We start from the raw sequence: 1153433 nt of genomic DNA, 5'->3' as shown, positions 1-1153433 counted from the left end.
CTGCATCTGCCATGCATTTGCCCACTCCGTCAGCTTGTCCAAATCACACTAAAGCATCTCTGCATTCTTCCACCTAGCTCTGTGTCACCTGCAAATGTGGAGATATTGTATTTAGTTCCCTCATCTAAAACATTAATATATATTGTGAATAGCTGGAGTCCCAGCACCGATCCCTGTAGTCGATTGCAATGGCTTGAAAACTGGAGAAAATGTCAGCCCAGTGTATTGCATTGTCTTGCTATTGATCAATATCTGACAGTTATGTGAATTTTATTAATTTTTTAACCCTTCTGCTGTTTTCCTAGTCCCACCTCTGATTACTCGACTGTGCAGAGTGCCTGGTCGGCAGTTTGGGTGAAGATCTCCTCGAGCTGGATTGGACTCCTGTTGTACTTGTGGACTCTGGTTGCTCCTCTCGTACTGTCGAATCGTGACTTCAGCTAAGCAGTAATTGACACTGCTTGCATACACTTGCCTTTTTTTTAATATACTCCTATAGGCTAAATGTTTCCAATCCCTTGACTATAAATAAAGTTATCGACGAATATTAATAACTAGGAATCGTCAACTATACTTGCAAAAATGCGACACCACATGATTTTGGAGCTAGTTGTTCCTATTAGGATGTCTTTTGATGCGTTCCATTCTAACATTTTGTCACACATTTTCCCCATTGTTCTGAAATGGAATGCCTTATTTTACATGAAATCATTTTTTCACATCCTATCTGACAGCAGTACGGTTTGAAACTGCCATTTTAAATCATCTATAAATGGGTCACAAAGTCTTGCAGCTCTGTGCACTTATGGCCGGTCAACCTTATCATGATCAATTCCTGTGCTTGCATTTTATATAATGGCAACTGCCGTTTGCAAATGGTCATGCTGTGATTAACCCTTACTGTCAGTGGAGGTGCTGTAATGCTACTAGGAGCAGTAAGAGGTTAACAATAATTGTTACATATCTACTTTGTTTCTGATATGAGCATATAAGCAATTTTAATGGAAATATAAGGGTGGATGCTATTACTTTGAAAGGGGAGCTGAAGTATGACCCCGTGCTCTTGTTCAATTATCTCGTGCCCCCTATCTCTGCTTCATTTAAAGGCCACATGAGGCCTTCATCCCTATGCGCGGTGCATTGAGGTGTCTTTGTTTCTAAAAGGCAAAACGAAATCTAGCTGAGACTGCTGCCAGCTGGCAAAAACAATTGTAATCACAAAACCAAATGTATACATCGTTGTTGATTTTAAAAAGGTGAAAGATTTTTGGTGTCCTTTCAGTATTTATTTAAGGACTTCACTGAACAAGTTTGAGGTTGTAGGTGGGACTGTGACCTGGGATTAGCAAAGGGTGTTTATTGCTTTTGTGGGACTGAGGATTCAAAGTTCATGTTTACAAATAAATCCGAAGAATGAAACATTAATGCAAAATGCTGAAGTGATTGTGTGTTTTAAAGGAAACAATTGAAATAATGTAGGACAGAATGCCTTTGAAGGTTTTTTTTTATTAGTTAAAGACATGCTTGAGAGTTCTGTTTGTAAAACACGAGATGTGAAAAGGACATTAAACTGTTCTCGGAGGATGTTGGCTTTTATCTCTAGTAGAAGCTGCTTTTCTGCTAATGCCTTGTTCCTTGCTGCCAATGTGAGCACCGAGATGACCAGATTCTGCTAGGCTGATGCTTGGGCTGTCCCAAAAAAAACAGGACAGCAGAATGATGACATATGGCATTTTCCATTGATACTTCTTCCCAGATTGATTCCTTTAAGCAAAACAAGGAGATAACATTTAAATTGAAATGGATGTGTTTCCCGTATGACATTTACTTTTTCTCTTTATCTTGGGTGTCCTGGAAAGTAGGAAATTTAAATAGTGTTGCCTACGTGGGTGCATAGAAACTGAAACAATCAGGAAGCGACTGGGGTCGGTTGCAATTTAATTTTGAAGTGAAACGCCCCAGAAAAGGAATTATTTTCAAAACAGTGAATTTCTTATATATTTTTTATCAAGCATTATGAAATGGAAAACCTCCGTGGCAGTGATATAGCCAGTGTTTGAGCAATAATTGTCTATCTAGTGATCTAGAAATTCGCTGTGACATGATACAGTATGTTTAAATCAGGAGAGATTTGTAGCATCTGCTAATACTTTATTGAACTATCTTTTGTAAACCTCCCTTCTCATGAAAAAGTGGAAGGTAACTAAAAGCCTTTTTTTATAAAATGGTAATATCAAACATTGTACCTATATAGTTGCATAATTTCTCTGTTTGAAATCCTTGATTTTTTTTCAGTCACAAAGAATGTTAAGCTTAAAATCGCCAATTGTGCCTGTTTCAGAAGATGTTGTGCTTAGTGATTTTCAATTGTTAACAAAGACACATCATTCTGAAAGTTTAGAAAATGATTATTTTCAGTGCCTCCCTCAAACTGATCTTTTATGAAATATTTAGGTACCAAATCCTGCAACCATAGAAGTCAACGCTACAATTGTACAAATGTTCACTATTTGTCACAAGACGTTACACCACTCAGAAGCACTTACACAAATAACATTGTAATTTCTTTGTGCTGAAACCAACAAGAGTGATCTGGTGGCATTGTAGTTGCACATTTCTCAAAGACCTGTGTTCCTGTACATTACTGCTGACTGCTGAAGTAGGTCGCTCCTCAGAAGCAGTCACGAAGAATAATGATTTAATGTTTATGAATTTTTCTTGGAAATAGGATCAATGATTAGGAAATTTTAAACCTATGTATTTAACCTGTTGTAGGCCTGATCAATCACTGCTTAGTGGAAAGTTTTATTTAGAACCTATGTATCATTATAAATATTGGGACTTTATCAATAAAGACCTTTTTTCTTTTCACTGAGTTTAACGAATGATTTTGTTTTCCCTGTTTGGTGAAGGTGAGAACTCTAATCGGGCAATAAGAAGAGAAACACAAAATCCTGTTCAAATTGATCAACTGGTGTTGAATCATAAAGACATTGGTCATTTTGAGTTAATACTGGCAGTTATGACTAAGCCATCAGACGACTAGTCTACCCTCTTCAGATGTTAAGTGAACTTATTGTGTACTTGTATGGAAGACTGAAATTAAATATTTTTTCCTTCCAATCTTGTGAAATCTTTGCCATATTAACCCAAAAATACAAAGCAGGCGCTTTTAAATTTCTTGGAATCTGACGATGTCAAAAAATTGGGGCTGTATTTAATGTTCTCACAGTGAGAACCACTGGGAAATCTGCCTAGCTTTGGTAGTGAAGACCCAACTAAATGAAGTGCCTCTTGGGCACTTAACCGACCCCTGGCTGAAAGCTGCTGGCCAATCAGAGGCTGGTAGCTCTCCACTGTCTTCACTCAGTGGGGCAGCTGTTGCTAGTACAGTGAGCTCTTCAGAGATTGTAGGATCCCAACAGCACTGAGCATGCCTTGAACACATGGCCTGCAGTGGTTCAAGAGGGTAGTCACAACCACCTTCTCGGGGACAATTAGTGATGGGCAATAAATGCTTGTCTAGTTAGCAGCGCACACGGCGCATAAAAACCCTGGAGAGAAGTGAGTAGAGCGGGTTAGGGGTCATGAATGGGGGGGGGGGGGGGTGGGGGCGCGGTGTGTGTGGGGATCCCATTCCTGACACCTGGTTCCTCAGTGATGTGGCTAGGTGGCCTTCATGAGACTTTGGAAATCCATGTGCGTTTGGGAGAATCCCCCTCGCCACCATTAAATTTTGATGTGTTCGGCAATTGACCTTTAATTGGCTCAGTAATGAGCCTAATTAGCTAGTAAGCAGGTTCCCCATGTCAGTCCATTCATGTCCTTGACATAATTGTGTCGGTTTTTCTGCTGGCAGGAATGGGATGAGTGAGTATGTCACCTAACCCCCTGCAGCAACTGGCCAAATCCAGTATCTGGGGCAGGATTCTTTCTTCTGGGGACTAAATCCCCATTCCCGCCGGAAAACGGGCGAGAATCACTCCGGACTTTTTCCTAGAAAGTCCGGGGTGATCCTCCGTCTTCAAAGGGAATAGCAGAGCCTCGGCGTGCGTCTCGCAGCTCCGGCTGCCAGCAGGAACTGTGGTTATGCCTGCGCATGCGCACAGTGGCCGGCCCCGGATCCGTGCATACGCGCGGCGGCCGTCTTACCGCCGGCCCCTGTGCAACACGGCGGAGCCCTACAGGGGCCTGGCACAAAGGAACATAGTCCACCCCCATCCTGGAATGAGCGCGTCCGCCGACCGGTAGCCACTGATCGCAGGCCTGTCCACCGTGGAGGCCCCCCCCCCCCCCCCCCGGAGTCGGTTTCCCCCGCCCCTCCACCAGGACGGCCCCCACAGCCGGAAGGCCGAGGTCCTGCCGTGTGGGACCACATGTGAACCACGCCGGCAGAACTCGGTGGGCACTCGGCCCGTCGTGCGGGGAGAATCGCCACAGGGGCCGCTTTCAACGGCCTCCGACCGACGCCGCGTCGATCTCCGCGCCGGAGAATCGCGTGCCGGCGTGGGAGCCTATTTTGGGTAATTCTCCACCCCCATGCCCAGCGTGATTTTGGTGCGGAGGATCAGAGAATCCCACCCCCTGGTGTTTAATTTTACCTCCTAAGCTTGGCAAACCTGTCTTTTGGTATACATTTTGTGGTGGCATTACAGAAAAACATTTTTTTTAAAAAATCTAAGTTTTTAACATTTTATACAAAATTACAAAACATACAAACAACGACCAATAAAACATCAACCCCATATAAATCTGCCACACAACGTACTAACAAAACAGAAAAAGGCAAGCAATCCTCCCCAACTACCTATCCCGTCCCCAACAGCTAACTGTAACCAATTCTCTGAAATACATATAAATGACTGCCATCTTCAATAAGTTCTTCAATCGACCCCCCTCACGGTGTATTTGACCTTGAGATGCAAAAGCTCCATCAAATCTTCTAGCCAAGCCAAAGCACTTAGTAGTGTTTCCAACCTCCAGCCCAACAAAATCCGCCTCTGCCCCACCAACGAGGGCGCCCCATCTGTCCGCTGCCTTGACACATCTGAAACCCCCCAAAATAGGGAGCAGAGTTCTAGCTCTATATTTAGGATCGCCAACATGCTATCAAATTTGAAAAAGAACTTCCAGAAGCCCACCACCTTAGAACAGGACCGGAACAGTGTGTGGGGGGTGAGGGCCACATTGAACAGCCCTCTCACCTATCCTCCGCCCCTCAAAAAAAAAGGCTCATCCTCGTCTTTGTGAGGTGGGCTCAAAACATTAAGTAAACCATGAAGTGTTGGCTAGTGTAGACTTGAGAGATGAACAGACACTTCCAACACTGATGAAGGTTCAACTCAATTTTATTAACTACTTGTAACTAACACACGATGACTGTGGGTCTAAATGATGCCAACTTAAACTAGAGACCTAAGCCTTGTCCAAACCAGTTGATTCTCTCCGCACGTGTTGTAAGTCTCTGCTGGGCTGGATGAGTTCTTGTTACACTCGTTACCTTTAACTGAGTAAGACTCCGTCTTGCACGTGACGACCTAGCATTCATCCTCCGCAGTACCTCACGTCACACTCCCTCCTCCAGTATTGGCTCCAATTCTTCCACTAATTTCACTTTCATCCCTTCCACCGAACACCACTCTTCCCCCGCTATCTGTGTATACATGTCGGATGTACTGCCCTCTTCTGACCCCGAACATGAGAGAATCCGCTCCAATAAGGTAGGTGGCTGCACCACTGAGAAAGCCGAAAGAAACCTCTTTCCAAAGCTCCACACCTGGAAGTACCTAAACATGTCTGAGCCTAACAGTCAAATTTCTCCTTCAGCTTCTCCAAGCTGGCAAACCACCTCTCCAAAATAAATCTCCACTCTCTCCAGCCCTCTCTCCACTAAGCCGCCTCGCCCCTGCCTGTCTCTCCCTCTGAAGAACTCCCCTCCAAATCTTCGGGGCTTTACCTGCCCAAATAAAACCGGAAACAAACAGCTCGACAGTTTGGGAAAACGACTTGGGCAGGAACACCTGGAGACACTGAAATAAAAATAGAAATCTCGGCAAGACGTTCATCTTAACCTATTAGACCTGGCCCTCCAACGATTAGGAGACTATCCCAACCATGCAAGTCCGCCTTATCTCTACCCACCAGGTTTGTATAGTTCAAGCTCTGAGGTTGCTCCCAATCCCCTGCCACCTGGACCGCATGGTATCAAAAACTAGTCCCCGCCAACAGAAATGGCAATTCTATCCAATATGGCCTTGATGCCCCAACCACAAAATATTTACTCATACCTACGTTCAACTTTTAACCGGAGAAGGTCCTGATGCGATACAAAATACCCATAATATTCCCAAAGGACAACCCCGGGGTCCCTAATGTACAGCAGCCAAATATCTGCATATAACGACACCCTATGTTCCACCCCACCTCTAACGTTCCCACTCCAAACATTTAAGGCCTTTAACGCAATGGTCAACAGCTCAATCGCCAACGCAAGCAACAAAGGAGACATTGGAAAAGCTGCCTCGTACCCCGATACAACCAAAAAGACCCCGGAGCTCATGGTTTTGGTTCAAACACCAGCAAATGGGGCTGCATACAGCAACTACACCCACGACACAACCCCAGGACCAAACCCAAACTTCTCCAACACCGCAAAAATGTACCCCCACTCCTCTGGTCACGTCCAAAGATACAATGGTCTCCTGAACTAGCCCGGCCGCAGGGATAAGCACCATATTCAACAACGGACGCACATTTGGCGACAATCTCCGCCCCTTCACGAACTCCATTTGGTCCTCCCTTACTACCTCCGGGAGGCAAGGCTCCAACCATAATGCCAATAGTTTGGCCAATAACTTGTGTTATGGGCCAGGGCTTAGAAACTCCAAAGTATATTGTGAAGTTCACCTGACCTACAACCTTTATGTTGAATTTGGCTAGGATGAGCACAAAAGCCTTCACTGCATAGAACATAGAACATAGAACAGTACAGCACAGAACAGGCCCTTCGGCCCTCGATGTTGTGCCGAGCAATGATCACCCTACTCAAACCCACGTATCCACCCTATACCCGTAACCCAACAACCCCCCCCTTAACCTTACTTTTTAGGACACTACGGGCAATTTAGCATGGCCAATCCACCTAACCCGCACATCTTTGGACTGTGGGAGGAAACCGGAGCACCCGGAGGAAACCCACGCACACACGGGGAGGACGTGCAGACTCCGCACAGACAGTGACCCAGCCGGGAATCGAACCTAGGACCCTGGAGCTGTGAAGCATTTATGCTGACCACCATGCTACCGTGCTGCCCCACGGTTTTGGTGTGATTCATCAGATTTCCTAGAGACTTTAATCAAAGCAAGGGTTATTCTAAGAATGTAGTTAACATATATAGATATAAAATTAACATGGCAAGAATTTTTATCAAATACAACCATAAAGACACCACACAGCTACTGTAATCTATGTATAATACTTTACGAATTCCCACTTAGCTGCTCCAATTCAATAACGAAATCCAATTAAACTAAAGCCCCTTTTTAAGGGCTTGGCCCAGCACACTGTATTCTCACTTGAATGGAACTGGTCCTTTACCTGAAATTCTGATCCAGTTGCAACCAGCAGATTCAAACTCCTTCCGGAAAGCAACTATACCAAGGCGGTTAGCGACAACCAACATGCTTTTTACTGGAACAGCTTTTAAAATGAAAACAGAAAACAGGGAAAACACTTCTTTATCCTTCTGCAGTCCAAAGCAGTCAAATTGAAACTGAAGCCTAAAACAAAAACCCCTCTCACCCGACAGCCACAGCCCAATGTGCTACAAGTCACATGATAAGAGACTAAACCTTTCTTAAAGAGACACTCACATGACACTTGGCATCATGTTTAACAGGGAGATTGGGTAATATGACCCACACTCTGTGGGGTCCCGGTCCTTCTTCAGAAGCTCAGAAGCAGCAAGATGGAAGCCTGCCGCAGTGTTTCTAAAAGGGTGCCTGTGCAAAGGAGTCTCTGAACGTACCCACAACAACGGACACAACTGATTTGATTCCACTGGGAACCTGATGCCTTCCCTGCCTGCATTTGCTTCAAAACTGCCTGAATCTCCTCCAGGGACAATGGCGATTCAAGCTCCTTCTGCAACTAATAATAATCCCTTATTGTCTCTAGTAGGCTTCAATGAAGTTACTGTGAAAAGCCCCTCGTCGCCACATTCCAGCGCCTGTTCGGGGAGGCCGGTACGGGATTGAACCTGCGCTGCTTGCCTTGTTCTGCATTACAAGCCAGCTATTTAGCCCACTGTGCTAAACCAGCCCCTAAACTCCAGAGCTGACAGAAACTCAGTCATCCCTCATTCATCTTCTGGCGGCTCTGACTTATCCAACCTCTCATGGAAGGCTCTAAACACTCCATTCATATTCTCCAGGGCGGAGACCAACCTACCCTCCAGGTCCCTAACCTGAACACTCTCCCTGGCTGCCTCCTGCTGCCTCAGTTGGTGATCCAAGAGCCGACTGGCCTCCTCCCCATACTCTTACACGATCCCCTTTTGCCCGCTTCAGTTGCCACCCCGCCCTATAAAGAGAGAGGGGGTTTTTGCTGACTTAAAAAGCAAGTGAGCCAACGCGGTGTTTTTACAAGAGACAAACATGAAGGAACGGGATAAGACCAGGTTCCTGAAAGCCTGGGTGAGCCAGATGTTTCACTCGGGCTTTGATAGTAGTGCCCAGGGGGTGGCGATTCTAATTAATAATTTGGTTCTGGGAGGAGAGGGTTCCAGCAAATCCGGGTGGACAATATGTGATGGTAGTAGGGACACGAGAGGGGGGGATGGTGCTTCTAGTGAAGCAAGTCAAACTGCATTTGCAGTTTTTTACTGCACACCAAAAGCTTTGGGGTTCGGACCTTGGCATACCGACAATCCATCCTTAGAATCTCATCCACCAATTTCTATCTCTCCTCCCTTGGCTCTGCATCCACAGGTGCCTTAACGCTAACTTCTCTCCCATGATCACCATCTTCATTGCCTCCCACAAAACCGAGGATGAAACCTCCTTGTTATAATTATTTTCAACGTATTCTGTATGGTCCTCGAAATCTTCATGCAAAACCCAAGTCCGATAGTAATCCGATGTCTAACCACCACTCCCTACAGCGCTCCCGACAGACCTCCAGCACCAAGTCCGCCCAACGTGGGGCATAATTGAAAATAGCTGCCGAGTACTCAGCCTTCTTCCCCCCAGCATGAAGTGTCTGACTCATAATAAAATAATCAATGCTCAAATACTATTATGTATGATTGCCAATGCAAACAACAAGGGGGACAGGGGCAACCCTGCCTGGTCCCTCGGTAAAGCCGGAAGTACTCCGACCTCCCATTCGTGGCCACACACGCCATCGGGTCCTCATATAGCAGCCTCACCCATCTAATAAACCCTTCACCATATCCAAACCTCGCCAATACCTCCCATAAGTACCCCCACTCCACTCTATCGAAGGCCTTCTCCGCATCCAGCGCCACCACTATCTCAGCCTCCCCCTCAATCAAGGCGTTTGCTAGGCGACAGGTGGAGGAATTTCCTTTGCTGCCCTCACGGGGGGCGTTGGACAGAGTGCTTTCGGGGGTGTGGGTCAGAGAGGGGAAGGTGTCTGATATTTATAAGGTAATGCAGGAGGTAGAGGAGTCGTCAGTGGAGGAGCTGAAGGCTAAATGGGAGGGGGAACTAGGGGAGCAGATAGAGGATGGGACTTGGGCAGATGCCTTGGAGAGGGTCAACTCTTCCTCTTCATGTGCGAGGCTTAGCCTCATCCAATTTAAGGTGCTGCATCGGGCCCATATGTCTGTGACTCGGATGAGTAGGTTCTTTGGGGGCGAGGACAGGTGCACCAGGTGTTTGGGGAGCCCAGCGAATCATGCCCATTTGTTCTGGGCATGCCCGGCACTGGAAGAATTCTGGAAGGGGGTGGCGGGGACGGTGTCGAGGGTGGTTGGATCCAGGGACAAACCAGGTTGGGGACTCGCGATTTTTGGAGTTGCGGCGGAGCCGGGAGTGCAGGAGGCGAAAGAGGCCAGTGTCCTGGCCTTTGCGTCCCTAGTAGCCCGGCGGAGGATCTTGATGCAGTGGAAAGATGCGAGGCCCCCAAGTGTGGAGATCTGGATCAGTGAAATGGCGGGATTTATAAAATTGGAGAGGGTCAAATTTGCCCTGTGAGGATCAGTACAAGGGTTCTATAAATGGTGGCAGCCTTTTCTGGACTTTCTGGCTCAAAGATAGGTATCTTGGTCAATAGCAGCAGCAACCCGGGGGAGAGGAGAGGGAGAGGAGGCGGGGGGGGGGGGGAGGGGGGGGGGGGAAATGGGGGTGTTTTATTGTTTCTATTTTTTCTATGGTTATTTAGCTTAATATTGTGTTAATTTAAGTTGTTGTTAATATGTTTTGTTGTTCATTGAGGATGGGCGAATGTTTATGACTGTTTATTGCGGTTCATTCTTGTTATATAAATACAAAATTTTTCAATAAAAATTATTTAAAAATAAAATACTATTATGTACCGAAGAAAAAACGAGAACTCTTTCCCTCTGCGATGCATAAACCACCATGGATCTGCCTCTCCCGTCTCTCCATAAACTCAGACAGTATCTTCGCCATCCCAACGATTTGACCTAGAGTGATCCACCTTGGGGTCCAACACACAGTTCATATCACCATCCAAAACCAATTGGTGGATGTCCAAATCCGGCACCGTAGCTAACAACCATTTCATAAATGATACATCCTCCCTATTCGGGGCATACACATTCACTAGAAGCACCATCCCCCCTCTCGTGTCCCTACTACCATCACATATTGTCCACCCGAATTTGCTGGAACCCTCTCCTCCCAGAACCAAATTATTAATTAGAATTGTGGCAGCCGTTCATCGACTTCTTTGCGGAAAATTAATCGTCACCAGAAGGGGGGGGTTAGTTTAGTTTAGAGTAGGGGGGTTAATAAAGGTGGGACCTGTAAAGGAGGGAGACGGCTTTTGCACTATGTTTATAGTTTCATGTACATTGTTTATTTTGTTGTTACAATACCAAAAATACCTCCATAAAATGTTAATGAAAAAAACGAAATACTGCTGCATTAAATGAAAACAAAATACTGTGGATGCTGGAAATTCTGAAATAAAAACAGAAAATGTTGGGAAAAAGCTCAGCTCCTGACAGCATCTGTTAATTCTGCTTCTCTCTCCACCGATGCTGCCAGACATGTTGGGTTTTTCCAGCATTTTCTGTTTGTAATACTGCCAGTTCTATTGCCCAGCATGCTTTCATTAAACTATTCTTCCTGCTGTTATGTTGCAGATGTTTAAGGGTGAACCTTGTGTCACGTCTACCCAGCTACTTGTAATAGTGGCCCTTGAGTGCAGGACACCAGCCTTGGTTCTCTGGAAAGGTCAAATCAAATACAGTGTAAAGCTTTCTTCTTGCTCTGCTGTTGGTAAATTGCTGCACTGGGGTTTGCCAGCTGGTGTCACTGTTGTCTATATAATTCAGTCTTTTGCTTTTAATAAGCTGCAGTTGCTTTTATGGTTAACATAACTGTCTTTTATTTCATGTCTTTTATTGTATAAGAATGCTTATATAGAATTACGTTGCACAGAATTTTACAGAGTAGAAACAGGCCATTTGGCCCAAATAGTGATGTCAATGTATGTTGTCATGGACAATTTTAAGGTGTTACCTTTTACAGCCCGTGATCATTTAAATTTCTTTGTGAGCACGTACGTATTTCTAGTCCTGGAGTGAACTGAACTTACATACATATGAATTAGGAGAAGCAAATAACCCAGCAACAAGTCTTTTGTATTTAGAAAGGAAAAAGGTTAGTTTATTTTCACATCTTTGCCCTTGACGTTACTGAATTACGCCATGTCTCACTCACTCTCTCTGCGCACACCAAATTGCAGAGATTCTTCAGCAGTTGTGATGACTCCCGTAGTTGACCTGCAGGAGGTTGGTCTTATCAGACCAGCTGGAATATGAAACCAGGTTGGGTGGCGGGGGGTGGGGGCTGGAGGGTTGGGGGTGTGCGAGAAGAGGTTCTTTATTTCTCTGTCAAGGAACTGTGGTGTGGCCCTTTTTTAGTCTGGTTGATTACAATAGTTTGATGGTTGTTCTTGTTGGTCCCTCTCTCCATGTGATGGGGTTCTGTCAATGGAGCACTGTCCACTGATGGCATTTCGCTGTATTTTTAACAGGGAGTAAAGAGGGCCACTGTATCATGTGACCTTGTAACATGCCAAGTCATCTTCTAAATAAGGCATTGTGATCATTTTTGTTAAAGTCTGAATCCTCCTCCTGTCTGCTGCACCTTAAAGTTTCTCATCTCTCAAGGTCTTTGTGAAGGGAAACCATCAAAGTCAAAAGGTGTCTCTTTACTCATTGAATTTCAAATGTCTTTCATGTCTGAATGCATTGTCTTGTTTCCGTGAGATAAGGGGTAAATGGTTGATATCCAAAAGAGAAGAGTTCATTTTCAATTAGTCCATTTTAGAAAAAAGTAACCTTTCAAATAAAATTTCCACGGTTTGTAAATTTAAAAAAAATATTAATTTAGTGTTTCCAATTCTTATTTTCCCCAATTAAGGGACAATTTAGCGTGGTCAATTCACCTACCTTGCACATATTTGGGTTGTGGAGGTCAGACCCGCACAGACATGGGGAGAATGTGCAAACTCCACACAGTGACTCAGGGCTGGGATCGAACCCGGATCCTCGGTGCCATGAGGCAGCAGTGCGACCCACTGTGCCGCCAAATTGTCATGACAGTATGCTCCAGGCAAGCCACCTTTTACTTTATCTCACTCTATCAACATAGCCTTCTTTTTCTTTCTCCTCAATGTACTTATCTAGCTTCCCTTCAAATGCATCTTTGCTTTTCACCTCAACCATTCCAAGGGGTAGCGAATTCCACATTGGCCTGTAACCTCTGAGTATCAGCAGAAAGCCACAACCCGTCGATACTAGGAGAGAAACGTGCGTACTAACCTGCACGCAAAAAGTGCGGCAAACTTTCTAGCTTCAGTGGCAGTCTCGGGCCTCCAACGCGACGCAGTTCCAATGTAGCCATGCCCCCTTGTGACGCAGCAGCCACTGGAAAGCCCATTGAGGGAAGACATTTAAACTTCAGGATTATATTGAAGACAACAGGCAACAAGTTTAATAAGTGTTGTAAAGCCACATTGAAGTTTTTTTTAACAGTTTTATTTGTTCTTTCTTTTATACAGGCATTGCTGTTGTTTTTGGTTCTTTTAAAGTAATTTTTAAATTTGATTCTTTATGATTAAAAGTTTATTTAATATTTATAAGTGAACATAGGTTTTGTTTTAAATCTGTGAAAATAGTTCAATCTGTTCTACATTATTATATAATTTTACGTATGGCATGTTTAAAAGTGCTTGTAGGTTTTAATTTAGATTTTGAAAACGGAAAATTTAGTTGGAAAAAGAAGAGAAGTCAGAACTTCTCAGGCCACGGACAATGGAGATTTTTGGAGCAGGACCAAATATAAATAGCACCGTCTCCTTACAGACCTGCAGAAGGGGGTCAGAAAATGCTGTTCGAACATGCTTCTGACCTGGTCGTAAGATTTTAAAAGTGCCCCCCCCCCTGAATTTTGCTTTTAGATGTCACTGTCCTCGTAACACCTGAATTTTTTATTTGATTTGTGTTTATCATTATTTAAGAGGATACTACCAGGACTTGATGGTCTGAGTTATAAGGAGAGGCTGGATAGACTGGGACATTTTTCCCTGGAGCGTAGGAGGCTTAGAGGTGATCTTGTAGGGGTCTATAAAATAATGTAAGAAGTCTTACAACAGCAGGTTAATGTCTGACAGGTTTGTTTCAAATCATTAGCTTTCACAGCACTGCTTCTTCCTCAGGTGAATGAAGAGGTATGTTCCAGAAACATATAGACACAGTCAAAGATGCAAGACGATACTTTGAATGCGAGCATTTGCAGGTAATTAAGATCCAAAGAGAGGGATAATCACAGGTTAAAGAGGTGTGAATTGTCTCAAGCCAGGGCAGTTGGTAGGATTTTGCAAGCCCAGGCTAGATGGTGGGGAATGAATGTAATGCTACATGAATCCAAGGTTCCGGTTGAGGCCGTATTCATGTGTGCGGAACTTGGCTGTAAGTTTTTGCTCAGCGATTCTGCGTTGTCGCGCGTCCTGAAGGCCGCCTTGGAGAACGCTTACCCGGAGATCAGAGGCTGAATGCCCTTGACTGCTGAAGTGTTCCCCGACTGCTATGATTCCTGTCTGGCGATTGTCGCGCAATGTCCGTTCATCCATTGTTGCAGCGTCTGCATGATTTCGCCAATGTACCACGCTTCGGGACATCCTTTTCTGCAACGTATGAAGTAGACATCGTTAGCCGAGTCGCACGAGTATGTACCAAGTACCTGGTGGGTGGTGTTCTCACGTGTAATGGTGGTACCCATGTCGATGATCTGGCACGTCATGGCAGGGTTGTGTGGTGTTGTGGTCGCTGTTCTGAACGCTGGGTAGTTTGCTGCAAACAATGGTTTGTTTGAGATTGCACGGTTGTTTGAAGGCAAGTAATGGGGGTGTGGGGTGACCTTGACAAGATGTTCACCTTCATCGATGACGTGTTGAACGCTGCGAATAAGTGTCGTAATTTCTCCGCTCTGGGGAAATACTGGATGACGACGAAGAGTACCCTGTTGGTTGTGTCCCGTGTTTGTCTTCTGAGGAGGTCGCTGCGGTTTTTTGCTGTGGCGCATTGGAACTGTCGATCGATAAGTCAAGAGCCATATCCCGTTCGTACGAGGGAATCTTTCAGCGTCTGTAGATGTCTGTTACGCTCCTCCTCGTCTGAGCAGATCCTGTGTATACGGAGGGTTTACTCTCCAACATTGGTTGCATTCTTGGACACACACATCTCCATCAAGGACGGTCACCTCAGCCCTTCGCTTTACCGCAAGCCCACGGATAACCTCTCGATGCTCCACTTCTCCACTTCTCCAGCTTCCACCCTAAACACATGAAAGAAGCCATCCCCTATGGACGAGCCCCCCTTATACACAGGATCTGCTTTTTCACACAGAGGGTGGTAAGCATCTGGAACGAGCATCTGGAATGAGCTGCCAGAGGCAGTGGTAGAGGCAGGAATAATTATATTCTTTAAAAAACAGTTGGACAGTTACATGGGCAGGGTGGGTATAGAGGGATAAAAGCAAATTACTGCAGATGCTGGAATCTGAAATGAAACAGAAAATGCTGGAAAATCTCAGCACGTCTGGCAGCATCTGTAGAGAGAGAAAAGAGCTAACGTTTCAAGTCTGATGAGTCTTTGTCAAAGCTAACAGACAGAGAAAGTGGGAAATATTTATACTGTGGAGTGAGAATGAAAGATGAGTCATAGCCACAGAAATCCAGGGAAACCGGGTGCTAATGGCCACAGAAACCAAGGGAATGAGTGCTAATGGCAGTCCGCAGAGAGGATAAAAGGTGTGAAAGGCCAAACAGCAGAGAAACTAACATCAGAGGGTGAACTGTAAATGTGGGGGGAGGGAAATGGGGAAGTAAAGAACAGAAAGGGTAAGGAAAGATGGATAGGATGGGAGGGGGAGTTTAAATATATATTAAGAAGACAAGAAAGAAAGAAATGGTAAAAGACAGTTAAAATGAAATGGGATGAAAACAAATGGGTCGAGGTGGAGTAGAGCTAATCATCTGAATTCGATGTTGAGACCGGAAGGCTGTAGCGTGCCTAACCGGAAGATGAGATGTTGTTCCTCCAGTTTGCGTTGGGCTTCACTGGAACATTGCAGCAGGCCAAGAGCAGGGTTGTGTGTTAAAATAGCAAGCAACGGGAAGGTCAGGGTCCTGAATGCGAACAGACCGAAGATGCTCAGCAAAGCGATCACCCAGTTTGCGTTTGGTCTCTCCGATATAGAGGAGACCACATTGGGAGCAGCGAATGCAATAGACCAAATTGGAAGAGATGCAAGTGAAACGCTGCTTAACCTGGAATGAGTGTTTTGGGCCTGGGATGTTAAGCATGGAAGAGGTAAAGGGACAGGTGTTACACCTTCTGCGATTGCATGGGAAGGTGCCATGGGTGATGGGAGAGGTACTGGATATGGTGGAGGAGTGGACTAGATTGTCTCGGAGGGAACGGTTTCTGCGGAATGCTGACAGAGGGAGTGAAGGGAAGATGTGTTTGGTGGTGGCATTACGCTGGAGTTGGTGAAAATGGCGGAGGATTATGCTTTGCATACGGAGGTTGGTGGGATGAAATGTGAGAACGAGGGGGACTCTATCCTTGTTCTGGGATGGAGGGGAAGGGGCGAGGGTAGTGGTTGCGGTAATGGACCGCAAACTGTTGAGGGCCCTGTCAAAAACTGAAGGTGGGAAATCACAGTTGAGGAAGAAGGAACACATTTTCGAAGCACCGTTTTGGAAAGTGACATAATTGGAACAAATGCGACGGAGGCGAAGGAGTTGAGAGAAAGGGATGGAGTCTTTACAGGCTGTAGGGTGCGAACAGATACCTGTGGGAGTCAGTGGGCTTGTAGTGGATATTAGTAGATAGTCTATTTCCGGAAATGGAGACAGAAAGATCAAGGAAGGGAAGGGAGGGGCCTGAGATGGACCAGGTGAAGTGATGAAGGGGTGGAAAATGTAAGCGAAGTTGATGAATTTTTCCAGGTCCGGACGAGAGCATGAAGCGGCACCAAAATGTCATCAATGTATTGCTAAAGGAGTTGTGGGAGGGCACCCGTTAGGCACGGAACAAGGAATGTGCTACAGAACCCATAAAAACGCAAGCAGAGCTAGGACCCATGCGGGTATCCATTGCTGCACCTTTGATTTGGAGAAAGTGGGATGAGTTAAAGGAGAAGTAGTTGAGAGATAGCGGGATATGGGCCAAATGCAAGCACGTGGGACTAGCTTAGTGAGAGAAACTGGGCAGCATGGATAAGCTGGGCCAAAGAGCCTGTTGCCATGCTGTAAACATCTATGACTCTATTATTTTTCTGGGAACCATGGTGTCGCAGTGGTTAGCATTGGTGTCTCACGGCGCCGAGGTCCCAGGTTCAATCCCGGCTCTGGGTCACTGTCCGTGTGGAGTTTGCACATTCTCCCCGTGTCGCCCCCACAACCCAAAGATGTTGGAGCATGGTACCGTGGAGTACCATGCTACAGCATGGTAGCATTGTGGATAGCACAATTGCTTCACAGCTCCAGGGTCCCAGGTTCGATTCGCGGATTGGGTCACTGTGCGGAGTCTGCACATCCTCCCCGTGTGTGCGTGGGTTTCCTCCGGGTGCTCCGGTTTCCTCCCACAGTCCAAAGATGTGCAGGTTAAGTGGATCGGCCATGATAAATTGCCCTTGGTGTCCAAAATTGCCCTTAGTGTTGGGTGGGGTTATTGGGTTATGGGGATAGGGTGGAGGTGTTGACCTTGGGTAGGGTGCTCTTTCTAAGAGCCGGTGCAGACTCGATGGGCCGAATGGCCTCCTTCTGCACTGTAAATTCTATGATGTGCAGGATAGGTGAATTGGCCACGCTAAATTGCCCCTTAATTGGAAAAAATGAATTGGGTACATCTAAATTTATATTTAAAAAATTATTATTTTTCTGCCTTGTCTCCATCAGCTATGTTACTAAGTTTAAATGATCTCACATTTAAATGCTGTGCTTTGAGGTTTGAACAAAACATTTGCAGAAGTTTGTATAGTTTAATGCAAAACATTTATTAACAAAATCATTTTGGAATCACGAAGCTTTGAAACATAATTTAACTTAATGCTTAACTTTATCAACTGAACAATTACATTTTGTGTAATAATAACAACCTCAACTTTTACAAATTTCTTGGAATAAAATATATCGTTTCACTTAAATGGCATGGTAGCACAGTGGGTAGCACTATTGCTTCACTGCTCCAGGGTTCCAGGTTCGATTCCCGGTTTGGGTCACTGTCTGTGCTGAGTCTGCACGTTCTTCCCGTGTGTGCGTGGGTTTCCTCCGGGTGCTCCGGTTTCCTCCCACAGTCCAAAGATGTGCAGGTTAAGTGGATCGGCCATGATAAATTGCCCTTGGTGTCCAAAATTGCCCTTAGTGTTGGGTGGGGTTATTGGGTTATGGGGATAGGGTGGAGGTGTTGACCTTGGGTAGGGTGCTCTTTCTAAGAGCCGGTGCAGACTCGATGGGCCGAATGGCCTCCTTCTGCACTGTAAATTCTATGATGTGCAGGATAGGTGAATTGGCCACGCTAAATTGCCCCTTAATTGGAAAAAATGAATTGGGTACATCTAAATTTATATTTTAAAAATTATTATTTTTCTGCCTTGTCTCCATCAGCTATGTTACTAAGTTTAAATGATCTCACATTTAAATGCTGTGCTTTGAGGTTTGAACAAAACATTTGCAGAAGTTTGTATAGTTTAATGCAAAACATTTATTAACAAAATCATTTTGGAATCACAAAGCTTTGAAACATAATTTAACTTAATGCTTAACTTTATCAACTGAACAATGACATTTTGTGTAATAATAACAACCTCAACTTTTACAAATTTCTTGGAATAAAATATATCGTTTCACTTAAATGGCATGGTAGCACAGTGGGTAGCACTATTGCTTCACTGCTCCAGGGTTCCAGGTTCGATTCCCGGTTTGGGTCACTGTCTGTGCTGAGTCTGCACGTTCTTCCTGTATCTGCTTGGGTTTCCTCCGGGTGCTCCAGTTTCTACCCACAAGTCCCAAAAGACGTACTGTTAGGTAATTTGGACATTCTGAATTCTCCCTCTGTGTGCCCGAACAGGAGCCAGAATGCGGCGACTAGGGGCTTTTCACAGTAACTTCATTGCAGTGTTAATGTAAGCCTACTTATGGCACCTGCTTGAGTGCAGCACGGCCGGGGATGCCTCCAGTGAGCCTCCTGGGAGTCTCCGAACTACTGGAGAACCCAAATGGGCGTGACCGAATGACACTCGCAGAAGTTGGTTGTAAACCTACTTATGACCTACCTGCCTAGGATCCATCGGCCTCCCTCGATTCTCCGGCTCCCCAGGCAACCTGCAGCTGGATGCCAATCAATGCTGGTCCGCCCAAACGTGGACCAAGCGGAACGGCACCCGGGGGATCTCCCAGGCCATCGGAGACACCTGGGTGGCCAGGGTAAGTGCAAGGTGGCACTGCCAAAGTGCCTGGGTGGCACTGCCGTGTCAGGAGGAGCACGTCCTGGGTGCCAGGGTGGCAGTGCAAGGGTGCCTGAGTATCAAGCACTGCCAAGGGTCAAGGGTCAAGGGAGCCATGCCCATGAAATGAGGGTGGATGGGGGGTTTGAAAGGTGGGGAGTGCAGGGCAGGGAAGTAGGGGCCTCCGTTCGGGAGGTTGGCTGGTGATGGGTGGGGGGCCTAGAAGGAAGGGGGTGCTGCAAGGAGGCTTGAGGGGGCCTGAAGAGGGGCGCCATATAAATTGGCCAGAAAAAGCAGCAAGCCTGAGGACTGGGAGAAATTTAAAATTTAGCAGAGGAGGACAAAGGGTTTAATTCAGAAGGGAAATATAGAATATAAGATTAGACTTCCAAAAAACATCAAAACACACTGCAAATGTTTCTCCAGACATGTAATAGAATATAAATAGAATATACAGTGCAAAAGGAGGACATTCGGCCCATCGAGTCTGTACCGACCCACATTAAACCCTCACTTCCACCCTATCCCCGTAACCCAATTACCCTTCCTAACCTTTTTTAGTTTTTGGTCACTAAGGGCAATTTAGCACGGCCGATCCACCTAACCTGCACGTCTTTGTACTGTGGGAAGAAACCGGAGCACCCGGAGGAAACCCACGCAGACACGGGGAGAACGTGCAGACTCCGCACAGACAGTGACCCAGCGGGGAATCGAACCTGGGACCCTGGCGCTGTGAAGCCACAGTGCTTGCCACTTGTGCTACCGTGCTGCCCACAATGTGCCCACATGTGAAGAGAAAAAGACTGGTGAAGACAAATGTAGGTCCCTTACAGTTAGAATCAAGTAAATTCATAATGGGCAACAAAGAGATGGCAGACCAGTTGAACAAATACTTTGGATCTGTCTTCACTAAGGAGAACACAAATAACCTTCTGGAAATACGAGGGGACAGAGGGTCTAGCATGAAGGAGGAAGTGAAGGAAATCCTTATTAGTCAGGAAATTGATAAAAAGCTCTCATTTCTTTTTGTTCATTTCCTCATCCAAAGGTGGATAAAAGGGTGGGTTCTCCTCTGAAGAGGAAGGGAGGACAGGAGGGAGATGAGGCAAGGTGAACGCAGGCATGTATCCCAGGCAGAGACCTGTCAGAGGAGAGGCACGGGCTCAGTTTGTGCAGGGCTAACAGGGAGATATTATAGGTCAGAAATTGCCTCTGTCTGTATGTAGGGGAGAGGGTTGCTGCAGAGGTCACCCCATGCCAGTGGTATTGAAGGTCACAGTTTTCCTCAATGTCTACACTTCTGCTTCAGTTCAGGGCTCAGTGTGGAATCTGTGTGGTGTCTCGCAATCAGCCGCACACAGTTGTGTCAAGTTAGTGACCAATGTCATCTTCAGACATGCTCACACTTTCATCAATTACCAGACAGACAAAGGTAGCCAGGTGGAGAGATCGTGAGGGTTTGTGGCACTGGCTTGGTTCCCCCACACCCAGAGTGCTATAAACTACACACATGTGGCCATCAGAGCACCAGCAGGAGAGTCAGGAACTTTCAACAACAGGAAAGCGTACCACTCGATGAATGTGCAGATTGTCTGTGACTACAGAATACAGATTCTACAAGTCTGTGCCCGTTACCCAGGGAGTTCACATGATTCACACATCTTGCGGAACTTCAAGTTAACAAGGCGGTTTGGGGCTCCCGCAAGATTGGATTGTTAGCTCTTGTTTCACATGGTCTCCTCAATAACGGATAACATGGTATACAGACCCTCATGGATCTCTGCCAGATCTCCTCATGCATCTTGCGAGACATACAGCATCTGCTGCCTGGAGGGCACCTCCGGGAACTTGTCATCTGCCTTAGACTCAGCACGGTCCTGATCTCCAGCAGTACTCTCACTGTCGACGTCCTGGGACCTCGCTGCCTGTGCCACCTCCTCCTGAGTGTGATGTGCCCTCACTGCTGAGCAGCAGAGATGAAGACCTAATGCCCATGGACGTGTAAGTATCTGTGCTGCTGCCTGGTACCGAGAGACAGCGTGACACAGGTGCAATGTCCTCCTGGGTGGCTAACAGGGGGTCCTCAGGGTTGTCTGCAGCTGGTACAATTGGCTCATCCGCAGAAGGAAGGCACAACATCAGTGAATTCAACCATTAACATCATGACACATGCTCAATGGCCTGCTGAGACATAAGAACATAAGAACATAAGAACTAGGAGCAGGAGTAGGCCATCTGGCCCCTCGAGCCTGCTCCGCCATTCAATGAGATCATGGCTGATCTTTTGTGGACTCAGCTCCACTTTCCGGCCCGAACACCATAACCCTTAATCCCGTTATTCTTCAAAAAACTATCTATCTTTACCTTAAAAACATGTAATGAAGGAGCCTCAACTGCTTCACTGGGCAAGGAATTCCATAGATTCACAACCCTTTGGGTGAAGAAGTTCCTCCTAAACTCAGTTCTAAATCTACTTCCCCTTATTTTGAGGCTATGCCCCCTAGTTCTGCTGTCACCCGCCAGTGGAAACAACCTGCCCGCATCTATCCTATCTATTCCCTTCATAATTTTAAATGTTTCTATAAGATCCCCCCTCATCCTTCTAAATTCCAACGAGTACAGTCCCAGTCTACTCAACCTCTCCTCATAATCCAACCCCTTCAGCTCTGGGATTAACCTAGTGAATCTCCTCTGCACACCCTCCAGCGCCAGTACGTCCTTTCTCAAGTAAGGAGACCAAAACTGAACACAATACTCCAGGTGTGGCCGCACTAACACCTTATACAATTGCAACATAACCTCCCTAGTCTTAAACTCCATCCCTCTAGCAATGAAGGACAAATTTCCATTTGCCTTCTTAATCACCTGTTGCACTTGTAAACCAACCTTCTGTGACTCATGCACTAGCACACCCAAGTCTCTCTGAACAGCGGCATGCTTTAATATTTTATCGTTTAAATAATAATCCCGTTTGCTGTTATTCCTACCAAAATGGATAACCTCACATTTGTCAACATTGTATTCCATCTGCCAGACCCGAGCCCATTCACTTAACCTATCCAAATCCCTCTGCAGACTTCCAGTATCCTCTGCACTTTTCGCTTTACCACTCATCTTAGTGTCATCTGCAAACTTGGACACATTGCCCTTGGTCCCCAACTCCAAATCATCAATGTAAATTGTGAACAATTGTGGGCCCAACACGGATCCCTGAGGGACACCACTAGCTACTGATTGCCAACCAGAGAAACACCCATTTATCCCAACTCTTTGCTTTCTATTAATTAACCAATGGAGAGATGCTGCATTGTACCATCTACATTGGAGCTTCAATGGGCAATTTGGCTCGGACAGCTCACTTTCAGATCAGAGGGGCATGTGAATTCTTCCGTACCCATGGCATTTGCATTTGCATCTGCGACCTATACATTTGTTAACATTCTGAGTCCGTATGACTCTTTTATCAGAGCTAAAGACAAGGAGAAAAATGGTGGATTATTTACAGTATAAGAAGGGGTGAAGCAACTGGAGTAGAGTAGAAGCTCAATGGCTGGTGGGAGCTGGGAGAGATTGCAACAGAGATGTGCAGATCATGAGATAGAAGAAACATTAGTGGCCGAAGAAGGTGCTTGTCGTTGTATTAAGGTAAGATGTCAGAATGTGTACATGGGAGAATAAAGATCAGTGCTCAGTGGAAGAAAAACTAAAGAACAAGTGATAGATGGTCCTGTGGGGAGGGAGAAGGGGTTAGGTAGTTTGCATTGGGACAAAAAATGATTTGGATGTATAAAGAAAAGAGAGAATGTCTTCACTCTCTTTGAAATGGCTCAAATAGAGAATCCACTGGGTGGGGTTTGAAAACGGTGATAGTGACATAGAATGCAGGGAAGGTGGTTTATTGGGCAATGTTTAATGTTGACAACATCGAGGATCTAAAGCTGAGTTAATGGAATTTCCTGACTGTACAAATGTGCTGTCATACTAATCAAAGCAAATATCTGTCTAGCGATAAAACAAAAGACAACAGTTGGGGAATTTTTGGGTGATGAATGTTTGAAAAAAATGTTGCTGCTTACTTGAAATCTGAATGCCACAGAGTCAGTGACCGAAAGGTCCTGCCCTTCTGTTTGACTAAGAGGAAGTCGCGAAGCAATAGTTGATTGATGAACAATGCCTCCCTGAGATAAAAGTGGCATAATGTCATCAGGGTTTCAATGGAGCCAGTCTCTTTACTTCTTGGTGCATTTTCTTCTCAGCCTCCAGAGACCACTGGTATGTAATCATTGTACTGATATCATAGCAAGTAACTGAGTCAGCCCGCTATCATCCCTCTGATGGGTTAACTGTTTAGGACTAAAAATATTTTTCTCCATTTTCCCTCCTCTCCACTTCTGAAGGCTTTGATTTGTGCTACAAGGGCAGTTACGTGGGCACCAGGCAGCCTCTAACCACGGTTTCCGACTTTGGGTGGGTGCATTCCTGAAGGTTTCATCACATGATCTCCTGTCTCCCACTACCCTGTAACACCAACTGCCATTGGCCGCCTGACTCATCCACCTACGCATTGTCCTGCCTTACAACAGTCAACCAAAAGCTGAAAAGCAAACAGCGTTTTGAGTTTTCATGACGCTGGAGAGCCTCAGAAACTCACTGCAGGAGGTCCAGATCTGGAAGTATTGCCCCCAAACACAGTATATTTCATTTTCATGGTGAGGGCGGGGTTGGGGGGGAGTGTGGTGGAATGAGTGGGGGTACTAAATTGCACATCCATGGTTCATGGACGTATTTGTCCATATAAAACAGCAACTGCTACCATTCATGTCAATTTTTCATCAATCAGGAATGGGAAACAAGATGGGTGGCACAGTAGCACAGTGGTTAGCACTGCTACCTCACAGCTCCAGGGTCCCAGCTTCAATTCCGGCCTTGGGTGGCTGTCTGTGTGGAGTTTGCCCTTTCTCCTCATGTCTGCATGGGTTTCCTCCAGATGCTCCGGTTTCCTCCCGCGGTCCAAAGATGTGCAGGTTAGGTGGATTGGCTATGTTAATTGTCCCTTAGTGTCCAAAAGGTTAGGTGGGGTTACTGGGTACAGGGATAGGATGGAGACATGGACTTAAGTAGGGTGCTTTTTCCAAGGGCCGGTTAGACCCGATGGGCTGAATGGCCTCCTTCTGCACTGAAAATTCTATGATTCTATGTGTGTAGATTAGACCTTGGAAGGCTGCTTGGATAGGTGAGGTATGCTTTGGGAGAGATCAGGTAACCTTTCGGATATGGTCCTGGGATGCCATTGGGAGAGGTGAGGTGCCCTTTGGGATTGTTAAAATCAGACACAGTAAATGTGTGTAAAAAAAAAAGTGCTTAGATTTATGGGCACTATTGAAAGAAACTGTTAAGTTGACAAGGCATTTAAACCTCCTGCCTCTTATAAATTTGAATAAAAAAATGTCTGCAATGATGAATGGAAGAAGTTGCTGTTTTATATGGAACAATGGGTGTGCAATTTGGAACTACAATCTGACTTTCCGGGGCACATGTTCCTAGGTTGGGTTTGTGGAACCATAGGTTTTCCCGACTCTGTACTCCTGGGAGCGAAAATTCAGGCCAGATCTTTGTTAACCAATTGGATAATCCTCAACTTGCGCAAGTCATCCTTTTCCCCCTTTTTCAAACTATGTTGTAACTAATAAGGGGGAAATTTTTCAAATAAGTTGTTGAATACCATACAATTCTTGCCATTTTTTCTCGTGGCAGTGACCTGGAGATTCATTTTCAATTCTTGGGAACTCCAGGGAAATCCTGGAGGATTGGCAGCACTACCTCTGACACCACATTCAAGTTAACCTGTGTGAATGTTGGCAGATTAAACAGTTATCACTCTTGTAATCTCGTGCATGCCAGTGGCGTATGAAAGACGTTTTTGGCGGGGAAGAGGGAGAGAAGGGATGTGTTTGCCAGATCAAACAAAACTATTGCAGGAAGTCTGATTTTGAAAGAGAAAATCACAATCAGGTCCAAAAACATGATTGTTTCCATTAATCTAACAATTCAATTGATCAATTGCAAACAAAAATCTGTCTTGTCCCACAATAACTCCAAAGTATGAAGTTTAAGTGTGTGTTGCTCGTCCGTCAATAGTGTTACAATTGTTCACTTTCAATAAGCCAGTGAACATTTAGAAATGCAAACCTGAACCATTTCATTGGAGTTTCACTGATTGAGCAGAGATACAAATCAGCTCTCGAATAACATTACTTTCTTCTGTATTTCTACCAAGTGGCGTACGCGGGTGGTCTGGTCTGATTTATAAAACGGAACTGAATTTTTGGGTGCTTTCTGATACAAGAAATAACTTGCATTTATTTACATCCCCAGTTAGTTCCAAATATCACACTGGCAGTAAATTAACAAAGATCAATCTTGCGCTGTCAGCAAAATGTGGGCAAACAATGTACCCCAAATTGCAAATCAGATGAACAGTTAATCAGTCAAGAAAAATGAGCCAGGAGGAAACCCTGGGCGGGATTCTTTGATCCTGAGGAGCAGTGTTGACACCGTCGTAAACGCCATTGCGTTTCACGGCGGCATCAATATGCCCTCAGGAGCAGTGATTCTGACCCTTACAGGGGTCCAGCATGGCACTGGGGCAACCCATGCCGCTCCAGCTGCCGATGCCGGCATCAAATGGGTGCTGCAGGTCTGCGCATGCGCAGTGCGGCCGGCGCCAATGCGCACATGTGCAGTGGCTCCCTTCTCCTCGCTGGCCCCGATGCAATATGGCATAGGGCTACAGGGGCCGGCGCGGAGCAAAAGAGGCCCCCAGCCCGAGAGGCCGGCCCACCGATCAGTAGGCCCCGATCACATGTCCAGGCCAAAGCGGAGGCCCCCACCAGGGTTGGGCCCCCCCCCCCCCCCCCCCCCCCCCCCCTTGGCCAGGCCATCCCCGGATGCATGCACGCCGAGATCCCGCCGGGTAAGACCACATGTGGATGGCACCGGTGGCCCATCCCGGGCAGAGAATCACCGGGGGGCCACTCGGTACTGTGCCAACTGCGCCGGCGCCAATTCTCCACTCTCCAGAGAATCAGCGGACCGTCGTCAGGGCGGCGTTGAGCGAATCGCGCCCGGCCCGGCGATTCTCCGACCCAGCCTGGGCTGAGAGAATCCTGGCCCCTGTTCTTTGAAGAATGTCAAATGCATTATCTAAGCAATGGCCTTTGCCAATCTGTGACCTCAGTACTGCCCTGAATTTTCAGCCTAGATTAGGTGGTCAATACACATATGTCCCCATTTGGACATGGACTGCTTCGATATATGAGGAGTCGCGAGTGGTGCTGAATATTGTGCAGTCATCTGCGAACATTCACACTTCTGACATTATATGATGGAAAAGGGGGTCATTGATGAAGCAACTGCAGATGGTTGGGCCGAGGACACTACCCTGAGGAACTCCAGCAGAGGTGTCCTGGAGCTGAAATTATTGACCTCCAATCACCACAACCACCTCCCTTTGTGCCAGGTATGATTCCAACCAGTGGAGAATATTCCCCTTGATTCTCATTCACTCCAACTTTGCTAGGGCTCCTCGGTCAAATGCTACCTTGATGTCAAGGGCAGTCACTGACACCTCACCCCATTTTCAACGTCCTGGGGATTACCATTGACCAGTAACTGAACTGGGCCAGCCATATAAATACTCTGGACACAAGAGCAGGTCAGAGGCTGTGAATTGTGTGGGGAGCAACTCAACTCCTGAGTTCCCAAAGCTTGTCCACCATCTATAAGGCATAAGTCAGGTGTGTAATGGAATACTCTCCACTTGCTTGGATGAAGGTTGGTTACAAGGGAGCAGTTTTTGGCATACGCGGTTGGCGCCATGTTGCATGGTGCGGCCACCGCAGGCTGCCAATGGTGCAGCCACCGCAGGCCGCCGCCGTGCACATGCGCAGCCACTGACCAGGCTATTCTCTGGCCGTATCTGCTGGTAAAGCTTGGGGCTATAGGCTGTGTGGCTGCTAGCACCCCACCGGTCGGAAGATTGGTGCTTGGGCGGCGCTGATGTTCTGGTCGTAAGACCAGATGGATCCTGCGGATATAGCCGTAGGCAGGGCCGGCTCAAGGCACCGGCAACTCGGGCAGTCGCCCGGGGCGCCATGTGTTAGGGGGCGCCAGAGACTCGGGTCCCGCGCATGCGCAGTTGGGCAGGTGCCAACCAGCGCATGCGCGGTGGCCGCCCTCCCCCAGGGTGGCTCCCCCAGGGTGCCCCCCCCCGCTCGGTCCGGCCCCCCCCCGCTCGGTCCGCCCCCCCCCTCGGTCCGCCCCCCTGCCCCCGGGTCCGCCCCCCCCTCGGGTCCGCCCCCCCCGCTCGGTCCGCCCCCCCCCTCGGGTCCGCCCCCCCCCTCGGGTCCGCCCCCCCCCTCGGTGGCCCCCCCCCTCGGTTGCCCCCCGCCCCCCCCCCGGGTCCGTCCCCCCCTCGGCCCCTCGCCCCCCCTCGGCCCCTCGCCCCCCCCCTCGGCCCCTCGCCCCCCCCCTCGGCCCCGCCCCCCCTCGCCCCCCCCCCCCCCCCAAGGGCGCCGAAGTTCAGCTTGCCCGGAGCGCCAGCAACCCTAGGGCCGGCGCTGGCCGTAGGATCGGAGAATCCAGATGTTTTCACTGCTGGCAGGGGAGATCAGGCCAAGAGGTGAGAACCACAAGATAGTCACTAATAAATCCAACAGGGAATCTGGAGCCAGCTACCATAGAGAGTAATTGAGATGAAGAGCATAGATGCATTTGATTCCTAACTGCCCTTTGAATTGGCCACGCAAGCCATTCAGTTCAAGGGCAATTAGGGATGGGCAATGAATGCGGGTTCAGCCAGCGACCCGCACATCTTATGAATAAATAAAAAGATAAATGCGTGATGGAGAATGGAGTAAGGCTATAAGAAAAGTGGGAGGGGACCTGTGCAAAATACCAACATGAAATTATTGGGCCAAATGGCCTTTTTTCTGAGCTGTAAATATTAGATAACATTTTGAATATCTGTTGTAGTAAAATAAGAAAATGGTGTTGATACATCATCAGAGAATAGCACGCGTAGGTTAACATTTTATTTTAAAATCCTCTCATTCCGGCTTTTATTTCACATTTTTAGCATTCCTTTGTTGAGTTTTTTTTTAAAAAAGAGGCCGCAGCCCTTCCATCAAATAATTTCTCCTCAAATGTTCCGACTCTGTAGCTCAATGAGCAGATTGACGAGAGAGTGGTGTTCCCTATGCCCACTGCACTGTACGGTAAGAAGTCTTACAAAACCTGGTTAAAGTCCAACAGGTTTGTTTCAAACACTAGCTTTTGGAGCACTGCTCCTTCCTCAGGTGAATCTTTTTCTGAGCTGAATCCTTTTCATTCACCTGAGGAAGGTGCTCCGAAAGCTAGTGTTTGAAACAAACCTGTTGGACTTTAACCAGGTGTTTTAAGACTTCTTACTGTGCTCACCCCAGTCCAATGCCTGCATCTCCACATCATCACTGCACTGTAGAACTTGTATTTTAGCACAGGTTAGTTTAATCATTTTGTGTGATCTGTGAGTGACAGCCTACGTCTTTTGGAGACGATGAAGGATGAAACATGTATACTCTGAAGATCAAATTCCTAAGCGGCATTAATAAAAATAAGTTTGTATGAGTTTTTGAATCAAACTTTAAGAAATTAATTTTGCCTTGTGTAGTCTGACTTTTGTTTTCTTCCATTCAACTTGCGGAAATGCCTTAACTCTGACAGGTCTTTGCACTCGGGCGCATTGTCACAGGCAATCCATCACCAGCACAAACCTTTCCTGCCCTTCCCAGATGTTAATCTGATGAGACAGCAGTTTACTTTGATTTGCGGCAACCACATTCCTCCCATCAGATCCCCATTGAGATACAAACCTGTGGATAGATTGTGGTGTTGCAATCTCAGATGCTCAAGTCACAAACCTTTAAAGGTATTGCTCTGAATCCAGATTCATTTTGGACCCCAGTCTGAAATCAGCCTTCCCAGCCCGACATGAAACTGAGAGGTGGAGAGTGAGAGCCGATGCATCCATTTTGTTTGGGTGCATGTTGAGGGCATGATTAAGACGTTTGCAGGTGACACAACAATGGGTTTAGTGGCTAATGGTGAGGAAGAGAACTGGAGATTGCTGATATCAATGGATTGACAGTGACATGGAAAAATCATTCAATTCAAAGAAGAGTAAGATAATGCATTCAGGGAAGGCAAACAAGTTAAAGAATGCACAATAAATTATAGGGCATTCAGAAATGTAAAGGAACAGGAGGCCATTGGGTGGCATGGTAACACTTGGTTAGCATTGCTGCCTCACAGCGCCAGGGACAGACGTTCGATTCCGATCTCAGGTAACTGTCTGCATGGAGTTTCCACATTCTCTTCATATCTGTGTGGGTTTCCTCCGGGTGCTCTGATTTCCTCCCACAGTCCAAAGATGCGCAAGTTAGGTGTATTGTCCATGCTAAAATGAACTTTAGTGTCAAAAACGTTAGGTCGGGTTATGGGGTTCCGGGCCATAGGGTGGGGGAATAGGCCTAGGTGGGTGCTCTTTCGGAGGGTGCAGCCCTGATGGGCCAAATTGCCTCTTTATGCACTGTAGGGATTCTCTGATTCTATGACATTGCAGTTGGAAGGAGGAAGGAGGAAGGAGCAGTGCTCCGAAAGCTAGTGTTTGAAACAAACATATTGGAGTTTAACCTGGTGTTGTAAGACTTCTTACATTGCAGTTGAAGATTGCACTTTCTCCAAATGTCAGCATGGGCTTTCAGGCTGGTACCTAGGTGGCACTGCCAAGGTGCCCATGTGTCAGCAGCAGTGCCAGGGCACCCCCCTGCCCAAAGGGTATGCAGCTGGAGGCTTCCGATCCCCCAGGAGAGCCCCATGAGTGCCATTCTGTCTGGTCCCTTTTGTGAGTACCAGTGTTGAACAGCGCTTGCCCAGGATCTCCAAGGTGAAGAGGTGGAATCCCAAAGCCTCAGGTACCTCGGGAACCTGCACATTAGCTGCCTCACTCTAATATGCAGATTTGCCAAAGAGTCTTGCAACGTTTTGTGAGATCCTATTGGATCTTGCGAGGTGTGATGAGCTGGGTGAATCCAGGGATGGGGTCCTCTGGCTTTCATCAGCCACGCTGCGCTACGGTGAGCTGATTATCTGGCACAGCGTGGCCGTTAGATCACGCCCAATGATTCTATGATAATTCTATGATGAAAGAATGGAGGAGGGAGACAAGTTGGAGAGCTCTTACCAAGAGCCAATGCGGGCGGGCTGGATCAAGTGGCTTCTCTTTGTGCTGTATTCTCTGTGATTCTCATCCACAACCTCTGCTTCTGAAGACTTTGTCCTTCGAAAGGTGTGTGCGTGTATTTAGGAAAGCAAGACTTTCAATCTGAGTTGAGGATGATTTGCTCAATCTTCGTGAATGACTGGATAACAAATCATTTTTCTGTTACATTATAATTATGACTTCTTCTTAATTGGGAGGATATGATAGAGATCCAAGCCTAAATGTAGGACAAAACTCAATGACGATAATGAAACAAATCATAAGCATGATTATGTGGTTTGAATTTTGGATTTTAATGGCCTTATATTTAAGGAGGACTGGGGAAGTGAAAAAGGCAATGGATGTCACAGTTTGAAGGTCCTGTAAAAAAGGTGAGTTAGAGTGGGTCAGATTTTCAAAAGTGCAAATGCTGAATATCTGAAATAGAAACATAAAACACTGGAAATACGTAGCAGACCCATCAAGATATGGGAAAGGAAATGTCAGATGAATGATTCAGGGAGTGAGATTGGCCTTGCTAATGCAGAAAACGGAATTATAGCGAATCAGCTTTATCCTATGTTTGAATGTTCTCTCCATTGCCAAGGTGTGAAACAAGCTGCCGATTCGCATTGAAACCCATTTCACCCCCTTTGTTAGAACAGGAATAGTAAGCTGGGCAAGACACTTTGGCGGAGCGATCAAAACAAGTAAATCTGTGCGAGATGCTACTTTCGAGTTCCTTGATGTGGCTGAAATTAAATTAATAAAACTGGGAAGAGACAGAACTAAACAATCTTAATTTCGACAGCATAAACGCTGCTGGAGTGATTCATGAACCTCAAGCTAATGGCTTTAGCAGCAGAGGACATTATTTCATGTGATTCATTGCCGAATACGGAGAAAGTGGAACAAGCACAGTCATGAGCAAGGTCTGTCCTGTCACACATTATACATTGGAGGAGGATGAGTAGTTACACTGATTCATTACCTTGGTTTAAATTCCTTATCTGTTTTGATTAGCTACATGTTGAATTCTCTGTGGTTGGCCAACTTTAGAAACAATTCAGGAGCTCTAGACTGCTGGCACCATATTTTGACAGATCATCTGCCTAGAGCCACACTCTGTCAGCAATGTGGTCAGCAGGAATCTCAGGAACTTCACAAGTTCAAATATTACAGCATTCTTAGAATCAGAATCATTCAGCCCATCGTATTTGTGCTGGATTTTTGAAAGAGCTTCCTCATCATGCCCAACCACCTTGCTTTTTCCTCATAGCCCGGCAATGTTTTTCTCCTTATCGGTACCTATCCTTTCTATTCTTAAACCAGGACGAGGTGCAGAAAGTGGTGAAGGGGTCTCTTTAGATAATGTTGGTTATGCATTATTGTTGTGCCAAAATCTGCTCTCTTGCTTTTTGTCATTTTCACTCACTATTGATTTATTGATTCAAAATAAGCCTTAAAAATCTCCTTCTTTTCATTCCTATCGAAGCACAGTTGTGTGTGTGTGTATGTGTGTGTGTGTGTGTGTAGCAATATATCCTGTTATTTTCTCCAATGTAGAACACATACTGGAATTTTTTAAAAACACTTGCATTTATAAAGTGCCTTTCACACCTCAAAATAACCCAAAGGGCTTCAAAATTAGTGAAGTACTTTCAAAGTCTAGTCACTGCTGGAATGTAGGAAACACAGTAGCCAACTTGCATATGGCAAGGTACCATCAATGTGGTCAGGGCAAAATGCACCCCTCTGTATTTCTGAAATCACAGTTCCATATGCCTGCTACTTTCAACATACCTTTTGTTTCCTTACAATTGTGAATATGGATATGGATCATGGGTGGTGAAGGTAATCAACTATTTTCTGATAAATTTGATAGGTAAAAAGGCTATTTTAATGTAAATATTAAAGCCCAGTTTTAATACCCATTTTAAATTAAGGATTTCAGTACTCATAACCTTAGACCATGACAAAACACATAACTTGAACAGAAGCACAAAAGCTTGACACATGCACAAACTAATTGTAGATCAAAACAACATTTTTGTTGCGAAAATAAACAAGCTATTGTTCAGATGAACATATTTTCAAAGTCAGTTTGACAATAAGAAATAAGCTGTACCAGTAAGATTAAGTAAGCACCATAGCAATATGAAGGCACCATTGTCCAGAATGGGGATAAAGCAAAGTCAGCAGAAAACCAGTAAAAAACAGTCTTGATAATAGCACAGAATCGCATTCCATAGCATACAGAAATATTCAAACATGAAACATTAAAAACCTATGTTGCACATTAAGGATTGACAGTTAACCACTGAATCAAATGTATTTGATTCTCACCCAAACCAATTAGGACGCATAGAGGTGTAGACAGATGGCTTCATACTGATAAAATTCTCTTTAAACATGATGGTCCGCACGGCAACCTTTATTCCTGGATCATTTTATACTTTGATCTAACTATTCGCTATCTCTATTTTGTAGCCATCTAAGATGGCCACTAACGAACACAAAATGGAAGAATGCAAAGAGTGCAGAGAAAACGGACATGTTAAAGAGCAAACAGCTTGCAGAGCAATTATGCATTGAGACAATTACAGAAACCGGTTTCCCGATAGCTGCAGAGATCAGGCAGCGTTGTAAACGAAAAGCCGTTAGCATATTAATGAGGTGATACCGGGCCAGTCCCAGGTACGATGGACACAAATTAAGTATCAATCGATACATTCAATAGCAGACCAGACACGGTGGAGCCAAAGAAGCCCAGGATAATAAGTCCTAAGAACCGCCCCAGCGATCAAGGAACGGCCCTAGGATTGGGGGGTTCAAACTATATCGATTGGGAAGAGGCCCAATCGATCCCCAGCAGGTGAGGGAGCCCGCCCAAAGGGGCGCGGACCCCCTGGGACCTATAAAAGAGAGGTCCCACACATGGTTCAGTCTCCTGTCTCCGGCCTCCGACTCCAGCCTCCAGACCCCTGTCTTCTACATCAGCCGTTGAGCAGCAGCCGCCAATAAGTAAGTGCCAAACAACGACCGCTACCTGAAACCGGCATTACTTACACCCTTGCCGACTGATAGTGATCCGAAGCCTGCAGACCAGACCAGAACAAAGGCCTTGTTCCCTGACCTTGCAGTTTCTTCTTAGCTAAGTATTAGTTGTTTAGTGGTAGAAGTAAGTTTAATCTTTAGCGTGTGCATGAGTGTTATTATAATTGTGTTATAATAAACTCTAATTGTTTTGGACTTACTAATTGGTGTACAGCTTTATTGCTTTGAACTTGACCTTGAGACTTGTGACGGTGTCTTTACGGCACCTGGCGACTCCAGAGCTTAGAACGAGAAACAGAGCCAAGTGAGTGTTAAGCACACTCACCCAAAACGAGCAACAATTTTCAAATTTTCACTTTTCCACTCTAACTCTTGAAGTAAATGCATGCTGTTTTGCCGTAGAAAGCAAGAAACCATTTCTGTATTATTTTGAAAGTTAAATTGTGTGTAAGTTACTTCTCTTTAAGTCCTTTGCTAGCTGGACTTTATTGAGAATAGATTTAAGTTTCTCTCAATTGTAATCAAGTAGAGGCAATAAAAGACTCTTATTTGCATCCAAGACGTTTAACTCAAATTTCTACTGAGTTTTAGTGTTGCAAGACTTCACTAGATCCGCATGGTAGATCTCTTCAATTTGGCGTAGTTTGGCAAAAGGGGAGGAGCGCAGAGTCAGACGAAATCGGAAGACCGAAGAAAGACCAGAAGGACGGAAGATCCAAAGGCATCTATCCGAAAAATGGCTAAGACTGGGGTAAGAAAACATCTTTTTCACCAATTAAAACTCTTAAAGCTGCATCAAGTAGTGCTCCGACCCCTTAGAAAGGACCTTTTTTCAGACTGAGTTATTCAATCGGGTGCCGGTCGTTTAAACTCAAAATAACACGTGGCTGAAAGGTAAATAGTCGCGGTTGTGTACCAAGGTTACACATAATGTGGTTGGCGACCAAAAAATTGGGCTTAAGACTGAGTTTATGGCGGACATGACTCCTAAAATAGATTCAGAACCTTCAAATGGTAGAGAACTACTTCCCACAACTTCCAAGAGAGGTCGCGCTGTACCGGATGTCTCTGTTGACATATATTGGGAGATCTTAGATCTTTGATTTATAGACATTTTGGCCTGTCTGAAGTAGCCACAAAAATTGAATCAAAATATGAAATCCCCAAAAGTCCCTTGACAACATAAAGAGGGCATGGGGGAAAACCACACACTTAAATAGAGGAAAACGTATGAAATGGTCTTTTGCTGTAATGGCACAGCTCCACAAACAGCAAGAGACAATCGCAAAAACTAAAAACGATCATGACCTTAAGTCCACTAAAGACCAACTAGCCGCAGTTGTTGAAGAATTACGAGATGCAAAATCTAAACTTGAACAATGTGATCAGATTAAAACATTATTGGAAAATGAAACCTTTAATGTTCAACAACAAACTGATGATTTCAAATTGGTGAATTGCAACGTAAAAATACTGACTCAGAATCCAGACTTCAACAGTTAATATCAGAAAATTATGGTCTTAAAAGTCAAAATTGCCAGCTACTTGAGAAAAAATGTATTTTGGAAAGTGACATGGACACCATGAAATTTCATAACAAATTACCCACAGACAAATTAACAGCCTTCAAATCGGTCTTTAAAAACTCAGCTGAACTCTCCAAAGCAAACGGCGCCACCAACGGCAAGAGTTGAAATTATTTTAACTCAGGCCCAAGATGTACCAGTGACATCTAAATCAAATCCTGCATTATTGCAAGCTGCTACTGACATGAAAACAATGAATACACTGATTGAAGTTTCACAGGGGGAGTCTAGCCAAATGGACTATCTGTCCGTTCCGGGTTCAAGGACACTTTTACCCCAGAACAAACCGTAATCTTACTCTGAGGTCCGACCACGACATGCTGCTGGTCTCGATCCAAAAGCCTCACATGGCAGCTTTAATAGACTGTGAGATTTTTAAACAAGAAAAGCCTGTTCGGTTGAGCAATGAGCCTAGTGGCAAACAACGTGTAATACAACTTAACCCATTCAGCACCAAACAGCTTGGAGTTGAAGTGATAAAGACAACAGCCTGGGTTTAAAACCACTTAAAAGATCTATCATCGAAAACCCATTTTGTCACTGGTTTAAAATCAGAACTGTCAGCAGCTTTAAACCTTTTGCCTTTAACTCACTGAGGAATAAACAGAAATCAGAGGAATCAAAATCCGGGTTTTTTTATCGTGGATGGATGGTCCAGACTGCCATCTACCTCAGGACAAGCTCCGAGGACAAAATCCAAAGCATTGTATTATTCTTCCTCATATTACGCCAATCAAATCAAAACATGGCAGCGTTGCTTTGCGTTGGTGGAGAAACTGACAATGAGTAGAATAATATACCAGTGCCAGGACTTATTTGAAATTGGCTTCAGCCAGAAATAAAACCCTTTGCAGATGCCACAGCCGAGTGAATGGCACAAGGCAAAGACCCTAATATTGCAAGAGGGAGATATTATTGTACGAAAGCTTAATGCGTTTGTCTAAAATTCATCCCTTCAATTTTAGTAAATTGGCATAATGAGGGGGCTAACGATTCAATTGAATCGTGGAAAGAGATATTCAATGAAAAATTTCAGAACCAGATCAAAATCCAGAAAACACTGGAGGAAAGAATAAGAAATGGTGAAGAAAAAAATATCAAGACATTATATTCATTATTAGCCACCACTGAAAGTGGACAAAGGAAATGATTTTGCAACCTGTTAGTCTGTTTGTCTGCAAAATATAATCTCAAAAACTAATGCACGGTGAAGGAAGGAAATGCGGATCCGGATCCTAGGGGTGGGATTCTCCGTTTCAGAGACTATTGATGCTGGGACAGAATCGGTGGACTTCTACAACATCAGAATTGCGCCACTCCCAGATCAATCCATCAACCATTAATGGGCTAGTACTGGTGCCACATGGAACACCTTTCATTGATTCCAATGAAAAATGGCGTTGGGACGGCGCTGATGTCCCAGGTTCGATCCCGGCTCTGGGTCACTGTCCGTGTTTGCGTGGGTTTCACCCCCACAACCCGAAGATGTGCAGGGTAGGTGGAATGGCCACACTAAATTGCCCCTTAATTGGAAAAAATGAATTGGGCACTCTAAATTTATTTTAAAAAAGAAAAATGGTGTTGAATTCACCAGGTCCGGGTTGACACTTAAAAGGCTGAAAAGTTGCAGCCACATACTAGCACTCCACTCCCTACACACACTCATCCTAGCCAACAAGATGGCCGCACTGAGAGCAGCACCCCAGTTCGGGGTCACTGAGCTGGAGACCCTGCTAGACGCCGTGTATGAGAGATGGGCTTCCCTTTTCCCAGGGGTGGGAAGGCGGTTGCCACCTGCTGCAAGTGGCAGAGGTCTTGAGCGCTGTTGGCCCCACCGCCAGGACCAGACAGCAGTGCCGCAAAAAACGATCTCCTCAGTGTGGCCAGGGTGAGGAGGCAGCACTGCGTCCCTGGCACTAACCCCCGTCCCACATACCCATAACCCATCCCCCACCCGGGAGGTGACTGAGCCCACACCATGCACCACATGCCAGCACCAATACCGGCCGCCACAGGTGCCCTGTCCACGAAGGCCGCCAGCTACTCACCCACTGTGCTGCATGTGTCCAATTGTCTAACACTGCTGTGCGTTTTCTGTCTTCCACCCGCTCCCAGGAAAAGGCAGCCCACAACTGCCGGGAGAGGGATAAGACTGGAGGGTGATGGTCAGTTGGGAGGGGGAATTGGTGGGGTGGGGGCACCCATATGGCCGGTGCCACTCTGCGCAACCACGGGCAACAGTGGGCGTTCAGGGGGGGTGCGCAGCGGCCTTACCTGGATGCGTTGGTCCCATGGAAGGTTCACCACGACACCATTGCCCATCCCCTGGTCACACCCCATCACCCCTCTGCCTTCCAGCCTGGCAGATGTCCACCCCCCCGCCCCAACCAACCCTACCAATGGAAGGTTTGGCAGCCCACAGTCATGCCTCTGCATGACCTAACTCCTCACTCTCCTTCATATCCAGGGGATATAAAATGCTTTGGGTAAACTAAGAAAGCGATAATTAATGCGTATTCGTTTTTTTTCACAAGTTCTTGGCTGAACCCTCTGGCCCAGAAGACAGATGGAGCTTGTCACAATCAACCATGTTTATTGGTACCAATAAATGGCTCAAATACATTGTCAATGAATGAGAAATCTTTCCTCAAATGTCATCCATTTTATCTCAAGTAGAAGAAAGTTGCAGATGCAGCGTCACATCTCTCCATTCTCACGTCCGACACAAAGAGAAATGAGAACAACATGAACTAGATGGGACAATTTGAAAGGAAATGCAGCAACAGAGGATTGTCAATTTCAGAGACTCCCCCACCCTGCTCCCCTTGCAGACCAGGCCCTCCTTTTAGCCCGGTGGACCGGGACGGGCACCGGGGCACACACCATGCCAGCATGTTTGCTTCTCAATCCTTGCAGACAATGGCTATCGGAATCCAACCAAGAATGGTGGCCGCAATCCTGGCCACTGCAACTCTGGGCTGTGCACTCAGCTGTATGAGCTGAGGCGGACCCTCCAGCGTTAGAGCTTGCCCCAGAGGAACAGGAGCCAATGAGGATGGAGAACCAGCCACCCAACAGATTGAAGAGGAGATGGGAGGCCTCGTGTGTACCAGCAGCGTCTGCCATTCAAGAACCTGCCGGGCCGGGCATGCTGTCGCAGACTCCGGATGAGCAGGGGGACAGTCAGTCATATCTGCTGGATCATGGCGCACTTGGCACCGTGGGGATATGGGGGAGGACACCCGCTCCTGTTTGCCCTGAACCTTGATGCCACAAGGTAATTCCAGGCGCCGGGTGGGGACCTGTCTGGGATCTCGCAGACCTCGGTGCACTGGTGTACCCATGTCGTCACAGAGGCTCTGTAGGCCCAGTCAGTGCAATACATTTAATTCAATATGGACCGAGCCCATCAGGATGCCCGGGTAGTCCGCCATCATTGTCGAGGTGCCTCGGGTCCAGGGGTGATTGATGGGATGCATGCAGCCCAATGACAGGATGGTATTCAGATAGTGAAGGGATTACACTCGATGAATGTGCAGATGGTGTGTGACCAAGAATTGCACATCATGCACGTCTGCGCCCGATACCCAGGCAGTGTGCCCAACGCCTTCAATCTGGCACACTCGACGGTTCCTGATATCTTCGCGGTACACCCCTGGTTGAGGGGTTGGCTTTTGGGTGACAGTGGCTATCCGCTTCAGTCATGGCTGATGACGCCTATCAGGAAGCCGCAGCCCGACATGGTGACCTACTCCATTGATGCCCATGCCGCAGCCAGAGGTGCGATCGATCGGTGCTTCGGAATCCTGAAGATGCGGTTCAGGTACCTGGACCGCTCTGAAAGGCCCTCCAGTATAGCGCTAGGAGAGTCTCCCACATTGTGGTGCCCTGTTGCATTCTCCGCAACCTCGCACAGCAGAGGGGCAACGTGCTGGAGGAGGAGGGTGAACGCCAGGCCTCGTCTGACAAGGAGGATGAGGATGGGCAGGACATGGGGCGCGGTCAGGCACAGGAGACCGCACAACATGTGCACCTGGGCCGGCATGCACTGGACGCTCTAATTGCCTCCAGGTTCACTGACTATGGGGTCTGGCCAGAGGCACGGGTGCCCTGTCCCACTCCCACACAGCCCACCTACCGACCACCCCCTCCCATGCCCACCCTTCCTTTGCCACCCTTGCAACCTCCTCCATGATTCCTACCTACCTCACTACGGGGTGCGGACCCTGGGTTGGCAGTAACACGGGCCTGATGCATGAGATGGAGGATGATGATGACCTGCTCTGCGATAAGCTCAGATGCTCTACATCGTTTGACAATGTCTGACTCCTGCCCATGGTAGCACTTCCCACTGTGAGTTGGCCATTCCATCACATGGTCCCATTGAACCCCTGGGGTGGTGGAGGTGTGGACGGTGAGAGAGGTGGGGGAGGCAGGGTTGGTATGGGATGGAGAGGAATGGGGATGGTGAGTGTTGGCTGAACTGGGGTTCAATGTCTGCCCTTCTCCCTCACACCCTCCTGACAGAGCATCAAGGCAGGTTGAATTGTTGTGAACAGGTTTTTATTGTGAAACTGTGAAGAAGAATATACAGGTTTGTGCCCTAGCCCCTAATGCTATTCTGCATGCTGCACGCGTGCCAACTTAATTGGTGTCAACCTTTTTGGCCTTTTGGTGGTACATCAGAAGTGGAAGCAGCCTGCTGCAGTTCCCACCCTGTGACCTGGATCCCCTTTGGCAGCCATATTCCGGAGTGATCAGGCCTGGATGGGCTTCACTCGGGTGTCCCAGCTGCCGCTGTCCTGTTCCGCCAGCTGGCCATAAGGTGTGCCAGGGCAGCACGGCTGCACAGTGGCTAGCACAGTTGCTTAACTGCTCCAGGGTCCCAGGTTCGATTCCCCACTGTGTCACTGTCTGTGTGGGTTTCCTCCGGGCGCTCTGGTTTCCTCCCACAGTCCAAAGATGTGCAGGGTAGGTGGATTGGCCATGATACATTGCCCTTACTGTCCAAAAGAAAAAAAAGATTAGGTGGGGTTACTGGGATAGGGTGGATGCATGGGCTTAAGTAGGATGTTCTTTCCAAGGGCCGGTGCAGACTCGATGGGCCTCCTTCTGTAAATTTTATGATTCTATGATTCTATGACAGGAGGGGGAGAGTCCGAGGTGCTGTGGTATTCCGACACAACCCCTGCAGGAGTCACCGGCACAGGCCACATCGCCTCCTGCTCCCTCAGGGTGCCCGAAGGCCCCCAGGCTACTGCTTGGGATAGGGGTTCAAGCAGAGCTACCCCCAAGGCCCCCCGCCACCTGGTACTGCCAGTCCTAGAGGCACGCTCCCATCTATACCAGGGTCTCAATGCTTATGGCCATGGAGCACAGGGAGTGGACCACCTCCCCTTGGGACTGTGCCACATCAGCCAGTGTCTTTACCACCACTCTCTGGGTCTATGCCACATCAGCCAGTGACTGTGCCACCTCCCACTGAGCTGGTTCAGGTTAGCCAGCGCTGAGGCAATGCTGCCGACCCCCTCAGCCGTGACCCGCTGTGACTGGGCCATGCTCTGGAGCGCTGCTGCAATGTCCAACTGGCGCTGGCATGTATCTGCCTTTGACTGGGCAGCCCTATCCCGACAGAATGCCCCAGGCCTTGGACATCCTGACCCATGGTCGATACCTTCTCCCCCAAGGCCTCCACTGCACCTGCAGGCGCTGGATGGTTGCTGACAACCCCTCATGTTGTCCCCGGCTCTGTGACTGCATCTCCACTATCGATGGGACTGCCCTTCCCAGAAGCCCGAGACCTGTCCGCACGGCAGATAGTCCCTGCTGTTGGGCTGCTCTCCCAATGTCCTCCCCTTGGGGATTCCTACTTCTGCACCACATGTGTTGTATGCACCAGAGAGTGCCTCAGGAGCCTCTTCGCTAAGGTGCCCAACCGAGGTGAGTATTGCTGGGATGGTAGAGGGTGTTGGAGACAGCTGTGTCGGGAAGTCAGTCGTCCCCGAACTGGTGTTCCGGGGTGTCGCAGGCTGTGGTTCAAGGGCTCTTGTCGCTGTCTGTTTCCTCTTCCTCGCTGCTATCTACTTGGGTTTGGGTCAGGGTCAGGGGACACCAGAAGCTCCATCACCAGGTGATTCTGCAAAACACAAGACATGATGAATAGTTGGATCATGCGTTGGGGTGGTGGGTTGTGTTTGTGCGTGGTGGTGGTGGTTGGTGGGGGTGGTGGGATGTGTGGGGGTGGGGTTTGTGAGGGTGGTGGTGAGGCATGGTGCAGGGGTTGTTGATGGTGGCGGGGGAGGGTGCAGGTGGTGTGGGGGGTTGTGCCTCACGTGCCATGGGGAAACGCAATTCAGTGGGGTCTCATTTTTCACCCGATTGCCGACTTCCGACTGTGTGACTGCCCTCTTTCCGTGCCCACCGACCAGGCCCAGTGCATATTGCTCTACTGCAGTGGGGTGGCGCATGTCCGGAGGTCCCCCTACAGTCATTTCTCTCTCCCAGCGGTTATATGCTGCCTTCTCCTGGGGTGGGTATGGACAGAGGGTGCACAGAGGTTAGGCAATCAGACGCATGCCAGCTGGTGGCCTCCGTGGCCAGGGCACATAGCCATGGCAGCCGGTATGGGTGCTGGCATGTGGTGCAGGGTGTGGAGCGCGCGCACTGCTGGCGAGTGGGGTATTGTCGCCCTCCAGGTCGGGCGGCGGGGTTACGGCTGTGTGGGGTGGGGGTTGGTGAGAGGGGCACAGTGTTCCCCACTCACCCAGGGTCGCCCTGAGGAGGTCATGTAGCTTGTTTCTGCACTGCTGTCCAGTCCTGGCGATGGGGCCCAAAGTGCTCACAGTGTCTGACCCCTGCGCCCAGGCCCAATGTACCCTGGCAGGTGGCAGCCCCCTTCCCACCCCGGGGTACAGGGTGTCCCACCTCTTTTCCACTGTGTCCAGTAGGGTCTCAAGTTCTGCGTCCACGATGGGGGTGCAAGCAGAGATACTCCTGAGACCCGCCCCTCCACCTGGTACAGCATTGCAAGGATTAATGTAGTGTTGACAGTAGCCACTAGAGGGAGCTACAGTTACAACTATATAAGGCAGTGCTGCTAGACGTTGGGGGAGGAGGGGCAGGAGTTAGCTAGTTAAGGTCAGAAGGGCAGATAGTGCAAGTACGGTTAGATTATAGTTTATACCAGTAGTGAGATTAGCAGTAGATGAGTGTGGATAGATGTTATTGATCAATTGTGTATTCTTAAGGACTACGTGTCGAATCCAAGTTTAGTATTGCAAATAAAATCATAGTTTAAGTTAGAGCTACTTTGTGATCTTTGTGAACACTACACCAACCATCCTGAAATAAGCAACACAAAGAACACCACAATCTGTACCTTCGCCTACAAGACTACTTCATCTCCGCATGGCTATCTCAGTGTGTGAAGTCAACACCACCGGCAAAGTGAATTATACAGCATTGTTTTTTTGTGTCATTGCTTACGTCCTTAGTCTACTTCTCACATGAGACCCCCACAGGGCAGTGGGATTACTGACCCAAAGTTGGAGGTCTGATTTGTGAGCACTAGGGCGAAACACACTGATGATCCTGAATCGAGGAGTGGGGGTGGGGGCGGCATGAGGTGGTTAGACCCCCTACAAGCCCAATGTAGTTTAGCCTGGGTCCATGTGTCGCCACAGGTAGGCACAACATAATGTGTGCTGATGGCGAAGCTATTTACTGGTGGGAAAGGCTTATACACTCAGTTCTATTTTCATAATAATTACACCGCTAGCCAGCAGTTGAGAGTTGAAAGCCAGAGGGAACGGACGGTATGGTAGTACAGTGGTTAGCACTGTTGCTTCACAGCACCAGGATCCCAGGTTCAATTCCTGGCTTGGGTCACTGTCTGTGTGGCATCTGCTCCTTCTCCCCGTGTCTGCGTGAGTTTCCTCCGGGTGCTCCGGTTTACTCCCACAAGTCCCGAAAGACGTGCTTGTTAGGTAATTTGGTCATTCTGAATTCTCCCTCAGTGTACCTGAACAGGCGCCGGAATCTGGCGACTAGGGGCTTTTCACTGTAACTTCATTTCAGTGTTAATGTAAGCCTACTTGTGACAATAAAGATTATTATTATTACAAGCGGACTGGTCTCTGTGCACCAATCACTCGACTCACATGCTTGACTTGCAGACAAACACTTTTCTTCTACTTAAGATAAAGCAGACTATATTTATTATTTAATTTAAACTTGAACTTTGTCAGACAGTAGTTCTTATTTGGACAAAATCCCAGTATTCTGACAATGTTAAATTTGTTCTGATTAAGAAGTCACATTGTAATACTTTAGGAATTTGGTCTAATATAGGCTAGCAAGACTGATAAAATGCAGTGCAGAATCTGATTCTCCTTTTTTTTAAATAAACATTTTATTGAGGTATTTTTGGTATTGTAACAACAAAATAAACAATGTACATGAAACTATAAACAGAGTGCAAAAGCCGTCTCCATTCCTTACAAGTCCCACCTTTATTAACCCCCTACTCTAAGCTAAACTAACCCTTCTGCTGACGATTAATTTTCCGCGAATAAATCAACGAACGGTTGCCACCTCCGGGCGAACCCGAACATTGACCCTCTCAAGGAGAACTTGATTTTCTCCAAACAGAGAAAGCTAGCCATTTCCAGGGCTTTGAGTCCCTCCACGCTAATAGTAACAGGGAAGCAAAAGCTAGAACATCTGCCTCGTTCTCCTCCTGGATCCGCGGGTCTTCTGACAGCCCGAAAATCGCCACCTCTGGACTCAGTACCACCCTTGTTTTTAACACCGTGGACATGACATCTGCAAACCCCTGCCAAAATCCCCTAAGCTTCGGACATGTCCAGAACATGTGGACATGGTTCGCTGATCCTCCTGCACACCTGTCTTCCACCCCAAAGAATCTGCTCATCCAGGCCACTGTCATGTGAGCCCGATGAACGACCTTGAATTGTATCAGGCTGAGCCTGGCACAGGTTGCGGACGTGTTGACTCTACTCAACGCGTCTGTCCATAGACCATCCTCTATCTCTCCTCCCAGCTCCTCCCCCCACCTGCGCTTCAGCTTCTCGGTCTGCGTCTCCTCTGACCCCATAAGTTCCTTGTAAATGTCAGAGACACTTCCTACTCCTACCCACCCACTGGAAATTACCCTGTCCTGAATCCCCCTGAGCGGGAAGGTTGACACCTGTCTACGTAGGGAGTCCCGCACCTGCAGATACCTGAATTAATTTCCCCTCGCCAAACCAAACTTCTCCTCCAGCGCCCTCATACTCGGAAATCTCCCACCATACCCCCATCCTCTCAATCCCTGCTCTCCACCATATCCGGAACCTCCCATCCATACTTCCCGGGGCAAACTGGTGATTATTACAGATTGGGGACCAGACCGATGCTCCCTCTGCTCCCAAATGTCTCCTCCATTGTCCCCACACTCTCAGGGCCGCCACCACCACGGGGCTGGTGGAGAACCGTGCTGGCAGGAATGGCAGAGGCGCTGTTACCAACGCCCCCTGACTGATGCCTTTGCATGAAGCCACCTCCATATGCTCCAATGCCGACTCCTCCCCCACCACCCACTTCCTGATCATGGCTATATTCGCTGCCCAGTAATAGTTACTAAAATTTGGCAGTGCCAGCCCGCCCTCTCCCCGACTCTGCTCAAGCATTACCTTCCTTACTCGCGGGGTCTTGCCCGCCCAAACAAAGCCAGTGATCACTTTGTTGACCCATTTTAAAAAGGAATGCGGAATGAAGATGAGGAAACACTGAAATACAAACAGGAATCTTGAGAGGACCGTCATCTTCACTGTCTGCACCCTTCCAACCAGTGACAACGGAAGCGCGTCCCACGTCCGGAAATCGTCCTTCATTTGGTCTACTAGCCGGTCCAGATTTAATTGATGCACCCGGTCCCATTCCCGCGCCACTTGAATGCCTAGGTACCTAAAGCTTCCCCCTACTAATCTAAACGGTAGCTCCCCCAATCGCCTCGCCTGTCCCCTCACCTGGATTGCAAACATCTCACTTTTCCCCATATTTAGCTTATACCCCGAATACCGGCCAAATTCCCCAGAACCCTCATGATCTCTTCCATCCCCTTGATTGGGTCCGATACATACAGAAGCAGGTCGTCTGCATAGAGCGAGACTCTGTGCTCCACCCCCCCCCCCCCACCCCGGACCAGCCCCTTCCGGCCCCTTGAGGCTCTCAGAGCAATTGCCAACGGCTCTATAGCTAGCGCGAACAACAGTGGGGAGAGGGGGCATCCCTGTCCCATCCCCCGGTGCAGTCTAAAATAGTCCAATGTTGTCCTATTCATCCGTAGGCTTGCCACAGGACCCAGCCAATAAAGCCCCGCCTAAATCCGAACCGTCCCAGTATCTCCCACAGATGATCCTATTCTACCCGGTCAAAAGCCTTTTCTGCATCCATTGCGATCACTACCTCCGCCTCCCTACCTTCCGGGGGCACCATGATCACTTTTAACAACCTTCTTACATTGGCTACCAACTGCCTACCCTTAACAAACCCCGTCTGGTCCTCCCCAATATTGTCCGGAACACAATCCTCAATCCTGGAGGACAAAATTTTGGCCAACAAATTGGCATCGACATTAAACAGGGATATGGCCTGTAGGACCCACACAGCTCCGGGTTCTTGTCCTGCTTCAGAATCAGCGAAATCGTGGCTGTGACATCGTCGGGAGCAGCACTCCTCTTTCCCTTGCCTCATTGAACATCCTCATGAACACTGGCCCCAATATCCCAGAAAACCTTTTATAAAACTCCACTGGGTACCCGTCTGGTCCTGGGGCTTTACCCGACTGCATGGCCTTCAGACCCTCCACAATCTCTTCCGACCCGATCAGGCCCCCCAGCCCTTCTACCAGCTACCCGTCCACCTTTGGGAAATTCAGGCCCTCCAAGAAGTGCCTCATCCCCTCCGTCCCCGTTGGGGGTTCCGACCTGCACAGCCTACTGGAGAAAACCCTAGCGCCTTATTCACCCCTGCTGAATCTCCAACTGGGTTTCCAGCTACGTTATTTACTTTCCCTATCTCCCTGGCTGCCTCCCTCTTTCTAAGCTGCTGTGCAAGCCTTCAGCTGACCGTCTCTCCATGCTCATAGATCATACCCCTCGCCTTTCTTAGCTGCTCCACCGCCCTCCCTGTGGTTATTAAACCGAACTCCGCCTGGAGCCTCCGCCGCTGCCTTAAAAGCCCTGTCTCTGGGGTCTCCGCATACCTCCTATCGATCTGTAGTATCTCCTTTACCAATCGGTCCGTCTCTGCTCTGTGCACCTTCTCCCTCTGGGCCCGTATCGAGAGCAGCTCCCCGCTGACCACCGCCTTCAGTGCTTCCCAGACTTCCGCTGCTGAAATTTCCCTCGTGTCGTTATCCTGCAGGTAGTTCTGAATACATTTCCTCAGCTGCTCGCACACCCCTTCGTCAGAAAAAGTCCCACATCTAACCTCCAGTGCGGGCGCTGGTTAGTGTCCTTACTCACCTGCAGGTCAAACCAGTGCGGAGCATGGCCTGAGATTGTAATCGCCGAGTACCCGATGCCCACCACCCCAGCCAGCAAGGCCCTGCTCAAAATAAAGAAATCAATCCGGGAGTGCACATTATGCATGTGTGAGTAGCAGGAGAACTCCTTCACCCTCGGCTGCCCAAATCTCCATAGATCCCCCCCCCCCCCCCCCCCCCCCCCCACCCCACCCCCCAATCTGCTCCATTAATCTTTTTAGTTCCTTTGCCACTGCTGCCACCCTGTCCATTTTTGAGCTTGACCGGTCCAAGCCAGGGTCAATAACTGTGTTGAAGTCCCCTCCCAACTTGTGCGAGTCCAGGACCGGTATCTTCCCAAGCATCCTCTTTATAAACTCCACATCATTCCAATTTGGCGCATACACATTTATAATTCCACCTGCACCCCCTCCAGTTTCCCACTGACCATAATGTATCGACCTCCCACATCCGAGACTATTCTACCTGCCTCAAACACTAACAGCTTATTGATCAGGATCGCGACCCCTCTAGTCTAGTCCTGAGTGAAAGACCTGACTGACCCAGCCTTTCCTCAATCTAAGCTCGTCAGCTACTCTAAGGTTCATCTCCTGCAACATTACTACGTCCGCCTTCAGTCCCTTAAGATGAGCGAACACACATGCCCTCTTGACCGGCCCATTTAACCCTCAAACATTCCAGGTGATCAGCCTCGTGGGGGGGGGGGGGCTCATTGCCCCCCACCCCCATTCGCCGATCAGCCATCCCCTTTTGTGGGCACGCATCCAGCCCATGCCCCGTGCCTCCACTGCCCCCCCCCCCACCCCGGCAGCCTTCAACGCCAACCTCCTCTCTGTCCCTTAGCCCAAGTCCCTCCCTCGTCAGCAGAAAATCCCCCCCCCCCCCCCCCCCCCCCCCCCGAGTAACAACACTCTGCAACTCAAACTCTTTCATAAACCAAACATATGCACACCCTACTGCGCGTCCGTGAGCTAGCCCGCCCAGCTAGCTTGGTGGCCCCCATCCCTGGCGCCGGATAGTCTCCCACCTATTGTTACCTCCCCACCCTCCCCCCCGCTCAAACATACTCCAACATCAAACAATCCTCACACAATTGCACGACAGAAAAACACCAACACCTAAACAAGCACACCTCCATCCCCCAACAGTGCAAATGAAAACCTTGGCCAGGATTCTCCCCTACCCGGCGGGGCGGGGGGTCCCGTCGTGTTGGAGTGGCGAGAACCACTCTGGTGTCGGGCCGCCCCAAAGGTGCGGACGTCTCCGCACCTTTAGGGGCCAAGCACTCACATAGAGGGGCTAGGCCCACGCCGGAATGGTTCCGGCTCCGCCGGCTGGCATGAACGGTGAACGGCCTTTGGCTCCATGCCAGCCGGGGCCGAAAGGACTTCGCCGGCCGGCGTACGTCCGCTGCTGACATCATACCGCTGCATGCGCAGAGCGCATGATGAAGACCATGATGAAGGCGCATGATGAAGACCATGGCGGAGGTGGAAGAAAAAGAGTGCCCCCACGGCACAGCCCCCCTGCCGATCGGTGGGCCCTGATCGCGGGCCAGGCGCCCCGGCGCCCGCCTGCGCCTCCTGCTCCAGCCGGTAAGGTAGGTGGTTTAATCCACGCCGGCGGGAGAGGCTTGTCAGCGGCAGGACTTCGGCCCATCGCGGGCCGGAGAATCGCCGCGGGGGCCCGCCGACCACCGCGGGGGTCCTGCCGACCAGCGCGGTGAGGTTCCCGCCCCCGCCAAATCCCGGGGGGCGGAGAATTCGGGACACGGCGGGGGCGGGATAGACGCCGGCCCTGGGCAAATCTCTGACCCCCCGCCGGGTCGGAGAATCCTACCCCTTAACTCACTCAGATCTACCGCTGGTCCGAAATCAATGCAAAAGGTATTACAAACAGCTTCCACAAAATGAAAAACGAGAAACTTTTTTTACAAGAACAGAAAAACAAAACAGAACAAAAACAAAAAACATGAATGTTGCAGCAAAGTTCAAAAGTTCTCAGTCCACCACCAGTCCTTCCTTTTTCGCGAAGTCCAGCGCATCCTCAGGCGACTCGAAATAAAAGTGCTGTTCCTCGTGCGTGACCCAGAGACGGGCTGGACACAACAGTCTGAACTTCACCTTTTTCTTAAAAAGTGTCGACCTGATTTGGTTGAAGCCTACTCTTCTCCTGGCCACCTCTGCACTCAGGTCTTGGTAGATCCGCAGGATACTGTTGTCCCATTTACAGCTCCTTGTCTGCTTGGCCGACTGTAGAATGCACTCCTTATCCAAGTACCTGTGGAATCTCACCATCATTACCCTAGGGGGTTCTCCCATTCGCGGCTTTCTCGCGAGTGCTCTGTGAGCCCTGTCCACCTCCAAGGGCCGGGAGAATGCATCATCCCCCAGCAGCTTCTCAAACATGTCTGCGATGTATGCCCCAGTGTCCGCTACTTCGGATCCTTCGGAGGCCAACGATTCTCAAGTTCTGCTCGCGGGACCTATTCTCTCAGTCCTCCACCTTCTCCAGGAGCTTCTGCTGCTGGTCTCTCAGCATCCCCACCTCCAACTCCACCGCAGTTTGATGTTCCTCCTGCTCAGCCAGCGCCTTCTCTACCTTCTGGATTGCCCGATCTTGGGCGTCCAATCAGCTGCTCAATTGACTCTTTTATCGGGTCCAAGCAGTCTCGTTTCCACTTCGCAAAGCTTTCCTGAATAACTTGCATCAGCTGCTCCATTAACCATACTGTCTCCTGCTGCAGCTTCAGTCCAAGCCTTCTCTGTCTTTCTGTTTCTGCCTTTACGAGCGCTTCTAGTCCTTCTCTCCATGCACCGATGTGGAATTCCGTTCACAATTGCCTCTGTCATCAATTTTTCAATTCAAGTCCGGTAGAAAATCGGGGGAAAAAAGTCCAACCAGAGCGGGAGCCACCTACTTACTCCTTCATAGCCGCCACCGGAAGTCGAATCTGATTCTCCTCAATGCTAACTTTGCGATACTTAAAGACTGTGTGGAGCCTGATGATAAATGCTGTTTTAATTCAGTCTGAAAGGAACATTAGATAAGGAATCTCTTGATTTGAGATAGTCTTTGTGCCACCAGATGGCAGTCGTGATCCAGTAGTCCAGCAGATTGGCATCAAGACAGACAGCCAGAATGCAAATATTAATCATTGAATTCATGCAACTACAAGGGCATTTTTCTTGCTCACATTGTCCATGGAAGATAAATGTGGCATAACATAGACCCAGCAATGATTGCAATGAAAATTTTAACATCAATGCAATTGCATTATGTCTGAAAGCGTTGTGACCCATTGATCGCACATAGATGGAACTTAGGACTTGTGGGAACTTTGGGGTAGATGTTCAAATTAATGCCAGGCCCTGACTGTCTGTTTTTTCATTCCCATTGCTATCAGCCGTGGCTCAGTGTGGGTCGAGTTCTGTCCTCTAAATCAGGACCTTGTGAGTTCAAGTCCCACTCCAGAGTCTTGAGCACCTAATCTTGAATAACATTCCTACAGACCGAAGGGAGCCCCGCATTGTTAAATAGTGGTCTCTTGGCTAAGACGTTAAACAGAGTTTCACTGTTGGATGTGAAAGAGTTTAAATATTCATATAAGAGCAGTGGAGTTTTCTGCAAAGTCCTGGCGAGAATTGAACTTTTCATCAATGTCACTGAAACAGATTATCTAATTGCTGCATGTGGGAACTTGCTGTGTGCAAATAGGATGCAGAGTTTCCTATATCACATCAATTACTACGTTTCAAAAGTACCTCATCTGCTGAAAATGCCTTTGGGACCTTCTAAGATGATGAAGGACACTATATAAATGAAAGTCTTTTAAAAAAAAACTTATTTCACATGGTCCTTGTTACTTCGGAAGACAGCAAAATGGCACAACATTAGACATTGATTTAGGATACAAAGATTATTGTTCTGTCGAAGAACCTGTGAAAGAACAAATGAATAGTATAACAAGATATTTGTTAGAGTAATTTTAAGCTTAGCTGTCCAGTTGAAAATAATGATTAGTTAACAACTCTAAAAATCTGTGATGGGTGGTATTGTAATGGAGTGATTCTTCGACAGAAGCTATTTACCTTGGCTAGCTCTCTTTGAAGATGTCAAAAATCTCCAAAATTTGAAAGAGAAAAAGAGGCTGATAAATGCATTCAAAAAGGCTCCAGGGATAAGCAAATGCCAATGATTGTCTGTTAACTTTAACAAAACTTGCTAAACTGACAGGCATTTGGAGCAATTTTGATTTGCAGCAATGGTGCATCAAAATGGGATCTCCAATTTTTTGTTTCCAATGGGAATGCACTACAATTCACAACAACATTTCATTTATATAACACCTCAGACCCGCTACGAATATCCCACGGCATCTCTTAAAAGTAATTATCAAAGATAATTTGACTCTGAGCCACACGAGGCGATATTAGAACATATAACTAAAATGTGGTCAGAGGTACGTTATAAGGAGCATCTTAAAGGATGTGAGAAAGAGAGGGAGATAAAGAAGTGGAAAGGTTTAAGGAGGGAATTCCAGATCTTATGGCATAGGTGGCTGGAGACACGGTTGCCAAATAGTAATATTAATATTAATTAGTGTCACAAGTAGGCTTACATCAACCTGCAATTAAGTTACTGTGAAAACCCCTTAGTCGCCACATTTCAGCACCTGTTCAGGTTCATGGAGGGAGAATTCAGACTGTCCAATTCACCTAACAAGCATGTCTGTCAGGACTTGTGAGAGGAAACCGGAGCGCCTGGAGGAAATTCCCGCAAACACGGGGTGAACGTGCAGACTCCACACAGAGAGTGACCCAAGCCGGGAATCGAACCTGGGACCCAAGTTCTATGAAGCAACAGCGGTCACCATTGTGTTAGGTTGCTGTCCTTGTGGTGTATGAAAATCGGGTATGTGCCAAAGGCTAGAATTAGAACATTGCAGTGATCTCAGACACTGTAAGCTGAATGAAGTTTACATAGAATTTACAGTGCAGAAGGAGGCCATTTGGCCCATCGAGTCTGCACCGGCTCTTGGAAAGAGCACCCCACCCAAGGTTAACACCTCCACCCTATCCCCCATAACCCAGTAACCCCACCCAACTCTAAGGGCAATTTTGGACACTAAGGGCAATTTATCATGGCCAATCCACCTAACCTGCACATCTTTGGACTGTGGGAGGAAACCGGAGCACCCGGAGGAAACCCACGCACACACGGGGAGGATGTGCAGACTCCGCGCAGACAGTGACCCAAGCCGGAATCGAGCCTGGGACCCTGGAGCTGTGAAGCGATTGTGCTATCCACAATTCTACCGTGCTGCCCCTATTTTTTAACATTTTTCCCCAAAGACAAAACAGACAAACATTTCTCCTTCCACGTTGAAAGGCCGGTCCTGATGAATCAAGGGACTCTGCCAGATCTCAACATAATGTTTGCATCTGCAAATATTCCGAGCGGTATCTGACCCGAGTTCTCGAGATATGGGGCGCATGGCCATGAAGGGATTTGAAAACAAGGATGAGAATTTTAAAATTGGAAATTAGGTGGACTGGGAGCCAATGTGAGTCAGCGAAAAGAGAGACGATGGGCGATGAAACATGTGTGAGGTAGAATGTGGGGAGCATATATCGAATGCCAATTTGTGACATTGGGTCACAAATGTTCTGGGCTTCCCCAGAGAGGAATGAACTCAAACACTCAAATTCCTGGATTCAATGAAACATCTTCAGCAGATAACCTAACACGATGCTATATGCCCATCAGGATCAGAGCTAATATATGGAACGCTGATGTGGGACACTTGATTGCTCCACGATAACCAGCGGAGTAGAAAAATAAACTTCGAATCAGACTGATGAATCCATATGCTCCTCAGCTAATACTAAACCAGCATCAGGCCATTAAATATTTTTGTTTGGAATGAAGATTGGAGATAATTAATTTACCATTTATGCTTTACATTATAATAGCAAACAGCTGTAAATTTGGCAGGAATGCCAATTGGCAGCTGAGGTCAGCTGAGGCTTCAGTCTCCCTGAGGAAGTAAACAGTCATTTAGATGCCTGCAGCTGTGCAAGATGAAGAGGAGGCAAAGGAATGACAAAACGCAACAAGCTGAACCATATAACAGCAAGAGGCATTGCCAACTTTTGAGAAGGCTTGGGGCATGGTTCATAATGAGTATCAGGATGGTGTATCTAACATTTTGTATGATTACCAGTTGGTAAATGCCATTTCCCTCTGAAGGTTTCATGGGGCAGAATTGTATCTCCCCTCTTGCTGACAGGATCTTCCGCTCCCGCCGAAGTCATTGGGCTTTTGAACAGCTGGCGCCATTTTATGACCCTCCCCCCACTGAAAAAGGTCTGTAACGTTCCTCCATGAAGTTGTCTGTGAGTGACATCTGTCATGATATGCAGACATGCAGATAATAATATACAGACAGGCAGCTAATGAACACAGAGAACAGGACATGACCAATGAGCTGGCAGGACGCTCAGGGGTGGTATCTCACTATAAAAGGCACGCGGCACTCACACTCCGCCTCTTTCCACTGATGAACATCTACAGAGTGAGTCAGGGTGTATGTACAGTATCGCACCTCCAGCACGTGGCTAAGAGCTAGTCTGGTTCAGTCAGGCAGAGTAACCACACTTAGGTTAGCAGAGAGTCGACTCAGAGAGAATTGTGCTAACTGTGCTACTGGTTCAATAAATCAGATTGAACTAACTTCAAGGTCTGGAGTATCTTTTGGTTAAAGCTGCATCCATTTGCAGCCTGTGTTATCCCAGAGCACATAACACAACAACATCTATTCTGGGAGAATGTAATATTGTTTGATTAAACTCTATCCCTTATCGAATGGTCACGGGCGATTCTTGACTCCACTACGAAACATGGATACTTTCCGTTTCTCAAAGTTTTGTACTTATTTCTGAATTGGATTTCAAGTTGGTTGCACACACTAGCCATAGTCCCAGATGACCATAGGCTGCTTTCCCCTTTGAGGGGGAGAGCTGACTGGTGGTGATTTAAAACAAAAATGTTTTTATTGGTTTTCACAGTTTATTTTTCACCTTTCAGTTCGTAAGTTAAATTTCAAGTTGCATAATGGCTCATAATACATGGCAAAAACAACCCAGGAAAAAATAAAATTGCAGAAGAGAAAAACCACAGAGAGAGAAAGAAAACAGAAACAAAGTCCATTATCTATATTTACATAAATTTGTCTTTCCTCCCCCTGTGGCTATGGCCCCCTTTGATGGATCCGCTTCTGCTGTACTCCCCAGTGTGGCCCAAACATAAATTAACCGGTGTGTTCTTGTTCACTCTGGTTTTCCACCTGTCCTGCGGCTTTGTCTCTTGTCCCTCGCACTCTTTTTTGTAGGGTGTAGATCGAGAGGGATCTGAACAGCAAGAGGAACCTGGGCAGTACCTTCATTTTGATCATCTGCACTCTCCCTGCCATGGAGAGTGGGAGTGAGCCCCACCTCTGCAAGTCCCTTTTGACTTCCTCCACAAGACTCGGCAGGTTCCATTTGTTGACCCATGTCCAGTTGTGGGCTATTTGAATCCCCAGATAGCGGATTTTAGTGTCGGCTTGTTTGATCAGTAGTCCCTCCAGCTCTGTCCCTCTTCCTTGCGGGTTCACCGGGAAGATTTCACTTTTGCCCAGGTTGAGTTTGTAGCCTGAGAATGCTCTGAACCCCTTTAGGAGCTTCATAATCCTTTCCATGCTGGCCAGGGGATTTGAGTTGTAGAGGAGCAGATCATCCGCAGAGAGTGAAACTCCTCCTCTCTGTCCCTTCTCTGGATACCTCTCCAGCCCTTCGCCATTCTGAGGGTGCTCACTCGTGGTTCGATTGCCAGAGCGAGCAGCAGCAGGGAACGTGGCCATCTCTGCCTCGTGCCTTTGTGCAGCTGGGCGTATTTAGTGGTGGTGTTAGTCCGTATGTTCATCATGGGAGCGCTGTATAGTAGTTTCAGCCAGGAGGTGAACCCTGGCCCAAGCCAAACCAGTCCAGGAATTCTATGAGATAATCCCACTTGACCCTGTCGAAGGCCTTTTCTGCATTCAGGGAGATGATCACTTCTGGTTCTCTCTCCCCGGCTGTGATCATTATCACGTTCAGCAGGCACCTGATGTTCAATGTTAGCTGCCCGCCCTTGACAAAGTCTGTCTGGTCCTCCACTGCCACCTCAGGCACACAACTCTCCAGCTGCTTAGCCAGGGTTTTTGCCAGCATTTTTACATCTACATTGAGCAGCGAGATGGACCTGGCGGACACATACTCAGTCATGCCTTTGCCTTCTTTTGGTATCAGTGATATTGAGCTTTGTGCTAGTGTTGGCGGCAGGGAGCCCCTGACCAGCAAGTCTGTGAACAGCTCCCGCAAGTGTGGGGCAAGTGCAGTCGCAAATTGTTATAGAAGTCCACTGCAAATCCATGTGGCCCCAGCGCCTTCGCAGCCTGCATTGAGTTGATATTCTCCATGACCTCTTCCAGTTCTAATGGTGCTTTCAGGCCCAGTCTCCAATCTTCCCCCATGACCAGTCTGTTGAACTGCTTCATTCCCGAGTCCCCCTCAGCGGGCTCAGAGGTGTACAGCACCAGCGAAAGGTGTCGAAGGCCTCATTGACCTTTTTCAGTGCGGCAAGCAGCCTGTCATTCCTTTCTCTAACCTGAGTTATTTCCCTCGTGGCTGCCTACTTTCTCAACTGCTGAGCCAGCAGGAGGCTGGCTTTATCTCCATGTTCGTAAAAGGTCCCTTGTGTCTGGCACAGCTGATTCACTGCTTTCCTCTTGGAGAGCAGGTCAAAGTCCATTTGTAGCTTCTTCCTCTCTGTCAGTAGCTCTACAGTCGGGACTGTGGAGCACTGCTGGTCCACCTTCGGCATGGAGTCGACCAATTGCTGCCAGGCTGTTCTCTCCTTCCTATGACTGGTGGTGATTTAACCGGAGGGTCACTACATCTAAGGCGAGGGGCAAGGTTGAGAAGGCGGAGCCTTCATGAATAACCTCAACCGGTACGGCAATTCAACCCATGTTGTTGGCCTCATCTTGCTTCATGAACCAGCTCTCCAGCCAACTGAGCTAAACGCACTAGCAATACAACAGGAGCTGCAGATCCACATAAGAAGGCCAAGTGCTGAACTGAATTAATGAAAGCTCAGTCAGAATGGATCAGACTCATCTAAAATTCTCTTCCCTCTCATGGAAAAGACTAGAACACGGAGACACAGATTAAAAATAAGAAGTCTCCCTCTCAAGATGGAGATGTGGGGAAACTTTTTCCCTCAGAGGGTCATTAGTATGTGGTGTTCTCTTCCCCAGAATGCAGTGGTGGTTGGGTCATTGACTCAATTTTTTCCATGCTGGATTAGATAGAATTTCGATAGACAAGGGAGTCAAGGGTTATGGGCGACAGACAGGAAAGTGGAATTGAGACCACAATCCAATGAACCATGATCTTATTGAATGGTAGAGCAGACGCCAAAGAGAAAATGCTGGAAAATCTCAGCAGGTCTGGCAGCATCTGTAGGGAGATAAAAGAGCTAATGTTTCGAGTCCAGATGACCCTTTGTCAAAGAGCAGACTGAAAGGGCCAAATGGTCTACTTCTGCTCTTAATTCCGATGTTCCTAAAAAATTGCTCTGGGAATGTCAATGGTACTGAAAAAGCTGCCCTGCTCTTGTCCTTCCTGAGTCTCCCTGAGGTGGTGATGGACTTTTCCCCATGAGCCACTGCAATCTTTGTGCTCATGGTGCTCCCTCACTGACGCTATATAGAGAATTCCATTATATTGAGCCAGTGATGGTGCAGGGCCAATGATGAATGTCCAAGTTAGGATTGAGTGCAGGACTTGGGAGGTGATGGCTTCCCTATGATTTTGTTGCTCATTGCCTTGATTGATGTCATTCATGGGCTTGTTGAGTTGTCACAGTGAATCTTGCAGATCCTGTATAATGCAGCCACATTTCACCAGTGATGGACTAACCATTGGGCCCCAAACTTTGTTTGACCGTGGACACATCACAGTAGAGTCTACTGTCAGCTCCTCACCTGGGGCTGATAACTTTGCAGGCTAAGAATTTTCATTCATGTTATTCCTGAAGTTACAGAGTGAAATCAGGAGTACCTCATCAGAATTCTGGGTCTTGACATCTGTACACATATACCTTGTTATAAAGTCAATGATGCTAACTGAAAAATAGCTGCCCTTATTGCTGTTACAGCTAGAATCATCTAACTCAACACAGGCTAAGCATTGAAGCACTGAATATACAACACTGAAGGAGGCAGTTCTCCGGGCCGTTTGACAGCTACAGCCGGGTGCTCTACGCTGCCGGCATGCTAGCCCCCAGCCAAACGGAGGATCGGTGGCCGGTTTGCGCCGAATGTTCAGTCATAAAATGCCACCGTTCCCATGCCGGCGTCAGGGCATAGCCTCAAAATCGGAGAATCCAGTCCATCATCGTTTTAGACCAACAAAAAAACTTTAGGGTGGGATTCTGGGAAATTTGGCTGAGCGCCAAATTCCCCATCCTCGCTTGCAATGGTAGCAGGTTGGACTCGCAACGGTGAATCCCAGCCTAAGTACCAATTGGTTGATGCTCGACTATCAGCCAAATAGCCTTTCCCTTTCTTCCCCATTTTCAATATTTTCATATCTGGTAAAGAGAATTGTTCTGGGAAAATGAGAAAAAAAACCCCAATTTTTATGAATGGAGAGTTGGCAATCCTAACATAACACCATGGTCCATTCTGCATCGGTGTCTCCTGCTTTATCACTTCAGTCATCAGATCCTGATAGCATTTTCAGGAAATAGGATACCATTTGATGATTCGGTTTATTGAGGTTTGCATTCCTCCATAGCTCCTGCATGTCAATGATTCATTTCAGTTTTGGTAAAGTGATGCTATCTCCCACAACAACGATCCAAAGCTAGAAATGTTCTTTACTTCTAAAGTTGAGTTTAAACCAAAAATCACCCTTTAAATGACAGCAGTATGTCATAGGTCAGCAATTCACCCAGCACTTGCTGAGAAGTATTTCCTTTTTCGTGTCACATGTGGAAATATTTTTTTTGTTGAATGGCAATGATGTCTGTTGCCTTGGGAACAAAATTCACAACATCTACATAAACATCAGATAAATGTTGGAAAGAATGGAAAAGTCATCAAGAAATTATTTCCAAAAAGACTATGGAGAGTACTGCATAGCAACAAGTAAACTTCAGTAGCTAGGATTACTTAAACAAGTAGGCGATGACATGGTAATAGATGAGGTGAAGTGAAATTAATGAGTTTAACTGGCAACCTTTAACTCCTCCCGCCCTCCCCCTCTAAGGAATTGGCACCAGATTTCAGGAGAATCACGCGTTTATTAATTGCCTGTACAAGGCATCCTGTGATGTTCGCTTTCTCCTTCCTGCAGTGCTTAAAAACTATTCATTTTGAAACAAAATTAAGTTCCGTGCACCTTGAATAGCTGGTGAAAATTATCGTCTCTGCTTTTGACTCGAGTGGACTGTGAGTTCCTCTCTACAAGGGCTAGATAGCATTCGCTTCAAGATGAGGATCACGTTTTACTCAGTATTTATCTTTAAATTCCCCTGATAGCTTCCCCTTCATACTCTTTAAAACAGATATGAGGAGGAATTTCTTCAGCCAGAGGGTGGTGAATCTGTGGAACTCTTTGCCGCAGAAGGCCGTGGTGGCCAATTCACTGAGTGCCTTTAAGACAGAGATAGATAGGTTCTTGATTAATAAGGGGATCAGGGGTTATGGGGAGAAGGCAGGTGATTGGGGATGAGAAAATATCAGCCATGATTGAATGGCGGAGCAGACTCGATGGACCAAGAGGCCTAATTCTGCCCTGATGTCTTTTGGTCATACTCATTATTGAATACCAGAATAGCAGTAATAATAGAAACAATGAGAAGATGAAGCTTCACAACACCAATAATTCTTCGGGTGTGACACTTTGATGTGTGTGGAGATTTCAATTTGACACTTGATGTGTGTGTAGATTTAAGTGTCAAACCTCATGTGTCTGGATATTTCAATGTTACACTTTAATATATGTGGATATTTCAGTATGACACTTTAATGTATGTGGATATTTCAGTGTTACACTTTAATGTATGTGGATATTTCAGTGTTACACTTTAATATATGCAGATATTTCAGTATGGCACTTTGATGTGCATGGAGATTCAGTGTGACACTTTGGTGTGTGGAGATTTCAGTGTGACAGTTTGATGTATGTGGAGATTCAGAGTGACACTTTGTGTGCAGATTTCAGTGTGACACTTTGATGCTCGTTTCATTGTGAGCGTTGTGGGTGCAGATTTCAGTGTGACAATCCGATGTGTATACAGATTTCAAAGCGACCCTTTGATGTATTTAGATATTTCAGTGTGACACTTTGATGTGTGTGTAGACTTCAGAGTGACACTTTGATCTGTGTATATTTTTCAGTGTGACACTTTGTGGGCACAGATTTCAGTATGACACTTTGATGATTGTGCAGATTTAATTGTGAACGTTGTGGGTGCAGATTCCTGTGTCACACTTTGAAGTGTGTGAAAATTTCAGTGTGACATTTTAATGAGGTTTAGAGATTTTGGTGTGGCACTTTGATGTGTGTGCAGATTTCAGTGTGACCTTTTTAAAAAATAAATCTAGAGTGCCCAGTTCATTTTTTCTAATTAACGGGCAATTTTATGTGGCCAATCCACCTACCCTGCACATCTTAGGGTTGTGGGGGTGAAACCCACGCAAACACGGGGAGAATGTGCAAACTCCACATGGACTGTGACCTAGAGCCGGGATTGAACCTGGGAACTTGGCACTGTGAGGCAATTCTGTTAACCACTGCGCCAACGTGCTGCACCACTGTGACACTGATGTTTTTGGAGATTTCAGTGCGACACTTTGTGAGTGCCGATTTCAGTGTGACACTTTGATGTACGTGAAGATTTCAGTGTGACATTTTAATGTGTGTGGAGATTTCAATGTGACACTTTGCGTGTGCAGGTTTTGGTGTGACACTTTGATGTGTGTAGAGATTTCAGTGACACTTTGATGTGTGTGTAGATTTCAGGTGACACTTTGATGTGTGTTCAGATTTCAGTGTGACACTTTGATGTGTGTAGAGATTTCAGTGACACTTTGATGTGTGTAGAGATTTCAGTGACACTTTGATGTGTGTAGAGATTTCAGTGACACTTTGATGTGTGTGTAGATTTCAGGTGACACTTTGATATGTGTTCAGATTTCAGTAGTGACACTTTATGGGTGCAGATTTCAGTGTGACTTTCCGATGTGTGTCCAGATTTCAGTGTGGCCCTTTGATGTGTGCAGATTTCAGTGTGAAACTTACTGGGTGCAGATTTCAATGACACTTTTATGTATGTAGAGATTTCAGTATGACCCTTCGATGTGTGTAGAGATTTAAGTGTCACAATTTGATGTGTGCAGATTTCAGTGTGACAGTTTTATGTGTGTGCTGGTTTCAGTATGACACTTTGATGTGTGTGGAGATTCAGTGTGACATTTTAATGTGTGTGGAGATTTAAGTGTCACTCTTTGATGTGTGTGTAGATTTCAGTGTGACACTTTGATGTGTATAGATTTCAATGTGACACATTCATGTGTGTGGAGAGTTCAATGTGACACTCTATGGGTGCAGATTGCAGTGTGACTTTCCGATGCGTGTCCATATTTCAGTATGGCCCTTTGATGTGTGTAGAGATTTCAGTGTGATATTTTGATGTGCATGCAGATTTCAGTGTGGCCCTTTGATGTGTGCTGTCAATTTCAGGGGTGACACTTTCTGTGTGTAGATTTCAGTGTGACATTCCAATGTGTGTCCAGATTTCAGTGTGACCCTTGGATGTGTGTAGAGATTTCAGTATGACACTTTGATGTGTGTGGTGATTTCAGTGTCCCAATTTGATGTGTGCAGATTTCAGTGTGCCACTTTGATGTATGTGAAGATTTCAGTGTGACATTTTAATGTGTGTGAAAAATTCAGTGTGACACTTTGCGTGTGCAGGTTTTGGTGTGACACTTTGATGTGTGTAGAGACTTCAGTGTGACACTTTGATGTGTGTAGAGATTTCAGTGTAATACTTTGATGTGTGTAGGTATTTCAGTGATACTTTGATGTGTGTTTAGATTTCAGGTGACACCTTGATGCGTGTTCAGATTTCAGTGGTGACGCTTTATGGGTGCAGATTTCAGTGTGACTTTCCGATGTGTGTCCAGATTTCAGTGTGGCCCTTTGATGTGTGTTCAGATTTCAGTGGTGACGCTTTATGGGTGCAGATTTCAGTGTGACTTTCCGATGTGTGTCCAGATTTCAGTGTGGCCCTTTGATGTGTGTGCAGATTTCAGTGTGGCCCTTTGATGTGTGTGCAGATTTCAGTGTGGCCCTTTGATGTGTGTGCAGATTTCAGTGTAATACTTTGCGTGTGCAGATTTCAGTGGGACACTTTGATGTGTGTGGAGATTTCAGTGGTGAAATGTACTGGATGCAGATTTCAATGACACTTTGATGTATGTAGAGATTTCAGTATGACCCATTGATGTGTGTAGAGATTTAAGTGTCACAATTTGATGTGTGCAGATTTCAGTGTGACACTTTGACGTGTGTGAAGATTTCAGTGTGACAGTTTTATGTGTGTGCTGGTTTCAGTATGACACTTTGATGTGTGTGGAGATTCAGTGTGACATTTTAATGTGTGTGGAGATTTAAGTGTCACTCTTTGATGTGTGTGTGGATTTCAGTGTGACACTTTGATGTGTATAGATTTCAATATGACACATTCATGTGTGTGGAGAGTTCAATGTGACACTCTATGGGTGCAGATTTCAGTGTGACTTTCCGATGTGTGTCCATATTTCAGTATGGCCCTTTGATGTGTGTAGAGATTTCAGTGTGATATTTTGATGTGCATGCAGATTTCAGTGTGGCCCTTTGATGTGTGCTGTCAATTTCAGGGGTGACACTTTCTGTGTGTAGATTTCAGTGTGACATTCCAATGTGTGTCCAGATTTCAGTGTGACCCTTGGATGTGTGTAGAGATTTCAGTATGACACTTTGATGTGTGTGGTGATTTCAGTGTCCCAATTTGATGTGTGCAGATTTCAGTGTGCCACTTTGATGTACGTGAAGATTTCAGTGTGACATTTTAATGTGTGTGGAAATTTCAGTGTGACACTTTGCGTGTGCAGGTTTTGGTGTGACACTTTGATGTGTGTAGAGATTTCAGTGTGACACTTTGATGTGTGTAGAGATTTCAGTGTAATACTTTGATGTGCGTAGGTATTTCAGTGATACTTTGATGTGTGTGTAGATTTCAGGTGACACTTTGATGTGTGTTCAGATTTCAGTGGTGATGCTTTATGGGTGCAGATTTCAGTGTGACTTTCCGATGTGTGTCCAGATTTCAGTGTGGCCCTTTGATGTGTGTGCAGAATTCAGTGTGACACCTTGATGTGTGTGGAGATTTCAGTGGTGAAACGTACTGGATGCAGATTTCAATTACACTTTGATGTATGTAGAGATTTCAGTATGACCCATTGATGTGTGTAGAGATTTAAGTGTCACAATTTGATGTGTGCAGATTTCATTGTGACACTTTGATGTGTGTGGAGATTCAGTGTGACATTTTAATGTGCGTGGAGATTTAAGTGTGACACTTTGATGTGTGTGGAGATTTAAGTGTGACACTTTGATGTGTGTGTGTATTTCAGTGTGACACTTCGATGTGTATAGATTTCAATTTGACACATTCATGTATATGGAGAGTTCAAGTGTGTGAAAATTTCAGCGTGACATTTTATGGGTGTGGAGATTTCAGTGTGACAATCCGATGTGTGTGCAGATTTCAGAGTGACCTTTTAATGAGGTTTAGAGATTTCGGTGTGGCACTTTGATGTGTGTGCAGATTTCAGTGTGACCCTTTTAAAAAATAAATTTAGAGTGCCCAGTTCATTTTTTCTAATTAACGGGCAATTTTATGTGGCCAATCCACCTACCCTGCACATCTTAGGGTTGTGGGGGCGAAACTCACGCAAACACGGGGAGAATATGCAAGGGCAATTGAGAAGTATGTCAATGAGCAATATTTGAGCATTACTGCACTGAAGACGACTTAATTTAGGGTGTGGACCTGGGGTAGGTTATGCAAAAATTTGTATTTACTGTAGCTTAAAGCTGATACGATGGAAGTCTTTTCAGTACATGCTGCCAGAACTGATTTTCAGACATTTTAATCCTGCTGGAGCCGAGTGTGGCAACAATTCAGCACAAACTGATTCTAAATAATTCGTCTGGTTTAGAGTGGCTACCGATAAAAAAGTGCATCTACAGATAAAAAAGTGCATCTATGTAGCATTGAACATACATGTCACAGGTTGGTTCATAAGGAGATGTTTAGATCAGGTGACCAAAGAGGAAGACTATTAAGACACATTGTGTCGGAAGAAGGATGATTTAGGGAGGGAATCCCAAGAGCACATGAGTCTAGGCAGCTGACGGAACAACCATCAATGGTGGAGCGATTAAAATCAGAGATGTGCAAGAGGCCAGTTAGAGGACTACTTGTAAGGTAGGAGAAGATGGTTGTTGCAGAAAATAGGCATTGGGGACATTTCTGTGTGACTTTAGGGAACACAATAATAATCTTTATTAGTGTCACAAGCAGGCTTACATCATAATAATAATCACTTATTGTCACACGTTGGCTTCAATGATGTTCCTGTGAAAAGCCCCTAGTCACCACATTCCGGCGGCGCCTGTTCGGGGAGGCCGGTACAGTAATTGAACCCGCACTGCTGCCTTGTTCTGCATTATAAGCCAGCTGTTTAGCCCACTATGCTAAACCAGCCCCTAACATTAACACTGCAATAAAGTTTCTGTGCAAATCATTGAAGCAGAGTAGGACGGCTTCCATGGGGCATATTCGGTGATACTGCATTTCCAGGTCAAGGTTCTGTGATAGGGCAACAGCATTATGGGCGCAGTCCAAACCAGAATTTAGCACAGTGTCAGGCTCACACAGAAAACTGGTCTGTAACTCTCCAGTAGCACATGTTGTGTTCTCTGATATAACCGTTGTAATGATGTACTCAGAACATATAGTTGTTTAACTATAAAGATAATTTGTTAACAAACAAGTGGAAAGATAATGGAAAAACTATAATACAGATGATGGCTACTAAACAAATTCAGTGAATTCTTCTGGAGCTACTCTGAGTGCGACTATCTTCTTGTGTGGCTTACTACCAACTAACGAGTGTCTTGAGTCACGTGATAAATCCCTTTCGCTACCAGCTGGTTGGAGGTCGCATTGCTAACTACATACAGAACTGTGCTCAGGCATATCACCACATCCCCCTTCCTCTGGAACTAACATTTATATTCAAATATAACTGTGTCTTACAAAACATGATAAGGATAAACAGGGTCATCCATGTACGGATCCACAATGGATGGAAGAGTTCCTAAATTAATATTTCTCATCAGTATTTACTGTTGAGAAAGGCACAAATGTTAGGGGAATTGGGGAAATAAAAAGTGAAGTCTTGAGGAGTGTACACATTACAGAAAGGAGGTGCTGGAGGTATTAAAGCAGATCAAGATAAACAAATCCCCGGGACCTGATTAAATGTATCCCAGGACGTTGTGGGATGCGAGGGAGGAAATTGCCAGCCCCCGAGCTGAGATATTTAAATCATCTACAGGCACAGGAGAGGTACCTGGAGATTGGAGGGTAGCAAATGTTGTGCCCTTGTTTAAGAAGGGCTGTAGGGATAAGCCTGGGAACTACTGACCGGTGAGCCTTACTTCTGTAGTGGGTAAATTGTTCAAAGGTATTCTGAGAGACAGGATCTACAGGCATTTAGACAGGCAAGGGCTAATCAGGGAAAGTCAGCATGGCTTTGTAAGGGGAAAGTCAGGTCCCATGAATTTGATTGAGTTTTTTGAAGGGATAACCAAAAAGGTAGATGAGGGCAGTGCGGATGACATTGTCTACATGGACTTTAGCAAGGTAGTGCATGGTAGGTTGTTGCAAAAGGTTAACTCTCACGGAATCCAGGGTGAGGTCGCCAATTGGATACAAAATTGGCTTGGTGACAGAAGCGAAAGGGTGGTTGTGGAGGGTTGTTTTTCAAACTGGAGGCCTGTGACCAGCGGTGTGCCTCAGGGATTGGTGCTGGGTCCACTGTTATTTGTGATATATATTAATGATTTGGATGAGAATGTAGGAGGCATAGTTAGTAAGATTGCAGATGACACCAAGATTGGTGGCATAGTGGATAGTGAAGGAGGTTATACAAGTTTGCAACAAGATCTTGACCAATTGGGCCAGTGGGCCAATAAATGGCAGATGGTGTTTAATTTGAATAAATGTGAGGTGATGCATTTTGGTAAATCAAATCAGGGAAAGACCTAATGGTAGGGTATTGGGGAGAGTTACAGAACAACGAGATCTAGGGGTACAGGTTCATAGCTCCTTGAAGGTGGAGTCACAGGTGGACAGGGTGGTGAAGAAGGCATTCAGCACGCGAGGTTTTATTGGTCAGAATATTGAATACAGGAGTTGGGACATCTTGTTGAAGTTGTGCAAGACATTGGTAAGACCACACATGGAATACTGTGTTCAGTTCTGGTCACCCTATTATAGGAAGGATATTGTTAAACTAGAAAGAGTGCAGAAGAGATTTACGAGAATGTCACCAGGACTTGATGTTCTGAGTTATAAGGAGAGGCTGGAGAGGCTGGGACTTTTTTCCTTGGAGCATAGGAGGCTTTGGGGTGATCTGATAGAGGTCTATAAAATAATGAGGAGCATCGATTAGATAGTCAACATCTTTACCCAAAGGTAGAGGAGTCTTGTACTGAAGGGCATAGGTTTAAAGTGAGACGAGAGAGATACAAGAGAAACCAGAGAGGAAATGTCTTCATACAGTGGGTGGTGAGCATTTGAAACAGGCTGCCAGAGGCAGTGGTAGAGGCGGGTACAATTTTTTCCTTTATAAAGCAGTTAGACAGTTACATGGGCAGGGTGGGTATAGAGGGATATGGGCCAAGTGGGACTAGCTTAGTGATAGAAATTGGGCAGCATGGACCAGCTGGGCCGAAGGGCCTGTTTCCATGCTGTAAACATCTATGACTCTATGACATCTATGATATACATTATCTTTTTACACATGTCGTATATACAGATGCAACTGTGCTTCACACAACATGATATGCCTGATTAACGTGGCCCTGATGCACAGCTTATTGGACATTGTATTCTGAACTTTTATAGGCTGCTCGATGTCGCTTTCACTTCCGGAAAACCGGTTTTCTTTGCGTCACCAGATTAAAAAATTTTCTGACATGCTGCTTCTTGCTGTGTCGTGGTGTACTTTCTTGCCTGTCGGCCACGTTGCTGATACTTTCTTCTTCAGTACTGCGGGATGGACCCACAGTATTCTCCACTCTCTTTTCCTTCCCCTTCCTTCTCATGGGAAGGATCCTCTGACTGCTCCTCTCTCTTTTTTTGCTTTGGTGGCACCCAATAATAAATAAATCATCTTTATTGTCACAAGTAGGCTCACATTAACACTGCAATGAAGTTACTGTGAAAAGCCCCTAGTCGCCACATTCCGGCGCCTGTTCAGGTACACAGAGGGAGAATTCAGAACTCTCACCTGGTATGGGAATTGAACCCACGCTGCTGGCCTTGTTCTGCATCACAAACTAGCTGTCTAGCCCACTGAGCTAAACCAGCTGCTGGATTGTGCCATGCGACTGGGTGCTTGCAGTGCTTTTGCCACCATAGCTGGTTTCACCTTAGCTGAGCCGATGAGTTTTGGTTGATCCATAGTTGTGTCCCTTCGCTGAGTTGCATGCCCATCACCTGATGAAACCCCGAGTGTCGGCATACTTACTGAGGATTGTGCAGTCGCAGTCAAATCTACAACTTCAGGAGCAGTCGGCAAAACCTTGCACTCTGGTGTCTGGGTTGGATCAATGTCTCCAATATTAGGTGCTGATCCTTCATTTTACGTTTGAGCCCCAATTGGTGGCTCATTCTCACTTGAAATGCCGATGTATGGGTTGTCTTTTGCTGAAGAGCCAATTAGTGGCCCCTCCTGATTGGGTGATATATATTTTGTCTTGTGTTGTAGAACTGCATTCAGATACAACCATCTGCTCTTCCAACACGTCTCTCAGTGGAGTGGCCTCGAGTACTGGGGGGTCCACTGCAAGAACCATTTTGTGTGGATGAGATGATTCACCATATGCCCCTGGAGCCAGTTTCTCCAGAATGGGGACTATTTCTTCAGTTATCAGTCTGTTCGTAGTTGAGTTGCTGTCATCTGATGTGTCTGCTACTGCAATCTCACTTTCAGCCTGTGCATCTGCCATCTTAGAGCTTTCACACTTATCGGTGCGCTGCACAGACAGGGCGTCCCTTGTGATCAGCTCGTCATTCCCGCCAAACCACCTGAATAGCGTTTCATAGTCGTACTCATATAGCTCATCATATGAATCTCCATTTTCCTCATCGGAATCATGGTTTTCATAATTATCATCTTCGGGGTCACTATCATCTGCAATGGCTTCTCTTGTGGAGTACGGCATTGCACATGGACTTATGTGTTCACGCAGGCGATGACCAATTTTGAAGTCAGCAGTGCATCTTGCTGTAGGACTTTCATTTAGCTCTCCATGCTCTGGAACTTCAGGAGGACGGAAGGAATTAAAGAAAGAGTCATTTGGTACTTTTTGTAACTGTTTTCTGAGTAGCCCTTATGCTTCAGCTTCATTTTAATGGTTTTCACTGTGACATTTTTTCCTTTCTTCCAGTTGATCTGGCACCCTGTCCATCCCGTGATTTCTGGTACGTCAAAGAATAAAAAGTCGAACTTGTCAGGTCGTGGCTCCAGCTGCTATACGTTTGTGACTACCTAATTGGTGAAATACTCATTTGGCTCAAACTTAAAACTCCAGAGTTAAACTCATTGGCTGTTCATGCTTTGAACATTTTATGTTTACATCTTGTAGATGTTTTAGGATAGGCTCATCCTGCTCCTGTATCATGCCACTGAGCAAATTCACATTGTTGAAGATTGTTAACCAGAATTCTGGAATTCCCTTTGGCTCCTCCATCTCTTCATCTGGTTTGCCGTCCTCCACTTTAACTTTCACTTGTATCTCATCAGATAACAGTGCCATTATATCTCCTAGCCAGTCACAATGATTCTCCGTCACAGCGTTGCCTGGAATGTACAGCCGCGCAACTAGGTTCAGGGCCTCACACACACCCGCTCCTTTGATAGACTCGCGTTTCATGTCTACAATGGAAAATGGTATGATGGGACTTTTGTTGCGTACCGACGCTTTGAGTTCATATGCAGCCAGCGTCTCAATCCATTCCCACTCCAGTCCGTCAGTAGTCTTGTTTGTTTGCCAACTATCAGTTTAACCCAGAGCCCGTGTAAATTGGACAGACTGAGGAGGTTGGCCCTCACTCCGGTGTCGAGCTTGCATTTTATCAATATGTCATTCAGCATCACTGGAATTGCCCATCTGTCTTCAATGGTATCAGCTTCACCATCAATATTGTCACAACGGGCCAGTAAGAGTTCTTCACTTTTCATAGCCAGACACATTGTGTCCTTGGTTGAAATCAGATCAATGAAAATCTGTTCTTCAAGGGACATCTCATCAACTGTAAAACGAAAAACATTGCTTTGCAAAATGATTTTTACAGCCACAGTTGGAACAAACTTTCCAAAATGTTGGACATTGCCGTGGCTCATGACAATTGCCGCATCGCTGGCATAAGATGGCGGACCAGATCGGCTGATTAAAATGGCCGCCCACACTGAAACCACGTTTTATATTGAACTGTGTCACAGTGCAAATGGCACTGGCGTCTTCTAGATTGGTGCCAAAATTGTTTAGGTTGAGCGTCCTGATCTGTTGTGCAGCTAGCTCACTTGCAAGGCAGATCTTGATAGCATTTTCTAATTTGAGGTCTTGTTCTCATAATAATCTCTCACCTACTTTATCATTCGATATCCCAAACACTATCTGGTCGCGGATCATCAACTACTTCAGAGTACTAAAATTGCACGTTTGTGCCTTCAACCGCAAGTCGGCTACAGAGCTATCAAAAGACTTGCCTCTTTTTCAGTATGTGCACAAAATATGTACAAAAGTCACTGATAGGAGTAGTCTATCGGCCACCAAATAGGAACATTATGGTGGGGCAGGCAATAAACAAAGAGATAACTGATGCATGTAGAAATGGTATAGCAGTTATCATGGGGGATTTTAATCTACATGTCAACTGGTTTAACCAGGTCGGTCAAGGCAACCTTGAGGAGGAGTTTATAGAATGTATCCGCGATAGTTTCCTAGAACAGTATGTAATGGAACCTACAAGGGAACAAGTGGTCCTAGATCTTGTCCTGTGTAATGAAACAGGATTGATTCATGATCTCATAGTTAGGGATCCTCTCGGAAGGAGCGATCACAATATGGTGGAATTTAAAATACAGATGGAGGGTGAGAAGGTAAAATCAAATACTAGTGTTTTGTGTTTAAACAAAGGGATGAGAGAAGAACTAGCTAAGGTAGACTGGGAGCAAAGACTTTATGGTGGAACAGTTGAGGAACAGTGGAGAACCTTCCAAGCGATTTTTCACAGTGCTCAGCAAAGGTTTATACTCACAAAAAGGAAGGACGGTAGAAAGAGGGAAAATCGACCGTGGATATCTAAGGAAATAAGGGAGAGTATCAAATTGAAGGAAAGAGCATACAAAGTGGCAAAGATTGGTGGGAGACTAGAGGACTGGGAAATATTTAAGGGGCAACAGAAAGCTACTAAAAAAGCTATAAAGAAGAGTAAGATAGAGTATGAGAGTAAACTTGCTCAGAATATAAAAACAGACAGCAAAAGTTTCTACAAATATATAAAGCAAAAAAGAGTGGCTAAGGTAAATATTGGTCCTTTAGAGGATGAGAAGGGAGTTTTAATAATGGGAGATGAGGAAATGGCTGAGGAACTGAACAGGTTTTTTGGATCGGTCTTCACAGTGGAAGACACAAATAACATTCCAGCGACTGATAGAAATGAGACTATGACAGGTGAGGACCTTGAGAGGATTGTTATCACTAAGGAGGTAGTGATGGTCAAGCTAATGGGGCTAAAGGTAGACAAGTCTCCTGTCCCTGATGGAATGCATCCCAGAGTGCTAAAAGTGATGGCTAGGGAAATTGCAGATGCACTAGTGATGATTTACCAAAATTCACTAGACTCTGGGGTGGACCCGGTGGATTGGAAATTAGCAAACGTGACACCACAGTTTAAAAAAGGAAGTAGGCAGAGAGCAGGAAATTATAGGCCAGTGAGCTTAACATCGGTAGTAGGGAAGATGTTGGAATCTATCAGCAAGGAAAAAATAGCGAGGCATCTGGATAGAAACTGTCCCATTGGGCAGACGCAGCATGGGTTCATAAAGGGCAGGTCGTGTCTAACTAATTTAGTGGAATTTTTTGAGGACATTACCAGTGCAGTAGATAACGGGGAGCCAATGGATGTGGTATATCTGGATTTCCAGAAAGCTTTTGACAAGGTGCCACACAAGGTCCCCGAACAGGCGCCGGAATGTGGCGACTAGGGGCTTTTCACAGTAACTTCATTTGAAGCCTACTCGTGACAATAAGCGATTTTCACAAAAGGCTGCTGCATAAGATAAAGATGCATGGCATTAAGGGTAAAGTAGTAGCATGGATAGAGGATTGGTTAATTAATAGAAAGCAAAGAGTGGGGATTAATGGGTGCTTCTCTGGTTGGTGATCAGTAGCTACTGGTGTCCCTCAGGGATCCGTGTTGGGCCCACAATTGTTCACAATCTACATAGATGATTTAGAGTTGGGCACCAAGGGCAATGTGTCCAAGTTTGCAGATGACACTAAGATGAGTGGTAAAGCGAAAAGTACAGAGGATACTGGAAGTCTGCGGAGGGATTTGGATAGGTTAAATGAATGGGCTAGGATCTGGCAGATGGAATACAATGTTGACAAATGTGAGGTTATCCATTTTGGTAGGAATAACAGCAAACGGGATTATTATTTAAACAATAAAATATTAAAGCATGCTGCTGTGCTGAGAGACCTGGGTGTGCTAGTGCATGAGTCACAGAAAGCTGGTTTACAGGTGCAACAGGTGATTAAGAAGGCAAATGGAATGTTGTCCTTCATTGCTAGAGGGATACCGTTTAAGACTAGGGAGGTTATGCTGCAATTGTATAAGGTGTTAGTGAGGCCACACCTGGAGTATTGTGTTCAGTTTTGGTCTCCTTCCTTGAGAAAGGACGTACTGGCACTGGAGGGTGTGCAGAGGAGATTCACTAGGTTAATCCCAGAGCTGAAGGGGTTGGATTACGAGGAGAGGTTGAGTAGACTGGGACTGTACTCGTTGGAATTTAGAAGGATGAGGGGGGATCTTATCGAAACATTTAAAATTATGAAGGGAATAGATAGGATAGATGCGGGCAGGTTGTTTCCACTGGCGGGTGAAAGCAGACTTAGGGGGCATAGCCTCAAAATAAGGGGAAGTAGATTTAGGACTGAGTTTAGGAGGAACTTCTTCACCCAAATGTGAATCTATGGAATTCCTTGTCCAGTGAAGCAGTTGAGGCTCCTTCATTAAATGTTTTTAAGGTAAAGATAGATCGTTTTTTAAAGAAGAAGGGATTAAGGGCTATGGTGTTCGGGCCGGAAAGTGGAGCTGAGTCCACAAAAGATCAGCCATGATCTCATTGAATAGCGGAGCAGGCTCGAGGGGCCAGATGGCCTACTCCTGCTCCTAGTTCTTATGTTCTTGTTCTTATGTTCATATGTCTAGTCTTTCTTCGGAGAGCAATGCCAATTGAAGTACTTTATCATCTCATCATAGCTCTTGCTTTCCTCTTTGTTGTCGATCGCGAAGGTATTATAATCTTCTTGTGGTGAATGTAACTCCGTAATTCACACTGTATTGTATATACATGAGACCATGCATTTGTAAGCGCAGTTGCGTTGCCCGACCACTAGGGGGAGTAGCGCTGGGAATGCTTAGGAGTTTGTACAGGGCTCCACCCTTGGCTCCGCCCACGACTCCTCCCCCTGGACTGCTGTATAAATACCAATGCTCAGAGCCAGTCATTCAGTTCATCGAGAGTTCAACGCGGAACAGGCTGGCTCTGTTGTAAGTAGATTAAAACCACTATTCATATCTTAAAGCACGTGTCTAGTGAATTGATGGTTCCATCACTTCTATTGCTTGAGGACCTGCTACCGTGAGCAACAACGCAATACCCCTCTCGTCATGCAGTGCCTGCAGGACAAGGTCTGAAACATAGAGGCTAAATTGTTGCTTGAAAATACGTTACCTGAGACTTGAAGCTGGTGTGGTGCCTTCATACCTTCCATCTCAATCTTCACAGTATTTTGTTGCATTGAGTTGTAGATGGCAGTAGTTTTCCAGGTCAGCGCCGTCTTCTCCTTTGTTATCATTTAGTGTTCTGCATTCCTGCTATCATATTGATTCTGTGATATAACTGTGGTAATGATGTACACAGATATATAGTTGTTTAACTATAAAGATGATTTATTTACAAACACGTGGAAAGATAACTAATGAACTAGAATACAGATGATGGCTACTGAGTGAATTCAGTGATTTCTCCTGGAGTTACTCCAAGTGAGACTATCTTCTTGTACAACTTACTACCAATTGGCAGGTGTCTTGAGTCACGTGATTGATCTCTATCGCCACCAGCTGGTTGGAGATTGTATTGCCAACTATATACAGAACTGTGCGCAGGCATATCACCACAGGATATACCACCTGACAACTCTCGCCAGTAAACCTCATCCCTCCCACCTGACATTAATCGCCGCCAAAACCCTCCCTTCCTGACATTCTTCGTCAGCATTCCCCCTGTTTCAGATTCTGCTCCCCCTCCCCCCCCCCCCCAACCCCCGCAACCCCACATCAATGCATGCCTGTCACCGTGGGGCTCACACTAGGGTCAACCCCAGGCACTTCCCCGGCACAGATTGGTACTGCCAGCTTGGTGGTACCAGCTTGGTGATGCCAACCTGGGCAGTGCTAACCTGGCAATGCCGACCTGTGGCCTACAGCACTAAAATAAGAGAAGAGAATGCTGGAATGCTCTATGTTCGAGATTCCAGAACCTCTACAACCCTCCATCTGTTGGGCTTGATCTTCATCTACGGGCATCGCAGGCTGCCCTTGAAGGGGCAGTTAAGAGTCAACCACATTGCTGTGGGTTTGGAGTCACATGTAAGCCAGACCAGGTAAGGATGGCAGATTTCCTTCCCTGAAGGACATTAGTGAACCAGATGGGTTTTTCCAACAATCGGCTATGGTTTCTTCGTCGTCATTAGACTTTTAATTCAGATGTTTTATTGAGTTTTAATTCTATCACCTGCTGTGGTGGGATTCAAACACAAATCGTTATCTTGGGTTTCCGGATTACTAGTCCAGCGACAATACCACTATGCCATCGCCTCCGCTGATGAAAACATTTAAATTGCCAACACCACTGTCCCTCTCACTGAGGAGCAACAAAATCCTTCGAAATATTCAGTGAAAAATGTGACGTAATTCAATTTATAAATAAAATAAATTGTAAATTGTGGAGTTTTCACATTCTCCCCGTGTCTGCGTGGGTCTCACCCCCAACACTCAAAGATGTGCAGTGTAGGTGGATTGGCCACACTAAAATTGCCCCTAAATTGGAAAAAATAATTGGGTACTCTAAATTTTTTTTTTAATTGCATGGTTAAGGAGAGAGACTCACATCTGGGACCCGCTCCCAGCGCCAGGAGAGACCAGTCACGATCTCCGCTGGTTGGAGCACTTTAATATTTTGATGAGGAAATGGAGGCCATTCGAGGTTTTCGGAGGCCATGAGAGGTTCTTGCTTGTGAGGAGTGGAACGTTTAGCTCACGGTGGTTCAATAACAGGCCATTTGGGAGTGATAAAAATGTATGATCGAATTTTGAAAATTTTTTTGGCCAGGATTAAAGCATGATGTGGCAGAGTACTGCAGGTCTCGTCATATCTGCCAAATGGCAGACAAGCTGATTCAAAAGATTCCAGTAGGCCCATTGCAGCCAATTCCTGCCTTTGATGAACATTTTAGTAGGGTTATTGTGGATTGTGTGGGTCCTCTGCCAAGAACTAAGAGTGGAAACCAATAAATATTAACAGTCATGTGTGCATCCACCTGGTTTCCTGAGGCTTTTCCTCTCAGGAAAATAACTGTCCAGGTGGTTGTTAAGGCATTAATTATGTTATATTCTCTTTTTGGACTTCCAAGTCTATTCAATCAGACCAAGGTTCTAATTTTATGTCTAGGATCTTTAGACAGGCTATGCAGCTGCTTGGTGTTAAACAATGTCATTCATGTGCATAGCATCCAGTATCTCTGGGGCACTGGGGTATTTTCATCAGACTTCAATGTCTATGTTAAGAATTTAGTGCTGTGAATTTGAATGCGACTGGGATGAAGGTATCATAGAATTTACATTGCAGGAGGAGGCCATTCGGCCCATCGAGTCTGCGCCAGCTCTTGGAAAGAGCACCCTACTTAAACCCACATCTCTACTCTATCCCTGTAACCCAGTAACCCTATCTAATCTAAGGGCAATTTAACGTGGCCAATCCACCTAACCTGCACATCTGTGGACTGTGGGAGGAAACCAGAGCAGTCGGAGGAAACTCACGCAGACACAGGGAGAACGTGCAGACTCCACACAGACAGTGACCCAAGCTATTCAACTTATCCAAATGAAAGTTATTCACTACCATCTTTGAAAGATGTGAACCCTGGCAATGTGGCACTCCATCAGTGCTGGATTGAATCAGGCATGGAATATGCGCTTAAATTCCTGGTGGGGTTTGAACCCTGTCTTACAGATGCAAAAACTCTGATAAATGTGAGCCAACCTGACACAGAATAACACCAAATGGATTAACTGATCACTCATCTGATTGTCCTGACTTGGACATACACCTGCCCTATTTGCCTAAAGGGCAAACAGCACAGTCCAAATGTTTATTGTGTGCCATCTGTTCATCTGTCATGTTGGCACACGTCAATATACATATTGTGAAATTATTATGCAATGTTTAGAAACATGTAGGACTTATTCATTGTTTAGAAACATCTGGGAGTTAGGTGCTTTCACTTCATCGTTTGCTCAGCAGAAAGCACTTAACTGCATTTTATGTGGTCATGAGCTGCCAATCATAGCTAGATTGTTTTGAACATTGTGGTTAGTTTCAGAGCAGGGTTCTTGAGACCCAGTCAAGCGTCGAGAAAAATTAAATGAAACAATTCAGACATCTGGCTGTCTGGGAGCTGTCAATTACAGCCTAGTAAAAGCGTTTTCTCTCTGACGTGAATAGGTGCCTTGCAGATAAAAGGATCTGAGGAGGTTAAACCCTGGGGAGATGGTTTTCACTTTTGATGAAGTTACAGCTGCTGATTTCTCTGGCTGAGACAGCAGCTGTTTGGGACAGGTGAGCTTTAAAGCAGTGATGTTTTGATTTTTTTCTCACTGTTTCTGATTGCTCTGCGCTTTATCTTCCAGGCAGGGGTGAATGATTGGGGGGGGGGGGGGGGGGAGCTCTGATATTGTGAGGTTTTGATCTTCCTAAGATAGGTAAAAGGCAATTAAAGAAAAGTTTACAGAATTGCAGATCAGAAAAGAGTAAAACTATTATCAATATCAACTTAGGCAACCGAAGCGTAAGAGTAAGGCTATTGAGGCCACCTGCTTCAACTCCTCCATAAACCAATCTACGGATTCCACCCTGATCACTCCTGTGCTTGCTGACATACATTTTCTCCCAGTCATCATACCAATGTCTTGATTTTATCATTTTCATTTTCTTTTCAAATCCATGGCCTCGCTCCTTCTTATCTCTGCAATATCCTCCAGTCTTACAATCCTCTGAGATATTGCACTCCTCTAATTCTGGCCTCTCGGGCATCCTAATTTGAACCGCTCCACTAATGGAGGCAACACCATCAGTTGCTAGGCCCCAAACTCTGGAATATCCTCTCTACACTACTTTGCTTCTCTACCTCGCTTTCTTTCTTCAAGACACTCCTTAAAATCAACCTCTTTAACCAAGCTTTTGGTCAGCTGACCATATATATCCTCTGTGGCTCAATGTCATACTCTGTTTGAAGTGCCTTGGGAAGTTTTTTTTTAAATTGAGAGTGCCTAATTTTTTTTTTCCAATTAAGGGGCAATTTAGCGAGGCCAATCCACCTACTCTGCACATTTTTGCGTTGTGGGGGTGAAACCCACGCAGACATGGGGAGATGTGAAAACTCCACACAGACCAAGACCTAAGGCCGGGTTTCGAACCCGGGTCCTCAGAGCCACATTCCCAGTGCTAACCACGGCGCCACATGCCGCCCGTGCCTTGGGACGTTTTAAGATGTTCAAGGCACTATATACAGATATGTTGTTGCTGAATCCAATGCAAACACTTGGTCTACTGAAGAAAGCAGAATTTCCCCTGTAGTTTTCCAAAGACAAGTCAAACAAGACAATTTGACCTAATTTCAGTGCAGGCCTGCAAAATTACCTTTGAAAAATAACATCTTCACGGGCAAGGGTGGTGGGACAGCTGAAAAAGGTGAGGGGGCGGTGTACGAGTACGGGGAAAAAGCGATCAGGATGCTGGTGCATCAGTTCAGGAAGCAGGAGGTGGCAAGAGAGATCAGGAAAGTGAGGGGATACAGGTGGGAAGGTGATCTTGGATCCGGCGGGGGTGAATGGAGTGTTTCTAAATTTCTACAGCAAGCTGTACAAATCGGAACCCCCAGCCGGAGAAGAGGGGATGAGGCGATTTTTGGGAGGGCTGGAGTTTCCGAAGGTGGATGGGGAACTGGTAGAGGGCCTGGGGGCTGTAATTGGGCTTGGGGAGGTAATAGAGGGGCTCAAGGCAATGCAATCGGATAAGGCCCCAGGACCGGACGGATACCTGATGGAATTTTATAAGAAGTTTTCTGGGATGCTGGGGTCGCTGTTGGTAAGGGCCTTCAACGAAGCAAAGATTTGGGAGTGCTACCCCCTACATTGTCCCAAGTGATGATCTCTCTCATTTTGAAGTGGGACCAAGACCTGGAAAACTGCAGTCATATAGACCAATCTCCCTATTGAATGTTTTGCCAAACTGCTGGCAAAGATCCTGGCCACACAGATCGAGGATTGTGTCCCAGGGGTAATGGGGAAGATCAAACAGGGTTTGTTAAGGGGTGGCACCTGGCGATGAATGTTAGGAGGTTCTTGAACATTATCATGATGCCTACAGAGGGGAGCGAGGTTGAGGTGGTGGTGGCTATGGACGCAGAGAAGGCCTTCAATCAGGTGGAATGGGGATACTTATAGGAGGTCCTGGGACAGTTCAGGTTTGGGCAGGGATTTGTGGATTGGGTCCGGTTGCTTTATCAGGCACCGGTGGAAAATGTCCGCACGAATCGGGTGAGTTCGGAGTATTTTAGGATGTACTGGGGAACGAGGCACGGATGTCCACTCTCCCCACTGCTGTTTGCCCTGGGCATAGAGCCTTTGGCAATGGCACTGCGAGCTTCGAAGGTCTGGCAGGCGATAGTACGATGGGGGGTGGAGCATAGAGCTCGCTCTATGCAGACGATATGCTCTTATCAGACCCTTTGGGAGGGATTGGAGGGATTATGGGGGTACTAGAGGAATTTGGCCGATTCTCAGGGTATAGGCAAAAGTGAGGTTTTTGCGATCCAGGCAAGGGGGCAGGAGAGGAGATTGGTGGGAGGGAGCTTTAGGTACTTAGGTATCCAGGTGGCATGGGAATGGGGTCAGCTCCACAAATTAAATCTGATCAGGTTAGTAGAGCAGATGAAGGGGGACTTCAGGAGATGGGGCACGCTCCTGCTGTCTCTGGCGGGGAGGGTACAGGCTGTGGAAAATGACAGTCCTCTGAGGTTGATGTTTGTTTTTCAGTTTCAGTCTCCCAATTTTTTATCCCCAAGGCGGTTTTTTCGGAGGATGAATGCAGTAATTTCGGGATTTATTTGGGCCAGTAAAACCCCACGGGTGAGGAAGGTGCTGCTGGAGCAGGGGCGTGAGGAGGGGGGGCTGGCACTTCCAAACTTTATTAGCTATTACTGGGGGGCGAATATATCGATGGTCAAGAAGTGGGTGATGGGGGAGGGGTCAGCGTGGGAGTGAGGGGAGGGCATGAGTTTGAGGGCATGGTTAATGGCACTTCTGCCGTTCTCACCAGCTCGTACTCCACAAACCAGGTAGTAGTGGCAGCCCTGAGGGTGTAGGGACAGTGGCGGCAGCACAGAGGTTTGGAGGGAGCATTAGTGTGGGCGCTGATATGTGATAACCATCGGTTCGCTCCGGGCTGGACAGGGATTTCGGAGGTGGCAGAGGGCAGGGATCGAGAGATTTGGGGATTAATTATTGATGACGGTTTTCCGAGTTTGGAAGAGCTGGAGGAGGAGTTTGAGTTGCCAGGTGGGAATGGGTTCCAGTTCCTGAAAGTGAGGGATTTTGTACGGAGGCAGGTCTCAAGCTTTCCACGCCTCCCGCAAAGGGGGTTACAGGGTAAGATGATGTCGAGAACAAGAGTTGGCGAAGGGTCTCGGAGATCTATATTTGTTTTCCATAATTTTTTTTATTTCCAATTAAGGGGCAATTTAGCATGGCCAATCTATCCAACTTGCGCATCTTTGGGCTGTGGGGGTGATACCCACGCAGACACAGGGAGAATGTGCAAACTCCACATGGACTATGACCCAGGGCCGGGATTCGAACCTGGGTCCTCAGCGCCGCAGTCCCAGTGCTAACCACGGTGCCACATGCCGCCCTGGTTTCGGAGATATAGAAGGAGCTTATGGGGTGGGAGGGAGTCCCAATAGGGGAGGTGAAGAGAAAGTGGGAAGAAGAGTGGAGGGAATGGGGAGTTGGTGGCTGGGTTATGGGAGGCGGCCCTACGGAGAGTTCATGCATCCTTGCCATGTGCCAGGCTCAGCCTGACCCAATTCAAGGTGGTCCACAGGGCACACATGACTGCGGCCCAGATGAACAGGTTCTTCGAGGACGAAAGAGAAAATGCTGGAAAGTCTCAGCAGGTCTGGCAGCATCTGCAGGGAGAGAAAAGAGCTAATGTTTCGAGGTAGATGACTCCATGTGATCGGACTCGAAACGTTAGCTCTTTTCTTTCCCCACAGATGCTGCCAGGCCTGCTGAGGTTTTCCAGCATTTTCTCTTTCGTTTCAGATTCCCGCATCCGCAGTAATTTGCTTTTATCCAGGTTCTTCGAGGAGATGGAGGACAGATGTGGGCGATGTGGGGGATGCCCTGCGAATTATGTACACATGTTTTGGGCATGTCCGAAGCTTTGGACTTTTGGCAGAGATTTGCAGATGTCATTTCAGAGGTCCTGCAAGGGGGCGTGGCTCCAAATCCAGAGGTGCTGATCCTTGGAGTGTCGGAAGACCCGAGAGCCCGGGGGGAGCTGGGCGGGAAGAGAGGCCGGTCTTTTTGGCCTTTGCTTCCCTGCTGGCCCGGAGACGGATTTTACCGGGGTGGAGGGACTCAGATCCCCCAAGTCGGGGGGGGTTGGTTTAGTGACATGGCGGGGCTTCTCAGGCTGGAGAAAATGAAATTTGCCTTGAGAGGTTCGTTACAAGGATTCGCTCGGAGGCGGCAGCCGTTCATCGACTTCTTCGAGAAAAATTAGATTGTCAGCGGGGGGGGGGGGGGGGGGGGGGGGGGGGGGGGGATAGGGGGAGGGGGGGAAAGGGGAGGCATGGAAGTGACGAATAAGGGTAGGAAAACCAATAGCGGGAGGGCCGCGAAGGACTGGCCGTGTGCTTTAATCAGCCATGTTGGTTAGGGTTTATGTTTGGGGGAGAACAATGGGTATTTCGTTGTGTGTTCTGTGGATCTTATTGTTGAAAAGTGTTAAAATTATAAATGCCTCAATAAAATATTTTCCAAAATAAAATAACATCTTCATAAAAGGCAAGAGACTAAATAGTGATGATGTACTCTAGGAACTGAAATGCTACAAGAACATGGTGACAGTGCCTTCCCTGATCTTATCGATGGATAAAGAACTGGCGTGGCCACAGGTGACAGAGAGTTACAGTGGAAGGAAGTTTTTCTGAATGGAGATCTGTAACTAGTGGTGTTCCACGGGAATCAGTGCTGACCACTGTTGTTTGTAATATATATAAATGATGTGGAGGAAAATGTAGATGGCCTGATTAGCAAGTTTGCAGATCACACTGAGATAGGTGGAGTTGCAGATAGTGAAGGGGGCTGTCAGAGAATGCAGCAGAATTTAGATAGATTGGGGAGGTGGGCAGAGAAATAGCAGATGGAGCTCAATCCCGACAAGTGTGAAGTGATGCATTTTAGAAGATCAAATTCAGGTGTGGATTATACAGTAAATGGCAGAACATTTAGGAGCATTGACATACAGAGGGATCTGGACGTTTAGTTCCATGAAAGTGGCAATGCAAGTGGATAAGTTGGTCAAGAAGGCATACGGCATGCTTGCCTTCATCTAACAGTTGTATAAAACTTTAGTTGGGCCACATTTGGAATATTGCGTGTAGTTCTGGTCACCACACTACCAGAAGGACGTGGATGCTTTGGAGAGAGAGCAAAGAAGGTTTGCCAAGATGTTGCCTCGTCTGGAGGGTGTTAGCGATCCGAAGAGGTTGAATAAACTGGGATTATTTTTGTTGGTAAGACGGAGGCTGAGGTCTACAAAATGATGAGAGGTATAGACAGGGTGAATAGTCAGAAGCTTTGACCCAGGGTGGAAGACTCAATTACAGGGGGCACAGGTACAAGGGGAGAGGGGAACGTTTAGCGGAGATGTGCGGGGAAGGTTTTTCACGCAGAGGATGGTGGGTGCCTGGAACGCCTGGTGGTGGAGGCAGGCACGATAGTCATGTTTAAGATGTATCTTGATAGACACATAAGTAGTAATTTTAAATAAGAAATCGGGATTGGCGTCGGCTAGGTGGTCCGAAAGGCCTGTTCCTGTGCTGTATTGTTCTTTGATCTTAATCTATAAATAACCTGCAGTGTCTATTGCCTTTTCACATCCACACCAAATTTGACCTCAATCTCTCACATCAGTCTCCAACCTCCAGACACCTTCACAGAATGCAGTTAACCCCACTAAAAAAACATTTGCGATGTTTCATCACTGGAAAAGATAAAACTTACTTGCGAAAACCAATGGCCGCTATCAAATTTCCTTCTGTACCGTAGGGAGTCCATGATGAGAGCCACTTGGCTGATAGACACTGCAATTGTGTACTTGCCGTGGGTCAGTTGGTAGCACTCTTCCCTCTAAAATCAAAGGTTGTGGGTTCGAATTGAACTACAGCTACTTAAGTACAAAAATTTAGGTTGATGTTCCAAGGGATTGCTCTAGATGCTGCTCTTTTGATAAGATGTTGAAAGATCGAATGATATTACTTGGAGTTATTCCACTGGCTAATTTTTCTTCCTCAATCAACATCCCTAAACTAGATCCTTTAATAGTTCCACAATGATGTTGATAGGAGCTTGGGGGCTGGTTTATCTCGGTGGGCTAGACAGCTGGTTTGTGATGCAGAACAAGGCTTGCAGCATGTGTTCAATTCCTGTACCAGCTGAGGTTATTCATTAAGGCCTGCCTTCTCAACCTTACCCTGCACCTGTGTGGTGATCCTTAGGTTAATCACCACCAGTCAGCTATTGTTTGCAAGTCTTTCTTGCAAAGAAAGTCCATCAACATATGATGGGCTTCGTGAGCTTGTCATCCCAAATAGCTGCATTGCTGGGAGTCAGCAAGGGTCACTGTTCATTGACAAATTCCGTCGCAGTTATACCTGACTAGAATTCTACAGTGCCTCTGTTCACCAGACTAATAGAGCAGCCCCACTATAGAGCCCACTTCAGAAGTCAATGTCATCAAGAACAAAGATCACTTCCAGTGGCGGCCATGGTGTGAGTGGTCACACATTTGGCAGCTCCTGCTTGATACGGTTTTTTCGGTCCTTTTCCCCGGTTGCCGGGTGGATGTTTTGGAGGAAAAAGGTTCAAAGATGGTGGAGGAAAGCTATACTCCACTGGTGAGGTCAGTGGATGGATCCACGGACCAGAAGTGGGTTTGGAAGAAAGGAGTTGCAGGAACAAGAAACTCTTTGTGCGACACAGGGAAAGGTGGCGGAGAGCAAGGGGTCGGCCCTACTAACCCAATGGTCGACGGAGCAGATGGTGGACTTTGTGAACGAAAGGTTCAGTCAGCAGAGGAGGGAGGCTCAGGAGAGCCTGGCGAAGGTGGTAGGCCCGCTGAAAACGGGGATCGGCCGTGTGGAACTGAGGATGTAGACCCAGAGCCAGCCGATCCAGAAGATGGAGGAGGCGGTGGGGGAGAACGAGGAGCAGCTTACCTCGTTGGTGGTCAAAATGAGGTTGTTGAGAGAGACCCAGAAGCAGCTGAAGGAGAAAGTGGAAGATTTGAAGAACCGCTCCAGGAGGAAAAATTTGAGAATAGTGGGGATGGCAGAGGGAACCGAGGGAGTGGACTCTGGCTCTTATGTAGTTAAAATGTTGGAGCAACTAAATGAGGGAGGGGGCCTTTGACCAGCCCCTGGAGGTTGATCGGGCGCATAGGGCGCTGATGAGGAAGCCGCAGGCAAATGAGCCACCGAGGGCAATGGAGGTGAGGCTACATCGGTACGTACTTGGATTAAGATTTTGCGGTCAGCCAGACTGACTAAGAGATGTACCTGGGAAGACAATGAGCTCCAGGTATATCAGGACTTGAGTGCGGAATTGGCTGAGAGGATGGCTGGAGTCAACTGTGTCAATGCTGCCCTCTTTATGAAAGGGGTGAAGTTTGGGAAGTTGAACCCAGCACGCCTGTGTGTGACCCACAACAGCCGCGACTATTATTCTGGAACACCAAAGGGGGCAATGGAGTTTTTGAGAGACAATGAACTGGCAAGAGCGGGAAGACATTGAACTTTGCAGGAAGTGTGAGGAGATGTTGGTTTTATTGTGTCCTTTGGTTTTTTGTTTGGCAAAAAGCATTAAACATAAAGCATAAGAAAAGTATAAATAATTAAAAAATAAGAAATTATTTTTAAACAAAAGTAAAAATCGATAGATGGTTCAAGGATTCAGGAAGGCATAAATTTGGAATGAACCCTTGACCACGAGGTCGTACTTTTATGGGAATCCTTATCGATGGATTGGTTTCTCTCTCATTGGTTTTTAATTCTCAGCTGAGACCTCCTGATTTGTTCAAATAGATGCTTGTTATTTCGAGGATGATATATTAATTGAACATTGGCCATTACTTAAGATTTACTGATGCCCATCAAAGGTAATTCAGTGTCAGTGTGTACCACCTTACAAGAATGGGATTCTCACGCCATGGCTAGCCATCAACATTGCTGTAACTAATTATTTGATACATTCTTACTACTAAATGCGCTGGAATACAATGGTCTATTTATTATATGAAACATTTGTTGAAACAATGTCTGAATTTCAGTAGACATGACCCTAAAGTTCAATAGTTTATTCATTATCTGAAACCATGACATCTTTTTACAGTCATGGGGCGTGATTCACCGAAGCCGCGCCGGAGCGACCTCGCCGTCGTGAACTCTGTCGAGTTTCACGAAGGCGCGAAACGGCCCCGATCGCGACCGATTTTGGCCCCGGAAATGGGCTGGCATCGGGGCCGCGGGGAACACGGGGAGGCGTGGCATGAAATGCGCGGCGTCAGCGCACGACGCCTGAATAACGCCGCGCCCGTCTTAAAAGGCGCGATCCGCACGGAAGGACCCGGAGCAGAAGAGGGAGGAAGATGACAGAGCCACGGAGGGCCGCCCCGAGGTTCTGTGACACGGACCTGGAGACCCTCCTCGATGAGGTGGAGCAGTGCAGGGGCATCCTCTGCCCAAGGTGAGGGCATCGCCACCCGTCTAGCGCAGTGCGATGGGCCTGGTGTGAGGTGGGCACGGCAGTGAGTGCTGTGGGGCAGACCCATCGGTCCAGGGAGCAGTGCCGAAAGAAGCTCCATGACCTCACCAGGCTGCCAGGGTAAGTGCCACGAGGGTGCCCCCGGGTCACAACCATCCCCTCCCCACCCATGTCCCTTAACACCCACCTCCCCCCGGGCATGAGGGGGAGGGGGGGCGAGAGAGAGTGGAGGGGGGTGAACAACGTCGTAACATGAGTGCTGCGACCCTCTGGAGAGATGCCATGGTGTGGCTCCAACTTTGCCCCCACGCAGCATTAATGTAGCCTATATCTGAACGCCCTGATGATACCCGCCGAATTGTGATGCTCTATCCATGCACCCCCCCCCCCAAAAAAAAACAGGACAAGATTTCTCACAACAACCGGGAGCGTAATAGAACCGGAGGGGGTTCACCAGTGCTGCACCCCCTAACAGTCTTTGAACAGAGGGCACTGGACCTTGCTGGGGGACCCGACACCCGGCAGGTCACGCAATGCGAGGTTGGAGGCGCAGAAGCAAGTGAGACAACCCTGCATGCCCTCCCCCACCACCCCACCCCAGCCCATCCTCTCTCCCCTCACACTCTGCCCACTGGGCCACCCATCCTCTCTCCCCTCACACTCTGCCCACTGGACCACCCATCCTCTGTCCCCTCACACTCTGCACACTGGACCCCCCATCCTCTCTCCCCTCACACTCTGCCCACTGGACCACCCATCCTCTCTCCCCTCACAGTCTGCCAACTGGACCACCGTACACCCGGCTGAGCGTGTCTAACGAACCCCGTATCATTCTGTTCCCCAGGGCCAGCTATCGAACGTCGAGGGCCGTCTTGTACAACGCAGAGCTGACCATCCGCAACGACACCCGTACCTAGGGTCGCACACCAGAGGGTGGCAGGAGGTCGGCCAGGCGGGCCATCTTCTAAATCCGGGACTCTGGAGGGGGACGTACAGAGGACGGACAGTGACGACAATCATGGCTGTGCATTGTCCGAATGTCGGGCCATGAGACAACACAGTGACGGGGGTCTGTGGACCTAGACACACAGAGGACGGAAACGCAGTCAACGGACTCTCAAGTCTACACTAGCCAACTCTTCACCACTACGTCTAGGTGAATCCCCAGATGGTACAGCGGGAGCTGAGAATCACGCCCCAGACTCACCTTCTGCGGAACTTTACATGGGCCGCGCCGGGCCATGACTGGGACCAGGACACAACAGACATACTGTCGGACGAAGACCTAGAGCTTGCGGCACTGCTGTCTCCCACACCATCCACCATCCAAGAGACACTCACCTCAGTTGAGCAAATAAGTGATGAGGCTCCTGGGTCACGGTCTGGTGTGCACCACGCAGTTGAGCCGCTACAGTAGGTGGAGTTCGGCGCAGCCGAGGGGCTGGACGGTTGGAGGACAGCCCAGGCCCAGCATCCAGCTGCCGCCCAGACGGTTCCAGGGTTTCTGGGTTTACTCGACCCACCCGGACACCCGATGCATTTGGAAACCCAGGGACTCAATGGCGGGATAAGGGCCATCTTCCAGCAGCTGCAAACACAGTTGGAGGAGTCCATCTGCGTCCAGGAGCAGGGAGTGGTGCCGCAAATGGCAGCCAGCCAGGCAGACACCGCACGGGTGGCGTCCGCGGTCGAGGCAATGGGTGAAACGGTTTCGGCCATGGGTCAGGTTCTGCAAGACGTTGGGCTTCACATGCACGTGTCATCCATGGCCCAGGAGAGGGCTGCCCTCTCACAGGCAGCAATGCGCCAGAGCCAAAACGACATTGCCGCCGTGCTCCGGGCCCTGGCCGAGTCTCACCAAGTCATGGCCCAGTCCCAGCAGGCCATGGCACAGTCCCAGCAGTCAGTCGCGGAGAGCATCGACCGCCTGACGCACGTGCTGGATGGCGTCGCGCACTCACAGGTTGAGGTCGCACAGTCCCTGGCGGGAATGTCTCACTCCCTGAACTCCGTCTCTGCGAACATTCAGACCCTGGTCGATACCGTTGCATGCCTCCAAGACTGCAGCGTCAGGTGTCGGTGGGGCGACGGGGCACGTCTCTGATCACACCTCCGTCCCACAGTGAGGCCCGGGGGCCACCGGGCTCCCCGACGGAGGAGGAGGTTCCGGGGCCCGTCCCATTAAATCCATCACGGGAGTCCCTGAATGCTCAGCCTCCCCCGCCCCGTCCCTGACGCATCTGGTGGGCAGCGGGCAGAGAAGAGTGGCACCACGTCATCCAGCACGCCCACCGAGCAGCCTGGCCCATCAAGGCCGGGTCGCCCCAGGAAACGAGTGCCGACGGGGAGCCATGTCGCGGGGCGTGATTCTCAGCAGTCCGCCTCCACTCCCGCTGTACCATCTGGGGGATCACTAGGACGTAGTGGTGAAGTGTTGGCTAGTGTAGACTCTGTGCTATCTCCGGTGCCACAGGGCTCCTGATGGTGACCGACTGTCGCTGGGGTTGACGAGCGGTTAAACGTCGGTGCCGGGTGTGCAGTCCCTTCCCCCCCCCCCCACAGTCGGACACCGTAGTCCTCGGCACTCCGATGCCAGCTACCCCACACGGGCACGTGATGGAGTGTCCCTGACGAACTCTGCGAACACCGAGATGGATGGTTCAGCTATTGCCATGAGTCAGACTTTGTCTAACGATTCTGAGCTCACAGCTCATCGCAGATCGGACTGTCATCATTCCACATGGCACTGATCACACCCGCTGATACAGTCACCAATGTAGTGCTATACCGTAGTGCTGCAGTGGTAAGGTGATGTCGAATTGGAGCAGTGTACGCGGAGCGGGGGTGCTGGGGTGGTGGGAGTTGTATGCTGTCCGTGTACACGACTGGCAATGCAGGTGGTAGTGGTAGTGTTTAGCGATCCCCTCCCACGCGATGCGTGAACCTTACGGACACCAACGCGTCACGTGCCCGCTGTCCTTGACGGTGCCGTCGTGCAGCGTCCTGGACATTACCAGCACCGGGTCGTGTCTGTGTCCTGCGCCCCACGCCCCACACTGCTGCACGCCATCTTCCTCCACCTCCTCCACCTCCTCCTCCTCTTTGTTAGCGTTAGCACCGCTGCCATCGGCTTCTCCCTCCGACTCCTCCACCAGGGCATCTCCCCTCTGCATAGCAATGTTGTGCAGCGCACAACATACCACAACTATGCGACTGACCCTGTCGGGCCGGTACTGCAGGGCCCCTCCGGAGCGGTCCAGGCATCTGAATCTCATCTTCAGCAGGCCAAAGCACCGCTCCACCACCACCCTGGTTGCTGCATGGGCCTTGTTGTATAGGGTCTCCGTGTTGGTCTGAGGCCTCCGTATCGGCGTCATCAGCCATGACGTCAACGGGTCGCCCAGCAACCAGCCCCTCAGCCGGGGGGGGGGTGTCCCTCGAACATTGTGGGGATGAACGAGAATGTAGGCGTCATGCACACTCCCGGGGAATCTTGCGCACACGCTCATGATCCTCATGTGGGGGTCACAGACCACCTGGATGTTCATGGAGTGTGGGCCCTTCCTGTTAGTGAACACTTCCCTGTTGTCTGCAGGCAGGCGCATGGGGACTGTGATGAATGGTATCTGTAGCTGCTGTAACGGTACCTTACCTTTAATGCATTGGCCCTTTAAGGCCGGGCTTGGAACTCTGGGGGACTCCGCCTCTGGCTCCGCCCCCAGGAAACGGTATATAAGATGAGGCTCACTCGGCAGCATGGTGTGACCACACTTCTCGGCTGCTGTACAGTTCTCAGATGATTAAAGCCTTTGAATCACCTATCTTGTCTCCTGTGTTGTGATTGAGGGTATCTCAATTTAATCATCTGACGCATCAAGATGGACAGCGCTCTAAAGCCGGAGAAACTCAACCTGGACGCTCGGTCGCCGGAAGACCTGGAAATTTTTAAATATTGGCTCTGGTGTTTTGAGGACTATATTGACTCCTCAGCGACTGATGACGACGGCGCTCGCAAGCTGCGTTTGCTACATGCCCGGGTGGGCCACCGACTCTCCTCCGCGATTGAGAACGCTACAAATTACGAAGCTGCGGTTGAGATACTGACGAAACGCTTTGTGAAGCCGATTAATGATGTACACGCCAGACATTTGCTCTCAACCTGCAGCCAGCGTTCCGGGGAAACTCTGGACGAGTACGTGGAGTGACTCACTGCGCTCGCGAGGAACTGCAACCATAAAGCAGTGACGGCAGAAACCCACATGAACTTGCATATTCGCGATGCCTTTGTGTCCGGTATCAGGTCCTCGTACATCCGGCAGCGGCTCCTAGAAGACAGGGCAAAGGATCTCCAAGGCACGTTAACGCTTGCCTCTTCTCTAGAAACGGCCCACCGTAACCTCCGTACATACTCCGCGGACCTTGCAAACCCCTCTCGATCCCCTCCAGACTCGGCCATGCTACAGGCCTGCGCCGCGCGGTGATCCACTCACTCCGGGGGTTCCCCGTGCTATTTCTGTGGGCAAGGTCAGCACCCATGGCAACGTTGCCCGGCCCGCGCCGCGATCTGCAACGACTGCGGGAAGAAAGGGCACTTCGCTAATGTCTGCCTGGCTGGGCACAAAGGCCACAAACAAAATCCTCACCAGGCCCAGAAATCAAGCTCCCGGTCTCACAGGCCCCGCAACGTGGCCACGCAGCGGCCGAACACGCCCACTTCCGACGCGTCATCGACCTCATGCGAGTCATGGGAGTGGCCATCTTGGCGGTGGCCATCTTCGAACCCGACACGTGCGACCGACGACGGTGGCCATTTTGTGACTCCAGGTGGCCATTTTGTGAGTCCAACTTAACCGAGGACTCTGACTACCCGCAACTAGGAGCGATCACGCTCGATCAATTGCGGCCGAAACACCTGCTGAACTCAATGATGCGGGTGCGAATCAACGGCCACGACACTCCCTGCCTATCCGACTCCGGGAGCACGGAGAGCTTTATCCATCCAGACACGGTAAGGCGCTGCTCTCTGCGCACCCACCTCGCCTCCCAAACTATCGCCCTCGCCTCTGGGTCCCATTCGGTACAAATCACGGGGTATTGTGTTGCTGACCTCGCAATTCAAGGCGCTGAATACACCGCTGAATAAACTTTACATCTTCCCTCAACTCTGCGCCCCCCTGCTGCTCGGTCTGGACTTTCAGTGCAGCCACCGGAGCCTGACACTGAAGTTCGGCGGACCCCTGCCCCCGCTCACGGTATGCAGCCTGGCGACACTCAAAGTTGCGCCACCCCCCTCTTCGCGAACCTCACTCCCGACTGTAAGCCCGTCGCCACCAGGAGTCGCCGGTACAGTACCCAAGACATGACTTTTATCAAGTCAGAGGTTCAGCGGGTACTAAAAGAGGAGGTCATAGAGGCCAGCAACAGCCCTTGGAGGGCTCAAGTATTGTTAGTCCGCTCCGGGGAAAAGCAACGAATGGTAGTGGATTATAGCCAGACCATAAACCGCTTTACGCAACTCGATGCTTACCCACTTCCCCGCATAGCAGAAATGGTGACTCACATCACCCAGTATCGGGTATTCTCCACGTCCGACCTAAAATTGGCCTATCATCAACTCCCTATCCGCCCAGAGGACCGCCCCTACACGGCTTTTGAAGCAGCCAGTTGGCTGTTTCACTTCCTCAGGGTCCCTTTTGGTGTCACAAACGGAGTCTCCATTTTCCAGAGGGCGATGGATGGTGGACCAGTACGGCTTACGGGCTACCTTCCCGTACTTGGACAACGTCACAATCTGCGGCCATGACCAGCTGGACCACGGCGCAAACCTGAGGAATTTCCTCCAGACTGCCCGAGCCCTCAATCTCACGTACAACAAAGAGAAATGCGTGTTCCACACAACCCGGCTAGCAGTCCTCAGCTACGTCGTGGAAAACGGGGTCCTAGGCCCAGACCCCGACCGCATGCGTCCCCTGAAGGAACTCCCCCTCCCCCGTAGCCTCAAGGCACTCAAACAGTGCTTGGGGCTTTTCTCCTATTACGCCCAGTGGGTCCCCAGATATGCGGACAAAGCCCGACCACTCATTAAGACCACGGTTTTTCCCCTGACGGCTGAGGCCCAGTTGGCTTTCAGCCGTATCAAGGCCGGCATCACCAAGGCCGCCATGCATGCGGAGGACGAAGCCATTCCCTTCCAAGTAGAAAGCGACGCATCAGACGTCGTCCTGGCTGCTACCCTCAACCAGGCGGGCAGACCAGTAGCGTTCTTCTCCCGAACCCTCACCGCCTCGGAAATTCGGCACTCTGCAGTCGAGAAGGAGGCACAAGCCATAGTGGAGGCCGTGCGGCACTGGAGGCACTGCCTAGCTGGTAGGAGGTTCACCCTCGTCACCGACCAACGGTCGGTCGCCTTTATGTTCGATAACGCACAACGGGGCAAAATAAAGAATGACAAAATTCTGAGGTGGAGGATAGAGCTCTCCACCTATACGTACGATATTAAATATCACCTGGGGAAGCTCAACGAGCCCCCAGATGCCCTGTCCCGCGGCACGTGCGCCAACGCGCAAAAAGACCACCTGAGAGCCATCCACGATGACCTCTGCCACCCGGGGGTCACCCGGCTTGCCCACTTCTTTAAGTCCCGCTACCTACCCTACTCCACAGGGGAGGTGAAGGCCAGGACTAAGGCATGCCAGATCTGTGCGGAATGCAAACCGCAATTCTATCGACCAGACAGGGCCCGCCTGATAAAGGCCTCTGGGCCCTTTGAGCGACTAAGTGTGGACTTCAAACGCCAGGCGGTCATCCATTTTATTGTAGACAACCGCAGGGCTAAGTTCTAGCTTATTAAAGCCTAACTTTTGTGTAGCAACTCGTCTCTCGTACAATTGATGGCTCATCAATTGACAAGGGTACGAGTAATCCAAATCCAGGCTATGCTCTTCGGACCGTGATCCGAATCCCACCTTGATAGATAGTGAAATTTGAATTCCATTAAAATCTGGAATTTAAAAAAAAAATTTAATGATGACCATGAAACTTTTGTTGTAAAAACCCATCCAATTCACTAGTGCCCCATCCTTACCTGGTTTGGCCTGGTCTACACATGACTACAGATCCACAGCAATGTGATGACTCTTAAATGTCTTCTGAAATGGTGTAGCAAGTAACTCAGTTCAAAGGCAATTATTTATGGATGTGCAACAAATGTTGGCCCAGTCAGCGATGCCCACATCCCACGAATGAATAAATAAAGATTACTCAAATGGGCAAGTGAAAGTGGAGATTGTCCATGTTGTGAGCTGGGTTTTGGAGCCGCAACACTCTATGAACAGAAGCAGACTGAATGGGGAAGTGTTCCAGGGTGTAATGACAAGGGGATGTAATCAAAGAGATGACATGGAGGTATGCAGGCAAATCGTGAACCCCACCAAAAGAGCAACAGAGGGTGGGAACACCACCACCTGTAAGTCACTCCCCAAGCCACTTGTCATCCTGATTTGGAACTATATATCCATTTCTTTACTGGCATTGGATCAAAAACCTGGAATGTGCTCTGTAACAGCACTGTAACTACAACAGACGGATTGCAGAAGTACAAGAAACAAGGGCATTTAGAGATGGGCAACAAGTGAAAATGAAATGAAAATCGCTTATTGTCACAAGTAGGCTTCAATGAAGTTACTGTGAAAAGCCCCTAGTCGCCACATTCCGGCGCCTGTCCTGGGAGGCTGGTACGGGAATCGAACCGTGCTGCTGGCCTGCTTGGGCTGCTTTAAAAGCCAGCGATTTAGCTCAGTGAGCTAAACCAGCCCCTAAAAAATGAAAATCACATTGTCACGAGTAGGCTTCAATGAAGTTACTGTGAAAAGCCCCTAGTCGCCACATTCCGGCGCCTGTCCGGGGAGGCTGGTATGGGAATCGAACCGTGCTGCTGGCCTGCTTGGTCTGCTTGAAAAGCCAGTGATTTAGCTCAGTGAGCTAAACCAGCCCCTTGCCAACCAAGCAAGCCAACCAGCTGGCCTTGTCAATGATATGCATATCCCATGAAAGAATCTGTATTAAAAAATTGAATTTGAGTATAAGTACAGAACTGTTGGCTGCAGATTGAAATGAACAAGCTTCAACTTGAACTGGAGACAGCCGTAGTTTGAACCACATGTTGAGATATTTGCAAGGCAAACTCATTGGGTAAAGGATCTGGATAAAAATGTGCTTGCGAATAAGATTTGATGAACAATAAAGCTAAGTAGAGATGGAGCTGATGTTCCTTGGGTGATAGAGTTGGAGGAAGGAAAGTTTCAGAAAGCTCTGGAGGAGAGAAGGCCAGTGTTAAATAATGGAGATGAGGGCTGAACATTCCGGATGCTTGCTAGACAACATTTACGGATCAGGAAATTTTTATGCAGCACTGTGCACCAAGGCATAGTGCACATTCAATGGAAGGAGTAACCTCCACGGTTGAATGTCCCTTTCTCATTCTATGCTGTCTTACTATTGCAGCGGCAAAGAGCAGTATGATCCCTCACACCACTGGGCTTGTGTGTTACTGTGGGGAAGCTGTGTCTATATCCTGTGCAGAATCTTGGCACAAATTGCATATGTTTATATTATCAGCCGCCTGCAAACAGGAACATGAAACCAACTTGATCATTGTAAATAGTTTCACTCCAAGATGCCCTACAGGGAGGTTATTAATGATGCCTTCTTCCGGAACTGTGTAAATTAAACCACTTTCTCCAAGAAGAACAATTTCAAAAACATTTAGAATACCAGGAGGGTTGGGTAGTGAAGGAATGAATTTACTCCATCAATTAGAAGCAATGTGGCCAGGCTCTGTTCACATTTAATTGTGTTCACATTCACTGTGGGAGGTGCTGCCTATTTACAGAAACTGAGGGCCTGGTTCGTTACCATGGCTTCCAGGATATGTTAGCCTTATCATTCAGAACTGTGAAGCCAGGTCTAGACATTAGAATAATAGGATGTCTAAAAATAGGACATGCAGTCATTAGTGAGGAATTTACGCCATACCAAAAGATAGTTCCAGTTTAATATTGCATTATTGTTTTTGGCTGTAATTCAGAATAATAAATTCTATAAACACATTTTTACATATCGTGTCAAATTAAGAGAATGAAAGATAAATATCTGAGAGTTCATTTCTTCAATTAACTCTATTCCAACACTTATTTTTCAGTGAGGCTCGAAAGAGCTCACTAACGCAATGTTCCTGGGTACAGTTCTCTGGCTTCCTCTGTTTAAAAAAAATTCAGTGGCTCATATCAAACGTACGCACTAGGAACGGGAGTAGGCCATTCAGCCCTTTGAGCCTGCTCCACTATTCCATATGATCATGGTCAATCTGATTTTGCCTCAAGTCTACTTTCCTGTTTACTCATCATGACCTTTGACTCCTTTGTCAAACAAGAATCTATCAAACTCAGCCTTGAAAATATTCACCCGCTTCCACTGCTTTCTGGGGAATAGAATTGCACAGACCAACGACTCAGACAAAATGTACATACAGACATCCAAATTTGGATCAGGGGTAGACCATTCGAGGCCACTCTGACGTTCAATAAGATCATGGCTGATCTGATTGTGGCCTCAACTCCACACTCTACCTGCCCCTGATAACCTTTGACTCCCTTGTTAGTCAAGAATCTATCTATCTGTGACTTAAAGATATTTGGGGCCTCACGGTAGCATGGTGGTTAGCATCAATGCTTCACAGCTCCAGGGTCCCAGGTTCGATTCCCGGCTGGGTCACTGTCTGTGTGGAGTCTCCACGTCCTCCATGTCCTCCCCGTGTGTGTGTGGGTTTCCTCCGGGTGCTCCGGTTTCCTCCCACAGTCCAAAGATGTGCGGGTTAGGTGCATTGGCCATGCTAAATTGCCTGTAGTGTAAGGTTAATGGGGGGATTGTTGGGTTACAGGTATACGGGTTACGTGGGTTTAAGTAGGGTGATCATTGCTCGGCACAACATGAAGGGCCTGTTCTGTGCTGTACTGTTCTTTGTTCTATATTCACTGACTCTACCTCCAGCACTCTCTAGGGAAGAGGGTTGCAAAGTTTCTTGACCCTCTGACAGAAAAAACCCTTGGCCAGGATTCTCCGTTTGATTCGCCATCGGCGATCGTCCGGAAAATCCATTTTTACGAAGATATTGGGGTGGCGCCGTTTTTCCGATGCTCCACCCACCCAAAAATGGCGTACTCCTCGGAATGGCCCCTCATTCCAACTAAGGTTTTGTCACTACGAAGAACCCCCTGTGCTGCCTGTGTCCGAGTGTCTCATGCTGTGCATTGTCTGACCCCAGCCCCTGGAGAAGGCAGCCCACAATTGGAGGGAGAGAAAGAAGATTGGAGGGGGCCTGCTAGACCTGTGGCCCCTCACCGCCGTAAAGCAGAGGGCATTGGACCTGGTCGGTGGGGCCAGAGAGTGGGGAGTTACAGAGGTGGATGTCGGCATCGGGGAAGTAAGTGAGCCTCCAATGGGTTTTGGTGTCTCTATGGTACATGTGGAACCTCCCCCTCCACGCCCCCACCCCAATCACAATGGGCCATGGCTGTGGGTGCCGACGGCATTGGCCTGCCGCTGGTTGACCTGAACCAGACACAGAGGGACCCGGCAGGGTCAGTCACTGTGCTCCATGGCCGCGAGCATGGAGACACTGGTGGATATGAGAGTGATCCTCCAGGACTGGACCCCACTGAGCCCACCACATCCCGTCCCAAGGATTAGCCCGGGAGCCATCAGGCACCCTGAAGGAGGAGGTGATGGGGCCATGCCAGTGACTCCCACAGGGGTGGTTGTGGGACACATCAGCACCTCTGAATCTCCCCCTACCACCTCTCTCTGGGACATCCGATCGACAGTGGGCAGATCCGGGTGGCACCTCTCCAAATGTGACACCATGTAGGCCCGGTTGCTCCAGAGGATGGCCACCAAAGGGGACCCAGGTCACAGGGCGGGAATTGCAGCAGGGCTTGTTAGGCCAGAAAGGTAGACCCCAGTTAAGTTGGCATGGGTGCAGCACATAGGTTAGCGATAGGGGCCAGGGCAGAATACCTGTAAATACTGCAATAAATAAAGGGTGTTCATGGTGGGGGAGGGAGGTTTGGGGGCCTGCTGGTTTGGGACGCAGGTGTTGGAGGTGGACATGGGTCAGGGCCCCCAGGGTGGCCACAGCAGAATGCCCTGTTACCCTGTCCCCACCCTGCCACCCCATATCCCATCCCCACCCTCAGCACTCCAGTGGTTCGATGGGACCATGAAATGGAAAGGCCAGCATGCGTGCAGGGATCATCTGGGCGGATGGTGGAGAGTGCTGCCAAGGCAAGAGTCAGACTGACTGCTTCCAACGATGCAGAGCACCAGGGCTCATCATAGAGAGGATTGTCATCATCCCATGGACCAGACCTGCTGATCCTGACCCCAGGGTCTGCACCCTGTTGTTCGAGAGGTATAAAGCATGGAGGGAGGTTAGTGATATCATTGTTGTGATGTAATTCACCGACTGACCACTAGGTGTCTCACTAGTATATAAGTGAATATTAAAGTCAGCTGACCTCAGACAGGCTGGAAAAAGTTGGAGAGGTTGCTTGGCATAGTTTTACTGTTTTTTCATCAGTTGTCTTGTATATAGTTTGCCCACAGTTAATGTTAATACATCGTTTATAGCTTTAGCTACAAGTGTTCTTGTATTAAATCAGATCATTTGACAAGAACATTACAGGGGGTCCAGGTGCCGAGGCAGAGGGGGTAAATGGGTGCAGGGAGGGTTCACAGGGGAGGACGTTATTGGACGATGGGGGGGAAAGCAGTGGTTGTGTGAGGGTGGGACAGGATGGCCAAGCCACTTATCGGCAGGCACCCTAGTCAGTGGACCTGGTGGCGATGAGAGCATCCTGCACATGGCAGGCCAGGTGCACACATTATGCAGCCTCCAATGGCTGCCCGGGGCCCATGCCCTGTCCACCCTGGCCCTCCTCTGCATCCTCCTTGTCGGATGAAGCCTGGTGTTCATCCTCCTCCTCCAGCACATCGCCCCTCAGCCGCGCAATGTTGTGGACGATGCAGCAGGCCACCACGCATGCTCATTCATATTTCCCACATTATCCATCTACTAATGTTTTGCCCACTCACTTAATCTATTTATGTCACTTTGCAGATTTATTTTTCGACCTATCTTTGTGTCGGGAGTAAATTTAGCAACCATACATTCAGTCCCCTCATCCAAGTCATCAACATGAATTGTAAATAGTTGAGGCCCCAGCCCTGATCCCTGTGAGACCCCATTCATTACATCTTGCCAACCCAAATAGACCCATTCAGCCATACTCTCTGCTTCCTTCAGCTCAACAATTATCTATCAATGCTAATATATTACCCCCTACTAAACCATGCATAGCAACCTTTATGTGGCACCTTGTCTAAAATAGGACATTCCTTATTTTTAAACTGTATAGTTCCAATCTCTCTCACAAGCGAAAACATTTTTTTCTGCCGATCCCTACTTGCTCTTGAGAAGGTGGTGGTATGGCATCTTCTTGAACCATTGCAGTCTATGTTTTTAAAAATTAATTCTTGGGATATTGGCATTACTGGCAAGGACAGCATTTATTCTCCATTCCTAGTTGCCCTTGGGAAGTCACCTGCTGTTATACATTTGAGCAATAATTTAACTTAGATCAACAAACCTTATCACTGCCACTGCACTCCTTTTGAAAAAAGATTAAAATAACTTTTTACTGTGAAAAATTAACTTCAACCTTCTCCTTATTGTTGTCACTTCTCTTCCATTGGCAGCCATTTTGTTTCTTTTCACGTCTCGAGTGAGCTTACTGGAACTGTTGTAACATCAGCGGGTGCTATCCGGAACTGAGAGAAAAGATGCTTACAAAAATTCAAAAAAACCAAGAAATTGTTTTTAAAGTAATAGTTTTTGAGTGGGTGGGGGCAAGGAACCTGAAGGAGGGAATGTTTATGCTTTTCTGGTTAGCGATGCCACAACAGTATGCAGGAAATTTGCATCAAAAGTTTGAAACAGTTTCTGTATTGTACCTGCAGTATTGTAGCAAATGGGTGTATGAACTCTCAAAACGAATTTTCCTTTTTAATGCTGCATGTTAACCCCAATCAAAAGGCTAATGGACAACTACTCCCAGGTCCAGTTACCTGAAACTATCTGCTGCTAGATACTTAAGTAGAGTTGCCAACTTAACAGGAAAAGGGTTAAGATCATACAAGGCACAGCAATGCTCACTAAAAATTTCATTTGAACAAGGAATGCCTCTAATATCATAAACAGTAGTGGTTAAATCAACACACTTATTGAAAGATAACAAACTTTGAATGTACAACTAGAGTTTTACAAGTCGTGTTGCAGCCCATTCCCGAAATGGTTCAAAATTAAACAGATGGTGACCGAATGAATGAGAACATCCCAGGATGTTGTTGCCTCCCACTCTGCAAGCAAGAACCTAACCTATGGTTACCGCTTGTCAACAGACAAGTGACTAAGATCTTAATTGCATAGGGTTGAACATATTAAACTCGGTCTGAGGAATTTGTGGCTCATTCAGTCTTCTTTACTACTGTTGAGTTCCTCAATTCTCATATTTATTTGAGACAGTATAGGGTGCAGATGGGGTTCTCATTCTGGAGCCTGTGTGTGCAGTTTGTCGCATGGGGTACAGGTGGGGTTCAGAGCCTGCCCTCCAAAAGGACGTAGCAGCAGCTTATCTCAGTGTGGAAATCCTTGCAAGGCTGCAGAGTTCATTCCATTGTGTGGCTCCATAGCAATGCCTCTGACATTCTAAAACTAGCCCACTTGTGTACTATGACAGAGAACAAAATAATCAAACTCCATGACAAATAAATACGGTTAAGAACCATACTGATGTTAAATATGAGGGTATCCCAAAACCCAGAAGGGTAACTTGGAACACAAGTTCTTAGTGGTGTATGTGATTTTTTTTTTGGTACAATGTGAGGAATAATGTACAACCCAGTGAGGAACAGTCCAGTCTGAACAATTAATAAATAATATTTATTAACTTAAAAGAAAGACAAAAGTATGAATAATAAGAAGGACTATAATACGCTATGATGCGTCGCCCGAAAAAGCCGCCGGCGGAGTATAGGGCAGCCGGCGGCGGGACGGGATTCGCACCTCCCCCGGGGATTCCAACAAATGGGAGTGCGAGGGACCGAAGAGATGGCAGAAGCGGCGAAAAGAAACACGAGCAGCAGGTGGACGAGACTGCGGACCCACAAGGCGAATGGGCTCCGGCCACCGAGGAGAGAAGGTGGCCGACGACCCGAGCATCAGCCTCCCCCACACCCCACCACTTGGGGACGGATGGAAGAGCTTCCTTATGAAAGAGCTGACCGCCATGAAGGAGGCGATCGGAATAGAAATCCAGGTGGTGGCGGCAGAGGCGATGGCCACCATGTAGAAGACAATCGATAGGCTGAGGAAGAAAGCAGAGACTAAGGAGAGGACGATCCTCGACCTGGAAAAGGCCTCATTGGACCAGAGCGGCAGAATCGTCATCCTGGAGGCAGGAGTGAAAAGGTTGGTGGCGGCCTAGGGGAACTGTGGTGAATGTAATATATATGATATGATAATTCACACTGTCTTTGTAAGCACAGTAGGATATCCAACCACTAGGTGGAGTAGCTCTGGGAGTACTCAGGAACTTGCACTGGGCTCCACCCTTGGCTCCGCCCACGACTCCTCCCCTGAGTGCTGCTGTATAAATACCCTTGTCCAGAGTTAGCCTGAGTTCACTAAGAGTTCATCAATTGGTAACAGGCTGGCTCTGAAGTAAGTCGATTAAAGCCTAGATTCATATCGGAAACACGTGTCTGGTGAATTGATGGTTCCATCAATTTAATTGACTTAAGAACAGTAAAGATCGATTATGGAATCGGCACTCAAGCCTGGATGTCTGGAACTCGACCCGCAGGATGCAGAGGCTAAAGAAATCTTTTCCCACTGGCTGCGGTGTTTTAAGGCCTACCTGACAGAAGCGAGCACACCCAAAATGACAGAGGAACAGAAGCTAAGTCTACTGCACGCGAGGGTGAGCCACAGAATCTCTACGCAACTAAACTCGGCCAGTTCATATACTGCAGCGCTAGCAGTTCTCGATAAAATTTATGTAAAGCCTATTAATGAAGTTTATGCTCGCCATGTGTTCACGACTCGCCGCCAGCGGCCTACAGAATCACTCGCCAAATTCCTAAGGGAACTCAATAATTTGTCCAATGACTGGAATTATCAAGCGGTTACCGCGGCTGAACACAGGGAACTTGCTGTACGCGATGTTTTTGTAGCGGGCCTCAGGTCTAACTATGTGCGCCAACGACTGCTGGAAAAGGGGGCCCAGGACTTAGAAACGACTGTGGAAGCTGCTACCACGATGGAGGTCTCCTTCGGCAGCCTTAACTCGTTCCCCGCGGACCCCAAGACCCAATCATGGGCCCCCGACCAGCGACTCCCCCAAGCCTGTGCTACGCAGCCGCCCAGCCACCATGCTGCCCCAGCCAGCCACTATGCTGCTCCAGCCTGCCATTTCTGCGGCCAGAACCGGCCCGCAACGCGACCTGCAGCAGCTGCGGGCGAAAAGGCCATTACGCAAGAGTATGCCTCGCTAAAAGGGCCCCAGCTTCTAACTCCCCAGCGACTCAAAGTAATCGCTCCCCTCACTCGCAGCCCCGCGGGGCCAGAAACGCTGCGGCCTATGCCCCGACTCCGCCCCCTCCAGCCACGTGCGATCCATGGGGGCCGCCATCTTGGAAAACCTCCACCACGCGGCCGGCCATGTGCGAGTCATGGGGGCCACTATCTTGGATGCCATCTTCCTTGCCGCCCGCCACATGCGATCCACGGGCCCGATCGGCATCTCTGCGCTCGGACAACTCAGCGGAAGAATACGACTATGAACTCAGAGGGCAGTCATCACGGGGCCACTCCAGCACAGCTGATCAAGCCGCCGACTACCCGCAACTCAGCGCGGTCACCCTGGACCAATCACGACCAAAGAATCTACGAAACTCGATGGCAGAGGTCCATATCAACGGGTACAGAACGCCATCCCTCTTCGACTTCGGGAGCACTGAGAACTTCATACATCCAGACCTGGTAAGACGCTGTTCGCTCCCCATTTTCCCCGTGCAGCAAACTATCTCGCTCGCTTCAGGCTCCCATTTGGTCCAGATCCAGGGGCGCACCGCCACGACACTCACAATCCGAGGCGCTATCTACTCGAAATTCAAACTCTATGTTTTGCCCGAACTCTGCGCGCCACTCTTATTAGGCCTAGGCTTCCAATGTAACCTCAAGAGCCTCACCCTCAGCTTCGGAGGGCCCCTGCCCCCACTCACGATCTGCAGCCTCGCTACGCTGCGAATTCCCCCCCCCCCCACTTTGCCAATCTCACAAAGGACTGTAAACCCGTAGCCACTCGTAGCAGGCGGTAAAGCCTGCAGGATAGGGTATTTATCAGAGCAGAGGTCCGATGGCTACTCAGTGAGGGGGTTATAGAGGCCAGCAATAGTCCCTGGAGAGCTCAGGTGATGGTCGTTAAGGCCGGGGAAAAATTCCATATGGTGGTCGACTACAGTCAGACCATAAATAGATTTACGCTCCTCGACGCATATCCCCTCCCCAGGATTGCAGACATGGTAAACCAGATCGCCCAGTACCGGCTCTTTTCCACGGTGGATCTGAAGTCTGTATACCACCAGCTCCCAATCCGCCCGGAGGAGCGCCACTACATGGCATTCGAGGCCGATGGCCGCCTCTTCCATTTCCTCCGGGTCCCTTTCGGCGTCACTAATGGGGTCTCGGTGTTCCAACGAGCAATGGACTGAATGGTGCACCAGTACGGGCTGCAGGCCATGTTTCTGTACTTGGACAATGTCACCATCTGCGGCTATGACCAGCAGGACCACGACGCCAACCTCCACCGTTTTCTCCAGACGGCACAGAAACTGAATCTCACGTACAACAAGGAGAAATGCGTTTTCCGCACAACCAGACTAGCCATCCTCGGCTATGTCGTGGAAAACGGAGTCCTGGGCCCAGACCCGGACCGTATGCGCCCCCTCTTAGAACTCCCCCTCCCCCATTGCCCCAAGGCCCTCAAACGGTGCTTGGGCTTCTTCTCCTACTACGCCCAGTGGGTCCCTCAATATGCGGACAAAGCCCGCCCACTCTTTAGGGCCACACGATTTCCCCTGTCAGCCAAGGCACACCAGGCCTTCGACGGCATCAAGAAGGACATCGCCAAAGCAGTCATGCGGGTGGTGGATGAATCCACCCCCTTTCAGGTAGAGAGCGACGCCTCAGAGGTAGCTCTTGCAGTCACGTTAAATCAGGCAGGGAGACCAGTCGCATTTTTCTCCCGTACCCTCTCCGCTTCAGAACTCCGACACTCCTCAGTCGAGAAAGAAGCACAAGCCATTGTGGAGGCTATTCGTCACTGGAGGCACTACCTCGCAGGTAGGAGGTTCACTCTCATCACCGACCAAAGATCGGTTGCCTTCATGTTCGACAACTCGCAAAGGGGCAAAATTAAAAATGACAAAATTCTGAGGTGGAGGATCGAACTCTCCACCTACAATTATGATATTAAATATCGACCCGGGAAGCTCAACGAGCCTCCGGATGCTCTATCCCTGGGGCATGCGGCAGCGCGCAGTTCGACCGATTAAAAGTCATCCACAATGACCTCTTCCACCCGGGGGTCACCCGGCTCACTCACTACATCAGGGCCCAAAACCTGCCTTTCTCCAACGAGGAGGTAAAAGCGGTCACCAGGGACTGCCCGATCTGTGCGGAGTGCAAACCGCACTTCTATAGACCAGACAGGGCCCACCTGGTCAAGGCTTCTAGGCCCTTTGAACGCCTCGTGATTGATTTCAAAGGGCCACTCCCCTCAACTAACAAGAACGTTTACTTTTTAAACGTCGTTCTCCCGTTTCCCATTCGCTATCCCGTGCCCCGACATAATCTCCCACACAGTCATTAGGGCCCTGCATAGCATCTTCACCCTGTTTGGTTTCCCCAGCTACGTACACAGCGACCGGGGTTCATCCTTCATGAGCGACGAGCTGCGGAGTGCAGGGGCGTGTCCACTGGGTAAGTATGGCTGATCCCGCAGGACTGGGGCGGACAAATCCCCCCACCAGGATTGTCACTAGAATGTCAGGATACTTAACGACCCAGTGCAAAGATCCAGAGTCTTCACCCACCGAAGAACTCTGAAAGCCGACATACTCTTCCTGCAGGAAATACACCTGAGGGAGAAGGCCCGACTGTGGGAAAGAAAGGGCTGGGTGGGACAGACGCATCATTCATGTTACGGGACGAGGGTTAGGGGGGTAGCCATATTGATTAGTAAGAGGACGAGGTTTACTACGACAAGGAGGTTTATGGACCAAGAGGGACAATGTGATATGGTCAGCGGTGTCCTCGACAGGGCACCGGTAGTGCTGGGAAATGTGTATGTACCCAACTGGGATGACACAAGCTCCAGGAAAAAAAAGACCATGGTGGAAATCCCCGACATTGACGCACACCGACTGATCATGGAGGACGAATTCAACTGTGTACAGTACCCACTGGCAGACCGATCGAACTCCAGATTGGGGAAAAGTACCGGCATGGTGGGAACTGGGAACATTCATGGAGCAGATGGGGGCGGTGGACACATAATGGTTCCTACACCCTGGTGAGAGGGAATTCTCATTCGTTTCGCTGGTCCATAAAGCATAATCGAGGATAGACGTCTTTGCAGTGGGGAAAGCGGTGCTTGCATTATTGTAAGAACAGTGCTTCCAGGAATATTCCGCAATTGTTATCTCTGACCACGCTCCACATTACATGGATGTGAGGTTGGAGACGGCCTGTGCCCAATGCCCGGCGTGGAATTTGGACACGGACTGCTGGTCAATAAGGTCTTCTGCCAGAAAATATCACAGGCCATAGGCGAGTATGTTGCAAATAACCAGTATGGGGAAGTCTCACCTTCCACGTTCTGGGAAGCACTGAAGACTGTAATCAGGGGAGAGGTTATAGCTTTGAGGCACGAAGAGACAGGGAAGACAGGGTGGCCAGGCGACAACTGATCAACTCCATCCTGGAGGTCGACAGAAAATACTCTGATGCCCCGACCGTAGAGCTGCAGGCGGAGCAAAAAAAGCTACAAATGGACCTTAACCTGCTACCAACCAGGAAATCAGTGCACCAGCTTCGCCAGACATGGGGGACCTTCTACGAACACGGGGAAAAGGCTGGCCAAGTACTGGCTCACCAGCTAAGAAAGCAGGCAGCCACGAGGGAGATAGCGTAAGTGAAGAATAACAGAGGCGGACTGGTAATCGAGCAAAAAGAGGTCAACCGCGCGTTTGAGACCTTCTACCAGGGGCTATACACCTCCGAACCCCCTAACGGGGATGCAGGGACAAAATGGTTCCTCCATGGACTGGACATGCCAGTCGTGGGGGACGATTCATGGGGAGAGCTGGAAGTACCTATGGGACTGAGAAGAGATCATGGAGAGCATCAGCTCCATGCAGGTGGGGAAGGCGCCGGGACCCGGTGGGTTCACAGCGGACTTCTATAAGAGATTCACACTAGCCCTGGCCCTACACCTATGGGATATGTTCACAAACCCGCTAGCTAGGGGCACCCTGCCTCCTACGCTAACACAGGCCGCAATATTGATGATAACCAAAAAAAGACAAGGACCTGATGGAATGCGAAACATATAGACCCAATTTTCTGCTTAATGTAGACGCGAAGATACTCACGACAGTCCTGGCCAAGTGACTGGAAAACTGTGTACTGGAAATGATCACAGAGGACAGACCTTGTCAAGGGTAGGCAGCTAACTGCGAATATCAGGCAGCTGCTGAATGTAATAATGACCCCATCCGGGGCGAGACCATCAGAGGTAATCGTCTCCCTGGATACAGAAAAAATCTTTGACCGAGTCGAATGGAAGTACTTCATTGAGTAGTGGAGCGGTTTGGGCTAGGGATGAGGTTTATCTCGTGGGTAAAACCCCTGTACAACGCCCCCAAGGCGAGTGTAAGGATGAACACCATCAGCTCTGAATACATCCAGCTGCACAGAGGCACAAGGTAGGGATGTCCGCTGTCCCCTTATGGGTGGCAAGGTAGCACAGTGGTTAGCACTGTTGTTTCAGAGCACCAGGGTCCCAGGTTCGATTCCCGGTTTGGGTCACTGTCTGTGTGGAATCTGCATGTTCTCCCTGTGTCTGCGTGGGTTTCCTCCGGGTGTTCCAGTTTCCTCCCACAAGACCTGAAAGACGTGCTGTTAGGTAAATTGGACATTCTGAATTTTGCCTCCGTGTACCCGAACAGGTGCCGGAATGTGGCGACTAGGAGCTTTTCACAGTATCTTCATGCAGTGTAAATTTAAGTCTACTTGTGACAATAAGGATTATTATTATGATTGTTCGCTCTGGCAATCGAACCACTGGCGATCGTTCTGCGAGACGCATAAAACTGGAAGGATATACAAAGAGAAGGCAGAGAGCACAGAGTCTCACTTTCTGCGGGTGACATGCTCCTTTACGTCTCCGACCCACAGAACGGCTTTAAAGCAATCATACAATTTCTGGCAGAGTTTGGAGTAGTTCTCGGGCTAAAAACTCAACCTGGGCAAGAGTGAGGCATTCCCAGTGAACCCAAATGGGGGAGGGACAACCATTCAAACTAGCCCAAAGCAAATTTCACTACCTAGGGATCCAGATAGCCCATGACTGGACAGAGATGCAGAAGTGGAATCTCACCAGTCTGATGGAGGAAGTAAGGAAGGACCTACAGACATGGGATGCACTCCCGCTTTCCCTGGCTAGGAGATGCAGGCAATCAAAATGAACGCGCTGCCGAGGTTCCTATTCCTGTTTAGATCCATTCTAATCTTCATCTCCAAGGCCTAGTTTCACAAAGTGGACAAAATGATTTTGGCGTTTGTATGGGGGGGTTAAGAACCAGAGGGTCCCTAAGTTGACGCTGCAAAGGAGGAAAAAGCTTGGGTGGTCTGGCCTTGCCAAATCTACAGTACGCCCTCCGAGAGTCTGAGGGGATGAATACGAGAACCAAACATGGAATGAGTGAGGCTGGGGGAGCCCCCCTGCAAGAGCATGACCCTCCAAGCCCTCGCCACGGCAATGCTCCCAACCCCGCATCAAAGCACATCCAGCCCAGTGGTGGCAGCCACACTGAAGACGTGGAACCAAATGAGGCAGCATTTCGGTCGAACCCAGATGTCCTCCATGGCCCTCATCTGCGATAACCACAAATTCCCGCCAGTCATGCTGACGCAACCTTTAAAAAATGGAGACAGGACGGGGAGGCGCCAGCAGTTATGGATGTTTACATTGGGAACAGCCTCATGACCTTGGGCGAGCTGACGGAGGACTTGAACCTGCCGATGGGACAGGAGCTCAGGCAGCTCCAAACTACACACTTTCTCCGCAAGGAGATGGCAAGATACACCAGGGTCCCAAGAGACACTCTCCTAGAGGAACTAATCAACATGAACAGGAAATAAGGGGGGGAAACTGAGGAGAACATATATGTATGGTTGCTGGAAAGGGCAAGACTACTACTGGACTAAGGAAATGGGAGGACGAATTGGGGATGGATATGGGTTGGGGACTTTGGAGCGAAGCACTGGGCAGGCCAACTCCATCTCCTCCATGCAGTTTAAAGTGGTGCACAGAGCCCACCTGACTAGAACCCGAATGAGCTGGTTCTCCCCAGAGGTGGAGGCCAAATGTGAACGGTGCCAGGGAGGCCTGGCCAACCACGCATCACCCACAGCTGCAGACATACTGGCAGATTTTCCCCACCTGGAGAAGATCAAATACACCATCCGAGAGTCAGACGAGGACTTCCGCAAAGCATCGGTGCAATTCATCAGCCTTTTCCAAGACCTATTTGAGGGCAACAGTGACTAGGAAGGGGGAGTGGGTGGAGAAGAGAGGGAGGAAAACAAGGAAAGGCACACACAAGATAATTGGGTGGAGAATAACCTCCGGCGCCAAATCGCGATTCTCCGGCATTTGTCTGACTCCAATTTGCAGAGTTGCCAAAAGTTGATCTGCCCACAAAGGCGAAAGGTTTTTTTGGGTTCAGCATTTCTCTTCTTTAGAATGGAAGTACCTTTAGTGAAAAGCTTCAAACTTAGATGAGGTTATGTGCTGAAGTCATGAATGGGGCAACCTCCTGGCTTAGACGTAAGGAGTCCTAACAACTAGGCCACACAAACATACGTTCGATGAGTGTTCTATCTGCATCTACAGTGTTCTAGGTAGAACGTTTTTCAACTTTCTTGACCATCCAGTCTACAAGGTGAGGGATGTTGGTGATGGGAAATAGAACATTTTCCATTGAAAAGTTACATTTACTTGCGATTATACAACCACATTGTCGTTATAAGGCTGCTATGTAAACTCCTGGACCTTGGCTGCCACAGGTTTCCGCTTCATATTTGATGTTGTCTAAATGGAACAGTCCTGAAGCAGTCACCTTTTACTATGCACCCAAGGTTTAGATAGTCATAAGGATGAGGGTAAAGTGCACTCAAACAATACAAATCACAAATAATTTCAACTGCGCTCACAGCATGTACGATTGCCAATTCATGGTGATGAGTTGCGAATGCACAATGCCACTGAAGGTCTGTTAGAATGTTCTGAAATGAATGGAAACCACAACTTCAAGGCTATTGTGCCATCTTGTGGGGTGGGGTGGGCGGGGGGGGGGGGGGGGGGGGGGGGTTGCTGGTTTTGTTTTAAGCAATGATGTAATGTATAGTTCCTATTTATCGATATGCCATCTGGAAGCACTTGAAAGAGGGTTACTCCAACACCGACAATTCTCAGTAACTGAACTCAGTAGTTGAAAATTAACACTGCAGAAAACTTTCTCAAGGGAAGTGAATAGGGGTGAGGTAAGTGGGAGGGGGGGGGGGGGGGGGGGGTAAACTAAGGGAGAATAATCAGGAGATAGTAGCAACTTAGAAAATAATGAAAACAGTTTGCACAAGCTGATGCCGTGGGTGGTGAAATTCTTTGCAAAATTACTCCTACTCCCATATACACCAAATTTAACTTTTTTTCTTGTTGATATTTCTCAAACATGTTTAAAAAAAAAAGATTTTCATTCTAATTTCCGTCTGGTTTATACTTTGTTTTGGAGAATTTTGTGGGCTGCTTGCTTTAAAAAAAATCCATTTATGGGACGTGGACATTACTGGCAAGACCGCCATTCATTATCCATCCCAAATTTCCCTTCAGAAGGTGGTGGCGAGCTGCCTTCTTGAACCGCTGCAGTCCACCTGGTGTATGTACACCCTCAGTGCTGTTAGGGAGGGAGGTCCAGGTTTTTGATCCAGCAACAGTGAATGACTGGCGATATATTTCCAAGTCAGGATGGTGTGTGGCTTGGAGGGGAACTTGCAGGTGGTGGTGTTCTAATTCATCTGCTGCCCTTTTCCTACCAGGTGGTAGCAACCATAGGTTTGTAATGCCCATTACATCTTGTAGATGGCACACATTGCTGCTACTATGTGTTGGCAGTGGTGGGAGTGAATGCTTGTTGGAAGGGGTGCCAATCAAGTGTGCGGCTTAGTCCTGAATGGTGTCAAGCTTCTTGGGTGTTGGAGCTGCACTCATCCAGTCACTCCTTACTTGAGCCTTGTAGGTTGTAGACAGGTTTTGGGGAGTCAGGAGGTGAGTTACTCACCACAGGATTCCTCATCTCTGACCTGCTCTTTGAGTCACAGTATTTATATGGCTAGTCTAGTTGAGCTTCTGGTCAATAGTAACTTCCAGGATGTTGATTGTGGGGGCTTCAATGATGGTAATGCCACTGAAATCACAGAGCGATGGTTAGATTCTCTCTTGTTGGAGATGGTCAGTACTTGGCACTTGTGCGGTGTAAATGTTACTTGTCACTTGCCAGCCCAAGCCTGGATACTATCCAAGTCTTGCTGCATTTAGGCATGGACTACTTCAGTATCTGAAGAGACACGAATGGCGCTGAACATCATGCAGTCGACAGTAAACATCCCCATTTCTGACCTTATGATGGAAGGAAGGACAATGATAAAGCAGCTGAAGATGGCGGAGCCTAGAACACTCCTCTGACGAACTCCTGCAGTGATGTCCTGGAAATGAGATGACTGACCTCCAACATTGTGCCACTTATGACTCTAACCAGTGGATAGTTTCCCCCCAATTCTAACTGACTCCAGTTTTGCTGGGGCTCCTTGATGCCACACTCAGTCAAATGTGGTTTTGATATCAAGGGTAGTCATTCTTACTTACCTCTGGAGCTTAGATCTTTTGTCCATGTTTGAACCAAGGCTGTAGTGAGGTCTGGAGATATGTGTCCCCAGCAGAATTCAAGCTTGAGTGTCAGTGAGCAGGTTATTGCCAAGTGGCACTTGATTGCACAGTCGATGACCACTTCCATCATTTTACCGATAATCGAGGGTATACTGAAGGGACGGTAATTGGCCGGGTTGGATTTGTCCTGCTTATTGTAAACAGGATATGCTGGGCAATTTTCCACAATGCCAGTTGAGATACCCTCAATCACGACACAGGAGAGAAGATAGGTGATTCAAAGGCTTTAATCATCTGAGAATTGAACAGCAGCCGAGAAGTGTGCTCATCACATGTTGCCTGAGAGAGCCTCATCTTATATACCTTTTTGTGGGGGCGGAGCCAGAGGCGGAGTCCCCCAGGGTTCCAAGCCCGTTCTTAAAGGGCCAATGCATTAAAGGGAAGGTACCGTTACAGCAGCTACTGATAACATTCATCACATTCCCCTGTTTAAAAAAAACACATAGTCCCTCGAGGGTGAAGTGGAGTTATAAGTTCACTCTTGTGGGTGGTTTGACCGTCCGTGCTGACTTTCTCTGCTCCGGTGGTGGTGCCGTGGATACGGTTGGTATTGATGGTGATATATCCGGGAGCACAGTTGACTGAGCCTTTGCCCGCCTTGGAGCGGGGAGGTATTCGGGGTGACTCGGGTGATCGGTGCCAGCGCTGGCTGGGGGGCAGGGGGTGCTATGGGGGGGTGCGCTGTCGAGGTCGGCAGTCGGTGCGGGGAGGGGAGCATCGGTAGGAGGGGGGGGGGGGTCGGTGGCGAAAGCGTCGGGGTCGGTGGGCGAGCCAGAGGGTGCCAGGTCTCGCAGGGAGACGGGATCCTGCCTGCCGTCGGGGTGCTTGTCGTAGGCGTATTGAGGGTTCATGTGTAGCAGTTGAACCCTCTCAACTATGGGATCTGTTTTATGGCTCCTCACGTGTACCCCGGTCGCTGTGGATATAAGCAGGGAAACCAGACAGTGTGAAGATGCTGTGCAGTGCCTTGATCACGGAGGCCAAGGTCATATCGGGGCAGGGGACAGCAAAAGGGAAGCGGGAGAACTCTTCGATCACAGTGAGGAAATAGATGTTGCGGTTGGTGGACGGGAGGGGCCCTTTGAAGTTCACACTTAGTTGCTCAAAGGGCCCAGAGGCCTTCATCAGGCGGGCCCTGTCTGGTCGACAGAATTGCGGTTTCTTAGTCATGGCCTTGGACTCCTCTGTGGAGTAGGGTACGTTGCGGGACTTGATGAAGTGGGCAAGCCGGGTGACCCCCGGGTGGCAGAGGTCATCGTGGATGGCTCTCAGGTGGTCTTTTTGCGCGTTGGCGCACGTGCCGCGGGACAGGGCATCTGGGGGCTCGTTGAGCTTCCCCGGGTGATATTTAATATCGTACGTATAGGTGGAGAGCTCTATCCTCCACCTCAGAATTTTGTCATTCTTTATTTTGCCCCGTAGTGCGTTATCGAACATAAAGGTGACCGACCGTTGGTCGGTGACGAGGGTGAACCTCCTACCGGCTTGGTAGTGCCTCCAGTGCCGCACGGCCTCCACTATGGCTTGTGCCTCCTTCTCGACTGCAGAGTGCCGAATTTCCGAGGCGGTGAGGGTTCGGGAGAAGAACGCTACTGGTCTGCCCGTCCGGTTGAGGGTAGCAGCCAGGGCGACGTCTGATGCGTCGTTTTCTACTTGGAAGGGAATGGCTTTGTCCACCGCGTGCATGGCGGCCTTGGTGATGTCGGCCTTGGTACGGCTGAAAGCCGACTGGGCCTCAGCCTTCAGAGGAAAAACCGTGGTCTTAATGAGTGGCCGGGCTTTGTCTGCATATCTGGGGACCCACTGGGCGTAATAGGAGAAAAGCCCCAAGCACCGTTTGAGTGCCTTGAGGCTACGGGGGAGGGGGAACTCCTTAAGGGGACGCATGTGGTCGGGGTCTGGGCCTAGGACCCCGTTTTCCACGACGCAGCCGAGGATGGCTATGCGGGTTGTGTGTAACACGCATTTCTCTTTGTTGTACGTGAGATTGAGGGCCCGGGCAGTCTGGAGGAACTTCCTCAGGTTTGCTTCGTGGTCCTGCTGGTCATGGCCGCAGGTGGTGACGTTGTCCAAGTACGGGAAGGTCGCCCGTAAGCCGTACTGGTCCACCATTTGATCCATCGCTCTTTGGAAAATGGAGACTCCGTTTGTGACACCAAAAGGGAGCCTGAAAAAGTGAAACAGCCGACCGGCTGCTTCAAAAGCTGTGTAGGGGCGGTCCTCTGGGCGGATAGGGAGTTGATGATTGGCCAATTTTAGGTCGACATTGGAGAATACCCGATACTGGGCGAAGTGAGTCATCATTTCTGCTATGTGGGGAAGTGGGTAAGCATCGAGTTGCGTAAAGAGGTTTATGGTCTGGCTATAATCCACTACCATTCGTTGCTTTTCCCCGGAGCGGACTACCAATACTTGAGCCCTCCAAGGGCTGTTGCTGGCCTCTATGACCCCCTCTTTTAGTAGCCGCTGAACCTCTGACTTGATAAAAGTCATGTCTTGGGTACTGTACCGGCGACTCCTGGTGGCGACGGGCTTACAGTCGGGAGTGAGGTTCGCGAAGAGGGTGGTTGGCGCAACTTTGAGTGTCGCCAGGCTGCATACCGTGAGTGGGGGTAGGGGTCCGCCGAACTTCAGTATCAGGCTCCGTTGGCTGCACTGAAAGTCCAGACCGAGCAGCAGGGGGGGCGCAGAGTTGAGGAAAGATGTAAAGTTTAAAACTGGTGTATTCAGCGCCTTGAATTGCGAGGTCAGCGACACAATACCCCGTAATTTGAACTGAATGGGACCCAGAGGCGAGGACGATAGTTTGGGAGGCGGGGTGGGTGCGCAGAGAGCAGCGCCTTACCGTGTCTGGATGGATAAAGCTCTCCGTGCTCCCGGAATCGAATAGGCAGGGAGTTTCGTGGCCGTTGATTCGCACCTGCATCATTGAGTTCCGCAGGTGTTTCGGCCGCGATTGATCGAGTGTGATCGCTCCTAGTTGCGGGTAGTCAGAGTCCTCGGTTAAGTCGGACTTACAAAATGGCCACCTGGAGTCACAAAATGGCCGCCGCCGTCGGACGCACGTGTCGGGGTTCGAAGATGGCCACCGCCAAGATGGCCGCTCCCTTGACTCGCACGAGGTCGATGACGCGTCGGAAGTGGGTCAAAGGGAAACTCCTGAGTGCAGGGGCGCATTGACCAGGTAAGTATGGTTGATCCCACAGGATCGGGGGGTCAGAAACCCCCCCACCAGGATTGTTACCTGGAATGTAAGCGGACTCAATGGCCCAGTGAAAAGATCCAGAGTGTTTGCCCACCTAAGAAGCCTAAAAGCCGACATAATCTACCTACAAGAGACACGCCTGAGGGAGAAGGATCGACTGCTGGTAAGGAAGAGCTGGGTGGGACAGACATACCACTCATGCTGCGGGACCAGGGCTAGGGGGGGTGGGGGGGTAGCAATAATAATTAGCAAGAGGGCAAGGTTTATGGGAACCAAGACAGTTACGGACCCAGGGGGAAGGTACGTCATGGTCAGTGGTGTGCTGGACGGGGCACCTGTCGTACTGGTAAATGTGTATGCCCCCAAGTGGGACGACTCAGAATTCATAAAGAAGATCATGGCAGAAATCCCTGACCTTGACACACACCAACTGATTATGGGGGAGCGACTTTAACTGCGAGCTGGACTCACTGACCGACCGATCAAACCCCAGAATGGGGAAAACATCTGGCCTGGCTAGGGGGCTAGGGGCCTTCATGGAACAGATGGGGGTGGTGGACATAGGCAATTATGTAAGTAACACTAAAAACGGGGAGGTCTCAGGTGAAGACTGTGATCAGAGGAGAGATCATAGCCTACAAGGCAAGTGGAGATATGGAAGAGAGGGGTGTGGTGATCACAAGTTAACCAGATGCAACACAACTGAGCGACCACTAGAGGGAGCACGGGAGAGCCATATAAATAGATCAGGACAGGAAGTGAGGACACACTCTTCACAGCAGGGGGGCTGGTAAGCAGGACACACAGCAAGCAAAGCTGGTAGTTAGCACTGGAAGGTAGTTCTAGGTCGAGCTCTGGAAACTGAACGAACCCACAATAAAGCATCTTCTCCACACTTGAGACTGCGAGCTTTATTAAGACACGAGGAACAACACATGGTACCAGCAGTGATTTCAGACGCTTACTACAGGACAACTCAGCTGCAGATACAGAAAGCACAAAATGGCATGGAAATCTCCTACTGGACATTTGACTGGGGAAGACATCGCTAATTCGAGGATGTGGCATGGATACCCACCTCAGCTGGACACGACTGGTAATGTAAGAAATGTCTGGAAAAGGTTTAAACAAATGTTCGATTTTTATCTCATAGCTAATGATGTAGCAGACGCCTCAGACAAAATTAAAATAGCAATTCTCATCGAAGGGCCTGTCAATAGGAAAGTGTATAATGGATTTAAACACTCAAAAGGTGAAGACAGGAACAGCTTACAAACGTTACTAAACAAATTTGAAGAGTACTGTGAGAAATTTGAACAGCAAGGCATGCTCACAGTCCAACCTGCACAGAGACTGAGTGATGCAAGACTTAAAAAAATCACAAAAAGATCAGGAAAACGCGAATGCACAGTACAGATCAAAAAGAAGAAATAACATGAATTTTTCACAAAGCCAAAACGCTGAAATCCAGTCCAGATCGGAAAGAAAAGGTAACTTACAACTTTTAGAAAGAAAAAACGCTGAAATCCGCGATAAAATGGCGTCGGAGCACATTTTGCAGTCTCTGGTAAGCAAAGAACTACAAATCGCGTCTGCGCATGCGCCGGAACCGGAAGTCGCGCATGCGCCGGAACCGGAAGTCGCGCATGCGCCGGAACCGGAAGTCGCGCATGCGCAGTTTACAAAAGATCGCGGCGCCGATCGTTATGCGCATGCGCAAGCCGCGCATGCGCAGTCAAAAAAAGTCTTCGTCGCGGACCGTCATGCGCAAGCCGCGCATGCGCAATGGACACCGAACCGCACAAGGAAAGAAAGCCGATTTGCGCATGTGCAAGTCGTTCCTACGCGTGACGTCATGACGTCTGAGAATCCTGACCACGCCCACTTAAAAGGGAAATGCCCGAAAATTGAAACCAAGACACTTAAAGTGGTAAAACCAAATTTTCTTGCCTCAGAACACAGAAAAACGCCTGAACTTAAACCAACAGTGAAAAACAACTTGCACAAAACCTTGGAAAAAGCTGCCTTCACCACACACAGTGAAGCGAACAAAAAGAATTCCGAAACAACAAAAGATGATTTGTTTTTCGACGATTACCTCTCAGACCTGACTGGGTCAGTCGGATATGCTTATCACAGCATCAGCGACACGGTCGCAAAGTACAACACGAACCAACTCGTGGTAGATGAATCCAACCAAAATGCTTTGGTTTTCGAAGAATACTACTCAGACATGGCTGAGTCAGTCGGATATGCTTATCACAGCATCAGCGACACGGTCGCAAAGCACAACACGAACCAACTCGTGGTAGATGAATCCAACCAAAATGCTTTGGTTTTCAAAGAATACTACTCAGACATGGCTGAGTCAGTCGGATATGCTTATCACAGCATCAGCGACACGGTCGCAAAGTTCAACACGAATCAACTCGTGGTAGAAGAAGCCAACCAAGATGAAATGGCTTTCAAAGAATACTACTCAGACATGGAGGAGTTATTTGGACATGCTGATCACAGCATCAGCGACACCGTTGCAAAGCTCAACACGAATCTACTCATGGTGGATGAATCCAACACCATGGTGCCATGGCAGCTCGTCGATACATTGGATGACAGCAATACCCAAGACGAAGACGACGCCACACAGAGAGCACAGGAAGACTCCACGGAGCGAGCGATGACAGGCTCCACAGTGCGAGTGATGAAAGACGCCAACAGGGATGCAAGCAAACACTCCCGGGCGGACACCAAGCATGAACAAGACCATGAAGGTAAACCCGCTGTACCTGAGCAACCGCAAGCAGACTATGAAAGTCTACCAAGCTCACAGGAACAAGAAGAAAGAGCGGACTATGAAAGTCCAACACGCTCACAGGAACAAGAAGAAAAAGCAGACTATGAAAGTCCAACACGCTCACAGGAACAAGAAGAAAGCGCAGACTATGAAAGTCCAACACGCTCACAGGAACAAGAAGAAAGAGCGGACTATGAAAGTCCAACACGCTCACAGGAACAAGAAGAAGACAATGCACCTCTGCCCACTGCATGCGAAGACAGTGACAAGGTGATCACACTCAACGTACAGGATCACAGTGAGACTGACAGTTCTCAGCTTGTCTGTACCGAAGCACAGAGCGAAAACAGTGACAAGGTGCTCGCACTCGACGTACAGGATCACAGTGAGACTGACAGTTCTCAGCTTGTCTGTACAGAAGCACAGAGTCGGGCCACCCAACAGTCCAGAGAGACGATGCCGAAAGAAAACATGCAGATTTTGACTCCAGAAGAGGAGCATCTGGAGCCCAGAGAGACAACGCCAAAAGAAAACATGCAGATTTTGACTCCAGAAGAGGAGCACCTGGAGTCCAGAGACATCAAACAAAAAGAAACCATGCAGATTTTGACTCCAGAAAAGGAGCACCTGGAGTCCAGTGAGATAACATCAACAGAAATCATGAAGATTTTAACTCCAGAAGAGGAGCACCAAGAGTCTAGAGAAACCACGTCAACTGAAATCATGCAGATTTGGACTCCAGAAGAGGAGCGCCGAGAGTCCACAGACACCGCGTCAAGTGTAATCAAGAAGACTTTGACTCCGGAAGACGAGCACCAAGAAAGCAAAGATGCGGAATCCAATTCTCCACAACTGATTGATGTCACCTGCACCGATGCAACATCAGATCATTCGCACCACTCGCGAGAAGACGAGCACCAAGAAAGCAAAGATGCGGAATCCAATTCTCCACAACTGATTGATGTCACCTGCACCGATGCAACATCAGATCATTCGCACCACTCGCGAGACGGAATGCTCAATGACTCAAATTATCCACTCGGGACACTCATAGAGTATAACAAGAAAAACAAAAGTCAAAAGAAACACAGCAAGAACAAAAACAACATGAAGCGCGACAAGACCAACAACAATAGCAAGAAGCACAGCAGAAACGAGAACGACAACAGCAAGAATAAAAGCAACATGAAGCGCAACAAGACAAACAACAACGTCAGGCACAAAGATAGCGACAACGACAGAGGCAGAAACAACAAGAATGGCAACAAACACAACAAAGTCAGGAGCAAAGATAGCGACAACAACAAAGACGGAAACGACAAAAACAGCGACAAGTACGGCAACGGAAACAACAAAAACAGGAACGACAGAAACAACAGCAATGAAACAACGACTTGTACACAATGGCACTACTTGGCACATGATGGACGATGCCACAGCACACTGCAAAACCATAACAAGACTACAAACATGTCATGGGATGACAAAGAATCGCACAAACTCACGTCTGCTCCAGAACAAGCAAGCACACCAGCATCCAAGGCGGATGAGACAATAAATCAACACCACAAGCACAAAAAAAAAAAAGTCCATGCCAGTCAACATCAGTGATGTGACCATGCAAACACCTCGGGATGACGCATTGGGTACTTAAGATAACAAGGAACACCAACAACATTCACAGCGGACTTGCAATATCAATATCACCACGTCATCAACAACAAAAAGAAAAAAAAAAAAAAGCTCTGAACAAATTCATCAAGTTTGGACTCATAAATGTGTTTATTAAGTTTGGACATATAAATACATTGGCTTTGTTAACCAAGGCAATAGCATCATCACTTGTATAGATACGCATATCATAAGTTACTGTTTTGTATAATTTTCCTTAATGATGTACAGAAACTATGTAATGAAAAAGAGGGGGATGTGGTGATCGTAGATTGACCAGATACAAAAACAACAGAGCAAACACGAGCGGGAGAGCTATATATACACTGGGACAGGATGTACAATTTTCTTTAACGATGTTCAGAAAATATGTTAAGAGAAAAAGGGGGATGTGGTGATCACAAGTTAACCAGATGCAACACAACTGAGCGACCACTAGAGGGAGCACGGGAGAGCCATATAAATAGATCAGGACAGGAAGTGAGGACACACTCTTCACAGCAGGGGGGCTGGTAAGCAGGACACACAGCAAGCAAAGCTGGTAGTTAGCACTGGAAGGTAGTTCTAGGTCGAGCTCTGGAAACTGAACGAACCCACAATAAAGCATCTTCTCCACACTTGAGACTGCGAGCTTTATTAAGACACGAGGAACAACACAAGGAGAGATCATAGCCTACAAGGCAAGTGGAGATATGGAAGAGAGGGGGGCCAGGCAACAGCTAGTGGACTCCATTCTGTAAGTTGATAGAAAGTACTCTGAGGCCCCAACCATAGAGCTGCTGGCGGAGGGGAAAAAGCTGCAAATGGACTTTAACCTGTTATCCACTGGGAAAGCAGTGCACCAACTCCACCAGACACGGGGTACCTTCTACGAACATGGAGACAAGGCTGGCTTCTTATTGGCTCACCAGCTGAGAAAGCAGGCAGCCACAAGGGAAATAGCGCAGGTAAAGGATAGCAGAGGCAGACTGGTAACAGAGCCAAAGGAGGCCAATCAGGCATTCGAGACCTTCTACTGGAGACTGTACATCTCCGAGCCCCCCGACAGGGATGCGGGAATGAAACAGTTCCTGGACAGACTGGAACTACCAGTTGTGGGGGAAGACAGACGGGGGGAGCTGGAAGCACCAATAGACCTGGGAGAAATCATGGAGAGCATCCGCTCCATGCAGGCGGGGAAGGCACCAGGACCCGACGGGTTCCCGGCAGACTTTACAAAAAATTTGCATCAGTCCTGGCCCCACACCTAAGGGACATGTTCGCGGACTCACTGGCAAGGGGCATCCTGCCCCCCACGCAAGCGCAGGCCACAATCTCACTGATACCCAAAAAATATAAAGACCTGACGGAATGTGGATCATACAGACCCATTTCACTGCTGAACGTGGATGCGAAAATACTCGCAAAGGTCGTGGCTATAAGGCTGGAGGGCTGTGTACCAGAGGTGGTCACAGTGGACCAAACGGGCTTTGTCAAGGGTAGGCAGTTCACAGTGAACATCAGGCGGCTGCTGAATGTGATAATGACCCCCCTGGGGAGAGAACACTGGAGGTGATCGTCTTCCTGGACGCAGAAAAGGCCTTTGACAGAGTCGAATGGAGCTACCTCCTCGAGGTCCTGGAACGGTTTGGGCTAGGAGCGGGATTCACCGCCTGGGTGAGGCTCCTGTACAACGCTCCCAAAGCGAGTGTCCGAACTAACACCACCAGCTCTGAATACTTCCAGCTGCAGAGAGGAACAAGACAGGGCTGCCCCCTGTCCCCAATCTTGTTTGCGCTCACGATCGAACCCCTGGCGATAGCCCTGCGGGACGCAAAAAGCTGGAAGGGAATCCGGAGAGGAGACAGAGAGTCTCACTCTATGCAGATGACCTGCTCCTCTATGTCTCGAAGCCACAGGAGGGACTGATGGCAATACTACAAATACTGAAAGAATTTGGAACCTTCTCGGGCTACAAACGCAGCCTGGGCAAAAGCGATACATTCCCAGTGAACCCAAATGGGGCAGGGAGAGAGCTGGAGGGGGTCCCATTCACAACGGCCCAGAACAGATTCCGCTACCTGGGGATCCAGATAGCCAGAGACTGGACACAGATCCAGAAGTGGAACCTGACCAGCCTGGTGGAGGAAGTAAGAAGAGACTTTCAAAGGTGGGGCTCACTCCCACTCTCTCTGGCGGGGAGAGTGCAGACGATCAAGATGAACGTACTGCCAAGGTTCCTCTTCCTGTTTAGATCCGTCCCGATCTTCATCCCCAAGGCCTTTTTCCAAAACATAGACAGACTAATCATGGCGTTTGTGTGGGGGGAGCAAGAACCCGAGAATTCCCAAACCGACACTGCAAAGAGGGAAAGTCTAAGGGGGGCCTGGCTCTACCGAACCTACAATACTACCACTGGGCAGCAACGGCAGTAATAGTGAGGGGATGGGTACAAGAACCCGACACGGATTGGGTACAAATGGAGGAGGCATCCTGCAAAGGAACAACCCTCCGGGCCCTGGTCACAGCAGTACTCCCATCCTTCTCAACAAGACACACTACGAGCCCAGTGGCAGCGGCCACGCTGAGAACGTGGACCCAGTTGAGACAGCACTTCGGGATTAAAAAAATGTCCCTGTGACCCCAATCTGTGGCAATCACAGATTCCCCCCCAGCCATGCTAGATACCACCTTCAAAAGGTGGAGGTGGGACGGAGGCACATTGACGGTCAGGGACTTCTACGTAGGGTGCAGACTGGCGACACTGGATGAACTGACGAGGAAGTGGAAACTAACAAGAGGACAGGAATTGAGACACCTTCAAATAAAACACTTCCTCCGCAAAGAGACAGTAGGGTACCCCGGGGCCCCAGAAAGCACACTACCAGAGGACCTGATAGGCACAAGCAACGAGAAGGGGGGGCTATGTGGGAAAATATTCGGACAGCTACTGGACAGAGCCCAAACACCACTGGACTGGACCAGACAGAAATGGGAGGATGAACTGGGGACAGAGGTAGGATTGGGACTCTGGAGTGAAGCACTGAGCAGGGTGAGCACCGCCTCCTCCTGCACAAGGCTAAGCCTAATGCAGCTCAAAGTAGTGCACAGAGCGCACCTGACCAGAACCCGAATGAGCAGGTTCTTCCCGGAGGTGGAGGACAAATGTGAACGGTGCGTGGGCAAGAAAAATGTAATGTATATAAGCAGCAACTGTTTATAAATAGGAGAAAAGCCAATAAAAATATATTTTTTTAAAATAAAAACTATTGTATCTTTGGATGAACTGTACAAAAGAAATACATTGTTGATGCACATGGGTTGAATGCAAGATCACCAGAGGCTTATTAAATAGGTCTACCAAGGGTTGGTACTGGACTAAGGGCAAAAGCCTGCAAAGTAGCCAATGACATCACTCATTGACAGTGACATTGGACACAACTACACTAACCCACATACTTAACAAAGGTACTATTGCCAGCATTTGTTGCCCATCTCTTATTGGTCTTAGGAAACTGGTGGTGAACCGCCTTCTTGGGCTACTGCAGTCCGTATGATGTGGGTTTACTAATAGTGCTGTGAGGCAGGAAGTTTGACCTAGTGACAGTGAAAGAACAGTGATGTTCCAAGTTCAGATAATATGTGGCTTGGAGGAGAATGTTCCCATGCATCTATTGACCTGATGCAGCACAGTAGCCTAGTGGTTAGCACTGTAGCTTCACAGCACCAGAGCCCCAGGTTCGATTCCCGCTTGGGTCACTGTCTGTGTGGAGTCTGCACGTTCTCCTTGTGTCTGTGTGGGTTTCCTCCGGGTGCTCCGGTTTCCTCCCACAGTCCAAAGATGTGCAGGTTAGGTGGTTGGCCATGCTAAATTGCCCTTAGGTTAGATGAGGTTGCTAGGTTACGGGGATAGGGTGGAAGTGTGGGCTTAAGTAGGGTGCTCTTTCCAAGAGCCGGTGAAGACTTTATGGGTCGAATGGCCTCCTTCTGCACTGTAAATTCTATGATTCTATCATCCTTTAAGGTGGTAGAAGTCGTGTGTTTGGAAGATGTCATCAAAGGGATCTTGGTGATCGTTGGATGCATTTTGTAGATGGTACAGATTGTGTGCCAATACTGGAGAGAGTGAATGTTTACATTGATGGTTGTAATGCTGATCAAGCAGGCTGCTTTGTCTTGGATGGGGCCGAGCTTCTTGATTTTTGTTGGAGCTGCACTCGTTGAGGCAAGTGGAGAGTATTCTATCACATTGCTAACTCATGCCTTGTCGATGGTGGATAGGATTTAGCGAGAGTTGGTAGGTGAGTTTCACACTGCAGAATTCCAAGCCTCTGAACTGCTTCAAGTAGCGACAGTATTTTCTATGGTGGTCCAGTTCAGTTTCTGCAGAGGTTAAAGTAGGTTCTACTTTAGAATAAGTGGTGGTGTGGAGAGAGGGCTCATGAGACTGTAAGGTCTGGATGGTGTTATTGCCATGTCTCCTGCCTTTTAGAAACCTTTACAGCACAAAAACACGCAATTCAGCCCACATGTTCCACGCTGGTTTCTGTTCCACATGAGCATCCTTTCATCTGTCTTTATCTCATTCTCTCAGCATTGTGTGCTATTCCTTTCTCTCTCAATTAGCTTCCTCTTAAATGCATCTACTTCTATTCACCTCAACCACTCTATTTCGCAGCAGATTCTATATTCAACCATTTTCTGAGCAAAAAGAAGTTTCCACGAAATTCCTTAATGTGTTTTTCAGTGAATATTTATATTTATGGGGTGGCAGTGGTGTAGTGATATTGTCACTGGACTAATAATTCTAACACCCAGGGTAATACTCTGGGGATCCAGATTTGAATCCCAACATAGCAGAAGGTGGAATTTAGACTCAAAATCTCTGGAATTAAACCATGAAACCATTGTTGATTGGTGTAAAATCCCAATATGTTCACTAATGACCTTTAGGGAAGGAAATCTGCTGTTTTTACCTGGTCTGGCCTACGTGTGACTCCAGACCCACAGAAATATTGTTGTCTTTTAAATTCCCTCTGAAATGGCCCAGCAAGCCACTCAGTTATATTCAACTGCTATAAAACGTTGCTCATACAGTCAAGATGGTACAGTAAGAAGTCTTACAACACCAGGCAAATACTCGCATTTTAAGCATTGTCTGGCATCTTTGAATTTGTCTGTATATATGTTTCTGGAACATACCTCTTCATCCGCCTGAGGAAGGAGCAGTGCTCCGAAAGCTAGTATTTGAAACAAACATGTTGGACTTTAACCTGTGACTTCTTACTGTGCTCACTGCAGACCAACGCCGGCATCTTCACATCATGGGCGTCAAGATGGTGATCTGCTCAAAGCCTGTGCAAACACTCTGCTGCACATCATGTGGCACAAAACCGTCAGGAATGTATTCCCACAAAAATAACGCAGTGGAATGAAACCACACAGACCACCTGACATTGGAAATGACAATGGCAAAACCAGCCCTGTCGACCTTGCAAAAGCCTCCATTCTAACATCTAGGGACTTGTGCCAAAATTGAGAGAGCTCTCTCACAAACTAGTCGAGTAACAGCCTGACATAGTCATACTCACAGAATCGCAAGGGCGGCACGCGGCACAGTGGTTAGCACTGGGACTACGACGCTGAGCACCCGGGTTTGAATCTTGGGACTACGGCGCTGAGGATCTGGGTTCGAATCACGGCCCTGGGTCACTGTCCGTGTGGAGTTTGCACATTCTCCCCATGTCTGCGTGGAGTTCACCTCCACAACCCAAAGATGTGCAGGTTAGGTGGATTGGTCATGCTAAATTGCCCCTTAATTGGAAAAATAAATACTTGGGTACTCTACATTTATTTTTTAAAATACTTACAGAATCATATCTGACATAATTTCCCAGACACCACTATCATTATTCCTGTGTATGTCCTGTCTCACTAGCAGAACAGACCCAGCAGAGGTGGCCACACAGTAGCATACATTCGAGAGGAAGAGATGCTCTGGGAGTCCTCAACATTGACTCTGGACCTCATGGAATCTCATGGCACCAAGTCAAACACCAGGCAAGGAAACCTCCTGCTGATTATCATATACGTCCTCCCCTCAGTTCCTGAATCAGTACTCCTCCATGTTAAACACCATTTGGAGGAAGCACAGAGGCTGACAAGGCTGCAGAATATACTCGGGGTGGGGGACTTCAATGTCCATCACCAATAGTGTCTAAAAAAAAAGGTTTGGAGGGTTTATTGGATTAGGGAGATAGGGTGGAAGTGAGGGTTTAAGTGGGTCGGTGCAGACTCGATGGGGCGAATGGCTTCCTTCTGCACTGTATGTTCTATGTTCTATTAGTAGCACCACAGACCAAGCTGGCCGGGTCCTAAAGGACATAGCTGCTGACTGGGACTGCAGCAGATGGTGAGGGAACCAACAAGAGGAAAATACATACTTGACCTTATCCCCGCCAAACTGCTTGCTGCAGATGCAGCTGCCCATTACATTATTGGTTGGAGTGACCATCACACAGTCCTTGTAGAGACAAAGTCCCGAATTCACTTTGAGGATACCCTCCATTGTGTTGTGTGGCACTACCAACGTACTAAATGAGATAGACTTTGAACAGATCTAGCAACTCAAGACTGGGCATCCATGAGGTGCTGTGGGCCATCAGCAGCAGCAGAGTTGTATACAACCACAATCTACAACCTCATGATTTGGCATATCCCCATATTACCATTATCACCAAGCCAGGGATCAACCCGGGTTCAATGAAGTGTGCAGGAGAGCATTCCAGGAACAACATGAGGAATACTGAAAAATGTGGTGTTAGCCTGGTGAAGCTACAAAACAGAACTACTTGTGTGCCAAACAGCAAAAGTAGCAAGTGATAGACAGAGCTAAGCGATTCTACAACCAATGGACCAGATCTAAGATCTGCAGTCCTGCCACATCTGGCTGTGAATGGTGGTGGACAATTAAACAACTCATTGGAGGGGCAGGCTCCACACAAATATCCCAATCCTCAATGATGGAGGAGCCCAGTACATCTATGCAAAAGATTAAATTAAAACATTCTCAAATCTCTTCAGCCAGATGTGCATGAGATACCTCGGTGTCCTCTGGAGGTCCCGAGCATCACAGGTGTAAGTCTTCAGTCAATTTGATTCATTCCACATGATACAGTATCAAGATAAAGGCAAATTTACTGTGGATGCTGGAACCTGAAACCAAAAGAGAAAATGCTGGAAAATCTCAGCAAGTCTGGCAGCATCTGTAGGGAGAGAAAAGAGCTAACGTTTCAAGTCCGATGACTCTTTGTCAAAGCTAACAGACAGGGAAAGTTGGAAATATTTATACTGTGGAGTAGGAATAAAGGATGAGTCATAGCCACAGAAGCCCAGGGAAACCAGGTGCGAATGGCCACAGATACCAAGGGGAAAGAGTGTTAATGGCAGTCCCCAGAGAGGACAAAAGATGTGAAAGGTCAAACAGCAGGGAAACTAACATCAGAGGACGAACTGTAGGTGTGGGGGGAGGGGAAGGGGGAAGCAAAGAGGACAAAAGTGCAGGAAAGGTGGATAAGGTTGGGGAGGGGAAATTAAATGTATATTAAGAAGGATTGAAATGGTAAAAGACAGTTAAAATGAAATGAAAACAAATGGGTCAAGGTGGGGCTGATCATCTGAAGTTGTTGAATTCGATATTCAGGCCGGAAGGCTGTAGCGTTTCTAACCGAAAGATGAGATGTTGTTCCTCCAGTTTGCGTTGCGCTTCACTGGAACATTGCAGCAGGCCAAGAACAGACATGTGGGCATGGGAGCAGGGTCTTTTGTTAAAATGGCAAGCAATGGGAAGGTCAGGGTCCTGAATGCGCACGGATCGCAGATGCTCAGCAAAGCGATCACCTAGTCTGCGTTTGGTCTCTCCGATACAGAGGAGGCCACATTGGGAGCAGCGAATGCAGTAGTCCAAATTGGAAGAGATGCAAGTGAAACGCTGCTTAACCTGGAATGAGTGTTTTGGGCCTGGGATGTTAAGCACGGAAGAGGTAAAGGGGGCAGGTGTTACACCATCTGCAATTGCATGGGAAGGTGCCATGGGTGCTGGGAGAGGTACTGGGTATGGTGGAGGAGTGGACTAGATTGTCTCGGAGGGAACGGTCTCTGCGGAATGCTGACAGAGGGAGTGAAGGGAAGATGTGTTTGGTGGTGGCATCACGCCGGAGTTGGCAAAAATGGCGGAGGATTATGCTTTGCATACGGAGGCTGGTGCGATGAAATGTGAGAATGGGGGGGGGGGCTCTATCCTTGTTCTGGGAGGGAGTGGAGGGTAGTGGCGCGGAAGATGGACCGCACACTGTTGAGGGCCCTGTCCACAACTGTAGGTGGGAAATCGCGGTCGAGGAAGAAGGAACACATTTTTGAAGCACCATTTTGGAAAGTGGCATTGTCGGAACAAATGTGACGGAGGCAAAGGAGTTGAGAGAAAGGGATGGAGTCCTTACAGGGTGTAGGGTGCGAAGAGCTACAATTGATCTTGATATCAAGATATATTAAATGTAGTGGATATTGCAACGACTATGGACCCTGACAATATTCTAGCAATAGTCCCAAAGACTTGTGCTCCCAAATTTGCCGCACCCCTAGCCAACCTGTTCCTGTGCACCTACAACACTGGAATCTAGCCAGCAATGTGGAAAAATGCCCAGGTATGTCCTGTACACAAGAACAGGACAAATCCAATTTCCACCCCATCAATCTATGCTTGATCTTCGGTAAAGTGATGGAAGAGGTCATAAGTTCTATCAAGCGGCACTTACTTAGCAATAACCTGCTCATGACTGTCAGTTTAGGTTCCACCATAATCACTCAGCTCCTAAACGCGTTACAGCCTGATGTGACCATCAATTCACTAGAGACACGATTGGAAGTAAACTGTGGTTTTAATAGTCTTACCACTGAGTCTGCCTGTGACCAGAGGAACTGAGAGCAGGCTTACGGCTGCAGCACTTTATACTTTCGGTAGTGGGAGGGGCCATGGGCGGTGCCATGGGCGGAGCCAAGAGTGGAGCCCTGTACAAGCTCCTCATCTCCCCCTATGGGCAGAGCCGTGCAACAGCTCACATATAGAGCCCACAAGGACATAATACAATGCAATGCAATACAGTGTGAATTACAATACAGTATGAATTCACCACACAGCCTTGGTTCAAACATGGTCAAAAGAGCTGAATGCCAGAGGTGAGAGTGACTGCCCTTGACATCAGGGCAGCATTTGATCGAGTACGACATCAAGGATCCCTAGCTGAACTAGAGTCCATGGGTATCAGGAGAAAACGCTCCACTAATTGGAGTCCTACCTAGCACAAAGGGCAGATGTAGGAGTTCCTCAGGGTAGTGTCCTTGGCCCAAATATCTTCAGCTGCTTCATCAATTACCTTCCTTCCATCATGAGGTCAGAAGTGAGGATGTTTGTGGATGACTGCACAATGTTCAGCACCATTTGTGACTCCTCAGATACTGAAGCAGTTCATGTCCAAATGCAGTAAGAGAAGGGCTTGGGTTGACAAGTGGCAAGTTACATTCGCTTCACACAAGTGCCAGACAATGGTCATCTCCAACAGAAGAGGATCCAACCATTGCCCCTTGATATTCAATGGCATTAGCATTGGTGAATCCCCCACTATCAACATGCTAGGAGTTACCGTTGATCAGAAACTGAACTGGACTAGCCATATTATTACAATGACTACCAGGGCAGGTCAAAGGCGATGAATCCTACAATGAGTGACTCACCTCCTGAATCACCAAAGCCTGTACCCCATTTACAAGGCACAAGTCAGGAGTGTAATGGAATACTCTCCACTTGCCTGAATGAATGCAGCTCCAATAGCACCCAGGAAGCTTGACATCATCCAGGAAAAAGCAGCCCTCTTGATTTACATAGAACATAGAACATCCAATGCAGAAGGAGGCGATTCGGCCCATCGAGTCTGCGCCAACCCACTTAAGCCCTCACTTCAACCCTATCCCCTTAACCCAATAAATCCTCCTAACCCTCCTTGACTGGCCAGAAAGATGTGTTATCCAAATCCTGAGAGATGCATCGCTGTTTTGCCAGGAGACATTTCTACCTTTTCCACAAACATTTAATACCTCCACCATTGATGTACATTGGCAGCCGGGTGTACCATCTACACAACCACTACCATCTAGAACAACAAGGGCAGCAGATACCTGGGAGCCCCACTACCTCGAGATTTCCCTCCAAGCCCCTCACTCCCCCATCTTGGAAATTTTTCCCCGTTCCTTTGCTTTTACTGGGTCAAAATCCTGGCATTCCCTCCCTAACAGCACTGTGGGTGTACCTACACCTCAGGGACTGCAGTGGTCAAGAAGCTAGTTCATCACCACTTTCTGAAGGACAACTAGAGATGGGCAATAAATGCTGGCTTAGGCAGCGACACGAGAGATCCTGTAAATTAATTTTTAAAAATCAGTTGTCCTTTAGTTACGCTGACCTGACAATGCATCTCAGTCCTGACCTCAAGAGATTGCTCCTTGACTGGCCAGAAAGATGTGTTGTCTGAATCCTGACAGATGCATCGCTGTTTTGCCAGGAGATATTTTGCTTAGATCTGGACTTCTGCAAATTGGGAATAAAAACAGCAAGTTGGCGTGTTCTCATACTGTAACCCATTCATTAATTCATTCAGTCAACAACTCAGTCGAAGCAAAAACGATGAAAAAAAAAACACTTCGATCTTAAGTTCCCAAAATATGTTGCTGCGCTGCACTGAGATTTAGCAATGCCAAATAATTATTGTGCCAAATGAGTTGAAAGGAGAAAATTGTATCAGAGTTCTGGATTGAATTATACCAGAATTAAGATATGTGAGAAGACAGCGAGTGAAATACCACATCTGGATCTGGGGTGGATTAATCTGGAGTGGGTCCATGTCCATTATGAAAGAAATAATTCAGAAGTGGCACCAACATGTCCCTGAATCGCCCCCCACCACCCTCCTCTTCTGCCCCTTGCCCCCCCCCCCCCCCTCAAGCAAATGAAAAATGATTAATATAGTTGACCTCATACATGTCAGGAATGAAGGCCAAGTTTAGTCTTTGGGTCAATTAAGGTTAAAGGGGTTTGGGGGGGGACAGGGACGGTGTGGGTAAGTGACCCCAGGCAGGGGAAAAGGGGGGGAGGCAAGCAGTCAGAGAAGAGGCACTGGGCAGAAGGGGAATGCTGCAGGAGACTGCTCTTCCCTATGGGGTAGGGTGGATACCATCACCCCTTTTTTCCTGTAGAATCCAATCTCAGTTTGGGTGGGATGTCAATGGCGAGTTTTCCATTATCTTTCCGTGGATCCTAGAATATAGAGGAGCGTGGTCAGGTGGAGGTGGGTGGGATTGAAACTCAGCTTCCTCCAAACAGGCAACGATTGTCATCCAAGCAGAATACAGTATGGTGTTGCATTACTGGGGTTTCTGTGTGTAAATTAGAAAGTGCAGTTTGGTTTTGTAGGCCCCTGAGAGACTTTGAACTTGTTTTTGGATTAAAGGATGGAATTGCATTGATATGTACCTCATGATTTGAGCTTGACATCCTGTGACCACTATTTCCTCACTATCTCATCCCCTTTTTTCGAGGTTGTCCACGTTTTGATAGTTTTATTTGTATTTTTCAATTAAAAACAAAACCCTGAGTTTCAGCTGAAAAGTATTTAAATCTGTCCTGACTGCATCAGGGTGACTGAAATGATCCCCACCCCATGAGACTCATTCAATACACTTAGCACTGAATTTGGATGTCAGTGTTCTAGCCCACTGAGCAATGAAGCTTTTCACATGGATTAGATTTTTCTTTCTCTGAAAGTAAAATTAATTTCTCTTGAAACAGTTTAGACCAGACACAGCATCCTATTCCCAGCTCATTTAAACAACAAATAAAAAAAAAGGACTTCCAGTTGGAACAGTGCCTTTCATGTCAAAGCAACTGTGTGTCTCGCACAAAGAATTACTTAAACATGCAGTGACTGCCACTTAAGCAAGGACGAGCAAGTCACTAACAATTTTATTGGAAGATATTTTTCACAGCTGCTATGAAGACTGTTTGAAAAAAAAAAACTGTTTGTCAGATGCAGTTAATTTTCCCTGACTGAGGGCAGCACGGTGGCACAGTGGTAGCACTGCAGTCTCACGGCGCCGAGGTCCCAGGTTCGATCCCGGCTCTGGATCACTGTCCATGTGGAGTTTGCACATTCTCCTTGTGTTTGCATGGGTTTTTCCCCCACAACTCAAAGATGTGGAAGAGAGGTGGATTGAACATACTAAATTGCCCCTTAATTGGAAAAAAATGAATTGGGTACTCTAAATTTTTAAAAAATTTCCCTGACTCGCTCTGTCCAAAAGGAAGACGGGTTCAAAATCTGCAATGGGCGAAAGCAGGTACGTGCCAATTTACACATAAACTGTCTGCCTTTACAGGTGTATGTAAAAGATCCCATGACACAGTTTCAAAGAAGATCAGGGTATTATAAAAACGGACAGTAAGAGCTTATTTAACAAAAAGGAAGAGAGAGACCAAAATGAACATAGGCAACTTAGAGAATGAGATTCGGAAATAATAATGGGGAACCAGGAGATGGCAGAGGAGTTAAATAATTGCTTTTAAGTGCGAGACGCAACTAACATTCCAAAAATACTAAATAATCAAGAGACAAAAGGTGGGGGAGGAAACAAAGTCAGTAACTATCACGAGAGAAAAAGTACTTGGGAAACTAATACAGCTGAAGGCCGGTCAGTCCCCTGGGCTTGATAGGTTACATCCTAGGATATTAAAGGCAGTAGCTACAGAGATAATGGATGCACTGGTGGTAACCTTCCAAGAATCATTAAATTCTGGAATTATGTCAGAGGAGTAGAAATGTCAATGTAACACTCTTATTGAAAAAGGGAGGGAGACAAAAAACAGATAACTAAATGCCAGTGAGCCTAACATCTGTCATTGGGCAAATGTTAGAATTGTTATAAAGGATTGTGAGAGTCCTTCCTGTTTATTTCCTTTTTCCCAACTATTTTATTTTTAGTATTTTGGTCCATAGACTCATAACTGGTATGTGCCTTGAAGCAGAAGACTCAAAGTTGACGCAGCCTGCTTGGAAACTGGAGGTGGGCGATTTCGTACTTGGATGATGGAACTGACAAATGATGCCATTGTTCATGTAATACATTCTTCAACCAAGGAGGCTGAGGATCCTGAAGAGCCCAATAAATACCCATCGACTTGCCTGCCTTTTTCCACAGCCAATGCTGCAAAGGCCATCAGGACATCCTGGATTTTGCACTGCCACATGACAACATTGAAAAGATGTTTGACTGCATTGGTGACATGGCGGACCATATTGCACATGTCCGAGAACAGCACGTAAGCAGAAAATGGTTAGGATATTTTTCCAGAGCTGATGCCTGAAATTGTTCAATATAAGGCCATTCATTGTACGGTATGAATAAAGGGAATAGCAATTTTTTTCACACGTTTACTGCTTTATTATGTTTGGACGTGGTCCTCCGGAAAGATTTCAAAGTGTGGTAGCGAGCGGGAACTGCCGCAAGTTTCCCAACGTTCGGCTCATCAAGGCCAGCAACACTATTCAATGTTAATTGGTCTACTTAATGAGGCCCCATGGCCAACCGATTTGCCGGGACTGTGCTCGCCAGCCTCCCGCTAACAAGGTTGAGTAACACTTAAACAGCGGTTGCACAGCCAACCCCACTCAGCTCGTAGCCATGGCGCTGAGGTGACTGGTCCCAAGATTTGGGGATGCAGACCCGGGGAATCTCCTGGAAGTGGTGAAGGCCAGAAGGGATGTCCTGTTCCCCCGAATGGCCCAGAAGGTGAGCTACAGGGCAGCCTGTACCACTTGGGATGAAGCGGCAGCGGCCATCAGCTCAGGCATCGTGTCCAGGAGGACTGGCCTCCAATGCCACAAGATGATCAATGACCTACACCAGACAGCATGGGTGAGTTGAAACCAACTCTTCCTTCACACCCTCCCACCATTGTGAACCATGCCTGTGGCTAACGATGCCCTCTCTGTGTCTCCTCAGGAGAAGCTCTCCCACAATCACCGGGAGAGGGCCCAGATTCGTGGAGTGGTGTCGGACATAAGAATCCTCATGACCTTCGAGGAAAGAGCTCTAGAGGTGACAGGGATGGCCGAGGTCAGAGCGGTCACCAATGCAGAGGTTGGCACATGCCACAGAGGTGAGGATCCACTGGGCCCCACCTGGAGGACCTGTCACACGTGAATTGTTAATGCCATACACATTGATCCATCCTTCCCACCGACCGCAAGTCCATTCTCCCACAGGTCTTTCAGCCGAGGGTGTCGGCCCATCTGGAGTGGGTCCCTTCCCTGCCTCCCATGAAATCACCTTGGAGGAGAGCTCCGAGGATGTCACAATTGATGTGGAACAGCTGTCATCCCCACCTCCAGCAGCGCAGATACACCACCTCTGTGGGAAACGTTAATTGCCAGGTTTCTGGGGCACAATCTGATGAGAACCACACAGTTGCTGATGCACATCAGCTGGAGGCAGTAACGCCCAGGCAAGACAGTAGTCGGAGGTCTGCTGGTTCCCAGGACCCAGCTGGATCCCAGTCTGATGCTGTGCCTATGGAACAGGTTTACCTGGAGCTGATGGAGATGTTAGGGAGCAGTGTGAACATTCATAAGGAGATGTCAGCGATGCTCTAGCAGGTCCATAGCTGACTGGAGAAATCTTGGAGGCTAGGGATTCAGGAGATGTCGCCAGCAATGCGTGGCACTGAGGCCAACACTGCTAGGGTTGCGACTGCAGTAGAGAGCCTCATGCACAAAGTCAGCAGAATTAGTGGAGGTGTCCAAGGCGTTGGGCCGTCGGTGATGGCCATGGCTGCGGGCCTTGGTAGATTGTCCGACACACTGGGGATGTGACCCAGTACAAGGCTGACCTTGATGAGGTGCTGTGGCAAATGTCCACTCGAAGATGGGAATGGTTGAGGCTCTGCACAGCATTTCCCAGTCACTGAGGAGCATTGCCGAGGGTGCCAACACCATGGTGCCGATATCGGGGAACCCCAGGACTGGCAGAGCCAGATGACGCAAGGGCAGCCGGGGTTTGAACCAGTCCCATGGTGAACCCAGGGACCCATGGGCACCGAGCGGGTGGGGAGAGTGCTGAGTGCCAACCTAGACCCGTCCTATGGAATGGGGATGGTGGCCACCAGCTCCCCCGGTTTCCACCCCTCTGAAGAGGCCACTTCACAGGGTGGCACAGGTGTGCACGTGCCTTTGACAAGTGCACCGGTACCCTCCAGCCCCAGAGCCCCCAGAGGACACACGCCAGGGGCATCGAAGGCCACGGGAAGTGGTAAACAGCTGGCTGTCTCTACCTCTGATGTGCATCCTGGGGACACACCTAGACATACCGATAATGCCAGGAAGGGTAAGCAGGTTAAGGATGGGGAGGACGGGTGCAGGAGAGAGGGAGTAGTAGGAGCTTGGGGGTGAGGGGGGTGGTGGGACATTACTTTCTCGTCCTTCACATCCTGTGTGATGAGAATATCATCCCTACAGTCACCCATCGTATATAACAGCATACTGACCTGCTCATTGCTTGTCTCTACAGCCAGACTACATGTGGTGTGATATCTGGCAAATCTCTGATACCATTTTGGTGATGCTTCTGTTCAGTTGAGGCCTGTGACCTTCCCTAAGTTTTAAAGCAATGATCGAGACTTCTCCATCACTACTTTTCACATTCTCTCACCAAACAATATTCTTGGTACGTTAGATGAATACAAAATGCTTAATGAGACTGCGGACATATGAAGCAGTGTTTTATTGGATCATGTCTCACAACTCTGGCTTACATCTTCTTCAAGGTTGTACAAGAGACAAAAATCATGTAATGTATCATGATTAACACAGTATATGATTAGCATATGAAATTGTTAGAAAGGGGCATCACAGTGGCACAGTGGTTAGCACTGCTGCCTCACGGCGCCGAGGTCCCAGGTTCGATCCCGGCTCTGGGTCACCGTCTGTGTGGAGTTTGCACATTCTCCCTGTGTTTGCGTGGGTTTCGCCCCCACAACCCAAAAGATGTGCAGGGTAGGTGGATTGGCCGCGCTAAATTGCCCCTTAATTGAAAAAAATGAATTGGGTACTCTAAATTTATTTTTAAAAATTATTAGAATTAACCAATTACCACCCCTGTATCCAATACCATACATCACATTACAAGAATTATTCTCCTACCTGCGCAGTTTCCCATAAATGTGACATGTGATTTATAGCCTTCACTACGTTGAGAGTTTTATATTGTCTGCTTACTGATGATGAAGAGACATGAGTTTCTATTTACTTAGTTGGAGTGCATTGACAAGGATTTTCTGTTTGATGCCTTTGGTCACCAGACAGGTCAGGGTCAGCAAAGGGTCTGCTGGGTCTGCCTATGGGAGTGGCCAGTAATTTTTAAATTCCCATCCTTGTGTTTAAATAACCTCCTTGCCCCTCTCTGATCCTGTGATCTCTTCCAGCCTCACAACCCTTCAAGATACCTCTGCTCCTCCAATTGAGCAATGCTGATTTTAAACACACCACCATTGCTGGCTGTACTTTCAGCTGCCTAGGCCCCAGGCTCTGGTATTTCCTTCCTAAACTTTTTAACCTCACTTTCCTCCTATAAGATACTCCTTAAAATCTACCTCTTGAACCAAGAATTTGCTCATTCCAACTCATATTTCCTTAAGTGACTTGATATCATGCTTTGTTTTATAATGCTTCTGTCAAGTGTTTTGCGACATTTTGTTACATGTAAAGGTACTATATAAATGCAAGTTGTTGTTATTGTTGTGGTATGGGGCTGAAGTTAAAAAAAATGAAGTAACCGCAGAGCCACAATCTCAAGGACAATCCCTTCAAAATCCATCAATATATGTGAATTAATGAAATTATTCTCACCTGTTGTGGCCATGGCTATCCTGTGTGCATGAAATGAGATGGAAAGTTCTAATTACATGAAGCAGGAACAGTGACAGCTTATGGTGAATATGTTAATATTTACAATCGATTCACAACACAACTGAGATGAGAAAATGAATTAGGTTGACTCATGGTCAGACTATGATTGGACAAGATGCAGGTACAGATTGTTGAATGAGTCTTCGCCAGCTGCATAATCTGCATGATATTTCAAAGCATGGTGAGATTGTGTGAAGAGGAAGTAATAACTATTATCTGCTAGACACACTTCACAAACCAACTTCATGCAAGGTAATAGTGGAAAGTATTATTTGGCTAATCTAACAAAGTTGCTTAACTCTTTCCTCTGTTGCACCTATTTCCTCTTGGTTTCGTCTTGAGCACTTATATGCTCTTGCCATGCACTTTGTGACACCCCTCTTGTTAGACTTTTGACCAAGTCTGCCAAAGGTGGCCATCATCCTCTGCCTCTCTTGCTCCAGTAATATATTCACTGAAGCATCAGGAGAAGGCTCACTTGCCTCACCTCTCAAAGGCTCACCTTTAAGTCTTGCCACATCCCAAGAACCAAAAATGAAGGGCGGAATTCTCCGCACTCACGACGGGGCGGAGAATAGCGGGCGGCGTAAATTTTTACGACCACGCTGGTCCGACGCCCTCCCGCTATTCTCCCCCCCCACGCCCACCTCCTGACACAAATCGCTGCCCGCCGTTTTTTTACGGCGAGCAGCGATTCTCCCCTGGCCGATGGGCCGATTTCCAAGGCCTTTACGACCGTTTTTATGAACGTAAACCACACCTGGTCTGACCATTCGTAAAAACGGCCGTAAAGTCCCGATCTGGGGAACCATGGCACCGATTGGCACAGCAGTAGCACGGCCGTGCCAAGGGTGCCATGGGCCCGCGATCGGTGGGCACCGATCGCGGGCAGCGGGTACTTACCCCACGCACTCTTTCTCCTTCCGCCGCCCCGCTGTATCCATTCGCGGGGCGGCTGAGGGGCATACCGGCCCGCGCATGCGCGGGTTTCACGCATATGCGTGATGACGTCATCCGCGCATACGCGGGTTGGAGTCGTCCAATCCAAAAACAAAACTTCCCCTCTTAAGATGCTGCTACAGATCTTTAAATCCTGAGGCAGGATTTGAGAATCAGGAAGTATCCAATGGGAGGTATTTTTTGTCCTATTCCAGAAAGTCATTTGGTGAAGGATAGAACTGGAGCAAATCAAAGAACAATGAACAAAGAAAAGTACTGCACAGGAACAGGCCCTTCGGCCCTCCAAGCCTGCGCCAACCATGCTGCCCGTATAAACTAAAATCTTCTACACTTCCGGGGCCGTATCCCTCTATTCCATAAGACCATAAGACCATAAGACATAGGAGTGGAAGTAAGGCCATTTGGCCCATCGAGTCCACTCCACCATTCAATCATGGTTGATTTCAACTCCATTTACCCGCTCTCTCCCCATAGCCCTTAATTCCTCGAGAAATCAAGAATTTATCAATTTCTGTCTTAAAGACACTCAATGTCCCGGCCTCCACCACCCTCTGTGGCAATGAATTCCACAGACCTACCACTCTCTGGCTGAAGAAATTTCTCCTCATCTCTGTTCTAAAGTGACTCCCTTTTATTCTAAGGCTGTGCCCCCGCGTCCTAGTCTCCCCTGCTAATGGAAACAACTTCCCTACATCCATCCTATCCAAGCCATTCATTATCTTGTACGTTTCTATTAGATCTCCCCTCAACCTCCTAAACTCCAATGAATATAATCCCACGATCCTCAGACGTTCATCGTATGTTAGGCCTACCATTCCTGGGATCATCCGTGTGAATCTCCGCTGGACCCGCTCCAGTGCCAGTATGTCCTTCCTGAGGTATGGGGCCCAAAATTGCTCACAGTATTCTAAATGGGGCCTAACTAGTGCTTTATAAAGCCTCAGAAGTACATCCCTGCTTTTATATTCCAAGCCTCTTGAGATAAATGACAACATTACATTTGCTTTCTTAACTACGGACTCAACCTGCAAGTTTACCTTTAGAGAATCCCATCCTATTCATGTATTTGTCAAGATGCCCCTTAAACGTCACTATCGTCCCTACTTCCACCACCTCCTCCGGCAGCGGGTTCCAGGCACCCACTACCCTCTGTGTGAAAAACTTGCCTCATGCATCTCCTCTAAACCTTGCCCCTTGCACCTTAAACCTACGCCCCTATTAATTGACCCCTCTACCCTGGGAAAAAGTCTCTGACTATCCACTCTGTCTATGCCCCTTATAATTTTGGAGACCTCTATCAGGTCGCCCCTCAACCTCCATCATTCCAGTGAGAACAAACTAAGTTTATTCAACCTCTCCTCGCAGCTAATGCCCTCCATACCAGGCAACATCCTGGTAAATCTCTTCTGCACCCTCTCCAAAGCCTCCATATTCTTCTGGTAGTGTGGCGACCAGAATTGAACACTGTACTCCAAGTGTGGCCTAACTAAGGTTCTATACACCTGCAACATGACTTGCCAATTTTTATATTCAATGCCCCGGCCATTGAAGGCAAGCATGCCGTATGTCTTCTTGATTACCTTCTCCACCTGTGTTGCCCGTTTCAGTGACCTGTGGACCAGTACATGTATAAATCTTTATAATTTTGTATATTTGTATTTATTTACAGAATTACACATTACAAGTATACACCTCCTAGTTCAATAACCAGAGTCTTAATAGGGTTCAGTTAATGCCTATCATACAATTAAAACACAATTAATAAACAATTAACATTGTTTAGCCCGGGGGCTCATTGGAAATAACATAATGAGGATCCAACAATCTGTAAATCAGTTAACATGAAATCTGACATATCCACCTCCTTCCGACCTGTTGCACATCTGCCACTGTGATAAGTTATGTTACTATCTCGTTAGTGACCGTTAAGGTTTACCTGGATAGACACATGAACAGATGGGGTATAAATGGATAGGCGGTTTGTCTAGATGAGATTCAGACTTGTGGGGTTGAACAGCCTGTTCCTGTGCTGTATTGTTCTTTGTTCTTCTTTGTTCTTTGTTCATCTCCTTTTCTGACAGGGAAATCTAATAACTATTATTTTTCGCCAATAACCCTCTTCTATTCAGGGGTGCAAGTAGTTTACCATGTGGCCATTGACAATATCTGGCTGTCGAATGCATTGCCTCTAAAGTTAATTCAAGTTAATTTCATCCTATTTGATGTTGCATCCAGAACAGATTGAAGTGTCTGGTATGTTTGTGGTTCGTCTGGGATGTCAGTGACAAAAGACGTCTGACATGCATAAACTACTTTTGGGAATATGTGGAGATGCTGCCGGAGAAGGGGATTAACTCTTAAAGGAACAGTCCAAGGTAAAGCCTACCATGCCTTTATCTCATTCATTAAAGAACAAAGCATCACGAGTGTCATGTAAGGGCTATGCCACCCTTGTAATTGCACGGGATTCAGAGCAGCTTCAGAAAACAGGCACTGTCAGAGTGCAGGGCTGCCAACTTTGGATTCATTCCTGGAGGGCTTATCACGTGATCTCCTGCCACCATCCGCCCCCATATACCTACCATTGGTGACCGCCAACCTTTTAACTGCCTGTGCACCTCCTTCCAATCCAATACACCTGTTTTGAAACTGGCTATTTAATGACAGTTGAAATATGGGCACTTTTAGATTGTAGCACCGGTCACAGGAGGATGAATCTTTACCAACCACCCTTCAAAAATTCTGTCTAATGTAATTTACCATTTAGCTTCTTTCTCCACCAACAACTGGACAGATGTTGAGCTTGAAAATCTGGGGCTGGATTCTCCCAAATGAGACTATGTCCCCACGCCGGTGTATAAACGTTAGAGTTTTACTCCTGAAATTCCGAGAAAAAGTTGAACTAATTCAATGCCCTGCAAGGGACGAGCAGGGACCCGGAGTGAATCTCGCAGCTTTAGCTGCGGATATGGGCTCCCGCGCTTCCGGTTTGGAGTCCGCGCATGCACACGGCGGCGGCCTCCAGCGGCTGCGCCGTGCTCCATAGCGGACTCGGACTGCGGAGCCACACCAAAAAAAGAGACCACCCAGCTCAGCCGCGCGCCTGAGCCTCAAACCCCGCGTCTTCAATCACCGGCCGCCTATAAGGCCCCTCATCTCCGATTTACCTGCCCCCGACCAGGGCAGCCGCGGTCTGAGTCCGCAGCCGCCACACCAGCATGCCGACCGGCATTAGTGGTTAGTTCCACGCTGTCGGGAATTCAGCCAGTCGGGAGTGGAGGATGGCTGGGCGGGCCTCTGGCAATGGGTCCCCGGCGGCACGGCGTACTCCCCGGTCACGCCGATTTCCGGGGCCCAGAGATTTGCCGAACCGACGTCGGGCCCAATTACAGTGTGAAAGTGGATTCTCTACCCCTGCGCCGGCCATGATTATGGCATGGGGCTACAGAGAATCTAGCCCCTGCTGTCAGTTCACAAGATACAAAGTGGTCAACATTGCTGATTAAATTCCGAAGCCCAGCCCAAAGTGAGAGCTGCACTTTGATTATTCTTTCTTTTTTTAAAATAAATTTAGAGTACTCAATAATTTTTTCCAATTAAGGGACAATTTAGAGTGGCCAATCTACCTATCCTGCACATCTTTTGGATTGTGGGGGCGAAACCCACGCAGACACGGGGAGAATGTGCAAACTCCCCACACGGACAGTGACCCAGGGCCGGGATTCGAACCCGGGTCCTCAGCGCCGTAGGCAGCAATGCTAACCACTGTGCCACCGTGCTGCCCCACTTTGATTATTCTTGACCAAGGTATTACGTTTAATGATATGCTTCAGCCCTGCACACACCAATACAAATTCACTGTTAAATATTTAACCGTGTTGTGACATAGTTTAGCCCATAATATTGAATTGTGTCATCTTGAACGATCTGCATTACTTTGTGTCATACTAAGCTACGAATTAGGAGCAGGAGGAGGCCAATTGGCCCCTTGAGCCTTCTCTGTTATTCAATAAGATTGTTGCTTTTTCAAAATAAATTTAAAGTACCCAATTCTTTTTTTTCTAATTAAGGGACAATTTAGCGTAGCCAATACAATTAACCTGCACATCTTTGGGTTGTGGGGGTGAGACCCACACAGACACGGGGAGAATGTGAAAAAACCACACGGACAGTGACCCAGGGCCAGGATCGAACCCGGATCCTAATAAGATCGTTGCTGATCTGATTGTAACCTCAAACCCTACATTCCCGTCTATCTCCAATAACCTTGCACCCCCTTGTTAATCAAGAATCTATCTCGCTCAGGCTTAAAAATATTAAAAGACTCTGCTTCCACTGCCTTTTACGGAAGAGAGTTCCAAAGACTAAAAACCCTCTGAGAGAAAAAAATTCTCTTCATCTCTGTCTCAAATGGGGGACCCCCTTATTTTTAAACAGTGACCCCCTAATTCGAGATTCTCCCACAAGAGGAAACATCCGCTCCACATTTGCCCTGTCAGTACCCCTCAGGATCTTAAATATTTCAATCAGGTTGTCTCTTAAACTCTTAAGTGGATACAAGCCTAACCTGTCCAAACTTTCCTCATAAGTCAACCCGCCCATTCCAGGTAGACGTTCTCTGAACTGCTTCTAACGTATTTATATATTTCCTGAAGTAAGGAGACCAATACTGTACACGGTATTCCAGATGTGATCTCACCAGTGCCCTGTACAACTGAAGCATAACCTCATTTCTTTTGTAATTAATTCACACTTTCCTAATTACTTGCTGTAACTGCATACTAGCCATTTGTGATTTGTGCATTAGGATACCAAGATCCCTCTGAATCCCAGAGCTGTGCAATCTCTCACCATTTAGATAATATGCTTATTTTTAATTCTTCCTGCCTAAATGGACAATTTCACATTTGCCTACATTAATCGGAAGTTGCCAGTTCTTTGCCCACTCACTTAAACTATCTATGTTCTTTTGTAGCCTCTTTAAGTCAGAGAATCACAGAATTATTACAGTGCAGAATTCAGCCCATCGTGTCTGCACCAGCTCTCCAAATGAGCAATTAATTTAGTGTCATTCTCCTGCCCCCCCCCCCCCCCCCTCCGCGCCCCCATATCCCTGCACATTCTTCCGATTCAGATTCTCTGTTGAATGCTTTTATTGAACCCGCCTCCACAAGCATTCAATGCTCAATCGTGCATTCCAGGCCTCAACCACTCACTGAGTAAAAATGTTTTTTTCTCAGATCTCTAATACTTCTTTTTCCAATTATTTTAAATATGTGCCCTCTCATTCTGTGACACTTTCATGACTCGGGCCAGTTTTTCCCTGTATACTCTGCCCAGACCTCTCATGATTTTGAATACTTTTATCAAATTTCTTCATCCCATATTCTCAAGGCCGACTACAATATGTTGGTTTGATTCAATAATACCTTACTGAGAGATAAGTTACTTTTACAACTTATTTATAGTAATAATAAAGTTAATAATTAATGTTTTCAAAATAAATACTCTGCAGTGAAACTAGTGTAATGGCAAGGAAGGCAAATTACGGTACAAGGGCCAACAAAAGGTAAGGTCCCAGCATTTTATATTTTAAAAATATTAAGTAGACTCCTTCCTCCCATTTTCTTGCTCTTCATTCTGGGTTGAAAAGCATACATTCCGGAACAGGTACTCAGGAACATATCCACATTATGTACGCAGGAACACAAATGTATATGCGCGCTGTCTACATGTTCCTGGGTATGCTGTGGATGAACTTGTTTGGATTAATTCATGCTACATTGTGTTGTTTTTGTACTGTAACTGGATTGGATTTGACTTTGACCAACGTTGCTCAATTTGATCCACTGCTGGTGACACATATCTGCTCATCAGGTCACTCTACCTGGCTACCTTTTGCACACCTACCACCTTCACTTCTTTGTGAAATTCTGTCCCTCTCTGTATTCTCAATCCTGCATCTTCACCTGGTTTCAGCACCTCAACCTTTTCCATCTCTCCTGCCTTTTTAAAGTCCTCAGACCGCACAGTAATTCCTTCGCCATCTTCTCCTTCATATTCTCCTTGCTTTGGATGCTTTTTTGTGACTCCTCTGCCTTGGTGACTTCAATCAAAGTTCCCTGGCTCTTCTCTGTCCTGCTGTAGCTTACTTAATCTCAACCTATTCGTTAGGTTTCTCAGTCGCACCTCCAGCCATTCGCTTGCCTCTGTTTTGAGTTGAAGCCTTTCTGACTCTAAATTTCTAATCACTGATACCTTCTCTGGTCACTTTCTCATCTTCTTTAACATTCTGTTTACCTCCATCCACTCCATTAGAGTGTCCGCTGTGACTCAGTGGGAAGCAACCTTGCGTCTGGGGTGCAAGGTTCTGAGTCCAAGTGAGCTCTCCAGAGCTTGAGCAGAAAAATCAAGGCTGACATTCTAGTGCAGTACTGAGGGAGTGTTGCGCTGTTGCAGGCGTTGTCTTTCAGATGGGACATTAAACTGAGGCCCTATTTAATGGCTTGGTTGGATGCACTGTTTCGAAGAAGAAGAGAGAAGTCATCCTAGCCAATATTTATCCCTCAATCAACATCACAAAAGAAAAGATTACCTGGCCGTTATCACATTGCTGCTTGTGGGCATTTTCTTTTCTTTATTTTTTGTTATGTAATATACCCAATTCCCTCTGTATAATATGTCACATGATTACGTGGTGACATCATAAGAGGCACTTGGGAGATCTTCCCTATTCTTCCATCTTGGGCTGTGAGCAAGCAACACCTCTGCAATAAACTCTGACAACTGGTTAAGCAACCTACAGTGCGGCAACCTGGTTATCTGTTTGTGGTGAATGTAATATAGATATATATGTTAATTCACACTGTCTTTGTAAGCGCAGTAGCGCTATCCTACCACTAGGGGGAGTAGCACTTGGAGCACTCAGGAACTTGTACTGGGATCCACCCTTGGCTCCGCCCACGATTCCACCCCCTAATGCAGCTGTATAAATACCCGTGTCCAGAGTCAGCTTGAGTTCACTACGAGTTCATCGACAGGTAACAGGCTGGCTCTGAAATAAGTCGATTAAAGCCTAGATTCACATCGGAAACACGTGTCTGGTGAATTGATGGTTCCATCACTGTTGTTTGTACTATGTAAAAGTAAAACACCCCACAACATGACAGTATTAAAAAACAAAGCTGGCAACGTGAATGTTCTTCTAGTGTAAAAGAGAAAGCCAGAAAATAAGGGGGTAGACTGTAAAAAACAAATTATTTATCGAGCTGGGGAGTTTTGCCTGCTGTGTTTCTTCACACTATGCTGCAGCATTGGATCTGCAAATTAGGAGAGAGAGAGAGATGCTTTTGGGAAAAGCAACTGTTCAAAAAGGAAAAATAATGTGATATTAACCAGCATTAAGCAGAATTACAGTTGAAATCTTTTGTTTCTGATACAGTTTGGGGTTTGCAAAAACAAAATGTTCTTAAAGACACCGTCCAACTAAGAAAAGAAAAAAATTAAAGAGACAACAAAGGAAATAACACAAATTAAATTCGAAGAGAAAGAAATTAGAGGGGAGGAAAAGTTAAAGAAAGTACTACAACTTAAGAACAGGTAACTGCAATGCTGGGGAAAGGTGGAACCATTCCAGGAGAATATGGAATCATGGAGCCCCTATGAAGAGAGATTCCAATGCTACCTTGCTGCAAACTGGATTATAGATTAAATCAAAGCAGTAACTTTCTTAAGTGTCATAAGATTGAAAACCTTCACTTTATTGGGGGAGCATGGTAGCACAAGTGGTTAGCACTATGGCTCCACAGCGCCAGGATCCCAGGTTTGTTTCCCCGCTGGGTCACTGTCTGTGCGGAGTCTGCACGTTCCCCCATGTCTGCGCGGGTTTCCTCCGGGTGCTCCGGTTTCCTTCCACAGTCCAAAGACGTGCAGGTTCGGTGGATTGGCAATGATAAATTGCCCTTAGTGTCCAAAAAGCTTAGGAGTAGTGGGCTGCTCATTTCATTGAGTGGTCCTAATCTTTAATAAAGACAGATAAAAAATCACCTTTCCCCCTTAACATTGCTATTAATTTCTGTTGAAACTACTTGCCTCTATTCTGCTTCAATTTTACCTGCTCTGTTGCTATGGAAACTATTCTGTCATTATTATCATTTACTATTTTTACCTCCCATTAAAGTTGGCTTTTCTCCAATTGCTGTCTCACTCTTGCTGTTCTAAAATGTGCTTCTCTCGGGTAATTGTTATTCTGACAGCTCAGGGCATCAGTGCAAGAGAAAAAAAAATAGACTTGCATTTATATAGCACCTTTCATGACCTCAGGACGTCACAAAATGCTTTATAGTCAATTAAGTGCCTTTTGAAGTATAGTCACTCTGTTATAATGTTGGAAATGTGTGGCTAAATAACACACACAGCAAGATCCAACAAAGGCCAATGTCACAATGACCAGATAATGTTCAGAGTGGCATGTGCCCAGTGGTGTACTGTGTTTCTGGGAAAATTAGAGCACCCGAGTACATTTGTATGCTGTGTAATTCTGTGTTTACAGTCAGTGTATCTTACCTTCATGAATCTAGCAACTGTCAACTGTGGTTCACTGGGTAACACTCTGACCAACGTACCAAGTTATGTGTTTATAGTTCCACACCAGGAACTTGAGCATGTAATCTATGCTGGCATTCCCAGTGCATTTAGCACAGGGGTAAATTGCTGGCTTTGAAAGCAGACCAAGGCAGGCCAGCAGCACGGTTCGATTCCCGTATCAGCCTCCCTGAACAGGTGCCGGAATGTGGCGACTAGGGGCTTTTCACAGTAACTTCATTTGAAGCCTACTTGTGACAATAAGCAATTTTCATTTCATTTCATTTCAATACTGAAGGAGGGCTGCACTGTCGGAGGTGCTTTTTTTCAGATGAGATGTTAAATCGAGACTCTAATGGCCTCTTAGGGAGATGTTTAAAAAGTCCCATGGTAATATTTTGAAGAGCTAAGGAGTTTTTTCCAGGTGTCTCAGGAGGACTTTCCCTCACCCTACACCACAAATAAATTTCCACTCAGTATCTTGCCCACATGTTCATCCTTGGCCTGCTGTAATGCTCCAGTGAAGCCCAGCGCAAACCAGAAGAACAACACTTCATCTTCTAATTAGGCATGTTATAGCCTTCTGGACTCAACATTAAGTTCAACAATTTTAGACTGTGAACTTTCCCCTCCATCTTGACTCCCCTGCTGTGTTTTCTGTTATTTGGTTCCCTTGGCATGTCCCAACACAACCCCACCCCTCCTTACATGGCCACTGTCCTTTTTGTTCAGTTTGCTCCCACTGAGCTGTGATCATTGTTCACCTAGTAATACATTCGCTTATCCCGTCTTTGCCAGTATTAACATCCTTCAGTGCCTAATGGCACCATTAACAGCCCTTTGTCTCATGTCCGTGACAACTTTGTCAATCTCTCCTTAACTCCGACCCATTAATGACTTTCCATTCCCGTCTCCAAGTGTATAATTAATCAGATTTCTGTGCCTTTTCAGTTCAGTAGAAGGGTCATATGGACTCGAAACGGTAACTCCGGGCGGAATTTTCCGCAGGGGGCTGAATTCGTGAAGGCCGTCATGAACTCGGCCGAGGTTCACGACGGCCTCGGAGCCCGCTCCCCGCACCTAATTCACCCCCACCCGGGGGGCTAGGAGCGGGCCTCCGTCTTTCCCGGCCGCGACCTCGTCGCGCCGAGAATGTGAAGTCATCCGCGCATGCGCGGGTTGCCGGTTCCAATCCGTGCATGCGCGGATGACTTCATCGCGCAGATGGCACGAACCCGCGCATGCGCGGTGTCGTCTTTCTCCACCGCCGCCCGGCAAGACGTGGCGGCTTGACCTTGCCGGGCGGCGGAGGGGAAAGAGTGCGTCCGTTTTGGACGCTGGCCCGACGATCGGTGGGCACCAATCGCGGGCCTGTCCCCTCCCGAGCACAGTCGCGGTGCTCCCGTCCAAATCGGGCCCCTAGATGCCCCAAACGGGGCAGCGACCAGGTGTGGTTGCTGCCGTGGTGAAACGGGCGTGAAGGGCCGGCCACTCGGCCCATCGGGCTCGGAGAATCGCCGTTCGCCGTGGAAAACGGCGAGCGGCGATTGTTCCAAGCCCGGGGGTGGGGGGGGGGGGGGGGGGGGGGGGAAAGAATCACTGGTGGCGCCAGGCGGGCGTAAAAAATGTCGGGAGGCCCTCCCACGATTCTCCCACGCCATGTGGGGAGCAGAGAATTCCGCCTCCGTTTCTCCTTTCACAGATGCTGCCAGACCTGATGCGTTTATCCAACACTTTCTGTTTTTATTATCTAAAATAAATGACCTGGTCATTTATCCCATTGGTGTTTTTGCTGTCTACAGATTGGCTGCAGCATTTTCTACTTTGCAACAATGACTACAATTCAAAGGTAGTTCATTGGTTGTAACGTTATGTAAGATGCACCATGAGATGCAAGTTGTTTTTCATTATTTCTAATTTCCCAGTTTACAAAGAGACACTGAACATGTAATGTTCCATTAAAATATAATCACATGTTGAACTATTTTAGTCATTGCTCATTAAGTTTTCTGAGGAAAGAGCAAAAAAACCTTCAGTCAAGTGAAGTGCTGGCATCACCTTGAGTCTGTGAGATAATACAGTCTGTGTGTATAGAGAACTCGCTGTAAGAATTATTCACACAGATGGGAAAGCAAATCCTTGTCCCAATTAATAGTTTCTTGCGAACCTCCGGCTTCATTGCCGCGCATTGTTATAACCCAAAACACCAATTATTTAGAATGGTAGGAACAGCAGGAGGCCATTCAACCCCTTGAGCTTGTTATATCATTCGACTAAATCATACCTGATCTGAATCTTAAATCCTAGCTCTAATTTTGTTCTAATAATGAAGTTTACCCCAGTTCTGGATTCCACCCTATCTGAGATAATAGTTTCCAACTACCCCATCGAATTCTTCAATCATCTTCAACACGTCAAATAGGCCCGGCCCAGCCCCAACCCCCATTTTCAATTCGCTGGTGAATGCAAGCCAAGTCTATAGAATCATAGAAGTTACAGTGGAGAAGGAGGCCATTTGGCCCACCGCGTCTGCACCAGCCCTTGGAAAGGGCACCTTACCTAAGACCACACCTCCTCCCTATCCCCATAACCCAGTAACCCACCTAACCTTTTTGGACATGAAGGACAATTTAGCATGGTCAATCTACCTAACCTGCACATCTTTGGACTGTGGGAGGAAACCAGAGCACACAGAGGAAGCCCACGCAGACACGGGGAGAACGTGCAGACTCCGCACAGGCAGTGACCCAAATGGGAATCAAACTTGGGGCCCTGGCGCTGTGAAGCAACAGTGCTAACCACTGTGCTACCGTGCCACCCTATGAGAAACAAACCCTCATAGTTTCACTCTTTGAGCCCAGGTATCACTCAATGAACTTTGCATTTTTTCATGCCAAGCTTCCCAGATGTGAGGGCGATTCTGTAAATCAGAATTCAATGAGCATGTTTTTGTGAGCTACTTCAGTCCTTTGGTCACTGCGTGGGTGGAAAATCAGTTCACTAAGTGCTGGTGTGCAGCACTTACTGTCAGTTTAGAAATGACACTGCAATATATTAGTCTGACATACCCATCAAGGCCATTGACTTAGCATGAAGGGGATCTAAAAATAGTGCACTGTGTTATCCACAACTCTTGGCAGCCTCTGGCCATATTGAATCTGAACAAGGTAATTTTATTTTCTACTGAATAATTTGCTTTCTAATTAATGCTCGCTCAACTGCACCGTCTTTACTGCTTATTAAAGTAATTCCTTAATGGGATTGGCTGGGAATTATAGATAAAGGATAAAGGAACAGAAAGGCTGGGGCTGATTTTAAAAAAAAAATCAATCTGCTATCAAGATTGTTTCATTATTTAGCAGCTTGTCCATTAGTTGTCAGATAGTAGTAACTGGAGGTGGACATTCAGCCCATTGAAGCTGTTCAGCCATTCAACTCAATCACAATTGATCCATCTCTTAACTTAATTCACATTGCCTTGATTCCATAACCTTTAATACCATCAGCAATATCTTTGAATGTTTCAATTGACCACCCGTCTCACCAGCTATTTGGGGAAGGTAATGTCCCAGATTTCCACTACCCATGTAGTGATCTCTGTATATGTTAATACATGATAAGTTAATGTGCAGTCAGTACAGACAGATGATCACTAGGTGGCAACACTAACAGGAGCTATATAACGGGCGGGATTCTTCGGAAACCGGCCGGGCGGGCAACTCCGGCGCAAAGGTGTGGCGTGAACCACTCTGGCGTCGGGCCACCCCGAAGGTGCAGATTCCTCCGCACCTTTAGTGGCTAGGCCAGCGCCGGAGTGGTTTGCGCCAAGCCAGCCGGCGCGGAAGGGGCTTGGCGTCGGCCGGCTGAATTTGCGCATGCGCAGGAGCGCCAGCGTGTGGGGTCCACCTCCGCGCCGGCAATCGCGGACTGTTACACCAACCGGTGCATAGGAATAGTGTGCCACTACGGCACAGGCCCGCCCGTGGATCAGTGGGCTCTGATCGCAGGCCAGGCCACCATGGTTGCACCTCCCGGGGCCAGATCTCCTCGTGTACCCCCAAGGACTCCGGAGGCCGCCCGCGGAGCCAGGTCTCGTCGGTAAGTACCTGTCGTAACATACGCCAGCGGGACTGGCCGAAAACAGGCGGCCACTCGGCCAATCGCGGGCCGGAGAATCACCAGAGGGGGGGCCGCTGCCAACGGTCCCTGACCGGTGCGGCGCGATTCCCGTCCCCGCCAAATCCCTGGCGACGGAGAATTCGGCAGCAGGCATGGGCGGGATTCATGCCGTTGCCCGGCGATTCTCCGACCCAGCAGGGGGGTTGGAGAATCTGCCCAAGGAGTTTCCCGCTCTTTTTGTAGGGTAGTGTGCGTGAGCTGCAGCTAGAATAAAGACGTGACAGCTCAGAGTGTAGTGTATTATCATAATTGTTAGTTTAATCTAATCTTAGTTAATTATATTTCTAGTCAAAGTATTGAAATGAAAGTACTCACAAGTATATTATTTTGTTTCTCAATAAATAATTTTACATCAACTGGAAGACTTTGACTGTTTATCATCAAGTTAAATACAACACGGCAAGACAAATGAGTAATATTTATATTACATTTCAGTAATATAACACCCATGAACTTCCACATAGGATAACATGATTTTTGACGTCAACTCTGAATGGCCAAGCTCTGATTTGAAGGTTGTTCTGGACTCCCGTACCAGAGGAAATTTTTCTCTCCACCTACACTATCATGTTCCTAATCTGCTTAAACACTTGACTGGGATCACCCTTGATCTTCTATGTGCAAGGGAATACAAGGTGAGTCTGTGCAACCTGCCCTTATAATTTAACCCCCTGGGCAGCACGGTGGCGCAGTGGGTTAACCCTGCTGCCTCACGGCGCTGAGGTCCCAGGTTTGATCCCGGCTCTGGGTCGCTGTCCGTGTGGAGTTTGCACATTCTCCCCGTGTTTGCGTGGGTTTTGCTCCCACAACCCAAAGATGTGCAGGGTAGGTGGATTGAACACTCTAAATTGCCCCTTAATTGGAAAAAATGAATTGGCTACTCTAAATTTAAACAAAATAATAATAATTTAACCACCTTAGCCCACTCACGGACCAGTTAATCTACCAGCATTGATATTAAGCCATTTTTCCTTCTTTCTTGCTGAAACAAGGTGATCCACTGAGCTTGGCAAAATTGAGTTCCATTTTATTTCTTTTCTCCCAAACTTTATGCACATTTTTTCTCTTGAATCCCAAGACCTCAATACTTTGCTGAGGTATGCTTGCACTGGTGTTCAGTATCCCCAGCATTTAAATCGATGCAGTCATTACTCGCATTAAATCTTGTTTTAAACGATGGCACAATTCACATTCCCCACCGTATTTGCAGCTGCGCATAATCATTCCCAAACTGGATGTTTGGTTAAGATCAAGCGTCTGATCAAGATCAGGTGCAATAACTCTTATCAGCTTGGATCTAGTATTTCTTTCTTATGCTGCCCATGAATTGGATTCAATTTGAATTGTTTGTTGGAGCAAGCAGGGAGATGGATCAATGACTTGCCCCATCCACTCTGACACTGGCTTTGTAACTTTAAGAAAGGAATAAAATAAAAAATTCTTCAAGGGGACAGTCAGGCTGTATCACACTAACCAATGCTCTCCAATAGTGACTCCACAGGAGTTCCATAAGGTGCATGGGAGGGGATCTTCCCTGCATGAAGCAGGCAGACATCAGCACATATTTGATACCCAACTGCTCCACATGAGTGAAAATCCTGTCCTGGACCTAATCAGTGAGACACGCATATGTTCCTGACTCGTCCAACCTGGTAGAGCTGCCACTTGAGTGCCTCTATTGTGTTAAAAGACTCCATTGGTTTTGCTGGAAATGGGTAACCAGTTGTCATTCATTGATCACCAATTTTCCCTGATGTCACATTCAAGTTCAGTCCACTGCAGTAAGAGATGGAGCCATGGAGAAGTGGGGAAGCTGCCTTTGACAGCAGAGCATTACTGCTTCACAATGTCCACTATAGATTATGTCATAAAATTGGCAAATTTGAGTCTGATGATTATATACAAAATGTAAGCAAGAAAAATAGTGCAGAGCTACCAGTGGTGTGCTGACTTTGAAAGGATACATTCTGAGATTATCATTGTGTGTCACAGAATCTGTCAATTGCCCCCAAAAGGATATCTCACACTCTCACCTTTAAAGAGCTTGCAACATAGAGCCCAATGCAATCGCTGGAGGTCAAACTTCTCAACTCGGCAAATTTGACCTCCTGGGATTCCATTTCACTTTGTTTGTCTTCGCTCTCTCATTCGAAATGTGCCTGAGGATGATAGCTTCAAGGTGCATAGTTGGTAGTGTGCAGACAAGGAAACATGATTAGCAACGTGAATTGATTTACAGAATTCACCAAGTAATTTTCTGTGTGTCTGTCCCTCGGCATTGATGCTGTCATAAATGCAGTCATTTTCACAATCAGTGTTGATGAGCTTCTCTTCGCTGTTTCTTCAGCTTCGACCTGAATGACTTCTGTTTCTTCACCACAAATGAGAGGATAAACTTTCTTTTGGGTTTAACATGAGTTCCACTAATTCAAGAAGTTCACTATTTTATGTAGTTTTGACCCTTTTTTCCAGATGTGGCTGGTGGTGGTTCAGTAGTATGCAACTGAAGCAAACAGGTGAGGGGAATGTTGGGCTTGAGTCCTGGTTTGTCCAAGTGACAGCAGAGGTCCAGTGAAGACAGGATCTGGCTCAGGCCATAAAGGCTCCCATGTTAAATAGACTGCCAAACTTTTGCAAAGAACAAGGCTCTCTTGGAGTGAAATAGAAGTTTACGTGTACCTGAAGAAATGTACACAATTACAATAATGTCAGCTGTTTGTCAGTAGTGGTGATGCTCTCACCTCTGAGACAATAGATTGTGGGTTCAATTCCTGCTCCAGTGTATTGAATATATAATCCAGGCCAATTTAAAGAGTTGTGGAGAACAGGCGGCAAAGTGGCAATGAGGCCAAAATGAGAACAGCTATGATCGTATCGAATGGCGGAGCAGGCTCGAGGGGCTGAATTGCCTGCTCCAGTTCCTAGTTCTTAGTTTGTATGTTCTTGGGAGCAATCTACCGGTCGCGTTGCATCCAAAAGGCAGCATGGCGCGGTGCGACGTGGCCAGTAGATGGCGGTAGTTCCCTCTTCCGGGATCTACCTGCTCGCCATGCCTCGCGAAATCGCTTTGGGAGGTGATTTCTGCCTATTGTGGCACTTTTTGGCAAATCTGCACGTTAGAGCGAGACAGCTAATCTCACTGTAATATATACTCCCACGATCTACCCAGGGCGATGGGACCTAACCCCCTAGCCTTGGAGACCTTCAGCAAGCGCCATTCAGTCTTGGTCTCCACAAATGGGGACCAGACGGAATGGACTCGTGGGGGTCTTCCAGGGGATCAGAAGCCCCCAAGTGCTTTCCCTCTGGGCAGGGTGGCACCCTGGCACTGCTGGTTCCACGTGCCCCTGACACTGCCAGCTTGGCACCCTGCGCTCCATTCACGAGGAAACACCTGGCTAAATGCCATCCGAGGACTCTATTTCCATTTAGGTAGATCGCGCCTCTTATCTATTTATTGCAGGGATCTCTAAAGACAGGAAAACTTCCAGAATTTATTTATTATCTGTCATAACTGGAAATACATTATTAATCTTCCAATAGATAATTAAAATAAATGCCTTTGTGGAAGTTGAAATCAATTATTTATTAATTTGTTGTGGGAATTTGCATAATTGACACCAAAAGTGTAAGACATTGTGATTTTGTGAATTATGAATGAGCAACATGTTGATTACATTTTATCACAGGCTCTTGCTGCAGGTACAATGGTAGAAGTTCCTCATGATCCCATTTCGTGTCATTCTAAAGAAGAACAGCCAAACCAAATATTCTCACGATTCCAGACATAAATTATTCAACTCGAGAGTAAAACCTGATGTACTTTTGCAGGGCCCCCAGGTTTGCATTGGAAGAATGAGGAATGGAAGTTTCTCTTTCAATTCAAAAATATCTCCAGTAAAACCTGCAAAACTACACAAAAATGAATTAACATTTACAGCACAGAAATAGGTCATTCAGTCCATTTTGCCTCTGTTCACAATCACGCTCTGCCTAAGTATGACCCCACCGTACTTGATCTAACCCTATTCTATCAGCATTCTGTTCGTTTCTCCTCACCCACAGATACATTTATGCTATTTGACTTCACTATGCCATGTGGTAGCTTGTTCGAAGCTCTAACTACTCACTTGATAAAGACTATGGCCGGGATTCTCCCCTACCCGGCGGGGTAGGGGGTCCTGGCGTGATGGAGTGGCGTGAACCACTCCGGCGTCGGGCCGCCCCAAGGGGCGGAAGTCTCCGCACATTTAGGGGCCAAGCCCTCACCTTGAGGGGCTAAGCCCGCACCGGAGTGGTTGGCGCTCCGCCGGCTGGCGTGGACGGCCTTTGGCGCCACGCCAGCCGGAGCCGAAAGGACTTCGCCGGCCGGCGTAAGTACACACATGCGCCGGAGTATCAGCGGCTGCTGATATCATCCCCGCGCATGCGCAGGGGAGGGGGTCACTTCCGCCTCCGCCACGGTGAAGACCATGGCAAAGGTGGAAGGAAAAGAGTGATTCCACGGCACAGGCCCGCCTGCCGATCGGTGGGTCCTGATTACGGGCCAGACCACCGTGGCTGCACCATCGGGGCCAGATCGCCCCAAGACCCGGGAGCCCGCCCGCGCCACCTGCTCCCGCCGGTCAGGTAGGTGGTTTGATCCACGCAGGCGGGAGAGGGATGACAGCGGCGGGACTTTGGCCCATCGCGGGTCGGTGAATCGGAGGGGGGGGGGGGCCGCCGATAGGCGCGGCGGGATTCCCGCCCCCGCCGAATCTCTGGTGGCGGAGAATTCGGGACACGGCAGAGGCGGGATTGACGCCGGCCCCCGCCGATTCTCCGACCCCGCTAACACTAATAAAGATTATTACTATCTAAATCATTTTATAAACCACAGACAGCACCTTTATCTGGTCATCGCTCAAGTCCTTTCAAGAGAAAAATGCCCTAGCGTGTTCAATCTTTCCTGATAACATCTCTTCACTGAAGCTGCCTGACTTGCTGAGTGTTTCATGCGTTTTCTATTTTTATTTTAAATTGGACCCAATTTGGGGTTCCCCATTCAAGGCCATTTGGAATTTTATCTTTTATTCCAATTTTACCCCTGACACCTGGCACATTAAATATTTCTCCCATGAGTCTCAATTTAATGAATATATTGTTATAGTTGATTGTAGAGTGGTGATTTTAATATAGACTCAAGGGAGTGTAATCAGGTATGGATACTAGTCTATAAAATTGGTCATTTTTAGTGGTTCTGAATTAATCCAGTGCCACTAATTATATATTTTTCAGCTGTTTTAGATACAGGACATTGAATTTCACAGTAATCCACCAATCTTTGTAACAGGGAGGGCACAAACAGTAAGCACCATCATCGGCAACTGCTAACTATGCAAAAATGCAGCAAGCGGGTTGGAAATTATAGCTGTATTCTGAGGCGGATTTACGTTTTGTGGAGCCCCGCGCTTTTAATAAAACACAGAAAGTCCACACCGAGTAAAATAAAGAAACATAGTTTCATTGACAGACGATGGCCGCAATTCTCCCAAAAGGGAATGAAGTCCCCTAGTGAGCACATTGAGCTGTGTGTTTCCCGGCACTCCCAATGCCGAGAAACACATGGCTATTCAACATTACTTTGATTGAATAAGGGGCCTGAATGGAGAATGTGTGACCGAGGTCGCACACAGCCCCATTTTGCACAGCGGGGAGCTCCGCTCGCCGGAAATCCCCATTGTAGCAAAAGATCGGGACCCATTTGTAAATGGCATCCAGATATCTGAGGCCCCTGAAACAATCCCTGACCTCCTGCCCAATCGGAACACAATATGGGAGAGTCGCCCAGCTCACCTCCCTGCACCCCCCAAACCCCGATGCTTGGCAACCCTGGCCCAATCACACATGGGCAAAAAATGTCACCTGGGCATCTTGGCAGTGCCAGGCTGGAACCCAGGTGGCACTGCCAGAGCGCCAGGCTGGCACTATCAGGTTACCCAGGTGTCACCAGAAGTGCCAGGATACCACCCTGCCCAAAGGGCATGCAGTTGGGGGCCTCCGATCTCCTGGGAGACCCCCACGAGTGCCATTCCGTCTTATCCTCATTTGTGGTGACCAGTGCTGAGTGGCACTGGTCCGAAGTCTCTGAGGTGATGGGGTTGAATCAAAAAGCCTCTGATACCTCGGGAATCTGCACATTAGAGTCAGGCTTACTGCCTCACTCTAATATGCAGATTTTCTAAAAAATGATTCACATCGCATCGTCTGACAAGATTGCGTTGAATCTCACGAGGCATTGCGATGAGGGTAGATCCCGGGAGCGGTGTCCCTCGGCTTTCAATGGTAATGCTGCGCCGCAGCAAGCTGCTTTTCTCGCGCAGTGTGACCGTTGGATCGCGCCTGATATTTACACTGCCCAGTAGATCTCTACAGGGTTCCTGTTCTGGTTGGTGCCTTACTGGTCAACCTTTTATACAGAGCCCCTGCCCCGGATGGGGGAACTCGTACTCAGCAAGGACCACGGGGAAGATAATCATTCCCAACACGTAGGCATTGTGCAAGCTATTACAGTGCTCACCTTCATTTGTCTTCATTATTAGGCTCACTTGTGTTGAGCTTTTGTTGAGGCTATCAGAAAATGCAGTTTTCAGGCTCTGATCGTTGCCCACAGACATCAACCGACAGTGCCACGCTCCCCTCCCCCATTGATCGGGGCCCTGTGTCTTGGCACGGTGTGATTCATTGTCAATCGCCTCTGGCTGTATTAGGTATTTTAAAAAGCGAGCAAGAAGAAACTTGAGGTTCACTCAATCATTAAATGGTACAAGAGTGACATCTTTTCCCAGCTGAAACTCTTTTCAGCATCTTCCAGACTTCAGGCTTAAGAGTATCAGTCCCAGGGCAGCACGGTGGCACAGTGGTTAGCATTGCTGCCTACGGCACTGAGGACCCGGGTTCGAATCCCGGCCCTGGGTCACTGTTCGTGTGGAGTTGGCACATTCTCCCCATGTCTGCGTGGGTTTCGCCCCCACAACCCAAAGATGTGCAGGTTAGGTGAATTGGCCACGCTAAATTGCCTCTTAATTGGAAAAAATAATTGGGTACTCTAAATTTATTTTAATAAAGAAAAAAAAAAGAGTATCAGTCCCTCACGGTGTAACTGTCTTGCTCTGTTATGACATGATCTGTCCTGGCCACCATCCTCTCACCTGATAGGTGTTGATCAGCCAATGCCATCATTAGTCACGAAGAGGCAGTGCCAACCCCAGGCTTTTTATTGAACTTCACATGGTCTCTCATGCTTCAGTGTGAAGGAAGGCAGCCAGAGTTTGTAAAATAACAAAGTGAAAGGAATGTGAGTTATTTTCATTATTTTTTGCATTTTCAAATAATTTTAATCTGGCAGCATGCACTGCAGAACACATTTTAAACTAATTTATCCATCTCACTGCTTTAAGTATGAATGATTCTTTGATCAGAAATCCACAGGGCATTTTACTTGCCTGAAATTGTCTCCAGCAAACTCTAACCGGTTCCTGTGCCAAATGCTGACAGAGGATTTGCGCCAACAACTGAAGAATCTGAAGTGTAGAAAGAATGAAAAATATAGCAGTCAAAGAAACCACAATTTGAACAAATTGGTTCAAATTCCAGTAATAAGCCAACCCTCTCTACCATTATGTTTTTTTATATGTTTTAATGTAGCCAAAATTGGCCTGTAATTAACCCCGAGTGCCATGTTTTCTCCCTGTCTTCTGGAATGGTTAAAAAAAGACTTTCATTTACATAACGCATTCCATAACCACCAGACATCTCAGCCAATGAGGGACTTTTGATGCAGGATTCTCCGTCGACGGGATCTTCCGCCCCGCCGGCAGCGCACCCACGCCCGCGTATTTCCCGATGGCATAGGGTGGCCCACAATGGGAAACCCCATTGGCCGGCTGCGGGAATAGAGAATCCCGCTGTTGACGGGGGCGATCCGTGCCGCAAAACAAGGCTGGCGGGATGAAGAATCCCGCTCTTGGGAGTGTAATAGCATTGTCACTATTGCAATGTTGGAAATGCCTCAGAAAACTCCCACAAGCAGCAACATGATAGCAACCAGATTATTTTTGTGATACTGACTGAGAGATAAAAATTATAAAAGGACACCTCCCTTGCTCCTCTTCACAATCATACCACATGATTTTTTTCCCCTCCACACAGAACAGACAGGTGGGGATCTCAGTTTGGCGCCTCATTTGACACCTCCAGCAGTGCAGGGCTCCCTCAGTATCGCACTCAGCCTTCATTGTCGGGCTCACGGAGCAGGTCTCGAACCTGGAACCTTGTGACTCAGAGGCAATGGTACTACCAACTGATTCAGTCGGTTGTCTACTCACGCTGAAATAAGATTTTACATAGAATTTACAGTGCAGAAGGAGGCCATTCAGTCCATCGAGTCTGCACCGGCTCTTGGAATGAGCACCCTACCCCCTATCCAAGGTCAACACCTCCACCCTATCCCCATAACTCAGTAACCCCACCCAACACTAAGGGCAATTTTGGACACTAAGGGCAATTAATCATGGCCAATCCACCTAACCCGCACATCTTTGGACTGTGGGAGGAAACCGGAGCACCTGGAGGAAACCCACGCACACACGGGGAGGATGTGCAGACTCCGCACAGACAGTGACCCAAGCCGGAATCGAACCTGGGACCCTGGAGCTGTGAAGCGATTGTGCTATCCACAATGCTACCGTGCTGCCCCAAATGCAAGTAGCCTTCCAACGTGACCAATATGCAAACTTAATTAGTGAGTATTGATGGACGACCTATCAACAGAGGGACTCGCACTCAAGTCTAGCACTGCCCTTATCTTATATCAAGGCAGATATAGGCTTGATTAATGGATAAAGATCATGCAAGACAAAATGACTGTTTTTCTCTCCCCTGAAGCCCAGAACGCTGAAGCAAATTACACTTCCCAACCCGAGCCCAGTAACTCTGCACAACTTTTGATTAAAACTGTAGCCTTGCCATGAGTTAGTCTAGCATTCTTGGGAGGAAAAGGTGATTTTTCAAGCTGACCACCACTATGTTTTCCTCATGCCATTGCTGGGTCAGTTGTAGGCTAAGAAAGCACTTGCATTTGTTAAGGGCCCTTCACTGCCTGTAGACATCCCAAAGTGCTTCATGTAGTCAGGGGACGTGTAGTCATTGCTGAAATTTAGAAACACAACAACTCATTTGCGCACTACAAACTGATAAAAGGCAATGCGATCGTGAGCAGAACATTTGTTTTTAGTGGTACTGGGGAGGGATCAATATTGCAGAACTCCCCCAACCTTCTTCAAACAGCACCACTGGATCTCTTACATATCCACTAGAAATGGCAGAGGGGATCTTGGATTCTCGATGGCATGACCGACAGTGCAGCACTTCCAGGTGATGAGCTCAAATCATAGAATCATGGAATCATGGGAAAGTTACAATAAAGAGGGAGGTCATTCGGACCATTTTGTCCATGCCAGCCCGAGGACACCCAGGTGGCCCTTTTTAATCCCACCTTCCTGCATCTGGTCCATAGCCCTATAGCTTACACCACTTAAGGTGCAGATCCAGGTATCTTTTAAAAGAGTTTAGGGTCTCTGCCTCCACCTCCAACTCGGCCAGCGAATTCCAAACTCCCACTACCCTCTGTATAAAAATGCTTTTCCTCATGTCCCCTCTACACCTGCCACTTATCTTGAATCTATGTCCCTGGTTCTAGAATTCTTCATCAAGTGAAACTTGTGCCTTGAGTCCGAGGAGATGGGGGAGGCACGAAATGAATATTTTGCTTCAGTATTCACTAGAGAGAGGGACCTGGTTGCTCATGAGATGAGTGTGAACCAGCTTAATAGACTCAAACAGGTTGATATTAAGAAGGAGGATGTGCTGGAAATTTTGAAAAGCGACAGGATAGATAAGTCCCCTGGGCCTGATGGGATATACCCAAGGTTACTATGGGAAGCGAGGGAGGAGATTGCTGCGCCGTTGGTGATGATCTTTGCCTCCTCACTCTCCACTGGAGTAGTTCCAGATGATTGGAGGGAAGTGACTGTTATTCCCTGTTCAAGAAAGGGAATAGGGAAATTCCTGGGAATTACAGACCAGTCAGTCTTACGTCTGTGGTGAGCAAAATATTGGAAAGGATTCTGAGAGGTAGAATTTATGATTATTTAGAAAAACATAGTTTGATTAAAGATAGTCAGCATGGCTTTGTGAGGGGCAGGTCATGCCTCCCAAGCCTCATTGAATTATTTGAGGATGTGATGAGACACATTCATGAAGGTCGGGCAGTGGATGTGGTGTATATGGATTTCAGTAAGGCATTTGATAAGGTTCCCCATGGCAGGTTCATTCAGAAAGTTAGGGGGCATGTGAAATTTGATGGTCTGGATACAGAATTGGCTGGCCGAAAGAAGACAGTGAGTGGTCGTGGATGGAAAGTATTCCGCCTGGAGGTCAGTGACCAGTGGTGTCCTGCAAAGATCTGTTCTCGGACCTCTTTGTGGTTTTTATAAGTGACTTATAAAAGGAAGTGGAAGGGTGGGTTAGTAAGTTTGCTGATGACACGGAGGTTGGGGGAGTTGTAGATAGTGTTGAGAGTTGTTGCAGGTTACAACAGGACATTGACAGGATGCAGAGCTGGGCTGAGAAGTGGCAGATGGAGTTCAACCTTGATAAATGTGAAGTGATTCATTTTGGAAGGTCGAATTTGAATGCTGAATACAGGGTTAAAGGCAGGATTCTTGGAAGTGTGGAGGAACAGAGGGATCTTGGGGTCCACATCCATAGATCCCTCAAAGTTGCCACCCAAGTTGATAGGGTTGTTAAGAAGGCATATGGTGTTTTGGCTTTCAATAACAGGGGGATTGAATTTAAGAGCCGCGAGGTTTTGCTGCAGCTTTATAAAACCCTAGTTAGACCACACGTGGAATATTGTGTCCAGTTCTGGTTGCCTCATTATAGGAAGGATGTGGATGCTTTGGAGAGGGTACAGAGGAGACTTACCAGGATGCTGCCTGGACTGGAGGGCATGTCTTATGAAGAAAGGTTGAGGGAGCTAGGGCTTTTCTCACTGGAGCAAAGAAGGCAGAAAGGTGACTTGATAAGAGGCGTGGATAGAGTGGATAGCCAGAGACTTCTCCCCAGGGTGGAAATGGCTGTCACAAGGGGACATAATTTTCAGGTGATTGGAGGAAGGTATAGGGGAGATGTCAGAGGTAGGTTCTTTACACAGAGAGTGATGGGTGTGTGGAATGCACTGCCAGCAGAGGTGGTGGAGTCAGTCATTAGGGACATTTAAGCAACGCTTAGACAGGCACATGGACAGCAGTAAATTGAAGGGGTCTGGATTAGGTTGATCTTAGATTAGGATAAATGGTCGACACAGCATGGTGGGCTGAAGGGCCTGTACTGCGCTGTACTGTTCTATGTTCTATGTTCTATGAAACCATTTTATCCAGTCCACCCTATCTGTTCCCCTCATAATTTTGTATACATCAATTAAGTTACCCTCAGCTTTATTTGTTCCAAGGAAAATAACCCCAACCTATCCAATCTCTCCTTGTAGCTACACTTTTCCAGACCTGGGAACATTCTTGTAAACCTCCTCTACACTCTCTCCAGAGCAACAACGTCCTTCCTGTAATGTGGCGACCAGAACTGCACACAATATTCCATTTGTGGCCAATTCCAACATTATATCCTTACTTTTATATTCTGTGCGTCTGCCAATGAAGGAGAGCATTCCATATGCTTTCTTTACAATCTTGTCTACTTGAATTGCTGGGACCTATGCACCTGTGTGCCAAGATCTCTCACTTCATCTACCCCTCTTAGTATATTCCCATATACCGAAACGTTAGCTCTTTTCTCTCCCAACAGATGTGCCGGACCTGCTGAGATTTTCCAGCATTTTCTCTTTCATCTCATATACTGTGTACTCCCTACAAATGTTCAATCTCCGTAAATGCATGACCTCACAGTTCTCTGTGTTAAATTCCATCTGCACAACCTTTTGACTCGGAGACAAGGGCGCTGCCACTGAGTCCAGAATGGCACAACGATGGAAATCAATTTGTCTAGTGCTTCTCGCGTATTTGACTTTCCTGCTCTGTTTGGCTTATTATCATAGCAAACAGTTCATAGACCACATAAATGGATTAGTGAGATCCTCACCTCCATTTATTTTCCTCCATTAAAATGACGACATGTTCAAGCGACAAATGTTAACGTTTAGCGTAGGCATGATTAACATTAGAGCTGAGCGACAGGAGACATTTTGGCAGGCTTGGAATGGTGTATTTTGTTTACTGAACACAGAATTTACCATCAAACAACCAAATACACAAGCTTTCATTAAATTCTTTAATTAACCAGCTGATCCCCCAAACAAAGAAAACAGGAACACAGACGGAACACATCTTTCAGCTGCGAGGTTAAATGAACCATCTGCTCTCTCAGGCAGACATAAAATAGCCCACAGCACTGTTTCAAAGATGAGCAGGGAAGTTCACCCCACCATCCTAGTCAGTATTTATCCCTCACCAATATCACTGTTTTGAATTTAAGTAATTGATCCCTGCTGGTGGAGTGTCACGTGACCTGTAGTGACGTCAGCAGAGTGTTTGCACGGGCTTTAGTTCCCCATCTTCGTGTTGCATGAGCAACATCTCCTGAATAAACCTTGCATCGTGCTTGGAAGAAACCCAAGTGTGTGGCACCTTCCTGCCTTTTCCCATTGTGACACATTGAGAACATCATAATCACACAAACAGATTATCCCATGATTAAGACATAGCTGTTTGTGGGACCTTGCTGTACGCAATGTGGCTCCCTTTTTTCCTTCAATGGCATTTCATTGGCTGTAATTCATTCTTGGATGCCCTGAAGTCATAAAAGATGCTCTGTCAGTTCAACTCTTTTCTTTAACACATGTGACTGCAAATACACAGCACATAGATCAATTGGAAAAATAATGAAATAACTAATTGATTTTATTCAGAAAATTATATTCCAAATTAATTCCTAGAGAGAATGGGTAGCATAAGAGATTTACACTGATGATGAATGGTATTTAATGAACACTGCTGAGAAACAATGGAATTCTCTGTTGTACTCACTCATTCACTCACAGACTGAAGATACTGGAAGCAATAAGAGATTTCTTCTGTTCCTGTTTTACTGCCAATTTAGTCTCCTTTGAAAAAGGAACCAAGAAGAAAAATGTTGTTTAATGTTTTGGGCTAAATGCTGATAACTTTATTGCCTTTATTTTCAGTTTAATATGTTTAAAGGTGTATTCTTTCACTAATTTATTCCCTCAATGTCGAGGGTTAAATGGCACCACAGTTGTGCCATTGAAGTGAAGCACTGAGGGTGGGAAACAGAAGTCAGGATTGTTTCCAGGTCCTGAACTCACTCCCTAGGGGTATTGACGCACTCACCAGGATATCAAATTGGCAATTATGGGCATTGCCTTCAATTGGCAATTATGGGCATTGAGTGGGCTCTCAAAACTGGACAACCAATTAGAAGCCTTCCCAGTCTGATGACAGCAGCAGGCTGTGATGGCAAGGGTGCTTGTGAATATGCCTTCTCACCAACCTTTTTTAAACTTGAATTAAAAACTGTTTTTTTCAGCCAAGCCTGCACCATTGCAAGAGGACATGTGACTATTCTTGCACCATGGAGGATGCCTAGACCTGCCTGGAGTGCTGATCCCCTGGCCTGCTGCTGCATGCCCATGTCCAATCACCAGTACTGATCTCCCCAGTGCAGGAAACTGGAGTTGGACTTTAATTGGGCTTAGCAACAGTCTTAATGAGCCCAGTCCTTTGTGTGTGGGTGGGTAGCCGGTCCCACTTCTGCTGAAATAACCAAAGCAGGAATAGTGTTGTGAAATGCTGGCCAGCGCTGGTACGTTTGATCCTGGTCCACCTCCGTGGGGGTTGTAAAGGTTCATTTGGAGCCTCACTAGGAGGTCTAGAGACTTGTATAGTTGAACATGAACTGTTTATTGTATCACATAACTATATACATCTGTAAGTACTGCCATATGCCTCGGTGCTGTCCCTATGCGAGCTCCTCCCCAGGCTCTACCCACACAGTCTACCATCATGTGACTCTATACATCATGCTGTGGGTAGTACCGTTGTCCCGTCCCACATTAACCCTTGCTCTGCCAAACAACATACAATGGCATACTGCATGCTATCCCTTAAAAGCAATGTTACAACAGGCGGGGCCCGAAGATTCAAGCCTCTGATTCTGTGAGCCTCAAATGACTTTTTAGCCTGGAGTCGGATCAGACTTTAACTCTCAATTTATACAATGTAAGTTTGCAAAGCTAAAATCACTTCACATTGGCACTGACCGTTGAAGCAACTATTCAGCTTAAAAGATGTACTTGGCCATGCAATGACACCTCCAATGGAGTGCACCCATATCTGATGGGATAAAAGTTTAGAAATCTTACCGCAATAAGAGGAAAGGAAGTGTGTGAGGATCTGCAATCTATGGCTCTGGAGCCACATTCAGCTCTTTGGCATTTTATTCGCGGCTCCCAACCTTTTCCCTATTGGATTGTATTTATCTTGAACAAAGTCTAAGAAAAATGCAGTGAAGGAAAGTAAGATCTGTGTTTTTATTGTGGGGATAAAAGGCTAATGATCATGCTGCTGTTTACAATTCAAATGATTAATTTAATAAAAACATTGTGGTCTAAATAAACCCGTTTGATTGGCACATAGATTTCAATAATGCTTTGATAACAGGCTTTATGGTTGTTTCCATTATTATATCTGGTATAGCTGAGCTGATAATTATTCTGAATATGCTGTCAGAATCTATATTTTTTATCAAGTGGAAATGCGTTGTTCTTCCATTAAATTAATCTGGTTCAATACGTGTATTTTGTTTATTAAATATGCAAATTATGCATTCTACCAGAGACACTTGGCAATTTGCCAAGTTTAGAAATGCCGAATTTTCATTTTGCGGCTCCCAATAATTTATAATTCAAGAAATTTTTAAAAAGAGTCTCTTCAGTAAACAACAGAGTGGATTTAATGGAGCCCATCTAATATAATAATAATCTTTATTGTCACAAGTAGGCTTACATTAACACTGCAATGAAGTTACTGTGAAAAGCCCCAAGTCGGCACGTTCCGGCGCTGTTTAAGTACACAGGGAGAATTCAAAATGTCCAAATTTCCTAACAGCACTTCTTTCAGGACTTGTGGGAGAAAGCTGGAGCACCCGGAGGAAACTCACTCAGACACGGGGAGAACGTGCAGACTCCACACAGACAGTGACCCAAGCCAGGAATCGGAATCGAATCTGGGTCTCTGGAGCTGTGAGACTACAGTGCTAATCACTGTGCTACCATGCATGCCATATGGCATGCTGACCGGGGTTGTGTGTGTGTGTGGGGGGGGGGGGGGGGGGGGGGCGGGGGGGGGGGGCGGAAAGGGGCCAGGAGAATCAGGCGGAAATACCCACATCCAATTGCCAAAGTCACGAAAACGGTCGCAAATTAAGTTGAGGTCGGGGGAGGAGGGGGCACAGTGCAGGAGCGGCCCCCTTCCTCCCCTACCAGCCACAAGAAGGCAATTGAGCTCGTCTATGAGCCACTATAAGGCAATTATCCTTGGAGAATTTAATGATGGCTCAGGGATACCCCCAGATTCACTTGGCTTTGCCTCTTTGAAAGATGTCCAGCAAAGCCTTCTGGTGTTAGCCTGTGGCTTCAAGTGGGGGTTGGGGGTTGTGGAGGGGTTCCTTGTTCATAGCCACTTAACTGCATTGGGATTCTCCCTCGAATGCGATGCTGAGTTCCCACTGGATTTCCAACAAATGGCGGGGCGGAGGGTTTGGGGGGGGGGGGGGGGGTGGGGGGGAGATCCCGGTGGCTGGAACAAATCCCAGTCCACATTTCTGACCCAGGGTCTAGTCCAAGTAATTTTGTTCAGAGTACTCCCCCAATCTGTGTTTTAAAAGCCATTTTTTAAATTAAAAAATACTTGAATTTCTTGCCTCACCGGAAATTGGCCATTTTTGGTTCCCCTTGACTGACATCATTGATGAGGAGGTGCTAATGTGCAGTGACCCTCTGAAAATTGCAAACTACTTTACCATGGGAAAAACGCAAACAAGGAAGTATGCAAAGCACATCAAAGCATGCATTAAAAATCCTTTGAAACTTAAAAGGAACCCTTTTGGCCCAATTTTAGAATCGATAGTTTACCAAATAATTATTTGCAATGATACATACATCAACTGTTCCTTCATATTCATTGGTCAATAATCATCGACCTCCCCATCTAACTGCACCATGGGAGTATCTACACCAAAGGTTGAAGAAGACCCACCAGCAGATTCTCTCATGATGGGCAATGCATGCCAGTGCCAACTACAGCTTGAGAATTAATCCTAAAGAAACCCAGGAGTAGTCGGAAGAGTCTTAGTTTTGGGTACAGCATACATATTCTCAGAGAGGTTTTATTATCAGGACATGTTTGATGGGGTAGATGGAAAGAAAATCATTCCACTTGAAGTGGAGACCGAAATTTGGGACATGAATATAACATAGTCACGAATACATCCCAGGAGGAATCCGGACGAAACTCCATAACCCAGGAAACAGTTAGTCTAATGCCCCTTGTAATGATATGCATAGTCCAAGAAGAATCAAAGGTTAACAAGATGATATTCATGTATATCAACACTACTGTGAAGTTGAGTTTGAGTGTAGGTTATATATATTAGAGAGGTTATTGATTACTGTATCACAGGTTCAGTACTAGTGTTTTGTTAACTGTAACTCAGTAGAGTGTGCAAACCAAATCAAGTTTGGTTACCTTGGAGAACAAAACAAAGAACATAACACCCCTCACCAGACCCAATTGATCTCCCTGTGGGGACTTGTGGAATATGATCTTCCTCTCTAGTGGGCAGAGGCCGGGTTGTAAATCCACCTAATAAAATCCTGCTCAGACTGGGACCAGTGTGATTAACAGTAAGCCTTTGTGTTGGTTTATTAAATACTGGGCACAATCTGCTGGCCACGTAGCACAAGACGGGACTGCGATGTGGCTTGTAGATGCTGGGTGAGGCCTCCGGCAGCTTTCCTGGCAGCCACAATGCCTTGTGGGATCTACCCAAGTCCTGTAAGGTAGCGCAAACAGAATCCTGCCCACAAAGACCAGCCCGCGAACGCTTAGGCTTTAAACCTGCTTACCCGCAAACTACTGGCCTGCCGGGATCTACCAGCCTCCTCTGCAAGGTCTCAGCTGGGCGCTAGGAGGTCTCCAAGGCCATCGGAGGCACTGAGTGATCAGAAACAGGACAGAGTGATACCCTGACCCTTCACCTGGAATGTGGGCACCTTGGCACTGCCTGGCTGGCACCTTGGCACTTCCAAGGTGCGCATCTGGCACTGCAAAGCCAGCAGGAGTATTCACAGGGTTCCCAGAAGATAACACTGCCAAGGGTCAGAGCTTGAGGGGGCCTTGCCTGTGAAAAGAGGGTGGAGGGGTGTATGATTGGCAGAGGGTGCTGGTCACATAAGTAGGGGCACGCAAGCTGATGACACCCCCCCTCTGAATCTGTTAGCCATACCCTGTTGATTGCATCAACTCTGGGTAAACCTGGTCCAGAGGCTGAGCATTTGACAGGGACCCAGCTGTGTCCTGGGATCCAGCAGACCTACGACTGTTGTCTCGCCTGTGTGTTCCTGCCTCCACCTGATGTGCATCAGTAACTATGTGGTGCTTACCAGAATGTGTCCCAGAGGCCGGTCCACTACTGTTGCCCACCGAGGTGTGTGTCTCTGCACTGGTGGAGGGTGGGGATGATAGCTATGCCGAGAATATTATGGTGACATCCTCGGAGCTCACACCAATGCTGTTCTCTTGAGAGGCATGGGTAAGGGATCACTCAAGATGGACCAGCGCCATCTGGACATGTGGCCAGTTGGGGGCAGGATCAACTCACAAGTGACAGGTCCTCTGGTTGGGGGCCAGTGGTTACCCACCTCTGGGACGCAGGGCAATGTCGTCGTCGGTGACCGCTCTGTACCCGGTAACCCCCACAATCTCCAGGGCCCATTCCATGTAGCGGGTGAGGACGCTGATGTCCAGTCCTCTTCTGTCTGTTATGGGGAAGCTTCTCCTGGGGGCTTGGGAGACACAGAGGGCATTATGTTAGCTAGGGCAACCTTGGACCTGAAAAGGGTCACCGAGCTGTCACTTTCCTGCACGAATGTGGTATAGTAGCTTCAGGGTTTCATGGATTATGGCATTCACAGCATTGGCCGGCCTCCATTCCGAAGGGTGATGTGCCCGAAGGGTAGGGCACATGTAACCTAGTCACCACCAACAGGACATGTCCCCGGAGGACGATGAGGAGTATCCACCACAGCGCTCCACTTGCGATCGCAGGAACCGTGGCAGTTGAGGCTACCAAAATCGACAGTGAACATATCGCCCTGGCCAGCTGAAACAAACGCCCTAAGTCAGGGCTTTGCACATTGACATCCAAGGAAGAAGATATAATGCAGTTAAACTACATCATATCCCTCAATCCCAGGTGCAGGATACCCATTAATCACAGTCCCCTGTGATATTCGCAGTTAAGAAATTCCACCAGTACATATATAGGTCTCGGTGATCGCAGACCATCAGCCCTTTCTTGTTTTTTTTAAAGTAAGACAAGATGCTATCACCAATAGTCTCAGCCAGAATTCAATGCTTGACACCTTTGAACATCATCCAGGAGCACAGATTGCACATGAGAATGCCCTCAGCTGACTCCCATTGCCTGTAAGCAACCCTGTCCCCGCCACTAGCGGATAAAGTTGCATTGACAATGCATTTCCCAGACACCCTATCTGTAGTGGCCGCACAAATCTGCACGTGGGCCCAAAGGTACCCTCTGTTGGAGGAATTGCAACATGTCATCCTACTTGGCAGGTTACAAGGGAAACCACCAGAGGAATTGTAGGCCAATTTGGCAAAGGAGCAGGAGCTCAGTTTGGAGCTTGGCATCCTCCTGTGGGATCTCCTGTGGTCATCCCGCAGCCAGGCCAGCGCACGATCGTGCAAGATTTGCATAGCAGACATCCGGGTGTTTCTAAAATGAAGATGCTCTCAAGGAGCTACGTATGGTCACCAGGACTCGATGGTGACATTGAATGAATGTTGTAGCAATGTGCGGCTTGCCAGGAGCACCAGAAGCTTCCTCTGTCAGCCTCACGCCACTCCTGGGAGTGGCTGGGACACCCCTTGGAGTTGTTGCAACTGACTTTAATGGCCTTCATGGGGTCAATTTTTCTGCTTCTTTTTGACACTCACTCAAAGTGGATGGATGTGTACTGAATGTCTTCCATCAACTTGGGAATCACCGTTGGGAAGTTGCGCCAATCCTTCAGCCCCTATGGGATCCCAAAGGTGCTTGTAACGGTCAATGGTATCCACTTTACCCATGAGGAATTCCAGGTGTTTATGAGCACCATTGGGGTGAAACACGTCCAAACCGCCCATACCACCCACCCTTAAACGATCTGGCTGAGTGTGCAACCCAGACATTTAAAAAGGGCATGAAGAAACAGATTACACGGTCCATTGAAACAAAGCTGGCGCGGTGTTTGCTAAACTATCGAATGGCAGCACACATCATGACTGGGGTAACGTAGACAGAATTACTGATAGGCCAATACCTCCACACCGCCTGGGTTTAACTTTCCCGAGCCTTGGCGGGAAGGTAGAAATGAAGCTGGGCCTCATGATCATTGAATGCGTGATGGAGGTTTTAAACAAAGCAACGATGTTAACGTTTGGAATTTTGTGGGCCCCGGGGACTATAGTGGAGAAAATGGGGTCAATTCCTTACACGGTCAGGACTGGAGAGCGGACCATGCCAAAACACATGGCCCACCCCCAGGACAGGGAGCCCGCCCCAGAGGAAGTCGCACCAGATAGATCTCAAGCACCCTGGCTGCCGTCCTTTAGCCAAGAAGCACTTTGCACCATGGACTGAAGCACAGGCCAACAGGATGCGGATGACTCAGCCCAGGATATGGGCACAGGATCCTCAATGCGCTTGGAGAACGTGGAAATCAGAGACGGGCCCCTGCCATGGCCCCTTTGCCATTCTGTGCCTAAAAGGCGCTCTCTGACATGATACACACCCCCAAACCAGTCCCACAGCTGGTAAAAGCACAGCCATGAGCAAAACGGTGAAGGAGACTCCCCTCGGTAATCTGTTGTAGAGGAACATTCGAACATTGTAATAACCCTCAGGAGACCATGGGAAACCTTGATTAACCTCCTCGGGAGACTCGTGGAATATGAGCTCCCTTGCTAGTGGACAGAGGCTCGTTCTGCTGGGGCTTGTAAATTCACCGAATAAAAGCCGGGACAGACTGGGACCGAGGTGATCAGTAGTCCCAGTTGGGACTATATTATTTCTTATGTCTGAATAAAGCTCGTAGTCTTCCAGTTCAAGTAAATGCTTTATTGAGTAAATTTGTTCTCTCTCCTGAGCTTCTACTAGATGTTACATGAGAGCTGTCTGTCTGTGCCCTGCTCACTAGCTGCCGTTCCTGTGAAGAGTGACTTCCTGGATCCTGTCCATCTATTTTGTACCTCTCCAGTGCTCCCTCTAGTGATCACTTAGTTGTAGTGTATTTACAGGAACCCCTTGTGTATATATAGTGATGCAGATCACTGCAGGGACCTTTGAACTGTAAGCCGTGTTGTGTCCTTTTCTTTATGTTAGTTATTAAATACTGCTTAACGTATCTCCTCAGGCCTCCTGAGCTTTTAGAATTAGAACGTGGAATTCACTACCCCAATTGTTGTGGCAAATAGCAGAGCTGTATTCAAGAGGAAACTAAATAAGCACATGAAAGAGAAAGGAATGGGAGAGTTTGATGGAGTGGTGGAAGGAAGCTCACCTGGAGCACAAACACGGCAGAGACCTTGTACATTCTATGGAATTATTCCGTTTCCGGTATTATGGAACATTAATGCACTGTATCTGAAGTTTACTTGCACATTTTGAGCATCCAGAGCTGGTTGCTTTGTCTCGAAGCTTTCAATCTCACTTGTCATGGAATGGCAGTGACTGTTACATACTAACAGTGCTGTGGTGTAACAGCTGATTACAAGTGCAACCTTCAGGATGAAAATATATTCTCAAACTTCTATTGAATTAAGTAGCAAGACACATGCAGCATTCAAGAAATATTGAATAATTCATATTTACTTTTAAAATCATTACAGTCCAGCCGCTCCATGTTTCAAACAAATACTTCAGTCTAAGTAGGATTTTAATAATAGTCCTTTGGTCAAGAGTGTCTTTTGCAATTTCTGTTAAACTACAAAGTAAATCCTTTGCCTAATGCATAACTGCGGGATTCAATCCAAAATTTAATTCTCTTCTTTCGAATTGAAAAACTATTGTGAGTGTTTAAGTGCCAGTGCAGGTTGCCACAAGGAGGAGGTAAGCAGTAATGATTGCTTGACAAGCAACTTGGGTGTAAAAAATCTGGAGATTGTTGGAGGATTGGAAAATAAAAAAAGTACCAGAGCTTTGAAATTTGTGAGTTGGTTGAATCCAAGAGTAAGGGGCGGCATGTGGCACCGTGGTTAGCACTGGGACTGTGGCGCTGAGGACCCGGGTTCAAATCCCGGCCCTGGGTCACTGTCCGTGTGGAGTTTGCACATTCTCCCCATGTCAGCGTGGGTTTCACCCCCACAACCCAAAGATGTGCGGGTTAGGTGGATTGGCCACGCTTAATTGCCCTTTAATTGGAGAAAAAATAATTGGCTACTCTAAATTTATTTTTTCTAAAAGGATTGCAAGAGTAACAGGTTGTCGGGCGGTACAGTTGGAACTTAAAATAAATAAGAGAGGATTTGCCATGCAAATATTGACAAAATGGAGAAAGATTATGGTGGAAGAAAAGAGGACTTAAGTGTGAAAGGATTATCTGTGTCCTGCTTCACACAAGAGGTTCGCCAGGGACATCTGAGCTGGATTCCAAAGTTGCATAGGCTTTGTTGTTGAGGAGAGATGTGTTTGCCACGTGAGATGAAGCTCTGCTTCCTTGATGGAGTTTTACTGCAAGATTTGATTGTGAGGCGGGAGAAAGGAGCAATCTTAAAAAAAATGCAGACTGCAAATTGCACCTGTTGCTTGACTCCCAGTCATGGACAATTTGAGCCATCGCCAATTGTTTGAAATTTCCAGCATCTGCTCATCAAGCTAATTGGCTGCCAGAATTGTGTTTTATCTTTTACTATTCGCTCTTCAGGCCTAATCCAAACAAGATATAAAGACCCCACAGATAGGGTTTGACCAGAGAGATTTCTCAACCAAACAAGGTCATTTAAATTACAATTCAGTGGACGACACAGCACTGTTAGTATGAAACAGCCACTGCCATTCCATGGCAAGTGAGATTGAAAGCTTCAAGACAAAGCAGCCAACTTTGGGTGCTCAAACTTTTCCAATAAACTTCAGATACTGTACGGTAATGTTCTATAATATTTGTAACGGAATAATTCAATGGGATTTATCAATCAACACTTATATGAATATTTTGTAATAATAAGAATGTTTCAGTGGTAGCACTTGTAATGTATCAGTAAGGGTCAAACCAATCTCAATTAATTACCATCAGTTATGTAATTGGAAGAATTGGTCCGTCAATAAGTGGATGGTTGAACGCCTTTTTGACCAATAGATTAAACATCACCTTCTGTTCATCAAATAATAAACCTCATGGGTGAACAACATCAATTCTTTTCCATGGCGATCACTGCAGCCGATATTTCACTTTGCTTTGCACGATCAGTGCTGTGAGATTTGCGTAAACCTGCATGGATAGGACGCATCAGTTGAAATCCCTATTCTTCACTAGCTTCCCTTAATTTCACAATTAAGTCTGGGTCAGGAAGGCTTGTGGACAGCCGATACCTCCCCATTGCCAATTGAGGTCCTTAAGTGGGTAATTGAATTGGCTGTGGGACTAGTCATGTGGGAATCTGAAAAGCAAATCCTGTTGGGCTGTTTGTGGGCTCCCGGGGGACCGACTGAGGTCCATTTTCCCGCCCTTTCTGCTGACCGTCTTACTCACTACCCCCAATACCAAGACCTCCATCACTCAACTGTGGCCTGAGCTGCTTGACAATCCTGGGTTAGGTACTGGCAGCATCACTGGCTGTTCCCCAGGTGGCATTTGTTGGGAGGGTGTAGGTTACAGAAGTGTCTTGAAGAAGTCCCCATACTTTTCAATATGTTAACTGTGAATATTAAGAAGTAGAACAATTCCAGAAAAGAAGTGACACTGGCTCTCCAGTCAATTGGTGAAACCTGGGTCGCTTACATTAAATACTGCCCACATTGTGCTTATGTGGCAATAGTGATTGAAGTTCAAAATGAATTAATACGAACATATGAGCTAGGAGCAGAAATAGGCTACTTGGCCACTCCAGTCTGCTCTGCCATTCAATAAGTCCATGGCTGATCTGTACGTGTTGAGTTCTACATTCTCCTTCTAACCCCAATAACCTTTGACTCCCTTGACTAACAAGAATCTACCTACTTCCACCTTAAAAATATTCAGTGATCCCGCTTTCACCATCATCGGAGGCAGAGAGTTCCAAAGATACACAACTTTCTGAGAAAAAAAGTCCTCATTTTTCAAAAATTCATTTATGGGTTGTGGGCGTCACTGGTTAGGCCAGTATTATTGCCCATCCCTAGTTGCCCTTCAGAACGTGGTGGTGAGTTGCCTTCTTGAACCGCTGCAGTCCTTCAAGTGTAGGTACACCCACAGTGCTGTCAGGGAGGGAATGCCAGGATTTTGTCCCAGCGACAGTGAAGGAACAACGATATATTTCCAATTTCTCTATCCTGTAAGGGTGACTCTTAATTTTAATACAGTGCCCCCTAGTTTTGGACTCATCCACAAGTGGAAACATCCTTTCCATGTTCAATACTGTTCAGCGTCTTACATATTTCAATCAAATCACCTCTCACTCTTCTAAACTCCAGGAAACAAGCCCAGCCTTTTCAACCTATCCTCCTATGACTATCGGCTCATTCCAGGTATCGATTTAGTAAACCTCCTCTGAATCTGTCCACCGCATTTAAATGCTTCCTTAAATAAGGAGACCAAAACTGCACACAGTATTTGCAATGTGGTCTCATCAATGTCCTGTATAACTGAAGCATAACATCCTTACTTTTATGTTCAATTCCTCTTGTAATAAAGGATATAATTCCATTGGGGTTCTTGATTATCTGTTGTACCTGCATCTACATGACCCATGCATTCAAACACCTTTGCATCTCAGCATTCTGCAGTCATTCCTCGCTAAAGTAATACTTTGCTTTTGTATTCTTCATGCCAAACCGAACAACTTTCCATGTTTTCACATTACTCCTTCACATGATTTCCCTTTCATAAAACCATGCTGACTCTTCCCAAATTACCTTGAGGTTGTCTATGTGCCCAGCTATAACACCTTTGATGATCGATTCTAACGCCTCACCCACAACAGAGATCAAAGTAACTGTCCTGTAACTTTCTGTTTTCATAAATAATGGCACACTATGGATATCTTGAGGTCATGGGAGATGTTCTAAAATGCAAGATATTCCTTTGAATTAACTTGAAGCTCTCAAAATCAGGACCATGCCTACTCAGTCACACGATATAAGGACACATTTTTGTTAGTGGGTAATCTGCTAGCATGCCTCATTAGTTACACTTACAACAAAAGGTTTAAGTTTTAAAATCTTTTGCCCGCAGAATTGCTGCAAGTCATAGTTTATCACAGTATGGCGAGGGTTGGGCATCTGCGAACTTCGTGATTAGTGGAAGAAAGTTCATGAACCAATGAGATTAAAGGACAGAGGAAGGACTGAGGAGAAGGATGAACTGGAGTAGGTATGTCAAATTAGATAAAGAGAGGGAAAATGGTTGGACTAATAGAGAGAGGACAAATTAGAGGAATCAATGCTAAATTTAAAAACGTGGCATTTAATATTTTTAATTATTCATTCATGGGATGTGAGCATTATTGGCTAGGACAGCCATTATTGCCCATCCCTTATTTCCCGTGAAAAGGTGTTTGTGAGCTGCCTTTCTGAACTGCTGCTGTCCATCGGTTGTAGGTACACCCACAATGCAGTTAGGGAGGAAGTTCAAGGATTTTGACCCCGAATGGTAATATTTGTCCAAGATTGTGAGTGATGTGAAGAGGAACTTCCAAGTGGTGGGATTCCCATGTGTCTGCTGCCCTTGTCCTTCTAGATGGTAATGGTTGTGAGTTTGGAAGGTGCTGTCTAAAAAGTGGGGTGAGTTTCTGCAGTGCACCTTGTAGATGGTACACACTGCTGCCACTGTCCGTTGGTGGCAGAGGGAGTGAATGTTTGTGGATGGAGTACCAATCAAGTGGGCTGCTTTGTCCTGGATGATGTTGAGCTTCTTGAGTGTTCTCAGAGCTGCATTGATGCAGGTAAGGGGAGCGTTTCCCATCACACTCCTGACTTGTGCCTTGTAGATGGTGGACAGGGAGTCAGGAGGTAAATTATTCACCACAGGATTTCTCATCTGACCTTGTAGAGGTCTTGTAGCCACAGTATTTATATGGCTAGTCTAGTTGATTTTTTGGTCAATGATAACCCTCAGGATGTTGATAATGGGGAATTGAGTGATGGTAATGCCATTGAATGTCAAGGGGTGATTGTTAGTTCCTCTCCGGTCAGAAGTTGAAAGTGCCCTAAAATAATTCACAACCTAAAGGAATGGGACTTAATTTTAATTGTTCGCTTCATGGGAAAGAGAAGTTGATTGGTGTTCATTCATTAACAATTATCATGTCGTTAAAATGGTTCTTTCCATGTTATTTATGAGACTGAACTGTCTGACTAATGGATAGTTAATTAACAGATGCAGCAACTTCATCAAAGTTATGGGCAATTAAGGGCGAGATGGCATTTCTGTAAACCTTACAATGGAGCAGTGCACCTCAGCCAGTAAATAACCTGGCATTCACAATTCACCGGGCCCCTCAAGTTGTTGGTGATTTGCCCATTAATAACTGTGTGCTTCGTTCAAATGCTGTTATTTTTCTGTAAAATCTGGCCAATAATCTGCAGTCCAGAAATTACTCAACACTTTTGTCTTTGTGGACACAACACATACACACACAGAACCAGAGCCTCAGGCGCCACTTGGAAAAAATAAATCAGTGGTGTCATTAGTTTTTATTTTACTTTGCGGAGACTAACAGATCTTGGTGTCACCCAAGGCTCAGTCAACTGAATCACAGAAGGAGGCTCAGCACTAGCTCTCTGAATCAGCAATTCCCTTAGTGCCTTTCCCCACCTTTGGAGAAACTAGAGTAACCCAAATAAGCTTTCTATTCCTGAACGGTGTGATGTCAAATTAGCCAACCTCAACCAGGGTGGCCTATAATTGGCCTCAGCATCCTTGGGCCGAGAAGGCTGGGATTACCAGTGGCGGCAGGGGGTTTGGTGTGGTGGTGGCAGTGATGGTGTGAAAGGACCGTTTCCGCTACTGCCAGGGTTTGCTTTCCTGATTGTACCTTAGTGACTTTGACCACCCCCCCCCCCCGCCCCCCCCCCCCCCCCCCCCCCCCCCCCCGCCACCACCACTCCCTACTCTCGTCGCACTGCAGGGAAATGTGGCTGATGAAAGTCAGGTAAAGACAAAATTGAACATGGCAGTGGTGCATATAGGGTAGCTCAGTACAGTCACAAGGAACATGTGTTTAAAAAAAGAAGAGTGCCATGGAGGAAGGGGTGAAGGAGGGAGATGGGAAAGGAAAGAGGAGAAGGGGAAGGAAGAAGCAGTGATAGAGAAGTAAAGGGGAGGACATGGATGGGTATAATGGAAAAAGGGAGGGAAAAACAGATTTCCACAGATTTATTTTTAAGATAAAGGATTATGCCAGTGCAGGAGCCGCAACAGCAACAACTGCTATTATTTATATAGCACCTTTAACAAAATAACATTAATTAAGACACTTCACAGGAGCATTTTAAAACAAAATTTAATACCGAGCCACATAAGGAGATATTGGGGAAGATCGGCATTACCGTGATCGACCTTTTGTTTCAAGATAGAAGTTTGTGGGGGTCATATCCCACTCCTGAGTCTTGAGCACAAAATCTAAGTTGACACTCCAGTCCTGTACTGAGGGAGTGCTGCACTGTTAGAGTTGCTGTTTTTCGTGTGGGACATTAAACTGAGATCTTGTCTGCTTTGTAAGGCAGACATAAAAGCAAGTTGACAAACTCCTGGCGAGGGTGGGGAGGAATCCAGACTGTGGGAGTGGAGTCGGGTGTTGTTTATGACCACGGGAGGTGAGGGGGGGGGGGGGGGGGGGGGGGGAGGGGGGGAATAAAGACCACAAGAGCAGGGTAGTGGGCCAGAGAATTGGAAGGGGCAAGGGCCACATAACATTTTTAATTTTCTGCAGAGATCCAAATGCACAACAATTGTATGGCATATATGGGAACATTATATTCATGGGGAGGTCATTGGAAATCCCAGGGATTCCTGATTTGCTTTCCTGTTCTGAGAAGAGGCGGAGTGATAATAGCTGGAGCTTATTATTCCTCCAAGCACCAGTTGCACGTCTGTCATCCCATTTGAGCAGACTGACTAGTAATGTTTCACCTCCAGTTTTCAACCACTTACAAAGTACTGGCATTAAAGCTAAATTACTTAAATTAGTTTTTTGCAACAGGTCACTGGGAGGTGCACAAATCAAGGATCACGGTAGCTTTAAAAGTGTAAAACATAGGCCGTCCCAACAGCTAACAACTCAGGACACAGGATTACTGTCTCAATTATCAGCACACTCCTGTAAAGTCTGGGTAGGATGGTCACACTGCGCCAATCCCACTGTATTATTTGAAGAACAGCAGGGACGTGCCCCCTAATATCTTGGCCAACATTCTGTCAATGGAGTGTCCCTTTAAGAAATGATTTTGTTTTATCACATGGCTTCAGCGATGTCATTGTGTGGGTGGAGCTGGGCTGCGCTCTGAGTTTTACTTTCGCTTTGAGTTTGGACTGGTGTTGAACTGCACAGGTTGAAAGAAGTGTTTCACTATCTTCATTTTAAAAGCTGTTTCCAGACTGATTGATAACTTAAAAGAGTTAATTGTTTTTTGGAAGGAATTCAAACCTGCTGTTTGGAAAGGGGAACTAGAGTATCACTAACAAGTCTTATACCAGTGAGAATGCTGTCTGCTGGGCCACACCTTTGAAAAGAGGTTTCTGGTTTTACTTGGATTTTGTTATTGAATTGGAACAGTTAAGAGGGAATTCATTAAGGGTTATACATAGCTTACTGTAGCTGTGTGGGGTCTTTATGTTTGCAGTTGATAAAAATTCTTACTGTGTGTGTTTATACGAATATTAACTACATTTTTAGAATAAAGTTTGTTTTTTGATTAAAATCGCCTAAGCACTCCGTTAATAACACCTGAAAGGCAGGCCCTTGTGCTCATCATAACCAAAATCAATAAACAGTTGTAGGTCAGGTGAACTCCATGATATATTTTGTCGTTTTCTAAACCCTAGCCCAGAACAATTCATCCCTCGATCAACATGAAAGAAGCAGATGACTTTCTTAACAATATTTGTGGGGCCTTGCTGTGGATAAATTGTCTGCTGATTCTCCTGAATCACAACAGTTCAAAGGTATTTCATAAGATTTCAAGTGCTTTGGGATGCCCTAAAGTTGTGAATTGTGCTATAGCAATGCAAAACTTTCTTTCTTCTTTCTGGTGTATTCATCATCATCAAAGCCAACAGTGCTCTGAGCAAAAAAACGAAAATGCTGGATAAACTCTGCAGGTGCAGCAGCATCTGTGAGGAGAAACACAGTTAACATTTTGATACCACTCTGACCCTTCTGCAGAACTGAAAAGGGATAGAAACGTGACCAATTATATACATGGAGAGGGGAGAGGTTGGGCATAATAACAAGTCAGTGATAGGTCGGAGTTAAGGAGAGATTGACAAGGAAGTCATAGACCTGAGACAAAGGGGGGAGTTAATAGTACCATTAGGGACCAAAGAGTGTTAATAATGGCAAAGGTAGTGTAGCCTGATGGGCATTCATAAAGACACCAGCAAAATAAAGGCACCAACAAAGACTGTGGAAGCAGCAAAATTGAGGTGTAAGAACAGGCACAGGAGCTGATTGGACAGTGGCTGTTGTTATACCTTGAAAAGACAGTGATTGAACACCTATCCCTGTGTCATGCTCCTGAGAGAAATATGACCTCTGAGAGAGTCACTATTCCTTGAGCATTTATGACCAAAAGTACAGTGATTTGTTAGTGCCTGTCCTGTGAATATATGACTGGAAGCATTCATGCCAGAATATGAAGGAGAGGCAAAGGAAGTTCTGGAGTTATAACCCGCAAGGGTAATCATCTTCAGAAGCAGCACCCTGGGTCTGGGACTCAGAGAGAACATCAGAATCCAGCAAGAGGGAAACTGATCTCTTTGCTTCTTCACAGGTGGCATTTAAGTCCAAGCCGACAGTTTGGATACCTTTTGTCGAACAGAGATTTGATAATTTGTGTAATAGAGCTATTGATATCCTTTATAGAGGAGTTCTGATACTTTTAGTAAAGTAGAATAAAAGAGACCCTGTATTTGAGTGTTTTGTCTGGAATGTTAGTTGACCCAAATTTGAGGTGCAGTAATCCTGTCAAACACCAAAAGTGAAATGGAAAGCAATGAGGGTGAATATGGTAAAAGTGAAAAATGGAAATCCTGTCAAAGAGAGGAGCAGTACTTCTTCAAGGAAGGTATTCCTGGAAGTGAATTACTCTGATCAGCCCACTCCAAACCTCCAGCCCAATTAAATTCAAACAAATAAGAAATATGAATGAGAATATGTTTTGGTCGACCAGGCTTCAAGGCCGCATGTCACCTTGTCTGCAGTTTGCTGCTTTGGTTAACGATTCAGATTAAAGTGTTTTTGTTTTAAGACTCACCTCTCCAATCTCTCCCCGTGGAGTAAATATGAACTGACTCTTGCACTACTGTTTTCAATGTTGAAGTGTATTGGCCCCTAACATGACTTAGTGAATTCGATACAACCAATGTAAGCTCAGCTATTATGCAACCATGGACTAATGAACCACAATATTTAATTCTTCTTGCTCCCTTACAAGACTGCAGCTAAACATTTAGAGATGGATGGTTTTAAATTATCTTGCATGCCTTTATCACAGAGCTGAGAGCTACCTCTCCACCCCCCCCCCCCCCCCGCCCTAACCAGAATTTCTTAAATTGGAACACTTCCATGAAAAACTAGTCGCGCATTTATAACTTGATCATCTGCTGTCATTTGTTTTTTTTGCCTGCAGCACATGAACTATTACGCCTTTCCTGATTTTTGTTCGAGGGAACTCTCTAGGGAGCAGCAGCCACTGTGGCATGCATTTAGCTCAATGCTAAAACATTTTCCCTTGCTGATCCAACCAACTGAGTTCGTAGCATTCTGCTACCTAAGGCACTTTCCCAGACAGATTTGTGGAGGAGAAACAGCAGGAAAAAAATTCTCTTCCCGTTTGCGTTTGTAGAGAGCTTCTCAGCATAAGCAATGTCTTACCAACATGAACCTTTTGACTGTTTGCATGAAAGCAAATGGCCGGTGATGGGACATCAGTAAGATTTCAAAGTCACTGGGGTTGCTTAAAATCTCCCATTAATATGTGCGGCGCTTCCACAGTCCAGCTGTGAGGGGTTAACTCCATGCACAATGAATTATAGAATTATAGAAGAAGCAAAAAGTTAAGAAAAAGCTTAGATTTTACTTTATCACATCTCTGAGAGGCATCTCACAGTCCTTCCCAGATATAGTGAATTACCCCAGATACAGTGAATTACTTTACCATACAATGTTTCTCAGTGTTTTGGCAAAAGCAACAGCCCCATAATAGGCAACAGGAACCTATAATGAAATGACTGGCAAGTTAGGAACATTGGAACTTTGGAACAGGGAGTGGGATGTTTATCTCCTCAAGCCTGTTTTGCTATTCAATGTGGTTGTGGCTGATCTGTAGTTTACCTTCATATACCCACCGTTGCCCCATATCCTTTAATACCATTGGTTAACAAAAATCGCACAATCTCTGAGTTACTGTTAGCAAATTGACTGAGCATCAATTGGCATTTGTGGAAACTTTCTACCGCCCTTGGTGTAAAGTGTTCCCTAGGTTTGCTCCCGAAAGGTCTGGCTCTAATTTTTAGACTATGCCACCTAGTCCTAGACTTCTCAACTCACCTGTTAATCTCCTTCCGATGGTTTGGGTTGAAGGAAGTATTTTTATCAGCACAGGAGACAAATTCTTTGCTTGTCTTTGAATTGTAAAGTATCAGCCTTATCCCACAAAACCTAGAAAGTACTGAGGGAATGTTGCACTGCTGGCGATGCTGCCTTTTGGAAGATGCATGAAATTAAAGTGCCAACAGCTCTCTCAGGAGGATGTAAAATATCTCACGGCACCATTCGAAGAAGAGCAGGGGCATTCTCTCCAGTGTCTTGGACCAAAATTTATATCCCTTAACCAACTTCAATAAAACAGATTATCTGGTAAGCGGCACTGTGGTACAGTGGTTAGCACTGCTGCCTCACAGTGCCAGGGACCCGGGTTCGATTCCAGCCTTGGAATGGTGGATGATTGTCTGTGTGGAGTTTACGTGTGTTCACCGTGCCTGTGTGGGTTTCCTCCGGGTGCTCCAGTTTCCTCCCAGAGTCCAAAGATGTGCAGGTTAGGTGGATTGGCTGTGGTAAATTGACGCCCAGTGTCCAAAGATATACAGGTCAGATGGAATTATGCGGATAGGGCAGGGGAGTGGGCCTGGGTAGGGTGCTCTTGCAGAGGGTCGGTGCAGCCTCGATGGGCCTCCTTCTGCACTGTAGGAATTCTATCCTTATTATCGCATTGCTTTTTGTGGAACCTTGTGGACCTATTGGATGCCTTGTTTCCTGCACTGCAACTGTGATTGTGCCTCACGGTCACTTCATTGGCTGTGAACCGCTCAAAGATGTCTGCATTCCCTTACGGTCCAAAATAAGGGAAAATAGCTTTAAAAATTAGATCATTAAGGGATGATATCAAAAAGACTTTTTCATGCAAAGGGTCATGGAAATTTACAACTCACTCTCCCCCAAAATACTGTTAAATTTGGGAGTTAATTGAAAATTTAAAAATTGGGATTTTTGTTTATCAAGTGTATTGAGGTTATGGAAAAGGGTGGAGGTAAGGTGCAGGTCAACCATGATTTAACCGATTGGCAGAACAAGTTTGAAGGCTGAACGGCCTTGTTGCACTCTGAAATTCCTATGGAAAGCGGCATGTCAACGCAAGTTCTTCTTTTCTTTGGGATATTTTATTTAATTTGAACCAGTCGGGAAGGACTGAGATTAAAATCTCATTCTAAGGACTATAGAAATACATTGGCTTTGATCAAGTATAGCAATCTCTGAACTGGCAGATTTGACTGAACACAGAAAGAACCTAACTGTAATGATATGTATAATCAAAGGAGAGTAAAAGGTTAACAAGATGATGTTCATGCATATCAACACGAGATGTCTTATAAAGGGCTGCATCTCTGGGCATTCTGGGAGAAGCTGTTGGAGAAGTCGATGTAGGATATTGTGAAGTTGAGTTAGAGTGTAGGTTATATATAAGCGAGACTATTAATTACAGTATCACAGAGTCAATTTTGTTAACTATTAATCAGTAGAGTGTGCAAACCATTTTAAGTAGTGTAAAATAAGTTAGTTTTGATTTAAACGTGTAGCTTTATGTTCTTTGTCAACACTACATCTTTGGCAATCTTGGAGAACAATATAAGGAACATAACATGATACCAGTAGTGGAAATTTCTAACATAGCACTAACTTCGGCAAGGGTTCCTTTAGATTCTGCCTTGACTCTACTGGGAGACGAACAAAACCCCATTGGGAATCGAAGGTTTAAAAATTGTCACATTTCTTGAGGTGTGCGTAAAGGTTTCTGCCATCTCTTACTGGAGCAATGTCACAGGAAAAAGTCTTACAACACCAGGTTAAAGTCCAGCAGGTTTGTTTCAAATCATTAGCTTCCGGAGCACAGCTCCTTCCTCAGTTAAATCAGCATTCGCCTGAGGAAGAAGCAGTGCTCCGAATGCTAGTGAATCGAAACAAACCTGTTGGACTTTAACCTGGTGTTGTAAGACTTCTTACTGTGCTCACCCCAGTCCAACGCCGGCATCACCACATCACGGAGCAATGTCAGCAAGGCAGCCAGGCCCAATTTGATTTCAGCGCTGGGATCTTTAGTGTCATTACTTAAATCATCCTAATAGCAATTTCTTATCGGTTGGATGACCTTTCTCCTAACCACATTGTGGTGAATGTATAAGCACTAGTAATTCACCAGTATACTGTGTTGCATTATGCCATGCCATGGGCTCCATCTATGGGCCACCGTGTGGCTTCACCCACAGGGGGAGATGTGGAGCATGTACGGGCTCCGCCCATGACTCCGCCCCTTATAGGAAGTATAAGAGCAGCTGACCTGCGGGACCGCCTTCAGTAATGTACCAGTCGCAGGCAGGCAAAGTTGTAAGCTGATTAAAACCACTGTTTACTTCGACTCGAGTCTCCGAGTGAATTGATGGTCGCATCACACATTATCTTGGTTGAAAAGTTCAACTTGCGTCTGTCTGGAATACAGTTACAATGGAGTTCTGGCCAATCCTCTATCTTATACTTTCCATTAACTTGAGCTCATCCAAAAACCTGCTAATAAAGCAAAATACTGCAGATGCTGTAAATCTGGAAAAGAAACATAAAATGCAGGTTTCATGCAGCTGGTCTGGCAGCATCTGTGGAGAGACAAACAAAGTTAATGTGTTGGATTTAAATGACCCTTCTACAGAACTGAAGATAGAAATGTATGGAATTGTATAGTGGGAAAGGGGGCAGAGGAGGGCAGAATAAGGATGGGGGCAAAGGAGATATTGACAAATTTGTCATGGGCAGAAGGCAAAGGGGAGTGTTAATGATGCCATTAAGGGATGGAGAGTTCTAATAGTTCTAAAAAGTAAGATAGCAGAATGTGTTAATGGGAGCAACTGAACAGAACTGAACAGGTGATGAGGTGGGGGAAGGGTGGGGTTGTGTTGGGGCAGGGCTAGGAGCTGCTACCCATTTTTTAGCTTACAACAAACCCCCTTCACCATCACCTCAGTGATCATGGAGCTACATTGTCTCCTAGCCCAGCAACAGCTGTATTCTAAAACCCCCACCTGGATTTTCAAATTGTTCCTTGGCCTTCCCCTCTCTATCTCTGTAACCTCTTCCAGCCTTACTACCTCCCCCCCCCCCCCCCCCCCCAACCAAGATCTCTGCACTCCTCCAAATTTGGCCTCTTGTTCACCCTCGATTTTAATCCCTCCACAGCTGGTGACGATGCCTCCTGCTGCCTGGACCCAAAGCTCTTGAATTCTCCCTCTGCCTCTCTAAGTTTTCCTCCTGTAAGACTCTCTTGAAAACTAACCCTCTGAGCATGCTAAAGGTCACATGTCCTAATACATTCTTATGGGTGTCAGTGTCAATTGTTTGTTTGATAATTGCTCCTGTGCAGTGCCTTGGACTGTTGCTTCATTTTGTTTAGGATCCCTACAGTGCAGAAGGAGGCAATTCAGCCCATACCCAGACTCTGCACCCTACCCAGGCCCATTCTCCTGCCCCATCTCTTTAACCCCAACTAACCTCCACGTCCCTAGCCACTAAGGGGCAATTTAGCATGGCCAATCTACCTAATCTGCAAATCGTTGGAGTGTGGGAGGAAACTAGAGCACCCGGAGGAAACCCGTGCAGGTAAGGGGATAACTGTAAACTCCACACAGACAGTTGCACAAGGCCGGAATTGAGCCCGGGAGCCTGGTGGTGTGAGGCAGCAGTGCGTTGTATGAATTCAACTTTCAAGAAATGACTGCAGGGCCATTCTACAACTTTAGGTAGATCTCAAATACTCATTCTAAATTACACCAATTGATGTCAAATCAACACTGAACGCTGAGAACTTATATAAATGCTGAAGAACATCAGCTTTTTACCGGTAGGAAGGTATCCCTGAGACCTGAGCCGGGATTCTCCGATTCTCCAATCGCGCCGGTGCGGCAGCCGTGGTGCCGGTCGGGGGCCATTGAAAGCGCCCCCCCCCCACCCCAGTGATTCTCCGCGCTCAACGGGCCGAGTGCCCGCTGAGTTATGCTGAGTCCCACCAGCGTCATTTGCGTATGGTCCTACCCGGCAGGACCTCGTCGTTCTGGCTGCAGGGGCCTTCCTGGTGGTGGAAGGGTGGGGGGGGGGGGGGGGGGGGGGGGCTCCACGGTTGCCAGGCCTGCAATCAGGGGCAACCGATCGGCGGGCGGGCTCATTCCAGGGGGGGGTGGGGGCTATGTTCCTCCGCGCCGGGCTCCTGTAGGGCTCTGCCATATTGCCCGAAGGCCGGCGTGGAGAAGGCCATGGCGCGCATGCGCGGACCCGCACCGGCCATCACGGGCCAGCTTTCGGCACCGGAGCAGCACACAGCACTCCAGCGCCATTCTAGCCCTCTAGGAAGGGGTGAATGCCTGGAGGCCCGTTGAAGCCGGCGTTGCTTACGCCGGTTTTGACGCTGGCGTCACCATTTGGTCAGGATTTCAGAGAATCCCAGCTCTGATCTTCCCTCAGACTGGGGGAAGTACACCAACAGTAACATTTAAAACAAAAATATTTTTTAGCCTCTTTCAGATGTCTGGGCCACTTCCATGGCTGAGACCTATCTGTGCCCATCTGGCGGGTTTCACAGGAATGCCAGTTTCCAGATAAATGCGGAGCCTCTGACAGGCCTGAGGCAAGGAAACCCTACGGCCTGACCATAAACCTGGCGACACCTCTTACAAAGCTGAGCAGGTTTCCCAGTGTAAGCCAGGGGCTCTTGAATACGTGTTCCTGCCAAATTCTCATGTCCTTCCACTGGATTCCCAGGGTAGTTGCACCATGATGTGCCAGAAGAGATGAAGAGTATTAGCCGCAGAGCAACAACAGCTGCTGAATGCTGCAGTATGTGAAGTTATGTATAAGAACGTAAGCAATGGAAGCAGGGGTAAGTCACAAGGCCCTTTGAGCCTGCTCTGCCATTCAAAAATATATGGGCTGATCATTTACTTTCTCACCTTACCCCCAATTCCCTTGATTCCATGAATGTATAAAAAAGCTATAAATCTCAGTTTTGAATACACCTAATGATTGGGCATCCATGGCCCTCAAACATCCATATTTCAAAAGATTTTCAACAATCCAGGTGAAGACATTTCCCTTCATCTCAGTCCTGATTGACCAGCCGCTTATTCTTGTCTCAACATCTAGTTTCAAGTGATTTTTTAACATTTAATAATCCATTTATGGGAACCCTAATTTAAGAATAATAATTGATGATAAATGCCTGGTTAATGTCTGGTTATTCCGAAGGATAATCCCATCAGACGGGGCTGTTTAGCACACTGGGCTAAATCGCTGGCTTTGAAAGCAGACCAAGGCAGGCCAGCAGCATGGTTCGATTCCCGTAACAGCCTCCCCGAACAGGCGCCGGAATGTGGCGACTAGGGGCTTTTCACAGTAACTTAATTGAAGCCTACTCGTGACAATAAGCGATTTTCATTTTTTTTCATCAGCTGGATCTTCCAGCCCCCCCCCCCCCCCCCCACGGCTTTGGGCCGCCCAGCAGCGGAGGGTGTGACCAACAGGAAACTCCGTTAACAGTGGAAGGACTGGAAGATCCTGCTGCCAGTTTATAGTAGGCCGTCTCCCCCATCACTAAACATGCCCAAGGGACTGTTCCCATCAAGGAAGATAATCAAGATAAGGTTGTTAACATTGATAGTGGCGTAATTACAAACAAAAGATACAGTTATGTCCTATTAGCATTAATTTAGCAAAGCCAGAAAGTCATGAATTGAAGTTCCAATCTAGAGACTTGAACACAAAATCTAAGCTGATGCTGCAGTGCAGTACTGAGGCACTGTCAAAACTGCTGGCTTTCAGGTGAGAAGTTTATTTCTTTGCTATTTGTGACACACTGCTGTGCATAAATTGGCTGCTGCATTTCCTGCATTATTACAACATTGGTTATACTTCAAAAGTATTTCATTGGTTGAAAAGCACTTTGGGATATCCAGAGGTGTTGGAGTAATGTAAGTCTTTCCCCCGCCAGCCTCAATCCCCACAAAAGTAGGCATCTAATGTGCCTACGGTGAACCTCTTTGATGGTGTGGCAACTTGTATAGAAAACAGTCATCTAGTTTGTGAAAATCCTTATGAGGACTAGGAAGGATCGCTCATTGATCTCCCCATGGGGCTCGTGGTGTACAAGTTGGCATGCCAACGGGCAGAGGCACTTCCAGCTGGGGCCCGTTATCGAGCCTTTCAAATATCTGCCCAGATCCGGATTGGGAGTTCCTGTTAGTCCTGAGCTGGGACATTAGTGTTGTATGCCAGTGGTGCAGCTTTACTTCTGAGTTTAACTTTTAATACTTTTTAACTTTTATCTTTATGTTTCCTGGATTACTACAGAGTTCAAGGATAACATATTTCAGTGGAGAGGTGAAAAGAAAGATTTGTCCTCCCATTTAATATGTAACATCTTCTGCAGGCAGCTTTGATGGTGTGTCTCCAGTGCTTTGAGATGCCACTTATACACTATCCATGTTCCAGCCCTGTACAGTAAGGAAGGGATAAACCACAATATAATTCAGGAACAAGTAACATTGACTAACTGGTAACCATTTTACTTTGAATTTACAATTCAAAAAAGGTAATTCAGGCCAACAGGTCTGTGCTGGGAATTAAGCTCCACATGTGCACCGTCCACTTCATCTAACCCTTTCAGTATAACTTTCTATTCCTTTCTCCCTTATGCACTTATCTAGTTCACCTTTAAATACATCTGTAGTATTCTCCTGAGCCATTCCATTGTGAAGATGTTGAGGTTTTTACATTTAGTTTTGACCAAAATGTAGCAGTCAATTTTTATTCATGTCAGCTCTGGTCATGCACATAACTGTCCATTCTAATTTTATGTGAAGAGTAAGAGCAATTATTGCAATTCAGATATCAAAAAAATAGTGCATACAATTTTGCAGAGTTTTGTGACTTGCAATGAAAATTAATTTAAAAAATCAGGCATGTTAAGAAATATTATTTTGTTAAGAAGTTTAGCTCCATTTGACTTATATTGAAATCCTTAGATTTGCCATGATACTTATTTATTGAGGAGGGTGTGTTCAGGATAATAATAATCGTTATTGTCACAAGTAGGCTTACATTAACACTGCAATGAGGACACTGTGAAAATGCACTAGTTGCCACATTCTGGTGCTTGCTCGGGTACACCGAGGGAGAATTCAGAATGTCCAATTCACCTAACAGCACGTCTTTTGGGACCTGTGGGAGGAAACCGGAGCACTCGGAGGAAACCCACGCAGACGCAAGGAGAACGTGCAGACTCCGCACAGACAGTGACCAAGCCGGGAATCAAATTTGGGACCCTGGTGCTGTGAAGCAACAGTGTTAACCATAGAAACAGCAATAGATGATTCAGTCCTTTGAGTCTTGTGGTGAATATAAGAAATTGATATGTAATATATTTATATTTGTGGCAGTGATGCATTAAAAACCCCTGTTTCAAATGCATGCAGGCAATATGTCTGCTAAAGCTGTAATTAAGATGTCATAAAAGACTGTGATAATTATTCATTCCAAACACTCAATTGGTTACAAATAAAGGGCTAATGGAACATTTTTTATGTTTTGGATGGTTCCCTGGAGTGTAGATAATTTATCAGTTATTGTATTTAGTCCTAGCTAAATAAATCATGGAACTTAGTGGATACAGATGATGTAATTTCATGTTTAAATTAATTTACAGGATGTGGGTGTTGCTGGTTAGGCCAGCATTTATTGCACATCCCTAGTTGCCCTTTAGAAGGTGGTGGTGAGTTCCTTCTTGAACTGCTGCAGTTGTGGGTACACCCACTCTGTTGTTAGAGAGGGCGTTCCAGGATTTTAACCCAATTAATGGAAAGAGCCCACAGTATAGAATGTCTGTAGTTTTGCAATCTGTTATCAGATTTTAAGTTGAACATCAGTTTTGTCAAATGCTGTTAGGTTGAGCAGAAGTCAAATGGATCTGCTCTGGAAAGGGGGTCCCTCTAAAAGTATCTACACAGATAAGCAAGTAACCTGTTTTGTTAACTTTATTTATAAGTCGCATTTGAACCATATTGGGTTGTTTAATTGGAATTAATATCAGGTACAGATAGTAAGTGTAAGTTTTTCCTTTTATTTAAGAACTGTTTAACTGATAATTGTAAAGCTATTTCTTTGATGTTAACATGGTTAATTCTGTGTTTAAATCAAAGTTTGTTTTAACATAAAAGATATATATTGGTCAGAGTCATCACTCCTGGGGTGAAGTATTCTTTCCTCACAATTTTACCATTAAAAACAATTGTTTGGCACTCTCGTCTGGTATCTTAACAAAAGTTGGGGTCTGGTCCGGTATCCTAACAGTCTGTTCCACCATTCAACTTTCCTTTTCCTGGTATTAGCCTAGTTTCTAATGCATTTAGGTCTTTCCTTAAATAAGGAGACCATTATTGTACACAATATTCCAGATGTGGTCTCACCAGTGGTCTACATAACTGAATCAAAACCTCCCTACTTTTGTAATCAATTCCCCTCAGAATAAATAATAATATTCTTTTAACTTTCTTAATTACTTGCTGTACCTGTATACTCTCCTTTTGAGAATCATGCACGAGGACACCTAGATCCCTCTGCACATCAGAGCTTTGCAATCTTTCACCATTCAGATAATAGGCTTTCTTTCTTCTTCCTGCCAAAATGTACAATTTCACATTTGCCCACAATATATGCCATTTTCTAGAGTTTTGCCCATCCACTTAATCTATCTATGTCTCTTTGTAGTCTCCTTATACCCTCTTCACAATTTACTTTTCTACCTATCTTTGTATCATCAGCAAATTTAGCAACCGTACCTTCATCCAAGTAATTTATATTGTAAAATGTTAAGGTCCCAGCACTGATCCCCGTGGCATACCACTGGTCACATCCTGCCAACCAAAAAAAGACAAATTGATGCCACTACTTCCTGTTAGCCAGCCAATCTTCGGTACATGCTAATATGTTATAGCTACGTCATGAACTTTTATTCAATACAATAATCTTCGATGTGGCACTTTCATGCCCTCATAATTGCCCTTTAAAGTTTAAAATTCTAGTCTAGGTTGCATTCTTCTCTCCCTGAAACTAAAGGTACAATTCAAACATGTTATGATCACTGCTACCTCGGGATGTATTCACTATGAGGTTATCAATTAATCCTACCTCATTGCACAATACCAGGTCTAGTATAGCTTACCCTTTCGATGGCTCCGGAACGTGCGTTCTAAGAAACTACCTCAAATACATTCTATGAACTCCTCATCTACGCTGCCTTTTAAAAAAAAAAATTTTTTTATTCTCCTCCTTTTTCACATTTTCTCCCGAACTTACACCCACCAACAATAAACAATAGTCAGCAACAGATATGTCAAACCCCATAACAATAACAATGATCCCATCCTCCCATCAACCCCCAAACATCAGCCCACATGTTTACATAAACAAATGACAAAAAGGAATCAGGGATTACCAAAAGTCACTCTTAATATACACAGGCCTGTGATTACCCCTCTCTCTGGATCTGTAAAGACTTAATTACTTGCAACGGCTCGCATTCCAAGTATCGTCTTGCATCTTTGACTTTATCTATATAAACATGTTTCTGGAACCTACCTCTTCATTCACCTGAGGAAGGAGCAGTTCTCCGAAAGTCAGTGATTCAAAACAAACCTGTTGGACTTTAACCTGGTATTGTAAGAATTCTTACTGTGCTCACTCCAGTCCAATGCCAGCATCGCCACATCTTGATTTGGATTTGGATTTGTTTATTGCCATGTGTACCAAGGTACAATGAAAAGTATTTTTCTGCAAGCAGCTCAAACAGATCATTTATTTCATGAAAATAAAATAAAATAAAATAAAAATAAAATACATAAAAGGGCAACATAAGGTCCACAATGTAAATACATAGACACCAGCATTGGGTGAAGCATACAAGAGTATGCATCAAGTATTAATCAGGTCAGTCTATAAGAGGGCTGTTTAGGAGTCTGGTAACAGCAGAGAAAAAGCTGTTTTTGCATCTGTTAATGAGTGTTCTCAGATTTTTGTATCTCGTGCCTGATGGGAGAAGTTGGAAGAGTGAGTACGCTGGGTGGGAAGGGTCTGTGATTATGCGCCCACTTTCCCCAGGCAGCGGGAGGTGTAGATGGAGTCAATGGATGGGAGGCAGGTTCGTATCATGGACTGGGCTGTGTTCACGACTCTCTGAAGTTTCTTGTGGTCTTGGGCTGGGCAGTTGCCATACCAAGCTGTGGTGCAGCCAGATAGGATGCTTTCTATGGTACATCTGTAAAAGTTGGTCAGAGTCAGTGTGGACATGCCGAATTTCCTTAGTTTCCTGAGGAAGTATAGGCGCTGTTGTGCTTTCTTGGTGGTAGCGTCGACGTGGATGAACCAGGACAGATTTTTTTGGTGATGTGCATGTCTGGGAAGTTGAAGCTGTCAAGCATCTCCACCTCGGCTCCGTTGATGCAGACAGGGGTGTGTACAGTACGTTGCTTCCTGAAGTCAATGACCAGCTCTTTAGTTTTGCTGGCATTGAGGGATAGATTGTTGTTGCACCACTCCACTAGGTTCTCTATCTCCCTCCTGTATTTTGACTCATCGTTATTCGAGATCCCACCCACTATGGTAGTGTCGTCAACAAACTTATAGATGGAGTTGGAACCAAATTTTGCCATGCACTCATGAGCATAGTAGGCGGCTAAGTACACAGCCTTGTGGGTATTGAGGATTATTGTGGAGGAGGTGTTGTTGTTTATTCTTACTGATTGTGGTCTGTGGGTCAGAAAGTTGAGGATTCAGTTGCAGAGTGAGGAGCCAAGCCCGAGGTTTTGGAGCTTTGCTATGAGCTTGGCTGGGATTATGTTGAAGGCGGAGCTGTAGTCAATAAATAGGAGTCTGATGTAGGAGCCCTTTTTGTTGAGATGCTCTAGGGTTGAGTGTAGGACCAGGGAGATGGGGGTCTTCTGTGGATTGGTTGTGGCAGTATGCGAATTGCAGTCGATATTGGCGTTCTGGGAGTGTGGAGTTGATGCGCTTCATGACCAACCTCTCAAAGAATGTAGGGCCAGGGAGATAGCATCTGCTGTGGACTGGTTGCTGTGGTATACGAATTGCAGTGGATCTAGATGTTCTGGGAGTATGGAGTTGATGCGCTTCATGACCAACCTCTCGAAGCACCTCATTACGATTGATGTCAGGGCCATCGGACAGTAGTCATTGAGACACGTGATGTCATTGGTATCTAGAAATCTTTGATCTCTGTCTTGAACATAATCAACAATTGAGCTTCCATAGCCCTCTGGGAGAATTCCAAAGGTTCCCCACCCTCTCAGTGAAGAAATATACCCCCTCAACACAAGGCTAATTGCATTACCCTTATTCTATGTCCACTAGTTCTAGACCCAGCCAGAGGAAATAACTTTATCAGTAAGAGCTTTGAAAGTTTCAGTGAAATCGTCTCTCATTCTTTTAAACTTCCCCTAAATATTGACATTCTTCTAAATGTTGACAATCTTGCCTGTGTCCTGAGGCTGGAATTTTTCAGCTTCCCCATGTGGGTTTTCCCATGATAAAGGTGGCTCACCATTGGGCTGCCAGTGGGATCTTCCAGTGCCCTGATGTCAATGGCCATTTGCATGGCTCGCCCATCCTGGCGCCAGGGAACTCGAGGTTGACTTCGGCGGAAATGGACGATCCTGCCGGTGGGAAGGATCGGAGGATCCCGCCCTGAGTTTCCATTTGCATTTTCTAATGTTCTTATCTCTTCCCTGCCTCTTGTTATTGTAGTGGTTAGTGAAATAATTTTTGCTGTTCTGCTTTCGTCTTTCTAACTATTCTCTCTTTTTCCAGGGGTGTGATTCACCCGGAAGTAAACGGAGTCTGGTTTCAGACGCGTTGAATGGGGTATTTCTCGGCATTGCAGTGTCAAGAAAGACTCTGCTATTCAACGGCACTTTTTTTTTTGCCCTCGGTGAGGAACGCCCCTTCTGAGCTCTCCTGTGTAGGAAGACTACTCGCAGTTTGGGGCACTGATTTAAAGGCAGCCCCGATCTTTCGACCCCTCTCAGGGATCTCACTGTGGCCTCTGCCGCTTTCCCCCACTGCACACAACATACCTCTTCCAGGGTCCTCATGCCCTCCCTTCCCCCCACCTCTTGTGTGCAAGCCCCCTCCCCCCCCCCCACCCAGGCCCAGTTCCTGGCATGGGCAACCTGGCACCTGGGCACCTTGGCACTGCCAGCCTGGAATCCTGGAAATGCCACCTGGGCACATTGGCCGTGTCAGGGTGGCACTGCCATGGTGCCAGGTCGGCAGTTCAAAGGTGCCTGGGTTCCAGCGGAAGTGCCAGGGTACCACCCTGCCCAGACCCTGCCAACCCTTGGATCCCTAATGGCCTGGAGAACCCCCAGGTGCCATTACGCATGGTCCGCTTTGGTAGAAACCGGAGCTAAATGGCGCCCTGGTGAGGTATCCCATGCAAGGCCATTAGGTCCTGGACACTGGGAAAATCTGGTGCAGCCATATTTAAATTAGCCAAGTGGCTTGTTTAAATATGCATATCTGGATCTCACCCAGTGAGGGCGAGTTCCAGATCACAACGTCTTGAGAGGTTCGTTTGAATCTCACCTCTTGCGAGGCCTCTCGCGAGATTCAATGGCCTCGTCACATCACCAAGTTGGGCGTAACAAGGCCGGTAAACCGCATCTTAGGTCACTCTTGTATTTCTTGACATGTTTCTGCATAGTCTAATTTTCATCACAATGAACTCCCGTCCCCTTTATTCCTGTGAGGCTTCTGAGGCTTATGTTTCTTTTATTTAAGTTTGTGTGCCATTCCATTTTGGGTCACAATTATTTAGATTGAACTTCTTGACCTTAGGTAAGTACTTGTCCTGTTTGCTCAGCAGTATTCCTTTAAGGGTGTTCCATTCATCTTCTATTGTCCATGGGAACATAGGAACAGGAGTCGGCCAGTAAAACCTTTGAGCCTGTTCAGTCATTCAATTCTTAGCTGATCTGCGTCTTAACTCCATTTACCTGCCTTGGTTCTGTAACCGTTAATACACTTGCCCAACAAAATTCTATATTTTCTATTCTATTTTTAATTAAGTAGCTGCATAGATTTTTGGGGAGAGAGTTGCAGATTTCCATACCCTTTTGTGTGAATAAGTGCTGTAATTTGATGATTACGCTCCCTTGATCTGGACTCGCCTACCAGAGAAAATGTTGAATAAGATCTTACTTCAATTAAATATTCCTTCATTTCTTTGAATGCGCCCCCGTCGAAGTTAGAAACCTGGCCCACGTCTGTTGCTTTGAGTGGAACCCGTGTTAAACTTGATTATTCCATAGTCACTATCCTCCAGGGGTGCCACAACTTCCATTTTCCATTTGCTGTCTGGGGCAGTTCCGAATACAAGGTCAAGTGCCTTATGCTTTGAATCACGAAGCAATCATGCATTACATTTGCCAACTCTGAATCTAAACTTCTCGATTTTTCCCATTTTAAAATATTTATCCATTCCAGCATTTATTTTTCATTCTAATTATCTTTGAGACGGTGGTGGTGAAACATTGTAGTCTATTTGGTAAACACATTTCCACTGTACTGTTCAGGAGACAGTTCTAACAATAGAGGAATGGTGACATATTTCCAAGTCAGGATGGTGTGTGGCTTGGAGTGAAACTTGGATGTGCTGGTATTCCAGGCTGCCTGTTGCCCTGGGTGGCAGAGGTTGCAGGTCGACGTCTCCCATTGAACTAACATTCCTGTTGCCACACAAGCTTCTTATCCTGTCTGAATCAAGCTGTCTTCGTCCCCCTATGTATATCCCAAGGGTCTGTTGAACCTTTTTCTTTTTGCTTGGAGGACCCCTAATTCCTTGGTGGCCTAAAGAGGCTTTATCCACCAACCAAATTCATTGCTTTGTTCTTCTTCAATCTTTAGTTTCTATTAGAGGACATGCAAATTTTGGCTGGGTCCATTGCTTCAAACTTCAGAATCAGCCTCCACATTCCCATGTTGAGGTGCAAGTTTAGGATAATCCGTTTGGAATGCTTTTCTAAATAACCTACCAGGCCCAGGGAAGCGATGGATAGTGCAATGCAAATGTTTATTTTGTCACTTTTGTAACCTTTGCCTCTTTACCCTCTTCAGTGGTTACTAATACTTCTAAATAAAATAAAATTGTTCAGTTTAATCCAATTTCCACTGGACAGGAATATACAATAACATCAGTTCCATTTGGAAAAGTTTTAGCGCGGTACATGAGAAAATAAGTAATATTGATAGAGCACTGACACTCTTTGAGTATAGTCTAGTTTCTGTTTTTAGTTGAGCAACCATGACAGTCAAATTGTCCACAGCAGTTTCAGCTGTAATGGAAAGTGGACATATTTACACTGGAGCAAAAGAGTGGGTAGGCATTCATCTGATATTAAAATTAAGGTATGTTTGTAAAGGATATCTGTGCCATATTGCACCTGACTAGTAATTGCATCCCCATGAGGTCAGTTGCCAAGATTGGATGACATTTTTGTTCCCTCAACACAGGCACTGTGGCACAATGGTTAGCACTGCAGTCTCGCAGTGCCAGGGACCCGATTAGATTCCAGCCTTGGGTGACTGTGTGCATTTTACACGCTCTTCCCATGTCTGCGTGGTATCCTTCGGATGCTCTGGTTTCCTCCCACTGTCCAAAGATGTACACATTAGGTAGAGTGGCCACGCTAAATTATCCCTTGGTGTCCAGAGATGTGCGGGTTAGATGGGGTTATGGGGACTGGGTGGAGGAGTGAGTCTAGGTGGATGCTCTTTCGGAGGGGCAAATGGCCTCCTTCTTACACATTCTAAAGCTCCCTTTATAAACCTACCTTAAGAGTGGTTCTCCCGGGGTGGCATGTGGCGCAGTGGTTAGCACTGGGACTGCGGCGCTGAGGACCCGGGTTCGAATCCCGGCCCTGGGTCACTGTCCGTGTGGAGCTTGCACATTCCCCCCATGTCTGTGTGAGTTTCACCCCCACAACCCAAAGATGTCCACAACCAAAGATGTACAGATTAGGTGGATTAGCCATGCTAAATTGCCCCTTAATTGGAAAAAAATAATACTAATTGGGTACTCTAAATTTAAAAAAAAACTAAATTACTTTTTGTAGGGATTCTATGTTCTATTCTATTAGCATGTTTTGCTCTAATTACTGGGACATTCATCATTAAAAACTAATGATAAACTCATAGCATTGAGAATGCCCCCTTTTATTTACTGTGCTGACTGCAAGAATGTTCCCCCAACTCTAATGATGATCAGAACATAAGACCATAAGACAGGAGCATAATTAAGCCACTCGGCCCATCAAGCCTGCTCCACCTTTCAATTATGGCTGCTATGTTTCTCATCCCCATTCTCCTGCCTTCTCCCCATAACCTTTGAATCTCTTATTAATCAAGAACCTATCTATCTCTGTCTTAAAGACACTCAGTTACTTGGCCTCCAAAGCCATCTCGGCAAAGAGTTCCACAGTTTCACCACCATCTGTCTGAAATAATTCCTCCTTGCATCAGTTTTATAGAATCAACCCTTCAGTCTGAGGCTGTGGCCTTGGGTTCTAGTTTTTGACAAAGGCCTTCTCGAAATCTAAATAGATCACGCCCACTGGTTCTCCTTTGTCTAACCTCTTGTTACCTCCTCAAAGTACTCTAACAAATTTGTCAGACATCACCTCCCGTTGATGAAGCCGTGTTAATTCAGTCCTATTTTATCATTCACTTCCAAGTACTCCGCAATCTCATCTTTAATAATGGACTCTAACATCTTACCAATGACCAAAGTCAGGTTAACCAGCCTATAATTTCCCGTCTTCCACCTCCCTCCCTACTTAAACAGGAGTGTTACATTAGCCATTTTCCAGTCATCTGGGACCCTCCCTGCCTTCAGTGATTCCTGAAAGATCACCACCAATACCTGCACAGTCTCCTCAGCAATCTCCTTCAGAATCTGGGGTGTATTCCATCCGGTCCAGGTGATTTATCCACCTTCCGACCTTTCATTTTCCCAAAACCTTCTCCTTAGTGATGGCCACTACACTCACATCTGGCCCCTGATTCTCCTGAAGTTCTGCTATGGCACTGATGTCTTCCACCATGAAGACTGATGTAAAATGACTATTCAGTTCCTCTGCCATTTATTTGTTTCCTATTACTACATCTCCAGCCTCATTTTCCAGTGGTCCAATGTCTATGCTTGCCTCTCTCTTACCTTTTATATATTGAAAAAAAAACTCTGCTAACTTCTATTATATTACTAGCTAGCTTGCAGTCATATTTCATCTTCTCCCCCCTTATTGCTTTTTTAGTTATCCTCTGCTCACTTTTAAAAGCTTCCTAATTCTCCGGTTTCCCACAAATACTCATCACATTGTATGCTTTTTCTTTTGCTTTTATGCTGTCCTTCACTTCCCTCATCAGCCATGGATGCCTCCTCGTCATCTTAGTATATTTCCTCCTCCTTGGGATGAATTTCTGTGGTGCCTCCCAAATAACCCCCAAAACTCCTGCCATTGTTGTTCCACTGTTTTCCCTGCTAGGTTCCCCTTCCAATCAATGCTGGCCAGCTCCTCCCTCATGTCTTTGTAGTTACCCTTATTTAATTGTAATACCGTTACGTCTGCTTTAACTTCTCCCTTTCAAACTGCAGGGTAAGTTCTATCATATTATGGTCACTTCCCCCCTTCACCTTAAGTTCCCTAATAAAGTCTGCCTCATTACACATCACCAAATCCAGAATTCTTGTTCCCTTGTGGGCTCTACCACAAGCTGCTCCAAAAAAACCATCTCTGAGACATTCCACAAATTTGTTTGCTTAGGATCCCCCGCCAACCTAATTTTCCCAGTACATCTGCATATTGAAGTGCCCATGATTATTGTAATATTGTCTTTCTTATGTGCCTTTGCTATTTCCTGATTTATTTTCTGTCCCACATCCTGACTACTGCTAGGGGACCTGTACATAACCCCCATTAGAGTTTTTTTCCTTTGCGATTCCGCAGCCCTAACCACACAGATTCTATGCCCTTCGATTCTATATTGCTTCTTGCTATTGATTTAGTTTCATTGCTTTGTTTATGCTTATGTACATGCATGTCTATGTCTAGACGTTTACATGTCTAAACATGTCTATGTTTAGATTCAAATATTTTCCCTTTGAAGTCTGGATGTTTTAAATCAACTGGAATTTCATCTTTGGCAGGTAATGACAGTAACTGACTTTTGGGAGTTGGTGCAAACATATGATTTTGGCTCAACCGACACCTCTCCACATTCACATCTGAAACTAAAATTGGGAGATATGTTCAACAGGTGGCCAAGCTTTCATCACACATTTTTAAAACTATCACTCAGCGTCAACATTAGCATGTAAATTGAGCAGGTTATTCTCTCAAAAGCAGTACATGCAACTAAATCTCTCGGGAATGGGATTTCATGACAACAATAAACTTTGGAAGGTGCATGGCGCAGTGGCACAATGGTAGCACTGCTGCCTCACAGTTCCAGGGACCGAGTTCAATTCCCGGCTTGGGTGACTGTCTCTGTGGAGTTTGCACTTTCTCCTCGTGTGTGCGTGGGTTTCCTCCGGGTGCTCTGGTTTCCTCCCACAGTCCAAAGATGTGCAGGTTAGGTGGATTGGCCATGCTAAATTGGCCCTTAATGTCCAATGGTTAGGTGGGGTTATGGGGATGGGGCAAGAGAGTGGGCCTGAGTAGGGTGCTCCTTCAGAGGGTCGGTGCAGACTCAATAGGCCGAATGGCCTCCTTCTGCACTGTTGAAATTCTATGACTCTTCATTCCCAGGAAAGTTGGGAGACGGTATTCGGATTCTCGTGTTTTGTTTCATGGACCTGTGGATTATATCTGCCCCATATATATAAAACAAGTGTTAGTTTCAAAAGAAATCTGGCATGTGATAAATGGAACTGCGCCCATCTCTCATTGAAATTGCAGCCTAATAATATCACTATTGTGTGCGCTCAGCAACATTATCTTCTCCAGAAACACATAATTACCAGAGAGTTAGTTTGTTAAGATGTCATTGTATGGAGATGCCTCTTGCAACTGAGCTTCACATCTCCTGGGAATACAAAATTGCAAGCTGGAGAAAGTAGATTTTATTGCTGCCTCTTAGAATAAAATTGTGCCTGTTTTTTTTAACCAGTGTTTGTCCTGCGCAATTACACCATCCTTAAGACTTGTTTTCCACGACATTGTACTCTGGAATTGATTTTCCACAGGTTTTTATGTAGCAGTTGATTTCCCATGCCATGGTTCATGCAGGTGGCTATTTATACCCCACCACGTCCTTGGGCTGCCAAGTGAGTCGGCATGTAAAATCAGGTGGGTTGGCAGAGAGTGGCGTGCCCATCCCCTATGTGCCTCTGTTGGTATTTTATCAGTGGCGAGATAGGTGGTGGATTGCTTGCCCACCCTTGGGTCAACTGAGGCCCTTAAGTGGCCAATTGCCAGTGGTAGGGGAAGGTGCCCATGTTACATGGAAAACCACCAGGACACCCTGGCATCCTGCCTATAGGTTTGGGATGGGTTCCTTCTGATCGGGCACTCTATACTCCACAGAGATTGACACCACTAGCAAGTACCACCTTGAATATCCCCCCCCCCCTCCCCGCCTCCTATATCTCTTGAACAAGCTTTCTCTCTTCACCAGGGCCTCCCGGACTGGCCCCTCCTTGCCTTCCCCACTCACCTGGCTTCTGGGCCTCCAGCAGTGCTTCTGAACAAGACTGTTGCTCACCTTCCAAATTCCATTTCACCAGAATCACAGTGGGCCTTTTCTGCTGAAGAAGGAATGGTGCACATGATTTTCGCAGTGCATCAACTTCAAGAAAAGTTCCGTAAACAGAACAAGGATCTTGGCGTGGTCATCTTTGACCTAACCACAGCATTTGACACAGTAAACCATGAAGTCATGGCTGTCCATTCATCTCACAAAGAGATGATGGTCAGTGTAATGCAGAAGGTTGCCGTATCATATGCTTGTCCTGCATCAATGTTACGAAGGAAAGTTGCGTTATGGGTCCAGCTTTGTTTGTCATCTGCGTTTCAGTCATTTTCTTGTGTGTACTCAAAAATCTCAACAGAGGAGCATACATTCAGCTCAGGGCTCATGGCAAACTCTTCAACTTGTAAAGGCCCAAGGATTGCACAACAATCATGAAACAGCTACTCAATGAACTGTTAGTTCAATGAACTCAATGGAACAGTTACTCAATGAACAATGACAATTGTGTACCCATTCTGGAAGACATCCAGCTGCTTGTTGACCCCTTTTCCCAAACTTCAGAATGCTTTGGTCTTACAATAAGTCTAAAGAACCCCAGAAATGTTGTATCAACTATCCCATAGTCACAAGCTCCAAGTCACAATCAACAATATACCCCTCTTCTCTGTTCAGATGCTCTGCTATCTTGGGAGCATCCTTTCTTAACAAAATCACATTGAATGATAGCAAAACACATTTGGCCCAACTCACCCACAGGCTTAGGAGAGAGCATGGAGTTTGTCTCAATACAATGATCAAAGTCTACCAGGTTCTTGTATCATTTTCCTATGGTTGTGGGGTGGTGGCACAGTGCTATTGTCACTGGACTAGTAAACCAGGGACCCAGAGTACTGCTCTGGGGACCAGGGTTCAAATACCGCCACTACCAAATGGTGAAATATGAATTCAGTAATAATTTGGAAATGATGACCATGAAACCATTATCAATTGTCGTAAAATCTCATCTGGTTCAGGGAAGGAAATCTGCCATTTTTACCCAGTCTGGCCTACATGTGACTCCAGATCTACAGCAATATGGTTAACTCTTAACTGCCCCAAGGGCAATTAGGGGTGGGTAATGAATGCTGAATTTAATGAATGCTGACCCAGCCTGCGATGACCACGTCCCAACGAATAAAAAAATAAATTAAAAAAATGGACAACCTACCTGTGCCACATTTTTAAAAAGTAATTTGCAGGATGTTGGTGTCACTGACTGGGCCAGCATTTGTTGCAAATCCATAATTGCCCATGAACTGAATGGCTTGCCATTTCAGTGGGGGCAGTTAAGAGTCAACACATTGCTGTGTGGGTCTGGAGTCACATGTCGGCCAGATGGGTCATGATGGCAGACATTCTTCCCTGAAGGACATTAGTGAACCAGATGGGTTTTTACGACAATCGACAATGGATTTATGGTCACCATTAGACTTTTAATTCCAGATTTTTTATGGAATTCAAATTTCACCATCTGCTATGGTGGGATTCGAATCCAGGACCCCAGAGTATTACCCCGGATTGCTGGATTACTAGTCCAGTGACAATACCACTATGCCACTGCCTCCCATAAAGTGACCATAGTTTATTTCTGCATTCTATTAAGATTTATCTGCATCCTCAAGTGACAGGACATAATCCCTAACACTGGTGCTACAAACATGCTTATTTGAGCTCTGCTCCAATGGGTTGACACAATGGTTTGGATAGGGGAATTCCCACCTATCAAAGGCAGTATTTGAAAGCCAGCTGAGCATGGGAAGCCACACCATAGGACTTCCTGAACTGAGATACAGAGTGGTATGGCACCTTATGCTATGGCGCTGTCAATTCCAGCCCCCCTTGACCTGGAGACCTCCACTTTAACTTGCCCCCCACCCTCTACACAAAGACTCACACACACACACACAAGACAAACAAATCCAGAGGGGAAGAGAGGGGAGAAAATAATAAGTAAAAGGATGAAAAGTCTTTGCTTCAGATGGTTGTCTTTAGGTACACTTGTCTTCATACCAGGCTTTCAAGTCGAGATCTCTAGTTCCAATCTGCAATGGTTTTCACTGTAGATTCATTCATTCAGGCTCTCTGTAGATTCAGAAATATAGCAGTTCTCAGCATTTCTAGAGAGTGGGCGAGAGAGAAAGCACGCCCTTGTCGCTCAGCATCCAGGTCTTCAAACTCTGCTTTTCTTAGGTCTCTGGAAATCATTCCATTCAACAAAGAAAAGTACAGCACGGGAACAGGCCCTTCAGCCCTCCAAGCCTGTGCCGACCATGCTGCCCGTCTAAACTAAAATCTTCTACACTTCCTGGGTCCATACCCCTCTATTCCCATCCTATTCATGTATTTGTCAAGATGCCCCTTAAACATCACTATTGTCCCTGCTTCCACCACCTCCTCCCGCAGCGAGTTCCAGGTACCCACTACCCTCTGTGTAAAAGACTTGCCTCGTACATCTCCTCTAAACCTTGCCCCTCGCATCTTAAACCTATGCCCCCAAGTAATTGACCCCTCTACCCTGGGAAAAAGCCTCTGACTATCCACTCTGTCTATGCCCCTCATAATTTTGTGGATCTCTATCAGGTTGCCCCTCAACCTCCGTCGTTCCAGTGAGAACAAACCGAGTTTATTCAAACACTCCTCATCGCTAATGCCCTCCATTCCAGGCAACATCCTGGTAAATGTCTTCTGCACCCTCTCTAAGTCCTCCACATCCTTCTGGTAGTGTGGCGACCAGAATTGAACACTATACTCCAAGTGTGGCCTAACTAAGGTTCTGTATAGCTGCAACATGACTTGTCAATTCTTATACTCAATGCCCCGGCCAATGAAGGCAAGCATGCCGTATGAGTTCTTGATTACCTTCTCCACCTGTGTTGCACCTTTCAGTGACCTGTGGATCTGTACACCTAGATCTCTCTGACTTTCAATACTCTTTAGTATTCTACCATTCAGTGTATATTCCCTACCTGCATTAGACCTTCCAAAATGCATTACCTCACATTTGTCCGGAGACCTTCCAAAATGCATTACCTCACATTTGTCCTACTTGGAGGAACCTCCTTACTGAAGGGACAAAATTCTTCGAGAACACCAGGTGGCAAGGAAGGGGCCTGGAAAAGGAGCCCGAGAAAGGAATACCCGCAACCTAGAGTTTAAGGAAGGATCCCACCTCTTGGAAACTCCTGCCAAGTGAGTGATTGAAGATGGGGCTCTAGTATCGGACTCATCAGCCACGCATGAACCCATCATCAGTAACACGGAGTACCTTAGGTGGACAATCATGCTGGTTAGCGAGTGATCGCCAAAGATTACACACACTCCAATCCCATTCTACCCATTATAGTTCCTTTAATGGAATTAACATCCTCATGTCAAACCAAAGTTTAAAAAAAATAAAAATATATCTTCCTTTCATTTTATTTGCATTTTAAATATATTTATATCGGTAAACACTAATACTATAAAACATTAACCTACCAAAAAAATGTCTCCCGGTGTCTGTCTCGATTATCCCAGACTGAGAAATAAAATTACAAATAAAAACTTGCAAAAAACTTACCTAACATTGGGGCAAGTCGTCCAAGTTAGCACTATACCTTCATTTTTCATTCAGCAGCTCAAGGTCAGTGCATGGCTTCAAGCAGGGGAAAAAATGTTTGAACGCTTCTAGTGCGCATGCCCATAAGCCTGCAACTCTGGGTCATCGTGCCGTGCATGCAGTGGACCAGCAACTTAGGTCATTGACCCGAGAAGAAATTATGGGCCAATTTATTTTTCAGCTTGCGGAGATGAAGTCATTGCTGGGTGGAGCTCAGAATGGTAGAGAGGCAGTGAGTTTGGAGAAGCTTTGAGAGAGTGAGGAGCTGAGTTCTGATCTGCCTGACTCTTAGGCCACAATTCTTTCCAAGTGGAATAGTTAAAAGAGTAATAATATTTTAAAGCAGAGCAGTCTTGTCTAAAAACAAGGAAGAGGCTGAAACCACCGAGTTGAAGCATCTATTTGTAGTCATTCAACCAGTCTGAAGGAGTTCCAACCGGAGCCAAACCTATTTTATAAAGCAGGTATTACTCTATGCCCTGCTAATTTTAAACTGGATTAAGAGCTGTATGTTTGTTTTCTTGTTGGTTAATATGAAATTGTATAGTTGCATTCAGGGGTAATTGTAAGCTGTTCTTTTTGGGCGTGAAGTTAAAAATGTAATACTTTGTATTCAGGGCAGCACGGTGGCACAGTGGTTAGCATTGCTGCCTCACGGCGCTGAGGTCCCAGGTTCGATCCCGGCTTTGGGTCACTGTCCGTGTGGAGTTTGCACATTCTCCCTGGGTTTGCATGTGTTTCGCCCCCACAACTCAAAGATGTGCAGGATAGTTGGATTGGCCATGCTAAATTGCCCCTTAATTGGAAAAAAAAATTGGATACTCTAAATTTATATTTAAAAAAATACTTTGTATTCATATTAAGTTTTGTTTGAGAAACAACAAAGCTCTATTTCTTCATGCAATCACTCCTGGAGCGAATCATTCTTTCCGTACAGTCTTACAAATTGGGGTTTCAGTCTAGTACCCTATTTTGCACAATGTTATTTTTCACATTTACACTGACAATAACCAGCTCAACCTCACCAACACCTCTCTTGACTTCACTGTTGTTAAATTATTAGACAGCTTATGCAACATTCCATACTGGAGAGTAGAACGTTTCTCCAATTAAATATTGGGAAGATTGAAGTCATTGTTTTCGGTCCCCACTCCACTCCATTCCCTAACTACCAACTTCTTTGATCTCCCCAGCAACAGTCTGAGATTAACCTCAGCTGTTTGGTGTCACATTCAAGCACAAGATGCGTTTTCAACCTCATATCCTTGCCATTGATAATACAGCCAATTTTCATTTCTGCTTCAGCTCACCCTCTGCTGAAATCGTCATTTATGCCATCGCTACTTTTTGACTAGATTCCAATGCACTCCTGATTTGTCTCCCACATTCTCCTTAAGCTTGAGGTCAACCAAAAACCCTGCTTAATGCACACCAAGTCCTATTTCCCTTCCCCTCCTTTGCTTGTTGGCCTCCATGGCTCCTGGTAATCTCCTTCAGCCCTACAACCCTCTGAGAGATCTGCGTTTATCTAATTCTGGTCTCTTCTGCGTCCCCAATTTTAATCGCTCCACCATTTGTTGCCACGCCTTCAGTTACCTCAGTTCCAAGGTCTGGATTACCCTCCATATACATTTCTCAGCACAGTGGTTAGCACTGTTGCTTCACTGCGCAAGAGTCCCAGGTTCGATTCCCAGCTTGGGTGACTGTCTGTCCGGAATCTGCACGTTTTCTCCGTGTCTGCGTGGCTTTTCTCCGGGTGCTCTGGTTTCCTCCAACAAGTCCCATAAAATGTGCAGTTAGGTGAATTGGACATTCTGAATTCTCCCTCTGTGTACCCGAACAGGCGTCGGAATGTGGAGATTGGGGCTTTTCACAGCATTGCAGTGTTAATGTGAGCCTACTTGTGACAATAAACATTATTATTATTATTATTCTCTGCCTTTCTACCGTCTTCTCCACCTTTGTGATACTCCTTAAAACCTAACTCTTTGATCAAGCTTTGGTCATCTTATCTAATGTCTCTTTAAGTGTTTCATTGTTATACTTTGATTTATAATTCTCCTGTAAAGTGCCAAATTGTTTTTTGTATTTACAGATACTTCACCTATAAAATCTTTGTCGTTGTTGGGATCTTAGATTGCCTGACTTGCCCTTGTATAATTTGGGATTTACACAGGCTGTCTCTATCTGTTTAAAAACTCTGTAGAACTGAAAGTATGTAAGAGGCAATGAAAGGGAAATCCACACAGTGGCAAAGAAAAAGACTGAAACAAAACAGAAAAGGAGGAGGAGCATGAGGACTAGCTGAACTTCCTGTTGGCTGATCACAGACTCAAGACAGCTATCAGGCAGGAGTTTAGACATTGCTACCTGAATAATGAAGCCCATGGTGGGTTCCTTATTTTCTAATCCGCAAGTGCCTCCTTCGGACATCTAAGGATGAAGGTCTTTCACAACAGCAACACCCGTACTGACACTAAGATCCTTGCATACAAGGTTGTCCTCTTAATCTTCTACAGGGCTCAGAAATTTGGACTACATGCAGACGTTACCTTAACATCCTGGTGAGGTATCATCAACAATGTCTGAGATGGATTCTCTGCATCAGCTGGGAGGGCAGGTGTATAAACATCAGTGTCCTAGAAGGAGCCAAGATCGAGACCATAATCATCTGAAAACTACTCCACTGGGCCACCCAAGTGCTTAGAATGTCAGAGCCTTGACTGCCAAAGCAAATCTTCAAAGGAAACACTTCAAAGACACCCTGAAGGCTTAATCAAGAAATGCAATCTCGACGTCAGAGCTTGGAAGAACCTTTCTCAGTATGACCTGCTTGGAGGAACCTCCTGATTGAAGGGGCCCAATTCTTTGAGGATACCCGATAGCAAGCGGAGGCCTGGAAAATGATCCTGAGAGAGGAATACCAGCGAGCTAGAGTTTAAAGGCCAACCCCACCTCCCGGAAACACCTGCCAAGTGTGCGGTCAAAGATGCGGCTCTGGGATCGGGCTCATTAGCCATGCAAGGACCCACAGAACCCATGACCAGTAACACGGAGTTTCTTAGATGATCATACTCGTTAGTGATCACTGAAGAATATATATACATATATATCCTTCAAGGAATTTCCTACTTTATTGCAGTGACTATATTCCAAATATATTTTAGTGGCTGTAAATTAATTTGGGACAATCTGAGGATATTACAGGTGCTATGTAGGTGCAAGCCTTTATTTCCTCCTATCACCCCAAAATGGGGCACTGAGAAGATGAAAAGTAACCCAACAGTTTGTCCATGTGTCTCAGAAATCGTCATTCTTATCATCTATTACCTTTGGAGGCTGAAGATTTGATGACCTGAGATCTGCATTCTTGGCCTTGTGAATTTCTCTGATCTCAAGTTGACTGTCCTTTGCTAAAGTGACCTCCAGATTTCTGTTTTATGCTAAACTATTATTCTCCACCCAACAATTCACCTCACCACAAAGTTGAAGATGATTGATTACTTATATGTGACTTCTTCATCTGCGGAAGGGCTTCCAGCACTTCTAAATTTCTGAACAGGATTCCAGAGAGAAAATAAACTGCCAGGTCGGCAAATTCTCTCTGATCTCTAGTCCCTCTTTCTGTAGCAATATACTTGTTGCCTTATTTCCTCATTAGTGCTGTAGCCATTGATCCCTAACTTTCCCCCAGGTTACAAATAGGCCACCCAAAAGACTCTGAAACCTAACTCTTGCAATCAAGACACATCGTTCCCCCCCTCCCTCCATAATCTCACCCTTCCCTATCTCTGTAACCTCCTGCTTACAGCTGCCAATTCCTCCGCATGCCCCAATTTTAATCACTTAATCATTGGCCGCCACATCAACTCGTCCTCAGTTCTGCAATTCCTTTGAACTGCTCCACTTCCTAATTTTCTCTCTTCATTTAAGACGCTCCTTAAAATCTATGTCTTCAACAAAGCTTTTGGTCACCTGTCCTAATTTATGGTTTAGTTTCAAATTTTGATTCATGATGCTCCTATTAAGCACCTTGGGATGTCTTACTATGTTAAACGTGTTAATGGATGCATGCTGCTGATGCTCCAATCTTCCTTCCCAACATCTCAAAAATATGAAGTTTATTACTGTTCAAAACTTCACAGGTCTTATGGGTAGGAGTGATCCACTAGCCTTGGAGACCCGTGCGGGATATAACAATTACCTTTCTGCCAGAGATGGGTTAGGTGAAGCTGATCTCTTTTTCAATTTATCTTTTGTGCTAACCCTTTTTCAATATTGGTGGTGTTCAGTGTTATAGGTCTTGGGATTCATAATGACGTAAAACAGTCTCACCAAGATAGGAACTTCACACATTAAAAATACATCTTATTAATGCCCAGTGAAACTTGCTGGCACACATTAATTTAGGTCGGTGTCTGAATAGTATATTTATGTTGAAGTTCTGGGCTTCCGCTGTTTAACAACAAGTTGAGAGCCCAAATAAAAATGATTATGATAACTGTGGAAAAGCAGAATCCATTAAAATGGTAATGCCTCTGAAAATTAATTATTAGTGCTTGGCCTCTTGTGAATTCAAGTTAAATGAAATAGTTATATTCGCAAAAAGTTAAGAAAAAAATCTCTGACTATATTTGGGTCATTACCCCCTTGAGATTGAATCATAAAAATTAATTTAATCCCATGATATCCAAAATGCTTCTTTCGTTTATCACTTATCTCTGTAGCAAACAAAGGTTAATCTTAATTTTTTTTTAAACTAAGGACTGTACTTGATATAACTGTGCTCCACCAGACAGAGAACATTTAATCGTCAGATGAGGGATTCCAATTTTTAATGCCTTAGTTAGGAAGGTGAAGAAGTTTAGCAAGGAATTCCAGAGCCGAGGGAACAGTTGAAAACATGGCTGCCAGTGCTAAAGTGATTAAAATCTGAGATGTGCAAGAGTCAGAACTGGAGCTACACAGTGATCTTGGACAGCTGCAGGGTGGAGGTTACAAAGATGGGGAAAGATGAGGGAATGGAAAGTGGGAGGGAACAACGAGCCTTGATTTCCAGAGTTAGGTTGCCGAGTGCATTGGTGACCTATACGTTTGACATCAAGGGATATGGAGGTAGTGGGAAAAATGGCCTAAGAGGTAGATGATTAGCCACGATTTGTTTGAATGGCAGAACAGATTCGATGGCCCGAATGGTCTATTCCTGCTCCTACTTCCTGTGGTCCTATGTTCCTATTTTGGGAACAGCAGGAAGATTAAAATTATCTTTTGGCCATGAATTTTTATGAGCTGAAATCCACCACCTGGGATGATTCAATAGTAACTTTTAAAAGAGAGTTGGTCACATAATTTTAAAGGGAAAAATTGGTGGAGCTCTGGAGAAGGAGTGGGGGATTAATTGGATAGCTCATGAAAGATTCCATTCAGGTGTGATAGGTCAAATGACTTCCTTGTGAGCTGTATCATTTTATGATTAATATCCATAAGTTGCTACTTGAGAATTGCATTCTAAAGGACCCTGTCTATTTGAGTTTCAATTGATAGAAGGAGGTCATTTGTCCCATCATGTATGAGCAGGAGGAAAGATCTTCCCAATTAGGGGCTGGTTTTGCACAGGGCTAAATAGCTGGCTTTTAAAGCAGACCAAGGCAGGCCAGCAGCGCAGGTTCAATTCTCATACCAGCCTCCCTGAATAGGTGCTGGAATGTGGCGACTAGGGGCTTTTCACAGTAACTTCATTTGAAGCCTACTTGTGACAATAAGTGATATTCAATTCATTTCATTTTCAAAATCCCCTAGTCGCCACATTGCAACGCAATTTCGGGTACACTGAGGGAGAATTCAGAATGTCCAATTCACCGAACAAGCACGTCTTTCGGAGCACCCGACGGAAACCCACGCAGACATGAGTTCCCATGGTAACAGACAGAGGCCCATCCGACTGGGACTCATTATCAAACCTTGTAAGTACCATCCCAGACCCGGATATAGGGATCCTGCTTGTCCTGGGCTGGGACACTCGTGTTGTACCCCAACTGTGAAGCTTTACTTTTGAGTTAAAATAAATTTGGTCTAACCTGTATCTTCGTGTCTCCTGGATTACTACAAACTCCCTCCCTAAAAGCACAGTGCGTAAATCTGCACCACACGGAGTGCAGCATTTCAAGTAGGCAGCCCACCAGCACTTTCTTGTGGGCAATTAAGGATGAGCAACAAATACTGGTCTCGCCAGTGAAGCTCGCATCCCATTAAAAGAACTTTAATAAACATTTTTGCGGCAAGCTTAATTCTATGGCAGGAACTATCTGCCATATGTCAATGATGAGGCAGAGAGCGGGATGGCTTTCTCAAGAAATTAATGGTAGGGTGGCACACCTTGACACAATGTCCCAGTTTTCATCTTTAACCATGCATCTGTCCTCACCAGAAGTTGTTGAGCAATTTGTGCATTAAAAACAGAGATCACTATTAGCCTCACCATTACCTTGAAAATAGATCCCTGGCCTTGGATCATTATTTGGCCTAGTCTCAGTTTTTGTCTAATTACAGTCCTGTAATTATACTTTTTACTTCAATAAAGGTACTATTTCATTGCAGGCTGTTTTGTTTGGTGATCTATTATCTCTGATTGGTTACTTTGAAACAGCATGAGACTATTAGGGCGGTAATTGATGGGATTGCATTTGTCTTGCTTTTTGGGTACAGGACATACCTGGAAATTTTTCACTTTTCCGGGTAGTGTTGTAGCTGTACTGGTACAGCTTGGCTTGGGGCATGGCAAGTTCTGGAGCACAATTTTTCAGTACTATTGTTGGAATATTGTCAGGGCCCATAGCCTTTGCAGTATCCAGTGCCTTCAGGCTTTTCTTGATATCATGTGGAGTGAATCAAATTGGCTGAAGACTGGCATCTGTGGTGCTGGGGACCTCCAGTGGAGACCGAGATGGATCATTCACTCGGTCTGTGGTGGTACTACTGTCATGGGAATGTCCCTTTAGGAAATGTTTTTGCCTTATAACATCAGTGATGTCATTGTGTGGGTGGAGCTGGGCTGTGGCTCTGTGAGTTTTTACTTTCGTTTTTGGGTTGGGAGCTGGGCTGTGGCTCTGAGTTTTACTTTCATTTTAAGTTTATTGCAAATGCTTCAGCCTTGTATTTTGCACAGATGTGCTGGGTTCCTGCATCATTAAAGATGGGGATATTTGTCGAGCCACTGAGTTGTTTAATTGTCCATCACCATTCACAAGAGGACTGCAGAGCTTAGATCCATTGGTTGTGGGATTGCTTACTCTGTCTATCACTTGCTGCTTATGCTGTTTGGCACACAAGTAGTCCTGTGGTGTAGCTTCACCAGGTTGACACCTAACTTTTTGGTATTCCTGGTTCTGCTCCGAACATGCCATCCTGCACTCTTCATTGAATCAGGCTTGATCCTTGGCTTTTTGGTAATGGAAAAGTGGGGGATCTGCCGGGCCATAAGGTTACAGATTGTTTCTGAGTCCAATTCTGCTGTTGCTGATGGAGCGTCTCATGGATGCCAAGTCTTGAGTTACTAGATCTGTTCTGAGCCTATCCTATATAGCACGATGGTAGTGATACACAACACAATGGAGGGTATCCTCAGTATGAAGATGGGACTTTGTCTTCACAAGGACTGTGCGGTGGTCAATCCTACCGATACTGTCCTGGACAGTTGCATCTACAGTAAGTAGATTGGTGAGGATGAGGTCAAGTATGTTTTTCCCACTTGTTATTTCCCTTACCACCTGTCACAGATGCAGTCTAGCAACTATGTCCTTTAGGACGCGGCCAGCTCGGTCTGTGGTGGTACTACTGTCATGGGAGTGTCCCTTTAGGAAATGTTTTTGCCTTATAACATCAGTGATGTCATTGTGTGGGTGGAGCTGGGCTGTGGCCCTGTGAGTTTTTACTTTCGTTTTTGGGTTGGGAGCTGGGCTGTGGCTCTGAGTTTTACTTTCGTTTTAAGTTTGAACTGGTTTTGTACTGCACGGGTTGAAAAGAAGTGTCTCTCTATCTTCATTTTAAAAGCTATTTCCAGACTACTTGATAACTTAAACAAGATAACTGCTTTCCAGAAGGAATTCAAACCTGCTGTTTGAAAAGGGAACCAGAGTGTCACTAACAAGTCTTAAAGACAGGAGGAGTGCCGTATACTGGGCCACATCTTTGAAAAGGGTTTTTTGGTTTATAGGATCTTGTTATTGAATTGGAACAGTAAAAGTGGTAATTTATTAAGAGTTATACATAGGTTACTGTAGCTGGGTGGGTTATTTTTGCTTGCAGTTGATAAAAATGTTTACTGTGTGAGTTTATCAAAAATTTAACTAACTTTGTAGAATAAAGCTTATTTTTTGATTAAAAGCACCTAATAACTCTGTTGAATAACACCTGAAAGGCAGGCTCTTCTGCTCATCATAACCAAAATCAATAAATAGTTGTAGGTCAGGTGAACTCCATGATTACTTTGGAGCTTTCTAAACCCTGGCCCATAACACTACCAAGCCTTTCTTGGTGATGGACATTGAAGTCCCCCACCCAGAGTGCATTCTGTGCCCTTGCCACCCTCAGTGCTTCCTCCATGGCAATCACAACTTGAAGGAGTACTGATTCATCAGCTGAGGGTAGACAGTACATGGTAATCATCAGAACATTTCCTTGCCCATGTTTGAACTGTAGCCATGAGACTTCATGAGGTCCGTAGTCAATGCTGAGGAAACCCAGGGCAACTCCATCCCAACTGTGCACCACTGTGCCGGTGAGATGGGACATACTTAAGAATGGTGGTTGTGGTATCTAGGACATTATCTGTAAGGTATGATTCTGTGAGTATTACTCACAATAATAATAATTATTATTATTATTGGATTCAGTTTCCACCATCTGCCATGGCGAGGTTCTAACACGGATCCCCAGAGTATTACCCTCGGTCTCTGAATCACCAGTCCCATGACGATACCACAATGCCACCACCTCCCCTGAGTTAAAGCTTATCAGTTTGAGCCTATATTATTGGTGTGATTGGTTTTGATACCTGTCAACTCTCTGGCACTGAAAATTAACTAGTTCAAGTGCGGATGATCAGTCCTTCAACTTTTAATTGCTGCTGGAGATTTTTTTTAAAATTTATATCTTGTCTTTTCTCTTTCTCCTTTAAGCCTTATAGAATTCATTGAGCCTTTCGGACATGTGCTGGTTCAGGTGATTTGCTGGCCAATCCTTAATGCTTCAATCTGATTGGTTAAGGAGAAACATCAACAGAACATTGAACAGAAACTGAAATGGAATAGCCATATAAATATTGTGGCTACAAGAGCAAGCCAGAGCCAAGAATATTGAGACGAGTAACTGACCTCCACTCCCCAAAGCCTGCCCACAATTTACAAGTCACAAGTAAGGAGTGCAATGGAATACTCTCCCCTTGCCTGGATGAGTGCAGCTGCAACAACACTCAAGACATTCAACACCATCCAGGACAAAGCAGCCCGCTTGATTGGCACCCCATCCACAAACATTCACTCCCTCCCCCACAGTAGCATCAGTGACTACCGTATACAAGATGCTCCGCAGGAATTCATCAAGACTCCTTGGATAGCACCTTCCAAACCCATCATTATCCAGAAGGAGAAGAGTGGCGGATACATGGGAACACCACCACCTGCAGGTTTCCCTAGACACCACTCACCAGTCTGACTTGGAAACATGTGGTAGTCACCACTAGCAGTATTATATGTATTACTGTAAGACACGTATAATAGAGGTACATGGGTAAATCCCTGCCTGCTGGCTCCGCCCAGTAGGCGGCATATAAATGTGTGTGCTCGCCGGTGCTGCAGCCATTCTGGTTCCAGCTACAGGAGGCACAACATCTTTGCTCAATAAAGCCTCAATTATTTCACTACTCTCGTCTTTGTGGTAATTGATAGTGCATCAAAACATATCGCCCTTCCTTCAGTGTCGCTGGGTAAAAATCCTGGAATTCCCTCCCTAACAGCATGATGGGAGTAACTACATCATATGGACTTCAGCAGTTTTATAATAATAATCTTTATTGTCACAAGTAGGCATACATTAACACTGCAATAAAGTTACTGTGAAATCCCCTAGTCGCCACATTCCAGCACCTGTTCAGGTACACAGAGGGCGAATTCAGAATGTCCAAATTACCTAATAGCACGTCTCTTGGGACTTGTGGGAGGAAACTGGAGCATCCGGAGGAAACCCACGCAGACACGGGGAGAACGTGCAGACTCCATACAGACAGAGACATAAACCGGGAATCGATACTGGGACCCTGTCGCTGTGGAACCATAGTGCTAACCACTTTGCTACCGTGCTGCCCCCCCCAAGTTCAAGAAGGCAGCTGACCACCATCTTCTCAAGGGCAATTAGGGATGGGTAATAATTGCTGGCCTCACCAGTGACACTCACGTAAAAAATAATAATGAAAGCGTTGCTTGCCCTCTTCACAGAGGTTCCAGATTCTCTGTAGAGATCACCAGGCTGTTTTGATCTCTAACTTACAGCAGTTTCTGTTTCATGGGTGGTAAGATTGTAGGGCTGGAGGAGTTTGCAGAGGCAGGAAGTGGTTAAGATTCACAGAGCAAGGCATTGCTAAGCCAGGAGTTAAAGTAAACCAGGGAGCACAGGGTAATGGGTGATGGAGACTTTGTACAAATTGTGATACAGAGTGCAGATTTCTGGATAGGGTCAATTTTACAGTGGGTGGAAGATGGAAGTAATGTGCTGTAATGGTAAACTTACCCTATACTTATGCAGGGAATGGTGGGCGGATGTGATTTCCTGTTTATTCTTCCACTTTGGCCTTTTATGGCATTTCTCCAAGGATGAGGCTGATCTCCCATGAAAATGATGTAAGAGATTGTGAGGTCACTCATTAAAGAAGAGAGAGTGCATTATGTGAAGGAGAGACGCATGGGGTGGAATTTTCCCAAAATTGTTTGATCAGGCAAGAAAAGCAATGTGAAACTCAAACAACAAGAGTAGAATCCTTCATCAGAGGTCTGTGTTCTTTGTAAGTCCAACTTTTTGCCCCAGATCAAACTGCGTTCTGTGCAATTCCAAATGCTGACAAGGATCACAGAGCCATATGTTGGGAGGGGTGATAGGGGATTAGGGAGAGGGGCTAAATTCACCACCAAAGCTTTTTAAAGGGTGCTCTGATCTCAAAGTATAGTGAAAGACCCCCCTCCTCCACCCACAGCTGGAATTTCCGGCGAACATGGGGAATACCCCTGACATCTCATCCGCAGTAAGCAACCCTACCACTGGGAGATCAGGGCTGCCCCCCACACCAGGCAAACATCAGGGTGACCTGACCCCCCCCCCCCCCCCCCCCCAACCCCACAGCCTGAATTGAGGCATCCCACACACAGTCTAAACTGTTACCCCGACTCGTAATGCAGACACAAGTCCGACATTCTGAAATCTCCCTCAGTGTACCCGAACTGGTGCCGGAATGTGGTGACTAGGGTTTTTTTTTCAGTAACTTCATTGCAAGGTTAATGTATGATGTGGAGATGTCGGCGTTGGACTGGGGTGAGCACAGTAAGAAGTCTTACAACACCAGGTTAAAGTCCAACAGGTTTGTTTCGAATCACTAGCTTTCGGAGCACAGCTCCTTCCTCAGGTGAATGAAGAGGTGGGTTCCAGAAACATATATATACAAAAAGTCAAAGATGCAAGACGATACTATGAATGCGAGTCTTTGCAGGTAATTAAATCTTTACAGATCCAGAGAGAGGGGTAATCACAGGTTAAAGAGGTGTGAATTGTCTCAAGCCAGGACAATTGATAGGCTCCGCGAATCTACGTTGTCGCGCGTCCTGAAGGCCGCCTTGGAGAATGCTTACCTGAAGATCAGAGGCTGAATGCCCTTGACTGCTGAAATGTTCCCTGACTGGAAGGGAACATTCCTGTCTGCTGGTTGTCGCGCGATGTCTATCCGTTGTCGCAGCGTCTGCATAGTCTCACCAATGTCCCACTCTTCGGGACATCCTTTCCTGCAGTGTATGAGGTAGACAATATTGGCCATGTCGCACGAGTATGTACCATGTACCTGGTAGGTGGTGTTCTCACTTGTAATGGTGGTACCCATGTCGATGATCTGGCATGTCTTGCAGAGATTGCCATGGCATGTTTGTGCGGTGTCGTGGTTGCTGTTCTGAAGGCCGGGTAGTTTGCTGCAAACAATGGTTAGTTTGAGATTGCACAGTTGTTTGATGGCAAGTAGTGGGGGTGTGGGGGAGCACTTGGCAAGATGTTCGTCTTCATCAATGACATGTTGATAGCTGCGAAAAAGATGTCATAGTTTCTCCGCTCCGGGGAAGTACTGGATGACAAAAGGTGCTCAGCCGGTTGCGTCCCGTGTTTGTCTTCTGAGGTGGTCGGTGTGGTTTTTTGCTGCGATGCGTTGGAACTGTCGATCGATGAGTCGAGCGCCATATCCCGTTCGTACGAGGGCATCTTTCAGTGAGAGATCCTTTTTGATGCAAACCAATATAAAGTTCTGCACAATTCCTGGAGTCATAGGCTGGACCAAACTCCCCTTTTATCTCTATTCATGAAAGCCCCCTGGCTGGTTTAGCACACTGGGCTAAATCGCTGGCTTTTAAAGCAGACCAAGGCAGGCCAGTAGCACGGTTCAATTCCGTACCAGCCTCCCCGAACAGGTGCCGGAATGTGGCGACTAGGGGCTTTTCACAGTAACATAATTGAAGCCTACTCGTGACAATAAGCGATTTTGATTTCAACATGGGCAATGTTTTGCTGTATAAGCACGTCCATTGGTAAACTATAGTTCATCTTTCTAATGTAGAACTATAAAATTTGAGCCAAAGTATTCATGTGAAGCAACTGTGAAACCAAACAATCTTACTGGGCTGGATTCCCGGTGAGATAACGCCCAAACGCGATCAGCCGGAAAATCGGCTCAGACACCAAAACCGGGCGAGACACCAGTTTCCCATCAAATCGGCTTTCTCCAGGCCCCCAAAAATGAGGGAGCCGAGGCGCCCGCCACGTGGCCCGGAAATACAGTATGATTCTCAGAATCGGTCGTGACGCCGATCCTTTGGGGCCTCGTCAATTATGCACCTTGGATGGGCCAAATTCCCGACGGCATGCTTCTAATGTAGTATAAAAAATTGTGAAGATGGCGTGCCGGATGAGATGGCTGGGAGAGGAGGTAGGAGGTGTCGTGTGGAAACTGCGGGCTCCCGGATCGGACAACGGCCGTGCTTCCTGCGTTGGGGGGGGGGGGGGTGGGATGGGTGGCATGGGAGCAGGGCCGGCTCAAAGTACCGGCAACTCGGGCAGTCGCCCGGGGCGCCATGTGCTAGGGGGCGCCATCAACGAGTGCGTGACCGGCAGGGCCGGCTCAAGGCACCGGCAACTCGGGCTGTCGCCCGGGGCGCCATGTGCTAGGGGGCGCCAGACTCGGGTCCCGCGCATGCGCAGTTGGGCCGGCGCCAACCAGCGCATGCGCGGTGGCCGCACTCCCCCAGGGCGGCCCCCCCCCGGTCCGTCCCCTCGGTCCGCCCCCCCGCTCGGGTCCGCTCCCCCCCCCCCCCGCCTCGGGTCCGTCCCCCCCGCCCCCCCCTCGGGTCCGCCCACCCCGTCCCCCCTCGGGTCCGCCGCCCTGCCCCGCCCCCCCTTGGGTCCGCTCCCCCCGCCCTCCCCTCGGGTCCCCCCCCCCGGGTCCGCCCCCCCTCGGCCCCACCCCCGCCCCCCCTCAGCCCGCCCCCCCTCGTCCCCGCCCCCCCCTCGTCCCCGCCTCCCCTCTCGGCCCCGCCCCCCCCCTCGCCCCCCCCCTCGCCCCCCCCTCATCCCCGCCCCCCCTCTCGGCCCCGCCCCCCCTCGCCCCCCCCCCCTCGGCCGGCTCCCCCCCCTCGGCCGCCCCCCCCTCGCCCCCCCTCGGCCCCGCCCCCCCCTCGGCCCTGCCCCGCCCCCCTCAGCCCCGCCCCCGCCCCCCTCGGCCCCCCCCCAAGGGCGCCGAAGTTCAGCTTGCCCGGGGCGCCAGCAGCCCTAGGGCCGGCGCTGGTGACCGGCGTCAGAGACCTGCCGACAGAGAGACCGGCCCGCCGATCGGTGAGTCCCGATCATATACCAGATCACTCCAGCCCCCCCGACCCAACCCGCCCCCGCCCCCGACCCCGACCCGCCCCCGACACGCCCCCGACCCGTTTCCCCGCCCCCGACCCGACCCCCCCCGCCCCCGACCCCGATCCCCCCCGCCCCCGACCCGACCCCCCCCGACCCGACCCCCCCGACCCGAACCCGACCCCCCCCAACCCGACCGACCCCCCCCGACCCGACCCCACCCGACCCGACCCGACCCCCCCCGACCCGACCCGACCCCCCCCGACCCGACCCGACCCCGACCCACCCCGACCCGACCCGACCCGACCCCCCCCGACCCGACCCCCCCCTGATCCGCCCCCCCCGACCCGACCCCCCCCGACCCGACCCGACCCCGACCCCCCGACCCGACCCGACCCCCCCCGACCCGACCCAACCCCCCCGACCCGACCCGACGCCCCCCGACCCGACCCGACCCGACCCCCCCCGACCCGAGCCGACCCCCCCGACCCGACCCGACCCCCCCCCCGACCCGACCCGACCCCCCCCGACCCGACCCGACCCCCCCGACACGACCCCCCCCCGAACCGACCCGACCCGACCCACCCGACCCGACCCGACCCCCCCCGACCCGACCCGACCCCCCCCGACCCGACCCGACCCGACCCCCCCCGACCCCGACCCGACCCCCCCCGACCCGACCCGACCCCCCCCCCCCCGACCCGACCCGACCCCCCGAAGGGCGCCAAAGTTCAGCTTGCCCGGGGCGCCAGCAACCCTAGGGCCGGCGCTGCATGGGAGGGGGGGGGGGGGGGGAACAGACCGAGTGGCTGGGAAGCCCCCGACAGGACAGGGGCGGTGCCCATGCACTGAGCACCATTATGGCAGCCATCTTTCTGGCCACCCACCCCGGTTCCTGGGTGGACGCAGAGAAAACGGCCGTAAGGGTGGTTGCCCCCGACCCCCCCTCCCAACCACCCCACCCAACCGACGACACCCACTTGGGGACCATCCAGGGGCTCGCTGACGGCTGCCCTCAGTGAGGGCAGTGCCATAAAACGGTGCCCCATGGCAGCAGGGATGGACACCAGGACTGGAGGTAGCGACAGGGCCAGGTTGCGGGTGTGGGGGCACGTGTGGTTGGGGTGCGCGGTAACAACCGGGCCACCATGTAGCCCATGGTACATGGTTGGGCACGGGTGTATGTGCCATGGTTACATGTTTTCCTTCCATCCCCTGCAGATAAATCTGGCATTGGTCATCAACCTGCGATGTTGGCCGCCGTGGTGATGGCCGCTGCCCTGCTGATGTGCCATCAATTAAGACGGAGAACGCAGAGTGAATTAACTATGGCTTTAATTGACTTACAACAGAGCTGGCAGCGTGCCCCAGAATGAGGCAGTGTGAGAGGTCGCAGCTTATATACCCAGGCCCTCGGAGGAGGAGCCACGGGCAGAGCCAAAACTGTACAACATGCAATACAGTGGCAATACTGTGCAACACGTAATACCGTGGCAGCACAATACAACACAGTGGTTTCACCACCCCTGCATGCAGCCCTGTGGCAGTGTGAGTGGGGGCGGCTCAGAGAAGAAACGGAGGCTGCAGCAGAGAAGCGGGCTGCAGATGGGCAGGTGGTAGGCGCTCAGGCTGGTGGGCTGGCCGCCCAACAGGACGCGAAGGAGGAGTAGGTGGTGCCAAGGAGGCGCTGGATGAGGCCACGCGTTTACCGCGACTGCATGTCCTTTGAGGACCTTCCAGACGGGGCATGCAGGGGGAGACTTCGGATAAACGGTCCTCCTCTGACCCAAACTCTGGGGTTTCCTGGGTCTCGGGAAGAGGGCTGGCGTTCCTGCTGCTCTCTCCGTCGGTGCTCGGCTGTCTAGGGGACACCGGCTCTGGCACTGGCTGGGGGGGCGGGGCTCTGGATGGGCCGGGCTCATCTCTCGCAGTTCCTGTAAGACACAAGGCAGTATGTATGGTTTGAAAGCGGGACGGGGGTAAGTCGTGATGTGGTGAGGGCTGAGGTGAGAGTGTGAGGAGTGTGGGGTGAGGTGGCTTGGGGTGTGGGGTGACGGGGGTCGGGGTGTGGGGGGTTGGGGTGGGCACACATTTGTTGTGAGGAACCGCAACCAGGCAGCGGGTCTCACTTTGTCACGTGCCGCCAACCTCCGCCTCAGCGACCGCTCTCTTCTCTGGGCCACAGACCACGTTCAGTGCCCTCTGCTCTGCCATGATTAGGGGTCGCAGGTCTGTATGGGTTTCCTCTGGGTGGATTGGCCATGTTAATTCCCCCCTTAGTGTCCAAAGATGTGAACTTTAGGTGAGGTTATGGGGTTAAAGGGATAGGATGGGGAGTGTGCCTAAGTATGGTGCTCTTTTGGAGGGTTGATGCTTTTTTGGAACAGTCGCTGCAGACTCAATGGGCTCAATGGCCTTCATAGAACATACAGAACATTGAACATACAGGGCAGAAGGAGGCCATTCGGCCCATCGAATTTGCACCGACCCACTTAAGCCCTCACTTCCACCCTATCCCCGTAACCCAATAACCCCTTCTAACCTTGTTTTTTTGGTCAGTGTGGGCAATTTATCAAGGCTAATCTACCTAACCTGCACATCTTTGGGCTGTGGGAGGAAACCGGAGCACCCGGCGGAAACGCACGCAGACACGGGGAGAATGTGCAGACCGTCCGCACAGACAGTGACCCAGCGGGGAATCAAACCTGGGAGCCTGGCGCTGTGAAGCCACAGTGATATCCACTTGTGTTACTGTGCTGCCCAAGGGAAGGGAGGTGGGTAGCACTTAATTTGCTAGGAGGCCTCTTTCTGCATTGTAGGCATTCTATGGAGAATATGAGTTTGCAAAGGTCTCTTACACAATACTGCAACTGTCAGAGCTGATAAACAGGCATAGGAGTCATACATAGCCTTAGTCTGAAACAGTCCTGGTTTTCCCTTCATAGCTTACACCCTCATCTTCCTTCCCATCAGCAACACTCAGTGAAGCATGGTGGGTGGAATGGAATGTTTCTGATCAGCAGCCAGATGAGAAACTACCGCATACACAGTTACCATCAATAGCTCATTTTACTGCAAATTTACAGTAATGTTCAAATGTAAAATTTGAACGAACAGCAAAGGATTTTTGTTCTTTGCGAAGGGCACTGTTGTGTTTGACTGGTTGAGCCTCGTAAATACTTGAAAAGGAGAGGTCGAGGAGTGAAAACAAGTCGGACAAATTGAATAGCCTTTTCAGTCAGTGCAAGCACACTGGGCCAAATGGTCTCCTTCTTTGCTGCATAATTCTAGAATTCTAAACTTTCTGCACCATGCATCACATAATTCCGGGGAGATTTGCATACATGCAGTGCGGTCAGCCTAATTTGAAGGTGTACCTGCGAAAGAGACCCGAGGAGTTCGAGTGCAAGCAAGCATCCAGCAGAGGGCAGCAGAGCGGAGCTACTGATTGGCTGTTCCGGGGAGATTTGCATACGTGCAGTGCGGTCAGCCTAATTTGAAGGTGGTTTGTGAAGGGGCTGTTGTCAAGTGACAATTAAACCGAAAACACTTCCTCAGTGTTTCCCACCCTACCCCCTCCTCTAACCAAAAAAAAAACAACCGTGGTTGTCAGAAGGTAAGTTTCTCTCTTTAAAAACTTACCTTGAAGGGTGACATCACAGCAAAGCAGTGACCTGATTGACTGGCAAGGAAAGTGCTCCAATTAGCAGTTGCTGGGAGAAATTTAACTCTTCGTGTGTTGGTGAGTATTTTGATTGGTAAGTAAAATCTTTATTGCTTTCACTTATTTATTATTTGATACAATATTTGTAATCAGTTAAGGTAAAGGGTAAAAATGGCAGGAGATCCCAGACCCGTGTTATGCTCCTCGTGCAGAATGTGGGAGTTCAGGGACGCGGCCGATGCCCCTGACTTCTTCATGTGCAGGAAGTGTGTCCAGCTGCAGTTCCTGTTAGACCGCATGATGGCTCTGGAGCTGTGGATGGACTCACTTTGGAGCATCCGCGATGCTGAGGATGGTCGTGGATAGCACGTTCAGTGAGTTGGTCACACCGCAGATTAGGATTGGTGACGAAGACAGGCAATGGGTGACCAAAAGGCAGAGAAAGAGCAGGAAGGCAGTGAAGGTGTCCCCTGCGGTCATCTCCCTCCAAAACAGGTATACCGCTTTGGATACTGTTGGGGGAGATGTCTCACCAGGGGAAGGCAGTAGTAGCCAGGCTCATGGCACCATGGCTAGCTCTGCTGCACAGAAGGGCAGGAAACAGACTGGCAGGGCTATAGTCATGGGGATTCAATTGTGAGGGGAGTAGACAGGCGTTTCTGTGGTCAAATACGAGACTCCCGAATGGTATGTTGCCTCCGGGTGCACGGGTCAGGGATATCTCCGATCGGCTGCAGGACATACTGAAGGGGGAGGGTGAACAGCCAGTTGTCATGGTGCATGTAGGCACCAACGTTATAGGTAAAAAAAGGGATGAGGTCCTACAATCAGAATTTAGGGAGTTAGGAGATAAGTTAAAAAGTAGGACCTCAAAGGTAGTAATCTCAGGATTGCTACCAGTGCCACGGGACAGTCAGAGTAGAAATTCAAGAATAGTCAGAATGAATACGTGTCTTGAGAGATGGTGCAGGAGGGAGGGGTTCAGATTTTTGGGACATTGGAACAGGTTCTGGAGGCAGTGGGACCATTACAAACCGGATGGTCTACACCTGGGCAGGACTGGAACCAATGTCCTAGGGGGTGCTTTTGCTAACACTGTTGGGGAGGTTTTAAACTAATGTGGCAGGGGGGTGGGAACCAGATTAGGAAGTTAGAGGTCAGTAAAGAAGCAGCAACTAAAGCCAGTAAGGTACGAGACAATAAACTCAATGTGACTAAGGGGAAGAGTAGACAGGGAAGAGATGATGAACGCAAAGGTGGTCTGAGGTGCATTTGTTTTAATGCGACAAGTGTAGCAGGTAAGGCAGATGAAATTAGGGCTTGGATCAGTACCTGGGAATATGATGTTATTGGTATTACTGAGACTTGGTTGAGGGAAGGGCAGGACTGGCAACTGAATATCCCAGGGTATAGATGCTTCAGGAGGGATAGAGAGGGAGGTAGAAGGGGTGGAGGAGTTGCATTACTCGTCAGAGATGATATCACAGCTGTGATTAAGGAGGGCACGATGGAGGATTCGAGCACTGAGGCAATATGGGTGGAGCTGAGAAATAGGAAGGGTGCAGTAACATTGTTGGGACTTTACTACAGGCTTCCCAAAAGCGAGCGTGAAGTAGAAGTACAAATATGCAGACAGATTATAGAAAAATGTAGGAGCAAAAGGGTGGTTGTGATGGGAGATTTTAACTTCCCCAACATTGAATGGGATTCGTGTAGTGTTGGAGGCGTAGATGGAGCAGAGTTTGTAAGGAGCATCCAGGAGAGTATTTTTAGAGCATTATGTAAATAGTCCAACTCGGGAAGGGGCCATACTGGACCTGGTATTGGGGAATGATCCCGGCCAGGTGGTTGATGTTTCAGTCGGTGATTACTTTGGGAATAGCGATCACAATTCCGTAAGTTTTAGAATACTCATGGACAAGGACAGGAGGGGTCCGAAAGGAAGAGTGCTAAATTGGGGAAAGGCAGAGTATAACAAAATTCGGCAGGAGCTAGGGAATGTGGATTGGGAGCAGCTGTTTAAGGGTAAATCCACATTTAAAATGTGGAAGTCTTTTAAGGAAAGGTCGATTAGAGTGCAGGACAGACATGTTCCTGTGAAAATGAAAGATAGAAATGGCAAGATTAGGGAACCATGGATGACGGGTGAAATTGTGAGACTAGCTAAGATGAAAAAGGAAGCATACATAGGATCGAGGCAACTCAAAACTGATGAAGCTTTGGAGGAATATCGGGAAAGTAGGACGAATCTCAAACGCGCAATAAAGAGGGCTAAAAGGGGTCATGAAATATCTTTGGCTAACAGGGTTAAGGAAAATCCCAAAGCATTTTATTCGTATGTAAGGAGCAAGAGGGTAACTAGAGAAAGGATTGGCCCACTTAAAGACAAAAGAGGAAATTTATGCGTGGACTCAGAGGAAACGGGTAAGATTCTTAATGAGTACTTTGCATTGGTATTCACAAAGGAGAGGGACAAGATGGATGTTGAGGCTAGGGATGGATGTATAAATACTCTCGGTCAAGTTGTCATACGGAAGGGGGAAGTTTTGGGTATTCTAAAAGACATTAAGGTGGACAAGTCCCCAGGACCGGATGGGATCTATCCCAGGTTAACCGAGGGAAGTGAGGGACAAAATAGCTGGGGCCTTAACAGATATCTTTGCAGCATCCTTGAGCACGGGTGAGGTCCCGGAGGACTGGAGAATTGCTAATGTTGTCCCTTTGTTTAAGAAGGGTAGCAGGGATAATCCAGGGAATTATAAACCTCTGAGCTTGACGTCAGTGGAAGGCAAACTGTTGGAGAAGATACTGAGGGATAGGATCTATTCACATCTGGAAGAAAATACTTATCAGTGATAGGCAGCATGGTTTTGTGCAGGGACGGTCATGTCTTACAAACCTAATAGAATTCTTTGAGGAAGTGACAAAGTTAATTGATGAAGGAAGGGCTGTAGATGTCGTATACATGGACTTTAGTTAGGCGTTTGATAAGGTTTCCCATGGCAGGTTCATGGAAAAAGTGAAGTAGTATGGGGTTCAGGGTGTACTAGCTACATGGATAAAGAACTGGCTGGGCAACAGGAGACAGAGAGTAGTGGTGGAAGGGAGTGTCTCAAAATGGAGAAGGGTGACTAGTGGTGTTCCACAGGGATCTGTGCTCGGACCACTGATGTTTGTGATCTACATAAATGACCTGGAGGAAGGTATAGGTGGTCTGATTAGCAAGTTTGCAGATGATACTAAGATTGGTGGAGTTGCAGATAGCGAGGAGGACTGTCAAAGAATACAACAAAATATAGATAGATTGGAGAGTTGGGCAGAGAAATGGCAGATGGAGTTCAATTCAGGCAAATGCGAGGTGATGCATTTTCGAAGATCAAATCCAAGAGCGGACTATATGGTCAATGGAAGGGTCTTGGGGAAAATTGATGTGCAGAGAGATCTGGGAGTTTAGGTCCATTGTACCCTGAAGGTGGCAACGCAGGTCGATAGAGTGGTCAAGAAGGCATACAGCATGCTTGCCTTCATTGGACGGGGTATTGAGTACAAGAGTTGGCAGGTCATGTTACAGTTGTATAGGACTTTGGTTCGGCCACATTTGGAATACTGCGTGCAGTTCTGGTCGCCACATTACCAGAAGAATGTGGCTGCCTTGGAGAGGGTGCAGAGGAGGTTCACCAAGATGTTGCCTGGTATGGAAGCTATGAAGAAAGGTTGCGTAGATTAGGATTGTTTTCGTTGGAAAGACGGAGGTTGAGGGGGGACCTGATTGAGGTCTACAAAATTATGAGAGGTATGGACAGGGTGGATAGCAACAAGCTTTTCCCAAGAGTGGGGGTGTCAGTTACAAGGGGTCACGATTTCAAAGTGAGAGGGGGAAAGTTTAAGGGAGATGTGCGTGGATTGTTTTTTACGCAGAGGGTGGTGGGTGCCTGGAACGCTTTACCAGCGGAGGTGGTAGAAGCGGGCACGATAGCATCATTTAAGAAGCATCTAGACAGGTATATGAATGGGCGGGAACAGAGGGAAGTAGACCTTGGAAAATAGGAGACAGGTTTAGATAAAGGATCTGGATCGGCGCAGGCTGGGAGGGCCGAAGGGCCTGTTCCTGTGCTGTAATTTTCTTTGTTCTTTGTAATGGACAAAATCCTCTGGGCCTTCCAGCAGGAGGAACTGTTCTGGGGTAAGGGGAGATCAGGGGGGATCGGGTAGTGGGGGGGAGGAGGGTAGCACTTAATTTGGTAGGAGGCAAAAAATAATTTTCTAACGGCAAGAATTTTGTTGCAATTTTGTTCTTCTGACTTTCACGGGCGGGTTAAAGGGGGAGGGGTGTGGTCAAGCGTTCTGATGAGAAATATAGGGAAATCGATTTGCATTCGTTAACACCTCACACATGCTTATTTAAAAAATCACCTCAGCGGAATTACGTTAACCTTCCCAATTATATGTTCCCCGTCAGCTTCATCTCTTCCACGACTTTGAGGTCTGTAAATGCTGCTTTTGTCTTCTTGGGGATCTCGCATAACTTCACCAATGTCCAGCGCCATTACAAAAACTGCACCAAGGCTACATAATACAGGAGGCAGACTAGGGGGGGGGGGGGGGGGGGGGGCGCGAGATTGTCCAGAGAAAGCAGGGAGAGTGTGTCTGGGGAAAGGGCTGGGGAGTGGAAGGGTATCCTGGGAAGGGCAGGCAGAGAATATTTTAGAGGGCGGAATTGGTGATGTCGATGGTTGAGTTCTTGGGGATGACCTCAGGGCACTAGTGACAGGAGAGAACAGTCAGGGGGCAGGGGGTTGGAGTGTGGTAGGTTCAAGGTGAGAGTTTTTGCATGAAGGTCTCATGGGGAGGGGCCAAGGAAGGTGACCAGACAGGTGGCTTGGATAACGAAAGGGGGCAGGGTCATATGGGCATGGTGTTGGTAACGGGTGTCAGTTCTGAGGGGAGGGAAGGCATGTGAAGGTAGATCATAATAAGGTGGCGAGTAATGGGGGGAGATGCACGGGAGAGTGATGGTGATATCGAGTGGGTCAATGGCTGATGGGGGGGGGGGGGGGAGTTGGTGGGAGACAGAGGGGAGTGAGTCTAGAATGTGAGGCACACCATAGTTAAAATCTGACCATTACCACACGGTTAGTCAGTCAGTAAGATCCCCCAAAGTGGGAGGAAGGTCTTGAGAGTGGAGTTTGATGCACGATCAATTGCACAAAGACTAAGGTTGGGTACAACTGTGGCTTTACTGCAGTCAGATGTGTGGCCTCCTGCTGCAGCTGGTGAAATGGCAGATCAATGGAGGACACACATATTTATACTCCTCCTACTGGGCGGAGCCAGCCGGCAGGGGCTACCGGCGAACCTGTAATACAGGTCCTACCTTACATCCCCTAATACAGGTGCACAGTGGTTCATCACAGAGTTCAAGGTCAGCACAAGTGACTAAAGGGACACCTGAATAATTATTAGGCAACTGGATGTCAACCTTGCTCATTTGTGTTCTCTTTTCTATGATGAGGCCCGCAAGGTAGCAGGTTTGTTCCCAACTCATGGGTCTCAAACATTGAGATCCCAGCAAGTTGCGGAGTTGCCGTTCATTCTGTGCTATTTGCCAGCTGCTGCAGTAAGAGGCAAGGATGAAATGAGGGAGGAAGGTGGAGGCCTCCATGGGGCATGGCTGATGAGTAGCAGCCAATTCCTAAACCTCCATCCTCCTGGATGAATGGTCACGTAGTTAGTCATTCTCTGCTGCCAAGGGCAATAGCGTCTGTAGAATCTCAAGGGCAGTGGAGGTAAGCAGAATAGTGTCAGAGGGAGGCTTCTTGCTCATGAGTCTCATCACTCTGGCCAAAGAGCACTTTCCCCATGTGCATATATGTATGAACAGGAGGAACACACACCCTTGGTCCGACAGGACGTCCATCACTTGGAAGGGTTGGAATGGAATGCCATTTTTAGATGGAGGCCAGGCGAAGGGCTTAGCATTAGCCTGTTGACTTTGAGATGGAAGGAATCCTATAAAGGACATGCTCACTAAATTTATCACTTCAGTTTGATGACAGACCCACTGAGGTGACAATGATGCAGGCTGCTGGCAACCCTGCCATGGTAATGGCTCTCATCCAGATGAGGAGAAGGAGGGCCCATCGCTGGTTAGCACAGGGCCAGGCAAAGTAAGAAGCAGCGGGACTCTCAAGAAGATCAGGTTGCTGGCAAACAGGGTACACTGCAACAGCAAGCATTGGGCCAAGCATAGGTGTATTGCTGGCGGTGTTCTTATCTAGAAATGAGTGATAGTCAATGCCGGAGGCACCTTCATATGTTCTGGATTGTAGCTGCTAACATCTTACAGCTTCTCCGGTAAGCGTTGTGGCCACAAGGACCCGTGAGAAGTAATGTGGAGCTCCTGCTCTGCATTGAATGGCTGTCTGGGTGCTGCCTAAATGTGGTCTCAGGTGACTTTCTGCCTGCTACACCATGAGATTCACTGTGCTTCTCGCAGATGCATCCATTGATGCGCCACTACCTCTTCCAGTTGCTCTGCTAGGCTGCTGGTCTTCTGATTGGCTGGCAACTCTTAAGGACAGGTAGCCATCCTTACTTGGCTGTCTCTGATGAGATGAGGCCCCAAGTCCCGCAGACCACCGAAAGGGGGTCACCGCCATCCTCCACTACTTTCAGGTCCATTGGTGGAACCCTGCAGAGGTACGGAGCAGGCTCGAAGGGCCAAAAGGCCTCCTCCTGTTCCTATCTTCCATGTATAATGTCACAAAATTGGAACAGGAAAATGACTAGTCTTCAGTGACTTTCTATTTTCCGTTATAAGTCGAATCCAAAGGATAGTTTCATGATAGATTCCCGTTCCCATGGAGATTCAGAATGAACCTGCTTCGACTGACATCACATAAGACCCATAACAGCTGTCACAGAAACAAGACGTTTATCCCATTTGTCTGGGATGAATTCAATCCCCTCTTTCTTTCAGGTTTAATCTGTGATGAGCATTTTGCTTTTTATGATCTGATGCTAATAATATGAAAATCCTGAAATTAAATTTTAAAACATTGTCAACATTCGATGATCCAATGTTAAGAGATCACAATATTAAGAGTGAGAAAAGTCTGAACAACAAAACAAAACAAACACAGATGCTGTTATAATCCTGCTCAGGATGAAAGACTTCTGATTCAATATTACTGAGAAAATTCTTCTGGAATTTGACATGGTTTTCTTTCCCTATTAAGAAGTTACACTGCATTAGTCTCAAATCTTTGGTCTTCATGGAGGATTGTCCACACACAGATCAAGCCTGTGGTCACTTGAGGTACAGGGCTTCAGCAGATTTCCCACAGAAATTTAGACTGTGAATTTTCTCCTACATTACCGTTTAAAAAAATATCCCAACATTTTCTGCCCGAACACAAAAAACGCCTTTCCCCCACCAGGCCATCTGCCACTTGTTCTTAAGGTTTGCTGTCACATAGCACTGACCTTTATTCTCCCATTAACACATTCTGACAACTTTGTTGCAATCTCTCCTAGCTCCCACAAATCACTGACCTTTCATCCTGTTCCAGCTGTTCCCCACCCCCTCTACAGTATATTATCCAATGTATTTCCCCCTCTCTTCAGCTCTGAGGAAGAACTGCACAGATTCAAAATTTTAACTCTGCGTTCCCTCCCTACAGATGCTGCCAGATCTGCTGTGTTTTCCCAGCACTTTTTGTTTTTGGTTCCAATTCCAGCATCCACAGTACCTTGCTTTTGTATTTTTGCGTTGGGTTAAATGCTCCACATCAGCATTTCCCGGCGAGATCATAATATGACACACTGGTTGAAAGTAACAATTATGATGACGACTATTACTTCATGTTATGCTATTTAATGTGAGTGGCTATTTTCCCCATTTTTGTTCCAGTAATTTACTTATAGAATGCAGGTATGCGTTTATTATTTTGCAGAACAATTACGCTGTTTCAGAAATTACAATGAGATTTACATACAAATTCTTAGACTTTTACAGCATACAAATGTGGACCAGGCAAAACAGCACCCCGGGGGTCTCCTGGGTGATAGGAGGCCCTTGGGGGGGTCAGGCGCAGTCAGGGTGATTCCCCCTGGCCCTCCCCCTGGAATGTGGGCACATTGCACTGCCAGGCTGGCACCTTGGCACTGCCACCCTTACACTGCCAAGGTGTCCGGGTGGCTTTGCAAAGCCAACAACGGCACTGATGGATGTTCCAGGGTGGCATTTCCAGGTTGCCTGGGTGCTAGGATGGCACTGCCAAGGGCCAAGGCTTGGAGGTGTCATGCCCATGAAAGGAGGGTCGAGGGGGATATAAAGGGTGGGTGGAGGGTGGGTATGAAGTGGCATCTGGAAGGTTGGGGGTGTTGAGGGTGGGGGTACTGGAAGCGGGGGGGGGGGGGGTGGCCTGATAGGGGTCGTGGGAAGGCCTGAAAATGGGGGTCCTCAGCAACACCATAGCAGGGTGTCATCACTTGGGGATGGTGTGGGGTAATGCCCACGTATGTGGGGGGGGGGGGGGGTGACATTGCCCATGGGTGGGGGTGAAAGTGTGAAGTTCAACAATTTTGCTGCTGAACTCACTTCACGCCTGCAACAAAATAAAACACAAACATAGCACCAATTGTCTCCAGAAGACTGTGAGGGCTGAGGATGAGGTCACTGCATTCTGTAATACTGTTGAAGTTCACTTTGGAAGCATGGTCATTCTGAATTGATTCTTGCAGTCCTGGACATGAAGGCCTTTTGAGATCCAGATCATACTGGAATTGGTTTTCTCACTGGATCTTTGCTTTTATGCTGGACCATGCAACAGGAAGTATGTCTACAATCCCAGGAAAGGTGTGAAGACCTTGGAGAATATATAGGATTTAATCATAGAATTTACAGTGCAGAAGGAGGCCGTTCAGCCCATCGAGTCTACACCGGCTCTTGGAAAGAGCACCCTACCCAAGTCTACACCTCCACTCTATCCCCATAACCCAGCAACCCCACCCAACACTAAGGGCAATTTTAGACACTAAGGGCAATTTAGCATGGCCAATCCACCTAACCTGCACATCTTTGGACTGTGGGAGGAAACCGGAGCACCCGGAGGAAACCCACGCACACACAGGGAGAACGTGCAGACTCCTCACCGACAGTGACCCAAGACGGGAATCGAACCTTGGACCCTGGAGCTGTGAAGCAATTCTGCTAACCACTGTGCTACCGTGCTGCCCACAATTTATTAAAATCAATCCAAGGCTGAGGGTTATAGTTACACAGATAGATCGGAGAAGTTGGGATTGTCTTTCTTGGAGCAGAGAAGGCGAAGAGGAGATTTGGTAGAGGTGTTTGAAATCATGACAGATCTATAGAGAGCAACCAAAGTGTTTCCAGTGGTTAAAGAATCAATAACACAAAGGCATAGGTGGAAATATATTAAATAGTAGCTTTCAACAAAGCTGTTCTTGAAAGAGAATTGGGGAAGAGGGGGGATTGGAACCAACTGAATTTCTCTTCAAAACAGCTGCCACAGACTTGGCTGAATGGCCTCCTTCTGTACTGTCATATTCAATGATTCAATGCACCTCTGTTGGCAATGTTGATTTCACGCTGGGGTACAGTTGCCACTTTCTTTTTGGTAACTGTTCTAAATTGCCACTTGTCATGTGTGAGCATGATGGTAATTTCTCAATGGAAACCCCCCAGCATCATGAGGTTTATTTTACAGTGCAGAAGGAGGCCATTCAGCCTATCAAGTCTGCATCAGCCCTTGGAAAGAGCATCCCACTTAAACTCACACCTCCACCTTACCCCCGTAACCCAGTAACCCCACCTAACTTTTTTTGGTCACTAAGGGCAATTTAGAATGGCCAATCCACCTCACCTGCACATCTTTGGACTGTGGGAGGAAACCGGAGCACCCGGAGGAAACCCACGCAGACACGGGGAGAACATGCAGACTCTGCACAGACAGTGACTCAAGCAATCGAATCTGGGACTCTGGAGTTGTGAAGCAACAGTGCTAATCATTGTGCTACCGTGCAGCCCCCACTCAAACCGGCTTTGCAGTAATGACGCCATCAGGGTCTGTTAGTGTCTGTATCTTCCTCGGTATCGGGGCTCATACTGCTAGATTTTAGTGTGAGCTGAATTGTATCTTTATAGCTGTTCCTCATGTGTGACGATATTCAGTGAGCATTGGTAGATTAAGCTATAACTGAGAGGAGAGCTGGCAGCTTGATATTACGTTTATTCTCCTGCAGTTCACACATCTGGGCAGCAGGATAGCACAGTGGGTAGCACTGTTGCTTCACAGCTCCAGGGTCCCAGGTTCGATTCCCGACTGGGGGCTTTTAACAGTAACTTCATTGCAGTGTTAATGTAAGTCTATTTGTCACAGTAAAGATTATTATTATTATTATCTCCCTTCTTCCAGAGGTCATTCAATAGTGTGAACTCTGGCCAGAATTCTCCGGCTGTTGAGGTTCACTATTCCTGGCGCCAGCGCGCCCCTGTCCGTGTGTTTCCCGCTGGTGTGGGGTGGCTGTAATGGGAAATCCCATTGACATGCGCCAGGAGTATAGAATTCCACCTCCAGTGAACGACACCCCACCGAGAAACACACAGTTAGGGAACTGAGAATCCAGCCCATCGTTGTGCTCTTTCCTTCCCTTTCCCACCCTTCTCCCCAAGCCCCAAATTCTCCCCCTTGCTGAGATAAATTAACTTAATCTGAAACCAAGAAGACCTTGGCCTATTTGACTCAGTACCTGTGGCCTTTTCCAACGAATCCATTGAGTTGGGTTAGAGCAGCGTTTTTAAAACTGCGGCCGTGACCCACAGGTGGGTCGCTGGCGGGTGTAGGGAGGGTTGCGGAGCGATCGATCACGGTGGTTCCCAATCATGGGAGAAGAGCCCAAGGCCGCAACCAGCTTTTAAATTGAATGGTGCAGTCTTCCGCCGGAAGCGGAGGCAGAGAGCAGGTCACACACCTGGCACGTACACTGTCCTCAAGCGCCCTGTACGTCCAAGCTATTGGTGCAAAATCAGGAACAGGATGAAAGGTCAGTGATTTGCTCGTTGTGAGCAAGCAAGGCTGTGACAAACTAAAGATGGATCATTTTAATCAAGAAAAAAATGAAATCATGTACAAAAGAATATAACGATGATTTCTTGAAGTATAGAACATAGAACATAGAACAGTACAGCACAGAACAGGCCCTTCGGCCCTCGATGTTGTGCCGAGCAATGATCACCCTACTCAAACCCACGTATCCACCCTATACCCGTAACCCAACAACCCCCCCTTTAACCTTACTTTTTAGGACACTACGGGCAATTTAGCATGGCCAATCCACCTAACCCGCACATCTTTGGACTGTGGGAGGAAACCGGAGCACCCGGAGGAAACCCACGCACACACGGGGAGGACGTGCAGACTCCGCACAGACAGTGACCCAGCCGGGAATCGAACCTGGGACCCTGGAGCTGTGAAGCATTTATGCTAACCACCATGCTACCGCGCTGCCCAAAGTATGACTTTGTTAATTGTGCCAGCGTAAATCAGGACAAAAAGCCCATGTGTGATATATGCAGAGAAGTACTGGCGAATGAGAGTTTAAAACCCTCAAAATTTCAAAGGCATTTGAAGACTAAGCATGGCAAGCTTGAGGACAAATCTCTTGATTTTTTCAAAGGATGCCACGAGAACTTAAATCATCAGCTGAAGTCCTTAGCAAAAATGTAACATTAAATGACAAAGCAAGTGAGATCATTCGGGCCACGCAGGCTCAGCTGTCGCATTAAAGGTAAGCAAAAATGGTATATTGCGAAGGTCAGCCAGCGTGGGTCCCGAAGGTCAGTAGAAGTGGGTCCCAGAAAAAAAGTTTGAAAAACACTGGGTTAGAGAGTGCATATGGACCTTATAGAATTAAACACATGGAATATTATTGTTTCAGTGCTTACTTTATATTGACCCTCCTCAATCATTGGGTAAAAATCAGTTTCCAAAAATTTGCAACTGGTTCAATGACCTGTATTCATTTTAGATTGAACTGCCTACTACAAATAAAAGAAAGAAACTGCAGGGCTAACAATTCTGATACTGAACCCATCATAAAAAAACATAGTTAAAATGTTCATTGCAATTCTGAATTCCCAGACTTTATTAAACCCAATTAACAGTAGCAGGGGTGCTTTGTTCTACATTTGCATGGATCAAGTCACCATCTTATTAGCTCAGTGTAGATATGGTCGGTGTGCCTCTCATCTCTCGAACAGGAATTCAGATTAATTCTAGAATACGGCAACTATTCCCCTTCGACCAGCTAACATTACCTACTTTTTGACTGTTCAGTTTGAGTTGTCTGAACTACTTGCAAATTTCTAAAAGATGTATTACCATCGCTGAATCCTCCATCATTAACATTCTGGAGGTTACCATTGACCAAGGATTTTACTGGACCAGTCACATAAACACTGTAACTACAAGAGCGCATCAGAGTCTGGGAATCCTGTTGTGAATAACTCACCTCCTGACTCCCCAAACCCTGTCCACCATCTACAGGGCACAAATCGGGAGTGTGATGGAATCCTCTCCACTTGCCAGGGTAATCGCACATCCAACAACACTCAGGAAGTCTGATACCACCCACAAGTCAGCCTGGCACCCCCATTGACAATCTTACACATTTACTCCCTCTACCACACGTGGAAGCAATGTTTACCAACTTCAAGATATGTTGAAGCATCTAAGCAAGACTACTTTAGCAGTTCCTTCCAAACCTGCAATCTCTATTACCCATAAGATAAGGACGGTAGGTGCAAGGGAACCCCAACAACTGCAAGTTCCAAGTCACACATCATCCTGGCTTGGAAGTATATTGCCGTTCCCTCACTGCTGCTGGGTTAAAGGTCAGGAACTCCCTTCCTAACGGCACTGTGGATGAAATTCACCACACGGAGTGCAGTGATTCAGGAAAGTGGCTCTTCAACATCTTTTCAAGGGCAAATAGGAATGGGCAACAAATGCTGGCCTCTCCAGCGATGCCCACACCCCATGTACAAATAAAAAAAACAGGAATAAAGAATCTATTTTATTAAAATAACAGTGGGTGGGATTCTCCGACCCCCTGACGGGTCAGAGAATCGGCGGGGGGAGGTGTGAATCCCGCACCCGCCGGCCGGCTAATTCTGCGGCGCCCGAGAATTGGCGGAGGCGGGAATCGCGCCGCTCGCAGCGCCCCCCCGGCGATTCTCCGATCTGCGATGGGCAGAAGTCCCGCTCATTCTATGCAGGTCCCGCCGGCGTAAATTGGACTAGGTCCCTTACTGGCGGGATCTGGTGGTGCGGGTCGGCTCTGGGGTCCTGGGGGGGCGCGGGGCGATCTGGCCCTGGGGGGTGCCCCCATAGTGGCCTGGCCCGTGATCGGGGCCCACCGATCCGCGGGCGGGCCTGTGCCATGGGGGCACTCTATTCCTCCGCACCGGCCGTGTAGGCCTCCGTGATGGCCGGCGCGAAGGTGAACCCCCCCCCACCGTGCATGCGCGGGGATGACGTCAGCAGCCGCTGATGCTCCCGCGTCATGTGTGGACCCGCGCCGGCCAGCGGAGTCCCTTCAGCCCCGGCTGACGCGGCGCCAAAGGCCTTCCACGCCAGCCGGCGGGGCGCAAACCATTCTGCACCTTTGGGGCAGCCCGATGCCGGAGTGTGTCACGCCACTCCGTCCCGCCGGGACCCCCCGCCGGGTATGGGAGAATCCCGCCCAGTATATTTCTTCCTCACTTTGTATATTTGCACCTCATGAGTCAGGGGCACCAATTATTGAGGTCATGACACTGGAGAAATCTTCATCATCAGCAAAGTAAAACTTTCACTCCATCCCACTTTTGCCCCTTGTCCACTTTTGGACTTGGCAAAAAGTGACCATCCTATCCAGAGTGGACAATTTTCATCCTTCAGTCATGTATTCCGAAGATTTTTGTCATCCCTTCCCAAACGTATTGATTGAGTTGGTGCCTTTCCTAGTTTAGCTAACCCAAATCTGTTCATTCTGAACATTCACTCAGTCAAAGTACAAGCAATGGCTCCACACTCAATTGCTTTTTCAACCCTTTTGTGCAATATCCATCACACAAGAAACCAGATGAATTCCACAAGAACCTACTGGGCAAGGTTACTGGGCCTTCTTAATGCGTCTTTGAAGCAAATCATTTTTTCATCCCATTAAGGGGCAATTTACCGTGTCCTACCCTGCACATCTTTGGGTTGCGGAGGTGAGACCCACGTGGACGTGGGGAGAATGTGCAAACTCCACATGGACAGTGAACTGGAAGGAGTTATAACCTCTGACTTCAGAATAGTCCTCAGTTAACCTCAGGAGTGTGTTTTTTTCTGCATTGTTCCACAAGGAAAAAAATTGTGTTGTGTTAATTGTTGAAATAAACTTGCAAGAGGTGGGGAAAAATATTTAAAGGCTATTATTGAAAACCTCAACAAATTGCTGAATCTTGAACCCTGAGTAGAAATCAATGGCATAAGAAACATCAAGAAAATACAATTTAGACCATTTAAGTTGTATCTGTAACCTAACAGTCCCATTGCTTCCTATTTAAATACACTAATTACACCACAGTAACATCCATTTACAACTCTAACTTCCCCATTCCTCTTTACTCTAGTACCCAAACCCATTCATTATAATATCCTTTTAGTACCCCAAGTCCTGAATTCTCCTCTCTTTAATACCCTGACTCCCCATTGCCCTTTGCTCTATTATGCTAACTGCCCCATTATAATATACTGTTCATACCCAACTCCTCGTTGTTTCCCTCTCCAATACCCTAATCCCCACTGTCCCTCTCTAACACGCTGGGCACGATTCTCACATGCCGTGATGTATGGGAGAATCGCCGTTTGCGCCATGTTTTTCCCGTGGCGCTGGTCCGACGCCGGCAGGCGATTCTCCGGCCTTGATGGGCCGAGCGGCCGCGCAGAAACGGCAGACACCCGCCGGCGCTGTTCACACCTGCTCGCAGCCAGCGGGAACTCTGCGCGTAGGGTCGGGGGGGGCGCCTGTGGGGTGGGGAAAAGCGCTCCTTCACCGGGGGCGGCCTCAGATGGGGCCTGGCCCGCAATCGGGGCCTACCGATTGACGGGCTGAACTCTCCAGCCCCGGCCCTATTTTATTAAACGGCCGGCCCCTGAACCCCCACGCCATGTTGCATCGGGGCTGGCATGCTGAGGAAGTCCCCCGCGCATTCGCGGGTTGGCGCAGCCCAACTGCACATGCGTGGGTTGGCGCGGCCCAACTGCACATGCGTGGGTTGGCGCGGCGCCCATTTATGCTGGGAAGGGAGGCTGGAGCGTCTTGAACTGCTCCAGTGCTGTGGTGGTGCCCTGTGGGGGCCAGAATCAGTAGTGCCCGCGCCTGTTTTGCGCCGTCGTGAAACGCGATGGCGTTCACGCCGGCGCGAACACTCTGTGTCCATTTCGGAGAATCGCGCCCGCTAAGTCCCCCATTGCCCCTTGTTCGTGTCATGACAATGGAGAAAAAAACACAGAATTTTACATTTTAAACAGGACACAAACCCAAAGGGTGGTGGAATGGGCAGCACGGTAGCACAGTGGTTAGCACTATGGTTTCACAGCACCAGGGTCTCAGGTTCGATTTTCAGCTTCGGTCACTGTTTGTGCGGAGTCTGCACGTTCTCCCCCTGTCTGCGTGGGTTTCCTCCGGGTGCTCCGGTGTCCTCCCACAAGTCCCAAAAGACATGCTAGTAGGTAATTTGGACATTTTGAATTCTCCCTCTGTGTACCCGAACAGGGGCCGGAATGTGGCGCCAAAGGGCTTTTCACAGTAACTTCCTTGCAGTGTTAATGTAAGCCTACTTGTGACAAGAAAGATTATTATTATTATTATTATTAACATGTACAATCAGACACTGACAGTTTTTGCTGCAGGGGGCTTCTATAAGGGCCAATGGAATCCTTCCCTGTTTCCAGACAAAAGCATCCAGAGACTGATTACCATCTCCAGGAAAGGCAAAGTGACATAATGACCATCGCATCTCAAAAGGTCCTGAGTAATGCCTAGACGGACTAATGGATTCCATTTCTCACTTTGCTTTTAATCCTTTCTCTGTAAGTTCTATCTGAAAGAGCTACCCCAGAGTCTGTCTGTGCATACTTTGTGAGGACAATGAGCGGTTAGTTTCACCACACTCAAGGTGTGTGATGCAGTAACAGAAGCAACAGGTGTGCTCCTACAAAAGTAGCCATTTTTTGCAGGTATATGTCCAATCTTTCTGTCTGACTGAGGAAGTCAGCCCAGCCAGCAAAAGGGTCACAGCTAAAAAGAGAGCTGAAATTTCTCTGCCAAACCACAGAACGCTGTAGTCAAAGAATGAACTATTCGCCTGCAGAAATCATCTCTATTGGAACCAAATCATGACAACCGCACACTTCATTATCTATTCCTCATGAATCAAGAACTGCTCCATATACCTTTTTCTTTTTATTTGCTTACGATGGGACTCAATTCTCACTTCGAATGTAGATGAGTGTGTTTTGCCGTCTCTTCTTATCTTTTTAGAGGTTAATAAAATAACTCTGACTTTAACTGAAGAAAGACTGGTTACATTGCCTCCTTTTTAAACATAACTATTGGGTCTGGGATAACTATCCATTGGGAAGGGTATCTTGTTATATTAAAACCGTGTTGAGACTTCTGGTAGCATTATGTAGCGAGGAAGACCTGCTAGTGTACTACGTTTTTTGCCCTTTTCGCTTAGTTTCTGGGTTTTTTTTCAATTTAAAACCCACATATTTAATGGGATCAGAAAACTACATAGGTGAGATGCCCAGAGGCAAAAAGAATGATAGTTTATCGACAGAGCCAGAGGTCTCTGGTCTCGTCGGTGGACAAAATGGTGGTGGCAACCTTTGTTACCTTTTCGCCTTGCCAGATTTTTCTTTTGTTTTCTGGGAATCTGGGTGACACATGATTGGACCTCGCTTCATAAATTAAATCATACTAGTCTGGTTAATGGTGTCAAATCTGACTTACAGAAGTGGGACAACCTCCCACTATCCTTGGCGGGCACAGTTCAAACTATTAAAATGAATGTACTACCAAGACTTTTATTTATTTTTTAGTATCTGCTGACTTTTCTCCCCAAGTCCTTCTTTGTCAAAGTTAATAAATTAGTGTCCTCATTTATTTGGGCGGGTAAGACCCCAAGGATCTGTAGGTTGCTGCGTCAGAGAGATAGGCAATCAGAAAGCTTGGCTTTATCAATTTATTATTTTACTATTGGGCAGCTGATATTGAGAAGGTGCTGGGTAGTTTAGTAATCCTTGTTCCATCTGGGGGCAAATGGAGGCAAATTCCTGCAAGGGTTCTACCCTTGGTGTAATAATAACCACATGGCTGCCATTCTCTCCGGCATGATTTTCCAGTAGTGCTGTCCACTCTGAGAAGCTGGAAACATTTCAGACAGCATTTTAAACTCAGTTCCATGTCTTTGCTGGCCCCTATCTTCAACAATCACCTTTGTTTTTTACAGTGAATTTGGACTTGATGTTTTGGTCATGGGCGGGAAAGGATTTGGGGACGTTTCATGAATGGAAGGTTTGCCAGCTTTAAGGAGCTGTCGGAGAAACTCCCTGGTTCCAGTCTTTTCAGATACCTACAGATTCATGATTTTTCACGCAAGACTTTTCTCTCTTTACCCTTGACACCACCCTCCTCCGTGTTGAAGAGGATTTTGCCTTTGGCCGGACTTGGTGGGGGAATTTAGTGCTTATGCAGCCAGATCCTAGCAGTGGAGTAGGCTCCATTGAATGAGGTAAAGGTTAAATGGGAGGGTGAATTGGGTCATATTGTGGATGATCACTCCTCTCTCTAATAATAATAATGTGGTGGAGGAAGGGTCAATTGAGGCTTTCAAAAGGAACATTTGGAGATCCGTGGGAAAAAGGCTTTGCAGTGGTACTTGCTAAATTGTTCCGTCAGAATGCCAGCACAGACAATATGGACCAAATAGCCTCCTTTGGTACCTTGATCATTCTATGATTCTAGCTCTCATTGTCCCCTTCTCTAATGCCCTAACTCCCCATTGCCCTTCTCTTATTATTAGCCTAACTCCCATTGTCCCCTCTCCAATACTTAACTCCCCATTGCCACTCTCTCACTAATAGCTTAACTCCCCTTTGCCCCCTCTCTCTAAATAACTCCCCATTGTCACCTCTCTCACTCATAACCTAACTCCCCTTTACCCCCTCTCTCTAAATAACTCCCCATTGCCACTCTCTCACTAATAGCCTAACTCCCCTTTGCCCCCTCTCTCTAAATAACTCCCCATTGTCACCTCTCTCACTAATAACCTAACTCGACATTGTCCCTCTCCCATTATTCACCTTACTCCCCATTGCCCCCTCTTTTTTTATACCCTAACTCCCCAATTGTCACACCACAACTGCACAGCTCTAATGTATTCACATTCACTTGGTAAATTATTGCAAACAAATTATATTAAAAGTGTTTAAAACTTCAGGCTCAAACATTCTGAATTATTTAAGTGCCCTTTTTTTTCTGATTGCTTTGGGAGATTGGTTATTTAATTAATAATTTGTGGAATTGAAAATAAATTTTTGCTGAGCGTGTTCAAACTGCTTGTGAGGCACAATTCTCTGACTGAGCAGGATTTTGCAAAGGGCAATCAATTCAAAGCCCTTGAGACAGCTGATTCTCATAGACGTTTGCAACAGGCCCATCATAAGTCTTGCACCAGGCACAAAATTCATGCAGATTAAATTGCAAGTATAAATTTATACACCAAATTATGCATTTTTAAAATAAGGAGATTAGCACAGGAAGTGGGAAGGGCAAAAGTGATGGTAACTGTGCAAGATACCTGACAATTAGGATGCCTCTTTAACTTTCAAATATCATGTTCACCTCCCTGGAGGATATATTTTCATAATTAGTCAGGATCAAGCACTGCTTCCAATGTGTCTTCCTTCAAAACCAATAGGTTTGCTTATTATATTTTAAGCTTCACTAAATTGAAATTATACCCCAATATTCTGTTAATGTCATTTAGCCCAATCTCACATTGTTATTTTATCAATTCATGGGATGCGAGAATTATTGGCTGGGATCCTAACTGCCCTTGGAACTGAATAGCTGGCTAGCTGCATGTGGGTCTGGAGTCACATAAAGACCGGACCAAGTGAGAATGGCAGTTTTCCTTCCCTAAAGGACATAAGTGCAGTGTTTTTCAAACTTTTTTTTCCTGAGACCCACTTTTCCCAACCGGCCGCTCTTCCGGACCCACACTGGCCGACCTTCGTGACCCACTGCAGCCGACCTTCGCAACACACCATTTTCGCTTACCTTTAATGTGGCAAGTGATCCTGCTTGGTCCTCATTATCTTATTCCAATCAGGCCCACAGGAGGAGAGGGCATTGTGCATATCAGGTGAAGAGTTTAGCCGGTTCCTTGTGGCTGGCTTAGTCTTTGTGAGGATGAAAATTCCAACCTAACACATGTAGGTCATGTGAAGGACAACAACAAAATGTTGTTTAACTCAGCACTGGATACTCCTCGGAGATACTACTCCAGAATGCTGGCAGCCTCATGGACTTGTTGCATATTTTTAATGTGCTGTCACAGGCGAGGTGCAGAAGTTCAGTCTCTTCATTTTGAGTCAGCTATAAATTAATAATTGACTCTGGCATCGGTCCCAAATTCAAAAGGATTTTTCACCCACCTCTTCTCTTTCAAAATCTGAAACTTCTCCATTGGAAAGTAACGACTGACTGTTGCACATCGCAGCCGGATGTGACTGAAAAAAGCATGTCAGTCTATTGACAGTTAGTCCCCGTCCTAACTTGTTTTATTTGATGTGGCTTAGCAATGTGTAGTAGTTTTGGCTTTGCATTCGTACTTGCCAACCTTTTAATAACTTTTGGAAAACATCTATCTCTTCACAGTGCCAAAAGCAATCATCACCAGTATTTCTCTGCATCCTGATTTGCATTGGCACAATTAACAAAGCCATACCTCCAGAAATCATCTTTATACTGCTTTGTTCCTGATTTCAGTGACAACACCACGATGTCTAGTGTCACATTTTTCCATTCTATGTCCTTTTTAACTGAGATAATGAGATGGTGATGGGGACAGAGGAGAAGGTGAAATGCATGCTGGAGAGCTGATTGACATTGCCCAAACTATTTAAAGCTATCAGAAAGTGAAGATTTTTGTGCCCAATTTGACTCCATGCATCAGAGGGAAAGAAAATCTTTTATAGAATGCTAGAAAACTCAAAGTTAGAACTAGGTCAGTCAACAATGAAACAGGAAATATTTTTTCACATGAAGTGGAGTGGAATTCTGGAACTCTCCCTTGAAGGACTGATATCAACAATGTTCTATCAGCTTAAAATAACAAGAGATATTGGTCAAAAGGTGTTGAGATTGGAATTGGCCATGATCTAATTGAATGGCAGAATAGGTGTGAGAGGCTGAATGGCCTCCTCCTGATCCCATGTTGCTAAAATGGAGCACAGGAGGACTTTCAATACAGCTTCATTATATTAAATTATATTTAATTTACAGCTTGCGCAGAACCGGAATGTTTTCACTTTCCTTGGATCGTGGAACATTCATTTGCAGTTGTGTGAACATTAATGGACCTTTTAAAATTATTTCATGGGATGTGGACATCACTGGCTAGGCCAGCATTTAGCTGCCCATCCCTAATTGGCCTTGAAACGGTGGTGGTGAGATGTCTTCCAGAACTCTTGCAGGTCATGTGGTGTAGATACAGCCACAGTGCTGTCCAAGAAGGAGGTCAAGGAATTTGATCCAGGGACAGTGAAGGAATCGTGATATATTTCCAAGTCAGGATGGTGAGTGGCTTGGAGGAGAAGCTGCTGTTGGTGTTGTTCCCACGCATCGGCTGCCTTTGTCCTTCAAAGTGGCAGAGGTCACAGGTTTGGGAGTTGCTGCAGTGTATTTTGTAGTACACAGCTGCTAGTGTATGTGGTGGTGGAGGGAGTGAATATTAAAGGCGATGAATGGAGTGTTGATCAAGAGGCTCCTTGTCCCAGAAGGTGTTCAGCTTGAGTGTTGTTGTTGGAGCTAAACTCATAAGGCAAGTAGAGAAAATTCTATCTGACTCCAAATGTATGCCTTGTTGATGGTGGACAGGGGAGACATGAGGTAAGTTAGTCACCATGGAATTCCCAGTCACTGGTCTGCTCTTCTAGCCACTGAATTTGGGTGGTCCAATTCAATGATAACCCCCATTGGGATGTTGATATTGGGGGATTCAGCAATGGCAATGTCATTGAGTGTTAAGGGGAGATGGTTGGATTTTCTCTTATTAGAGATGACCGTTGCCTCATACTTGTGTGGCATGAATGTTAGTTGCCACTCATCAGCCAAGCAGGAATATTGTCCAGATCTTGCTGCAAGTGGACACAGAAGGCTTTAGTACCAGAGGAGTCATGAATGTTACTGAATGTTGCACAATCATCAGTGAATCTTCCCACTTCTGACCATATGATGGAGGGAAGGACATTGATGAAGCAGCTGAAGATGATTGGGCCTACTCATGTACACTACCCTAAGGAATTATTACAGCAATGTCCCAGAGACTGAGATGACTGGCTTCCAACAACTACAACCATATTCCTTTATGTTAGGTATGACTCCAATCAGTGGAAAGCTTTTCCCCTTATTCCCATTGACTTCAATTTTGCCAGCGTACCCCGTTATCACATTCAGTCACATGCTGCTTTGATGTCTAAGGCTATGATTTTCATTGTGCACTTGTGTTACTTTACCAACAAGAGCTGAGTTGTTTGAGAAGTGCTAGGGGAGGAACAAAGATCAAAGAACCACACAAGGCAACGTATTTTGATAATTCTAATGTTTGATGGTCATTTTTGAAGCAATATTCACAGTAAATTCAAAGTACATAATTGTAGCATATAGCTGCAAAATAGTACACTGTGGTATTAGAGATTTAACTTTTGAACAGCAGAACTGAGACTTTCTGGCACCTGGATGATTGGACAAATTCGGTTTGATTGGTTGGCTGGTGGCCAATGAATTGGCCGAAGGCCATATTCCACCCAGTGACAGGTGGTGATTAGGTCCTACTCATGTGGGATGGTTTTTGGAGAACCTAGGAAGGGACAGTCAGGTCCTGGACGCTGAGAGAAGGAGCTGCTGTCTTTCTCACTCTCCAGAAATGCTGCCCGCTGTTTTCTGAACCTGCAGAGAGGTTTTGAGACCTGGATGAATCTACAGTGAAAACCATTACAGACTGAAAGCAGAAACCTCCAACTGAAGAAAGGTGTACTGGAAGACACACATCTGAAAAGATCTTTTTTACTTATTATTTTTCTTATGCCCCTCTTCCCCTCTGTGTCTTGTGTGTGTGTGTGTGTGTTTGTGTGTGTGTGTAACGGGTGGAGCAAGTTAAAGAGGGGGAGTTAGGAGTTAGATAGCAGTTAACCAGTTGTATTTGCTGCCCATTTTACTGACAGTTATTGTTATTAATAAAAATTAACTGTGTTTAAATTTACAAACGTGGTGACCCTAGTTATTGGGCAGTCAAAGAGCAAAGACTTTGGGGATTTTCTGAGAATTAACTGTTAATTTCAATTGTGTTGTGACTTCAGGTCAAGTGGGACTGGAAATGACCACTCACTGGCCCAGGGTGTTGCAATGTAATTTGGGGGCTCGGTTCCGTGGTCTTTGGAACGGGAGACAGCAACGTTCGGATTACAGTATGAATTAAAAAGAAGCACCAGATTTGAAGTAGTAAAACAGGATGGCGCTGGAAGCTGCTAAGGTTTTTCTTCAAGTCGAGGATTTGCTTTTGGTTTATTTAAAAGGGCTTTGAAAAGACAAACTAATTGAATTAGCAAGTGAATTAAAATTAGAGGTACCAGGTAAAGCTAGGAAGGCAGAGATAATTGAATCACTCAACATTTCAATTTGAAACAGATGCCAGGAACACAGCCTGGGCCGTGGAAAAATAATGGAATTAGCGAAGGTCCAATTACATATGAAACAATTGGAGATGCAGCAAAAAGAAAAAAAAAAATAGCGATGCAGAAAAAAGAAAGAGATAGTTTTTCAAATGGAAATTTAAATGAGGAGGTTGGAATTAGAGAGAGAGGATAGAGCAAAAGAGAAAGAGTAAAAAACAAAAAGAGAGTTCCAGTTTAAGGTACTGAAAATTAAAAGGGAGCTACCAGGAGCTCGAGGAGAGCTTAATCCTCGAACAGAATCAGTGGATATATGTTTAAGTTTATACAGGCCCTCCCAAAATAAGAAAAGAAAGTGGAAACATTTTTAGGGCATTTGAGAATATCGAAATGAAGTGGCTGAAAGAAAAGTGGATATTACCCATGCAAAGTAAATTGGTGGAGTGAGCGCAGGAAGTTTATGCTTCCCTGTCAGAGAGGGTGTGTAAGGATTATGATGAGGTAAAAAAGACTATTCTAGGTGCATACGAATTAGTTCACAAGGCATATAGTTAAGTTTTGGAATTTAAGGAGATAGCCTGGACAGGACTTATAGAACATAGAACAGTACAGCACAGAACAGGCCCTTCGGCCCTCGATGTTGTGCCGAGCATTGTCCGAAGCTATCCCACTCCCTGTCATTCTGGTGTGCTCCATGTGCCTATCCAATAACCGCTTGAAAGTTCCTAAAGTGTCCGACTCCACTATCACAGCAGGCATTCCATTCCACACCCTAACCACACTCTGAGTAAAGAACCTACCTCGGACATCCCTCCTATATCTCCCACCCTGAATCTTATAGTTATGCCCCCTTGTAACAGCTACATCCACCCGAGGAAATAGTCTCTGAACGTCCACTCTATCTAACCCCCTCATCATCTTATAAACCTTTATTAAGTCGCCTCTCATCCTCCTCCGCTCCAAAGAGAAAAGCCCCAGCTCCCTCAACCTTTCCTCATAAGACCTATCCTGCAAACCAGGCAACATCCTGGTAAATCCCCTTTGCACGCTTTCCATTGCTTCCATATCCTTCCTATAATGAGGTGACCAGAACTGCACACAATACTCCAAATGTGGTCTCATCAGGGTCATGTATAGTTGCAGCATAACCCCGCGGCTCTTGAACTCAAGCCCCTGTTAATAAACGCTAACACACTATAAGCCTTCTTCATGGCTCTATCCACTTGAGTGGCAACCTTCAGAGATCTGTGGACATGAACCCCAAGATCTCTCTGTTCCTCCACATTCCTCAGAACCCTGCCGTTGACCCTGTAGTATGTGGAATTCGAAATGTTTAAGCAGAACAATTTAAGAATTCACCTATGAACTACTGTGACAAGAAGCCATATTGAAGACCAAACGGTGACGACTGCCAGACAAGCAGCAATAATGGCTGACGATTATGAGCTGCTCCATAAATTTAAACATTTGTTCCGATATCCCCATAATTTTGAAAATGATAGGAAGTGGGAGAGTGAAAGGAAGGCAGGTAGCCAAGGTAAGGAATGGGTAGCTGTGAATGCTCCGAGATCCCCTCATCAGACCAGGAAGGAAGGTTCTGAGGGTGAAGGTGAGACTTGAAGGACTAGGTGTTACCATTGTAATAAAATGGGACATGTTCATTCAGCAGGTCGGGAGTTGCAATAATGTCCAAGGGACCTGTTGGAGTTCATAAAGAGGATTCTGAGAAGGGAACAATAGTGGAGAATACTACAGGGCAGACTGTCGCTCTGCCTAGACTGAGGAGAGCTGAGGTAAACACTTCTATGGGATCAGGTATGATAAATGAGGTATTAAGGATTTTTGTCTCAGGGGACGATCACCCCATTTTCATCAACTGATGTACCCAAACCCATAATTATTTTAAGGGTTACAGGGGCGACACAAACTCTCTTCCTGGAGAGAGATTTGGTTTTCTCTCCAGAGAGTGCAATGAAACCTGAGGTATTGGTTAATGGGGTAAGTGGAGATTATATCCCAGTTCCATTTTATAAAGTACAATTGGAGTGTGATTTATTGTCAGGGTCCAGTAGCTCAGGGTTTTTCAAACTGAGGGCAGGTCACAGGCAGGTGCCGGGAGGGTCGCGGAATGATCGGTTGCGGCATTCCTGATTGTGGGAGAAACGCCCAATGGCTACGAGCGTTTATTAATGATTTCGGTCGCGGCCAGCTTTTTAAGTTGAGAATGCTGGCCACGACTAACTTTTGAATACCAATGGTGGAGTCTTCCCGCCAAAAGCGGTGACAGAGAGCACGGCACACACCCTGTATATCCTTGCTTTGAGGTATTCCTCCATTTTGTAGCAATACAACAGGACTGTGAAGAACTGAACATTTTGTAATAAGGAAGAGAGGGCCAGAGACACAAACAGGCCAGAATCTCACAACTGAATCTGCTGGAGAAGCTGCTCAGGAGGGTCCACCGCAGGACAAAGCATAATTGGTGTGATCGGCATACAGAGCTCCAGGGCCTCTGGTGAACAACGCATTAAGAAGAAACTGAAATTCGGAACAAGGCAGTATAAAGATGATTTCTTGAACTATGGCATTGTCAATTGTGCAATGCAAATTAGCATGCAAAGCTCATGTGTATTATATCCAGGGAAGTATTGACAAATGAAAGTTTAAAACCCTCAAAACTTCAAAAAAATGTGAAAGGCGGGATTCTCCCATTCGGAGGCAGAGTGTTCACGCCGTCGGAAACGCCATCGCGTTTCACGACGGCGTGAATGAGCTGCTGGGAGTACCAATTCTGGCCCCTACAGAGGGACAGCACGCCGCTGGAATGGTTCATGCTGCTCCAGCCTCCCATTGCAGCGTGAACTGTGCGCCGTGGGATCCGCGTATGCGCAGTGGCGCAGGTGTCAATGAAAACATGCGCCGTGGCGCCGGCATCAACCCACGCATACGCGGTGGCCTCCCTCAATGCGCCGGCCCCAACGCAACATGGCGCAGGAGTTTAGAGGGCCGGCACTTAAGAAAATAGGCCCGGGGAGCGAGAGGCCAACCCGCCGAATGGTGGGCCCCGATTGTGGGCCAGGCCCCATCGGAGGCGCCCCCCAAGGTCGGAGCTCCCCTCCCGCCCCCCACAGGCCGCCCCCCCCCCCCCCCCCGACCCTGCGCACAGAGTTCCCGCTGGCTTCGACCAGGTGTGGACAGTACCGGTGGGACTCTGCCTTTTTAGAGCGGCCGCTCGGCCCACCCGGTCCGAAGAATCGGCGGCCCGGCTGCGTAGAGCGGCCCGCGACCAGCGCCATGCCAAATGCGGCGGCGCCAATGGCGCCGATTCTTCGCTCCGCGGAGATTCGCTTGCCAGCGTTGGGGCGGCATGGAGCGGTTGCGGGGATTCTCCGGCCTGGCCCGGGGCTGGGAGAATCCCGCCTGAAGACTATGCATAGTGAGTTCGAGGACAAACCCCTTGATTTTTTTCAAAGGATGAAGTGAAAACTTAAATCATCGGGTGAAGTCCTCAGCAGAAACGTAACATTGAATAATAAAGCAAGTGAGATCATGAGGACTAAGCAGACTCACCTGTCGCATTACCGGTAAGCAATAATGGTGGGTCGCCAAGTTCGGTTGGCGTAAATCCTGAAGGTTGGCCGCATGGGTGCCAAAGGTCAGCCGGTTGGTAAAAGTAAATCCCAGAAAAAAGGTTTGAAAAACACCGCAGCAGAAGTTACTAATGGATGGAGTAGACATACTTTGGACGAATGATTTAGCAGGAGTGAAGGTTGTATCTTCACCCATGATTACAGAAAGTTCAAGGAAAGATAACAGGAACAATTTCCAGATATATTCCGTCATTTGCGGTGACCAGGGCAATGGCTAAACAAAGTTCATCAGCAGAGATTAAAGTCACACAACAATCACCGTACTTGGGGCAGCACGGTGGCCTAGTGGTTAGCACAACCGCCTCACGGCGCTGAGGTCCCAGGTTCGATCCCGGCTCTGGGTCACTGTCCGTGTGGAGTTTGCACATTCTCCCCGTGTCTGCGTGGGTTTCGCCCCCACAACCCAAAAATGTGCAGAGTAGGTGGATTGGCCACGCTAAATTGCCCCTTAATTGGAAAAAATAATTGGGTAATCTAAATTTATTAAAAAAAAAAACAATCACCGTACTACCTCACACTACAATACTGTTCTAACCTATTAAAACTTAATTCTAACACTGAGACTATCTCTAACCTCCAATGCCCAATGACCCGACACAACCTAACCCGGCAGGACTCCTCCGGTGACCCAATCCTCCGGCGACCCGACCATTTTGGAAGGCCTAATGCAGGTAGGGAACATACAGTGAATGGTAGAAACCTCAAGAGTATTGAAAGTCAGAGAGATCTAGGTGTACAGGTCCACAGGTCACTGAAAGGGACAACACAGGTGGAGAAGGTAGTCAAGAGGGCATACGGCATGCTTCCCTTCATTGGCTGGGGCATTGAGTATAAGAATTGGCAAGTCATGTTGCAGCTGTATAGAACCTTAGTTAGGCCACACTTAGAGTATAGTGTTCGATTCTGGTCGCTACACTACCAGGAGGATGTGGAGGCTTTAGAGAGGGTGCAGAAGAGATTTACCAGAATTTTGTCTGGTATGGAGGGCATTAGCAACGGGGAGCGGTTGAATAAACTCGGTTTGTTCTCACTGGAACGACGGAGGTTGAGGGGCGACCTGACAGAGATCTACAAAATTATGAGAGGCATAGACAGAGTGGATAGTCAGAGGCTTTTCCCCAGGGTTGAGGGCTCAATTACTAGTGGGCACAGGTTTAAGGTGCGAGGGACAAGGTTCAGAGGAGATGTATGAGGCAAGTATTTTACACAGAGGGTAGTGGGTGCCTGGAACTCGCTGCCGGAGGAGGTGGTGGAAGCAGGGACGATGGTGACATTTAATGAGGGGCATCTTGACAAATACATGAATAGGATGGTTAAAGAGGGATATGGACCCAGGAAGTGTAGAAGATTTTAGTTTAGACGGGCAGCATGGTCGGCACGGGCTTGGAGGGCCGAAGGGGCCTGTTCCTGTGCTGTACTTTACTTTGTTCTTTGTTGTGGAAAATGACCCGGCTCCCGGAGCGCCAAATCAGGCTTAGGAAGCGACCCCGGCCACCGGAGCACCGGACCTGATCCCCGACTACGAGACCCGACCCGACCTGGAGTGGCCCGCCCAGCCCCCCAACCTACCAGCAGATGGAGAAGAGGAGAATCAATGTGGAGGCCCAACCAGACCTACTTCAAGGCCCGATTGTAGGACGGGCCAACCAAACCACCAACGCTGGAACCGACACGTGACCCAGCCCAACCTGACCCAGGAAGACCCTGCCAGCGACCCAAACACCCCCAAACAGCGAGGACGCAACATGAGGACCTGAACACGCTGAAAGGTAGACCCATCCCACATGGAACCCCGGGGCCTGACCGGATCGCGAACATACCTCCCTCGTGACACCAAATCCCGCAACCAGTGCCCAAAACCATGCCAGATCCAACCACTTACCTTCCACAAGATCAGACTTCTCCCATTGGATCCTGGGACCATCCAGAACCAGCCACCGACCGAGGAAACAAGGGAAACATGGCGGTCTGCAGGTGAGACTAAAACATAAGAACATAAGAACTAGGAGCAGGAGTAGGCCATCTAGCCCTTCGAGCCTGCTCCCCATTCAATGAGATCATGGCAGATCTTTTGTGGACTCAGCTCCGACCAAATACCATGGGCGCGATTCTCCGCAAATGCGGCGAGTCGTAAAGGCTTCCGTGAAACTGTCCGTGTTTCACGGCAGCCTCCGCGCCCCCTTCCGGGACCCGATTTTCCCCCCTGGGCTGGGCTAGCAGCGGGGCCCCATGAAGCACGGCATCGCGGCCTTTGCGACAGTCGCTAAGTCCGCGCGCCAAGCGTCACGCCGGCTGACGCGCACGATGACGTCAGCCGCCCATGCGCGAGTTGGACGGCTCCAACCCGCGCATGCGCAGGGCCATCATCTCCCTCGGCCGCCCCGCGGACTGATCCTGCGGGGCGGCGGAGGGAGAAAGAGTGCGTTCGTTACGGACAGAGTGGGCACCGATCGCGGGCCCATGCCCCCCATGGCACGGCCGTGCCAATCGGGGCCCTAGATTCCCAGAACAGGCATGTTGCGGCCGATTTTATGACGGCAGCAAGCAGGTGGGTTTGCTGCCGTAAAAACGGCCGTAAAGGCCTGGGAACTCAGCCCATCGGCCTGGGGAGAATCGCTGTTCGCCATAAAAAACGGCGAGCAGCAATTCGTGTCGTGGGGCGGCCGTTGGGGGGGGGGGGGGGGGGGGGGGGAGAATAGCGGGAGGGCGTGAAAAATGTCGGGGACGCCCTCCCGCTATTCTCCGACCTGTCGTGGGCAGCGGAGAATTGCGCCCCATAACCCTTAATTCCTTTATTCTGCAAAAAACGATCTATCTTTATCTTCAAATCTTTTAATGAAGGAGCCCCAACTGCTTCACTGGGCAGGGAATTCCATAGATTCACAACACTTTGGGCGAAGAAGTTCCTCCTAAGCTCAGTCCTAAATCTACTTCCCCTTATTTTGATGCCATGCACCCTAGTTCTGCTTTCACCTGCCAGTGGAAACAACCTGCCCGCATCTATCCTATCTATTTCCTTCATAATTTTATATGTTTCTATATGATCCCCCCCGCATCCTTCTAAATTACGAGTACAGTCCCAGTCTACTCAACCTCTCCTCATAATCCAACCCCCTCAGGTCTGGGATTAACCTAGTGAATCTCCTCTGCACACCCTCCAGTGCCAGTATGTCCTTTCTCACGTAACGAGACCAAAACCGAACACAATACTCCAGGTGTGGCCTCACTTATAGTTGTAGCATAACCTCCCTAGTCTTAAACTCCATCCCTCTAGCAGTGAAGGCCAAAACTCCATTCGCCTTCTTAATCACCTGTTGCACCTGTAAACCAACTTTTTGTGACTCATGCACTAGGATCCCCAGGTCCCTCTACACAGCAACATGTTTTAATATTTTATGATTTAAATAATAATCCCTTTTGCTGTTATTTGTATCAAAATGGATAACCTCACATTTGTCAACATTGTATTCCATCTGCCAGACCCTAGCCTATTTACTTAACCTATCCAAATCCCTCTGCAGACTTCCAGTATCCTCTGCACTTTTTGCTTCACCACTCATCTTAATGTCGTCTGCAAACTTGGACACATTGCACTTGGTCCCCAACTCCAAATCATCTATGTAAATTGTGAACAATTGTGGGCCCAACACTGATCCCTGAGGGACACCACTAGCTACTGATTGCCAACCAGAGAAACACCCATTATTCTTCACTATTTGCTTTCTATTAATTAACCAATCCTCTATGCAATACAGTTTCATGTCTCCTCTCCCCAGCATATCTCTGGTAAACATCCAAGCAATCAAAAACAAGCTGGATGAGCCTAACGCGAGACTTTAACTCACAGAGGGAAGTAAGAGACTGCTGTGTGCTCTATTTCACAGAGACATGGCTCACTGTTCCCTCACCGGACTGTGCCATACAACCTGATGGCTTCTCAATACACCGCATGCAACGCACGGCGTCATCGGGACAAGGGATTTGCCTCCTCATCAACTCATGGTGCTCAGGTTTAGTGACCCTAATACTCAGTGTACCTGGACTATCTGATGGTGCAGTGCTGTCCACAGAACCTTCCACGGGAGTTCACTTCTGCCATTATCATGGCGGTCTATATCCCACCCCAGGTGGAAGTGAAGAAGGCACTTGAATTGTACACCGCTATAAATAACAGTGAAACAGAATACCCAGAGGCCTTGTTCATCGTGGCAGGGGACTTCTACCAGGCCAACCTCAAAAGTGTACTGCCAAAATTCCACCAACGCATCTCTTGTCCCACCAGGGGCCCCAACATCCTTGACCACTACTACACAACCATCAAGGGCACCTACTGATCCATCAACCGACTGCACTTTGGAAAATCGGACCACAAGACAGTGCTCCTTCTCCTGTCATACAAACAGAAACTTAAGCGGGAGGATCCGGTTAAGAAGGTAGTGCAATGCTGGTCTGAGACAAGAGAAGAGCTCCTACAAGACTACTTGGGAGTCAGTGGACTAGGGTCCATATTCAAGAACATATTGGCCAGCCTAAATGAGTATGCCACCACCACAGAGTTCATCAAGAAGTTTGTAGAAAATGCGTGCCAAAGAAGGTAGTACATGCGTTCCCCAACCGGAAACCATGGTTTAACTGGAGGATTCACTCCCTACTGAAGGCCAGGTCTGAGGTGTTCAAGACAGACGATCCTGACCTATACAAGAAATCTAGATAGAAACTCTGAAAAGCCATCAGGGACACCAAGAGACAATACCAGACTAAACTAGAGTCATAGACGAACAACACGGCTCTAGTGGATTGTGGCATGGCTTAAATAGCATCACGGGCTACAATGCAAAGTCGAGTAAAATCTCCGACAACAGAGAACTGTTTCCCAATGAACTCAATGTATTCTACGCTTGTTTCGAGCAGGAAACCAACAAACCATTGTCTACTGCTCCAACAGCCTCGGACACACCCATACTTACTATCACAGATCGGCCTTCTTGAAAGTGAACCCTCGGAAAGCAATGGTTCCTGACGGAGTCCCTGGTCATGGACTCAGATCCTGCGTGGACCAATTGCCGGGATTGCTCATGGACATCTTCAGCCTCTCCCTACTCCATTCCGAGGTTCCCATCTTCTTCAAGAAGACCACCATCATACCAGTGCCAACGAAGAAGCAGGCAACGTGCCTCAATGGCTACCGTCCAGTGGCCTTGACATCTATCATTATGAAGTGCTTCGAGAGGTTGGTCATGAGACACATCAACTCCACACTCCCAGAATACCTTGATCCACAGTAAATCACATGCCGCCACAACTGGTCCAGATCAGATGCTATCGTCCAGCCCTTACACCCATCACTGGAGCATCTCGACAACAAGGACTCCTACGTCAGACTCCTATTCATTGACTACAGCTCAGCCTTCAACACTATAATCCCAGCCAAGCTCATATCAAAACTCCAAAACCTAGGACTTGGCTCCTCCCTCTGCAACTGGATCCTCGACATCCTGACCCATAGACCACAATCAGTAAGGATAAACAACAACACCTCCTCCACAATAATCCTCAATACTGGAGCCTCGCAAGGCTGCTTACTTAGCTTCCTACTATACTGCCTATATGCACATGACTGTGTGACAAATTTTGGCTCCAACTCCATCTACAAGTTTGCTGATGACACAACTGTAGTGGATCGGATCTCAAACAACTATGAGTCAGAGTACAGGAGGGAGATGGAAAACCTAGTGGAGTGGTGCAATGACAACAATCTATCCCTCAATGCCAGAAAAACTAAGGAGCTGGTCATTGACTTCAGGAAGCAAAGTATCATACACACTTTTGTCTGCATCAATGGTGCCGAGGTGGAGATGGTTGACAGCTTCAAATTCCTAGGTGTGCACATCACCAAAAATCTGTCCTGGTCCACTCACGTCGACGCTATGACCAAGAAATCAACAACAGCACCTATACGTCCTCAGGAAACTAAGGAAATTCAGCATGTCCACACTGACTCTTACCAATTTTAACAGATGCACCATAGAAAGCATCCAATCTGGCTGCATCGCTACTTGGGATGGCAACTGCTCGGCCCAAGACAATTAGAAATTACAGAGAATTGTGAACACTGCCCAGTCCATCACGCAAACCTGCCTCCCATCCATTGACTCTGTCTACATCTTCTGCTGCCCTGGGACAGTGGGCAGTGTAATCAAAGACCCCTCCCACTGGGTTATTCTCTCTTCTAATATCTTCCATCGGGCAGGAGATACAAATGTCTGAGAACACGCACTAACTGGCTCAAAAACAACTTCTTCCCCACTGCTACCAGACTCCTGAATGACCCTCTTCTGGACTGAACTGATCTCTTCACGCATCTTCTCTACTAAGTAGCATTACACTCTGTATGCTTCACTCGATGCCTATGTCCATGTATTTACTTTGTGTATCTATTGTATGTCCTATGTTTGCCATGAATGGAATTATCTGTCTGGACTGTACACAGAACAATACTTTTTACTGTACCTCGGTACACGTGACAATAAATCCAAATCCAATGCAATCAGATGGTAGAGTAGTTGAAACTATCCTTGAAGTGTTTGTTGGCCTTCACTGGTTGAGGCCGAAGAAGCAGTTCCAGAGAAACATAGATTAGCACAGTCAGGTCTCACAGATGTTGAGGCTAGCAGGGTTCCAGAATGCTATTACATTAAGAATGGAGTTCTGATGAGGAAGAGGAGATATCCTCCTAGACCTGTGGACGAGGAGTGGGTAGATCTTCATCAGATAGTGGTATCGTCCAAATATTGTATTGTACTGTGGGTAGTCCATGAGATACGAACGACAGGACATGTGGGAATTCGGAAAACTCAGGCATCAGTCAATAGGCATTTTTCCTGACCAGGATTGCATAAGGATGTAGTGCAATTTTTCAAAATCTGTCATACCTGTCAGGTAACAAATAAATCACAACATGTAATTAATCCTGCTTCTTTAATATCCACACCACTGTTTAAAGAACCATTTAGTCAGGTATGGGTAGATTGTGTAGGACCATTGCCTAAAACAAAGACAGGAGATTAGCACATTCTTACTGTCATGGATATGACTATCCGATTTCTGGAAGCTATACCATTGAGAACAATTACAGCTAAGGCAAAAGTTGAAAGTTTTTCACACGCCATGGCCTACCCTTTGAGGTACAATCTGACTAGGGTTCTAATTTTATGTTGAATATTTTCTCGGACATAATTTGTAGTTTAGGTATCAAATAACTGAAATCTACTGCCTATCACCCACAAACTCATGGACCTTGGCAGAGATATCATCAGATGCTCAAAACTATGATTACGGCCAATTGCTATGAATATCCATATCCAAAGCAAAATTCAGTGGTCCCTATAAGGTAGTTAGGAGAGTTAGTAATGTGACTTACCTAAAATATATTCCAGACCAGAGGAAGAAGGACCGATTATGCCACATAAATGTGTTAATAGAATCATAGAATCCCTCCAGTGAAAAGGAGGCCATTAATCCCATGAGGTCTGCATTGACCCTCTAGAAGAGTACTTCACCCAAACTCACGCACCCCGGCCCTATCCCACGAACACCTCAATCGAGCCTACACATATATTGGTCACTAAGGGGCAATTTAGCATTGCCAATCCACCTAACTTGCACATCTTTGGACTGTGGAAGGAAACCGGAGCACCCAGAAGAAACACATGCAGACACAGGGAGAATGTGCAAGCTCCACACAGACAGTGACCCAAAGCCGGAATTGAACCCGGGTCCCTGGCGCTGTGAGGCAGCATTGCTAACCACTGTGCCACCATGTAACTGCATCTTCTGTTAAAGTGATATCTTTGGGAAGAGGATAGGAAGGTACAAGTGTGTCAGGTGGTAGAAGTAGTAAAAGAGAACATAAATGGGAAGAGTGAAGTAGGAGAAAGGGTCAACAGTTCATAGAATGACCCGGCTGTGGTAGGACTAACAAATACAGACATCCGAGGACAATTAGAGGCCCAGTTGCCGAATTAGAAGAACAGCGGAAAGATCTAAAAAAGATACTGAAAAAATATAAGCAGATTTGTAGGGACACACCAGGATGCACCATGTTAATTAATCATGATGTAGACATAGGCATCTCTGAACCAATAGAGCAACATCCATCTCGACTAAACCCACAGAGATTGGCTCAGTTAGAGACTGAAATGCAGTGCATGTTGGATATGGTGCAGAACAAGCAAAAACGGTTTGGTCCACAGAGCACCAAGTAGAGTTTGGGAGATTGAGGGTAATGTTGGTGGGCAAACTGGTGCTGGCCATCCCTAATTTTTCCAGACCTTTAAAATGGTCATGGATGAGAGCAACCTGTGAGTGGGGGCAGATCTACTACTAGACAACGATGCAGGAATAGAGAGACCAGTAAGACCATGCTAAAGAAAGTATTGAAAATAAAGCTACTAATAATTGCTCCTAGGCCTTCAGCACTTTGAAGTATAGGTCCAACATGACAATAAACAAAGTTCAGTTTATGCAGTGCATAATCAGCTTGTGTTTATAGAAAGGTTTCAAACCCAGAACACAACATTATTCCATTGGAGTTTATTATTAAAATAGTTCAATGTTAACATCCCCGGAAGGGATAATATGATAGTGGATGCTTTGTCGCAGGTTTAAGGTCTGATTAGTTACCAATTTAGGAACTGGGGAAGGGAACTTAAATAATAAGGATGGATGAATGGATATATCTTTATGATGCATGTCTTGCATATCTCATAATGAAACATCCATGTCATGGCATTTTATTCCTTTTAGGGAGGGAAGTATGCAAGGGCATTTCCTGTTAGTTCCCTTATTTCACATTTCTTTTACTTTACTGTCATCATTTTGGATATTGAATTGACATACACCTTTAAGTCAAGCAGTGGAACTGAGGAACTCAAAAATTGTAAAATTGTATATTGTAGATTTAGCTTTGGAACAGCAGAACTCAGACTTTCTGGCACCCGAGAGATTCAGTTTGCTTAGTTGGCTGGTGGCCAATGAATTGGCCAAAGGCCGTATTCTCCCCGGCAACAGGTGGTGATTGGATCCTATCCATGTGGGATAGTTTCCAGGGAACCCAGAAGTGACAGTCGGGTCCTGAATGTTGAGAGAAGCTGTAAGCTGCTGCACCCCCCGCCCCCCCACCCCCCCCCCCTCTCTCTTTCTGACTCCAGAAATGCTGCCGGCCTGCTGTTTTCTAAACCTGCAGAGTACTTTTGAGGCTTGGAAGAATCTACAGTGAAAACCATTACAGACTGAAAGCAAAAACCTCTAACTGAAGGTCTAGACTATTTTTGTGACATAAATTGAAGGATAAATATCAGTCAGGACACTGAGGAAGACTCTTCAGCCCTTCTTCAAAACAGTGAGAACTTGCGTACCGATCTGAAAGAACATATGAGACCTTGGTTTAATTATTCAACTGAAAGAACACAGCACCCCTACTCAGTGTTCCATTGGAGGGTCAGTCTATATTTTTTGCTCTCCAGTCTCTGGAATGCAAGTTCAGCCGACAACCTTCTCACCCTGTTGGGAATGCTACCAACTGAAATATGGCTGACAATAAGAATCCTAAATTGTTGGATTGCAGAGTTCGAAGTAGACTGGCGAACACAGATAATAACAACACTGGTTGTTTTTGCCTTGGGACCTGGGTTTGAATGAAGTCCAGACTGCTGTGGTTCAAGAGTTTCTGCATCAAATTCCCAGTCCGCAGTTAAATGAATTTGGGCTATATCAAATCTGGCTCCTAATGGACTTAGTTCACTGTCTGAAACAAAGCATTGTTGAGGAATATTACTCATTGAGGTCAAAAAATGTATAGGAAATGGAAAATAGCACAACAATAAGGAAAAGTAAAATTAATTAAGTTTGGAGACAAATCCTCAAAGGACAAGTTCAGCAAATGGCGCCAGGGAGATACTATATTATACAAACAGAAAAGAATGCACTGTTTGTGCCCAAATTATAATAATGACAAAATCTTTCTCGCAATTTTAGGAGGGTCAGATAACAAGCAAAGTGCAATTTGGTGCCAACTTTGACTCTAGCTATGCAATCAACATCCTGGGGGTTACCATTGATCAGAAACTGAGCTGGACTAGCTACATCAATACTGTGGATACCAGGGCAGGTCAAAGGCTAGGAATCCTACGGTGAGTAACTCACCTCCTGACCCCCCCAAAGCCTGTCCACCATCTGCAAGGCATATGTCAGGATTGTAATGGAATACTCTCCACTTGTCTGGATGAATGCAGCTCCAACAATACCCAAGATGCTTGACACCATCCAGGAGAAAGCAGCTGCTTGGTTGCTCCGCCTTCCACAAACATTAAAACCCTCCACCACTGACGAACAGTGGCAGCCGTGTGTGCCATCTACAAGATGCACTGCAGTAACTCACCAAGGTTCCTTAGACAGCACTTTCCAAACTTACGACCATTACCATCTAGAAGGACAAGAGCAGCAGATACCTGGGAACCCCAACACCTGGAGGTTCCCCTCCAAGTCACTCACCACCCTGACTTGGAAATATATCGCCGTTCCTTTGCTGTGTCTGGGGCAACATCCTGGAATCCCCCTCCCGAATAGCATAGTGGGTGTACCTACACGTGAAGGACTTCAGTGGTTCATCACCACCTTCTGAAGGGCAATTGGGGATGGGCAATAAATGCTGGTCTAACCAGCGACGTCCACATCCCATAACTGAATTTTTAAAAAATGGGCACCAGGCAGATGGGCAGTTAAAATCACCTATGTTATTTACCCACCCTAGATGTCATTTTCATCTGCTCTTTAAAACAGGTAGCCTGGGGCATCCGTCCAAAGTGAGTTGGGCCCTAAAGCTGAGCCTTGATGATGTCATTGGGATCAGACTGCAATTTCCACCAGATCCTGAGCAGGAATCGGCAGCGGGTTTCCTGACAGACCAACCAATAGCGAGATGGATAGGATACGGGAGATGCATAAATATGTTAAATTTACCACTTTCCTTGTGGAACCCTAAGCAAGAGAAGTAAAGCTCAGGCCACCCCCAGTGATGGACCCATGGGCACAAGTCGCGGGACACTCTCTTCCCTCCCCCCCCCCCCCCCCCCCCCGTCCCCCCCGTCCCCCACCCCCGGGCTTCACCCTCTTTAGCGGGGACATTCCTGGCAGCAGGCCTTGCTGCCTACCTGATGTTGGTGGATAGGTAGCCCCTGGAACATTCCAATTTTCTCTCTTCTCTCTAGTTGAGCCCCCAACATCCTGGGTAGTTTGACTGGTGGTTGGGGCGGGAGAGGGGCAGCAAATTTAAGAAAATCCTGGAAGTGAAATGTCCCGAGCCTCAGCTGGAGCAAGTGAAGTCTCATGGAGGCACCAAATTCCGGCCCAGAAAATCAGACCTATTACTTGTAAAGGTTCTGTTACCAAATGCCTCACCATGGATTTTCACAATGTCCATTTCTTAAGTGCATAACCTCACAATTCCTATGCTAAGTAAATGTCGTCATTTTATTCCCATTAAGAAAATGTGTGATTCTTTTTGCTTGAGGTTTCACAGAATTCTTTCAATATCCAAACTATATTGATTTTCAATCAGACTCTGACATTTTCTATTGTTCCACATTATTTACATTAGAGCCGATGAAACAAATAGGAGAAAATGCTGGAAACGTCCGCTCTCAGTTCAAATCTAACAATTTGAGTACTGACAAGCTCCTTTGCTGCCACGAAGCAACCACAAGGAAATCATATTTTCCTTCATTAAATGTTTTTAAGGTAAAGACAGATAGTTTTTTGAAGAATAAAGGGATTAAGGATTATGGTGTTCGGGCCGGAAAGTGGAGCTGAGTCCACAAAAGATCAGCCATGATCTAATTGAATGGCGGAGCAGGCTCGAGGGGCCAGATGGCCTACTCCTGCTCCAAGTTCTTATGTTCTTATATTGATACAGTGATGTAAAATTACTTTTGTACATAAGTGTGTATTTTCGAGAATGCTTTTTCACCCAACCACGGTTTGGCCCATGCTCAACTTCGGCCTTGAATTTGTTGGTGTGCTGTTTTAAAGTTTGGTTCCATGTGTTTACTGTCCTTGGGAAATGTGCCACCTTGCCATGATACACATGTGAACCCAAACAGTCTTTGCAGAGCTATTAGAGCTGATTCTGTCCTTGCTTGAAGTGCATGCGGACACACTTTCAGCAAAAGGCTGCTGAACACCATTGAAGAGCAGGAATTGTAGCCAACATTCAGCCTTCAACAGAGATGTCCGAAAGCCACTTATGCAGCTCCCACTGTTGTCTTGGATGGAATTTGGTAATTAGCCAGGAACTGAAACCAAAGATCTCTGTGGTCTCTTGTGTTCAGTTTTGGAAAGTAAGACACTGATGGTCTTCTCCTTGGTGCCGACATTCCGCCACCAATTGCTCCTCATAAAAAAAATCCTTGCCCTCAGGAGATATTGAATGAGGATTCAATATTGAATGCATCATTATGTGGAGATGCCGGCGTTGGACTGGGGTGAGCACAGTAAGAAGTCTTACAACACCAGGTTAAAGTCCAACAGGTTTGTTTCAAACACGAGCTTTCGGAGCACGGCTCCTTCTTCAGGTGAATGGAAAGGCTTGTTCCAGAAATGTTTATATAGACACAGTCAGAGATGCCCGGAATGCGAGCACCTGCAGGCAATCAAATCATCAAAGATGCAGAGAGAGAGGTAACTCCAGGTTAAAGAGGTGTGAATTGTCCCAAGCCAGTTCAGTCGGTAGGCCTCTGCAAGTCCAGGCTTGTTGGTGGGGGCCGAATGTAATGCGACATGAGTCCCAGATCCCGGTTGAGTCCGCATTCATGCGTGCGGAACTTAGCTATAAGTTTTTGCTCAGCAATTTTGCGTTGTCGCGTCTCCTGAAGGCCTCCTTGTAGAATGCTGACCCGGAGATCAGAGGCTGAATGTCCTTGACTGCTGAAGTGTTCCCCAACTGGAAGGGAACAGTCCTGCCTGTTGATAGTCGCACGATGCCCGTTTATTCGTTGTCGCTTTTTTTTTTTTATTTTTTTATTTATTTTTTTTTTCCTGTTCTTGGTGTGCATGTAGGTGGCATAGTATTGCTGTCTCATCTGTTTGGCGGTGTTCCGCAGCTGGTCTGCTGTGTCCTGTGCGCAAGTTGAGAATATGGCCTCTCTCTTGGTTTCCAGGTTGCGTCGACTGCTGTAGAGTTGGTGTACGAGGTGTTTGAGGAGTGTGACAGAGGTGCGGTGGCAGAGTCTTTCAGCGTAGTCTGTGTTGTAAGTCGACTTGAGTGGGTTTTTGATCTGTAGTCCTTTCGGGATCTTGTCTTAGAATGCATCATTGGAATGGATAACCCTGAGACACAAACCTGAGTCAGAGTGGTACAATGCTCATGTTCAGTGCACCCTCGAAGTGGCAACCTGCACCTTCTATGTACCAGGCAATGTATTCTTACTGATCCGAGTACTGGATCCACATTGCTTTGGATGATTGGTTCCAGTTTAAGTTAAGATTCACAGGTATTTGGGTATTGATCTCAATATACATGGATCATTTGTTCTTAAAGACTCCCTTAAAACAGATAGGGGAGCTGACAGTCAACCATGGGCAGAGACAATTAACTTCAAAAGATAGTGATACACCAGTGCTCAAAGCCATTGTCCATGGTTAGAGACAGGCACAAATTTTCCTTTTGACAGTTGCTGAATCCAAACATCATCAAGGAATATTAGAAGAGGAAATATTTGATGCGTGACTTTGTCTGCAGTGCCTTCTCACAGTGACTGGGAGCAAACTATTCAATTCCCTCACCCACACTTGGTGCTGCGGGCAGCAGCTCAAACAAGGAAGAGGTGAATGGAAACAAATAAATTGATCTTAACTCAATTTTTTTTGTTGATTCTTTCACAGGATGTGGGCATCATTGGCTAGGCCAGCATTTATCGTCCATCCCTAATGACCCTTCAGAAGGTGGTGGTGAGTGACATTCTTGAACTGCTGCAGTCTATTTGGTGAAGGTCACCCACAGTGCTGATAGCAATTGAGAGCATTCCAGGATTTTGATCCAGCAACAATGAAAGAGCAATGATATAGCTTGAGGTCAGGGAGGTGCGTGGCTTGGAGGAGAACTGGCGGGTGGTGATGTTCCCTTATGAAGATAGTGCTCTTGATTCATTCCCTATTGGAATAAGTTCCCTTTTAGCTCAGATCAGCAGTTCATTGAAGAAGGAAAGGCTTGCATTATATCACATCTTTCATTACCTCATGAAGCTCCAAAATGCTCTTTGAAGGTAAAATAACTGTTATACTGTCAGAAATATATACCCAATGAGTTTGCATACAATGAAGTCCCACGAACAATGAGATAAATAGTGACCAAATAATTTTGATTTTTCTTTTGTGATGTTAGTTAAAACATGAAATACATTGTGATGCCCCACTGCCTCAATTCAAAAAGTAAAGGAGACAAACAGTGCTGTGACTGCTACATGTTGGCAAAGCAGGGGTTTTGCTAGAACTGTTTTGTTATTGTTATCGGCTGTTCCTCAAAACAAGAATGCATCTACTCAGGGCTGCAAGCTTCTGCCCTTGCTTTTCATGTGGCTGAATAGGCCGATTCTCAACCTCCAGACCTTTGCACATAAGGGGCAGGATGTCCCATGGAGTAAGGGGGATCTGGAGTGTAGGATTTGCTTCCTTTACTTTCCTTCTCTTCTGCCGCTCCACCACATCATTGAGACATTGTGGCTGGCATTGTACAGCCGCGTTGTGCCTGACTTGGAGGCATGACGAGGCCGTTAAATCCCGCGAGAGTCCTCTCACGAGATTTACGATGCTCGGGAGGCCTCGCAAGATCTAGAGATGTTGTGAGCTGTTGCGATCTGGATCTTGCCCTCACTGGGCAGGATTCAGGTTTACATGTTTAAGTGAGCAGTTAGCTTCACTTAAATATGTCTATGACAGAGTCTCCCAAGGCCCGGAAATGATTGAATGCCCACTCCTGAGAGTCTAGGCAGGGCACAATTTTAGCACTGGTCGCTACAAATGTGCAACAGGCGTAACAGCATTTGAGAGGTCTCCCAAGTTATCGGAGACTCTGGGTTGTAGGGCTCTGAGCAGAGTGGTACCCTGGCACCCCTAATGCCACCCTAGCACTTTGGCAGTGCCACACAGGGGCACTATCAGGGTGCTAGGTTGGCAGTGCCAAGATGCCTGGGCGGCACATTAACCGTGCCATGGATGGGGCTAGAGGGTCCCCCAGTGGGAGGAATCCCACTGCAGGTGCCGAGAAACACCCTGCTAAACACGCCCAAAATGGGACTCTCTTTTTTTTCCTGTTAAATCGTACCCTGCGACGCAACGCGTAATGCAGTTTGATGATCAAATTGTTGCCATTTTGAACAATTGGTAGCAAGCTCCAGTCATAAAAGAGGCTTTGAAGAGTTTTCTTTGGCCTCCCTGAAAACGTTGACTATTTGTGAGTTGTGAAAACAGGACTTGGCAGTGAATGCAGCTTTTAGCCACCTGGACACAGTGCCTCGTCTATCAACATTGATTTTGCAGGAGGTTTGTCTGCATTCCTGTGGAGCTCTCTTCGTGGAACTCTTGCCATAGTCTTTGGAGCTTCGCGGATTTCAAGGACCCCTGGTTTGTTGAAGCAATATCCCCATATCATCTGGCGGTTTAGTGTTGCATAAGTGCTCTCTCCTTTCTCTGCTAGTATTCGAGATTGGTCAAATGCACTTGTCCAAGGAGAGATGGATATCCAGGGGCACCAAAACAATGACTAAATGTTATTTTGGACGGGATTGGTAGGGTGTTTCACGTTGGCTGTAATGGCAGGATTGCAACCTATATTCACCAGCACTTAATGCAAAAAATGAATCCCATGTGAATCTTACCCTGCCTGACTTCCTTGCCGTCTGATTCATCTGACTCACGCCTCAGCTGCTCACTGCAAACAAGAGTGGGCTGCTTTTAAACGCTCCCTCACCACTCACTCCCAGTCAACACACAAGGCTGGCAGCGTGCAGACCTGCTCCTCGCTTCGGGGGTGCCGACCTTGCCTGGCTTCTCAGCACAGGGGATGAGAGGCGGAGCACCCTGTTCTCCTGAGGGGGTTCAAGAACCAGCAGCAGGGTCAGCTGTGTCACCTGGGAGGCAGTGGCAGCTGCAGCGAGTGCGGGCAGCATGACCAGGAAGACCGTCAGCCAGTGTAGGAAGAAGATGAACCACCTTCTAAGAGCTGCAAAGATAAGTTGCCACCTCTCAACTGGCATTAGCTCTGCCTGCCACCCTTCAATATCCCAACCCCACCCTCCCAACACACACACACACACACAATCTATTGCCTGACACCTCGCACACTTCTAACATCTGATATTCAAGCTTCTTCCTCAGAACCTCCTGGCACCCACCAGCACAGGGTCTGGGTGCATGCCACCTGCTGTAAGCCCCCAGACCTATCAAGCTTGCGGTTCACAATGTCCTCTCCTTGCTCCAACAGGAAAAGATAGCCCATAATAAGAGGGAATGGGCGAGGATGGTGGGCAGGGTGCCAGATACCCACATCCTCAACCCTTATGAGGAAGGGGCGCTCGAGATCCCGGGATTTCCCAAGGAGAGAGCAGTGACTGACAGCGAGGTTGGCCTGCACCAACTGTCCATTCATTCAGCTGACCTGTCTCAAGTGAGTTGTTAATGTCCCACAAAATTACCCTTCCCTCTCATTGACCGGGGCTGAATTCTCTGAAAATGGGGCTATGTCCCCGCGCCTGCGAGAAAACGGGCGCGAATCACTCTGGACTTTCCTGAAGAGAGTCTAGAGTGATTCTACTTTTTGCAAAGGGCGAGCAGGGCCCCAGAGTGCTCCGCGCAGCTCTGGCTGCCGATACGGGGCCCTGAACTTCAGGCCGCGGGTCCGCGCATGCATGCGGAGGCCCCGCGCAACATGGCGGATCCACATCGCAGGCCGGCCCTGTCAGTATAGGTCTCCCTGAAATCATGCACACCCACCGATCGGTGGTCCCTGATCGCAAGCCTGGCCGTCCTGGAGCAACCCCCCGGTGATGGGGGGGCCCTGCCCCCACCAGGGCGGCCACGGACTGAGTTTGCAGTGGCCACTCCAAGCTCCCGCCGGGTGAAACCATGCGTGAACCACGGCAGTGAGAACCCGGCCAGCTGTCGGCCCCAACTGGCGCCGTATCGACCGCGCACGAGTTATTGGTGCCGATTCTCCGGGGACCGGAGAATCGCAGGAGCGGCGTCGGAGCCGATTGCGGGTCTGACGTCCATTCTCAATTCCCCGGGCCGAGCGCGATTGCGGCACGAAGGCTCGGAGAATCCCGGCCCACATTTCCATTGTCTTGCATGATCACCATCTGATGAGGCCGGACCATCACCAACGCAGAAGCACGCACCTCGATGAGCGACATTAGTAGATAGGTTTTGGGGGCACTAACTGAGAGCAGCACAAAGCTGCTGATGTACATCAGATGGAGGCTGGAACATCCAAGTTGGATGTCTGCTGGCTCTGAGGGCTCAGCTGGGCCCCAGCCAAATGTCGTGCCTCTGGATAAGGTTCTCCAAGAGCTGATGCAAACGATAAGAACCAGCCTTGACATTCAGGAAGGGATGACAATGAGATTACAGTGTATGCAAGGTCAATTGGAGCAGTCCAAAAAAACTTCAGGAACAGGGGATGGTGCTGACAATGTGTGGCATTGAGGCCAACACAGCTAGGGTGACGGCTGCAGTGGAAGACTGGTGCACAACGCCTGTCCCTTGAGTAGTGGCATCAGCCATGACCTCAGCGGGTATCCCTTGACCCCATGAGACAACCTGTCATCTTGCGGTGGTCCCCAAACACACCGGGGATCTTGAAGTGCCCCAGGATGTAGATATCATGCACAATCCCAGGATAGCGGGCACACATGACCTGGGGCATCCTGGTGATGGCGGCGAATCCTGCAGCCTATGCATCTTAGTGGACCCATCCAGGTCAAAGGTGATATCGTCCGATGTCCAGGCATACACAATATCCGTCACCTCCCTGATTCACCTGTGGTTAGAAGGTTGAGAAATGTTACACAGATCCCCACTTGAACCCTGGAACGAACATGTGGCATAAAACTGTTGTGCTGCAGTGACTGTCACAACCATCAGAAGTAGGTGTCCTCCTCCATGGGATGCCATAATCGCAGGATCAGGCACAATCCCAATGCCTGGGATCTGACCCCTGTGGGGTCCCACGGTGGCCGGGCCTGCGATCGGGGCCCACCGATCTGCGGGAGGGCTTGTTCTGTGGGGGCACTCCTTTCTTCCGCGCCGGCCCCTGTAGGGCTCCGTCATGGCCGGCGCAAAGAAGAGAATTCCCCGTGCATTGGCCAAAATACAGCGGCCGGATTGCGGTACCATGCCGGTGGTTCCACGCATGCGCGAGATCACGCTGGTCCTTCGCCTCATGTGCAAACATGCGCCATCCCTTCGGCGCCGGCTGGAGTGGTACCAACCCCTCCGCCATCCACCTCGCCCCTGAAAGGGCAGAGAATTCCACACTTTCAGGAGTCTGTTGATGCCGGAGTTGTTGGCACCGGTTCTCCCGCCTGCATGGGGACTTAGTTCCCGGCCCAGATCTTTGCAGGAACATTAGGGAGCTCATGCTCAGCTGTCCTCTGCTCAGCCAGAACTTACTCTTTGGTCGCAAGTGTCCTCAGTGGTAAAATCCTGCTCTTCAATGTTCAATGGTACTGACACTCCTAGAGTTCAGGCACACTGTTCAGGCATCAAAGGTTGTAGGACATCTCGTCTACAAATCATCCTCTCAGACAGGCCATCTGTTCCTTTGAGGAGGCATTTCAAAGTTGAGGAGCATGAAGTGCTAAAAAAGCTAAAACCTTCTTTGAACTAATCTTCAGCTGTGAAGCTAGAGGCTGCTCACAGCCAAAGGGGGTAGAATTAACTTTCAGGAGAGAAGCCGCAGCATGGTTTTGTTCTGGAAGTGTTTGGTAGGACACTGGTAGGACATAAGGCTGCATCTGTGGTTGCCTCTGTTATGGGTCTCCACGGTATTTAAAGGTAACTTGAAGGCCTCACAGATGCAAAGCCATTCACTCCCTGCCACACCCCCTCTCCTCCACCCAGGGGCGACCGCAGACTCGGAATCCTCCAGCCCCCTCTACAACCTCAACCCCCCTGTACAACCCCAACCCCCCACACCTCCTCCCCCGAGCATTCGGGCAGCAGCTCCAGTGCCCCTTGAACTGCATGCCGTTAAATGGAGATGGCTCCTCACCTCCGTACTTCCCCCGTAACCATTATGCCAGCTTCCTGCTTTTCTTCAAGAATACTAAACAACGTCCGCGTGACTACTGCTTGAGATCGGGTGACTCCCGGGAGGCCGCTGCATTTGACTTCAATCTTGCTAACAAGATTGAAATGAATGCAAATTAGTCTTCATTTTTTCTTTTAATTCATTAATGGGACGTGGTTGGCTTGGCTTGGCTTGGCCAGCATTTATTGCCCATCCCTAATTGCCCTCGAAGGGGAAGTTAAGAGTCAACCACATTGCTGTGGATCTGGGGACACATGTAGGCCAGACCAGGTAAGGATGGCAGATTTCCTTCCCTAAGGACATTCATGAACCAGGTGGGTTTTATGACAATCGACAATGGTTTTATGGTCATTATTCGACTTTTAATTCCAGATTTTTACTGAGTTCAAATTTCACCATCTACAGTGGCGACATTTGAACTCAGAACCTCAGAGCATTACTCTGAATGTCTGGATTACTAGTCCAGTGACAATATCACAATGCCACCACCTCCTATAGTGAGCTTCTCGCCATGTTTGGGCGAGGTACGGATCTCGCCATCAGGAACGAGCCAGGTGAATTGCAAAATGATTCCCGCCCGGCACTAACCTTGGTGTGACTTCTCCTACAATTCATACAGCGCAGTTCATTGTGTCTGTTCCAGCTGTTTGCAGCAGTTATCCAGTGAGTCCCTCTCACTATTCTTTCCCCATAGTCCTGGAAATGATTCATGTTCAAGAAGGTGCCTATTCTTCTTTTGAAAGTTACTGTTGAATCCACATTCTCCCCCGCTTTCACGCTATACTTTCCAGGTCATAACATTAGTATCCTTGAGTTTAAAGGTTTCATCAGAAGAGATTGTCCCTTTCAGCATGACAATGATTTAGTAAACAAAAATATCCCACGTGAGTGAGCCAATAATTGGTTTACATGAGGAATTCACCCTCACATCTGTTTGTTTTTAATCTGCAATTTATTGCATACATAAAACAGCTGTTTGGGCAGTTACTTCAGGGCAAAGGATTGTGATTATAATGCCTGCATGTCCAGATGCGGAATTGTCTCACGATGCAGTCATCTCTGTTGTGGCAGATTAGTGTTAATCGCTATCGTATAAAGTTCCAGATACATGTTCTATCAAGTTGAAGTCCTGCATTAAGCCAAAACAAACAGCTTTAAACCTCCTAACCCATGGATGTTTATTGCTTCATCCAGGCATACTCGATCTGTTTTGTCACTTCCAGGTGTAATTCGTGTGCCCTCGATACGTCTGCAAAGGTTATAAATTTCATGGTTATTCAAAAATGATGCTGTTTCAGTGGATGGAAAAATAGTTGTGAAGAGCAAACGGGGAATGAATTTTCGATATTTGATTGTAAGTTATGTTCCCAGGCTGGATGCATTCCAGGAACATTCAGGAATAGCCTGACTCCTCTGAAAGTCAGTCATATTGGCCACAGGTGAAAGTTCATGGTTCAACACATGCAAGATTTGTTGCTCCATAACTTTTGCAAAGATTCCACACTTACACAACCCCACCCACCTTACTGTGGGCTTCACGCTTTAAAAGTAGTACGCTGAGCTCTGAATAAATGATGGTGTGGACCGCTGAGTCAATGCCTGTGATTTAATGGCCGCGTTGCGCTTAAGCAAGAGCGCAACAAGGCCATCAAATTGCGGAAGAGACCAAAATTGAGAACCCCACCAGGTGCCGATCTGTTTCCAATGTAACCGGCTTGCCCTATTGACGAAATCAGGATCCCACCTTATCATGGCGAGAAACCAGTCATCTCCACTTAAGCCCGATTTTTGTACAATTAACAGGCGTGACCCCCCCTCCCCACCACCTAAAACCGTCTGCGATCTAACTGCGTCCCAGCAGGTGGTTCATGTGGCCACCGATTAGTCCTCCTTTTGAAAAACATGAATCAGGCAGAGGAGCTGCTGTGGAGACCTCAGGAGGTTAGTAGCCATCTTTGCTCCAGGGCAACGAGTCCAGAGGCACCAGAGTTGTTGCTCCGCTGCTCGGAGGGAGGTGGGAGAACCGCAGAGGGTCAACATTGGTCGGGGTGGGCCGCCATCGGGGGGGCGGTTGCGGAGCAGGGGTTAGACTGGTGGGCTGTGGGGGAGGAGATGGGTGCCTCAGTTCCTGTGGGTCCTCCATGCCACCCCCTCGATCATGTGGTCCTGTTCCATGAGCAACCCCAGCCCTGACCTGCCTGTTCCACCTATCACCCATAACTCCCACTGACTGCGGAAGCCTCTGGCTGCCCGGCTGAAGGTTAATGCTCATTAGGAATTGGCAATCGTAGTTAAGTGAGCACTTCACAGCCCCCAAGTGGATCCCCATGGGTAGGCATGCCATGTAGCATGTGGGACATATTGCCGAGCATCACAATCAGACCGTTATGCCTAGACACTATGCCTGAACACTGCAGAGGCAACATCATGGGCGTAGCAGCCAACATTCAAGCACCTAGGGGCTGGGCCCCCGCACCAGGGACATTTCGGCGACCAGAGGGTGCGCGTGTGCACTGAGGAGGCCACCAGCATCTGGTCCAGGTAACGTTACGTACTGGTGTCTGGGGTACAGGGTTTGGGGTCCAGAGTTTGGGGTCCGGTGAGCAGGGGCCCCCATTGCGGCTGGGGGTGCGTGGGCAGGGCATGTCGGGTGGCAGGGGATGTGAGAAGCAAGCAGCAAGCAATAGAGAAATGGGGGAATGGTGTAATTGGGGAGTGGGAGGAAGGGGGGACAATGGGGGAATGGGAGAGAGGCGGGAGAAATGGGGAATGGAGGGTTCTGGGATAGAAGAGACCGCTGGTTGTCAGCCTCACATCTTCTCCTTATTCCTTACAGATATTACACGCAATGGAAGATATTTTGAACCGTTGTGGCGGTGCTGGCAGGCCAGGTGGCAGCGGCAGCAGCGTCGACAGAGACTCGAGGGTGGTCGATGTGCAGGGCCCACTACACTCTGAGGATCCAACCGGACAACAGGCTAGGGCTGGGCCCAGAAGGGGAAGTCAACTATGGCCTAGGGTATACAGACATCGCTGATCTTTCGAACAGATGACGAACAGTATGTGCCGTGGGAGGCTCCGCCTCAACAAGGGGATGCCATGCCTGTGCGGACTTGACACCATGTGGAAGAGGAGGATACCCACTCACGGTGGCCGTCAAAGCCACCTCAGCCCTTAATGTTTACATTCCAGGAATATTCCGGGTCTTGAATGGGGACTTGTGTGGCATCTCACAAACTACAGCCCACAAGTGCATCCGTGAGGTCATGGAAGCCCTGTTTGCACAGGTATAAAACTTTATAAACTTTGACATGCACCAGGCCTAACAAGATGTCTGGGCAGCAGGATTCTCTGCCAGCAATGGAATGCCTCATGTCCAGGAGTTAATAGATGGCATGCATGTTGCCGAATGTTCACCTGTCTGGGAGTGCCCTACTAAACAGGAAGGAGTTTCACTCCCTCAACATCCAGCTCATGTGCGACCACCACCATCTTTCTTATATTGTGGATCCTGAGACTGCTGCCGCTTTCAAAGTGGATATAAAGTATTAATATGCGAGTGACTTTATATCATGCCATGCCAATGTATACTTTGTGTGTGTTGTGTGCGCACATAGCTAAAATTATCCTGATTCACGTGTCCTTTCCAAGTTCATTTGCGTTAGATTTTATTGCTACAATTAATCAACAAGTTCATCATTGTTGTATTGTGTGGCTACCAGGATGATAGAAAGTGAACTAACGTTCTTCTCACAATTCTGACAAAACATGAAGATATCCAAGTTGTTTATTTGCAGTATCCTGACAGCCTTAACAAAGGGATGGATCAGTATCATGAGAAGGGATTAAGGGTTTTAGAGCAGTCTTCAGCATTAACAAATCGGTGGCTCATTTTACACATTTTGTCTCCCTGATTCCCATGCTTCAAGCTATGAATATATTTCAAACTTTTGATGTTGATTGTGCTTTGATTATTTGAAGGCTCTCGGACAGGATTGACGGTTCTTCAAGTGATTCTCTGACCTCCACCGTAGCAAATGAAGTATCAAATAAATTTCTGTATCCTCTGGACCAATGATTGTTTGGGTGCAATTTCATTAGCACTGACCAGCAGCAGGACTGATTTCTGTTTTTCTAATAGTTGAACAATAACTGCAACTCATTTGAACTGCAAAGTATCTAAACATCCTGGTTTAGTCAGAGCAGGCCTGACATCTCAACTCACTGTCACAGTTTATGTTCGAATTTTCCATTTGTTTCCCTCTCCCGCACTGAGAGTTTAAAATTTGCACACATAGCGCATGAGCCAACCCCTAAAAGGTTATTTCAAGGACTATTTTCAGCTGCTCGATTATCAGGCAGAAGCAACAGTAAGTGGAAGACACTCACAAGCATTGTCAGGATGGTAATGATGCTCTCACTGTTAACTTGGAGTTAATACCCCACAATGACATTTGACAGTGGCTGAATTTGTTTCTTCACAAGTAAACATTTCTGAATGGTCCTTTATCAATTTTTAATTCATTGCCACAGTTTCTGATGAATCTGCTAATTTTCCCCGCTACTGCCTTTAGTCTCTGCTGATGCTGTCTTGTCATTTCTGGTTTTTCCAATGGTGTCAATTCTAAGCCCTCATGTCTTCCTTTTATTTCCCCTTTAATTGCTACTTTCACCAATTACAAAGTCTCACTCTGCTTTTTTTTAATGATCTGACTAGCAGTCTCACAGACAAGGAGCTGTGGCCCAGGTTGGACACCTGGCCCCATCTACTGCATCTGCTAGAAATTCTGCATCATTACCTAAAAGACTGATTTGTCTCTGCGTGCCTGTCTCACCACGTGAAGTCAACACCACAGGAAAAGTGAATTGTACGGCATTCAGTTTCAACCTGACAACCTTTGTGAAGGATTATCCCATTGGACTTTGATTCTGGACTCTGGAATCCATGTGAAACAATATTTCTTTTCTCTGTGGTCTCTGTACTGTAAATCTTTCCTCAATCCCTTTCTCTGCTATCTGAGTGTGGAGGCGATGTTGTGATCCTTTCTTCACGTTTTGAGAGTGCGCAAACAAACTAACCCTTTGAGTTCACCCTTCTGTTTGCTATGGGGTTATCAGTAGAAAATTGGATCACAGCAAAATCAAGGGGTTGGCAAGTACACCATTGCTGAAGAAATTCATGCTGTTCAAATTAACCCTCCTCCTGTCAATAACACAATGGGTGGGGGCCAGGAGAACAGATTGAGAGGGCTACCGTTTAGGCTGGTTGAGGAAAATTTCCGGTATCTGGGAATCCAGGTGGCACGAGACTGGGGCAGGCTGCATAAGTTAAATTTGGCCAGGGTGGTGGAGCAAATGAAGGGAGAGTTTCGGAGATGGGATGCACTCCCGCTGTCGCTGGCAGGGAGGGTGCAGACTGTAAAGATGACAATCTTCCTTCGATTTTTGTTTATTTTTCAGTGCCTCCCGATCTTTATCCCACAGTCCTTCTTCAAAAGAGTTAACGGGCTGATCATGAGCTTTGTCTGGGCGGGAAAATCCCCGCGGGTGAAGAAGGCGATGCTGGAGAGGAACCGCAGCGAGGGAGGGCTGGCTTTGCCGAGTCTGATCAATTATTACTGGGCGGCCAACATCGCTATGATAAGGAAGTGGATGGTGGGTACGGGGTCTATTTGGGAGCGGGTGGAGGCGGCTTCGTGCAGGGGCTCCAGCTTGGAAGCCCTGGTCACGGCTCCTCTACCGCTGCCGCCGGCCAAGTACACCACCAGCCCGGTAGTGGCGGCGACCCTGCGGATATGGGGCCAGTGGAGGAGGCATGTGGGGGAGATGGTGGCGTCTGTCTGGGCGCCAATCTGCGACAACCATCAGTTTGCCCCTGGGAGTATGGATGGGGGGTTCCAAGTATGGCGGCGAGCGGGGGCGGGAAGGGTGGGTGATATGTTCCTGGAAGGGAGCTTCGCGAGTTTGAGGAGCTTGGAGGAGAAATTTGGGTTGGTAAGGGGAAATGATTTTAGATACCTACAGTTGCTGGACTTTGTTCGTAGACAGGTCCCATCTTTCCCACTCCTCCTGCCAACGGGGATCCTCGACAGAATAGTCTCTAGGAGGGAAGAAGGGGAGGGCAGAGTCTTGGGTATATACAAGGTGCTCATGAGGGAGGAAGGGTCCCAGACAGAGGAACTGAAACTTAAATGGGAGGAGGAGCTAGGCGGGGAAATGGAGGATGGGCTGTGGGCAGAGGCCCTGAGTAGGGTAAATTCGACCGCGACATGTGCTAGGCTCGGGCTGATCCAATTTAAGGTCGTTCACCGGGCTCATATGGCGGTGGCTCGGATGAGCAAATTTTCCGGGATAGAGGACAAATGCGCTGGGTGCGCGGGAGGACCAGCGAACCATGTTCACATGTTTTGGGCATGCCCTAAGCTGAGGGGGTACTGGGAGGGGTTTGCGGGGGTCATGTCCCAGGTGCTAAAAACAAGGGTGGTGATGAGTCCAGGGGTGGCAATTTTTGGGGTTTCGGAAGACCCGGGAGTCCAGGGTGAGAAAGAGGCCGATGTTTTGGCCTTTGCTTCCCTGATAGCCCGGCGACGAATATTATTGGCGTGGAGGGACTCAAAGCCCCCGAAGACTGAGTGGTGGCTTGCGGACATGTTGAGTTTCTTGGGGATGGAAAAAATTAAGTTCGCCTTGAGGGGATCTGTGCAGGGGTTCACCCGGAGGTGGCAACCATTTATTGACTTCTTTGCGGGAGAGTGAGCGTCAGCAGAGGGGGGGAGGGGGGAGGGGGGGGGGGGGGGGGTAGAGTAGAGTAGGAGGGAAAATATGGCGGGTAGTACCGGTGGGAGGGGAGCGGGCTTGTGCAATATGTTACGATGGAAGTATTGAAAGTACATGGATGTTTGCATATTTTTGCCTTTTTTGCTTTCTTTCTGATGATGTCTGTAACTGTTTATAAAGCCAAAAACTACCTCAATAAAATTGTTTATTAAAAAAAAATAACACAATGGGTGAGATTTTCTGGATCCCCCACGTGTATTCTGGCGGCGGAGGCGGCCGGCCATTGGCTGATGGCGGGTCCTTCCAGTCCCGTCGATGTCTATGCCATTTTGCATTTCTCACCTGTCCTGTTGCCGGAGAAGCCACCAAGGGGGGTCGCCTTCGGTGGGATTGAAAGATCCTGCCGGCAGGATGTGCCAGAACATTCCGCCCAATGTTTCTGCTCCATTCCTATTGTGCCTCAAGTTTTTGGTATCTTTGCTACCGTTTGTCTCTTCATTTCTATTCTCTCAAGTATCTTCCTCAGTTGGACAATTTTCATGTCACCCTGTAAATTTTATAAATGTTTCTTTTGGTTTGCTTTTGTACTGATCAGCGTTTCAGTGATGAGAATAGTCCCTGTTAAATGTTAGTTGTGGCGCACCCTCACCTCAGAAGACTTGTGGGTTCAAGCCACACTCCAGGGCATGATCACAAACATCACGGTTGACACTCCAGCGCAGTAATAAAGCAGCACTGCACTGTCAGAGGTTCTTTCTTTCAGATGAGCCCTTGAAGCAAGCCTCCATCTGCCTGTTCAGGTGGATGTTCAAGATCCTATGGCACTATATTGAAAAAAAGTAAGGAAGTTATCCAGTGTCCTGGTCAATATTTATACTTGATCTCTCGAACTATCTGACAAAAGACAGATTATCTGGTCAGAGTTTTATTGCTGTTTGTGGGTGATTTCTGTGCTGTTGTTTCCCAAGTTACAATCGTGACTATGATTCATAAGGACTTAATGAGCTAAAAAGCACTTTGGGATGTCTGGTGGTCATAAAAGATGCTATATAAATTCTAATCTTTCCTATTTCTGTTCCATTTTAATATCAACATCAAGCACCAATTGCAGACAGGATAAATTAATATACAAGCTCCTACTCCATTCCAATAATATACCTGAGTTACATTTTTGGAAGTGTGCCTCCACTCCCCATTGCATTCGCCTGCTACTTCTTTGTGCCGAATTTTACCAGCTGCGTGCAACTTCGATGTCAGGGTGAAAAGTGAGTTCCAAGCTTGCACTTGCCAGCAGCGTGGCCTGCTTGCCGATTTTACCACAGGCAGTTTTACCAATCAGAAGTGCCTCTGAAGCCTCAGCAGTGCCACAGGCAAAAGTGGTCACTGCTGAGCAATGCAGGATAAAGAGCAGATAAATGAAATCTTTTTAAAAAGTATTCACAGGGCTGAGAGTCAGAGGGAAGTACCCTCTGGTGAGCCTGTTGGACGTGCAGGTGTTGCCTTCCGTGCCCACAGCCTCTCCTTTGACCCATGAGGCCATTCCCCTCCTCCAGCCTTCTCTGGGAGATCACCTCCGTTTGGGTGGCGACCTCCCACAAAGCTGGAAGTTGCCGACAGGACAGGAAAAAGGCCTTAATAAGGTTGCTAATTATGAAAATTGGCTGCTCTATCCATTTTGTCATCCTGTTGTATTTTGGGCTAAATTAGTCATCTTCTGTTGATACTTGATTATTCATGCTCTTCAGGCCTGTCTTCTCTTCCACTATGCCAATCGTTTCATTTGTTCTTCCTTCAACACTTTCTTCATTATTACCCTACTAATTTCTCTCAACCTATTCCCCAGTGTAAATCTCTTATCCTTTTTTTCTGCACTGCATGTCGGGGCCAGGATTCTTCGATCCCGCACCAGGTTGGCAAATCGCCGGGGTGGGGGGGGGGGGGGGGGCGCAAATCCTGCCACGCTGCTCTGACGCCGGGCCGCCGATTCTCCGGTCACTGGAGAATTGGCGCCAATCGCGCGGCGCGGTTGCAGGTCGGGTCCATTGTAAGTATCCCCCCCAGGCGATTCTCTGTGCTCAACGGGCTGAGTGCCCGCCAAGTCACGCCGGTGTCGTTTGCGTATGGTCCTACCCGGCGGGACCTCGCCATTGTGGCTGCGGGTACCGTCCTGGTGGGGGGCGGGGAGAGCCGACTCCGGGGGAGGCCTCCACGGTGGCCAGGCCTGTGATCGGGTGCATGCAACCGATTGGCGGGTGGGCTCATTCCGGGGGTACCTATGATCCTCCACGCCGGGCCCCTGTACGGCTCCGCCATATTGACTGGGGACCAGTACAGAGACGGCCGTGGCACGCATGCGCGGACCTGCGCCGGCCATCGTGGGCCGGCGTTCGGCGCCGGAGCAGCGCACAGCACTCCGGCACCATTCTAGTCCCTGATGAAGGGGTGAATGCCTGGGCCTGGAGGCCCGTTGATGGCAGCAGCCCTCGCGCTGATTTTTACGCCGGTGTCAACATTTGGCCGGGATTTCAGAGAATCCCGGCCCTGATCTCTCCAACATTCCGTTGTGTTGTCATGCCAATTAATTTCTCTCATTTCCCTCCTTTTGGTTCTCATTGACTTTCAATAACTGTTCTAAGTTTAATTTTCCAGAAATTATATTGTAGTCCACGTTTAACTTTTCAAAAAGTACTTTTTTTCAGGAATGCCATAAGCATTGCAAACCTAGATTTAAATCAGAAATTGTGAAAACTGTTTAAAATACCCTCATCTAAGGTGAAACTTAGAACTTAGTGGGAGAGTTAAGATATGGGATAAGCTTCACCTTAAACGCATCCATATTATTCACCTCAACTACCCCATGTGATAGCAAGTTTCACATTCTAGCCACTGTCTGAGGAAAGAAGTTTCTTTTGAAATGTTTATTGGATTTATTGGCAACTACCTTCTGTTTATGGCTGCAACATTTGGACACCCCACAAATGGAACCATCTGCTCAATGGTCTGAGCTTTTCAACTGAGGACTCCCTTTCTGCCATCCAAAAAGTCAACTCTGAGTTCCCCACACGAATGTCACGCTCAAATGAGCGTTAAACGGCCACAGGCAGGACTCTGGGCGTGATTCTCCGCCCCCCACGACGGGTCGGAGAATAGCGGGAGGGCCTTCCCGACATTTTTCCCGCCCTCCCGCTATTCTCCCCCCCCCCCCCCCCCCCCCCCGCCCAACTCCCGACACGAATCGCTGCCGCCGTTTTTTTACGGCCGGCAGAGATTCACAGCTGATAGATGGGCCGAAGTCCCAGCCCTTTACGCTGTTTTTACGAACGGCAAACACACCTGGTCTGGCCGTTCGTAAAAACGGCGGGAACAACTCGCTTTTTATAACCATGGCACCGATTGGCACGGCAGTACCACGGCCGTGCCAAGGGTGCCATGGGCCCGCGATCGGTGCCCGATGCCCGCGCACTATTTCTCCTTCTGCCGCCCCGCAGTATCCATTCGCGGGGCGGCTGAGGGGCATCCCTGCCCGTGCAAGCGCGGGTTTCGCGCAAATACGCGATGACGTCAGCCGCGCATGCGCGGGTTGGAGTCTTCCAATCCGCGCGTGCGCGGCTGACGTCATATGACGCGTCAGCCGGCGCTAACTCCGGCAAGCGGGCTTAACGAAATTCGTTAAGCCCGTGATGCCGGAGCTTACGGCGTCGGGCTGTTAGCCCCGACCGGGGACCAGAATCGGTTCCCGGTCGGGAAGGGGCGGGTTTGACGCCAGCCTTACGATTTCTCCCGTTTTGGGAGAATCGCGCCCTCTGTTCCTCACTTGGGAGGCGGTCCCGCCTTAGAGTGATGCCGGTCAATCTAATTGGCCGGCAGCTCTCCAGTCTCTGCAGTTACAAGAGCTGCTGTGAACTAATGAGGAATTGCATGAGGGCACCTGAGACTAAGTCTGACCATTGGTGGCCAAGGTAGGTTCAAGGGGTCACAGGGTGGGGAGGACAGGGATGGCTTGGGAAGGGGACAATCAGGATCTAGGGGAGAATCAGGGGAAGAGGAAAGTCTGAACGCCACAGAGCCTTAAGGGGCTGGGCGGGGAGTTGGGGGGGGGGGGAGAGTGCTTGACTTCAGAAGGATGCTTCTGATGGAGGCGCCCCTCCCCTATCTACCCTACCCCCATCTACCCTTCCTATTGGCGATCTAAGTCAGTTGATATTCATGCTTCCTTCATGAAAAGTCAATCCTCCCAATAGCCTAAATATTGAGCCTGAGGGGAAAATAGCCCTTAAGTGGCCACTAATTGGCCACTTGAAGGCTGCAACTGGGGCAAGGACGGGCTTCCCACCCTGGGCCTTGCCTGCCCCGATGTAAAATTGCTGTTTGGTCAGGGCAGGCGGGAATCCAGAGGGAATACTATTCCTTACGTTTCATGCTCTCCCACCCCAACTAAAAGCTCATCGGCAGGGGAAGTGAAATTCTGGCCGATGTCTTCCTGATCAAAACCGTTCAAAAGCTTAAAGATCTAAGTGTTGACGGCGACGACAAAACCGGTGCGAGCAACGCCGGTGTCAACGGGCCTCCAGGACCAGTCTTTCTCCCCTTCCTCGGGGGCATTAACGGCGCCGGAGTTCTGTGCGCTGCTCAGGCTGAAGGACGGCCCAACACGGCTGGCGCAGGTCCGCGCATGCGCGCCATGGCCGGCACGGGTCCGCGCATGCGCGCCATGGCCTTCTCGGCGCCGGCCTCCGGGCAACATGGCGGAGCCCTACAGGGGCCCAGTGTGGAGAAACATAGGCTCCCCCCGAAACGAGCGCGCCCGCCGATCGGTAGCCCCCGGCAACCGTGGAGGCCCCCCCCGGAGTCAGAATCCACGCCCCTGCACCCCCCCACCCCCCACCAGGACGGTCCCCGCAGCCAGAAAGCCGAGGTCCTGCCAGGTGAGACCATATGTGAACCACACCGGCGGGACTCGGCAGGCACTCGTCCCGTCGAACGCGGAGAATCGCCGCGGGAGCCACTTTCAACACCCCCCATCGGCACCATAGCGACCACACAATTGGCGCAGATTCTCTGGTCGCTGGAGAATGAGTGGCCCAGCGTCGGAGCGACGTGGCGGGATTCTTGTGCCCCTCTGGCAATTCTCCGACCCAGCGTGGGCTTGGAGAATCCCGGCCCTTAAATCTGAAAGTGCGGCATGGTAGCACAGCGGTTAGCATTGTTACTTCACAGTGCCAGGGTCCCAGGTTCAATTCCCACTTTGGGTCACTGTCTGTGTGGACTCTGCATGTTCTCCCTGTGCCTACGAGAGTTTCCTCCGGTTGCTCTGGTTTCCTCCCACAAGTCCCGAAAGGTAATTTGGACATTCTGAATTCTCCCTCTGTGTACCCAAACAGGCGCCGGAATGTGGCGGCTCGGGACCTTTCACAGTATCTTCATTGCAGTGTTAATGTAAGCCTACTTGTGACAATAAAGATTATTATTATTATTTATTTAAAGATCTCTAATCAGTCACCTCTCACTCTTCTCTTTTCACTAGCCTAAGCCTGTCAGTCTTTCCTGATAGCCATGACCTCTCTATTCTGGTATAATCCTTGTACATCTGTTTTGTACTTTCTCCATTGCCTCGTTATCCTTTGGGGTTGTGCTGTCTTCTATCTCCTGCTGTGCTCCTGGGGTTTTTTACAACAGGAATGCCATTCAATCGACTCTGAGGCTTATAACTCACTCTCAACCATATATATTAAGTTATTTTGAACCTTTCATTTGAAGCTGGTATCAAATAACATTGTGTTTCTCACAACCACATTTTGCAGTCAGCAGAATTTAAGGTAGTCATCAGCCAGACATTGAACTAAAATGTGATTTTTTTTTCCCCCCGATGTAGTTTATCCTTCCTTGTAGTTTACTCTGCCAGTTCACAAGAAAATAATCAAACCCACCACCTGAATCAGAGGGGAATTCCTCAGAGATTTTATTTTGATGGATCCATGGATTTCTGCTTAATTTATGAACTGTTGGGGTTTGTGGACAGTCACATGAGGATCTGCTTTGAGCCAGATTCACAAACTAAATTATTTATGACCTGTACAATAAGCAATAAAATAGATAGCAAAACGTGCTCACGGTTTGGTTTTACAACAAAGCCGTGATTTGCTTTTGCTTTCAAAATTAAATTTGTTCAAATCATATGGCGTTGAGTTTATTACTGTTAAGCCCAATTAAAACAATATTGGAAATAGAGCTTGCATTAAATAAACCTATGGAAGGTGTAATATGTTCTGTGGTGTTGGTCTCATTGTTTTTACTTTAATCGTAAAAGCAAAAGTGATTGTGTTTCTTCCATTATCAACGAGAAATAAATAACTTTGTTACCATTTATATATTACCGTTCATGACATCTCAAAGCCAATGAAGTACTTTTGAAATGTAGCCACTGATGTCATTTAGGAAACATGTCAATCAAATGGTACACAGTAAGAGGTCAGAAGCCATAATGAAATAAACGCCCCCAAAATTTGTTTTTAGTGATGTTGGCTGAGGGATAAACATGCTAACCACCGGACAGAACGCCTCTGCTCTTTTCGAATTATGCATGCAATCCTTGAAACCTAGAAATCTAAGTCATATTTGCATTTCTTATTTGCATGAATTTTAACGGCATGGAGGTTAGGGAAGGTCTGTTTATAGTACTCTTTACCTCATTGCTGACCACTTCAGAAAGGTAGAGAGAAAGACTTGCATTTTTATCATCCTTTTCACAACATGCAGACGTCCCAATGTGCTTTACAGCCAATTATGCTCATCTGAAGTGTCGTCAATATTGTAATGCAGAAAGATCCAACAAATGTTGATCAAGAAACAGGGAAGAATCCCTTGCTCTTCGTCAAATAGTGCCAGGAGAGCAGTTCCTGCCCTCACTTTAAAATCGTACAAAATTCTGTAAGTGTTTCAGACAGAAACATGTGTCAGGAAAGAGGAATGCTCGAGGAGGATTCTTCCCATGATAACATCAGCTGTGCAGAAAGCCTCCTCCAGGGTAACAATAACCGTTTCATTGACCCACATTAAAACAATCTTGGAATGAAAAGTGATCACGCCAACACAACTTTCTTTCCAATATACGCTAGTCTTGTTGGAGTGTCTCAAATATTTAAAGTAAGTGTAGACCAAACAAGGGGACTATGATACCACTGGAACCATTTCCGGCTGTACTTACGTGTTATAAAATATCTTTGGTGGTTGCTCTTTCTTCTCAAAGATCTTGTCATTTTCAGCCTTTGACATTAATAAAGGCTCTGTCTCATTTTTCAGGCTGTGCTATTATTTTCCTCCCTTGTTGCAGTATTACAAAAGCGATTTGTAAAATAGAGATCAAAATTAGGACATCTCTTGTCTCCATGACTGAGGTGTCAGCCAATGGCTCGGTGGGTAGCAGTCTCCCCTCTGAGGCAGCAAGTTATGGGATGAAATCCATTCCAGTTTGGAAAATTCAGGCAGAAAAATACTGAGGGAGTGCAACACTATCAGATGAGATTAGATTGGGGGAAGGCTGATTTTATTAAAATAAGGCAGGATCTGGCCAAAGTAGTCTGGGAACAGCTACTTCTGGGTAAATCTATAGTACTGTAGAACAGTGGGGTGGGGGGAGGGGAGTGTTCAAAATGGAATTGGCAAGAGTACAGGTCCAACATGTTCAATTTAGGGTGAAATGTTGGAGCAACAAGTCCAGATATCTAGGAATATTCAAGACTGGATAGGAAAGAAAAGAGGGACTTTTAACAGGTACAAAGGAAGCAAATCTACAGAGGTCCTTGTGGAGGATAGAACATGTAGGGTGTCTCAAAAAAGCAATTAAGAGAGCAAAGAGGCGGCATGGAAAAGCACTGGTGGTAAGATTAGGAAATATCCCAAGATATTCCAAAAGTATATCAAGGGGAAGAGGGTAACCGGGGAAAGAGTAGGACCCATTAGGGACCAAGGAGGTAATCTGTGCATCAAGGATGTTAAATGAGTACTTCTCATCTGCCTTCACTTTGGAGAAGGAAGGTGCAAGTGTAGAATCTAGAAACGGGAATTGTGAGGTTCTTGAACAGTGTGACATATGGGGTGGGATTCTCCATCGGCTGATGCCAGAATCGGGGAAATGGTGGCGAATCGGTTCTGATGCCAAAATCGCGGCGGGCGCCGATTTCACGCCAAATCGCAATTCTCCATCGCCTTGATGCGTTCCAGAACGCAGGTACATTGAATGCTGCTGGCATACCATTAGCGGGCCTGACCAGATACTCTCCAGGGCCTCCAATGGCGAGGTTCACTTGTGCTTTTAAAAGTCGTGAAAAAGGCGCGATGGCTACTGACGGAAAGAGGTGGGGTACTGGAATTGTCAAACATCGGCATAGTTTGCTGACAGTTGTGCCGCTGTCCGGGGGGCTTCTGCAGGGCTGGGGGGAGTATCAGGGGGGTGGCCAGAAGGTGAGCTGTAAGATCAGGGTGGATGGGCACAGAACACCATTGCCGCAGCCCGCAAGGCAGTTGTGCAGCTGCGCACGCCATTGACTTCCTACTGTGAACTTCGGGCCACAGGTTGTATGGGTGTCCTTCCAGGGCATCCCCCTTGGTGCCCTCTGGCCCCAGCTGACTCATCAGCCGTATGAGCGTGCTCCAGCGCAACCAGTGCCATCTTGTTGGCTGGGATGGTGTGTGTGGGGAGTGAAGTGTGTATATGCGGCTGCAGCTTGTCAGCCTCCTGAGTGTCAATTGCAAATCCGACACCGTTTCTCATTGGAATCGATTGCATTCCATGTGGCGCTGGTGCCGGTGCTAGCCCCTTAACAGTCGCTGAATTGATCCAGGTGCGCACCAGTTTTGCTGTCATGGAAGTCCAGTGTGATTGATGGAGTATATATGGATTTCAGCAAAGCAGTTGACAAGGTCCCACATGGGCAACTGATGGGCAGCACAGTAGCACAGTGGTTAGCACTGTTGCTTCATAGCACCAGGTCCCAGGTTCGATTCCGGCTTGGGTCACTTACTGTGTGGAGTCTGTACATTCTCCCCGTGTCTGCATGGGTTTCCTCTGGGAGCTCCGATTTGCTCGCACATTTCCTGAAATATGTGCTTGTTAGGTAATTTGGACGTTCTAAATTCTCCCTCAGTGTACCCGAACAGGCGTCAGAATGTGGCGACTAGAGAATTTCCACAGTGACTTAATTGCAGTGTTAATGTCAGCCTACTTGTGACAATAATATAGATTATTATTAATTATCACTGTTAATAATGTTAAGAACACATGGGATCGGGGGTATCATGGCAATTTGGATCTAAAATTGTCATAGTGATAGGAGACAGAGGGTGGTGGCAGAAGGCTGTTTGTGTGACTGAAGGCCTGTGTCCAGTGGCGTACCACAGGGATCAGTACTGGAAATTTCTTGTTTGTGATATATATAAATGATACAGAAGAAATTGTGTGTTGGGGGGGTTGATAAGTAAATTTGCAGATCACACAAAGAGTGACTGGGTGATTGACAGTGCAGAAGGCTTTAGGTTACAAGAGGATATAGACGGATTGGTCAGATGGGCAGATCAATAGCAGATGGAATGCAACCCTGAAAAGTTTGAGGTGATGCACTTTGGAAGGAGTAACACAACACAAAAGTATTTAATGAAGGGCAGAACGGTCAGAGGCCTTCAAAGGAACAGAGAGACCTTAGGTGCTTGTCCATAGATCCGTGAAGGCGGTAGGAAAGGAGAATAGGTTAGGTGAAGGACAGATGAAGGAATACAGGACACTTGCCTTTATCAGTTGTGGCATAGATTGTAAGAGCAGGGAGGTTATGTTGGAGCTGTACAGAACTTTGGTTCGGCCACAGCTGGAGCACTGTGTTCACTTCAGGTCACTTCACTATAGGAAGTATGTGATTGCACTGGAGAGGGTGCAGATGAGATTCACTAGGATATTGCCTGGGATGGAGCATTTTAGCTATGAAGAGAGGCCGGATAAGCTTGGGTTGTGTTCTTTGGAGCTGAGAGATCTGATTGAGGCATATAAGTTTATAAGGGGCCTGGACAGAAAGCAGTTGTTCCCTTTAGTTGCAAGGTCAATAACAAGGAGGCATAGATTTAAGGAAAAGTTTTTTCTGGTAGTGGGAATCTAGAATGCACTGCCTGGGAAGGTGGTTGAGGCAGGAAACCTCACAATCTTTAAAATATACTCGGATGAGCACTTGAAATGTCATAACATTCAAGGCTATGGGCCAAGTGCTGCAAAGTGTGGATTAGAATAGTTCTTTTGTCAGTGCAGGCTTTATGTACCATATGATTTGATGACTGTAGGTAGTCTGACAATTTGGAGACAATGGAGTGGTCAAGGGGAGTGAATGAGGTAAAGTTAAGTGTCATCAGTGTACATATGAAAACTGGTACTATTTTTGGATGCTGTTACCGAGGGACACCATGTAGGTGAGAAATAGGAGGTCACCAAGGATAGATTCTTGAGGGGCACTAGAGGTAACAACGTGAGAGTGGGAAGAGTTGCCATTGAAGGTAATCCTCTGGCTATTACTGGACAGATAATGATGGAATCAGGGCCTCTTCTGTGCTGTATGTTTCTCTGATTCTATGAGATATTAAACATCTGTCCTCTCAGTTGGCTATGAAAGATTCCATGGTGTCATTCTGTAGAAGCCCCTTTGGCGAAGTGCTGCACTGTTGGGGGTGAGATTGTTTTGGATGAGACATTAAACTGAAGCCCCATCTGCCTGCTCACATGGATGTAAAAGATCCCATGACACTCTTCAGAAGAAGAGGAGAGACCCCTGGTGTCCTGGTCAATATTTATTCCTCAATCAACATCACAGAAACAGATTATCTGGTTGTTATCGCATTACAGTTGATGGGAGATTGCTGGGCACAAATTAGCCGCCATCTTTCCTACATTACAACAGTGACTACACTTCAAAAAGGTAACGCATTGGCTCTGAAGCACTGTGAGAGGTTGGTCTTTCTTTTTACATTCTCTTCCTTGCTAATATGCATCCCTCAACTAATCTCACTAACTTGGATTATCTGGTCATAACCGCATTGCTATTGGTGATGTGAGGTGGGGGAAGGCCCTAATTCACTGTAAGAGGCTCTGGAGCATTTTGAGCTCATGGGAGGCACCATATAATTACACGTCCTTTCTTTCCTTATAAGAGCCCCTTCGGACACCCCTTGTGCCCCAGTCCCCCAGGGTAGTAATTCCCCTCTGCAGTTTGTGAGCCAAGTAGTACTGCTGCCGATTGTTCCTCAAATTAACATGCCAACTGTTACTATTCACAGATTTCCCGGTAGGATATGTTTTCCCGAGGATGGACAATGAGTGCTGTGGTATTGTCCTGCAGCTGGTTTTTATTAGCGGTTGGAGTTACAGTCTGAGTCTATGGAAAATATTTAGGTTGCTAGCTTTTATGATCACAGGCGTCTGAATAATAGATGACTGTACATTCAGAAATTTACATTCTTTCAGTAACCCTACCTCTTGTCACAATTTTATTTTGTGCTTTATGTGTTTGTACAGTTTTCTCATCTTGATCACTCAATCTCAACCCCTAATCCCTCTGCTATGTAGTTCAGCATCAAAGTCAGTCGAGCTCATCCACTATTGCACCATTGTGATCTCCCCATTGCCTCGACCGACTGTCGTCTCTGACTGATGATGCCAATTTACTTCCAATTAATACCTAATGAGAGGGTGTTTTGGCCGTGAGTTCATGCCCGCAAGCATCTAGCTTGACACTGTCCAAACACATTTCAAGTGAAGCCATTAACTTTCACAAAAATGGAATACTGCGCCTGCTGAAACCTGAGGTACAAAAGACTTAAAATGCTGGAAACACTCAGCAAGTTAGGCAGCATCTGCAGAGAAAGAAACAAAATTACAATTCAGGTCAATGACTTTTCATTAGAGCTGGCAAAAGTTTGAGGTGCAACTGGTTTTAAGCAAGGAAGAGGCACGGAAAGGGAAGGGGAGAGTGGAAAGAACAATGATGGAAGGCGGGAGAGATTAAATGACAAAAGGGGCGATGGTGCAAGGCGGAAATGCTAGTCAACGGACAAGTAAAGAAAGAATTACACACAATTCTGGTCACACACTACCAGAAGGATGTGGAGGCTTTGAAGAGGGTGCAGAGGAGGTTTATCAGGACGTTACCTGGTCTGGAGGGTTGTGGTAGTATGACTAGAGAGATTACGGTACCTTAGAACCATGCTGCCATTGGTGCAGAAGACTCGCTGCCCATTGGCTCAGGCAAGTCATGTGCCTCTCTGCCAATTGGCTGAGGCTAGTCATGTGACTACCCGCTGATTGGCTGAGATGTTGGTAGCTCCGCCTACGAGGCAGCGTATAAGAATCCGTACCGGCTGGCAGTCGACCTTTTTCTGTACGTCTACTGCCGGGTACACATCTAGTGTATTAAAGCCTGTTGTTTGAAATTACTTCACGACTCGAGTCCAATTGATGGTGCAACAAGGGTGTTAGCTATGTTTAATAATAATAATAATATTTATTGCCACAAGTTGGCTTACATTAACAATGCAATGAAGTTACTGTGAAAAGCCCCTAGTCGCCACATTGTGGCACTTGTTCCGGTACATGGAGAGAGAATTTAGAATGTCCAATTCACCTAACAGCACGTCTTTTGGAACTTGTGGGAGGAAAGCAGAGCACCCGGAGGAAGCCCACGCAGACACGGGGAGAACGTGCTGACTCTGCACAGACAGTGACCCAAGCCAGGAATCGAACCTGAAACCCTGGTGCTGTGAAGTAACAGTGCTAACCACTGTGCTACCATGCTGCCCTGTGCTACCGTGTGGACAGTCTGAATAGACTCAGACTGTTTTCATTAGAAAGACAGAGGTTGAGGGGTGGCCTGATTGAGGTCTACAAGATTATAAGGGGCTTGGATAGAGTGGATGGGCAGGCACTCTTTCCCAGAGTGGAGGGGTCAATCACCAGGGGACATAGGTTTAAGGTCCGTGGGGCAAAGTTTAGAGGAGATATGCGAGGCAGGTCTTTTATGCAGAGGGTGGCGAGTGCATGGAATGCCTTGCCAGGGGAGGTTGTGGAAGCAGATACATTAACGGCATTCAGAAGGCATTTCGACAAATACATGGATAGGATGGGTATAGAGGGATACGGCACAAGGATGTGCTGAGGGTTTTGGCCAAAGTTGGTGACATGACCGGTACAGGCTTGGAGGGCCGAAGGACATGTTCCTGTGCAGTATTGTTCTTTGTTCTAAAACAAAAACAGAAAATACCGGACAATCTCAGCAGGTCTGACAGCATCTGTCAAGAGAAAAGGGAGCTAAATTTTTCGAGTCTGGATGACTCTTTGTCAAAGTCATCCAGACTCGAAACGTCAGCTCCCCTTTCTCTCCACAGATGCTGTCAGACCTGCTGAGATTGTGCAGTATTTTGTGTTTTTGTTCCCGATTCCAGCAGGAATTTTCTTTTATAAAGAAACCAAAGGTGTTAGAAGGTTTTTAAATGCCAATCACCACAAACAGCTGCTGTCCAAAACGAAGGGGCCGGTGTTTGTGATCTGAAATCTTTGAACTTGATGTTATGCCCAGAAGTCACTTTAGAATGCCTAATAAAAAGGAAGCTGAGGGCAAAGGAGTGAGAGCAGTAAGCACATCAGAAGACTGGGGTAAAGCTTGCAGACTAAGTAGAGGTATTCCACAAAGTGTCACCCGATACATGTTTGGTCTCCCCAGCTTACAGGGACCACAGTGTGACGAGTAAATAGGTTATGCTAAATTGAATGAAGTGCAAGTAGAGTCACACAGCACAGAATCAGTAAAGTACTTTTTCACCTGGAAGGAGCGTTTGCGGGCCCTGGGGAGGAGATAAAAGTACAGGTGCTGTATCCCCTGTGCTTGCAAGGGAAGGTGGGTCAGGTTGGGCCTTAAGGTGAAAGGCATTTGGCGCTTGCTCAGGTTGATCAGAAAAGAGTGACGTGGATGCTGACCCACCCCCGCAAGCACTTTGCTAAAAGCTGTTCTCTTGACACAGTAGCAGAATCAAATACTCAGATTTTCCTGGCACTGTGATTGCACTTTCAGTATAATGGACCTGGCTTTGGACAACTTGGCACGCACATGACACTGTCCTGTCATCTGAACTAAACAAGCAGAAAATGCAAAAACCACCTCGACCCATTCTCCTCGCTGGGATCCGACTGAAATGCGTTTTGGAAAATGATTTGTATTTGGCCAACCACTGCTCTCTAATGAGGGACAAAAAATCCATCAAATGCAGTAATAAAACAATTCCATGAATAGAACAATATGTCACCTCAACAGAGCAGCCACAGTTCTGTTCTTACTTCCTGCCCTCAAAATAGGTGTATTATTGCCATAAAACCAAGCTGGAAAATCTAGAGAGAACATTGTTTAACAAAAGGCATCTTGAAGAATGGTTACACCAGAATTAGGGGTTGATGGAAGGTAATAAACCCATGCGCACTTGCAACTAGTGAAAAGTTGACCAATTTCATTTCAAGTGAGCCCTTAAAATCAACATACCTCCCACAATCACTCCGCCCTATATTTAAACCTGGCCCAGAGATCAAATAATGCCGTACAGAAGGCAGTTTTTAGTACTTGTTCAATTTGATCAGTGATGGGCCAAGTCTCGGTGCCGGTTCCCATGTACATGTGATTGCATAAATCCACATCAATGAAAAACCTTTTGATTAATGCATTATTTATGCAAGTTACATTTGTTCCAAACAATGACAATCTCCTATAAGAGAGACTCTGACCATTGCCCCTTGACGTTCAATAGCATTACCATCGCTCAATCCCCCACAATCAACATGCTGGGGGTTATCATTGATCAGACGCTGAACTGGACTGGGCATATTAATACTGTGGCTACCAGGGCAGGTCAAAGGCTAGGAATCCTATAGCGAGTAACTCGCCTCCTGACCCTGAAAGCCTGTCCACCATCTGTGGTGTTCTTGTGTTGCTTATTCAGGGTGGATTGCGTAGTGTTCCACAAAGACCACAGTATAGCTTTTACTTAAACAAAGCTATGGTTTACACGACTGAACTGGGTTTCGACATGTCGTGCTTTTAGAATACAGAACTGACCACAAGCATCTAACTACACTCACCTACTGATAATCTCATTTACTAGTATAACTATAATCTAACCTTCTCACACTAACTGCTCTGATGATCTTTCTCTAGCTGTCTCCTACTTACTCCTCCCCTAAGGTCGAGCATCACTGCTTTGTATAGTAGTATCTGCAGCTCCCTCTAGTAGCTATTCATGGTACTACATTAAGCCTTGTAATGCAAATAGTCATGATAATACCACACAAGGCACAAGTGAGGAGTGTAAAGGAATACCTTCCACTTGCCTGGATGAATGCAGCTCCAACAACACTCAAGAAGCTCGACACTATCCAGGACAAAGAAGCCCGCTTGATTGCTCCTCCTTCCACAAACATTCAAACCCTCCACCACCGATGAACAGTGGCAGCCATGTGTACCATCTACAAGATGCACTGCAGTAACTCACCAAGGTTCCTTAGTCAGCACCATCCAAACCCACGACCACTACCGCCGAGAAAGACAAGAGCTGCAGATACCTGGGAACTCCACTACCTGGAGGTTCCCCGCCAAGTCACACACCACTCTGACTTGGAAATATATTGCCACTCCTTCACTGTCACTGGGCCAAAAACCTGGAACTCCCTACCAAACAGCACAGTGGGTGTACCTACACTTGAAGGACTGCAGCGGTTCAAGAAGGCAACTCGCCACTACCTTCTGAAGGGCAACTAGGGATGGGCAGTAAATGCTGGCCTAACCAGTAATGCCCACATCCCTTAAATTAATTTTAAAAAAATTATCACTTAAGTTAAGATTCTTTATCTACTGTACGAACTTTGATATCGCCAATGGACACTTATCCCTCCTCATCAGGTCCAACAGCAACACGGGAGGGACAATCTTAACTGCTTTTCCCCCCTTTCTTTCCTTCATACTAAGATGATAGACCCATACCAGCTGGGGTTAATGGACTCACAAAATGAACCTGGGGTCTCCTTGCTCTTTATGGTTTAGTAAAAAGAGTACTAAACTGTCTCAGAACCTCTGCTCAGAACGTTCTGCAGAACAGATTGATTACATGCAGTCAGCAGAATTCTCGATAGATGAAAGCAGTAGCTCTCATTTGTATCGCACCTTTTAACATAGTAAAACATCCCAAGGCGATTCACAGGATCGAATGCCTTCAAACAAAATTTAACACCCGGGCCTCATAAGGGAGATATTAAGACAAGTGTGTAAAGGCTTGGTCAAAGGAGCAAGTTTTAAGAAGCATCTTAAAAGAGAAGAGGGAGGTAGAGAGGTTTAGAGAAGGAATTCCAGAGTTTAGGACCAAGGCAGCTGAAGGCATGGTTGGCAATAGTAGAGTAATGAAAATCAGGGATGTGCCAAGAGGACAAAGCTCATGGATTGCCAAAGTCTTGTGGGCTGTAAGGCAGGACGAGGTAACAGAGATAGAGAGACTTGAGGCCATGGAGCGATTTGAAAAATCAAGACATTGCCAAACTGGGAGCCAATGTAGGTCAGACCAGAACATGGTAATAAAACACATATAAAGTATTTTATTTCAGCACTCGGACTTTCCCCCAGTTTATGAATGGCAATAGAGCCATTCACTTGACTTAGAGAATTAAGTAGCTTCGTGTTTTGTGTGTCAATTTGACTGGCAGCAGTACAAGGATTTTCTGATCCAGGGCGTCCAGAGCTAACAGCCTCCCAAGTTTGCAATGTAGTTAATATAATAGAAACAGGATGCTCTATAAAATGTTTATTGAGCAGAGTTATTTTGTCAATAAACTCCAGATGTAGTTTAATCTTCCAAAATCCCGCAAGAAGCAGAGGAATCTGCTCCGATTTCCATTTCACTGCACTCTAATGGTATGCATTTAATGACAGGCTTAGCAAGAGCGTGGAATGAATTTACTGGTTACTGGTAGATTGAAAGCTCTTCTCACATTATCCTGAACCTTGGGCAACCAGAAAATATTTTAGCTTAAAAATGGGTCATAATCTGTGGTAAGAATACTAGTGAGGCTGACAGTGTTCATTATAACATAGTAAATCAGACAGCAACTCTTGTGTCCACACATGCACATGCCTCACTCCTCATCTTCACAGACTGTGCAATTGCAGTGCTTGCATTGAAGGCATTGGGATGTAACATTTGACCATTTCTGTTTGTTTTACGACTTAAATTCCATCTGCCTAATAATAATAATTGCTTATTGCCACAAGTAGATTTCAATGAAGTGACTGTGAAAAACCCCTAGTCACCACATTCCGGCGCCTGTTCAGGTAGGCCGGTACGGGAACTGAACACGCGCTGCTGGCCTTGTTCTGCATTCCAAGCCAGCTGTTTAGCCAATTGTGCTAAACCGGCATAGGAAATGAAAGAAAATGTAATGCAGGGAATTTTACAGTGTTTACCATATCACAGTGTCATCTGCAGCTCACTCTTACCTTTGATTCAATAGGTTGTGGGTTCCAGTCCTAATCTGGAGATCTCTATCCAAAACTCTAGGCTGATGCTCGATTGCATTACTGAAGGAGTATTCCTCTGTCAGACATGCTATCTTTCAGACATGAAATGTAAAACCAAACCCCGTTCTATCATCTCGAGTGGATGCAAAATATCCCAGGGCACTATTTTGTAGAAGAGAGGGGAGTTATTTCCTATGTCCCAATCAACTTCACACAGAAAAATTATTTGTTTGCATTGCTGTTTCTGGGACCTTGTTGGGCACAAATTGATTGTTGTGTTTCCCTACCTCACAACAGTAAGTACACTTCAAATGCATTTAATTGGCACTAAAGTGCTCGGGGACATTTTGATGTTGCGGAAAGGGCTATATCAATGTAAATTTTTCTTTTGTATCATAATCGAGTTGGCATGACGGCAGTGAGGGGATGAGAGGGTGGCAGGTCTGCTCTCATTTTTCATTCGGCAACTCCTCTCGTGAAAGTTGATTTTCTGTGTTAATCAGGTTTCTCTTTCATTGTTTGTTATCTGCAGTAAATGTCTCATTTTTGTCCATTGTAGTTTTTAAAAGTTTGTTAATATCGTTTTCAACTGCCTTTTGCAATACAATTGTCATCATATTACTGTCTCCTAAAGCCAAATTATTACCGAGAATGAAATCTATTCCTCCAATTGGGAATTTAGGAATAAATCCCACTTTAACAACCCAATTCACAAAATTATTTCTTAAATTAACTTTACACAATAAAATAGGTTCATTACTTCCATTTATATCTCTTACTAATACTTTTGCCTTTATAAAACCTATTGGAAAACAAATTGTTTCAGAAGCTATCATTAATGATTGATCAGCTCCTGTATCTCTTAAAATTTTAAATTGTTTACTTTTTTTGTTAGACGAGTAACTTTGTCTCTTTGAAACAAAACATCAAATAGCCTGACTTTCTTCACCAGTACTGAAATAATTCCCTGAACTATCTTGTGACCTGTCTCCTTTCTCATTGATTCCGAAAGAGCACAGTTCACCTGTACCACTGCTGCAGTTATAATAGCTATTTCCTTTTCAGATTATTCCTTTCCTACCACTGCAACTTGTCTAAAATTTAATTTCCAACAATCTGACCTAATATGTTCTACTTTGTTACAATGGAAACATCGACCTCCGAATGTCACTTCCACGCTCAGCGCCTTCCTTTTTGATTTGAGGTGAAATTTCCTGACCATTCCTAACTGTTCCATCTATTCCTTGACTACCTGTTTTCTTTTCTCCTTCCCGCTTTCTACCCTTTTCATGTTTAAAAGGATGATGGGAAAAAGTCTGATTCTGTGGACCAATTAATAATAATTAGCTAGTCCTGCTGCCTGTCCAGCAATTTTAACTTTTTGTTCTCAACATGGGTTCTAATAACCAAAGGAAGTGAATCTTTAAATACTTCTGAAAGAATCACTATCAAAGGACTTCGTCGGTTCTCTACATCTTTAATGCCCATATCCAATGGTCAAAAGTATTTTGGTTTACCCTCTCAAATTCAATGAGTTGGTTCAGGCTCTTTCCTTATATTTCAAAATGTCTGTGTAGTAATCCACGGGAGGCAGGAGTTCCGTCACCACACCAATATTTATTTACAATAACGATATTATAGGAGCAGCTACAAACAGTGCTGCTAGCAGTCCAGTCAACTTAAGACTGGCTCACAAAGCCTACAGAGGTGATTATATGGGCCCCCTCAATGAGCTATCATTGAGGGAGCTCATACTCCAATTGGCCAACCAATAAAGCCAATTGGAGTTCATTACACCCCCCCCCCCCCCCCAAGGTCCGAGGAATTCCTGCCAGCTGGCATTCCTCTGAGCTTCTTCCTGCTCCTCATGTCTGGGTCTGTCACCTCTGTGTCGTCCGCCGGGTCGTTCTCCGAAGTGGGCGGGGTGTACCTTATAGGTGCCCGTCTTTTCCTTGATGACCTCCTTGGAAGTTGTTCTTCCTCCTCCTCGGGGAGAGGTGTCGCGGCGGCCTTGTCGAGTGTGTCCATCTCCGACTCTGATGACTGGATGACGGGGTCTGGAGAAATTGCTCGGGGCTGGGGTGTGGGTATCCTTTCCGTCTGGGCTATCCAGGCTTGAGGCGGTCGTGCTTCGCCTGCCTCCAGGTGTGGTTCCGCTGCCCTTATTTGGTCTAGGTGTTTCTTCAGCACATTACCTCCTATTGAAACCTCATAGGATATGGGCCCTGTTTGGGACTCTACCGTGCCTTTGACCCACGTTGGTCCATTCCCATAATTCTTGACCCAAACCGGTGCCCCCACCTGGAAATGTCTCTGCTGCCGACTATTATCATGTCCCCTGCGTTGGGCCTCCTGTTGTTTCTCCACTTTCCCCGTTAAATTTGGGAAAAGGAGACTCAGCCTCATTCGCAGCGCCTTCCCATTAAGAGTTCAGCTGGCGGTATGCCCGTTGTGGAATGCGGTGTGGTCCTGTAATCAAACAGCCAGCGGGAGAGCTTTGTGTCTATTGACGCTGCCGGCTGCTTCTTGAGTCCCGCTTTAAGTGTCTGGACCGCTCTCTCTGCCAGGCCGTTGGTCGCTGGATGGTAAGGGGCCGTTTTGATGTGACGGACTCCATTTTCCTTCAGGAATTTTCCAAATTCCCCACTTGTGAATGCCGTTCCGTTGTCCGACACCAATACCTCCGAAAGTCCATGTGTTGCAAACGAGTCCCTGAGCTTTTCAATTGTCGATGCTCTGCATGCGTGGGTTCATATCCCATCCTCGTCGCCACTGTAGTAATCCACGGGAGGCAGGAGTTCCGTCACCACACCAATATTTATTTACAATAACGATATTACAGGAGCAGGTACAAACAGTGCTGCTAGCAGTCCAGTCAACTTAAGACTGGCTCACAAAGCCTACACAGGTGATTATATGGGCCCCCTCAATGAGCTATCATTGAGGGAGCTCATACTCCAATTGGCCAACCAATAAAGCCAATTGGAGTTCATTACAGTCTGCCTGTGCGCCTTGGGAACCAACTCATATGAACTAAGAATAGCTTTCTTTGCTGCACCATAATCTACAGATACCTCTTCCGACAATGATGCATTCACCTCACTAGCTCTACCTGCCAGTCTATTTTGTAAAAGTAATGTTCAAATTTATTTTGGCCATTTCATCTGTTTAGCAACCTTTTCAAAAGAAATAAACAATGCTTCAGCATCTTTTTCCTCAAAGTATGGAAGAGCTTGTATAAATTTAAACATTTCCCCATTACATTACTTCCTTCCTCAACCTGCTCTACTGTCTCAGCATTAACCTCCTGCATTTAAGCTGATACACTCTCTCCTCCCCCTTTTCCCTTTCTATCATTGCAAACTTCTCCATTTACAATTTCCTTTGAAAACCTCTGTTTATTTCTTTTCCTTTCTTTTTGATTTTCCTGAATTTCAAATGTCTTCAGTTCCAGTACTTTCTCTTTCTCCTTTGCCTTTAATGCAGTTTCTTAATTTATATTTTTTCTTTTTTTTTTCTCCATTTCTAATTGTTTCATTTATAATTGAATTTTAGTTAATTGCTCATTTTTCGAAATAATTTTTCTATCTGACATTTGCAATCTCAATATTTCCTCTTTCTTAAGGATTCACAAATCCCATCATTTGACAATAAATCCCATAAGTTTTACCATCCAACATCCCATAATTTGCTTTCCATGAAGTACTACTGATCAGCATTCAGTAGCCCTTTCTCCACGTTTTGAAATTTTGCCAGAGCCCCCACTTTTGTTACCATCTGAGTTGATGTTATAACTGGCAGGTAAGTGAATGGGTGGAGATGGGGATGATTTTGATTTTGATATGCTACGATCCATGTTGATGTTATAACTGGATGAGAAGATTCCAGAATGGAACCCTGGTTCAAAAGACTAACTTTTATTTTTTATAAAACATGGAGGAACAGAATCATAGAACCACTAATTAGCTATGACAACAAGAAAAAACATTTCTTAAACATGAAAAAATAGATTATGATACAATGTGCCTTTACTGCGCCCTTAGCTTAAAGATTGCACGCAGGTTTTAGAATTAACATGGGTTACAAAGTACATCTTAATTTACAATGGTCTCATTAACGCAAAGTCCCTTTTAAGAACACAAGGGACGCGATTCTCCAATGTCACGGCAGTTGGGAGAATAGCGGGCCACGCCAGTTTTTCACGTGACGCCGGTCCGACGCGCTCCCGCAATTCTCCGAAACGGCGAAATCGGTTCCGTCGTGTTCCGCGCACCAAAACCCGAAGAATCGCCTGAGGCACCCAAAATGGCAATTCTCCGGAACCCCCGTTATTCTCTGGCCCGGATGGGCCGAAGTCCCGACGGCGTGGCCCCAGTTCACGCCATCGCCGTCAACACCTGCTTTTTAAAGTCGTCAGCCAGTCGTGCTGGCTGACGTGAGCAGTGAGGAGGTGAACGGACCGTCCTGGAGTCTCGGCAAACTGGGGAAGGCATCCCCAAGAACGCAGCGGCCAGTGGGAGGGGGGGAGAGGGAGCGAGTAGTGGAGGGGGGGGAGAGAGGGAGCGAGTCGTGGGAGGACACACAGATATCCCATGGCAGATGGCTGCCGAGGTGTCGAATAACCTCCGTCTAACATGTCGTTTCTCTGCCCCCCACCACCCTTCTGTATTTGAACTGAACGGCGATGTTCACCACAGTGGTTGGGGCCACTGCACTGCAGTTGGACATCCAGCAGCGTCCACAGCAACATTCCACAGTGGATACAGGGGCAGCTGCAGCAGCAGAGGGAATGGCCGCGGAGTGGCCCGTCGTCTCCGTACAGGCCACAGGCACTCATGGCCGGTATGTCCAGGGGGATGCCGAGGGGAACATTGACCCCCAAACGCTGAGGAAGGCACAGGATGCAGGCACTGATGTCGAGTAGCATGGGGGGGGAGGAGGAGGAGGAGACGCTGATGGTGGAGCCAGAGGCGACAATCGCGTCTGGCGACAATAGCTGAACCATCCATCTCGGTGGTCGCTGAGTTAGTCAGGGACACTCCATCACGTGCCCGCGTGGGGTAGCTGGCGTCGGAGTGCCGAGGACTATGGTGTCCGACTGTGGGAGGGGGGGGGGGGGGGGGGGGGAGGGACTGCACACCCGGCACCGAAGTTTCACCGCTCGTCAACCCCAGCGACACTCGGTCACCATCACGATCCCCGTGGCAACGGAAAAATCACACAGTCTTACAAGTTAGGTGCAACAGTGAGTTTAATGGTGAATATTATGTGCAGATGCCCTAGCCCCTACAACTAAACTGTGCCCTTCACCCATGCCAACTTACTATGTGTCCCTCTTCATTGCCTTACGGGCCCTACCACTACGTCTAAGTGAATCCCCAGATGGTACAACAGGAGTGGAGGCGGACTGCTGAGAATCACGCCCCGCAACATGTCTCCCCATCGGCACTCGTTTCCTGGGGCGACCCGGCCTTGTTGGGCCAGGCTGCTCCACGGGTGTTTCGGATGACGTGGTGCCACCCTGCTCTGCCCGCTGCCCACCCGATGCACCAGGGATGGGACGGGGGGAGGCCGAACGTTCAGGGACATCCCGTGATGGAATTAATGGGATGGGCCCCAGAACTTCCTCCTCCCTCGGGGAGCCCGGTGGCCCCCGGGCCTCACTGTGGGACGGAGGTGCGATCGGGAAGGTGCCATGTCGTCCCACCGACACCTGGCGCTGCCAGTCCTGGAGGCCTGCGACGGTATCGACCAGGGTCCGAACGTTCGCTGAGACGGAGTCCAGGGAGTGAGACATTCCCGCCAGGGACTGTGCGACCGCAACCTGTGAGTGCGTGACGCCATCCAGCACGTGCGCAGGCGGCCAATGCTCTCTGTGACTGACTGCAGGGACTGTGCCATGGCCTGGTGAGACTCGGCCAGGGCCCGTAGCGCGCCGGCAATGTCATGTTGGCTCTGGTGCATTGCTGCCTGTGAGGGAGCAGCCCTCTCCTGGGCCATGGATGCACATGCACATGAAGCCCTACGCCGTGCAGAACCTGACCCATGGCCGATACCGTTTCACCCATTGCCTCGACCCCCGACGCCACCCGTGCGGTGTCGGCCTGGGTGGCTGCCATGAGCGGCACCAATCCCTGCTCCTGGACGCAGTTTGACTCCTCTAACTGCGTCTGCAGCTGCTGGAAGACAGCCCTCATCCTGTCATTGTGTCCCTGGGTTTCAAAATGCATCGGCTGTCCAGGTGGGTCGAGTAAATCCAGGAACCCGGGAAACATCTGGGCGCCAGCAGGATGCTGGGCCTGGGCTGCCTTCCGAATGTCCAGCCCCTCGGCTGCTCCGACCTCCACCTGCTGTACTGGCTCAGCTGTGTGGTGCACACCAGACCGTCCGTGACCCAGGAGCCTCATCACTTAATTGCCCAACCGAGGTGAGTATTTCTGGGATGGTGGATGGTGTGGGAAACAGCAGTGCCGCAAGCTCTAGGTCCTCGTCCGTCAGAAATTCAGGAGTGTCCTGGTCCCACTCATGTCCCGGCACAGGGCGCACGCGGCCCATGTACGGTTCAGCGTCAGGTGAGACCGTTGACTGCGTCGCCGTCCTCTGTGCGTCTGGGTCCACTGACCCCGTCCTGTCCTGCCTCGCGGCCCGACCTTCGGGCAACGCACAGCCATGAAAGTTGTCACTGTCCGTCCTCTGTACGTCCCGCTCGAGAGTCCTGGATTTGGAGGATGGCACTTCTGGCCGACCTCCTGCCACCCTCTGGCGTGCGATCCTGGGTGCGGTGGTCGTCGCGGATGGTCGCCTGTGTGTGGCACCAGATGGCCCTGGACGTTCGTCAGCTGGCCCTGGGGAACAGAACAATACGGGGGTTAGTTGGACACGCTCGGCTGGGCGTAGGATGGTCCAGTGGGCAGAGTGTGAGGGGAGAGAGGATGGGGGGTCCAGTGGGTAGAGTGTGAGAGGACAGAGGATGGGGAGTCCAGTGGGCAGAGTGTGAGGGGACAGAGTATGGGTGGTCCAGTGGGTAGAGTGTGAGGGGAGAGAGGATGGGGGGTCCAGTGTGCAGAGTGTGAGGGGAGAGAGGATGGGAGGTCCAGTGGGTAGAGTGTGAGGGGACAGAGGATGGGCTAGGGGCGGGGGGTTGTCATGCAGGGCTGTCTCACTTGGTTCTGCACCTCCAACCTCGCATTGCGCGACCTCCCGGGTGGCAGATCCCCCAGCAAGGTCCAGTGCCCTCTGCTCGAACACTGTCAGGGGGTGCAGCACGGGCGAATCCCCTCCGGTTCTGTTGCGCTCCCAGTTGTTGTGAGCAGCCTTGTCCTGTTGGGGGAGGGCATAGATAGATCATGACAATTCGGCAGGTATCATCTGGCCGTTCAGTTATTGGCACAGGTTGGGGGGAAAGTTGCAGCTGCACCATGGCATCATTCCAGGGGGTTGCAGCGCTCATGTGGGCCTGTGACAACTTTGTTAACCACCCTCCACTCGCTCTCGCCCCCCCTCCCCCTCGTGCCCGCGGGGGGGGGGGGGGGGGGTGTTGATGAGGGACATGGGGGGGGTGGTTGTGACCCGGGGGCACCCTCGTGGCACTTACCCTGGCAGCCCTGGTGAGGTCGTGGAGCTTCTTGCGGCACTGCCCCCCGGACCGAGGGGTCTGCCCCACAGCACTGACTGCCGTGCCCACCTCACACCAGGCCCGTCGCACAACGCTGGAAGGATGGCGATGCCCTCGTCTTGGGCAGAGGATGCCCCTGCGCTGCTCCACCTCAACGAGGAGGGTCTCCAGGTCCTTATCACGGAACCTCGGGGCGGCCCTCCGTGGCTCCGACATTTCCCTCCCTCCTTTCCGTGCGTTGGTCGCGCCCTTTTACGACACGGAGCGGCGTCATTCGGGCGTCGCGTGCTGATGACGCACATTCGATGTCACGCCCCCCGTGTTCCTCGCGGCCCCGATGCTAGCCCATTCCCGGGGCCAGAATCGATCGCGATCGAGGCCGTTTCGCGCCGTCGTTGAACTCAACCGAGTTCACGACGGCTTTCTCGATGCGGCGCGACATCGGAGAATCGTGCCCCAGGTGACTGTGGAGAAATACACTCTCCACTTTGAATACCAAGTGACTGTTTTGGCGATGTCGCCTGTTATGACACCCTGGGCTCATGTGCGGTCAATTCCAGCTCCACTTGACTGAGAGTCGCAACACAATTGAAATTAACTCTCAATTCTTGGAAAATATCCAAAGTCTTTGGTACTTGGCTGCCCAATAAATACAGTCACCAGCTTTGTAAATTTAAACACAATTAATGTTTATCAATACAAAAACTATAATTAAATAGGCAACAAATACAACCAGTTAACGATTATCTAATTAATCGATTATCTAACCTACCACCCCCTCTTTAACCCATCCCACCCTCTACCCACACACAAGACAGACAAACACAGAGGGGAAGCTAGAGGTGTAAAATAAAAGAATAATACGCAAAATGAAAGCTTAAAAGTCTTTTCTTCAGATGAGCATCATCCAGTACACCTTTCTTCAGCCCAATTAGATTAGGTCTTTACTCTCAGTCTGTAATAGTTTTCACTGTCAGTCATTGAGCAGAATATGATCTTTGGCCAATCTATTGGGCACCAGCCAACCAATCGAATCGTATCCCTCCGATCTCTCAGGCGCCAGAAAATCTGAGTTCTTTTGTTCAAAATCTAAATCTTCATAGCACAGTGTACTATTTTGCAACTTTTGAGTTCCTCACTTCCTCTGCTTGACTTAAAGATATATGTCTATTAAATATCCATGGATCAAAAGTAAAAGAATTGGGAAATAAGGGAATCAACAGGAACAACCTTTACATGCCTCAGAATCCCCCTAGATAATTGTCAGGTAGACGTTTACTAACCCCATTCACAAAAACACACTTTAAAATCTTTTCTCATACATATGCTTTCCCTTAGTGATTTGCATTCCGAAATCCAGAGCATGTTTTCTAAATGACACTTTTAAACAAAGCTTCCACTCCACTTTTAACAGAGAATCCAGTCCATAACTTTACACCATCCCATTTAGGATTTCTTTGTCTTGACTGCTGCGCAAACTGCTCACAATTGCTTTAACTTTCGATTCCTAGACTGTATTGAAACAACATCAACATGTTCCACTTATCTCTGAAGCCTGCAGTCTCGTTTTAAATCTAGTTACTGCAATTATCTCTTTAATTCAGAAAATTTTGTTTACTCTTCCTTGAATTCTTCTGAACAGTACCTTGGTCTCTGTTCTCTTAGCTTCAGTCACCTTAATAAATTTGCTCTGTCCCAATTCTTTGGTTATCTAGATTATATTGCGTTCCTGAGGAAACCTGCATCTTTGCAACTCCCTTGTCCTGTCCAGCTCCTCCTGGCAGAGTTGAGAGTTCACTCCCCAGTGTCCTGTCTCTAATTTCTCACAAATTAATTCAACTAAAACTTAAAAACTTCTCCACCTTACAAGGCCCCAGTTACGAAGCAGCATCCACATGCTTATGCTTTTTATTTAACCTTCACACTGTAGCCCTCTTCAAGCACAATAGAAACAAAGTTGCAACTTAACCAACCCACACATATAACAAAAACCTTTGTCCAGCACAAATTTAACAATAGGTTTTACCCTCACAGACACAGAAATATTAAATTAAAAACACACTGAAACTGTTCCTTATTTCTAATGTTTACCAATTCAAATACAAGTCCCTTAAAACTGCCTTTGTTTTCCTAACAGATGGAATGTTGTGCAGCACAATAGAAAATGTACCTGAATGCTGCTGACTGCAAAAGGAGTGGCCTCATGTTTGAGTGATGGCTAAATTGCAGTAATGCTGAAACATTTGGGAGTCTGGATGATCACAATTGTTGAGCTTGCAACAATCTGCTGATTCTTGAATTGATTTGTCATATAGAACATGCAGTGCAGAAAGAAGCTATTCGGCCCATCGAGTCTGCAATGACCCACTTATGCCCTCACTTCAACCCTATTCCCGTAACCCAATAACTCCGCCGAAACCTTTTGGACACTAAGGGCAATTTAGCATGGCCAATCCACCTAACCTGCACGTCTTTGGACTGTGGGAGGAAAACGGAGCACCCGGAGGAAACCCACGCAGACACGGGGAGAACGTGCAGACTCCGCACAGACTGTGACCCAGCAGGGAATCAAACCTGGGACCCTGGCGCTGTGAAGCCACAGTGTTAACCACTGTGCTACCATGCAGCAGTAAGAGGCTGCTTGACAACCTAGCAGTTAATGTGCCTGTCATGTGGCACAAAGGCTCCCGAGTTCAATCTGCCTAGCCAGGGCTGCAACTGCGGCGCGACCATTAACTTCACCAAACCTGAGCTCTGGAGGGTGAAACAAACAGTCATTCTGTCTTGTAAAAGGGGTCTAATTCTTAATTTCCTCCATGATGTCCAACACTGCGCTTCCCGTATCCTAACTCCACATCCCGTTCACTCATCACTCTTGTGTTTGCTGGCCTACATTGCCTTCCGGTCCAAGAACACCTCAATCCAGGCACTTGGGCACAAAGCCTAAGGTGAAATAGGATTACAGAGGATATTGGGCACAAAAATAGGGCATTCAGCCCAAACAATCCATATTGTTGTTTATGCTCCACTTGAACCTTCTCCAACTTTCCTCATCTATTATTGTAACCCTCTAGTCACTTTTCCCTCATATATCTTTCAAATTCCGCTTAAATGGATCTATACTATTTGCTTTTAATACATACAGAGGGCAGAATTTAATCCAGGTGAGGGAGAGCTCGCCCACCACTGGCGAGCCAACAAGAGTTCTGTGTTGCCTCCTTTGAGGAAGGTCTGCCGGATTAAGTGCCTCTGAGGCTCACAGGTGGCCAGGACAGGCATTCCCTGGGATCACGGATCATGGGGGTAGAAATACCACCCCAACTGATAGCTTCTGGCAAATCAGAGCCTGGCACCTCTCCATTGCAGCCATAATCGGGCAGAGGCAGGAAGGGGTTGGAATCCTGCCCTGCACCCTCGAACCTGTTTAAATGAACCCACACTTCCAAACTCACCTCAGGCAAAGGCTTTAAATTCTGGCCACTGTCTGTGTTTTTCTGTCAGAGCAACAGATGCGATGATAAACCGAGGCCCCTTTGACCCTCTCAGGTTGATAAAAAAGATTTCACGGAACTATTTGGAGCACACAGAAATTCTCTCTCGCGCACTGATCGGCATTTATCCCTAAACCCACATCTTTAAAAACAGATTATCTGATTATTATCACATCATTATTTGTGGGACCATGCTAAATAGTTGCCACATTTGCTAAATTATAATAGTGACTGCATGTCAAAAATACTTGATTTGCTGTAATGTGCTTTGGGGAAACTTGTGTTGAGGCAACTTGTTTCAGCTGTGCCTTTTTGATACCACTCTACAATCTGCACAAATGCCGAGGAAGCAGTTGGTTCCTTGATAGATGTATGCACCAAGGAACAAGACAGTTTTGATTTTGTGAGAGACATGAAACCCTTCCAGGTAAGATGGGTGGCACACATCGCCAGGGACCCAGGTTCAATTCCCAGCCTTGGGTCTGGATGGAGTCTGTACATTCTCCCCCGATTTGCTTGGGTGCCTCCGGGTGCTCCAGTTTCCTCCCACAGTCCAAAGATGTGCAAGTTAGGTGGATTTACCATGATAAATTGCTCCATTGTGTCTAAGATGTACAGGTTAAAATATGGGGTTACGGGATAGGGCGGGGTGGATAGGGAGTGGGCATGTGTGCAGTGCTCATTTGAAGCGTCAGTGCTGACTTGATGGGCCGAATGATCTTTCTCTTCACTGTATGGATTCTATGTAGAATGGCTATATGTAAAATAAACAATGGGCATCTTTTCCAGCCTCAGAAATGAGCCACATGCTCACTACACAAGTGTTGCATCTTTGAATTTCCTACAATGGCCATGCTATGGTCTCTGACTGTCATTTCCAATCTATTTAATTGCAGTTTAGTATTGTCGGCACCTGCTTACCAGGAAGTGGATTTTTTCAACACATCAGAGCGATCCTCATAGAGAGTAGAAGTGACTTTCATCCCTTCCGTCTGATTTGGATTTGAACCCAGATACTAAACCCACCATCAAAATACAACCGTTGCTTTGATGAGCAGACTATTTTATTTTAGTCAAAAAAACAATCTTCTTTTGACAGGATGAAACATTTTAATTGCACATTTAAAATGGGTGGGTTTGACATGAAAATTGGAAGCAAGAACTTACAGAGAAACTGCGAGGATTATGGGCTAAATTAATTTCACAGGAAAACAAACATCTTTTGACAAACAGCACAGCAGGAAACAAGCTATTTTTTAAATGAAGTATATAACATTATTGTGGTGTAGAAAATTAGTCCTTCCCTAAGAGGAGGTACTCTTTCAGGAGGAATAAAACATATTAGATATTGTGATGTGAGCTATTTTCCAGTAAATGGTTCTGAGGGTGAGTCCTAGCTAAACCATGAAACAAACTCTATTCTATCAGCTGCTGTATTGTCTTTATAACATACTCCACCATTTTCTGTCTTCCGAGATGCTAATAAGCCAATCAAGTGGTGAGGCAACTCAACCACTATCATGAAGTCATACTGTCATGTGAGAGTACCTTTAAGAAATGTGTGTTTAAGAAATGTGCCTTTAAGAAATGTGTGTTTAAGAAATGTACCTTTAAGAAATGGGTGTTTATCAGTGATGTCAGAGTGTAGGTGGACCTGGGCTGTCTGTCAGCTTTTTACTTTTGTTTTTGGCTGTTTGCTGCAGGGTCTGTTTTAGTTTTGTTTTCAGTGTTGGAGCTGAAGCCAGACAGAGCAGGTGCACTGTTGATCTCTCTGCCATGAAAAGACTATCTCTTGATCATTTGGTGAATTCAGAATTACAAATGTTCTCAGTGGTGAATGTAAACCTAATGTGCTTCTGTTAAAGGTATTTCTTTTGTCTTCTGGATGTTGTTTGGGAAATTATTAAGGATTACTTAGTGTTATATTCTTTGTGGGTTGTATTTGAATTGATGGTTGCTAAGATGTTCACTGTATGTTAAAAACGTTAACTTGAGTTCCGAGAATAAACATTGTTTTGCTTTAACAAATACTTTTCCATTTCTGCTGTACCACACCTGTAGAGTGGGCCGTGTGCTCCCCATACCACAATTTATTAAAAGTTGTGGGTCAGATGAACTCCATGATACACTTTGGGGTTCTCTAAACCCTGGCCCATAACAATACTCTTAGAATAAGAGGTAGTAAATTTAAAACAGATTTCAGAAAAAACTACTTCTCGCAAAGGGTTATGAATCTGCGGAATTCACTACCCCAGAGTGTGGTGGAGGCAGAGACAGTGAGCAAATTAAAGGAGGAGTTAGACAGATTTTTAATTGGTCATGGGTTTAAGGGTTATGGGGAATGGGAAGAACGGTGGATTTCAGGCCAGGATGGGATCAGCCATGATCACATTGAGGGTATTTAGGCCCGGGAGGTTAAATTGCCTACTCCTGCGCCTAGGTCATGTGTTTTTGCAATCCAGCTCTTGGTCTGTAACATTGTAGGTAGCAGATGAGGAACATATCAGCCATGATAGAATGGCAGAGCAGACTTGATGGGCCAAGTGACCTAATTCTGCTCCTCTATCTTATGAACTTATGAGGCGTCAGTCACTGAAGTACAAGTTTGTGTAACTTAACAAAGAAACAATTCATCTTGGCAGGAAAGCTGCCCATTATGGGTTGGAACCAGTCTGTTTTTGGCACAGAGACTACCAATCCTCGAATAGGAAGCCACTTACCACGCCAGGGCTGTAATCAACTGCGGTATGAATCTACAATTTGAAAATAAACCATTCTCTCGTTCTGGTAAGGCTCTGATCCGCGTCGAGAGTAACGTAATTCATTTTGTAGCTCACCAATTTCATCAGCAGAACTACATGCTTCTGAAAAACGATACATGGTGATGAAAATGGTGATGAGGCAGTGCTTTTGCATTAATGTTTTCTGTTTCAAATGCCTACTGGAGAGGAGGCAGGACTCCCAATGCAGTGCCAAAGTCACAGGTTCAATCCTTGGTCTGTGCTGTATTAGCTCATTTCAGCCAGTCAAAAACTGGCATGCTACCATAACCTCCGTGTCTTTAAGATTGGAAACCTTGGTGTGGCGTTACGTGGAATCAGGCACAGTTCTAGCTTTTTCCCAGTGACTACTATTGTAAAGTGCATGCATTGGGATATTGAGGACAAATAGAACAGGCCTTGGTGCTTCTCAGTCCAATAGGTAAAGAATGAAGCACCACCAGTTTCCTGGCACCCCTTGGAACTGTACCCCTGTAGATATGTGAAGGTGAGTAATGGCAATAGACAAAAAATACACAAAGAAAATGGCCTTTAGCTTCAAAAAGGACCCGCACCCGACAGGGTTAAGCTTTTCAAATTTGAAAATTGTTGAGCCAAGAAGTGACACATTTTGAGGGCAGCATTATGCTGTGAACTTGAGCCCATTGGGAATTTCATGATGAAAATTCTGTTGAATGCCCTTCATCCCAAATGCTCCACTGGCATGTACTCTAAGTGAACTCAAGTTGACAGGTAGAAGACAAGGCTGCTGACTAATTGCTTTCTGTATTTTACTCTACAGGTACAAGCAAGTCAGATATTTTTCAAGGCGAGATAAGTTCTCCCTTCAGGAAAATAGATTACCTTGTATGAGAAGCTGCCTGTGTCTTTTCTCATGGAAGGAATTTTATTTATTGACTCAAGTGTTATCTTTAGAGGCACAGAGTTGCTAAATCCTTCTTCAGCATGAGCCCGCGTGAGTTATTCAAAGTGCTGTAAATTGACATGTATATATATTATGAATAATGGCTCAGAGCTCCTTGAGTCATGGAGTATGATTTCCTTTATTTTACTGGAAAGGATTTGAGCAAAAATGCAAGGAAGTTGTGCTTAACCACTATGAATTGCTGGTTAGAACTCAGCTGGAATGATGTGTCCAGTTGTGGGCACCACACTTTAGGAATGATGAAAGGATCCATGGGAGATTTACCAGAATGGTACCAATGATGAGGGACTTAAGTTATGTGGTGAGATTGGCAAAACTGGCATTGCTGTAAGACATGTGTGCAAATTGATGATCGTGTTTTCTGCACTGCAGTGACTATGGGTGCGATTCAGCAACCGCTCTTGGTGTGGATATGAGTGCAACGGGTGAATCATATGAGAGCCCCAAATTGGGCTTCGCACCGAGCAGATCACGAGTCACCCGACTCGCTCTGCCTAGAACAATCTGCATCTGACACTGTATCAAAAAGAGCAATTAGGCTCATTTAAATACCCGGATGCTGTATGCACCTGGCACCCGGGAGTCAACAGCCGCACCTGAGAGGTCAGGCCAAGGCACCATTTAGACCAGTGTTTTTCAAACCTTTTTTCCGGGGACCCATTTTTACCAACCACCAACGTTCGGGACTCAACCCAGCCGATATTCGCGACCCACGCTGGTCGACCTTCCTGACCCACGCCACCCGACCTTCACGGCCCATGCCGGCCGACCTTCATGACCCATGCCGCCCGACCTTTGCGACCCATGCCGGCTGACATTCACGGCCCATGCCGGCTGACCTTCGCGACCCTCCATTTTCTCTTACCTTGTTTGCGGCTGACATAATGGAGGAATCACAATCACGGCCAAAGCACATGATGTCAATGTTTGGAGTGCGTGACCTGCTCTCTGCCTCCCTTCAGGCAGGAAGATTACATATAATTTGTTTTTAAATCTTCTGCGTCTCCAATTGCGCAAATTCGCAGACTACAGCCGTAGCAGCCGACTTTTTCTTTTTACATGTTCAGGAATGAGTTTTATTTGATAAACTTTAACAAGAAAAAAATGCAGAAATTGGAAATGTTTTCATCCTCTAGAAATTGGAGGTTCACCACATTTCACCTAAACATTACAATTAAAAATGTAAAAAAATAAAAGACAATTAAAAATCAATTAATTGATAAAGCTTCCAAATCCGACCTGCAGCGCTTTGTTTTGGAATGTTTAATAATCAAGATTTAAAAAGTTGACATCTCTTGGTTGAAGTTACAGTTGTGGTGAAACCATCGCAGGATCACTCACCATTCTTGGAGTAAGAGACTTCCATTTCATCAGCATCAAGTTCAGAAAGCAACCAATCACATCATTCTCCCCGGACTTTTAGCAGCCGACTTTTAACAATGCCGGCTGTGAAGGCTGCAGTCGGATTTTTAAAAATGCAGCAGCACTGCGCATGCGTTCCCGCTCATCAGTGCGCATGCACAAAACTCTGCACAGGCACGCATGCGCAGTGCGGCTGCATTTTTTATAGGATTGTGGCCATTTTGAAGGTCACTTGCAGCCAGCATTATTAAAAGCCGGCTGCTGCAGCTGTTGTGCGTGGATTTGTGCAATCGGGAGCGCCGCGACGGACGGCACCGCGACCTTCCTGACACCCGCCCGTGACCCACCCGTAGGTCACGCCCCCGACCTTCACAATGCCTGATTTAGACTGGTCTTCACAAACATGGACCAGGCATAACAGCACCTTGGGTGGGGGGAGGGGGAAATTATACTCCAAGTGGCATTGCTAGGGTGCCAGGCTGGCAGTGCCAGTGTTCAGGCCCGGGAAGGGCTTTGCCCACTGGAGGGAGATGAGGGGTGGTTCCCAGGGGCCTCAATAAGGTTTGGCGCATAAAGGGGGATGGGTCCAGAAAGCAGTGGATGGTAGGGGAGGGGTGTGTGGTGGTTCGGACAGAAAGTAGAGATAGGAGGGCTGTCGTCCAAAATGAGGCCTCGGCATTTACTCACAGTAATGTCCCACAGACAATAGTGAGATAAACCTGTTTTTCTTAGAAGTAGAAATGCCAGCCAAGAAACTAAAGGGTACCATCAGATCTTTATTTCCTACCTAAGTTGGCAGAGGAAACCTGGTTTAATGTCTCTTCTGAAGGATGGGCATCTCTGAAATGCAGCACTCTCTCAGTACAGCACTGGATTGTCAACCTAGATTCACTGCTTAAGTCCTGTTAAGGAGCTTGAACTCATAACCTTCTAGGCAAGAGCCAAGCTGACAAAATAAGTATGCATGCAAACTTTTATCCAACCAGCACCCTTTGATAGTGTGTACTGCCTGACTAATTAATGTTAATGATACGGGTTCTCCAATGTCTGATATATTAACAACTGATGTGGGAGCACCCACCTCTGGGGTTGGGAATGGGAAAGCAATTGCAACAATACGAAAGTAAATTTTTGGCAAATTACATTACGTTCCTTGTTAGTAGCATGGATTGCTGTGGTTTGACTCCCAAATTGGTTCAAATTTCTACAGCTCTTTAAACCGAAAGGACATGTGTCTCCTTACTGTCAATTACGTCGCCAGAATGTCACAGAGGCAGGAAGGGGGAAGGGGTCACTCAAGGGGAGGAAATTTACCAATGAAAAACATGACAGATAAATTGTCAAATTGTGATGTCCCAGTCCCATCTCCGGGCATTAATGTTGATGGAAACTTTGACCCGTCAAATTGGCAAATTTATCTTGGAGTCCTAAAAAGCATTTAAAGCTTATGTCGCTTACCACTTATGTCAACAAGTAGCCTCTACTGCTCCTTCTTGCCATTCCTAGATTCAGGATGATATGGCCGGTTCATCAACAATCCAAAAGTGAGTTGTTTTTCCTTTCTGCTAAGTTCTCCACACTTGTAAATTTTGTTTATCCTACCGAGGGCTGAATGAGTCAAATTGGATACAGCTGAATGGGTTTCCATTTGAGGGGCAGTTAATAGTCAACCATATTGATGTAGATCTGTAGTCACATGTTGGCCAGGTCAGGTAGGTCAGCAGATTTCTTCCCCCGAAAGACATTTGCTGCCAGATGGTTTTTCCAAGAATCCAGCGGTTTCATGATTAACGAGAAGTGCATTTTTCCATTTATTCCTGCTGCCATAATACCACTTGTGTCTCCAGAGTATTAGTCCAGTATCTGAATTACCAGTCTAGCAACATTACCACTAGTCTACTGTTCCCTTAGTATCCATCTTGACTTGATGAACACAATAATCTGGTCCCATTGTTCTTTTTGCACATGCATTCAACAGGAGAACGAAGAAGTAATGCCAATAGGAAGGGCATGGGGAATGCTACATTTTGATTTTGAACATTGTAGATTGGAGATGGTTGAGAACAAGTATGCAAGGATGTGGGGTGAGGAATGTTCTGTGGGTATGCTTGTGTACAGCTTTGGATGATGAAGAGAGGTAAGTTCATTGGCTTTATGCAACATTTTGTCACATCACCAAAGGGCTTCACATCTAAGGAATTGATGGCGCAAATCATTGTGAATGACTATGATTTAGTGGCCATTACTGAAACACGGTTAAAGGATGATCACGACTGGAAGTTAAATATCCAAGGGTATCAAACTATATGGAAGGACAGAGTGGATGGTAATTGAGGTGGTGTAGCTCTGTTATTTAAGGATGACATCCAGGCAATAGTAAGGGATGACATCGGTGCTTTGGAGGATAAGGGTGAATCGATTTGGGTGGAAATCAGGAATAGTAAGGTGAAAAAGTCACTGATAGGAGTAGTCTATAGACCACCAAATAGTAATATTATGGTGGGGCAGGCAATAAACAAAGAAATAACAGATTTAAGTAGAAATGGTACAGCAGTCATCATGGGGGATTTTCATCTACATGTCGATTGGTCTAACCAGGTCGGTCAAGGCAGCCTTGAGGAGGAGTTTATAGAATGTATCCGCGATAATTTCCAAGACCAGTATGTAATGGAACCTACGAGGGAACAAGTGGTCTTAGATCTGGTCCTGTGTAATGAGACAGGATTGATTAATGACCTCATAGTTAGGGATCCTTTCGGAAGGAGCGATCATAAAATGGTGGAATTTAAAATACAGATGGAGGGTGAGAAGGTAAAATCAAACACTAGTGTTTTGTGCTTAAACAAAGGCGATTACAATGTGATGAGAGAAGAGCTAGCTAAAGTAGACTTGGAGCAAAGACTTTATGGTCAAACAGTTGAGGAACAGTAGAGAGCCTTCCAAGTGATTTTTCACAGTGCTCAGCAAAGGTTTATACCAACAAAAAGGAAGGACGGTAGAAAGAGGGAAAATCAACCGTGGATATCTAAAGAAATAAGGGAGAGCATCAAATTGAAGGAAAAAGCATACAAAGTGGCAAAGATTAGTGGGAGACTAGAGGACTGGGAAATCTTTGGGGGGCAACAGAAAGCTATGAAAAAAGCTATAAAGAAGAGTAAGATAGATTGTGAGAGTAAACTTGCTCAGAATATAAAAACAGATAGTAAAAGTTTCTACAAATATATAAAACAAAAAAAGAGTGGCTAAGGTAAATATTGGTCCTTTAGAGTATAAGAAGGGAGATTTAATAATGAGAGATGCTCAAATGGCTGAGGAACTGAACAGGTTTTTTGGGTCGGTCTTCACAGTGGAAGACACAAATAACATGCTAGTGTCTGATGGAAATGAGGTTATGACAGGTGAGGACCTTGAGAGGATTGTTATCACTAAGGAGGCAGTGATGGGCAAGCTAATGGGGCTAACTATAAACAAGTCTCCTGCACCTGATGGAATTCATCCCAGAATGCTAAAAGAGATGGCTAGGGAAATTGAAAATGCACTAGTGATAATTTACCAAAATTCACTAGACTCTGGTGTGGTCCCGGCAGATTGGAAATTAACCAATATAACACTACTGTTTAAAAAAGGAGGTAGGCAGAAAGCGGGTAATTATAGGCCAGTGAGCTTAACTTCGGTAGTAGTGAAGATGCTGGAATCTATCATCAAGGAAGAAATAGTGAAGCATCTGGTGTAGCGGGATCCCCCTTTCTCACTTCACCCAACGGGCTTATATTGGGCTTGACACCCCTTTGTCCAAGCACCACCACTACACGGGTGATCCTCTCTCTCTTACCGGTGGACTCACAACCACCTTGCGCCTACTCCACTTGAGCAGCGCCCCCAGGAGAGAGAAGAAAGGAAAGTCTCTGCCCACCTTTATCTGGCAGTCTTTCCTGAGTGGGCGGTTTCGAGGCGCCCAGGGTACCCCTCGGTCCTAGACACCGGAATTATGGTAAGGGATATTTACTGTTGTGACTTGGTCAGAGATCGTTGGTGAGGACTTGAAAACTGAAAACGGACTCCAATTGAAAGCCGAATATAGGTATTTATTAAACGTTCAAGGTCAATATCACCAAATGCTAGAAAACACCACAAAATGCCTTATGCTTTACAAAACTATGACTATGGAAGGAATACTAAACGGGCACCATGTAAAAGCTTACTTTACATAATTTTAGCAGTGTCTTAAAACTATGATAGATGCGTGCAACCCCCTTTCCCCAAAAGCCTCATCCACTATAGTAATCTTGGGAAATTCGCGAACTTCCAGAGGATACTCACAATCCAAGTTCAAACTTAAACTGCTCAGTGGGTCTCAGGCTGCGTGCTGCTACGGCCTTATCTGCTACTGTGATCTTCAGCCCCCATTGAAGCATACGTGGGCTTAACCTCGTTATCTTCGGTATCAGGTGGGCTTAATTGCACCCTATTGTCCCTCCAGAGGTTGCTGAATGCTATCCCATTAAGGAAATGGGTTCTATCTTCCCTCTGGGCCAGGGCCATCAGCGCCTGTATTGAAACTATCCCAAGTGCATTGTTCTTCTGCCGGTCTAGTCTGGTGATGTCACAAACTCCTTTATCTTGCAGATAAACTAATCACCGGCCTGTCTGGGTTTCTGCTGCTTGTGTTCGAGAGTTGCCTCTCTAAACACACACACAGGGCTGAGGCTGCTGGGAAGTTTAGTCAAGGTCCTGCAGCCCCAAACATGGCTGTTTTTTACTGCTTTAAATTTCAAAGTCCTTTTCCTAGCTCGTAAAAGACTCGAATCTTGCCCGGAAAACCTACACTGGATAGAAATTGTCCCATTGGGCAGACGCAGCATGGGTTCATAAAGGGCAGGTCGTGCTTAACGAATTTAGTGAAATTTTTTGATGACATTACCAGTGCGGTAGATATCGGGGAGCCAATGGATGTGGTATATCTGGATTTCCAGAAAGCGTTTGGCAAGGTGCCACACAAAAGGTTGCTGCAAAAGATAAAGATGCATGGCATTAAGGGTAAAGCATGGGTAGAGGATTGGTTAATTAATAGAAAACAAATGGGGGGATTAATGGGTGTTTCTCTGGTTGGCAATCAGTAGCTAGTGGTGTCCCTCAGGGATCAGTGTTGGGCCCACAATTGTTCACAATTTACACAGATGATTTGGAGTTGGGGACCAAGTGCAATGTGTTCAAGTTTGCAGACGACACTAAGATGAGTGGTGAAGCAAAAAGTGCAGAGGATACCGGAAGTCTGCAGAGGGTTTTGGATAGGTTAAGTGAATGGGCTAGGGTCTGGCAGATGGAATACAATGTTGACAAACGTGACGTTATCCATTTTGGTAGGAATAACAGCAAAAGAGATTATTATTTAAATGATAAAATATTACAACATGCTACTTTGCAGAGAGACCTGGGTGTGCTAGTGTATGAGTCGCAAAAAGTTGGCTTACAGGTGCAACAGGTGATTAAGAAGGAAAATGGAATTTTGTCCTTCATTGCTAGAGGGATGGAGTTTAAGACTAGGGAGGTTATGCTGCAATTGTATAAGGTGTTAGTGTGGCCACACCTGGAGTATTGTGTTCAGTTTTGGTCTCCTTACCTGAGAAAGGACGTACTGGCACTGGAGGGTATGCAGAGGAGATTCACTAGGTTAATCCCAGAGCTGAAGGGGTTGGATTATGAGGAGAGGTTGAGTAGACTGGAACTGTACTCGGAATTTAGAAGAATGCGGGGGGAATCTTCTCGAAACATAGAAAATTATGAAGGGAATAGATAGGATAGATGCAGACAGGTTGTTTCCACTGGCGGGTGACAGCAGAACTATGGGGCATAGCCTCAAAATAAGGGGAAGTAGATTTCGGGCTGAGTTTAAGAGGAACTTCTTCACCCAAAGGGTTGTGAATCTATGGAATTCCCTGCCCAGTGAAGCAGTTGGGGCTCCTTCATTAAAAGATTTGAAGATAAAGATAGACCATTTTTTGAAGAATAAAGGGATTAAGGGTTTTGGTGTTCAGGCCGGAAAGTGGAGCTGAGTCCACAAAAGATCAGCCATGAGCTCATTGAATGGTGGAGCAGGCTCGAGGGTCCAGATGGCCTACTCCTGCTCCTAGTTCTTATGTTCTTATGAATGACAATTGATATGAAAAGTAGAGAGACAGTGACAGAGGGGTAAATTTCCAGTCCCGCCCACTGCAGGAATTGTTGTGAGCGGGTTGGACCACATAAACGTCCATTGATCTAGGGCAGGAATTTGCGGCCTCGGGGCAGACACGACCGGAAAATCCCAACCTCTGAAACAGAGTTAAGGAAGTTTGTAACAGATGAAAAGAGAAAGGGCGATTGCAATTAAGGACTTCCTTTTACTTGTACCCTGTCCAGGTCTGTGAGGGAAGTGTTAGAGGAGGTTTTCCCGATGTAGGAAAGAATATGCCTTGGGTTTTATAGAGAGTTAAAAGCTGTTGAGGCGGGAAAGGAGTGTTTGTGGCCTACAAAGTCAATTTATTAATCTCCTGTCAGGCTGAATGGACACACACTACGTTTCTTTCTCTCAATTCCTCCCCTGTGTCCTCCCCTGTGGACACTAATCCTCATTTGGCATGTGCCTCTCTGCTGCTGTCATGTTGGAAACAGGGACTGCCTAACTTCTACCAAGAACAGCCTTCAGTTACAATACCAGAATACTACCTTAGTTAAGTTTAGCTACAGTTCAGATGAATTATGCGCAAAATTATATTTATTTTCAAATTATCCATGAGTTTCAAATGAATGGTTGAAAATGGCATTTTAGAATCAGAATCACAGTATCCTCCAGCGCCAAATTAGCCATTTGGCCCATCCACCCTGTGAAAGAGCAGCCCACCGAGGCCCAATCCCCTGTAACCTCAACTAACCTTTTGACACCAAGGGGAAGTTTAGCATGGCCAATCGACCATATGGACCTGCATATCTTTGGACTTATTTTACTGCTATCTGTGCATTCATTTCAAAGCTACATATATAGTGCCATCAAAGGCAGGATTTTCAGTCTCATATGGGGGTTCACAGACCTGGAAATCTGTGCCGCTGGCTGGTGTAGCAGTTTCCTGGCTCCTTCCCACCTCCAAGCCATTTTCTGCAAGGCGGGATTAGAGTTGGCAGTGCTGCCTGACTACAAGTGGTGATAGCCAATTAAGGATAGTAAAAGGTCTATTGTCAGAGGCCTCTCTCACTCTCCTGACCTGAAGCCTGCTGTTTCTTCCACACTGGAGGGTTTCCTGTTGACCCTCCAGCTGCAAAAGCCATCCATCCCCCCAACACCATCCTTAATTGGATGGTAAAGTCCACGGGCGGGATTTTCCATGAATCGGCACGATGGCCCGAACCCGGCGGCAAAAGCGGCGTAAATCACTCTGGCGTCGGGCCCCCCGAAATGTTGCGAATTCTCCGGCGGGAATGGGCTAGTAGCGGCGTGACGCCATTCACGATGGCATCACCTGTCATGGACGCACGTGCCGATTCCCCCCCCCCCCGGAGACCCGGCAAAATGTCCGCCAGCCGCGCAGCGCCAAATGAAAAAGTGAAACCCCCCAATGCCTTCCCCTCCTTTCCCCCTTCCCCATCCCCCCTTCCCCCATATCCCCTTCCCCAGATCCCCCATATCCTCTTCCCGATATCCTCTTTCCCCCATATCCCCTTTCCCCCATATCGCCCCTTCCTCTATATCCCCGTTTCCCCATATCCCCGTTCCCCCTAATCCCCCATATCCCCTTCCCCCATATCCCCCTTCCCCCATATCCCCCCTCCCCCAATACCCCCTTTCTCCCTCCCCCAATATCCCCATATCCCCTTCTCCCATATCCCCTCTTCCCCCCTATCCCCCTTCCCCATGTCCCAGGAGGGATATGGGGGAGGGGGTATTAGGGGGAAGGGGGGACAGATCCGGCCCATCAGGCATACGACGCCCCAGGACGTTCCAGGGCGGCCACGAGTCAGGGACAGACCCGGAGCACCAGGCAGACGCCGCCCACGTCTAATACGAGTGTGGCGACGCCGGCGGGCCACACGCAACGACGAGGAGGGCAGCCAAAGCAACAGGACCCCGTCGCAGCCAACCCAGGCGCACAGGACACTGACACACAGGGCCCTAACACACAGGACCCTAACCCACAGGGCCCTAACACACAGGACCCTAACACACAGGACCCTAACCCACAGGACCCTAACACACAGGACCCTAACACACAGGACCCTGACACACAGGACCCTAACACACAGGACCCTGACACACAGGACCCTGACACACAGGACCCTGACACACAGGACCCTAACACACAGGACCCTGACACACAGGACCCTAACAGACAAGACACCGACGCCCAGGACACAGTTGAACACAACACCCACACATAGGGGACGGATGGACAGGAATCACCCTCCAGAGGACCCCGGACTTCGGGTCGGATGAGGAGCACACCATTCCGCCACTGCTATCTCCTACACCCTCCACCAACGCAGAGACACTCACCTCGGTTGGGCACTTAACGATGAGGCATCTGGGACACTAACTGGTGCGCACAACGCAGCCGTCCCGGTACAGCAGATCGAGGCAGGAGCAGCCGAGGGGCTGGGCGGTCGGGGGGCAGCGTGGCGCAGGAAACCATCTGCCGCCCAGAAGGGTCCCGGGTTCCTGGAGTTACCACACCCACCCAGAGATCCGATGCAGTCACGGACCAGGGGACGATCGAAAGGGGTGATGGCCGACTTGCGGCAGCTGCAGACGAAGGTGGGGGAGTCTACCCGTGTGCAGGAGCAGGTAGTGGTGCCGGTCGTGAGTGCCACCCAGGCTGACACCGCATGGGTGGCATCCGCGGTGGAGGCAATGGGTGCGCCGGTGTCAGACATGGGTCGCAGTATGCAAGGTGTGGGGCTTTCCATGCAGGTGGTGTCCGTGGCCCAGGACATAGCTGCCCTCTCACAGGCAGCCATGAGCCAGAACCAGCAGCAGATCGCAGAGGTGCTCAATGCCGTGGCTCAATCTCGACAGGTAGTGGCCCAGTCTCTGCAGGCCATCGCTGAGAGCATCAGCACCATTGCCCAGGTGCTGGCCGGCGTCACCCAGACACAGACAGGGATGGCCAACTCCCTGAGCTCCATGGCTGCAAACCTGCAGACCCTTGTTGATACCAGGGCGGGCCTCCAGGACTGGCAGCGCCAGGTGTCGGGGGGGCGTTGGGTGTTTGGTCCGTTCGCATCCCCGACCCATGTAGAGGACCGGGGGCCATCAGGCATCCCGAGGGAGGAGGAGGGCCTGGGGCCGGTACCGGGTCCCTCTGTAGGAGAGATCCCGGAACACCACAACACCTCGGACTCCACCCCCCCCGCTCCTTCCGTCCCAGGTGCATATGGTGGGCAACGAGCAGGACAGGTTGGCAGCACATCTTCCCAGTCGCCCTAGTCGCAGCCTGGCCCATTTAGGCTGGGGGCAGCCCTAGGAAACGGCCGCCAAAGGGATCCCTAGTCACAGGGCAGGAATCACAGGAGTTCACTTCCAGTTCTGCTGTACCGTCTGGGGAACCACCTAGACGTAGTCAAAGGGCCCGTATGGGCGACGGTTTCCAGGCTCATCCGAAGTCCCCTCCTGCATGCCCGGTCCGTGAGGACCGGGTACGACGAGCGGGGCCGGTACACACGAGGCCTCATTGGACATCACCGTCACCGTGGCACTACCACCACCTCCTCCTCCTCCTCCTCGTCCTGTCGTGCCGGCGCCCCACCAGCCTGGGTGGCTGCCACCTGCCTCCCTGCGGCACACTCCTGCTCCAGCTCCCCCAGGGCAACATGTAGAAGTGCGGCTCCCGCCACGGCGGCCAATACCGCTGGGTGATGACCTAACATAACGGCCTGCAGGGGGTGGGGGGGATAGACGGCAAGATGTCACTGCCCATATACCCCCCCCCCCCCCCCCCCCATGGGCTGCATGGCCGCGACTGTTGCCAGCTGGTGCATGGCCAGGCGGACACCTCCCACCCCTCCCCGGCCCCCCCCCCTCTCCTCCCTGGCACGCACCCTCCCCCAGCTCCCACCTCTACTCCCCCCTCCCCACCTGTTCCTCAACCCCCCCCTGCCCCTCCCCCCTCCCCACCCCTCCACCCCCAGCTCCTGCCCCCCAAGCTCCTCCCCCCACCCCGTCCCTCTCCTCCCCGGCACGAACTGTCCCCAACCCCCAAACCCCTCCTCCCTGCACGCACCCTCCCTAACCCCCCCCCCCCTCCCTCTCCGGCACGCACCCTCTCCATCACATGCCCTCCCCAGCCACCCCTCTCCTCCCCGGCACACACCCTCCCCAACCCCCCACCGCTACTCCCCCTCCACCCTACTCAAACCCCCTGCTCCTCCCCCCTCCCCCCGCTTCCCCCTCCTCTCCCCCTCGCCCCAGCTCCTCACCCCCAGCTTCCCCAGCTTCTCCCCCTCAGCTCCTCCCCCACCAGCTTCTCCCCACCAGCTCCTCCCCCCAGCACCTACACCCCCCAGCTCCTCCCTCCGCGCTCCCCCCTCCAGATCGTGCCCCCCCCAGCTCTCCCCGCCAGCTCCTCCCCCCAGCTCCTCCCCCTCTTGGCACACACACTCCCAACGCCTCCTGCGACCCCCCTCCCCAACCACCTGCAGCCGTGCCGTGACTTCCCCGGCAGCAGCCCCACGCCGACCCCTACCTCCGTGCTGGCAGGTGTCAACCAGCACGACTGGTTGACGCGTTTAAATAGGTGGTTTGATTTACGCCGGCGTGACCCGTGGTCAGTCACGTCGGCGGATCATCGACCCATCCGGCCCGGAGAATTGGGGCGGCCCCGGGGCCCATTGCGTCACGCCAGTCGTCGACATTCTCCGAGGTGCGCTGCGCGATTCACGTCAACGGGATTTTTGGGGGGCCGGAGAATATCACGTGGCGGCGGGTGGGATTTACGCCGCCCCTACTGGCGATTCTCCAACCCGCCAGAGGGTTGGAGAATCCCGCCCCACACTCTGACCACTAATTGGCCAGTTCTGGGGAAAATCCCTGCTAGGTGGCTATCTCCCATTCATTGTGGAATTGTGGCCCCCTGTTTGACAGCCAGAATGGAGATGGTTGGGTAATTGTGCTGCCCATCACACCTGGAGACATACTGCTGTAAGTGAGTGTGGTTGATGTTACCCCCATAATATATATTATGCAATTATCCTCCACTGCCTGCATTTTTCTGGAGAAATTATCCAGCTCTACTCAGAAGATTGCGTTTGCTAGAGTTTTAGTCATTAGATCATAGGCTCTGTAAATTAAACTCACAAAAGCCCCATCAAATCATTGGCTGACATGGTAGCGTCAATATTCAGGCAATAATTTTGTAAGTTCGTTCTCAAAATGTTTTTCAATAGCCGACCCCTTCTTCCGCTTTGGATCAGTGTCATGAATAGAGCAGTAACTTTGTTGTTGTTCCAGTCGAGTCAGAAGCCACCAGTTCTAGAACTTTTTATTACAATACCTGGGATGGCTGCCTCACTCACCAATGAGTGTAGAAATCTACAGGATTTGTTGTGGCAAGTTACTTTGCACCAAATCAGATGACCCAAGCAATAATATTGAGTTTTTTAGTAAAGGGTGATCGTGAATTTGCATCACTGGTTTTACATTGCCTGAAATGGATGCAAAAGTTGCGAGAAATTTTCTACTGCCTGGCTTTACCCAATCGCTCAAAGTCAAAATAAACCCCTTTAACCTGGATGGAAAGGTCCCAGCGATTGACATTATCTGACTTCAGGTTGTGAATCCCTGCCCCATACCCCACCTTCCCACCCACAGCCTACCTCACCCCTCCCCCAACTCCTTTTCCCTCTTCTCTTCCACGTTATGTACTTGGATAAAAACAGCAACACCATGGGGATAATTTGTGGCGTTGAGTTGCGGGCGCAGGTGGAACACAGAAAACTGACTGCTAATTATACAATCCACTCAAATAGCCTTTCCCTTGTGTCAAGTAGAGTGTTTAATCGGAAGTGGACCAGGCACAGCCAAGTCTTTGCACCCCCACCAATGTTACAAGTGTAGACATACCTCATGTGGGCCATCGTTACACTAGTGCACATTTTTGAGCGGCAATGCCTTCGCTTTGGAATTTTAGTAATGCAGAAAGTACACAGAGTTCTTGGCTGAGAATATCCGCACAATATTTACTCAGCCAAGGACTGTAACAAAATACAGGAATCAAACAGCACAAATTGCAGCTCAGTCTAGACGAGTCATTCTGTGATCCCATGCTCACAGCAGGAGACCACGTTTATAGGGAGTGTGGGCAGGAGAATCAGATAATCAATATTACGGGCGGGATTCTACCTTTGGGGGACTAAGTCCCCAGGCTCGCGGAAAACGGGCGAGAATCACTCCGGACTTTTAGATAGGTCGCTCCCAGATCGCAATGGCCCACTGATCGGTGGCCCCCGATCGGGGGGGGCTCCGACCACGGAGGGGCCTGCGATGCGGCCTGGCCCGCAATTGGGACTCACCGATCGGCGGGCGGCCTCTCTGGCTGGGGATCATTTTCTACATGCGGGCCCCTGTCGTCCTGCGCCAAGTTGCGTCGGGGCCGGCGCGTTGAAGGAAGCAACTGCGCATGCGCGCATTGGCACCGGCGCCACTGCGCATGCGCGGATCCTGTGGCGCCCAGTTCACGCCGGGATCGGCAGCTGGAGCGGCGTAAACCACTCCAGCACCGTGCTGGCCCCCTGTAGGGGCCAGAATTAGCCCTGGGAGTGGCCCGCTCACGCCGTCGTAAAACGCGATGGCATTTACGGCAGCGTGGACACTCTGCCGCGGGATGAGAAAATCCCTCCCAGCGTTCAAAGTGGAGCCAGAAAAGCTCAGAGAAAACATTTGTCTTTGACCTTTTTCAATGTTTACATGGAGGCTCTTCTTGACTTGTCATCAGTTGAACGTCTGCAATCCAGTGTATGAAGGGATTTTTGTGTCCTCTTACTGAAGTAAATGTACAGAGCTGTAAAGTATAATGGTTATTGTTTACAGAATGTCTGACGATACAAGATGATAGAAATATTCAAGTGATGGATAAATAGCATTTATCAAAAGATAAATACTGAGAAGAACATGATTCGATAGGAGCCATATTGCACTTGCACTGAGCATAACATTGTTCCAGAATTTTGCTGGAGATTGGCATCACGCTGCACACTCAATAGTTAGACATATTCATTCATCCTTCAGCTCAAAGGATTTTGTGCACTGTAATGTTATACAAGTGTTATTTAATATCAAGGCACCAGGTTACTCACCATTAGATGCCCCAGGCCTCCACTCCAGCAAATTCTGGATATTTTTAATCAAAATGACTTGAGATACTTTTAGATTTTGTAATTGAGTTTTTCTTTACTGTTTTCTTCAGAGCCTTCTACAAGCTCGAATTAAAGGCAAAGATGCTGGCAATACAGAGCAGGCCCATTGGCATCTGAAAATAATGGGTTAATGATTTAAATAGGACACCCTTCACCTTAACAGACCTGTCGTCTCCGGTGACTGCAACATTTTCTTTATTTTGTCATTCCAGTTGCTAACATTCACAAACTTATTCTTTTTTATTACCTTTTCTGAAGTCAATGCAAGTGTCATCAATTGCATAGAATTTACAGTATAGAAACAGGCCCATGTGATCATATAGCATATGTTTCTATCTGTATATTACTGGAATGGACGTTTTCTGTGGCTTCTATAAGTTCTTCAGTTGGAAGAGCAGATCACAACCAACATGAATGTTCTCTCTTCAGTCAGAAGGTGGTGCTCTGGGCTATGGGCTTCACTGTGGGTAAGTAACTTGTAGAGGCAAATGATCTGTCATCATTCAGTTCACCACATTTTCACTACCTCCAGAACTTCCTAATCCAAGCTGCAGCACTTACACATCACGTTGTGCAATGTCTTGGTCAGTGTAGAAATCCCCACTTGTCAAACTGTTTGTCCCAGTTGTATTCTTCTGTGATCCCAAGCTTCAATAATCCTTCGGAGGGAAACTCATCTCTGGCCATTACAAACGAGTTTGAGTTCACAGGATAACTATTTGCTCTGACTTCTAGGTAGAAGGTAAATTCTCCCTCAGCCTTATCGTTACTCCACCCTGTACATTACAATGCAGCAAATTATAATTGAGAACGAAAGCAACAACTGGTGTATATTTGGCACCTTTAATTAAATAAAACATCCTTTGGAACTTCACAAGGCATTATAAAACACAATAGTATTAGGAGCCAGGGTTTAGAGAACCCCAAAGTGTATCATGGAGTTCACCTGACCCACAACTTTTAATAGATTGTGGTATGGGGAGCACACGGCCCACTCCACAGGTGTGGTACAGCAGAAATGTAAAAGTATTTTTTAAAGCAAAACAATGTTTATGCTATGAACTCAAGTTAACCTTTTTAAAACATACAGTGAACATCTTAGCAAACCATTAATTCAAATACAAACCTCAAAGAATACAACACTAAGTAATCATTTAAGCTTTCCTTTTAACATCCATAAGACTTGAAACACTTTTTACCAGAAGCACATTAGATTAAAGTGACTACTGTTATTAGTTTTAAATCACCAGGATCGAAATAGTCTTTAGATTACAGAGAGAGATTCATACACCTTCTGGCTGTGAATGCAGCTATCCAGCTCTGAAAATGCAACTAAAAACACATCCTGCAGCAAACAGCCTAAAACGAAAGTAAAAAGCTGACAGACAGCCCAGCTCCATCCATACTCTGACATCACCCATTTCTTCAAGGCACATTTCTTAAACACCCATTTCTTAAAGGTACTCTCACATGACAACTTCCCCCAAGAAAAAAAAATAAACCATCAACTTCAAGATGGTTTCATTTCTCACCTTTTCACCATCCTTTAAGAAATGCACACAGTAAATATACTTTTTCGTTTAAAACAAAACACATGTAATCATATAGTCCATTTTTGTTCTTCTTCCTCCAACTGAAATCCTTCTCGATTGACAGTCTTTTTGAACAAGAAGGTATCTGCACGATCCATCCATTTCTCTATGCCTCGGCGTTTCTCTTTAAAGTCAGATACTTGAGTTCAATCTGATCACAGAGTCCCTTGTAATTCTCCAACACATAAGCATTGGTAATCACAGCTTTCAGGCAGTCAAATGCCTGTTGAAAGTCCGCTATCCACTGAAATTTTTGACATGTCTTCAGCAAGTCCATCAGTGGAGCAAGCACGCTACAAAGAATTTTCACCAATGTTCGATCAAATCCACTCATGCTAAGAAATCACATTATTTCCCTTCGTTTTGAGGTTATTGAAAACTCCTCAATAACTGTTGGTTTCACATTCCGTGTGACCATTCAACCTTGTCCGATTGTTTGGCCAAGGAAAGTGACTTGGGCTTTTCCAAATTAATTTTTGCCTAGGTTTACCACCAAACCCACCTCCTGAAGTTGATCGAATAACTCCATCAGATGTTTTAAATGCTCTTTCCATATCTGGCTGAAAATTACCAGATCATCGATGCATGCAGCACAATTGGGTAATCCTGAAACGACTTTGTTCGTTAACCGTTGAAATGTGGCTGCGCCGTTTTTCATGCCAAATGGCATAACTTTGAATTGGTATATACCATCCGGAGTCACGAAAGCTGAAATCTCCTTCGTCCTTTCGGATAAAGGTACCTGCCAGTAACCTTTAAGTAAATCCAGTTTGGAAATAAAAGCTGATTGTCCCACTTTCGAAATGCAATCCTCCAAACATGGGATAGGATAAGAGTCCATTCTTGTAACTGCATTAACCTTTCTATAGTCCACACACAACCGTTGGGTACCGTCTGGTTTAGGTACCATCACTATGGGTGAGCTCCATTGGCTGCAACCCACTTCAATTAAGCCATTTTTAAGCATACTCGCAATCTCTTTCTTAACCTGTGGCAATTTAAAAGGTTAAATCTGTATGGATATTGTTTGATTGGAACAGCATTTCCCACATCTACATCATGTATAGCCATTTTAGTACTTCCCAATTTATCTCCACAAACTTGCCCATGTGATATCAATAACTCTTTCAGGTCAGTCCGTTTTTCCTCTGGAACGTAACTCAACAATTTATCCCAATTTTTAAGAACATCCTCGTTTTCCAATTTAATTTGAGGTATGTCAAATTCACAGTCATCTGGATTTGGTTCGTCACTTTGAGTTAGAATTATTAAAACCTCCTCCTTTTTCTCTCCTTCCCTTTCAAAGTACCTTTTAAGCATATTCACATGACACACTCGGTGAGCCTTCCTTCTATCTGGTGTTTTTACCACATAATTCACCTCACTTAATTTCCTTTCAATCTGATAAGGTCCACTAAACCTTGCTTTTAAAGGTTTACCTACCACCGGTAACAATACGAAAACTTTATCTCCACAGGCAAAACTACGAACTTTGGATTTCTTGTCCGCTACCCGCTTCATCACATGCTGTGCAACTTTTAAATGTTGTTTAGCCAATTCACCTGCACTATTTAATTGTTCCCTAAAAATTGCCACGTAATCCAATAATGTAAGTTCCGATTTCTCACTCACCAATTTTTCCTGAATCAATTTAAGTGGTTCTCTTACCTCATGTTCAAAAATTAGTTCAAAAGGACTGAATTTGGATGACTCATTAGGTGCATCCCTAATTGCAAACAGTACGAATGGAATTCCTTTCTCCCAATCCTCTGGATAATCATGACAATAAGCCCTCAACATTGTCTTTAATGTCTGATGCCACATTTCTAACGCTCCTGCGATTCTGGATGGTACTCAGTTGATTTAAATTGTTTTATTCCTAAACTATCCATAACTTCTTTGATCCGATTGTATTTCTGTGGGTAGTCCATATCTAGTAAAGAATTTAAGTAACTCCTCCACAATCTTTTTAGCTGTAATATTATGTACTGGAATGGCCTCTGGAAACCTAGAAGACACATCAATTATCGTCAAAAGATATCGATTCCCACTTTTCGTTTTTGGAAGCGGTCCTACGCAATCAATTATGATCCTTGTAAAAGATTCCTCAAATGCTGGAATGAGTATTAAGGGCGCTGGTATTAACACTGCTTGAGGTTTCCCTATCACTTGACATGTGTGACATGATTGACAAAATTTAACTTTTCATCTGCCTGCATATGTAAAGGTCTCCATTTTCTCATCAAGACATCACTTTTACAGTAATAACATTCTGTTATCCACTCAGATTCCTCGGCCGTATATGCTTTCTGATACATCCATTTTATTTCTGTATCTTTCTGTTGTAACTCCGCCAATTTTCCTGAACTAAAAATATCCGCCTCATCCTCCACCTGTTCTTGTTCTTTTTCAACCATCTGATCAAAGATCATTTCTGATAATTGCACTGCATCTTCACTCTTTGATTTCTCCTCTTGTCTTACTGTGACTTTGCGACCTTGTTACTACGTAATCCAGAAAAATTCCAGGATATTCATCCTTCTACACTTCAGTTGTCTGATTCTCCACTGGCTTATCAACCACAGTAGGCATCACTCCCACCTACGATCCAGCTGTATCATTACCCAAGATAAACTGTATTCCTGGACAAGATAGTTTCTCTATTACTCCTACGACCACTTCACCACTCTTCACTTGACTTTCCAACCTTACCTTATATAATGGAACACTACTCCTCTCACCCTGAATTCCACATATTACCACCTTTTCTGGCAACATTCTTCCTAATCTACAAAACTCCTCATCTCTTACCATTAAAGATTGACTAGCTCCCGTATCTCTTAAAATTGTGACTTCTTTACCTACTCCTCCTGATACACATGAGTAAACTTTACCCACACAAGTAAATTCTTTAAAGAGATCTGGCACCTTCTTATCAATCACCTCTTGATCAGGCTGTACAATCTTTTGAACCTCCTTCGCTTCACTTGGGCTTTCCTTTACCACTTTAACAAACCCCACTGTCTTATCCTGTTTTACCACATCAGCCTTCCCAATGCTTTTCTTCAACCACCAACACTGTGACTTTACATGGCCTAGTTTATAACAGTGAAAACATTTGAAACTTTTCATTTCTTTTCCACCCTCCTGGATTTAAAAAAAAATCTGAGGCGCACTCTCCTTATTATCTCCCAGCTGATCACCTTTACGTTTACCACTTGAGTATTTCTCATGTCCCCAGTTTCTGTCCCTCACAGGCTGAAACTGATGTCAGATACCAAGCTTTGATTTAGGAACTAATTCATAATCATCTGCCATTTCTGCTGCAAACCTCGCAGTTTTGCCCCTCTGCTCTTCCACATAAGTTCTCACTACATCAGGAATTGAACTTTTAAACTCCTCCAAAACTATAATTTCTCTGAGAGCTTCATACGTTTGGTCTATTTTCAAAGCCTTTAGCCCCCTTATTTTTCACCTCCTCATACGTCTCAGGTACCTCCTCCGGTAGTGATGCAAACACTTCAATAGCCCTACCTACTAGCTTTGTTTGAATCAGTCACTTTGTTTGAATCAACCCACATGTCCTGTGGCCCTTTCATTTGTTTAGTCACATTCTCAAATGAAATGAAAAAGGCTTCTACCTCCTTCTCATCAAACCTTGGCACTGCTTCGACATATTTAAATAGATCCCCACCAAGCCTTCGACTATGATTCTCTTTCTCTCTATCCTCATCACGATCAACCAACTGTACGTTTCCCTTTACGTCTGACAATTTTAACTGACTGTTATGTTTCATGGCCATTTTCTGAAGTTCAAACTCTCTCTCTTTATCTTTTCCCTGATCTGTGTCTCCCTTTCTCTTTCTTTTTCCTCGTTCTCTCCTTCTTTTTCCTCTCTATCTTTTTCATATTGAAGCTGCTTTAATTCTTTCTCATGTTCCATTTGTTTAATTTGTAACTGAATTTTTGCCATTTCCAATGAGTTAAACTGTATCTCAGGCAACTTTAAATGCTTAGCCACTACCATAATTACCTCACCTTTTCGCATTTTGTCAGGTAATGTTAACTGCAATGTTTTTGCCAAATCTAACAGTCTACTTTTAGTCTCTGTCCGTAAGGTACTGCGTGTGGTCATCTTCACCCCCAAAAACTTCAGAGTCTCTGAAAGAGCCATTGTCCACAACATACTCCCCACTTAAACTAGAATACCACACCTGAAAAGCAACCACAATATGCTCACCCCTCACTGTCTTTAAGTTCACTAAGCCAATCCAATAGATAGGCTTTTATCCCGGACGAGCCCCCAATTTGTTGTCGGCCAGGGTTTAGAGAACGCCAAAGTGTATCATGGAGTTCACCTGAGCCACAACTTTTAATAAATTGTGGTATGGGGAGCACACGGCCCACTCTACAGGTATGGTACAGCAGAAATGGAAAAGTATTTTTTAAAGCAAAACAATGTTTATTCTATGAACTCAAGTTAATCTTTTTAAAACATACATTAAACATCTTAGCAACCATTAAATCAAATACAACCCCCAAAGAATACAGCACTAAGTAATCCTTTAATCTTTCCTTTTAACATCCCTAAGACTTAAAACACCTATTTACAAGAAGCACATTAGGTTAAAGTCACTACTATTATTAATTTTAAATCACCAGGATCGATTTGCAGTCTTTAGATTACAGAGAGAGATTCACACATCTTCTGGCTGTGACTGCAGCTATCCAGCTCTGAAAACAAAACTAAAACTCACCCCGCAGCAAACAGTGTAAAACAAAAGTAAGGAGCTGACAGACAGCCCAACTCCACCCACACTCTGACATCACTCATAAACACCCATTTCATGAAGGTACATTTCTTAAATACCATGGGCGCGATTCTCCGCACCCGCGAAAAATCGCGAAACTGTCGTAAAAAACGGGCGCGTTTTACGACGGTCGGGAAGGGTCCATTTCCCGACGTATTCACTTCCGGGAAATGGGCTAGTAACGCGGCCGCGTCAGTCACGTGCGCGCTGACGACGAAACGCAGCGACGACACGATCACGCCCACGTGACGCCGCCCGACGCCGTAAAAAGGCGCGGGCGAGCACAGAATCTGTAGGCCATGATGTCGGAGTCCAGGAGAGCTGCACCTCGTTTTGTGGAGGCCGATGTGGATACGCTGCTCGATGCTGTCGAGCAGAGGAGGGGCATCATCCGCCCGCGGAGAGGGCATCGCCAACCTGCCAGCGTGGTACGCCAGGCCTGGCGTGAGGTGGCCGCTGCCGTCAGTGCTGTGGGGCAGAACCCTCGCTCTGCAGAGCAATGCCGGAAAAAGCTACACGACCTCACCAGGGCTGCCAGGGTAAGTGCCAAGAAGGTGCCCCCTGGTCACAACCATCCCTCCCCCCCCCTTTACCTAATCACCCACCTCCCCCCCCGGCACGGGGGGTGGAGGGGGATTGGGCCAGAGTTATTTGAGGATGGTTCACAAAGTTGTCACAGACCCAGCGCTCTGGTCCCGTGGAGAGATGCAATCGTCTTATGACAACTTGACCCCCAAACTGTGCCAGCATCTGAACGGACTGCTGGTACCTGCCATATTGTAATGATCTACCTATGTACCCTCCCCCAACAGGCCAAGTCCGCTCACAACAACCGTGAGCGGCACAAGACTGGAGGGGGTTCGCCCAACCTGCACCCCCTCACCACCTTTGAGCAGAGGGCACTGGACCTTGTTGGGGGGTCTGGCACCCGGGATGTCGCGCTATGCGAGGTTGGCGGAGCTGCAACAAGTGAGACAACCCTCCTTGACAAACACCCACCCCTCCCCCATCCTCTGTCCCATCAAACACCCTGCCCACTGGGATACCTCCCCCATCCTCTGTCCCGTCACACGCTGCCCACTGGGACCGTCCAGCGGCCTGCCGAGCAAATCTAAATAACCCATCTCATTCTCTTCCCTAGGACGTGATGCCGAACGACCAGGGCCGTCTGGCTGCAGACGGACACAGGCATCTGCCGCCACCTCACCCGGGGCCGCACGACAGAGAGTGCCCGATCAGCGGGGAGCCCCATCCTCCCCAACCCAATCTGCGGATCAGGACGCCCAGAGGGTGGCGAAACCACAAGCCACGGAAATGGCCAGGGATAACCCTCCGGACTCTGAGCGGCCCCACACCATTGAGGAGGGGCTAAATTGCGAAAACATCGGGCTTGCGGCACTGCTATCTCCCACAACATCCATCATCCCAGAGACACTCACCCCGGCGGGCCTATTTAGTGATGAGTCTCCTGGGTCACAGTCTGGTTTGCATATCACAGCTGAGCAGGTACAGCAGGTGGAGGTCGGAGCAACCGAGGGCCCGGACTCGCGGAGGCCAGACCAGGCCCAGGATGCAGCTGGCTCCCAGACGTTTTCGGAGTTCCTGGAGTTTCTCAACCCACCCGCACAGCCGATGCCTCAAGAAACCCAGGGAGACAACGACGGGATGAGGGCTTCCTTCCAGACTCTGCAGACGCTGTTAGAGGAGTCGAACCGCGTCCACGAGCAGGGAGTGGTGCCGCTCTTGGCAGTGACCCAGTCCGACACCGCACGGATGGCATCCGCGGTGGAGGCAATGGGTCAGGTGATGCAAGGCATTGGGGTTCATATGTACGCGTCATCCTCGGCCCTGGACAGGGTTGCCCTCTCACAGGCAGCAATGTGCCAGAGCCAAAACGACATTGCCGGCGCCCTGCGGGCCTTGGCCGAGTCTCAGCAGGTCATTGGCCAGTCGCAGCAGTCAGTCGCCGAGAGCATCAACCGCCTGACACATGTGCTGGATGGCGTCGTGCACTCACAGGTTGAGATCGCACAGTCCCTGGCGGGAATGTCTAACTCCCTGGACTCCGTGTCTGCAAACCTTCGGATCCTGGTGGATACCGTTGCAGGCCTCCAGGACTGGCAGCGCCAGGTGTCGGTGGTGCGACGGGGCACCTCCCCGCTCGCACCTCTGTCCCAAAGTGAGGCCCGGGGGCCACCGGACTCCCCGAGGGAGGAGGAGGTTTCGGGGCCTGTCCCATTAAGTCCATCACGGGACGTCCCGGAATTCTCGGCCTCCCCCCGTCCCATCCCTGGTGCATCGGGTGGGCAGCAGGCAGAGCAGGGTGGCACAATGTCACCCGAGACGCCCGCAGAGCAGCCTGGCCCATCAAGGCCGGGTCGCCCCAGGAAACGCTTGGCCAAGGAGAAACGAGTCGAGGGGGGCGATTCGCAGCAATCCTCCTCCACTCCTGCTGTATCATCTGGGGAGTCACTTAGACGTAGTGGTAGGGCCCGTAAGGCAACTAAGATAGACACTGAGTAAGTTGGCACGGGTGAAGGGCACAGTTTAGTTGTAGGGGCTAGGGCACCTGTAAATAATTGTTAACATTAAACGCACTGTTCCACCTTACTTGTAATACCGTGTGATTGTTCCACAGCCACAGGATTTGTGATGGTGACCGAGTGTCCCTGGGGTTGACGAGTGGTGAAACTTCGGTGCCGGGTGTGCAGTCCCTGCCCCTCCCCCCCCCCCCCCCAACCCCTCCCACAGCTAGCCCACGCGGGCACGTGATGGAGTGTCAGTGACGATCTCAGCGGCCACCAAGGTGGATGGTTCAGCTATTGCCGTGGGTCAGACTCTCTCTAACGATTCTGAGCTCACAGCTCATCGCAGAGCGGGCTGTCATCATTCCACATGGCACTGATCACACCCGCTGACACAGCCATCAATGTTGTGCCATACCGTCTGGACCCACTGGTAAGGGTGATGTCGAAGTGGAGCAGGGTACACTGAGAGCGGGTGGGGGGGGTTTGTGGTGGTGGCAGTTGTGTGTTGACCCTCTGCACGACTAGCGATGCAGGTGGTGGTTTGGTGTTCAGCGGGACGTCACATGCGATGCGTGAACCGTGCTGCCACCAAGGCGTCGCGTGCCCGCCGTCCTCGCCGGGTCTGTCGTGCCGCCTCCTGGACATCACCAGCACCTGGGTCGTGTCTGCGTGCTGCGCCCGCCACTCCACCAGCCTCCTCCTCCTCCCTCTCCTCCTCCTCCTCCTCCTCCTCCTCTGTGCTGGAACCACTGCCACTGGCTTCTCCCTCCGCCTCCTGCAACAGGTAATCTCCCCTCTGCAACGCGATGTTGTGCAGCGCACAGCAGACCACAACAATGCGAGCGACCCTGTCGGCCTGGTACTGCAGGGCCCCTCCGGAGCATTCCAGGCACCTGAATCTCATCTTCAGGAGGCCAAGGCAGCGCTCCACCACACCCCTGGTTGCTGCATGGGCCTCGTTGTATCGTGTTTCCGCATTGGTCTGAGGCCTCCGTATAGGCGTCATCAGCCAAGACCTCAGCGGATAACCCCTGTCGCCTAGCAACCAGCCCCTCAGCCGGGGGGGACGTCCCTCAAACATCGCAGGGATGAACGACTGCGCCAGTATGTAGGAGTCATGCACACTCCCTGGGAACCTTGCACAGACGTTCATGAACGTCATGTGGGGGTCGCATACCACCTGGATATTCATGGAGTATGTCCCCCTTCTGTTTGTGAACACATCCCTGTCCCCTGCAGGCGGGCGCATGGGGACGTGAACACAATCGATTGCCCCCTGCACCCTCGGTATCCCGGCCATGCTGGCAAATCCACGAGCTCGTGAGTCTTGACTTGCTTGGTCCTCGGGAAAGGTGATGTAGCGGTCCGCGATGGCATAGAGGGCGTCGGTCACATCCCGGATACACCTGTGGACCGATGACTGGGAGATCCCGGAGAGGTCCCCGCTCGGAGACTGGAAGGAGCCGGGAACATAGAAGTTAAGAGCGACCGTCACCTTGATGGCAACCGGGATCGCGTGTCCTCCCCCCGTTCCACGTGGGGCGAGGTGCGACAGGAGTTGGCAGATATGTATCACCTTCTGCCTACTCAGCCGGAGTCTCCTCCTGCAGATGATGTCCGTCATTGTTAGGAAAGAGACCCGGACACGGTACACCCTCGGCTTTGGTCGTCGCCTCTGGCGCCGTGGCTGCACCCTCACTCTCTCCTCTTCCTCTTCCTCCTCCTCCTCCTCCTCCCCATGCTGCTCGACGACTGGCAACTCCTCGGCCCTTCCCTCTGCTGCTGCACCTGTCCCTGCATCCACTGCGGGTTGTGGCTGTGGATGCTGCTGCATCTCCAAATGCAGTGCAGCAGCCCCAACCACTGCGCAGAACATAGCCGTTCTGTTCCCATACATTGTGCTAACCTACAGAAGGGTGGTGGGGGGCAGAGAAACGGGACATGTTAGACGGAGGTTAGTCGACACCTCGGCAGCCGCCTGCCACGGGATACCTGTGTGTCCCGGTGGCCTGGTCGCGCTGCTGACACGCGGGCAGCCTAACCCCTGGTCACTTTCTGCATCCAATGGCCAGTAAACTATGTCCTCCTCACGGGTGCGTCAGTGGCCTGTGGCCGTAAGCCACAGGGGAACCAGCGGCCGTGTCCTCGTGACCGGCACGCCATGGCATGGTGGCAGACATTTTGTTACGGGGTTGGACGGCTCACTCGCTCACTCTCTACCTAACCCCCCCCACTCCCACTTCCCCCCCATCTCCCCCGCTCCCCCCCGTCTCCCCCACTCCCCCACTCCCCCCGTCCTCCCCGTCTCCCCCACTGCCCCCCCGTCTCCCCCACTGCCCCCTCCGTCTCCCCCACTGCCCCCCCCGTCCCCCCCACTGCCCCCCCGTCCCCCCCACTGCCCCCTCCGTCTCCCCCACTGCCCCCTCCGTCTCCCCCACTGACCCCTCCGTCTCCCCCACTGACCCCGCTCTGGACCCCCCTCCCGTTCTCAGGGATGCCTTCTCCGTTGTGGCCAGACTCGAGCGGTGCGCTGAGCGGTGCGCTGAGCGGTGCGCTGAGCGGTGCGCTCACCTCCTCCAAGCTGTCGTCAGCCAGCACGACTGGTTGACGAACTTAAATAGCAGGTGTGTTTCACGCCGTGCAAACAGCGATGATGTCGAGAATTCGGCCCATCCGGGACGGTGAATAGCGGGGGTGGGCTATTAGTGGCGAATCTGGTCGTGTCGGGGGCGTGAAGGAGGCGTTTGTCGGGAATGGCGACTCCGAGATTTTGCGGGGTTCGGAGAATAGCGGGAGGGCGTCGGAACAGCGTCGCCGTAAAAATGTACGACCCCCGCTATTCTCCGCACCGTCGTGAGTGCGGAGAATCGCGCCCCCATTTCTTAAAGGTACTCTCACATGACAATATGACATTGAGTCACATAAGGAGATATTACTCAAATTACCAAAAGCTTAGTCAAAGAGGCAAGCTTTAAAGAGAGCCTTAAAGGAGTAAAGTAAGTCAGAAATGTGAAATGGTTTTGGGGAGTTGGGGGGGGGGGGGGGGGGGGGGGGGGGGGGCTGGAATTCCAGTGTTTCGGGCCTCGTCAGCTGAAGGCACAGTGGGACGGTTGAAACCAAGAATGCTTTTGAGTCCGGATTTAAAGGAGCATAAACATCCTCGAGAGTTGCAGGGCTGGAGGAGTTTACGGAGAAAGGGTGAGGGAATGACATGGAGTAATTTGAAAAACACGATGAGAATTTTAAACTTGAGCTGTTATCTAACCGGGAACCAATGTCGGCCAGCAGGCACAAGTCTGATGGGTAAATGGCATATAGCTTGAATTAGGATCCAGGCAGTGGAGTTTTAGATGATCTCAAGTTTGTAGAGGTATTATGATCCCAGACCTGACCCCAACAGTTGCTCGGATATTGGACAGAATCCCCAATATATTTAATTTGTAAGACAATAAGGAAAGGATACTTTCCAGGGGTCATTCCACATACAAATAGAGATATAGTATATTTTTAAAAACGTTACTGTCAAAACGATATTAAAATAACAAACATCATACAAGAAAATAGCTTAGAATTACCCATTAAACAATACTTATAATGACAATGAAACACCTGTGCTATATTTTTCTTCCCTCAAACAAAACTCATCTCAGGTCAAAATCCACTTTTAAATACAGTTAGCCAACCCAAGAATACTTGCTGCAAAGAAATGTCTTAGATAAAATGCTTTAAAAGAGAGAGAGAGAAAGATCCTCCAGGAACCAGCTTGCAGATTCTTGCCTGTGTCAATCTACTGTTTAACCTGCCAGCCTTTCAGAAACTGCTGTTCTGTTCACAGGCAATATCTTTTTAACTAAACTGCTGTGAGAGAAACTGCTAGTCTGTCGACATTGAAATCTTTAACTGAACTCCAAAGCTCAATATCTGACTGTTTCAGTCCCTGTATCCTTCCATTAACTACATCACCTTATGAAAGCTAAACACAATGGGCTGGGTTCTCCATCGGCGAGATCCTCCGTTTCGCCAGCAGCCCACTCACGCCCACGGATTTCTCGACGGTGTGGGGGTGCCCACAATGAGAAAACCCATTGGCCGGCTGCTGGGATAGAGAATCGTGCTGCCTCCCAGGGAAAATTCTTTATAAACAAAATTCCATCAGCCAAATTTTTACAATGCTTTAATTATCCCTTGTAGCTAAAGTGTCTGCTGTCTTGCAAACCAGGATTTTTTTTTTTTAAACTTTACTGCAGCAGTTGTACATGCGCTAACCCAGGCTTTTAACCCTTACTGCACCAAACAAACATAATACAATGGGTGGGATTCTCCCTCACTTGGCGGGTGGCCCGACACCAGCTCCAAGAGCGGCGTGAACCACTCCGGCGTCAGGCCACCTGGAAGTTGCGGAAGCCTCCGCACTTCCGGGAGCGAGGCCAGTGCTGGAGGGGTTGGCACCGCGCCAACCGGCGTCGAAGGGCCGGCACGAGTTGGCGCATGCGCAGGACTGCCGGCGTGTTCTGGCACATGCGCAGAACCGCCGGCATGTTTCTTCCGCATGCACAGGGGGTTTCTTCTCCGCGCCGGCCATGGCGGAGCCTTAGAGAGGCCACGCGGAGGGAAAGAGTGCCCCAACGGCAGAGGCCCGCCTGCAGATCAGTGGGCCCTGATTGTGCCCCCCCCCCCCCGCCCCGGGGCTGCCCTCCAAGCCAGGTCCGGCCGGGATGGACCATGTTTATTTCACGCCGACGGGACTGGCCAAAAACGGGTGGCCTCTTGGCCTATCAGGGCCCCGAGAATTGCCGCGGGGGTTGTGGGGGGGGGGGTTGCGCTGTCAACGGCCCCCGACCAGCGGGCGTGATCCCCGCCCCCGCCCGAAGACTGGCGCTGGAGAATTTGGCAGCCGGCTACGGAGCGGCGGGGCGGGATTCATCCCGCCCCCTCGGCGATTCACCGACCCAGCGGGGGGTCGGATAATCCCGTCCAAAATCTCTGAAATTCACACATTCATCACAGAGGGTAGAATATGGAAGACTAGCCAGTACTCTGGAATAGTCAAGTCTTGAGGTGACAAAAGTACGGATGCAGGTTTCAGTTGCAGAAGAGCTGAGTCAGAGGCGTAAGCAGGCAAAATTACGGAAATGGAACTGCAGACTCTTAGTAACAGGGTGGATATATGGTTGAAAGCTTATCCCGGATGCAATTATGCAATCCCACCTTCAATGATGCCCACTAGCGTTGGGCCGTAAATCCTGGCTTTTGTTAGGGATACTAAAATCATGAACTAAAGGAAAGGCTTATGTGGCGTATCTCATATCTCAGAATGAAAATGCTTCTAGCATAATTTATTTGATTAAGCAATAGCCATTTGCACACAGAAAGATCAAACAAACAGCAAGAAGATGAATGGCCAGTGAACTAATTTGGTTGAGGTTCAGGGAGGAATGTTGGCTGAGATACTGAAGGAAAATCCCCAGTTCTTCTACAAATGGATTTTTAATGTCAACCAGATCATGTCAGACAGCTTTTGATTTACCATTTCATCCAAGGGATGGCATCACTCCCTCTGAACTTCACTGTCAGCCTATGTGCGTGCTCAAATCTTGGAGCAGCTCATGAACTGGCAACAGTCTGACTTAGAGGCAAATGTGGAACCAACTGAGCCGAGCTGACTCCCATTAGATACTGAATAAAACTATTGAACAAGTTGAAAACAGTAAGGGAAAGATACGCATTTTAAAAGACATGATGGGGTCAAATTTCCTGCCAGAATATTGGTGACTCTCATGGGGCTCTCTGTTATTAATGTGTGAATCGGCCAGCAATTTGTAATGAGGAAATGAGACCATATGAATTACAGATGGCCACAATTGTTGCTGGATGATGTGCACTGCCATCGGCCTCACAAAAACTGCAGCTTACACTTAACTTTCATGAAGTTATTGTGGGCTAGTAACCAATTAAACTTGCTGCAGAAAGTTAGTGCTTGTTTTTAATGCGTAAGTATATTTTTAATGAGCAGATTTATGCTCCTGTAATGTCAAGCAACCTCTCGAGGACAGAAAGGGAACACTTTAAACTGTGGCATTCTATTCAAGAGACTTTTATTAATGTTTTAATGTTAAAATTAAAAGTTTTGATTTCTTACTTTTCCTTTCTAATCCTTTTTCCTCTCTCTTTTCTTGATTCAAATGTCCTTTCGACCTAATTCTTGCTATTTCTTCTCCATCAGTCCTCTGTCTCATTCTGAAACCTGAAATCTCATTGGTTAAGGATATAGGCTCTTGGTTGATCATTCACTGGGATCCCAGATGCCCCAGCACCCTTGCCATGCCGTTATCTGATCCTACTTTCAGAAAGTCTCAGCACAACAACTTTGAGTTAAGGAGCAGGTTATGAAATACTCAGCTCCAGCCCAATGACTTGTATTCAGGAGTACTTGGCCTAACATGCAGACATGAGCAAAGTAGAGAACAAAAATGGACAATGGGCATAGTGGGAATGTGCTGGAATGTGGCGACGAGGGCTTTTTCACAGTAACTTCATTGCAGTGTTAATGTAATGACTAAAGATTATTATTATTAGTGTAAGAATGATCTTAAACTAGCTAAGCAAGTTGAAAACGTTAAATCAGGCACCTTGGAAACATTGAATAACTTCACATGGAAGTAGGTGAGTTGAAAATGTCAGCTTGTTGTCTCTGATCCATCCACTAAAATTTCCCAAGTACGTCCCTCCAAATTCCACATAGGTGAAGTCCCACACTGTCACAGACAATGGGTGGGACTTTCCGATCCCCGCGCCGGGCCGGAGAATCGGTGCAACTGCACTACGCTGCCCCGACGCCGGCACGCGATTCTCCGAGCAGCGGAGAATTGGCGCCATTTGTGGCCCATTCTCCGGCCTTGATGGGTCGAGCGGCCGAGCAGAAATGGCAGAGTCCCGCCGGCACCATCCACACCTGCTTGCAGCCGGCAGGAACTCTGCGTGCAGGGTCGGGGGGGGGGGTGCGGCCTGTGGGGGGTGGGGGGGGGGGGTAAGGGGGCTCCTTCACTGGGGGGGGGGGGGCCTCCGATGGGGTCTGGCCTGCGATCAGGGACTACCGATCGGCAGGCTGGCCTCTCCAGCCCCAGCCCTCTTTTGTTACACGGCCGGCCCCTGAACCCCCGCGCCATGTTGCGTCGGGGCCAACGTGTTGAGGAAGTCCCCCGCGCATGTGCGACCCATGGTGCCCAATTGGTGTGAACCGCTCCAGTGCCGTGCTGGCCCCCTGTGGGGGCCAGAATCGTTAGTGCCCTCGCCCGTTTCGTGCCACTGTGAAACGCAACAGCATTCACGACGGAGCGGACAATCTGCCTCCATTTCAGAGAATCCAGCCCCACGTATCTCACATGACATTATTGTACATCTAAATGAATCAGAATTGTAAACAAACTGCCCCACAGTTAGTAAACTATAATAGTAACTTGACTTCTGCTCTACTGATGAATTTAACATTTAGCACAAATAAAGTTGCATATCATATGGGAATTTCAACATATAGCATATACGCGATTGAAATTGCTCTGGAAATGTAATGACATTTTCTTAGAATCATAGACTCTTACAAAACACAAGAGGCCCTTTGGTCCTTTATACCTATGGCAGCTCTTGTAAAAAGCTGTCCAACTACCAAACTTTTCCCTCCCCCATAGCCCCACAAATAGTATCCTTTTTATGTGTATAACCAAATACCTTTTGATGGTTATTGTTGAATCTGCTTCCAACATCCTAGGCAATGAATTCCAGGTCACAATAACTTGCTAAAAATATTCTCCTCATCTCTCTTCTTCATTGCCTTTCTATTCCAATTTAAATAAAGGTCTTGCGTTTATATGAAGGTTCATCAGTTTTCAAAAACACCTTACCCTTCTTCACTCATAAATTATTTTGAAGTCTGGTGATGGCTCCTCTGTAGAGAATTGTAGAAGTCATTTTGCTTACCGTAAGATCCCATGGTTGGCAGAATTGAATGAAAACTTAAAATCTCAATTCCTTTCCCGCACCCAGTGGTGCACCAAGACAGACTTTTGTCCGTTTCCATAGCCCGCAATTCCCAGAACAGGTCACGAGTCTGTTGCCAATGGCTTGTCATTTTGGAAGCACCACTCTGCATCAAACCTGGCTGACCAAGACGCTCGTCCATTCTTACTGCCAAGTATTGGCATGTTCAGACCGATTTGTAGGTTGATGTTTGGCCTGTTTGGCCATGTTATGAACGCACCTTCCTTGGCCATCAAGTCCTGGAGTGGGGCTTGAACCTGAGAACTTCAGACTCAGAGGTAGGGACACTACCCTGTGCGCTACAAGACCTCCAGTCGTTAATATAAATGACTATTATATTCTTGCCTTTGGTGGTAATGGCTAAAGGAGGAATGATGGCCAGGAAACCCAAGAAAACGTTATTGGCTTTAAATTGTGTAATTGCTCCTTCACAGGAAATTGGGGGTTTAGTTTAATGTTGCATACCATTGACACTGGCACTCCATTTGAGATCTTGCATCAATTATACACACAAAGATTATCCTGCCAGCTGAGCCATGGTGACATTTTACCTCTGTTTAGACCTAAAACAGTTCTGGATGTCCGGTGGTGACTGGTGGGAGAAGGTAAGTCCCACCATGGTCTTTGTTTTCTCACTTTTAACCCAGTTCCTGGGGATTTTGAGTACCAAAACGGGCCTATCGTATCAGATACGCAGTTTGTCAGTGAAAATATGTTGAAATTTATGAAGCAGGTTGGTGGCGAGAAGATTACAGGGTTTAATCATTCGACAAAGCCAGAAAGCCCGTAATGCTCAGCGGGAGGGAAGGTGGTGGTTGCTCATATCACGGAGGAAATGCTGACTGAGGTGATGGCGTAGGAGTTTGAAAAACAGTTTGCGAAGCGTTTTGAGGTGCAGGGTAGGGTGATGATGGAAACCCTCAAGCGGTCAACTGAGGAGGCACTTGGGCCAATCCGGGAGAGGCTCGTTGGAAGCTGATATTTTACGAGTGGCAGAGAGGAACAAGATTCTGAGAGCAAAGGTAGGCTGACTTGGAGCACAGGTTGAAAGACCATTTTGTCAATACTTCAGAGGAGAATGGAGGCTTTTGTCCAGGAGCATGGATTTGGTCTTGATTAAATGGATTTGATTAGGATTTTAATGAGGACGGTTGGGAGGGGTTGGTTGGAGTGAAGTTGCAGTTTGTATCTGTTGAATGTTTGGGATTGAGGGGGCTACGGTTGTCGGGGTGAAGTAACCAGGGCAACGGAATGGGGAATATATGGTCTCCTGGGGAGTTTAAGTATTGTAAGGGTGTTGGGTTTTGGTTGCTTATCCATTGGGACACGTCATTTTCTTTGTTCTTTGAACGTACACCCTGGGTGGGGGGTTACATTTGCTGGCTGTAAAGTTTCAGCTGGTGAAAGGGAGCGTGATGGGGGGAGGAGTTGCGGCTTGTTGGACCTGCCTGAGCAATGTTCAATGAGCCTAGCTTATTTGTTTGGTGGGGTTAGGGAGGAGAGAGGAGGGAGTTGTTTTTCTGGAAAGCTTTTTTTTGGGGGGGAGGGGTGTTGGGGGGGTATGACTCGGACTAAGGGCCTGTAAGTGTCTCGTTCTAGGGGCGGGGTTGTTGGCGGTCTTGGGGGGGTTCTGGGTCCGGGTCGTTCGCAGGTGGTGACCTTTTTTTTAATCTTTAGGGATTGATCACAGTCAGTGGATTGGGGGCAGAGTTGTGTTTGTTTTCCTCAAGGGGAGGGATTTGTAGATGGTATTTTGTGTGAAGAATTTACCGGTTGCTCACGCCGGGTGGATATTCCGGTCCCACCGATGATACACAGGCTTCCCGGCGACGAGGGGTGCAGTCAATGGGAAATCCCTTTGACAAGGGCGGGACCAGAAACTCCCGTGGCCGGGCTGCCATCGCCGCTGAAAAACGCGCGACGGGTTGCTCGGTAAATCCCGCCCTGTTTGTATGAATTTGTTTATTTTGTGTTTTATAAAATGAACACTTTAATGAAGATATTTTCAAAAAGAAAGACCTAAAACAGATCCGGTTGTTTCTTTCACTGCTGATTATGAGAGCTTGCTGTGTGCAAATTGACTTCCGCATTTCCTATATTACAACAGTAACGACGCTTCTAAGTACTTCATTAGCTGTAAAGCGCTTTAAGGTTTCCTGAATCCTAAAAATGTCCGATGGAAATCCAAGCCTTTCCTTATTTTACAGGAATTTCCTTCTATAAAAATGAAAATATGTCAATTGAATAAAATAAGATTACATTTCTCCACCTAGAGAAGACAAATACGCCATCGCGAGTGTCGGAGGAAGGCTTGCTCACTGCATGGGGGCAATTTGTCGGTCTGTTCCAAAACCTGTTCGAGGCTAACAGCAGCCAATAGAGAGGGATACTGGAAGGATTAGAAATGGAAATGAAAAAGCAAAAGACAAGGGGCGGAATTATCCGCAAGGCCCGACGCCGTTTCTCCCCTACCCGGGGGGATAGGCGGGCCGTACCCAGAAACTCGGTGGCTGGGCCTTGACCCTGGCTTAAAGGCCCGGTGCGCCAAGAATGACGCCGCGGCGGAGCCTAATGACGTCAGCCGCGCATGCGCGGGTTGGACAGCTCAAACCCGCGCATGCGCGGTTGCCATCTTTCCCCTCAGCCGCCCCGCAAGACGCAAGACGTGGCGGCTTGATCTTGCGGGGCGGCGGAGGGGAAAGAGTGTGTCCCCTTGAGACCCTGGCCCGACGATCGGTGGGCACCGATCGCGGGCCAGTCCCCTCCTGAGCACGGTCGTGGTGCTCAATCCCCGGTCCGCTCCCCCCCCCCCCCCTAGGCCCCTCACTTACCTGGCGCACCATGTTCACGACGGCAGCGACCAGGTGTGGTTGCCGCCGTTGTGAACAGGTCGGGAACGGCAGGCCGCTCGGCCCATCCGAGTTGGAGAATCGCGGACCGCCGTGAAAAACGGCGGCCGCGTTTCTCCGAGCGGCGTGTCGGAAAACCGGACACGCCATTTTGGGGGTGGGGGGTGGGGGGGGGGGGGAGAATAGCGGGAGGTGCGGGAGCAGACCTCCCGCTATTCTCCCACCCATCGTGGCTGCGGAGAATCGCGGCCAAGGAGAAACGTCAGTGACGCACAACCCGGGGTGGAGGGTGGAGAGCCTGAGACGAACAAAGAGGGACAACACTGGGGGAGGGGGGACAACCCCCGCCCCCATCATCCACAAAAAGAACACGGCTGAAGCTGACGGAGGGAGAAAAGAGAGGAGGGGAGCAAGGGGGGGAAAGGAGCCAGAGAGCCTGAGACAGACAAAGAGGATCAACACTGGTGGAGGGGAGACAACCCCCCGCTCCCATCATCTACAAAAAGAACACGGCTGAAGTTGACGGAGGGAGAAGAGAGAGGAGGGGAGCAAGGGGGGGTGGGGAACAAGGAGAAGGGGGAAGCACATTGACCAGGGAGGGCATCAATTGGGGTGGGTGGGGGAGAGGGGGACTGGTTAGGGAAAGTGGGGGAGGACACACCAAATGAGACGGTAACTTTGTAAATAAAAAAAGTAAGACAAAGCCTTTTTACACTGTATAATTTTTAAAATATTAATTTAGTGTACCCAATTCATTTTTTCCAATTGAGGGGCAATTTAGCGTGGCCAATCTACCTACCCTGCACATCTTTGGGTTGTGGGGGCGAAACCCACGCAAACATGGGGAGAATGTTCAAACTCCACACGGACAGTGACCCAGAGCCGGGATCGAACCTGGGACCTTGGCGCCGTGAGGCAGCAATGCTAACCACTGCGCCACCATGCTGCCCTTTTACACTGTATAATAAATGAAAACGAACGGTAATGTACATAATTTTGAAAATGCCAAATGTTTTTGTTTAAAACAGTAAGAATACAAGGACTGCACGGTGACGCAGTGGTTAGCACAGCGCCAAGGACCCAGGTTCGATCCAGGCCCTGGATCACTGTCCATGTGGAGTTTGCACATTCTCCTCCTGTCTGCCTGGATCTCAACCCCACAATGCAGAAAGATGTGCAGGGTAGGTGAATTGGCCGCGCTAAAATTTCCTTCATTGGAAAAAAAGAATTGGTACTCTAAAAATGTTAATAAATAAATAAATAATAAGAATACAAAATTATTTGATTGAATAAATGACTTTTATAGGATTGGCTAATATCCAGCTATTAAAAATGTGCTTCTGTCCTCCTTTTTATGAGGAAGGGAAGTCTTTGTCTGTCTACAAGTTTCCATTTATGCCATTGCAGTGCAGTCTCGTTTTACTCGACCACCTGAACTTCAACTGTGCGACAAGTTTATGCTCGTGGGCTTTACTCGTTTTTTCCTCAAAAATCTGGGAAAAATAGATGGTGGTGTCTTTTTTTAAATATCCGTTCATGAGATGTGGGTGTCACTGGCTAGGTCAGCATTTATTACCCATCTTTAGTTGCCCTTGAAAACATTGTGAACCGCTGCAGTCCACGTGGTGTAGGTACACATATGGTGCTGTTAGGAAGGAAATTCCAGTATTTTGACCCACGACAGTGAGGAATGGTAATATAGTTTCAAGTCAGGATGATGTATGACTTGGCTGGGAATTTTCAGGTGATGATGTTCCCATGCATCTGCTGCCCTTGTCCTTCTCGGTGGCAGAGGCTGCGGGTTTGGAAGGTGCTTTCGAAAGAGCTTTGTTGTTGTCTAAAGTGACCTTATGGTGGCATCAGCTGCTTTTCAGTGGATAGCACTGATGAGACCATCAATTCACTCGGAACACGATTGGAAGTAAACTGTGGTTTTAATAGTCTTACAACTGAGCCTGCCTGCGAGCAGAAGAACTGAGGGCAGGCTCACACGGCTGCAGCAAATTATACTTCCGGTAGTGGGAGAGGCCATGGGCAGAGCCATGGGTTGAGCCAAGGGTGGAGCCCAGTACAAGCTCCTCATCTCCCCCTATGGGCAGAGCCGTGCAACAGCTCACAGACAGAGCCCACAAGGACATAATACTATACAATACAATAGTGTGAATTACATTCACCACATTCACCACCTGTAAAAAAAATCAAGTCCGGCGGGGGTGACGGGTCTACAGGTTGAGCCGGTCCGGTGGCCGAGTCGTCCTTTGGGATCGGCGGAGCACCAGGGTTGCAGCCTCTTCGGGTGGCTGGGTGGTGACGGTCGGTGTGGGTATGAGGGTGGACTCCGGGGGTATTTCGGTCCGAGCTTCGTTGCTGACCGGTGCAATGGGCGAAGGGGGGGCGCAGGAAACCTATAGGCGCGGGGGCGCGGGAATCTCCCGACCTCCCACTGGCAGGAGGTCCTCCCCGACGCGCTCCATGCAATTAGGTCCCGCAGGAAACATATAGGTGCGGGGGCTCAGGGCGTGGGGGGTCGGGTGGGGTGTAGTGTGAGGGGTACCTCGGTGGTGGTGGTGGTAGTGGTGGATCCTGCAGGCGCCAGGTCCCGGAGGGAAACGGTGTCCTGACGGCCGTTAGGGAATTCAATAAAGGCGTAGTGGGGGTTCGAGTGAAGCAGTAGCACCCTCTCTACTAGCAGGTCCATTTTGTGTGCCCGGACGTGCTTCCGGAGGAGAACCGGGCCTGGTGTCCTCAACCAAGATGGGAGCGAAGCCCCCGTGGTAGTGCCCCTTGGGAAAACAAATAATCGTTCGTGAGGGGTCTGGTTGGTGGCGGTGCATAGGCAGGACCTAATTGCATGGAGCGCGTCGGGGAGGACCTCCTGCCAGTGGGAGGTCGGGAGATTCCTGAACCGGAGGGTCAGTAGGATGGTCTTCCAGACTGTCGCGTTCTCCCTCTCTACCTGCCCGTTCCCCCTGGGGTTGTAGCTGGTAGTCCTGCTCGAGGTGATGCTCTTGTCGAGCAGGTACTGACGCAGCTCGTCGCTCATGAAGGATGAACCCCTGTCTCTGTGTACGTAGCTGGGGAACCCAAACAGAGTGAAGACACTGTGCAGGGCTCTGAGGTGGGAGGTCATATCGGGGCACGGGATGGCAAAGGGGAAGCGGGAGAATTCGTCTATGACGTTGAGGAAGTACACATTTCGATTGGTCCTTTGAAATCGATGTTCAGGCGTTCAAAGGGCCGGGAAGCCTTTACCAGGTGGGCCCTGTCTGGTCTATAGAAGTGCGGTTTGCACTCCATGCAGATTGGGCAATCCCTGGTGATGGCTTTTACCTCCTCGGTGGAGAAAGGCAGATTTTGGGCTTTGACGTAGTGGGCGAGTCGGGTGACCCCCGGGCGGCAGAGGTCGTTGTGGATAGCCTTCAGGCGGTCGTCATGCGCGCTGGCGCATGTGTCACGAGACAGGGCATCTGGGGGCTCGTTGAGCTTCCCCGGTCGATATATATCATAATTATAGGTGGAGAGTTCGATCCTCCACCGCAAGATTTTATCGTTTTTTATTTTGCCCCTTTGCGAGTTGTCGAACATGAAGGCAACCAATCTTTGGTCGGTGATGAGGGTAAACCTCCTACCTGCGAGGTAGTGCCTCCAATGCCGTACGACTTCCACAATGGCTTGAGCTTCTTTTTCGACTGAGGAGTGTCGAAGTTCCGAAGCGGAGAGGGTCCGGAAGAAGAAGGCTACTGGTCTCCCTGCCTGATTCAGAGTGGCGGCGAGAGCGACCTCTGAGGCGTCGCTCTCCACCTGAAAGGGGACGGATTCATCCACCGCCCGCATGGCGGCTTTGGCGATGTCCTCCTTGATGCAGTTGAAGGTCTGGCGGGCCTCAGCTGACAGTGGGAAGAGTGTGGTCTTAAATAGTGGGCTAGCTTTGTCCGCATACTGGGTGACCCACTGGGCATAATAAGAGAAGAATTCCAGGCACCTCTTGCGGGCCCTGGGACAATGAGGGAGAGGGAGTTGTAAGAGGGGGCACATACAGTCCGGGTCGGGGCCCAGGACTCCGTTTTCCATGACATAGCCGAGGATGGCTCGTCTGGTAGTGCGGAAAACCCATTTCTCCTTATTGTAGGTGAGATTGAGTTTCTGGGCGGTTTGGAGAAATCGGTGGAGGTTGGCGTCGTGGTCCTGCTGATCATGGCCGCAGATGGTGACATTGTCCAAGTACGGAAACGTGGCCCACAGCCCGTACTGGTCCACCATTCGGTCCATTGTTCGTTGGAACACCGAGACCAGTCAAGTCGCGCAGGAAGTCCTCTAGCGACTCTGCGGGGCGCTGGCGGCGGGTAGTGCCACGCATAGACCTCGTTTATCGGCTGCACATACAATCGGTCGAGCATAGCAAGGGCCTCAGTATAGGAGGTGGTAGAATTGAGTTGCGTAGAGATGCGATGGCTCACCTGTGCGTGCAGTAGGCTGAGTTTCTGCTCCTCTGTAGTCTCGGAGGTGCTCGATTCAGCCAGGTGGGCCTTGAAACACTGAAGCCAGTGTAGGAAGATTTCCTTCGCCTCTGCAGCCTGCGGGTCGAGTTCTAGTCGATCAAGTTTGAGGGCTGATTCCATAGTAGTTTTCTTCAAGTTTTCTAAGACTATTAAATTGTTGAGACCATCAATTCACTCGGAACACGATTGGAAGTAAACTGTGGTTTTAATAGTCTTACAACTGAGCCTGCCTGTGACCAGAAGAACTGAGGGCAGGCTCACACGGCTGCAGCAGATTATACTTCTGGTAGTGGGAGGGGCCATGTGCAGAGCCAAGGGTGGAGCCCTGTACAAGCTCCTCATCTCCCCCTATGGGCAGAGCCGTGCAACAGCTCACAGACAGAGCCCACAAGGACATAATACTATACAATACAATACAGTGTGAATTACATTCACCACAAGCACTTTTACCACGAAGTCAGAAAGCTGTGGGTCCAATCCCCACTCCTGAGATCACCATTTCACGTGTGTTCTACTCGATGGCAGATTTTGCTGATGCTTAATCCTGAGCTGTTTTCCCTCTGCAGTGATTTGCCATTGGCTTTGACTCTCAGGATAAGGCAATCTGCAGTATCAGGATTTGAACCTGGGACCCCAGCAACAGTATAGAAAAAGCCGAGCTCAGTCAAAGATCACACATCCCACTCTATCTTCCAGTTTTAAACATGCCAAAAATATTAACCCTATACACCAACATTTCTTCACGATTCTACACAACTGTAACCAGACTTATACTGTCGTGGGGGCATGGAGGGGTTGGGTTGATAGAGGAGTTGGTTTGGTTTGGTTTATTGTCACGTGTACCGAGGTACAATGAAAAGTATTTTTCTGAGAGTAGTTCAACAGATTATTAAGTACATGAGAATAAAATAAAATAAAAAGAAAATACATAATAGGGCAACACAAGGTACACAATGTAACTGCATAAACACCGGCATCGGGTGAAGCATAAAGGGGTGTAGTGTTAATCAGGTCATTCTATAAGAGGGTCATTTAGGAGTCTGGGACGGGATTCTGTGATCCTGAGGTTAAGTGCTGACGCCGTTGGAAACGCCGTTGCGTTTCTCGAAGGCATCAACACAGCCTCAGGATCAGCAATTCTGGCCCCTACAGGGGCCAGCACGGCACTGGAGCAGTTCACGCTCTTCCAGTTGCTGATCCCGGCGTCAACTGGGCGCCACGGGATCCGTGCATGGGCAGTGGCACCAGCGTCAATGCGTGCATGCGCAGTGGCTTCTTTCAATGATGCAGAAACTGAAATACCATACAGTCTCACTTAAAAAAGAATACCTGTTGTCCTGCGTTAGCAACGGTTCATAGGTCACCAGAAATCCACAGAAGGAATACGCGTCCTGAAGTCATTTAGCTTCTAATAAATTTAAATTATAACGTTATTTTCTCTTTGACAATTTTTTGACGGTATATAACCTTAAAATGATTGGAGAATAATGATTAAAATGTCTGCCGCATGGGCACAATCAGTTAACAAAGACAATATAGAAGATGGTGACAGAGTAATGAGACTTTGGATGCTTCCCTACAGCACCGCCTAGTAATCACGGTCTGCAACTACAGCATGACAGTTGACATATAGGAAATATTAACATATCAACTTGCTAACAAAAAAGACTGGTCAAAAATCAGAACAACTCAAAGTCAGATTTGTGGGCAGTATGTGCTTAGCCAATGCAATATTTTATTAATACGTAGATTTTTAATTATTGTATTGTATGACCAAAAGTGAATGTTTTGAAAGAAGGATGTTCACATGATTATTTTATTTTAGTTTTGAGACTTGTCAAATATTTATTTTTGTTCATGGGACATGGGCATCTCAGGTTGTGCCAGTATTTCTTGCCCATCCTTAATTGCCATTGAAAGACAGTTAAGAATCAACCACATTTCTGTGGGTTTGGAGTCACATATAGGCCAGATCAGGTAAGGATGACAGATGTCCTTCCCTTAAGGACATCAATGAACCAGATGGGTTTTTACAACAATGGCAATGGCTTCATGGTCATCATTATATTTTTTAGTTCCAGATTTTTATTGAATTCAAATTTCACCATCTGCAGTATCAGGATTTGAACCTGGGACCCCAGCAACAGTATAGAAAAAGCCGAGCTCAGTCAAAGATCACACATCCCACTCTATCTTCCAGTTTTAAACATGCCAAAAATATTAACCCTATACACCAACATTTCTTCCCGATTCTACACAACTGTAACCAGACTTATACTGTCGTGGGGGCATGGAGGGGTTGGGTTGATAGAGGAGTTGGTTTGGTTTGGTTTATTGTCACGTGTACCGAGGTACAATGAAAAGTATTTTTCTGTGAGTAGTTCAACAGATCATTAAGTACATGAGAATAAAAGAAAATAAAAAGAAAATACATAATAGGGCAACACAAGGTACACAATGTAACTGCATAAACACCGGCATCGGGTGAAGCATAAAGGGGTGTAGTGTTAATCAGGTCATTCTATAAGAGGGTCATTTAGGAGTCTGGGACGGGATTCTGTGATCCTGAGGTTAAGTGCTGACAACGTCAGAAACGCCGTTGCGTTTCTCGACGGCATCGACACAGCCTCAGGATCAGCAATTCTGGCCCCTACAGGGGCCAGCACGGCACTGGAGCAGTGCACGCTCTTCCAGCTGCTGATCCCGGCATCAACTGGGCGCCACGGGATCCGTGCATGGGCAGTGTCACCAGCGCCAATGCGTGCATGCGCAGTGGCTTCTTTCAATGCGCCCGGACCGACGCAACATGATGCAGGGCTACAGGGGCCGGCGTGGAAGAAAGGAGGCCACTGTGCATGCATGCATTGGCGCCTGTGCCACTGCGCATGCGCGGATCCCGTGGCACCCAGTTGACGCCGGGATCAGCAGCTGGAACAGCCAGAGAGGCCAGCCTGCCAATCGGTGGGTTCCGATCGCGGGCCAGGCCATATCGGAGCCTCCCCCTGGGGTCAGAAACCCCCTCCCCCTCCCACAGACTGCCCCCGACCCTTCCACACTGAGGTCCCGCCGGCTGAGAGCAGGTATGGACGGCGCCGATGGGACTTGGCTTTTTTATGATGGCCGCTCTGCCCATCCCGGGCCGAGAATTGGCGGGCCGGCCGCATAGAGCAGCCCCTGAACGGCTGCGCGCCAACCGCGCTGGCGACAATGGCACCGATTCTCTGCTCTGCGGAGAATCACGTGCCGGCTTCGGGGAAGTGTGGCGTGATTCACGCCAGTCACAGGGATTCTCTGGCCCGGCCCTGGTAATAGCAGGGAAGAAGCTGTTTTTGAGTCTGTTCGTGGGTGTTCTCAGACTTTTGTATCTCCTGCCTGATGGAAGAAGTTGGAAGAGTGAGTAAGCCAGGTGGGAGGGGTCTTTGATTATGCTGCCCACTTTCCCCAGGCATTGGGAGGTGTAGATGGAGTCAATAGATGGGAAGCAGGTTTGTGTGATGGACTGGGCTGTGTTGATGACTCTCTGAAGTTTCTTGTGGTCTTGGGCCGAGCAGTTGCCATACCAGGCTGTGATGCAGCCAGATAGGATGCTTTCTATGGTGCACCTGTAAACGTTGGTAACAGTCAATGTGGACATGCCGAATTTCCTTAGTTTCCCGAGGAAGTATAGGCACTGTTGTACTTTCTACATAGGCAGTGATTGGTGGAGATGCCATGGACAGAAAGACAAAAGGAATGTAAATGGTGATGATCAAGGCTGAGAAGGGTGCTTCTCGTGGCACATAAAGATATTAGAATATGTTAATGGAAGAACTAAGGTGAGAGTGTGTCATAGGGCAATGAGGAACAGGGAACAGATGGCCCAAGTGGGGCAGGGGGAGAGGGGCAATCGTGAGGGAAAACCATAAGGGGTGGGATTTTCCGACCCCTCGCCGGGTCGGAGAATCCCTGGGGGACGGCGCGAATCCCACCCCGCCGCCCCGACGCCGGCTGCCGTATTCTCCCGCCCCGTTTTTCGGGTGGTGGTGGGATTCACGCCACACCGGTCGGGGGCCATCCGGGGCGGAGAAGAGAACCCCCCTGCGCATGTGGCAAAACAAACCAGCCGGTCTGTGCATGCGCGAACCACGCCGGCAGTTCCGCGCATGCGCGAGATCACGCCGGCCCTTCGCCGCATACGCTGGAGCGGTGCCAACCCCTCTGGCATCCACCTAGCCTCCGAGACAGGTGAGAATTCCTCACCTTGGGCCTGTTGAAGCCGGAGTCATTGGCGCCAGCTTTCCCGTCAGCATGGGGACTTAGTCCCTGGAAGAGAGAACCCCAGCCAAGATGTTGAAGTGAAGCAAATTGACTTACCCAGCAATCTATCGCGTGGGATTCTCTGACCCCCCCGCCGGGTCGGAGAATCCCCGGGGGGTGGCATGAATCCCGCCCCACCGCCCAGACACCAGCTACCATATTCTCCGGTGCCGTTTTATCGGGCGGGGGTGAGATTCACGCCACGCCACTCGGGGGCCATTGGCAGCGGCCCCTCCGGCAATTCTCCGGGCCCCGATGGGCCGAGCGGCGGTGCGTTTTGGCCAGTCCCGCCGGCGTTGGTTATGTATGGTCCCACATGGCTGTACCTGGCAGGTAAGCTGGCGGGGGCGGTCCTGGGGGGGGGGGGGGGGGGAGAACGGGGGGATCGGATCCCGGGTGGGGGCCCCCACGGTAGCCTGGACCGCGATCGGGTCCCACCAATCTGCGGGCAGGCCTGTTCTGTGGGGGCACTTCTTCCTTCTGGGTTGCCCATGTAGGGCTCCGCCATGGCCGGTGCAGAGAAGAGAACCCCACTGCGCATGCGGCAAATTACGCCGGCCGGTCTGCGCATGCGTGGAACCACACCGGCGGTTCTGCGCCACCTGGAGCAGCGCCAACTCCTCCGCCGTCCACTTAGCTCCCGAGACAGGTGAGAATTCCTCTTCTTTGGGACCTGTTGACGCCAGAGTCGTTGGTGCGGGTTTTCCCGCCGGCGTGGGGACTTAGTCCCCAGGAGGGAGAATCCCGGCCATAATGTATTAAAACTTTTATGTCTGCACTAATTCACTGTCAATCTTTTCCATTATGAATTTTTACACCTCCATTCATAATGGGCAATGTCCATGAAAATGTATCTCTCTATAATTGTGCCGTTTCACCTTCCCTCTCCCTACCTGGTGGAGGCCAGGGCGGTATGGTGGTACAGTGGTTAGCACTGCTGCCTCACAGCTCCAGGGTTCTAGGTTTAATTCCGGCCTCGGGTCACTGTCTATGTGGAGTTTGCACGTTCTCCCCGTGTCTGCGTGGGTTTCTTCTGGGTGCTCCGGTTTCCTCCCACAGTCCAAAGATGTGCAGATTAGGTTCATTGGCCATGCTTATTGCTCCTTAATGCCAAAGAGGTTAGATTGGGTTCTGAGGATAGGGTATCCATACCGGAGGGTAGATGAGCAGAGCCAGAGCGGGGTGGAAGGTATATGTGATAGGGTTGGTTTAGTCCTTGCTATGTTCGAGCAATGCCCCCCTGCAGTCAGTTCTATCCTTTCCTTTTCATTTGGGCTGCACTTATTCCTCCTCAGGCTCAAGTGGACTATGTTTTGTCCTGTTGAGCACAGAGGTTTCTTGTACTCCTCTTTGAGAGAAACTCAATCTGTTATCCTGTAATGGGTTTCCTTCATATTAAGGTCTGCCTTGATATCCTCTACTTTTGGTGGTGGGTAGTCTGTCTGGTGGGGTGGTCCGTTTTGGGAGGTTTCCTTTAGATGCCACGTTTTGCATGGACCGAAACAGGTTTAGCCTTGGAGTGGTGTTCAATAGAGGGCGTTACAGTCATCCTACGAGCTAGTTCATTATTTTTGTGGCGACGCTGAGCTAGGCCAGGCCCGGTGTTGTGGTCATTATCTTGTTGCTTCCCAGATGACGCAGCAACCTCCTTTGGGGTGTTGAGGAGTGTCTCGGAGAGATATTGACGTGGGGTAGGAGAAAAGGTAAGACCCAGTCTTTTGCCTTGGTGAATTCCTCTTCAGAGTTAGACCAAGCCATGTGGCAGAAGGTTGGCTGTTCTTTGTTTTGTCGTAATATTTCGCCCCCACAACCCAAAAGATCTGCAGGGTAGGTGGATTGGCCACGCTAAATTGCCCCTTAATTGGAAAAAGTGAATTGGGTACTCTAAATTTATTTTAAAAAGGTGAAAATCTCATTTACATGACTCATTGCATAATACCTAATCCACTTAATGCAAAATCAACTATCTCAGACTCTTTCACCAACCAGTAAGGTACAGATATTTTGAGAATTATCAAATGAATGATCAAGTCATACCCATATCATAATACCTGACGTATGGTTCTGATGCACTTGTCCATTAATAGTCTCCAGCCCTAGCACTGAACACTTGTCTAGTCTCATTTCCTGATTAACACCATTAACAACATGGCCAAATTATAGCTATCATAAACCAGCAAAAGTAAATCTACAATGTTTCCAATCTTTCTTACTTTAAGATCAGCAGACATTTAAAACGTGAAAACATATGACAGGTTATAAAGCAAATAGTAGCAGCTGGACCCACAACTCAATAACAAACATTTATTGGAATTCTTGGCTCAAGAGTGATCTAAACTTATAAATTACTTTCAAACCACAAGTTAAATGCTTAATTTAATTCACAGATGTAGCCGGTGATTATAAGTATCAATCTTTGGGATTAGCTACATGGATTGCAGCGTTCTCATGTATTTATTGTTTACAGAAAGGACAATAATCTCTAGGTCAAAGGGCTACCTTAATAATAGCTTATTGTCACTGTAGTCATCTGGGATGACCACGTCCCGATTACAAAATGGACACTTTGCAAAGAATGCAGGGAAAATGGACAATACTGAGAAAGCAAGCAGGTGCAAGGTTTGTCTGTTGATTGGAGCCGTAGCTCCCAGACAAGACCGATACTGCAAAGCCATTACCATACTAATGAGCCATCTCCGGGGACAAAAAGGTAACATTTAAGTAAACAATACCAAGGCAGACACCCCGGCCGGCCAGAGGAGACTAGAACAAAGCCAGGCCAACGGCCACCTAGGACACGCCCAGCAATCAGGGCACCCACCCCTTTATTGGAGGAAATCAATAGGAACGATCAAGAAACGACCCAATTAATTGGGGCCAAGTTCAAAGCCCGCCCAAAAGCGCGCGAAGCCCCTTTGGGTATAAGACGAAGCCCCCAAGAGAGACTCGCTCTCTTGGCCTTGACTCTCAGCGAGGAGCTGCAGCTGTTCTGCGAGCTGCACCAGAACAAGTAAATCCAAAGTCAACGCACGCTACGAGCCAGACGCTCTTATCTACTATTCCGTACCACCTCAACCCCAGCAGCCTCAGAACCGGACAATGGCCATTGTTCCTCTGACTGAGTGGGCGCCCGAAGCTAAGTATAGGCTTTCGTAGTAGTGATAGTTTAGTTGGTAGAGTTTTGTGCATGAGTATATTTGACTGTATGTGTAAATAAATGAGCATTGATTTCGAACTTACTAACTGGTGTATCGAATCTTTGATCAGTATTCGGTTTTGAACCTTGTGGCGGTATCGAAAGATACCTGGCGACTCTTGAGCAAACATAATTAGAATTAAGGAAGGCGACCATATTAACCGCCATAAATAGAGCCAATTAAAGAGAGAACACAATTAGCAACATCACGAGTGGGCTTCAATGAAGTTACTGTGAAAAGCCCCGAGTCGCCACATTCCAGCACCTGTTTGGGGAGGCCAGTGCGGGATTTGAACCTGTGCCGCTAGCATTGTCCTGTATTATAAGCCAGCAATTTAGCCCACTGTGCTAAACTAGTCCCTAGTTGTGAAGAATGTTTTAAAACAAGATTTAGAAGAGGTTAAGCAGAGTGATTTGAGAGGAGACTCCACACTTTAGGACCTAGTTCTCGGGTTGCTAACCCTCCTGAAGTGTCCAGAAATTAAAGGTCAGTCTCCAGGACACTGCTGTGTTCAACCCTGCAGAAAAATTATCAAGACATTCAAAAAGATTGCTTTTGTCATTTTCTTGAACATCTTTTTATCCAGAAGTATTGAAAATAAGAAGAAAAAGCTGTTTGATGGAGAGTCCAGCAACATCGAATTGGGTAAAGAGTCTTTCAGCTTACCAACTGGTGTAGGAAGGCAGCGTCACAAGTATGGATGTGTTTCTGACACATGGTCAAGTGTGGCGGCACAGGAATACAGGAATACACCTACAAAAGGCACAAAGTTCCCATGGTGGAGTGAATCAAATTATCATGCACAAGAGACCAGAGTTGGAGGAACTGGAGAGCTTAGGAAGGTTTATGGGATGGGGGGAGGGTGCAGAGATAGGCTGGGGAGGGTGGGAGTAAGGCCCTGGAGGAATTTGTATGGATGAGAATTTTTTTAAGTATTGCTAGATCAGAAGTGAATGCAAGCTAGTGAGCCCAGGGTGATAGCTGAACCAGGCTTGGTGTGAGTTAGGATGACGTCAGCAGAGATTTGGATGAACACACATTTCTGATGGTGGAAGATTTGAGGCCAGTGGAGCAGGAGAGCACTGGGAGTCTTGCAGCAAGAAAATCATAATGCTATAATAATCGTTATTGTCACAAGTGGGCTTACATTAACACTGCAATGAAATTATTGTGAAAAGCCCTTAATCGCTACATTCCGCCGCCTGTTTTGTTAGACTCCGCACAGACAGTGACCCAAGCCTGGAATCGAACCTAGGGCCCTGGTGCTGTGAAGCAATAGTGCTAACTACCTTACTACAAGAAAAGGGCAGCATGGTGGTGCAGTGGTTCACTGTTGCTTCACAGTGCCGAATACCCAGGTTCGGTCCCGGCCCTGGGTCACTGTCCGTGTGAAGTTTGCACATTCTCCACGTGTTTGTATGGGTCTCACCTCCACAACCCAAAGATGTGCAGGGTAGGTGGATTGGCCACGCTGAATTGTCCGTTAATTGGAAAAAAAAAACTGGGTACTTTAAATTTATTTGGAAAAATGCTGCACGAATAGAGGATGAGGAAAAACTCAGCATCTGCAGTAAAGGGAGCAACGTCATGTGCTTTTCAAATCTTTTTTTAAAGGGCAAATCCAATCTTTTGCGTTTTAAAATAAAACACTGAACTGTAGCAATTGATTTTGAAGCTAAAGTGCATTGATGCAAAATACGATTGAAATCAATTTTCAAACTTGTTAGAGCACGTGTGAAAGACAAATTAATCAAAGCGGTGGGACCCACCAGTCAGTGGCTGTTACATTGGCTGTTTAGAAGGGGCCAAAAGTCTCCGTTTATGGATTTGGTAACATTTGGCAATAACACACCTGAACGCGGTGGTACTTCCACTGCTAAACCGGGCCAAGGTATGAGGAGGGGTGCCCCTTTTAAGGTGGTGGCAGGAGGCTGGGGGAAGCCAGAGCCCCGGCGGAACACTCGCGCGGAATGTTCGGAATGTTCCATGACGTAATGCGCCTGAACTAAACACAGACAGAACACGGTGTTGCTGCTGCCGCTGAACGACAGCTGTGCCAGCCAATGGCGAGCACGGCGCCTGGAGTGGGCGGGGCTGAGTGGTAGGAGGCGGGGCTTGGAATGTCGCGGGGTTTTTTTTTCATGTTTCCCTTTTGCGTTGCGATGCCGTGGGCTGTACTGTGCGCGGGGGGCATGCTCTCCAGTAGCAATAACCACCTTTGAGGAACAATAATTGTATTTTTTTAAAGTTGCTTTATTTTCTCCCTTTGCATTCCTCGCCGACTCCCCTAACTCGTGGGCCATAACTTGTCATAGTTTAAAATCGTCACTTAAAAATACGTTTACGTGCAAGGAATTAACGTTAAATTGTTTTAGTCATAAAAAACTTTTTACCGCACAGAAAGAGGCCCTTCGGCTCATCGTGTCAATGCAGACCATCAAACGGCTATCTATTCTGGTCCTATTTTCTCCAGCCCCTGGGTGAATAAGATTTTCCTTAAATTCCCTCTAAATCAACTGCCCCTTATGTTAAATAATAATAATCTTTATTAGTGTCGCAGGTAAACTTACATTAACACTACAGTGAAGTTATTGTGAAAATCCCCGAGTTGCCACACGGCACCTGTTCAGTTACACTGAGGGAGAATTCAGAATGTCCAATTCACCTAACAAGCACGTCTTTGGGACTATATTCCCCCCCCCCCCCCCCCTTACTGATCCCTCTTCAAAGGAGAAAAGCTTATTCCTGTCTATATCCCTCAATCCAGCAGTATGGTAGCACAAGTGGATAGCACTGTGGCTTCACAGCGCCAGGGTCCCAGGTTTGATTCCCCGCTGGGTCACTGTGTGGAGTATGCTCGTTCTCCCCGTGTCTGCGTGGGTTTCCTCCGGGTGCTCCGGTTTCCTCCCACAGTCTAAAGACGTGCAGGTTAGGTGGATCGGCCATGCTAAATTGCCCTTAGTGTCAAAAAAAGTTAGGCGGGGTTATTTGGGTTACAGGGATAGGGTGTAAGTGAGGGCTTCAGTGGGTCGGTGGAGACTCAATGGGCCGAATAGCCTCCTGCACTCTATGTTCTATGTTCTCATCCGGTACACCCCAATGTGTTCGCCTTCTGTACTGTGGAAAACAACCCCAACATAACCAGCCTCTCTTCATATCTGAAACGCTACAGCCTGGGCAACATCCTGACTAATTTTCTCTGTACTCTCTCTTGTACAATCACATCCTTCCTATAGTGTGGTGACCAGAATTGTGCACAGTACTCTAGATGTGGCCTAATGAGCATTTATGCAACTCCTCCATAACCTCCCTGCTCTTACATTCCATGCCTTGACTAAAAAAGTATCCCATATGCACAAAGGGACTTAGAAGTCCAAGTTCAAGATTCTCTTTAGGTGAACATGCAAGTTTGGTCGGTTGTTAGTGTGGTAAACCACTGAACATACATGTATTATGGTATACTGCCATGTCAAGGAGACACTGCCAGAGTGAGACACATCCAGAGTGGGAATTTGGAACTTGGTAATTTGGTGCAGTGAGGTAATTCGGTGCAGAGTGGAAGAAGGTGCTTTTTACCTACTGTTTTGTTCTCTCTCTTTCTTCTGGCCTGTAACTTTTAATCTGCAGGGATAGAACCAGAGAGCATCTGAGAACCTGGAAATGTAAGTGATTTTTATTTATTTTTATTACCTTTTCAAATTGTGGGGGGGGGGGGGGGGGGGGGGGAACTGAAGTGACATCACAGTAAAGCTGTGACCTGATTGGCTGGTTGGGAAGCTACACTAAATTAAAAAATTAAGCATTGTTAAACTAATTAAACATAATTACTTAATTATAATTTAGAGGGGTATCTAAGCCAGAGATCAGAGAGTACTGTATTTAGCTTTCATATTTATAGTAGAAGTCTAGTGCTAGGAAACATATCGCTAACAGTAACTTTTTTTTTAACTTTTAAATTTAATTTACTAATTAATTGACGCAATGTCAATTAGAGGGGTGCAGTGCTCTGACTGTGAGATGTGGCAGGTCCGGGAGGCTTCCAGTGTCCCGGATGGCTTCATCTTCAGAATGTGCACCCAACTGGAGCTCCTCACAGACAGCATGGTTCGGTTAGAGCAGCAATTGGATGCACCTAGGAGCATGCAGGTGGCGGAAAGCGTCATTGATAGCAGTTATATAAATGTGGTCACACCCAAGGTGCAGGCAGAGAGATGGGTGACCACCAGAAAGGGCAGGCAGTCGGTGCAGGAATCCCCTGTGGTTGTCCCCCTCTCGAACAGGTATGCCCCTTTGGATACTGTCGGGGGTGATAGCCTATCGGGAAAACAGCAGCAGCCAGAGCAGTGGCACCACGGCTGGCTCTGATGTTCAGAAGGGAGGATCAAAGCGAAGAAGAGCAACAGTCATAGGGGACTCTATAGTCAGGGGCACAGATAGGCGCTTCTGTGAAAGGACGTGAAAGAGACCCCAGGGTGGTATGTTGCCTCCCTGGTGCCAGGGTCCAGGATGTCTCTGAATGGGTAGCGGGCATCCTGAAGGGGGAGGGCAAACAGGCTGAGGACGTTGTACATATTGGTACTAACGACATATGCAGGAAGGGGCATGAAGTCCTACAGCAGGAGTTCAGGGAGCTAGGCAGAAAGTTAAAAGACAGGACCTCCAGGGTTGTAATCTCGGGATTACTCCCTGTGCCACGTGCAATAAGGCTCGAAATAGAAAGATAGAGCAGCTAAACACGTGGCTAAACAGCTGGTGTAGGAGGGACGGTTTCCGTTATCTGGACCACTGGGAGCTCTTCCGGGGCAGGTGTGACCTGTATAAGAAGGAGGGGTTGCATCTAAACTGGAGAGGCATAAATATCCTGGCCACAAGGTTTGCTAGTATCACACGGGAGGGTTTAAACTAGTATGGCAGGCGGATGGGCACCGAAGCAATAGGTCAGAAGGTGAAAGCATTGAGGAAGAACTAGGGAATAGGGCCAGTGTGGCTCTGAGGCAGAGCAGACAGGGAGATGTTGCTGAACACAGCGGGTCTGGTGGCCTGAAGTGCATATGTTTTAATGCAAGAAGTACTACGGGTAAGGCAGATGAACTTAGAGCTTGGATTAGTACTTGGAACTATGATGTTGTTGCCATTACAGAGACCTGGTTGAAGGAAGGACAGGATTGGCAGCTAAACGTTCCAGGATTTAGATGTTTCAGGCGGGATAGAGGGGGATGTAAAAGGGGTGGCAGAGTTGCACTACTGGTTCAGGAGAATATCACAGCTGTACTACGGGAGGACAGCTCAGAGGGCAGCAAGACTATATGGGTAGAGATCAGGAATAAGAAGGGTGCAGTCACAATGTTGGGGGTTTACTACAGGCCTCCCAACAGCCAGCGGGAGATAGAGGAGCAGATAGGTAGACAGATTTTGGAAAAGAGTAAAAACAACAGGGTTGTTATGATGGGAGACTTCAACTTCCCCAATATTGACTGGGACTCAGTTAGTGCTAGGGGCTTAGATGGAGCAGAGTTTGTAAGGAGTATCCAGGAGGGCTTCTTAAAACAATATGTAGACAGTCCAACTAGGGAAGGGGCTGTACTGGACCTGGTATTGGGGAATGAGCCCGGCCAGGTGGTAGAAGTTTCAGTAGGGGAGCATTTTGGGAACAGTGACCACAATTCAGTAAGTTTTAAAGTGCTGGTGGATAAGGATAAGAGTGGTCCTAGGGTGAATGTGCTAAATTGGGGGAAGGCTGATTATAATAATATTAGGCGGGAACTGAAGAACCTAGATTGGGGGCCGATGTTTGAGGGTAAATCAACATCTGACATGTGGGAGGCTTTCAAGTGTCAGTTGAAAGGAATTCAGGACCGACATGTTCCTGTGAGGAAGAAGGATAAATACGGCAAATTTCTGGAACCTTGGATAACGAGAGATATTGTAGGCCTCGTCAAAAAGAGGATACAGATCTAGGTCCACAGGTCACTGAAAGGGGCAACACAGGTGGAGAAGGTAGTCAAGAAGGCATACGGCATGCTTGCCTTCATTGGCCAGGGCATTGAGTATAAGAATTGGCAAGTCATGTTGCAGCTGTATGGAACCTTAGTTAGGCAACGCTTGGAGTATAGTGTTCAATTCTGGTCGCCACACTACCAGAAGGATGTGGAGGCTTTAGAGAGGGTGCAGAAGAGATTTACCAGGATGTTGCCTGGTATGGAGGGCATTAGCTATGAGGAGAGGTTGAGTAAACTCGGTTTGTTCTCACTGGAACGATGGAGGTTGAGGGGCGACCAGATAGAGGTCTACAAGATTATGAGGGGCATAGACAGAGTGGATAGTCAGAGGCTTTTCCCCAAGGTAGAGGGTTCAATTACTAGGGGGCATAGGTTTAAGGTGCAAGAAGCAAGGTATAGAGTAGATGTACGAGGCAAGTTTTTTACACAGAGGGTAGTGGGTGCCTGGAACTCGCTGCCGGAGGAGGTGGTAGAAGCAGGGACGATAATGACGTTTAAGGGGCATCTTGACAAATGCATGAATAGGATGGGAATAGAGGGATACAGACCCAGGAAGTGTAAAATTTTTTAGTTTAGACGGGTAGTATGGTCGGCGCAGGCCTGTTCCTGTGCTGTACTTTTCTTTGTTCTTTGTTTTTGATGATGTTGTGGTGACAGAGAAGTGCTCCGCCCAGCAGGCTCTGTATAAAAGTGTACGCTCTCCTGCACGGCTCCAGTTCTGGGGTCCAGCTGCAGGAGGCTTTACATCTCGCACAATAAAGCCACAATAGTTCACCATTCGTCGCGTGGTCATTGATGGTACATCAATTTATTGTGCTAGAATTTTGAAGATGAACGTCTTACTCAAGCCGGATCGCCTGGAGCTGAACCAACACGCAGTCGATGCCACAGCGACTTTCGAGCACTGGCTAGGCTGCTTTGAAGGATATCTCGGAGCATCCACAGAAGTCTTCTCAGACCCACAGAAGCTCCAACTGCTCTATGCACAGGTGAGCCCACAAGTCTTCCTCCTCATTCGGGACGCTCCCACCTACACGGAGGCGATAGAACTACTGAAAGGACAGTATATCAGGACTGTAAATCAGGTGTTCGCCAGGCACCTCCTGGCCACGAGATGGCAACTCCCGGGGGAGTCTCAGGACGATTTCCTACGTGCCTTGCTGCTACTTGGCAGAAACTGTAGTTGTCAGGCGCTGTCGGCCGTCCAACACACGGAACTGCTGATCTGGGACGCCTATATCGCTGGCATTAAGTCCAACTACATCCACCAGCGCTTATTAGAAGGGGGTACACTCGGCCTCACAGAGACAGTACAGCTCGCGAACGCCTTAGAAGTGGCCTCCCGCAACCTGGAGTCCTGCACCTGCGACCACGCAGCACCCTCGTGGACGTCGTCGGTCCCACCATCATCCGACCCGGGTACACCGCCTGCCTGTGCCGCGCGGCAGCCAGCTAACTACGGAGGCCCCAAATGCTACTTTTGTGGCCAGAACAAGCACCCAAGACAACGCTGCCAGCACAGAGTGCGACCAGCAACGGGTGGCAAAAAGGGCCACTTCGTCACCGTTTGCCAGGCCCGATCGGTTGCTGCCATTTCTAGGCCCAGCATCGCTACTGCAACATCCCCCATGTGCGATCCAGGGGCGCCGCCATCTTTGCCGCCGCCCGCCACATGCGGCACGTGGGCGCCGCCATCTTGGATGTCACCTGCCATGTGGGCGCCGCCATCTTCGGCGCCATCTTGGAACGCACCCTAGGTCCCCTGCTCGCCTGGCCACATGCTGGCCACCGATACCTCCGCCACCACTGACCGGCCCCCCCACCACCTTCCGCAGCTCGAGTCCATCACCCTTGACCAGTCTCGGCCTCGCAACCTCGCGACCGCTACAACGACCGTATGGATCAACGGGCACAAGACGACCTGCCTCTTTGATTCCGGGAGCACGGAGAGTTTCATACACCCAGCTACGGTAAGGCGCTGCTCCCTCCCGGTTCTCCCCGTGACCCAGAAAATCTCCTTGGCCTCCGGATCCCATTCCGTACAGATCCGGGGGTACTGCGTCGCGACTCTTTCCGTACAGGGCGTTGAGTACAGTAACTTCAGACTCTACATCCTCCTCGATCTCGGCGCTGCAGTGCCACCTCCAGAGCCTCACCCTAATGTTCGGCTGGACCCCTGCCCTCCCCTCAACGTCTGTGGCTTCACGACCCTTAAGGTCGATCCACCGTTGCTCTTCGCGAATCTCACCCCGGACTGTAAGCCCGTCGCCACAAGGAGCAGGCGGTACAGTGCCCAGGACAGGACCTCTATCTGGTCGGAGGTCCAGCGACTTCTGTGGGAGGAGGATATTGATGCCAGTAACAGCCCCTGGAGAGCTCAAGTGGTGGTCGTTAAAACTGGGGAGAAGCACCGGATGGTCATTGACTACAGTCAGACGATCAACCGGTACACGCAGCTCGATGCGTATCCCCTCCCCCACATATCTGACATGGTCAACCAGATTGCTCAGTGTCGAGTCTTATCCACCGTTGACTTGAAATCCGCACTCCACCAGCTCCCCATCCGCCCGGAAGACCGCCAATACACTGCATTTGAAGCAGATGGCCGCCTCTACCATTTCCTTAGGGTTCCCTTTGGCGTCACTAATGGGGTCTCGGTCTTCTAGTGAGAGATGGACCGAATGGTTGACCAGTACGGGCTGCAGGCCACGTTCCCGTATCTGGATAACGTCACCATCTGCAGTCACGACCAGCAGGACCGCGACGCGAATCTCCAGAAATTCCTCCACACTGCTAAACTCCTTAACCTTACCTATAATAAGGAGAAATGCATTTCCGCACAATCCACCTAGCCATTCTTGGCTACGTTGTGGAAAATGGAGTCCTAGGGCCCGATCCCGATCGAATGCGCCCCCTTCTGGAACTCCCCGTCCCTTGCTGAACCAAGGCTCTGAAGGGATGCCTGGGATTCTTCTCGAACTATGCCCAGTGGGTCCCTAATTATGCGGACAAGGCCCGCCCACTCATCAAGTCCACCATTTCCCCCCGCCGGGCCTTTAACCACATTAAGGCAGACATTGCCAAAGCCACGATGCACTCAGTCGACGAGACCCTCCCGTTTCAGGTGGAGAGCGACGTATCGGACGTGGTTCTGGCCGCCACCCTCAACCAGGCGGGCAGACCTGTGGCTTTCTTCTCCCATACCGTCCATGCCTCTGAAATCCACTCCTCTGTCGAAAAGGAAGCCCAAGCCATTGTGGAAGCTGTGCGACATTGGAGGCGTTACCTGGCCGGCAGGCGATTTACGCTCCTCAGTGACCAACGGTCGGTTGCCTTCATGTTTAGTAACACACAGCGGGGCAAGATTAAGAATGACAAGATCTTGAGGTGGAGGATTGAACTCTCTACCTATAATTATGAGATCTTGTATCGTCCTAGGAAGCTCAATGAGCCCCAGATGCCCTGTCCCATGGCACATGTGCCAGCGCACATGTAGACCAACTTCGGACTCTCTACAACGACCTCTGTCACCCGGGGGTCACCCGGATTTCCACTTTATCAAGGCCCGCAACCTGCCTTACTCCATCGAGGAGGTCAGGACCGTGACTAGGGACTGCCAGGTCTGCGCGGACTGCAAACCGCACTTCTACCGGCCGGACAGAGCTCATCTGGTGAAGGCCTCCCGCCCCTTTGAGCGCCTCAGCATCGATTTAAAAGGGCCCCTCCCTCCACTGACTGCAACACGTACTTCCTCAACATCATTGATGAGTAATCCCGTTTCCCTTACGCCATTCCATGCCCTGACATGGCTTCTGCCACAGTCATCAAGGCCCTACACAGTCTCTTCACTTTGTTCTGTTTCCTCAACAACATCCACAGTGATCGGGGCTCCTCGTTCATCAGTGATGAGCTGCGTCAGTTCCTGCTCAGCAAAGGCATCGCCTCGAGCAGGACAACCAGCTACAACCCCCGGGGAAACGGACAGGTGGAGCGGGAGAACGCGACGGTCTGGAAGGCCGTCCTGCTGGCCCTACGGTCTAGAAGTCTCCCAGTCTTCCACTGGCAGAAGGTCCTGCCCGATGCGCTCCACTCCATCGGGTCGTACCTGTGCACTGCTACCAATGAGACCCCTCATGAACGCGTGTTTGCCTTCCCCAGGAAGTCCACCTCCGGGGTCTCGCTCCAGAGCTGGCTGACAGTTCCTGGGCCCATCCTCCTCCGGAAGCATGTGAGGAGTAATAAATCAGTCCCCCTCGTTGAAAATGTCCTCCTCCTCCATACAAATCCAGAGTATGCCTACGTGGCACATCATGACGGGTGGCAGGACATTGTCTCCCTCCAGGACCTGGCACCCGCTGGTTCCCCATCCATCATCACCACCACCCCCGACCTGGTACCGTCTCCTCCTCCTCCGGTGGCGACCACCGCCACCCCTGCCCTGCGCCGTCCCCCCCCCCCCACCAGCGACTATCACCGCCACCCCCACCCCGGCAGTGCCCGTCCCCCCTCCGGCTCAACTACTGGGTGAAGAAGGAGAGGGCAACACGCTCCCGGAGTCGCAGGTACTCACATCGGTGCCCACACCACAGCCGGGGCTGAGGCGATCGCGGCGGGAGGTCAAAGCCCCCGACAGACTGGACCGATAACTCCACTTCACCCCTGCTGGACTCTTTTTTTAAACAGGGGGTGAATGTGGTAAACCACTGAACATACATTACATGTATTATGGTACACTGCCATTGTACTCGAGTTATTATGGTAAATCCCAGCCTGCTGGCTCCGTCCAGCAGGCTCAGTATAAAAGTGTATGCTCTCCTGCACGGCCCCCATTCTTGGGTCCAGCTGCAGGAGGCTTTACATCGAGCACAATAAAGCCACAATAGTTCACCATTCGTCGCGTGGTCATTGATGGTACATCAATTAGGAAGGCAAGTATAACGTCAGCATTCATGTCAAGAGGACTAGAATACAAGAGCAAGGATGTACGTCTTAAGGCTGTATAAGGCTCTGGTCAGACCCCATTTGGAGTACTGTGAGCAGTTTTGGGCCCAGTAGCTAAGAAAGGATGTGCTGGCCTTGGAAAGACTCCAGAGGAAGTTCACAAGAATGATCCTTGGAATGAAGAGCTTGACATGTGAGGAGCGGTTGAGGTCTCTTAGAAGGATAAGGGGGGATCTTACTGAAACTTACAGGATACTGAGAGGCCTAGGTAGATTGGACGTGGAGAGGATGTTTCCACTAGTAGGAAAAACTAGAACCAGAGGGCACAGCCTCAGACTGAAAGGATGATCCTTTAAAACAGAGTTGAGGAATTTCTTTAGCTCGAGGGTGGTGAATCTATGGAACTCTTTTCCGCAGCAGGCTGTGGAGGCCAAATCATTGAGTGTCATTAAGACAGAGATAGATAGGTTCTTGATTAATAAGGGGGTATGGGATTATGGGGAGAAGGCAGGACAATGGGGGTGAGTAACATATCAGCCATGATTGAATGGTGGAGCAGACATGGTGGGCTGAATGGCCTAATTTTGCTCCTATGTCTTATGGTCTTATGCTTTCTTAAACCAGGGATCATTGGACATGCACCCAAAGGTTTCTCTGCTCCTCTGCACTAGCATCCTACCGTTCATTGTGTATACCCTGGCCTGGTTAGTTATCCTTTGGACATAAACTATATTAGTTTTGCATGTCAATTATAATATGTCAGTATGTGCATGTGTACTATACTTATCTCTACTTACGTGTGCAATTGACACCATTTCCATGAAAGCTGTGTCCACAAAAACTGATAGTTGTAAACATTTCTTTAAATATCTTTTGAATTAAACTTGGAGCACCGTGGGTAGCAATTTGTGGGGTGGTCACACATCAGCTCAGGGGCTGGATTCTCCATTCCCAAGACTAAATATTGATACTTGGGGCAGGATTAGTGGACTTCTGTGACGGAAAAATTGGCGACGCATCTGGACCAATTCGCTGACCTTTAAGGGTTAGCACCAGTGCCACGTGGAACACGAGCGATTCCAATGAAAAGTGGTGTCGAATTCGCTGGGGTTGGGATTGCCACCCGAGAGGCTGACAAGCTGCAGCTCCATATTACTGTGGGCAGCACAGTGGGCAGCACTGTTAATTCACTGCTCCAGGAAACCAGGTTCGATTCCCTGTCTGTGTGGAGTCTGCACGTTCTCGTGTCTGCTCCGAGTGCTCCGGTTTCCTCCCACAAGTCCCGAAAGACGTGCTGTTGGGCAATTTGGATATTCTGAATTCTCCCTCTGTGTACTCAAGCAGGCGCCGGAATGTGCCGACTAGGGGCTTTTCACAGTAACTTCATTGCAGTGTTAATGTAAGCTCACGTGTGACAATAAATATTACTTTACTTAATTAGCACTCCATTCCCCACATACACTCAGCCCAGCAAACAAGATGACACTGGTTGCACTGGAGCTGATGAATCGGCTGGGGCCAGAGGGGACCTAGGGGGTTGGCCTGGGGGACACCCATACGGCCCATGGCACTAAGTTCACAGTGGGCTAGTGGGTGCCATTGGATGCTGAGGAACAAGCAGGAAGATTGGATGTGGGGAGGGTGCAAGGTGTCAGCCAGTGATTTTTGGCAAGGGGAGTTGGGAATTTGAGGGGTGGCATGCAGAACAGATTCCAGGAGAGAAGTGGTAACTTACCCTTGAAACTGGGTGGAGGTTAAACGCTCCCTTACTATTCAATCCCAGTTAACACACAAGCGTGGCAGCGCGCAGGCCCCCTCCTCGCTTTGGCAATGCCAAACTGGCCAGGCTTGAACAGGATTCTGTCCTGGAAATATTTGGTAGGGCTGAGAGGCAGCAGCTGTAGTTACCCCTGTTATGGATATCCACAATACTTAAAGATGGCTTTAAGGCCCCAGGCTTTAAGGGGCAGCAGCTCCAGTGCTCTTGAGCTGCATGCCCAATGGAAATGGCTACTCACTTCCTCAGATCCCCCCAGCAGCCATTGTACCAGCTTCAAGCTTTTAAAAAGCAGTACTAAACGACACCCACTTGATTTCTCACTGGGAAGCCGGTTCGTTCCTGGGAGGCCATTACATTCAACTTCAATCTAGCTGCGAGATAGAAATTGGTGCAAATTGGGGTCAATGATATGTTCGCCATATTTGGGCGTGATCTGGAACTTGCCATTGAGAGCGACCAGGTATAGCAAACTGACCTGACCCGCACAAATCTCCATTTTGGCCTTTCCCACTTTTAATAATAATAATAATAACAATAATCGCTTATTGTCACAAGTAGGCTTCAATGAAGTTACTGTGAAAAGCCCCTAGTCGCCTGTTCGGGGAGGCTGGTATGGGAATTGAACTCGCGCTGCTGGCCTTGTTCTGCATTACAAGCCAGCTGTTTAGCCTACTGTGTTAAACCAGTCTGGTATGCCCAGAGCTGCGGTGGGTGCAACATGATGGTTAAATCGCGCCCTCTGTCTAAATTTAGTTTTCATTCTTGTTCCGTACAGTTCCATAGTTACAGGCAACCACCTGGTCCTTAGTCCAAGGACTGTTCTTCAGAACAAATCTGGGCCTTTAGCTGTCCCTGCCAATGGATGACTCAGCTTGCCTCACTCTCTCCGAGTCAAATTCTTGGGGGGGGGGGGGGTGGATTTCACTTCCACTCACCCAAGTGAAAATCAGAGAGTTGAATAATGGAGAGTGGATATCTCCTGCCCCTGTTGTCATCCAAAGCCATTACTTTGTTACTACCCAAGTCAGCTGACTCCCTGGGGGGTCAAATGTTCTTCCAGGACCTGTAGGTCACCTCGCTGCAGTATTGATGGAGTGCAGCAGTGTTTTGAGATGGGATGGCAAAATGAGGCTATGTCCATTCAGGTGGGCACAAAACCTCCCTCTGCCTTGGGAAAGTAGGCATCATAATTAAAGACCCCTCCCAACTGGCTTACTCACTCTTCCAACTTCTTCCATCGGGCAGATATACAAAAGACTGAGAACACGCACAAATAGATTCAAAAACAGCATCTTCCCCACTGTTACTAGACTCCTAAATGACCCTCTTATGGACTGATCTGATTAATACAACACTCCTGTATGCATCATCCGATGCCAGTGTCTATGTATTTACATTGTGCATCTTGTGTTGCCCTGTTACGTATTTTCTTTTCATGTAGTAAATGATCTGTTTGAGCTGCACGCAGAAGAATACTTTTCACTGTACCTTGGAACACATGACAATAAGCAAATCCAAATCCAATCTAAATCCAAAAGATCCCATGGCACTATTTAAAGAAGAGCAGGCTGTTTTCTCCAGCACCAAAAACAGAAAATACTGGACAATCTCAGCAGGTCTGACAGCGTCTGTGGAGAGAATAGGGAGCTAACGTTTCGAGTCTGGCTGACTCTTTGTCACAACAGATGCTGTCAGAGCTGCTGAGATTGTCCAGTATTTTCTGTTTTATTTCAGATTCTAACATCCGCAGTAATTTGCTTTCATCTTCCTGTTTTTCCAGCATACTGGCAAACACTTCTCTGTCACCCCCAACATCATCAAAAACAAAGAACAAAGAAAAGTACAGCACAGAAACAGACCTGCGCCGACCATGCTGCCCGTCTAAACTAAAATTTTCTACACTTCCTGGGTCCATATCCTTCTATTCCCATCCTCTTCATGCATTTGTCAAGATGCCCCTTAAACATCACTATTGTCCCTGCTTCCACCACCTCCTCCGGCAGCGAGTTCCAGGCACCCACTACCCTCTGTGTAAAAAACTTGCCTCGTACCTGAGATACCCTCAATTACGACACAGGAGAGAAGATTGGCAATTCAAAGGCTTTAATCATCAGAGAACTGAACAGCTGCCGAGAAGTGTGCTCACCACATGCTGGCGAGTGAGCCTCATCTTATATACCGTTTGCCGGGGGCGGAGCCAGAGGCGGAGTCCCCCAGGGTTCCAAGCCCGGTCTTAAAGGGCCAATGTATCAAAGGCAAGGTACAGTTACAGCAGCTACTGATACCATTCATCACAGTACCTTTCCTCTAAACCTTGCCCCTCGCACCTTAAACCTATGCCCCCTAGTAATTGACCCCTCTACTCTGGGAAAAAGTCTCTGACTATCCACTCTGTCTATGCCCCTCATAATTTTGTAAACTTTGATCAAGTCGCCCCTCAACCTCCTTCTTTCCAGTGAGAACAAACCGAGTTTATTCAACCTCTCCTCATAGCTAATGCACTCCATACCAGGCAACATCCTGGTAAATCTCTTCTGCACCCTCTCTAAATGCTCCACATCCTTCTGGTAGTGTGGCGACCAGAATTGAACACTATACTCCAAGTGTGGCCAAACTATGGTTCTATACAGCTGCAACATGACTTGCCAATTTTTATACTTAATGTCACGGCCAATGAAGGCAAGCATGCCGTATGCCTTCTTGACTGCCTTCTCCACCTGTGTTACCCCTTTCAGTGACCTGTGGACCTATACACCTAGATCTCTCTGACTGTCAATACTCTTGAGTGTTCTACCATTCACTGTATATTCCCTACCTGCATTAGACCTTCCAAAATGCATAAACTCGCATTTGTCCGGATTAAACTCCATCAGCCATCTCTCCGCCCAAGTCTCCAAATGATCTAAATCCTGCTGTATCCTCTGACAGTCCTCATCGTTGTCAGCAATTCCACCAATATTTGTGTCGTCTGCACAAACTAATCAGACCAGTTACATTTTCCTCCAAATCATTTATATATACTACGAGCAGCAAAGGTCCCAGCACTGATCCCTGCGGAACACCACTAGTCACAGCCCTCCAATCAGAAAACTACCCTTCCAATGCTACTCTCTGCCTTCAATGACCTAGCCAGTTCTGTATCCATCTTGCCAGCTCACCTCTGATCCCGTGTACCAGTCTGCCATGAGGGATCTTGTCAAAGGCCTTACTGAAGTTCATATAGACAACATCCACTGCCCTACCGCATCAATCATCTTTGTGACCTCCTCGAAAAACTCTATCAATTTGAATTGTTTTGGTCATACAATGATTTCCTAAGTGCTCTGTTAATACTTCTTTGATAATCATTTCCTGCATTTTATAGACCACTGATGTCAGGTTAAATAACTGCCCTGTAATTCCTTGTTTCTCTCTCTTTCGTGAATAGTGATGCTACATTCGCTAACTTTCAATTGGCTGAGATGGTTATACAATCTCGGGAATTTTGGACAATCATAGCCATTGGTCCAGTACCTCTTCAGTTTATATTTTTAGAGCCCTAGGATTTAGGCTGTAAGATCTGATGGATTTGTCAGCCTTTAGCTGCTAAATATTTCCAATACATTTCCCTCTGTTGATATTAAGGAGCGTGAGTTCCTCATTCTTATTCACCCCTTGGATTGAGCTGTAAATGAAGACCTTCTGTGTGTCAAAAATACACTTGCATTGCAAATATCCTTCCCCCTTGATACCAGCTTGCATTCATTTTACACCTTTTAAGGTGTTAAGGTATCTGAAGGTGCAGCTTATCACACAACATTTGACACTGCCATGAGGAGATATGAAGATAGTTGGCCAAAAGCTTGGTCAAAGAGGGAGTTTTTAAATAGTACCTTAAAGGAGCAAAGAAACATAAGGCATGGAGAGGTTTAGGGTGGGAATTCCAAAGGTTAGGACCCGCAGCAGCTGAAGGCACAACTTCCACTGCTGGAGTGATTAAAATCGGGAATGTTCAAGGGCTGTAATTAGAGGAGGCCAGAGACTTTGGAGAGTTCTGAGGCTGGAAGAAATTACAGAGGGGCGAGACCATGGAGTGTTTTGAAAACAAGGATGAGAATTTTAAAATCGGCACAATGCCTCACCTACGTAGGTGAACAGGCAGCACGGCGGCACAGTGGTTAGCACTGCTGCCTCAAAGCGTCAGGGACCCGGGTTCGATTCCAACTGTTTGTGTGGACATTCTCCCCGTGTCTGCGTGGATTTCCTCTGGTGCTCTGGTTTCCTCCCACAGTCCAACATGGTGCATGTTAGGTGGATTGGCCATGCTAAATCTCCTCAGCGTCCAAATGTTCGGGGGTAATGGGGATAAGGCAGGGATTGGGCTTGGGTAGGGTGCTCTTTCGGAGGATTGGTGCAGACTTGATGGGCCGAATGGCCTCCTATGCAATTGTGGGGAATCTATGATTCCATTAGACACAGAGGTGATATCTGAACAAGATTTGATGTTAGTTAAAATGCAGGATGCCGAATTTTGGATGAGCTGGTGGGGAGGCAGACCAGGAGTGCATTAGAATAGTCAAGTTTACAAAAAGACATGCATTTATATGTCACCTTTTATGACCACTTGATACCACAAAATGTGCTGCAGCCAGCTTGAAGTGTAGCCATTGTTGCAACATAAAAAACGGAGCGACCAATTTGCGCACAGCCAACAGCTACAAACAATCATCTGTTTTAGTGATGTTGATTGAGGTATAAATATTGGCCAGGACACTGAGGATAGCTCCCCAACTCTTCATTGAACAGTGCCACATGATCTTTTATGTTGCCTAAGAGGACCAATAAGACCTCGGTTTGACATCTCAATCTAAATGATGGCACCTCCAACTGTACTGCGTTGGAGTGTCAGCCTTGGTTTTGTGCCCAAGCCCTGGAGTGGGATGATGTTTTATCTGTGCTGGTCTAATATCAACTGCAACTGGATGCAGTAAAACTTGATAGCGGACCTACCAAATGAGCATTTGGACCTGTTGAGCTGGAGGCTGTTTTCATGCATCCGCTGGAAGATTTGTTTGAGGCAAGCGATGTGATCCTCGGGCGTTGCGGACCAGATGATCACGTCGTCCACATAGACTCGCACCCACTCGATGCCCTCCATCATTTGCTCCATTAGGCGATGAAATACTTCGGAAGCTGATATGATACCAAAAGGCATGCGGTTGTAGCAATACCTGCTGAACGGAGTGTTAAACGTGCACAGCTTCCGACTGGACTCGTCCAGCTGTATCTGCCAGAACCCACGGGAGGCGTCCAGCTTGGTAAAGAATTTGGCATGAGCCATCTCACAGGTTAACTCTCCACGCTTTGGGATCGGGTAGTGCTCATGCATGATGTTGCGATTCAGGTCTTTGGGATCAATGCAAATGCGGAGTTCACCAGAGGGCTTCTTGACGCAGACCATGGAGCTGACCCAGTCTGTTGGTTCCATGACCTTTGAGATGATACCCTGGTCTTGGAGCTCTTGTAGCTGCGTTTTCAGACGATCCTTGAGAGGAGCCGGCACCCGCCGTGGTGCATGGATGACTGGGATGGCATTTGGTTTGAGAAATATCTTGTAACGATATGGGAGCGTGCCCATTCCATCAAACACGCTGTGGTATTTCATGAGAATGTCGTCTATCTCAGCCTGGAGATTTACATTGGGCGAGGCAGTCGCCGGTGTCGAGGACATGGCATGGACGCGCTGGACCAGATTTAGGAGTTTGCATGCGCGAGCACTGAGCAGGGATGCCTTGTCAGGCCGGACGATCTCGAATCGTAACGTCACTTTGATTGCCTTGTGTGATACACCTAGCTGACACGATCCACTGGCAGCTATGGCATTACCATTTTAGTCAAGGAGCTGGCAGGCTGGTGGAAGAATACTAGTTTGGTCTCGATGCTGTCAAGATCCAACTGTGATATGAGGTTGCAGATGCGCCAGTGTCCAATTTAAATCGGATGCGAGACTGGTTAACCGTGATGACAGCACACCACTCGTCGTCAGGATCCACAGTGAGAATTGAAAGGCGGTTTGCAGGCACGGTGGAGGCCAGCTCACCCGGTATGAAGACTCGAGGCAGTCAGCATCGGGGTCCATTGGGCTATCGGGATCCGAATCCTGCATGCCTTGTTATACGCAGCGGACACGTCTGCGCTGCAGTTGGGATCGCTGGCTGTTGGTCGGTGGAACGGTCCGGCATAAGGCCCAAGCTTTCCACACTGTAGACATCGCCTTCCTTTGGCTGGACATTGCCGCTTTAAATGGGCGGAGCCACAATTTGGACACGTCATGACGCTGACGTCAGCGCATTCTGAGCGCCATCGCGCATGCGCAGTGCGATCGGGCGGCCGACGTTCGCACATGCGCATCGGGGTCTTTGGCCTCGTCGTCCACCCGGTCGTGGCGCGCATGCGTAGGGACACGGGAAAAGCACGCGAAACGGCCACTCTCCTCGATGCTCAGGCCTTGCATTTTTGCGATGGCCTGCAGCCTTTCTGCTTGTTTCACATTTTCTTTCGCCCTGATGCGGGAGTAACAAATCCTGGCATGCTCATGGACAACGCGCGTTTCGATGGCGACGGAGAGGGTCAACTCTTTGATTTTGAGGAGCTGTTCCCGCATGGAGTTGGACTGGACCCCGAAAACGATCTGATCCCGGATCATGGAATCAGCCGTCGAGTAATAATTACATGACTGCGCGAGGATGCGGAGATGGGTCAAGAAGGACTGAAAAGGTTCATCCTTACCCTGAAGCCTCTGTTGGAAGATGTCCCGTTCAAAGCTCTCATTCACCTCAATGTCGCAGTGGTTGTCGAATTTCAGCAGAACCGTCGTGAACTTTGTCTTGTCTTCGGCAAACGTGAGTGAGTTATAGATGTGGATGGCGTGATCCCCGTAGTCGACAGGAACAGCGCGATCTTTCGGGCATCCGATGCTGCCTCGATATACAGGAGGAACTTCTGTTTGAAGACTTTCCAGTTGGCGCCGAGGTTCCTGGAGATCCGGAGTTGCGCAGGACGTTGGATCTTTTCCATGCTGCTGGATGGCTGCATGCTGGTCTTTGCAGATTCACTCGAGGTAGGTTTGTTAGAGTTAATAGCTCTCTGGTGCCATGATGTGTTATCTGTGCTGGTCTAACATCGACTGCAACTGGATGCAGTAAAACGAGAAACAGGCTTCCGACACAGGAGATGGTCCAACACTGTTTAATTGAACCTGTTGATTGCTGTACATTATCTGCTGTGGGTTGACCCTCTATTAACCTAACTGATAACCTCCTACTGGCTTGACCAGACTAGCTCTCTGCCACATGGTGATGATGTTCATTGGCCTTTGCACTGTGACTATCTCCCTAGCCGTGTCCTGGGAGAGAGAGAGAGCCTTAATGCACTGTGGGCCTTATAGTGGTGGTGTCCTGTCTGGTGATTGGTTGTTCTGCGTCGTGTGTGCTCATTGGTTATCCTGTGTGTCAATCACTGCCTGTCTGCATCTCATGATATACATGAGTGGATATTATGACATGGGACTCAAACTCCGAAACCGTCTGACTCTGAGGCAAGAGTGCTACCACTATGGTTGTGTTTCAGCAGCTGGTGAGCTGAGACGGGCAGAATATAACAACATTACAGAGATGGAAATAGCAATTGTGGTGGTGGAGCGCATGGATGCGCGATTGAAAGGTCACCTCAGCATCAAATAGGACACCAAGGTGGCAAACAACTTTCCTCCAGCTTTATTATCCCTGGGGGAACAGCTGCTTTGTTGGTTAGCTCAGTTGACTGGATGGCTGGTTTGTGATGCAAAGCAATGGCAACCGCATAGGTTCAATACTAGGGCAGCACGGTAGCATTGTGGGGGCAGCACGGTAGCATTGTGGATAGCACAATCGCTTCACAGCTCCAGGGTCCCAGGTTCGGTTCCGGCTTGGGTCACTGTCTGTGTGGAGTCTGCACATCCTCCCCATGTGTGCGTGCGTTTCCTCCGAGTGCTCCGGTTTCCTCCCACAGTCACAAAGATGTGTAGGTTAGGTGGATTGGCCATGATAAATTGCCCTTAGTGTCCAAAATTGCCCTTAGTGTTTGGTGGGGTTACTGGGTTATGGGGATAGGGTGGAGGTGTTGACCTTGGGTAGGGTGTTCTTTCCAAGAGCCAGTGCAGACTTGATGGGCCGAATGGCCTCCTTCTGCACTGTAGATTCTATGATTCTATGAATTCCTGTACCGGCTGAGATTATTTTTTAAAAATATTTTATTCAGGCATTTACATATATATATATATATAGATACATGAAACACAGCCACACCCAAAAAATAGAGCAAACAGGAAGTCTAATAACAAATAAATAACACTCCATTGCCCCACTCTCCCTGCCATTCCCCTCCGACCACCCTGCCTCTGCAGTTTTTACCCCCTATAAACCCCCTACCTCCCATAGAGGCACTGTCAACAGTGCTCCTAAACTAGTGTCCTTACAAGAGGCTGCCTCCATCCGCACCCACACCGACCCCTCCCCCACTTCCTGACCAGGGCTATATTCGCTGGCCAGTAATAGTTCATTAAGTTTGGCAAGAACCACCCCCCCCCCCCCCCCCCCCCCCCCCTCCCCCCCCCCCCCCCCCCCCCCCCCCCCCCCCCCCCCCCCCCCCATTCCCCATTCCAGCAGCACTTTCTTTACCCGTGGAGATTTCCAGGCCCACACAAACCCCAAAATCAGGGCATTAATTTTCCTAAAAAAGGCCTTTGGGATAAAAATCAGAAGGTTCTGTAAAACAAATAGAAACCTTAAAAGTACCAACATTTTCATGGTCTGCACCCACCCCGCCAGCGACAGCGGGAGCACGACCCATCTCTTAAAATCCCCTTCATCTGCTCCACCAACCACGCCAGATTCAACGTGTGCAATTGCTCCCACCCCTGCGCCACCTGACTGTCCAAGTATCTAAAGTCCGTCCCCACCACTTTAAAAGGAAGCTCGCCCAGCCTCTCCTTGCTCGGATCGGGAAGACCTCACTCTTCCCCGGCCGAGATTATTTATGAAGGCCCCGCCTTCTCAACCTAGCCCCTCACCTGAGGTGTGGTGACCCTCAGGTTAAATCACCACCAATTAACTCTCTCTCTCACAAAGGAGGAGAGCAGCCTATGATCCTCTGGGACTACGGCAACTTTCTGTCATTTTACCTGTGAACTGGACTGGTCTATCATTAGCAAATAGCAGGCCTGAGTGCTGCTTGGAGTATTTGCACCTGTACACTGTTATTTTGCATTTGCTGTTTTATAGTGCAGATGGGGCAAATTTGAGAGCACTGAAACTCAGTAGATATTAAAGAATCACTACAGGTGACCGTATTGCAAAGTGAATAACACTGGAATATGAGACTGCTGAAATAGTGGAAATAAATGTTCCAGCTATTTGACAGCTATATTAATAGGTGTGAATTACAGCCATTATCGGCAAAAACAATTTGTGACTTTTCAAAACACATTGTGAATTAGTTTCTAAAATGCAAAAATGGATTTTGAAATAAGCAAATTATTTTTTGAGAAACCCGAGTACAGTTTTGAGAACAAAGATGTGCAGGTTAGGTGGATTGCCCGTGTTAAATTGTCCCTTAGCGTCCAAAAATGTACAGGTAAGGTGGATTGGCCCTGATCAATGCATGGGGTTATGGGGATAGGGTGAGCGAGCAGGCCTAGGTAGAGTGCTCTTTTGGAGAGTCAGTACTACTCGATGGGCTGAATGGATTCCTTTGAACTGCAGGGATTCTATGGATTCTAACAGAAGAGGGGAACGTTTGGTGTGCAGTCAATTTAATCTGGAATTTCAGTGAATCACTTTCGCTTTGAAGTCACGATTGGACTGTGGGCACATTTGTGCCCTGCAGGTTTCATGAATGGCAAATGAGATCTTAATCTGTTTTGAGATTGATGGTTGAAGGATGAGGGCTAACTCAAACACCAGGAAATTCATTCTGCTTTTCTTGAAGTAGGATCACATAAATCCAGGGTGCAGAAAGAGGCCACTCCATCTGGCTTGTGTCAGCCATTCTCTTTCCGCATTGTCTTGCAACCTTTTCCTTTTGAATTATTCATCCAATTTTCCTTTGAAAGTTACTGTTGAGTCTGCTTCCTCCACTCTTTCACAAATTCCATTCTATGCTTTAACATCCTCCTGAACTGGCATGGGTGGCACAGTGATTAGCACTCCTGCTTCACAGCGCCAGAGACCTGTGTTCAATTCTGACCTTGGGTGACTGTGTGGAGTTTGCACATTCTCCCCATATCTGCGTGAATTTCCTCCAGGTACTCCGGTTTCCTCCCACAGTCCAAAGATGTGCATGTTAGGTGGATTGGCTATGCTAAATTGTCCCCAGGTATGGGGCTATTGGGATAGGTTAGGCGATTGGTCCTAGGTAGGGTACTCTTTCAGAGGGTCAGTGCAGGCTCGATGGGCCGAATGGTCTCTGCACTGCAAGGATTCTATGATTCTAAGCTGGTTTAACAGGGTAACCAAAAGATTACACCTCCAACAGTCATGCAGTCCTACAGCACAATACTGAAGTGAAGGAGGTCGAACACGCCTAATCCTGTTCAGTAGCAAGTGTCAGGATGCTGACTCAGCGCCCATGAATTAACCGCTTTCCCTGTGTTTATTGGGAGCGAAACGTTTGGAGATGATAAAATAAGCAAAATACTGCAGATGCTGGAATCTGAAAGAACAGAGGACACTGGAAAACCTTTGCAGGTCTGGCAAGGAGAGAAACAGAGTTAACGTTGTGAGTTCTTTGGCCCCTCGTTAGCACATATTTCAGCTAAATCCCATGCTGTTGATGCTGGTTGATATTCGAGTTCTGATGATTTAGAATTTGTCCACAAGAGAAGCTCTAGTGTTTAAAGAAAAATGCATTCTCCAAACCTCCAGTCCCACACAATCAAGCCCAGCATAAAAAAAATAACGCAAATGAGTTGCCTTGGCTTCAAGAGGAAGGTTTCAAAGATGCATGCATTGAATGTGACGTCAATGTCCTGGTTGCATCCTATTGAACTCTTTCAGAATAAGCCCAGGTCTATCTGTCAGAATGAGATATTCTTGCGTTGTTTTATTGTCGCATTTGATGATATCAATACTACTGCAGGAATCATGGGTGATAGATACTGGCAGCCGTTAAAGGATTAGTTACTATCTGGAATTTATGAATTAAGTTGTATTGTGAATGCCACTCCACACAATGGAATCCATGCTGAGCTCTGAGTTTACGTATAAGATACTCTACACTGTTGTGAATTCGTCAATTCGTCAGACAACATAGTAAATAAAGTTACTAGCGTTGTCCAACAAGTTCACCAATCATCATATAGTGAATGGCTGACAGACCTGTGGTGAGTTGACGCAGGTGAGAGATTTTAATCAGATGGGTGTTAGGATCCTGTGGCAGCCCTTTTGACTGAGGGCAGTTGCGGACTCTGTCTGACACAATCCATGGCCACATCAAAAGTAAATAGAAAATCAACCTTTAACCATAAAATACTGTAGCTCCATTAAAGTATGTGGTGGGAAAACAGCCCTCATTGAAGGAAGTTGAAGTATTTAAGCTGTTACTCTACAACTGGATGCTGTGTAGTGATTAGCTGCTACCTACCACAAATATTCTTTGACAGGGCTGGATGCAATCATTGTGCAGTGCATCAATGTTAGGTAGACTGGCCAGCCTAAATTGCCCTTTAGCATCAAAAGATTGCAGGTTAGGTAGGGTTAAGGGGTTACAGGATGGGGCAGGGAAGTGGGCTTGGAGGGTGGGTGCAGACTTAATGGGATGAATGGTCTTCTTCTGCATTGCAGATATTCTGATTCACCTGGAATACTGCTTCTCAATCCCAGTTTACCTCTGGAAAATTTCCAACCTTCACCCCGTCGTTTACATTTATTTTATTTTGTGTGGAAAGTATGGGAACTGATCACCACAAGTTTGATGAACATCAGAATCCTATTGGAAAACATAGGTAATACAGCCAAAATTTCCCATGTTTGATTCTGAGTCTGTAATATTTTGATCCCAGGACTGGCCTTTACCTCTATGCTGCAGATGGGGCTGGGGAGGGGGGAACAGCAATACACCGCTGTTCAGGGGGCTAGAACAGAGCCAGGGAGCTGCGCACTGCTCCGGCACCAAAAGGCAGCCCTGAGCATGTACGCGCCAGCCGTCTCCGCACCGGCCCTCGCACAACATGGCGTAGCCCATAGGGGCCTGGCGCAGAGGAATTTAGGCCCCCGCCGGAATGAGCACACCCGCCAATCGGTAGCCCCTGATCCCAGGCCTGGCCACCGTGGAGCCCCCCCCCCCCATAGGAGTCGGATTCCCCCCCCCCCCGTCCCCCGTCCCCCTCACCAGGATTGCGCCCCAACCAGTACGCCGAGGTCCTGCTGGGTGGGACCTTATGTGAACCACGCCGGCGAGACTCGGTGGGCACTCGGCCCATTGAGCGTGGAGAATCGCCGACCGGCGCCGCGTCAATCATGCGCGCGTGACTGGCGGGTCCATGGAGAATCGTGGAAGTGCCGTCTCGCCGGATTTTCAGCTTGAATGGCTATTCTCCGCCTCTGCGCTCGGCGCGGAGGGTTAGAGAATCCTGCCCGCGGAGTGGGAAATCAGCTCCCACTCCTTTTTTAAAAATAAATTTAGAGTACCCAATTCATTTTTACAATTAAGGGGCAATTTAGCGTGGCCAATCCACCTAGCCTACACATCTTTGGGTTGTGGGGGCGAAACCCACACAAACACGGGGAGAATGTGCAAACTCCACACGGACAGTGACCCAGAGCTGGGATCGAACCTGGGACCTCAGTGTCGTGAGACAGCAGGGCTAACCCACTGTGCCACCGTGCTGCCCTATCAGCTCCCACTCCTAATTGTAATCAATCTGATCCCTCTTGGAAAAGTTACATCTGTAGACCATAAGAAATATGCACACTTTATGTTGGCTTCAGACTGGAAAGGGTTAATGGTTCAGTCAGGATGTATTAAATGAGAGAATTGTAAATTTAAAGAACTTAGGTTATTGTTGCAAGTTTTGACACTGAACTGTATGTCCCTAAACTCATATTCTGCAAACTTGGAAGGACGCCAGGTGACAAGGGAAGTTTTATCTGTCTAGCCACATGAAATATTGTCAAAGATAGTTTCACCCTATATTTTGCATATACAATGATCATGTTCCAAGGGCCCTGTCAACCCACATAAAATTTAGTTTACTTGTCACTATGCAATTCTTGACATTATGGTATTCAACATCAATGAAGTTATCTCTTGATTTTAGCAGCATTGCAAAATCTTTTGGATATTGGCCCGGATTTAGTGGTTAGCGGTGAAGTGACAGCGCTCCTCGTTGATCTCGAAAGAAAGCTGCCCACAAAGATCTAGCGATCTCTGTGGTGTGGATTTCACCCGTTTCAACGCCCATTTTGTTCTGGCAGTAGCTCAGGGGAACTCCAATGTTCATTAGCAGTGATATCATTCAGAAGGCGAAGCAGCCAATCACTTTGAAGAATTCTCACAAAGCGCAAGCCAGGAATTAAAGAGAACCGATTTCCTTAATGTTTATTAATATAATTTTGCAGGCAGCAAAATAAAGATAAGGAGCTCAACACAGGTTGGGTACTCAGCTGCACTGTCAGAGGTGCTGTCACTTGGAATAGACCTCAAACTGAGCCCTGCTTACTCTGTCAAGTGGCCAGGGAAGATCTAATGGCATTCTTTTGAAGAAATGCAGGTGAAGGCAAAAAAGGGCCAAAACTTAGGACCACTCAAAGATTCAAAAAATGTGCTGTAAAATTCCTCTCTGGGTCTGTCAGGTGATCAAAACAGTTCAGGTGGTCACATTGACCATGTGTACGTTAACTATTAATCTGTTCAACTTATTTACAATCATTACCTAGACAAAATCTGGTCCAGCTTCCTCTTAAAAATAGTTATATCGAGTGAGTGATCTCATTGCTGTATGTTGCCTATATTCAAATCTTTAAGATACTTTTTTAAGCAGCTCCTGTTTACTGTGTGTTAAAAAGCCAAAACAGTTCTGAACCATCGTGGTTTGATTCTTTAATCATTTATCAGCACCAGCATTTCAAGGTAGAGATGGGACCAAGATATTCAACAGAAAAAGAGGTTTGACAAAACCTTGATTTCAAAATTCACATCCTGGTTTTCAAATCCCTTCATGGCCTTCTTTTCTCTTCCCTATCTTTGTGTCCTCCTCCAACCCTGGAACCCTCTGACATCTCTGCAACATCCAATTCTGTTCTCCCAAGCAATCCCAATTTTCATCACTTTACTTCTGGCAGCCACGCTTTATTTTTATTATTAAAAGACACCTCTTTGACTAACATTTGATCACCTGTCCTAACCTAATGCCTTCTTCCATGGCTCAGTGCCAAATTTTGCTTCATTATGCTCCTGCCAAAATTCATAAAGATCACAAAACTCATATCAACCCACACTTAATCAGCTAAACATTCTGTCTGCAAGTAACTGTGTAATATGTTGAACACTCCCACACCTTGGGGGAGCCAACATTGATGAGGAGATCCTACATCATGCGCTAGATTCTCCAATTTTGAGACTAAGTGCTCAGGCTGTCGTGGAAACTGGTGTTTTACGACGGCACAAACGGTGCAACAGGTTCACTGATTCAGCAACTGTATATGGGCTAGCACCATCACCACGTGAAACGCAACCGGTTCCAAGTGAACCGCCGCTGGATTCACTGGGTCCATGATTGGCGCACATGAGGCCCACACGCTGCAGCCGCACTTAAATGATCCATCCCCCCACACACACCAACGCAGCCAACAAGATGGCTGCAAGGAGAGCAGCGCCACACTTCAGGGACGCTGAGCTGGACACCCTCCTGGACGTCCTGGAGGCCCGGGAGGAAGGCCACCAGGCGCTGCCATTCGCCGTGCCTGGGCGCAGGTGGCAGAGGCGATCAGCGCCGTGACCAATGTTGCCCAAGCTGGCCAGCAGTGCCGGGAGAGACTACACGACCTCCCCAGGGCTGCCAGGGTGAGTTGGCTGCTCCGTGCCCCTGACATTAACCCCATCCCCCACACACCTGTAACCCAGCCCCGTCCCTCCAAGGGCACAGCCGACCCCTCACTCTGCCCCACATGCCTGCACCCATGCCAGCCGCAGGGCTGGGTGCCCTTGGCCGCTGATGCCATCATCTACCCAACCTCTGGGCTGCATGCGCTGGATCATCTAACACTGTCGTTTGTGTTTCTCCCACCCCCTCCCAGGAGAAGGCTGCGTACAACTGCCGGGAGTGGGAGACACCCGGAGGGAGGTCACCAGACCTGCCCGGGCAGAGGGTAATGGATGTGTTCGGCGGCCCGGAGGAAAGGGATGTCACCGAGGTGTAGGTTGGCGGAGGGAAAGCAAGTGAGACCCTGCTTAGTTGCGCAATCCCATGACGCATATATGGACCACCCCGCAAACCCCCCTCACCGCCACCCCACCACACCCCCCTCGACCCCTGTTGTACCTTCTGAACCACAGTATGTGGCTGTAACCCGTATATGGTGGACTAATGACCACACAAGCTGTTCAGTACGGTAATAGTTTATTACGTGCACACACAGTGAACACACACATACAAGTTGCACTCTGAACTAACACGCAAGAAATGCCCTAACCTCACGACCAGGTGACTGGCAAGTACAGAGCACATATGGCCTTATCTGGAATCCGTCGTCTGGCAGTGCTGGATGTCTGTTGCTGGTCATCGGTGTCCCCAGCTCTGGTCCCTCTCTGGATGGCATGGATGTTCCTCCCCTTGGCTGGTGAAGGTATCGCGGTTGTTGCCATTCGTGGTCGAGAGCGATGGCGAAGCACACTCAAGGGTCCAATGGCCCCTTCCTGTGTTGAACCGAGACACCATCTGGGCTGCAACCTTTGTACATTTGCAAGATGCAGCCAGTCCGTGTCCCATTGGTCTTTGCGGGCGGCCACCTCAGAGGTCCACAGATCACCCCCTCCTGATCCTTGAGGCGAAAGGTGGTTGATCACACACATGGGCCAATACCTGCCCTGCATCCCCAGTCACCTGACCATCAGGTAAGATCCAAACTCTACAAGCACAACTCCTTAATACATAATGCACGAATAACAAAGACAAATATACATTCCGTTATGGACCTAATATGGTCAGAAAAATGGAAGTGTCCATACTGTCAGATACAATTGGCAGTTTAATGTAGAGGTGGGACAATATCGAAAACCTGATACAGAAGTGGAGGAATACTGTCTGGTACAATCTGCAGAACATACAAAAGGCAGTGCAGATCAATGTAAACAGGCGGGCCTTCAGAATTTACAGTTCTGCACAGGTCATATAAAAGCCAACCTGGATACTCAGTGCAAAACAAGTAAGAGTCCGGGATTGTTCATTTGGCTGGATGAAAGGAGCCCGTGCAGTAAACATGGGTCCCATGTCCTGGCGCATTGTGATCTCTGCTGTCCACCTACAGAATTGGACCGTGAGGATGGTGAGGTATGTCAAGTTAAACAGAATCAGCATGACAGCCTGGTGGAAGCGGAGTCAAACAATGGGGTGTCTCCGAAGGCCAGAGCCCCAATCCCAGGAATCATCCCACCAAGTTCTGGCCTTGCGTCCTGCATCTGTCGAGTGACATCCTGGGGTGGATGTCTCCAGGCGTCCTGGGGGAACCAGGCATAGTTTCTGTTATTACCGCACGCCTAATGTCTGCGTTCATTCGATCATGCTGTCACCATCCGTGACCCCACCACCCCCTTTCCGCATTTCATCTAAACATGTTCGAACCCAACACAGCCTTCTCTTGGCTGAGGTTTGGAGTGGTCAGAACCTCTATTCAACTACCCCCTTAACGCAGCCGTATACTGGTTGAGGTTTAGCTTAACCAGCCAAACTCCAGGGCGGTCAGCTGTTTACAGTTTCGTCCCAGGAGCACAGAGGTCTGACCTGAGGGGGGGGGGGGGGGGGCAAATTGTAGGGCAGCCCGATTCCTTCACAGCAGTAATCACCATGGGGTTGCTAAGCGTAAATAGCATGTGGGGTCAGTCCAAAGGGACCTCTGTAGAAGAGTGAAGAAGAGGATGAGTTGTGATCTGAGTCGCTGACAACATTTTTCATCCCACAACCAAATGGTGGGATGTGGGGCAAAGGTTCTGGTCTGAGACCTGTCCAATGTTTGGTACTGTAAGTAGCCATTCCAGGTAGTGGGGGTTGGAGGGAAGAAGGGATTAGGGGTGAGAGAGGTGCGTGGTCCCCGGGTAGGTGGGGGAACTGCCGTTACTCCACTACCCGAGTGTGTTGAAGAACAAGACGAGTGTGCACTCCTAGGAAGAGGCTACTTCCTCGGTCTGGATAACCCAGGGGAATGAGACAACTCATCACCACCGACTCATCGCCGCCGACTCATCGCCACCCCAACTCATCGCCAGCCAACTCATCGCCAGCCCAACTCATCGCCAGCCCAATAAAAACAGTACAGTCAACAGACTTCTTAACAGCGCTCTGGAGTGAATGGAATCTATTTAAACCAACAGACTTCTTAACAGCGCTCTGGAGTGAATGGAATCTATTTAAACAATTTAAATCTATAGAAAACAAAGGATATTTTAACATATTTTTCAGTAAATTGACTCTATATATATTGCATATATATTTATTATCATGATAATCCTCCCACATCTATCCATGCAAACGCATCCACACACACACACCTGCATAGGGTTATCAATCGTGGCATCTCAAAGAAACTTATTAGCATGAAACCAGTGGCATATATCAGCTGACTTGTACCAGAGTGCACTTTGCAACTCACAAAGTTGCTCAATGTATATTCGCACCTGCCACATATAATTTTTTGCTTTTCGTCTGAATAGCTGAAATTGACAAACACCAGGGTTATGGAACATGCGAGCGACAAATGTGAAATTGATTAGGTTCAGATTTGGTCAGTTGACTGTTTACTGTATATTTTTCAGTAAATTGACTCTATTTAAAAAGTGCCCAATATAAAAACGATTGTATTTAACCAGAGACGGACGGAAAACACAATACAAAAAACAGTAACTTACAATTAACAGCGTCTATTTCAATAGAGCCCTACAGTAAACAGTCAACTGACCAAATCTGAACCTAATCAATTTCACATTTGTCGCTTGCATGTTCCATAACCCTGGTGTTTGTCAATTTCAGCTATTCAGACGAAAAGCACAAAATTATATGTGGCAGGTGCGAATATACATATAATTATGTTGTGTAATGGACATAAGTAAGGACAAGCTTTTTTCTACAAAGCACCGTGAGTATTTTGCCAAACCTTGCAGTGTGACAGAAATCTTTATTAAATTCTACCTCTCAAACCAGAAATTTCTCATTGTATCTGATTTGTATTGGAGTGTCTGTCTCAGCCGACCAGTGGTAAAATGCAGTTTAGATGCATTTTTCCGTCCGTCTCTGGTTAAATACAATCGTTTTTATATTGGGCACTTTTTAAATAGAGTCAATTTACTGAAAAATATGTTAAAATGTCCTTTGTTTTCTATAGATTTAAATTGTTTAAATAGATTCCATTCACTCCAGAGCGCTGTTAAGAAGTCTGTTTGTTTAAATAGATTCCATTCACTCCAGAGCGCTGTTAAGAAGTCTGTTGACTGTACTGTTTTTATTGGGCTGGCGATGAGTTGGGCTGGCGATGAGTTGGCTGGCGATGAGTTGGGCTGGCGATGAGTCGGCAGCGATGAGTCGGCGGCGATGAGTTGTCCTAGACCCTAACCCGGTGGGTAAGAACCACAGGAACACAATGGCAATAGAATAGAACAGTACAGCACAGAACAGGCCCTCCGGCCCTCGATGTTGTGCCGAGCAATGATCACCCTACTCAAACCCACGTATCCACCCTATACCCGTAACCCAACAACCCCCCCCCCCCCCCCTTAACCTTACTTTTTAGGACACTACGGGCAATTTAGCATGGCCAATCCACCTAACCCGCACATCTTTGGACTGTGGGAGGAAACCGGAGCACCCGGAGGAAACCCACGCACACACGGGGAGGACGTGCAGACTCCGCACAGACAGTGACCCAGCCAGGAATCGAACCTGGGACCCTGGAGCTGTGAAGCATTTATGCTAACCACTATGCTACCGTGCATAGGTTGTCCAAGGACCCGTGTCTGCTGGTTGCTTGTGTTCAGACCTCAAATTGTTTGGCTAATCTGACCAACCATCTGGCATGGTCCTGTGTCCAATAGGGGAACTGAGGAGCGTGCCTGTATCACAGGTTTTGCATTCTCTTTGAGTTGTTTCTTGTAGGTGAATGGTTGTGTACCAAAACCTGTGAGCACATCGCTGAATTTGCTGATCTCAGAATGATTGGAGTGTTGATCCAATCTGTTGGACGGGACAGAATAAATTGTATTCTTCACCACCACACTCGGGTCATAAACACCATAACATTTAATGTTTGAACCATTATAATCTCGCAGAGATATTTTGTGATTGCTTCTAATCGGCTGAATTTTTAGATATTTTAAAATCAGTCATGCTGATTAAATTGGCTTTGGCACCAGTGTCTAACTTCACTGTACCGTTCACTTCAAGTGGTAGCAGCCATTTGTCCTCATCAACCTCATTTATTTTAAATGGAGTATCAGTTTGCATTTTTTTTTAAGAGCGGGAGAATTTTTTGATGTCTCCAAAAAATTATTCTTCGCTGTTATTACTCCAACAAACATTGATGTTTCATCACTGGAGACTGTGTCTTCCACTGTGGTGACTGGTCTGGGGTTGAGCTTAGAGTAACAATTCTGAACAAAGTGATTTTTTTTCCTTTGCATCTGGAACAAAACTTGCCAGATGCTGGACACTGACTTAATTTGCGTCTTTGACCACATCTTTTACACATAAATACTTCATCTGATCTTTAACCTGTTGGTTGGTGTGCAGGGAGCAGTAGGACCTTTCCTGCCTTTCTTCAGACGTTTCTCACCTTTTTGGAAAATGGGCGGCAACAGGAGTTCTTTTTTCCAAGAAGACGCCACCATTACTGAGAACCATTTTAGCATGCTGTGCTGCTAGCTCATGAACCTGACAAATCTTAACTGTTTGTTCCAAAGACAGCTCCGATTCCGTCAGCAACCGTTCCCTCAGCTTATTTTCATTAACACCAAACACAATCTGGTCGTGAATCATGGAAGAGTCCACCGCAGAAAAATTACAAATTTTAGCTTTCAACTTTAAATCAGTGATGAAATGATCTATGCGTTCTCCTGTCTTCTGTAAATGTGATCGAAACACATAGCATTTATAAATTTCATTCTTTCTGGGGGTGCAATGTTCATCAAATCTTCAATTTACCTCGTTAAAATTTTTTACTATCTTTATCGTTTGCAAATTTAAACTCAACAATTGCTTCTGACCCTGCCGCTGTTTGGAGCATTGCTACCTTACGTGAATCTAATTGATCTTCTAAATTTACTGCAATAAAAAACAGATTCAATTGTTGTTTAAACACACGCCAGTTGCTGTCCACATTACCATGATAGCTGAGACTCTGGTGGTTTCAACGACTCCAGTTCCAGTTGGTTCAGAGCGCTGGTTCTTACATTCTGTAAGATCAGAGGGGATGGAGGCTAGGGCAGTTGCATGCTCCTCCTGTAGGATGTGGGTGGTGAGGGATACCACCGGTGTCCCCGCTGACTTCACCTGTGGGAAATGCACACAACTCCAGCTCCCCAGAGACCGTGTTAGAGAACTGGAGCTGGATGAACTTTGAATCATCCGGTTGGCAGAGGGGGTGATAGAGAAAAGTTACAGGGAGGTAGCCACACCCAAGGTACAGGAAAAGAGTGGCTGGGTTACAGTCATGGGAAGGAAAATGAAGGGGCAGACAGTGCAGGGATCCCTTGTGGCCATTCCCCTTCACAACAAGTGTACCATTTTGGATGCTGTTGGGGGGAATGACCTACCGGGGGAAGGCCCTAGCGGCCAGGTCTCTGGCACTGAGCCTGGCTCTGTGGCTCAGAAGGGAAGGGGGGAGAATAGAAAAGCAATAGTGCTAGGAGACTCAATGGTTAGGGGAATAGATAGGAGATTCTGTGGTCGCGAGCGAGACTCCCGGAAGGCAGGTGCTTCCCGGGTGCCAGGGCCAGGGATTTCTTGGATCGAGTCTACAGGATTCTTAAGCGGGAGGGTGAGCAACCAGAAGTCGTGGTGAACATAGGCACCAACGACATAGCTAACAAAAGGGATCAGGATCTAAAAAGTGATTTTAGGGAGTTAGGTTGGAAGCTAAAGAACCGGACAAGGAGAGTAGTGATCTTAGGATTGCTACCTGTGCCACGTGCAAGTGAGGCAAGGAACAGAGAGCGAGTGCAGCTGAACACCTGGCTACAGGGCTGGTGCAGGAGGGAAGGCTTCAGATATGTAGATCATTGGGATATCTTCTGGGGAAAGTGGGACCTGTACATAAAGGACAGATTGCACCTAAACTGGAGGGGCACCAATATCCTGGGCGGAAGATTTGCTAGAGCTCTTTGGGAGGGTTTAAATTAGTTTGGCAGGGGGATGGGAACCAGAGCTATGGATCAGAGGATAGGGTAGCTGTTGAACAGGCAGAAATAATATGCAGCAAGTCTGTGAGGAAGGATAGACAGTTGATAGCGCAAAGTTGCACTCAGTGGAATGGGTTAAAGTGTGTCTGTTTCAATGCAAGGAGTGTCAGGAATAAGGGAGATGAACTTAGAGCATGGATCAGTACTTGGAACTACGATGTTGTGGCCATTACGGAGACATGGATTTGAAGTGGAGCTTTGTCAAGAGGAAGAAGAAAGCTTACGCAAGGTTGAGGAAGCAAGGATCTGACTCGGCTCTAGAGGGTTACAAGTTAGCCAGGAAGGAACTCAAAAATGGACAGAGGAGAGCTGGAAGGGGGCATGAAAAAGCCCTGGCGGGAAGGATTAGGGAAAACCCCAAGGCGTTCGATACTTATGTGAGAAATAAGAGGATGATCAGAGTGAGAGTAGGGCCAATCAGAGATAGTGGAGGAAATCTGTGCCTTGAGGAAGTAGGGGAGGCCCTAAATGAATATTTTGCTTCAGTATTCACTAGAGAGAGGGACCTTGTTGCTCATGAGAATAGTGTGAACCAGCTTAATAGACTCGAACAGGTTGATATTAAGAAGGAGGATGTGTTGGAAATTTTGAAAAGCATCAGGATAGATAAGCCCCTGGGCCTGACGGGATATACCCAAGGTTATTACGGGAAGCGAGGGAGGAGATTGCTTTGCCATTGGCGATGATCTTTGCGTCCTCCCTTTCCACTAGAGTGGTACCGGATGTTTGGAGGGAGGCGAATGTTGTTTCCCTGGTCAAGAAAGGGAATCGGGAAATCCCTGGGAATTACAGACCCATCAGTCTTACGTCTGTGGTGAGCAAAATATTGGAAAGAATTCGAGAGATAGGATTTTTCATCATTTAGAAAAACATAGTTTGATTAAAGATAGTCAGCATGGCTTTGCGGGGGGCAGGTCCTGCCTCACAAGCCTCATTGAATTCTTTGAGGATGTGACGAGACACATTGATGAAGGTCGGGCAGTGGATGTGGTGTATATCGATTTCAGTAAGTCATTTGATAAGGTTCCCCATGGTAGGCTCATTCAGAATGTTAGGGGGCATGGGATACAGGGAAACTTGGCTATCTGGATACAGAATTAGCTGGCTGAAAGAAGACAGTGAGTGGTAGTTGATGGAAAGTATTCCGCCTGGAGGTCGGTGACCAGTGGTGTCCCGCAAGGATCTGTTCTGGGACCTCTGCTCTTTGTGGTTTTTATAAATGACTTGGATGAGGAAGTAGAAGGGTGGGTTAGTAAGTTTGCCAATGACACAAAGGTTGGGGGAGTTGTAGATAGTGTTGAGAGTTGTTGCAGGTTACAACAGGACATTGACAGGATGTAGAGCTGGGCTGAGACGTGGCAGATGGAGTTCAACCTTGATAAATGTGAAGTGATTCATTTTGGAAGGTCAAATTTGAATGCTGAATACAGGGTTAAAGGCAGGATTCTTGGAAGTGTGGAGGAACAGAGGGATCTTGGGGTCCACATACATAGATCCCTCAAAGTTGCCACCGAGGTTGATAGGGTTGTTAAGAAGGCATATGGTGTGTTGGCTTTCAATAACAGGGGGATTGACTTTAAGAGCTGCGAGCTTTTGCTGCAGCTTTATAAAACCCTAGTTAGACCACATTTGGAATATTGTGTCCAGTTCTGGTCGCCTCATTATCGGAAGGATGTGGATGCTTTGGAGAGGGTACAGAGGGGATTTACCAGGATGCTGCCTGGACTGGAGGGCATGTCTTATAGAGAAAGGTTGAGGGAGCTAGGGCTTTTCTCACTAGAGTGAAGAAGGCAGAGAGATGACTTGATAGAGGTGTGCAAGGTGTTGAGAGGCATGGATAGAGTAGATAGCCAGAGACCTTTCCCCAGGGTGGAAATGGCTGTCACGAGGGGACATAATTTTAAGGTGATTGGAGGAAGGTATGGGGGAGATGTCAGAGGTAGGTTCTTTACACAGAGAGTGGTGGGTGTGTGGAATGCACTGCCAGCAGAGGTGGTGGAGTCAGAGTCATTAGGGGTGTAGGTTAGATTGATCTTAGATTAGGAAAAATGGTTGGCACAACATTGTGCGCTGAAGGGCCTGTACTGTGCTGTACTGTTCGATGTTCGATGTTCTATGTTCTTTGACTCCTTGTTGTTAAATTCTTGCAGACTGCAAAATCTTCAAATCTCTGTGGCAGGCTGAAAGTTTTTCTCAGTGTTTAATTCATTCCAACCCTGGTACCATGTAAGGTTCTTGTCAGATGGCCTTATTTAATACAATAACACTTGTAGTTAAAGCTATAAATGATTTATTAATATTAAGTGTGGGTAACCTATATACAGGAGAATAGAGGGAAAAGAGTAAAATCATTCACAGGCAGCCTCTCTCTTTGACTTCCTCTAGCCAGTCTGAGGGGTCAGCTGACAAACATTCACTTATATACTAGTGAGACTCCTGGTGGCCAGCTAGTGAATTACAACACAACCATGGTATCACTACAGGGGGGACAAAGAAAATGCTTCAAAGGCAATCTGAAGCTCTTCTTGAAATGCGCAAACATAATGACAACAATCGCTCAAAATAGTGACAATTTGTCCATCTAGCTACATCAGACGTCCGAGGTAGAACGGCAGCAGAGAAATGAATAAAAGGAAGCAATCCTGCACTCTGGACTCCACCACCTCGAATGACATCCTCCCTCGTGCCCAAAGATCGGTAGCACAGGATGCTAACCAATGGCAGAAATTGGTGACCGTGGGTAGATGTGGTCCTTGAATCAAGGGACAACTGATGATGGTGACACTCCTGCCAAGTGCTTTGCGATATTTTACAATGTTATCGGTGCTCTGTAAATTCAGTTTGTTCATTTATTACTAATGGCTTACAAATTTTTGTGCTTTTTTGAAACAAAAATAACCTTTGTCTCAATTATTCATGCATTAAGGAATGACCCAGGAACGATTAGTCCAATTTTATGTCCATTAGCACTGTATATTTACTGAATTTGGGCACAGGTTTTTGACCTCCAGGAAAGGTTTATTTTAGCAGAGTTTAAAAGTTACAGCCTCATTCTGAAGCTTGAGGGAATATTACTCTGTAGTTCATCAGGTAAAATTAGTTTTTGTTCCGGTGTGAGGCAAAGGCTATTAAGCACAGCAGCTTACTAACTGCCAATTCGGTGACAAGAGAAAAGGACCACTATGGTACCACTATGTTTTGTGTAGTTAACAATTACTTATTGTAACTGGGGATTGATGAGGCTGTCATTTGTCCAAATAACATTAAGAATGGCATCATGCATGCAAATTGGAGATTAGAAAACTAAATGAGAAAGACTTGCATTTATATATTAGCGACCTCAGGACATCCTCAAGCATTTTACAGTTCCTTTACAGTGTTGTCACTGTCGTAACATAGGATATGAGAGAGCCAGATTATACACAGCTCCCATAAACAGCAACGAGATAATGACCATACAATCTGTTTTCTAGTGCTGCTTGCCGGCAGTTACTTCTTAGCCAGGATATCTAGGGAACTCCCTTTCTTTGCTGTGATATTCAGCCATGGGATCGTCTTGTCCAACCTCTTTACGTGGAGGGCCACATTTTAAAATCTTTCGCCAATGAGCAAATTTTAGAAAGATAAAAGGTGGGATTCTCCGTTTGCCGATGCTGAAATCGCGAAATGCGATTGGGCGGAGAATAGCCTTCGGTGCCGAAATCGGGGTAAGTGACGGTTTGACGCCAAATCGGGATGCTCCGGCACCCCGAAAATGGCGTAAAAGCGTTGCTCGCCGGGCGGGGTAAAAGTACAGTAGGCATATCATTAGCGGACCTGACACCCTATGCTCCGGGGGCCGACGCGATTCACCGCCTCCCAAGGGCCGAGTTCCCGGTGGCGTGATTCTCTTGTGGTTATAAAAACTGTGAACCTGCCGTCCTGGCTGCTGAGCGAGAGAGAAGAGGTTTGATTTGATTCGATTTATTATTGTCACATGTATTAGTATACAGTGAAAAGTATTGTTTCTTGCATGCTGTACAAACAATGCATGCCGTACATAAGGGAGGAAGGAGAGACTACAGAATATAATGTCACAGTTATAGCAAGGTGTAGAGAAAAAATCAACTTAATACGAGGTAGGTCCATTCAAAAGTCTGATGGCAGTAGGGAGGAAGCTGTTCTTGAGTCAGTTGGTACATGACCTCAAACTTTGGTATCTTTTCCTGACGGGAGGAGGTGGAAGAGAGTATGTCCAGGGTGGGTGGGGTCCTTAATTATGCTGGCTGCCTTTCCAAGGCAGTGGGAATTATAGATAGAGTCAATGGATGGGAGGTTGGTTTGCGTGATGGACTAGGCTACATTCACGACATTTTGTAGTTTCCTGCGGTCTTGGGTAGACCAGGCTCCATACCAAGCATGATACAACCAGAAAGAATGCTTTCTGTGGTGCATCTGTAGAAGTTGGTGAGGGTCGTAGCTGACATGCCAAATTTGTTCAGTCTTCTGAGAAAGTAGTCGTTGGTGGGCTTTCTTAACTATAGTGTCGGCATGGGGGGACCAAGACATGCTGTTGGTGATCTGTACACCTAATAACCTGAAGCTCTCGACCCTTTCTACTTCGTTCCCATTGATAGAGACAGGGGCATGTTCTCCACTACGCTTCCTGAAGTCGATGATAATCTCCTTCATTTTGTTGACATTGAGGGAGATATTATTGTCGTCGCACCAGTTCACTAGATTCTCTATCTCATTCCTATACTATAGGATTGTATACATCCTATACAATGTCTCGTCATTGTTTGAAATCCGACCCACTACGGTGGTGTCATCAGCAAATTTGAAAATCGAGTTGGAAGGGAATTCGGCCACACAGTCATAGATATATAAGGAGTATAGTAGGGGGCTGAGGACACAGCCTTGTGGGGCACCGGTGTTGAGGATGATCGTGGAGGTGGTGTTGTTGCCTATCTTTACTGATTGTGGTCTATGGGTTAGAAAGTTCAGGATCCAGTCGCAGAGGGAGGAGCCGAGGCCAAGGCCACGGAGTTTGGAGATGAGTTTCGTAGGAATTACGGTGTTGAAGGCTGAGCTGTAGTCGATAAATAGGAGTCTGACAAAGGTGTCTTTGTTACCTAGGTGTTCCAGGGTATAGTGTAGGGCCATGGAGATGGCGTCTGCTGTGGACCTGTTGCCGTGGTAGGAAAACTGTAGTGGATCAACGCAAACCGGGAGGCTGGAGTTGATTCGTGCCATGACTAACCTTTCGAAGCACTTCATGATGATCGATGTCAGAGCCACTGGACGATCGTCATTAAGGCACGCTGCTTGACTTTCTTTTGGTACAGGGATGATGGTTGTCTTTTTGAAGCAGATAGGGACCTCAGATTGTTGTAAAGAGAGGTTGAAGATGTCTGCGAATACCCCCGCCTGCTGATCCGCGCAAGACCCGAGTGCTCGTCCGGGTACCCCATCCGGGCCAGTGGCTTTCCGTGGGTTTCCTACCGAGAAGGCTGCTCTAACGTCTGCAGTGGTGATCTCGGATACAAGTTCATCCACGGCTTCTGGAGTGGAGGGCGTGCTCTCGCTGACCTCTTGCTCAAAGCGGGCATAGAATGTGTTGAGCTCATCAGGGAAGGGTGCATTGGAGCTGCCAATTTTACATGCCTTCATCTTGTAGCCTGTTATGTCTTGCAGACCTTGCCATAGACGGTGGGAGTCCGTGTGGCTAGCCTGGGACTCCAGCTTGGTCCGGTACTGGCACCTTTGATGGATTTCTTTAGATCATATCTGGCTTTCATGTAGATGTCAGGGTTGCCTGACTTGAACGCCTCAGACCTAGACTTCAGCAAGCAGTGGATATCCCTGTTCAGCCAAGGTTTCTGGTTGGGAAACACACGGATTTGCTTATTTGGCACACAGTCTTCTACACACTTACTAATGAACTCAGTTACTGTAGTGGTGTACTCGTTCAGGCTGGTCGCAGAGTTTTTAAATACTGACTAGTGCACTGACTCTAAGCAGTCCCGTAGGAGATCATCCGATTCCTCAGACCAACAATGTACAACTTTCTTTGACGGATTCTCCCGCTTCAGTTTTTGCTTACAAGCGGGGAGCACAAAAACAGCCTTGTGGTCAGGTTTGCCAAATAGAGCGGTACGCATGTTTGATATTTGTGTCGCAGTGGTCCAGGATTTTTGGGCCTCTGGTGGAACAGGTGACGTGTTGGTGGTAACTTGGTAGTTTGCTCTTGAGCTTGGCCTGATTGAAGTCCCCGGCTACAATGAACAAGGCCTCAGGATGTTTCGTTTCAAGGCTATTTGTGGTGGTGAATATTTCGTCCAGTGCGATTTTCACATTCGCATGGGGTGGGATGTAAACTGCTGTCAGGATCACGGAGCTGAATTCCCGCGGAAGGTAGAAGGGGCGGCATTTTAGCGTCAGGTATTCCAGGTCCGGGGAGCAGACACTCACCAGTGTTGCTACATCTAGGCACCAGGAGGTGTTGATTAGGAGGCAGACCCCACCTCCCCTTGCCTTGCCTGAGGCCGCCATACGGTCCATTCGGTGGATTGAGAAGCCATCTGGTTGTAGGGCACAGTCCGTTGAAGCAGGAGTGAGCCATGTCTCCGTGAAGCAGAGCACACAGCAGTCCCTTAATTCTCTTTGAAAAGTGAGTCTGGCTTTAAGTTTGTCTAGCTTGTTTTCTAGAGATTGGACATTAGCTAGGAGTAAGCTTGGCAGTGGGGCTTTGGGGCCGCGTCGTTTCACTCTCACCTGCAGGCCTGCATGTTTTCCACGTTTCCTGGAGTGACTGCTTCTTTTCAAGCCTGGGAGACGGTGAGAGTATGCAGTGTCCAATGAGGTTATTCACTCTGGTCAGTGTGTGGATGGAGGATTTGTTGCCTTGCTTGCGGTTCCTGCGTCGGTAGGTGGGTCTGTGCGGTCGAGCGTTCTGGGGTGCTGTCGGGCTGTGGTTTGTCTTCACTGGTCGATGGATGTCCAGACCACACTCCGGGGCGGATGGGGTGAAGGCCGGTAAGTGGATGACGTCTCTTTCGCTGCTGCGATGCTGGTCTGGTCGTTGGAGAGCAGCAAAGTGGAGGTCCCGGCTTCTGTGGTGTTTTCCAGGCCTCTGGGAGCCTGTAGAGTGAAGGTCCTGGCTTCTAGGGCGTTTTCCTATTCTCTGGCAGCCGCTGTAGGGGAATTCCCAGGCCTGGGACTGCAGCTCCGGCAGCTGCTCACACGTGATCGGCTGCTCCGAGTCGATTTCAGGTCGTCAGATTCAGGTGTCTCCAGGATCCTAAAGATCGCTAATCTGTAAGTAATTGAATAAGAACATTGGTAGAGAGTTTAAAAGAGTTAGAATGAAGCTTTAGAAGCAGAGAGCGAGAGTAAAAGATAGAATTAAAGGGTATACTGGGCACAGCTTGCAAAAAGTCGCCTCGCTCCGGCGCCATCTTGAATCATGGAGGTTGGAAATGACGTGGAGTGACTGTCAGCTGCTGGTCCGGACACCGGCTTTGCTGGCTGCGGCGGGGAAGGTGGAGAGGAGGGGAGGGGAGAGGCTGGCCGGGCAGCCTGGGTGCCCCCCCCCCCCCCCCCCCCCGGGACTGGAGCGGGCACCGACTTCTGTCATGCTGAACATCCACTGACCACCCACCCCGGCATCTGGTTCTACACAGTGGCACTGGCTGTACGGGTGCACCCTCCCCACCAAAAAATGGCAGCCACCGACCTCCCGCCCCCAGGCACCCCACCCAACCAGCAGCCACCACATCCAAGGCAGCCCTCAGGGAGGGCAGTGCCAACCAATGGTGCCCCTGGCAGCAGGGACGAGCACCAGGACCGGGGGGGCACCAACGGTGCTGGATACCAACGGGGCAGGGGTGTGGGAGTAGGTGGCGGGAGGTCTTATCTGGGCGGAGCCCGCAGTGCAAAATAGGGCCACCATGTAGCCCACCAAACCTGGTTGGGCACGAGAGTATGCGCCAAGATAATATGTTGGACTTTCATCCCCTGCAGAGAATGGCATTCAGACACCAACCCGCGATGCTGGCCGCTGGGGGATGATCGCAGCCCTACGAGATACCCTGCGGCCGCGTGAGCAGGGTCGGCTCAGAGAGGAGGGGGAAGCTGCAGCAGAGGAACGGACTAAAGAGGGGCAGGTGGTGGCCACACAGGCTGGAGGGCCGGCTGCCCAACAGGCCAAGGAGGAGGAGGTGCCATGGAGGCGCCGCATGAGGCCCCATGTGTACCGGCACCACATGTTCGAGGACCTACCAGACCAGGCATGCAGATGGAGACTGCAGATGAGCAGAAGGACTGTGAGACACATCTGCCAGATGATGGCACCCCTGGCACCGCGGGGGGTATGGGGAGGTCACTCGTTCCTGGTAACTGTCAAGGTGGCGGTCGTCCTGAACTTTGATGTGACAGGGTCATATCAGTCGCAGAGTTGGGACCTGTCTGGGATCTCGCAGGCCTCAGCATACAGGTGCATCCATGCCATCACGGACGCCCTATATGCACATGCGGACAGTACATACAGTTCTATGTGGACCATGCCCACAAGGGTGCCTGGGCAGGGGGGTTCGCTGACATCGCCGGGATGCCCCGGGTCCAGGGTTGATCGACGGGATGCATGTTGTCCTATAGGCATCGGCAGATAACCGGCTACTCGACACTAACCGAAAGGGTTTCCACTCCATGTACATACAACTGGCCTGCGATCAACAGATGCGCATCATGCACGTTTGCGCCCAGATACCCAAGCAGCATGCACGACTCATTAATCTTGGTATACTCGGTGATCCCCGACAGGTTTGACTGACACCCTCTCCAGCTGCAGGGTTGGCTGCTGGGCGATGGGGGTTACCCGCTGCGCTCGTGGCTGATGATGCCTATCCGGATGCCATTGACCGACATGGAGACCCGATACAACGACGCCCTTACAGCAAACGGGTGTGGTCGAGTGGTGCTTTGGCATCCTAAAGATGCGCTTTAGGTGCCTGGGCTGCTCTGGAGGAGCCCTCTAGTACGAGGCTGAGAAGGTCACCCGCATTGTGGTGGCTGTAATGATATGTCTATAGGCAGGTTAGTGAAGGGTTAGTAATTGCATCTATGTGTAAATCAAACACTGGAGGGCATTACTAATTCACTGTATTTAAGACAGCCTCTCCAGGAATTCTGGGAGAAGCTGATGGGGAAGCTGAAGAGAACATGGAGAGAGCAGAGTGAAAGTTGATTAGAGATATATGGCACGAGCTCAAATCATAGTGTAGTTAGTAGTAAAATATTGAAAACTATAGTACAGCTTCAATATCATTTGTTTATCATCTATAACTCTGTAGAGTGTGCGAACTTCATTCAATTAGTAGTTTAATAATAAATTAGTTTGCTTCCATCTTTTGATTGGTATATTCTTTGTCAACACTAAATCAGGTCATTCTGGAGTAAAAGACAAAAAATACGACATATTACCAGCCGTGGTAATATAACATGGTACCAGGTTACTGCTGAAGTTATTTAGATAGATTAGTTAGAATCTAGCTAACAGAAACTAGAACGCGACTCATACTTCGAAGAACACACTGCTTACAGACCTGTTATTGCAAAACACAGAAGAATCTTGAAGTTATGGAGAATGTTCAATCTCTACCACAGCTCAGGACATCTGGTAAACTAGATCTTAACTGGTGAGTTTTCAAACAACAGTGTCAGCTATATCTGTCTGCATCTGATTTATATAATGCGAATGTTAATCAGAAATTAGCATTATTCCTTTGTTTTCATAAATTTAGTGTACCCAATTGATTTTTTCCAATTAAGGGGCAATTTTAGTGTGGCCAATCCACCTACCTTGCACATCTTTGGGATGTGAGGGTGAAACCCACGCAAACACGGGGAGAATGTGCAAACTCCACACGGACAGTGACCCAGAGCTGGGATCGAACCTGGGACCTCAGCGCCATGAGGCAGCATGGCTAACTTAAATTAGCATTATTCCTAATGATGGCTGGCCTACGAGCCATAGAACTGTATAACTCCTTTCAATTCGCAACAGACGAAGATAAAACTAAATATGATGTTGTCATCAAAAAATTTGATCTGCACTGCAAGACACAAATGGATGAAACATATGAAAGATTTATCTTTAAGAAAAGGATGCAAAAAAGTGGGGAATCGATTGATTGCTACATAACCGATTTAAAACTCAAATCTCAAATGTGTAAGTTCTCCATTTTATCTGATTCTGTGATCAGAGACCAGATTGTCTTTGGAATTGTAGATGAAAAGTTCAGGGAACGTTTGCTGAGCCAGAAAGATCTCAAGCTTGAAAACGTTATTGAAATGTGGCGACTATATGAATTGTCTAAGAGTCAGTATTCTGAGATTCTGCAAAAAGAAAACGGCGCGAAAAGGAACCTCGAGACTGAATGCATTGGAGCTGTAGCACAGCTCAGAAAAATGCACGTTTCGGACGGCAGCCTTATTGCGCACACGCATTCCCAACCGACACGTGCACTTCGCAAAAAGACGCGAGACGGAAGAAGACCGATCTGCGCATACACGATGGTACTGTATGCATGATTTGGATTTGTTTATTGTCACGTGTACCGAGGTACAGTGAAAAGTATTTTTCTGCAAGCAGCTCAACAGATCATTCAGTACATGGGAAGAAAAGGGAATTAAACAAAATTCAAGAAAATACATAATAGGGCAACACAAGATATACAATGTAACTACATAAGCATTGGCATCGGATGAAGCATACAGGGTGTAGTGTTAATGAGGTCAGTCAATAAGAGGGTCATTTAGGAGTCTGGTGACAGTGGGGAAGAAGCTGTATTTGAGTCTGTTCGTGCGTGTTCTCAGACTTCTGTATCTCCTGCCCGATGGAATAGTTGGAAAAGTCAGTAAGCCGGGTGGGAGGGATCCTTGATTATGCTGCCTGCTCTCCCCAGGCAGCGGGAGGTGTAGATGGAGTCCATGGATGGGAGGCAGGTTTGTGTGATGGACTGGGCGGTATTCACGACTCTCTGAAGTTCCTTGCGGTCCTGGGCCGAGCAGTTGCCATACCAGGCTGTGATGCAGCCCAATAGGATGCTCTCTATAGTGCATCTGTAAAAGTTGGTAAGGGTTAATGTGGACATGCCGAATTTCCTTAGTTTCCTGAGGAAGTATAGGCGCTGTTGTGCTTTCTTGGTGATAGCGTCGACGTGAGTGGACCAGGACAGATTTTTGGTGATGTGCACCCCTAGGAATTTGAAACTGCTAACCATCTCCACCTCGGCCCCGTTGATGCTGACAGGGGTGTGTACAGTACTTTGCTTCCTGAAGTCGGTGACCAGCTCTTTAGTTTTGCTGGCATTGAGTGAGAGATTGTTGTCGTTACACCACTCCACTAGGTTCTCTATCTCCCTCCTGTGTTCTGATTCGTCGTTATTCGTGATCTGGCCCACTATGGTCGTATTGTCAGCAAACTTGCAGATGGAGTTGGAACCAAGTTTTGCCATGCAGTCGTGTGTGTACAGGGAGTAGAGTAGGGGGCTAAGTACGCTGCCTTGCGGGGCACCGGTATTGAGGACTATTGTGGAGGAGGTGTTGGTGTTCATTCTTACTGATTGTGGTCTGTTGGTCAGAAAATCGAGGCTCCAGTTGCAGAGTGGAGAGCCAAGTCCTAGGTTTTGGAGTTTTGATATGAGCTTGCCTGGGATTATGGTGTTGAAGGCGGAGCTGTAGTCAATAAATAGGAGTCTGATGTAGGAGTCCTTGTTTTCGAGATGCTCTAGGGATGAGTGTAGGGCCAGTGTAGACTCGATGGGCCAAATGGCCTCCTTCTGCACTGTACTATGTTCTAAAATGTTGCAAATTCAACCACTTTGCTGTGCAATGCAGAACTTCACTTAAAGCAAAATAATTTGGATCTGCAATTCTACGTATGGCACATATGAATGTAGGAAGTGTAGATACAACAGAAGATGCTTGTCAGAATAATAATTTTGCCAATGATCTTGATGCTTGCTGCTTAGAAGAGTCCTGCTTTGTAGGCATTATTGAAAAATGTGATGCTACTACAGATAAACAAAGAAAAATTACAGCACAGGAACAGGCCCTTCGGCCCTCCAAGCCTGCGCCGATGTTTCATCTCCTCAAATAGTACCATCTATTTACACGGAATCCGAATGGAACACATCGCTTCAGGTAAATGGCTGTGAAATCATTTTCAAACTTGAAACAGGAGCTTCCGTGAACTTGATCAACATGAATGACTTTCGCAACTAAGGCAACCTCTTAAAATCCAGAAGACAGATAGTCAATTGCGTGGTTATAATGGTAACGCAATCACCTCATTGGGATTGTGATATTTATTGGTGACAAATCACTGCACCGCCATATCACTAAGATTTGAGATTGTTGAATAAAACAGATCTTCTCTCTTAGGTGCACAAGCCTGTCCGGATCTTCACCTATTTCAAAGAATTTATAGCACAAGTTCACCTCTTCCACCTGTTCAGGAAGACATTCAAGGAATTCTTAATCGCTTTCCTCACGTCTTTGAAGGAATGGGTACACTTCCCTTTAAATATAACATTCAATTGAAGCCAGATGCCAAACCAGTGGTACACCCTCCTAGTAGAGTTCCTATCCCGCTTTGTGAAAGATTAAAGCAAGAACTTGCACGTGTGCAAAAACTTGGCATAATTTCCAAGATAACAAGATAACTGACTGGGCCAGTTCAGTGGTGTGTATAAAGAAACCTTCTGGGGAATTAAGGATTTGCATAGATCTAAAAGATCTCAATAAAAATATAAAACGTGAACACTATCCAATACCCAAGCGTGAAGACATCACCAGCGAAATGGCGAATGCTCAAAATTTATCAAAACTGGATGCCTCCAGAGGATTTTGGCAAATGCAGTTAGATGACACAAGCAAGAAATTGTGAATGTTCAACACACCGTTTGGTCGATACTGTTTCAACAGAATGCCATTTGGTATTATTTCAGCATCGGAGATATTTCATCGCGTTATGGAACAAATTACTAAAGGTATTGATGGTGTACGAGTTTAAGTGGATGATATCATCATCTGGTCATCTACAAGTGAAAAGCACAATGCAAGGCTATTGCAAGGCTATTGCAAGTCTTTCAACGGATACACAAATTTGGTTTAAAATTAAACAGAGCCAAATGCAATTTTGGTATCTCAACTTTAAAGTTCCTGGGAGATCAAATTCTGGAACATGGTGTGCGACCTGACGACGACAAGATCGCTGCCATACAGAAGATGAGAGTCCTAGAGGACAAGAAAGCAGTGTTGAGATTCCTAGACATTGTAAATTTCCTTGGAAAGTTCATTCCAAACATCTCTTCCAGAACTACAGCTGTGCGACATCTCATCAAAACGTCTACTACATTTTCACGGGCTGATGCTCATCAAACAGAATGGATGGATCTAAAATCACAATTGACTATTGCACCTGTTCTTTCCTTCTTTGATCCTGACAGAGAAACACAAATCTCAACGGATGCAAGTCAAAGTGGAATTGGAGCAGTTCTTCTACAAAGAGATGATGATTCTTTGTGGACACCTGTTGCTTATGCATCGCGATCAATGACACCTACTGAACAAAGAAATGCCCCAGATAGAAAAGGAATGTTTTGGCTTACGAACTGGAATTCTCAAGTTTCACGACTGTGTATATGGCCTACCTACATTCACGGTTGAGACTGATCACTGACCACTTGTTCACATTATTAATAAAGATTTGAATGACATGACTCCTAGATTACAGCATATTCTTATGAAGTTGGGTCGATATGATTTTCAACTTGTCTATACTCCAGGCAAGGATTTGATAATTGCTGATGCGTTATCTCGTTCTGTCAACTCAGAAGAATGAACACCAGATTTAATTCAGCACATTGAAGCTCAAGTGCAGCTTTGAGCTGAAACAGGGCAGCACGGTGGCCTAGTGGTTAGCACAACCGCCTCACGGCGCTGAGGTCCCAGGTTCGATCCCGGTTCTGGGTCACTGTCTGTGTGGAGTTTGCACATTCTCCCCGTGTCTGCGTGGGTTTCGCCCCCACAACCCAAAAATGTGCAGAGTAGGTGGATTGGCCACGCTAAATTGCCCCTTAATTAGAAAAAGTAATTGGGTAATCTGAATTTAAAAAAAGAAAAAAAAAAAGCTTTGAGCTGAAACCTTACCTGCCTCAGACGACAAACAGAAACTCATCAGAGATGAGACCAACAAAGATCCAATGTTGCAACATGTCACTAACCATTTGAACAATGGTTGGCCCAAAGGACACTGTTCCAAATACAGAAATAGTCCAGCTGAACACAGATTTGTTGATGGATTTTTACTCTGTCTCGATCACATAGTGATTCCTATGTCACTGAGACCCATGATTCTACCACAGATACATGAAGGTCATCTTGGTATAGAGAAATGCAAAAGAAGAGCGAGACAGGCAGTATATTGGCCAGGCATCAACAAGGACATCACAAACCTTATTCTTTCGTGTGAAACATGTCAAAAACACCAACCTGCTCAATGCAAAGAAAAACTTCAACCGCATGAATTGGAGAAGACTCCACGGTCAAAAGTGGGAATCGATTTGTTTCATTTCTATGGTCATGATTACGTGTTAATCACAGACTACTTTTCAAATTATCCTGAAGTTATCAAGTTGGCTGACTTGACTGCTAAATCCGTGATCAAGGCTGCAAAATAAATTTTTGCTGGAAATGGAATACCATGCACAGTCATGACAGATAACGGACAGTGTTTTGATAGTTATGAATGGACAGAATTTGCTGAAGCATATAATTTGGCTCACATAACTTCAAGTCCTCTCTATCCACAATCAAATGGAAAAGCTGAGAAAGGGATTCACATAGTGAAACAACTTTTACATAAATCCTTTGATTCTCATGCTGACATGAACCTAGCTTTACTCAACTACAGAGCAACTCCTCTTGTAACGGGTTTATCTCCTGCTCAGCTGTTGATGAACAGAGAATTAAGAACAACTCTTCCATGCGTTAGACCTCCTGATCCTGATCATCAGCCAGTCATCAAAAAGATCCAACGTCAGCAAAGCACGCAGGAAGAACCACTACGATCAACATGAGACACCACTGGAACCACTGAATTCTGATGATCAAGTGAGGATTCGTATTCCTGCTGGAGGATGGTCTGCTATTGCTAAAGTAATTCGTCAAGCAGCACCACGCTCCTATACCATGCACACAAATGAAGGTTCGATTGTTCAACTAAATCGACGAGCACATTTGAAAATTCAATAATCTAACAGGATATTTCCTGATCTTCAAATGCATAAAAGTCTCTTCCGAGTTAATAGAAGATTCACAGAAGATGTTCAAAACTTCTGACACTCCTCTTCTTGGTTTGAGACGATCATCCAGGATTATAAGGAAGCCGGACAGATTCAATTTGCGAATCATCACAGTTGGACTGGTTGATTATTATTTTTATCTAACCTGTTAATTTTATATACATATCATGTATTATGTACCGATATTATACATTTTTTTCTTTTAATAATAGAAAAGAAATGTCTAAAATAAAAGGGGGTGTAATGATGTGTATATAGTCAGATTAGTGAAGGGTTAATAATTGCATCTAGAGAGTGTTACTAATTCACTGTTTTTTTTTTAATTTACAGTACCCAATTCATTTTTTCCAATTAAGGGGCAAGTGTCGGGAATCCACCTAGCCTGCACATTTTTGGGTTGTGGGGGCGAAACCCACTCAAACACGGGTAAAATGTGCAAACTCCACACGGACAGTGACCCAGAGCCGGGTTCAACCTGGGACCTCAGCGCCATGAAGCCACAGTGCTAACCCACTGCACCACCGTGCTGCCCAATTCACTGTTTTTAAGACAGCCTCTCTAGGAATTCTGGGAGAAGCTGAAGAGAACATGGAGCGAGCAGATTGAATGTTAATTAGAGATATATAGCACAAGGTCAAGTCGTAGTGTAGTTAGATAGAATATTGAATATTGAATACTGTAGCATAGATTCAGTATCATTTGTTTATCATCTATAACTCAGTAGAGTGTGCTACTTCATTTAATTAGTAGTGTAATAATAAATTAGTTTATTTCAATCTTTTGATTGGTACATTCTTTGTCAACACTACATCGGGTCATTCTGGAGGAAAAGACAAAGTATCCAACATATTACCAGTCGTGGTTATCTAAGAGTGGCCTGCTGTGTCCACCACAATATAGCACAGCAGAGGGGCAATGTGATGGAGGAGGAGGATGAGGAGGAAGGGCAGGCCTCGTCCAATGAGGAGGACGTGGGGGAGGGGGACGATGAGCGGGACATGGGGCCCAGGGAGGCACAGGAGCTGCACAATGCCAGGACCAGCGCCAGGACCAGCGCAAACGGGATGCCCTCATCGCGGCACGGTTCACCGACATGGAGGAGGAGGCGTGTTGCTGACCAGGGACCATTCCAGACCCACATCCCCTCACCTTCCACACCACCAAACTGCCTGCAAGCACACCTGCTGGGGGCCCTGGGTTGGTAGTGACGGTGGGTCTGTTCCATGGCATGGAGGATGATGACAACCTGCTTTGCGATGATCTCTGGTGCTCCACATCGTGTGATAATGTCTGACTCATGCTCACAGTAGCACCTTCCATCTGGGTGATCCCTGCATGCGAGCTGTCCAGTCCACCGCACCGTCCCGTCGAATCCCTGGGGTGGGGGTGCTGGTGAGGGAGAGGGGGAACGGTCCACCCATGGGATCTGCATTGGTCCAACTCCCCCCCCCCCCCCCCCCCCCCCCGGCCGCACTGACCGGCCCACTCCCAGATCCATCAGACAGAGCACCGAGGCAGGTTTCACCGGCGTTAACAGGTGTTTATTGTGGAGAAATATATACAGTCTGTGCCCTAGCCCCTATAACTCAACTGTGCTCTGCACCCGTTCCAACTTAACTGGAGTCTAACTTTCTGGCATTACGAGCCCTAACATTACACGTAGGTGATTCCCCAGACACTACAGCAGGTTTGGAGGCAGCCTGCTGTGACTCCTGCTCTACGACAAGGGGCAATCCAGCCTGGATAGGCCCCGCCGTTGCTCGGGTGTCCCAGGTAGCATGGTGGCACCCTGTTCTGCCCATTGCCCACCAAATGAGGACCACATCTCAGCTTTTCCTCATGATCCTGCAGATTAGATCTCTTCACATACATCTCCAGTTGTCTTTGAAAGCTCCTGTGGAATCTGAGTCTCTTTCTAGGTATTTACTCCAGATCCGAACAACCCTCTACAGGAAGGCATTTCTCCTTATTCCCCCTTTTGCCAATTACTTGCCAGAGGAAGGAATTCCTCCCTATTTGCTTTATATAAACCTGTCCTAATTTTGAATACCAGCGCCTCTATCGGGTCCTCTTTTCACCTTCTCTGTTCTACAGTGAACCATCCAAGCTTCTTCAATCCCTCATCCCTGCGATCATCTTAATAAACCTCATCTGTACTCTCCTCCAGCCTCAACATCCTCCCTGGAGTGGGTTGCCTAAAATGATACACAAAGTTCCAATTGAAGCAGAACAAGAGATTTGCTGTCTGTGGAGGAAAGTTAAAGGGATGATAGACAAAGGATGGCCCAAGGAAGGGGCCAACAAGATCAGGAATCGTGGGAGTTGAGATCATCTTCCTAAATTGGGAAAATAAGTTACATTGAGGCTGTTAGAAATGGTTAATTATTATTAAAAGTATGTTCCAGGTTTGTATTTGTTGATTGTTTAGTGTGTACCCAAGGTTTACTTTATAATTGATGACTTGCTATAAATCCAACATGTTTGAATGGTTCCTCTTTTGCATAATAAATGTTGAAATGTAACTGAATATCTCTGTCATCTGGTTTTGCAGTTGTCATCTTAACTTTAATCCTCCCCCATTTTCAATGCAGTAAACATTGAAATGAAATGAAATGAAAATCGCTTATTGTCATGAGTAATTAAGTTACTGTGAAAAGCCCCTAGTCGCCACATTCCGGCGCCTATCCGGGGAGGCTGTTACGGGAATCGAACCGTGCTGCTGGCCTGCTTGGTCTGCTTTCAAAGCCAGCGATTTAGCCCAGTGTGCTAAACAGCCCCTGGAGTCAAACATGTCTGCTCTTCGGAGACACAGAAACCTTGGACTGTGTGACTCATGCCCTTTCCCCGTGGCACTGAACTCTGCAAGCATTTGCTACAGGTACTCAGTCCATCAACTTGACAGACCCAGTGATCTTGAATGTCACAGGCAGCTGCAGGATCTTGTTAGTTCACACCAATGCATGTTTTCTGCATTATTCTGACCTTCAGGTAGATTCCGATGCTACGGTGCTCTGCAAAAATAAACACTGACATTGCTCAAGCCGTATGGTGATTTTCTCTTTCTCTCTTCCACCTTACCCCTTTGCATCTACCCTAAATTGCTGGCACCCTGAGTGCATGTCATGTTTCCAAAATGCAAAAGGTGAGCTATTTTTCATTGGAGTTGCAAAACATGACTTTTCTCAGCTGTTGTCTTAACTCTGCTGCACCAACTCTCTGCTTCACATGGAACCTGGAGTTGGAAAGAAGTGCAGAGTATATATTTTTTAAAACACTGTTTGAACTTTGAATTACATGAAGCTATGTAAAATGCAGAGCCATAAACAGGCTATTCAATCTTATGGGTCCATGCTCTTTATAGTCTACATGGGCCTACTTCCATCCCTCATTAGCTAATTGCATTCTGTTCCTTTATTCCTCATGTGTTTATCTAGCTTCCCCTCAATTACTCCATGTAAAATCATTATGGTACAGAAGGAGACTTTGTACTAAACGGATGAATTCAGAACATATCAAGCAGCTCAAAACTGAGCATCCATGAGGCACGGTGGGCTATCAACAGCAGCTGTACAAACTTAATTCCAGAAGTGAGAGCTACCAGCCTTGACATCAAGGCAGCATCTGACCGTGTGTGGAGTCCCACTATGTTGGAGTCACGTCTAGCACAAAGGAATAAAAAGAGAAAAGGCTGGAAATGTTTATCAGGCCAGGCAGCATCTATGGGGTGAGAAGCAGAGTTGGAGTTTCAGTTCGATGACTGTGGGCTGGGTCTTAGTTCCCACCGGGGCCAGCATTGGAAGTGGACAGAGTTGAAAATTAGCCCACTGGCTAGTATATTGGTCCCCCAGCTCCATCTTATCTTCGGGTCACTCTGCGGAACCTGATTAAGGCCAACTACAGGAGTCCTCTGGCTTCCAACACTAGGTTAAGGGTTGGGGGTGTGTTGGCAGGTGGGGTGGCGAGCCTCTTTAGTTGCACAAGGTGGACATCCAGTAGCAAGCCAGGAGAATCAGTGCTCCAGACAGGCCTGGAGGCCGTTTCTGCCCGCCAAAGTGCAGGGGTAGCCACAATAGGCCCTGTAAAGGCCTTCCCCTCTCCCCCCCCCCCCCCCCCCCCACCTTCCCAACCACATTGGTGATCTAGCTGCTAATCTATTCTTTTCAGTTAGAGATTGAAAAATATTGGAGAATCGTGCTACCATTTTCAAGCACCTCCTCCCTCTCTCACTCCCTTGCATTCCATTGCAGGCTGCTGTTTCTCTCAAACTGGAATGTCGTTGAATGGCTCTCCAGTTTGCAGGGCCTGCCTGCCATGCTCAATAGGATGGAGAACCTGTTGCCAGGCTAATTAAAGGGGTGCTCCTTGAAAATCCCAATCAGAGACTGTTGCTAATCTGGCAAATTAGCAACCCCCAACAGTCGCAATCGCCGGAGGAAAATCCAGCCTTTAACTCTGTTTCTCCATCCGCCACAGATTCTGCCAGACTTGCTGAATGTTGTTAGCATTTTCTGTTCTGATTTCAGATTTCCAGCATTCGCAGTATTTTGGGGGCGATTCTCCGACATTGAGGCCAAGTGTTCGCGCCGTCATGAACGCTGTCGCGTTTCACGATGGCGCGAACAGGGCCTGGGCACGGCCTATTGTGGCCCCCACAGGGGGCCAGCATGGCGCTCCAGCCTCCTTACGTGGCGCCGCACCAACCTGCGCATGCACAGTTGGGCCAGCTCAATCCTGCGCATGCGCATTTGGGCTACGCCATCCTGCGCATGCGCGGGGAACTTCTTACACACGCCGATCCTGACCCAACATGGGGTCGGTGCTCATGAGCCGGCTGCGGCGGAAAGTAGGCCCTGGGAGGGGGGGAGAGACTGGTCCGCCGATTGGAGTGGGGGGGGAATACCGGCCTTTGTTTTTGTGCACGTAAATGGTTGTGATATTATCATCACCATGGAGACAAATAACTTTTAAAAGGCAGGTATTACCATGACACTAATGGAATAAATACCGACGGACAAGATTTCACTTTGTTAAAAAATCCAACTGTAAGAAACAAACTAAAATCAACATAGTTCAAACGTTAATTCAGAGGTGAAAGATATTTAAAGTAAAAGGTAAATTTCACTTCAAATAGTCAAATAAAGAAAGATATGCCTTGTCGTTACCAGCACTTGCATTACTTCTCACACAACTGTTGCACGATGTGCAGCCCAACCAAGATGTTAGATCTCTCACTTTCTGCTCAATCATTTTTATCCTTGAGTCACATTCGTCAGCAGCTGTATTCCATCCCAAGTCCCCGGACGTGGTTAAGACGACAAGACGCATGTCTGCAAACTCTCTCGTTCAGGTTGTGACAGTCTTGCTGGCCCAGAATACCCAGCGACTACTTTCTCCGATCACTTTAAATGGTCTGGTGACTCTGGCAACACTGAAACAGCCGCAGTGGGTCTCGTCCAATCAACACTCCCTTTCTCTTTCTGTCTTCAGATCTTGATCCTTTCCAACTGTATAACACACACATCAACACAGACTGTTATATATTCTCAGTGTCCTGCTTCAATGCCAAGATCTGTTCTAAACTGTCGGTTCTGTCCTGAATTGCAAGTTCTCTTCTGAGCTGTCTGCCTCAAGATGGTAGAATCCAACACCAGCACAATTAGTTCATGTTTTGCTTCGTAGTTTTTCATCCCTGTGACCTCAGGCCACAATGGCATTTCTTGGAACCAAATGATGTCATAATCAGAAAGCCAATAATCCTTCTGTCAGAATACTCCCAATTTTTAAAGTGGACATTGCACAAAAATAAAATACAGGCTTTTCCCAAAGTACATGAGTCATCACAGAGGTTAATGGAGGCCACGAATTTCAGCCCAAGGGCATGGGTGCAGGAGTTCCTCGGGTTAGTATCCTAGGCCCAGTCATCTTCAGCGGCTTAATGACCTACGGTTAGATGTGGGAATGTTCACTGATGACCGCACAGTGTTCAGTTTGATTCACAGCTCCTCAGGTAGCGAAGCATTCTCTGCCTAAATGCTGCAAGACTGGACAATAGAACATAGAACATAGAACAGTACAGCAAGGAACAGGCCCTTCAGCCCTCAATGTTGTGCCGAGCCATGATCACCCTACTCAAACCCACGTATCCACCCTATACCCGTAACCCAACAACCCCCCCCTTAACATTACTTTTATTAGGACACTACGGGCAATTTAGCATGGCCAATCCACCTAACCCGCACATCTTTGGACTGTGGGAGGAAACCGGAGCACCCGGAGGAAACCCACGCACACAGGGGGAGGACGTGCAGACTCCACACAGACAGTGACCCAGCCGGGAATCGAACCTGGGACCCTGGAGCTGTGAAGCATTTATGCTAACCACCGTGCTACCCTGCTGCCCCGAATATTCAGGCTTGGGTTGAGAAGTGGCAAGTGACATTCGCATCAGACAAGTACCATGTCATGACTTCTCCTAAAAGAGAGTGTCTAACCAACTCTGCCTTGATAGCCAATGGAGTTGTCATTGTTAAAACCCCCACCAGAAAAGTTCTTGGGGATTACCATTCACTAGAAACTGGACCAGTCACATAACTATTGTGGCTATAAGAGCAGGTCAGAGACTGTTTTGTAGAAGGTTACTCATTTACTGGCTCCTCAAAGCTTGTCCTCCATCTGTAAGGCACAAGTCAGGGGTGTGATGGAATTTTCTGCACTTTCCTGAATGAGTTCAGCTCCAACAATACTCAATAAGTTTGACACTATCCAGGACAAAGCAGCCCACTTGTTTAGCACTCCATCCAACACCTTAAATTGTTACTTAATTTGCCACTGGCGCACTGTGTCTGCAGTAAAGCAACTTGCCAGGGCTTCTTCGATAGCCTCTCCCAAACTATGGCCTGAACCACTAAGAAGGCCCATAACACAAGCTTATGGGAACAGCTGCAAATTCCCCTCCATGTCACACACACTTGGAAATCTACTGCTGTTCATCATTGCCGGGTCAAAATCCTGAAACTCCTCCCTACTTAATAGTGCAATGTGAGTATCTTCACCACATGGACTGCAGCCATTCAAGGTGACACACTCCTCACATTCTCGAGGGTAATTAGGGATTGACGTTTAATGCTGACCTTGCAGCAAAATTCACCTCCCGTACATGGATAAAATAAATTCTCTTTGTCTACCCGTCAAACCCTTTCATAATCTTGAAGACCTCTATTAGGTCATCCCTTGAGCATTTTCTCCCCAGGAAATGAACTCCAGCCTGTTCCATTTCTCTTGATTTAAACTCTCAGCCCTTGTAACATCCTTATAAGATCATTTTTGTACCTTCTGCTGTGCCTTTTTATAATATGGAGGCCATTATTTTCCAGATTATTTTGCTCCGACAGTCAAATTTCTAGAGAGAAATGACTTGGTTTTCGATGTTACAGTTTTAAGTTGTACCCGTAAGTAAAAAAGTGCTTAATGCAAGGGACATCTCTGTAAAATTTGATTCTGTGTGAGGTATTATCAGCTGAATTTTCTGACATGTGTTCTTTGCATCCGTTTTTAATTTCCGTATAACTTGAACTTTCTAATGAATGAATGTTTTCCCGACGGTGATTCGTAATGGTCTCGGGTTTGCCAGGTTAACAGGGGGTCACTGTGATAAAAATACTGCTGTACTGATTCACTTTCAGAATCAAGCCTATTGTTTGCTATGATTTGGAAAACAAAATGTAATTAGACCAAAATGTTACCTCTTAATTTTGAAATGAATTGCCTTATTTCAATATCGTTCCTGGGATTTCAATAAGTAGTGCTTTATATTTTCCTGTTTTAACCTTTCCACTGTGAAAAGTGGGAAGTGGTGCAATTATCGATTTTGCTCTACCATTCTTGGGCTGGGGACAACTTTTTGAGCTAAAACTAGTTGCAGAACTGTCACTGGCAATGGGAGCAATCTAAAGTGTGAACTATTGCACAAGAATCAAATTTCCCAGAATTGAAATATCTTGGCACAATACTAGCCTATTGGTGCAAAGTGACTTTTGTTTTCTTTTGCACATTAGTGGCAACACACTGAAGTAGCTAGTGTGCATCAGACCAAATTGAGGGGTGTCGCTAATAATGTGTACAACCGAACCAAAATGCTGGAAGACATGAACAAGTTTGCAGTATAAGTAGATACTATGGTTAGCACTGTTGCTTCACAGCTCCAAGGCCCCAGGTTTGATTCCTGGCTTGGGTCACTGTCTGTGCGGAGTCTGCACATTATCCCTGTGACTGCTTGGGTTTCCTCCGGGTGCTCTGGTTTTCTCCCACAAGTCCAGAAAGACATACTTGTTAGGTAATTTGGACATTCTGGATTCTCTCTCAGTGTACTCGTACAGGCGCCAGAATGTGGCGACTAGGGGACTTTCACAATAACTTCATTTCAGTGTTAATGTGAGCCTACTTGTGACAATTAAGATTATTAACATTAATAATAATAATAATCGCTTACTGTCACAAGTAAGCTTCAATGATGTTACTCTGAAAAGCCTCTAGTCGCGACATTCCGGCGCCTGTTCGGGGAGGCAGGTACGGGAATTGAACCCGCGCTTCTGGCATTGTTCAGCATTACAAGTGAGCTGTTTAGCCCACTGTGCTAAACCAGCCCCTAAAAACGATTATTAAGTAGTAAATGATATTCAATATAGAGAAGTGCGAGGTGGCTAACTTTGGGAGGTGGATTGGAAGCTACTTATTCTTTGGAAACGAGAGAACTAAATGGTGCTGAGGACCAAAGAGGTTTTAGATTGCAAGTGTATAAATGGCTACAGATTGCAACACAAAGAAATGAGGAGTGCAAACCAAGTGGTTGCTCTCTGCTCTGATTAAGTACACTGAAACTCAGTCATAAACCTTGAAATCTATCCGCAAAACGCTTTGGACTTCTTTGCCTATTTGCCAGAATGGAAAAGGGCTTATCTTGCACTGACAATGTTGATTTCTCGAATTTTCTCTCAGAGTGATAACCATAATGGATTCCATGTTGGATATGTGATCCCCAAAATAGTATGTGATTTAATCCTTTAACTGTTTTGGGTTTATTAGCATTCATAGAATCTCACACCACAGAAAGAAATAATTAGCCCATTGTACCTGTATAGGGTCTTTGAGAGAACAACTCAATTTCTATTTACCAGCAACTTTTTTCCTTTCTAAGCATTAGCAGTATGTGATTGCCTTTTGAATGTTAAGCTGCCTCGACCTGAATCTGCCTCCAGCACCTTTTCAGTCAGTGCCTTAGAGCTACACCATTTACGGGTGTGATGAAACTTAAGAGAATAAAGTAACTTACCTTAATCAGAAGTTTGGAATTACAGTTCCCAGCAGGCTTCCAGACATCTGTACATGCTTGGACCGGGGAAGGGCACATGTGCAGTTGGTGTCTTTTACGTCTTCAGGCCGGGAACCGGCCCCACGCGGAGAGGAAAAGTGAATCAGTGTGTAATTAAGCGCTATTGCAGTAAAGGTTTCCCAGGGAGAGGACTCAGGTAGGGGGAGAGGGAGAAGGACCCAAACCAAGAAGATGGTCCCAGACAAGGCAGTGGGACAGAAAGTGGTCCCAGAAGGCAGTCCCAGGTAAGGGACAAGGACAGAGATCAGGAAAAGATCCTGTTAAGTAAATCTGATAGAAAGGAGCAGAGCAATAAGCTCAGAATTAAAGAGAGACCCGCAGGAGTAGACTTGAAGCAGAGTGGGCTCAAGAGAAGTCTTGAAGAGATTGGAATCCTTGGTGAGAAAGGCAGACGTTTAGTCGGAGCGGCCGGCTCACTGGTGACATGTGTCTGGGTGGCTTGTTGATAAATCCATACAATCTGCTTTGGTCACTTCTGTCATTTACTTTGGAGTGTGATGTGTCTGACCACAGTTTGCTAGTTGGTTCATATGTACTGCATACATGCCCTGAATATTAAAGTATAAGATATATATATATTAAATTGTTTTATCTTTCCAAATTTTTATATGCCTGTAAAGAGATAGCTGACTTGAAGGAGTAGTGAATATTTGAATCATTTCTTGTGTTTATAATGAGATCCTGCCAACCTTTTTGTCTGGTGTAATATTGTTTATTTTTCTTGTTTAATAAATGTTTATTCTTTGTGTCAAAATTTCATCCGCAGACTCCTGTGAATTTGTTCAGCAGCATACCTCCATCGCTTCTTGAAAATAAAATTTAAGTTGGGATTGATCAAACTAGATTTCACTCTAGGATCTGAATTGTCCAGTATTAACATCAACGAGGACCTTAACAGGATTGATGGCAGCAAACACTTCTTCACTCAAAGGGCATCGAAAATATGAAGCATTCCTCCCTAAAAAGCTATTCAGGTCGGGGAGTAAATTGAAAATTTCAAAACTGAGATTGATGGATTTTTGTTCGGCAAGGGTGTCAAAGAACAAAGGTGGGGCTTATGGATTTGTGACATAGATCAGCCATGATCGAACTGAATGGTGGAAAAGGCTCGAGGGCTGAATAGACTACTCCTTTTCTTATAGATTAAGACATAAGAACTAGGAGCAGGAGTAGGCCATCCGGCCCCTCGAGCCTGCTCCGCCATTCAATGAGATCATGGCTGATCTTTTGTGGACTCAGCTCCACTTTCCGGCCCGAACACCATCACCCTTAATCCCTTTATTCTTCAAAAAACTATCTATCTTTACCTTAAAAACATTTAATGAAGGAGCCTCAACTGCTTCACTGGGCAAGGAATTCCATAGATTCACAACCCTTTGGGTGAAGAAGTTCCTCCTAAACTCAGTCCTAAATCTACTTCCCCTTATTTTGAGGCTATGTCCCCTAGTTCTGCTTTCACCCACCAGTGGAAACAACCTGCCCGCATCTATCCTATCTATTCCCTTCATAATTTTAAATGTTTCTATAAGATCCCCCCTCATCCTTCTAAATTCCAACGAGTACAGTCCCAGTCTACTCAACCTCTCCTCGTAATCCAACCCCTTCAGCTCTGGGATTAACCTAGTGAATCTCCTCTGCACACCCTCCAGCGCCAGTACGTCCTTTCTCAAGTAAGGAGACCAAAACTGAACACAATACTCCAGGTGTGGCCTCACTAACACCTTATACAATTGCAACATAACCTCCCTAGTCTTAAACTCCATCCCTCTAGCAATGAAGGACAAAATTCCATTTGCCTTCTTAATCACTTGTTGCACCTGTAAACCAACTTTCTGTGACTCATGCACTAGCACACCCAGGTCTCTCTGCACAGCAGCATGCTTTAATATTTTATCGTTTAAATAATAATCCAGTTTGCTGTTATTCCTACCAAAATGGATAACCTCACATTTGTCAACATTGTATTCCATCTGCCAGACCCGAGCCCATTCACTTAACCTATCCAAATCCTTCTGCAGACTTCCAGTATCCTCTGCACTTTTCACTGTACCACTCATCTTAGTGTCATCTGCAAACTTGGACACATTGCCCTTGGTCCCCAACTCCAAATCATCTATGTAAATTGTGAACAATAGTGGGCCCAACATGGATCCCTGAGGGACACCACTAGCTACTGATTGCCAACCAGAGAAACACCCATTAATCCCCACACTTTGCTTTCTATTAATTAACCAATCCTCTATCCATGCTACTACTTTACCCTTAATGCCATGCATCTTTATCTTATGCAGCAAACTTTTGTGTGGCACCTTGTCAAAGGCTTTCTGGAAATCCAGATATACCACATCCATTGGCTCCCCGTTATCTACTGCACTGGTAATGTCCTCAAAAAATTCCACTAAATTAGTTAGGCACGACCTGCCCTTTATGAACCCATGCTGCGTCTGCCCAATGGGACAATTTCTATCCAGGTGCCTCGCTATTTCTTCCTTGATGATAGATTCCAGCATCTTCCCTACTACCGAAGTTAAGCTCACTGGCCTATAATTTCCCGCTCTCTGCCTACCTCCTTTTTAAAACAGTGGTGTCACATTTGCTCATTTCCAATCCACCGGGTGTATTTTTTTTTAATACATCTCATCTCCCCTCATGTTCTTTTGTCAATTGCCTGAAATTCTGGTTGAAGTTACCTCCATACAAGATAATGTGAAAGCCAGGCTTATTAAGTAGTCATGTGACCTCTGCCATGAGGCACAGGCTGGCGACAGCCATGTACCAATCAGTCTACTAAAGACATTGCACTAGAAGCACTGTTCTCTATGAGCTCGTAATCGTACATATGTCATTATTTAGGAGTTCTAACCATGACTTACTTTTATTATATGACAAGAATTAAATTCAGAGTCAGAAACTTTGTTGTTGCTAAGTTGTGGTGACAAATAAAAAAAATGACAATAACAACTTGTGTTTCTATGGATCAGAATGCTCTGTTTTTAAGACAGGTGCAGTGGCAGCTGGCTCCGATGGCGCCTTTCTCGATGACCAGAATGAGGACATTCAGGCTAGATTCTGAGCTTGAATCTTCATTAATTATGTATAGGTTTCTCTCCAAACCACCTGGTCGGCAAACAGCTGATTCGTCCAACCGGCAACAGTTGTTGGGTTCAAAGTTCCTGGCGCCATATTCACCAGACCAGCACACTTACATCACTCAATCCAGCCCACCTGACCCTCCAAAATGTCAGAAGACGAAAGCATCAGATTTTACTGCCAGGGTCCTCGAGGCCTTTATTCAGGGATTCTGGGTCCACAGGCATGAGCTCGACCAAAAGATGGCTTAAGAAAGCACACAAAGTGCACCTCTCCAGTTCCGGGAGGCCATTGCCCAGGAGCTCAGCCCAACTGTCAACAGGCCACCAAGAGCCACTCAGCACAGGAAGCAGGTGAACAATCCCATCCGCTCCGCTGGGTAAGTCCTCTCTCAGTTCCCTCCACTATCAAACTCTCAGCATGGCATCATGTACTCAAATGGTTACTCTCCTCACGGGTCTCGCACATTCAGTTGCGGGGAACATATAAACACTCTCTCAACAAGACTTAAACAACATCTACCAGCCCATCGGTCTTGTTGCTTACACTCCATCCTGGGGAGGCCACATCACATACAGAGGACGTGCATTTCACCCAGCCTCTGCTCCATCCCATTGATCACATGTCTTACTTTTATCTCCATGCAGGCCAAACGTGTGCAAAACAAGATAGAGTGAGTCCAGATCTGTGGAGAGGCAGCCGAGATCATCGCCCTCACCAAATGTGAGGAGGCTGCAGGACTCGCCGGCGAGAACGGGGATCACTCCTGTGGTGATGCAGAGCTGGTCTCTCCCAACAACTTAGTATGAATCTCAACTCCATCACTTCACCCAATCCTACAATTCACACTCAGTGCCTAACTCGGAATTAGCTTCAGCTCATCCACGAGAACTGTCCTTTTGTACTTTTTGTGTACCAGCAGACCACGGCCAGATAGCCAGCTGAGTAGCAACCTGATACCCCCGGAGCATGTTTGTGGATGAGAGGGCTCAGGAAGAACTGTCACAGCGCTCGCCCACACCCTCCACCAGCACAAAGACACACACTTTGTTGGGGCATAGTTCAAGGTTAGACTCGGGGTAACTTTCAGGAGAACACCTCACAAGCAGTGGGGAGGCAGTGGTATAGTGATATTGTCACTGGACGGAGTAATGCAGAGATTCACGGTAATGCTCTGGGAACAAAGACAGAAAACCCTTAGTCATCCAGACTCAAAATTTTAGCTCACTCCTCTCTCCATAGAAGCTGTCAGACCTGCTGAGATTGAGCAGTATTTCCTGTTTTTGTTTCAGATTCCAGCATCTGCAACCATTTGCTTTAATGCTCTGGGGACTCAGGTTTGAATCCCACCACAGCAGATGCTGACACTTCAATTCAGTAAAAAGAAATCTGGAATTAAAAGTCTAATGATGGCCTTGAAACCATTGTCGATTGTTGTAAAAACTCATCTGCTTCACAAGTGTCTTTCGGGAAGGAAATCTGTCCTCCTTACTTGGTCTGGTCTGCATGTGACTCCAGACCGACCTACACATTACTCCAGGTCCACAGCAATGTGGTTCACTCTTAAATGCCCTCAGGGATGGGCAATAAATGCTGGCCTCGCCAGCGACGCCCACATCCCAAGATGAATAGTTTAAAATAAGACATGCCTCTGCAGGAGTTGGAGGAAGGGACAGCCCAGGCCTCCTGTATTCGGAGGACTACTGGAGACCAACCACTCGGTCCGTCCCAGTCAGATGATGAGCCTCTGGAAGCGATTGCCAGCTCGCTGGTGGAGATACAAAGAGATGCAGCAGAACATCGGGCAGAGCTTTGAGAGTCACTTGTCAACTAAAGCGCACAAAGGAGGAGTCCATCTGCCTTCTGTCTGATGTTGTGGCTCCGACACGCGAGCGCCTCAAGGCCACCATGAGAAGGTTGACGACCACTGTGGAGTCCAACAGGTCCTGCCGGATTTGCGTTCGGCCATGCACCTCATGAACACACACTCTGGTGGGCACCATCAGAATGTTTGCCACATGATGACCAGGCGCCTTGACCTCTCTCCAGGTGCCCCATCGCATGCAGGAGTCAAGCTGGGGCACCAAGCCATAGTGGTAGGATTAGGAAAGTTAAAAAGTTTTGGTATCACCTCAGGCTCACAGGTGCTCTGTCACTGAATGAATTGCACATTTTGAAAACTATTCCAGGGGAATCTGAATGTAATGGTCAGATGAAACATTTGATTTGGATCTTTGAAAACATCTAATTCCAAGGTTCAACCTTCCTAACACTCAGACTGTCCCCTTTAAAGATTAACATTCATGTGATGCCAAATTCAATGCAACTCATTACCGGAACCTTGTGTGTTGTCAGGGAGATGTGTGTAATTCTTTATTCAGAGTACATGATGTGTGAGTTTGCAACACTTAAGGTGTGATTATCCAGAAAGATTTCGAAGTGTAGTAGCGAGCAGGAACTGCCCGGCAAGGTAAGAATGCTATTCAACGTTAATTGGTTCACTTAATGAGACCCCACGGGCTTCTCACTGTAAATGAAGGCTTCCCAGCCAATTCACCGGGACCGTGCTTGCCAGCCCCCCGCTAACAAGGTTGCGCAGCACTTAAACAGCAGTTGCACAGCCAGCCCCACTCAGCTCATAGCCATGGTGCCGAGACAACTGGCCCACTCAATTTGGGGATGCAGAACTGAGGAGGCTCCTCGATGCGGTGGAAGCCAGGAGGGATGCTCAATTCCCCTGAGGGTCCCTGAGGGTCCCGGAGGGTGAGCCACAGGGCAGCCAGTGCTGCCTGGGACCACGTGTCAGTGGCCAGGAGCTTGGGGAATGTGACCAGGATGTCTGGCCTCCAGTGTCGCAAGAAGGTCAACGACATTACAGGGCCGCATGGGTGAGTTGACACCAGAGCCCTGCATCTCACCCCCCCTAAGACCTTTCCAGCCCCACACGAGCATCCACCCCCCCCCCAACCCTCCCTTCATCTCCCCCTCCCTTCAACCCACCCCCAACCCATTTCTCAACCCACCTCCCTACCACTGTGAACCACGCATGTGGCTAACGTTGCCCTCTCTGTGCCTCTGCAGGAGAAACCCTGCCACAATCGCCAGGAGAGGGCCCAGACTGCGGAGGGGTGCCAGACATATCCTCACCACCTCTGAGGAACGGGCCCTGGAGGTGGCTGGGGTGGCCGAGGACAGAGGTCACATCTGCGGAAGTTGGTGTACGCCGCAGAGGTGAGGAATCACCCAGGCCTCCCCCCCCCCCTCCGCCCCGCCCTTCCCCCCCTCAGAGGACCTGTCAAACGTGAGTTTTTATTGCCTTACTGACTGACCTATCCCTCCCACTGACTACATGTTTATCTCCTGCGGGTCCAACAGCCAACATTGCCAGCTCGTCCGATTTGACCCCTCCCCAGCCTTCCACCAGACCACCTCGGAAGAGAGCTCCAAGGATGCCACGATCGGCACATCAAAGCTGTCATCCCCAACCTCCACCTGTGCAGATACACGGACGTTGGTAGGAAACGTTAATGGACAGGCTTCTGGGGCACAATCTGATGAGCACCACACAGTTGTTTATGCACATCATGTAGAAGCAGGAATGCCCAGGTGAGACAGCAGTCAGAGGTCTGCTGTATCCCGGGACCCAGCTGGATCCCAGCCAGATGCTGACCCTATGGAACAGGTTTACCTGGAGTTGATGAAGACTTTAGGGAGTGGCAGGGACATTCAGAGGGAGATGTCCAGTAGGTCCATAGTGGATTGGAGGAGTCTCAGAGGCTACGGGCGCTGGAAATGTCGCCAGCAATGCGTGGCACCAAGGCCAAAACTGTCCCAGTCGAAGGTGGGCATTGCCGAGGCATTGCAGAGCATGGCCCAATCACTGAGGAGCATTGCTGAGGTGCAGGCATCGGGGAGCTGCCAGGGTTTAAACCAGCTGCCCCTCCATCCCGAGTAGAACCACGAGACGCTATGGGCACCGATCGGAAGGAAAGGGTGCTGGGTGCCAACAAAGACCCATGCCATAAAGTAGGGATGGTGGTCATCAGCTCCCTCAAGTTCCACCCCTCTGATGAGGCTGCGTCTCGAAGTCAGCACATGAGACACAGCGGCACGGCGTGCATGCACCATCGACAAGTGCGCCGAGGCCCTTGAGCCCCAGATCCCCCAGAGAACGCCCACCAGGGGCATGAAAGGCCACGGGATAAGATAAGCAGCTGGCATCCTGGGGACACACCTATATGTAGCGGTAGAGTAAAGAAGGTTAAGCACGTTGAGGGCACCAAGGATGGGGTGAGAGGGCCGGTGGGGGGTGGGGGGGTAGGTAGGGGTGGGGAGGATATTGAGGCGAGCGGGACAGAACCATCAGGAGTGGGGAATTGTTGGACACCTGTGCCACATTAAATATCCTTGACAACAAGCAGTATGAAGCCTCTGCCACTTTCGTCCACAATGCAGACCGAAGTCCGAACCCTTGGCCCATCTCTCCAGGCATCCCCCAAAGCCCCCCCCCCCCCCCCCCCCCCCACCCCAGCACACCGCGTGCAGGCGATGGGTGTGAACGACCACTCAGCAGACTGGCAGGAGTCAGACTATGGCATAGATTGAGGAGAGCCGGTATTCGGATCTCAGCAGGTTATCACCCCCCCGCCCTTGACAGTTATCCACTGACAGTGCCAACACAGTCCCAGCACCCTGCAGTAATGTGACACAGACCCTGGGTGGGTGTGAAAAGGTGGGGGGCGGGGGTGGGGAATGTATCAAAGACGGACCAGGCCACCTCCTATGTGAAGCGGATGAATATGAGGGCCTCCCTGACCCTCTGGGCTTGCCAGACCTTTGCTGCTGCAGCCTGCCCTGCAGCCTCCAGTTGCTCCTCCAGTTCCTCCCTGGGAGGGTCCTCTATCTCCGACTGGTCCGGCGCCTCTTCATCATCCTCGCCCTCCTCTGCTTTGGAGGTGGACACATGTTGCTCACACCCACCTCCAGTAGGTCGGCCTGCTGCTGTGCCAGGTTGTGGAGAACGCACAAGACTACCACAAAGCGGGCGGCCCTCCGGAGGGGTGTACTGCAGGACACCAGCGGAGCAGTTGAGGCATCAGAACCGCATTTTGAACAGTCCGATGCACCGCTCAATGACTGCCCGGGTGACTGCATGGGCCTTGTTGTATCGGGCCTCCGCTTCAGCCTCCGGCTTCCGTACTTGCGTCATTAGCCAGGTCCTCAGTGGGTATCCCTTATCCCCCAAGAGCCAATTGGCAAACCTGGGGTGGTCATCGAAGAGGCTGGGGATGACCAGCTGCCCCAGGATGTAGCTGTCATGGACACTCCCCAGGAAGCATGCACACATGTGCATGACCTTCATGTGATGGTCACACACAAGCCGTATGTTCAGGGAGTCGAACCCTTTACTGATAACGTTGGGCACTCCCAGTTGGCCTGGTGAGCGAAAGGCGGCATGCGTGCAGACTATAAGCCTCTGGACCTGGGGCATCTCTTCGATGGCAGTGAATCCTGCTGCCCGGGCATCTTGTCGGGCTTGGTCCATGTCAAGGCTGATATAGTTTTCTGCCCCGGCCAACAGGCTATCCATGACCTGTCAGATGCTCCTGTGGTCTGTGGCCTGTGAGATGGCAGAAAGGTCCCTTCTCGAGCCTGGGAGTGATCCTGTGGCATAAAAGGTCAGGGCTGCGGTGACCTTGACAGCCACCAGGAGCAGATGCCCTCCTCTTCCACGCAGTGCCAAGTCCAAGAGGACATTACACAGGTGTTGCACCATTCCCTTGTTGAAGCGGAGCCTCCTGCAGCACGTGCTCTCCGTCATTTGTTCAAACAACCAGCACTGCCTGTACACCCTAGCCTGTTCCAGGCCTCCCCTATGGGTCCCTCCCTGGTTGATGGGGGCCAGGTCCTCAGGGTTTGGGGCGGGGTCTGGCACATGGGCCACCGCCTCGTGCATCTGCAGATGGTTCTGCTGCTGCCGTCTCCGATGTCTGGTTGCTCGACCTAGCACCAACATCACTAGGGCCTGTTCTGCGGGGTTGAAAATACCAGCCATACCGTTCAATATCTGTAAGGAATTGGGAGAGGGTGTTAGACTGACAAACAGCGGTGCTCCCACCCTGGACCCTCTATTCTCCAATGGATCCCTCGCCGTCCCCCAAGACCGGAACGCCGTGCTCACACACTCCTTGCCACAGCGGGCCCCCCTCACCGAACACTAGACCCTGCACTACAGACAGCCACACATAATGTCATCTGGACTGGGCGTGGTCACACCCCCATTGCACTGACCCATATGTCCTTGGAGTTGTGCCCCATTCCCTGGCCGTTTGGATGTTGGCTGCTGCATGTGTGGTGTTGCCTCCACAGTGTTCAGGCACAGTGTCCAGGCATCGCGGTCCTGATTCCCACATGCTACACGGCCCGTCTATCCATGGCAATCCACTCGGGTTGTGTGAAGCACTCACTCAATCATGATTGCCAATTCCCTGTTATCAATAGCCTTCAGCTGCATGGCCTGAGGCTTCGACAGTCTGTGGGGGTTATGGGTGGTCATGGGGCAGAGGGGCAGGGGCAAGGGCTGCCCCCTGGAACGGATACACACGATCCAGGGGTCGGCATAGTCATGCAGCAGCGGTTGACCCACAGCACTTGTTCGGGTACACTGAGGGAGAATTAAGAATGTCCAATTCATGTCTTTCAGGACTTGTGGGAGGAAACTGGAGCACCCGGAGCAAACCCACGCAGACATGAGGAGAACGTGCTGACTCCGCAGAGACAGCAACCCAAGACGTGAATCGAACCTGGAGCTCTGAAGCAACAGTGCTACCCACTGTGTACTGCATCAAAAGCAGGACTGCATTTTGACAGATAGGCTTTGTTGCACTCAGCTCAAAGTCTCTGGTGAACTGAGGACCTCCTGTGCACGCCACTCTTTATCAGTTGGGTTTCACACCAATGTAATTTCACGCTGGTGTGACACAAGTTTACAAGGCTGAACAGGATGCCGGTGGCAGCTGTTTTAAACAGCATTCATGAGATGTGATGCATGCAAATGGTGTTCATGTCACCAGCCAGAGGATTACACCACCGCCATTAACCCACCATTGGAAGAATTGCAATATAATTTCACACCGTTGGGTTTCCGACTTTTTGGCTCCTGCGAGATTCACCCACCCGCCCGTTACCAAACCTGCCGCCAGTGGATGGGAGAATTCTCCCCATAGTAATCTTCAATAACACTTCACAGGATTGCAAGCAGACATAATTTGACACTGAGCCACATAAGCGGCTGGATTCTCCGATTCTGGGGCTATGTCCCCACGCTGGCGTGGGAACGGTGACACTTTATGACAGACAATATGGCACAAAACAGCCACCGATTCCCGTTTTGCTGGGGGCTAGCATGCCGACAGCGCAGAATTGCCGGGTCTGTGGCCGTGCATGTGCACGGCGGCAGCCTGCATCGGCCCCACCGTGCTACATGGCAGAGGCCGCTCGCGGACCCAGCCCGTGAAATAGTGTTCCCCTTTGGCCGGCACGCAAACCCCGAACCACCTCCACAGTGCCCCCAGCCCCGAATAAAGTCACCTGCTGCCCACGGATTGGCCCTCCCCCGACTGGCAGCGCTGGACTGAGTCCGCAGCCACCGTGCCGAGTTCTCGACTGATGAGACCACACGCGACCGACGCTGTCGGCTACTCGTCCGGTCGGCGGCGGAGCATCAATGGGTGGGCCTCAGGCAATGTCCTGAGGCCATCGATATGCCACTTTGGAGGGGCGGAACATCGCAAAAGCAGCGCCGCCCCCGATTTGGTCGTGAACTGTGATTCTCCGACCAATCGCCGAACGCGATTTCGCCTTCGGCGACCGGAGAATCCAGCCCAAGGTACTGTCCTAACTTTGAACAAAGTCTTGAGAAACCTGACATTGATCATTTCTAAGATAGGAACCTATTTTCTATGTTTCTATAGGCTATTGAGTTGGATGTTCAACCATGATCATAATAAATGGCTGAGCAGGCACGAAGGGCTGCATGGCCTCCGGCTGCTCCAATTTTCTCTGTTTCTGGAAGAGAAAATGCGAGAAATAAAGCAGGTCATGCAGCATCCATGGAGAGAGGAACAGAGTTAACATTTCATATGACGACCCTCCATCAAACATCTGTTTGCCTCTCCTTAGAGACTATATACCTGCTGAGTATTTCCAGTAACTTCAGTTTTCATTTCATATTTCCAGCATTCACAGTACTATATTGTTGACCACTCCTCGAGATTTAATTTGTAGAATCAGAGGAATAAGAGCATCTCGGGTTAAGCTATGATGTCAAGTAAATAAGTTCCTCCATATATATTGCAGGGTGGGCAGGAACGCGACGTATTTTCAAATTTGAAGCTATTATGTGGCTCAGCAAACCTTTCCTGTAAATTACGGAGATCAATCCCACTTTGAATATCTGTTGTGTGATCCAACTCTAATAATTAACACTGCATTGAAGTTACTGCGAAAAGCCCCTAGTCGCCACATTCCAGAGCCTGTTTGGGTACACAGAAGGAGAACTCAGAACGTCTAATTCACCTATTAAGCATGGCTTTTGGGACTTGTGGGAGGAAACCGGAGCACGCGGACGAAACCCACGCAGACACGGGGAGAACATGCAGACTCCACACAGGCAGTGACCCAAGAGGGAATCAAACCTGGGACCCTGGTGCTATGATGCTCCACTTCTCCAGCTTTCACCCTAAACACATTAAAGAAGCCTTCCCCTATGGACAAACCCTCCGTATACACAGGATCTGCTCAGACGAGGAGGAGCGTGACAGACATCTACAGACACTGAAAGATGCCCTCGTACGAATGGGATATGGCGCTCGACTCATCGATCGACAGTTCCAACGCGCCACAGCAAAAAACCGCACCGACCTCCTCAGAAGACAAACACGGGACACAACTGACAGAGTACCTTTCGTCGTCCAGTACTTTCCTGGAGCGGAGAAACTACGACATCTTCTTCGCAGCCTTCAACACATCATCGATGAAGATGAACATCTTGCCAAGGTCATCCCCACACCCCTACTACTTGCCTTCAAATAACCGCGCAACCTCAAACAAACCATTGTTTGCAGCAAACTACCCAGCCTTCAGAGCAGCGACCACAACACCAAACAACCCTGCCAGGGCAATCTCTGCAAGACGTGCCAGATCATCGACATGGATACCACCACTACACATGAGAACACCACCCACCAGGTACGCGGTACATACTCGTGCGACTCGGCCAATATTGTCTACCTCATACACTGCAGGAAAGGATGTCCCGAAGCATGGTACATTGGCGAGACCATGCAGACACTGCGACAACGAATGATCGGGCATCGCGACAATCACCAGACAGGAATGTTCCCTTCCAATCGGGGAACACTTCAGCAGTCAAGGGCATTGAGCCTCTGATCTCCGGGTAAGCGTTCTCCAAGGCGGCCTTCAGGACACGCGACAACGCAGAATTGCCGAGCAAAAACTTATAGCTAAGTTCCGCACGCATGAGTGCGGCCTCAACCGGGATCTTGGATTCATGTCGCATTACATTCACCCCCCACCATCTGGCCTGGACTTGCAAAATCCTACCAACTGTCCTGGCTTGAGATCATTCGCACCTCTTTAACCTGGGATTACCCCTATCTCTGGATCTGTAAAGATTTGATTACCCGCAAATGCTCGCATTCCAAGCATTGTCTGGCATCTCTGACTTTGTCTATGTAAATGTTTCTGGAACATACCTCTTCATTCACCTGAGGAAGGAGCAGTGGTCCAAAAGCTCGTGTTTGAAACAAACCTGTTGGACTTTAACCTGGTGTTGTAAGACTTCTTACTGTGCTCACCCTAGTCCAACGCCGGCATCTCCACATCATGAAAATTTAGTGACAGTGGAGAAGTTAGTGGGGTAAACCCGTGGTCATCAGTGTACTCCTGAAAACTGTGCTTTCGGTTGATGTCACCAAAGGGCAACATGTAGGTGAGAAGCAGGAGGAGGCCAGTGTTGAATTACCTTCTCCTGCTTCTACATTCCAGAGCACTCCTGTACCAATCAGGTTGAGAGGAAAATTCAAAATTACAGTAATTAAGATTTCTTACTTTATCACAAGAAACTAATCTAGTCTAGCCAATACATTCATAAATACAGCTTGGTCATTAGCAATACTGCTACACATCAGAGGAGCTGTACAAACAACCCAGGCCTTTAAAACCAGTACTCTTTTAACAAATATTAGCTTGGATTACAAGATTCTGTCCCCTCTTACAGTCTCTTGACTCCATGTTTGCAGGCTGATAATGTACGGACCTGAAAATCATTCATCGAAACATAGAATTCCTACAGTGCAGAAGATGACCATTCGGTCCACCGAGTCTACAACAACTCTCCGAAAGAGCACTCTAGCCTAGGCCCACTCCTCTGCCCTACCCCCGTAACACCACCTAACCGTTGGATATTAAGGGGCAATTTAGCATGGCCAATCACCCTAACTTGCACGTTTTTGGACTGTGGGAGGAAACCCACAAAAACACGGGATGAATGTGCAAACTCCACAAAGACAATCACCCAAGGTCAGAATCGAACCTGGATCCCTGTCGCTGTGAGGCTGCAGTACTAACCACTGTGCCACCCAGCTTAATTCGTAGCTTTACTGATCCACAAGTGACAAAATCTTTCTTTCACATTGCTCTCAGTATCCTAATTCTGAAGCTATCTGTCGCCCTGATTACTTTTGATTTATTTATCCTTGCCCATTATATTAAAGAAAGAAAAGACTAATACATCCACAGCACCTTTCACAGGCCAGCAAGCTGCTCAGTTTTAACTGCCCCTCATCCACTGTAGATTTAAAATTGACCCATTGTTGTGGAGGTGGGAGGACTACCGATCAAGTATTCCTAGGCATAAATAAATTCTGTTTTTGCTCTGTTACCAGTTAGTGATGATTACACCAACATAATTGTACAAGTGAGTCTTTTTCTTGTGCTGCTTCACATGACCTTAGATTACCAAGTAGATTTATTTTGTGGCTTTTATAACTGACTTTGGTTTAATCCAATTAACTTATTTTGTGCAGCAGGATTCCAACGTTTGTGCTTAATTGTGCGGGTTAAGATTGTCATGCACAGCAGCTTTGCAGCTGATGTGGGAGGTCCTATTGGAGCCTCCCAATTCAGATCCACTCGCTCAAGTTTCCTGTTTCACTCTGTGGCTGTCGTTCAGTTAGTGCCATTGCTGTAGAGAGTTTGCCCGTAATCAGAGAACCGGCCAGTCCTCGTCTGTCAAGCCCCTGTGGACTTTGTTTGCGTCCTTGACCTTTCCCATTTGGTTTCAGCATTTACTTAAATGCAGAGTACTGTCATGATATGCAGACATGCAGACAATGATATACAGACAGGCACAGACAGGCAGCTAATGAACACAGAGAACAGGACATGACCAATGAGCAGGCAGGACACTCAGGGGTGGTATCTCACTATAAAAGACACGAGGTGCTCACACTCCACCTCTTTCCACTGATGAGCCACTTTCTACAGAGTGAGTCAGGGTGTATGTGCAGCATCACGCCTCCAGCACGTGGCTAAGAGCTAGTATGGTTCAGTCAGACAGAGTAACCACACTTAGGTTAGCAGAGAGTCACTCGGAGAGAACTGTGCTAACTAACTGTGCTATTAGTTCAATAAATCAGATTGAACTAACTTCAAGGTCTGGAGTATCTTTTGGTTAAAGCAGCATATAGTTGCAGCCTGTGTTATCTCAGATACATAACACAAGAAGAACCTGATCATTTCCAACTGTTTGCTGCGTTTTCTTCTGCTTTCCTTAAATTGAAAATTAGCTGAATGGAAAAGGTATCTGGAGTGGATGAAATAGGGTACAATATAAAATTAATTTGTGTTGTTTTGAAAGAAAAGGAGTACTTTATTTATCTTTTCAAAAGGAAAACCTGACAGACAGGAGGGAAACTGGTTTTAAAAAAGAAAAGGGAGAGAGCATGAGAAAGGAAACAGAAGAATCTGGAATTTGTGCAGTTTGATGTGTCTTTCACAATTTGTACTCTATTACAAGTTGTAAACCAGTTGTTAGCTCTTTCTTTTAATTAGCCATTTCCAGCTGTGTGAGGTAGAAATTTATTTCAAGAGCAATGAAGAACTTCACTCTCAGCAACATTTACAAAGACAAATGGGGCAGAATGTTCTGCCCCCGCTGCCATCAGGCGGGTTCGGCAACGGGAGCGGAAAATATCACCAGGTGGCCAAAGTCGCATTTTACATCAGCAGGAAAGTTGACGCAATCAACTCTACCCCCATCGTCAGTGAAGGGCCATGTTTCCCACCTTGCACCATCGGGAAGCTCAGGTAAAATTTCCCCATATTTATTCAAAGGTTGGTCCCGGTTAGAAAACCAGGGAGAATTCCGACGTCGGGAAACCACAGCGTATATTCCGCCTCTTTAACAAATGTTTTTCCCCACGTGATTCACGCCATGCTCATGACAGGTTGCCTCTGAATTGCTTGCCTGAGGAAAATGTAATCTCTGTAATCAGTGAGGCATTCCTTTTAAACACCTCCCCAGCACTTGTACCAAGGCCTGTTGGGGGATGGCTGCCAGGTAAGTAGCATCACGTTTCACAGAGGGAGGGCTCACCAAACCTCTGGATGGTGTCGAGCAGAGGTGTGACATTCTGTGCTCGCAATTGGCCAGACATCTAGCAAGCAAGGTCACAAACCCTGCCTGGGAGCTGTGGTGGCGATAGTGAGTGCCAGCTCACTCCATAAGAGGACGGGCAACAGTGCTGAAATAAGATGAATGACCTTCATGCAGCCAGGGTAAGTCTGCCTCCTCATGTCTCCCACTGCACCCTTCACACACCCATCACACCTCTACGGTGATCTTCCTCCCGGTCGCCTTATGGGTTCCTAACACTTGTCATGGCACCCTCCCATCCCTCACTCCCCATGGTACCCCAGTAGCTATGCTGCTCCTCACATCCCCGCTCCCACTCACGTTCCATGCATACCAGACATCATCATCATCTGACCTGGCAGGTCTCCCCTCCCGCATACCCTCTTCCCATTTGCCTCATTGCAGGACACACTCAAGCATAGCTGTCGTGAGCAGGTACAGCCTGTTGGAGTTATGTCTGAGCTGAGATGCCTAACGCCCTTTGAGGAGAAAGCACTTGTGCTGGCCGGCGAGGAGCAGGACCACATCCATGCAGAGGGTGACGTGGGGACAAGAGACTAAAGTGGGAACCCTCAACAAATGCAGCCATGGTGCAAGCCTCACGTGAGTTAAATTTCTCCCATCAGTCTGCCTCCATGATGAACTAAAGCCATCTCACTTCCCTGGCAGGTCAATCAGTTGACAAGACTGGACCATCCTCACACCCTCTGGGCACCACAAACCCGAGCAGCTCTGAGAGAGACATCTCGGAGACCAGTAACAAACGGACATCACAGATATCACCCACACCCTCCACCAGCACAGATACTCACAGCACGCTGGGATTAACTAGTAGGCAAGCACCTGCATCACTCACTGCTGAGTACCTCACAGCTGAAGATCCACAGCAGGTGGAGAAATGAACTTCCCTGGAAACCGGCACTCAGAGGGATGTCAGAGACCAAGATCCTGCTGAGCCCCAGGTCGTTGAGGTGCCCCTGGGGCTGTTCATTCCAGAGCTGCTGGAACTGCAAAGGCAGAGTCGCGAGCATCAGAAAGGGATGTCAGCATCCCTCCTTGGACTGCAAGGCCGACTGAGGAAGTCCCATTGCATTCTGTCCAAGGAGTTGCTGCCGTTATTCCCACGCAATGAGGCTAACACTGTGAGGAAGACGTCCGCATTGGAGACCTTGGCGCGGGACATGCACTCCATGGTGGTGTTTGTCCGCACCATGGCTCAGCTCGTGACCTTCATGGCTGAGGGCATGAGCTCCATGGTCCAGTGCTTCAGCTGCAAGGTGCAGGCATCCATAAGTGTCAGTGCCAGAAGATGGCGGGCTTCTGGTTCTCACTCCAGCTGCCCCCATCCCATGGAGGAGCCCCGGGCACCAGAAAGGAAGAGGTTCGGCTGGAGTGCAGCCCAGGGCCTTCCGCCCAGGTACCCCTGGGGGTGTCCAGCCTATCGGACACCCCCTCCATGTGAGTGACATAACTCCGAGCTGCTGCTTGGTAACAATCAAAAGAATTGTACACCTAGGAGGGCAGCACTGCAACACCCGTGCAGCCCATAAGTAGACACGGACCCACAAGATGCAGTCCCCCCAGGGGATGCCCGCCAAGAATATCTCAGGAAATGGGGCATGAAAGTCCACACTGTGCAACTGGAGTTTCTTAACCTTCCTAACACTGCTGCTATGCCTTGGTGCATCGCCAGGATTTACAGCGGAGGTGAGGCCGTTTCATGTCCGCCACGCTCTGTTGCCTGTGACGACCATGGCAAATGTCCCCTGGAGGGCCGAGACCTGGAGGGTCCTGGCCTGCTTTCAGGGTGCTGCTGTGCGGCAGTGCCACCCTCCTTGGCCTGTGAAACTGGAACTGAGGCGGTTACAGGAGGAGAAGATTTGGTTGGATGGGACACTCCTAGAGTCACCTGGGTGGGTGGCTCCAGTGTGTGCACCAGTTTCTCCTTTCTATGGGTGCTTGTGGGTCCCTGGTTTCCTCCTTGGGTTAGAGGGGCAGTTGGACTGAGCTCGAGAAGCCCCACCATCCCCTGGCATTGGCATTTTTGGATTCCTACAAGTGCCTGCACAAGTGCAGGACAAAAGTCTTTCACCAAGATCTCCATGACCATCACCACCCTTTCTGTGTTGATCTAGCTTTTTTGACGTATCGGCAGTATCTCCTTGGACAGAAGGTGGCAGGACTCCCCCATTTGGCCTTTCAATTTCAGAAGTGTCCCAGACATCCCTACCTGATGTTCCTGGCTTTACGTCTGGAGCTCCAGCAACTGAGGCATGACCGAATCCAGAGGGTTGTTATGACTGGGGCTCAGCAGATTCTTGGCCTCCAGCAATCCTCCAATTTCCGGAATCCTGGGATGTCCCTGCTTCCGTCTGCTATGGATCAGGCAGTGTGATGTGCTCCACAGATTGTGAGGCAAGGACGCTCGAAAGGAAGGTCCCAACGAAGCGTGTGTCTCTGCGCTGGTGGAGGGCAAGGGTGAAAGCACTTCAATTTCAACATGATAAAATTAATTTGTGCTGCTGGAAGAGTTTGAATGTTGGTCCTAGCTGGAGGACATCCTTTCCACAAGGAGGTTTCGTTATTACATGTCGGGGGCTTTTGAAATGACTCACAGCATTTCTGTCTGAGGGATGACGCTGTTTTGGGTCCTCACTTTATCGCCGCAGTCCTCATCATCAGCACAGGAGCAGTCAACATCCTCCCCATCTCGCTGGGTAGCTCTGGCCTCGAAGTCAGTAAGGGTTTTTATTTTAGCCATCCCTCTGCCCGTTTGGAATCTCTGCCTTTTATTATGTACCAGCTTGTCCTGCATAAAAACAGATGGAGAGAGTGTAAGCAGAACATGTGCCAGGGCATGTGGTGAGGATGCCTGGCATGTGTGGATGGTGAGTGGGACTAGCGAGGTGATGAGGTGGGAGAGTGAACGGTGGTGCTCCTTGATCTGGCATTGAGTGAGATTCCTGTGGACATGTGATGGGTCTGTGAATGTGTGTTGGTCTGAAGAGAAGAACGACTTACTCTGGCTGAGCAGAGGATATTACTCATCCTCTTGCGGCACTGGATGCCTGTCCACCTCTGCAAGGTGTTGGTGCTGATCACCACTACCACCATCTGCCATTGTTGGGTTGGTGTCCCAACTCAATGGTCTCCTCCTTGTGTGTGGGTGCACGCCGCTGTAATGAATGTGAGGAATGGGATGTATATTGTATTTAATGTATCTTGTGCAGTAACAGTTTTAAAAGCCTGGGTTAGGGTGCGTATATATCTGTAGCAGTAAAATTTAGTTTAAATCATGGTTTAAAAGTCTGGCAGACATTGTGGCTGCAGAAGGGCAATTAAGATGTTGTAAATGTGAGTTCATCATTATTTCAAGCCATGCTTATGTTTATAAACAGAGGCCTAATGGGATTTTATTATGATCCTGATCCAGACCCCAACATTTGCTAGGATACTGGACAGGAACCCCAATACCTGTGAGGAAAGGATACTTCATTCCAGGCATGATTCCACGCAAAAATAGGGATCATCTTAGATTCCCTGCAGTGTGAAAGAGACTATTTTGCCCATTGAGTCTGCACCAACCCTCTAAAAGAGCACCCCACCCAGGCCCACTTCCCTGCCCACCCTGCCCTATCCCCGTAACCTAACCTACACATCCCCAGACACTAAGGAGCAATTTTAGCGTGGCCAATCAACCTAGCCTACACATCTTTGGACTGTGGGAGGAAACCGCAGCAACCGGGAGAAACCCACACAGAAGCGGGGTGAATGTGGAAACTCCACACAAGACTGTCACCCAAGGCCCAAATTGATCCCAGGTCCCTGGAGCTATGAGACAGCAGTGCTAACCACTCTGCCACCATACAGTCAAAATAGATATGGTATATTAAAACAAATGTTATTATTAACACGGTATTAAACTACCTTAATTATAATGGGACTTACTTTAAATGGAACAGCTTCATTATTAATGCACTGAGATGATGCTGGGGAGAGCGAATCAAGGCTGCCCATTCCCGATCCAGAATGAATCCCGTGGCCTCACATTTCTTTTCTCTAAGTGCTGTAGAATGCGGTGGGAAAAACCGTCATCATTTACAGAGGGCTAAAGGCCACTTTTCCCACCCGCTAGCGGCCTTTGCCAATTTCTGGGAAAATTTCAACCAATGTTTTAAACATTTGGTTAATGTCCTTTTACCTTCTTTTTCATTAATCTTAGAAAAAAGAGGATAATTGGAACTGTACTATTGAGATTCTACATGGAAAGCAACTGAATACTGCTTTAAAAACCTTTATATTTCCTACATCATCAAACTAAGTTCCCAAAGAAGGGATGTTCTACAGACGGACTAATTTGTTAAAATTAGTGCCATTCCTCGACTGAACTAATTTACAAAATCCAAACCTTGTGTTTATTGAAGGGATTTAACTCATGCGATAGGAGGTCTGTGTGTTGCGTTTGGTTCTGCTGTGATAGCAGCTACATACCTAAGGACAAGCAGCAGTGACCTTTGAGAATGCAATCCAGCCTATGTGGTCCAACAAAACTCCACTGCAGCTCCAACCCACTTCATACCAATTGATATGTCATTTCTATTTTGCAACACAGAAAAAATATGTTTGGTTTTTTCAAAGTGCAGAATTTTAGCTTGTGGCAAATGGGTCACTTTGGAATAAGCCTGATCTTTAATTGGGTCGATAGCTAAATGACCTAAGGACACTCTGAAAACAAGACCTGTCTCAGACTATATTACAGCATTGAATCAGTCACCAAACTGAAGATTTCCTTCAAGGTTTTGCTACCAGCCACTAAACAAGACTCATCATAAGTTCAAATCCCATCATGGCAAGTTGCGATATTTTGTTGTGAAATTGCATAGAAATAGGATAGAAAGCTAGTTAGCAGTCAGGAAGCAAAAGGTTGGAATAAATGGGTCTTTTTCTGATTGGCAGGCAGTGACTAGTGGGGTACTGCTGGGATCTGTGTTAGGACTCCAACTGTTCAAAACCAGCTCAAATGTGAAAAATATTTGTATTTATGTCTCTCAATAATGTTTCATAATGTTTCACACAGCATGAAGAACAGATATGAGTATCAGGTGCAAATGCAACAACAAGACTTTTGCCAGGTAGAAACCCTATAGTTGACGTTAATGCAGGCATGTGGGGTGAAAGAACACTTGTTTTTTCATGAAAACCCTCACCCACTCCCTCAGTACAGACTTCTCAGAACTCATTTTACAGTTAATCAGGTTAACAAAATTCTGGTTCCAGTTACATTTTATCACGGTTAATCAATGCTAACAGAGAAGTTGTTTTATCAATGTGAAAACCTCATGAGAATCAAGGGGGAATTGCTGATTAATCTCCCAGTGTGCGTTGTAGAATGTGAGGTCCCTTGGTGAGTGAGTGGAGGCTCGTCCAGCTGAGGCCCGTTAGCAGGACCTTCAATTGTAGCTCCCAGACCCGGACCAGGAGTCCTGGGCTGGGACATTAGTTTTGGATCCCATGATAGTGACTTTATTTGTAGTTGAAAATACTGCGAATTTGGCCCATCCCTGGCCGAGGTGCTATGGAACTGGCCAGTGTGTGGGATCAATAATGTCGCAAAACAAAGAAAATGATTGGCAGAACCCACCCTTGACCTCAAAAGAATTATATAATTAGCACTATCCTTGGAGAATGCCAAGCAAGAGGTCCAAGAACTCCAAGGGATGATGGACAGTAGCATTCTCAGGCTGGGGGGCAGACCCTTGTATGGAAAAGCCAGCATTCCAAGTGAAGGCTTCCACATGCCTCATCCACCATCAACATTCAGCCAGGGCATTCTGGCATCTCAAATGACAGCTGGATAACCCTAGAGGTATTAGGGAAGACCCCTGGAGGACTATAAGTGTCAGCCATAAGGTTGTTGTAAATGTGGCCATAGGATACTACCCTGACAAGGCTGACAGAATCAGCAGTACGCATGTCATCCAAACCGAAAGCAAAAGCCACCTCAGACCTGGGCATTGTAAGTCTATCAACCCGTAGAGGACAAAACAATGCAGATCACCTGCATCATCACTCCTAAAGTTGCCCTGATAAAGATGACACTCTTGGTCAACAGCCATTTCCTAGAAATGGAGGTGGATACGGGAGCTTCCATCTCCATTATCAGGGAACAAACCTTTCAACGTCTCCGGGTGGACATCTTGCCCCTAGGACTGTGAAATACCTAGGACTGCACACTATTCTGGTTTTGGACACATATCCCCATTCCTCTATCACTGCTGAGTCAGAATACCGGAACTCTTTACCTAGCAACGTTGTGGAAGCACCTTCATTTCCTGCAGCTGTTCAAGAAGTCGACTCCCAGCATACTCTCAAGGGAAACAAGGGGTGGGCAATAAATCCTAGCCTTACTGGCAGTGCCTGCATCTTGTGAATTAATCAATAAATAGAGAAACATTTCCTATATATTGGAATATTTGTCTTCATAATTTCAGTTCATAACAATGATACAAATTATAATTGAATTTGAGATTTCCTGTGGATGGTAAGTTATTGTTGTAGACTCATCATAAGTTCAAATCCCATCATGGCAAGTTGCGATATTTTGTTATGAAATTGCATAGAAATAGGATAGAAAGCTAGTTAGCAGTCAGGAAGCAAAAGGTTGGAATAAATGGGTCTTTTTCTGATTGGCAGGCAGTGACTAGTGGGGTACTGCTGGGATCTGTGTTAGGACTCCAACTGTTCACATTATATATTGATGATTTGGATGAGGGAACTAAATATATTATCCCCAAATTTGTAGATGATACAAAGTTGGGTGGGAGGATGAGCTGTGAGGCAGGTGCAGTATATTGTGGATAAATGTGAGGTTATCTCCTTTGGTAGCAAAAATAGGAAGGCGGATTATTATTTGAATGGGTGTGAATTGAGAGAGGTGGCTACTCAGCGAGACCTTGGTGTCCTCTTGCATCCGTCGTTGAAAGTAAGCGCGCAGGTACTGCAGGCAGTAAAGAAGGCAAATGGTACATTGGTCTTCATAGTGAGATGATTTGAGTATAGGAAGAGAAACGTTTTACTGCAATTGTATAGGACATTGGTGAGGCCACATCTGGAGTATTGTGTGCAGTTTTGGTGTCCTTATCTGAGAAAGGATGTTCTTGCTATGGAGGGGGTGCAGCAAAGGTTTACCAGGCCGATTCCTGGGATGGTGGGACTGTCATTTGAGGAGAGACTAAGTTGTTTAGGATTATATTCATTTGAGTTCAGAAAAGTGAGAGAGGATCTCATAGAAATTTACAAAATTCTAACAGGTTTAGACAGGGAAGATTCAGAAAGAATGTTCCTGGTGGCGAGGGAGTCCAGAACTAGGGGTCAAGAATAAGGGGTAAACCTTTTAGGACTGAGGTGAAGAGAAATTTATTCACTCAGAGAGTGGTGAATCTGTGGAATTCACGAACACAGAAAGTAGTTGAGACTAAAACGTTGTTTAATTTCAAGAAGGAATTTGATACAGCCCTTGGGGCTAAAGTGATCAAGAGATATGAGGAGAAGGCAGGATCAGGATATTGAACTGGATGATCAGCCATGATCATGATGAATGGCAGAGCAGTCTTGAAGGGCCAAATGGCCTTCTCCTGCTTCTATTATGTTTCGATGCAGGCTAGCACCAGCGAAAATCATCATGAAAGCTACCAAATTATAAAATCTCAACTGGCTCATTAATGTCCTTCAGGAAAGAGAATGCCCAACCCCTATGTGGGTTGTTTGAAGGACTTTTAATGCCCTTCTGAAGCAGTTGAGCAAACATTCAATGGCTAACAGTGTGGAAGACGTGGCCAACCTCAGCTGCATTTAGTGATGTCACCATTGACAGCCTAATTGGAGATTCTGTCTCCAGCGAACATGCCAGCAGACTGGAATTCATTTTCCTTACAGGCTCTGTAAATGTCCTCCATTCACTACATTTTTCTGGAGAAATCACCCTACTTTAATGTACTCAGTCATTCGTTCTGTTTGCTGAAGTTCATAGAGACTCTTCTTATTGTGGCACAGTGGTTAGCTCTGCTGCCTCATACTCCAGAGACCTGGGTCCAAACCCGGCCTCGGGTGACTGTCTGTGTGTAGTTTACACTCACTCCCTGTGTTTGCGTGGATCTCCTACACGTGCTCTGGTTTCCTCTCAGTCCAATAATGTGCAGTTTAGCTGGATTGGCCATGCTACGTTATCCCTTAGTGTCCAAAAGTTTAGGTGGAGTTATTGGGTTACGGATAGGTTGGAGGTGTGGGCTTAAGTAGAGTGCTCTTTCCAAGGGCTGTTGAGGACTTAATGGGCCGAATGGCCTCCTTCTGCACTGTAAATTTTATGATTCTAACCCTGTAGACTGTTTACTGTAGTGCAGTATTCAAACAGACTGTGGACTGTAAAACAGACTACCTGTTATAAATCTGGCCTTGGGTCTGTCCGACCATACGCTAACTGACTATCACAATGGTATCAGAGGCACTCTGGGAAATCTTTGGCCAAGTCCATCTTGTAAACTCCTCCCCACTAGCCTGACGAGCACCTGAACACCTGACGAGGGGGTGGGTCTCCGCCCCCTACCTGGGGAACTTGAATTCAACAAGCCCCATTGGAAGATCAGCAATTGTTGCCTCATGATCCTCATGGGGGTTATAACACTGCAATAATTCCAGGAGGCGCGAGTGAAAGGACACACCGGGTTATTTGAGACTGAAAATAGAGCCGCGATTGTGGCTCACAAAACAAGCATCCCAGACCAGGACTGTCGGGGGGTGCTGGTCTGCGTCTGGGAGTTACATTGAAAGATCCCGCTAACGAGCTCCAGCTGGGAAGCTCTGTGCCCGATCACCATGGGAACCCATATTCCACAAAGCCCACGGGGAGATCAATCAGTGATTCCCCGTGGTCCTCACAAAGGGTATCACAGTTCCTCTAAAGAGAGTGAAAACCTCAATCAAATCACCCCCGACTCTTCTAAATTCCATCAGCACAACCCCAGCTTTTGTAATAAAAACAGGAAATGCCGGAAAGGCTCAGCAAACTGAGCGGCAAATGTGGAGTGAGAAAAACAGAGCTAATATTTCAGATCTGTATTCTTTGGGTAAACTTCCCTGGTAATTTAACGCTTGGAGTCCAGGTATCATTCTGATAAATCGGCAGCACCCCCTCCACTTGCAAAAGTACTACGGTGACCATCCAGCAACAAGCATGAAGAAATGAGGCAACTGCACACAAGGGGCAGTGAGGTAAATCTACATTCAATGGAAGGATGTGTCAGAGAGCTTTGGGAAAGAGGAGGATGCTGAATGATTCAGATGAGGACGATTACGGAGAGACTGAAAGCTCAAACCTACAGAGAGGGTGTTTGACATGGTTCAAAGAAATGGGAGAGAGGTGTTTGGGTTAAGAAGCACCTTGACTTCCACAAAGAGTGCTGCCAGGATTCTGGATCACAATGAGCTGTGCTTGATCACACCTGGGCTATTATTGGTACCTCTGAAAACCTCATAATCACTGACCATTCATGCATGCTCCACTCCAGGCTGCCACTTTCTTTCATATTGACAGCAGCAATTACTAAACTTCAAACCAATTGGTTCAATGTGAAATGCTTTGAGCCAGTTGGAGAAATGCACCAACACCATTATGAGCCAAGCAAATGACAATACTGCAGATGCTAGAAATCGGAAATGCAAATAGAAAATGCTGGAAAAACTCATCAGGCCAGGCAGCAGAGTTAACCTTTCAGGTCTGTCACTTGCATCAGAGATATATGAACAACTTGCATTTTTGTCACGTTTTCAATGTAAATAATCATTGCAGGGGCAGCACAGTGGCACAATGGTCAGCACTGCTGCCTCACGGCGCCGAGGCCCTGGGTTCGATCCCGGCCCTGGGTCACTGCCCGTGTGGAGTTTGCACATTCTCCCCGTGTTTGCGTGGCTTTCGCCCCCACAACTGAAAGATGTTCAGGTTAGGTGGATTGGCCATGCTAAATTGCCCCTTAATTGGAAAAATTAATTGGATACTCAAAATTTATTTTTAAAAAAGAATCATTGCTGGGCGTTTTGCAAAATGGATGTACCATGAGGGAAGACTGTAATGGGAGGGGGGTTACTAAATGTTTGGCTGAGGATGTGGGCTTGAGAACATTTTATTTTTTTACATTTAAAATGTGTTTTCCAATGAATTGCCAATTTAGCGTGGACTCTCCATCTACCCCGCACATCTTTGGGTTGTGGGAGGGAGACCCACGCAAACACGGGGCGAATGTGCAAACTCCACATGTACAGTGGAGGCCGGGATCGAACCCAGGTCCTCGGCGCCATGAGGCAGCAGTGCTAACAACTGTGCCACCGTGCCGCCCTTTGAGAACATTCTTGAGGGTAGGCATAGATGTGACAATGTTTAGGGATGGAGTTCAAGTGCTTGCAGCAAGGCAAGTGAAAACTGTGCGTCCAAACATTAGTGAAAAGTGAGATGCTTGGAAGGATTGGTTAGAAGGCCAGATATATAGTATTTGAAGGAACATAGAGCTGGCAGACATCGTGCAAAGTATGATGGGGCAAGATCGTGGATAAGACATGATATCATTTCAAGCTTCTTTGTGCCTTAGAATATCAAAGAAACATAGAAAAAATAGGAGCAGGAGGAGGCCATTCAGCATTTCAAGCCTCCTCCGCCATTCATTATGATCATGGCTGATCATCCAACTCTATAGCTTACTTCTGCTTTACCCCATATCCTTTGATCCCCTTCAGCCTAGATGGTATATCTAACTGCTTCTTGAAACCATACAACGTTTTGGACTCAACTATTTCCTGTGGTAACAAATTCCATAAGTTCACCACTCTCTGGGTGAAGGGATTTCTCATCCCTGTCCTAAATGGTCTACCCTGTAACCTCAGACTGTGACCTCTGGTTCTGGACACACCCACTAGCTGGAACATTCTTCCTGTATCAACCCTGTTCAGTCCTGTTAGAATTTTATCGGTTTCTCTGAGATCCCCCTTCATTCTTCTGAACTCCAGCGAATAAAATCCAACCCAATTCAATCTCTCCTTGTACGTCAGTACTGCCATCCCAGGAATCAGTCTGGTAAACCTTCTCTGCACTCCCTCGATAGCTCGAACATTCTTCCTCAGATAAGGAGACCAAAGCTGCTCACAATATTCCAAATGTCGCCTCACCAAGGCCCTGTATAATTGCAGCAAGACATCCCTGCTCCTGTACTCGAATCCCTCGCAATGAAGGCCAGTATACCTAACATTTGCCTTCTTTACCACCTGCTGCACCTGCATGCTTACATTCAGTGACTGGTGTACAAGGATACCCAGGTCTCATTGCATGTTCCCCTCTCCTAAGTTATGGCCATTTAGGTAATAGTCTGCCTTCTTGTTTTTTCTACCAAAGTGGATAACCTCGCCTTTATCCAAATCATACTGCATCTGCCATTCATTTGCCCACTCATTCAACTTGTCCAAATCAAACTGAAGGATCTCTGCATCCTCCTCACAGCTCGCCCTCCCACCCAACGTGATGTTATCTGCAAATCTGGAGATATTACATTTTGTTCTTTCATCTAAATCATTAATATATATTGTGAATAGTTGTCCTCGCACCAATCCCTGTGGTACACCACTAGTCACTGCCTGCCAATTTGAAAAAGACCCTTTAATTCCTACTCTTTGTTTCCTGTCTGCCAACAAGTTTTCTATCCATCTCAATACACTACCCCAATCCCATGCGCTTTCATTTTACACGCTAATTTTTTATGCGGGACTTTGTTAAAAGCTTCAAAAAGTCCAAATACGGCACATCCGCTGGCTCCCCTTCATCAATTCTACGAGTTACAACCTCAAAGAATTCCAATAGATTTGTCGAGCATGATTTCCCCTTCATAAATCTATGCTGACTCTGTCCGATTATGCAACTATTTTCTTCTTTCTTTAAATATTTTTTTTAGCATTCTCAATTTTATATCCAGTTGCATTTTGTATTTGATATGTACAGTACATGAGATTCTTTTTTATATATACATTTTGGTGCCTTCTGTCTTGCTGCGCTATCCTCCCCCCTCACCCCCCCCCACCCCCCTCCTTCCCGCCCTAGCCCACATTGATATCCTCCCTGGTTTTTCGGGATGAATTCCCCCCTCACTCTGCTGATGCCTCCCCCTTCTTTCCTTTGTGTTTTCTGCTGTGTCTGCCTTATGGATATGTGGGGTCTTCTGCCTCCTCCCCCTCCCTCTGTGATGTTCCCCTCATTTCCCCCAGGTTCCCTCCTCTCTTCCTCCGCCCCTCCCCCCTCCCCCCCTCCCAGGGTTGTGTATTCCTGTCAGTCTTCTTCTAATTTTTATTTTCTTCCTTTCTAGTTACTGTTGGCTTTGAACAGGTCTTGGAACAAGCCGACAAATTGCCCCCATGCTTTGAGGAAGCCTTCCTTTGACCCTCGAATGGCGTATTTGATCTTCTCTAAGTGGAGAAATTCCGAAGGTCTGCCAGCCAGTCTGCAGCTGTGGGTGGTGCTGCTAATCACCAGCCGAGCAGGATTCTCCGCCGTGCGATTAGAGCAGCGAAAGCTAGGGCATCGGCCCTCTTTCACATGTGTAGCTCTGGCTGCTCTGATACCCCTAAGATTGCCACTTTTGGGAACGGCTTCACCCTCACCCCCACAACCTCATTTGATTCCACGTTTTTAGTGTGGCTACCACCACTGGGCAGGATGTGTATTTCGTCGGGGAGGGATGGGAGTGCTGCCTTGGCGAGGGCCCGGAGGGTGGTCCCTTGCAGAGGCATCCTCCATCCGCACCCATTCCAAGTTGAGTTTGTGCACCATCCTCTCACTCTTTCTGCCGTGGCTGCCCAGTAGAGGTATTGGAGGTTTGGTAAGGCCAGGCTACCCCTAATTTTCCTCCTTTGCAGTGTTGGTTTGAGGACTCTTTGATTCTTACCCCTCCATACAAACGCCATGATTAGTCTGTCTATGATTTGGAAGAAGGCCTTGGGGATGAAGATCGGTATGAATCTAAACAGGAAGAGGAACCTCGGCAGTACATCCATTTTGATTGTCTGCACTCTCCCTGTCCCACCTCTGTATGTCCTTTTTGACTTCCTCACTAGCCTGGTCAGATTCAGCTTATGTATCTGTGTCCAGTCTCTGGCTATTTGGATCCCCAGGTAGCGGAATTTGTTTTGGGCTAATTTAAATGGTAGCCCCTCCAGCTCTGTCCCTCCCCCTTTTCGGTTCACTGGAAATGCCTCGCTCTTGCCCAGGTTAAGTTTATCACCCGAGAAGGTTCCAAACTCTTTCAGGATCTGCATGATTTCTTTCAGTCCTTCCTGTAGTTTTGAGACGTATAGGAGCAGGTCATCTGCATAGAGTGAGACTCTGTGCTCTCTGCCTCCCCTCAGGATGCCTTTCCAGCTTTTCCCGACCTGCAGGGCGATCACCCTGCACTGTTTTCGAAGTACTCTGCTATAAAATCTTTGATAATGGATTCTAGAATTTTCCACACCACTGACATCAGGCCTACTGGTCTATAATTCCCTGCTTTCGCCCTTTTTAAATAGTGGAGTTACATTAGCTACCCTCCAATCTACAGGAACTGTTCCGCAGTCCTTTTTGTCTGTCTTTCAAAAATATTGAATGCCCCAGGATATTCAGTTCCCATCCCTGGTCACCCTGCAACAACATCTCCATCATCCCGACTACATCATATCCGTTCACGTCTAATCGTGCGATTAGTTCATCTACTTTATTGCGAATGCTCCGTACATTAAGGCACAGAGCCTTTAAGCTGTCTTTTTAACATTACTGGTCCCGCTCCCAATATTTTTCACTGTGGCCCTGTTTGAATCTGGCTCTTGGTTTATCTGTCTATCGCTTTTCTTATTCCTCTTTCTGCCTTTTGTTTTTGCCCTTATTTCCTCCTCCTCTGACTCCTTGCATAAGTTCCTATCCCCCTGCCCGTAGGACATCAGTCCCAGTCCTGCCCAGGTGTAGCCCATCCACGTTGTGCAGGTCCCACCTCCCCCAGAACTGATCCCAATGCCCCAGGAATCTGAAACCCTTCCCTCACATCATCTCTTCAGCCATGTATTTATCTGATATATCCTGTTATTTCTACTCTGACTAGCATGTGACATTGGTAGTAATCCTTACAGGTCCGTCTTCTCAACTTTCTTCCTAATTCCCTATATTCTGCTTTTAGGATCTTATCCCTTTTTTAACCTATGTCATTGGTACTAATGTGCACCATGACCACTGGCTGTTCACCCTCCCCCTCCAAATATTCTGTTACTGCTCCGAGACATCCTTGACACTAGCACCAGGGAGGCAACATATCATCCTGAAGACTCATTTGCAGCCACAGCAATGCCTATCTACTCCCCTTACAATTGAACCCCCTATAACTATTGTATTCTCACACTTTTGATTCCTCCCCTCTGCAGCAGAACCAACCTTGGTGCAACAAATTTGGCTGATGCTGCTTTTTCCTGAGAGGTCATTCCCCTCAACAGTATCCAAAGCGGTATATCTGTTTTGCAGGGGAACGGCCATAGGAGATTCCTGCACTGCCAGCCTAGCTCTGTTGATCTCCCTGGTGGTCAACTATTCCCTTCCTGCCTGTGGTATCTGAGCCTGCGGTGCGACCACCTCTCTATACGTGCTATCCACGACACCCTCCACTTTGCGGATGCTCCACAGTGTCTCCAGCCACTGGTCCAGCTTCAAAACTGGGGCTTCCAGGAGCTACAGCTCGAGACACTCCCTGCAAACATGCTGGTCCCGGGCACCGGAAATGTTCCCGGCCTCCCACATGGAGCAAGAGGAGCAAACCAACGCTTTGAGATCTCCTTTCCATAACCCTTTAAATTAAATTAAACCTTCAGAAGATGCTTAATATCAGATTATATCCAATTCTCTATGACCCTTCTTTCCCTGTCCTCGTAACTACCAATTATAGCCCTTGCAGATTGTGAACCACAAAACGGATTTTCAAACCATAAAAGTGATAGAAGTTGTAAAGACTTAGTAACCTTACCCACTACTTACAAATCAGCCTCTTCTCCCAGTTCAACTTAACTCCCTGCTTCCACCTAACTCAGAAAGCACTCTCACTCAGCCAACCAGCACTCAGTATCAGCATTGCTGTGCTTGCAACACTTACATCTCTGAAGTAAGAAGGTTATACATGTTGCATGGGAATTAAAAACACGAGATCTGATTTTAATTCTGCCCACTCAAGGAGGAAGGAATGGGCATATATTCAAACCGCTGCTTTTCGACAGTAGTTCAAACCTTATTGCTGGAGGTTACATTGACATTTCAGGGAGTGCTGCATTGCTAGTTTTCATACAAGATATTAAACTGAGGAGGATTTTGGGTACTATTTGAAGTAGACGAGGCAGTTTCTCCCTCCCTCCCTTCCCCTGTCCCTCCCTCGCTCCCTGCCACCTTCTTCCGTCTCTTTCTTGTTAACTTCCTCCCTCTCTTCCTCTCTCCCTCCATTCATGCCTCCCATGCTCCCTTCCTCCTTCTCTTCCTCTTTCCCTCCCTTTCTTCTTGCCTCCTTCCCTACGTTCCTCCCTCCATCTCCTCTCCCGCCCCCTCTATTTCTCACTCTCTCTGCACCCCCCGTTCCCTTTTTCTGCCTTTCTCTCGAACTGCCTCTTCTATCTCCCTTCTACGTCCTTTTCTCCCTCTCCCTTTTCCTTCCAAGCAGTGTAGTCACCAATCTTATGTAGGCTGCAGGAAATCTGAGGAAATAGAAGGGGTGCAGCTAAATTTCATCTGAAATTAAGTTGCATTTAGGAACAGGGCATTATTGATAAAATTTGATCTATTCATGTAGTGTACAACTCTCTACCTTTCTTCTATTTGACATGCGGTAGTATAATCTGTTGCTTCTGTACTGTTTGAAATAATAGCAGAATGCTTAATAGCGTGGGATGCATCCCTACACTAGAAAACTGCATTTGAGCAGACTTAAAGTTATTTCTATGCCACAGGTTACTGTGGACTCACCCAGCCTCATTTCAATTGCCACCTCATTTTCTGCATCTCTGCAGAAATGTTTTCTACACTTCACTGGAAACCGCATTCTATATTTGTACCAAAAGCGATAATTGGACAGCTGGGTGCATTGATGTATGGAATATGCTCTTGTAGAAAATGCAGAAAACGAGACTACAGAGATCGAGAGAATGACTGGAGCACTCATGGGCCGATCATATTTGAGTCACACCAACCAAACCTGCTGTACGTTTGTGTTGGTGTAAAACCTCTCCACTATGTTTCAACACATTGACTGGAATGAGTAAATACAATCAGGATATCTATTACTGGCCACAATATTATACACCAGTTATATTAACGCATTGCTTTAAAGATGGAGCTAGTTATTTTTTGCAGAGACACAATTGAAACTCCCTAGTTCCAGGGCAGTGTATATGGGGGTTTACCCCATTGCCCGCACCCTGCTGACTCCGCCTCAGCGACAGAAATCCCCGAAGGCACTCCCCTTGACTACGACCACCGAGCCTACCGCTCTGCTTGCAAGCCCCCAACTGTACCCCCCTGACAATACCCCACCCCCCATATTGCAACGCCCCCGAATGCATCCTGTCAACAACCCCCCTCCCAACATGAAACGCCTCGACTGCGCCCCTTCCAACAGCAGCACCCACCCCCGATTGGAACCGCCCTGACTGCACCGATCTCCAACTGCACCTACTTTCTGAGTGCAGCCCTCGACTCTTCTTCCCCCCCACCCCCCAACACCTCAGCACACCTCTACTGACCACCCAGACACCTAGGCCACCATGCTCACCTGACCCCTACCCCCAAATCTCAGAAAAGTCCTACCCACTCACCTGACAAACCTACCTTCTCCCGGGCTTGGTAGTGTGATGTACCGTCAATTGGACTCGAGACACGATGAAGATCCAAACTGTGGCTTTAATCAGCTAGTTGTTAGCCCGGTGGTCGACTACAGAGAAAGACCGACCGCCGGGAACGCAGGGTACATATACCCTGCCTCGGAGCGGGGTCTACTTGTCTCTCGACCAATTGGTGAGCAGTCACATGACTAGTCCCAGCCAATCGGACGAGAGGCACATGACCAGCCAGAGCCAATGGGAAACCCATGCTCTGCACCAATGGCAGTGCTTACATTCATACCACCACATTCACCCCTTGTGGAGAAAGAAGGCGGGGGGGGGGGTGTAAGTGGAAGAGAGAGAGGGGGAGGGGGGGGTCCGAGGACTGGTGGTATGAGCAGCGAAAATTGAGAAAAGTGGGCTGCCCACTGGCTCGTACAAAAAAAAACAATACTGCTACTACTACTACTACTTAAGGTGCAACAGAATAACAACAAAGTCCAAAAACATGTCCCATGGTCGCATCAGATGGACACGATCAGCCTGTCGGGTGCCCGTGATGTTCTGGTGGACCGTCGCAGTGGAGCCGGTGACGTCGGGCCGATGGTCGTCCTTGCCTCCGGGAGCGTCGGTCGTAGATGTGTCTCCGTACTCTGGGCCGGTGGTGGAGATGCTGTAATCGGGGGAGAGGGGGCATGGGCGCTGGGTCGTGGGAGCGCGGGGGGCGCTGGGGGGAATTGGGGTTGGGGTGGAGATGTTGATGTAGGGGGAGAAGGCCGCACACCGGCGCGTGGCAGGTCCCGAAGTGAGACCGTATCCTGCCGACCGTCGGGGTACTCCACGTACGCATACTGCGGGTTGGCGTGGAGTAACTGGACTCGCTCAACCAATGGGTCGGACTTGTGCACCCGCACGTGCTTCCGGAGCAAGATGGGCCCGGGGGTGGCCAGCCAGGTCGGGAGAGGGGATCCTGAGGAAGACTTCCTGGGGAAAACAAGAAGACGTTCATGAGGTGTTTGATTAGTGGTAGTACAGAGGAGAGACCGGATTGAATGCAGGACGTCGGGAATGACTTCTTGCCAATGGGGGATAGGGAGATCTCTGGACCGTAGGGCCAGCAGGATGGTCTTCCAAATGGTGCCATTCTCCCGCTCGACCTGACCATTACTCCGGGGGTTATAACTGGTCGTCCTGCTAGAGGCTATGCCCCTGCTGAGCAGGAATTGACGCAGTTCGTTACTCATAAAGGAGGACCCCCGGTCGCTGTGGATGTACGCGGGGTAACCGAACAGGGAGAAGATGGATAGGAGGGCCTTTATGACGGTTGTTGTGGTCATGTCGGGACAGGGATTGGCGAAAGGGAAGCGGGAGTATTCGTCGATAACATTCAAGAAATATGTGTTACGGTTGTTGGAGGGGAGGGGACCCTTGGAGTCTATACTGAGACGTTCAAAGGGACGGGATGCCTTGATCAGAGTGCTCGTTCGGGGCGGTAGAAGTGCGGTTTGCACTCGGCGCAGACGTGGCAGTCCCTGCTGACGGTCCTGACCTCCTCAACGGAGTAGGGCAGGTTGCGGGTCTTAATAAAGTGGTAAAAACGGGTGACTCCTGGATGGCAGAGGTCCGTGTGGAGGGAGCGGAGGCGGTCGATCTGCACGCTGGCGCAGGTACTGCGGGATAGGGCATCGGGAGGCTCGTTGAGCTTCCCAGGATGATACAAGATATCGTAGTTGTATGTGGACAACTCGATCCGCCACCACAAGATCTTGTCGTTCTTGATCTTGCCCCTCTGTGCATTATCGAACATGAAAGCTACTGACCGTTGGTCTGTGAGGAGGGTAAACCTCCTGCCGGCCAGATAATGCCTCCAATGTCGCACAGCTTCGATTATGGCCTGTGCCTTCTTTTCCACCGAGGAATGGCGGATTTCGGAAGCGTGGAGGGTTCGTGAAAAGAAGGCCACGGGTCTGCCCGCTTGGTTCAGGGTGGCCGCCAGAGCTACGTCAGACGCGTCGCTCTCGACCTGGAATGGGAGGGACTCGTCGATAGCATGCATCGTGGCCCTTGCAATGTCTGCTTTGATGCGGCTAAAGGCCTGGCGGGCCTCCATCGACAGGGGAAAGGAGATGGACTGGATGAGGGGGCGGGCTTTGTCGGCATAGTTGGGGACCTACTGGGCGTAATATGAGAAGAAGCCCAGGCAGCGTTTGAGGGAGTTGGGGAGGGGGAGTTCCATCAGTGGGCGCATGCGTTCGGGATCGGGGCCTATCGCTCCGTTACGCACTACGTAGCCAAGGATGGCTAGACGGTCGGTGCTAAACACGCACTTATCCTTATTGTAAGTTAAATTAAAGAGTTTTGCGGTTCGGAGGTTGATGTCGTGGTCCTGCTGGTCGTGGCCGCAGATGGTGACGTTATCGAGATACTGGAAGGTGGCCCGTAAACCGTGCTTGTCGACCATTCGGTCCATCTCCCGTTGGAAGACCGAGACTCCATTTGTGACACCGAATGGAACTCTGAGGAAGTGGTAGAGGCGCCCATCTGCCTCAAACGCGGTGTACTTTCGGTCACTCGCGCGGATGGAGAGCTGGTGATAGGCGGACTTAAGGTCCACCGTGGAAAAGACTTTGTATTTCGCGAACCTGTTAACCAGGTCGGAAATACGGGGGAGAGGATACGCGTCCAGCTGCGTAAACCTGTTGATGGTCTGACTGTAATCGATGACCATCCGGTTTTTCTCCCCAGTCCGAACTACCAGCACTTGGGCTCGCCAGGGACTGTTGCTGGCCTCGATAACTCCTTCCTTAATGAGCCTCTGGACCTTGGACCCGATGAAGGTCCGGTCCTGGGCACTGTATCGTCTGCTCCTCGTGGCGACAGGTTTACAATCTGGGGTGAGACTAGCAAACAAGGAAGTGGGGTCCACTTTGAGGGACGCGAGGCTGCAGACAGTAAGGGGGGGAATAGGGCTGCCGAATTGAAAGGTCAGGCTCTGCAGGTTGCACTGGAAATCCAGGCCCAAGAATGCCGGAGTGCATAGACGGGGGAGGATGAGGAGTTTGAAGTTTTTAAAAACCCTCCCCGGACCGTGAGGTCCGCTATGCAGCACCCGCTGATTTGGACGGAGTGCGAACCCGAGGCCAATTCAATCTTATGCTTAACTGGGTGGATGGGGAGCGCGCAGCGTCTTACCGTGTCGGGGTGGACGAAACTTTCCGTGCTCCCGGAGTCCAGCAGGCATCTCGTTTTGTGTCCGTTGAGCTGGATCGTTGTCGTAGTCTTGTTGAGCGTGCGTGGTCGCGACTGGTCGAGTGTGATGGAAGCAAGTCGTGGCGAGAGTTCCAGATCTTCCTCGGTGGCAGAGTAATCGCTGGCAGGGCCTTCAGTGTTGGCCCAAGATAGCGGCGCCCAGGACCCGCACGTGGAGCCGGGACCCCAAATTGGCGGCGCCCATGGCCCGCACATGGCGTCCGGGGCCCAAGATGGCGGCGCCCGTGGGAACCTCGTGGCAGCTGGGGGCAGTGTCAGCGGCGTCTGCGGGTCGGTCGGGGCAGCTGGGAACGAGGGTCGGGAGGACCGTGGGGCCGTTGCGGGGGCCAGGAGGTGGGCCAAAGAGGTTGGTGTGCGGCGCTGGACCCTAGGGGGGCCCGGGGAGGGCGATCCGCGGTCACTGCGCGGAATAGCAGCGACTGACTTGGTCTGGCAGACCACCACGTAGTGGCCCTTCTTCCCGCAGCTCTTACACAGAGCTGAGTGGGCCGGGCAGTGCGGGCGGGGGTGCTTGGAGAGGCCACAAAAATAGCAACGGGGCCCCGCTAGTTTGTCGGAGCGACCCGCAGCGCAGGCTTGGGGGGGGGGTCGGGGCCCACGGAAGACGGGGGTGGCGCGTGCCATGAAGTCCAGGGGTTGCCGTGCGGCCGGGGGCGTATGGGTGGGCGTTCAGGTCAGCAACCTGACCTGGCCTCAGCTAGGCTGAGGGCGTTCTCCAGCAATCGTTGGCGGATAGAAGGGGACTGCATGCCAGCAACGTAAGCGTCTCTAATTAAAAGTTCCATGTGCTCAGTCGCTAAAACTTGGAGACATGCGCACGTTCTCCCTAGAGCTGTGAGGGCCTGGTAAAACTCGTTGAGTGACTCACCAGGGAACTGTTGTCTAGTCGTCAGGAGATGCCATGTGTATACTTCGTTAACCGGCCAGAGAAAGTGTCCTCTGAGAATCTCCATGGCCGCATCAAAATCGCTTTCGTCCTCAATCATTGAGAATACCGCCGTGCCCACGCATAAGTGGAGGATGTGGAGTTTCTGCTCCTTGGTGGGCTTGCCGGCTGCACTCGTCAGGTAACTGTTAAAACATGCCTGCCAGTGTTTAAAGATTGCAAACGCATTTGAAGCATGCGGGCTGGTGCAGAAGCAGTCAGGCTTGATGCGTAGCTCCATTCCAAAATTCTAGCTGATTAAATTGATGTGCCATCAATTGGACTCGAGACACGATGAAGATCCAAACTGTGGCTTTAATCAGCTAGTTGTTAGCCCGGTGGTCGACTACAGAGAAAGGCCGACCGCCGGGAGCTCTGGGTACTTATACCCCACCTCGGAGGCCGGGTCTACTTGCCTCTCGACCAATTGGTGAGCAGTCACATGACTAGACCCAGCCAATCGGACGAGAGACACATGACCAGCCAGAGCCAATGGAAAACCCATGCTCTGCACCAATGGCAGTGCTCACATTCATACCACCACACAGAGTGTCTGGATTTTAATCTTACCTGATTTGCTGCAGCCAGTGCTGAAACAAAAAGGGGTCGGGCAGCCTGAGAAGCGCGCTGCACTGCACAGCTCTCATCTGACCTTCCAGCTCAGGCTGGGTGGGAATGGATTGCCTGGATTTCCAGCTAGGACTGTTGGTGCAAAGCGGCAGGGCCACTTTGACTGCCACTCTGCAGAAGTTCAGGAATATATTTGGTACAGTTAAGGTGTGATATTTCTTGTCTTGGGTTTGAAGAGGAGCAGGTAGTTTTGCGCTGCTCCCACGTGTCGCACCTGGCGTTAAACTCGTTATTTGCAGAAAGCGATCAAACAAGATTCTGGCTGCCTTTTCCTGATGTTTGTTCGAGTGCAGTGGGTGGCACGGTGGCACAGTGGTTAATACTGCTGCCTCACTGCATCAGGGGCCCAGGTTCAATTCTAACTGTCTGCGACTGTGTTGAGTTTGCACGTTCTCCCCTTGTCTCCGTGGCTTTTGTCTGAGAGCTCTGGTTTCCTCTCACAGTCCAAAAACGTCCATAGGTGGATTGGCCATGACAAAATTGTCCCAAAGATGAGCAGAGTGAATGGGGTCACGGGGATAGGGCGGGGGACTGGGCCTAGATAGGGTGGTCTTTTGAAAGGTCGGTGCAGACTCAATGGGCTGAATGGGCTTCTTCTGTATTGTTGGGATTGTGTCTATGAATGTTGAAGATCCCACACTACAGAAAGAAGAGAAAGTGTCCAGGCCAAAATTCTTTCTGTCAAAGAATAGATTGTCTGAATGTTCATCTCCTTGCTGTTGTGGGATCGACAGTTTGGTTGCCGACAGAACAATAGACAAATCTATTTCAATATAGGTCCTTGCTGTGCGCGAGTTTGAACAGTTTGTTATGATAAGGGGCAATATATAGTGCTGATCTTCATCTAACCAAGCCAAGCAATCTTTTAAATGCAGCAAGCTCCCCGTGGTCAGACGTTTCGAAATAAATGTTAGAGGCAATGAGCTGATTCTCCTGTTGATTCCTCAGTATTAAAGCTGACTGACGGGGGTGTTTGGAATTGTAGGCAGCCCTCTGAGCAATGAGGAGCAGTATCACCTGGGTCAGATGTTCCCACTGTCTGGGCATCATTTTGTGGAATATTTGTTAATTCCATTAGACATCCATTAAAAACCAACAACTGGCATTTATACAGCACCTTTAAATCATAAAATCATAGAATTTACAGTGCAGAAGGAGGCCATTCAGCCCATCAAGTCTGCACCGGCCCTTGGAAAGAGCACTGTACCCAATCCTACACCCTATCTCCGTAACCCAGTAACCCCACCCAACCTTCTTGGACACTAAGGGCAATTTATCATGGCCAATCCACCTAACCTGCGCATCTTTGGGACTGTGGGAGGAAACCAGAGACCCCAGAGGAAACCCACGCAGACACGGGGCGAACATGCAGACACCACACAGTCAGTGACCCAAGCCGGGAATCGAACCTGGGACCCTGGAGCTGTGAAGCAATTGTGCTGACCACTGTGCTACCGAGCTGCCCAGCAAAACATACCAAGATGCGTCACAGGAGCATCATCAAAGAAAGTATGACACCAAGTCACCTAAGCAGGTATTAGGGCTGGTGATGCTCAAAGTGGGAGATTTGTTCCGAGTGTCTTAAAGTAGGAAAGAGAGGGAGAGAGCAGGAGAGGGAATTCCAGAGCCTTGGGTCCAGGCAGTGAAGGCACAGCTGCCAATTGCAGGGAGATGTACATGGCTGAAGTAGTTAACTAACTAGCAGCTCTAAACCAATGTAGTATGTGCAACAAACGTTACATTGCTATGTTTCTCTCCTGTATATTCAACATCAGTTGGGAGTTACAAAGCTGTATCACAACCCAGTGGTAAAAGGGACATTCCAAACCTTGTGAAAGGTTTGTAAGTGTCTAAAACCTGAGGTCATCCTTTAGCCTGCAGCTATCTCCAAGACAACTGTTATTTTATATAACAGACCCTGGGTGTTATTTTTATCCTTGGTGGTGTTTGCTGGAACTGACATGACAGTGCCGTGAAAATCACTGTGCTTTTTGTGTCATGTGATGAAGGTGCAATAGCAATTATCATGAAAAAAAATCCTGCTGTAAAATCCAACATTTAATTTGCAGCTTTACATACATCACGGCCCTAAGTTATAGTTACTGGTATCTAAACGCCACGTGCGTATTTTTAGATGTTTAGAAACCTGACTGAAGGTATAATTTATACACCAGAGTTTGCAGAGGCATATTGATGCAATGTCACCAGAAGACAGACAATTCACAGGATTACATCGAATTTGGAGCACAAAAGCTAGCTGTTGGATGCAATTGGTCTGTGCCAGTGTTCATTCCTCACCCCTGCCTCCCTCCTTCATCTCACATACCAACATATCTATTTCTTTCTTCTTCATTCATTCACTCCTTAATGCACTTTAGCTGGTTTTGCACAATTACTTGGTTGTGAGTTCCACATTCTCTCCACACACTGAGACGTCAGACAGAATCAGAGTTTAACATCTCTTCTGACCAGTGACACCTCTGGCCCTGCTCCCGCAGTACTGCACCGGGAATGTCAGCCTAACCTTTCCTTTATGTCTGAGTCTGAGTCAAAGATGCTACTGAATGAGCCTTGGTTGATGCTTAATCTTGTTGGGCCATGCTGAGTTCATTGATCTCAGTGTGAACGGTGAGTGCAGTATTAACTGAGCCAAACTGAAGGGTGCAACCTGGGCAACCAGGGAACGAGCTGCCTGCTCCTACTGATGTGCACGTGCTTACCTATTTTTATTTCCAAATTGGCCGAAATGGTGAATGTCTCCCTTTGTTTTCGTTATTTATGATGAACTCTCCGTTAAATGTGAGGTTCAATGATCCCTGAAAGAGAGTCACGTAAGAGGCAGATACAAATCAGGATATAAAATGGAAAGATCTGAGCCTCAGTGATGAAATCTTGCTTATTTTGTGCCGAGGAAGCAAAGGAAAAAAAGAACTGGCACCACAGTAATCAGATTAGGAGACGATGGAAAAATACCGACGGTCAATTTGAGTTCTGGACTTCAGCTCGCAAGCTACAAAGAAACGTGTGTTAAATTGTAGATGGAAACAAGGCAATTGAGTGCAGCAGAAGGTACAATGTTTCTTGAGGATTTATTCAGGGCACAAGTCAACAAAACATTTCAGTGTCAATTTGGCTGCATATGGCAGGGCGTTTCTTGATGGCTGCGTTGGCGAGATGGCGGCCCCTATTTAATGACACCTACTTCCGAAAATGAGCCCCCATGAGCTTCTTGCCATTAATGGCTGTCTCGCCATCTGACTCACGCTGCAGCTTCTTGAGGCTAACAAGGGGAAGCTGCTTTTAAATGCTCCCTCACCACTTATCTCCAGTCAACGCACAAGCATGGCAACGCGCAGATCTGCTCCTTGCTCTGGGGATGCCAACCTGGCAAGGCTTCTCGACGCAGTGGATGACAGGCGGGACATCCTGTTCCCCTGAGGGGGTTGGAGGACCAGCAGCTGGGACACCAATGCCGCCTGGGAGGCAGTGGCAGTGGCAGCAGTTGTCAGTTCGGGCAGCCTGACCAGGAGGTCTCTTGTCCAATGTCGGAAGGAGACTAACGGTCTCCACCGAGCTGCAAGGGTACGTTATTACGCCTCTCCTGGCATCAGTTCTGCCTGCCACCCCTCAAATCCCCAAACTCCGCCCTCCCTGCCCCCGCCCCACAGATCACTGGCTGAGACATCACAACCTCCCCACATCCGGTCTTCATGCTTGTTCCTCAGAACCCCCACCACCTGCCAGCACACCCCACATGTCCAGGTGCGGTGCCCACACATGCCACCTGCCATAAACCACCCCCGACCCATCAAGTGTGTGGCTCACAATTCCCTCTCTTTGTCCCTGCAGAAGCTGATAACCCATAATAAGCGGACCCGGGAGATCAAGTGGAGAGAGCAGTCGCCGACAGTGAAATTGGCCTGTGACACAGATGACGGGTGGGATTCTTGGTTGGCTGACGCCGAAATCGCGAGACGCGATTGTCATAATATACATCCAGGTATATGATGGTGCACAGACAGGCAGTGATTGACACACAGGATGACCAGTGAACACACAGAACACAGCAGCCAATCACCAGACAGGACACGACACAACCGCATCGCCGGCAACCTCGGTGCTAACTGGACGATTTTCAAACAGAAGTTCCAGCTATATCTTGAAGGCACCGACCTCGAGGCCACATCGGATGCCAGGAAGATCGTTCTCTTCCTTTGTACAGCCGGGGACCATGCTATCCACATCTTCAACTCCCTCACCTTTGCTGAAGGTGAGGACAAGACGAAGTTTAAAACAGTCCTGCTGAAGTTCGACAGCCACTATGACATCAAAGTCAATGAGAGCTTTGAACGCTATGTGTTCCAGCAGAGGCTTCAGGGTAAAGATGAACCTTTTCAGTCCTTTTTAACCCATCTCCGCATCCTCACGCAGTCCTGCAACTATGGCTCCACTTCTGATTCCATGATCCGGGATCAGATCGTTTTCGGGGTCCACTCCCATCCCCTTCGCCAGCAGCTCCTAAAAGTTAAGCAGCTCACCCTTACCATTGCCATCGAGACCTGCATCCTCCACGAGCACGCTAACAATCGGTATTCCCATATCAAGGCGGCAGAAACGGCACGGCAAAACCCCCACGATGCGGAACGGGTGCAGGCCATCAAACAAATGCAGGGCCTGAATCTGGATGAGGGCGGCCATTCTGCATGCTTTTCCCGGGCTCCAGCGCATGCGCGCCATGACCGAGGGGACGGCGAGGGCGATGACCAAACCGTGCAAGTGCGCACGTTGTTCGACCGCACTGCGCATGCGCGGTGGTGCACGGAACGTCCTAACGGCGGCGCCATGACATGTTCCAACTGTGGCTCCACCCATTTAAAGCGGCAATGTCCCGCAAAATCTCGACGCTGTCTCCAGTGTGGAAAGCTTGGCCATTACGCAGCCCTTTGCAGATCTGCTCCACTGCCCAACACACAGTGATCACAGCCGCAGTACAGCAACCCGTCACAGACTCCAATCCCAACAGTCTACCAGATCCCGACATTGAGGGCCTCACATCCCCATTCCGGGTGGGCATCATCACCAAGCATACGCTGCCTTTCTCAACGATGGTGAACCAACTCCCAATAATGAGTATTGATCCGGACGACGAGTGGTGTGCCACCCTTACGGTCAACAAGGCTCGCATACGCTTCAAGCTGGTCACCGGCGCTTTAGCGAATCTCATTTCAAAGTCTGACCTTGACACCATCTGCGTCAAGCCAAGCATTCTTCCACCAGGCCTGCTAGCTCCTCGACTACAATGGCAATGCCATTGCTACCAGTGGCTCATGCCAGCTTGCAGTGTCCCATTGTTCTTCAAAGGCAACGCTGCGTTTTGAAATTGTAGGAATCAACAGAGCTTCCCTGCTCAGTGCTCGGGCCTGCAAACTCCTGAACCTTGTGCAGCGGGTTCACACCACGTCGTCCGCAGAGGCAACGGCCTCGCCAGCTGTCAACTTCCAGGCCCAACGCGATGACATCAGAGCGCAATACCATAACGTGTTCGAAGGTATGGGCACACTCCCTTACCGATACAAAATCCTGTTGAAGACGAATGCCACACCTGTGGTTCACCCACCGCGCCGGGTGCCGGCGCCCCTTAAGGACCGCCTCAAGCAGCAGCTGCAAGACCTCCAGGACCAGGGCGTCATTTCTAAGGTCACGGAACCCACGGACTGGGTTAGCTCCATGGTTTGTGTCAAAACGCCATCAGGGGAACTTCGAATCAGTATCAACCCCAAAGATTTGAACCGTAACATCATGAGGGAACATTACCCAATACCTATACGAGAAGAGCTAACCAGCGAGATGGCTCATGCCAAATTCTTCACGAAGCTGGACGCCTCCAAGGGGTTTTGGCAAATACAGCTGGATGCGTCCAGGCACAAGCTGTGCACATTTAACACCCTGTTCGGTCGTTACTGTTCCAACCGAATGCCCTTTGGCATCATCTCCGTCTCAGAGGTGTTCCACCGCATAATGGAACAAATGATGGAGGGCATCGAGGGGGTGCGAGTGTACGTCACCACAACGTCGATGATATTATTATCTGGTCCACAACTCCTCAGGAGCACATCAATCACCTCAAGCGTGTGTTCCACAGGATCCACGAGCATGGCCTCTGACTCAACAGAGCCAAATGCTCGTTCGGTCAACCAGAATTCGTCGCCCGCCACAGAGACTGAATTTATAGACTGAATGTTGCATTACCTTGTTATCTCATCGTTTACACATCTGTACATATTGTTTTTTTTCACATGTGTTATCTGCCCTCTATCTGCACCTGACACCTTCCCATGTAAATACGTTAGCATATTCTGTATATAGTCAGGCTCCTATACACACACTCACTATTTATTGACCTGAACACATTTTTTTAACAAAAAAAAAGGAGGGGAGAGATGTTATAATATACATCCAGGTACATGATGGTGTGCAGACAGGCAGTGATTGACACACAGGATGACCAGTGAACACACAGAACACAGCAGCCAATCACCAGACAGGACACGACCACTAGAAAGCCAGAGGGCACTAGTTTTCCCGCTCTCTCAGGATGCAGCCTCTGAGACAGCCAGAACCCGTGAGCAACAGCTAGAACAAACATCATGTGGTAGTAAGATAGTCTGGTCAGGTTAGCCTCAGGTCTCCAGTCAAGTCAGCATAGTGTCAACCCACGGTTAAAGCATGCATTATAGTTAAGTGTTCAATAAAATCGAGTTGCATTTCTTCAAGTGTTGGAAGCCTGTCTCTCTCATTGCTGCAGTAAACGCAGTCCTCGTAGACCCAGCTTACCCAACACATCAGCGATTGGACGGAGAGTAGATCCCGATGCCAAAAGCGCGGTGGGTGCCAAATCGCAATTCTCCGTCACTCGATATGAGTGTCAATGTGTTCCGGAATGTACATGCAGTGAACACCATTTACATGTCATTAGTGGGCCTGACCCGGTATTCACCGGGACCTCTGCGATTCTCCGCCTCCAATGGGCTGAGTTCCCGACAGCGTGGTTCACTTGCGCATTTAAAAACCATGAAACCGGCTTAGTGGTTGATGAGGGAGAGAGAGGAGGTAGGACACAGAGAGGTGTGGCTGTGGGCTGCCGGGCTGGACAGAGACCTGGATGGCTGGAGTGGTGGTGGTGGTGGGGGGAGGGGGGTTGACGGAGGAACAGGCCGAGTGGCCGGGGTCACACGCCACAGGACTGGGGCAGTGTTCAAGCGTGGACCACCTTTGCCACGGCCTGTAAGGCAGCCATCTTGCTGTGCAACCCACTGACCACCCATCTTGGCCCCTGGTTCTGCAGAGCGATACCGGTCATTTATGTGCCCCCCACATCCCCCACCCACGCACCCCACCCTCCGTATTCCCCCCCCCCCCCCCAACCCGGCCCCACCATCCACTGGTGGGCATCACCCAAGGGCAATGTCCAAAGTAGCCCCTATGGGGGGCGCCAAGATGGGGCATGGAACATACTGCTGGCAAGGGCAGCATCATCCGATGACACCCCTGGCATCAGCGGCAGGCGTCAGTGCCAAAGGCCCCACAGTGCCAGCCACCAATGGGGCTAGAGGTGTGGGGTTGAGTGGGGGAATTGCAGGGGCAGAGCCCGCAGTGCCAACTGGGTCCACCGTGTAGCGCTGTGGACATGGTTGGACATGAGGGTATGCACCATGTTAACATGTCGATCTTTCACACTCTGCAGACAATGGATATTGGACTTCAACCAGCAATGGTGACCTTCCTGCTCGTCCCTGCAGCCCAGGGGGATGTAAGAACAGAAGCTGCTCGATGAGGAGGAGAAAGCGGCAGCAGTGAAGCATGCAGCAGAGGGGCAGATGGCAGCCGCCCAGGATGGAGAGCCGGCTGGCCAACAGGCTGAGGAGGAGGAGGTGCCAAGGAGGCGCCGCATGAGGCCTCATGTGTACCAACACCGCCTGTCATTCGAGGACCTGCCTGACCGGGCATGCCATTGAAGAATCTGGCTGAGCAGGGAGGCAGTGTGACATATCTCCCAGATGGAGGAGGACACCCGCTCCCAGTGGACGTCAGGGTGACGGTCACCCTGAACATTTACGCGACGGGGTCCTTCAGGCGCCAAGTGAGGACCTGTCCGGGATCTCACATACCTCGGTGCACAGGTGCATCCGTGCAGTCACGGAGGCCTTATGTGCCCAGGTAGTTCAACACATCTACTTCAATGTGGACCGAGCCCACCAGGATGCCCCAGGTCCAGGAGTCATTGACAGGATAATCTTTATTAATAATCTTTATTATTGTCACAAGTAGGCTTACATTAACAGTGCAATGAAGTTACTGTGAACAGATGACAGGCCGCTGAACAACAAACCGAAAGGGGTTCCACTCAATGAACATGCAATGTGCATATGCTCCCCATACCTGGGCAGTGCACACAACATCTTCATCCTGGTGTTGACCAAGGAGATGATAGCAGTCTCCAGTTCTGAACAGGGTGGCATAGCAACGCCTGTGGCACCGATAAGTTGGCTGGGGCCCTCTGGCTCCAAGCCCTCCGGTGGACGTCTGCCAAGACTAACAAAAGCCACAGAGCAGGGAAAGCAGTAGACGTCATCAACCTCAGATGTGCATCCTGGGGACACACCTAGACATAGCAGTAGATCACGAAAGATCAAGAGGATTGAGGAGTATAGAGTGGCCATTGGGGTCGGGGCTGGACCCAGTCATGTTAGGTACACTGGTCTAACACAGGCTGCAACTGGATGCAGCTTAGATCAGAAAGATACTCCAGACCTTGAAGTTAGTTCATGAACAGAGCATCCATGATGCCCCGGATGCACCTGTGGTCTCTATCTTGAGCAAAGCTGCACAAGTCCCAGTCGAGTCCTGGAATGACCCGGTGGCATAAATGTTCAGCGCTGTAGTGACCTTGACAGCTGTCCAGAACTTTGTTCTAGAAATGATCTGTGTATCAATCCGTGACTCGTTCCATATATCAGTGCCATTCTCCATCTAGGAGCCACAGCTGTGCAGACCCTCCCACACGACCCAATCTCATCGGAACCAAATCCTGGCATCCACATATTCCTCTGCCACTCAAGTTGCAGTTGACCATCCTTGATTTCCAGCATGATTAACCCGCAGTGAAGTGCCAGTTACATGCAGCACTCAGCACACCAGCAACAAAAGCATCAGCAATCTGTGAAAGCATTTCTTCAATGGTGTTAGCAGGTGGCCCGTTTGGACCAATGTCGAGCACCAGGTGCCGCAGCGTCCTTTTGGCTCAAACCGGGTTGCCTTCTGGACCCAAACATCCACCTGAGCCCAGTGTTCCAGGACCCAAGTATCTTAGAAACAATTGTCCTTCTTTCCAGCTACAGAAAAGGAAGAAACAGTAACAGCAGCCTCCAGGCATCTGCAGCCACCAGCAGGAGCAAGCTGAAAAGCAACCTGCAGCTGTGAAGTGCTCTCACAACTAACGAGGCCAATTCCTTATTAGCAATAGCCTTTAACTGTGAAGCCTGAGGCTGCTCACAGTAACAGGGAGTGAAATTGACTTTCAGAATTGAAGCTTCAGTATCGCTCTGTCCTGGAAGTGTTTGGTAGAACAGACAGGCTGCAGCTTGCCCCTGTTATGGTCTCCACAATATTTAAAGATGGCCTGAAGACTTCACATACACAAAGGCCCTCCCCATTCCCTGCCCCAGCCCAGAGTCGACCCCCAGTTGGAACGATTCAGCCCCCCTCCCGACCGAGCCTAAACCCCTGCCCCTCCACAGATCGGGTAATTCCCGCAAGGCCACTGCATTCGACTTAAATCTCACTAATGAGATTGAAATCAATGCAAATGAGGGTTAATGATATTCTCGCCATTTTTGGATGAGATCGCAAACTAGCCATCGGGAGTGAGTTAGGTGAGTTGCAAACTGGTGCGCGCCCAACGCAAGTCTCGATTTTGGCTTTTCCTGCTATTTACCTGTCATGCCCAGATCCATGCCAAGCACTACGTGGTGGTTGAATTGTGCCCTCAAGGTTCCTGCAAAGTTTCTGGTGTTGTCTTTGGTACCCATCACAAATTCTGTGCCCGAGTCATCATCCATCCCCTTGGCAACTGTCTGACTGAACCATCTGGGAGAAGCTAAACAATTTCAAAGGAAAACCAGGGCCAGCAATGGCAAAAACAGACTGGAAACCTCCTCAATTCCTCTCTCCAGCAGCATCTTCATGACCCCAGGATTGCCCAAAGTGCTTTACAGGCAATAATGTAGACTTGAAGTGTGGTCTCTGTTGTAATGTAAGAAATGTGACAGCTAATTGTGCACAGCAAGCTCCCACAAACATCAATGTGAAGATAATGACCAGAAAATATGTTTTTTAGGGATCAATATTGGCCAGATCATTGGGTTAATTGTCTAACACTGAACCAGACCATTTGCAACTTTGGTGTTATATTTGACCCCAGAAGAGCTTCCAACCATACATCTGTGCTACTTCTGCCTATTTCCACCTCCATAACGTTACCCAGCTCCGCTCCTGCCCCAGTACTTCTTTTGCTGAAATCCCCATCCATGACTTTGTTACCTCTGGATTTTACTATTCTTTTTTTTTAAAATAATTTTATTGAAATTTTTACAAAATATAAACATCTTAGCTCTATTAACATACAACCGCGGTAACACCCCATGAACCACCCCCCCCCCCACCCCCCCACCCAGCTTCAAGAGAAACTTCAAACAAAACCAACAAAAAGAACAACAACAAAGAAAAAGAACAAAGAGAAAAACCAAAAAAGAGAGAGATAGCACCCTCCACAAACCCATGTGCACAGTTCTCCCTCCCCCCTATCCTTACCCCCCCCCCTCTTCCCCCCCCCCCCCCCACGGGTTGCTGCTGCTGTCGGCCTCTTTTCCTACCGTTCCACCAGGAAGTCCAGAAAAGGCTGCCACCGCCTGAAAAACCCTTGTACTGATCCCCTCAGGCCAAATTTCACCTGCTCCAATTTAATGAACCCCGCCATATCTGAGATCCAGGTCTCCCCGCTTGGGGGCCTCGCATCCTTCCACTGGTGAAAGATCCTCCGCCGGGCTACTAGGGACGCAAAGGCCAGGACCCCGGCCTCTATCGCCTCCTGCACTCCCGGCTCCACTGCAACCCCAAAAATTGCGAGTCCCCAGCCTGGCTTGACCCTGGATCCCACCACCCTCGACACCGTCTTTGCCACCCCCTTCCAAAACTCCCCCAACGCTGGGCACGCCCAAAACATATGGGCGTGGTTCGCTGGGCTCCCCGAGCACCTAGCACACCTGTCCTCGCCCCCGAAAAACCTACTCATCCTTGTCCCAGTCATGTGGGTCCTATGCAGCACCCTGAACTGTATGAGGCTAAGCCTCGCACAGGAAGAGGAGGAATTCACTCTCTCCAGGGCATCCGCCCACGTCCCGTCCTCCATCTCCTCCCCCAGCTCCTCTTCCCAATTCCCCTTCAGTTCCTCCACCGAGGCCTCGTCTACCTCCTGCATTACCCAGTATATGTCCGAAATCCTCCCTCCTCCAACCCACACCCCCGAGCGCACCCTATCCCGCACCCCTCGTGGGGGCAGCAAGGGGAACCCCTCCAACTGCTGCCTGGCAAACGCCCTCACCTGGATGTACCTAAACATGTTCCCCGGGGGGAGCCCAAACTTCCCCTCCAACTCCCCCAAGCTCGCAAACCTCCCCTCCACAAGCAGGTCCCTCAACCTCCTAACCCCTGCCCTGTGCCAGCCCAGAAATCCGCCATCAATCCTCCCTGGGACAAACCGATGGTTCCCCCGTATCGGGGCCTCCATTGAGCCCCCCATTTCTCCCATGTGCCGTCTCCATTGCCCCCAAATTTTGAGGGTAGCCACCACCACCGGGCTCGTGGTATACCTCGTTGGAGGGAGCGGCAACGGCGCCGTTACTAGCACTTCCAGGCTCGTGCCCACGCAAGACGCCGCCTCCATCCTCTTCCACGCTGCCCCCTCCTCGTCCATTGCCCACTTACGCACCATCGCTGCATTGGCCGCCCAGTAGTACCCACAGAGGTTGGGCAACGCCAGCCTCCCCCCCCCCCCCCCCCCCATCCCTACCTCGCTCCAGGAACACTCTTCGAACCCTTGGAGTCCCATGCGCCCACACAAATCCCGTGATACTGCTGTTGACCCTCCTGAAAAAGGCCTTCGGGATAAGGATGGGGAGGCACTGGAACAGGAACAAAAACCTTGGGAGCACCGTCATCTTGACGGACTGCACCCTCCCCGCCAGTGACAGCGGTAACAAATCCCACCTCTTAAACTCCTCCTCCATCTGCACCACCAATCTTGTGAGGTTGAGCTTGTGCAGGGCCCCCCAGCTCCCCGCCACCTGGACCCCTAGGTACCTAAAACCTCTTCCCTGCCTGCTTCAATGGGAGCCTACCAATCCCCTCCTCTTGATCCCCCGGATGCACCACAAACACCTCACTCTTGCCCAGGTTCAGCTTATACCCCGAGAAACCCCCGAATTCCCCAAGAATCCTCATCACCTCCGGCGTCCCCCCCCACCGGGTCCGCCACATAGAGCAACAGGTCGTCCGCGTACAGCGACACTCGATGCTCCTCCCCACCCCGCACCAGGCCCCTCCAGTTCCCTGACTCCCTCAATGCCATGGCCAGGGGCTCAATCGCCAACGCGAAGAGCAAGGGGGACAGGGGGCACCCCTGTCTCGTCCCCCGATGCAGCCGAAAGTACTTCAACCTCCTCCTATTCGTGGCTACACTTGCCATCGGGGCCTCGTAGAGCAGCCTCACCCACCGGATAAACCCCTCCCCAAACCCAAACCTCTCCAACACCTCCCACAAGTACTCCCACTCAACCCTATCGAAGGCCTCCGCGTCCAACACCACCACTATCTCCGCCTCCCCTTCCACCGCCGGCATCATAATGACATTGAGGAGTCTTCGCACATTTGTGTTAAGCTGCCTTCCTTTCACAAACCCCGTCTGGTCCTCATGTATGACCCCCGGCACACAATCCTCTATTCTAGTGCCCAGGATCTTTGCTAGCAGCTTAGCATCGGCGTTCAACAGCGAAATCGGCCTATATGATCCACACTGCAGAGGATCCTTGTCCCGCTTCAGGATCAAAGAAATCAGCGCCCGTGACATAGTTGGGGGCAGAGCCCCCCCCCCTCCCTTGCCTCGTTGAAGGTCCGGACCAACAGGGGGCCCAACAGGTCCAAATACTTTTTATAGAATTCCGCCGGAAACCCGTCCGGCCCCGGCGCCTTCCCCTACTGCTCCCTATCCCTTTGACCACCTCCTCCAACTCGATCGGCGCCCCTAGTCCCTCCACCCGCTCCTCTTCCACCCTCGGGAATCGCAACTTGTCCAAGAAGCGCCCCATTCCACCCCCCTCCACCGGGGGTTCAGGCTGGTACAGTTCCCCATAAAAGTCCCTGAAGACCCCATTGACCTCTACCCCTCTCCGCACCACCTTCCCAGCTCTATCCGTCACTCCCCCAATCTCCCTAGCTGCGTCTCGCTTCCGGAGCTGGTGCGCCAGCATCCTGCTCGCCTTCTCCCCGTGTTCGTACACCGCCCCCTGTGCTTTCCTCCACTGGGCTTCCGCCTTTCTGGTCGTCAGTAGGTCAAATCTGGCTTGAAGGCTACGCCTCTCCCCCAGAAATCCCTCCTCCGGGGCCTCCGCATATCTCCTATCCACCTGCACCATCTCCCCTATCAGTCTTTCCCTTTCCCTCTGCTCCACCCTCTCCCTATGGGTTTGGATGGAGATCAATTCCCCCCTCATCACCGCCTTCAATGCCTCCCAGACCGTCCCCACCCGAACCTCCCCGTTATCATTGGCCTTGAGGTATCTCTCAATACACCCCTGGACCCTCCCGGCCACCTCCTCATCTGCCAACAGCCCCACCTCCATGCGCCAGAGCGGACGTTGGTCCCTCTCTTCCCCCAGCCCGAGGTCCATCCAGTGCGGGGCATGGTCCGAAATTGCAATGGCGGAGTATTCCACTTCCTCCACCCTCGACACCAGCCCCCTGCTCAGGACAAAAAAATCAATCCTTGAGTAGGCCTTATGTACATGGGAGAAAAACGAGTATCCCCTGGCCCTTGGCCTCGCAAACCTCCAAGGGTCCACCCCATCCATCTGGTCCATAAATCCCCTCAACACCTTGGCCGCCGCCGGCCTCCTACCCGTCCGGGACTTGGATCGATCCAATGGGGGATCCAGTACTGTGTTAAAGTCTCCCCCCATGATCAGGCCCCCTGCCTCCAGGTCCGGAATGCAGCCCAACATACGCCACATGAACCCCGCGTCGTCCCAATTTGGGGCATAAACATTCACCAACAGTACCCGCTCCCCCTGCAGCTTGCCACTCACCATCACGTACCTCCCGCCACTGTCAGCCACCACCTTCAACGCCTCAAATGACACCTTCTTCCCCACCAGGATCGCCACCCCCTTACTCCTCTCATCCAGCCCTGAGTGGAATACCTGGCCCACCCACCCCTTCCTCAGCCGAACCTGGTCCACCACTCTCAGGTGTGTCTCCTGGAGCATGGCCACATCCGCCTTCAGTCCCTTCAGGTGCGCAACTACTCGGGCCCGTTGGACTGGCCCATTCAGCCCCCTCACATTCCAGGTTATCAGCCGGATCCGAGGGCTCCCTGCCCCCTTCCCCTGCCGATTAGCCATACCCCATCCCTTGCCCACCCCCGGCCAGCGTCCCCCGCTCTGCCAGTTCCCCACAGCGGCAACTCCCCCCCTCCAGCACCCCCTGCGTCCTCCAGCTCCTTCCTGACCGTTTCAGCAGCAACCGGTATCCCCCCCCCTCCCCTCCCCCCCCAGGCTAGGACCCCTCCTAACCGCGCCCCCCCCCTCTACAACACTCCCGTGAGCCAGCTATCTTCTGCTGACGCCGGCGGCTCCCGCCCTACTTTCGGCTCCTCCCAACGTGGGCCTGCCCCTCCTCCATTGTGCCAGTCCACCCTCCCCCGCTCCTGCGCGGGAAAAGAAAAAAACCCGCCCCCTCCCTCTCCCAGCGCGGGAACCCCGCAGAAAGCCCGCGCTTTCGCCCTGCCGGGCCCCGCCTCCTCCAGGGCCACTCCCATTGTCAGTCCCCCCCACCAGCTCCCCGACCACCCCATTTACCCCTCAGTCCGAACCCGTCCACCCAACTCCTGCTTGAAAACCCATAAAAAAAAAACACCCGTACGACATCACCCCACCCACCCTAAGGCCACCCCACATCTTACCCTAAACCCCGCAAATACACATACAGTATAAATAAATACAGTATTCTACAGCATCCCCCCTCCGGGGTACTCTGAGTTTGAGTCCAGTTCTCGGCTTGCACGAAGGCCCACGCCTCCTCCGGGGACTCAAAGTAGTGGTGTCGATCCTTATAGGTGACCCACAGACGTGCCGGCTGCAGCATTCCAAACTTCACCTTCCGTCTGTGGAGCACCGCCTTCGTCCGGTTAAACCCGGCCCTCCGCCTCGCCACTTCCGCACTCCAGTCCTGGAAGATCCGCACCTCCGTGTTCTCCCACTTGCTGCTCCGCTCCTTCTTGGCCCACCGAAGCACACACTCACGATCCACGAACCGGTGGAACCTCACCAACACCGCCCGCGGCGGCTTGTTCGGCTTGGGCCTCCTAGCCAGAATTCTGTGGGCCCCCTCCAACTCCAGGGGCCCCTGGAAGGACCCAGCCCCCATGAGCGAGTTCAGCATCACCACCACATAGGCCGCTAGGTCCGACCCCTCCAGCCCCTCCGTGAGGCCCCGGATCCGTAAATTCTTCCTCCTCGACCGGTTGTCCAACTCCTCGAACCGCTCCTGCCATCTTTTATGGAGCGCCTCGTGCACCTCCCACCTTCCCCACCACGGCCGTGACCTCGTCCTCCCTTTCGGCAGCCTGTTGCTGCAGCTCCCGGATCGCAGCCCCCTGGGCTGTCTGGGTCTCCATCAGTTCCCTGTTGGTTACCTTGATGGACTCCAGCAGCTCCACTTTCAAATCCTGGAAGCAGCGCAGCAGAGTCGTCTGCTGCTCCTGGACCCACTTCCTCAGCTCCTCGAAACTTTCGCCGGCCGCCATTTTGTCCTTCGGGTCCCGATTTTTCCTAAGTGTTTTTTCTCCCGATTCTCTCCCTGCCCCGCTCCTGGTCTGCACCATGGGGCCACTGTGGCGACTCCTGGCCTCTTCCCCCGTCGGGATTTGCCTCCTCAGGTCCGTTGGGGGCCTTTAAGAAAGCCCTGAAGTCCGTTGATATCGGGAGCCGCCGAACGTGCGGCTCAGCTGTTCATTGCCGCTACCGGAAGTCGGATTTTACTATTCTAACACACTCCTGATCGGCCTCCCATCTTCCGCCCCAAATAAACGTGAGATCACCCAAAACTGCGCCATGTACACATGTAAATCTGCCACTTACTAACTGGAATCTGAGCCAGTTGGTTAATTCTGAACATTATTGTTTGGACTTCATCAACTCCCGCTCGATTTTAAGAAGTCTACTTAAGGGAAGTATGGGAATTCTCCGACGACAGCAGGTTGGGAATTCAGTGATGCTTGAGTGATATTTCTTTTATCATTGCTGTTACTCTCTGTCAAGCACGCAGAGGGGTGATTGTTGACAAGGTGCTGCCTGAATTATTGCTTTGAGCTCCTGTGTGAAACGATTTTAAATAATTACCATTTTATCACTTTGGAAATTTGTTGTCTTTCTGATTTTCTTTGCTGCTCTCCTCTCAGCACTTGTTCAAAATGCAGGTGTTCCAGCTGCCCATGTTCTTTGCTGAAATGGTCGTCAGTCATTTGTGTGATTGGACAGTGAGCGCCAGAAGGCTGTCCAACTTTGAAGGCATCACTCCTGATTGGAAGTCGGCAATTGTTCATTTGCAGGAGTTGATGGAAAATTAACATGAGCTGAAATCCTCTCACATTCTCCCCCCTTCCAGCTGTCATTTGATCAGCCTTGCTTAATCCAAGATTGGCATATTTAGCATGGACCAGGAATTAAGTCAATGGCCTTTGGGTCCTTACGGTTCATTGCTATACTTGATTGTACCTTTACCCACCAGGCCATTGGGAGCAGCGATTGAGTAGTTTGAGGAATGTTGTAAAAACAGAAGTAATAGGAGCAGGCAGAGGTCATTCGGCCCCTTGAGCCTGCTCCACTATTCAATTAGGTCATGGCTGATCAGATCATGGCCTCAACTCCCCTCCAAAAGCCTGGGTCCCTTTGTAGATCAAAAATCTGTCCAGCTCAGCCTTGAATATATTTAAGGACTCAGCACACAGTGTTCTCTCAGGTAGTGAATTCTAGAGATCAATGACTCTCTGAGGGCAGAAACTCTTCCTCACCGCGATCACAAATGGGAGACCACTTATTTTGAAACTGTGCCCCCTAGTCCTTCAAAGAGGAGAAAAATCTAAGTGTCTACTTAGTGAAAATCTCCTAGTCGCCACAGTCCGGCGTCTGTTTGGGTACACCGAGTGAAAATTCAGTGTTAACCACTGTGCTACCATTAAATAGCACAGGTAACTGATTTTCTTTCTGAATAAATTGTGCACAAAACTTGAAAAAGAATAAAGTGCAGTTTAGAGCAGCCCTCCAATAGCATCAAGGGTAACTGTTTCCTGCTGTCCATGTCTAATCCCTCCAGTTTAATCTTTACATAAGTGATTGGCAGTAAGTCTATGATGTTAAACATTAAGTAGATGAGCGGAATAAATGCATTCCACATTTCCACAGCCTTTGCAATTTGTGATGGATTCTCCTGTTTTCCGAGCTTCACAACCCAGATAGTTTATAGAAATGGATTTTTGGAATCCACTTAAAATGCTACACGTTGAATAAAAATGAGTTTTCAGTCAAATATGGCTTCCAAAAGCCAGCGGTGGGATTCTCCGTTGGCTGATGCAGGAATCGGGAAACGCGATTGGAGAATTGGTTTTGATGCCAAATCGCAATTCTCTAGTGCTTTGACAGCGGCATCAATGCGTTCCACTCCACATGTAAATATAATTCCCATATCATTAGCGGGCCTGACCCAGTATTCTCTGGGCCCTCCGCGATTCTCCGCTTCCACTGGGGGGAATTCCCGGCGGCGAGGTTCACTTGTACTTTTAAAAATCGTGAAACAGGCGTTGTGGCTCCTGAGAGGGAGAAAGTGAGGTACCGAAAATGTCCAACATCGCCATAATTTGCAGCTGTGCCGCTGGCCGGGGGTTTTTGCAGGGCCGGGGGCATAACGGGGAGTGGCCAGGAGGTGGGTTGTGGGGTCGGGCTAGTCGGGCAGTGAATACTTTTGCAGCCCTCAAGGCAGCCATGTAGCTGCCGACTGTCCACTGTGAACTTAGGGCCATGGGTCATATAGGTCCCCTCCAGCCCACCCCCCCCCCCCCCCCCCCAAGGTGCCCTCTGGCGTGATTGACACACTCCAGCACATCCGGTGCAATTTTGTTGGCTGGGTTGGTGTGTGTGGGGAGTGCAGTTTGTATATGCAGCTGCAGCTTGTCAGCCTCCTGAATGTCAATCACGAATCCGGCACCTTTTCTCATTGGAATTGATTGTGTTCTACGTGGTGCCGGTGCTAGCCACTAAACGGTCGCAGAATCAGTCCAGTTTTGCCAATTTTGCTGTCGTGGAACTCCACGGATCCCGCCCCAGGTTTTTTACCATTGGGTAGCTGTTGGTTGTGATAGTCTGTGAGCCCCACAGATTGAGTTTAATCCTAGATCTGTGCTATTCTCAGTTCAGAGGTGGAGTATAATTGACCCTGACGTCCCTTAACTATGGTCCCCCGCTTCTGATTGTAACCAGGGAGTCTAGGCGGAAACAAAAGAGAAAATGCTGAAAAATCTCAGCAGGTCTGGCAGCATCTGCAGGGAGAGAAAAGAGCTAACGTTTCGAGTCCAATGACTCTTTGCCAAAGCTGATAAAGCTTTGCTTTTATCCAGGGTCTAGGCGGAAACTGCATTTGGCGGGATTTGGGCGGAGTTTGCTTTGGTCTGACTTGTGGCACCCCAGTTGATGGTCAAGAAGCCCAACAGTATTTGCTGTCTGTGCATGCACGTGAATAATATCCAAGTCGCCAAACCGCAGGGCCGGCAGCTGTCCGTCACAGGTCAGCGTTTCTGGAGAGCAGTTTGGGCCATAAATTATTTCACAGGGAGGTGTTTTGCACTGTATGGAGGACTGTACGTTACCTCAATGACAACGCACTGTGTTCTCTGAGTGAGCAGGAAATTTCTTACCTCAGTTCTGTTTATTTTCATGTGGGACTTCACGCAGCTTAAAGACCTGACGGGAATCGCACAGAGCCACTTGTGTGCTAAGTGCTGCATTGAAAACGGCTCCAGACCCTTGGTGCGATAAATACTGAGGGTCTTAGAGTGAATGAAAATTTGGAATTCCTTAAAATAATTATTGTGACCTCTGTTATAGTATACGTACACACTTTACATAGAACCCCACTGTGCTTGATTATAACCGGAGATATCTGGAATCTCCTGTTACTTCACGAGTGGGGCAGACCAGGGCAAGCTGTCAGTTTTACCTCAATGGCTGAGCTTGTAGGACAGATTCAAACTATGGAGGCCGAATGATATTTGAAGAAAGAATGCTTTCCACCAGACTGGCATTCATTTGCACTGTTTGAGAGAAATAGGCCGATCTTAGTTAAATTCAAAGAAGACATTGTGTGGAATAAGGCCACAGGTGTTTGCATTAGAAAGTTGAAGGTTTTTCGGATAATCTGTGCCTCTTCTGCATCAGCTTCCCTCCACCTTATTTGTATGACCAGACTGGATTTTTTCCCAATAAAGTAGTGGTAACCCAGTGATAAATCAGAGTAGATTTTTCAGATTCACAATGTTTTGCCGCAAGGGTTTAGCACTTGCACCGAATTCCTGTACATACAAATTTAATGCCAACATTAACTGGGTTAAAACAAACTGGCTAACCTCACGTTAGCTGACAGGAATTTGTTGTTTTCTAACGGTATCAAGGGATCTAGATCTGGGACTGATTGGTGGAGTTGCGGGCGTGATCTGATGAATTGTCTCCTCCTGTTGGCATGCTCACGTTATCCCAAGGAGTGCCTGTGAACACTGAAATAGTATGATTTAATTTTGAAATTACCTCTGATTTTGCTTACAGATTTTGTATGTGCAATCAAGCTACCCCAGTAATGGATCTTTGTTACCAGTGGCATATCCTGGGATGGCACATTAGCTCTGTCTGCCTCATGTACGACCCCCCCCCCCCCCCCCCCCCCCCCCCCCCCCGCCTCCTCCACCCCCCTCAACCTGGGGTTTGAGCAGCCAATCTCTTGATGGATATGAGGTAAACAGTGGAGGAAGTTCTTAATAAAAGTGCAAACAAAAATTCAGATCGTTAACTCACACCTTTGCTATGAGTGTGTGAGAGAAGCACTTAACGGCTCAACTTGCGACCAGGTGACTACTGTAGTAGTTTGGAAGAGTTAGTACTAGATGGGGCTCATACGACTGAGGTGAAAATTGCACCGAAACACTGAAGTAGTTCAGATTAAATATCACTGCATAATGAGAAAAGTAGAGGTTTTCATTTCATTACTCAATTCACATTTGAGCACGAGATTTATCAACCGTGGAAATTCTAGATTTTCTAACATCTGGAAGTCTGCAGCCATAAATGTTTGTCAAAGCAAAACTATGAAGAAATGAATTGGCATGAAATTGTTCAATTTTACCATTGGAAAAAGGGGCCGATTATTTAGGACTGGGATGAAGAGAAATTACTTCACTCAAAGGGTTGTGAATCTTTGGTACTCTCTCCCGCAGATGCTCTACCATTGAATGCGTTTAAGGCTGCAATAGACAGATTTTTGGTCCCTCAGTATATCAAAGGATATTTGGATTTGATCTCTTGTCATGTGTACTGAGGTACAGTGAAAAGTATTTTCGTTCCATACATGAAAAACATAGGACATAATAAATACACAATGTAAATACATAGACACAGGCATTGGGTTGAAACATATGTCATGTAGTACTACTCAGTAGAGAGATGTGTGGAGAGATCAGTTCAGTCCATAAAAGGGTAATTCAGGAGTCTGGTAGCGGGAAAGAAGCTGGGCTGGATTCTCTGTTCCTGAGACTAAGTGTTGATGCTGAGGCAGGATTCAAGGAGCTGGATTCTCCGATTTGGAGACTGTGGCCCACTCCGGCATGGGAACGGTGGAAAATTGGCACAAAACGGCCACTTGCGACGCGGTTACTACTGTTGGATACTGGGGGATAGCAGAGAGGCTGCGTGGAGCACCCAGCTCTAGCTGCGGATACGGCCTGGAGAATTGCCGGGTCAGTGGCCATGCATGTGCACGACGGCGGCCTGCAGTGGCATTCTGTACTCCGTGGCGGATGCCGCTTGCAGACCCGGCTGCAAAATAGTTCTCCCCTTCTGCCGGCTCATGTGCTCTGGACTGCCCCACCACAGTGCCCCCAGCCCCGAATATGTCCAGCCCTGCCCGCAGATCGGCCCTGCCCCGACTGTGGTGGCGCTGGACTGAGTCCGCAGCCGCCACGCTGAGTTCCCGACGGGTGAGACCACACATGTCCCAAACCATCGGGAACTCGGCCGGGTCGGGTAGGTGCCGTGAATACAGCATGCGGCGTATTCTGTGAGTATGCCGCCCCCGATTTCAGCATCATCGGGGATTCTCCGCTCCGTCGCCGAACGCGATTTCAGCATCGGGGATCGGAGAATTCAGCCCAAGGGCTTTCACGACAGCAAAACTGGTGCCAAACTTGGAATGATTCAGCAACTGTGGAGGGGGTAGCACTGGCGCCATGTGGAACACAATCAATTCCAATGAAATATGGTGCGGGATTCGACGAGTCAATGATTGACACTCGGGAGGGTGACAGGCTGAATATACACATTACAATCCCCACACACACTCATCCCAGGCAACAAGACGGCACTGGTTGCGCTGGAGAGCACCATACAGCTGGTGGATCGGCTGGGGCCAGAGGGCACCAAGAGGGTTGGCTGTACGACCCATGGCAAGTTCACAGTGGGCTGTCAGCGGCATGGGCAGCTGCATCGCAGCCTTTCCAGCTGCGCCAATGAAGTTTTGTGCCCGTCAACCCCAACCCCACAGTCCACCTTCGGGCCACCCCCGCTACACCCCCCCCCCCCAGCTTTGGCAGAAGCCCCCAGCCAGCGGCATAACTGTCAGCAAACTATGGCAATGTTGAACACTTTCTGTTCCCCATTCTCTTCCTCAGCAGCCACGGCACCTGTTTCATGATTTTTGAAGGCACAAGTGAACTGCGCCGCAGGGATCTCAGCTCATCGGAGGCGGAGAATCGGGGAGGCCCGGATAATACCCGCTAATGTTATGCAAACGGTGTTTACTGTATGTGCATTCCGAATTGCATTGACGCCACGTCAAGGTGATGGAGAATAGCGATTTGGCAGCAAATCGCGCTCACCATGATTTTGGCGTTGGAACCTATTCTTCACTGAATCGCGTTTCCCGATTTTGTCATCAGCCAATGGAGAACCCCACATGCAGTTTTTGAAAATGTTGGTGCGTGTTCTCAGACTTTTGTGTCTCCTGGTGATGAAAGAGGCTGGAAGAGAGAATAACCCAGGTGAGAGGGTCCTTTGATTATGCTGCCCGCTTTTCCAAGGCAATGGGAGGTGCAGACAGAGTCAATGAATGGGAGGCAGGTTTGCGTGATGGAGTGGGCTGTGTACATGACTCTCTGTCATTTCTTACTGTCTTGGGTCAAGCACTTGCCATATCAGACTGTGATTCAGCCAGATAGTATGCTTTCTATGGTGTATCTGTAAAGTTGGTAAGAGTCAATGTGGACATGCCGAATTTACTTAGTTTCCTGAGGAAGTAGAGGCGCTGTTGTGCTTTCTTGGTCGTAGCGCCAAATGGGCGAACCAGACAGATTGTTGGTGAAGTGCACACCTAGGAATTTGGAGCTGTCAACCATCCCCACCTCGGTACGATACTTCACTTCCAGAAGTCAATGACCAGCTCCTTAGTTTTGCTAACATTGAGGGATAGATTATTGTTGTTACACCATACCAGTATGTTCTCGATCTCCCTCCTGTACTCTGACTCATCATTGTTCAAGATCCCACCCACTACGATCGTGTCATCAGCAATTTTTAGATGGATTGTAGCCAAATTTGCCACATGGTCGTGTGTGTATAGGGAGTCTAGTAGGTAGCTAAATACGCAGCCTTGCGGGTCCCTGGCATTGAGGACTATCGTGGAGGAGTTGTTGTTGTTTATTCTTACTGATTGTGGTCTATGGGTCAGAAATTTGAGGATCTAGTTGCAGAGGGAGGAGCCAAGTCCCAGGTTTTGGAGTTTTGATATGAGTTTGGCTGGGATTATGGTGTTGAAGGCGGAGCGGTTGTCAATGAATAGGAGTCTGACGCAGGAATCCCTTTTGTTGAGATGCTCCAGGGATAAGTGTAGGGCCAGGGAGATAGGGTGTGTCCGAGGTTGCTGGGGCAGTTGACAATGGTTTGTTGGTTTCCTGCTCGAAACGAGCATAGAATGCACTGCGTTCATCAGGGAGGGGTGTGCTGCTGCCGGAGATTCTACTTGGCTTTGCTTTGTAGCCCGTTATGTTGTTTAAGCCTTGCCACAACCAACGAGAGTCCGTGTTGTTAGTCTGTGACTCCAGCTTAATCTGGTACTGTCTCTTAGCATCCCTGATAGCTTTGTGGATGTTGTACCTGGATTTCTTGTGTAGATCAGGGTCACCTGTGTTGAATGCCTCAGACTTGACCTTCAGTAGGGAGTGAATCTCCTGGTTAAACCATGGTTTCCAGTTGGGGATCATACGTGCTATCTTTTTTGGCACGTAATCTTCTACACACTTACTGATGAAGCCTGCGACGGTGGTGGCATACTTGTTTAGGTTGGCTACTGTGCTCTTGAATATGGACCAGTCCACTGACTCCAAGCAGTCGCGTAGGAGGTCTTCTGTTGCCTGGGACCAGCATTGCACGACCTTCTTAACCAGATTCTCCTCTTTGCATTTCTGCTGTATGCCAGGAGACAGAGCACTGCCTTATGATCTGATTTTCCAAAGTGGCGGTAGGGGATAGATGTTTGTGTAGCAGTGGTCAAGGATGTTTGGGCACCTGGTGGGACAAGAGATGTCTTGGTGAAATTTTGGTATTACACTCTTGAGGTTGGCTTGGTTGAAGTCCCCAACCATGATGGTTTCTGGTTATTTTGTTTCATTGTTATTTATGATGGTGTATAATTCATCAAGCCATCATCACGGCGGTCTACATCTCACTTCTGCCTGGGGTGGGATGTAGACCGCCGTGATGATGGCAGAAGTGAATCCTGTGGAAGATAGTACGGTGGACACCTGGTATTCCAGGTCCAGGGGGCAGTAGTTCACCAGGGTCGCCATGTCCGAGCACCAGGAGGAGTTGCCCGTTGACATTTTGCGGTCCATACAATGAAGTGAGGACGCACAATCCGGTGAGGCAGGGGTGTGTCATGTCTACATGAAACAGAGCACACGGCATTTCCTTACTTCCCTCTGAGAGTTAAGTCTAGCGTTAAGCTCGTGCAGGTTACTTTCAATCGCTTGGACGTTCGGCAGGAGTATGCTGGGGAGAGGAGACTTGAAACCACGTTGATTTAGTCTCGCCTGCAAACTGCTGTGTTTCCCTCACTTCTTCGATTGGCGGCTTCTTCTAGGTGGTCCCAGGATCCGATGGGGAAGTTTAACCTTGTGGAAGGTAAGTGGTTGCGTCTCGCAGGGTCACGGGTGCTAATTGCGATTTCAGGGTCGCGTCTGATGCGGTCCCAGACACTGGTTACAATTTTGGCGTCACCGGGGGGGAGGGGGCATGTTCGTGATCCGGTCGGGACCCAGGGTTCCGTCAGGATGGATCTACCTTTCACCACATTCTGGTCCTCGTGTGGGGACTCCGCCGTTATGTGGATGTTTAGTCCAGGTTTGCGTCGCTGGTACGGTCTTCCCGGGTCAGTTTGGGCCCGGTCCCATTTTTGGTTCCAGCGTTGGAGGTCTCGTCGGGTGCTCGTGGAATTGACCCTATAGTAATCAGAATATAGGCCACAGGAATGAAGGAAGTGGAGCAGAAACGCAAGATCAGCCACGTTCACATTGAATGGCCGAGCAAGGTAGACTGGCCACATTGTCTAGTCCGGCTCCTATTTTATGTGTTCTTGTGAAAGGTATCTGGTTGGTCATTGATCATGATGAGAAACTGAATTATGCTGTACCCATGTCTTCCTGTGGTTCACAAGGTAATGAGCATTGCAGAATTGACTGTCTCCAAAATGCCTGGCACAGTTTCTGAGAGCTCAAAGACATTAGCAATGAAAAACAAATTGGCTTAAAAATAATCAAGAACTTTTACAAAACGAATTCTAATGTAATTTGAATTCAGCAACTTTGAATGAAAAAATAGACAGAAGGAGGAAAAAGTTGTAAACTTTCAGCAAGGTCCTGTGGCAGTTCCAGACCTTGGTCAGAAATTGTGGTTTGAACTCTTCAACAGGCGGCACTGTAGCACAGTGGTTAGCACTGTTGCTTCACAACGCCATGGTCCCAGGTTCGATTCCCGGCTTGGGTCACTGTCTGTGCAGAGTCTGCATGTTCTCCCCGTGTCAGTGTGGGTTTCCTCCGGGTGCTCCGGTTTCCTCCCACAAGTCCTGAAAGGCGTGCTGTTAGGTAATTTGGACATTCTGAATTCTCCCTCTGTGAACCCGAACAGGCACCTGGAATGTGGCGACTAGGGTCATTTCACAGTAACATTATTGCAGTGTTAATGTAAGCCTACTTGTGACAATAAAGATTATTATTATTATTATCATCTGGTAAGGGGTGGGAGATAGGAGGACTGATGGCAAGGACAGAGGCACTTTAGGGAGGGCCACCTCAGGATTTTGGATGAGAAGTTACAGTGAAAGACAACTGCTCTCTCAGGTAGATGTAACTACATTTCTATTTCCTTGACAGTAAAAGAAATTAGGATGCCCTGAGGTTGTAAAAGTGCTATATAAATGCAAGTTCTTTCTTTCCTATCAATGAGGGCATTTTACTGTTGGACTAATATTCTAAAAGCGACCACCTGTGATTTACCATAAGCAATGGGATGGGAGAGACACTAGCATGCAAGAAGTAGCTGTTCTGATTTTGAAAGTTTGTAAAAGCACTTCATAGATTAAGTACAATGAAGCTATAACATAGAATTTGTTCATATAGGATCAGATACTGTTTCTGTAACTGCTACCTCATATATAAATTGGAGGACAATCTCTCCTCGTCTTTACTAAAGAAACAAAGAATTTCATTTATATAAAGACTGTCACAACCTCAGGAGGAATCAAAGCATTTTACTGAAAGTGAAATGCTTCTGAAGTGCTGATGTAATGTTGAAAACATGACAACCAATTTGCACACAACAAGGTCCCACAAACTACAACACAATATATCTGGTCATATATTCTTAAATTAATCGAATCATAGAATTTACAGTGCAGAAGGAGGCCATTTGGCCCATCGAGTCTGCACCGGCACTTGGAAAGAGTACCCTACCTAAGCCCACACCCACACCCTATCCCGATAACACAGCAACTCCACCCAACCTTTTTTGGGCACTAAGGGCAATTTAGCATGACCAATCCACCGAACCTGCGTGTCTGTGGACTGTGGGAGAAAACCGGAGCACCCGGAGGAAACCCACGCAGACATGGAGAGAACGTGCACACAGACGGTGATCCAAGTCGGGAATCAAACCTGGGACCCTGGAGCTGTGCAGTAACTATGCTAACTACTGTGCTACCATGTCCCGTGCTCAGTTGCCGGTGCTTTATACAAGAATAGTGTAAAGAATATAGTACAAGAATAGTGTGCTAGTGCATGAGTCACAGAAAGTTGGTTTACAGGTGCAACAGGTGATTAAGAAGGCAAATGGAATTTTGTCCTTCATTGCTGGAGGGATGGAGTTTAAGGCTAGGGAGGTTATGCTGCAATTGTACAAGGTGTTAGTGAGGCCACACCTGAAGTATTGTGTTCAGTTTTGGGTCTCCTTACTTGAGAAAGGACGTACTGGCGCTGGAGGGTGTGCAGAGGAGATTCACTAGGTTAATCCCAGAGCTGAAGGGGTTGGATTACGAGGAGAGGTTGAGTAGACTGGGACTGTACTCGTTGGAATTTAGAAGGATGCGGGAGGATCTTATAGAAACATATAAAATTATGAAGGGAATAGATAGGATAGATGCGGGCAGGTTGTTTCCACTGGCAGGTGAAAGCAGAACTAAGGGGCATAGCCTTAAAATAAGGGGAAGTAGATTTAGGACTGAGTTTAGGAGGAACTTCTTCACCCAAAGGGTTGTGAATCTATGGAATTTCTTGCCCAGTGATGCAGTTGAGGCTCCTTCATTAAATGTTTTTAAGGTAAAGATAGATAGTTTTTTTGAAGAATAAAGGGATTAAGGGTTATGGTGTTCGGGCCAGAAAGTGGAGCTGAGTCCACAAAAGATCAGCCATGATCTCATTGAATGGCGGAGTAGGCTCGAGGGGCCAGATGGCCTACTCCTGCTCCTAGTTCTTATGTTCTTATTTAATAGTTCCAAGAGGGAAGACAGGGTTTCAGGCTAACACCTCATCCGAAAGATGACACTTCCAAGGGCGCAGCTCTGCACTGGAGCATCAGCTTAGATGTTGTGCTCAAGTTCTGGAATTGGATTTAACACATAACTTTCTGATTCCGACACCAGAGTATTCCTCCTTCAGCCAATGTTGACATTTCAACATATATTCTGTTAAATGGTGAGGGGGCATTCAACATGTATTTTCTGTATAGGTCAGTTTGTCCCCCTCATACTGAAAATGCAAATATGTAAATCATTAATCTGTATGTTAGAGCTTTGCCAAAATAAATACTGTGCTATAAGCTCTTTATACAGCCCTGGCTCCTGTTACTATAATTCAAAAATAGATTTTTTTTCCAAATAACTTTTTTCCATCACAGCATGCTTTTATACTTTAGATCTACTTAATAAAATACCTCATTCTTTTTGCCTCTCTGGGACAGGAGGGGAATTCAGGGGTCTGTGGGGAATTAAGCTCATGCTGCTTCCACACTGTATCATGAATCTCCCTCCCTCAGTTTGAAAGTGAGACACACATGGAAACCTTCAAAAATATTCACCTATCTAATTCTGCCATCTCCACTTCTGCCCTACACTGGCAAGTGGGAATGTACATGATGGCATTCTGCCCATCTACTTTGTCCAGACTTTAATAAGGACACACCAAGTAAAATAAGAAACAACGTTACACAAACAAATATGTACACTACTCAGTCGATCCGTACCAGGCTCCTGTTCCGTCGGTACCTGACTGGCTGACCCTATATACAGTGGTTAATTGAGATACCCCGCTGAGGTTACTGAGGTCTCTCATCCCTGGGACCATTCTCATAAACATTTTTTAAAAACTTCCTACCTTCACATCCTTCCTAAGACATGGGGCGGGATTCTCCGACCCCCCCCCCCGCCGGGTCGGAGAATTGCCCGGGGCTGGCAACAATCCCGCCCCCGCCATGTCCTGAATTCTCCGCCACCCCAGATTTGGCGGGGGCGGGAATCGCGCCGCGCTTGTCGGCGGGGCCCCCGTGGCAATTCTCCGGCCTGTGATGGGCCGAAGTCCCGCCGCTCACAAGCCTCTCCCGTCGGTGTGGATTAAACCACCCACCTTACCGGCGGGATTGGCGCCGCGGGCGGGTGGCAGGGTCCTGGGGGGGGGGGGCGCGGGGCGATCTGACCCCGAGGGGTTCCCCCACAGTCGCCTGGGGTGATGTATCATCATTGTACGCGAGGCGAGTGATTTACCAAAGTCTGGCTTTAATTGACTAGAACACAGCTCTGCGATCGTCTACAATGGAAAGGGACGATCGTCAGTCGTCTGACCATTTATACCTCGTTAATAGAGGCGTGGTTAGCTCAGCCTCTCGGCCAATCGGTCGAGAGGCACATGACCGACCAGGGCCAATGGTAAGCCGACATTCTGGCCCAATGGCAGACGAGTATGCAGATCATATCACCACACCTGGCCCGTGACCTGGGCCCACCGATCGGCAGGCGGGCCTGTGCCGTGGGGGCACCCTTTTTCTTCCACCTTCACCATGGTCTTCACCATGGCGGAGGCGGAAGAGACCCCCTCCCCTGCACATGCGCGGGGATGACGTCAGCAGCCACTGACGCTCCGGCACATGCACGGACTTACGCCGGCCTTTGGCGCCACGCCAACCGGCGGAGCGCCAACCACTCCGGCGCGGGCCTAGCCCCTCAATGTGAGGGCTTGGCCTCTAAAGGTGCGGAGACTTCTGCACCTTTGGGGTGGCCCGACGCCGAAGTGGTTCACGCCACTCCAACATACCGGGACCCCCCCGCCCCGCCGGGTAGGGGAGAATCCCGGCCCCGGTGTCCAGAATTGGCCACAATACTCTAGTTGAGGCCGAACCAATGTTTTATAACATTCTTTATTCGTCCTTTGCTTTTGTACTTATACCTCTCTTTATAAAAATGGATCCCAAATGCCTTTTTAACCACTTTCCTGACCCTCCCTGCTACTTTCAATGATTTATGCACATAAACCTCCATGTGTTTCTGTTCCTGAACCCCTGTCAGAATTGTACCAGTCAGGACTTCCGGTTGCGGCTATGACCAGCTAAGTCGCACGTTTGGCTGCTCCTGCTACAAAGGTGTTTTCGGGCTGATTGGAGGGCCCCAACGGCGCTGTAAGGACAAATCCCGGTGGGGGAAGGCTCCCTGAAGAGGACCAGACCAACTTTATGGTCGGTACCCGGAGTGGGGTGGTAAAGAAAGCAACAGCAGCTCCCAAAAAAAAGCGGGGGAAGAAGACCAAAATGGCGGCCGGTGGCGCACCCGAGGAATGGAGGAAATGGGCGGAGGAGCAGCAGGCCGCTCTCCTGCGCTTCTTACGGAGCTGAAAATGGAGCTCTTGGAGTCAATGAATGCGACGACCACCAGGGCTGATGGGAGCCCAGGCGACCCAAGAGGCGTCGATTCGGGAGCTGCAACAGGAGATGACTGTGAGGGAGGAGGAGGGCCACGGTCCTCGTGGGAAAGGTAGAGGTGCACGAGGCACTCCACCTGAAATGGCAGAGCCGTTTTGAGGAGCTGGATACCCGAATGAGGCGGAAGAACCTGAGGATCTTGGGCCTGGCAGAAGGCCTGGAGGGGTCAGACCTCCCGGATATGTAGCAGAAATGCTGAGCTCCCTGATGGGGGCAGGGGCCGTCCCTTCGCCCCTGGAGCTGGAAGAGGCCTACAGGGTCATGGCTAGGAGGCCAAGAGCAATGAGCCCCCGAGGGCGGTGCTGGTGCGGTTCCAGCGACTCAGCGACCGTGAGAGAGTGCTGGAGTGGGCCAAGAGGGAAAGGAGCAGTAAGTGGGAGAATTCGACGGTGAGGGTCTACCAGGACTGGAGTGCGGAGGTGGCAAAGCGGCGGGCCCGGTACAACCGGACGAAGGCGGTGCTACATGCAAAACGGATCAGGTTCGGAATGCTGCAGCCAGCGCGCTTGTGGGTCACCTACAGGAACCAACACCACTATTTTGAGTCCCCAGAGGAGGCGTGGGCCTTTGTACAGGAAGAGAAACTGGACTCGAATTAGACCCAGGGGATACTTGGCGGCCGTAGCCGCTCGGGTACTTTCAGCTGAATTCTTTGTTTGGATTTTGAACTCTTGCTGTGGTTTTCTTCTGATGTTTTTTCCCCCTTTGCCAACTTCCCTTAGTTATTGTTATTGTGGTTATTCATGGTTATTGATGGTTATTTATGCTGTTTGGTAGAGGGCGACTGTTAAGTACATTGTTATTTGTTATTTATCTGTTATTTATAATGTTAAGTTGGGGAGGCGGGACGGGGGGGAGAGCAGATCGGGGATATGGGCTCCTAGGGGGGGTTCTTTACAGGCATGGACGGGGACGGGGGTGGAACTGAAGATGGCGGGGTGGGGTGTGGCAGGGCGAAAGCGCGGGCTTTCCTCTGTTTTCCCGCGCGCGGGGCAGAGGAGGGGGGAGGGGAGGAGTGCGGGGCGTGGCTAGCAATGGCGACCTTTCCCGCGCTGGAGCGGGGCCAGGGAGGAGTGGCAAGGGGGGGGGAGGCCCCCCCCCCCGAGCCGGGGGGAGTCGGAGTGTGGCAGGAGCAGCCGGGTCAGCGTGAACCAGCTGACTTACGGGAGTACGATGGAGGGTACATCGCGGCTAGGAGGGGTCCTAGCCTGGGGGGGGGGGGGTTAGGGAGGGACACCGGGTTGCTGCTGAAATGACCAGAAACGGGAAGTGGAGGACTGGAGAGGTGGGGGGAGGGGGACATCGCCATGGGGAGCGGGTCAGAAGGGGAGGGTCGACCCGGGGCGAGCAGGGAACAGGACATGGCTAATCGGCAGGGGAAGGGGGCGGGTCGTCCCGCGACCCGGCTGATCACTTGGAACGTGAGGGGGTTGAATGGGCCGGTCAAGAGATCAAGGGTATTCTCACACCTGAGGGACTGAAGGCTGATGTAGCAATGTTACAGGAGACCCATTTGAAGGTAGTGGACCAGGTTCGCCTGAGAAGGGGGTGGGTGGGACAGGTGTTCCACTCTGGATTGGACGCAAAGAACCGGGGGGTGGCGATTCTGGTGGGAAAGAGGGTGTCGTTCGTGGCGGAGGAGGTGGTGGCGGATAAGGAGGGTAGGTATGTGATGGTGAAGGGTAAGCTGCAGGGGGAGAAAGTGGTGATGGTCAACGTATATGCCCCGAACTGGGATGACGCGGGTTTTATGAGGCGCCTATTGGCCTCATTCCGGGACTGGAGGCAGGGGGCTTGATCATGGGGGGGGGACTTTAACACAGTGCTGGACCCCGGGCTAGACAGATCGAGCTCAAGGACCAATAGGAGGCCGGCAGCGGCAGAAGTGCTGAGGGGTACATGGAGCAGATGGGAGGAGTAGACCCATGGAGGTTTGGTAGGCTGAGGGCGAGGGAGTATTCTTTTTTCTCCCACGTCCATAGAGTGTACTCCAGAATCGATTTCTTCGTGTTGAGCAGGGGGCTGATCCCGAGGGTACGGGAAGCTGAGTACTCGGCCATTGCGATCTCTGATCATGCACCACATTGGGTGGATGTGGAAATGGGGGAGGCGCGGGACCAGCGCCCGCTGTGGCGGCTGGATGTGGGGCTGTTAGCGGACAACGAGGTGTGTAAAAGGGTCCGGAAGAGCATTGAGAGCTATCTGGACTTGAATGACACGGGGGAGGTGCAGGTGGGGATGGTCTGGGAGGCCCTGAAGGCAGTGATCAGGGGAGAGCTGATCTCCATAAGGGCACACAGAGAAAGAAAGGAGAGGCAGGAGAGGGAGAGGCTGGTGGGGGAGATATTGGAAGTGGATAGGAGATATGCGGAGGCACCAGAGGAGGGGATGCTGGGAGAACGGCGCAGCCTGCAGGTCAAGTTCGACCTGCTGACCACCAGGAAGGCAGAGACGCAGTGGAGAAGGGCACAGGGCGCGGTCTATGAGTATGGGGAAAAGGCGAGCAGGATGCTGGCACTCCAGCTTCGCAAACGAGATGCGGCTAGGGAGATTGGGGGAGTGAAGGAGAGGGGCGGGAAGGTAGTGCAGAAGGGGCAAGAAGTGAACGGGGTCTTCAGGGATTTTACAAGGAGTTGTATCGGTCTGAGCCGCCGACGAGGAGAGGGGGAATGGAGGACTTCCTAAACAAATTGAGGTTCCCAAGGGTCCAGGAGGGGCTGGTAGAAGGGCTGGGGGCGCCAATAGGGCTAGAGGAGCTAGTCAAGGGAATAGGTCAGATGCAAGCGGGGAAGGCGCCGGGGCCAGATGGGTTCCCGGTGGAATTCTATAAGAAAAATGTGGACTTGGTGGGACCGGTACTGGTACGAGCCTTTAATGAGGCGCGAGAGGGGGGGGTTCTGCCCCCGACAATGTCGCAGGCTCTGATCTCCCTGATATTGAAGCGGGATAAAGACCCCGTGCAGTGCGGGTCCTACAGGCCTATCTCGCTTCTGAACGTGGATGCCAAGTTGCTGGCAAAGATCCTGGCAGCTAGAATAGAGGATTGTGTGCCAGGGGTAATCCATGAGGACCAGACGGGTTTCGTGAAGGGGCGGCAGCTCAACACGAACGTGCGGAGATTGCTGAATGTAATTATGATGCCGGCAGTGGAGGGGGAGGCTGAGATAGTGGTAGCGCTGGACGCGGAGAGGGCATTCGATAGGGTGGAGTGGGAGTACCTGTGGGAGACGTTGGAACGGTTTGGGTTTGGGGAAGGGTTTATTAAGTGGGTGAAGTTGCTCTACTCGGCCCCGACGGCGAGTGTAGTGACAAACGGGAGGAGGGTCGGAGTATTTCGGGCTCCACCGAGGGACCAGGCAGGGATGTCCCCTATCCCCCCTACTTTTCGCACTGGCGATTGAACCGTTGGCGATGGCACTGAGGGGTTCAGGGGGGTGGAGAGGACTGACTAGGGGAGGGGAGGAACATCGAGTATCGCTGTATGCGGATGATCTACTGCTGTACGTGGCAGACCCAGAAGGGGGAATGCCGGAGATAATGGAACTATTAGCAGAGTTTGGGGACTTTTCGGGGTACAAACTAAATTTGGGCAAAAGCGAGGTTTTTGTGATACACCCGGGGGACCAGGGAGAGGGTATTGGGAGACTCCCCTTCAAGCGAGCAGGAAAGAGCTTAGGTACTTAGGGGTGCAGGTGGCAAGGAACTGGGAGACCCTCCACAAGTTGAACTTTTCCAGGCTGGTGGAACAGATGGAGGAGGAATTTAAGAGGTGGGACATGGTACCGTTGTCGCTGGCGGGGAGGGTGCAGTCAATCAAAATGACGGTCCTCCCAAGGTTCTTGTTTTTATTTCAGTGCTTGCCCATCTTCCTCCCTAGGGCCTTCTTCAAAAAGGTGACGAGTAGCATCATGAGCTACGTGTGGGCGCATGGCACCCCAAGGGTGAGGAGGGTCTTTTTGGAGCGGAGTAGGGACAGTGGAGGGCTGGCACTACCCAATCTCTCGGGGTACTACTGGGCGGCAAATGTGTCAATGGTGCGCAAGTGGATGATGGAAGGGGAGGGGGCAGCTTGGAAACGAATGGAGAGGGCGTCCTGTGGCAACACAAGCCTGGGGGCCCTAGTAACGGCACCATGGCCGCTCCCCCCCACGAGGTACACCACGAGCCCGGTGGTGGCGGCCACCCTCAAGATATGGGGGCAGTGGAGGCGACATAGGGGGGAAATGGGAGGTCTGTTGGCGGCGCCATAAGAGGGAACCATAGATTCATCCCGGGGAACATCGACGGGGGATTTCAGAGCTGGTACAGGGTGGGCATACGGCAGCTGAAGGACCTGTTTATAGAGGGGAGGTTTGCGAGCCTGGGAGGGCTGGAGGAGAAGTTTGAGCTCCCCCCGGGAAACATGTTCAGATATTTACAAGTGAAGGCATTTGCTAGGCGGCAGGTGGAGGGGTTTCCCCTGCTCCCCAGTAAGGGGCGAGTGATAGGGTGCTCTCGGGGGTCTGGGTCGGAGGGGGGAAGATATCAGACATCGACAAGATAATGCAGGAGGCGGAAGAAGCATCAGGGGAGGAGCTGAAAGCCAAGTGGGAAGGGGAGCTGGGAGAGCAGATAGAAGACGGGACGTGGGCGGATGCACTGGAGAAGGTCAATTCTTCCTCCTCGTGTGCGAGACTGAGCCTCATTCATTTTAAGGTGCTGCATAGAGCTCACATGACGGGGACAAGGATGAGCCGGTTCTTTGGGGGTGAGGACAGGTGTGTCAGATGTCTGGGAAGCCCAGCGAACCATGTGCATATGTTCTGGGCATGTCCGGTGCTGGAAGGGTTCTGGAAGGGGGTGGCAAGGACGGTGTCGAAGGTGGTGGGGTCCAGGGTCAAACCAGGATGGGGGCTTGCGATCTTTGGGGTCGGGGTAGAACCGGGGGTACAGGAGGCTAGGGAGGCCGGAATACTGGCCTTTGCGTCCCTAGTGGCTCGACGAAGGATATTAATTCAATGGAAGGACGCGAGGCCTCCAAGCGTTGAAACTTGGATTAACGATATGGCTAGCTATATTCAGCTAGAAAGGATCAAATTTGCCCTGAGAGGGTCGGTACAGGGATTCTCCAGGCGGGTGGCAACCTTTCCTTGACTTTTTAGATCAGAGATAGACGTTCGGGGTCGTGGCAGCAGCAACCCGGGGGGGGGGGGAGGGGGGGGAGGGAGGGGGGGGAGGGAGGGGGGGAGGGGGGGGGGGAGGGAGGGGGGGGGAGGGAGGGGGGGGAGGGAGGGGGGAGGGAGGGGGGGGGAGGGGGGGGGAGGGAGGGGAGGGAGGGGGGGGGAGGGGGGGGAGGGGGGGGGAGGGAGGGGGGGAGGGAGGGGAGGGGGGGTGGAGGGGAGGGGGGTGGAGGGGAGGGGGGGGAGGGGAGGGAGGGGGGGCAGCAAGGGTCGTGGGGGGGACATGCACGACTGTAACGCGGGCAAGTCTGCTCGCTGCTCATGTCTGAAACTGTAGGCTGCCTTGTTTGTTAAGGTTGCCTGGGGGGGGGGGGGAGGACTGGTGCGCGCGTGAGGGCGGGCGAGGGAGGGACATTTGCCTAGAGGGATTGTGTTGTAAATAATTTAAAAATTAGTAGGGGTAAATGTTTGTATGGAAAAACTCTTTCAATAAAAATTATTTAAAAAAAAAAGAATTGTACCAGTCAGATTACATTATCTCTCCTTGTTCTCCCTTCCCAAATGTATTGTTTCATACTTCTCTGCTTTCAATTTCATCTCCTACGTGACTTTTCATTCCATCAGCCTGCTCATGTCTTCTTGCAGTCAGTCCATCAGTGTCTGTTATACATGTGATTTTTGTAGTTGAGTGCGAGATCTCTTTAATAATGGAGTCATGTGACATGTGTGAGGTCATCAGCTACTTTGCGGGCTTTTAGAGAGTCTAGTTCCAAACCGTGTACAGTGAAAACCTATTCAATAAACCTCTGTTAATCTTGCATCAAACCCATGTGCTTCTGCAATCCTAATTCTTTTGTACTGTTGGTATAAAGACACAGCAGTATCCTCCATATAGACCACAATACTTCCAAGTTTTTGCGGCATCTGCAAATCTTGAAATGGTGCCCTGTACATGCAAATCTATGTCAAGGGGTAACATCAGTCATGGTTTTCAAAAAGTTACCAGACCATTACCTGATAGAAAAGAATTACAGGCCTATGGGTAAAAGTACTGGGACTAGCTGCATTGCTCCCCCACATTGAGGATGGACATGATGGGCTGAATAGCCTCCTTCTCTACTGTAACCATTTCATAATCCTATCCTGATCCAAATGGCCACACATATACACCCTCGCAGCTGGAGCTACTGGATAGTCTGTTGGCTCGGGGTTCCATGAATGGTTCTAATTTTCATTCAGATGAGATCAATTAATTCAGCCCAGACTGAAACCCAAATTTGGGCTATTCTCTAGGCTCAGTACCACAAAGGGCGGTGCATAAACGTCTTGGGAAATTTCAAGGATAAATTTATTGTGTTGAAAGGTGAACACATTTGGATTACACTAACTAAACCTGTAGAGGATAGTCACTTCGGGACTGCAGAAGATAATGCGTATTGCTCAAGTGATTAAGAACAATCACTGAGTGATGAATTCAGTGATTTTGTGTTAGTCTTTATGTTTGACTTAGTTACAAGTGAAATAGATTCTTCTCTCGGCAAACCCCACTGAATAATTTCTTTGTACAGTTTGGCTTATAATTGCATTTTAAAAATAAGATTTAATCATATTAACTTTTTGTTTCCTGTTTGGTCCACATGTCTGTTTGTTACCTTATTGGCCTGTTAATGGTTTATTTGTCATGTGCTGCCTGTTCTCCTGGTTCACCGCTGGCTGAGTTGTCATCTGGCTCCCTCCTTACTCGGACCTGACGGGGGCGATTCTCCGAAATGGAGACAAAATATTTGCGCCGTCGTGAACGCCATCGCGTTCGGGCACGGGGACGACCGATTTTGTCCCCCACAGGGGGCCAGCAAGGTGCTGGAGCGGTTCACGCTGCTCCAGCCTCCCTTCCTGGTGCCAAATGGGCGCCGCGCCAACCCGCGCATGCATGGGGGACTTCTTCAGCACGCCAGCCCATACGCAACGGAGCGCGGCTCAGAGAATTGTCCCTGACCTTTTTTTTTCTATTTTTAAAAATAAATTTAGAGTACCCAATAATTTTTTTTTCCAATTAAGGGACAATTTAGCATGGCCAATCCACCTACCCTGCTCATTTTTGAGTTGTGGGGGTGAAACCCACGCAGACAGGGGGAGAATGTACAAACTCCACACGGACAGTGACCCAGGACAAGTTTTGAACCTGGGTCCTAAGTGCCCTAGTCTCAATGCTAACCACTGCGCCACGTTCCGCCCAACTCGGACCTGACCTTTAACCAGTAGCATGGTCAGCTCCTGCAAACTGGGCCTTTTGACATCAAACTTTGCCACCTTGCCATCATGACCCCAGACTTGCTTGCCACTGTGTTCCAGTCTTTCACTTGCGTTGGCATCACTACGTAGTGGCCATGAACGATAATGCCACTGTCCTAGGAGCTGTACGCTTGATGATGTGCCGTCCCCAGCCCATAAATGTGAACATGCAAAGCATTCTCAGAATGCGACAGTAGAGTAAAAGACGTGGGGCGGAATTCTCTGAAAACGGGGCTATGTCCCCACGCCCACAAGAAAACGGGCGCGAATCACTCTGGACGTTCCTGGAGAAAGTCCAGAGTGATTCTCCATTTTGAAGGGGGCTAGCAGGGCCCCAGAGAAGTTCACACAGCTCCGGCTGCCGATACGGGGCCCTGCACTTCCGGCCGCAGGTCCGCTAATGCGCGCGGCAGCCCCGCACAACATAGCGGACCCAACAATATAGGCCCCCCCCTCCCCAGATCTCGCGCGCCCGCTGATCAGTGGCCCCCGTTCGTGAACCTGGCCATCCTGGAGGCTCCCCCACCCCCGTGACGGATCCGCCCGCCCCCCCACATGGGACATGAGCTCGCAATCTTCTGATTTCATGGCACACTGAGCCACAGCTATTCATTGTAACTTTTTTTTAAATATATTGTTACGACCAAGTCTTGAGGAGTGAATAAATTCCTCTTTTTTTCTCCATTCCTGAGGTTGACTTCCACAGAGTTTGACGTTTTAGATAATTGTGACTATTCAATTCAGAATATACTTTACAACATTGTAAGCTATTTGAAAAAACAAGTCAGTCAGGTCTCTTCAATTAATAAGTAAGGAGTTACTTTTATTGTTAAGAACTCATTCAGGCAAAAGTATAGGACTCATTAAAAAGGTTAAAACACATCCCGAATCCCAAAACACGCACTCATACACACATACACGTACATTCGCATCCAAAACTTAACAAGTTACTACAAGGTGGAGGAGGCAGAATTGCCAGGAGTTAACGTCCATAAGAAAACAAAAGAAATATACATTCCAACGTTGCTTCGGTGGTCTTGAATTTCCAAAGATGTTGCATATGATGTAAGCTGGTTGTTTTTTGGAGACATTCTCTTTTAAACTGTAATCGGTCTTTTCCAAAGTTGATTATATGAACTTGAAGTTACTTTTGATTTTTCTGAGATTGTATTTCAAACTATAACAGAGATAGGGTCCCAAACTTGAGAATAGTAGGTAGAGAGAGATGACATTACATTCTGAAGTCTTCTTCTTAATGTTACTGGTACATTCTGCAGACCCCTTATCTGCTGTAACAAACAGACAGGCTTATGATTATAGATTTTTACAAGTAGTATTCTGACATACAATGGAGAGCAATTCAACTTAATCAAGGAGCTTCAGTCTCCCATCGATCAAAGGTGCTAAAATGCCATTGAAACAAATAGGGGATCCTTAGCATCTTCCTTACATAATGAATTTCACCAGTCCTTCTTTGTTCCTGGCAATTTTCTGGAGTCATGAAGACTAATGGCCTATTTTTATTATGTTTTGCAGAAGGTTCAGCCAATAGCAGGTATGCATTCTGATGTGACCATCAATTTACTCGAGACACGATAGGAAGTAAACTGTGGCTTTAATAGACTTACAACTGAGCCTGCCTGCGACCAAAAGAACTGAGGGCAGACTCACAAGGCTGCAGCACATAATACTTCTGGTAGTGGGAGGGGCCGTGGGAAGAGCAATGGGCAGATCCGAGGGTGGAGCCCTGTGCAAGCTCCTCATCTCCCCCTGAGGGGCAGAGCCGCGCAACAGCTCACAGACAGAGCCCACAAGGACACAATGCTATACAGTGTGAACACAATACTATACAGTGTGAATTACATGATGTATATTCACCACAAATTCCTTCAGGGAAATTTCCTACACATGTCCCCTGGTAATCTACTTCTAAAGGCTTCCAGAAACTTGGTCAGTTTGTAGATCAATTGACTTCTGTAGCCATTTTAAAACACAGTGACTTTGCAGGTCTAACTATATCCTTTCTTTTTATAAAACAATCCCAGGCATTGTACCAATGAAACTGATGTTTCATATTCCATATTGCATAGCTTGCACTCGTGCAGACTGGAATGTAGCAAGGTTCTTCTTGGGCTTCTGTTTGTTTGATCTAAGACATTTGTGCCAAAATGCATCGTGGCTCTGTGCATGTACATTCAACCAGACAAAACAGGTGCCCCTTCTGTTTATAGACCTCCTTTTCTGAGGAGAAATTAGATTATCTCTATGGCTGAATAAGGGACCAAAGACCTGTGTGACTCTATTCCCACTGACAGGTGGGCGGGAAAGAAAAGAAAGAGAAATATATGTTGAGTGATAAAGAAGCATATGGAGAGTGAGAAAGGAATATAACCGAGCTCGGAGGCAAAGGAATAAAAGGACTTAGAGAGGCATAGTTAGGGTAGATCATAATCATCTTTTCCCCAGGCAGAGGTGTCTAAGACCAGAGGGCACAGGAGTAAATGGTTTGGAGGGGACCTGAGGAAACATATTTTCAACCAGAGGGTGGTGGAAATGTGGAATGTGCTGCCTGAGGGTGGTGGAGGCAGGTACTCTCGCAACATTTAAGAAGTATCTGGGTGAGCACTTAAATCGCCAAGGCTTAGCAGGCTATCGATCAAGTGCTGGTAAATGGGATTAGTATAGATTGGCATTTGATGGTCGGCATAGACGTGATGGGCCACAAGGCCTGTTTATGTGCTCTATAACTTAGAAAAAAAGAGTGAAGATAATTAGATAGATAGAGAGATAGATAAATTGACAGATAGATAATTGGTTTATTGAAGAATCATTGTGGAGATGATACAAATAAAACAAGTAATCATAATTCATAGCGTTGTTATAGACAATCATTATAATAAAGTACAATTTGTTTGTTCAACCACCTTCTCTGATGAGGGGGATAGATAGAATGGACGTTCAGAGACTATTTCCTCGGGTGGATGTAGCTGTTACAAGGGGGCATATAAGGTTCAGGGTGGGAGATATAGGAGGGATGTCCGAGGTAGGTTCTTTACTCAGTGGTCAGAGTGTGGAATGGACTGCCTGCTGTGATAGTGGAGTCGGACACTTTAGGAACTTTCAAGCGGTTATTGGATAGGCGGATGGAGCACACCAGAATGGCAGGGACTGGGATAGCTTGATCTTGGTTTCGGACAAAGCTCGGCACAACATCGAGGGCCGAAGGGCCTGTTCTGTGCTGTACTGTTCTATGTACTATGTTCGTTGTAATAAAATAAGAGAATTGCACAATTATGAACATTTAAGTATACGCATAATGTAGGTCTCTTTAATGTAAAGGTTTGCTGCACTTTGCATTCTGTAATAAAAGATTATAGATCGTATGTTGTCAGGTTGACTTCATTAAATTCTCAGATTGAGAGAGAAAGCGTAGAAGAAGAAAGTACAGGGTTTTGATGAGCGATTGTAATAGAGGAAGAAGAGAGTGAAAGAAAGACAGCAGGTCATGGAGAGAATTGGTGGTAAACAATGAGGGAGGCCATTTTTGCCTGTGAGGGACATTGTGGATGATCAAGAACTAGAGAAATGCAAGTATGGTGGGTGTTTTACTTTTGATTTACATTAAAATAATTTAACACTATTTCTGACATGATTCTCAATTAGTTTGTTTATTTTTGCTCTCCTTTTACAAGATCAGCAAACAGCATGAATCAGGTACAATATGAGTATTCCATTTGGTTTCTTTGGCACACTCTGAATCAGTTCCATCTTAGACAGTGAACAACTTGGCAAATAACTTTTTGGGGGGGAATTTCAACACAGCTTCAGGGAAATTGAAGTCACATACTCCTTCCAAGCAGCTTAAGTTAATTATTGAGCTAAAACAATATTTTCCATAGATTGCTGTCTGGTATCAACAATTTAAACATTGTGGAAAGACGGCTTATGCTCTATATTTTGAGAAAAAGAATGATTTGCATTCAGAGAGGACCTTAAACAGCCTCACTATCCCAATGCGCTTTACTGCAGTGATGTACTCTTAAAGTGTGGTCAATATTGTACTACCGGGAAACATTACAAGATGAACATTTTGTAGATATCACGGGCGGGATTCTCCGACACCCCCGCCGAGTGGGAGAATCACCGGGGGTTGGTGTGAATCCCGCCCCCGCCGTCCTCCCAATTCTCCCGCCCCCCAAAAGTTGCCCCGGCGTGTGTCGCACTGCCCGCCTCGGAGAATGGCGGGCTCAGTTGCGACTCAATGGGCCGCGGAGCTGATGAATTCTCCGGCCCGTGATGGGCCGAAGTCCCGCCCGTCTGTTGCCAGTCCCATCGGTGTAAATTATAGTAGGTCCCTTACCGGTGGGACCTGGCGGCGCGGTCGGGCTCTGGGGTTCTTGGAGGGGTCACAGGGGGAACTGGCCATGGGAGGTGCCCCCACGGTGGCCTGGCCCGCGGTCGGGGCCCACCGATCCATGGCAGGCCTGTACCATGGGGGCACTCTATTGTTCTGCCATTTCCGGTGTGGAAGCAATTCCCTCGGCACATGCGTGGTGGCGCTTGCGACGACTCGTGCCGGCTGGCGGAAGCCCTTTGGCGCCGGTTGGCATGGCGCAAGCCCCTTTCCCGCCGTCTGGCAGGGCGCCAACCACTCCGGGGCAGGCCTAGCCCCTGAAGGTGCGGAGGATTCCGTACCTTTGGGTCAGCCCGACGCCGGAGTGTTTCACGCCACTCCGTCCCACCGGAACCCCCCGCCCCGCTGGGTAGGGGAGAATCCCGCCCCAGAGATCTTATTGCATAGAACAGCCCAGACAATATCTCACTTCCCACTGTGTTAGTTGGCAGCCTGCTCACCTTGACTGCAGTAACAACCTGATGTGCCAACGTACTGAGGTGTCAATTTTATGGGCGTGGTATGTTGAGGGGAGGACCTTTCTGTCAGAAATGTTGTTACCTCGATGAGAAATACTGTCACAGTAACTTCATTGCAGTGTTAATGTAAGCCTACTTGTGACACTAATACAGATTATTATTACTATCACTGCTGAATCTGATGCTTGAGATGGCTGTAGGAGTCAGGAAGGAAAAGCATTTCTACTCTTTTAACTTTTGAAGACCCAACCCCATGTAAAAGGGACACTTCTTGTTCTTCCCAATAGCCGTGGTTTCCATGGTGCTGATAGCAAATCCTGCATCTGCAGCCTTGAAAATCATGCCTAATAGAGCAGAAAACATATTAATGACGCATTAAGCCCTTTCTGCGTCACCGGCACTGTCAATCTCAAGGGGTTAATAACAAGTTTACTTGACTCGGGTAAAGCCACCTTCTTGATTTGACTTGTGTTTGAGTGATGTGAAGTTTGTGATGTGACCAAGTTATTCTTTAGACTTGGGTATTTTGATTTTGTGCCTTGAAACAACTTTTCAGCCACCCCCAAACTAAACCATGGGGACCAAGGCAAAGAAGGAAATTGTTATTAAAAATATAAAATATTGAAGTAGTAGATTTGACAGTACAAACCACAACATTAAACTCAACCCATAAGAGAAAGGTGCACAACGGTTGATATGGGATCATGGGGCTTGTGGGTTAAGTTCGATGAGGAAGGTTAATGAGGAGCATGAACACCAGCAGTGACCTATTGAGACCAAAGGATGGTTTCTGTGGTGAAAATATTTTGTAATGAAAAATTCATTTTTTTAAATTAAAATATAATTTTTTACCTTTATTTTGCTAATTCAGGCTCAGTAATACAATTGATGCCTGAATAGCTATTTTTTTGAAAAATCCTGCAGCATTGATGTTCACTTTAGTATCTCAGCAAGAGGTGAAAACATCAGTCAAACAAAGGAAGTTGCTACTTTTGGGAACATGCCAGCATCAGAAGGGTTAATCGTAGGACATTATTTTAAAACATTTCCTGCCATCTAGTCAGAAGTTGAAAGTTTCTCCTGGTAATGATTTTTGCGAAAAAGGAAAGTTGGTAAGAGCTGCAGGACAGATTTCCATTCCTTCTTTCTCAAAAATAGTTGAACTCAACTAATCTAACACTTGGTTTCCAGCTATCAGCCCAAGTTCTACTGGAAAATGGGATTAGAAAACTGACGTGCTTGTCTTTGACCGGTGCAGATGCAATGGGCCAAAGGGCCTTTTCTGTGCTGTGGACCTCTCTGACTGTGAAAAAAAGCTGTAATTGTTCGACTTGGAAAAGAGAAGGTTTCTAAGCAATTTTGATAGAGGTGCCCAAAGTTACGAAAGGTTTTGCTGGGAGTAGATAGGGAGGAACTGGTAACCAGTGAATACAGATTTGAAATGATTAGCAAATGAACAGTGAGTTGTTAAAGTCTGGAATGCACCGTCAGAAAGGATGGTGGCGCAGTGGTTAGCATTGCTGCCTCACGGCGCCGAGGTCCCAGGTTCGATCCCGGCTCTGGGTCACTGTCCGTGTGGAGTTTGCACATTCTCCCCGTGATTGCGTGGGTTTCACCCCCACAATCCAAAAGATCTGCAGGGTAGGTGGATTGGCCACGCTAAATGCCCCTTAATTGGAAAAAATTAATTGGGTACTCTAAATTTATTTAAAAAAAGAAAAGATGGTGGAAGCAGACCCAACAGTAACTTTCAAAAGGGAATTGGAGATACAGTTGAAAAGGAAAGCTTTGAAGGACTTCGTGGAAATGACATGGTAATGTAACTAATTGGATAGCATTTTCAGTGAGCCAGCACAGAACATGATGGGCTGAATGTGCTGTTTAATTCAGTACTACTGAGTGTATGATTATTCAACGATGAAGTGGTCAGTTTTGGTTTTGTGAAGATAGCAATGAAATTTAAAAAACAATTCATTGAATTGGATAACAAATGGAACAAATATTATGTTCCCCAGTAGGCAGGCAATGTGTTTCGGGGCTGTTTCTAATATTACTATCTAACTGTACAGCATGCTCAACTTCAGAAAACCAGGTGATGAAGGCTAGAACTGGAACCAATCTTATACACTTCTGTAAACTTTTATTTACAAAGATACACATCACAAACATGTACCTCTTAACGCAACAAGTTTTGGTTCTATTTTCTAAAATCACAGAAATGGTAAGGCGCAGAAGGAGGCCATTTGGCCCATTGTGTCTGCATGGTTCTCCAAATGAGCATCATGGCTTAGTGCCATTTCCCTGTCTTTTCCCCTGTGTATTGTTTCTATTCAAGTAATTATCTAATGCCCTCTTGAATGCCTCGATTGAACCTGCCTCCACCACATTTCCAGGCAGTGCATTCCAGACCGGAACCACTCATTGTGTGAAAAAGCTTTTTTCACATCACATTTGTTTCTTTTGCAAATCACTTTATATCTGTGCCCTCTCACTCTTAATCCTTTTATGAGTGGGAACAGCTTCCCCCATCTACTCTGTCCAGCCCTGTCATGATTTTGAACAATTTTATCAAATCTCCTCTTTGCCTTTCTCTCCAAGCAGACCAGCCCCAACTCCCCAATCTAACCTCATAGCTGAAGTTTCCCATCCTTGGAACCATTCTGGTAAACCCCTTCTGCACTCTCTCCAATGCATTCAATTCCTTCCTTTAGTGTTTGCGCCCACATCTGTACACAATATTCCAGATAGGGTTTCTTTGTATAAATTCAGCATAACCTCCTTGTTCTTCTACTCAATGCCCCTATTAATAAATCCCGAAATACGTTGAGCTTCCTTAACTTTGTAGGAGCCAAGTGAATCTCCAGTTCATGACCATCACTGGCATACAATTAAACAGTATGTAATTAATACGTACAGGAGTAATTCTTCTTTCCAGCCTTACTTTCTCTCATTTGCAAAGTGTTTGGCTTCCCACTTTGATCTCTCCTTGACTGCCTGGCTCAGATTGTGTTCCTTGGCACTTTTGCCCGATTCAGAATTGATACAGTGGGGATTACTCGGTCACTTCAGATGGCATTTAAGAGACGACAACCATGCTGGTGTAGGACAGGAGTCGCATTTGACATTTGACCTCGTGTTCACTGGATTATTAGTCTGGTAACATAATAACTACACTGCTGTGCCCATTTGAATCACCACGTGTGCTGATTTACGTTCAAAAGTAGTCCAAAGTAACTTCTTATTGTGGCCTTATTACAGACACGTCTCCGATTTCCCTTTTTTTCCCCTGCTCATCCTTTTTAATAAGAAGTTAATATTGTGTGGGCCAGAATTAGGGAAACAAATTAGTTTTTCAAAATGATAAATACTGCAATATTATATAGCTAAATGCTTCATCACAAAGTTCTGTAGCCTCAAATCATATCAGGCTCGTAAAAATAACCCATGTGGACTACTCATTGTATCTAATTCAAGAATATTCATTAAGTTTGTAACCTTTATTGTAAGATAATTTCACTTTGCTCAATGAATTACTTTTGGAACATTGTGACTGTTGTTAGAAAAGTAACAAATCTCTCTTGGCCAACCTTTCACCCTCAACTCTGTATACTTCAGCTCATGTAAAATAATGTATCCTGTATTCTATATCAAGACCTGCTCACCCATCAACCTTGTCTACATTGACTCCCAATCACTGCACCCACCCACCCCCTTGCAAGCCCACCCCCGCAGCCTTACATTTATAATTCATAGCTTCATATTTAAATCCGTTCTTGGCGTCATAATCCTTAGTTCTATGAGCCTCTTGCCGACTTCCCATTACCCTGTCTTTAGCTCGCATGCATCCCCACACCACATCAACCTTCCCCTATCACTATTCCCCTCTTTCACCTGTTATGGGTCCAGTTCAGAACCCAAATTTCAGGTAGGACCTCGGAGTACAACCCAAAAGTGGTTGGCTTGTTGGTCTAGGGGTATGATTCACGCTTAGCGATTTCCATTTCTATAAAATGCGAGAGGTCCCGAGTTCAAATGCCGGATGAGCCCACAAAGCACCTTTTATGGGCAGCACGGTAGCATTGTGGTTAGCCTTTTGGCTTCAGAGCGGCAGGGTCCCAGGTTCGATTCCCGGCTTGGGTCACTGTGCGGAGTCTGCACGTTCTACCCGTGTCTGTGTGGGTTTCCTCTGGGTGCTCCAGTTTCCTCCCACAAGTCCCAAAGGGCGCCCTATTAGGTATTTTGGACATTCTGAATTCTCCATCCGTGTACCCGAACAGGCGCAGGAATGTGGCGACTTGGGACTTTTCACAGTAACTTCATTGCAGTGTTAATGTAAGCCTACTCGTGACAATAAAGATTATATCTATTTGCATTTGGTAAAGCTGTGAGCAAATGTTACTGCATCACGGGAGTGATAACATTGGCCAATAGACAACTTTTATGTGAAAACAAAGTTTAATTTGAACACAGAATTAAGCATATTAGCAACATAGAAATAGATTTACAACTAATAGTTACAACATCTTAACTTGCTTCCTGAAACCTGCCTCTACATTCCAATTAAGGAAATCCATATATTTCTTGCCTGCCTCCTCTCCTCATCAAGCTGTGGAAATTCCAGCCGGTCTGGAAACCGCATCATATTCCCATCTGCACCCCCGGTTCTGCCCTGTCCAATTCCTCACAATAACCCCTAATCACCTTGTTTATCTTCCGCGGCTTTGACACTACCTCCCCTTCCCCTGCTGCACCCTCAAGATTTCCTTGCTGCAGCCTGCCTCTGTAGCTGTTGGGCTAGCATGCAGCTCGCCTTATCTCCATTTTCGTACTGCACCCCCCTCCCCCTCCATGGCTGCCAAACTGCCTTTCCCATCGTCAACCTGACGAACTATGCCTGTAACCTTTTGCTTTTTGTCACTCCCTCAGCGGTGGGAGCCCTTGAATACTCCTGTCCACCTCAACTATCTCACCCAATAATAGTTCATACCCGTCTCTCCTTTTCCTATCTTTGTGCCCTTGGAGGAGATAATCCCCCCCCCCCCCCCCCCCCCCCCCGCACACCCAAACCACCGCCTTCAATGCCTCCCAGAAAGTGGCAGCTGATACCTCCCCATTTTGGGTCAATTCCGCATAGTCCTTAATAACCAACTGCACCGTATTGTAAAACCCCCTGCCAGTAACAGCCACGAGTCTAACCTCCCCTCCATCCCGGCTCTGCTCCCACACCGAACTAAGTCGAACCTCCAGCCAGCGCAGTGCATGGTCCGAGATTACAATTCCTGCGTACTCTGCCCACACCACCCCCACCAAGACCTTATGGCTCACCACAAAAAAATTCAATTCTGGAATATTACTTACAAACATATGAGAATAAGGAGTACTCCCTCCCCCCCCCCAGGTTCTTAAATCTCCGCGGGTCCACCGTATCCATCCTTTCCATAAACCCTCCCAGCTCCTTCGCCATCTGCAGCCTTCCCATTAACCTGGGATTTGACCTGTCCACCCTCGGTTCCAGCACACACTTAAATTCCCCTCCCTCCCCTTCCATAATCAACTGCTGTGCGGCCAAGTCCAGAATCACTCCCAGCAGCCCCCTCATGAACCCCACGTCATCCCAGGATCTCCACCAGGGTCCCTCACTTCCTTCACACTCACAAACCCCATCTTTCTACTCAGCAAAATAGCCAACCCCTGTGACTTCGAGTCAAACCCCGAGTGAAATATCTGCCCACCCATCTCTTTCTCTGCCTAACCTGATCCCTCATGCAGAAGGACCACCCCCACCTTCAGACTCCTTGGGCAGGGGGGGGGGGGGGGGTTGGAGTCCACAGGCACGGGGGCTTTGGTGGGGGTTGGGGGTGCTGGTGGTCCGGGGCGATGATCCTGGCCAAAGGGGGAGCACTATTTAGCAGGCCGGTTCCGCTCGCGGCCGCCGCCGTGTGTATGCACGGCCACAGACCCAGCAAATCTCTGGCTGTATCCACAGCTAAAGCCGGGGGCTTTATGCTGCATGCCTGCTAGCCCCCCATCAGACGGAGGATCGGTGCAGGTTTTGCACCGTTTGTTCAGACATAAAACGCCACTGTTTCCACGCTGGCGTCAACATTTAAACTCAAAATCGGAGAATTCAGCCCCTTATGTGCGCAAAGACCTGGGATCTCTTCACCGGCCTGTTTAGCTCACTGACGTTCCATGCTATGAACTTTACCGGAGACTACTGCCTCCATTCCCTTCTACTGTCCGCCATCCTGCCCTACCGATTATGTCCCCTAAAATTTCACACTATAATGGGCCCATCCAAGATGGCCCCCTTCTCCGCCCATGGCCGCGCATCCTCTCCAACCCTGCCACATCGCATCTCCTTCCACCCTCAGCCATCTCCCCCACCTCACTTCCATTCACCAGCATTACCTGCCAGCGTGGCAGCTCATGCCTGAAGACTCCTCCTTTCTACCCCTCCATCCCTCCCCCCACCCTCTGCTCCTTGATCTGTGTAAGCCAGGCTCCCTGTGGACCTCCCCCACAAACAAAGATATATCCAAACCACAGGCCGCCACTTCCAAAAAATAAACACCACCATATGCGGCAGGAAGTGGGGCAGTGGTCCCCTCACAAACCTATTACCCCATTAACAAATAGTCGACCCAATGAAAACACTCCATCGGAGAAGAAAGAAAAGCCCCCCCAACCTCCAACCCCCACACTACCCGTGTCCACCAAATTCAGTTGTGCCAACTCTTCCGTTTCCCATCAAAGTTCAGTTCTCCCCAGTTAATGCTCTTTAATAAACACATTGGCCTCCTGTGGGGTTTCAAAATAATACTCCAGGCCTTCAAACGTCACTCGCAGCTTCGCGGGTACAGCTCCACAAACCTAATCTGCCGCCGATAGTGGGCCCCCTTGGCTCTGTTGAACCCAGTACGCCTTTTTGCCAGTTCCGCTCCAATGTCCTGGTATCTTTGGAACTGGTTCCCCTCCCATTCACAGTTCCGTTTCTCGCTGGCCCACCGCAGGATCTTTTCCTTCGCCACAAACTTGTGAAGCCTTTTACTCAACACCCGCGTCAGCTCCCCCGCTCTTGGCTTCTGCCTTAGTGACCTGTGCTCTCTATCCACCTCTGAGGCTTTGTCCAGCACCCCCTCCGCCACTAGCCTTGCCAGCATCCTCGAGACATATTCCGTGGCACTTGTGCCTTCCACTCCTTCAGGTAGGCCGATACGCTGGTTTTGCCTTTTAGACCTATTCTCTTGCTCTTTCACCTTTGCCCTTAAGGACTTGCAAAGGTCCCCCAGGAGCCCCACCTCTGCCTCCAATGCCACCACCCGATCACTGTGGTTGGACATCACCCTTTCCATCTTCCGGATCTGCGACTCCTGTGCCTCAAAACATTTCTCAACCCTTTCCATCGATCCTTTCAGGAATGCAACTTCTCCTTCGAAGCCTTCAATCGGTCTTCCTGCATCTCCTTTCTTTGTGAATAAATTGATCAAATGCTCCAACTGTTGTTTTCTAACCTGCGCTGACCTTTCCTCCTCCACTATCTTTCCAATTGCTGCTTTGCCATAGCTCTCTTCCAGCTCCTTGGCCAGGCCTTTCACCTTCTTCTGCCGGGTCTGCTAACCAGCAGACATGCCACTCCCAGGGGAACTTCTCCTCCACACCTTCAACTACACTTCCCGTCGCAATTCCCCCATTTTCTGGTAAAAAGAGCTCAATTCTGCACCTTTGAGCCGGAGCTGCCCTGTGTGCAACCACTCACTCCATGGCCGCCACCGGAAGTGTCAACAACCAGTTTTTGCTTATATTGTGCAGAGCCCTTGGAGAGACAAAGCTTTTAGGACTGAACTGAAAACACTCCTGTTCAACTTTGAGGCCTGTAGGCAACTGTCTTTTCAAACAGACCTGACCCTTCCCATTAGCTATTTTGTTACACTCAAAGCACACAATATTCTTTTGCCTCCTGTCACAGGATGTGCCTTGACTTTCTTCGCCATGACCAAACATGAAGGCTGGGATTCTCCAATCCCGTGGCCAAGTTCTGACGTTGGCGTGAAAAGCGGCGCCAATCACTCCGGTGTCAATGGTCCTCAATAATCAGGAATGCCCCCCTTCCGAGGGGGCTAGGTCGGCACCGGAGTGGTCCCTGCAGTTCCAGCCGGCGTGGAACGGTCGGCGCAAGTTTGCGCATGCGGGCTACTGCTGCCGTGATTCTGCGCATGCGTGGAACAGCCGGCGTGATTTCGCGCATGCGTGTGGGTTCCCGTCTCCATACCGGCCCCAGGGCAATATGGCGGAGCCCTACAGGGGCCTGGTGCGGAGGAACATAGGCCCCCACGGAACCAGCTCGCCCGCTGATCAGTAGGCCCCGATCGCGGGCCAGGCCACCGAGGAAGCCCCCCCCCCCCCCCCCCCACCCCCCAGGATCGGATCCCCCCCCACTTCCAGGACGGCCCTCGCGGACACACATTCCAGGCCCCGCCGTGTGGGACCTGAGTAACCCATGCCGGCGAAACTCGGCGGCCACTCAGCCCATTGGGGCCTGGTATTTCGCCCGGGGGGGCGCTTTCAACGGCCCCCGACAGGCGCGGCGGCGATCCCACGGGCGTCCAAGGATCGCTAAGCCGGCGTCCTATTGGCAGTTGAGATTCTCGCGTCTCCTGGGGATTCTCCGACCCGGCATGGGGTTGGAGAATCCTGGCCTATACCTCACTTCTAATCACTGTTCTAGCAGTCATACTGTCTGCACGCATTTTATCCCAGGTTTTCATAACATTTCTGCAAAAATACAAATTATAAGATATGACAATTTATTTTATCCATCACAAATTCAATTTGCTTTCATCTGCCAAGTCACCATGCTCTGGAATTCTCTTTGTTAAACCCTGTCTCGACCAACTATCCCGGCCGTCTCTCTGCTACTCATACGTTCTGTAAGACCTTTCCTAGAAACGATCTTTCTAAGCAAACTATGAGGATCTCGAGGAGGGCTTAAACAAAATCAGGATTCGATTTTCAGGTGATACAAAAATGTACCTATGTTAGAAATTGCGACCAATCAGTAGGTTGCAGGCTGATTTTGCTAAGTTAGGTTATAAGCCTGTGTGTGTTACATGGGATTTAATATTGAAAGTTGCAATGCCATGCATTTGAGATTGAGGCATTGTATCTCTCCAATGCAGAGGTATCATTACAGGTAGATCAAGAACAAAATCTGTGACTGTTCGCGGACTGCATATTGAAGCTGCACAAAAATTTGGAAGTGGCTCCATGGGCTTCAATCGTAACGCTGGCACAGTTGAAATGTAAACAGAAGGAATACTGGGCGCGATTCTCCCAAAACGGGAGAAATCGTAAGGCTGGCGTCAAACCCGGGCGGGTTTGACGCCAGCGCGCCCCTTCCCGACCGGGAACCGATTCTGGTCCCCGGTCGGGGCTAGCAGCCCGACGCCGTAAGCTCCGGCATCACGGGCTTAACAAATTTCGTTAAGCCCGCTTGCCGGAGTTAGCACCGGCTGACGCGTCATATGACGTCAGCCGCGCATGCGCGGATTGGAAGACTCCAACCCGCGCATTCGCGGATGACGTCATCGTGTATTTGCGTGAAACCCGCGCATGCGCGGGCCGGGATGCCCCTCAGCCGCCCCGCGAATGGATACTGCGGGGCGGCGGAAGGTGAAATAGTGCGCGGGCATCGGGCCCGCTGCCCGCGATCGGTGCCCACCGATCGTGGGCCCATGGCACCCTTGGCACGGCCGTGGTACTGCCGTGCCAATCGGTGCCATGGTTATAAAAAGCGAGTTGTTCCCGCCGTTTTTACGAACGGCCAGACCAGGTGTGTTTGCCGTTCGTAAAAACAGCGTAAAGGGCTGGGACTTCGGCCCATCTCTCAGCTGTGAATCGCTGCCGGCCGTAAAAAAACGGCGGCAGCGATTCGTGTCGGGAGTTGGGCGGGGGGGGGGGGGGGGGGAGAATAGCGGGAGGGCGGGAAAAATGTCGGGAAGGCCCTCCCGCTATTCTCCGACCCGTCGTGGGGGGCGGAGAATCGCACCCACTATATTTAAACCAGATAAGATTCTGGTACATCCACACTTCAGAGCATTGTACCCATACTTTGCCCCCAAACATCATATTGCACATTTAGAAACAGAAGGATGAAGATTTCTACCAGAGTCAATGGCCGTTATTCTCCAGCCATTGAGATCCCTGTTCCCGCCAGCAGCGCACCCCTACCCGTGGGTTTCCCGAGGCATGGGGTGACTTCAAAGGAAAATCCATAGGCAAGCGGTGGAGTAGAGAATCCTGCCACCAGTGAACGATGCGTCGCCAAGAAACATGCGGCTGGACAAAAGAAAATCCAGTGTCCCTTTAACAGTCATAAGACTTTAAGACAAAGGAGCAGAATTAGGCCATTCGGCCCATCGTGTCTGCTCGCCATTCAATCATGAATGATTTATTTCTCATCTCCATTCTCCTGCCTTCTCCCAAACTGTCTATTGGCCAGCCTGATGCACAATCAATAGACACGAAACGTAGGTGAAGTCCGAAACGAAAGGCTTTAATCAGCAAGAAGTGAGCCCGGCAGCAGCAGACGTACAGAAATGGCCTGGCTGCTGGGGAACACGGGTTCTTAAACCCCGCCTCATAGGCGGAGCTACCTTCCTCTTGGCCAATAAGAATACAGAGAACACGATACTTCGGCCAATGGGCAGCGAGCCCTCTGCACCAATGGCAGCTCACACTCCCAGGTACCGTAATACCCCTAGTCATACTACCACACAGCCTCTCAATATACTTCAGGGTGTTTGGGCGCCAAGTATGGATACAATACTCCTGCCTTCTCTCCATAATCCTTGATCCCCATATGAATCAAAAACTTATCTATCTCTGTCTTAAAGACATTCAGTGATTTGGCCTCCACAGCCTTCTGCGGCAAAATGTTCCACAGATTTACCACCCTCTGGCTGAAGAAATTTCTCTTCATCTCTGTTTCAAAGGATCGTCCCTTCAGTCTGAGGCTGTGCCCTAGGGTTCTAATTTTTCTTACCAGTGGGAACATCCTCTCCATGTCCACTCTATCTAGACCTCTCAGTATCCTGTTATTTTCAATAAGATCCCCCCTCCTCCATCTAAACTCCAAAGGGTAACGACCCAGAGTCCTCACCTGCTCCTCATATGACAAGCTGTTCATTCCAGGGATCATTCTTGTGAACCTCCTCTGGACCCTTTTCAAGGCCAGCACATTCTTCCTTAGATATGGGGCCCATAACTCCTCATATTACTCCAAATGGGGTCTGACCAGAGTTTTATGCAGCCTCAGAAGTACATTCCTTCTCTTGTATTCTCGCTCTCTCGATAATAATGCTAACATTGCATTTGCCTTCCTAACTATCAACTGAACCTGCATGCTAACCTGAAGAGAATCTTGAACCAGGACTCCTAATTGCCTTCTCCCATTTAGAAAATAGTCTATGCCTCCATTCTTCCTACCAAAGTACATAATTTTCCACTTTTCCACATTGTATTCCATCTGCCACTTCTTTGGCCACTCACCTAGCTTGTCCAAGTCCTTCCCCTGGCTTCGTCAATAGTACCTGTCCCTCCGCATATCTTTGTATCATCTGCAACCCTAACTCCAATGCCCTCAGTTCTTTCTTCCAGATTGTTAATGTAGATTGTGAAAAGTTGTGGTCCCAACACTTTCTGTCCCCTGAGGCACACCACTAGTCACCGGCTGCCATCCTGAAAAAGATCCCTTTATCCCCACTCTCTGCCTTCTGCCAGTCAGCTAATCCTCTATCCATGCCAGTATCTTACCCTTAACACCATGGGCTCTTAACTTATTTAACAGCCTCCTATAGTGGCTGGTTTAGCACTGGGCTAAATCGCTTGCTTTGAAAGCAGACCAAGTCAGGCCAGCAACATGGTTCAATTCCCGTAACAGCCTCCCCGAACAGGCGCCGGAATGTGGTGACTAGGAGCTTTTCACAGTAACTTCATTTAAAGCCTACTTGCGACAATAAGCGATTTTCATTTAATTTAATTTCATTGCAGCACCTTGTCAAAGGCCTTCTGGAAATCTAAATACATCATGTCCACTGGTCCTCCTTTGCCTAAATTCCTTGTTACCTCCTCAAAGAATTCTAACAGATTTGTCAGACATGGCCTCCCCTTGGCAAAGCCGTGCTCACTCAGTCCTATTTTATCATGCACTTCCGCAATCTCATCTTTAATAATGGACTCTAAAATCTTACCAATGACCAAAGTCAGGTTAACCGGCCTAAAATGTCCCGTCTTCTGCCTCCTTCCCTTCTTTTTTTAATGTAAATTTAGAGTGCCCAATTAAGTTTTTACAATTAAGGGGCAATTTAGCGTGGCCAAACCCTCTATCCTGCACATCTTTTGGGATGTGGGGGCAAAACCCATGCAAACACAGGGAGAATGTGCAAACTCCACACGGACAGTGACCCAGAGCTGGGATCGAACCTGGGACTTCGGCGCTGTGAGGTAGCAGGCGAACCACTGCACCACCATGCTGCCCCTCCCTCCTTTCTTAAATAGGGGTGTTTCATTAGCCATTTTCTAGTCCTCTTGGACCCTTCCTGCCTCCAGTGATTCCTGAAAGATCACCACGATTGCCTCCATTATCTCCTTCACTATCTCCCTCAGAATTCTGGGGTATAGTCCATCCAGTCCAGGTGATTTATCCACCTTCAGACCTTTCAGTTTCCCCAGAACCTTCTACTTAGTGATGGCCACGACATTCGCCTTTGCACCCTGATTCTCCTGAAGTTCTGGCATCCCACTGGTGTCTTCCACTGTGAAGACTGGTGCAAAGTACCGATTCAGTTCCTCTGCCATTTCTTTGTTTCCTATTACTACTTCTCCAGCTTCATTTTCCAGTGGTCCAAAGTCTATTCTTCCCTCTCTCTTACCTTTTATATATTGAAAAGAAAAATTCTTGCTATTTTCTTTTATATTGCTAGCTAGCTTACACTCATATTTCATTTTCACGTCCTTTTGCTTTTTTAGTTGTCCTCTGCTCACTTTTAAACACTTCCCAGTCCTCTGGCTTCTCACTAATCCTCACCACCTTATGTGCTTTTTCTTTTGCTTTTATGCTGTCCTTGACTTCCCTCATCAGCCATGGATGCCTTGTCCTCCCCTTAGCATGTTTCCTCCTCCTTGGGATGATATTCTATTGTGCCTCCCCAATAACCCCCCAAACGTCCTGCCATTGCTGATCCAATATCTTCCCTGCTGGGCTCCCCTTCCAATAAACTTTGGCCAGCTCCTCTCTCACATCTTTGGAGTTTATTTTATTCAAATGTAAAACCATTACATCTGATTCCGGCTTCTCCTTCTCAAATTGCAGCGTAAATCGCCTCCAGGACTTGTAATTGTTTACTTTGGGGACCTCAATCTTAGATTGAATATTACCGTAATGGTTTTATATCACAAAGGGATTAGATAAAGTTTGGACAGATAGGTTATTTTAAATGGATACGGAGCGACAGATCAGAGATCTTGCCAATAAAATCCTGAGGGAAATGGCGAAGTGCAATGCTGGGAAGTGTTTCTCTTCTGAGTCATCACCTTGTGAAGCAAAACTGATGAAGCATTGGTGAGTGAGGAGATCACATAGTCTTTCAAATTGGTACTTAACCAGTTCTTGAAAGAAGTGGGCAATTCCATTTTGGAATAAGTTGATCGTTTTGATAGTAATGATCATGAGCATTCCTGGTCTCCTGGAGTTTGCTTCATTGATTGCGTTAGAGGAATTTCCCAGAGCTTATTCTGAATGTTCCACAGTTTCCCTTTTTTCCTTTCCTTGCCTCTCCCAAAGCATCATAGTATGGTTGGACAGTGGATGTATGTTGTGAGCTTGCACCAGTGTCTAAAATCATACACCGTAGAAGAAGGCCATTTGACCCATCATTTCTGTGCTGGCTATTTGATAGAGCCAGCTCTCAAATTATTGCCATTTGCCCTTCTCTTTCCTATGGCGTTGCAAGGTTTTCCTTTTCAAGTATTTACCAATTCATTTTGAAAGTTACTATTGGATGTGCTTGTACCAGCCTTTTAGAACTCTATTCCAGATTGTACAAACCTATTGAGAAAAATCATTCTCATCAACATCCCCCACCCCCAACCCCCCAATTTCTTTTTGCTCATTGTCTTCAACTTGTGTCTATTGGTTATTGATCCTCCTGGCAGAGGAAACAGTTGCCCTGGCTAATGTAGTAATCATCCAAGAAAAGCAACTGTCAATCAGCTGGATGATCACAGGTTAAAACCTGAAGTAACAAACCCATATTTGTATTTCACGAGACATTAGTTGGAAAGGATCATGTGCTGTTACATCAGAACCATGGTTTACGGCACATTCCCTTTCTGCATATAACAAGCAGCGATTGTGCAAGCAGTGTGAATATGTCAGCAAATATAATAATGTCAGACTTTATGACAGCTCCTAATAGTGTGCGAAACTGTTTTCAACAATTAACCATTTGGCGTGCAGCGGTGCAGGAGAGATTTTCCTGTATGTGGGCACATGGTGAGTGAGAATCCAAAAATGAAACTGAATGGCAACTTGGTCGAGCATCATCAAATACACATTGCCGTTAAAGGGAGTTTACTGTGCACATGTTGGCTGCCTTGTGTCATTTTTTAAAAACATATTTTTATTTGGATTTTAGCATTTTATATATAAAACAAAAAACAAAACAATGCAAACAACAAGAACACCAATACCCCCAACTCTACCAACCAACACTCCAATAACTCAAAAAATAGACACCCCATCCCTACTGCCCCCAACGCCCCACATCCCCCCACCCCACACACACTCCCCCAAGCAGCTGATGGTAACCAACTCTTTAAAATGAAGAAAAAGCAGCCCCATCTCTTGTGGAATTCCTCAATCGCCCCCCTCAAGATAAATTTAACCTTCTTCAAATACAGGAACTCCATCAGGTCACCAAGCCATACTGAGGCACAGGGTGGAGAGGCTGACCTCCACCAGCTCCTGTCTGCAGCTCTGGCAAGTCTGACACCTCTAATATGGTCCCCAGAGGATTGGGCTCCAAATCCAAGTGCAAGATCCTCGAAATGGTGTTGAAAAAGGTCCTCAACAATTTCTGCAACCTCTCCGACACCGACACCGACACCAGTGGCCTCCACCTCTGACAACCGGGCTCATCCTCAACTTCATCAGAAGTGCCCTATGCACCATCTATAACTATGTTAACCCCAGCTCCACACACAAGGTTGAGGCATTCCCTCCCCGCAACACCACACACCACAACCCCGCCTCCATTGTCATCCCCAACTCTTCCTTCCACTTGGTCTTAACCCCCCCCCCCCCCCCCCCCCCCCCCCCCCAGTGCACCATACTCCTTCCAAAATCCTCCTAGGAATCGCCTATAAACCCCCTCCCCGCCCCCCTGCCGCCGCCAACAGGAAGGAGGGAGGCGGCACCGGAAATGTCAGGAAAGCCTTCTGTGCAAAGTTATACACCTGTATATACCTAAAGGCCTCGCCCCGCGGAATCTCCAACCTCTCCTCTATCTCCTCCAAACTTGCAAACCGCCCTTCAAAAAATAGGTCCTTCAATTCTCTTGAACCGGCATCAGCGTCAACCGCCCCCAATTAAAATGCTGCCGAAACTGCCTCCAAATCTTCAGCGTGACTACCCAAGTATTTCCCACGAGCGAACGGAATCTGCGCCGTTGCCAGCGCCCGCAACCCTGCTCCCCTACAAGAAACTGCCTCCATCCTCACCCACATTGCCTCCGGCTCCCTACCCCAGCCCCATACCTTTTCGGCATTTGCCACCCAATAGTAATACATCAGATTCGGAAGAGCCAAACCCACGACTGTCGCCCTCTCTGAAGCACTGTCTTCGGAATCGCCAACTTACCCACCCATACAAATGACAAAATCAACTGTTACACCCACACAAAAAACACCTTCAACAAAAAAGACCAGTAGCACTGGAATAAAAATAAAAACTACGGCAAGATGTTTATCCTTACCGGTGTACCTGGCCTCCGAATGATATGCCTTGTGTCATATATTACAATGGTGACTATACATCAGAAAGTATTTCATTAGCTGTAAAGGATTTTAGAATGGCGTGAGGTGGTGGATGGTGCTATGGAAATGCAAGTTATTTCATTCTTCCTTTCTCTCTCACTCAGAGCTGATTGCAATCCTGTCCATACGCAGGCAATTTCCAGTGGAACAGAGTAACTAGTTGTTAGTGTTCTAGTTCAGAAAGCCAATTGGTGAAGGATAGAACTGGAGCCAATCTTTAAACACTCTTATTTATTTACAGAGTTACACATTACAAACATCATCTCCTGTTTTAGTCTGTGTCTATTTATAGGGGCTCAAGTCAATACCCAGTTAAAGCCCACCACCAGCATATAGTTAAACACAATTAAAATCCAATTGACGTGGCAGCACGGTGGTGCAGAGGGTTAGCCCTGCTGCCTCACGGCGCTGAGGTTCCATCCTGGCTCTGGGTCACTGTCCGTGGGGAGTTTGCACATTCTCCCTGTGTTTGCGTGGGTTTCGCCCCCACAACCCAAAGATGTGCAGGTTAGGTGGATTGGCCAAACTAAATAGCCCCTTAATTGGAAAAAATTAATTGGGTACTCTAAAAAAATTTTTAAAAATCCAATTGACAATCAGGAAAATTGAGAATGGCTGTTTATTACTGCAAAATCAAGAAGCATAAAAGTCCATCAAGGTTATTATGCTGTAATTTGGGAAAATGGCTCGGCAGAGATTCTGAGCCTCACTTTATGAACACAGCTAAAATGTTCAGAGTCCACTGCTGTGAAAAATTGCTGTTCCTCTGACTCCTCTGCATCTCCCCCCGTCACTTGCCCCACTCTTGGCAGCTGTGCCTTTATTGGCATAGTACAACTCTCATCTGTGAGTCACAAGACTCAAGTCCCACCTCAGGACTTGAGCACAAACATCAAGGCTGAGTTTCAGTAAAGGAGGATGGCGCTGTTAGTGGTGCAGCCTGTCAGACACCAGCCTCCCCAAACAGGCGCCGGAAGGTGGCGACTAGGGGCTTTTCACAGTAACTTCATTTGAAGCCTACTTGTGACAATAAGCGATTTTCATTTCATTTTCATTTCATTTCATTTCATTTCAGATGAGACATTATACCAAGGCCACATCTGCCAGCTAGGATTATCTGGTCATTCTCACATTGCGGCTTGTGGGGGTTTGCTGTTGCGCAAGTTGGTCACCGCATTTCTTACATTGTAGCAGTGATTGCATTTAAAAGTACTTTGTTGGCTGTAAAATGCTTCGAGGCACTTAGTGGGGTTGTGAAAAGTGCTCTATCACTGCAAGGCTTTCTTTTTTTCACAGTAAAGGTGCTACACAAGTGCTTGTTGCTGATAATACTTAATTACAGGAGCCAAGGTCCCTTGAACTGTCTGGCTTAGTAACAGCTCCTATCCTAGGAATGCTGATATGAATTATGCCGTTCCCCCAGTGGGAGATCCAATCCTTCAAGATCCTTCAAGCATCCAGAGGCAAATGGGAGGAAGTGAACTGATCACTACATAGAGGGAGGAAGAAATGAGATGAGAATATCAAGGGTGTACATTATATTCTTCTGTTCGAAGTTTAAATAGTGTGAGTCACCTTAGTTTAGCTGAGTTCTATGTAAGAAACAGGCATCAAGCGCACACTCAGTAAGCTGCGCATGTGAAGGAGACACATCTGAGTGAGATACAGCCAGAGTGGGAATTGGAACTTGGTAATTTGGGGCAGTGTGATAATTCGGGGCGGAGTGGGAGGAGGTGCTTTTTCCTTTTTGTTCTGTTTTCTTTGTTTGGCTTTGTAACTGGTAAACTGCAGGGAGCGATCCAGAGTGCATTCCGGGAAGCAGGGAGAAAACCAGGAAGCACCCGGGGAAGGTAGGTGACATAAAATGACACCCAGGTTCCAGCAGCCTTCATTTTCGGGAGCGGGAGAGAGAGAGACAGAGCCAGGGAGCAGCTTGGGAACAGGTAAGTGATAGACATTCTGCTATTCTGAGTGATCCGACTGGGTGGGGGAAAACTGAAAAGTGACACCACATGAAAGCTGTGACCTGATTGGCTGGAAGGGAATCGGCACAAAATTTTAAAATTCAACATTGTTAAACTAATTAAATATAAGTAATTAATTACTCAATCATAATTTAGAGGGGTATCTAAGCCAGTTTCCGAAGAGTCCTGTATTTAGTATTACATATATAGCAGAAATCTAGTGCGAGGCAACATATAGTTAACAGTAACTTTTTAAAAAACTTTATTTTTTATTTAATTTATTAATTAGTTAACGCAATGTCAATTAGAAGGATGCAGTTCTCTGACTGTGAGATGTGGCAGGCCCAGGGGGCTTCCAGTGTCCCGGATGGCTACATCTGTAGAAAGTGCACCCAACTAGGGCTCCTCACAGACGGCATGGTTTGGTTGGAACAGCAGTTGGATCACTCAGGAGTATGCCGGTGGCGGAAAGCGTCATAGATAACAGTTATACAGATGTGGTCACACGCAAGGTGCAGGCAGAGAGATGGGTGACCACGAGAAGGGGCAGGCAGTCAGTGCAGGAATCCCATGTGGTTGTCTCCCTCTCGAACAGGCTTTGGATACATTTGGGGGGAATAGCCTATCAGGGGAAAACAGCAGCAGCCAGAGCAGTGGCACCACGGCTGGCTCTGATGTTCAGCAGGGAGGGTCAAAGCCCAGAAGAGCAATAGTCATAGGGACCTCTATAGTCAGGGGTACAGATAGGCGCTTCTGTGGACGTGAAAGAGACTCCAGGATGGTATGTAGCCTCCCTGATGCCGGGGTCCAGGATGTCTCCGAATGCGTAGCGGGCATCCTGAAGGGAGAGGGAAAACAGGTAGAGGTCATGGTACATATTGGTACGAACGACATAGGCAGGAAAGGGGAGGAGGTCCTGCAGCAGGAGTTCAGGGAGCTAGGCAGAATGTTAAAAGACAGGACCTCTAGGGTTGTACTCTCGGGATTACTCCCTCTGCCACATGCCAGTGAGGCTAGAAATAGGAAGATAGAGCAGCTAAACACGTGGCTAAACAGCTGATGTAGGAGGGAGGATTTCAGTTATCTGGACCACTGGGAGCTCTTCCAGGGTAGGTGTAATCTGTATGAGAAGGATGGGTTGCATCTAAACTGGAGAGGCATAAATATCCTGGCTGCGAGGTTTGCTAGTGTCACACTGGAGGGTTTAAACTAGTAGGGCAATAGGTCAGAAGGTGAAAAGATTGAGGGAGAACTAGAAAATAGGGCCACTATGCCTCTGAGGAAGAGCAGACAGGGAGATGTTGCTGAAAACAGTAGGACTGGTGGCCTGAAGTGCATATGTTTTAATGCAAGAAGTATAACAGGTGAGGCAGATGAACTTAGAGCTTGGATTAGTACTTGGAACTATGATGTTGTTGCCATTACAGAGACCTGGTTGAGGGAAGGACGAGATTGGTAGGAGTTAAACTAAAAAGTAGGACCTCAAAGGTAGTAATCTCAGGATTGCTACCAGTGCCACGAGCTAGTCAGAGTAGGAATGTCAGGATAGATAGGATGAATGCGTGGCTCGAGAGATGGTGCAAGAGGGAGGGATTCAAATTCCTGGGGCATTGGGACCGGCTCTGGGGGAGGTGGGACCAGTACAAACCGGACGGTCTGCACCTGGGCAGGACTGGAACCGATGTTTTGCAAATAGGTGTTTGCTAGAGCTGTTGGGGAGGGTTTAAACTAATGTGGCAGGGGGATGGGAACCGATGCAGGAAGTTGGAAGGTAGTAAATCAGGGACTGAAGCAAAAGGAAGTAAGGGGAAAAGTGCAAGACAGAGAAGACATAGTCAAAAATCAAAAAGGGCGACAGTACAAGGTACAGTGACTGAGGGGAGCTCAGTGAATAGGCCCAGTAATACTAAAAGGAATAAAACTGGAGATGTTAAGATTCAAAACAGAGGTAAAAAAAAAACAACATAAGTGTACTTTACCTGAATGCTCGTAGTATTTGGAATAAAGTAAATTAGTTGATGGCCCAAATCATCGTTAATGACTATGATTTAGTGGCCATTACTGAAACATGGTTAAAGGATGGTCACGACCGGGAGTTAAATATCCGAGGGTATCAAACTATTCGGAAGGACAGAGTGGATGGTAAGGGAGGTGGTGTTGCTCTGTTATTTAAGGATGACATCCGGGCAATAGTAAGGGATGACATCGGTACTATGGAGGATAAGGTTGAATCCATTTGGGTGGAAATCAGGAATAGTAAGGCGAAAAAGTCACTGATAGGAGTAGTCTATTGGCCACCAAATAGTAACGTTATGGTGGGGCAGGCAATAAACAAAGAAATAACTGATGCATGTAGAAATGGTACAGCAGTTATCATGGGGGATTTTAATCTACATGTCGATTGGTTTAACCAGGTCGGTCAAGGTAACCTTGAGGAGGAGTTTATAGAATGTATCCACGATAGTTTCCTAGAACAGTATGTAATGGAACCTACGAGGGAACAAGAGGTCCTAGGTCTTGTCCTGTGTAATGAGACAGGATTGATTCATGATCTCATAGTTAGGGATCCTCTCGGAAGGAGCGATCAAAATATGGTGGAATTTAAAATACAGATGGAGGGTGAGAAAGTAAAATCAAATACTAGTGTTTTGTGTTTAAACAAAGGAGATTACAATGGGATGAGAGAAGAATTAGCTAAGGTAGACTGGGAGCAAATACTTTATGGTGGAACAGTTGAGGAACAGTGGAGAACCTTCCAAGTGATTTTTCACAGTGCTCAGCAAAGGTTTATACCAACAAAAAGGAAGGACGGTAGAAAGAGGGAAAATCGATCGTGGATATCTAAGGAAATAAGGGAGAGTATCAAATTGAAGGAAAAAGCATATAAAGTGGCAAAGATTGGTGGGAGACTAGAGGACTGGGAAATCTTTAGGGGGCAACAGAAAGCTACTAAAAAAGCTATAAAGAAGAGTAAGATAGAGTATGAGAGTAAACTTGCTCAGAATATAAAAACAGACAGTAAAAGTTTTTAGAAATATATAAAACAAAAAAGAGTGGCTAAGGTAAATATTGGACCTTCTCAAGTGAGAAGGGAGTTTTAATAATGGGAGATGAGGAAGTGGCTGAGGAACTGAACAGGTTTTTTGGGTCGGTCTTCACAGTGGAAGACACAAATAACATGCCAGTTACTGATAGAAATGAGGCTATGACAGGTGAGGACCTTGAGAGGATTGTTATCACTAAGCAGGTAGTGATGGGCAAGCTAATGGGGCTAAAGGTAGACAGGTCTCCTGGCCCTGATGGAATGCATCCCAGAGTGCTAAAAGAGATGGCTAGGGAAATTGCAGATGCACAAATGATGATTTACCAAAATTCACTAGACTCTTGGGTGGTCCCGGTGGATTGGAAATTAGCAAACGGTACACCACAGTTTAAAAAAGGAAGTAGGCAGAGAGCAGGAAATTATAGGCCAGTGAGCTTAACTTCGGTAGTAGGGAAGATGCTGGAATCTATCATCAAGGAAGAAATAGCGAGGCATCTGGATAGAAATTGTCCCATTGGGCAGACGCAGCATGGGTTCATAAAGGGCAGGTCGTGCCTAACTAATTTAGTGGAATTTTTTGAGGACATTACCAGTGCGGTAGATATCGGGGAACCAATGAATGTGGTATATCTGGATTTCCAGAAAGCTTTTGACAAGGTGCAACACAAAAGGTTGCTGCAAGAGATAAAGATGCATGGCATTAAGGGTACTAGCATGGATACAGGATTGGTTAACTAATAGAAAGCAAATAGGGGAGATTAATGGGTGTTTCTCTGGTTGGCAATCAGTAGCTAGTGGTGTCCCTCAGGGATCAGTGTTGGGCCCACAATTGTTCACAATTTACATAGATGATTTGGAGTTGGGGACCAAGTGCAATGTGTCCAAGTTTGCAGACGACACTAAGATGAGTGGTGAAGCAAAAAGTGCAGAGGATACTGGAAGTCTGCAGAGGGATTTGGATAGGTTAAGTGAATGGGCTAGGGTCTGGCAGATAGAATACAATGTTGACAAATGTGAGGTTATCCATTTTGGTAGGAATAACAGCAAATGGGATTATTATTTAAACGATAAAATATTAAAGCATGCCGCTGTGCAGAGAGACCTGGGTGTGCTAGTGCATGAGTCACAGAAAGTTGGTTTACAGGTGCAACAGGTGATTAAGAAGGCAGATGGAATTTTGTCCTTCATTGCTGGAGGGATGGAGTTTAAGACTAGGGAGGTTATGTTGCAATTGTATAAGGTGTTAGTGAGGCCACACCTGGAGTATTGTGTTCAGTTTTGGTCTCCTTACTTGAGAAAGGACATACTGGCACTGGAGGGTATGCAGAGGAGATTCACTAGGTTAGTCCCAGAGCTGAAGGGGTTGGATTATGAGGAGAGGTTGAGTAGGCCGGGACTGTACTCGTTGGAATTTAGAAGGATGAGGGGGGATCTTATAGAAACATTTAAAATTATGAAGGGAATAGATAGGATAGATGCGGGCAGGTTGTTTCCACTGGCGGGTGAAAGCAGACTAGGGGACATAGCCTCAAAATAAGGGGAAGTAGATTTAGGAATGAGTTTAGGAGGAACTTCTTCACCCAAAGGGTTGTGAATCTATGGAATTCCTTGCTCAGTGAAGCAGTTGAGGCTCCTTCATTAAATGTTTTTAAGGTAAAGATAGATAGTTTTTTGAAGAATAAAGGGATTAAGGGTTATGGTGTTTGGGCCGGAAAGTGGAGCTGAGTCCACAAAAGATCAGCCATGATCTCATTGAATGGCGGAGCAGGCTCGAGGGGCCAGATGGCCTACTCCTGCTCCTTGTTCTTATGTTCTTAAACGTTCCAGGATTCAGGTGTTTCAGGCGGGATAGAGGGGGATGTAAAAGGGGTGGAGGAGTTGCGCTATTGGTTAGGGAGACTATCACAGCTGCACTGCGGGAGGATACCTCAGAGGGCAGCGAGGCAATATGGGTAGAGATCAGGAATAGGAAGGGTGCAGTGACAATGTTGGAGGATCACTACAGGCCTCCCAACAGACAGCGGGAGATAGAGGAACAGATAGGTAGACAGATTTTGGAAAGGAGTAAAAGCAACAAGCTTGTTGTGATGGGAGACTTTAACTTTCCCAGTATTGACTGGGACTCACTTAGTGCTAGGGGCTTGGACGGGGCAGAGTTTGTAAGGAGCATCCAGGAGGGCTTCTTAAAACAATATATAGATAGTCCAACTTGGGAAGGGGCTGTACTAGACCTGGTATTGGGGAATGAGCCCGGCCAGGTGGTAGAAGTTTCAATAGGGGTGCCTTTTGGGAACAGTGACCACAATTCAGTAAGTTTTAAAGTTCTGGTGGACAAGAATAAGAGTGGTCCTCGGGTGAATGTGCTAAATTGGGGGCAGGCTCATTCTAACAATATCAGGCAGGAATGAAGAACATAGATTGGGGGCGGATGTTTGACGGTTAATCAACATCTGGCATGTGGGAGGCTTTCAAATGTCAGTTGAAAGGAATTCAGAACCAGCATGTTCCTGTGAGGAAGAAGGATAAATATGGCAAATTTCAGGAACCTTGGATAACGAGAGATATTGTAGGCCTCGTCAAAAAGAAAAAGGAGGCATTTGTCAGGACTAGAAGGCTGGGAACAGACGAAGCTTGTGTGGAATGTAAGGATAGTAGGAAGGAACGTAAGCAAGGAGTCAGGAGGGCGAAAAGGGGTCACGATAAGTCATTGGCAAATAGGGTTAAAGAAAATCTCAAAGCTTTTTGCACATTCATAAAAAGCAAGAGGGTAGCCAGGGAACGGGTTGGCCCACTGAAGGACAGGAAAGTGAATCTATGTGTGGAGAGAGAGGAAATGGGAGGTATTCACCAAAGAGAAGGAATTGGTAGATGTTGAGTCTGGAGATGGGTGTGCGGATAGCCTGGGTCACATTGAGATCCAAAACGATGAGGTGTTGGGTGTCTTGAAAAATATTAAGGTGGATAAGTCCCCAGGGCCTGATGGGATCTATCCCAGAATACTGAAGGAGGCAGGAGAGGAAATTTCTGAGGCCTTGACAGAAATCTTTGGATCCTCACTGTCTTCAGGTGATGTCCCGGAGGACTGGAGAATAGCCAATGTGGATCCTTTGTTTAAGAAGGGTAGCAAGAATAATCTAGGGAACTACAGGCTGGTGAGCTTTACGTCAGTGGTAGGGAAATTACTGGAGAGAATTCTTCGAGACAGGATCTACTCCCATTTGGAAGCAACTGGACATATTAATGAGAGGCAGGACCATTTTGTGAAGGGGAGGTTGTGCCTCACTAACTTGATAGAGTTTTTCGAGGAGGTCACAAAGATGATTGATGCAGGTAGGGCAGTGGATGTTTTCTATATGGACTTCAGTAAGGCCTGTGACAAAGTCCCTCATGGCAGGCTGGTACAAAAGGTGGAGTCACACGGGATCAGAGATGAGCTGGCAAGGTGGATACAGAACTGGCTAGGCCATAGAAGGCAGAGAGTAGCAATGGAAGGGTGCTTTTCTGATTGGAGGGCTGTGACTAGTGGTGTTCCGCAGGGATCAGTGCTGGGACCTTTGCTGTTCGTAGTATATATAAATTATTTGGAGAAAAATATAACTGGTCTGATTAGTAAGTTTGCAGACGATACAAAGGTTGGTGGAATTGCGGATAACGAAAAGAACTGTCAGAGGATACAGCAGGATTTAGATTGTTTGGAGACATGGGTGGAGAGATGGCAGATGGAGTTTAATCCGGACAAATGTGAGGTAATGCATTTTGGAAGGTCTAATACAGGTAGGGAATATACAGTGAATGGTGGAACCTTCAAGAGTATTGACAGTCAGAGAGATCTTGGTGTACAGGTCCACAGGTCACTGAAAGGGGCAACACAGGTGGAGAAGGTAGTCAAGAAGGCATACGGTATGCTTGCCTTCATTGGCCAGGGCATTGAGTATAAAAATTGGCAAATCATGTTGCAGCTGTATAGAACCTTAGTTCGACCACACTTGGAGCATAGTGTTCAATTCTGGATGCCACACTACCAGAAGGGTGTGGGGGCTTTCGAGAGGGTGCAGAAGAGATTTACCAGGATGTTGCCTGGTATGGAGGGCATTAGCTATGAGGAGAGCTTGAATAAACTTGGTTTGTTGTCACTGAAATGATGGAGGTTGAGGGGTGACCTGATAGAGGTCTACAAAATTATGATGGGCAGAGACAGAGTGGATAATCAGAGACTTTTTCCCAGGGTAGAGGGGTCAATTACTAGGGGGCATAGGTTTAAGGTGCGAGGGGCAAGGTTTAGAGTAGATGTACGAGACAAGTTTTTTACATAGAGGGTAGTGGGTGCCTGAACCTCGCTGCCGGAGGAGGTGGTGGAAGCAGGAACAATAGTGACGTTTAAGGGGCATCTTGACAAATACATGAATAGGATGGGAATAGAGGGATACGGACTTCAGAAGTGTAGAAGATTTAAATTTAGATAGGCAGCGTGGTTAGCACAGGCGTGGAGGGCCGAAGGGCCTGTTCCTGTGCTGTACTTCTCTTTGTTCTTTGTTCTTTGAGAATCACAAGAGTGCGCTGTACCTTTCTTTGCACCTCTGCTATTTTTAATCCTTTTTAATCTTTGCTTCGTCTTCAATGCTTTTCTTTGAAATTTGGAGCTCTTAAGGAAATTTGCAAAAGCCAAACTGTTTGATGAACAACGTTCCCTTCAATGTTCTGTAAATGGCATCCAACATTCACAGTAGATTACACACTTTACGTGCTCATTGCAGAATGCAACGGGATCAGGAAATGATAGGTAGTCTCTGTACAAGGCTCTTTGACCCTTTATTTTGGGGCGAGTTGGGGAAGTGGAACTGGGGAATAACTGGTTAATCTTTCAGTGTAATTCTCCTCAATGAATTTGTCAATGGGGTAGGAAGGCGATCGACCAGGCTGTTGACAGTTGCTGCCTGTTTAAGCATTTTATGATTCTCTATTCAGTTAATATTCCGGAAGACTTTTGACATCACGGGCTGGATTCTCTGATTTTCAGGCTGCGTCCTGACGCCGGCCTGGAAACGGTAGCATTTTACGACCAAAAAATGGGCGCTAACCGGCCATTGATCCTCCATTTAGGAGGAACTTCTTCACCCAAAGGGTTGTGAATCTAAGGAATTCCTTGCCCAGTGAAGCAGTTGAGGCTCCTTCATTACATGTTTTTAAGGTAAAGATAGATAGTTTTTTGAAGAATAAAGGGATTAAGGGTTATGGTGTTCGGGCCGGAAAGTGGAGCTGAGTCCACAAAAGATCAGCCATGATCTAATTGAATGGCGGAGCAGGCTCGAGGGGCCAGATGGCCTACTCCTGCTCCTAGTTCTTATGTTCTTATGTTCTTATGTTTGGTGGGGGGCTAGCAGGTAGGCAACATAGAGCACCCGGCTCTAGCTGCTGATACGGCCAGAGAATTGCCGGGTCCATGGCTGCGCATGTGCATGGCGGTGACCGCACCATGCAACATGGCGTCAGCCGCACGCGGACCCGACCTGCCAAATAGTGCCTGCCTTTGGCCAAGCTCGCGACCCCCAGACCACCCCCCAACAGCTGGCTGGGGCCTCACATGCTGCAGAAAAAGTGTATGTGTGACTTAAGAGCTGCTCAGGTCTAGCATTGCATTGTACCAATACCACATGTATGTGGCTTGGAACTGTAAACGTCTCAGCAACATACCATAGCCATAACGTATCTGACGTATCTGACTTCTCATCTGGCCCTGTCAGTAATAGTCAGGGTCTACGGGAAATGAGCACAGGATGATAATTTCACAATTCTAGACACACTTGCTGCCCAAGCTGAACAGACAACAGTCAACAGAAAGAAGATTCAGTAATAATCTGAGTTAGATCAGGAAGCCTTTTGGTTGTGCGACAAAATGATTTCTTCTTGTTCAGCCTGAAGATACTCAAGATTTTACTCCTTTACTGAGTGGACTGACTTGTGCCATGGTGTGACCTTATATTGCCAGCCCATGAGACCACCAATGTTTATGGCATCCATCACTGAGGACTGGCAGCAGCTCTGGTGTTCTTGCCCACAGCTCATTCAGTATAGACTGGTGATCAAATCTGCCATCTTATTTGTTTGTTTGTAGGGCTCTTTGCCATTGGGTGGTGGATTTACTCGCTGCACCATTAGGGAGCCTGTTGGGACTTTTATGTAACATATGAGACTGGATTCTCCGATTTTGGGGCTATGTCTGGCGAATATTGGGCAGCATGGTAGCACAGTTGCTTCACAGCTCCAGGCTCCCAGGTTCGATTCCCAGCTTGGGTCACTGTGCGGAGTCTGCACGTTCTCCCCGTGTCTACGTGGGTTTCCTCCGGGTGCTCCGATTTCCTCCCAAGATGTGCGGATCCCTCCCGAATGCGGCTGTGCTGGGCACAGTCCAAAGATCTACAGATTAGATGGACTGGCCATGCTAAATTGACCTTAGTGTGCAAAACGTTTGGGTGGGGTTACGGGGATAGGGTGGAGGGTGCTATTTCCAATAGCCGGTGCAGGCTCGATGGGCCGAATGGTCTCCTCCTGCACTGTAAATTCTATGATTCTATGATACATCTGGTTTTACAATGAAAAGGTTGGTGCCACCCCCTCACCAATGCTGCGACTGGTGAGGGGCTAGCAGCCCCACCATGTAAAACGCACTGCCTTCCCGATATAAACGGCTGGAGAATTTCCAGGTCCGTGGCCGCGCTTACCGATGGCGTCGAGCTGCAGCGGTCACTCTCTACAACATGGCGCTGGCCGCGCGCGGACACGGCCTGCCAGATTGTGCCCCACTGGAACCCCCTTGTCACCCTCGGACCACCCCTCACCAGTCCCCGCAGCCCTCGCCAAAGTCCTTTCCGGCCAGCAGCACGGATCCTTCCTGACTGTGGCTATGCTGGACACAGTCCGCAGCCGCCATGCCGGGTTCCCGGAAACTGCGGGCGCGCAGCATCGGGGTAGAGGCTTCAGGGAATGTCCGGAATCCGTCCCAACGGCGTACGGTGTACTCCCCTTTTGGAGTGGGCGGGGCATCCTAAAATAGGCACCGCCTCCAATACGGTCGTAAAAAGGGATTCGCCGCCCAATCGCCGATTACGATATCGGTGTCGGGCAGCAGAGAATCCCGCCCATGATTTGTGTATTCAATTTTCATTCTAGAGTTCCGATGAAGGCACACCTGAGAGGTACCATCACCAGCAAGTGTGCTCAAACAATAAACTTTAAACAATAAACCTCCACATGCATCGCATAAACTTCAACATAAATAATGTTTACGTGGCGTCGATAGGATCTCTGCGCTCTTCCAACTCTGGCCTGTTGCACATTCCTCACTTCCTTTGCCCATCATTGGTAGCCCTTCAATCTTCCAGGCTCAAAGGCTTGGAATTCCCACCCCAAACCTCTTTTCTTCTCTCTTCTCTTTTGAGACATTGTTTAAAACTGATCTCTTTGACCAAACATCTGATCACTTTTCCTAATGTTCCCTCTTTTACATCAGTGTCAATTTCTGTTTGACTGCGTTCCTTTGAAGCACCTTGCATTATGTTCCGACATCAAAGGTGCTATCTAAAAAAGAAAATGGTTGTTGCTGAAGTCCTTATGGCTCAGAAATGATAAAATCTCTACGACGTAGCTCGAGATAAAGTCAGTCAATTTGATTTCTGACCAGCAGAATGAGACCTCACCATGCGCAGTCTCACATTACTGTGGCTTTGTAGTGTCTGGAATTAAACCATGATCATGTGATTAAATTGGTTGAAGGTGGTAGGACATGGTGAGAGAGCAGTTAAGAAAGCATATTGTTTCCTTTGGCTTTTAAGAAAGCATATGGTTTCCTAGATTTTATTAATAAGCGCATTGAGTACAAAAGTAAGGAGGTAATGTTGAACTTGTATAAGACATTAGTTGGGCCTCATCTGGAGCACTGCACCCAGTTCTGGGCACCATACTTGAGGAAGGGTGTGAGGGCATTAGAGGGAGTACAGAGGTGATTCAAAAGAAGGATTCCAGGGATAAACAATTGTAGCCAAGAGGATAGATTGGAGAGGTTCGGTCTGTTTTCCTTGGCAAAATGAAGGTTGAGAGGAGACCTGAGAGAGGTATTCAAGATCCTGAGGTATATGGACAGGGTAAAGAGTGAGAAACTGTTCCCACTCAAAAGAACATCAAGAGCTAGAGGGCACAGATTTCAAAATAATTAGCGAAAGGAGTAGAAGTGATATGTGGAAAAAATAATTTCACCCAGAGGATATTTGGAGTCTGGAACGGACTTCCTGAGAGGGCAGCGTAGTAGCACAGTGGTCACTGTTCCTTCACACCACCAGGGACCGGGGTTTGATTCCTGGCTCGGGTCACTGTCTGTGCGGAGTCTGCACGTTCTCCCCGTGTTTATTTTACACTTGATATGTGACGTTCAAGGTTGGAGCTTTCAGGCAACAAAATGGTATGGGAATAGGGGTTTGGTGAGAAGAAATGCGTTGAAGCCTCCATGAATTTGTCTAACTGGAGTTAATAACCCTAGCCCAGGTTTAATGGGATATTGGGTAAGAGTGCTGCAAATTTACTATCACAGGCACACAAAGCCATGGAAGAGAAGATTCTCTCACTGCATGAGGGAAGTTCAGATTCAAATCTGCAGCAAAATGCAGCATTGTAGTTGCAAAACTCAAAAAGAAATGCCACAGACTTTTCTTCCATCTCTCTGCACATTTGACTTTCGCAGCTAACTTTGCAACGCCTAACACTGAAAAATGAGAGTTTGCAGTTTGTGTTTATTATTTTTTTTTTTTTTTTTTTATAAATTTAGATTAGCCAATTATTTTTTCTAATTAAGGGGCAATTTAACGTGGCCAATCCACCTACTCTGCACATTTTTGGGTTGTGGGGGCGAAACCCACGCAGACACGGGGAGAATGTACAAACTCCACACGGACAGTGACCCAGAGCCGGGATCGAACCTGGGACCTCAGCGCCGTGAGGCGGTTGTGCTAACCACTAGGCCACCGTGCTGCCCTGTGTTTATTATTAAGATGATCAGATAACCTTGTGCTGGTGAGAGTGTGTGGGGAATTTGTGACTCTGGGAAGATGATTAATATTTAACCATTAGGGTAATCCCACATGCAAAGAACAAAGAACAAATAAAAGTATAGCACAGAAACAGGCCCTTTGGTCCTCCAAGCCTGTGCCGACCATGCTTCCCGTCTAAACTAAAATCTTCTACACATCCGAAGCCTGTATCCCTCTATTTCCATCCTATTCATGTATTTGTCAAGATGCCCCTTAAATGTCACTATCGTCCCTGCTTCCACCACCTCCTCCTGCAGCGAGTTCCAGGCACCCACTACCCTCTGTGTAAAAAACTTGTCTCGTACATCTCCTCTAAACCTTGCCCCTCGCACCTTAAACCTATGCCCCTAGTAATTGACCCCTCTACCCTGGGAAAAAGTCTCTGACTATCCACTCTGTTTATGCCCCTCATAATTTTGTAGACCTCTATCAGGTCGCCCCTCAACCTCCGTCGTTCCATTTGCAACCAGGTTTTAGACAACCAGGTTTTAGACGGTGCAGCATTTTGAAATGAAACGTGCAGTTCACCTCCTTCAGTTTGGAACTATTGTTGAGTTTTCTATGTTGTGGGTAGCTGTGCGGTGAGCTGAAACCCACACGTTTAACCCTATGAGTACTAAGTCAGTGACGATGTGCAGCTCTTAAAATGTCCAAACTTTCCTGTTAGTGGAACGCCAAAAATGTAGTGATCATGCTTCTTTCTATGACTGCAGGTCATAAAGCAAAGAGTGCCGGAATGTGCAGGAACATGCTTTAGTTCCTAAGTCATAGTTTCTGAACACAAAGCTATTTTCAAATAGTCCTTTTGTTTTGGTGTCAAAAATATTAATCAAATGGCTTTACTTTACAAAGTGTGAGTGACATTATGGTCACAGAAATTTTGGCAATGGCCAAAATGGGTCAATAGAATTCTGATCCTTGGTATGTGGGAACTACCCAGTGGTGTCATATTCATAGGTTTGAGTCTTCCAGATGTGGCTTTTTATGCAGAGAATGTGCTCTGATCATTCTGCATTACTCTCGGGTTGAGAATTGGTTATTACAGGTCTGTCACTGAAAGGAATAGTTACTGATGTAATGTAGGAGACAGGACAATCTGGACCCAGTAGAAACTACAACGGCAATGCAATGAATAACAAGATCACCTGGTTTTAGCAATGTTATCTGAGTGATAAACATTGCCCAGGACACCAGGATAACGCCTCCAGTTCTTCAAAATAGTGCCATAGGACCTTTTACCTGAGAAAGCAAACAAACCCTCATTTTATCTTCCATCTAGGAAATGGCATCTTCGACAGTGCAGCACTCAGTCTTGCACTGAAAGTGTCCGGCTCGGTTCTGTGCTTAAATCTCAGGAGTGACATTTGACTCCAAAGGCAAGAGTGCCAACCGCTGTATCATTCCTCAACATTATGGCCCACCAGGTGGAAATGCTTTGGCCTTTTCTATGTGGTCCAGTTGGAAGAACACCTGTCTATTGGAGAAAAGGGTACATGGGATGAAGTAGGTGGACGGAGGCTTGTTCGATACATAAACACTGGGACAGGCCAGTTGGGCTGAATGGTCTGCTTCAGTGTTGTAAACTCCATGTTATGACTACAGTTTGCATTATCTAACTAAATGATCCGTGAAAGAACAGTAGTATGAGATTTAGGTAAAAAGTTTCATTGGGCAGCTAGCACTGTGACACAGGCCCAAAAGAAAGGTAGCCTCCCTCCAAACTGTAATGTTTATAATTCAGTGACACATCACAATCTCATTGTGCACTCAATCTTCATGTTGATCATGTTGTCGCTCAATCCTCAACAGTAGCTCAAAGCAAAAAATATTATATAGTTTTGAAAAGATATACACTTAACCTTTGACTTGTCCATGAGGAATAGATGATAAAATGTTGCGGACATTAAGTTGGGTGTTTCCAATAGTATTGACTTTGGCAGTTGAACAGTTGGTTTGAAGAATCGTAGTTCTGCAGGTTAGCTGGCAGGAGTTGTCGTTTCCTTTCCACCTGTGGTTTTGCTGCCTTGACTTGCTTCCAGCAATCAGAGAGAGAGAGAGAGATAGAGAGAAAGACTACTTACCAGTTCAGCATTGCCTAGTATGTTCTTCAACTATGATCTACACAGCACACACTAGCACAGTAGACTAGAACACCAGAATAGCATATAGAGACCAGAGTTGGTTTTTAACTCCTTCCCTTCTATATTCCTGGAAGGGGAAAATCACAAACATATCTGGGATATGACTGCTGAGAGGGTAATTAGTATCCATTATCTCCACAGGAGATCACAGTTCAGTTTGCATTGTAATTCTTTATTTGAAATGTCTCTGTCTGAAAACGGGTGTGACAGTCCGTTGCCTGTCTTGGGACTGAGTACAATCGACATTGGAATCCCGACAAATGGTTACTTTGTAGTCTCAGCCAGGTTTTGCTTACATGTCCTTTTTAAAAAAAAATGTTTTGTTTAAAAGTTCAATATGTTCACTTTGGAGAAGGAGCGTGTAAGTGCTGAATTCAGATAGAGGGACTGTGAGGTTCTTGAACAATTTGACATAGGGAGTGAGGAGGTACTGGAGACGTTAGTGGACTTAAAAGTGGACAAATCCCCAAACCCAGATGAGTTGCATGGCAGGTTGCTGTGGGAGAGAAGGGAGGAAATGCTCTAACCCAAAATTTTTATTCCTCTCTGGCCACAGGGGAAGAACCAGAGGACTGGAGAACAGCTAATGAGGGTCCATTTTTCAAGAGGGTGGTAGATATAAACCAGGGAATTATTGCCCAGTGAGTCTCACATAAGTGGTAGGGAAACTATTGGAGAAAATTCTGAAGAACAGACTCAATCTCCCCTTGGAGAGGCAAGGTTTGGCCAGGGACAGTCAGCAAGGTTTTGTCAGAGGAAGGTCAGGCCTAACAAATTTGATTGAAATTTTTGAGGTGGTGACCAGGTGTGTAGATGGGAGTAGGGCAGTTGATGGAGGTTATATGCATTTCAGCAAAGCCTTTGACAAGGTTCCACATGGGAGACTGATAAAGAAGGTAAAAGCACTCGGCATCCAGGGTAAGGTATAAAGTTGGATCCAAAATTGGCTTAGTATTGGAGACTACATCTCCGCTGTAGATGGGACTGTCCATTTCAGAAGCCCGAAAGCTGTCTGGACATCAGCTAGTCCCTGGGGTCGGGCCACCCTCCATCCGTCTGCTCCCCTCGGGGGTTCCTACCTCCACCTGATGTACCGCAGCATGCATGTGATGCACACCAGATACTGCCCCATGAGCCTCTCCACTAAAGTGCCCAATCAAGGTGAGTGTCTCTGGGATGGTAGAGGGTGTTGGAGACTGCTGTGACAGGAAATCCATGTCATCCTCGGACTTGAGCTCTAGGGTGTCCGGAGACTCGGGTCGAAGGCTGTCATCGGACTGCTCTCCTCGTCACTGCTCTGCTCATGGGGGTGCTCCGGCTGTGGCACTGGCTGGGAGCAGGGGACACTGGATGGACCCACCGCATCACCCGAACGTCCTGGAAGACACAAGACAAGACACGTGATTAGATTATGGGCTGGGAGGTGGTGGGGGTGAGGGTGATGTGGGGGTGAGGATTATGCGGAGGATGAGGGTGGTATTGGGGTGAGGGGGGGAGGAAACAGAAAATTACAGTGTTAGAAAATAATAGTGTTAGCATGCAGCCCAAGAGGCGGGTTGCTGGTGGCCTCAGTGACCAGGACACTCAGCCATCGCGGTCGGCATGGGTGCCGGTATGTGGTGCAGGGTGGGGGTTCGGCCGTCCTCCAGGTCGGGGGGGTGGGTGTTGGCTTTGTGTGGGACGGGGGTTAGTACCAGGGGCACAGTGCTGCCTACTCACCCTGGCTGCCCTGAGGAGGTCGTGCAGTTTCTTCTGGCTGGTACGGACGGTGTTACCCACGGCGCTGACTGCCTCTGCACCTGCGCCAAGGCACGGCGAACGGCGGGGGCTGGCAAACTCCTTCCTCCAGGATGGTCTGCATATCGGCATCCGTGAAATGGGATGCCTCTCCCCTCCCTGCCATCTTGTTGACTGGGATGGTGTGTGTGGGGAGTGAAGTGTGTGTATACGGCTGCAGCCTGTCAACCTCCTGAGTGTCGATCTCGGGCCCTGCGAATCCGGCACCGTTTCTCATTGGAATCGATTGTGTCCCATGGGGTGCCAATGCTAGCCCCTTAACAGTAACTGAATCGGTCCAGGTGCGGTGCCAGTTTTGCTGTCGTGGAACTCCACGAATCCTGCGCCGGCGTCAATAGTTAGTCTCAAGAACGGAGAATCCCGCCGAGGAAGTTTAAAGGGGATCTGAGGAAAGATTTCTTTTCATCCAGAGGGTGATGGGAATCTGGAATTCACTGCCTGGGAAGGTAGCTGAGGCAGGAAACCTCACAATCTTTAAAAAGTACTTGGATGAGCACTTGAAATGCCATAACATTCAAGCAACCTGGTGTTGTAAGACTTCTTACTGTGCTCACCCCAGTCCAACGCCGGCATCTCCACATCGTAATATTCAAGGTTATGGACCAAGTGCTGGGAAGTGGTGTTAGTGTAGATTTGGAGGAGTTTTTCTCAGTGCAGGCTTGATGGGCCAAAGGGCCTCTTCTGTAATGTATGGCTCTATGTACGTAACTCGGGGCTATGATCCATTGAGGAAAGGTTGGCTTGGGTGAGACTGTATCCATCGGGTTCAGAAGAACGAGAGGTGCCCATACTGAAACATATAAAATCTTGAGAGGAGTTGACAGGGTTGATGCAGGGAATGTACGTTTCCCCTTGTGGGAGAGAATGGAACTGAGAAACACAGTTTAAAAATAAATGCTCTCCCATTTATGATGGCAATGAGGGAAAAAGAATTCTCCCGGGGGTCTTAAGTCTTTGGATTTCTTTTCTCCAGAGAGTTGTGGAGGTATGATCAGTGAATAGTTTTAAGGCAGAGGTGAATAGATTCTTAGCCAACGAGCGAGTCAAATGTTTTCAAATGTACCCAGCTATTCTCCATGGCCCCTCATACTCTCTATGCCTACTCAATTCCAACTCATACACCTCCCCAGCACTCTCCATGGCCCCTCAGATCCTCCATGGCAACTCAATGGCAAGTTTTTCTTCCCTGCCATTCCCCAAGGCTCCCCATATTCTCCAGGCAAAATCAATTCCAACTCATGCCTCACATGGCCATCTGGGTTTCCACCTTTCCTCATTATGTATGCTTGGCTGAGACACCAGACGAATAATAATAATAATAATCTTTATTGTCACAAGTAGGCTTACATTAACACTGCAATGAAGGTGCTGCGAAAAGTCCCGAGTCGCCCTATTCCGGTGTCCATTCGGGTACACGGAGGGAGAATTCAGAATGTCAAATTCTCCTAACAGCACATCTTTGTCAGGACTTGTGGGAGGAAACCTGAGCACCCGGAGGAAGCCCACGCTGACACGGGGAGAAAGTGCAGACTTTGCACAGACAGTGACCCAAGCCGGGAATCGAAGCTGGGACCCTGGTGCTGTGAAACCATAGTGCTAACCATGCTATGCACGGTAAATACATGAGTTCAGCAGGGATTCTGTTTTGATAAGTGAAGTGAACTATTGACTTTGCTTGACTGACATCGATGAGTGTTTATAATAAATTCTGTGACCTTGTTTTGTCAATGGCTAATTGTTAACTTGGACAGGATTAAGAGGTGTGAAGTGTTTGAAGCCTGTTATTGATACTTTAATAGTCTGCCTGAGTGACATTTTTATGGGGTTGTGGGAACATCAGTTTTTTTCAAAGAACATTTCAGAATGAGTGTTTTTCTTCTCAGCAGTTACATACTTGCCATTATTATTACATGGCTCATTGGCCAAGTACATAATGCATACTGGGTGAAAGTGTATTGATAAGGCATGAATTGGCACTGAGTTGCAATGCTTGAATGAGGGGGCATGCAGAGTGGCTGAAGGGCATTAGTTGACATGGAGGGTAAGAAGGACCACGGGGAGTAAGATAGTTTTAGAACTAGCAGGCCAAGCTGTTTTTATTTTATTACTGTCCCAGAGAACTGAGGTGGACCTTCGCACCGGCCCACCTTGGCACTTTCCCACCCCCGTGACCACCGAGGATCTAATTATGAGGGCGACAGCCAAACTCCATAGAACATAGAACAGTACAGCACAGAACAGGCCCTTCAGCCCTCAATGTTGTGCCGAGCCATGATCACCCTACTCAAACCCACGTATTCACCCTATACCCGCAACCCAACAACCCCCCCCCCCCCCTTACTTTTATTAGGACACTACGGGCAATTTAGCATGGCCAATCCACCTAACCCGCACATCTTTGGACTGTGGGAGGAAACCGGAGCACCCGGAGGAAACCCACGCACACAGGGGGAGGACGTGCAGACTCCACACAGACAGTGACCCAGCCGGGAATCGAACCTGGGACCCTGGAGCTGTGAAGCATTTATGCTAACCACCATGCTACCCTGCTGCCCCATCCTGCAGCCCCTCCCCAAAGTCAGCATTGTGAGATTCTCAGGCCGTTTAAACTGAGGTGTGTAGCCACCTGGGGTGGCCACGTCCCGTTTCCAAAATGGACATCCGCAAAGAGTACAGAGAAAATTGGACAGTACTAGGAAAACAAGCAGGTGCAAGGTTCCTGTGGATTGGAACTTGCAGAACCCTGACAGAACTGAAACTACAAGCCATTAGCATAGTAATGAGCTATCTCCGGGGACAAAAGAGAAACATTTAAACAATCGGTACCGGGGCAGACTCCCCGGCGCCAGTGGAGACTAAAACAAAGGCAGGCCAATGGTTACCTAGGGCCTGCCCAGCGATCGAGGTACAACCCCGTTATTGGAGAGAATCGATACAAATGATTCAGACATGGTCCAATTAATTGGGACCAAGTCCAGGCTCCGCCCAGAAGGGCGCGAAACCCTTTGGGGTATAAAAAAGTCCCCAAGGTCAGAACGCTCTCTTAAGAACTCTTGAACTCTTCATCTTCACCTTGGCATTTGGCTCTCAGCGACGAGAGGCCCGCCAAGCACCAGCCAAGTACGTCTAAGGTCAACGCACGCTACGAGATAGGCGCTCCTAGCTACTATTCTATACCAGTTCGAAGCCAGCAATATCAGAACCGGACAACGGCCATTGTTCCTCTGACTGAGTGGGTGCCCGAAGCTAAATATAGGCTTTTAGTAGTAGTTGTAGTTTAGTGAGTAGAGTTTGTGCATGAGTAATAATTGACTGTGTGTGTAAATAAAAGTGTATTGATTTCAAACTTACTAACTGGTGTATCGAGTCATTGATCAGTATTTGGTTTTGAACCTTGTGGTGGTATCAGAAAGATACCTGGCAACTCTTGAGCAAAGGTAATTAAAACAGAGCAAATTAAGGAAAGCATAACGAGCAACAGGTGGGTCTGATGAGTTGGGAAATTTCCCACCCCAAACTACCCAAAACATCCCTCAGCTCTTCACAAGGGAGTTGGCAAACAAAAACTGACATCAAGCCTCATGGGGAGACATCAGAACAGGTAATGAAAAATTGGTCAAAAAGATAGATGTTAAAGGGCACCTTAAAGGAGAGAAGTATAGAGATTTCAGGAGGGAATTCCAGAGCTGAGGATCAAGATAGTTGAAGACAGTTGAACATATTTATTTCCCATTCATGTCCAGTTTCACCCAGGTTTCTGTTCATTCTTTCAAGCCTATACCTTTCTCTAAAATCATATAATCAAACAGCACAGAAGACCAATCAGCCCATTATATCTGTGCCAACCCATTGAAAAAGATATTCAATGAGTCCCACACTTCTGCTCTTTCCTGCTGACTTCATCCATTTCCCGTACCAGCTTCCCCGAACAGTCGCCGGAATGTGGCGACTGGGGGCTTTTCACAGTAACTTCATTTAAAGCCTACTTGTGACAATAAGCGAATTTCATTTCACTTGTATATATTTCCTTTACAAGTGCAGAATTGCGTCCGGATTGCCCAGTTTACTTCCCACACTTGCTGCAATACATGAACTTAAACTTTCTTTGTCTTATCGTAAAGATGAAATTCATCCGATTCAGTGGGATCTACATCAGTGCTCTCATTGCGATTATTCAACAGCAATTTATTAAAATTTTGTTTCAGACATCACTTCATTGCACAATCCATCCTCTTCCTTCTCCTTTTCTTTTTTGTGTTTGGTGAATAAAATCACAAAGATTTTTTAAAATAAATTTGAAATATGAACAGCAAATGATGAAACGCAGATATGTCATCGTCTGAGCGAGGACAGTGTTTGTTCATTTCTAATGGCACTCAAAGCTTTAATGCAACTTCATGCCTTCAGATGCTTCCAGATATTTTTTATTGCAAAACCGCAGAACATTTCTTTTATTAGTGATGTTGGACTTATCATCATATACATACGCCTCTAATTCGGGACTGGCTTGATAATGTTCCAGTCTCTGTCACCCATGAGGCAGGAAATGTTGGTTCTGCTTGTACAAAATTTTTAATTCTCACTTGTGGCGGAGCACAACAGTTTACTGCTGAGCCAGTATCCCATATGCTGTGCGTTCAAATCCCACCCCTGCAAATTGTGGGATTTAAACTCGCAACCAGCTTCTGCTAAACTGTTGCCAAGGGAAATGAAATGGCAGTGGGAATGACCCAGTTAGTTCACAAATCTCCTTCAGGAAACCCTGTCACCTTTAACCAGCCTGTCTTTCACGTGGGTTGCCAACTCTGATTGGTCATAATCTTGGAGATTTCCATCCAAGAAACAGCCTTGTCTCACCCCCTTCAATAAATACTTTTGTAAATAATAACAAACATGCACAAAGAAAGTTCCAAAGGGCTCCAAAGCCCATCCCTCATCCTTCCTGCGGAACCTGGGCAATGAATAAAAAGGGGTTGACCAAAACAGGGGAATTATGATGAGACTCCTTGGCTCATAGATGCGTTGGGAGACACCATCCCAGACAACCCCATGTGAAAATTGCATGGCTTGTGCCGAGGAAGTTCAAACTTCCATTGGATAATTGCCCTACAATGGGAACCATCTGAACCCCCCATTTAAATTACAGACTATGGATGATACCAACTGTCTTACAGCAATACAGGGCAGCATAATGGCACAGTGGTTAGTACTGCTGCCTCAGAGGGACCCGGGTTGAATTCCAGTCTCGGGTGACTGTCTGTGTGGAGTTTGTACGTTCTCCCCGTGTCTACATGGGTTTCCTCTGGATGCTCCGGATTCTTCCCACCATCCGAAGATGTGCAGGTTAAGTGGATTGGCCGTGCTAAAGTGTCTGTATTGTCCAAAAGGTTAGGTGAGGTTATGGGATTACAGGGATGTGTGGGGGAGTGGGCCTTGGTAGGGTGCTCTTTCAGAGAGTCGGTGTAGACCCGATGAGCCAATTGACCTCCTTCTGCAGGGATTCCTATAGGGATTCTATTCTATGACTAGTTACAAAGAAAAAGTTAGAATTAAAACAATTTCTAGCTCCTGATTGACTATAGTATTTGCCTGGCTTCTCAAAGTGGCTGGAAATGTTAAATGTACCTGCATTATGGCAGCTAGTGCTGTGGAAAAGAGGCATGGCTTCCTTACCTCCGACTCAGCAGCCCTCAGGCCTCAGGCACCTGCTGCATTGCACCTTTTCCACCCGGCCCGAGTCAGTTGAGAAAGGAGCGGCTGCATTTCAGGGTGAGTAACTCGGAATGGACTGCGATTATGGTCCACTTACATCCTGGGCCGCTAGTTACCGTGAAGGCCCGTGAGGAATCTTAGAAATAGTCAGCGAATGGGACTCTGACAAACAAGTCCTCAACAGCAGAACAGGCAGAGGCTGTTCCAGCAGACGACGGCTGCAGCAGAGTAAAAGTCCAATCATCTTGCTTTCCTTTCTGTTCCATAGAGCCATAGACTCCCTACAGTGCAGGAGGCGGCCATTTGGTCCATCGAGTCTACATCTACCCTCTTAAAGAGTACCCCACCTAGACCCACACCTCCCCCTATCCCCATAACCCCACTTAACCTACTCAATTTTGGACACCAAGGGCAATTTAGCATGGTCAATCCACCTAACCTGCACATCTTTGGACTGTGGGAGGAAACCGGAGCACCCAAAGGAAACCCACCCAGTGCAAACTTCACTCAAAACCAGAATTAAACCTGGGTCCCTGGCATTGTGCGGCAGCAGTGCTAACCACTGTGCCACCATGCCGCCCCTTCAATCAAGGTTTTGTTCTGTTAAGACACATGTGGAAGTTGGTGTGCAGCCATTTCTCCATGCTAACAGAGGTCAAGCACCAGTGTCTTTCTTTTCAAGTGTAAAGTCATCCTGTCGTGTTCATTCTTATATTTGCAATAATTATTGTTCCTTACTGTACCTGTTTGCATCGATAATGTTTTTGTTGTAAAAAAAATAAAAATCGAATAAAAATATATTTTTAAGAATAATACGTTTGAATGGCCCTTTGGTATTTTTCTCCCAAGGTTTTTTAAATTAATGTGACCATAGGTTGCACTGATTCCCTGGTGGAAGACTGGAGGGAATCCTGAGCGAGAACCAAGTATAAGCATTTGATCTTTTTTATACCTCTTTTGATCCAATCAGAACTTTCCCAGCCAGGATGTCCTCAATGCTCCTTAAAGCTTTGGGGTTTGTTCCAGCAGATCAGTGGAGTCATCTCCCGGATGTTGCTGGAAATAATGTCCTGGAGATTAATCTTTGATGATTCCTGGAGACCCCAAGACAACTCTGGAATGTTGGCAACAATCCACTCTTGACTCCAGTCCTGCGCATAATGTGGCGTCTACCAGAATAGACCAGTAAAACATTGTTATATTTAAAAAAACATTGGGCAGGAAATTGCCTGAGCAGTGTTCTCTGGGCAGCGAGCAATGAAACCTTGTCAATTTCACCCAAATCTGTAGAAACTTGGAAAAGGAAGGGGGGGGGGGGGGGAATACTTAAACTTGGCCTCGGAGGGGTTAAATGCAGCAGTTAAAATAACTTTTTTGTTTTGGCACGACAGGATATTTGCCTTTGCATCCGAAGAAATGCTGTCATATTCTCTCAGCGCCGCCTTTTAGGGAATAAACAAGACGGAATGTTTGTGCCTGTTTCCATGTTGCATGCAGTGTGTTGTGTACCTGTCTGTCTGGACTCTGGGCTGAGTTCCCTGCATGACATAAGCTTTGAATCGCTGATAAATGACTGGTGGTGAGAATTCCCCATTCTCACTCCCCACAGTGACTCCTCCCCTTTTCAAACACACACACACACACACACACACAGCCTATTGAAAAAAATGAACTTTGACACAAAAATCCTGACACCCTTGAGGAGTGCAAACCGAATGACGTCCTCTCGCTCTCTCCCCCCCCCCCCCCCCCGTTTTTCTGCTTCAGCCTTTGCGAGGAAAGAAACAGGAAACACGCCTGCTTCAGTGAAGCCTCTGTGCCAGCTGTATGTGTATGTGTGTGTGTGTGAGAGAGAGAGAGAGAGACGGGACCAGGAGCTGAACTCCTTCTGCAGCGAGTCTGCTGAACCCAGTCTGTCGCGGCTGCATTGTGAAGGATCCAGGACCCCGATGTTGTATTTGCCATTGACATTTCCTGCTCCAGGCGCCAGCCAATGAGCTCGTAGCAGCGCCGGAGCGACGACACATGAAATATGATAATTTGCTGCCTGATAGCCATAGAGAGAAGCACTGGTCCTATTGCGATGGCTTCCCCTGACAGACCATGCAGATGGGGCTTATTTTCAGCAGATGCCAGGATGCGGGGGTGCTGAATTACAGTACCTCTGGGAGAGTACAGAGGACACCGTTATCCAGGTGAGCGACATGCACTGAGTGTGTGTGTGTGTCTGTGAGTGTTTGCAATGGGTAGGTGAAACATTATGTGCCCAATGATGCTGCATGCTACCGGTGCCTTTCATTTATTTATTTTCCCTCTCTCAAATTCATTTATATCCCACGGTTGGAAACTAAATGTTGTTTTTCTCTCATTTCGGAATAACAGCTAAATCATTGCCTACTCCCCCCCCCCCCCCCTCCTTGCCTGAGCTGATAGTGAATTAGCCTCACCCCCCCCCCCCCCCCCCCACACACACACTTCTCGTCCCAAGAAAAAAAATGAAATGAAATATCCTTTCCAGTGCGCTGCTGCTCCTCTCTGAGAGCAGGTGCCTGCGGGAGGTGGTGGTGGGAGATGTTAACGATATTGTGCAGCTGGCGAGGTATTGCAGCAAGCAGCCAGCCAGACAGAGAGAAAGAGAGAGTGCGAGAGAGGAGGGGGACATAGAGGGGGTTGTAAACTCAGAGTCAGGGTGCATTGCAAGCTGCATTTAACCAGGGTGGGGGCGGTGAGAAATGGAAGAGGCGCCCGCGTTACCTTCTGCTGTCAATTTTGTCCCTCCTGGGCTCGAGCCCTACCACTGAGCCGCGTCTGTGTTGGGAGCACTGAGCTCACTCGAGCACCTTAAAGACGGTTTCACAGAGGCCTCGAGTGAACCCAGGAACAGAGACTGAATGCGGAGGGGGCAGAAAAATGAATAAACGCTGCTTTATCGTAACCCTTTATGTACCAGGCTGTAGTGTCGGTGCCATAGCAACACATCACTCGTTACACAGTGCTAGCCATTAATCATTAATTTCATAGGAGGATGGTGACATCATTGCATAGCAACCTTGTTTTAAGAATGAAAATAATAGTAATATTTTTCAAAAAGATAGAACGGTCTTTAGAAATGTTATACAAATGCATTTCTATGCAGAACCAAATATTCAATTGAAAAAAAATTCAGAAAATAAATTGCATCTGTAATGTTTGTATTTATATAAAAATCATATTAGTGGATTGCGGGGCTTTGGCAGAAAGTGGTGCTGGACATGCAGGCATTTAGGTTACAAACCTTCTGATGACAATATGTGTGTGCAGCATGAACTGAACACATTCCCAGCATGTGTTGACAACAGGCAGGTCATTAGAAGGCTGAGGGGAGACCTGATAGAGGTCTTTAAAAATATAATGGGCTTTGATGGGGTTGACGTAGAGAGGCATTTGTGGGGAGACCAAAACTGGGAGGCCATAAACAATAAATCACCAATACGTCCAATAGGACATTTAGGAGGAGCTTCTTTAGACCAAGAATGGTTAGAATCTGGAACTCATGACTACAAGGGGCTGGTTTAACACAGTAGGCTAAACAGCTGGCTTGTAATGCCAAACAAGGCCAGCAGCGCGGGTTCAATTCCCGCACCAGCCTCCCCGAACAGGCGCTGGAATGTGGCGACTAGGGGCTTTTCACAGTAACTTCATTGATGCCTACTCGTGACAATAAGCGATTATTATTATTATTCAAGGAGTAATTGTGACAAATAGTACAGGTGCCTGTGAGGGAAAGCTAAGTAAACACGAGGCAGAAAATAAAAGGTTATGCTGATAAGGTGGGAGGAAACTTGTGTGGAACATAAGCACTGGCCTAGCCCAGTTGGGCCGAATGGCCTGGCTCAGTGGCACAGTGGTTAACACTACTGCCTCACAGTGCCAGAGACCTAGGTTCGATTCCAGCCTTGGATGACTGTGTGGAGATTGCACATTCTCCCCATGTTTCCTCCGGGTTCTCTGGTTTCCTCCTACCGTCCAATGATGTGCAGGTTAGATGTGTTATTGGGATAGGACTGGGGAGTGGGCAAAGCTAGGATGCTGTTTCTGAGGGTCAGTGCAGACTCAGTGGACCAAATGGCCTCCTTCTGCACTGTAGAGATGCTGTGATTTTAACATCTGAGTAATTCTATGTCAGCATAACATGACTAACTTGAACTTGGATGATAATTGTTAGTCACCTGATTATGTTGGAAATAGCAAGAGAGAGGTTTGGATTTCATGCCCCTCCCTTCTGCTCTCACATAAGTGAGCAATACAGTTGTACAGACAGACCAAGCCCACTCTAGTGAATTTAAATTGCCCTGTGTGAGCCTACGTGGTTAGCGTCAGTGGGACGTAGGATGGGAACTAACAGCTCTCAGCCTGTTCGTGGCCTGAGTTCCACACATACCTATTCACTGGTAGGGCTGCCAACAGGATAAGGGCGACACTGGTTGATTTTACTTTTCTGTCATCCTCCGTAGCAAGGGCACTGAGATCAGTTGTTGCCCTTATTGCCATCTCAGCTAAGGAACTGGACCTGGGAGGTTCTCCACCGTCGGGATTGGTCATGAACAAGTGAGTAATGACAGACAGTAAAAGGCTCACTCATCCATCCAGCTTTTCCCACACTGCTTTGAACTTGTGCATCAAAATATATGCCCTCCCCATCTCACCCTGCCCGCCCCACTGCCCCCCACCCCACTTCACCCAAAACCCAGGAAAATTTCAGGAGTGAACAAAACCTGGGAAATTTCGGCCTGAGCCCCTTAGGAAATGGGAATGATTTCGGGAGATTATGCTGACTCAGCTTTACCTGCTGAGTGATGAAAGGTTGTCTCGATATTTTAATTTTCCTGGGAAGACTTCATCGACAAAGCTGAAGACGAAGTGTAGCATTTCTTGAATCACTCTGCAATTCGGACCCATCACCTAGTGTGTGACGTTTTTCTTTGCGTGTTGGCTTTGTATAACTAAAATCATATTATGACAGAGGCCAGGTATTAGGGCTGGCTGTGTTAAAGTGAATTACTGCTGGATTTCTCCAGGGTTTCAACTGAGATTTAATAACAGTTCTGTACTGCTGAGAATGATAATGAAAAAAATGTCCTCCTTCAATTCTTGTCTTCTGTTTTCCTCTCAAAATGTGAGGTCTTGCATCAATTTTTACTTTCTGTCCACAAGCCCCTCAAAGCATTGACTCATTGTTGTATCTAGTTGTACAGGAAACCCAGCAGCCAACTCCCGGTGCTTTTGATATAAGGTGCGAGCTTTGACTTTGAAGTACTGGCTGACGTTTCATCTTCCGGATGGGAGACATGGAAGCCAAACTGAGTTCCTCCCTCACTGGATTGTCCTCATGGGTACACTCCCAACAGGAGTGCCCAAGGTGGCACAGTGCCTTACAGTGTCAGGGAACCAGGTTCAATTCTGGCCTTGGGTGATTGCGGATTTTGCACGTTCTCCCCCTGTGTCTGTGTGGGTTTCCTCCAGTTGCTCTGGTTTCCTCCCACAGTTCAAAGGTGTGCAGGTTAATTGGATTACCATGTGAAAACTACCTCTTAGTGTCCAAAGCTTTGCAAGTTATGCAGGGATGGAGCAGGGGGGTAGTGGGCCTCGGTGGGGTCCTCTTCTGGAAGGTTGGTGCAGACTCGATGAGCCAAATGGCCTCTTTCTGCACTGTAGTGATTCTATGGATGAGAGTCACTGGACAACGATCAGGCACTTGTCTGATGTCTTAACATTTCCTTCCCCCACCCCTTGTTAATCTAGCTGAGACCAATCATAGATGCCCCGATCCAAGTCCCACCTAACATCAGCTGACACAACAAAGGTGTGAACAGGGGTTGAATCTTTTTTTAAAAATATTTTTATTCTCCTTTTTAACATTTTCTCCCAAATTTAAACCCACCAACAATAAACAATAATCGGTAACGAATGCAATGTCAATCCCCATATCAACAACAACAATCCCATCCTCCTGCCGAATCCCCAAAAAGCAGCCTGCATGTTAACATAAACAAATAACTAAAAGGAATCAGGAATCACCCGTAGTCACCATTAACACATACAGTCAGTCCCTCTCCCCCCCAACCCTCCCAACCCTCACCCCCCTAATGTTCGATCTGATCCAATTCTTGAAAGTGCATAACACCCATGAATTGCAGAACCCCTCCATCCTTCCCTTCAGTTCAAATTTGACCTTCTCAAGAGTCAAGAATTCCAGCAGGTCCCCCCGCCACGCCAGGGCACAGGGTGGAGAGATTGATCTCCATCCCAACAGGATCTGCCTTCGGGCGATCAAGAAGGTGAAGGCTACAACATCTGCCTCCGCGCCCGTTTCCAGCCTTGGCTGGCCCGACACCCCGAATATGGCCTCCCGAGGGCCCGGGTCCAGTTTCACCTGCATCACTTTAGAGATTACCCTAAACACCTCCTTCTAGTAATCCTCCAGCTTTGGACAGGATCAAAACATATGAATGTGGTTTGCGGAGCCCCCCTCTCAACGCTCACACACATCTTCTACCCCCTCAAAGAGCCGGCTCATCCTTTCCCTTATGAGGTGCGCGCTATATACCACCTTCAGCTGTATCAGCACCAACCTCGTGCACAGGGTGGAGGTTTTCATCCTCCAGAGCACCTCATACCAGAACCCCTCCTCCATACCCTCTCCCAACTCTTCCTCTCACTTTGCATTGATCCCATCCAGTGGTGCATTCTCCTCTTCCAAAATAGCCCCGTAAACCGCTGATATTCCCCCTTCTCCAGTCCCCCTGTCGTCAGCATCTCCTCCAGCAATGGGGAGGCCGGCTCTACCGGGAAGCTCTGTATCTCCTTTCTGGCAAAGTCTCAAACCTGATGTATCTAAACATTTACCCCTGCTCCAGCCCATACTTCGCACCCAGCTCCTTCAATCCTGCAAACTGACCCCCAAGAAACAAATCTTTTAGTGTCCAAATTCCTTTCTCCTTCCATCTCCAAAAATTTCCATCCCACTGTCCTGGCTCAAATCTATGGTTTCACCGAATCGGCATTTCTCTTTATCCTGATCCCAACGCGACGTGCTGGTGAAACTGCCTCCAAATTTCACACAAAGCTATTACTATCGGACTCCCTGAATATTTTTCCGGAGCAGTCGGGAGCAGCACTGTTGCTAGTGCCTTCAATCCTGACCCCCTTCACAAACCCTCCTCCATACTGACCTACTGGGAGTCAACCCCTCTCACCCAGCTCCGTACCTCCTCCACATTTGCCGCCCAGGAATAATACATCAGGTTCGGAAGACCCAAACCCCCTGCCTGCTTTCCTCTCTGTAGTTGCACCTTTTTAATTCTGGCCACCTTTCCTCCCCATATGAATGAGGTAATCATCCCTTTAATCTCTCTAAAAAATGCTTTTGGCAGGAAATTCAGCAGGCATTGAAAAATAAACAGGAATCGCGGCAACACATTCATTTTAACCTCCTGTACCCGACCCGCCAATGACAGAGAGAGACCATCCCACCTTGCCAGATCAGCTTTTACCCTCCCCACCAAACTAGAAAAGTTGTATCTACGAAGCCCCAACCAATCCCGAACAACCTGCACCCCCAGGTATCTAAAGTGAGCCCCTGCCCTACGGAATGGCAGCCCCCCACCCCTGCCCCCACCCCTGGCCGAGATACCACAAAATATTCACTCTTAGTGGGAAGCTGGAGGGGATGCGAGTGGTACTTGTGAACATATATGCTCCAAATTGGGACAACGTGGAATTTATGAGGCGGGTGTTAGGTAAGATCCCAGACTTAGATTCACATAACTTGAAGATAGACTTCAACATAGTAATTGATCCGGAATTGGATCGGTCAAAATCCAGGACAGGGAGAAGGCTGGCTGCGGCAAGGAAATTGATGGGTTTTATGGAACAGATGGGAGGAGTAGATCCATGGAGCTTTGCATGGCCAAGGACGAAGGAGTTTTCCTTTTTTTCACATGTCCACAAGGTATACTCTTGCATCGACTTTTTTGTTCTGACCAGGGCGCTAATACCAAAGGTGGTGGATACTGAGTACTCGGCAATCACAGTCTCGGACCATGCCCTGCACTGGGTGGATCTAGGGGTTAGTGTGGAGAGAGGGTATTGCCCACTGTGAAGACTGGATGTGGGGTTGCTAGCAGACGAGGTGGTCTGTGGGCGGGTAAACAAATCCATCCAGAACTATCTGGAAACAAATGATACGGGGGAGGTCTCTGCATCGACGGTATGGGAAGCTTTGAAGGCAGTAGTCAGAGGGGAATTTATCTCGATACGGGCCCATAGAGAAAAGGTAGAACGGGCTGAGAGGGATAGGTTAGTGGAGGAGATACTCCAGGTGGACAGGAAATACTCGGAGGCCCCGGACGCGGGGCTACTGAGCATGCGGCGGAGGTCACAGGTGGAGTTTGGGCTGTTTGCCACAGGGAAAGCAGTGGAACAGTTGAGGAAGGCGGGGGGGGGGGGGGGGGGGGGGGGGGGGGGGGGGCGATCTATGAGTACGGGGAAAAGGCAAGTAGAATGTTGGCACACCAGCTCAGGAAAGAGAAGCGACCAGGGCGATAGGTAAAGTAAAGAGTAGAGATGGTAATACTGTCTTGGACCCAGCGGAGTTGAACGAGGTGTTTAAGGACTTTTATAGTAAATTATAGTAGGGAGGATGAGGCAATTTCTGGATCAGTTGAGGTTCCCGAGGGTGGAGGAGGACCTGGTGGAGGGGCTGGGAGCCCCCAATTGAGATTGAGGAAATAATCAAGGGGCTGGAGGGCGTGCAATCGGGCAAGGCCCCGGGCCTTGGATACTGAGTACTCGGCAATTGCAGTGTCGGTTCATGCCCTGCACTGGGTGGATCTACGGTTAGTGAGGAGAGAGGGCAAAGCCCACTGTGGAGACTGGATGTGGGGTTGCTAGCGGACGAGGCAGTTTGTGGGTGGGTTAACAAATCCATCCAGAACTATATGGAAACAAATGATACGGGGAGGTCTCCCGTATCCGGTGGAATTTTATAAGAAGTTTTCAGAGATATTGAGCCCACTGCTGGTGGGGACATTTAATGAAGCAAAAGAGAAGGGATTCCTCCCCCAGTAATGTCGTAGGCCTTGATTTCATTGATCCTGAAACGAGAGAAGGCTCCGGAGCAATGTGGGTCATACAAGCCGATTTCTCTACTGAACGTGGATGTCAAACTGCTGGCTAATTTACTGGCCACAAGGATAAAGGACTGTGTCCCTGGGATGATAGGGGAAGACCAGACGGGATTTGTTAAAGGCAGGCAACTCAAGGCCAATGTTCTAAGGCTTCTAAATGTTAGTATGATGTCCTCAGAAGGAGAGGAGGTGGTGGTAGTGATGGATGTGGAGAAGGCGTTTGATCGGATGGAGTGTAGTTACCTGTGTGAGGTGCTGGGAAGGTTTGGGTTTGGTGAGGGCTTTATTGACTGGATGCGGTTGCTCTATCAGGCACCAGTAGCGAGTGTGCGTATGAACCGGCTGAGGTCGGAGTATTTTGAATTACATCGAGGGACGAGGCAAGGGTGCCCCCTCTCCCCGTTACTGTTTGCTCTGGCCATAGAGCCATTGGTCATGGCACTAAGAGCCTCTCGGAACTGGAAAGGGTTGGTTCGGGGGGGGGGGGGGGGGGGGGGGGGGGCGTGGAGCACCAGGTCTCGCTCTACACAGATGACCTGCTCTTGTACATTTCGGATGCGTTGGAGGGGATGGGAGAATTAATGTGAATCTTGGGGGAATTTGGCAATTAATCAAGGTATAAATTGAACATGGGGAAAAGTGAGATGTTTGCGATCCAGGCAAGAGGGCAGGAGAAGAGATTGGGAGAGCTGCCGCTTAGAATGGGAGGGTAGAGCTTTTGATATCTGGGAATCCAGGTGGCCCGGAAATGGGAGGTACTACACAAGTTAAACCTATCCCGGTTGGTTGAACAAATGGAAGGGGACTTTAAGAGATGGGACATGCTCCCGCTATCACTGGCGGGGAAGGTACAGACCGTGAAAATGACGGTCCTCCCCAGATTTCTGTTTGTCTTTCAGTGCCTCCCCTCTTCATCCCTAAGGCCTTTTTCAAGTGGGTGAATAAGATTATTTTGGGCTTTGTGTTGGGCGAGTAAAACCCTGCGAGTGAAGAAAGTGCTGCTGGAGCGCAGTCAGGGTGAGGGTGGATTGGGGCTGCCGAACTTCAGCAATTACTACTGGGTGGCTAATATAGCCATAATTAGGAAGTGAGTAGTGGGGAAGGGGTCAGCATGGGAGCGGATGGAGGCGGCGTCATGTAAAGACACCAGTCTGGGATCATTGGTAATGGCATCTCTGCCATTCTCGCCAGCCCGATACTCCACAAGTCCGGTGGCAGTGGCGGCTCTGAGGATCTGGGGGCAGTGATGGAGATATAAGAGAGTGGAGGGTGCATCGATTTGGACCCCGATTTATAACAACCACAGGTTTGTACCGGGTAGGCTAGATGGCGGGTTCCGGAGTTGGCAGAGGGCAGGAATTAGAAGGATGGGGGATCTCTTTAGAGGTGGGAGCTTTCCCAAATTGAAAGCTTTGGAGGATAAATTTAAATTGCCAGCAGGGAATAGTTTTAAGTATTTGCAGGTGCGCGACTTCCTGAGAAAACAGGTGCCGGCCTTTCCGCTGCTGCCGCCACGGGGGATACAGGATAGAGTAGTCTCCACCTAGTTGGGAGAGGGGAAGGTATCGGATATTTACCAGGAACTTTCGGAGGCGACGGAAACTCCGGTGGAGGAGCTTAATGGCAAGTGGGAGGACGAGCTAGGAGGAGAGATAGAGGCGGGTCTATGGACGGATGCCCTGAGCAGGGTTAATACCTCCTCATCATGCACCAGGCTTAGCCTGATACAATTTAAGGTAGTCCACCGGGCACATATGACAGTGGCTAGGATGAGCAAGTTTTCCGGGGTAGAGGATAGGTGTGCGAGGTGCGCGGGATGCCCAGCAAATCATGTCCAAATGTTTGGGGCATGCCCGAAGCTGAGAGGGTTTTGGCAGGATTTTGCTAAAGCAATGTCCACGGTACTAAAAACACGGGTGGTCCCACGTCCAGAGATAGTGATCTTTGGAGTGTCGGAGGATTCGGGAGTTCAGGGCGCGAAATAAGCCAACGTCCTGGTCTTTGCCTCCCTGGTAGCCCGGAGACGGATCTTATTAATGTGGAGGGACTCGAAGTCCCCAAGTGTAGAGACGTGGGTTAGTGACATGGCTGGGTTTCTCAGTCGTGAGAAAATAAAGTTTGCCTTAAGAGGGTCAATGGTGGGCAGCACGGTGGCCTAGTGGTTAGCACAACCGCCTCACGGCGCTGAGGTCCCAGGTTCGATCCCGGCTCTGGGTCACTGTCTGTGTGGAGTTTGTACATTCTCCCCGTGTCTGCGTGGGTTTCGCCCCCACAACCCAAAAATGTGCAGAGTAGGTGGATTGGCCACGCTAAATTGCCCCTTAATTGGAAAAAATAATTGGGTAATCTAAATTTTAAAAAAAATAAAATAAAAAAAGAGGGTCAATGGTAGGGTTCTCCCAGAGGTGGCAGCCGTTCGTCGACTTTCTCGGGGAAAATTAAAAATGTCAGCAGATGCAGTATTCCAAGGGGTGGGGGGGGGGGGGGGGAGGGGAGGGGAGGGGGGGGGGGCGCAGATTGTTGTTGTATGGTGTGAAGATTGGGCTGGCGGGGGGGAAATGTTTATTTTACCGTGTTGATGTCACTTTTTATTACTGTTATAAAATTTTTCAAATACCTCAATAAAATATTATTATAAAATAAATATTCACTCTTGTCTAGATTTAATTTGTACCCCGAGAAAGACCCAAACACCCAAAGCAGCTCCAATATTTGCCCTATTGACACACTTGGTTCCGACACATATAACAAGTCATCGGCATATAAGGACACCTTATGCTGTATCCCCCCCCCCCACCCGCACTATCCCTTTCCATACCCTCAAACTTCTTAACGTGATGGCCAACAGCTCAATCGTGAGTGCAAACAACAACTGGGACATAGGGCATCCCTGCCTATTCCCACGGTGGAGAGAAAAGGATTCCGAGCTGATGTTATTTGTGCGGACACTCGCCCTTGGCTCCTTATACAGTAGCTTTACCCAGTCCACAAACTTTGGTCCAATCCCGAACAGGGGTTGAATCTTATTGGTGTACAAGCTATGATGAGACAGATGTGTCGGTAAAAACTGAGATTGATTGATTTTTGTTCAGCAAGGGTATTGCGAGTTGTAGAACCAAGCCTGGGAAATGGAGTTATGATGCAGATCAGCCAGGGTCTGATTGAATGGCAGAATGAGGTGAGGGGCTGAATGGCCAACTCCTGTCTCTATGTTCCTGCATCTGGCATAAGAATTTGACTTATCTTCTATTTTAATTAATGAGCAGAAAATTGAACATTCGATAATATGTTCTCAATCTAACACCTGGTCCAGTGGCCATTCTGACTTCACCTTTGGAGAGCGACTTTTAAGCGAGACAGTGAGCCACTGTCTGAGGGACATGTTACAGCTGTTACTCAAGTTGATTAACCCTTTAGTTCCCTCAAAGCTGCACTTAGGCCGTAACTACGTACCTTGTAGGAAAGGGAGACTTTTATCTCACCCTTGGTTTCAAGCATGATGCCTTCATCTTCTGGACATTTGCCTGCATTTGTAATGCCCTTTACCTTGCTTCAATAATTTGTGACAGGGTAGATTAGTGAAGGACCTGTGATAGTTCCAAGCCTCTGGGAGTCTGGAGCGACCATGAATCCTTGGCTAATGCAGCCCGACTTCACACTGTTGTTGTTCTGCTGAGGTCTTCATCTTCATAAGGCTTTCTTTAAAAAGGAAGCGCTGTAAAAAGGGATGATTCAGCACAGTCAACGTTCAGAAATAATAGGAGAACATTTTTCCTACACAGTTTGATTTTATATTCCGATATGGACGACTGTCCTGTAACACTATTTTAAGACATAACTTTCTTTTAGTTTTTCTGCACAATGCTAGAGAGAGCATTTTTGAAGGAAGGTACATCTTACTTTAGCTTATACACACAGTGCGCACATGAAGAATCTTAACATTTATTAACCTGTCTGTGTCTCCCGTCACACCTGTTATTCAGCAAAAGCACAGGAAGTAGGGGAAAAAAACTGGAAAGGATCAGCTAGATTCTAGGTGGATTTCCAATTGGGCTGGGTTAAATTATTAAAGATGGTGTAATATTGGGGGTTTTCCTCAATGGTTCTTAGAATCCCAGGACTGTGCCAATGGGGTTGGTTGTTAATGTCTTGTCAATAGCACTTTAGCACAGTGGTTAGCAATGTTGCTTCACAGTGCAAGGGTCCCAACCTCGATTCCCGGCTTGGATCACTGTCTGTGTGGAGTCTGCACGTTCTCCCCATGACTGCGTGGGTTTCCTCCGGGTGCTCCAGTTTCTTCCCACAAGTTCTGAAAGACGTGCTATTAGGTGAATTGGCCATTCTGAATTCTCCCTCTGTGTATGAACACAGGAGCCGGAATGTGGTGACTAGGGGCTTTTCACAGTAACTTCATTGCAGTGTTAATGTAAGCCTACTTGTGACACCAATAAAGATTATTATTATTATATTTGTTACCGTTGAGAGACAGGTGATGGGTATTAATTGTCTTGGAGCACACTATAAATAGTCAATCACCCGATGGGGTGTAAGGAGGAAGGGGGACTATCTCGTATGTCTGCTTCTGGACTTGGTCCAGCGGCTGGAGAATCGGTGGCAAATGCGCCCGCGCGGACGGCGCAGCGCCAGTTGGGGGCCGCTGAAATAGGCCCCCACAGCGATTCTCCGTGGATGACGGGCCAAACCCCTGCCGAGTTCCGCTGAGTCCCGCCGGCGTGGTTCAAACCTGGTACCACTCGGCGGAGCTCGGACACGCGGCTGCTGTTGACGTCCTGATGGGGGAGTGGGGGGGGGATCTGACTCCGATGGGGGGTGGGGGCCTCCACGACGTCCAGGCCTGCGATCGGGCGCTTCCGATCGGCGGACGGCCACGATCTGGAGGGGGCATACCTACTTCCACGCAGGCCCAATGTTAGGTCCCCAACATGTTGCTCCGCGCCGGTGCGGTGATGCAACCACGTGCATGCGCGGTGCGAAGACGGCCATCATGCGCATGCGCAGACCCGCGCCGGCCATGCAGGGCCGTCTTTCGGCGCCTGAGGAGTGCGCAGCACTCCGGCGCTGTGCTAGCCCCCTAAAAACTGGAGAATTGCTGGGCTAGGAGGCCCGTTGACGTCGGCGTACACCACTCCGGCGTTTACGCCGGCGTCAACACTTGGCCGGGATTTCAGGGAATCGAGGCGAAGATGGCTCGATATTTAAGGCTGGGTAGCTTTCAGTTTTTAGAAGCTGTGCCTTTTGTTGCACAGTATACACGTCTGAGTGACAAGTCTTCTTTCAATGTTACAATAATTCAGTGTGTTTAATCTAATCTGTTTTGTGCAGTGTCGGCGGACGCTGTTTTATGGGAAATGGGTTTTTATTTTTGTGGTTATGAAGGTCTCATTTGCTTTGTCTCACCCATATTATTCTGTACTCACTATGATTATCTTAAACTGTGAGTATCACACTGGTTGTTGTCTTAATTGTGTGCTGTGATTTGCTGTACATTATATGTTAATGTATTATTTTATGATGTATTAGTGAGGTACATGTTGAGGAAGTATGTATGTGATAATGTAGTGCAACGTGTGAGAATAGAGCACTATGTGCTACCCTATAATATGCCACTACAATGTATATCTATAAGGTACGCTGTGATATTTTAGAGCAGTGTATGTTCGCATGGTAACATATTTCTGTGATATGTGTCTTTATCACGCCATGTGGTATGTTTGTCTATATGTATCATATTGAAATCCTCTGTATATCAAAGTAGTGCATGCCAAGATAATGCCCTGTCATAACAGTACTCTGCAATAAGTTGATACTGCGTATGTTCTAATATCCAAAGATGTGCATGTTCGGTGGATTGGCCATGCTAAAATTGTCCCTTATTGTCCAAAGATCTGTAGGTTAGGTGATGGGATGGGGGTGTGGGCCTCGGTAGAGTGTTGTTTCGGAGGGTCGGTGCAGACTCGATGGGCCGAACGGCCTCCTTCTGCACTGTAGGGATTCTATGATTCTATGAATATTCCGTAACATGTTATTACAGTAAATTTCAATATGGCACACTATGATGTGTTTGTGTTATATGTGTTGATACCTAGCACAGTTTGCTTCACAGCACCAGGGTCCCACGTTTGATTCCTGCTTAGGTCACTGTCTGTGCGGAGTCTGCACGTTCTCCCTGTTTCTGAGTGGGTTTCCTCCGGCTGCTCTAGTTTCCTCCCACAAATCCCGAAAGATGTGCTGTTAGGTGAATTGGACATTCTGAATTCTCCCTCTGTGTACCTGAACAGTCGCTGGAGTGTGGCGATGAGGGACTGCTCACATTAACTTCATTGTGGTGTTAATGTAAGCCTACTTGTGACAATAATAAAGATTATTATCATTAGTATTATTATATATAGGTACTATAAGTTGAAACCTGTGACCTGGGTACAGTATACATGCCTGAACAGTCCTCCCATAATACGTCTGTATCGCAGTCATTCAGTAATCAGTTATGTTTGAGAACCTGTCTGAACTTTCCTTGTTTTTCAAAAGGTACTGACTGTTTCTGCTGGAGTACATTTTCCTTGGAAGTTCAGGTCCCTTATGTTATTGAGTCCAGACAGCTGTTCTTCATGTGGGAGTCTGGATGGCATGTGCCAACTGGCTGTTCAATTGTGGGAGGAATCACAGTTATGCCCGACACTGACCTAGCTTGACATGCATACAGACACTGCCTAGAAAGCGACACTGACTACCGGCCAGCCCCGCTGATTTTGGCAGAAGTTAAACATATACCTGGAATCATGGAATTATGGTGGGTCATTGAATTGTGGTGGTGCTGGATGGGCATGTGGTTTATGGACCCCTATTGAACTAGTAGCCTGGGCATTGTGATAGTGATGCAATGCTGAACAACCCTGCTGCATTGTAGTTGGAGCCTATGTGATGCAGGTAAAACCTCTGATTGCCTGGGCTGTGCCTTGTACGGAGTACAGATTGCACTCGTGAAGTAGGTAGCAGTCAGCAGCTATATGGATACCTTAGAGACCCATGCCAGTACAACTCTGCTATGTTTGAACCCAACATATTGATTAAGCCGTATATATTTTTGATATTTAGCAAATACACATTTGTTGGTTTGAACAGCTTTACCTCTGTGAATTTGTCGGTTGACTTTATGCTTTGGGCCCTGTGATTCATTTACGCAATGCAAAGATATGTTTTAAAATCAGGCCCGTAATAAAGAGAAGCAAAAGGGAAATCAACCTCCCAACAAATGGCACAGTAAAAACACCAACATATATTATGGCAGGTTTGAGCAATTGTAATATAAATTTTTACTTGTTGCATTTTTCTCTCCCTGTTGCCCCTCTCATCCTCCCCCCAACATTACCAGGATGAGGGACGTTAGTTATCTGGAGCGACTGAAGAATTGGTCTCCTCAGAACTGAAAAACCTAAGAAAAGATTTGAGGCAGGTCTTTTAAAAAAAATCTTTTTATTCTCCTCATTTTCAACATTCACCCGTACATTCCAGGTAAAAAACACAAATTAACAATCAAGCCGTACCAAAGACAACAATACCACCGAACCCCCCTTCTCTCCCCCCCCCCTAATGTTCAATGGTAACCAATTCTCGGAAGTGCATAATAAACAGCCCCCATGAATTGTGAAACCCTTTCTTCATCTTTCACCGATCAGCGAGGCGAAGGCTAAAAACATCTGTCCCTGCACCTTCCTGCCACCTGAGCCGGTCCGACCCCCAGTAAAAGGCTTCCAGGGGCCCTAGTTCCAAGTTCACGAACTTCTACCCCCGAGATGACCCTGAAAACTCACAATTCCAGTGTAAACACACAATCAACATTGCAAAAGAAAATCCCAACTCTTCCCTTGTCCAAATAGGCAATTTCCACTAATTTAGCACATATAAAGACATGTAGCTAAAAGGAGAGCTACATACACTCCTTCAGCCCCCCTACCTTCAGTCCACGACCGATTCTGAGTCCCATTTCTCAATTCTTTCCAAGTCGTTTGGCCTTCACAAACACCTCCGCCACATCCACCGTCTCGAAACAAATGTCTTTGGAGTTGTAGGTCACCCTCAACTTAGCTGGGTACACTATGCCGAGCCGCACACTGCTGTTATACAGTGCCATCTTCACTCAGCTGAAGGCTGCCTGCCTCCTTGCCAACTCCACAGTAAAGTTCTGGTATATACATATATGAAATTCAGCCCACTGACTTCCCGCTTCTGCTTTGCCCAACTCAGGACCTTCTCCTTCACGCGGTACTGACAAAAACAAATAGTCACTGCTCTTGGCTCATTCGCCTTTGGTTTAGGCCTCCACGCCCTATGAGCCCAATCCAATTCATACCGAGCGAGACCTTCCCCCTCCCCCAATGGCTCCGCTAACATCTTGGCAAAATAGTCCGTCGGCCTCGGGCCCTCCACCCCTTCGAGTAAGCCCACGATCCTCAGATTTTGCCACCTAGATCTGTTTTCCAGGTCCTCCACTTTGGCTCGCAGACCCTTGTTGGCCTCCACCACCCTCTGCAGCTCCTCACCCATCGAGGTGAGTTGATCGCTGTGTTATGACAAGGCCTCTTCCACTCCCTTCAGTTTCTCACCCTGCTCCTGCACCTCGGCCGATGTCCTCAAACCGCCGCCATCACTGGAGCAATCGCCTCCTCCACCAGCACGTTCAATGCTGCCATCATCTCCTCCCTAATCACCTCCATGTGCTTTGCGAACTGTTTTCCAAGTTCCACAACCATCACCTCGGTCATCGTTTCTGCCATGAACAGTGTGGCCCCACCCAGGGGCCCAACCTCCGCCATCCTTCCAATTGCCGAGCCGACCCTTCCACTCAACGAACCTTCACTCCACCCCTTTTTCATGGCGGCTTTCCTTTGGGTTTTGGTCATCCTTCTTCCTTATGTTTTCCTGCACTTTAACAAAAAATTGCCTCTGGGACCGGGCATTAAATTCTAAAAAATCAAGCCTCGAGCAGGAGCCATCCAACGTGCGACCTTCTCCTTCATGTCATCACTGGAAGTCCTCCGAGACAGGTCTTTAGAATGATGAAGTAGATAAGGAGAAAGTGTTTCCAGTGAGGTTAACAATCAGAGGACACAGATGGCAAATTAACGTGCTACCTGAAAAGGTGTTACAAGCTGCTTCAGGCATAACTTTCAGGAGGAAATTGGGTAAATATTTGAAAAGCAAACGCAGTTCTAAGGGGAAGAGCAGTGGAGGGGGTCGGCATTAATTGGATAGCTCTTTCAAAGAAGCAATACCGCCTCATGGGACACATTGGAATCATATAGCACAGAAGGATGCCATAATTCTAGACCTCTGTTGTCTCCGTGCTGGTTGTACAGATGTGTGGTAGCATCCTGGTCACCCATCCAAAGTGGCTGTTTTTAATCGGCTCTAATTTCATGCAACATTATGGGTGGGCTTTCTGTTCCCACGACGCCTATGGTGTTTTACGTGGCTCACTCATCTCACCACCGGGGGATCTGTGGGGGGTGGGGGTTGGGGGGGGGGGGGGGGGGGGGGGGGGTGGAAGTGGGCGCCTTCAGCGGGACCAGAAAATCCCACCCTATGCTCTCTTCGGGGCATTGATGAACTTTAGCAGAACGTTTGATGGGGTGTTTGGGAAGGAGGACTGCTAGGAGAGCTGAAAGAAGGCCTGGTCAGAGAGGGAGGTTTGAGGGAGACCTTTCAAAGGTGAGGGGAGCTAGTGAAGACAATGGGATTTGGGAAGGGTGTTTCAGAGAGCTGAAATTGCTGAAGGTTCCGCCAATGTGTGGAGAGGAGGCATGCAAAATAGATCAGCATTAGGAGAGTGCTTATGGATCCCACACAGTGAATACTGACAGCACGGTAGCACAGTTGCTTCACAGCTCCAGGGTTCCAGGCTTGATTCCCCGCTGGGTCGCTGTATGTGGGGAGTCAGCACGTTCTCCCCGTGTCTACATGGGTTTCGTCCGGGTGCTCCGGTTTCCTCCCACAGTCCAAAGATGTGCAGGTTAGGTGGATTGGCCATGATAAATTGCCCTTAGTGTCCAAAAAGGTGAGGTGGGGTTACTGGATTAAAGGGATAGGTATGAGGTGTGGCCTTAAGTAGAGTGCTCTTTCTAAGAGCCAGTGCAGACTTGAAGGGCTGAATGGCCTCTTTCTGCACTGTAAATTCTATGATTTAACAGTGGATGGCACCACTTCAAGATAAGTTGCTTGGTTCCTCAATACCTGTGCACACACAATTTATTTTAGATGGGGAAATTGGGTTAATAAAGCCAAGAGTGTGACTTCCGTGACTTTTTTGAAAAAATCATTAATGGGATCTGGGTGTCATTGGCTGGGCCAGCATTTATTGTCCATCCCTAATTGCCCATGACAAGGTGATGGTGAGCCACCTTCTTGAACCACTACAGTTCACTGGAGATGTTGGCATTGTTCTACTAGAGGAAAAAGGTTGAGAGCATATTTCATAGAGATATTCAAAATCATGAGGAGAGATTGGCGTTGAGAAGAATGAAATGTGATCAATGTAAACATATAAAATTCCTAAGGGGCCTGACAGGATAGATGCTGGGATGAAGTGGATAAATCGCGGGGTCATAATTTCAGAATAAGGGGCGGGATTCTCCGACCCCCCGCCGGGTCGGAGAATCCCCGGGGGGCGGCGTGAATCCCGCCCCGCCGGTCTGACGCCGGCTGCTGTATTCTCTAGCGGCGGTTTTCGGGCGGGGGCGGGGTTTATGCCACACCGGTTGGGGGCCGTTAGCAGCGGCCCCCCCGACAATTCTCTGGGCCCTGATGGGCCGAGCTGCCATCAGTTCCTGGACAATCCCCCTGGCGTGAAATGGACATGGTCTCACATGGTGGGACCTGGCTGGTAGGCCATCTAGTGGAGTCCTCGGGGCGATGCGGGGGATCCAGCCCCAGGGGTGCCCCCACGGTGGCCTGGCCTGCAATCGGACCACCGATCTGTGGGCGGGCCTGTACCATGGGGGCACTCCTTCCTTCCGCGCAGGCCTCCTTAGAGCTCCGGCATGGCTGGCACAGAGAAGAACCCCCCCCCCCCGCGCATGTCTGCGCAAGCGTGGAACCACATTGGCAGTTCTGCGCATGCGCCAACTCTTCCACTGCTGGCCTTGCCCCCGGATGTGTGGAGGATTCTGCAGCTCCCGGTTGACTTGACGCCGGAGTGGTTCGCGCCGTTCTTGGCGCCGGCGTCAGGCCACCCCGCCAATTGCAGGAGAATCCCGCCAACGGTGTCGGCTATTTAGATGGAAAATTTCTTTGCTCAAAGGGCTGCGAATCTTTGGAATTCTCTATCTCAGAGAACTGTGGCTGCTGAGTCAGTGATTATATTCAAGAATGAGCTCAATTGATTTTTGGGTACTAAGGGAATTAAGAGATGTGGGGATAGTGCAGGAAGGTGAAATTGAGGTGCAAGGTCAGCCGTAATCTTGTTGAATGGTGGAGCACACACGAAAGGCTGAATGGCCTATCAAGTGGGGTTTGATAGAGGAAATTGGGAGAAACCTATCAATGTCAGGAATAGAAATTTGTTCATGGCAATGGTGTTAAGCGGGAAGTATCGGATTGGCAGCCCATTATACCCAGCATCTGATTTAATTCCATTGCAGTTAATGGAATTAAATATCAGGAGCTTTATCCATCAGTCACCAGGGGCCATGGATTTTAAACAAACCAAGAATGCAATGGGAAGAAATTATTTTATGCAGAGAGTTGCTATAATCTAGATAGAGCCTGTTGCCTGAAAGGATGTTCAAAGACTCAACCCTAACTTTAAAAAAGGGAATTGGGTAAATATTTGAAGGCAGACATTTGCAGGGCCTTGGTGGAAGAGGTAGGGAGTGCACCTAATTGGGTTAACTCTGTCAAAGACGTGCGGAGGAGGCCTCTTGCATGGGGACCTCCCTCCGGGCCCTCGCCACGGCAGCACTCCCATCCCCACCCAAAAAACACTCCAGCAGCCCAGTGGTGACAGCCACCCTCCAATCCTGGAACCAACTGCGGCAGCAATTTGGCCTGACCAAAATGTCGGACAAGGCTCCCATCTGCAACAACCATAGGTTCACACCAGCACTGACTGACGCCACCTTCAAAAGGTGGAGGCAGGACGGAGGGACACTGACAGTCAGGGACCTATACACGGACAACAGGATCGCAACACTGGACGAACTGACAGAGAAATTTTGGCTAGCTGGGGCGAACGAGCTACGGTACCTGCAGCTCAAAAACTTCCTACGAAAGGAGACAAGGACGTACCCACAACCGCCACGACAGACACTACTGGAAGACCTACTGCACGCAAGTATCCTAGAGAAAGGGAACTGTAGCGACATGTATGACCGACTGGTAGAAAGGGACGACACCGTACTGGACGCAACAAGAATGAAATGGGAGGACGACCTGGGGATTGAGACAGAGTGGGGACTCTGGAGCGAAGCACTGCATAGGGTCAACTCCACCTCCACGTGCGCAAGGCTCAGCCTGACGCAGCTAAAAGTGGTACATAGAGCCCACTTAACAAGAAACCGTATGAGTAGGTTCTTCCCGGAGGTGGAGGACAGATGTGAACGGTGCCAAAGAGGCCCGGCCAACCACGCCCACATGTTCTGGTCTTGCCCCAGACTTGTGGAGTACTGGACAGCCTTCTTCGAGGCTATGTCCAAAGTGGTGGGGGTGAGGGTGGGTGGAGCCATGCCCGATAGTGGCGGTCTTCGGGGTTTCAGACCAGCCAGATCTATTCCTGGGGAGGAGGGCGGATGCCCTTGCCTTTGCCTCCCTGATCGCCCGCCGTAGAATCCAGTTTGGCTGGCGGTCAGCAGCACCGCCCAGAGCTGCAGACTGGCTGTCCGACCTCTCGGAATCTCTCCAAATGGAGAAAATCAAATTCGCCATCCGAGGGTCAGACGACGGCTTCCACAGAACGTGGGAGCCATTCATGCAATTGTTCAGGGACCTGTTTGTGGCCAACGTACAAGAGGAAGAATAGTCGGGTGGCCAAGAATCAGGGGAAAATGGACGGGAATCGGGGGAAGGTAGCCGGGGGGGGGGGGGGGGGGGGAGGGCTACGGGTTCGTTATGGGGGTTTGATGGCTAGCTAAGGCCCAAAACCAAACTGTAAATAAATGCCTATAAACATGTGCCTCGGCCATATTGGGGAATGTAAAATATGTATGCCGGCTAAAGAGGGCGGCCACAGTTGTTATTATGAAGATGCTGACCTGTAAATATACATGTTAATTTTTGTGTGTTTTTTTTTTCTCTCTAATAATTTGTTGGATATAAAATATGAAAACTCAATAAAAAACATTTTATAAAAAAACTGTCAAAGAAGCAGCACAGATCTGATGGGCCAGGTGGCTGCCACTGCGCTGTACAATTCTATGCCAGTAACCCATTGAACTATTTGAGGTGTACCAAACCAGTCATTTTGTTGAGTGGGGCTTAGTCAACTCTGCCGCTCACCCACTCTCAGAAAGCAGAAATCACTGCCTTCCGCGTCTTTCGCTAACCCATTTCACCAGCGTCAGCCTCTGTACAAACCTGCAAACTCGGTTAACGACAAAAGCGACACTGAAAAAAGAGTGTGGGATATGTGTGGTCACTTTCTCTCAGTTGTAACTGATAGTTCAAGGTCAAGAAAGTACCAGATGACTGTCTGGTTTCTCTGGAAATGAAAGGAGCAACATCTTAATGGTTAAAAGGCCCGTGATGAATTGTGGCCTCGTTAAGAATCGTTAATTCTATCGTAATTTCATGCAGAGTGCCAACCAGCAGAGAGTTTCGATTTGAGTATCAGAGCTAGCTCCACTGTGAGTAATATCATAAGTTCTACCTTCTTTAATTATGATATTTACATTGCTTACCATCAGTGGAATGATTTAGTTAGGAGCATGACACTGTTGTAAATTATTTTCTTTTTTACATTGCGACTTCACTGCTGTTACATGAGCCCCATCTCATGTCTTTGGGCATCAGAAGATTTTACAGACAAACATACTGAAAGCTTCACAAAATCGAAACTAGATGCTAATAAAACTGGAATAACGTAGCCATCTCCGATATATTGTAGAATATTAACCCTTAGTTAGTGGCTGCTCCGGGTTTGATTGGGGATATATTCATAGGAACAGGAGAAGGTCATTCAGCCTCTCAAACCCATTCTACGATTCATGATCAATCTGTATCTTAACTCCGGCTACTGGTGTTGTTTTGGAATGCATTATACCGTTGCTGAACAAAAATGAATCAACCTCAGTTTTGAAATTTGCGATTGACTGCCAGCCTCAATGGCTTTTAGGGGGAGTGCATTACAGATTTCCGTTACCTTTTGTGTGAAGGAATACTTCCTGACATTATCGCCCAATGGCCTAGCTCTAAGGTGTAGGATTATACCCTCACCTTTGGAACACTACCACCAGAAGAAATAGCTTCTGTTCATCAGTTTTTTTTAAAAATCATCCAAAACACCTCAATGAGATCACTTCTTAATCTTTTTGTATTTGAGGAACGAGGAGCCTGTCCTCATAATTTAATCCTGTTAATTCGAGTGTCACGCTATAATCGCATTGTACAAGTCTGCACCTTTACTGCCTGTTGAACAGAGTTCATTAGCCTGAAAATAAAGTTATTTAATTTCAGTTCATTCCTTCTTACTTGTTGTGCCCTTATGTAAAAGGGACACTTGATTTGTTTTGTGGTTGATCTCCTTATCGTTTCAATTAAGAGCAAAACCCAATGTGCCTTTACGAAGGGTTTCTCTAAGTGTCACTGCTAGGGGTCCAGTCAGTACTTTAGGCTTTGAAGCGTCATTCAGCTGGGATGCACTAGGCATTAATAGAAAATAACAATAGAAGGATGCTGTGGCTAAGCGGGTAAGAATTATGGAGCTTGGTTGGCTGTCTTTGACCTTTGGTTTAACCTCTCATCCAAAATGCAACACCTCAGACACTTTAGCACTCCTTAAGTCTTTTTGAGTTGACCTTTGGTGAAGCAGTTCAAGGCCTTGATTAGATAAGCGGAGCATGCACAGAGCAAGCTACGCTCATTTGTACCTGATGGTGTCAGCCTTGGCTTAGAGGTCGTGCTCTTGCCTCTGAGCCAGAAGGAGTGGGTTCAAGCCCCATTCCACAAACTTGATCATGTAATCAAGGCTGATGTCTCAGTGCTGTACTGAGGGTGTGATGCTGGATATAAAAGATCCCATGGTGTTATTTTAAAGAAGAGCAGCTGATTTCTGCCCATTGCTTTGGTCAATATTTATCCTTCAACTAACATCAATAAAAACAGCTTGCTGTCTCCCTATCACATTGTTGGTTGTGCATTATTCCATGGCTGCTTGTGATGAAAATGGAAAGAAATACTTGCATTTATATAGCTTTCTGACTTCACGCTGGCCCTAAGTGCTTTGCAGCAAATGAAGCACTGTTGAAGTGTAGTCACTGTTGTGATGTAGGAAAGGCAGCACACTCCCACAAACAACAATATAATCACAATTAGATAATCTGTTATTTTTAGTGGTCGAAGGATAAATATTGACCAGGACAGAGAGGTGAACTCCTCTGGTTTACTTTGAAACCAGTCAGGTGTAACTTGACCAATACACATTAAAGATCATGTGATTTAGTATCAGAAAGTATATTGCATCAATACTGTGCCCAAGAAGTTTTTGGCTATTTTTACTGAGACTGTCGCTGTGGCTCAGTTGGCAATACACTACCCAACGTGCTACCTGAATATTTGAGCTTTTGGGTGGACCTATGTTATCATGGCTGGAATTTCCTGGCTGTTCAGGTCGGCAGGATATTCCAGTTCCGCAGTTGTTCACCCCGTTGTAGGATTCCTGGCGGCGAGGGATGCATTCGACGGAAAACCCCATTGACAATGGCGGGACCAGAAGATCCCGCCACCGACCAAGTGGGCCGCGGATTGCACAGAAAACCCCGCCCCTGGTCTCTGCCCTGTGGTTAAGGCAAGTGTTTCGACAACAAGCATGAATATTCCTGTACTGTGCTACGCAATTGGAGTTATTGTTCTTGGCCTTGACAAATACCCGGTGATTCCAACTGGAAGTCTCCAAGTCTGGACTTTTCTTTTCTATTAATAACACAGGACATGGGCAAGGCTGACATTTATTGCTCTTTCCTAATTACCCTTGGTGAGCTGCTTTCTTGAACTGCTGCATTTTGTGTGGTGTAATTATACCCACAATATTACTAAGGAAGGAGATCCTGAACTTTGGGCCAGTGACACTAAAGCAACAGTAATATACTTCCAAACTTTACTTGTGAGTGACTTGGAGTGGAGCATGCCAGTTGTGGTGTTCCCATGTGTTCATTGCCTGGCGGTCATAGGTTTGCACGGTGCTGTCATGATAATCTTGGTGAATTGTTGCAGTGGATGGCACACCCTACTGCCACTAATAATAATAAAGTAAATAACTTTTATTGTCTCAAGTAGGCTTACATTAATAATGCAATGAAGTTATTGTGAAAAGACCCTAGTCACCACATTCCGGTGCCTATTCGGGTATACAGAGGGAGTATTCAGAATTCTCAGCTAGTATGGGAATTAAACATCACAAACCAGCTGTCTAGCCCACTGAGCTAAATTATGCATCGGTGGTGGAGGGAGTGAATGTTTAAAGTGGTGTATGGGGTGCCAGTCTAGAGGTTATGAAGACTGGAGTGGGCTGAGCTGTTAGGAACACAGGAAGTAGGAGCAGAGGTAGGCAATTCAGCCCTTCGAACCTGCTCCGCCATTCAATCAGATCATGGCTGATTTCTTCCTGGTCTCAAAGCCATCTCCCTCCATCCCTGTTATGGCCCTCCTGCTGCCAATACTTACCGCTTGAGCTCCAGCCACCAAATGATCACTTAATAATAATAATAATAATAATAATAATAATAATAATAAAAATAATAATCGCTTATTGTCACAAGTAGGCTTCAATGAAGTTACTCTGAAAAGCCCCGAGCCGCCACATTCCGGCGCCTGTTCAGGGAGGCCGGTGTGGGAATTGAACCCGCGCTGCTGTCCTTGTTCTGCATTACAAGCCAGCTGTTTAGCCCACAGTTCTAAACCAGCCCCTACTTGAGCAAGTTTCGAAAGATAGTCTCTAGCTACCCATTGAGAGTCATGAGAGACGAGGAGAAAGAAAAGCACATCCTTTCTAAAGTTACATTTATGTTATATATATTTTCTAAGAATGAAAAGTTGCTAAAGAAGGAGAATAAAACCTAATTTTGGAGTCGGCTAGAAGCCAGGAATTGTAGTGTGATCACACAATGTGACTTTAATATTGCCTGAAGATGATTAAACTTCAAGATACAGAAGGAAAATCACCAGACTGCACAAAAACAGCTCATGTCAAGACATATCACGGGCAGGATTCCCGACCCCCCACCGGGTTGGAGAATCACCGGGGGTAGGCGTGAATCCCGCCCCCGCTGGCTGCCGAATTCTCCGGCGCCAGGGATTTGGCAGAGGCGGGAATGAAGCCGTGATTCTCAGGCCCGCGATGGGCTGAGTGGCTGCCCGTTTTCGGCGGGTCCTGCCGGCGTATGTTACGACAGGTACTTACCGGTGGGACCTGGCTCCGCGGGCGGCCTCCGCGGTCCTCGGGGGGGGCGCAGGGGGATCTGGCCCCGGGGGGGTGCCCCCATGGTGGCCTGGCCCGCGATTGGAGCCCACCGATCTGCGGGTGGGCCTGTGCCGTGGGGCACTCTATTCCTCCGCGCCTGCCGATGTAACGGTCCGCGATGGCCAGCGTGGAGATGAACCCGCCCTGCACATGCGCTGGGATGACGCCAACACACGCTGGCACTCCCGTGCATGCGCCAACTCGCACCAGCTGGTGGAGGCCCTTCGGCGCCGGTTGGCGTGGCACCAAGCCCCTTCCGCACCGGCCTGCGCAGTGCAAACCACTCCAGTGCCGGCCTAGCTCCTGAAGGTGCGGAAGAATCCCGCCCCACATGTTTTAGATGAGTGGACCTTTGCATGCACTTTTCATAGAATGATAGAGCACAGGATGGGCAGCACGGTAGCATGGTGGTTAGCATAAATGCTTCACAGCTCCAGGGTCCCAGGTTCGATTCCCGGCTGGGTCACTGTCTGTGTGGAGTCTGCACGTCCTCCCCGTGTGTGCGTGGGTTTCCTCCGGGTGCTCCGGTTTCCTCCCACAGTCCAAAGATGTGCGGGTTAGGTGGATTGGCCATGCTAAATTGCCCGTAGTGTCCTAAAAAGTAAGGTTAAGGGGGGGGGGGGGTTGTTGGTTTACGGGTATAGGGTGGATATGTGGGTTTGAGTAGGGTGATCATTGCTCGGCACAACATCGAGGGCCGAAGGGCCTGTTCTGTGCTGTACTGTTCTATAGAAGATGGTCTTTGAGCCCATCATGCTTGTTCCACCACTTCGGAGGAGATATCCATTTCATCCCATTTATTCTTGCCATTTATTTTGGGCTACATAATCCAGGCCGCTCCAAGGGTTTTTTTCTTTGACTCGACCAACAGCTTACAGAACATAAAGTGTAAATGTGGCTCATGTGTGATAATGGATGTTTTGCTGAAAATTGCTGTTATTAAGCAAGAGGCCTCTGGTTGAAGAGAGTTGGGGAAAAGGTGAGGCAAACCAGGAAGTAGTAGTTTGGTAATGCATAGTGTCTTCTTCATTCAGGGCTGGGCCATGGGAAGGTGGGAGAGTGGGTGTGTGGGGCAGTTTGGCTTTATGAAGCAAGACCCATCCAGGAAGAAGAAAGAGAAAAGACCGGTGTGTTCTATCTTGTATCTCGCATACTATTTATTACGGAACACGACTTATGCCACGCGCAGTTTGAGGAGATTCTGCGTAAGGTGCTGTTATTTGGTGCTCCAAGTGGTCTTTATACTTGTATGGAAACCTGCAGTTTGTTACAAGATTAGGTGATTGAGGGAAGTGAGGAGTTTCTTGGTTTTGAGGCATTTGGAAAATGATTACTTTGAGATAATGCACAGGGAGAAGGTGGAGCAAGGTTGGAGAACATTATTTTGACTTGCTCACAAAAACCGTCAAGCAGTTCACTGGAAAGTGAAATGCTATGGAAAAGTAGACAAAATGATAATACCTTAATTGTGCTTGCATAGTGCTTGCATTCAAAGTGATTCATTTCAGTTTTATGATCTGTGTGTGCCTCTCTCTCGCTCTGGAACACATTCTTGGATCTCAGATGATCCCTTTGCCCCCTGTACTTGTTACTGGGGGCTGAATATTCTTCGGAAACTATTCTATCTTGATACCTGTCCCCTGCCTTCAAAGAATCTCCTCAAACCTGTTCCTATAGATCATGCATTTGTCTTCTTGATGTAACGTTCCCTCCCTTTTTGGTCAGCAGGTTCGCTCCTGTAAAGGTTCCAACAGCACAATGGAACTCTAACAACCAGCTTTTATTTAACAAATGGTGGAAGTTCTTGTGCATCAGCAACACATGATTTTTTCAGCTCATTAACTTCAGGAAGTCATCCATCAATTTCCACCAAATTAATGATTCTAAAATTCGGCGGGTACCTCATTGTAAAAATGAAGAATAATAATTTATTACATTTATCAGATGCCTTTCACAATTTTAGGATATCACCAAATGCTTCACAGCCAACAAAGCACCTAGAAGTGTAGCCAACATTGCAAAATAGAAAATGTGGTAACTAATTCAGCATAGGGCAAGTTTTCATGAACAGTAAAGTGACAACGACTGGGAATGTGTTTTTATGATATTGATTGAGGGGTGATTTGATCAGAACACCAGGGAGAATTGCCCTATAATTCTCCAAAGTACTGACATATGGGGTGGGATTCGCCGATCCTGGGGCTAAGTGTTGACGCCGTCGTAAACGCCGGAACGTTTTACAACGGCGTCATCTGGCCCCGCGGATCAGCGATCCTGCATAACACAGGGGGACAGCACGGCACTCGAGCGTCTCACGCAGCTCCAGCTGCCGATACGGGTGCCAGCACGGCCGGCGTGAGTTCCCGCATGCGCGCCAACGGCCGGCGCAAGTTGCGCATGCGCACCATAGCCGGTGCGAGTTTGCACATGTTCGCCACAGCCGGCACGAGTTTGCACATGTGATCCACAGCCGGCGTGAGTTCACGCACGCGCGCCATGGCCAGCGCGAGTTCGCGCATGCGTGTGTGTTTCCTTCTTCGCACTGGCCCCGAGCAACATGGCGGAGCCCTACAGGGGCTCGGCGTGGAGGAACATAGGCCCCCCACCGGGATTAGCCCACCCGCCGATTGGTCGGCCCCGATCGCAGTCCAGGCCATCGTGGAGGCCCCACCGGAGTTGGATCCCCCCTCCCCACAACAGGACGGTCCCTGCAGCATGAATGCCGAGGTCCCGCCGGGTAGGACCACACACGAAATGCGCCGGCGGGGCTCGGCTGAACTCGGCGGGCATTCGGCCCGTCGAGCGCAGAGAAACGCATGTGGGATCCATGTTGAGCGGCCCCCGACTGGTGCCGCGCTGGTGCCATTGCCGGCGATTCTCCGGTCGCTGAAGGATCGGCGGATCGGCGGACCGGCGTCGGAGCGGCGTCGCGTGATTCGCGCACCCCCCCCCCCATCGCCGATTCTCCGGCATGGGGGTCAGAGAATCCCGCCCATGGGGTCCTATAGATCCACCGGAGATGTCAGAATGAGCCTCCATTTAAATCCTATCTAAAAGACTGAACCTGTTCCCTTTGGGAACTGGTATGTCTCCTCCAGCTCTCCCAGATATGTAAACTTTTTCCCAAGAACAAATACCTGAAGTAATTTATCTACACCTGTGCCCCATCCAGAACCAAACATCCAACCCCCGCCAACTGCACCTTGTCTAAAACAAAAATAATCACCTGGTGCACGTGCAAGAAGTATGAAAACTTCTTCGCCCTTGGCCTCTCAAACCACCACGGGTCCACCCCCCCCCCCCCCCCCCCCCCCTCACCCCGTATCTGCATGGGTTTCCTCCGGGTGCTAAATTGCCCCTTAGTGTCCAAAAGGTTAGGTGGGGTTGCTGGGTTACTGGGACAGGGTGGGGGTGTGGGCTTAAGTCGGTTGCTCTTTCCAAGATCTGATGGGATCTGATGGGAGGAATGGCCTCCTTCTCCACTGTAAATTCTTTAATAAAATTCTGTAAATCCCAATTTGGGGCATATCCGTTCACTAGCACCTTTTCTATTTTTATGATTGGGTTTTTACCAAGTTTGATGAAGGATTTTCTGTGATTGTGGTCCTGTTTGCTAATAATATTTGGAAGGAAGTTCAACTGATACACTAGGTTCCAAGTTGGGGCCAAGGGGGGGGGGGGGTGGGGGTGTGGATCGATGGCGTAATGCTAATGTGACTGGACTGGTAATTCAGAGGTCCAGGATAATGCTCTGGGGAATGGGTTTAATTCCCAGCATGGCAGCTGGTAGAATTGAAGGCTAGTCTCACTAATGGTGACTTCAAAGCTACCATCAGTTGTTGTAAAAACTCGTCTGTACTTGACCTGGCCTATGTGTGACTCCAGACCTACAGCAACTCTGAACTTTCCTTCAAGCGTAATGAGAAATGGGCACCAAATGCTGACCATGCCAATGATGCTACATCCTATTGACGCATAAAGTAATAAAGTCATTCAAAAATCCTACAAGATGTCTTACGTGGCTTTGCACGTATTGTATGTTCTCCATTTGGCTCAAACTATATGTCTGGATTATGAAGACAAAAAAATACTTCAAAGACTGGGGGCGCGATTTAGCAACACCATTGTGCTCAGTGCGGATCCGACCGCAACAGGTGAATTGCGCGAGAGCCCCAAATTGGGCTCAGCACTGGGTGCTGGGCTGATCATGCGTCACACGACTTGCTCCGCCTGGCGTGATCTGAATTTAGCCCTCGCTGGGCGAGATCCATTTATGCATTTTTAAAATTAGCCGAAGGACTCAATTAAACACCCGGACGCTGGGTTCAACCAGAGTCTTGGACTCAGCGGCTGTGCGTGTGAGACCTTGCCAGGGGGCCACACAAACATGGACCAGGCGTAACGGCACCTCGGTCGGCCGTAGGAGACCCCTGGGTGGTCATGGACAGGGCAGGTTGGTAACCCTGGCTCTACACTGGCACTCAGACACTGGCAGTGCCACCCAGGCACCCTGGCAGTGCCACCCATCAGTGTTGCAGGGTGGCACTGCCAGGATGCCAGGCTGGCAGTGCCAGCCAGCAAGAAATCGCTTCAAGTGCAGCCTTAACAGAGAGAAACTTTCCAAGGCCAAGAAAAACGACGCGATGCTGTTGAATAAAGGGGTGATTCGCCCCACCAAATATGCCCAAAAGCAGGCTTTGTTTTAAGTCCGCTGAATTGCTAGGAACTTGGAACAAAAAGGGAGAGAAATCCACAACAAACCTGACAGTATAGGAGAAGGGAAGAGCGACGTTTCGGGTCAAAATCCTTTGTCAAATATAATATCCTGGCTAACTTCTTCCCTGTATTTAATGGCAAGGAAATTCAGGCCAGTTATACAGTGTTCACTTCATTGCCCTTGGGAGTCGTTGAAATGAGAAATTTGCTGCCAGATTGAGTAGTTGAAATTAATAGCATTGTTTCATTTACGGGGTAACTGAGTAAACACATGCAGGAGAAAGGAATTAAAGGTTATTCTGATAGGGGTAGATGAAGCAGAGTAGGAGGAGACTTCTTTGGAGTAGATATAATAATGGCATTGGCCAGTTGGGCCAAAGTGATTGTTTCTATGCTGTACATCTATGTAACACATAGCTGAGAGTAGCTAACCTGTATCAGGAATTGAGCCTGGCACTACTTGTGACTTGTGTTGCTCACTATCAGATTTCCAAGTAGTGAAATCACCCCATGAACCTTAAGTGCAGCTCGCAGAGTTCACAGCAAACTTACAATAGTGTCGCACCTCATGCAGAGACAGAAAGATGGGAACTTTGTGCTTATGTGTGCCAAGATAATTCACTTAAGTGTTCACCGTGATCAAACTGGCAAGCACTTAATACTGATCAAAGTTGTACATTTGAAACATTATGGGCGCAATTCTCCGCACTCATGACGATGCGGAGAATAGCGTGGCTCGTAAAATTTTACGGCCATGCTAGTCCGACGCCCTCCCGCTATTCTTCCCCCCCCCCCACGCCCGACTCCCGATACGAATCGCTGCCGCCGTTTTTTTTACGGCCAGCAGCGATTCTCAGCTGTCCGATGGGCCGAGTTCCCAGCCCTTTACGGCTGTTTTTACGAACGGCAAACACACCTGGTCTGGCCGTTCGTAAAAACGGCCGTAAAGTCCCGATTTTTAAAACCATGGCACCGATTGGCACGGCAGTACCACGGCCGTGCCAAGGGTGCCATGGGCCCGCGATCGGATGCCCGCGCACTCTTTGTCCCTCCGCCGCCCCGCTGTATCACTTCGCGGGGCGGCTGAGGGGCATCCCGGCCCGCGCATGCGCGGGTTTCGCGCAAATGCGCAATGACGTCATCCGCGCATGCGCGGGCTGGAGTTTTCCAATCCGCGCATGCGTGGCAGACGTCATATGACGCGTCAGCCGGCGCAAACTCTGGCAAGCGGGCTTAACGAAATTCGTTAAGCCCGCGATGACGGAGTTTACGGCGGCGGCATGCTAGCCCCGACCGGGGACCAGAATCGGTTCCCGGTCGGGGAGGGGGGGGCTGGCGTCAAACCCGCCCGGATTTGACGCCAGCCTTACGACTTCTCCCCCTCTGGGAGAATCGCGCCCAATATGTCTTCTGTAATGGATCAGTAAATGTATCCATTGATTCATTGAACCAAATGATCTTTTGCCTATGTTGAGTGCAGATGATTTTAGAGGCTGTGGTAAGGGTGCTTTACATATCGTCAGCACCACTGAGTTTGGGAGGGCAAAAATTGGACACTGTGCCTCATCCTGGACCGGACCAAATTTGACAATAATTCACATAAAGGGACATGAGCACTGGTGAGCAAAAGCTTGGTCAACGAGATAGGTTTAAAGGAGCGTCTTAAAGGAGGGGTGGGAGGTGAAGACGTCTAAAGAGGGAATTCCAGGGCTCCAGGCCCAAATAACCAAATGTGTGGGCGTTAGTGGCAGGGTAAAGGGGGTCAGTATGTACATGGGGCCAGAATTGGAGGAACACTGGTCTCTCAGGGTCACAGGGGCTATGGGGATAGGGAGGTGTGAACACAGTGGGGGGAATGGTTTATCACACTCATTGCCACATATAAATAGTGGTGTTTGAGCTGAAGACCAGAGGGTGCTGTACAAGGCACTTTCTAACTGAAGTCAAACCTTCAAAGGAGAAAGGGGAAAAGGGAAACAGAAAAATAGCTCGCTTCAAAACACGCTTATTTCTAAATCTCATGTGCACTGCTTCTGGGGGAAAGAATCCGATGCCTTGAAGTTTATAACATCATTTGCAAATCTCTGTTTCTTGAATGGTTCCACATTTCTCTTGAGCTTCTGCTTCTAGTTCAAAAATAGTTTTAAAATTTAAAGGGTTAATGGATAGAGAGAACCCTCCATTTCTATTTTTATTTTGTAAAAGCTATTTCCAGCATTGTACACAAGACTAAACCATGTAAAACCAGTGTGCTGACACAGATTTGTTCTTATTGAGAATAGTTATGAAATGAGTCAGCTCTACTAAACTGGCATCTCTTCCGTTGGACTCACTCATGGTATCCACAGAAATGTTGTTTGCACCAATTTATTTATCCACCTCCCTTTTCTATCTTCATTCTTCCTCCCTCTCCCAACTGCCCCACCCCTGATAAAACGAGAGGAAGCTCTGAACTAGTCCCTGCCTTGTTCTCTCACATACATGTACAGGGACTTGGGATGGCTAATGACCAATTTCATTTACCCCCTCTATGGGGATTTGCAGCTACACATGTGCCTTTGTCATGTTGCATCCCCATGTGTGGTAGTACAAAGTCTGCAGTTAAGAACAGTTTGCAAATGTAGTTTTAGGTGCAATCCAGAACTATTATTCTGGCAGAAACATTTGGTAGCACTGTCGCCTATATTTCAGTAGGGTCATGGGTTCAAACCCTGCTCCAGTTTTTGAGCATAGTTGATGCTCCTGTGAAATACTGGAGGAGAGCTGTATTGCATGCTCAAGTCTTGGATTTTGATATGCATTGCCAGGCTAGGAAGTGAGGATGCTGTCTTTCAGATAGAGTATTAACTTGTAGTGCTGCCTGTCTGTTCCGATGATTTAGCTAGATGTAAAATAATCCGTTGGTCTATTTGTACAAGTGGAGAGTCCCTGCCTGAACCATTGCTCTCCAGCTTGACTAGTCATTCATCTCATTACTGTCTGTGGGGTCTTGCATGTGCAAAATAGCTGCATACTTGCCAACGTGAAAACCATTTTGTTATGCATTCAACTAACACTATTGGCTAGTGAAATGTCACGTGATACGCAGTGACGTCAGCAGAACATTTCACAGGCTTTTGGGAAGTTCACCATCTTGCCCTGTAGAAGCAGCATCTCTAATAAATCCTGCACTATGCTTCAATGAACTTAGAACGTGGCACCTCTACTTCTTTTTCTCTATGCGGCTAACAACAAATATACAACAGAAGTAAAAACTGGCGATGAGAATTCAGGTGTTATGTAATCAAGAAATGCTACTTGCTGATGAAATGTCATGTGATACGCAGTGATGTCAGTGGAGCATTTTGTGGGCTTTTGAAGAGTTAACCATCTTGCTCTGTAGAAGCAACGGGCGTGACTTTACTAAACCGGAACAAAGTTCCATCGCGAGTCCCAATCTCCAAGGCCCCTGAAGCGACCCCACCCCAAGCCCCAATGCACTATGGGGTTGTCCCCAGCCGTCCAACACCCATACAGGGTACCACCGGCCCGATCACACCCATGCAAAACTGCCAGCTTGGCAGCATGGCAGCACCAACCCAGCACCCTGGCAGTGCCCATGTCATCTGGTAGTGTCACCTGGGCACTGAGGCAGTGCCAAGCTGGAACCTAGGTGGCAATGCTAAGGTGCCAGGCTGGCAGTACCAGAGTGCCACCCTGCTCAAAGTGCATGCACCTAGGCACCTCTAATCCACAGCTAGACTCCCATGAGGGTCATTTCATCTGGTCCTCATTTGTGGGGACCTGTACTAAACAGCGCTTTCCTGAGGTTTCCAAGGCAAAGGAGATGGATCTCAATGCCTCACGTAATACGGGAATCTGCACATTATATGCAGATTTGCAAAAAGGTGATCCCACTAGCAATGGACGGGTCTTACTTCGTAAGGTCTCCCAAGATCGCATTAGATCTCGTGAGGAGTTGCAAGCCGGGTAAATCCCAGGAGCGGCGTCTCCTGGCTTTTATCGGCCACACTGCGCCGTGGAGAGCTGCTTTGGAGGTGCAATGTGCCCATAAAATCCCGCCCACTATCTCTTAATAAACACTGCACTATTTATTTTATGAACTTAGAGCGTTGCACCTCTACTTCTTTTCTGCTTTGCAGCTAACATCAAATATATAACCGATCTCCCCACTTGAAACAAGTTCATTACATGCAAAGCGCTTTGAGATGTTTCTGGAAGATGCAATAAGGAGCTAAATAAATCAGGTATTTTAATGATTCTAAATGTAAGAAAAATAAAAGCGCTGTTTAACACTCAAGCTCAGAAACAGTTTAACTGTTAACCATTTGGTGTCTCCCGTGCAAACTGTCTGCTTACATTCTCATGGTACTGGTTTATTGATAACCATGTCAAGCTTAATCCTCAGAGTACAGTCTACTTCAAACTCCAGTTTTAAAAGCATTGTCCCTCGCAAACCTAGTGTTTATTTTATATTTGGTGGGCATGAGTCCGAAGTGCAGAACAGGAAGGAGAAGATGAAGTTAATCACGAGATAGTGCTTTGATTACAGTAAGTTTAGCTTTCAGAGGCATGATCCCTGTCAGAGGTGAAGCCACAAGTTGCAACTATCTGAATTACTTCCAGTTTGAAGGTGTTTCAAAGTTATTATTGGATGTATATTGACAGCTATTTAGCCAATTTGCTAAGCTGTGGGAATTTAAGTCCATGTGAGGCGCGGAGCTAGCAGTCCCAATGCAACCAAGTTCTTCACCGGTGACCAGCTTGCATAGGTGATTTTCCTCTGTCTGCAATAGTTTGCTTTGAAGCAAGTGGGTCATATCTTTAACGTTGATTGCAAACTGCTTTGCATGGAATACTAGGTTGCTGCAGCTTCCTATGTGTCAACATTAGCACTTTCCTGCTGGGGATCACCAGCTTATTGGAAGAAGTATCCTTGTTGTGATTTTAAAGTTGTACAACTCAGGAGGTCATTCAGTTCATCTTGCAAGCACCAGCTTATTGGAAGAATAAACTGATTCATCCAGCTCTCCAATTCTTTCCCCATAGCCCTGCAAATGTCTTCTTTTCCAGTATTTATCCAGTTCCCTTTGGAAAGGTTGAATGTGTTACCGACATTGTTTCATGCAATGCTTCAAGATCATAACACATTGGAAAACAATTTATCCTCAAGTGACCTCTGGGGCGCGATTCTCCGCACTCACGACGGGTCGGAGAATAGCGGGCGTCGCAAGTTTTTACGGGGACGCTGGTCCGACGCCCTCCCGCTATTCTCCGAACCCCGCAAAATCTCCGAGTCGCCATTCCCGCCAAACGCCTCCATCACGCCCCCGACACGACCAGAATCGCTACAAATTGCCCCACCCCCCCCCCCCCCCCCCGCTATTCACCGGCCCGGATGGGCCGAAGTCCCGACGTCATCGCGCACTGTTTACACGGCGTGAAACACACCTGCTTTTTAAGTTCGTCAACCAGTCGTGCTGGCTGACGACTGCTTCCTGGAGGTTAGCGCACCGCTCAGCGCACCGCTCAGCGCACCGCTCGAGTCTGGCCACAACGGGGAAGGCATCCCTGAGAACGGGAGGGGGGTCCAGAGCGGGGGGAGTGGGGGAGACGGAGGGGGCAGTGGGGGAGATGGGGGGGGGGAGTGGGGGAGATGGAGGGGGGGGGAGTGGGGGAGATGGGGGGGGAGTGGGGGAGATGGAGGGGGGGGAGTGGGGGAGATGGAGGGGGGGGAGTGGGGGAGATGGAGGGGGGGAGTGGGGGAGATGGAGGGGGGAGTGGGAGTGGGGGGGGGGGTTAGGTAGAGAGTGAGCGAGTGACTCGTCCAACCCCGTAACAAAATGTCTGCCACCATGCCATGGCGTGCCGGTCACGAGGATACGGCCACTGGTTCCCCTGTGGCTTACGGCCACAGGCCACTGACACACCGGTGAGGAGGACATAGTTTACTGGCCGTTGGATGCAGAAAGTGACCAGGGGTTAGGCTGCCTGCGTGTCAGCAGCGCGACCAGGCCACCGGGACACACAGGTATCCCGTGGCTGGCGGCTGCCGAGTTGTCGACTAACCTCCATCTAACATGTCCCGTTTCTCTGCCCCCCTCCACCCTTCTGTAGGTTAGCACAATGTCTGTGAACAGAACGGCTATGTTCTGCGCAGTGGTTGGGGCTGCTGCACTGCATTTGGCGATGCAGCAGCATCCACACCCACAACCCGCAGTGGATGCAGGGCCAGCTGCAGCAGCAGAGGGAAGGGCCGAGGAATTGCCAGTCGTCGAGCAGCATGGGGAGGAGGAGGAGGAAGAGGAAGAGGAAGAGGAGAGAGTGAGGGTGCAGCCACGGCGCCAGAGGCGACGACCAAGGCCGAGGGTGTACCGTGTCCGGGTCTCTTTCCTAACAATGACGGACATCACCTGCAGGAGGAGACTCCGGCTGAGTAGGCGGACGGTGATACATATCTGTCACCTCGTGGCGCACCTCGCCCCACGTGGAACGGGGGGAGGACACGCGATCCCGGTTGCCATCAAGGTGACGGTCGCTCTTAACTTCTATGCTACCGGCTCCTTCCAGTCTCCGAGCGGGGACCTCTCCGGGATCTCCCAGTCATCGGTGCACAGGTGCATCCGGAATGTGACCGACGCCCTCTATGCCATCGCCGATCGCTACATCACCTTTCCCGAGGACCAAGCAAGTCAAGACTCACGAGCTCGTGGATTTGCCAGCGTGGCCGGGATACCGAGGGTGCAGGGGGCAATCGATTGTGTTCACGTCCCCATGCGCCCGCCTGCTGTGGACAAGGAAGTGTTCACAAACAGAAGGGGGACATACTCCATGAATATCCAGGTGGTATGCGAACCCCACATGAGGATCATGAATGTCTCTGCAAGGTTCCCAGGGAGTGTGCATGACTCCTACATACTGGCGCAGTCGTTCATCCCTGCGATGTTTGAGGGACGTCCCCCCCGGCTGAGGGGCTGGTTGCTAGGTGACAGGGGTTATCCGCTGAGGTCTTGGCTGATGACGCCTATACGGAGGCCTCAGACCAATGCGGAAACCCGATACAACGAGGCCCATGCAGCAACCAGGGGTGTAGTGGAGCGCTGCCTTGGCCTCCTGAAGATAAGATTCAGGTGCCTGGACCGCTCCGGAGGGGCCCTGCAGTACCAGGCCAACAGGGTCGCTCGCATTGTAGTGGTCTGCTGTGCGCTGCACAACATCGCGATGCAGAGGGGAGATGACCTGCTGCAGGAGGCGGAGGGAGAAGCCAGTGGCAGTGGTGCCAGCACAGAGGAGGAGGAGGAGGAGGAGGAGGAGGCTGGCGGAGTGGCGGGCGCAGCACGCAGACACGACCCAGGTGCTGGTGATGTCCAGGAGGTGGCACAACGGACCTGGCGAGGACGGCGGGCACGCGACGCCTTGGTGGCAGCACGGTTCACGCATCGCATGTGACGTCCCCGCTGAACACCAAACCACCACCTGCATCGTTAGTCATGCAGAGGGTCAACACACAACTTCCACCACCACAACCCCCCCCAACCCCCTCTCAGTGTACACTGCTCCACTTCGACATCACCCTTACCACTGGGTCCAGACGGTAAGGCACAACATTGATGGCTGTGTCAGCGGGTGTGATCAGTGCCATGTGGAATGATGACAGCCCGCTCTGCGAAGAGCTGTGAGCTCAGAATCGTTAGAGAGAGTCTGACCCATGGCAATAGCTGAACCATCCACCTTGGTGGCCGCTGAGATCGTCACTGACACTCTATCACATGCCCGCGTGGGCTAGCTGTGGGAGGGGGTGGGGGGAGGGGCAGGGACTGCACACCCGGCACCGAAGTTTCACCGCTCGTCAACCCCAGTGACACTCGGTCACCATCACGATTCCTGTGGCTGTGGAACAATCACACGGTATTACAAGTAAGGTGGAACAGTGCGTTTAATATTAACAATTATTTACAGGTGCCCTAGCCCCTACAACTAAACTGTGCCCTTCACCCGTGCCAACTTACTCAGTGTCTATCTTAGTTGCCTTACGGGCCCTACCACTACGTCTAAGTGAATCCCCAGATGATACAGCAGGAGTGGAGGAGGACTGCTGCGAATCGCCCCCTTCGACTCGTTTCTCCTTGGCCAAGCGTTTCCTGGGGCGACCCGGCCTTGATGGGCCAGGCTGCTCTGCGGGCGTCTCGGGTGACATTGTGCCACCCTGCTCTGCCTGCTGCCCACCCGATGCACCAGGGATGGGACGGGGGGAGGCCGAGAATTCCGGGACGTCCCGTGATGGACTTAATGGGACGGGCCCCGAAACCTCCTCCTCCCTCGGGGAGCCCGGTGGCCCCCGGGCCTCACTTTGGGACAGAGGTGCGAGCGGGGAGGTGCCCCGTCGCACCACCGACACCTGGCGCTGCCAGTCCTGGAGGCCTGCAACGGTATCCATCAGGATCCGAAGGTTTGCAGACACGGAGTCCAGGGAGTTAGACATTCCCGCCAGGGACTGTGCGACCTCAACCTGTGTGTGCACGACGCCATCCAGCACATGTGTCAGGCGGTTGATGCTCTCGGCGACTGACTGCTGCGACTGGCCAATGACCTGGTGAGACTGGGCCAAGGCCTGCAGGGCGCCGGCAATGTCGTTTTGCCTCTGGCACATTGCTGCCTGTGAGAGGGCAACCCTGTCCAGGGCCGAGGATGACGCGTGCATATTAACCCCAATGCCTTGCATCACCTGACCCATTGCCTCCACCGCGGATGCCATCCGTGCGGTGTCGGACTGGGTCACTGCCAAGAGCGGCACCACTCCCTGCTCATGGACGCGGTTCGACTCCTCTAACAGCGTCTGCAGAGTCTGGAAGGCAGCCCTCATCCCGTCGTTGTTTCCCTGGGTTTCTTGAGGCATCGGCTGTGCGGGTGGGTTGAGAAACTCCAGGAACTCCGAAAACGTCTGGGAGCCAGCCGCATCCTGGGCCTGGTCTGGCCTCCGCGAGTCCGGGCCCTCGGTTGCTCCGACCTCCACCTGCTGTACCTACTCAGCTGTGATGTGCGAACCAGACTGTGACCCAGGAGACTCATCACTAAATAGGCCCGCCGGGGTGAGTGTCTCTGGGATGATGGATGTTGTGGGAGATAGCAGTGCCGCAAGCCCGATGTTGTCGCAATTTAGTGCCTCCTCAATGGTGTGGGGCCGCTCAGAGTCCGGAGGGTTATCGCTGGCCATTTCCGTGGCTTGTGGTCTCGCCACCCTCTGGGCGTCCTGATCCGCAGATTGGGTTGGGGAGGATGGGACTCCCCGCTGATCGGGCACCCTCTGTCGTGCGGCCCCGGGTGAGGTGGGGGCAGATGCCTGTGTCCGTCTACAGCCAGACGGCCCTGGTCGTTCGGCATCACGTCCTAGGGAAGAGAATGAGACGGGTTATTTAGATTTGCTCGGCAGGCCGCTGGACGGTCCCAGTGGGCAGCGTGTGAAGGGACAGAGGATGGGGGAGGTATCCCAGTGGGCAGGGTGTGTGAAGGGACAGAGGATGGGGGAGGTATCCCAGTGGGCAGGGTGTGTGAAGGGACAGAGGATGGGGGAGGTATCCCAGTGGGCAGGGTGTGTGAAGGGACAGAGGATGGGGGAGGTATCCCAGTGGGCAGGGTGTGTGAAGGGACAGAGGATGGGGGAGGTGTCCAAGTGGGCAGGGTGTGTGAAGGGACAGAGGATGGGGGAGGGGTGGGTGTTTGTCAAGGAGGGTTGTCTCACTTGTTGCAGCTCCGCCAACCTCGCATAGCGCGACATCCCGGGTGGCAGACCCCCCCCAACAAGGTCCAGTGCCCTCTGCTCAAAGGTGGTGAGGGGGTGCAGGTTGGGCGAACCCCCTCCAGTCTTGTGCCGCTCACGGGTGTTGTGAGCGGACTTGGCCTGTTGGGGGAGGGTACATAGGTAGATCATTACAATACGACAAGTATCAGCAGTCCGTTCAGATACTGGCACAGTTTGGGGGTCAAGTTGTCATAAGACGATTGCATCTCTCCATGGGGCCAGAGCGCTGGGTCTGTGACAACTTTGTGAACCACCCTCAAATAACTCTGCCCCAATCCCCCTTCACCCCCCCGTGCCAGGGGGGAGGTGGGTGATTAAGTAAAGGGGGGGGAGGGATGGTTGTGACCAGGGGGCACCTTCTTGGCACTTACCCTGGCAGCCCTGGTGAGGTCGTGAAGCTTTTTTCGGCACTGCTCTGCTGAGCGAGGGGTCTGCCCCACAGCACTGACGGCAGCAGCCACCTCACGCCAGGCCTGGCGTACCGCGCTGGCAGATTGGCGATTCCCTCTCCGCGGGCGGATGATGCCCCTCCTCTGCTCGACAGCATTGAGCAGCGTCTCGACATCGGCCTCCACAAAACGAGGTGCAGCTCTCCTGGGCTCCGACATCATGGCCTACAGATTCTGTGCTCGCCCGCGCCTTTTTACGGCGTCGGGTGGCGTCACGTGGGCGTGATCGTGTCGTCGCCGCGTTCCGTCATCATCGCGCACGTGATTGACGCGGCCGCGTTACTAGCCCATTTCCCGGAAGTGAATACGTTGGGAAATGGACCCTTCCCGACCGTCGTAAAACGCGCCCGTTTTTTACGACAATTTCGTGATTTTTCGCGGGTGCGGAGAATCGCACCCCTGTTTCTTCAGCCAGTAATGTCAACCGTTATCTTCTGGCTACTCTCCTGTTGGGGGCAGCAGTTTCTCTTTATCCACTCTTATCAAAACCCTATATAATTGTGAACACCTCTATTAAATCTCCTCCTAATCATCTCTGCTCCAATGAGGACAATTCCAGTTCTCTTGTGTCCCCACAGAGCTGCAGATCTTTATCACCATTCTAGTAAATCTCCTTCACTCCCTCTCACAGAATAGATCATAGAATCCCCACAGAAGGAGGTCATTCAGCCCATCAAGTCTGCACCAACCCTGGGAAGGAGTGCCCTACTTTGGCCCATACTTCCACCCAAACCCCGTAACCCAACCTAATCTTTTGAGCATGAAGAGGCAATTTAGCATGGCCAAACCACATAAGCTGCACATTTTTGAACTGTGGGAGAAAACCGGAGCACCCGGAGGAAACCCACTCAGACATGTTGAGGAAGTGCAAATTCCACAAAGATAAATACCCGAAGCCAGAATTAAACCTGGGTGCCCGGAGCTGTAAGGCAGCAATGCTAACCAGTTGCTGAGCCGACCCTTCCACTCAACGGTGAACCTTCATTCGTCCCCTTTTTTACGGCAGCTTTCCTTTTGGTTTTGGACATCTTTCTTCCTTATGTCTTCCTGCATTTATTGAACCAAAATTTGCACCTCGGACCAGGCAAATTCTAAAAAAGCAAGCCTCGAGCAGGAGCCATCCAATGCGCGACCTCATCCTACATGTCGCCACTGGAAGACTAATAATCATTTGTGTTAAAAAATGTCTACTAACATCCCCCAACCCCCTTCTGCCAATTCTGGATTGACGTCCGACCTGTTAGTGATTCATCAACCAGTTGCAATAATCTTTGGCTTTTTACTCTTGCACCCTTCCATAATTTTGAACACTCCTATCCAATTCCCTTTGTTTCTTATCCTGTAGTCAACAGAACTCTAAATTTTCAGGTTTATGAAAATACCCTTCAAATAATTGTTAAGCTGCCTTCAACAGGCAGCTTTTATGTTTTTGACCTGAATGTTGATCAGCAGGGAAGTAACCATGGTGCCAAAACTTTTGAAGTCAGCTAACCGAGCGAACACCTTGATGAAAACGTTACCTGGGTGATGGCAATTTAAAGCCAAGCAATAGATTCCTTGCTTACTTGGTTGCTGGGTACGAACATCCAGTTGAAAGAGATTGCATTCAATTTCCAAGGGAGAACAGAACAGTGTGAAAGGAGAACACTCAGGGTGGGGTGTGCATGATAAAAAAGGATCCCTTGTCTTATAAACTAACACTGTATATTTCACCTCATTGCGGGGTGTGAGCACATAATCTATGCTGACATTTCAATATAGTGCTGCAGGAGCACTGTATTGCTGGAACTGTGAACTTTTTGGTTGAGATATTAAGACTCATATGAATTCAAGATTTTTTCCCCTTTTCTTTCACAACGCAACAAGGTCACTTGAACTCTGTGGCGGTACATAGATTCAACATACAGGTTGGGTTGGATTAAGCTGTACCTCCGAAGTTTTTTTTAATCAGATAATGTTGTGAACAAAATAATCCAAACTTGGTTTTCATAGGATGTGAGCATTGCTGACAAAGCTGACATTTATTGCCCATTCCTGATTGCTCCCGTGAAGATCTTGGTGAGCTGTGAAGATATTGGTGAGCTGCTTTCAGAACGGCTGCAGTCTATTTGTTGAAAGTGCTCTTCGGGAGGGATTTTGACCCAGTGACAATGAAGGAACAGTGATATATTTCCATGCCAGGATGATGTGTGTCTTGAAGGGCTATGGAAGTCACTGTATTGATGTGGCTGACCTGCTGCAGATGTCACTGGCTACATGTTTCCCAGATCTTGCAGCATGTAAGCACAGATTGCTTCATTATCTGAGGAGTTGCCAGTGGAACAGGACACTGCAATCGTCAGTAAACAGCCCTGATTCTGACCTTATGGTGATGGGAACATCAATCAGGAAGCAGCTGAAGAAGATTGCGTCTAGGACACTGTCTTGAGGAACTCCTGGCGCAATGCGACTGAAATGATTGGCATCCATTTTTGCAAAACAGTAAGAACTAATTTTAACAATTACCATTTTGATAATCTGTTGATTGAGTTTTATAACATCATATTTCATACCAATTTCCTCATTCTGCCTTTTCCTCATTCTGCCACTCTTTGTCACACAATAGCAGATATTTTCCAATCAATTCTGTTTTAGCACAAATGATTAATTGGAACCAAGGCAGTTAGATGCATTTGAAACACAGATCAGCAATGAACAGCATTGAATGGCCATACAAGCTTATGGGGATGAACGGCCAGCTCCTGTTCCTATGTTTCATCTGCACCTCCTTCAACTTGGTCTCCTTTTTTCACTGCTCCCAATACGATTGTCTCTACATTGGGGAGACTGGACTCAGGCTGGGTGACCGCATTGTGGAACACCCTCACTCTGTCCGCAAGCATGACCCCAACCTTCCAGGTGCTGTCCATTTCAGTGCATCACCTTGCTCTCATGCCACATGTCTATCCTAAGCCTACTGCAATATTCCACTGATGCCCAAAGTAAACTGGAAGAACAGCACATTATATTCCAGATAGGCACGTTACAGCCTTCTGGACTCAACACTGAGTTCAGCAACTTTGGACAGTAAACTTCCCCTCTATTTTAGCTGCATCACCCCCCCCCCACACCACCACCATACACACACCTGACTTTTGTAGTTTGTTGTTAGTTGTTTTCAATCTCTCTGGCCGGCCCCAACACAACCCCACCCCTCTCCCACATGGCCACTTGACGCTTGCTGTTGAGTTGCTCTCATGAACACATTCTGCTACCTTACCGTTTGCCACTATTTGAACTCTTCATCCCTTAATGCACCATGAACACTCCCCTTTGTCTAATGCCCATGACAAATTTGTCAATATCTCCTTTGCCCAATCTAAGTCTGTTCTTTTCTGCCCCACCTCCTCCGTCCCCTTTCCAACAATATAATTCTTTACATTTCTATCTTTCTTCAGTTCTTTAGAAGGGTCATTCAGACGCAAAACGGTAACTCTGCTTCTCTCCACACATGCTGCCAGACCTACTGAGTTTATCCAACATTATCTGTTTTTATTTCCTGTTCCTATGTTAATGTGTTTGTGCCAAATTCTCACCCATTCTTGAGCATGTTGAAACCTGTGCTACAATGGGAGAGAAATTGCCATGATGGGAAAGAGGGGAAGTGGATACATGGAGTGCAGTTCTCTGCAAAACTGCAGAAGCCCCTTGTGATTTGGCGGCTATCTCACATGGTTTATATTATTTTATAAGTAGGTGACATTTGAGGACAGTTCAAAGTCATTCATAACCGAGGTTTAAACCAATTTTGGTTACCCAGTTTAAAATGACCGCATGTGTAATGGAATATGAATACAGAACATTATTGTTGGCATTAATACTTAAATTGATTATGGTATAAAATAACAGAACCTAAGCATTTTTGTGTTAAGAAAGAGGCTGTTAAGTGAAGGCTAAATGGGGGAGAATTGAGGGATTGGGTTTTTTACTAAGAATTTTCTGGTGGAGACAAACGCTTGTGAGGAGGTGGCAGCTTCCTCATCAGAGGCCCATCTTAACAAAACATACACTGGCTGGCCACTTGCGGGGTATAAGCCTTTTGGCTGGCCCTGTCCAAGAGTAGCCCCCATACCTAGCCATGTACAGTAAATGGTAAAGCATACGTTTGGAGAGCTAGGGCAGTGAATACAATGGGAAAAGTTGGACTCATTGATTAGTAGGCCTGGCAGTGGTTTAGTCTCTACCCATGGAGCTTCCTCCCTAAACTCATGTGCGTCTCCGTCATCTTCTCCTCCTTTAAAGCACTTTGACTAAGTATTTGGTCACCCCTCGACTCTACTTTTGGCTCATCCCCATTTCATTGCTGCCACCTCTGTGAACCATAGAATTCCTACATTACAGAAGGAGGCCATTTGGCCCATCGAGTCAGTACCAACGCTCTGATAGAGCATTCTACCTGGTCCCACTCCCCCGCCCTATCCATGTAACCCCACCCAACCTTTGGACACTAAGGGGCAATTTAGCACAGCCAATCCACTTAACCTGCACATCTTTGGATTGTGGGAAGAAAGCGGAGCATCCAGAGGAAACCCATGCAGACAGGGGGGAGAAAGTGCAAACTACAGACAGACAGTCACCCAAGATCAGAAATGAACCCGGGTGCCTGGCGCTGTGAGGCAGCAGTGCTAACAACTGTGCCATCATGCCGGCACAGAAACATCTTAGAATATTTTTTACATGTGAACAATGCGACAATGCTATATATACAGATGAGACATTGAACCGAGTCCCTATCTGCCCTTTCATCTGGTGGTAAAAGATCCCATGGTACCGATTAGAAGATGAACATTTCAATTCTTCCTCATGCCCTGGCCATATTTATCTGTCAATCAACCGACCAAAAACAAATGTTCTATTCATTATCACATTGCTGAATGTGGAACCTTACTTTGCACAAATTGACTGCTGTATCTTCTACACAACAGTACTGACACTTCCGAAGTACATCATTGGCCTTAGAACACTTTTGGCTGCCTTAAAGTTGTGAAAGACACCGGAGAGATGAAAATTTTACTTCTATGTAGGTCCAGTTCAGTCTGGTAGTCCTTGCTGACTCATTGGGCACATGTAAGGCATATCAACTATAAAGGTCCTCGATTTTAACTGTGCTTTGTGGTGAGCAGTGTTGATCGCAGACAGGCCGTTCCGATAAAGGGTCATTACGACCTCACGTGGACTTTGTTCTTTCCATAGATGCAGTCTGAAATGCTAAGTGTTCCCAGAGCCTTCTGTTTTTATGACAGTAAGGTTCTTGCAATTTAATTGCCCTCAGGCTATGGTGAGAACAATGAGGCAGGTATTTCATTATACTGCCTTCGTTGGACAGGTGTGGAAATGAGGGAAGGCCAGGATAGGACACCAGAGCCGAATAGAGGGAGCTAGTGGCACCGTGACAGTGTCACTGGCTCAGCCTAATACTCTGGGGAAAGGGCTTCAAATCCCAAATGGCAACTGGTGGAATTTAAATTCAATTAATAATATAATATAAAGCTAGTCTCAGTAATGGTAACCATGAAACTATCATTGTTGTAAAAATGAATGTCCTTCAGGGAAGGCAATCTGCTGTCCTTACCTGATCTGGACTACCTTTGATTCCAAATCTAAAGAAATGAGGGTGAATCTTAGTTACCCTCTTAAATGCAGTAAACAACTCAGTTGTAGTAATTAGGGATGGCCAACAAATACTGGCCTTATCCATAATGCACACATCCCATGAGAGAATGCAGAAGAAAAAAATGTTTTGCAGATATTTGATACTTAGGTTCACCTATGAAGAATAGGTGAGTAGATAGATGTTGGTGTGGATGAAACCATGACTTAGCAGCTCCAAAGAGGAAAGAAAGAGAGAGCACCTTTCACAGTCTCTGGATCGGCGAAATCACTTTACAGCCAGTGAAGTACTTTTAAAGTGAAAACAGAATATACTGGGAATGCGTAGCAGGTCTGCCAGCATCTGTGGAGGGAAGACCACGTTAACATTCAGGTAGATGCCAGAAATGCTAACTTTGGTACTGCCTTTTCAAATGGTGCCTAATTTCCTGAATATTTCCAGCACTTTCTGTTTCTAGCTCAGATTTCCAAGCATCCGCAGTATTTTGCTTAAGTACTTTTGAAATATAATCATGGTCCTAATGTAGGGGACACAACATCCAACATGTGGGCAGTATGTTCCCACAAACACTGAGAATGACCAACAGTTTTGGTGATGAGGGACGTCCACCTGAGACGGCAGACACACCCTCAGTTTAACCTCTAACCAGGAAGTCAGCACCTCAGACAGTGCAGCGCACCCTCAGCATGGCATTGGGGAGGGCAGTTGAGATTTTATGCTGGAATCTCGAGTTGGAATTAAATTTGTGAGCTGCCGATTTGGACATGAGAGCGGGAGAGAGCTGCTGAAAGAATCTGGATGCTAAATATCTTGTGCATGGAATCGTATTAGAGCATTACTCTGAATCCGTGCCCTGGCTTAACCAGAGCTGTGCTGATGTGTAGAAGTGTGAGCTGTGCCTGTTGGGAAGTTTATTAAGGATCTTTATGTGATGCGATCAGCACACATCTCCGGAGTCGACAGATAGCCTGCGTTGCTGTGAAATATTACATAATTATCCGAATAGGCTTCTAAAACACAGCTAGAGTGCCGTAACTAAGCAACAGGCCGCTTGTACCGTTTAAAGTCAGAGCAAGGTTATAAAGACATTGATCTGGTAACGGAGCATTCATTAGAGGCTCATAAACCACTCGAAGGGACAAGGTGTATGGGTGGAATCTGTAGTTATCACACCACACAATCTCACCAACTTGTACCAAATGGTAAAAATGCGTCCTAACTCTTAAACTCCCATAAACACATTTAGTAGACTAAAATTATTCATTTTTTAATGCCAAATGAATGATATTACTGACAGGTGCCCCATGACTATGATTATGGTTAGTCAGATGACAGGTTGCTTTACAAGAATTGTTGTGACAGATAATATGCTGTGTATTATTCTGAATGAAAGGAAAACTTGCATTTAAAATAGTGTTCCTCATGGCCAGCAATGCTTCAAAGTTCTTTACTTCCATTGCAGCACTTTTGAAGTGTGATCACCATTGTAATGTAAGAAAAACAGCAGCTAATTTGCACACAGCAAGCTCCCATTATGACAGCAATGTGATAAGTACCAGATAATCTGTTCTTGTGATGTTGATTGAGGGATAAATATTGGCCAGGGCATCAGGAATAACTCTCGTACTCTTGTTCAAAATTGCGGCATGCATTTTTTTTTACACATACCCATGAAGGCAGGAGAGGCCTGAGGTTAACATTGCACCCAATCGTGCAGATTTCCTCAGTACTGCATCAGAGTGTCAGCCTTAATTTTTGTGCTCAAGCCCTAGAAAGGGATTAAGAACCTCGTGACTCAGAGAGCTTCCAACTGGGCCATGACCGACACTTCTGTCAGTAAGGCAAAAGTGGTGGGTGCTTCTTTTAGGTCAGAAATGATTATGTTGTTAAGTAAATACTGAGTGATGTCAGAGCTCTGGATAAGGCTGTTTGTCCCAGTGCTCTTTATGGGAGCTTGCTGTTCGCAGGTTGATGGATGCATTTGCCTATACTGCCACACTTCATTGACTGTGAAAGAGATGTGCTGAGGTTGTGAAAGGTCCTGCATGAATGCAAGTTCCTTCTTTCTCAATTGTAACTGGTAAGTATATGGGTTATATTCTAAATGTTTAAAGAAATACATGCTAAAAGATATTGGGTAGAGCTTAATTATCTATTCTTCAACATGATTGGTGCAGGAAATGTTTTTAAGTGGGAAAATTATGTGGAATGAATTTAACTATTTGCACAAATTCTGTCCGAATTTGGAAAACCTCTTCAAAGCACCCTTCAATTTCTCAGTTCTAGGGAAGAGATTGTCAAACCTTTTTTCATTACTATGTACTCCTCTTCCGTGTAGATGTCAGATACCTGTTTCATGGATGCGATTTTGAAAAGAGCAGAAAGTGTCCTCACAGCCAAGAACACTCTTGTTGTACCAGAGTTGATACTGTTTCCATTTCCCACATCAACCATCCTGTCGTTTGCTCAAGTGCGACTGTCAATTTGGGCTCTTCTAATTCTGAACTCATGTGCGTTGCTCTTTTTCATTGCTCCACAATTTGTTGCAGTGCCTTCAGCTGCCTTGGCCCTTAATGCCGGAACTCCTCCCCTGAGCCTCAGCCCAACAACCTTTATCTCTTCCTTTAACTTGGTCCATAAAACCTCCTTGTTTGGGCAAGCTTTTGACCACCTGTGCTAATATCGAAATTAGGACTGTTATGTTAAAGGAGCTATAGAAATGCAAGTTTTTGTTGAATTGGGAGCGGCTTTGGAGAGTCCCATCCTCATGCAACTTGCTGAGCTGCTAAACCTCTGACTCCGTACAGCCACCCTACAGATAGTATAGGTTTCTTACGTATCCATGGCCCCAGCATTTAATTGACTGAGGTTTCGCCATTCATCGCAGTTCCTGTTTTAAATGCTCTTCCCATTCCATTTGATGACTTAGCGATGCTGTTCCATGACCTGAAACCTGCTAACACGCTAATTGTAGGTCTGTAATTGATTTTTTTTAATGCAAATGCTTTTTCCAAACAAAATATTTGGGACAGTAGATTCTGTCATGTGAGAGTGCCTTTAAGGAATGGGTGTTTATAAATGGGTATGTATATAAATATCGGTAGTGAGAGTAATGGGTGTTTATTACTGCAGTGATGTCAGAGAGTGGGTGGAGCTGGGCTGTCTGTCAGCTTTTTACTTTTGTTTTAGGCTGTTTGCTGCAGGGTGTTTTTTAGTTTCCTTTTCAGAGCTGGATAGCTGCAGTCACAGCCAGAAGGGGTATGAGTCTCTCTGTAATCTAAAAACTGTAAATAGATCCTTTGGTGATTTAAAACTAATAACTGCTCTCTGTAGTGACTTTAACCTGATGTGCTTCTGTCAAAGGTTATGTGTTTAAGTCATATGGAAGTTAAATGGAAAGCATAAAGGAGTACTTAGTGTTGTAGTCCTTGGGTGTTGTATTTGAATTAATTGTTGCTAAGATGTTCACTGTATATTTTATAAAGGTTAACTTAAGTTCATAGAACAAACATTGTTTTGCTTTAAAAAATACTTTTCCATTTCTGCTGCACCACACCTGTAGAGTGGGCTGTGTGTTCCCCATAACCACAATCTATTAAAAGTTGTGGGTCAGGTTAACTCCATGATATACTTTGGGGTTCTCTAAACCTTGGCTCATAACAATTCTTTATTTAAAGCACTAGGAAAAGAAAATGTAATCTGTCGCCCATCAGCACGAATGTAAACGGCCTGGCCCTGGCACCTGCTGCACCCAGCTCTGTCATCATTAACCCTTTCACTATCAAACTGTGGCGCAAACAGTCCTTAACACAAATATAAATAGAAAATGCTGGATCAGACGGGGAGAGATAGCTTAATGTTTTTGATTTCTTTTTCATTATTTGTTCATGGGATGTCGCTTGCAAGGCCAACATTTATTGACCATACCTAATTGACTTTGAGTAGATGGTGCACTGCTGCCTTGAACCGCTGCAGTCCATATGGCGTAGTTACACCAATATGCTATTAAAGGAGTTTTTGACCCAACTACAATGAACGAGTGGCAGTGCCAATGTGTGTACACCTAGCTTGGTCATCATGGACCTCAGTAATGCATTGTTGTCACCTGAGATCACAAGCGAACACGTCAGCATTCTCGTGCTTTGATGTTCACTTGATCCATGTCGAGTTCATTCCTCCCCCATCTGCTGCCCTGTATACTAATTTTAGTGGATCTTTCTTACGCATGAGCAGCGAAAATGCGGAGCTGCCTTCAAAAGCTCCTGTGCCTGAAGATCTCAAAACTGAGGTTGATAGTTTTTTTGTTAGACCGGATGATGAAGAATTACAGAACCAAGTTGTGTAGATGGCAATAAGACAGGAGTTTTCAAACTCTGGGTCGAGACATGTGGGTGTGTCGTGGGCAGGTTTCGGGAGGGTCGCGGTGCTCGGTCGTGGCGTTCGCGGTCGAGGGTGGAACGTCCAAAGGCTGCCACCGGCTTTTAAAAATGCTGGCTGTAACCGACTTTTGAGATTGCTGGCCAACTCATGCCTGCATGCCGGATCAAGTGGTCCGCAGGCCCGGAGCTCAGTGGGGTGGACTGCCTCCATCTGAAGTCAACGCGCTGTCCAGGGCCAGTTTTTTTCAGCAAACTACGGAGTCATCCCACCGGAAGCGGTGATGTTGACGTCACGTGTTCTGTGCGCGAGAGAGATTTTTCCATTTTGCAGCTGCCAGCAGTGCTGGTGTGAACACCTGGGCCTCTGTGAGCAACCCATGAAGACGAAGCATAAAGATGATTATGTGAGATATGGGTTATTCATTGTGCCACTGCAAATCGGGATGCAAGGCTCATGTGTGTTATATGCAGGGAAGCACTAGCAAATGAACGTTTAAAACCCTCAAAACTTCAAACACATTTGAAGACTAAACATAGCGAGTTGAAGAACAAACTTCTTTATTTTTTTCAACGGATGCAGTGAGACCTTAAATAATCAGCCGAAGAAATTATCAGAAATGTAACATTGAAGAACAAAGCAAGTGAAATCTTGAGGACCAAGCAGGCTCACCTATCACATTAAAGGTAAGTGAAAATGATGGGTTGTGAAGGTCGGCAGGTGTGGGTTGCAAAGGTCAGCCGGCGTGGGGCACAAAGGGTAGCGGCGAGGTAAAAATGGGTCCCGGGTAAAAACGTTTGAAATACACTGCATTAAGATACAGGTCAGCCATGATCTGTTTGAACAGTCTTAAGGGGGCTGAATGCCTCCCCCTGTGGCTCCTATGTTTTTATGTACTGAAGGAAACTAAGTTGAGGAGGATGTACATCCATTCAAAACTCTGCTAATTGCTTAAAGGTGATCTTTTGTAGAAAAGGGATGGTGTACTTCCCATTCACAATATCACTGTGAAATACCAAGACCTTCAATACACTCCTTCATCGGGAAGGAGAAATAGAGCTGGTGTTTGATCTCCACGTTCACCATCTCAATGCAGCAGGTCCTATTGTTACCAAAGGTCAACGTGCCCTAGTGAAGTGATCCTGCCTGCATTTAATTCTGCAGAACCTGGCTGGCAAATTCTTAGAACAGGCAGCGTGAAGTTAGAGCATTACAGCATTGGAAAAGAGCAGGTTTGCCTTTATTTTCACCTCTGCAGCCTCCGCATTAACAGGTTTGTAGAGCGTCTAACTCATTTCTTCTCGAATTTCTTTTGTTATTCGTTCATGGGACGAATTTACTGCCCTTAAGTGGGCAGTTAAGAGTCAACCACATTGCTGTGGGTCTGGAGTCACACGTAGGCCAGACAGGGAAGGGTGGCAGATTTTCTTCCCTCCCTAAAGGACATTAGTGAACCAAATGAGTTTTTATGACAATTGACAATGGTTTCACGGTCATCATTAGACTTTTAATTCCAGATATTTTATTGATATTTTATCCCACACCTGCTGTGGTAGGATTTGAATCCGGGTCCCCAGATTATTATCCTGGGTCTCTGGATTACTAATCAAGTGACAATTCTACGATGCCATCGCCTCACCTCAGGTCATGTGCACCATTTCTTCAGCCAATACCGAACATTTCCTGTTTTCTTGCCATGCGAGTAACGTAGCTACTGATCTGCTGCAGATTCATTGAAGCATGGAAATCGCCAGTCAGACTCTTGACAGTTGGCAGGTTGATCCTGACTCTATTAGTGTTCTTTATCCACAATAATGGCACAAGATCCCATCAGCTCAGCAGTATCCCTGCTGCCCTGTCCTTTATAAAGAAGGTGAGCCTTAATCATGACTTAGTCGAGGAGATTGCCATACTGGTTGATCTTGTTGCCATCGATGCAATTCATTGTTTCTGTTGCAACGGTGATATATGGATATTCTGACCATTCAGCTTAACACATACCTCCCTAATGCCTTTTATGCACTCTGGGGTAGGACATAGGGCAGCCATTCCATCAGCACCAACTTCTCGCCAAATCTGGGTGTTCCTGATATCACTCCAAGATCACAGCCTTGTTGAATTATTTTCTGAATTATAGGTTCTTTACAACACAGGAGGCCATTTGATCCTTTTTGTATGTTTGAAAAATTTGTTCAATGTAGTTGCATACCGCCTCTGTCAGTCAGATATAATCCTTCAGCTGTTCGTTCTTGCGGTGGAGCTTTGGCTGCCCTCTCTTCCTATTTCAACTTGGGAACTGAGATGACACTTCCTGGATTAAAATGGAAGCCATTCCTTAGCCACTGTGCGTGCATGCGCGCGTGCGTGTGTGTGCGCGCGTGTGTGTGGATAATTATTGCCCCATCAGCCTACTCTCAAACATCAGCAAAGTAATGGAGGGTGTTGCTGACAGCACCGTCAAGCTGAATGTCCCAACAGCAACCTGCTCATCGATGCTCCCTCATTACAGCCTTCATCCACACATGGACAAACAGCTGAATTCAAGAGGTGAGATGAGATTGACGGCCCTTGACATGAAGGTGGCATTTGGCCGAATATGTCATCAAGGAGCCCCAGCAAAGCTGACATCAGTGGGAAACAGGGGGAAATATCTCTTCTAATTGGAGTCATACCTGGCATGATAGCTATGGTTATTGGAAGTCCTAAGACATCGCTACAGAGGTTCCTTAGGATAGTGTCTCAGGCCTAACTATCTCCAGCTGCTTCATTAATGACCTTCCCTCCATCATAAAGTCATAATAGTTTGCTGATGACTGCAGAGTGCTCAGTACCATTTCCAACTGCTCAGATACAGAAGCAATCCACATCTGTATGCAATAAGACCTGGTCAGCATTCAGTCTTGGGCTAGTAAGTGGCAAGTAACATTTATGTCTCACAAGTGTTGGACAATGGCCATGTCCAACAAGAGAGAATCTAGCCATCTCGCTTGACATTCAATGCCCAGGTAAGGAATGTGATGGAATATTCTTCACTTGCTTGGGCGAGTACAGCTTCAACAACACTCAAAAACTCAACACGATCCAGAACAATGCAGTCTGTTTGATTGGTATCACTTCCACCACCTTAAACATTCACTTGCTCCACTGTCAATTCATAGCGGCGAAGGTGTGTGCCATCTACAATATTCACTGTAACAATTTTCCAAGGCTCCTTCGACAGCATCTTCCAAACCTGCAATCTCTACTACCAAGAAGGACAAGGACAAGAAGAATAATGACAGCAGATGCATGGGAATGCCACCACCCGCAAGTTTCCCTTCAAGTCACTCACTATCCTGACTTGGAATGATATTGCCATTCCTTTGCTGTCACTAGGTTGAAAACCTGGAACTCACTTTGTCATTGGCCCGTGTGCGCACCTACACCACATGGACTGCAGCAGTTCAAGAAGGTGGCTCACCACCACCTTCTCAAAGGCAATTAAGGATAATCAATGAATGCTTACCCTCATAATGATTGTGCCAATTAAATTATTCCAACAGCAAGTTTTTTTGCAAATTAAAAGTAAAGAAGAACTGAAGGTCTTGTAAGCCGAGGTTCCTTAGTAAGCTGTGAGGCATCTTGTAGTTGAATTTCCAGTTAACTTGAAGCAGAAATAGTTTGGGGAGAGTTCTTCTACAACACTCAGGGTATTGCTGTTTATTGTCTTGCCTTCTTAATTAACATGCAGCTAGTTTGATGGCATTTATGATAGACTCTAATGAAAACACTCTCTTTTGCTCTTTTCAAAGTGGTCAGAAAACATATCTGAGTCCATCATGTGACTTGTACAAATTCAAAATCCTTCGTCAAAAATAACATGGTATATTGATTACATAACCTGTGTTGTCGTTTGATACTTTGAAATTCATCCTGTCTGGTTTGGATGTGAAACAATGAAGTGTCCATGGTTAAAGAGAAAGATGAGTTGGCTGGAATGCTGTAGTTCGGTTGCTGACAGTCCATCCTTAAACAAAGGGGTGTGTGAATTACCCAGCAGCTGTGAATACCTATACTCAATTAAGTATTTGCTTTAGACTCAGGACTGTCTGACTCAAAATTCTAGTGGTCACATGATTTGCAGTGGCTAATTTAACAGAATGTGCTCAAATTTTGTAAAGTATTGCCTGAAAGTTCGTAACACACTGGAGTATGAAGCTGCTGTGCCCAAAGCAGGCATGGACTAATTTCCCAATGGAATATACCTGAAACAAAATGGAATTGGTTTGTTGGTTCTGAGCTTGCACTCCACCCACTCTGTTTCAGCACTGTCATCTCCTGCCAATCTGCAATAAAGAAGACTTAATTTAACAACAATTACAGCTGCCAATGAACTATCTGATTTGCAATATTCCCATGATATTAGGAACCAAGCAAGGAATCTGATCACATGAAGAACAAAGGCAGTTTTCCCAAGCACAGGCCAAGTATGTGGGGAGTTGTTGACCTCGCAGGTAATGCCTCCGATGTCAAATAGCTCTGCCCGACCTCACTAGTTTGTGTGCTCTGCCAGTGGGTAGTAGCTTGCAGACCTCAAGTCAAGAAACTATTTGTGGTTGCTGTGCTTATCTAATGGCAGCATTTGTCTGCATTATGTGTGAGGTTTCGGAGGGTTTAGAATTGGTGTCGATGGTACAGAAGAAGACTCTGAACCAAAGATGCTTTAGTCCACTCACTCATGGTGAAAGGTGAGGCATTGTAAGTAATCGAAGAGCTGAAGACATCAGCTTCAATTATTGAGATGCTGCCTGGACAATTATGTTACCAACACTCAGTTTTGATCCAAACTTGTTAAATGGCAGAAAATTGCTTGTAGAGGCATGATAACTAAATCCTGCCTGACACCTTTCTCTACTTTCTGTCTCATATACATACAGGCACACAGTCGCTCACACCCCTCTCTCACACACATTCACACAGGCACACACATGCTCACCCTCATTTCTGCTCATACACACACACTCATGTTCTTACATGCACAATTCATTCACAGATCCTTGCGCACGCAGTTGACACGTGCAAACGACACTCAAGTTTGCACTTCTCAGCAGAAGTCAATAGATAACAATCAATGACATGAACTCTGGTGATTTGCCTTCTCCCTACTTAGCTCGAGGGCATATTAACAGGTCACCAAAACCCTGGTCAAATAACTTAATTTCAAATCACGTAAACTATATAAAGTGAGGATCACAGGACAACTTGTTCACAGGTCCAAAGATAAGCAAGCACATGCTGCCCACTTTCAGGTAATCCATTGAATGCGTTAAAATGCTAAGCTTTGTACGCAGTTTCACGAAGGGCAATATTGAAACCTTTGTTGTATTTCCTGGAGGCATAAAATTGCTCCCAAAGTGCGTGCACAGTGGGAGGGGAGGATCCTCTGTGGAGGTCAGCATCCAGTTCTTCTCCTGACACCTGCAAATAAATATGGAGATGGTGTTTCAGAAACCATTCAGCATCACTGAACCTGTTGTTTTTTTTTGTAGTTGATACTGCACGTACATTCACACAGATCAAACTGTGGCGCACGTTCTGATTCTTTCCAATTGTCTCTATGTCAGCAAGAATGAGAGGAAGTTAGATAGCCAGTTTTATCACTTTGCTGAGTGGAAGGAATTTCATGTTGCTGCTCGGAGCTCCTCAACCAGTCGACTAACCCAGATTACCTATTGTTATCTTTTCCTTTAACATTAACCTTCTCATTGATTCCTTCCTGATACCTTGGATCTTCTGATATTTCTGCTGCTCATCTGCCTGCCTCTATCTGATCGAAAGTGCTGAAGTAAACAGAATAATTTGCAATAAAATTGAGCATGATTACATTATGTGAGTCTGCTACAAATGAAAGGAGTAAATAATGTGTGCCCGTACCATCCCAAAGTCCTTTGCAGCCAGTAAGGTACTTTTAAACTATACATACCGTTGCAATGGCTGACACTCCTGTTGTGATTCTCAGGGAGTGCTGCAATGTCAGAAATATTGGGCGGGATCTTCTGCACCCCCTTCGTCGTGTTTTGCAACACAGAGGTGACCTGTTATTGACCGGTGCCGGCATCCTCCGGTCCGGCCGCTGCCAACGGTGTTTCCTGTCATTTGCACCCTCTACTGTGCAGCGGGGTGGAGCAGTGGCCGTTGTTAGCGGGACTCGAAGATCTTGCAGGTGGGAACAGCCAGAAAATCCTGCCCATTATCTTTTGGATTGGACGTTAAACCATTTTGTCTTCTCAGGTGGACCTCCCCTATGTCATGATTTTGAAGGGCAGAGAAATACCCCTACTTCTACAACAGCTCTCGGCACCCCCCCTCCATCTCCTGGTCAATATTTATCCCTCAACCACCATCACTAAAAGAGATTGTTAATATGGGAACTCGTGTGCAATTTGGCAAATGGATTTCCTACATTGCAACAGTAACTATTCTTTAAAAGCACTTCACAGTAAAGTACCCATTGGTTATCCTGAGGTGACAAAAGGTGCTATATAAATGTAAACCTCTGTGACCAGTGTGCGGAAAAAGCATTGCTGCTTTTCCTGGTGCTTTTGGACAATTTGTTAAGTAACGCCGACTCCAATACCCTGTTCCTTCAAAATAGCAGGAAAAGCTATTTACCATCTTACCATCTGTCTATTCATTCTAATACTGTTCAAGAAGTATTAGATATTAGACTTTAGAAGCATCCAAAGTTTCATTTAAGAAAGAAAATGAATCATTCAGGCTGGATCTCTCTGACCTGAAGCCAGAAATTTACAAGAAGCTTCCAATCCACAAACTTCCTCTCCTAAACAGCTATTTGAGCTCTTAATGAGAAACTTCAAAAGGTGACACCCTTCCCGCTAGGGAAAGAGGGAGTGGGTCCTATCTTGGCAGCTCCCTCGTCACCTCCTCCACCAGGTTGGAGAGGTTCCATTTGTGGAGCGTCCTCCAAGTGTGGGCAACTTATATCCCCAGGTACCTGAACTTGGTTTGGGTCACTTTAAAAAGTGTTTCTTCCAGCTCCGCTGCTCCCTCTCAGGGGTTCACCAGGAAGACTTTGCTTTTTCCCAGGTTGAGTTTGTAACCTGAGAAGGCACTGATTTCCTTAAGGAGTCCTGTTACCTTTCCCGTGCTGGCTAGGGGGTTCGACACGCAGAGGAGCAGATCATCCACATAAAGCGAGACTCAATGCTCTCTGCCCTCTCTCTGAATGCCCATCCACCACTCCGCTGATCGAAGGGCGATGGCCAGTGGTTCAATTGCCAGTGCGAACTAGAGAGGGAATAACGGGCACCTCTGCCTCGTTACCCTGTGCAGCTAAAGGTATTCAGAGCTGGTAGCATTCGTCCTTACACTCACCATAGGAGCGCTGTACAAGAGTTTCACCCACGTGGTGAACCCCGCTCCAAACCCAAACCATTCAAATACCTCCAATCTACTCAATTGAAGGCTTTCTCAGCGTCCAGGGAGACAATCACGTCTGGTTCCTTCTCCCCGGATGGGGCCATTATTACATTTAACAGGTGTCTGATGTTCGCTGTTAGTTGTCTACCCTTGACAAACCCATCTGATCATCTGCAATCACTTCTGGCAGGCAGCTCTCCAGTTGTCTCTCCAGCACCTTCACTAGGACTTTTGCATCAGTGTTTACAAGGGAGATGAGTCTGGGTGCTGCATAGGCCTTTGTCCTTTTTGGGGATTAATGAGATCGAGGCCTGGGCGGTAGGGCCACCTTTGACAGTGAGTCGTTGAACATCTCCCGCAAGTGCAGGGCACGCCCTGCTGAAAGTTTTTGTAAAAGGTGACGGGGAACCCATCCCTCCCGGCATTTTCCCTAACTGCATGGAATTAATGCATTCCACGATTTGTCCGGCCTTGGCGGTGCTTCCAGCCCTTGTTTTCTTTCTCCCACCATTGGTATGTCTAGTCTGTTGAGGAACTGTTCCATCACAGAGTCCCCCTCCAGAGGTATAGCCCTCGGTAACGTTTTTCAGCAGCCTTCTTTAACTCGTTTAGGTCTGCTACCATCCTACCATTTCTGCCCCTAAATTGTGCTCTCTCTTTTGCAGGTACTTGTTTTGGTAACTGGTGTGCCAGCATGTGGCTGTTCTTGTCTCCATGTTCGTAGAAGGCCTCCGTGCCTGCCAGAGCTGATGGACTGCCTTTCTTGTGGAGAGCAGATCAAATTCCATTTTTCCTCTCCGCCAGTAGTTTCACGGTTGGGGCCGTGGAGTACCGCCGATCCACCTCCAGTATGGAGTCAATCAGCCGCTGCTTGGCTGCCCTTTCTTTCATGTCGCTATGGGCCCCATATGCTATGATTTTGCTCCTGATCACCATCTTCAGTGTTTCCCAGAACCTGCAGGTTGAGACCTCCCTGTTGAGGTTCCAGGTTACATAACTGTCGATGGCTTGGGATATCTTTGCACAGAAATCCTCATCGGCGATGAGAGCTGTATCCAGCCTCCCTGAGAGGCGTTGGGCCCGGCCCTTCTTCAACCTCACATTGCGCGTAGTCGGAGATTACAATTACAGAGTATTCCACCTTTGTTACCTCTGGTAGCAGCCTTTTCCCTTTGACAAAGAAGTCTATACGTGAGTAGGACGTGTGCACATGGGAGAAGAAGGAGAATAATTTTTTTCTCAGGTGATTGAACCTCCTTGGGTTTATATCCCCCCCCCCCCCCCCCCCCCCCCCCCCCCCCCCCCCCCCGCCCCCAATCTGCTCCGTAGAGGTGTTCAATTCTCGGGCCATACCTGATAACGTTCTCGTCCTAGGGTTGGATCTGTCCATTGTCGGGTCCTGTGCGCAGTTAAAGTCCCCCCCCCCCCCCCTTCCCCTCCTTCCAGGGTCCCACTGACCTTAACAGTTCATTCCCCTGGGTCTGTCACTGTGCTTGTCACAATGAATTAAATTGTCCTGTTGATTAGTATGGCCACCCACCTTGTCCTGGTGTAAAAACATAAATAAAATGTTGGTCCGAGCCAGCTTTCCTTACTCGCAGTCGGTCCCTCTCTCTCAGGTGTGACTCCTGTAGGAAGGCTACATCCACCCACAGACACTTGAGATGGGCGAGGACTCTGGATCTCTTCACCGGTCCGTTGAGGCCCCCAACATTTCATGTTCCTTCCTGTGAGGTCAACTATACTCACCCTGTAGGCCTGGCTTTGTTTGTCCGGGCTTGCCCTTGCTCAGTGGCCATTCAAGATGGCCGCTGACTACTTCCTTATTTTTGCCTAAAGCACATGATTGCAACCAGCGCTCTATTCTCTCCCCTTTCCCTACCCTCTCTAATCCTCCCCAGTCCTCCCTACCCTCCGAGCTTTGCAGGGTAGAGCATGCCAATTGCACCCCACTTTTGTAAAGCATGGATTTGGAACCATTGAATTCTGCCTGCTCTTGGCCAGGTCGGCACTAATGTCCTGGTACAAGCGTATGGAATGTTCTTCCCACTCGCACCCCCTCACGCTCTTCGCCTGCCTCAGGATCTGGTCTTTGTCCTGGTACCTGTAGAGCTTCAAGAAAATCGTGCATGGTGGTTCCCCAGCCCTAGGACACTGTGGGCACGGTCTACCTCTGGGAGCTTGGTGAAGCCCTCCTCACCGACCAGCTTCCCAAACACCGTTGCTACGTATTCTGTGGGGTTTCTCCCCTCCCTTCCCTCCGGCAGCCCCATGATCCTCAGGTTTTGACAATGTAATTGGTTTTCCTGGTTGTCGACTTTATCCTTCAACCTCTTCTGTGTCTTGACGAGGCTCGCCAGCCCGCCTCAAATGCTGCAATCCAGTCCCCTCGGTCCGTTGTGGCTTTTTCGAGGTCCTGTGCCGTTGTCTGCTGATCCTCTAGCCTCCGCTCCATATTGCCCATTGCCTCCTTTATGGGGCCTTCGTGGCTTCCACTGCCACCTCAACGGCTGCCAGGAAGTCTATTCCCATCTCCCCCACTATGTCTCTGAAGCTCGGAGGTGATGAAGTCCGTCAACTTGTCTATCAGCGCCTGGGTCTGCGTTGGGAGCTCTGCAGGGTCGACCCTCACCGGTTCTGTGCCTCCACATGCGGTTCCCTGCTCCGAGGCTGAGGTTTCCCTCCCCTCATCTTCACTGGCTTTACGGCTGGGCAGCTGGTTCTTTCCCCTCCTGCTTGGCAGTGCAGTCGATGGGGGTTAATCCGGGGGTTTAAGAATATTTTCGGTGCCCGATTCTTGAGATTAAAGGGCCTTAATTGAGATTCTTAGATGAGAGCCATCTTTCATGTGACCGCTCAGTTCAAGGCCGCCACGGGAAGTTTCCTCATAACCCGTAGCTGTGAAATGAGAAAGCAGCTTTGTGGCTCTTTTCCCACTGCCTCCAACACTTGAATATGTCTTGGAACGTGGGAATCACCAGGCAAGAACAGGCCTAGCTCCACCTACTTCACCTTCTTGTCATTATAAACAAGTCGAGTTATTGACAATTCATAACCATCAATCTCTATCAATTCAGACAAATTCAGGCGCAAGGTGAGGAAAACCTCCAGTGCAGTCGAGCTTCGGGAGCAAACTTTGGGCCCAAAGTCACCAGTTTTTTCTCCAGAGTATAAAACTCAGGTTAAGCAGCAGGTGTATGAGCATGATTACAAACAGCACAGCAGAACCTCATTGGAGCGTAGGTTTGCCGCCTCAAGCTCCTGACTCTTTTTTTATTGAACGTTATGGTTTTACACAGAACTTACACCACATAAGCAGGTCATTCAGCCCAACTGATCAATACTGGTGTTTATTCTCCATAAGGGCCTTCTCTATTCCTTTCTCCATTATGTTCTTACCTAGCTCGACTTTAAAAGCATCAATGCTGGGCTGCCCGTGGCGCAGTGGGTTAGCCTGCTGTCTCACGGCTCTAATGTCCCAGGTTCGATCCCGGCTCTGGGTCACTGTCCGTGTGGAGTTTGCGCATTCTCCCCGTGTTTGCGTGGGTTTCACCCCCACAACCCAAAGATGCGCAGGGTAGGTGGATTGGCCGCGCTAAATTGTCCCTCAATTGGAAAAAATGAATTAGGTACTCTAAATTTATTTTTAAAAAAGCATCAATGCTCCTTGAGGTAGTGAGTTTCACATTCTCACCGCTCTCTGGGTAGAGATTTCTCCTGAATTCCCGACTGGATTTGTTAATAGCTTTCATAAATTTATGGGCCTGGATTCTCCGAGCCTCCGCGCCACAATCGCGCTCGCCACAGGGGCGGAGAATGGAATGTCAGACCCACGATCGGGTCTGACACCTTCCCACGATTCTCCGGAGACTGAACAATTGCCGTCAGTCGCGCGCATGCGGTCGATGCGGCGCCGGTCGGGGGTCATTGAAAGAGGCCCCCGCGGTGATTCTCTGCCGACAACTGGCCGAGTTCCCGCCGGCGTGGTTCACTCATGGTTCCACCCGGCGGTATTTGGAGTGGTGGCTGCAGACTCTGTGGCTGTGGCCCTCGTGGGGTGGGGTGGGGGGTGGGGGGGGGGGGGGGGGGGGGGGGGACCCGTCACCAGTAGGGGCCTCCAGGACAGCCAGGCTCTCAATCGGGGGACACCGATCAGCGGCCTGCTGTGTGGGTCCGCCAGGTTGCATTTTCTCCACATGTGCACCCCGTCAAATCCTTTAATAAATGTATGGACATCTTTCAGGCCATTCCTAACAATGTGCACCTCTCTTTAGTTCTTTTGTGAGTTGCAGCTTGTCCTGAACTATTTGAGTCTTCAGTTGGATTGGATTCTGTCTTTGAATAAAGAGAATAGTTCCTTGCATTTTGAGCATTAATTCTGATCTGGTTTGGCTTAAAGTTTCATCGCCTCGGCTCGTATAGTACTTCATGTAGACTTCTTTTGGTGAAGACACCTGGGAACAATCTATTCCTCATTACCTTATCAAAGTCCTGCATAATGCTGAAGACCTCTATTTGGCTGCCATCAGCTTTCTCAGTTCTATCGAGAAAGATCCCCAAACTTCTCAATGGTTCCTTCATTACAGTAACCATGTTTTCTGGTAACATCAAGTGAATTTACATTGCAATTTATCTATTGCCTTTTATTTGCTTATATAATGAGAAGCTCAAAACCGTTTGCCATATTCCTTTTGTGGGTTAACTAACGTACACCGAGCCTTCCCTTTGAAATTGACTATATCAAATGCTCACATGCTTCTGCATGTCACATTGTGGAAAAACCTAAATCCATCTCAGTGGAAAGACTGAAATGGCCGTTGTGGTCACGAAATTAAACAAAAGTTAAACTGTCAGACATGACTTATACCAAAACATGCCCAGCGAATAAAGGAACAAGGTGAGTGTTTATTGTGGCTTCTGGTCTATGGTTAAAGCTGAAAACTGAAAGAAATGCGAGCATATTAAAAGTCTAGACCACATGGCCTTGTAGCAAAATGTGTGCTGTAAAGCTGCAGGTTCAGGTTCTTAATTTTAAAAGCTGCCTTTATTTGAAGCGCAAATTTGCGGTTAGGATACACTTGTGACTGCTGCATGTTTAATGCCCTTACCGAAGTTACTACATTCAATGAAAGGCCAAGAAATCATAGCCAAATACAATGCTGAGCCCGCCAAGACAAAGGCTCATGGCCATCCTGGGTTAGAATTTTTAGTTTTCCTCATTCTCTCCTGAAGTTGCCATTCTGAAGAATCCTGTTGTGGATCACTTGATTGAAATGTCCTTTCAAGATTGTGGCAATACTCAAAGTCAAGGCTTACTGATGAAGATTACGTCCATGGGGGAGCCTCTGAAGTTGCACTCCCCACTCAAGGGAGGATGGGAAAAAGCAATCAAAAGTGCATTGAGAAACCTCAAGGGTCCTGGTTAATATAACTTAACCTCCCCCTAAACCTAACCATATAAGCCTTTATAATTAACTAATTGCAGTTGATCAGTTTACCTCCATCTCAAGCAATATTAGCATTGCATTCTATACAAATTTGATAAAATTATAGGCTGGGATTTTCCAACCCTTCCTGCTGGCGGGATCTTCTGGTCCAGCCAATGTGAATAGAGGTTTCAATGGCTCGGCGGGCCTGCCACGGAGAAACCCACAGTGAGGGGACTGGGAAATTTGTGGCGTTTAGTTTCTTCCAATCTACCCTATTAAAACCCTATATAATTTTGAAGCTTTATTATATCTCCCCTTAACCTTCTCCGCATGGAAGGAGTAACCCCAGTTTCTCTGGTCACTTTAAGCAGCTGAGATCCATTATCACAGGTACCATTCTTGTAAATCTCTTTTGCACCCTCTTCGAGGGCTTGATGCCATTCCTAAAATTTGATGCCCAGAATTTTGCACAGTTTTCCAGCTAAACCAATGTTTTGTAAAGATTTAGCATGACTTGTCTGTTTTACGACTTCATGCCTCTGTTAATTAAGCCAAACGATCTCTTAGACATTTGTTGAGCAAATTACCCTCAAAGATTTGGGTTGCAGCACCCTCGGGTCCCTTTGTTCTTGCACCCCTTCAAAATGGCACCATTCTTTCTGAAACGTTAGACAAGAAAAAAATGTTCTGTGGCCTTTGAACCATTTGTCTATTCTTATTGAAACGTTTCCATTGTCTCTTGTTCTCTTAGTCCTTCCAATGAAAGCTAGTTTCCGGTGCTCTAAAAGGTGACCTTTGTAAAGTTGAACAAAATGACACAAGACCAACCCAACCCCCGTGGCCCACATTTCCCTGCCGTGAAGTACATTTTCTGTCAGATCGATAAAAATGGTCAGTCGTAGATGGGTCGACTGTGCAAACCACAGTCATCTTCTGTTAGCAGCTCTTTCTTAAAAGACAGTCACTTTCAGTGAAGCTTAATGAACTGTTTGGGAGAAATTACTCACTGTCTTCTCATCTGTCGTGACTTAAGTGCAAGAATTAAGACATTTAGTTGTGTGTGTTTTTTCTATTCTCTTTTCACAACGGTTTTTGACATGCTTGACAAGGAGTGAAGTTTGAAGAGACAGAACCATAGTTGGTGACAATTTTCTGTTGCTGTGGTGGTGGTTTGGGGGGGGGGGGGGGGATGGTATGGCAAATTAATTGAAAGAGAATTTATTAAAATTTACAGACACTTGTAAATTTGGGCTATATGACTTACGAATCGATTTTGATGGGCGATATGCAAATTGTATTCTCTAATGTGCATCGGTTCAACTCTAAGCATTGTTAAGGTATGACATTCCTTTTTGAAATGTGATGTTTGGCACACAAGGGATTGTTGTCAAATTTTAATGCAGGCAACTGAAGTTTTATTTTTTTACCAAAATATTTTCACATTATTTTTCACCATTTGCCTGCGATACGGCAGTAAAATTCAAAAGAGAATATTATAGGTATTTGAAGGGGAAAATATTGCACGATTATCGAGAAAGAGGAGGGGGGTCCGTCTCTGGTTATTCAATTGGTCCACTGTTGGCAGCTGTGCTTATCATTGCACGGGACCTGAACTTGAGAATTCCTTCGCGAAAGCTTTCCACCTCTCTACCTTATCCTCAAACATACCTGTGTGACCAATCATTAACCCAGCTATCCAGGTATGGCCTCATGTCGTTCACTACCAAATGATAATGCTCCTGTAAAGTGCTGGGATGATTTACATGTTAAAAGTACACTATAAAATGTTTTGGCGCCATTGTGGGATTAGTTGGGTAACTATACCAAAGAGATGGCACAGGCATGATGGGCCAACATGCTTCCTCCTAAGCTGCATAATTTTGTGAGGTGATGTACCAAAATCTATTTTAAATGGACACTCTTTTACAGGTTCAAATGTTATTGTTTGCTGATAGTTTGGCTGCTAGAACAGGGGTGGGAGAGTGAAGAGGTGGGATTCCAGCATGCCCCCCACCCCACGCGACGGTGGAGGCGGCCCACCTTTGGCTGGTGACGGGATCTTGCTGTCCAGCTGATATCAACAGCCTTTTCTGTAGCTCATCCCCGCCCCCAATCCGCTGATGGTGTTCACCATCGATGGGGCTGGAAGATTCCGCTGGCGGGAAAGGCCAGAAAGTTTGGCCAAGAACTTTGAGAAGGAGCTGGACAGAGTAAAGAGAGAATGGTATTCATAAGAACCTGGAATAAGAAACAGGAGCAGGAATAGGCCATTCAGCCCCTTGAGCCTGCTCCAGCATTCAGTATTATCATGGCTGTTCTTCTGCCTGAATTCTCACACTACTCTCACATCCCCCAATCCCCTCACTAGCCGAAAACCCATCAATATCTGTCTTGAATATACCCAACAACTGGGTATCCACATCACTGTGATAGAGAATCTCAGAGATCCAGAACCCACCGATTGAAGGAATTGTATCGTACCTCATTCTTCTACATTCCAAGGAAGTATATTCAATCAATTTGTGACAATGGAATAATTTTTTTTGCATTACCTGAATGTAGTAGAGACAATCTTTTACAATTCGGCTCGCTCCTTAATCTAAGTGATAATTAAAGCTCTTGAGAAAGTCACAGGTATTGGTTTTGGATTTGTAAGATTTGACAGCTGTTAGCTGTAACTATGCTTTAAAGGGTAATTTGAACCTTTCATTCTTAACTGCATCAATTCCAAAATCTGAAGCCTGTGCAGCTTTTATCTACATTTCAATAGTCAAGTGGCAATATTAATTTACAAAGGGTGGGGGTACATTTTGTGCAAGGCACAGATTCCATTATATGTCATTTACTCTTGTTAATTATCAGTTATAGTCCACAGGCAAGTCTGATAGAATGGAAAAGATTTCCTCTAAATACTGCTAACAACATTACAACCAGAAGTGAAGTTCCATCTAACTCTCATTTACAGCAAAAACCAAACTTGAGCAATTTCAATGGATACAACAATCAGAATAAGCTTCCCTTTACATTTACATTGGCCAGAATTCTCCGGCTCTTGCGATTCACCTTTCCTGCTGGCAGTGCACCCCCGCCCACGGGTTTCCCGTGGGGCAGCTTCAATGGGAAGTTCCATTGACAAGGGGTGAGGATATAGAACCCCTCCGCCAGTGAACGGCCCGCCGTCGGGAAACCGTTGGGGGAACGGAGAATCCAGCCGTGTCACGAACACACAAGAACTGCAACTCTTCTTTTTTTTTGGGAAAACATTTTATTGAGGTATTTATAATTTTAACATTTTAAACAACAGAGCGGTCCAACTCGCGCAAAAAACGCACAATGACATACCCAACTTCTCCCCCGCCCCAACTCCTAGCTACCTGTATATTAGATTCCCTGCCCTTATTCTTCACTTCCATGCCCCCACCCATTCCCCCCCTCTCCTGCTGATGGTCAGTTTTCCTTGAAGAAGTTGATGAGCGGCTGCCACCTCCGAATGAACCCCTGTATTGAACCCCTTAAGGCGAACTTAATCTTCTCTACCCTGAGAAACCCTGCCTTGTCACTGACCCACACCCCTGGCTTTGGAGGCTCTGAGTCCCTCCAACCCAGTAAATTGCCATCTCTGGACTCCGAGTCACCCTCCCTTCCAGGACCTCTGACATGACTTCTGAGAATCCCTGCCAAAATCTCCTCGGCTTCGGACAATTCGCCGGACTTCCCCCGCACCTCCTATATCTGTCCTCCACCTCCTCAAAAAACCTACTCATCTGGGCCACAGTCAAATGAGCCCTGCGGACCACCTTGAATTGGATCAGGCTGAGCCTGGCACACGATGAGGATGCATTGACTGCCCTCCGGGCCTTCTCCCATAGCCCGACTTCCAACTCCCCACCCAATTCTTCCTCCCACTTCCTCTTCGCCTCCCCAATTGAGACCACTTCCCACTGTATCAGTTACTTATATATTTCCGAGACACACCCCTCCCCAACCTCTGTTCTAGACATCACCTTATCCTGCAGTCCCCCTAGAGGGAGGCGATGGAAGCTTGGAACTTGCCTCCAGATAAAATCCTGTGCCTGCAGGTACTGAAATCCGTTCCCACCTGGTAACTCAAACTCCTCCTCTAGCTCCTCCTGGCTCGGGAAGCCCTCCTCAATGAAGAGATCCCCAAATCTCTCAATCCCTGCCTGCTGCCACCTCCTAAAGCCCCCATTCTACCCCCCCCCCGAGGAAAACCAATGATTATCGCATATCGGTACACACACCGACGGCCCCTCCAAACCCACGTGTTGCCACCATTGCCCCCACACACTCTGCCACTACTACCGGGCTTGTGGAGTAACGAGCGGGCGAGAACGGCAGAGGTGCCGTTAATAGAGCCTTCAGACTCGTGCCCTTTCAAGATGCCGCCTCCACTCGAACCCACGCTGACCCCTCCCCCACGACCCATTCCTAATCATCGTATTATTGGCCGCCCAATAATAGTTAATAAAGTTCGGAAGGGCCAAGCCCATATCACCGTGCCCCCGCTCAAGAAGGACCTTCTTCACTTTCGGGGCTTTCCCAGCCCATATAAAACCCGAGATCACCGCGTTAATTTTCCTATAAAATGCCTTGAGGATGAAGATTGGGAGACATTGACAACAACCAACAATAATCTCGGGACAGCTGTCATTTTCACAGTCTGTACCCTCCCTGCCAATGACAGCGGGAGCACGTCTTACCTACTGAAGTCCCCTTTCATTTGCTCAATGACCCTGCCAAAATTTAGTTTGTGAAGCTAATCACAGTCCCTTGCCACTTGAATCCCTAGGTATCTAAAACTCCTTCCCACCACTTTGAACGGCATCTCCCTCAGTCTCCTCTCCTGCCTGGATTTCAAAAACGTCACTCTTGCCCATAATCAGTTTGTAACCTGACAACTGGCCAAATTCCTCCAGTAATCCCATAACTCCTGCGATTCCCCCCAACGGGTCTGTTATATAATGGAGTAAATCAACCGCATAGATTGAGACCCTATGTTCCACCTCCCTCTCACTATCCTCCGCCAAATGTTCGATGCTCTCAGCGCCATGGCCAGGGCAAACAGTAGTGGGGAGAGTGGACATCCCTGCCTTGTCCCCCTGCACAGACTAAAATACTCTGATCGAACCCGGTTGGTCCTTACATTCGCCACCGGTGTCTGATATAGCAACCGAACACAATCAACAAATCCCTGCCTGAACCCAAACCTTCCCAGGACATCCCACAGGTACCTCCACTCCACCCGATCAAAGGCCTTTTTTGCGTCCATGGCCACCACCACCTCGACCTCACGCCCTTCTGCAGGCATCATTATTATATTTAGGAGCGACCTAATGTTGGACGTCATGTGTCGTCCCTTCACAAATCCCGTCTGGTCCTCCCCTATTACCCCCGGAACACAATCCTCTGAACGTGTGGCCAAGATCTTTGCCAGCAGTTTTGCATCCACATTTAACCGGGAGATTGGCCTATATGACCCACAACTCTCCGGATCCTTATCCCGCTTCAAAATCAGGGATATCGATGCCTGCGATAACGTTGGGGGCGGGGGGCACTCCCAGCTCCTTGAACTCATTAAAAGCCTTTACCAGGAGTGGCCCCAGCAGCCTGGAAAACCTTTTATAAAACTCAACCGGGTATCCGTCAGGTCCTGGGGCCTTACCCGATTGCATTGCCCCCAATCCGTCTCTACCCTCCCCCAGCCCAATTGGGGCTCCCAATCCCTCCACCAACTCCTCATCTATCCTCGGAAACTCCAGACCCCCGCAAAATTCCTTCATACCCTCTTCCCCGGCTGGGGGGGTTCCGATTTATATAATCCACTATAAAATTCCCGAACACATAATTCACTGCCGCCGTATACAAAACCACCTTCCCCCCTGTATCTCTTACTTTCCCGATCTCTCTCACCGCCTCCTGTTTCCTCAACTGATGCGCCAGAATCCTATTGGCTTTTTCCCCATATTCATAGACTGTACCCTTTACCCTCCTAAGTTGTCCCTCCACCTTACCTGTTGACAGGGGGCCCAAATTCCAGCTGCAGTCTCTGACGCTCCTTCAGAAGCCCGTCATCCGGAGACTCCGCATACCTCCTGTCCACCTGTAAAATTTTGCCTACCATCCTGTCTAACTCCACCCGCTCGGCCTTCTCCTTATGGGCCCGAATTGAAATGAGTTCCCCCCCCCCCCCCCCCAATAACTGCCTTCAGTGCCTCCCACACCACCCCAGCCGAAACCTCACCTGTGTCATTGATCTTTATAGATCCCCGAATGGCCTCCCTCACCTGCACGCACACCTCCTCGTCCGCTAAGAGCCCCACATCCAACCTCCACTGTGGGCGCTGGGCCTTTCCTTTGTTAACTTGCAGGTCTACCCAGTGTGGGGTGTGGTTTGACACCACAATTGCTGAATATTCAGCATCCACCACCTCAGCCAGCAGCATTTTGTCCAACACAAAAAAGTCTATCCGGGAATACACCTTGTGCACATGGGGAGTAGAATGAAAGCTCTTTACCCCTTGGCCTCCCAAATCTCCACGGAACAACCCCTCCCCCATGCGCTCCATAAACGCCCACAGCTCCTTTGCCGATACCTTCCCAGAACTGGTACTCGACTGATACAGCCTTGGATCCAGGACTGTGTTGAAATCTCCCCCATAATCAATTGATGTGAGTCCAGGTCCGGGATCTTCCCCAGCACCTGTCTAACAAACTCAACGTCATCCCAGTTTGGGGCATATATATTTACCAGTACCACTGGCCATTCTCTCCAATTTCCCACTAACCGTAATATATCTACTGCCGGAGTCCACCTCTATAGTCCCACCCTCGAATGCCACCCGCTTATTGACCAGGATTGCCACCCCACTCATTTTAAAGTCTAACCCTGAATGGAACACCTGCCCGACCCATCCCTTCCTTAACCTAATCTGATCGCCCACTTTCAGGTGTGTTTCCTGCAACATAGCCATGTCCGTCTTCAGTTGCCTCAAGTGCACGAACACACAGACCCTCTTGACTGGCCCACTCAGACCCTGAACGTTCCATGTCACCAGCCTGGTTGGGGGGCACCCTGCCCCCCCTCCCCTGCCGATCAACCATAACCTCTCCTAGGCCAGTCTGCCGCCCATGCCCCGCACCTCCCCTGGTCCGCCCTCGGGCAACTACCGTCATCAACCCTTCTCCTCCACGTTGAAAATCCCCAACCCCATCAGCAGTCTACACTTGCGCATCAGTGCCCTGTAGGCCCGATCCACCTCCAGCGGGTGATCAAACGCAACTTCTCCAAGCAGCTTCTCCAACATCTTCCCCACATACGCACCAGCATCCAATCCTTTGATTCCTTCCGGCAGATCCACGATCCGAATGTTCTGTCTCCGAGAATAATTTTCCAGGACCTCCTCTTTCTCCAACAGTCTCTTCTGCTGGTCAAGCAGCATCCCAATCTCTGCTGCCATCAAGGTGGACTGTTCCTTCTGCTCCCCCGCCAGCTCCTCCAACTTCTGGATTGCCTGTCCCTGGGCTGCGAATCTCATATCCACGCTGTCAACCACCTCCTTGATTGGGTCCACTGCCCGGGCCAAGTCCTCCACACTCTCCTTCCACTGTTGAGTGAACTTCTCATTTAAGAAGCTCACCAACTGGTCCATCGGCCACTGAAATTGGTCCGACCCTGTTCATCCGCCACCTCCACGTGTGTTGTCTGCTCCTCACTCGCCACCACCGCCTGGTTTGTACTTTTCTGATTACTTCTGGGCTGCAGCTGCATAAACTAGGGGTCAATTTCTTCTGTTCTTACTTCTGCACCTTTCCTCTACAAAATTCCTGCAACAAACCGGAGCAAAGGTCAGAAAAAGACCACCAGCGGGAGCTGCCAAATATGCGACCGCTCACTCCATGGTCACCACTGGATGTCGGCTACAATTCTTCTTTATCCTATTATAAACAGATTGGGAAAATATTGAAAATTGATCATTAACTCACAAGTCAAGATAGGGGGAATTAAGTTCCACCCTCTTAAATGGTTCACCTAAACCAATGTATGCCTATTAACCCAATTGCAGAATTATGGGGGGGCTACTCCAATAATGGGGCTATGTCCCCATGCCCGCGAAAAAACGCACGCGAATCACTCTGGACTTGCCTGGAGAAAGTCCAAGGTGGTGCCGGTCCAAGGTGATTCTCCGATTTGTAGAGGGCTATCAGGGCCCCGGAATGCTCCTCGCAGCTCCTGCTGCCGATACGAGGCCCTGCACTTCAGGTCGGGGGTCCACTCATGCGCACGACGGTGGCCTGTGTCGGCTGCCCCGCACGACATGGCCGACCCACACCGTGCACCGGCACCAAGAAGATAGCCCCCCCCCCCCAGATCGCGCGTGCCCGTGGACCGGTGGCCCCCGATCGATAGCCTGGCCATCCTGGATGCCCCCCCGGTGAATGATCCCCCCCCCCCCCGGCCCCCAACAGGGCGCCCACCGTCTGAGTCTGCAGCCACCGCGCTGAGTGCCCGCTGGGTGGAACCATAGAACCACGCCAAGATTGCACTCAAAGATAAGGGGCGTAATTCTTTGATAATGGGGCTATGTCCCCATGCCCGCGAGAAAACGGGCGTGAATCACTCTGGACTTTCCTGGAGAAAGTCCAGAGTGATTCTCCATTTTGAAGGGGGCAAGCAGGGCCCGAGAGTGCTCCTCGCAGCTCCGGCTGCCGATACGGGGTCCTGTACTTCCGGTCGCGGGTCCGCGCATGCGGGCGGCGGCCACCTGTGGCGGCGGCCCAGCGCAACATGGCAGACCCACTCCGTGGATAATATATGCCCCCCCACTCCAGATCATGCCCACCCGCCGATCAGTGGCCCCCGATCGTGAGCCTGGCCGTCTTGGAGCCCCCCCCCCCCACCATGGCGGCCGCGGACTGAGTCCGCAGCCGCCATTCTGAGCTCCCGCCGGGTGGAACTATCCATGAGTGAGCCACGCCGGCGGGAACTCGGCCAGTTGCTGGCGGAGATAGTTGCGGGGGCCACTTTCAATGGCCCCTGACCGGCACCGCGTCAAATGTGTGTGTGTGAGTGGTGGTGTTTCTCCGGTCCCCGGAGAATTGCAGGAAGGCGTTGGACCTTATCGCGGGTCTGACGCCCCATTCTCCGCCCCTGCGCCGAGCGCGATTGCGACGTGGAGGCTCTGAAAATCCCGGCTAGGATTTCCTGCTGGCGAGCTGGAATGGCTGTTCGCAGATCAGGGTGGTATTTTCTCCGGTAGTCCCGATCTTTCTTTCCACCACTCCCGCATTCAGGCACCCTCCCCCTCCACTGCTTAATTGATCTTCCCCCCCCTCCAATCATACAGAGACCACAGGGACAACCCCCCCCCCCCATCACTCTCTCCTCTACTTGGAAAGGCGCTCCTGGGGCTTTACCCCTGGCAGCACCAACCAATCCAGGCTGGGGGTGCCATGGTGTCTAGGTGCCAGCAGGAGTGCCAGGGTACCACTGTGCCCTGGCCCCGACCGCCCGGGGTTCTTCAATGGCTTGGGAGACCCCCACGTGCCATTACGCATTGGGACTTGTGTGATTCACCTGCTGTGCCCGTATCTGTGCCAGGCGCAATGGTTATTGAATCGTGCCTGTACTGTATGAGCGTTGGATCAGATAAAAGCATGGTTTCCATAAAAACAAGAACCACTTTTGTCAGCAAGAACTGAATATCCACGCAGTCTCCAAACATGGCTTCTTGAAAGGATTTGCTTCAACCGATTCTAACTCCTGAATGGTGGGACCTAAAAAGAAAGATGAAATTAACTTGCATTTATGTATCATCTTTCGCAACCTCAGAATGTCCCAAAGTGGTTTACAGCCAATGAGGTGCTTTTGTAGTCGAGATACTGACAACGAAATCACCCACAGCCATGTCCCACAGATCAAGAAAGGAATAAAGGAGGTTCACAATCTTGGATTGGATTGGATTTGTTTATTGTCACTTGGACCGAGGTACAATGAAATGTATTTTTCTGCGAGCAGCTCAACAGATCATTAAGTACATGGGAAGAAAAGAAAATACATAATAGGGCAGCACAAGGTATACAATGTAACTACATAAGCACCGGCATTGGATGAAGCATACAGGGTGTAGTGTTAATGTGGTCAGTCCATAAGAGGGTCATTTAGGAGTCTGGTAACAGTGGGGAAGAAGCTGTTTTTGAATCTGTTCGTGCGTGTTCTCAGACTTTTGTATCTCCTGCCCGGTGGAAGAAGTTGGAAGAGTGAGTAACATGGGTGGGAAGGGTCTTTGATAATGCTGCCCGCTTTCCCCAGGCAGCGGGAGGTGTAGATCGAGTCAATGGATGGGAGGCAGGTTCGTGTGATGGACTAGGCGATGTTCACGACTCTCTGAAGTTTGTTGCAGTCCTGGGCCGAGCAGTTGCCATACCAGGCTGTGATGCAGCCAGATAGGTCTCAGCATGTTCTGAAGTATTTCACACACAATTAATTACTTTCATTCAGTTACAAAGACAAAGGTCGCAGTCTTTTTTGTGCACAGTAAGATCTCAAGCAGCAATGTGACAAATGATGACATTTTCTACTTTTATACATTGGTGCCATGGGATCATTTATAGCCACCTGAACCTCTACAGCTAGTGGCTGAGGGGAGGTGGTGAGGATGGTGGGCAGGGAATCTGGTCACAGTTCATGTCTCATTCCACATATGATACCTTCAAGGACTCAATTCTGCTCTGATGAGATGTCAGTCTAGATTGCATGTCCACTGTGTTGCTATGCTGTGTGGTTTAAATATCAGAACATTGAAATGGAACAGGAGACTTTCCAAAGCCTAAGATCGCATGAGAACAGAGGAATCCAGGAATGCAATCCCTTATTGAGAAAATAAATAACATTTTCAACGGTGCCTTTCACAACCTCAAGACATCCCAAAGTACTTTGCAGCCAATTTAGTACATTTGTGATTTCCTTCACATTCTTAATGTGTCCTTGACTGGGTTGATGAGCCAGTAAAGAGAGCTCAGTTTCTGTTACCAGCTCCTTGTTGAACGGCGCACCAGCTTTTCAGAGTACTCAATGTCAGGAGATGTGGGGCAGGGTTAAATCGGTTTGATTCGGCAGTGCACAGTTCAGTTCTTGGAAGCGATTGTCGAAAGGAAGTCATCGGTTGTAAACAATTTGCCCGAAATTCTATTTTGAAGAATTGCATGAATCTTTCCATTTATTTCTGATGGGGACAGGTCGAGTGAGTAGAATTTTCCCATGAAATTTTCAGTAGAACTCAAGGTACGAACCTACCTCTGGCCCTGGGCTTGACCAGATTTGAACTGAGCAAAAGGCGTAAGGTTTAGAGTTGCATCACTACGTCTGGGGAGTTTTCTTTAGCAGGTCGGCATTCCTGTGCTAGTGATTGTTGGTTGGGTTCATGTTGTTGCAGGTGTTTTATTTATTCTGCTGCAGAGACAAGTTTTGGAAAGGAAAAGAATCGCATTGGCAAGTGTGTTGGGTATGCTGTGACCCCCATTATGTAATTCTATGCCTTTTGTGTACAAACATTGCAAGGTGTCGAGCGATTCACAATTCTTCTTTCAATGGGATTCAAAACTATTTTGACCAAATGCCTGTGGCTTTGACCATTAGCGTGCCAGTTTCCTGAGTAATATGTTGCAGAGATGTACTGACAGGCTCTGGCAACATTACACATGTTTCCTGCTCTTAAGGCAGAATGTCACAGAGCAGACCATTCACAGATTTGCAGCTCACCAGCATATTTCCCCAATGGTAGAATTGGAGCTGTCGTTACGTGGCAAACCTGAAGCTGAAGCACCTGGTCTGCGAGAGCTCAAACGTACATAAACAGAAGAGGAAAATAATTAAGCAGGGGAGGACAGCGAGGAGAAAATTCCCTTCATGGCCCAAGGCGGCACGGTGGCACAGTGGTTATCTCTTGCCTCACAGTTCCAGGGACCCGGGTTCAATTCCGGTCTTGGGTGACTGTCTGTGTGGAGTTTGCACTTTCTTCCCGTGTCTGTGTGGGTTTCCTCCTGGTGCTCCGCTTTTCCTCCCACAGTCCAAAGATGTGCAGGTTAGGTGGATTGGCCATGCCAAATTGCCCCTTAGTGTCCAAAAGATTAGATGGGTTACAGGGTTAGGGTGAATGTGTGGACTTGAATCGGGTGCTCTTCCCAAGGGCTGGTGCAGACTCGATGGGCCGGATGGCCTCCTTCTGCACTGTAAGGATCCTATGGGATTCTATGAGATCATGGAATTCTTGATGGAATACAGGCAGCAACTGTGTAAGACTGAAGCAGATAGAGCAAATGTTTGATTCCTGATCTTTGTTGCACTAACCATCCTCCCTTTGTTTGGTATGTTGTGCCACCTCTCACAATCTCAGGACATTCACAGCTTCTTTTCCGCCATTGAAGCAGTTTTAAAGTAATTGTTGTAATGTTGGGGAAATGTGGCAGCCATTTTGTACACAGCACAGTCTCACAAACCAGGATATGATAATGACCCAATCTTCTATCATTTTTAATGTTGATTGAGGGTTAATTATTGGCCCTGGCACCAGGGAGGTTTTTAAAATTCATTTTACGGGATGTGGGCATCGCTGGTTAGGCCAGCATTTATTGGCCATCCTAGTTGGCATTCAGAAGGTGGTGGTGAGTTGGCTTCTTGAACTGCTGCAGTCTTTTAGGTATAGGTACACCCATTGTGCTGTTAGGGAGGGAGTTCCAAGATTTTGTCCCAGCGACAGCGAAGGAACAGCGATATATTTCCAAGTCAGGATGGTGAGTGACTTGGAGGGGAACCTCCAGGTGGTGGGGTTCCCAAGTATCTGCTGCTCTTGACCTCCTAGATAATATTATAATAATCTTTATTGTCACAAGTAGGCTTACATTAACACTGCAATGAAGTTACTGTGAAAAGCCTCTAGTCGCCATGTTCCAGCGCCTGTTCAGATACACAGAGGAAGAATTCAGAATGTCCAATTCACCTAACCTGCACATCTTTGGACTGTGGGAGGAAACCGGAGCACCCGGAGGAAACCCACACAAACACAGGAAGAACGTGCAGACTCCACATAGACAGTGTCTCAAGCCGGGAATCAAACTGGGACTCTGGAACTGTGAAGCAACAGTGCTACTCACTGTGCTACCATGCCGATGGTAGTGGCCATGGGTTTGGAAGGTGCTGTCTAAGGAACCTTGGCGAGTTACAGCAGTGCATCTTGTAGATAGTACACACGGCTGCCACTGTTCGTCGTGGTGGAGGGTTTGAATGTTTGTGGAAGGAGGAGCAATCAAGCGGGCTGCCGTTCTTTAGAATAGTGCCGTGGGATCATTTGCATCCACCTGAGTGGTTTTAGGTTGCATCTGAAAGATGGCACTCCCTCAGTAGTGCCTTGGGAGTGTCACCCTTGATTGCGTGCTGGCAACAAGAGTCGTTCCCCACAAAGTACTATTGCATTTGGGAAAAAGAAATGGAAAAAAGAATCCAACAGTGCTGTCTGCTTGTGAGCACCACCAGGGATAGAGCTGTAACCATAGAAACCCTTGCTCATTTAATAGCTTTGTCGAACTGCCTGTGACAGACTCAGTATCGCAAGTGAATTCAGTCTGCAGTGTGTGGCTAGCTGAGAATAATTACCGACCAGAACTAAAATGCTAAAAGTAACCACTTATTAATATTGAATGAAACAATCTCCTAACTTGTGCTATAAACTGCAAAACTGCACAGTTGAAATTACACTGTTGGCATGACACAATGCAGTAAAAACGGCATTTAAGCTAATATGCTTCAAAGTTGTGCCAACATGTTGTGCGAAAGTGGAAATTTTATAATGGTTTGTTGTTTTATCTTGTGTATGTAGTTCAGTGCGCAGTATTCTCTTCCCTGAGCAAGAAGGCTGTGGATACAAGATCCACTTGAGCACAAAAATGGGCTGATGCTTTTGTACAACACTGATGGAGTGCGTTACTGTTGGAAGTGCTATCTGACGACATCAGGGATAGCAGAGATGTTTGCGCTCTCGGGTGTACATATATTATCCCAATGCCAATATCCAAATAAGAGCAGGGGCATTCTCCCCAGTGTCCTGGACAATATTTACCCCTCCACCTCCGTATACTGATGAAAAATGTGTTCTGCAAAGATAGCTCTGTTTCTTTGGCAAGCTGACATGATCCCTCAAAATTGAGTATGGGAAGCTGTCCCCAGGAATGTATCAGTATGGTGGCACACATGGCCAAGAATGATTTGAGGATCCTCATGCTCATGTGCTTATTCTTGAGCTATTAGATTGTTACCAGAAAAGGAAGAATGTACAGAGTTAACGGGAAAAGGAACCATTGTACCCTGAAGGTGGCAACGCAGGTCGATAGAGTGGTCAAGAAGGCATACAGCATGCTTGCCTTCATCGGACGGGGTATTGAGTACAAGAGTCGGCCGGTCATGTTACAGTTGTATCGGACTTTGGTTAGGCCACATTTGGAATACTGCGTGCAGTTCTGGTCGCCACATTACCAGAAGGATGTGGATGCTTTAGAGAGGGTGCAGAGGAGGTTCACCAGGATGTTGCCTGGTATGGAGGGTGCTAGCTATGAAGAAAGGTTGAGTAGATTAGGATTGTTTTCGTTGGAAAGACGGAGGTTGAGGGGAGACCTGATTGAGGTCTACAAAATTATGAGAGGTATGGACAGGGTGGATAGCAACAAGCTTTTTCCAAGATTGGGGGTGTCAATTACAAGGGGTCACGATTTCAAGGTGAGAGGGGAAAAGTTTAAGGGAGATGTGCGTGGAAAGATTTTTACGCAGAGGGTGGTGGTTGCCTGGAATGCTTTTCCAGCGGAGGTGGTAGAGGTGGGCACGATAGCATCATTTAAGATGCATCTGGACAGATATATGAACGGGTGGGGAACAGAGAGATATAGACATTGGAAAATAGGCAACTGGTTTAGATAAAGGATCTGGATCGGCGCAGGCTGGGAGGGACGAAGGGCCTGTTTTTGTGCTGTAATTTTCTTTGTTCTAGGAATGTCACGAGGTAAGTTGTTCATTCAGAGATGGGCTGAAAGGCTTCTATGATTGCATATAATCCTGGAGGTTTCATCACATGACCTGCTCCTTCTGAAAACTCTGCCAACCACCCACCACTCTTGGGTCACCCAACATGTCCGCCCTCATAGTTCAGTACCTACCTGCACCAATCGGAAGGGAACAAAAATCTTTCCATTGTCCAATTATATGATTCTTGACTCAGTGAAGAGTTGATCGAAAATTTTTAATATCTGTAATAAGCTAAGTCCTCACACAGAGGGTGAAATTCTCCGCCCCCCACGATGGGTGGGAGAATAGCGGGAGGGCCTTCCCGACATTTTTGCCGCCCTCCCGCTATTCTCCCGCCCCCCCGCCGAAGTCCCGACCCGAATCGCTGCCGCCGTTTTTTTACGGCCGGCAGCGATTCTCAGCTGTTAGATGGGCCGAAGTCCCAGCCCTTTCCGCCGTTTTTACGAACGGCAAACACACCTGGTCTTGCCGTTCGTAAAACCGGCGTCACAAACTCGCTATTAATAACCATGGCACCGATTGGCACAGCCGTACCACGGCCGTGCCAAGGGTGCCATGGGCCCGCGATCGGTGGGCAACCGATCGCGGGCAGCGGGCCCGATGCCCGCGCACTACTTGTCCTTCCGCCGCCCCCGCAGTATCCATTCGCGGGGCGGCTGAGGGGCAACCCGGCCCGCGCATGCGCGGGTTTCGCGCAAAAACGCGATGACGTCACCCACGCATGCGCGGGTTTTTTGTCTTCCAAACTGCGCATGCGTGGCTGACGTCATATGACGCGTCAGCCGGCGCTAACTCCGGCAAGCGGGCTTAACGATTTTCGTTAAGCCCGTCTTGCCGGAGCCTACGGCGTCGGGCTGCTAGCCCCGACCGGGGACCAGAATCGGTCCCCCGTCGGGAAGGGGCGCGCTGGCGTAAAACCCGCCCGGGTTTTACGCCAGCTTTACGATTTCTCCCGTTTTGGGAGAATCTCGCCCTATGGGTGCGATCTTCCCAAAAGTGAACAATGTACTGAGTGAGCGTGTTTAGCTGTGTGTTTCGCTGCACTTGCAGTGCCGAGAAACACATGGCTATTCAATGCGACTCACTTTGAATTAGGGGCCTGAACAGCGAACACACAGCCGAGGCCACACATAGCGTCATTTTTACAATGGGGATCTCCGCTCATCAGAACTCCTCATTGTAGCAAGTGATCGGGGATTCTTTTGGGAACTCCGATCTCCGTGGCCTCCAAAAGAATCCTCAACCTGCCACCCCACCCAAATGCAATATGGGAGGGTCCCCAGCATCCCCCAACACCGATGCCAGGCAATCCCAGCTCAATCGCACACACGCAGAAAATCTCTAGCTTGGCACCTTGGCAGTGCCAACCTGGCACGTTGGTAGTGCCCCAGCCAGCTGGCACCAAGGTGGCACTGCCAAGGTGCCAGACTGGCACCAGCAGTGCCAGGGCACCACCATGCAGTTGGGGGCCTCCGATCCCTTTGGAAACCCCCATGAGTGCTGTTTGGTCTGGTCTCCATTTGTGGGAACCAGTACCAAATGGCACTCACCCAAAGTCCCTGAGGCGAAATGGCATTCGCCCAAGATCCCTGAAGTGAAGGGATTGAATCCCAAAGCCTCAGGTACCTCGGGAATCTGCACATTAGAGTAAGGCTTACTGCCTGGCTCTAATATGCAGATTTTCTAAAGGTGATCCTGCCCATTGTGGGCGGGATTCACCCTGTAACGTCTCATGAGATTAAGTTGAATCTTGCAAGGCACTGCGAGCTGGGTAAACCCCTGGAGTGGGGTCTTTTGGATTTCAACAGGCATTCTGCACCGCAGTGAGCTGCTTTTCCGGCACAGAATGGTCGGAGGATTGTGCCCGATAGTTTTACTAAATATGTATATATCATCAGAGCTACGTTCTAAAATTTTAAAAACTGGTCAAAGACTTTAAAATGCCTGAATTCATGTCTGACTGTGGTCAGCCAAAAGGAAATGTCCTTGTATTATCAAAGAAGTGAATACCTCATTATCTCTGAAAAGACACAAATGACCCCGTGAATGGCAGAAGCCATACTCAAACGGAATTGTACAAATATCACCTACATCAGGCCTGACAAGTAGAGACTACTAGTCTTCTGGGACAAAGAAGCGTGCAATCTCCTTTCAGATTATTAATGGTCGAAATATCGGCGACCGGAGAATCGGCGCAGTTGGTGTGGCGGCGGTCGGGGGCCTCTCAACGACCCCCCCCCCCCGGCGATTTTTCCCGCGCAATAGACCGAGTTAGGCTGAGTCCCGCTGCCGTCGTTCTCGTGCGAGACCTCGGCGTTCATGCTGCGGGGGCACGGCCTGGTTGGGGGGGAGGGGGGACCCAACTCCGGGGGGTCTTCCACGGTGGCCTGACCCACAATCGGGAACTACCGATCGGCGGGCGGGCTTATCCTGGTGGGGTTTATTTTCCTCCGCGCCGGGCCCCTATAGGTCTCCACCAAGTTACATAGAACATAAAACATACAGTGCAGAAGGAGGCCATTCGGCCCATCGAGCCTGCACCAACCCACTTGAGCCCTCACTTCCACCCTATCCCCTTAACCCAATAACCCCTCCTAATCTTTTGGTCACTAATAGCAATTTAGCATGGCCAATCCACCTAACCTGCATGTCTTTCGACTGTGGGAGGAAACCAGAGCACCCAGAGGAAACCCACACAGACACGGGGAAAACGTGCAGGATCCGCACAGACAGTGACCCAGTGGGGAATTGAACCTCGGACTCTGGTGCTATGAAGCCACGGTGCTATGCACTTGTGCTGCCATGCTGCGTCGGGGCTGGCACAGAGATAGCAAGCGACGCTCATGCCGGCCGTGGTGCGCATGCGCGGAATCGCAGTGCGCGTCCTGATGCCAGTAACGGCAGCTGGACAGCGTGAGGCTCTCCAGTGCCGTGCTGGCCCCTGTGCGGCGCAGGACCGCTGACCCTAGAGGCCAGATGATGCCTTTGTAAAACGCTCCGGCTTTTACGACGGCGTCAACACTTAACCCCAGGATCGGAGAATCCCGTCCATCCTGCGGGAGTCACACTGGTTTTCCTGACAGATATTATCCTGAGGTTGGAATTCTCCGACCGTCCGCTGGCGGTGGGAGTCTCTGGTCCTGCCGCAGTGCACCCCGCCCTTAGGTTTCCCGGCAGCGTAGGGTGGTTTCAATGGGAATTCTCATTGATGTATGGGAACAGTGAATCCCACTGCCAGCAAATGAGGTGCCACCTCCTGCTGCCGAGTAACACGTGGCTGGGGGGACTGGAGTAGTCATTTTTTGGGAGAATTTTGCCCAATAACGATCTCCAGAACCCAGACAAAGGAGCATACATCCTTGTCAATGACAAAGTGGAGAGGTGGGAGTCACATGACCCATCCCCATCCCTCCCCCCCCATCCCCCCCCCCCATCCCCCCCCATCCCCCCCCATCCCCCCCCCATCCCCCCCCCCCCCCCCATCCCCCCCCATCCCCCCCCCCATCCCCCCCATCCCCCCCCATCCCCCCCCATCCCCCCCCCATCCCCCCCATCCCCCCCCATCCCCCCCCATCCCCCCCCCCATCCCCCCCCATCCCCCCCCATCCCCCCCATCCCCCCCCATCCCCCCCCATCCCCCCCCCCATTCCCCCCCCCATCCCCCCCATCCCCTCCCCCCCCCATCCCCCCCCCATCCCCCCCATCCCCCCCCACCCCCCCCACCCATCCCCCCCACCCATCCCCCCCCATCCCATCCCCCCCCCATCCCCCCCCATCCCCCCCCATCCCCCCCCCCATCCCCCCCCCCATCCCCCCCCCATCCCCCCCCCCATCCCCCCCCCCCCATCCCCCCCCCCCCCCATCCCCCCCCCCCATCCCCCCCCCCCCCCCCGACACCCAAGCTGAGAGAACTAGTTTCATTGTTTTGCTGGACTGCCAAGCAATCTGCCATCTTTCCTTTGGCAAGCAGCAGTTCAGAACAAAGGCTCGGTCCAGGTGAATGCCTGGACCCCATCTACATTGTATCTACTGGGACGTCTCAACTTCTATACCCTCACCTACAAGACTAATTTATCTCTATGTGCTTAGTCCATTATGGAAGTCATCTCTACTGGAATAGTGAATTATTTAGCATCAGCCTTCAACCTGCTGATCTCTATGAAAGAATTCACCATTGGGCATTTGATTCGGGACTCTGGACTCAAGTGGAAGAATAATTCTTTATTCTATGCTCTTTGCTCTGTAAATCTTTCTTTCTCTATCCTTTTTTGTTGTATGGGTGAAAAGGCAGGCTTGATTGCGACCCACCTCATGTTTGATTGTGTGCTAATAAACTAACCCTCAGAGTTTACCCTATCTTGCGTTCACCCTAACTGAGGGGTTGGGAAACAAGCCACGGCTTATAAAGGGAGAAGTCAAAATCAAAACACCTTTCCGTTTATGGATGGGTAGCAAGAGCAGAAATCAGAGCTTTTCAAATTAAACTTCCTCCTGCCCATAACAGATCCTATGATTTTCTCCAGGGTTGCTCCCGGCACTGGCTTGGAGATCAATTTTCTAATCTTGGTGATAATGCCTGTGCAAAATTCATGCAAAGAGGGTATCCTTCCATACAGATACAGTTAAGTCTATCAATATTCAGTGAGCTGATTCACAGAACATCTTGAAAACCACTTTTGTACTGAATATTGTTGGTGCTCGGCAATACCCCACAGATAGTTACACTCACAATTATAGTGCTGCTTGTTGGCTGCTTGCTTCAATGTTGCATTGAGCAGCTCTCCTGAGACTAGAATCATGTGGCGTAGGAACAGGCCATTCAACCCATCTGGCTGATACCAGCTCTCTGAAAAGCCTACCAGTTATTCTCAATGCTCTGCTCTTTGCCCATAGCCCTGCAAAGTTTTCATCATGAAGATCCAAATCCGTTCTGAAATTAATAATCAAAGCTAATTCCACCACTCTTTCAGGCCGCGTATTCCAGCTCCTAATAACTTAGCAAAGAAAAAAAAACCTCTCCTCTTCTCCTCCTGGCTCTTCTGCCAATTATTTAAATCATTGTCCTCTGGTCACACATCCTCTGTCCAGTGGAGCAGTTTCTCCTTAGGCACTCCATAAAAACCCACCATCATTTTGAATTACCCAATTAAATCTCCCCTTAACCTCTGCTCCTAATAGAACAACCACAGCTTCTCCAATCTCTGCAGTAACTGAAGTCTCTCACTTCTTGAATCATTCCAGAAAATTGCTTTTGCAACCTCCAGGTGGCTTTGACGTCCCTTTGTAAATGCCTACATTGTGCACATAGCTAATGATTCAGAAAGAGTTTGTGTAACGTCCTTGATTTTACATTGCATGAGCCAGTATTTTATGTTGCTTGGGAAGAGCGTGCAGTTGCACAGGAAGGCGTCTGGTACATGCCCTGATATCATTGAGCACTCGAGCAATATTTTGGTTGGTTGGCACATACAAGAGTGGGAGTCTCCCCCGCCGACAATCAAGCAGGCAATTTAGCCCGTTAAGGGGCCAATTGAATGTAATTTTACGTGGCCCGTCTTCTTTTATGATTGACAGGTGGAACGATTGGCCAGGTGGCTTTTACGTTTAAGCTTCAACCTCAATCCAGGTCGCGATGGAACTGGGGGCTGAGGTGTTTGTTTGAACATGCTGCCTGGACACTCTTTGCATAATTTTTCTATCATTATTTATTTTTTGTGGGTCAGCAGCTCCCTGAGGCAGCTCCACATCGACTACCCTCCTGAGAGCACATGAGAAAGTCCAGCCCGCATGCTCCCCTTTTTTTCACGTCCCTGGCAGCACTGGGCCATTCCCAGCACGTGTTTTACACTGACTGCCTGTCAACTAGCCAGCCAGCATGAAATTGCGTTCAGGGGTTGGTGGCAGCTGGAAATTAGTTTTGCACCCACTTCTAGGCCTGTCAAGTGTGCACTCCCAGCTGGTGGTAAATTCAGGCCCATCTTTCTGTTACAATACGTAAGAAGAATAAAGATTAGGCTTACTTGGAACCTATCCAGGATATATTTACAGCACGTTTAACTCTGAGGTAAGGTTGCTTGGGCTCTGTACCCAATGGCGGTGATTTTGAGCCTGCACTAGCCATGGGTGGGATTGGCGACAAGGGCAGAAAATCCGGAGAGAATCGGGAAAAATGATTCTGTCTGGAGAGATCGCATTTCCTGATTTTTCCCACCCATTACTGACGATGTCACAAGGGAGAGGATTCCAAAGTTATTTCGCACAATAACCACAGTATGGGTGAAAACTGTTGTGCATGTAATGCACCCTCAGAGCTTCCTTGAGATTTGCTGACCAGCAAATCGGGGTGGTTCTCGTTAGCTGAATGAATGCGCAGTATCCATTTTTAAAGGGTGTCCCGATCTGAAAAAATAAAAGGATCTACCATGGAAACAGAAATTCCCCTCCACGAACATGCCCCGCCCCCACCCTGAACCTCCCCAACGGAAGCCCCCACCCTGGCACTGTCCCCCTGCCTGGACACTGCCCCTTGGCACTGCCCTGGCATTGCCCCCTGGGTATTGCCCAGGAATTACTCTCTCCCCCCTTGGGGCAATACTTAACTATGTGCCCCCAGCGGGGACCACAGGGGCTGGTTTAGCACAGTGGGCTAAACAACTGGCTTGTAAAGCAGAACAATGCCAGCAGCACAGGTTCAATTCCCATACCGGCCTCCCCGAGCAGGTGCCGGAATGTGGCGACTAGGGGCTTTTCACAGTAACTTCATTGAAACCTACCTGTGACAATAAACAATTAATTTTTAAATTTTTACATTTTGTCAGGTTCCTGTTGGTTCAGACCTGTTCTCAACCCCATCTTGTCACACCAGCAGGGAGGAAATCCTTACATGGAGGATAATACAGTGGAGCAGCGTGCTAATGATATTTCAAAGTCTAGTAATGGGGTTTATGACCTTTCAGGGTAGGAACCCCATTGTGTTATTGGCGCGGAGCAGAGACAATGGCAATGGGAAATCCAATTGCTGATTACGTTGTTGCGGACTCCCATTGGATTCTCTGCTCCCACCGGCTTTCCCACCCATTGAAAATATGGGCAGAAACTCCCCCCCCCCCCCCCCCCCCCCCCCCCTCCCCCACCTCCGACTCCGTTTCTATTGATGCAAAGTGTGCTTTTGTGGGCATCGGGCACAAGCATCAGGCTTATGAGTGACACCCTCCACAGATGAAACACCTGACAACACTCACTGGGCGGGATTCTCCGTTAGCCGATGCCAAAATCTGGAAATGGGTTTTGGCGGAGATTAGCCCCGACGCCAAAATCGCGGCAGTTTGATACTAAATCGCCATTCTCCGTCACCTCGAAAACGGCATCAATGCGTTTCACTCCGCACGTACAGTAGGCACCGTTTGCATATCATTAGCGGGCCCAACCCAGTATTCTCCAGGGCCTCCGCGATTTTCCGCCTCCAATGGACCGAGTTCCCGACGGCGTGGTTCACTTTAGCTTTTAAAAATCGTGAAACCGGTGTGGCGGCTGCTGAGGGAGAGAGAGGGGGTACGGAAAGTGTCCAATATGGCCATCGTATGCTGACAGTTGTGCCGCTGGCCAGGGGGGCTTCTGCCAGGACTGGGGGGTGGTAATGGGGTTGGCCAGGAGATGGGCTGTGGGTCAGGGTGGATGGACACGGAACACCATTGCCGCAGTCGGCAAGGCAGCCATGTAGCTGCGCACACTCTTAACAGCCCACTTTGAACCTGGTGCCACGGGTCATGTAGTTGTCTCCCCAGCGCTCCCCACGATTGCCCTCTGGCCCCAGATGACCGAACTGCTGTATGGTGCGTTCCAGCACAACCAGTGCCTTCTTTTTGGCAGGGATGGTGTGTGTGGGGAGTGTAATGTGTATGTGCGACTGCAGCTTGTCAGCCTCCCGAGTGTTGATCACGGACCCGACATATCGCGCACCATTTTTCAGCGGAATCGAGTGTGTTCCACCCGGCACCAGAGATGGCCCCTCAAAGGTAGTGGAATTGGTCCAGGTGCGGTGCCGGTTTTCTGTCGTAAAAGTCCACGGATTCTCCATTGGAGTCAACACAGTCTCAGAAACAGAGAAACCCACTCACTGTCTCAGATTCAAACAAGAAGAATGACATGAGTTAAGGTACTGGTGTAGTTGTGGAACATCATCCTAGTGGCAACCTGTGTCTTCAGAGAGGAGGTGTGAACTCACTAGATAAGTGGATGTAAGGGAAGCCATTTGAGCTGTCTTGGTCACCATTTTATAGACACCTGTGGGTCAACTGCACTCTATGCTAAGCATGACATTGAATACATAACTGATATTTAGGCCATTCACTGACTCTGTGCTCATTTACACTCCACATGAATTTAACTTGGAACTTGATTCAGAGTGAGATTTGCCCTCCAGTGGGGAAACAAGGGGCTGGACTCTCCCAATGTGGGACTATGTCCCCATGCCGGCATTAAAAAGCTGGAGCTTTACTCTAGAGATTCCTGGAAAAAGTACAGCTAATTCAATGCCCTGCAGAGGGCTAGCAGGGACCCAGAGTAATTCATGCAGCTTTAGCTGTGGGTACAGGCCCCCACACCTCCGGTTTTGAGTCCATGCATGGTCATGGCGGTGGCTTACAGCGGCCACACCGAGCTCCATGGCGGACTCGGACTGCGGAGGCAGACATAAAAATTAGACCCCCCACCCCCACCGATCGGCCACACGCCCAAGCATCTGACCATGCAGATCTCACCCCTGGCCGCCTATAAGCCCACCCCGGTGTCCGATTCTCCTCGCCCCCACCACGCCAGCATCCCGACTGGCAATAGGTGGTTAGTTCCACGCCATCGGGAACTTGGCCGGTTGGCAACGGAGGATTGCTGGGCTGGCCTCTGTCAATGGGGCCCCCACCCACGCGGCCTACTCCGCAATCACGCCGATTCTCGGGTCCCGGAGAATTGCCAGACTGTCGTGGGGCTCGATTTTGGCGTGAAATTAGATTCTTCGCCTTTCTGCTCTTGACAGCTTGCAGCGGTCTCAATTGGGCAAGGTCTGGGCCAATGTTCCTTAGCCGGGGTTTCAATTAAACCGGCCACTCCTCTCCCATCCTTCCTAAACCTAGGTCCATTAACCTTCCTCTTTTCTGTATTGGCACCAAGTCTCATTGCTGCGTCTCCTTCTTTAGCCCATCATGGTCTGGTGATGACTGACAACTCTGTGGAGTTAGCCTCAACTCATTTTTCTTGGACTGTTAACAGCAGGAACCTTCTCCCATCTTCTTTCAAGATCAGTCTTAAACACAGACTTCACGGGAAGAGATGGTGCCCGGATTCAAACCGTGTCCATGGGCGTTGTGTCTTCCCGGGCTCCCAGGAATGAATTCCAAAAGCACCAGGACCACGCATTCAAAGAAAATTAAAGCCACGTTCTCCTAAAGTGTTCATAAATCTCAAGCTGCTGGTGCTGACAGATCTTGATGTTCTGACTGGGAGCTCAACCATCAATGAATGATGGTGCTAACATCAGCCCTTTCCAAACGTCCAAGCCTACGAAATTCAAACAGTACAAACCAGCGAGTTATTGTAAATAGAACTGAGTTGCCTCTGCTTCATTGTCAAGGCATGTCAAGGGCTCAGGCTGGATATTCTATATGGGTTGTCCATATTTTAGGCTCTTCAACATTATTTACGTGGCCAATATTTAGCAGCAGTATTAGTTGATGTATCACTCATTACTAGTAACTAGAATCTGTGACCTCAGGAGTGTGACTGCTACGCAGCTTTTAGTATCAAATACCATATAGTATCTCCAGCAGATTTTTGGGGGGTCTTTGAGACAGATTCCTCAGATTGGAGTGGTCGATAAAATCATCATCAGTCTGCAGTGAGAGAAAGCTTTTTCCTGCTGACAACTTTCTGATATTTAGCAGATCGCACTTCCAAAGGTGTTAGAAATTTGGAACTCACTCCCTAAATCGCTGTTGAGACTGAATCTGAAAATGCCAGTTTTTGTTAGGCTGAACATTAGGAACCAAAGCAGGCAAACTGGAGTTATGATACAGAACAGCCATGATCGACTGAAATGGCAAAACAGACTCGATGGAATTGAATGGCCCATTCTTGCTCCTATGTTTATATCTCACTGCAAATGATCCCTTGGCATTTTGAGGAGAGTTTTCCTCAACGCCCTGGCCAATATATATCCCTTAGCCAATATCACTAAAAATATTCAAAAAGCAGACTATTGCAGATGCTGGAAATATGGAGTAAAAATAAAATATGCGGGAAATACTCAGCAAGCCAGACAGCATCTGGGAGAGAGAAATACATTTATGGACGTAATTTAGTGGATGGAGTAAAAATAAAATATGCGGGAAATACTCAGCAAGCCAGACAGCATCTGGGAGAGAGAAATACATTTATGGACGTAATTTAGTGGAAGTAAAACAGAGTCCTGTTTTGGGTACATTTAGCGGGGTGCTGCCCATATCTGAACCTCCCCCACTGCGGCTGCTGGACCCCCCAATGCCTCAACTTACCAATTAAGGGGTCCTCAAGCTCACCGCACTCCCCTCATAAAGGCAGGGCACCCCCGAGCCTGGCACAGGCAAGATGCCACCTGAATACCTTGGCACTGCCAGCCTGGCACCCTGGAAGCCTTTTCAGCAAACTAGGGGTAGGTAATAAAAGCCAGCCTTGGCATCCAAACTCACATCCCGAGTGTGAATATGTGACAAAAGAACATAGTTTTGCCAGACTTGTGTTCTTTTTTAAAAATAAATTTAGAGTACCCAATGAAAATGAAAAATGAAAATCACTTATTGTCACGAGTAGGCTTCAATGAAGTTACTGTGAAAAGCCCCTAGTCGCCACATTCCGGTACCTGTTCGGGGAGGCTTGTACGGGAATCGAACTGTGCTGTGGGCCTGCTTGGTCTGCTTTAAAAGCCAGCGATTTAGCTCAGCGTGCTAAACCAGCAATTATTTATTATTTTCCAATTAAGGGGCAATTTAGCATGGTCAACCCACCTAACCTGCACATTTTTGGGTTGTGGGGGTGAAACCCACGCAGACACGGGGAGAATGTGCAAACTCACACGGACAGTGACCCAGGGCCGGGATTCGAACCCGGGTCTTCAGCGCTGCAGTCTCAGTGCTAACCACTGTGCCATGTGCCACATTGGATCGATGTGTTCTGATTAGATTTATCGACCAATTAGGCTCAAGTGCAGGGAGCAGACATTCCTCAATCTCCAGGTGCCAAAAGCCAATGAGTAAGAAATACCGGCCTGTGATGCAACACAGATTGGGACTGGGCGGAGAATCGGCTTAAATAGAGGTTCGCGCCGAATGGTGTGGCCCCCCCAGCTAGTGGCAAGATCGGAGTTCTTGCCCGTGCCCCAGCGGAAGTATGTAAATGGGTCCAAATGACCTATTTGCATCCACTTTGCGTGCTCGGCACCAGAGTCTCTGGGCCCTCGCGATGCTCCGGTCCTTTGGGCCGTGATCACTACTGGCATTCACCAGCATGACCCTGACATGGTGAACCTCACCTTGGGCCAGGGAGTTGCCCCCAAAGTCCACCCGAGGGCCACCCTGCCTCCACAACGTACAATGCCGGCTGCGGCAAAGGTGCTCTGTGCCCCTTCACCCCGACCCCACAGCCACCCCTTGGCCTCCTCCCACTACTCCCTCCAGCCCTGTTTGTGGGGACCAGTGCTGAACGGCGCTCGCCTGAGGTCCCTGAGAAGAAAGGGTTGAATCCCAAAGCCTCAAGTACATCGGGAATCTGCACCTTACTGTCTCACTCTAATATGAAGATTTGCTTAAAAAGTGATGCCGCCCCATTTTTGGAGCGGGGTCTCTCAGCTTTCAACAGCCACCCTGCACTGCAGCGAGCTGCTTTTCTGTCGCAGCTTGGCCATTGGATAGAACCCATAGGGCGCGATCATCCGGAAAAAATTTCAAGTGCAGTTGCGAGCGGGAATCGCCGCGAGTTTCCCGGCGCTCTGCCCAGTGAGGCCAGCAACACTATTCAATGTTAATTAGTCCACTTAACAAGGCCTCAGAGGCTTCTCGCCCCATATGCCAGCTCACCAGGCCCACCGCTAACAACTTCGAGCAGCAATTAGGCTGCACTTGCTCAGCCAACCCAGTCAGCTGGCAACAAAGGCGCCAGGAGACCAACCCCAAGGTTCGGGAATGCTGACCTGGGGAGACTCCTGGGCGCAGTGAAAAACAGGAGGGGTGTCCTGTTACCCGAGGGTCCCGGAGGGTGAGTCACTGCTGCCTGGGACGAGTCAGCTTGGGTAGTGTGACCAGGAGGACTGGCCTCCAGTGTCAGAAGAAGGTCAACGACCCATACCGGGCTGCGCAAGTGAGTGGACACCAGTGTCTCATCCCCCCCCCCCCCCAACCCTCCCTCCATCACCCTCCCCCTTCAGTACTCCCTCCATCACAACCCTCCCTTCAAACCCGCCCCCACAACTGTGAACCACGCGTGTGGCTAACGATGCCCTCTCTGTGTCCCCCTCAGCAAAAGCTCTCCTATAATCGGTGGGAGAGACCCCACACTGGCGGTGGTGTGCCGGACTTTGGAATCCTCTCCTCCTTCGGGGAGCAGGCCCTGGAGGTGACCGGTGTGGCCGAGGACAGGGCGTTCACCTGCGTGGAGGCTGGCTGACGCCACGGAGGTGAGGGACCACCAGGCTCCACCCAGAGGACCTGTCAAACATGAGTAGTGATCACCTTACTGACTGACCCATCCCACCCACTGACCACATGTCCATTCTCCCGCAGGTCCAGCAGCCGATGTCGCTGGCCCGTCCCGGTTTGCCCCCTCTCCTGACTCTGAGGAGAACAAATTGGAGGAGAGCTCTGAGGATGCAACTGTTATAGTCACGTCACAGCTGTCATCCCCACCCTCCACCAGCACGGATACACACACCTCGTTGGGAAATGTCAGTGGTCAAGCTTCTGCGGCACAGTCTGGTGAGCACCACACTGCTCATGATGTACATCTGGTGGAGGCAGGAACTGCCAGGCGAGACAGCAGTTGGAGGTCTGCTGGATCCCTGGACCCACCTGGGTCCAGACTGATGCTGAGCCTCTGGAACCCGGGGCTGATGGGAACGATAGGACCTTGAACGTTCAGAAGGAAATGTCAGTGTCACTCCAGCAGATCCAGAGCCACTTGGAGGAATCCCAGAGGCTATGGGTGCAGGAGATGGTGCCAGCAATGAGAGGCACCAAGGCCAATACTGCTAGGATGGCGACCACAGTGGAGAGCCTGGCACATGACGTCGGCACCATGAGTGAATATGTCCAAGGTGTCGCACAGTCAGTGACGGCCATGGCTGAGGGTCTCGGCAGTATGTCTGCCTCACTTCGAGATGTCACCAAATGATCACTTAATAATAACAAAAATAATAATAATCGCTTATTGTCACAAGTAGGCTTCAATGAAGTTACTGTGAAACGCCCCTAGTCGCCACATTCCGGCGCCTGTTCGAGGAGGCCTGTATGGGAATTGAACCTGTACTGCTGCCTTGTTCTGCATTACAAGCCAGCTGTTTAGCCCACTGTGCTAAACCAGCCCTTAATGGGGTTCTGCGGGACATGACCCGCTCCCAGATGAGAATGGCTGAGGCTCTGCGCAGCCTGTCCCAGTTGCAGATGGGCATGGCTGAGGCGCTGCCCTTCTCCCAGGTTCATGTTTTTCAAATGGAGTACTAATCAGCGCCAGCGTGAGCACTTGCTGGGAAGGCCGCTGAATGACAGGAGGCCATTGTATGGGGTGGCTCTCATTAATTGTGTGGGAATGGGGCTGAAGTGGTGATAATTGTTTTCTCGTCACACTAAGGCGAGATCCCGATTTTGCCTACGGGAGCAGGCCGGTTGCATCACAAACTGTTTGGTGCATGGCGTGATTCCCGTTTTGTGGCCTCTCCCGCTATTCACCAGCCTTGTTAGGCTTGAGCACGAGTGTAAGGAGGCTGGAAGATCGCACCCATAATTTCCCAGCCACTGGCATGAATGGAATTACATTGCCTGGTAATGGGTTAAGAGACATTGCAATTAGTTGTATCATTTATGTTAAGTGTTCAATGATTGACACTGATATGTAAAGGGGCTTCAGGTGGACCCTGGAGCTTGTGATGATCTGTAGAGTTCTGTGCAGAGTGAGTTTGAACCACTAAAGGTGTGTTGGTGAAAAATGAGTTGAACTCTTGCCTCTTCATACCACAGCATCTAGTACATGTTAACAATGGTAGCAGAGGATGGTGCTGTGTAAATGTGAAGGCTTGAAAGATACAATTTTTCCAGATCAAACCAAGGAGTAAAAAAAAAGGGAAACATGGCTGAACCCAGGACAAAGATGGCTGGTTATGATTATCCTCCCCTATTTTCTGAAAGGGAATCATACGACCAATGGAGAAGTGCGGTAGTTATGTGGACTAAGGTGACTGCTTTGGGAAAGAGAAAACAAGGTATGGCATTGGCTCTTTCTTTACCATATGGCAGTAAAATCCGAAACAAAGTGCTTTCTGAGCTGGAGTTGGAAGAGTTAGACTCAGAAGAAGGTCTGGCGACTTTATTTCTTTATATGGACAAGATTTATAAGAAAGATGACTTGTTAAGTGCGTATGAAGCATGGTCGGATTTTGATAAGTTCCGGAAAATGGAGGATTTATCTATGGAAGACTATATAATGGAATTTGGCAGACTATATAAAAAGCTGCAGAAACACAGGCTGGAATTTCCACAGTCTGTGTTGGCCTTTAAATTACTTGACTGTGCTAGAGTGAGCAACATGGATAGGCTCCTGGTTTTGACAGGAGTTCAGTTTACGGATAACGATACCTTATTCGAACAGATGACAGCAGCTTAAAAAATTTTTTGGGGGAAACTTTCGATTCCAATGGCTCTGATGACCCAAATAGGTCAGCCTGCTATAAGGCAGAATATGGAAGATGCACTACTAACAGGATGGCGAAATCGTAAGGCTACGAACAGGCCTCAAGTCTATAAAAGAAGACCGAGACAAGGAAATTATGACGACAGAAACCGAGTTAGAACCTACAATAGGAGGATGAACCCCAGAAATGCACGGGGCATGGTAAATCGATGTTTTCAATGTGATTCAGGGCCGGCTCAAGGCACCGGCAACTCGGGCTGTTGCCCGGGGCGCCATGTGCTAGGGGGCGCCAGACTCGGGTCCCGCGCATGCGCAGTTGGGCCGGCGCCAACCAGCGCATGCGCGGTGGCCGCACTCCCCCAGTGTGGCCGCACTCCCCCCGGTCCGTCCCCTCGGTCCTCGCCCCGCTCGGTCCGCTCGCCCGCTCGGTCCGCTCCCCCCCCCCCCCCCCGCCTCGGGTCCGTCGCCCCGCCCCCCCCCTCGGGTCCGCCCGCCCCACCCCCCCCCCCTCGGGTCCGCCCCCCCCGCCCCCCCCCTCGGGTCCGCCCCTGCCCCGCCCTCGGGTCCACTCCCCCCGGGTCCGCCCCCCTCTCGGCCCCGCCCCCCTCTCGGCCCCGCCCCCCTCTCACCCCCCCCCCTCTCGGCTCGGCCCCGCCCCCCCTCGGCCCCACCCCCCTCTCGGCCCCCCCCCCCCCCAAGGGCGCCGAAGTTCAGCTTGCCCGGGGCGCCAGCAACCCTAGGGCCAGCGCTGATGTGATTCAATACCATTATGCTTTCAACTGTCCAACTCATTATGATAGAGTATTTGTAGCGACACATGACACAGAAGAGGAAAAAGATAGTGACCAGAAAGAAGGCATTGTCCTATTAACAAGCTGTTTTATGCTGGTAGTGAGGGTGTTGGTTGCAGAATCTTTTAACTGTGCTGTATTGGACAGTGGCTGTACATCTACTGTGTGTGGAATTGACTGGTTAAAATGTTATCTGGGCTCATTGGATGCTGAAAATCGTAACAAGGTTAAGGAATTTTAAAGATCCACAAGTTTCAGGTTTGGGGATGATAATACTCTGAAGTCGCTGACAAGAGTGGTGATCCCTTGCAATATTGCTGGAGTGAATCATTTTATTAGCACAGATGTTGTATCAAGTGAGATACCTTTGCTTCTGAGCAGACCGTTGATGAAGAAAGCACACATGAAGCTGGATATGGAACAGGATAAGGCAACAGTTTTTGGAAAAACGGTGGACTTACAATTTACACAGTCGGGACATTATTGTATTCCATTATTGACAAATAATGTTTCAAGTAGAGTGGTTAAGGATGTATTAATGACAGTTGATAATGCGACTTTAGCTGGTAAAAAGCTTATTGTAGTAAAACTGCATAGGCAATTTGCACATCCGTCTCCTCGGAGGCTGAAAATGTATTAAAGGATGCAGGGGTAAGGGATGATGACTATTCTAAGCTGATAGAACAGGTTAGTGATTGCTGTGAAGTGTGCAGGAAGTACAGAAGGACACCAGCACGACCAATAGTAACCCTACCTTTGGCCAGAGATTTTAACGACATTGTGGCCATGGACCTTAAGATCTGGGATAAAGCAAATAATATATTTATTTTGCATTTTGTAGATTTAGCTACCAGATTTAGTCAATCAACGATTGTACGAAGTAAAGAAAAGAGAGTAATTTTGGACAAAATTATGGAAAAATGGATCGGGACAGGAATAGGTCCACCAGCAAAATTCTTTACGGACAATGGGGGAGAATTTGCTAATGATGAGTTTAGGGATATGTGTGAAAACGTGAATAACAGAGTTATGAACACGGCTGCCGAAAGCCAGTTTAGTAATGGTGTCTGCAAAAGAAATCATGCTGTTATCGATGACATGCTTCACAAAATTTTGGGAGATCGACCAAACTGCACGCTAAATTCAGCTTTAGCATGGGCGGTACATGCAAAGAATTCATTGCAGATGGTTGGGGGCTATAGTCCTTATCAATTAGTGTTTGGTAGAAATCCTAAAATTCCCTCCATTTTGGATGACCAGCCTCCAGCTTGGGAAGGGACTACAATTAGCTTAGGTTTTGCTGAACATTTAAACGCGTTACATAGCAGTAGAAAAGCTTTTTTGGAAGCAGAAGTCTCTGAAAGAATTCGCAGAGCTTTAAGACATAATGTACGGCCATCAGATGCCGTTTTTCAACAAGGAGAAATGGTATACTATAAGAGAGACAATTCTAATGAATGGAAAGGCCTAGGGAAGATCATAGGCATAGATGGCAAAACATTTATTTTGCAACATGGTAATCAAACTGTTAGGGTACATTCATCAAGGATAATGGGTACCGATTACAAATTTTCAAATTTAGACAGAGCAGACAGACAAGACGAGGAACCAGAGTCATCTGGTACGCATGTGTTACAGAACTATGAGGTCCAGTTAACTGATATAGACAGGGTTTCTGTAGAGGAACACGACACTTCTGATAAATTAGACCAGGCCATTTTTCCGAAAGAGCAACTGCCAAAGGTTGGTACAAAAGTGACATACTTGCCTGAAGGGTCTAGTCAATGGAAGGTGCAACTGTTATTAGTAGAGCAGGGAAGACTTCCGGTTGCGGCTATGCGGAGCTAAGCCGCACGTTCGGCAGCTCCCGCTATTTAGGGACTTTTGGGCCGTTTCGAGGGCCCCAAACGGAGCTGTTTCTACGCATCCCGGTGGGGGAAGGTGCCTGGAAGAACTTGCCCCACACTATATGGTGCTCACCTGGAGTGGGAAGAAGAAAAAGGCTGCAGTAACTCCCCCCAAAAAACGGGGGAAGAAAAACAAAATGGCGGCCGGCACTCCTGCTATTTAGGGACTTTTGGGCCGTTTTGAGGGCCCCAAACGGCGCTGTTTCTACGCATCCTAGTGGGGGAAGGTGCCTGGAAGAACTTGCCCCACATTATCTGGTGAAAAAGGCTGCAGTAACGCCCCCAAAAAAACGGGTGAAAAAAAACAAAATGGCGGACGGCGCTCCCGCTATTTAAGGACTTTTGGGCCGTTTTGAGGGCCCCAAACAGGGCTGTTGCTACATATCCCGGTGGGGGAAGGTGCCTGGAAGAACTTGCCCCACACTATATGGTGAAAAAGGCTGCAGAAACGCCCCAAAAAAAAGGGGGAAGAAAAACAAAATGGCGGCCGGCGCAACACCCGAGGACTGGTGGAAGTGGGCGCAGGAGCAACAGGCCTCGCTCCTACGTTGTTTTGCTGAGCTGAAGGCTGAGCTGCTGGACTCCATGAATGCAACTACGACCAAGCTGCTTGGGACCCAGGCGGCACAGGAGGAGTCTATTCGGGAGTTGCAGCGGCAGGCCGTTGAAAGAGAGGAGGAGGCCGTGGTCCTCGTTGGGAAAGTGGAGTTGCACGAGGCACTTCATAAAAAGTGGCAGGACCGCTTGGAGGAGCTGGACGTTCGCACGAGGCGAAAGAATCTGAGGATCCTGGGCCTGGCGGAGGGGCTGGAGGGGTCGGATCTCCCGGCGTATGTGACCACGTTGTTGAGCTCGTTGATGGGAGCAGGGTCCTTCCATTTGCCCCTGGAGCTCGAGGGAGCGCACAGAGTGATGGCCAGGAGGCCCAAGGCAGATGAGCCCCCGAGGGCGGTGCTGGTGCGGTTCCACCGATTCAGTGACCGGGAGTGTGTGCTGCGCTGGGCCAAGAAAGAGAGGAGCAGTAAATGGGAGAATTCGGTAGTGAGGATCTACCAGGACTGGAGTGCGGAAGTGGCTAAGCGGCGGGCTGGGTTCAACCGGACGAAGGCGGTGCTTCATGCTAAGCAGGTCAGGTTTGGAATGCTGCAGCCTGCACGCCTGTGGGTGACATACAAGGACCGGCACCATTACTTCGAGTTCCCGGAGGAGGCGTGGGCCTTTGTACAGGCGGAGAAGCTGGACTTGAACTAGGGCCTGGGAACATACTTTGGCCGGCGTTGTTTCCGCTGTGGCTGTTTTGTTCCAACTGTTTCAACTTTTTCAACTTCGACATGTGTGTTATGTATGCTGGTTTTCTTTTTGCTCTGTTTACGGGTGGGTTTGTCTGTTGGGTATGGTTGTGGGGTAGGTGGGGAGTGTTGGGGGTTTGTGTTCTATATGTTCTCTTCTGTACGGGGCTGGGGATTGAGGGGAAACTGGATTTTGGGGAGCTGCGTCAGAAGGGTGGGGTGTGGCAGTGTGAAAGCACGGGCTTTCCTCTGGTCTCCCGCGCTGCGGGGCAGGGGGGTGGAGCTTGCGATGGGGGCAGGGCCTCTACGGGTCTTTTTTTCACGCGCTGCAGTAATGCCAAGGAGGTGTGGCAAGAGGGGGATGACCCCAAGCCGGGAGGGGATAGGTTTTGGCGGGAGCTGCCGGGGTCAGCAGAAGTCAGCTGACTTACCGAAGTACCATGGAGGGTGCGTCGCGGCTAGGAGGGGTCCTAGCCTGGGGGGGGAGGGGGGTGGGGGGGGATACCGGGTTGCTGCTGGAACGACTAGGAAGGAGCCGATGAGGGCCGTGGGGGAAGAGGAGAGGCGCTATCGCCATGGGGAACGGGTCGAGCGGGGTGTGCTGGCCTGGGGTGAACATCTGCCAAGCTATGGCTAGTCGGCAGGGGAGGGGGGCGGGTTGCCCTCTGATCCGGCTGATTACCTGGAACGTGAGGGGGCTGAACAGGCCGGTTAAGAGAACCAGGGTGGTCTCCCATCTAAGGGGGTTGAAGGCGGACGTGGCTATGCTCCAGGAGACCCACCTGAAGGTGGCGGACCAGGTCCGTCTGAGGAAGGGGTGGGTGGGGCAGGTTTATCATTCAGGATTGGACGCAAAGAACCGGGGGGTGGCGATTCTAGTGGGGAAGAGGGTGGCGTTTGAGGCGGCTGAGGTGGTGTCGGACAAGGAGGGCAGATATATCATGGTGAGGGGTAGGCTGCAGGGAGAGAAGGTGGTGCTGGTGAACGTATATGCCCCGAATTGGGATGATGCTGGCTTCATGAGGCGCTTGTTGGGCCGTATCCCGGACCTGGAGGCAGGGGGCCTGATCATGGGGGGAGATTTTAACACAGTGCTGGATCCCACACTGGACCGGTCCAGTTCAAGGACGGGTAGGAGACCGGCGGCGGCCAAAGTGCTGAGGGGATACATGGACCAGATGGGAGGGGTGGATCCCTGGAGGTTTGGGAGACCGAGAGCGCGGGAGTATTCCTTTTTCTCTCACGTCCATAGGGTTTATTCCCCGATAGACTTTTTTGTCCTGAGCAGGGGGTTGATCCCGAGGGTGCAGGATGCCGAGTATTCGGCCATAGCGATTTCGGACCATGCCCCGCACTGGATTGATCTGGAGATGGCGGAGGCACGGGACCAGCGCCCACTCTGGCGCCTGGATGTGGGGATGCTGGCGGAGGAGGAGGTGTGTAAGAGGGTTCGGAGAAGCATTGAGGGGTATCTGGATACCAATGATACGGGGGAGGTCCAGGTGGGGATGGTCTGGGAGGCTCTGAAAGCAGTGATCCGGGGGGAGCTGATCTCCATCCGGGCCCACAGGGAAAGGAGGGAGAGGAAGGAGAGGGAGAGACTGGTGGGAGAGCTTCTGGAGGTGGACAGGAGATATGCGGAGGCACCGGAGGAAGGGTTGCTGGGAGAACGGCGCAGGTTGCAGGCCAATTTTGACTTGTTGACCACCAGAAAGGCAGAGACACAGTGGAGGAGGGCGCAGGGCGCGGTATATGAGTATGGAGAGAAGGCGAGCAGGATGTTGGCGCATCAGCTCCGTAGGCGAGATGCGGCTAGGGAAATTGGGGGAGTGAAGGATGGGGGTGGAAATGTAGTGCAGAAGGGGACAGAAGTAAACGGGGTCTTTAGGGACTTTTACGAGGGATTGTACCGGTCGGAACCTCCGAGGGGGAGAGAGGGGATGGAGAGCTTCATGAACAGGCTATGTTTCCCAAGGGTTCAAGAGAGGCTGGTTGAGGGGCTGGGGAAGCCGATAGAGTTGGAGGAGCTAGTCAGGGGGATCGGGCAAATGCAGTCAGGTAAGGTCCCGGGGCCGGACGGGTTCCCGGCAGAATTTTACAAAAAATATGCAGACCTGGTGGGTCCCCTGCTGGTGCGAACTTTCAATGAGGCGTGGGAGGGGGGGGCTTTGCCCCCGACGATGTCGCGGGCACTAATCTCTTTGATCCTAAAACGGGATAAGGACCCCTTGCAGTGCGGATCATATAGGCCTATCTCACTCCTTAACGTAGACGCTAAGTTGCTGGCGAAGATCCTGGCTACTAGGATAGAGGATTGTGTGCCAGAGTTAATTCATGAAGATCAGACAGGATTTGTCAAGGGGAGGCAGCTCAACACGAATGTGCGGAGACTGCTCAATGTTATCATGATGCCGGCAGTGGAGGGGGAGGCGGAGATATTGGTGGCGCTGGATGCAGAGAAGGCGTTTGATAGAGTTGAGTGGGGGTACCTATGGGAGGTGCTGGAGAGGTTTGGATTTGGGGAGGGATTCATCAAATGGGTGAGGCTGCTTTACGCGGCGCCGATGGCGAGTGTAGTCACAAATGGAAGGAGATCGGAGTATTTTAGGCTTTATCGTGGGACCAGGCAGGGGTGTCCCCTGTCCCCACTGCTCTTTGCACTGGCGATTGAACCGCTGGCCATGGCGTTGAGGGAGTCAGGGAAGTGGAGGGGTCTGGTGCGGGGTGGGGGGGGGGGGAGGAGCACCGGGTATCGCTGTATGCGGACGACCTGCTGTTATATGTGGCGGACCCAGAGGGGGGAATGCCGGGGGTGATGGAACTGTTAGCGGAATTTGGGGGCATCTCGGGCTATAAGCTGAACTTAGGAAAGAGCGAGGTATTTGTAGTGCACCCGGGAGATCAGGAGGAGGGAATTGGGAGGCTCCCCTTCAGGAGGGCAGTGAAGAGTTTCAGGTACCTGGGGGTGCAGGTGGCCAGGAGTTGGGGGGCTCTTCATAAGCTTAACTTCACCAGACTAGTGGAACAGATGGAGGAGGAATTTAAAAGGTGTGACATGGTGCCGCTATCGCTGGCGGGCAGAGTGCAATCCGTCAAAATGACGGTTCTCCCGAGGTTCTTGTTCCTCTTCCAGTGCTTGCCCATCTTTATCCCTAGGGCCTTTTTTAAAAGGGTGACCAGCAGCATCATGGGATTTGTTTGGGCGCATGGCACCCCGAGGGTGAAGAGGGTCTTCTTGGAGCGGAGTACGGATGGGGGGGGGCTGGCGTTGCCCAACCTCTCGGGGTACTACTGGGCAGCCAACGTGTCGATGGTGCGTAAGTGGGTGATGGAGGGGGAGGGGGCAGCATGGAAACGGATGGAGAGAGCGTCCTGTGGGGATACAAGCCTGGGGGCCCTGGTAACGGCGCCGTGGCTGCTCCCTCCCACGAGGTATACCACGAGTCCGGTGGTGGCGGCTACCCTCAAGATTTGGGGGCAGTGGAGGCGACATAGGGGAGGAGTGGGGGGCTCGATGGAGGCTCCGTTAAGGGGGAACCATAGGTTCGTCCCGGGGAACATGGATGGGGGATTTCGGGGATGGTATAGAGCGGGCATTAGACAGCTGAAGGACCTGTTTATCGACGGAAGGTTTGCGAGCCTGGGGGAGTTGGAGGAGAAATTTGGGCTCCCGCCGGGAAACATGTTTAGATATCTGCAGGTAAAGGCATTTGCTAGACGGCAGGTGGAGGGATTCCCTGCGCTCCCCGCGAAGGGGGTGAGTGACAGGGTGCTCTCGGGGGTCTGGGTCGGGGAGGGGAAGATATCCGATATCTACAAGCTTATGCAGGAGGTGGAAGAGGCGTCAGAAGAGGAGCTGAAAACGAAGTGGGAGGGGGAACTGGGGGAACAGATCGAAGACGGGACATGGACTGATGCCCGGGAGAGGGTAAATTCTTCCTTCTCGTGTGCGCGGCTTAGCCTCATCCAATTCAAGGTGCTGCATAGGGCCCACATGACTGGGACGAGGATGAGTAGGTTCTTTGGGGGTGAAGATAGGTGTGCCAGGTGCTCGGGGAGTCCAGCGAACCATGCCCATATGTTCTGGGCATGCCCGGCATTGGAGGAGTTCTGGAAGGGGGTGGCGAGGATGGTGTCAAGGGTGGTGGGATCCAGGGTCAAGCCAGGATGGGGACTCGCGATCTTTGGGGTTGGGGTAGAGCCGGGAGTGCAGGAGGCGAAAGAGGCCGGTGTGCTGGCCTTTGCGTCCCTAGTAGCCCGGCGAAGGGTTTTGCTACAGTGGAAGGACGCGAGGCCCCCAAGCGTGGAGACCTGGATCAATGACATGGCGGGGTTCATTAAGCTTGAGAAGGTTAAATTCGCCCTGAGAGGATCGGTGCAAGGGTTCTTTAAACGGTGGCAACCTTTCCTCGACTTTCTGGCTCAACGATAGGGTACTGGGACAGTAGCAGCAGCAACCCGGGGGGGGGGGGGGGGGGGGGACGTTGATTATGTTGGCTTATTTTATTTAAATTTGATTGATCTAATTTTAATTTATGGTTAAGTTCTCTTGTTTGGGGGGGGGGGGGTGGGGGAATGTGATACATGTGATGTTATGGTATGGGGGGAATTGTGGGTGTTATGGGGCTGTTAGTTGCATATTACTGCTTTTTGCTATACTTGTTGTTATATTTTCTGTAAAAAATTCCAATAAAAATTATTTTAAAAAAAAAAGTAGAGCAGGGAAGGCCACTGGAAAGTATAAACATTGGTTGAATGTACAGCATTCAGGGGAGGAAGTTAAGACAATGGATCTGTCCTCCTAAAGAAGCAACTAACACAGAAGGGGTACTGTGGAAGTTGAACAAATGTGTATATGGATTAAATGATGCATCTAGAGTGTGGTACTTTTCGGTAAGGTCAGTCTTGTTAAAGTTAGGCTGTTGCCAGTTGAAAGCAGATCCTGCAATGTTTTACTGGCACTATAAAGGAAATCTTGCTGGCATCTTCATGATGCATGTCGATGATTTTTTGTGGGGTGTGACTAGTGATTTTGAAGCTATTGTAATCTCTGGTTTGAGGAAAGATTTCAGGGTTGGAAGTCAGGCTTCCGGTGCATTTAAATATATTGGTTTGGAAATCGGACAGACTCAGTTAGGGGCAACTTTACGTCAGCAATCTTACTTGGAAAGCATCAGTCCAATAGCAATTAGTCGTGGCCGGGTTTCACAAAGACGCAATGGTTTCGAAGATAGAAAAAGAGCAACTGCGAAGTTTAATTGGGCAACTGAACTGGTTAGGAAGACAGACTAGACCGGACATGAGTTTTGATGTTTTAGAGTTGAGTACAAAGGTGAATGATCCCAAAGTGGAAGACATACTAAGAGCAAATAAAGTGTTGGCCAAACTAAAAATGCAGGAGTGTGTTTTAAAGTTCCCTGTTTTAGGTGATCCTAGGCATTTGAAACACATAGTTTATAGTGATGCGTCCTATGCAAATTTATGTGATGGAGTTTCAAGCGCAGGAGGTTTTATAATTTTTCTTTTGGGGAACAATGGTAAAAGTTGCCCTCTTGTGTGGGAAACAAAGAAAATAAGGAGAGTGGTCAAAAGCACTTTGGCTGCTGAGACATTAAGCTTAGTGGAAGCGATGGATATGGCCTTTTATATAAATCAGATATTGACAGAAATTTTGGGATTAGAAGATTTAGGTAATATACCTATTGACTGTCACATTGACAATAAATCTCTGTGGGAAAATGTGCACTCTACAAAAAGTGTCAATGAAAAGAGGTTACGGATAGACATCGCAAGTTTAAAGCAGATGTTGGACAGAGGGGAAATAACAAAAATTAAATGGGTTGACAGTAGCTATCGACTGTCAGACTGTTTCACGAAAAGAGGGGCTAGTTCACAGAACCTTTTAGATATCGTGAATGAAGGGCGCCTGTTTCTGTGAATGTTTTTTTTTCTTCTACTTTAAAAAAAGGGGAGGGAATCAGGTGTGTGTTTTAGTTTCTTGAAATTGTAGTTTCTTGAACTTTTATTTTTACCTAATTTTTTTTTTCTCCACGGAAGGGGAGACTGTTAAGTAATGGGTTAAGAGACATTGCAATTAGTTGTCTCATTTATTTTAAGTGTTCAATGATTGTCTCATTTATGTTAAGTGTTCAGTGATTGACACTGATATGTAAAGGGGCTTCAGGTGGACTCTGGAGCTTGTGATGATCTGTAGAGTTCTGTGCAGAGTGAGTTTGAACCATTAAAGGTGTGTTGGTGAAAAAGGAGTTGAACTCTTGCCTCTTCATACCACAGCATCTAGTACATGTTAACACCTGGAATCCATGGGCTGGATTTAAAGCCTCATTGGATCAGAAATGGCTGAAGGCTAATAGGGCAATAGTTTGGAACCCCCCGCCCTGGCTCTGACCAATGAATCTATACTGACGCATGAAGAGCTGTAGTTTAGATTTTGTACTGCAATCGATGATGAATCTCTGTTGTGTACAGCACCTCGAGCTATAAGTACACACATGCAAGCACATCGCTTTTTCAAGTCGAAGTTGACAATGTAAGTAGTTATGGGTTATTCACCGTGCTTGTTGTTCAGAGAAGGGAATGATGGACAAGAAAGATAAAAGCCTTGCACTTATTGATACAAGCTTAGTATTGTCTATACGGCTCACTTTATCAGCGTAGAGCTATATTCTTTTACTTGGCTGTAATTTCAGTTCAGAAAACATGCAGAGAATGTGGCGGGCTGGTAATTTGAGATGGCACAGGCAGGCAGAAGGTGATTGTGAGAAATTGGAAAGACCGTCTGCAACTTTTCCTCACACTTAAACAAATAATTCTTGACCGGTCACAAACCAAGGATCTTTTGTCTGCAAAGTAAACGTGATAACCACTACACTACCAGTCTGCATCTGAACTGATTGTGGCTGAAATTTGCAGAAACTTTGCAATGAACTATGTTGAAGGCAGTGTATGAATGCAAGTCGCTGTTATCACTCCACAAAGTGATCATCGGCTTCGAAAAAGACAAATGAGAGACTGTTTACTCTATTGGTATAAAAATGCTGCCAATGTGCAGCACATCAGTCAGCGGCTGAACAGGGAGACCCAAATGCACCATCAGAATTTGGAAAGGGCTGAGGAGAACAGCTGGTCAGGGTTCAGAATTCAAATATGCTGAATACCTTTAGGAAGAAGGAGTTGCACTTGCACATTAGCCTTGATGACCAGAGGATGTCCAAACGTGTTTTACAGCCAATGGGGGACTTTTTACTCACTGTTGCAATGTCGGAGATTTCCACACAGCAACCTCCCACAAGGTTTTGCGGGGGGGGGGGGGGGGGGGGGTTGTAAACTCCAAGGAGGGGGTAGCTCCAAGCTTTTCAAACCAACTTTTCAATGGACCCGAGTGAGAAAAGACAGCCGGAGAGAGAGGGTGAGGGGCAGGCAGAGACAAGGAGTGAGGGAGGGTGGAGACAGAGAGTGAGGAACAGGCGGAGACAGAGTGCGAGACGGGTAGAGGCAGAAAGCGAGGTACAGGCAGAGATTGAGAGTGAGGGATGGCGGAGACAGAAGTGAGCAACGGGCAGAGACAGAGAGTGAGAGTCAAGCGAAGATAGAGAGTGAGGAACAGGCGGAGACAGAGAGTGAAGGAGAGGGAGAGACAGAGAGTGAGGGACAGACAAAGACAGCGAGTAAATCACAGGTGGAGAGAAGAGAGCGAGGAATGGGTGGAGACAGTGAGGGACAGGCGGAGGCAGAGAGTGGGGGACGGGCGGAGACAGAGTGAGGGAGAGTTGGAGACAGAGAGTGATAGACAGACGGAGACAGAGTGAGGGACAGGCAGATACAGAGAGTAAGGAACAGGCAGAGACAGAGTGCTGGATGGGTGGAGACAGAGAGCGAGGGACAGGCGGAGGCAGAGAGTGAGGAACAGGCAGAGACAGAGAGTGAGGGACAGGCAGAGACAGAGCAAGGAAGAGGCAGAGAGCAAGGAGCAGGCGGAGGCAGAGAATGAGGGACAGGCGGAGACAGAGAGTGAGGGACAGGCGGAGACAGAGAGCGAGGGACAGGCGGAGGCAGAGAGCGAGGGACAGGCGGAGGCAAAGAGTGAGGGACCGGCGGAGGCAGAGAGTGAGGGACCGGCGGAGGCAAAGAGCGAGGGACAGGCAGAGACAGAGAGTGAGGAACAGGCAGAGACAGAGTGAGGAACAGGCAGAGACAGAGTGAGGGACCGGCGGAGGCAGAGAGTGAGGGACCGGCGGAGGCAGAGAGTGAGGGACCGGCAGAGACAGAGAGTGAGGGACAGGCAGAGGCAGAGAGCAAGAAACAGGCGGAGGCAGAGAGCGAGGGACAGGCAGAGACAGAGATCAAGGAACAGGCGGAGGCAGAGATCAAGGAACAGGCAGAGACAGAGAGTGAGGGACAGGCAGAGGCAGAGAGCAAGGAACAGGCGGAGGCAGAGAGTGAGGGACAGGCAGAGAGTGAGGGACAGGCAGAGAGTGAGGGACAGGCAGAGACAGAGAGTGAGGGACAGACGGAGACAGAGAGTGAGGGACAGACGGAGACAGAGAGTGAGGGACAGACGGAGACAGAGAGTGAGGGACAGACGGAGACAGAGAGTGAGGGACAGGCGGAGACAGAGTGAGACACAAGCGGAGGCAGTGAATGACAGGTGGAGCAGGGAAAGAGGGATAGGCGGAGACAGAGTGAGGTCGGGGTGAGACCGAGAGTGAGGGACGTTACAGGGATCAAGTCACCTGTGTTGTTACAAGATTCGTCAGTCTCTCTTTTGGAAAGGGAGAGGAATGGATACCAGACTCATTCCGTTAGAGTCCGGAAATCAAAAAACGTTGTGGAAGATGAAGCGAAGAAATAATTTAGAGAGACAGCATTGCTTTTATTATCCTTACAATAAGCTGTTATTAAACTCTCATCAATCACACCACCCTTTGCTTTTAAAGTTGCTCTCGTTCTCACATCAGGCTGAAGGTTTTCCTGAAAGTCTTGTCATTATTGGCAGGTCTGCAGTGTTCCTTCCTACCTCTTTATTTGTGAATTTTATGATAAATGCCATTAAGAAATTACTTGCAGAATCATCGAGTTTTGTTTTGTTGCAGAAAAAGAGCATTAGAATGAGTTCAAAGTTACATCAAGTCTACAGCACAGAAGGAGCCCATTAGCTCCTAACTGACCCATGCTGCATCATGAACCTCCATCCCTACTTCAACCTACATGATGTACTGTCAATTACCACGAGCCGAGAATGGTGAAACAATTGAGGCTTTATTGCACACTCTGCCTCCTGTAGCTGGAACCAGAATGGCAGCAGCGCAGGAGAGCATACACTTTTATACGCCGCATGCTGGGAGGAGTCAGCACGCAGGGATTTACCGTAGTACCTTTAATACACAGGCAGTGCCGTAATACATACAATATATCTCTAGTGGTGTTTACCACATTCACCCCTTGTTTGAAAAAGAGTCCAGTGGGGGTGAAGGACAACATTACAGATTAAGTCTGTCGGGGGCTTTGACTCTCCTCTGCGATCGCCTCAGTCCTGGTGGTGATGTGGACGCCGACATGGTCACCTGCGACTCCGGGAGTGTGTCGTCCTCTCCTTCGTCACCCCTGAGTGGATCCAGTGGGAGGACGGATCCTGCTGGGGTGGGGGCTGCGGTGAGGTGCACTGGAGGGAGGGTGGGTGGCACAGGGTGAATGAGTCAACCGGGGGGGGGGGGGAAGGAGCGGTGTCAGGTCGGGGGTCGTGGGTGGGGACCAAGCGGGTGCCAGGTCCTGGAGGGAGACTGTGCCCTGGCGCCCGTCGGGGTGTGCCACGTAAGTGTACTGCGGGTTGGCATGGAGGAGGTGGGCTTACTCGACCAAGGGGTCCGATTTATGGCTCCGCACATGCTTCCGGAGGAGGACGGGTCCAGGAACTGTCAGCCATGTTGGGAGTGAGACCTCGGAGGTGGACTTCCTGGGGAAGGCAAACATACGGTCGTGACGGGTCTCATTAGTGGCGGTGCAGAGGAGCGATCGGATGGAGTGGAGCGCGTCAGGAAAGACCTCCTGCCAGCGGGAGACCAGGAGATTTTTAGAGCAGGAAATGACGCAGCTCATCGCTCATGAAAGAGGATCCCCGGTCGCTGTGGATGTCGGTGGGGAAATCAAACAGAGTGAAGATGTTGTGTAGGGCTTTAATAACCGTGGCAGAAGGGGAACCAGGAGTACTCATCAATTACGTTGAGGAAGTACACGTTGCAGTCAGTGGAGGGGAGGGGCCCTTTTAAGTCCATGCTGAGGCGCTCAAAGGAGCTGGAGGCCTTCACCAAGTGTGCTCTATCTGGTCGGTAGAAGTGCGGCTTGCACTCGGCGCAGACTTGGCAGTCTCTGGTTACGGTCCTGACCTCCTCAATAGAGTAGGGCAGGTTGCGGGCATTGACAAAATGGAAGAAATGGGTAACCTCCGAGTGGCAGAGTTCATAGTGGAGAGCCCGGAGTTGGTTCACTTGTGTGCTGGCATATGTACCATGGGATAGGGCATCAGGGGGCTCGTTGAGCTTCCCCGGGCGATACAAGATCTCATAGTTATAGGTGGAGAGCTCGATCCTCCACCTCAAGATCTTGTCATTTTTGATCTTGCCCCGCTGTGTATTATTAAACATGAAGGCAACCGATCGTTGGTCAGTGAGGAGCGTGAATCTCCTGCCGTCCAGGTAATGCCTCCAATGTCGCACAGCTTCCACAATCGCTTGGGCCTCCTTTTCGACAGAGGAGTGCCGAATTTCGGAGGCATGGAGGGTGCGGGAAAAGAAAGCCACGGGTCTGCCCGCCTGGTTGAGGGTGGCGGCCAGAGCAACGTTTGATGCAGCGCTCTCCACCTGAAAGGGGAGGGTCTCATCAACCACGTGCCTTGGCGATGTCCATCTTAATGTGGTTGAAGGCCTGGCGGGCCTCAGCCTTCAGGGGCAAAACTGTGGACTTAATAAGTGGGCGGATCTTGTCCGCATAATTAGGGACCCACTGGGCGTAATACGAGAAAAACCCCAGGCATTGTTTCAGGGCCTTGGGGCAGTGGGGTAGAGGGAGTTCGAGGAGGGGACGCATACAGTCGGGGTAGGGCCCTAGGACTCCATTTTCCACTACATAGCCAAGGATGGCTAAGCGGTTGGTGTGGAACATGCTTTTCTCCTTTATTGTAGGTGAGGTGAAGGAGTTTGGCGATATGGAGGAATTTTTGGAGGTTTGTGTCGTGGTCCTGCTGATCGTGGCCGCAGATGGTGATGTTATCTAGGTGCAGGAAGGTGGCCCACAGCCCGTACTGGTCAACCATTCTGTCCATCTCTCACTGGAAGACCCGAGACCCCATTGGTGACGCGAAAGGGTACTCTGAGGAAATGATAGAGGCGACCATCTGCTTCGAACGCAGTGTATTGGTGGTCCTCCAGGAGGATGGGGAGCTGATGGTAGGCGGACTTCAAGTCTACTGTGGAGAAGACACGATACTGCGCAATCTGATTGACCATGTCAGATATGCGTGGGAGCGGGTACGCGTCGACCTGCATGTACCGGTTGATGGTCTGGCTGTAGTCAATGACCATCCTGTGCTTCTCCCCAGTCTTCACTACTACCACCACTTGAGCTTTCCAGGGCCTACTGCTGGCCTCAATGATCCCCTCCTGCAGGAGCCATTGGACCTCTGACCTGATGAGCAAGGCAGGTTTTTACACGGAGGGTGGTGAGTGCCTGGAACGCACCATTCAAAAGGCACCTTGACAAACACATGGATAGGATGGGTATTGAGGAATACGGCACAAGGAAGTGCTGAGGCTTTGGCAAAGGTTGGTATCACTACTGGTACAGGCTTGGAGGGCCAAACAGCCTGTTCCTGTGCTGTATTATTATTCTTTATTCTTTGTTCCTTGTTCTTTGACTGGCACAAAATGAAGTCGCACAGGATCAGAAGTGAGCTGGCCAGATGGATACAGAACTGGCTGTCATAGAAGACAGAGGGTAGCAGTGGAAGAGTGCTTTTCTGAATGGAGGGCTGTGACTAGTGGCATTCCTCAGGGATCAGTGCTGGGACCTTTGCTGTTTTTAGTAATGGTTTGGACGAAAATGAAACTGGACTGAAGAGTAGGTTTTCAGGCAACACAAAGCTCGGTGAAGTTGTGGATACTGATGAGGATTGTCAAAGGATGCAGCAGAATATAGATTGGTCCGAGACTTGGGCGGAGAAATGGCAGGTGGAGTTTAATGCGGACAAATGTGAGGTAATGCATTTTAGAAGGTCTAATACAGGTGGGAAATATACAGTAAATGGCTGAACCCTGAGGAGCATTGACAGTTGTACAGGTCCACAGGTCACTGAAAGTGGCAATACAGGTGGATAAGGTAGTCAAGAAGGCATACGGCATGCTTGTCTTCATCAGCTGGGGCATTGAGTATAAAAATTGGCAAGTCATGCTGCAGCTGTACAAAACCTTAGTTAGGCCACACTTGGAATATTGCGTTCAATTCTGGTCACCACGTTACCAGAAGGAAGTGGAGGCTTTGGAGAGGGTGCAGAAGGGATTTACCAGAATGATGCCTGGTCTGGAGAGTATTAGCTATGAGGAGAGGTTGAATACACTCCGATTGTTTCCACTGGCACAACATAGGTTGAGGGGTGACCTGATAGAAGTTTCCAGAATTATGAGGACAGTGAGAAGTCTTACAACAGCAGGTTAAAATCCAACAGGTTTATTTGGAATCACTAGCTTTCGGAGCTCACCTGATGAAGGAGCTGTGCACCGAAAGCTAGTGATTCCTAACACACCTGTTGGACTTTAACCTGGTGTTGTCAGACTTCTTACTGTGCCCACCCCAGTCCGACACCAGCATCTCTACATCACAATTATGAGTGGCATGAACAGAGTGGATAGTTTTTTTCAGGGTGGAAAAATCAATTACTAGAGGGCATAGGTTGAAGGTGTGAGGAGAAAGTTTAGAGGAGATGTGTGAGGCAAGGTTTTTACACAGAGGGTGGTTGTGCCTGGAATTTGCTTCTGAGGGAGGTGGTGAAAGCAAAAACGATAGCGGTATTTAAGAGCCATCTTGATAAATACGTGTCTTGATTAATACATGAATAGAGGGATACGGATCCCAGAAGTGCACAAGGTTTTAGTTTAGGCAGATACATAATCGGTGCAGGCTTGGAGGGTGAATGGCCTGTGCCTGTGCTGTTCTTTGTTCTTTGAGGTGGATCTCTGCCTGCCTCTGTGAGGAACATTGAAACTGTTGGCTGAAAAAAGACTCTGATCAATGTTATTTACCTTCTATCATGCTGGTGGTTGTTTGGTCCACCGACAGGAGAGCAATCAATCTTTATCAATCAGTTCACAAATGAGCCAGACATGAGGTGAGGGAATCCCTCCCCCCTCCACCCACCTCAGTTGTCAGAGATTTGAAAACAATGGGTGGATCCCTCCATTTCGTGGGTTTGGTGGCAGGAGGTCATTTAATCAGGTGAGAGGGTGGCAGGTAGAGCTGCTGTCGCCTTCCCGCCATTGCCCCGATCACATCCATGGCCCAATTGAGGCTCTTAAATGAGTGATTAATGTCTGCTTAAAGGCCTCACCCCACTGTTTCTGCTATTCACCCAATGCAGGGTGAACTCAATCACCCTTGTGGGAAGCCTAAGAAGCAAACTCTTGTTGGGGTTGTAGTAGTAGGGTCTGGTACATACAGTGCTAATGTGAGACTGAGTACAGTACCGACAACACAGTGATGTAAGAAGGCACATCACCCAGGGCCATGGTCAGTAAAAGATGGATAGGGATCTGGGAAGACGTACTGTGGAGACAGCTCCATACATGTACCCTCTACTGTGTGGTATACAGTTATGAGTTGTTAATAAAGACTGGATATTAATATACTCAAGACAATGAAGTTACTTCATGGTGTCCAAAGCAGAATTCTTCATGGGGGCAGTGTCTGGCTAAAAAACCCTTATCCTCACAAGAATGGTGAACTTCGAGGGCAGGATTCTCCAATCCTGCGGCTATGTCCGCAGGATCCGTCTCGTCTTACGATCACAAAGTCGGTGATGCCCCCACACTGTTCCGCCGCCCAGTGGGGGGCTAGCAGCTACGCAGCGTAAAGCCCCCGTGGACCCAGCCTGCCAAAAACTGCCCCCCTCGCCACCCTTGGACCACGCCGCACCAGCCCCCCACAGCCCCCACCGAAGCCCCTCCTGCCAGCGGAACGGCTCCCCCCCCCCGAATGTGGCGGTGCTGGACACAGTCCGCAGCCGTCATGCGAGGTCCCCGAACGGTGTGAGCACATATGAGCGATGCTGTCGGGGACTTGGCCCATTGGGGGCGGAGCATCAGGGGAGGGCCGCAGGTGATGTCCTGAGGCCGCCCATACCAGCATGCGGCACACTCCCCGAGTACACTGTTTTTGAGGGGCAGAGCATCGTAAAAATAGCACTGCTCCCGATTCCGCCGTAAACATGGATTCTCCGGCTGCTCGCCAAAGACGATTTCAGCATCGGTGATCAGAGAAACCCATCCCTATATTTCTAGCTCCATCGGGAGTCACCCTTGACCAGGGTAAGTCACAGAAATGGAGTCATTGGAGGAAAAGGTTTTTAAGATGCAGCATTACTACAGTACTAAATGAAAAATCAGAAAAGAACAAGTTAGGACACCTCTTTATTCAACTGGGGCAATTGCAAATAACATCATTGCACTACAAGTTATCAATGAGTCATCTGCCAAGTTTAAGGATGTTTTAAAGTCCTTCAACATTTATGTTCAACCTGCGATCCAATAAAATATTGGTGAGAACTGATTATTTTTTGAATCAAAATTTAGAGTACCCAATTCTTTTTTCCAATTTAGTGTGGCCAATCCACCAACCCTGCACATCTTTGTGTTGTGGGGGCGAACCCATGCAAACACGGGGAGAATTTGCAAACTCCACACAGATTGCGACCCAGGCCGGGATCGAACCCGGGTCCTCGGCGCCGTGAGGCAGCAGTGCTAACCACTGCACCATTGTGCCGTCTGGAGAGAACTGGTCCTGATAAAAGAGTCTAACTGCCCAGGGAACCTAGCCATTCCTTCATTAAAGATCTTGGCAGGCTGGCAGAGGGATGTGAATATAGCTCATCTGAGACAGAATCATGATGGGTGTTGCAGACGATTCAGTCTCTGACCTCCTAATAGTTAAAGGTGATATTCCCCAAGACAAGATAATCCATCTAGTTAGAGAGTCTGAGCTATGTGAACAAAACAGGACCATCCTAAGGGAAGAAAACACTACTTGGGATAGAAACCAGTTCAGTCCACCATATCAGGTAATAGAAATGCAAGGAGCATTCAAGTCAAGGAAAGCAATTCCTCAACTGTCCAGCAGAGCGACCTTGTCGGCGCTGTGGTTCAAAGCGCCTTCACAGGAGAGATCAGTGTCCTGTGACTGCCCAAGGCTTCCACTGCAACAGCCAGAACACTTTGATAAACTGTGCAAGTCAAAAAACCCAGCACTGCACAGACAAGGTAAGAAAAAGCCATCCACTAGGTTGACACCGAAAACCATGAAGACATAGCCATGCTTCTTGGGTGACATCAGAGGAGGTGGTTCTTCCTTTTGGAATGCTGACATCTAATAAATTTAAATTAGATTCAGATACCAGCATGACAGTCTTGACAGACGAGGAACCATGACTCCAAGGCCTTTGGATTTGAATGATGGACACTTTACTTCATGGAATGGGGAGTCTGACTCCTGGTCATCAGCATGATCCTTGAACCACTGAAGTATGGCAACAAACAGATCTTTCAGCTGGTGTCTGGAATCAGCATTTCTCTCTTCTGAGCAGGGATGTCTATGTGGTCCTAGATCTCCTCCAGATGGCAGAAGATGTCAAGGCCAACACTGTCGTTAGCCAGCCAGAACAGCACGGTCCTGAGTACTCAAACTCTAGGGCACGGGTTTTCAAACTCAGGGTTGCGACCCGTGGATGGGTCGTGGGCAGGTTTCAGGAGGGTCACGGCACTCAGTCGCGGCATTCCTGATGATGGGAGGAACGCTCAATGTCCGTCCATGACTGGCTTTTAAAAATTCCAGCTACAACAGCGTTTTGAGATTGCTGACCAACTTGCGTCTCCATGCCGGAACCAGCAGTATGTAGGCTTGGAGCCCAGTGGGGAGGACCGCCTCCTCCTGAAGTCAACACGCTGACCAGGGCCAATCTTTTTCAACGAACGATAGAGTCATCCCACCGGAAGCGGGGGCAGAGAGCAAATCACGTGCTGCATACACTGACGTCATGTGTTGGTGCGCGAGAGAGGTTCCTCCATTTTACAGCTGCCAGCAGTGCTGGAGTGAACTCCTGGCCTCTGGTTAAGAATCCATGAAGATGAAACTGAAAACAGCAAAAAAGCAGCATAAAGATGATTACGTGAGGTATTGCCACTGCAAATCAGGATTCAAAGCTCATATGTGTTATATGCAGGGAAGTACTCGCAAGTTAAAGTTTAAAACCCTCAAAACTTCAAAGACGTTTGCAGACTAAACATGGCGAGTTTGAGGACAACCCACTTTAATTTTTTCAACGGATGCAGTGAGACCTTAAATCATCAGCTGAAGTCATTATCAGAAATGTAACATTTAATAACAAAGCAAGTGAGATCGTGAGGACCAAGCGGGCTCACCTATCACATTAAAGGTAAGTGAAAATGGTGGGACGCAAATAATTGTCCCGCACTTTAAATTTCTTTGACTATGTCTTGATAATCCTTCAACTTTAAGCTCCGGCACCCCTTGTTTCTTTGGCACTGGGTCTATTATTGATGCCTCTCCCTCTCTATTCCACAATTAGCAACAATATCCACCCAATCGGCTCCCCCACTCTGGAACTCTTGCCATGTTTCTTTGTCATCCACTTCCCCATTTCCAAAGACTTCCTCAAAACATTCCCCATCCATCTACATTTAGTCACATTCCCATTTCCTGCTCTGTGAATGAGTGTTTTTCAAACGTCTCTCCTGGGGTCCTTTGTAAACTTTGGCACATTCTCTGGGATCGTCCCAAGTTTTTTCACGCTTCTCGGGTCCCTCATGTAAATATTGACACATTTTTGAGAATTCCCCCTGCCCCGACAATCAAAAATACAACTTGAGCTACTCAAAGAAAAATAGTGGTTTCATTCCCGAAGACGTCTTTCAGTGAAATGTGACAGAAATAACAGTCAGCAAACATAGAAATGTGATGAACAGACAGGAATCTGTGACTTTGCATTCCCCAGAGATCACAGATTCCCTTAGGTCTGCCCAGTTTGAAAATCAAGGACATTCAGGTCAGAACACGAACCAATTGAACCACTCAGAACCACTTTTGTGTTTTATTGAAATTGACAACGTGGACCTACACATCCCAGAACCAGAAATTCCAAACACATAAAACAAAAATCCACAAAAATATTGATCACTTTGGCACGGCGTTGCCCATGGCTCCATGCGAACAAACAACACAGAAGGAAGTATTTGAAGAGAGCGGAAGGATTGCTTGAGGAGACCATTCATGTTTCAGCAAAGGAGCTGACTTACAAGCTGTGGCAGTGAGGCATTCTTGCGATCCGGCTGCCTTCCCTTGTGCACACAGACTTCAGTGAGACACGCCTAAATCAAACCTCCAGCAGAAGGGAAGGCTGCAGGGCGACTGAATCGAAGTCTTGAAAACTCTGAAGGGGTTTATTACGGTAGATGGGTAGACGTAGGGGGGTTTGATACAGAAGGTGGGCAGATATAGGGAAGATGTTCCCACTTGGTACGGCGGAGGGGTGGGGAAAGAGACGTTGAAAACCCAATGGCTGGAAATGTTAAATAATCACTACATAATCCATTTGGGATTTCTCATCTTTCCCCAGAGTGGTGAGAATGTGAATTGCCACATAGACTGTGAGACTAATAGCATTGACAAAACAGGTTGGAAAAGGATTGTATGGAGCATGAATACTGGTGTGGACCAGTTGAACTGAGTGACCTGTTTCTAGGATGTGTTTTCTGTGTAATTTTACATCGTAAGCGTTTTGGTGATGGGTTTCATGGATTGAAGCTGTTGGTTCTATGCAAGTTATCTCTTCTCATTGACATTGATGTAATTGGAGTATTCCCGGAAAATTGAGTTTTTAAATTAATTATTCAGGAGGTCCAGAGAGACAGAGAGATGGGTGACCACCAGAAGGGGCAGGCAGTCAGTGCAGGAATTCCCTGTGGTTGTCCCCCTCTCGAACAGGTATACGGCTTTGGATACTTTTGGGGGAATAGCCTATCAGGGGAAAACAGCAGCAGCCAGAGCAGTGGCGCCACGGCTGGCTCTGATGTTCAGCAGGGTGGGTCAAAGCGTAGAAGAGCAATAGTCATAGGGGACTCTATAGTCAGGGGCACAGATAGGCGCTTCTGTGAAAGGACGTGAAAGAGACTCCAATGTGGTATGTTGCCTCCCTGGTGCCAGGGTCCAGGATGTCTCAGAATGGGTAGCGGGCATCTTGAAGGGGGAGGGCAAACAGGCAGAGGTCATGGTACATATTGGTACGAACGGCATAGGCAGGAAGGGGGATGAGGTCCTCCAACAGGAGTTCAGGGAGCTAGGCAGAATGTTAAAAGACAGGACCTCTAGGGTTGTACTCTCGGGATTACTCCCTGTGCCACATGCCAGTGTGGCTAGAAATAGGAAGATAGAGCAGCTAAACACGTGGCTAAACAGCTGATGTAGGAGGGAGGGTTTCAGTTATCTGCACCACTGGGAGCTCTTCTGGCACAAGTGTGACCCGTATAAGAAGGAGGAGTTGCATCTAAACTGGAGAGGCATAAATATCCTGGCTGCGAGGTTTACTAGTGTCACACGGGAGGGTTCAAACTAGTAGGGCAGGGTGGTGGGTACCGGAGCAATAGGTCAGAAGGTGAAAAAATTGAAGGATAACTAGGGAACATGGCTCCGAGGAAGAGCAGACAGTGAGCTGAAAACAGTAGGACTGGTGGCCTGAAGTGCATATGTTTTAATGCAAGAAGTATAACAGGTAAGGCAGATGAATTTAGAGCTTGGATTAGTACTTGGAACTATGATGTTGTTGCCATTGCTGAGACCTGGTTGAGGGAAGGACAGGATTGGCAGCTAAACGTTCCAGGATTTAGATGTTTCAGACAGGATAGAGAGGGATGTAAAAGGGGTGGAGGAGATGTGGTACTGGTTAGGGAGAATATCACAGCTGTACTACGGGAGGACACCTCAGAGGGCAGCGAGGCTATATGGGTAGAGATCAGGAATAAGAAGGGTGCAGTCACAATGTTGGGGTTTACTACAGGCCTCCCAACAGCCAGCAGGAGATAGAGGAACAGATAGGTAGACAGATTTTGGAAAGGACTAAAAGCAACAGGGTTGTTGTGATGGGAGACTTTAACTTCCCCAATATTGACTTGGACTCACTTAGTGCTGGGGGCTTGGATGGGGCAGAGTTTGGAAGGAGCATCCAGGAGGGCTTCTTAAAACAATATGTAGATAGTCCAACTATGGAAGGGGCTGTACTGGACCTGGTATTGGGGAATGAGCCAGGCCAGGTGGTAGAAGTTTCAGTGGGGGAGCATTTCGGGAACAGTGACCACAATTCAGTACGTTTTACATTGCTGGTGGACAAGGATAAGAGTGGCCCTAGGGTGAATGTGCTAAATTGGGGGAAGGCTAATTATAACAATATTAGGTAGGAACTGAAGAACCTAGATTGGGGGTGAATTTTTGAGGGTAAATCAACATCTGGCTTTTAAATGTCAGTTGAAAGGAATTCAGGACTGGCATGTTCCTGTGAGGAAGAAGGATAAATACGGCAAATTTCGGGAACCTTGGATAACGAGAGATATTGTAGGCCTCGTCAAAAAGAGGATACAGATCTAGGTGTACACGTCCACAGGTCACTGAAAGTGACAACACAGGTGGAGAAAGTAGTCAAGAAGGCATACGGCATGCTTGCCTTCATTGGCCAGGGCATTGAGTATAAAAATTAGCAAGTCATGTTGCAGCTGTATAGAACCTTGGGCCACACGTGGAGTATTGTGTTCAATTCTGGTCGCCGCACTACCAGAAGGATGTGGAGGCTTTGGAGAGGGTGCGGAAGAGACTGACCAGGATGTTGCCTGGTATGGAGGGCATTAGCTATGAGGAGAGGTTGAATAAACTTGGTTTGTTCTCACTGGAACAACGGAGGTTGAGTGGCGACCTGATAGAGGTTTACAAAATTATGAGTGACATAGACAGGGTGGATAGTCAGAGACTTTTCCCCGGGGTGGAGGGGTCAATTACTAGGGGGCATAGATTTAAGGTGCGAGGGGCAAGGTTTATAGGAGATCAACGAGGCAAGTTTTTTTACACAGAGGGTAGTGGGTGCCTGGAACTCGCTGCCGAAGGAGGTGGTGGAAGCAGGGACGATAGTGACGTTTAAGGGGTATCTTGACAAATACATGAATAGGATGAGAATAGAGGGATATGAACCCCGAAAGTGTCGAAGAGTTTAGTTTAGACAGGGCAGTATGGTCGGCACAGGCTTGGAGGGCCCAAGGACCTGTTCCTGTGCTGTACCTTTCTTTGTCCAATTCACCTAACAGCATTTTTTTCGGGACTTGTGAGAGGAAACAGGAGCCCCGGCGGAAACCCACGCAGACACAGGGCGAACGTGCATATTCTGCACAGACAGTGACCCAACCCGGAAATCGAACCTGGCACCCTGGCACTGTCAAGCAACAGTACTAACCACTGTGCTGCCTTGCCGCATTAATACCCCATTTGAAAGACAGAACCAGAGATGGTGCAGCACTCCTACACTACGGCACTGGCAGTGACAACCTAGATTTTGTGAGAAGGTCTCCCTAATGGGACTCAACCTTCTGGTTCAGATGGACAGGCTATCAACTGAGCCACGGTATGGTAGAATTGATGAAAAGGTTAGGCTGTTGCGAGAGTGACAATGCAAATGCATCCTGTAGCAGGCCTCGTATGCAGTGGTATTTTAGAAAATGGGAAATGCCAACGGCTGCCAGCAGGACTGTTAACATCTGCAAAATGCAAATACGGGTGAACAGTTTGAGGAGAGAATCTTTGTCAGGAATTTTTACTCTTTTCCAATGCAGCTTATTTTTCAGTTTTTGCTTGTTATTGTATTACTCAATATTTATTACAGCTCTGTCTATAAACTCTGCACCGCACATGGTGTGACAATGGAACTTGCTATATGTGTGATTCCATCGGACGGAGGGCTCACTGCACTTGTTCTGTCATTTCAATTCAAGCTTCAATAGGTGCAGGGGAAAGGGTTGGAGCAGAATTGAGGAATCAAAGGACAGGGAGCAGGGAATAATGCCAAAGTACACAAGTACATTGCACAAGCTAATATTTGGTGATGTGAAGATTTAGATTGCTGTTTTCGGCCAGGCCTTCTCAATAACTCAAACACATTTCTATCTTAAGAAGATGCCCTTTGGGCATTCAAAGCATTTAATGCAATGTTACTCCGATTTAAAAAAAAATCTATTTGTGAGTTTTTTACACTTTATCTATGGTCAGGAGCTGCTAGAGGCTGAGGGGGATGGTTTATGAAAGACTTGCATTTCCAGTACTTCATAGACAAAGGACAAAGAAAGGTACAGCACAGGAACAGGCCCTTCGGCCCTCCAAGCCTGTGCTTACAATGCTGCCTGTCTAACCTAAAACCTACAGAATCGATTCCTCAATTCTGCTCCAACCCTTTCCCCTGCACCTAATGAAGCTTGAATTGAAAACATCTGGGCTCTGTATCCCTCTACTCCCATCCTATTCATGTATTTGTCAAGATGCCCCTTAAAAGTCACTATCGTATCTGCTTCCACTACCTCCGACGGCAGCGAGTTCCAGGCACCCACTACCCTCTGTGTAAAAAACCTTGCGCGCACAACCCCTCTAAACTTTACCACTCGGCCCTTAAAACCTATGTCCCCTAGTAATTGACTCTTCCACCCTGGGAAAAAGCTTCTGACTGTTCAATCATCTCAGGATGTCCCAAAATGTTTTACATTGAATGACATACTTTTGAGGTGTAGGTATTGTTGTAATTTAAAAGTGCAGCAGCTAACGTGCAGACAGCAAGGCCCAATAACCAGCAAGTGTGATGATAAACATACAAAATGTCTTCAATGATGTTGATTGAGCAGCAAACAATGCCTGGAACACTAGGAGAATTCCCATTGAAATGTTCCATAGGGTCGCTCATACTCAACCAAGAGGGAAAAAGGGGCCGTGATTTAATGGGCTGGATTCTCCGGTCGAACAGTGTTTTCGGCGGCGCACCATTTGTTGGCGACGGAATTCTATTTTCCTGCTGCTTGTCAATGGGATTTCCCACTGAAGCAACCCCATGCCTCTGGGAAATCCGTGGGTGGGGATGCGCGGCCGGTGGAAACAGTGAAACATAACGGCCGGAAAACTCTGCCCAACATCTCAGAAAGACAGTGCTCCTGACAGTGTAGAACTCCTTCACTATTGGTGTCAGTGAAATATTTTGTATTCCAAACTCTGGGGCGGTATTCTCCAATAATGGGGCTATGTCCCCATGCCAGCGTCAAAAAGCAGGGGCAGGATTATCCCATCTGAAGGCAAAATGTTGACGCCATTAGACTGGAGAGTTTAGCGACGGCGTCATTGGACCGCTAAGTGTAGCAATGCTCTGCCCTACAGGAGGCCAGCACGGCACTGGAGTGACCCACACCGATCCAGCTGCTGATACTGGCATCAAATGGGTGCCGCGGTTCTGCGGATGCACGCTGCGACCGGCGTGAATGCTCGCATACGCGGTAGCCTCCTTCTCCGCGCTGTCCCCGACTCAACATGGATTAGGGCTACAGGGGCCGGCACGGAGCAAAAGAGGCCTCCACCATGAGAGCCGGCCCGCCGATCCATAGGCCTCAATCACGGGACAGGCCACAGTGGAGGCCCCCCGCCACCGGGGACGACCCTCCCTCCCCCACTCCCCAACAGGCCGCCCCCGACAGGATGGATGCCGAGGTCCCGCCGGGTCAGACCAGATGTGAACGGTTCCGGCGGGACTCGGGCTTTTTTGGGTGGCCACTCGGCCCATCCCGGACAGAGAATCCTTGGGGGCGGGCGCGTAGAGCAGCCCCCGACCGGCGCCGTGCTGACCGTGCCTGCGCCAATGTGGCTGATTCTCCGCTCACTGGAGTATTGGCGGCCATCGACGTCGGAACGGCGTCGCGCGAATAGCGCTCGGCCCGGTGATTCTCCAACACAGCATGGGCTGAGAGAATCCCGCTCCCAGATTCTCCAAGCTGCAGGGGGTTTGCAGGGCCCCGGAGTGCATCTCGCAGCTCTGGCTGTGGATACGGGGCCCTGCAATTCCGGTCGGGAGTCCATGCATGTGCACGGGCCGGAGGCCTGTGGCAGCCGCCCGTGCAACATGGCGGACTCGCACCATGGACCTTGATGCAAGAAGTAGGTCTCCACAAGATCGTGTGTGCCCACGGATCAGTGCCGCCCGATCGCTTGCCTGGCCATCCATGAGGCCTCCCCTGTTAAAGAATCCCCCTGCCCCCACCAGGGCGGCAGCGGACTGAGTCACCAGTCATCACCGGCTGTTCCCAACAGGCAAAACGGTGTTAGAACCACGCCGTCGGGAACTCAGTCAGATACCCTCGGTTACTCTGGCCTCTGTCAATGGCCCCCTATGCTGCGTAGACCGCACGCGCGTCATTTGCGCTGATTCTCCAGGGAATGGAGAATCGTGGGAGCGGTATCGAACCGGATTTCGTCATTGATGCCCATTCTCCATTCCCGCGCCCATCGCAATTTTGGCGCGGAGGCTCGGAGAATCCAGCCCCTGATGGGGCACTTGACCTATGACTTTCTGATTCAGAGGCGAACTTGCTGTCATTGAGTTATGGCTGCCACTTGTGCAGGCTGAGTGGGTTCGTAAGAAAAAGAAATTAAAAAGTAGGACCTACCAGCAACTCAAAATTGTCCCACTACCCTCCCACCATCCTTTGATACCTTCAAATTGGAGCATGGTTGTCAACTTTCTGGTATTCTGTCTCTGAATGTCCTGCAATTAATGAATCATCTCCTGGACATTGTTTCCAGTAACTGGGACAAAAAGAAACATGGGAAAATAGCACAGGGGGTCAAATCAACTCTCTCATACTTCAAATTCGACAATTCGATGTGAAACAAAACTGTGGGTGCAAAGCCAACATTGGTGTGTTAATTGGCTGCTCCAGCCAGCTGCAGCATAATGCTGCCTCATTGCTGGATTTTCTTTTTAATACGACATAAGTGCCATTTATTTATTTTTTAAAAATCTCTTCCTTTCTTTCAGCATACACTCGGGCTAACTCAGAGCAAGTTGTGAGGTTCAAGAGGAATGACCTGGGACTCAAGTGGTTGGCGGTTACTGTGACATCAGTCCAAAGGATAACAAGTAAGGTGTTATTACAGAGTTAATTTACACATTGTATTTACGTTCATATCAAGCTAACTGGTCAAATGTGAGCTAATTTGAGATTGTTGCATTGAAGAAGGTCAAGCTCCTCGAATATAGAGGGGATGAAGTTTTGCTCCAAATATACACAGTTCTAGTTAAACCACATCTACAGTATCATGAATAGCTGTGGACACAGCGGGTGGGCTTCTCCGGTCTGTGACGCCGAAATCGCGTTTGGCGATTGGCCGGCGAATCCCCGTTTCCGACGAAATCGGGGGTGGCGTGCTTTCGCGATGCACCGCCCCCTCTCGGAGTACGCTGCATGACAGTCTCAGGACATTGCCAGAGGCCCACCCTCCGATGCTCCGCCCCCGATTGGCCGAGTTCCCGATGGCGTCTGTCGTGTGTGCCATTTTTTGTCGGGAACTCGACTTTGCGGCTGTGGGCTCAGTCCAGCGCCGCCACAGTCTGGGGAGAGCCGATCTGCGGGCAAGGGGGATTTTGGCAGGGGCTGGGGGCACTGTTAGGGGGTGGTCCAGGGCTCACGAGCTGGCGAAAGTGGGGGCACTATTTTGCAGGCTGGGTCCGGGCGCGGCCACGCGGTTTCGGCGCAGGGCTGCGGAGAATCCAGCCCAACATATCTGGGATCTATAGATCACTCAGCCTGACACTGATGTGTGAATCAGTGAATCCCCAATAAAGGAGAAAATAGGAAAAAAAAAGAAACAAAAAATATCAGTCAGCATGGATTTTAAAAGGGAAAAATTTGTTTTCACCAACCTCATTGAGTTCTAGAAAGACTGTAGCCATCTCAGATAGCCACCTGCAAAGGACTGTGGGAATTATGGCCAACGGGCAGCACGGTAGCATGGTGGTTAGCATAAATGCTTCACAGCTCCAGGGTCCCAGGTTCGGTTCCCGGCTGGGTCACTGTCTGTGCGGAGTCTGCACGTCCTCCCCGTGTGTGCGTGGGTTTCCTCTGGGTGCTCCGGTTTCCTCCCACAGTCAAAAGATATGCGGGTTAGGTGGATTGGCCATGCTAAATTGCCCGTAGTATCCTAAAAAGTAAGGTTAGGGGGGGGGGGGTTGTTGGGTTACGGGTATAGGGTGGATACGTGGGTTTGAGTAGGGTGATCATGGCTCGGCACAACATCGAGGGCCGAAGGGCCTGTTCTGTGCTGTACTGTTCTATGTTCTACCCCAGGACCCAGACGCACTCAGAGCTTGTGTATGTATTTGCAACCCAGATAGTTAGACCCGATCGAACCCCCAGCTTGTTTGCATTCTAATGGCCCATTTCCCCAGAACAAAAGGACTCTACTCAGGTAATCGATACAGGTGCAGACTAACCGGCACCACTCCCTTTGCTAAGAAAGCCCAAACAGCCAAGGTCAATGACCGCTCAGGAAACGCCCAGCCATCAAGGCATCTGGCCCTTTATTGGCCAAAATCGAAGGCAGTGATCGAAGCCTGTCCAATTATTGGGCCCAAAGCTAAGGACCGCCCCAAAGAGCGCGAAATCCCAGAGAGATAAGAAGAGACACAACCATGTGTTCGGTCTCTCTTGGCCCCGGCCTATGCCTAAAACCAAGTGTAGCATTACGACCAGAAGACAAGTTCAAGACCAACGATCGCTACCAGACACTTGAGCCCAGCAGAAAAGAATCCACTTCTTCCACCCAGCCACGCAAGATCCGAACAAAGGCCTTGTTCATCTGCAAAGAGCCGGTTGCCCTGCAGTTAAGTATAGGTTATTGTAGTTGTTAGGTGTAGTTTAACTTGTAATGTTTTATGTTGCATGTCGAAATAATCCTTGTGTATAAACAAACTATCTTTGAACTTGAACTGATGAACTGGTTGTTTGGTCCTTTGATCGATATCCAGTAAAGCCTTGTGGTGGTATCATTTGATAGCTGGCGACTCTGAAAAGCAATATTATGATTAATAACTGCCATATCTAGTTAATTTGGTAGCATAACTGGTGGGATAGTATTCCACTCATTAAAAAGAGCAACATTATTGGTGTCTCCAGTGCCAATTGGCAACATTATTGGCAACATCTGAAGTGATTCGATTTAGAAGTGAGTTTGTCACTCCGAGAGAACTATCAAAACTTTGAAATCAAATTGAGGAAAAGTGAAAGAAACCATAAATGTAAGGCCCGTATCGATCAAATCACCAAGATTAGGAAGTGTGTATTAAGCTGAATGCGTACTAACCGGGATATATGGTAAACTCGTTAGATTTTGCGTAAAACTATCGGGAGTATTGTGAACCGTAAAATAGCCAAGGCCATACCCGCTGTTCGAATCACTGCCTTATTCCCCCTGTCCCAAATTAACGGTAGGAAAAGAGAAGTTAGAAGCAGAGCAAAAGAGAATTTAGAGGTAGGAAAACAGAGATTAACGGTCGGAAAAACAGAGATAATAGTAGCAATGGCCACAAAAGCGATGGAACGCCTAATGAACCCGCAGGAACCCGAGGTCGCAGCAACCAACAGAGCAGAGCAGTGCGCCACATGGGAAGAAAAATTGAGGAAGGGGAAAGGATGGCCCCTTTGGTCCGAGTTTTGTTCAAATGATGAGTCAGGTCCAGGAAGCATAGGACAAACCTGGTGGGACAATCTAATCGAGGTGCATAAGAAGAATGCAGCGAAAGTTCGTAAGCCGATGGCAATAGTGTCCTGTTTGGAACAGTTGCGAGGCACAAAGGAGGTTGTGAGGAAGCTCCGCAGACAGCTGGTTGAGAAAGAGGAGAAGAATGAGGGAAACTATAGTGAATGTGAAAAGATTAATGAGCAACTCCGGGAACAGTTGGCAGCTAAAGATAAAGAGATGGCTGATGTCAAAGGGCACACCAATCTTGTTTAGTTCACCTTCGCAGCTTTCAGACCCAGTACGATAAAGCCTACCAAGATACACAGCGTGCAATTTTGGTTCGAGAAGAGATAGAACAGCAGGTAGCACAGTTAACAAGACAAGGCGCAGATTTAAAGGCAGCTTTACGAGGGCTTCATAGCTCCACTACAGAACAAAGACAGAGCACAGTAGATCACGCGAACTGTAGACGACAAATAGCAAAGTTGCAGTCACTGCTTTCAGTGCAAAACGGATTCGGAGATACCTTTGGACAAGATTTAGATGAGGAGAACTAAATGAAACTGCCCAGAGGTATGTGGAGGATACCGAAAATTACAATAGAGCCCCCCCCATGCCCCGAAAACAAAAGCACCCGCACCACCGACTGCACAGGAAGCACACACCACCATGAATCCGGTCACCACACAGCACAAGTCATCGGATCGGGAGGCCCCGATTGCATTTACCCCACCCCATTATCCGTCACCCAATTGAGAGATGCCTGCCCTAAAATTGATCTATTCGAACCCACCGCAGGCCCACATAATTTCTTTGAGAGAGTACGACAGCAAACGGTTATGTACGGTCTGGACAAATGGTAGGAAGTTAAGCTTATAGTCATGAGCCTTGACCCGTCCGTTAGCTCAGCCTTACCAGAACCCCAGAATGTAGGAGGAGGAAGCCTAAAAGAAATGCAAACGGCCATTTTAGATGCGATCGGGTACAACAAGGGAGACCCTGGAGAAAGTTTAAACCGCTGTAGGCAAAAGAAGGGAGAGCATCCAACCGCATTTGCAGGTCACCTCTGGATCCATTTTAAGGCAATATTTGGGGATTTGAACTACGCACACTTAAATGAAGACGACACCACTAAATGGGCCCGCACTTTAGTCTCCCACGCCACAGAAGCAGGTCAAAAGCCTTGCGTAAATCACGACTCCGCAGGTTTTAAAGCGATTCTCCAGAGCTTGGTAACAATCCCTACATAGGAAGGCAGATCAGGAAAACGCAGAGGCGAATATGCACCCAGTCAGGACTAACCAGGACCCAGCATGGGTAAATGAGGGCAGACATGAAGGACAGCACCCCAGAACACAGGCACCATGAGGTTACTATAATCGTGGACACATGGGACATTACGCCTGCAAATGCAGACAAAACCCCCCGAACCAGCAACGGCACCAGCAATTGAACACCCCACCTAGGAACAATGCTAAGCCTATACATAGCATTAGTGCCCAAACAGATAATGCAGTAATCAACACCATAGACTGACGGTGTTCGGACTCCCCAACTTGGCTCTGCGACACACTCTGGGACAAATCAGGCAGACCAGTAGTCACAGGCACGGTCTAGGGACATCCAGTAGAGTTCGTTTGGGACGCAGGAGGGTCCCGCACCACTTTAAACTCCTCCACAATGTTTCAGCATGACAAATGGCCCACCACAGACACCATCACCCTTAGTGGATTTACAGGACACGTACAGCAGGGATACATTACAGGCCCCGGAGATATTCTGATAGGAACCATAAGCACCAGGCACCCCGTTGTTTTAGTCGACTTGCCCCAAACAGCTGAGCTCTTTCTAGGAATCGACTTTATAAGCTCCCACAGCCTTTCCTTTGACCCCGTGAATAGATGTGTATGGAAAATGGCCAAAATAGCGAGAGCCCCCCCTACACTCACAGTAGGGGACTATGAACATAGGATTTGCTCAGTAGGAGACTATTGGTTTGATCCGTAAACAATTAGTACAGACCAGACAATTAGAGAGGTTCGCAGAAAACATAAAGGGCGCGATTCTCTGCTACCCACGTGGCCTGGGAGAATCGCGGGGGGGGGCCCCCGCCATTTTTTACGCCTCCCTGGCGCCCCCCGCGATTCTCTTTCCCCCCCCCCCGGCTCGGAATTTTTCACGCCGAACGGCGATTCTCCGAGCCCGATGGGCCGAGCGGCCGGCCCTTCACGCCCGTTTCACGACGGCGGCAAACACACCTGGTCGCTGCATTCGTGAAACGGGCGCCAGATGCCCGTTTGGGGCATCTAGGGACCCGATTGGGACGGGAGCACCACGACTGTGCTCGGGAGGGGACAGGCCCGCGATCGGTGCCCACCGATCATCGGGCCAGCGTCCAAAACGGACGCACTCTTTTCCCTCTGCCGCCCGGCAAGATCAAGCCACCACGAGTGGCCGGGCGGCTGAGGAGAAAGACGGCCACCGTGCATGCGCGGGTGCGTGCCGTCTGCGCGATGAAGTCTTCCGCGCATGCGCAGGTTGGAACCGGCAACCCGCGCATGCGTGGATGACTTCACATTCTCGGCGTGATGAGGTCGCTGCCAAGAAAGATGGAGGCCCGCTCCTAGCCCCCCGGGTGGGGGTGAATTAGGTGCGGGGAGCGGGCTCCGAGGCCGTCGTGAACCTCGGCCGAGTTCATGACGGCCTTCACCAATTCGGCCCCCTGCGGAGAATTCCGCCCAAAGCATCCTTCGCCCAACACAAACACGATTGTGGGAAGATCCCAGGAATGGTCACAATTTCAGATCCCGATCCTAAGCCACAGAAGCAATACGGTTTCCCACAGCAAGCCGAGGGTGAGATTTCAAAAGTCATCATTAGCTTACTAGATCAAGGAGTAATTCGGCCTGTAGCCTCAACAAACAATGCCCCAATTTGGCCCGTAAAGAAACCCGATAGTTCATGGAGACTACCGAGAGCTCAACAAGGTCACTCCATTAGCAACCCCCACCGTTGCCACAAGTCCCGAAACCATGCTCAAGCAGGGAGTACAAGCAAAGTACTTCACAGTACTAGACATTAGCAATGGCTTCTGTTCCATTCCATTAGATAAGGCCTGTCAATACAAGTTCGCGTTCACATTTCAAGGGCAGCAGTGTACGTGGACATGCCTACCGCAAGGTTTCCACAACTCCCCCTCCATTTTTCACCGACAATTGGCCAACGTACTTTCCAAATTTTCCCGCCCCAAATACCTTATTCAGTATGTGGACGACTCACTCCTACAGACGGACACAAAGGAAGAGCACGTTAAGCTTCTTTCAGAATTGTTAGGTCTCTTACAGTCAATTGGATGCAAGGTTAACCCAAAAAAAGCCCAGATCCTAAAAGAAGAGGTCCTTTATTTAGGCACCTTTATCAACCACGTGAAGAGAGAGATTGAACACAAAGGAATTGAGTCAATAGTTAAATTGCCCCTGCCCCACAATGTCACTGCATTCTGGTCATTCTTAGGATTAGTTGGATATTGTAGGAACCATATAGATGGTTTTGACACAAAAGCAGCCCCACTCTCAGAGCTCCTAAAAAAGAATGCCCTATGGGAATAGCTTCCTCAGCACACGAACACCATTGATGAATTAAAACGCGCCCTAGGCACAGCCCGCTTTGCAAGTTCCAGACCCACACTCTCCCTACGCCATAGAAGTAGCGACCACCGACCGAACCCTATCAGCAGTACTCCTACAGGAGAGACATGACCGATTAGGACCCGTAGCCTATGATTCAAGAATTTTGGATCCTGTAGAGTAAGGATTTTCAGCCTACAAACGGCACTCGCTCGCAGTCTTTTGGGCAGTACAGTATTTTGCATATATCACAGGCCTTAACCCAGTAACGATTTTAACCGAGCACACCCCAATGCAGCTACTGTTAGACGGTAGGTTAAAGGACGGTTCAGTCAGCCAGATTAGAGCAGCTCGCTGGACACTGTTGTTACATGAAAGAGACATTACAATTAAATGTACAAAGACCCACACATTTTTAGCAGACAACCTTCAGTATGCAGGAACCCCACATGAATGCCAGATCATTGCAGCCAAACACCACACAGGACCCTTTATTCCAAAGTCACCACACACACAAGCAGGCATCAGAACATAGAATCCCCAGACCACGGACAAAGCTTTTAAGATTTATGTAGACGGTTCCTCCACCATAGAGAATGAAAAGAGAATGACTGGTTGTGGAATGTATGTGGAAGATGCACAGGGACGTGCATTGGAGGAAATATCTTTAAAATTACCTGGCCACCTAGGATCACAAGCAGCCGAATCAGCAGCTATAGCGTATGTAGTGCAGCACCCAGATTCCTTTCCGACCCCAGCGGACATACATTCGGAAAGTTTATATGTCTGCAATAGTTTGACAGAATTCCTGCCCTGTGGGAATTTTGAAGATTCGTATCCGCTAATGGTAAACCCCTACCCTCAGCCCCATTGTTGAAGCATCCTAAAGACAGCAAAAGACCCCACATATGGCATAATCAAATTGAGAAGCCATCATCGTTCCTCCCCATCAGGTAACGTAAAGGCCTTAGCCAAGTCAGGATCATGCCACGGACACTTTTGGCAACCCCCTGAAAGTGAACCAATATTCGCAGTCCAGGTTTCACAGACCAATATCGAAGATTTAGCCCAGGCCCAAAAGGCAGACGACACTCTTAAGCAAGTTTTAGACAGTAACTTCCCAGCCCCCTACGACAAATTCAAGGACTCACTGACGGTACAGGACGGTATAGTTTTGAATAATGGAATTTATGTGGTCCCCACCCAGGATAGAAACCAGATAATTTACCAGTTTCATGACGGACACGGACATCAGGGGATAGATAATACCATTGCCCATTTAAGGCCTTTGTGCTGGTGGCCCTATTTAAAAGCAGACGTCACGCATTATGTTGAGAACTGTTTAATCTGTGCACAGAACAATCCTGAAAGGTACTCCAAGAAAGGACAATTGAGACACACTCGACCTGATAATGGCCCATGGACAAATTTACAGCTCGACTACATTGGTCCCCTCCCACCCTGAAGAAATGGTTTTAAATATGTATTAGTAGCAATCGACACCTTTACAAAATGGGTAGGAGCATTTCCCTCCCGGACGAACACAGCGAAAACCACAGGTAAGATTTTGACCCAACAGATATTTACACGCTGGGGTCTTCCCCTAGCATTGAGTCAGACCAAGGTTTCCATTTCACCGGTAGACTCATGCAAAATGTCCCAACGATTTTTGGAATCAAGCAAAAATTTCACATAGCGTATCACCCCCAATCCAGCGGCATTGTTGAACAAATAAATCGCACCTTGAAAGCAACCATTAGAAAAATGATGCAACAGCATAACACCACATGGGACACAGTCCTCCCATTCGCCCTTATGTTTATTAGAAACACAGTATCCAGTTCCACAGGTTTCACCCCCCACACTCTCATGACCAGACGGCCCATGAAAGCAACTGAATATTTATTAGGTTTCCATTTGGCAAACCCCACAGTCACCGCCCTCACCCATGAAAAAGTGGTCCAACGAGTCACGGAAAATATTAAAGCAGCACAGCTCGCTGCTGTCCGACTAGGCACTAGGAAATAGCAGAGTAAGGCCTGCTTTGATAAAACAGTCCACACCATAGAGTATACAATTGGTCAGCAAGTGATGGTTTCCCTGTACAATCCCAGTTCGTTCCCCTCTTCTAATTTGGAGGACCCTACTCCATTTCGAACAAAGTGAACCCCTCTCTGTACAAGATAACATACCTCAATGGTAAAACTGGTTGGTTCCACATCAACCAGTTCAAAGTCTATGGAACCCAATGTAGCCACTCCCACCACATCTCCCGAGCAATAGCAGATGATTCCGCCCCACCCATCGACAATCCAGTCCAACCCTCCCACAGCCATGACAGCACGTCCACGCCCACAGACCCGACCTTGTCTCCGCCCACAAGAATGACTTTCCACCTTGAGTTTGATTCAGACGATAGCACCAGCCTCCCCAAATTGACCACGTTCACTGACCATTGGTACAACCTGCCCGGCCCCAGTCACTCGAGCCCCTAGAACCACGACCAGGACATGTTTGGCCCCCAATATCCCCTTCCCCAGCCAGAGCCACTGCTACCGCCCGACAACAGTAATTTGCCATTCACTGCCACCGCCCCTACGCCTCATGACAAATGAACCCTTTTTTGGCACCGCGACAACTCTTGTAGATTGGTAAGACATAACGATTCGGATTCCACGACGGCCCACGCGGCCACGGCACAAAAACGGCAGATATGAGTCTGGCAATTGGGAGATGGTGACGATTCCGTGTCTGACTCCTGTTACGGTAACCCTTTTACAATGCTTTTTGATACAGAGCCCTGAGATGTCCAGTTGATGAGAAAAAGGAACTGCATGAGATTTACGGTGTCCTATTTACTGATGGAGCCTGCCCGCCTTGTATTTTCTCCTTTCTTTCTTATTGCTTCATGGTTTTAATTAATATCGACCTGGCACCTAATTTTGTGATACATAGTTACTCTTCTGACGCCATTTACTGACCAATGGCCTCTAAAGGAACAATTATTGGATCTCACATGTGTTACAAATTCTTACCGCTCATTTTGGTCACCCAGGTAGTGGAGCAACGCACTGATCACCGCCCTACCCGGGAATCCCACCCATTCTTGCCCGGCCGCGGCCCACACGCACCTCATGTTCCCGTCACTTCGAGTACTGTCTTTGGCAGGTCTTCGTTTTCCCTTCTCTGCTCTTATTGTCATTTAAAGAATGCCCTTTGCCACAGTCTGTACACTCAACTCTTTACCTTCCGCGACTCTTTGTTCGCTTCCTCACCTGCTATTTACACGTTTGACACACTTGGTTGCCACATATATGCTGCTGTACGCGAACTACCGCTGGTCCCTGGGACAAAGAAACTTTATAAAACCAGCCGCAATAAAATTTGTCTGGTTAAGATAAGCCTCAACCTCCCATGGTTGTGATATATAAGAAAGACTGGTCGAAGAAATTGTCCACCCACTCCAAGCATCAACCACAAGCTGCGAGAGTCTCTGTACTTTAAAAATTTGCATTTCGTTTCTCTCCAAAATGGTATTTTAAAAAAAAAAATGAGGGGGGTCACACATGGTGACGATTCTAATGGGTAATTGAAGTTAAGGAAAGACAAACAAAATCAGATGTTAACCAACGATAATAACAGATATTATGCTTGCTCCTCCAGGAATATATGAAGAACGAAGAACAGAAGACAAGGTGAAGAGAGGACTGATGACCTACATTGGGATCATCGCTGGACTCCTACAACTGCGCGCGTTACAAGCTTTTTTACCTTACACCACACCAGCCCCGAACATGACCACACAACACGATACCCCTAGCCCGGACACCACACCACACACAAAAGATAAACACTGATAGCCCCACTTGGTGCAAAAACATTGTTAAATGGTATTCCCTTTCCTACACAGTCGAGGCCCGTCTGGTGATAGCGATAATCTGCACTGTCATCCAGACACTTAGACTCCGCAAATGATGAAAAAGAGCCTCCCACTCCCCGATATATACACTCCCAGCCCCCTTCTTCGGAATTCACCCAACCCAACAAACAATGTACCCACCGATAAAAATAAAGATTGTACACCTCTGTAACGTTGATAAGTTAAGTAGAAATGTGATGCTGCCATTGGTTTAAAAATTTTGTATTGTACATAAGTTCCTTTTTATATTTGCCAGCAGCATGAGAGTAGCTTAGATAGTGATGGTTAGATATTCCCTTGTGTGAATAAGTTAAATGTGATAGTTGAATGTTTTATAGTGACCCTTTAGCGATTATGAATGTATGATGCTTTAATAAAATTTAGGTAAATGCTCCAAAACATAGGACAGAGTAGTGTAGAACCTGTCTTTGACCAAGGTAACCGGCACACCAAAGACAGATGAGGGATCAACAGTGTGATCCACCACACTTCGCGTTCAGGATCAAGAAGAAGGGATGTAGCCATCTCAGATGGCCACCTGCAAAGGACCATCGGATTTATGGCTAACCCAGGACTCAGACACACTCAGAGCTGTGTGTATTTGTAACCCAGATAGCTAGATGCGATCGAATCCCCCAGCTTGTTTGCATTCTAATGGCCCATTTCCCCAGAACAAAGGGACTGTATTCGGGTAACCGATACAGATGCAGACTAACTGGCGCCACTCCCTTTGCTAAGAAAGCCCAAACAGCCAAGGTCAATGACCGCTTAGGAAACGGCCAGCCATCAAGGCACCCGCCCCTTTATTGGCCAAAATCGAAGACAGTGATCGAAGCCTGTCCAATTATTGGGCCCAAAGCTAAGGACCGCCCCAAAGAGCGCGAAATCCCAGAGGGATAAAAAGAGACACAGCCATGTGTTCGGTCTCTCTTGGCCCCGGCCTACGCCTAAAACCAAGTGTAGCATTACGACCAGAAGACAAGTTCAAGACCAACGATCGCTACCAGACGGATTAGCCCAGCAGAAACGAATCCACTTCTTCCACCCAGCCACGCAAGATCCGAACAAAGGCCTTGTTCATCTGCAAAGAGCCGGTTACCCTGAAGTTAAGTATAGGTTATTGTAGTTATTAGGTGCAGTTTAACTTTTAACTTGCAGTGTTTTATGTTGCATGTCGAAGTAATCCTTGTGTATAAATAAACTATCTTTGAACTTGAACTGACTAACTGGTTGTTTGGTCCTTTGATCGATATCCTTGTGGTGGTATCATTTGATACCTGGCAATATTATCATTAATAACAGCCATATCTAGTTAATTTGGCAACATCATTAGTGCTGATTAGTGGGATAGTATTCCACTCATTAAAAAGAGCAACATTATTGGTGACTCCAGTGCCGATTGGCAACAAGACACAACAGAGATGGTAGATAAGGGTACTGGAAGAAATATATCCAGATTTCCAAAAAGCCTTCAAAAAGGTGTCACATAATCAACTAATGAATTAGGTCAAAACATGTGGAACGGCCAGGTAGGCAGTGCCAAGGGGACGAGGCCTGAAGAGGCAGGGGCTGATAGGTGTGGGGCCTGAAGGGAGATCCGTTGGGAGAGTCTTGATGCTGCCGAACATTTTTGGGGGGGGGGGGGGGGGGGGGGGGGAGATGGTCATGACATTGAACATTGGGGGGTGGTGGGATAAACCGGCAATCAATGAGTTGGGGGGGAGGGGGGAATGTCCTGATATCCATGGGTGGGGACGGACGGTTTTAAATTCAATTTGAGTTTGGTTTTCTGTGAAGCTGGGCTTGCTGGTGTCTTTAGGCCTCACGCCCCACAAAGACAGCACAAAACACGCCTCCATCAGAAAATGGCAAATTGTGGAAAGATGGAAACAGAAAATCTGCCTGCTTTCAGCTAGAATCTGACACAATGCTTTTCACTGTACTTCGGTACATGTGACAATAAATCAAATCAATGCAATTTGTGAGAAAATTCCTCCGATAGTCTATGTTGATTGCAAATTGCCTGTTAGTTCATGTTTAATTTATATTAACTTTAGTTTGATTGTTAAAGTGTAAGTGGTTAAAAAGTGAAATCTCGCCCATTGGTTTTCTTATTGGCATCATTTGATAAATGTGTTTCTTTCAGTTTGTTGCTCTCCAAAGGTATCATAACACTTGGATCCTCATTCCTTATCACTATCGGTGAGGTGACTGAATAGCTCCCACTGAGAATGTGGATGTTGGGTGACCTTGGGCTTGCCTTTACAGTTGGAAAGTCCGCTAATGCTCACAATAAAGGGCAGTTAGAGGTGGGCAATAAAACTGCTGCCGTAGCCAGTGGCACCCAAATCCTGTGAAAAAAAAAACTTTTAACTGTGGAGATGGGCACAGGGATGCGCGTATCTTCTACCCCAGCATGATTTAGTCTACAGAAGTTCCTGATCAGAATCTCCACCTGTAACATTAAGCCATCCATTTCTTTGTCCAGGTGCAGATGGACTTCGTGTGTATTTCTGGCAGTTTCTGTTTTCATTTTAAGCACTGCGGTATTTTCTCCCCTCTTGATTTGCGTGTTCTGAGAGTTAGTGCAGCTATAGTGCAAACTTTCCCCCATTTCTGGTGTAGTGCTGTTTGTGCTGCATCTGTAGGAGGTCCCTAAAGTTGCATAAAGTAACACAAGTTACCGCATAGACAGGATCTTCAGCCCAGCGGGTCCATACCTGTGTATATTTATGGCCCCTAGTTTTGATCTTTCTCACAAGTGGAAACATTGGGCTGCATTTTCCACTCTGCTACCGATGGCGGGTGGCGGAGAGTCCAGCATCAAGCAGAAATCAGGCCCAGATCCCGTTCCAGTGCCAGGATCAAGGTTCACGCCCTGCCCCAGCGGGAGGATACAAATGGGTGATTAAGACCTATTTGCATCCTATTAACGGGCTCGGTACCATATTCTCCAGGCCCGTGTGTTTCTCCGATCCTTTAGTCCGTGAATCACATGGGCAAGAATTGGTGCAGGTCTTGACAAATGTGGCCCTGACACAGTGGGTCAAGGGAGTTGCCCCCAAAGTCCATTGGAGGTCCACTCTCTCCCCTCTTCACCAGTGAGTTCCCCACTGTTATTCAATGACACTTAGTCGCTTTTTTGGGCCCTGAGGAGTTTTTTAATCACTGGGGAGCTGAACTCAGAGATCGGGCCGTCATTTTGAAAGGGTGCCCCAATCTCTAAGTGAGTTGGTGGGTTCCCCATCCCCCACCCATGGGCAATGTCACCCCCCCACACACATGGGCACTAACCCCCCCCCCCCCCAAAGTGAGGACACCCCGCTAGGTGGTCCCACCTCTACAGGCCCCCTTACAGCACACCCTCCCTTCCAGGACCCCTACCCATCACCTTTCCAGCCTCCCAGAGGCCCTGACTTAACTGCCCTGCATTTCCCTACCCTTCAAACTCCCCCTCCACCTCATTTCATGGGCATGGCCACGCTTCGCCCCCTGACCCTTGGCAGTGCCACCCTGGCACTGGGCACCATTGCACTGCCACCCTGGCACCCAGGCAGTGCTCCTGGTGGCTTGGCAGTGCCATCCGGGCACCTTGGCAGTGGCAGAGTCAAGATGTCAGCTGGGCAGTGCCAACGTGTCTGAATTCCAGGGGGAGGGCCAGGGAGTCACTCTGCACTTACCCTGACTACCCAGGGATCCCCGATGGCCTGGGAGACCCCCTCGGGTGACGTTCTGCCAGGTCCACGTTTGTGTGGACCAGCACTGATTGAGCCAGGCTCTGGCTTCCTTGGGGCCACCAAAGGATTGAGGGGGGCCAGTGGATCCCAGGCATGTAGGCCGTATGTAGGTTTACGACTTACTTCCGGGAGCGGTGTTTGGTCAAGCCCATTTGGGGCAGAGTTCCGACTCCAAAGTCTCGCGGAACATCAGTGAATCCCACGAGGCGCCGAGGCTTTCGGGGGGCTCGCTGCAGGTCTCTCCAAAGATTCTCCAGCCACGTTACGCTCTCGCTAAAGTGCAACACGGCCGGAGAATCGCGCCCATAGTTTCCCAAATGGAGAATCCCACCGTTTTCTCTGTAATTACTCTATCAAAAGCCTTCATAATCTTACTTAACTCTATTAGGTCTTCAAGAGAAAAGGATTGCTGCCTGTTCAACCGTTCTTGCTAAGTCTTGCTGCCTAATTCTGTTATGGGCCTGCTGAAAGTGTTGAGGAGTGGGATAAGTTGAATAACTCCTTCAAAGAGCCAGTGCAGACACAATGGGGTGACAACCTCATTCCGTGCTTGGTGATTATGTTAAGCTCATTAGCAGACAATGCCTTTGCACCTACAGTGACTAAAACACAGCATAATACACCTATTTCCTCAGCACACAACAGCAGGTTAGAGAAATAGATGTCCTAACCGTCAGAATTGAATCATGCCAAGGCATATGTCCATTGGATGACCTGTCTCTGAATTTTGCTCCCACTGGCTGCTTTATTCATTTGTGATTCTCCATAACTTCTGTTCTTCTTTATTTAAAAAAAACTGTTCTAAGCCTTGATTCCCAGTCCAGATTTAATCTGAATATTAATTTGAAGACTGCAGAAACGTGAAGTGCAATTGCTTTGCTAAGTCTTAATGCCGATGGCTTTTTTTAAAGATAGCATCCGTTCATCTCTGTGCAGTGTATCTGCGTTTTTAAGACTTTAAAATTACCAACTTATCCTTTCTACAGAAAACAAATGAATTACACGGAGGTCAACGTTTCACAACTGTAAAAAAAGCATGCATCTGCAGGTGTGTCACTTTGACTCAGTGGTAGCTGTAATATCCTGAACGGGACTTGTGGGGCGGGAATGCTTATCTTCTCCATGTGGAGTTCCCCCACTAGGGGCAGAGTACCTCAAATACCCAGTGTACATAAGGTCAGACACCGGCCATAGAGGAACCTGCTAATAGTCTACCGGGAAGTGCATATATATCATTTGTAAATCAAACTTTGTTCTTATTTTTACTTGGTCTGACTTCCCGTGTCCTTATTAAATTGGTGATGCAGATTGTATTGTCGTTTGTCAAACGGGACCAGTCCACTACCAAGTTCAGGTACGGGGGCAACTAATGAAGCCTCGCTCACGGTGGTTGCTCCGTCGTCAAGTGCCTTGGAAGAAGCTTGCCCTAGATCCTCTGGCTTCATTCCTGAACTAGTCTGCTGCGATGCTTCAATCTCTCTCGAAGTCGACATGCCCGACGTTGTGTCATCCGACTCTGAGTTGGAGATGCAGACCTTGGAGATCTCAGACCCCGACTCCGTAGTTCAGCTCTTGACGATCGTCTGCCACGTCGTTCCTGCCACTTATAACATTCACCGGCGCGGTATACACCGAATGATCTGGTGCATCAGCTCCATGAGGACTTACAAGAGCTGAAGAGGCTCCAATACCCTCCGCCTACTCCGTCTCATTGCCCATTGAGGGGGACTTTGGTAGGAGGAATGTCCCGCACAGGACCTATGGAGTGGGAATGCTTGTCTTCCCCGTGCTCCTTGTGAAGTTCGAGCTCCCCCGCAAGGGGCGGGTGATCTCAAATACCCAGTGCATATAAGGTCGGCCAGTGAGGCACCGACTATAGAGGAACCCGGTCTACCGGGAAGTGTGTATGTATGTTTTGTAAATCAAACTTTGTTCTTATTTTTACTCGGTGTGGACTCTCCGTGTCCTTATTAACATAGTATTCTCAGGCAGAAGGTGTGGGTTCAATTCCCATTCCAGCACAGGTCATTATTGAAGTGCAGCACTGAGGGTGGCTGGAGATTTGGGCTGGATTCTCCGGTCCCCCAGCAGTGTGTTACTTGGCAGTGTACCATTTGTTGGTGGTGGGATTCTCTCTATATGTCACTTGTCAATGGGATTTCCCATTGAAGACATCGCATGCTGCCGGTAAACCTGCAGACGGGGGTGCACTGTCGGCGGGAAAAGAGAATCCCGCTGACCAGAGTATCCGGCCAATATCTTTTGGATGAGACATTAGCAAACACAAAATATTAGACTACTGAAGGTTGTTTCTGGTATCCTGATCAACTTTATACAACAGCCAACATATATTCACCCTTCACTGCTTTTGTGGAACCTGGCTGTGCACAAATTGCCTCCCCTGTTTACCCACATAATAACAATGACCACACTTAAGAAGTAGCTCATTGATTGAGAGGCACTGGGACGTGCAGCAGAAGTTAAAAGTGCCAAACAAATGTGAGTTCTTTCTTTACATGGGAGCTGGACACTCCCTTTAACCTAGGAGACCAGATGATCTCATCTGGTCTATTGTACACAAGTAGTCTGGGATGCAGAAGCATGGTTATGTTTAGCTGCAGGGATGGACATGCCCCATCTCCATAATGTCACTATTCAAATACCGTCAGTGGGAAAATTGGTCATTCTAAGGTCAATGAGAGACCAATTGCCGCAGGGAATTTCTATGGACTGGCAGCTGCTTGTAAACTCCCAGCTCCAGTCCTTGGGAGAAAGGCCGGGTCACATTTGCAGCTGATATTAAACCATATGGGATTGTGTGATCTTTGTTTAGAAATTACACAATGAGGAGATATGGAAGTAGCAAAACAACTGAAGGAAAATTAATGGTACAAACACTTTGAATAATGATGAAATAATAAAAGATACGCTTAAGGAGAGGCAAGAAAATCCATAAGTGCATAATCAGTGAGGACAACTAACCAAATCAATACAATGTAAGTAAGTGGAGGGAATGATCATGCTTTGCCTTGACAACCCCCTCTAGTTCTTGTCCTCATGGATTATTTTCTCGTTGATTATACTGCAATGATTCTACTGCAATCAGTAATTATTCCAATAATTGGTAATAATTCTGCTGCAATTATTTAAATCTCACGACTGAAATTTTGCTTCTTTAATGTCCTACCACCAGCTGCTTTGCTTTTGCTTTGGTCCTCTATTTTGTTGTTTAGTCACTTGGTTATCTTTCCATTTTGCTTCTTCCCCACTTACCCATTTCCCCTGACTCGCTTTTCCCCTCACCCTGCGCTTACTTACAAACTATATTAAATCTCCTATTTCTTCCAGCTCTGATTCAGGGCCTGAAACGTTGGGCGGGATTTTCCGGTCCTGCCCATTGCAGAACACGAACCCAAAGTCAATGGACTTATCGCAAAATTCCCACAGTATGCGAGACTGGGACATGTAGGCCATTAACTCTGTTTCTCACTCCACAGATGCAACCTGCCCTGACGTGTATTTCCAGCCTCTCTGTTTCCCTTTCAGATTTCCAGCATCTGCAGAATTTTGCTCGTGCAATCGGTTGTTCATCTCATTTCTGTTCATGGAACCATGCTGTGTTGGTAAAATAGTGCCTGAGTCTTGTCTACATAGCAACAGTTACTATTCCCCAAAACAATTCATAATAATTAATTGCACTTGCAGCACTTGGCAGTGGCTCTGAGGGATATGATTAGATAATAGATGATTGCAAGGCTTTTATTTTTCTTTCATATTCAACATTTCTCTTGTGCAGTGTGTCAATTAAATGGGAAACTGAGTGTACTGGAAGATTTTCATCCTGTGCAAATTAGTGTTTCTCTCTCCGGGCTGGATAGGGATTGTAGTACTTCCAAGTCCAAAAATCAGTTACTACGGTAACACTACTGAACACATCTCCACTAAAGAATCCAGTTGTTAATAGTTAAAGCAAACAGGAAAGAATTACTTCAGGAGTGTAAAAGTAAGGTTTTCATTGAGCATTCCCATGAGAGACAGCAACAGCAGTTAAAGCCAAAAGCTCAGTTTAAGGACTAGGAACTGGACTTTAGAAAAGTCCCAGCAATTATTGCCAAAGGGGTTTTTCCTCCCTCCTGGGAGTTTTCAGGCAGAATTAAGCTCATTAAAGTTGATCGGCAAGATAGAGAGAAATTACTTCCTCTGATTTTGTGGTGGTGGTGGTGGTGGGGGAGGGGGGGAGGGGGGGGGGGGGGGGATTCTGGAAGAAGGAGGCATAACCTTATAATTTAAGCTAGCCTGTTCAAGAATGATGCCAGGAAACATTACTTCAAAGAGTGGCTAATATCTGGAACTCAGTCCCAAAAGCACAGGAATATAATTGAAAATTTCAGTACTGAGACTGATAGGGCTGGAAGATGGAATTATGATACAGATCAGCCATGATCTAATGGATTTACAGGGATGACCTTGAACTTATCCAAAACTCTGTTGCCTGTCTCCTAACTCGTTATCAAGGCCAATTCACTCATGAATCCTGAACAAATATTGTGCTTCTGTCTTCCCTATAGAGGATACAAAAATATTCCAGTAAATTAGAAGGTAGAGGGAAGAGAGGAAGTTAGATAAATTACAATCACTAGAAAAGCAGTACTGGGCAAACTGATGAAGCTGTGGGCGAGTAATTCTCCGGGCCCTGATGGACATCACCTCAGGGTCTCAAAAGAGGTGGCTAATGAGGTAGCAGCTGAGTTGGTGTTAATTTTCCAAAGTTCCATAGTTTCTGGAAAGGTTTCGTCAGACTGGAAAGTAGCAAATATAACCCCTCTATTCAAGAGAAGTTGGCAGAAAACAGGAAATTATAGGCTAGTTAGCTTGACATCTGTCATTGGGAAGGTGTTGGAATCAATCATTAAATAGGTTATAGCGGGCATTCTAAAAAATCTCAAAGTATCGGGAAGACTCACCTTGGCTTTGTGAAAGGAAAACCATAGTTAACTAACTTTTAAACTTCTTTGAGGGAGTATATGTGCTGTGGATCAAGGGGAACCTGTAGACGTCCTGTACGTAGAATTCCAGAAGGAATTTGATAAGGGGCCACATCAAAGGTTATTGTGGAAAATAAAAGCTGAATGGTGTAGAGGGTAATACAGGTGCACCATAGAAAGCATTCTGTCTGGCTGTACCACAGCCTGGTATGGCAACTGCTCAGCCCAAGACTGCAAGAGACTACAAAGAGTCGTGAACACCACCAAGTCCATCACACTCCCATCCATTGACTCTGTCTACACCTCCCGCTGCCTGCGGAAAGCGGACAGCATAATCATAATAAGCCCCCTCCCACCTGGCTTACTCACTCTTCCAACTTCTTCCATCGGGCAAGAGATACAAAAGTCTGGGAACACACACCAACAGGTTCAAAAACAGTTACTTACCAAACTCCTAAATGAGCTGTACGCAGATCTTTGTCGGATTGACAAGATGTGATGAGTAGAGTCCCTCAGGGGTCTGTGCTGGGGCTTCAACCTTTTACAATATACAGCAATGACTGAAGGAGAGCTACGGATGGTAGCTAAATTTGCTGATGATCCCCCCCCCCCCCCCCCCCCCCCCCAAGCCAATCACGGGGTTATTTGCATTCATTAAGGTATCAGGCCTCCACACCTGAATCAACCCTCGGGTGAAGATTGCCCCTCAAGAAGAAACATCAGCTTTACTTTGTCGATACCTTTTTATCAACTTGTATACCTCAATTAGAATTCCGATTCATCTTCTAAACCCGAGAGAGTATAGGCCTAATGTATCTTAAATTGAGCTTTATTGGAGCTTGCGCCTTCAGCTATCCAGGGCCTAAGTTCTGGAATTCCTTTCCTAAACCTCTCCCTCTTTCCACCTCTCTCTCCGCCTTTAAGATGATTTTTACATTCATATCTTTGATCTCATTTTAGGTCACCTATCCTAACATCTGCTTCTGTAGCTTGGTGTCAAGTATTGTTTGGTTATGCTCCTATGAAGCAACTTTTGACATCTTACTTTGTTCATGATTGTGCCAGATAACTAATTCCCCATTGGAGTTTTAAAAAATATATTTTACTCCAAACACGTTCAAGCACGTCAACAAAACAAAGCACAAAATAAACAAAGCACATACAGTTTGTTCAATTTCGCCCCTTTTAATCCCCACTCCCCCGCAATGAACAATTCCTCAAACATTGCCAGAAACAACCTCCAATGCACCTAAAACCCCTCCTCCGACCCCCTAAGGGCGATCTTCTCCAGCTTAAGAAATACACACAAATTTCCCAACCAACCCACAACACCCGACGGCGCTGACGACAATTGGATGTTAGTATTGAATCTGGCACCCCAGTCCTGTCAGACAATATATTCCCGATGCATGGCTGTGCAAAATACATCTCATTTTGAACTGAACATCATAGCTTGAGTAGAGTGTCTGGCCATCCCTAAAATGTTAGACTATGTGCTCAAAGATTTTTAAAAAAATATAAGCTCACTGTTCCTATTTTGCTTCCATGTTACTGTTGCTTTCAATATATTTTCATTACCAACAACTCAACTGAACTCACCAGATCATCAGACCTCAAGCCATATTCCCTTCTCTGACCTATTTTCCCAAATTCAAAACTGGACAGGTGCAACTCTACAACACAGTCTGACACAGGTTCTCCCCTTTGCTTCCCTTCCTTTGCTCCCTTACTGGCTGTCCAGGTCAGCTGTTGGACAGAATCTGAATTTATCCTTTGAAGACGCAGTGGGGAGGAAGGATATCAGAGAGTTGGCCAATCCATCTCAGCAAATGTGCACTTCTGGATTTGGAATGCTCAGCCTGAAATGATGCTGGAAGAGATCCAAGAGCCATTTTCAGAAAGGGATTTGGATACATACCTTGAAAGGAAAACAAAAATTGCAGGGCTCTGGGGAGAAAGTAGGGGTAGTGAGTCTGGTGAGATTGTTCTTTTGAAGGGCTGGGACAACTATGATGGGCCAAATAGCCTCCTGTGCTGTAGGATTCTCATTTTAGTATTTGGGTTCAGGTTGAGAAGGGTCTGGTTGCAGGTTGCTCCCTGTCCCTTGGGTGCTGTATTATAAATGTGGGAAATATCTTTGAGGGGAAAAAAACTTAACTTAACCAAATGACGCATATATATATAACACCTTTGGTATAGGCCAGGAACAGGCTGCTTCTATAGACCTGAACAAGGATAAGGAAAGAGTTGAGGCAGTGGCCAGAAAGATTGGTTTTAGGGACGTTTTTCCCCATGGAGTAGAATGCAGCATGGAGCAGGAATTTGAGAAGGAATTCCAGAGCACAGGGTACAGTTGGCTGAGTTTCCATCACCAAAGCAGAGGAAATGGACTGGAGTTGGAAGAAGTGGGGATATAAGGCTGAAATCGGAAGAGTTATTGTATATTAGTTATGGTGCAGTGTTTCCTGGAGTGCAGAGCATTATGTGAAGGAAAATATAAATAGCTACCATCTTGTTATGCTCTAAGTCACTCTCTTTTAACAACTTACATGTTTTTTTAAAATATGAATTTAGACCACGCAATTATTTTTTTCCAATTAAGGGGCAATTTAGTGTGGCCACTCCACCTATGCTGCACGTCTTTGGGTTGTGGGGGTGATACCCACACATACATGGGGAGAATGTGCAACCTCCACACAGACAGTGACCCAGGGCCAGGATCGAACCCGGGCCCTCAGCAGCATGAGGCAGCAGCGCTAACCACTGTGCCACCGTGCCACCATGAAATCCTGTTTTGTCATGCTGGATTACAAGTGTGTGCGGTTGTAAATCATGTTGTATTTGACTGATGTTCTCCAGATCAGCAAGGAAGAGAATAAAGGTCTCAAACAAAGCCATCCCTTTCTACAGGGGTCTTTAGAATCACCTATTTACCATATCCATCAATCCTTTCTCTTTTCTCTCATGTTTGCTTCAAACAGCTTCTTCGGTGACTTGTTTACAGTTTTACTGGCAACTTCAATCTCTTCGGGTTTAGAATTCTGCTGTGCAATGTTTGTCGCAACCAGCCATTCAACCCAAAAATCCGAGGCTGGTGTTATTCTCCACATGAGCTACCGTAGCTGAATTCCCGTCTCCTGCTCACTCTCCAAACTCCTTTACACCGTTTCCTTCAAGAAACTACCTAATTCCCTTTTTAAATATCTTAATGGCCTTTGAATCCACCCGTGTTTTAGTACAGAGATTTCAAACATTCTAAACCACCCTCTGTTTAAAGCTCTATTTTTCCCCATACTGCTTGATTGCATCTGTGCCCTCATCATTAGCTCATAGACCAGTGCAAACATTGCTTCACTATTTACCCTGTCGTTTCCTTTCATCATTTTGAGGACCTTTATCAGGTAAAAAGGCCTTCACCCCTCAAGTCTCATTTCAGAATGTTTTCAGGAACATATGAGCGGATAAACACTCCTTTTCTATGTTGTTCTAATCAGAGTGCTCAAACTATACACCATGCAACATTCCTTACATTTTGATGCTCTCTCGGGTAGATCTAGAAGACCCCCTGGCAACTATTTTGAAGAAGAACAGGGGGAGTTTCTGAGGTGTCCTGACCAATAACCATCCTTTAACCAACATCGCTGATGCAGATCATCTGGTCATTGCCACACTTGTGTGTGTGGGAGCTTGCTGTGTGCAAACTGGCTGCAAGATTTCCCTACATTCCAACAGTGATCGCTCTTCGAAAAGTACTTTATTAGCTGGAAAGCTTTTGGAGGCGTCCTGAGGTTATGAAAAGCGCAATATAAATGCACCTCTTTTTGCCTCTTCAACATTTTAATGATCAATTACTTTTTGAATCGGGCTAACAAGTTCACTCAAGTAAGTGAATGGAAATTTCATGTGAAAGAATTAGTGCCAATTAAAAGCATAAACATCAAAGTGCTTTATAACGTCAGCCATCTGATTTTCTGTACACTTCAAAATGATATCAAGCCAAATATCTGTGTACTGACTCAGAGTGTTCCTTTTGTTTCTGTAATATATGCTTTAAGCCAGTTGGTCAGAAGACAGAAAGAAAGGGCAAAAAGGGAGAAAATGTTGAAGTTGCCCAGGGAAAGGGAAAAGATGGGATAATATTTTGAGTGTAAATCCATCATCAGAATGAGAAACTGGACAAACGATGAACTCAGAAACAAGCAGCAGCAAAATGCCGAGGTGGCTCAAAGCAGGTAATGAAAGCAAAAAATGCTAGAAACATTCAGCAGCTCCGGCAGCATCCATGAGGAGAGATGCAGTCAATGTTTCAGATCAATAACCATTCATCAGAAGTAGATTAGCCTCCACCACAGGACTGAACAAAATAAAGGCAAGAAAAGGGAATAACAGATAAAAGTCACTCGTTCCTGTTAGTAAGGAGCTGCTACTAAGTTCAAAATGGCTGAATTGTTCTTCTAAACCTTGAAGGAAATGCAGAATTGTCTGATGATATATGAAGATCGCCACAGTCAGCGCAATGGAAAAGCAGGTGAGAAAGAAGTATGAAAAACTGTTTTAGGTTACAACAGAAACTGGGAGCCAGATGTTTTGTACAAAATCACTTTCTCTGACTCTGTAAATTGAATTTAGCCCTTTTCGTGATGTTGCTGATGAGGGAATTCTGTCAAACCTGTCTTTCCTCAGAGCACCTCAAAGTCTAAAGGTACAGAATTAGAACAAGAGGAAAGAACAAAACACAGTTCCTTTTATAAAATTACCATTTTGTGTTAATGAGAGAGTGTTATTGTATTTAACTCTGTGCGCACACTGGGTATAGTTACTTGTCACATAGTCAAGAGGTTGAGAAAAATTAACTGCTGTTTCCATCTACACGAGTGTTGGAGCCTGCTGAACAGCAGTCAAACTTGTATTGGGCTTTGCATAATGAAAATGGATGATATGCTACTGGACAGTGGATAGTCATGAATTAGTTGATATTGGCAGTTTCATGGCAAGGGACTGTAGATGCTGACAGGCATTTTCCCTGGCTGGAGAATGTAGGACTTGGGTTTGTAATCTTCGAATAAGGGGTCAGCTGTTTGGGACTTAGATGAGGAGGAATTTCTTCACTTAGAGGGTGGTGAATCTTTGGAATTCTCTAACCCAGAGTGCGGTAGCTGCTCAGTCATTGATTTTTAAAAGAAAAAACACCAAACAAACTGCTCAGCAGATGGCTGGTTCTTCATGGGGTGCAGATGCTCAAATCTTAAGGACCTCAGCTCTTGTCATCTACTCGGCTGCGGAGTACTGTGCACCAGCATGGTACAACTCATCCCACACCAGTCTTATCGATACCCCGCTCAACACAACAATGCGTATCATCTCGGGTACCCTCGGATTAACTCAACTCCCCTGGCTGCCAGTCCTGAGAAACATCCTGTCCTATCACATAAGGAAGGAGATTGCAACAAGAAAGCTCCTGGAGAAGGTATACATCAACCCAAGTCTGCCGCTACACAAGGACCTTATCAATCCACCAGCTGCTCACCTCCCATCATGCCAGTCTGTACGGCTAAGACCATTGTGCCAAGGAATAACAGCAGAGGTAGCAGTAGGCATGGAACCAACGCACCACCATTATAAACCACATCACCAATCCCGTAGCCCGTTTACCCAGCTTCAACTACCATGCCAACTTTGGGCACTCCTCAACCCTTTTTGCACAGGTCAAGGCCTTTGTGCAGCAAATGGGCACAAGTGGGGCCTTACAGAGAACCTAGACTGCAGCTGTGGTGCACCCCAATCAATGGCTCACACCATTGAAGACTGGCCCTGAAAAAAATCAGCAGAGGGCTCAGGGAGCTCCATTTAGCCACTGTGGGAGCTATTTCCTTACTTGGTGATTACTGCACATGATTTTTTGAAAAATCATTTCATTCAAAGATTCATAATTGGTCTGGCGGTTAAAGGTTCTGGTGGTGGGGACACCAGAGGAAAGGAATATAGATGATACCGCTTCCTGCAGAAATACCCTGATAATCAGTAGAGAATGTGGACAGGATGCAAAAACCTGCCAACGGGGGGTGTTTGATTGCACTGTGCCACTCAAAGAGGAACAATAGAAAGAACTGACATTTATACAGCAGCGCCTTTCACCACAAAGCTCTTTACAGCCATAGAATCTTTAAAGTTCACCTCAACCACAGCAACAGGTAGATGGGGTTTTTAACTCCTGATCTGAAGGGTGGCATCTCAGACAGCGCAGCATTGCCCTCCACCCCCTACTGAAGTGTTACTGTGGACGCTGTCCTCAGATTCAGGAGCAGAACTTGAACCCACCTAATTTCTGCTGCATTCTTTCCCTTGTAGCATTTAGGAATGAATCTAAAGTCTCTTGAAACTACCGAGAGGAGGTTGATTGTTTTGAATAGACCGGCTGACACTGCAGGATAGTGAACAGTCCACAATCATGTTACTTTTCTCAGCCATGCTGCTTGATGTCAGGTGCCACTCTTAAAGATGGGACTGTTGAGAGCTGTGCTCCGTCCACCCCCTCCTCACCCCGCCAATTTCTAACTGTACGGAAATACGCAGTGGTTATTCCTCTTTCTCTTCCTCATCACCACACCCTCCCAGATGTGGAAACATGTCACACATGTGGGGAGTGCATTGTATCTTTAAGTGCGTTTGAAATCAGTTATGTTAAACTGATAAAGTCAGTTTGCTATGTGTGCTGATTCCATCTACTGAATGTGACCTTAATTTTGCATTACCGTTGGCTTGAAATATTAATTTCTTATGTGGGCATGTGACATTCCTGAATACGGTGCAACATTTTCTAAATGTGTGCATGTTCAACTCAAGGTATGTCCTATTTTTCCCAGAAAATGCGGAATGATCATAGATCTTACAGTGCAGAAGGAGGCCATTCGGCCCATCGAGTCTGCACCAACCCTTGGAAAGAGCACCCTTCTTAAGCCCATGCCTCCACCCTACCCCCGTATTCCAGTAACGCCACCCAAACTTTTTGGACACTAAGGAGCAATTTATTATGGCCAATCTATCTAACCTGCACATCTTTGGACTGTGGGAGGAAACCGGAGCACCCGGAGGAAATCGACCCAGACACGGGGAGAACGTGCAAACTCCACACAGACAGTCACCCGATGCCAGCATTGAGCCCGGGTGAGTCAGCAATGTGAGTTAGCAGTGCTAACCACTGTGCCACTGTGCTGCTCACCATAATGTATCAAACAAATTGAATTTCAAAATCTGGCATCTCTGTCATGCATTTCCACCAGTTTAGCTGTGGTCAGCTGATGTACCACATTAACATCGGAGCGCTGCACAGGAGGGAGGGGGAAAATCACCTCACATTCATGTTGCTGATTGCCATCTAAAGATGCCTGTTTCAATGTTTGTTTGCATGTAGATTATAGGTTCATAGATGTTTACAGCATGGAAAAAGACCATTCGGCCCAATGTGTCCATACTAGTCAATAAAAAATCTGACTTCACTAATCCAATTTTCCAGTGCTTGGCCCGTAGGCCTGGAAAGTTATGGCAGCACAAGAGAATATCCAAATAATCCTTAAAATTCCAGGAATGTCTGCCTCAACAACCCTTTCAGGCAGTTAGTTTGAGGCTCCCACCACCCACTGGCTGAAAAGGTTTATCCTCAACTCCCTCTTTAGCGTTTGTACATTGCATGAAGTGAACCGTAGTTGCAATACCACCGATATCATCTCCAATACCTCCCCCCCCCACCCCCACCCCACCGCCATGCTCAAGTTTAGTGCATAACCATAACTACGTGGGAGAGTACAGTACGGGAGAAACCAGTGATGTTGTTTGTAAAAAAAAAAAGGACAAATTTTGGGATGTGCAAATGCCAGTATTTTCTGCCCGTCCCTGCAAAGGTGGTGGTGAGCTACCTCCTTCCGTCTTTGCAGTCTGGGTGGTGAAGGTGCACCCACAGCATTGTTAGATTGGGAGCTAAAAGGTTTTAACCCAGGGACGATGTGTCCCATGTTAAACATAGAACATAGAACAAACAGTGCAAAGGAGGCCATTCGGCCCATCAGGTCTGCACCGACCCACTTAAGCCCTCCCTTCCACCCTATCCCCATAACCCAATAACTCCTCCTAACCTTTTTGGTCACTAAGGGCAATTTATCATGGGCAATCCACCTAACCTACACATCTTTGGACTGTGGGAGGAAACCAAAGCACCAAGAGAAAACCCACGTAGACACGGGGGGAACATGCAGACTCCACACAGACATTGACCCAGCGGGGAATTGAGCCTGAGAACCTGACGCTGTGAAGCCACAGTGCTATCCACTTATGCTACCGTGCTCCCCTAACATGTTGGGATGGATTGTGTCAAGATCCCAGGTGAAAAGGGGAGAAAATGAAGAAGAAACTTCACCTACTCTAAATTTCTACAACCTCCTTCATTTCCCACCCTCAGACTTGCCCGCACAGCTTTCTATCAATTGGTTCTGCAAAGTATGCATCTTTAGAACTATGCTACTGTCATGGGTCCTATCATGGGTCAAATGGCAGAATAAGAAAATATTGACTGGTCGAGCTAATCAAAACGACTAATTGTCAAAGTGGATCTTATTTATCGATATGCTCATAGCCTGTGCAAGTATTTCTTTTTAAATTGTCTCTCTCAGGACTTTTTTTTAACATGGGTATAATAGAACAAACTGAGCTGGAAAGATTGCACAGGCTTGGAAACTCCTTTCTCTTGAAAAGAGAAGGCTGAAGGGTGACCTGATGGTGGCCTTCAAAGGTTACGATGGTGTTTGGGAGGGTGGAATTAGGGAAGATGTCACCACTCTTGATGGGGACAAGAACCAGGGATCATAAATATAAGACAGTTGCCAACAAATCTGACAGGGAACTCCGGAGAAACATCTTTACCAAGAGAGCGCTTAGAATATGGAACTCAGGACCACGTTGAGGCAAACGGCATAGATTCATTGAAATAAAAGCAAGATTAAAAAGTACCAGGGGGGAAAGGAATAGAAGGTTATGTTGACAGAGTTAGCATAAGAATGTAATAAATAGGAGCAGCAGTAACCATGATCTTCTCTGCTGTTCGGTAGATCATGGCAGATTTTCCACCTCAACTGCACTTTCCTGATTCCTATATCCTTGATTCCCTTATTGTTCCAAAGTCTATCAAATTCAGCTTTGAATATGCTTCACAATCTTGAGTATAGTTATAATCAGATGAAAAAGAAAGGGAGGAGGCCTATGTGGAGTTTAAGGACCGGAATGGATCACTTGGAGCAGATGGCATGCTTTTGTGCTGCACATTCTGTGGAATTCTGTGTGATTTCCAATGGGTTCAGCTTTGGACAGAAATGCTGTGCTGGGCTTGACAACCCACACCTAGGACCGGGCTTGGAGTGCCGCCCATACAGATGGGCTGGAAAGCCACTCTGACTGTCGTTTAGGGCCCAAAGTGAATTGAGATTCAGCCGCATAATGTTCCCGGGAGATACTGCCGCACGTAGCGGAAATGGTCTATAATTTAACACTAACTGAGCAACTCACTCCAAAAGAGTGTTGTGGAAAATGGAAATGTCACATTGCCGCTGTATGGGGTGTTCTTGTGACTGTTTGATGATTATGAGACAATGTGGAAGGAACACATTCCCAAAGCTTACAATATCCAGAGAACGAAGACTCACATTTAGACAGCACCTTTCATGACTTACCAATCACAGTTGGGTGCCTGTTCCCCACACAGTGCAAACTTCTGACCCTCCGTTTGACCAAGACACCAATATTCTGAAGCTTGCAACAAAATTCTTGCCCCATGAATGGTTATTCCCTTTCTGCCTGTCTCCTACTTGGATTGTGCTCCTTCAATATGACCTCTCGCACAGCCTCCGCCGAGCTGCTCCATTGGTGGTCCTGCTTTCAGCTGTCTAGGCCCTTGGCTCTAGAATTGTCTCACTAAACTTCTCTGCATCTCTACCTCGCCCTTCTTAAACAATAGAGTGGCAGTTGAAATTTTACAATCATAAGTATAATTCCTGAATGCAGAGTGCTTTGAAAAATTATGACTAATGCATTGCAATTTCCTCACCTTTTTCTTTTAATACTTTTGGGGTAGAAGCCATCAGGCCCTGAGGATTTATTTATCTTGATTTCTATTATTTCCTCCATTAACTTTTGAAAAATTTGTTATGAAATCCACTAAAATCCTCCCATTGCTGTATTTAATGGTTTTTGTTTCACACCACTTGGGTTTATCCTCTTCCTCCACTGTGAAAGTACTCATTCAATAAGTCTGCCATTTCCTTATTGTCCATTATAATTTGACCCATGCCTTTCTTTATGAATCTGCACTCTCCTTTACCACATTTTCAACATATTTATAAAATCTTTTTGTAAGTTCGGTCCTTTTGTTCCACCTCTTACTATTTTCTTTGTGTCCCATTGTTGCCATTAATCCCTGTATTTGTCTACACTTTTATTTTGCTTTATATAGTCTGTTGCCTTATTTTGTTGGCCGTGTTTCTTAATTACACCAGTGCCATTGCCTGTTACGAACAATAATGATCACACCAAACACTTCTTAAAGTGCTTCCCCCAGTTCATAGGATTACCCAGGAACTGTTTGGCCCAGTTTATTGTGGATAATTTAGTCCCCATCCATTCAAAATTTGCCTTAATTAAATCCAAACCCTTGTAACTGTGATTTATATCTTTTTGCTCTCTAATTTAAATCAAATTCAATAATATTATGATCACTACTTGGAAGATACTCCATTACCTTCAGAGAGTTAACTAATTCTGGATTGGTCCTTATCATAACATCTAATCTGGCTTGTTCCCTTGTTGGTTCTGAAACATATTGGGCAGAGTTAGGTTGAGCCCGCCCTCAAGGAATTGGACGCAAGCACACATAACAGGTTCCCACCAATGGGAAAACTGTCTCCAATGAAGTTAGGGGCAGGAAGGGCCGAAAGTCATTTGTTGGGTCAGGATGTCAGTTAGGGTCATTAACAATTGACACTGATTATCCCTAGGCCCACAATAATTTAGTGGTTGCGCAGTGATTAAATGGCAAAGGCATGGCTCTCATGCCCTCCTGAATGCCACGCAGCAAACCCCCTATTGGGTTTGCCAATCGCCTTTGGGTTCAAGGTGTGGCGGGGGAGATAATAATAATAATCTTTATTGTCACAAGTAGGCTTACATTAACACTGCAATGAAGTTACTGGAAAAAGCCCCTAGTCGCCTCATTCCGGCGCCTGTGCGGGAACACGGAGGGAGAATTCAGAATGTTCAATTCACCTAACAGCACAACTTTCGGGACTTGTGGGAGGAAACCGGAGCACCCGGAGGAAACCCACGCAGACATGGGGAGACCGGGCAGACTCTGCGCAGACAGTGACCCAAGCCGGGAATCGAACCTGACATCCTGGCGCTGTGAAGCAAGAGTAATAACCACTGTGCTACCGTGCTGCTCATCAAGTCACTTTGCAACAGAAAGGGGGTCTGCTGAGAGCCACCTCCCTGCAACCAACTCCCATTTGCCCCTCCCCTGGGGCATTCTCTTCCCTTCCCGCAGCCCCCCCTCCACATGACCCCTCTGCGTGACTGCCATCCCACTCTCACTCACCTTTGACCTGGGGTTCCTCGCTGACCCTGGGCCTCGGGTGGGTGCATTACCAACAGCTGCCAGTGCTTCTGATGGCACTGATGGTAGTGAGGAGCTGCCGGCTTCTAGTTGGCTGGTTGTTTTCAGTGGGCAGTACTTCTGCTCCTGGGTCCTGAATCCCGGGGAAGGATTGACAGTAGCCAATTAATTCAATTCCATTGGGCCATTCCCATGGATCTGACAGACGTTCGTTACCAGTTTTCTGAGTGTGATCCCCATGAGGCCAAAGACATCCTGCCCATGGTTCTGGGAAGCTGCCCTTAATACATAGCACAAATACATTCCTTTACTTAGATGAGCTGTTCTGCACCTCAAATTCATCTGAAAATTCAGATCTCCCATTATGAGTTTATTCCTTTTGCTATGTGCTTCCCTAATGTCTGTATTTATGGAAACCCCTGCCACTGACACTCTACCCACTCCCTGCCCCCTCCGCCATTCTGCCAACTGCATTATTACTTCAGAGGCTTAACATCAGGAAGTAGTGCACTTGATTTATACTATGAGTTTTTCTCAACTCACTACCAGTGTTTCCTTTAACCGTTATATGCTGTGCGTGGCCCTTTAGGCTGTTCATCCACACATCACCACAGAGGGACATTGCATGTTTGTGGCCTGTTTGTTACATATGTGGCACATTCCTGATTGTTGTGCAACTCAGAGAGAACAATGCCCTCCCTGCACAATTGACAAAATTATCAACGTGGACAATGTAGACCAATGCCATGGGTGTCAACCCATGGGTGGCAACAATTGACACTGATTAATCCTGTGCCCACAGTAATTTTGTGGTTGCTCAGGGATTAATTGGGAGAGGCATGGCTCTCCCACCCTCCTGAATGCCATCCAGAAACCCCCCTATTGGGTTTGCCAATGGCCATCAGGTTTCAAAGTGTGGTGGCAGGGGGGTGGCGGGGGGAATCTCTCATCAAGTGACTTGGCATCAGAAAGGGGGTCTGCTGAAAGTCATCTCCCTGCAACCAATTCCCATGTGCCTCCTTCCCTGGGGCATTCTTCTCCCCTCCCGCAGTCCCCCCCCCCCCGCACGTGATCCCTTTGTGTGACTCGGCACGGTGGCTCAGTGCTTAATACTGTTGCCTCACAGCTCCAGGGTCCCGCCAATTCCGACTTCGGGTCACTGTCTGTGTGGAGTTAGTACATTCTTCCCATATTTGCGTGGGTTTCCTCCGGATGCTCCGGATTCCTCCCACAGTCTAAAGATGTGCAGTTTAGGTTGAATGGCCATGCTAAATTGCACCTTAGTGTCCAGGGATGTGCAGATTAGGTTACGGGGTTATGAGGATAGGGTGGGGTGGACATGGGTAGAGTGCTCATTCGAGGGGTCGGTACAGACTCGATGGGCCGAATGGCCCTCTTTTGCACTGTATGAATTCTATCTCCCTCAGTGGGCAATTTGACTTACAAGCCAGATAGAGTTATAGCACATACTGTGAGTCAGTTGCATTAAGACGACAACTACATTGCAGATTGTTTCACTAAATCTTGGAGCTTCATTATCAATCTATCCTTGCTGATGTGTTGCATGTGTAGATGAGACCATAGCATATTTACCAACCCCTCGGTGAACATTGACTGAAAGACCTTTCATAGTGGCCTTTCCTCATTGTGCCTCAGCAGTGGCTGCCCCAAGCTTGAGTCTGTCCCTCAGCACATCGTTCTGGACTTGAATGTACCTGTCTGCAACACTCGGTTGAGCACTGGAAGATCAGCAGGTTTTGGGCAGACCAAAGAGGGTCTTTCAGCAAGTTGCTGATCCACCAGCAGCAGTTGATGTTTGTCCCAGTGTGCATCCCTTGTATCAGCCTTTTCAAACTTTTGTGCCTGGGACCCATTTTTACCAACCGCCCATCCTTCGGGACCGACACTGTCTAACGGTAGCATGGTGGTTAGCATAAATGCTTCACAGCTCCAGGGTCCCAGGTTCGATTCCCGGCTGGGTCACTGTCTGTGCGGAGTCTGCACGTCCTCCCCGTGTGTGCGTGGGTTTCCTCCGGGTGCTCCGGTTTCCTCCCACAGTCCAAAGATGTGCGGGTTAGGTGGATTGGCCATGCTAAATTGCCCGTAGTGTCCTAAAAAGTAAGGTTAAGGGGGGGGGGTTGTTGGGTTACGGGTATAGGGTGGATACGTGGGTTTGAGTAGGGTGATCATTGCTCGGCACAACATCGAGGGCCGAAGGGCCTGTTCTGTGCTGTACTGTTCTATGTTCTAACCTTTGGGCCCGACTGACCTTCGTGACCCAAATCTGCCGACCTTCGTGATCCACGCAGGCCAACCTTCGCAACGCACGGTGCCCGAACTGCGCGACCCATGCCAGCCAACCTTTGCACCCACGCTGCCGAACTTCGCGACTCACAATTTCTGCTTACCTTTAATGTGACAGGTGAGCCTCCTTGGTCCCCACGACTCATTGCTTTGTCATTCAATGTTACATTTCTGCTAAGGTTCTGCTGGTGATATAAGTTCTCACTGCATCCGTTGAAAAAAATCAAGAGGTCTGTCCTCGAACACACCATGCCTTTGGGATTTGAGGGTTTTAATCTTTCATTTGTCAGAACTTCCCTGCATATAACACACATAGGCTTTGCATCCTGATTTGCATTGGCACAATTAATAAAGCCATTCCTTAAGAGAACTTCTTTATACTGCTTTGTTCCTGATTTCAGCTTCTTCTTAATGGGTTGGTCACTAGAGGCGCTGGAGATGACTCCAGCACTGCTGGCATCTACAAAATGGAGGAATCTTTCTCGCACCCAGAGCATGTGCCGTCAGTGTACCTGCTCCCTGCCACTGCTTCTGGAGAGCAGACTCCATTGATTAAAAAAAATAATCTGCTCCTGGGTCAGCACACTGAGGTCAGGAGGAAGCTGTCTGCCTCGCTGGGCTCCGGGCTTGCGCACTGCTGAGCGGGCACGCATGCGTGGGATGGTCAGCATTCTCAAAACCGGTTGTGGGCGACATTATCAAAGGCTGGTTGCGGCCATTGAACACTTCTTCCCATGATTGGTAACGCCGCGACCGATGGCCCCGCGACCCTCCCGACACCCACCCACGGATAGCGACCCTGCATTTGAAAATTACTGCCGTAGAGCACAGTGTCCTGCATCACAGAGCTGCTCAAGATGAACCTCGACAAATGCTACTGTACTTCTCTCAGATTTACGTTGCAAAGACACTTTCCGCAAGGAGGTGTGCGACCACCTCTTCCCCTCCGCAGCCACTTTGATGGGCAAACATGAAGGATAGGACGGGGAGTGCCCTTCTCACCACCAGCCAAGCTAGGTCCTAGTGCTTGCTTGAAAGTTCTGGCGATGAGGCATTCTGACAAATGACTCTGATAATCTGCTCAGGAACCATCTGACAGGACCACCAACTCCTTTTCCCCTCGGGCTTTGAGGACGTTGTGTGCAGACCACTGCTTGATCACCTTGTGGTCAACAGTGTTTTTCTGAACAAATCCCATCTCAGTACTCAGTGTGTGCTTAAACCAAATTGCATGTAACATATTGAGGCACTACAAATTGAATCATCATCATTGTATATAGTCTGAAATGAATTGTCCTCCCTGTATAGAAAATATTGAAACATATATGTTGTAGATGGAGGCAAAGACTCCACGAGAGGTGAGGCTGACAGCGTACAACTCACTTTATTCCACACTAGTCACAATAATAACTACTCTCCACACTCCACTTCCTTGAACTGCTTCCAGGTTGGGATTTATAATCTGTGGGGAGCTCCTTCAATTTGGAGGGAGCTCTGCCCGCCAGTTACCTGAGTAGCACATTCTCAGGTATGTTGGAGGGAAAGCGGATGTTATTACAGCTCTGTCCCTGTAGGGGGTTGTAACACCCCTCCCTGCCCCAAAGTCCGGAGAAATGTCCATGTCCTGAGGCGGAAGATCCCGTGGCCGCTTGGGTTGTGGGTAGTGTACCAGGGGAGGTGTGTAGCGTACTGGGGACCGCCGCTTCCGCGAAGAACATCGTTGCTGGCATGGCCAGCCGGTTACGCTGCTGTTACAAGTGGTGCCGTCATCCAGTCGCCAGGCGGTCCAATGTCCACACCGGAATCTGACTCACTGTCTACGCTACCGCTACTAATCTCGGGCCATCAAACATAGCTGCGCACCGACATTTGCATCTTGGCCACCCCGGGGTGCCCGTTATGGAGGGCTTTCAGCAGGGGCGTGCGACACCATTCAGGTATGACCACCCGCATCCTCCACAGGAGGACACCGTCTTCAATGCTCATCTTGGGTAGCTTGGCGGCCCTCAGCCCGTTTGTGGTCGCCCTATGTCAGGCCCTGATTGGACCATATGTTGGACCCTCGACAACCCGCGTCCATCCCATCTTCATCACCAGTGTTGTAGACAGAGGCAAAGACTCTGCGAAAGGCCAGGCTCACAGTGTACAACTCACTTTATTCCACACTAGTCACAATAATCACTCCTCTCCACACTCCATTCCCCACAGGGTCTCCTTCCCTGAACTGCTTCCACTGCTTCCAGGTCGGGATTTATTTTCTGTGGGGAGCTCCTCTAATTAGGAGGGACCTCTGCCCCCTAGTTACTGAGTAGCTCATTCTCAGATATGTTGGAGGGGAAGTGGATGTTATTACAGCTCTGTCCCTGTAGGGGGTTGTAACAGTATCAACTGTTCTCATTACTGAATTAAAGTTCCTCAGAGTGCATCTTGGACTCTGGAGAAAATGTGGAAATCATTGCACTTTACTGTTATCACAATTTGAAATGTTCTTGTAATGTGTCTTCCAGAGAAAAACAATGGGCTGGATTCTCCCAAAATGGGACCATGTCCCCACGCCGGTGTGAAAACACTGGCGTTTCACTCCGGAGTTTCCTCAAATAAAGATAAGCTAATTCACTCACCTTCAGGGGGCTAGCAGGGACCTGGAGTGATACGGGCCCCCGCACTTCCGGTTTCGAGTCCGTGCATGCGCACGGCGGCGGCCTCCAGCGGCTGCGCCGAGCGCCATGGCGGACTCGGACCGCGGAAGCAGCTGCAAAATGTAGGCCCCCCCCCCCCCCCCCCGATCGGCCGTGTGCCTGAAGATGAGACCACCCAGATCTGTCCCCCCGCCGCCAAAAAGGCCACCCCCACCCGGTGCCCGATCCCTCCCCCCCGCCCCCCCACCAGGGCAGCCGCGGACTGAGTCTGCAGCACCACGCGAACTTCCCGAATGGCAATAGGTGGTTAGAACCACGCCGTCGGGAACTCGGCCAGTCGGGAGCGAAGGATCACTGGGCGGTCTTCTGGCAATGGCCCCTGGCCGCGCGGAGTACTCCGCAAACAAGCCGATTCCCGGGTCCCGGAAAATCGCTGGAGCGGCGCCGTGTCCTATTTCGCCGTGAAAGTTGATTCTCTGTGCCTGTGCCAAATGCGATTTTGGTGCGGGGCTGTGGAGAATCCAGCCCAATGTGTAGGCCATGACAGGCCAGAGTAGCACAATAGGAACTCACCAATCAGACCTCCACATAATCGGTTGACTAATGTCATTGTGGTGCCTGATGGCAAACCTGCGGAGAGTGACTCAACTGGAAATTATTTCTACTGCTCGTAACACACTGATATAAAAAAATTATTTTGTGGGTTGTGGGCGTTGCTGGCAATGCATTTGTTGCACATTCCAAATTGCACTTGAACTGGGTTGCTAACTAGGCCATTTCAGGGGGTAGTTAAGAGTCACCCACATTGCTGTGGGTCTGGAGTCACATGTAGATCAGATGGTAGTTTACTTTCCTAAAGTGCGTTAGTGATGGGTTTTCCCAAACAATCGACAATGGTTTCATGGTCACCATTAGGCTTTTAAATAAAAAATTATTCTTTCCTGAAATGAGGGCAAAATTTATTGCTCATGCTTAGTTGCCCATGAACTGAGTGTCTTGCTAGGCCATTTCAGGGGGCATTTAAGAGTTGTCCATATTTCTATGAATCTGGAGTCACATGTAGGCCAGACTTTCCTGAAAGGCATTAATGAACCAGTCGGGTTTTTAATGACAAGCTGTGTTAGTTACCGTCACTCAGACTAGATTTCAATTCCAAATGTATTAATTGAATTTAAATGCCACCAGCTGTGGGATTTGAGCCCTTGATCCCAGAGCATTAATTAGCCTTGGTCTCTGGATTACTTGTCCAGTGACATCTGAAAGTACAAGACATATAATTCTGTTTCAAGATTTTTCAGCCATCTTAAAAGTTTATTGTTCTGCATTGCTACAAGCAGATGACATTGCAAAGTGTGCTATCACATCTATCCTTACTTTACACACATAACATTCAAACCCACTGACAGACTTCCTTCAGTGAAATTAAATTCTGTATAACATTTAATCTGCAATAAATTGGATAAATTCACATTTTATGGATGTTGGAAGTGGGAAGGCCCAGCTGAGTTCCCCCAGGCCCCGCTCACTCCCCACAACCCTGCAACCCCTCCCCCCCCCTCAACCCTGCAAGCCCTTCGACCTCCCCTCTACTGACCCTCTGGTCTGAATTGCTCCCTTTGCACACCTGCAATTGTTAGGGATAGTTCAAAATGAATGTGGCATGTTGGAGATAAGTTTACAACATTATTTCCTGGATTCATCAATTCCTGGATTACTCGGGTGCAGTACAGCTTCCTGATGGGATTTCTCGGTTGCTCTTCCTAGGTGGATCAGCTAATGTGTGCTGAATGGCCTCTTTCACCCAAATCTGTTTTGTGTACATTGAACAATGTCAATGGACCACACTCTTCAATACCTATAACAGTGGTATATTTCAATATGGGACCATACAGTAAAAATTGAAGCCATTCAGTTCATTGTTATATTACCACGATTGGTAATATGTTGTATTCTTTGTCTTTTCTTCCAGAATGACCCGATGTAGTGTTGACAAAGAATACGCCAATCAAAAGATTGAAACAAAACTAATTTATTATTACACTACTAATTAAATGAAGTTCGAACACTGTGCTAAATTGTAGATGATAATAAATTATATTGAATCTGTATTACAATTCAATATTTTATCCAGTCACTAACTACACTATGATCTAACCTCGTGCTATCTATCTCTAATTAACATTCAATCTGTACTAAGCTTCTCCTTGTGCTTCTCACCATGACTCCCGCCCCCGCCGTCCTCCGAATTCTCTGACCCCCCCAAAAGTCGGCGAGGCGTGAATCGCGCTGCCCGCCTCGGAGAATGGCAGGGACCAGCGCGACACTATGGACCCCAGGGCTGCCCGTATTCTCCCGGCCGGATGGGCCGAAGTCCCGTCAACGTGACCACGGGTTATGCCGGCGTAAATTAAACCACCTTATATAACGGCGTCAACCAGTGCTGATGGTTGACGCCGGACAGAGTGGAGGTAGGTCACGGCGTGGGATGGCCGCAGGAGAAGTGATGGCATGGCCGCAGTCTGTGTGGGGAAGGGGGAGCTGGGGGGGGGGGTGAGAGGGGAGGGTGAGAGAGGGGGAGTGAGGGGAGGTGAGGAGGGGGGTGAGGAGGGGGTTGAGGGGTGGGGGAGAGGACGAGTGCCGGGGAGGGGGAAGAGGACGAGTGCCAGGGTGAGGGGAGAGGACATCTTGCCCTGGGGGGGGAGGAGGAGGAGCGTGCCACGGAGGCGGCACAGGATGCCGTAGAGGAGCATGCCGCAGAGGGGCAGGTGGCAGCTGCCCAGGCTGGAGGGCTGCCCGCCCGACACGAGGAGGAGGAGGAGGAGATGGTTGCGCCACGGCGACGGAGACGCCCGAGGAGGCCCCGTGTGTACCGGCCCCACTCGTCGTGCCGGGACCTCATGGACCGGGCATGCAGGAGGAGACTCCGGATGAGCCGGGGAACCGTGGCACACATCTGCCACCTGATGGCACACCTGGTACCGCGTGGCACTGGGGGAGGACACCCTCTCCCCGTGTCCGTCAAGGTTATGGTGGCCCTGAACTTCATGCCACGGGGTCATTCCAAGCATCAAGTGGGGACCTGTCCGGCATCTCGCAGGCATCGGTGCACCGGTGCATCCGGGCAGTGACAGACGCCCTATATGCCATTGCAGACCGCTACATCAAGTTCCCTATGGACCGGGCCAGCCAGGATGCCCGGGAACCGGGCTTCGCTGCCGTGGCCGGGTTTCCCATGGTCCAGGGCGCGATCGATGGGATGCACATCGCCGTGGATAACAGGGCCGTGTTCACCAATAGGAAGGGGACCTATTCCATGAACATTTAGGTGGTTTGCAACCACCGCATCATGATCCTGTACGTCTGCGCCCGGTACCCGGGAAGTGTATATGATTCATACGTATTGGCGCAGTCTTACATCCCCGGCTTTTTCGAGGGACGCCAACCCCGGCTGAGGGGCTGGTTGCTGGGCGACAGGGGTTACCTGTTGCGGTCGTGGCTGATGAGGCCTATACGGAGGCCACAGAGTGACGCTGAGAACAGCTACAACGATGCCCATGCAGCGACCAGGGGTGTGATAGAGAGGTGCTTTGGCCTGCTAAAAATGCGTTTCAGGTGCCTGGACCGCTCTGGAGGGGCCCTCCAGTACTCGCCAGATAGGGTCAGCCGCATCATTGTGGTCTGCTGCGTCCTGCACAACATAGCTTAGCAGAAGGGCGATGTGCCGCAGGCAGAGAAGGGAGGAGTGGAGGAGCTGCAGGAAGAGGCGCAGTCCTCCCCAGATGAGGAGGATGGGGGCAATGGTCAGGACAGACGGGCTGGACATGGGCGGGAGGCTGCCCACCACTACCGGCTGGGCCAGCGGGCACGGGACAGGCTGATAGCTGCCTGGTTCACTAACTAGGGGGGGCGTGAGAATCGCCGAGTATGGGCACAGACCGCACACCACGGCGCCAGCTGACCACCCTCACCCCCCGCCACCCACTCACCACCAACCACTCCCACTCCACCCGCATGCACACCACCCCTCCATTGCACATCCACCTGCGGCACAACGGGCCGGGCTCACACGGTTGCCGGTGGAAGCTTGTCTATTGCAGGCCAGGGAGGATGATGACGACACGCCCTGCGATGAGCTCCTGGCTCTACATCGTTGGACAATGTCTGACCCATGGCCACGGTACAACCCTCCACCCGGACCATCCCTGCATGCGGCCGTCACACTTCAACGCAAGGTCCCGTCCTCTGTCCAGCGGGATGGGGAGGGCGACCAGGGGGGAGGGGGGCACACTCACCTGGGGCCGACGTAATACCACCCCTCACACACACACTGGAGTTCACTTCATACCACACCACCGCACGCTTCCGTCAGAGCACAAAGGCAGATTAGCATGTGTGAAAGTGATTTTAATGACAAACAGTCCATACACGTGCCCTAGCCCCTATAACTCATCTGTGCCCTGTACTCGTGCCATTTTACTCAGTGTCTAATTGTTTGGCCTTACGGGCCCTTTGACTACGTCTAGGTGGTTCCCAACATGGTACAGCTGAACTGGAGGTGGACTCCTGAGATTTCTGCCCTGTGACTTGGGATCCCTTCGGCGGCCGTTTCCTGGGACGGCCCGGCCTAGATGGGCCAGGTTGCGGCTCAGGCGACTGGGATGGCGAGCTGTCAGCCTGTCCTGCCCGTTGCCCACCAGATGCACTTGGGACGGAAGGGGGGGAGTCCGAGGTGCTGCGGTGTTCCGGTTACCTCCCCTACAGGAGGACCCGGGGCGGGCCCAAGCACCTCCTTCTCCCTCGGGGTACTCGATGGCCCCCAGGCCTCTACATGGGTCGGTGGTGCGAACGGACTGGCCATCCAACGCCCGCCAGACACCTGGCGCTGCCAGTTCTGGAGGCCCACCCTGGTATCGACAAGGGTCTGCAAGTTTGCAGCCATGGAGCTCGGAGTTGGCCATCCCTGTCTGTGTCTGGGCGACGCCGGACAGCACATGGGTAATGGCGCCGATGCCCTCAGCGATGGCCTGCAGAGACTGGGCCATGGCCTGCTGAGACTGCGCCATGGCCTGCTGAGACAGGGCCATGGCATTGAGCACCTCTGCCATCTGCCTCTGCCTCTGGCTCATGGCTTCCTGTGAGAGGGCAGCCATGTCCTGGGCCACAGATGCTGCCTGCACGGAAAGCTCCAGGCCTTGCATACTGCTCCCCATGTCTGACACCGTCGCACCCATTGCCTCCACCGCGGACGCCACCCGTGCGGCTTCGGCCTGGGTGGCACGCATGACCGGCACCACTCCCAGCTTCTGGACGCGGGTGCACTCCTCCACCTGCATCTGCAGCCACCACAAGCCGGCTGTCACCCCCTTCGATCGCCCCTGGTTTGGTAACTGCATCGGGTCTATGGGTGGGTGTGGTAAATTCAGGAACCCGGGACCCATCTGGGTGGCAGAAGTTTGCTTGGGCCAGGATGCCCTCCGACCTCCCGGCCCCTCGGCTGCTCCTACCTCCACTTGCTGTACCGGTACGGCTGTGTTGTGCGCACCAGTGAGTGTACCAGAAGCCTCATCACTAAAGTGTCCAACCGAGGTGAGTGTCTCTGTGATGGTGGAGGGTGTTGGAGATAGCCGTTGTGTCGTGAGCATCGTCCGACCCAGAATCCATGGTCTCCTAGGGTGGCGGTTCGTGTCCTCTCGTCCGCTGTGTGTCACTGTCCTGTCTTTCGGTGTCATGTGTGTCAGTGTCCCGGGTGGGGTGTCCTGGGTAGGGCTGTCCTGGGTAGGGGTGTCCTGGGTAGGGGTGTCCTGGGTAGGGCTGTCCTGGGTAGGGCTGTCCTGGGTAGGGGTGTCCTGGGTAGGGCTGTCCTGGGTAGTGGTGTCCTGGGTAGGGCTGTCCTGGGTAGGGCTGTCCTGGGTAGGGGTGTCCTGGGTAGGGCTATCCTGGGTAGGGCTGTCCTGGGTAGGGCTGTCCTGGGTTGTGGTGTCCTGGCTCGGCTGCGACGGGGGCCTGTGGCTACCCCCTCGTCGCTGGGTGTCACACAGCTGTGTCACCGCACTTGCACGAGACGGGGGCGTCGTCTCCATGCTGCTCCGGGCCTGTCCCTGTGTCGTGGCCGCCCTGGGGCGTCGTGTGGGCATCGCATGCCGGAGGGGCCGGGCCTGTCCCAGTCTCTTGGCCGCCCTGGGGCGTCCTGCGGGCGGTCGACATCCACGGGGATGGGTGCCTCGACGTTTGGTCCTGCAATACACAATACAGCCTGCATGGTTAGACACGCAGGCGGTGATCGGGGGATATGCGGGAGGGGGAATATGGGGGATATGGGGGAGGGGGTATATGAGGTATATGGGGAGGGGGGATATGGGGGAGGGGGATATGGGGCACATGGGGGCGGGGGGAATATGGGGGATATGGCGGAGGGGGGATATGGGGGAGGGGGGATATGGGGGAATGAGGACGGGCCGTGGGGGGTCTCACTTGGTGATGTGCCCACGACCTGTGCATCGGCAACCTGCCAGTCCCTTGGTCTGTCTGCCAGTTCCAAGGCCCTCTCCTCACGAACGGTGAGTGGTCTCTCATCTGCTGTGCCCCCTCCGGGGGATCTTGTGGTATTGTGCGCCTGTCTTTGGTGTTACAGCTACAGCACTGACGGCCTCTGCCACCTCTCTCCACAGCCGCCGGCTGAGGCGTGGGGCAACCCTGCGGCCATGTCCGGGGTACAGGGCCTCCCTCCTCTGCTCTACTGCGTCCCGGAGCGCCTCGACGTTGCGCTCCTGGAACCTCGGGGCTGCACGGCGGGCGGCCATCATGTCGAATCTCCGAGGGGGCATCTTTTGAGCTGTGATGCCGCCTGGCGTCAGTGACGTCGCGCGTCCGCGGCGGGTGGCGCCATCGCGAATGGCGTCACGCCGCTACTAGCCCATTCCGAGCCAGAGAATTTGCACCGTTTGGGGGGGCCCAACGCCAGAGTGATCTGCACCGTTTTTGGCGACGGGTCCCGGCCATCGTGCCAATTATCGGAGAATCCCGCCCGCTGTCTTTTATGCAGAGAATTAGTAATGCCCTCTAGTGTTTGATTTACATGTAGACTAACCTAACTATATACATATCATTACAATTGTGTCTGTGCCAGCTCTGTGATGAGCTATCAAATTAAACTCACTCTCCTGCTCTTTCCCAGTAACCCTTCAAATTGTTCCTTTCCAAGTATTTGTCCAATTCTACAAGTAACGACTGAATCTTCTTCCACCGCTCTTTAAATGCCAGATTGTTAGAACTGACTGTGTAAAAATAAATTCTTCTTATCTCCCTTTGGTATTTTTGCCAAATTGTAAAATCTGTGCCCTCTCATTATCTTTGGAAAGAATTCTCCCTGCCTATCCTCCAAAACCCTCATCATTTTGAACCGTCTATTAAATCTCCCATTAACTTTGTGGAAAACAATTCCAGCTTCTCCAGTCTTTCTAAATAACAGGTGCACTTTTTTGAAAATAATGTTTGTGCTCACCAAGGTGAGGGATGTTAGAACTGGCTGCGGAACTGTTCAGTGTCAAAAACCCAGATGATCAGGTACGGCAAAGCCAAATGCAGAGCAGAATTCCCTGTGCACTGTCAACATCACAGCTGCTGCGCCAGCATGACAATCTCCCATTCTCCATACTGGCCATTCTGGGATCTTATTGAGTGAGTTTGCCAATTAACACTAAATTAATAACCTGGCTGTGCTATTGATCCTGTCTCTAGATGTGTGATTGAAATTGTCTATATCTCCCAGATGTGACAACTAGGAAGTGTAGGCTGGATTTGAACCCAGGTCCCCGAGATAAATGGAGGAGGTGTCAAACACAATGGGACAATGGGTGTGATTCTCCCAAAAGGGGACAAAGACCCTAGCGAGGGCATTTAGCCGCTTGTTTCCCGGCACTCGCATTGAATAATGGGGCCTGGATGGGGAACGCACGGCCGAGGCCGCACATAGCCCCATTTTGTACAGTGGGGAGTTTCGGTGAGCGAAGCTCCCCACTGTACAAAATGAGGTCGAAGATTGTTTTGGGGGCCTTGGAGATCGGGACACATTTAATGGGTGCTACAACGGGGATTTGGGTGAGCGATCCCCGACCTCACCCCCCAACCCAAACGCAATATGGGAGGGTCCCCAGACCCCCACCCCCAACATCCACACCAGGCAACCCCGGCCCAATTGCACGCACACAAAATGCCAGCTGGCACCTTGGCAGTGCCAACCTGGCACCCTGTCAGTGCCCATGCCAGCTGGTATTGCCACCTGGGCATTTTGGCAGTGTCTAGCTGACACCCAGGTGGCAGTGCCCAGATGGCACTGGCAGTGCAAGGGCACCACCCTGCCCAAAGGGCATGCAGCTGGGGGCCTCCGGTCCCCTGGGAGACCCCACGAGCGCTGTTCCGTCTAGTTCCCATTTGTGGGGACCAGTGCTGGACAGCATTCGTCTGAGGTGTCTGGGGCAAAGGGGTTGAATCCCAACACCTCAGGTACCTCGGGAATCTGCACATTAGAACGAGGCTGATAGCCTCGCTCTAATATGCAGATTTGCTATAAAGTGATCCTGCCCATTATGGGCGGAATTCACATCGCAGCGTCTCGCGAGATTGCATTGAATCACGTGAGGCGGTATGAGCTGGTTAGATCCCGGGAGCGGGGTCCCCTGGCTTTCAATGGCCACACTGCACCGTGGCAAGCTGCTTTTTGTGCGGAAAGTGGCTGTTGGATCCCGCCCATAGTGCCATCTAACTACTTTACAGTGTAAATTGTACATTTCACCATAATATGATAAAGTGTCTATCCTTGTTTGTTTCATCATTTATAGAAACTATTCTAGACATTTTCCTCCGTGTGTAACTTACCGTCTTTTGAATAAAAATGTCCCATGTGACAATTACACTTCTATGGTAGCTTACTAATAATTCTGTCATCCTTCTCTGAACTCACATCAATTCCCATTCCCCTATCACCTTTGTGCAACTGACTTGCAGTAGCTCTCAGTCCAGGAATGCTTCGGATGTATAACTCCCACTTCTGTGTTCAAATTCCTTCATGGCCCAGCCCTGACTATCTCTAATCTGGTGCAGCTCTATAATCCTCCAACATCTATGGGGCAGGATTCTCCATCCCGTTGCCCACTTTTCCAGTGCTGCCGCCCTCGCTGCAGCGGGATCCTTCGTTCTGACAGCCGGCCAATGGGGTTACCCATTGTGGACGCCCCCACGCCGTTGGGAAATCCACTGGGGGGGGGGGCGTTACGCTGTCGGCGAAGCGGAGGATCCCGCTGATGGAGAATCGAGCCGCTGTGCTTCTCCAATTCTAGCCACTTGTTCCTTGATTTCCTTGGTATTACCATTGAAGCTGTGCCTTCAGGTGCCTGGGTCATAAGCTCTTGAATTCCCTCCCTAAATCTCTCTGCCGCACGACCACTTTCTCTTTCTTTAAAACACTCCTTAAAATTGAGGTCTATAATCCAGCTTTTGGTCACCTGCCTAATATGTTCTTAAGTGTCTCGATGGAGGGCAGCACGGTGGCACAGTGGTTAGCATTGCTGCCTAAGGCGCTGAGGACCCGCGTTCGAATGCCAGCCCTGGGTCACTGTGTTGCACGTTTTGCTATGGGCGCAAAACGCGTTTATTGGGGTGTATTAACTTGCCTGTGTTAAAGGCCGTGTGCTTAACACCACTAGGCTCTGTCTTGTGTATTTTTCAGCTCAGGAGTCGCCAGTTGCCATATAGACAACTCACATATATTCCAAGGTCAAGTTCAAAGTAATAAAACGATACACCGATTAGTAAGTTCCAAACGATCAATATTTATTATTCAATTATAATAAATACGCAGGCACACATTAAGGGACTAAGCTATGACTAGACTAAGCAAACAGAATACTTAACTACACAGGAACAGGCAAGGTCAGGGAGCGAGGCCGTCGTCCCGGTCTTGGGCTGCAACCTTCAGAAAGCGTGCTGGTCACTGGGGGTCTAGCGGGCTTGGTTCGCGTAGCGAGCGTCGTACTGGCACTTACGGTTCGGCGGCTGGTGCTCAACGGCTGGAGTCAGGATGCGAGTTGGAGGTCTTGGTCAGAGCCGGAGCACGAAAACAACAGACCGGACAACACGAGGTCCCTGTCTTTTATAGGGATCCCATTGTCCTTCCCTCTTCTTGGGCGGGCTTTAACCTTTGGATATCTATTGGGTCAATTCCTCATCGATACTGTTTTAATTCCCCAATGCGAGGGGGTCTCCGTGATGGGGGGGGCGTTTCTTATGCCCTTTTGTTTGGAGGTTTCTGGTGCCTCGATGTCTGGGCCTTGATTCAAATGTGTCCATTCAGAATCAAATGTTTCTATTGTGTGGGTGTTCAGGTCTGATTGCCTCATTAGCATGCAAAGCGTTTTGCCATTTGCACCTAGCTAAGGTCTTCTCACCTGAGCCCAAACTGGTTTCTGCTACTTGCAGAATGCAAAATGCTCTTTTTGCAGACTGCTGTTCTGGCTAAACTGCCTGTTTTCCTGCAGTCTTAGCGCTTGGCTTATTTTGTAGCTCAGCGTCCATTTTAGGTGGCTACAACTGTCCGTGTGGAGTTTGCACATTCTCCCCATGTCTGCGTGGGTTTCACTCCCACAACCCAAAAAATGTGTCGGGTAGGTGGATTGGCCACGCTGAATTGCCCTTTAATTGGAAAAAATAATTGGGTACTCTAAATTTATTTTTAAAAAGTATCTCAATGGCAAACTTTTGTCCGCTAAGTTTCTGTAAAAGCAAGTTGCAGTTGCTATTTTGCTGCCGCCTTCAGTGTAATTTTAAGTGAGAGCATCTTCAGGTGTGCAGGCATGCGAGCTGGGCCAGAGAATAATGCTGAGTTCAAATTTCCCCTTGCGGCAGTTTAAATAAATTAGAAAAAACACAATTGTTACAGCCCCTGGAAAAACAAATCACAATAACATGTCACCATCCGGTGGTTGGGTGCAAAGGAAATCCACACGTATCAGGTTTAAATGAGTCACAAGTGTCGTTTTAAATAAGAGACAACCACAAACTGGGCTCATCAAACGCCGACCGTAACCCTTAAATTGGATGAGCCTTTTGGGTTATTTCGGCGACAGTCATTCTGAGTAAAAGATATGCCCTTCTGTAGTGTTTAGAAACCCACTCAGTTTAAAGCAAGCCTCCCCTCGATAAGATTATTTTTTGTTGGAATTTCAAGCCTTGCCTCAGCAAATATGAAATCTGATGGTTGTAAAAGAGTACTTATGTGTCACCCTTTCTACACAGCATGTACCGAGTGTGAGGGCCAGCAAATGGGGACATGACCTTTAAGGCCTCGTCTTCTTAGCTGTTGCAGCATTTTGCGAGCCTTTCTACATTTGCTGGCACAATGATTAATTCAATGAAGGTGATGCATCAAACCCAAAAGAAAGTACGGTCCTTTGAAACCGCTACCAACTTGCATTTATATAGTGCTTTTAAAGTGGTTAAATGTTCCAGGATGATACACTTGGCGTGTGATCAGACAAACTGACAACGAGCCACATAAAGTGATATTAGGAGAAAAAAGCTTGAGATAGGTCCAGAGGAGCATTTTAAAGGAGAGGAGACAAACAGTGAGGTTTAGGGAGGCGATTCCCGCGCTTAGGGCTCAGGCATTTGAAAGCACTACTGGCACCGGTGGAGTGATTAAAATTGTGAACCACCCAAAAATGTTTACAAACTCTGGAATTTCTTCCATCAACCCATCAAATTTTCCAGTGTTTCCTTTTAAATGTGTCCTTAAAAAATACCTCTTTGTCTGATATTTTGGTCAGAAGTCTTAATTTCCAAAATAGAAGCAAAATTCTCCCCGTTTTGAACACCATAGGCTGGATTCACCAATTCTGAGGCAATGTCTCCACACCAGCGTGGGAACAGTGGTGTTTTACGACCGAAGATACGGTGTAAGACGGCCACTGATCCTCTGTTTGGGTGGGGGCTAGCAGCTGAGCAGCGTAGAGCACCCGATTCTCGCTGCCGATACGACCCAGAGAATTGCCGGGTCGATGGCCGCGCCATCCAACATGGCGCCGGCCGCTCGCGGACCCGGCCAGCAACATTGTGCCCCTCCTTTGGCCAGATGCTGCGCCCCAGACCACCCCCCAACAGTGCCCTCAGCCCCTGACAAAGTTCCCCCTGCCCGCAGATCTGCCCTCCACAGACCGTGGCGGCGCTGGACTGAGTCCGCAGCCACCATGCCGAATTCCCAACGGATGATAGCACACGCGACCGATGCCGTCAGGAACTCGGCCGGTCGGGGCGGAGCATCGGGGGTGGGCCTCAGACAACGCCCTGAGGCAAACAGTATGGCAGACCATCACAAAAGCTGCGCCGCCCCCGATTTTGTAGGAAACGGGTATTTTCCGGCTGATCGCCGGACGCGGTTTCGGCGTTAGCGACCGGAGAATCCCACCCCATAATTTCCCTTTTCCCAGAAGATTAGATAGCTGGCTGGGGGGAGAGAGAGGGGGAAGGAGGAGAGGGCAGGGAAGTATGAATTGATTAGCTATGATGCCCTGACTGCCATGTTGTGGGACAGGCTTGTTAGACCCGTTGTTATACCCCACCCGTTATTTTTTGGACTGCAAACTCCCACAAGTGGCAGTGTGATAATTACAAGTTAATCTCTTTCAATTGTGCTTGACTGAGAGTTAAATGACACACAGCACAGTCAAGGACTAAAAGAAACACTTTTTCACAGAAATGAATTGGTGCAGCAATGAGCCATGTCCAACATCATGTAGAGTACACAGTTACTGCAAATAAACGGAGAGTGTGTAAGTTGATCATTTGAATATTTGTATAGCTTTACGATTAGTGGGAAAGGTGAGACCCAGGGAATGGGACAGTTTTTCAACTGGTGTTAGCCAGGGTTACTCCAGGTAATTTCGATTTGCTTCACTAATGTCCTCACCCGTTAGGAGGGTTGTCAGAAGCATCTTTTCACTCCTCCCCCTAAAGGGTTGTGGAAGCTGTGGTCAGTTAGAGCTTTCAAGAGTGAGATCAGTGGATTTTTATTATTAAGAAACAGTATCAAAGGTTATGGGGAGAAGGCTGGTATGGATTATCCAGGACTTAATTGAATTGCGGAGCAGGTTGGAGGAGCTCTTCCTATGTGGATCTTTCTACTTCCCGAAGTTGTCACTCTGATAATCTCCGAATCAGATTGCTGATTAGTGCTAATTTGTAGCCAGTTTTATGCTGTGAACCCATGTGCATTAAGAATTTCTCAAACCCCAGGAACCTGCCGAGAGTGATTTTTCTTTATCCATTTCTGTCTGGCCTGCATTAAAATCTCAGGTTCAAGAAGTGAGGGAACAGCGTGCAAACTAGCTGAGGCACTCCATTGTGGAAAGTCAGTGGCAGTAGAGTCTGGGATGGATTGTGTTTCCAGTGTGGGATTGAAACTAGCCTGCTTGACATACTTGAGAAGCATTAAAATAAAGATGCTGATTTTGGCATCTTTGGTGTGCAATCTCCTTTTGTAGAGAGGAAAGTGTTGGGTATATATTTACCTTCTCCATCTGTGTAAAGTTATCCCTCAGTCTGAGCAATCCCTAGGTGATTAATTCTATCTCTTATAAAATACGGATAGCAGTGCAGCGAAAAACTGTTCAAAATTCAAACGGCAAACTATTTGCAAGGTCAGAACATAGCTTGAGATTTCTATTAAGTTAAGTGGAGCCACTGGAAATGGAACAAATGCTTAAAACTAAGATCTTAATGATTAACATGAGAAGCTCATAGAGAATATGTATGTATAACTCTTTCAAATCATGACAACATAGAAAAGCAAAGGAAAATAGTTAATTGTTCATATGTTTTTAAACACAAGGAACAATAGTTAGTTGGCATTGAGGCAATCGTCAACACTGCACTCCGTATTCATCACCCAATGTCGATGCCTATATATTCACACTGTGTATTTATCGTATACTAGAACATAGAACAGTACAGCACAGAACAGGTCCTTCGGCCCTCGATGTTGTGTCGAGCCATGATCACCCTACTCAAACCCACGTATCCACCCTATACCCGTAACCCAACAACCCCCCCCCCCCCCCCCCCCTTAACCTTACTTTTTAGGACACTACGGGCAATTTAGCATGGCCAATCCACCTAACCCGCACATTTTTGGACTGTGGGAGGAAACCGGAGCACCCGGAGGAAACCCACGCACACACGGGGAGGACGTGCAGACTCCGCACAGACAGTGACCCAGCCGGGAATCGAACCTGGGACCCTGGAGCTGTGAAGCATTTATGCTAACCACCATGCTACCGTGCTGCCCCTGAATTCTGTATTCTAAGTTTTCCATGTATGGACCGAACTTCCTGGACTGCACAGAGAACTATACTTTTCACTGTTCCTTGGAACATGTGACAATAAATCTAAAAATCTAACTCCCAGTAAAGGGGAAAAGTTCTGAATTGAAGATTGGCGGCCCCTGCACAGCATTTTGCGATGACTTTACGCTGGTTTCTTGGAGATTAACATTTCTCGGGGGAACAGCACGGCAGCACAGTGGTTAGCACAGTTGATTCAAAGCTCCAGGGACCCAGATTTGATTCCCGGCTTGGGTTACTGTCTGTGTGGAGTCTGCACATTCTCCCCGTGTCTGCGTGGGTTTCTTCCGGGTGCTCCTGTTTCCTCCCACAGTCCAAAAATATGTAAGTTAGGTGGATTGGCCATGATAAATTGCCCTTAGTGTCCAAAAAGGTTAGGTGGGGTTACGGGGGATAGGATGGAGGCGTGGGCTTAAGTAGGGTGCTCTTTCCCAGGGCTGGTGCAGACTCGATGGGCTAAATGTCCTCCTTTTGCACTGTTGATTCTCTGATTCTATGACATAGCTGTTGTGTTGATACTGCTGAATAAAGCGGTCCCATGAACATTACGGGCCCGCAGTAAACCAGACCTGGACATCTGCCGCCTGATTAGGGGAACCAAATTTAATAGCAGAGAGAACCCAGGTCCTTCTGTTTGGGCCTGCTAAAATCAAGTGAGATAGGTAACAACTGTACAAAGACCTGTGAGAGAACACATTAGTGAATTACCTCATCTTGGATTGAAGGTACGTGTAATATTGCTGGCCATTGATTATTATGCTCCATTTTTATTCAGTTGTTATTTTTGGAAACATAAATCCAGAGAGATTTTGAACAATTGGAACTTTCCAATAACAGGTAAAATGGAGAGAAAAGGGTAGGATAAATTAAAATGCTCATTGTAAATTAAAGAAAATAATCTTGCCCTTTATTTCTACAAAGATCTGGATAACATTCAGACTTGCGCTAATAAGTGGCAAGTAACATTTGTGCCACACGAGTGCAATGTCCTTCTCCCACAAGGGAGAATTTAACCACCTCCCCATTATATTCACCAGCAGGGTAGCATGGTGGTTAGCATAAATGCTTCACAGCTCCAGGGTCCCAGGTTCGATTCCCGGCTGGGTCACTGTCTGTGTGGAGTCTGCACGTCCTCCCCTTGTGTGCGTGGGTTTCCTCCGGGTGCTCCGGTTTCCTCCCACAGTCCAAAGATGTGCGGGTTAGGTGGATTGGCCATTCTAAATTGCCCGTAGTGTCCTAATAAAAGTAAGGTTAAGGGGGGGGGGGGGTTGTTGGGTTACGGGTATAGGGTGGATACGTGGGTTTGAGTGGGGTGATCATGGCTCGGCACAACATTGATGGCCGAAGGGCCTGTTCTGTGCTGTACTGTTCTATGTTCTATGTTCTGTTATGGGCAGCACGGTAGCATAGTGGTTAGCATCAATGCTTCACAGCTCCAGGGTCCCAGGTTCGGTTCCCGGCTGGGTCACTGTCTGTGCGGAGTCTGCACGTCCTCCCCGTGTGTGCGTGGGTTTCCTCCGGGTGCTCCGGTTTCCTCCCACAGTCCAAAGATGTGCGGGTTAGGTGGATTGGCCATGCTAAATTGCCCGTAGTGTCCTAAAAAGTAAGGTTAAGGGGGGGGGGAGTTGTTGGGTTACGGGTATAGGGTGGATACGTGAGTTTGAGTAGGGTGATCATTACTCGGCACAACATCGAGGGCCGAAGGGCCTGTTCTGTGCTGTACTATTCTAAATTATTATTGCTGAATCCCAAACCACCAACATCCTGGGAGTCACCATTGACCAGAACTGAACTGGACTAGCCGTATAAAAGCAAATTACTGCGGATGCAGCAATCTGAAACAAAAGGGAAATGCTGGAAAATCTCAGCAGGTCTGACAGCATCTGTAGGGAGAGAAAAGAGATAATGTTTCAAGTCCGATGACTCTTTGTCAAAGCCTTTGACAAAAAGTCATCGGACTCGAAACGTTAGCTCTTTTCTCTCCCTACACATGCTGTCAGACCTGCTGAGATTTTCCAGCATTTTCTCTTTCGTAGACGAGCTAAATAACCACTGTGGCTAAAAGAGCAGGTCAGAGGCGAACCTGTGGCAAATTACTCACCTGCTGACTCCCCAAAGACTATCCATCATGTACAGGGCACAAAGTAGGAGTATGATGGAATATTCTCCACTTGCGTGGATGAGCGCAGCTCCAACACTCAAGTAACATGGCATTGTCCTAGACAATGCAGTCTGCTTGATTGACACCCCGGGCGGAATTCTCCGACCCCCTGCAGGGTTGGAGAATCGCCCGGGGCCGGCGTCAATCCCGCCCCCGCCGTGGCCCGAATTCTCCGCCACCCGGGAATCGGTGTGGGCGGGAATTGGCTGGCGGGGCGCCAAAGACCGTTCGCGCCGGTTGACGGAGTGGAAACCACTCCGGCGTGGGCCTAGCCCCTAAAGGTGCGGAGAATTCCGCACCCTTGGGGAGGCCCGACGCCGGAGTGGTTCTCGCCATTCCACAACGCCGGGGACCCCACCCTGTCGGGTAGGGGAGAATCCCGGCCCCCATTTCAACAGCTTGGACTTCAATTTCTTCCGCCACTGATGCACATTGGCAGTGTGCACCATCTACAAGATGCACTGTGCAATCATCGAGGCTCCTTCGAGAGCACCTTCCAAACCCACGCCCTCTGCTATCTAGAAGGACAAGGGCATCGGATACATGGAAAAACCAAGTTCTCCTCCAAGCCATTTACCATTCCGACTTGGAACTATATTGCCGTTCCCTCACTGTCACTGGGTCAAAATCCTGGGACAGCACTGTGGGTGAACCTGCACCACATGGACTATCGTAATTCAAGAAAGCGGCTCACCACCACCTTCTTAAAGGGAATTAGGGATGGACAACAAATGGCAGTGTAGCCAGCGATGTCAGCATCTGCTGAATTAATACATTAAAAAAGCAGCCAAATTCGCCAATCCTGTGACTAAGTGTTGACGCTGGGCCAGGATTAGTAGACTCCTATGACAGAAAACTGGTGCTACACCTGGATCAATTCAACAACCGTTAAGTGGCGAGCACCGGCGCTCCATGGAACACGGTTGATTCCAATGAGAAATGGTGCGGGATTTGCCGGGTCCGTGATTGACATTCAGGAGACTTACAAATTTCAGCCACATATACACACTTCACTCCTCACACACACTATCCCAGCCAACAAGATGGCAGTAAAACGAACGGCACCAAGATTTACCGACGCATAACTGGAGACACTGCTGGACGCCATGGAGGAGAGGTGGGCAACTCTGTACCCCCGGGTGGGAAGGTGGGTCCTTGCCGCCGCCGTTCGCTGGGTCTGGGCACAGGTGGCAGAGGTCGTCAGCGCCGTAGGTGACACCATCAGGACCGCCCAGCAGTGCCATAAGAAACTGCACAACCTTCTCAGGGTGACCAGCATGAGTAGGCAATACTGTGCCCCTAGCATCAATCCGTGTCCCACACACCCCTAATTAGTGAGCACCCCTAATTAACTCACAAGCAGCCATACACCAGAGCCATCTGGACCTTGTAGAATGTTCGAGAGTGTGGCCCAGGTGCTGGCTGACATGGCACAGACACAGAGAGAGGTGGCCCAGTCCCAAAGGGAGATTGTGCGGTCACTGGCTGATGTGGTGATGTGGCACTGACCCAGAAGGTCATGGCACAGTTGCTGTGGGATCTGGCACAGTCCCAGATGGAAGTGATCCACTCCATGTGCTCCAATGCCCCCAGCCTGCAGACACTGGTGGAGATGAGAGCGGGCCTCCAGGGTTGGCAGCGCCAGGTGGCTGGGCAGCCTCAGGGGTTAGCTCCGCTTGCACCCCGTCCCATGGAGTAGCCTGAGAACCGTGGGGCATCCCGAGGGAGGAGGAGGTGATGGGGCCTGTTCCGGTGACTCCCGCAGGAGAGGTGCCGGAAAACCGCAATGCCTCGGAATTCCAATATTCATTATCAGCAGGGAGTGAAAGGCAGACATGTCAGCATGGTGCATGCTCCCATGCCCAACCAGATCCAACAGGCTGCTTGGTGGCCACGGTTAACACTGCGGACCCTACCCCTGCAACTCCCCCTCTCTCCCCTATCTCCGCACCTCAGGTCCCGTCAATGCCCGGCATTTTGCAATTCCAGCGTCGGCCGACAGAGAATCCCATCCCAGGTATTTAGCTAATGCGCTGGTCACAGACCAATGAAGCTCCGAAGGGGTTGTAATTGTACTCTGAATGTACATGTGCCAAGTTGTCTTCCTCAGGTGTTGCCTATTTAGTTTATGACTGTTTACTCACTTTTTATTAGTGTTATTTGTGAAGCACACAATAAAGAAGTGTGGCAGTTGGCACTGGTGTTGTCCCGTACCTGTGTAAATGAAGTTAACTGATGCTGAATTATTTTTTAATTACACAATGTGTTTCCATACTCAAAGGTATTCATAGAATCCCTACATTGCAGAAGGAGGCCACTTGGCCCATCAAGTCTGCACTGACCCCCGAATGTACACCAAACTCTCCTACAACCCTGGAACCCACCTAACATTCAGACACTAAGGAGCAATTTAGCATTGCCAATTCACATAACCTGCACATCTTTGGACCATGGGAGGAAATGGAGTACCTGGAGGAAACCCACACAGACACAGGGAGAATGTGCAAACTCCACTCAGTCGCCCAAGGCCGGAATTAAACCCGGGTCCCTGACGTTGTGAGACAGCAGTGCTAACTCCTATGCGAGCATGCCGCCCACTCAATTCAGTGGAGAAATATTTTCTCAGCAAACTTTGCAATGAAATTATAAACTCATTTTGATGAGCGAGGTTACAATTTGCTGAAGAAATCGCTTGCCGCCATCCATGTGTTTAAAAGAGAAAATAAATTGTTTACTGTTGTGTTGCTTGGTGGGTGTGTTGTGATGTAGCTGACCGTTGATCTTCATCCCAAGACTCTGACCTTCAGTTTGATGGATTTCAAGGTCAAGGAGTAAATGCCAACTTGCAATTGGGCATGTCTTGCAAATCCTTGTGAGAATACATCTTTTTGTTTAAAGAAGCAGATTTCTTTAATCATTGTACAAAAAAATCCAGAAGCTGAAACTCTTTGAAAGTTGGTGAATATTGCGATTCGAGCAGAACTCTCACCTGCATCCCCGAGGTTCTTGGTACAGCCCGGCCCTGGTCTGAAAAAAATGTAAAAGATGGCATCCGAATGGAACGCTTGCACTTGTGAACCTGAACCTCCTTCACACAGTAACAGGGATGAATAGCTTCATTTGTTTTCATCGTAAAATATCACCACCGCCTTTGGCCCAATTTTGCATTAAAGTGCAATTTTTTTTTGTGGTACTGCTTGGCTTGTCTGCTCCAGTATGATGTGCCAGGTCATACCAAGCTTTTCAAGTGTGGTGTTCGAACTTTTTTGGAAGAATGAAGAATCCACTTAATCAGAAGGCTTTGTGTTGCACTTTGTGATTTCCTGACTATCCATCTTATCTTCCGCTTTCTGTCAGATTTTCAAAGGGCCCAGCTCTGCAGCCTTTCCCCTCTGCCAATGCATTTGGAGTCTGAATAGAGACTTTTTTAGGTTGAATGTGAACAATTGTGGTTTCAAAGAAGTGTCTGCATTAGATGGCAGAGTTCTGACAGGGATAAGCTCACTGCAGATTTATAAAAAGTTATTTGCTCTTAAATTATCGGATCTTTGTACAAGCTTCACACTAGGAGAGGGATAAAAGATAAGTGACCAAAGGTTTCTGTGAGAGAGTTTTTCACTATTTCGCTCCCTCCCGCTCCTGCAGTTGCTGACCTACGGTTTTGGAGTGGATGTTGAGCTTGGTGCTGGGCGGGGGGGGGGGGGGAACGACTCGTAGTCCGTTGGGGCTTGTGGGGGGTCGGGTCTCGGAGATCGGGACGGCACTTAAGGGAGTTACGCAAATGGAGCTCCTTGGGGCACAAAACTGGGTGATGCGCAGCCTGGGGTGCCCGTTCCCCGCTGAGGCCCCTTATTAAATGTGAGTGACATTTATAGCCTTGTGTTTCTTGGCACTGTGAGCGCCGGGAGATACCGGGTTCTACGCGCTCGTTATGGGACTTTGTTCCCCTTCAGTAAAATCACGTCCTCAAAACAGAAGTATGGACTGATTGGCCTCCTTTCCCGCTGTGAACGTCTACAGTGCTGTAATGATATGGTCATCAGCCATCTTCTTGTACCTTAGCTCAAATGCTCATTCGTCTAGTTGTGAATCTGGAGAATGGGTGGTTTAGAATCTTAGAACCTTGCAGTATAGATGGAGGCCACCTGGCTCATTGTGCATGTGTCAGCTCCTCGAAACAGCTATCTGATGATTCTCACAACCCTGCTCTTCCATCGTCATTCTGCATTTTTTTCTTTTCGGGTATTTGCCAGTGATTTCAAAGTTATTCCTGACACTCTTTTCAAGCAACGCGTTTCAGATCACAGGTGGAACATTCCATATTTTTTCAAGGTACCAGGCTGTTGCTCGTTCTGGTGAGTGTGCTTTACACTCAATTGGCTCTGTTTTATTACTTAGCTCTAGAGTCGCCAGGTATCCTTACGATACCGCCACGAGGTTCAAGTTCAAGTTCAGATCAATGACTCAATACACCAGTTAGTAAGGTTCAATCAAACACATTTATTATTACACAGTAAATCGATACTCATGCAACTAATACTAACCGACTAAACTATTCCTACCACAATAAGCCAATACTTATCTTCGATAAGGGAACACACTGGATCAGGGAACAATGGCCTCTCATTTTGTCCTGAGACTGCAGGCTTCCCAGTTGGTACGGGCTAAGGGGTCAGGAGTGTCTACTCTCGTAGCGAGCGTTGGTTGGACACTTACTTGTCGGTGTAGCTGGTGGCCAGGCCTCTCCTTCTCACGTTCAAGTACTTAGAGAGCTGCTGCAAAGGTGTTCTGCTGGGAGGGCCGGCTAAGAGAGCGAGCTGGACCTGTTACTATAGGTCACAGGGGCTTCGCGCCCATCTGGGCGGACCCTATACCTGCTTGCAATCGATTGGACCTCATATCAATCGATTGGTTTGAATTCCCCAATACTGGGGCTGTTTCCCGATCGCTGGGCGGTTCTTGGGGCTGTTTGTAACTTATTGTCCGGGACTCCTGCTGGCGCCGAAGACTCAGGCTTGATCTTTATTATTCTCGGTTGTGTCCATTGTGCCCGGGAATCACCGGGAATCACTCAATTAATATGCGCAACTGTTAGTTTCAGTGCTGTCTGGTTTCTTTGCAGACAGAAAACACAGGGAGATTCTGCAGCCTGCCTGTTTTCCTTACATTGTCCTGTTTTCCCTGCATGCATTTCAATTCTCCATTTTGTGTCGGGCAGTGGCCAACTTCGGTGGCTACAAGGCTCAGACTGAAAACCGGCATACACAGCCCAATTTTCACTCCAGACCTTGAACCTCTCTGTGTAAAATGAATGAACGGACGTGGTTTGTGCCGCATACTCTGGCGGAATGGGACCTGATAGTGCCAGAAAGGCCGGCTCCACAGAGATTGGGGCGCCATCTTTATAGGGCACCTCAATCAGCGCACAAACTGAATTACCCCAGGCCCATGTTGCCAATTTGCACCGGAGACGCCAATAATGTTGCCCTTTTTAATATTGAGTGATATTGCTTTTCAGAGTCGCCAGGTATCAGATGATACCACCACAAAGTTCAACCGGATATTGATCAAAGACCCAACAACCAGTCAGTTAGTTCAAGTTCAGTAATAGTTTATTTACACACAAAATTAACTCACACATGAAACATAAAAACACTACAAGCTAAATTATACCTAACACTACAACAACCTGGACTTAACTTCAGGCACCCAGCTTTGGCAGAGGAACAAGGCCTTCGTTTGGATCTGGAGTGGCTGGGTCTGGAGAAGTAACTTCTGTTCTGCTGGGCTTGTCCATCTGGTAGCGATCGTTGATCTTGAATTTGTTTCTGGTTGTGGTGTTGCAGTTGGCTTCAGCTGTAGGCCGGGCCAAAGAGTGCCGGTGTGCCAGGGCCAAAAGAGATAGAACACATGGCAGTGTCTCTCTTTACCCTTTGGAGTTTCGTGCTCTTTTGGGCGGTCCTTAGCTTTGGACCCAATAATTCAGCAGGCTTCGATTACTGCCTTCGATTTGAGCCAATGAAGTGGTGGGTGCCCTGATGGCTGGGCGTGTCCTGAGCGGTCATTGACCGTGGCTGTTTGGGCTTCCTGGGTGAAGGGAGTGGCGCCGATGTGTCTGGAATTGTATCTGATACCTGAGTACCAGTCCTTTGTCCTGGGAAAATGGGTCATTAGAATGGAAATCGACTAGGGGTTTCGATACTGTCTGGTTCTCTGTTAGCAAATATACATTTAGGCGCTGAGTTTGCCTGAATCCTGTATTGGCCATATTTCCCTTGAGTCTTTGCAAGTATCCATGTTTCCTTTGTCAGTGGCCATCGCAAATGCCTACACCCACCCTCCGCTACATGAACATTAGAATCCCTCCTCTCAAGTATTGAGCTACCACCCCCCACAATGCCAAAAATGGGACAGACCACCCCCTCCCCATCACTGGTGACCCCCCTCTTACACCCACCCCCCTTGAAGGCATCAGGGTGACTGCCCACTACCACCACAGTCTCAGGGGCACTCTCAAACCCTCACAGACATCAGTACCCTTCCCCAACAAACATAAGGGGAACACCTCCCATGGGGATGTCTAGAGGCCCCACCCCTGGCACTACCAGGTTGGCAGATATGTCACTTTCCCCCAGGGCTATAATTAGCTTTGCAACCCTGGGAGGTCCTCTTGACTGATTCTCATTTTTCGAAACCTGTTACAAACCTTGCCAACGTGATGTCAAGACTGTTGTTTCCTCTGATCTTGGCATTCTTACAATTGTCCCGGTGAGGGCGAGGCTGTGGGAGGAAACCGGAGCAGCCAGAGAATCCACACTCAGACACGAGGAGAATGTGCAAACTCCACACGGACTGTCACCCAAGGCCGGAATTCTGTGAGGCAGCCGTGTTGACCACTGTGCCACCGTGCTGCCCCAGGATTCAGGATAGTCTCTCTTTGCAGGCAGCCTCCCAGAGTCTGAGGACGGAATTCACCCTCCCCCATCCCCACAGCACGTTTCACGGTGGTGAAGGCAGCCTGCCATTGACTGGTGGCGGGATCCCCTGGTCTTGCTGCTGTCAGCGGGTTTTCCCATTCTCCACACACCATGGCAGGGGGGTCGCCATCGGAGTGATCAGAAGATCCCACCAACGGGAATGGCCAAATAATTCCACCTGATCCTTAGCCACCGCAACCAGAAAACCTATTAATTGCCCAGCTGTCGTCTCACCTGATAATCGCTCTAAGTCCGGAAGTTGTGTCACTTATTATTACCTCAACTTCTCATGTCAAAAATTGTGCAATTATCCTGAAAAAAACTTCAGTATATATCTTCAATTGATTATAAAACTGGGAAGAATGTAAAATGGGGTGTCAGTCCTGAACCACGGGGCTGACCAGAGTAATATTGGGAAGTCACAACTTTTGCTGGTTCATAGTTAAAAGTCTTTAAGATAATGAAGGGATGCGTTAGGACACGCAGAGGGAAGATCAGAATTGGGGGATGTAAATGGAAGATAGTCAATCATAAATCCAAAAGGAAATTCAGGAGAAATCACTTTACCAGAGAGTGGTTAGGTGTAGAAGTTGGGGGTATTTTATAATAATAATAATCTTTGTTGCCACAAGTAGGCTCACATTAACACTGCAATGAAGTTACTGTGAAAAGCCCCTAGTCGCCACATTCCGGTGTCTGTTGGGGTACACAGAGGGAGAATTCAAAATGTCCAAATTACCTAACAGCACCTCTTTCGGGACTTGTGGGAGGAAACCGGAGGAAACCCACGCAGACATGTAGAGAACGTGCAGACTCCACACAGACAGTGCCCCAAGCCTGAAATCGAATTTGGCACCCTGGCGCTGTGAAGCAACAGTGCTAACCACTGTGCCACCATCGGCCATCGATGCAATTTAATAGATGCAATATAGATGCAATACAATATGATAGATGCAATATAGTATGAATAAATGTGAGGTTATCCACTTTTGTAGAACAGTGAGGCAGATTATTATCTGAATGACTATAAATTGAAAGCAGGGAATATGCAAAGACACCTGGGTTTACTTGTGCACCAGTTGCTAAAGGTAAGCGTGCAGGTGCAGCAGGGGGTAAAGAAGACAAATGGTATGTTGGCCTTCATTGTGAGAGGATTCGAGCCCATGAACAGGGATGTCTTGCTGCAATTATACAGAGTTTTGGTGAGACCACACCTGGAATATTGTGTGCAGTTTTGGTCTCCTTTTCTGAGGAAGGAAGTTCTTGCTGTAGAGGGAGTACAGCAAAGGTTTACCAGACTGATTCCTGGGATGGCGGGACTGATGTATGAGGAGTGGTTGAATCGGTTAGGATTATACTGGCTGCAGTTTTTGAAGAAAGTGAGGGGATTTTTACAGAAACCTATAAAATCCTTATAGGATGAGACAGGGTAGATCAGTACATTTTGTGTGATTAGCACAGATGTATTTAAGAAAAAGTTAGACAAACACATGAGGGAGAAAGGAACATGTGTTTCTGCAGATAGGTTTAGATGAAGAATAATGGAAGGAGGCTCAAGCGGAACAATTGGTCCGAATGGCCTGTCTGCCTTTCGATGTGCCTTCATGCACAGGGATCTGTTCTCTGCGGAGGTGGGGATGTTCAGCGCTTTTGCCTTTTTTTAATTGCCTGGAGCCTGGGGAGCCAATGAGCACCTGTTGATTATCCCGTGTCAGCACCTCTGTTCGTCGAGATCGACTTGTCAACCAATCAAAGGTGGGGGGGGGGGGGGGGGTGGGATGGTGGCGTAGTGATAACATCCCTAGAATAGCAATCCAGCCCTCGCTAATGTTCTGGAGACCATAGTTCAAATCCCACCACAGCTGCTGGTGAAATCAATTAATAATCTAGAATTAAAAAGCTAGTCTCAGTAACGGTGACCATGAAACCATTGTCGATTGTCGTAAAAAAACATCTGCTTCACTAATGTTCTTGAGAGAAGGAAATCTGCCATCCTTACCTGGTCTGGCCTACATGTGACTCCAGATCCAGAGCAATGCCTGCCCTCTGAAATGGCCGAGCAAGCCACTCAGTCAAGGGGCAATGAGGGATAAGCATCAAATACTGACCTAGCCACAGACACCCACATCACTTGAAAGAATAAAGCAAATTCTACTGATTGATTAAAACACTAAATTCATAAAGTTTGATGTGGCTGAAGAAATGGCTATGTGGTATTACAACAATGCTGATCTGATAATCACAGTAGATCACTGTTACAAGTTATATCACTTTGATATTTTCTTTGATATAACAATACCTATTACCCTGAAAATGGTCTGTGTGTCTTACATTAAGGGATGGTCTCATGCCACCCAATATCTAACTATTTAATAGCACAACCCAGGTGCAGCAATATTATTCTTTTTTGATCTAAAGTGGACAGTTGCGTCTTTTGGGAAAGTTGTTACTTACCTCCCGAAGTTTGGATGGAAAAAGCAGTTGGTAAAGTGCAAATCATTATTTCATGGTGTATGAACATACAATAGAACAGAAATGATGGGTAGCAAGCAGATCTGTTGCTGCTTCTACATTTGACTGGGTTTCACATGTTTCACATTTGTTGGATGGAATTTTCCAGCCTTTCCCATTGGTGGGATCGTTTAGTCCTGCCGAAGGTCTGCACCATGGAGGGATCCATTTTTGGGCAGCTGACAAGCAACGCAAGTGGCCATTGACTTCAGTGAGCCCGGAAGCTCCCGCTGGTGGCCAGTGGCGAGCTGCCTCCGCTGTGGGAAAACATGTGGTAGGGGTCGGAGAGGGTGGGGAATAGCTGGAAAATCCCGGCAGTTACTTCTGTTACATGGAGCGACTGGAAACACTTTGATTGTTATCCTTGGAGAAGAGAAGTTTGATGGGAGACTTGATAGGGGTACTTATTGAAGGTTTTTGAAAGGGGTAAATGAGCACAAACTGTTTCCAGTGGTGGAAGGGTCATTAACTGGAGGACATGGGTTTGAGCCAATTAACAGAAAGATCAGAAGGGAGATGAGTAAAGAAATTTGAACACAGCGAGTTGCAGAGATCTGGAAGGCACAGTCTGAAAGGGTGAAGCAAGCAGATTCAATGATAACTTTCACAAAGGAATTGGATGAATACCTGAAAAGAAAACATTTGTTGGGCTCTGGGAAAAGGACAGGGGAATGGTGACGAACTCTCTCACAGAGCTGGAACAGGCATGAGGGGCTGAATGGCCTTCTTCCCTCTTGTATCATTCCGTGCTTCTCTGATTCTGTGATTTACATCCCGGCTGAAGACATAAGGTCCATCTCCTGACTTCACAGCCAGTCTTGAGATCACCTCATGGTCGGGTGGCACCAGTTTGAGAATCTAATGGACCAAAATTTCTCAACGCTAACACCCCTGCATTCAGTAATAATAATTCTGTCCAGAGTGGACTTTGCCAGACAGTCAAATTTGCCTTGAAAAGTCATTATCGTATACTGTTCATCATGCAAATTTTAACACACCCTTTCAATAAATTAGAAGAACAATACTTAGCGGTGCTGGCAATGAGTGAAAACAGAAGTATGCTCATCTTTAATGTGATGTGTTTCCTATTCTAGGTCATCTGTGGCTTTACAATCTTGCCTTTTTTCACTCATTTGAGCTTTCTTAATGGAAAAAAAAATGTTACACAGCCGGAAGGCCAAAGCCACAGTGTTTCATCGTCATTTTCAAGCTGAGTATGTGCAATCTATTTTTACCCACTGTCTGTGAACCAGTTTCCTGTTTATACTCAATAACTGGTGGGCGTTCGTTTTACCTGTGGCTGATCCCCAGTCAGAGACCATTTCCTACCAGCTATTTTTAAACTCTTCCTGAAATGCAATACATTATCACACAAGCTTATCAGATTTTTAGACGAGCAACGAGCTGCTAATGAAATTCCTCTGCTTCTCTTGACTAGCCAGTGCAGGCACCTGTGGTACTTTTAGTGATTGACTTACCAATTTTGGGTGCCTTTTGTAACTCCAGGTCACTGCCACCAGAAATACACTGGCTCAGATTTTGCTGGTGAAATAATGGTGAGTTTACACCATTATTGCTGTCATCATGCTGAGGAGAAAAGTTGCAAATTTGCACAGGATTCTGGACAGTTTGCACCGTTCTCCCATTAGTCTCTCGAAAACAGCAGCTCGCCCTCAATCATCCCAAGAGTTTCAAAAACATTGCATTAATTGCCAATTAAATTTGCCACGGAAAGTCAAGGGTGATACTTAACACTGAACCATCAACACACTTAAGGCAATTGAAGCTAGATCAGGAGATCTCTCTGGCGCTGTTCAGTTGTAACGATAAAGAAAGTTCTGGAGTTGTTAATTATACGAGTGGCTAAAAGATCGTCAATGTTTAAGGCAAAGTATACTATATAATTGCATTATATAGTTTGGTTTCTCCCAGAATGATGTGAAGAAATTGTTGAATAGCCAGAACGCTTAACACTTTAAGTGGCAAATTGGTAATTACACTAATAAAAATGCTGAACAACCTGGACTACTGCTGATTTTGGTGGTCCTCTGATGAGCATGGACTGTGTAAGTGGTGGGGCGGTCATAGGAAATTAGGAATTTTCATGAGTAGAATGAATAACCTTCAGTTTTTGATCATTCCAATCGTCCTCTGGGCGGCCTTCCATCTTCTGCCCTGAAGAGACTTGTGCTCATTAAAAACGGTTGCTGTATTCTAAGTCGCTCCAAGTCCTGTTCACTCGTTGTGCCTGTGCTCACTGACCTGCCACACCTCGATTTTAAAATTCTCACCCTCAATTTAAACCCTTTGATGCCCTTATGTCTCTCTCTATCCCTGTAACTCCTTCCAGCTCGACAATCCTCCAAGATCTCAGCTCTCCTCCAGCTCTGGCCTCATGCGCATCCCAGATTTCGTTAACTCCACCATCGGCTGCTGTATCTTCAGCTGCCAAGACCTTAAGTTCTGGAATCCCTCCTCCTAGACCTCGTTGCTTCTCAGCCTCTCTCTCCTTCTTAGGGCAGTCCTTCAAACTTGCCTCTTTGATTAAACATTTGGTCATCTACCATAAATTGCAGAGCATTGACTGGGAGCTTAAGGAACACGGTCAACACTGCTCAGTGTTTGTTCACCACTCCCATGCGATCAGGTCACAGCTCTTCCGATGGTTCCTGTGATCCGCAGTTATTTATAATAACTGTTCAGATTTTACTTTTTTGTCGAAGGGAGTAGGGGTAACGTCTTCTGGATTTATTTTTGCTGCCGAGGTAGATGTAGAGAGCAGCCGTGAGTACTGACAACATTCACACACTGAGAAACCCTGCAACCTGTTACTGGGAAATTCTGTCGACAATGCATACCTGTTGTAATTGATAAATGGCAGCCTTACAGAAATGAGCAGTATTGGCTGAATACTTTCTTTCTGTTGACTTAGCTCACAATCCACAAATAAGACTGGGCGCACTGTAAGTCTGATCCTATTTTGCTGTTCCTTATTAATCTTTGCGTGGTGAATTCTGCCTGTTTGACTTTATTGTGTGACTGCATCTGATGAAGGAAAGAAAATGCGTTTTCAGATTTAAGTTTTCAGCCTTTCAGAAGCTTTCCTTCTCCGGTTTTTGTGAAAATGTCAACTCTCGACGATGCCTCTCCTGTCCCGTCACATTCACACCTGTGTCCCACAGGATAGGTGCAACTTAATAATAATCTTTATCATTGTCACAAGTCGGCTTACCTTAACGCTTCAATTATGTTACTGTGAAAAGCCTCTAATCGCCACATTCTGGCACCTGTTCGGGTGCACAGAGGGAGAATTCAGAATGTCCAAATTACCTCACAGCACGTCTTTCGGGACTTGTGGGAGGAAACCGGAGCACCCGGAAGAAACCCACACAGACACGGGGAGAACATGCAGATTCCGCACAGTGACCCAAGCCGGGAATCGAACCTGGGACCCTGGAGCTGTGAAGCAACCGTGCTAACCACTGTGCTACTGTGCCGCCCTCAGGCACAGGTGGATGAATGAGTGAATCCCTTCCCACTCTCGGAGCAGTGAACGGTCTCTCTCCAGTGTGAGTGCGTTGGTGAATCAGCAGATGTATTTTGCTTCTAAAGCTTTTCTCACAGTCAGAACACATAGGCCGGGATTCTACGACCCCGCGACGGGTCGGAGAATCCCCGGGGGGAGGCACAAATCCCGCCACGACGCCGGCTGCCCTATTCTCCGGCACTGTTTTTCGGGGGTGGACGGGATTCCCGGCACGGCGGTTGGGGCCATTGACAGTGCCCCCCCCCTGCGATTCTCCGGGCCCCGATGGGCTGAGTGGCTGTAAAGTTTAGCGGGGCCTGGCAGGTAAGTGTGCGGGGGCGGTCCTGGGGGGGGGGGGGGGGGGGGGGGGGATCCGACCCCGATGGGACGACCCCACATTGGCCATGCCCTCAATCGGGGCCTACCGATCTGCGGACGGGCTGGTTCCATGAGTGGCCCTTCTTTCCTACACGCCGGGCCCCTGTAGGACTCCGCCATATTGCCCATGGGCCGGCGTAGAGAAGGGAACCCTCGCACATGCATGTGTCGGGCGGCAAGGAAGATGGCGTCCAAGATGGTGGCCTCCATGAGTCGCACGTGGCAGGCCGCGTGGGAGACGGTGGCCAAGATGACGGCCCCTGTGAGTCGCACATGTTGTGCGGGCTTGAAAATGGCTGCCCCCATGTACAATACGAGGCAAATGAGGCGTCCGGAGGGGGCGGAGCCGACAGGCACGCAGCCACACTGCGGGGTCTGTGGGCCTGTGAGTCTGAGAGTCGGGCCTGCGACTTGGAGGATTTGGACCTGGCCAGGCAAACTTTGGCAAAGTGTCCCTTTTTGCCACAGTCGCTGCAGTTCGCGTTCCGAGCTGGGCATCGCTGCCTGGGGTGCTGGTGCTGGCCGTAGAAATATCAGGGTAGCCCCCCGGGTTGGGCAGGCAGCTGCGCAGCACAGGCCTGGGTACCCTCTGGTCAGGGGTCCACGAGGGGGTCGCGTGATCAGACGGGAATGCGTTGAGGCTTTGGAACGCTACTTCTAAGGAGGTGGCTAGCTTTACCGTCTCTTCCAGGTTAGGAGCACCTTTCTCAAGCAGGCGCTGTCTCACGTAGTTGGACCTGACTCCAGCCATGTAGGCATCCCAGATGGCGAGGTCCATATGTTGAGAGGCCGCAACGACCTGGTAGTTGCAGCATCGCGCGAGAACTTTGAGGTCGCGTAGGTACTCCTCCAGCGATTCCCCGCGGCGTTGGCGGCAAGTGGTGAGGAGATGCTGCGCATACACCTCGTTCACTGGCCTTACGTATAGGGGCTTCAGCATCGCAAGGGCGTCCGTGAATGTGGAGACTTCCTCGAGTTGTACTGAGATTCGATGGCTCACCCAGGCGTGGAGGAGGCTCAGCTTCTGATCGTCGGTGACGGAAGTCGAGGAGGAGGCGGCGAGACTTTGGAGCCAGTGTGAAAAAATCCCTTTGGCTTCCGCGGCCCGTGGGTCGAGTTCCAGTCGGTCAGGTTTGAGGGCCTATTCCTTAGTGGTGTTGTAGTCGATTAAATTGATGCGACCATCAATTCACGCGAGACAGAGAGTGGATGTAAACCGTGGCTTTAATTGACTAGAACTGAGCTTGCCTGCGACTGAACTGCTAGTGAGAGCCCCCTACAGAGCTGCTGCTCTTTATACCTCCCCTCAAGGGGCGGAGCCAGGAGCGGAGCTCACAAGGGCACCAACACGATACATTCTATGTAATATTGTACAATGGTCCATAGGTGGAGCCCACATGGGCAACAGCGTGATACAGTGTAATACATGGTGAATGGTTGATACAATATGTTCACCACACCTAGCCTCCTGGAAAGGTGAGAATTCCTCACTTTCGGAGGCCGTTGACGCCGCAGTCGTTGGCGCCGGTTTTCATGATGGCATGGGGACATAGCCCCATTATTGCAGAATCCCGCCCATGATGTCTTGTGTCAGAGTGAACATGTTGGTGTGAAGTGAGATGGATTAGAGTTATAGAGTTTTACAGCACAAAACAAGGTCCATTGTCCCATTGTGTCTGTGCCGCCTATCAAGCACGAATCTATTCTAATTTCAGTTTCAGGGATTGTTAACATCAATTTGGACCACTGGTTATCTGAACATGGTCACCAGCTTTGGCTCACTGGGTAGTGCATACTTGCCTGTGAGTCAGAAGTCAGGGTTCAAGCCCCACTCCAGGACACGAATGCAAGATCCGATCTGACACTGGGATGCAGTCCTGAGGGAGTGCTGCATTGTTACGGGTGGCCTCGTTCTAATTAAGCCAGTGCCTTTACAAGATGATCCAAATCCGCTGGCGTCCTCTCCCAAAACAACATGCCAAGCATCAAGGCGCTAATCAACCAAAACCAGCTCCACTGACAGGACGTTCATTTGCGTGATACCAGAGTTCCAAAGAACTGCTCCATTTGAAATTCAGCAATGGAAGGAAATTCCCATGAGGAGAGCGGAAATGCTTTAGCGGTACAGCACGGGCAGCACGGCAGCATATTGGTTAGCACAGTTGCTTCACAGCTGTGGATCCCAGGTTCAATTCCCAGCTTGGGTCACTGTCTGTGTGGAGTCTGCACGTTCTTCCCGTGACTGTGTGGGTTTTCTCCGGGTGCTCCGGTTTCTTCCCACAGTCCAAAGATGTGCAGGTTAGGTGGATTGGCCATGCTAAATTGTCCTTGTCCAAAAAGGTTAAGTGTGGGTTACTAGGTTATGGGGATAGGGTAGATACGTGGGCTTGAGTAGGGTGCTCTTTGTAAGGGCTGGTACAGGCTCGATAGGCCGAAAGGCCTCCTTCTGCAGTGTAAATTCTATGTTACATGATCTAAGATCTATACCCTCAACCCATTGCTGAAGACTTCAAACACCCCCCCGACCGAATCTGTGTGCGGCCAAAATAGAAAAGGTTCTTTCAGGAAGGCACCGGACACAGCGAGAACGTGCAACGGTGAAGTCAAGGCTTTGGAGAGAGTCCACCAACCTCCCAGCAATCTATCTACCCAAGCCTTGAAGCACAAGCCCTGCATGTGGCAGAGTCTGCAGTTGCATACTGGAGACCCATCGAACCGCATCGGAACCCATCGAACCGGAGTAGGAGCAATTCATCCTCGATCCCTTGGGATTGCCTCAGAAGATGAAGCCGAGATCACTCCTTCTGGTTCAGGTTTGTCTAAGAGAGTCAATCCTTCTCCAGGAATCCTGGCTAACCTTTCACCTTTCACCAGTACCCTTAACCAAATTCCATGGTCACTTACCTCACCATTGACTGTGGCGCGATGCTGTGTGCAGTTTGTTACTATAGGCTAATGTTTTGTATGTAATTGTTGAAGCAGGTGCAAAATGTTTGAAAAATGGCACCCATTTGAAACGTGTTTTTCTCTCAAACTTCTGCTCATAATCATTTGCATATTACTAAATGCAAAATCTCCTATGAACCAGCACAAATGTGCAGTGTTTTAAAATGTAATTTATTTTAAACACAAGATTTTTGCTTAAAAAGCTATTGATATATTTAAGAGAGGGGACTTAATTAATACAGCTGAAAATGGGGTTAACTGAAAATGATTTTAGAAAGGTAACCATTTGACAGTTAAATTGGGGATACAGACACTAACATCAAAATAATTACATTCAATAGCTTTTGCAAAATGATTATCATCCTTGCGTTCAAAAGGAGCATCTGAATTTTTAGATATCCCTTGAAGGCTCACAAATGAGGACACTTAACAGAAGCTCCCAATGCTGATTAATGTATCATGGCAGCATGGCCAGTTTCGTGGATGGGTCTGGTTTCCACAGGCACCCATGCAGAAACCTGGGGTGGGATTCTCCGGCGACCGGAGAATCGGCGCCAATGGCGCCACCGCAGTCGGCGCGGCGCAGGTCGGGGGCCAATCAACGCACCCCCCCACCACCGGCGATTCTTCCCGTGCGATGGGCCGAGTGCCCACCGAGTTCGGCCTAGTCCCGCCAGCGTCGTTCCCGTGTGGTCCTACCTGACAGGACCTCAGCGTTAATGCTGCGGGGGGCGGCCAGGTGGGGGAGGGAAGGGGGGATCCGATTACAAGGGGGGCCTCCACGGTGGCCTGGCCTGTGTTCGGGGCCTACCGATCGGCGGGCGGGCATATCCCGGTGGGGGCCTATGTTTCTCCGCGCCGGACCCCTGTTACAACGCCGTCAACACTTAGCCCCAGGATCGGAGAATCCCACCCCTGATACTTGCAGAATGTGATTTGTGCTGAAAATACAAAACCTTCAAGCCTGCTTGACTGGTACCCCATCCAGCATCTTAAACATTAATTCCTGGCCCCACCAATGCATAAGAGCCGCAGTGACACACCATCTACAGGGTGGCAGCATTTTTGCCAAGGATCCCCTGCCACACCTTCACACCCGGAGACCTCTTACTAACTAGAAGGACCCCCCCCCCCGAGGGCAAGCAGATGCAGGTGGAAACACCACCACACCTTGGCAAGTTCTCCACCACAGTCACGCACCATCCTTGGAAACAGTATCGCCGTTTCCTCACTGTCGCTGGGTCACAATTCTGGAACTCCCACCCTGTGGATGTAGCTACACCACCTGGACTGCAGCGGTTCAAGTAGGTTGTTGACCAACATGTCCTCAACGAGTTATGTGAATCTTTGGGCCGAGCAATTGTCCAAAAATTCCAGACCTTTTATTTTTCTTAATTCATTGGCTGTGAGGACTTGAGGAACTTTGGAGCTCCCGCTGGGAGCAGTTTGACAAACTGTTAAGCTATTGTGCAGGCTGTGTCCCCAGGGCCTCCGCGAGTTTGTGGGAGGGGGTGGTCGAAAACGGGGGCGGGGCAAGATTGGAGAAGCCGGACAAAATGGCACCTCGAACTGCGAGGAGCCTTTATTGCTGGGATTGCCAGCAGGAAATGACTCCTCTGAGTGCGGCCTTACTCCCCGTGGCCAAAATAACCTGGCAAAGTGCCGTTGAATAGCAGGGTGTTTCCTGGCACTGCAGCCTCCAGGAGACACCCCTCTAAACGTGCCCAAAACTGGACATAGATTTTGTCTGGTTAAATTGCGCCCCTGGTTTATCAGCTCATCAGAAAGATGACACCCCTGGCATTGCGAATTACGTTTTCAAATCCCTGCTCCAAGCACTGTGAGGAACCAAACTGAGATAAGCAGTCGATCCAACATTCCCTGTATTGGTTCTCCCCTGCGCTTGTCCTGTCAATATATACTTGTGCCTGAGGCGTGCACAACTGAGGGAAAACGTCTATATTGTTTCTGTTATGTTCCCAACCTCCTGAATGTATTGCTTATTTAGGAGCTGGTGTGGATGCTGGCAATCTGAAATAACAGCAGAAAATGCTGGAAAAACTCAGCAGGTCTGGCAGCATCTGTGGTGAGAGAAATAGAGTTAACATACCGTGTCCAATATGACTTTCTTTTGGAACATTTAAGTGTGATGAGCAGCTGGAACCATGGCTGACTTAGTTTTTCTTCCCCTTCCCTTCTAACTGGTCCTAATTACTACCCATCCCATCACTATCTGATTGCACAACAGCCCTTACAATAAGCATTGTTGACAAATGGTCAAGTTACTAATAATTATTAATAAAGAGATTGACTCTCGCCCCTGAACCTGTCCCAACTGTGCTGGATCTCATAAACTGACAACAAGAAAATCAGTCGTGGAAATCAATAATTTAGCAGCTGCTATATAAAGCTGCTGAAGTCCCCAGGGGGGTGTCTGATGTTACAGACCACTGCTGGTGCTGCTACCTAGAGAAGGTTGAGACGAGCTGTGAAGAAGATTTAAAAGCACACACACTCGCACTTTGGAACATGCACAAAATCAGACATATGCTCAAACACAAGCACACACTTGTGCCCACACTCACATGTGCGCACACAAACGCAGCCAGGCATACAAACGTGCGCAGGCACACACAAAGAAGCAAACATGCACATTGCTATCAATCACAATGGCCGAGAAATGGAGTCATGATGGTAAGTTATGGCAAATTCTGCCTTACTGTAAAGTAAATCCACATCGATGAAGGCACTGGTGAAAGGTGGAAGTGTATGTAACTCTGCTATGATTCTGCTTCTGCCAAATTCTCAATGGCTGACAGCACTTGGGAAGGAACCAACAGCACTCTGCATTTATATAGTGCCTTTAACATGCTTATAAACATCCCAGGTGTGTTATCAGAGAGAAATGTGACACTGAGTGACATTAAGAGATATTAGGACAAGTGAAGCTTGCCCATTGAGGTAGCTTATCAGGAGCATCTTAAAGAGTTAAGGATTGAATTCCAGGACTTTGCACCTATGAAAATATAGGCACAGCTGCCAGTGTTGGAGTGATTAATATAAGGGATAGGGAGAGAGACCAGGAGCTGGATTCTCCCCTACCCGGCGGGGCGGAGGGTCCCGGCGGGATGGAGTGGCATGAACCACTCCAGCATCTGGCCGCCCCAAACGTGCGGATTTCTCGCACCTTTAGGGGCCAAGTCTTCACCTTGAGGGGCTAGGCCTACGCCGGAGTGGTTGCCGTCCCGCCAGCTTGCGCGGAAGGCCTTTGACGCCACGCCTGCCAGGGTCGAAGAGACTTCGCCGGCTGGCAGAAGTCCGCGCATGCGCCGGAGCGTCAGCAGCTGCTGACGTCATCCCCACGCATCGCGGAGACTATGGCCGACGCGGAAGGAAAAGAATGCCTCCACGGCACAGGCTCGCCTGCGGATCGGTGGGCCCTGATTGCAGGCCAGGCCACCGTGGGGGCACCCCCCGGGGCCAAATCGCCCCGTGCCCCCCCAGGACCCCGGAGCCCGCCCACGCCGCCAGTCCCGCCGGTAAGGGAGGTGGTTTGATTCACGCCGGCGTGAGAGGCATTACAGCAGCGGGACTTTGGCCCATTGCGTGCCGGAGGATCGCCGGCGGGGGCCCGCCGACCAGCGCGGCGCAATTCCTGCCCCCGCCGAATCTCCGGTGCCGGAGAATTCGGCGGCTGGCGGGGGCGGGATTCACACCGCCTCCCGGCGATTCTCCGACCCGGCGGGGATCGGAGAATCCAGCCCCAGAATTGGAGAAAGTGCAGATATCTCCGAGTATGGGTGGGAGAAAAGTGAAAATGGGAACGACACTGAGACTGCAGCCTGGTTCTCAACAGAGGTTTCCCTCCAACCCCATCCCTTGCAAGTTACCACAAGGATATCGTGGTTGGGAAGGAACTGCCTGCTTCTCCAAGTTGATTTGCTCGATCCAGATGTGGCCAGGACTTAAGTCGGAGAAAGCGAGCACTGCCAATGCTTTGGGGAATCGACGCTCCCGGCTTTGAAGCGTGGGCCGCTGAATTTGCTCATTTCAGTTTTAACACTTGGGGATAATTTTGAAGAATATGTACTCCACCTGAAACTTTCCATCCTCCTTCACAGACTGAATTTACCAGAATATTCTGGTAAATATGTAAAAGGGGCAGCAAGGTAGCACAGTGGTTAGCACAGTTGCTTCACAGCTCCGTGGTTCCAGGTTCGATTCCCGCCTTGGGTCACTGTCTGTGCGGAGTCTGTACGTTCTCCCCGTGTCTGCGTGGGTTACCTCTGGGTATTCCGGGGGCAGGGGGGTTCTTCTCTGCACCGGCCATGCCGGAAGGAAAGAGTGCACCCATGGCACAGGCCCGCTTGTGGATCGGTGGGCCCCGATCGTGGGCCAGGCCACCGTGGGGGCAACCCCAGGGCAAGATTCCCCCGCGCCCCTGCGAGGACTCTGCAGGCCGCTCATGGAGCCAGTCCAAAGATGTGTGGGTTAGGTGGATTGGCCATGATAAATTGCCCTTTGTGTCCAAAAAGGTTAGGTGGGGTTACTGAGTTACAGGGATAGGATGGACGTGTGGGCTTAAGTGGGGTGCTCTAACCAAGGGCTAGTGCAGACTCGATGGGCCAAATGGCCTCCTGCACTGTAAATTCTATGATTCCAGGGATGAGGAACGACAGTTACGTGGAGAGATTAAAGAAACTTGGATGTTGTCCTGAAATATTTGGGGGAGATTTAATACAGGTGTTAAATTTTAGCAGGAGGGTTTTAATGGAGAAGATAAAGAAAAACTGATTCACTGGCTGAACTGTTGGTGAGCAGAAAACACAGATTTAAACTGATTGGCAAAAAAATCCCAGATGTGGAATGCACTGCCCGAAAGGGTGGTAGAAGCAGATTCATTGGTATCAATCAAAAAAGAAATTGGATAAAATCTTGTGGGAGAAAGAATTGCAGGGATATAGGGAAGGAGCCAGGGGATGGAACAAATTGGATGGCTTTTTCCGAGAGCCAGCAGAGGCAGAGCGGAGTGGATGGCCTCCATCTGTACTCTATAATTCTTGGAGTAGCTGCAGAGAGGTTGTGCAGATCGTAATGATGTGTTAAATGCCTGCAATGTTTTCCTTCTTGCTCAGTTATTTTGTTCAGGAGATTGTTGAAGATCGGGATGGATTCTCCGATTTGGAGACGTGGGACGGGATTCTCCGTGAACTGGCGCGGCGGGCCCCTCCGGTGCCGAGGAGTGGCGTGAACCACTCCGGCGTCGGGCCACCCCGAAGGTGCGGAGGAGGGGCTAGGCCGGCGCCGGAGTGTTTGGTGCCGTGCCAACTGACGCCGAAAGGCCTCCGCCGGCCGGCGCGAGTTGGTGCATGCACGGGAATGCAAGTGCATGCACAGGGGGGTTCTTCTCTGCACCGGCCATGCCGGAAGGAAAGAGTGCACCCATGGCACAGGCCCGCTTGTGGATCGGTGGGCCCTGATCGTGGGCCAGGCCACCGTGGGGGCAACCCCCAGGGCAAGATTCCCCCGTGCCCCTGCGAGGACTCTGCAGGCCGCTCATGGAGCCAGGTCCTACCGGTAAGGACCTGTTGTAATTTACACCGGTGGGACCCGCCAAAAATGGGCGGCCACTCGCCCATCGAAGGCCGGAGAATTGCCGCGGGGACCGCTGCCAGAAGCCGCCAACTGGCGCGTCGCGATTCTCGCCCCCACCAAAACCCCGGCGCTGGAGAATTTGGCAGCCGGCGGGGACGGTATTCACGCTGACCGCCCCCCCCCCCCCGGCGATTCTCAGATCCCGTGGGGTGTCGGAGAATCCGGCCCTATGTCCTGATGCCGGCGTGAGAATGGTAGCGTTTTACGACCGGAAAAATAGTGCAAAAGGGTCACCGATCCCTCGTCTGGTGGGGGGCTAGCAGGAATGCAGTGTCGAGCACCCGGCTCTCGCTGCTGATGCGGCCAGAGAATTGACAGGTCCGTGGCCACGCATTCGCACGGTGGCGGTCTGCAGCGGCCATGTGCGAACCCGGCCTGCCAAATAGTGCCCTCCTTTGGCCAAGCTCGCCAACCCTGGACCACCCCCACCAGTGCCCCCAGCCCCTGCCAAAGTTCCCTCCCCACGGATTGGCACTCCCCTGACTGTGGCGCCGTTGGATTCAGTCTGCAGCCACCACACTGAGTTCCCGAATAAAAATAGCATGAGAGACCCATGCGGTCGTGAACTCGGCCCGTCGGGGGTGGAGCATCGGGGGGGGAGGGCCTCAGTTAACGTCCTGATGCCGTCCATATGGCATGCGGCGTACTCCTAGAGTATGCCATTTTGGATTGGCAGAGCATCGCAAAAGCGGCGCCGCCCCCGACATTGGTGGCAATGTGGATTCTCCAGCCGAACGTGATTTTGGCGTCGGCGACCGGAGAATCCCGTCCCAGGGATTTCAGCACAAAGCCTGAATGAAAAAAATTTGTTAGAAGGATTTGTGTGTGTTCCAGGTCCCAATCACACCCACAAATCCTCGAGGGGAGGTGAGGGGAGTGGAGAAAATAGCAAAAGGCAACGTCCCAGGAGTGGCTCAGCATATTACAGACTTGCCTGTGAAAAGTTATTTCCCAAGAGGTTCCACTGGGTGCTTGTCCTGGGTGATCTGCTTTTGGGCTGGATATCAATAATTTACACTTAAATCTAAGTTGCATAGTTAAGAAAAATAGCTGCGGACTGCGGGAAGATGCGGGACTAGCCAGGTGCCAAAAAATAGCAAGTGGAATTCAATCTGGAGTTTTTTCGGCATTTGTGGAGGGAAGACAGCCAGAGAAGTGCCCGATCCGTGGTAGGTGTTAATATTTTGAGATTTATACGATTATTTTATTTTGGCACTTTAAATTAAAGGTAAATGAAGGAGAATGTGACCTGTACTGAAGCCTGCCTGCCAGTAAGCCTGTGTGGTTTCATTGTTAGATATCAAAGGGAGGCTAAGATTATTTACTGAGCAAAATGTGCACGGTATTTATGCTTGGAGACAATGGTAGCAATCTCTTAGTTTATGTGAGAAGTCTCTGACTTTACAATGAGTAGGCTCTGAGTCTCCCAAATTACTGAAAGATGTTGAAAGTACCATATATTAATTATTCATGCTACAAACTGTCAATTTGTTTCTAAGATGAAAGAGAACTGGGGTCCAGGTTAGTTCATCTGTATTTCTACCTGAATACAAGATTAATGTGTTTCACGTTGCCATGGGAAAGGGGGCAAAGGAAGCCATTTTGAGATCTGGTTCCAGGCTTCCCAATAAATGAGTTAATATCTCAGACAGACAGTAGTTTCCAATGGGTCGGCGGAGAGAAGAGGCTGTTTGGCTTTGGGAGCTGAGATGGATGGATGTGGGGAGGGAAATGATTTCCAGTTGAGGGACACATTCGACAACCTTCTAAAAATTGCTGGGGATTTGTCATGCCATAGCCAGGGGGAAGAAGAAACATTAGAACAGGTGGTAGATTTTAGGAACTCCCCGAAATCTGAGGAAAGCATCTGAAGTGCGTCACTTGAAGTTACTAATCAGTGAACAGCGATATGCGAACACCCTGGAAGCTGGGAGCAAATGAGGACAGTTTGCTAAAAGGACTGTAATTCGGTGGAGCGTGCATGCAAGTATACAAAGGGGAATGTCATTTTCTGTGGTTTAACGTATAAGTTGCTCACAAAAAGAAAATAAGGCTTAACCAATAGTTCTTTTTTCAGTCATTTGTGACAGTAATGTTTTAAAACCTGAAATTTTGTTGTGTCATCTTTGAATCTCAGTTTTAAAGTTTCGACGCGGCTAGATTGTAACATAGGATACTGAGAAGCGTAGAGGGTCAGAGGACCTTGGGAGCGCATGTCCACTGATTCCTGTAGGGTGTATAGGGCATGCTTTTCTTTATTAGCTGAGCCATAGAGTAGAAGCGAAAGGGAGGTTCTGCTGGAACTGTATAGAGTACTACAGCTCTGGTCACCATATTATAGGAAGGATGTGATCACATTAAAGAAGCGACAAAGGAGATTTATGAAGATGTTGCCAGGAGTGGAGAATTTTAGCTACGATTCTGAATCAAGTGGCCATTGGTTTAAGTCCTTCTCCAGACTCTTGAGAACATAACCGTGGCAGACACTCCATTCTTTCGGATGAGGTCTGAAATGGAAGACTTGTCAATTCTTTCAGGTGGACATAAAAGATCCCACAGGACCATTTTAAAGAAGTGCAGAGGAGTTCTCTCTGGTTCATGGCCAATATTTACCCATCAACCAACATTGCTAAAACTAGCTGGTCATTTTCATTATGTGGGATCTTGCTGTGTACAGCATGGCAATCGAAGTTCCCAACATTACAGCAGTGGCGACGTGCACCATCTCATTGGCTTGGAACACACTGAAGCTGTGGCTAATCGTTTCCCGTCCCAATGCCACACCCACCCCATTCTCATTCAGTATGTGATGAGCATTGCTTGGCTTCCCAACAACAGCTTAAATCTCACTGTGATTGAACACCAGACGTTTGCTCTGATGAATCCATGTGGACTGCAGCCATTTACTGTGTGGCAACTAAAGTGCCTGTTCCAACATCATAAAGCCATGGGGTGTGATTTAATGGCCTTGTAGTGCCCGACTTGATGTCAGGGCGAGGACATTGAATCTCATGGAGGCCTCTCGCGAGATGTGCGATGCTCAAAATGCCTTGTCAGATTTAACAAAGTCTTGTGAGACGTGGCTTTCTGGATCTCGCTCTCATTGGGTGTGACCCAGATCAGCATATTTAAATGAACCATTTGGATAATTTAAGTATGTCCTCCCAGCGCACAGGACCGAACTTTTGTGCCTGGGAGACCTCGCCAGGGCGCCATTTAGTACTGGTTTCCACAAACATGGACCATTTGTAATGGCACCTGGGAGGGGAGGTCTCCCAGGCCATTAAAGACCTCCAGGTGATCAGAGACAGGGAAGGTGATACCCTGGCTAACTCCCTCTGGTGCCCAGGCACCTTGGCAATGCTAGTCTGGCAACCTGACAGTGCTTCCCAGGCAGCCTGGCACTGCCACCCCGGGACTGCCAGGCCACCGGGGCGGGGGGGGGGGGGGGGGGGGGGCTCACAGGTGGAGAGGGGTTGAAGGGGTGTTCCCGGCAGCCTTCCCAAGATTTTGGAAAGGAGATGGGGAGTCGGAAATGGGGGGTGGGGGAGGGGCTGAAATGGAGGGAGATTGGGGTAGCAAGACAAAATGGTGCTCCGATCTGAGAGGAGACTTTCCTGCAGGAAATAACTCTGTGCGGCCTTGGCGGAGAGAAACTTCCCAAGGCCAAAAAAATGGCAAAGTGCCATTGAATAATGGGATGTTATCGGGAATCGCTGAGAAGCACCCCAATAACCAGACATATATCTTTCCGGTTAAATCGTGCCCAAAGCGTTTTACCGCACAGAAAGAGGTCCATCATGTTTGCCTCAGCCATCAAGCACCTATTTTTTCTAATCCCATTTTCTAGCACTTGGTCTATAGCCTTGTATGCTATGACATTTCAGATGTTCATCTAAATACTTCTTAAATATTGTGAGGATTCCTGCGTCTAGTACCCTTTCAGGCAGCGAGTTCCAGATTCCTACTCTCTTCTGGGTGAAAAAGTTTTATCTATAATAATAACTTTTATTGTCACAAGGAGACTTACATTAGCACTGCAATGAAGTTACTGTGAAAAGATCCCAGTCGCCACATTCCGGCGCCTTTTTGGGTACACATTCAGAATGTTCAAATTACCTGACAGCACGTCTTTCGGAACTTTTGGGAGGAAACCGGAGCATCTGGAGGAAACCCACGCAGACACGAGGAGAACGTGCAGACTTCGCCAAACAGTGATCCAAGCCAGGAATTGAACCTGGGACCTTAGCGCTGTGAAGCCATTGTGCAAATCACTATGCAACCATGATGCCCTCTATCTCAAATGCCACCTCAATCTCCTTCCCCATTCTTAAATCTATACCCCCTGGTTCTTGACTCCCCTACTAAGGGGAAAAGTTTCTTCCTATCTATCCTATCTATGCTCCTCATAATTTTGTACACCTTAATCACGTCTCCCCCCAGCCTTCTCTGTTATAAGGAAAACAAGTCTAGGCTAACCAGTCACTCTTCATAGCTCAATGGACAATTGATGACATTCAAAGATAGTATGACTGACATTTATATAATACCTTACCTTTGCCTGTCAAAAACATTCCAAAGCACTTTGTAGAAAATTGCTTTGAAGTATAATGCCATTGCTATGCAGCTGAATGTTGTGGTCATTTTCAACAAAGTTCTCCAAACTCCAATGAGCTGGAAGACTGACTTGTTAATTAATTGGTTTTAGTGATACTTACTGGAAGATTATTAGCAAAATAAGGACATTCGGAATTGGAGATAAATTGTGATACGTGTTAGTACTTGGTTGGGAAGTAGGGGACAGTGAGCAGGGATAAAGGCAATCTACTCTGATTGGCAGGGTGCAACATGTGGTGTCCTTCAGGAATGTGTACTGGAGCCTTAGCTTTTCACCATATGCCAATGACTTGGATGAAGGCAATCAATCAACGATCCAAGTTTGCATGTGACGGTAAGTTTGGAGGAAAATTAAGTTTTGTGGATAAGAAAAAGAATTTGCGAAAGGACGAAGTGAATGAATGGAATCATTAACTGAGCTACCAAAACTAGTGACAGGCCTTGATTTATGGTCAGATCCAAAGGACAACACCTTCGATAAGCTATTAACACTCCCTCACTACCAAACTGCAATGTCTGCCTAAATCAGGAGCTCACCTCCTGGTGTGGGATTTGAACTCCTCAACTTAATGGGCTTGCAGGTGAAATGGGGATGGATTTTAATGCAGAACAAACCTCTATTTCATGCGCTTATCATTAGCACCCTGCTAAATGAAGCCAAATTTTTCACAAGCAAGAACGTTGCTGATAATATTGGTGAAGTAAACTGAATATTCCACTTCGAGCATTCTATGACCTCAAGAGCTTAGGTTATGTCTAGACGTTTTGTCATCTTTGCCAAGTCTTGATCACAGTGTTCCGTGTAAAGCCATTTAAAAAACAGATCAGTGAGCTGGTGAAGTCTTTGTTAAACAATAAAGGTGCCTCCAGAATTTAGTAATGAAGGTTTTCTTGACTGAAGAGAAAATGCTATGTTGTTTTACATCCTCATTCCCCAGGTCTCTACAGCAGCACCTGTGACCTGCGACTCGATGGGAGACGTTATTCTGGATTACTTACCTTTAGGCAGGTAGTAGGTGCCAGGGACAACTTTGGTTAGGTTCTTTTAATTATCTGCTTCCCCTTCTCTTTTTAATAAATTTAGAGTACCAAATAATTTTTTTCCAATTAAGGGGCAATTTAGCATGGCCAATCCATCTGCAACACGGAGTTAATGTGCAAACTCCACAGGGATAGTGACCTGGGGCCGAGATCGAACTCAAGTCCTCGGCACCGCGAGGCAGCAGTGCTAACCACTACGCCACCGTGTCGCCTTCTGCTCCCCCTTCTAATGATAAGGATTGAGAATGAAAATTATGCAAAGCTGGACTACTGTGCCTGTCGGGTGGAACACGACAATCAGAAATCGCTTTATTTGATATTCTTGTTCCCGTCCCCCACAAGTGCCCTAAATTTTGAAATGCTTCATGAATGAATAATTTGATCAAGAAACACTGATTCACTGACCGCCCAATGAGTTTCCTGTTACTGTGATACTGAACAGTTCAGGGTTGTAAAGCAAAGAGGATCAGAGTTGAATTAATGAGTGATATGCTGCTCATCCACAATGAACCTGTGATTGAAAGGCATATACACGTCAGAACTTAGAAACAAATGCTGTGATTTCTGGAAATGGCAGGTAGGAAAAGGGAATGGCTAAATAATTCCTGTGGGTTTAGCTGCTAGCATTTGACCTCTGTGGGGTTTGAGCAGAAACTGAGAGACTGAATATAATATGGAATATATAGATAGTGATAGAGGAATGTATATTTATTTACACATTTAATATAACTTTATTTCTCTATGCAACATAGATATAGATATGTTTATGGACAACTGTAGATATAAGCGCAAAAACATCAATTGATCTGTCTAATGTACATATAACATATATATATACACACACACACACACACACACACACACACACACACACACACAACAAACACGTCAAATTTAGTGGCTGCCTTTCACATCTCAGGACACTTAAAGAGTTTCACAGTGAACACACAGGGCAGGATATTCCCCGAGCGACAGGATGCGAGGGATGGTGAGGAGCCAGGTTGGGATGGCCCCGTGGTGCAGTCTTGCTGCTGGACATTGGATGTGTCGTGACTGACCACCGAGCAGGGGCAGGCAGTCAATTTAAACATTTAACAACCCACTATGGCTTGATTCCTTGGCCGTGCATTTTGCTGGCATTGGAACTGCCTCCCGCCACCTGGAGAGGCCGCAGCCAATATGTGGCAGCCAATGTGTGACAGCCTGGAGGTTCATCAGAGCTGGAAGCTCCATGGCCCAAAGGGGGGGGGGGGGGAGAGGTTGTCTATGGGCAATGAAGTGCCCCTCCCTCCCCGGAAGTGCCCCCCTCCCCCACACCCACCACTGCCCTGTGACCCCGTCTGGAGGGGCCTGCCTGCTTGGCCCTAGGGAATTTTAATTTGAAACTTGCCCCTCCAACGTGCCTCCGCAGTGCCCGCTTCTCCCTTCCTCAGATTAGAACAAAGAGAATCAGGGAAGATCCCTCCGGTTGTTGGAATCCAATCTGACACAAAGGAAGATGGTTATTTTGGTTGGAGGTCAATCATCTCAGTTGCAAATTGCATTCATGTAACATAAGCTCCAAGCAATGACCATCTCCAATAAGAGAAAGTTTAACAAAGGGCTTTCCCATTGCTGAAACCCCCTACTATCAACATCCCGAGAGTTATCATTGATCGGAAGTTGAACTGGACCAACCATATAAATACTGTGGCTTCAAGAGCAGGCCAGAGACTGGGAATTCTGTGGTAATAACTGACCCCTGACTCCCCAAAGTCTGTCCACCATTTACAAGGCACATGTCAGGATTATAATGGAGTGAACTCCACTTGCCCAGATGAGTGCTGCTCCAGCAACACTCAAGAAGCTCGACCCCATCTACAATCTTCATGATTAATACTCTGCATCACCGACACACAATGGCAGCAGTGTGTATCATCTGCAAGGCACACTCCAGCAACTTAACACAATCAACATCCTGGGGTTACCATTGCTCAGAAACTGAACTGGATTCACCACATTAATACTGTGTCTACCAGGGCAGGTCAAAGGCTAGGAATCTTACGGCGAGTAACTCATCTTCTGACCCCCAAAGCTTGTCAACTATCTACAAGACATAAGTCATGAGTATAATGGAATACTCTCAACTTGCCTGGATGAGTGCAGCTCCAACAACACTTAAGAAGCTCGACACCAGCCAGGACAAAGAAGCCCGCTTGATTGCTCCTCCTTCCACAAACATTCAAACCCTCCGTCCTCGACGAACATTGGCAGCCTTGTGAACCAGCTACAAGGTGCACTGCAGTAACTGACCAAGGTTCCTTAGTCAGTACCTTCCAAACCCATAACCACTACCATCTAGAAGGACACGAGCAGCAGATACCTGGGAACCCCACCAACTGGAGGTTCCCCTCCAAGTCACTCACCACCCTGACTTGGAAATATATCGCTGTTCCTTCGCTGTTGCTGGGACAAAATCCTGAAAATCCTCCCTAACAGTACAGTGGGTGTACCTACACCTGAAGGACTGCAGCGGTTCAAGAAGGCAACTCACCATCACCTTCTGAAGGGCAACTAGGGATGGGCAATAAATGCTGGCCTAACCAGCGTTGCCCACACCCCGTAAATGAATTTTTAAAAAACTCACCCAAGCTCCTTCGACAACATCTTCCAAATTCAGGATCTACCACCTAGAAGGACAAGGGGAACAGGTGATTCGGAACACCACCTGCAAGTTGCCCTTCAAGTCACACACCATCCTGACTTGGAACTATATCACTGTTCCTTCATTGTCACTTTGACTCCCTTGTTAACAGCACTATGGGTGTACCTACAACACATGGACTGCAGCAGTCTCAAGGGCAATTGATGATGGACAATAAATGCTGGTCTAGCCAACGATGCATGCATCCCATGAATGAATACATTTTTAAAAATACTGCCTCTAGTAAGATTGATGAGTTTGTGTGCCATTGTGGGCTTGGCACTCCCATTTAGCCCTGACATCGGAGTCCCAAGCTTGAATGAGAATCCAACCCATTACTTCTGAACTTGCAGTATGTTGATATGTAGGCAAACACTCTGACAATTTTCACAACAATTGTGATAGGTGACTACTTGATCTATTTTGGCAATGGTGGCTGAAGAAGAAATATTGGCCAGCACACCAGCAGTACTCCCCTGTTATTCCTCGGAGACCTTTTGCATTCACCTAAGAAGGCTCAATGTCTCAGCTGAAAGACGTCACCTCCCTCAACACTCCAGGGAAGTGGCAGACGGGATTACCTGCAAGAGTCCTGGGAAGGGTCTGCAACCGACAGACGTCTGACCCAGACAGGGAGTGCTAACACTGAGACCAGCTGAGTGACTGCTGGGCTGACCTCAGCTGTGATACTTTTCACAGTGGAATATCATATTGGCACTCTTCCACCGGTGAATTAGAAATGAATGGTGGGGAGAGCATACAAATGCTACTGCAGTGTACTTTCCAAAGGGAGCGGTGAAAATAATCGCTAAATATCACTGATCAAAACAGAATGTGCTGGAAAATGCTCAGCAGGTCAGGCAGCATCTATGGATAGAGGAATGTGTTAACGGTTCAGTCCGATGACCTTTTGTCAGAATTGGAAGATGCTCAGGGAGTTGCTAAATTTGTGTGTTGGGTGTAATTTGCAACCGCTGTTGTTTTTTTAACTGAGAGCAAGGAAGGGTTAAAGCTGATGCTAAACATGTGAGCTCTAACACAGTAAGAAAGTGTGCTGATCTGTGTGAGGATACAGCTGTTAACATTTCTGCAGCTGGCTGCTTCTCTTACAGCTGACCGAAGGAAATAGGGAAATGAAACTAGGGCTTTCCACATTGTTTGCTGATGTGCCATGAATCCGACCCATGTTCAGTTATTCCATTTACTCAGGAAAGTGTTTTAATGACTTTTAATTTCATGAGAATACATTTCCAGCATCTAACTTCAAAAAATGCTCCATTGCTCCAGGTACAGTATAACCTTCACTATGTTTATGATGAGATGCCTTCTTGTGAATGGCCGATCAAAAGAATCAGGTTACTTTCAGTTTACACGTATGTTGTGGAACAAAGGGGATGGATGCGTACATGTCTGTAGCTGAGTCGGCCATGCGAGGGTGGTGAAACGCCGAGTCTACTTGCGGTGAATTTTCTCAGGACACTTTTTATTCCCCGACTGACGTCTTGTTGTAGAAATTTAAATGTTGCAGATGTTTTACCCAACGTCAGAGATGGCAGCAAAAAATTAGCCTTGTGACTATCTTCCTGTTTATAGAATATATGTACCCTATGTGTACTTTATATGTGTGTGTATGTATACTGTGCATGTTTATTACGCGTGTATATATGCTGCACATGTGAGTATATACTGCATATGTCGTCCATCCTCGAATCAAGGGACAGCCGGCAATGACTACATGCGATATTACTGCGGTTTTATGTTCCAAGTGTGTCTACTGCGCTTGTGTTTAAATGTGCACGTGTATATAAGCAGCATGTATGGAAACTGCACATGAGCATATTTCACATTTGTGTATATACTATATTTTCCGGCTGTTCACACCGGTGGGACCTTCCCACACGGACCTGCCGACGACAAAATCCTGCTACATGTTCCCCTGGTGGTGAGGGTGCAAACCACAGTGAACCCCATTGACAGCGGCGAGACCAGAAATCACCCGAAACACGCCATGGGGACCAGTGGAGAATACGGCCCTATGTGTATGGGTATATCTTGCAGAAAATGCACCGGATGCCTGGAAAAACGGCTTGGTTCAATTTCTGTTTGGAAGCGTTCAGGTATCCTCGAGCAGAGGCCATTAGGGAAATGGGTGTAACAAGGTCTTATTTCTAGCCCCTTATGTTTGCATGTACTTCCAGTCAACATAGGAATTTATAATGGAAACGTAACAATGAGATCCGAATCCGCAACTTCTGGATGGGAACAAAATGACGGCTGCAAATTATACACCAGCCTCTAAACTTCCTTCAGCTTGAAGCCTACACTTGCTCTTTAACTTGGTGGTTTCATCATTGCTGACAACTGCCACTTCATGCTTAAAGCCTTGCTTAAAGTTTTTACTTCCTGTCACATGTTCCTTCTCAAAATTTAGTATATTTTTAACTTTCATAAGCAAAGCCAATGATCTTCTATTGGTTTTAAACTTCTCCTTCACTAACTTTAACTTAGATTCTCCACCTCTTGTCCTGGCTTGTGTTAAAGTAAAATTTGATGTTTATCTTGCTCACTTCTTTTATCATCCCATTTAGCTTGAGGAGGTTTCTTAGCTACCCTGAGATTAATGCCACACTGTGAGATATTCGTAACATTAATGCACTCGGATGGAAACCTTCTGAAAACAATTTTATTTTAAAGTTTCAGAGGTATTTTAGACAATTTTGTACTGAGCTGTTTGTTACAAACATTGCCTGGTGCACTTTCCACCTTACAAGCTTTTTTTAAAAAGAAATTCCAATTAAGGGGCAATTTAGCATGGCCAATCCACCTAACTTGCACACCTTTGTGTTGGGAGGGGTGGTGAAACCCATGCAGACATGAGAAGATTGTGCAAACTCCACACGGACAATGACCTGGGACCTGGATTGAACCCGGGTCCTCGGCGCCGTGAGGCAGCAGTGCTAACCACTACACCACGGTGCCACCCTATTGCAGGCTATTTTTAATTGTTCGTCTTAACTCCAATCTTTATTTAACTAAATAAAGTTAGTCATTTCTCTTGTTTTGGTCACAACAAACTGTGAAGATGGGAGAACTTCTTCTGTGAATGATAGTAGTTGTCAGTATAAGGAGGTGTGAAACTTAATGATGACCTTCCCATTATAGTGGTGCCTTGTTTCAGATTTGGACAATGCAGTGGTGAGGGCCAATGAAGAGCCTCTGACAATCTGATAAAGGTAAATTCTACATGCAGTATGCGCAGCTTAAAGGAGATGGAAAATGCTTAAAGCACTTCTCCAGTTTCCTCTGCATGCATTTTCTGGCAACATGCTCTCCATAAACTCCATGGGGTAGCAGACTAGAGTATCACAGATAGAGTGGTCCCTGTGGAATGCTGAGGGGAAGATGTGTTTTGTGGTGGCATCATGCTGGAGTTGACGGAAATGATGGAGGATGATCCTTTGAATGTGGGGACTGGTAGGGTGAAAAGTGTGGACAAGGGGGACCCTATCATAGTTTTAGGAGGGAGGGGAAGAGGTGAGTGCAGAGGTGCGGAAGATGGGTTGGACATGGTTGAGTGTCCTGCCAACCACCGTTGTGGGGGGTACAGCAGTTGAGGAAAAAGGGCAGACATAACAGATGCGCTGTTTTCAAAGGTGGCATTGTCGGAACAGATGTGATGGAGGCGGAGAAACTGGGAGAATCGGATGGAGTCCTTTCAAGAAGCGGGGTGTAAGAAGCTGTAGATGAGGTAGCTGTGGGAATCAACAGGCTTGTGATGAATATTGGTAATTAGTCTATCACCAGAAATGGACTCCGAGAGGTCAGGGAAAGGAAGGGAAGTGTCAGAGATGGACCATGTGAAATTGAGAGAGGGGTGGAAATTGGGCAGGAAGATTGCTATGGCTGGAGAAAGGACTTTCAAGCTGTGGCCTGTAAGACTGTTAAACACCTAATTAAACATCCTCTAAAGAAAAACATACTTGAATTATAATAGTGCCTTTCATGATCACGGGTATCCAAAAAAGCATTTTGAAATGTGGTCACACTTTCAATGTTGGAAACGTGGTGGCTAATTTGCACACAAGCTCCAACAGGCAGTAAGCCCCTTCACACTCTTTCACAAAGGAAGGGTGTGGTGATACAAAACAGACAATCGTCTCATTGATCTTGCCCTGACTACCCGAGTACCAGTTCTTCTGCCTTGATACGCTATTGCTACTTGCAATTTACATCTTCTGTCTTCATGACTTGATACTGGCCTGACACAGTCTTCATACCATATGTGTATTTCCTGTGCTGTGGGAACTGACACTTAAGATTTTCTACTTGACAGTTCACAACTGGCTTTTACCTGCTGTGCGCTGCTTGTGTTTTGCACCTCGCCATTGCCAGCTTTACTTCACCATCTTAGATGATTCAACTGCAGTCAAACGTGTTCAACATTTGAAATAATTGATTCAGCCTCATCTAGGATTGTAATCTTCCTCTGTGGTAAGTCAGTGTAAACACATTGGGAACGAATTGCTTATAGGTGTTGTGATGAATGTAGGAATTTCAGATATACAGGACAAGATTCAACTAAATGGGAACAAAGTCCCATAGTGAGCGCATTTAGCCGCGTGTTTCCTGGTCATCGCAGCGCTGAGAAACAAAACGCTATTGAACGGCACTCGGGTTAGATAAGGGGCCTCAGCGGGGCCAAGGCTGAGGCCGCACATAGCCCCGTTTTCTTCATTGAGGAGCTCCACTTTCCAGAACTCCTCAGTGTAGGGAGAAGTCGGGATGCCATTTTTAAATGGCATCCTGATTTTTGGAGCCCTAGATGTGACACCCAACCCCACCCCACAAGCCTCAACCCACTGGAAACCCCTGCCAGATCATCGCTGCGTGAAGAATGCCAGCTTGGCACCTTGGCGGTACCAACTTAGTACCCTGGCAGTGCCACCTGGGCACCTTGGCAGTGACAGGCTGACACCCAGGTGGCACTAACAGGGTACCAGGCTGGCACTACCAGTGTGTCCGGGTGGCACGAGCAGTGCCAGGATACCATCCTGCCCAAAGTATATGCACCTGGGGGCCTCCGATTCCCTGGAAGACCCCCACGAGTGTCAATCCATCTGTTCTCCATTTGTGGAGACCAGCATTGAATGGCGCTCGCCCGAGGTCTCTCAGGCAAAGGAGATAAATCCCAACACCTTGGCTGCCTTGGTAAAGTGCATCTTGCAGTTTCCTACAATGGGCCGATTCACATCAGAACCTCTTGCGAGATCGCGTTAGATCTCATGAGGTGTTGCAAGCTGAGTCGATTCAGGGAACGGGGTTTCCCGGCTTTCATTGACCATGTTGCGCCACGGCGTGCTGCTTTTCCGGAGCAACGTGGCCATTCAGTCGCGCCCATTGTATCGTATGTATTTGGTGCAGTAAGGGTTAAAAGGCTGGGTTACTGTGTGTATGACTGCTGCAGTAGTGTTTTTAAAAATACTGGTTTGCAAGACAGTTAGGCTTGTTGGAGCCAGAGGTACAATTTAAGTATCGTAAAAGTTTGGGTTCATTTATGTTTATTTATATTAAGAGGGTTCCCGGCGAAATAGTTAATTAGACACATTGGGCGGGATTCCCCGCTGTCGGGATTTTCCAGCAGCGCACCCACACCCGGCGATATCCCTACAGCGTGGGGCTACCCCATTGGCCGGCTGGCGAGACGGAAAATCCCGACGCCGGCGGGGGTGCGCAGCACCAAAACAATGGCGTGGCGGGTCAGGGTAGCTTGTCCATCGTGTTCAGCTTAGCACGATGATGCAGTTAATGGGAGGAGCCTGAGGTTGAAGCAGTAAGGTGTTGAGGTTCTGTTTTTAGTTTTTGGCGGTTTCTGAAGGAATACAACCAGATATTCTACATTATTCTGATCGTGGGTTAGGTCTCTTTCGTTAAAGCAGTCTCGAAAGATTACTCTTTCTCAAAGTGGAGTATTAGGGACTGGTTTAACACAGTGGACTAAACAGCTGGCTTGTAATGCAGAACAAGGCCAGCAGCGCGGGTTCAATTCCCGTACCAGCCTCCACAAACAGGCACTGAAATGTGGCGACTAGGGGCTTTTCAAAGTAATCATTGGAGCCTACTTGTGACAATAAGCTATTATTATTATTATTCAAGACAGCGGTGTAGAGCTGGGCATTCCTGGGTGCTAACTGTATTTAAAAGTGGTTTGGGATCTGAGATGATTTTGTTGTTTGTGTGTAAATGAAGATTATTGTGTCACTGTATTGATCAACATTGTTTAAGGGGCAATTGTAAACTATTTTCTTGTGTGATGTTACTTTTTAAAAATATTTTTATTCCAGATTTTCAACATTTTTACAATTTACAACAATAACAAACCTCACCCAACAGATTAAACCCCCCACCCACCCTTACTCCCCCTCCCTCCCTCCCACCCACTCCCTATCCCTCCCTCAGCAATCAATGGTAACCAACTCTCCAAAAAGCAAAATCAACAATCCCCACCTTTTGTAGAACCCATCACTCAGCCCCCTTAGAGCAAATTTTACTTTCTCCAGGGCTGAGAACTCCACTCGGCCCCTCCGCCACGCTGAGGCACAGGGTGGAGAAGCTGACCTTCACCCCAAAAAGACCCACCTGCTGGCATTCAGCGAGGCGAAGGCTAAGACATCAGCCTTCGCACCAGTCTGCAACTCTGACCGGTCCAACAGCCCAAATATGGCTTCCAGGGGACCGGGCTCCACATCCACGTGCAAAACCCCTGAAATGGTGCCGAAAACTGCCCTCCAAAACCTTTTCAACTTCAGTCAGGACCAAAATATATGCACATGGTTCGCAGGGCCCGTCCCACATCACTCACAGACACTCTCCACTCCCTCAAACAGTCAGCTCGTCCTTGACTTTGTCAGGCACGCCCTGTACACCTTCTTCAGCTGTATGAGCCCCAACCTCACACACAAAGTCGAGGCATTCACCCTCCGCAATCTCTCCTCCAGCGTTATACCCAGCTCCTCCTCCCACTTAGCCTTAACCCCCTCCATGAACGGCTTATCCTCCTCCAAAGTCCTCTCTTACATTACCGAGACAGCCACCCTCTCCAACCCCCCCCCCCCCCCCCCCCCCCCCCGACCTCTCCAGCAGCCCCTCGAGCAATGAGGAGGTGGGAGCTATCGGGAAGATCATGAAGACCTTCCTTGCACAGTGCCGCACGTGCATTACCAGAAACTCTCCCCCTTCACCAATCCAAACTCCTCATTTAGCACCTCCAAGCTTGCAATCCGCCATCCCAGAAACAGGTCCTTCATCTCCCTAATCTTCTTCTCCTCCCATCCCCAGAAACTCGCATCCATCCTCCCTGGCTCAAATCCGTGCTTTCCCTTAATCGGCAACCCCCCCCCCCCCCCAACTCTGCTCCAAACCTAAAATGCTGCTAAAACTGCCTCCAAATCTTCAACGTGACCATTGGATACACCAAATACTTCCCTGAAACCAAAGGGAGCGTTACCATTGCCAACGCCTGCAAACCTGACCCCCTAAATGAGCCAGCCTCCATCCTCACCCACAAAGCCTGCCCATCCTATTCCATCCCTGAAACTTCTCTGCATTAGCCGCCCAATAATAATACATCAGATTCGGGAGGCCCAATCCTCCGCATTGCCGTCCCCTCTGCAGTCTCGTCTTCCTTATCCTGGCCACATTTCCTACCCATACAAACAAAAGGATGAGCCAATCCACCCCCTTGAAATCACCTTAGGCAAAAAGACCGACAGGCACTGAAACAAAAACAAGAATTGCAGTAAAACATTCATCTTCACTGCCTCTACCCATCCCGCCAATAACAGAGGAAGATTATCCCACCTCAACAAATCCACCTTCACCCCCTCCACCAAGCTAGAGAAATTGAACTTTCAAAGACCTGCCCAATCCCAGGTCACCTGCACCTCCAAATACCTAAAGTGAGACACTACCAGGCATAATGGCAGTCCACCAAACCCGCTCTTGCCCCTGGAGAGAAAACCACAAAGTACTCACTTTTCCCCACATTCAGCTTATCCCAGAGAACGTCTCAATCATAGAAGCAAGCCCATTATGTTCCCCACCGAGGAGCCCGCGTCCAAAATATATAACAATATATAATCATCTTGCATCATTGAATGTGTCTATATATGTGGTTATGGAACCCACCTCTTCATTCAACCAAGGAAGGAGCTGCGCTCGGAAAGCTAGTGATTCAAAACAAACCTGTTGGACTTTAACCTGGTGTTGTAAGACTTCTTACTGTGCTCACCCCAGTCCAATGCTGGCATCTCCAAATCATTACTTATTTTATGTAAAATCTCTCCTGGAGCACTAAGTATCAAAGAACAATGCAGAAAATGCTGGAAAATCTCAGCAGGCCTGGCAGCATCTGTAGGGAGAGAAAAGAGCTAACCTTTCGAGTCCAGATGACTCTTTGTCAAAGCAAAAAGACATACAAAATGGGAGATATTTATACTGTAAGGTGAGGGAATGAAATATGAGTCACATCCACAGAAACCAAGGGAATGAGTGCTAATGGCAGCCCTCAGAGGGAATAAAAGGTGTGAAAGACCAAACAGCAGAGAAACTAAAATCAGAGGGTAAACTGTGACAGATGTAATGGGGAAGGGAAGAAGCAAAGGGGAGAAAAGGTAAGGAGAGGGGGGATAAGATGGGGGTGAATATATATATTATTTATATACATATATATATATAAAGAAAGACAAGAAAGAAATAAAAGGAAAAAGACAGTTAAAATGAAATGTTATGAATACAAAAGGGTCGAGATGGGTAGAGCTAATCATCTGAAGTTGTTGAAATCGTTGTTGAGACCGGAAGGCTGTAGCGTGCCTAACCGGAAGATGAAATGCTGTTCCTCCAGTTTGCATCCCATCTTTCATTCCCTCACCCCACAGAATAAATATCTCCCATTTTATATGTCTTTTAGCTTTGACAAAGGGTTATCTGAACTCGAAACGGTAGCTCTTTTCACGCCTTACAGATGGTGCCAGACCTGCTGAGATTTTCCAGCATTTTCTCTTTTGGTTTCAGATTCCAGCATCCGCAGTAATTTGCTTTTGTAAAGAACAAACAGCACAGGAACAGGCCCTTCGGCCCTCCACGCCTGCGCCGATCATGGTACCTGTCTAAACTAAAACCATATGCATTTACAGAATCCGTATCCTTCCATTCCCACCCTATTTATATATTTGTCTAGATGCCCCTTGTGGTGAATATAACTTGGTAATTCACACTGTGGGCGCGATTCTCCGCAAATGCGGAGAGTCGTGAAGGCTGCCGTGAAACTGGCCGTGTTTCACGGCAGCCTCCGCGCCCCCTCCCAGGACCCGATTCTGCTCCCCGGTCGGGGCTAGCAGCGGGGCCCCGTGAACCTCGGCATCGCAGGCTTAGCGAACTTCGCTAAGCCCGCGCGCCAAGGTTAACGGCGGCTGAAACAAACGATGACGTCAGCCGCGCAAGTGCGGATTGGACGGCTCCAATCCGCGCATGCGCGGATGACGTCATCATGCATATGCATGAAACCCGCGCATGCGAGGGCCGTTATGCCCCTCAGCCGCCCCGTGGACTGATCCAGCGGGGCGGCGGAGGAACAAAGAGTGCGCGGACCCACTGCCCACGATCGGTGCCCACCGATCGCGGGCCCATGCCACCCTTGGCACGGCCGTGGTGCGGCCGTGCCAATCGGTGGCATGGTTCTCCAGAACAGCACTTTGCGGCCGTTTTCACGAACTGTGAGAGCAGGTGTGTTGGAGTTCGTGAAAACGGCCGTAAAGGCCTGGGAAATCGGCCCATCGGCTAGGGGAGAATTGCTGCTCGCTGTAAAAAATGGCGAGCAGCGATTCGTGTCGTGGGGCGGCCGTGGGGGGGGGGGGAGAATAGCGGGAGGTCGGGAAAAATGTCGGGAAGGCCCTCCCGCTATTCACCGACCCGTCGTGGGGGGCGGAGAATCGCGCCCTGTATCTTTGTAAGCGCAGTAGCGTTATCCGACCACTAGGGGGAGTAGCTATGGGAATGCTCAGGAGTTTGTACGGGGCTCCACCCTTGGCTCCGCCCACGACTCCTCCCCTTTGTGCTGCTGTATAAATACCCTTGTCCAGAGTCAGCCTGCAGTTCACCGAAAGTTCATCAACGGGTAACAGGCTGGCTCTGTAGTAAGTAGATTAAAACCACTGTTCATATCGGAAAGCACGTGTCTGGTGAATTGATGGTTCTATCACCCCTTAAATGCCACTATCATACGTGCTCTTACCACCTCCCCAGGCAGCGCGTTTCATATATTTATCACCCTCTGTGTAAAAAAACTTGCATTGCACGTCTGTTCTAAACATTTTAAACCTAGTACTTGAGCATCTGACTATCCACTCTGTCCATGCCACTCATAACCTTGTATACCTCTACTAGGTTGCCTCTAAACCTCCATCGTTCCAGTGAGAACAGACTGAGTTCATCTACCTCTCCTCATAGCTAATGCCCTCCATATCAGGCAATATCCTAGTATTCCGCTTGTTCACTCTCTCCAAAGCATCTACATCCTCTGGTAGTGTGGCGACCAGAATTGTACACAATATTCCAAATGTGGTCTAACTAAGGTCCTGTACAGCTGCAACATGACTTGCCAATTTTTATATTCAGTGCCCTGACTGATGAAGGCCAGCATGCCGTATGCCTTCTTGACCACCTTATCCACATGCGTTGCCACTTTCATTGATCGGTGGACATGCATGCCCAGATCTCTCTGCCTGTCAATACTCGTAAGAGTTCTACTATTAACTGTGTAATTCCTACATGCACTGGACCTTCCAAAGTGCATTACCTCACACTTGCCTGGATTAAACTCCATTTGCCATTTCTCTGCCCTTGATTCCAACCACTTTATATCCTGCTGTATCCTCTGACAATCCTCTTCACTATCCGCAACTCCACCAATTTTTGCGTTGGCTGCGAACTTACTAATCAGACCAGCTACATTTTCTTCCAAATAATTTATATACACCACAAACAGCAAAGGCCCCAGAATTGATCCCTGTGGAAGGCCGCTAGTCACAGCCTTCCATTCCGAAAAGCGCCCTTCTACTATTACCCTCTGTCTTCTGTGCCCAAGCCAGTCTGTATCCAACTTGCCAGCTCTCCTCTGATCCCACGTCACTTCACCTTTTGTACCAGTCGACCTTGTCAAAGGCTTTACTGAAGTCCATGTATACAACATATACTGACTTTCCCTCATCTATCATCTTTGTCACTTCCTCGATCAAATTAGTGAGGCACGACCTCCCCTCCACAAAAACATGCTACCCATCACTTATAAGTCCATTTTTTTCCAAATGTGAGTAAATCCTATCCCTAAGAATCTTTTCCAATAATTTCCCTATCACTGGCGTAAAACTCACCGGCCTATAATTTCCTGAATCATCCCTGCTGCCCTTCTTAAACAATGGAACAACAGTGGCTACTCACCAGTCCTCTGGAACTTCACCTGTAGCCAATGAGGATTCAAAGATTACTGTCAAGGCCCCAGAAATTTCCCCCCTTGCCACCCGCACTATTCTGTGGTAGATCCCATCAGGCCCTGGGGACTTTACGACTTTAATGCTTTTTAAGATGCCCAACACCTCTTTATTAATATCAACATGACTCAGCATATCTACGCACTCTACCCTATACTCCTCATCTGCCAAATCCTTCTCTTTGGTGAATGCTGAGTGACAGTATTCATTTAGTATCTCGCCCATTTCCTCTGGTTCCATACATTGATTCCCTCAAATATCCTTTAATGGACCAACCCTTTCTCTGGCTACCCTCTTACTCTTTACATTAGTATAACACACCATAGGATTTTCCTTAATCCTGTTTGCCAATGACATTTCATGACCCCTTTTACCCTTCCTAACTACCTTAAGTTCCTTCCTACTTTCTTTATATTCTTCAAGGGCTTCATCTGTCCGAAGCCTTTTAGACCTTACAAATGCTTCCTTTTTCTTTTTGACAAGGTTCATAATATCCCTCGTTACCCAGGGTTCCCTATACTTGTCACCCTTATCTTTCATCCTCACAGGTACATGCCGGTCCTGAATTCTAATCAACTGACATTGGAAAGCCTCCCACATGCCGGATGTTGATTTTCCCTCAAACAGCCTCGCCCAGGCAACACTCTCCAGATCCTGCCTAATGCTGTTGTAATTAACCTTCCCCCAGTCTAACACCTTCACCTGAGGACCACTCTTGTCCTTATCCATAAGCAGCTTAAAACTTACAGAATTATGATCATTGTTCCTGAAATGATCTCCGACTGAAACTTTGATCACCGGGCTGGGCTCATTCCCCAGCACCAGGTCTAATATGGCCCCTTCCCGAGTTGGGCTATTTACATATTGTTTCAAGAAACCCTCCTGGATGCTCCTTACAAATTCTGCTCCATCCATGCCTCTAGCAGTAAATGTGTCCCAGTCAATTTAGAGAAAGTTAAAATCACCCATCACAACAACCCTATTGTTTATGCATCTTTCCAAGAGCTGTCTACATATCTGCTCCTCTATATCCCGCTGGCTGTTAGGAGGTCTGTAGTAAACCCCCAACATTGTGTCAGGACCCTTCTTATTCCTGAGCCCCACCTACATAGCCTCGCTGCCTGAGCCCTCCAAGGTGTTCTCCCTCATCACAGCTGTGATATTCTCCTTAACCAATAGCGCAACTCCCCCACCTCGTTTGCATCCTCCTCTATACTGCCTGAAGCATCTATATTCTGGAATGTTTAATTGCCAATCCTGTCTCTCTTTCAACCAAATTTCTGTAATAGCAACAACATCATCATTCTACGTACTAATCCAAGCCCTACATTCATCTGTCTTACCTGAAATACTCCTCGCATTGAAACTAATGCACTTCAGCCCACCACCCCGTTGCGTTGAACAACCACTCCCTGCCTGCTCTTCCTCTTAGTCTTATTGGCCTTAGTCTGTAGCTCTCCCTCAGTTATATCTTTTGCTGACCTACTGCTCAGGGCCGGGATTCTCCCCTACCCGACGGCGCGGGGGGTCCCGGCATGATGGAGTGGCATGAACCACTCTGGCGTCGGGCCACCCCAAAGGTGCGGAAGTCACCGCACCTTTAGGGGCCAAGCCCTCACCTTGAGTGGCTAGGCCCGTGCCGGAGTGGTTGGCGCTCCGCCGGCTGGCGTGGATGGCCACGGGGCCGAAAGGGGCCAGCCGGGGCCGAAAGGACTTTGCTGGCCGGCGTAAGTCCGCGCATGCGCCGGAGCATCAGCGGCTGCTGACGTCATCCCCGCAAATGTGCAGGGGAGGGGCTCATTTCCACCTCCGCCATGGTGAAGACCATGGCGAAGGCGGAAGAAAAAGAGTGCCCCCACGGCACAGGCCCGCCTGCCGATCAGTGGGCCTCGATCGCGGGCCAGGCCACCGTGGGGGTACCCCCAGGGCCAGATCGCCCCGCGCCCCCCCCAGGACCCCGGAGCCCGCCCGCGGCGCCTGCTCCCGCCGGTAAGGTAGGTGGTTTGATCCATGCCAGCGGGAGAGGGTTGACAGCGGCGGGCCAACTTCGGCCCATCGCGGGCCGGGGAATCGTCGGGGGGGGGGCCGCCGACCGGCGCGGCGCAATTCCCGCCCCCGCTGAATCTCTGGTGGCGAAGAATTCGGGATATGGCAGGGGGCGGGATTGACGCCGGCCCCCGGCGATTCTCCGATCTGGCGGGGGGGGGGGGGGGGCGTCGGTGAATCCCTCCCCTGGTTCCCACCCCCTGCCATACTAGGTAGTTCAATCTGTTTCTCTGCCTTCTACTTTTCTCCTTACGAGGTTTTGTTTCTATCCCCTCTTTACTACCCTCTGACATGCTGCATTGGTTCCCATACCCTGCTATATTAGTTTAAAAGTTTCCTTTTCTCACAATCTTGCAAACTTAACATAAAATAGTTTGGTTTCTATCCAGTACCCTAGATACTGTTGGGGTCTGGTCCGGGAGCATAAAAGTGTGCAGAGTGTAACAACATTGTAAATGTATTCAACCTGATCGTCACTGATGTATTTCTTGGAGGGACTGTGCTCACGGTAAGAAATAGGGAAGAGCAAATATTCAGGCCCTTGGTTCTGTCCCGCCATTCATTTAGATCACAGCTGATCTGTATTTTAATACCATTTACCAACCTTGGTTCCATAACATTTAATAACCATGCCTGAAATAAATCTATCAATCTCAGATTTGAAACCTTCAGTTGACCCTTAGCTGCTTTTGACGGCGATAGTTTCAGATTTCCTTCACTATTTGTGTGAAGAACTGTTTCTTGACATCATCGCCAGATGACGTACTTCTAATTTTAAAGTTTTATTTCCCATGTTATGAACTCTGCCCCTCCAGGCCAGAAGGAGTAGTTTCCCTCTATCCACCCGATCAATTACTTTAAACGCCTGAAGCACCTCAACTACATCCCTCTTAAACTTTTATTCTCAAAGGAATACAATGCTCATCTAAGCAACCTTTCCTAATAATTAGTAATGAACATCTAGAGAGGGTGCAGAGGAGATTCACCAGGATGTTGCCTGGGATGGAGCATTTCAGCTATGAAGAGAGGCAGCATAGGCTGCGTTGTTTTCCTTCGAGCAGAGAGTGGGTCACATAGGCCCATCTCTCTGTTGAGTGCAAAGCTGTCCGGTAAGGTGCTGGCAACCCGTCTGGAGAGGTGCCTGTCAGGAGGTGATTTCTGAGGATCAGATGGGTTATGTTAATGGCCGGCAGTTGTCAGCCAATATTAGGAGGCTTCTGAATGTGGGTGCTGTCGACCTCCTCGGGGGTTGATCAGGTAATCATCTCCATAGACGCAGAAAAAGCTTTTGACTAATTGGAGTGGGGGGATCATTCTGAGGTATTGGGGCGGCTTGTCTTTGGGCCTAAATTCATTTTGTGGGTTAAGCTTTTGTACAGGGCCCCCACTGCGAGTGGCCATACCAATGCATTGAGTTTGGGATACATTCGGTTACATGGGGGTACAAAGCAGGGATGTCCACTTTCCCCATTACTGCTTGTTTTGGCAATTGTGCCATTGGCCATCACAATTAGATCAATGGCAGGGTGGAAAGGTGTAGAGAGGGGAGATAGGGAGATAGGGAGCATAGGGTGTCCCTGTTTGTGGATGATCTGTTGCTGTACGTCACAGACCTTTTCTCTAATGTGGGGATGATAATGGAGGTGCGCACGACGACAACATGGTGTTGGCCAGGTAGTGCCTCCCTGGACAACCCCTCGCCACCCCCCACCAGTCCAACAGCCCTCGCGGAAGCCCTCCGGCCAGCAGCACGGCTCTAGCCCGACTGTGACAAGATGGACATTGCAAGCCGGGCAGAACAGTTTAAAGCAATGACCCCATACCTTGTATTCGGTCACAAATCTTCTCAAAGTTCTTGAAACAAAACAAGCGCACGCATAAAGTAGTTGTTATCTTTTGATGTGGCATTCATGTTTTGATTGGTATAGCAGAGTTTGTGAGTGTGGTATATGATAGGTGATTTCAGTAGTGGTTGCGATGTTCCCTGATAAGGGCAGTTTCATCGGAGTGTAGGCAGTTACTCCAAGGACGTCACAAGATCATTTTCCATCAAAAATAAGTTTACCAAAAGACAAAATTAGCCCCAGAGCCACACAGGAAATAATCTTTACCTTTGCATTAGAAGGATTAATTAAGTTATCATCATTTACATTTTCTATCGAGTCTGCTTGACAGAGAATCTACTCCATAATACGCTGAAAATGTGAAAAAGAAATTCAGTGGACACTGGAAATCTAGCAAAAAATGCAGAATATGCTGGAAGTAAGCTGGGAGTCTGTCCAACAGAGCAAGGAAATTGGGACCATATGTACATTGTTTTATAGTGCACACTTGTATGCAGCAACGTAATTACTCTGGAGTATTTCTGGATGGAGAATTTAAGATCGACTGAAAAGATTCCTCATCCAAAATTGAACCATTACCTTGTGTTCGCTGTGCTTGCATAGCTCCCTAATTTTAATATTAATATCCCCGTGTTTCTGTTGAAATCCACCCATGGCATGGCCTTGCCCTCTCGCTATCTCTGTAATTCCCTCCAACTCTATAATCATCTGAGATTTCCTCCAATTCTGTCTTCTTCTGCACCCCACTTTTCATCGCCCCAGTATTGGCAGGTGTGCCTTCTACTGCCAAGACCTATATCTTTGGAATTTCCTCCCTAAACCCCTGTGTCTCTCCCTCCTCGTTAAAGTCACTCCTACTTCTTTGACCAAGCTTTTGGTCATGTGTACAAATACCTCCTTACCTGGCTCAGTGCCAGTTTGCATCAGGCATGCCTTCGGATGCTTTACTACATTACAGATTCCATCAGCTGAACTTTCCTAGTCCTGTAGAGATGTGGGCAGGTTCCTAACACATTCCCAGCTCTGGGATACTTTCCCAGAGGTGGACTTATAAATGGGTTGGCTACCCACTCCACAGAGATTGGCACCAAATTAATCCAATTAAGGCCCCACTTAGGTACCATTTTGTGTCAGTGCCGGCATCAAGGGTGGCATGGTGGCACAATGGTTAGCACTGCTGCCTCAAAGCACCAGGGACCCGGGTTCAATTCCGGCCTTGGGTGACTGTGCGGAGTTTGAATGTTCTGCGTGGGTTTCCTCCAAGGTGCTCCATCCGGTTTCCTCCCACAGTCCAAAGATGTACGGGTTAGGTGTATTGGCCACGCTAAATTGCCCCCTAGTGTCTGCCCCTTAGTGTTCAAAGATTAGGTGGGGTTACAGGGATGGGGCGTGGGAGTGGGGCTAGGTAGTGTGCACTTTCAGAGGGCTGGTGCTGACTTGATATGCCAAATGGCCTCCTCCTGCACTATAGGGATGCTATGATTCCATGATTTCACCAATGTTGGAGTGACCCCGTTTCCTTCTTGTGTGTGGCCAGCTTATTCATTGTGGCCTTCCGGAGGCTCCATGCCTCATGCATAGAATTGTGGGGTTGAAAGTCTGTAGCCCACTTTGTGCAAGTCCTGTGGGTTTTTTTCCCTCCAACCCAAGGACTGAACATCATCGGGCTTCTCTGTATTTGATTGACACTGCGCAGGTAGTGAGGGCACCTCCATGGTGGGGCACCGTGTGCCTGTGGCCGCGGCAGTGCCCACCCCTCCTGGGGTGACATGGCAGCCCTACATTGCTGCGCGCCATCTGGCTAGGTCTGCTGCCTCTGGATCCTACCCACCATCTTTCATAAGATAGTAAACATGGGAGCCGACCATCAGAACGTTATCTCATGAAAGGTTATCACGACGGGCAAGCCAACAGCGTGGATGGACTTGGGATCCTCATCTGGGCCTGACTTGAGGGCCCCCAATACCCACTAGAAAATCCAGCCCTGCATAACTGCAAATTATTCTTGTCGGCCATTCTTAGTGTGAACAAGAGGCAAAGACCTGTTATACTATGCTCTTGGCTCTTTCAGGGGGCAGTGACGTCAGAAGTGAGAGAGCGCACTTCTCTCATCAACTTCCTATCGTCAACCACATCCTGGGGTTTTCTTTGTCATTGCGATAAAGGCTAAATATTGCACGCCAAAGCTAAATTTAGATCCCCGCCCACTGACTCTGACTTTGCGTGGGCCGGAGGGGTAGAGAGGTGAATGAGCGCCGTGAAATGTCATTTTTGGTTTCTCACTTCCACTTCCACAGTTTGACACGTCAGACAAATTGCCAGTAGAACAGTTTAGCCGCTTTTCTTTTCTCCCCCTCGCGACTCTGTGAAACCCAGAAGCAGTTGTGTTTCCTGACCGAGAAAGCGACAAAAAGAAAAGAACAAGCTCGATGCACTTATTTTTAACCTCACCCACCCCCACACCAGACAATGTTTCGAAGACCGTCATTGTTGCGGAATAGATAAACATCCGCTGATCTGTGCGACGGTCAAGAAATATTGGGAGCTGTGGCCGAGCATGTGGTACCATGGACGGATTACAATGGCTCATTTGATGAATGACAGCCCATCACCGAGCTGCGACGGAGATCTGCCTCATGAATGAATTGACCTTTGTATCCACCGGCATCACTGACGGTGTTGTGTTCTCCTCTGTTTCCCAGTTCAATTTTGAATTGATCCCTCGGTGGCTGAAGGTAAAACTAACCTGTGCAGACCATCAACACTGACCAGAGTCTCAATTGGACCAGCCGTACATGTGCTGTAAATACTACAGCACCTTGGAGACTGGGTGTTCTGCTGCAAGTTATTCACTGAAGCCTCTCCAAGGCACAAGTGCGGAAGTACTCTCCATTTGACTTGATAGGTGCAGCTGCAACCATTCTCAATGAATTTAACGCCACTGCAGACTTGCTCTATGATTTGCTGTCCGAAAGCTGTGAACTCTACACCAACCAAAGCGGTGTGGAGTTTACCTCTTTTCCTATATTACAACAGTGCCAACACTTCAAAAGCACTTTGTTGGTTATAAAGCACTTTGAGATGTGAGGTGGTCATGAAAGGTGCCATATAAAAGCAGGCCTACTTTTTTTCCTCATGAATGTCTTGGGGAAGGGCAGCACGGTGGTGCAGTGGTTAGCCTCACGGCGCCGAGGACCCAGGTTTCATTCCCAACCCCGGGTCACTGTCTGTGTGGAGTTTGCACATTCTCCCCATGTCTGCGTGGGTCTCACCCCCACAACCCATCGATGCTCAGAGTAGGTGGATTTTGAACATACCTCTTTGAAAATCACCTATCATGTCCATGTGGAGTTTGCACACTCTGTTAATTGGGAAGATATTTTTAAAAATCACTTTGATTTATTTTGTTTCTCAAAATTCTCCATCCAAATTGGACTGTCCTGCTTTTAAAAGATTTTTTAAACTGCTCATCCACCCAGCACTTAGAAGCTTTGTCCCATGTAGTTAGACATCAAGGGCGGGATTTACATGTCTCGTTGCGCCCGATTTGGTGACGTGACGAGGACATTGAATCTCACGAGAGGCTTCTTGCTGGATTCACAACACTTGAACGAAACCTCGCTAGACATTGTGATCTGGATCTTGCCCAGCGAGGGTGAGATCCGGATATGCAATTTAAATGAGCTGTATGGCTTTTTAAATATCATTGCGTCGGATTCTCCCAGGTGCCCAGGAACTAACGGCCTCCCCAGCGAGGCCTGGACAAAGTGCCATTTAATACTGGTCTACATAATTGCAGATAAGGTGTAAAAGCACCTTGGGGGTTTCCCAGATTATTGGAGACCGCTGAGTGGTCTAGGACAAGGCAGGGTGAGCCGCTGGCTCTCCCTCTGGCACCTGGGCACCTTTGCACTGGGTGCCTAGGTAGCACTGCCAGGTTGGTGAGGGCACTGCCAGGGTGCTAGGGCTGCACTGCCAAGGGTCTGGGCCTGAGAGGGGCTATGCCCATGGAAGGGGAAAGGAGGGGGGGTTATGAAACATGGGGGATGAAGGGCAGGTATGAAGGGGCCTCATAAAGGTTGAGGAGAGAGATTAAGGGTGGGGTCCCGAAAGGGAGGGGCCAAAACAGAGGGTGGTGAGGCCATCAGCGATCACATAGCGGGGTGTCCTCATTTGGGGAGGTTGTAGTGTAATGCCCATGTGTGTGGGGGGATGACATTTCCCGTGAATGGGGGATGTGTGGGACCCTTAAGCTCACTTAGAGATCGGGGCTCTGTTTCAAAATGGCGGCCTGATCTCTGAGGACAGGTCTGGCTGGCGAGTGCAACTCCCTGGAGCCCCCTGGGCTTGCTCTAGAGGACTCTGCAAAGCCCATCTAAGACTGGGACGCTCAGCACCACCTCATCAAGGTCCAGCTGGCACTGCGACACATCTACCAGCAACTGGGATGTGCTGTCGAGGCTCTCGGCCATGGCCGTCACTGACTGAGCCACGCCTACGACACCACCATTCATGCTGCTGACATTTTGCACCAGGCTCTCCACCACGGTTGGCACGCTAATAGTATTGGCCTTGGTGCCATGCATTGCTGGCTCTTTTTCCTGTGCTGTAGCCTCCAATCGCTATGTGCCTGCTGGAGTGTCACTGATATCCCCCTCCGAACCTCACGGCTGCACCCGGCACCCTATCTACTGCATCAGCTCCGGCTAAACTTGCTGCAGAGACTCAGCACCTGACTGGGACCCAGCTGCGTCCTGGGATCCAGCGGACCTCCCGACTACTGTCTCACCTGGGCATTCCTGCCTCCAGCGGATGTGCATCAGCAACTGTGTGGTCACCAGAATGTGCCCCAGAAGCCTGTCCACTGTCGCCCACCAAGTTGTGTATCTCTGCGCTGGGAGGTTGGGAATGTCAGCTGTGCCATTCCCTTCCAATGCGTTTTCATGGGAGTGGGAGGACGGAACCATCCAGGATGTGTCAGTACCATCGGGTTGAAATCCTGCGGGAGAATGGACATATGGTCAGTGGGAGAGATGGGTTATTCTAAATGGCATTAACAACTTACCTGCGACAGGTCACCTGGGTGGGCCCAGTGGATCCTCACCTCTGCTCCATACGCCAATCTCTACATCAGTGACAGATATATCCTCGGCCCCCCTGAGACTTCCAGGCCCCTTTCCTCGTCAGGGGTGAGGATTCTAATGACCCACACTTCATCACCCCCTGGTCCAACATCTCCTGCGGGAACACAGACGGGGTATTGTTAGCCGCACTGTCATTCGTCGTGCGGGTGGGGATGGGGGGTGATGTGTGGGCGGCACTGCTGAACATGGGTGAGCCGGGGCACGGAACAGTGCTGAGCAGGGGCGGTGCTTGTGGGGTGATGGGTGGGAGGAGGCGATGGCAGATGTTGGTGCCAATCTACCCATGCGGCCCGATGGAGGTTGTTGATCATCTTACAGCCCTGGCTGCCGGTCCCACTGGTGATGCTCCCCAAGTTAACAGCTACTGCCACTTCCCCCCAGGCGACATTGGCTGACTTGTGGCTGACCCTCGAACACCTCGGGGGAACAGAGCATCCCATCTAATTTCAACTGCGTGCAACAATCTGGCCAAGTCGGTATCCCCGAATAGTGGGTTTGGTCACCTCAGTGGCATAGCTGCGAGCTATGTGGCGTTTGCTCCGTAGGATCGGCTTAAGTGCTGCTCCCCTTGTTAGCGGGGAGCTGGCAGACACAGTCCTAGCGAATCAGCCGGCGGGACAATCATTTGTGGCGTGAAGCCCGTGGGCCCTCATTAAGTGGTCCAATTAATGTTTGATACTGGTGACTGCCTCGCAAATGTCAGGAAACACGCGGCAGCTCTCGCTCGCGACCACACTCAGAAGCCTTTCCATTAAATTGCGCCTGAGATCTTTGGCCATTATCTGAAGAAATCCTTGTGTTGTCCCTCGTGTCTTAATAAAGCTCATAGTCTCAAAGGTGGAGAAGATGCTTTATTGTGAATTTGTTCTGTCTTCAGAGCTTAACTTACGGCTACCTCAAATGCTGCCTGCTTGTGTGTCTGTGTCCTGCTACGAGTTCTGCCTTCCGTGAAGTGTGTCCTCATTTCCTGTCCCTGTGATTTTATAGCTCTCCCGTGCTCCCTCTAATGCTTGCTCAGTTGTATTGCATCTACTCAGATCTACAATCACCACATCCCCCCTTTTTTCTTTACATATTTTCTGTACATCGTTAAAGAAAATTGTACAAAACAGTTACTTATGATATGTGTATCTATACAAGTGATGGTGCTATTGCATATTTTACAAAGCCAATTTATATTTATGAGTCCAATCGTAATAAAAACATTTATGAGTCCAAACTTGATGAATTTGTTCACTGAGTTTTTTCTTTTGTTGTTGTTGACGTTGTAATATTGATATTTTAAGTAACCAATGCATCATCCCGAGGTGTTTGCATGGTCAAACCACTGATGTTGACTGACATGGACTTTTTTCTGTGCTTGTGGTATTGATTTATTATGTAAATCGTAGCTTGGGCCTTACCTTGACTCTAGAAATGCTTCAAACCACTTCATGCAAATAATTACTTTTGGAAATGCTGTGGGAGACTGTCTGTATGCAGCAAATATAGCAGCCATTTTGTACACAGTAAGAGTCAACGTTCAACAATGAGATGAATGAAAGGAGTGAGTTTACGTTGTTTTTAGTGGTATTTTGGCCAGGATTCCAGCTATCTCCCAGCTCTTCTTTGAGAGCAATAGTGTCTCTTGGTCCACCAACATCTCCCGGATTTCTCATATACTTGTTCAAATCTCTCCAAAGTTTTGCCCCTTCCTATCCCTCCATAGCCTCACCACTTCTGGAGTGGGATTCTCTGATCTTGTCTGTGGTGGGATCAATTGCGAGTGAGATCGGGAAATTTGGCGTTCCAGCCAAAACTCCATTCACTTTCTGCGCACAGACTGCTGAACTCTGGCTTCTGTCCCTGGATGGAATGCCATGGTAGGGGATACAGTTCGACAGTTGTGTACATGGAGTAGGCACCAGTGAAATCCATAACTCCAAAACACTGCTCCTCCACCCAGGAAATAAACTGGCCAAGTATCCGTTGAACAATAAGTGTGAAGACCACAGAGCTATGGATATTTGTATCACAGAATGCTGCCATCTGGCGCAGCATGTAGCTTTTTGCTCCATTCTTCCTCAGAATTGTGAATCACAAATCACCAGTGAATAGGCACATTAACTCTTTACTCTCACTGGGAGGAAGTATAACAATAAGTACAGCATGATGGCACAGTGGTTAGCACTGCTGCCTCACAGCGCCAGAGACCCGGGTTCAATTCCGACAATGGGTAACTGTCTGTTAAAGTTTGCACGTTCTTCCTGTGTCTGCGTGAGTTTCAATGCACAATGTGTGGAGACCAGCAGAAATTTAGAGGAATTGGGGGGGGGAATACGCATGTGCGCCACAATATACTTACTCACTGGGGTTAAGTTAATCTCAGCAAAATTCATAACGAACATGTTAAAATAGCACAACACGGATCTTGGCTAAGACAGCATTGTTAACAGATCCTATTGGAAGCAATTTCCCTCCTTCCATTCCTTAGTATTGGTGTCCAAACCGATAATTGTCAAATAATTGACAAATGCCAAACGTTTGATTGTACTTTTTTTCATGTCTTGACAGGTCAAGTGATGAAACTGAATTAGAGGTGTCCAGAAATCCACACAGGGTGAAATAACGGGATGGACCTGTATTAATATCAGCAAAAAACCAAAAGGTAAATGTGTTCCGATTGGGTGTTTCAGTGGTGAATATTTAATGGTTACAGCTGCCACTCTGGGATGTTGTACTGTTTCTAAACTGGACCCAGTCCATCTTTGAGAAGCAGCCTCAAACGCTGCCATTTGGTTCTTGTCTACCGCATAGTGGTTTTTACCACTCTTGACCTTACTTTATGCACAGGCTCAGATATATACCTAGTGACTGGAATGGCCCAAGTTTGTTGTTGTAGCCCTTTTTAATGAGGACTCTTTCAGATTCTCTCTAGTATGGCAGGGGGTGGATACCGGAGCAATAGGTCAGAAGGTGAAAAGATTGAGGGAGATGTGGTGAATGTGATTCACACTATATATAGTTGCCAATATCACTCCATGTATATATGTTCGTTATCTACCCGTTGTAAGATCAATGATGTATATAGTTGCCAATATAACTCCGTGTATATATGTTCACTATCCACCATTGTAAGTGCAGTTGCACTATCCGACCACCAGGGGGAGTCACTCTGGGAGTACGCGAAAGTTTGTACTGGGCTCCTCCCTTGGCTCCGCCCAAGACTCCTCCCCCTGGGACCGATGTATAAAGATCAGTGCCTTAGAACCAGCCTGCCATTTCATCTGGAGTTCAATGACGAATAGGATGGCTCTGTTGTAAGTGTATTAAAGCCTCTGTTCAGATCCAACTACACGTGTTCGCTGAATTGATGGTTCCATCAATCAGGATAATGCTGTCCAGGGTTAATGCTGACTCAGGGTAATGCTGTCACAGCTAATGCTATTCAAGGGTAATGCTGTCCCAAGATCAGGTTAATACTGTCCCAGCGTCAGGGTAATACTGTCCCAGGGTCAGGGTAATACTGTCCCAGGGTCAGGGTAATACTGTCCCAGGGTCAGGGTAATACTGTCCCAGGGTCAGGGTAATACTGTCCCAGCGTCAGGGTAATACTGTCCCAGGGTCAGTGTAATACTGTCCCAGGGTCAGTGTAATACTGTCCCAGGGTCAGGGTAATACTGTCCCAGCGTCAGGGTAATACTGTCCCAGCGTCAGGGTAATACTGTCCCAGGGTCAGGGTAATACTGTCCCAGTGTCAGGGTAATACTGTCCCAGGGTCAGTGTAATACTGTCCCAGGGTCAGTGTAATACTGTCCCAGGGTCAGGGTAATACTGTCCCAGGGTCAGTGTAATACTGTCCCAGGGTCAGGGTAATACTGTCCCAGGGTCAGGGTAATACTGTCCCAGGGTCAGGGTAATACTGTCCCAGTGTCAGGGTAATACTGTCCCAGGGTCAGGGTAATACTGTCCCAGGGTCAGGGTAATACTGTCCCAGCGTCAGGGTAATACTGTCCCAGCGTCAGGGTAATACTGTCCCAGGGTCAGGGTAATACTGTCCCAGTGTCAGGGTAATACTGTCCCAGGGTCAGGGTAATACTGTCCCAGCGTCAGGGTAATACTGTCCCAGGGTCAGGGTAATACTGTCCCAGTGTCAGGTTAATACTGTCCCAGTGTCAGGGTAATACTGTCCCAGGGTCAGGGTAATACTGTCCCAGGGTAATACTGTCCCAGCGTCAGGTTAATACTGTCCCAGTGTCAGGGTAATACTGTCCCAGGGTCAGGGTAATACTGTCCCAGCGTCAGGGTAATACTGTCCCAGTGTCAGTGTAATACTGTCCCAGGGTCAGTGTAATACTGTCCCAGGGTCAGTGTAATACTGTCCCAGGGTCAGGGTAATACTGTCCCAGGGTCAGGGTAATACTGTCCCAGCGTCAGGGTAATACTGTCCCAGCGTCAGGGTAATACTGTCCCAGGGTAATACTGTCCCAGTGTCAGGGTAATACTGTCCCAGGGTCAGGGTAATACTGTCCCAGGGTAATACTGTCCCAGGGTAATACTGTCCCAGTGTCAGGGTAATACTGTCCCAGCGTCAGTGTAATACTGTCCCAGTGTCAGGGTAATACTGTCCCAGTGTCAGGGTAATACTGTCCCAGCGTCAGTGTAATACTGTCCCAGTGTCAGGGTAATACTGTCCCAGTGTCAGGGTAATACTGTCCCAGGGTCAGTGTAATACTGTCCCAGTGTCAGGGTAATACTGTCCCAGTGTCAGGGTAATACTGTCCCAGTGTCAGGGTAATACTGTCCCAGTGTCAGGGTAATACTGTCCCAGTGTCAGTGTAATACTGTCCCAGGGTCAGTGTAATACTGTCCCAGGGTCAGGGTAATACTGTCCCAGTGTCAGGGTAATACTGTCCCAGTGTCAGGGTAATACTGTCCCAGTGTCAGGGTAATACTGTCCCAGCGTCAGGGTAATACTGTCCCAGGGTCAGGGTAATACTGTCCCTGGGTCAGGGTAATACTGTCCCAGTGTCAGGGTAATACTGTCCCAGTGTCAGGGTAATACTGTCCCAGGGTCAGGGTAATACTGTCCCAGCGTCAGTGTAATACTGTCCCAGTGTCAGGGTAATACTGTCCCAGTGTCAGGGTAATACTGTCCCAGCGTCAGGGTAATACTGTCCCAGGGTCAGTGTAATACTGTCCCAGTGTCAGGGTAATACTGTCCCAGTGTCAGTGTAATACTGTCCCAGGGTCAGGGTAATACTGTCCCAGGGTCAGGGTAATACTGTCCCAGGGTCAGGGTAATACTGTCCCAGGGTCAGTGTAATACTGTCCCAGTGTCAGGGTAATACTGTCCCAGGGTCAGTGTAATACTGTCCCAGGGTCAGGGTAATACTGTCCCAGCGTCAGGGTAATACTGTCCCAGGGTCAGTGTAATACTGTCCCAGGGTCAGGGTAATACTGTCCCAGTGTCAGGGTAATACTGTCCCAGGGTCAGGGTAATACTGTCCCAGTGTCAGGGTAATACTGTCCCAGGGTCAGGGTAATACTGTCCCAGTGTCAGGGTAATACTGTCCCAGGGTCAGGGTAATACTGTCCCAGGGTCAGGGTAATACTGTCCCAGGGTCAGGGTAATACTGTCACAGGACCGGATAATACTGTTCCAGGGTAATACTGTCCCAGGGTCAGGGTAATACTGTCCCAGCGTCAGTGTAATACTGTCCCAGGGTCAGTGTAATACTGTCCCAGTGTCAGGGTAATACTGTCCCAGGGTCAGTGTAATACTGTCCCAGGGTCAGTGTAATACTGTCCCAGCGTCAGTGTAATACTGTCACAGGGTCAGGGTAATACTGTCCCAGCGTCAGGGTAATACTGTCCCAGGGTCAGGGTAATACTGTCCCAGCGTCAGTGTAATACTGTCACAGGGTCAGGGTAATACTGTCCCAGTGTCAGGGTAATACTGTCCCAGGGTCAGGGTAATACTGTCCCAGGGTCAGGGTAATACTGTCCCAGGGTCAGGGTAATACTGTCCCAGCGTCAGTGTAATACTGTCCCAGGGTCAGTGTAATACTGTCCCAGGGTCAGGGTAATACTGTCCCAGTGTCAGTGTAATACTGTCCCAGCGTCAGGGTAATACTGTCCCAGGGTAATACTGTCCCAGCGTCAGTGTAATACTGTCCCAGCGTCAGGGTAATACTGTCCCAGCGTCAGGGTAATACTGTCCCAGGGTCAGGGTAATACTGTCCCAGGGTCAGGGTAATACTGTCCCAGCGTCAGTGTAATACTGTCCCAGCGTCAGGGTAATACTGTCCCAGGGTCAGGGTAATACTGTCCCAGGGTCAGGGTAATACTGTCCCAGCGTCAGGGTAATACTGTCCCAGTGTCAGGGTAATACTGTCCCAGTGTCAGGGTAATACTGTCCCAGGGTCAGTGTAATACTGTCCCAGTGTCAGTGTAATACTGTCCCAGGGTCAGGGTAATACTGTCCCAGGGTCAGGGTAATACTGTCCCAGCGTCAGTGTAATACTGTCACAGCGTCAGGGTAATACTGTCCCAGTGTCAGGGTAATACTGTCCCAGGGTCAGGGTAATACTGTCCCAGGGTCAGGGTAATACTGTCCCAGCGTCAGTGTAATACTGTCCCAGGGTCAGGGTAATACTGTCCCAGGGTCAGGGTAATACTGTCCCAGTGTCAGGGTAATACTGTTCCAGGGTCAGGGTAATACTGTCCCAGCGTCAGGGTAATACTGTCCCAGCGTCAGGGTAATACTGTCCCAGGGTCAGGGTAATACTGTCCCAGGGTCAGGGTAATACTGTCCCAGGGTCAGGGTAATACTGTCCCAGGGTCAGGGTAATACTGTCCCAGCGTCAGTGTAATACTGTCACAGCGTCAGGGTAATACTGTCCCAGTGTCAGGGTAATACTGTCCCAGGGTCAGGGTAATACTGTCCCAGGGTCAGGGTAATACTGTCCCAGCGTCAGGGTAATACTGTTCCAGGGTAATACTGTCCCAGGGTCAGGGTAATACTGTCCCAGGGTCAGGGTAATACTGTCCCAGCGTCAGGGTAATACTGTCCCAGTGTCAGTGTAATACTGTCCCAGCGTCAGTGTAATACTGTCCCAGCGTCAGGGTAATACTGTCCCAGGGTCAGGGTAATACTGTCCCAGTGTCAGGGTAATACTGTCCCAGGGTCAGGGTAATACTGTCCCAGCGTCAGGGTAATACTGTCCCAGGGTCAGTGTAATACTGTCCCAGTGTCAGTGTAATACTGTCCCAGGGTCAGTGTAATACTGTCCCAGGGTCAGGGTAATACTGTCCCAGGGTCAGGGTAATACTGTCCCAGGGTCAGGGTAATACTGTCCCAGTGTCAGGGTAATACTGTCCCAGCGTCAGGGTAATACTGTCCCAGTGTCAGGGTAATACTGTCCCAGCGTCAGTGTAATACTGTCCCAGTGTCAGGGTAATACTGTCCCAGTGTCAGGGTAATACTGTCCCAGCGTCAGTGTAATACTGTCCCAGTGTCAGGGTAATACTGTCCCAGGGTCAGTGTAATACTGTCCCAGTGTCAGGGTAATACTGTCCCAGTGTCAGGGTAATACTGTCCCAGCGTCAGTGTAATACTGTCCCAGTGTCAGGGTAATACTGTCCCAGTGTCAGGGTAATACTGTCCCAGTGTCAGGGTAATACTGTTCCAGTGTCAGGGTAATACTGTCCCAGTGTCAGGGTAATACTGTCCCAGTGTCAGGGTAATACTGTCCCAGGGTCAGGGTAATACTGTCCCAGTGTCAGGGTAATACTGTCCCAGGGTCAGGGTAATACTGTCCCAGCGTCAGGGTAATACTGTCCCAGGGTCAGGGTAATACTGTCCCAGGGTCAGGGTAATACTGTCCCAGGGTCAGGGTAATACTGTCCCAGTGTCAGTGTAATACTGTCCCAGGGTCAGGGTAATACTGTCCCAGCGTCAGGGTAATACTGTCCCAGGGTCAGGGTAATACTGTCCCAGGGTCAGGGTAATACTGTCCCAGTGTCAGTGTAATACTGTCCCAGGGTCAGGGTAATACTGTCCCAGTGTCAGGGTAATACTGTCCCAGGGTCAGGGTAATACTGTCCCAGGGTCAGGGTAATACTGTCCCAGCGTCAGTGTAATACTGTCCCAGCGTCAGTGTAATACTGTCCCAGGGTCAGGGTAATACTGTCCCAGTGTCAGGGTAATACTGTCCCAGCGTCAGGGTAATACTGTCCCAGGGTCAGGGTAATACTGTCCCAGGGTCAGGGTAATACTGTCCCAGTGTCAGGGTAATACTGTCCCAGTGTCAGGGTAATACTGTCCCAGTGTCAGGGTAATACTGTCCCAGTGTCAGGGTAATACTGTCCCAGTGTCAGGGTAATACTGTCCCAGGGTCAGGGTAATACTGTCCCAGTGTCAGGGTAATACTGTCCCAGTGTCAGGGTAATACTGTCCCAGGGTCAGGGTAATACTGTCCCAGTGTCAGGGTAATACTGTCCCAGTGTCAGGGTAATACTGTCCCAGGGTCAGGGTAATACTGTCACAGGACCGGATAATACTGTTCCAGGGTAATACTGTCCCAGGGTCAGGGTAATACTGTCACAGGACCGGATAATACTGTTCCAGGGTAATACTGTCCCAGGGTCAGGGTAATACTGTCACAGGACCGGATAATACTGTTCCAGGGTAATACTGTCCCAGGGTCAGTGTAATACTGTCCCAGGGTCAGGGTAATACTGTCCCAGGGTCAGGGTAATACTGTCCCAGTGTCAGGGTAATACTGTCCCAGGGTCAGGGTAATACTGTCCCAGGGTCAGTGTAATACTGTCCCAGGGTCAGGGTAATACTGTCCCAGTGTCAGGGTAATACTGTCCCAGTGTCAGTGTAATACTGTCCCAGTGTCAGGGTAATACTGTCCCAGGGTCAGGGTAATACTGTCCCTGGGTCAGGGTAATACTGTCCCAGTGTCAGGGTAATACTGTCCCAGGGTCAGTGTAATACTGTCCCAGGGTCAGGGTAATACTGTCCCAGCGTCAGGGTAATACTGTCCCAGTGTCAGGGTAATACTGTCCCAGGGTCAGGGTAATACTGTCCCAGGGTCAGGGTAATACTGTCCCAGGGTCAGGGTAATACTGTCCCAGGGTCAGGGTAATACTGTCCCAGTGTCAGGGTAATACTGTCCCAGGGTCAGGGTAATACTGTCCCAGGGTCAGGGTAATACTGTCCCAGGGTCAGGGTAATACTGTCCCAGGGTCAGGGTAATACTGTCCCAGTGTCAGGGTAATACTGTCCCAGTGTCAGGGTAATACTGTCCCAGGGTCAGTGTAATACTGTCCCAGGGTCAGGGTAATACTGTCCCAGGGTCAGGGTAATACTGTCCCAGGGTCAGTGTAATACTGTCCCAGCGTCAGTGTAATACTGTCCCAGCGTCAGGGTAATACTGTCCCAGGGTCAGGGTAATACTGTCCCAGGGTCAGGGTAATACTGTCACAGGACCGGATAATACTGTTCCAGGGTAATACTGTCCCAGGGTCAGGGTAATACTGTCCCAGCATCAGGGTAATACTGTCACAGGACCGGATAATACTGTTCCAGGGTAATACTGTCCCAGGGTCAGGGTAATACTGTCCCAGGGTCAGGGTAATACTGTCCCAGCGTCAGGGTAATACTGTCCCAGCGTCAGGGTAATACTGTCCCAGGGTCAGGGTAATACTGTCCCAGCGTCAGTGTAATACTGTCCCAGGGTCAGGGTAATACTGTCCCAGTGTCAGGGTAATACTGTCCCAGTGTCAGGGTAATACTGTCCCAGCGTCAGGGTAATACTGTCCCAGTGTCAGGGTAATACTGTCCCAGGGTCAGGGTAATACTGTCCCAGTGTCAGGGTAATACTGTCCCAGGGTCAGTGTAATACTGTCCCAGTGTCAGGGTAATACTGTCCCAGGGTCAGGGTAATACTGTCCCAGGGTCAGTGTAATACTGTCCCAGGGTCAGTGTAATACTGTCACAGGGTCAGGGTAATACTGTCCCAGCGTCAGGGTAATACTGTCCCAGCGTCAGGGTAATACTGTCCCAGTGTCAGGGTAATACTGTCCCAGTGTCAGGGTAATACTGTCCCAGGGTCAGGGTAATACTGTCCCAGGGTCAGGGTAATACTGTCCCAGCGTCAGTGTAATACTGTCCCAGTGTCAGGGTAATACTGTCCCAGGGTCAGGGTAATACTGTCCCAGCGTCAGTGTAATACTGTCCCAGTGTCAGGGTAATACTGTCCCAGGGTCAGGGTAATACTGTCCCAGTGTCAGGGTAATACTGTCCCAGGGTCAGGGTAATACTGTCCCAGGGTCAGGGTAATACTGTCCCAGGGTCAGGGTAATACTGTCCCAGTGTCAGTGTAATACTGTCCCAGTGTCAGGGTAATACTGTCCCAGTGTCAGGGTAATACTGTCCCAGTGTCAGGGTAATACTGTCCCAGTGTCAGGGTAATACTGTCCCAGTGTCAGGGTAATACTGTCCCAGGGTCAGGGTAATACTGTCCCAGGGTCAGGGTAATACTGTCCCAGCGTCAGTGTAATACTGTCCCAGGGTCAGTGTAATACTGTCCCAGGGTCAGTGTAATACTGTCCCAGGGTCAGGGTAATACTGTCCCAGCGTCAGTGTAATACTGTCCCAGGGTCAGGGTAATACTGTCCCAGAATCAGGTTAATACTGTCTAGGTGCCAGGGTAATAATATCACAGGGTCAGGTTAATACTGTGTAGGCGTCAGGGTAACTCTGTCCCAGCATCAGGGTAATACGGTCCCAGGGCCCGGCAATACTGTCCCAGAGTAATGCTGCCCCAGGCTTTTACTCTTTGCCTAAAGGAAGCTCTGAATGCTGAGGCGGGTGATGGCGAGGTGGGGAGGTCTAGGGAGGGAATTCCTGAGCATGCGATCTAGGCAGGTGAAGAAACAGTCGTCAATGGCTGGGTCACGGAAAGATGAGGAGTGCAGAAGAGATAAGAACTAAGACAGTGGAGTGTTCAAGGAAGGGCGTGCAACATGAAATGAGAGAGATTAGGGAGGAGCAGGTGCCATGGATGGACATGAGTATGAAATGTCTGGACAAGATTTTAAATTTACATTTCCAGTAATGCTGCACAACTCCCTGTAACTGGTGTAGTAATTTTTTTGAAAGCTCAGATAATTCATGGACAAAGGCACGATAAGCCCAAGAGCTACAACTTGCCATTGATACGGGGGGGTCGGAGAATGGCCCGGGGCCGGCGTCAATCCCGTCCCTGCCGTGTCCCGAATTTTCCCACCCCCCCCCCCCCGTGATTTGGTGGGGGTGGGAATTGTGCCGTGCCGGTCGGCGGACCCCCCCGCGGCGATTCTCTGGCCCGCGATGGGCTGACGTCCCGCCGCTGACAGGCCTTTCCCGCCGGCGTGGTTTAAACCACCTCTGGTGACGGCGGGATTGGCAGCGCAGGCGGGCTCCGGGGTCCTGGGGGGGATGCGGGGCGATCTGACCCCGGGGAGTGCCCCCAGGGTAGCCTGGCCCGTGATCGGGGCCCACTGATCGGCGGGCGAGCCTGGGCCGTGGGGGCATTCTTTTTCTTCCGCCCCGCCATGGTCTTCACCATGGCGGAGGCGGAAGAGACCCTCTCCCCAGCGCATGCGCCGGTATGATGTCAGCAGCCGCTGACACACCGGCGCATGCGCGGACTTCCGCCGGCCAAAGGCCTTTCGGCCCCTGCCTGCAGAGCGCCAAAGGCCGTTCGCGCCGGCCAGTGGAGCGGGGGCCACTACGGTGCGGGCCTAGCCCCTCAATTCCGCACCTTTGGGGAGGCCTGACGCCGGAGTAGTTCACACCACTCTGTCCCGCCGGGTAGGGGAGAATCCCAGCCAAGGTCTTCAACATAATAAAACACCACAAGGCCTTTCACAGATATATTATCCTGATTTCACACTGAGCTATCAGAAGAGATGACCGAAAGCTTGGTCAAAGTGGTAAGTTTGAAGCAACGTCTTAAAGGAGGAGAGGGACGCGGAAAGGTTTGGGGAGGGAATTCTGGCACTTGGCTGCCAGGCAGCTGAAAGCATGGACACATAGTGGAGTGATTAAAATCAAGGATGCTGAAACGGCCAGAATTGGAGGGCCGCAGAGATCTCGGGATGGTTTGCTGTGCTTGTTTGGGCTACACACTTAGGGAGGGGTGAGGCCATGGAGGGATTTGAAAGCAAGGATGAAAGTTTCAAAATTACACAGGATGCAAGGGAACGTTCAGTCGGCAACATGCTCACCTTTGAGCATGTTGCTGTGGTTGTGGGTTCAAGGCCCACCCAAGAGTTTAAGTTAAGCTAAGCTTTTAAAATAAATTTTGATTGCCTAATTATTTTTTTCCAATTAAGGGGCAATTTAGCGTGGCCAATTCACCTACCCTGCAAATCGTTGGGTTGTGGGGGCGAAACGCATGCCAAACACAGGGAGAATGTGCAAACTCCACACCGACAGTGACCCAGAGCCTGGGACCTCGGCGCTGTGAGGCAGCAGTGCTAACCACTGCGCTGCCCCAGCTAAACTTTTTAACATATGAACTAATGCCTGCATTCAAGTCACACCATTATCTTTGAAAGATTTGAAAATGCTTTGCACAATTCACCGTTTTGCAATACATTGACTGCTTTAAGGAATTAAGGGCGGAATTCTCCGCTCCCGCGCGGATTCGGGAAGGCCGTTGTGAACTCGGCCTCGGAGACCGCTCCTCGCCCATAATTCACTCCCACCCAGGGGGCTAGGAGCGGCGCTCCGTAAATCTCGGCCGCCGGGCCTTGACGCGCCGCTGCGCCTAACTGACGTCAGCCGCACATGCGCAGGTTGGCCGGCTCCAACCCGTGCATGCGCGGCTGATGTCACGGCGGCTGACGGCTCCAACCCGCGCATGCGCGGTTCCCGTCTTCCCCTCCACTGCCTCGCAAGACGTGGCGACTTGATCTTGTGGTGCGGCGGAGGGGAAAGAGTGCATCGTTTGGAGACGCCGGCCCGACGATCGGTGGGCACCGATCGCGGGCCAGTCCCCTCCGGAGCACGGCCGTGGTGCTCACTCCCCTCTCCGCCCCCCACAAGCTACAAACGAGCATTTGGCGCCCATGTTCACGACGGCAGCGACCAGGTGTGGTTGCCGCAGTCGGGAACGTCAGGCCCCATTCGGGCCGGAGAATCGCCGGTCGCCGTGAAAAACGACGAGCGGCGATTCATCCGAGCGGGGCATGGGAGAATCATGAGGGCGGGGCCAGGGGGGCGTGTCGTGAGTCGCCCGGCCCTCCCGCGATTCTCCCACCTGGCGTGGGGAGCGGAGAATCGCGCCCTGAGTATGCCAACAATTCAATATTCAGCACGGTCGCACAAACAGCAATGAAGTCAGTGACCTGTTTCTGGTGTATCGGCTGAGGTGGGAGATATGTTGACCAGGATGTGGGGTGAACTTCCTGCTCCCCTTCAAATTGAAAAGAGACGACAATAGAATTCCTCCACCCACTGTTATCAGTTCAATGAAACTTGCCTGCCAGGAGTAATTGTAGTGTGTTCTACACACAGGTTGTAGTACTTTGTAGTGTGAGCTCGAGAACTACAACAGCCTGGGTGTCTCTCAAACCTCCATTCTGAACATATAGTTGTGTTTTCATGCAAGTGTTTTGGGTGAATCATCACTGACCCACTTATGCACATGTGCAATAGGCTCTGCATAGCAATGAAACAACCTTCCATCAGATCATAGAAATCTCTCCCACTTTGTTGCTAGGTGCTGTCAATGCGACGTCTCATCCTTGCTCACTTGCCCAGATTGTACAAAGAGAAACAATTCCCTGCAAGGAAATAAAATGAATGTGTGGAGGCAACATTATTGGTACCTGGTCCACGTGGGAGGAGAGAAGCTGAAATTTATGAATAGCCAGCTACAGCTCCAGTAGTAAAATTCTCAGTCATTCACATCCCCATTCATAGCCTAACGTTGCTCTGAGGGTATTCATGGCCAAAGCAGAGCTCTCCCCAGTTTCACAAAGTGCTTTCGTGTTTCCGTTTTATACTCATTCCAGTCTCACACCACCCCAACCCCCACCCTCGCACTCCAGCCTAAACATCGCCCAATGATGCTGCTGCTTTGTTTCAGCCTGTGTGTAGAGAGGGTTAGTTCTGGACAAATGCCCAACATGAAGGAAAACGTCCGCAGACCAGTTCATGCTTAATATGATCTCTCAGGTGATCAGGGCTGAAACTGTGGTTTCTCTCATTCAAGAATGACAAGGAGGTGAGCTGTAAGCGATCTTTAAAATTAGAAGAGGTTCGAGAGGGAAACATAGAGTAATACAGGACAGAAGAAAGCCATTCGGCTCATCGAATCTGCACCAGACCCTTGAAGTGTAATGCCACTCCCGTGCTCTTTCCCATAACCTGGGATTGTGCTCCTCCAAGTATTCATGGTGATGTTTCCACTTTGGGAGGAAATCCAAAATGAAGGCTATAAATATGAGGTAATCATTAATAAATCCACAAGAGAATTCAGGAGAATTTTTTTTCTTTACTCAGAGAGTGATTGGGATGTGGAACTCGTTCCCCAGCGAGTGTTTGAGGCAAATCGCGCAGATGAATTAAGGTAGCAGCTAGACAAACACAAAAGGGAAGACGAATCGAAGGATATTTTTGTTAGAATAAATGTAGGACATTGGGGAGGAGGCAGGCATGGAGCATAAAAGTAGGCAGAGACCTGTTGGGCCGAATGGCCTCTTTCTATGCTGTAGGTTCTATGCACATGCAGCCACTGGAGACTGGATCAGAAAGCAGCATCTTGGCATGATGCATCAGAAAGTCTCTGATGATGTTAGGCTGGCACAGTCTGTCAGCATAGTGCTCTGCTTTGGTGGCAGGTTGTCCTGTTCAGACTGCATGGCAAGACAACTCTGGAGCTCAGCGTTCTGACAGAAAACTTGGGAGAGCTGGGGCAAAGTGGCCAAAAGTAAACACTGCCACCACTGGTTGCCTAAAGCAAGAGGATCACATTAATTGTCACATCCTTCATTGCACCTTCAACCCAGTGTTGACAGTTCTTGTCACGGTACCATGGTGGTTAGCACAATTGCTTCACAGCTCCACGGTCCCAGGTTCGATTCCCGGCTTGGGTCACTGTCTGTGCGGAGTTTGCACGTTCTCCCCGTGGCTGCGTGGGTTTCCTGTGGGCGCTCCGGTTTCCTCCCACATGTCCGGAAACCGTGCTTGTTGGGTAATTTGGACATTCTGAACTCTCCCCACAGTGTACCCAAACAGGCATGTTTCTTTTCATGCCTCAAGATTCATTCATGGAGACTCCAGGACATTTTTGAAGAGTTGGCAGCTCTATTCCAGCTTAGTGCTGCTGTGTGTGACAGCAACATACAACTCCAGAATGAATCATCCCTTCTTCACAGTTGCATAATTACAGCTTGCTGCTTCCCTGGTTGTACTCAACTAAAACCAGGGTTTCTCTGCAAACCTCGCCCCCAAATCATAGCTTTCTCTCACTAGCTGATAGTATACTGCTTTCACTTACTTGAATCTTTTCCAATGATTACCTCTGAAGAAACCAGGCATGAATGAAGTTACAAAAAACACACACAGAAAGCTTCTGTTTGTTCCTAAATGACAAGTGACTACTTTCAAAAGTGCTCAGTTGGTTACACTCTTGCCTCTGAGTTTCAAATCCCACTTCAGGGCTTGAGCGGCAAAATAAACTAGGCTGGTACTCCAGTGCAGTACTGAGGGTGTGCTGCCCCATGGACAGTTCCATCTTTGGAATGCAATATTAAAACGAGGCCCCATCTGCCTGCTCGGGTGAACATAAAAAGACCCCATGGCACTATTTTGAAGAAGAGCTAATGAGTTATCCCCGGTGTCCTTGTCAATATGTGTTCCTCAGCCAGCATCACCAAAACAGATGATCTGGCCCTTGTCACATTGCTCTTTGTGGGAGCTTCCTGAATGCAAATTAGCTGCCATGTTTCCTACATTACAACAGTGACTACACTTCAAAAAGTACTTAATTGTCTATAAAGTGCTTTGAATGTCCTTAGGTTGTGGAAGTCAAGATGTGGACGCAAGTCTATCTTTTTTCTATGGGCCAGTGCAATTGCGTACCTACTACATTTTTAAATTTGTGCTTCCATTTAATAAAATACAATTGAAGAATAACTCAGGCCCCTGAGATAAGACAGGTGTGTGTCGGCAGGGGGTGGGGGTTGGGGGGGGGGGGGGGGGGGGGGGGGGGTGATGTTCATACAGTCATACAACAAGAGGCCATTCAAACCATCTCACCAGTCCGGACTCTTTGGAAATACTATTCAATCAGTCCTGCTTTGATGCTCGATTACTACAACCCTGCAAATCTTTCCTTTTTGAAGTACATATCCAATTGCCATTTTTAATTTAGTCTGCTCCCACCCCCGCCCCTTTCAGGTTCACTCCAATCATAGCAATTCAATGCTTAAAAAAAATTCTCCTCACCTCAACGCTGGGTTAATTTGCTCATGATCTTAAATCTGTGTAACTCTTGTTCCTGACCCCGCTGTCATATTAAAACAGTTTCTCCTTATTTACTCATCAAAACAATTCATAATTTTGAACACTTCTATTCATTCTCCCCTAAACCTTCTCTGCTCCAAGGAGACCAATCTCAGTTTCTTTGGTCTCTCCAGTAATAGCTAACAGGTGAACTCCTCTCGCTCCGCCTTAAATAGTGCAAGGGGCTTGTTAGTGCCAGTGTGAACAAGTTCTTCATCTGCAGAGTGCCACTGCCCTTAGTTTGGATGGTTAGCCTAGACTGTCTGCTTGTGTAGATTGGAGCCCTACAACTGTCTGTCTCAGAAGTGGGGAGCGATAACACTGTGCTGAGTGTTCGCAGAAGCCCTGACATTCCGAGGCCCTGCTGATCAGTTTTTTAAGTCAGGTTGCACAAAGCATGCTGATGTTATCTGCAAGGATATCCCAAGTTGGAACACCAGTTCCTGGGTGTGTAAAGTTTTGTTTGGATGTGAGAGGACAAGTGAAACCTCAGTGAGAATAAATAGCCCAGCCATCTTGCAACAATTATTAAAGACTATTTATTAAAGTTAAGAAAAGACAAATACACATGAACAGGACTACCGCAGGACAGTTAAGGTATATGAGTTACTCAACGCATGCCCAGTTTATGTCGAGCAAACCCCTTATTCCAAAATATATCTATGGTATCTGAACTCTATAAGACTTCCCCGTTTCCCCAAAACAGTATATAGAATAAATAACCAGTTGATAGTTACCACATAATACAGGGATGATGCTCAAATCAGAGAAACATGTTTTCCTAGTCCAGTGAAGATATTTAAACTGCCTTCAAAAAGGTTTTCTGCACTGCCTTGGCTCTAAGACTTCCAAGATGTTAGCTATAAACAGGCTTTTAGGCTGCTAGCTGGAAAACTGGCGTGTCTATATCTTGCGCCTGCTAGGTGTTAACTGGCCTCTTTTGCACCTGAATGTCCAGCCAATTATACCTTTGTTTTACTTTGAAAATGCCTTCTGTGTACTTGACTGTCAGCCCCTAACAACTTCCTTGGTCTAGACATTCACATATGTATACCTCATTGATCTTCCTAATCATCTATAAGCTGTTTCTCCTCATAAGCCATTCGTATCTGATTCTTATCGAAACTGCTTTCTAAACTTGTTACTGGGAGCGACACCTTTTGAATACTGGCTACTGACTCTTGTCTCTAGGCAGATTTCTACCTGATGCTGGACATCTCGTATCCTATTATGTTTTGTTAAATTAATTTTACTGCTGTTGCTAGGCACAATCATGATACACTCCATTCAGTCAAATAGTGCATCTTTCACTATCTTCAATATTTTTATAGCTAATAAAAGCATTCAAACTAAATTTGACAACATGCAATTTCTCTCTCCCCTGTGCTCAGCGCTCTGGTCAGGAGATGAGACATTTATTCCTGGAATGTCCCTCTCTGCTGGTGATGAGGCACTGTGGAACCTGCAGGAATAGGCCAGCAAATTTGGTGCCTAACCTATATGTGACTCTGCAGTGACTGTACTAATTAAATGTATGATTAAAAACAAGATTACCTACGATCATATTTTTAAATACTTAAATACTCAACAGTCCTACTTATAGTTTACGCACTTTAGCAGCCTCAGATGTTAGACACAAGAATTTATACAAATAATGTAAAACAGAAAGATGTATACAACCAGATAAAGAAATAACTTGCCTTTATATAGTCCGTTTTGTGAATGTGGGACATCCCAAAGTGCTTCGTAGCCAAGTTACGTTTGAAGTGTCGTCACTGGTTTAATGGAAGTTTTAGATTTAGATGTACTGTCACGTGTACCGAGGTACAGTGAAAAGCATTGTCCTACTTTCAGTCCAGGCAGATCGCTCCATACATGAAAACATAGAACTTACGTTAAATACATGAGGATGTAATTATATGTATAGTATCGGTGTAGTAAAGGGTTAACACCTGAAACTATGTGTAAAGCAAACACTAGATAGCATCACTAATTCACTGTATATAAGACAGCATCTCTAGGAATTCTGGGAGAAGCTGAAGAGAACATGATGAGAGCAGAGTGAGAATTGAATGTTGAATGTAGAGATATAGCACAAGGTCATGTCATAGTGTAGTTTAATAGTTAGAAAGAATATTGATTGCTGTACTACAGATTCAGTATCATTAGTTTAGTATCTGTAACTCAGTAAAATGTGTGAACTTCATTTAGTTTAGTGGTGTAAAATAAATTTATTTTGATTCAAACTTTTTATTTTTATATTCTTTGTCAATACTACATATCTGGCTATCTTGGAGGAAAAAGCAAGTAATATAACAGAGGATACATAATGGAACTACATAAACAGAGACAGTGAGTGAAGTATATGGTATATTGTGCTACAACTGCAGAGAAGATGCGTAGAAAGATCAATTCAGTCCATAAGATCAGTTCAAACCCTAAGAGGGTCATTCAGGAGGCTGATAACAGTGGGGAAGAAAAGGTTTGTGTATCTATTGGTGTGTGTTTTCATACTTTTGTATCTTCTGCCCAATGGAAGAGGTTGGAAGAGAGAATAGCCCGCGTGGGAGGGGTCTTTGATTATGCTGCCCGCTTTCCAAAGGCGGCGGGAGGTGTAGACAGAGTCAATGGATGCGAGGTGAGTTCATGTGATGGACTGGGCTAAGTTTACGACTTTATGTAGTTTTTTATGGTCTTGTGATGAGCAGTTGCCATACCAAGCTGTGATGCAGTCAAGTAGGATGCTTTCTATGGTACATCTCACGGCCTCACGGTAGCATGGTGGTTAGCATCAATGCTTCACAGCTCCAGGGTCCCAGGTCCCAGGTTCGATTCCCGGCTGGGTCACTGTCTGTGTGGAGTCTGCACGTCCTCCCCGTGTGTGCGTGGGTTTCCTCCGGGTGCTCCGGTTTCCTCCCACAGTCCAAAGATGTGCGGGTTTGGTGGATTGGCCATGCTAAATTGCCTGTAGTGTAAGGTTAATGGGGGGATTGTTGGGTTACGGGTATGTGGGTTTAAGTAGGGTGATCATTGCTCGGCACAACATCGAGGGCCGAAGGGCCTGTTCTGTGCTGTACTGTTCTATGTTCTATGTTCTATCTATAGAAATTGGTAAGAGTCGTGGACATGCCAAATTTCCTTAATTTCCTGAGGAAGTATAGGCGCTGTTGTGTTTTTCTGGTCGTAGCATTGCCATGGGTGTAGCAGGACAGATTGTTCATGATGTTTACACTTAGGAATTTGAAGCTGTCAACCATCTCCACCTCGGCCCCATTGATACAGAAAAGGGTGTGTACGACACTTTGCTTCCTGAAGTCGATGACCAGCTCCTTGTTTTGTTGATATTGAGGGAAAGATTGTTGTTGTTGCACCATGCCACTAGGTTCTCTATCCTCCTCTGACTCGTCGTTATTTGAGATCCGACCTATTGTGTCTTCAGAAAACTTGTAGGTGAAGTTGGAGGCGAATCCTGCCACACAGTCATGTGTGTACAGGGAGTATAGTCGGGGACTAAGCACGCAGCCTTGCGGGGCCCTGATATTGAGGACTATTGTGGAAAATGTTGTTGTTTATCCTTACTTGTTGTGGTCTGTGGGTCAGGAAGTTGAGTATCCAGCTGCACATGGAGGAGCCAAGTCCTAGGTTTTGGAGTTTGGATTTGAGCTTGGTGGGATTATGGTGTTGAAGGTGGAGCTGTAGTCAATGATCAGGAGTCTGATGTAGGAGCCCTTGTTGTCAAGATGTTCCAGGGATGAGTGTAGGGCCAGGGAGATGGTGTCTGCTGTGGACTGGTTGTGGTGGTATGTGAATTGCAGTGGATCAAGGAATCTGGAAGTATGAAATTGATGTGTCTCATGACCAACCTCTCAAAGCACTTCATAATAATAGATGTCAATGTCACCAGTCAGTAGTCATTGAGGCATGTTGCCTGGTTCTTCTTTGACACTGGTATAGTGGTCTTCTTGAAGCAGGTGGGAACCTCGGAACAGAGTAGGGAGAGGTTAAAGATGTCTGTAAACTGGGGGATTGCCATTGTATTTGTTGTTATTGTTGATTATCTGTTGTTATAAATTTTGATTAAAATGGAGGATTATAAAAATAAATTTTTTTAAGATGTCTGCGAACGCACCCGCCAGTTGGTCTGCGCAGGATCTGAGTGCACAACCAGGTACTCTGTTAGGACCCATTGCTTTCCATGGGTTCACTTTCATGAAGGCCGATCTGACTTCTGAAACTGTGACGGTAGGAATGGATGTGTCCGAGACTCTTGGGCAGGTGAAATCAGTTCGTTGGCGTCCTGCTCAAAACAAGCATATAATACACTGAGTTCATCGGGGAAGGGTGCGCTGTTGCTGGAGATCCTACTCGACTTTGCATTGTAGCCCGTCATATTGTTCAAGCCTTTGCACAACCAACAAGAATTTGTGTTGATTGATTGATTTATTGTCACCTGTACCGAAGTACTGTGAAAAGTATTTTTTTGCGGCCAAGGGAACGTACACAGTACGTACATAGGAGACAAAAAGTATAATCAACAAAGAACATTGACAAATGGTACATCGACAAACAGTGATTGGTTACAGTGAGGAACAAGGAGCCAAACAGAGGAACTATGTGAGCAAGAGCAGCATAGGGCGTCATGAATATTGTTCTTACAGGCAACCGATCAGTCCAAGGGAGAGTTGTTGAGACTATTAACTGTGGGAAGAAGCTGTTCCTAATTCTGGATGTGCGGGTCTTCAGGCTTCTGTATCTTCTGCCTGATGGAAGGGTCTGGAAGAAGGCAATGCCTGGATGGGAGGGTTCTCTGATAATGCTGTCTGCCTTCCTGAGGCAGCAGGAGGTGCATACAGAATCAGTGGGAGGGTGGCAAGCTTGCGTGATGTATTGGGCTGAGTTCACCACACTCTGCAGTTTCTTGCGATCTTGGGCCGAGCAGTTGCCTTACTAAGCTCTGATGCAGCCGGATAGGATGCTCTCTATGGCACATCTGTAAAAGTTTGTGAGAGTCGATTCAGACATGCCGAGAATTTCTTTAGCTTCCGTCGGAAGTAGAGACATTGTTGGGCTTTCTTGACTGTTGCATTAATGTGAGTGGACCAGGACAGACTATGGGTGATGGTGGCCCCCAGGAACTTAAAGCTATCAACCATCTCCACTTTGTTGTGTCATTTGTCTGGGACTCTAGTTTAGTCTGGTATTTTCTCTTGGCATCCCTGTTGGCTTTGCAGAGATCGTACCTAGATTTCTTGTATCGGTCAGGGTCGCCCGTCTTGAACGCCTCAGACTTGGACTTCAGCCGGGAATTAATCTCCGGTTAAACCATGGTTTTTGGTTGGGGAACGGACATACTACCTTCTTTTTTTTTTTTAAATTTAGATTAGCCAATTATTTTTTCCAATTAAGGGGCAATTTAGCGTGGCCAATCCACCTACTCTGCACATTTTTGGGTTGTGGGGGCGAAACCCACGCAGACACGGGGAGAACGTGCAAACTCCACACGGACAGTGACCCAGAGCCGGGATCGAACCTGGGACCTCAGCGCCGTGAGGCGGTTGTGCTAACCACTAGGCCACCGTGCTGCCCTATACTACCTTCTTTTGCAGGCAGCCCTCGACACACTTACTGATGAAGTCTGTGACGGTGGTGGCATACTCGTTTAGGTTGGCTGCTGAGGTCCTGAATATGGACCAGTCCACTGAATCCAAGCAGTCATGTAGGAGCTCTTCCATTGCCTCAGACCAGCATTGCACGACCTTCTTAATTGGATCCTTCTGTTTAAGTGACTGCTTGTATGCCGGGAAAAGCACCGCCTTGTGGTCTGATTTTTACTGAAACATGGTCGGGGGTTGGAGCGGTAGGCGCCCTTGATGGTTGTGTAGCAGTGGTCAAGGATGTTGGCGCCGCTGCTGGGACAGGAGATGTGTTGGTGGAAATTGGGCAGTACGCTCTTGAGATTGGCCTGGTTGAAGTCCCTGGCCATAATAAACAAAGCCTTTGGGTATTCTGTTTCACTATTATTTAAGGCGGTGTACAATTCATCAGGCGTCTTCTTCATTTCCGCCTGGAGTGGAATATAGACCGCCTTGATGATGGCAGAAGTGGGCTCCCATGGAAGGCAGTATGGGTGGCACTTCACAGTCACGTATTCCAGGTCTGGGGAGCAGTAGTTTGCCAGGGTCGCCTCGTCTGAGCACCAGGAGAAGTTGATGAGGAGGCAAACCCTTCCACCTTTCACCTTGCCCGTGGACACCGTCCGGTCCATCCGATGTATTGAGAAGCCCTCAGGTTGTATGTCACAGGCTGGTGAGGCAGGAATGAGCCATGACTCTGTGAAACAGAGCACACAGCAGTCTCTCACTTACTGAGAGGTAAGTCTAGCGTTAAACTCATCCAGCTTGTTTTTGATCACTTGGACATTTGCTAGGGTACGTTGGAGAGAGGAGACTTGAAACAGTTTTATCCTAGTCTCACCTGCAGACTGGCGCATCTATCCCATTTCCTACATTGGTGGCTGCGTCTGGGTGGTCCCCGGATCCGATGGAAGATGTCTGACCCTGTGGACTGTAAGTGGTTGCACTTGGAGGGGTCCGGGGCTCAGGTCATGTTACCAGTGGGAACGATTTGGTGCATAGCAAACTCCCACAAACATCAATATGATAATTACCAGATTGATTGAGAGAAAATATTGACCATGACATGAAGCAAAGTCATCTACTCTCTGCTGTATAGAAAAAGGTACATGCACACAAAAATTGAAACATATATGGAGATTTCTTTTTTTAAACAGCCTGTCATGGGATGTGAGTTTCGCTGGCTAGGCCAGCATTTTTATTGCCTATCCTTAATTGCCCCTTGAGAAGGTGGTGATGAGCTGCCTTCTTGAACTGCGGCAGTCCATGTGGTGGTGTAGGTATACCCTGGTAAATGGGCTGGTTTAGCACCGAGCTAAATAGCTGGCTTTTAAAGCAGACCAAGGCAGGCCAGCAGCGCGAGTTAAATTCCAGTACCAGCCTCCCCGAACAAGCGTCAGAATGTGGCGACTAGGGGCTTTTCACAGTAACTTCATTTGAAGCCTACTTGTGACAGTAAGCGATTATCATTTAATTTCATTTCGTTTGGGAGGGAGTTCCAGAATTTTAACTCCGTAATAATTTATCTTATTCCATGGTGAGTCTGATTATATCATGATAGGTGTGCTCAGACCATAATGTGAAAGGACCTGTGTTAAAGGAAGCAAGTGACACTTTCAAGAACAGCATATTTCACTGAAGACTACTATTACATAATAAAGCAAAATGCATGCTTAAAAACAAACTGAAAGTTAAATTCACACCTTGGCCTCATCAGAAGCTGTGATCACACCTGCCTCTGCACTTGTTCAGTCTAACCGTTAATTGCCGTGTCCAGGAAGCAGTAGGTTTCATTAACACTCCAATGAATTTCAGTCTAGGTGTCATCTCATCCAGCTGATACATGGGGAAGGTGAAATGAAAATCGCTTATTGTCACAAGTAGGCTTCAAATGAAGTTACTGTGAAAAGCCCCTAGTCGCCACATTCATGCAACTGTTCGGGGAGGCTGGTACAGGAATTGATCCGTGCTGCTGGCCTGCCTTGGTAATAAACTAGGTGGTGAAGATCAGAAGAGGAAAGGCTACTGATTACCTTTAACTTCCAAACAACAACAGCTTGTATTTATATATAGCACTCCTTTGTCATAATACAAGATCCCCATACATAGAAACATACATAACAATTAGGAGCAGGAGTCGGCCAAATGACCCTTTGAGCCAGCCCTGCCATTCAGTATGATCATGGCTGCTCCTGTATCTCAATGCTAAATTCCTGCTTTCTCCCAATGCCCCTTGATGTCATTAATAATCATTCCCTGGCTGGGAATCGAACCTGGGCCGTGGCGGTGAAAGCACCAAATCCTGATCACTAGACTACCAAGGAAGCTACAATATGCCGTTAGGTGCATTAATAAAACAAAGTTTTATAGAACACGCCACGGGCGAGGGGAGTGTGGAAATACTTGAGGTGGGGGGGGAATACTAGGAAGGTGGGGGGAGGGAATACCAGGAAACTACCCATAGAGATCTTCAACACTTGAGCCACATATTAGGTCAGATGATGAAAGGATTGGTCAAAGAGATGAGTGTTAAGGAGTCTCCTACAGGAGAAGAGCGAGGTCGAGAGGCAGAGAGAGGAAGGACAGCATTTGCAGAGCTTGGAGGCCAAGGCCAGTGATGGCACAGCCACCAATGGTGGATCAATACAATTGGGGGTGCACAGAATTAGAGGAGTGCAGATATCTGAGGGTCGTGATGCTGGAGGAGGTTACAGGGATAGGAAGGGACAAGGCCCGCAGGGATTTGAACACATGAATGAGAATTTTAAAATCGGGACGTTGGTTAATCGGGAACAATGTAGAGCACAGGAGTGATAGGGGAATGGGGCTTACTGCGAAATAGGACACAGGCAACAGCATTTTGCATGACCTCAGGTTTAGAGAGGGTAGAAAGTGGGAGACCAATCAGGAGTGCTTCAGAACAGTCAAGTGTGGAGGTAAGAGAGTTTCAGTGGCAGATAAAAGACATTCGCAACACACCATCTACAAGGAAGCAGCCTGAGACAGTTAGAATGAGTGGGCACTGATGTGAATTCCCCCTCATTTACATTGCTCATTGCTCCCTGCCCAAACTGGAGTTGCCAATCCTTGAGGATTGTCCTGGTGTCCCAGGAATTTACAGATTAATCTCCAGGACACGCTGTGAGTAAGACCTGGAATAACATTAGAAGAGCGTTTTTTAAAAAGAAAGTACCTGTCTATTTTATTTTTGAGCAGTGTCACGACAAATTGAAACATTGTGTGTGGAAAGTACGCATCTAAGCCTGTTCATTTGATCTAACTCTATTCTGGTTTCAAAGAAAACACGGGCAGAAAGTCATTGCTAAAATCTCAAGGACTTTGGCCAACGTTGGGATTTCTTAATGTGTGCACGCCCATGCCAACTAAAACCACTGAGGTTTCACAACATCTGTTTTCCATTTATATATAATATATATATTTTCAAACCAAGATGTAATTAAGAGATTGTGAAAAAGCCAGGAAACTGTTTACTTGAACAAAGACTTTCCGAGGAAGCTGATAACTAAATTGTGAAACTGGAATTTCATCATCAGAAGCACTCTCAAAAATCAAGGCGTTATCAAAAACAGTCTGATTAAATTTATTTCACTTCTCGGTTTCATTTTGTCTCTCTCTTGGATTGCTTCCTCAGACTCTTAGGCTCAGTGTCCCCTCACTCGTTGACCCCTCACTCTCTGTCATGCATGGGTCTTCTCACTGTCATGATATGCAAACATGCAACCAATGAACACTCAGAATAGGACACAACCAAAGGGCAGTCAGGACACTCAGAGGTGGCATCACCACAAGGGGGCATGACATAAACACTATAAAAAGGATGAGGCCCTCACACCCTGCCTCTTTCCACAGACAGACATCTAGAGAGTTAGACAGCGTTGATCAGCAGCATCACACCCCAGCACGTGGCTTAGAGCAAGCTGGTACAGTTAGACTAAGTTACTACAGTTAGATCAGCAGAGAGTCGAACTCATTTGAGAACTGTGTTAATAGTTCAATAAATACGTTGAACTCATTTCGGATTCTGGAGCATCCTTTAGTTAAGACTGCATCAAGTAGCAGCCTGTGTTAACCAAAGCAGCATAACACAACACTCACTCGCTCTCGGTGGCCCCTCGCTCACTCTTGGTGAACCCTCACTCGCTCCCGTTGACCCCTTGCTCTTGGCGACCTCTTCGCTCACTCTCAGTGGCTCCTTACTCATTCCCATGATTTCTTGCTCACTCTCACGCTTGGTACCTCCTCGCTGATTTTCAGACTCAACTGGTCTCAATTATTGAATACCAACAATCATATCGAAACAAAAGTATTCAACCAGTTCAATGGTTGCCCCATTGCATGATCCTACTTTGCCAAACATCCTTTTGGCAACTGTAGGCGAGATTGCCAATGAACATCAAGTCGCAGGCAGCTAGTTTCATGGTGACAGGCCATTGTGAATTGGATTGCTTAAATACATTCCACTTCTGATCCTGGCAGTCAGTCGCGATTCCAAACTTTCACTCTTGTGATTTCAGTTGGATTTGAACTCAGGTTCAGCAGTAAAAGGTCAGAATGAAATCCCACAGCGCTACTCAGACCCCATGAAATCGTGCCATTTTTCAGAATAACAAAGTACCAACTGGAAGTAAGTGCCTTTCCCTCGATTGGTTGTGATCACTGCAGGCGTTGCTGTTTGTTCTGTAGATTAGCGTTAACGCACTGGATTCTAAATCCTCCTGCAGCCCAGCTGGCCAATGCTGTAAGAGGTAAGCAGCTGAGCCTCTGAATAGATATCTGGCTCAATTCCTGGCCTCGTGCCATGTTGACAATAGCGATATTGCATTTGGCCTCAGTCCACATCGAATAGAAGCCCTTTGGCTGGGCTTGCATTCTGTGTAGTTAGCAGCAGGACAAGATCCAGTTTGTTTGTAAATCATAAAGAAAGAAAGCACTTGCATTTATATAGTGCTTTACACATCCCAAAGCACATTGCAGTCAACTGGTACCTTAGAAGTGTAGCCAATGCTGTAATGTAGGAAACGCGGTGGCCCATTTGTGCACAGCAAGCTCCCACAAGCAGCAGTGGGATAATGACCAAAGTTGGGTGAGGGATAAGTATTGAGAGGACCCTGGGAGAATGCCCCAGCTCTTCTTCGAAATACCGTGACGGGATATCATAGAATCATAGAATTTACAGTGCAGAAGGAGGCTATTCAGCCCTACGAGTCTGCACCAGCCCTTGGAAAGAGCACCCTACTTAAGCCCCATGCCTACGCCCTATCCCCTTTATCCCCGTAACCCTACCTAACATTTTTGAACACTAAGGGTAGTTTAGAATGGCCAGTCCACCTAACCTGCACATCTTTGGACTGTGGGAGGAAACCGGACCACCACCGCCCACACAGACAGTGACCCAAGCCGGGAATCGAACCTGGGACCCTGGAACTGTGAAGTAACTGTGCTACCGTACATGTTATACACGCACCTACAAGACTGATGGGGTCTCGGTTAATCTCTCATCTAAAAGACAACAGTGCAGTGCTCTCTCAGTGCTGCACTGGAATGTTAACCTGAGTTATGTACTCGGGTTCTTTGGAATGGGATGTGAATACTTGATCTTTGGACTCAGAGATGAGAGTTTCTATCCCCTGAGTCACAGTTGATGCACATGGTCCAACAGCACAGGACTCCTCCCTGTCATGGCTCAGAAAACAAACAGTGGCCGTTTAGCTAAGGTGACAAGAGAGCAACAGGAGTCTATGGAGCCATCCATTGGCAATAGTCTGCACATTACTGGAGTGAGGGAGAGGAAGAAATTGTGGAAGAGTTCTTGGTGCTGCGCATGTTCCATATGATAAAGAGCTTGAGCTTAATCGAGAGTTAAACTCTCACCCTCTTCTTCCAGCTTGTCACTGATGTAAATCATTGAACAGAAGCAATAACCACGGAACATCACCATTAAACAGAAGGATCACAAAATCTGACCACCTAAAGCATTGAAACACTCACTGTTGGCTGTCAAACCTATGCTGTAACTCACTCTTTGAGGTACCTGGGGTGGAATTTCCCACACTCCTATTTTCATAGCATGGGAGGAAAATTCCGTTGTTAGGGTTTTACAAGCAAAGTGTTGAAAAAGTGCAAAACAGCTCATGATGAGTCTTGAAAACAAAAACCTCGTAAATGAAAGGAATGAAAGTTGGTCAGAAATGCGAAAATATAAATTGTGGCAACACCGTTTTCAAACATTTTGAAAGTAATCTAAGTCAGGAAATACATACTTAGATGAGATGAGAAGTGTGATTCATAGCAGTAATATTTGCTACCTCTGCATCCTCTAGCTTCCTCCAGTAATACAGTAATCCCCCCCCCCCCCCCCCCCCCCCCCCACCGCCTCCCTCCATCAGGCACTTCCCCACTCCCCTCTCCTGCAGTGTGTTTTGCAGCAATGAAGACAGCCTGGCCATTGGCCGGCAGCAAGATCTTCCGGTCAACAAGATTTCCTGTTGTTTGCACCCTTTGCCGCCTAGGAACCCATGGCAGCAAGTCACCATCAGGGGACCAGAATTTCCCACCGGCGAGAATGACTGGAAAATCCCACCCTAAGTTTCACCGCCTCTGGTCTCGAACACCCCCCCCACTTTATTTGCTCTGCCATTGGCAGTCAGGCCTTCATTTTCCTAGGCCTGAAACTCTGGAATTCTCTCCTTATACACCTGCTCCTCTCCTCTTTCTACATGAAGGTTTTCCTTAAAACACACACTTTGACCAAGCCCTTTCTTACCTGTCTTAATATTCCCTAATATGCCATTGCCTCACATCCTGTTTGATAATCATTCCTCTGAAGCGTCTTGAGAGTTTTTTTGCTTTGTTAAAGGTGTGATATAAATGTCAATTATTATGGTGGGGAATGTTTTGGAAATGTTTTGGACCAGGGTGTGCATGCTGGCTTCAAAGCCCCAGTTATAAGTCAGTTGGGCCGGAATTCTGTAGGTCTTTACACCTCCTGCCGACTTGAACGGAGATTTCAGTGGTTCGCTAGCCCCGTCACAGGGAAACCCACGGCGGAGGAGGGGCTGGGAAATTCCAGCCTTGTATTGTGATTGATGTACATGCTGTTGGTTAAAGAACCATGCATAACTCTCCCCTCTGCAACCTCTACCACAGCCCATGTCGTACCATCTGAAGTACCTGTTGCGGCAGTGCGTGTGTGAAGTTCAGGTTATTTGCCTGAATTGTTGCTTTTCTCTTGGCCACTAAGAAGCCTGGATCAAGGCCCACAGCTAAAGCAAGAGAACATCCAAGTTGAGAAGATGAGCTAAAGCAACAAAGAATGGTTAGGTGACTCAGAGTCAAGGTTCCTTCCAGCTGAGTTGGGCTGAGCTTCATACTTCCCATTTCTCCCACTATCAACCTCAACTTGCACCCTGGGACTGATAGGCTGAAATTAAGAGGACATGCTGCACCGACTCGGCTTGTATAGGAGACTAAGGTGAATTAATTGAGCTGTTCAGGATGATTAAAGGATTTCACGACGGGAGATGGGGAAAATCTACTTCTTCTGGTGAGGGGAGCACAGCACCATGAGGCATAACCTTGAAATTAGAGCTAGGAGGCGGGGTTCTCTGATAGCCCACGCCGAAATCGCAAAACACGATCGGGCGGAGAATAGCTTCCGACACCGAAATTGAGGTAGATGCCGGTTTGACGCCAAATCGGGATTCTCCGGCCCCCCAAAAACGACATAATCGCGCGGACCGTAAGTATTGTAGGCATATCATTAGCAGGCCTGAAGCTCATTTCTCCAGGGCCTCCGCGATTCAGCACCTCAGATGGGCTGATTTCCCGACAGCATGTTTCTAATGTGCTTTTACAAATTGTGAACCTGGCGTCCTGGCTGCTGAGCGAGAGAGAGGAGGTAGGAAGTGGCGTGGGGTGCCCGCGGGCTTCCAGGTCGGACACCGGTCGTGCTAGCTACGGTTGGGGGGGAGACAGGCTGAGCAACTGGGATGCCCCCCCCCCCCAAATAGGACAGGGGCGGTGCCCAGACACCGACTGCCATTACGGCGTCCATCTTGCTGGCCACCCACCCTGATCCAATGTGCATGCAGTGATGACGGCATATAGATGGGTACCCCCCACCCGACCACCCCACCTATTTGCCAGCCACCCACCGGGGAACCATCCAGGGCCACACCGACGGCATTCCCCAGTGAGGGCAGTGCCAGCCAACGGTGACCCTGGCAGCAGGGACGGGCAGCAGGACCGGGAGCACCAACAGGGCTGGTCGCGGGGTGGGGGGGGTACATGCGTGGATCGAGCCCACGGGTTTCGGGAGGCCACATCCATGGAGTAGCAAGGGCCCGTGCCTCCTTGAGGCCTAGTGTCTCTTTCTCCAGCAACCGCTGGCGGATTTGGGAGGACAGCATACCTGCAATGAATGTGTCCCGGATTAAAGGTTCTGCGTGGTCGCTGGCTGAAACTTGCGGGCAGTCACAGTTCCTACCTAATACCAGGAGCGCACGGTAGAATTCCTCCAGCAATTCCCTGGGGTTTGTCGCCTCGACGCTAGCAGATGTCGGGCGTAGACCTGGTTTACTGGGCGAATATAGTGTCCTTTCAACAGGGCCATCGTGGCATCGAAATTGTCCGCATCATCGATGAGGGTATAGATCTCTGGGCTCTCCCTCGAGTGGAGAACTTGCATCTTCTGGTCCTCCGTGGGTGTAGTTGTGGCCGGCCTGATGTACCTGTTGAAGCACACCAGCCAGTGTTTGAAGGTTGCCGCTGAGTTTGCCACATGGGGGTTGAGTTGCAGACACGGAGCTCCATTCTTTAAAATCTTATCTAATAAATTGATACTCGATCAATGACTCCAGAAGCGAGATTGGACGACAATTGAAGGCTTTATTGGACTAGATGTTTCCCCCAGCAGCGCTGGTACAGAATGCAGCAGCTGGGGAGATACAGGCTCTTATACTCCGCCTTACTGGGCGGAACCAGCAGACAGGCTTCACCAATGATCTTTCTGTCTCAGGTACCTCCCACACCAATGGTCTTACAGCCTCAACCTGGGTACCCTAATACCCCTAATACCAACTGCCACACGTAATACATGCAATGTGTTACCAGTGGTGTTTACCACACCCCTCACTTCCCACACCATCGAACTCCCTCACCTCCCACCCCACCAAACCACCCGTTATTCATACCTGCGGCGCTATGAGCGGGGGGCCCTGGGTTGGCAGTGAAGCGGGTCTGGTCCATGGGATGGAGGGCAACCACTCTGTGATGAGTTCCAAGCTCCACATCGTTTGACAATGTCTGACTCATGCCGACAGTAGCACCTTCCACCTGGGTGATCCCTGCATGCGACCTGGCCAGTCCATCACACGCTCCTGTCGAATCTCTGGGGTTCGGGTGCTGGGGACGGTCGGGGCGGGGGTGGGGGAGCACGGTCCACCCATGGGGCCTTCACTCGTCCCCCACCCACCCACTCCTACTGGCCTGCACTGACCACCTCACCCCCAATCCCATCAGACAGAGCACAGAGGCAGGTTTCAACGAGGTTAACAGGTGTTTAATGTGAAGAGGTATATACAGTCTGTGCCCTAGCCCCTATAACTAAACTGTTATCCTGCACCCGTGCCAATTTAACTGCCGTCTAACTTTCTGGCCTTACGAGCCCGAACACTACGCATAGGTGGTTCCCCAGATGGTATAACAGGAGTGGAGGTAGCCTGCTGTGACTCCTGCCCTGTGACAAGGCACGTCTCACGTCTCCTGTGGCGGCCCGGCTTGGACGAGCCCGGCTGCTGATCGGGCATCCTAGGTGGCGTGGTGCCACCCTGTTCTGCCCGCTTCCCACCATATGCACCAGAGACGGGAGGGGGTGAGTCTGAGGTTCTGTGCTGTTCCAACACCTCCCCTACGGGGGTGACCGGCACGGGCCCCAGCACCCCCTCCACCCTCGGGGTGCCTGATGACCCCCGGGCTAATCCATGGGATGGGGTGCGAGCGGAGCCATCCCCTGAGGGCCCCCCCCCCCCCCCCCCCCCCCCCCCCCCCCCCCCCCCCCCCCCCCCCCCCCACCAACTGCAGTCCTGGTGGCCTGCTCTGGTCATGGAGCACAGAGAGTGGCCCATCTCCGTCTGGGACTGCACCACATCACGCTGCGACTGTGCCAGCACCCTGAGGGTCTGTGCCACATCAGCCAGTGAGTGAGCCAAGTCCCTCTGTGTGTGGGCCACGTCCCTCTGGGACTGGCCACGTCCCTCTGGGACCGGGTAACCTCCCTTTGTGTTCACGCCAGCCAGCACCTGCGCAATGCCACCAATGCTCTCAGCAATGTCCTGCTGTGACTGAGCCATGCTGAGAAGCGCCACTGCAATTTCCAGGTGGCTCTGGCACATGGCTGCCTGTGAGAGGTAGCCTTGTGCTGGGCTTCGTCCCCTGCCTGCACAGAATGCCCCAGGCCTTGCACATGCTGACCTATATCCGACATCGTCGCCCCCATTGCCTCCGCCGTGGACGCCAACCATGCAGCTTCGGCTTGGGTGGCACGCATGATCAGTACCACCCCCAGCTCCTGCACGCAGATGGACTCCTCCACCTACACCCGCAAGTGCTGGACGCTGGCTGTCATCCCCTCCTCTAGTCCCTGGGTCTCTGACTACATCTCCACTGTGGGAGGGACTGGATGCTCCAGGAGCCCGGGTCCCATCTGAATGGCAGCTGGTTCCTGGGTCTGGCCTGCCCTCCGACTGTCCGGCCCCTCAGCTGCTCCTACCTCCACCTGCTGTATCGGACCGACTGTGCGGTGCACACCAGATAGTGTCCCAGGAGCCTCTTCACTAATTCGCCCAACCAAGATGATAGTCTCTGAGATGGTGGAGAGTGTTGGAGGCAGCTGTGATGGAAAGTCTGTGTCATCCTCCGACCCAAACTCCGGGGTGTCCTGAGTCTCGGATGGGGAGCTGGTGTTCCAGCTGCTCCCCCCGTCAGTGCTCGGCCATCTGGGGGGCACTGGCTCTGGCACTGGCTGGGGGCGGGGGCCCCCGGATGGACCGGGCCCCTTTCTGGCAGGTCCTGTAAGACACAAGACGGCATAGAACAAAGAACAAAGAAAATTACAGCACAGGAACAGTATGGTTAGGCAGCGGGTCGTGAGTGAGGCAGTGTGTGGGTGGGTGAGGGGGTGTGGGGTGGGTGTGGATGGGTGTGGGGGGTGTAGTTTGTGAGGAGGTGTGTGTGGGGGTGGTGTGGGTGGGCGTAGAGATTGTGGGAGGAGTATGGGAGGGGCTGGGGGGGTGGTCGGTGTGGGGTTATGAGGGTGGTGGGTGTGGTCTCCCTCTCCTCCGGGCTGCCAACCACATCCAGTGCCCTCTGCTCAGGCACAGTGAGGGGATGCAGGTCTGGTGGTCCTCCTCCGGTCTACTCCCACTCCCACCGGTTGTGCGCGGCCTTCTCCTGGTGGCGGGTGTGGGGTGGGGGGGGCACACAAACAACGACACAGGTAGTCTGGCGCATGCAGCCCAGGGGGTGGGTAGATGATGGCATCAGTGGCCAGGGCAACTGGCCATTTCGGCTGGCATGGGTGCACACATGTGGGGCAGAGTGGGGGTCAGGCCGTCAACTGGGGGAGTGTCCGGGTCACATGTGTGTGGGGGGTAGGGGGGTTGGTGCCAGGGGCACAGTGCTGCCTACTCACCCTGGTCGCCCTGAGGAGGTTGTGCAGTTTCTTCCTGCAGTGGGTGCCTGTTATGGGCCAGGGTTTAGAGAACCCCAAAGTGTATCATGGAGTTCACCTGACCCACAACTTTTAATAGATTTTGGTATGGGGAGCACACAGCCCACTCTACAGGAGTGTTACAGCAGAAATGGAAAAGTATTTTTAAAGCAAAACAATGTTTATTCTATGAACTCAAGTTAACCTTTTTAAAACATACAGTGAACATCTTAGCAACCATCAATTCAAATACAACCCCCAAATAATACAACACTATGTAATGCTTAATAACTTCCCAAACAACATCCAGAAGACAAAAGAAACACCTTTTAACAGAAGCACATTAGGTTTACATTCACTACTGAGAACATTTATAATTCTGAATTCACCAAATGATCAAGAGATAGTCTTTTGATGGCAGAGAGAACAGCAGTACACCTACTTGGTCTGGCTTCAGCTCCAACACTGAAAATGAAACTAAAACACACTCTACAGAATACAGTCTAAAACGAAAGTAAAAAGCTGACAGACAGCCCAGCTCCACCCACACTCTCACATCACTGATAAACACCCATTTCTTAAAGGTACATTTCTTAAAAACCCATTTCTTAAAGGTACTCTCACATGACAATGCCAGTCCGGGTGACTTCACCAACGTGCTGACTGCATCTGCCACCTGCGCCCAGGCACGGCGAATGGCGGCGCCTGATGACCTTCCTCCCGGGCCGGGTGCAGGACCATCCTCTCCTCCACGGTGTTCAGGAGGTTCTCCAGCTCTGCGTCCCGGAACCATGGCGCTGCTCTCCTACCAGCCACGTTGGGTGCGACGGCGTGTGTGGGGGGCTGGTGAATCGCTTAAGTGCGGCTGCAGCTGTGCGGCAATCACGGACCCGGCGAATCCTGCGGCGTTTCACTTGCAAACCGTGGCATTTCACGTGACGATGGTGCTAGCCCATTTAGAGATGCTGAATCGTTGCACCTGTCGGGCCGTTTATGCCGTCGGAAAAGTGTACAGTTTCCACAACGACGTCAGCACTTAGTCTCAGAAATGGAAAATCCAGCCCAAGATCTTTCCTGATAATGTCAGGAGGCACTTCTTCACACAAAGGCGAGTGGAAATCAGGAGTTCTCTCCCCAAACGCTATTGAGGGATGGAGTCAATTATAAATTCTAAATCTGAGATCGATAGATTTTTTGGGGGGCAAATGTAATAAAGTTCAATGAATCAGGTGGATAGAAATAGTCACAATCAGATCAGCCATGACCTAACTAAATGGTGGGACAGGACCGAAGTGCTGAGTGTCTACTCCTGTTTCTACATTCGTACTGCAAGGGGAACCCCCCTGAAAAGAGTGTAGCAGTAAAAATGAATCTGTTATCAGATTTCCTTACTTTCGACTGACATCAGTATTAACTACTTGGGGATGACAGATGTACATCTTCCCCCATCTGACTGATGATCAAGACAGCATTAGAAGTTTCCATTCTTCTGAGCCACGCCTTGTTATCTGATTTCTTCGTTACAATCTGCCAGCTACGGGATTGTTGAGTTACAGACTTCCCAGATGTAACTGAGAGTCAGAGTCAAGGGGCTTTCCCCTTCCCTGGAGAGGTCTCTGAAGCCATTTCACAGTAACTATCCTGTCTGTGATCTCTGCACCCGACTAAGTCAATATAAAACAAGAAGTTTAAAACCTTGCGTCAGAGAAGCTTGTCCTAAAGCCTCTGGACCAACAGAATTTATTGCCTGTCTCTCAGGGAAGGGAGAGGAGCAGTCAATATTTCCTTCATCCACAACTGTTCCACCCATGGACTCGACTATTCCAATGTTCTCCTGACCAGCCTCCCACTTTGCGGCCTCTGTGGACCTAAGTTCATTCAAAACTGTGCTGCTCATTTCCCATCTCGGCCCAAGAACTGTTCACCCATGACCACTGTGCTTGCTGCCCTACATTGACTCCTGGCTTGGTGACGCCCCGACATTCAAATTTTCATCCTTGCTTTCAAATCAAGTTGAGCCCTTGTCCCACCTTGTCTCTGCTTCCTCCCACAGTCGTAAGATGTGCAAGTTAGGTTGACTGACCATGCTAAATTTCCCCTCAGTTTCCAAAAGGTTCGGTGGGGTTACGGGGATCGGGTGAAGGCATGGGCTTAAGAAGGGTGCTCTTTCCAAGGGCCGGTGCAGACTTAATGGGCCGAATGGCATCCTTCTACACTGTAAGTCTATGAGGCCTCCTCCATTTTGACAACTCTCTGAGCTCACTGCATCCCGTCCATTTCTGGCCTCTTTCGCAACACTGATATCCATCACTCCACCTCGGGTGGCTGTGTATTCAGCTGCAAGGACATAGCAATACCCGTTAAGGAAGCTGTTGGTATCGAAGGTGAATTTATTTATATATTTACAATTGCAAGCTTGGCACAGCGTCTCACTCCCCGTGCTGAATGGGAGGATAGATTTGATCTAGGCCCTGAGTTGGGCCTGCCTTTATCCCCTGTCTTAACCAACCTTAGATGGCTGGCCTCCGCCCCTGACCCAGGGAGCTTGTATTCCATGAGTCCTGCAGGGAGATCGATAACCCTGCAGGGTTATGACGTGGAATTCCCTCCCCAATCCCCTCTGCTTCTGTTTGCCACCGCTCCTCGAATGCTCTTTCAATCCCAATTCTTTAGTCCCCAGGTTTCTTGCATGCCTCAGTGTCATATTCTGTTTAATAACATCATGTGAATGTTGAGGTGCTGCATAAATGGAAGTTGATGTTGTTATTTTGTAATCCCCTGTTAGGTTTTTTAGAAACAAACATCATTTATACTCTGTTGGGTTGTGAGTTGCGAGAGTCTTCCTGCTATCCAGGGTTAATAGCGAAAGACTGGGCACTCCAGTCTAATAGCAATAAAAGCTCCCTGCACCCAAAGTGTACGCTAATATGTGGTTCTAGTTTCTGTGCTATTAAGTGATTTCACTCCTGGTGTTGAGTGTAGCACATTCTGTCCACCCAAACTTTTTCTGAATATTTTTTTTAAACACAGCAGTATTGATTTCCATGATCCTGTGACACTAACAAGTTATGGAAATAAGAATAAATTAGGTTGAAAGTTTTTAAAATTTGCATAACTTTTTTGGAGGACGTTGCACATATTTAATCCTTGCTCTGTAAAAATTGGTTCTCATGATGTGGACAATATTGCACTTATTGCCCATTGCAAATTGATATGAGAAGGCTGTGGCAATAGCCGACCCCTTGAACTGCTGCAGGCCTCATGATGATGGTTTTCCACAGTAATGTTGGATAGGGAGTTCCATGGCTTTAACCCATTGCAATATGTGCAAATAGGAAAGGAGAAATCTGAGGACAAAGACATTTCCATGACATTGTTCTGTCCTTCTTGATGATGTTGTTGAGAGATAGCTGGTCGCCGCAGTGCCAGAAGAAACAAACAGCTCAAAGTTGTCAAAAACTCATGCTACTGGCACCAGGAGTTCCATTATGGGGAATACAAGACTTGTTGGTCCCAAAAGCCACCATTTCCAAGTTTTACTGTGGTTTCACCTTCTAGATGCCACCACAATGTGCTGCTGGAGGTGGATATGGAGTCCTGTGGTTGGGGGGGGGGGGGGGGGGGTAGGTGGGGGTGGGGGAGTGTTGTCACAGATCAAGCAAACTGTTCTGAATGATTTTGCAACTACAAGCAAAATGGTGAGTATTCAATCACACTCCTGCCTAGAGTGGAACACCTTGACATGTTAGGTTAACAGCCATGGCCAGGCACAAACTGGGGCATCAAGCAGTTAATAGCTGGAGGCAAGTTGTTTGTTCTGGCCTCTGAAGATTTGACTTGGCTGGAGTCAAGGATTCTGAAGCCCCTGCCCCCGCAAGTCCCGCCTCCCCCTCGCAAGAGGGGCCCCACACGAGGTTCCCATTGTGTGATCTGGTGGTTGGGATGAGATCCGATGGTGATATATGAAGCTGAATGAGGAGTTATCTTGGTATTCTCCCTCAAAAACTCATTCCGCTCATTGCTGTTGCAAAATGGCCACAATAGTGATTACACAGTTTAGTTCATTCTGTGTAAAATGTTTTGAGATGCTTTTGAGATGTGTGACAGACAAATGCTTTCATCTTTTACACTAGCTTGTGGCCCTAGACCCAACTAAATATATGTTGGTATTTTAAACAGAGCTCTCAATAAAGTTAAGCTGCAGGTATCATTTGAAGTGATGATTTTATGTTAAGCTTGGCTGTTTTTCCTTTAAATAGCGTCCGTCAAAAGAAAACTGGGTGAAAGGAAGGATTTCATTTATTTTTGAGATATGCTGGTTACTCATACTGAAAATGGACTTTGTCCCAGTGCTGATTACATCTGAGAAATGGTCTTTAAACTGGGAATAACCCTTTTGTCTTTCTCCTACTCTCAATGCCTGGGAGCTCAATGCCTGTTTTCTCCAACAGGGCATGACCTCAAACAGTTCAGTTGAAGATGATAGCAGCCCAACTTTGTTTTTGCGTATTGTACAATTAAGAGTATGCTATGCATTTCCATCTCGTCACCTGATATACGCATAGACTCCTGATAGCTCAATCAGTCTCTCGCCTTCAATATCGGGGAAGTTGACATATAGATGCAATTGTTTTATTAGTAAGATCTTCTCATGTCATTGCTGTTGCAATTGTGGCTCTGTTGTACATGTCTCTGCAGATTTTTCAGTCTTCTGAAACTATCCTCCCTAAACACTTTGCCTTACCTACTTCTCCCTGTGCTGGGTAAATGCCACCTCACAACTTTCCCATCAAACTGTTTTCAGTCAACTGTTTTAATTCTTCTACTGCTTTGCCAGCCATCTCTCCTGAATGAAACATTTGAGTATTATGTACAATGTACAGCAAAATGTATTTCCTCTCACCCTGTCAGTATGGCCTTCTATTCCTTTCTCCCTCATCTGTTTATTTAGCTTCACCTTAAATTGATCAATGTTGTTTGTTACCTCCTGGCTCCAATGTTGATGGGTTGCCAAAAAAGTCATTTTCTGTTCACCGTGTTTTCCGTGATGGGCTGTAATACTTAAACAGTTATAGGAGCAAAGGGAGGTCCCTCAGCCCCTTGAGTCTGTTCTGCTATTCAAGGAAATCGTGACTGTTTTGTGCCTTAACTCCTTTCCATCTGCTTTGGCTCCATATTCTTTCCTGCTCTTGTCTCGAATCCATCCATCTCAAACTTAAAATTTTTAATTGAGCTAGCGTTATTATACAATAGGATTTTGTCCGTATTCCATTCAATCATTGATCAATGTCTCCAGGCTAAGTAGGGATATTGGATAAGAGGAGACTCAGTTGCTGTTGTCCTTTCATTCTTGTAGTTGACTAACTGGTCGCGATGGAGGAACTGATTCTAACCGGCAGGAAATTGTGGCTCTCATTCTTGGATTGTGATGCCGCGTGCAAGGCCAGCATTTGTTGCCCATCCCTAATTGCCCTGGAGAATGTGGTGGTGCGCCGTCGGCTTGAATTGCTGCAGGCCATGTGCTGTACGTACACCCACAGTGCTGTTAGAGGGGGGGGGGGGGGCGGAATTCCTGGATTTTGACTGAGTGACAGTAAAGGATTGCATTCAGGATTGTCCTGGAGTCTCTGTAAATAAAAGGACAATGTTTCAAGTGGCACATGAAGGAAACGATTGGGTCAATTTTATGTTTATGTTGGAGCTGGGAGGAGAAAAATACTCTTCTGTTGGGTGTGGCTGTTGGATGGAGGAGGTCATGTAATGAAACCTCGAGGAATACGTCCAATGGGATTTGCAACAAACATTCTGAGGGGGACAGGGTGCGATTTTAAGCCTGCAGTTTATAAATTAAAATGTTCAAGGCTACTTACATGCTCGGGGAGCTGCCTGGATCCCACTGATTCTGATTGTAACAGAAGCTTCTAGACAAGAGGTTAAGTTGCCTCTGCAAATCTATACACCCGGGACAATGATCTGCGGTTCCAGGCTTGAATTTCACTATGTTTTCACTCAATGTCTGTCCATGGCAGCAAGAAGCCACTGCAATTTTAATCGTTGTAGCCTCATTTACAGACTGGCGAGCGACCAGAGAGATCCAATTCTCAACTTCTGGGGTAATTGTAGGAGCTCTTGGTCACCAGTTTGGGGGAAGAGTATCAACACACTCTTCAGTTCGAAAGTAGAATTGCTGTGGGATCTGATCATTAGAACATAATTAGCAAGTGTAAATCATCCCCTGCACCCTCCAGCCCGATTTGACCATGGTGAGATTCAAGCTTGGAATCGCAGATCATTGTCCCGGGTGTATAGATTTGCAGAGGCAACTTAACCTCTTGTCTAGAAGCTTCTGTTACAATCAGAATCAGTGGGATCCAGGCAGCTCCCCGAGCATGTAAGTAGCCTTGAACATTTTATTTTATAAACTGCAGGCTTAAAATCGCACCCTGTCCCCCTCAGAATGTTTGTTAATACCTATGAAGAATTAACACTTGAACAGTGGTACCTTGGACAACTGTTGTCAATAGTCGGTACCATAGCTTCTTCAGAAGAGAGCAGAAAATTGGGGAAAGATAAAACTCTAAAGTTTACGTGCCATTAACGCTGGGAGATCTGACGGCTAAACTAGTTCTGCCCACGTATTAACTTGCTCAGGCGTTGAAGGGTAGACAGCAACTAAGCTGTTGAGGTTGTATTTAGGGGGGAGGGAATTGGAACGCATGCTGCATGTTTAATTACACATGACAAGGAAACAAGGCTAGATTGCTCTCCTCTCTGCCTGAACTGGTTTGAGGTCATGCCCTCTTCAAGGGTTGGCGGAGGGAAAGGGGGAGGGGGAGGGGGAATTGGCAAGTTTTGCCCTGCAGGGTAAAACATTGAACATTTCCTGCCCATTGAATTCCCATTCATTGACAGAAAGAAAGAGACAATAGGGGGATACCTGGCTTGAGACCATTACACAAGTGTAATCAGCCAGAAAGGTCCCCGACTGGGAAAATCCTCATGCTTAAGAGTTGCCAAAAGACACGTCATAAAGAGGGACTCATTGCTTCGTAAATCAGATTGTCAAGCAGGCATGGTGTGTGCGTATGTGACTGTGTGTGTGTAGTGTTCCCTTACTAAGTGTTTTCCTTCCGCTGCCCTACTGGACAGCAGTCAGAAACTCAGGCAGCTTTAACCCTTTCACTGCACTGAGTGTGTTTTTTTAACAAAGGGCACAATTTTATTGTACCAGAATATGCTGTCAAAATAGCAGGAAGGTAAATGTATTTACCTATTCCCCAAGCTTTGGAATTCCCTCCCTAAACCACCACCTTGCTCTTTTTAAAGATGCTGTTTAAAGCCTACCTCTTTGGCCTCCTGGCCCAGAAGCTCCTTTCGTGACTCCTTGTTGAATTTTATTTAATAACCCTACTGTGAAGTGCCTTGAGGTGTTTTGCTTCGCGTTTTGCTTCATCAAAGATGCTATATAAATGCAAATTCTTACTACAAGTGATACGGCATCTTCAGGTGCAGAGCTGATGTAAGATTAAATGTTTATATCGGAAATTTGCAATGCCAGTTGTGCCACTCTGTTGGCTTTGCAAAAACAGCATCTCGTCCTGAGCTTCCCTGTTAACATTTTAGAAAATTTTACTGCGCTTGCCCCTTCATTGGCCATTAAATCAGCCACGATAGTGTGAGCACTATATTAAGCAAAGATTTGCAAGGCCATCGTACATCTCAAAATGCTACACAACCGATGAAGTACTTCTGAATAGCAGGAAGGCTAATGTTAGAATGTAGGAAATGCGGGAGCCAGTTTACGTGCAGCAAGCTTCCACAAACAACAATGTGATAACGATCAGATAATCTGTTTTTGTGAAATTGCTCTAGGGGTTGGCAATAACTATGGGGGCAGTGGTTAGCACTGTTGCTTCCCAGTGCCAGGGACCTGGGTTTGATTCCCGGCTTGGGTCACTGTGCAGTCTGCACGTTCTCCCCGTGTCTGCGTGGGTTGCCTCCGGGTGCTCCAGTTTCCTCCCACAAATCCTGAAAGGTGTGCTTGTTAGGTGAATTGGACATTTTGAATTCTCCCTCAACGTTCCTGAACAGGTGCTGGAGTGTGGTGACTCGGGGATTTCACAGCAACTTCATTGCGGAGTTAATGTTTGCCTACTTGTGACACTAATAAAGATTATTATTATTACTCTCCTGCTCACCTTCAGAAAGGTGCTGGATCTTTTGAGTCCACATCAGAAGGTAGAGGGGGCTTGGATATAATGTCTCATTAAAAAGAGGATAATGACATAATAAGACATGATTACAACTGCCAATCGATCCCTCTGGCACTGAAAATTAACCATTGCAATTGAGGCATCTCATTCCTTTAAGTTTTGAATTTTTGAGGAGATTTTAAAAGTGTAAATTTAAAATAAAATCTTACTTTTCTTTTCTGGCCGCTTTCACCCTCTCTCTCTCTTAATCCAATCTTTCCCCGCTATTTTGCTTTTTGTACCTGTACCTTTTGATATTGATTTAATCCCACTTTATGTTCTCCTTCCTTCTCCATCTTTCCTGTGATAATTTCCCAATCTTTAAACCTCACCGGTTAAGGAGATACCCTGTTAGTCTCACATGCCTAGTTTCTCTCGTTGCACTGTTATCGGCTTGCTTTGAAGACATTTCGGGGAAATCAGTTTTGGAGCTGAGGCAACTCTAACCAATGGCAAACACTATTAGATTCACTGCTCATTAACATTTCCTTCATTATTGTAAAAATATGTAAAGGTGGTGGACATGTTGTAACCTGGATTTGTGCAGGCACAGGGAAAGCAGGAAATTGTAATTGCCATCCCTGTTTTGGTTCTGCATTGAAGTGGCTTCCCATGGCACAAGCATTGAGGGAAAATGATTCAGTGAGGCATAAATTCAAGGATTGATTGAATGGGTTGAATGGCCTAATTCTGCCCTGTATATTCTATAAAACTATCCAACTTAATTTTTTTTTTCATGTGATACTGGAAGGTCAAACAATCTATCATAGTAAGTTAAATTTTCCAACTTACATGTATTATCCTCCAAAATGGATATGCCAACCTGGACCTTTCCTTTTAAAGTCTACACTGAGCCTTTACTTGGGTTAGTTGGTAGCTTCTCACTTGAAGATTGCAAGGTAAAGCCCCACTCCCAATACTTGAACACACAGGGCTGAATCCATCTCTCCTGACAGTGAGCAAACCCACGTCGGACTGCCAAATTGAGAGGGGTGTGGGCTTCATTATTATATGATCCTCCGATTCTTACTGCCCGCCATTTATGGCAGTTTGAGAAACCTGGTGGCCCGATTCAACACACATTTAAAGTGACATTGGGTTTGCTATTAAATACCTACTGTAAATTAATTTTTCCATTTCATTGTTAACTTTGTGGAGGTGGTTGGTTCTTGAAGGCTCCCAGGACTAGGCCAGGTAAGCCATTTTGTGAACACTGGGAAAGCATGCTGTAGATTCGGAAACTTTGGACAGGGAAGTTTAAAAGCTCTTCAACTGTCTTAGGGAAGGATTCTCTGGCCTCCCCATGGCATGTTTCTTGGCAGCAGGAGGTGGTGCACCATTTGTTAGCAGTGGGAGTCTCTGCTCCTGCCGCTGTCAATGGGAATTCCCAATTGAGCCACCGCACTCCTTTGGGAAACCTGCAGGAGGGGGATGTGTAGTTGGTGGGACCATAAAATCCTATCGGTATGAATGGCTGGAGAATTTCAGCCTTAATATTTAATGGTTTAAGTATGTTTTTAATGCTGTCATTAATCATACATCTCTGCCCTTAAAAGGAAAGAGACCATTAAATTGACCACCATTGTGCAAGGGTTCAGATGCATTAGAGTTCTTTCCCTTGTGGATAAATGCCTCTTGAACAATCTACAGGAGAAGTAGAATCAGATTTGAATGTATGTAGAGGCCCCTGTGTTTTGATGTTCACGTTGATTTAATGTTCTGATATCTATTAAGCTTTGAGGCATTCTTCCAATATGCACTAGGTACACACAAATGAGCCATATAATAACACTGGCAAATCGTTGTTTATTTAATATTTCCTGAGCTCTTTAATCAGCCATTCAAACTCTTTCAGAAAACTGTCAATCATACAAAGACAGTGAAAGTATCATCTAAGAAACCTTTCATTCTCACAGCAGCTCTTAATCTGCCCAAATAAACAGACATTGAAAAACCACTTAAAAAATATGAAGTATTATAAGCTCATAAAGTGGCCAATCAAATAAAGCTTAAAGTCCCTTCCAAGCTGTGCAAACAAACCTCCCCACCAACAATGGAAGAGTTGAATGCTCAGTTTTGGAGCTCAGTCAGGCATTCATAATGAAGCCATCTGACAACTGTATCAACAAAGGCAGACTGAACAGATGAGCAGACATCTGTCAGATAAATGACAACATAATGTTGTACCTAGTGCTTTCAGCCATTTATTTGATTTGATTTGATTTATTATTGTCACATGTATTAGTATACAGTGAAAAGTATTGTTTCTTGAATGCAATGCAAACAATGCATACCATACATCGGGAAGAAAGGAGAGACTGCAGAATATAATGTTCCAGTTATAGCAAGATGTAAAGAAAAGATCAACTTAATACGAGGTAGGTCCATTCAAAAGTCTGATGGCAGTAGGGAAGAAGCAGTTCTTGAGTCGCTTGGTACGTGACCTCAAACTTTGGTATCTTTTTCCTGACGGAAGAAGGTGGAAGAGAGTATGTCCGGGGTGCATGGGGTCCTTAATTATGCTGGCTGCTTCTCTGAGGCAGCGGGAATTATAGATAGAATTAATGGATGGGAGGCTGGTTTGCGTGATGGACTGGGCTACATTCACGACCTTTTGTAGTTTCCTGCGGTCTTGGGCAGAGCAGGCTCCATACCAAGCTTTGATACAACCAGAAAGAATGCTTTCTATGGTGCATCTGTAGAAGTTGGTGAGGGTCGTAGCTGACATGCCAAATTTCCTTAGTCTTCTGAGAAAGTAGAGTCGTTGGTGGGTTTTCTTAACTATAGTGTCGCCATGGGGGGACCAAGACATGCTGTTGGTGATCTGTACACCTAAAAACTTGAAGCTCTCGACCCTTTCTACTTCGTTCCCATCGATGTAGACAGGGGCATGCTCTCCACTACACTTCCGGAAGTCAATGACAATCTCCTTCGTTTTGTTGACATTGATGGAGAGATTATTGTTGTCGCACCAGTTCACCAGATTCTCTATCTCATTCCTGTACTCTGTCTCGTCATTGTTTGAAATCCGACCCACTACAGTGGTGTCATCAGCAAATTTGAAAATCGAATTGGAGGGGAATTTTAATTAAACAAACTGACTGAAGACTGGTATATGTTATGGTGGGGCTGACAAAAGAAGGTTGAAAGGAATCATCCTCTGGGAACTTCGGCCTTGATGTTTGTACACGTGCTGGGCTCTTCCTTTGTAAAGGACTGGAATATTTATGGAGCCTTCTCCTTATTCGACCAGTTGCTTGGTTGTCCACCACCATTCACTGAGGAAAGAAAGGTGGAGAGAATTATGGAAGTAATACCAGAACCAGAGAATGCGCAAGGGGCTAGAATTAGACTCATAAATTGTTTATATTTATTGCTAGCAGATTGGAAACCCCAACTTGATTAAATTTTATTTTCTACCACTATATGCATGAGCTCTGAATACAGCGATATCTCGCTGTGAATGAATAGTGGTCCGAAGACAAAGGCCTCAGTATTGTGTAGGGATGAAATGATAGCATGTGGGTGGCAGCAGCCGAGTCTGCTTATTCGTTGATGAGCAGGACAATTTTTTTTCTATACATCTGATCATTGGAGCTTGTTTGTACGGTTTTACAATACACCAAACGATTACCATTATTACAAAATTATTTACCAAGGTGTGATTTTGATTAATGTGCAAGGAATGGTCACTCTACACATACTGCTTGATGTACACACAGGGCATGTGTTCCTCCAACTATGCCAAGTTGTTCCTTGTGTTGACTGCACACCATTTTGCGCAATTAGTTTGTAGAACTTTTTGAATTGTGTTGTTTCCTCCATGAAATATTAATGTTCTCTGAGAAAACCATCGGTGACAATGATAATTTATCACACTCTCCCTTCTTCTCACTGTACAGCAAAGTGAACTCTCCCGTGCAGGGGTGGGATGGGCCTTAAAGGAAATTCTTGCCCTTTTGTCTTGCATCGTGCTAGCTTTCCATTGCCTGACCGAAATAATGAGGCCACTGTGAAGGGAGCCACAAAGCTGCAATTCAGTCCAGGGGTTATCGTCACATCATAACCCACCAACTTGCAATCCGGGGCCATTTCTACACATCAGCAAACGGATCGGGTGAAATTCCAGCCTTTGGCCCCATTCACAAAATAGTTTTTTTTCATTTGTTGGAGCTGTACACAAGATCAATCTTCGGGGACTTCACTCCTGACACAGAGCTCTCACATAATGGAACTGTGGATCAAAGAATGTGGTGTGGGAATGAAGGAACTTGTTTTTATCGAGCACCTTTCATGACCTGAGGATATCTCAAAGCGCTTTACAGCCAATGAAGTGCTTTGTAGTGTGGTCACTATTGTAATGTAGGAAATATTTACGCAAGTGATCAATGACCAGAACACGAGGTGTATCCTTTCCAAAAGTATCATTGTTCCCGAGGAGAGTTCTCTCGGGAAGTTCACTCCTCATGAGGTGCCTCTTTTTGGCAATTGTCACTTCTTGGAAGGAACATCCTCTCCAAAAGTGTCTTTCCTCCCGAGAGGAACCTTTTAATACTAATGTTTAATTGAGGAAGCGGTTTGGTGCCTCACGTACCTGCCTGTGCTTCACCAGGTTCCTTATTAAAATTTACAGAAACTAATTAACACAGGCATTCAGTTGCAAAGAACCTTGGTGTTAAAACTGTACAATAGCTGGAGCAGAACGGAAGAGAAAGGGTGAAGGATTCTGACTGACTGACTTGTTTGTGTTGCATTTGTGAGAAAAGAAACACTGTTCAAGGGTGTGAAATGTTGTGAAAATTAGATTTTTTTGATCAAACAGGACATTTGTTCACTGTCTGTTTAATTTGGTTTTGCCACCAATGAGGAATTGAGAGAATAAATGAGAGCTAGATTAACCCTCAACTCTAAACAGGAAAGTAAATCACATTTAAAAAATGCCTTAAACCACAAACTGATATGAACGCGTTTAGCTCGCCAACCCTCATCCTACACTCAAACTTTGCCAGTTTATTTAAAAATGCAACAACAGACACCCTAGTGATTCCAGTACTGGGCTACAATTCAAAACGGTGCTGATGGGAGGGTGGAACAGGCTGGGAATTAACAACTGCAGCACCACTCTCTCCCCATTTCCTCGTTTGGTAACCCCTGGATACGGCCAGAATGTTCCGGATTCGGTCACTGATGTGAAGCGAGCTTCCTGGGCCCACCATTGGGGGAGCTCTGGCATAAATTGGCATGTGGAGATCCTGATCCAACGTCAATTTACGGGAGTTTACCACCTCACACACATCGGAAGCCACCTCCACTTAGCTGGGAAAATTCTGCCCGATAAACATGAAGGTTCAGGACCAAGTATCTTTTCAGATAATTGCAAAGAATGCAGTGAGGAGATCAGGGACAAATGTTTACAGGCAGTGAATTTAATGACCTGGAACACACTGCCTGAAAGGGTGGTGGAAGCAGATTCAAGAGTAACTGTCAAAAGGTAATTTGATACCCCTTGAGAAGGAAGCCTTTTCAGGGAAGTGGGATAGACCAGGATAGTTGGAATAATTACTTAACTCCATCCATGCTGTTTAATTCTCTGATTACATGTCAAAAAATACTTCATTGGATGTGAAGCACTGTGGGAGCGTCCAATGTTGTGAGAGGCGCTATATAAATGCAAGTCCTCTCTGGCCCCCCAGCAGGAAAAATCACCTGATCCTAACCAGCGATTTGAGCCGCAGAAGCAAATATATGTGTGCTAGCCAAGGACAGGGTGGAATGGGTTGTGACGCCTCCCATAGCCAAACAGCCAGTCTTTCGCTGAACTGTCTAAACTCCCATGTAAAGAGTGGTAATTTGAGCGCAGTCCTGGGAGGAAAATTTAACTGCCAGAGCCTCAGTCTGAAACTGAGAAGTGGATTGAAGAAAAGGAACAGTGTGATAAAATTGTCACCATCCCAGATATCATGTGCTGCGTCCAGCCATTGGGGTTTAACCCCGGAGAAGTCTGTTGCCTAGATTCTACCATTCTGCTAGAATGATCACTAGCTTTCGGAGCGTAGCTCCTTCATCACTCACCTGATGAAGGAGCTACGCTCCAAAAGCTAGTGATTCCAAATAAACCTGTTGGGCTTTAACCTGGTGTTGTAAGACTTCTTATTATGCGGAGAAAAAGAAGAAAGACTTACATTTATATTGTGCCTGATCACAGTTCTCAGTAAATATCCCGGGTGCTGCACATATAACCAATGGCTGTGAAATGCAATGGTTTGTGTTATTTTTGGCAAACACAGTACATGCAGAAGTGTCTGGCAAAAAAGCCGGTTAATCTGTTTAGGTGGCCGAAGGCAGTCTTTTCCTGGATTTGGGAAGAACACTCTTGCTCCACTTCAAATAATACTCTGAGACCTTTTTACACACAGCTCAACAGGCCTTGGTTTGAAGTCTCACCTGAAAGGCGACACTTCTGTTGACACCCTCTCACTATCGCAGTGGAGCCTCAGCCCAGATAGTGTGAAAAAAAAAGCTGAACTGGGACTTGAACCCACAGGAGCTTAATTCTGAGGCAGGAGTCCTACCAACTGAGCCAAGCTGACTCTTACTAAAAAAAATAATAATTTGGTTACAGTAAAAGGAAACAAAGTGAGCGTTAGGAGGTAATGCCTTTAAAAAATATCTAAAACAAAATATTAGTAGCTTTGTCATGCTATAGCGCAGTAATGGACACTGAGCTGACTTTTTGATTTGGTTGTATATAACTGTCTAAATTGCCAATGTTTAGTTGCTTCTGCAAAAAGGAAGCCAGAGAGAACTTGCATTTATATAGCGCCTCTCATAACATTGGGAGCTCCCACAGTGCTTCACGGTCAATGAGTGTTTTTTGAAGTGTAGTCAGAGAATTGAACAGCTCGGATGGAATCAAATAATCATTACAACTGTCCTGCTTCCTTCCATTTCCCTGAAAGGGCTTCCTTATCTCTCGCTCATAGATACTAGGCGGAATTCTCCAATAATGGGGCTATGTCCCCACACCGGCGTGAAAAGCGACGCCAACCACTCCGGCGTCAACGGTCCCCGAATGGGGAATGCTCCCCTTCCTAGAGGGCTAGGTCAGCGCCAGAGTGTTCCCCACAGCTTCAGCCGGCGCAGAATGGCCGGCGCGTGTTCGCGCATGCTTGGAACGGCCGGCGCAATTCCGCACATGCGCAGTGGCTCCTTTCTCAGTGCCAGCCCCCGGGCAATATGGCGGAGCCCTACAGGGGACCGGCACAGAGGAACATAGGCCCCCAGGGAACCAGCCCGCCCGACGATTGGTAGGCCCCAGTTGTTGGCCAGGCCACCGTGGGGCCCCCTCCCCGGTGTCCGATCCCCACCCCCTTCCAGGACAGCCTCCGCAGACACACTCCAGGTCACGCCGTGTGGGACCTGAGTAACCCACACCGGCGGGACTCAGCCGAACTCAGTGGCCACTCGGCCCGTCGGGGCCCGGAGAATTGCCGGGGGGGGGGGGGGGGGGGGGGGGGGGCTGCTTTCAACGGCCCCCAACTTGTGCGCCATGAATCCCACGGGCGCTCGAGAATTGGTGGGGAAGAATAAGGAAGCTGGCATAGGGGCAGCGGGGCGCGATTTTCGCGTCCCCCCAGGGATTCTTCGACCCGGAGAATCTTCGGGCTAGAGAATCCCAGCCAAGGTCTCAGTTCGGTTGAATGAATATAAAGCAACGTTTATTTCTTTAAGAACTCATTTTGATACATTCACACAAAGTTAAATCGAAAGACTATTTCCTGCGTGCCTCAAAATGTCCTTCACACACCAACGAGTGAAAGCAAAAAACTACAAGATAGAAGTGACTCCAGATTTACAAAATTAAACGTCATTTCAACAAAGGCTTTAAATGTAATTTTTACGAATGCTTCAACGATTCTCCAACTGCTAAAATTCCCCTCTCTATAATTGTTGAATCTAACAAAGAGGGTTTCAAATTTCCTTTTGACAGATATTCCTGAATCTGCCTCCACCACTTTTTCAGGCAGCGTGTTCCAGGTCATTACAATTCACTGCGTGAAAACATATGCCCCAATCTCCTCACTGGATTCTTTGCAATTATCTTAAATGTGCGCCCTCTGGTTCCTGACCCTCCATGTTTATTGGGCAGAGTTTTCCCAGCTAAGTGGAGGTGTGCGTGAGGTGTTAAAATCCCTTAAACTGACGTTGGATCAGGATCTCAACCCCATCTCTCCTTTTTGTGGCTTTCCCTGGGGCAGGCTAGGTTCATTGGGAATTCCGCCTGGGTCTGACAGGAAAAGAATTAAGAGTTTTTTAACCATGAATTCTTTCTTTCCCAATTGTGCAGGAGTTTCATATTGTACCTGCACCTCACCAGGATCGCCAAGCTGAGTGCACAGCCAGAAGAGGTTCTTCAGTGAAACTGACAAGCTAGGGAGGCTTTGATCAGTAACACTTGAGAGCTACAGCCATGGCCAGATGAGAGGCTGCTGCTCAGAGCACTTCTCTCAGAGAGTGCTCTCACAGCCTGGCAAATGATTGCCAACTTCTTGAAAAGCACTTCTCCTGCCCTTTCACCAATCTTTGTCATGGCAGGGGAATAGCTTTGGCAGATCCAACTTTCATCTCTGCTGAGGGCCAAGAGGAGAAGGAATATCACTACCATCAGCACCAGTAGGAGCAATACTAGCAGAAGCACCATTTGCTTTCTCCTCAGTTGCATGCCTCTCCATAGGGCAGTTGAGATGGATCGAGTGATCCAGGAGGTGCTTAACACAGGCTTTAGAAGCAGAAAAACAGCACCCTGGTCACCAGTGCCTCCAGAGCCTCAGGCCCTCATGGCAGGTCATGGCAAACACCTGCAGCTTCCTGAAATGATCTCCTTCTTGGCGGAGCAGGTGGACATCCATTCCCAGTGGCCGATTGCAATTGGAGGGACACCCACCCCTCTTTGGTCTCTGCTTCTGGCCAACCTGTGTGGCCTTTTCCCCCCCCACAAGGAGAAAAGGTAGTGAGAAGTGTGCGGGTGTTTATGACCGGCTGTGTGGGGAGAAGGGAAAGACAACATTTATAGAGAGTGTATTTGTAGAGATTATTGAGGCATAGGTGTAGAGATAATAGGTTGAGGGCTATTGTGAGTATTGGCTGTTCAGTCGGTGATCTGAGATGCTTGAGGAGAGAGGAATGAAAGGAGCTGTGAAGGGAATGCTGGGAGTGGCAGCCTGCGGGGTTCAGCACCTGCAAGTCTTACAGCACTCACCTGCCATGTCCTCCTCAGGCCCTTGATCCACTTAGCACATTCTCTTTCCAGGTTGGAGGGACCACACATGCTACTGACGTCTTTGGCTAGTTCCATCCACGCCTGTTTGGTTGAAGGAGTTGTCCTGTCCCTCGCATCCTTTGGAGAGCATACCTCACTGTAGATGTGAAGTTCTCACAGCTGAAACACCATGTAAGAGTTAAAGACTCAGGGAGAACCCTTCTCAGGCCTTCTCACTAAGCCTTAAGGTGCTGCAGCCTTAGAAATCAAAGTTTTGTAATCTATGCCATGGTTCTTTGAATCAGAATACTTCCTTTGAAATTATGTCTTCATCCTGCCTGCCCTCTTTAATTGGTAGGGGAGACCAGAGATAGGATGTTAATGTTGTTCTGGGAATGATTTTCATCAAAGTGATGTTGACCTGAAAATGGTCCAGCCATTCTGGTCGGGATTAAATCCATAAGATTCTGCCCATTGAACCCCAGTGTAGAAGATGCCTTTCGTTAGAGAAGGCAATGAAATTGTTAGCACCTTCTTGTTGTACTCGCTCTCAGACATTATTGATAGATCCTGATTATTCTGTTTGCAGTGTGGTCTTTTCTATCTGGGATTTGTACTGACGGTAGAACTGGGCAGGGCACATTTCTCTCAACAGCTCCATTTCACATAGTGACCAACAACTAACATGTTACTGAAACTTCTCATATCCAGTCATCAATTCCACCCATTTACAACCCACCTGCCAACTGCGAGGGGCAGATGCTTGCTCAGCATTTCCATGTGTCCCCAATAAAGACCCTGCATGATTCATCATGGCCTGAATTTGATGTTGCCCCACCAGTGTGTTTTTAGACGATGGGGCGGGGTGTGTGAAATCGCAGGGATGATATTCCGTCTGGGTATCTCTTCAAGCTCCGTACAAAAGGATATTTTTGTCATTGTCAGTACCACAGTAAAGAATATACCCAAGGCTATTACAAATGATGGCAACAAACTGAATCAATTCAAGGAGGGGCAACCTGTGGTCAGGAGTGAATTGTAAATGTGTCTATGATTCTCAGTAGGTTTTGGGTCACCGCAGCCCACAGGTACTAGTCTAAAACCACCATTGATATCTATAATTCATTGCCAAACATTTGTTAGTCTGTATTTCAGTGGGACTTGCTGTTATTAATGTTGTAATCCTCAAGAAAATTCACACCACTCACTTATATGTATGGTCTGCAATTGTCCTGAAAGATCATAGAATCATAGAATTTACAGTGCAGAAGGAGGCTATCCGGCCCATCGATTCTGCACCGGCCCTTGGAAAGAGCACCCTATATAAGCCCACACTTACACCCTATCCCCAACCCAGTCACCCACTGAGGGATTACTAAGTGGCATTAACCTGGCCAATCCACCTAACCTACACATCTCTGGACTGTGGGAGGAAACTGGAGCACACGGAGGAACGCCACGCAGACGTGGGGAGAAAATGCAAACTCCACACAGACAGTCACCTGAGGCGGGAATTAAACCCGGGACCCTGGAGCTGTGAGGCAGCAGTGCTAACTACTGTGCCACCATGCTGCACATTATGTGACATATATGTAGGCACACACACAAGTTTCCCACCATTGACCCTGCCTATGTTTAATTGTGTGAACCGTTCGCTGCTTGCATCAATTACAAAGGCATCCATTTTACCCCTGTAAAACAGACACAGCGCCAAATCATTTCTTGGCTGAAATAAAACTGGGCACAGGGCAAGGATGATAGAGAGACTATTTTGGGCATTCAAGCAGCTGTTTGCACCACTTCAAAGTATGGTTGTCATCGGTTCCTTTCAGGCAGCCTCAATGCCGTCAGTCATTGTGCTCTGTGTTGTCTCTGCATCTCCTGCAACTTGATGCATGAACAAGTGAGAAGGATTAAAGGAAAACTGCCCCAACCCTGTTCAGCTCTCAACATGAGACACCTCTGTGACTGTCGTTCTGGGTGAGTGTGCTTAACACTCGATTTGGCTCTGTTTCTTTACTTAGCTCTGGAGTCGCCAGGTATCGTTAAGACACCGCCACAAGCTTCAAGGTGAAGTTCAAAGCAATAAAACCATACACCAATTAGTAAGTCCAAACAACTGAGTTTATTATAATACAATTATAATAACTACCCATGCACACGCTAAAAGGATTAAACTTATTCCTACCGCTAAATAGAACAGTACAGCACAGAACAGGCCCTTCGGCCCTCAATGTTGTGCCGAGCCATGATCACCCTACTCAAACCCACGTATCCACCCTATACCCGTAACCCAACAACCCCCCCCCCCCCCAACCTTACTTTTATTAGGACACTACGGGCAATTTAGCATGGCCAATCCACCTAACCCAATCCAAATAAACTAATACTTATCTCGAAGGAATTGCTGGGTCAGGGAACAAGGCCTCTTGCTCTGCTCTGGTCTGCAGACTTCAGGTTGGTATAAGTTAAAAGGGGTCAGGAGTGTCTATCTCTGGTAGCGATCGTTGTGAGGCACTTACTTGCTGGCGGCTGCTGTCCGAACCCTCTCCTCTCTCTCCTTCAGGGTCTTCTTGGCAAAAGCTGGTCGAGGTGCTGGTCCACGGAGGAGTTCTGGTCAAAGAGAGAGGAGGGCTGGACAAGAAGACTGAACCATGTGTGGGACCTGTCTTTTATAGGTCCCAGGGATCCGCACCCCTTTGGGCGGACTCCCTTACCTGCTTGGAATCGATTGGGTCTCTTCCCAATCGATATGTTTGAATCCCCCCAATACTGAGGCTGTTCCTTAGCTACTGGGCGGGCCTTAAGGCTCTTTGTTTTCGAACCTTGCTGGTGCCTGAGTGTCTGGTATCCTTTACAATGTTGCAGTTGCTTCCCCAATTGTGTCCATTGTCTCTGGAATCGTTCCACTAACATGTTAATTATCCCGGTGATTGCCTCATTAGTATGCGGAATGTTCGTTTCGGTAATGTCTTCTCTCTTAGCAGACAGAATCCACACCTGCTAGGTGCAGCCTGCTGGCGCTGCAAACATTGTCCATTTTATCCTATATGCTTTGCGTTCCTCCATTTTGTATTTAGGGAAATGGCCAACTTCGGTGGCTACAGTGACATACATTGAACAGCAATAATGGGCGTGATTCTCCAGTCGCCAGCTGCTGGTTTCTCGGCTGCGTGCCATTCGTTGGCGGCGGGATTCTATTTTCCCACTGATTTTCCATTCTGACCACCGCATGTCACTGCAAAACCCGTTGGTGGGGCTGAGGTGCCGGCGGGAAAATTGAATCGCACAACCGGGGAATTCCGGCAAATGCAAAATGACAAAAAAAAATCATGATCCAAGTTGTGAGTGTTGGCTGTGATGTTATGAAGAGATGATTGAGGTCAACTCCAGGGCATTAACTTTCCTTTATCCTTCTCCAATCGGAGACATGCCTAGCCAATGAGCTTCACCTCCTTGGCTCACACAACTGATTTTGGGAATGTGCTATAATGGCAATTGCAGGTCCACATGGAGAGATGGAGCTCTGATTTTTAAATATTTATTTGTCATACCAGGCAAAACTTGCTTGCTTGCATGAACATGCCCTCAAAGTGGTGGGGTCTCTGTTTGATTCAGAAGGTTGGGGGTTCAAATGCCACTTTAGAAACTGAGCGTAGAATCTCAGCTTGATTGTCGCAGTGTAGTACTGAAGAGCATTGCCCTGTCAACTCAAGATTCCAACTCAAGGCTTCCTCTGCACTTTTAGCTGGACATAAAAGATTCCATGGGATTATTTTAAAGAGGAGCAGAGGAGTTTAACATAGAACAGTACAGCACAGAACAGGCCCTTCGGCCCTCGATGTTGTGCCGAGCAATGATCACCCTACTTAAACCCACGAAACCCGTATACCCGTAACCCAACAATCCCCCCATTAACCTTACACTACGGGCAATTTAGCATGGCCAATCCACCTAACCCGCACATCTTTGGACTGTGGGAGGAAACCGGAGCACCCGGAGGAAACCCACGCACACACGGGGAGGACGTGCAGACTCCACACAGACAGTGACCCAGCCGGGAATCGAACCTGGGACCCAGGTTCTCCATGGTTTTCTGACCATTTTCTGGTCATTTGTCTCGTTTCTGATTGTGGCTCCATCCTGTGCCTAAAATGATTCCCCTATTCTGATTACAATTCAGAAAGAACTTCATTCGGTTACAAAGGGCGCGATTCTCCAGAAAGATTTCTAAGTGTTGGAGCGAGCAGGAACTGCAGCAGGGGGCACAGTCTGGTGAGCACCACACTGCTGCTGATGCACAGGTGGAGGCAGGAACCCCCAAGGCGAGACAGCAGTCAGAGGTCTGCTGGATCCCAGGACCCAGCTGGGTCCCAGCCAGATGCTGAGCCTGTGGAAGAGATATTTCCGAAGCTGGCAGAAACATTAGGGAGTGGCCGGGATATTCAGAGGGAGATTTCAGCGACAATCCAGCAGGTCCATAAATGCTTGGAGGAGTCCGAGAGGGTACGTGCGCAGGAGATGTCGCCGGCAATACATGGCACCGAGGCCAACACTACAAGGGTGGCGACCGCAGTGGAGAGCCTGGTGCACAATGTCAGCTCCATGAGTGAAGGTGTTCAAGGCAATAGGTGGTCAGTGACGGCCATGGCTGAGGGTCTCAGCTGAATGTCCGATTTGTTGGCGGATGTCAACCAGAACCAGGCAGACCTTGATGAGGTTCTGTGGGATATGTACTGCTCTCAGATGGGAATGGGCAATGTGCTGCAGAACCTATTCCAGTCACAGGTGGGCACTACCGAGGCACAGCAGAGCATGGCCCAGTCACTTTGGAGCATCGCCGAGAGCGTTGACGCTCTGGTGCAGATATCGGGGAATCACCAGGGCTGGCAGAGCCAGATGATGCAGGGTCAGTCGGATCTCATCCAGCTGCCCCTCCATTCCAATGTGAACCCCAGGACGCTATGGTCACTGAGCGAGAGAAAAGGATGCTGGGTGCCAACACAAACCCATCCCATGGAGTGGTAATGGTGGCCACCAGCTTTCCCGAGTTCCACCCCTCTGATGAGGCCATGTCTCACAAGGCAGCATGGCTGTGCAAGTTCCGCCGACAAGTGAGCCGGGACCTTTCAGCCTCAGAGGACGCCCACCGGGAGCATTGAAGGCCACGGGACGAGGTAAGCAGCAGGCTGTCTCCACCTCTGATGTGCATCCTGGGGACACACCTAGACATATCGGTAGGACTAGGAGGCCAAGCACATCGAGGATCACTAAGGGCACTGGGGAAGGGGGGCTGGAGTGGGACGGGTAGGTAGCGGCTGAGACAGGGGATTGCTACAAAATAAACACCTTTGTGCACAAGTAGTATGATGCTTCTGTCACTTTTGTCTGCAATGAGAGCCAACTTCAGAACCCTCGGCCCATCTCTCCAGGCATCCCGCCCTCCCCTGGGCACTCACCCAACCTCCGGCTGCAGACAAGTCCCCGGAACTGTGCCCCATCCCCTGGGTTTTCGGATGTTGGCTGCGGCATGTGTGGTCTTCCTCCCACAGTGTTCAAGTACAGGGTCAATGCATCAAGGTGTGATTGTGATGCTGGGCAATGACTCCCACATGCTACATGGCCTGCCCACAACTTGGGGTTGTGTGAAGTGCTCATTTAACAACGATTGTCAGAGGCCTGGGCCGTCGGTAGGGGTTATGCGTGGTTGGTTGGGCAGATGCGTTGGGGCAAGGATTGCCCCTGGAATAGGTGCACATGATCCAGGGGTTGGCATGGTAGTGCAGTTGCCCCCCCCCCCCCGGTTGCCCCCCAGTGCCTCCTCCACCCCCACATGAGGGTCCCTCATCCCCCGCTGAGCACTGAGGCAGCAAGCATAGCGCCACCAGTCTTTTTGCCTGTGAGTAAAGATGGTAAAGATCTGATTTCGCTTACGGGAGGGGGCCAGTTGAATCGTAAATTGTTTGGCACCTGGCGCGGTTCCCGATTTTGGCCTCTCCCATGATTCACCAACCTTGTTTTGCTTGAGCGAGAGCGTAGCAGGGCCAGAGTATCACACCCAAATTATTTTGGGAGATCTGCAGGTCATGATATATGAATCATGTTCTATTTTCCTTCTGTTGGATTGGGTCACTATTCTTTGAACAACAGGAACAGGCACTGGTCAGCTGCTATCATATCTCATTGATCACATTCTGTTGTCTGTAATGAATGCGAATGGATCTGAGGATAGTAGAAGAGTGGCCCAATTCAGCGGTACTTCATATGCCTCTCCATTCATCCATCTTCCTTCTTTGTTAGCTTGGCTCATTTGGGAGTACTCTGAACAGATACGGCACTGCAGTACTAAGGTAATGGTGCATTGACTTATCACTTTATTGGTGCTTCAAAGTGGTGGTATGCTGCATATTTCCAGAATTTTCTGTTTTTATTTCAGTCCTACCCTTTTCCTCCCATCTGAGATTCTTTGTTCCTTCCTCAATTGCACTCTAACTGCCCCTGAGGCAATTTTCGTCTGATCCCTTAAGTATTGCAAAATGGATTTTGTGACGCTGTCTGCCCAATTTGATTTCGGATCAATAAAAGTTTGAACGCACCCAGCTCAGGCCCAGCCTGCAAGGTCCAATGCCCAATTACATCTTACCATGTGTGTAATTTATCCAACCCACCATTCAACATGGAGAGCACAGCTTCCTCTTTATCCCTGAATCTTTGAATCCATAAATTTTCAGTGCTGCAGGGACAAAGCGGGGAGTTAGACTGCCTGAGTAACTGTTCAAGAGAGGTAGTATGGACATCACAGGCCAAATGGCCTCCTGTGTTGTAATGTGGTGATATGCATCACTGTAGATACACAAGGGGTTAATGTAAGTACATGTAGACTAGCTAGACACTAGAGGGAGCACCAGAGACATGACACACAGACATTCAACCAATAGGTCAGTAAGATAGGACACGCCCAATGGGCATTCACGATACACACAGAGTGACACTACCACAGGGGGGGCATTACACTAACCCATATATAAAGGACACAGCACACATGATCTTCCTCTTTCCAGTGGAGACACTCAGTGAGCACAGACACAGGGTTGATTCAACATCACACCCACCACGTGGATTGTAGCAGACTGGTTCGTCAGTCTAACTAGCTATAGAAGGATTAACAGGAGAGGCAAAATCCGAGTAGGAGAATTGTAAATAGTTTAATAAACGTGTTGAAGTTATCTCCACGTCTGAATCTTCCTTTGTCAGAGTGAACATCAAGGAAGCAGCTTATGCTACGCCAAGAGCATAACAAGACAGTAACCATTCTATGATTATAAATAACCTGCTAGGTCACTGAAAACATTTTATCACCACTGAGTAAAGATTTATTTTCAGAACATTGAAATTAACTTTATGTAAATGCACATACATCCTATGTTTCTAGTGTCCTGGCTCAACTTGAAGGAATTGGCTTGGGCCGTTCTAATCTCTATTGTTTAGTACTTCATATATCATGCTGGACACCACCACTTAACATCATTCTTTCCTGAATATCAGTGTTCCTTTCATATTGTTCACCCCCATAACACTTAAGATCATTCTTGCTGCCCTTCATTTCCCATTTGTCCAATGATGTGCTCCACAAGTGAAGGCTTCAGCTTGAGGCTGGAATTCACAATAAAGTTGACTTTTGCGACGATGAGTTACATTTTTCGTTAAAGGTGATTTCACCACTTGGGTGGAGGGAGGGAAACTTTTCGCGTCTGTGATGGAGATGAGGCCATAATATCATAACCAGATGTTCTGCCATCCGCTGATGTTTTCCAGCATGGTTAATCTTGCCGTGTCACATGGTTACACAGAACTTCCAGAAACAGGCCACTTGGTCCAACTGGTATGTCCAACTAGTATCCAACCAGTGCTTATGCTCCACATCAACTTCCTCACACCCTTTCGATTCAGTGTCATCAATATATCCTTCTAAACTTTCTCCCTCATGTGTTTATCTGGATTCTAGGTTCTTGTTAGGCAAGGATATCAAACGTTATTGGGGGTAGATGGTAATGTGGAATTCGAAACATAGACAAACCAGCTATGATGTTATTGAATGGTGTAGCAGGCACGAAGGGCCAAATGGTCCTATTTTGTATGTTCATAAGTTCCCCTGAAGTTAATTCCCCTTAAGTTAAGTCAACTACTTATTATGGTGAGTTTGACATTCTTACAACTCTTTAGATAAAGGAATTTCCCCTGAAATCCCTACATATTGGTGATGATCATATATTGGATCCCCTTGGTTTTGGTCTGTTCCACAGGTGGAAACATTTTCTCTATGTCTGCATACTCAAACCCTTTCTGAAATCTGAAAAATATCCGTTCGATCAGACCTCAGCCTTCTTTTTGGAAACATTAAAAGTAAGAGCAAGAGTAGACCATGACCCTTCAACTTAGTCTCCCATTCAATACGATCATGTTGGATTTTCTGCTTCAACCCCCCCTTCCACTGCTCTCGCCAGATTGCTTGCTTCCCCAAGAGACCAAAAACCTGTCTTTCTGTTTGATAGAATACCTCATTTCTGATATCACCCATGTGAATCTATTTTGTACCTTATTCAGAACTTCAATATCCTTCCCTATAATATGGAGACCAACATTGTGCACATGGTTACCTGAAAGTGTAGCAGACTGGGCTTCAGAGATGGTCTGTTTGAGCAGTCTATTCCTTCTCTCTTTGATTTGATGTTGTTTTGAGGCTGTTATAAGTGTTGAGTTTGGTAGCAAATGTTAACACACCTTTTCTTACACTGCAGTACTTTAAGCCAATAACTCACACCTGTCAGCCAGCAGTATTTCAGGAAGTCATCTGTTGCCAGCATAAATAAAGTTTACTTGACACATTAAAAGCGTCTGTCTCGTCCAGTTTAAGCTTTCATAATTACTCCAACGAGTTGCGCGCAGAAGAATGGCTGATTTTTTAAAAACCCAACTGGATTTTGGAAATAATAGGCAACTTGTGTCTGAGAAAGAATCAGCAATTTGTGCGAGTTTCGATTGTACCCTTGGAATCTTGTCCTCTTAATTGCAGTCCACCTCCTCCCCTCCAATGATGCAGCTGTCTAAGCGGTTGAACCAGTCAAGCCCAGTGCTGCAGAATGTGTTGGATTGAATAATGTTTGCAAACATCTCCTTGCCTGGCGGGCAGCAGCCAAACTGCTTCATCCACAGTCAGAAAAACTCTCCCTCTTTCCAGCCTGGTGGACACATTTATTATTTAACATTGTGTACAGAGTCTATTATGTTCACACAACAGATCCATCAGACCCCCAATGTCCTCCTGACAGCTCTCTCAGAGCTGCTTTGTCACCTCGGGCATCGCAGTATCATTTCCGTTAAACTGCAGCTCGCTCTGCTAGTTAATTGACCCAAGTCACCATTTCCGTCACAGCATTCTTTTGGTATTACCCACAAAATATCAGCTTTAGTGATGGGAGGCGAACAGCCACCATCTCTCAGGTTAAAGGCCTTTCTCCAACCATCCCTCCCAGCCTCTTCGGAAGGTGAAGAGTCAGATTAGGGACAATTCTTCAGGCACCAGTTGCTCTATCGTACGTTTGTCGACTTTAATGACTACTCTCACATGGCCTCCCACCTCCAATCACCTCACCTCCCGTTATTGGTCACTCATATGTCCATCTTTGCCAGGACTGCTTTTCCCCACCAATCGGAAACTGAGTGGACTTTTCAACGCCCGATTGGAGAATTCCTCACCGTCCATCAACAGCATCCTCGCCCCCATCCCCCACCCCCCCACTCCATCTAAAATAATTTTAATGAATTAAATTGAAAATTCACATATTTCATAAGAGCACTGCTGTGGGTCCTCTTGAGTATCGCTCACAGTTGTGCCCAGGAAATGAACATAGAACATACAGTGCAGAAGGAGGACGTTCGGCCCATCGAGTCTGCACCAACCCACTTAAGCCCTCACATTCACCCTATCCCAGTTAATCGATAACCCCTCCTAACCTTTTTGGACACTAAGGGCAATTTAGCATGGCCAATCCACCTAACCTGCACGTCTTTGGACTGTGGGAGGAAACCGGAGCACCCGGAGGGAACCCATGAAGACACGGGGAGAATGTGCAGACTCTGCACAGACAGTGATCCAAGCTGGGAATTGAACCTGGGACCCTGGCGCTGTGAAGCCACAGTGCTATCCACTTGTGTTACCGTGCTGCCCCTTAATGGCTCTTTAACTTTAGGGTACTCAAGGTTAATCCTTGAGGTTTGGCAGCCCTGTCAACCAGTGCATTTTCCAACAGGAGTCACTGGAGGTGGCACTCTGGCTGATTTACCCCACCTATCCCTGAGAACAGGTTGCCTGAAGGCCCAGTAAAGTCTCTTTGGCTGAGACCAGCTCACCGTGTGCTGGCTGTGGATTGAAATTAGGGCTTACAATTTAATTTCACAATTCAGCCATTCCGAGTAATAGGGGCTTTTCACAGTAACTTCATTTGAAGCCTACTTGTGATAATAAGCGATTATTATTATTATTATTATTATTAATAAAACCATTTTTTCCTACAGGCTTTCCCCCTCCTCACCCCAGCTAGATTTATGTAGAATTGATAAGAAATCATAGGACAGAAACAGGCCACTTGCTCTTGTCTTTCTTGGTGTTTATCGTCAGGAGAGGAAATCTTAATCCCATGTGCTAAGATTGCCAATCGTCCAACATTGACCCTGGAGTCTCCAAACATTGAAAATTAATCTCCAGGTCACTGCTGCAAACATCCTTATTTTGGCAGTTGCTGTTTGGGCTGCAGAGGCCACGGAGTAATCTTGAGCAGAACAGGCTTGGCTTCCCCATTGCAATTAATGCCAGAGGAACTAAAACAGCAGCTAGGCCTCTCAGTGACATGAAAATCAGGCAGGTTCTATAATGGGCAGGAAATGTGCTCCCCTTGCTCACTGTCCAAACACTGAAGTTGAAAATTACCCTTCTTGAGCTTCTCCCACTCACTCTATCCCTATATGTGTTCATTTACTCGTCCATGCCTCTGTGATTCCATTACTCTGTCCTATATGTGTGTCTTTTCTATATGTTTGTGACTCTTTCTCTTTTCACTGAGATGTGCGTTTCGCTTCACTCCCTTTCTTTCGCTCTCTGTGAATATGTCTCATTGTCTATCACTATTGATTAGAATTTCCCATGAGTTTCAGGACTCCAGAGAGCCAACAGCTCAGGAGTCTTAGCAGCTCCACTGAGAGAGGTGAGTGCTCTAGAAGCTGGCCAGAGGCTGCGAGGGTGCCTCAAAATGATAATGCTCTCAGAAGAATTGAACATGCAACAACCTAAGCTGTGGCCACATCTACCAAGCCATCATTGCGAAGGGGGAGCCCCTCTACAGAATGACCTATGGCTATGACTGTGGTCCGCACAGACCAGTGGACGTGTGCTGGGCTACTTTGCGGGATACGCCTCTGACCCCTCCTGGTCTGCTGCCCAGAAGCCTCTGGCCTTCCAGCTACAGGCTGCAGTCCTGTTAGGATGTACGCCGTCTGGAAAGCCAGACAGAGTACAAAGAGTGCTCTCATTTGGCACATCAATTGGTCTAACCACTGGCAGATGCTTAGCTAGCCCCCTCAGAAGCTGCCTACCTGAAAACAGGCCAGAGGAAGGAACATGGTGGCACACCCAGCCCCAAATCTGTCTGTGTATACTGCAAAATCCAGCCTCATAGCTTTCTGATGTTTCCCTTTTTAAGTTACTTGCTATTTGCTATGCCTGTCTGTCTCTATCAGATCTATTGTTATTACTTCTTTGTTCGATTGTAGTTGTCTCTGGCTTCTGCTGGTTCTATTATTTTGCTACCTTTGAGATAGTACAAGTGTCATGTGAGAGTACCTTTAAGAAATGGGTGTTTAAGAAATGTACCTTTAAGAAATGGGTATTTATCAGTGATGTCAGAGTGTGGGTGGCGCTAGGCTGTCTGTCAGCTTTTTACTTTCGTTTTAGACTATTCTGTAGAGTGTGTTTTAGTTTCATTTTCAGTGTTGGAGCTGAAGCCAGACCAAGCAGGTGTACTGCTGTTCTCTCTGCCATCAAAAGACTATCTCTTGATCATTTGGTGAATTCAGAATTATAAATGTTCTCAGTAGTGAATGTAAACCTAATGTGCTTCTGTTAAAAGGTGTTTCTTTTGTCTTCTGGATGTTGTTTGGGAAGTTATTAAGCATTACTTAGTGTTGTATTATTTGGGGGTTGTATTTGAATTGATGGTTGTTAAGATGTTCACTGTATGTTTTAAAAATGTTAACTTGAGTTCATAGAATAAACATTGTGTTGCTTTAAAAATACTTTTCCATTTCGGCTGTGCCAGTCCTGTAGAGTGGGCCGTGTGCTCCCCATACCACAATCTATTAAAAGTTGTGGGTCAGGTGAACTCCATGATACACTTTGGGGTTCTCTAAACCCTGGCCCATAACAAAAAGAAAGAAAACACTGTAAATTGATGACTGTTTGATTGGTATACAAATACGAAAGTTAACTGAAGATTAGTAGGAGGTCTTTTAATGCAACATTGCTGGAGATGTTAACTGTCTTTCTGTTTCAGAAGCTGGTGAACCAGCTGTGCATTGTACAATTTCTAAATTTTGATTAAAAATTTGTCATCTTTTTAAGCTTCTTTTTCATCTTCAGTCCACCCGATCTTTCTCATATCCATTATGTATCTCTCTCTACTCGGCGTGCTTTCATAGATCAAAAGTGTTTCATAGTAGTTTTCCATTTTGTTACTTGTTTTTTTCTTGGTAAGTTGTCCACTTTATTCATCACACAATATAATGCAGAATTACATTCAAAAACAGGCCTTTCAATCCAACCAGTGTTAGGATAACAGACAAAGACCCCGATTTTTGTTAAGATACCAGACCAGAATCCCAAACAATTTTTCTCTCTGTAAAACTGTGAGGAAGGGATACTTTATCCCAGGAGTGGTGACTTTGACCAACAGGTATCTATTATGTTAAAACACACTTTAAACACAGAATTAGCAACATTACATCAAATAAATAGTTTTACAATTATCAGTTAGACTTTATAATTATCGGTTAAACAGTTGTTAAATAAAAGGAAGAACTTGAATTTACTATCTATACCTGCTACTAATTCCAAATGAGCAATCCAATACAGTTCAAATATAACTTATAAATAAAGTTAACAATATTGTTTACTCGCTTCGCTGTGTGGAAACTTTTGGAGAGAAATCCTTTCAAGAGCAGGTCTAGTACACTTATGTATTGTCAGACTCAAATCCTATGGCAAACTGTTGTTCAACTTAAAACCTTATAACTGACTGCAAAACTACAGACAGATCTGGTTCCTCACATTAATTACATAAATCTGTATCCCCTAAGGTCCATGACCTGCTTAGCTAGAAGTAAATACAATCTCTCATAAATTATCCACACAACAGGGAACTATCCATAATGTAAACAATGTTCCATTAGCCCTTTATCTGTAACCAAATAAATGGTTGGAATGAATAATTAATTCACTCTTTTACAACACCTTATTACAGCTTTAGCAGACATGCTGTTGGTATGTATTTTAAACCAGAGTTTTTACTCACATTGCTACCACAATTATGATATAAGAAATATCAATGTCTTACATTCATTACTCCGGTGTTTATGCTTTGCACAAGCCTATTCCCTCAATCCTTTGTCCTGTTAAGTCTTTCCTGGTGGGGATAATCCCTCTTCTTTAGGTTGTTAATACACCATGTGATGAGGAGTTCCACTATAACTTACCAGGAGAGCTCCTGGTTTAATTCCTGGACCCTGACCTGACTTTTAAACCCCACATCATTAGAGATGTCCAGCTCTGCCACATTACTTATTCCACCCCTACCTCTACCACTTTGCCAATGAAACTCAGATATATCCCATCATTGTCTCCTGACTTGATCACTCTACTCCTCGGCTCCCATAACTTGAATTTTATGAACTCCAATTTGCCCAAAACTCTTCCCTTTCTGAACTAATCTGTCTTGCCCATTGGGCTCTTTCTCTTTCATCTATGTTGACTCCTTGTCTGTCAGTGTAATCAATAGAAAATTTTCATTTCTCCCCTGTCTCTCTAACCTTGTCTTATATTTCCTCTTCCAACCCCTTCACTCCCTCTGAACTGAGCCTCCACCTTGAAAATTGTTTTCAAAATGGATGTCCTCAATCAAACTTCCACTCGCCACTTTTAATCCCTTCCTCAGTCCCCATCTGTTTCTTTATACGTATTTGTGAAGAACCTTATATTACTTACAATTCATAGCACAGAAACAGGTCATTCGTTCCAACTGATCTGTGCTTCACATGATCCTCCTTCCACCCGACATCATCTAATTCCATTAACCATTCCTTTCTTCCATGTGTACTTACACCGCTTCCCCTTAAATGCATTTGTGTTATTTGCCTTCAACATTCCATTTGGTAGAAGCTCCACATTGTAATCATTCTCTGGGTGAAGAGGTCTCTCTCAAATTGCTTATTAGAATTATTAGTGACTATCTTACATTCATGGTCCCAAGCTTTGGTGTTTCCCGGAAGTGAAACAATCCTCATTGTTCCTACCCTATTGAACACTTCGTCATTTTAAAGACCTTTATTCATAAACGCTTGATAGTACAGAACTTGAATTTTGCGTAAAAGAGTGACGTGTTGCCAAAGCTTTATATGTTACAGTCATCTGGACAAATACAAGATGACCAAATTTCAAACATCTGCAACAATTTATACTGCAGAGACAAAGGGTAATGATTGGTTGGCAAGTCAACTCTGATTAGCTGAGGCATTGCCATGGAGAAAGCAACGGGGGAACTATAGGCTCCACAAGCTCCCGGATAACTAAAAAAAGCCATAAGGTTTGAACATATTCTTTTTGTTTGCACCCATATCATTAGAAGTGTTTCCTTCTCCGGTAGGTCAGGTGTGGGATAGAATTTGGCCTGACAACCTTCCAAGCAGAGCATAGTCTGCCCCAGGGCAGGCAAGTGCTGAGGTGAGCTAATTAGAAGACCCACCTCTGTGGGACATCGACCCAGTTGATTTAGAAGTTGTGAGGCCCTCTAGCATTCACCCTTCATCCCCCACCTATCTCCTCATGATCATTCATATTCTTGTGCCATCTATATAGTCACTCACCCATACCTTCCGTGGGTGGATATCGGGTGCCAAGTGTAGATGGGAAAGAAATAAACTTCTAACTGTCTAATACAGTTCTCACTCATGCGCTTTTTTACGATGCTCCGCCCCCTCAAAAATGGTGTTCTCGAGGATTACGCCACACGTCGTTGGGATGGCCTTAGGAGGTCACCTGAGGCACTCCCCCAATGCTTCACCCCCGATGGGCCGAGTTCCCGAAGGTGTGGAGCACTTATTCTTTTTTTTTGTGAACCCGGTATGGCGGCTGCGGACTGAGTCCACCGTCACCACAGTCAGGGGCAAGAGCTGTTCCATGGACAGGGGGTGCTGTGGCGGGAGCTGGGGACATTGGTAGGAGGTGGTTCGGGGGTGGCGAGGGGGGTTATTTGGGGGACAGTATGGGGCAGGCCGGGTCCGCGCGCAGCCGCTGCCACGTTGCACAGCATGGCCGCTCAGGCCACCGCCACGCGCATGCGCGGCCACGGACCCAGCAATTCTCCGGCCGTATCTGCAGGTTAGTACTGCATGGCTGCTAGCCCCCCACCAGGCGGAGGATCGGTGCAGCTTTTACGCCTTTTTTTCTGGCATAACACTTTGGCGTCAGCACTTAGTCTTCAAATCAAAGAATCCAGCCTTTCAAATGAGATGTTAAATCCTGTCACGCTACTTTGAAGAAGAGCAGAGGAGTTCCACCCGGTGTCCAGGACAATATTTATCCCTCAACCGACAACACTTTTTAAAAGATTATCTATCTGATTATGATTGCTGCTTGTGGGAGTTTGCTGTGCAGACGTTGGTTGTCAGGTTTTGCCCATTATAACAGTGACTGCACTTCCAAAGAACCTCATTGGCTATAAAGCACTACTGGGTGCCGAGAAGTCATGAAAGGTGCAATATAAATGCAGATCATTCTTTTAGTCATCCAAGAACAAGCCTTTGGTGAGATCACACATTTTTCAATATCCGCTGACTTCATAAATGGTGAAAATTTACCAACCCTCACAATTAGATGTGAGATGAACTGAATTTCATACCTCATGTGCTGTCCCTCATCCAATCTAATCCGTGTTTACTTGGTTTGCCTCTTAGTCCTGATCCCTCTCTAAGCAAGAGTTGACAATAAGCTGTCATTACTCTACTTACAATCCTGAGCCATCTGCATATATAAAGTGCAATTACAGAAAGCTGTGTGGGTGGTTGGACAATCATCAAATAAAGGGAAACAGGAAGGTAAGAGTTTGACTTTTTTTTAGCAGGATGGTAGGGGAGGGTTAGGGAAGGTGTGCCTTTTGATCCAAGGTAATCAATCCGTCATAATTTTTCTTTTTGTCCTCCTTTACTCTCCTGGTTGGTTTGTCTTCTGTCCAATAATTCTATTCTTCCTGGATGGGGCATTGAATTCAGCCGTCACTCCAGTCAGCTCCCACCCCTCCCCACTGTATTCTACTGGCTGTTTGTTGACTGAACACAGAAAATGTGGAAATAAAACTAATGACCAGAAAGTCCGTGCTGCAAAAATGTTGAAAATGGCAGTGATAAGAGGAGGGAAATGGGGCAGCGAAGGAAAACAGGAGCAAATGAAGAAATTGTAGAATTAAGAAAATATGGGGGGATGGGTAGGCGTTAAAACCAGGGGCAAGGTGATTGGGATAGACTGCGTTGTGCAGCAGTAACTGTGAGAATGAGCACGGTGAAGTGAAACATTACAGGAAAAGGTCAAAGCGAATTTGCAGTCAGCTGACTCCCAAATCCACCAGAGTGATTGACCACATTAAAGGGAACTTCAGTGGAAAATGGAAATCAGCCTTCGGAAGAGTGGAGAAAAGCAATTGAGAAGAAAAGAATCAAAGACGGTTAGGTATTCATGTTATAGGTAAAGAAAATGGTATAGATCTTTTTTTTTTAAAAGACAGAGGGAAAAGTGGGGAGATGTGCCAAGAGAATAATAGAAATAAGGGAGTGTCAAGAAAGATTGTCTTTCTTTTTTTCTCCCACCCCCTTCCCCTGGCATCTGGTGATATAATAGGCATCAGAGCTTGTGTTAGCCAATTGCAGATTCAAAAGCTGTGCCTCATTCCCTGCTGAACATCCTTAAATTTGATCATATGACCCGGACCAGGACTTCAATGGAAAGTGCAGACATCAGGAAAAACAGGCGATTTCCAGACATGAAATCACTTTCTCTTCTTCATTTGTTTATCTTGCCCCTCCCTCCCTACAGCAACACCCCGCCCCTCCCACCCCTCCCTCAAACCCTTGCCCGCACCCTCAACCCTCTTCCTCCCATTTTCCTCTCTGCACTTCGCTGTAACTGCATACTTCCAGCTCTCTTGCAGTTCAGTTGAAAGACCAGACACAGGGCTGCATTTCAGCTCTGACGCAGAATATATTTTCAGCTAAAGAATGAAAATGCTGCAGTTTTGCCCACACCTTTAATACTCTGTTATTATATAGGATCTGCTGTCTGGACTTGTTGTTTCTACTTAGGTTTCACCTTGGCCTTGGTTCCATTGTTTTCTTTGCTGTGACAATAAAATTCGAGCAAGGTTTATACTGATGAGAATCAGCATGATGGGGTGAATATTAATCCGCCCCTTAGCTATCTATGGGGACAATGGCCTGTTGTGCAGCCTGAAATGCCAATTTAGACATTTCAAAAATGATAATGATACTCAAAATGCATTTTGGACAAATTGACTGACTGCTCAATGTTGACAAATATTAACCTCCATTGAAACTCCCCAGTTTGGAAATCATGTCCAAAGAGGCGATAGATGATTGTCTCTGATAATAGCGCTGAATTCACCATACGTTTGTGTGCCAGATGCTCTGTCTGCAATTCCGACACAGGTTTTACTCTGTTTATTTTTAATGTTAAAGAATCTCCATTAGAAATAAGGGATAGCAGAATGTCAGATGAGTGCATTGAGCATTCTCACTGATACCACCAGGCTTACCTTCCAATAATACTTTGCTCTTCAGCTTTCTGAATTTATCGAAAACATAAAAATTATTTGCATTTCTACATTCCTTATTGGTAATAAAATGGAGCAATCTCTACAAAAATCAGGGGTGGGAATTCAACTAAATGGGAACAACGTCGCATAGCGAGCGCGTTTAGCCGCGTGTTACCCGGTGCTCACAGTGCCAAGATACATAATGCTATAAAACAACACTCATGTTAGATAGGGGGCCTGAGCAGGCAAGGGGCAGCCTAGGCTGCACGTAGCCCCGTTTTGTGCACTGAGGAGCTCCGCTCGCCGCAACTCCTCAGTGTAGTGAGAGAAATGGCGACCCAATCGCTGGAGCCCTCAATGTGACCCCAAGCCTCAATACACTACTACCCCCCCTCTCCCTCGCCGCCCCCCCCCCCCCCCCCGCCCCCCACCCCCCCACAACACCTGCACAGGGCACTCTGGCCCAATCACCACTGTGCAAAGAATTCCAGCTTGGCAGATCCACCTGGGCACCTTGGCATGCCAGGCTGTAACCCAGATGGCACAGCTACTGTGCCAGACTGGCAGTGCCCAGGTGGCACCAGAAATGCCAGGGAGCCACCCTGCCCAAAGAGCAAGCATTGGGGGGTTGGGGGGGGGGGGTGCCTCCGATCCCCTTGGAGACCCGTATGAATGCCATTCCATGTGGTCCCTGTCTGTGGAGACTGGTACTGAACGGTGCTCACGCAAGGTCTCCGAGGAGAAGTGGATAGATCCCAACGCCTCGAGTATCTCGGGAATCTGCACATTAAAGTGAGACTAGCTGTCTTGCTTTAATATACAGATTGGCGAAAAAGTAATCCCGCCTGCGAGGTGTTGCGAGGCGGGTAGATTCCGGGAGAAGATTCCTGTTTTCTATTGGCTACGCTGTGCCGTGGCAAGCTGCTTTTCGGGTGCATCATGACCGCAAAATCATGCCCCAGTAGTTTGTTGCAAAGGTTTTGAGTAACCTTCCTTTGTTTTACTTTTGGTTGATAAAAGGTGCATTCCATCTTTACAACATCGCTAACATGAGGTGTTGGATATTTCAAAGCAGATGATTTTGTTTTTCCTCTGTCAAATACGTCTTATCCATTATTGCAGTTGCTGAACCATTGTAGCTTTGTCAGCCTGTGGTTGAGTTACAAGCAGTTCCCAGTATTGGACAAGCATCACCAACACTGCCTCAGTATTACTGTGTCCTTGTGAGGTAATGTGCCAAGCTTGATTCTTTTCCAGTTACCTACAGGCTTAAGAGGCTCATCCTTCCTCCCCAAGGCCTTCTTTAAGGTTGTCTTTGAGTTTGTAGTATTGCTGGCACCAGGAAGCACAGCGTAAGCCTGCAAACAAATTTGACAGTTTGCAATGGTATGACATTGCTGTGTTGTAATCAGCAGGCCAAGGCCAACAGAAATATCTGATGTAGTTCAGATTTGCAGTGCCAAGAGAACAAAGGATGTACGAGCCGGAATTTTCATCAAGAACTGAAGCACAGGTGTGGTCCATTTCTGGACATGATAGACAAAATGCCCTGCCTTCCTGAAACCGAATGCTCCTCAGTACACGTTTATATAGAATCATAAATGGACAGATCATTGTTCTTTTCTTCTTGACCTGCTTCGGCATAACTGTAAACTGAGGAGAAAAAATGTACAATGCTTTTCGACACCATTTAGCACAGAACAGCAAAGGGTTGCACAAACTCTTTGCAACAAACTAAAAGTGCCCCTTTTTGAGAAATCTTTCAAGTGCATATGGAGGCGGGAGCCGCAAGAAAAATATTGTACAAGGAAAGAGCACTGGAAGGAAAAGTTGGCCCATTCTGTTTACTGTAGTACTCTGTTAAAGAAGCGCAGTTGCCTTATACGCTGCCTCATGGATTAGTTAGTTGGTGTTGCCATGCCTTTCGTGACTTCCATCTGGCTAATATTGTGAAATTAGATTTACGTAAGCAAGGACCACGAGGAAGGAAGCAGCAACTTGCATTCTAATAGCATGCAACTACTGCTCTCCAAATCCACATCATTGGGCAGCACAGTCGACTTTCTGCTGAGCTTGCATTGAGGAATTGAGAAAGTTAAAATTAAGAAGGGGAAGTTAAGGCAGATCTTTTCACCCAAGGGATAATAAAGTGGACTGAATAAGTTACAAGTAGAATTTGCGAACACTTCAGGGATTGAAGATTAACCTTGAGGATATTGCCAGGAGCAAATCCGAGAACACATTGCGCCATTGAACAAAGTTGTGGTTTTCTTTCCGTTTTTTTGGAAAAGTTTAATTTATTAGCTACAAAAATATTGGAGATGTTGGGGGGAAAGGGGGGGGGGGGCGGTAAAGTGCTGATAATCAAGCTTACTTCAATTAGATAACAAAGAGACTGTTCTCTTTTCAATCGATCGCAGGAAACCAGAGCACTACAGGATAGAGCAATGGTGGGAGTGTGGGGGTAGGCAGATTTGTCTCAAGAACTAGTGACAAAACCTTCAGGAACACCCCCAACTAGAACTAGAAATGGGCCAAATGTGGGCAATCGGGACTAGCTTACTGGGAAAATTGGGCGGCATGGACATGTTTGGCCAAAGGGCCTGTTTTCATGCTGTAAACCCTTATGACTCGATCACTCGAAGCAGATGGCATCAAAGATTCAACAAATAATTAGATCCAGCAACAACATTTCTGGAGGGAAAGTGTGATTCCGTGGGGAGGTAGGTAGTTGGGTAGATTTAAAAATAAGTGGCTGGTCTCTCCGGATAAAGAGCTTTTCCTAAAACCCTTTAGGCACTTGTGAAAAGCTTTGCTTTTCATGGTCCCATGGTCTTTGTGTTGTATCTGTGGGTTCTGAAACATCATGGGTGACCGTGTGCTGTAGTGTGATCTACATGCAGAGTTGCAGATAAAGAGATGGCGAGTTGAACTTTTCTTATAAAATGCATTCAAGGGCATTCAACACATATTTACCAGAATGACACTGGGGTTTCGAGGGTTGAATTATTAGGGTAGGCACATACATTCTCCGTTGAGAAGATTTAGGGGTAATGTGATCAAAGTTACTAAAATGTTAAAATGATTTGATAGGATGGATACTGAGGGGCTATTTCTTTTGGTGGGGAGATTAAGAAAAAGAAGGAATAACATTAAAATTATAGCCAGGATGTTTAGGGGTGAAATCTGAACGAGCTTTGACATACATAAGGAACTCCCTCCCCTAAAGGCTGTGGATGAGTGGACAAGTGTAGCTTCCAAGCCTAAATTTGATAGTTTTCAATAGGTAATGGTATCAAGTGAAACCATTGTGAGGGCCCCTGGGATCAGCAATGATTTCACATCAGTATTTCTGGTGCTATTAACTGAAATACAGTTTCAGCTCAATAACAAGGGTACAGCATTTGGCTGATTTGTTTTATATCACTGACGCCTGTTTATCATATTTATGATCCAAAAAGTAGAGGTAAAAACACAGAAGTATTACTGGCTGCCTTATTATGTATTATACTTGTCTAGTTCTGAAGGAATGAGCAGTATTCATTGAAATTTATGAACGCGATTCTCCGAGGCCGCGTCGGAGCGAAGTAGCCGGCGTGAACTCTATCGAGTTCAACGACGGCGCGAAACGGCCCCGATCGTGACCTATTCTGGCCCCGGGAATGGGCTAGCATTGGGGCCGCGCAGAACACGGGGGGACGTGGCGTTGAATGCGCGTCGTCAGCGCGCGACGACCGGTTGACGCCGCGTCCTAAAAGGCGCGATTCACGCAGAGAATGACCAGCAGCAGAAGAGGGAGGGAAGTGACGGAGCCACGGAGGGCCGCGCCAAGGTTCTGTAATGCGGACCTAGAGACACTGCTAGATGAGGTGGAGCATCGCAGGGGCATCCTCTGCCCAAGATGAGGGCATCGCCACCCTTACAGCGCCGTGCGACGGGCCTGGCGTGAGGTGGGCACGGCTATCAGTGCTGTGGGGCAGACCCCTCGGTCCGGGGAGCAATGCCGCAAGAAGCTCCACGAGGGCTGCCCCCGGGTCACAACCATTCCCCCCCCCCCTCCCCCATGTCCCTCATCACCCCCCCCCCCATGGGCACGAGAGGGGGGAGGTGAGAGTGAGTGGCGGGTGGTGAACAACGTTGTCACAGACCCACATGAGCGCTGTGACCCCCTGGAGAGATGCCATGGTGTGTCCGCAACTTTCCCCCCACTCTACATTAATGCAGCCTATATCTGAAGGCCCTGATGATACCCGCCTAATTGTGATGCTCTATCCATGCCCCCCCCCCAACAGGACAAAACTGCTCACAACAGCCGGGAACGCAACAGAACCGGAGGGGGTTCACCCGTGCTGCACCCCCTGACAGTGTTCGAGCAGAGGGCACTGGACCTCGCTGGGGGATCTGCCACCCGGGAGGTCGTGCAATGCGAGGTTGGAGGCTCAGAAGCAAGTGAGACAACCCTGCATGAAAACCCACCCAGCCCATCCTCTGTCTCCCTTCACACTCTGCACACTGGGCCACCCATCCTCTCTCCCCTCACACTCTGTCCACTGGACCACCCAACCTCTCCCCTCACACTCTGCACACTGGGCCACCCATCCTCTCTCCCCTCACACTCTGCCCACTGGACCCCCCCATCCTCTCTCCCCTCACACTCTGCACACTGGACCACCCATCCTCTCTCCCCTCACACTCTGCACACTGAACCCCCCATCCTCTCTCCCCTCACACTCTGCCCACTGGACCACCCATCCTCTCTCCCCTCACACTCTGCACACTGGACCACCCATCCTCTCTCCCCTCACACTCTGCCCACTGGACCACCCATCCTCTCTCCCCTCACACTCTGCACACTGGACCACCCATCCTCTCTCCCCTCACACTCTGCACACTGAACCCCCCATCCTCTCTCCCCTCACACTCTGCCCACTGGACCACCCATCCTCTCTCCCCTCACACTCTGCACACTGAACCCCCCATCCTCTCTCCCCTCACACTCTGCCCACTGGACCACCCAACACCCGGCCGAGCGTGTCTAACTAACCCCGTATTGTTCTGCTCGCCAGGGCCAGCCGACGATTGTCCAGGGCCGTCAGGTGCCACACACAGCCGACCATCTGCGACGGCCACCGCACCGCACAGTCCCAGCAGGCCATGGCACAGTCCCAGCAGGCCATGGCACAGTCCCAGCAGTCAGTCGCGGTGAGCATCGACCACCTGACGAACGTGCTGGATGGCGTCGCGCACTCGCAGGTTGAGGTCGCACAGTCCCTGGCGGGAATGTCTCACTCCCTGCACTCTGTCTCAGTGAACTTTCGGACCCTGGTGGAGACCGTCGCAGGCCTCCAGGACTGGCAGCGCCAGGTGTCGGTGGGGCGACGAGGCACCTTCCCGCTCACACCTCTGTCCCACAGTGAGGCCCGGGGGCCACCGGGCTCCCCGAGAGAGGAGGAGGTTCTGGGGCCCGTCCCATTAACTCCATCACGGGACGTCCCGGAACGCTCGGCCTCCCCCCGTCCCATCCCTGGTGCATCGGGTGGGCAGCGGGCAGAGCAGGGTGGCAACACGTCATCCGACACGCCCGCGGAGCAGCCTGGCCCATCAAGGCCGGGTCGCCCCAGGCAACGATGGCCAACGGGGAGCCATGTCGCAGGGGGTGATTCTCAGCAGTCCGCCTCCACTCCTGCTGTACCATCTGGGGATTCACTTAGACGTAGTGGTAGGGCCCGTAAGGCAATGAAGAGGGACACATAGTAAGTTGGCACGGGTGCAGGGAACAGTTTAGTTGTAGGGGCATCTGCACATAATATTCACCATTAAACTCACTGTTGCACCTAACTTGTAAGACTGTGTGATGTTTCCGTTGTCACAGGGATCGTGATGGTGACCGAGTGTCGCTGGGGTTGACGAGCGGTGAAACTTCGGTGCCGGGTGTGCAGTCCCTCCCGCCCACCCCCCTCCCACAGTCGGACACCGTAGTCCTCGGCACTCCGACACCAGCTATCCCCACACGGGCACGTGATGGAGTGTTCCTGACGAACTCAGCGAACACCGAGATGGATAGTTCAGCTATTGCCATGAGTCAGACTTTGTCTAACGATTCTGAGCTCACAGCTCATCGCAGATCGGACTGTCATCATTCAACATGGCACTGATCACACCTGCTGACACAGCCATGAATGTCGTGCCATACCGTTGTGCCGCAGTGGTAAGGGTGATGTCGAAGTGGAGCAGTGTACACGGAGCGGGGGTTGGGGGAGGGGGGGGGGGGGGCGGTGGTGGGAGTTGTGTGCTGTCCGTGTGCACGACTGGCGATGCAGGTGGTAGTGGTACTGTTCAGCGATTCTGTCGCACACGATGCGTGAATCTTGCAGCCACCAACGCGCCGCGTGCTCGCTGTCCTCGCCGGTGCCGTTGTGCAGCCTCCTGGACATTACCAGCACCCGGGTCTGTGTGCTGCACCCGACTCGCCCGACTGCTGCACGCCAACCTCCTCCAGCTCCTCCTCCTCAACAACCTCCTCCTCAACAACCTCCTCCTCCTCCTCAACCTCCTCCACCTCCTCAACCTCCTCCACCTCCTCAACTTCCTCCTCCTCGTCAGCGATGGCACCATTGTCAGTGACTTCTCCCTCCGCCTCCTCCACAAGGGCATCTCCCCTCTGCATCGCGATGTTGTGCAGCGCACAGCATACCACAACAATGCGAGCGACCTTCTCGGGCAGGTACTGCAGGGCCCCTCCGGAGCGGTCCAGGCATCTGAATCTCATTTTAAGCAATCCGAAGCAGCGCTCCACCACACCCCTGGTTGCTGCATGGGCCTCATTGTATAGGGTCGCCGCATTGGTCTGAGGCCTCCGTATTGGTGTCATCAGCCAAGACCTCAGTGGATAACCCCTGTTGCCTAGCAACTAGCCCCTCAGCCAGGGGGGAGCCGTCCCTCAAACATTGCGGAGATGAATGACTGCGCGAGAATGTAGGCATCATGCACACTCCCTGGGAACCTTGCGCACACGTGCATGATCCTCATGTGGGGGTCGCACAAACACCTGGCTGTTCATCGAGTATCTCCCCTTCCTGTTAGTGAACACTTCCCTGTTGCCTGCAGGCGGGCGCATGGGGACGTGAACACCATCGATCATTCCCTGGACCATCGGTATCCCGGCCACGTTGGCAAATCCACGGGCTCGTGCTTCTTGATTTGCTCGGTCCTCGGGAAAGGTTATGTAGCGGTCTGCGATGGCGAACAGGGCGTTGGTCACGTCCCGGATGCACCTGTGGACCGATGCCTGCAATGTCCCGGATAGGTCACCGCTCGGAGACTGGAAGGAACCGGTAGCGTAGAAGTTAAGTGCCACTGTCACCTTGACGGCAACCGGTATCGCGTGTCCTCCTCCCGATCCACGTGGGGCGAGGTGCACCACGAGGTGGCAGATATGTGCGACCGTCTCCCTGCTGAACCGGAGTCTCCTCTTGCAGGTGATGTCCGGCAGTGCCTCGAAAGATATCCGGTCACGGTACACCCTAGGCCTCGATTGTCGCCTCTGGCGCCCTGGCTCCACCATCAGCGTCTCCTCCTCCTCCTCCCCCCCATGCTGCTCGACATCAGTGCCCGCATCCTGTGCCTTCCTCAGCGTTTGAGGGCCAATGTTCCCCTCGACATCCCCCTGAGCATACCGGCCATGAGCGCCTGCGGCCTATGGCGACGACGGGCCACTCCGCGGCCATTCCCTCTGCTGCTGCAGCTGCCCCTGCATCCACTGTGGGATGTCGCCGTGGACGCTGCTGGATGGCCAACTGCAGTGCAGCGGCCCCAGCCACTGCGGTGAACATCGCTGTCTGGTTGGCATACATGGTCACCAACAGAAGGGTGGTGGGGGGCAGAGAAACGACATGTTAGACGGAGGTTATTCGACACCTCGGCAGCCACCTGCCACAGGATACCTGTGAGTCCCGGTGGACTGGTCGCGCTGCTGATACGCGGCCAGCCTAACCCCTGGTCACTTTCTGCGTCCAACGGTCAGTTAACAACGTCTTCCTCACTGGTGAGTCAGTGGGCTATGCCCATCAGCCACAGGGCAACCAGCGGCAGTGTCCTCGTCACCGTCCTCCCATGGCAGGGCGGCTGAGATGTTGCATCCGGCGGTGGACGACCCACTCCACTCAGTCCCTCTCCCCCTCCTCCCACTACTCACTCCCTCTCCCACCCTCCCACAACTCACTCTCGCCCCCCCCCACTACTTACTCCCTCTCCCCCCCACCTCCACTCACTCCCTCTCCCCCCTCCCACTACTACCCCCCGTGGCTGCTGTGTTCTCAGGGAAACCTTCCCCAGTCTGCGGAGACTCCGGGACGGTCCGCTCACCTCCTCACTGCTCAGCGTCAGCCAGTACGACAGGCTCACGACTTTAAAAAGCAGGTGTGGATGGCGATGGCGTGAACTAGGGTCACGCCGTCGGGACTTTGGCCCATCCGGGCCGGAGAATAGAGGGGGTGCCGGAGAATCGCCACTTTGGGTGCCTCGGCCAATTCCCTGAATTTTGCCGCGCGGAACATGACTGGACCGATTTCGCGTTTGAGAGAATCGCGTGAGCGCGTCGGACCAGCCTCACGTGAAAAAGTGGCGTTGCCCGCTATTCTCCCGACCGCCGCGGCCTCGGAGAATCACGCCCTATGTCTCCATTCATCCTTGTAGCTGAGGTACCTGTCTTCAACTTGGGTAATTGCTGAGCAGTGGCCATGCCAATATTAGAGAACTGGGGTGAAATTCTCCCCTACCCGGCGGGGTGGGGGGTCCCGGCGTAGCGGAGTAGCGCCAACCACTCCGGCGTCGGGCCTCCCCAAAGGTGCGCAATTCTCTGCGCCTTTAGGGGTTAGGCCCACGCCGGAGTGGCTCCTGCTCCGCCGATGGCACCAAAACTGGCGCCAATGACCTTTGGCACTACGCTGCCCGGCGTCAGAGCTGGCCAAAAGGTCTTCGCCGATCTGCGCGTGCGCCAGTGTGTCAGCGGCCACTGACGTCACCACCGGCGCATGCGCGGTGGAGGGGGTCTCTTCCTCCTCCGCCATGGTGGAGGCCGTGGCGGCGGCAGAAGAAAAAGAGTGCCCCCACGGCACTGGCCCGCCCGCCGATTGGTGGACCCCGATCGCGGGCCAGGCAACCGTGGGGGCACCCCCCGGGGTCCGATCATCCCGCCACCCCAAGACCCTGGGGGCCCGCTCGCGCCGCCAATCCCGCAGGCACAGAGGTGGTTTAAACCACGTCGGCGGGATTGGCCTGTCAGCGGCGGGACTTCAGCCCACCGCGGGCCGGAGAATCGCTGCAGGGGGCACGCCGATCGGCGGGGCATGATTCCTGCTCCCGCTGATTCCCGGGTGGCGGAGAATTCCGGCCACGGCGGGGGCGTGATTTACGCCGGCCCCGGGCGATTCCCCGACCCTATGGGGGGGGGGGGGGGGGGGGGGGGGTCAGAGAATTCCGCCCCTGATCATTACCATCCTTGCTCACTTTGTACCACTAACACACACCTCCTTTGGCTTGATAGTGGCTTGAATCAGAAGTAGGCCAGCTAGTTCTCTGCTCTATCAGATGCATTCAGGGTGGGGAAGGGTTCCAACAGGGCATGAAAATAACTTGGAGAAGGGTATGCACCGTCACTAAAAAGCTCATATCTGCTGGTGTAAATATAGTGATTTACTATGAATTGATGCTATCGTTTATATCAGTCAGTCCTATGAACACAGGCACATTCACTATACTCACTAACTTAAATGTAGTTAACATGCATACACAAATGCAAGTAGACAACCTATATAACACACACATATTTGAAACAAGATATAGACACATTCACTTTTATATCTATCAAATTGACAGAAGCATACAATGACTGATTCATTCCATGTAAAGGTGCTCAAAAATGTATAATCCATGTACATAAACAAACGCATGTAGACTCACCTATACACATGCTCACACAGATGTAACATACATATAAACTATCATACATAAGAAGGTGTACACACATACACACACACACTCACAGGCACACTTACACAGATTTGCATGTCACTATACTTGAGTGTGCATCCAAACTCTCACATATGCGCACATATATATCATTGTACACATAATGACACTTTAAATCATTGTTTACTTGGTTTTTCCATCAGACGGACGTTTCTACCTGTTGCTGGTCTTTTAATGCACAATTGTATTAAATAAGGGGGATTTACATACCAATCCTACAACAGATGCAACTAAGCCAGGAAAGGCACTGTTTAATTATATACATATTTCATAAAATTAACCAATGCAGCAGGTACAGCAGGGCTTCTTCGGCCGCGTTCACCCGGTGATCAGAAATTCCCCGCCCAAGGTCAACGGACATTTACATGGTCCCCGTCCCGTTCGTGGCGATCTAGTGGCGGGCGCGGTAGAAGAATCCAGCCCAGTGTAATTGCGATAGGAAACCAGTGTGCTGTTCGCAGCCAGTGATGATTTGTTTGGTTCAGTTGTAAGGGTCCTTCTTGTTTATTTCTTGTTTATTTCCTTATTTTCCCTTTCTTTTAATTTTGCCGTTACATTTTTGATCCATGGATGGTTTACGGACATGTGTTTTTAAGGAGTAGCAGCCTGTCCCTTTAATTCAAACAAGCACATTCCAGAAGACTAGCTGACATCCACGCTGACTCGATTTGATTGATTTGGCTGGTTGGCCAATGAATTGGCCCAAAAGGCTGTGCTGTTCCTGGTAACAGGTGGTGATTGGATCTGATCCCACTGGAATGTTCACAGAGTCATCAGGTTGCAGTTTTGTTTTACTTTTGATTGTGAAGCTTGGATAGAGGGTTCTAACTAATTATCTCCTGAAAGAACCAGCTACACTCTCGCCATAAGGCCAGTATGAGGGCTGATTCTCTTTCTTCAGCAAGACTGGGTGTTATTCCTTCAAGATAACAAAGGCTTGAGATCAAACCCCGAGTTGAAGGTAAGGTTTGATGTAGAATAAAGTGTCGAAAGAAAGAAATAGGCCTGAGTGTGAGTCTCGAGTTGACGGCCCAGTTTGATAAGAAATAAAGAGACTCCCTAGAAGGCCTAATGCCTGTAAGGATTATACTGAATGAATGACTTTACAAAGAGGACTATTGCCAGTTGTAAACCAGAGACTTTGATCAAACAGTGTGCTGTGAGGAAAAACGACTACAGAATCACTAATGGAAACAAAGACTCTCTTTTAATCTTCATCCTTATTAGTTTCACCTCTTCACCCGCCTCTGTGTTTGTCTGTCTTGTGGGTGTGGGTAGAAGGTGGGACATTCAAAGGGGTGGTAGGGTAACTTGTTGTTATCCAAGTGTATTTACTACATATTTCATCATTATTTGTGTGAAAATAAACAGCAATTGTGTTTCAATTTACAAACCTGGTGATTGTAATTATTCAGCAGCTAAGGGCAAAAGACTTCTGGAATTTTCATAAGAATTATTGGTGAATTCACTTGTATTTTGACTCCAGGGCGAGTGGGTCTGGAATTGACCACGCACTTGCCCAGGGTGTTGTAACAAGTGCTCTGGATACATTTTTGTCCTTTTTGTTTCAAAGCTCAATTTCTACATTCTCCTCCACTTTGAAGGCATCAGCACCATGGTCGGACATGGTCAATCTGTGATACCTTAACCTGGAGGCCATTAATCAGTGCCATTATTGATAATATCCAGGAGGACACCACTGCTGAACCTAATTCTGTTCAGAACTTGCACTTGCAGCTGGATAATGTAAGGTCACCTGGTTGGCCTTCAATTCCCTAATCTGCGCTTATGTCTGCCCTACTGCTGACCCCAGCACATATCCAGATTAAACCTGTGGACCCTCATATTTTGTGTGGCTCAGGTATTCCGAGTTGAGCCTCCAACATTGTTGCACCATGGAGGCCCTGACAGTGGTTATCATGTTCCGGAGATATAAACAAATCCTTGTATTTATATAACACTGTTCATGATCATTGGATATTTCAAAATGCTTTGTAGTCAATGCAGTACTTTTTGAAGTGGGGATACTGTTGTAATATAGGAATGCAGCGGCTAATTTGCACACAGCAAACTCCGACATACAGTAATGTAATAATGAGCAGAAAATCTGTTTTTGTGATGTTATTTGAGGGATAAATATTGGACAGGCCACTCGGCACTATATCGCCTTGCCCAGGGATCCTTTAGACCCACCCGAGCAGTCAGACAATGTCTCAGTTTAATATTTCCTCTGAAAGACAGCAGAGTTCAACAGTGAACTGTTCCCTCAGTAGATCAGTCAGAGTCAGCATGGAATTTTGATGGGGAAATCATGCTTGACAAATCTGTTGGAATTCTTTGAAGATGTAAACTATTACAGTTGACAAGGGGAGCCAGTCGATGTGGTATATTTGGACTTTCAGAAGGCATTTGACAAAGTCCCGCATAAGAGATTATTGTGCAAAATTAAAGCGTATGGGATTGGGGGAAGTGTATGGAGGTGGATAGAAAACTGGTTGGCAGAGAGGAATCAAAGAGTAGGAATTAATTGGTCCTTTTCAAATTGGCAGGAAGCAACTAGTGGGGTGCCTCAGGGATTAGTGCTGGGACCCCAGCTATTCACAATATATATTAATGATTTGGATGAGGGAACAAAATGTAACATCTCAAAGTCTGCAGCTGATACCAAGTTGGGTGGGAGGATGAACTGTGACGAGGATGCAGAGATCTGACAGCATGATATGGGTAGGTTGGACGAGTGGGCAAATGATCAGATGCAGTATAATTTGGTAAGTGTGAGGTCATTCACTTTTGGAAGCAAAAACAGCAAGGCAGATTACTAATTGAACGGTTATAAATTGGGAGAGAGGAGTGTGCAGTGGGACCTGGGTTTACTTGTGCACCAGTCACTGATGTTAAGCATGCAGGTGCAGCAGGCGGTAAAGAAGGCCAATGGTACGTTGGCCTTCATTGTGAGAGGTTTCAAGTACAGGAGCAGGAATGTGTTGTTGCAATTATTCAGGGCTTTGGTGAGTCCACACCTGGAATATTGTGTGCAGTTTTGGTCTCCTTTTCTGAGGAAGGATGTTCTTGCTCTCGAGGGAGTGCAGCGAAGTGTACCTGACTGATTCCAGGGATGGCAGGACTGTCATATGAGGAGAGATTGATCAGGTTAGGATTGTTCTTGCTGGAGTTCAGATGAATGAGGGGTATCTCATAGAGACTTATAAAATTCTAACAGGACTAGACACGGTAGATGCAGGGAAGATGTTACCAATGATGGGTGTGTCCAGAACGAAGGGGTGACAGTCTGAGGATTCAGGGTAAACCATTTCGGACAGAGTTGAGGAGATATTTCTTCACCCAAAGAGTGGTGAGCCTGTGGAGCTCATTACCACAAAAAGTAGTAGTTACTAAAACATTGAATATATTCAAGAGGCAGCTGGATGTAGCACTTGGGGAGAATGGGATCAAAGGTTAAGGGGAGAAATCAGGATGAGGCTATTGAGTTGGATGATCAGCCATGATAGTGATAAATGGCAGAGCAGGTTCGAAGGGCCAAAAGCCTCCTCCTGCTCCTATCTTCTATGTATCTTCTATGTACTGCAGTGGTGTGTCACAGTTGAGTTTTGTGCTCAAGCCTCAGAGCGACACTTGAACCTGAAACCTTGTAACACAGGCTATCAACTGAACCATGGCTGACACACATTGGTCACCTTGCACGATGACTGTGTATTGTTGAGAGAAAAGTACCAAAAACACAATGACCCATACTTTTGATGCAGCCCAACACCTAAGGAGATGCCTGGTTCATGAGCTATTTTTACTGAGCTGGAAAGAATGTTGCCCTGTGAATTCTGGAAGTGCGCGTGCTAACATTGGCACAGCAAAGGTAACAGGCTATCTGGGATCTTGGCCAATGATGGGATTGACAGCAAAATCTAGTTCTAGAGAGTCAATGATTAGATGTCTCTAACCATTTGGTACGTATCTTTCTCAGGACTGGCAATGGTTTGCCACAAAAAGAGACTGTTACTACAAACAGGGTATTTGAAGAATTGCTCGTGTCCAGGTGAGCAACCTAGATGGCATTTCAATGGATGCACCAGTGTATTATGGAATCACATGTACTCTTTGTCTTTCCCTAACAGTCAGCACTCCCATCTATAAACTTCACTCTCTCCACCACCGAAGCACAGTAATAATAATCTTTATTATTGTAACAAATAGGCTTACATTAAAACTGCAATGAAGTTACTGTGAAAATCCGCTAGTCGCCACACTCCGGCGCCTGTTCGGGTACACAGAGGGAGAAATCAGAATGTCCAATTCACCTAACAAGCACGTCTTTCGGGACTTGTGGGAGGAAATACGGAGGAAACCCATGCAGACACTGGGAGAACGTGCAGACTCCGCACAGACAGTGACCCAAGCCGGAATCAAACCTGGGATCTTGGCACTGTGAAGCAACAGTGCTAACTACTGTATTACCGTGCCTCCACTGCAGTTTGTACCATCTACAAGATGCACTGCGGAAACTCACCAAGCCTCCTCAGATAGCACCATCAACGACCACTGCCATCTAGAAGTACAAGGGCAGCAGCCACATGGGAACACCCCCACTGGGACGTTCCCCTCCAAGCCACATACCAACCTGACTTGGAAATATATTGGCCTTTCCTTCACTATTGCTGGGCCAAAATTCTGGAACTACCTTCCTCACAGCACTGTGGATGTACCTATACCACACCGACTGCAGCAGTTCAAGAAGGTAGTTCACTATAACGATCCCAGATGAGACCCAACAGTGGCTAGGATGCTGGACAGAAACCCCAATTTTTTATTTTAATTTCGTAAGACTATGAGGAAAGGTTACTTCACTCCAGGAGTGATTGCATGAAGAAATAGGGAGATGGTATATTAAAACAAACTTTATTACCAACGCAGTTTTAAATATCACGCCAGATAATAGCTTATAATTACCCCGTAAACAATCTTGTTCAATACAGTGAAAACAATACCCTTAATTGCTACCTTTATTCCCACTTAAACAAGATAAGTCTGCACTGCTTCAATCTATTTTAACAAACTTACAATGGGAGCAGAACTGCTTCATTGTGCACACAGCTTCAGCAGATCAGAACTGAACTGCAAATACTTCCTCAAAAAGCTTGATGCCTTGGCTCCACACAGCAATAACATCATCTCACCAAGCTGAAAACTAATGAACTCTCCAGGGAATCTCCTTGATCAAAAAAAAACTGCATTAGTCCAAGCTTTTTTTACGATCCTTAATTGTGCCCCAGGCTCCTAATATCTATTTGCCTCCCAAACTAGGATTTATTTTTAAACATGACTGCAGCAGTCAAACACACTCCAAGCCAAGCTTTTAACTATGGGGTGAATTCCCTGCTGGCGGAATTCTCCATTCTGCCGGCAGTGCACCCCCACCTGCAGATTTCCCAGTGGCGTAGGGTGGCTACAATGGGGAAATCATCATTCCGCCAAGAACCCCGCACTTGGTGAGGTGCAGAATTCACCCGAATGATGTCACTAAATATTTATTGTACAATATATCTGAAATTCCTATATTCATCACACTACCACCTTCTCAACGACAATTAGGGATGGACAATAAAGGAGGAAAGAATTGTAGAGAGGTTGAGGAAGCCATGCCTGCCAATAGTTTGGCAATGAAAATCGGAGGTGTGCAAGAGACCAGAATATAGGTGCGCAGCGATCTCAGAGGGATGTAGGGCTGGTAGAGATTGCAGAGATAGGAAGGGGCAAAGCATGGAGAGATTTGAAAACAAGAATGTGAATTTTAAAATGTTGATGTTGCCAAGACCTTATTTCCACCTACACATTGGATTTATGTCCACAATGATGACTATGCACCATTGAGGCTCAAGTACAAAAACACAATGAAATACATGGAGACAATGAATGGGTGACTAATTGCCACGTTTTTCTTTTGGATGAGAATTGAATCTATAATGCCGATACAGCATCAGAAAAGATTTCACAATCCAGCTCTTGAATTAAACTTATTCTAAACAGCCTTGACATTACAGTACAAAGAGTTTACTTGATTGGCTTTAGTCTGAGTGTGAGTTGAGTGAGGGGCAGTTGCATGACCTGCTATTTCATATATGAATCAACGTTTAATTGTTGCATTGTTAAAGGAATAAATAAGTCACAGTGTTATGCATGAATTTTAAAAACCGTTTAGATCACCTTCAGATACAACTTATCACCTGCTAAAGTGTAGACCCTCGCAACTCTCAGTCTTTGTGCTGACTTCTAGTTTGCCCTACTCCAGGTCATTTCTGACCACAACCACCTATATTTTTTCTTTATTCTGCCTTGGGATGTGGGGGTCACTGGTAAGGTCAACATTTGTTGCCCATCCCTAATTTGCTCTTGAACCGAGAGGCTTGCGAGGCCATTTCAGAGGGCAGTTAAGAGCCAACCAGATTGCTGTAGGTCAGAAGTCATATGGAAGCCAGACCAGGCAAAGATGGCAGATTCCCTTCCCTAAAGAACATTAGTGAACCGGATGGGCTTTCATAACAGTCAATGATAGTTGTCATGCTCACCTACAGTTAGAGTAGCTTTCAATGTGCAGCAATGATTCCCCCCATCACCAACCATTACTGATCCTGATCCTGTTTGTGTCAGCTGTGGCTCAATGGGGCACTCTTGGGCGCGCTTACAGTGCCAAGAATGATCCTGCTATTAAACGGGACTCTGCTTCATTTCTGGGCCTTAGCGAGGATTGCTCTGCAGAGGCCGCACTTAGGTTCACTTCCCGCGTGCCGGCCTCGTCATGTCCCGAGTCAGATGCGACAAAGCTAATAGATTGCATCTCTAAGTCAGACCTTTCTGGGTTTAAGTCTCAATGACCTGGAGGAAGGAATTGAAGGCACGGTTGCTAAGTTTGCAGATGATACAAAGATCTATAGGGGGTCAGGGAGTATTGAGGAAGCAGGTGGGCTTCAGAAGAACTTGGATAGGCTAGGAGAGTGGGCAAAGAAGTGGAAGATGGAATAGAATGAGAAAAAGTGTGAGGTTATGCACTTTGTAAGGAGAAATGGAGGTGTAGACTATTTTCTAAATGGGAAGATGCTTAGGAAATCAGAAGCAAAAGGGACTTGGGCGTCCTTGTTCACGATTCTCTTAAGGTTAACGTGCAGGTTCAGTCGCCAATTAGGAAGGCAAATGCAATGTTAGCGTTCATGTCGAGAGGGCTGGAATACAAGACCAGGGATGTACTTCGGAGACTATATAAGACTTTGGTCAGACCTCTTTTGGAGTATTGTGAGCAGTTTTGGGCCCCGTATCTAAAGAAGGATGTGCTGGCCTTGGAAAGGGTCCAGAGGAGGTTCACAAGAATGATCCCTGGAATGAAGAGCTTGCCGTATGAGGAACGGTTGAGGGCTCTGGGTCTGTACTCGGTGGAGTTTAGAAGGATGAGGGGGGATCTTTTGACACTTATAGGATACTGCGTGGCCTGGATAGAGTGGGCATGGAGAGAATGTTTCCACTTGTAGGAAAAGCTAGAAGCAGAGGACACAATATCAGACTAAAGGGATGATCCTTTAAAACAGAGATATGGAGGAATTTCTTCAGCCAGAGGATGATGAATCTGGAACTCTTTGCCGCAGAAGGCTGTGGTGGCAAAATGTCTTGAGTGGCTTTAAAACAGAGATAGATAGGTTTTTGATCAATAAGGGGATCAGGGGTTATGGGGAGAAGGCAGGAGAATGGGGATGAGAAAAATATCAGCTATGATTGAATTGTGGAGCAGACACGATGGGCCGAGTGGCCTAATTCTGCTCCTATGTCTTATGGTTTTATGGTCTTATTCCAGAAGCTTGAGCACAAAATTCAGGCTAACACTCCAGTGCAATGCTGTCTTTTCGGCACATGACTGAAGATTACTGTAATTTCTCCTCTGGTCTATTCCCCTCTCTGTGGGGAAAGTATCAAATGATGCTCAACTGCTCAAAATTGTGGGAACAAAGTGGATACACAACTCCCCATTTGATAATGTTCAGCTGGGAGCAGAAGCAACAAGTTAATCAGTCAGCAACTTCGAGAAGCGCTGTCGCAGCTCGGCAGCAGTCAAACTCAAGACGGATTTATTGGCAAAAATCTGAGAGTTTGGCAGCGGATGCATTGGACATGACACGCCTGAGAATTTTCCCAAAGCTAGACTCCCCCTTCTTACCTACCTAAGCTGGAACCAGTGTAGATATCATTCATTATGGCAAGCGGGGATTTTGCAAATTGTGCAAAAAAAGTACCCCTTTGTTTAAGGTAGGTTCAACTCTATTGGCTACAAGAAACGGGATCCAGGGGATTTGAGGCCAGTTTTGAACATCAACAAGGCCACTTTGTTTTAATCTTTATGGTACTGTATTTTATGCAATGTTGACTTTTAAGGCTTGGGCTTGTATTACTACGGTGATAAAAAGACAATACCATCCTATTCAAAGATCATAGATCAGATTGAATGGGTCGCAGTCCATGTTCTTTAATGTTGGGAGCCTGAGCTTATGTTGCTCTGGCAGTCAATTTGACTTAGTCCATGTATGCAAAACTGAAAGGGTTGGGTTCAAAATTAACAAGCTTCAAGTATGAACAATTCAAAATTAGAAACCCATGTGAAGCAAGGCTGGTGCTATGTTAATTTGTTCCTTCATAAAGGTGCTGGATAAATATGTGCCCAGACATACAAGTGATGTTTATAAAGATAAGTATAAACTGAACTGATCATGTGCACCATGGAGCGTGACACATCCTATTGGAGCATGATGCATCCTGTATTGTGATATGGATGGGAAGGAGAATACATTATCTATGGAGGTTATTGACCAGAATGAACAATATAGAGGTGTGAGGGTGGATGAAGATTTGGGAAGTTCAAAGATGTGCAGGTTGGGTGGATTGGCCATGAAAAATTGTCCAAAATTCTATGATTAACCTAGGACAAAAGTTCGGCGCAACATCGTGGGCCGAAGGGCCTGTTCTGTGCTGTATTTCTCTAAAAAAAAAAAAAATTCATATGATAACTTCTGGCAATCAAAGTGTATTTATGTAGGGTAGCACGGTGGCGCAGTAGATAACACTGTTGCCTCACGGTGCCGAGGTCCCAGGTTTAATCCCGGCTCTGAGTTACTGTCCATGTGGAGTTTGCATGTTCTCCGTGGGTTTCGCCCCCAAAAACCATAGATGTGCAAGTTAGGCTGATTGGCCACGCTAAATTGCCCTTTAATTGGAAAAAATTTAAAAGGGTACTCTAAAGTAAAAAAAGAGTATTTATGTAAACTTTCCCTCAGGATTGAATGAGTACGTTAATATCCATGTTACGATAGATTGCAGGGGCTGGTTTAGCTCACTGAGCTAAATCGCTGGCTTTTAAAGCAGACCAAGCAGGCCAGCAGCACGGTTCGATTCCCGTACCAGCCTCCCCGGACAGGTGCCGGAATGTGGCGACTAGGGGCTTTTCACAGTAACTTCATTGAAGCCTACTTGTGACAATAAGTGATTTTTCAATTTCATTTTTTTTCAGGTTGTCTGTTACCAGAGTTCATGATTGAGATGTGGTGTGTGGTAGTTGTGAGCTTAATGAGTTGATTTGCCTCTTATCCCATGCTTTCTCATGATCATAAATGGAAGTATATTGGATACGTGGAAAAAGATTTTCCTTTGCCTGATCTATTTTTGGAAATCTGAAACATTGTTTTCATCTCACTAATGATACATGTCTAAAATAGAAACAGAAAATTATGTAGATAGACCGAAGATTCATTAGCAACTGAAAGGAGATGTGGCAAAAGATTTTGTTGGAGGATCTGTGCAAGAACAACTGCTCTGTTACTGGCACATTAGCAGTGAAGTAGAATGAACTTTTAGTTTGCTCCCCTGCTAACAGTCAAAAAACACTTTTAATTTGTATTTAAGCAGCAACCATTGCTCCCGAGCAATGTCCCACAAACAATTTAGTTGTTTTCTTGGTAGTATTAATTGAGGGAGGAATGTTGTCCAAGATCTCTTTTTTAATGCTGAATGTGAGCTGCATGGTACTTTCTCAGTTTAATGTTCCACCTGAAGCAACAAAAGCTCTGCATTAGAATGAATATTAACCGAGGTTGTGTGCAACAAAATCAAAAACTTGCATTTCTATAGTCACTTTACACAAATGTTATCAAGATAAATTTGGACACCAAGCAACACAATTCAAGATGTTAGCGCAGGTAGCTAAAAGGATTAAGGCTGGAATTCCAGAGCATGCAGTCCAGGTAGATACATAAGAGATCATTGGAAATGATAACGATCAGAGAGAGAAATGGCTGCTTTTTATAATTTGCGATGCAAATTAAATGTACGACATGATTCTCAGCATCTGTTGTCCTATATTCTGTGAAGTCTAAACTCAACATCATCGCTGATTCAGTAATTTGCAGTTGTTTTTTTTTTAAAGAAAATTGTTTTCCAGGTGTTTTGTTTGTGAGTGAAAAAAATTGTTCTGAGTAAATGGAATAAAAATGTTGACAGTTAACACTGCAAAGAGAGGGGGCATAGCTGTTTCAGCGGTGAATGCAGCAAGAGATGACTGGGAAAAGAAGGGACATTTCACAGAGGGCTGATTGTTCTGAGTGGAAGGGAGCGTGTGCCACATGGCTGAATTGGTAAAGAATTGAGTATGCATTGTGTAGAATTTACAATATAGAACAGGCAATTTGGCATACCTGGTCAGCACTGATGTTTATGTTACACAAAAGCCTGTTCCCTCTTTATCTACTACCTTCATTTCCCAGTTTGGGAAAATCCCCCGGAGACAGGAATGCATTGGAAGTCATCCTGATGCAGCTCATCCTTATTCTCCAAGAACCTTCCACCCCCAACAATATCCCCGGAGGTGACATGAGAAACCAGCACCTGAAAGGCTAGTGGAAGCAAATTCAGCAGGAACTTTTAAAAGTGAATTGGATGCATACTTAATAAAGAAAGAAAAACAGCTATGGGGAAAGAGCAGTGTAGTGAGACTGATAGGGTAGCTTTTTCAAAGAACTGGCACAGACACTTTTGGGCCAAATGGCCTCCTTCTGTGTTGTATGATTCTTTGAATCCTCCCCAATATATAATTTTCCATTTCCAATGGGCCAGCCACATATGAAGTTTGAAACCGATGAGGAATATCTGTTCCCCCATTTTAATTAATTGTTTGGTATTTGGGGAAAATGCAGTGTTTATTAATTGGTGTAAAGTTTCATTGCTTTTTAAAAAATAAAATGAAATGAACAGAAATGTCAGATTAACATTCTTCATTTGGGCAGCACGGTGACGCAGTGGGTTAGCCCTGTTGCCTCACGGCACCGAGGTCCCAGGTTCGATCCAGGCTCTGGGTCACTGTCCGTGTCGAGTTTGCACATTCTCCCCACGTTTGAGTGGGTTTCACCCCCACAACCTAAAGATGTGCAGGGTAGGTGGATTGAACACGCTAAATTGCCCCTTAATTGGAACAAAATGAATTGGGAACACTAAATTTATAAAAAAAACATTCTTCAGGTTAATTTTCAAATCCTTATTAGTATGCTATTGTTCACCATTAAAATTGGCCAACACATTATTTGTAGTTTGATCAATGCATTTGGATCCGATTCACATGTCCAGTATATTAACTACATCATTTAACAGTACCAGTTCTTAAGTTGAACAATTTTTAAAAATTCACTATATTGCCACTGTGGAAAAAGAAGTTTTGCAAGAAGTGAAAGATTTCTTAAAAAAAATGCTTAGGGAGGTAGAAAGCTTCTGCCTTTTTATTATCTAATTGGTTATATCTTCTGTGAGCTGTTTCATCTTTTATTTGAGTCAGCTTATCAATCAGCGAACCATGGGGAAAATTCTCACCTATTTTTGACAGTGGCTAACATTTTTTGTGGCAGTCAAAGGCGACATCAACTGAAATTTTCCACATGCATGTTTCTTTTTATTTCACTTCGCCTATACGTCAATCATCAGGAAACTCCAATAACGAGCACTATCATCCTGTTTCCGACAGGTAGCCCTTTGTAATCCACAAACATTCATTGAAGAGGTTATCAACTGCTATTCTTGAAGATCATTTGTAGTTCCTAGGACATTTGCAATCATTTTCCGAGTTCTGCACTATATTGTATACTTTAAACAATGTGGGTAAATTATCCTGTGGAATTATTTTTAGGGAGATCCGGGTAATACCCGCTTGGAGCCATGGTCAATATTTACCCCTCATTCGGCCAGTATTACCAAAGGAAATTATTAAGGTTATTATCACATCGCTAGTGTGGGACCTTGGTGTTGCTGCGTTTCCTACATTATAACAGTGACTACACTTCAAACATCCTTCATCGGATCTCCTGAGGTCATAGGTATATATATATATAAGTGCAAGCTTCTTCGCCCTCTGTATTGCGCTGAAGTGCCAGTCTTATCCCTCTCCGCCACTTTAAAACGCACCTTAATATCTATCTCTAACCAAGATTTTGGTTATCTTCCCGAGTATCTCCCTATGTGATTAATTGTTCTATTTTGTGTTTTAATGCCTCTATGAAGCACCTTGGAACTTTTTAATCATGAGACTGACCTAAGTCTAAATTGCAGATTTGTGCATATGGTAAATTTAAACCAAATGGGCAGATGATCCCATTGAACTGTTTCACAGAAGATGGTGATGTGGAGCGATTAGCATAGTGGCAATGACACTGGACTAGTAATCCAAAGCTCCAGGCTAAAGCCCAGGGGACGTGTGCCAAATCTCACAATGGCAGGTGGTGCAATTTAAATTCAGTGCATAAATCTGGATTTGAAAGCTAGTCTCAGTCATGGAGACTATGAGGCTATCATCGGTTCTCGTGAAAGCCCATCTAGTTCACTAATGTACTTGAGGGGAAGAAATCTGCCACCCTCATCTGGTCTGGTCTACATGGGACTCCAAACCCAAAGCAATATGGTGGACCCTTGGCTTCCCCTGAAATGGCCGAATAAGTCACTTAGTTCAGAGGCAATTAAGGGTCCACCAATGAAGATGCCCACATCCCATGAAAGAATAAAAAAAAGCAACAGCCTCAAATTCTAAAGACTAAAAAATTCAGCTTGAGATGTTCCCTTTGGAAAAGAAGGTGAGCAAGTTGAGAGATTAAAGTAAAGCAAGTTATTTCTTATTAATTAATGGGATCGACATCACTGGCAAGGCCAGCATTTATGACCCATCCCTAATTGACCCTGAGAAGGTTGCGGTGATTAGGTTAACGTTGTGGGGTTTCAAGTCCACTGTTGCAGTTTTTTTTGCTATATCGTAGAGTTTCCTGACCCGTATGTAATGAGATGGCCGTGTTCTGTTTATCTTCTGAAAACTCCAAAAAAAAGCTGTGCCTGAATATGAACAGAAAAGGTGATGTTTGGTTCTGGGCCTCTGGCCAGGCCCAGCATTGAGTATTTACACTAGAGCTGAATATTCCTGCAGTAATGCGTGGGTGGCACATTTAAGATGCGCTCCTCAGTTTAAAGAGGGTTTTTCTTTGTCGATAGCCAGAAATACATGACACGGGAAAAAGTAGAAAGTAGATAAGCACATTGAGATAAAAGCGGTTCTGTAATTGTGATTTCTAATCGTACAAGGCACAGAGCATTCGTATTTTAGCCAGTTTTCTAGCCAATCCTGAGGTGGACACAGGGATTAAGCAATCAGGGTGTCAGCTTGTCTCCGTTGTAAGCAACTCTCGTCTGCTGGTCAGAAACTGTGGCTGGCTGATGCCCTAGTGCTTCCGCACACTGGTTAGGTTGAAATCCTTCAGGTTCTGTTTGCTGATTAAGTGGACGTTGAAGTACGGCGACAGGTTGGGTAGTCTGGGAGGATAAGATCACAATGGCAGGAAGGTTGTCTTTATCATTGTCACTCGTCAGCCTCAGAGACTGCTTCTTCTTCCAGCAGCCGCACAAATCACAATAATGAAGTTCATGCAGCATGCAAACATCCTGGGTCAATCTTTATCTCTTAAGCAACATTGACACAAATAGGTGATCTGGTCATTCTTGCACTTCTGTTTTACGTGAAGCTGTTATGCCCAGATTGGCTGCTGTTTCTGGCATGTTAACAATGACTGCATTTCAAAAGTGACTCTGCAGAAGGCAAAAACAATAAAAATGAGGAAATAAGAATGCTGGTCTGAACTGTTTTCTCCTATTTGGTGAGAACTATCCCTATCTACCCCTTATCCCTTGATTGGGGCAGCACAGTAGCATTGTGGATAGCACAATCGCTTCACAGCTCCAGGGTCCCAGGTTCGATTCCGGCTTGGGTCACCGTCTGTGCAGAGTCTGCACATCCTCCCCGTGTGTGCGTGGGTTTCCTCCAGGTGCTTCGGTTTCCTCCCACAGTCCAAAGATGTGCAGGTTCGGTGGATTGGCCATGATAAATTGCCCTTAGTATCCAAAATTATGGGGATAGGGTGGAGGTGTTGACCTTGGGTAGGGTGCTCTTTCCAAGAGCCGGTGCAGACTCGATGGGCCGAATGGCCTCCTTCTGCACTGTAAATTCTATGATAATCTATCCCTCTGCGCCATCATGGCTGGCAGAGGCTGTTTTCTCTTTACCTTTTCCCGTTCAGCTCCTCTTCGGTTATTCTCTGTCTCCTGTAATATCTGGCTTAAAACCCAAGTTTTGCACGCCCACCGAGCTCTCCTACCGTGGCTTAGTAGCTTTGCATTTTCCCTCGATAAAATGTATGTAATATTTTTCTGCACTAAGAACATCATGGAAAGAAGCAATGGAGAGGGGAGTTTCCGGAGGTAAATAGGGTTGTTAAAATATATGGAAGGTAGGATTCGGAGCACAAGCTCAAATTAACCTTGACAGTGGAACAAAGGAGCATGAATCAGCCTTTCACCAGTTTGTATCTAAAAATGACATCTGAGAATTCTTCATCCAAAGAGTGATCAGTACTTGCACTGCAAGCCATGCAGCATTGCAGAGGCTTCAGTCTTGAATGCTGTGATGGGGGATTGGTTCTGTTGCTGGATTGACGAGGGAAGAGAATCTCTCTTCTGATCGGAGGACTGTGGTAATGCTCTGTACCTTGTGATGGAAGCACTTCAGAAAGCAAACTCTGGCAGCAGAGTGAGGTCAAGCAGATATCCTCAATTCCTTCTGTATAATCACTCCCAGGTCACCACTATTCCTCTGTGGCTGCAACAATGTTTATGGAAGGAGTGTCTGTAGTGCTACATATTTGATGTTTACATAGTCCTGCTGATTTATGAATGGGAATCCCACTGAATATTTTATAGGTACTCAGTATTTCCCGAAAATACTCACAGATGTACATCAGTGAAACCATTCAACCATAATTTATGTTTAATAGTATTTTGGACTGGTTTAAAAATAAAACATGAGGCTTTTCCAATAAGTCAGTGGGTGAGGACACTGAATGATATGGCCAGAGCCAAATCAACATAGAAGGTCCCACGTTTGGTGCTTACAAACTAAAATAGGGCCAGATATTGCTACCGAGGTAGGTAGCTGAAATCGGGAAATTTCCTGAGTTTGCAAGCCCACCTGTTTAAAGCTCCCGATGACACACAATCATTGCTCAAGGGAAGGGGGCAGTTGTGGGATGGAGCAGGGCCCAACAACCCGAAAGGAGGTCCCACGCAGACATTGGGGTTGATGCATGTTGAGGCAAGCTGGTTAGAAGGCCCTCCTCAGCTCTGGGACTCCACCTCAGTCACAATAAAGACAGTTAGGCCTTCTAAACCTCACCCATCACACCACCTCAACACCCTCACCCACTCCCATGGCTCTTCACACTCTGCATGTCAACCCATGACCCCCATTCAATCTCTATAGTCCCTCACACGCTGTACATTAACTCAATGCCACTTCATGTACCATGATCACTCCCCATGGCCCCTTATACCCTCCATGTCAACATAATATAAACTCATGCTCGCCAATCACTCCTCATGGCCCATCACTCTAAGCCACTGCCAACACGTCTTAAACTCTCCACGCCAACTCAATGTCAATTAATATCCCCAGCCACTCCCCATGGCTCCTCATACCCTCTACACTAACTCAATGTCAATTCATGCCCCACTGTTAGTCCCCATGGCCCTTCAAAGGGGCTGTTTAGCACACTGGGCTAAATCGCTGGCTTTGAAAGTAGACCAAGCAGGCCAGCAGCACGGTTCGATTCCCGTAACAGCCTCCCCGAACAGGCGCCAAAATGTGGTGACTAGGAGCTTTTCACAGTAACTTCATTGAAGTCTACTCGTGACAATAAGCGATTTTTCATTTTCATTTTCATTTCATTTCAAACTCTCCACACCAACTCAATGCCGACACATGCTCCCCAGTCACTTCCCATATCCTCTTAAACCCTCCACACTAGCTCAATGGCAATTTGTACACAATATAATAGCAATGGCAAGTTTGGAACTGCTGAGAAAAAATCATTCAGAAATGTCTTTTGAAAAAATCAGCTGTTCGTGGAACCCTGTAAAAGGTGTCAATCAGACAAGCCATCAAAGTATCAATAACAAGCTTCAAACATTTCACATTGTAATTATGTGACACAGGGGTTATGTACATTGTGCATACTGGGTGAATGGGCATGGAAGGAGCATAGCTGAAGTTGAGTGGCCATGGGTAGTGGCTGAGGGACATGGTTTAGTATTGAGTTGGTATGGAGGATTTGAGGGGCCATGAGGAGTGGCTGGGGGAGAGGGGTGGCATGGGCAAGACCTTTTTGAACTTACCTCTCAAAAGGTTCCTGAGTCCAGATATTCATGACTCCTCTGAGATGCCGTGGGTCATGAAGAAGCTGGTCCCTATCCACAGAAATTGTCGGAGCAAGGAGATGCCTAGCCCACAATGTAGCCGATTAGGCTGCAAATGTAGCGTGCAAATGTACCCGCACCTTTATCCCACACTGGTGAAAATTGCCAGCGCTGGGAAGCGGTCGGGAATCCTTCATTAAAGTCTTGCCCACCATACGTAAATGGCTCCAGAGTCGTGACAACTTCACAAAATCTAACCGATAGCAATTACTGGTTTTATTCAAATTTTGGACCATATGTCTGACATATGCAAATATCACACTTGATGTAGAAAGTACCTGTTATAGTTGCAGGCAGGTAGCATAAACTCTACATTCATAAAACTGCAACATACCAGAGCTAAACACGTAAGTGTTATAGAGATTAAACTTCACACATAAACTGCCATTGAAAAGTAATTATGGACACATGGGGCGCAATTCTCCCCTACCCGGCGGGGCGGGGGGTCCCGGCGTAGCGGAGTGGCGCACACCACTCCGGCGTCGGGCCTCCCCAAAGGTGCGTAATTCACCGCACCTTTAGGGGCTAGGCCCGCGCCGGAGTGGTTTCCGCTACGCTGGCCGGCGCCAAAACTGGCGCCAACCGCCTTTGGCACTACGCCTACGGGCGTCGGGGCTGGCCGAAAGGCCTTCGCCGGTCCGCGCATGCGCTGGTGCGTCAGCGGCCGCTGACGTCATCATCGACGCATGCGCGGTGGAGGGGGTCTCTTCCGCCTCCGCCATGGTGGAGGCTGTGGCAGCGGCGGAAGAAAAAGAGTGCCCCCACGGCACAGGCCCGCCCGCCAATCGGTGGGCCCCGATCGCGGGCCAGGCTACCGTGGGGGCACCCCCCGGGGTCCGATCGCCACGCGCCCCCCCCCAAGACCCCGGGGGCCCGCTCGCGCTGCCAGTCCCACAGGCACAGAGGTGGTTTAAACCATGTAGGCGGGATTGGCCTGTCAGCGGCACGACTCCGGCCCATCACGGTGAATCGCCGTGGAGGGCACGGCGATCGGCGGGGCGTGATTCCCTCTCCCGCCGATTCCCGGGTGGCGGAGAATTCCAGCCACAGTGTGGGCGGGATTTACGCCGGCCCCGGGCGATTCCCCGACCCTGCGGGGGGTCGGAGAATTCCGCCCATGAAAACAGTGGGCGCGATTCTCCGCAAATGCGGAGAATCGTAAAGGCTGCCGTGAAACTGGCCGTGTTTCACGGCAGCCTCCGCGCCCCCTCCCGGGACCCGATTCTCCCCCCCCGGGTGGGGCTAGCAGCGCGGCCCGCTGCTAAGCCCGCGCGCCAAGCGTCACGGCGGCTGACGCGCACGATGACGTTAGCCGCGCATACGCGGTGGTGCGGCCATGCCAATTGGTGCCATGGTTGTCCGGGACGGCACTTTGCGGCCGTTTTCACGAACGGTGAGAGCAGGTGTGTTTGCGTTCGTGAAAACGGCCGTAAAGGCCTGGGAACTCGGCCCATCGGCCTGGGGAGAATCGCTGTTCGCCGTAAAAAACGGTGAGCAGCGATTCGCGTCATGGGGCGGCCGTGGGGGGGGGGGGGGGGGGGGGGGGGGGGGGGGGAATAGCGGGAGGTCGGGAAAAATGTCGGGAAGGCCCTCCCGCTATTCTCCGACCCGTCGTGGGCAGCGGAGAATCGTGCCCAATAAATGAATAGCGAACAAAAGTTTTCAATTTCTTTAAACAAAATAACGTCAATTCAGTAGTTTTAAAGTATCTTTTCAGCTGCCATCTTTCAAAAGCAAATTGGATACAGACTAGAAAAAGCCAAATTTGCAGAGTCATGGGGAGAGAGCAGGGGTGAATCAGACTAATTGAATAACTTCACGAGCTGGCAAAGACATGACGGGCCAAATGATCATCTGCTGTGCTGTATCATTCTGTGACATTAGTTGCTATGTACTGCTGAGGACTTGCTACTGGATATAATATAAAAAAGTCAAATTTACAACTTTTCAAGAAAATAATTAAGCTTACCCATGAAATAGATCTATGTAAAAAAGACTCCAGTATTCCTTGTTGTCTGTTTGAATCGTGGAGGAGTGATGCAACTTGGTGGTGCTGGATCAGTCAGAAAGTTGAACTCAGTTACAGCTGAGGAGAAAATAACAACTGAAGTAGGGTACGGGTGGCAAACCTCAGGTCGAGCATTCATGTTGTATATTCTGATAATTTACAGGATCTGAGAGGTGTCCATTTATATTCATACAAAGAGCTACAAAAACCAAGACAAGTCTCTGTAAAAACTGATGAGTCGTGTTCAGGTTCGGAGGGAGGTTTTGAGAAAGAGTTCTGTGATAAGCGTGTTTATTTAAGCTAGGCCCTTTTAATAACAATGAGTGGTGTTTGCTGAGGTGTTTCCAAAAGGCATCATGTAAATTAGTTGAATATTTTCTCAAAGTGTATATATCTTTCAAATACATATCTTCAAGGGAAACGGTAAAGAGTTGAGTCGATCACTCCCCTTGTGGGAGAGTCTAGGACCAGAGGGCATAATCTCAGAGTAAGGGGTCGCCCATTTAAAACAAAGATGAGGAGGAAATTCTTTCAGAAGGTAGGGAATCTGTGGAATTCTTTGCCGCAGAGGGCTGTAGAGGCTGGGCCATTAAGTATGTTCAATGCTGAGCTAGACACATTTATCAGTAAGGGAATTTGGAGTGATGGGGATAAGGCAGCAGAGTTGAGGATTATATCAGATCAGCCACAATTTCATTGAACGGCAGAGCAGACCCGATGGGCCGAATCGCCTACTTCTGCTCCTGAGTCTTATGGTCTTATGATTTCAGGTGAACACAAATCCCCTGTGTACTTCCAGAATTTTCTGCCATTAGTTCTGATTTTTCAACACTCATGGCTCTTTTTGTAAATCACTGCTTGCCTTTCCGAGCTAGCAGAATTTGATATACCAATGATTCTGGGTTCAGGAAGTGTCGCCATAAATCATTATAGTCTCAACATTAACATATTTTTCTGAGCTCCATATTACATGAGTTAAGCAGGCGCTTGCTACAGTTGTGTATTTTTGTTTGTTTGCTGGAGCACTTCGCAATTTGCACGTGACTTTCAGTGACACATTTTTCATTGGTGAGCTTTGGGCCGTGCCAAAGCATTACATAACACCTGCTGAAATTCAGTTACTCATGTAGACTTACTGCAAGATGTGTTGTTTTAACAATGACATGAAGCATCCTTGTATAGATCTCAAATCACTTTAATGCATATGGGACCTGAACACATTCTTCAGCATTTCAGTTGTACTGAGGCGCCAGACCGTGCCCCAGTGATGAAGCACAAATTCACGGCAGCCTGACCTTATTGCCTCTATGCAAAAAGGTCACAGACTTAAGCTCCATACCAGAGGCTTCCTCGCTAATTCAAATTGGCATCTCAGTGAGGGAGTGCTGCACTGTCTCAAGTGCCATCTTTTGGAGATGTTAAATTGAAAATAATCTGGCATTGTTCGCAGTGTCCAAGTCAATCGTTATCCCTCAAACTATCTCTTCATTATCCCACTGCTATTTGTAGATTCTTGCTACTTTTTCGTAATTTATAGGATGTGGCCGTCGCTGTCTAGGTCAACATTTGTTACCCATGGTTGTTGCCTTTGACAAGGTGCTTGTCAGTTCCCTTCTTGAACCGCTGCAGTCCCTGAGGTGTAGGTACACCCACAGTGTTGTTAGCAAGGGAATTCCAGGATTTTGGCCCAGCAACAGTGAAGGAACGGGGATATATTTCCAAGTCAGTGTGGTGAGTGACTTAGATGGGAACTTCCAGGTGGTGGCATTCCCAGATATCTGCTGCACTTGTCAATACAACAGTTATTATATTTTAATAGTACTTCATTAGCAGTATTTAGGGATGTAAACGGCACTATGCAGTTGCAGGGTTTTGCCTAACTTCGCATTTGTTTTTCCTGAGAGATGTAGGCCAGAATTCTCAATTCAAGAGACTAAAGGTGCAATCTACCCCTATGTTACGCCTGAAAAGTGGCATGGTGTGGCGCAATGAGGCCAGTGGATTCCAGGAGATCCCTCTTCTGGGCTCGCCATGCCTCGCGAGATCTAATGCAATCTCAAAAGGCATGATCTGAATCCCACCAATTATGGGTGGGATCAGTATTTAGAAAACCTGCATATTGGAGCGAGACAACTAGTCCCTCTAATATACACTCCCAAGATTTACTCAAAGCAATGGAATCTAACCCCGTCGCCTTGGAGATCTCGGATGAGCGTCATTCAGTGCTGGTCTCCACAATCGGGACCAGACAGAACGGCACTTATAGGGGTCTCCCAGGGGATCTGAGGCCCAAGGTGCTTTCCCTCTGGACAGTGTTGCACCCCAGCTGTGGTGTATGAGGATGTCCAGACAGGCTGTCTGGGTGGGCTCCAGATGACCAGATGCCTTCTGAGCATTCAAAGGACACAGGCAGTGCTCAGCCGTGCGAGCGGCCAGGAGCCTGTAAGTAGCACCAAAGAGGTGTGTTTGAATCACATACTGCAGCATTTGGGTCTGAGCCAGGCCACCCTGATCCCGAGGGAGACATCCCAAAACCACGGACCTGGCACTAAGCTGCTCTCTGCTGCTGCCGCTGGCCTGGGCATCCCCCCTCCACGCACATACACAGCGAGCCTGACAATGTTTCAATGTTTGAGGCTTATTCAATGTTCTTTTTAGCTTTCTGTAGCCATTGCGCCCAGTACCCACTTATAAATACCTGCACTAGTTCGCACCCACGAGACATCCACCTAAGAGGGGTGGAGCATTGTGGAAGCGTGAAGCATGAAGTGTCCATGCCGCTAATGATATTGAAAACCATGCAAATGATGGCTTTGCATGGATCGGCTGGTGCGGGGTGCAAACAATGGTATCGCAGCCAGTGAGGGACTGGAGTTTGGTGTCGGGATCGGCATCGAGTGCAAACCTCAGTTTTTTTGATTACCCGCTATTCTCTGCCCGATTGTGATTCTCGCGCCCATGATTAGTTACTATATAAATGTAAGGCTGTTGGTTTTTGCTCGGCATCCTATCCCATGAGTGCTAAGATTGATCATGTTTGACCCTGGACGAAGCACATTGCCAATGGTCCAATCTCTTTCATTAGTGCACTAGAGCTTGATAGTAATTTCTCTACACACAGCTTTGTTATTTTAAATGTGTGAGGGCCAAGAAATTTGAATTCACATATTGGGTTTACAAAATTCTTGACAATGAGTAGCAGCACAGAATGTTCTGCAATTAATGTGTTTGAGGGCTGCCAGACAATGTTAATGCATCGAGTCTATTCTGCCCAACTGGTCTATGCGAGTGTTTACACTACACAAAGGCCTCGTCCCACCCTACTTCACCTCACACTATCAGCCCAACCTGCTATTCTTTTCACCCTCATCTGCTACTGCAGCATCCCTGTTAATGCATCAAAGCCATTTGCCTCAACCACGCCTCGTGGTAGTGAGTTCCACATTCTCTTCATATTCTGGGTGAAGAAATGTCCTTGAATCACCGACCAGGATTATTAGTGTCTATCTTATATTTACAGCCCTTTGTTTTGATTTCTCCAGTGGAAATATCTTCTCCACATCGACCCTGTCAAACCTATTCATAATTTTTAAAGACGTCCATCAGGTAAATTCTTTTCTGGAGGGAAAATGCCAGTACCATCCAGTCTGGGCTGGAGTTCAGAAATAAGGCATGGATATTATCTCGTGGTGATTGGTGCAAAAGTCTGAAAGTATCGTTGAACTCAGTAGGATTGTTGTGTTGGAAGTGATTTGGGAAGGAGGGCAATACTATATTTGGATTGGGGAGCCTTTTTTAAAAAGAAAAAAAATCAGCTGTTTTGAAAATGTTGGATATATTTCAGTGCAAAGCAACATGGGGCAGTACCACCCAACAGCAACACAGGCCACTCTCTCCCTCAATTGTTTAAAGGTAAGGGCACTGAGCCATATTGATCAGTAAGATCATAGGGTTTCTTCCCCAGCTTGAGCTCAACTCAGCTTGGGTAGCTGCGAGATCATTATGTTGGGGTGAGTGGTGAAGATCAGCTCTTGGTAATATTCAAAAGCAATCCACCCCCTGTTGTGTTATGTACTCTGGGATAATACAGGCTGCAACTCGATGCAGCTTTGACCAAAAGATATTCCAGACTTTGAAGTAAGTTCAATGTGATTTATTGAACCATCAGCACAGTTCTGTATGAGTTCGACTCTCCTGCTAATCTTGCTATAGTAACTCAGTATAACTAATCAGTCTGCTCTAAGCCACGTGGTGGGTTTGATGCTTCTGATCTGCCCCTGTCCTACTCTCTAAGTGTCGCCTGTGGAAAGAGACAGAGCATGTGTGCCCTGTACTTTTATATGGGTTGCCCCCTTGTGGTAGTGTCACCTCTGGGTGTCTTGACTGCCCATTGGTCGTGTCCTATTCTATGTGTTCATTAGCTGTATGTCTGCATGTCATGACATCTCTGGTGCCCCCTCTAGTGTTTACTTAGTTGTAGTGTATTTACATTAACCCCTTGTGTATTTACAGTGATGCATATCACCACATCCCCCCTTTTGTTGTGTTACATATTTTCTGTACTTGGTTAAAGAAAATTGAACAAAATAGGTAGATAAGTGATGACATGTACAAGTCATGATGACAGTGATGATTATACAATACCAAATAATATTTATAAGTCCAAAGTCAGGAATTTATACGGTCGAGTGGCTTTCTTGTGCTGTTATGGAAGTGTTGATTTTGATGTTGTCATTCCCTTGTGAACGCCGTCAGTGTCCTGGTGTCTACGTAACCCAGAAGTCATCAGGAGGAGTTCAAATGGTCAAATCACTTCATTGTCTGAGGTGGACTCTTTTCTTTTTATGCTTGTGGGAGCAATTCATGATGACATCTTTCCTGAAAGCTGGTTTGCTTGTCGTAGTGTAGCAAACATGAATTGGTAAGATGCATTGACATGTCATGGTATGTTTGCACTCACGCCATTGTACTGAGCTGAGCAGTAACATTGTCATTCATGGGCAGAGTTGTACCATGTCATACCAGTTGTTGTTCTATTGTTGTTGTCATTGTTGTTATTGACGTGCTTGTTGCGCTCAATGGCCACACCGAGTAGAGAATTCGACTCCTTCCCAAAGTTACTTGTGTCAGTGTCCTTTGTGGCATCTGCTGTTTCATTGAGCGTTTCGTCTCTGATTCCTCGGCGCTCCCCGTCTGGAGTCATGTCCGGTTCACTTGAATCATCTTTGGCTTGTCGATGCTCCCCGTCTGGAGTCCGTTTTGGTTCACCTGAATCATCTTTGGTTTCTTGATGGTCCTCTGTCAGAGTCATTTCAGGTTCTTGTGGAGAGACTCGAGTAGATGAGGTTTGAATTAACGTGGTGTCACTGGAGTCACTAGTAGCCTCACTTTGATTGTCGAGTACCTAGTGGGACAGAGACACTTTTTAAAATTCGGAACATTTTTTTTTCTTGAAATTTTTTTTTCTTTATTAGTTCATGGGATGTGGACAAGGCTGACTCATCCGTGAGGGCATTTTAAGAGTCAACCACATTGGCTGTGGGTCCAGAGTCACATGTAGGCCAGACCAGGTGACGATGGTAGATTTTCATCCTGAAAGGACATTAGTGAACCAGATGGGTTTTTACAGCAATCAACAATAGTTTCATGATCATCATTGGACTTTTAATTCCAGATTCTTATTGAATTCAAATTCCACCATCTTCCGTGCTGGGACACGAACCCTGGTCCCCAAAGCATTACCCTGGGTTTCTGGATTATTCGTCCAGTGACAATACCACTGGGCCACTGCCTCCCCAAAGTTCTGTCATATAAAAATTTCAGTGACGACATTTAAGGCGCTAATGTGTCATTGTTGCCAAACTACCAATGCATAGGGATTGCACATGAAGAGTAAAAACGAGGTGGACATTCAACCTGCTACCAACAGGTGTATCTTTTAGTCAGCTTTCAGGCAAAGATAATGAAGGGAAGGAACTTTCATTTATTTAGCACAGTAACAGGATGCTTCGAAATGCTTTATAGGCAATGATATACCTTCTGAAGTATAGTCAGATTTGTAATATAGGGAATACACTGCAGGATCCCACGTGCAATGCTATATTAATGACCAGATTATTTGCCATTTTATTGATGTCGGTCATAGGATAAACACTGTCCTTGGACACCAGGCTTGTTTTTCACAATGATGCTGTAAACTTTCCCACCCCCACCCCCCCCCCCCCCCCCCGCTCCAACCATGAACGTCTCCACCCCCCAGCCCACTACCCTCCCCTTGATCTTCCAATCTTCCAACAGTGCAGCACTCCCTTAGCACTGCATTGGAATGTCAGCCTAGATTCTGAGCTAAAGTCTCTGAGGTGGGACTCAAAGCCACAAAGTTCTAACTCAGAGGTACAAATCAAGGCTGACACTTAAGCACTAAAACTGCATATTAGAATTGAAAACAGGTGACAGATTAGTTAACCAGAATTCACATAATTCACAAAGCATCTTCTTGAGTTGAGAGAGCTAGGGAACGTGTGTGTGATTGATTTTTGTGAAAGAACCACATTTACAATGTATCAGAATAACTCACCAGCGGATGCGAGAGTTACACATTTCAACTGCATCTTATTATATTGGGTCCATGAGGTTTGATATATCATGCGTGAACAACACTCGCTTTTGGGAGTTGCAGAAGTGAACAGCTTAGATATTGTCAGAGATTTGGGGCGGGATTCTCCATAAATCGGCAAGATGGCCCGAATCTGGCGGCAGAAATGGCGCGAATCAGTCCAGCGTCGGGCCCCCCAAAACGTTGCAAATTCTCTGGCTGGGAATGGGCTAGTAGAGGCGTGACGCCATTAGCGACAGCGTCACCCATCACGGATGTGCGCGCCCTCAGTGATTCCACGCACAAAAGGCGCCCCTCCTCCCAGACACCCGGCAAAATGGCCGCCCGCTGTGCAGCCCCAAGTGAGATCCCCCAATGCCTGCCCCCCCTTCCCCATTCCCCCTTCAGCCATATCCTTCTTCCCCCAAATCCCCCTTCTCCCATATCCCCCTTTCCCCATATCCCCCTTCCCTCATATCCCCTTCCCCATACTCCCCTTCCCCCATATCCCCCTTCCCCATATCCCCTTCCCCATATCCCCCTTCCCCCATATCCCCCCTTCCCCATATCCCCGTTCCCCATATCCCCCTTCCTCCATATCCCCCTTCCCTCAAATCCCCTTCCCCATATTCCCCTTCCCCCATATCCCCCTTCCCTGTATCCCCTTCTCCATACCCCCCTTCCCCCATATCTCCCCTTCCGACATATCCCCCTTCCCCATATCCCCTTCCCCATATCCCCTTCCCCAATAACCCCCCAAATCCCCCCTTCCCCATAACCCACTTCCCCCATATCCCCTTCCCCCATATCCCCCTTCCCCCATATTTCCCTCATATCCCCTTCCCCATATTCCCCTTCCCCATATCCCCCTTCCCCCATATCCCCTTCCCCATGTCCCCCTTCCCCAAATCCCCCATGTCCCCATTCCCCCTATTCGCTTCCCCATATCCCGTTCCCCATATCCCCATTTCCCCCTTCCCCCATATCCCCCATATACCCATCCCCATATCCCCCATCCCCCATATCCCTCTTCCCCATATCCCCCTTCCAACATATCCCCATATCCCCCTTCCCCCATATCCCCCTTCCCCATATCCCCCATAACCCCTTCCCCCCTATTCCCCTTCCCCATATCCCCCCTTCCCCATATCCCCCTTTCCCCATATCCCCCGTTCCCCATATTCCCCCTTCCCCAAATCCCCTTCCCCATATCCCCCATATCCCCTTCCCCTTGTCCCCATCTCCCATAACCCCATCTCCTAGATCCCACCTTCCCCCATATCCCCCTTCCCCATATCCCCTTCCCCATATCCCCCATATCCCCATTTCCCCCATATCCCCTTTCCCCCCATATTACCCCTTCACCCATATACCCCTTCCCCCACTTTCCCGCTTCCCCCATATCCCCTTCCCCATACACCCCTTCCCCCCATATCCCCCTTCCCCATATCCCCTCCCACCATATCCCCTTCCCCCAAATCCCCTTCCCCATATCCCTCCTTGCCCCATATCCCCCTTCCCCTATATCCCCTTCCCCCATATCCCCCTTCCCCCATATCCCCCCATATACCCTCCCCATATCCCCCTTTCCCCCATATCCCTGTTCCCACTTACCTCCATCGTTCCAGTGAGAACAAACTGAGTTTATGGAATCGAATCCCTCATCATAGCTAATGCCCTCCATACCAGGCAACATCCTGGTAAATTTCTTCTGCACCCTCTCTAAAGCCTCCACATCCTTCTTGTATTGTGGCGACCAGAATTGAACACTACTGAGCCTCCACTACAACCTTTGTATCCATGGGAATGGCCGATCAAGCCATGGCAAAGAATCCATGTTGATTATGCAGGACTAGTCGAAGGACACATGTTTTTGGTCATGATTGATACAGCCATCATGAAATTAACAACGACGGAATAGGCCATAGAAAGGCTTGATGAGGTATTTTCAAGATTTGGGCGACCTGAACAACTCACACCATCAGCTGATCCATGGCTGATGTATGTTTGGTTTTATTCTTTTGTCAATAACCTTAAATCTGTATCCACAAGTTCTTGTGCCTTCCGACATTGGGAACAGATTCTTTCTCTCTATTCAACCGAGACCTCTCATGTTTATGAACATCACCATTGAATCTCCTCTCAACCTTCTCTAGGATCCACACTGTGGCATAACCATGCTGTCTCCATGTTCACACCTCACCCTGCACTGGATAAATAGGAACTGTGGCCTAGAATCGGAGTGTGTTATGCCCGTTTGGGATCCAATGCCTGTTTGTCTCACCCTCTCCAAGTTTGCTTTTCCCTGAAGCAGTCTGTGCCATTGCTGGCTTGACTTAGGAATACTAACCCTAAGAATGGCCTTCAAAAAAGAAGGTAAACAACTGAATCGAAACATACTTGCTCCTCCTGATAGCCCCCCCAGAGTGGCTCCAATTTTAATTGAAATATGAACAAACTTTGTTTTGTTGTTTTTTCTAAATTTTAGAATACCCAATTCATTTTTTTTTCAATTAAGGGGCGATTTAGCATGTCAATCCACCTAACCTACACATCATTGGGTTGTGGGGGTGAGACCCATACAGGCACAGCATTTGAACAAAACTGAATGTAGGTGTTGTGGTTCATATTTCACCATCCATTTGCTTTCTTTTTTGAACATGTCTTTATTGATGTTTTTCATTGTCTACACAGCAAACAAAGCTACGTGGATCAGATACAATTTACAAGAACTCAGCATAGGAAGTAATACCCCCCCCCCCCCCCATGACCCCACCCCTTAGCCCCTCCCAGCCTCTGTTTTGATATTTTATTGGAATACATATTTTACAAAATGGGATTATCACCTATTTACATATGGATAGTTTTCCTCTCTTCCCTCTGCCCCCTCTTCTCTCCCCCCCCCCCCCCCCCCCCCCCCACCATGCTTTAGGTGTTTCTTTGGGGTCTTGTTCTATTTAGTTTTATTTGCGTGTGCCAGCCCCGACCAGGTCTTGTAGCTGGTTTAGTCAGTTTGCTGGTTGGTATGGACTTTCCCGCCAGGAGTGGAGGGTGGGGTTGGTGCCCCTCCCTGTGCCGGGCAGTTTGGCCTTGGCCAGTCCCCATTATGTCCTGGGGTCCTTGGTCCCTGGCGGAGGGCCCTGTCTTTGTGGCCTTGTTCCATGCCCCACTTTTGTCTATTCCAGCTGTTCCAGCACCCCCCCCCCCTCCTCTCTCCTTGGTCTTCCCCACCTCCTTTACCTTCCCCCCTCCATCTGTTTCCCGGTGTCTGCATGCACATCAGCATGCGCAAAGTAGGTCCCTGGACGGTGCTCAAAAGCATATTCATAAGTGACCAATAACAGAACCCAGCGCTGAATCCTTGCAGACGCTATTGGTGGAATCCCCTTTTCTTCACGGAAGATACCTAGCATTGGCATGTGATCAGTGACGATAAGAAGAATGCCGGCCGTAGACGTATTGATGAAATCGCTTGACACCGAATATGACTGTCAGGGTTTCTTTTCCGATCTGGGCACTTTTTTTTCAGCTGCAGCCAGTGTCTGGGTGGCAAAAGCGATAATAATAATAATAATAATCGCTTATTGTCACAAGTAGGCTTCAATGAAGTTACTGTGAAAAGCCCCTAGTCGCCACATTCCGGCGCCTGTTTGGGGAGGCTGGTACAGGCGATCAGAGGGTCACGGCTGTCGCCCATCTGATGAGACAGAATTGCCCCAATGCCATATTGTGAAACATCGCACATGCTGTTCATAGGTTTTGAAGAGTCGAAAACCATTCACAAACCATCAGACCCACTTGGAGAATAAGTTGCCAATCCAACTGCAGTAGGTGTAGCCAATTGCGACCCTACAGGCTAGGGTCGCTTCCTTGTGCAACAATGAGCGGCAGGCACACTGATTGGTGCACATATACCAGCGGAGTGAGGATAGACCCCACAATATTTTGTTGTTCCACTTTTCTAAGTATCCGAATGAGCTGGCTTGTCAACCAAAGACAAAGTATGCACTCATCGTTTGATAAGATCGAAAGTGCTCTGCACCACTACAAAAATGGCTGCACCCATATCCAGCTCCATTTGGAGCATATGACATTCACTTGTATTGGAACACAAATAGAGGCCACATGCCAAGTAGTTCAGCTGCATCTCAACTTCATCTTCTGCCTCTTCTGGGTCATCCAGATGAAAGGTCCGGCTCTGGGGCTGACACCTATCACGACCGGGACGCCCGGAGTTATGGCCCTCCTGCTACCTGTGGGGACGTCTAGACCGGCACCCACATATCATACATGGGCTGGAATCACCTTCAGCCGAGTCCAGGGACATCGTACGTCTTGGCGGCCAGCTCTTCGCACAGAGGCCAGAGTCGCAGTGGTGTTCAGTCCGGGTCTTGGGAATACCACGTGAGAGGTGATATCCCAAAACATTCACCTTCATCACTTGTATCTCTTGGACACCATGCTCCGTACTTTCCTGGGGCAGGGAGATCTGCAGCACCTGCTGAAAAGTTAGGGAGACTTCACCCAAAAGCTTTTTCTGAGTTTCCATAATATTGAAACCACAGAGCAAGCGATCGCTGAGCATATCAGACAAAACAGTTCCATATTCACAAAACTCAGTTATTTTCCGTAGCTGAGATACAAACTCAGCAACGGACTCACAGGTGGACCTATCCTCCATATTGAATCAATGTCTTTGAACTATTATTAACAGGGTTGGTTTAAAGTGTCATGAGTAGGTTGAATATTCACATATCTGGTGTCGCCGGGTACGTGAAACTCTGGGTTTCCTGAACATATGCGGTCCACAGGCCGTCAAGAGTATGACCGTCTGGTGCTGGTTTTCTGTGATATTGTTGGGTTGGAAGAAATAACACATTAGTTCAGCGTAATCCAGTCTTCAACACCGGCGCCAAATGCATCTAACCGCCCAAACAGAGGCATGGTGAATCAAAGAAATCCAAACCTGGGTCCAGAAAATTGAGGAGGTGGCTCAGCTGAGTAGGTCACAGCGTCGACTGCAAACCAGTTTACTTCTCATCGCCAATTTGATAAGACACGAGGAGTACACACCAAGTAAAGTAAGAATAAAGTTTTATTTACACAAACAATATATACACTACCCAATAGAACCCTACAGGGTTCGTCTCTGGTCAGTGCCTTACTGGCCGACCTTATATACAGAGGTTAATTGAGATACCCACCCACGAGCAGGGGGAGCTCGTACTCCGCAAGGAGCATGGGGAAGACAAGCATTCCCACCCGGTAGGTCCTATGTGGGATATCACAATTTTCAAATAGAATCAAACAGCAAAAGGCCAATTGGCCAATACTGCCCTCTCTGAAAAAACAATCCAGTATTGCCACCACTCCCAACTCTTTCCAAATAGCACTGCAAACTTAAAAATGTTATTTTATTGAGGCAAGAAAATTAGTTAAATATTATGATCCCTGCACAACCCTCATTGGAGTGACTGTTTATTTAACAGTTTGCTTTTATAATTACCTTCATTTTTTTCCTGAAGCCATGGAATGTGTCTACATTTATTTACAGCACGGTGTTGGGACTATTTCCTGTTATCACAGGGCCTCTGTTAGTCCACCAGAAGGCAAGTGGCACTGAGAAAACTGTATATGTTGGATTGATTTTCTTTCTCTTGGGAGAAGGCATCTGACCTTCCCATAGGCTTCTGACTGAGACTGGGAACTCAGCTATGTGGGTGAGCCAGTCTATAAATACTCTACCTCAATCTTCCTTGGTTGACCTCCTGTTATTTAGCCTGCTTGTTTGTCATACTCACAAGCTAGGTGAGAAGGACTTCCCTGGACATCAAGGCAACATTTTACTGGGTGTGACCTCAAGGAGCTTTGGCAAAATTGATGTCAACAATAAATCGTGGCGCGGGGGGGGGAGGGGAGGGGGGGGGGGGTGCGCAGACACTCTTGCCTGATTGGAGTCACATACCTAGCAAAAAGGAAGATGTGGCTGTTGCAAACCAATTATCTCAGTCACAGGACTTTGTTGCATAAGTTCCTGAGGGCAGTGTCCCAGATCCAACTATCATCAACTGCTTCATCAGTGACCTCCCCTCCATCATAAGGTCAGGAATGGGGATGTTCACTGATAACGGTGCAGTGTTCACCACCATTCCCACCCCTTAGTTACTGAAGCAGCCTGTGCCTGCATGAAGAAAGGCTTGGACAAAATTCAGACCTGGGCTAATAAGGAGCATTCACGCCATGCAACTGCCAGTCAATGTAATCATACTTAATAATAATCTTTATTGTCACAAGTAGGCTTACATTAATACTGCATTGAAGTTACTGTGAAAAGCCGCCAGTCACCATATTCCAGCACTTGTTCGGGTATACAGAAGGAGAATTCAGAATGTCCAAATTACCTAACAGCACATCTTTCGGGATGAAACCGGAGCACTTGGAGGAAACCCACGTGGACACGGGGAGAACATGCAGACTCTGCACAAACAGTGACCCAAGCCGGGAATCAAACCTGTGACCCTGGACCTGTGAAGCAACAGTGCTATCCCTGTGCTACCATGCTGCCCGTGACTACTTGTGACAATAATAAAGATTATTACTAATAAAGATTATTATCACGTATAAGTTTGTACATATCAGCTTGTGATCTTGAAGCATAGAGCTCATCATTATCAACAAAATGAATTAATTGTTTCACATCATCTTCAAAAGGATTTATGTCTGTGTCCTCTTGGTAGATTTCACTTAATTTCTTGTTGCAGTGGCTTTTAGCATTCTCATCCAAACCATTGTCGAAAAGCATGCAAATTAAATCAACAGTTTTCTTCAAAAAATCACTTCTACTCTGCAATTGCACCATTATCCTGTCACAAATAACATTGACAGTCTCAATGATGATCTGCACTTTCCCTTTAAATTAGTGTCATTGTCTCTGGTTTCATTAAAAAATATCTTCCTGCACCTTGTACACTTCTCATCATCAGATTGACCGGTATTCTTTAATGTTAGTGCCTCTGCTTCCACTGAGATATAATCATTTTGAACTTCCATGACAAAACTTTTAACTGAGGCTAACAATTATGCAGCATTCAATAAAGTTGGATCAACTTTTTGCAGTATTTTGGTGACAGCATTAATTTTTTGAAGTAAACGGATTCCACAAAAGAGTAAATACTGCAATATCATGCTGTTCTAACCTGTCTGCGAAGGATTTTGCTTCCGCTTTCAAATGCGTTTTTTCTGAATTTGATGCAGCTATGTATAAAAGACGTTTCCTTTATATCAGCAAAGCTCATTTACAAAGCCAAAATAGCATCTGCACAAGCGGACCAGCAGGAGTCACAAATTTGTTTGACCACTCGACATCTTCACCATCTCATATCATATCTTAAAATTAGGTTAATTGGGCCACATGACTCACATCTGGTGTTGAATCAATGATTATGGAACGGTATTTGGTATCTTTTACTTCATTAGTTCGTTGGTTTCTGAGCCGCTCTGCCATTTTTGTGATGAAGTCATTCTAGGTTCTGTGCGTTAAAAAGTTGGTCTTCCCTGATCCACAATATTGATCAATTTTCAAATGCTCTTTGAGGAGCTCGTCAAATTCACTGAGATATTCAAGGCAGAATAAAAAATTATCTCTTCGAATTGACAATGATAACTCATCATGTCTTCCTTGAGGTCATCTCAAAGAGGATAATAGTTTTACTGCGGCAGCAACATGTCTCAGCACTTTCCTCCAACAAGAACACTGGGCGGTATTCTCCGCTAAGGCCAAAAATCGCGGAGGCCGTCGTGAACTTGGCTGTGGTTCACGACGGCCTCGGGGCCCGCTCCCCGCATCTAATTCACCCCCACCGGGGGGCTAGGAGCGGGCCCCCGTCATTCCCGGCCGTGACCTCGGCCGCCAGAAATGACGTGCGAACGGCACTTTTCATGATGTCATCCGCGCATGCGCGGGTTGCCGGTTCCAACCCGCGCATGCGCGGATGACATGACCGCGCAGACGGCACGAACCAGCGCATGCGTGGTGCCGTCTTTCTCCACCGCCGCCCGGCAAGACGTGGCGGCTTGATGTTGCCGGGCCGCGGAGGGGAAAGAGTGCGTCCGTTTTGGACGCTGGCCCGACGATCGGTGGGCACCGATCGCGGGGCCTGTCCCCTCCGGAGCACAGTTGCGGTGCTCCCGTCCAAATCGGGCCCCTAGATGCCCCAAACGGGCATCTGGCACCCGTTTCACGAATGCAGTGACCAGGTGTGGCTGCTGCCGTGGTGAAACGTGGTGAAACGGGCGCTCGGCCCATCGGGCTCGGAGAATCGCCGTTCGCCGTGAAAAAGAGGCGAGTGGCGATTTTTCCGAGCCGGGGGGGGGGGGGGAGAATCGCTGGGGTCACCAGGGGGGCGTAAAAAATGTCGGGAGGCCCTCCCGCGATTCTCCCAGGCCGTGTGGGGAGCAGAGAATTCCGCCCACTCATTTTTAAACTGAGCCGATAATGTAGATGATTTCCAGCTTTGAACGAACGCACACATAGCTTTAATATCAGCTTTGAAAGTTTCATGATCAGCAATATCTTTTCCAACATTTCTCCAGTTAGAGCACCCATCGATGAAACCTTGTTTCCCTTTACTAGGATCAGGGGATAATTTGAAAACACAACAGTAGAGTGAACAAACATCCAAAAAAAAGCAAACAATTTCTTAATTCCCATCATCCAATTTCTCTTCGCCCTCAGAAACGGGACTTATGAAGGTTTCTAACCTGCTTTTAGCCTCTAACCACAAACTCTTTTCCCGAATTTTTCACATTACCGAAGTTTTCTGTTTATTTCATCCAAAATATTCTATCATGCCCGGTGTTACAGATTCCAACCCATTTTCTCTTTATTTGACTGCCGGATTGATGGTGTTGCTTCATATTAACTGATCTTGATTCGAATCAATATGAACTTTCTGAAATTTTTCCTCTTCAACCCTGGGGGTCGAGTCACCCGTGCCCACCTTGCTACTCGGCGACAGCTACCCCGAGTCCTGACCGCTGTCTAGCTCACTCACCACCTGCCTTGTGATTTTTTTCAACAATTCGCCTGCCCAGCGATGCCTCACACCTCACCTTTTGATTTGATTTGATTCGATTTATTGTCACATGTACCGAAGTACTGTGAAAAGTATTTTTCTGCAGCCGAGGGAACGTACACAGTAGGTACGTAGTAGACAAAGAAGAATAATCGACAGAGTACATTGACAAATGGTACATCGACAAACAGTGATTGGTTACAGTGCGGAAGCAAATACATGAGCAAGAGCAGCACAGGACGTCGTGAATAGTGTTCTTACAGAGAACAGATCAGTCTGAGTTGGTCGTTGAGGAGTCTTGTAGCTGTGGGGAAGAAGCTGTTACTATGTCTGGATGTGCGAGTCTTCAGACTTCTGTACCTTCTGCCTGATGGAAGGCTCTGGAAGACGGCAATTTCTGGGCGGGAGGGGTCTCTGATAATGCTGTCTGCCTTCCTGAGGCAGCAGAAGGTGTATACAGAATCAATGGGAGCGTGGCAAACTTGTGTGATGCGTTGGGCTGAGTTCACCACACTCTGCAGTTCCTTGCGATCTTGGGCCGAGCAGTTGCCATACCAAGATGCAGCCAGATAGGATGCTCTGTATGGCATATCTGTAGAAATTTGTGAGAGTTGTTGCAGACATGATGAATTTCTTTAGCTTCCGTAGGAAGTAGAGACATTGTTGGTCTTTCTTGACTGTTGCATCAACTTGAGTGGACCAGAACAGATTGTTGATGTCCTCACATCGCTGCTGGGTGACTGGCTATGGCCTGCCAAGCCTTTCCTTTGCCCTGGTCTGGGGGTCAAGCCGGCTTGCTCTCCTCGACAAAGACTTGCTTCCAAGTCCCGACTGGCTGACTGGCACACTACTTCCCTCCCTTGTGGCTTTTTTATCTATTCATAAAAATGTGAGTTAAGTAAACACAGGAGATCTTCACCTTGACTACTGCCTCTCCTTCCTAGTTACCTCAATGTTCACCAGTGTTTTCCCGCTGTAAGGGGATTTGATCAATCAGAGTCTGATGTCACTCTGCATTGCCTGCTGATTAGGATCTGAGCCTATCAAAAAATACAGAACTATTAGGCTCTGATGGGTGCTCACACACGTCGGCCTGTATCCCCCTCCCCCCATTGATCAGGACACTGTGCCGAGGCACAGTGTGTTTCATTGTAAGTCTGCCTCTGCAAGTGGTGCTATCCTAACTTGTTTAAATTCTTTGATAATTGTTTCTGTACAGGAGTTCTTGCCAACCGACTTCCTTAATGGAAAAAGAAGTGCGGTTGAGACAACTTGTGCAATTATTGTTGAGTTCAAGTAAATGAGCTCACCGCACACTTGGAATGATTGGTCAGTAAACTGAAAAGCCTGGGGTACTTCATCTGAGCTCTTGGCACAGCGTTGAAGAACTGCTATTGTAAAAACTGAAGTTGCCTCTTGACACTCCAGTCATTTTATTTTTTGCATTTAAAAATGTGTACGTCATCCAGTGGCGTGAATTGAATGGTGTGAGTGGTGGAACAACTTGCAAATGGAATTACTCAGTCGTAGAATCATGCAACAAAATAGGAGCCCAGTCAGCTCATCGTGTCTGTCTTGGCTCTTCAATAGCACTACTGTATCCACTTAGTCCCATTCACCTGCTCTTTCCCCGTAGCCCTGCAATTTCTTAGCCTTACCAAATATTTGACCAATTCCCTTTTAAAAACAGTTGTAGGATCTCCTTCCGCCATCCTTTCAAGGATAAGTTGTCTTCTTATCTACCCTACCTACTTCTTAAGCAGATTGAATTGTCAGATGATCGGAATTAAGCAAGCTTGAATTAAAGGGATGTAGACTGGAATTTTAAACAATTTTGAAAGTATTTAAAGGAATTTTTCCAAGGTACTTTAAGCAATTCCGTGTGGGTATCTCATTTTTTAAAATGTATTGCTTGCTTATGACAAAGTATTGCTGCAGAGGTAATGCAGCCAAAACTAATGTTTTTTTAACAAATGTTCCATAGATGATCGGCACAAATTTTCTTTTGCCATAATCTTTTCCCCCTCCAATTTGTTGCCACAATTGTGCATCTCATGAAGGCACTGACACTTGCTGGGGTATAGTTCTGTGTGCAGTGCATTCACTTCAGTGGCTCAGATAAATTGGTATCCTTCACATGTGAACTGAAATGGTAGGTTTCAGCAAACTGTTCCACCAAGGAAAGCATAGCAACCATGGCCACTCCCACTCGCATGGGACACGAGATCTGGTGTGACCCTGATACCCAATCAACAATTTTTCCTCCCGATATAAATGCTGTTTAAAAACTTGCATTTAGAGAACACCTCAGAACTCCCTCTGTGCCTGTCGACCTGGCAGCACGCCTTACAGCCGTACCACCTCAGCCGATTCACCTCACTCTCTTGCACGTTTGGTGCACTCGGTTGTCTCAGCTAATTCGATCGCCCTGTCTAGGGTAATCTTTGTTTCATCCAGAAGCTTCTTTTGCACATTTATGCTATTAATACCGCTTACTAAACGATCATGCAGCATGTCGCTGAGAGCTATGCTGAACTCACTATGCTCGGCCATTTGACGGAGTCTGGCAACTAAGGCGGAAGTCGTATCTCCTGGATCCCTGAGAGCTCAATTAAACTTGCATCATAGAAACATAAAAAATCGGAGCAGGAGTAGGTTACTCGGCCCTTTGAGCCCGCTCTGCAATTCATTATAATCATGGCTGATCATCCAACTCAATAGCCTGTACCCACCTTCCCCTCATATCCTTTGGTCACTTTCACCCCAAAAGCTATGTCTAATTCCGTCTTTAAAATATACAGAGTGCCATTTAATGGCTGCACTGTGTTTAAGCGAGAACGCGATGAGGCCATTAGATCACGGGAGAGGCCAAAAACGAGAACCGCTCCAGGCACGAATCTGTTTGTGAGCTAACCGGCCCACTGCCCTTGGCAAAATCCGGATCTCGCCGTAGTGTGGCGAGAAATCAATAATCACCACTTAAGCCAAATCTCCATAAAATTAACGGGAGCAACATCCTACCTAACAGCTTCCTGTAATCAAACGGCCTCCTCCAGCCAGTGTTCACGTGGGTGCATATTTGTACTTTTTTCAAAACGTGAAACCGGCAGAGGAGCTGCTGCAGGAGTTGAGTAGCGATCTTTGCTCACAGGCAAAGAGCCTCGTGTCACTGAGGTTGCTGCCCTGGTGCTCGGAGTATGTGGGGGAGCAACCGGGGGGGCCATTCTTGGTCAGGGTGAGCCGCCATGGGAGTTGGGGCCGTCCATGGTCTCGCCTGGGGGGGGGGGTCTAATCACCCACGGGTACACCCTGCCAACCCCTGGATCATGTGTATCCATTCCGGGGCAACCCTAGCCGCTGTCTGTCTTCCCCACCGACCACCCATAACTCCCACTGCCTGCGAGGCCTCTGGCTGTGTGGCTGACGGCTATTGCTCCTTGGGAATTAGTAATTGTAGTTAAATGAACACCTCACATTTCCCACGTTTGCCCTCCTGGGAAGTCATGTCATGTAGCATGTGGGGGGTTATTGCCTAGCATCCCAATCAAACTGTGGTGCCTGGACACTGTGCCTGAACTCTGCATGAAACAACAGAATGGACGCAGTGTTCAACATCCAAACACTCAAAGTCTGGGCCCCTGCACCAGGGAGAATACTTCAGCCAGAGGGTGGGTGAGTGCACCGGGGAGGGACCTGTGCCCCGGCCCTGGTAACATCACATACAGGTATTTGGGTGCAGGGTGTGGGGTCTGGTATGCAGGGACCCTCACTGCAGCCGGGGGGGGGGGGGGGGGGGGGGTGTCTGTAGGGCGTGGGAGAGGGGAGCAATGAGGGGACCAGAGGTGGAAGACATCCGGATGAATCAGCTGGTGATTTGCGGCATGAATCGCGTGGGGCCTCGTTATGTGGGTCAACTAATGTTTTACAGTGGTGACGGCCTTGCCGGGCTGAGTGTCGGGGAGCTCGCGGCATTTACCCTTCCCTGCGACTCTTATAAACCTTTCCATTAAATTGCGTCCACAATGTTTTGGCCTCAGCTACTTCCTGTGGTCGTGAATTCCACAGGCCCAGCACTCCCTGGGACAAGAAATTTCTCCTCATCTCAGTCCTACATGGTCTGCCCCATATCCTCAGACTCTGACCCCTGGTAATGACATCCTCACCATCGGAAACATCCTTCCTGCACCTACTCTGTCTAGTCCTATACAAATTTTATAGGTTTCCATGGAATCCTCCCTCATTCTTTTGAACTCCTGCCAATATATTCCAAACCGATTTAACCTCTCCTCATGTGTGAGACCCGCCATCCCAGGAATCAGTCTGGCAAAGGTTTGCTGTACTCCCTCTATAGCAAGAGCATCCTTCCTCAGAAAAGGAGACCAAAACTGCACACAATATTCCAGGTGTGGTCTCACCAAGGTCATGTATATTTGCAGCAAGACATCCCTGAAGCCTGGCTTGAATCCTCTCGAATTGAAGGCCAACATGCCATTTGCCTTCTTTACCACTTGCTGCACCTGCACGCTTTCCTTTAGCAACTGGTGCACGAGTAAACCCAGGTGTCTGCTTATTCCCTGTTTTCAATTTATAGTCATTCAGACAATAATTGCCTCCCTGTTTGTTCTACCAAAGTGAATAACCTCACATTTATTCATATTATATTGCATCTATATTGTATCTATTATATTGCATCTGTAGGCGGCACGGTCGGACAGTGGTTAGCACTCTTGCTTCACAACGCCTGGGACCCGGGTTCGATTCCCGGCTTGGGTCATTGTCTGTGCGAAGTCTGCACGTTTTTTCCGTGTCTGCATGGGTTTCTTCCGGTGCTCCAGTTTCCTCCCACAAGTCCCAAAAGACGTGCCGCTTAGCTGAATTGGACATTCTGAATTCTCCCTCAGTGTACACAAACAGGCGCCATAGTGTGGCAACTAGGGGCTTTTCAGAGTAATTTCATTGCAGTGTTAATGTAAGCCTATTTGTGACAATAACAAAGATGATTATATTATCATGCAGTGAACCAGTCTTATTGCCGCCTGGCACTTGTCTGCCTTGGGCATGGTTGGCACAGTTAACCCCATTTGTGCGGGCCATTAATCGCGGCGCCTTGCGAGATCTAATTAGATGTCATGAGGCGCAACGGCCATCAGGAAGCCCGGGTGAGGCCTCCCCCAGCAGATACTGGTCATGATGCACCCCCGTTCGGGCACAACGCGGCCAGTAGATAGCACCCAGAGCCTCTAAACAGATCTTCACCTCTCTGGCTCCAGTGTCCATCTACGCGGGGCCCCACGCTTTTTCCACGTTGGTCAACCTCCAAAAGGTTAGGTGGGGTTACGGGGATAGGTTGGGGTTGTGGGCCTGAGTTGGGGTGCATTTTCAGAGGGGCGGTGCAAGCTTGATGGGCCAAATGGTCTCCTGCTGCACACAAGGGATTGTGTGAATTCTATGAATAGCCCAGCAGTTCTGGTATTAGGAGCATTGAGAGACCTCCACATATTTGTAAATGTGTCCTGTAGGCACCAGACCTGGGTGAATACAAAGTTTACAAGAGTTTGTGTGTATAAGAGATATCCTATATTAAAATTGTCATCACTTACCTTCTAGGGTGAGCACAGAACTAAAGATACTGCAAAGGTATTGGCCGGGATTCTCCGAGCCCGCGCCGGATCGGAGCATCGCCGGGGCGCGAATCCCACCATGCCGCTCCGACGCCGGGACACGATTCTCTGCGGACCGAAGAATCGCCCGCCAGCCATGAGGCGCGGTCCACGCGGTGCTGGTCGTGGGCCGCTGAAAAAGCCCCCAGCGGCGATTCTCCGTTGCTCAATGGGCCAAATTCCGACAAGTCCCACCGGCGTGGTTCTAATCTGATACCACCCGGTGGGGCTCGGACTCGTGGCCATCGTGGCGGTCCTGGGGTGAGCGGGGGGAAACCGGACTCTGGGGGGGCCTCAGTGGGGGACAGGCCTGCGATCGGGGACCACCGATCGCCGGGCCATCGCAGTTGGAGGAGGACCTACCTTCCTCCGCGCGGCCCCCCGTCTCCATGCGCCAATGCAGCACGCCCGCGCTGAAGTGGGAAGCTGCACACATGTGTAAACCCGCTTGCGGAAACCATATGCATGCCCAGCATGGGCAGCAGGCCCTGCCGGCAGCCAGAGTTACGGGACACATGCCGGGGCTGTGCTAGCCCCATAGAGAACGGAGAATCACCCCAGACTTCTCTAGGAAAATGTCCGGAGTGATTCTCGCCAGTTTTCCAGCGGGCGTGGGGATTTATTCCCCAAAAGGGAGAATCTCACCCATTGCACGTCAGTTTGACATCCTCATTATGTCGCACAAAGCTAGCCTGTGATGGTCCTTTGAAAGAGCTATCCAATCAGTTCCACACGTCTGCTCTACCCCATCGCTCTGTGTTTTTTGCTTTGAAGTATTTATCCAATCCCTTTTGACAGTTACTGTTGAATCTGCTTCCATCACCCTTTCAGGCAGTGCACTTCAGATCATAAGTCATTAGATAAAAATAATTTCCCCTATCGCTTCTCTGGGTCTTTTGCCAATTATCTTAAATATATGCCCTCTGCTTACCGACCCACGTGCGAGTGGAAATAGATTCCCCTCGTTTACTGTATCAACACCTTTCATGATTTTGGGCAGTTCTGTCAAGTCTCCTCCTAACCCTCTGTGCTCTAAAGAGAAGAATCCCAGCTTCCCCATTCTGCCGACAAACTGAATTTTATAATAAAAAGATACCTGTTGTTTTTTTTTAGAACTATACCTGCATGAAGCACAAAAAAATCTGTATCTGTTTCCACTCATAATTTCTCTCGCAGTGTCATGAACTTCACCCGGGTCGGAGACCAACGCAGATTATTCTTTTGAAGTTATGTCACCAGGCTCCCAAAATAACTGCTCGAGAAGAATAACAGATGCTGGCTCGAGGTGTCCTGTGAAGCTCTTTGCATTGTGTGTGCAAAATGTCAAGCTGAATGAACACAGACGTCAGTGTAATCCCCAAAGAGAGGGGGGATTGAAAATCTTCAGACATCTGAAATGGCTTCAGGAGTAAGATTTGTTCTGTGCGCTGTCTCCACTGTTGTGGAGGACTTGGGCAATTTTGTGTTGGGTATCTTATATTTTGTAAAGTCAACATCATACTATTAATTAGGACATCTCAGGTGACATTCGCTATGAGCTGCAGTGTGTCTCCCATTGGATGAAGCTTCAAGATTTGTTATTCAGAGAAACAACCTGATACAATATGGGCTAGATTCTACAGCTCCTGGGAATGAGTTGGTGGGCCTTCTGCCTGTCCCAGCCCCCTGCCTCGATTTTACCAGTGTCAGAAATGTGTTGCGAAGCCTGCCCGTCCATGGGCCAATTCAGGCATTTAAGCGGTCAGTTTGCTGTTGCTTTCACTAATAGTGATCTTAAAATATGTACCTCAGGTAGTACTGCACAGTCTGATGTCATTAATATTTTCTGGAACTAAATTACTTCAGGTAACTGAGATAGCTTGTAAGTCTCAATGCCAAGCTTAATGCTAATCTGAACACTAGAATTCTACACTTCTGTAATTCCAGAGTACTTGAAAAGCAAACTTGTGCAGGGCTGGAGGGAAATGGGATCAATGGAATGTTCTTTCCTTGAGACATGATGGACTGAATGGCTTCCACCTTTGATATAAGTCTCAGTAATTCCATTGGAGCAAGGCGGCAACCCTAAAAGTGTGAACAGAACGGTTCATGAACAGTTATAGTCCTTCCTTCTTGTTGCCAAGTAAAGCATCCCATCAGCGGCCCAGCACTGGCAGTGGACAAGTGCAGGGTGGTCATGTTAAGTTAATAGGATTTGGCAGTAGCCAGATGATAAGAGGCAAAGACTAATTATTTTTGACAGTGATATTAACTCTGCAGATGTGACCAATGAAAAGATTGGTCCCAAGACGAGTAATTTGGCCGGAAGTTAATCACTTCTCAGCAAATAAGTCTGTGCATTATGGTGGGTAAGTTGACAGTAAAAACCCACCCTTCTTTCAGCAAGACTTTTGGTTGCCAGGGAACTAATGCTGTTGAATGCTGTTTATCACTGTGCCACCGTGCCGCCCGCATTCTGGAATTCTAGATGCCCACCGCAGAGCTATGCACCAGGCTTACTCATCTCCAACTGCTTTTTCCAGGTGACCATGGAAAAGTTATTCGGAAGGGCAATTAGGGATGGACTATAAATGCTGGCCTAACCAGTGAGGTCCACATCCCGTAAATGAATTTTTTAAAAAGCCATGCTCACCATAAGAAAGATGTCCTCTGCAGGATTCTGGGGGCCAGGTGGGTGTGAGTGAGGTAGGTGTGAAACAACTGGGCGAGGACTAGGTTATTAGGGTGACATGGGCATGGGACAGGTGGTAGGAGCCAGGTGGGCATGAGATAACTGGGCAGGTGCTAGGTGGTTAGGGGTCGAGCGAGAATGGGACAAGAGGGTAGGAACCAAGTGGGCATTGGGCAGGTAGATGGGAGGCAGCATTCCAGCTTCTACAACCATTTTACCACCAACAAAGGCAAGATTTGATTTGGACCTAGAGCATTAGAGAAATGCTTCCACTGCATTGCTACAGTCTCGAGGCCATGAGTAGAACTGCTTGAAAATGTCATGACCATGTCAAGTTAACCTTGCAACCCCAGTTTTTTTTGTTCCACCATTGGCAGCCATGCCTTCAGCTGCCTGGGCCCAATCTCTGAAATTCTCTCTCAAAACCTCTCTGCCTCCAAACGGGATGTGTACGGTCATTATTTGAATTGAAAGAATTGATAAAGAGGAACTATTTTCTATGATAGAGGATGAGGCCGAACCAAGGGGGAGTAACCTTAAAGTTAGATGATGACCTTTCGGAGTAATGTCATGAAGATCTTCTTCACAGAAAAAAATAATGGAAATCTCTAATTCACTCCCCCCAAAAAACTTCTGAGGTGCAGTTCAAAATTTCAAAAGTGAGGTTGATCATTGTTTGCTGAGGGTATTGAGAGTTACAGAACCAAGGTGGGTCGATGGTGTTGTAAGGTGTTGGATAACACTCAGTCGGTCTTTGTTGTCTTGCATAGGTTAACTGTACGCACTTACTAATTAGAAAAACTATGTACATATACACAGTGAAGGGTTCAAGCTGGGAGCTGTCTCCATACTTGCCTATACGCACAACCCTGTCCAACATTAGACTGACCCCTAGGTGTGAATCATATGTTACTCTGTGGGTGGTAATCCCACTCAGTCCCACGCTAACCTTATATGTGCCAAACCCCCCCCCCCCCCCCCCCCCAGATCTCTATCCATTGTGTTTCAAGTTATTCAAGTTTACCCCATGTACTTACATTATTATTGCCACTCCACCTCCCCCCTTCAAGTCTCTGAGTTCATAGATTCAAATGATCTGGAGGCCTCCAAATGCTTCCATATCCCATTCACACTATTATCTGAGGAGTGGTAAGCTCTGTCATTTCAGTTCAATTCTGTTGATTTGCAGGTTCTTTTCTGTCCCTTGAGATTGAGCTATTCTTTGTTGACTTGGGAGTTTTGATGATATGTGGTTATTGCTCCATCCCGTTTCTTGTGTCTTTAGAACATAAGAACATAAGAACTAGGAGCAGGAGTAGGCCATCTGGCCCCTCGAGCCTGCTCCGCCATTCAATTAGATCATGGCTGATCTTTTGTGGACTCAGCTCCACTTTCCGGCCCGAACACCATAACCCTTAATCCCTTTATTCTTCAAAAAACTATCTATCTTTACCTTAAAAACATGTAATGAAGGAGCCTCAACTGCTTCACTGGGCAAGGAATTCCATAGATTCACAACCCTTTGGGTGAAGAAGTTCCTCCTAAACTCAGTCCTAAATCTACTTCCTCTTATTTTGAGGCTATGTCCCCTAGTTCTGCTGTCACCCGCCAGTGGAAACAACCTGCCCGCATCTATCCTATCTATTCCCTTCATAATTTTAAATGTTTCTATAAGATCCCCCCTCATCCTTCTAAATTCCAACGAGTACAGTCCCAGTCTACTCAACCTCTCCTCATAATCCAACCCCTTCAGCTCTGGGATTAACCTAGTGAATCTCCTCTGCACACCCTCCAGTGCCAGTACGTCCTTTCTCAAGTAAGGAGACCAAAACTGAACACAATACTCCAGGTGTGGCCGCACTAACACCTTATACAATTGCAACATAACCTCCCTAGTCTTAAACTCCATCCCTCTAGCAATGAAGGACAAAATTCCATTTGCCTTCTTAATCACCTGTTGCACTTGTAAACCAACCTTCTGTGACTCATGCACTAGCACACCCAAGTCTCTCTGAACAGCGGCATGCTTTAATATTTTATCGTTTAAATAATAATCCCGTTTGCTGTTATTCCTACCAAAATGGATAACCTCACATTTGTCAACATTGTATTCCATCTGCCAGACCCGAGCCCATTCACTTAACCTATCCAAATCCCTCTGCAGACTTCCAGTATCCTCTGCACTTTTCGCTTTACCACTCATCTTAGTGTCATCTGCAAACTTGGACACATTGCCCTTGGTCCCCAACTCCAAATCATCAATGTAAATTGTGAACAATTGTGGGCCCAACACGGATCCCTGAGGGACACCACTAGCTACTGATTGCCAACCAGAGGAACACCCATTTATCCCAACTCTTTGCTTTCTATTAATTAACCAATCCTCTATCCATGCTACTACTTTACTCATCTTCTTTTGCCATGTGGGTCATTGTGATGTCCGCTGTGTTGGAAGATGGCCACCCCTATTTTAAGGATGTATTTTTTTAGTAAGCTCACCTTTGCATTTGGCTGTGTGATGTTCTGTGGGTAATGGACGGCTGCTACTTGGTTCCAACATCATCTGTGGCACTGACTTAGTGGCTGGGGGTTACAGTGTGTGTTCTGTTGTCACATCTTGCCTTAGTTGGTAGAGGTTGCGGGTTGTGAGCTGCTATCGAAGAGGCTTCACTGGCATTGAGTGCAGCAAAGGTGGTCATGAAAATACAGTAGTTAGTCTGGGGGAAATGGAAAAATCATTTGAATGCTCACCCTTTGTCCAAGTATCACAAATCGTGTTCCTTTGTTTAAACAAAACCAGACGGCTGAAAACAAAAGCAGATTTGTGGGTTTTGGCACTGAGGTACCCACTTGATAATGGGTATGAAAGTGAATTTTCTCAGCCAGTAACTCATTCAGCAAGTGACCCAACCTATCAGAATATTGCCTGTGTTCTTTTCCCATACAGGGACCACATCCTTAAATTTCCAGGGGTACAATTAATTTGGAAAAGCATTTTACCTGGGACAGCAACTGAGTGGATGAGAATCACATATTGCTGAGTATTGCCTGCCTGACAGCAGTGCTGTTACTTCAGAGCAGTGATGATAAGTTTATTCAAACAGAAGTTGATTGAGTTTCAAACGGTCTGGATTTCAGCAACATGCAAAAATGAAACTTTCCACAAAACGCAATGCTGTTCGTTACCTTTACAAGAACATCAAGAATTTTCCAGTGCGCTCGCAGCTTTCCCGTAGCGTTGCTCTCATCGAGTCTGAAAGTGGAGAGTTTAATGTGTCACATAACAGCACTTGAGACTCTTTTAAACAAAACTTGCATGCACAAAACTTTCACAACCTCAGGACATTGCACAGCTCTTCAAAGCTGATGAAGTACTTTGGAAGTATAATCACTGCTGTAATGTTGGAAACATATTTCCACTGAGCAAGATCCCATAAACAGCGCTGAGATCATCCGTTTTGGTGTTTGTTGCAGGATAGGTATTGTCCCCACTGCTCTTCAAAAATAGTATCAAGAAGACAGGTGATGACTCAGTTTAATGCATCATCCAAAAGATGTGGGGCTGGATTCTCCATTGGCAGGATCTTCTGCTTCGTTGGCAGCGACTCACACCCACGGCATGGGGGAGTCCACAATGCAAACCCCATTGGCAGGCTGCCGGGATAGAGGATCCCGCTACCGGCAGGGGCGCACCACACCTGTTTCCGGGTGCAGTAGGATGGAAAATCCCACCATGGTTTCTCACGGTGCAGTATACCCTCAGCTGTGCACTGGGGTCTCGGCCTAGGTTCTGTGCTCAATTAGCCCCGTCTCCCCACCAGTATCCCAGTTGGTAAACTCACCCCTCAGTGTGACACCAAAGGATAGGCCCAGATCTACCCTGGTCTAATCTCTGGTCTGTGCTGTGGCAAATGAATCTGAGCAGGAATAGAGGTTGCATGCAGTTGGCAAGAATTCCTCTGCTCACTGGACAGGTAAAAAAAAATCATCCCAGGTTCCCAGTGATTCTTCTCGGGTGGGCTGGATATTAGGGAAAGGGAAAAATTAGGATGACAGCATGGGCATCCAGAGGAGGAGGCTCAACAGGAAAGAAGAATCAGAGATTGTGGATTCGTTATGGGCAAGACTGTGTGAGCTGAAGAAGTTGATGGGATAACTAACAATATAACATTGCGCAAAATCACTGCACCGCACCCCTGTCTGCTTCTCACAAAGCTGTGTGCTGTTTGTCGACGATTGAAGTTCCAAAAGCTCTTTGCAAACGATTAGCATTCAGTTGCTTATCACTGCATGGATTATGCTTTCTTTCAAGCGGCAGCGCAAAGTGACAGAAATGATAATGACAGTGAGATTCGAAGGGGGAGAGGGGGGTATAACATCAGCTGTCCCTCTTTCCTCTGAGTCACAAGGTTCTGGATTCAAGGCCCATTCCAGCATAGGTTGTTAGGGTGAGGGGGGGTTCTGCAACAAGGGAAGGGGTGGTGGCTCTCCCCCACTTCCCCATGCCTAGTCCTTCGATCGGGCACTGAGTGCCTTCGAACAAGAGAATCCCCCTGGGAACCCACAAGTAAACACGTCTGGGTTTGCTCATTGTGCCCTCCACACGTGGAGTCGCTGATCTGCTGCTAGGTTAATACCAGTGGCTGCGGGTTGAGGCCTTCAATTTGCCATTAATTAGCCATTTAAGGGTCTCAATGGGCAGCGGGGCTGGAAGGTCATCCACGGGTTCCTGACATGGAGTTATTTGCGAGAGAGCAACAGGATCCCACTTCCACCAACCCACCTAATTGAACTACCCCGCCACCAAATTTGCCACGGGGGTGAGTCCAAGATTCTGCTCGTTATTTCTGCAGATGAATTTGGAGCTTTAGACCCTCCAAGCACAGGCATTCCTCTGATGCTGTTGTTTTGGACAAGGTAATAGCCTACATTATCCAGCACTCCCTTTGTGTCTTCCTCCTGACTCCAATACAGTCGTGTGTGGAAGTTCCAAGTTTGGACCCTGCTGACTTTCCTGATTTCAGTGGGGCAGATGCTAGGATTTCCAACCCTCCTGGATTGCCCAGAGTCTCCAGGAATTCTTGACTGATCTCCAGGCACTGTTGCAAGCAACACCTAGGGAGGAAAGTCCTTGATCAATTAATCAGAATTGTGAGTTTCTTAGATTTTCTTTGAACAGTTCAATTTGTGGGTTTTAAAGGTATCAGAGATTGGGGGCTTGCTTTCACCAAGATTACTACAATTAGATATTAAAGAGTTTTAGTTTTATTTGTTTATATATTCATTCATTCACTGGTTCAAGGTATTGCTGAATTCGCTGCCCATTCCTAATTAATCTGGAGAAGTTGGTGTTGATCTGTCTTCTCGAACCACTGCAGTCCCTGTGGTGTAGGTACACCCAGCTTGCTGCTAAGATGGGAGTTCCAAGATAAGATACTGTTACAGCAACAACGAAGGAACAGCGATCTTGTTCAAGGTCAAGATGGCTGGTGGCTTGAACGGAACTTGCAGGTGCTGGTGTTCCCATAATCTGCTGCCCTTGTCCTTTGAGAATGTAGAGGTTGAGGCTATTGAAGGAGCCCTAGTGAGTTGCTGCTGTGTATCATCGAGATGGTACCGACTACTGCCACTGTGCATCAGTTATGGAGGGAGAGAATGTTTAATGTGGTGAATGGGGTGTCAACCAAGCAGGTTGCTTTGTCCTGGATGGCAAGGGCTTCACGAGTGCTGTTGGAGCTGCACTCAGCCATGCGTTGGAGTGAATTCTATCACACTCCTGACTTGTGCTTTGTAGATGGTGGACAGCCTTTGGGGAATCAGGAAATAATAATAATCTTTATTAGTGTCACAAGTAGGCTTACATTAACACTGCAATAAAGTTACTGTGAAAATCCCCTAGTCGCCACATTGCGGCACCTGCTTGGGTACACTGAGGGAGCATTTAGAATGTCCAATTCACCTAACAAGCACGTCTTTCGGGACTTGTAGGAGGAACACGGAGGAAACGCACGCTACACTGGAGACCGTGCAGACTCCGCACTGACAGTGACCCAAGCCGGGAATCGCACCTGGGTACCTCACGCTGTGAGGCAACAGTGCTAACCACCGTGCTACCATGCATGAGTTACTTGTTGCAGAATAATAATAATAATAATCGCTTATTGTCACAAGTAGGCTTCAATGAAGTTACTGTGATAATCCCCTAGTCGCCACATTCCGGTGCCTGTTCGGGGAGGCTGGTACGGGAATTGAACCCGTGCTGCTGGCTTCCAAGCCTCTGACCTACCTGCTGGTCCTGTTTGTTTTCTGGTCAATGATGTTGAAAGTAAGGGATTGAGCAATGCTGTCATGGGAAGGTGGTTAGAATCCCTCTTGCTGGAGATGGTTAATGCCTGGCATGAATATTACTTTCCACTTATCAGCCCAAGTCTGAATGTTGTCCAAGTCTTGCTGCGTATGTGCATGGCCTACATCAGTATCTGAGGAGTTGTGAACGGTGATAAACATTGTACAATCATCAGCGAACATCCCAACTTCTGACCTCATTGATGAAGCAGCTGAAGATAGTTGGACCAAGGACACTACCTTGAGGAACTCCTGTAGCAATATCCTGGAGCTGAGATGATTGACCTCCATCATAGTAACCATCATCTGTTGAGCTAATTATGACACAACCCAGTGGAGAGTTTCCCCCTGGTTCCTTGTGACTTTAATTTTGCTCTGGCTCTTTGATGCCACACTCGGTCAAATGTGGCCTTGATGTTGGGACAGTTACTCTCAGCTTGAGTTCAGCTCTTTTGTCCACGTTTGGAGCAAGGCTGTAATGAGGTCAGGAGCTGAGTTGCCCTGGCAGAGCCCAAACTGAGACTTAGTGAGCAAAGTGTTACTGAATAAGTGCTTCTCGACAATGCTGTTGATGACGGCTTCCATTACTTCACTGATGGTACAGAGTAGCCTGATGGGATGGCCTTGGCTGTGTTGGATTTGCCTCTTTTTTTTGTGTACAGCACAAACGTGAAACTATGGCGGGATTCTCCCTTTGCGGGACTTAATCCCCACGCCCACCGGAAAATGGGCCAGAATTCCTCCGGACATCTTCCTCAAAAGTCCGGGGTGGTTCCCCATTCTCCAGGGGGCTAGTAGGCCTCTGGCGTAGTCCCACAGCTCTGGCTGCCAGCAGGGCCCTGCTGGACAGACCGCACGGCCCCACATGCGCATGGCAGCCGCAAGCGTGTCCGCGCATGCGGCAGCGGCCCGCCTCATTGCGGGCGTCGGCAACGTGGTGGAGGCACATAGCACGCCCACGCGGAGGAAGATAGGTCACTCCCGGATCGCAGTGGCTCCCGGATCGCAGTGGCCCGCCGATCGGTGGCTCCCGATCGCAGGGCCTGCCCGTCATCGAGGCCCCCCCCCCCCAGTGTCCGATCTCCACCCCCCCCCCCCCCCTTATAACGCCCCCATCAGCCGCGACTCCAAGTTCCCGCCGGGTGGAAGCACATTAGAACCACACCGGCAGGACTCGGCGGGCACTCAGCCGGTCGAGTGTGGAGAATCGCCCGGGGGGGGGGTGCCTTTTCCAACGGCCCCCAACCTTCGCCGCGGCGATCACGCGCGCGCGAGTGCCAGCAATTCTCCAGTCACCGGAGAATCGGGTGCCGGTGTGGGGCCTATTTTGGGTAATTCTCTGCCTCTGCGCTGAAATCGCGCTCGGCGCGGAGGGTTGGAGAATCCCGCCCCGTGTTTCTACTATTTCTTGGCTTCTGCGTGCATCATCGCACAACATAGAATTGTGCAGGCAAGGTTTTATTCACCACTGGAACCTTCTACTGGCTTAATTCCGATTTGCATAACACAAAGAGTAGTTAAGTTATAGGCAGGGCCGGCCCAAGGTACCGGCAACTCGGGCAGTCGCCCGGGGCGCCATGTGCTCGGGGGCGCCAGAGACTCGGGTCCCGCGCATGCGCAGTTGGGCCGGTGCCAACCAGCGCATGCGCGGTGCCCTCCCCCAGGGCTGCCGCCCTCCGCCCCACCCCCCTCCCCCCCCCCCTCCGGCCGCCCCCCCCATCCCCCCGCCCCCCCGCCTGCCTCGCCCCCCCCCTTCGAAGGGCGCTGAAGTTCAGCTTGCCCGGGGCGCCAGCAACCCTAGGGCCGGCGCTGGTTATAGGACTTGTGCCTTGCTGATAATTTGTAACAAGGAACAATGTGAAGTGTTCTTTGGCAGTGGGTGGCCATTCCTTTCTGCCTCCTGCTTACATCAGTTTCAGAGAATGGTATAGTACAGAAGGAGGCCCCACATGCCAGTACCAGCTCTTTGGTAGACCTATCCAATTAGCCCCACTTGCTTGATCTTTCTCCAAAGCTCCATAAAAATGTTCCCTTCAAGTATTTATCCAGTTCTCTTTTGAATATTACTGTTGAATCTGCTTCTACTCTCCTTACAGACAGTGCATTCCAGATTCAGTGTGACTGGGGTTCTTTCCTTTAGTTCCTGCTGTTTAGGGAGCTGTGGCTTTAAACCAAAGCATCGATGTACTTTGGACAGTTGTCCACACACTTCTGACTACCTCAGATGTCATACATGATGTACATGAAGTAACTTTTGCAGTGCTGGTGAACGCCAGAAAAATACTTCCTTGTGTTTATCCTGACGAAAGTTGAACTGCCAGACATGACAGGGTATAGCCGCAGAAGTGCACAGGTGTTGCATTTTTGGCACTGCAATTGGAACCAGTTCACTGCCACAAATTGCACTTGTCTTGCAGATTACCAGAGACTCTCGACTCGATGGCACGGTGGTTAGCGCTGCTGCCTCACAGCTCCAGTGGACCCAGGTTCAATTCCAGCCTTGGGGGACTATCTTTGGAGAGTCTGCACGTTCTCCCTGTGTCTGCGTGGGTTTCCTCCGGGTGCTCCAGTTTCCTCCCACAGTCCAACGATGTGCAGGTTAGGTGGATTGGCGTTGCTAAATTTCCCCTTACTGTCCAAAGGTTAGGTGGGGTTCTGGGGATGGGGCAGAGACGTGGACCTGGGTGGGGTGTATTTTTGGAGGATCAGTGCAGGCCTGATCGGCTGAATGGTCTCCTTCTAAACTGCAGGGATTCTTTGGTTCTATGGATACCCTTACCTTTACTTGACCTCCCATAAATGTTTGTTATCAGCTCTTCCTATTCTGCAAAAGCTTGTAAAAGTTGTCAATGCCCATCCGAGCATACAGAATTGACAAGACAGGAAAGGCCCAGCTGGGATGTCAAGCCTGCTTTCTCACACCATGATGGCTGACGTATCTTAACCAGGCATTTCTCCGCCCCTTCCCCCAATCTTGCCTCCCCCAACCCTAGCCTCTTGTGAATCCCCAAATTTCAGCATTCCTCCCTTGGCAGTCGTGTTCTCAGCACCTGAGGCCCTAAGGTCGAAAAACTCTCCTTAAATCTCCCTACCTCTCTCACCTTTAAGGTGCTTCATTCTCAAAACCTATCTTTGACAAAGTTTATGAGCACATATTGTTATGGGCCAGGGTTTAGAGAATCCCAAAGTGTATCATGGAGTTCACCTGACCCACAACTTTTACTAGATTGAGGTATGGGGAGCACACGGCCCACTCTACAGGTGTGGTACAGCAGAAATGGAAAAGTATTTTTTAAAGCAAAACAATGTTTATTCTATGAACTCAAGTTAACCTTTTAAAACATACAATGAACATCTTAGCAACCATTAATTCAAATACAACCCCAAAGACTACAACACTAAGTAATTCATTAAGCTTTCCTTTTAACATCCATACAACTTAAAGCACCTTTTACCAGAAGCACATCAGGTTAAAGTCACTACTGAAAACATTTATAATTCTGAATTCACCAAATGATCAAGAGATAGTATTTTAATGGCAGAGAGAACAGAAGTACACCTGCTTGTTCTGGCTTCAGCTCCAACACTGAAAACGAAACTAAAACACACCCTGCAGCAAACAGCCTAAAACAAAAGTAAAAAGCTGACAGATGGCCCAGCTCCACCCACTCTCTGACATCACTGCAGTAGTAAACACCCATTTCTTAAAGGTACTCTCACTACAGATATTTATATACACACCCATTTATAAACACCCATTTCTTAAAGGTACTCTAACATGACAATATCCTCATGTGGCTCCCACTTGTGGCTCAATGTCAAATTACATCTGATAACTCATGTACAACATCTTGCAATATTTTAATAAGGGAAAGGTGATATCCAAATGCAAGTTGTTGTGTATTTTTCTCACCTGACCTAAACAATTCTATTCGCTAGTTAGCAACTAAGCAATCATCAAAAGATGTAAATAGGAAAAGGAACAAACAAATAATTAATGCATGACTGGGAAATATTTTTCAAGCATGTACAGTAAATTTCAGACATTGTAGCTTGTTGTTAATTCTTGCACTTCCAGTCAGTAGTTTTTCATGCGGCTTGTGGGTGTGTGGAGCGAAACCTTCCTTCAAAATAAAAACACTACCCATACAATTCTCAGACAGCTACTCAGCATTTTCCCTCAAACATTACTCTCTTCTGTAGCTTCTGTTTTTTAAGCCCTCGAGAATCGAATTTCCTTTACAGGCTTTCAATAATACACATGTTTTCAATTGCGTAACATCTGCAAAAAAAAACATTTCAGCGAATTCCTCTGATTCAGTGTCAGTAAAAGCAAATTAGGGACGCTTGCAGAAACTTGCAACGACAACAACTTGCATTTATGTGCCACCATTCAGGGCGGCATTTTCCCAAAAAATGGCCAAGTGTCAGGTTCTGACTGAAAACAGGTGTGTTTCTCCCAGGAGAAATGGGCAGGTTTTCTCTCCAGGTCACCTGACACTTTGCCAAAAGGCGCAGGGGGGGGGCGTGTTTTGCGCCATCATTCCTGAGGGGCGGGCCTAAAGCTACCGTCAAGCCCGGCTTCACAGAAAGGAGGCCGCAATCTCAAATCCCCTCCCCATCATCACGAGCATCGGAGCATCAGAGCCCCCTCCCCCCAGACAAATGTAGCCATTCACCTCCCCCCCCCCCACCCCCAATGCAGGCACCTATTCCCACCCCACACTAATGCAGGCATCCAGTACCCCACTCTTATGCCGACCAATACAGGCATCCCTTGCCCAACCCCACAAATGTGGGCATCCCCCCTTCACCCCCACCAATGCAGGCAACTCGCTCCCACCATCACCCCCCCCCCCCCCCCCCCACTCCTCACATAAAGGGAAGGCCCAGTGGGATTCCCTGGAGGCCTCTCCCCTGGCAGTAGCAACTGCCAGGTTGTCAGTGCCAGCCATGCCTTTCGCCATCCGAGGAGTATACTCATCTCCGAGCACCCGACATGGTCATCATGAGTAGTTTTCCTTCTCGAAAACCTGTAATGATCCCTGCCAGCATATGGCGAACCCAGGAACAGCAGCATAAAGCCGTTTTTGAACATTAAAACCTGTGCTAATACATGATAATCAGGTTCACGCCCTCGCTGGGCATGAATGTGATTACATCGCGGGTGGCGAAGAGGAAAGATTTCTCATTCTGAGACCTCCCTGGTGCAATCCCTTTTTTTCCCTCTCATGGGAGTTAGCAGCCTTACGGGATTTGCATCCGCGGAAAACGCCAACTAAAAATAATACATCCCAAAGCACTTCACAGGAACCTTGTCAACCTGACGTTTACATGAAGCTACATTAAGGCGATGTTGGGACAGATGTTCAAAAGCTTGGTCAATGAAGTAAGTTTTAAGGGCTGTAATAAAGAAGGACGGTTTTGTGGTGCAATGATAGCGTCCCTACCTTCAGCCAGAAGTTTGGGAATCATGGAAGGAACATTCATCATATGGTCACACAGGTTGATAATCAGCCGTAAGTCCATCCAATACACCTAATGGCCGGGCGTAAGAATGGGAGTTTCCTGGGCCACCACACTGAAAAATGCAACAATAAACCGCTGCAGTACTTTACCAAACTTAACCATGGACCAATCCAATGAAATTCCAAGGTCACCAACACTCTCTTTGGAACTGCTACCTGAAGTAGGAGGAGGATAAAGAAGGAGAGAGAGGCGGAGAAATGGGGAGGTTTTGAGAGAAAATTCCACAGTTTATGTCTTCAGTCGGTGGATTACGATTGAAGTTCACTCCCTATTGTTATGTTGGTACGCGCAGAAGCAGATTTCTGCACAGGAAAGTCAAACAAACAGCAAATGGTCAAAAACATCGGCTTTAGTCTCATTGCGGACTGATGGAGTAATTTTGTCTCCAATATTGTGATATGAAAGCAGCAATCATAGGAAAGAGTCTCTGTTGCCCGACTCTAAACTCGTGTTCGGGAGGAGAATGGGCTCTGACCTCGAAATCGGGGCTGCCGCCGGTTTGATGCCAGTCAACCATGGTCCGCCCCCCCCACACTTGTGTCATCACGTCGCACACATCACCAGCCAGCCCACCCGCGATCCTGCGCCCCCGATGGGCCGAGTTCCCGACGGTGCAGGACAAGTGTGGTCTCAGCCGTGCGGGAACCCCGGCGTGATGGCTTCGGACTGTGTCCAGCGCCGTAGCACTCGGCCGGGATCCATACCGCTGGCCGGGAGGACTTCCGCGAGAACTGGGGGGACTAGTAGAGGGTGGTCAGGGGGTGGGCTGTGGGGTCGCGGATGCCGGGTCAAACCCGCGCATGGCCGGCGTTATGTTGTATGGCGCGACTGCTGCAGGTCATCAGCCGTGCGCATGCGCGGCCTGTGACCTGGCCATTCTCCATCCGTTTTCGGTGCAGAAGACGGGAGTTTCACCCACTCCCAGTGCTAGCCCCTCACCGGTCCCACAATCAGAGAGGGTTCCATGCCAATTTTGTTGTCGTAAAAGATCAGACATGCTCCACTGGCGCCGGCGCTTAGCCGCAAAATGGAGAATCTTTTAGAATTGTAGATGCTTTCAGCGCTGAAGGAGGCTATTCAGCTGCAGTGTCTGTGCGGGCCTTTGAGAAAGTTATCCGATTAGTCCCATCCCCCAATCTCTCTCCGTAGCCCTGAAAAGTGCATTCCACAGCTTCTGGGCTCCGCCCCCTCCAAACTGGCGTCATCGCGTTGTGCATGTCACCGGCCAGCCCAGCGATGCTCCTGAATCTGATCCCCCCAGCCGCAGGACCCTCGGCGGTGTGCCGTTCGCTGGCAGCGAGAATCCCTCCAGGTCCATACCTCGTCCCCCTACCCACACTGGAGGACACGGAAGATTTCGGCTCGCTCTCGGAGTCATCCCGCCAGCAGCCAGCACCAATACTGCTAGCATCTGCACCGACATCACCACCAAAGCTACGCCGATCACAGCGGAACATTCGACCGCCGGTTTGGCTCAAGCTGTAACCTGCTGACCAGATGGACTCTTGGGGCGCGATTCTCCGCCCCCCACGCCAGGTGGGAGAATAGTGGGAGGGCCTCCCGACATTTTTCATGCCCTCCCGCTATTCTCCCACCCCCCACGCCCGACCCACGTCATGAATCGGCGCTCGCCGTTTTTTACGGCGAGCGGTGATTCTCCGAGGCCGGTGGGCCGAGCGGCCGGGCATTCACGCCCATTTCACCACGGCAGGAAACACACCTGCTCGCTGCCATCGTGAAATGGGCGCCAGATGCCCATTTGGGGCATCTAGGGGCCCGATTTGGACGGGAGCACCACGACTGTGCTCAGGAGGGGACAGGCCCGCGATCGGTGCTCACCGATCGTCGGGACAGCGTCCAAAACAGACGCAATCTTTCCCCTCCGAAACCCGGCAAGATCAAGCCGCCACATCTTGCCGGGCGGCTGAGGAGAAAGACGCCAACATGCGCATGCGCGGGTTGGCGGTGTCCAACCTGCGCATGCACGGCTGACATCATCGGCCGCGTCAGCCGCCGTGATGCTTGACGTGCGGCCTTGACGACCGTCGTCAAGGCCGCGCCACCGTGACGCACGGGGCCGTGCTCCTAGCCCCGCCCGGGGGGGAGAATCGGCCCCGGAAGTGGCCGTGAAGGCTGCCCTTGGTTTTCTTTGTTTGGACCCTGTTGTAAATATTTCATCCTTTGTATCATAGTTATACGTCACCCCCGCCGGACTCATTTTTACAGGGTGTGAATGTGGTGATAACCACTGTAGATATGCATACTTGCAGTAGTGGGATGTATGGCTGTACCTGTAATACAGGTTCCTCCGGTAAGCCCCTGCCGGCTAGCTCCGCCCACAGGGAGCTTGTGTATAAATATGCGTGTGAGTCACTCAGACTCCCGTCTTCAGTTGCAGCCGGAGGAATAGCATCACACAGCAATAAAGCCTCGATTGAACTTGTCTCTCGTCTTTGACTGTAATTGTTAGCGCCACACAGCTTCTTAATTTTAAAGACATCCATAAAGTCACCAACAATGTTCCCTCTAAGCTGAGCAAGTGTGTGGCCACACAACAATTGTGGATGAGCCACGCAGCGTGTGAACAGGCCATGCACAAACCATGTTTCCCTTAAGACGCATGCATGGACAGCTGTGCATCAAGCTTAAAGTGGTTGCACTGTGCACTGCAAGCAGAAGTTAGAGTGAACATTGAATCTAATTTTTTTCAGGCGATTCAGGACCTTGGGACCATAGGATCCCCACAGTGCTGAAGGAGGCCATTTGTTCCATTGAATCTACACTGTCTCTCCAAAAGAGCACTCTCACTAGGCCCACTCTCTCGCCCCATCCCCACAACACATGTACACATTTCTGGACAATAAGGGGCAATTTAGCATGGCCAATCCACCGAATCTGCACATCTTTGGACTGTGGGAGGAAACCGGAGCACCCGGAGGAAACCCATGCAGACACGGGGAGAATGTGCAACCTCCATATAGACAGACAACCAAGGCCGGAATTGAACCCCGGTCCATGGCACTGTGAGGCAGCAGTGCTAACCACCGTGCTACCGTGCCAACCAAATATGATTTGCGAGCCCACACTTCGCCCAGACCCTTTTTGCATTTGCCTTCCATTGTGCTGACCCTCCCCATGCTCCTGTCTCAAAACCAGCCACCTAGGGCTGGCAACATATAGCCCATTCATAACCAATCACTCAATGAGCTTCTGTGCCATGTAATGATTGTCAGTTGGTGCGCCTTCAGTTAGTGGGAGCTTGCCGTGCATAGATTGGCAGCAGGAGTTCCTACATTGCAAAAGTGACTATACTACAGCTGCGGGATTCTCTGCGATATGTGCGATGGCCCGACGCCGGCGTCACAAACGGCGCGAACCACTCCGGCGACGGGCCAACCATAAGTAGCGGAATTCTCCGCAATTCCGGGGCCTAGGCTGGCGCCAGAGGGGTTGGCGCCGCGTTAGCAGGCGCCGAAGGGACTGCGTGAGTTAGCGCATGCGCAGAACCACCAGCGTGGTTCTGCGCATTCGCAGACCGGCCGGCGTATTCTGCCGCATGCGAAGGGGGGTGTCTTCTCCGTGCCGGCCATGGCGGAACCCTACAGGGGCCGGCGCGGAAGGAAGAAGTGCCCCATGGCACAGGCCCACCCCAGGTCGGTGGGCCCCGATCTTGGGCCGCAACTGTGCCCCCCCCCGCCCTCACGCCGCCCCCCCGAGATTCTCCGACCTGGCGGGGGGGTCGGAGAATCCCGCCCCAGATGTGGCTGGATAGCATTTGAGACATCCTGAGGTTGCGTAAGACGTTGGCCGGAATTCCGCGTCCATTTTGGCCGGCATAGTTCTCTGGTCATGCAGCAGTGAATGGAGTTTTAGCAGAACGCCAAATTCTCCGTTCTCGCTGGCAGCGGTGGCTGGGCAAACACGGATCAGGGAATCCCAGCCATTGAATAAAGAGGAGTCTTTCCTTTCCACCTGACTGAATTTGCAGTCAGTTATTTTGATTGGGCTTTCTGGAAATTTCTGTTTCTTGAAATAAAAGTCCATTTTTTTCTATTTATTTCATGGCTCGTGCTCTGTGCCTGATTAATTTTCATCGGTAGCGAAAATAAACATCCAGCGGGTTGATCCCTGTATTCACTGAGTTCAGAAGGTGTTTAGCCATTTGGCCTGTATCTGGAGGAGGTATGTGGGCTATTGCAGGTATCTGTGACTCGCCATTTGAGTGCCTTCATCAATATGTGACTATTTTTGTTTAAGTCCTTGATTAAGGACTTGTACAGGACGAGTGACGGAGCGAGGCCAAAAAGTTGTCATTATCACGTCCATTTAGAAACCAAAATGGCCACATTTTGTGGAATTTATTAGGTAAACTGAACATCATTCGTATGATATTTAGGCAGCAAATCACACTCCGCAAGGTAAGTATAAATATGTAAAGATGCAGGGAATTCGAGGCAGTCCTGTATATTCTCTGCACTTCTTAAATATCCAGCAATAACATTGTCATATCCTGCACAGGGCCTATGGGGTAGCAATGATTACATTCCCCCTGGTTCTCGCAGAGTACAAGCTCCCTCGCTGAGCGATGGGGGAACTCCATTCAGCTAAGAGTAAAAGGTCGGCCAATGAGGCACGACCGAGGAGGGACCTGGTAGAGATCTATCAGGAATTATTTATTAAGTTACTGTAAATAAACCAACGTTTTTATTCTTACTCGGTGTGCACTCCCCGTGTCCTTATTAAAAACACGTCAACATGGGGAGCCCCTTGGTACATTCTCATATCACAAACCGAAGAAACTCTGATGCAGTTGTTTCGGGGCAACTTTGCTCTCCCCTGAAAGGAATACAATTAGAATACAGAGTTCACAGGACAGATAATCTTAGTCAAGATTTTGTTTTCCATCTTTAATAAGTCCCACAGAAATAAACCACTGGTTCCACACAAGCAACTCGGTAATTATTTGTAACCCATTACATCAGAATGAGTCATGGGAGGGCCTTTTAGTTTGCTGCCTTTTTTTAAACAACTCTCGCAAGGAGTTCCTCGCTGACTGAGTTTACTGAAGACTCGAGGCTGTGAAGGGGATTGGTGAGGTTGGTCCAGGCAAACACCCTCTTAAAGTAGTGAAGCCCCACCACCCCATCCCCTCCCCCGCCTCCCACATGATTCAAACATACTTAATTCACATTAGCTGATACCTCACATTTTTGGTGAGCGGTAGTGGGTAGAAAATAACTTTTATGTTCTCTACAGTATATAGTACTGCAAAAAGTTCAAAACAAGTTGCCACAGATTTGAAAATAAGGACTTTAAGAGGCATCGGGAGTGGGGAGGGCATTGTGCTGTAAGTTATAAAGAAGGAGTTTAAGCAGATGCATTTCCAACAGGGCAAGCTTTAAAGGACAGTAGATGAGCAGATGGAGGGTGAGGGCCAAAGAATGACATTATGAATATAAATGAATATAATTATGGCCCCACTTCAGGCTTACACCTTCTGGAAGTGAACTTCACCAAATATCATGTAATTAAAACAAAGCAGCAAAGCTGTCACGGCAGACAAAACTGACGCAGTTGTTTCAGGAATTCAAAACAATGGCTGTGAAAGCGTAGATAAAACAAATTGTCTTGGACTATATGAGAGATTTGTCAGGTCTTGTATGCCATGATTTTGTCATGTGAGTACCTTTAAGAAATGGGTTTTTATAAATGGGTGTGTATATACATATCTGTAGTGAGAGAACCTTTAAGAAATGGGTGTTTATTACTGCAGTGATGTCAGAGAGTGGGTGACGCTGGGCTGTCTGTCAGCTTTTTACTTGCGTTTTCGGCTGTTTGCTGCAGGGTGTGTTTTAGTTTCGTTTTCAGAGCTGGATAGCTGCAGTCACAACCAGAAGGGGTATTAATCTCTCTCTCTGTAATCTAAAAACTGTAAATCGATCCTTTGGTGATTTAAAACTAATAACTGCTCTCAGTAGTGACTTAAACCTGATGTGCTTCTGTTAAAGATGATGTTTTTAAGTCTTATGGATGTTAAAAGGAAAGCATAAAGGATTACTTAGTGTTGTAGTCTTTGGGGGCTGTATTTGAATTAATGGTTGTTAAGATGTTCACTGCATATTTTATAAAGGTTAACTTGAGTTCAAAGAATAAACACTGTTTTGCTTTAAAAAATACATTTCCATTTCTGCTGTACCACACCTGTAGAGTGGGCCGTGTGCTCCCCATACCACAATCTATTAAAGGTTGTGGGTCAGGTGAACTCCATGATACTTTAGGGTTCTCTAAACCCTGGTCCATAACAAATTGGGGGCTTAAGGGGGATAAAAGTCTAGCTATTGGATTGGCTCGGTGAACTTAAAGACAGTGTATTGCATATATATCAGCATATTGTGGTTGCTTATCAGGTGTGGTATTCTAGTTTAAGTGGGGACTGTATTGTGGACAGTGGCTCTTTCAGAGGTTCAGAGGTTTTTGGGGGCGGAGACGGTCACACGCAGTAACTTACGGACATAGACTAAAACCAGACTGTTAGATTTGGCAAAAAACTTTGCAGTTAACATTACCTGACAAAATGCAAAAAAGATTAGGTAATTTTGGCGGTGGCTAGGCAGTTAAAGTTGTCTGAGATACAGTTTGACTCATTGGAAATGGCAAAAATTCAGTTACAAATTAAACAAATGGAACATGAGAAAGAATTTGTGCAGATTGAATACGAAAGAGATAGAGAAGAAAAAGAAAGAGAGAGAGAGGAAAAAGAAAGAGAAAGGGAGATACAGATCAGGGAAAAAGATAAAGAGAGAGAGTTTGAACTTCAGAAAATGGCCATGAAACATGGCAGTCAGTTAAAATTGGCAGGCATAAAGGGAAACGTACAGTTGGATGATAGTGATGAGGATAGTGAGAAAGAGCGTCATATTCAAAGGTTTGGTGTGGATCTATTTAAATATGTCCAAGCATTGCCAAGGTTTGATGAGAAGGAAGTAGAAGCCTTTTTCAATTCATTTGAGAAGGTAGCTAAACAAATGAAGTGGCCACAGGACATGTGGGTATTACAGATTCAAACAAAGCTGGTAGGTAGGGCGAGAGAAGTGTTTGCATCACTACCGGAGGAGGTACCTGAGACGTATGAGGAGGTGATAAAAATCCATCTTAGGTGCAATGAACTAGTGTCTGAAGCCTACAGACAAAGGTTTAGATATTTAAGGAAAGAACCTGGTGAAACATACATGGAGTTGGAAAGGATCAAACAGAGTAATTTTGATAGGTGGATAAGGGCTTTGAAAATAGACCAAATGTATGAAGCTCTCAGAGAAATTATACTTTTGGAGGAGTTTAAAAGTTCAATTCCTGATGTAGTGAGAACTCATGTGGAAGAGCAGAGGGTTAAAACTGTGAGATTAGCAGCAGAAATGGCAGATGATTATGAATTAGTTCATAAATCAAAGTTTGGTTTCCGCCAATCAGTTTCAGCCTGTGAGGGATAGAAATTGGGGACATGAGAAATACTCAGGTGGTAAAGGTAAAGGTGATCTGATGGGAGATAATAAGGAGAGTGTACCTCAGACTAAAAAAGATATCCAGGACGGTGGAAAAGAAATGAAAAGTTTCAAATGTTTTCACTGTCATAAACTTGGCCATGTAAAGTCACAGTGTTGGTGGTTGAAGGAACGCATTGGGAAGGCTGATGTAGTAAAACAGGCTAAGACAGTGGGGTTTGTTAAAGTGGTAAAGGAAAGTGAAGCGAAGGAGGTGCAAAAGATTGTACAGCCTGATCAAGAGGTGATTGATAAGAAGGTGCCAGATCTCTTTAAATAATTTACTTGTGTGGGTAAAGTTTACTCATGTATATCAGGAGCAGCAGGTAAAGAAGTCACACTTTTAAGAGATACGGGAGCTAGTCAATCTTTGATGGTAAGAGATGAGGAGTTATGTAGTTTGGGAAGAATGTTGCCAGAAAAGGTGGTAATATGTGGAATTCAGGGTGAGAGGAGTAGTGTTCAATTATATAAGGTAAGGTTGGAAAGTCCAGTGAAGAGTGGTGATGTGGTAGTAGGAGTAATAGAGAAATTATCTTGTCCAGGAAACAGATTATCTTGGGTAATGCTATAGCTGGATCACAGGTGGGAGTGATGCCTACTGTGGTTGATAAGCCAGTGCAAAATCAGACAACTGAAGTGTTGAAGGACAAATATCCTGGGATTGTTCCGGATGGTGTAGTAACAAGGTCGCAAAGTCACAGGTTAAGACAAGAGGAGAAATCAAATAGTGAAGATGAAGTTGAAGTGCAATTATCAGAAACGATTTTTGATCAGATGGTTGAAAAAGAACACGAACAGCTAGTGGATGAGGCAGATGTTTTTAGTTCAGGAAAAATGGCAGAGTTACAACAGAAAAATGTAGAAATAAAACGGATGTATCAGTAAGCATACACGGAAGAGGAATCTGAGTGAATACCAGAGTGTTATTACCGGAAAAGTAATGTCTTGATGAGAAAATGGAGATCTTTACATATGCAGGTGGATGAAAAGTGGGCAGAGGTTCATCAAGTAGTATTGCCGGTAGGGTATAGAAAGGAGGTGTTGCAAGTTGCACATAAGGTACCAGTGGGAGGTCATTTGGCAATAAGGAAACCTCAAGCTAAAATCCAGAAACATTTTTATTGGCCTGGACTGCATAAAGGTGTAGTTAAATGTTGTCAATCATGTCTCATATGTCAAGTGACAGGGAAACCTCAAGCAGTGATAACACCAGCGCCCTTAATACCCATTCCAGCATTTGAGGAACCTTTTACAAGGGTCCTAATTGATTGCGTAGGACCGCTTCCTAAAACAAAAAGTGGGAATCAATATATTTTGACTATAATGGATGTGTCTACTAGGTTTCCAGAGGCCATTCCAGTATGTAATATTACGGCTAAAAAGATTGTGGAGGAATTACTTAAATTCTTTACGAGATATGGACTACCCACAGAAATGCAATCGGATCAAGGATAAAAGTTAACCTCAAGGTTATTCAAAGAAGTTATGGATAGCTTAGGAATAAAACAATTTGAATCAACTGCAGATCCAGAATCGCAGGGAATGTTAGAAAGGTGGCATCAGACATTAAAGACAATGTCGAGGGCTTAGTGTCACGATTATCCAGAGGATTGGGATGAAGGAATTCCATTCGTACTGTTTGCAATTAGGGATGCACTTAATGAGTCAACCAAATTTAGTCCTTTTGAACTAATTTTTGGTCATGAGGTAAGAGGACCACGTAAATTGATAAAGGAAAAATTGGTGAGTGAAAATTGGAAATTACATTATTGGATTGCGTGTTAATTTTTAGGAAACGATTAAATAGAGCAGGTGAATTGGCTCGACAGCAGTTAAAAGTTGCACAAAATGTGATGAAACTGGTCGCGGACATGAAATCCAAAGTTCGTAGTTTTGCCAGTGGGGATAAAGTTTTAGTGAAGTTACCAGTGGTAGGTGAGCCTTTAAAAGTTAGGTTTTGTGGACCTTATCAGATTGAAAGGAAATTAAGTGAGATGAATTATGTGGTAAAAACACCAGATAGAAGGAAGACTCACCGAGTGTGTCATGTGAATATGCTTAAAAGGTACTTTGAAAGGGAAGGAGAGAAAAAGGAGGTTTTAATAGTTCTAACTCAAAGTGACGAACCAAATCCAGATGACTGTGAACTTGACATACCACAAATTAAATTGGAAAATGAGGATTTTCTTAAAAATCGGGATAACTTGTTGAGTTACCTTCCAGAGGAAAAATGAACTGACCTGAAAGAGTTATTGATATCGCATGGGCAAGTTTGTGGACATAAATAGGTAAGTACTAAAATGGCTATACATGATGTCGATGTGGGAAATGCTGTTCCAATCAAACAACATCCATATAGGCTTAATCCTTTCAAAATGGCACAGGTTAACCAAGAGATTGAGATTGTGCTTAAAAATGGCATAATTGAAGTGGGTTGCAGCCAATGGAGCTCACCCAGAGTGATGGTATCTAAACCAGACGGTACCCAACGGTTGTGTGTGGACTATAGAAAGGTTAATGCAGTTTCAGGAACGGACTCTTGTCCTATCCCACGTTTGGAGGATTGCATTGAGAAAGTGGGACATTCCGCTTTTATTTCCAAATTGGATTTACTTAAAGATTACTGGCAGGTACCTTTAACCGAAAGGGCGAAGGGGATTTCAGCTTTTGTGACTCCAGATGGTATATACCAATTCAAAGTTATGCCATTTGGCATGAAAAACGCTCCAGCCACATTTCAACGATTACCTAACAAAGTTGTTTCAGGATTACCCAATTGTGCGGTATACATCGGCTATCTGATAATTTTCAGCCAGACATGGACAGAACATTTAAAACATCTGACGGAGTTATTTAATCGACTTCAGGAGGCGGGTTTGGTGATAAACCTAGCCAAAAGTGAATTTGGAAAAGCCCAAGTCACTTTTCTTGAGGAGTTTCCGATACCCTCAAGACAAAGGGTAATGATGCGATTTCTTGGCATGAGTGGATTTGATCAAACATTTGCGGAAATGTTTTGTAGCGTGATTGCTCCACTGATGGACTTGCTGAAGAAACATCGAAAATTTCAATGGACAGCAGAGTTTCAACAGGCGTTTGACTGCCTGAAAACTGTGATAATCAATGCTCCTGCATTGGAGAATTACAAGGGACTCTGTGATCAGATTGAACTAAGTATCTGACTTTAAAGATAAATGCTGAGGCGTAGAGCAATGGACGGATTGTTCAGAGACCTTCTTGTTCAAAGAGACTGTCAATCATGAAGGCTTTCAGTTGGACGAAACAGAACGAAAAAATGGGACTATTATTATACCTGTTTGCGTGTGTTGTTTTTTGCAATGATAAAGTATATTTCTTGTGTGCATTTTTTAAAGGATGGTGAAAAGGTGAAAAATTGAACCATCTTGAAGTTGATGGGTTTTTTTTTCTTGGGGGGAGATGTCATGAGAATGTCACTTTAAGAAATGGTTAGCTGCTCATGTTACTGCAGTGATGTCAGAGTGTGGATGGAGCTTAGCTCTGGTTCTGCTTTTTAGTTTCACTTTGAGAAAAAGCTTGGGTGTGAATCTGTCTTTTTGGTTTCGTTTTTCAGTGTGTTGCAGCTGAAGTTAGAAAAAGCAGCTGTACTGTTGAGCTCTCTGCCATGAAGGACTATCTCTGGATCATTTGGTGATTTAAACCTAATAACTGCTTGCAATAATGACTTTAACCTAATGTGCTTCTGTTTAAAGGTTTGTTAAGTCTTCTGGGTGTAAAAGGACAGCATACAGGTTACTTAGTGTTGTATTCTTTGGGGGGTGCATTTGATTTACTGTTCGCTAAGATGTTCACTGTTTGTTCTAGAAATATTAACTGGAGTTCATAGAATAAACATTGTTTTGTTTTTAAAAATACTGGTCCATTTCTGCTGTACCACACCTGTAGAGTGGGCTGTGTGCTCCCCATACCACAATCTATTAAAAGTTGTGGGTCAGGTGAATTCCATGATACACTTTGGGATTCTCTAAACCTTGACCCATAACAATACCCAGCTATTGTAACCTCTTCATCATGGGCAAGATTTTCTGTACCCTCGCGCCATGTTTTCCAGAGGTGACAGGCCATTGGCCAGCGGTGGGATCTCCCAGTCCCGCCACTGTCAATGGTGTTTCCCATTGCTCAAACAATCCGCCACCAGGGAACCCATAGCGGGGGCTGCCGACAGCGGGACCAGAAGATCCCGCCAGTGGAAACAGCTAGACAATCCCATCCTTCGTTTCTCCCACATCTTACCCTCATTAAAGAAAATGCATTGTTGAGTTTTGGTGCTTTATCATTTTATCCTTTTTTTCACCTTTATTCTAGGTTTTCCTGCCTCTTTCTCCCACTTCACCTCAGCCTGCAGTGCAGAGACCTCTGGCATGGATTGACCTGCAAATACTTCAGTAAATGGGAGCAGGTGAGTGATTGTGACAACAGGGGATTTTCCCAATTAACCCCACTCCACTCTGCCCTCTCTCCAAATATGTGCTTCAGTAACATAACAGGGATCTTGCAAACCCAACCTCAACTATCCTTGAAGCTGATAGGCATTGGAACTACATGTGACCAGTTTGTATAAATCCAACACAAATAGCTTCTCTTTTCCTTACCTCACTTTCTCTTCTAACCAACTTATTCCTCCTTTGCTCCTCTCCCTCTCTTCTTGGAGGTGCTGGCTGCTTGGTGGGACATGGTCCCATGGGTTACTAGTTGCCCTTTTCTGGTATCCATTTTGGGGTATGTCCATGACTGCCAACAGCCATGTCTTTTGCTGCCATGTCCAAATGGGCAAACTTCATGTGTTTATGGACCACTTACAGTTAAATGACCACCGGGATTGGACAGGGGAGGGAGGTACATGAAAGTCGATCCTGAAACTTACCCATCTCGAGTTCACAATCTGCACATTTTCCAACATGAATCACCAGCTCAGGAACAAAGATGAACAAGAGATTCCCTGCACATCTGTGTACCTCTCTGCATAGCATGCATGCAGCCGTGATGAATAATTACTAGTTGTAGATTGGAAACTCAACAAAGAAACTGGGTTGTGTTTCCTTTTTCCAAAGCTAAGAGAACATGATACAAAGTCTGATTTAGAATTTACATAGAGTAAATGACTGTACTTATAGAGTGCAGGTGGCTTTATGGGTTATCTCGGGGGGTTAGACGCACAGATTTTACAAACTGAAACTAAACCGGTTGCAGCTAAAATAACACTCCTCATTCTGAGCTGCACTAGTGTGGCTGGACCATCAACATACTGAGGTTTTGTTTCAATTGGAGTTTCAATTCCATTATAATAACAGGAATCATAAGGTCTGTAGGAAAGGATTTCAGATTGAAATGACCCGCTCAGGCTCCTGGACCGGTTCAATCTCACGTGGAATAGCAAGAAAACAAGATTATGTTTGCTCTAAGCATGCTCTCGCTTTGCCTGTGGTGAACTGTTTTTACATCTAATCTCTTGTAGCTGTTCCTGTTGGGGGTTGTTTCCCCTTCAGAATAATTGAGAGGAAGTTATTAGTGTAACATCTGCAGCAGATGGGACAGCAAGACGGGACGACACTGAAGTGCCATGATGACTTCCCACTGCCAACGTATTCTCCTCCACCCCCCCCAACACCACCATCAGAGCTCAGCTCTTGAGGGTAAAGTTGAGCCATGGACTTTGGGAAGCTCCTCAATTCAATCCTCATTGTTCCAGGTTAACAGACGGCCATGGAATTGCCAGCAACTTGGGTTGAAAAGGAAGTTAAAATCAACCATATTCCCAACCTTGATCAGAATTTAGCAACCCTGTCTTTCAAGTGCTCAGATGATGCTGTGATCAGCTTCAAATTTGAACCACTTATTGACACATCTCCCCCCCCACCAACCCCATACGAAACATACAAAAAGCTAAAAAAAAAGTCACTATTTTGGCAGCATATATGTTTGTATCAAATGGCTACAGAAAAATGGAATCACTCTCTCCACCACCAGCGTAATGTGGCTGCACTCTGTACCATCTGACTGATAAACTGTAACAACTTTGAGGTTTCAATGTTATCACTTCCAAAATCCACAGCCTCTAGCACCTAGAAGGACAAGGGCAGCAGCCAGAGGAGAAAACCCCATCTCCAAGGTTCCCTCCAAGTCACAAACCATCCTGACTTGAGACTAAATTGTCGTTCCTTTGTCATTTCTGGGTTAAAATCCTGGAACTCCCTCCTGAAAGGCACTGGGTGCATTTTAAATTTATTTTTAAAAAATAATTTTTATTCAGATTTTCACAAAATATCAATACTGTAACAGAAAATATTAACAAACAAAAAAAAATATTAACAACTAAGAAAAACAAGAAAGAACAAACCCCCCCCCCCCCCCCCCCGTTAAATGCGAAAAGAAGAAAGAGATTAACACCCGTCATAACCAAAGAACACATGTAAACGCCCCTTCAACCCAACCCACCAAAGCGACCCACCCCCCCCCCCCCCCCCCCTCCGGGCTGCTGCTGGCCTTTTTTCCCTACCGTTCTGCCAGGAAATCTAGGAAAGGCTGCCACCGCCTGGAAAACCCCTGTACTGATCCCCTCAGGGCAAATTTCACCCTCTCCAATTTGATGAACCCCGCCATATCATTGATCCAGGCCTCGACGCTTGGGGGCCTCGCATCCTTCCACTGAAGAAGAATCCTCCGCCGGGCTACTAGGACGCAAAGGCCAGAACACCGGCCTCTTTCGCCTCCTGCACTCCCGGCTCCACTGCAACCCCAAATATTGCAAGTCCCCAGCCTGGCTTGACCCTGGATCCTACCACCCTCGACACCGTGCTTGCTACCCCCTTCCAAAATTCCCCCAGCACTGGGCATGCCCAGAACATATGGGCATGGTTCGCTGGGCTCTCCGAGCACCTAGTACACCAGTCTTTGCCCCCAACGAACCTACTCATCCTCGTCTCGGTCATATGAGCCCTATGTAGCACTTTGAACTGTATGAGGCTAAGCCTCGCACATGAAGAGGTGGAATTCACTCTTTCCAGAGCATCCGCCCACGTCCCCTCCTCAATCTCCTCACCCAGCTCCTCTTCCCATTTACCCTTCAGCTCCTCCACCGAGGCCTCGTTTACCTCCTGCATCACTTGGTACATGTCCAAAATCCTCCCCCCTCCAACCCACACCCCCGAAAGCACCCTGTCCTGGACCCCACGTGGGGGCAACAGAGGGAACCCCACCACCTACCGCCTGGCAAACGCCCTTACCTGCATATACCTAAAAATGTTCCCCGGGGGAGCCCGAAATTCTCCTCTAACTCACCTAGGCTCGCAAACTTCCCATCTACAAACAGGTCCCTCAACCTCATAACACCTGCCCTGTGCCAACTCAGGAACCCGCCATCGATTCTTCCTGGATCAAACCGGTGGTTCCCCCGTATCGGGGACCCCATCGAGACCCCCACCTCCCCCCTGTGCCGTCTCCATTGCCCACAAATTTTGAGGGTAGCCTCCACCACCGGGCTCGTGATATACCTCATTGGAGGGAGCAGCAACGGCGCCGTTACAAGCGCCTCCAAGCTCGTGTCCACACAGGACGTCATCTCCATCCTCTTCCATGCTGCCCCTTCCCCGTCCATTACCCACTTACGCACCATCGCTGCGTTGGCAGCCCAATAGTACCCACAGAGGTTGGGCAGCGCCAGCCCCCCCCCCTATCCCTGCCCCGTTCCAAAAACACCCTTCTCACCCTCGGGGTCCCATGCGCCCATACAAATCCAGTAATACTCCTGTTGACCCTCCTAAAAAAGGCCTTCAGGATAAGGATGGGGAGGCACTGGAACAGGAACAAAAACCTCGGGAGCACCGTCATCTTGACTGACTGCACCCTGCCCGCCAGCGACAGCGGCAACATGTCCCATCTTTTAAACTCCTCCTCCATTTGCTCCACCAGCCTTGTAAGGTTAAGTTTGTGTAGGGCCCCCTAGCTCCTGGCCACCTGGGCTCCCAGGTACCTAAAGCTCCTCTCCGCCCTTTTTAGTGGGAGCCTACCAATCCCCTCCTCCTGGTCCCCCGGGTGCACGACGAACAGCTCGCTCTTACCCAGGTTGAGCTTATACCCTGAGAAGTCCCCAAATTCCCTGAGAATCTTCATCACCTCCGGCATTCCCCCCACTGGGTCTGCCACATATAGCAATAAGTCATCCGCATAAAGCGACAGTCGGTGCTCCTCCCCACCCCGCACCAGTCCCCTCCAGTTCCTCGACTCCCTCAACGCCATAGCCAGGGGTTCGATCGCCAACGCAAAGAGCAAGGGGGACAAGGGACACCCCTGTCTCGTCCCTCGGTATAACCAAAAGTACTCCGACCTCCTCCTATTCGTGGCCACGCTCGCCATCGGGGCCTCATATAACAACCTCACCCATCTGACAAACCCCTCCCCAAACCCAAACCTTTCCAGCACCTCCCACGAGTACCCCCACTCAATCCTATCAAAGGCCTTCTCCGCGTCTAGCGCCACCACTATCTCCGCTTCCCCCGCTACCGTCGGCATCATAATAACATTCAAGAGCCTCCGTATGTTGGTGTTCTGCTGCCTTCCCTTCACGAACCCTGTCTGGTCCTCGTGAATGAACCACGGCACACAGTCCTCTATCCTTGTGGCCAAGATCTTCGCCAACAGCTTGGTGTCTACATTTAACACGAGATCGGCCTGTATGATCCACACTGCAGGGGGTCCTTGTCCCGCTTAAGGATCAAGGAAATCAGCGCACAGGACATAGTTGGGGGCAAAGCCCCCCCCTCCCTTGCCTCGTTAAAGGTCCTAACCAACAGGGGACCCAACAGGTCTGCATACATTTTATAGAGTTCGACCGGGAACCCATCCGGCCCCGGCGCCTTCCCCAACTGCATGCTCCCTATCCCTTTGACCAGCTCCTCCAGCTCAATCGGCGCCCCCAGTCCCTCCACCTGCCCCTCCTCCATCTTCGGGAACCTCAGCCGGTCCAAGAAGCGCCCCATTCCTCCCCCTCCGCTGGGGGTTCAGACCGATACAATTCCCCATAAAAGTCCCTGAAGACCCCATTTATGTCTGACCCCCTTCGTACCACATTCCCTCCCCTATCCTTAACTCCACCAATCTCCCTGGCCGCATCCCGCTTACGGAGCTGATGCGCCAGCATCCTACTCACCTTCTCCCCATATTCATACACCGCTCCCTGTGCCTTCCTCCACTGAGCTTCCACCTTTCTGGTGGTCAGTAAGTCGAACTTGGCCTGAAGACTACGCCGCTCCCCCAGCAATCCCTCCTCCGGAGCCTCCGCGTAACTCCTATCCACCCTCACCAACTCCCCCACCAGCCTTTCCCTCTCTCTCTGCTCTCCTCTCCCTATGAGCTCGGATGGAGATCAACTCCCCTCTAATCACCGCCTTCAATGCCTCCCAGACAGTCCCCACTCTAACCTCCCCATTATCATTGGCCTCCAGGTACCTCTTGATACATCATCGAACCCGCCCGCCCACCTCCTCATCCGCCAGCAGCCCCACCTCCAAGCGCTAGAGCGGGTGCTGGTCTCTCTCCTCCCCCAGCTCGAGGTCCACCCAGTGCGGGGCATGATCCGAAATGACTATCGCCGAATATTCGGCATCCTCCACCCTCGAAATCAGCCCCCTGCTCATAATTTTAAAATCGATCCGGGAATAGGCCTGAAGCACATGGGAGAAGAACGAAAACTCCCTGGCCCTCGGCCTCACAAACCTCCAAGGATCCACCCCTCCCATCTGGTCCATAAACCCCCTCAACACTTTAGCCGCCGCTGGCCTCCTACCCGTCCTGGAGCACTGGGTGCATTTACACCGCATGGACTGCAGGGGTTCACAGAGGGTGACTCACTTCTCACCTTCTCAAGGGCGATTAGAGATGGGCATGAAACGCTAACTTGCCGACGACGCCCACATCCCGTGAATGATTGTTTAAAAATTGGGTTGCTGCTGTTGTTTGTATGGAAACATTTTCACTGAGTCTCCACTTACTGGTTGGAACTGCCTAACAGAATAAAAGACACAGAAAAACATCAATGCCAGATGAGTCAAATAAAATGCAAAGTAAAGAAAGTCCTCTCCACTTTGTGAGCAAATACAATTGAGGAAAATATCTTCCTTTCTCTTATTTGTTGGAAAGAGTTAATGTTGGTGCTGAACAGGGACAGGGAACTGTGTGAAATGCACTTGAATCTAGAACAATCGGCAATATACTGCAGCTCAGTTGCACTCCTATTAACTAATTAGCGGTGATACCAATCCCTCCAGTTTGGTCCTTCTCAACAAATTGTGCAAAATTAATACATTATTGCAAGTCAGACTTGCACTTATTTTCTGCCTACTATGCATTTCCTACATTACAACAGTAACTGTACATCAGAAAGTACTTTGTGAGCAAGAAAGCACTTCCGGAGGTTGTATGCAGCGCTATAGAAATATTTTTTTAAAATATTTTTATTGGTTTTGAATTTATTGGTAACAACATCACCAGAAAGAAAAAAAAGGGAAGAAATAAACAGCTATGAATACATAGGAAACATATATACAGATACGAGGTGTATTAACATTGGGCTCCCAGTAGTCAGTTACCACAACCATACGTTGAACTATATACATGTTGCCCCAGGGTATTAAATCATACTAGACGCGTGTTAGCGGCCACCAAGCTGTACCCTATTGTTGTTTGCTGTGGCCCTTTGCCTGGGTTTGTCTTCCAATTGGTACCCTTTAGTTCCTCTGCCCTATTTCCCTTGTACTCTGGGTGGTGCCTCCCCTCCCCTCTTTTCCTACTCCTCCCCTTTTCTTCTTCCTTTGTCTGTTTCAGTCCCCCCTCCCCTCTCTGCCTGCCCCCCCCCCCCCTCCCCCCCTCCTTCCTTATTGGTTGCTGGTCACGTACAGGTCATCAAACAGGTTGGTGAATTGGTTTCATGTGTTGCGGAAGCCTTCCTCCGTACCTCTGATGGCAAATTTTTCTCTTCTCCAATTTGAGGAATTCTGCTAGGTCAGAAAGCCAGTCTGCGGCCTTGGGTGGCGCTGCTGATCTCCAGCTGAGCGGGAGTCTCTGGCAGGCGATCGGAGAGGCAAAGGCTGCCCTTCTCCTCTTAAAGAGCTCTGGCTGTTCTGATATTCCGAAGACTGCCATTTGTGGGAAATGCTCCACCCTCACCCTCACTCCCTTGTGCATGGCCTCAAAAAAGACCGGAACGTGGGTGTGGTTGGCCAGGCCTCCCTGGCATCATTCACATTTGTCATTCACCTCCGGGAAGAACCTGCTCATACGTGTTCTGGTCAAGTGCGCTCTGTGCACTATCTTTAGTTGCGTTAGACTCAGCCCTGCGCATGAGGAGGTGCAGTTCGCCCTGTGCAGTGCTTTGATCCTCTCCTATGTCTTTTTTCTTTAAATTTAGAGTACCCAATTATTTTTTTCCTATTAAGGGGCAATTTAGTGTGGTCAATCCACCTACCCTGCACATCTTTGGGTTGGGGGGGTGAAATTAATGCAGACACGTGTAGAATGTGCAAACTCCACACGGACAGTGACCCAGGGCCGGGATCGAACCCGGGTCCTCAGCACTTTCGGCAGCAGTGCTAACCAGTGGGCCACCATGCCGCCCCTCCCCTATCTCTATGCCCAGCACCTCTTCCCATTTTTTCCGTGTCTTGCCCAGTGGGGTCCTTACCTCTTTGCATCAATTTTCCTTACATGTCAGTGCAGCTACTGTCCCCTATATCATCCAATGTTAGAAGACTGTCTAGTAGGGATATCCAAGTAGCTGGGGAAACAATGTATTCTCCTTGCGGAGGAGGTTCCTTAGTTGCATGTATCGGAGCATGTTCCCTTCCAGGAGCTAGAGCTTGTCCATTCATTCCCCCAGGGTTGCTACTCTGCCATCTATGTATAGGTCCCCTACCATCAGTACTTCTTCATCCTGTCTGCACCTTTTAAAGAAGGCGTCCATTGTTGAAGGGGTGAATTTATAGTTTTTGCAGATTGTAGACATTCTAGACATTGCCCCCAGATTGAATTGGTGCCTGAATTTGTTCCACATCCTCAGCGGGACAGCCACCAAGCTTCTTGAGTACTTCTTGGGGGGGAAATGGGAGAAGGGCTGTGGCAAATGCTCAGAGGGATGTCGCTGTGCAGGTTATCTCCTCCATTCTCACCCATTCCACCGCCGGCTCTTTGATCCATCCCCGCACCCTTTCTCCATTAGCCTCCCAGTGATAGAATAGGAGGTTTGGAATGGCCAGGTCGCCAATATTCCTCCTTCTTTGTCAGACAGTTTTACGGATCCTAGGGTTCTTCTCCTCGTCCCCCAACACAAACGCCATGATTAGTTTGTCTACTTTGGTGAAAAGGCTTTGGGGATGAAGATCGGAAGGGATCTGAATAAGAAGAGGAATCTTGACAGTACGTTCATTTTGATTGCCTGCACTCGCCCCATCAGGGAGAGCGGGAGGAAGCCCCACCTCCACAGGTCACTCTTTGCCTCTTCTACCACACTCGATAGGTTTTGCTTCTGGATCTGTGTCCAGGTGTGGTTTATCTGGATGACCAGGTACTGGAATTTGGTTTGAGTGCCAGCCTAACATTGCCAAGGTGCCCAGGTGGCATTGCCAGGGCATTGCCACGGTGCCAGGTCTGCCAAGGTGCCAAGCTGGCATATTTTGCATGCGGCAGAAAAGGCCAGGTTGCCCTACATGTATGTTGGGAAGGGTGCAGGGGGCGGGCGGGAGGTGGTTGCCGCGGACCCTCCCATAGTACACTTGGGCTGGAGGGTGGGAGGGGGGGTCGCCATTTTTAAATCTCTCAGTACAGTGGGGAGTTCCGGCGAGCAGAGCTCCCCTCTGTATAAAATGGGGCTGAGTGCGACCGCAGCCGAGTATTCCCCGCTGAGGCCCCTTATACAACAAGAGTGCGAGCGCCGGGGAACACGCGGCTAAACACGCTCACTGGGGGACTTTGTTCCCAATTAGTTGAAACACGGCCATAATTTATTTCTTTTAAGGCAGTTTCTCAGTCTCCTCCTGCCAGCTTCGAAATGTCTGCACCTAGTCTGTGCACTAGGCTCAATGCCAATTTTTCAAGAAAATTCTAGACCCTTTAAATCTCAACCTCAGAAACCAGCTACAAGCTCATCCGTGAATGATCAATAAATGTAAATATTGAAGCATTTTGAAAAGTCCTCCCCAAGGAAGGCTCCATGGTGTAGCGTTTGGTGATGAGATTCTCGTTCCTTTTCCTTTTACTTGGCGCAGGGCCACAATTTTGTAAATAAACTGGTGCATAGCTGCTGAATTGGCGGCTCATTGGTGAGGCAGCTGTCTAATTAATGGCATTGTTAAGATAATGTGTGATAGGCACCTGCCCAGTTTACAAACATCGTTCGTCCTCTGCCAAAACCCAGTTGGGGATTGGTCCCTTTAGAAGGAACCTGCACGGGGAAAAATTGAGAAAATCACAATTGTTGAACATTGTTTGTTTTCATCTTCTTTATGTCAGCCATGATTTATTGGGTGTTACTCTTACGGCTTGAGCCGGAATGTTCCGAGTTCAAGTTCCACCACAGAGGCTTGAGCATAAAACCTGCAAGCATTTCATTGGCTACAACCTACTTTTCTGAGGTGCTATTTACTGCAAGCCTCTCCTTTTACTGAGAGTCGATGATCAATAATTCCAGTCAGTTTGGGTGGCGGGATTCTGCAGATCACTAAAGATCTGAATTTCAGTGCTGTATTTCCAATTCTGAAGACCCTCAAAGGGTGCAGTGCCCTGAAATAAGCTGCTGTTGACTTTTAGTCTGCAGTTATGACACAATGGAAAAATAATTAGAACTTGGAATTACAGCCAATTGAAACTGTTTTCAGACCATTACTTTGGAAAGCACATAAAATAAGAAAAACCAAGCCAAATAATGATGGCAAATTTATAGCACTATTATCAGAACCGTTTTCAAGCATAAAGATTAAAGATTACAGTTCTAACTTACTAAATGATTTATACTGCAGCATTTCTCAGGATCTATTTTCTCTTCCCTTTATGTTCTCCATAGGTGGCAAAGAAAAGGGATGAGGGAGAGAGTGAAGGAGAGAGGGAATGAAGGGGAGAGGGAGTGAAGGGGAGAGGGAGTGAAGAATAGAGAGTATGAAGGAGAGAGTGTGAACGAGAGAGAGCTTTGAACATTTAAGGAGACATATAGTAAGAAAGAGGGAGAGAGAGAGAAATAGAAAAAGACACAGAGGGAGAGGAAAGGAGAAAGCGGAAGAGTGGGAGAGACTGAAGAAAAGAACAAGGGAGGGAGAGAGTAAAGGAGAGAGGGAGGGAGATAGAGAATGAGAAATAGAATGAGGGAGTGACATGGTTGTGATCTACTCAAATGGGATTAGAGTCCCATAGCGCGATTTGCCCGGGTGTTTCACGGCGCTCGGAGCACAGAGAAACACTACGCTCTATTGAACGGCCATTCCGGTAGATATGGGCCTTAGCAGGAAACATGCAGCTGAGGTTGTACTTAGTCCCATTTTCTGCACGTAGGACCTCCATTCGGCAGAACTCCTCAGTGCAGGAAGAGATGGAGACACCATTTTTAAATGGCGTCCCAATCTCCCACCCCCCAACATGACCCCCGAACCCTCCCTCAAACCCTGACTCACCAATAGGCAGGTCCTCGCACACCACCCCCCCCCCCCCCCCCCCCACCGCACCTACTCAGGGACCCCAGACCCAATCCCCCTCATGCAAAAAATGTCAGCTTGGCACCTTGGCAGTGCCAGAGCTTCAGTGCCCCAACCAGCTGGCAGTGCCACCTGAGCACATTGGCACTTCCAGACTGGCATCCAGGGTGCCCAGGTGGCACCAGCAATGCTAGGGTGCCATCCTGCTCAGAGGGCAAACACCTGGGGGCCTCCGATCCCCTGGGAGATCCCCACAAGTGCCGTTCTGTCTTGTCTTTATTTTGGTGCTTGCCCCAGACCTCTAATGCGAGGGAGATTGATCCCACGCCTTGGTTTGATCATGGAATGCATGTTAGAGTGTGACTAGCTGTCTCACTCTAATATGCAGATTTGCCAGAAAGAGATCCCGCCTACAATGGGCAGGATTCACATTACAACGTCTAGCAAGACCACATCAGATCTCGCAAGGCATGGCGAGCGGGTTGATCCGGAAGAGAGATTTGTCATCTACCTGCCGTACCGTGCTGCTTTGCATGCGCATCCCGGCTGGTAGATCTTGCCCATAAAGAGAAAGAGAGAGAGATTGAAGGTGGAACAGTGTGAGAGAGGGAAGGAGAGAGCAGGAGAAAGAAAGGAAAAGGAGAGACAGGGAGAGACCCCAAGTGAGGAATCCTGATGCTACTATGGTGTAAAATGATGGTAATGGGTAACTTCAATAGAAATAAAGCTGGCGAGAAAGCTATGGACTTGTTTTCACGAATTTTATACTATGACAAAAGTCAAAAGCTGCTCCAGAGAGGAAAAATGTCCAGCCATGACAATTGGTCTTCCTGACAGACATGTTTAGTTTACTTTGCTGTCAAAGTGATTCCCTGTATCACTACTGGGCACTGTGACAGCGTAGCACGTGCCTGCTTTTCTCCTACATGCTAAGACATTGAACTCAATTGGTTGACATCTGAAAGATTAAAGGCTCAATGAGCTCTGTTGGATTTGAAGCTTTTAGTCCTGATCAAGTGCTCAAACAACTGAGCTGCCCCAGCTAGGAGAGTGAACGCTGAATTTCCATTGAAAAGGATTTGAAAGGTCAGATGCACGGAATATAATTCTTCACCGGGAGGAATCAAGAACAAGAGGACTTCACCATAAAATTATGAGTTAATGTTCAGTGGTGAAATTAAGAAGGAACCTTTTACAAAATAATTAATAGAAATTTGGAATTCTCTCCATAAAATGCTGGGGATCAACTGAAGATTTTAAAACGGAGGTTGATAGAGTACAAAGGGCTATCGACAAAGGTGGGTAAGTGGAGCTTGAGATACAGCCGAGATGTAATGAGAATGAATGAATGGTGAAGCAGCTTGGAGCAGCTGAATGTTCTCCTGCTGTTCCTAATGTCACTAGGACAGGCAACTTTGAGTTATATTCCCTCGAATTTAGAAGGTTGAGAGCTGATTTGATTAAAATTTTCATGGAGGGAAATTGATCGGGTAAATAGAGAGAAACTATTTCCTCTGGTTGGAGTGTCTAGGACTGGGGGGCATGGCCGAAAAATCAGAGCCAGATCATTCAGGAATGAAGTTAGGAAACATTTTTACACGCAAGGACTAGGGTTTTATGCAGAAGCGCTAGTCTGTCACCAGGTGAAAAGTCAGGGGCATGCCTGTCTCTGCTGGCCCAGGTAGCCATAGCCGTATTTTACAGTCGTCAGGCAGTTAACTGCCTGATGTCATGGCCTTCACCTCCACGTGGGAGGATGTCCTTGCTTCAAGTGTTGATGGCTAAATCAGATGGCCAGCAGCTCTCGAGGCCTGATAGCACCATTCAGGGCGGTGGCCACAACTGGTACTGCAGTCAGTTCCCAACAAGGATCAGCAATGGAAGCCCCATTGGAACTGTCCCCCACAAACCCTCAACCAGGTTGTCAGTGTTTACCATGTGGCCTCGGCACGTGGCATGGACAGCTCCACCATTGGTAAAATACTAGCATCGGCGGGAGGAGTCCCCTAAGTATTGGGTGGGTCCCTTCAATTCCATGGGGAGGCCTTCAGGCACTTAATTGGCCACCGTTGGGCCTTGCCCGTGATTGAGGTTCGTGATGGCATCAGTACCTCACATCCTTTACTGGTGTGTCAGCCGAGATATTGTCCTGAAGTATCCAAAGTGAGACTTAAACCAAGCCGTTGAACAACAGGCAAGTGATTGAACTGCAGCCATTTTTTAAATCCCACATAACCAGAATCAAAAAGTGTCTTGGTTCTGCAATACAAAGTGTAATGAAGGTGCAATCCTGACACTACTCTTTCTGATTCACACATCAACCCACCCATTTCCCTGGAAGTATCTCCATTAGAATTGAAGAACTACTAATGCTGGCACAGTGGTAACGGATTGGTGAGTGTGCAAAAGGTTAACATTTTGGGTTTGGATCCTGCAGTGAAACAGTTCAGTCAAAGGCTCCCTGCCAGTACCTTTTTCTCACAGGTGTTAATCGTCTCGATTAGAATGTGGGTGCTCAATTTTTATTCCAAAGGCCTAGAAGGAAAGTTTGCAGCATCCAACCCCCACACAAACCAAGATTCCAGCTTGGTTTGCTTATTGGTTAAGCATTTTCTGCAGGGTATTTATTGAACACTACAAGTAGCATCGGATTCCCTGGACTACAAGGGGGTGCAGGGTGGGAATAGAGTTCCTACTCCTGAATGCTATCCAATAATTCCTATAGGCAATGGATGAATGTGGTGCAGAGAAAGGACAGGGTTGGACTTAGATGTGATGCCCTCAGAGGTGAATAGCCTTCAAACACTGAGAATGGCCACTCAACTGAAGCACCAGAGGGTTCTCAGTGAGGGAGAAACTAAGTGAGAGCCAGTTCCTTCAGAAGAGGAGGGGTGAGCAAAAAAATACGTCTTACATTTCTGTAGCATCTTTCATGACATGAAAAAATATCTTACAGCCAATGAAGTACTCTTTAAAGTGTAGTCGCTGTTGCAATAGGAAACATGGCAGCAAATTTGCAGTCAGCAGATTCCCACAAAGATCAATGCATCATTACCAGGTAATCTGTTTAGTGATGTTGGTGTGCAAGAAATATTGCCCGAGCAATGGGGTGAGCTCCCTTGCTCCTCCTTAAAATAGCGACATGGCATCTGTTACATCCACTTCAGAGAGCAGACAAGGCCTCAGTTTAAAGCCTCACTAGAAAGATGAAAGAATAGAACACAGTGCAATGAATGTGTAAAAAGGAACGGACATGTGTAAGACTGTATCGTATAGACAGGAATTGGAGAGGAGCATTGACTAAAATTGTGTAATTAAAATAGAGATGGGTTGGAGGTCAACATTCCACATTCTTCATCTTGTATCTTGGCTAGCCACGGAGGTAGAGAAGGGTTCTCAAGGCTATGTACCATCTTCTGTATGATTAAGGAAGGTAAATTTCATGCTCAGGCTGTTTTGAGGTTATTACTGAGGCAATGAATGATGCCTTGTGGAATTCCTTTACACTTTAGTGCAGAGCTCGTAATAGCTTCCTGGAAGTAGGGTAGCCTCTTGCTAAGTGATTGATTATACTGTATGTTCTATGCTTCATGTACGGTAGACAGTGTACCAGAGGCTCCTATGATGACTCATTAATTCTGTAATATTCACTTACCCTCATGATATATAAGACACAGAAGAAATCAACTGGTTCATCAGTTAACCAATTGCTACCACTGCTGTGAATGATTACCTGTCACACGATATTTTACATTGATTCGAAGACATGCATGTCAACTGTTATACGGTAATACAGCAATTGAAGACAAGAGTGCCTGCTATAAATTCCATCTCTCTTAAATGCTGAATTCCTTCAATATCTTCCAGCAGACCATCTGTTAACACTTTTTAAACACTTACCTGGATATTCTAGAACATTTTTTTAAAAAACAAAAGCTAGAGAAACACCTGACACAGAACAAGAATAGAGATTATAGGGCAGATTAGAAATTGAGCTCTCCAAATACTTAACTGGATGAAGTGTTCTCCAGTGCTGTAAAGATAAAAGAATGACTTGTGTTTCTATAGCACCTTCCACCACCTCGGGATGTCCCCAAGCACTTCACAGCCAGCAATGTACTTTTGAATTGCAGTCAGTGTTACACTGTCAGATACAGGACAGTTCAATCCAGTGCTGACCAGAGAATCTGATGTTATTTGGGGAATAAATATTGAGAACTCCCCTGGTCACCTTAGATCAGTCATTTTCAAAGTCGGGGTTGCGACCCACAGGTGGGTCGCGGGCGGGTGTTGGGAGGTTCGTGGAACCATCCATCGTGGCGTTCTCGATCACGGGAATAAATGTGCAATGGCCGCAGCAGCCAGTTTTTAAATGTGCCCGGAACCCGGAGAGAAACACTGGCTCCTCCTGACATCAGCGCGCTGACTCAGCAGAAGATTTTTTAAATTTCAATGCAGTTTTCCTGCCTGAAGCGACGGCAGAGAATAGATGACGCACCCCGAATGCTGACATCACAAGCTCTGGGTGCGATTGCAATTCCTCCATTTTGTCAGCAGCAAACAAGCAACAGGACTGTAAAATTTAAAATGGACCATTTTGTAATGAGGAAGAGAGGTCCAGAGGCACAAACAGGCCAGGATCTCACAATTAAACCTTCTGCAGAGAGGGGCTCAGGAGAATCCCCAGGAGGACAAAGCAGTGGTGGTGTGAGCTGTTCAGGAGAGTCCACAACAGGAGAAAGCAGTGCTGGTGTGAGCTCCAGGACCTCTGATGACCAACCCGTGCAGAAATTAAACATTGAAATACAAAGCAAGTGAGATCGTGAGTACCAGACAGGGTCACCTGTCACATTAAAGGTAAGCGAAAATTGTGGGTCACGAAGGTCGGCTGGCGTGGGTCGTGACGGTCTGCCAGCATTGTCAAAATATGCACCCATGCACATCATGAGGTTAAAACAGGCAGTGACAGACACCCAGGTTAGCCAATCAACATACAGGACAGAACACAACCAATCACCAGACAGAACACCAGACGGGGGCTTCCAACTATAAAACACACGAGGCATCAGCACTCCGCCTCTTTCCACTGGTGACAACTGTAGTGACAGTCAGGGTGTATATATCAGTCAGCACCTTCTACACATGGATCAGAGCTAGCCTGGTCTAGATAGTTAGAGTTAGTATACTTAGAGTAGTAGAGAGTCAACCCACAGCCAGCTGTGTGCATTGTTATAGAAGTTCAATAAATCGTATTGAATCAACGCCTATGTTTGGTGTATGCTTTGCAGTTCATCTGCAGTCCGTGTTACCCTACAGTGAATAACACGACATGATGCCAGGAGTCTACTTCATCGAAGTAATGTACCTTGAATAATTCAGTGACAACCAGCAAGTGCCTTCCAGCGGCATGGAGAAGATCCAGCCCCCTCCACAGCTCCGGATCTCCGGAAATCTCGGTGCCAACTGGTGGGTCCTCAAGCAGAAATTCAGTCTATACATTGAGGCCTCGGGCCTCGAGGATGCGTCCAATGCCAGAAAAATCGCGCTGCTCCTATCAACTGCGGGGGACCAGGCTGTCCAAATCTTCAATTCGCTCACTTTTGCCGATGGCGAGAACAAGACCAAGTTCCAGACCGTGTCAGCCAAATTCGACAGTCACTGTGAAGTCGGAACGAACGAGAACTTTGAGCGCTATGTCTTCCAGCAACGCCTTCAGGGTAAGGATGAGCCTTTCCAATCCTTTCTAGCTCATCTCCGCATATTAGCGCAATCCTGCAACTACGGTGACACCGCTGATTTCCTCATCAGGGATCAGATTGTGTTTGGGGTCCACTCCAATGCACTGCAGGAACAGCTCCTAAAAATAAAAAACATGACCCTGCCAGTCGCAATCGAGACGTGTAAAGTGCATAACCAGGCAAAAAGTCAGTACTCCCGCCTTAAATCGGCAAACAGGACCAACTTGCCTCCCATGAGGCAGAGAGTGTACAGGCCATCGCCCAAATGCGGCGCCTTAGCATCGATGAAGACGACCATTTTGCGTGCTTTTTTCGGGGTCCCACACGTGCGCACCACAGTCGGGAGAACGAAGGCCACACTGTGCAGGTGCGAGCGGCGGCTGACCGCACTGTGCATGTGCGATGATGCACAGAGCGTTACGACGTCAACATCATGACGTGCCCGAACTGCGGCACCGCCCACTTAAAGCAGCAATGCCCTGCAAGAGGCAGGCTATGTTTAAGTTGTGGGAAGCCTGGCCATTATGCAGCCTTGTGCAGGTCTGCACCTCCAATCGTGGTCCAGCGATCCCAGTTCCAACGCAAATGCATTCGAAGTGTGCAGCAAGGGCTGCTGGATTCGGAAACTGGTAACACCACGGATCCAGAGGACGACTGCCTGGAGTCCCCATATCGTGTGGGCATCATTACCACATATGACAAGGCCTCCTCAAATTCAGCAACACGCCTACCCATCCTCAACGTGGATTCTGCGGACAAATGGCGCGTTGTTATACAAGTCAACCAATGCAGCATCCGGTTCAAGCTGAACACTGGTTTGGAAAACACTGCCTTAGATAATGCTGTAAGATATTTAATGTTCTTCTCAGAGGGACCTCAATTCTCGTCTGAAATTGTTCCATCCTCAATGCTGCACCGGGATGTCAGCCAAGACAAATCTCTGAATTGGACTTCAACTTCTGACACAGAGACCATAATCTTGCACTTTTTTTCTTTTACCCTGTTCACCTTCATGAAATCAAACGGTCAGAGCTGAAAAGTGTGTCACCTAAAATGTGCACAGAATGATCACGTACTTCCCTCCGGAAGTATTGGACTCTCTACCACTCCTCTCGCTGACCAATATTTAAGGATGGGTCTTTATTTTAGACACTTGTTCATTATTCCCAAAGTTAAATTTGCTTATTGTTGGTTAAGCCCTAGGGAACCAGGGCAAGTGGTTGGACATATGTTTTCTCCCGCTTTGCTGTGTCGGAAGTGGTTGAAGGAAATTGATAATAGGCAGCACATTTGGTGAGATTTCATTAGTCAGTAGGTTTACTCCCTTTAAGTGGAGGTTGACTCCATGACAGGGAGCAAAAAAGAGATGGAAACAGCTCTGTCTCCTTTTACATCTTTGTTGTGATGTTAATGAGTCATTTTTGACATGATTCGGTGTAAGTGCTCAGCAATTGAATGGAAAAGGATTGGCTAAACACTTCTCAAGACCTTGCATCTTATAAACATATTAGTCTGCAGCAATGAATATTTTTTAGGTACTTATCAGTCGGAACTGATCAACACAATATGTTTTCATGAAATATTTCCAATGTGAGATTTTTCATGTGACACGCTTTGCTAAACTCAAGATTGTTGCTGCAAATAGCCAACCTGTTTTTCTCTTCACCAGAACATCTCCCGTCCTTCCACTCCGATCCAGCTCCATAATCTTGTTTAGAACGAGCTGTATATTGTGCACTGTGATTCTAAGCTGCGTTTCAGATTTACAATCCTCTTTAAACACTTACCCGTACCTCTGCAGCATTTCTCACCTCCATTCCTGTCTCACCTGAGGTTCCGAGAGCCCCAATTCTTTACAAATTGACTCACTGGGAAGTGTATTCTTACTCTTCCCCCCTCGAGCTTGAGATGGCATTGCACCTAATCCATTGCTTTGCTGTGGCTCTTCTGAGGATGTTTCAAGTAGGGCATTTGAGGGACTTTTACTTGAATGGGAAGGAGATTCGGATTAGGGGGCAGCGGGGTGGGGGGTGCGGGGTGGTTGTAATACGCAAGCCAATATAATGCAATTTCCTCCCATTGAATTCCAATGAGGCTGCTGCTCTTGACTTTCTTCATGAGAGTAACTGCTAATGTTGTCAATGTAAGCTTTGGTGAGTTTCTACAGTGTAATCCATAAAATGGTATAGAAAAGCATGGTTATGATGGTCAGGCCATGGGGTGCGTGTCAAAAGCAAATCTCAAAGGAGATCTGTGGTGCGGAATTGACAGAGGAGATGGAAAGACCATTTAACAGTACTTCTGAATCAAAGTGCATTCCCGGCATCCACAAGTGGTAGCAACTTGCTCAAGCTAAGAGAGTGACACGAAAGCGCCCATTGACCCATTGCCTGCTTTGAGACACATTGTACCACTCATGTACAGTGTAGGTGCTGACTGTGGGAGATCTCAGCCTGATGTATCCAGTATCCAATTCTTATGACGCCACCATTCACTTTGCCATTTATTTGACTTTGAGAACACAAAGAGCACACAGAATGACTTGTTTGGAGATGATGCCTAGTAATTGTACACTAGGTAATGTCCTGTTTCTTCATAGCAATTGCTTCCCCAATTCCTTTTGGGATCCGGGTTCAATGTGTGGTTGCTCATTCTGAGCAAAAACAGGTTTCCGTAACAATCAAAGAACTCAACGGAAAAACACATCAGGGCTGTGAGTTGGGTGGTGGACATTGAGTCTGCAACTTGGTCAGCTGCAGTTTTATCTACTATCACTCTCTTAACCATCCTCCAAAGTTCCGCCCACACAAATAATAATCCAAACTCAATGTCCCACACAGTAGTTCACAGATGAAATGAAAATGAAATGAAATGAAATGAAAATCGCTTATTGTCACAAGTAGGCTTCAAATGAAGTTACTATGAAAAGCCCCTAGTCGCCACAGTCCAGCGCCTGTTCGGGGAGGCTGGTACAGGAATTGAACCGTGCTGCTGGCCTGCCTTGGTCTGCTTAAAAGCCAGCTTTTTAGCCCAGTGCTAAACCAGAAACATTCCCCATTTGCTAACATGTCTGTAATTGTGTCTCCTTAAGCAGCTTCACTCCAACCCCTTCCCCCATCTTTGACCCTCCCGTGTAACAGATTCCACAAAGTCCTGCACATTCATGGTTACAATTTCAGTCACTGCCCCCGTCTCATCTCTCACCTCTGCTTAGCGTTTGTTTGCTTTCATCTGACATTTCAATAGCAATAACCTGCATTTATATAGCACCTTTAACATATCTTATATAGTACCTCTAAAATATGCCAAGATGTCTCACAGGAGTATTATCAAACCGAATTTGGCACAGAGGCAAAGAGAGAGGGCAGGTGACCAAGAAATCCTTTTTCAGGAGTTTCTTAAAGGAGGAAAGCAAAGCAGACTGGGTTTGAGAAGCTAGCAACCGAGGGCCGAGGCAGCTGAAAACATGGTGCCAATGGTGGAGCAATTAAAATCAGAAATGCTTAAGAGGGTAGAATTTGAAGAGCATAGATAACTCGGAAGGTTGTGGGACTGGAGGAGGTTGCAGAGATTGGGAGCGGGTGAGGCCATGTGTATGTGGGAGGGGGGGGGTGGAGGGTTGAAAACAACAAAGCGACCTTTAAAATGGAGACAGTGGTGGACTTGAAACCAATGCAAATCAGCGGGCTCGGAGAATGATGGGACTTGGTGCGATTTAGATTGTGGGCAGCACAGTGTTGGATAAGCGTAAACAGATGGGGGACGTTAGGAAGAATATTGGAACAGTTGACTCTAGGGGCACGATTCTCCAGCAAAATTTCTAAGTGTGCTAAGTGAGCGGGAATTGCCGCGAGTTTTCCGGCGCTCCGCACAGCGAGGCCAGCAGCGCTATTCAATGTTAATTGGTCCACTTAACGAGGCCTCACAGGCTTCCCAGCCCGAGTGCCGGCTCGCCAGCTGATTCGCTGGGACCGTACTCGCCAGTCCCCCGCTAATAAGGTTGAGCAGCACTTGCTCAGCCAACCCCAGCCAGCTGGCAACAATGGCGCCTGGAGACCGGCCCCAAGATTCAGGGATGCTGACATGGGGAGACTCCGAGATGCGGTGGAGGCCAGGAGGGATGTCCTGTTCCCCTGAGGGTCCTGGAGGGTGAGCCACAGGGCAGCCAGTGCTGCCTGGGACGAGGTGGCGACAGCAGTCAGCTCGGGCAGTGTGACCAGGAGGACTGACCCCTAGTGTCGGAAAAAGGTCAACGACCTACATCGGGCTGCACGAGTGAGTAGACACCAACGTCCCACTCCCCCAAACCCCCACCTCCCAAGGTTGTACCTCCAGGCGACCCCAAACTCTCCCCCCATCCCAACCCTATCTCCACCCCTCTCCCCCTTCAATCCCCAGAGCTCCCAGAGGACGCCCGCCCCGGCATCGATGGCCATGGGACGAGGTCAGCAGCTGGCTGCCTCCACCTCAGATGCACATCCTGGGGAGACACTTAGACGTGGTGGTAGAGCTAGGAGGGCAAATCCAATCGAGCATCACTGAGGGCTCCGGGGGAGGGGGGACGTAGTAGGTAGGGAATGAGGGGTGGGTGGTGAGGGTGTGGGGTGGGATGAGGGTGCACTATTGAGAGGGTGGGAACATATACTGAACAGTATACACCCTGTGGGAAGCTTCTGTCATTTTCTTCCACAATGCATCACCGTGTGCAGGTGATGGGTGTGAGCGAGCACTCAGCAGACAGGCAGGGGTCAGACTTCGGCACAGATTGAGGAACACCAGCTTTCATCTCTCAGCGGGTTATCATCACCCCCCTGCCCTCCACAGTGACCCGCTGACGGTGCCAACATAGTCCCAGCACCTTGGAGCGATGTGACACATACCCTGGGAGGGTGGGAAATGGGGGTGGTGGGTAGGTAAGGATGTGACGATGGACCAGACCATGTGCTAAGTGAATTTGGCAAGGCTGAGGCCTGCCAGGACCTCCGGGCTTGCCAGACCCTCACCGCTGCTGCCTGTCCTGCAGCCTCAGGCTTGGCCTCAGATACCTCCCCGGCCTCATCTTCCAGCCCATGCTGGTCCGAAGCCTCCTCGTCATCCTCGTCCCCGTACACCCTCCCCCTCCTCTGAGCTGGCAACATATTCCATGTCACCAAGCTTGTCGCCCCACTGCTGTGCGAGTTATGGAGGACACAGCAGACCACAAGGAAGCGGGCGGCCCTCTGGGCGGTGTACTGGAGCGCACCACTGGAGTGGTCGAGGCATTGGACGGCATCTTGAGGAGTCGGATGCACTGCTTAATGACAGCCCGGGTGACTGCATGGGCCTCGATGGACTGGGTCTCCATTTCGTTCTCCGGCCTCCGTATTGGCTTCATCAGCCAGGTCCTCAGCGGATATCCCTTATCCCCCAAGAGCCAACACGCCCATCCTGGAGTGCTCCTCGAAGAGGGCAGGGATGACCGACTGCCCCAGGATGTAGCTGTCGTGCACACTCCCTGGGAAGCGGGCACACATCTGCATGATCTCCATGTGGTAGTCGCACACAAGCTGTATGTTGAGCGAGTGGAACCCCTTTCGGTTAACATATGTCACCCCCTGGACCAAGGGCACCCCGGTGATGGCAGAAAAACCTGCTGCCCAGGCATCTTGCTGAGCCTGATCCATGTCATAAACGATGTAGTCTTCAGCCAGGACGTACAGGGCACTCGTGACCAGCTGGATGCACCTGTGGGCTGTGGCCTGTGAGACATCACGCAGGTCCCCACTCAAAACTTCGAAAGATCCCGTGGTATAAATGTTCAGGGCTGCATTGACCTTGATGGTCACCTCCTCCTCCATATGATGCCACGTCCATGAGGATATGGCGCAGGTGTTGCACCGTCTCCTTGTTGAGGCGGAGTCTCCTGCAGCACGGGCTGACGGTCATTTGTTCGAATGACCAGTGGCGCCTATAGACCCTGGGCCGTCGGGGGACTCCCCCTCTGGGTCCCTCCCTAGCCTGATGGGAGGTTGGGTCCTCAGGGTCTGGAGCGGGGTCCTGCACATGGGCCACTGCCTCGAGCATCTGCAGACGCTGCTGCTGCCACCTTCTCCGGCATCTGGCCGCATCGCGTAGCACCAGCAACACTAGGGCAACTTTTGAGTCCAACTTCCATACCATAGTGTTCAATATCTGTATATTGGGAGAGGGTGACAAAGAGCGGTGGCACCCACCCCGGGACTCTCCATTCCCCCATTGATTCCCCCCCCCCACCACCACCACCACCCTACCAGGAATGCCCTCCTCACACTCCAAGCAGCTGCACCAGACACTGTACCCCAGTCACCAGCTCACAACATCAACCGGACCGGGTGCAGTACCCCTCCCCATGGCACTCAACTACCCTCCAGCCGTGAACATGTCCCCTGAAGCTGTGTCCCATTTTCTGGGAGTTTGGATGTTGGCTGCTGCGTGTGTGGTGTTGCCTCCCACAGTGTTCAGATATACTGTCCAGGCATCACGGTCTGGTTGGGATGTCACGCAATGACTTCAACATTCTACATGGCCCGCCCACCCACGGGGATCCACTTGGGTTGTGTGATGTGCTCACTTAACCATGATTGCCAATTGCCTATTAGCAATAGCCTTCAGTTGCACAGCCAGAGGCCTTAACAGTTGGTGGGGGCTATGGGTAGTCCGGGAGCAGACGGGCAGGGACAAGGGCTGCCCCTGGAATGGGTACACATGATCCAGGAGTTGCCATGGTGGTACAGCAAGCGGTTGCCCCCCGGTTGCCCCCACAGCATCTTCCCCACCTTCCCATGGCCCAACCCTGAAGAGGGTCCCCCCAACCCCAGCCGAGGGTCCACCAACCCCCATCGAGCACAGGGACAGCAATCCCAGCACTGCCAGGCTCTTTGCCTGTGAGCAAAGACAGCTACTCACCTCCTCAGCTGCCCGCAGAAGCCCTTCAGAAAGGGCACTTCTGCCCCAGAACCCCCAGAAGATGCCCACCAGAGGCATTGAAAGCTGTGGGAAGCAGCTGGCTGCCTCCACCTCTGACATGCATCCTGGGGACACACCTAGACGTAGTGATAGAGTTAGGAGGGCCAAGCACATTGAGGATCACTGAGGGCAACGGGGGAGGGGACCACATCCTAAGTTAATCAGGCAATCATGAGGACCTCCCTGGCCCTTTGAGCTTGCCAGACCCACGCTGCTGCCACCTGTCCTGCAGCCTCCGGCTGGTTCTGCGGTTCCTCCCTGGGCTTAGTCCTCCAGCCCCTACTGGTCCAGCGCTGTCTCCTCATCCTCATCCTGGGAGGTGGTCACAACCTCCAGCCCGTCGCCCTGCTGCTGTGCAAGTTTGTGGCGTGTTGGAACCAACAATTCTACGGACACGTGCTTGTAGGATTAAAATAGCGGTTTTAATATACTTACAACAGAGCCAGCCTGTTAGCCGTTGAACTTTCGGTGAACTGGCCGGCTGACCTTGTGGCACTGATCTTTATACAGCAACTCCCGGGGGAGGAGTCCTGGGCGGAGCCAAGGGAGAAGCCCAGTACAACTCTCGAGCATTCCCAGAGCTACTCCCCCTGGCGGTCAGGTAGTGCAACTGCACTTATAATATAGACACGTATATACAGATTATAATCCGGTGCGAATCACATTCACCACACACGGCAGACCTCCACAAAGAGGACGACCCTCCGGGCGGTGTACTGGAATGCAACCACTGGAACGGTCGGAATCGCAACTTGAGGAGTCTGAAGCACCGCTCAGTGACAGCCCGGGTGGGCACACGGGCGTTGCAGCAGGTCTCCACTTTGGTCTCCATCCTCCATACTGGCGTTATTAGCTTGGTCCTCAGCGGATACACCTTATACCCCAGGAGTCAGCCGCCCATCCTCAGGTGCTCCTCGAAGAGGCCATGGATGCCCGACTGCCCCAGGACGTAGCACTCCCCGTGCACACACTCGTGAAGCTTGCACACACCTGCATGATTCTAATCTGGCGGCCGCACACAAGTTAGATGTTCAGGGAGTGGAACTCCTTTCCGTTAATGTAGGGCTCTCTCAGATGGCCCGGTGAGCGCAGGGCAACCTGCGAGCCATCTATTACCTCCTGGACCTGGGGCATCTCAGTGACGGAGAAGCACCTTGCTGGGCTTGGTTCATGTCAAAGATGATGTAGTTTCCCACCCAGGCAAACAGGCTCCCAGAAGCCTGACCACACCGGTGGGCTGTGGCATGCCACACAGGTCCCCACTCAAGCCCTGGAATGATCCTGAGGCGTAAAAGTTCAGAGCTGCAGTGACCTTGACAGCCACCGGGAGCGGGTGCCCCCTCCTCCATGTGGCACCAAGCCTGTGAGGACATGGCACAGATGCTGCACCATCTCCTGTTGAGGCAGAGTTGTGCTGTCCTTCATCTGAATGACCAGCGATGCCTGTACACCCTGGGCCGTCGTGGGTCTCCTCCTCTGGTCCCCTCCCTGACCTGGTGAGCGGACTGGTCTTCAGGGTGTGGGCCGGAGTCCAGCACATGGGCCGCCGTCACGACGATCTGCAGACGCTGCTGCTGCCATCTCTGTCATCTGGCTGCCTGACCTAGCACCAACATCACTATGGCAAGTCCTGGGTCCAAAATCATTGCCATGGCGTTCAATATCTGTGCGGCATTGAGAGAGGGTATTAGACTGACAGAGACAGTGGGTTCCACCCTGAGACCCTCCATTCCCCCATTGATCCCCCCCTCCCCCATAGCGGGAATACCTTGCCCATGCACACTCGGCAGCAGGGTTCCTCCTCACTGGGCCCCAGACCCTGTACCCCGGATACCTGCTCATAACATCACCTTGACTGGGCGCTGGGCCCCTCCCCATGGCACTCACCCACTCTCCGGCCATGGACACATCCCAGAAGTTGTGTCCCATCCCCATGCTGCTGCATGCGTTGTTACCTCCCGCAGTGTTCATGCACAGTGTCCAGGCAACACAGTCTGATTGGGATGCTCGGCAATGACTCCCACATGCTACATGGCCCGCCCACCCACGGGGATCCACTTGGCTTGTGTGAAGTGTTCACTTAACCACAACTGGATGGCATACTGGCCCAGTGGTTAGCACTGCTGCCTCATAGCCCTAGGGACCTGGGTTCAATTCCAGCCTCAGGTGACTGTCTGTGTGGAGTTTGCACTTTCTTCCTTGTCTGCATGGGTTTCCTCCGGGTGCTCCGGCTTCCTCCTACAGTCCAAAGTTGTGCAGGTTAGGTGGATTGGCCATTCTAAATTGTGCCTTAATGTCTTAAAGGTTAGATGGGGTTACTGGGTTACAGGATAAGGTGGAGGCGTGGGCTTAAGTAAGGTGCTCTTTCTAAGAGCTGGTGCAGACTCGATGGGACGAATGGCCTCCTTCTACATTGTAAATTCTATGATTGCCAATTCCCTATTAACAATAACCTCAGCCGCACGGCGAGAGGCCTCAGCAGTCGGTGGGGGTTATGGGTGGTCAGTGGGGCAGACCGGCAGGGACAAGGGTCGCCCCGTAATGGGTACACACGATCCAGGAGTTGTCATGGTTGTGCCCTGCGCGGTAGCCCCCCCAAGTTGCACCCCCCACGCCTCCCCCCATCCTCCCATAGCGGCCCACCCCTGCGTAGGCTTCCCCACTACGCTGAGCACTGGGCCGGCAAGCCCAGCATCCCCAGGCTCTTTGCCTGCGAGCTAAGATGGCTACTCACCTCCTCGACTCCTCACAGAAACCCTTCTGACAGGTTCACGTTTTTAAAAAGGAGTACTAATCAGCGCCAACACGTGAACACTTGTTGGGGAGACCAATGAATCACGGGAGGCCGTTGGATCTGGAGTGGCTCCCGTTAATTTTATGAACATAGGGCTGAAGTGCTGATAATTGGTTTCTCACCACACTACGGTGAGGTCCCGATTTCCCCTACGGGAGTGGGCGGTTGCATCGCAAACTGTTTGGCGCCTGGCTCGGTCCTTGTTTTGGGCCTCTCCCGCTATTCAGCGGCCTCGTTCGCTCGAGTGAGAGCGTAACGAGGCTGGAGAATCACACCCGTATTTGCACTGATTTGTTGCTTGTGAACTGGGACCCCTGGAGTTAAGTCGGTTGAACAGCAACTAATCTTGCCCCACCCCAAAACTGAATTTTCTTTATTTAGTCAGTTTTTCTTCAGTGCAGGAAGTTTGCTGAGTTTTCTACGCCAGCTGCAGATTTTTAAAAAAAACATTCCATGGTTGTTCAGCCTTTAAATCAGTACAAGGCAAAGGGCACAAGGATTCCCTCCCTGTAATAACTGGTTTGCTGTGAAGAGAATAATGACAACAGGAAATGTTGTAGTGAATGGAAAAAGTAGGCAGCACTGGCTGCAGAGCTTCCTCTTACATCACAGACCAAATAAGGTTCAGTGAAGTAACTTTACTATCAAACCGTGTCAGTATCTTGTTGTCATGTTTCTACCTCATGGGCTGCTGCACCGTGCAGAGCTGCAAAGACTGAATCGAGATAGCAGAGTAGGGGGGGATTCAGGATGATTCCTCCCAGAGGACAGCCACACCGCACACACACAGGTACAACAACTTGTCTTTTTTTTCGCCGTTGAATTACTTCACTTCAGTGACCAGTGGGTGGGTCAGACTGCAAAGCAGTTTTATATGTTCTATTTCTTTCTCTCTCTCTCTTTCTCCCTCCCTCATGGGTAAATGTCATGCTGTGAATGCACCGTGACAGTCAGTTAGACCCGAGATTAATGCATTGAAATCAGCTCTAAAGTACTGTAGAAGCGTGACGGTGTGTAAACATTAACACAACTGTTTCCGCATTGAGAACAGATCTCTATTTCAGCCTGTTCCTGTAAGTAGTAAAACTGGTAGTTAATGTGCAATTTTCTCATTTGATTTGCAGGCAAAGCTGCCTCCCAGCTGAATAAACTTCCGAGTGTTTCCTTAACATTCGTTGCTTAGGAGCTGGAAGACTTTTCTTCCTGGGCTGAAATTTCTTCCCGTTAAAGCTGTGAGAAGCTTTGAACATGACAAATGTCAGAGCAGAATGGGTACTCTGTACCATGAGTGTGTCGGTGGTTCCACGTTTTAAAGCCACAATGTCTTTGAATAAAGAGCATGACTTTTTAAATCATCAATGGAGGGCAAATATGGGGTTATAAAAGAACAATGGTTTTTTATCACTTGTGTCAACTTGTTTACAGTTCAGCCCTATTCTATTTCTTTCTATACTTCATACTGTGAAGGTTGTGGAATATTAACCATTATTGCTGATTTACAATAGGCTGGCATACTGTCTGATTCTGTAACTATCTCATTATATTTTGGAATTTCTGAGTTTGATTGTGCTTCAGTTATTTTGGCCTACGTGCTTCATTTGGTTCTATTTTTTGACGGAATTTTGTTGCTTTCAATGTAATTTTTAAAAAATTAACCCCCCCCCCCCAAGTCAGCATATGCTTTTAAGCGAAAGTTCTGGGTTTCCGGCACTAATTTTTCAAAGTGCCTTGGGTGTTTTCCCACCAGCTGTTTTATTTCACGTTAAGTTCACAAAACCCTTGTGTCTGATTCCCTGGGCAAATCTACAATGCCCCAATTATACAAACAAGATTTAATATAGTGAGTCTTTCCAGGAATGTTTGAGGGTGGGATGTTGCTGCTGTGGGTGGAAGGGGGTTGCTCTGGATTAGGGTGTGGAACAGGAAATTTTAGGGAGCAAGAATAAAAAGGCTTGGTAAATTAACATTTCCTTTTTTTCAATTCTTCACATCTGTGTGTTCCGGTTCATGAAATGCAAATGCATATTTGCATAGAGTTGTGCAGAGTCTGGACGGGTTTTCTGTGTGTGAAAATCAGTTAGTGGTAGCGTTATTTGAATGTGTGTGTGTATAGAATATAATGTACTTACGGACATATATATGTTGCATTAAGTCTACAACACAGAAGTAAGCCTTTCAACGAACTGATCTAAGCTACCATTTATGCTCCACATGAATTTCCTCCCACCTTTCTTTCTTTAACCTTATCAGCATAACCTTCTATGCCTCGCTCATGTGTTTATTTAACTTCCCCTTAAATACATCTAGTCACCTCAACCTCAGGTAGCAAATTTCTTGCAGCCACTTTCTGGGTAAAGACGCTTCCCCTGAATTCCTGACTGGATTTATCAATGACAATCTTGTATTAATGCTCCCTTATTCTGCTCTCTCTCTCTCTCTCTCTCTCTCTCTCCCCCCCCCCCCCCCAAAAAGAAACACTCTCCAATTCTTTTTTTAAAAATTTAGATTACCCAATTATTTTTTCCAATTAAGGGGCAATTTAGTGTGGCCAATCCACCTACTCTGCACATTTTTGGGTTGTGGGGGCGAAACCCACACAGACACGGGGAGAATGTGCAAACTCTACACGGACAGTGACCCAGAGTCGGGATCGAACCTGGGACCTCAGCGCCGTGAGGCAGCTGTGCTAACCACTAGGCCACCGTGCTGCCCTACTTTCTCCAATTCTAACCTACCAGACCCTTTCATGGTCTCAAAGACCTCCATCAGTTTTCCAGTTTGCCTTACCTTTTCCAGAGAAAAATGCCCCAAGCTTGTTTAATCTTTTGTGATCCTGATAACTTCTTTAGTCTGGCCTCATCCTTGTAAATATTTTTTGCCCCTTTTCCAATGTCTCTGTATGTGCATGTATTTGTGTATGTACATGTTTACTTGTGTGCATAGATCTTCATAGGTGGAATCCTCCCATGCCCCCGTTGGTGGGTTCAATTGTGGACAAGGTGGAGAATTCGGCAGGAGGCCCAAAAATCGGTTTTATGCCAGTGTGACTTTCCCACAGGACCTTCCCTTGCTGCTCCCAATAGTGAACCAGGAAATCCGCTGGGGGGGTAGGCATGAACCCGCATCCCGCTAGGCCTGAGCACTCAAACCCTATTCTCCGTGGCGCAGCGCAAAAATGTTTGGAACAGCCTAGCGTTCAGATGTCAGGATTCACCTGAACAATGCTGGGGGCTGCCTCCAGTGTTCAGGTTGAAGGCCGCCAAACCCTGGGCCCCCGAACACCACAGCAGTGGGTGGGTGGTTATGGGGGCGAGGGTGCATCCACAGGTGGAGCTTCCAGACTTGGTCTCCTCGTGGGAATTCATCTTCCAGACTCAGAATGCTCCTGGAAACCAACCTGCTTTCTCCGCAGGTTCATCTTCATTTTCAGATGGTCCACCTTCTTTCTTCACTCGTCGGTCAGTGATGTCAGGTGCCTTTTCAATATGGCACTCGGATAAGGTGGCGGACTAGGCGCCATCAAGCCTGCACACTGCACCAAAACCCCCCCCCCCCCCCCCCATGGGATACAGTGGAAAACACCCGGTTGCACCAATGACGAGGTCCGAGCAGGAAGATTTGCCATGTTTTCCTGCTGGCCTCCACAGCGGGAAACACTGCACGTTCTCGCCCCCACCATGGGACTTAATCCCAGATGGGAGAATGCAAGCCAGTGTCTGCATTTATGAAATGGGTGGAAGGGCAATGTTTTCCACTCACTGTTACTCCTGACGGCAAATAACATCTGTTCTCTGCGGGAGCTGTAACTCTTGCAGTTCATTCAGGAGCCATACTGTAAGCTTCCCTGTGGAATTATATTGAGCTGGGCAGTACAGTGTTGGTTCTGTGGGGTGAATTTTAACCGCCAGGAATGTTTTATGGGGATCTTTATTTTGGCCAGCCAACCAAAACACCACAAGAGGATTCAATTCAATAATTAGGAAATTGTATCCCAAGCAGTGCTGGTCTGGCACAGCTGAGGGCTTTCAGTTTCCTATTGTCTGAGGTAGCCGTGAGCAAGTTCCAGGAGAGCCAAGGGAGAAGGATTGGCAGAAGTTGCAAAAATAGAAAAGAACTTGTCGAGAAAGGAAAAATTGTCACATTTTAAGGACAAAAATTGCAGTTTGAAGAAAGAGACAAGTAAGAGATGGCGTTCCCTGTTGCGAATGCTGATGATGTCACATGTAGGGCTGCTCACTGTTGTCAATCTAGCAATGTCAGAAGGTCTCGTTCGTTCAGCCTCTTTCTGATGCTGTTGCTTACCCGACCTCGGAGCTTGCCAGTAGGAGGGGACAACTTGCTCAGGGTGAGAAGCCATCCACTGAGACACCTCCTACTTTGAGGCTCCTGTCACATCGCAGATGCTGAATACAATCTTCAACTGAGGAAGTCTCGCTGAAAGAATCAAGATCCACAAACCCAGCACATTAGGCTCCCACAGTTCCATCTGCAGTTACATATTCCGAGCAAAGATAGACTTCCTCAGTCACCAGAGAACTTATTGGAAAAAAAGTATTAATATTCCAGCTATCTTTTTCCATATCAAAGGGCAAACAAGAAGAGACCCTAATAAAAAAGAACATTCTATACTTCTCCTGTGAATCAGTAAATACAGGAACACCTTGGGTTGGATTCTCCATCGGCAGGATCCTCTATTTTGCCACCAGTGCACTCACGGATTTTCCGACAGCAAACGGTGCGCACAATGGGAAACCCCATTGGCTGGCTGCCGTGACGGAGAATCCCGCTACTGGTGGATGCGTGCCACACCAGAAAATGGGAGCGGCAGGATGGAGAATCCCGCCCCTTGTTTTTTAAATAACAGCCATTCTTGGGACCGGGGTGTCCTGGGTGTCACAAGGAGACAGCACCTTGCCCTTATCTGAGCTGCATATCCAATCTTAATTGGTGAGCTTTGGGACTGAGTCTTAGCAGGGCTTTCAACTGTAAGAGCCTGCCTTCATCCAATACCGACTCTTGTCCAAGTAAACTCTACAGTGCCTACAGCCTGTAAGGACTCCATCCCTTTCTCTCAACTCCTTCGCCTCCGGCACATTTGTTCCGACGATGCCACTTTCCAAAATGGTGCTTCGAAAATGTATTCCTTCTTCCTCGACCGTGATTTCCCACCTACTGTTGGGGACAGGGCCCTCAACAGTGGGCGGTCCCTCTCCCGCACCACTACCCTCGCCCCCTCCACTCCCTCCCAGAACAAGGAGAGTCCCCTTCGTTCTCACATTTCATCCCACCAGCCTCCATATGCAAAGCATAATCCTCCACCATTTTCGCCAACTCCAGCGTGATGCCACCACCAAACACATCTTCCCTTCACTCCCTCTGTCAGCATTCCGCAGAGACCGTTCCCTCCGAGACAATCTAGTCCACTCATCCACCATACCCAGTACCTCTCTGTACTGCAAATTGGAAATGAGCAAACGTGACGCCACTGTTTAAAAAAGGAGGTAGGCAGAAAGCAGGAAATTATAGGCCAGTGAGCTTAACTTCGGTAGTAGGGAAGATGCTGGAATCTATCATCAAGGAAGAAATTGCGAGGTATCTGGATAGAAATTGTCCCATTGGGCAGACGCAGCATGGGTTCGTAAAGGGCAGGTCATGCCTAACTAATTTAGTGGAATTTTTTGAGGACATTACCAGTGCAGTAGATAACGGGGAGCCGATGGATGTGGTATATCTGGATTTCCAGAAAGCCTTTGACAAGGTGCCACACAAAAGGTTGCTGCATAAGATAAAGATGCATGGCATTAAGGGTAAAGTAGTAGCATGGATAGAGGATTGGTTAATTAATAGAAAGCAAAGAGTTGGGATAAATGGGTGTTTCTCTGGTTGGCAATCAGTAGCTAGTGGTGTCCCTCAGGGATCCGTGTTGGGCCCACAATTGTTCACAATTTACATAGATGATTTGGAGTTGGGGACCAAGGGCAATGTGTCCAAGTTTGCAGATGACACTAAGATGAGTGATAAAGCGAAAAGTGCAGAGGATACTGGAAGTCTGCAGAGGGATTTGGATAGGTTAAGTGAATGGGCTAGGGTCTGGCAGATGGAATACAATGTTGACAAATGTGAGGTTATCCATTTTGGTAGGAATAACAGCAAACGGGATTATTATTTAAACGATAAAATATTAAAGCATGCCGCTGTTCAGAGAGACCTGGGTGTGCTAGTGCATGAGTCACAGAAAGTTGGTTTACAAGTGCAACAGGTGATTAAGAAGGCAAATGGAATTTTGTCCTTCCTTGCTAGAGGGATGGAGTTTAAGACTAGGGAGGTTATGTTGCAATTGTATAAGGTGTTAGTGCGGCCACACCTGGAGTATTGTGTTCAGTTTTGGTCTCCTTACTTGAGAAAGGACGTACTGGCGCTGGAGGGTGTGCAGAGGAGATTCACTAGGTTAATCCCAGAGCTGAAGGGGTTGGATTATGAGGAGAGGTTGAGTAGACTGGGACTGTACTCGTTGGAATTTAGAAGGATGAGGGGGGATCTTATAGAAACATTTAAAATTATGAAGGGAATAGATAGGATAGATGCGGGCAGGTTGTTTCCACTGGCGGGTGACAGCAGAACTAGGGGACATAGCCTCAAAATAAGGGGAAGTAGATTTAGGACTGAGTTTAGGAGGAACTTCTTCACCCAAAGGGCTGTGAATCTATGTAATTCCTTGCCCAGTGAAGCAGTTGAGGCTCCTTCATTATATGTTTTTAAGGTAAAGATAGATAGTTTTTTGAAGAATAAAGGGATTAAGGGTTATGGTGTTCGGGCCGGAAAGTGGAGCTGAGTCCACAAAAGATCAGCCATGACCTGATTGAATGGCGGAGCAGGCTTGAGGGGCCAGATGGCCTACTCCTGCTCCTAGTTCTTATGTTCTCTCCCATCACCCATGGCACCTTCCCATGCAATTGCAGATGGTGTAACACCTGCCCCATTACCTCTTCCATGCTTAACATCCCAGGCCCAAAACACTCATTCCAGGTTAAGCAGCGTTTCACTTGCATCTCTTCCAATTTGGTCTACTGCATTCACTGCTCCCAATGTGGTCTCCTCTGTATCGGAGAGACCAAACGCAGATTGGGATGATCGCTTTGCTGAGCATCTTCGGTCTGTGCGCATTCAGGACCCTGACCTTCCTGTTGCTTGCCATTTTAACAAAAGACCCTGCTCCCATGCCCACATGTCTGTTATTGGCCTGCTGCAATGTTCCAGTGAAGCGCAACACAAACTGGAGGAACAACATCTCATCTTTCGGTTAGGCACGCTACAGCCTTCCGGCCTGAACATCGAATTCAACAACTTCAGATGATCAGCCTCACCTCGACCCATTTGTTTTCATTTCATTTTCACTGTCTTTTACCATTTCTTTATTTCTTAATATACATTTAATTCCCCCCCCCAATCTTATCCACCTTTCCTGCACCTTTCTCCTCTTTGCTTCCCCCTTCCCCTCCCCCACACCTACAGTTCATACTCTGATGTTAGTTTCCCTGCTGTTTGACCTTTCACATCTTTTGTCCTCTCTGGGGACTGCCATTAGCACTCTTTCCCCTTGGTATCTGTGGCCATTAGCACCTGGTTTCCCTGGGTTTCTGTGGCTATGACTCATCTTTCATTCTCACTCCACAGTATAAATATTTCCCGCTTTCTCTGTCTGTTAGCTTTGACAAAGAGTCATCGCACTCGAAACGTTAGCTCTTTTCTCTCCCTACAGATGCTGCCAGACTTGCTGAGATTTTCCAGCATTTTCCCTTTCTACAGTGCAATCAGTACGTACCCATACGTACGTTTACGCATGAGCTTGTGTTTCCTAAAATTGCACAAGGGGTCTTCTCATCAGCTGAGCAAGCTTATACAACGAGCCCATAGAGACTGGAGGGTCTGAAGGTTGATTCCTGGATCTGCCTTGAGTTAGCTGCTCTCAGCTGGGTCGGGGATTGACCCACTTGGTCTGAGTGTGTCCTCCACTCCCTCCAACCCAGTTCCCCGCACCTCTCCTCCATCTGTCTCTAAGCAGAAGTAATTCCAAGTTCTAGGCTTCCACCCCTATCAATCCTCTACTCTGGAGTTCCACCCATGGAGGTTGAATGAGAACAGGACTGGGCTCACTCAGGTTAAATACCTGGCCAATGCTGTCAGAACTTTCAGTGTGTGAGTAATGTGCATTTGGGCGAGATACAGGGTGGTGCCTTGTACTTGTAGAGCAGTGACCCAATAAAGAGTCATCCCTTTCAGAAGACGGAGGTAAGAGGAGAAAATCGGCAAGAAAAACATATGCAAAGTTCATTGCTACTCCTCCCACCTACCCAACCCCACCCCCCAGTCCAGATGTAGTTTGCCAACTGTGACTGTACATACTCTTGGATGTTTCCTCACATGACCTCCTAGTTCCAATTATTGGAACACCTGCCATTGGTTCCCCAGTATGTCCATCTTCAAAAAGCTCCGCCAATTGAATTGCTAATTGGAAGATGATCAGTCTCTTAATTGCCCGAATGACTAATGTTGGACTGTCAGTCTTACCAACCTTTTAACAAGTCTCCAAATGTTTACATCTAATCAATGAAAAACATTCAAAGAACATTTTTAAAAATATCAACAGATTTTATAATTCCCTTGTGACTTTTTCTCTCTGGGTGTTGCTCACTGCAGTGTCCTGGAGATTAATTATTAATTCCTGCAGACTCCTGGACAACCCTGGAGGTTTGGCAACCCTACCCATGTGCTCTATTTCCCATACAATGTTTAAGATGGAGGTGCCTCCCCCACCTCAACTTACTGATTTGCAGGCATGATTCATGCCTGAAGCTGAAGCATTTCTTTTAAATTTTTCAAGATCAAAGAAAGCCCCAAATTTCTTCATAGTGATGCAACTTGACAACTAGCCAAAGAAGGAGTTATTAGAAGTGAAGAGTCTTGGGAGGGAATTCCAGAATGGGAGCCTAAGCAGCTAAAAGATGAATACCAACTGCAGGGCAGTTGAGAAAGGTTTGATGTTTAAGGAAGGGGAAACAAGAGGGTTTTGGGGAGGGTTGACGTGCTGGTGATTATTACAGTCTCTGCCCACACATGCAGAAAGATATTTCCAGTAAGGCTCTGCTCTGGGTCAGCTGACCCCAACAAATGTATGCTCTAAATTGGATTAGATTGGATTTGTTTATTGTCACGTGTACCATGGTACAGTGAAAAGTATTTTTCTGCGAGCAGCTCAACATTCCATTAAGTACATGGGAAGGGAATAAAAGAAAATACATAATAGGGCAACACAAGGTATACAATGTAACTACATAAGCACCGGCATCGGATGAAGCATACAGGGTGTAGTGTTAATGAGGTCAGTCCATAAGAGGATCATTTAGGAGTCTGGTAACAGCGGGGAAGAAGCTGTTTTTGAGCCTATTTGTGTGTGAGTTACATGGGTGTGCAGCCATGCAGCGACCCAGAAGGTGATGCAGCTCGGGCAAAAGCTGGTTGTGCACAGCAGCGGTCCCTTGAAGATACATAAACATGCGACAGTCGTAAAGGGACTGTGCAGCGAAATAAATAGGCAACACACAGCCAGGTAGAATCATAAGACCATAAGACCATAAGACATAGGAGTGGAAGTAAGGCCATTCGGCCCATCGAGTCCACTCCACCATTCAATCATGGTTGATTTCAACTCCATTTACCCCCTCTCTCCCCATAGCCCTTAATTCCTCGAGAAATCAAGAATTTATCAATTTCTGTCTTAAAGACACTCAATGTCCCGGCCTCCACCGCCCTCTGTGGCAATGAATTCCACAGACCTACCACTCTCTGGCTGAAGAAATTTCTCCTCATCTCTGTTCTAAAGTGACTCCCTTTTATTCTAAGGCTGTGCCCCCGCGTCCTAGTCTCCCCTGCTAATGGAAACAACTTCCCTACGTCCATCCTATCCAAGCCATTCATTATCTTGTACATTTCTATTAGATCTCCCCTCAACCTCCTAAACTCCAATGAATATAATCCCACGATCCTCAGACGTTCATCGTATGTTAGGCCTACCATTCCTGGGATCATCCGTGTGAATCTCCGCTGGACCCGCTCCAGTGCCAGTATGTCCTTCCTGAGGTATGGGGCCCAAAATTGCTCACAGTATTCTAAATGGGGCCTAACTAGTGCTTTATAAAGCCTCAGAAGTACATCCCTCAGAACAAGCATTGACCATAACCTCACATGAAGGTCATGATGTGAACTCTTGACTGCTTGGGTAAAACATTGCTGGTTCAAAGGGAAAATCCTGACTTTGGGCAGCAACAGATCATCTGGCAAAATTCCTTGTAGGAAATCTAGTAGTCACCCGCAATGGAGGGCAGGGAATGATGGAGCGACCAATTAAAAATGGGCCATTAAGAAAAAGGCCTTGTCATCAAACGTTTGAATGATGGATATTGCCAAGAAAAGATTAGAATGGAATGCATTCTTCGGATGGTGTATGGAGTGAGCCATTGGCATATTCAATGGTAGGAATGGTACAGGGTTGAGTGTACAAGATTGTCTATAGTCTCAGCTTTTGGTTTGCGCCATTCTAACATATTTTTATGAGTGTGGGTCAATAGTTCAGTAGAGTTCGCTATAGTCAGTAAATTTTCGATGCATGAAGAGACATGATTAGCACTGGAACACTGTTTGTAACTCCTTGTTACAGCAACAATACAAGCTTCCTGCCGCCTTCTAGGAAAGCGGCAGGATTACGAAAGGTTCCTGTCAAAATCCTTTTTTTAAAGCAACTGTAATGTTGTATCTTGCCTTGGCTATAATAACAGGGTGTTGCCCGATATCGAGTTGTGAAACCACAGTTTTTTTTGCCAATGCATGTCTGAATTGCACTCTCTTCCACCCCTTGCTTTCTCAGTGCCTCTGTTTTCTTTCCGAGTGAGCTAGTGGGATGTTCCTGTCTGTGGAATCTCCGTGGATTACATCAATAACTGCTCCCTGGTCATTCTGGCAGAAAGCCCACTTACTTGTGCAATGCGCTGAGGAATTCCTCCAGAGCCAGTTCTCTCACCCCACCCCCCAGATGACCTCACCATGAAAAGAACGAATTGCCCCAAGGCCTCAATTCAGCTCAAAAAAATGAGACTTGAGCTTGAGATGAGACAGTGACAAGTCTGAGCTCCTGCAAGCGGCAGATTTAGTAACAGCAGCAATCAGGAGGGTTCTTCATTTCCGCCGTGACATTTTCTTTAAAGATGGCACATGTTGAAAAGTTTGCACTTCATTTTTCAGCCCCATTTAGCCTTGCAGCCTTCCTTTCAAAGATTGCAACAGATTCTCACTGCACTGTTGACTTTGTTAATAGCTCAGGGTTTCCTATTTTCTGTGATGCAACTTCAGTGTAGAAAGGTTGTCTGAGGGCAGAGGGTGGGGAGGACAGAGATACCACAGTGACAAAGCAGGGGATGTAGATTAAGTTTGTATTCCCTTGAGTATTGAAGATTTTGAGGTTTGTTTAATTGAGATGCTTAAAATGATTAAAGGACTTGATAGAGTAGAAACTATTTCCTTTGGTGATGGGACGGAGTCCAAAAACACAGGGGCATAACCTTAGAATTGGAGCGAGGCCATTCAGGGGTGATTTCAGGAAACACTTCCTCACACAAGAGTTAGTGAAAATCCGGAATTTCCCACGAAAAGCTGTTGTTGGAATTTTTAAAACTGAGATTGATAGATTTTTGTTCATCAAGGATTCGAAGGGTTGTGAAACAAAATCGGGGAAATGTGGTTAAGCTGAAAATTAGCAATGATCTAATTGAATGGCAGGGTAGGCTCAAGGGACTGAATGGCCTTCTCTTGTTTCTCGATCACTGCTCCCATTTATAGTGCCACTGAAGATTAGTTCTAGTCCAGCTAATTCATCATGTTGGCCAGAATCAGACCAGTAGCTTCCCACTGGCAGGTAAATCAGAATACTAGACATCCCCCGGTGTATCTCGCTCTGATTAAAAGAAAGGGGCGGCACGATGGTACAGAGGTTAGCACTACTGCCTCACAGCTCCAGGGTCCTGGGTTGAATTCCGGCCTCAGTGACTGTCTGTGGGGAGTTTGCATTTTCTCCCCGTGTCTGCGTGGGTTTCCTCTCTATGTTCCAGTTTCCTCCCACTGTCCAAAGATGTGCAGGTTAGGTGGATTGGCCATGCTAAATTGCCCCTTAGTGTCCAAAAGGTTAGATGGAGTGACTGGGTTACACGGATAGGGTGGAGGTGTAGGCTTAAGTGGTGTGCTTTTTCCAAGGGCCAGTGCAGACTTGATGGACCGAATGGCCTCCTTCTGCACTGATGAGTCTGTGATTCTAGAAATCTGGTTCCAAAGTAACAATGGACAAGGTCTGGAGGTGTCTCCACTGCCTGTCATACTGACCTGGGATACACCAGACATTCAAGATCACCAAAGCAGTGTCTGCTAGAATCAGCCGGGTGGTTTTCTCACACTCCTAATGTATTCCATTGTCAGGGCTGAAGTATGAAGAGGATGTTGACCAGGTCACCATTGGCTAATATAGGAGAGTTAAAAATATCGGGATTGTACCTCAAGCAATAGATTAACATGTTTGCTAGAGGCTCTCAGTAGAAGGCCAGGTCAATCCAGACACTTTAAGGTATTTTTTTTTCCTTTCAAAAGTACATCAATCAACTTGTTACAGAGATCCAGTATTTCCTGACTAGCTGATGTTAATGGTCTGCATTTTGCCACTGAGCAGTCGTCAGGTTGTGTAACTCTTTGACAGTGGGCGGGATTTTGCCCCCACCGTGTTTTTCAGCGGCGGAGGCGGTCCCGGCGTTATCAACGGATTTCCCGTTGACAGCACCCCTCGTTGCATGGACACCCTGCGCCCGTGTGAACAGCCGGTAAATCCCGCCCCAAATCTGTTAATAATAATAATCACTTATTGTCACAAGTAGGCTTCAATGAAGTTACTGTGAAAAGCCCCTAGTCACCACATTCCGGCACCTGTTCGGGGAAGTTGGCACGGAAATTGAGCCCGCGCTGCTGGCATTGTTCTGCATTACAAGCCAGCTGTTTAGCCCACTGATACACAATCAATGGACACGAAACGTAGGTGAAGTCCAAAACGAAAGGCTTTAATTAGCAAGAAGTGAGCCCGGCAGCAGATGTACAGGAAATGGCCTGGCTGCAGGGGACACGGGTTCTTATACCCCGTCTCATAGTCGGAGCTACCTCCCTCTTAGCCAATAGGGATAAGAGGCACATGATACCTGGGCCAATGGGCAGCGAGCCTCCTGCACCAATGGCAGCTCACACTCCCAAGTACTGTAATACCCCTAGTCATACTACCACACCCACTGTGCTAAATGTTGGAGTGTTGGAATATTAATCCAGAAACACCTCGATTTAACAATTCCCATCCTTGTGTTGGGGTCACACCATTGCCTCTTCCGGCTGATCTTTGGAACCTCCTCCAGTCCGACAAACCTTTCCGTCCTGTGTGCTCCTCCAATTATGGTCCCTTGTGCAGCCCGTTTTCAATCATTCAACCCTCAGTTGCCCTGAGCGCCAAGCTGTGGAATTCCCTCCCTACATCTCACCAGCTCGCCACCACTCGCTCCTCCTTTAGAATATTCATAAAAAAAAACTATGGTCACCGGTCCTCACCTCCTCTTGTGGCTCAGTGTCAAATTTTGTTTGCTAACACACCTTAGAAATTTGAGGATACTTGGTCATTTTGTTCCATTTAAGGTGCTTTTAAAATCCAAGTTGTGGATAAACACATTTTTTTAAATGGGTTACCACGTTTGTCCTGATGCCATCAGCAATATTTATAGACTGTGGAGCGTAGCGTCTTAGATTCAGCGTTGGAAGGATAAAGCAGCAGGTGAATCCTTCGCTGTTAAAGGTGGAAAGCAGACATTAATGACAACCAAAGACATGCATCTGAATGGAAAATATATGACACCCCAGTTTGAACTCCTGACTTTATTTTGGTTAAGCTGCAGTAAACCTGGTCTAAATTGTTCTGTTTGTTTTTTAAGTGTTTTTTTCACGTTGCTCGACTCTGTCACGCACACTGTTTGAGGCTGTGCGCTTGCGCAAATATTCCCCACCCAACAACCAGAGGGGCAGTGAAAACAGCTGAATTATTTATTTGAAATCACAAACACAGATTCTGACACAGGACAATTTCTGAGTGAGAAGCAGTCAGTGCAGGTCAGGGTCGCGTGGCAGGAAATGTAGTCGAGCCTGCACTCCTTGCTAAAGCCCAAAGCAGAAACCATCCTTATGCAGAAGCAGACTTTCCTCATACATGAAAAAAAATTCAAGTCACCCATGATGGGTCCATGTGTCAGCCGTGCCTCAATGGGTAGCACTCTCGCTGATGGGTCAGAAGCTCTTGGACAGCGCTGCACTGTCGGAGATGTCCACTGTTGGATGAGGCATTAAGCGTAAAATTTCACTAAATGAGAACAAAGTCCTATAGTGAGCTTGTTTAGCCACGTTTCCTGGCGCTCACAGTACCAAGAAACATGAGGCTATAAAATGCAACGGTGTTTGATAAGAGGCCTCAACGGGGAACACGAGGCCGAGACCGCACACAGCCCTGTATAGTAGACTGAGGAGCTCCGCTCGCAGGAACTCCTCGGTTTAGCGAGAGATTGGGATGCCCGAAGTAACCACCACCCTCCCCCCAGCCCCAACGCACTATAGGAGGGTCTCCACCCCTCCCCTCGCACCCTCCACTCACACAGGGTACACACAGGGTAACACCCAGCCCAATCACACCCATGCAAAAAAAGCAAGCATAGCACCTTGGCAGTACCAATCTGGCACCCTGGCAGTGCCCCTGTCAACTGACAATGCCACCTAGGTAGTGCCAGGCTGGCACCCAGGTGCCACTGCCAGGGTGCTAGGCCTGAGGTGTCAGGGTGGCACCAGCAGAGCCAAAAAGTCTGTACCTGGGGACTCCAATTCCCTGGGAGACCCCCTGGAGCACTGTTCCATCCAGTCCCCATTTGAGGAGACCAGTACTGACCAATGCTCACCCGAGGTCTCCAAGGCAAAGGGGATAGATCCCACGCCTTGGGTAACTCAGGAATCTGTACATTAAAGTGAGACAAACTGTCTTGCTTTAATATGCAGCTTTGCGAAAAAGTGATCCCAACCACAATGTGTGCAATTCACATTGCAATGTCTCACGAGCTTGCGTTAGATCTCGGGAGGCATTACGAGGTGGGTAGATTCCGGGAGTGGGGTCTCACAGCTTTTGACTGCCACGCTGCACGCGGCAAGCTGCTTTTCAGTCACAGTGTGGCTGTAAAATCGTGCTCTAAATGTCAGGCTGATGTAAATGAATCCGTGATGCTACTGCGAAGAAGAACTGGTGATTTCTCCCCAATATTCTGGCCAACCAGCATCACTAAAACCAATGATCTGGTCATTATCATATTGCTGCCTGTTGTAGCTTTACTGGGCACTAATTAGCTGCCTCATGTTCATCAGAACAGTGACTACACTTCAAAAAATACTTCCTAGGCTGGAAAGTCCCTCCCCTGGGTAGCACAGTGGCACAGTGGTTGGCACTAGTGCCTCACAGCACCAGGGACCCGAATTCGATTCCGGTCTTGGGTGACTGTGTGCAGTTTGCACGTTCTCCCTGTGTCTGTGTGGGTTTCCTCCGGGTGCTTCGGCTTCCTCCCACAGTCCAAAGATGTGCATGTGAGGGGGATTGGACATGCTAAATTGCCTCTTAGTGTCCAAAGGTTAAGTGGGATTATAGGGATAGAGTGAGGTAGTGGGCCTAGGTAGGTTTTTTTTCAGTGTCAGTGCAGACTCGATGGGCCAAATGGCCTCCTTCTGCACTGTAATGATTCTATGATTCTAAAGTGTTACAGGGGCATCCTGACATTGTGGAAGGTGCTATATGAATGCAAGTCTTTATGTTGGACAGAGATAAAGAGCAGTTTTGCTCAGGACAATTCTATGCTGTCCACTGTATCACTGACGTGTCCTTGGGTAATGTCCGTGCCACCACATTTAACTTTAGATGGGGACACAATCCTGTCCATGTCCCATAAGAACTGGCTGTTCTAAGCTTTAGGTGCTAGAGTATCATTCAACTTGGCACAGGCTTTCATCATCAGTTATTCGTTGAGAACCTGATGTATTTTAACAGGAGTTGAGTTGAATGGACTTGGTCATGTACAATATCCTTCAAATCAAAGGCAGGAGTGCGGCCAGTTTAGTTCACTTGGCTAGACAGCTAGTTCGTGATGCAGAGCGAGGCCAACAGCATGGGTTCAATTCCTGTACCGGCTGAGGTTGTTCATAAAGGTCTTGCCTTCTCAACCCCGCCTGAGGTTAAATCACTGCCAGTCAACTTTCCCCCTCAAAGGGAAAAGCAGTCATCTGGGACTATGGTGACTGCTTTTTATCGTAAGTCAGAACCTTTAAGCGAGATGGGGGACACTTATAACAGTTTGAGTCAGCACTGAATGGGCGTGGCAGGTTGGTTGGGGTTTAAATTGGAAGGGCACTAATGAAAACTGGATTATGCTTGTGATCTTTCTCTACAGTCCCTTCCAGTGAAGGTGCAGTCAGTGAGCTCCCCCACTCTAAATGAGGGATTGTGCAGCAGAGGTGTAGCAATGAGTAACTCACAGATCTGGAAAAAATACTCCCATGACGTGCAGCTGTTGTTGTTTGGTGTCTCTAACTGATCTCAGGTGGGGTTTGTGTAATCAGAACAAATGCGAGCCAAGGTTGGGGAGGGGTGATGGAGCCATTGGGTCCGTCAGGCAGGAGAGAGACAGTGATAGGATGCTGTTTGTTTTCCAGCCACATCCCATTCTGGCTAGAGCCCTTCTTTTTACATTAGAACATAGAACATACAGTGCAGAAGGAGGCCATCCAGCCCATCGAGTCTGCACCGACCCCCTTCAGCCCTCACTTCCACCCTATCCCCGCTACCCAATTACCCCTCCTAACCTTTTTGGACACTAAGGGCAATTTATCATGGCCAATCCACCTAACCTGCACATCTTTGGACTGTGGGAGGAAACCGGAGCACCCGGAGGAAACCCACGCAGACACGGGGGGAACGTGCAGACTCCGCACAGATAGTGACCCAACGAGGAATCGAACCTGGGACCCTGGCGCTGTGAAGCCACAGTGCTACCCACTGTGCTACCCAAATTGTAATTAATACCCAACACTGAAATAAATCCCCAAGGCTCATGCAGCTTTAAAGATTGCTTGTGTACACCACCTCTCACAACCTCAGGGTATCACAAAGTACATTACCTAAATATTATTATCGCAATCACCAGACCAACTTTTCTTTTGGTTGTTGGGAGGTGAGTAGAGAGAACTGGGACCAGAACACCAGGAAGAACTCCCCTGGTTTCTAAAAATGATGCCATGGGATCATTTACTCCCAGCTGAAAGAACAGCTTGGGTTAAATGCCTTGCACGAAAGACAGCAGGTCTGACAGAGCAGCGTCCCTCGGTCGTGCTTAGGGAGTGTCAGCCGGAAGTATGTCCCTGGAGTGCGACTTGACCCCATGACCGTTTGATCAAGATGTTAGCATGCTACTCAATGAGCTACAGCTGACAATTGTCATTTAGTCCCGCCCCTCCACCACCCCTCCTAACATTCCTGCCACTCTATTCCCCATGGCGCTTCAACTTTACCCTTTTTATTACAATTTCCTCACCAAGCCACTATTGAATGTTTTCACTCCACTTTTTCTGCTCTCATCCTCCTCTTGTATTTTGTTCGGTGCCACATCTTTCCTTGCGGGCTTTTCAAGCTGCTAACCAAAGCCCTGCAGGGGAGATGCTGGAGGAGGAGTGACGCTCGTTCCCACTCTGTCAATCTGGCAGTGCTTGTGTTTTTCCGTGTGGAGGTTTTTCTTTAATTCACAAACTCGTGAAGACCCGACTGTTTGCGGAGAAGCAGAGTGGTTCTGGTTTCACACTTTAATGATAGCTTCTATTTTGGCCAACAAATTTTGGTTTAGCCTTCATAGAAATTTCAGTTGTTGTTTTATTTCTTGTGCAGACAAGTAGCCACAATCAAAAAGGCACAGGGAAAGATGTGGGGCGCGATTCTCCGCCCCCCCCACGCCGGGTGGGAGAATAGCCTCCCGACATTTTTCACACCCTCCCGCTATTCTCCCCCCCCCCCATGCCCGACCCACGCCACGAATCGCTGCTCGCCGTTTTTTACGGTGAGCGGTGATTCTCCGAGGCCGATGGGCCGAGCGGCCGTTTCAACACAGCAGCAAACACATCTGCTCGCTGCCGTCGTGAAACGGGCTTCCAAGGGGGGCATAGGCCCGCGATCGGTGGGCACTGATCGCGAGCCGTGTGTCTGTAACGGACGCACTCTTTTCCCTCCGCCGACCCGCAAGATCAAGCTGCCATGTCTTGCGGGGCGGCTGAGGGAAAAGACGGCAACTGCGCATGCGCGGGTTGGCGTTGTCCAACCTGCGCATGCGCGGCCGGCCGGCGTGATGCTTGATGTGCGGCCTTGACGACCGTCATCAAGGCCGCGCCGCCGTGACGCACGGGTCCGTGCTCCTAGCCCCGCCCGGGGGGGAGAATTGGTCCCGGAAGTGGGCGTGAAGGCTGCCGTGGGTCACGGCCTGTCCCACGGCAGCCTTTACGATTCTCTGCACTTGCGGAGAATCTCGCCCGTGATATTCAGTCCCTATTTAATAAGGAGACGGGAGTCCACTCTGTTTAAAAGTAAGAACAAAGTTTTATTTACAAACGGTGTATATACACTTGCCGGTAGACCCCTACCAGGTACCTGCTTGGTCAGTGCCTTACCAGCCGACCTTATCTACACTGGGTAATTGAGATACCCGGCCGACCTTCTATACACTGGGTAACTAAGATACCCCACCAACCTTCCATACACTGGGTAACTGAGATACCCCACTAACCTTATATACACTGGGTAACTGAGATACCCGGCCGACCTTCTATACACTGGATAACTGAGATACCCCACCAACCTTATATACACTGGATAACTGAGATACCCCACCAACCTTCTATACGCTGGATAACTGAGATACCCCACCAACCTTCTATACACTGGGTAACTGAGATACCCCACCAACCTTATATACACTGGGTAACTGAGATACCCCACCAACCTTATATACACTGGGTAACTGAGATACCCCACCAACCTTCTATACGCTGGATAACTGAGATACCCGGCCGACCTTATATACACTGGGTAACTGAGATACCCAGCCGACCTTATCTACACTGGGTAATTGAGATACCCCACCAACCTTATATACACTGGATAATTGAGATACCCCACCAACCTTATATACACTGGATAATTGAGATACCCCACCAACCTTATATACACTGGGTAATTGAGATACCCGGCCGACCTTCTATACACTGGATAATTGAGATACCCCACTAACCTTATATACACTGGGTAACTGAGATACCCCACCAACCTTATATACACTGGATAATTGAGATACCCCACCAACCTTATATACACTGGATAACTGAGATACCCCACCAACCTTATATACACTGGATAATTGAGATACCCCACCAACCTTATATACACTGGATAATTGAGATACCCCACCAACCTTCTATACACTGGATTATTGAGATACCCCACTAACCTTCTATACACTGGGTAACTGAGATACCCCACTAACCTTCCATACACTGGGTAACTGAGATACCCCACCAACCTTATATACACTCATGATCCCTGGAATGGCGGGTCTAACATATGATGAACGGCTGAGGATCCTGGGATTGTATTCATTGGAGTTTAGAAGGTTAAGGGGAGATCTAATAGAAACTTACAAGATAATACATGGCTTAGAAAGGGTGGACGCAAAGAAACTGTTTCCGTTAGGCGAGGAGACGAGGACCCGTGGGCACAGCCTTAGAATTAGAGGGGGTAAATTCAGAACAGAAATGCGGAGACATTTCTTCAGCCAGAGAGTGGTGGGCCTGTGGAATTCATTGCCGCGGAGTGCAGTGGAGGCCGGGACGCTAAATGGCTTCAAGGCAGAGATAGATAAATTCTTGATGTCGCGAGGAATTAAGGGCTACGGGGAGAATGCTGGTAGGTGGAGTTGAAATGCCCATCAGCCATGATTGAATGGCGGAGTGGACTCGATGGGCCGAATGGCCTTACTTCCACTCCTATGTCTTATGGTCTTACACTGGGTAACTGAGATACCCCACCAACCTTCTATACACTGGATAATTGAGATACCCCACCAACCTTATATACACTGGGTAACTGAGATACCCCACCAACCTTCTATACACTGGATAATTGAGATACCCCACCAACCTTATATACACTGGGTAACTGAGATACCCCACTAACCTTCCATACACTGGATAATTGAGATACCCCACCAACCTTATATACACTGGGTAACTGAGATACCCCACCAACCTTATACACACTGGATAATTGAGATACCCCACCAACCTTATACACACTGGATAATTGAGATACCCCACTAACCTTATATACACTGGATAATTGAGATACCCCACCAACCTTCTATACACTGGATAATTGAGATACCCCATTAACCTTCTATACACTGGATAATTGAGATACCCCACTAACCTTATATACACTGGATAATTGAGATACCCCACTAACCTTATATACACTGGATAATTGAGATACCCCTCCAACCTTATATACACTGGATAATTGAGATACCCCACCAACCTTCTATACACTGGGTAACTGAGATACCCCACTAACCTTATATACACTGGATAATTGAGATACCCCCCCCCTAACTGGGTAGCTCGTACTTTGGAATGAGCACAGGCAGGGAAAAGAATCATCCCATAGGTCCCATGCGGGATATTACACCCTCCTAGGCTGCTAATACAATATTAGACTGATATATGACTGATAGTGGTGTTCACTGATTGCATCACATATGATCAGTTCTGGGTACTGCGTCTTGCTAATAGCTGTGAACTGGGTGCCACACAAATTCACCAGAAAGATACAGCCCCCAAAAAGGGTTAAATTATGAGGACAGGCAATACAGACTAAAGCGTATCCACGTGGAAGATAATGGGGTGATGCATCAAGTATTTAAGATGATTAAAGGAATTTATTGGTTAGGTGAAGTGATGGAAGGAGTCATGAACAAGTAGGCATAATCTTAAAATTGGAGCCAAGCTCTTAAGGGACGATGGGAGGAAGCATTTCTTCACATAAAGGCTAGTAGAAATTTGGAATGCTTTGGAGTTCTGGGGGTAACTGAAAATTTCAAAACTGAATTTGATTGGCCGGGATTTTGCGGTCAGCACACTCACTGTTGACTTGAAATAAAGCTCTCCACACAAGATTGAGCAATCTCTATGGTGTGGATTTCCCCATTCCTGATGTCAGATTGAATCTGATGCAAAGTTAAGGGGATCTCCAGGCATCCAGTGATAGTGATGTCATCAAGTAGGTAAATAGCCATTGGAGTATTCTTACAGGCAGCAAACTGGGAAGCAGAAACCACTTGGAACTAAATTTTGCAAAGAGTGAAATAAATGATTGAGACATACACATGGAATTCAGGTAGAAGCTGAACTATGAAACAAATGTTTAAAAATGTATAAATTTCAAAATGGTGATTTTTTTTATAATAACAGAGAAATCCATCATTTAACAAAAAATAAAAATAGATTTCCAGAGTTAGAATGGCTTTTCGGCAATAATTGTGAATTCTGTTCATTGTTAAAAACCAATTACACCTTATTCAATAACGTTTCACTTGCAAGACTGATGTTTTTACAGCAAGATTAACGGTTAAAGGGGCAGGTTCTCATCAATTCTGCTTGATTGCAGACTGCCGAGTAATCAACAGTGCCTCCTGTGGAGTAACTTAGAAGCACTTACAGCAACTTCTGGATTTCCGCAGTTCAGTGTGCAGATTCTAGAAGTTAATGTCAAATTCAGAGGTTTATTGACGGCAAACGCAGACAATTTCACTACTGCAAAATTCAGGCCATAGATTTTTGTTGGGAAGGTTATTAAAGGTTTTGGAGCTAAGGCAAGGAGATGGAGTCACCTGAGGAAGGAGCTGTGCTCCGAAAGCTAGTGATTCGAAACAAACCTGTTGGACTTTAACCTGGTGTTGTAAGACTTCTTACAATTGTAACAAGGATTCTGTAGTTTTATGCTACAACCCTTCGAATTGTCGGCCAGCATGCCATTTGCCTTCCTAATTGCTTGCTGTACCTGCATGCTAACTTTCTGTGCTCCTTGTACAAGTATATTCAAATCTCTCTGACAACTGATATTTACAAATTTCATATCTTTTTAAAAAAATGCTTTTCAGTGCATACATATAAGTGAACAATCTCACACTTTCCCACATTATATTACATCTGCCACCTTGTTGCCCACTCACTTGACCTGCCAATAACTTGTTGCCTCTTTATGTCCTCCTCACAGCTTACATTCCCACCTAGCTTTGTATTATTAGCAAATTTGGATCCGCTACTCGGTCTCTTTATCTAAGTCAATGATATAGATTGTAAATAGTTAACGCACAAGCACTGACCAATGTGGGACTCAGCTAATTGCAGCCTGCCAACTTGAAAATATCTTGTCTACCTCTTCTCCAAAATAACTTTGTCCCTCATCGGTTCTGCAATGTATTGTTCCAGGACTCTGTCACAATGTCAACTTGATGTGATGCATTTGTTACAATGGAAGCTTCACCTCCAAGTCCTGACCAAACCAAGCAATTCAGTCCTGTTGGCGTTTGCATTTCTCACAAACTGGTTTGTCCTGGGGCTGAGCCATTTTTGGTGATGGTCCCTTGTTGTAGTTAGGTCCCAACACTCAGACCTATTCAAACCAGGAACTTGAGATACAATAACTCCAGAACAACCTGGGCCTGTGTAGAAAGGTTCAACGTGCAGAAGGAGACCATTTAATCCATCATGTCTGCATTGCCTCGTTGATTAAGCAATATAAGCTCGGAAGAACAGAAACAGTTTAGTATCACTGAGTAGTGTGTGGCCTGCTGGATTAATATTTATCTAGTGAAGTTCATGTGATTCTGCTGGAGTTCCAGGAATGCTGTGCTCCAATGGAGAGCATCCATCTAGGAACAACACTGCAAATTGCTGTCCAAGAACTATGGGGACAGGTCTCTCATTGAAGGACCAATGAAAAGGATTCTTGTTTTCCATGTTTCCAGCCTCCACTGTTGAGATTAACTGTTAGCTGGATCCTGTCAACGGCACTCTGCTTGCTTTGCATTGTAATGCAGTGTGGCTCAATGAGTACTCCTCTAACCTATAAGTCAGGAGTTCAAGTGTTATGCCAGAAACTTCAAGATATAGCCTGGCGGTATTAGTGCTCTACTAAGAAAGTGCTGCGATGTCAGTGTTTCTATATTTTGGATGAGGTGTTAAACCAAGTTCACATCTACCCACTTAAGTTGATGTGAAAAGATTCCAGGGCAAGCAAGTTAGTTCTTCCTGGTATCCTGGCCAATATTTATTGTTCAACCAGCATCACTCAAACATTTGATTGATCCTTTATCACTTTTCTGTGTACAATTAGCTGCTCCATTTCCTACCATTTCCAACATCACAACAGTAACTACAGTTTGACAGAGGACCAGAGGTCATAGAAAGTGCTATACAAATGCAAATTATTTATTTTCTTGATATGCATTCATTAGCAGAAGTCTGCAATATTTGCATTGATGAATGTGAAATTGCCATTTGTTATTCCTGGCCAGCACTGTTATAATTCTAAGTAATCCAATAGGATTATTAACCAGAGTCAAGAAACCTAGCAGCAATGTTTTAAATGAGTTTGCGATGCCTGTAGAAAGTAAGAGATCCAATAATCATTATGGCATATAATCATTATGAACCCACTTGCTATAGTTTTTCAGTAAATCTTTTGCTCATTATTCTGCACCCTCAGAGTGTGGAAGATGTAGAAGACCGCATAGTACTGAGACTTACATCCAATAAGGCAACATCAGTGGTGGCTGGTGTTCAGTAACCTCAGAATGATGTGATCAATATGTTAATAAGCTGGAGTTTCCTCAGCTCTCCCAATGACTCAATAACCTGCTCTTTCAGTTGTTTTCCTTTGTTTATTTTTCATTTTTTCTTGTAATGTGGGCATGACTGGCATGTATCACCTACCTTGTAGTTTGATAACTGTGCCTCATCAGACAGCCTCTATGAGTCTGTGGGGCTGGAGTCACTTGCAGGCTAGATCAAGTAAGGACGGCACATCTGTTACCTTTGCAGAATGGCCCGAGGTCAACTATTTGGAATTGTTTCTAATAATCCGATTGTTTCATGTTCACTGATATCACTGTATTATTGTCCAGTTCCTTTTTACCATGACTTCAGATTCACAAGTGGGATTTAAGCTCACATACTCTGAATTATTGGATTTCTTAAGGGGAAATCGCGTTTAACCAACTTGCAGGAGAGTTTGGAAGAGCTGACTGAGAGGGTTAATGAGGGGACTGCTGTTGATGTTATGTGCATGAACTTTCAAAAGGCATTTGATATAGTGCCCCACAACAGAATTGTTAGCAAAGTTATATCTCATGGTGTAAAGGGGACAGTAGCAATGTTGGATGCAAAACTGAGAAATAGGAAACAGAGTAACAGTCAATGAATATATTTTGGAAGATTTGTAGTGGTGTTCCCCACAGGTTGGTACTGGGACCTTTGCTCTTCCTGATAGGTATTAATGATCTAGATCTTGCTATGCAGGAGACAATGTCTAAGTGTGCAGATGAGACAAAACTTCGAAGTATTATAAACTGTGAGGAAGACAGTGTAAAACTTCAAATGGACCGACACAAGTTGGTGGAGTGGACAGATAAGTGACAGATGAAATTCAATGTGGAGAAGTGTGAGCGAAGGAAGGATATGGAGAGACAATATAAAATAAGGGTTACAACTCCAAAGAGTGTGCAGGAACAGAGAGACCTGGGTGTATATGTGCATAAGTCATTAAAGGTTGCAGGGCAGATGGAGAGAGAAATTCATAAAGCATACAGCATACATGTATTAATAGGGGCATAGAGATCAAGAGCAAGGAGGTTATGTTGAACTTGTATAAGACACTAGTTAGACCTCAGCTGGAATATTTTGAACAGTTCTGGACATCACACTATAGGAAAGCTGTGAATGCATTGGAGCAAGAGTGCAAAAGAGGTTTACAAGAATGGTTCCAGTGGTGAGAAACTTCAGTTCTGTGGACAGAATGGAGAGTTTGGGACTGTTGCCCTGGGAGGGAAGATGACTAAGAGGAGATTTGATATAGATGTTCAAAATCATGAGGGGGCTAGAGTAGATCGGGACAAACTATTCCCACTCATAAAAGGATTGAGAATAAGAGGGCACAGGTTTAAAGTGATTTGCAAAAGAAACAAATGCAACATGAGAAAAATATTTTTCATACGAGTGGTTAAAGTCTGGAATGCACTGCCTGGACGTGAAGTTGAGGCTGGTTCAATTGAGGCACTCAAGAGGGCATTAGTTGATTACTTGAAATAGATACAATGTGCAAGGATAGGGGGAAAATGCAGGGGAATGGTACTAAGTTATAACGTTCACCTGGAGAGCCAGTGCAAACACGATGGTCAGAATGACTCCTTCTGCAGCATAAGAATTCTGTCCCGTAACATCACCACCCCACTCTTTTCCCTGAAATGGTTTGGATCTGGACTTTTAGATGAAGGTTGAAACATCAAACTTTCCTGTCTATTTTCAGTTGTTGACGGACCTTCTACCAAGTTCCAACGTATTGCAGAATAAGGACTCAACCATTTTGGACTGCGATGAGAAATTTCTTCAATTATAGGGTTTTAAATGTTTGGAATTCTCTAGCTCAGGAATTGGTGGATGCTCAGTCATTGAGTACATTCAAGTCAGAGATTGTTAGATTTTTGGCTACGAAGCCAATTCAGGAATTAGGGTAGTGTAGGACTATGAAGTTAAGGCAAAATCAGATTTTCTTGAATGGTAGACAAACCCGTAGGGCCAAATGGCCATCCGTTGCTCCCATTTCTTCTGTTCTTATGTTGTATAGGGAGAAACACCTATACCAGGAGTGTGGTTCGAATGTGGCATTGATTACCAGAAAGAGCAGTTGAGGCAAATTGTATTGATGCATTTACTGGGAAGTGAGATGAAAGTGAGGGTGAGGAATATGATAATAGGGTGAAATGATTCTGTCCTCCGATCATGTGGACCACATACACTGACATGGATCTGCTCCTGTGCTCTATAATTTTACAAAATATTGATTTTCAACAAAAAACAGACTAACGTCAGAGCTGTCTTTCACCCTCTCTCTCAATGACACAGCCACCTCTTCTTTTCTCACTTGGTGACGTCAAGCAGTGCACCATGCGCTGTGTGGGAAGTGGGGGTCAGAGTGCATGTGGGCAGGAGACGCATAGCTCTGATGCGCATGAGGCTTCTTGTTGATCTTGGTAATGCAGGACAATATTTTAATGTCTGTTTCTGAAAGACAGTCATTTCAATTACAGGTACGGGAATAATGATTCAGCCATGGCATGTTCTAAAGAAGCCTGCAGACATGCACAGTTGGATAATGAGTTGGCTTGTCATCATTGTTCTGTGGTACAACTCACCTCGAGTCAGCCTTCGTGGTTTGTCATATGACTAGTGGTTTGACGAGTAGTGTACGGGGGGGGGGGGGTAAATATGAATGTATTGCGGGAGTTGCCAGCTCTACTCCCACTTCCCTGACCTGCAATTGGATGACCTTCAGGGTGGAGGAGGGAGGGGAATTCCCCCCCCCCCCCCCCCCCCCGCAAAAAATATGACTGGTGAGCTATGAGGGAGGAGGGCCCAGAGTCTTGACGTCTATCCAGCTCAAAGTGCACATTGGCCAAGAGTTTTCTGGAACAGTGCATGCCCCTGAATTAATGTTTTCTGCACATCATGCAGCTGACAAGAATATTGTGCTATGAATTGCTGGAACTGTGAGCTAAGAATGAGGACAATGGGATAATCCAGACCTTAATGAGCAACAGGACTAACAATCTACCTCCTCAACAAATGGGATCTAAGGTTTGAAAAGGAAGGACGGAGAAGGAAATAGGGTGACTCAGGGGATGGAAGAGAAATAAAGAGAGAGAGAGAAAGGTTTGATGAAGAGGCTGAGGCACTGTAGTATCCCAGCGCTACAGGGCACAGCATTTTGACAGGTTTTCCTGCTCTTGATTGCTCACCGTGCTGTTGCTCAGCGGGTATGACTCTTTCCTCCACATCCAAAGGTTGGGAGTTCAACCCTGACTCGACAACTTAAGCACATGAACTAGCCTGGCATTTCCATGCGATACTAAGAGAATCTTGTATCGTAAGTACATATGTAAGAGGAGCCGTTTGTCAGATTGCAATGTTCTTGTCCGATGGCCTGATTTATATTACAAGAACACTTACAGATAAAGCTATAAATGATGTATTACCGTTAACTGTGGATAAACTATATACAAAACAGATAAATAACAGTATTAACATGCACAAGCAACCTCTCTCTTCAGCTCCCTCCAGCCAATCTGAGGGGTCACCTGGCTCTAACATTCACTTATATACTAATAAGGCTCCTCGTGGTCAGTCGGTGAATTACAACACAACCATGTTATCACCCCATCCCCTTTGAAGGAATAAATGAATATATTATCATCAATATATTTACATGTGCTATCATTAGCCTGTGAATCTAACAGTATTAATTTTTGTTTGAATGTTTTTTTAAAAAACTGGTTTAACAAATATATATATAAATATATATATATATATATATGTACATACGAACAACATAGTGTGTACAAATAGTCCAAATCTACAAATTGAATCGATCATGTTTTCTTCTGACTCTGGTTGATCTTCTCAAAGTTTGACCTTGCTGCTCAGAACTTGTAGATTCAATGTTCTCCATGACATTCTCATGCTCAGGAACTGCTGATCTATCTGACAGAGATGTGGTACGCAACGTTCTATTCATGAGTAACTGCTGGCGATCTACCATGTGACAATGGTGAGGCTCTATAACTCAATAGTGTGAGATATGGATCAGATTGGCTGTCCAACAATTCTTCAACAATTGCTTAACAATATGTACACTTTTTTCGACTTTTTCCATTGGCAACAGACTCAACGTGACGTGATTGAATTCATACGTGAAGGCGAAGTGTTGCCACTCTTTACAGCTAAAACGAGGACCGTTGTCACTCATGACAATTTGAGAAATTCCGTGTCTAGCAAAAATTGACTTGGTATGCAGTATTGCAGTGTTTGGCCTATGTCTGGCAGTGCAGCCATTTCAGGATAGTTTGAAAAGTAGTCTCTCATCATTAAATAATCTTTCCCTCATAAGTGAGAGATCCATAGCTACTTTCTGCCATGGAGTCGTAGGCTAATCAGATATTTGCATAAGTTCTCTTGTTTGTTTGCAACCATGCGGCTGGCATGTGTCACAACAACTGACCATCCTGTCAATATCCTGGTTTATACCTCGCCAGTAAACAGAGTCACAAGCTCTCCATTTATATTTTTTAATCCCTCGATGTCCTTCATGTGTCCTCTTTCGCACATCCTTGTGAAGAGATTGAGGTATAATCATAGTGTTCAAATGAATCACCACTCCATTGGTGATACTGAGTTCAGATCTTACATTGTAGAACTCCATACATTGATCTCTGGGCCAGTGTGAGTTGATGTTCCTCATCACCTCTTGAAGAATTTGATCCTTCCTAGTGTCTTCTTGGATCTCACGTAGTTTCGCATCTGATACTGGTAGGAGGGTGGAAATAAGATTAACATGCAGATCTACATCTTCAGCAATTTCATTACTAATATTTTATATCGGTCCTCTCGATAATGCATCTGCTAAGAACAAATATTTGCCTGGTGTGTAGATGAGATTGAAGTAAAGCGTTGTAACTTAATCATCAACCTCTGAATGCACGGAGACATCTGGTTGAGATTTTGTTTGATGATGCTAACCAACGGATGATGATCTGTCTCAACTGTGAATGTTGGAAGCCAAAGATGTTGTTGTGGAATTTCTCCAAGCCTACAACTAAACGCAGGCATTCTTTTTTGATTTGAGCGTACCTTTGCTCTGTTGTCATCATTGATCGTGATGCATATGTAACTGGTTTCCATTCGTTATGCCCAAGTTGCAAAAGAACTGCTCCCAGACCATCTTTGGATGTGTCTGCTAACACTTTAATATACTTAGATGGGTCAAGAAATGAAAAATCTGGCATGGTGTTTCGTGAAGTCTTGAGCTTCTTCCACTCTTGCTCATGTTGCTCAGTGAAATCCGTTGTCTTGTGTAGGAGATCGGGTAGATGTGTTGTTTTTGCTGACGGGTTTGGAATGAATTTCCCTATAAAATTGATCATACCCATCACTCTTAAGATTACTTTCTTGTTGTGTGTTTTGGCATGTTGAGAATTGCTTGGATTTTGTCCTTGTCAGGTTCAATGCCATGTGATGAGAGCTTGTCACCTAGGAATGTGACCTCAGTTACTCCAAATTGGCACTTTTAATGTTGAGTTTCAACCTTTTTCTCCTGACGCTGATTAGAACTTGAAGCAACCTCGTATTGTGCTTTTCTATGGTTGAGCCCCAAATGATGATATCATCCACGTACACACGTACACGTTCGATGTCTTCGATTATGTGCTCCATGGGATGGTGAAAAATGTCTGATGCCGAAATTATACCAAATGGTATTCTCAGAAAGCAGTACCATCCAAATGGCGTATTTTGTACTTTATTCCTCTAGCTTTAGTTGCCAGAAACCCTGAGATGCATCAAGTTTCATAAAGAATTGTGCACCATCCATCTCAGATGTGATTTCTCATGCTTTGGTATTTGGTACAGGTCTCTTTTGATATTCTCGTTAAGATCTTTAGGATCCGTGCACATGTGAAAAACCTTTTTGTTAGTGTGCGAAAAACTGCAGGAACTTTCCTTCCTTTTTTCAGAAGTTTTTGGAAAAAGGGGGCAACCGGAATGCCTTTTTCCAAGAAGACGCCTCCATTACTGAGGACCATTTTATAATGCTGTGCTGCTAGCTCATGAGCCTGACAAATCTTAACTATTTGTTCCAAAGACAGCTCCGATTCCCTCAACAACCGTTCCCTCAGCTTATTTTCATTCACACCAAACACAATTTGATCCCGAATCATGGAAGAGTCCACTGCAGAAAAATTGCAGGTTTTAGCTTTCAACTTTAAATCAGTGATGAAATGATCTTTGGATTCTTCTGTCTTCTGTAAACATGATCTAAACACATAGCGTTCATAAATTTAATTCTTTCTGGGGTGCAATGTGCATCAAATCTTCAAATTACTTTGTTAACATTTTTACGATATTCATCGTTTGCAAATTTAAACATGTTAAACACAGCAATTACTTTGGGCCTTGCGGCTGTTAGGAGCATCGCTACCTTATGGGAATCTGATGGAGCTCCTAAATTTATTGCAGTAAGAAATAGATTAAATTGTTGTTTAAACACACGGCAGTTGCTATCCACATTACCATGAAATCTGAGACTTAGTGGTGGCTTCAACGACTCCATGCTGTTAATTCTGGCAGTCTGCAAAATCTTCAAATCTCTGTGGATCTCGTGGCAGGCTGATTCTTTTTCAGTGTTAAATAACATTCGAACCTGGTACCATGTAATGTTCTTTTTAGATGGCATAATTTCTATTACAAGAACACTTGTGGCTAAAGTTATAAATGATTTAACATTAACTGTGGGTAATCTATATACAAAACAACAAATGAATATCAGTATTAACATGCGCACGCAACCTCTCTCCAGCTCCCTCCAGCCAGTCTGACGGGTCACCTGACTCTAACATTCACTTTTATACTAATGAGACTCCTACTGGTCAGTCGGTGAATTACAACATAACCATGATATCACCACAAGATGTCTCCAGCAGGTTAGACTGAAGCCTCGCCTGCCCCCTAAGGGGGGAAAGTGTGTGTGTGGTGTGTGTGTGAGAGGGGGGTGGGGAGGTGTGAAAGATTCCGCGATACTTTTTTAAAAGAACAGTTTTGTCTCTGCAGTGTCCTGACCAGCATTTTCTCTCAACCAACATTACTTAAAAACAGATATCACACATTCCTGGGAGCTTGCTGTGTTAAAACCGGCTACCAGATTTTCCACTTGACAAGTAGTGACTGCAGTTCAGATAAATACTTTTTGGCTGCCGAGTGCTTTGCGACCACCCGAGGTTGTGAAATTCCCCTGCAGGAGGCACTGCCATCATGTTAGGCTTGGCAGAGAGCTGAAACATACGGTGGTGGAATCATGATATTTAGTACTTATTTAATTGCTGACAGTCTTTCAGTGAACCCAAAGAGAAAATGCTGGAAGAGTCTTTCAGTGAGCATTGCTTTGTGGAGAATTTGAATCTTATCACAAGAACACACCGTGCCTCAGGGAATCACTGTTTTGTCATCTGGGGCATATTTCTATTTATCTTCTGGCTGTGGCCACGTGCCAGTTGTTTGGCTCTGAAGAGAGGTGCACTCTTGAGAGTATCAGTGATGTCACAGAGGGAAGGCAGACCATGGAACATGTGGAATTAACCCTTTAGGTGGATGAGCTTGAGTTTTGAAACACATGCACCATGTAGTCAAGATTTGAAGATTTTGCAGACTGCCAGAATTAACGACGTGGAATCGTTGAAGCCACCACTGAGCCTCAGATTTCATGGTAATGTGGACAGCAACTGGCATGTGTTTAAACAACAATTTAATATTTTTCTTACTGCAATAAATTTAGGAGATCAATCAGATTCCCATAAGGTAGCGATGCTCCTAACAGCCGTGAGGCCCAAAGTAATTTCCACCTGCAGAAACCCTTATGGCAGGGGTGGGCAAACAAAGGTTTTTATGCGGCCCGCCAATGAGGTGCCCGGAATCATAACCGGCATTTTTGAAAAGCCGCCGGGGAAAAGCCGCTGAAGTAAATGTGCTTATTCAATAAGCGCATTTACTTCAGCGGCTTTTCCCCGGTGGCTTTTCAAAAATGCCGGTTATGATTCCGGGCACCTCATTGGCGGGCCACATAAAAACGCGCGTAGTGTTGTGGATGAGTGGGGCTGTCTCATTGGTCGGTTTAGTTGGGTGTGCGACCAATAGGAGTCCAGGTTACAAACAATAAGCCTTATTATTGTTTGTAACCTGGACTCCTATTGGTCGCACACCCAACTAAACCGACCAATAAGGCAGCCCCACTCATCCACCCCACTACGCGCGTTTTTATCGTTGACTCGGCTAGGCTGTGCTTCTGTCAGTGTTAAGGATCAGCACAAGCAACTTGACACCTGATTTCAACAAACTGGTAAATGACTGCAGTCAGATGCATCATTCTCATTGACATTGCTCTGTTACTTACTGAGTTACTTTGTTTTTCAAATAAATGTGTTTTTTTTTCTTTAAAGACCTTTTATTTTGGCTATTTAAAATATTAATTATTTTACTTAATATACTATGCGGTCCTTTAAAATTGTGAATTTCTGAATGTGGCCCTTGCACGGAAAAGTTTGCCCACCCCTGCCTTATGGTGTCACCTTACCATTATCCTATCTCCTCTCTTTAGCCTCTCGGGGTGGTGCCCTGCAGTGTAACCCTTGACCCAATATAAAGCTGGGAACTGCACCACTGATTGATGCGTGGGCCATTCCTACTGTTTGTCAGCTACAGGCCCAATGTCACCGTGCTTCTGTCCACCAACCATTGCTTCACAGACTTTCCAAAGAGTGAACAAGGAAAATATACATATTTACAATTGCTAACATGCGTGTAAATAAAAGTTGAGTGAGCACACAGGCGCCATCTGGTGGTGCACCTGGGAGAAACACCTTTGCTTTCCAGAATTCTGCTGCATTGCGAATGCAGTAGTCAAGAACTTTGAGAGGTACTCATCCCTATTAATGAACAAAAAGAACCCAGCAATTTGTGGAGTAAAAGAGATACACCATGAATCCCAATTCTCTGAAAATTGCCGTTAGCCTCATTGCACCCAATGAAACCTGCATTCATATAGTGCCTTTCACAAACTTAGGACATTCTAAAGTACTTTACAGCTAATGATGTATAGCTGAAATGCAGCCACTGTTGTAATGCGAGAAATGTGGCAACTAATTTGAATACAGCAGGCTCCCACCAATAGTAATGAGATCATGAATAGATCCTCCATTTTATTGATGTCAGTGACAGCTAGCTATTTAGCCAGCACAGAAAAGAGCCCTCCCACCATGAAACTCTCCAACTGAGGTTAATGCTGATTATCACACACACACACACAATTTACAGGCAGAAGGAGGCCATTCGGCCCATCGAGTCTGCACCGGCTCTTGGAAAGAGCACCCTACCCAAGGTCAACACCTCCACCCTATCCCCATAACCCCGTAACCCCACCCAACACTAAGGGCAATTTTGGAAACTAAGGGCAATTTATCATGGCCAATCCACCTAACCTGCACATTTTTTTAAAATGTTTTTTATTCAGTTTTCATATTTTATATTGAACAAATAACAAATTATTAGAGAGAGAAAAAAAACATGCAAAAATTAACATATATATTTACAGGTAAGCATCTTCGTAATAACAACTGTGGCCGCCCCCCTTTAGCCGGCATACACATTTTACATTCCCCAATATGGCCGAGGCACATGTTATAGGCATTTATTTACAGTTTGTTTTGGGCCTTAGCTAGCCATCAAACCCCCATAACGAACCCGTAGCGCCCCCCCCCCCCCCCCCCCCCCCCCCCCCCCCCGAGGCTACTTTCCATCGATTCCCGTCCATTTCCCCCTGATTCTTGGCCACCCGACTATTCTTCCTCTTGTTCGTTGGCCACAAACAGGTCCCGGAACAATTGCATGAATGGCTCCCACGTTCTGTGGAAGCAGTCATCCGACCCTCGGATGGCGAATTTGATTTTCTCCATTTGGAGAGATTCCGAGAGTTCGGACAGCCAGTCTGCAGCTCTGGGTGGTGCTGCTGACTGCCAGCCAAACAGGATTCTACGGCGGGCGATCAGGGAGGCAAAGGCAAGGGCGTCCGCCCTCCTCCCCAGGAATAGATCTGGCTGGTCTGAAACCCCGAAGATTGCCATTATCGGGCATGGCTCCACCCTCACCCCCACCACTTTGGACATAGCCTCGAAGAAGGCTGTTCAGTACTCCACAAGTCTGGGGCAAGACCAGAACATGTGGGCGTGGTTGGCCGGGCCTCTTTGGCACCGTTCACATCTGTCCTCCACCTCCGGGAAGAACCTACTCATACGGTTTCTTGTTAAGTGGGCTCTATGTACCACTTTTAGTTGCGTCAGGCTGAGCCTTGCGCACGTGGAGGTGGAGTTGACCCTATGCAGTGCTTCACTCCAGAGTCCCCACCCTATCTCAATCCCCAGGTCGTCCTCCCATTTCATTCTTGTTGCGTCCAGTACAGTGTCGTCCCTTTCTACCAGTCGGTCATACATGTCGCTACAGTTCCCTTTCTCTAGGATACTTGAGTCCAGTAGGTCTTCCAGTAGTGTCTGTCGTGGCGGTTGTGGGTATGTCCTTGTCTCCTTTCGTAGGAAGATTTTGAGCTGCAGGTACCGTAGCTCGTTCCCCCCAGCTAGCTGAAATTTCTCTGTCAGTTCGTCCAGTATTGCGATCCTGTCGTCCATGTATAGGTCCCTGACTGTCAGTGTCCCCCCATCCTGCCTCCACCTTTTGAAGGTGGCGTCAGTCAGTGCTGGTGTGAACCTATGGTTGTTGCAGATGGGAGCCTTGTCCGACATTTTGGTCAGGCCAAATTGCTGCCGCAGTTGGTTCCAGGATTGGAGGGTGGCTGTCACCACTGGGCTGCTGGAGTGTTTTTTGGGTGGGGATGGGAGTGCTGCCGTGGCAAGGGCCCGGAGGGAGGTCCCCATGCAGGAGGCCTCCTCCACACGCACCCACTCGGCTTCTGGCTCCTGGATCCATCCCCTTACTCGCTCGGCTGTTCCCCCCCGCCCCCCCCCTCCCATACGAGCGCCATGATAAGTTTGTCCAGCACTTTGAAAAAGGCCTTGGGGATGTAGATCGGAATGGATCTAACCCCCCCCCCCCCCTTGCGGGTGTACTGGGAAGATTTCGCTTTTGCTCATGTTGAGTTTGTAGCCTGAGAAGGCTCCAAACTCTTTCAGGATCCCCCTCCAATTTTTTGCTGCCCTGAGCGCAGTTGCTAGCGGTTCAGTTGCTAGTGCGAACAGCAGCGGGGACAGTGGGCATCCTTGTCTGGTGCCCCTGTGCAGCTGGAAGTATTGGGAGTTGGTATTGTTGGTCCATACACTCGCCATGGGAGCATTGTATAGGAGCTTTACCCAAGCGGTGAACCCTGTTCCAAGCCTGAACCGCTCCAGTACCTCTATGAGGTAAACCTGCACATCTTTGGACTGTGGGAGGAAACCGGAGCACCCGGAGGAAACCCACGCACACACGGGGAGGATGTGCAGACTCCGCACAGACAGTGACCCAAGCCGGAATCAAACCTGGGACCCTGGAGCTGTGAAGCATTTGTGCTATCCACAATGCTACCGTGCTGCCCAATATGAATTGCTGGATTTACAAATTATTCGTCTGTTGTCATTTGGGGCTAGTATTTCACATTGACGATCACTGATGTTCACCTGATTGATGGTCCTGATTTGACACTCATCCCTGGAGGTTCACATTGGGAATGGTGACACTTTGGAATGTCACTCCAGCATGTATTTTATCACTTCTAGAGTTTTTATTGTCTTCGTAATACTTTTGAGCTAATTTTGCATTCTGCAATCTTGGTAGTTTTGGAAGGCAATCACTTTCACATTGCAAAGATGTGCAACATTCAGAAATGCAAATTTGATGGACTGCTTCCAGAAAATAACATTTTGGGTTACAGCATATGACTAATTTCAGACTTGATGCGTGCTGAATGGAATATTCTGTGGGAGGAACTTTGGACCTCTGGTTCCCAAGGTTCTCCACAATTGGGGCTTTTCTTCATCTTGTGTCTGGCTCTGTTGTCAACTAATTGATAGATCTTGATTGTGGTTGGTCAAAAACTGTTTTTATCATTGTATCATGTGACTGCCAAGACAGTAGAAGGCAAAAGAGATGGGCTTTGCTCTGATTTTGTCCAGCAATCCCTATGAAAGCAATTCCACTATTCACAATCATGATGGACCAGATGGCTGGTCCTTTACCTCTTGGATGTAGAATGTTTGTCCAGTTTGCACACTACTAACTCACTAACCTTCCAAGGAGCTTCTGTTCCCAATTCAACTGGGTTGGAATGCACACGGCTTCTGCTTCTTTTTCTCCTTGTTTCTTTTTCTCTATATGTTCTCTCATTCTTGATTCACCTTCTTCCTTTCCCTCTCTTTCTATCCTGCACATCAGGCACTACCTGCCGAGAGTTATAGAGCCGTGAATAATTACACCAAGCAAAGTCGACTCTATTTTTCCTGAAAAGACCAATGGAAAAAGACAAATGCAGCAAAATTAGCAATCATGACCTCACCATCTCCCCCTCTTCCAAAAACTAACAGCACGTGGAGGTGTTTCTTTCGCAACTATCAAGTAGATCATTGAGATGTTGGCAACCTCCATGCAGGCTGCACGTTACTTTCCTGTGTGGCTAATGTGCATTTTGATGCATAACTCTGCTTTCTGGATCACAGATTTAAACCTACAGTGTTGTAAATTGAAAGTGGTACAGTTGTTTTCATTGGCCCTTTGCATTGCTATGGCTATTTGTATTGGCCACAGATGCTGTCAGACTGGGTGACTGCTGAAATAACTATTGCGGTGAAGTAACAGGAAATATCTGCATTGCTATATTTTGGTAGCAGTTCATTTCTCTCTCTTTTTCTTCCTCAATTACTGCAGGGTTTTTTAAAAACTGGTCAACTGATGGGTGATCGGATGGTGAGGGGAATAGGGGAGGGGGAATTCCTGGATTGAGGGCCGTCTGCAGTAAAGTTGCCAACACTCCCAAGATTGCCCTTGAGTCTCCATTAATTGAAAATTAATCTCCAGAGCATTATTGCAAGCAACAATGCCGCTCCCCCACCCAACCCCCGGAGCAACATTCTAAAAGCGTTTTTTAAAATGTGCATTATTGTTTTAATTTACCTTAGTTAAAATAATATTGGAAATAAGATGAAAGCCAACAGCTTGACTGGCAATCAGAAATCATCCAATTGAATAACAAAGCATTTGTCAGCTTTCCAATTGGCCGGCAAGACAGGACACCCTGAGGGTGGGAATGTTGGGTGACCAATGGTGAGGCAGGGGCTGGTTGGAGCAGGAGGTCATGTGACAACACATCCTCCAGGAATATGGCAAACCAGAGTTGGCAACCTTAGTCACAGAACAATTTAGAACATAGAACATACAGTGCAAAAGGAGGTCATTCAGCCCATCGAGTCTGCACCAGCCCACTTAAGCCCTCACTTGCACCCTGTCCCCGTAACCTCAAAATCCCTCCTCACCTTTTTTGGTCACTAAGGGCAATTTATCATGGCAAATCCACCTAACCTGCACGTCTTTGGACCGGAGCACCCGGAGAAAACCCACGCAGACACGGGGAGAATGTGCAGACTCTGCACAGACAGTGACCCAGCGGGGAATCAAACCTGGGACCCTGGCGCTGTGAAGCAACAGTGCTAGCCACTTGTGCTACCATGCTGCCCCAACGGAATTTGAAGGAATAAATGGGAGCTGACGATGTCTATGTTAAATGAGCGGCTTGATGCAGCTCTGACTGCAGCAGTCCCAGTATGTGAATTGCCAGAAGATTCTCCCATTTTCCTTTATCGAGATGTATGTTTTCCTTTTGCAGAGATAACTAAAACAGGAGCTTGTGAAGAACCAAATTCAGGAACAACAGGTACAGGAGCAGTTTTGATCCGATGTATAGTAATGGTGCATGATTGTAATCGTCCATCAATTATTTTTCAACTCTCTTATTTTTGCTGTTGCGTGTGGTGATTTGTGATAAATGAACCCCCACTCTCTCTCTCTTTCTCCCCTGCTGTGAGAATAAGCTTATTTCAAATTGTCCTGAACCTGGAATCACGTGAGCAGCTTGTTTCTGAATTGCCAAACTTGAGGATTATACACAGAATTAACGATCAATCTCCAGGACACATACATAGAACATAGAACTGTACAGCACAGTACAGGCCATTCAGCCCTCGATGTTGTGCCGAACTAGTCTGAAACTAAGATCAAATCAACCTACTCCCAATCATTCTATTGCACTCCATATGCCTATCCAATAACCGCTTGAAAGTTCCTAAAGTGTCCGACTCCACTACCATAGCTGGAAGTGCATTCCACACCCTAACCACTCTCTGAGTAAAGAACCTATCTCGGACATCCCTCCTATATCTTCCACCATGAACCTTAGAGTTATGCCCCCTTGTAACAGCTACATCCACCCGAGGAAAAAGTCGCTGAATGTCCACTCTATCTATCCCTCTCATCATCTTATACACCTCAATTAAGTCATCTCTCATCCTCCTTCGCTCCAATGAGAAAAGCCCTAGCTCCCTCAACCTTTCCTCATAAAACCTACCCTCCATCCAGGCAGCATCCTGGCAGATCTCCTTTGCACCCTTTCCAATGCTTCCACATCCTTCCTATAATGAGGTGACCAGAACTGCACACAATACTCCAAATGTGGTCTAATCAAGGTCTTGTACAGTTGCAGTATAACCTCACGGCTCTTAAACGCAATCCCCCGTTAATAAATGCTAACACATTTTAGGCTTTCTTCACGGCTCTATCCACTTGGGTGGCAACTTTCAGAGATCTATGGACATGAACTCCGAGATCTCTCTGCCCGTCCACATTCTTCAGAAACTTGCCGTTAACCCTGTAATCCGCATTCAAATTTGTCCTCCCAAAATTAATCACCTCACACTTATCAGGGTTAATCTCCATCTGCCTCTTTGCAGCCTACAACAGCTCTCCACATTATCCACTACTGCACCAATCTTGGTGTCATCAGCAAATTTACCAACCCAACCTCCAACTCCATCATCCAAGTCATTGATAAAAATCACAAATAGCAGAGGACCCAGCACTGATCCCTGTGGTTACACCACTGGTGAGTAAGCCCCAGGAGAAAAATTAGAGAAGCATTAAAAACAAACTATTTCAACCCTTATGATGATTAGATAAGTAAAATAACTTACTGGCTTATTAGACAAGGTGCTGAATTGGCACGGCGGTTGCACCAAATGGTTATCTGCTTCACATGCCTAAGAGGTCTGAGCGGCCTTTGGCCCAACCCAACCCAAGCCGGCATGATTGCCTGCCCTGGACGGTAAGATCAGAAATCCAGCACGGACTTGGTCCCGAGGTTGCTGGTTTTGAGACACTGCATCTGGATTAGTTAGGAAAGAAAAGGCTTTTTGGCTGAGAGTTGAAAATCAGACCAAAAGACCATAAGTCATAGGAGCAGAATAGGCCACTTGGCCATCGAGTCTGCTCCGCCATTCAATCATGGCTGATATTTTTCTCATCCCCATTCTCCTGCTTTCTCCCCATAACCCCTGACCCCTTATGAATCAAGAACCTATCTATCTCTGTCTTAAAGACGCTCAGTGATTTGGTCTCCACAGCCGTCTGTGGCAAATAGTTCCACAGATTCACCATCCTCTGCTGAAGAAATTCCTCCTCATTTCTGTTTTAAAGGATCGCCCATCAGTCTGAAGTTATGCCCTCTGCTTCTAGTTTTTCCTACAAGTGGAAACATCCTCTCCATATCCACTCTATCCAAGCCTTGCAGTATTCTGTAAGTTTCAAAAAGATCCCCCCCTCATCCTTCTAAACTCCAACGAGTACAGACCCAGAGTCCTCAACCGTTCCTCATATGATAAGCTCTTTATTCCAGAGATCATTCTTGTGAACCTCCTCTGGACCCTTTACCAAGGCCAGCACATCCTTGCTTAGATACGGGGTCCAAAACTGCTCACAATACTCCAAATGGGGTCTAACCCGAGCCTTATACAGCCTCAGAAGTACATCCCTGCTCTTGTATTCTAGCCCTCGCGACATGAATGCTAACATTGTACTTGCCTTCCTTACTGCCGACTGAACCTGCACATTAGCCTTAAGGCAATCTTGAATAAGGACTCCTAAATCCCTTTGTGCTTCTGATTCCAAAGCATTTCTCCATTTAGAAAATAGTCTGTGCCTCCATTCCTCCTTCCAAAGTGCATAACCTCACACTTTTCCACATTGTATTTCATCTGGCATTTCTTTGCCCGCTCTCCTAGCTTGTCCAAGTCATCCTGCAGTCCTCCTGCTTCCTCTACACTACCTGTCCCTCTACATATCTTTGTATAATCTGCAAATTTAGCAATAGTGCCTTCAGTTCCTTCTTCCAGTTCGTTAATGTATATTGTAAAAAGATGCGGTCCCAGTGTCGACCCATGAGGCACACCACTAATGACCGGTTGCCAACCTGAAAAAGATCCCTTTATCCCCACTCTCTGCCTTCTGCCAGTCAGCCAATCCTCTAACCATGCCAGGATCTTATCCTTATCACCATGGGCTCTTAACTTATTTAACAGTCTCCTATGTGCCACTTTTTCAAAGGCCTTCTGGAAAGAAATTGTGTCCACTGGTTCTCGTTTGTCTAACATCCTTGTTACATCCTCAAAGAACTCTTAACAGATTTTTCAGACATGACCTCCCCTTGATGAAGCCATGCTGACTCAATCCTATTCTATCATGCACTTAAAAGTACTTTGCAATCTCATCTTTAATAATGGACCCTAAAATCTTACCAATGACCAAAGTCAGGCTAACTGGTCTATAATTTCCCGTCTTCTGCTGCCCTCCTTTCTTAAACAGGGATGTTACATTAGGACTTTCCAATCCTTTGGGACCTCCCTGCCTCCAGTGATTCCTGAAAGGTCGCCACCAATGCCTCCACAATCTCCTCAGCCAACTCGTTTAGTCCATCCGGTCCAGGAGATTTATCCATCTTCAGACCTTTCAGTTTCCCCAGAATCTTCTCCTTAGTGATGATCACTGCATTCACCTCTAACCCCTGATTTTCCTGAAGTTTTGGCATCCCACTGGTGTCTTCCAGATAACCATGAACATAGAACACAGAACATACAATGTGGGTGTTACTGCAGTAAAAAGGATTTTTTGCAACAAGTTATATTGGCACTACTTCCTCAATTACCAGTTGTGAAGTTCCCAGATAACCTAAGCTGGTGGTATAAACATGGCCAAGTTACGGTGTTTGTGGCACTTTCATGGGCAATCTCCAGGCCTTGCAAAATTCATACGGGACAGAACAGCAAGTGGGAAATACAGGTATAGACAGAAGAAAATTGCCTAGACTTGCTGAGATTAAGGTTTCCAGCTCAGGTTGGATGTAGTCCTGGAGGTATCATCACCTGACCTACAACCAGCCGCCTCTGCCACTGGTCAGCCTACATATCCAACCTAGTGGCATCTTGCCTTCCCACTCGAGAGCCCTCTTTGTTGTGGATCCACATAATAATTGCTTGGAGAGTCAGGCTCCAATCAAACGCACAAGTCCAAGGTAAGAAGGGTCACAATTCTGGAGCTTTGGAATTGGGAGTTTAGCTCCTGTCCAGTGTGGACAATAGATAGCTGTTGTCCACTATTTCCTTTCTTTTAATGATGTACCAAACAGTAGAAGGTAGTCAGTGACAGAAGATTCAACAGTAATTTTTGCAAGGGAATTTGACAAATACTTTCTGAGACCATGGGGGAAGAACAGCAGAGTGGGACTAACTGGATAGATCTTTCAAAGACCGGCCACAATTATCCATGCCTTTGTCACTTCTAGGTTTCCAATGCTCTCCCACCTGGTCTCCCATAATCCACCCACAGAAAAACCTGAGCACATCTCAAACTTTGCTACCCAGATCCTAACTTATGAAAATCCCGGGGCGGGATTCTCCGACCCCCCGGGGTTCTCCGCCCCACGAGATTCGGCGGGGGCGGGAATCGCACCGCACCGGTCAGCGGGCCACCCGCGGTGATTCTCCGGCCCGCGCTGGGCCGAAGTCCCGCCGCTGACAGGCCTCTCCCGCCGGCATGGTTTAAACCACCTACCTGACCGGCGGGATTGGCAGCACGGGCAGGCTCCGGGGTCCTTGGGGGGGGGGGCGCGCGGGGCGATCTGACCCCGGGGGGGTGCCCCCACAGTGGCCTGGCCCACGATCAGGGCCCACCGATCGGCGGGCGGGCCTGTGCCGTGGGGGCGCTCTTTTTCTTCCGCCTTCGCCATGGGTCTTCACCATGGCGGAGGCGGAAGAGACCCCCTCCCCTGCGCATGCGCCGGTATGACGTCAGCAGCCGCTGATGCTCCGCGCATGCGCGGACTTAAGCCGACCGGCGAAGTCCTTTCGGGCCCGGCTGGTGTGGCGCCAAAGGCCGTTCACGCCAGCCGGTGGAGTGGGAACCACTCCGGCGCGGGCCTAGCCCCTCAATGTGAGGGCTTGGCCCCTAAAGGTGCAGAGAATTCCGCACCTTTGGGGCAGCCCGACGCGGGAGTGGTTCACGCCACTCCGACATGCCAGGACCCCCCACCCCACCGGGTAGGGGAGAATGCCGGCCCTGTTCACCCACCAACCCTCTGCTTGGTGCCCTACACTGGCTGCCAGTCTAGCCAAACCCCAATTTAAAAATTCTCATCCTCGTTTTCAAATTAAATTCATGGCTTAGCCCCTCGCTCCCCCCCTTCCCCAACACACACACACTACATATCCCTGTTTTTCCTCCTGCTCTGCAATCCATCCATATCCCTGCACTCCTCTCTGTTTTCTTAGCTCTATTGTTAGTGAGGCACCCTCAATTACGACGCGAGAGCGAGGTCGGTAATCAAACGGCTTTAATCTACAGAGAACTGAACAGCATCCGAGAGAAGTGTGCTCACCACATGGAGCCTTATCCTATATACTGTTTCCTGGGGCGTAGCCAGAGGCGGAGTCTCAAGAGGAGGTTCCAAGCCTCTTAAAGGGGCAAGGTATTAAAGGTCAGGTACTGTTTACGGCAGTTATTAATACCGTTCATCACAATTAGCGACTGAGCTTCAGCTGCCTAGGTCTTTAGCTCTGGAATTCCTACCGTAAACGCTCAACCCTTTCTTTCACTCTCACCTCCTTTAAGATGTCCTCAAAACCTACTCTTTAGATCAAGTTTTTAGTTACCTGCCCTTTATCTCCTTCCTTGGCTCAACTTCAAACTTAGTTTGATAAACACTCCTGTGAAGTACCTTGGAATGTTTTACCATGCTAAATGTACTCATTTTGTTGTTACTGGGCCCAATGACCTCCTCCTGCTTTGGAGGATTCTATTAACATGCCTACCCATGTTCTCAGAACTAAAGTTAGCCTCAGGGCAAATGGAGTTCTGTATTCATGCCCAAGAAATGGAAACAAGCACAAGATCTGCCATTGATCAGAGCGCTTACCTCAACAACTTGCATTTTGGCGTACATAAAGAATCTGACACCTGCGCTTGGTGCTAAACAGGTTCTGGCTGTTGGTCACAGTGTAACTCCAGCCTGTGCAGGTTGGTCAGCTCAATTGGATGGATGACTAGAATGTGGTGTAGAATGAAGCCAACCATGCAGGTTCAATCCCCATACAGGCTGTTTTTGGAGGACTGCCTCCCTGCCTTGCCTAATGCACTTCAAGCTGTACCCACCTCTCTCCCTCTCTTACACAGAGAGGAATACCTATGAACTCTTGTGAACTATGACTGATTACCATAACCAGCTGCAATCTGAGATGTCTTGGTTACTTCAACTTGCTATAGGTATCTGTATTCGGGAGATAGGGTTAGAGGAAGAAGCATGGGAGGAGGTGCATGTGGAGCAAACAGATTAACATGGACTTGTTGGGACAAGTGATCTGTTTCTGTGCTGTACAAGTCGATGCATTTGAAATTTTTGATGTACTTTATTGAAAGACTAGGTCACCTGCCGTGGAGTTTTTTCAGTCAGTCAGTATGCCTGATGCTTTCGAACAAATATCGAGAATGCGACGGGGAACATTTGACAGGATGTAAGCGTGACACTTACGCAGAGGCCATGCTGCGTACAAGACTTTCAGTACATTTTAGGCAGATTCAGCTTAGCAGGGTACTGAGGAATAATTTCTGAATAATATCCGTCACTACCACATACCTGGAGAGTGTGCTCCCACCTGCCGATTTCCAATCTATTTACCTTAATGGTTGAGAATGCAGGTGTTCATTTGCTATACATGTGGTTAGAATATGTAGTGGTGAAAATGTGGAACATATGGAGAAGCTAGATTTTGATGTGGGGGAGAAAGAATGCTGATAGGGTGAGAGAAAGTAGCGGGCAAAGCATAAACTCGGACTTAAACCAATGTTATAAATTCAAACAAATACAATCCCAAAGTGAACCAGTTGAGAGTCAACCTTAAAAGCTTAGTATCGGCAGCTGAGACTCAATTCTATTATTAAATAAATAATATGATTATTGGTAGTGTGTTTACACAAAAGCTAGTTGGCGGCATGGTGGCCCAGCACTTTGCACTGATGCCCCAGAGCCGGGACCCAGGTTCAGTTCCAGCCTGTGTGGAGTTTGCACCTTCTCCCCAGGTCTGCGTGGGTTTGCTCCGAGCGTTCCGGTTTCTTCCCACAGTCCAAAGCTGTGTAAAATAGGTGGATTGGCCATGCCAAATTGCCCCTTCGGGCCCAGTGATGTATACATTAGGTTAAGGGGTTACTGGGATCAGGAGGAGAGATGGGCTTGGGTGGAGTGCTCTTTCAGGGGGTCAATACAGATTCAGTGTGCTGAATGGCCTCCTTCTGCACTGTAAGAATGAATAACAATAATAATATTATTATTAATTCTTTATTAGGGTCACAAGTAGGCTTACATTAACACTGCATATGAAGTTACTGTGAAAATCCCCTAGTCGTCACACTCTGGCACCTGTTCAGGTACAGAGAAGGAGAATTCAGAATGCCCAATTCACCTAACAGCACATCTTTAGGTACTTGTGGCAGTAAACTGGAGCACTCGAAGGAAACCCATGCAGACACGGGGAGAACATGCAGACTCCGCAGAGACAGTGACCCAAGCCGGGAATCAAAACTGGGACCCTGGCGCTATGAAGCAACAGTAATAACCAGTGCGCTTTCCGTGAATTCTCTGATTCTGTGATTCCATGATTGTAGTATAAAAGGGCAGGTGCACCTGTGTTTAGGAGACCTCATATTGAGTAGTTGCTTTTCTGGGTGAATCACATTGAATGAAATGTGATTTTGTGAAATGAGGTCAAGTATCAAATGGATAGAGGAATGGTGATCACTACAATTTCAACCCAGACTATCAAGCTTCCAGAAAGTTCCGAATTGAATCATACTGGTGGGGGTCTTCCCCTTGAATGAACATGCCTGGACAGCACTTCTTTGTGGAATTCACACCTGCCATTGTTCGAAGCTTACTCGAAAACATAAAATTAATGGACTGCATGTCTCCAGGTTTGCAATGTAATAAATGAAAGCTAATAAGATTGGTTATCCACAAGTTAAGTGCGGAAGATCACTGTGGTCAATGTATTCACCATAATGCATGCATGATACCATAACCTGTGATTTATGACCTGGAAGTGGTGAAATGAACTGCTTCCAGGTACTGTACTGTAACCCCGGTATGGCTCCGCCTCTGGCTCCGCCCACACCGGGGCATATATAGGCCGGCCTCTTATGGGCGATATTCACCTGTATTACTGACTCTGGCTAGGCAAGTTCTCTGCCTCACTGTGAATTGAAGGTACATCAATCACCATTTACTTTCTCTTGTATATGAATGGCTGGTGACTATGTTAATGAAACTGGTTTTATGATACTGAAATCCTTTCATCCCAAAACTCAGAAGTGACCTGGAAGTAATCTGCAGAATAACACCAACAAGACGAAAACTGAAGAGTAAGGCTGTGCCACATTTGCCATTTGAGAATAAAAAAAGGCTTGAATGTATTTTCAAAAGCCTCCCAGTCTGATCCCAATTTTCCACGTGCACCTGTAATGAAATGGGACCTCTTGAAACAACAGCCCTGAGTGCCTGAATTCATGACGTGCTGAACATTCTTCTCTTCAAAGGAATCCTGCAGTATTCTTGATAGCTGACCCAGCCATTTGACCTTACCTGAGTTACCTGAGAGTGGGAAAAAATCCTTCTTCACTTGTGAGGCAAAGACACACAACCGTTATCTATTCATTTGGCTGGACGTCCGGTGGCAATATGTGGAAGGAAGTCGGACGTAAGGTGACTCCCACTAGAGCCCTTGGTTTTTGGTTCTTTTCACCTAGTTCCAGTGGGTATCTGGTGGGCAAATTTGTCCCATTTGAGAGTCTTTTAGGGTAGGATGTCAAAAGGCGCGAAAAAGAATATTGGAAGGAAAGGTGTGAGCAGCAGCCCTTCTGAGGAATTGAGCAAGGTGCGGAGTCTTGCTGGATTGAAGATGGCGGAGGCAGGCTCGTTGGATGGGGCCGCATCTATTACAGTGGACAAGCTGACAGAGGTAATGGCTGTCACACTTGAAAGACAATTCAGCAAGCGTTTTGAGCGGCAAGGGAGAAAAATGATGGAAACCGTTTTAAAAAATCAATGGATGATGCAATGGTCCCAATAAAGGAGGCTTTGGGAAGACTTTGGAGATGTTCCGGGAGCATTGTGAGATGTTGAAGGGTTGGAGGAGACACTCTCGTGAAATAGCAATCAGCTGGCCTCAATGGATGCCGAGCTGTCGAGGCTGGAGGACAGGAACAAGGGCCCGAGAGCTAAGGTTGTGGACCTAGTGTCGAGGTCGAGGCGGCAGAACCTCAGGATCATGGGGTTGCCTGAGGGGGTGGAGGGTCCGAGGCTGACTGAATATTCCGAGGTGATGTTTATGTCGTTGATGGGGGAGGGGGACCAGGTCCCCCCATAGAGCAGGATTGGGCCCACCGGTCGCTCCGGGTGAAACCACGGGTAAATGAGCCACCACGAGCGGTGATAGCATGTTTTCACAGCTAGCAGACAAAGGTGAAGGTCCTGAAGTGGGCCAAGGAGAATCGGGAGGTTCGGTGGGACTACAGCAGTATTTGCATACAGCAAGATGTCGCAGCAGAATTGGCAAGGAGATGGGTGGCCTTTAATAAGGCAAAGTCAGTGCTTTTTAAGAGTGGTGTGCAGTTTGTGAGGTGTACCTGGCAAGGCTGAGGGTTGTGCATAATACCAAGGACCACTTCGTCGAGACGGCAGAGGAAGCAGAGGCTTACATCAAGGCTCAAGGACTTGGATTGAACTGAGTGGGTCTGCAAGACTTTGCTGGTGGTTGAGACAGATTTGTATGGGGACGTCTGTTGTAAAGATGAGTGATTTGTTCTATTTCCTCCGTTACCCTTCCTCCTTTTTTCTTGAATGTACACAGTTGTTGGTAATTGAAATTGATGTGGTTTGTTTGGGGCATTTTCTTTCGGTTGTGGTGTTTTTGTTTTTTGTTTTTTTAGAGGGTATTTGTGGTTCAGAGGGAGTGTTTGGTTGGGGGGGAGGGTGTGGGCTAGCTTCAGGGTTGAGGGAAGGGGTGGGGGAATTTCGGCTCTTGGGGGTGGTGGGTGTCTACCTCGCAAGCAGGCTGAGGTTGGTTAGTGAATGGGAGTGAGATGGGGGTGGTGCTGCGGCTTGCTGGATATGTTTAGGACAGTTTCGATGAGCCTAGAAGGTGAGAATAGTGGGGGGAAGGGGGTTGGAGGAGAGAGGTTTTGGTTTAAGTGTAAGTGGCTGGGGGATTTCTGGAATGGGAGGGCAGTGGAATGCTGACGGGGGTTGTTCTTTGTCCCATCAGGAGGGTGGAGCGATACTAATTTACATAAGAATTTATGTTCCAGATGGGGAAGGTGGTAGCGGACCAGAATGGAAGGTATGTCATCGTTACAGGGTCATTGGAGCATAAATCGGTGGTTTTAGCGAGCGTGCACACTCCCAACTGGGACTATGTAGAGCTCATGAAGAGGGTGCTGGCGTCCATACCTGACATGGTCATGCACCAGCTGGTTTTGGAGGGAGATTTGAATTGCGTCCTGAGCCCTAAGTTGGATTGGTCTAAGCCACAGTCGTTGGCCCCTTCGGGAGTAGCAATGATACCGGCGGCGTTCATGAAGGAGATGGGAGAAGTTGATCCATGGCGGTTTTTGTACCCTGTGAGCATGGAATTCTTTTTCCTTGTGCCCGGTACACAATGTGTTCTTGCGCATTGGTTTTTTTTCTGATAGGAAAGTTTCTGCTGCCAGGGGTGAGGAAAGTGGAATATTCCACGATAGTGATTTCAGACCTCGCTCTTCAGCTGGTGGATGTTGTCTTGGAGGTGGGGCCAGCCCTGTGGCCAGCGTGGAGTTTAGATGTGGAGCTCTTTTGTGTGAAAATGGCCAGGGTGATTGATGAGTATGAGGAGTTTAACAAGAATGGAGAGGTGTCACCCTTGGTGCTATGGGAGGCCCTGAAGGCGATGGTGAGGGGGAGATAATCTGCACAAGGCGCAGGTGGATAGGGAGGCAAGGGAAGAGCGGCAACGGTTGGTGGACGAGATCTTGGAGGAGGACAGAAGGTAATTGAGTGACCTCATCCCAGACTTTTGGCTGTGGAAAGAAGTTGTAAATGAAATTGAATCTATTATCTACTGATAAAGCAGTGCACCAGTTGCTGCGCTCGATGGGGGTAACATAGGAATATGGGGAGAAGGCCAGACGCCTCCTGACCGACCAGTTGAGGCAGCAGGCAGACTCCCAAGAGATTGTTCAAATTCAGAGTTCATGTGGGGGACTTGTCTCAGCACTGGATAAAGTCAGTGGAGCTTTTGAGGTGTTTAACAAGACCCTCTGTGTTTGGAACCGCCAGGAGAGGAGTCAGCTATGCTGGAATTTCTGAGGGGTTGTCCTAAGGTAGAGGACGAGGACTGGATGGGCTGGAGGAGCCATTGGGGATGGAGAAGGTCTGGACACAGATTGGGCAGCTGCAGACGGGTAAGGCGCCAGGACTGAGTTCCCAGTGGAATTTTACAAAAGGTTTGCTGAACGATTGGTGCCATTATTGGTAGAGATGTTTGAGGATTCGGCGGTGCAGGAGTCTCTGCCAGAGATAGTGATGCAAGCGTCCATCTTGCCTCTGTTAAAGAAGGATAAGGACCCGGTGAAATGTGGGTCATACCGCCCGGTTTCTTTACTAAATGTGGATGTCATGATCTTGGCCAATGTTTTAGCACTGAGGCTAGAGGAGTGCGTCCCTCAGATTATTGGGGAAGATCAGATGGCGTTTGTCGTGAATGTGAGGCAGCTTTTAACTAGTTTTGTCCCCGCCAGTAGGTAGAGAGCAGGAGGTTATTGTGGCATTGTAAGCTGAGAAGGCATTTGATATGGTAGAATGGGGGCACTTGTTTGCAGTATTGGAAGGGTTTGGGATAAGATCTAAATTTGTAGCGTGGGTCCAGTTGCTATACAAAGCACATAAGGCCAGAGTCTGAGAAATAACGTTAGTTTGGGATATTTTCAGTTACACAGGGGAATGAGGCAGGGGTGCGCCCCCTTTTGTCTGCATTGGCATTCGAGCCTTTGCCATTGCCCTGAGGGCCTCAGACAAGTGGAAAAGGAAAATGGGGGGGGGGGGAATGGAACACAGGGTATCCTCGTATGCCAATGATCTTCTTTTGTACATGATGGATCCAGTCCCCCACAATGGATGATACCATGGCATTGATGAAGCATTTTTTGCATTTTTCAGGGTATAAGTTGAATTGGGAGAAAAGTGAATGTTTTGCGGTAACTCCACCGGGTAGGGGAGCTAACCTGGGCGGGGTGATTCCACTTAATGGGTTCCCACTTCTCACTTTAGTCATCTCAAGACGCAGGTAGCTCGGGGTTGGGCCCAGCTTTGGAAGTTGAACTTCTTGAGTTTGGTGAGCAGAGTTAAGATTGACTTACAGAGGTGGGATAGTCTCTCTCTGTCCTTCGTAGGCAGAATTTAGTCGGTGAAAATTTATGTTTTGCCGCAGTTCATTTTTCTGTTCTAGTGTGTGCTGGTTTTTCTGCCAAAATCCTTTTTGTGGGTGGAGAAATTAATTTTGTCTTTAATTTGGGTGGGTCAAGTGTCTAGGATTTGGAAGACAGTCCTCCAGATGGACTGGCGGTCAGGGGCTTTGTGTTGCACAACCGGATATATTATTACTGCGCGGCGAATGCGGAGGTGCAGGAGTGGTGTGGGGATCCGGAGGTGTATGGGAGCGGATGGAGTCAGGGTCATGCAGGAGGTCAGGATTAAGGACGTTAGTAATGGCCTCACTGCCATTTTCTCCAGGGAAATGTTCATCAAACCCGGTGTTGGTCGCCACTTTGAACATATGGAGACAGATTCGGCAACACTATAAATTGGGGGCAGTCTCGAAGTTGGTGCTGATTTGTGCGAAATTTGTTTGAGTCAGCGAGGCTGGATGTCCTTGTTGTTGGAGAGGGTTTGTCACTGGCAGAGACGGAGGAGGGGAACATGTTGGGGGTTTATGGCAGGATTATGGTGGAAAAGGCGATGCCGATGGAAGATGGGGTGTGTTGCGAGGCTCTACGTAGGGTGAATGTAAGGTCGTCATGTGTGAAGTTATGTTTGATACATTTGAAGGTAATGCATAGGACCCATTTGACAAAATCCAGGATGAGCTGGTTATTTAATGGTGTGGAGGATGCGTGTGAACAGTGTGGGAGGGGCCTGGCTAATCATGTGCACATGTTCTGGTCGTGTCCTAAACTCGAAGGATTCTGAGTCTCCTTCTTGAGCACCATGTCGACAATTCTACAAATTGAACTGAAGTCCTGTCCCTAAGGGGCCATATTTGCGGTGTCGGACCTGCCAGAGCTGCAGACAGGGGAGGGGCCTAACGTTCTGGCCTCTGCCTCGCTGATTGCTCAAAGGCGGGTTCTGCTGGAGAAGAAGTCAGCTTCTCCATCCAGAGCTTCAGAATGGCTGGGGAGCCTATGAAAATGTCACTTCCCGAGAAAGTTAAGTAGATCGTGAGAAGGGCAATTGAGGGGTTCTAACAGAGGTGGCAACCATGTACTTTAAAGAGCTGGTCACCATTAGTTTGGTTGGGGGCGGTTCTCTCTGTTGTGGGTTGTTCTGCACTGAGGGAGGGGGAGGGTTTTGGGGAATTTGTTAGTTTTTTGTATTATTGTTTATGTCGAAAATTTGAAAAATGTAAATTAAAATATTTTTATCAATTATTCTTTTGATTTATACTTGTAGAGGTGTACCAACTTCTTCAATTGTAGATTTCATAGAATTTCATAGAATGTACAGTGCAGAAGGAGGCCTTTCGACCCATCAAGTCTGCACCGGCTCCTGGAAAGAACACCCTACCCAAGGTTAACACCTCCACCCTATCCCCATAACCCAGTAACCCCAGCCAACACTAAGGGCAATTTTGGACACTAAGGGCAATTTATCATGGCCAATCCACCTAACCTGCACATCCTTGGACTGTGGGAGGAAACCGGAGCACCCGGAGGAAACCCACGCACACACGGGGAGAACGTGCAGACTCCGCAAAGACAGTGACCCAAGCCGGAATCGAACTGGGACCCTGGAGCTGTGAAGCAATTGTGCTATCCACAATGCTACCGTGCTGCCCGTTATTTCTTGAGCTTGCAGTCTGTAACTGACATAGAATTAATGTTTTGGGGTGAATGTGCGAATAAATAATCCCCTTTGTTTAAACCCACTGCAGATACTTTTAAATTGACCCTCCACCAGGGGCTTAAAAACTCGCACCTCTATGTTTTCAAACAAACCACAGATTAGGGACAGAAGGGAAAAGAATTGTGGGTTCAGTTTATCTCCCCTCCCCTATCTGTAACAGTTGTTTGCTTAAATATTTAATATAATGAACTATTACTTGGCATTATAAGATCTATCATCAGCATAATCCATGAGTGATAACAGTTTCCTATTAGCTGGTTTTATTCCGGTGTGCTCCGTAGAATTCATAGATCTGAATTTCCCTGTGACAGCCTCTCTCACAGGTCTTCCACCTGCTGATCTCTGCAGGCATTACCTCCACTAAACCCCTTCCAACCCCTGTCCACTCTGCCCCTCTCTATTTTTTACCATGAGGGTAGTTTTTTTAAGCTAGTTCAGCAACATTGGACTCCGTGGAGATCAGCACAGCTTTCAATGCATAGGAGTTGCAAATTCCCAAACCTTAGCCATTGTAACTTGTTCTCTATTTCATAAAATAGTTATTTAGTTTCTTAATCCAGTTTCCTCTCTTGTTTGAGAATCAGTTTATCCCAGTGAGCAGGGACTCAGCCAATTCAAGCAAGGAGTTTGAACCTCTTCCGGGGTTCTCTTGGCAGCATTCCTGACTCAGAGACACAAGGTTGTGGGTTCAAGTGATCTTTCACAGACGTGAGCACATAATCCAGCTGACACTTCAGTGCAGTACTGAGGGAAGGTGGCACTGTCAGAGGTGCTTTTTGTCCCCTCATCATCACTCTCAGGCAGATGTAAAACATCCCTTTAAAAGAGGAAATAGAGAGTCCTCCCAATGTCCTGGCCAACACTTAACTCTCAACCAGTGTCTAAGACAGGTCTACGGAAGAATCCAAAACAACTTACAACCAATGAAGCAGCAAGCTCCCACGAACAGCAAGTGATAGTGACCAAATAATCTTTTTTATTTTGAGTACTGTTTTCTAAGGGACAAATATTCTCCAGTTAGTTTGCATAGCGTGAGCAACCACGGACTAAAGGAATTTGTGGTTGACTCTTATACCATTTAGGAATTTAATAAATCATAAGAACTAGGAGCGGGAGTAGGCCATTCAGCCCCTTGAGCCTGCTCCACCATTTAATAAGATCATGGCTGATACAATTGTGGCCTAAACTCCACTATCCTGATTGGCCCATGTAATCCTTAACATCCTCGTTGATCAAACATCTATCTAACTCAGTTTTGAACATATTAAATGACCCACAGTCTCCACTGCTCTCTAAGGAAGAAAATTCCAAAGATTAATGGCCCTCTGAGAGAGGAAACCGCTCCTCATCTGTGTCTTAAATGGGAGAGCCCTGTGCCGGGTCGGAGAATCGGCAGGGGGTTGCGCAAGAATCCCGCCACGCCGCTCCGACGCTGGGCTGCCGATTCTCCGGCGGCCAGAGAATTGCCGGCAATCACGCCCGCGCGGTCACCGCGGCGCCAGTCGGGGGCCGCTGAAATAGGCCCCCGCGGCGATTCTCCACGCGCGAAGGGCCGAACTCCCGCCGGCATGGTTCAGACCTGGTACCACCTGGCAAGAGCCCGGACCCGTGGCCGATGTCCTGGTGGAGGATGGGGGGATCTGACTCCGGGGAGGGCCCTCCACGGGGTCCAGGCCCGCAATCAGGGGCTTCCGATTGGTGGACGGCCGCGATCTGGAGGGGGCCTACCTCCTGCCGCGTGGGCCCGCTGTTCTGTCGCCGACATGTTGCTTTGTGCCGGCGCGGAGACACCAACCACGTGCATGCGCCGGCGCGGAGATGGCCGTCGTGCACATGCGCTGTTCTAGCCCCCAAAGAACAGGAGAATTACTGGGTCTGGAGGCCCGTTGACCCCGACGACGCTCGCACCGGTTTTGACGCCGGCGTCAACACGGCCGCGATATCAGGGAATCCCAGCTCTGATTTTAAAACTGTGTTTCCCTAGATCTAGATTCCCCCACAAGGGGAAAGGTCCTTTCAGCAGCCATCCTGTCAAATCCCCAGAATGTTACCATTCTTCTTAACTTCAATGAGAGTAGGCCCAACCGTTCTACATAAGACAATTCCTTCTTCCAAGGAATCAGCCTAGTGAACCTTCTTTGAACTGCTTCCAATGCAAATATATCCCATCTTAAGTAAGGAGACCAATACAACACTCTCAGTATGGCCTCATCAATATCCTGTACAATTGCAGCAAGACTTCCCTTTGTTTATATTCTATCCATCCCCACTCCCCGCACCTACCCCCCTCCCCTCCCCCCCCCTCCCCCCCAGCAGTAAGGACCAACATTTCATTTTCCTTCCTAATTTTCTGCTGTATCGGCATGCTACCTTTTTGAGAATCATGCACAAGGACACCCAGATCCCTATGTGCGGCAGCATCCTGCGATGGTCTCTCTCTATTTAAATAATATTCTGCTTTCCTATTCTTCTTGCCATAGTGGACAGTCTCACATCTTCCCACATTACACTGTATCTGACAATTCTTTGCACATTCACTTCACCTGTCTATATCCCTTTGCAAACTCTTTGTATCCTCCTCACAACAATTCCCACCTATTCTTGTATTGTCAGCAAAACTCGATAAACCAAATACTGGCAGATACAATGTAAAGCATTCAAGGCAGGTGAGCCGCATGGTAGCATGGTGGTTAGTACAATGGCTTCACAGCGCAAATGTCCCCGGTTTGATTCCCGGCTTGGGACATTGTCTGTGTGGAGTCTGCACGTTCTCCCCGTGTCTGCGTGGGTTTCCTCCGGGAGCTCCGGTTTCCTCCCACAGTCCAAAGTTGTGCAGGGGTAGGTGGATTGGCTGTGGTAAATTGCCCTTAGTGTCCAAAAAAAAGGTACGGTGGGGTTAAGGTGGAAGTGTGGGGATAGGGTGGAGGTGTGGGCTTAGGTAGGGTGCTCTTTCCAAGGGTTGGTGCAGACTCGATGGGCCGAATGGCCTCCTCCTGCATTGTAAATTCTGTGTGTAAAAATGGTGAATTGAAGCCGCATTCCCAGGTATACAATAAGCTTTCAAGGACAACAGGTATTGAGGCAGCGACTTAAGGAAGCAATGATTATGGCATGACTTTCGCATGACCTGGCAGCAGGTCATAATCATCCCTATTTGCAAATGTCTCTTGAAGCTTCAATGCCATCTGACTTTCATCAGCAGAATTTAATTAACACCAAGAACATTGGGTGGGATTCTCCGCCGGCAGGATTTTCCGTTTTGTCGGCGCCCGGGGGTTTCCCGACGTCGTGGGGCTGCCCCCCAATGGGAAATCCCGTTGACCGGCTGGCATAATGGAGAATCCCGCCAGCAGGTCGGGACCGAAATGTGGCGCGACAGGGCGGAGAATCCAGCCCATGTTTCTTGGCACAATATACTGATTTAAACTATTAAGATTATTGCAGAAATAATCCAACTTTCTCTGACCATATTCCACGTGTAGATTATTCAAGTCTTCGACCAGGGACAAGAGGCTTTATTCCCAACTTCAGTGGCTGCTGAAAGGCCCATTCTGTAGTTATCTGATTGGATGATCGCTTTGCTGAAAACCCTTTCAGTCCTCAGGTGTAACCCTGAACCTTTGGTTGTTTTTGCCATTTTAATTCTCCACCCTTCTCACACTGACCCCTCTGTTCGCTGCCTCATCCACTGTTGAAACTCGATGGAAGCTCAAACAATCTTCAGTTAGGTTTGGCAGCTCAGCAATGACTTTGGTAACTTCAGATCATGACAACGGCTCTCGTTTTTCAGCCAGCGGGTGCAGGTTCTCATTCTGCGATTGACATTAACAGCCCCACCAGATCCATAATTTCTCCCAACATAAAAACAAAATGCTACGGGTGCTGGACATCTGATATAAAAACAGAAAATGCAGGAAATACTCAGTAGGTCTGGCAGTGCCTGTGGAGAAAAACTGACTTTTCGTTGGAACTGAAGGATTCTGTCCGGTCATTAATCTGAAACACGAATCCTGTTACTCCCTTCATAAGTGCTGCCAGCCCAGAACAGACCTGACCTGCTTGGTATTTCTAGCATTTCCCAGTTTTTTTTCTCCCCCTCTTTTCATTCTTCACAAGCGCTTTTAAGCCCCTCTTTTGTTTGTACCATCATTCCATTTCATCATTTAGTCACCCCTGCCTTTCACCTTATATTGTTCCTTCCTCCATTCTTCCCTTTCCCTGGCTCTGCACTAGCTTGAAACCTGTTCGATCTCAAACTTTTCCAGTTCGGATGAAAGGCAGTAACACAAACCCTGCTTCTCCCTCCACCAACGCAGCCTGGCCTACTCCCTGTTTCAGGAATTTTTCTGTTTATTCTCCAGTTAGTTTATATGATTGGTTGATGAGATCGCAAACCTGTTTCCCAGGGGGAGGGGGCAGCTGCAGACTCTGGTCTACTAATAACTGTGCATAAAGTATCGACGTAAAGGATCGGAAGACTTTAATTTTGTTTTTAAATTTGTTCTTCGGGTCATGGGCAAGGCCAGACTTATTGCCAAACCTAGTTGCCCTGAGGAGTTTGTGGCAACTTTCTTAAGTAGCATTCCACTTCTGGGGACCATGTGGGACTGGAGTCGCGAAGGGCCAGAAATCAGTGGGGTAGATTTTACAGTCTCGCCCACTGCGGGAATCGTCGCAGGCAGGACAGGAAATTTGACTGCCCACTGAAAGAAGCGTTGACCTCGGGCAGGAATTTCCGGTTTTGGGGTGGGCGCGACTGGAAAATCCCGCCCAATAGCGTCTGCTAAAACTAACCCAGTCAGCAAGAGCTAGGCTCAAACAAATTGGTGTGAATCATCGGTTTTCTTTCTTCAGGAATATCTGCACGGCAAACCCTTTCCAAAAATAAACAGCCTAGAAAATCTAAGACAGGAAATCTTATTTAAATCACTTGCATGTTGCTGGGTTGCTGAAGCTTGCAAATTCTGAACCCTTCAGCATCTCCGATATCCATCATTCTACCAGTGGCGACCATGCTTTCAGCTGCCTGGCCTCCTGATTCAGGAGTTTCCTCTGTGAGCCTCCTCTAAGCTGCTCATTTAAAACTTACCTGCCGACCACCTGCCATAATATCATAGAAGCATATAAAGCGTACAGTGCAGGAAGAAGCCATTCGGCCCATGGTGTCTGCGCCGCCCCAAAAAAGAGGAAAACGAAACTAGCCACTGATTTTAACCCCACTCTCCAGAACCTGGTTGGTAGCCTTACAGGATACAGCACTTCAGACACAGATCGAGGTACCTTTTAAATAAGTCAGCGTTTCTGCCTCAACCATCAACTTAGGCAGTGAATTCCAGAAATATCTCTCTGTAAGCCTTGAGAAAAGTCAAATGTTTGTAAAATGCCTTGGTATGTTTTAGTCCCGTGGAGGCACAGGACAAATGTGAGTTGCTGTATTGGAAGATGTGTCACACAAATGCAATAATTGACCTGTCCTTTGTGTGTTTTATTTTTATCTTGAAGGAACGGTGCCAACGCCAGATTATAATGGAAGAAAAGAGAAGCTGTGAAGAAGGTTCCAGAAAAACTGTTTGGAATGACCGTGTTGAAGTTCTATGTGATTGATAATTGCCTTCAAAGGAACTCGCCATGAAGTGAACTTTAAATAAATGTCACTTTTCTTTGCACCAGTATCCAGCAGGAATACTTTATAAGGACCTTAAGAAACAATTGGAGCAGGGGAAATATTCTCAGCAAATGTGAACTGCAAAGGGATCTTCTAAAAGACACAAAGTTTAGCAAATGAATCCTGCCAAACTCCAACGCAATAGTACTTGAAGCCTTTTGCTAGGTCATGGAGCCTGAGCCAAGCACTGCACGCCAGAAAAGTACAGGAAGGTCTGATCAGAGTCCAGGCAGGAAATCTAGCAGAGGCGAAGTTTCTCCCTCAAGTGTAAGGCCGACCGTTGCCTATCAGCCAGTCCAGCTTCACCCTCAAGGAAGTCTCAGTGGTAACATTGTCCCGCCTCAGTCGTGTTTTCCAGGATCGCTGCAGCTTGTCACGGAGCGCGCTCACCAACAAGCCCCAGCACCAGACCAGCCAAAGCACACCAGCGCTTATTCCTACGAGCAGTCGCGCCACGCCTCGCCACAGCTCCTGCAACAACCCATGCCACCAGCATTCATGGCCCCGGTAAAACCCGACCTTGGACTGGAGAGACGATCCTGGCAGCTATTTGATCCCAGTGGGCCTGTTGCCTCGGGTTCTTTCATCCACACTGGGCTTCACTCACACGGACACCTTCAACCCTCCCATTCCGCCATCATTCCCAAAGAGGAGCCTCAGTCTGCCCAACCTGTTTATGGCCACCATGCCCCTCAAGTTTCGTTGAAACAGGAAGAGGCGCTCAGAAAGGACAAGAAGCCTCAAAAGCCTGGCAAGTACATTTGCCAGTTCTGCGGTCGACCTTGCGCCAAGCCCAGCGTGCTCCAAAAACACATCAGGTCACATACAGGGGAGCGACCCTACCCCTGCCATTCCTGCGGCTTCTCCTTCAAGACCAAAAGCAATTTGTACAAACATAGGAAATCTCACGCTCATAAACTCAAAGCAGGGCTGGTAACAGGCACAAAAGGAGAGATGTTTACAAGCACCTCTGGTTTGGAATTAGAGAAGCTAAGTGGGGAAGAAGCTGAGGAGCACACAGAAGGAGATGAAAGCACAGACTCAGAAGATGAGACATCTGGGATGTCAGGCCACTCGCTCGACCTGACGTCCAAACATAAGCACATTTCAGGCTCCACTTCATTCGGCACACAGGAGTTGAGTCCAAGGCAGGTGGCCTTCACGTTAGCTCAGCAAAGTGAAACGCCGAGTCTCGAAGAAGGCTCACAGGTTTCAGAATCCTCCCTTGACTTTTCCTTCAGCCACAAGCCGGAAGACTCGCACACTATTAAGCAAAAGCTAGCACTGCGGCTCAGCGAGAGGAGGAAGGCGCTAGCCGACGAACAGTCCCAGACTTTCCTGAGCCCTGGGAGCAAAGGCAGCACGGAGTCGGGTTACTTCTCTCGCTCGGAAAGTGCGGAGCTGCAAATCAGTCCTCCGCAGAAGAGTGCAAAGTCTTATGCCGAGATTATTCTCGGAAAGTATGGTCGATACGGTCAAAAAACATCCATGATTGCAGCGAGTGCAACTCAGAGGACACAGCAGATGGCCTCGGAAGACAAGCCTGGTGCACTTTCATTTTCTGTGCCTAAAGCCCAAATGGAACAAAACGTTATAGAACACATCACAAAACTCATCACTATTAACGAAGCAGTGGTGGACACCAGTCAAATAGATAGCGTCAAGCCTCGTAGAACCTCATTATCCAGACGCGGTAGCATTGAGTCTCCAAAGCCATGTACCTCTAGAGAATCCTTTCAGTTTGACCTGAAGTCACTGGGCTCCAGCAGCTTGGGCTCAGATCCAAGCAGGCACGCATTCTCAGCAGGACGCCATGCCCATAGTGCCACCGAAACAGTGCCTCTGACGAGAAGCAACTCCATGCCTTCTGCAAGTAGCACCTGTTTCCCGCCAACATTCAAGGGAAGCTACTCGTTTGACGATAGGATGACAGACCCGGAGCAGGCCTTCAGTCACAGCCAAAGGCTAATATCGCAACACCGCATGCTGAAGAGACAAAAAGCCATTGAGTTACCTTCGGGGATGGAGTATCAGACAGAGGAAGCTGGTTATCTGGGGAAAGAGACAGTAACGCAGCAAAGCAAGTCTGGTGAAGAGCAAGAACCTGCTGAGACTGACCCCACCAAAAAGACCAAGAAAGGCCCACGGGTGAAAGGATTGATGTATGAATGTGAGATCTGTGGGGCGCGGTACCGGAAACGGAACAACTACGAAACCCACAAGAAATATTACTGCTCAGAGCTGCATGCACCACGAACCCGGCCCTACCTGGCACACGTTCCACGCGAAACAGAACATCGAGCTCTACCTCACGATATGCAGCCACAGATAGTGCACTACAAGCTACGCCCATCGCTGGAGCTCACACCAGCGAGGAAGAGGAGGAAAGAGAAAAGCCTTGGAGATGATGAAGAAACCCCAAGTGACTACAGCAGCAGATCGACCTCCTCTTCTGTTGCGGTGCCAAGTGCATCATCTAGTACTGGAGTCGGTCAGCCCTCGATACTGCTTTCATCTCAGACTGCCAGCCGCCCGACTGTAATGACCCTGCCGATAGCCAAAAGTGAATCTACACAGGCAGCGGAAGCAAGTTTGGACCCAGGAATCAGAGCCAGGCTCACATCAACCGAAAGTTTATCTCAGGCCCTGAGTTCAGACAGCGGCAGCAAAAGAACAACTGGAAAGGAAATCTCTGTCATCCAGCACACCAATGCCTTAAGCAGGCCCAGTTCTTTTGAAAAGTCAGAATCATTAGAGCAGCTCGGCAGCGTGTGTTCCCAAGAGAGCCTGCCCATCGAGCATCCTTCACAAACTGCAAAGATAGAACCAACGGTATCTTGGCAACCAGTCTCTCAGCATCCTCGCCATCAGCCCCACCATCATCATCATCCCCTACAGGCCCGATTAGTCCGCCAACGCAAAATCCAGGTCCCTGAGATCCTTGTAACAGAGGAGCCAGATAAATTGGAGAAGAAGGAAGCTGGTGCAAAAGAACCAGAAAAAACTCCTGAAGAATTCCAGTGGCCCCAGAGAAGTCAAACCCTTTCACAGTTTCCAACGGAGAAGCTGCCACCTAAAAAGAAGAGATTGCGCTTGGCGGAAATGTCGCAGTCTTCCGGTGAATCGAGCTTCGAGTCTGTCACACTGGCAAGAAGCCCAAGTCAAGAAAGTAGTGTCTCCCATGCTTCCAGTCGCTCGGCATCATTTGAAAGGGAGGAGCATTGCAAGCCAGAAGCCACCTCATTAAAGGAACTCGCTGGGCAGCTGCCTGAAATCCATGTCAGGCCTCGAGGCTCTCACATGCTGACTGTGCCCGCTCACTACCACCATCAGCGTGAGATGAGGCGATCCTCATCAGAGCAAGCATCCAGCGGGCAACATCCTTCTGAAGAGTCTGAAGCTCGCAGCAAGTCTTTTGATTATGGTAGCCTGTCTTTTGAATCGTCCTCGGGCTCTAAATTGCCCTCCCCTTTGAAAGAGCGGAGAAGGTGTTTCTTAGTTCGGCAGACTTCACTGAGTGGGTACACAGAATCTGAGCAAGAGGCCAAATCCCTTTCAAAGCACGAGCAAGTGCATGCTCTCAGTAAATCTTCTGTTCACGGTTCTCATTATCGCTCTCCTCCCCCTCCTCCGTTGCCTCACTGCTGCCAGCCAAGTGTTTCACAACTGCAGTCTGATACTGCCCAAGTGTTTTACACCCAGCCACCAATCGAGGCCTTCCAGGCATTTCAGCAGCCATTACCACAAGCCGTGCCACAACAGAAGCAATATCTACAGCAGCAGCTCTCTCCTTTCCCAGGCCAACACCACCTTCAGCAACAAGGGCAGATATCATCACTGCTTTCACCGCCAGTGATGCCAGAGGTGCTTCCAAATTCCACAGTTCTGCCTCATGTCCCATATCCTCTGTTCCCAACACCCCAGCAGTCCATTAGGCAAGCACAACTCCAGGCTGCGCAACAGATTCGACAACAGCCTGTTGAGTTGCCAGTTCATCCTTCCTCGCTACCACATGTGCAGCGGCCAGCGGCCACATCCACTTCACAAACTGCCTTCCTGCCATTACGCTCGCAGCTTGCCTTTCAGTTGCAAGCAGAAGCTGGTGCTCACTTCCGAGAACAAAAGCCTCCAATCCATCTGTCTCCCCCGATCCGCGTCCCCTCTCACTCGCCACCTTACCATTCACAGCCCGAGTACAGTTCATCCAGCACTGCTCTTTCTTCACCTGTCCCATCCCTCGGCACCACATCGCTGTCCGTGTTGCAACCCTCAATCACTGAATTTCCTGAGACTCTCCAGCCTGTGGTATCACTTGTGGTGCCTGTGAGGGTTCAGACCCACATGCCGACCTATGGTAGTGCGATGTACACAACTCTGTCACAAATGTTGGTGACGCAGTCAGTAGAAAATCCTTCAGCAGTTGTCATCTGCAGAGTAGAAGACAGCAGACCCAAAGGCACCCTTGTACGTACTCCAGCAATGCACGGGATAGGGCTTGACTTGGCACAAATGATTGCCGGCCACCACAGAGACTTCTTTCAATCATCATACTTAAGAATACCATTACCCATGGCTGAAAGAAAGGGTTATATACCACTCGCATCGTCAACAGAGGGTACCTGCGGAACAGACAGTTATCCGTCTACCATTGGTGGAAGCAAACGAATGTTGTCTCCAGCAGGGAGCTTAGAACTAACAATGGAGACCCAGCAACAGAAACGTGTGAAGGAGGAAGAGATTGAAGAGGAATCAGAAGAGAGCACTGAGCTAGTAAAGCATTTAAGTGCAACACATTCAAGGGCAGAGGACGCTGCCAAACTGCAGAAACCCCAGCCACCAAGACAACATCCAGCTGAATCAAAGGCCTCCTCAACTCAAACCTTCCAAGAGTGGGATTCCAGTTCAAAGCAAACTCTGTCCCTCCTGCACTCCCCCCTGCAGTCACCTGGGCCTTCAGAGAAATATAAGCCATGGCCCGGGCATCAGTACAGAAATAAACCACCTTTAGGGTCAGTGAAGAAAGAAGATTCCCAGGAGATGGTCCAAGAGAGAGGCCCTCTGCACATGCAAGAGTCTCAGCAACTCACCGCCAGCACTTTACCTGAGCCACCTACAAGTCCCAGCCCTGCAAAGCCCAGCACAGAAGTTAGCGATATCCAACAGGTACAACACTTCCCAAGTCTTCACACAACCACTAATGTCAGTTGGTGCTACTTGAAGTACACCAAGCCAAACCCCGTGCAGCAGACTGACCCACAATCTTCGGTGTATGGCAGTTGGTGCATCAGTTTGTACAACCCCAACCTACCCGGCATGTCGACCAAGATAAGCCTCGCACTTCTGAGATCAAAGCAGAAGACCAGCAAGGAAATCTACACCATGGCTGCTGTTCCACAGCGAGAGACTGGTAAACTGGTCCCATCCAGTACAAGGAAATTCAGAGTTAGTGAGGTAAGGCTGCAATGAGACACGGCTTCGATTTTAACATGGTGCGTTGCTAATATCCCCATTAAGAGAAATAGACAGAAATATTTGGTAAATGTTAAAACATGAACCACACCATTGGCAGGGACCTAAAAAAAAGGAACCGAGCTTGCAGTTGGGACTTATTGCTACTTTTATTTATTTTTTATTTATCTCATGTGTCTGGTCTGCCTGGTTTAGCACAGGGCTAAATCACTGGCTTTGAAAGCAGACCAAGGCAAGCCAGCAGCACGGTTCAATTCCCGTACCAGCCTCCCGAACAGGCACCGGAATGTGGCGACCATGGGCTTTTCACACTAACTTTATTAGAAGCCTACTTGTGACAATAAGCATTTTTCATTTCATTTTCAGTTCCCCAAGTGAGGACTGACCAAATTCACTTAAATGAGTAACCTCTGGCGACTGGTACTCCACTATTCTGACTATAATTGCCAAAATGTTCTATAAGCTTTTGTTAATTGCTTCACTAATTTCTCCGGGCATTGACCTTGCAAGTCTGTTATTAACCCCAGATCGACAATGCCTTTATTTTTCAACGCTTGCAGATTGTAAAAAGAAGTGAGCATATTACCCAGAATAGCACTAATGATTCAACTAAAATCTTCCTGCACAGATTCATAGTCCTACCCTGCTTCCTGGTGATGGTAGAAAAGAAGTCTGCAAAATAGAAAAGGAAGAAGAGAGGAGGGAGACGCATGAAGAAGATACTTCAACACCCAAGAGAGTGGAGCCAACTAGACTTAAGATCTTTGAAGGAGGGTAAGAGCTGTGTTCTAACACTTCTGCCTATTGTAGAGTGATGGTGGTTTTGCTCTGAAGTGCATGACCTTTGCAGTGAAGAATATTTGCCATGGGGACTTAACACTGCAGTCTACAAGCATCATTAGAATGGTTACATGGCAGACCTTTTAGCATACAGCAGGTTTGAGGCAAACTTCCTCCCCATGGTTCAAAGAGGACTTCAAAGGTTAAACTATTTTTTTCTTTGCCCCAAAGTGTAACACAATTGTACTGTACTTGCCAGGGAAGATACTTAAAATGGTGAGGGAGAAAATGTAACCAACTGTGTTTCTGGAGGTAAAATTGGTTGACGGACATGGCGAAACATGGGCTAAAATTGTATCATTAATAAATATGTACTACTAGAACAGCATCAAAAATGACTGAGAAGTTGCTTTAAAAATTGGGTTCCTTTTGCACATTCACAGTCTGTGCATGATGAGCACTGGCTGAAAATGAGGTATTTGAAAAATATTGCTTCCCATGGGCACTATTCCTTGTCTTGGCTATAATTGACCAGCACAAATGATTGCCAATGTTATCATGGAACAAAATAATCAAGAACCCACATTTCCATAAATTCAGATGTAGACGCTCTTGCTTATCCAATTGCGTTGTCGTTTAAGTGATGTATCTGAACATTTCTGAAAATTAAAGGACGCCAAAGGACTCATTTATCTAAAAAGGAAGCCAATTTTTTCTAACAGTTATTTTTTTTATTTGTTCACGGGATGTGGACATCGTTGGCTAGGCCACCATTTATGGCCCATCCCTAATTGCCTTTAAGAAGGTGATGGTGACCCACCTTCTTGAACTGCTTTGGGCGGCACGTTGGCACAGTGGTTAGCACTGCTGCCTCATAGCGCCAGGGACCCGGGTGCAATTCCAGCCTTGGGTGACTAGCAGCATGGAGTCTGCATGTTTTCCTTGTGGCTGCGTGGGTTTCCTCCAGGTACTCAGGTTTCCTCCCACAGTCCACGATGTGCAGGTTAGGTGGATTGGCCATGATAAATTGTCCCTTAGTGTCCAGGGATATGCAGGTTGGGTGTGGTTACGGGGATAGGATTGGGGAGAGAGCCGGTACAGACCCGATGGGCCAAATGGCCTCATTCTGCACTGTAGGGATTCTATTATTCTATGCTGTGGGTTATGTAGTCTCGGTACAACCACAATGCTGCTAGGGAGTGAGTTCCAGGAATTTGACCGAGCGACAGTGAACGAATGGCATTGTAGGGCGGATCTTCCCAAAAGGGAACAAAGTCCCCGAGCGAGCGTGTGTAGCCACGTGTTTCCCAGCACTGGCAGTGCCGAGAAACATGTGGCTATTCAACGCGACTGGCTTTGAAGAAGGGGCCTAAATGGGGAACGCATGGCTGAGGCTGTACATAGCCCCATTTTTAACAATCGGGAGCTCCGCTGGCCAGAAATCGCCCTTGTTGCGAAAAATCAGAACGCCGCTTTTAAATGGCGTCCCAATCTCCAAGGCACAGAAAAAAGTCCCAGACATCCCCCCCCCAGCCTGAACGGAACATGGGAGGGTCCTCCAGCCCCCCCCCCCCCCCCAACACCCACAACAGGCAACCCAGGCTCGATCACACGCAGAAAATGGCAGCTTGGCAATGTCCCTGCCAGCTGGCAGGGCTACCTAGATACCTTGGCACTGCCACCTTGGTACCAGGCTGACAGTGCCAGGGTCACAGGCTGGCACTGCCAAGGTACCCAGGTGGCAGTGCCAGGGAACCACCCTGCCCAAAGGGCATGCAGCTGGGGGCCTCTAATCCCCTTGGAGACCCCCATGAGCGCCGTTCCATCTGGTCCCCACAAATGGCACTCGCTGGGGCCCCTGAGGCAAAGGGATTGAATTCCAGAGTCTCGGGTATTTTGGGAATCTTCACATTAGAGAATGGCTTACTGCCTAGCTCTAATATGCAGATTTACTAAAAAGTGATCTCAACCACAACCATCTTTCTTTGTGCTTGGTATGACTCCAACCAGTGGAGATTTTCCCTCTGATTCCCATGGACTTCAATTTTGCCAGAACTCCTTGGTGCCACATTCAGTCAAATGCTGCCTTGATGTCAACGGGAGCCACTCTCACCTCCTGTTTTAAGTTTAATTCTTTTGTTCATGTTGAGTGGTTCTGGGCATCTGTGGACAGGTAATTGCAATGTAGCTACTACTTCATAGAATTGTCGACAGCATCTTTCATCATTCTGCTTTTGATGGAGAGTGGACTGCTGGGGCGGTAATTGTCTGGATTTTTTTTGTGCAAAGGACATATCTGGGCAATTTTCCACATTGCCGGCTAGATGCCAGTGTTGTAGCGCTACTAGAACAGCTTGGATCAGGGTACAGTTCTAGCTGAACTAGAACAGCACTAGTCTTCCGTATCATTGGTGGGATGTGGGCCCAAAGCCCACCAGCAGGATTCAGTGCCTTCAGCTGTTTCATGATATCATGTAAAGTGAATCAAATCGGCTAAAGACTGGCATTTATGAAGCTGGGACCTCAGGAGCAGGCCAAAATGGATCATCCACTCATGACCTCTGGCTGGAGGTGGTTGCAAATGCTTCAGCTTTGTCATTTCCATTCATGAGCTGGGCTCCCCTGTCATTAAGAATAGAATGTTTCTAAAGCTTCCTCGTCCAGATAATTGTTTAATTGTGAGATGTAGGTGTGGGGCTTCCAGCAGCGCTAAGTGTGAGGGTGAGGTGAAGCTGTGAATGTTAGTTATGAGTCATGAGTGTTAGAGATTATTGGTGGGTAGGAGATGTGGGTGTGGTGCAGTAAGCAGTTAGTAAGGCTAATTGCACAGTTGATGGGTATGTCATTTAACATTTACTAACCTTGACCACTCATGTAAAGTTATTGAATGTCTTGTTGCACTGCATACAGATTCTCAGACTCCTGGCATTGACCCCCATAGCTACCTCCTCCCACTATCTTCTCAATATTTGGCCCGAGGGCCTTTTGGTCCCCTGCGGGTAGATGACATCTCTCCTCTGCATCCCTTTAACTAAATCCTCCAGTGCATTGTCTTAAAATCTTGCAGCCCTCTCTTCGCTATGTTGTGCTATAATTCAAATTCACACTCTCTGTTGCAACCAGTTCCAGTACCTTTTCCAGCCAGCATGTAGCTTCCCCCCTTAAGCGATACAAGGCAGTTTTAAATAGTGCAGGCCAACATTTAATTGGTGCTAGTTTTGCATGATTTTACACCCATGCTCAGGTGTGCTGGTGTTCAACAGTATTGAACAAAATTTGCATTCTGCCCACTTGGAAGCAATGGGCAAATCTTCATTCCGCATCACAGACTCTACGCCTGTTTTCACATCTTATTGAATATTGTCCCGGGCAAACTTCGTACACAGGTTGCCTTAGCATCCAAACCCACCACTCAATCTGTGGGAGGCTACCCTACAGCATAACATTTGACACCTCTAGTCAATAGTCCCATCTTTAAACTGAACACGTTGATGCAATGGAAACCCAGGAGAGAACTAGTGGCATTTATTCCACCTACAGGTTTTTAAGTTTAAAAATCTTTGAATTGTGAAGTCATAAACTGATTGGCCAATTTGAAAGTAGCCTGTGTCACACTGTACATGCAACAGTGAATTGGGGAGATGTGAATGTATGCAAAGCTTAAAGTGTTCCACAAGTTAACCTCTCAAGAATCTTTGCATTAGTATTTGGAGATCTGGGCTAGGAATCCAAATCCCTAACTCCCCAGAAATGCCTTTTGATGTGGAGAATGTCTTTGGAATCACAAATTCTACAAAACCACCTGCAGCAACATAACTAGATGAGTGGTATTAGTTGGCCCAAAAATCCCCCTGCTCACTTTTAATAACTTAACAACTCACAACTTACTAACTCATAACGTAGTAACTCTTTGGAACTTCCCAACTGCTCGCCACTTCTCTTGACCGCTGTTTCCCTCTCCTGAACCCTTGCTGTGAGCGGGGTCTTCGGAGAGATGCGGCGAGAGAGAGGAATCAAGCGGGAGGTCAGGGCCAGAAGTGGTGAGCGGGTCGGAGGGAAGACAAGTGCTAAGTGATAGCTTTGGACTCCAGGACTGACACGAGTGAATTTCAGCTGTTAATCCACCTGATTAATCATGTCAGTCTGGGCTCTTGTTCATTAATTTCCTGTCCTGAGGGAGTCTACCACTTCTTTACTCGTGGGCTAGAGTGGCAATAAACCTCAGTCATCCATCAGGATGTGTGCAGCTATAATAATTAGTGTGCGGTACTTGAGGGACTGGTGCATGGCTGCGTACAGGCACTTAGAGGGAGTACTGCTCAGTGCTTAATGTTAGTAGGGAAAAGTGTAGTAAAAAGACAAAGAAAGCCAATCACGCCGCTGGAGTCTGTAATTTACAAGCAGTTATGACTGCCCTTTGATTGACCTCCGTAATTCAGAAGGCACTGTGATTGGCCTATTTCATGTAGTGACCTTAAGCAGAAAAAGCAGATAAGTAATCAAATCAAACTCAATTGTGCTTTGGGTCCTGGTCTATCAGTGAGCAAAAACACAAGTCAGTAAATGACTTAGAATAGAGCTCAGCTGATTTGTGTGAAAACCTGTTATCCTTACTCCCTGGCTATGTATTCCAGAAACTTACAAGTTCATTGTCCATTTGCTTTCTGTTCTTTGAAGTTATTATTGGAGAAAGAGTCTTGGCAGCCTTCATCCTATGTTAGTATTTCATGAAGGGCAGTCATAGAGACTTCTTTACATTCTCCGCACTGTAGGTTCACTCAGTAACATTGGGGAGGGCTTGGTTTTCTGGGAGAGAACTCTAATGAAAACACATATCACTGAGGGAATTGCTCAGGGTGATGCTCAGACAGATGGCCTGTGGTTTGGCGATTTTGAGCACTGTGAAAGGTCAAGCAACTATTCAGTGCGAGTGTGTGTTGATATTTGTGTAACGTGTGTAATCACTGTGTAATGTGCGTAATGTGTGTGGGTTTGTGTAATGTACATGTATGTATGTGTGTGTGTACCAACGTAATAGGCCCACACTATCTCCCACTGAACAACGGCATCACAGTAGTTTGGAGGATGCAGATAACCTTTAAAGGTCAAGGTGCTTTTGATGGTTCAGAAGGATTTGTTTGAATGTCAGAGATGATGCTGTGTTTTATGTTAATTTGGATTTTAAGGAACTTGGAGTATTGTAACACAAAATGTTGTGGCAATATTTACTTAAGAGTGTAACATGTTTCCTGGGTGGAAAGCCACATTGCCCTGTGTTTAAGGTAGATTAGCGCATCCACAAAGGTTTAATCGAGATGATTGATGATGAATATTTGTTTTGCTCAATGAAGTGTAACACTAACAGAAGTGACAATTGGCATAGACTTGGACCGCTGCCATTGTGGGCCACTGCTAATTTGATAACTGTTTTATATGTACAGAAAATGTGCATAGAATATTAATAGGTTATTCATCCACTTGCTCTGTTACTGTGCAACCAGTTCAGTCATGGGGTGGAGGGCTGCATAGGGGTTGTTTGAGGGAGCATGACTTGGCATGATGGGCATCAAGGGGCACAGGGGTTGCCTGAAGGACATAGCTTAGCATAGGGGCCATGGTGTGGTGGGGGTGGGAGGAGGGGCATGAAGTTTCATTGATGGGCATGGGGAGTGTGTGGGGGTTCGATGGGGCGAAGGTTAGGGCTGGAGGGCCTGTTTCTTTATTTTAGCTGGGAGAAAGTCCCACAGCACCTCGGCAGGCCTCCACATCCAGCAATCACTGTGGCTGCCTCTAAACGTTTTCCAAGGTCAGCTGTCCCGACTGAAGTTTGCTCCTGCCATCCACTCCACCCCCCCCCCCCCCCCCCCACCCCCCCCCCGGCCCCGGCTTGGCCATGCTAAATTGCCTCTCGGTCCAAAGATGGGCAGCATGGTAGCACAGTGGTTAGCACTGTTTCTTCACAGCTCCAGGATACCAGGTTCGATTCCCGGCTTTGGTCCTGTCTGTGCGGAGTCTGCATGTTCTCCCCGTGTCTACGTAGGTTTCCTCTGGGTGCTCCGGTTTCCTCCCATAAGTCCCGAAAGATATGCTGTTAGGTAAATGAATTTGTCCTCTGTACCCGAACAGGTGCCTGAGTGTGGCGCCTCGGGGATTTTCACAGTTACCTCATTGCAGTGTTAATGTAAACTTCCTTGAGACAATAATAAAGATTATTATTAAGATATGCAGATTAAGTGGGGTTACGGGGATAGGGCGGGGGGAGTGGTCCTAGGTTAGGTCTTTCGGAGGGTCATGCAGACACAATGGGCCGAATAGCCTCGTTCTGCACAATAAGGATTCTTTCTATGGTTCTACAGTTCTGTTACCCACCTTGAGGTTGAAAATCCAGCATATTAAATTCTGAGAGAGCTTGACATTTAAAAAAAATAAAATTATAGTACCCAATTCATTTTTTTCCAATTTAAGGGGCAATTTAGCGTGTTCAATCCACCTACCTTGCACATCTTTCGGTTGTGGGGACAAAACCCATGCAAATGCGGGGAGAATGTGCAAACTCCACACGGACAGTGACCCAGTGCCGGAATCGAACCTGGGACCTCGGCCCCGTGAGACTGCAGTGCTACCACTGCGCCACCGTGCTGTCCGACGTTTTAAAAAATTCATTTACAGATGTGGACATCGCTGATTCGGCCAGAATTTATAGCCCATCCCTAGTTGTCCTTCAGAAGGTGGATGAGTTGACTTTTTGAACTGCTACAATCCTTGAAGTGTAGGTACAGCCACAGTTAGGGAGGGAATTTGAGGATTTTGACCCAACGACAGTGATGGAACGATAATATATTTCTAAGTCATGGTGGTGAGTGACTTGGAGGGGAACCTCCAGGTGGTGGGGTTCCCAGATAACTGCTCCTCTTGTCTATCTAGATAGTAGTGGTCATGTTTTCGGAAGGTGCTGCATCAGGAACCTTGATGAGTCCCTGCAGTGCAATTTGCAGGTGGTATACACTTATATGGCTAGTCCAGTCAGTTTCTGCTCAATGGGAACCCCCAGGATGTTCATTGTGGGGGATTCAGCAATGATAATGCCATTGAATGTCAAGGCACGATGGTTAGATCCTCTCTTGTTGGAGATCATCATTTCCTGGTATTTGTGTGGTGCAAATATTACTTGCCACTTGTCAGCCAAAGCCTAGATACTGTCCAGGTCTTGCGGCATTTGGACATGGACTGCTTCATTACCTGAGGAGTTACAAATTATACTGCATATTGTGCAGTCATCAGCGAATATCCAAATTTCTGACCTTATGATGGAAGGAAGTTCATTGATAAAGCAGCTGAAGATGGTTAGGCCTAGGACACTATTTTGTGGAACTCTTGCATTGATGTTCTGGAATGGGGATGATTGAACTCCAACTGTAGCATCATAAAATCCTGACAGTGCAGAAGGAGACCATTCGGCCCATCAAGTATGCATCGGCCCTCCGATAGAGCACCCCCAGCCAGGCCCAATCCCCTCCCTCATCCCTGTAACCCCGCCTAACTTTTGGTCACTAAGGGGCAATTTGGCATGGCCATTCCATCTAACCTGCACATCTTTGAACTGTGGGTGGACACCGGAGCACCTGGAGGAAACTCACCCAGACACAGGGAGACAGTCGCCCGAGTTCGGAATCGAACTAAAATCCCTGGCACAGTGAGGCTGCAGTGCTAACCACTGTGCCAATTGTGCAGTTGCACAATTGCAGCCACCACAGCCACTTTGCTGAGAGGATGTTTTCTCTCATGGGGGAACCTAGACTAGGGGACACAGTTTACAAATAAGGGCCCCCCATTTAAGACAGAGATTCAGGGAATGTCTTCTCTTCTGTGGCTAGTCTTGGGAATTCTCTTCCACAGAGAGTAGTGGAAGTTGGCCATTGGATATACTCAAGGTTGAGCCTAACAGATGTTTGATCAACAAGGAAGTTGAGGGCTATCAGCGACAGGCAAGAACGTGGAGTTAGAACACCAGTCAGATCAGCCATGATCTTAACGAACAGCAGAATAGGCTCGACAGGCTGAATAGCCTACTGCTGCTCCTATTTCTTATAATCTTATGCTATAGCCTGTCACTCAATTGTGGAACTGAGGGTTTACTCACTGAAGGTACAGACTTTCAAGTTAGACATCAAAACAAGTCAGAGAGGAGGTGCCAAATTTAAAATATTCAAAAAATGAACAAGTATTTCTCTGGATTTCCTAACCCAAATTCCTTTGTCTGCATAAGAATTTATAAGAGGAAGGGATGATTTGATGGAAAGATCCTGTGGGGTATTGACAGGGTGAATGTGGAGAATGGAAAACGCTAAATACCATTGACTGTTGTTGTAAAATAAAACCTGAATGTGGAGAAGATGGGCACGATACAACGGCCAGGCTGTGATGTAAATCCTGCCCATTCTGGGCGGGATGACCTTTTAGCAAATCTGCATATTAGAGTGAGACAGCTCTTCTCACTTTGGGATCCATCCCCTTTGACTCGGAGACCTCAGGCGAGCGCTGTTCAGCATTGTTCTCCAAAAATGGAGACCAGACAAAACGGCACTTGTCAGGGTGTCTCAGTGGATCGGAGGCCCCCAGATACAAGCCCTCTGGGGAGGATGGTATCCTGGTACCCTTCCAGTGCCAGCTTGGTACTGCCAAGTGCCCAGGTGGCACTGCCAGGGTGCCAGGTTGGCACTGCCAAGTTGCCAGCTGGCATTTTTGTGTGCTGGCTATCGGGCCGGGGGTGCCCTGCAAGGGTGTTGGGGGGGGGGGGGGTGTAGGGGGCCGGAGACCATCCTATAGTGCATGAGAGTCATGCTGAGGGTCTCGGAGATTGCGATGACATTTTAAAATGGCGTCCCGATCTCTTGCTATACTGAGGAGTTCTGGCGAGCGGAGCTCCTCTGTGTAGAAAACAGGGCTACGTGCAGCCTAGGCCACACTTATGACCCTTATTTAACAAGAGTGATGTTTTATAGCCATGTGTTTCTCGGCGCTACGAGCGCCAGGAAACACGCAGTTAAACGCGCTCGCTATGGGACTTTGTTCCCATTTAGTTAAATCGTGCCCAATGTTTCCACTTGTTGGAGAATCTAGAAATAGGGCTCACTGTTTAAAAATATGGGGTCGCTCAACTAAGATGGAGATGAGCAAATTGTTTTTCTCTCAGAGAGTCGTTAGTCTCTGGAACTCTGTTCTTCAAAAGACAGTAGAAGCAGAATATTTGAATATTTGTAAGACAGAGCTAGATACGTTCTTGATTAACAAGGGGGTGAAAGGTTATCGGGGCAGGCAGGAATGTGGAGTTGAGGTTACAGTCAGACCAGTCATGATCTTATTAATGGTGGAGCAAGCTCGAGGGGCCGAGTGGCCTAGTCCTGCTCCTAATTCGTATGTTCGTATCTCTTGGATCCCAACGAAAAACAGATTCATATAATTGGTGCTGCTGGAAAATTGCTGGTACCTTTGTTGACAGGAAAACAATCATTACACTTTTAGAGTAGTTTATCACATAAAGCATTTTCGGCACGGCAGTACAGTGGTTAGCATTATTGCTTTGCAGCGCCAGGATCCCAGGTTGATTCCCGGCTTGGATTACTGTCTATGCGGAGTTTGCACATTCTCCCCGTGTCTGCGTGGGTTTCCTCTGGGTGCTCCGGTTTCCTCCCACAAGTCCCGAAAGACGTGCTTGTTAAGTGAATTGGACATTCTGAATTCTCCCTCTGTGTACCCGAACAGGCGCCGGAGTGTGGCGACGAGGGGATTTTCACAGTAACTTCATTGCAGTGTTAATGTAAGCCGACTTGTGACAATAACAAAGATTATTATTGTTCACTGGGACCTGTGAACTATTGTTATCTTCCGCTCGGTAGAGAAGTGGCTCCTGAATTCCTTGCTGGACATATTAGTGGCTATTTTAATTTTATGGCTCTTTGTTCTGGTCGCTTCCTCAGGTGGAAATAGTGTTGGAAATATTGTTTAAAACATTGGAAAAGCTAAGATTTTTAAAAGGAGTTTGAAAATGAATGTTTTTGCAATGTTTCGCAGTGTTGCAGTCTGTCGGAAATCCAGATGGCAAGGCGCTTTGATCATTTTCTAACTCAAGAGGTGGGATTGTTGTCTCTGCACTGTTCTGAGTGCACAGTCTGTCATCGAGGCAGGGAAGTCTGCCCACAGATCAACGATGGGGCTTTTGGCAAAACCACAGTGTCAGAGAGGGAAGCACGAGGTTGTGAAGGGAAAATCCAAAAGTGTTTGTCTGCAGTTTGTTCTTTTCCTGTTCAGCTCGTGACGGGAACAGGGTTAGCAGTTCTGATTTTAAAAGGTTTTGCAGTGAGGGTTCCTCTGCCAGTTGCAGAAGCTCTTCCTGCTCCAGGATGGGATCAGCGAATCATTAAAAGAACAATTTAATAATAATAGTAATCTTTATTAGTGTCACAAGTAGGCTTACATTAACACTGCAATGAAGTTACAAAAGCCCCTCGTCGCCACATTCCGGCGCCTGTTCGGGTACACAGAGGGAGAATTCAGAATGTCCAGTTCACCTAACAAGCAGGTCTTTTGGGACATGTGGGAGGAAACTGGAGCACCCGGAGGCAACTCACGTGGACATGGGAAGAGCGTGCAAAGTCCGCACAGACAGTGACCCAAGTGGGAATCGAACCCGAGACCCTGGCGCTGTGAAGCACCAGTGCTAACCATTGTGCTACCGTGCCGCGCATTTGTGGGTGAACTCGCAACTTGGAGTCTCACCAGGCGAACAAGCAGCTCGCAGAATTCCCATCAAGCAAGAATGAACGTGAAATCTGGCATCACTTCTTCACGTAATGAGCTGTTCTGCTGTTCATTTCTTGGAACCATGAAACATGATGTCAACAGTACTACTTTCACTCCTCCATTCCCAGTCTGCTGCCTCATTTTCTAGATAGATCCATCTGCAAGCACGCTGCGGAAAAAAGCAGTTGCCAAAAAAGCTTTAGTAATGGGGTCAGTTGCCATAATTACCCAAACTGCCCTCCATACCCTGCAACAGGAGGGCACTGCATTGGCACCTGTGGAGTTAGCACCTAGATTGCCAGTGTGGTGGTGGGATTTTTGTCAAACACAGAGGATGGTACACACTGTTCAGTAATATGGGAGGCACATGGCCAGCCAATACAAATCAGGGCATGTTCAGTGATGTGCCATCAGTGAACCCAAGATGAGTAGTGAACGTAACTGAGGCTTTAATAAACTAAACAGACAGCCTCCTGGCCTCTGATCCTGAACTGGATCAGAGGCAGAGACCAGCCACCTTTTATACTCAGCCCGAGGGGAGGTGGAGCCATCTGGGATTGGTTTACCACATTACATGTAATACAGTAGCTGTTTACCACAATACACATATTATATACAGCAGTGGTTTATCACATTCACCCCCTGTTTAAAAAAGAGTCCAGGGGGGGGAAGTGGTCTCAAAGGTCAAGTCTGTCGGGGGCCTTGACCTTCTGCCATGATCGCCTCAGTCCCGGGTGTGGTGTGGTCACCGTTATCGAGACCTGCACGTCCGGGAGCGCGTTGTCCTCTTCTTCACCCAGTAGTTGAGTCGGTGGAGGGAGGGAGGGAGGGAGGGAGGGAGGGGGGGGGGGGGGGGGGTGGTGGTGTGTGTGTGTGTGTGTGTGTGTGTGTGTGTGTGTGTGTGTGTGTGTGCGTGCGTGCGTGCGTTCGCCAGTGGGCCTGCCGGTGCCAGATCTTGAGGGAGCAGGAACCCGGAGGTGGACTTCCTGGGGAAGGCAAACATACCTTCGTCAGGGGTCTCGTTGGTGGCAGGGCAATGGGACATGACCGGATGGAGTGGAGCGCATCGGGGAGGACCTCCTGCCAGGGGGAGACTGGGAGACTTTGAGACCGTAGGGCCAGGAAGACAGCCTTCCAGACCATCGCATTCTCCCTCTCCACCTGTCCGTTGCCCCGGGGGTTGTAGCTAAGCTCATCGTCCTGCTGGAGGCGATGCCCTTGCTAAGCAGGAACTGACGCAACTCGTCGCTCATGAAGGAGGAACCCCGATCACTATGGATGTAGGTGGCGAACCTGAACAAGGTGAAGAGACTATGCAGGGCCTTGATGACGGTGGCAGAAGTCATGTCAGGGCATGGAATGGCAAAGGGGAATCTTGAGTAATCGTCAACAATGTTGAGGAAGTACATGTTACGGTTAGTGGAGGGGAGGGGCCCTTTGAAGTCGATGCTGAGGCGCTCAAAGGGGCGAGAGGCCTTTACCAGATGTGCTCTGTCTGGCCGATAGATGTGTGGTTTGCATCTCGTGCAGACCTGGCCGTCCCTGGTCACGGTCCTGACCTCCTCAATGGAGTAAGGCAGGTTGCGAGCCTTGACAAAATGAAAAAAAACGAGTGACAGAGGTCATTGTGGAGGGCCCGAAGTCGGTCTATGTGTGCGCTGGCACATATACTGAGGGATAGGGCATCTGGGGGCTCATTGAGCTTCCCCGATCGGTACAAGATCTCATAGTTGTAGGTGGAGAGCTCGATCCTCCACCTCAGAATCTTGTCGTTCTTGATTTTGCCCTGCTGTGTATTGTTAAACATTAAGGCAACCGACCATTGGTTAGTGAGGAGAGTGAATCACCTGCCGGCCAGGTAATGCCTCCAATGTCGCACAACTTCTACAACGGTTTGGGCTTCCTTTTCGACGGAGGAGTGTCGAATTTCGGAGGCATGGAGGGTACGGGAGAAGAAAGCCACAGGCCTGCCCGCCTGGTTGAGGGTAGTGGTCAGAGCAAAGTACGACGCATCGTTATCCACCTGGAATGAAATGCACTCATCCACAGCGTGCATCGCGGCTTTGGCAATATCTGCCTTGATGCGGTTGAAGGCCAGGCGGGCCTCAGCCCTTCAGGGGAAAAATGGTGGATTCAATAAGTGGACGGGCCTTGTCCCCATAATTGGGAAACCACTGGGCATAGTAAGAAAAGAACCCCAGGCATGTCTTCAGGGCCTTGGAGCAGTGGGGGAGGGGGAGTTCCTGGAGGGGGTGCATGCAGTCGGCGTCAGGCCCTAGGACTCCGTTTTCCACAACGTAGCCAAGGATGGCTGGGCGGGTTGTGCAGAAAATGCATTTTTCCTTATTGTTGGTGAAGTTCTTGAGTTTAGCGATGTGGAGGAAGTGTCGGAGGTTTTCGTTATGGTCCTTCTGGTCATGGCCGCAGATGGTGACATTATCTAAGTACGGGAATATGGCCCGCAGTCCGTACTGGTCAACCATTCGGTTCCATTTCTTGTTGGAAGACCGAGACCCCATTGGTGACACCGAAGGGAACCCTGAGGAAGTGGTAGAGGCGGCCATCTGCCTCGAAGGCAGTGTATTGGCAGTCCTCCGGGTGGAGAGGGAGCTGGTGATACGCGGACTTCAAATCAACTATGGAGAAGACTCGATACTGCGCAATCTGGCTGACCATGTCAGATATGCGTGGGAGGGGGTACGCATCAAGCTGCGTGTACCGGTTGATGGTCTGACTGTAGTCGATGACCATCCGGTGGTTCTCCCCAGTCTTGACGACCACTACTTGGGCTCTCCAGGGGCTGTTACTAGCCTCAATGATCCCCTCTTGTAGGAGTCGCTGGACCTCCGACCTGATAAAGGCCCTGTCCTGGGCACAGTATCGTCTGCTCCTAGTAGCGACGGGCTTACAATCCGGGGTGAGGTTAGCGAAGAGCTAGGGTCGGGCGACCATAAGGGTCACGAGGCTACAGGTGGTGAGGGGGGGCAGGGGTCCACAGAACTTTAAAGGAAGGCTTTGGAGGTGGCACTGGAAGTCGAGCCTCAGAAATAGGGGCGCAGCGCAGAGATGGGGAAGGACGTAGACCTTAAAGTTAGCGTACTCTACGCCTTGCACAGTAAGGGTCGCGACACAGTACCCCTGGATTTCGACTGAATGTGATCCAGAAGCCAGGGAGATTTTCTGGGTCATGGGTAAAATTGGGAGGGAGCAGCGCCTTACCGTATCTGGGTGCATGAAGCTGTCTGTGCTCCTGGAGTCGAAAAGGCAGGCCGTCTCGTGCCCGTTGATCCGGGTGGTCATCGTAAATTTTGCAAGGTGATGAGGCCGGGACTGGTCGAGCATTATGGAGGCGAGCTTGGGAAGGTGATGGGTAGGCCGGTCAGAGGTAGCGGCGGCCAGCTTACGACCGGGTGAGCAGGGCTCCTGGGAGGCTGCGGAGTGGTCCCAAGATGACGGCCCCCATGGGTCGCGTGTGGCGGGTGGCATCGGATCTGGTGTCAAATATGGCAGCCTCCATGGGTCGCCCGTGGTCGGTGGAGTACAAGATGGTGTCAAAAATGGCGGCCCCCATGGGTCGCGCGTGGTGGGCAAAATCAAAAATGGTGGCGAAGATGGCGGTGCCCACGGGTCGCACATAGCGGGTGGCGCGACAGTTGGTGGCGGCTCCGACAGGCAGCAGGCAGCGCTGCTGGGCCTAGGCGTTTTAGGGCAAGATCGGGCCTGGCAAGCTTTCGCAAAGTGGCCCTTCCTCCCACACCCGTTGCAAGTCGCGTTCCGTGCAGGGCAGCATTGTCTGGGATGCTTACACTGGCTGCAAAAGTAGCACTTCGGGCTTTCGGCGTTGGCGGGCTGCTGCGTGGCACAGTCTTGCGCCACACTCGAGTCGGATGATGGCGGCGCCCACGTGGTCCACGAGGGTACCGCGTGGTCGGAGATGTAGGCCTCCATGTTCTGAAAGGCCACCTCCAGCGAATTTGAGAGCTGCACTGTCTCTGGGAAGCCGAGTGTACCCCCTTCTAGCAATCGCTGGCGGATGTAGTTCGATTTCATGCCTGTGACATAGGCGTCCCTGATCAACAGCTCTGTGTGTTGGGTAACCGACATCGCCTGGCAAGCACAGTTCCGGCCGAGTACCCGCAAGGCCCGCAGGAATTTGGCTTGTGATTTCCCAGGGCGTTGTCGCCTCGTGGCAAGAAGGTCCTAGCATACACCTCGTTTAAAGACTTTACATATTGTCCGTTCAACAGCATTATCGCCTCCGTATACGAGGGGGCGTCTCTGATGAGAAGGAAAACTTGCGGGCTCGCCCGTGCGTTGAGTATCTGCTGCTTTTGGAGGTCGGTGAAGTCTTCGGTGGAGGATCCGAGGTACGCTTCGAAGCAGCTTAGACAGTGCTCGAATGTTGCAGTGGCGTCGGCTGCCTGTGGGTCCAGCTCCAGGCGATCAGGCTTGAGCGATGAATTCATCTTAGAAGTTTAGTTTATTAAATTGATGTGCAATCAATGTACACAAGACGAGTAGTGAACGCAACTGAGGCTTTAATAAACGAAACAGACAGCCTCCTGGCCTCTGATCCCGAACTGGGGCAGAGGCGGAGACCAGTTATCTTTATACCGAGCCCAAGGGGAGGCGGAGCCATCAGGCAGTGGTTTACCACATTACATGTAATACAGTAGTAGTTTACCACAATACACATATTATATACTACAGTGGTTTACCACACTCAGGCTGGGCACAGCCTGGCCTGATCCCAGGTTGGTGGGCCCTCACTTTGTAACATCAGCACTGCTCCCACGCACCACAGCGAGAGGCACCAGTCAGAATCACCTGTTGAAGCAATAGCCTGTAACATCCTCAGAGTGTCAATCGTACCCATACCGGACTTACACTGGGATTCTGAAGCCCACCCTTCCTGTTATAACCCGCACAGGTCTTGCGGCATAGGGATGGTTAAAGACCCCATTGATCTTGCAGAATACAAGCTCCCCCGATAAGGGGATAGGGGGGCCCTTAACAATACTTGGCTCTGTATAAATAGAGTTGGCCAGTAAGACAACGACTAGAGAAAACCCAGTAGGGAGCTGTACATAATAGTCATTGTAAAATAAAGTAAGTTTTTGTTTCAACCTACTCAGTGTGGACTCTTCGTTGCCCTGACAAAACTTCCTCACTCAGGCTGGCTGAGACAGGAGCGGCGATGCGTGCTCCCGGCTGGCTCGGTGTGGTGTAACTGGGGTGCAAAGAGGTTAGAAATGCCCTCTTTTTAAAGCACTAGCTGCTGTAAAGGAGATGTTTAAAGGGAGAATTAAAGGGTAAGTGTTTCAGACAAAGGGGTGGGAGGGGGTTGGAGGCCGGACTGGGGTGGGGGTCAGACTGGGGTTGGGGAGGGGGGGGGGGGGGGGGGGGTCAGGTCAGACCAGGGGAGGTGGTGTGGTTGTGTGTGCGGGGGGGGGTTGTCCTATGCAAGGCTGCGTCTGGGTTTTTAAAATAATTATTCTGGATTTAGAAGTGCTTTTTTTCCCTCTAACTCTTTCAGAGCAACTATCAGGGTAAAACTGGCAGAACCATCCGAAGTTAGTGATTTAAATCGCTTCTGTTGGATGGTTCCCAGCTCAGCACAAGTGTCCTGGGGAAGTTAGTGCTTCTGGGTAATTGCCTGGTATACCCTTAGCGGGAACTTCTCAGGGGGATCCCCAGCACATCATTGGGGTACCCACTAAATGCGACACTGGGGAGCCAGGAACTTATGGCCAATGTGTTGGCACTTCCGGTTGTAAGACCACTGGATTGTTTATAGTGCAGTGATCATGTCTGGCCTCGTTGCTCATTTTTGAAGGTGACCTTGTCGCATTAAGTGGCCATCTAACGCCAACGGCTGCTTGAGCTGAGCGAGAGCCAGTTGGAACATATCCAGCCTTTGTAGTGACGCACGATAAACTAACAGCAACTGACCGAATGATGAGATGTGGTTTTGGTGCTGTATAGTCTCTCGGTTTGGGCTGACTTTGCGATTCACTTACTCATAGCAGGGTTTCAAACCTGTGACCAAATTAATCTGTGATGCATGCCCTCCAACTTCCTTGTCAGAGCCACGCTGTTATCTTCCCAGTGTTCTCTTAATAAGCCGCAGGGGAACAGCTATCCCAAAGTAATTCATCTGCAATGAGCTGTTACAGTTATTACCATTTTTTTGATCTGCCAATTCCCCTGGGGATTGAAATAAGGTCAGTGTTGACTCAGCTGCAGACTGTCCACTGAGATAGACCTTCACTGACTGACGCTCCTGAGTAAGATCAAAAGACATAATTCACCAGCTGACTCAACATCAAAATCGAAAGGTCTTGGGTTCAAGTTCTGAAACCAATGCGATACTGAGGGAATGCTGCACTGTAGGAAGTGACGTCTTCCGGATCTGGTTTTAAACGGAGTTCCCAGTTGCCTTGTCAGGTGGATGTAAAAGACCCTTAGGTGTTCGTTTGAGAAAGAGCAATGAAGGTCTGCTCACTTTCCTGAGGAGAACTTCCTCAATAAACCTGCAGAATGTATTTCAGCATAGACAAATATAGGAAAATAAGTAGGTCACATATTCCCTGGAAAATAAGAATCTAAGAATGGGGGAAGAGGAGCAAAGAGAGTACAAATGACTTGAAGTAGCGGCACAAGTTTTAAAAATCAGTTAAAAAAGCAAACGAAGCACTGGAGTTTAATTCTCGAATGATAGAATTGCAAACCAGAGAGGTTATGCTACACTTGCAACAAACGTTGATTGGATTGCACTTGGAGTACTGTGTAGAGTTCTGAATTGGAATTATCTGGCCATTGCCATTCACTTTTCCTGCCAGCAATGCACCCCTGCCCTTGGGTTTCCCGGCGGCATGAGGTGGCTTCAGTGGGATATCCCATTGACAAGGGGCAGGAAGACAGAACCCTGCCGCCAGCAAACAGCACGCCGCTGAAAACACACGGCTGGGGAGCCGGAGAATCCAGCCCCGCGTTGTTAAATTAGAGTAAGAATCTAGAAGCAATGGAAAGGGTGCAGGAAATTTGTACAAGGAACTTTTCAGAAAGGCTAGGTCAAACCTATCAGGAAAGATTGAATAGGCTGAGTATTGTGCCTCTGAAAAATGGGTGGCCTAATAAAGGCTTTTGAAATAATACAAAGTCTTGATTGAGTAGATACAAATACCAGGGGCAGGATTCTCGTATAATGGGGCTAAGTGTTGACACCGTCGTAAACGCTCCGCGTTTTACGACGGCGTCATCTGGCCGCTAGGAGCAGCGTTCCCCAGCCCACAGGGGGCTAGCAGGGCACTGGAGCGCTTCAGCAGCTCCAGCTGTCGATACGGGCCCCAGCACGGGCAGCATGGGTCTGTGCACGCGCGCCACGGCCGGAGCGGGTCTGTGCATGCGCATGGGTTGCCGACTCCGCGCCGGCTGGCACGCAACATGGCGGAGCCCGACATGGGGCCTGGGGTGGAGGAACTTAGGTCCCCCCCGGAATTAGCCCGCCCGCCGATCGGTAGCCCCCGATCGTAGGCCTGGCAACCGTGGAGGTCCAGCCCCGGAGTCGGATCCTCCCTACCCCCCTCCCCACCACCAGGATGGCCACTGTGGCCAGAATGCTGAGGTCCCGCTGGGTAGGACCACACGCGAATGACGCCGGCGGATCGGATCGCGAATCTGATCAGAGGATCCCACCCCATAAGACCATAAAACATAGGAGCAGAATTAGGCCACTCGGCCCATTGAGTCTGCTCCACCATTCAATCATGGTTGATATTGTTCTCATCCCCATTCTCCTGCCTTCTCCCCATAACCCCTGATCCCCTTATTAATCAAGAACCTATCTATCTATGTCTTAAAGACATTCAGTGATTTGGCCTCCACAGCCTTCTGCGGCAAAGAGTTCCACAGATTCACCACCCTCTGGCTGAAGAAATTCCACCTCGCCTCTGTTTTAAAGGATCGTCCCTTTAGTCTGAGATTGTGGCCATGGGTTCTAGCTTTTCCTGCAAGTGGAAACATCCTCTCCACGTCCACTCTATCCAGGCCTCGCACTATCCTATAAGTTTCAATAAGATCCCCTCTCATCCTTCATGCTTCTTGGCGGTGTGCCATTTGCTGGTGGCAGGATTGTCCACTTCCATCGCTTGTCAATGGAATTTCCCATTGAAGACACCGCCCGCCACTGGGAAACCCACAGTTGGGGGTGCACTGCTAATGGGAACAGAGAATCCCAACGGCTGGAGATTCCAGCCAGTGGAAAGATCAAAACCGTAGACCATCAATCGAAGATAATCACTGAGAAATCAAATAAAGAATTCAGAAGATTTTAATCTCTGAGGGAGATGGGAGTAGAAGGTCACGCTGACAAAGTTAAATGAGAAGGGATGGAAGATGGCTCGAGTGGAACATAGAAACAGGATGAACTGGTTGAGGCAAAAGGCCTGTTTCTACGCTGTATATCCGATGTAATCACTTAAAATGGTCATTACCTGGTCATTATCTGATTTGTGAGAGGTTGGTGTGCAAATTGGCTGCCACTCTTCCTACATTACCACTCTGATTGCATTTCAAAAGCTCTTGATTGGCTGTAAATTACTTTTGGATGCCATGGGCTCATGAAAGGTGCTACACAAATGCAAGTCTTTTTTTTCTAAGTGAAGGAAGGGGGCGAGGAATGGGAGGAAACACTTTTCAACTCTTTGAATAGGAAGTAGTATTTTTTTTAACTCAAAGTAAAACATTGCAGATGCTGGAAAACATAAATAAAAGAAGAAAATGCAAGAAATAGTCTGCAGGTCAGGCAGCATCTGAGTTAATTCTGTGACCTTTTATCAGAACTGCTTCACCATTACTGTTAACTTTTTTCTGTCCACAGGTGCTGCCTCACCTGGTGAATAAGTGCAGCATTTTCTGTGTTTACTATATATTTTTTAAGCATTTATAAGAAAAAGGCTCACTGATCCTTGTTCTTTACTGATATAATAAATATGTTCAGCATACGCCTGCATGTTAATTGGTGGCACAATAGCACAGTGGTTAGCACTGTGCTTCATAGCGCCAGGGTGCCAGTTCGATTCCCGTTTGGGTCACTATCTTTGTGGAGTCTGCACATTCTCCCCGTGTCTGCATGGGGTTCCTCCAGGTGCTCTGGTTTCCTCCCACAAGTCTCGAAAGACATTCTTGTTAGGTAAATTGGACATTCTGAATTCTCCCTCTGTGTACCCAAACAGGCGCTGGGATGTGGCGACTCGGGGCTTTACACAGTAACTTCATTGCAATGTTAATGTAAGCCTACTTGTGACAATAATAAAGATTATGCAGCCTGGGAGGCAGGAAGCATGGTAAAATGGCATGGGAAGGCATGGGTGGCATGCCTGACGTCCACCCATCGCTGTGCCATTTTGCCATCGGCAGGAAAGGCAGCAAATGGCCTGCCTGTTTGGAGCCCAAGCAGTCCGCTTGAGTGACCTGGTGCATGCAATAGGAAAAATCAAAACGGATTGACAAAAGAATTGGAGGTGCTAGGGGTGTGGGGTCCATTGGAGATGAGAATTTACTTTACACGATGAGTTATGATTGGGAATGCACAGCCTGAAATCTGGTGGAGGCAGATTCAGCCTTGGCTTTTGAAAGGGAATTGGATAAATAATTGAAGATGAGAAATTTGGGGCTATGTGGAAAGAGCAGGAGTGGTGGGACTAATTAAATAGCTCTTACTACAAGACAGCACAGGCACAGTGGGACAAGTGGCCTCCCATTGTGCTTTATGATTCCATGAGACATTTCCTGAGGAATACAAGGAAAAAAACAGCTGAGAACCCTGAACCATCCAATGACCATTTGTTGCATGGTCAATCCAGACATTTATCATTCGTTTATAGAATCTGACAGCCCACACGGACGCCATTCATCCCATCGTGCCTCTGCCTTTGGTATCAGTCAACTACCTTGCAATGAGTGGCCCTAGACAGTGGTGCACCAGTATGGAGCATCACAGAGGACGGAAGGCCACTCCCAGCCTCCCCATGCCAAATCTATCACCTATCTTGACTGACTGGTTAACTACTGAGTGGAGGCCAGGCTTCCTGCCACAGTTCAGATGAGAGCTGCATTGGATTTGATTTGGATTTGTTTATTGTCATGTGCACCGAGGTACAGTGAAAAGTATTGTTCTGCGTATAATCCAGACAGATATTCTGTACATGAAAAAAAACTTAGGGCATACATAAATACACAATGTAAATACATAGACAGGCATCAATGAAGTGACACAGAGTGCACTCAGTAAAAGAGATATGTGAAGAGATCAGATCAGTCCATAATAGGGTGATTTAGGAGGCTGGTAACAACGTGGAAGAAGCTGTTTTTGAATCTGTTTGTGCATGTTCTCAGACTTTTGTATCTCCTGCCTGGTGGAAAACGTTGGAAGAGTAAATAAGCCGGGTGGGAGGGGTCTTTGATTATGCTGCCTGCTTTGCCTGCTCAACCGGGATCTTGGATTCATGTCGCATTACATCCACCCCCCACCATCTGGCCTGGACTTGCAAAATTCCCCCAACTGTTCTGGCTTGAGACAATTCACACCTCTTTAACCTGTGATTATCTCTCTCTCTGGATCTGTAATGATTTGATTACCTGCAAATTCTCGCATTCCAAGCATTGTCCGGCATCGCTGACTTTGTCTGTATAAACGTTTCTGGATCATACCTCTCCAGTCACCTGAGGAAGGAGCTGCGCTCCGAAAGCTCGTGTTTGAAACAAACCTGTTGGACTTTAACCTGGTGTTGTAAGACTTCTTACTGTGCTTTCCCAAGGCAGCGGTAGTGTAGACAGAGTCAATGGATGGGAGGCAGGTTTGTGTGATAGACTGGGCTGTGTTCACGACTTGATGCGCCATCAATTGTACGCGAGACGTGTGCTTTACAAAAGTCAGGCTTTAATAGACTAGAACATAGCTCTGCGATCGTCTACAATGGAATGGACGATCACCGGGCGTTTGTCCATTTATACCTCGTTAATGGAGGCGTGGTTAACTCAGCCTCTCGGCTAATCAGTCGAGAGGCACATGACCGACCAGGGCCAATGGTAAGCCGGTGTTATGCCCCAATGGCAGACAGGTATGTGGATCATATCACCAAATGACTGTCTGTAGTTTCTTGTTCCAAACAATTGCCATACCAGGCTGTGACACAGCCAGATAGGATGTTATCCATGGTGCATCTGTAAAAGTTGCTAAGAGTCAATGTGGACATGCCGAATTTCCTTAGTTTCCTGAGAAAGTATAGGCGCTCTTGTGCTCGCTTCGTCATAGTGTCTACTTGTGTGGACCAGGACAGATTGTTGGTGACATGCACACCTAGGAATTTGAAGCTGTCAACCATCTCCACCTCCACACTATTGATGCAGACAGGGATGTGTACGATACTTTGCGTCCTGAAGTCAATGACCAGCTCTTTAGTTTTGCTTACATTGAGGGAGAGATTGTTGTCATTAGACCACTCCACTAGTTTCTCTATCCCCCTCCTGTAGTATGACTCATCGTTGTTCGAGATCCGACCCACTATGGTTGTGGCATCAGCAAACTTGTAGATGGAGTCTATTTTGCCATGTGTGTATGGGCAGTATAGTAGGGGGCTAAGTGCACAGCCTTGTGAGGCCCTGGTATTGAGGACTATTATAGAGGAGGTGTAATTGTTTATCCTTACTGATTGTGGTCTGTGGATCGGAAAGTCGAGGATCCAGCAGAGGGAGGAGTCAAGTTCTAGGTTTTGGAGTTTTGATATGAGCTTGGCTGGGATTATGGTGTTGAAGGCAGAGCTGTAGTCAATTAATAGGAGTCTGACATCGGAGTCCTTGTTGTCAAGATGCTCCAGGGATGAGTGTAGGGCTAGGGAGATGGTGCCTGCTGTGGACCGATTGTGGCAGTATGGGAATTGCAGTGGATCAAGGCATTCTGGGAGTATGGAGATGGTGCGACTCATGACCAACCTCTCAACACCTCATAATGATTGCTATCAATTGATTTCCTTGGTTGGTCACACTCCTGGAGAGGATTACTGCTCCACAGCGTGGAAGGAACAGGTGGAACAAAAACATTCATATTCAGCAGAACTCACTTGAAGGTAAAGGCATAGTCAGCCGAAACATCAACAAATAATTCACTTCAGGCCTTTGTGGTTGTAAATGCACCACATCTGCAAACGTTTTTCTAGAAATGAGTTTTTACTCAGCGACGAAATAAATATCATCTGTCTCGGGTAATCCCTTGTGTGCTTCATAATTAGTCCGCTGTATTATGTCAGTGTGGGGATACCAGGCACATTTCAAACTGTCAATAAATGGGTCAAAATAACCTCACTGTAATTGCATTCTTTCTGGAGTGCTATTGGAGGCTTGTTGGCATTATGAAACACCCAAAGAAGTAATTTCAGTTGGTGAGGAATTTGAGCACTCCTGCTCCTGTCGGGTAAGCACATAATCTGTACTGAGGGAGTGCTGCACTGCCAGAGGTGCCATGTTTTGAATAAGATGTTGTGAATGAAGTAGCTATCAGGTGGACGTTAAAGATGGCAAGGCATTATTTGAGGAAAAGCGGCCAAGTTCTCCCTGGTGTCCAAGCCAGTAGTTAGCCTTCAGTCTAAATCACACGGGCGTAACAGATTGCCTGGTCATTTACACTTTAAGTCACAGAACAGAACAAACCCCTTTTCTTTTTAGCACATTTGAAAAAAACATTTCCCAAATCTTCTTTAAACACAGTACTTTAAGTATTCAATTCTCCTAGAACCAGTCCAAGGTGATTCTGAACTCCCGTTGGTTTACCTTTCCTTTCTCAACCTGGTAACCTTAAATTTCAAAGCTGTGTTTCACGGTGAGGTTTTTCTCCTGAGAGATTCTTCACCTATTGCAAGATAGGTGAATCTTCTGACCTCATTTTAAGTCTGTACGGTTTCAGTCTTTTGGAGCCAAACACAAACTCCCACCTGCATCGTGAACCACAGCAACTAATAATAATGATATAATAATCGCTTATTGTCACAATTAGGCTTCAATGAAGTTACTGTGAAAAGCCCCTTGTCGCCACATTCTGGCGCCTGTTCGGGGAGACCGATACGGGAATTGAGCCCGCGCTGGCATTGTTCTGCATTACAAGCCAGCTTTTTAGCCCTCTGTATTAAACCAGCCCCAACTTGCTGCCTATAGCTGCTCTTACTCTCCAGCACCCTGGAAGACTAACCTTGTCTTTCAGTTTCAAGAATATCGTAGACCCTTTCCCTCTCAGAGCCCATCTCTATGGCAGCATAAATCACATGGGCCTGGTATCCAGCTAGACATGCTGATTAGCCACCCTTGAGACCCCAACCCTCATATCTTGGAAGTAAGTGGACAGTTCAAAGCACAACCTGACATTCTCAACACTTTCATGGGATTTTGCAGACTCACAGATATCCACTGTTAGCACACAGGGTGCTGCCATTGCCTTCAAGTTTAAACATCCTGCTCATCCTTCCCATTAAAACAATCTGGGCCCTCTTTAATCTCTAGCAATCAAACTGCTTAGGATTGTTGTCAGGGAGACTGCCAATCAGGTCAGAGGCCAACCCCCTCCTTTCATTTTACTTTAGTTTAAAGATTCTAGGCTCGATCCAACGGCCTCATCGCGCCCAACTTTGTGTCAGGACGAGGCCATTGAATCTTGCAAGATTCGTGGCACTCAACGTCTCGCGAGATTCAACGTGATCTCGTGAGACGTAGCGATCTGGGTCTCGCTGTTGCTGGGGACATCCAGATCTGAATATTTAAATGAACATAATTGTTCATTTAAATACTCAGGTGTTGAATTCACCTGGTGCCCGGAATTCACCGTCCGCACCTGGTATACCTTTCCAGGGTGCCGTTTAGTACTGGTCCATATCAACATGGACCAGTCTTCACGGCACCTGGGGGGACTCCCAGGCCATTGGAGACCCCCAGGTGGTTGTGGACAAGGCAGGTTAGTACTCTGGCATTCCCCCTGGCACCCAGGCACCTTGGCACTGTTAGCCTGAACTGGGAACCCTGGCAGTGACACCCTTAAACTGCCAGGTTGCCCACGTGGCACTGCGTGGATGCCAGGCTGGCTGTGCCCGGGTGCCAAATCGACACTTCCAGGGATTGGCCTAGGGGAGGGGAGGGGGGAGTGGCTTTGCGAGGTGGGGGGGTGAGGAGGCATTCCTGGGGGCCTCCTCAACTTTAGGGGAATGAGGGGGGTCACAAAAATGGAGGGGGGCCCTGAAAGGGCTGGGAAACAGATCAGGGCAGCCAGATAAATGGCATTGCGATCTGTGAGCAGCGGTTCCTACTGGGCTCGCCAGCAGGAAATCACTTTAGGTGCGGCCTCGGCGAAGAGACTCTCCCCGTGGCCAAAAAATAGCAAAGTGCCAGTGAACAGCAGGATGTTTCTTGGCACTGCAGCCACCGCAAAATAACCCGCTAAACGTGCCGTTAAGTCCACTGAATCGTGCCCATGATCATAAAAGATAGCAATCTCACAAACCTTCTCATTGTAACAAGTTCTTTTCACAACTTCAGATCATTCCAACGTGCTCTCTAACCCATGAAGTACATTAGAAGTGTGGTTACTGTTGTAATGTGGAAGAACTCAGCAGCCAATTAGCAGCATGCAGCTACGTTTCCTATGTTAGACCAGTGACTAAACTTCTAATATACTTCATGGGTTCGAAAGCACTTGTGAATACTTTGAGAATGTGAAAGGGGCTGTATGAAGTATGGTCCCACAAATAGCAATGTGTTAATGACTAGACAATCTGATTGGACAAATATTGACCAGGGCACCGGGGAAAACTTAGCTCTTTTACAAACTGTGGAATCTTTCTTTGCGTCTTTACAAATGCAAGTTCCTTCTCTGAAAAGACTAAGTGCGTGATTCAAAGAATTGGGTGAGGGTTAACTTCATCAGCACAAAGTAAATGAGGCTGATCCAAATCTCAGGCTTATAAATCTGGCAACTTATTTGGGATTCAGAATGGATGCACAAAACCAGACCTTTGGCTCCGAGTCTGTGTAATCACAGGGGGTTCTGCTGGGGCCGTAGTGTAACTGAGGAGCACAGAATGGAAGTACTGAGCTGGCTTCCACAAGGGAACCTTTATTAATTGCTGGCAAGATTGTTGTTCTAAAGACCATGTTGAATTTGTTGTGAGCAGTGTAAGTACTTTTTCTTTAAAGTGCATAGTCTTTGGATGGGAAATGATTACTTGCAGATGGGCTTACAGTGAGAGTTTATTTAAAAGCATTCCACAGTTACAGGCGCACCATGTGGTGACTCCCAACGGCATATCGGGCAGCAGGCCTTACAACTACCATATTTATTGGAATATACAGATATGTTGAGCTGATGTCTATTTTTCTTTTCCGTTCTTTTCTCTCTCCCTCGCCTGAAGGGAGCAACTCTTGGGGGAGAACCAATTCCACCAACACCATCAGTCCCCATGGTTCATGCTTCCTACTAGTAGGCCATGACAGCGAGGTTCACTGCCATTGGTGGAACACCTTTGAAAGTATTTAGAGCACAGAAATAGGTCAGTTCACCTAACAGGTCCACGCCGGTGCTAATATTCCACTCAAGCCTCTTCCAACCCCTCCTAATATCAAATCCCACCAGCATGTATCCTTCCAAATTTCTCCCTCGTGTTTACCCAGCTTCCCCTTCACCTGAATTCCCAGCAGTAGCAGGTTCCACAACCTCACCACTCTGGATAAAGAGGTTTCCCTGAATTCCTGATTGGATTTATTAATCATCACCTTATATCTCTGGCCCCCTACCACTAGGACTGGTCATGGCACTAGTGAATACAGATTCCCTTACTGACTCCATAAAACCTTTTAGAAGGAGTTTAGAAGGATGAGAGGAGATCTGATTGAAATATAGAAAATTCCAAAAGGGTTTGACAGATTAGATGCTGAGAGGATGTTTTCCCTGGTTAAGGAATCTAGAACCAGGGACACAGGCTGGGATTCACTGTTGCGAGTCCGCCCCATTCCCATTGCTAGCGAGGACTGAATCTCCCCTTCACTGCAGCAGGAGCGGAGAATCCAGTTGCTGTGACCGGAAAGTGAATCCCAGCCACAGTTTCAGGATACAGGACAGACCATTTAGAACTGAGATGAGGAAGAGTTTCTTCACTCAAAGGGTAACGAACCTGTGCAATTCTCTACCAGAGGAGGCCGTGGTGGCAAAGTCACTGAATGTATTCAAGAAAGAAATCAATGATTTAATATTTTAATGGCATCAAAGGGTATGGGGTGAAAGCAGGAATAAGGCATTGAGCTAGATGACGAGATTTTCTGTCTGTTCACACTGGCGGGATTATCCGGTCCCATCAACGGCGCACTCCCCCATGGCGGGTTTCCTGGGGGCATGGGGTGGATTTGGTGGGAAATCCCACCGCTAGTGAATGGCGGGAGGCCAGAGAATCTCGCCCAGAGGATCAGCCATGAACATATTCAAGTGCGGAGCAGGATCAAAGGGCCAAAATGGCATATTCCTGCTCCTAGTTTCTATGTTTCTATTTATTTGGGCCTCTGAATAATTAGTCTCATGCGATTGCCAATATGACACCATTTCCTCCCAAATCTGTTACAGTATCAATGTGCTAAATCAATGTGCCAACACTGTTTTAAAAATAAGCATGTATAGAGTTTGTTAGCTGTGATCATTTTGCATGACAGTATGGATTGGGCACTCGGGGTCATTTTAACCTGAGCTACCCATCAGTACATTTGCAGGATCAGCACCCAATTTATTGAATTCAGTGAAGACAAACATTGAACAGGGGTTAAAAGTAATATTCTGCTAATCCCATGGTTTTCGTACTCAGCAAATTGGGTGAAAATTATTTGTTGAGCTTCCTGTTCACAGTCATTCTGAGGACGTCTGCGTGTGGACTTCTGGTCAGGACGAAGAAAAATACCGCAGATGCTGGAAATCTGAAATAAAACCAGATAATTCTGCAAACCCTGTGCAAATGAGGCAGCATTTGTAGAGAGAGAAACGGATTTAACATTTCAGATCAATGACGTTTCAACAGAACTCGAAGAATTAGAGATTAAACAATTTTTAAATAAGTACAGACAGAGGGAAAATATAGGGGGGAGAAGGAAAGACTCAAAGGAAAGGTCTATGGTAGAGTGGAGAACAGCAATGATTAGATGACAACAGATTATGGGATAAAGCAAGAGGTGTTGGTATGAGGGCAAATAAGGAAATGAAAGATGGAACGAGAGGAGGTGTACGTAGAAATAGCAGAACCATACCAGTATCTACTTTCTATGTAAATGGACAGATAGTCACAATACAAAGTTGTTAAATTTATAAATGAGGCCAGAGCCCTGTTGTAGGCCCAAGGACAGAGAGGTTCGGGTGGGAAGTGGATGGAGATTTAAGTGACCAGCAGCTCAATGTCACACTTGGGTACCAAATGGAGATATTCGTCAAAATGATCATTTCACCTGCCTGTGGTCTCCCCAACATAGAGGAGACTGCCTCATGGACAGTAAATACAATTGTACAAGACACTCTAGGAAGCAGGTGACATGTTCAATCAGCTGGATAGCTTAACACAGGATACTCTACAATAACTGTTGTGAAACCCATGTCACCGTGATGAGATGAGATGAGATGTGAATCCTGCCACCCAGTGTATGAGAGTTGAACCTTTAGTTACATCGCTGCAAGTTGTCATTTCAGGTGTCTGTGAGATTCCACACAGCAAGTGTCTAAGCGAGAATAATCTGTGTTTTCTCATACTGCTTGAGGGCCAATGGCCCTCAAAACACCCTGCCACCAGACTGGGGCTGGCAGAAACATCACATTCATTCACAGCGTGTAATTATTTTGCAGGAGAAGGAAGGTGATTGTAAATTGAAATGAAAACATAAGCTCACATACAGGATGAAACATTGCTCTAAGGTTAGAGGCTGTGCAGTTCAATGAAGAAGAAAAATGCAGCCCTGAGCATGTAGATTGTAAATGATTGTGTGCAACACTGTCACCAGCTAACAGGCTTGAGATCTGCACTTGGCACTAATCAAGCGTGGATCTCTGCTGCCCAGTCAAGATTTTACAAGATGCAGAATATTTAGTCATTGGTATAAGTTTTAATTAGGTTTGAGATTGTAGCCCAGGCAAGTACTTAATGTAATCATCCCAGGTGAATGTCACTCAGTTAGCATTGTGATTTTGGACAGTCCTCTGGCACCGGTATGCAGCACAGAAGAATGGTGTAATGCTGAATCATGCCTGTTCCAGTCGCACAATGGTTAGCAGCGGTGCTTCACAGTGCCAGGGACCCAGGTTCGATTCCCGGCTTGGGTCGCTGTCTGTGTGGAGTCTGCACGTTCTCCCTTTGTTTGAATGTGTTTCGTCCAGGCGCGCCAGTTTCCTTCCACAAGTCCCGAAAGATGTGGTGTTAGGTAATTTGGACATGCTGAATTCTCCCTCAGTGTACCCGAACAGGCGCCGGAATGTGGCGACTAGGGGCTTTTCACAGTAACTTCATTGCAGTGTTGATGTAATCCTGCTTGTGACAATAAAGATTATTATTATTGTTATCCTTCTCCACACTTCTCCCCAACTGCTTCCCTGTGGGAATTGAAGAAAAATTAAAGACAAATCTTCTCACATTTCAAAAAGACTGTATTCAGTGGGCAGTTCTATACACCTTGGAAATCATCCGTCACCCAGCCTCTCCACTCGGAGGTTGTATAAAACTGGGGTGGGATTCTCCATGAATCCCCCATATTCCCCCTTCCCCCATCTCCCCCTTCCCCCATATCCCACCTTCCCCATATCCCCCTTCCCCCATATCCCCCTTCCCCCATATCCCCCCTTCCCCCATCTCCCCCTTCCCCCATATCCCCCCCTTCCCCCATCTCCCCCTCCCCCCATACCCCCCTTCCCCCATATTCCACTTCCTTCATATTCTCTGTTCCCCCATATCTCCCCTTCCCCCATAACTCCCCTTCCCCCATATCCCCCCTTCCCCCATATACCCCTTCCCCATATACCCCTTCCCCCATATACCCCCATTGGGTCCGTTCACATCCCCAACACATGTAGAGGCCCGGGGCCATCGGACACCCCGAAGGAGGAGGAGGTGTTGGGGCTTGTTCTGGGTCCCCCTGTGGGGGAGGTCCCGGAACACCGCGACACCTCGGACTCCCCCCCCTCCCCTCCGTCCCAGGTGCATCTGGTGGGCAACAGGCAGGACAGGCTGGCAGCTTGCCATCCCAGTTGCCCGAGCCGCAGCCTGGCCCATCCAGGCCGGGCTGCCCCAGGAAACGGCCGTCACAGGGTCCCTAATCACAGGGCACTCCACCTCCAGTTCTGCTGTACCGTCTGGGGAACCACCCAGACGTAGTCATAGGGCCCGTAAGGCCAAAATATTAGACACTGAGTAAGTTAGCATGGGTGCAGGGCACATATAGTTCTGGGGCTAGGGCACGTGTATGAACTGTTTGTTATTACAATCACTTTCACACCAACAGAAGCTGCCTTTGTGCTCTGTCCGAGCGTGCGGGGGAGTGGTGTGAGGTGAGTGCCAGTGTGTGTATGAGGGGTGATAGAACATCGGCCTCAGGTGAGTGTGCTCCCCCCCCCTCCCCCCCCCGGGTCGCCCCTGCCACCCCCCTGGGCAGACGACGGGACCGTGCGCTGCAGTGTCACGGCCGCATGCAGGGATGGTCCGGGTGGAGGGTGGTACTGTGTCCATGTGTCACACATTGTCCAACAATGTAGAGCCCAGAGCTCATCGCAGAGCGAGTTGTCATCATCCTCCAGGGCCTCCAATAGACACGCTTCCACCGGCGACTGTGTGAGCCCAGCCCGTTGTGCCGCAGGTGGATGTACAATGGAGGGGTGGTGAGGGTGGTTGATGTTGGGTGGGTGGGGTGAGGGTGGTCGGCTGGTGCCGTGGTGTGCAGTCTGTGCCCATACTCGGCGATTCCCACGCCCCCCCAGCCCGTGAACCGGGCGGCTATCGGCCTGTCCCGTGCCCGTGGCCCAGTCGATAATGGTGGGCAGCCTCCCGTCTATGTCCAGCCCTTCTGTCCTGACCATTGCCCCATCCTCCTCATCTGGGGAGGCCTGAGCCTCATCTTGCTGCTCCTCCCCTTGCCCCTTTTCTGCCTGCAGCACATCGCCCCTCTGTTGGACTATGTTGTGCAGGACGCAGCAGACCACAACAATGCGGCAGACCCTATCTGACGGGTACTGGAGGGCCCCTCCAGAGCGGCCCAGGCACCTGAAGCGTGTCTTCAGCAGCCCAAAGCACCTCTCTATCACACCCCTGGTCGCTGCATGGGCATCGTTGTAGCGGTTCTCCACGTCAGTCTGTGGCCTCCGTATAGGCCTCATCAGCCACAACCGCAACGGGCAACTCCTGTCGCCCAGCAACCAGCCCCTCAGCCGGGGTAGGGGGCGTCCCTCGAACACGGTGGGGATGAAAGATTGCGCCAATACGAATGAGTCATGTACACTGCCCAGGTACCAGGCGATGACGTGCAGACTCCTCATACAGTAGTCACAGACCACCTGCACGTTCATAGAATAGGTCCCCTTCCTATTCGTGAACAGGGCCCTATTATCCGCAGGTGGCCGCACAGCGACGTGCATCCCTTCGATCGCCCCCTGGACGATGGGCATCCTGACCAGAGCAGCGAAGCCTGGGCATCCTGGCTGGCCCGGTCCACAGAGAACTGGATGTAGCGTACAGGGTGTCCGTCACGGCACAGATGCACCGGTGCACCAACGCCTACGAGATGCCGGACAGGTCCCCACTCGCTGCCTAGAATGACCGCGTGGCATTAACATTCAGGGTCACCATACCTTGACGGCCACAGGGAGAGGGTGTCCTCACCCAGTGCCACGCAGTGCCAGATGTGCCATCAAGTGGCAGAGATGGGCGATGGTTTCCCGGCTCATCCAGAGTCCCCTCCTGCATGCCCGGTCCGTGAGGTCCTGGTACGACAAGCGGGGCCGGTACACACGGGGCTACATCGGGCGTCTCCATCACCGTGGCACCACCACACTTCCTCCTCCTCCTTGTCCTGTCGTGCGGGTGGCCGTCCAGCCTGGGCGGCTGCCACCTGCCTCCCTGCGGCACACTCCTGCTCCAGCTCCCCCAGGGCAACATGTAGAAGTGCAGCTCCCGCCACGGCGGCCAATATCGCTGGCTGATCACCAAACATAACGGCCAGCAGGGGGTGGGGGTGGGGGGATAGACGCCATATCATCATTGCCCATAACCCCCCCCCCCGGCCCGGCAGGTGCCATGGGCTGCATGGTAGCCACTGTTGCCAGCTGGCACATGGCCAGGCAGACACCCGTCGCCCTCCCCGGCACGCACTGTCCCCAAACCCACCCTCCCTCCTCCCCAGCACGCACCGTCCCCAAACCCCCCCCCCCCCCTCCTCCCCGGCACGCACCGTCCCCAAACCCCCCCTCCCTCCTCCCCAGCACGCACCGTCCCCAAACCACCCCCCCCCTCCTCCCCGGCACGCACCGTCCCCAAACCCCCCCTCCTCCCCGGCACGCACCGTCCCCAAACCCCCCCCTCTCCTCCCCGGTACGCACCGTCCCCAAACCCACCCACCCCTCCTGCCCGGCAAGCACCCTCTCCATTGCTCGCCCTTCCCGGCCCACCCCCTCTCCTCCTCGGCACGCACCCTCTCCATCACTTGCCCTCCCTGACCCCCCCCCCCCCCCCCCACACCACCCCACCCCTCCTCTCCGGCACACACCCTCTCCATCACTGGCCCTCCCCGGCGCCCCCCTCTCCACCCCGGCACGCAAACTCCCCAACCCACCCCCCTCCCCCAGTACGCACCCTCCCCAAACCCCCCCTCCTCCCCAGCCCCTTCTCCCCCAGCCCCTCACCCCCAGCCCCTCACCCCCAGCCCTTCCCCCCCTCCTCACAAGCCCCTCCCCCCAGCTCTCCCCCTCCCCCGCCCCCGGCACACACACTCCAACGGCCCCTGCGACCCCCCCACCACCACCTGCGGCCGTGCCGTCTCTTGTCCGGCAGCCACCCCGCGCCGACCCCTACCTCCGCACTGGCCGGCTTGACTGGTTAACTCCGTTAAATAGATGGTTTGATTTAGGTGGTTTGGTTTGACTTCGGCTCATCCCGCCCGGAGTATTGGGGCGGCCCCAGGGCCCATTGCGTCGTGCCGGTCCTCAACATTCTCCGAGGTGCGCGGTGCTATTCACGTCGACGGGATTTTTGGCGGGTCGGAGAATATCGGCGGGCAGTCAGGTGGGACTTACGCCGCCCCCCAGCGATTCTCCGACCCGCCGGGGGGTCGAAGAATCCCGCCCCTGGTGTCTCCAGGAAAAGGAAAGGAAGAATCAGCTTTGTTTTAATATGAACATTTCAGCCTCATTTTATCTGTTGGTGGTGTCAATTTGGTCCAGTTTGTGGCACTCTGCCCTCTCAGCACCTTGAGAGCTTCAGTACAGAAACAATACTGGAATTCCAGTGCAATATTCAAAGAGCAATCAATTATTGGAATTACAATTGTTTGGATGATACATTAAGCTTGGACCTCGTCAATCTGTACCAGTGGCTGTTTACTGAAGAAGAGAATAAACTTGTTCTGGCCCAACATTCTCCCCTCACCAGCAGCAAGAACAGATTGACTGATCATCCACTTCATCACTATTGATGGGATCATGCTTTTCTCAATGACATTAACCCTTTTCATGGTCTTACGTGTTGCCTTACTCTCGACAAACAATCATTTGTGATGACTGTCGAGCAGAGTATCACGGGCAGAAACAAGGTGATGCTCTGAAACTCCCCACCGCCCAACGTGATTGGTCCATTGAAACAGATGAATAACAGTTGGCCCCACCCCCTCTACCGATAGTTCAGTTATCAAAAGTGCTTTGGGTCAATTAGATGCATAATTGATCGGCCTGCGAACAAATTGCATGGACTCTTCTTGTGAACGATAGGCAAGGTAGAACATGATTATAGGTGCCTGCGGGCCTGTCATGATATTTTCAGAAGGAAGGGTTGAAAGGGCAAACAACATCGGCAAATTTATGAGTTTGCATAAACAAGAAACAAGTTACTTAATCTCATCTCACAGGCCTCCCCTTCCCATAAATTCTATAAATACTACCACGCATGTACTCTCCTGGCTCTTTCCAAACTCACAACCCCTACCACCAAGAAAGAAAAGGGCAGCAGATGCTTGGGAACACCACCACCTGCAAGTTTCCCTGCAAGCTACATGCCATCCCGGCTTGGGACTATGTCACCACCCTTTTACTGTTGCTGAGTAAAAATGCTGGAATTCCCTCCCTGACCGCACTATGGGTGTACCTACACCACATGGACTACAACGGTCCAAGAAGATAGGTCACCATAACCTTCTCAAGGTCAATAAAGGCTGGCCTAGCCAGCGACGCACACATCCCAATAGCGAATGAAAGAAATATAGACCCATACAAAAAAAATCTCTTTAACATAGGTCAGGAGCGCCTCAGAAAACAGTTCAGGGTGAAATATGTTAAAAATGCTTGGAGCTCAGTTGACAATGCTCACTCTGTTGCCAGTTAGAACACTCACTGTCTACCGATGCATATCTAATTTGCTGACTCAAAAGCAGAGCACAGATACAGATGGTGTGCAGTACTGTAAACCCCCTTTGTACAGCCCAGAGCTCAAATAAAGAACCTTATGTCATTGCGTTTGTTTGCCTGATGCAAATGATATGAAAATATTAGAACTGTAACCCGAGAGAAAATAGCTTCATGGTTGCATCTGTTGCCCTTGTGAGCGGTAAGATCGCATTCAAGAAAGAGTTTTGTACTTACGGCCACACCGAAGAGTACTGGCTCAAAGCCCAAAGAGAAAGGGAAATGTTTCAGGGGAAGCATTCACTGGTTTCACAGGCAGTGCTTCTGTTTGCACTGCAGGCTGTTTGAGTAGAAAGCCCCAGGTTTGTTTAAACTCCTCCCTCACCAACTAATATTTTTCTGGTGGGGGAGGGAGAAATGTGTCCACAGTGTGGCCCTACCATCTGCTAGCCATCCGGTGTGTGGGTCCATGATGCGGTACCAGCAGGGGAGCAAAATCTGCACAAACAAAATTATTTTTTCATCTACGAGGACTTGTAAACATTTATGAGATGAATAAACTCAAAATAAACTCTGATGAAAACAACGGCATCTGGGCGGAATGCCTTGCGTCCAGCCAAACATAACTTAATCGAGCTGCCAGCGAGCCCATCATTCGCAGCCAGAGTTATGTCATTTTCAACACCCAGATCATAAGGTGATTTAGTGTCTGACATGTTCGTTCAGGGCCTGCTAAATTACTGCCATGCGCTATCCCACTGCAATATTTGGATGACATAACACGATACACTAAACACTGAGTTGGTCAGTTTTCCAGTGGGTGGTGTGGGGTGAGAGATGTGTGTGGAACGAGTGTGGAGTGTGTGGATGTAGAGTGTGGGTGTGTAGAGTGTGGGTGTGCAGAGAGTGTGGAGTGTGGGTGTGTAGAGTGTGGGTGTGTGGAGTGGGTGGGTGAGAGGTGTGCATGTGGGTAATGGATGTGGGGGTATGTAGGATGTGGCTGTTTTATTGACATGTTTAGGAAATTGGCTGAACAGTAGGAGACAGAGTGGAGCATGTCCTCTAGGCAGCAGGATGTGACTGGAAATATCCTACAATGATCTGCGTTAGATGGTAAATTAGAAAACTTATCCATGTTTGCAGAATGCACAAAGAACGGCAGCACTATAAGCAGTGTAGATGGAAGCATAACGTTACTAAGATATTAACAGATCAAGTGAATGGGAAAATCTTTGGCAAATAGAGTTGAATCTAGGCAAATATGAGGCAAACTTTGAACCTAAAATAATGAAGCATGGTACTTTCTAAATGATAAAAAAGCTCATTGAAATAGAGGTTCAAAGAGACTTGGGGGGAGTCGAGGCACACAGAAAATGATAAAGGACAGAAAATGTCTGAAAATATTGGAAGGCAGGCCTTTACCTCAAGGGGATGAGAATACAAGAGGGTAGAAGTTGTTCTTCAGCTACACAAACCCCAATGAAACCACACCTGGAGCAGTTCCGGCAGCTAGAAAGGACGATAATAATAATAATAATTAATAATAATAATAACCTTTATTTGTGTCATAAGTAGGCTTACATTAACACTGCAATGAAGTTATTGTGAAATCCCCTAGTCGCCACATTCCGGCGTCTGTTTGGGTACACAGAGGGAGAATTCATAATGCCCAATTCACCTAACAAGCATGTCTTTCGGGACTTGTGGGAGGAAACCGAAGCACCCGGAGGAAACCCATGGAGACACAGGGAGAACGTGCAGGCTCCGCATAGACAGTGACGCAAGCTGGGATTCGAACCCACATCACTGGCACTGTGAAGTAACAGTGCTAACCACTGTGGTACCATGCTACCCTTCGATACATTGGCGTTGAAGGGAAAATGGCATAGATTTACAGAGTGATAACTAGATCCCAAAGGTTCAATAACAAGGTGAGAATACACAAACTAGAGATATACTCCCTGGCAATTAGAAGGTTAATGGATGATTTGATCAAAGTTTGCGAATATGAAGGCGAACAAAGAGGGCAGATTTGTTCTTGTTACTTGGTGAGCAGTGGATTAAGGGGCACTATCCTCTGACCACATTGCGCCAGTAAAGCAGCTTGCCGAGGCACACTGGCCGTTGAAAGCCGGGAGACCCCGCTCCCAGAAACTATCTAGCTCGTAATGCTTGCGAGATTCAACACAATCTTGTGAAATGTTACAATGTTGCTCCTGCCCACAATGGGCGGGATCACTTTTGGCAAATATGCATATTAGAGCGAGATAGTAAGCCTTACTCTAATATCCAGATTCCCGAGGTACCTGAGTCTTTGTGATACTATCCCTTCGCCTGAGAGACCTCGGCGTGTGCTGTTTGGTAGAGGACCCCACAAAACGGGGCCCAGATGGAACGGCACTCGTGGGGGTCTCCAAGGGGTTTTGAGGCCCCGAGCTGCATGCTCTTTGGGCAGGGTGGTATTCTGGCATTGCTGGTGCCAGCCTGGCACTCTGTCAGTGCCAGCCTGGCACCCTGGCAGTGCCACTTTCCAAGATGCCCAGGTGGCACTGCCAACTGGCAGGGCACTGTGTGGCCTCAGTATTATGAGGAACGGTTGAGAACTCTGGGTCTGTACTCGTTGGAGTTTAGAAGGATGAGGGGGGATCATATTGAAACTTACAGAATACTGCAAGGCCTGGATAGAGTGGATATGGAGAGGATGTTTCCACTTGTATGGAAAACTAGAACCAGAGGGCACAACTTCAGACTGATGGGTGATCCTTTAAAACAGAGATGAGGAGGAATTTCTTCAGCAAAGGGTGGTGAATCTGTGGAACTACTTGCCACAGACGGCTGTGGAGACCAAATCACTGAGCGTCTTGAAGACAGAGATAGATAGATTCTTGATTAATAAGGGGTCAGGGGTTATGGGGAGAAGGCAAGAGAATGGGGATGAGAAAAATATCAGCCAGATTGAATGGCGGAGCAGACTCGATGGCCAACTGGCCTATTCTGCTCCTATGACTTATGGTCTTTTGGTCTGATTTTCGACTCTAAATTTATTTTAAAAAACTTATCCTTTAATCACCATCAGAAAAACAGACAATCGCACCCTTATCAACTGAATGTTTGTAGAAGTTTTCTGTGTGCAAATTGGATGCTACCTCGCCTACATTACAACAGTGGCTACAGTTGGAAAAGAACTTCATTAGCTGTAAAACATTTGAGACTTTCGATGGTCATGAAAAATTGTTATATAAATGCTGTTTTAACTGCTTAACACGTGAAACACTACAGGGAGGAAAGAAAGTCCTACCAGGGTTTACATTGGTCGCTTCTGTCAGCTGGAAATATACGGCTTTTATTTTTTATTTTAAATGGACTTAACAATACCAATATAGTGCCAGTGCAATTCAGGACTGGGTCCTTACCAGCCTACCATTTTAATTGTCATCGCTGTACCATATGCATCAAATTTTCTTTTATATCCATCACAGTCTTACTTTAGCAATCGTCACCCTTGACAGGGTGATACTTTTTGAAGACTCCGAACCTCCGATGTGTGCCTTGTTTCCGACCTCCTGCCCTCTCTCTCCCAACACCTGCCACTAGCCTCTTTTGAGTTTTCTCACAAAGGTTCATTAACTCTTTTGTTTTTGTATATTTTTTTGTAGGTATAAGTCCAACGAAGATTATGTTTATGTGCGAGGGCGGGGAAGGGGAAAGTATGTGTGCGAGGAATGTGGAATTCGCTGCAAGAAACCCAGCATGCTGAAGAAACACATTCGCACACACACCGACCTCCGGCCATACGTCTGCAACTATTGTAACTTTGCCTTCAAAACCAAAGGTGAGAAAGTCTTTTCTCTTTCTTGCGCCTCAAAACCTGGAGTCACTCATCCCAAAGCCCCGCCCCCTGCCCTCCACCACCACCATCCACCTCCCATCCCCACAAGCCCCAGGGCTATTGTAGGACGTCTGACCCCTAGTGACCTATACTATGGGAATGGCTATGGAGAAGATGCACACATGGTTGGGCCCTACAGCTGTACATGACAGTGCGATCCACCCAGACTGTGCCCACCAAGACAGCCAATGTCTACAGTACTGGGAGACTGGGAGAAAGTGGGCGGGGGGGGCTTCTGCAAATTATGTCAGTGGGGTGTGCAGTTACTGGGACTTCTGATTACTGCAACAACAACTGGCATTTTATGTGGCACCATTAAGCACCAAAATGCACCAAGGAACTTCACATGAGCATTAACAAACAAACCAAACAACACAAGGAGGTTTTTAGGACATATGTCCAAAAATGTAGTGTGATATCCCGCACAGGATCTACAGGGTGGAAATTCTTGTCTTTCCCGTGCTCCTTATGGAGTATGAGCTCCCCTGCTAGAACGGGATATCTCAATTAACCACTGTATATACGGTCGCCAGTAAGGCACTGACCAGAGAGGAGCCCAGTCGGGATCTATTGGGTAGTGTATATATTGTTTATGTAAATAAAACTTTATTCTTACTTTATTCAGTGTTGATTCCCTGTGTCCTTATTAAAGGTAGATTGAAGGCAGACCGGATTAAGGAGGGAATTCCAGAGTTTAGGGCTAAGACAGATGGAAATTGGGAGTGCAGAAGAGGTCCGAAATAGAGGAATGAAGAGATTTCCCTTCCCTCACATTGGGTGAGGACAGAATCAGGGTTGACAGTGATACTTAGAATTATAGCATGGTTACAGCAAAGAAGGAGACCATTTAACCCATCATGACTGTGGCTGCTTCTGCAAGAGCCAGACTTTCCCCATCCCAACCTTCACTGGCCACGGTCGCATCGCTGGTGACGTACCTGAAGGCATCCCCATGGAAACGCATCACAACATGAGGCAATAATTTGAGCAGATGAAAGAAGATGAGAAAATAAAGAATGTCCTCTCTGCTTTTTTCTGACTGAGACCCCAAATTGGATTCAATCAAAATCACTCCCAAGTCTAATGAATTTCAATTTATTTTTACCTGAGTGTTCTGAGTTTGACAGATACTGGATGGATAAATTAAAGGAGGTAGTGGAGCATGTAATGCAAAAGGTATGTCAATTAAATCCTTTGGTAAGGAACAGGATTGGAGGAGATTGGCCCAGACTGAGAACGGGTGTAGGAATTTCTCTCAAAGAAAGAACTTGCAATTATAAAGCGCCTTGCATAACTTCAGGATGACCCTCACACTTGACAACCAAAGAGGCAACTTTGAAGTGTGGTCACTGTTGTAATATACAAAATGTGGCAGCCAGTTTGCCCACAACAAGGTTTGACGAACCGCATTGTCATAAGAACCAAATAATCTGATGTTGAGTGAGAGATAAATGTCGGCCAGGACATCATGACTCTTCTTCAAAATATTGTCTGAGGTGTTTTTACGTCTGGCCCAGTCCCTGAGAGGGCAGTCCAGAACTCAGGTTAATGTTTCATCTCAGAGAAAGCAATTCTCACAGTGTGGCACTCCCTCACTGCTGCCAACCAGAGGATTCTATGAGACTTGAATGCACAACTTTTCAATTCAGAGGCAAGAATGCTATCCATGGTACCGAGGGTAAAACACGGATGCTGCCCCCCTAAAATGTTCTAAATCCTTTGCGATTGCTCAGGAACATTAATTGCTTGGTTTGGAGCTTGATCCCACATCCCAAGTCAGGTGGGAGGAGTTACGATGTAGAGCAGCCATGATCACATTGAAAGGAGGAACAGTTTGATGGGCTGAATGGTCCTGTTCCTCTGTTCCCAAAATTGGATCCACTCCGTCTCAGCTTGTGAGCAGTGCTGTTTAACTGAGGTTTACGTAGCTGGTCAACCACAGGGGGGGTTAGTAACGTGCCATAAAGCAATACATTGAACATTTCGGAATATATTATGAAAAGTAAATATTGAGTTTCCAGTTGATAGTCCTTTTTGGAATACTTGGCAGACTGGAAGTGAAATCCAAACAGCTGTTTCAGGGAATTTAGTCTTTAACCTGAAGGCACTTGCTGTTCTAATACAAGGTATTTTGTACTGTTTTGTTAACTGGGAGGCCCACCTGGCCTTTCTACAGAGGTAGATTTTTTTGGCAGCGGGTGGTACACATAGAGGTACTGCCAGCCTCTATTGATCTGCGTATTCCCAGAAATTAGTACAAATTATTAGCCTGTTGTAGGTTTCTTACAGCAACAAGCTTCCATCTTGTTTACTGCAGATACTTTCCCCCTACATTCACAGGTGATTGTATCATTGCCATTTCTTTCCTGGTCAATATATTTTACTATGTAAATGTCGGAGAATGAATAAACAGTTATGGCTGGGTCTGGTGATAGCATAAATAATGACAGAAAGGAAAGGGAGACTTGTATTCATATAGCCCCTTTCACGAGCTCAGGACATCCCAAAGCAGAGCCAACAAATTATTTTTTGAATTGTAGTCACTGTTGTAATCCGGTAGCTGATTTGCATACACCTATCAACCACAAACAGCATGTAATCGTGATGTTTTACTGATGTTGATTAAGGGATAAATATCGGCCAGGCGACTGGGGAGAACGCCCCTGTTCTTCTTCACAATTGTACCATGGGACCTTCTGGGTCCACCTGTGAGGACAGTGTATAACACCTCAGCTGGCAGCCCAGACATTGCGGAGTTACTACTGCACTGGGAGTGTCAGTCTACATTAAGGGCTCTAACCTCAGGAGTGGGGCTTCAACACAACACCTGATGCCTCAGGTGCAAGAGTGCTACCACAGTCTTGAAAGGTACTTTGTGTTGTGTGACTACAAGAATCGTGAAGGCCCCACTGAGCCTGTCGCCAAGTGCACCATCAATGAATCTGGCTCGCGTGGTTTAGGATTGCTGCTGGAAGCCAACAGACATGGAACACCATCAAGGGAGCAGCCTGACTCCACCTAATTACTTGTAGGCAACCATTTTACTCACATTGATCAGCGGTTTATGCTGCAGATTGGGATTTGGACATGGTTTTTGCAAAGTGCAACCCAAGCGGTGCCATCTCCCATGTGCATTGATGCCACCTGCGACACAGCCCCCCAAGTGCTTGCAGGTTCAGTCAGCTGCATCTGAATGCTAGTCAGAGTTTTCATTCTAGGTCATTTCACAGCAGGAGACTCTCTTCGGGTGGGATCCTCATCTTTGCATATCTCCAGATGTCCTCCGCACACCTTTGCATCTCCCCTCCCTTCCATTTGTCAACGTGCTCCCCCCACCACCCCAGTCACCTTCACTCCATCTCTTTGAATACCCTTCTCAAATCTCTCAGCCTTCATCTCTTTTTTTAAATAACCTTTAATGTCACAAGTACGCTTACTGCAATGTAGTTACTGTGAAAAGCCCTAATTGCCACATTCAGGCACCTGTTCGGGTACACTGAGGGAGAATTCAGAATGTCCAAATTATCTAATTGCACACTTTCGGGATTTGTGGGAGGAAACCGGAGGAAATCCACCCAGACACGGGGCGAACGTGCAGACTCCACACAGACAGTGACCCAAGCTGGGAATCCAACCTCGGACCCTGGTGCTGTGAAGCAACAGTGCTACCCACTGCGCTTACGTGCCGCTCCTTCCTCCTTCAGGAGCATCCTGAAAACTGACCCCTGTGACCACGTTTGTAGTCCTCACCCTCAAATCTGCTTCTGTTTGATGAGCTTTTATCACTTCTGATGCGTTGCACTCTCACCACTGAGTCAGTTGTATGTTTTTTGTGTACTTATATATTTTCCACAATATGGAAAAGTGTGAGCTTATGCACTTTGGTAGGAGGAACAGAGGCATGGACTATTTTATAAATGGGAAAAGGCTTTGTAAAGCAGAAACGCAAAGGGACTTATGAGTCCTAGTTCAGGATCCTCTTGCGGTTAACATGCAGGTTCAGCTTGGTGTTAGGAAGGCAATTCAATGTTAGCATTCATGTCGAGCGGACTAGATGTACTGCTGAGGCTGTACAAAGCCCTGGTCAGATCCCACTTGGAGTGTTCTCAGCTGTTTGAGCCCCATATCTAAGGAAGGATATGCTGGCCTTGAAGAGAATCCAGAGGAGGCTCACAAGAGTGAATCGCAGAATGAAGGACTTGTCATGAGGAGTGTTGGGGACTCTGGGTCTGTACTCGATGGAGTTTAGATGGATGAATCTCATTGAAACTTACAGAACACTGATAGGCCTGGATAGAGTAAATGTGGAGAGGTCATTTCCACTAGTAGGAGAAACTAGAACCTGAGGCACAGCCTCAGACTGACGGGACAATCCTTTAAAACTGAGATGAGGAGGAATTTCTTCAGCCAGAGTGTGGTGAATCTGTGGAACTCATTGCCACAGGAGGCTGTGGTCAAGTCACTGAGTATCTTTAAGGCAAAGGTAGATAGGTTATTGATTAATAAGGGGATCAGGAGTTATGGGGAAAAGGCAGAAGATTGGAGATGAGAAACATATCAGCCATGATTGAATGTGGAGCACACTCGATGGTCCGAATGGCCTAATACTGCTCCGATGTCTTATCATCTTATATTCAAAACCCATTCCAGAAACCTGAGCGCATAATCTAAGTTGTCACTCCTGTCTCAGTACTGAGGGAATCCTGTACTGTCAGAGGTGCCAATCTTTGGATGAGACTTTGCAGGTGGATGGATAAGATCCTTTGGCACTATTTTGAAGAAGAGCTGACAAATATTTATCCCTCAACCAAAACTTAAAACGGATCAGAGGAAGTGAAGAGGGAAATCAGTTGTGTACATACCTCCATCATGCTGTTTTAGTTCAGCATTATAACAATTCTGCAGCTCTTCCTTGCGGCTTTTCCCTGCCTGTTTGATGCTCTGTGACTACAAAGCTAAAAGAAAAAACTTTCTTATTCAGCATTTCCATCTCACGGAGGAGGCTTCAGGCCAATCCACATCCAACAACCTGCTGTGCAAATTCTGCTCACATGTTGACAGCTGAACCAAATTCCACCGCAAGCAGCTGAGACAATCCACAACATTCCAAAAATAAAAATTGCCTATCTCCTAATGTTGACAGATCCTTAAATTTTTTTCCAGAATCCAGATCCGCCTCTTCAGCAAAAGCTAATCAGTTCTGCAATGGGCCATGCACTGATTCACTGAAATCTACCCATTAGTTCAGTGGCGGAGGTAGGAAAAAAGAAAAAAGGCTTATATTTTTCTAGCAATTTTCATAATCATTGTTTCAAAGCACTTCCCAGTCAATTAAATACTTTTTACAGTGTAGTCACTGTCGTACAGTAGGAGATGTGGCAGGCAATTTGTACACACCAAACATGCACAACAGAATATGAAATGACCAGATCATCTATCTTTGTGACGTTGATTGAGGGATAAATAATATAACTCCCCTGCTCTTCTTTGAAATAGTGCCATGGGGTCTCTTACATCTTGTCGAGCAGGTGGAAACCTCAGTTTCATACCTCACCTGAAAGGTGCCACCTTTGACAGCGAAATGCACCCACAGAAATGCACCGCAGTGTCAACCTTGATTTTTTTTTTGTGCTGACGTTCTGGAGTGGTGTTTGACAGTACCTTCCGAAACCATGACCCCTATTGGCTAAAAGGAGAAGGGTAGCAGGTGCCTGGGAGCACCACCGCCTTCAAGTTCCCTCCAGCCACCAACAGTGGAGGTACACATTTTATATTCTCCGTGTAAGTCAACCTCCCTTTTTGGAAGAATTCCCCACTGAAAGTTTGACTTGTACACCACTACCTGGTATATTCAGAATAAAATATGACTTATTTTTTATATAAATTTAGAGTACCCAATTTTTTTTTCCAATTAAGGGGCAATTTAGCGTGGCCAATCCAGCTAACCTGCACATCTTTGAGCTGTGGGGATGAAGCTCATGCAAACACGAGGAGATTGTGCAAACTCCACATGGACAGTGACCCAGGGCCGGGATCAAACCCTGATCCTCGGTGCCATGAGGCAGCAGTGCTGACCACTGCGCCACCATGCCACCACAAAAATATCTTTTGCAATTGCTGCTGGTGTAGTGTTAAAAACTGATTGGATATATTTTTGCCACATATCAAAGTATACATTTTTATTTCAGATATCTAGAACTCAGTTTTTCTTTTAATTGCATTTTTGAAAGGAGTTTGTGTCTGAAGATAAATTTTCCCTGAAAATCAAATTTGCGTTTTTCCCCATTACACAAGGCACGAACGAGGCGCAGGAGTAGACCATGTGGCCCTTTGAGCCTGCTCCACCATTCAGTGTGATCGTGGCTGATCTTGGGCTTCAGCTCCACTTTCCTGCCCATTGTCTACATCCTTTAATCCCATGAGAGACCAAATATCTGTGTACCCCCGCCTTAAATCTATTCAATGATAGAGCATCCACAACCCTCTGGGGGTAGAGAATTCCAAAGATTCACAATCCTTTAAGTGAAGTAACTTGCCCTCATCTCAGTCCCATTCTCTTTCAGCAGGGAAGCTGACACTTATATTCGGCACGAAGACTGGCTTGTGTTCAATGAAAATACAGGTTGACAAGGCCTTTTCTCGCATAATGATAGTCATGGTCACAAGATAAATTAGTTTGGACAGTCTCAAATTAGCTTTCTGAAGACCAGAGGGCCGCAGTCACAGGGTGAGAAGAGCTTGAAATTAAGTGTTAATTTGACAATCCTGGCCTTCGATGCAGCGCCAGAGGGATTGTCTAGCGATGGAGACGTCATAGCTGTGTCTGAACGTTGTTCTTGGCTTCATGTGTTCTTAGTGAGACCTTCTTTTCTGAAATAAAAAATTAAGATGTTGGAACACTCAGCAGGTCAAGCAATATCTGTCGAGGAGGAGCTCAACTCATGTTTCGATTCACTGATTTTTTTATCAGAACCATTTTTTAACCAGGACCAATCCTGTACTATGGCTGGCCAGAGAGCACACAATGGTGTTCATAAAAAAATAAAATAAAACATACGTACATACAGTGCATGATTTGAGACAATGCTATTAAATCTCCCCTTTTGCCTGCTCTGGGGCAAACAAACCCAGCCTCTCTAATCTCCCCACATTGCTGAAGTTCCACATTCCTGGAACCGCTCTAGCTGAAATACGATACTTTTCCATTGAAGGAGTGCAGTTGATGAAAATTGACCAGTATTCCCAATTTAGAAATGGCGAGGGAGAGGTATCCTGAACCTGTCAGCAATATTTGGTGCAGCCATGACTAGGCTTTGAGCCTTTTCCCACAACTTTCAAATTTGGTGGGGCAATAGATGAGCAATGTGGGATCAGCCATCTGTGGTACAGCCAGGGGGTTAAACCGGGACCCTGCAATTTCAAAGAAGGATAAGGGCATTCTTCTTGGTGTCGGGCACTGATAATTATCTCTTAATCAACATCTATCTGGTCACTGTCATGTTGCTGTTTATGGGAGCTTGCTGTGCATACATTGGATTGCCACATGAAGGTGCCTAAATTTCACAATGTACTACACTAGCTGGAAAGTGTTTTCCGATGTCTTGTATAAATGCAAGTCATTCTTTTATTCATCTCACCAATTTTATACTTACGGTGAATTTAAAAAGTCATGCTCTTTACCTTTATAGCTTTAGACATCGCCTGGTGCCTGATGGGGGGAGATGGTGAAGTAGTGATAATATCACTGGACGCGCAACCCAGAGGCCCTGACTAATCCACTGGGGGAACAGGTTCAAATCTCACCATGGCAGCTGGTGGAATTTAAATCCCGTGAATAAATCTTGAATATAAAACTAGCCTCAGTAATGGTGTCCTTGATTGTTACAAGAGCTCACCTGGTTCACTAATGGCCTTTAGGGAAGGAAATTAAGTTCTTACCCAGTCTGGCCTATATGTGGCTCCAGACCACTAAAGCCGCAGCTATCTTGACTAAAACCATGGAGACTGGCTCAGTTGGGGACTGAGATATAGTGCATGTGGGATATGTTGCAGGAACAAGCGAAAACGCTGTGGTCCACAGAATATCACAGAACACCAAGTAGAGTTCGGGACATTAAAGACCATGGGCGGGATATTCCAATAATGGCTGTGTCCCCACTCCAGCATCAAAACGCGGGCTTTTCACTCTGGACTTTCCTGAAGAAAGTCCAGAGTGATTCTCCTACCTGAAGGGGGCTAGCAGGGCCCTGGAGTACTCCTCGCAGCTCTGGCTTCTGATACGGGGCCCTGCACTTCCAGTCGGGCGTCCAGGCATGCGCACGGAGCTGGCCTTCAGCAGCTGCCCCATGCGACATGGTGGACTCACACTGCAGACCTGCGCCGAAGATTTAGACCCCCAAGATCACGGGTGCCCACGGATCGTTGGCCCCCAATCGCTAGCCTGGCCATCCGTGAGACCCCCCCCGGTGAAGGATCCCCTGCCCCCCACCAGGGCGGCCACGGACTGACTCCGCAGCCGCCACTGGTCGTTCCCGACAGGCAAAACATGGTTGGCACAATGCCATCGGGAACCCAGACGGTTCTCATCGGTAAATCGCCACGGGGGCCTCTGTCAATGGCCCCCCAGCGTAGACCACGCACGTGAAATTCACTGTGATTCTCTGGGGACCGTGTCGCGCCGGGTTTCGGCGTCAACACCCATTCTCTGACTCCGCGTCAATTGCGATTTCGGTGCGGAGCCTCAGAGAATCTTGTCCCCCATTAGTGGGCGAGCCAATGCTGGTCACCCCGGGCTTTTCAGATAATTTAAAATGGCCACAGATGCCAGTGACCTGGAGGTAGGGGCATTGCTACTACAAGACGATAATGGAGGAATAGAGAGGCCAGCAGGATTTTTTTTTGAACTATGTCCAAGCCAAAGAAAGTATTCCACCATTGAAAAGGAAGCCTTAGCCTTGCTACTAGCTCTTCAGCATTTTGAAGTATATGTCCGACATGACAATAAGCAAAGTTTATTTCACATATACCATATTCCGCTTGTGTTTATAGAAAAATTTAAAACCTGAAACGCAGGATTATTTTGTTGGAGTTTACTGTTACAGCAGTTCGATGTTAAAATTGTACACATTCCCAGAAAGGATAATATGATAGCGAATGTTTTGTCATGGGTTCAAAAACTGACTAGTTACCAATGTAGAGACTGGAAAGGGAACTTATATAATGGTGCTGGATAAATGGATTTATGTTTGTGATTTATATCTCGCATATTTCACAATGAAATGTTTGTGTCCTGACATTTCATTCCTTTTATGGAGGGAGGTGTGTAAGGGACCTTCCTGTTGATTCCCTTACATTTTTTATTTTTGCTGTTACCATTTTGATCCATGCATGCTTAATGGACATATATATTTAAGTCAATCAGGGGAAATGAGGGACTCAAAAGTTACAAAACAGCACACTGTGCTAGCTTTGCTCAGCAGAGCTCAGAATTTTCAGCACCTGAGAGATCAGTAGAACTTGGTTCGATTGGTTTGCTGGTGGCTAATGAATTGGCCAGAAAGCCATATTCTGCCCGGTAACAGGTGGCGATCGAGTCCTGCCTGAGTCGCCTGCTTTTCAAACAGTTTGGGGAAAATCAGTTGTCGACCTGGTCGCTCAGAGAAAAGGATCTGCGCTCACTCTTCCTCATGTTTTCTCCAGAAAAACTGCTGTAGTTCTGAAATTGCAGAGACATGCATGAACCTTCAGTGAAAACCATTACAGACTAGAAACAGAAATCTCAAACTGAAAGCCTTGAAGGAAGGTGTGCTAGAAACAACCGTCTGAAACAGTGACTCTTATCTTTTCATTTTACTTATTATTCTGTACCCCTCATCTCAGTTCTGTGTTTGTCTGTTTTGTGTGAGTGTGTGTAGAGGGTAGAGGAAGTTTAAGTGGGGGTGGGGAGTTAGGAATTAGAGAATAGTTAACCTGTTGTATTTGCTGCATGTTTAATTTTAGTTACTGTTATTTATAAACTTAATTGTGTTTAAATTTACAAACCTGGTGACTGTAGTTATTGGGCAGCTAAGGGCCAAAAACTTTCTTATTTCAAAGAAATATTTATTAATTACAATTGTGTTGTGACTCCGGGTCAAGGAGGGCTGGAAGTGATCGCGCACTAGCCCACGGGGTCTTATCATGTGGCAGAGACACTCAGAGCGATATTTACAAGTAACCTCTTTTCCAGAACCCCAACTGCCTTGGTATGTGTTGAAGATATTCTTACTGTGTGCACGGGCAAGACATGACCTGCTCCAGTTCAGCAATCCATCTCTATTACACCAAAGACTGTTTGTTGCCTGCTTGTCTGTGTGTGCATACTATTCTCTTCTGCTAACTCTGGCACCAAACCAAAGCTGACTGAGGTGTCAGCTGTGCCTCAAACCAACTCTCACCTCTGAATCAGATGGTTGTCAGTTTGAGTCTCACTCCATACACCTAGCATAAAATCCAACCTGACACTTCCCGTGCTGCTGCCTGCTCTGTTTTCCAGACAAGATGTTAAACCAAAGTCCTTCTTGCCCTCGGAGCTGGACACGAAAGATCCTGTGACACTATTTCAGCAGGGGAGTTCTCCTCAGTGACCTGCATTGATCCTTTAACCATCACCACTAAAGACAGTCAATCTGGCCATTATTTCTTTGCTGTTTATAGGATTTTTGCATGTGCAATTTGGCTGGCACATTGCATTTACTCCACTTGCATTGCAGCTACTCTTTCATTGGTTGTAAAATGCTTTCGCACACCATGAAGTTGGGAAAGGCACTATATAAATGCAACTTTTTTCTTTTTCCTTTTTTTTTAAATTTAGATTACTCAATTATTTTTTCCAATTAAGGGGCAATTTAGCATGGCCAATCCACCTACTCTGCACATTTTTTGGGTTGTGGGGGCGAAACCCACGCAGATACGGGGAGAATGTGCAAATTCCACACGGACAGTGACCCAGAGCCGGGATCGAACCTGGGACCTCAGCGCCGTGAGGCGGTTGTGCTAACCACTAGGCCACCATGCTGCCCCTTTTTTCTTTTTCCTGTACTGTACAAAAAAATTTAATGATTAAAGCACAGAATGGGGACTGAACCTGGATCCTTCAGCCAAAAGTATCATTGCCATTTCCACATCATACAGTACATTTATTAACCCTCCTTCCCATGAGCCAGAGTGCTGAGGGGGAAACTTGTGCTGCAAATTTATTTATGCCTTGAGCACGCAAAACTGTCAACTCTGAAATGTTTGGCTGTCACAGAAGCTACACTGTTGAAAGCTGATTGCAGAAATCTCATCAGCCGATGAAGTATCAAAACAGAAAACATTTCTAACATTTGTTGGGCTCACAAAGATGGGCTGTGAAGTATAGAAACAGAAAACAAATTTTAACATTTGAATCATGAGATGAATGCAGCTGTTGCTAGGTGATAAATCAGCTTGCCCCTTCACCCAGCCTGTGTCGAGTTATAATCAACCACAGTATCATTATGTTGATTTATGAAGTTTTGGAAGGCGATTGCCTGAGGAATCAGATTAGCCTTATTGGGACGTTAATTCAGCAGAAACTGGTCATTTGCAGCCAAGCAGTAGCTGAATGTGATTTACTTCGTCAACCCCGCTAAACTCATCACTGTTTGTGTTCTTCAGGGAATTTGACAAAGCACATGAAGTCAAAGGCTCACAGTAAGAAGTGTCAGGAGATGGGAGTGACTGTTGCACTAATGGAAGACGTGGAATCTGAAGAAGGTACCAGTGGGGCATGTTATGTCACTTAACCGCAGCGGGAATACTTAATGATTTTCTTTGAACTGGTGCTTCACTGCAGCCTTTGATCTAACAACAGGGCTCACTGTTCTTTGGCAGAAACAAGTAACCAATCATTTGGTTTGTGTGCATTCATAGACCATTTCAAAAGGGCAAACAAATCCCAAAGGGCTCGAGGTTGTTAGCATTGGATTCACAAAGTGTTGGAAGGTAACAATGGGAATAATTGCACTTGCCTGCATTTTGTGTAATGTGTGAGAGACAAAGTGCTCTCCTTGATGTGTGCAGTAAGTGTGTAAACTTACATCCTCTTACTCCATTGACTTTAAATGAAGGGGAGGTCCTGTTGCTCACAAGGTAGCACTGCTGCCTCTGAGCCAGAGGCAGAGGCTCAGAGTTCAAGTCTCACTCAGGGACTCGTTGGCCACGGAAGGAGCATTCATCACATTGTTCCAACAGGTTGATAATCAGCTTGTCGGCAGCTCCCCTCTATTCCTCAAAGGGGAAAAAAAGTGTGAAGATGCAAAACAAACAAACAAAGCTTAGGTGCAGACTGGAAGCATGCAGCTTTGCAATATGTAATGCAGCATGGGTCAGGCAGTAGCTGAGTTATCGTTTCCCCGAGAAAAGTTCCCTCTCTTCGACATTTCTATCAGGATGCTCAGCTCAATCTAATTGGGAAAGGTGTACAATTTAATTGGAAGAGCAGTCAAGGAAATTCTTAAGCCTGAGCTGTTGCTGGACATAATGAAAAGCAAATGTATTGTTGACCAACCACTTGCATTTATTTAACCTATTTCACATAGTAAAATGCAACGCCACTGAATCAACACTTGATGCTTGCTTTCGGCACATAGTATTCCACACTTCATTTGGAGACCTGCCCACAATTCCATCAGAGGCCACCTGTCTATGAAATAAACTCACAGAACGATCGCGTTCCAGACACTTTTCTCTCACGTGAATCATCAGCTGAGCAGGTGTGTGCTGATGGATGGCTCTGAAAGTTCCCAAGTACACCAGAAATATTTCAGTGGCTTTCAAACCGTTACCAGTCCTGGTTGATAAGGTAAAGCACCTTGTCATGAGTGGGGATTAACAGCCACAAAGTCTGAAGATTACTTTTTTCCCGTCTATCGGTGGTTAAAATTCTTCATTTTGGAGATCCTAAAGAGAAGGAACTAAAATTTCAGCGATTCAATTGGAATATTCTGCACTTACCATCTGAAAGAGGATCCGCTCACCTACCCTATCCCAGTAACCCCGCCCTCCAGAGCGAGGTATAAATACCCAGAACGCCCGGCGGTCGTCCATTTACTGTAGTCGACCGCAGGGCTAACTTCTAGCTTATTAAAGCCTAACTTTTGTACAGCAACTCGTTTCGCGTTCGATTGATGGTTCATCAATTTAATAAGCTAGAATTTTGAAGATGGAGCTCCGGATCAGGCCCGAATGCCTCCGCATCAACCCGCAAACTCAGAACACTTCAGAAATCTTTAAACATTGGCTGGCATGTTTCGATGGTTACCTGGCGTCCGCAAGCACCCCGCCCATCATGGCACAGAAGCTTCACATCCTCCACTCCAGCGTGGGCACGGCGGCCTATGCGATGATTGCGGAGGAAAAAGATTACGATGCGGCCATGCTTAAGCTGAAAGGACAGTTTCTTAAACCGGTAAACAGAGTGTTCGCCCGACATCTGCTGGCTGCCAGACAACAGCTCCCCGGTGAGTCATTAGACAATTTTTACCAGGCCCTCGCTGTCCTGGGGAGGAATTGCACCTGCCTCCAAGTTTCAGCCACGGAGCACATGGAACTTTTGATTAGAGATGCTTACGTGGCTGGGTTGCAATCTGCTGCTATCCGCCAGCGGATGCTGGAGAAAGACGACCTCAGCCTAACTGAGGCACGAACTCTCTCCACCCCCCTGGAGGTCGCCGACTTAAACGCCCGCGCCTATGTCCCCAGCCGCGCTGCACCATCCTGGGCCTCCTGGCACGCTTCCCCACCGCCATCTGCCGCTCCCGACCCCCTCAGGCCTGCGCAGCGGGACGCCCCGACAAGTCCGCGGGGCCCCGCTGCTAATTCTGTGGGTTCGCAAATCACCCTCGCCCGTGCTGTCCGGCCCGGTCCGCCCTCTGTAAGAGCTGCGGGAAGAAGGGCCCCTTTTCGAAGGTCTGCCAGTCCAAATCGGTCGCTGCTGTACCACGCAGCGACCGGGGATCCCCTCCTCTGGGCCTTTCCGGGCCCTTCCAGCGCACCGTGCAAATCTCTCCCCCCCCCCCCCCCCCCCCCCCCCCCGCCCCCGGGCCCCTGCGCGCCTCTCTGCCCCCGCTCTCAGCCGCTCCGATCGGCCCGCCGGCACCGCTAACCCCGCCCACAGCAACCACGAAGGCCCTGCGGGCACCGCCATCTTGGGGCGCCGACTCCACGTGCGGGTCCTGGGCGCCGCCATCTTGGGACCCCGACTCCATGTGCGGATCCTGGGCACCACCAACCTGGCTGGCACACAAGGTCCTGCCAGCACCTACTCGGCCGACGACGACTACGACGATGGATCTTCTCCATGGCTCGCGGCCATTCAACTCGACCAGTCACGGCCACGCACGCTCACCAAAACAACGATGCTGATCCACTTCAATGGCCACGAGACAGACTGCCTGCTGGACTCCGGGAGCATGGAAAGCTTCGTTCACCCTGCCACGGTAAGATGCTGCACGCTCCCTGTCCATCCTATAAAACACAAAATCGGGTTAGCCTCAGGTTCGCACTCCGTCCGCATCACCGGGTGCGGCATCGCGGACCTCACTGTCCAAGGGAAGGTTTTTAAAAATTATAAACTCCTTGTCCTCCCTGACCTTTGCGCACCGGCACTCCTAGGACTGGACTTCCAGTGCAACCTGCAGAGCTTGACCTTCCAATTCGGCGGCCCTATACCCCCCCTCACTGTCTGCAGCCTCGCGTCCCTCAAAGTGGACCCCCCCTCCTTGTTTGCTAATCTCACCCCCGATTGCAAACCCGTCAGGTCTTCATCAGGTCCGAGGTCCAGAGGTTGCTGAAGGAAGGGGTCATCGAGGCCAGCAACAGCCCCTGGCGAGCCCAAGTGCTGGTGGTCCGGACTGGGGAGAAAAACCGGATGGTCATCGACTATAGCCAGACCATCAACCGGTTTACACAACTGAACGCGTATCCTCTCCCCCGTATTTCCGCCATGGTAAACGAGATTGCGAAATACAAAGTCTTCTCCACCATGGACCTCAAGTATATCACCAGCTCCCCATCCGCGCGAGTGACTGCAAGTACACCGCGTTCGAGGCTGATAGGCGCCTCTACCACTTCCTCAGGGTTCCATTCGGTGTCACAAATGGGGTCTCGGTCTTCCAACGGGGGATGGACCGAATGGTCGACAAGTACGGATTACAGGCTACCTTCCCGTACCTCGATAATGTCACCATCTGCGGCCACGACAAGCAGGACCATGACACCAACCTCCGCAAATTTCTCCAAACCGCAAAACACCTTAACCTCACTTACAATAAGGATAAATGCGTGTTTAGCACCGACCGTCTAGCCATCCTCGGCTACATAGTGCGTAACGGAGTGATAGTCCCCGACCCTGAACGCATGCGCCCCCTGATGGAACTCCCTCTCCCCAATACCCTCAAATCCCTCAAACGCTGCTTGGGTTTCTTCGCTTACTACGCCCAATGGTTTCCCAATTACGCCGATAAAGGCCCGTCCCCTCATTCAAACCATGACCTTCCCAGCGTCGCCGGAGGCCTGCCAGGCCTTTAGCCGCATCAAAGCGGACATTGCAAAGGCCATGATGCGCGCCATCGACGAGTCCCTCCCCTTCCAGGTCGAGAGCGACGCATCAGAATTAGCTCTGGCGGCCACCCTGAACCAAGCGGGCAGACCCGTGGCCTTCTTCTCCAGAACCCTCCAGGCTTCCGAACTCCGCCACTCCTCAGTGGAAAAGGAAGCCCAGGCCATAGTCGAAGCTGTGCGACATTGGAGGCACTATTTGGCCGGCAGGAAGTTTACCCTCCTCACAGACCAACGGTCAGTGGCCTTCATGTTCGATAATGCACAGAGGGGCAAGATTAAGAATGACAAGATCTTACGGTGGCGGATTGAGTTGTCCACGTACAACTATGAGATCTTGTATCGTCCTGGGAAGCTCAATGAGCCTCCTGATGCCCTGTCCCACGGTACCTGCGCCAGCGCACAGATAGACCGCCTCCACTCCCTCCACGCGGGCCTCTGCCATCCAGGGGTGACCAGTTTCTACCATTTCATAAAGGCCCGCAACCTGCCTTTCTCCATCGAGGAAGTCAGGACAGTAACCCGTGACTGCCACATCTGCGCAGAGTGCAAACCGCACTTCTACCGCCCCGAGCACGCACATCTGATCAAAGCATCCCGCCCCTTCGAACGTCTCAGCATTGACTTCAAGGGGCCCCTTCCCTCTAGCAACCGCAACATTTACTTCCTGACGGTAATCGACGAATACTCCCGCTTTCCCTTCGCCATTCCCTGCCCCGACATGACCACATCGACCGTCATTAAGGCCCTCCTCTCCATCTTCTCCCTGTTCGGCTACCCCGCATACATACATAGCGATTGGGGGTCCTCATTTATGAGCGACGAGCTGCGTCAATTCCTGCTCAACAGGGGCATTGCCTCTAGCAGGACGACCAGCTATAACCCTTGGGGTAACGGACAGATTGAGCGGGAGAATGGTACCATCTGGAAGACCATAATACTGGCCCTCCGGTCCAGAGATCTCCCTATTTCCCGATGGCAAGAGGTTATCCCCGATGCCCTACATTCTATCCGCTCACTCCTCTGTTCCGCAACAAATCAGACACCTCATGAACGTCTTCTTGTTTTCCCCAGGAAGTCGTCCTCCGGATCCCCTCTCCCGACGTGGCTGGCCGCCCCCAGACCCATCTTGCTCCGGAAGCATGTGCGGGTGCACAAGTCCGACCCGTTGGTGGAACAAGTCCAGTTACTCCACGCTAACCCGCAGTATGCGTACGTGGAGTACCCCGACGGTCGGCAGGACACAGTCTCCCTCCGGGTCCTGGCACCCGCTGGCGTGCGGCCTTCCCCCCCTTCACTACAGACCCCTCCCTGTTCTTTTTCCCCCAGCGCCCCACCCAGGCCACCCCTCCCAGGCCACCCCTCCCCCATCCATGGCGTCTCCACCACCAGCCCGGGTGGCGGAGACAGTTCAAGGACCATCGCTCCCGGAGTCCAGGACATCAGCGGAACCACCACCATCGGCTGAACCAGCGTCACCAACTCCACTGCGGCGGTCTGCCAGGACGTCAAGGGCAACGAAAAGGCTGATCGAGTCTATTTAACTTTCAACAACACCATGGACTTTGTATGGACAATATGTACTATTGTTAAATGTCTGGGCCAGTGGGAAGCCAAACATTTTTATTTCCTTCTCTTGCAACTACTCATACCACCAGTTCTCTCCCCCCCCAGCTCTCGTTGATACGCCCCCCCCGGCTTCTTTCTCCGCAAGGGGTGAATGTGATGGTATGATTAACATAGCTGCCTGCCATTGGTGCAGAACACTGGCTTACCATTGGCCCTGGTCGGTCATGTGCCTCTCGACCGATTGGTTGAGACCAGTCATGTGACGGCTCCCCGATTGGTCGAGAGGCTGAGTTAACCCCGCCTCCAGGGCGGGGTATAAATACCCAGTACGGCCGGCGGTCGTCCATTTACTGTAGTCGACCGCAGGGCTAACATCTAGCTTATTAAAGCCTTACTTTTGTACAGCAACTCGTCTCGCGTTCAATTGATGGTATATCAATACCCAAGGCTGGAATTGAACGTGGGCCTCTGTTGCTGGACATAATGAAATGCAAATGTATTGTTGACCAACCACTTGCATTTATTTAACCTCTTTCACATGGTAAAAAGCAACGCCACTGAATCAACACTTGATGCTTGCTTTCGGCACATAGCATTCCACACGGTGGCACAGTGTTAACCACTGTGCCACCGTGCTGCCCCCAAATTTAGGCTGCTTTATTTAGCTGATGGAGACATCATGGCCCCTCTAAAGTGAAAGGTCAAAGTGCAGAATTTTGGGTTCCAGCACCCAAGGGTTACCAGTAAAAACAGGAAAATTAGGCTGGCTCTATCATTTCTTCTGCTTCCCAGCACCGAAATTCCCTGATTGCTGCATCCAGCCACTCTGCGAGATGCAAAGCACAAAAACAAAATAAACTGACGAGGTGCATTGACGCCATCGCCCGGTCAAAGAGTTGGGGGCGCGGACAGATTTATGAAAGAACTTGCAGCATTTTATTCTGCAGTAAACAAAGTCTATTTGGAGTAAAGAACATTATGTTCTTATCAGGAATTCAGTGTTGTCCCTACAGGCCCAGAACCTTCTGTTATCAGATGTGCTGTGCAGTGAGGTTCAGAGGTGTCGTCATTAAGCGAATGCTCGAGGTGAGAATAGTGATCAAAATGAGTGATGCAAGGTGCTGACTCATAGAAAAGCATGGATCTGAAGGCAGATACATCAAAACAACGATAAGAATCCCACTCCCGATGAGCGCTGCACCAAGACTGACAAATCAGTGCAGAACCGAGAGAACGCAGCACTCAGGGGTGCCATCATTCACATGACATGTCAGACAAAGGCCCTGTCTGCTCTCGCAGATGGATGTAAAACATCCTGTGTCACTTTGAGGCCCTGGTCAATATTTAGCCCTTGACCATCATCATTAAAACAGATTATGTGGTCATTACCACATTGCTGTTTGTGGGATCTTGCTGGGCGTACATTAGCTGTCACATATCCCATCATCACACCAACGATGACACTTCAGATAAGTTCTTCATTGGTCGGAGAGCACTTTGGAGCATCATAAGGCCATGCAAGTGCCAGGGCTGGCACCCAACATCCTTAGCAGCTATTTATATTATGGGACGGTTATACACTAACCACTGATGCAGTCATACCCACTTATATATTTCTGAAACTTTTAATTACTAGAGTTTTCTAAAGTGGGAGAATGATTCTCCAGCTCCCTCAGTAGCCAAGTGCTGGACAGAAGCAACCACACCACAGTCAGATAGTCCCCAAAGTGCCAAGATCTGTGCTGATACCAGTCAGGGCTAATGGATGGTGGTGCTATTACTTTCATTGCACTTTGGTGGCGGGTGGAAGTGCCACTTGTATGAACAGAATCAGCTTGACTGTGATGCACCCCACTGTCAAAGAGTTAGACCTTCTGTACTGAGGCAAGGAACCAGAGGGTTGAAAGTGTAATATATCCCAGCAGGACACGGTGCCTTCAGAAGAGCATGGGGAGAAATTGAGTGGAGGCAGAGACTCAGACTGAGTTGTGGGTTTAGATCTACAACAATTACTGGCATCTTTAACATAGCAAAGCATCCCAAGGGGCTTCAGAGGAATGTTATCAGGCAAATGGTGACACTGAGCAGAAAGGAGCATTTTAAATGAGAAAAGAAAGGAAGCAAAGCACGGTTGAAGGAGGGTAGTCTGGAGGTTAAGGTCTCGATGGCTAAAGACAAACCCACCAATCACGGGAATAAGGAGGTGGGGAACACACGACAGGCCAGAATTGGAGGATTTCCGAGCTCTCGAAGGGTTATGGGACTTGGGTAGGGGGTGGATTACAGACACAGGGAAGGGCGAGCCTAGGCTCTGCTGATTTAATAAAACACAAAACATCATTTGGAATGTATCTGGTCTGTTAACAGGAGTGCTGTGGGCACAAGGTTAGTGCGTTGCTGTTAGATGTTTTCATTACTGTAGCTGCAGATAAACTGAATTGAGCACATGTTCCTGAGCTGACTACATCAGGCAACTATAGAAAGGTGGGTTAATCTCAGCCGGAGCCATGCAAATTTGACAGAATCGAGCAGTTATGCTGAAGACCGCTATACTGTTACTGAAGGGACAAATATAAATGAAGCCTTTTATCAGAGTTACCAGTAATTTGCATGGCAAAGTCGGTCATAAGTGAGCATCTATGGACTGTCAGTGATCACAACGGTATCATAGAATGACATAGAATGTACAGCATAGAAACAGGCATTCAGACCCAACTGGTTCATGCTTACATTTATGCTTCATACTAGTCTCCTTCACCACACCGCTTTGAATTCTATTAGGAGTTATGAGTATGGGTAGGCCATTCAGCCCCTCAAGCCTGTTCCACCATTCAAGAAGACCATGGTTGATCTGATTGTGGTCAGAAGCTCAGCTTTGCTGTCTGCGCACCCACCCCTCCCCCACCCCCATAACCCCTTGACTCCCTTATTTATCAAATACCTGTCTAACTTTGCCTTGAATAAATTAAATGACTCAGCCTCCACTGCTTTCAGGGGAAGTGAATTCCACATAGGAATGACCCTCTGAGAGAAAAAAGCTCTCCTCACCTCGGTGTTAAACTATAGATGTCTTAGGCTGGATTCTCCGATTATCAGGCTAAGTCCTTATGCCGACATGGGTATGGTGGCATTTTACGGCTGGCAATATGTGCAAAACGGCCACCGATTCTCCATTTGGTGGGGGGGGGGGGGGCTAGCAGGCAAACAATGTAGAGCACCCGGCTCTGGCTGCCGATACGGCCGGAGAATTGCCAGGTCCGTGGCTGTGCATGTGCATGGCGGCGGCCTGCAGCGCCCGCGTCGTGCAACATGGCGCCGGCCGCTCACGGACCCGGCCTGCGAAATAGTGCCACCCCCTTTGGCCAGTCCCGCGACCTCCGGACCACCCCCCAACAATGCCCCCAGCCCCTGCCAAAGCCCCCGCTGCCCGCGGATCAACTCTCCCCCGACTGTGGCAGCACTGGACTTAATCCGCAGCCACTATGCCGAGTTCCCAACAAATAATAGAATGAGAGACCCACGCTGTTGGGAACTCAGGCAGTCGGGGGCGGAGCATCGGGGGGAGGGCCTCAGGTAACGTCCTGAGGCCGTCCACACGGTGTGTGGCGTACTCTAAGAGGGGGTGAAGCACCACGAATGCAGCCCCCCCCCCCCGATTTCGGTACCAAAGTTGATTCTCGGGCCGATCATCAAACGAGATTTTGGCATTGGCGACTGGAGAATCCTGCCCCTTATTCTTAAACTGTCACTGCTGCCTCACGCTGCTGAGGACCCGGGTTCAATCCCAGCCTTGGGTCGCTCTCCATGTGGCCATGCTCATTCTCCCCGAGACTGCGTAGGTCTCCCCCCCACATCCTAAAGATGTGCAGGGTAGGTGGATTGGCCACGCTAAATTGCTCTTTAATTGGAATTTTTTTTTTTAAATAAACAAAAAAGAAAATAGATTTCGTAAATTGTGTCCCCTGGTTCTAGTCTTTCCTACAAGCGCAAACATTCTCTCAGTATCTACGTTATCAAGTCCCCTCAGAATTTTATATGTTTCAATAAGATTAAAGCAACCTCAATTCCTCCTCTGTCATGTACTTATCTTGCTTCCCTCTAAATGCCTGTGTATGCCCTTCACCACAACCATTCCACGTGACAGAGAGTTCCACATTCTAATCACTCTCTGGGGTTGGCCGATTGAATTGTGGTACGACCGTGCAAGGGTAATCGAGAAATGCCAGTGAAACAGTGCAAAGAGGCAATATATCCAGTGCCTTACCATTTGAGCGGTTAAAATCGCAAAACGTGACAATAGACTGGTTTCAGAAACTCAGCCCGAGTGGGAAGCAGCCCAGTGGGAGGTCTCGTTGGGTCACCAATCCCACGTTGTAACGAATTGTAAAGCCGGTTTCATTTCCAGACGGCAGAAACAAAAGTTTCTTTCTGCTCCTGAACTTTTGTGTTGAGAGACAGGGCTGAGAGCCAGAGGGCCATGCAGTTCCTGGAAAGGCAGCTTCGTCCATCGAGGGGGGGGGGGCACATGTGGGAGGAGAAGGAGTTTGAGAGATCAGTGAATCGGTGTTGGGTGCCAGCAGGCTGTTAAAACGCACGTCACTGTGTGCAGCTGGTCTAATAGCTCGGAGGAGTTTCTGAAGTGAAGTTTGTCACTAAGCTGGCCAAGTGCTTTTCCTCTGACAATTCAATAGATCTGGTGAAATTCCCTCGCAGGCTAATATAATGCAGTTGCCGCAAACGGATTAATGAATGTGTAAGTGGCACATAAAAGGAATTGGCAGTGCAGATCATTGACTTTGGATCCAAGAAATTCAAATTGGAATATTCTCTCACTGGTATGAGTCTCGGAGTCATGGAGCAGCTAAAGAATGTGAGCTCCCATGTGGACAAATCGATTAGGCGTGTGAGTAAATGATTAAAGAGGCGAAATGAATGTTGGCTTTTATCCCAAGGAGGATGGAATATACAAGGCAGGAAGCTATGCTTCAGGTGTTCAGAGCATCGCTAAGACTGCATCTGGAATACCCCAGATAGGAAAGATATGCTGGATAAACTCAGCAGGTCTGACAGCGGACTGGATTCTCCATCCCACGACACCAGCGAAAAGATCATGATTGGGCGGAGAATCGGGTGTCTGGCCGAAATCCAGGTTCGTGCCAGTGTCGAACCGACCGCTGTGCTCTGGCGGGATTGTGGTACATGCCCACATGCCAGCGGGAGGGTGCTAATTGATACAAATGAGATCGAATGACCCATTTGCATCCACTTAGCGGGCCTGACACCAGAGTCTCCAGGCCCACCCGAAGTTCTCCGGTCCTCCAGGCCAGGAATCACTTGGGCACAAATCACTACTGATATTTATCAGCGTGGCCCTTATGTGGTGGACCTTACCGTGGGCCAAGGTGGTAACCCCTTAGCGAGTTGCCCCAAAGTCCACCCAAGGACCACCCTCCCCCCACAATGTACAATCTTCCCATCTCCTCTACCAGACCCCCCACTGCCCCCCTAAGATGCCCTAAATAGGGAGACCCCCACAATGACCCCAAGATAGAGCGGACCCCCATAGACCCGCTAGGTAGGGAGACCCCCACAGAGACCACCATAGATAGATGCCTGAGGCCCCCTGAACAGGGAGACCCCCTGAGAGCCTCTGAATAGTGGAACCCCCTCAAGACCCCCCTAACTAAAGGAACCCCCCCACAGACTCCCCAGAAAAGAGACCCCTGTCTGGAAACTAGAGAGCAGTCAAGATAGGTGCAGTGAAAAAAACTACTGTTGTAACACTCATCTAGGCATATACCTGCTAGCTCAGACAGAGTAAACACACATGTCCATTCCTTGAAGGAGAAAAGTGTTTAAACCCCTCAGATTCTTTAGCTGCAAGCCATTCATTCATTTCTCTTAGTGGACTATGATTGACAGATTCGACAAAGACAGCTGTTGGCCTTGTTTCATTCATCTTCCTTCATGGATGAGTGACCACAATGTTTACAAACATGAACCACATCAAATAGAGTTCAGTGTATTCTAATCACTCCCCATCACACTGGAGTGCCGGTCTCACTAACGGCTCGCTGTGAGCTTCCAGGCAGCTTGCAGTATATTTAATGGGAAATTGCATTGACAGCGGCGGGACAGGAAGATCCCACTGCTCGCCAACACAGGCCACCAACCGTGGCCGGCAAACACTGTGCAAGGAAACCAGAAAATCTCATCCATCATCTTAAAATTAGAGGTGAAACATTCAAGAGTGAGATCGGGAAGGAACTTTGCACAAAGAGTAATGGGAAAACTGCTGTGGAAAATTGAAATTTTCAAGAATGGGATCAACTGATTTTTATTAGCTAACGATTTCAAGGGATCTGGTTCAGACCAGCTATGATTTACCTGAATGGGGTCCAATGGCTAGACAACCTGTTCCTATATTTCTCTTTCTCAATAATACGTAAGCTGTTGTTTGACACTCTCACCGAAAGTTGAAATTCACCATTATATTTAAGGGCCATAAATATAAACCAGCCACTTGTAAGTCAACTATGGAATTCAGGAGAATTTATTTTTGCAGAGAACGATTAGAAGGTGGAATTCACTATCACAAGGTGTGGTTCGGACAAATAGTGCAGATCCATTTAAGAAGATATTAACTAAATGCTTGAGGGAGAATGGAATGGAAGGATATGTTAATAAAGTTAGATGAATGGAGGTGGGCAGAGGCCCATGTGGCATGGACCTGTTGGTCCAATTGGTCTGATTCTGTGCTGTTAATGTTGTGTATCTTTTTTTCATTCATTCATTCATGAAGGAGGTGAGAGAGCTTTCAAGGATAGCATTTAATGTCCATCCCTCTAACTGCACTTGTGAAGGTGCTAGTGAGCCACCTTGCACAGCGGCAGTCCATGTGGTGTAGGTACACCCACAGTGCTATTAGGGAGGGGGTTCCAGGATTTTGACCCAGCGACCATGATGGAAAGGTGATACAGATCCAATTCAGGATGGTGTGTGGCTTGGAGGGGAACTTGCAGGTGGCGGTATTTCCATGTGCCTGCTGTTCTTGACCCCTCTAGGCAGTAGATGTTATAGTATTGGGGGGGGGGGGGGGGGGCGCTGTTGAAGACGCCTTGGCGAGTTACTGCAGTGCATCTTGTAGACACTGTGTGCCAATCGGGGAGGAGTGAATGTTTAAGATGATGGACAGGGTGCTGATGAGTTGGGCTACTTTGTCTTGGCTGCTTTTGAGCTTTTTGAGTAAAAAGTGTCTGCAACGCCGGCTCAAAGATTCTGACGAAGTGCTGTGACATTAAGAGTTATAAATAGACATTTGTGAATAGAGGGATGGTCTGCAACTAGCTGCGAGTTTCCTATTGTGCGTTTGACAGCAGAAATGAGGGCTTCAAAGAACACTGATTCTTTTCCCTGACAGAACAAAAAGGTTTGTTGCTTTTGGACAAGCAAAGCAGCTTTGGAATGTATCTGGCTCTTCCTGAGCTGTTCTGCTTTCTGTCAGTGTTGAGTATTAATTTAAAAATAATGAATAAATTATTTCCTTTCATCACTTGACCCCATCTTTTATTCCATTTTCTCAGAAGCAACGCAGGACTGGGCGTATAATGTAGCCAGTATGAGGAAAGGAAGATTCAGTGATCTGACACCACAGGCCGAATCTTGTGCTGTTAGAATATGAGTGTGAGTCAGGATTATTTCCAGGTCTTCTGATGTGGTCTCACCAAGGCACTGTACAGCTGCAGTAAAACGTCCCTACTTTTATTTTCCATTCCTCTTGCAATAAAGGTTAACATTGCATTTGCCTTCCTAATCACTTGCTGTACCTGCATACTAACCTCTTGTGGATCATGTACCCAGATACTCAGATCCCGCTACACCACTGTGTTCTGCAATCTCTCTACGTTTAAATAGTATACTGCTTCACTATTTTTCCTGCCAAATTGGGAAAGTTCACATTTTCCCACATTGTACTTCGTCTGTAATATTTTTACAAACTCAGTTAATCCAATATCTCTTTGCATATTGTCTGCCTCCTCTTGACAACTTACTTTTGGTTCCTTTGTCCAAATCATTGAAGTGGATTGTAAATAATTGAGTCACCCCAATATTGATCTCTGTGGCATTCCACTAGTTACAACTTGCCAAGCTGAAAAAAGCCCATTAATCGCTCTCCCTGTTGACTAACCAATGCTTTATTCATGCTAATATGGGGAAGTGGTGGCGTAGTAGTATTGTCACTGGACTAGTCATCCAGAGACCCAGGGTAATGCTCTGGGGACCCGGGTTTAAATCCCACCATGGCAGATGGTGACATCTAGGGGGCAGCACGGTAGCATTGTGGATAGCACAATTGCTGCACAGCTCCAGGGTCCCAGGTTCGATTCCGGCTTGGGTCACTGTCTGTGCGGAGTCTGCACATCCTCCCCATGTGTGGGTGGGTTTCCTTCGGGTGCTCCGGTTTCCTCCCACAGTCCAAAGATGTGCGGGTTAGGTGGATTGGCCATGCTAAATTGCCCTTAGTGTCCAAAATTGCCCTTAGTGTTGGGTGGGGTTGCTGGGTTATGGGGATAGGGTGGAGGTGTTAACCTTGGGTAGGGTGCTCTTTCCGGGAGCCCGTGCAGACTCCATGGGCCAAATGGCCTCCTTCTGCACTGTAAATTCTATGTAAAAATTTGAATTCAATAGAAATCTGGAATTAAAAGCCTCATGATGGTCATGAAACTTTTGCTGATTGTCGTAAAAACCCATCTGGTTCACTACTGTCCTTCAGGGAAGGAAATCTGCCTCCTGACCCGGTCTGGCCGACATGTGACTCCAGACCCACAGAGTGATATGGTTGATTCTTAACTGCCCCCTGCTGAAATGGCCCAGCAAGCCACTCAGTTCAAGGGCAATTAGGGAAGGGCAAAAAATGCTGGCCCATCCAGTGACACCCATGTCCCAAGAATGAATAAAAATATGTTACCCCCTACCATATACTCTTATTTTGAGTAGTAACCTTTAATGTGACAGTTTATCAAAAGCCATTTAGGAAATCCAAGTACATTACATTTACAGTTTCCCCTTTATCCACCTTGCTCGATACTTCCTAAAAGAAAGCTCATGAATGAGTTAACACTTACTTGAAATAAAGAAATAGTTTCATTAGAAGCAGTTCAGGTAAGGTTCACTTGATTCATTCCTGGGATGAAAGGCTGATTTTATGAAGAAAGATTGAACAGGCTGGGACTATACCGATTGGAGTGTAGAAGAATGAGAGGTGATCTGATTGAACCATATAAGATCCTGATAGAATGGATAGCCAGAGGATGTTTCCCTTTGTGGGGACATTAGAACTAGGGGACACAGTTTAAGAATAAGATGTCTTCCTTTTAAGGCAGATGTGAGGAGAATTTCTTTCTCTCAGAGGATTGTTAGGCTATGGAATTCTCTTCCCCAGAAAGCAGTGGAGGTGCAGACTTTATTCAAGGCTGAGTTAGATAGATTTTTGATAGATAGGGGAGTCAAGACTTATGGAGGGCGAACAGAAAAGCATAGTTGAGACGACAATCAGATCAGCCATTATCTTATCAAATGGCAGAGCAGATTCAAAGTGCCAAATGGCCTACTCCTGCTGCTAAGTCCTATGTTCCTATGTTTACACCCCACTCTCCAGAGGTGGGCTTTTGGCACTGTTGGAGGAGGCACAGAGGGTGCCTCTATCTTGACGTACTCTCTGACGAGGTTCAAATTCAATGCAATAAATGGTGGTCCCAGCTGTAAAGCCAGCCCTGTGGAGGGGAAAGTGCATCCAGAGGAGGGCCACAGCTCCGTTAGGGTGGGAAGTCTTAAAGAAGGAGGCCTTGTGGGGCTCTGAGGGCAACCATCAGCAAGTCACCTCCAGGCATCTGCCAGATTTCCCCCTCAGTTGGGAGGATGTCTGTCCACCAGCTTGACCAATCAGCCCACAAATATACTTATGGAAATTGGTCACATGGCCCTGCTGATGCTGAGCCACGTCCGGTAAGATCACAAGGAGGCGAGAAGATGTGGGGCCACTGAGCTGACACGTATTATTCCCCCCTCTCCCCCCTTGAAGCCTGCCTCATACGGATGAAGACCTGTCCCTCGCTTTTACAGTTGCATTTGGGAGGAATCTTCCAGAAACAGTTTGAGGTTGCATCTTTTGGCCTGCATGAACTGCAGTGCGCACTTTCTGCCTTTGAGGTCCTGTGCCAGCCAGAGACTACGACCAAGAGGCTTAAAATATCTTCTCTCTGAAGGTGTGCATTTTAAAGCCCTTGCCAGTTTTCACTCAAGATGTCCGGCAATAAGTTACAGACTGTGATTCAGAATGCCATGCCTGGATAAAGAGGCATGAATGATCGTTTGGTAGAACTCAAAGAGAATGAAATAAGTTCAGTGCAAGATTTCAGAAATAGTCAGAATGTTTTTGTTTGAACTTTCCATCAGTTGTGTTCTAATTGTTTTGACGAACAGCAGTGTTCGCAAAGGGGAGTGGGGTGATATTGGGGAGAAATTCCTTGCAAATATTGATACAGTCCCAAGGGACCTCTTGTAAGTATTCTCATATATGCTTTTAAAAACTGGTGCAAGATTGGATTTAATCCCCTCTAAAATGAAAGATTTCTGGGTATGTTAAATTAATTATTTTTGCTTGTTGTTTGAGCGGGCTGAGTGTGTGAACTTGTCACCAGTAAAAGGTGGAACAAAGAGATGTTCATATTCTTTGTTTTAATTTTTTCCCTATTCCTCTGATGTAGGAACTAGTGAAGAAAAGTTGAAGAAAGCGGAAGAAAGTGAGGGCACCGACCTAGCAGAAGAACATCAGTTTTCAGATGTTGAAGAATCAGACGATGATGATGACAACGATGATGATGACGAAGAAGAGGAGGAAGAGGAACAATTTGTGAAGTCGTCAGAGATTGCAAGTCCCAGTCAGCAAACTGCTGGGACTGCCTCAACATCATTCAGAGGAGAAACTGCAGTCACATCATTAGAGACCACCTCAAAGCAGGGATCTAGCTTAACCAGTCAGTATTCATTGGCAAGTTACCCAGTCTCGTCATCTCAGCTTCACGCCACACAGCTAACAAAATCCTCAGAGTCAGCTATGGTTCCTATGTGTCACAGTGTCTCACAGGCACAACTTGAGGGAAGCATTTCAATGCCTTCATTGACATCCACTGAGCCTTTTTTAATGACTCGAGATGCTGTGTTGAAAAGGCAGACTGCGCTAAGTGCAGATGCTTCACCTTCAAGAGATACATCGCCTAGAAGGCCATGGTCTCCAAAGAGAGAAACATCGCCCAGTAGTCTTTTGTACCCAGGAGGGGACATCCCATCTGGAAAGCACTCATCACCAGAGAGAGAGGCATCAGTTCAAGAACACATGTCTCCAAGAAAAGAAATGTCGCCTCGCAGACAGTTCTCACCAGGAAGGGAATTGTCATCCAAGAGATGCCCATCACCAGGAAAAAGCATGTCGCCAAAGAGACGTTTGTCTCCAGGAAGAGAGGTGTCACCTGAGAGGTGTTTATCACCGAGGGTAGAAGTGTTGTCTGGGAGAGTTTCACCTAGAACGCACTTGTCACCAGAAAGAGAAGTATCGCCTGGGAGAACGTTGTCACCAGGTATGAGAACATTGTCTTCGCGGTACTTGAGTCCAGCAAGAGATGTCTCTCCAAGGAGACAATTGTCATCAGTGCGGAAAGAATCACCTCTAAGACACTTGTCCCCAGTAAAAGACGAATTGCCAAGTAGATGCCTGACACCAACTTGGCATAGTGCCCAAGGCTCCTCTTTCTCTTCACAGTACAGTGGCTCATCATCATCGGGTCTACCTCCAAGGATATCTAGCAAAGAGCTGGAGAAATCTGAATCCAAATTGGTAAGCATGATAATGGTACTTTATAATGTTTTAACCAGAGATTCACAGTTTTCCCAACAGTGAAGAACAGATTACTCACTGCTACTGCCGGGCATTTCTCGTTCAGCTGTGGAATTCTTCTTCTGCCTGACAAACAATGATGCTGTTTTAGAAGTCTGTCTTTTGGGGAATAGTAGCAAATTAGTTAAACTAGACCATTAGTAACCCTGGGGTCTGAGCTAAATATCCAAGCAAGTGCCCATCTGACTACGGCAACAGGGGAATTTAAATTCAATGAATTAGATAAATCTGGAATAAAAAGCTGGCATCAGTAAGGATTAGCACAAACCTAAGATTGTTGTAAAAACACATCTGGTTTATTAATGTCCTTTAGTGAAGGAAATTTGCCAACATAACCGTGTCTGGCCCACACGTGGCTTCAGGCCCACAACCGTGAGGTTGACTCATAACATCCAAAAGATGGCTTAGGTGTTCAATTGTATTCATCCTCTCGAGGACTAGAGACAGGCAATAAGTGCAGCCCTTAAAAAGTCATCAGAGTAAGCCCACACCTAATTATTCTTGGGATGTGAGCATAATTGACAAGACTCCTGTTTATAGCTCACCTTTTGTTACTCTCCTGTGCTACTGCATTGTGGTGTTGTGATACAACTGAGTAACATGCTAGGCATTTCATTGGGTAGTTAAGAGCCATTCACACTGGAGTGGAACTGGAGCCAAATACAGATCCCTTCCTTAAAGGAATGATGTGGAGATGCCGGAGTTGGACTGGGGTGAGCACAGTAAGAAGTCTTACAACACCAGGTCCACCAGGTCCACAAGTCCAACATGTTTGTTTCAAACACTAGCTTTTGGAGCACTGCTCCTTCCTCAGGTGAATGGGTCCCGGTCCTATTCACCTGAGGAAGGAGCAGTGCTCCGAAAGCTAGTATTTGAAACAAACATGTTGGACTTTAACCTGGTGTTGTAAGACTTCTTACTGTTCCTTAAAGGACATCAGCAAACCGGTTGACCGTTTATAACATTCCAACAGCTTTGTGGCCACTCTTATTAATAGCCAACATTTTTCAGGTCCAGATTCAAATTCTCAGACTTTGGAATTTGAACTCACCACTTCTGGGTTATTAGCTGAGGGATAAAACCTCTATGCCACTGCACTCTTGCCAGCTCCCACCCTTGGTGCCATTCAAGGTTGTGTATTGCCTAGTGTCTTCTGGAGAACGTGAAGAAATTGCGACCTGTGCAGCATTCACTTTCTGGAAGCAGACAAGCTTTCTGTTTAAAGAATTTTTTTCCTTTTTCTTGTCTGTGTCAGAATCAGATGTTGAGTTTTTTTGGGCATTCAGCAAGTTTCACTCTGAGCCAGCTGATAATAGCTGCATGAGGTGATCATTCTGAAGCAGATTCCTGCTCTCCCTTTGCCCCAGTTTATTGATCCAGGGTGGCATAGTGGTTAGTGTTGCTGTCTCACAGCCCCGGGGACCCAGGTTCGATTCCGACCTTGGGTGACTATGTGGAGTTTGCACTTTCCCTCCAAGTCTGTGTGGGTTTCCTCTGGATGCTCTGTTTTCCCCCAGAGATGTGCAGGTTACTTGGATTTTCCATGCTAAATTGCCCCTTAGTGTTCAAAGATTAGGTGAGGTTACAGAGAGGGGGAGGGGGCCTGGGTAGGGTGTTCTTTCACAGGGTCAGTGCAGACTCGATGGCTGAATGGCCTCCTTCTGCACTGGAGGAATTTCTGTGTGTTTGCCTGCATGTATGTTTTTGTATGTTTCTCTTTTTCCTTTTTCTTCCTCCTTTTAAAAAATATATTTTCTCTGTCCTTCTCCTTTTTCTCATTTAACTTTGCTCCTTTTCTCTCGAATGTTTATTGCATATATTGCCATAACTTGGCCTTAAGAAACTCAATGTAATTCAAATCACCCATAGTGTGATTTCCTCAGAAGAACACCACAGTGCTGCCATTGGGGGCACAGGGCAGTGGTACATTATTGGGCGGCGTTTAGCAAGGGCTGTATTCCACATCTAGATTTGCTGCACGCAATTTGGAAGTCATGAAGATGGCAATGGTCTCTTGGAATTGGAAAAGTGCTTCTCTCCTTCACAATGCTTGTATTGCAAAATATTACAAATTATTTACGCAGGAACAGGTCATTTCGCCCAAAAGGTCCATGCCGGTTTAATGCTCCGCACAAACCTCCTCCCAACCCCATCCACACATCCAACTAATTCCTTTCTCGTGTTTCCCAAACTATTTTCCATTTTAACACTTGAAAATTAACAGGACCCCAGACACCAGCAAGCACGAAACAGCAATAAATCAGTATAGTAATATTTATTCTATTATGATTAAATCTTGCATATTATACATTAAGATAGAATAACACATTACATAAAAATGAAAATCTATGTTTTAAAGCACATTGTAAAAACGTTATTTTATGTCCTCATGTAGCTTTCATTAAAGCTCTCCATATTTCCTGGTGACAGAAGACTCAATGAAGACCCACATTGTCATCACGCGCGCGCACACACATACAACATCCCAACCACCCTCTCCCAACCCAGTCAATCACTCAGCAGACCCTTTTTCCTCCTCTCCTTTGGGTCTAGCTGCCGGTGTAGCTGAGTCACTTTCCGAGTGTAAGGAGCCTGTACAACAGACAGAGATGCTGCAAAGTTTGAAATAATCACTCCCTTTCCTGGCTCAATCAATGGCTGAATTTCACTTGGCAACCTCTGTCTGAGCCATGTTGGCACACAGACATCACGGGCCTGCTTGTTAGCAATACTTTATAAAAGAATTTAGAGTAGACAATTAATTTTTTTCCAATTAAGGGGCAATTTAACGTGGCCAATCCACCTAACCTGCACATCTTTGGGTTGTGTGAGCGAAACCAATGCAAACACGGGGAGAACACCACACGGACAGTGACCCAGAGCCGGGATTGAACCTGAGACCTCAGTGCAGTGAGGCAGCAATGCTACTCACTGCGCCACTGTGCTGCCCGCTCGGTACGCAGTACAAAAAGTGTTTTGTGAAGCTAAAGAGCAACTTGGGCTCAGTGTCAGACCCTTTGCAGTTTGGTAGCATTACTCCAGTGGGTCCAGGACTGTCCCATCAGGATCTCTGGACTGATGGGCTCCATTCCACAGCCGTATTGCTGCTGAGAGGAGGGAGTGCAATCAACCCCAAATCTGGGGCGAAATTCTCCAACCCCACGCAGGGTCGGAGAATCGGCCGGCAGCACTGATATTGCCGCTCCCGCCATGTTACAAATTCTCCCACCCGCCATAAAACGGCGTTCTTCAAATCCCGCCGCCCGCCTCGGAGAACCGCTGGCGCCGGCGGGATGCCATTGTTTTTTTAAGCTTTTTTATTCACCGGCCCGGATGGGCCAAAGTGTAGCCACGTCGGCGAAAATCAAAGTAGGTTTATAACGGCGTCAACCATTGATGATGTTTGACGCCGTTCAGTTACCTACATCGAGTGCGGGGGGGGTTAGGGGGGGTGGGGGGGGTAGGAGGGGTGGGGGGGGTAGGGGAGTGGGGGTAGGGGTGGGGTTAGAGGTAGGGGTGGGGGTAGAGGTAGGGGGGGTGGGGGTAGGGGTAGAGGTAGGGGGGTAGGGGTAGGGGCCAGCGGCGTGCAGAGGGTGGGGGGGCGACGGTGCGTTGGCCCCGGGCATCCATTGGATGGGGGCATCAGCACTTCTTCCTCAAGGCTCCCCTTCCTCCCAGCTGCCTTGTCTTTGTTTGAGAGAGAGAGAGAGGGAGGGAGATTGTGGGGAGGCAGAATTAATCCAAATTCCTGCTTATTTCCTCAGACTCTTCAAAAGGTTGTTTCTCCCCAGGATTAGAAAAGGTGCCTTCATAATTCACAGCGCAGAACCCTTTCTGCGCTGTGAATTATTAAGGCAGAACCCAGAAACTTTGCCAAAAGTTTTTCCCTCTCTCTCCGCGCGTTTTTCCTGTTGTTGTGAAACTGACCTGAAATCGCAGAGGCTGAAGCAGAAATAGACAAATCCAGACACATCTCCCACCCCGGGATCCCAGCATTTCCCTCTGCATTCTAACCAGGCAATATTCCTGGGTTTAGGCAGATTGCAATATACTCACCAAAGCCCTGCTCTCAGCCAGAGGATGGACAGGACTCCCTCTCTCTGTCTCTCTCTCTCTGTCTGTCCCCACAATCTCCCTCTCTCTCTCTCTCTCAAACAAAGACAAGGCAGCTGGGAGGAAGGGGAGCCTTGAGGAAGATCTGCTGATGCCCCCATCCAATGGATGCCCGGGGCCAATGCACCGTCGCCCCCCCCCTCTGCACGCCGCTGGCCCCTACCTCTACCCCCACCCCCTACCTCCCCCCCACCCCCACCCCTACGCCCCCCACCCCTCCCCCCCTCCGACCCCCCACCCCTACCCCCCTCCAACGCTGGGCGGCGTTGATGATGTCGCCCGACGTCAAACGACGCACCACTTCCGCAGCGGGTGAAACTGACGCGTACAGCGTCACTCCGCTGCTGGCCCTTTCGGGACGGGAGATTTAGGGCTTATAAGCGGGCCCCGACGCCGGAGTCACCAGCGCCGTTTTTGCCCGCCGGTCAAGGGCGTCACGAAGGTCTTCGGTGAATTTTGCCCCTGACCTTGAGAACCCCATTGCGGGTTGTGACCCACACTCCGGGAACCACAGATCCATGCTATTTGGCTCAACCTCTCCCTGCGGTAGCGATTTCCACAATTTTGCCACTCTCTGGGTAAAGAGGATTCTCCTGGATTTCACGGTAGCGACTGCCTTATATTTATGGCCTGCAATTGAAAAGGAGCTTCCACTTAGTTTGTCAAATATAATGACTGCTCTGTTTGCTTTTGTATCTCATCTTAATGTAGAAAACATCCCAAGGTGTTCCATAGAAAAACAGAACATCAAGAAGGATAAATAATGGGTGGGGGGAGTAACCCAAAAGCTTGATTAAAAAGGTGAAATCTAAGAAGGATCTTTAAAGAAGGAAAGATGGAGTTTGCAGGGAAAGGTCAAGGTGAGGTCATGAAGAGATTAAAAGTCAAAGATCAGAATGATAAATTTGAAGATTTGGTTAACATGGTAAATAACATTTTACAGTGTTCTACGCTTCTGTGAATATCTTCCCCATGAGTGTAATTCAGCAACCAAATGCTTAAACTTATATTCACCATTAATATGGCGGCACAGCAGCAGAGTAGTTAACACTGTTGCTTCACAGCACCAGGGACCCGGTTTGATTCCCGGCTTGGATCTGCCTGTGCAGAGGTCAGCACGTTTTCCCCGTGTCTGCGAGGGTTACCTCCAGGCGCTCCCGTTTCCTCCCACCAGTCCTGAAAGACGTGCTTGTTAGGTGAATTGGACATTCTGAATTCTCCCTCAGTGTACCCGAACAGGGGCCAGAATGTGGTGACTATGGGATTTTCACAGTAACTTCATTGCAGTGAAATGTAAGCCTACTTGTGGCACTAATGAAGATTATTATTAATAAACAAACAATTGATATTGAACTAAATGTAGAGATATTGGGGCCTGTGACCATAAGTTTGGTCACAGGGTAGGTTTTAAGAACCATCTATAATGTGGATAACGAGGCAGAGAGATGAATGGGGGGAATGCCAGAGCTTAAAACCTAGGGAGTTGAGGGCACAGCTGCCAATAGTGAAGCGATTAAGATAGAGGTATGCAAACAAATCAGAATTGGAGAAGTACAGAGATCAGTAATAACTGGATCATAAGAACTAACTTCATAGTGTGAGACAGAAAGATGTATAATCTACTCTTCCTTCTCTGTTGAACAGAAGATGTCTAGAATGGGATACCACGGTACACATGAAGAGCCAAGTACATCTTCCCAAGCCTTGCATTTTTTTTCTTCGAGAAACACTCAAACTGCACTGGAAAGTCAAAGTTACAGTGGGCTGACAGGGACTGCACAAGATTATGTTTTCAGTCATCTTCCTCTTCATTCGCAACAGCTGGTTAGAACTCCATACCCTATGATTCCAATTGGTGGTATTCAAATGGTTCAGTCAAGGCCCGGCTTTCATTCAGGCTTGGTGCCTTCTCCAATAGTCTCTCGACAATCAGGGTTTCCTGTAAGTCTAACTGCGCCATGTCCCTTTAGTGCAAATAAAACCGAGGCCACAAAACATTTAGAAGAAGATGTTTTACTGAGGCCCAAATCAGCTGAAGCGACGACTTCAAAATCTTTGCCTTTACTGCTACCTTCAGCTCCCACAACCCCGGTATCTTCTCGTGCTAGAAGTAGTAAACAATGTGTCACTTTACAGAGGACAGAGACTGTTGAGTTAGAAGAAGAAGAAGAAACATACAAACAGGAGGAATACAGGGTACCAATTTCTTCTGAACCCAGCACTATCGCTGCTCTGAGCCACTCGGGACAAGCTGCTGGCTCAACCAGACTGGACAGCCCCAGCACCAGTCACGAGCACTCTCCAAAGCCTTCGACAAGCGGGGAAGGAACCTCAAAGGATTTTAGCAAGAAGCATTTTGGGTCTGCAGACACCTACTACGAGTTAGCTCGCACTTTAGCCACCAAGCAATCTACACATCCTTTACAAGGAAGCAGCAGCAGTAGCTCATCAGAGTGTTCAAGCCCTTCCCACTCATTCCAAACTGGTGCACGCAGGACTGCTTCAAGTGGACAATGTCACTTAGTTAGAACGCAAAGCGGGAGCAGCCCTGAGTGTAAGGGTGAAGGCTTTGTGCACCTTGACACGCAAAAGGACAATGAGACAGGAAGTTCATAGCATCCACAGCCATGCAGATCCACCTTTGAAGAAAAGGTGATGGGCATTCGTCAACACTAGTTTTTCTTCATCATATTCATGAATGTTGGTTGAACAAAACATTCACACATATTGTAAACATGACCAAAATCATCTGAAAATTCCTGTTTAAAATTGTCCAAGTCCAGTATTATTTAAACGTACAAAAGTTACTTGTGCCTTTCCCTTTTATTTTGTGGCTCCAAATGTATAGGAGAGGGGTGGGGGGGAAAAAATATTGAGGCTGTGAATATTTTTAAGAGCAATGTAATCGATTCAGAGTAGCTGTCTTTTTTTGGATTTACACTGCGTCGAATGAGATGAAACAAAAGGGATTAAAACATTGGTGTGATGATGCACTGAAGACTTATTTTTATATTGAGAAAATGTAAACAGCTCCTGTGTACAGAAATAATTCTATGAAGCATATTTATTGTATTCTGTATTTAATTGTTTATAAATGGCTACATTTTCCCAGCATCTTGGTGGTCTTTCTGTATGCTTTTTATAGCTTCTTAAGCAGAAATTATGACAAAAAAGGCTTTATTTTGACCATGGTTATGTTTACCCTTTGCAACGTTTGACTCTCGGCACTTTGGCTATCCTTCTAAGGATTCTTTCACATTTAACGCCTTCTATTTGTCTGGACAAAATGGAATTTCAAATCTTTGAAGACAACAACACAAATCAATTATGCAGCACAGTAGCACCAGGATCAGCAGGACATAATCCAATCTCTGAGGGTCCAATTTTTTTTTGTCTTTTGGAATCTAGCTTTTTAATCAAACACTGACCCAACAGATCAACCCTCTTGTGTTCTGACCTGCAAATCATGTCAGAGCCCCGTGAATAATCTGCTATTTAATGCTTGGAAAGAACAGGTAATTTTAGATCTATGGTTCCCAAAGCTGACCACCACTAAAGACTTTCTTTGCATCATGTCTGGGTCTGTTGTAGACTGAATGAAAAGAGATTGATGGCCACAATTAGTCACCAACTCCATTTTCATGCAACTACCAAGGATGTTCGTCGGTGAACGAGAAGAACTGTGAATTTTTTTTGCCTTGCAACGTGAAGAACCTTGAGACACGAAACTTTTAAGAATGAGTTGTAGGATAAACAGTTCCCAAGTCCAAAGATGCTTTTGGAGAACCTCCTACTTTTGTTTATTTTTGATGTGTGCTGTGGCCTTTTTTGGGTGTGGTGGGGGGAGGGAGGGAGAGAAGCTGTGGACAGTTACCGGTGGATTGTCCTGTCAGCAGTGTGTTTTTTTAGTACCTTGTCTCAAATGACAAAAATATTGTCCGCGGTCTGCAATACTTTGGTCCATTCTATTGAATGTAATTTTAGAAATAAATGTAATGTACATAAAATGCACTTAAAAGCATTTCAGACACTTTCAAGTGGAATATAGGTAATGTGAAAGAGTTCTTACGTTTTATATTTGCTCTATGACATTCCGTCATTTTGGCTGCACTTAAGTGCTTAAGCATAGTATTATTTTACATTTAGCTAGCTAGCGTAAACTTAAAAGTTCCCCATCAAACAACAGTGGTCTGAAGGTTTACCTGGGTCCTTGTTCTATTATCAATAACATGTCATCACTTTTTGCCGTTTACCCCTTCTCACTTTTAAAATTTTCATCCCTTTAATCACTTCTGGCATTGAAACATATCTTTTTTTGTACTCGGTGTGTTTTTACTTCTCGAGTGCTCTGTCACAGCCAGGGAAACCTCATTCCACTGTGTGTGATGAACTCAAAGAGACAGGGTTCTTGTTTCAGAATTAACGGAGTTTCTGTGCTGTCTCATTCAGGCTTTGATGTGCGTGCGAACATTGCAGCATAATGTTTCTGTTTAAGGCCAGCTGACTGACTTTTTGAAATAAATTATGTAATATATTCCTGACTGTTACCATTTTTCAAAACTAAAGAAAAGGATGCATTTTAAAATTAGCACTATTTTCATTTAATGAAGCCTCGGAACCAAGCCTGCAATGGGCCAGTGAAAAGGGACACTGTCTCTTTAAAAGTAAAAAACAATTTTATGCCAATATATTTGGCGGTCTTGAAGACCTTTTAATGGTGGAAAATAAAAAGCAAGATCTTAAAATGTACACTTGCATGATATCAGCAGTTTGGCACTTAATCCCACTTTAATCCCTGTAGTGTTAACGTGAAATTCATCTTGTTAAATTTGATATTTTTCAAGAATATTGATTGTTCTCCTTTTCAGAGGTTATGTGTAATAATGTTGTCTGTTCAAAAGAAATAGTTTATATACATTTTTTGTTAAAAAAAGGGCAATACATTCCAAAAAGGACAACTGTAAATACATATAGTTCTACTATGTAACTGATACATTTGCCTGTAATTATTTTGAAACACCAATTTCTAGTACTGCACCTTGCAACACTTGTATGGGGTAAAACCATATATAAATGCAAGTAACAAAAGCACAGAGTTCATTGTGAAATAAAAGAAAATACATTTAAAAAAAGGAGAAAAGAAAAAAAATAAGAAAAAGAGAAAACCTAGAAGTCAGTATTTGATGTCTGTGAACCCTATTGTACACCTACACATCTGTACTGTGAATGAAAATGTTTTTAACAGGTATTCTATTTGTCTTTACCACATTTCAAAGTTGGTGAAGGAGTTGGGCATATTTTTTAAAAAGCATGTTGGAATAAATTTTACAAACTCAATGTGTTTCCAGGGTTGTCTCATTGCCCTCTCCCCGGGTGTTGCTCGTTTTAACGCTCTGTCGTTTGTTTTTTTTAACATATCAGAATATTTTGAAGAGATATCTTAATTTTTTTTGTTAACCTATGGAATCTCTTGAGTGATGATCGACCATAACCTATCAATTCCATTTTTTTTCTCTCTCTGCCCCTGTATGTATATCAATTTGTAAATGATACATTGTGAGGCCCATTAGGAATGAGACTGTCCAAATAGATGTCACACAATGGGGTTAGTTCACATCCCGTAGGAAGATACTAAAGCCATGGGCAGGGTTCTCTGTCCTGTCAGCCCTGTTTTCAGGTGTGGCGCGCCCCCGCTGGCTACAGGATTATCCATTCCTACAGCCGGTCAATGGGATGTCCCATTGTGACCACTCCCACACCATCGGGAAACCGCGGGCGTGGGTGCGCTACTGGCGAAGCGGAGGATCCACCCGATGGAGAGTCCTGGACCAGGTGTCTCAAGTGACACTGCCTTGTAGCATGTCACTGCCAACTTGACTAAAACAGGCCAAGTCAGATCTACAAGTAGATAAAAGAATGGACCGAAGCATCTTTACTGCTTTACTAATTGATGTCCCACTCCACCCTGCACTCATTAGTGAGCACATAGCCTAGGCTGAGACTCTAGTGCGCTACTAAGAGATTGTTGCATTATCGGAGGTGCCATTCATCTGTGAGGCTCTAACTGTCCTCTCAGGTGTTTGTGAGTGATACCATGGCATCATTCAAAGATGAGCACGAAAGTTCTCCCAGGTCTCTTAACCAACATTTATTCCTCAACCAACATCACAAAAACAGAAGATCTGTCTGTGGGATTTTGCCACTTTGGCCCTCTGCGTTTCCCACATTACAAGAGTGTCTAAACTTAAAAAAAAAAAGTACTTCAAATTGGCTGAAAAACGCTCTGGGATGTATTGAGGTTGTGAAAAGATGTTGCACAAATGCAAGTCTGATCTTTCCTTTCTTCAGAGAAAGTTGGTTGTTTGCAATGCGCATGCCAGACAAAGCCAAGGTATTGAACAGTATTCAGGTCTATTAAAAAGTGGTTAACAGCAGGGAGTATTTATCTTAACCAGCTTCAGAGCCTGATGTACAAAGGTGGTCTCCAGGCCATTTGAACACCTCCACAAGGGTCAGATTATATCTTATGACCAATGCCTTCAGCTCCAGAACGCAATGATTCTGCAAAAATTTCAGCATGAAGTGATTTCCCCTCGGAATCTCCGTGATGCCCACAACAGCCAATCCCCAGAAATATTTCTCCTCTGCACTGGATATTTCTGCTACCAACACCGCCCTTTTGCGAATATCTTGGTCATATACCCATAGTGATCCAGATAATGGGCGCCTGTGAAAGTAGAAAGATTAAGACCAGACTTTCGACTGCTCATTTACCAAGTGCTTTCTGATCCTGCTTACAGGAAAGTGAGGCTTCTCTCATCCAATGCTCCCATTCCACCAAAACAACTGGGCACTACTGCCGCCAGTATCTGCAAAAGGATGAACTGACTTGGATCTGTACAGTGCCAATCATGATTTCAGGTTGTCCCAAAGGCTCTCACAACAATGGGTTATTATGAAGTGTTGCTGTTGCAATTCCCTTCACCTCTTGCCTCACCCTTATTACCTAAGTGAATGAAGGTTTGCCTAAGGGACATAACCCAATCCAAAGAAATTACATTTGTTTTCCACGCGGAATTGGGAAAATATCAAGCAGTCTTCTGGGCGATTGCGTGGGGGCAGGTTATGCTTTGAGTTGCCCTTCCGAATACTTAAATAACCTCCAATTAACAGAAAACTAGAAGCTGAGGCTGATTCTGTGATTCTGTTCTCCTTAGTGAAGGGAAATATAAGGAAGAGATTTGCCATGAGGGGTCTGGACAGAGTATTTAAGGAGAAACTGTTCCCTTTGGTGGAAGGGTTAAGAACCCGAGGACAACGATTTAAGATGGTTGGCAAAAGAAGAAACAGCAAGTGGTTCAGATTCGGAAATCACGGCCTGGGGTCTGGTGCAGGCAGTTTCAATGGAGACTTTCAAAAGAAAATTGGATACTTATCCCAGCATTATCTGAAAAAGAAAATCAAGGTTGCAGAGCATAGATTGGGGTAGTGGACTAGATGAGTTGCTCTTGAAGAGAGCTGGCACAGACACATTGGGGTGAATGGCCTTCAATAGGCTCGATCTACCGGCTGTGTCGCGCCCAACTGGGAGCTAGGTAGATTGGGGGCCTTAGTGAGGCACTGCCCGATGAGACTGCACTTCGCCCCATTTTCTGTCACGAGGAGATCCCCTTGCCGGAACTCCTCAGTGCAGCGAGAGATCGGGATGCCATTTTTTAATAGCGTCCGGATCTTGCAAGCCCCTAATGTGACTCGTGAATTCCCCCAGCCCCAACTTACTATAAGGGAGTCCCCAGGGCCCCCTCACCTCTCCATACCCGCACAGGACACCCCCATGCCCAAACATCGCCATACAACAAATGGCAGCTTGGCAGTGTTAGTCTGGCGTGCCTTTGCCAGCTGGCAGTGCCAGGCTGACACCTAAGTGGCACTGTCATGCTGGCACTGCCAGGATGCTGCCCTACCCAGAGGGCATGTACCTGGGTGCCTCCAAACCCCAGGAGACCCCCAAGAGTGCCGTTCCGTCTGGTCCCCATTTGTGGAGACCAGCACTGCATAGCGCTCGCCCGGCGTCTCCAATGCAAGGGGATATATCCCACGCCTTGGTTAGACCTTGAGAACGCATGTTATCATGAGACTAGCTATCGCATTCTAATATGCAGATTTGTCAGAAACTATTTCTGGAAGTGGGATCTTCCTGTGTTTACCAGTCGCATTGCTTTTTGGGCTTTTCGCTGCTTTTCGGGCGCAATGCAATTGGCAGATCCCACCCTAAGTGTGAGCTTGATCTGTGGCGGGAGTCCCCAGGGCCCAAAAATTGACTGTGTGGTTAGATAGTGGTGGGGGAAACTTGCCAACAGGGACGGTGGAAAACCCGCAGCAAAATCCACCACAAATGACACTAAAATGAATGAAGGTAGTGTTGTGGAAATAAACCAACAACACTCATACACTGATACAGAGGCAAGGGCAACAATCACATTACTCCAACATTACACCCATCCAACTGGTCCCAAGATATTTAGACAAAACAATTATATGAAATGCCAAAAGTGCTGTGAACCTGAACACAGCTTTTGCAAGACAACCATTACCTTCCCACATATCTGGCCCCCATTTAGTAAATCCAATTATTCCAATTGTTAATGGTTACTATGATTGCAATTTAAGCTGAAAAAAATCAATATTTTAAGTTGTAGGATAGCAACTTGCCTTCATTATTTGAATGGTAGAACACCGTGTATTTTAGCACATTTTTCACAGCCTCAGAACTTCCTAAGTGCTTCACAGCCAGCGTTGGGTTTCTGAAGTGTAGTCAATGTATTAAGTGCACAGTAATGTCCCACAAACAGCAGAAGTCCAGGTAATCTGGTTTCGTGATTTTCATTGAGGTATGAGTTGCTTCTGAAGCTACTTTCTTTGCCTCTATTTTGTGAGGTTGCTGGTCTTAATTAGGGTTTAAAGGGGACAAACAGCTCCTAGTATCTCAATCAAGATGTGTATCAGCACATTTAATTTAATATTGGGATAGGATCATTAACTGTGACTGAGTGAACAACCAGATTGTCATGTCAAGGCCAAAGAGATTTTTATTTGAGGACCAAATTTCCATATTCAGACCCCAATCCAGACCAGCAACAATCTCTGCCTGAACAGTGGAGGGGACAGAGGAACTTTGGGCAGTAGAGGCCGCTGCTGGAGTCCCTGAGAAATGATCCCTCAAAGTCAGTAATGGACAGGGAGAAATGAAGATCAAGGGATGGCATGGCATGGAGGAGGTCATCAAGGAAGGTTCCAGGTTATTCCATGTGGGGCCGAGTTGGAGGACAAACCCTGCCTTAAAAATTTAGGTCTCCTCTGGCCCAGTATCCTGCTGAGGGCAGGAAGCTATCACCCTTCCTCCACATCAGGCCTCCAGTTAAAATAGCAGACTGGGCATCAATGATCTCAATGGAGCCTATTCTGCATATTTCAAAGGGACTCAATGGCATGGGACATGTGCTATGGCCCCCTGCAATTTAAAATGGCAGCCAGACCAATGTGGGAAAGGAATGGGCAAGTTCCCTCCTCTATTTAACTGTCCCGACCCCTTCTCCCTAACAACTTGCCCTGGTTTTCACCATGTCCTTTAATCATGGAGAGTTTCACAGCTGAGACTGAATCCAAATAAAAAACATTAGAGATAAGAGCAGGGGCAGAACAGAAGGCCAGTCGAGTCTGCTGTTCAATTCAAAGGGTTCATAGTTGATCTTCTACCTCAATTCCATTGGCCTGCATTTTCACCATATTCCTCAATTCCCTTGGTATCCAAAATCCATCAATCTCAGTCTTGCAAAGAGGTTCAGAATCCTCGGAGAAATGTGCTTTCTCCTCATCTCAGGAATGAATGACCAACTCCCTATTTTGAAGCTGTGACCTCAGGCTCTAGACTCTCCAGTCAGGGAAAATAACTTCTCAACATCTACACTAGCGAGCCCTCTCAGAATGTTACACTGTCCTCATTTAACATCCACTTTTATGCCCTGAGTTGATTGGGATCCAAAGCGAGTTCCCTTTGCTGGGTTTGCCCCATCTCCTCATTTGTAATGAAGTCAAGAGCATAAATGTTAAGATAAGGTCACACAACAGGAAACTTGAAATAACGTAAATGTTTGAGATCGTAGGTGATGCCATTGAGAGTCACTTTACTGAAGGGATGGGTTTGACGGGCTAATTGGAATGTCTCAAATTTGAAAACGAAACAGTTTTTATAATTTTCAGAGACTCACACCTCAAGATGGTGCATGGCCACACTTGTGAAATGAAAGCCATGCATCATTTAACACCATTTACAATTTTCTAAAGTTGTTTTTATAGCCAATAAAATATTTTTCAAATGTAGGGCAGGATTTTCCAGCACCGACACCCTCATGGATAGGCCGGGAAAATTTGGAAAACCATTGATTTTAAATGGCTCTCCAAAGTTTTGTGCCCTGCCCGTGACGATGCCTGCTGATGTCGGGGTTGGAACATCCCACCTGCAGTCACTGCTACACTGTAGCAAATAAAGGAATTTGCACACAGCAAGATCCCAAGGGGCTGGTTTAGTTCACTCGGCTAAATCGCTGGCTTTTAAAGCAGACCAAGCAGGCCAGCAGCACGGTTCGATTCCCATACCAGCCTCCCCGGACAGGCGCTGGAATGTGGCGACTAGGGGCTTTTCACAGTTGCTTCATTGAAGCCTACTTGTGACAATAAGCGATTTTCATTCATTTCATTCATTCAGAAGAAGAAGCAACATCCAAATGTGACCAGGTAATCTGCTTTTGACTGAAGGATAAATATTAGTCAGAACAAGAAGGAGAACTTATCAGCTCTGGAGATTCAATGGCCAGAGTAGAGACTGATGGGCTACATTTTTACATGGTCTGTAGAATATAGGCCTCTTCGGTTAAATGGCATCTTTTTCGCTCCACATTTTTCTTACTGTGCAATTGACTTCTTCAAAGATTAGTTACTCGTTTTCCCTTTAAGTATCAACCTAAGGGAATGAATGAAGTCAAGCATCAGGAGAACGATTTTGGATTGCATTCAAAATTATCTGGGTTTGATAAGATAGGGACAAACTGTTTCCTCTGGCAGTGGATTGTTAACCAGAGGGCACAGGTTCAAGATAATTGGCAAAGGGGAGATAGGGAAAAACTGGTTTACAGAGTGAGTTGTTATAATACTTTTATCTTTTGAACAGTGGAACAAATGTTCATGCCTGCAAGTGGTCCAACCTCACTGTGATCAGTCAACAGCTATCATTGCAGGGCGGCATGTAAGTTGTGGGTTATTGGAAGTTGATGAGTTGGACATGTGGGCATGTGGTGGGGGAGGGGGGTGTTGCTGCAGGCAGTAGAGGATGTCACAGGGTGATTCCACCTGGATGTAGAGTGGCCCAAGCACATGATATTGGCTGAGTGGTAGAGACCATCTGTCTCCTGGACTGGAGAAAGGATTGTTATATGAGCTGCTTTCCAGTAGGAATAACATAAACTAGTATTGTTTGGATCTTGGACGATTAAGGGGTGGTTTGATTGAGGTCTTTTAGGATTTAGAATGGAATTGACTGGGTGGATAGAGAGGAATGATTTTTTCAGCTGGTGAGGGAAACCTGAGGCAAGGGGACATCACCTCAAATGAATAATCAGGTCATTGAGGAGAGAATGTCAGAAAGGCTTCATGTAAAGGGTGGGAGAAATGTGGAACTCTCTCAGCTAAAGCCGTTGGTGCTAGCTCAATCATTTTAAACCTGAAAGAGATTTTTACTGGACAAGGATATAAAATGCTATGGAGCCAAACTGGTAGATGGAGTTTTGACACAGATCATCCTGCTGCAGTGTTTCAAAAAGCTCCAGCTGGGAGTGCTGCGGTGGAGGAGTGGAGTTGCAGGAGGTGACTTCTATATAGACAAGTATATGTTAAGAATAAAAACCAGTTATGTAATTACTGATATTTGTTATTCAGGTCAAGCTGACTTCTTAATGTATATTTCCAAAGACTTTACCAACCAAGTGCTTATTCTTTATTGATCATAATGTGTACAATGTTTGAATAGATTCACAGTCTTGAAAAATGTAAATGTCACTGTTGTAACCTGCACGGGACTTACAAGGTAGGGATGATTAACTATCCAATGGATCTAGAAGAACACGAGCATCCCCGATAAGAGGGTGGGGGACCCTGAAAAACACTTGGATTTGTATAAATAGAGTCGGCCCAGTAAGGCATCAACTAGAAAAGACCCAGTAGGGAACTACTGGAGCTGTAAATAATAGGTATTGTAAAATAAAGTTTTTGTTTCGACTTCCTCAGTATGGACTCTTCGTTACCCTTACAAAATTGTCGGCGAGGATAAAAACTTGTTCACCAATGACATTGCTGAGCCACCTCCCCATATCACTTGAATATAGGTTGGGAAATTTCTTTCATTCTGTCTCTATTCGGACATTTGGACATATTTGATACCAGACTGGAAGATTGGAATTAGTATGCACAAAGGATTAATCACTTTTTCCAGGTGAAAAATATCATAGAGAATGATTGCCAGGTAGTCACCTTGCTAACTGCCTGTGGCTTACACATGTTCGGAGTGAGACAGAGCCTTACATACCCAACGACCCCAGACACATGAGCTTGTGGCTTTCATGGGGAAATATTTTTATCTAATCCCGCCCGTTATAGTACAATGGTACCGGTCTAATACTGCCGAAAGGACCCCAGGTGACCGTCACTCAGTTTTTATCAAGATTATATAAAATTGCAGAGTTCCGTGAAAATGGAACGCTCTGTCTGAAATGCTACATGACCGCTTGGTTTGTGGCATTAACAATGCAGCTTCTCAGTAGAAATTGCTAGCTGTGCCTTCCCTGACCTTGCAACAGGCCATCCAAATGACCCTGACCTGGAAACGTGCAGACCAACAGTCCAGGAGATACAGGAGATGGAGGTGAACGTGCTAGGGCACCCTCCTGCTCCAATCAAGAGGGCCCTCCCCGAACCGCTGCTTTTCCCTGGACCGGATGCTGTAAAGGCCCAACCCAGTGGCTGAAGGAAGGGCCTTCCGGGTGGGAGATTTCCCTGGAGTCCGTAGACAGGGAGCCAGGTCGATGTAGGGCTTGTGGTCGCTGACCCCGACATGAACGCAGACTATGAGTGAACCAGAGGTCCAGACTCCCCACGAGAGGCAGACACCAGCTCAGGGCCTGTACTTTCCATCTAGATGAGCCAGACGAGGAGGATGACTGTATGTAGTTGCATTGTTTGGCAGACCCCCGAGTGGCCCTCCCATTACAGTTGCAGTGTGGGTGAATGGGCACCTGTGCGATATGGAATTGGACACCGTGGTCAGACAGTGAATGTTTGACCGCATTAAGTTGGGAATTCAGACCCCAGATTTGATGGACACCCAAGCCAGGTTAGTCACCGACACCGGAGAATCGTTAGATATCACAGGAACTACTCAGACCCTGGTAGCTTATGGGTGCCAGTTGGTGCACCTCCCACTCAGTGGTAAAGGGCCGCAGGCCCAGCTTGTTGAGCCATAACTGGTTGCACCATCTACAGCTGCACTGGCAGCATATCCACCAGGTGGGTTCCGATGGTTTGGGTGGGGTGTTAGGAAAATACGCCAAAGTGTTCCAACCCTAATTAGGGAAGATAGAAGGGGCCGTAGCCCACATACAGGTCGACCCGGAATTCCAGCCACTGTATTTCCGGGCGCTCCGGTTCCCTATGCCTTGCTGGAAGAGGTGGAGACAGAGCTCAGTTGGTTGGTATCATTGGGCATCCTCAGGTCCATCCGGATTGCTGATTGGGCAAAATGGGCCATTAATGCTTCTCGGTTGAAACATGCTCCGCATAGAGGAACTCTATGCAAACCTCCCAGGATGGCCATTTATTCATGAAGCTCGAAATGAACCACGCCGATTTGCAACTCGGGTTGGATCCTGTCTCCCACAAATATGTCACCATCTATACGCACAGGAGCCTGTATGAGTATACTGGCTTTGGGAGTCTCCTCCACCTGTACTATTTTCCAGTCTGTAATGGAGAACATCCTGTGAGAGCTGCCACATGTGGCTGTTTATTGAGATGGCATGCTGCCCACGAGAACCTCTGAACATTTGGATAGCTAGACGCTGTATTAAAGCGGTTCACTGTGGCTGGTGTCCACTTGCGATGAGCGAAGTGCGTATTTCATGTGAGGAAGGTGGACTACCTTGGCAATCGGGTGGACTGCGAAAGTTTGCACCCCCTCGCGGAGAAGGTGCATGCCATCCAGCAGACTGCCCACATCAATGGACGCCTCAGAACTTCGATCTTTCTTTGGTCTCGTTAAATATCACGAAAAGTTTATCTCGAGCGTTGCGACCATGTTTGCTCCCTTACACCTTCTCCTGAAGAAAATTCAAGTTTGGGCCTGGAGCCAGCCATAAAAAAACAGCTTTTTGGCAGGTGAAGAAGCAGTTGCTGTCTTCCGGGTTACTGGCCCATTACAATCCCGCCAATCCCTTGGTCATCACATGTGACACTTCAGTCTATGTTATTGGAGCCATCCTGTCCCACCAGATGGGGAATTGAAGGGAACAACCGATCACCTTCGCCTCACATAGATTGGCTGCAGGAAGTACGCGCAGATCAAGAAGGAAGGTCTGGCAGTGATCTTCACAGTGAAATGTTTGCATCAATGCATCTACAGCCGCCACTTTACTATCATTACGGATCAGAAGCCGCCTTTATTCAGACTTTTCGAGGACAAAAAGGCAATTCCGCCCATTGCTTCTGCTGCCTATCAGTATTCTTTTGAACATAGGCCGAGGACACAAATGGCGAATGCAGGCACACTGAGCAAATTCCTTTTGTCGACTGGCTACTATCGACCCCCAGGACAGTTGAGGTAATCGCAACTCTGAATTTCATGGGCTCTTTTTTTAAAAAGTATTTTTATTGGTATTTTTCATCCCCCCCCCTTTCCCTCCCTTCCCCCCCGTTGGTAGTCTGGTTTCTCCCTCGTATCAACTTCTGCCACGGGTGTCACACACTGTGCTCCGCTACTTTCTGCTGCAGTTTTAATTGTTGTCCTTGCGGGGTTGGGGGGCGGGGTTCCTGCCCCCTCCCTTCCTCCCTTTTTTTCCCCTTGTTTCACTCTGTGACTCCCTTGGGTCCCTCATCTCCTCTTTTCCCTTTCCCCCTCTGCTCCTCTCCATTGTGTATTCTTATCTGTTTTCCTCTACCCTCCTCCACCTCTCCCCTTCTCTTCCTAGTCACTGTTTGCTTCGAACAGGTCTTGGAACTAGCTGATAAATGACCCCCACGCTTTGTGGAAGCCCTTGTCTGACCCTCGGCTGTTGCACTTAACCTTCTGCAGGTGGAGAAACTCTGCCGGGTCTGTCAGCCAATCTGCAGCTGTGGATGGTGCTGCTGTTCGCCAGCCGAGCAGGATTCTCCAGCGTGTGATTAAGGAAGCAAAGGCTAGGCGTTGGCCCTCTTCCCCGTATGTAGTTCTGGCTGGTCCGATACCCCGAAGATTGCCACTCTGGGGCATGGCTCCACCCTCACCCACACAATCTTGGACATTGCCTCGAAGAAGGCTGTCCAAAACCCGACAAGTCTGGGGCAGGCCCAGAACATGTGGGTGTGGTTGGCCGAGCCTCTCTGGCACCGCTCACATTTATCCTCCACTCCGAGAAGAACCTGTTCATTTGGATTCTGGTGAGGGGAGCACTGTGCATCACATTAAACTGCATGAGGCTGCGCCTAACACAGGAGGAGGTAGAGTTGGCCCGACTTGGTTTCATGGGCTCTTCACCTGTCAAGGCATCTTGAATCTGTGAGTTGACCCAGGCAGACCCGATCTTATCAAAGGTTCAACAGCATCAACAGCTCCCAAGTGAGTTAAGGGTATTTTCCTCGAAGCTGTCTGAGTTGTGTAGAGGATTGTATCCTGCTGTGAGGTACACGCATAGTCATCCCAAAGGACTGGAGTTGATCTTAAAACACCTCCACAACTGTCATTCAGGCGTGTCCAAGATGAAAATGCTGACACGCATTTACGTGTGGTGGCCGGGCCTCGAGGCAGATGTTGAGAAGGTGGTTCAGCAATGCTCTGTTTGCCAACCCAGGCCAGGTAATGCGACATGAATCCCAGGTCCCGGTTGAGGCCGCACTCATGTGTGCGGAACTTGGCTGTAAGTTTCTGCTCGGCGATTCTGCTGAAGGCCGCCTTGGAGAAGGTTTACCCGGAGATCAGAGGCTGAATGCCCTTGACTGCTGAAGTGTTCCCCGACTGGAAGGGAACATTCCTGCCTGGTGATTGTCGCGCGATGCCCCGGGGCTCCACGAATTCTCAGGCCCGTGATGGGCCGAAGTCCCGCCCGTTCTTTGCCAGTCCCGCCGGCGTAAATTAGAGTAGGTCCCTTACCGGCGGGACCTGGCAGCGCGGGCGCCCTCCGGGGTTCTTGGGGGGGCGCGGGGGGATCTGGCCCCGGGAGGTACCCCCACAGTGGCCTGGCCCGCGATCGGAGCCCACCGATCTGCAGGCGGGCCTGTGCCGTGGGGACATTCTATCCTTCTGCACCGGAGGCTGTGGTCCTCCGCCGTTCCCATGCAGAAGCAAAGCCTTCTGCGCATGCGTGGGGATGATGCCAGCACACGCTGGCGCTCCCGCGAACGGGCCTACTCAGAGGCCCTTTGGCGCCGGTTGGCGTGGCGCCAAGCCACATTCCCGCCGGCCGGTGGGGCGCAACCACTCCAGGGCTGGCCTAGACCCTGAAGGTGCCGAATTTGAGGCAGCCCGACACCAGGGTGGTTCACGCCACTCCGTCCTGCCGGGACCCCCGGCCCCGCCGGGTAGGGGAGAATCCCGCCCGTCATGTCCAAACCAGCTGGTAGGAAAAGGAGGTTATTGCAAATGGGGGCAGGCGAAGACAGGGAAAGGAGCTTGAAATGTTGCCTACACTGCTCCCAAATTTTCAAGGTGGGGACTACCACTGAATCCAAGGAAATCCAACCAGAGAAAAAGGCAATAGTGCAGTAACCATTCCCCGAAGGCTTGAAGTAGTGCAGGAGCTTGTTTCCATTAGACGCCATATGGAACTGGGATCACTATGCCGCAACAATGGGGTGAATTCTCCCCCTCCCCAGCCGCATGTTTCTCGGTGGCATGCCATCGCTGGCAGCGGGATTCTCCGCTCTGCTGCTGGGCAATGGGATTTCCCTTTGTAGCCACTCCATGTCACTGGGAAACCTGCGGGCGCTACCAATGGAACGGAAAAACCCGCCAGTGGAGAATTCGCCCGATATCTTCTGAATATTGGCTGACCAATAGTAAAACATAAAAAGGAGGACATCATTTTAGTCGTCTGAACCCTACCCGACAAGGATAGGGGAGATTGTCCCACCTCTGCAAGTCTGTTTTAATGCTGCCAATCAGACTTGTGTAATTTGATTTATGAAGTCAAGCCCAGTTGTGGGCCACCCAGACCCCCAGATAACAAAAGCTAGTCTTGGCAAGGCGAAAAGATAAAATCCCCAGTTGGGCTCTCCTCCCAGGGGACTTCATAGAGTTTATCATAGAATTTACAGTGCAGAAGGAGGCAATTCGGCCCATCGAGTCTGCACTGGCTCTTGGAAAGAGCACCCTACCCAAGGTCAACACCTCCACCCTATCCCCATAACCCAGTAACCCCACCCAACACTAAGGGCAATTTTGGACACTAAGGGCAATTCATCATGGCCAATCCACCTAACCCGCACATCTTTGGACTGTGGGAGGAAACCGGAGCACCCGGAGGAAACCCACGTAGACACGGGGAGAACGTGCAGACTCTGTACAGACAGTGACCCAAGCCGGGAATCGAACCTGGGATCCTGGCACTGTGAAGCCACAGTGCTGTCCACTTGTGCTATCGTGCTGCCCACTTGTGAAAACTAATAACAGTAAATCCTCACTTAACATTTTAGTTATGTTCCTGAAAAGTGCAACTCTCAGTGAATCAGATTTTCCCATTACAACCAATGTAAAAGCTTAGTTAGGCTCTGTGGGACTTCTGCATCAGAAAAAAGATGTCAGTTGAAATATTACGACACGTTCCTAAATTCTTATTTTCATAAAGTAAATAACTTTTAAAAACAAATAAATTTAAAAATATTTTAAAAATATGTTAACTCTTTCTACCTACTCCCCACTCACTGCCTCTTCTACTCCAAACCCTCCCCCGCACCTTCAGGGGCTAGGCCCGCCCCAGAGTGGTTTGCACCCCGCCGACCGTGGGAAAGGGGCATGGCGCCATGCCAACCAGCGCCGAAGGGCCTCCACCGGCCGGCGCGAGTTGGCACATGCACGGAAGCGCCAGCGTGTGCTGGCATAATCCCCGCGCATGCGCAGAGTGCTTCATTGCCGCACAGGCAATAGCGGACTGCTACAGCCGCCAGTGTGGAACAATAGAGTGCCCCCATGGCATAGGCCTGCCCGCGGATCAGTGGGCCCCAATCGCGAGCCAGGCCACCGTGGGGGCATCTCCCAGGGCCAGATCTCCCCGCGTTGCCCCAAGATCCCCGGAGGCCGCCCGCGTTGCCATGTCCCGCTGGTAAGGGACCTACTCCAATTTACGCCGGCAGGACTGGCAAAAAACGTTGGACTTCAGCCCATCGTGGGCCAAAGAATTCAGGCAACTCTGGGACCCATTGAGTCACGCCGGTCCCTGCCATTCTCCGAGGCGGGTGGCGCGATTCACGCCGGGCTGATTTTTGGGGGGCCGGAGAATTTGGAGGACGGAGGGGGCGGGATTCACGCCGAACCCCGACAATTCTCCGACCCGGCCGGGTGGGGGGGGGTTCGGAGAATCCCGCCCCATGATAGAATGATTCAAAAGCCACATTAACCTGGTCGTGGTGGAAACAAGGTTACCACTCAAACTGCATGTCTGTGTGATCTCCCGGGAGGCCACCTGCATTTAAACTGGTGAGCCAAAAGATGACTGGCCTTCTCCCATATTCGGAAAACAAGCCCCTTGAGCGTCAAAACTGGATCAACGTGCTGCTTGTTGACAATAGTTTGAACTGTGTTTTCAGCTTTTTCCTACTTGCTAGCAACTGCAGGGTAGGATCAAGTGAGTACTGTGGTCTACATAAGAGTGGAGTCCATCGGCCTCTGCTGCTCCACCCTCGATGTCCTTGCCAAATGTGCTTTATCGGAGATAATTTCCCCCTAAGGGGCCTTAAGAGCTTCCCACAGCATGGAAGTTGAGATTGACTTGATTTTGTTAAATTTTATATAGTACCCTATAACAATGTAAATCCACTAATAATGTTGTGTCCAGCCTCCATGACGGACATTGGGTGGGGCCAGATTCTAACGCTAAATCAACAAGGTGCAGCGCATGGCGCAAAATAACAATCGCTGAGTACTCAGCAGCCACCACTGAAGGCTGCAGAGACCTATCAACAACAAAAAAATCAATCTGTGTCTCCCCCCCCTCCACCCCCCCCCCCCCCCCCCCCCCCCACCCCCCCCCCCCCCCCCCCCCCCCCCCCACCTCCCACACCCTCCATTCTCCAACTGGAATCAGCCATTATTATTAATTACCCAAAGAATGCTTAAAAGGTTCAGCAATCAGGCCCACCCAAGATGACGGCCAAACCAAATCAAAAGATTGGACAAAGAGAAAACTACAGACACCATCAGCAGACTGCCCCCACTCCCTCCCCCTCCCTCCTCCCCAACATCATTGCCCCTGAATACAACCACATCCAAGTACAAATACAAATAGGAGCGAGACAAACAAAAACTTCTGAAGTCTACTTCTAAAAAACCTAAACAAAGGATGGGTTGGTACCTGGGACTTCGATGTTGTGGCCATTTCAGAGACATGGATAGAGCAGGGACAGGAATGGTTGTTGCAGGTTCCGGGGTTTAGGTGTTTTAGTAAGTTCAGAGAAGGGGGCAAAAGAGGGGGAGGTGTGGCGCTGCTAGTCAAGGACAGTATTACGGTGGCGGAAAGGATGCTAGATGGGGACTCTTCTTCTGAGGTAGTATGGGCTGAGGTTAGAAACAGGAAAGGAGAGGTCACCCTGTTGGGAGTTTTCTATAGGCCACCTAATAGTTCTAGGGATGTAGAGGAAAGGATGGCGAAGATGATTCTGGAAAAGAGCGAAAGTAACAGGGTAGTTGTTATGGGAGACTTTAACTTTCCAAATATTGACTGGAAAAGATATAGTTCGAGTACATTAGATGGGTCATTCTTTGTACAATGTGTGCAGGAGGGTTTCCTGACACAATATGTTGACAGGCCAACAAGAGGCGAGGCCACATTGGATTTGGTTTTGGGTAATGAACCAGGCCAGGTGTTAGATCTGGAGGTAGGTGAGCACTTTGGAAACAGTGACCACAATTCGGTGACCTTTACGTTAGTGATGGAAAGGGATAAGTATACCCCGCAGGGCAAGAGTTATAGCTGGGGGAAGGGCAATTATGATGCCATTAGACATGACTTAGGATGTGTTGGTTGGAGAAGTAGGCTGCAAGGGTTGGGCACACTGGATATGTGGAGCTTGTTCAAGGAACAGCTATTGCATGTTCTTGATAAGTACGTACCAGTCAGGCAGGGAGGAAGGGGTCGAGCGAGGGAACCGTGGTTTACCAAAGAAGTGGAATCTCTTGTTAAGAGGAAGAAGGAGGCCTATGTGAAGATGAGGCATGAAGTTTCAGTTGGGGCGCTTGATATTTACAAGGAAGCGAGGAAGGATCTAAAGAGAGAGCTGAGACGAGCAAGGAGGGGACATGAGAAGTCTTTGGCAGGTAGGATCAAGGAAAACCCAAAAGCTTTCTATAGGTATGTCAGGAATAAAAGAATGACTAGGGTAAGAGTAGGGCCAGTCAAGGACAGTGGTGGGAAGTTGTGTGTGGAGGCTGAGGAGATAAGCGAGATACTAAATGAATACTTTTCGTCAGTATTCACTCAAGAAAAAGATAATATTGTGGAGGAGAATGCTGAGACCCAGGCTATTAGAATAGATGGCATTGAGGTGCATAGGGAAGAAGTGTTGGCAATTCTGGACAAGGTGAAAATAGATAAGTCCCCGGGGCCGGATGGGATTTATCCTAGGATTCTCTGGGAAGCCAGGGAAGAGATTGCTGAGCCTTTGGCTTTGATTTTTAGGTCATCATTGGCTACAGGAATAGTGCCAGAGGACTGGAGGATAGCAAATGTGGTCCCTTTGTTCAAGAAGGGGAGTAGAGATAACCCCGGTAACTATAGGCCGGTGAGCCTAACGTCTGTGGTGGGTAAAGTCTTGGAGAGGATTATAAAAGATACGATTTATAATCATCTAGATAGGAATAATATGATTAGGGACAGTCAGCATGGTTTTGTGAAGGGTAGGTCATGCCTCACAAACCTTATCGAGTTCTTTGAGAAGGTGACTGAACAGGTAGACGAGGGTAGAGCAGTTGATGTGGTGTATATGGATTTCAGTAAAGCGTTTGATAAGGTTCCCCACGGTCGTCTATTGCAGAAAATACGGAGGCTGGGGATTGAGGGTGATTTAGAGATGTGGATCAGAAATTGGCTAGTTGAAAGAAGACAGAGAGTGGTAGTTGATGGGAAATGTTCAGAATGGAGTTCAGTTACGAGTGGCGTACCACAAGGATCTGTTCTGGGGCCGTTGCTGTTTGTCATTTTTATAAATGACCTAGAGGAGGGCGCAGAAGGATGGGTGAGTAAATTTGCAGACGACACTAAAGTCGGTGGAGTTGTAGACAGTGCGGAAGGATGTTGCAGGTTACAGAGGGACATAGATAAGCTGCAGAGCTGGGCTGAGAGGTGGCAAATGGAGTTTAATGTGGAGAAGTGTGAGGTGATTCACTTTGGAAAGAATAACAGAAATGCGGAATATTTGGCTAATGGTAAAATTCTTGGTAGTGTGGATGAGCAGAGGGATCTCGGTGTCCATGTACATAGATCCCTGAAAGTTGCCACCCAGGTTGATAGGGTTGTGAAGAAGGCCTATGGTGTGTTGGCTTTTATTGGTAGAGGGATTGAGTTCCGGAGCCATGAGGTCATGTTGCAGTTGTACAAAACTCTAGTACGGCCGCATTTTGAGTATTGCGTACAGTTCTGGTCGCCTCATTATAGGAAGGACGTGGAAGCTTTGGAACGGGTGCAGAGGAGATTTACCAGGATGTTGCCTGGTATGGAGGGAAAATCTTATGAGGAAAGGCTGATGGACTTGAGGTTGTTTTCGTTAGAGAGAAGAAGGTTAAGAGGTGACTTAATAGAGGCATACAAAATGATCAGAGGGTTAGATAGGGTGGACAGCGAGAGCCTTCTCCCGCGGATGGAGGTGGCTAGCACGAGGGGACATAGCCTTAAATTGAGGGGTAATAGATATAGGACAGAGGTCAGAGGTGGGTTTTTTACGCAAAGAGTGGTGAGGCCGTGGAATGCCCTACCTGCAACAGTAGTGAACATGCCAACATTGAGGGCATTTAAAAATTTATTGGATAAGCATATGGATGATAAGGGCATAGTGTAGGTTAGATGGCCTTTAGATTTTTTCCATGTCGGTGCAACATCGAGGGCCGAAGGGCCTGTACTGCGCTGTATCGTTCTATGTTCTATGTTCTAAAGCAAGAACCCTAAGCTCATTATCTAAAAATCTACTATAATGAGCTACAGCGAACACTGCAAAACCACTTCCGTTAGCTAACTCTTAAGTTATCAGGGAGGCTCCCGACTGGAGATAAAGAAAAATGGTTATAGATAACAAAATATCAAAACCCCATGCACCCTGCACTCTGAAAGGTAGCTATATATTATCATAACAAACAGAACCCCATATAGAGCTCAACCCCAAATCTAAACAAGGGTCTGGATTCTCTGCTCACCGATGCCGAAATCGCTTTTGACAACGGGCCGGAGAATCCAAATTCCCGACAGAATCGGGGACAGTGCCACTTTAACGATGCTCCACCCCCTCCAAAGCAGCATTCTCGGAGAGTACGCCGGCCTCCGTACATTGGCTGAGGCCCACCCCATGATGCTCCAGCCCCAACCAGCCGAGTTCCTGACGGCATGGGACATGTGTGGTCTCATCCATCGGGAACTTGATGTGGCAGCTACGGACTCAGTCCGCGTCGCCACTGTTGGGGGAGGGCCGATCCGCGGGTAGGGATGGACATATTCAGGGCTGAGGGTACTGTTGTGGAGCAGTCCGGGGTGCGTGAGCCAGCTGAAGGAGGGGACTATTTCGCGGGTTGGGTCCGCAAGCGGCCTACGCCATGAAGCATAGCGTGGCCGCTGCAGGCCAATGCCGTACGCATGCGTGGCCACAGACCTCGCAATTCTCCGGGCCTGCCGTAAAACGCCTCCATTCCCACGTCGGCATGGGGACATATAGTCTCCAAACAGGAACTATAAAAACTCAATCTGAACAAGAACAAGAAAAAAACAAGAGCAAGCATGAAACCCCAACAATGCAGCAATTCAACATGTGCGTCAACAGACCCAAAAGCTCGATTACATCATGCCCAACTTGTGTTTTTTTTAGAAAAGGAGCTACCTCTCCAGCATATCGATGAAGTAGTCTTTTTCTTTCAAAGTTACTCTAAGCCAAGCAGGGTAGATCAAATCGAACCAGACTCCACTTTTTTACAGGATGGGCTTGACTCTATTGAATGCAGCCCCCTTTTTCACCAGCTCCGCACCTATGACTTGATAGAACCTGATGGAGTGACCTAACTACTTAAAGTCAGGATGTTCCTTTGCTCACGTCAAAACCCTCTCCTCCTGTGGAACCTCATGCAGTGGATCTTCAAGACGAGGTCTTGGCTCCCAGAGTGTACGATGAGCTCGGAGTACGACATGGGCATTGGGCCTTCCATCCCCTCCGGCAGCCCCACAATTTGAATATTGTTCCTCCTGGGCCTATTTATTCTGTTGGCCCTGCAATGATTTATTCGCTGCGACCACCAAAGACAGCTCTGATTCCGAGGTAATCCGATCACTGCGGCCCAAGGGGGCCACTTCCATATCTTTGATTGTGGCTCCCTGGGCTTCCACGGTCTGATTAGTTTTCCCAGAGCTGCTCGAATAGGGAGGCCAAGGCTTCTACAATTAATTTCCTGAGGTCTTCCGACATAGTTTGTCGGTGCTTTTCGAATATCTTTGCCAAGGTACTAGAAAGCACCTCGGCTGTGTTGGAGTGGCTGTAGCACTAAAGACTGACTCCGCCATTTTACCTGCCGATGAGCTCTGAGACACCTCAGTCTCAATCGCGAATATCTGCTCAGCAATTTTTCCTCTGACTTTTTTGGACTTTCAGTCGTACAAGATCCTTTTTACAATAACCGTGTGCGTTTTCAAGAGAAAAAAATCCCAAATACTGAGAAAAAGGGCAAAAGTACAGTCCTCCAGTGGGAGCCACTTTGTGTGCACCTTCCCCTTGCATTACACCACCGGAAGATGCTCCCAGCATTTCCTGTTTTCCTGTTCTTATTTCAGTTTAAAAGGCTGGTTTTCTATAATGGGATTGGATAAATACTTGAAACAGGGAAACATTTATCGAGCAATAGGGAAAGAGCAAGGGAGAGGGAATGCCTTCCCAAAGAGACACACAGGCACAGTTAGCTGGATGGCCTCCGATGCAGAATCTGTCTGTGATTCCAAATTAATGACAAAACTCAGCCAAGTTTTCATTGACAACCCAACAGACAATACTATTTAACAAAAGAAAAACAGCGGCAGCTGTGCTTAGATAGTAAGAAGCCTCTTCTGAGCATCTGTCCCTTAGTGTGAATCCTGCCCCCCCCCCCTCCCCCTCCCCCTCCCCCAGGCTATTAACTGAAGACCTTGTCACCACCCTTTACATAATCATGGCCTCATCGCCCAGCAGTTTGGGCGAAGGACCAATTTTCCAGTTCATTGGTATGGTATTCGATATACAAACAAACCCTATTAGTCTCCTCTTGGTGACAAGGAGCCTTTGGATTGTAACAGAGCAGGAAAGCCTCACTAATAACTGTTTGACAGTTCTCACAGTTAATGTTCAATGGCAGCTTTTTTTTCCAAGAGTCAACTTGGCTTTTAACCCAAATTCCGCTGCTCGTTTACCAAACTGACAGCTCTGCACTGAGCACAAGCTTTTCCAGTACTCATTCAAGTGCCTTTCAGCTGCCACTTGGGAATGGGTGTCGCATGGCCTGACATAGAAGCTGGGAAGCTACCAAACGTGCCTGGGAGCTGCTTGCTCTGACAGCCATTCTTCTCAGTAGGGCAGCCAGTGAGACAGACCGGACCCTCAGGAAGAACGAGTAGCTATGCTAGCTTAACCACTCCTCCTCCCCCCCACTCCGCCAGCTCCTGCAGTTGATAAAGTCACAAAATTATATAAGATGGGATGCGGCTATACAGCCATCATGTTCATGTCAGTTCTATGAATTAGCATTTCAATTTGTCCTCCTCCCACCCGCCTTTCCCCAAAGCCTCACCAATAGTTTCCTCTTCGAGTATTTATCCAATTTGCTGTTGAAAGTTGCTTTCTGGCAGTCCATTCCAGATCACAATTTACTGCGCATACCAAACCTCTCCTTATCACATCTGTATTGTGTTTTGCCAGATCTATTGTGCTGGAAGGTGGGATAAGAAAGAGCACCTGGGTGCCCTGGGGTTGGCATGGACAAGATGGGCCAAATGGCCTTCTTTTGCACTGTAATATTTCTATGATTCTGTGATTCTACCACTTGCACCATTGATTGATGATAAATAAAGTTCCATGACTGCCCGACACCCCACTTCTCACCCCAATCTGCCACAGATCATCACGGATAGAATTTCGCACAGGTGGGGCGGGCACACACCTGATTTGGAGGTCCATGAAATAGTGGCATAATGACATGAGGCTAAGCAGCCGGGCAGCTCCCATAATTCATACATTCTGCATCCCACACTCATCGCTACTCCACCTCGTCTGAATGGGTGGTTGATCGACGACAAGGGTTACCCACTGAAAGGTTGGCTGATGACGCCTTTCAGGCACCCAATGATAGACGCTGAGGAGAGATACAACTACTGCCATGTATCCATAAGGACCATTCGGCTGCTGAAGATAAGGTCCAGATGCCTCGACTGATCTGGGGCAGTACTTGCCCTAGTGAGTGTCGCTCTTTGTGATAGTCTGCTGCGCTCTTCACCATCTCGCTCTCTCCGTGTGGATCCTCTTGAGCAGGAGGAGGATGATGCAGGCTCCAGTCACAGATGTGGACGCAGACAAGGGCTGCAATGCAGATGACAGGCAGCCAGAGGGAGAGGCCACAAGGAAGCAATGAGGAGCCTTCAGGAGCAAGTGACTCAGTGTTTCTTAACATAGGCTGGCATGCCCTTTCTTCCAGCAACCAATTGGGCAATACCGTGACCCCAGACACATAACACTCATCCAGCCCATGAAGTCACTCCCACATCTCTGAAAAGGCAGTGATTAATCTGACAACGATGCAGCGCACAGGAGGAGAAATGAGGAGATATCTACGGGCGTCACGGTAGCACAGTGGTTAGCACTGTTGCTTCACAGGGCCAGAGTCCCAGGTTCAATTCTGGGCAGTCTGTGCGGAGTCTGCAGGTTCTCCCAGTGTCTGCGTGGGTTTCTCCTGGTTCTCCACTTTCCTCCCACAAGCCCCAAATGACGTGCTGTTAGGTAATTTGGACATTCTGAATTCTCCCTCTGTGTAACCCGAACAGGTGCTGGAATGTGGCAACTAGGGGCTTTTCACAGTAACATCATTGCAGTGTTAATGTCAACCGACTTGTGTCAATAAAGATTATTATTATCTCTTCACCCAGAGAATGGTGAGCCTGCGGAATTTGCTACCACAGAAAGCAGTTGAGGCCAAAACATTGTCGGTGGAATTCTTCATTCCTGAGGTGAAGGGCGGGATTCTCCGATTGGCGATGGCAAAATCAGGTTCAGCAATAGGTCGGAGAATCTGTTTTTACTCCGAAAACGGGGGCGGCGCCGTTTTTAGAATGCTCTGGCCCATCAAAAAGGGCGTAATCGCTGTGTTCGCCGCACACCGTTGAGACGGCCTCAGGACGTCACATGAGGCCGTTCCCCAATGCTCCGCACCGAAGGGCCGAATTCCCGATGGCGTGGGGCGTGTGTCCTCACAGTTTTCGGGGAGCTCGCCTGGCGGCTGCGGACTGAGTCCAGCACTGCCATAGTTGTGGAGGGGGGGAACCGTTCCGCTGGCCGGGGGGCTTCGGCGAGGGCTGAGGGGGGTGTGGTCCAGGGGTGGCGATCGTTGGTTACAGGGGGGCACACTATCTGGCAGGCCGGGTCCGTACGCAACCGGCGCCATGTTGTACCACTGCAGGTCGCCACCATGCACATGCACGGCCACGGACCGGCAATTCTCCGTCCGTAGCTGTAGGTACAGCTGGGGTACAGGTACAGGTACGCGAGGTCCCCGAAAACTGTGAGCACACTCGCCCCACGCCACTGGGAATTCAGCCCATCAGGGGGCGGAGCATTGGGGAAAGCCTCACGTGACGTTCTGAGGCCGTCTCAACGGTGTGCGGTGAACACACCGATTATGTCGTTTTGAAGGGGCAGAGCATTCTAAAAACGGCGCCACCCCAGGTTTCTGAGTAAAAACAGATTCTCCGACCAATCGCTGAACCCGATTTCGGCGTCGCCAATCGGAGAATCCCGCCTTTCATCTCATTACGTGGCGTGTGGGGGCGGTGCCGACATTTTGGTTATACGACTAGACATATACTCCAGACCTAGCTTCATAATCGGAGAATCCAGCCCTAAGTGTTGATGCCTGGGCAGGATTTGTGGACAGCAAAACTGGCACCACATTCCAGCACCCATATCGGCCGCCGTGGTGAAGCCACCAGTTACCCACCCCTGGACTGCATGCACCAGACTGTCTAACACTCTACATTTTCTGTTTCCTGACCTCAGGAGAAGGACGGCCATAACCACCAGGAGTGGGGAAAGACCGTAGGGAGACCACCGGACCTGCAACACATCATCGGGCAGAGCAGTGAGCCCTGGACATGGTCGATGGGCCTGAGGAAAGGGCAATCGACGTGGAGGAGATTGGCATTAGGCGAAGAAATGAGACCCCGCTGAGTTGCGGTTCCCCGTGAGTTGTGCTCCCCCCCCCCCAACCAAACACCACCCTCACACCACCCTCACTCCTGTACCACCCCGCCGGAACACCGCAGCACCTCAGATTGCCGCCCCGATATCCCTGGCGTATCGGTGGACAGAACAGAGCAGCACCATGCCACCTGGGACACCCGAGCAGCAGCCGGGCCCATCCAGTCCTGGTCGCCCCAGAAGATGGCCGTCAAAGGGGACCCAGGTCGCAGGGCGACTATCACAGCAGGCTGCCTCCACTCCGGATGTATCATCTGGGGATCCACCTAGCACCACATAGTGCGGCAGGTATGTATCATGGAGGGGTTGTAGGCTGGGGGCTTAGGGGGGGGGGAGCGAGGGGTTGCAGGTGGGCTGAAGTGTCCTTTCCTCTGGCCAGTCTCCCCCTAGTTGGTGAACCTGGAGGCGATCAGAGCATATCGTGCGTGCTGACCTTGGCACACATGTTGCGCTGTCTCCTGTTCCTGCCTGGGCCCCATGTCCTGTCCCCCGCATTCCCCTCTTTAGAAGAGGACTGGCTTTCATCCTCCTCCTCCAGCACATCACCCCTCTGCTGTGCGATGTTGTGGAGGATACAGCAGATCCGCCACGATGCGGGTCACTCTCTCAGCATCATACTGGAGGGCCCCTCCAGAGCTGTCCAGGCACCTGATTTGCATCTTCAGGGGGCCTAAGCACTGCACAATCATGCTCCTGGTCGCTGCGTGAGCATCATTGCAGCAGGTCTCCACGCTGGTCTGTGGCCTCCGTATAGGCGTCATCAGCTACGACCGCAGTAGATAACCCCTGTCACCCAGGAGCCAACCCCTCAGCGGGAGGGAGGGAGGGCACCTTGAAGAGGCCGTTAACTGCTGAGTGTGCCAGGGTGAAGGCGTCATGAACACTGACCCGGATAGGGTGAAGATGTCAATGATGCGCATCTGATGGTCACACATGAGCTGCACGTTCATCGAGTGGTACCCCTTTTGGTTTGTGTAGAGTGGCCTCCCATCTGCAGGTGCTTGTAAGGGAACATTCTTTCAGTCGATCACTCCCTGGACCCGAGCCGTCTTGGCAATGGTGGCAAACCCTGTTCCTGGGCAGCCTGTTGGGCTCGGTCTACATTGAAATGGATGTATTGTGACGGCTGGGCATATAGGGCATCCATGATGGCACAGATACACCTGCGCATCGAACTCTGTGAGATCCCGGACAGGTCCCCACTCGGCGCCTGGAAGGATCTCGTGGCGTAAAAGCTCAGGGCGATTGGGAGCGAGTGTCTTCCCCCATTCCCTCGCGGTGTCAGGTGCGCCATGTTCTGGCAGATATGTCGCACTGCCCCCCTGCACAGCCAGAGTATTCAACAGCATGCTTGGTCTGGCAGGTCCCCGAATGACAGGCGCTGCCGGTTCACACGAGGCCTCATGCAGCGCCTCCTTGGCACCTCCTCCTCGTTGGCCTGTTGGGCAGCCGGTTCTCCACCCTTACCCATTGCCTCCTGTTCCTCTGGGGCAGGCTCTGCTGCTGCAGCTTCCTCCTCCTCGAGCAGCTCAGCTTGTACAGCCTTAGCGCGTCCCCCAGGGCTATGGCGACTAGCAGGGAGGCCACTATTGCTGGTTGAATTGCAATATCCATTGTCTGCAGGGGGTGAAAGGCCGACATGTTAGCATGGTTCATACCTGCTTGCCCAACCAGTTCCAATGGGCTACACAGTTACCCCGGTTGGCACTGCGGACCCTGCTCCCGCACGCCCGCACGCCCCCACCCCAAATCCCCGCACCTCTGGCCTCATCGCTGCCCCGCACCATGAGGACCTCTGCCTCCGGTGATCATCCCTGCTGCCAGGTGTACCGTTGGCTGGTGCTGCCCTTGCCAGCGATACGCTCCACAACCGCTCTCCGGTGCCTCCCTGGAAGGGCTTCTGTGAGCGTTGGCCTTGAGTGGGTCATGTGATCCATTTCGGCAGGTGGTGGCCAGTTGGGGAGGGTGGTATGGTGGAATGTGGGTTGTGGGGGTAGTGGGGGCATCCATATGGCCGGTGTCACTCTGCAGAACCAGGGTCCAATGTGGGCGCTCAGTGGGGTTTGCAGCAAGATGGCGATCCATGCCTGAACACCGTCCCATGCCATGGGTGGGTTCACCCTGGCCCCGCGCCCGGTCGCTGGTCACCCCCTGGCAGGGCCCCTTCTCCCCACCACCCCAGCCAGCCCAGCACCCCCGGGCTCTCCTTTTGGTGTCCTACCTCCTCTCACTCCCTCATCAGACACAGTTCTGAATTCGATGAACAGCCACGATCATAATGAACGGAGCAGTCTCAATGGGCTGAATGGCCTACCCCTGCTTCTATTTTCTATGCTTCCATGTTATAAGGACACATCTGGCTTGATATTTAATATAAGTATGATATTTAAGGTGATAAAGTCAGAAAGATACAAGAAGAATGTAGATCCACCCGGATCATAAACAGCGCATTTTGATTTCTAATAAATTAACGGCACCCAGTGTGGACCCTGTTTGTGCCGAGTGTGTGTTCTGCTTATGGTTTTGGATGCAACGTCTATTGCTTCCTCGGGTGCCTCGAGCCACACAGTATGTTATGTTAAACTTACCACCATTGCATAACATCTCACTGAATACAAAAATTCCTCTTCGCCTCCTGGTTCTTTTGCCAATTATTTTAAATATGTGCCCTCCGATTACACACCCTCCTGCCAGCCTATCATTCAATCAGGGCTAAGTGTGATCCTGTTCTCATCAGACATTTGTATGCATGCACTGTCCAGCTGATCTTACAGACTTCTCACTGATCTTCATCGTGCTCTCAGGTTCAAAGGTGCTGAGAATAAATTGTATCGTGTTACTCCTGGCTGGGCTCAGCTGGCACTGCACACACCAGGTTCTGAAGTGATAAAAAAGATTTGCAAGGGTGATACCACAACTGAAGAATTCTAACTCTCAAGAAAGACTGCAGACCAACATCGGAACAAGTGAATATGCACCCATTGAGGACGGCTGTTTGTCTTTTATCAAGCTGCCCAATATATGCACTGCAGCAACTCACCAAGGCTCCTTTGACAGCACTTTCCAAACCTGCGGCCTCTACCACCTAGAAGGACATGGGCAGAAGACGTATTTGAACACCATCGCCTGTAAGTTCCCTTCCAAGTTGATCACCATCCTGACTTACAACTATATCACCATTCCTTCATTGCCGCTGGGTTAAAATCCTGGAACTCCGTTCCTCACAGCACTGTGGGTCTTCCGACAATACGTAGACAGCAACAGTTGAAGAAGACAACACACCAGCATCTTTTCAAGGGCAATTTGGGGTGAACATAATTGCTGACCTAGCAAGTGATGCCCACATCACATGAATAAATAAAAAAACATCCAGCTCCCAGTATTGGTACAGGCCAAAAGCCCAGGTGAGACCCAGTCATGCCATGCCTGCTGATTATTCTGTTTAACCTTTATCAGTTCTCGTATGCCACTCTCGGTTCCCCTTGCATCTGTGTTTTTGACTAACACCTCTCATTGAACTGTGTTATCTCCACATCTGAGGGGAGATTATGACCTGGAGATCACTCCAAGCTATCCATTGTAGGAGACTGCAGTTTCCCTTTAACAAAGCTTGTCGTGGTGGATGGGTTAACGGGACAACACCTGTGCTCAACATGTGATGTTTTCACTCAGATCAACGAGTGCAATATGATCACTGCAAGTTTTCATTTGGTTGCTGATTGGATACCACTGTCAGTGTGTACTGTATGTATATGTATATAAATAATCATTACTATTATATTTTTCTATCATCCAACTGCAGTTTATGTCTTTGTTACTTCAGTAATTACAATCATTAATTCTCTGTGAGAACAGAAAACGTGTTAAACAAATGGATTATAAGGGCATGAAGGAACCTCAATGGCATCGGGAGTCCACAAGGGATGTGACAGCTGCTCCACAAAGCCAAACAGAAAATTCCAATATAAAGAAGAGAACCAGGTTGCCTTGTGGGAGCAGTGCAAGCTAAAAACGTGTCAGCCACATTTTTGCTCCAGCCCCCAGAAAAGCCTCAAAAAAGTACACAGCAGCCGCTTCTCCAGAATTTCCAGAAACTCCCAGGCCTCCTTCTGCACTGCAGGAATTCTATGGCTCTATGGTTCCAGCACCTGTAAGGGAATTCATTTGGCCGTGATCCCATTATGCGGTAACATTTCCTGGTCGTGATAGGTTCTAGGAGTTGATTTCTAACCTGGTGGAATTGTGGCTAAAGGTTGGCATAATGATATGTATATATGTAGACAAGTAAAGGGTTAATTATTACATCTCAGTGTAACACAACCACTAGAGGGCAACACTAGATCCCACTATAAATATGAGAACTCAAAGGATCTTGGGTCTCTTCCAACCAGGAGTAACTAGACAGTAGAGGGTAAGAAAGATAGATCACAGCGTATTTTAGCACGTGTAGTTTAAATTAGTTATTACTTTAATATAGATTACCTGATTACTAGTTATAGTCCTGTGGAATGTGGAAGCTCAATATTAATCAATTGTTAATCAATAAATTAGTTTTGCTTTAAGTTAAAGATTGGTGGTTTCTTCAGAATCACACCATCAGACCATTCTGGATTACGAAGCAAAGAGAACAATATATTACCAAAGAGTAATATAACAGTTGGCACTTGTTTTGTTATACTCTTGACGTAGCATAAGCTGCTTCCTTGATGTGCACGCTGACAAAGGAAGGTTCAGACTTGGAGATAGTTTTAACACATTTATTAAACTGTTGACAGTTCTCCTACTTGGATTCGACTCTCCTGTTAATCCTACTATAGCTACTCAGACTGACGAACCAGTCTGCTACAATCCACGTGGTGGGTGTGTTTCAAATCAACCCTGTGTACTCACTGAGAGTCTCCACTGGAAAGAGGAAAATCATGTGTGCTGTGTCCTTATATATGGGTTGGTGTAATGCCCTCCTGTGGTCGTGTCACCTCTGTGTGTATCATGAATGCCCATTGGTCGTGTCCTATCTTACTGACCTATTGGATGAATGTCTGTGTGTCATGTCTCTGGTGCTCCCTCTAGTGTATATCTTGTCTACGTGTATTTACATTAACCCCTTGTGTATTTACAGTGATGCATATCACCACAGCACCCACATATATTGAGTATGAAAGCTACGAAGAAATCTCTTTTGACCTTCTTTGGAATAGAACTTCTGCCCTTCCTCTACAAGACAAGTCATGTAAGAGGTGAATGATCCAATGTTGGCCTACACTGGGAGTTCATGCTTTCCTGGTCTATAAGGGACATGGTGTTAATACTGGAGGTTGATAAGCTGGGCCAAATGGAGATCTAGGTCAGGCAGCCACGACAGAAACACAGATTGTTACTGTGCAGAAGGAGCCCATTTAGCCCATATTACCTGCACCAGCTCTCCAAGCGAGTGCCATTCCTCTGCCTTTTCTCCAAACCCCTGCACATCCCAACAGTTTTGGTGCTACAAGCCCCTCGTGCAAGAGCCAAAGCAGAATTTGCATAGTAACCAAAGGGGACTAAAAGGGGATAACAGGTAAGGAACTCCCCCTACTCTCAACCCCACCCAAGCTTGACAAGCATCAAGAGTTTTTGAAGCATGAGATAGGTCTCTTGCACTCATCTAGTTGACAGCAAAAACTGGTAGGAATGACCCTGGAGTAACCATTTTCATCACATTCTGTCCATTTTTAGAAGTATAATTTTTTTCACAGTCTGAAAAGAATTCAGAAGATTCTGGAGATTCAGAAGAACTGGATACCACCTTAGTCTCCTTGGTGGAAGGCACTAGAGTGGGTTCCAATGCTTCCTCCTTCATGAGGGTGCCCTTAGGTCCCTGGGTGACTCCATGGGATGGAGGGGCAGCTAGAGTGAGTTCCAGAAGCCTCTGAGCCATCTGGCTCTGTGAGTCCTTGAGGCTCCCATTGTCTGTACCGTGGTTTGAACGCCCTTAGCGATGCTCCTCAGTGACTGGGCCATGCTCTGCAGTGCCTCAGCAATGTCCACCTGCATTGGGACATGTCCTTCAGTGGCTGGGACATGATGTCGGGGTCCTCAGCCATGGTTGTCACAGACTGAGACATGCCTTGGACACCACCACTCAACGCATGGACTTTGTGCACCAGGTTATCCACTGCAGTTGCCACCTTAGCAGTGTTGGCCTCAGTGCCACGCATTGCAGGCACCATCTCCTGCACCTGAAGACATTGAGACACCTCCAATCGACCTTGCAGTCACTGGAATGTCACTGACACCCTCTCCTGAATCTCACGGCTGTGTCCTATCATCTGAATCAGCTCTGGGAGACCTTGTCCAGAGGCTTGATATCTGGCTGAGATCCAGCTGAGTCCTTGGGATCCCACAGACCGCCGACTGCTGACTCCCTGGGATGTTCCAGCCTCCACCTAATGTTCATCAGCAACTGTGTGGGCGCTCACCAGATTGTGCCCAGAAAGCCTGTTCACTAATGTTGTCCACCAAGGTGTGTGTCTCTGCACTAACAGTCATCTTGGATTCCTGGGCTGAAGACCCATTTTCTTTCTTGGCCACTGACCATGACCCCGTTCATGGGATCAAGGCGGTACCTCCTCTGTGCCTGTTGGCCTGACTACACGCCTTGCAGCCATACAACCGCACAATCGGTTCACCTCGCCTTCTTGTGCGCTTTGAAGCTCTGACACACTCCTCTCGGCACACTCAGTCGCCTGGATGATTTAAACCGTCCTGCCTAGGGTAATTTTTGTTTCAGCCAGAAGCTCCTTTTGCACATTTATGTTGTTAATACCACATACTAAATGATTACCCAGTGTGATGAATGTAAGAAATTGCCATATTCCATATTTTATATTTTTAGCAGTAATTTTATTAAAATCTGGGTTGAGATGCACACAGACAGCATTATTGCTACAGCGATGATTAAGGTGTTGTAAAAGTGAGATAATCATTCATTTCCAGGTGAAGTGTTCTGCTAATAGATCATGAGAACCATTTACTTGTTTATAGATAGCTAGCTAATGGAATATTGTTTAGGTTTGGGGTTTAGGCAACTTATGAGTGTTTCATCCTGACGAAACAAATCAAGGCACATTGTGTAAGAAGAGACAAAAGAATGCCGTATGCTTTGGGTCGAGATGATGTAGTTAATGGGAAGAGCTAGGTCTGCCTGAAGAGTCATAGGGCAGGATTCTACCCTTCCCGGCGGCGAGGAGTGGCATGAACCACTCCGGCGTCGGGCCGCTCGGAATGTGCGGAATCCTCGGCGGGGTTGGCGCCGCGCCAGCTGGCGTCAAAGGGCTTCACGCCATGCCAAACGGCACCGAAGGGCCGACGCGTGTTGGCGCATGCACAGAAGCGCCAGCGTGTCATGGCGTCATCCCAGCGCATGTGCAGGAGGGTTCTTCTCCATGCCGGCCGTGGCGGACTGTTACACCGGCCGGCGCAGACGGAAAGAACGTCCCCACAGCGCAGGCCCACCCGCGGATCGATGGGCCCTGATCGTGGGCCAGGCCACCGTGGGTGCCCCCCACCGGGGTCAGATCCCTGTGCACCCCCCCGAGGACTCCGCAGGCCGCCCACTGAGCCAGGTCCCGCCAGTACGGACCTGGTCTATTTTACGCCGGCGGGACCCGCCAGAAACGGGCAGCTATTTGGCCCATCGCGGGTGGGAGAATCACCGGGGGGGACCGCTGCCAACGGCCCCCGACCGGCGCGGTGAGATTCCCACTCCCGGTGAAAAACTGGCACCAGAGAATCTGGCAGCCGGCGTCAGGGCGACGGAGAAGGATTCTCCGGCTCGGCGGGGGGTCGGAGAATCCTGCCCAATATGTCCCAGAACTCTAATCTGAACAGAGGTGTTTCAGTTTTGTCCTGAAAGGTTCTCTCGCCAAGCTTCTGCGCAGAGAAAAATAAGTAAAATCCTGGTTGTTCACTTGATTCAGTATATTCAGTGGTATTACTATATATCGGTTTGCTTAATTGGAATGTAGCGGCAGATTTATGAAGTAAGTTAAGGTTTCTTCTTTTCCTGAAGAACTGTTGTAACTGTTAACTACAAAGCTGTGTCTTGTCGCTAATGTGGTTAATTCTGTGATTAAATTAAAGTTTTTTTTAACATAGAAGATACCAATAGGTCAGTGTTATCACTCCTGTGGTACAGTAACATTTCCTCAGTTTTATCATTTTTTTTAGAAAATATTTTATTGAGGCATCTATAAATTTCAAATTTTAACATTTTAAAGAACAGAGATCCAACACACGCAAAACCCCCATAATAACGTACCCAACTCATCCCAGCCCAAAACCATAACTACCCGTGAGTTAGATTGCCTGCCCTTATTCGTCACTTCCATGCCTCCCCCTGCCCCCCCTGCTGATGGTCAATTCGCCTTGAAGAAGTCGATGAACGGCTGCCACCTCCGAGCGAACCCCTGTAATGAACCCCTTAAGGTGGACTTAATCTTCTCCAGCCTAAGAAACCCTGTCATGTCACTGACCCAAATCCCCGACTTTGGAGGATCTGAGTGCCTCCATCCCAGCAAAATCCATCTCCGGGACACCAGGGAGACAAAGGCCAAACCGTCAGCCTTCCCCCCCCCCGGCCACCCTGGGCTCCCAGATCTTCCGACACTCCAAATATTGCCAACGCCGGACTCTGAGTCACCCTCCTTTCCAAGACCTTTGACATGACATCTGAAAATCCCTGCCAAAATTCTCTCAGCCTCGGACACGCCCAAAACGTATGTACAGTTTTATAAATTGAAAATAGTTGGGTTGTTGTTCGGGATCCTAAGTGCAGAATGTCTCCCAGTGCTGCATCAAACTCACAACGCTCAGCCATTTGGCTGAGTCTGGCAACATAATTAAAGATAGTCACTCCTCTGTCCCTAACATGTGAATTGATCTTGTGTTGCTGTGGTTTGCTCAATGGTCTGGGGTTGAAATGATCCCTGACCAGTTTCACCAACTGGTCAAATGACTTTGTGTCAGGAACCTCCTGGGGCGTCAAATTTCTTATAAGGTTGTAGGTTGATAGCCCACAAACTGTTAATAGGATAACTTTCTGTTTATCCTCCTCCATTATTTCATTTGCCATGAAGAAGTACAGGAGCTGTCCTATGTACTGGCCACAGGCTTCGGGCCCCTTATTGAATGGGTCTAACTTCCCAATCATGGGCATTTTTCACTCAATGTTCTCTGGCATTGTCAGGCTTTCCGACTCTGTGTTCGCCTTAGAGGCCTTCCTTCCCCCTCGAATTCGGCAACTGCGGCTTGCGATCGATCCAGTTTATACTCATCGCTGATGTGGTGGCTCAAGGCAATACCAAGTAAAGGGTAGTTATGAAGAATGAAGTGTTCATTGACAACTAACAAGGATAACCTATGTACGAGCACAGAGTACCTAATGTAAGTGTTAACACTCTGGCTCCTGGGTTCAATCTGACCAGAACCCTTTCCCCGGGAACCTCACTGAACTCTCATTGGTCGGAGTTTGTGCCCTCCCGCACGATAGGTGCCGCGCCAGTCACATGGACCATGAGGGGGCGCCCCTCAATGGGGCCGCGCTGCCACACACACCCAAAGGGAATTTGAAAAGCATGGATTGGACATTGAATGGAAAGTTGAATTGGGTGGAATGCTTGGTGCTCGACCATGTCGACCATTTTATCAGGTTAGATTAAAGATAGCCCCTGAGCGTTAGTCCTTGACGTTAGGTATGAATTTTAAATGGCTGGGAAGGGGGCATAGAGGCATCCAGTTAGAGCAGACTCAACTCAAAATGAAACAGGTTCACACCATAGAGGTGCCTGGAATTTAAGACAAATGAGAGGACACAACAGAAGTCTGTGAATTAGAACTGCGAAACTGTTCCAGCAAAAGGTGCAATCCTGGGGCGGGATTCTCTGCGAACTGGCAGGGCGGGTCACTCCGGCGCCGAGGAATGGCGTGAACCACTCCGGCGTCGGGGCGGCGCCGGACTGTTTAGTGCAGTGCCAGCCGGCAAGGAAGGCCTTGGTGCCACGCCAACCGGCACCGAAGGGCCTCCGCCGGCTGGCGCGTGCGCGGGAGTGCCAGCGTGTGCTAGTGTCATCCCAACGCATGCGCAGGGGGGTTTTTCTTCGCACAGGCCATGGCAGAGGTTGACAGCGGCCGGTGCAGAGGGAAAGAGTGCCCCCACGGCTCAGACCCGCCCGCAGATCGGTGGGCCTCGATCGCGGGCCAGGCCACCGTGGGGGCACCCCCTGGGACCCGATCCCCCCGCGCCCCCACGAGGACTCTGCAGGCCGCCCGTGGAGCCAGGTCCCGCTGGTAAGGACCTGTTGTGATTTACGCCGGCGGAACCCGCTGAAAACGGGCGGCCACTCGGCCCATTGGGGGCTGGAGAATCGCCAGGGGTTGGGGGCCACTGCCAACCGGCGGGGCGCAATTCCTGCCCCCACCAAAACCCCAGCGCCGGAGAATTTGGCAGCCAGCGGGGGCGGGATTCACATCACCCCCTCTGCGATTCTCCGGCCTAGCGGGGGGTCAGAGAATTTCGCCAAGAGCTTTGAGTTCCTAGACATTAATTGTGTAGCAGTGGGGAGAGAGACACTTCTAACCCTCTAGCCTTTTGCACTTGCCGCCACCCCCTCCCCCTAAGTAACTGAACATTTTGTTTATAGTTTAGTGATGAATCATCATAGAATCCCTACAGTGCAGAAGGAAGTCATTCGGCCCATCAAGCCTCCACCGATCCTCCGAAAGAGCACTCTACCTAGGCCCATTCCCCCACCCCATCCCATAACCAAACCTACACACCTTTGGACACTAAGGGGCAATTTAGCATGGCCAATCCACCTAATCTGTTCAACATTGGACTGTGGGAGGAAACCGGAGTACCCGAAGAAAACCCACGCAGACAAAGTGAGAACGGGCAAACTCCACACAACCAGTCACCGAGGGTCAGAATCGAACCCGGGTCCCTGGTGCTGTGAGGCAGTAATGCTAACCACTGTGCCAGGTGGGCTAGTGCTATTTCAAAAGATTACCATTGCCACTAAAGTAACTATGGCAGAATTGTCTTGTGAAAGTATTGAGGCCTCATATATTGGCTTTATTTTGGCCTGGGTGGGTACCCGACATTTTGAATGGGTGAAAAGGGAGAGAACAGTAAAATTCCATTCATGTACAGTCATTCTGCACAAGGCCTCACTGTCGTGAAGTGCACATAGCACCACATCTACAAGCACTGTCACGGGTTCCACGCTCCTCTTATATTATTCATTCATTGTTGTTTTCACCACCCAAAGTTACAATTGGAAACTATTTTAGTAACAAACTTGTTACTGATGTAATGGGTGTCATAACAACAATCTGTCAGCTGCCTGATCAGAATGAAATGTGTGCTCCAACTGCCTTTAACCATCTGTATGTATATCAGTTAAGAACAATAATTTCTGTGTAATTTAACAGGTCATTATAAACAGCTCGGGGCCTTCCGGGATTAAACTGGTTACATCGCGGATGGGACTGTGAGTGGCAAACAGTCAGCCAGCACCACCTACTGTTTCATTCATTTAAATAGCAAGAACCTGATCATTAACTTGAGGGGAAAAATGTGAATGGAGCACTTTGACTCCACTGATATACAGGAAAGTAGAGCTAAAGGAGTATGTTTGAAGGCTCTCACACACCAAAGCATCAGATGGAGCCTCAAACTGACAGGAAGGCTTAGAGTCATCATTGTTATTTGCTCTTTATTAAGGTTATTAAGAGACATTGCTCCTAGCCAGGGAAGTGGGATGGAAATTTTCAGAGATGGGAGGGGAAAGGAATTAGGACACTAAAAGATTTGTTTCTTGGGGGTCGTTTTGCGGGACTGAAGGAGCTGGGAGCGAAGTACGTTCATATGTTTTGGTCCTGTCCAAAGCTGGAGGATTACTGGAAGGAAGTGTTTAGGGTAATCTCTAAAGTGATGCACGTAAAACTGGATCCGGGCCCTTGGAAGGCTATATTCGTGGTGTTGGAACAGTTGGGGTTGGAAACAGGCACAAAGGCAGATGTTGTAGCCTTCACCTCATTGATCGTCCGAAGGCGGATCCTGTTAGGGTGGAGATCAACCTCTCCACCCTGTGCCCTGGCATGGCGGAGGGGCCTGCTGGAATTCTTGACGCTTGAAAAGGTCAAATTTGAACTGAGGGGAAGGATGGAGGGGCTCTACAATTCATGGGCGTTATTCATTATGCACTTTCGAGAATTGGATCACATCGAACATTAGGGGAGTTGGGGGCTGGGTGGGTTGGGGGAGGGACTGTATGTGTTAATGGTGACTATGGGTGATTCCTGATTCCTCTGTGTCATTTGTTTATGTTTGGGTGTTTCGTGGGAGGATGGGATCGTTGTTATTGATATGGGGATTGACATTACATTCGTTACTGATTATTATTTATTGTTGGGTGTAAATTTGGGAGAAAATGTGAAAAAGGAGGAGCATAAAAAATATTTTTTAAAAAAGAGACATTACTCCTATAGGGTAAGATGGTGAACTCCCCAAAAGCCCACGAAACGCCCCGCTGATGTCACTGCACACAACGTAACATTTCACCAGCCAACAGTGTTACTTGAATGCATAGCGCTCCCCGGCCTTGTCTCCAGGGAGCAGTTTCGGAGGGTGGAGCATCAGAGCGATGAATATCGCTGATTCCACTGAAGCTCAAAAAAACTGAAAACTGACATCACAGGAAAATTGTGACTAATTGGCTGGTGGGCAATCTGTGCTAAATTTGAATCATAGAATTATCATAGAATTTACAGTGCAGAAGGAGGCCATTCGGCCCATCGAGTCTGCACCAGCCCTTACAAAGGTCACCCTACTCAAGCCCACATATCTACTCTATCCCCGTAACCCAGCAGCCCCCACTTAAACTAGGACACTAAGGGCAATTTAGCATGGCCAATCCACCGAACTTGCACATCTTTGGACTGAAAGAAGCTTTGAAAGAAAAACTGAAAAACTAATTAATCATTTAAGTAGAGATGGCTGGGCAGGTGATGTGCTGTAGCTGTATGATGCTGGGAGCTGGTCGATCCCATTGAGAGCTGCAGTGACCACATCTGCAGCAAGTGTTTGTTGCTCAAGGAATCCCGGTTCAGAATTGGTGAGCTGGAATCTGAGCTTTGGACACTGCGGCATATCCAGGAGAGGGAGAGTGATCTGGACACTTTGTTTCAGGAGGCAGTCACAACTCTTCGATTAAATATCTCAAATTCAGGGCAGCACGGTGACGCAGTGGGTTAGCCCTGTTGCCTCACGGCACCAAGGTCCCAGGTTCGATCCCGTCTCTGGGTCACTGTCCGTGTGGAGTTTGCACCTTCTCCTCGTGTTTGCATGGGTTTCGCCCCCACAACCCAAAGATGTGCAGGATAGGTGGATTGGCCATGCTAAATTGCCCCTTAATTGGTACAAAAATGAATTGGGTACTCTAAATTTATTTTTTAAAATCTCAAATTCGGCCAGTGGTCAGGGTGTGACTGCGAATGAGGCAGGTGGATGGATCCTGAATTCAGAAATGGAGGAGCCTCAGTTCTTGATCTTATCCAACAGGTAAGAGGTACTTGCTCCCTGTGTGGATGAGGAAAAGAACTGTAGGGAGGATGAGCTAGCCGACCACTACACCATGGTACAGGAGGCCATTCAAGCGGCGGGGGGGGAGCAAATTGACAAGTGGTAATTGCAGGGGATTCTGTAATTAGGGCATCCTTTACAAGCAGGACTGAGAGTCCCGCTGTCAGGTGGCTGTCCGGTGCCAGGGTGAGGGACAGTTTTGACCGGCTTGAAAGGATATTGGAGTGGGAGGGGAAGGGTCCAGTTGTTGTGGACCACATTGGGACAAGCAACATAGGCAAGACTAGGAAAGAGGACCTGTTTGGGCATTATCAGGAAACAGGAAATAAAGAACAGGGGCGGAATTCTCCGACCCCCCTGGGGGTTCAGAGAATCGCCCGGGGCCGGCGTCAATCACGCCCCTGCTGTGTCCCGAAATTAAAAAGAAGGGGAAAAAGTCCTTGGTGGGAGTAATTCACAGGCTCCCAAACAATACTTCCAAAGTGGGGCATATTATAAACCAGGAAATGCCCCACTTTGGAAGTATTACTTGAGAGCTAGTAAACTACTCCAGCCAAAGAATTTTTCCCTTGTTTTTTATTTCCACCCAGATCGATTCAACATTTTGGCCCTTAGTGTCAATATCATTTCTTAATACAGGCTTGAGAGACGGGCACAACGGTAATCCTGGGTGATCTAAATGTGCATATTGACTGGACTAATCAAATTGGCAAGGGAAGCCTCGAGGGAGATTTCATAGAGTGTTTGAGGAATTGTTTCTTAGAGCAATATCATAGAATTTACAGTGCAGAAGGAGGCCATTCAGCCCATCAAGTCTGCAACAGCTCTCGGAAAGAGCACCTTACCCAAGCCCACACCACCTTATCCCCATAACCCAGTAACCCCACTCAACCAACACTAAGGACAATTTTGGACACTGAGAGAAATTTAGCATAGACGATCCACCGAATCTGCACATCTTTGGACTGTGGGAGGAAACCGGAGCACCCAGAGGAAACCCAAGCACACACGGGGAGAACGTGCAGACTCCGCACAGACAGTGACCCAGACGGGAATCGAACCTGGGACCCTGGAGCTGTGAAGCAATTATGTTAACCACTATGCTACCATTCTGCCCCAATATGTTATGGACCCAACCAGGGAGCAGGCTATTTTAGATTTAGGATTATTTAACAAAGAAGGGTTGACAAGTAGCCTTGTTGTTAAGGATCCTCTTGGAAGGAGTGATCACAGCATGCTAGAATTTCAAATTCCGATTGAGTGGGAGAAGACAGAGTTCCATACTAGAGTTTTACCGTTGGGCAGAGGTAATCATACATGCCTGAGCAAAGAGTTGGCCCATGTAGACAGGGCACAAATAATTGAGGGTAGGACAGTTGAGGAACAATGAGAGATGTTCAGAGAGATATTAAATGCCTTTCAATTAAAGTATTCCTGAGAGGAAGAGGAATTGTAAAAAGGAGAATAATGTTCCATGGCTAAACAAGGAAGTCAAGGACGTATAAATGCAGAAAATAGTGCATATCATACTGCAAAAGCTAATGGAAACCTGAAGGATTGAGAGACATTTAAGGTTCAGCGAAAGGCTGTTAAAAATAAATTCAAAAGAGCTAAGATGAACTACGAAAGTAAACTAGCAAAAAACATAAGCATTGATACCAAAAGCTTTGATAAGTACAGAAAGAGGAAGAGAATAGCTAAAGTAAATGTTGGCCCTTTAGAGGTCAATTAGCTTGACCTTTGTATTGGGAAACTGCTGGAATCAATCATTAAGGAGGAGATGACTGAACATTTGGAAAGACAAATCTGAATCCAACATTGTTAGCATGGTTTTATGAAGAGTAAGTCATGGTTGAAAAACTTGCTTGAGTTATTTGAGGGCATAACCTGCAAGGTGGATAATGGGGATATTTTATTCATGTATTCATATGAAATTGACAGGCAGGGAAAGATCTGTTGATCCATAAGGCGTACCTCACACAGCACAATAGCAGGAGCGTCATGACTGAATCCTTCTTCTCTCCCAATTTCATTCCTCTCTGCCCCACTCCTCTCCCCTCTCCATGTTGTCAGCATCCCTGCTGGCACCCTTTCCCACTGTCATGTAGTCTCCTGGGTGATGAAAAAGACACCGAAAAAACCCAGGATAAATAAGGGAAAGGTACCCTAGAAAATTCCTCTTTGACCCCCCCTTCAGGTGATCAAGTCATTCCAGGAGATTAGAAGGATCAACTGTGATCTGGAAAGTCATTTACCTTCAGTATGATTTGATCTTTGACCCAGTCGAGAAATGATCCTTTTGAAGGCCTGGAGAGAGTCATTCGCTACCCTTCAGCCAACAACATAATCCAGAGGCACACTAGTCTCTGGGAATAATCATGAAAGTTAATGTAATTATAGGGAAGAGAATTTGGAGTCAGACCAGCTGTGTGAGCAGAGTGCCAGGGAGAAACTCTCCGTGGTCCCATCCCCATTCTCAGTCTTTGCTGTCCATATGTATGGTCAGGTGAGCATTTGGTTTGATTTGAACAAACAACTTATATTAGCAGCAATTTGTGTTTAACGTCCACAGCTGTTCAGCTTCCCCATTCGATTGTGTCTGAGATGCAGTCCTGAACAGTATATTGCAGGTCCAAAATAGTGCTGGACACAGGGCAGGAAGAGGCAGTTCAATTTCTCAAAAAGAGTGACTCGAAACATTAACTGTTCCTCTCTTCAAGGTTACTGCCACACCTGTTGAGTTTTTCCAGTTTTTTTCTGTTTTCATTCTAACCTCTCAATCCTGTCTGCCATTGGCTGACCTGTATCTTAACTCCATCTATCGACCTTGGTCCCACCTTTCTTAATACTGTAGCCCAACAAAAATCTATCAAACTCAGTTTCAAAATTCTCAACTGGTCCCTTCCCGCAGCCTCAGCAGTTTTGGGGGAGGTAGGTAGTTCCCAAATTCCACCACCCTTTGTCTGAAAAAAAAAATGCTCCTCAACATCAATCCTGAGAGGCTAAACTCTAATTTTACAATTGTGGCCTCATTTGTTCTGGGAAACCATTCTCCAGAGGAAATTATTTTTCTCTATCTACCTCCTGAGTCCTTCAATCATCTTGTACGCCTGTTCACTTGACATTGAGAGCCTGAAGTAGAATGTGTCAAGATTATCAGCTTTGGGGGGAAAAAAAGTTCACAGATATTTAAAAGTGTGTGTGTGTGGGGAGGGGGGAGGGGAGTGTAGAAAACTACACTCTCTGACTGCGGCACATACCATTTTAAACCGAATGCCCCTCCCCGCCAACATGGACACAAAATGGAGTGGAGCCCTTGGCTTTCTGGATGATGCCTGTTGGCTCTCCATCGCAGTGATGTCACTCCTTCCATGAGGTGTATGGAGTTCATTTGGAAGCTGCGTCGCCTTGTGTGAGGTGAATATTTGGCAGTTTTTAACTCACACAAGCTTGCATTTTTGCAGATGTTTACCACGTGTTTATTCTCCTGGCATCTATAGGAAATTCCTATTCAGCAGAACATTAGATAATGATTTCCTGAAAATATTTTTTTTGAAAGGTAGGATCCTCTTCTCAATGAACTTCTGGACTAAAGATTATATTCATCGACAATCCAATTTACTCCACTTCTGCCTTATTGGAATCCAGCCCGGATATGACAGTTTGTGGAATTATGACGTGATGGATGTCATGGGTGAAAGTTGGACAGTCAGCGTTGAATGAAATATGGATCATCAGCAATGCTTTTTTTTATTGGCCTGGAACCAATTTCCCTCCTGGCAACAAGGGATCCCGTTGTGATTGGCCAGTTACTTTTCTATCTCCCATGTCAATAACCAATGGGAAGATAGTCAGCAACAGAGCTTTCCCCCGGTGCACAATTGGTAAGCGTGATGTGACTAAGCAATACAGAATGAGAAGGTTCTCATCCGAATTTCCCCACCTGTGCTGTCTCTGGCTCAGCTTTTTGGGAGTTCTGTAAGTGTACTTGGATCTGAGATTTGGCAAAGGAGAAATAAATAAGCCGATGTTCCAATTTTGGGTGGAATTTTATGAATTTCCCCCTCCCTGGGTGCAAGTGGGCAGGTGGGGTTGGGGGGGGGGGGGTGGGCTGTCATATAAAATTGGGTGGCATGGCAGTGCACTGCGCCCGTCACCTTTGTACCTCTGCTGGTATTTTACAGTGATAAGGTGGGTGTCAGACTTCTTTCCCACGCTTGGCCACGAGAGGTCCTTCAGTGGCCAGTTAATAACGAAGGATCTCCCTCCGCCATTGGTGTTTTGCAATGCCACATGGCAAGATTGCCAGGTTTTATTTGGCAGCCTTTTGCTCGGCTGAGGGGTGGATGTCTCCCACCCAAGGAGTGAGGCACCCTGTGCCCAATGTAATTCCACCCCAATGGTGTTCTTCATTAAACTTTTCATAGCCAGTTGGAGAAGGGAAAAACCAGAAGTCAATCTTCACTCAATTTCAAATTTATTCACAAAGTGAAACATTATAGCTCCTAACTGCATCCATCACCCGTTTAAATAAGTGTCTCTTTTTATATGTTTTTGGGCAAAATCAAAATTTAAAAACAAAATGCGCCTCTTTATAATAATCATAATAATATAATTATCTTTATTATTGTCACAAGTAGGCTTACATGAACACTGCAATTAAGTTACTGTGAACATCCCCTCTGAAGTTACTGTAAACAGCCCCTAGTCGCCATACTCCGGCGCCTGTTGGTGTTCACTGAAGGAGAATTCAGAATGTCCAATTCACTTAATAAGCATGTCTTTCGGACTTGTGGGAGGAAACCGGAGCAACCGGAGGAAACCCACGCAGACACAGGGAGAACGTGCGGACTCCACACAGACAATGACCCAAGCAGGGAATCGAACCTGGGACCCTGGTGCTTTGAAGCAACGGTGCTAACCACTGTGATACCATGCCACCAATACTCTTGAGTACAGCAATGAAGCAAGTAAACAAATTAACTAATTATCACTACCTTAAAGGAGCACTGCAACAAAAAACAAACTTTAAAGGAACCTTATCAAATTTTAAATTAAAATAAAGTACAGCACCGGAACAGGCCCTTCGGCTTTCCAAGCCTGCACTGACCAAGCTGCCAGTCTAAACTAAAATATTCTACACGTCCGGGGTCCATATTCCTCTATTCCCATCCTATTCATGTATTTGTCAAGATGCCCCTTAAACATCACTATCGTCCCTGCTTCCACCACCTCCTCCGGCAGCGAGTTCCAGGCATCCACTACCCTCTGTGTAAAAAAACTTGCCTCATACATCTCCTCTAAACCTTGCCCCTCGCACCTTAAACCTGTGCCCCCTAGAATTGATCCCTCTACCCTGGGAAAAAGTCTCTGACTAGCCACTCTGCCTATGCCTCTCATACTTTTGTAGACCGCTATCAAGTCGCCCTTCAACCTCCGTCATTCCAATGAGAATAAACCGAGTTTATTCAACCTCTCATCATAGTTAATGCCCTCCATACCAGGCAACATCCTGGTAAATCTCTTCTGCACCCTCTCTAAAGCCTCCACATCCTTCTGGTAGTGTGGTGACCAGGATTGAACACTATACTCCAAGTGTGGCCTAACTAAGGTTCTATACAGCTGGAACATGACTTGCCAATTTTTATACTCAATGCCCCGACCAATGAAGACAAGCATGCCGTATGCCTTCTTGACTGTGTTGCCTCTTTCAGTGACCTGTGGACCTGTACACCTAGATCTCTCCGACTGTTAATACTCTTGAGGGTTCTACCATTCACTGTATATTCCCTACCTGTATTAGACCTTCCAAAATGCATTACCTCACATTTGTCCGGATTAAACTCCATCTGCCATCTCTCCGCCCAAGTCTCCAAACGATCTAAATCCTGCTGTATCCTCTGACAGTCCTCATAGCTATCCGCAATTCCATCAACCTTTGTGTCATCTGCAAACTTACTAATCAGACCAGTTACATTTTCCTCCAAATCATTTATATATACTACGAACAGCAAAGGTCCCAGCACTGATCCCTGCAGACCACCACTCGCCACAGCCCTCCAATCAGAAAAACACCCTTCCAATGCTACTCTCTGCCTTCTATGACCTAGCCAGTTCTGTATCCAACTTGCCAGCTCACCTCTGATCCCGTGTGACTTCACCTTTTGTACCAGTCTACCATGAGGGACCTTGTCAAAGGCCTTACTGAAGTCCATATAGACAACATCCACTGCCCTACCTGCATCAATCATCTTTGTGACCTCATCGAAAAACTCTATCAAGTTAGTGCCTCTTCCAGGACTTCCAATAATCATTTGGTATAAGTGCTATCTTTTGTGAAACAATCAGATAATTGAAGACTTGCATCAATTATGTAATGTATGTGAAGAGAAAAAGATTGATAAAAATGAATGTAGGGTCCTTGCAGTGAGAAGTGGGGGAATTCATGGCGGGGAGCAAAGAAATGGCTGAGGAACTAAATTTATATGTTGCTTCTGTCTTCACAAAGGAAGACATGAATAATGTACCGGAAGTTCAGATTAACACAAATTTTAGTGAGGAGCTGAAGGAAATTAGTATTAGTGGAGAAATAGTTTTGGGGAAATTAATGGGATTGAAGGCAGGTAAATCTCCAGGATCTGTTAATCTTCATCCCAGAGTACATATGGAAGTGGCCCTAGAAATAGTAGATCCATTGGTGAACATTTTTCAAAATTCTTTGGACTCTGGAATGGTTCCTACAGATTGGAGGGTAGCTAATATAACCCGTCTATGCAGTAAGGGAGATAGAGAGAACACAGGGAACTAGAGACAGAGAGCCTAATGTCAGTAGCAGAGAAGTTGCTGGAGTCCTGTATCAAGCATTTCATAGTACAGCATTTGGAAAGCAGTGGTGTAATCAGACAAAGTCAGCATGGATTTACGAAAGGGAGAACCAGTGTAGTTCATTTAGATTTTCAGAAAGCTTTCGACACGGTCTCACGTAGCAGATTAATATGTAAAGTTAAAGCATATGGGATTGCAGGTAGTCTCTTGAGATGCACAGAAAGCTGGTCAGCAGGCAGGAAACACAAAGTTGGAATAAATGGGTCTTTTTCAATTGGTAGGCAGTGACTAATGTGTACTGTAGGGATCTGTGCCAGGACCCCAGCTGTTCACATTACGTATCAATGATTTGCACAAGGGAACTAAATGTATTATCTCCAAATCTGCATTTGATACAAAGTTGGGTGTGAGGAGACGATGTAAGGAGGATGCCGAGATGCTTCAACAGGATTTGGACAGGCTGAGTGAGTGGGCATATGCATGGCAGATGCAACATAATGTGGATAAATATAGAACATAGAACATACAGTGCTGAAGGAGGTCATTTGGCCCTTCGAGTCTGCACCGACCCACTTAAGCCCACACTTCCACCTATCCCCCTAACCTAATAACCCCTCCTACCCTTTTTGGTCACTAAGGGCAATTTATCATGGCCAATCCACCTAACCTGCACGTCTTTGGACTGTGGGAGGAAACCGGAGCACCCGGAGGAAACCCACGCAGGCACGGGGAAAACGTGCAGACTCCGCACAGACAGTGACCCAGCGGGGAATCAAACCTGGGACCCTGGCGTTGTGAAGCCACAGTGCTATCCACTTGTGCTGCCATGTTGCCCATATATAAGGTTATCCACTTTGGTACCAAAATTAGGAAGGCAGATTATTATTTGAATGGGTGTAAATTGAAAGAGGTGGATACTCAACGAGACCTTGGTGTCTTCATGCATCAGTCCTGCAAGTAAGTGCGCAGGTGCAGCAGGCAGTAAAGAAGGCAAATGGTTTTCTGGCCTTCATAATGAGAGAATTTGAGTATAGGAATAGGGATGTGTTACTACAATCGTACAGGGCATTGGGGGACCACACCTGGAGTATTGTGCAGTTTTTGTGTCCTTTTCTGAGGGATGATATTCTTCCTATGGAGGGAGTGCAGTAAAGCTTTGCCAGGTTGATTCCTAGGATGGCGGGACTGTTATATGAGGAGAGACTAAGTCGATTAGGATTATATTCATTGGAGTTTAGAAGAGTGAGAGGGGGTCTCATGGAAACTTAGAAAATTTTAGGACAGAGATGAGGAGAAATTTCTTCACCCAGAGAGTGGTGAATCTGTGGAATTCACTACCACAGAAAGTAGTTGAATCCAAAACGTTGTGTAATTTCAGGAAGGAGTTAGATATAGCTGTTGGGGCTAAAGGGATCAAGGGATATGAGGGGAAAGCTGGATCAGGTCATTGAATTTAATGATCAACCATCATCATAATGAATGGTGGGGCAGGCATGAAGGGCTGAATGGCCTCCTCATGCTTCTATTTTCTATATATGTTTCTTTGTAATTCATTTGATTTTGGAGACTTCCCTTCTTTCTAACATTTGTTTCACACTAGCAAGCTCAATCCTAAATAATTTCCCACTTACTTTTTTTGGCGAGCGAACATTACCCCACAAGGACTGATTATCTATGTCCCATTCAATTGGCAAACTGTTTGCACTATACCCCTTAAACAGAACTTACCCTAAAATATTTGACAAATAGAATCCCGTAACCACTGCTTCCAAATGAGACATGTTTCTGTAGCTAAAGTACTTTTAAAAAATAAATTTAGAGTACCCAATTCATTTTTTCCAATTAAAGGGTAATTTAGCATGGCCAATCCACCTATCCTACACATCTTTTGGGTTGTGGGGGCGAAACCCATGCAAACACAGGAAAAATGTGCAAACTCCACGCGGACAGTGACCCAGAGCCGGGATTGAAACTGGGACCTCGGTGCCGTGAGGCAGCAATGGTAACCACTGAGGCACCGTGCGGCCTAGCTAAAGTACTTTTAACATCCTTTTTATTTTCTTAGCTTCCCAGGCTACAGGACATTTCCCATTTTCACTCACCTAAAATATTATGAAACCCTTTGCACTTGAAAACCTATCAGGAAGATCGGCATGAAAAACATCGCTAGAAATCACTGATTTGATCTAATTTGGGTTACTGAAGGGTGGAAACTTAAGAATTCTTTTCTCCATTTTCAATTGTTTTAATTATTTATTTGCCCCTCAGAAATCATTTGTCATGGGATTGCTTCTTTTGTTCATCACCTTAAATTAGAGTCCTCTGGTTCTTGACCCTTCTGCCAATGGGAATAGTTTCTCACTCTCTAGTCTATCCGGGCCTCTCATGATTTTGAGCGGCTCTAAAAATGTAATTCTTCATCTCAGCTGTCGAATCAATTTCAGTCATTTATCCCAGCACCATACCAGCTCCAATTTGTGGAGTTCCCTCTGCTCCCTCCAGTCCACCAAAGCGCATCCTAAAGACATAATCAGAAAGAAATTGGTGTCCGTACAAAGAAGGAAATGCCATCAGAGCCAAAGGCGGGTCAGTCTGAAGGAGGGTCTTGATGGAGGAGTGGGAGGTGCAGTGCTTTAGGCAGATGATTACTTTTGGAGCTTCTATTGGCACCCAGCAATGCTGGCAGTGGAGCCCACAAAACTCACCCTGATTTTGCATGGGTGGCTTTTCTTATACATCAAAGCAGGCTCTTTGAAGGTTCCACTTTAACCCACATGTACATTTCAGAAAACTATTCCTTTACTGGGGCAGGAAATGAATCTCAGTGATGTTTGCGTCCCCACAGTTAGAATAATTCTTGCTACCTGACAGGATTTGGAAATCACAATTCCATCTGTGCTGCTGAAATGAAACCACCATATGACCTTCAGAGACTCTATTACTTTATTAACTCGGGATCAAAGGCTACCAGGGCTTCAATCCAGACACATTGGTACAGACGTGTTGCACAGAAAGAAGAAAGACTTGCATTTATAGTGCCTTTCACGGCCCCTGGGCATCTCAAAACACTCATTTAAGTACTTTACAAGTGTAGCCACTGTTGTAATGCTAGAAATGCAGCAGACATTTATGCACAGCAAGATCCCTAAATAAGCAATGTGATAATGAGTAGATAATCTCTTTTTCCAGATTTTGGTTGAGGGACAAATATTAGACCCCCCTGCAATTGTTTGAAAGAGTGCCATGAGACCTTTTGCATTCACCAGTAGTTATTCCAAAAGACAGCTCCCAGCAGTGCAACACTCTCTCAATCCTGCACTAAAGTGTTATCCTAGATTTGAGTATTATTTCACTTTGAGGATATTGTCAATTTTAAAATGATTCATCTCTATATAATGCATATGTCTCATGGAAGGAACCTCATATTCATCAAAATTGATTCTGAGGATAGTTCTTCAGAAATGACTACAATCTGAAAAGTTCCCTGTGTTCACAGAATAGACCTTTGCGATGCTCATGTGGATGGACTGGAAATGCATAACAAATCCACATACATGGATTTCATAGAATTTACAGTGCAGAAGAAGGCCATTCGGCCCGTTCAGTCTGCACCAGAAAGAGAACCCTACTTAAGCCCACACCTCCACCCCATCCCCGTAACCCAGTGTCATCAGCTAACCTTTTAGACACTAAACGGCAATTTAGCACAGCAAATCCACCTAACCTGGACATCTTTGGACTGTGGAAGGAAACCAGAGCACCCGGCGGAAACCCAGGCAGACACGGGGAGGAAGTGAAAACTCCACACCTTCAGTCACCCGAGGCTGGAATTGAATCCGGGACCCTGGAGCTGTGAGGCAGCAGTGCTAACCACTGTGCCACCGTGCCGTCATTGGGTATAGTTTTTATTGCTTTACTCTCCCAGTCAATTAGTGAGGGAAAAATAACTCAGGATCAGCTGTCGGGAAAGGGTATGGTTCTACTTTGGAATGTGTATGCACTAGTATTCATCTAATTTGGAACGTGTGTAAAGAAAGACTTGCATTTATATAGTGCCTTTAACATTATGTTATATTATCTTTATTTTCACAAGTAGGCTTGCATTAACGCTGAAATGAAGTTACTGTAAAAAGACCCTAGTCGTCGCATTCCGGCACCTGAGGGAGAATTCAGAATGTCCAAATTACTTATCAGCACATTTTTCGGGACTTGTGGGAAGAAAGTGGAGCAGCTGGAGGCTGCAAACACGGGGAGAACGTGCAGACTCCACACAGACAGTAACCCAGCCAGGAATCGAACCTGGGACCCTGGCGCTGTGAAGCCACAGTGCTAACGACTGTGCTACGATGCAGCCTCATGACCTCAGGGTACCTCAATGCACATGAACAGCCATTGAAATACTTCTGAAGTGCATTCACACTTGTAACGTAGGAAAGCTCAGTCCATGTACAGCTCAGCTCCCACAAAATGTACAGATAATTTGCTTTTGTGATGTTGGCTGCAGGGTAAATATTGGTCCCAGGACACAGGGACAGTAAGGCTCAGAGCCCTAGGCTAGTGATGGAGTGAGTGCAGAAGAGATTTACAGGAATGGTTTTAGGGATGAGAAACGTTAGTTGTGATGGCAGTTTGGAGAGGTCGGGTGTAATGATGTACTTTCATAAATTTAATGAGAAACCCAAAAGGTATTTATTAATTTTTAAAAACTGTACAGGAGGAGGCATATCTTCTACATTTCTTCGACCTAAGGGAGGACTCCACCCCCTGGGGTGATTATCCACCCTCAGTCCTAATTGGTCCCCCAAGCAGGTGACCCTCCTCTGTTGGAATGCCCTTAAAGGGACAATCACCACAAATCACCACATTGGGACAGTTTAATTTGGAAAGAAAAAGGACAGAGAAGATTTGATGGAGATGTTCAAAATCATGAGGGGCTGGACAGAGGAGATAGGGAAAAATTATTCCTGCTTGTACTTTGTAAGGGGCAACAAAAGGAGTCCACACCGAGATGCAGAGAAAAACAAACTTATTTATTTATTTAATACGTTAACTATTATCTACAGCTCCAGTAGTTCCCAACGGGAAGCTTATACTCTGCAAGCTCCATGGAGTAGTAGATCATCCCTACCCCGTGAGTCCATGTGGGTTATAACGTCATAAAAGGATCAAGACCAAGAGGGCACAGATTTCAAGTGATTTGCAAAAGAAGCAAATGTGATGTGAGAAAAACCTTTTCACATAACGAGTGTTTCAGGTCTGGAATGCACTGACTGGAATTGTGGTGCAGGTAAGTTCAATCGAGGCATTTAGGAGGGTATTTGATGATTATTTGAATAGAAACAGAGTGCAGGGGTGCAGGGAAAAGGCAGAGGAATATCACTATATCAAAATTAGCATCTGGAGAATCAGTGCGAACATGATGGGCAAAATGGCCTCCTTCTGCACAGTAACAATTCTGTGATTCTGGGAATTAGACATGGGGCGGGATTCTCCGAACCCCCGCTGGGTCGGAGAATCGCCGGGGGTGGGGGGGGGGGGGGCGTGAATCCCGCTCCGACACTGGCTGCCGAATTCTCCAGCGCCAGTTTTCGGGCGGGGTCGGGGATCACGCCACGCTGGTCGGGGGCCATTGGCAGCACCTCCCCCCGACAGTTCTCTGGGCCCCGATGGACCGAGCGGCCGTGCGTTCCTGGCCAGTCCCGCCGACGTGAAATGGACATGGTCCATTCAGGTGGGACCTGGCTTGTCGCCATCTAGCCGGGTCCTCAGGGGGGCGCAGGGGCGATCCGGCCCTTGGGGGGCCCCCACGGTGGCCTGGCCTGTGATCGGGGCCCACCGATCTGCAGGTGGGCCTCTGCCGTCAAAGCATTCTTTCCCTCCGTGTTGGCCACTATATGGCTCTACTATGGCCGGCGCAGAGAAGAAACCCCCTGCGCATGTGCGGTAAACAGGCCGGCGGTTCTGCGCACGCGCCAGAACACGCTGGCAGTCCTGTGCATGCGCCAACTCATGCCGGCTGGCAGAGGCCCTTTGGCGCCGGTTGGCATGGCGCCACCTGCTCCAGCGCCGGCCTATCCCCCAGAAGTCCGGAGGATTCCGCAACTTCTGGGCATCCCCACACCGGCGTGATTCACCCCGCTCTTGGCGTTGATATGGGCCGACCCGCCGATTGCGGGAGAATCCCGCCCATGGTTCCTGCTCCTGATGATTGTTCACTATTTTCTGCTGGAAACTATATGACTGATCAGACCATACCAGCCTGCAGCAAATTTATCACCAACAGTCAGGTTTGGGACAATATTTGGCAGGTAACATTTGTGCCACATAATGCCAGGCAATAACCATCTCCAACAAGAGAGAATTTAATCATCTCTCCTTGACATCTAATATCAACGAACTCTACACCATCAATACTGCGTTGGTGAATATTGACCAGAAACTGAACTGGATCAGCCGTATAAATATAGTGAGTGGGTCAGAGGCTAGAAATTTTGCAGTGACTCCCCAAAGCCTATCCACTGTCAGCAAGACACCTCCCCTTAATGGGAGGTAATGGCAGAGTGCTAATGTCACTATTCTAGCAATTGTAAGGGTCCTTCCTGATGATTCCTTTATTTCCGCTTTCTTTATTTTTGCTGTTATCATTTTGATCCATGGAGGCTTAATGGGCATGTATCTTTACGTCAAGCAGCAGAGAGAATGATGAATTCAAAAAGTTGCAACATAGTATACAGTTTACGAACAGCAGGACTCAGACTCTGTGGCACTCGAGATGGGGTGGGATTTGGTTCGATTCGTTAGCTGGTGGCAAATGAATTGGCCAAGAGGCTGTATTCTGCCTGGTGACAGGTGATGATCTGGTCCTACTCGAGTGGGATAATTTCCAGAGGCCGAAACAAAGCAGAGTTGGAGGCCTGAATGCTGAGAGACAAGGACCTGCTCTCTCCCTCTCTTTCTCTCACTCTTCTCTTTCTCTTTATCTCCAGAAATGTTGTGTGCTGCTGTATTTCTGAACCTACAATGAATTAATCTACAGTGTAAACCATTAAAAACCTCAGCCTAAATGCTGGGTTAGAAGGAAAACATGTCTTAAAACAACCATCTGAAACAAAGACTCTTTATCCTTTTACTTATTATTTTCACCCCTCTCTTCCTTTCTGTGTTTGTTTGCCTTGTGTGTGTATGTATGTGGAGGGTGGGGGTAAATTAAAGTGGGGGATTAGGAATTAGATAATAGTTAACCAGTTGTATTTGCTGCGTATTTAATTATAGTTCTCGTTATAAATAAAAGTAATTGCATTCAAATTTGCCAACCTGGGGCAGCACGGTGGCACAGTGGTTAGCACAGCTGCTTATAGCACTGAGGACCCGGGTTCGATCCCAGCCCCAGGTCACTGTCTGTGTGGAGTTTGCACATTCTTCCCGTGTCTGTGTGGGTTTCACCCCCACAATCCAAAGATGTGCAGGTTAGGTGGATTGGCCATGCTAAATTGCCCCTCAATTGGAAAAAAATAATTGGGTACTCTAAATTTTAAAAAAAGAAGAAAAAAAATTATAAACCTGATGACTTAATTATTGGGCAGCCAAGGGCCAAAGACTTTGGGTATTTTTTGAAGAATTACTAGTTAATTCAATTATGTTGCGACCCTGGGTCAAGGGGGGCTGGAATTGACCGCAGCCTAGCCCAGGATGTCACAACACAATCTAGAGGCCCAGGCTAATGTTCTGGGGATGTAGGATTCAAATCCCACCATGACAGCTGGTGGAATTTAAATTAAATTAATAAATCTGGACTTAAACATTGGTCTCAGTAATAGACCATAAAACCATTGTATCAAACCATTCAAATTTAAAAGGCCCTCAGCACCGGAAAGAACAATGGTAAACCCAGCCATGTTGAACCTGCAAAGTTCTCCTTACTAACATCTGGGAGCTTGTGCCAAAATTGGGAGAGCTGTCTCACAGAGTTATCAAGCAACAGCCTGAAACAGTCATACTCACGGAATCATACCTTACAGACAATATCACAGACACCACCATCACCATCCCTGGTATGTCCTGTCCCACCAACAGGACAGACCCACCAGAGGTGGCGGTGACACAGTGGTTTGCAGTCAGGAGGGACATGCCCTGGGAGTCCTCAACAGCGACTGTGGACCCCATGATGTCTCATGGCATCAGGTCAAACACGGGCAAGGAAACCTCCTGCTGGTTAACTCGTATTGCCAGCCTCCTTAGCTGATGAATCAGCACTTCTCCATGCAGAACACCGATTGGAAGAAGCATTGAGGGTGGTAGAGGTACAGAATGTATTCTGTATTTATCATCAGGAGCAACGCGGTAACCACTGTTGACTGAGTTGGTTGAGTCCTAAAGGACGTAGTTGGTGGACTGGGTCTGCAGCAGGCTTCCATCTGGGAATTTCCCTCCCAGTCACTCTCCATCCTCACTTGGAAATATGTCGCCGTTTCTCTGCTGTCACTGGGTCAAAATCCTGGAACTCCCTCCCTAACAGCGCTGTGGGTGTGGCTGCGCCACTTGGGCTGCGGCAGTTCAAGAAGGTAACTCGCCATTACCCTGTCAAGGGCAATTTGGTATGAGTGATAATGCTGGCATTACAACAATGCCCACAATCTGAGAAAGAATAAATAACTCCAGGTATGTGATGGAAAACTCTCCACTTGCCTGGATTGGTGAAGTTCCAACAATACTGAAGAACCTCAACACCATCCAGGACCATGCAGTCTGCTTGATTAACACCCAATCCACCGACTTAGCATTCACTCCCTCTACCACTGGTGCACAGTGGTAGCAGTTTTTACCGTCTATGAGATTCACTGCAGCCTTTCACCATGGATCCTTCAACTGTACCTTCCAAACCCAGCACCTTGAAAGACAAGGGCAGCAGATGTGTGGGAACCCCACAACCTGCAAATTCCCCTCCACAGCACACATCATTCCTACTTGGGACATATCAATGGTCTTTCACTGTCCCTGTCTCGAAAACCTGGAACTATCCTCCTAACAGCACAGTCGGTAGATCTAGCCAGATAGACCGCAACAGATCAAGAAAGCGGGTAATCACAACCTTTAGGAGAGCAAATCCAAATGGGCATCAAATACTGGCTTTGCCAGAAATGCTCACATCCCATGAATGAAATTTTAAAATGTGTACAAGTCGCTTGGGAAAAGGGGATAGCAGGAATAGGCACGAATTTACATTTGGATCATCTCGCACCCTAGGCCACTTTGTCTTGAGGATCGTACATAAACATAATCTCAAAGCATCAGATGGTACTCACCCACAGGAACAGTAGCCAAATGAAGAATACATTACTTCAAGGAAAAGTTCTCTTCACATTTCCCTGGCAAATAACCATTGTTGTGGATGAAAATCGAACATTTAAGGCACAATCATTGATTATGGAACACTTGCTCCTTTCTCCTAATCTTAATTGAGACAAGTGTGTCCAAAAGTATTATAACAGGATTATAAAAGTCAAAAATTGGTTAGTGTATGAAATTGTTTTGATACATTTCAGAACATTCTGAGCTCACTCCCATTCTGAAACATTTCTGTCAAAATCATCTCCTCCTCCATCAGGAACATTCAAAAATCACAATCTCTGATCATGTGCAGACTAATTTGCCATTTTTATTTCTGATCATAGATGCCATCACGTTAGCATGAATCACATGCAAAGCTCTCTTGAGCTGCACTTTCCCCTTTTAATCGGCTATTACAGGCAGATTTATCTTACCTAATAAATCATCTCACAAAAAGAGACATAACTCCACAATGAATTATCACCTTCACATTAAAGTGAAGAACATCAAACTATCTCTGCAGCATGGACTTTGCTTGGCATGCTGGTCACATGTGCTTGTTATAGAGTGAGCTGTGTTATCATGAGGAGTACATCATACTTCAAAGTGTGTGTTTGAACAAAAGTGTGTTGCACTGTGGAATGAGATAGTGAATGATCTGTTATATGGGACTTGTTACAGTGAGACACTTGTTTATTGTGGGGAAGATTTCTGAAAGTGAGCACCTGTTATACTGAGGGGTTTGTTATAGTGAGGGACGTGTTATAGTAGGGCATATATTAGAGTGAGGGATGTGCTACAGTGAGGGACGTGTTATATGAGGGATGTGTTATAGTGAGGGATATGTTATAGTGAGGAATGTGTTATAGCGAGGATGCATTATTGTGAGGGACGTGTTATAGTCAGGGACGTATTATCGTGAGGGGTGTATAATAGAACATAGAACATAGAACAGTACAGCACAGAACAGGCCCTTCGGCCCTCGATGTTGTGCCGAGCAATGATCACCTTACTCAAACCCACGTATCCCCCTATACTCGTAACCCAACAACCCCCCCCCTTAACCTTACTTTTTAAGGACACTACGGGCAATTTAGCATGGCCAATCCACCTAACCCGCACATCTTTGGACTGTGGGAGGAAACCGGAGCACCCGGAGGAAACCCACGCACACACGGGGAGGACGTGCAGACTCCGCACAGACAGTGACCCAGCCGGGAATCGAACCTGGGACCCTGGAGCTGTGAAGCATTTATGCTAACCACCATGCTACCGTGCTGTATAGTGTTATAGTGAGGGATATGTTACAGTGAGTGCTGTGTTATAGTGAGGAATGTGTTATAGTGAGGTAAGTGTTGTAGTGAGGAATTTGTTATAGTGAGGGATGTGTTATAGTGAGGGATGTGTTACGGTGAGGAATGTATTATAGTGAGGGATATTTTATAGTGAGGGACGTGTTATAGTGAGGAATGTGTTATAGTGAGGGATGCATTATAGTGAGGGACGTGTTATAGCGAGGGATGTGTTATATTGAGGGATGTGTTATAGTGAGGAATGCATTATAGTGAGGGACGTGTTATAGTGAGGGATGTGTTATATTGAGGGATGCAGTACAGTGAGGGATGCGTTATAGTGAGGGATGCATTATAGTGAGGGACGTGTTATAGTGAGGGATATGTTACAGTGAGTGCTGTGTTATAGTGAAGAATGTATTATAGTGAGTTAAGTGTTGTAGTGAGGAATTTGTTATAGTGAGGGACGTGTTATCGTGAGGGATGTGTTATAGTGAGGGATGTGTTATGGTGAGGAATGTATTATAGTGAGGGATATTTTATAGTGAGGGACGTGTTATAGTGAGGAATGTGTTATAGTGAGGGATGCATTATAGTGAGGGACGTGTTATAGCGAGGGATGTGTTATATTGAGAGATGCAGTACAGTGAGGGATGTGTTATAGTGAGGGATGCATTATAGTGAGGGGCATGTTATAGTGAGGGATGTGTTATAGTCAGGGACTTGTTAAATTGAGCAATGTATTTTAGTGGATGTGTTATAGTGAGGGATGCATTATTGTGGGGCATATGCTATAGTGAGGGACATGTTATAATGAGGGATGTGCTATAGTGAGGAATGTGTTATAGCGAGGGTCGTATTATAGTGAAGGACTTGTTATAGTGAAGAGTATACTATAGTGAGGGACATGCTATTGTGATGCTCGTGTTGTGAGTACCGTGTTATAGGATTGACGTGTTATTGTGAGGGATATGTTATCATGACTGTCGTGTTATTTTATAGTAAGGGACATTTTACATTGGGGGCGTGTTATAGTGAGGGATGTGTTATAACGCGGAGCCAGTTACTGTATAGTGAGGGGTGTGGTATAATGAGGTATGTGTTCTAGTGAGGGGTGTGTTATAGTGAGGGATGTGTTATAGCGGGGAGCCTGTTACTGCATATTGAGGGATGTGTTATAGTGAGGGATATGTTGTAGCAAGGAGCCTGTTATGGAATAGTGAGGAATATGGTACTATATAATGAGTGACATGTTATAGTGAGGGATGTGTTTCAGAGAGGAGCCTGTTACTGTATATTGAAGAGTGTGTTATAGTGAGGGATATGTTACAGCAAGGAGCCTGTTACTGTGTAATGAGGAATATGTTACGATATAATGATGGACATGTTATAGTGAAGTATATGTAACTATATAATAAGGAACATGTTATAGTGAGGGATCAATAAACATGCCTTGTCGCCAACTTCAGGAGAGCACCCCCTACTGTGTAATGTATACACTTCCTACTCCCATCAATCTGTCTTCTGACTTCACGACACAGGTGTTGGCACTGAATCTGTGGTCAGTTCATGCTCATTGACAACTGAAACTGCCGGATGTTTTTCCAGATTGAAACTTCAAAACCAAGACAGAGAGGAAGAGACATTACCCCACCAGTCTGGGCTGGATTTGAACTTAGATCCTCGGGGCGAATGGCTGGTACCTCTTTTACTGTGCCACCTATTGCAAGGGGCTCTAATTCTCTTAATGCCTGTGATCTTTATTGGAATGCTAGCATAGTGATTATGGTGCTGTCCTGCTGACCCAAAGGTTATGAATTCAATTTCTGGTGCAACAAGTTACGAAATTGAATTTAATCAATCTGATCATTTATTGATTTACAGCAGCATGAAAGGTAGGATTGTTACCTAGGACTAGCCGGTTTAAGACAAGGAAGAGAACCTCATGCCCTTACCCAATCTCACCAGTGAGATTGCCTCATAACTACAGATGGATAACATTCCTCCGAGTGAGTATGCTCTTGGCTTTGCTTTTTGACCATGAAATTCCTCACAACGTTTGTGCAAGACCCGTTTTGTGGCAGGGATCACTGGACACGCAGGAGCAGGAATCAACTTGTTTCCTCGAACTGTGATAAATGCCAATCTTGGACTGCCACCTACTGGACTTGTACAACTTTACAGTTCATCGTTTCTAAGGTTTTACTTATATTTTGTGCAGCATTTGATTAACTTTTACGATTAATTGCATTTCTTCCATGCCTTTATATTGCTTCCCACTAGCACAATTGTGCATGGTAATTTCCCCTCCCTGAGCTCAAATGATCTATATTACAGTTCACAGAGAACTCCATTTTTAAAGATACTGCTTACATTTATTATGTAATGTAACTGATCATAATGTTACTGTAATGGGTCCCTCAAGCCCTCGCCCATGCATATGGTGTTCTCTATTATGTCAACTGGGGCTATTAGCAGTGTCATATAGGGTGTATTGAATACTATACTTAACTCAGTGTTGAGAGAGGAGGACAGAAACTTCACTTCCTCTGGACCTTGGAGCTTTTGCGTATGTACAGGCCAGGAGTGGCCTGCACATGTGTAGTTCTGCAGTGTAAGTTCTTCAAACCCAGGATAAGCCCAGAGTGCTTGTATATAATGAGAGAAGAAACAAAACAGGCCTAAGACCTCGGTCAGATGGCCGGGAGCAATGTGCCAAGGAAAACTGGTATCCTAGTCAGAGGGAGAGGGGATAGGGGGAGCGCCCAAAAGAAGAGTCCCAAAGAGGTGGCAGGGACAGGAAAATGTCCCAGTTCAGTAAAATAAAGATGAGCAAAGAAACAGGGTCTCGGCAGGGAAAGGGCTATGGGGAGCAGACTTTATGTGAAGAAAGCAGCCGGAAGTTGGTGATTCCATGCTGCAAACTATTGGGTCAAAGGTACCCCCTTGGAGCAGTAGTGTTCTGCTCAGCATGGCTGAAGAGCTGAAGTTATATGTGCAAGTTGGTGTTTGGGTGCATACTCAGGAATCCAGTGGAACAAAATTTCGGGAGACAACATTGAAATCCTGCGAGGTGGGCCATCGCTGATGCTCTCTGAGTTAGAGGAACGTTTGGAGAGAATTTTCTAGTTTAATCTTTGAAGATGAAGACTGGAGTTCCTTGTGAAAGGAACAAAATTTCAGTACGATTGGTTGACTCACAATGTTTGCTGATGCCTGGGTGTGTTCTTGAGAAATCCACAGAATCTGTCTTGGTTGCATCTGCCATTATTGTGAGTGAGATAGGCACGACAACAATTTGCTTGTTAATTCACATGTACCTGATACGTGCCCAGAATATTCGAGTATAAGATAGATATTTTGTCTGCCCTTCCATGAAGTGCCAATCAGTTTCCTACCAGGAATTCCAGCTGCTCCATTCTTGCCAGACCTACTGAGTCAGGCTGAGCGGAACTTTGTAGTGTAGCCCACCCTGAAGGCCTTCAGTCAAATGCTGGCGGGTCAGAGGTAAGGAAGCCATATCCTCTTTATAAAAGCACTAGTTGCCATAAAGCAGCTAAGATTAAAGGTCCAGCCACTTTCAGAAGCCAGGGAGAAGATAGGTTTGTGAGGTACAATAGAGCATGATTGGGGGAAGCAGGGTTGGAGGGTCAGTAGGCCAGAGGGGGTGGGGGTCAGGGGGTGGGGATGGGTGGTCACTGTGAGGTGTCAGGTGATTTGGGGGCTCAGGCAGTCAAGGGGGTCAGTTGGACAGTTGGGGATTATTGTGCTCAGTGGGGAGTTGCAAGTGGGGTGGGGTTGGGTGGGCAAGTAGGCCGGTCAGCGGGGAGGGGGGGGGGTGGGAGGGGGGGGGTCAGCGGTTCAGCGAGCTCTGTAGGGGTTCGGGGAGCAGAGGGCAGGGGTTGGGTGGGGTGGGAATAGATCAGTATTATAGATACCCATGTGCTAGATGTAATTTTAATTCTTCTAACATTTCCTGGGTAACTATTCTTGTGAGATAGTTGGGACCATCCAAAGTTTGTTATTTACATCGTACACCCGGATGGTTAGGATTGTGGGGTACTTTCCCAATGGAAGTTAGTACTTGCTGGACAATTGCCAGTCAATCCATACCACTGGAGGGTGTTTTCCAAGAACAGCTTTGAGATACCCCACCTGACCCCATCCCCCATTATGACACCGGGAAGCTCGAAAGTTTCGGCATTATAAATTTCTTCATCTGCCTGTAAAGTTTAGTTTTTGTTTGTTCAAAACCCACAAAATCTTGTGGCTTTATTTACTTCGTAAATGTCTTAAATCTCAAATTTTGTCCACTTTAAAATAAACGTTCTTGGTCCCCAAACAAATCTGACCAAAAACATGGGGGTTCTGGTTAAGGACCGCAACAATGCGTTCTGCCTTTTACCACCTTGCTGTAACTGGCCTCTTTCGATGTATATTGGATAACACTCCAGTGCCTTTCAGTCATTGACAGTCAGCTAGTCAACCAATGCGATACAAACAAGTTGTCCAAAGGCCAGTTTGGGTCCAATATTTTGGACAAATTACATAATCTCAGCAGAAGATGGAAAGCTTTTCTTTCCCGTTGCCACTTTTGTCCACCTCTTTCTTTTCTTTCCCTGAAAGTGCAGAATTGTGGCGGCACGGTACCAGTGGTTAGCACTGTTGCTGCACAGCGCCAGATACCGCTTGGGTCACTGTCTGTGCGGAGTCTGCACCTACTCTCCCTGTCTGCGTGGGTTTCCTCCAGGTCCTCCAGGTCCTCCCACAAGTCCCAAAAGACGTGCTCGTTAAGTGAATTGGACATTCTGAATTCCCCTCTGTGTACCCGCACAGGCCCCGGAAAGTGGCCACTAAGGGCTTTTCACAGTAACGCCATTGCAGTGTTAATGTAAACCTACTTGTGAAAATAATAAAGGTTATTAGATTATTATTAGATTATTAGAATCATAGAATTTACACTGCAGAAGGAGGCCATTCAGCCCATCAAGTCTGCTCCGGCCCTTGGAAAAGGGCATCCTACTTAAACCCATACCTCCACCCTATGCCCATAACCCAGTAACCTTTTGAACACTAAGGGGCAATTTAAATCGCACAGCCAATCCATCTAACCTGCACATCTTTGGACCGGAGGAACCCTCGAGCTATGAGGCAGCAATGCTAACTACTGTGCCACCGTGCCGCCTTATTAATCCTTCCATTCCATGGTCCTGGACATCTTTGATTACTCATTACTCAAGCCAACATGGTTCATGTGTGATACCTGATGGCAAGTGTCAGGATAGTAGACAGCATCTGTATTGAGATGTAAACTGAAAAGGGATTCAACAGGCAAAGAGAAACTATTTCCTCTGTTGACAGATCTTGCGGTGGTGACATTTGGTTATAAGGTTGTAGGTTTGATTACCAAGCTAGGACAACAGCAACCTTTAATTAAAGTAGGAGAGAAGACAAAGCAGATCAAGACATATTGTAGTTAAACAAATTCCAGAACAGGGGCGGGGCACAATGTTTAATTTGGAAGCAGGCTTTTCAGAAGTAAAATCAGGAAGCACTTTTCTCCCAAAGGGTAGTAGAAATTCTGGAACACAATTCCGCACAAATGTTTTTGAAAAATCTTTTTGTTTGTCATATTTGCATCATTTGCTCCGTTCAAACAGGAAAAAACTGAAAAACAACAACAAAACCCCACCAATATGCAATGCAAAACATCGACTCGCAAGCTAAAAACAAAAAACAAACAAGCAAACCCCCCTTTCATGTTCAATGGCAACCATTTCCCAAAGGTGCATGATGAGCAAACCCTATGAATTTTAGAACCCCTCCTTCACCCCTCCTTAACTCAAACTTCACCTTCTCCAGGGTCAATTCCAGCAGGTCCCCTGCCATGCGAGGCACAGGGCAGAGAAGCTGACCTCCACCCCAACAGGATCCGCCTACGAGCAATCAGCGAGGCAAAGGCTAAAACATCTGCCCCCACACCCGCCTGCAAATTGGGCAGGTCCAACACCCCAAAAATGGCCTCGAGTGGGCCAGGCTCCAAGTCCACATGTATCACCCCTGAGAAGATGTTAAATACCTCCCTCCAATACATTTCCAGCTTCGGGCAGGACCAAAACACATGTACGTGGTTTGCGGGGAACCTCCCACAGACATTCTCCACCCACTGAAAAAGCCGGCTAATCCTTGCTTTTGTGATGTGCGCTTATATACGATCTTCAATTGTATCAGCACCAACCTCACTCATGAGGTTGAGGCATTCGCAGCACCTCACACCTCAGACCCTCTTCCATCACCTCCTCCAGCTCTTCCTCCCATTTAGCTTTAATCCCCTCCATGGATACCTTAATCCTCCTCCCAAATTGTCCCATCGATCGGTGATACCAGCTCCACCTCCAAGCCCCTCGCCGACAACGCCTCCAACAGCGAGGGGGCCAACACTACTGGGACGGTTGGGAAATCCTTCCTCACAAACTTGGGTAGGTACCTAAACCCTTCCTCCTGCACCAATCCGTACTTCTCTCCCAGTTTCCTCCAACCTCTCAAATCGCCTCCCCAGGAACAGATCCTTTACTGCCCTAATCCCGTACCAGCCTCCCAGGACAGGCGCCGGAATGTGGCGACTAGGGGATTTTCACAGTAACTTCATTGAAGCCTACTCGTGACAATAAGCGATTTTCATTTCATTTCCTCCTACCTCCGAAACCTTGCATCCAGCTTCCCAGCCTCGAACAAATGATTCCCCCTAATTGGCATCGCCCCCGATCCGGCCCCCAGCTTAAAGTGCTGTCTAAACTGCCTCCAGACCTTCAAAGTTGCCACCACCATCGTGCTCCCTGAATACTTGCCCCTCTACACGAGCCCTACTCCATCGTAACCCAACAGGACCCACTCCCCTCCACATAACTCAGCCCTCCACTTTATCAGTGTTCACCACCTTGTAACAATACAATAGGTTTGGGAGGATCAGCCCACCCCCCTCCCCCTCATCTGTCGCCCTCTCTGCAGGACCACCCTCCTACTCCTGGCTATCCCCCCCCCCCCCCCCCCCCCCCCTCACAAATAAATGAGGTGACCACCTTATCTACATCCTTGAAAAAAGATTTGGGTAGAAAGACCGGCAGGCACTGAAATAGGAACAGAAATTGCGGTAGCACATTCATTTTAACCGGTCGCACCCGGCCCACCAACGACAGAGGGATGTTGTCCCATCTTGCCAAATCGGCTTTCACCCTCTCCACCAAGCTAGTAAAGTTATATCTTCGGAGTACCCACCTAATCACACGTCACCTCCCTCAAGTACCTGAAGTGAGTTTTTTTTTAATAAATTTTAGTGTACCCAATCATTTTTCCAATTAAGGGGCAATTTAGAGTGGCCAATCCACCTAGCTTGCACCTTTTTGGGTTGTGAGGGCGAAACCCACGCAAACACGGGGAGAATGTGCAAACTCCACACGGACAGTGACCCAGAGCCGGGATCGAACCTGGGACCTCGGCGCCGTGAGGCAGCAGTGCTACTCACTGCGCCACCGTGCTGCCCTTACCTGAAGTGAGTTGCCGCCCTACGAAATGACAGCCCCTCACCCTCGTCCCCGCTCCCTCTTGAGACACCATAAAATTCTCGCTCTTACCTATGTTCAATTTATCCCCCGAGAACCACCCGAATCTTTGGAACAGCCCAATTATATTCCCCACCAATGTACTTGGCTCTGAGATGTACAGTAGCAAAACAACAGCATGCAAGGATACCCTTTGTTCCATCACCCCTCTCAACTTCCCCTTACACAAGCCCAAGCTCCTTGGAGCAATGGCCAGCAACTCTATCGCTAATGTAAACAGCAGGGAGACATAGGACACCCCTGCCTGGTACCCCGGTGCAGAACAAAATACCCCTCCTCATATTATTTGTGCAAACACCCACCATTGACTACCAATACAGCAGCCGTACCAATACCATGCCGTAAACCTCGGCCCGATCCCAAATCTTTCCAAGACCGCCATCAAATAACCCCTCTCTACCCAATCAAATGTCTTCTCCACATCCAGTGCCACGACCATCTCTGTCTCCTTTCCAGCCTCGGTGACATGATCACATTTGACAACCTTCTGACATTCAATAACAGCTGCCTTCCCTTCACAAACCCCGTCTGATCCTCTCCTATGACTTTCGGGAGACACCCCTCCAACCTTGCCGCCAGCACTGTAACATTATATGAATGTACAGCATGTAAAGAGTTAATGTTATGTTAAGCCTAGCCACTAGAGGGAGCTATGGGACAGTGCTATATATTGCATAGGCTCTTGGATTTATGGGCAGATTAGGTTGCAGCTCGAGGAGATTAGATTCAAAGTGCATTGCAGAGTTAGTTAAAATATAATTGTTATAGTTAGATAGTGTTAGTAAGTGTAGTTTAATTCTTATAGGTATGTTTTCTATTTGGAATAAGTGTCAAACTTACATTTAGTAGTGTTGAAATAAAGTTAATTTAGTTCTTTAAAAAGAGCTTTGCGTATCTTTGTGATCACTACGTTTACCATCCTGGAAACCCCTCACAAAGATCGCCATAAGCACCTTTGCCAGCATCTTGGCATCTTCATTTATTAGGGATATGGGCCTATACGACCCACACTCTATCATGCCCTTGCCCTTTTATAACAGCAGGGAAATCAAACCTCTCCCAATGTTTGCAGCAAAACCCCCCTACCTAATGCCTCCACAAATATTCCACCATCAGCAGCGCCAACCTGTCCTTAAACTTCTTATAATACTCCACTGGGAACCCATCTGGCCCTGTCGCCTTCCCTGACTGCATTCTCCTGATTGCCTCATTTACCTCCTGCTCCCCCACTGCCCTGTCCAGCCCTGCCCTAACTTCCTCCCCCAACTTCGGGTACTCCAACCTGTCCAGAAGCTCCCTAAATAAATAAAAGCAAATTACTGCGGATGCTGGAACCTGAAACCAAAGAGAAAATGCTGGAAAAACTCAGCAGGTCTGGCAGCATCTGTAGGGAGAGAAAAGAGCTATCGTTTCGAGTCCTGCTTTGACAAAGGGTCATCTCGACTTTAAACGTTAGTTCTTTTCTCTCCCTACAGATGCTGTCAGACCTGCTGAGATTTTCCAGCATTTTCTCTTTGGTTCCAGAAATTCCCTCATCTGTCGCTCCACTCCCGGCAGCTCCGACCTATACAACTTCTCATAAAACTCCTCAAAAACTTTATTAATCTGCTCTGGGGCCACCACTAACCTCCCCATCCTGCCTGTACTTGAACTATCTCCCTCGCCGCTGCCTCCCCCCGCAGCTGGCCAGCCAGCCCCACCTTCTCCCCATATTCGTAGACTGCTGCCCTCGCCCATCTCAATTTGCTCACCGCCTCCCCCGTGGACAACCGATCAAACTTCACCTGAAGCTCCTTCCTCCTGTCCAGGAGGGCCGAGTCAGTATCTCCCACATACCTCCTGTCCACCTCCAACATCTCCTCCATCAACTCCTCATTCCTCCTTCTCTTCCTTGTCCACCTTAGCCTTAAACGAGATCGCCTCCCCTCTCACGACTGCCTTCAGAGCCTCCCACACCACCGCCTGCGAAACTGCCCCAGTACAATTAAATCCCACATATTCCTCAATCACCCTCCCAATCTTATCACAAAAATTTTGGTTCCCCAACAACTCTACTTCCATTCTCCACCCAGCCTCTGGGCCACCCCTTTTGCAAGACCACATCCACCCAATGTGGCGTATGGAATGAGATCGCTATCGCAGAATATTCCGACCCCTTGACTCCAGACAATAATGCCTTCCCCACCACAGAAAAGTCTATTCTCGAATACAATTTATGTACCCAGCAGAAAAACGAGTACTCCCACTCCCTAGGGTGCAGGATCCTCCACGTGTCCACTTCTCTCATCCCTCTTATAAGCCCAGTCAGTGCCTTTGCCCTGCCCCCCACCCTGAATGGGCCAGCGAACGCGGCTGTGACCTGTCCATCCTTGGCTCTTGCACCATATTCCAGTCCCTCGTTACTATTAACTCATGATTGCCCAAGTCCGGGTTGGCACCCAGCACCCTCTTCGCAAGCCCTACATCGTTGGAGCCGTGTACGCTCATCAGCACCACCAACCTCCCCTCCAAAGCCCCCGTCACAATCACATACCTGTCCCCTGGTCCGCCACCACCTTCTCCATCTGAAACCTCACCCTCTTGCCCACCAATACCGCTACTCCCCAAGCTTTACTATCGAACCCAGAGTGTGATACCTGACTCAGCCAGACCCTCCTGAGCCTCACCTGATCCTTCACCCTCAGTTGGTCTCCTGCAGAAACTCCTCATCGGCCTTTAAGCTCTTTAAATGCGCAAACGTACCAGACCTCTGCACCGGTCCTCCCAATCCCTTCACATTTCTGATTAGGGGTCTCTCAACCCCCCCCCCAAGTCGCTCCTATCCGCTGTCATCATAACCACGGGCCCTACCCATTGGACCTGACCCGCCCTGTCCCTTTGTTTCCCTTGAACCCTTCCCCCCTCCCAGAATCTCCTCATCGACATCCTCGTGAAAACACCTCTCCCAGTATCAATCCCATCCCCCCACCTTTCACACCTCCCAATAAAACCTGTTCGATCAGGTTCCAATGACCGCAGCCACATCCCCATCACACTCCCTTTCACTAGCCAACCTACACTTGCTCGTGTGGAGACCCCTGCCCAGGGCCCCCTCCTCCCAATCCCCTCCCCCATCCCAGGTCCCTGAACGGTGGCCTAGGGGCGGCACGGTGGTGCAGTGGTTAGCACTGCTGCCTCACAGCACCAGGGTTTGATTCTGACCTTGGGTGACTGACTGTGTAGAGTTTGCACATTCTCTTTGTGTCTGCGTGGGTTTCTTCCAGGTGCTCCGATTTCCTCTCAGAGTCCAAAGATGTGCAGCTTAGGGGGGTTGGCCATGATAAATGCTCATAAGTGTGCAAAGGTTCAGTGGGGTTGCAGAGATAGGGCGAGGATTGGGTCTGAGTAGGGTGGTCTTTCAAAGGGTTGGTGCAGACCCGATGGGCTGAATGGCCTTTTCTGCACTGTAGGGATTTTATGATTCTATGAAACCAGAAGACAAACAAACAAAACCAGTACAAAAAAAAGTGCCTCAGGAAACAGCCATAACCCCAAAGTTTACTAACCTCCTACCCCACACCACAGGGTACACTACCCTTCCCCACCAACCAACTCAAAGAACCAAACTCCTAATCATTCCACTTCCTCATGCAAAACCAATTAATATCCTTAAACAACAGACAAGAAATGAAACTAATTCGAGTCCTTCAGCCTTCACGAATGCCTCCACCGCCTCCACAGTCTCAAAGTAGAGGACCTTCGATTTGTAGGTCACCCTCAGCTTCGCCAGGTAGGCCACGCTGAACTCCATAGCATTACTGTAGAGTACCGTCTTCACCCTTCCAAAGGACGCCCGCCTTTGTGCCAGCTCCACAGTTAAGTCCTGGTGTATATGAATACCAGCTCCTTCCCCCTTCACCTCACGCCTTAGCTTCACCCAACTCAGGACCTTCTCCTTAATGTGGTATTTATGAAAACAAATTATGATAGCCCTTGGTGGCTCATTTGTCTTTGATTGGGCCTGAGTGATCGATGAGCCCTTTCCAGTTCATACCGGAAGGGTTCTTCCCCCCCCCCCTCTCCTAGCAACTCCACCAGCACCCTTGTAAAATATTCAGCCGGCCTTGGGCTCTCCATCCCCTCGGGCCCATAATTCTGATGTTCTGCCACCTCAAACTGTTCTCCAGGAACTCCACCTTGGCTCTCAGTCCTTTGGTAGCCTCCACCAGCCTCCACAGCTCCTCACCCATCGAGGTGAACCGGTCACTAGCTGCGACAGAGCTTCCTCCACCGCCTTGAACTTCTCTCCTTGCTCCCGTATCTCGGCTGATGTCTTCAATGCCATCGCCTTCACAGGGGCTGTCGCCTCCTCCACCATCTTCATCACTGCCATCATCTCTTTCCGCATTCACCTCCATGTGTTTGGTAAACTGCTTTTTGAACACTCCAGCCATCACCTCGGTCATCTTCTCTACTGTGAAGGGCGCAGCCACACCCAGAAACCCAGCCTCCGCCATCTTTCCTGCAGCGGGCTGACCCGTTTGCTCGACGACAAACCTTCGCTCACCCCCTTCTTCCTGAGGGTTTTTTTCTGGTTCTTCGACATTCTCCTCCTTCCTTATGTCTTCCTGCATCAGCTCATCCAAAATCCACACCTGGGACCGGGCATTAAATTCCAAAAAATCGTGCCTCGAGCAGGAGCCTCCCAACCTCTGACTTCCACCTACATACTGCCACCGGAAGTCCTCCAATCCCCCCAAAGCTGTGGAACGTTTTAGTAAATGGGAACTTTGAAGACTGAAATTCATAGAGTTTCTTTAGTTAAAGATATCGAAGGGTTTCTCCTTTTTCTTAGGCAGTTCGTTGTAGTCGAGAGTGACTTGCTTACACATTAAAGATTGGTCCTCACGTGACTGAGAAGTCCAATGCACCCTTACCATCTCTTTCACGCGTGGGGCACACGTGGTTGGAGGAATGGATGGGTTGCCACACTATCCTTTTGTTGTCAATGATTGGCTTCAGCTTGGTCTTGGTGATGAAACCCGAGGTGTTCAGCTCCTTCCCGAATGTTTTTCCTCCACTTTGGCCAGTCTTGGGCCAGGGATTACCAGATGTCAGTGGACTTGTTGCATTTTTTCAAGGAGGCTTTGAGCATGTCGGTGAAGTGTTTCCTCTGCCCACCTCACCTGCTCTGCCGAAGTTCAGAGTAGAGCACTTGCTTTGGAGCTTTGTATCAGGCATATGTGGCCTGTCCAGCAGAGCTGATCGAGTGTGGTCAATGCTTCAATGCTAGGAATGTTGGCCTGAGCAAGAATACTGACGTGGGTGCATCTATCCTGTTAATGGATTTGCAGAAGTTTGCAGAGGCTGTGCTGGTGGTGCCTCTACAGGGTCCAATGTACATAGTCCACATATCAGCGCCATATAGGAGGGCAGCTATCACGATTGCTCTGTAGACCATGAGCTTGCTGCCGTGTCTGAAGTCCTGGTCTGCAAACAATTTCTTCCTCAGGCGACTGAGGGCTGTACTGGCACACTGAAGGTGGTGTTGAACCTTATTGTTGATGTCTGCCCTTGTGGACAGTAAGCTCCCAAGTATGGACAGTGGTCCATGTTGTCGAAGGCCTTAGATTTTGATAACTGGGGGCATTGTGTGGTGGCGGCAGGTTGATAGTGGACCTTTGTCTTACATTTGTATGGTGTAAGGCCCATGTTCACATATGCCTCGGTGGAGGTGTTGACAGTGGCTTGGAGTTCAGTGTATGCAAACATAAGCATCATCTGCATAATGCAGTTCAAAGGCAGAGTATGGGGGGAGTTAGAATTTAGCCTGTAGGTGGTGGAGGATGAACAGATTCCCCGTTTGCTCTGTAGTCTAGCTCCACTCCAGCAGGGAGCTAGCTGAAGGTGAGATGAAGCATTGCAGTAAGGAACATCAAGAAGATTGTTGGTGCGACAGCACAGCCTTTCTTGATCCCAGCCAAAAGTGAATTGGGTCTGTGGTGGACCTGTTGGTCGGGATCATAGTTTCTATGTCACCGTGGAACAAGGGCACGATGATGACAAACTTTGTGGCAGCCAAAAGGGATGAGGATGCTCCATAATTCCTCATGATTGACAGTGTTGAAGGCCTTGGTGAGGTCAAAGAAAGCCATGTACAAGGTGCTGTTCCCTGCATTTCTCTTGTAGTTGCTACGTGGTGAAGATTACATCTATTGTGCCCGTAGTGGGTGGAATCCGCATTGTGAACATGGAAGAGATTTTCAGCCACAAGGTGAAGGTAGTTTTGGAGGACTGTTGCGATGACTTTCCCTATGGCTGACAGCAGGGAAATTCCTCTGTAGTTACTGCAGTTGGACTTGTCACCTTGCTTGAAGCTCAGGCACTTAACTCATCAATCAACAGTTCCAATGCACCACAGCAAAAAACCGCACCAACCTCCTCAGAAGACAAACATGGGACACAACCGTCAGAGTACCCTTCATCGTCTAGTACTTTCCCGGACCGGAGAAACTATGACATCTTCTTTGTAGCCTTCAACACGTCATCAATGAAGATGAACATCTTGCCAAGGCCATCCATACCCCCCCCCCCCCCACTACTTGCCTTCAAACAAGTGTTTGTGGAACCCACCTCTTCATTCACCTGATGAAGGAGCTGCGCTCCGAAAACTAGTGATTCGAAACAAACTTGTTGAACTTTAACCTGGTGTTGTAAGACTTCTTACTGTGCCCACCCCAGTCCAATGCTGGCATCTCCACATCATTTCTTGAAGATAGTCATGGTCATGGCATTCCAAAATCTTCAGCAATGTTATCCTTACAGATATGGGAAATAAGGTCATGTATTCATGCCAATATTGTTTCTCCACCATGTTTCAGTGCATTAGCGGGAATTCTGTTGCTGTTGCTACTTTGCGGCCACATAGATGTTGATTGCAGAGTGGATTAGACAGTGGTCTATTCAGCAGTCACTGGCTCATTTCCTTTGTGAACCCTCGCTTTGAAAATGACGTAGGAGTGGACTCTTCATTGCCCAATGCCAGTAACGGGATTCCTAATCAGGAGAATGGCGGGTCACCCGAAAATTATGATTGGCAGCTCCTCAACACATCAAAAGCAGCTAAGTAGTTTCATTTCCTATTTTCCACAGCAGAAATCATTATGCTGTTTTTGATGTGGTGAGGAGCTGTCAATCATAGCAAGTGTGTTATAAATACTGTGGTTAGCATCAAAGTAGAGTACTTGAAAAGCATTCATACATGAAAAAAAAGATTGATAGACAATCCACCAAGCAGCTGTGCCTGCCACATAAAGCTGTCAATCACTGGCTAGTGAAAGGTTTTTCTCAATAAAATTCAGTGGAAGTCTTACATTTTAAAGGGATTTGAAGCCCTTTTGCATATTCTAGACTTTGGAGGAAGCCTCTAACACTTGTAACAGCTGCTGCTTTCAAATCTTTTGTCTGAGGCAGCAGATGTTAGGCAAGGGTAAGTGAAAGTGCAGTGATCTTGCAATGTACCCCCTTGGCTGCTTGTCAGCTTTCAGGCAAGTGTAAATGATGTGGAGGCAGTGGCATAGTGGTATTGTCACAAGACCAGTAATCCAGAGATCCAGCTCTAGGGACCTGGGTTCGAATCCCACCAGGTCAGTTGGTGGAATTTGAATTCAATTTAAAAAATCTGGAATTAAAAGTTCTAATGATAACCATGAAACCATTGTTAATTGTCATAAAAAACCACCTGGTTTACTAATGCCCTTCAGGGAAGGAAATCTGCCATCCTTACCTGGCAGTGGGTTTTACCTGGTCTGGCATACATGTGACTCCAGACCCACAGCAATGTGGTTGACTCTCAGGGATGGGCAATAAATGCTGGCTCATCCAATGACGCTGATGGGGATCTGGGGTCAGGTCACCCTCATGTGGCAGTAACCTGCTATTCCCATGGTTGCGGAGTCAGTGCTTGAATGGGGGTTTTGTCATGACAAGATGTTGACAATGAAAAGGCTAAATGGGAGCATTGAAGACTGCGATTCATAGATTTCTATTCGGTAAATATATCAAGGGATATGGACAAAGTTGGTCAAATGGGGGATCATTCATAATCTAAATGGATGGCTTAGAATGCTCGAGGCACTGGCTGGCCTTCGTCTGTATCCGATGATCCAAAATCTTCTCATATAATGGTCACACAAACTTTCCATCAGAGGGAGCTGGATAGGGATTTTCCACTTCCTAATTTCAAGGGTGATGAGGCCAATTGCCACAGGCATGCTACTATATTCACAGCGGAGGTCAACTATCTTGACCCAGACTGGCGACAAAAACCTGAGACTTTCCTGGTCTGGATAGGTTAAGTGCTCACTGAATAAGCACATTGAACAATTAAGATGCCAAGACTCGTTTTTAGATGTTTTCTGCAGTGATCTTTTCTTGGATATTCTCGAACCCTGGCTCCAATCCTGACCAGTGACCACCTCTCAAGTAAGCAATAGTTTTATCTTACCACACACCTGTGACGTGGCTTAGGATATTTTATGATGTTAAAGGTACATAGGAACATATGAATTAGGAGCAGGATTAGGCCTCTCGGCCCCTCGAGCCAGCTCCATCATTCAATAAGATTGTGGCTGGTCTGATTGTAACCGCTTCACGGCTAGAATTCGCTGACTGTTCGCTGGAGGTGGGATTTTCTGAACTGACGGCACCGGATCCTTGCCCGGCTACGTGGGGTGGTATCAATGGGAATTCCCATGCTGCCAAGAAACACGTGGCTGGGAGGCCGGAGAATCCCGCCCCACATTCCCACCTACCCCCCCAATCATTTTTTACCGCCTTGCCTATCAAAAATCTATCTACATCCACCTTAACAAAGACTCTGCTCCCGCCGGCGTTTGAGGAAGAGAATTCCAAAGGCACACAATCTTCATCGAGAAAAAGTTCTCTTCCTCTCCGTCTTAAACAGGCAGCCCCTATTTTTAAACAGTGACCTCGAGATTCTCCCTCAAGAGGAAACATCCTGGTGCAGCAGTTAGCACTGCTGCTTCACGGCGCCGAGGTCTCAGGTTCGATCCCAGCCCTGGGTCACTGTCCATGTGGAGTTTGCACATTCTCTCTGTGTCTTACCCCCAGAACCCAAAGATGTGCAGGGCAGGTGGATTGGCCATGCTAAATTGCCCCTTAATTGGGATAAAAATAACTGGGTAGCCTAAATTTATTTTAAAAAAGAGGAAACATCCTCTCCACATCCACACTGTCAAGAGGCCTCAGGATCTTAAATGCTTCAATCAAGTTGCCTCTTATTCTTCTAAAGATCAGCGGTTACAAGCCTAGACTGCCCAACCTCTGCTTATAAGGCAACCCGCCCATTCTAGGTATTAGTCCAGTAAATCTTCTGTGGACTACTTCCAGTGCACTTACATCTCATAGAAAAATAGAATCATAGAATCCCTACAGTGCAGAAGGAGGCCATTCAGCCCATCAAGTCTGTACCGACCCTTCGATAGAGCACCCTACACATGTCCATTCACCAGCCCATCTCCGATCTTATTGGCAGTAGTAGTGGGACAAATTCGGACCAGAGGATCCGGCCAACATTCTATTAGCTTTCCTAATTGCTTGCTGTACCTGCATGCTAATCTTTTGTGATTCATGCACTGGGGCACCCAGATCCCTCTACACCTCCGAGCTCTGCAATCTCTCACCATTCAGATGATATGCTTCTTTTTTATTTTTCCTGCCATCATGGACAATTTCACATTTTCCCACATTATACTCCATTTTTACTTGACGTTTCAATATCTTTTTGTAGCCTCCTTATGTACTCTTCACATCTTACTTTCCTACCTACCTTTGTGTCATCAATAAATTTAGCAACCATACCTTCAGTCCCTTCATTCAAGTAATTTACATAAACTGTAAACAATTGAGGCCCCAGCACAGAACTATGTAGCACATCACTCCTTGCATCTTGTAAACCAGAAAAAGACCAATTTATGCCAACTCTCTGTTTCCCATTAGCTAGCCAATCTTCAATCCATACCAATATGTTACCCCAGTAGAAATGTAGATTTCTGGCTAACTATAACCAAAACATGATGGGATATTTAGCCATAATTGTGTCGTACTGAAAATGCTGCTGACAGGGCAAGAATAGGTTGGAGGGCCTCTGTCCTGTGTATTGGGGTGTCCCTTCCTTATCAATATCCATCTGTTTCCACACATTGTCACACACAAATAGGCATGTATTGACACATTATCGATACAACTTGAGTGCATCCTGGCATTGTAAGGAGTCATGATTTGAAGTTCTCCGCAGCCCCATGCCAGAATTGCAGCCAGGGGCGGAGAATCCACTTTCATGCCGTAATTGGGCCCGGCGCAGGTTCGGCGATTCTCCGGGACTCGAAAATCAGGGTGACCGCGGAGTATGCCGCTAGGGGGCCATTGCCAGAAGCTCACCCAACAATCCTCCGCTCCCGACTGGCCGAGTTCCTGACGGCGTGGAACGAACCACCTATTGCCAGTCGGGTTGCTGGCATGGCGGCTGCGGACTCAGTCCGCGGCCGCCCTGGTTGGGGGTGGGGGGATTGGAGACCGGGGGGCCCTTGTAGGCGGCCGGGGATTAAATCTGCGTGGTTTCAGGCTCGGGCGTGCAGCCGATCGGGGGGCGTCTTTTCTCTGTGTGGCTCCGCAGTCCGAGTCCACCATGGAGCTCGGCCGTCGCCATGTGCATGCGTGGACTCCGAACCTGAAATCCGGGGGCCCATATCTGCAGCAAAAGCTGCGAGATTCACTCAGGCTTCCTGCTAGCCTCCTGCAGGGCTGAGAATTCGTTCATCTTTTAGGTAGGAATTTCTGGAATAAAACTCCACCGTTTTTATGCCTGCGTGGGGACATAGTCTTATTTTGGGAGAATCCAGCCCAAGGTCTTTTAGGATTTTAAGCTGAGTGAGCTTTTTTTTAGGCGCCAAGATTCAAAGTCATGTCCCATTTGTTTACTCCAGTGTATAAATATACAGGAGAGCAGTTGTATTTTTGATTCTCGCGTTAACCCTTACTTAGGAGCAGTGTCCCCTTGTGGCAAGTAAAATAAATTAACTGTTGATGTTAACCTGCATTTTGTTGTCTGAGTCGTACTTGGAGTCGAGTTTTCAACACCCCCACACCATGAACTTTTATTGTCCATAATAACTTTTGACATGGGACCTTTTCAAATGTCTTCTGGAAATCAAAGAACAGTCCATTCACCTTTACCCAAAGCACATGTTATTTCTTCAAAGAACTCCAAATTGGTTCAAGATTTTCCTTTCACAAACCATGTTAACTCTACCTGATTGCCTTGAAGTTTCCTAAGTGTCCTGGTATAATATCTTCAGGCGGGGCAGTCTACATCTGGACCAGAGCAGGACTAACATCCTTGCTGGTGGGTTTGCTAATGGGAGGAGTTTAATATAATTTGGCAGGAGAGGGGACACAGACAGCCAGGAGAATAGGGACACAGCGTAACTCAGAAAACAATCAAATCAGAGGGAATACATGATGAGCACTTGGCACGTCATAACATTCAAGGCTATGGCCAAATGCTGGCAAGTGGTATTAAGTACGTAGGTCAGGTGCTTTTCATGCATTGGAACAGAGTTGATGGGCTGGAAGGCCTTTTCTATACTGTATCATTCTGTGATTCTGTGTGAATAATAGCTTCCAATATTTTCCCGATGACTGATGTTAAGCTACTTGGTCTGTAGTTTACTGTTTTTGTCTTCCTCCCTTGTTGACTATTCACTATATTCCAAATTCCTGAATCTAGGGAATGTTGGAAAATTAAAACCAACGCATCAACTATCTTATTAGCCACTTCCTTTAAGGCCCTATGATGAAATCTATCAGGACCGTGGGATTTGTCAGCCGTAGCTCCAACAACCTACTCAGTCCCATTTGCCTGGTGATTGTAATTTTCTTAAAGGAGCTCCCAAGGAATTTCATTTCTTCATTTACAGCTATTTCTGGAATGTAACTTGTAACCTCTGTGGTGAAGACTGATGCAAAATACCTGTCCAGTTCATCTGCCATCTGCTTATTCTTTATTATTATTTCCGAGGCTCACTTTCTATAGATTCAGCGCTCCAATGTCTATAAAAACCTTCCTATCTGTCTTTATATTATTCCTAATTAGTTTTTCTTCGTACTCTAATTTTTCCTTCCTTATCAACCTTTGAGCCATTCGTTGCTGTTTTTATTATTCTATCCAATCTTCTGACCTGCCACCTATCTTCGTGCAATTATGTGCTCTTTCTTTAAATTTGATACAATTTTCAACTTTTTTAGTTATCCACAGATGGTGAGTCCTCCTCTTGCAATGTTTCTTTTCCGTTGGAATGTACCTATTCTGAATATTCAGAAATATCCCCTTAAATGTACGTCGCTGCATCTCCATGGATCTATTTCTTAACCCAATTTGCCAGTTCACTTTAGCCAGTTCTGCTTCCATGCCCTCACAACTGCCCTCATTTAAGTTTAAAATACTAACCTTAGAACCGACTCTTCTCTCCCTCAAAGCGAATGTAAAACTCAATCATATTATGATTGCTGCTACCTCGTGTCACTTTCACTATGAGCTCATTAGTTATACCTATCTAATTTCACAGTACCATGGCTGGTATAACCTGGCCCCGGATTGGTACCAGAACCTGCGGGTCTAAGAAACTGTCTTAAACTTTTCTGTGGAATCCTTATCTAGGTTGCCTTTGTCCATCTGTTTTTTCCAGTCTATATGTAGATTAAAATCCCTGATGTTTATCACAGCACCTTTCTGACAAGTTCCCAATATTTCTCCCTTTATACCCTGACCTACTGCGTACAGTACACTGAGGGAGAATTCAGAATATCCAATTCACCTAACAAGCATGTGTTTTGGGACTTGTGGGAGGAAAGCGGAGAGCCCGGACAAAACCCACGCAGACATGGGGAGAACGTGCAGACTCCGCAGAGGCAGTGACCAAGCCGGGAATCAAACCTGGGACCACAGAGCTGTGAAGCAACTGTGCTAACCACTGTGCTACCGTGCTGCCCATGGAGGCCCTCTCCTCAGGGATGAGACTGCTTCCTGGTACAAAGCATCCAGGTAATATTTACCCTCCCTGATGTGTCGCAACATGGTGCTATACAAATGCACCTCAGCTTTATGGAGAGAAATCTTAGAGGAACCAGACATAAACACCTGAGACTATTTTTCTACATTAAAGGGACTAAATTATTTGTGTTACTTAATGAGAGAGTAAACCTGACAAAGAAATCTCAAGTGTGTTGGGGCTGTAGAGCAAGAGGGCACAAGTTTAAGGTCACAAAGAACAACTTATTCAGTATTTCCCAAAGAACTAACTGCACCTGGAATAGAATGAGGACAAAAACTGAGGCAAAGAAATTAAAGACAGTATGATTGAAATTCTGGGAGGGCGAAATCAAACAGGGCACAGGGACTCTCTCATCCTACTGCATGGTACAAAATTGGCACTAACTGGCACCAGACTCTCCGTGAAAGCTATGGATGGCTGTTAAGGAAATTAAAATCCCACACTAGTGCAATAGGGGCAATTGGTTTGAGCTTTATCCTTCATTCAACCATGGTCCACCTACAATTATTGTTAGGATTTCTCTTGTCTCCCGGTGCCACACCTTGATACCATTTGCAGGTGTGTCAGGGAGTGGTTCCACAGGGAATATTGAAGTTTGGTATCTAGCAACGTTCTGTTGTTAATTACACATGGAAATTATTAACATTACATGAGAAAATATGAGTCATGAGACAAAAATGTCGCAAGTGATGGTGTTAAGGCCTGGAGGTCAGGATGATCCCACATCTAGTTTTTGATTAAGCTGTTCATGAGCTGACATTGACTTGTAATCATTACAATTGGCTTGAAAGAAAAGACTGTGGAGGATAACAAGGTGATCAGTCAGGGCTCCAGACATGATCACTATCCAGTGACGCTGTGCTTGCAAACACTTGTGCAGGTGACAAGCAATGTCTTTCCCAGTGGCTATCTCTGTGGGGAATGAACACTGTCAAATAGCAGAAGACTGCTATAATGGCTATTTTTTAAATTGCACGGTGGCAGAGTGGTTAGCACTGCTGCCTCATCGCTCCAGAGTCCCGGTTTCAATTCCGGCCTCGGGGACTGTCTGTGTGGAGCTTGCTCCCCGTGTTTGCGTGGGTTTCCTCCGGTTTCCTCCCACAGACCAAAGATGTGCAGGTTAGGTGGATTGGCCATGCTAAATTGCCCCTTAGAGTCAAAAAGGTTAGGTCGGGTTACAGGGATAGGGTGGAGGCGTGGCCTTAAGTAGGGTGCTCTTTCCAAGGACTGGTGCAGACCCGATGGGCCAAATGGCCTCCTTGTAAGTCACTCTTATAATGTAAAACAGGCTAGTTCTATTCATGGCCTGTGGGCCAGATACGGCTCACCGAGCCCCTCTGTCATGATCTGCAGAGCCAGTTTTCAAAATGCTGGTAAGACAGATTGGTGGAGTAGAAGAATCAGCAAGGAATTGCTCCTCTAATCTCAGTTTGCTCCTCCCGTATTTGGTAGAGAGGTTTTCTGGAGTGGGAGGGGAGGGGGGAGCAGGGAGAGAGAAACAGGCTGTGGGTTCCGGGAGAGAAGAGGCTTGCTGTGGAGTGAAGACACATGCCATCAATGGTTGTGTGAGACAGAGCAGGTCAGTATGAGAGAGAGTGTGTGTGTGAGAGAGTGTGAGAGAATATGTGAGTGTGTATTTGGCTCCTTCCCATTCTCAGGGACATGCCAACACATACTCACACAGTGGGTGAAAATTAGTGATTAAGTACCCTGAGACAGCGGTTGAGATGGACATACACACATATTTTGACCCTCTCACGCTCTAATGGTCACTTTATTAAATACTCTCTTTTTTTTTAAATTACCAATTTATTGCTTTAACAGTGCTTTACTTTTTGGGCTGCAAGTTGTTTCTTGTCTTCATGTTTAATGTTGTGCCAAACTGTATATTTCTGAAATTTGCTCAATGGCCCTTTGAGTGAAAAAGAAAAAATGGAAATGTGCCTCTTCCGCCCTCACCACACATGAAAAGGTGGTAAGAGCCTGATGTAGGCATAACGGCAGTCAATCTGTGAACAGGAACATTGGAAAGCTTGAACTTCCTTAGCCTTCAGTTCTTCATACAATCTGCAGATTCACCGGGAACAAGGATCGTGTCAGCTGACCATTATTCACCTCAGCTCCCACTGCTTTTTGCCTTGATGGCTTGAGTCGCTTTCCTTCTTCTGTGTTTCGCAAAAATCTACACTAATAATGCAGTTTTTTGGCGGACTGTTTTGTTTGGTCAGTTCAAGGGATAGATTTATTTGGTGGGTGGTGCCTGGTGCATGCGTGTGCACAGAGGGCTGGCGTCTGTGATGCAAATGCAGCTGCTAACAGTACGTGGTGGCAGCGGGGATACTGGGGGAAGGTGTTGGTGGGGAGAAAAACAGCTGAAGGTAGGAAAACCCAACAACAAAGTTACCCTGGTTGGAGAGACTGTTTCTGTGTTGAATGGAATAGAATTGATGGGACGAACAGGGATGGCAAGAGAAGCATGTTATGGCCTGTAAGGAATGGAATGGGGATGTCATGGAAGGAAGGATGTGGCATGGGAGGGTTGCATGAGATGATGGAATTAGTCAAGAGAGGCAGAATAGCAATGGCATTTATTTGGCGCAGCTCAATATTCAAAAGATATTCTTGGCTTTGAAAATGAAGCTTCACTAGATTTGAATTAAAACTTTTAGTAAAGCTGTCAGTTCAATTAAAATAATACATTTATTAAAATCATACATATATATGATAACAGTGTATACTCTCCCGAGTGTGTGCACAGTCTGACTCCAATGGGCCTGCCATTACACTAACTTCGACTCTAAATTTAATTATAATGTTGCTGCTAAATTTGAATCCTAAACAAGGAGGGGCAGGGTTTCCAGACCTTCCCATTTGTGGAATCTTCCAACCCCACTGATGGTGACACCCCCCACCCCCCTCTTGCGAGTTCCCAAAGGTGGAGGGTGCGAGCCATGCAAAACACCATAGATATCAATGTGACCAGAAGGTCCCATCGGCAGCCAATGTCAAGCTGTCTCCGCCTCCAGAAAACACGCCCGGGGGGAGGGGGGGGCTGGTTGGGGGGGGGGGGGGGGGGGGGGGGGCTGGTGGGGAGGGGGGGGCGGGAATCTCACCAAAGGATTTTGTCAAGGAACACAATGGCAGCCGCTGAAATTATAATGGGCAAATTTCAAAGTAACCTTTATCCTTCAATAATATTGTGTCCATCGGATGTAAATGTTCGATTTCAACTCCTGAAAAGAACAGTTTGCGATGGGCGGGATTTTCCGGCCATCACCGCCATCCCCCAACCCCCAAATGGAAATTACCGCCCGAGGTCAACGGACTTTTCAGTGGTCCGTCAAATTTTACGGCCTACCCGCAGTGATTCCTGGTAGGTGGGACTGGCAGATTTACCCCTAAGGCTCTAGACAAGTTACAAGGCCAGACTTCCAACAAAATTTGTATTTGCATTCCTAAGCTTGTTTTTACACAAGGACAGCTTTACATAGTTTATTCCAGAGTATAGGGTTTTGATTCTGTTAAAGTCTTTGATGAATAATAACTAGAAATCCGTGTTTAAAGAATGGTTATCATATTAAATTTGACTGCAAATGTTTGTAGGTCTCTGCAAGTAAAACAATATTTTTACTCACTTACATTTGAAAGACCAAATTAAAAACAGATTTGGTCGTATAACAATGGTCAGGAAAATGTGTATTGGATACATCTAAAATACCAGAACTTGCCCACTCATCCTCACTCGATGGGAAGGTAAAAGGTGTGAAGGTTAGTGTGTGGGATTGGACTTCCTGATCTTTCCGGCAGTAGAATTAAAATGAGGAGGACTGTGTATCCCAAGTTGCCCTCATTTCCTCTTATCTGAACTAGCCCCTTGATGAGTGAATCTCTGGCTGCAGTTACTCACTCACAAAATTTACTCTGCTCAATCCAATTGGTTTTAACACAGGAAAATTACTTTGCATTGTCAGCCGTGGTTCATTTGGTTGCACTTTCACCACTGAGCCAAGAGGTTGCGAATGTAACGTTCCACTCCAGAACTTCAGCGCAGAGATAAAAGCTGACATTGCTGTATAGTCAGAGGTGCAATCTTTCAGATGAGATGTAAACTGAGGCCCTATGTGCCTTCCCAGGTGGATGCAAAATGTTCCACAGCTCTGTTCTTAAAAGGTGAGCTACTCCGATGACCTGACCAATATTTAATCCAACATTAACATCACAAAAACAGATGATCTGTTCATTATCACATTGCTGCCTATGGGAGCTTCCTGTGTGCAGATTGGCTGCCACATTTCTGACATTACAACTGTGACTGTATTAACAAAGTACTAATTAATTATAAAGTGCTTTGGGATGTCGTGTGGTCCTGAAAGGTACTAAATAAACTTAAGTCCTTCTTTTTCTCTAACAGTTTTCTGATCATCTTTGCTGGTCCATGCTCACAGAAATGCCACGAGGATAAAAACGTAACCAAAATTCTTCCCTTTACCCTGGAATATCAGGTATACTCAGTCACACATACTAAGACAATTGTCGCATCAAATTTGATGCTACAGCAGAAGTGCTTGGCTACACACCCTGATACCAAGTAATTATCATTGGTTTCCCTGAAGAAAGTATGACTAAGTATTTAAGAGTGTAGCAAAGGTGGGTTTAATGAATACTGTTGTGCTGACTCACCTTGGATACAGTTTGCAGTGAAACATTAATCTTTTTTATGAAGCTTCTTATGTAATGTTGTATTATGTAATTACTGCATTGTAATTAGGATAATCATTTAGAAAGGAGATTTATGATCAGGGTTGCCTTGCATGGGAGGATTAACAGCAAGAAAAACGATTCCAGAGTCCAAGATTTCAGAATTAACACAGCACAAAATCTTTTATTAAGTGTGTGAAAATCAGTTCCAGGTTCTATGAGAGATCTACACTAAGTGACCTCTTCTCAAATGGGGCAATGTTGAGAATGTGACAATTGGCCTAAACAGCATGCAAGAACCACAGGAGCTGAAAAATATTTGACTTGCCCCCATTGATTCGGTTGAAATTTCGATTAATCTAAGATCTTTGATGTTGAACATGTTCAGAGAGCTGGGCAATGACTTGAAGTTAAAAGACAAACTTGCAACATAACTAATCTTCAACATACATATGGAACCCTGATGACTATGAGGAGAATCCAAAAGTGGGGGGCTGGGATCAAAGGTGCAGATCAATAGTGAACATCTGGGTAAGGAGGAGATACACTGGCAGATGTGTAGAGTCGCCATTAGGACAAATATTAATACAACCGTGTGATGCCAGTGACACAACGTGGGGCGGGGGGAGGGCGGGGGGCTACTAACAATAGGTGTTGAAAGAGAATAAAGTGATCACTGCTGTCAAAAAAAGCAGAAAAGTGAAGAAAGGTCAGTAGGGTTAGATGCGCTGACCACAGTCAAAGAGGATATTTAGACTCTGACTGGAAAATCAGATGTAAGGATCTCAAACATGGAGTAGTGGTGAAGAGAGGCATGTTCTTGGAAGAACTCAATTAGGGTGCTGGAGAAGAGAAGATTACCGTATCATCTTGTGATTCCAAAGGTATAACAGGAAGCAGTGAGAGAATGTGGAGTCATTTCAGGTGGATCTTTGGAGGAAGAAGTGAATGACTGCTGTTATTGAAGCTGATATGGACGATACCAGTGAATAGACATGGTCCATCGTTTTCGGCACACGGACGGCTGAAACAAGCAAGCTGGCTGCTAAAGAGCTAGAATCAAAGGTGGTGGAGGCAGAAAGTGGTGATTTTCTTGAATTTGGTGAGAAAAGATGGAAGATATAGGGGAATATAATGAAACAAATTTGGGCCTTTAACACACCATTTGCCAACCTCCACCCGCTACTTGCAGAAAAGAGCTGTCCATCTCTGGATTAGAATAGTTAGGTGGTTGTTTTTGACTGGCGCAGACATGATGGGGTGCAGCACCTTTCTGTGCTGTGTGGCTCTATGACGCTATGACTCTACCCTCTGCCATCCACCATCCCTCCTTCAAAACAGCAATCATCAGCCTCTCCTCAAAAGGTCTACCTTAAACTCCTCCAGAGTTTTCAAGTTTGGTAAAGGAAACAGCCTTGGGATTGGACAGACCAGAGGGTGGCCGATATGTTACTGAGAATGGCCTCAGTTTTGGACACAAAGAGGCCTATTAGCTATGCATATTAACTAAAAGATGGAGGAAGCAGAAAAGGAAGGTGGAGGAGATCATTGGTAATAGAGTTTGAGGTTCCTTGTGCAACCCCCTACCTGGTCTAAAGGTTTCTTTGTCTCTACTCTGGATAAAACTGACCCATTGCAGCTGGTTGAGTGTGACCAGTGCCTCGATACTGGGGATATTAGTCTGGGAGAGAATGCTCATGTTGTTACGACTATCCTGCCAGTGAATTTTGCGGTGGTAGTGTAGGTGATATCTCTCCAAGGATTTGAGGTGTCTGCAATACATTGTCCATGTTTCTGATGTATACAGGAAAGCGCTGAGCACAGCAGCTCCATAGACCATGACCTTGCTGCTCGGTTTGAGGTCTTGGTCTTCAAATACTCTGTTCCTCAGGCATCCGAAGACTGCACTGGCATATTGGAATCGATGTTGGATTTTGTTGTTGATGTCTGCTTGCACCGAGAAGAGGCTCCCGAGGTATAGGATATGGCCCACTTGTCCAAGGGCTCACTATGGATCTTGACTGTGGGGGGAGAGGGGCAGTTCCGTGTGGCAGGAGCAGGCTGGTAGAGAACCTTTGTTTAGTCTGAGGCCCATTCTCTCATATGCCTGAGTGAAAGCGTTGCAATGATTTGTAGCTCGGCCTCTGAATGTGCACACACACAGGCATCGTCTGCGTATTGCAACTTGATAACAGAGATTGGGGTGGTCTTGTTTCTGGCCTGGAGGTGTCGGAGGTGGAACAGTTTCCTGCTTGTCCGGTACGTTAGCTCCACTCCAGCAGGGAGCTTCAGGGTGATGGGGAAGAATGTTGCTGTGAGGAAGATGGAGAAGAGCGTTGGTGCGATAATGCAGCCCTGTTTGACCCAGTTGTACAAGTATTAGGCCTGTGGTGGTCCCATTGGTGAGGATCACGATGTGCATGTCATCGTGGAGCAGGTGGAGAACGGAGACAAATTTCTGTGGGCTGCCGAATGTGAGGAGGATGCTCCACAATCCCTCACGGTTGACAGAGTCGAAGGGCCTTTGTGAGGTCGAAGAAGGCAATGTACAAAGGTTGATGCTGCTCCCTGCACTTTTCCTGAATTTGTCGCACGCTGAAGATCATGCCCATTGAACCACTTGATGGATGGAAGCCGCACTCAGACTCAGGGAGGAGCTTCTCAGCCACTGGGAGGAGGCGGTTGAGGAGTATTCTCATGATGACCCTTCCCGTGGTGGAGAGTAGAGAAACCCCTCTGTAATTTCCGCAGTCGGACCTGTCTCCATTCTTTTTTTCTATAAATTTAGTGTACCCAATTCATTTTTTTTCCAATTAAGGGGCAATTTAGCGTGGCCAATCCACCTAGCCTGCATATCTTTGGGTTGTGGGGGAGAAACCCATGCAGACATGGGGAGAATGTGCAAACTCCACACGGACAGTGATCCAGAGTCGGGATCGAACCTGGGACCTCGGCGCCGTGAGGCTGCAGGGCTGACCCACTGCGTCACTGTGCTGCCCCCCGTCTCCATTCTTGAAGATGGTCACAATTAAGGTGTCTCCGGCATGCTCTCTTCCTTCCGGACAATGGTGATGAGGTTGTGTATTCTTGTCAAGAGTGCCTTTCCACCACATTTAGTACTTCTGCAGGGATTCCATCTGCGCCAGAGGCCTTGTTGTTCTTCATCTGTCGAATAGCTTTTTCGACCTCATGCCGAACCAGGGTTGCGCTGAGATGGTGGTGGGTAGCATGCTGCGGGATGGTGATGAGAGTGCCTGTGTCTCTGGTGGGCGATGACTGTCTCTCTGTCTTTAATGAGTGCCTCTCCATTTTTGGCTCTCAGTGGGGTGGGTCCCTGGGTAGTCGGACCATTGATGGTCTTGATTGTGCTGAAAAAGCCGTGCACATTGTGGTTGTTGGCAAGTTGCTGAGTCTCCTGTGTTCTTGCCACCCACCATCTGTTCTTTAGGTCATGGGTTCTTTGTTGCACCTTGGCCTTCAGTTGCCTTTAGGCTCGTTTCCTCTCACTCGGGTTTTGGTGGAGCTGCCAATTCAGGAACACCTTGAGCTTGCAGTCAAGGAGATCATGGATCTTCTGATCGTTCTCGTCGACCCAGTCCTGGTGTTTCCTGCTCGAGAGCCCAAGTGTCTCCTCGCAGGTGCTGACTATAATGGCTTTCAGACCAGGTCACAGCTAATCTGGCGACAACAAACGAGCCAGTGCCACAGAACACCCACAGCACCTGGTCCATCTTAAAAGCCACCATAATCCATGTCATCACCATGACAGAGACTACACACATTGGGTTACACCATGACCTGTCTATACAGATTAATATAAAATAAATAAGGAAATGGTTACATAGTTAAAAAGTCACGGTACATTAAAAAGATAAATAATGTGTTAGTTTACATTCTCTACTCTGTGGATTAAGCCGGCAAAATTACAAGGAATAAAACACCAACTTGCATTTATTCAGCACCTTTAACATTGAAAAATAGAACTGTGACGCTTCACCGAAGAGTAATAAGACAGAAATGGATGCTGAGCGGAGGGAATAGTGACCAAGAAAACTTGACCAAAGTGGTGGGTTTCCTAGAGCTTAAAGGGGGAGAGGGAGGTGAACCAACAGAGGGGTTTGGGGTGGGAATTGCAGAGTGCGGGCCCTGGACAACTAAAGATAAAACTATTAATAGAATGGCAAACAGGGGAAATGCACAGGGGCCAAAGTTGGAGGAATAAGATGCTCTGGCATGGGGGTGGGGGTGAGGGTGAGCTATTAGGGATGGAGGAGGTTGTAGAGATGGGGGTCAAGCACAAACAAGAGAATTTTAAACCTGAAGATTTGGAGAACTGGGTATTAATGTAGGTCAGCAAGGATATTAACGATGAATGGGCAAGGCTTGATGGAAGATAAGATACTGGCAGCAGAGGTTTGGATGAGTTGAAGTTTATGGAGAGTGACGGATGGGAGGTTGACCAGGCATCAGAAAGGACTAGTTTATAGATGGCAAAGGGATGGATGCAGAGTTCAGCAGAAGGTGGACCGAGGAAGGCGGTAAGAGTGGAGAGGCTCCTGGACAGCCATGTTTGATGCTGAGCTCTACACCTCTGGTGACAGACTAGCTACCTGTTCCAGGAATAATTAGCTGTGGGAACAGATGAAAGTCTGCCTTAGTGCACCTCTAGGTTTGGGCAGAGCAACAACAGCACTGTCAGGATGTCCTAAAAGTGATTCACAGAAAATTAAATATTTTTAAAGTGTGGTCACTTTTGTAATATAGGAATTTAGTAACCAATTTGCACGCAGCAAAGACCCACGAACAGCTAAGTGATAGCCAGACAAACTACTTTTCAGTATTTTGATTGATGGATAAAATATGACCAGAAGAGGGAACTATTTGCAATGTTAGTAAGCATGGGGGCCAGGAATGGAAATGGGTTGTCAGAACATTATTGAGAATAAGGTCCAGGAAACAGAAGCTTATGGAGAAGTTGAGCCAACAGAGGGCATGACAGGAAATAGGGTAGAATCTAGAAGCTAACAGGGGTTCAGGGCTGGGGCAGGAGGACTTGGTTGAGTGGCCACGGGAGGAAGCAGCAAAGACAACAGAACAAAGATTGGCACCAATCTTCTCACATTTGTTGTTTGAGGTGAAGGTGGAAAGGGGGTTAAAGGTTGGCATTGGAGAAAACAAGTGAGCATTATTGCACATTCCAGATGTTCTTGGGGATGTGGACAGATGGGAACATGAGTATGAGGGCCATGAACCCTTTATGTTTCCAGGCAGTTCTGGTGATGGATGGCTCAATCAGTTGAATGCCATAAACCTGCTGAGGTTAAGAAGGGTATCACCAGACAGAAAGGGGAACCCTGTACCAGAGAAGAAGGAGCTGTCAGTGCATGGCCCTAAAGGGGGGGAAGGGCACCATGTGTTGGAGAGCCAGCTCACATTCCCCCAGCACCAGGGAACCTACCCCGACAACCATGACCACTGAGGAAAAAGGAGTAGGGCAACCTCAGGGAAAAAATAAACATGGATGCTCTGGTCCAGATTAAAAGCAATAAAGCAGACAAACACACTGGAAACTGGTTAGCTCAAACCGGAAGCTCTAATTGAAAGGACCTTCCTCGAGCACAGCGAGGACAAACTAACCTTGTCAACTCCAACCCTCCACCCCTCACCCCACTCCAGCTCTGCTCATCTTCCTTCTAATGGCATTTAGGAGAAAGACTGCGTACAAATCCCGCACTCAACATTCGGCTGAACATGATATAAATCTGTTAAATCAGGATATTCAATGGTATAGGCTATCATACTGACATTATTTACTTTCCTGTAAATGGAAACAATTGACAACATTAAGCAGAAAACAACATGACAGCATGGTAGCACAGTGGTTAGCACTGTTGTTTCACAGCACCAGGGACCCAGGTTCGATTCCCGGCTTGGGTCACTGCCTGTGCGGAGCCTGCACGTTCTTCCCGTGTCTGCGTGGGTTTCCTCTGGGTGCTCCGGTTTCCTCCCACAAGTTCCAAAAGACGTGCTTGTTAGATGAATTGGACATTCTGAATTCTCCGTCAGTG

At 47.9% G+C, this 1153433-nt stretch overlaps 2 protein-coding genes and 1 long non-coding RNA gene across 12 annotated transcripts in view; 2 read left to right on the top strand and 1 right to left on the bottom strand.

Moving 5' to 3' along the window:
* Positions 1–2871, top strand: part of LOC119967081 (serine incorporator 1-like) — a 65527-nt gene extending 62656 nt beyond the window's left edge. Inside the window, exon 10 of the mRNA XM_038799136.1 lies at positions 306–2871. Within this exon, the coding sequence (XP_038655064.1) occupies positions 306–444 (139 nt within the window). The 3' untranslated portion in view covers positions 445–2871. The remainder of the gene's footprint in view (positions 1–305) is intronic.
* A 528041-nt stretch (positions 2872–530912) lies between these two features.
* On the top strand, positions 530913–1068020 carry LOC119967034 (transcription factor HIVEP3). Of its 9 annotated transcripts, XM_038799055.1 has the most exons (12): positions 530913–531255; positions 533554–533647; positions 652138–652239; positions 757715–757808; positions 901397–901490; positions 965255–965302; positions 984674–990287; positions 990934–991079; positions 1029195–1029370; positions 1041107–1041205; positions 1057384–1058510; positions 1064328–1068020. In XM_038799055.1, exons 7-12 carry the CDS (start codon positions 985005–985007, stop codon positions 1065297–1065299), a joined length of 7803 nt encoding a protein of 2600 aa, XP_038654983.1. In that variant the 5' UTR covers positions 530913–531255; positions 533554–533647; positions 652138–652239; positions 757715–757808; positions 901397–901490; positions 965255–965302; positions 984674–985004; the 3' UTR covers positions 1065300–1068020. The 9 variants fall into 9 exon arrangements, with proteins under 9 accessions (XP_038654983.1, XP_038654974.1, XP_038654990.1 ...); XM_038799046.1 differs by lacking the exon at positions 533554–533647; XM_038799062.1 differs by lacking the exons at positions 533554–533647; positions 965255–965302.
* LOC119967072 lies at positions 1017156–1025894 on the bottom strand. 2 transcript variants are annotated; one of them, XR_005460912.1, is made up of 2 exons: positions 1025776–1025894; positions 1017156–1020469 (listed from the first exon to the last, which is right to left on the bottom strand). It is a non-coding gene; the product is annotated as an uncharacterized LOC119967072 (long non-coding RNA). The 2 variants fall into 2 exon arrangements; XR_005460915.1 differs by having other exon boundaries at positions 1017156–1018880; positions 1025776–1025879.
* Positions 1068021–1153433: the final 85413 nt, after the last annotated feature.

This window comes from Scyliorhinus canicula, chromosome 1 (genome assembly GCF_902713615.1).
Source record: "Scyliorhinus canicula chromosome 1, sScyCan1.1, whole genome shotgun sequence".
In the NCBI taxonomy this organism is placed as follows: Eukaryota; Metazoa; Chordata; class Chondrichthyes; order Carcharhiniformes; family Scyliorhinidae; genus Scyliorhinus; species Scyliorhinus canicula.
The sequence above is the reverse complement of the archived record's forward strand: the minus strand, read 5'-3'. Positions and strand labels throughout refer to the sequence as shown.

Bases quoted from the DNA above. Each gene is read 5' to 3' on its own strand.
- LOC119967034 (XM_038799062.1), top strand. From the start codon at position 985,005: ATGGAGCCTGAGCCAAGCACTGCACGCCAGAAAAGTACAGGAAGGTCT. The intron at 990,288-990,933 runs GTAAGGCTGCAA...CTTCCTGCACAG, and splicing joins GGAAATTCAGAGTTAGTGAG to ATTCATAGTCCTACCCTGCT. The intron at 1,041,206-1,057,383 runs GTACCAGTGGGG...CCTCTGATGTAG, and splicing joins AGACGTGGAATCTGAAGAAG to GAACTAGTGAAGAAAAGTTG.